The 1,153,433-nt window shown below is 45.7% G+C and overlaps 10 protein-coding genes, 4 long non-coding RNA genes and 1 pseudogene across 41 annotated transcripts in view; 6 read left to right on the top strand and 9 right to left on the bottom strand.

Moving 5' to 3' along the window:
• The window catches only part of LOC308465354 (serine/threonine-protein phosphatase 2A activator pseudogene), a 53,123-nt pseudogene extending 42,536 nt beyond the window's left edge, over nt 1-10,587 (bottom strand). Inside the window, exon 1 of one of the 2 annotated variants that reach the window (XR_013991549.1) lies at nt 10,449-10,587. The product of XR_013991549.1 is annotated as a serine/threonine-protein phosphatase 2A activator pseudogene (transcript). Of the gene's footprint in view, nt 1-10,251; nt 10,385-10,448 lie in introns of those variants that run through there. The other variant, XR_013991550.1, reaches the window with a different exon arrangement.
• ZDHHC8 (zDHHC palmitoyltransferase 8) overlaps nt 1-10,588 on the bottom strand; it is a 128,930-nt gene extending 118,342 nt beyond the window's left edge. For both annotated transcript variants that reach the window (XM_080985142.1, XM_080985141.1), the window contains exon 1: nt 10,449-10,588. In XM_080985142.1, the coding sequence (XP_080841268.1) occupies nt 10,449-10,552 (104 nt within the window). In that variant the 5' untranslated portion in view covers nt 10,553-10,588. The remainder of the gene's footprint in view (nt 1-10,448) is intronic.
• A 7,330-nt stretch (nt 10,589-17,918) lies between these two features.
• On the bottom strand, nt 17,919-33,769 carry RANBP1 (RAN binding protein 1). 5 transcript variants are annotated; one of them, XM_080985275.1, is made up of 7 exons: nt 33,498-33,769; nt 30,601-30,737; nt 29,630-29,787; nt 28,762-28,890; nt 27,336-27,398; nt 25,549-25,740; nt 17,919-20,068 (listed from the first exon to the last, which is right to left on the bottom strand). In XM_080985275.1, exons 1-7 carry the CDS (start codon nt 33,510-33,512, stop codon nt 19,950-19,952), a joined length of 813 nt encoding a protein of 270 aa, XP_080841401.1. In that variant the 5' UTR covers nt 33,513-33,769; the 3' UTR covers nt 17,919-19,949. The 5 variants fall into 5 exon arrangements, with proteins under 5 accessions (XP_080841401.1, XP_080841400.1, XP_080841402.1 ...); XM_080985274.1 differs by having other exon boundaries at nt 17,919-20,071; nt 33,498-33,768; XM_080985276.1 differs by having other exon boundaries at nt 17,919-20,071; nt 25,549-25,731; nt 33,498-33,768.
• Nucleotides 33,770-39,611: 5,842 nt separating this feature from the next.
• TRMT2A (tRNA methyltransferase 2 homolog A) lies at nt 39,612-50,886 on the top strand. Its single transcript, XM_080985151.1, has 11 exons — nt 39,612-40,241; nt 41,014-41,122; nt 41,473-41,654; nt 42,303-42,417; nt 42,737-42,852; nt 43,658-43,769; nt 44,217-44,339; nt 45,434-45,509; nt 47,870-47,986; nt 49,369-49,465; nt 49,895-50,886. The coding sequence occupies exons 1-11, from the start codon at nt 39,613-39,615 to the stop codon at nt 50,157-50,159; spliced, it is 1,941 nt and encodes a 646-aa protein (XP_080841277.1). The 5' UTR covers nt 39,612; the 3' UTR covers nt 50,160-50,886.
• Nucleotides 50,887-53,530: 2,644 nt separating this feature from the next.
• DGCR8 (DGCR8 microprocessor complex subunit) lies at nt 53,531-78,113 on the bottom strand. The gene is made up of 14 exons (XM_080985143.1): nt 77,940-78,113; nt 70,301-71,300; nt 69,767-69,926; nt 67,409-67,551; nt 66,283-66,565; nt 64,284-64,481; nt 62,831-62,932; nt 62,108-62,206; nt 61,126-61,208; nt 58,846-58,946; nt 57,748-57,854; nt 56,730-56,857; nt 55,741-55,854; nt 53,531-54,975 (listed from the first exon to the last, which is right to left on the bottom strand). Exons 2-14 carry the CDS (start codon nt 71,018-71,020, stop codon nt 54,892-54,894), a joined length of 2,322 nt encoding a protein of 773 aa, XP_080841269.1. The 5' UTR covers nt 71,021-71,300; nt 77,940-78,113; the 3' UTR covers nt 53,531-54,891.
• Nucleotides 78,114-91,700: 13,587 nt separating this feature from the next.
• TANGO2 (transport and golgi organization 2 homolog) lies at nt 91,701-186,772 on the bottom strand (the record flags this gene model as incomplete). Of its 3 annotated transcripts, none has more annotated exons than XM_080985244.1 (9): nt 91,701-98,191; nt 99,334-99,438; nt 100,652-100,805; nt 110,463-110,533; nt 131,658-131,772; nt 136,472-136,594; nt 142,819-142,907; nt 154,127-154,249; nt 186,681-186,772. In XM_080985244.1, 9 exons carry the CDS (start codon nt 186,770-186,772, stop codon nt 98,071-98,073), a joined length of 993 nt encoding a protein of 330 aa, XP_080841370.1. In that variant the 3' UTR covers nt 91,701-98,070. The 3 variants fall into 3 exon arrangements, with proteins under 3 accessions (XP_080841370.1, XP_080841372.1, XP_080841371.1); XM_080985246.1 differs by having other exon boundaries at nt 136,472-136,591; nt 186,681-186,769; XM_080985245.1 differs by lacking the exon at nt 186,681-186,772 and adding an exon at nt 164,992-165,117.
• A 9,244-nt stretch (nt 186,773-196,016) lies between these two features.
• ARVCF (ARVCF delta catenin family member) lies at nt 196,017-799,670 on the top strand. 13 transcript variants are annotated; one of them, XM_080985095.1, is made up of 22 exons: nt 196,019-196,282; nt 302,394-302,447; nt 447,066-447,146; nt 467,293-467,391; nt 477,642-477,886; nt 614,207-614,365; nt 633,107-633,711; nt 650,894-651,393; nt 670,352-670,535; nt 701,335-701,452; nt 706,151-706,322; nt 709,229-709,246; nt 714,300-714,371; nt 758,743-758,879; nt 759,603-759,753; nt 764,303-764,495; nt 769,325-769,436; nt 770,843-770,933; nt 772,923-772,976; nt 779,455-779,546; nt 785,587-785,700; nt 789,128-799,670. In XM_080985095.1, exons 5-21 carry the CDS (start codon nt 477,671-477,673, stop codon nt 785,686-785,688), a joined length of 2,976 nt encoding a protein of 991 aa, XP_080841221.1. In that variant the 5' UTR covers nt 196,019-196,282; nt 302,394-302,447; nt 447,066-447,146; nt 467,293-467,391; nt 477,642-477,670; the 3' UTR covers nt 785,689-785,700; nt 789,128-799,670. The 13 variants fall into 13 exon arrangements, with proteins under 13 accessions (XP_080841215.1, XP_080841221.1, XP_080841214.1 ...); XM_080985088.1 differs by having other exon boundaries at nt 650,891-651,393; XM_080985097.1 differs by having other exon boundaries at nt 196,021-196,282; nt 758,743-758,870.
• LOC308465440 lies at nt 770,831-782,486 on the bottom strand. Its single transcript, XR_013980441.1, has 3 exons — nt 779,751-782,486; nt 775,543-775,732; nt 770,831-770,971 (listed from the first exon to the last, which is right to left on the bottom strand). It is a non-coding gene; the product is annotated as an uncharacterized lncRNA (long non-coding RNA).
• Nucleotides 799,671-809,608: 9,938 nt separating the features above from the next.
• Nucleotides 809,609-836,098, bottom strand: COMT (catechol-O-methyltransferase). The gene is made up of 5 exons (XM_080985285.1): nt 835,897-836,098; nt 817,647-817,935; nt 814,855-815,048; nt 811,022-811,153; nt 809,609-809,821 (listed from the first exon to the last, which is right to left on the bottom strand). Exons 2-5 carry the CDS (start codon nt 817,933-817,935, stop codon nt 809,642-809,644), a joined length of 795 nt encoding a protein of 264 aa, XP_080841411.1. The 5' UTR covers nt 835,897-836,098; the 3' UTR covers nt 809,609-809,641.
• LOC308465444 lies at nt 830,426-832,831 on the top strand. The gene is made up of 3 exons (XR_013980445.1): nt 830,426-831,512; nt 831,608-831,809; nt 832,646-832,831. It is a non-coding gene; the product is annotated as an uncharacterized lncRNA (long non-coding RNA).
• A 9-nt stretch (nt 836,099-836,107) lies between the features above and the next one.
• Nucleotides 836,108-838,528, top strand: LOC308465429. Its single transcript, XR_013980430.1, has 2 exons — nt 836,108-836,232; nt 837,854-838,528. It is a non-coding gene; the product is annotated as an uncharacterized lncRNA (long non-coding RNA).
• Nucleotides 838,529-848,297: 9,769 nt separating this feature from the next.
• TXNRD2 (thioredoxin reductase 2) lies at nt 848,298-910,424 on the top strand. Its single transcript, XM_080985162.1, has 18 exons — nt 848,298-848,556; nt 854,503-854,568; nt 857,877-857,933; nt 858,940-859,084; nt 862,938-863,012; nt 863,237-863,312; nt 863,495-863,557; nt 864,373-864,443; nt 874,798-874,817; nt 875,969-876,060; nt 879,694-879,868; nt 891,668-891,804; nt 894,701-894,796; nt 896,852-896,944; nt 897,315-897,386; nt 898,954-899,051; nt 903,695-903,913; nt 909,995-910,424. Exons 1-17 carry the CDS (start codon nt 848,478-848,480, stop codon nt 903,816-903,818), a joined length of 1,539 nt encoding a protein of 512 aa, XP_080841288.1. The 5' UTR covers nt 848,298-848,477; the 3' UTR covers nt 903,819-903,913; nt 909,995-910,424.
• Nucleotides 910,425-953,581: 43,157 nt separating this feature from the next.
• Nucleotides 953,582-1,038,251, top strand: GNB1L (G protein subunit beta 1 like). Of its 5 annotated transcripts, none has more exons than XM_080985248.1 (8): nt 953,582-953,716; nt 955,825-955,904; nt 1,001,554-1,001,694; nt 1,004,492-1,004,620; nt 1,008,638-1,008,800; nt 1,015,568-1,015,666; nt 1,023,841-1,024,056; nt 1,037,775-1,038,251. In XM_080985248.1, exons 3-8 carry the CDS (start codon nt 1,001,579-1,001,581, stop codon nt 1,038,039-1,038,041), a joined length of 990 nt encoding a protein of 329 aa, XP_080841374.1. In that variant the 5' UTR covers nt 953,582-953,716; nt 955,825-955,904; nt 1,001,554-1,001,578; the 3' UTR covers nt 1,038,042-1,038,251. The 5 variants fall into 5 exon arrangements, with proteins under 5 accessions (XP_080841374.1, XP_080841378.1, XP_080841375.1 ...); XM_080985249.1 differs by lacking the exon at nt 953,582-953,716 and adding an exon at nt 954,441-954,581; XM_080985252.1 differs by lacking the exon at nt 955,825-955,904 and having other exon boundaries at nt 953,640-953,716.
• LOC308465446 lies at nt 988,023-997,948 on the bottom strand. The gene is made up of 3 exons (XR_013980447.1): nt 997,664-997,948; nt 994,847-995,069; nt 988,023-988,277 (listed from the first exon to the last, which is right to left on the bottom strand). It is a non-coding gene; the product is annotated as an uncharacterized lncRNA (long non-coding RNA).
• Nucleotides 1,038,252-1,065,193: 26,942 nt separating the features above from the next.
• On the bottom strand, nt 1,065,194-1,120,856 carry TBX1 (T-box transcription factor 1). 3 transcript variants are annotated; one of them, XM_080985158.1, is made up of 10 exons: nt 1,119,731-1,120,856; nt 1,119,031-1,119,228; nt 1,113,377-1,113,908; nt 1,099,010-1,099,111; nt 1,091,583-1,091,754; nt 1,089,373-1,089,528; nt 1,081,699-1,081,766; nt 1,081,264-1,081,364; nt 1,078,123-1,078,185; nt 1,065,194-1,074,834 (listed from the first exon to the last, which is right to left on the bottom strand). In XM_080985158.1, exons 2-10 carry the CDS (start codon nt 1,119,062-1,119,064, stop codon nt 1,074,398-1,074,400), a joined length of 1,665 nt encoding a protein of 554 aa, XP_080841284.1. In that variant the 5' UTR covers nt 1,119,065-1,119,228; nt 1,119,731-1,120,856; the 3' UTR covers nt 1,065,194-1,074,397. The 3 variants fall into 3 exon arrangements, with proteins under 3 accessions (XP_080841284.1, XP_080841282.1, XP_080841283.1); XM_080985156.1 differs by lacking the exon at nt 1,119,731-1,120,856 and having other exon boundaries at nt 1,119,031-1,119,372; XM_080985157.1 differs by lacking the exons at nt 1,078,123-1,078,185; nt 1,119,731-1,120,856 and having other exon boundaries at nt 1,119,031-1,119,370.
• Nucleotides 1,120,857-1,153,433: the final 32,577 nt, after the last annotated feature.

Below are 1,153,433 nucleotides of genomic sequence, written 5' to 3'. Positions count from 1 at the left end.
ATTTGATTCAAATAAAAAATCTGATTTTTATTTTTTTTTAAAAAAAAAATCATTGATTTTTATCCCCCCTGACTGCTTTAAATGTATAATGCAGATGGCACCAGTGACTGGGAGTGGCTCTGCAGAGTCTCAAGCCGGGGTCCCCCTCACAGCCAACCCATAGTTTTCCAGTTTCCAGGAGTCTGGGATTAAAACGAAGACATGCTCGGCCACTGAGCCTAACGCCTCCAATATTCATCCATTATGATAGGCTGTGACCCCAGCTCACACCGGCTGCTTAACTGTTGGCAAGGTTTTTTTGTTTCTTAAAAACAAATCAAATGGTAATCGTAGAAAGTCATCTTGGGAATTTATATTCAGCACGGCAACTCCCTACCATGTAATTTTAATAAACACACTTCAAGGCCTTGAACTCTCAGCTTGGCTGAGCTACGCCCAGGACGAGAGCAGCTGTCAGAGAGAAGCCACATGCTCTGGTCATTCAGCTCTAAGTAAAGCAGCATAGTTCATCAATCTACTCTAGCGTCTTACCTTGGACATTTATTGGCCAACGTCAAAGGCTCCACCAGCACCACAGGCTGCATTCAGAGGAGAGCCAAGAACCAGAAATGGGAACCAGAGGAACGAAACCAAGAAACAGGGCACAGGAATTGTCAGGATCCCACCAAACCCAGTAGCGACTCTTCTGAGAAAGAGCTTGAGGGCCTACGGAGAACCCGAGTGCTATTTATTAAATTTGTATCCTGACCTTTCTCCCAAAGGAGCCCAGGTCAGTAAACATCAAAATGTTAAAACAATGCACTACAATACAATACAATACAATACAATAGTACCTCTGGTTGCGGACACGATCCGTTCCGGGGTGCCAGTGGCACCCCGAAAAGTCTATAATCAGAGCAGTGCTTCTGAGCATGTGCGAAGCGCAACAGAGCATTTCTGCGCATGCGTGAACCATGCAGAATGCTTCTGCGCATGTGGCGAAACCCGGAAGTAAACACTTTCGGGTTTGCTGCGTTCTTAACCTGAAAAAAACGCAACATGAAGTGCTCGCAAGAAGAGGTATGACTATACAATACAATACAAAAAAATCTCAAAACCAGGAAGTATTTAACTACCATTGCAGGGGACCTTTACTGAATGTGATTTACTTGTGGACAAACATTATAGACGAATACACGTTACATGCAAATTTAGGGCAATGGCTCTGAGACAGCAAAGTTGCCTGGATGCAGAATGTCCCAGGTTCAATCCCAGACATCTCTGTTTAAACGAACCAAGTGGCAATTAATAAGAAAGACTGCTGCCTGAGATTCAGGAGAGTTGCTGCTAATCAAACTGGTCAACGTCATGACATCGATGGGTAAATAATTTGACTTGGTATAAAACAGTTTCCTATCTTGGCCATGTGGAAGGGCATCGGTGGATAACGTGGCACTAGGTTAAGTGTTTGGGGAACATCCTTTTTAAATCCCACTACCAGCTAATTGCAATCTCTCCGCTGCACTTAAAAGAGCAGAGAAGCCACCTAAGCCAGCTTCTTAGCCTCTCAGCGGCAGTCAGCTTCCCTAGTAGATGTTACACAGTCTTTAACTTAAAGTGACATCTACACCATGTTTGAACAAAACAGCTTTAATTAAGCTCTAGTCTTCCAGCGGACCGAATTAGACCCACCACCTGGCATTCCACTCAAAGCAATCCCATTTGAGAGCGCACTGTGGTCAAAGTCGGGTTTCCAAACACTGAAGCCTTCGGTATTTCCAGATCAGAGAATAGCCAAGCGGCGCAGGTTGCCAGCTGAATGGATAAGGTTATGAACAACAATCCATAATGAAGCCTGACCAGATTAAGAGTAAAAGAGCTTATTGATTAAGCAGTGTAATGGAAGAAAGCTACCTTCATTTCAAAGTGGGACTTGGCCCAATTAATTAAAAAAATACATATAGGAAATTAAGCAATATTTTAGAAGGAACTAAGCTTTTTGAGTCGCTAATCCCTGCCACAAATTGAGTGAGCTGCACCTCTCTGCTCCTAGATTATGTTTAGCATGAATGTTTCTCTGTGTGTCTGAAGATTGACTGGGGGGGAGAGAAAATATTAAGGAGTGAAAGCTCCCCCGCACAACTTGCAATCCACCAAAGTGAATATAGGATACCTACAAAGTATTCTGACTTGCAAGTTGTTCAACACCTCTCCCGTCCAGTATCATTCTTCATTATTACAAAGCTAAAAATATAGACATAACCTACAAATGGGAAGCTTTTAATTAACACTGCATATTATTTTTATTGACTTAGCTGAAAGTAAACATTACTGGCAAATTTAGGTGAGCCGCTCAATAGCAAAAGCTTTTCTCTGTATGCAGGATGTCCCAGGTTCAATATTGCATGTCTCTAATTACAAATAAAGACATATACTGTAGTCCTGGCAGCTCTTTCTTATACCAGGAAATCAGCTTTCAGGAAGACATTTGGGATTGCAGTTGTAGTACAGGGCTAAACTGTGTCCCTGACTGCTGTTTCTCTGTTCTAAATTGTTCTGAGCTTCTTCCCTGCCTGCCACCAGAGGGGCAAAGCTACAAGAGAGAGCAAGAAGTGTGCAAGGAAAGGGTTAATCAACTCCTCATGTTTCTTCATTCGCACTCCCTTCTGCCACAAAAATGGGTTGTTGTTTTTTAAAAAAAATCTAATTTTGCCTTAGGGTTCCAGTGGGATCTTTGACTACTTCCCTTTGAATAGCTCATCTCGCTTTATTGGCCGAGGGAGCCGGCGTACAGCTTCCAGGTCATGTGGCCAGCATGACTAAGCCGCTTCTGGCGAACCAAAGCAGCGCACAGAAACGCCGTTTACCTTCCCGCTGCAGCGGTACCTATTTATCTACTTGAACTGTGACGTGCTTTCGAACTGCTAGGTTGGCAGGAGCTGGGACCGAGCAACGGGAGCTCACCCCGTCGAGGGGATTCGAACCGCCGACCTTCTAATCAGCAAGTCCTAGGCTCTGTGGTTTAACCCACAGCGCCACCCGCGTCCCTTATTGCAATAAGTACATAGCAATAAATCAACAAACAAACATGAGCAGGGTCCCGCTTGACAAACATGCCCCTAACTTCCTCATGTGTTTCAAACACATCATGTAGTTGGATCCATGCCCTTTAAGGTTTCAGATAGAGATCTTCTTTAATAAAAAACAAAATGGCGCCTCTGAGGCGTGTGTGGGGCTTGGAGATCTGCAAGAATACATCTAAGGTTGCCTAGAGATTGCTTAGTTGTCAAGACAGAGGAAAATAAATGAAAGACTTTGACCCGCTACCAATTGCTCATCCAGGTGTATGAAACCTGGCCTCTGAGCCTTTCTTTAAAAAGAGAAAAAAACATATATAAAATCCCTTTATTTATTACAAACATTTATACACTGCTTAATTTACAACCATCTGCAAGAGTTGGACAGAAGACTCAGTACCTTAGAACTGTTTAAAACAAAACAATCAGAAATGAATTTAAAAGCCTGCTGTAGTAAAAAATGAAGGTGAGGGCTTTGGCTGGCTTTGAAGTTCAACTGTCTAGACTTCAACTAGAAGGGAGTTGAGTTCCACAAAATTGGGCCCACAATACTGAACACAAATTGACGTTACAGATAGGTAGCCGTGTTGGTCTGCCATAGTCAAAACAAAAAAATTCCTTCCAGTAGCACCTTAAAGACCAACTAAGTTAGTTCTTGGTATGAGCTTTCGTGTGCAAGCACACTTCTTCAGATACACTGAAACAGAAGTTGCCAGACCCTTCTATATAGTGAGAAGGTGGGGAGGGGTATTACTCAGAAGGGTGGTGGGAATGGGTGATTGGCAGATAGCTGAGATGAGCCTGTTGACGACTCTTAACGACTGCAATAGGTCTTACAAATTGACGTGATGCAGAGACACAACAGGGGTGTTCACACATTATATTCAAGCTCAGGCTGTGCATGTTGTGCACTCATACATTTATCTGCAGGGAACATTCAGCGAGCAGAGTGCCTGTATGTGCAACAGTGGCATCTGAGTACACCTGCGAGATCACCTTAACCAAACACATACCCTCTCGACCGCTTCATTCTGCAGAACCGCCATTATTGAAGGCGCCACATAATACCCGTTCCTCATCTGAAAGAAATCAAGCTTTCGCTGCAATAGCATTCACACTTTGGAACTCCCTGCCTAATCAGGCAGGCACTTTCACTGTAGTCTTTTTCAGTGCCTGCTAAAAACATTTTTGTTTAGACGAGGCGACCTAGGTATCAAGAATGCTGATGCGTTTTTTTTAAAGCATACTGCTGGTTTTAATTTTTCTGGGTGTTTTAATGGTTTTTACTCATCGTTGTATTGTTTTATTCTTTTTGTAAACCACTTGGGTTGTTGTTTTTTCAAAAAAACAATCAAGTGGTATATCACTTTTATGAAATAAAGAGTTGCTCTGTATAACTCAACAAGCATACACTCTTCACACAAACTCTCCTACACTGAGAGAGAGAGTTAGAGAGAGAGAGAGAGAGAGAGAGAGAGAGAGAGAGAGAGAGTGACTGTGCCTGTGTGCTGATGCATTAACCTGCAGGGTACCCCATAAAAGCCCTAAATGGCCTCGGTCCTGTATACCTGAAGGAGCGTCTCCACCCCCATCGTTCAGCCCGGACACTGAGATCCAGCGCCGAGGGCCTTCTGGTGGTTCCCTCATTGCAAGAAGTGAGGTTAAAGGGAACCAGACAGAGGGCCTTCTCAGTAGTGGCACCTGCCCCTTCAGATGTGAAGGAAATAAGCAGCTATCCTATCTTTAAAAGACATCTGAAGGCAGCCCTGTTCAGGGAAGTTTTTAATATTTAACGCTGTACTGTTTTTAACACTTGATTGGGAGCCGCCCAGAGTGGCTGGGGAAACTCAGCCAGATGGGCGGGGTATAAATAATAAATTATTGTTATTATTATTATTAAATCAGGAATATTGCTGCTCACCCGTGCCTTTGCTGCTCACTCGTGCCTTTGCACCATGGGATATTATGCACCTTGGACCTCTGTTTTGCGTCCCCCTCCCCTTCCCATTCCTTGAAGGTGTCCAAGAAAAGATGTGTGTCCCCTGCTAACACAGTCATGAAGGATTTAAATTTTAGAGCATCTTTGGACTGGTGCTTAAGTAGAGAGAAACTGTGGGTTACGGTATGTTTTGTGCTCTGTGCTATCCAGAGGTGATGTGCCGTACAGATTCAGTGCACGTGCTACAAAATGGAATGCGTCTTGGCTATGAAGAGATCTCAGCCTATCCTTCTGTGATATTAGGATCATAAAAGTTAGCTCATTGTAAAGGGCAGGTGGGCAGCCGGCAGCCCAGAGGCCACCTGAGGCATTCCACCTACTTCAACCAGGACAGACAAGCCCCAAAGGGAAGATGGAACAGAATGATTGGATCAATAAAGGTGTGTGTGTGTGTGTGTGTGTGTGTGTGTGTGTGCATGCATGCATTTATTTAACAAAATGTATACACCACTTAATTGTAGTACAGTGGTACCTCGGGTTAAGAACTTAATTCGTTCTGGAGGTCTGTTCTTAACCTGAAACTGTTTTTAACCTGAAGCACTACTTTAGCTAATGGGGCTTCCCGCTGCTGCTGCGCCACCGCTGCACGATTTCTGTTCTCATCCTGAAGCAAAGTTCTTAACCCGAGGTAATATTTCTGGGTTAGCGGAGCCTGTAACCTGAAGCGTATGTAACCCGAGGTACCACTGTAAAACCTCGAAGCTACGTGCTGCAGACCCCCTGTTTTTCAAAAGCTAAGCCATGGACCCCCTACTTTGGAAAAAAAATTGATATCTCTACGGTAGTTTTTGTTATGTGAATGAGACCACGGTCCCTGGAACTCCAACTGTGAACCACTGCTCTAAGCAGTTTACAAGAGATATTAAAATTATAGATTAAAAACACGTTTAAAACAACTAGGGGTAATTAAAATTAACAGGTTTGGTTTTTTTAAAAGGATAAAAAATGCCAACATCTATATGTTTGCATGGTCTTGCCAAAAAGAAAATGTTTCAAGCAGGTATCAAAAGAAGTACAGTGAAGGCACCTTCCAGATGTCAATAGGCAAGGAGCTTCAAAGTGCAGGTGCTGTTGTTTTACAAAGGGTTGCCATATTTCAAACAGTGAAAAATCCGGATGGAAAACTTATTGACCTTTTTTTTGGAAAGAGTTTTTTTACAACTGTGGTTAGTGATCTCCCAAACTGCAATTCTCAGCAGTTGGCATTCAGAGATGAGGCATACTGCCTCCAACAGTGGAACTGAGGCCTTATCCTCCATTAATTTGTCTAAACCACTTTTGCATTGGCTCCCAGTATGTTTCCGAGCACAGTTCAAAGTGTTCATGCTGACCTTTAAAGCCCTAAACAGCCTCGGCCCAGTAGACCTGAAGGAGCTTCTCCACCCCCACCATTCAACCCAGACACTGAGGTCCAGCGCCGAGGGCCTTCTGGCAGTTCCTTCACTGCAAGAAGTGAGGTTACAGGGAACCAGGCAGAGGGCCTTCTCGGTAGTGGCGCCTGCTCTGTGGAACGCCCTCCCATCAGATGTCAAGGAAATAAACAACTATCTGACTTTTAGAAGACATCCGAAGGTAGCCGTGTTTAGGGAAGTTCTTAATGTTTTATCGTGTTTTTAATATTCTGTTGGGAGCCGCCCAGAATGGCTGGGGAAACCCAGCCAGATGGGCGGGGTACGTATATATGTATATAGAAATAAATAAATATATTATATTATATTATATTATATTATATTATATTATATTAATTATTTAAAGCCATCCATGCATCAGATATAGCCATCAGATATATACGGTAAGCTAGCCGCTAAATGGCGCCTTAAACTAGGCGCCTTACAGTAGTTACAATGGAATGTCTAGGCAACATTTTTTTTACCATCAAATTATTATTATTATTATTAATTTCATTTCTCTACCACTTTATACTTTAAAGGGAAAAAAATCAAAGCAGTTTACAGCACATTAAAACTTCAAATAAAATGATCTAGAATAAAACAAGCTTCAAGGAAAATATTTCAGATCCTCTTCTAAATGACATTTTGCTTTCCCCATATTTATTTACCTACTTTATTTATATAGCTACCCCATAGCAGAAGTAATCTAGGAAGACAGTGCAGTGTAGTGGTTAAAGTGTCGGACTAGGACCTGGGAGATCAGGGTCCCAATCCCCACTATGTCATGAAGCTCACTGGGTGACCTTGGAGTCACAGGCTCTTAACCTACCTCACTGAGTTTACACAAGTTCATTGAGCTTGGCTTGCAAATAGCCACTTGCCTGGGACAAATAAGCATTGCCTGCAATCACCTAGCAATGGTCAATAAAAAGATAATGGATCCATTTAGCCTTCATCGTCCATAGTCAAAATGAGAGGGTCTAAGGGCAAACTGGGACCTTCAGATGTTTTGGGACTACAGTTCCCATCATCCCTGACCACTGGTCCTGTTAGCTAGGGATCATGGGAGTTGTAGTCCCAAAACATTAGGAGGGCCCAGTTTGCCTATGCCTGATCTAAGGAATAGGGAAATTGAGCCACAACATTCAGAATCAGAACCAAACTGCAGACAGTTGAATAGGATTTCCTTGTGTTAAACAAAATAAATCAAACAGAATTTTAAAATAAGAGTTTTGTAGTGGTTAAATTATCCCACTGCCTTTGTACTGACTGCCCAGAACACTGGAAAGCAGAAACAAGTTTCCTTCTTGTTGGTGAATGGTTGGACTACCTCCTGCATATTTCTCCTTATATTTCTGCAAGTGAAGGAACTAGAGACTTAGGTGTCCTGTTGTGGTTTTTGCATGAAAGCTGAACAAACAAGGATAGGACTGGAATATCACTGATATCCCATAGGGCCCTTTATGGCTTCATTCCTGCCCTCCTATATCACAAATGGCAAATAGAGACAAATATTAAATAATGCAGCATGGCTAATTTGAACTACATGTTCAAAGTGAAAATCAAGTCCCTAGACCAAACAGTCACGGCTGAAACATTTCTGGTTCAACACTGCTTTTGGATCATGCACCACACAAATGGCCACCTGGGATTTGGAGGGCTCTTGCCATAGGTCACCATTGCTCCCAATAGTTTTTTACTCAGTTTCAATATCACTCTTATACCAAGGTTTTCTGAATCACGGCGACTCCTCTTCCAGAAAATATCTGTCTGTTTGTTTCTATTTAGCTAAACTGTTTTTTCTACGCTGGCTTCCAGCCAAAGCTTCCAGAGCGATTAACATATGTAAAATTTTTAAAAGCTCATTAAATCTGAAATACTAATTAAAGCAAGCACCAACAATAAAGAAAAAATAAATAAATAGCAAAACACCAAGATAACCATTCAAAGCCAAGGAGGTGATATACATCTTCACCACGTGTTGAAAAGACACTAGGGTCCACCGCAGCCAGCTGGCTTTGGGTAGAGCATTTCACAACCGAGGTGCTGCCACTAAAAAGGCCCTTTATCCACTGAGCACTCCTGAAGGCAGCGGCATCTTCCCCTGCTCTGGTGTCCCCCAGATATTGGTGCCCATCAACCTTGATCACTAGCCATGCCGATTGGGGCTGATGGGAGCTATATCCCAAAACATCTGGAGGAGCACAAAGTTGGGGAACGCTAGTAGAGCCCTGGAAGCAGAACCTACCAAACGGGCAAGCTCATATGGTAAACAGAATTCTTTCAGGTAGCCTAGGAATACTCTCTTCGGAAATCAGACCTACACCTACAACATGTCAACTTTTCCAATGTCTTGTGCCATGGTAAGCTTGGATGCACTGCCTATAATTAGAAAGGGGTCAAGTCTGCAAAATAGGTGGGGCTGGGTGAGGGGGAAGAGTCAGGAGAAGAGAAGAGGAAAGCAAGTCTTTAACCACCAGCCATGTCTATGTCTCATTCAGGAAGTATAGCCAGAGTTTTCAAAAGCAGTTTTCAATCAATGTGCCATTCAAAGCAAAAAAAATAATACAATTTGTCCCAGATACAAACACACTAAAGCAACAACCCCGGAACCATTTGATTAGGGCAACACAACCGACATTGATCTCTCATGCAAACATCCCATTTTACCATCAAGGTACAACAATGACTCCAAGGACATGAACCCTTGTTGGGTGTTAACACACGTACAGTGCATTTTTGCAGCGAAGCTAGACCTACATTTGATACTACATCCCCATAAATACCTTCCCTTGAGCTCAGATCCAGTGAAAATAAGACCGCATGCTAACAGCTAATCAGCAGAGAATAATGTGTGTTTTTTTCTAATCATCTCAATAAACATTTGGATTCTTTTACCATTCAGAGACCTAGAAGACCCAACAAACAGTTCAGAGCACAAACTATATCTATGCTGGAATCAAAGTTATATAGAGGTTTCCTTTAAAAGGCAAGTAATTGCAATTACTTTAACAACCCCCTCCTTTGCATGCAAAATTTAAAATGAAAACTAAAAGAAAGCTACTGGAAACCTCCAAGCTAAAGGTGTATGAAGGCAAATGCTTTTAAATCTCTCCCCCTTTCCTTTTAAATGAGGGAATGAACCCCATTAAGATGTGCACATTAAATACTGGAGTTTCCAGCACAACCAGAAGCTCAATGGTGCTGCCTCTGAAGGATTTTCTCCAGGCAGCCTTCACCATCCTCCCCAAACCAACAAGACATTTGCTGCAAAAAGCCCCAGAGGCCAATTCTCTCTTTCGCTCCACACAGCCAGCTTAAGGGGGGACAAGGCAGGCGAGCTGAATCTGCCTATATATAATAAACAAGAGGCTTGATTTGGCTTGGCTAATTGCAGCAAAAAAAAAAAAAAAAAAAAAAAAAGCCTTTTGCACTTCTCAGGATGATGCTCACTCAAAACATACATCAACTCCCCCCTCCTTTTTCCCTCCCCTTTTGCGCACAGGAGCAGAGCGCGGGGGGGGGTGAGGGAGGGAGACAGAAAAAGAAGACAGCATTTAATTGGCGCCTCCAATGTACACAGACAAGCAGCCGCAAAAGTCTGATAGGGCTGATTTGCCATGAAATGGTGGTTCCTTATGAGTCGAGGGTTTATTTATTTTTAAAGGCTGCTGGAGCGAGAGGATGTGAATTAAATAACCAGGAAAATCTCTGCAAAGTAGGAAGCGTCCCCCTCCACCCCACCCAACGCCACGGCCGCCGCAATCGCCACCCCCAAGGGTGGGGGAGAGAGAGATCTGGGCACCTCGAAAGCATCACCACCAACGCAGGGGCCTCTCCAATGGATCAAAGCAACTCTCCTGCCTCCTCCATAGCAACCCAGTCCCCGAAAGGTACCCAGCCGGCACCACAAACCAGGCCTTATTTGTATCCCCCCCCCCCCCCGCACTCCCCGCTTCCTGACAGAAGCTCGTATCGTCGGCGTTCTCCTTTTAAACTTACGTGAAGACGAAGAACAAAGTAGTAGATCCCACTAATAAGGCTGCTGCTGTGGAGACCGGGATGTATTTCGTAGGTTTAAATCTCTTTCCAATGCTACTGGGCATCCTGTAAGTTACACATCACTAGGTATAAAATCCCAAAGAGTCCGAGAGGCAACAGCGAGTCGCCAGAGAAGAGAGGGAGAGGGAGAGGGGGTCGGGGGGAGAGAAAGAGAGAGACACACACGAGAGAGAGAGAAAGAGAGAGAGAGAGCGAGGTGAAGCCCTGGCAATGCGGAGACGAGGCAGGGGAGGGGGGAAAGGGGGTAGGGAGGAAGAAAAAAAAAAGAGGGAATGAGACAGAAAAGAGGGGGAGGGAGTGAGAGAAAAAGAGGGATTGGGAACAGCTGACCTCTCCAGCACAGGAAATCCCACCCACACAACAGGCCTGCCCACTCGGCTGATGTCAACGAGCCCCTTAAGGTAGAACTGCGGAGAGCGCAATTGGAGAGGGAGGACGCGCGCCCGCGAGCGCGCAGGGAAAGAGGCGTTAAAGGGGCCAGGAAAGCGCCGACGACGACGGCAGTCCCTCGCCTCCCTGCCCTCTAAGGAGCTGCATTTGGTCCCTAGCTACCTGGCGGGGCTTTAAGGCCTCTTCTCCCGCCACGGAGGTTCCCTCCCGCCAGCTTAAAAAATAAATGGAGAGATTTTCAGGCTTGCGAGAACAGAGCAGCGCGCTTCCAAGCTGGCGGCGTCTCCTGCGTGCGCGCAGCATCATCGCGCCTGGAGAGCCCGCCGCGAAAAATGGACCCCGCTAGGAAGGGCGTGCAAGAGATGCCCCCTTTAAAATGTGTTTATTTTTTTAGTGGAGGGGGTGATCTTCAAGTTTTGGAGGTCACCTTGTAATGCAGAAGTTGTTCAGATCGGGGCTTCGGCTGCGCCAGGGGTTTTTCCTTCCTAGGAATAATAACCTCCAGTTTGTTTATGGCGTTGAGGTTCCGCCCCAGAGCAGCCTAGTGTTGGGTCAAGCCAAAGGCCTATCATCGTGCTGTCACAGGTGCCCCTCCGATGCTTCCTGGAAGCTCACAAGCAAGACCTGAGGACAACAGTCTCTCCATCCTTGCAGTTCCCAACAACTGGTATATACTGCCTCCTACGGTGGAGGTAGAAGATAGCCTGTCTATGAGGCAGCTGCCTCAGGCGGCAGAATCCTCCAGGTGGCAGCTTCTGGGTATCAGTAAGATCTTGCAGGGCTCTTGCAAGATCTTGCTGGAAGCTGCCACTTCTCTGGTGCAACTGTGGCTGCCTCCGCCCCTGAAACGAGGAGAAGTGGCTGCAGTGGTAGCTTCCAGGTTCTGGTGAGATATTGCCTAATGCTGCCCTGCGAATCATGATGTGTGTTTGTGCTATGCAAAAATCACAATGTGGGGGAAACCCCTTGAAGTCAGAGACGCTTCTCACTTCCAGCAGCCTGTTAACTCTGCCGGCAAAAATCACGATGCGGGGAAAACCGTGAAGCCAGCCAGTGCCTTTACGTAGCTCCATCCTTATTTCAGATATCGTGATATATCAGTATATTGCAATGTTAAGCTGGTGATATGTCACAATGTTGAAAACAAGGTATCGCCCAGCCCTACGGATAACTTTGTCCTCCATGAATTTGCCTAATTTGGTCCCGGGCCCTAAGGAAGTTAGATTAGCTTCAACCAGAGCCAGGGCCTTTTCAACACTGGCTCTGGCCTGGTGGAACGCTCTGTCTCATGAGACCAGGGCCCTGCAGGATCTGATTTCTTTCCACAGGGCCTGTAAAACAGAGTTGTTCCGCCTGGCCTTTGGCTTGGAGCCAATTTGATTCCCTCCCCCTCTTTCTTTTTTCTTTTTCCTTTCTCCTCCTGTGATGAGGCTGCATTTTAATATTTTAATGTTTCAATATTTTAATGTTGTATTTTAATCTTGTTTTTAAGTTGTACTCATTCAACTTGTTTTAATTATTGCTTGTTAGCCAACCTGAGCCCGGCCTTGGCTGGGGAGGGCGGGGTATATAAAAAAAATATTATTATTATAAATCCTCTTTCAAGGCCATCCAAGTTGGTAACCATCATTGCCTGCTTGAAGAGCGGGTTCCGTAGTTTAACTATGTGCTGTCCCTTCGTTTTGTCTCTCCTCCATCTTCCAACATTCAGCTTCATTGCATGGCCTTAGGTTCTGTTATTGTGAGATTTGCAGAACTCGTTCAGCAAAAGTCACACTGCACATCGTCTTTTGCTTGGCGGTGAGCAGCTGCAGCAGCTTCCTGGTCATATGGCTTGATCAGTATATGTACCGATTTACTGACTGACTCCGTCATACTGAACTATATGGTGGTATATACAAAACAAACCTGCCTTTTTAGGTGGCTGCACACAGTGGTGGTTGGTAGATTCAGTGGTAAGTGGAACCGGAGCTAACTGAGCCAACTAACTCTAGCTTCCCCTCCACCCTGCTTTCTGATGAGTACTGGAGAGCAACACTGGAGGTAATTGACTGCCAGTTCCTCCCCCTAGGTTGGTTTTAAGTTAGAAGGCAGGCAAGGAGACATGTGCTACCAAAGGGGAGACTGTGGTTGGTGGGGCAGCTCCAGATTTGCCCTAAGGGATTAGCCTCCACTGGCTGTACACTCTTAGGATACTGCTTCCAGACTGAGCTTCTTATCTCCTGTATAACTGGAAAAAACAAACATATGACAGCACACACCAATGGTCGTGGATCTCTTCCCAGCTCCAGCCAAGGGTGTTGTTAGGGACTGACCCAGGAAATCTAAGCCCTGGGGCTTTGGAGCTGTGCCCTGGAACTTCTATCCCATTCTCCTACTTCTAAAAAAAAAACCTTTTTGGCTGGTACTATCCAAAGTAATGCTAAAGTAAGAGCCATTTAGTGATATACTTATCCTACCAGAGGTGGTTTTAGGATAGCCCAGAAGGGGGCACCACAACATTGTAGCAAGAAAGGCTGGGGGTGCCAAAATTTAGTGGTGTCCAGGGTGCCACTGAAATTTGAGCTAGTGAACAGAGTACAGTCCCCCTTCCTTTTTAATTTTTACTTTGCTTACAGGGCAGCTGAGCACACTGCAAATGTGATATCTGGTAGCAGATATGACTAACTTTGATCAATTAATTTAAATGGGTCTATGAGTCTAACCCATCATCTATCTAGCCTGTGCTTTTTTTATAGCTGCTATAAAGGCGGAGACACACCTTTGTGGAAGATGGATCCGATCCACCAGTTGAGTGGAGATTCTTTGGATGTGCATAGCACCTGCACTGTGGACCTGAAAGGCTGTAATGTTGTGATGCCTAACGTGTTTTTCATTCCAGGTCAAGAAGCCCAGCTGATGCAGTGTGGCTGTTCTGTTTATGGCAACAAACAGAGTGAGACCACCCAGAGGCACAAAAGCGACATTATAAATGGCTTGTTCTTACTATGTTGTGATGTTACCATAGGGGATGGTGGGAAGGTTGGAGAGACAAGTGATGTTATGTCTGATAACCAGTCTTTCCATGCAGGATGTGTGCATGGGTCTTCCAGATTGCTGATGTCTGACATGAAGATGGTCAGGTGTACCAGTGCTCAGGACAAAGCAAAAGGGGGAGGCAATATGGGGAACATGCAAAGGCACCCTATTAGTGGTGATGACAGAGACAAGGTGAACCCAGAAAAAGCCAAGATGCCAATGATTGGATCTGACATGTGGGTTCCAAAGTCACAGAGCGATACGCTCAGCAAACATAGTTTGCAAGGCCATTCCCTGGGTTCAGACAGAGTTTCTGATGGGAACTGTGACAAGATAAACCTGGAAAAAGCCAGGATGCCAATGGATGGGTTTGACATGTGGGTTGAGATGTCACGAGGCAGGGAGCATAGATTCTTCCTGGTGCAAGGCTTGTACGGAGTACTAAGACCTAATAAAGGTAAAGGTAAAGGGACCCCTGACTCTTAGGTCCAGTCGTGACCGACTCTGGGGTTGCGACGCTCATCTCACTTTCTTGGCCGAGGGAGCCAGTGTACAGCTTCTGGGTCATGTGGCCAGCAGGACTAAGCCGCTTCTGGCAAACCAGAGCAGCGCACGGAAACCGTTTACCTTCCCGCCGGAGTGGTCCCTATTTATCTACTTGCACTTTGACGTGCTTTTGAACTGCTAGGTTGGCAGGAGCAGGGACCGAGCAACGGGAGCTCACCCCGTCACGGGGATTCGAACCACCGACCTTCTGATTGGCAAGTCCTAGGCTCTGCGATTTAACCCACGGTGCCACCCGCGTCCCTAAGGCCTAATACCGAGATGATTTTACTCACTAGGGATGTTGAGTGCAATGCAGAATGCGAGGAAAATCAGGGTATTTTCCTAGGCTACCCCATTGCTGAAGACTTAGGTACTAAATCTGTTACTGTTATAAACAGCAGGTGCACTGAGGTGCGTTCCACTGATACAGTGGAGGAGATGCGTCAGGTGCGCAGATCAGGAGGAGCTACACAGGGTGAAATGCTCACCAGGTATGCTCAGGAATTTGCTAACACAGCTGTTGCAGATTTAGCTGTGGTTAGTGGCTCGACACAGGTCTTGGAACCCGGAGTCTTGAAAGGGGTACAGGGTTTGTCCTCAAAGGACGGGAAACCACGCCCAAAGGCTGTAAGGGTAGACACTGTTTCCTTGGAGAAGGAAGCTGCATCACGTCCAAAGGCTGTGTGTGCCAACAGTGATTCCTTAGAGAGGAACAGGGCTAGGGTTCGAGTCCCAACAAAGCCAGGTGTGAGACTTCCTGATAGTCAGAAGGGTTATGACGCCAAGACTAGTCAGAAGTGCAAGATGGTAAGGCCTAAGGCCAATCCACCTGCAGGTAGTTCCAAGGGTGGAACGAGTGATACAGGGGTATACTGTGTGTATGACATCTGTATGGTGGTTGCGGTTATAATGTTGACTGCAACACAGATCATGAATCAGGGGAGGATGTTAGAATTCCTGCTCTGTGATTGCAGTCATGGGATTGTTGTCTTATCACATGACAGTGTATGTTTTGACTCGATAGTTCTATGATTCTAGATGTTGGGGCCCCCATCAGTTCCCCATCACTTGCTACATTTTTAAAAAAAGACGAGAGGATGCCAGCGACTGACTCGGGGACTCTCTCTTGCAAAGCAAGTACTGTGAAGCAAGCTTATTGATCCTTTCCACTGCCAGATCACATTGATCCCTGAACACTTTTGCATGACCAAAGGAAGGAAAGGGAAGCTGTTGCCTTCCAGATTTTGTTGCTGAGTCGCAACTCCCAAGATCTCTGACCCCTGGTCACACTGGCTAAAGTGGATGAGAAGTACCAGCAGCACCCGGAAAGTCACAGGCTTCTCATCCCTTGACCCAAAGGGTATTTTTCAGCCCCCAAAAGCTGCAGAAAACTTTTCAAAAGGTATTACATTTATGAAAGGAAAGGGAAAATGTGCGGACTATTTGAAAAACTATTGTAAGTAACTTTAAACTTTACCACGATTAAAATAGAACGAGCAGTTAAGAGACAAAGGAATGGGGAATTTTAAAGGGAAGAAAAGGGAATAATTAGAATATGCAGTAGCAAGTATTAAACATAAGAAACCACGGGGGGGGGTTGACTCAATGGGTTGGTTTTATTGAATTTGTATTATTGTTGGAAAATTGAAAAATGACATTTTAAAATATTCCGTTTAATTATCCCAATCTTTAAGGATGAATGTGACCTTGTTTTCTAAAAGGCGAGGCAATTCACATCTGATAATTAAAGTTTCAAAGCAATTATCTCACCTGCACAAAATGAGTGTTGGGCAAGGTCCACTTTCTGCAGCATAAAAAGAGAGCATTTACAGCTTAATTACTGCTGCAGCCCTCAATGCTTATTTAATTATGAATCAGTGTTCTTGAAACATTTTATATTCATTTCCCTGGTGCCATTTAGGTTTTTTCTTCTTAAGTCAGTACTATTCAAAGCACTCAAGTCACGTAACAAGTCCTGGCCCAACTGCACTGGGCAATTAGTTTCCTGGCCAAATTCAATGTGATGGTTTTCACCTTTAAAACCTTATGTGTCTCAGGGCCCCAATATCTCACGGACCACCTCTCCTTAGTTGAACTGACCCAGACCCAAGGCCCTTCTGTGTGTTCCCTCCTTGGGGGGGGGGGCCCAGAGGGTGGCAACACGAGAACACTCATTTTCAGGGGTGGCTCCCCGCTTGTGGAAAGCTCTCCCCTGATGACATAGCTTTAGGTGCCAGGCAAATTTTTTATTTTGCAAATGCTTTAGCTACAGTGGTACCTTGGTTTAAGAACAGCTTAGTTTATGAACAACTTGGATTAAGAATGCTGCAAACCTGGAAGTAGGTGTTTTGCTTTGTGAACTTTGCCTTGGAAGCAGAACATGTTCCGCTTCCTGTTGAGTGTAAATTGAGTGCCCCGCTGCTATGGGAAAGCACACCTTGGTTTAAGAATGGACTTCTGGAACGGATCAAGTTCGTAAACCAAGGTACCACTGTATTCTGGACTCAAAAGCGGGGGAATGTTTTGATTTTTTTCTTTTATGTCAGTTTTAATGCATTTGTTTATATATGCTAAATTGCCGAGTAACCTTTTTAAAAATCTTTTTAAAAAATAGTAATATTCCCATGCAGACTTTTGTTCATGGAATTAGGCAGTTCTGCAGACATTTCCCAAGGCAGTGTAAATTAGTGTTAGGAGCCTTGCTATCAACATACGCTTCCCAGAAGTTCACATAGCACCTCTATAAAGATATCCTTTTACACAATAACACAATTCAACCTAGAAAGAGTTCATAGCTTAAAATGGCAGCAACCAGACTCCAATTCACCTCCCAATTTTAAAAAGAGAGAATTAAATTATAACACCTCACTTTAGTATATTTATTATGTATAGAGAAGTTGAAATATTGTTTATAAAGTTCTGCTGTATGGCTTCGGTTCATTTTTGAAACTTTCTCTTCCATAAAAGCATAACACGGGAGTATGAACAGACAATGTACCCGCCCCCCCAAAAAAATCCAGTCTTGGTTCAACATTTGAAACCTCCAGATTTTACACTGGAGGCTCACAAAACTCTTCCTTCTGCGTAGTAAGTTAACACAGTAACACACACAAGCACACCTTCCTTCCTCTCTGCTATAAAAAAACAAAAATGTGAAATACGTTTAACATCCAAAAGGCGCTCCAACCTCAACATGTTTTATGATCAGCAAATGTACCATATAAAAATCATGTCACCTGAATGTTTTAAACAGTTGTAAACAATCACAGGTACAAGTCAGAGGATGTGAAGAAGTATACAAATGTGTCATGAGACAACATATTTGAAGGAAGGCTTGGTTGCAGCAAAGAGGCACCCTTAGCATTGATAAGGTCACACGATATGGCTTGTTGCCATTTTCTGCTTCTGTAACATCAATGTATAGCTGATATAAGAACTATAAAAAAAAAGCAAGAATGATGATTACAGTTAAATTTATTTTGAAGTTAGTTTGGTGAGCAAAATTTCTCCCTTTGACAAGATAAATCAGAATCCACCTATGGTGACTTTTACAGATGGGAGGATCTGAAGAGCAATAGACAATGCCCTTTTAACCTTCAAATGCATTACTATCATATATACTGGCAAGAGTCCTTAATAAGGGATTTGTTGAGGTATTTCTGCAGGTCTTATTCCCACCCCCACATAGAAAAGTCCGAAGAAATTCTAGCAGTCTTGACAGACTCAGCCATAAGAATCAAACGTGACAAGGGCAAAATGCTATGCAGCTAACAGTATGCACAAAGAACGGGGGGGGGGGGTAATAATCATAGAATAGAAATCCAGAACAATTATTGGAAACAGAAAATCCAGGAAATGTTTATAATTCTAGGTAAAGACAAGAGGACACATTCTAAATCCATTATATTAAGTGAAAGATTCCGCCACCCAGTTTCACGTGAAAAGGCTTGTGTTTGAAGTGCTGTGCATACCATTACGAATAGGAAAAGCAACATTTCACATCTACACACATGCACACTCAATATACAGTTGATGTGTACATGGGAGGCTCAGACCTTTAAAGACTGCATCAGTTATTCTCACCTCTCAAGTACGTTAAACAATCTATGTGTTTTGAGGAGACCCACACAGTTAACAGAAGTGGGACAGTATAAATGTATAAAAAATGGACTTGGACTGAGACAAGCCCCAATCCAGACACACACACTTGTGCAACAAAGACCTGGATACAGGAATATCATTGGCATTGTCAGCAATCATTGCCTATTTTGCAGTAGAAGTGTAAACTTGTGTGCCAAATGCAGTCAGTCACAAACACCCTTGGCTGTTCCTACGTAGAGATCGAAAAGGACTTCCATGTGGAAATAAGCTTCCACATAATACTATCCTTGCAGCAAATCCTGCAAGATAACCAATTTTTATTATCAGTGGCAGAACAAGCGATAGAACATCTTAGTTTAGGTACATGGCACTGAAGTTTAACGTTAAATCTGCCCGAGGTTCTATCCCTATGAGTGATGCGGAGTCCTTAAATGTTGATGCTTTGCCCCAAGGATGCTAAGAAATATTCAACTTTCCCACAGCCTGAAGCTCCATTAAGTCAATTCCCCCACCTGCAAAAAGCACTAGGGTATGCTATCATTAAGACAGCAACAAAGAACAGGATAATCTTAATACTTGTGTTAAATGGATAGCTTAAACTGAAGATTTAAAGAGATCATAGTGAACTGGGCTTCGTGTCCCATCTATTCCGCAAACTGCTTGTGATTATAAAGTTTTCCAGACAGCACATTCTTGTTCTGCATGGAGAAATATTTGAAATATAGTAAGGTCTTAAGCTTCATTGTTGCCAACCAGCATCACTTTCAGCCATGGCAAATTCAGAACGCATGTTCTGCCATGCTCGGTCAACTACAAAGGACCATTAGAAACCATAAGTATGCTGAAATCCATTGGAGGATCATGACATTATATTCTAAGGGGTACGCCATTTTCCGTAACAAAGTTTCACAAAACACGTACGTTCACTCAAACCCCACTTACAAGGAAAATATAGAGTATCTTGTTTCATTCATTAACAGCTTTCAGTCACAGTATATGAGAAACATCTTTATTACCTGCACTTTTTCTACTGGTATAATTCAGTTATACTACATCTCATCTAAAGATATGCACTGAAAAATATAACCCAAGGTAATAATTGCAGCCACACATCTGAAGCATACAGAAAATTCAGTTCTGTCCTTTGACACCATTTTCAAACTTTTATTCACTCTCTTGGATGACTATAAATAAGTGTTTCCACTATGGAAAAGAAAGTTTAGCACAGTACATTTTCATGACTGGGGAATGGATTTTTTCTGAAGATCTCTTCAAAAAGGGCAAAAAGTTAGAAAAAAAAGTGAATGTTGTAATACAGTTCTTTATAAAGTCCCTTGTAAAAATTAAAAAATTAAGAAAAAAATAAAACACAAGGCCCAAGATGATTTATTGCTTTTCTTCAGTTTTCTCCTTGACTTCTTTCTCCGATTCTTTGATCTCCTCCTTTACAGAAAGTTCTTCTAGTTTCTCGGCAACTTTATCAGCACTATCATTTTTTTCTGTTCCTGCTAAAAAATGTTTAAAGATATTATTAGACAGTGCAGTAGGTAATATGGAAACATGTCAAAAAGATCTGAGAGAACAATATAGTATTTTGTATGGTGTAATAATGCAAGACAGTCAGTGTGGCAAATGCTGTGATTTGAACAACAGATAAGCCAGATTCAAAGCTCCACTTAATGGGACAGCCTTGGGAAAGCTGTTATATTTCTGCTCAGCTTACCCGAGAGGGATACTGTTGTAACATGCAATAACCCACCCTATGTGTACTGTCCCAAGTTCTTTGGAGGAAGCAGGGTAATTTGGTTAGGATAAAAGACACGCAACTACAGGCCCAGGAGGGAAGAAGGAAAAGGCATTGGTTGGTTCCTGACTTTCCAATTTCTCACAGGCAGGTCCTTTTGGCACTCAGATCATAAGCAGCGGAGTTTTTAAAAAAGATACAGTGGTACCTCTGGATGCGAACGGGATCCGTTCCGGAGCCCCGTTCACATCCTGAAGTGAACATAACACGTGACTGCGCGTCGCGTTTCGCCGCTTCCGCACATGGCGTCATTTTGAGCATCTGCGCATGCGGCGAAACGCAGAAGTAACGCGCTCCGTTACTTCCGGGTCGCTGCAGAGCGCAACCCGAAAATATTCATCCCGAAGCTACTTCAACCCAAGGTTACATTATTTGAAAAGTAGAAGCTCTCTATTGCAACATGTCTATGTTTTTATGCCTTCAGGATAATCTGCAGGAAAAAGTAATGCTTCATAGTTTGAAAAACCATTAACTCAAAGGGGGAGCGGAGAATCTCCCCTCCTTACCCGAAGATTTTGAATTGCTAACCATTAATACAATTTTAATTACAAAGCAACTAGCTATTCCACTGTAACAAAGTGCTGCAAGAAAGAAATAATTTTGCAATGTTGTGCTATATATATATATATATGAATTTGTATCCATGCAGAGCTATGACGCAGCTATATGAAAACCAGACACTTCAGTGAGAATAACACTTCACGTCCTAATGAGTACATAAAAAGTCAATTGAATACTAAGAGTCTCTCTTAAAAAATCCCAACGTCAAGATTTTAAAAACTGGTAACATTTCTATACCTCAAATTCATCAGCAATAATGAAGCACCTGGAATCATAGAATTGTGGATTGGAAAGGACAAAAAGGGTCATCTGTACCAAGATCAATTGAAACGGACTTCCACAAGTAGGGAAAGTGTTCACAACATCCTGGATTACTCTAGCAGGCCTAAAAAGCACCGTGACTGAATATTGCAGTCAGGCACAGAGTGAGCCTGCTATTAAGCATAAAAATGAATATTGCTTACCTGTTAATCATGGCCCTGAACACTTGATGTAAGAGCCCTGCACAATCAGGCCAAAGGTCTATCTAGTCTAGCATCCTGTTAGGCCAACCAGATACTTATGAGAGGCTCACAAGCAGGACACAAATGCAACAACACTCCTGTGTAACTCCACCATTATGACTAACAGCCATTGAGAGCATCCTCTATGACTGCCTGATCCTCTTCTAAAGGCATCCGAGATGGTGGTGATTATCACATATTGTGGTAATAAACTCCGTACCTATACAGTGGCACCTTGGTTTACGAATTTAATTCGTTCCAGAAGTCCGTTCTTCAACTAAGGCGTGCTTTCCCATAGCAGCGGGGGACTCAATTTACACTTAGCAGGAAGTGAAACATGTTCTGCTTCCAAGGCAAAGTTCACAAACCAAAACACCTACTTCTGGGTTTGCAGCATTCTTAATCCAAGTTGTTCATAAACTAAGCTCTTCTTAAACCAAGGTACCACAGTATGTGTTTTGTGAAGTACCGTATTTTTCACTCTATAACACGCACCCGACCATAACACGCACGTAGTTTTTAGAGGAGGAAAATCCGTAGGCATGCCACCCGTAGGCATTCCCTCCATAACACGCACAGACATTTCCCCTTACTTTTTAGGAGGAAAAAAGTGAGTGTTATGGTGCAAAAAACACGGTACTTCTTTTTGTCTATCCCGAATCTCCATCTGCGTTCTTAAGAGGAAGTCGCAAAAATTCAACTTATCCCTGATTGTGGATACTGAGCTACTTATTGGTTATCTGCCATCAGGCTGCAATCACTCATATCACAACTTCATTTCCTTATCAGCTGCTTGCAGGGCAGAGACATCCAACAAGATGACAGAGAGTAATCCCGTCAATTGTGGCTGAGAGTTCCCTGGTCATAAGAACACCATGTTTGATAGTGAACGTCCAGTTTGACTAGTGAGTGATGCGCAAGGAACTGAGATCAAGCACTGAAAACTCCTTCTTTAGAAGAGTATAGTAAGCCCCACTTGTATCAAACGGAGGAAACAGTAAGTACAGTTGTACCTTGGTTGTCAAACGTAATCCGTTCCGGAAGTCCATTCGACTTCTGAAAACATTTGCAAACCAAGGTGTGGCTTCAGATTGGCTGCACTCAACCGGAAGCTGCGTCAGACCTTTGGCTTCCAAAAACGTTTGAAAACCACAACACTTACTTCCAGGTTTACGGCATTCGGGAGCCAAAATGTACAAGTACCAAGGCTTTCAGGAACCATGGTATGACTGTAACTGAGAAGAGATTCCTTTGCTTCCCCTCTTACACGTCAGAAACAGAAACAAGGCACAAACACTGAGGGCCATTTGAAAAGCAGAAATCATGTACAGGCAAGCCAAGAGCATCAGAGCACGATGGAATTCCCCTAAGACAAAGGACGCTGTACAAGTCTTTCACTTCACATGTAACATGCCATGCCAAGGTTATCATACGAAAGACCTGTGATACCCTGGATGATCTCAGTGTGACGTGGATGGCTGATGGCTTTAGCACAACTCAAAAAATACCACTAGCTTGTCAGAAAAGCTTATAGGATGCTGGAAATGGGAACTGCTTCAAACATACAGGTCCCCATTGTCTCTTTCAGCTACTGTAGCTAGGGATGTAATTTGCTATGTCTCTGTTTTTAACGCGAAAAGCTATTATCCAGCCTAGGGGTGGTGAAACTACTGGTTGAGAAACTTATTTTTTTGAAATACTCTGAACGTAGAAGTCACTGTTTTTAAGAAACCTCAGGCTTTGAGCTGTGCTTAAATTTCAATAAATTTGTTATGTACTAGAATAATTACATGCCTGGCCAAGGGAAAAGGTGCTATCTAGAACACATTCCTTAATTATATAGAATTATAGAATGCATTAGTTGGTCATCCTTTTTCTGGCTTATATATTTAGGAAATGTTTTGTATTTTTCTACTTTTATGCAATCATATAATTTAGTTGGAAGGGATCCCAAGTGCCATCTGCGCCAATCCCCTGCGATGCAGGAATCTCAACAAGATCATACATAACAGAAGGCCATCAACCTCCAAGGAAGAAGAGTCCATCAACTCTCATTGGAGTCTGTTCCACTTTCAAATAGCTCTTATTGTCAGAATTTTCTTCTTTTGTTTAATTGGAATTTCCTCTTGTAACTTGAATCCATTGGTTCGGATCCTAGCCTCTGGAGCAGGAGAAAACAAGCTTGTTCCCTCTTCCATGTGACAGCCCTTTAGATATCTGAAGATGGCAATCATAACTCCTCTCAGTCTCCTCTTTTCAAAGCTAAACATACCCAATTCTCTCAACCATTTCTCATAAGACTTGGTTTCCAGACTCCTGGTCATCTTGGTTGCCCTCCTCTGCTTGTCAATAACCTTATTAAATTGTGGTGCCCAGAACTGGACTTGGTACTCCAGATGTGTTCTAACCAAGGCAAGACCAACAGAACAGGATGAATACTTCCTTTGATCAGGACACTATACTTGCCTTGGGAGATTTGAATTCATTTAAAGTAACTAGGTGTTCCTATGCCACCTCTTTTCCTATCGTGGGCTGCAGCTCCCTCCTTGCAACATTTATTATTCTGTTATCACCAGGCTGGGCACTGCTTTTCTTTTGGGTGAAGACAGAGGCAAAGTAGGTGTTCAGCAGTTCTGCCTTCTCTGTCACCCAATAAAATTTCTCAGTCTTTTCCATGCAGAGGACCCACTACTTGCTTGTTGTTGTTCTTCTTGCTTTGAAACATAGCCAAATAAACTTACTTTATTATTTTTAACCTCTCTTGCAAACCTGAGCTTTGCCCCACCTGACCTTCTCCCTGCAACTGTTGGCTACTCTCCTTTGTGATTTCCCCTTTCTTCCATTTCTTATGTATGTCCTTCTTAAATCTCAGCTCATCGGTAAGCACCTTATGCAGCTACATTAGTTTCTTTAGAAGTTTCCCACTTTTCTTGTTGGAATGGTCTGCCTCTCTATCTTCAATATTCCACTTTTTTTTAAAACTCTCATTCTTCTTGGACTCCCTTCTCTTTGAGTATTTCTTCTCTTTGAGTATTCCTTAAGCTTTTTGAGATCAGCCTTCTTAAAGTCCAGAGCACATGTCTGACTACACTCAGATTTCTCTTGCCTCTGTATCATTTGTCGATCACTTCCTGGTAAGTACCAGGGCCAAGAGACATGATCCTCTTGTTGCTTCTTCCACCTTCTTGCCGTTTCCTGCCCTTCAGCAGGTTTCTGGAGCAACACCTCCATCTCCTGTGCATAAGTGAAGCTGTTATCCTCAGTACCAGGTGTCTCCTTGTAGTCTGCAATGTCCCTCTTTCTCAGGGTTTAATTTAAAGCTTTCCTGATCAGGTTCATAAGACTCTTAGCAAAAGCGCTCTCGCCAACTGCCATGAGGTACAACCCATCTCTTGCCAGACATCCTTCCTCAAAGAAGCAGAGAACATGGTCCAAGAAGCTACACCTTTCCTGACATCACCTGTGCCACCAGTACTTTACTTCCAGCATTTTCCTCTTCCTGTGCCCCAATCTTCAACAGGAAAGAGTGATGAAAATACCACCTGTGCCCCAAGGCCCTTCAGCTTCCTGCCCAGAGTGTCAACGTCCCTTGCTATTATGCTGAAGACTACATCTAGCAGTATCATTTGTACCCATGAATCAGAAGGGGTTGTCATCGTCAGTGGGCTTTATAAAACTTGGCAACCTGTCTGTCACATAGTGAATTGTTGCGCCTGAAGACAGTTCACCACCCAACACATCCTGTTAAACCTGCACACTGCTGCCTCTGTCCCCCTCAGCAGGGAGTCACCTACCACCAACACACTTCTCTTCCACCTCTGGGGAGTGACAGGAATTGTTCTGCACACTGCACCTTCCATAATCACTTCTATGTATTCTGAGGTCTGCAACTACTGTACTTGCTCCTCTAGCCCAGAATTGGTGTCCAAGTTGAGGGCATGGAATTGATTTTGCAGCTCCAGTGTCAAAGCATGGTTCCTGACAGTACTGCTTCTGTGTGTCATGTTCCTCCAGGCATTCATTTCCTGCAATGGGCAATCTTCCTCCTTCCTAGGGGCACCCCACCTGTGTTGCTGTTCCAAGAGAGTCCACTCTGCTCTAATGAGAAATTCCTCACCTTGCCCAGTAGCTTGAAGTGTGGCTAGGCGGGTCTCAAGTTGCTCTATCTTCTCTTTCAGCAAGGGAATCCGCTTGCACCCCTTGCAGGTGTAGTTTTCCACATTCTCAGGCATGAAGACAGACATGGCACAGGTGTTGCAGGTCACTTTAGTAGCTCCCTCGCTGTCCATGTCTCTTGGTCCTATGTACACTATAGCAAGTTAATTTTCTTATATACAGGTGTTAACAGAAAATTCTTTAGCAGTCACTGGCTGTGTTACATGCAACAATAAGTGAATAACCTTGGCTTAATAAATCATACTGTGTACACGATGTGTGCTGGTGCACAGTTCTGCTCCCACTTCATTCCTCCCCTGACATGAACAGTTAAACAAACTAGAAAAGGAATAATTTAGAACTGTGTCCAAACCAGGCTTGTGGTTTGTTTCTCCTTATGAAAATCTTGTCAGTTCTCAGCGATTCATAAAGGTAAATGTAAAGGGACCCCTGATCATTAGGTCCAGTCGTGGCCGACTCTGAGGTTGCGGCACTCATCTTGCTTTATTGGCCGAGGGAGCCGGCATACAGCTTCCGGGTCATGTGACCAGCATGACTAAGCCGCTTCTGGCGAACCAGAGCAGCACACGGAAACGCCGTTTACCTTCCCGCTGGAGTGGTCTCTATTTATCTACTTGCACTTTGACGTGCTTTCGAACTGCTAGGTGGGCAGGAGCAGGATCCGAGCAACGGGCACTCACCCCGTCGCAGGGATTCGAACCGCCGACCTTCTGATCAGCAAGTCCTAGGCTCTGTGGTTTAACCCACAGTGCCACCCATGTCCCACAGAGATTTATACTGGCTGCTAATTGGTTTCTGGGTTCAATTCAAGCCTGAAAAACCTTAATGACTTGGGACCTGGGTATCTTAGGAACCACCTTCTTTCATGTGTCCCTTCTCACACACACCAATATCATCTAGAGCCTGGGGGACAAGACTGGTGTCTGCCAGTAGTAGGGCTTGATTTGTTTAACCATGCATGTGAAACAGATTAAGGTTGAACGCACTAGCACAGAGCTCATACAAGTACAATTTATTAAGTCCAGGCTCTTTGCTTGTTGTGAACACAGTCAATATGGCAAATGAGTTAGTCATCGCTGGATATGTAAACAATGTGTGCTGGACTTCTTATGCAAAGACCATGTATCATGCTTATATTTCCAATTGTTCTCCAAGATTACATACTGTTTCTTGCAACCGCCATAATTTTAGTACCTTACCTGAAAGCCAGATTGTCTATCCTCAAAACAGCATATAAGAGAGTGCTAACAATGCACAATTTGCTTCTCTCTTTAGCAATAAATTGATTTGAATAAAGTTAACTAAACTTTATTTTGTAGAATCAACTGCCTGCCTACTGTTTCATAAGGAGGATTTCTTAAGTGTCTGAAAGTCAGTTGCTCTGACATGCAAAAACGAGATAGCGTGTCACTTTCTGACATTGCTAAACTGTGGGGTATGATCAAGAAATTCTAAAATTAGGTAAACAGCAAGACGAGACAGTAACGCTGAAAGGTTCAGAGATGCATGTTGCTGAAGATTATGGAAAAAGGAAAGACCACCTCAGTGCAAGCCTCTTTAACTCTTACATTTCTGCTTAAGTAAATGAGGATCTAAAAGAGGGTCTAAAACTTGACATATAGTACATATATAAAATGCCAGTTATTCTGATAGTTCAGGGGCTTTTGCAGAATTGTTTGCAGTCTCCTGACTGAAGTATTCTTTCATCAGAAGAAAAAAAAATCTTACCTTTCTTTCCCTTGTCAACCTCATTTCTACATTCTTCAAATTTTGCCTTGAATTTCTGTGCATCTGTTTTAAGGAAATAAAGTATCATAAAATATGCTGCAATGGATCTGGACACAACTTAAAGTAAGTAACGTTTTTTTCTCTGGTACCTCAGATTGCATGAACACTCATCCTCTTTGTATCAAGACCAGAGCTTTCCAAACTTTTGATGTTGGCAAGACACTTTTTAGATATGTATCATTTTGGGACACAGTAATTCAGTTTTACTAGCAAACCAGAGGTTAAACTAACCCATTTCCTGCCCCAGGAGGAGCATGGAGAATGTTTGTGTGACACACCTACATACTGCAGCTGACACACTAACGTATCGAGACAGTTTGGAAAGCTCTGGTCTTGACAATACCAACTATCTAGTAAAGCCACATGTACATATGCAGTCTACAGAGTATCTGAGTTTCTAGAACTGTTTATACATTTCAGTGTAAAATGCACTCTTTGACGTTTTGCTGGACAAGTAGGTGCAGTGGAGATTTGTATCGTAAGACCTACTGATTAACTAGATCTTAGAGTTCATGTACTAGCATCACTGCCAGATTTTTCTTTAATAGAGTTAATATTAGCAAAAAGGATTTCTGATAAAGATAGCATATCAATACTTTCATAACTATCATACAATAGAAGTTGTCAGGTGGTTTACCATTACACTACAATATATTAGCAAAAATGACCACTTGAGGTCACTGTTGCTCAATGCTAGATAATGAAAAATGTCATTCATCAAAAAAGGCATTTTTATTCCATAGGCCGGAAAAGAAACAAAGGCCTGTGTCTGATTTGCTTCCCCCCATCCCCAACTTCAAGTCCGTAAAGCCAATTTCACACTATGCACAGAAAGTAAGGTTGTGCTCCATTTCCCTGGGTTTACTGAATGGCCTACATGCAACAGCTAACTATGTTCCTCACTGGCACACCACAAGAAGAAATCAACACAGAACCTGAAGGTTGCTATGGTAGTAAGTCAATACTTTTTATAGAAATAACAGCTAGGCCAGGACACATGAGAGCAGAACACAGTAACCTTTGCTTCCACTTGTTAAGAGGCAAGGATTTAAGGACCTCTAAAATCCTATCAATCCAAAAAGTAAATCCAGTATACTTAATTTGCTTGCCCACAATTTGCATGTGACCTATAAAAATTTTTTGAAATAGCCCAGACTGCCTACTTTATAGAAGTCATGAAACGTGCTCTTTAGGCCTGTCAACCCTGCTGAAGTATTAACAGAGTACTAGCACAGAGGGTAGCCTGTTTCATTACAGAAAAATGGGATGCAATGAAATACAAAACATTCAGTTTACACTCACTTCACATGTCTTCATACATACACAGCAATTTTAAGTGATCAAAGTTATGTTGCTTTTAACTTACTTTCTGCATTTAAAAACCGAATTGCCAGAAGTTCTGGCTTAGGACTCTCATCTGCGAAATCAGCATGTGTATTCCACACCCATGCCCTGTCACTTCCTGCATTGGGCTTCAGCTCCATTACAGGTGTAACTAGAAAGGAAAAGCCGGGGCAGGAAGAGAGAGAAAAAAGTAGCTGGGCACAGGAAGTACTAGAGCAAACAACAGAGCCTCCTTAACTGTCTGCCTGAAGATATCTACCTTATCGGCAACATAAAAGATTGTTAAAAATGCATTTAAGTTCTAGTCTAGCCTATTTATCAATGAATGCATGACTAGATTTTATTCACAATTAAGACTGCATTCTAGAATCTTGACGCTACCCTTTAGGACTAGTTTTCTGAAACCCTTACTACATAGTGTGGCATGTTTTTCATGGTATTATTGTTAAGACATGTGAAAGTTTCACTGCCATTTTTGAACTAAAGAAGGTTGGGCTATAAGTGACTGGGCCCTGCGTAGTTATCTTCATTTGCACAGCACGGTTCCCCTGCCTTGCTTAAAGCTAATTGCATGTCTTTGTGAAATATCTCATGTCTGCTTGTGGCATACTGGATTATATTTGGAGGTTGTATCTGAAGGACTTTTGCTAAGAGAAGGTAAACTACATAGCTTTTTGATCCTTTTAACCTCCAGTTAATCTCCAACATCGCACCAACTGATGACGCAGGCAGAAGCTCGCTGTGCAAGTGGCCTTGGGTATAACTCTTGCTTAGTAACCAGAACCAGAAGGACCTTCATCACCTTCTGTCCCTATTATTAATTTCCTTTCTTGCTATTACAGCAAAATAAGTAGTACTGTACAACAAGTGCAGTGTACCAAATCACATACTGTAATGATTTGCACAGATTTTTAGGGTTTTATCTCTCCTCATCAAGAGACGAATGGTCCCCTTCTCTTTGTGCTTCAGAAGCTTTACATCACCAGTGCCTCGTTCTTTCCATTCGGGAAGATCGTTTTCCGATGCAAAGCGGAAGAGTTTTGCTCGCCTTTTGGAGAGGGAGACACAAAATGAAAACAAGACATAGATTAGTTTATGCATGGAAATTTTTACCAGGTTTTTCACAGAACTGTAATCTCTTAACATGAATGCTCCATATGAATGTACATTTGATATGCTTCCCTCTCCTAGACCATTTGTTTCCCCAATACAAGTTGTTGTGGGGGACATACTAATCCTTGCTAAAGACAGTAGTACTAGGCTTCTAGTTTACTATAGGTACATTGGGAAGAAATAGCTGTTGGAACAAGATAGTCTCTCTTTTCATATGTGTATGTATTTTTATAGTATTGCTTTATTTTACACTTTCAAGTTCCTTTGGGGCATTCTGTTGTGGGATGTGATTCATAAATTCAATGAACTAACTGGCCTGAAAATTGACATTCCTTATATGATAGAAAACACTAGTTTCTGTCACAGAAAAGGAAACCAACTTTGCACTCCTCATTTCTAGGTAAGTGGAGGACTGTTCAGAAAAAAAAAAGAAAAAAGTTAGCCCTTCTATCTCACTGAGAATTGCTACAGAATAGAGCCTTAAGTTGTTGAATACAGACTACCACATGTTAAAAGTTTAGCCGTTCGAAGATTTACATTGCCATTTAGAAAAAGACAGTTGTACTGACTCAATCCCATATACCAAAGCTTGGACACTATTTTCTGACATTTTGGTGGCCTAATAAAGGCACTGCCCTAGACAACATGTATGCCTTGCCAATGTGCAAATGCTGCAACCCATCAGCATATTAATATGCCCCAACCCAAAGCTTGGAAGTTACTGATGCACCATTCTTATTATACTTACATCTTAAAGAGTTCTTCCTCATCTTCTTCAAGAGTTTTGATCTCTTGCTCAGGAAGAGAAACTATGGGCTCAAACTGAGGGTCATGGTTAGAATCATCTACGTTGTCAGGTGCCAAGTCATGCTCCTCATGTGTGTCCTGTGGAAAAAGTCACATGACGAACCTTAAAACAAAATTGCTAAGAGGCTTGTGATATTTAATTCAAAAAGACCCCCAATAATAAAAATGCAAGATCTTATGAACTTGCACATCTTAGCCATTTAATCCAATTTTTCTATTTTGGTCTGAAAGTGATAGTTGCATTCATTTTACTAATTAATGTAATTAATTAGTATGTAATTAATTAGCTGATGAGTGAGCTGGTGGAGGGGGCTCCACCCCTCCTCTAGTCTGCTTGTTAGAGGTGGCTTGCAGCCCACACTTTCATCCTCACCACAAAGAAATGGAGCTTTCCCCTCTTTGGAAGCCAGCAACTTTAAGGGCTGAGGACATGGCTCACTCAACCACATGCCTTTTGATATCAATGACAATGCGATGCTCATGGTTTTTCATTGGCTTTTTCCTACTCAAAGGACCAGTTGCAGAGTTGCACTGAGTGACTTGGCCTCCTGATAATTATGTTATGGGGTTTGCAGGGTGCCATCTTCTCTCCAATGCTGTTTACTTATATGAAGTTGCTTGAAACAGTAATTAGGAAATTGGAGCATATTGTCATCAATAAGCTGATGACAGTCACCTCTATTTCTCAGTAACATCTGAGTCAGGTGAGGCCATACAAGTCCAGTGGGCAGGTGGTTCCCAAGTCTGAGTACTGGGATGCTGGCCTACCCTGGATAGGGCTGCACGCTTCCAAAAGAGCAAGTGTGTAACAATGGGATGATTTGTCAGCTTTGAACTGAAGGACCTGGTGGGCACAATGACTAGGAGTACTTCCCACCCCCACCCAGTTTTGACTAGTGCACTAGCTATTATCATTTATGAACCAGGACAGCCTTGCTACTATGCCTCAACCACCTCAAGACTGGATTACTGCAATGTGCTCTTAAGTGGGGTCGTTCTTAGGGTTGGTCTGGAAGCTGCAGCTAGAGCAAAATGCAGTGGCTGGGATGCTGACTGAGACATCCTACCATGTATATACTATACCACTCTTAAAAGCAGGCATAGGCAAACTCGGCCCTCCAGATGTTTTGGGACTACAACTTCCATCATCCCTGACCACTGGTCCTGTCAGCTAGGGATGATGAGAGTTGTAGTCCCAAAACATCTGGAGGGCTGCGTTTGCCTATGCCTGCTTAAAAGTGTAGCAGTGGCTGCTAATATGCAATTAGAACAGGTTTAATGCTTTGATCTTTACCTACAAAGCCATAAAAAACCTGAGACTTACCTGAAGGAGCACCTTTCTGAAAATCAACCTGACTGGTCACTAAGATTCTTGGATGAGGCGGCCCTCCTAGTCATGTCACTGTCTACAGAGGCTCTTTAAACTGTGATTAGAAGGTCGGTCTTTTTCAACAGTAGCACCCTCTCTGTGAAACCAGCTCCCTCTGAATACACCTACATTTATACAGTTCTAGTGCTTGATGAAAAACCATTTATTTTCTGAAACTTTGGCTGGGCAGCAATGCCGATTTTTAACTTACCTGTTGTTGACCTAGCAGCTGCTGTTTAATCTGAATGGTGCCACCTTGTTCTTACATATAAAAAGGCAATATAGAACAACTAGGATCCTCCCAAGGACAGGGGATTGTGGTGTTAAGTTAACGTGTCTATTAGCAATGTGAGGCGTCAGAGAAGGTACAGCAGCCCCAAGGTTTTTACTTGATGATCAAAAGATGAGGGGTAGAAACCAAATCAAGGAAATACAAATATCACTATTTTAAACACAGTTTTCTCTTTGTAGAGTGTGCACAACAAAGTTACTAAATTAAAACTGGTATTGTGGGATTTAAAGCAGTTTTACTGTGCTTAGTAGCTATTTTATCTTTTGGGCCAATTGTCAGATTTTTACTTGTGCCCTCCCACTGTTTAGTTTTGCTTTCCTACCCATCCCATTTCTTCTATCATGCCAAATATATAAACGAGCAAATCCTCAGCCCCTTTTATATTGTGAAGGCCTGCGGCCTTAATGGATTCAACTGCCTCTTCCTCCAGCCAAGCGGGTGCACAGGACTGCATCCCTAGAAATACTTGGTAAGCATGGCAAGCAGCAGCAGCAGCAGTCACCTTCTGCACCCTGTTTGAAGCCTTATGACCCTGAGCGCGCTTTCAATGCGGGTGTTCTCAACGGTATTTTAAAAATGGAAATACTAACGAGAGGACATCGCTGTGACAAAACCGGGCTCTCTGAAGGAGAAGCGGGGATGGGCAGCGGAGCACGTGGGGCGGCCTCCTCCTCCTCCAGCAGGCGGGGAGGGGGGGGAGATCTCAGCACACCCACACACCCCGGGGCTGAAGACAGAGAAGGGCCCAGTACACCCCCCTCCCCCCAAAAAAAGAGGGGGGGAGGTTTATAGAAATTATTACAAACCCAAGGGAACGCCACGTCCCAGCAAACGCGAATCGCGCGCAGCACGTTGCTGCGGCGGCCCTGCCTGCGCGCCTTGGAGGAGGATAGGAGGCCCCAGGCCTTGTTAAGACCGGGGGAGGGGGGGGGCGGGGAGAGAGAAACGGCTGCCAGGCAGCGCTGAGGCAGCCCGTGGAAAGCGGGAGGAGAAATAAGGGGCGTCAACGGATTAATAAACCTGAGGTGGGGGAGGGGGGATGAGTCAAGAGGGCGGCCTAGTCTCAGGCTTTCTCTCTCTCCAACCCCCCCCCCCGCCCCCGGGACCTCCTTTGACTGCTCCTCGCTCTCGATTTCGAGGCTCGCCGGCGCTTTTCGTCAACCCTCTCGAGTCTCACCTTCGTCTCGGCCATGGCGGGGGCTGGCGTGGCGTCGTCTCTTTCCTAAGGCTCGAGTGAGGCGCGTCTCTCGTCAAATGTAAGCCGCTGCTTTTCTCTCTCCCGTTTCCCGCCGCGACCTTTCCCTGCCTGGCTTTTCGCCCCGTCCCGTCCGTTCGACCGACCGTCCGTGCGCCCGCCTCCCGGCCTACACTTTCTGCCTCGCACGCTCCTTCAGCGCCGCTGCTGCCGCTCCGCCTCCTCCGTCGCTCGCGCTCCCCGCCCCCTCCTTCCGCCCCCCCTTCTTTCCCCTCATTCCCGCAGCCCGCGCCGTTGCCGCAGGGGCTGATGGGAAAACGAGGCTCTTTAGTTCCCTCCCGAGGGCTCGTGGCGCCATTGCAATAAGAGAGAGGGAGCGGGTTGGTGTAGCGCGCCAGGCAGGCAAGGGAGGCGCGCGGGCAAATGAGATGACGGACTTTTTCATTGGTTTTCACAACATTATAAACAAACACATAAACAAACATAAATCATAGCCTTATTAAAACTCACACTTTTTAACATTGTTAAGTGACTTCCTCGCTTCCCCTTGGTTGAATTTCATTGCATGTCCTTTTAACGGTTTTCCAAATCAGTTCTTAAAAAATAACTTAAACATTAACATCTTTAGATCTTCACATTATGAAATTAAACATATTAATTCATCAGTTAAATAAAATCCTAAGCCAATTAAGTATCTGCAGGCTGTTTTCAGTTAATTTACCTTAATATATTTAACTAAGTGATCATTAAATTTGGAGATGACGGACTCTTTGCTGGGTCAGGCCCATGCCAATGGCCCACCTAAGCCCAGACGCCTGTTGTCCTCAAGCAGGACACGAGCGCAGCAGCAGCAGCGCTGTAGAAACAGCCTGCAGGCTTCCTGAATGAAATTCATTTTGTGTAGCCGGAGCCATTACGAAAGATAGACAATACAAAAACACACACAAAATAAAAACCAGACATTCTGTCAGATAAGAGCTTGGCGGCCGCCCTTCTAAACGCATTAACCATCCCCACAAGGAAAAAAAATATTGTCGCTCTAAAAGCAAAACAGGCCACTTTTTCTGAGGCAGAGGAGGACCCGTCCCCTAATAAGAAGTGAATCAAATGCCCACTCGATCTCCCAACCAAGAGACCTAAATCTTTGAAAAAAGGCTGGTCAGAAATCCTCGCAGATGGGGCAAAACCAGTAAGTAGTGGGGCAAATCTGCAGGCATGTTGATCTCTACATGAGCAAAGTTCTTTTCAATCCTTGGAGCTGGTGCTGTTAAAAGTACATTAAACCCCACTCCATAATTATATTTATTTTATTTATACCCTGCCCACTCTGGGCGGCTTACAAAAAATCATAAAACCTCAGGAAAACATCAACAAAGTTATGTAGTTCTCCTTGACATCTGAACGGAGGAGGGTTTTCCACAGGGAGGGCGCCACTACCCAGTGAAGAACGATGCTATTTTCGGTGCCTGCTAAAAACGTTCTTGTTTAGGCAAGTCTGCCCAGATATATAGAAAGTTGACGTGTGTTTAATCGGGTTGTTTTTTGAAAAGCTTATTGTTGATTTTAAGTATTTGTGAATGTTTTATGGAATTGATATCCCGCCCTACACCCGGACGTCTCGGGCCAGCTCACGCCACAGATCCTCGGCGGCTCCCGCCCCCTTTACTTAAAATGGCTGCCGCGCGTGGCGAATCCGAGGGGGGCGGGGGCGGTTGGAGGAGTGAGATGTTGCATGATGGGAAAGAGCGGGAAAAAGACTCTGGCATCTTCGCTTATAACTTTTTTAATTTTAGGTTTTTATTTATTTTATGGGTGGATACAATGTATTGACCACGAAAGTGTTCAGCATATTTATGAGGCTACCCATGGATTCTCTCGGCGCCCTACGGTATTTTTTTAAAAAATAAATAAATAAATGAATAAAATCATGTTTATTTTTTAAAATGGTTTTTAAAAATGTAATAATAAATAATAATGACAAGGTGGAATCGATCCAAAAAGAGGAAGATGGCGTGAAAGGAAATAATATAACCTAATAACATAAAAACCATAGTTTAATAAACAGAATAAAAAATTCCTTCCAGTAGCACCTTAGAGAGCAGCTAAGTTTGTTATTGATATGAGCTTTCGTGTGCATGCACACTTCGTCAGATAATAAGTTTTTGTTAATGTAATGACGACGATAATTAATAAAACAAGTTTTTGTTTGATGTAATAATGACGATAGGGAGAGGGGAAATCGAACCTAAAAAGTGAAAACAAAACACCAAACAATAAAAATAATACTATTATTATTATTATTATTTAAAAATGCAATACAGTACAGCAATAATTACTAACATCGATAACACAGAGAGAGGAGGAACCGAACTTCAAACGGGAGAACCAAAGTATATTTTTTTGAAAGGGACGGTCTCCCCCGCGCGCGCGCGGCAATGACGTCACCGAAACCCTTCGTCGCCCCGCCCCTTTCCTCCACCCCCTCCCTCCCTGCTTGGCCGAGTCCCGCTGCCTGACGAGAGAGAGCTGCCTCTCCTTCGCCGCGGAGAGATGTGAGAAACGAGGTGGGGTGGGGTGGGGTAGGGAGGGGAGGGGAGGGGGATGCGCGGAAGCTCTTACAAAATGGCTTGGCCTCCGCGAGGTTCGCACCTCTGCGGGGGGGGGGGAATAAGTGGCCTCGTTGCAAGGAGGGTGGGGGGAGGAGGAAGGAGGTTTTTATTTTATTTTAAGGGTGATCGCCTCAGCGCGTGGCTCCCCCTGTGGTGGTGTGGTTTGGCGGAGGGGCCTCCCCCCCGAAAAAGCATGGGGTAATTTTCCGTAATCGTCATCATCATAAAAGTCAATGGTGAGCTAGGACTAGGGAGCTGCAATGTTCAAGCACAACCCCCCCCCAGCTCACTCGCTCAGGCTGACCTACCTTATAGGGTTGTTGTGAGAGGATGAAAGGAGGGACAAGGGTGAGGGAGAACCGTTTATTAGTGCTTGTTGTTTAGACATTTAGTCATGTCCGACTCTTCGTGACCCCCTGGACCAGAGCACGCCAGGCACTCCTGTCTTCCACTGCCTCCCGCAGTTTGGTCAAACTCATGCTGGTAGCTTCGAGAACACTGTCCAACCATCTCGTCCTCTGTCGTCCCCTTCTCCTTGTGCCCTCCATCTTTCCCAACATCAGGGACCTTTCCAGGGAGTCTTCTCTTCTCATGAGGTGGCCAAAGTATTGGAGCCTCAGCTTCAGAATCTGTCCTTCCAGTGAGTACTCAGGGCTGATTTCCTTTTTTTAAATTATTATTAAAGATTTTCTTGTTTTACAGAAGTAAGTGTAATGTCTTTCCTATTTTTTCCATGTAACATTTTTACAAATCCATTTGTTGAGACATTAGGGGGAGAAAAAAAAGGGGGTGGAGGGAGGGAAGATGGATGGCGATGTTTCTATTATGCTTAATGTATGTAGGGTTTGGTGTCAGCGTTGCTTGTGCTGTTCACTTGTGTTCCTTTGGTGGTGAGAGGTTGGGGTTGGCCTAGGGTGTGGGTGGTTGTTTGTGATTGGCTGTGGTGATCTTTGTTTTCGTGTGTGAGTGGGGTCGGTGGGTGTTTTGGATCAGGTTAGCCATATTGATTTGTATGCTGTTGGGTGGATTATTGTCATTGTCTTGTTGGGCTGTGTATGTGATAAAGGGGAGCGTATAAACTTAACGAAAACGAGCGGTGTATAAATTTAATGGAATGAACAGTGCTATAGACTTGGAAGGGGTCTCTGGCCACTGTCCAGGGGGGGTGCCTAGAGGTTAGTTAAGTTGCCCCCTGCCAAGGGCACAGGTTCCGGGGTGGGGTGGGTGTGGGCGCACAAAAATCGCTCTTCTCCACCATCCAGGCCTCGCTGGGCCACTTCTCCGCTGCTCTGGGTGGCCAGGCGAGGTGTGCAGGCTTCTCTGGGCGCCTCAACAGAGGACTCTGGTTGCTGGCGTGAGCCATTGCACAGCCCTGCAGGTCTCCTCCCCAGTTGGCCCTAGTGGAAGATTGCAGGAAGAAAAAGGAAGGGAAGGAGGAAAGAGGTAGGAGAGAAGGCAGCAAGTGGAGGGAGGGAAGGAGGCAGGCAGGACACCTGCTCTAACCCATCAGGTTCCCTCCAGGTGTTGTTGAACTCGCAGTTCCCATCAAGGCCCAGGCAGTGTAGTCAACAGTGATAATGGAAATTGTAGTACAGCACCATGTTGGCCATCTCTTATAATCTCTACTCCACATAGGTAAGCCCTGCTGTGTTCACTTCCAGATGAGTGTGCATAGGATTGCAGCCTGTCGGAGTGGGATGCCTCTTGCTTTTGAGACATTAATTATATTATTAATAGCAACACCCCAGTGGTCCCGGGCCCTAAGGAAGTTAGATTAGCTTCAACCAGAGCCAGGGCCTTTTCAACACTGGCTCCAGCCTGGTGGAACGCTCTGTCTCATGAGAACAGGGCCCTGCAGGATCTGATTTCTTTCCGCAGGGCCTGTAAGACAGAGTTGTTCCGCCTGGCCTTTGGCTTGGAGCCAATTTGATTCCCTCCCCCTCTTTCTTTTTCCTTTTTCCTTTCTCCTCCTGTGATGAGGCTGCATTTTAATATTTTAATGTTTCAATATTTCAATGTTGTATTTTAATCTTGTTTTTAAGTTGTATTCATTCAACCTGTTTTTATTATTGCTTGTTAGCCGCCCTGAGCCCATCCTTGGCTGGGGAGGGTGGGGTATAAATAAAAATTATTATTATTAATAATAATAATATGGCAGATACCTCAGTGCTGCTATGTGTGCTATAACGTATTGTAAAACAAACCTTTCCTTAGACAGTCTCCTCCATCATCCAATACACTGCTGGGTTGTTAGTGCTAATTTTGCTAGTACTGTTCTTGTGTTTTAACATGTAACCTGATTATATTTCATCAGTCCAACTTGCCATGAGGCAGCCAAGAGATCTGATCACACTTGGGTATGGCAAGGACTGCTTTTTAACATGTTAAAGGTAAAGGTCCATTAGGTCCAGTCGCGGACGACTCTCACTTTATTGGCCAAGGGAGCTGGCGTACAGCTTCCAGGCCATGTGGCCAGCATGACTAAGCCGCTTCTGGTGAACCATAGCAGTGCACGGAAACGCCGTTTACCTTCCCGCCAGAGCGGTACCTATTTATCTACTTGCACTTTGACGTGCTTTCGAACTGCTAGGTTGGCAGGAGCTGGAACTGAGCAACAGGAGCTCACCCCGTCGTGGGGATTCGAACCGCCAACTGTTAGTTTCTGTTACTCACTGTGCAGCTGTGTGGAGTCACAGGACTATGTTTACATTCCAGAGACCTTGCAGTCTCACGGGAAAGGGAGACGGGATGTGACGTTAGTGGTTTCATGTTTCCTTTGTTCCTTTCTTCAGTTGCTCTCTGCTTCCATAGAGAGAGGATGTATATTTCTTAGCTGTCTGTGTAGCTTAGAAATAAACTCTTTAAAAATGTAGCTCATACTGTCTCATCCTTCCCTGTGCTGGGAGGACGTGCCTTGGAGCCTCATCAAAGGCTCGAGGTCATTAAACACGTTGGGAGGCGATTTCAAAGGCTTGGCTGAACGGAGTTCCAACACCGACCTTCTGATCGGCAAGCCCTAGGCTCTGTGGTTTAACCCACAGCGCCACCCGCGTCCCTCTTTAACATGTTACCTGTGGATTAAAGCTGCCATATGTACATCACCCTTTAGTTTCTTGAAATTTGATTCTTGGCTGTGCAGGTAAGCATGGAGCCAAGCCTAAATGTGCAGCTAAAAGAATAATATTGTTTTTCCCTATGTACCTCTGTCTCCACTTCTCTCCTCTTCCTTTTTTTCTTCTCCAAATTTTAGACTGTAAGATCCTTAAGGGCAGGGACCTGTCCTTATGCACACTGACAGCTTACAGAAGAAATAACTGCTTTGGCCAAACTTAATTCATCTAGAACTTGATAATTTCACCCTTTTGTCAATTCCAACACAGAGGAAAACCTAGTGGGCTTGATTTTTGCAGATGAGGCTTAACTAAACATGATTTGGCTAAGCATTTAACACATTTTACCCTAGAATAATTAATTCTGTTCTCTACAGAATGATGGAAGACATCAGTGGTGCGTGCTTTACTGACACAAAAACTGCAGTTCCTCTTGTGGAAACGGAGAGTGCAACTGAAAATCTAACAAATGAAGATGTGGGAGAAGAAACCAACACGGCGAACACTTCAGATACTTCCAGCATATATAGATATATTAAAGATGGCTTGTTTACGTCAGAGATCTATAAAGTAGAAATTCAAAACCTCCCCAAATATATTGGTTTTAACGAAGTAAAGAAGTTCCTTGCCAAATATGGCCTTATCCCTCACAAGATAAAACTGTTTGCGAGACAGACTTTTGCATTTGTCACCTTTAAGAGTGAGGAGGGTAGGGACAGAGCTATGAAGGTCCTTCATGGGGCCCAGTGGAAGAACCGAAGCTTAACTGTGAAACTTGCAAAACCAAAGGCTGATCCCATCATAAAGAAGAGGAAAAGAGAAGAGGAGGAGGGAGAGGAGATGAAAGAGCAGACAGCAGCAAAGTGTTTGGCTTCAAATAATGGCAAAGAAGAGCCTCTGAGTAAGCAGATAGCAGATGTGGTGACCCCTTTGTGGAATATCCCATATGAGGAGCAGCTGGCAAGGAAGAAGGAAGAATGTGAGCAAGTGCTGCTGAAACTGACAAGGTAATTTTTCTGTTTGTAATAAATATTATGATTATCTCCATTTCTTCTGTTTAGAATGCCAACACTCGTGTAGCCAAAATGGCACCATCCAGGTACAGGAGGGGACATATCAGCTCCAAGACTTGCAGAAGTGCAATTGGGGAGGGTGTGAATGGAAATGAAGGGTGCATCTCCAGAAGAGTGCACTGAGAACTGAGCCTGCTCAATAGGCACAGAATGCTGACTGCCTGCCTGCTTGGGAGAGTGGAAGCAGGAGTGAGTACCCTGAACAGGAACACTCCACACTGCAGCACTTTGTTGCAGGTCTCACTTGCAATGTATTCAGAAAGCTTTCTGAGACAGCGCAAGCACAGTCCAAGAAACCAAGCTGGTTTTGGCCTCAGCATTAGTGGGAATGAAGCTGATAAATCTAGGTATTATTCTGCTTCATTGTGCTGAGATGTGGATTTTCTGGCTTCTATTCTCAAACTGCAGTTTGCATATTTGCAATAAATACTTTAGAAATGTGTAAGGTTTTTTTGTTTTTATATTTCGTCCCAAAATGCTCTGAGATGCTCTTCTCATCACATGCTGCCGTACATTGTAAGAGTAAGACAAAAGGGCTGAGCCTGTTCCATTTTTAGATCTTCGTGCAGCATCTTAATAATTTTAGGTGCTTTATAAATAAACACCAATGGTCAAATTCATAGGTATTTGTGCAGGGGAGGGGAGGGCATAATGTTCATTGATTATTTTTGCTCTGATTATCATGAACGATAAAATCGTTTTACAGGGACATAGGGAACAACAACCGAGCTCTTCTACCATGGCTTTTCATGCAGAAGGAGAAGTGCGGTGGCCTGTGTTGCTCCCTGGAAGGAGTGAAAGCATCACCATTACAGGTCATACATCTCAGGAACTGCTTATGAAGTGTGATACTGTGAGGAAATGAATCATAGGCATGGAAGGACAGGGTTAGCCTTACTACTGCACTGCCCATGGTCCATAACCTAAGCTGTGTAATTTTTGGGTGGGCACCTTTAATCTGGTAGCATGTTGCAGTACTGGGCATAAAATTCTGGAATTCTGGAATGGATAGATTATTACCATATATATTATTTTAGTACTCATTTAGCCTAATCTGTTTTAATACTGTAATTTGCAACAAATGTTTATGGATGGAAGTAGCAAGCATGTCAGATTCTAGAGGAGTTGGATAGGCATTCTAAATTTCCCCTTACTTTACATTTAGACTGAGTACCGCAACAAATGTGAATTTTTGATCGGCATAGGCCCGAATCAAGAAGATAAAACGGTGGGGTTTCGCCTTGGCAAATACAAGGGTGGAACATGTGCTGTAGTGGAACCATTTGACACCATTCACATTCCTGCTGTAACCAAAAAGGTAGCAAAGGCTTTTCAAGATTACATAAGGTGAGTCCTCCGTTGGGCTGGATGACAGACTCCCAAACACCTTGCCTGTATAAAATTTACTTTTTCTGTGAAACCTTTGGCACAACCTACTAGTTCCTGTTCTATACTGGAACTAAGCCTTTAGTATATGTAAATGAAAAAATTGCCTGTTCTTCTCTTGTTTACCCCTGTCTCCATTGCCTTCACTTCCTGCTGTTGTCTACTCTGTCAGACATCCTTTGAGGCAGGGACCTGCCCTCTTGTGCTTTGCCATATACGTTAATGGCACTATATAGATAAATAAAGCCCAACTTAACCACAAAGCTCAACATTGCCTGTGTGAATTCCTTGAGGGACTGTACCAAAGAAGGCTAAGTGGGAGCCTTTTGATAGACATTAGTTTTTCCAAGGAGAGAAAAAGGGAAACTTCCAGTGTGTGTACATTTGCAGCAGTTAGTACATAGAATCCATTTTTGGTCAAGTGATGTGAACAGATCACTGTGAAAATTGATGCAATGCAGATATTTACATGTCATCATCCAAAAATTATAATGTTCAGGATCAGTCTCCTAGTTTAATGTGACAGTTTCTTAGCAGAAATAATTTTAGCATTATGTGGTTATGCTTTTTTAAATCCAAGTTTAGTAACCAAGAATTTCAAAATTACAGGTCTACATCCTATGGTGTCTACAGCCCAGAAACCTACAAAGGTCACTGGAAACAGCTAACAGTTCGCACTAGTAGAAATGGCCACATCATGGCAATTGCTTATTTTAATCCACAGGTACTGAATATGATTTATGTAATAAGGGGAAACAAGCACATGCTTGTAAAGCAGGCATTTCAGAAACTCTTAATGGTTAAAGTTTTTCCTGATTCTGGAAATGTATTTTGTGAAACTTACAGTGACACAATGTTTTAAAGGGAAACGTGTCCTCAGATGTGTTATGGAGGGTGCACTATTAAAATAAGTACAAGCATACATATGCTGTTATCCCATAGTTCTTCACTACACCTGTAATCGGCAGCAACATTTTTCTTTGAAGTTTGTAAAATTAAGCAACTTAATCATTAATTTTCTTTTTCTTTTTTGAAATGTCTAGAAACTAAATGAAAAAGAGCTTGCAGAACTGCAAACTTCTATGGCTAAGTACTTCACAGAAGGCACTGGAAAGGACAGTGGAATAACTTCTCTCTACTTTGTGCAGGAAGGTCAAAGGTGATTGTTGCATCTCAAAAAAGAAACTTAGTATGACAATGTAATGTATGGTGTAGCAAAGTTTTAGAACTTGAGCTGCAGTCTCGGCCATTAAGGCACTTGAATCGAAGACAACAGTGGGTGACATCCAATACGAATAATTCTCAGAGTAGACCCATTTAAATCAATGGACCTAAGTTACTTTGCTTGATTGATTTAAATGGTCTACCCTGATAATGACTTGCGTTGGATGATACCCAATAAAAACTGCCATAAAATATAGTAAGATTCAAAACACTAAGCAGCCTATAAATCAATATCCCAGGATCCATTAAACATTAATGGTTATGGTCAAACATAATTCAGTAAAAATTAAAGTCACCCATAGTAAGGAGCTGTTGTTCCTGGTGATTATTTTTATGAGCATTATTGTTGGGAGTATTGTCGGGTGATTGCTTTTATGAGCATTAGCGCTGGGAGTCGATATTCCTTGCATGCTGAAATGTAACTATTTGTATTTTTCTCTTACTGTTTTGTGTTTGCCATTCTTTTGAGTAGCTTTCTTGGATAATGACATCACACAGAGAAAGGGCATGTCAGTTCAGTCATGCATATCTAAATCCCATTAAGACCAGCATTTTTTGAGCTTGCACAGCTAAGAAATACAGAATGAACGCATTCAAAAAAGTCCCTAGATCTTTACAGCTTTTTTGCTTGAATTGGTTATCTGTACTATTGCATCTGAACGCACTTTAGAAGATTAGGATGCAAAGGAAGGATCATGATTTAAACACTGTTTCTTGCTCCCTCCCTCTTCTCCCGCAAGAAAATCACCCAATCGTGAAGATTTGACCTTGGAGCATGTTGCTGGTGACAAGTACATATATGAAGATCTTCTTGGGCTAAAGTTCCGGATTTCTCCCCATGCTTTTTTCCAAGTAAGCATTTAAAGCATTGGGCTTAAGTGTTTTGTAGAAGTTGAGATCTCTTGTTGATTGAGTTTTGCTTATAGTGAGGTACTCCATAAACCGTGGGAGAGAGTGGTAGAACCTCCTCATTGTCCTTCTATAATATCCGAAAAGCCGTTTGTGAAATCTGGAGTTCATTGTAAAAAACTCAGGAATCAAGAAATCAGCAGTGGTGTATTTTTCAAATTACATTTCATCAACCTGCACACTTTTTAAACAGCAGCGTGTTAACAGCAGGACAGTCAGAGGTTTCAAGTGTAATGGCTAAACATGCTCTGACTTTACTTTTTTTAAAAAAAATTAAAAACTTGGGTAAGGAGCAGTATATAGTGTAATGTTGTAGAGTAGATTTTAGCCTTTGACATGCTACCCGCCTGCTGAATACTGACACCCTATACTGATGTTGAAATTCTGTAGGTAAACACACAGGCTGCTGAGGTTCTGTATTCAGTCATCCAGGAATGGACCCAGGTGAACGAGGAGACGACTGTGATGGATATTTGCTGTGGAACTGGATCAATTGGTATTTCACTTGCCAAGGTGAAATAACATCTTTCATGGGACATATGCCCTTTGGTATTGCTTTTGTCTCCTAAAAGTACTAATTCAAAGGACAAAGGTCACCCAACAAGTAGTCTCGCCATGTGGGTAGCTAACTGCATGCCCTGTGTTCTGGAAAACTGAAAACTAACAAAATAAGTAGTGAAATTATGACTACTATTGCAAAATGAATTATCTTAGAGCCAGCATAGATGTTACTTTAAATGTATGGCCTGTATCCAAAGTAGTGCTAAACCTCTCATTACATTAGAACAAATTTAGGAACAAATGCCTCCTAAATTTGTTCTGGAGGTTTTAACGAACCTTCTGCAGCAGATTTGAGGAGGGTGTATGTGGCCAGGTGGAGAGAGTGGCAGGTTCTGTTGTGCAAGTATAAATCCTTGCACAATTATAAATGAACCACTCTGTAATTGCACTTAATATATCTCTTTTCTTTAAACGTTGCAGCTGTGGGGGGATCAGGGTCAAGAAGGCACATTAACCCCACCCCCAAAAGGTGTCATTAGTCCCAGGAGGGAAACTGCTGATGGTGTCAGTTGCAGATTTGGGGGGGGGGGGCGTTTGTTGGTATTGGGATATGAGGGGAAAGGTTTTAACTGTGTGTTGTGGTCCTGACAAGGTCACCCAAGTGTATTTTTCCTTTTGGCCCCTAGGCTCACTTATGATGTAGTTTGATAGATTTTGGGGTGCAGTTTTCTTTCTGTTGCTGGGGCCAGGGTAAAGGCAGAACAACCAATCCTTTGCTCTTGCTCCTCCTCCTTTTCCTGACTTCCTTGCAAACCTAATCTTTTCATCAGCCTCTCAGGTTTAAAACTGAGACACTCTCTAAGGTCCCTAAAAGCACTAGCTCTGCTTATTTTTGTAACTATTTTTTTGTTTTGAGAGGTTTAGATTAACTGCAAACAGCCCCTCTGTAAACCTGTTTTCAAGTCTAGTTCAACTCTGGAGTGGGAACACACAAAAAGGTTGAAGCAGCCTAACAAGATAGCTCCTCAAGTTGCAATATCCATATTTATTTTGCTTGGTACTCAACTAAAAATGTAAAACTGTACATTATTGCTTTCGTTCTACAGAAAGTGAAGAAAGTTATTGGAATTGAACTTTGTCAAGAAGCTATTGAAGATGCCAAAGTGAATGCTCAGCTTAATGGTTGGTAAAAGAAAGCATAATATGGGATCTCAGACTTTAAAGACAGCTCTCATTATTAAGCAATTCACTTTCTAGTCTCTTCTGTCCCAATTTTTTTTTCCTTGACTACTTGTCAAGATGTTTTAGACGATTATTATTTGCCAGAACTGAGCTCTGTGTTGACGTTGAATAAATGTCAACTAAGGGATTGGCTCTTCTGGATAAAATTCAGAAGGGACCTGCAACTAATTAGGAGCACCAGGTTTTCTCTTGGTATCTCCTCTTGAGAGCAGAACATTTCTCCTTAAGAAATCTGACCAGCTTCCTTAAAAAAAGCATTATTGAGCTGTGTTTCAAGTGATGCCCACTACAGTCTTGGATGGGCACTACAACATACACAGACAGACTTTGTATTTGTGGTCAACCTCAGATGGAAGACCTCCATCATTATCTGTTAGTCTTCCCCTTATGTAGAGACCCAAGAGATCACTTTCTGAAACCTTTGTTCGCAAAAGCAAGCAGGTACACACCAGCAGAAATGGTCTGGTTTCTGAGCAGGGCCATCTTTTTCCCGGGGGTGCAAGGGGTATGGGGCACCTGGCCATTGAATTCGGGGGCAGGGCGCCCGGCGCCCACCACAGAAGCCGCCTAAGCGTATTGTATCGAGCTGCTATGCGGCAGCGGGGTCAGTGGCACCTTTGACACGACTGATCTTGTGCCGCCTGCCTGCTAATGTTGCTGCAGGGAGAGTTCTCTGGAAAGTCTCGCTCACCGAAGCTGGGAGGAGGGGGAGTTACAGGAAAGAGGGACAGACAGAAAGAGAATGCGCCTATCTAGCGATGGGAGCGCGCCCAGGCTCTGGAAGAACTCGTATACACGCTCTTGCAAGGGCCCTCCCAGCTCCTCTAGAAATAAGGTTGTTCCCACAATGAAAAGCTGCTTGAGATGGCTCTCCCACACATGCACACAATGCCCACCCATCTCATTTTCCAGACACCTCCCTACGATTGTAAGCGCGTGTGTGGAGTCTTTACACTGACTTCCACTGTGTTCTTTGTCTTCTTTAGAAAAGTGTGTTAAAACACACACACGAAAACCTCCCTTTTGGAGCCACGCAAGCATGAGTGCTATTTTATCAAATGGTAATAGTGACGTAAAGGTAAAGGGACCCCTGACCATTAGGTCCAGTCGTGGCCGACTCTGGGGTTGCGGGGCTCATCTCGCTTTATTGGCTGAGGGAGCCAGTGTACAGCTTCCAGGTCATGTGGCCAGCATAACTAAGCCACTTCTGGCAAACCAGAGCAGCGCACGGAAACGCTGTTTACCTTCCCGCCGGAGCAGTACCTATCTATCTACTTGCACTTTGACGTGCTTTCGAACTGCTAGGTTGGCAGGAGCTGGGACTGAGCAACGGGAGCTCACCCCGTCGCGGGGATTCAAACCGCCGACCTTCTGATCGGCAAGTCCTAGGCTCTGTGGTTTAACCCACAGCGCCACCTGCGTGACATGTGACATAAGGCATAATAAAAGTTAATTTGGGGGCTAAACTAAATTTGGGGGCGCTGGGCAGAACTTTGCACCCCAGTGGCACATATGCTAAAGACAGCCCTGTTTCTGAGTGACAATAATACCTTAACACAGAGTGGCCCTGTGTTATGAAGGTATTAAAATCACAATTTTTTTGCAGGGACTGTCTGGTTACTGTACCCAAGCTGCTTGCAGTTATTTAGTGAGAGTATGCAGGCTATAGGTAGCAGTTAATAAAGCAGAAGGATGTGAGTTATGACCTAAAACTTTTACTGTAAAATATATTAAGATTTTTTGGTTACTAAATAAATCAATAGTCTGACCACTGACCCATCTAGCCAGCACTGTAGTTTATTCTGACTAGCAACACTTCTCTAGGGCAATGGGCAGAGCTTTCCCAATCCCGTTACTTTGGACTTTCTGTGTATCCTGTTTTGGAACAGTAGATAGTGCCCCTGTAGTTCATGCAGTAATGCATGTAGTTTAAATCAATCACCTGCAATCATGGCCTTAGCCATGTTTCTGATGGAGGTCTCTGTGCCTGAACAAGTTGCCTACCTTAGAGCCTTTATCATGAAACTGCATATTGATCCTGAAGTAGGTTACTTTAAGACTTAAAAAAAAAAAATTAATTGAGGAGTGAATGAAAACCTGTATTTTAAGAGACTTGTTTTGCACTAAATTGTGGATGAGGTAAACATTTACTTCAGAGGAACTGTATTAATACTTTTTCAACCAGCATGGACATGGAAAAACTGACAATTGCAAGCATCAGTTATTAAAGGAAATATTGATGGGGCACGTGTAAATAAGCAAATGTGTTACACTGTTTTGGATTTGTTTTCCCTCTCCAGAGCTGAATAATGTTGAATTCCACTGTGGAAAGGCTGAAGATCTTGTTCCTTACCTTGTTAACTTCCTGGACCTGCAGAATTCTATTACAATTGTAGATCCTCCTCGAGCAGGGCTGCGTGAGTTTTGTTTTGTGACCTTCTTTTAGTGGAATAGTTTGAATAGAGATGGAGGTGTGCAACATAGTGAGAGTAGTGACAAAAGTAAATGGGGAATTGTGCTAGTGGGCAGTGAGATCAGCACTGAGAATAAAAGGGAAAGTGTTTCTGGTTCTGCAGATCAGCTGTGGAATTCCTTGGGTGCAGAAATACAGCAATTAGGTCCTTTCAGGCAGGAAAGACTGGTTGATGACTTCAAAGAATATTGTTAGTTAAAAATAAACCTATTTTTTGCTGGCTAGCAGAGGAGCACATAACCTCTTCTAATTTCAATGTAGACTTCATATTTTTCTGATGTCAACTGTTCGCCACAGTTTAATAATATGGACCACTTGGGTCCATTCCCCGTTCTTTGTTATGATGGATGGGTTCAGGGTGGAGAAATATGGTTTGTATTGTAACGAGGGCTGTGCTATAAATGGATATACTGTCTGGTTTTAGATCAAATCGTGATAACAGTTTTTTTAAAAAATGACTTTGCAATTTATTGCATATTGTGCTTGTGGCATTAAAATATCACAATACTGCAAAAACCAGGAAGCCGATGCTTCTTCCTGTGTGTGCAGCCCTTGCTAACTCCACCTCCGACAGCTCTTTCCTGCCTCCTGCAGCAACAAGAAATACCGTACTTTTCCATGTATAACACACCCTCTTGTATAAGACGCCCCCTATTTTAGGGGACTCAAACTTAAGAAAATGGGGGGAAATTGCCCAGAGTTCTGCAAATACAAAAGGCATCTCTATAGCCAGAGAACGCCAAAATGCAAATTTTCCTTGCAAAAGATTAAATTTCATTTAATAATTTTTGTTCTGTAAACTTTTATCCATTCTTTCTGTTTTGGCCTGGTTTAGAAAATAAAATTAACAATCAGTTTGGTGTTGTGCGATGTATACATTCAACTAAGACTCAATAGTGAATTATATTTGAACATCTAAAAGTGTGACACTGAATTTGTTTTTTTCTTGTTTAGTAATGTAATTAAATTTTTAGGGAATGCTACTAATTACTTCTACAGCTTTAATTTTAGAGAAAATGTGCTATTGGTAAAGTAATACTATAACATGTTGTAATAAAATGTTAAAGGTAAGTAAAAATCTATCAGTTTTATAGATAGACCCATATTTAGTAGCAGTTGGCAGGACATTATCATGACATAGCTCCAGCCTTATTTCAGATATCATGACATCAAAATATTGCAATGTTTAATTGGTGATACATTGTGATGTAGAAAGCCAGATATTGCCCAGCCCTAATTGTAACAGAGTGGAGCTACTTCATGTCAGGCGGTGCTATCACAGTAAAGAATCTAATTTCAATTTTTGTCAAAATGTTACCATTGCAGATTCCAAAGTAATTGTTGCAATCCGAAAAGCAGAACACATAAAGAAGCTTATTTATGTAGCCTGCAATCCTCGAGCTGCCATGAACAACTTTCTGGAGTGAGTTTACAATGGTGCTGGTGGGATGGAGTAATTTTTAAAAAGTGTTGATCCCTTCTCCCCCCCCCCCATCAGCATTGATTTTCAATGTTTCAAACAGATTAATAACCCATGGGATTAGGAGGTTAGTTAAATTTCTAACTTAAGTGAGGTGGGAAAGTTAGCCCTGGCACTTAAAGGACTTTGAACGGAGCAAATGGGCTTTGCCCTTTTCAGCCACATCATCTTTGGGGCACCTTGGAGGGGTGAGCTTAGTGGATGTGGGTCTAACAGTGGATGGGGCTTCATAGGTTTCTGAACTCATGCATTCCAGGAGGGCTGGCGAGGAATGTGGCCTGGAGTGATATTTGGCCTCCAGGCCTGGTACCCCATTCCTGGCCCAATCAATTATAAAGAAATGTGTAAGACTAATACTGGTCTCTTTGGTAGCCTTTGTCGAGCTCCTTCGAATCGTGTCAAAGGAAGCCCTTTTCGTCCTGTTAAAGCAATAGCCGTGGACCTCTTCCCTCACACTATGCATTGCGAGCTGCTGTTCTTCTTCGAAAGAGTTCAGCATTCAAGTGACAAGCCTTCTGAAGCAGTCCAGAACTCAACTGAAATTCCAGAATTGAAATTGGAAACAGCAGGTTCTACAGAAGAAGGCGATGCAAACCTGCCTAAAGAAGAGGAAACCCCTGACTGTTCCAGCAATTGATATTTATGCCAACTGGCTAGGCTGTGCCTATTTTCATTCTTAAAATTCAAAACAGCTGCTGTCCTGTTTAAGAAAATTGGAACATTGGTTGCTGGGACTTTGGAATAGTGGCCAATTATCAAAACTACTTGTACAATGCAATCCTGTACGTGCCTGCTCAGAAGTCCCATTAAGTTTAATAGGACTTACTCCAAGGTTAAGTAGGTAAAGGATTGCATCATCATTGTGTAGCTCTAGAGTTGTCTAAAGCTTATAGGAGGCAGAATGTTTGTATATGTGTGTATATACACACAGAGATGAAATTTGTTTTTATGCCAAACTGATTTGTTTTTAAATCATGGAACAAGAAAGGTGAGGGATGACTAGGGAAGCTATACTGCTACCTTAGATAGTAAATGATTAACAAAACCAGATATGCCAATGGTGTAACAAGCTTTCTCAATAAATGTTCAAAATATTATTTTAAGATTAGGTGAATGCAAAAGCAAATACTGTACCACAATATCCAGTTCACACAGGTCTGAAGAGGAATTACCTGCAATGAGGAGGGAGACAGGGATTTCTAGCACCCCAACTCTGGAGCCTCAGCAATGCTACATTGCTTATGATATGTCTGTGTGCCTAGGCCACTTCAGCTTTAATGTGGAGTTCTGTCCGCATCAACAAGGACCAGTTTGTATGTGCTTAAAATTGCTACTATATAATAAATGAAATAAGTTATTGATTATTTTTTTACTCATACATTCAATATTAATGGGCTAAAACACAAAGACATTTAGTCAGGTGGCAGTCCTACTATAAAATGTTACATACTGACAATTCCATGACTTCCATCGAGAAAGTTATGATTTATATATATAAGTATTGAATGAAACAATGACCTGCAGCACCAGTTACTCACAGCATCTTATGCAATATCAAACTTTATTGCTCAAAACTAATGTTTGTGGGGGAAACAAGTACTTAAAAGACCTAACACACAGGCTCAATGATAGAGGCTTCATAGTTGTACCAACTGACCACCGGCATTGAGAAACTGCACTCAACATACAATCCATACAGCACCCAATAACATTGAGTTGGTCACATTAACTTTTAAAATACAATATTGTAATTGATCACTGCAAGTTGTTCCAAATGGCTGACTTAATTTGGAACCATTTCTACAACAGCTATTTCCATTTTCTGACCAGAACCAAAGAATTACAGACTAGGGCTAGAAAGGATACTTTTGTTAAGTGTGACAACCATTAGAACAGCATAGATAGATACTTGTTTCCAGCAGCTGGAAAGCCAAGTGCTAAAACAGTTAATAAAGCTTAATTGGATGTTTTAAATGGGTAGTATTTCCCCCCCCACACACACTTATGTTAGTAAATTTCCACTCAGTATCAAACATTCAAATAAGAACCAATTTTTATCTTTTTTTTAAAAAAAAATCACATCTGTGAAGAAGCACATACTAATATGTAATATGGAAAGCAAAAGCTATCCCTAGAGGATGGAACAGCTATTAGTGAAGACCATCCACAATGATATTGATTTACAGAGAAAGAGGGCTCGAAACAGTTTTTGCTTTAGGCATTGTTAGGACTGAAACCATTACAGCTGACTAACTAGGAGAAAAAAAATCACACAAGTTACAAAACAATTTTGGATGTCAAATCACGCTGCATAAGTACTCATGCAGAAGCTGAAATTAATGTAATGATTTACCCTCTTATCATAGCAGCTTATGCTCATGTGCAAATGCAAGACTGTTACACTTCAAACAAAATAGTAAACATCAGAAATACAATACTTCACAGTGACAACAGTAGTTACATTGTTTGTTCCAGCAGTTATTGCGCTTTGCCTGAACATTTTGCCAAAGAGGCTACAGCACATCAAATACTTTTTTTAAGAAAAATGCATAATTTGTACTAGCCTTTGGTTCACAATGACACATCTGGATGTTTAAGGGCAGTGGTCACCTTTTGCAGGATTCAAATCTTGGCAGACTGAGGTAAGACTAAAGCAAGATGGCCAGCGTGGCAAACACTTAAAAGAATGAGGCATCTATGGATATATATGCTGCAGGTACCCTGCAAAACATTCTGATTTTGGAAAATATATATGCAGAAATTTGTTGAAAAAGTGCAGTCAGAAGTAGGCTTTTTTTAAAAAAAGCAAGGAATGCACAGATGTAAACACCTACGTTAAAAGGCATAGAAGAAAGCCTATTTGACTTTTAACAACTTTTTAAAGTACTACATCAGTGATGGACAAAGATGAAGACTAAAGCTAGATTTTCTGTAGAACAGAGGCAGTGCATTTAGAACTATGTCCTACTCATTAAACAAATTGCGACCATTTTCAGATGTGCTGAATAAAGTTCCAAAATAAATTCATTCTGTAGAGAACACAAGGATTCTTTGCATAAAAACATGAATGAAAACACTTAAGCTTGAATAAAGGCTATATCTCAATGTTAGCATGGGCCCACTACTGCCAAAATTACCAAGGGTACGCATAGCATACTACAATAAGAGGCTTCCAGCTGGGAGCTTTCAAGTAGTCTGATTCCTCTGGTTCATAAGACAAAACCCTATCAGCTGGGGCACACAGATGTCCAATAACATTTCATCAAGAGGTTTTCAGTATTACCAATTTATGCATCACAGGCTGCCTGCTCTTGGTAACTGGTGGCAAGAAACTGGGTGAATCAAAATGGCTGTGCCAAGCGGTAATGTACAACACAGGGAGCATTTAAGCATTTTGCAAGAGAATTGGATTAGGATCAGAAAGGTAGCTTTGGTGGAACACTACAGATGAGTTAGCATATAGTACTAGACACCACCCAATTAAGTTACCACCTGGCAAATCTATGTATACCCAATGTCAAACTGAGCTGTGTAACGAATGTATGGCACTAAGAACTGTAGAAAATTTGCATTCCGAGTGGGAAGCAATGAAACTTGACATAAAACTGGGTCAGGCAACTCAATTTCTGGCACTCTAGAATGCCCTTTCATGGAACCTGTACAACCCATCTCAAGTATGAGGTGGGACCCTGGGCCTACTTCCTCCTAAAAGGTCTTGGAACAAACCACTCCCACTTCCATTTAATTGTCTCCTGCTGCATTATTTTCTTGTGACTGTTGCAGCAGACATCTAAAAATGAGTATAACTTAACAGATATCCACTGTAACATACACATTACTAGGAGATACCTTAGCAAAGGGCCTGAACTGTAGTGTTTCTGGAGTGTAAATCTTAAGTGTAGAAGTATTTCTGGACCACACTGTTGTTGTTTTTTAGGGCCATGTGTTAGCTATTCAGTATCTTGTAGTGGATATTGACAGCTTAAGAAACTATATAAAGACAACAACTTGCATATTCATATTCTTTATTTCAACTCAATACAACTTATGCAGAAGATCTTATTAAAGTCCTCTGATGTACCCCAATTTACATTCTAATAGTTTCCATGCAGAAACTACTCTGCAAATGCTAAACATTTAATAAAACAAAGCCAGTGACAACTTTTTTTGAAAATGTTAAAACTCTTCCAGTGAAGAATGCTTCCAGTGATTTTCATGACTGCCATTAGTCAATCCACAAAGGAAAGGGTTTTTCACGTTTGTTTAAAGGTAATAGGGTGCATGAGATTGAAGTATCAATTAGATCTAGCTGCATTAAATAAAAATATATATACCATAAAGGGAGATGCAATTAAATCTCCATTTTAATTGTTAGAACTGTCAGTATATTTTCAAACTGTTTTCAAGTGGGGTCTTAAAAATAGAAGGAAATGCAAATTACTGAGCACCATCCCTGCTCACTCTTAGTTCATTCTAATTAACTGTGGAGGACTCTCTCAAGACCAGAATAAGAACAGGCTGCAGAGCACTGGTGCTTAGTCATCCACTCCCAATCACCTGTAATTAATTATGGTAAAAATAATTAGAAGCTATATACTCCTTTCCAGTTGTCTTTTATGTAAACTATTATGGTTTTTCCTATGTCTCCCTATCTTCTTTTTTTTTTAACATTTTAAGTAAATATAGCCAGCAATTTTGAAAACAGAGACACACTGGTGCTCAACACTGCAGGTGCCATTCTTACTGTCTAAAGACCACTGTACCAGGATATTAAAAATATTATGCCTGCCAAAATTCAAAAACAAGCAGCACTGGCCTAATCTTAATGGCATTAAGGAACATTGCTTTCCACTTTTCTTCAATGTAGTTGTCAAAAGTGTCTTATCAGTGCATATTATTTTGTGCTGAAATGCAACAAAGCTCTTTTTGAGAAAACAGTTGTCAGCATGTTCATATGAGAGTGTGTACAGCTGTATTCCTATATTATACATTCACTCCACTCTTTACATAGACATTCTGGATTAATCCTTAAACATATCCATTCAAAGACAGCATAATAGTTTCAAAAGGGGTGGGGGAGTGCTTACTTCAGCTTATCCTGTGTGAACATGCTTTTCTGCCCACTTCTATACATTGACCCACACAGATTTTTGCTGTCTTGTATAAATGTATATCTCAGAGGTTTTTAAAAAAAACCCCTCAAAAGTTCAGTACTATTGCCCTGATTATGCAAAAGAATAATGCATATTTGAAGCAGCTTGGATTGTTACATTATTTTGCATTCTGAAGCAAACCAATCATTAATTAAATTGGGTGGGGGGGACTAGCTTTCTTCACATGTTTTATTGCTCCCCAATTATTCTTTCTGATCACACATCAACAGTACACAGAGGCTCACTGCCAGGTTGAGCAGATTCGACAATTGTCATCTTGGGTTTCTTTCGAGTTTCCTCCTTAAAGATATAAGAAGCCAACCATAATTACAAACAAACTTGTACACATAGATGGTGTCAACATTTTGAAAACATTTCAACAGATCAAAAACCAGAATTTTCTACTTTTAGCCCCATGGCACCCTAATTACTAGAAGGAAGAGATTAGCATCTATATTGTGAAAATGCAGGACACAAAGGCTACTTTTTAGTGCAAGTCTCTATGTTCCCTTTTGCAAAGGGAATCTGAAATTGATCACAGATGAAAATGTGGCAACTCCCCTTTCACACTTAACCTCTGATTTGGTGGGGGAAGATTTTCTTTTAGTGCTTAACAGCAATCAACCTATGCCTACAGAATACTTGCTAACAGAGAACTGAATTACAAAGATTAGAAAAAGAAAGAGCAATAGTCTAAGCAAGTTGTTTATACTGATGGGCCATAAGGGAAAACTGACATGCCAACCCCCTGTGACAGCCCCATTTTCATGCAAGAACAAAGACCAGTCATGAAGAAGAAGAAGCCATCACAGCAAGATTATAAACAGTCACAACACAGGAGATATTTCAAAGTGTTTGCATCCTAGATAACCATAGTGACCTTTGTTTGAACAGTAAGGAATTTGTTAACTGAAAAAGCATCACAGAATAAAAACTAGTTCTTTCAAAATTTAACTTTAAATTTCTGCAATGCGCATGAAGTCAAACTGTCAAGAAATATAAACACAGCTTTCATGCATGTTCTCAGAATTGAACAAATTTTAAAATTAGTAATCATGCACTTACCCTTTCTTGTGCCAACTTCTTCATTTCTTCCTGTAACTTGTTAAGAATGTGCAGATTTGGCTTGTTCTTTTTGGCATACTGCTGAAGCTCTATCACACTTTTATCAGACGTCTCCTGTATCACAAAGTATCAGAAAGACTAAAGAAAGAGCTCCCATTTTCATCTTCAAGAGGAAGGTTATTTTTATAATATATGTTTACTACTAAGGCTGAGCAAATTGGCGAGTGCTAGGGACAGGGTTTTTGCAATGATGGCCCCAGTGTTGTGGAATTCCCTCCCCTGGTAACTTCACTTGGGCCCCCTTTCTTGTAACCTCTAATTCTTTGAAGACTTTTTATTCTGGCACACTTATTGCTGATCCCCCCCCCAGCCCCTGTATATGCTTTTATCTATTGTTAATTATATTATTTCACAATTGTTTTGTGGTTTTAGCTGTTTTATTGTAAGCCACCTTGTGGTGGTTTGCTTATATATTAAGTAAATAGATAAATATAGGAGAAGAAACCACGCTGGAGATTTTGTACTTTCATTTTGTAGAATGAAAATATTTTCATAAATAAATGGCAACATGATGGAAGTAGGGTATCCCTCAAGTTGCACCAGTTCTCTTACACACAGGTAATGCTGTAAGGGCTCTTCCTCCTGATCTATTCAGCCTGCCAAACTGTGCCTAAAACTTTAAGAATGTCAGGACACTAACTGTTGCAGCCGCTCATGTGAGGAACACTTTCTGGGTTGGTGTATGCATGTGGTCCCAGATTATTGCTCAGTGTAAGCATTTGCACTCCCTCATGGGTTTTTGCTGCATAAACTCAACTTATGGATCACATCAGCGTCTTTGCAACACAGCAGTCTCAATGTTAAGGAGTTTGCAACCACGGCATTTAAACAGCATCATTATGAGGAATTGAATTTAAGTATTGCATAGCTTTAATAAGAAGACAAAAAACGATTCAGAAAGTTTACAGAGCAAAGCATACATAGCTTACCTGCTTAACCATCTTACTGCTCTCTCTCCCATACATGCGCAATAAGGACCCCCAGTTTTTCACATGCGGATGAAGCAGCTGAAGGATTTTCTGAGATGCCAACTGTTTCCCAACTCTCTTGTTTTTGCCTGCATAATCGCCACGAAACAAAGTTTTGGGAGGAAAAACAGGTCCACATCAGAGCTTTTTTAAACCCTTTGTAGTAATTGGTTCATAATCATTATGGAAAGTCAAGATTAGGTCCACACTAAGCTGCAATCAGCTCCCATTTAAATAACTGCAACCCAAGACATGACTTTTCATACCAATTTCCACAGAACCTAAGTGTAATTATTTATCTCTCTATTTAAGAAAGTTATACTTTTCCGTTATATATCTCAAAGCAGCTCAGTCAGAATGAAATTGAATTTAAAAAATCAGAAATAGAAACATTAGAACTGCATTCATAGTGCAAAGATCTCCTGAAATAAAACCATTTTAACCTGGCATTTGAAACCTAATAGGGACTGTGCTTAATGGGAACAAGTTCTATAGAACTTGGCCCACTACATTGAAGGCATGACTCAATAGCAAGAGTCATGCTTCTGGCCCATAGGGGACCACCATTAGCCCTCCAAGCTGATTTAAACTGATCCAACCCAGGAAGATAAAAAATACCAACCCCTTAAAAAGGGGTGTGTGTATGGAAATGTCATCTAATCCTGGCAACATTTCACAACAAGATGCGTTTTCTATTCCTAATATTTGTGTATTTCCAATATACAAGTCCCGTATCTCAGGAAGAGCATTTCAGTCTCACTATGCCATGAAATTCCCAGGTGTGGTTCCTAAATACTTAATATCTAGATCTAAATTCCTATCTTAAGTAACAGTGGTGTCAAGGCCATGAGACTGGTGTATACAAGAACACAGGTAAAGCACAAAGATCAGGAAAATTAGAAACAAATGCTACACAATCAAGCAGAGAATGAAGAGGAATATTCATCTCAAAGGCTTTCAAACCAGCCATCATACTTACACCAGCCACGCACGGTGTGCTTCCCACATGTCATGACATATTCACTCTTCTGATTTTTACCAGGAATCACTTCAAACTTGATGGATGTGTCACCCATTCCATGGTTTCTTACAGAGATGAAATGGTGTTAGCATACCAAACCACAATCTCTACTTATACCACATGTGGCTAACTAAGTTTCAAAAGTAAGAGATCTGGCTAATGAAAAATTATTTTTATTTCTTTTTAAAAAAAATAATATTTATTACTTTTATAGATTACAAAAAGAGAAAAAGAACAAGAAAGAAAAAACAGGGGAAAAAACAAAAGAGAAAAGCAAAAAGAAAAAAAAATACAATACAATATATAGACAATACAAAACACACCCTAAACTCAAAACTAAACACATTAAACTAAACTAAACAATTTTTTTTCAATAATTTGAAAAATTATTTTTATTTCTATCTAACCAACAAATCCTGTTTTCTACCCAACATTCTACACATGCTCCTAATATTGAATATTGCTTTTGTGCAAAACAAACAACCGGTCAAAAATGAATGTTTCTTTAACATCTTAAAAAAAACCCCACAAAAATATTGCCAAAGTTAAGCACATTTGCATTTCTCAAGATTTCACTGGGGGAATTAACATGCTGAATGCTCTTCCATTTTAATTAATGTGTCTAAAGTGTGTAATTTGGAAGTATCACGCCAAAACAAATAATTTAACATGCCTGCATTTGAGAGGGCAAGCTAAACTGTTTGGTTCAGAGTCAAACTTTACATCTGCTTTGTGAGCACTATTACTGAAAAGTATAGCAAACGTATAGTTGGCATGAGAGTTTGTGCTGACTTCTAGGCTCATGTTTCCCATCAGATGGTTCCATGGTCCCACTACTGTTGATGAATAGCTGTCACAGGTTAGGGGACTGTCTGTAAGCATGAATTCAAGCATGAATTGTTTGTGCCATTGTAACATTAACAAAAAACAGAAGAACATATGAACATAATTTTAATTAGTAAAAAGCACCCCCCCCCTCACAACTGCTCAGGAGATTTGAATGTACACTGGGATATCCGTAATTCTACTGAACACATTAGCAGTACCCAGCCTTACCTTTTAAGGCACTCATGAAGGATTTGATATGGAGACAATAGTCCAGCTTTACTGGTCAGTTCGTATACCCGTGAGTCCTCAATACTGATATGGTTAAAATACTGCAACAAAATCGGTAGATCATCATTACTTAAATGGCAAAAAGGAATTCTGAGCCTTGACTTTAAGGTTTATGCCTGAAGGATGGAGCTGCAGTACTAAGCAGAACACTCTGCATAGCATTGTGCCATCAAAATTTATTATTTATTGCCATTTTGTGCAGCCTTAAATGAATTCATTGGGAAATAAATGTTTCACTATATAAGAATACCACTAGTTTATTTTGCTTTGGCTTCACTTTAGTTAGCAAGATAATTATGCTGGCCACATACTCCATTTTAAGGAAGCCTAAAACAAAGATTAATACAGTTTTGGAAGACTATGAGTAAAGGCTGGAAAAAACCCTAAATACATATAAGCCTAGCCTTAAAAGATAGTAATATTTGGAAAGAGGGGGAAATGACTGTCATAATCAGTTTATTACAAGTCACAGACAGCAGTCAGACAATCTTATCTCAGATGAATAAGCCAAGAAAATGCCCGTCTTCTGTCAACCTGCTGCCTCAGCCCAGCACAATAAGCCAGGAACTCTTCAATTAACCATAATCTCCCATTTCATCTGAACCAGAAAACTATTGCTACCAGATTTGGAAAACATCAGCTCATAAACTAGCTCCAAAAAGCTGCTAAGATTCAGCCTTGTTCTAAAATTGGTAACTGTAGATTCCCATTTAATCGGAACTGGTAAATGTTCAACTGAAGACTTCCATGCATAACTGCAATTTGCTAAGAAAGAAGGAAATAAGCAGTGATGTGCAAGACTCACTCCTATTTCAGCTTATTAAGCAGATCATTTCAGCTTCAAAATTTTGACAAGTTCAATGAAATTTCATATTACCCACTTTCTCCCCTATTCTAGATAGTCCAGGAAAATATCTAGGTTCATTGTTGAGTATTTCTGGAAGACTTTCAGTCTGAACATTTCCCACTGTCCTAAGGTTGATGTAGATCTGATTTAGCATTTATATCTGGCTTACATTTAATAAGACTAAAAATGTTGTATTAATATTATATGCTGCACAAACATCTTAACTCTTCTGAAGAGCAAAGAACGACTGGAGCAAAAATTCAATAAAACGTATTCAGTGTGATTTAAATATTATATTTAAAGCAAATTCTAAGCTTTATTTAGAAATAATTTTATTGGACTGGTTGTAAATATTCCAAACCATGACAATTCAACAGCAGACTCATACTGTTACATTTTAAGACACTGGAAATAGGTTATCATATGATATTGCTATCCTATGTATGTCTACTCCAAAGTTAAGCCCTTACTGAAATCAATTGAACTTGCCCTCAGGTGTGTATAGGATTGCAATCTGATTTTAGCATGTCTGAACAGCTATACTCATGAATCTATGAACTTATGTGTTGGAAAATGTTAATCACCAGTTTAAAAAAATATTTGACTACTAGTGAAACTGGGATATTTCCAACTAAGTCATACTCATTTAAATAAACTTTGAGTAACTTGATTTCAATAGGTCTACTCTTAAATGATGAGCACTTGGATATAATCCACTATTTCAAAAGTGTCAGTGTAAAACTTTTTGAAACTTTATCCTCAAAGCACTTTCATACAGTCTACAATGTAAGATAATGCAACTAATTATTAAAACAACTGCAAAATGCTATTGTGTGGGTTAAGCTAAAAATAAAAAGGTAAAGGTAAAGGACCCCTGACAGTTAAGTCCAGTTGTGAACGACTCTGGGGATGCGGCGCTCATCTCTCTTTACTGGCCAAGGGAGCCGATGTTTGTCCGCAGACAGTTTGTCCGGGTCATGTGGCCAGCATGACTAAGCCGCCTCTGGCGAACCAGAGCAGCGCACGGAAACGCCGTTTACCTTCCCGCCGCAGCGGTACATATTTATCTACTTGCACTGGCGTGCTTTCGAACTGCTAGGTTGGCAGGAGCTGGGACCGAGCAACAGGAGCTCACCCCGTTGCGGGGATTCAAATCGCCGACCTTCCGATCGGCAAGCCCTAGGCTCAGTGGTTTAGACCACAGCACCACCGGCGTCCCTCAAGATAAAAATACACCACCACAAAAAACAACAATAATGTATCACATTCCATTAAAGTTGCAATCCTACACACACTGGGAAGCAATTCCCACTGAATTCAATGGGATTTACTTCCGTGTTAAGATGCCCAGGATTGCATTGTAAAGTCCATACCTCTAGTTCCTCACTATCTTTGGGCTTTTCCTCAGAGGTCTGTTTAACAAAATCAGGAATGAGGATTTCCAGTGTAGCTCGGGCTATGGAAGATAATGAAAGGGTTAGGGTCTTGCCATAATCGCGTATTGCACAAAATTACATTTCTGACAAATGTCGATGAACCAAAAACAAAAATTTCCAACTGTTTTTACAGTAGAAAAAAGACTTCTATTTTACAATCAACTTGTGTGATAAGCACAGGATGTGTTTATACAGCATTTACAGAATCAATATTAAATACCACAGGCTCAATCCACCAAACTCCGAGGCTATGAACTCTCCATACATTACATCAGGGCTCCAAGACTGCAGTCCTGCTCATTGTTAGAGACTGCTTGAATCCCACCAACTTAAAAATATGAGAAGTAATACTGTACTGCAGCCCCAAGGCTGCATCTTTCCTCATGAGCCACCATCCTTTGCTTCACCTGTTTAAAAGGTTAAAGGAGTTCTTCTAAATCTATTTAATCCATACATTGTAGAACTAGTACTATAATTGTTTCTTAAACCGTTCAAGAACGTTGTACTCAATATTATCCATTAACGAAGGGATTGCTAACCCATGACTCGCATATCCTCTCCAACCTGTCATTTTTTTTAAATAGTAATTTTAATTTTTTTTTAAAAACTGGCTCCCCACTGTGATGTATGAAGCCCAAAGCTTTTTTGGTCCCCCTTCCCGACTGCATTTTTTAAAAAACAAAACTAATCATGCCCACTTACATGCCCATTACAACATGCAGCCCCTGGATGACTGAAAAGGTTAGCTAACCCTGTATTAAAAGGTACATACACCCTAAACCTGCATGTATTTATTACGCAGTAAAGCCCATTTTGCGACAGTAGAGCTGAAATGCATACACTCTTTGGATTGCAACCTTATTGGTACTGGCTATCAAGCACACATTCAATACATGATATTTAAATATGTTTACATTACCAGCTTTATTCTTCGCAAGTTTCTTGCTGCTTGCTGTACCTGCCCCATAAGTCACTCCATCAATAATAACCGAGGCTCCAAAAGGCTCACTTGGGTTCTCTTTAAAAAGGAGAGAAAATGGGAAGCCACCATATTCTAAACAAATCCTAAACCTGCATGATTTAGGATGTCTGAGAACTACCAATTCTCTTTGTGTAAGATAAACAAAAGTGATTTTGACCAAATAATGCAAACAGGCTGCTTTCATCACAGGTTTACAGAATAAAAACGACAATTTCCTTATGTCATCTGTTTGTGACATAACTACTAAAAAAGAAGTTTTTGAAATGCTAACACAGTCCTCAGATGCTATGTTAAAGTTCTAAGATGTAATCTAAAAAGGTTGTACAAGTGCTATCAATATGCAACGCTTAATTTAGTAGTTCTCGAATTCCACATTAGCTGGTCAATGACCTGCTATCTTAAGACTTTGATTTCCATTTGTTGGTGACTGACATTTTGAATGAACAAAACTAGGAATCTGCACATTACAATGAGTCAGTTTTTCCTTCAAAACCAACAAGGGACACTTCTTAATTTACGTTATTCTAGATGCAGTGCGCATCCTGTCAATGCCTATGCTGTTTATTTTCCTGGAATACTTGGCTCAAGCTTAGATCATGTACAGCCCAGACACTGCAAGTAACTGTTGTCCTACAAAAAAATACTATAGTAAAGACTTACCACATTCAAAGAAATTGTAAACAGGTCGAACCTTTAGGACTCGTTGCATATATTCATGAAGGATGCAAACTTCAGACTTCCCATTGGGATTAATAACAAACTCTATTAAGAAAAACATTTTACAAATGCCTTTAAGGATTTTACTACCAACAGCATAACATATAGATTAGGAGCTCCTGATCATAAAGCAAAAAGTAAAATCAGTATTCTAATTCAGCTTAGACAAGTTCACATACTACTTAGTTTGCCTGAAAGAGGGGCAGGTACATACCCTCTTCTACTCCTCCCCAACGTAACATTTCTCAAAGTGCAAGAATCACTTGGACATGCCTCTATAACTGAAACACCCACATTACACAATACTTTATGTGTGAGGGGGAAAAGGAGACACATGTCTATCACATGCAGAGTCATTGGCTGGGTATGTGTGCACTCGCTCCTTAATTTCAGAGTGTTCATTTTGGAGAAGATATATAGAATATCTCCAATGACCAATCCCAATGACAATAACTGGACATATTCTATTTCACGTTCAATGATCTGCTTATAGGAAGCTGTTTATAAAGTCAGAGCTCAGTACTGTCTATACCAGCATTTCCCAAACTTGGGTCTCCAGTTGTTTTTGGACTACAGGTCCCAACATCCCTAGCTAGCAAGACCAGTGGTCAGGGATGATGGGAACTGTGATCTGGAAACCCATGGTTGGGAAACACTGGTCTACACTGATAGCAGCTTGACAAGGTTTCAGACATGCCTCTACCACCCCTTCCTGGAGATGCTCAAGATTGAACCAGAGACCTTATGCATACAAAGCAGATGTTCTGCAATAGAGCTCTGGCCCTTCCCATTCAGTTTCCATCACTTCCTGCTCCACAAAGCAAAGTATTTCAGGTAGACCATTCTACACTTGCCAAGTACAGAATTAGGTTCAAGCTACAGAAGTACTTGGGAAAGCTTCCATAAAGTGTAAGTCAGATAGCATGGCTTCACTACTTCTGTACCTCTCCTCACATGGTCTTACAACAAATTGGTCGCTGCACAATCAAACAAGGAAAGTATTATGTCCCAAGTCCTTCTAAAACAAAACATTACCATATCCAAAAGCAATTATCTGTAATGAAGACAAGCAGCTTTAATACTGTCATAGCTTGAAATCAAGACAAGACTTCTATAAGCATTCAAAAAAAGTTTTTTGGCAAGAAAGTCAGTTTTATGAAAGGCAGGGAAATCATCAATTGAGCCCTATTAGAACCTGGTGCCCTGACCATTTTGGGGTATGCAAACCCAAATTTTCAAATTTAAAGAGGAACCGGGTGATTGCAAACATCCTGTTTTGCAGGGAAGCTAGGATCATTTTTACACATGCATTTTGTTACTTCCAGTACTAATCCAACTCAGACAAAAACTAAGCACTCGTCTAATGAAAAAAGTTAACATACATAAAACGGCTTACCTTTTTTTGTGGGTGCATCTTGCACAGACAAAGTAATAAGTTTTTGATTGGCTGGTAAAATGGGTCGCTCAGATTCTGCTTGTTTCCTCTTCATCTCACGATTGAACTGTCGTCTCTCTGCCCAGGTTCTGAATTTCTTTACAGTTACTTGTTCAAAATCAAAACGCTTTTCAAGATAGTGTCTAAAATCTTCAAGATCTAGGAAAAATATTCAATCCCCATGGTCAATTAAAACTACCACTTTTACATTACAAAGACAGTGACAAAATGGTTAGGCTCAAAAGAAGCATTCTGCTGCTGTGTGAAAGCGTGCCCACTCAAATGTCCCCAGTTTGCAAGTGTGCCCAAAGGCCTCAAAAGGTTAGCAATCCCTAGTTTTGATGGCTGGCACGTCCCAGCTATGCTACAATTCTAGCATTTCACTATGCATGATGATGGAATATTTGAAGTAAAGATTTATACATTAGTTTTACTGCACATCCAAATTATTTTAACATGTGCTTCCATCGGAGAACTGAAAAAGGGCTGCAGCATACAACAAACCAACTAAATGCTTATAACTACAACTAAATACAATGGAATTGTATTTAAAACACACAAGCAGCAGCATTTCATTACAAATTGAAGGAGAAATGGAATACCGAATTAGCATTTACTGTACTGCAAGCTGGATTTCGAAGGGGCAGAGGAACCAGAGACCAAATTGCAAACATGCGCTGGGTTATGGAGAAAGCTAGAGAGTTCCAGAAAGACATCTACTTCTGCTTCATTGACTATGCAAAAGCCTTTGACTGTGTCGACCACAGCAAACTATGGCAAGTTCTTAAAGAAATGGGAGTGCCTGATCACCTCATCTGTCTCCTGAGAAATCTCTATGTGGGACAAGAAGCTACAGTTAGAACTGGATATGGAACAACTGATTGGTTCAAAATTGGGAAAGGAGTACGGCAAGGCTGTATATTGTCTCCCTGCTTATTTAACTTATATGCAGAATTCATCATGTGAAAGGCTGGGCTGGATGAATCCCAAGCCGGAATTAAGATTGCTGGAAGAAATATCAACAACCTCAGATATGCAGATGACACAACCTTGATGGCAGAAAATGAGGAGGAATTAAAGAACCTTTTATTGAGGGTGAAAGAGAGCGCAAAATATGGTCTGAAGCTCAACATCAAAAAAACTAAGATCATGGCCACTGGTCCCATCACCTTCTGGCAAATAGAAGGGGAAGAAATGGAGGCAGTGAGAGATTTTACTTTCTTGGGCTCCATGATTACTGCAGATGGTAACAGCAGTCACGAAATTAAAAGACGCCTGCTCCTTGGGAGAAAGGCGATGGCAAACCTAGACAGCATCTTAAAAAGCAGAGACATCACCTTGCCAACAAAGGTCCGTATAGTTAAAGCCATGGTATTCCCAGTAGTGATGTATGGAAGTGAGAGATGGACCATAAAGAAGGCTGATCGCTGAAGAATGGATGCTTTTGAATTATGGTGGTGGAGGAGACTCTTGAGAGTCCCATGGACTGCAAGAAGATCAAATGCATCCATTCTTCAGGAAATCAGCCCTGAGTGCTCACTGGAAGGCCAGATCCTGAAGCTGAGGCTCCAATACTTTGGCCACCTCATGAGAAGAAAAGACTCCCTGGAAAAGACCCTGATGTTGGGAAAGATGGAGGGCACAAGGAGAAGGGGACGACAGAGGACGAGATGGTTGGACAGTGTTCTCAAAGCTACCAGCATGAGTTTGACCAAACTGCGGGAGGCAGTGGAAGACAGGAGTGCCTGGCGTGCTCTGGTCCAGGGGGTCACGAAGAGTCGGACACGACTAAACAACAACAACAACAACAATGGGTTTAGTATAGAAATCTCCTAGGCTTGCAGCCCTCTGCGTTCGCAAGTTCTACATCTGTAAGCCAAGTGCCATTGTATCCACAAGGAAGCCTACATGCTTGAGTTAGATTTTTATCACTCAAGAAATCAACATTTTTGACACTTACCTACTGATTCATCTTTGCACACCTCAACCTTGGCCTTAACTTGACCTAAGGCTCCTTGTGCTGCATCTCCCCCGGGTGGGTCTTTCTCATCTAAAGTCCCAGAATCAGCAGCAGTGGAGTCCGGCTCCTCTGTTTGGCAGTCAAATTCTAAAGACTTATCCATGAGTTTTATAGGCGATACTTCCCCATTTGGGGTGATGTCATTACTTTGTTCCCTTTCCTCATTTTCCTTCATTTTCTTATAATGCAAACATGGAATGCTACTCAACGGGGGATCATGTTTCTGCAAATATAAAATTTTAAAGTTAAAATTATGAGAACAAATCTAAAAACCCAGATCTAACATCTTCCAGTAGGGTTCAAAGTTTGCTATATGCCTCCCCTACCATACACCAGCAAAGCCTGAAGATCCTGAGAACTTTGTAGAGATTTGCTAGGTGAGCATTTTCAAGAAAATTGACGATGTTGTCGAAAAGCTATTTTATGCTTTATATAGCCAGCCACAGCATGTCAACCATTTATTTCTTTCAACATCTGAATGGAAGTTGTATGCATGTGAACAAAAGGGAATTGCACTTTGGAGCTATGCAAAGTCATGCTGAATTTATTATTTTATTTGTTAATGCAGTTATTCAGTTATTACCAGAGTACCATGTGAACGTAAGTGCAATCCACTGGAACTGCATTGCTCCTATAAAATGCCCAGTTTAATAAATGAAGATAATGAAGCAACAGCATGATATGATTGTGAAAATACAAAATTTTATAACATTGTTGAATTTGCTGTATGTTTCCAATTATGACTTAGATACAGCCTAGTAAAATTCTAAAATATATTTATACAAATGGCATTAAAAGAGGCAATATTTCCCCATACAATCTACATATTATTCAGATACCTTCATATTTAACTTGGTTTCCCAAGCTACTGTGGAAGCTAATTCTTAGAAACACAGCGCATTTTAAGAAACATAAACTGAACCAGCAAGTAAAACCAAAGTAGGTCTTTAGGCAACTATATTCAGTGACATTTTGTCAACAATACAATAATCACAACAAAAGGCTACAGATATATTCAAAATCTAATTTCTCTAAATGACCAAATTTATTGAAGTCTGTTCCATACCCTTATGCTTCCTGTTCCTAAGAAGTAAGGTCTGGACCAGGTGACAACTCTGGATTCTCGGTGCAGATATACAGGAATGCCAGAGTTATGGAATGTCATGATCCATCCATCAGGCAAGGGCTCTGTAGGTGGACGGCCACGACCTTCAGAAAAAAGGAGAAACTGCTCAATGCACAAGATGTCTTATCACAACAAAAGTGGTTGGAAGGATACACAAGTAGTCTGAAGTTATATATCAAAGAAATATATCAGTGTAAATGATCAACCAAGAGGAGAGTAAAAGCTGCTGCCACCTCTCCCAACCCCTAGTTAATAGCAAGGCTGTGAAGGGGCTCCCTGTTTTTGAAGGCCCACAATGACATTCAATCGATGCCCCATACGTCCCGGTAATATTTTGAAGTGGTCAGATTGCATTTACTTCCAACCTGTACACAAAGTTAGCAATTTGCTTTCCAGGGTGAAACAGTATTTTGAACAGCAAGTTGCACATGAAAACAAAATGGAAGTAAATATGAATATATTGTTTTTTTTCTCTCTCTCTCATCCTCAGTATTATTCAAGCTGCAACTTGTTTGCTGCACCATATCAACTTTTCAAAACCCTTACAAGCTGTTTACAAAAAGAACAAAATGATTAAATTATCAGTAAAAAACAGCAAAACAACTACTTAAAGCAGAGTTTTCCCAACTTTTCGTGTTGGTGACACATTTTTTAGACATGCATCATTTCATGACAAGTAATTCAGATTTACTAGCAAACTGGAGGTTAAACTAACCCCTCAGCAGCACAGGGAGCATTCACGTAACACACCTACACACTGCAGCCGACACACTAACATGTTGTCACACAATTTGGAAAGCTGACTTAAAACCTTCCAAAAAATAATTAAAATTGATGATGAACTGAAAGCCAGATTTAAACATGGGTAGACTTCCCTAAAGAATGGCAGTGGGTGCTATCACACTGAAAGATTGATTTCTTACAAATACTGACCGCTGTTCAATATATTTATTGCAGGCCTCTTTTTGTACCTCTCCTTTTTCATCAGAAAAAGAGCAGGGAATGCAAATCCCTAGGAATATGCACTTGCCCCCTTTTTGTGGCATCAGAAAGGACTGAAAACATTCCATCTTTATTGTAATTTATTAACTTCAAGAGAAGCCATGTGCATTTTTTTAAAAAAATCAAGCAAAAGGCAAAATATTTAATACTCTTTTCCACATCACAACCAGCTTGATTTAGGCTGCAATCCTGAGAACACTTATTTGACAGAAACTACCACTGAACAAAGCAAGACTTATTTCCAAGTATACATGCAATGAATTGGGCTGCCAAGTACCACCAGCCTGCAAAACCTATGTGTGGCATTTTAATGAGATGTTATTTTTCCTCGGAGATACTGGTCCTACCGAGAATAAAAACTGCATATTCTCCACAAGTCTAGTACCCCTCGAAGATTTCTAATGAAGGTATTCAGAGTTTACCTTCACAAACCTCACATTCAACATCTATCTAAAATATTCTCCTTTAGGATTCCACAACACTAATATACAATAAATGTCTATGACAGGGTAGAGCAGACTTAAGGCTTGCGGGATCTACTTTGGATTTTAACAGAGCCTCAAGATCAAAGAAGAGCTAGATCCAAAAGACGCACACTTAGATTTAAGAGTGTGTGATGTCAGAAACCCTTGCCAATCTACTGCTGATCATCCAGAGATCCCAATCTACCTGGGTTACGCAGCCTGTGTGAGCCTCGGGGCCAGCCCACCCATGAGGCAAGATGAAGTGACTGCCTCAGGGGGCAGGATCCACAGGGGCAGTAGATCCAACCCCCAAGGAATGCATTGCCCACTGCTGCCACTGCACCAATGGCAGTGACAGCTGTAGTACACTCTTTGGAAGCCAGATCTGTTACCTCCTCAGCAGCTACAGTAGCCACTGGGCAAATAGGTGCTGCTACTAGTTTCCTTCCACCCTTGCTCCCGATACAGATCCTTATTCTCCCCTTATTCCTGACGTAGCTCTTCACACCCCTTCTTCCCTGGTGGGGGGGGGGGCATTTTGTGGTTTGCCTCAGGTGCCAAAATGTATTGGGCTGGCCCAGAGGAGCCTACAACTCAGTATTTCTTATCATCTATGGTGGCCAACCAGGAACTTCCTGGTTTTGCTACCTGCTTCAGAAAGAAAAAAGAAGGCTGATATCAAGGAGGCCACAAGACCTGGCCGATGGACTGCTTTTGGACTAATATAACTAATATATAGTGGGTATGTTCAGACCATTACCTCAGAAATATTACTGCAAAAAAGAGTACATAGTAAACATATCTATAGTTATACATAATGTAAATAGCTTACTTTTAAGAACTGTTTTTATTTTGGTCATCATTGGCTGCACAGTTGTCTCTCCATCAGATTGATGGTCACTCTCCCCTGCATATTTCTCATCAATTCTCCTTTTCTTAGGAACAGAAAGGCCTTCTTCCAGCAAAGCATCCACATCATTATCAAATTCATCCTGAAAAACACATTGTGATATACCATGCCCCTATACCTATTCTCCTCCTCAGACAATACTGAAGTCAAAGCAAGAATGATTTGTACAGGGATCCACAAAATCCCATCCCCATCATAAGCCAACTAAGAATTAAAGTGTCATGTTTTAAGTAAATTATTAATAACTTGACGCTTTCTTAGCATTCTCTAGAATAACAAATCTCACAGCCTTCATACTGAAACAAAAAAAAAATCACAACATATCCATTCTCAGTACTGTCTAAATGTATATTTCATACAGTTAAGCAGCTCTTAACACCACTCCTAAATTTAAGCATTTGTTATAAGCTGAATATTACTTGGTACAGAGACCTTTTAGAAACAGAATTTACTTACCTCGTAAGAATAGCTTAAGGTTTCTTCATCCACTTTGTCTCTCTGAACGATTGCTTTAGACGTAAACCCTCCTTCTTCATCTATTTCCATCAAATTTTCTGTAAAATCTTCTAAATCATCCAGAACTGCATACTCAACTCGCTTTTCCTGATCTACATCATTTTCATCCTCCTTTTTGTCATCATTTTCACCAGCTACTCGTGTAGCTTGACCATTACTACCCCCACCCAGAGGACAAGCATGCATACCCCCATTAACATTATTAATACCTAAATCTGTATCTGCTTCATAACCATGCTCAGCTCCAGTGTACAGAACTTTTCTGTCTTTACTTTTGCAGCTCTCTGTAAAGCTAACACTAATCTTTACATCTTTAAGCAACTTAAGATCAGGGGTGAACTTTCTAACTGACGGCGCATGACGAGCAGTTCTTGGGCTTTGGTCACTATTAGGATCTACGATAAGACGACTTTTGTAGCATGACGATCCCTTTGTGAGAAGTTGTATTCTGCCGACAGTGTGTGCGTCCCCAGCAGGGGTATCTGACTGTCCATCACCACCAGAGCCAACGTCCATTACCTCTGCGTCACTGGACGTTTGCAGGGGAGGTGGTGGAGGCTGTTCATTAGGCGGCAGTGGTGGGGGACAAGAATGGTTCTCCACATTCGCTTCTGTTGCTGGCTCTTTTGGAAGGGGAGGTGCATTTTCATAATTCTCCATAATTAAAACTTACAAAAAACAAGGCTTTAAATAAAAGGTATATTGATCTATACTCCTAATATGAAGAAGTCCATCAAGATCGGATTTGTCATGCTCTATTCAATATGCAACACTGATGATTCAATTAAGCTGACTACATTGTTCTTTTCATTAATGTAGACAGCTTTCAGAACCACTGTCTCAATTACTGGAAATCACAATGCATTCAGCTTAAATAGCTGATGTCGAAGTAAAGAGCATCTTCACTGGCCGCATGCAGGTGTCCTTTTCTTCTTTCAACCTACAAAGAGAAAAAAAAGAATAATCAGAGAAGCTTTCTTTCTATTGCTCTCTACAGTGGTGCCCTGCAAGACGAATGCTTCGCAAGACGAAAAACTCGCTAGACGAAAGGGTTTTGCGGTTTTTGAGCTGCTTCGCAAGACAAATTTCCCTATGGGCTTGCTTCGCAAGACAAAAACGTCTTGCAAGTTTGTTTCCTTTTTCTTAACACCGTTAATGCAGTTGCGACTTGACTTCGAGGAGCAACTCATAGAACACAGTGTGGTAGCCTTTTTTGAGTTTTTTGGTGATTTTTGAAGCTTTTCCAAAACTTTTCCGACACCGTGCTTCGCAAGACGAAAAATTCGCTAGACGAAAAAACTCGCGGAACGAATTAATTTCGTCTTGCGAGGCACCACTGTAATTCTAAAGGACAATTCTGCTACACAAAATTCAGAATGACATGTTTTAACTACATGCTAAACAGCAACACAAACAGCAGTTTAATCTAAAAAATAATGCTTATGGTGACTGAACAAGCAGGTGGACTTGAACAAGCAGTTGAAGCATTAAAATGGGGCTATGCAAAAGTACCTATTCTTCTTTAAGTCAACGAACTGCTGAACAGACTACAACACAGTTACTGCTCACATGCTATTGAAAGCTAATATTGGCACACAGAAAATACAGTTTTATTTTTATTCCAAGTTTTTAAAAAAGCAAGCTCCTTTCATATGAAACATTTGACTACCTATTATTAATTAAATGCTAATTCTAGTAAGACAGTAATACCTCATAAATATTAGAGTATTATTATTATTAGGTTTATTGTCTTTATCTTAATTAACAAAATCTGAAATCCAGAGACAACATAAAGGAGAACTACAAGGATACTGGAATGATTCCAGTGATGTACACACAGTTACACCAATATGAGCAGTCACAGAATCTTAAGAATGACTTTACACAAGATGGTTCTCATACATGAACATCACTTCTGTGTAGCAATCTGCATGTTATTTTTCTCACACATTTTGACACAACAAATGCATACATCTGTGCTGCAAGACTAGATAATGACAAGTGCAGGCTAAAAGGAAGATGATGCAGGGTTCAAATCAGCTGAGACAGGCACTCACTGGATATCTTTAGAGAAGCTTAAGACCACCATAAATAACATATCTGAGGTTGGCATATTTTAGGGACTGCTTCCTTAATAAAATCCTAAATGAGATTACCTATAAATGATATGTTATTTTAGCTGCACATACACACTTTTAATCTGGGCTTCATATATATCTCTATATCCCTATCTAATATACCTCTATTTAATATTATATATAAATATATAAAATAGTTTGTGTGAGAGAGCAATTTGCACAGCTGGTAGTAATTAAACCTGTGAATAAAATTCTTATTGCACTGTGGTCTTCTCTTGCACTCGTAGGGTGAAATTCAGAAAACACAATTCTCTCTATGTGCCCTCCCCACAAGACAGGAGATATTAATCCTGAAGAGCCTCTCCCAAAATATTTTTTACAGCAAACCACCCTTTTACTGCCCATTTTAAAAACCTACATTAAAATCAAAGGTTTTCAAGTACATTATATTTTAAAGACATATATACCATATTTTTCTGTGTATAACACCCCCCGTGTATAAGACACCCCCTATTTTGGGGGACTCAACCAATCACCCAGCCCCACAATGCACGAGCCCCCCCCCCTTTAACATTATTTTTGAGCAAAAAACCCTAGTCTTATACACAGAAAAGTACGGTACTTATTTTCACTGCAGTGACCATGGAGAGATAAGATGGGAAATTCTTACCTGTTGCTAATTGATTTCTCCAAGTCCCTCTATATAACCCCCCAAAAAAATCCTACCAGCAGGGAATAAAGGAATTACTCCCACATCCCACAAAACCCAGCTGTTTGGATCAGCTCAATTCAAACTTCAAAGAAAACTAAATACTTCCATGCACTAAGGCTGGGTGATATATCAATATACTGTCCAGAACTGGTTTGATGTCCATATTGTGCTATCAGTTTCATAATTTTTGACCTGGCACTATATCACCAATCATAAGGAGTGTGCGGGCACGCTATGCAGAAATATGGGAAAAACCGTGAAGCTAGCCAATGCCTCTGCATAGTTTCATCCTTATTTCAAACATTGTGATATATCACAATGTTTAGCAGGTGATATATTGCAATGGCAAAAAACTGGTATCATCCAGCCCTACCATACACAGTACTTTCAAACATTCACACCCCCAACACACTACATAGGAGATGCAATTTCAACACAACTCCCTCTCCCCATTGCTCCTTCCATGAATTAATAGATTTGCAGGGGAAAAGGGGGGGGGGTGCAAGAGTTTAACTTTCCACATTAAGTTTATCTGAGAGGAGGAAGAGTACATAAATGCAGATGGATGGAAGTCTGAAAGAATACTTCTATTTCTTCTTTAAAAAGTGAGAATAGGAGAACCTACTGGTTTGTATAAAATGGAAGGAAGACCCAGCTTACATAAACTTAAAAGGAGCAATGCTGTTTTGATGTGCAGATGTCACAATTCCATAAATGAGTGGTAGATGGTTATAACACAATGACTGTTTCCATGAATACTAAACTTGTTTTCTTCTAAACATCAGGAAGAACTTTCTGACAGTAAGAGCTGTTCAACAGTAGAACAGACTCCTTTAGGAGGCTGTGGACCCTCCTTCAGAGAAGGCTTTAAAGCAGAGGTTGGGTGGCAATTTGTCATGGATGCTTTAGCTGAGATTCCTGCATTGTGGGGGATTGGACTAGATTACCCTTGGGGTACTTTCTAATTCTACAGTTCTATCATTCCATTCTTCTAGGGTACACATACGATACAGGCAAAGTACACGTTATGATTGTACCAGCAATGTTTCCTGCAGCAAACATATACAGTGCCGAAATTACAAAATACAGTCGTACATCAGAAGTCGAACGAAATCCGTTTCAGAAGTCCGTTTGACTTCTAAAATGTTTGGAAACCGCGGAAGCAGCACCAGGCATTCAGATTCCAAATAACATTCACACACCGGAACACTCACTTCCGGGTTTGCGGCGTTCGGGAGCCAAAACATTTGACTTGCAAGGCATTCGGGATCCAAGGTACGACTGTACAGAAGTATCTGTCAAAAATGTATTATCTGGGGAGGAATCTAGACTCATATAAATAACCCTGTTAAAATGCTTTTTAAAAAAGTTTGAAAAATATATTGAATATATTGCATTTGCCATAGTTCACCATCGCCATCTAGTGTCACAATTGTATAATGCACTTTACAACACACTTAAAACGTTTTATTTGCAGCTGTATAGCTGAGTCCAAATACACCAGGTTAACATGCAAGTACCATTTACCTATTCAGAAACAAGTCCCTCTGATTTTAGGCTCACAATCATAGTGTAAGTGGGTTTCAACCAGTGTGCCATAGTACCCTGGGGTGCCTTGAATGATGGTCAGGGGTACCACAGGCAACACTACCTCTGTTCCTCTTCCCTTCCTCCTCTGATGCCCTCCTGCATCTTTGCCTCCCAAAGGCTTGCACAGCTGTTTATTGCAGCAGCCCTGGCTATAAGCTCCACAGTCGAATGGTTTCACTTGGAGGCACCTCTCTTTGGGGTGGGGGGGGGCAGTTCAGAGACCAGGGAGGACAGCAGCAGCTGCCCAAAGGACTCCCAAGGAGAGGGGAAAGGAGGCTGAGGGAATACTCCACAAGGGAGGGTGAGAGGCAAGAGGTGACATAACTAGGCTCCTGAGCCCCACAGGGGTGCCGCAGAAAGAGTGTAGTTGGTCAAGGGAGCCGTGGTCTCAAAAAGGTTGGAAAACTCTGGTCTAACTGACTGGAATGTGTTTATGTTAGAATGCTGAAATTAATGACCGGATTATTATTGACCAAAGACAGAGAAAATTACCAAAAACTGCAGACAGACCCACTATTCAAACTCTGACAAAGCAAACAGCATAGAGTAGTAACAGATTTTGTAGCTTAGTATGTTATCATTAAAACTTTATTGCGGTCGAAAGACCAACAAAACAATTTCAAATTAGTATGTTTTTGTACTTATCTCCAATATTTAATTAAGTTCCTGAAAATCCACTAAAGTTCATAGTGTGAAAGTGATACCAGAAAATTACAAAATACAACTGGTTCACAGACCCAGGCAAGCTGTCATCACCCCATAACTATGTCTGAAAGAGAAAGTCCCTAGACTTCATAATTCCTTTAGTAGCAAAAGAAGAGACCAAACAACTTCAAGCCTCTCTCAGCTGTCACATGGATATTCCCAATGAGTTTTCCAGTATCCACTCAGGCAATCCCTGAATGTACAAAAATAGCTTATAAAAATCAAAGTTCTATATTATATACTAAAGCAGCTAAGCCAAATGTATTTTCTGTGCCTACTGGCCTCCCATTTGCAAGAACATGCTCCACTAAGTGACTTTGGCATGTATGTTTTGCAATGGAGAAACTAAGCAACTAATTGGCTGATACATACTCCAAACTCCTTTGGGATTCAGAGGTGACAGGTTTTCCCAGCCCAGAGTGGTTCTCAGCCAAGTTGAGCCATGTAACCTTAGGCAGCCACGCTTCCCCCCTCCCCAACATGAAACATGACCCTAATACCAGCCTACCATGCAAAGCTGTTGTAGAAATCAGAGCTTTGAACACCCATAAAACACTATATACCATGTTTATTATTTTCAATTACTATCCAGTTATGAGGCATCAGTGTGCTAGGTGCTGTATAAAACAAATAAATAAATCTCTGCCCAGTAGAACACACACACTATGATGCAGAAACTGCAGAATCACTTATGTGATGCTGAGCCACACCTCACCTAAATAAACACTGTCATTTAAATGCTAAGCCAAGTTTTAACAATGGTTAACATGTGGCAACACTTGTTCTAGGATGGTGCACTTAATAAAAACAAAGAATTGGTCCTGCTACCATACTTTCAAAAGTCCAACAAACCAAAATCAAGTTGATTAAAGTTTCCCCCCTTCCTTTTATTTATTGGGGGCATGAAAGCAGGTAACCCTACTGGAATTAAACAAGCCTGAGTTAAACAATTTCTTCCCTTCCAAACACAACAGCACGTAAGATTACGTAAGATGTTCTGTATAGACCATGCAGGGTGCAAACATAAGGTGGGGGCTAGGTCACAACCACCACACACTGTTTTCTGTGTAGGGGCTGTCTAGTGTTACAGAATAAGACACAAATCCTTTCAAAATGTAGCAAAAAAAGGGCTAAGAACAAGCTCCTCACCACCATCCTTTAAGAGAAGGCTGACCCTTCTTCAAAATCCAGTAGGTAACAAATGATAGAATAATGAATGTGGGGTGGGTGGGAGAGAGGATGATCAAACTGGAAGCAGGATGCTGGACTAGAGGAAACTATGGACTGCAGTCTTTGAAGAAACAGGAAACTGCTTCATACAAAGTCAGAGCAACCATTCTTCAGGATCTTACAAGGATCTTTCTCAGTCCAGCTACTAGAGATAAGTTTCAAAAACACAACGAAACCTGATTCTAGGGTGGTAGCAGTGTTAGTCTGTTAAACAATTTTTTTTTAAAAAATGAGACTGTCTTGGGCCATGATAAACACTGCTATATCTCCTAATCTTTCCTCTTAATATTGTTGTCTTGATAAATTTTAGAAAGTAGAATATATGCATTACATAAATAAATAAATAAAGCAAATAGATTATGGCACTGCTTTTTGTTCTCTATGGTGTGGCAAAAGCTTTCCTCAATCAATCTCGACTTATCAAAGGCATAATAAACCCTCCTTGATCACTTTCTTTGAAGACCAAACTGGCTCTAACCAAGGAAAGCACCTGCAAGTTTTTCAAAGGCCACAAGACCAGGGCATTCTTTTTGGTGCTTTTAAAAAAGCCCGAAGAAATTAAACCTCTTACCTCCTACCTGCACAACAAGTCATCAAGCCAGTACACTACAGTCCCCAAACTACTACCATAAACAACTGTTCTTAGAAGACTGGGTGTATCCGTCCCATAATTTCACGACGGTGGTAAGTAATAGTATAGCCATCTTCGGCCTCACTTTTGTATCCCGCCCTGCTATCCAATATATTTATTTATTAAATAAAAAAACCCAAATCTTGAGGGATCGGGGGTAGCACGCGCTGGTCTTACTAAGGTTTCCCTCCCCGCCACCCCCCAAAAAAACCCATTTCGCATCCACTTCCATATAATTCCATTCAACGTGGGTTTTTTTTTTTTTTTTTTTGTTTAAAGGCGGGTGAGAGAGAAAAAGTAATTCGCCTCAGCCGCATCAACAAGGTTCCGCCACCAACCACGGAGCTTCAGCCTCCTCCGGGAACCGCGAGGCCCAAGCCGAATAAAAAGAAGGCCCGGGGGCTCCGCAGGGATGATTCCCCGTTATCATTCCGCATCTCCACCACCCGCTCCCTACACACAAGACCGCTCCCCCCCCCCCCAGTGGCTGCGCAGGGCCTAGGCCCGGGAATGGGCTCTCTCGCACGCGTGCCGCTACCGTCCAAGGACGGCGGAGCTGAGGCGGCCAGGCCGCGCCAAGGCCCCGTTCTCTCCTCGCCGCGCCCTGCCGGAGCCCACAGGCCCGGCACCCACCTGGGCCATGCCCGGAGTAGTCCCTGCCGCTCCTCGCTCGAGGGCTCGCGTTTGTGCTTTCTCCTCGCCCCACCTCCAAAGCCAAAGTGAGGGGGGAGAAACCAGCCGGGGTAGGACGAAGGGGCCGCGCCGGCGTCGTTATCTTTTTTTTTTCTTCTCCTCCTCCGTCGCGGGAGCTTCTTTTATTTCCCTTCCCTCCCGCCCCCTCTCAGGGAAACCGCCTTCTCGTTGCCACGGCCGCCATCTTTAAACGTTCTCTCCCTCCCCTCCTCTCGAGGCTTTTTCTTTTTCTTTTTTTTTGGCTGGGTCCTCTCCCAGCCAATCGCCGTCGAGGGCTGGACGCGTTCTGGCTCCCGCCTTTTCTGCCCATTGGCTGAATGCCGGCTTTTTGCGCGCGGCGGCCGTCGGCGTAAGAAACAACAGGCGCGAGAAGGGAGGAGGGGCGGGAGCAAGGAGGCGAAAGGCGGTTAGGTTTTAAAAACAACACCGTCGAAACGGCTCGGTCGAGTGAGGTGTGAGGGAGGAGCCAAAGAGGCTTCCATGAGGCAGGCGGGAAAAGATGGTGGATGCGACGGAGCTTTCTGGACAGAATCCTAGAGTTGGAAGGGATTCCCCAGGGATCATCTAGTCCAGGCACCCCCCAAACTGTTTTGGGACTACAATTCCCATCATCCCTGACCACTGGTCCTGTTAGCTAGGGATGATGGGAGTTGTAGTCCCAAAACAGCTGGAGGGCCAAGTTTGGGGTTACTTGATTTAGTCCAACCCCCTGTAATCCAGAATGCATCCCACAGCCATCCCTTGAAAAGCCTTAGTGAAATCAGTATACACTATACCTACATTCCACAAAGCCTGCAATTTTACCACATAAAGAAATAAGATTTGGCAGACATGACTCATTTTTGGAGAAACCCATGCTGGGTCTTAGTCATCGCAGCATCCTTTTCTAAGTGCTCACAGGCGGACCATTGAATCTGTTCCTAGGACCTTTCCTGGTATCAGTCTTCCATTTGCCTGCCTCCAACTGCAGGGATCTTACCTGTTTTCCAAGAATGCTCAAATATAATAAACAAAGATCACATCTGCAAGCTCCTTTAGTACCATTGGGTGCAGCTCATCAGGCCCTGGATATTTGAATTCATTTAAAGTACCTAGGTCTTTCCCTAACCACCTCTTTTCCTATCTACGGCTGCAGTTCTGCAATTGCAACATTTATTCTGTGTTCATACTGTTTTCCTTTTTGATGAAGACAGGCAAAGTAGGTGTTGAGTAGTTCTGCCTTCTCAATGTCACCCAAGAGCAGGCACCCCCAAAGTTGGCCCTTCAGCTGTTTTGGGACTACAATTCCCACCATCCCTAGCTAACAGGACCAGTGGTCAGGGATGATGAGAATTGTAGTCCCAAAACAGCTGGAGGGCTGAGTTTGGGGGTGCCTGCCCAAGAGCATTTCTGCACTGCTTTCCTTTTGGGTAAAGACAGAGGCAAAGTAGTTGTTGAGTAGTTCTGCCTTCTCAATGTCACCCAAGAACATTTCTCCATCTTCTCCATCCAGAGGACCTACTACTTGCTTGTGACGTAAGAAAGTATGGCAGTTAGCTTTGGTGGAAAAACTGACGAACAAATTACGTAAAGCTTGTGAGGGGTTTGCAGAGAAAGGACACGTTTACAACAGTTTGGTATACCTTCTTCTTTGGTGATCACTCGTAACCGAGTAAGATTGTCTTCCATGAGCACGGTCTTAACAGTGAGTCCATAAGTGACTGTGGAGGCCAATTCTGGATCCTTCCACAGTTGGGACATAGGTTTCTGGGCAGGAGTTGATCATGGTTTGCCAAACATTCCTTACTCATAGCTCGTTTCTCCTTTTTGCCCTGAGTTCGTGCCTCTTCAAAGTCCATGACATCTTTGGTAAAGGCTGTTCTCCAACTGGAGTGCTCGCAGGCCAGTGTTTCCCAGTTATTGGTGCTTATACCATATTTTCCTTGAGAGCATCTTAAACCTCTTTTGTTGTCCACTAGTATTTCACTTTCCATTCTTAAGTTGGGAATAGAGTAGCTGCTTTGGAAGACGATAAACAGGCAATAAAAAATATCAACAGTTATTAAGCTGTAAAATCAGCCTCACTAGCTAACAGAGGAGCCTGTACATACTAGTTTCAGATTTTTACTGCCTCTGAGAGGAATTTTGCTACAACTAGTGTAATAGTATCAAACTTATCCTTGACATGAAATAAGTCCGCAGTTGCAGGTTGTCCCGTGAGTATTGGATTGATTAGATGCCGTCAAACCTGTTTGTACAGATTACAATGCGGTAAAATGTGTTCCATACATTCAACAGCCTGGGAACAGCCTATCTTGGTATATCTGTATTATTTGTACAACTAAAGAAGAAATGGTGGCTCGTATAACCTGTGACTGCTGTATAACCTGTCAATCATCTGATGCCATCGATTGACAGGTGGATTGTCCTGCCCAGCTGTCAAACGTAGCTCTCTCAGCAAGGAATACAGGAAGCTACCTTAGATCAAATCAGACCCATCTAGTTCAGTATTGTCTACACTGACTAGCAGAGGGTTTCAGACTGGGGACATTCCCAGCCCTATCTGGTAAAGCAGACATGGGGGTAGCTGGGAGGTGAGGCAGCAAGGCAGCTACCTTCCAGTAAATCAATAGAAATCTGAGGTTCTGGCCCCCACAACAAAAATCCGGGCTACAACATGAAAGCAGATGCTCTACAGCACACCAATCTTTCATCCCTGACTGCCTCACATTGCAACTCGTCTTAAAACTATTATAAACTGTAATCCTAGGTTCTTGATCTTTCCTGGGAACTATTCTGTATTTTAAACTCAGGTGATAAAGAGTCAGAATAATTTTACCAGGCTTTTTTTCCAAACCCAAAAGGGATATATTCCCCCGAACTGGCTAATGCAATTTCTTTTTCCTTTATTACCTTTTCTCCCCAACAACTACTCAGAGATTTTAAACAATGAGCCTATCATGTGGCAATGGAAATATCAGATTCAATATCCTTGCCCACTTGATTGACTGAGGTACTTTGTATAGGGAAAAATAAAGCCAAAATTTGTATGGATGATCCAGCTAGGTTTTTATATTTAATCTCCTCTATAGATTGCATTCTTTTAAAAATTGGTTCTCTTTTGTATGAACCCTTACAAGATATCTTGCCTTCCCATGATAAAACCAACTCCAAAGAGGTAGCCTGGGCTCAATGTAACACATTTAGCAAAGGAGACAGAAGTGAACCCACTCATTCATCTCCTAAAAGATCCAATGTGGCCCACTTTGTATTTGTCTTCTAGGAAGACAGAATCAATAAGCTATCAGTGGACTGAATTACATGCCAACATCCATGTGGTTTACCCCCAGATAGTCCCAACCCTTGAAGTGACATTCTATTAACTCTCCTCCAGTCCTTTTCAAGACTGCACAATTCCTTTTTCTCCCACTCCTGTTGAGGCAGAAGAAAGTCTCTGAAAAATGAAGGAACCGTTGGGAGTAACGCAGCAACACTTGCAATAAGTTACCTGAACTAGGTGTGTGTGTTTGTGTGTGAGAGATAGACAAGAAGGTGAAATATTCTCCCCTTAATTATTCCTTCTTGAATAGAACTTCCTGTAGATTATTTTTCCTCTCAGTGCTAAAAGACAACTGAAGTAGGGAGCAGCCTCAAACATCACATAATATCCAAGACAAAAGTAAGGCCAAGAAAGTCCAGATAGATACCCCCCCCCCAACATTCAAGCAGCAAATAAGAGACAGAAACTCAGAACCACCTAATCAGTTTGATTTTGAAGAGTAGCCAGTTTCCTCCAGAGGCAGTAGTTATTTTTCCTTCTTATTCTCAGAGCCTTTGCCCAAGCAGATTAATAACAGAGCCTAATACTCTGCTGTACTGGATGCAAAGGACACTAGATCCATCATGTCCTATAGGCCAGCTGTATGTTGAACAGCAGTAAACAATCACTCGGTAGCAGCTATGTTCACAGGAGCAATCAGGCTTTGTAACTGCATTACAAAGCCAAGGGCAGGCTGTTTATTTTGTTGCATTAAAAAATGGCTCCGGCAATGGAAGGACACATATAACACCTCTTGCTGCAATGGTCTGTTTAGCACCCACTTAGGCAGAGGAATCAAAAACAAAGCCAAATAATCTCTAATTGTTAATAAGGTAGCAGAGGACAACACTCAGATTACAGGGGAAGAGGTAAGTGGCTCCTTAATAAAATCTCCAAACCTACATAGTTCTGAAAATGTATAAAACTTGCAATGGGACAGTTTCTCCCCTTGAAGGGCTAAATTCCCAGCATTTGTAGAACCAGAATATAAGGATTATATTATTATTAATATTAACAATAATTTATGAATCACTTCCCATGAGGCTTCCTGAAGTAATTTCCAATACAATAGCATATATAAAACTGTCAAAACAAATCCATATTAAAAACAATTAGAAACATTATAAATATAAAACCAGTTTAAAAGAACAACAGGACCAACTGTACTAGATATTATAAGCAGCATCAACTGCCTTTAAGCAGTTGTGGCTTCCCCAAAGAATCCTACGAACTGTAGTTTGTTAAAGGTGCCGAGAATTGTTAGAAGAGCCCTTTCCCCTTCACAGAGTTGCGGTTCTCAAAGTGGTTTAAAAATCAATCCTGCTACCCGGGGAGCTCTCAGAATTGTAGCTCTGTGAGAGGAGTAAAGGCCTCCCATCCTAACAACTCGCAGCACCCTTAAACTACACTTCCCAGGATACACTGGGGGAAGCCACAGTTCTTTAAAGTGGTATGATGCCACTTAAAATATATAGTGCAGATTTTGGGCCTGAGTAGCTGCGTCTTGTTCAGTCCATGATGATAATAGTAATAGTAATAGTAATAATAATAATAATAATAATAATAATAATAATATTTTATTTACATCCCGCCCTCCCCAGCAGAAGCTGGGCTCAGAGCGGCTAACAACAGTAAAAATAACACAGTTTACATAAAATCACAATCAATTAATTTAAATGCATTCTAAAATCAATTCAGAGTCAAATTAATGGCAACCATTGGGCTAGAGTTCTATGAGGATTACAGAAGGAGGGGGTCAGATTGTGCCCTGGCCAAAGGCCTGGTGGAACACCTCTGTCTTGCAGGCCCTGCGGAAAGATGTCAAGTCCTGCAGGGTCTTGTGACAGAGCGTTCCATCAGATTGGGGCCACGGCTAAAAAAGCCCTGGCTCTGGTTGAGGCCAGCCTAACCTCCCTGTGGCCCGGGATCTCCAAGATGTTTTTATTTGAAAGCTGTAAGGTTCTCTATGGGACATACCAGGAGAGGCGGTCCTGAAAGTACGAAGGTCCTAGGCCGTATAGGGAGCTGTGCCTTTCCTTGCTCCTCACCCCCTTTCATGCAGGCACCCTAAACGCTCAAAACACTTTGTTCCTTGTCCATAGATGCAGTTGCACCGGGGTGTGTGTGTGTGTGTGTTTAATACATTAAAAAACAAACAAAAATGAAGCTTCCTTGGTCACAGCAAGCATATCTCCACAGTGATGCAGCTGCCTGACGTAATCTGAACAGGTGCCAAGTTCAGGGTTATAAATTTCCCTGGAGCAGAGAATCCAAAGATTCTGTCAGTTCTGATTATTTCCCATTCCAGTCTAGCATCTCTCTCTGACACGAACGAGCCAACCTGAGCTTGCCCATGGAGTACCCTCGACGTCTTTCCATTGGGCATGGTGCTTTCATCCAGAAAGACCTCCTCGCTTCTCGAGGTCAGCTGAGGAGACAGTGCTTCAGGTGCCTTGTCACTGCTTTTTCTTTGAGAGAAAGATGATTTCAGCTTTGAAATTGCCCCATGCATTCTGTTGGCGTACGCATAAAACAGAACTGTACTTTTCTTGTGAGTTAATCTTTTACATGATTGGAGCAGCACCGTCATATTATGTGAGACAATGGAAGGTGCAGACATTTCCTCCGTAGTCTGAACGGGAAAGTGTTATAAGTATTATTATTAACTTTTCTTATTGAATTTTCCACAAAAAAAGGAACAATAAGAAATGCAGTCAAATTATAAAACTTAAATCATGAAAGATCAATGCAACATGTTCCATGTGCACAAGGGAGAGGGGGAAATTGTTGATTCCTGCTCCGTGATTGCAGTCATGGGATTGTTGTCCATCACATGACGGTGTATATTTTGACTCCACAGGGTGGGAAGTGATGGAGACAGAATGTTTGTGTTACTGTGTTCGGTGAAGTGGGACTATTGTCCTTTGTTCTTTCTCTTTGCTGTCTGATGCTAGAGAGAGAGGGAGCCATGTTGCAGTGCTCCGTGTGTGTTTATATGTAAATAAAGTAGATTAGCCAAAATGCTGAGTTGCTGAGGTCTGTTACGCAAGCAGCGAAGACTCTGCGGATCCCTAAGTGTGCCGATGTCTGTTGGCATCGGTCGCTGTGATGTTTGGGCAGAAGAAAGCGCTTGAAGCTCCCGAACGATCAACCAGGAGGGAGAGAACATGCCAGTTGGGCATGTGTCTCTGCCAGGGTCCTACTCAAGAGTAGGACGAGCTTGTGACAGAAATGGCTGCTCATCTGGACTAACCACTCCACTTTCATGAAGACACTGGAGGACCCTGAATGCTCAGGGAGGATAACAAATCTGTTTGCACGTCTCTATCTGGTAACCCTACTGACCTTGAGCACTGGGATGGGGAGACACACACCAGCTGTTGCTTATTGCCCCCCTTTTTGTGTGCACCCATGTTTTTGCTCTGTGGCTACTGTAGTTAAGGAGTGGAAGTTCCTTGCTCTGGTGGGATGCTTGTGGGCAAAAATTCACTCCACGCAGAGAGCCTGGATGCTTTGGAGAGCTGGGGGTGCTGAAGGCTGTTAAGTTACTCAAAAGCCGCAGAGTAGGGTCCTCTTTGTGTGAGACAGGAACTGTTGCGGTTGTTTAATCTGTTTCCATCTGCTTCACTGTTTTGCTAATTTTACACATGCATTTAGTTATTTAACTTTTGTTGATGTAGATTTGCTTGTATGTACCTTATGACAGAATTAAGTTGCTATCACGGAGCAAGTCGACAGTAAATGACACCATTCAAAGTTGGAGTTCACTATTAGCAAAACCACAAGCTTCACAGACTTGGCTGAGTGTCAGGCCTAATGAGCACAGCAGCTCATATCCCTGGTAGGTCTTGTCCCATGCATCAGTTGCTGAGACTGAAAGTCTCTGTCTCCTCACAGCCGTCTAAGTCCCCACCCTCTGCAAGGCTTTCTCCAAGCAATGAGAGATTGCACTGAGTGCAGCCTGTCACTGTGTTTCAGCCCTCTTCTGGGAGACAGGGGAGAGGGGAAACTTATCACAGCAGGAGGGGGGAGCCATCTGCGACTCTTCACCAGCCTGACTCATCTTTGCCTTTTGGCTGCCCTCTTCCCATTCTCCTGCTTCAGCTTCTGAGTCTGAACTTCTCTCTGCTACAGACTCTCCCAGCTCACCAAGTCCTGTAGCTTCTCCCGACACCTCTTCCTCCCTGTCTTCTCCCCCTTCTTCCTCTGACCTCTCATCGTCATCCCACCACCACTCCCTGGGTTCTGAGTCTTCTTTCCTTAGTGGTTCCCCAGCTGGTCCCTCTCACCATTCTGGATGTGGGTGGCGCTGTGGTCTAAACCACTGAGTCTCTTAGGTTTGCTGATCAGAACCTAGCAGTTCGAAAGCACATCAGTGCAAGTAGACAAGTAGACAAATCCCGCTGTGGCGGGAAGGAAAACGGCGTTTCATGCACTATGGTTTCTGCCATGGTGTTTTGTTGCGCCAGAAGCGGTTTAGTCCTGCTGGCCACATGACCCAGAAAGCTGTCTGCAGACAACCCCCTTCGGCCTGAAAAGCAAGATGAGCGCCACACCCCATAGTCGCCTTTGACTGGACTTAACTGTCCAGGGGTCCTTTACCTTACCCACCATTCCTCTGTGTCCAACAAGTTCACCACAGTTACTAAATTGACCTGTTTATACAAATTTGTAATTTCTGTGAATTCATTTTCCTCTGCTCATTTTTATTATTGTTCCCTGCTTTGGAATTTAAAGCATTCACTGAAGAGCTGGCTAGAAATTCTGTGCACATGTAAATAATAAAGAAGCATCCTGAGGAAACACAACACGGTAGAATTTTTCATTTTCTTTTAAAGCCCATCTAGGAACTCCTGAAATTTGTCAGACGGGTAGCAGGGCTGGACTCTCTGCCCCTTGTTGGTGTCCAAGAAAATGATCTTTCAGCACAAGAATGGCTTCCCCCAATTACTCCTTGGTTGTAGGATCTCTCTTGCCACATGTGAAAGAAATGTTTTTGTTTGGTGGCACAAAGAAAAAATAATTCTGAGATCTGGGATTCCTATTTAGAACTGTTCGTGTGATCTGTTCACAACAGGAGTTTTGCCAGAGCCTCTTCCTTCCTTCTCCCTTCCCTTCCTGCTTCTCCTTCTAATTTCCCCCCCTCATGTCTTTATTCCTTCCCCGCCCCCCCCAGCTTTGATTACATATGCCTGCTCTTCTTATTGGTGTTACGAACTGACATGCCGCTTTTTGAGCATTATTGTATATGTTCATTACTTACATTGTTACAAAAAAAAAACACCCTATAAAAACCCACAATAAACTATGCATTAAAAAAAAAAACCTATCGAGGAAGATGGCAAACATTTCCATCAACCTTCACAATGCGTGGCTGCCATTCCAGATTAAATGTGTCTCCTGCCCACAGCCTGTAATGCTCCCACTAGCTGCTCACAACAGATATCACGCCCTTGGCAATAATTTCCGACTGCATTGTAAACAGACAACAAATTCTAGCAGCAATGGCTAACCAGGGCACCATTACAACACACAGATGAAAAACACAACTTGCAGAAAAGGGAACTTTGCCTATCCGAGATGAACCAATGGTGGTGCTATTGCATAAGGAAGCTTCAGATGAGGTTGTCCAGACCATCACTGTTTTACCGTGAAACAGATTTTGATTCCAAGATCCTGAAGGGAGGATGAAAGAAATCCAGCATATTATCCTACGAAAAATGGACAGATGCATAAAACTATTTTTATTTGGGGGTGGGGAGAGAAAGCCCATGAATAAAGTACTGTAATAAATATTTCAACCTTCCTTATTGGTAGATTCACACGTTCAGGCCCTGTAACGCTCACACAATGCCTCTCACAATTTCCTAAGGATGATTTTGGAGCATCTGGATGACTCGAATGGGATCCAGTCCTGCACCCTCTCACACCACTTCTGGGACTAGCCATTTAGCAACTCCTCTCAATCAGCTAGCATCTATCAGGATGTCACTGGGATGTGGCTGTAGCTCAGTGGTAGAGCATCTGCCTTGCATGCAGAACGCCCCACCTCTGGCATATCCAGGTAGGGCTGGAAGAGACAGCTGCCTAAAACCATGGAGAGCTGCTGCTAGTCACTGTAGACCAGTGATGGCGAACCTTTTAGAGACTGAGTGCCCAAACTGCAACCCAAATCCCACTTAAAGGTAAAGGAACCCCTGACCGTTAGGTCCAGTCGCGGACGACTCTGGGGTTGTGGCCCTCATCTCGCTTTACTGGCCCAGGAAGCCGGCGTACAGCTTCCGGGTCATGTGGCCAGCATGACTAAGCCGCTTCTGGCGAACCAGAGCAGCGCATGGAAATGCCGTTTACCTTCCCGCCAGAAGGGTACCTATTTATCTACTTGCACTTTGACGTGCTTTCAAACTGCTAGGTGGGCAGGAGTTGGGACTGAGCAACAGGAGCTCACCCCGTCGCGGGGATTCGAACCACCAACCTTCTGATCGGCAAGCCCTAGGATCTGTGGTTTAACCCACAGCACCACCCGCGTCCCCTCAAAACCCACTTATTTATCGCAAAGTGCCAACACGGCAATTTAACCTGAATACTGAGGTTTTAGTTCAGAAAAAACCCCTCATACATTAACCTCTTTTGTCTTAAATGAAAAACACAATACCAGAGCTTTCAATGATACAAACAACTTTTTATTGCAAGGTAAAAGTTTGCATTAGCCTTGTTTGGGAAATCATGAAAAGGGGAATTACTCCCAGACAACATGGCCGTTTTGATAATTTCCTTTCACAGAGCTTTTTTTTGGGAGATTTCAAAGCAGAAGTTTAATGGCCATCTGCCACGGATGCTGTAGTTGAGATCCCTGCATTGCAGGGGGGTTGGACTTAGTTGTCCCTCGGGTTTCCTTCCAACTCCCCACAATGGAGAAAACAAAAGAGTCTCCTTTGCCCTCTGCTGTGTGTCCCCTAGCAGGGAGGATCTCGCACCCATAGCAATGGGAGAGAGTTCAGCTTGCTGACCAAGCAGGTGAAAAGAAAAACCTGGAGTGAAGGCCGGAGATGCGCAGCGGTTCAGTGCTCCGCTGCCATTGGTCGCAGCCTGGAAGGGAAGGCGCTCTATCACAGAGTTCGTTAGGGCGCATGCACAAGTAGCCGGTTTGCCACCCATGGGCTACACCTGAAACGTGAACGTTCCATTCCGCTGTCTTAAGGCACCTTGGTACAGAACTGCCAGTAAGCCCGGCGGCATTTTGCTCCCTCCCGCAAGAGCGGGCTTTAGAAGCACAGCCCGGTGGTCTAGCCCTCAAATCATAGGATTGTGGGGAGTTGTAAGGGGCGACAGCGCGCGTGCCCACAGAGAGGGCTCTGAGTGCCCCCTCTGGCACACGTGTGATAGGTTCGCCACCTCTGCTGTAGACAGACCATGGGTAGGCAGACTAAGGCCCGGGGGTCGGATCCGGCCCAATTGCCTTCTAAATCCAGCCCACGGACGGTCCGGGAATCAGCGTGTTTTTACATGAGTAGAATGTGTCCTTTTATTTAAAATGCATCTCTGGGTTATTTGTGGGGCATAGGAATTCATTCTTTTTTTCAAAACATATTCCGGCTCCCCACAAGGTCTGAAGGATAGTGGACCGTCCCCCTGCTGAAAAAGTTTGCTGACCCCTGCTGTAGACAATACTGAGCTATGCGTACCATTGTCTGGCTCAGAGTAAAGTAGATTCCTATATATCAGCTTTCTACATTTTCCACCTGGCTACAGCAAGGAGAGATGACAATACTGAATTAGTGTCAGGGACAGGCTAGATCATGGGTAGGCAAACTAAGTGCCAGGGGCTGGATGAAACCCAATCGCCATCTAAATCCGTCCCACGAATGGTCCAGGAATCAGCGTGCTTTTACATGAGCAGAATGTGTCCTTTTATTTAAAATGCATCTCTGGGTTATTTGTGGGGGCTGCCTGGTGTTTTTACATGAGCAGAATGTGTGATTTTATTTAAAATGCAGCTCTGGGTTATTTGTGGGGCATAGGAATTCATTATTTCCCCCCCAAAATATAGCCCGGCCCCCCAAAAGGTCTGAGGGACAGTGGACCAGCCCCCTGCTGAAAAAGTTTGCTGACCCCTGGGCTAGATGCAGAGGAATGGTGGGAGGCACCAGTTGGGGAACCCCCAAAGAAAGATCAGAGCCCAGGGATTGGCGGTGTTATGACCATGAGTGGTTACAGCAAGAAGAGGGAGCAGACTGGGAGGACGTGTCGGAAGCTGAAGAGGTAACAGGGTTGCTTTGGAATTCCTTTGTCGTGCAACATTAAAATTCACCAGTGCACTAGACTAGTGGATGGAGAATGCTGGATCTTCTAGTATTAATTTAAACCTGTTCTACCCTCCAACCCCCCCCCCCAATGCAATAGATGTTGATCTCTACCCTGGGCATTCCCCGCCCTGAAGCCGCTCAGATTATGAGCTCTACTTTTTTAAAAGAGGGTTTGCTGTCTTCCCCTTGTGTGCCAACACTTCCCCCCTTGCTAATAGGGGTAAAAATCAATTATTAAATGCATTCAGCACAAACTGTGTGAAGCGAACTGGCACTGTAGGAATCTTCAGCTTTTAAATAAGCAGATGACACTGATCCCGGGCTCGGGCTGCAGAAGGCTGATTTTAATTTGATAAAAGTGGAAGTTGGTAAGGAATATAATAAAAAGAGGAAGACATGCATACCTCCTCCAGCACACAGCTTCCATTAAAAAGAAGACGAGGAAGAAAGATAGATCACAGTATTTCACATTGGCTCCAACAGCAAGCCTTGCTTAATGGAATCCAGCTGCAGTCTCGCTCACTTTTTTGCAGTTTATGGGATGAAATGCTCTACATCATTGCCACTGGAGATAGAGGCCACTTCATGTTGAAATATTTTATTTATATGCTAGCTCCCAGACTATGCATTGCGAAGGACAAATGAACTACATATGCCTTCTTTGCAACTGTCAGGAGCCAAACTGAGCTAAGAAAGAACCAAACTGGGAATTCAGAAGCATCCAAGCACTCGGGCAACTTCAGTCTTATTTTCTGAGCTTAAGGCCGGAAATCTAAACTTATGCTGTGTACTGTCCCATCCTGCCAACCAATGCATCAACCATCGGTCAATACTACAAGTGTTAATACATTTAGCAATGCTAAGATGTTATTTTATCACCTTTTTTTTGCTGCTGTGAATGGTCACTTGCAATGCAAATGGGGGCCATTATGATCTGGTGCTGGGGCGATTGTTTTTATATATTGCTTCATTTATATCTTGGCTGTGTGTGAGTCCTGGAAGACCTTGCTCCCTGCCTTGCAGGAGTTTTCCCACTTGGTCTGGGAGGGCCCTGACTGACTCCAGCTACAAAAGCTGAGGCTGCTGAACAGACTCTTGGGTTGGGGAATTGTTTAGGGGGGAGGTTGTTTGGAGAGGGGGCTGTTGTGGTTATGGATATTCATTTTGTATCTTTATTTTAGATCTTATTATGATTTATGTGGAAATTGATTTGGTTGTGTACTTTTTGATGTTTTATTTATTGCTTATGACTTTTGTTATGTTAGTAATTATGTATTTTTCATGTTCTAAGTTGCATGGTTTGAACTATGGAAAGGTGGCATACAAATAAAATTATGTATGTATGTATGTATGTATGTATGTATGTAATATTGACTCCAATCACAAATTCCCAGAGCAGCTTAGAGAGCGAAGAACAAAATACAGAATTAAAGTTCAATTAAAAGCATCAACAAAAAACCCCAATAAATCAAAGGATGAAAATTGCTTTTTGTTAAGAGACAAGAGTACTTTTATCATGTATCGGTGTAACAAAACACAAGATAATGCTGAACCAGGTATATGATTGGGAACACGGTAAGAACATCATGCATAAATGTGCTTTTCTTTAATTCTAACATTCTAAACTTAAATAAGTTTAATATTTTGTGTTTTTTTATTGTGCAAATGCATCTTTAGTTTGGCAATTTTTGTATTTAAACTAATAAACCATTTGTGGCAGGAACAAATATAACACAATAAACCATAAAATGCAACCTAAACAATTAAAGCCCAGATTTCATTTGTTTAAAAATGCTAGCCATTTAAAAGACCTGGGTAAACAGTAAGATCCTTTACCTGGTGTTGAAAAGACAATAAAGAATGTGTCTAGGAAAACTATTCCACAGCTGGGTGCCACCACCCAGAAGCCATGCACTCTACCTCTTAGAGGCCTTCTGTAACTTTCGAGCAAATTCCTTCTGACCCCATACATTCCTCACTACTCAATTTTTATAACGTGCCAAATCAGCACAGGTCCACAAAGGATTGTGTCCTCATTAAGATCCACAGAATCCTGTTCTTTAAATGTCACATGGAGACAGTAATGCTATAACACAGTATTGGTCAAACAAGTTTATTGATTGCATTTGGACACAGGTGTAAGTGATAAAATATAAAACAATTTTTAAAAGAAAACAGAAATTATATATTTATATTCTTTTCTTTTTTTAAAAAAAAATCACTCTACTTCAATGGACCAAACAACTTAATCACTTCAGCACACACAGAGTTATGGCTTTTACAAGATCATTCAAAGCCACACCAAACCACAGCAAGCTTTATTCTTAAGTCTGCCTCTATTTATTTATTTTTAAATACATTATTTATTTAATGTATTTAAATACATTAAATACAAAAATAAAGAAATTATTTTCCCTCAAGTTTTGCCTTGTGACACATTTCTCATTTGCATTTTTTTTGGTGCACAGAAAGGAATAAAAATCTTGCATTGATCACACGTCACTTTGCCTCCATTTACTAGGCCCAAGTTCTAAGTAAACCAGGTACGGCTGCAGCTCCTGGTGGTGCAAACGTCAAAGTTTTAATTGTGCCTCCTGCGAAAAAACTATTTGCACACTCAAAACCAGGTTTCCGGGGAAATATCCTTTGCTGCAGTCCTGTGTCTGGGCATCACATTTTGAGGGCATTATTAACAAACAAGAATACATCCAGAGGAAGGCAACCTGGATGATAAGGTGGTCTGGAAACTAAGGTGATACCCCTAAGTGTCTGATACTCATAAGTGACCCACAGAAATCAATGCTAATAGCTACAAGGAATGGTCAAAAGAGCTGGGTATGTTCTGCCTGGTGAACCTTCACCAAGTTGAGGTGGGGGACACACAACAGCTACCTTCAAATATCTGATGATTTGTCAAGAAGACGAAGCAGAGCTGAGTCCCGTCTGTGTGGTATCACACCACTTTAAACAGTCATGGCTCCCTCCCACAAATAATTGTGGGAATTGTAGTTTGCCAATGGCACTGAGAATTGTTAGGAGACCCTGCTATTCCCCTCACAGAGCTACAGTTCCCAGTGCTTCCCGGGAAGTGGGTTAAACCACTCAAGACTGTAGCTCTGCTGTTGGGGGGGGGGATAGAGGTCCCCTAACAACTCCCAGCGCCCTTAACAAACTACAGTTCCCAGGGTTCCTGATACAGGATTGTCTAAACAGTGGTACCTCGGGTTAAGTACTTAATTCGTTCCGGAGGTCCGTTCTTAACCTGAAAATGTTCTTAACCTGAAGCACCACTTTAGCTAAAGGGGCCTCCTGCTGCTGCCGAGCCGCAGGAGCCCGATTTCTGTTCTCATCCTGAAGCAAAGTTCTTAACCTGAGGTACTATTTCTGGGTTAGCAGAGTCTGTAACCTGAAGCGTATGTAACCTGAAGCGTATGTAACCTGGGGTACCACTGTACAAGATTGCCTCCAGATGGCTTGGGGCGTCGTATAATTCCATACAGTGGTACCTCGGGTTACATATGCTTCAGGTTACAGACTCTGCTAACCCAGAAATAGTACCTCGGGTTAAGAACTTTGCTTCAGGATGAGAACAGAAATCGCGCGGCAGCGGGAGGCCCCATTAGCTAAAGTGGTGCTTCAGGTTAAGAACAGTTTCAGGTTAAGAACGGATCTCCGGAACGAATTAAGTACGTAACCAGAGGTACCACTTGTACCCTCCAACATCTCTCCAATGAAAATAGGGACGTCCTAAGGGAAAGCGGGATATTCCGGGATCATATCAGAAACCGGGATCTAAATCAGGGACGTCCCTGGAAAATAGGGACACTTGGAGGGTCTGTTATGGGATTATCCCAAATTACAAGAGGGGGAAGGAGGGGGGAATCCTAGCCACACTCTCCAAAGCATGCCTATAAACCTCCATCATTAAGAACATGAGAAGAGCCTGCTGCTCTCAGTGGTCCATCTAGCCTAGTCCTATTCTCACAGTGGCCAACTAGATTCCTGTGGGAGACCCACAAGCAAGACATAAGCACAGCAGCACCATCCCTGCTTGCCGTTTCCAGCAACTGGTATCCGGAAGCATTACTGCCCCTGATCTTGGAGGCATATAACAGCTGTCAGGGTTAGAAGCCATTGGCAGCCATCTCCTCCATGCTTTGGGTCATGCCCCAGCCCAACGAAAAAGCCCCAAATTATTGAGCTGTACCTTCGCTAAATCTGTGTGTTCATCTGGAGTGCATTCAAGGCTCTATTTGTTCATGGTTTAAAAGCAGGTCACATCTCTCGTCTTGCACACCTTCCTTCTCAGTACTGTGTGTTATCAGTAGGCCTCCTACCGACACTTAAGAAATAAAAAGAGCCAGCAGCGTCAAGTGCCAATACACAATATTGTACCAATACACCGAGCGATGTTTAAGGCGTGACGAAATACGGAGGTACTAAAGTGGAAACAGCAGCAGTAACTGACTGTGTCAGCGTTTCACAAGCAACGCCAGGTGCATACTGCATAAAAAAATTCCAAAGTACATTCAGAAAGATAGCACATGCCTCACACATGGTATGTGTGTCCTTAAAACACACACACACACTGCATAACCAACAAGACCCACAAATTCACGAATAAGCTTAATATGTACTTAGTTCTGGTCTTTTCCTGGGAAGAAAAGGGGAATGGCCTGTTTGTGTCATAAAAAATCCAATCTGCATTTCCAAGACTTTAGTCTCTTGACAAAAAGGAAATTGATCCATTAAATGAGTCCTTACCAACTAATGAGGAACCAGAGGAACCACTTGTTACACAAGAATGTTTTGAGAACCTTTCCCAAAGATCCCGTATTAATTGGGGCGTATTTGAAAAATAATTAATAATCAAATTGGATCTGTAACTAGCTGTTTTATTATTATCATGTATTGTCCTGTTTGTAGTGTTTGTTAGTATAAGACGTATAGCCATATATTTGTGGGTCTTCTTGTTTGGGCATGTTATATAGGGACTGTTACTGCACACAGCACTGCATTTTTTATACAAAGACACCATCGAGATGATCTCCATGTTGTGAAAAATGGGTACACCGTCACTTTTCAAATGTGGAACTTTTTATTCCGGCAGAAGTAATGGCTTGTGAATGCCAGGCGTTGCCACCCATTCTTCACCTTGAGCCTGCATCCTGAAGGTCGGAGTTGCCAAACAACTGAAATCGCCTTATTAACAGTCGTGAGAAGGAAGCTGGAAAGTTAACACTTATTCCCTAAAGTTCACCAAGATGCAAAGTCTCCAGGATCTGAAACACGCGAACTGTATGCATGATTATACACCTGAACTCAGTTCGGAGAGCACATTTGTGAGTCTACCTACACAATATGGCCCAGCTACAGACACCACTGAATATTCAGCATTCAACCCTTTTAACATTCCCAGTTATTTAAGCAAAAGGGTTTGATTTATTTATTTCTACTGGCTTTGCACGTACCAGTACCCGCAAAGGAGAGAGACGCAACCCAAACCACATGCAAAGGCAACTGTAATGAAGGTGTAGATTAGCAGGACAATGGGTCACAGCTCAGTGGTTCTGCTTGTTTGCATGCAGAAGGCCACGGGTTCAATCCCCCTCGTCTCCAGACAGGACTGGGAATTTCCTGCATCTGAAACCCCTAAAGGGCCACTACTAATCAGCAGACACCACTGAGCTACTGGGAACAACGGTCTGACTCTGTATAAGGCAGCTTCCTATGTTTCGAACCCCCAGTCCATAAAGCTTGCTTGTAGGAGAGGTTGCTAGTCCAAAACTCTATGGCAGCTTCTTCTTCGCTTCCCCTGAAGTGGTTTTTGGGTTTGTAGGCCATCCAAGGACTGCTCTGGGCACACTGCTAGTGTTTGCCAAAGCGAGAATTTAACATACACTCACCTCCGAAGGGTGTGCGCATCTTTAATTGATAGCGTCCAGGCATCCCATGCTAGTATTTGAAGATGCAAGTGCGGTGGTCTTTAAGGATGTGCACACCCATGTGTGACATTCTCACATTACCTGTGCATTGTGGGAAATGATGGGGTAATATCAATGTTCCCTATGGCAAGCTCCCTGCCCCCACCCCCAGCCCAGCCCATCTCTTTTACTCGTTACCTTGCAACACAACTCATTCCCACACATGCTTCAGTGAGGATTCAGCCGCTGTAGCTCAGTGGAAGAGGATTTGCTTTGTGTGTATGCATGCATGCAGAAGGCTCCAGGTTCAACCCCTCGCATCTCCAGGCAGGGCTGGGAATATCCTACTCCTGAAACCCTGAACAGCCACTGCTGGTCAGTAAGGACAGAACTGAGTCTGATGGACTGATGAACTATAACTGCGCCTTGGGGTAAAGTCGCTTCCTGTGTTCCTATAACTGCTCCTGTCCCAATCTGGGAACAGCACCCTGCGATCCTGTCGCCGTTCTCCTAACCACACATTTCCCAACGCATTACAGGCTATGCTGCAAGAAGCCTCACACCTGAAGTTGCTATCGAAGCCCTCGACACAGAGGCGAAGCGGCTGATGGACTCTGCAGGACGTGTAAGAAAAGCTAAAACTTCAGTCACTTATGCAACTTGCGGAATACTAATGCAGAAATAATATGCTGTACAAGAGAAAGAAGGGAGAAGGGGGGGGGGATGAATACAAATCCATTCTTAGATATAATGCCTTGTCTGCTGATTTAAATGCAGAGAAAACTTAACCAAAGACTTAAGACTCCTTCACTTAAGCGACTCCTCCAAACTCCTGGTACTGTCTAACTGAAAAGCAATCTAGCATTTGCTCTGGAGGAACCGAGTTCAATGAGCTTCACTCCCTAGAAAGCTCACTCAGGATTGCAGTTTGCAAGATTACCATTGCCCATTGGGACTGGTAGGGTGGAAGGCAGGGAGGCTGACGGGAGGTGGACCCAAAGCCAATGGCAGGTACAGCCAACTAATTCTGCTTTTGTCTCCACTGTAATTCTGGTATCGTCTCCATCCTTTCCCCTGCCGAGGTCTGCAAGGGGCAACACTGAGACTAAGGGGAGGAAGCTAACAGGTGGCAGGGGCTGGCTGAGGTTGGTGGGGCATTGCCCCATTCACCCAGCCTCCCACTGAATCCTGTATACACTGACCGGGTAGTAAATATTCCCAGTGCACATGATTGCACTGGAAAATATGCACAATTAACAGCACTTGAGTGTCTGCCTAGAGGAGACAAGGAGACTATGAAGTTGCAGAATTACGAATGGCAATCGAGAGTCCATTTTTTAAGGCCCTCCCCAGGACCCCACAAAGCATGCATTAGCAGTGCCGCGCATATGGCTCCATGGGGTTAGCTCTAGTGTACTAAATGGGTACACTAGAATTGTAGCCCAAGGCTCGACTTCCTGCGTTACATCACTCAAGTGTTAGATGCAAAGCAAAATTCACATTAAAAAGAAAACCCAGTCTTAGCTTTGTTCTCTTGGAGAGCGTAAGATCGAGAGAGCAGTTGCCATGTTGCCTATAATCACACATATTGCAACACTGAAACATACATATATTCACACATCAAAGGCTGCAAAATTATACATTCAGTTATAATGAGAAAAGGGGGTTCCAGCTCTCCCCACAACTCTTTTCTTTTTTAATCTGCCTTAAAAAGCAGACAGGACACAGCTTGATTTCTTTTACAAAGACACACTTAACTTAGAAATGCTTGACAAAAGAGTTAAAATCAAAGTGTGTTGATTTTAACCTTTCTAGGCTAATTCATTTTAGCAGTCGGGGGGAGGGGGGCAGGGGCTGGCTTACTAAAGAAGTTCCATCAGGATGTCAACATATAGGTAGGGTTTTTGTGGGAGCAGAGACTATCCCATTCACTTCAATGTTAAGGCCAACTCTGAATGCCCAGTGGGAAAAGCACACACAGAATGAGAAAATGGGGAGTTCCTGCAAAAGTTGAGCTCTGCGTGGGCAGGAGTACTCCAATGCCAGTGGACTGAAACTAGCAGGATATCACCAATTCCGAATTGTGCTTTTTTTTTTTTTTTTTTTTTACAGATTTGCATTTTAGTTTACCAACTCTGCCTCCCCCTTTGACCAAGCAAAAAGGAAATGCTTTCCATGATTATCCACAGTTCCTATTTATCCCCTTCCACACACATGATTCTCAAGTTAAATACTTTTGCCACGTAACTGTGTTACCTAACAGCATCCCTTTCAAAAGTCAAACATGTACACTTGTGCAAAACGCGGCTTGCTTCTTAAATACAGCCCAGCTTTTCCTGTTCAGATTTTTCTGTTTTGGATTTTGTGCAAAAATAAATAAATATGGTTTTGGTGGTTGCTAGGGCGTGCTACGCAGCATCAACAAGCCTCTGCTGTATGAAAGCTGCAGCCAAGGCCTTCCGTACCCCTACAGCTCAACAGACTGCACTTTGCCAACCTCCCCTTCTCCCCTTTTTGGTGTGACCCATTCACATGGAGAGCTGTCAAATCTGCAGTTTGAACTGGTAGGTGCTCGTTTTCCACTGGTCGACGTCTGCGTTCAGCATGGTGCGCTCAGTGAAGGTGACGTGACCTACCGCATCAATGAGAATAACTGTATTTGTCCTAAAGAGGAAGGAATAAGAACGTCAAGAATGCTTCTAGGTAGACAAAGAAATAATACGATGTACTCAGTTTTTATTTTTATGTTTTTAGGTTTGATGTTACTGTATAAATATGTTATTAGTATTTTTTTTTCTTTTAGGAGGTAGCAAAGTGGGTGAAAGGAGAAACAAACCAGAAACGGAAGTTGGGGGAAGCCCAGGAGGGGAGGGAGGAAGGAATGCATAGTAAATGTTATGGATATGAAATGTATGTAATGAATGAAAAAGAAAAATGTATAATTTATTTTTTTTAAAGAATGCTTCTAGGTAACCAACTCCTGGGATTCTAATTCTTCGCTCTTGAAAAAATAAAAAATCCCCACCTTGCACAGTGAACCAAGCAGCAAGTTGTTGGGGTCAAAAAGGAAGGAGCAAAACTAATTCAATTTTCTGTTGTCACATTGCTAAATTCAGGCTCTTTGCTTTTGCTGCACTGCTAAGCCCACCAATGGTAAAAGTAAAAGTAAATGACCCCTGGACGGTTAACTCTAGTCAAAGGTGACTATGGGGTTGCGGCGCTCATCTCGTTTTCAGGCCGAGGAAGCCACTGTTTGTCCACAGACAGCTTTCCAGGTCATGTGGCCAGCAGGACTAAACCGCTTCTGGAGCAATGGAACACTGTGACGGAAGCCAGAGCGCATGGAAACACCATTTGTCTTTCCGCCGAAGTGGTACCTATTTATCTACTTGAACTTTGACGTACTTTCGAACTGCTAAGTTGGCAGAAGCTGGGACAGAGCAACGGGAGCTCACCCTGTTGTGGGGATTCAAACCGCCGACCTTCTGATCGCCAAGCCCAAGAGGCTCAGTGGTTTAGACCACAGCACCACCCATTCCCTGTAACGCCTACCAATACAAAGTGATGGATAAGGAGAATATACCAACCCCCCCAAACCCCCAAAGGACTCCTTCCTCCCCCACCCCATTTTGACATATTAAAGTTTGGGGCAGATTTGTATAAAAAGCCTCCCAAGTCTGCAAATTCACTTGCTGTAGACTCAGTGACTCTATAGCACAACCAATTACTTCTAGAGGGAACCACTAAATCATTTAAACCAAACGTAATGGACAGCCACATTTTCTTGCGCAAGGGTTCTCCCTTACCTGGTTCCATAATCGGGACAGCGAACGCATACAGCTGCATACTTGTTCAAGATGGGGAGGATGTAGTCCTTTCCTTGATCCTCAATTGCGGGATCTGGCAGCTGACTGGAGACAGAAAGCAAACCAAATGGAGGTGGCACAACTTCTGCTCCTTCCAGCACACGTTTCCCACCATAGATATCGAAACCTCGAGAGCACACAGTAACGTGATAAGCTGTCAAAATACCAACAAGGACAGCCTTCCTGGGCTTGGTGCTCTCCAGATGTTGATGGACGGCAACTCCCATCAGCTGCAAGCCATCATGGCCAATGGTCAGGGGTAATGGGCACCAAGTGGACAAAGGCCGTCAAGGGCAAATTACAGGAGATGCCCACCAGGTATTACTTGGGTGCTTACTGACTTTATTGCTTGACTTCTGTTTTATTTTGATGGTTCTCCTATATAAGATTTGTTGGTTCTTAATATATGAGGTTTTAACGGCTACCTAAAAGGTAGTCTTCTTACTCTCTTACATACCCTACCAATCACTTTGTTCTGCAGGAGAGGGCATTCCGTCAGGAGGCCAAATCTGCATGATGGACAGAATCAGGCCTTTAATGTGGTAGCAACACTGATGCTTTAGAACTCCCACCCATTACATATCAAAGAGGCACTTTCCCCATTTCCCCCCCTGCTTTTGCAAAAGACAACCCTCTTCCAACAAACCTTTATCCCAGCTGGTATCTATATTGAAGCTAAACTGATTTTATGCATGTGCTGCTGTTACTTTAAACTGTTTATCTCTCTCTCTCTATATATATATATGTAATGGTTTCAACTGTTTTTATACATGTAATTGTTTTGAATATGTTTCTGTTATACTATATATTGCTTTGGGATGCCTCATGGGAAGTAGATAATAAATTAAATAAATAAATAAATAAATAAATGCATTGTGACTGCAACCTACTTTGGGAGTCTTTTCTGTAATGAAAAGCCGGCTGGAAATATTGCAAATAAATATTGCAAATAAATAAGTAAATATGCTTTTACACACACAAAAACCACCCATCCCTGGTGTGGAAGATAATGAGCCAGATGGAACAATTGCCTGGCACCATTATCACGAAGCTTCCTATTTTTCTCTCCGCTAATGCAAGCAACCGTGTACATAAGAAGGAATTTAGTTCAATACACTTAAGACTGAAAGCATTAAAAAGCACAAGACGAAAAACCGATCATTTTCCCACAAGCATTCTTATTTACAGGCAAAGCAAAGGCTTAGAGTTGCCGATCCCTAGGTAATGGCTGTACGTTACAGCCAAGGCACAGACTTACGGGTCTTGGTTATTCATCACTTTAATGAGCTCTTGCACCAGATCTTCCTTCACAAGGTCCTGGCTGTGCCGGATGACATCCGTGAAAAGCTGCTTTCCATACTGAAGCTTCTTCCATGGTGTATCCAGCAAAGAATTGCTCAAGCCATATACCCCTGCATGGGAGGAAAGGTGATAAAAGCTTATGAAAGGTGAACTCTTTATTTGCAGTCATAGCTCAGCAATACAGCATCTGAGCTAAGTGCAGGTGGTCTCAGGTCCCGGGCATCTCCTGGTAGGACTGAGAATGTCCCTTGTCTGAAATCCTGAGGAGCTGCTACCAGTCACTGGGTTGATGAACCAACGGCCTGACTTGGTATGTCCCATTTGACAATGAAATGAGGAGCTGACACACCATAGCAAATCACCCCCAACTCTCATTCACAGTTATTATGCGAGTGGACTGTTCAAAATTGCTGCTTTTGATGACATGCTCTACACACAAAAGAAGGCCCACTCTTGAGCAGTACAATGGTACCTTGGTTCTCAAACGCCTTGATATTCAAATGCCTTGGTTCCCAAATGCCGAAAACCCGGAAGTAAGTGTTCCAGTTTTCGAACGTTTTTCAGAAGCCAAACGTCCAATGCGGTTGTCCGCTATTGTTTCTGGGGCGCCTGCACCAATCAGAAGCTGCGTCTTGGTTTTCAAACATTTTGAAAGTCAAATGGACTTCTGGAACAGATTAAGTTCGGTGCTTTTGTTTTTGCTATTTATTTGTATTTTTTGTTTTGAAGCTTTTTCGGTTAATTTGTTTTTGTGACTGTGTGGAACCCAGTTCAGCTACTGATTGATTGATTGTGTGACTGTGGAAATGGATAAAACCCCCCATCCAAACAATGACTATCATCAGTGCAGGTAAGAAAATAATAATTTTTATCATCTGCAATACTGTCTTATTTATTTTATAGTACAGTACACTGATTATTGCTTTCATTTTATGCATCAATGGTCTGGTTAGATAGTAAAATTCATGTTAAATTGCTGTTTTAGTGGTTGTTTTTAAAAGTTTGGAACAGATTGATTCATTTTGCATTACTTTCTATGGGAAAGGGCGTCTTGGTTTTGGAACACTTTGGTTTTGGAACAGACTTCTGGAACGGATTAAGTTTGAGAACCAAGTTACCACTGTGTGTCTGCATATATAAGGCCATCATGGAAGGACCAAGAGCTTTCTGTTATACAGAAAACTCCCCATTTATGCACGTTCAAGGCATGCATGACCGTGCCAACCACCAGGAAGTGAGACGGAAAGGCGCCAAAACGGCCCTAAAAGAGCATGAAAACAGCCAAAATGGCACAAACACAACATCAAGCAACCCCATGAGACTTTGCAAGTGCAATCCCAGGAGTCGTGCACCAACCTTTGAGGCCTTTGGAGAGCCGGAGTTTGAGAAAGGAGGTTTGGAGAGAGCAACTGTCGTGGTTTGGTTGGGTTTTTTAAAAAAGGTTTTTCAAGGATTTCCAGAGGTTTAGGAAGAGTTTAGAGGCTTTTTCAATGGTGTTCCCAATATACACCTTGGGAACATAACCCCTGTGTAAATGGGAAGTTGCTTGTACTGCCCGTTATATGATGATTCAGGAGCTGGATGCCTGTGGAAGTTCTTCAAGGAATTCCCCAATTTTGGGTGGTATCCAAAGTTAGTTCAACTCAAGAGCAGACCCAATGAAGTTAATAGGCAAGGCTAACACAGGCCCCTTAGGTTCAGTGGGCCTATTCTGAGTAGATAGATATTTGTTGGATACAACCCTTTGTTGAGATTTGCTTCCCTTTATAGAAATCAAGAGAGGTCCAGTGCCTACAGAGTAGCTATATTTGCTATCATGGTTTGTAAGATCAAACCGGGATGTGGGTGGCGCTGTGGGTTAAACCTCAGAGCCTAGGACTTGAGGATCAGAAGGTCGGCGGTTTGAATCCCCGTAACGGGGTGAGCTCCCATTTCTCGGTCCCTGCTCCTGCCAACCTAGCCGTTCAAAAGCACGTCAAAGTGCAAGTAGATAAATAGGTACCGCTCCGGCGGGAAGGTAAATGGCGTTTCTGTGCGCTGCTCTGATTTGCCAGAAGTGGCTTAGTCATGCTGGCCACATGACCCAGAAGCTGTACGCCGGCTCCCTCGGCCTATAAAGCGAGATGAGCACAGCAACCCCAGAGTCGGTCACGACTGGACCTAATGGTCAGGGGTCCCTTTACCTTTACCTTTAAGATCAAGCATAAGCTGGTGACAGCCAGTTGTCATCCAATCCAAATGTTATGCTTTAAACTAGTGAGTAGGAACATTTTGCTCCACTTTGTTCAGATTGTTCTAAATCATAATTTGTTTCATTGCACCTCTGTCCCACTTTTTTTTTTTAACATATTGGCACTCAGATTGGTTCAAAGGTGGTCTCCCATCTAGGGAGACTGAACAGATCCAAATCTGCAAGGTCAGTGCATCACGTGCCATAGCAATGCAAGCAGCTTACTTGAACTTTGCAATGTGGTGCTCTTTTTATCCTGTGTTTTGACTTAAACAATAGAATTTGAACTCTGACCAAGTCAGTGTTTGCAACAGAATGCAAATCAAAACCAGGTTAATTTCAACCCAGAATTGTGTGATTACCTAGATTTGTTTTCATTTAAATTTGCATTTCCCTGCCTTACAACCGTTGGCATTAAAGGGGAGGGGGAAATTAACATATAAATTAAATGTTTAATATATAAATATTAGCATATATACCCACCTGATAGCTCTCAGGGCTGTCTATATATGGCATAGGGCAGGTGGTTTTAAAATAGATTCTATATCTGGAAAATCTCATGTTTATTTCATTTGGCCTTTCCCTACCTCCAACCCAACAATGTAATTACTTATTTTATGTTAGCATTTGGAAGGGGTCCTCTTAAGACACTATGAGCCCACAAGGGAAAAGGGGAGATCTACCCTATCCCTCGACAGTAAAATAAATTGGGGCTGGGGGGGCGATGGGATGACTCGAGTGCATATTCTAGATACTTAGCACTGTATAATAAAAATCGTCACCATTTCTAAGAGCTCTGTATGTTTGAAACACTTGGTCGAACAAGGTGTGCATCAATACACAGCGTGCTTGCTAGACCAATAAACCTGCAGGCTTTTACCAGGGCACAATATTCCTATTTTATGGGCACATTTGTAGCTGCCTTACCAGACACAGTATTCCTGAGCTGTGTTTTATTGGTTGTTTTCATAAAGGCTGCTGTGACGTCGCATGCCCTGAACCGATGGAAATACAGTGGGGTTGGAAAGCCATGTATTAAATAAAATGCAAACAAGAAAATGGACTTTGACCTGAAAGATGTAGGACCATCTCAGCCTCTACCATAGATGTATTCTTTTACACTGCTATGTAATGGTGAATGGGGCCCATTGGGTACTGGTCAGACAGAAGGCAGACAGACCATTATTATTATTATTATTATTATTATTATTATTATTATTATAATTTGCATACTGGCCTATACCCGTAGATCTAAGGGCAGTTCGCAATATAAAGTTACAATATAAAAAACACAAAGTACATAATAAAAACAAAGACAACCCGATAATTGCCCCGCACACAGCACATTTTAAAAGGGCATTAGATGTCATGTTAAAGATGTTAAAGAGGAATGTTTTCTCTTGGTGCTTAAAGGTGTATAATGAAGGTCCCAGATGAACCTCTCTGGGGAGAGCATCCCACAAAAAGGGAGCCACAGCAGAAAAGACAATGGCAGGTGGAGCCAAACCCAAAGACAGTTGGAACTTGAGCCAATGACAGGTGGATCCATTTACCTCTGATTTTGTCCCCATCCTCTCCCCTTCTGACCTCTACAAGGACAAAACCAAGAGTGAGGAGGAGGAAGCCGACAGGCAGTTGGTTGTAAGTGAGACAGCAGGCAGGTGGGGGCTGGCTGGGGCACTGCCCCATTTGCCTTAATGCAGTGGTGGCCAAACTTGGCCCTCCAGCTGTTTTTGGGCTACAACTCCCACCATCCCTAGCTAACAGGACCAGTGGCCAGGAACAATGGGAACTGTAGTCCCAAAACAGCTGGAGGGCCAAGTTTGGCCACCACTGCCTTAATGGATCAGCCTCCACTGCTGATATGGCTCTGTGTATTTCTAGATATTAACCATACCTGGGCAGTTGTTGGGGATGGGGAATTAATATCGCAACTACCTCTACACTGGCAAAACAAAAGCCCATTACAAGAGGATCTTACTGAAAGGGAGGGCAACAGCGTGCCAAGGGTCACTCTGTAAATTAGTTAAACCATGCCTAAAGAACACTCTAATGAAACTTGCAAAACACCCAACTGATTAGTCTCAATAATTGACTAAATAACTCATCACAGATCTTCTTTTCCTGCAGATTTCAACTGGATCAGTCCCGCGTGAGCCCTCTTCATTAATGAGTCCTCTTCAGTCATTATTAGCCTAAAGACTCATCCGCAGACCCTTATTACCACCATTCAATTAGCTAAAAGGCGATTTAAGCATCCTTTTATCTATGGGGAGATGTACATTAAACAGGGTTCAAATGTCTGTTGCTCTGTAAAGAAGAATAAGAGGAGGGGGAGAAAAAAGGCCTTTCATAAGCTGGTCCTGGATTGTTCCACTGAATGACACCACAACTCTTAATTCTTCTTAGAGGGTCCTGAAGCCTTGGAATAGATCAGGGTTTCCCAAGCATGGGTCTCCAGCTATTTTTGGACTACAGCTCCCACCATCCATAGCTAGCAGGGCCAGTGGTCAAGGATGATGGGAATTGTAGTCCACAAACATCTGGAGACCCATGCTTGGGAAATCCTGGTATAGATGGTGTAACCAAACCAATAAAACTATTGCTCCAGAACGTCCAATCATAGCTAGGAACCGGTTCAGATACTGGTAAAGAAGCAGCACATGTGAATTTTACCAAGAAACAGGAAATGTCCACGTGACGTCCAAAGGGTGGCAACACGAGAATGGGCCTTTTCTGCGGTTGGCTGGCACCTTTGTTACATATCTTTAGGTGCCAGGCAAAACGTTCCTCTTCTGCCAGGCCTTTGGCTGATAAATATCCAATATACTTTTTAATGTGCTGGGGGGCGGGGCGGGAATCATTGGGTTTTTTTTGGGTTTTATTATGTATTTTGTGTTTTTTGTATATTGCATTTTTATGTTGTGCAATGCCCCAAGTTCTACGGATGAAGGGTGGCATGCAAATTTGCAGACAGTTCCCCATTTCCACGGGGGTTACATTCCGAGGCACTGCATGCATACATGAAATCATGTATATTTGAAAAAGCCCCCAAACACCCTCTCCTGCCCCCGCCCCCTTTTATGGCATTTTTGGATCACTTCCAGGTTTGGGCCAATGCGTGTATGCATGGTCACACACATATTGAACACGCGTAAATGGGGGGTTATCTGTAATAAACTCCTCTGCAAGCTTTGCCATTGTGCCAAGTGAGCAAATTTAAGCTACACTTGCTCATTCTAAAATATCTCACAGGCCTGGCATAAAAAGTGGCTCGGGGGGAGGACAATCTATGTAGCCCTGAAGTTCGTACATGGAAGAACATTATATAATCAGCAGCATCATAGTAATAATAGAGTATTATTTACAAGAAGAGTGAAGTGTATACATCTAGGGCACGGTAGTCAATGTGGTACCCTCCAGAATTTGTTGGACTCCTACCCATCCCAGGCAGCAAGGCCAATAATAGTCAAGGATGATGGGAATTGTGGTTCTGGAGGGCACCACATTGGCTAACCCTAGTTTAGGGTAACATCAATGCCGTGGAACGCACAGGCTGGTTTTATGCTGCTGTAGTCATTTGTGGCAGTTTCTGCTCGTAACTTAAAGAAAAAAGCTTGCATCCAAAGCCAGTCCTACTCAAAGTAGACCCATAGAACCATAGAATTGTAGAGTTGGCACCACGATAGTCCAACCCCCTGCAAAGCAGGAATCTTTTGCCCAGCATGGGGCTTGAACCCACAATGCTGAAATGAAGAGTCTCATGCTCCACTGGAATTGATGGACATGGTTGATTTAGGTTCATTAATTTCAATCGGCCTACTCTAACTTGGAAGGATACAACTCCAAAGTTCGCTAACATTCTGGCTTATCCCCAGGGATAGGATGCAGGATACCGGGGGGAAGCTGCATCTCAGTGGTAGATTGTGGATTGCAGAATGTCTCAGGTTCAATCTCTGGCATCCTTCAGTAGGGCTTGGGAAGACCCCCTGTCCGAAACCATGGAAAGCCCCTGCTACTCAGTGTAATACAGAACTAGCAGACCTGACTTGGTTTAAGACAGCTTCCTATGTTCTTACACAATGATGACAGCGGATTGGATCTCACTTTCTTCAGACGAAAGATTGCAAGGCATTGGCACGCCGAAAGAGCTGCATATATGGCTTAATGAAAGGCACTTTATCCCCTTTTAAACGCATACGGCACATCTCTCAAATAGGGTCCTTAACGGTGCACAGCAACACTGGTTGACAGCAGAGATCTCTCTCTCTCTCTCTCTCTCTCTCTCTCTCTCTCTCTCTCTCGCACTGCCCTACATTTGCTGGCCATAATCCAGAAGAATAAGCACTAGCTGTGTAATATAATGATCTATCCCACAACCCTCCAACATCAGCTACTCTCCCCGTGGAGGCCACATTTAGCACAGAATGAACTCGTCGTTGATGCAGAAAGATCAGGGATGTCAGCGGCAGTACCTCTGGGTACCCAATTCTTGCATTACAGCTTTGTGGCACGGTGTGAATAAGTGATCACTGATCTCTTAATGGGGCATTAAGGCATGCAAAAACAAAGTCAGATGCGCCGAGAATTCTCAACACCCCCCTTTTAATTAAAGGGAAAAGACAGGGCTTGAATCCCCTTGGTCTCCCTGGATTTATTTTTAACTTGCGGACTTAAGTAGCCGCCTTGTACTGCGCCTCCTTCTCACACTGCTGGGGGCCCTCGCTGAGGTCTCAGGCTGATGCAGAGACTGAACGTGGGACCTTCCATATGAAAAGCATGTGCTCTGCCACTGAGCTATGCGCAGCCTTTCAAGTCAACGGCTAGGTTGCTTCCATTCTGAAAACTCATGCAACAGCCTGGCTAGGAGGGGGTAGGGTTGGAACCACTGTACAAGAGTGGAAGACAAAAAGTACAACAGCTCCAAAATTAAGGTGGCTCTTCCTCTACCAAGAAAGTCATACAGTGGCCATGAATGTAGTTCTAAGTAAAAATTACTACCTTAATAAGCCAGGATATGAGTGATGCCTGGGACACGGGTGGCGCTGTGGGTTAAACCACAGAGTCTAGGGCTTGCCGATCAGAAGGTCGGCAGTTCAAATCCCCACGACGGGGTGAGCTCCCGTTGCTCGGTCCCTGCTCCTGCCAACCTAGCAGTTTGAAAACACGTCAAAGTGCAAGTAGATAAATAGGTACCACTCCGGCGGGAAGGTAAACGGTGTTTCTGTGTACTGCTCTGGTTCGCCAGAAGCGGCTTAGTCATGCTGGCCACATGACCCGGAAGCTGTATGCCGGCTCCCTTGGCCAATAAAGCAAGATGAGCGCCGCAACCCCAGAGTCGGCCACGTCTGGACCTAACTGTCAGGGGTCACTTTACCTTTACCTTATGAGTGATGCCAGGTTCCTTTGTGATGCCAGGTACAGAGATGCCATGCTCCTTTGCAGCCCGTCCGTCCCTCCCTCCCTGTGATTATTGTTTTATTCTCAAATGGTGTATAAATGTAATGAAATAGTAAATGTCAAGCTTCAAAAGAAATCAGGATACAAAGCTATGCTTTGAAGCTGGCTTTACACTCTGGCTTGTTCCGAAGCCATTAACCATAGTTTCTGGACTTGCACACAGTTAACTATGGTTAACTGCCGAGCAATGTGGCTGCAAATCAGCTGCGTGCCCCTGCATACAACTCATGCATATCCTGGCATATTATGCCATAAATTTTTTTGGCTTTGCACTGCATGCAGATGTGGCCAGTGTCCCCATTTTATTTGCCTACAAACTTTCTAATGCTCTGCTTATACTTTTATATCCCTGCCTGATCACTGAGGTCTTGGGGAGAGTCTCTCATAAGAGGTCCTTCATGGCATGGATGAACAGCTTGTATCCAGCAGGAGCTGTGCATTCAGTATTGTGAGCCCAAATTCGTGGAACTCTCTTCCTGTTGAGGTCAGACAGCCCCATCCCTGTTGAACTTCTGCACCTACTGGAGGCTCCCCAATTCCAGAAGACATTTTCAATTGAAGTTTGGCCTTAATCCATTTTAACATTTTATGTATTACGTTTAGTTAAGTAGCATGTATTTTTATTTTTAAAAAACAGCTTTGTGCAATGCAAGTGAGGGATGGTGGGATATGAACATGCGGAACGAGCTTATAGGTTTGTTGTTTAGAAGATGGAGCAGACTTCATCTCTGTTGCTCCAGAGGGCAGGTCTAGAACCAAGGGGTGGAAATGGCAAGGAAGCAGATTCTGGCTGGGCAGGAGGAGAAATTTCCTAATAGTGAGAGCTGCTTGACAGAGGATCTTAAACCAGTGATGCCAAACTTGGCCCTCCACCTGTTTTGGGACTACAAGTGCCATCATCCCTAGCTAGCAGGACCAATAGTCAGGGATGATGGGAACTGTAGTCCCAAAACAGCTGGAGGGCCAAGTTTGGCCATCACTGTCTTAAACGGTAGTTGGTTCGCTTTTCTCTGGGGACCTTTAAACAAAGGCTGAATGGCCATCTGTCAGAGATGCTGGACTCTGCATCTTGCACTGTAGATTCTGCATTGAATGGGGTGGGGTATGGATGAGATCAGGGGTGGGGAATCTTATGGGCCAGATCTTTATCTGTTTCCACCCTGCAGGCTGGCCTTGACATGGTGACCAGAGTCAATCCCACCAGTCAACCTGACATAAAGCCCCAAGTCATGAATCATGGAATTCTAGAGTTGGAAGGGACCACAAGGATCATTTAGTCCAACCCCTGGCAATGCAAGAATATGCAGCTGTCCCATATGGGAATCAAGCTTGCAACCTTGGCATTATTGGCACCATGTTCCAACCAACTGAGCTATGGGACGTCGATGCATGGCAGTGAGGTTCTGCTTCACCAGCATGTTCCCTGCAGGGAATCAGCACCCAGCAGGACTAAACTCCCCAGCTCATCAGCTGATGGGAGGAAGGTTTAATCCTGCTCCCTGCAGCTTTGCCAGTGCCGAACCTGCCCCAGTGATGTTGCTGATTGACAGGTGGGTGTGGGTTCTTGCAGGCCAAACAGGTCCCTCCCTGTCCTGAGCCAAGATTGGCCCATGGACTGGAGATTCCCCATCCCTTGACTAGATAGACGTCCAAGGTCCCTTCCAGCACTAGAAGTATCTAGTTCTAAGTTATGTTGAAAGAAGATCCTCCAAAATGATATACTACATCAGCAGTATGCCTCAGCACTGCCTGACTCCTGAATTCCCCTGCAAGCTGCTGTAGGCAAAGTAATTATTAGAACAAGCCCTCAGGCTACAGCCTTCCATGTTTTAGTTAAGCGCCCTACTCATCGGTATTTTTAAAAAAAATATTATTTGAGATATTTATAAAGCCAGTTTACTCCACATGTAGCCAATGCACCGTTGAATGAGACTCCTCTTACAAAGATCCAGTAGCTCTCTTTCATGGGATTCCGCTTTTCAGGACAAAGACTGTGCAAGCACACACACAACACACACAAACACATGCCACTGCTGTAACATAAACCAACATTCCAACAGTTTTTGATATAACCCACCGGGATTTAAGAAGACAGGTTCTGGGCCGCCTTTGTTTCCGTAATACCAAATTACATCTCCTTTGGTGGTGCTAAAAGATAAAAATAGGGGTGGAGAGAAGAGTTTTCCTTGCAAAATGGCAACTCATATCTTTGATTAAGTTTAAATTCCGTGCAACCCTTCCCCACAGTGACACCCCCCCCCCGCCAACCCTCAGTTCAGGGATCAGTCAATTACTCATTTAAAATAATAATAATCAAGTCACTATTTAAAAGGCTGTTTAAAGAGGAAAATAAAAAGGAACACCCCCCCACAAACTACGAAAAAGAAAAGAAAGGAATTTTTTTACAAGGTTAATAGGAGCTACAAAAGGAAAAAGGAAACAAAGATCTGTATCCAACAGGAGTTTTCATGCTACACAACAGAGGAATGCAATGCAACAGTTGCACTAGCAGAAACCCACTGCACAACCCATTGTGCATTCTATTGTGCAACAAAGTTACCAGCATGCTGCTTATGCATTCCCTTGCGCAACAACAGCAACCCACTGGTGCAAAACACTTCACCAGCAGAACAAGTAACCTAGTAAGTTGCTTTTAATTGTCGCAACACTGGATACAACCCCTTGAGTTGTTCAAAAACAAAGCAAAAGCTTGTTATCTAGGGACAATATTCAGAGAGCCACTGCTCATGTGTACCAAAGTGTGCAAATTTTTGCTGATTCTTTCCCCCAGAGGCATAAGAGGCTGCAGAACCAAGGGTGCAAGGAAGTCTTGCTATGTGCCTTCAAACTCTACTTGTGCTTTTCTGGATCCAAGTCTCTCTGTGTGTGTGTGTGTGTGTGTGTGTGTGTGTGCACGCGCGTACTTTGAACAAAGGGAAATACAATAGAGCTTTCCAGCACTTCCTCCCACATTTGATTAAATTCTGAACAACGCCACCCTGTCTTGGATGAGAACCTGCCGAGTTCAGATATGCATCCGAACCACAGTAGTCAGGACTTACGCTGACCCCACTCATGTCTGCCCTGATGAGTCAACAGCAATTTGAGATTGGTTTTTTTCCTCTCTTTTTTTAACTTCTTCATACACGTTTGTTTCAGCAACAAGCCACAGGACATTTCAAGAGTGAGTTCACATCTAGCCATCACAAAACAGCTCTCCCGCATCCCACTTCATCTTAGTTATTTCCCATCCACACCATTGCTGCTTTTATTCTACTGGGAAAGTGGTACACAAAGCCAATTACGTTTTAAAAAAAATTCACAGATGCTGAAAATATGAATCAAAGCGTGGAATGTAATGAAGCCCCCAGGGTACAGCACAGTTCAGCATACACCTACGTATTGAAGGCAAAATTCAATCTTCACGGCAACAGCACACCATCCAACAATTGTGCATATGTACAAGTTTACAGCACAAAACACACAACGTGTCAGTCCCCAATGAACAAAAGCTTAGTTCAGTTTGGGTTTTGTCCAGCTTAAGTTCTGCCGTTGTGTTCTGGTCTGATGCAGAACCTGCCTGGAAAGGGGCAAGATTGGAGGCATGGCTACTGGACCACTGATGGGTGTAAGTGAGCAACTTGCTCTGACGAAGACTGGGAGCAGACTGGGCCTCTTGTGTCTGGAGACAACCTCCTCTAGGCTCCACCCCCTTGAGTCCAAATAACTTCAGAGCCTTAAAGAAGCAACCCTCTGGACTGAAGATGGACAAGTCTCCTTTGCTCCATAGCCGCCCCTCCTGGTGGACTTCTAGCACTGCTGGGCCGGTGATGTGCAGTGAGAGACATTTGGTTCTTCAAGGGAAGTTGTCTATGAGGGTCCCGGGTCCCTATAGGCCTTGATGGCCTGGGAGGTTCCTCTGGGAATTCTTGTCCAACCGTCTCAAGCCCAACAGCCTCCCTGTCTTCTGCAGTCAGCTCTGATACCTGACCCAGACTAGCTCCCCATCCAGTTCCCCTGCAGCCTTCAACTTTGTGTCCAAATCACTCCTGGATACAGGGGTCATGGCATTTACTCAGACTGTAATTAAATGATCTAAGATAGTAATTTCCTTTCCTTTCAGTGCATCTACTCCGAAAATGACTAATGCTGTATACAACTCTAAGTGTGCAGTACTTGGATATCAGAGCAAACAGGCTATCAGTTTTCTAACACAAAAAGCCCTGTGTTGAGAAATCAAATTGCTCTCCAATATTTATCAAGCTCAAATATGGTGGGGAAGACATGGACCCTACATCCCTCTAGATTTTGCCAGATAACAATTCACTGACCACTGGCCATGCTGGCTGGGACCGCAATGAGAAACGTTACACAACATGCAGGCCAGCAACCAAAAATAGAATTGACACACTGCTTGTTTCACCCTTTCCCCACCAGGAGGGGCAGGTGAACGCATGGCAGGGCCTCATCTTGTGTTTCACTGCTGTATGTTATGAGCAGGGGACAGTAGAGAAGCCACAAGCCAGGGCCACATCCTGAATCACGCAGGCACATCCCTAGTTAAAAGGGAAACAACAAGAGTTCTGCTCTTGCAAAAGAAAAAGAGTTAGAGGAGAGGAAAAGAATAGGAGAATGTTGGATTTTAAGCTGTCAATCCACAGCATGAACGCTATGGGGAAATTGCAATATAGGTTAAGGACAGAAATGGGATGCAGTTTAGTAGGAGAGTTCATGCTTTGCATGCCAAAATCCATTAAGTTTTATTTATTTCCCAGGTAGGGCTGGGAAAAATTCTTGGGACCTGGAGACCCACTTTTTGTCAGATTAGACCACTCTTCCTCACCTGGTGCCTTTCACATGCTTGGGGCTATAACTCCCATCAATTGCAGTCAGCATGACCATGTTGCCTGGTGCACATGGGAGTTGCAGTTGAAAACATCTGGAGGGCACCAGGCTTGAGGCAGGCTGGTGCAGACAAAACAGAGTGAGATGGACCAACTGGGACTGAGACGATGGAAGGCAGGGAGACCAAGAGCCAGAGCCAGAATGATCATATGAATGCTTGTAATGAGGGAGAAGGGACGTGGGTGGCGCTGTGGGTTAAACCTCAGAGCCTAGGGCTTGCCGATCAGAAGGTCGCCGGTTCGAATCCCCACGATGGGGTGAGCTCCCGTTGCTCGGTCCCTGCTCCTGCCCACCTAGCAGTTCGAAAGCACGTCAAAGTGCAAGTAGATAAATAGGTACCCCTCCAGCAGGAAGGTAAACGGTGTTTCCGTGCGCTGCTCTGGTTTGCCAGAAGCGGCTTAGTCATGCTGGCCACATGACCCGGAAGCTGTACACCAGCTCCCTCAGCCAATAAAGCGAGATAAGCGCCGCAACCCCAGAGTCGGCCACGACTGGACCTAATGGTCAGGGGTCCCTTTACCGTTTACCTTTAACGAGGAAGGAAGGGTTCAATATTCCTAAATTTCTCCCAAGTTTTATCCAAGAAAATGGGACTGTGAAATTGACTAAACCAGATTACAAAGCAGCTGGCCTAAACAACTTTTCTCCCAAAAGTAGACTTGGCATAAGGCCACTAATGCCAAAAGGTGGATATGTGGATATACAGCAGGCATGAGCTAAACAAACAAACAAACAAACAAACAAACAAACAAACAAACCACTGAGGGAATGGGGCCAACTGAACATAAGGTTGGGAAAATGAGAAACAAAGTTGACAAGATGCATCTATCTCTACCTCAAGGTCTGCGTGATTTGCTTCCTTCAGCTGTTACCAGAGTTGGTGTGGGAGCAGCCACGCCCTTGCTGCTAAGAGATGAACTGGCTTCCAAGCAAGGAAGGCATTTATGGGATTTAGCTTTCTTTCTCGATACGGAGTTTTAGAAATAAGCTAGCAGATGCTGCTAGTAGCATGTCAAATTCGAGTGGACTGGGGAGGAAATTGGACAAGGCAACAGTTTTAAGGATCTCTCCCCCCCCCCATCTTCCTCTTTTTCTTTTATGAAGTAGCAAAGGAAGAATTGCAGAGCTGCCATTAGATGGCTCACTCTCTACATCCTTCAGCCCTTCCTGCCAGCACAGAAAGGCAATTCCTCAAACTGCTCTGGGATTATTAGGCTGGACGTCAGGATGAGATCATATCAGGCAGTATTTCACTCAAGCGATTCACTTATTATTTACAACGGTGGTGGTGGAGAAGCAGTTCTCCAGCGACAAATGAAGTACATCTGTAGTCAAGATTTTAATTCTATCCAAGCTTTCAGAATTGCCTTGTCCCTTTTATGCACGATTCTCTTCCCCCTGCTCTTTCCCGTTTAAGATAAAAAATAATACACACACACACAATTCTGTAGGAAATCATATAGATAAGCACACACACATACATGTATGCACTCACGTACACACATATATAATCATAGGATGGAGTGTTTGCACAGCAGATGAGCAACCATTTCCCCGCATTTCATTTTGTCCGAGAACAGGGGAGACACCCCAATAGGCCCTTGCAAACCGAAAGCAGGCTGGGTACAACCTCATTAAAACTAAATGTAACGCGTTGGGAATTTAAGCTGCCGGTGTATAAATTGGCATCTGGTGCACAAAGTCTAACAAGCAGAAATTGTTCTTTATTCAGCTATTTATAACCTATCCTATACTTTGCAGCTATAACACAAACTGAGATGCGTTGCCCTCCCTTTTTAAAGCAGCCAAAGCTCTTAAAACACACTCGCACCCACCCCACAACAACAACTTTATGTAGGGCATCAACAACAGGGTGATTGAGATTAAAACAAGATAAAAAAGGAAGAAAATGAAAGAAACAGAAGCACTGGATTTACTCGACCTCTTGTGCTCTCCCTCTTTTCTGCTTTCAAGGTATGCTTCAAAAGATGGCTTATGCTACACAGCTCATTGCTATTAGTTAAAATAGCTCCCCCGGAAAAGCAGTTGTTAGCTTAGCTAATAGTAAAATGCTGCCTCGGCACAAGGGACAGATCCGATTCAGTTCATGCAATTTGTGCTTTCCAAAAACAGTATGTGAACTGAAAAACAAGCTGCCACTTTAAAATTCGCACTGCTCCGAATCGTACGGTGCGGCTCTCTCCGGCCTCCCCTCAAAAATTGCTTGCGTTAAGGGAAACACCACAAAAATGAATGTGCTAGTGAAAGCAAATGAAAATGCAATATATTTGGAGGAACTGCCTTGCAAAAAATAAATAAATATGTGTACATTAGGCAAAATTACATGCAAAAGTATGTCCATTAGGTTATTTATTTATTTATTTCCCACCTTTCCTCCAAGGAGCTCTAGGTGATGTACATGGTTCTGGGGCTGCCCTTGAGACTGACCCAGAAACTCCAGCGGGTGCAGAATGCTGTGGTTAGACTCCTTACGGGGTCCTCACTGTGGGATCACATTCACCCAGTGCTATACCAGCTGCACTGGCTCCTGGTGGAGTACAGGATCAGGTTTAAGGTGCTGGTTTTAACCTTTAAAGCCCTATACGGCCTAGGACCCTTGGACCTACAGGACAGCCTCTCCTGGTATGTCCCACAGAGGAACTTACGGTCTTCAAACAAAAACATCTTGGAGGTCCCGGGCCACAGAGAGGTTAGGCTGGCCTCAACCAGAGCCAGGGCTTTTTCGGCTGTGGCTCCGATCTGGTGGAACGCTCTGTCACAAGAGACTAGGGCCCTGCGGGACTTGACATCTTTCCGCAGGGCCTGCAAGACAGAGCTGTTCCACCAGGCCTTTGGCCAGGGCACAGCCTGACCCCCTCTTCTGGCAATCCTCACAGAACTCTAGCCCAATGGTTGACATTAATCTGATTTGAACTGATCTTATAATGAAATGGTTTTAGAATGTTGTATCACTGTACTGTTGTTAGCTGCTCTGAGCCCGGCTTTGGCTGGGGAGGGCGGGATATAAATAAAATTTTATTTTATTTTTATTATTATCCGTCATTTAATCCCCACAACAAGCTTGTGAAGTAGGTTAGTGACCAGCCCAGTGAGCTCTGTGGCTGTGTGGGGATTTGAACCATGCTCTCCTAGGTCCTAGTCCAACACTCTAACCACCACACTAAAAAAAAAATCATGAACTGATGTGGAAATATCCAAGGCGTTGTTTGGTTTGCCAATTGCATTCACTGTTGAGTATACAACTCTTCGTTGTCTCTTCCCTTGGAAATCACAGGAAAGTTTGGCCCACAGAGTGCATCTCCCATCCCACAATGGAGGAAAATCCACACTGTAAAATATCGGTGTTCAGTTATTTACAGTGCTTATATCGTAAGCTGGCAAACTTTGAGGCACAACCCATCCTTCACATTAGTGTTCTAATTTTATTTTCATTCACTCTTAGCCTTCACCACAGAATAGACTGTAAATTCTAATCCACCTGAAAAATGCAACGAAGATTAATTGAATTCTCCGCATTTTCAACATAGGTGCCGGCTGCCTCGTTGTCATTTTACCAGCGTTTAATATTAGTTATAACCACTACAGAGTTCAAGCCTCTGTGTTCCTAAGGTTCAACACAATAATTACTCATGCTCTTGTCTTGGCTGATGTCTGTACTGCAAGAAAGCAAACATATATCTTCTCTCTCTGGTTATAGAGACCTTCCTTACCTCCTTATTTTGTTCAGGACCAAACTAACATGGCTCCCATCACAGGTTGAGCATGAACCAGCTAGGCAGCCCAACTCCCTCACCTCAGAAGACTTCGGTGCAACCTGTTGCCTGGCAACTGCCAGCAAGGGAAGCCTTGCCTCCATCACGGACCACTGTGAAATCCAGTTGCTCAGCTTCACTCCCTTGGAATCAAGGATGGGAACATGAAACACTACCCTAATAAGCTTGATTCTACATGGGCACCATGTCATTTCTGTTCCTCTCCCAGACCAGGGTCTGATCTTGGTTCGAGAACCTTTTGCACAACACTTTGAAGTTTTAAATTTTTATTGTTTTTTAAAAATTTACATCAGAGGATTTTACAACCAAAATAAACCATAATACAAACAAGAACATGACTTTGCTTTTCATGCATGTCAATCTCCTTCTTTTAACTCCTTGTTCTTAACCTCTTAAATCACATATATATCTTTAACAGTTTTCCAAATGGTGCCCTATACCTTCCTCCCCCTGTTCCCGTTACTTCCCTTCACCCATGTGCGATCTTCTCAGCCTAATATTGTTTCTCGTTGTGTTAACAAAAGTTTGTATTTGTTGTTCCATATACGTATGTCATGACATCGTTTTGTACCCTTGCATTTTACCTATTCAGAGTCTCCTGTTGCTATAAAGCAGGACATAAATATTCTAAAACAAATAACTTAAAGAAAACAAAGTACATTGCATTAAATGCAGGGTCACATTTATGAGTGTGTGTTTCAAATAGCAGGCATGGGCTCCCCCAATCCAGACAGCAAGGGCTGGACTCGCCTGCCACAATCCTACTAAAATACCCACCCCAGGGCAATAGCAGCTTGAGCTGGATTTTCAACCAGGCCCTGCGACACAGGGGGAAAGGGCCTTACCCATTCTTTTCAGTGGATCTACTCTGAGTAGAACTACTGTTGCATACAACCCTCTATACCAGGCATAGGCAAACTCCGGCCCTCCAGATGTTTGGGACTACAATTCCCACCATCCCTGACCACTGGTCCTGTTAGCTAGGGATGATGGGAATTGTAGTCGCAAACATCTGGAGGGCCGGAGTTTGCCTATGCCTGCTCTATACTCTCCACCACTTCCCCCTAAAATAAGATTCATGCTACTAGTAACATTTGAGCCCTTCGCTCGCCCATAAACTTTAAACACTTTCCCTGCTTTTAAAATCTGCTTATTTCTCATATACACAGCCTTTTAAAAAGTCTTTTGAACAACAACAAAAAGAGGTTATCAGACAAGCGCAAGGCTGGCAAACAATGGAAGATAGAGAATGGGACTATATATCATAACCCTGTGGTTTTCAGTCTTCCTGCCTTTAGAGTATGCTCTCAGCTCAGAGGAGGCGACAGCCAACCCCCTTAGACGAAATAAATGTGCCCAACCATGCCTTGCAGCTGTGCATCGCAGGAAAAGATTGTCAACAAGGGACACCATCTGAGAAGAGAAGCTTGCCTTGCTGATCTTGCAGAGACACCTGATTCAACTGTGGAGGAGCTCCAGGATTTGGAAACCACTGCCTTAAGTCACCTTTCAACAGGCAGCACCTGGCAACAGTACCACTGCCCCCCCCCCCAACTAGCTTCCTTTTGTGGAAACCTGTCTGGATGCTCAGATGATTCCTCCCATGGGAGCCTGCCCCTGGCGCTTCTAAGCTCTCTCCACTGCCAGCAATTAGGTGGGCGCTACCTTCTGTCATCCCATAAAGAGTTTCGAAGCATGGTTGTCAACTGAATCGAGCGCACAAAAATATCTTCATCCGAATGTCATTCAAGTTTCAAAGTAACAGCTGGATGTGCAGTAAAGGGCCATCAATGAAAAGAAACCTCCAACATTTCCCTGTCAACAGAAGTTTGACCATCACAATCCCTATTAGTCGGAATGCTGGGGCAGGCCTTCTTTCTTTTCTCTCTTTATTAAACACAAAAATCAATTTTACACAGCAAATTAAACATGAATTAAACCACCGTCTGGTTTGAACGCAATGTTAAGCCATGCTAATTTTTAGCTTAATGCAAACAAGTGACGTATTGCTGTCCTTGCTTCGCTCTTGACTTTGTGTTACAATAGCAGACTAATATACTCCACCAGCTTTTTACAACCTGGCGCCATCCAGATGGATTGGGATGCAACTCCACCAGCCCCCCAATAGTCAGGGATGATCGTCAGTATGACCAACAACCAAAGACGATGAGAGCTGCAGTCCAATGCATCTGGGGTGGGGGGCATACCAGGTTGCTGGAAGGCTGTACTAAGCACTGTGGGTTGTAACCAAAGCAGAACCAACAGAGTTTTACTTGCACAGCATCACGTTTGTTTCCTCCACTGCCTCTTTCAACCCCCAAAATCTTCTCTGGGGGGGTCTGTGAACCCTCTGGAGCTGATTTTGAGAGTGCACAGGGGGCTGCAGGTGAGAGGAGAGGAGAGAGGAGAGGAATAGCCTGTTCTGCTAGCGCAAGTCCCAATGGCTCTAATGCAGGGGTCAGCAAACATTTCAGCAGGGGGCTGGTCCACTGACCCTCAGACCTTGTGGAGGGCTGGACTATATGGGGGGGGGGAATGAACGATTTTCACCCGCCCGCCAAGAGGCCTGAAGATGCTTCGCTTTACCTGTCCCTGTTGTCGTCCCATTAGCCGCAGTTGGGCTTCTCCAGCCAGCCAGGCGCCATGGCAGGGCAGGAGGCTGTGTTGGCCAGTGAAGACAGAAGCAGCAGCCCCGGCGGAGGAGCCGTGAACGGACGTAGGGGAACTGGGGCTTCGCTGGAGCTTTTACCCACCACCTGCTGCTGCTACTTCCTGAGAGGCACCACGGAGAAGAAGACAGAGCCGCCCGCCAACCCGCAAGCTGCGGCCACAGCTGCCGCAACAACCCGCCTGAATGCCATGGGAGAAATGAAGGAGGGAGGCAGGCAGTGAAGAAAGCATGCAAGGAAGTGGCATGGAAAAGGGGTGTGGAGAAGGAAGGAAGGGGAGACTGAAAGAGGGAGGAGGCGCCGTAGGAAAACGCAGCAGCAGTCGGCAGCCAGCGTCACATGCCCACTGAGGCGGGCAGGCGGGCGAGCCAACTCCTGCCGTCAACGGCAAGCGGCGTGGGACAAGATTGCTCCTTCCCTGAGGAGAAAAGTGCCGCTGTGTGAGGGAGAGGGAGGGAGAGGGAAAGAACGCGTGTGTTGGCGATCCACGCAGCGATTCCTGGAACGTCCGCGTGCCGGATCTAGAAGGCAATTGGGCCTGATCTGGCCCGCAGCTCTTAGTTTGACGACCCATGCTCTAATGCCACACATGGAACAGGCAGTAAACAACTAAAGCAGCAGGGAATAGTTGTGCCAAACAAATCAACGCCTGTCATTAGAAATGAAGGATTTGCACTCTTTTGCAACCGTTTCGCGGCCCTCATAATTGCATGGTAAATATACACCTCTGATTTACCGCTTTATTTTCTATGGAGGGAGCACCTTTGCACTTGAAATATCTCCCCCCCCACAAAAGAACCCCAAGTGGATGATGCATCGCCCATTAGTCATGTTGCTATGTTTCACCTTAGATCTTTATCCCCCACCCTTCTCAAAGACATACATTCCAGCAATTCCTTACAAAACCCAAGCTGGTCACGCATCGCTAAAAAGCCAAAGTTTTTTGTTTTAAGGAAAGAAAGCAAAATTCAGCAAAAAGAACGAACGTATCAGACTCGTTCCCAAGGCAAGTCAATCAGATGTTCTGCTCAATATAAATTCATCTCATGTACTATTCCACAACTCCTCCAGGATAAGAGTTTTGTAGTTTCCAGGCTTCTAGATTTTAACTATGTATCTTGCTGGTTTTTTTTAAAAGAGAGAGACGAGAGAGGAGAAATCTATTAATAAAGATTGTGGCAAGAACTTAACATATTTTCAAGCAACCAAGCAAGTTTCAAATACCGCTATGGGCTTCCACAAATATTTCACGCATTTGCAGTAGTGCACAACAGTTTAATGGAATGTGTGCTAAAACACCAATGGTCATGTGCTTTCCATTTCACCCCCCCCAAAAAAGAAATAAAGCAAGAGTCGTGTATGTAACACCCCAGATACTCATCATTGTCTGAATTGCCCTTGTTATTACTCATTGCTGAAGAGTCTTCTTTGATTTCTGCATGCTATGTTAATTTAATCTGCTACTGCCTTCCTTCCAAGCTATTATGGTATTTGCTTTTTTCAGCTGAACACACTGGAAAACCACAACTACCTTACAATAGGTTATCAACAATTCAAACTAAGCAGCAGCAGCAGCAGCAGCAGCAGCGGTATGTGAATGTGCAGGCTGTATAATGCAGTGTGTCACTGTGTCCATTCAAATGTGTTGACACTAGACACAATGCACCTACAACTTCAGCATTCTTCAACTCTGGTTCCCACACATTGCTGGACTGCAACACCCATCAGCCCAAACCAGCTTAGCCAATGGTCAGGGATGATGGGAGTTGTAATCCCACAACATCTGGGGACCCAAAGCTGAAGAACACCAAACTACTAGAGATCCCGGTAAGGCAGATGAACCCTAAAGAACAAGTCCTCTAGCAATTCACTTACGTTAAAATGTTTTTCAAGAATCCCCCCAAAATGCAAAAATAAAGACTGTACCTGATTAGGCTTAGGTAACTGAAAACAAAGACCATTCCTGGTCAAACAGGGATAGTTGCACACTATACAAAATTCAGGATTTTTCTTAAGTGGAGATTTAGCTCCTTCCATTTTCAAGCTTCCCTAGGTAGATAATAACGTTGCAACAAGTGCACTGGATAGTTGGTTCCAGGACAGCGCTGGCTCTGGTTCCAGTACAACATTCTAGCCACAAACAGCACCTGCCTAGGAAGTCTCTATAGAAAATGTCCCAACTTGACCATGTAGATCAACTCCTTGAAAGGCTATACGCTCCTAAAGACATAAGCAAAAAGAGCTAAGTATGTGGAAAACATCAAGCCTAGTTTGCTATCTGCAGAGTCAGACGTAATATAAACCAGCTTGCTTAAATTCAAACCATCATTTTATAATCTGAGTTCTGCCCCGTCGCAAACCAAAGTTTGTCAATTTAGACTCATCAAACCAGTTAGGCTCTGTAAACCATGATCTGACTGATATTTGTGCCAAGCCTGTATGAAGTATATTAAAAAAGCTGTCTTTGAGTGAGGGAGCACCCCAGAAGCTAATCCAGAGCCAGTTCTTACATGTATCTATTAGCCAAGCATTGCTGCAAAAGACTATCATGTGCTGATTTAAGTAGTCACCAGAGACTTCCTTTAGTAGCAGACTTGAGTGTGAAAGGAACATTAATACTTGCCTTGAAGTTCTGGTTTGAGAATTTCAGCAGTTAAGATTCCTTGGAGTTTAGGGGGTTGGGGGCAGGACAATGGGAGATGCATCTGAAGCACAGCCTTGTTAATTCAGGACATCTGTAGCTTATTTCCCCAACATTCCACATTTCCCCAGAAGTACACTCTCTATTCCACATACCTCAAACCGTAACAGATTTGAATAGCAAATAGCTTCAGCAGCTAGAAAACACACACATATACAAGCTGGTACTCACACATTCCAGGAAGGGAATGTTGTAACTAGCTCAGGAAAGAAGGGCCACATTCTGTCCTCTAAAACTGGGCTGGAAGGTCAGCTTTTTCCCAAAATACTGCCACCCGCTCTGATTTTTCATCGCTGTTGCCCATATTAGCATGATCTTCAAAAATAAGTTGCAGTGCCAGACTCAGACATGAGGAATAGGAACTGCCACTCTCGTGACTGGAGGGGAGCATCCAAAGTTTGTTCTACTCAGAAAAGACCCATTGAAATCAATGGAGACTAATAATAATAATAATTTATACCCTGCCCATCTGGCTGGGTTTCCCCAGCCACTATGGTCAGCTCCCAACAGAATATTATAAACATGATAAATTTGGCTTAGTTGATTTCAGCTGGGTCTGCTCTTATCAAAAACAGTTGGACCCAACCCTATATTCCTGCAATAGCTATTATATTGTTGTTAGCTGCCTTGGATATCTTGCAGTACAGAAAGGAAGGATATACGTGCTTTTATTCACATGCATTTTATTTTAAAAGCAAGAGCTAGCACGAAAGACAAGGTATTTTTATTCATTTAAGAGAGCTTTCCTTTCCTTTCTTTTCTTTTAATCCCACGTTTTTAGAAGAATCTACTCTGCTTGGATCCAGAGAGGCCCTTAGATGGAGAAGTTCTGGTGAGCAGCTACTGTTCCACTTTGTGCAAGGGGTAGTGTTGGCGGCAAGTTGTGTAATGCACAGGGGATTCTGCGATGCCTTGCACAAACAGAAGCCGACCTCTGGTTTCCCAGTCCGTCCTTTCTTGTGCAAGAATCTTGCGCTATGTCAGAAAGGGCCCTTCTGCCCGCAGAAGAGGCCCTTCTGCTGCTCACGGGCAGCTCTGGATCCAGCCCAACATCAACCCGCAGAGAACCTCTGAAAACAAGTGATGTTAACTTCGCTGCAGACAAACAGCAACATGAGCCAGCCACGGAAATTTATAGCTTCAGTGTAAACTGTTTGGAATTATGTTTCAAGATCAATCTTATTACCAAAGGGAATTCTGAGTGTCTTGCAGGCAACGTAGCCACTAGTATCAAAGCCTAAGGGCGAAATATCCACAAGACATCACTGAAGGCTTTTGCAATTCAGAGATTAGCGTATCCAATGTTGGCCGCAGTGAATATTTGGCATATAAGCCAACCACATTGCCTGGATTGTTTTACAGCCGTCATAAAAAAAAACACGCAAAAAAACACAAGGGCAATGGAAGGGAGCAGCACTTTCAGAAGCTGCTCACATATTTCTACCCACTTTTGTCAAATGGTCACAAGCTAATCGGAACAGTCCCTTTACGTTGCGTTTTAAAAATATACCTACTTTGCTGTCTTTCCCTCTTCGCTGAGCAGAGAAAACAGTTGGACATATAAGTGAAGCAAAGGAAAATCTGTGAGGACAGGGCCCATCTTGGGCTAGCTGAACCAAACTGGAGTTGGCACACTGCAGAATGGAAAAAGGTAAACTAAAGAAACCAGGAAAGCGAGATCTAACCATGTGCCCCCATGTAATGAGAACTCTACTTATCACTTGTTACAGTAGTGGGGGGAGAGAAAGTGCAGAATGGACTTCGAAACAGGAGCAAACTAAAAGCAAGAAAGAAAAGAACATAAGTGTCAGGGGTTCAGGAGCAGAGGCAAGGGCAAGGGAGGAAACAGAGAGCGAGGGGGAGGAGGCAGAAGAAAAGATGAGTGATGACGACGACCCGAGATCTCCGAGTCTTTCCAGTGAATCAGAAGATTCACAGAAAGGAGCACCTGTGGCCAGGGCAAGGGGGGAGCCTAGGGGGACACCCCAGGAAGATAGAGCCAGAGGGGACTCAGAGGGGAGCAGTTGGAAATCAGGACCAGCGTCACCGCCAGAGAGCAGGGAAGAGGAAGGGCGCCAGGGATCAAGCGCTGGCAGCTCACAACAGGGGGGAGGGCACGAGTCAGGAGTGGCCACACCTCCATCGGGGAGCGAAGAAACGGTCAGACGGAAGGTGGAAGGTTGGGCGCGCGTGCCAAGTTCAAATGCACAGGAAGGTGGCGCAGTAGGCAGCCCGGAAAGGGAGCCAGGTCCTAAAGCCCGCCGAAAGGAGGGTGAAGAGTCAGGGGGGTCAGCGTCAGCGTCAGAGGAATCCCGGAAGGAAGAGACCCCGGGGGGCAGAGGGACCCAGAGAAGAACAGTCAGGCGGAAAAGGTGGAGCAAGGCTAGGATATTAAGTTGGTGTACAAGGGGCGGAGACTCAGATGGAGCTTCGCCGATCTAACCATTAGACGTAGGGTTGCACGCAGCAGCTTGAGAATGGAAACTGTAACTCAATAAAGACTTTTATTTAATGATCGCTGGCTAGCGTGATCCTCTGTGAGCTAGGATCTGGAAGCAACTCTGACAATAAGCATTTGAAAGTGGGCAGAAATTTCCTATTTATGGGAGAACACAGATGTGGCTCAGCAGGAGAGCACATGTTTTGAACGAAGACTTCCCCAGGATTAATCCCCATCATCTTTCAGTTTGAAGGATGCCCATTGCCAGGGTGGAAGAAGGGCTTCTGCTCAAGAGAACTGTTGCCAGTTGGAGTAGACAGCATGGCGGGTAGATGGAGCAATGGTGTTGACTCCGCAAATGACAGTTTCAGGTACTCACTGACATCGGAAAAGGCAGGGCAGTGGAAGGGAATTTTTAGAAGCTGTACTGTATTTTTAGAGGCTCTTTAAAAATGCTGTTCTGCCCTCCCTACTGTAAACCTTCCAAAACAAGGATGGTGGAAACCAAGGTCCAAAAAGATTTGTATTGCTGATAAAAACTAAGAATTCCACGATGGGGAACTACAAGAACTGTGCTGGAGGAAGAATTGAGGGAGAAGGGAAACGTGACCCCCCCCCCTGGGAACCGGGGTGATTGAAGAGAGAGCCTGGTGAAAAGAGTCGGAGATTTTGACAGCTGTCAAAGTAGCTGTCAAAGTCGGAAAGCAGAGAGGATCTTATTATGAGAACTTTGCTGGTTAAATTTGTTACAATTTGCTATAACCCGTTAAAACTTGGATACAAAATGGCGAAAACATGGATAACAATCGGACTTTTGGACTAGAGAAAACAAAGTTACAACAATCCCCCTAGAGGAGTTTCGGGACATTACAAAGATGGTCGTAAGTGGAAAAATACCATTGGAATTTTACAGGACTGGTTATCTTCTGGGAAAGCTGCAAAACGGAAATAATATTTTGTCTACAGGGTGTTCAGCTAAAGGAGACAATAGAATTTTCTATTGAAGAAAGGAAGGGACTGAACGCAAGTTTTTGTTCCTGAATAACAATAATCCCTGCAGAGTTACTAAACTTCTGAATTAGAACGTTTCAGCAGCGGAACAAGAGGAAATTGGACTACAACTTGGAAAGAACAATGGGGGGAGTTTTATTAAAGATTTGAAGTTAAATGTCTTAAAAAATAACTATAAAAAGAAAAAGCCAGCAAGGAGTTGGGGGAAATAGGTGATTTATGGACTTTAAGAATTCCAGGCAGATAACATGGTTTGGTGGTCAGGGGGAAATTAAACCGGGGACAGGGGGGGGAGAACTAAAATCCAAAGGCTTGTCAACTTTTTTTTTTCTGAACTGGCTCTTTTTCACCTATTATACTTTTTATTTCTTATTTCTTATATTTCTATTGTGTGGGGTGTCCTTATTTTTTAAAAAAAAGGGAAATTGTGGAATGAAAATGGGGTGGGCCCTGGGGAGAGAACTTTTGTTTTTTATTAAGGGTATTGATGAGGAGTGTATAAATTTTAAATTCGAATAATGGTTTAAACAAATTAAGTTTTACTTAGAACTGAGAGCTTGTGGAGCCAACAATATGAAAGGGGAATATGGTAGGGGTGGGGGAAGGGGGGAGTCCCGGAAAGTGGATCTATGAAAATAAGGCTTTGAATGTATTTTAATCTTTACTTTCTGTATCTTTGAAAATCTTAATAAATATCATTTAAAAAAATAAAAAATAAAACATATGCCAGCATTCTAAAAAAAAAAAATAAAAAAAAATAAAAAAAAAAATGCTGTTCTGTTTTGCCATTCCTTTATAAGCCACCTCAAATATTCTTGAATTATAAAAAGGAAAGCTGTTTAAAAAAAAATCCAAAGAAAGAAAGAAGAAGGAAGAAAGAGGGACGAAGGAAGGCGAAAGAAAGAAAGAAAGAAAGAAAGAGGAAGGAAGGAAGGAAGGAAGGAAGGAAGGAAGGAAGAAAGAAAGAGGAAGGAAGGAAGGAAAGAGAAACAAGACTATTTATTACCCAACCTTGTCCAACAGATTGAGCACAGAGCAGGTATTTGTGGCTTTGTCATTGAGAAGGGACGAGCAGGAGCTAATCGTACCAAGACCACAAAGATCTGGTCAGGGCTGGCTCTGAATGATTGCAACAGAAAGAGGTCTAAACCGCCTGAACTTGTAGGGAGAGAAGGCTGCCCCCATTTCTGAACGGTGTCTGCCCTCCCTGCATGTCCTCCCCAGCCCCTGGTTCCAGGAGAGTGTTCATCTTCATTACAGAGAGACCAAGGGCAAATTAGCAAATCACAAAGATGCCCTACAGTAGTTATGATTCCACTGGGATTTGAAGATCATCGCTCTAAGCAGGAGACACTAGGAAATGTTTTAAATGAAAGCTTCTGCCTGACCTACCACGACTTGCGGCAGTCTGCAGCTGAATTCTAATGGTCCACTTTACTTGAAGCAGGGAAGAAGATTCTACTACGGATTGTTCTGACCTTCAAGCTATGACATTTATAAAAAGCATTCTCTCAAACCCATGCTCATGATTAACATGGCTCCATCACAAGCCACAGGTCCAGACAACAGAGTAAGGTTGCCATACGGAAGAGATCGGCACTCCAGAACTAAGGGGGAGGGAATGCAGTGCTAGTCAAACAAACAAAGCCAAGTGCTACTACTAGGAAGACGAAGGAGAACAGGCATTCCCCACTCCGTCCAAAAGAATGGGTGATTGCTGCTTTCAAGGGGCAGAACCAGAGACCGTCCTTCTAAAGAAAAGAAAACGCACATGAACTAAGCTACACTTCAAGCCAGGGTTAGCCAACGTGTTGCCATCTGAATGCTGTTGAACTACAGCTGCCACCAAACTACAGCTGCCACCAACTCCAGTCATCATGGCTAACAGTCAAGGATGATGGGAGTTGCAGTCCAAGAATGTCTGGTGCCACGTTGTCTAAGCCAAAGGTTCTCAAGCTGCGATGGTGCAAAAGCTCCATTATCTACAGTAAGGTTGTGGAGCAGTCAGAAATATCTGCACTTGGTCTTGCACTCAGTTTATTTTTTCTGATGACAGAAATCAAAACCATTTTGAACAAGGGCCTGTGATATTCATGCACTGGTGCAGTCTACTAATTTCCCCTTAAATGTTTAAAAAGGAGCCCTTCTTAGCAGCCTGGCCCAAAGCCCACGATTTTCATAATACAGTGATGATATTGATGTTGATGCTAAAGAAAGAATAAGATCGTGGGTTTTTTGCCTTCTTCCATTGCATTATAAGGCACCTTGACAGTTATTCAAATATGAGTTACGTATATATTTTGATTTGTAGAATAAACAAACAAAAATGTTATTATGTGGTCTGCCAAGACCCCCAGCATTTTTTAAGTTGTCTGGAGAAAACAAATTATTCTCCTTCCATTTGTAAGCCTGGGATTCACCGGTCAGCTATCCCACGGCAGGTCACAACACATGCCTACCAACTCAGTTTCACTAGTAATCTTTGTATAGTCAAAGCTCCACTAAATACAGGTAATGCTCAAACACCAACCTATTGATTACTAACAGCTGCAGTATGCATTTACAACACACTGGAACACAAATCATGTTTTATTCAAACATAGGCTCACCCTTGACTCGTGCATTGACTCGCTTGCACAAAACTTACACAGAGGTTAGACTATGCCTGGTCTTTACTGAGTATCTGTTCCAATTTGGTTGTGGGGGGGGGTGTTATACGGTCATGAGCTCAGATCTTGATTTCATCCTGATTTGCTTGTACTGTTCATCGTTCATTCATCCAACACTTTTCAGAGGATTTTCCTAATTGCAAAACACCCATTTAAAAAACCAAAAAAAGTGGGTTTGCCGCACCAGGGCAACAGAACCTTTGAATCCACTGAAATTGCACAAGCCTGAAGTTCTGGTATGCACCTGAAATCCTACTGCAAAACACTGAGAGTCCAAAGGCTACCTATTTGAGGGGAAGAACTCTTATAACTACTTCTGTGAAACCAGAGTGCTATTTTGGGGAGGGAGAGCAGGAGGAGGACATGGTTTGTTTGGCATATTCTGAATACCCCCCTCTTTGGCTAGCAGCCATCCATCTTTGATACACTCTATTGAGCTGTCAAGAAATGGATATAGAAAGTAATTACTGCCCAGGGGAAGCTTCCTCTTCTTGTCAAAATACATATAGCGTATTTGAAGTAGTCAGCTATGCACTGTACACACATAAGAACGAACTGGCAAATGCACAACAGGGGAGCAACTTTTGGGGAGGGGGGCGCATGCCGGCGGTGGGCAGGGCCAGAGTCAAAAGCAAGCAGAGCAACAAGCGGGACCTTTTACTCTGTACAGTCAAAGCTATACACCCATCTCTCAATCAGCCATCCATGCAAGCAAGAGGCATTATCACAGTTCAAGAATGCATTCCTGTCATGCAAAAGCACTCAAGGAGGGTGAAAAGCAGGGACAGGGTGTGGCCTGGGAAATGTCTTGAAGGCCAGACAGAAAGGCCTGGAGGGCTGCATTTGGGCCTTGGACTTGAGGTTCCTCATCCCAGATACAGTGGTACCTCGGGTTACAGACGCTTCAGGTTACAGACGCTTCAGGTTACAGACTCCGCTAACCCAGAAATAGTACCTCGGATTAAGAACTTTGCTTCAGGATGAGAACAGAAATTGCACGGCGGCAGAACGGCGGCAGCGGGAGGCCCCATTAGCTAAAGTGGTGCTTCAGGTTAAGAACAGTTTCAGGTTAAGAACGGCCCTCCAGAACGGATTAAGTTCTTAACCTGAGGTACCACTGTATACACCACAGACTCCTAACTATACCGTTAACAGACAATGCTTTGGTTCCTGAGGAGTCCAGCATCTTTGGCATCTTGTTCAAGAAGCATTACAAAATACCACTGAGGCCTACCTATCCTTCAATGCAACTGGCATAAATGAATAAATAATAATACATTTAATAAGGCCAGTTACTGCATTTGAAAGCTAACCAGAAGGCAGCTCGGCTGGGCTGAGGCAGCCCCAGTAGGCAACAGGAATGCTGAAAGCGGAGCTGAACTAAGGGCGGCAGAGCCCCAGAAATAATTGATTTACAGATCGGCAAAGGGCCAAAAGGATCGTCAAGCGGCACACACTTCAGCATCCAATCCCGTTTCTGTATTCCACCACAGGAAAACAAAATGATATGATTTATGTTGGCCTGCACCGTGGGGCAGGGTTGGCAAGCAAAATGAAAACAAAATTCACATAAATTTGAAGCTTGCGGCAGCAAAGTCTTAGCAACACCCTCCATTTGGTTCAGCGGCAGGTTAACCCAGTGAGCGGGGAATGACATTAATTATACCATTTTAGAGTTAGAATGAATCTTAGGGGCCACCTAATGCAACCCCACTTGCTCAGTGCATGGTGCCACCACAGCATCCCTGATAGATGGTCATCCAGCCTCTGCTGACCCAAGATTTTTGTGCTCTAGCAGGGGATTCTTACATCCCTTTCAGGGCTACACAAACGCCTGGTGGATATGATAGTCCCACCACAACTCTGCATGATTAAGTGTGCCACAAAAGCATGTAGAACAAACAGGGTATATTGATAAGAGGTTTAAGCGTGTGCTTAGTTTGCTGGATCCAAAAAGCTAAGCAGCTGTACCGTTCGTAATATACATCCAAACAATGGGCAATTTCCTTCATTGCTATGATTTCATAGATCGGGGTGTGGGGGGGGAACGCTTTAAGCCTCCTTCTAGAAAGGCTACTTCAAATCCAGGTTGAGGTCACCCTCTTGGGTTAATTAGAGCCTAGCAGAGCTCACTAGCACTCTGTCTCTGCTTTCTCCCAGGACCGCATTCTATATTCATTATGTGACTAATTCAGAAAGCCCCGCGAAGATCTACAGAACCATATGAAATGACACCTGAAGTGTGCTTGACTTCAGATCCACTCGGATTATTGGCAGTTCCCACTTGACACCTGGGATGTGCCATTTTACATTTCCAGGGAGCGACATCCTTGACTTCATCATTATCACCACATCTGTTTCTGCCTCTCGGTCCTTTCTCATTCAAGTTCTCCCTAGATGCCTGACCAGGTGAACAAAGCGAGCAGATTGCAGCCATTAGTTTGTAATAACTGTGAGATGGCACCGCGCTTCCTTCCTTATCCATGCCTACTCCTTTTAGTCATCTATGCAGCTTGCCTGGCAATCCCGTCTCCCTTCTCCACAACCGCAGTGTAGCGTGGGTAGGGAACCTCAAGCTCAGAGGGCAAATGTGGCCCTCCAGGCCTCCCTACCTGGCCCTCAGATCTCTCCCCAGGCCACACTTCCCACTGGCTCTGTTTCTAACCCCATAACGTTTTTGCCTGGCTGGAATATGTCCTGATAATGCCTCTGGCGTGCCTGGATGAAGGACAGAATATGGTTTGTGAGGGCATGTAGAAACTAGCCTACTGAATAAAGGTAAAATGTACATTCATTGCCCAGAGTAAACCCATTGAAATTAAGACTGCCATGTCCACCAGTTTCAATGGGGCTGCTATGAGTACAATTCAAGACTGCTACAACCCTAAATTTGTTCCTTAATAAAACAACGACAACAAGAACACAATTTCTTCATTAAAAAGGGGGTGGGGAAACAGAATAGGCTTTGCTCTGACACATACCCATGCTACAAACATTTAGTGCTATCCATTATATGAACCCCATTGGCCCTTGCTTTTTCCTCCCCCTTTGCTGCCTTAGCTGTGAAGTTTTTATATACTTACTTCAAGTCTGCTGCTATTAAATTAAATCCATTGTAAAGGTGTCCTTCTAAGGCCACTTTCTTCAAGTAAGAATAACTGTCCAGATCTGAAGTCAAAAAATTTGTCACGAGGGCACCTGCAAAGTGGGAGAAAGGGGGGGGGGGTTAGATGCTGGTAGAATGCTTTCCAATGAGGAAAACGGACATTTCCCCCCTCACTGGGCTAGCTCAACCAAGTGGCAGAAATGAATAAGATTTCTGACTCACTGTAGTCAAGGACATAGCATGGAAACAGATTTACGTAAGTTTGATCAATTGTGTACCAGGCTCACCGTTAATAAGCGACCTTTATATGATCATTTTTTTTTGAAGGCTTTTCAAATGTTTTATGCCCCCCTCTGAGACAAATTTCACAAATAATACCAACCCCATCAAAGCATCCTTTTATTTCCCGCAAGTCAGTAATGCTACACAATTAAGATCATTGCAAATCGGCTGTAGCAGACCCACCACTTAATACCTCCAATTAATAATGCGGTGGATCCTCTCCCGCTAACTGCCCTCAATTAAATATAGTGCACCCACCTCACAGTACACCAATTACATGAATTTCTACAATTTACCACAGATTATCTGGCGGGGGATTTGTGTGAGGGAAAACTTAATGATTTAGAGTCTCAGGCAGGAGCTGATCAAACAAACAAGAAACGTTTCATTAAATAAAAAGAAGTTTATGAAACGAAGCGGGTCAGGAAATGCGTTCTTTCAGGTTGAAGTTAACTTATTTAATTATGTCTCAGGCTTAAACATAATACTATTGGCACAACTCTTCTTCAGTTACTAAAAATCAGGTGTTACACTTCAGATGGTAAATGTTCAGGTTTCTAGAATAGAGGGTACTCAGTTTCTGTCACCTAGATATTACAATTAAATACTTTCAGCACCATACAGATTCCTTCACAGCTTAATCCTTTGGTTCATGAGGTCTTCTAAATGGTATTACAGACCCAGGGGATCCCCTCACCCCTTGTTACTGGTTTGGGAGTCTTCAGTACCTAGAAGAACTCTTCCCTCCTGACTCTACTGAGACCCAGGTAGCCTGTATTCCCACAAGATCTACCTTTCCTGGCTCAGACTCAGCCCTCTCAGGACACTCCGGCCTGTATACCTTCCCCAGACCCTCAACCCGGTCTCCCTATCCAAGCTGCGAGGCTCCATCCTCTCGCTATGGTTAGTCCTCCTCAGTGTGAATGCTTAACTTCCCTCAGAACCAGTTCTCCTGAACTCACTCCCTAACTCCCAACTCCAACCAAACCCTATTTCTTAACCTGAACCTTTGCCCCTCCTCAAAACCAAGCCTAACCTCTCATCTTAAATCCAGCCTTGTCTACCCCCCTCCCTCAGAAACTCCTTTTATATTCCACCCCCCAAATGCTGTTCCTCCCCACTCTGTGGCTAGCTGACTCCGTAGCCAAACAGAGAGAGGCTCCAGCCTACTCTGGAGGGGAGACTACATCACCAGACTGTGGTCTGGCTCTATTGTCCGTCAGACAGTATTTCAAGCAATGCTGGGAACGCAGAGCTAAACCCAGCTCCCCAGGATGTGGGCAGGCATAATATATGCAGAAACGCTGAGAAACGCAATTAAGATATGCTCTATTCTCGGTACACATCACATTTTTAATGTGATCTTGCAAAAATTGCAATGGAGAACTGGTGGCTAGAGAAAAGACTTTCTCCCTTTCTCTTAAGAGTAGAACTGGGGGGCGTCTCATGGAGCTGGGTATTGGAAGATTCAGGACAACCAGGAGTAAGTACCCCTTTACACAGAGCATTGCTAAATGATTAAATTCTCTCCCACAAAATGTAGCGATGGCCACCAACTTGGTTGACTTTAAAAGATGGTTAGACAGATTCATGGAGGGCAAGCCTATCAGTTGTCCTGCTATCAGAAGTCCTGCTTTGTGGGCTTCCATTGGGGGCTGGTCACTGTGAGAACAGGTTGATGGATAAGATGGGCCTTTGGCCTTACCCAGCAGCCACTTCTGATGTTAGAAGTTAGAAGCCTTGACATTCTCTAAGTCCTACCGCCATGGTTACGTATGGCAGGAACATTGGAAGCCGGCTAATACCGATCAGTCTATGCACCGAATTCAACTAAATAGTTGCACTAGTGGGAGCCAGAGCAACCAGACCCATTAATGCAATAGGGTTCCCTTCCCTCTTCCTCCTGAGCCCCCCTCCATCAGTTTGGGTGTGTGTGTGTGTCAGAAGCATCCCCAGAGCAGTGCTTGGAGGGAGGAGAGCGAAGATTGTTCCATCTAGGAAGCAGAAAGGTTTGCCCTGATGGAACCGTCACAATCATGAGACATTGAATTCCATCCTGTATATCCAACTAAATCAGGGCAGCCCAAATTTTCATACCAAGTGGGCTGCAACTTTGACACAGAATCTGTGGGCCATATACTGCCTTGTCGCGTGGGGGAGTGAGGCCAAAATTTGGTCCAGACCTTGTGCTGCCTTCCCAAAGCTGGCAAAGGGAGGCGAGAGGCTCTAGCCGGCTCCTGGAGCCTTGCCTCCACTTTCCCAAAGCTGGGAAACCGCTAACTAGCCTTGGTAAAGGAGACAGAAGGACTCTAGGACCCTGTCAAAGCCTCACACCTATTTCACAAAGCCCAGCACCTCGCTTACCCAGCTTTGGGAAGGCAGAGCAAGGGCTTGGAGGGCGTCAAATGTTGCCAAGGGCTGCAAAAGAAGGTCTTGAGGGTTGCATGCAGTGCTTGGGGCATGCTTTGGACCACCCTGACCCAAATCCTACTATTCCCTATTTCTAACTGGCAGTGGTTCTCTAGGAGCTCAGGAAAATGCTTTCCCTATTACCTGGTTTGTAACTGGAAATGCCAGATTCAGAACAGATTCAGTACCACTGAGTTACAGATCCTCCTGCAAAGAAGCAGTTTCTGCCTAGTTTCAAGCCTTTTGAACAGGAAACAAAAGTGATACCACTATACTACCTAAATTGAAGCTTCAATCCTGCTTCAGCTTTAGGTATCCAAACATAGGGATAACCCAGCTTTCCAGAGGCCACTGAATTATTCCAAAACAATGGGTTCCCAAGACAGTTAAATGCTATTAATTGTTCTACCAAAATCCCGGCTGGCTGGAACACTAGCATTATCATCAATAGAAGCAACCTAGTAATTACAAGCCCATCACTTTAATATGTAACATATCTAAGGATTTTCTGGCTACAGTTGGAAGCATAAGCCTATAGAAATAACATTATTTTCAAAGTAGCAGGCAGGTTTTTAAGAGCAGAATTTTTAAAGCAGTTGTGTGTTGTTGTTGTTGTGGCTTGTTGTTGTTTTTAAGAGGAACAGCACCACTTTCAACTAACTTGATGTAACCCTGGGAGCTGATGCATGCCATTTCCAAACATGAAATATGTGTATCCTAGTATTATTAGTAGTAGTATATTGCCTTTCATCTATAGATTTCAGTGTGGTTCGCAACATAAAAATGCAAGCAGAAATTGGAATGTGACTTTGTAAACACTGCAAAGACTGACCAAAGGAAGATAAGAATTAACTCTCCCAGCACACCAGGTCCGAGACAATAATGATTATGAAGGACTACACAAGTGAAATGGATTTTATATTTTTAAGAAATAACCGAGGCACTGTTGGTAAGGAGGCAATGATGGTCGGCTGTAAGAATGGACAACAACAAGTGAAGGATGAAATGGATATTAACGAAGAGATGATGTGGCTACAGGAGGAAAAGATGGACATATGTTTGTAACAGGAGCGGAGAACCTGATTTTTTTAAAAAAAGAAATTGTATTAAATTAAAGTAATTCGGTTTGATTTGTAAAAAAACATTGGAAAACTAATAAAAATAATTGGGGGGGGGGGGGAACAACCATAAAATGCAAGCTAAAAACGCATAAGAAAAACAACTTTTCACTGCAAGCTAGCCCATAATGCCTGTGGCAGCAATACTGCATGAGTGCATCCTATAATCTGATGGGAGTACCCCAAACACACTGGAAGATGGAGGGAAAGAAGAACTGAGTTTGAAGTGAGCATATGAACCAGTGGTACAGAGCACATGGTCTGCATGCATCAGCTCCTAGGTGTAATATCTGTCATCTCCAGTTAAGCCACCCCTGGCAAGGGAGACCTGGGAAAGATCTCCGCCCCAGACTCTGGAGAATTGCTACTGACATTGACAGTGAGTAGCAGTGGCGTAGCGTGGGTTGTCAGCACCCGGGGCAAGGCAAGTAATTTGCGCCCCCTAACCCGTGGATTTGCGCCCCCTAACCCTAACCCCCAGATGTTGCGCCCGGTGCAGCCGGCCCCCCCTGCACCCCCCACGCTACGCCACTGGTGAGTAGGGTCAGCTAGACCAACAATCTGTCTCCATACAAAGAGATCTTCTGGATCTATACTGGAGGGGCAGGGGGTTGAAAGAGAAGATTCTGGTTTAGTAAGGGAGAGGGAACACAGGAAGCTGCCTTACACAGAATCCATTCAGCTCAATAGTGTTGACTCTGACTGGCAGCAACTCTCCAGGATTTCATTGGGGGCTCTCTTCCAGTCTAATCGGGAGATGCTGGGACCTTCTGTGTGCAAAGCAGGTGTTCTACCACTGAGTCATGGCTGTTCTAGGTTTGGAAACACCGCAACAGAATATATGACGGTAGTAAGGGCAGTGCTACTGCAGTTTGTGTGATTCACTTTCGACTGCAGGATTTACAGCTGAAGAATCTGCATATTAAGGGAACTTCCAGGAATGTTCATGTAACCCAGTCCCCTCTCGTTTCCATATACATACCTCTTCCTTTTGCATTCTTGTCTATCTTTGGCTGCATGTAGTTCGTCAGGGCTGCCAATTTACCTTTCTTGCTGATTCCAAGCCACGTCCCGCCTTCTTTTCCTTCCTCCATATCCAAACCTGCTAAAAACATTTTTTTTGTTTAGACAAACCTACCCAAATACTTAGAATGGTTAATGTGTGTTTTAATCTGTTTTCAGTTTGCCACTGATTTTAATTTTTTGAATGCTTCAACTTACTGTTTTTCATTGCTTTTATTGAACATTTCATCTTTTTCGTAGATCGTGTTGCGGTTTGCTTGTTTGTTTTCCATTCAAGCAGTGTGCAAATTTTATGAAATTTTAAAAATACACAGTAACAAAAGTAATAAAGTAAGCAGCATTTTTAAAAAATCTAAAAGGTGTCTTTGGTCTCTGTTCAAGAGCTTCATACTTTCATATCCTTCAACATTTCAGATGTGAAAACATGAGGGGCATGCCCAGTTCCAGGGTTGAGAGTGTTCCTTAGAAGAACACTGCCTGATTTGGCTCTCAGTGGGTTTTAAAGTGTCCCAGGAGGTAGGTTAGGTGGAAAAGTAGTGACTGGCCCAAGGTTACCTAGTGAAGAGTAATGGATGAGCAGAGATCTGAAGCTGAGTTTTTCCCAGCCTTAGTCTGATACTCTAAGCCAGCCTTTCTCAACCGTGGATTCCCATATAGTGTTGGACTACAACTCCCTAGCTTCACTGCCCACTGGATCTGCTACCTACGGATGATGGGAGTTTTAGTCCAACAACATCTGGGGACCCAGGGTTAAGAAAGGCTGCTCTAATCCAAGGGTGAGGAACCCCAGGCCTGGGGGCCAAATGCATCCTTCAAGGCCTCTCTGTCAGGCCTTTGGGACCCTTCTTAGGTCACACCTCCTCCCCCCAAGCCATACTCCTCACTGCCTCTGCTTTCAGCCCTCCTTGAGTTCTGCCTTTTCGCAAACATCTCCCATTATCCTGGACCATTGGTTATGCTGACTGGGTGTGATGGGTGTTCATGGAATCAAATAACTGTGGGAAGGGACACCAAGAGTTCTCTAGTCCAACCCCCTGCAATGCAGGAATCTCAACTAAAGCATCAACGACAGGCAGCCACCCAGCCTCTGATTAAAAACCTCCAATAAAAGAGAGCCCACCACTTCTGGAAGGAGTTGGTTCCACTGTTGAACAGCTCTTATTGTCAAAAACTTCTTCCTGATGTTTAGTTGGAATCTCCTTTCTTGTAATTTGAATCCACTGGTTTGGGTCCTACCCTCTAGATATTTGAGTATAGCTATCGAAGGATGATCGCCGAAGAATTGATGCTTTTGAATTCTGGTGCTGGAGGAGACTCTTGAGAGTCCCATGGACTGCAGGAAGATCAAACCTATCCATTCTGAAGGAAATCAGCCCTGAGTGCTCACTGGAAGGACAGATCCTGAAGCTGAGGCTCCAATACTTTGGCCACCTCATGAGAAGAGAAGACTCCCTGGAAAAGACCCTGATGTTGGGAAAGATTGAGGGCACAAGGAGAAGGGGACAACAGAGGACGAGATGGTTGGACAGTGTTCTCGAAGCTACCAGCATGAGTTTGACCAAACTGCGGGAGGCAGTGGAAGACAGGAGTGCCTGGCGTGCTCTGGTCCATGGGGTCACAAAGAGTAGGACACGACTAAACAACAACAACAAATCCTGTCTCCTGGAGAAGAGAGGGGGAAGTTGCGGATTGATTATGCCTGTGGGAGAGAGTGAAGAGATTTAAAACACCGCCGCTCTGACCCTGGAAACGGGCTGCTAGTAGGACTGACGTCTTTTGGAATGTTCATTGACAGTGTTTAGAACGTTCATTGACAGTTAGTTAAACAAGAGAAATACATTGTTTCTACTGTCTCTGGCTGCTTTAAAAAGGAGTAAAAGTAACTGAAAATTGAAACTAATTTGAAACTAATTTTGGATTGTTGAAAAGAGGATACTATTGACTATTACAAATAGAAACTGTTTCCCCCTAGTGGAAGCCTTTGAAACCGGTTGTTTTACAAGAGCTGGGCTAGGGGAATTTCCAGCTGCAAGTTAAAAACCGTGAGACTCTGGGACTGACCTTGAATCTTTTAAGTGTTATGGTAAATGGAAGAGGAAAAACAGACTAGTCAACTGCTGACAAAACATTAAGGTCTGGGAGGACTTGGCAACAATCCAGAAGAGGTCCATCATCAGCCCCCCCTGCTCCTTCTGTTGCTGCCTTTGTACCAGCATATTTAAAACCAAGAAGAATGTTGACAGAAGAGGCTTTAGCAGCTGCATTATATAAGATAAATGACTCATTGGATCAGCTTAACAGGAAAATGGACACGATAAATGCGAAAATGGATGATTCAATCACTAACATCAACCTAAATACAGAAAGTATAAACAATACCAATACAGAAACCACCCAGAAATTGATACAGGAACCTACTTTGATACGGCAAACTGCGGAGGAAGCCAGGGAAAAAGCTGTTGTTGCTGAATGTAAAGTAACACAACTGGAGAGAAAGAGAAAGAGAGCCCCAGCCCTACAGAGGCAATTTGATGAACATAAGTTGATGCTTGCTATGACTGAACTTAAAGGAAAACAGACGAATTTGAGGATTAGAGTTCACCTTTGGTGGACATGCCCAAGGATTAAGACACTTTGGGAGATGATTTATAACGAAATGAAAAAGGTATTTAAATATACCCTTTTGAAGAAGCCAGAGGCCTTTCTCCTGGGCATGGTCGGCCAATTGGTGTTAAAGAAGGATAAAACTTTTTCCACGTATGCAACAATAGCAGCAAGAATACTCATTGTGAAGTACTGGAAGACACAAGATTTATCTATTTGGGAAGAATGGCAGATGAAGTTGATGGACTATATGGAATTGGCGGAAACGACTGGCAGAAATCCGAGACCAGGGAGAAGAGTCGGTGGAAGAAGACTGGAAAAAGTTTAAGACTATTTATAGAAATACTGTAAAAATAATGAATGTAAGAAAAATGTTGGAATGAAGTTATATGGCTCTAGTAGAAATGCTATAAGGAATTAAGTATAAATAGATTAATAGAGTATTAAAGGGAAAAATATGGTCAGAATATGTTAAGATAATTATAGGATAGAAAGAGAGGAAGATGGAAAGGAATTGCTGGAACAATTAACAGAAGTGGAATACAAAAAGGGAGGTGTGAGGAGGTCGTGGAAATAAGGGAATGAAAGATAAGATATTGAAATTGTTTTGTGTGTTAAATGGTTTGTGTCTTATTTTGTTATGCTTTTTTTTGTTTTGTCTATTTTGTTGTGTTTAAACGGTTGAAAATTAATAAATATTATTTTTTAAAAAAAGAAGGGGGAAAAAAAGAACAACAAATCCTGTCTCCTCTCAGTCTCTTCTTTTCTTCTTTTCCTGGCTAAACATACCACAACTCCTTCAACCATTCCTCATAAGGTTTGGTTTCCAGGCCCTTGATCGCCTTAGCTGCCCTCCGCTGCACACATTCCAGATAGTCAATATCCATTTTAAATTGTGGCCCCCAGAAACAGCAACATCTGGACACCCAATGGTTTCCCATCCCAGTGGTAGAGGAAGGTCAGAATGATCTTCCCCTCTGCCCTCTGCCAACCTGCTGCATTTCCATGCTGGTTGTGGAGGAAAGTGGGTTCCCCCATAGAATGATCCGTTCTTCCCTCCTTCCTCTTCCAGCTCTGATCATTCATCCGCATGGAGTTCCCTGTTGCCTATGGGCTACCAGGCAAGTACCATATTTTTTGTTCTATAGGACGCAACTTTTCCCCTCCAAAAATTAAGGGGAAATGTGTGTGCGTCCTATGGAGCGAATGCAGGCTCCTTGGCTTCAGCGATAGTAACGCGAAGCCACCGAAGCTCAGATGGAGCGTTCCCTCCACGCTCCGGAGGCTTCGCATTGCTTCCGCTGAAGCCTGGAGAGCGAGAGGGGTCGGTGCACACTGACCCCTCTCGCTCTCCAGGTTTCAGGGATAGCCACCTGAAGCCTTTGGAGCACAGCACAAGTTCCCGCTGCACTCCGCAGGCTTCAGGTTCCTTTCGCTGAAGCCAGGAGAGTCTTGCTCCAGCGAAAGGAACCTGAAGCCTCCGGAGCGCAGTGGGAACTCAGGCTTCAGGGATAGCTGCCTGAGGCCTCCGGAGGCTTCGGGTTCCTTTTGCTGAAGCCGGGAGAGCAAGACTCTCCCGGCTTCAGCAGAGAGAGAGAGCTGCGCAGCGCCCCTTCAGCCAAGTGGGAGGAGAAATGGAAGGGGCTCTGTTTCTCCTGCCGCTTCACTGAAGGGGCGCTGAGCAGAGAGGGGGAGATTTTTTTTTCTTGTTCTCCCCCTCTAAAACAAGGTGCGTCCTATGGTTGGGTGCGTCCTATAGAGCGAAAAATACAGTAAATACAAGGCTGCATAAAGGCAGAAATGATGCAAAACCATTTTACTGCACTTACTTTCCACACCGGCCCCCCACCGGCCCAGTATGTCTGGTTTTATTTGAGACAAAAAAGGCAGGTGTTATTAATTCAAAGGGTGTTATTCACACAAGAAATGAAACCTAGACCACTAACACCCTTGAGAATATTTCAAGGCACTATTGCCTCAAAAATGAAGAAAAAAGAAAAAGAAAAATAGGCAGGGAAAAGCTTAAACAGGATCAACAACAACACATCAAAAAGTGGGTTCAGCATCTCCCCACTTTGCTACAGCCTGGTGCCTGGTTAAAATTCAGATTTCAGCATCAAAGTGTACCACTCCACACACACACACCCTTTGCATTTGTATAAAAATGGGAGTGGGGAAGTTTGCAGCATACCCTGCAAGAATTTGGAATGAGTGAGAGACTTTCAGAAAGTAAAAGGAACTGCAGTGCAGAGAGAGTGATTTATCCTTACAATTCTTCCTGCCAATGACAACAACATCAAGCATAAAAGAAAAATCTTTGCACCGTCAAAAGATTTTAAAGCTATGCTTTGCCTGCCTGTGTCTCATTTTTATTTATGTGCCTAGCGAGGCTTATGCTTCAGTTTGGCTAGGCAGAGAAAATATGTTTTTGGTTTTCTTTGAAAGAGAGGCAGAGCATTAAGTGAACAAAAAGGTTGGTTAACTTTTTAAAAAGTCACCAGGTAGAAGGTTGGTAGAGTTGCTTTCGGTAAAATGCAAACTGACAAAAGGCAAAGAACAACACACTTTCTCTTTAACCCCAAGCTATTAAACTATTTTTGAAGACACTTGTCTCCTAGCCAAAACTGAGGGCTTGAAAAATGGGATATCGGACCACATTTATGGGAGAGCAAAATGCATTTCTGTTACGATTTAACTATGGCTCAAATCACTCGATTTCAATGAAAATGGCAGATGAAAATGATGGACTACATGGAATTGGCGGAAATGACTGGCAGAATCCGAGACCAGGGAGAAGAGTCGGTGGAAGAAGACTGGAAGAAATTTAAAGACTATTTACAGAAATATTGCAAAATTAATGAATGTTAGAATGATGTTGGATTGAAGTTAAGTGGTTTCTAGCTGTAATGTTAAAAGAACATGGAAAAATTGGATTTTCAATAGGTCAAAACTTAATGTTATAATATATTAAGATTAAAGATTAGGATAAAACAAGGAGGGAAAGGAATTGCTGAACTAATAAATTGAACTGGAATACAAAAAAGGGAGGCATGAGGAGGTCCGGGAAACAAGTAAATGAAAGATAAGGGATGAAAAGATGGAATTGTTTTTAATTGTTTTGTTTGCATTTTGTATTTTTCTTTTCTCGATTTTTCTTTTTCTTATCAATGTAATCTTTTTTTGAAACTTTAATAAATATCATTAAAAAAAACAAAAAACAACAACAAATCACTCGATTTGAGGTGTCAAATTAAAACACTGTTGTGAAAGTTGTAAAAACAAAGACAAACCACCACAACCACAACCGCCAGCAATAAAAGCAACATTTCCGAAGACCTCGCCTGTAATAAGAATGCAGGGGTCTTTGAGAGGCATCTGAAATATCACATCACAGCCCAGCTTACAGATGATAGGTGCCCATTCCAAAACTCACTTCACATAAATTTATAGTCAAAAGCAAAGAGAGAGAAAAATTAGCATCAGCATGGTGTAGTGATTAAAGTTTTGGACTAGAACCTTGGAGACCTGGGTTCAAATCCGCCAGCTCAGCCTTGAAACTCACTGAGTGATCTTGGGACAGTCACCATCTCTTAGCTTTGCTTAGCCTATCTCACAGGGTTGCTGTGAGGATGAAAGGGGAGAGGGGAGACCATGTACATAAATGCAACATATGAATAATTACTCAAGGAGAATGTTACGTACCGCTGAGGATCTCACTGCTGCCGTCCCAGAAGTCAGCTGATTTTGACGGTCTGTGATAAAATTCATCTCTGTTAGCTGCTAAGATAAGCCTGGAGGATGAGAACAGGAAAGCATGGTTGCCATGGATAATGTGAATAATGTTAGACATAGGAGCATTGTTGGCCCACCTAGAGGATCCTTCAACAATACAGTGGTACCTTGGTTCTCAAACGCCTTGGTACTCAAACAACCTGGACCCCAAACACTGCAAACCCAGAAGCAAGTGTTCCAGTTTGCGAACTTTTTTCGGAAGCCGAACATGGTTCGTTTTGAGTGTTACGCTTCTGATTTGAGTGCCACACTTCCATTTTGAGTGTTATGCTGAGGTCTGTCTGTTTTTGCCATTTATTTTGCGTTTTTGTGGCTCTTTTTTGTTGTTTTTGTGACTGTGTGGAACCCAGTTCAGCTACTGATTGATTGATTGTGGGACTGAAGTACATCGTTTATTGCTTTCGTTTTATGGATCCATGGTCTCGTTAGTAAAATTAGTAAAATTCATGTTAAACTGCTGTTTTAGGAGTTGTTTTTAAAAGTCTGGAACGTATTAGTCCATTTTGCATTACCTTCTATGGGAAAACATGCCTTGGTTTTGGAACGTCTTGGTTTTGGAACGGACTTCTGGAACTGATTAAGTTAGAGAACCAAGGTACCAATGTATGCAAAATAAACAACATTAAAACCCCACTGCATTTCCATCTAAAGACATTGCACATGGCAATGGTCCAACAGCTTCTTATAAGAGGGAAACACTGCTGACCCATAAAGTCATGGAGGAAGGACAAGACAACATGGACTGCCTCACATGCAATGTTAACCATGGCTTCATGCTATGCAGACAAGCCTTAGTAAGACCCAGCAAAGCAAACCGTAGGTTATGAAGCTGGCTTGCTCAATCAAACATGTTGTATGCCAGGATGCCTGGTTTGCACTAATGTTAAGCCCAGTTTCTTTGAAATGGCAAAGGAACTTGGTAGAAATTCTCCTCCTCCTGGGGAAGGGAGAGCACATACCTGATGCTTAGCTTGGGCTCAGTAAGGCTCATCCACGATACACTCAACTATGGCCTAGTGCTACATGTGAACTAGTCCTGTCCTTCTTGCTGGGCTCTTTAAGGCTCACACAGTTTGCTCCATTGACAACTGGCTGACATGGATTGCAGGTAGTCTTTGCAAACAAAAGCCAAGCTATACTTGAACCCATGCAGCCTAAATGAAAGAGCTCTTACTGCTGCAAACCAACATTATCCAAAATCCTAAGAGTCATCAATCATGGACCACAGATATTTTGATGATGGAAACAGAGGCAACACTTGAGGAAGACGGGGTGGTGGGTGGGGAGAAGTTGCCCCTTGGCTTGTGTGTCAAGTCTCCAGGTGCAATACAAGTGGGTGGGTGCAGGGGGACGGAGCCAATTTTGCTTTGTGATTTACTGGTTCGATTTTACCACTTTTGAATTTTACAGGAAGAGCAATATACAGTGGTACCTCGGGTTACAGACACTTCAGGTTACAGACTCCGCTAACCCAGAAATAGTACCTCGGGTTAAGAACTTTGCTTCAGGATGAGAACAGAAATTGTGCTCTGCTGGTGCGGCAGCAGCAGGAGGCCCCATTAGCTAAAGTGGTGCTTCAGGTTAAGAACAGTTTCAGGTTAAAACAGACCTCCAGAACGAATTAAGTTCTTAACCCAAGGTAAAAGGTAAAGGGGCCCCTGACCATTAGGTCCAATCGTGGCCGACTCTGGGGTTGCAGCACTCATCTCGCTTTATTGGGAGCCAGCGTACAGCTTCCAGGTCATGTGGCCAGCATGACTAAGCCGCTTCTGGTGAACCAGAGCAGTGCACGGAAACGTCATTTACCTTCCCGCCAGAGCAGTACCTATTTATCTACTTGCACTTTGACGTGCTTTCGAACTGCTAGGTTGGCAGGAGCAGGGACTGAGCAATGGGAGCTCACTCTGTCGCGGGGATTCGAACCACCAACCTTCTGATCGGCAAGTCCTAGCCTCTGTGGTTTAACCCACAGCTCCACCTGCGTCCCTAACCCAAGGTACCACTGTATAAATAAGTGATTATTCTTTAGGAGCACCTTTATCATCCTCTGGCTAGCTGACTGGTTCTACACAATGAATGATTATTCCTGTTAACAAACGAAATGGCCTGTGTTCAGTGCGTAAGTACTAAAAGGCAGGTGTGCACACACAGAGACACAGACAGACAGAGACAAGAGACAGACAGAGTAAAGATAGCATTTATTTGAAAGACAGGCATTCAAACTAGCTGCTTCAGGTGGGAAGCAGCAAAGCCATCTATTCAGCTGGGATCTGTTGCTATTTGGCTCCTCTCCTCCCAGAACTGCCACCTCCCCATGCTATTCTACTAGCTCATTAACATGGAACACAGGTGCAAGCTCTCTCCACACATGTACCACACGTGAAAGATTGTGTGCACTGGTTGATTTGTACAAATGCTGAATGTTGCCTGTACACAACCAAACGAGTGTGCAGTTCATCTACCCACATACACAGATTGTACTCTTGCTGAATGTACCATATGAGCTCCCATTATGCAGTTTCCCTACGGAACAAGAACTGAAGCAAGAGAGGTATCGACAAGGGCAGTCTTCTCCAAATTGGTGACCTCCAGATGTTCTTGAACTCCATCAGTCCTGACCTGCATGACCACCTGGTCCACGGATGATGGGAGCTTAGGCCCAACAGCATCTGGAGCACCATGGGTTCCCCATCCTTGCATTAGGGGGTTGGAGGATGTGACTTATAAGCAGGCACAACTCCGCTCCTAAGCACTTGGTGAATAAAAGGAGGTCTTTTAATAGGAAGAGAGACTGGGAGAGGTTGTGTGGCAATTCAATATGCAGCTGAACCCATAAGACATCTAGAGTAAGGCAGCAGGGTCATTTCTCTTGAAGACATACAGAAACACAATTTTTTGAATTCAGAAACCAAGGAAGAGGATAGCATAAGAGCAGTCGATATGGGCAGCAATCCTCCAAGGAGAACAGAATCCATATATTTCAGCTCTTTGAGCTCCCAGTTTCACTCAACTACTAAAGCAAAGAAGGATGCTTTGGGTATTTGCTTTTGGAGTTCATTCTAATGCCCACTGGAAGAGCAGTCAGCTTCTCGCCATTATTGATGGAGCAGATCTAAAAAGTTCAGGAAGCCACAAGCCACTCCTTTGAATAAAGGCACAAAACATAATAAAAAGTCCCTATAATCTCATTTAAAGAGTTTTCAGAAGTCTCTCTCTCTCTCTCTCTCTCTCTCTCTCTCTCTCTCTCTTTGTGTGTGTTTGTGTAGTCTACCACCAAAATCTCACAGCCCATCTACAGTGATTTTGCCTTGTATAAATATATACAGATAAGCCTCAAGCATAATGGAAATATGTATCATGTTGCTCAATATTAGCAGTTAATCAGAACCAACCATCAAGGTCTTCTAAACATATTATGCACAAACAGATACAGCTTTGGCTTGTAGTTAGGGAACTGTTCTTAGCTATCAACATAATTCAGTGTGCCAGGAACGGCAGCAGCCTGATGGACAGAAATAGTTTTTGTAATGTGCCATGATGAGCATGTAGCTCAGGGATTTACTTCCTGTGTATCATCTCCCAATCTAACCACAGCTATGCAAAGGCACCCATAGCCCAGTCTTAGGAACACCCATGACCATAACTAGCAACACCACCTTCTGGTCTTTCTTCCCCAAATGGTCATCAGTCCTTGCTTGGAGCTGATGGCCAGGCCTATCAGAACTACAGAAGCTCCTACCAAGGTGGAGGACTGGCCCTATCATTGGGCAAATTGGAACAGCCACCACATTCAACAGATGTGTGTGTTGGGTGGTGGTGGTGGCGGCTGTACCAACAGCTCTCTCCCTCCTCTCCAAGGTCATTCTTTTTAAGTCTCCCCAACACAGACAGATCAAGCACCACAAGTACTTACTTACAGGTAGATGCAGCCAAAAAAGCGGGGAAGAGCGTGTAAACCCAGAGGATGCACTATACCTTACAGGAAATAGTTATCTCTGCCCCACCTCAGTTATTTGGGTTTGGGGAGTTTGTATCTAAAAGGTAAAAGGTAAAGGACCCCTGGACAGTTAAGTCCAGTCAAAGGCGACTATGGGGTTGTGGCACTCATCTCACTTTCCAAGGCCGAGGGAGCCAGCATCTGTCCACAGACAGCTTTCCGAGTCATGTGGCCAGCAGGGCTAAACCGCTTCTGGCGCAACAGAACACCACGATGGAAACCAGAGTGCATGGAAACGCCATTTACCTTCCCGCTGCAGTGGTACCTATTTATCTACTTGCACTGGCGTGCTTTCGAACTGCTGGGTTGTCAGGAGCTGGGACAGAGCAATGGGAGCTCACACTGTCACACAGATTCGAACTGCCGAACCGCTTCTGATCGGCAAGCCCAAGAGGCTCAGTGGTTTAGACCACAGCACCACCCATGTCAGAGTCTGCTCCTTGGACAAGGCAGCATGGATTTTGCAGTGCCAAAAACCAGTGGTGTAATGCAAGCGTTGGGAACTGCATCTGACAACAAGAAGAAAAAAGTTCCTCACACATCTTGCAAAGGTAACATAGTCTCTCATCCTCCCTAGGAAATTTACTTTAATTAGTGCCACCCATGTCCCAGTTTGTATCTAAGGTCCTTTGGGAAGAGAAGGCAGACTGCAAGGTAATGAGGATTCTGTTTGCTCCATCTACTGATATGAAATTAAAAACAGGGATAGGGAGCCTGCAGTCTTCATGTTGGATTAGTTTTCATCTTTCCCTCACTACTGACCATGCTGGCTGAGTCTGATGGAAGTTGGGAGTCCAACAGCCTCTGGTGGGTCTCAAGTTTCCCACTCCACCCCTTTTAAAGCCAATTCTGTGCATGTTCAGGTGGTACTATGCACCTTTTGCTGCTCTCCCTTAGGTAGCAAAGCATCTTGAGTCAGCCCTGTAAAGGTGGGAGGGCTGCTTGGCTGAAAACCAGAGCACCATTCATGTAATTGGAGAAGTGGATAGCAGTTATTGCCCACTCCCAGTTTTACGACCAAGTGGTAACATTCATTTTTATTTTTCATTTAAATATGCAATATTTTATCCTGTGTAGGAAGGTTTCAGGATTGCAAATTTTCTGAAAGACACAGTAGGTTGTATCCAGAATACATTATCTGAAATGAATGGGACAAGTTAGGAATGACTGGGGCTTTATCTGTGCCATGCATTTAAAACTCATTTAAAAATTGTTGCTTCCCTCCAAGTGCCTTGGGAACTTGCGCTTGTTAAGGGTCCTGTGAGTTGTTGGGAGACCCCCTATTCCCCTCACAGAGTGGTTCATCAGACAATCCCTCTTCCCAGGGAACTATGGGAATTCTAGTTCCACAAGGGGAATAGGGGTGCCCTAACAACTCTCAGCATCTAAAGGGGATAAAATGGTATAGCGGTGCTTTAAATATATGGTGCGGATGTGCCCCAAGGGACTTCAATGGGGACTAACTTAAGTCTTTCTCCAACACAATGTTCCAAAGCAACACACTGGCTGGGTGCTAAATGAGAGGAAAGATCCTTCTTTCATCCACTTGAGCAATGAAGCATACATTAAAAAGGTATTCAGATTTAATGCAAGAAGTTAGTCAAGAAACACCAACATTTAAGGGTGACCTCTGAAGCAGTCTGCTTTCTTAAGCCAATTAGTTATAATATATTTGGTCATTATGAAGTAATTTTGATGATCTAGAAGGGACTATAAAAGCTGACATTAATTCATAGGAAGAGAGGGCTTTGGCTACAATGGCTACACACTTCTAATCAATGATCTAAACTAGTTTTACGTTCAGTGGAGTATCTTTAATCTCAATTACTGCTTGGTTTCATAATGCACAAATCACAGACTCAAGGGCTACTGCAGTTTCACATCCCCCAAGCATTACATCCAAAGGGAAATGTTTTTGGAGGGTTCTGACTGATATGAGTTTGTCTTACACTATGGAGAAAGGAAGAAACTTGCCCACAGGCACTGCTCACGAGCGGTCATTATAGAATTAGCAAGATTTGTCCACCTATGCTTTGGTGGAATTGAAAACTGGAGAAAACTGCTTACGCAAGTAAAGCAAAATTCCAAGTACAGGCAACATGCACAAGATGTTTGCTGGTGCTTCAGACTGGCATCGAGATTTGCCAGGTTCATTAGAACACTTCAATATACAGTTGTACCTTGGAAGCTGAATGCCTCGCCAGTCGAACGTTTTGGCTCCCAAACGCCGCAGACCCGGAAGTGAGTGTCCAACGTGACTTCCACAGCTTCCGATTGGCTGAAGGACCTTCCTACAGCCAATCGGAAGTTGCGCCTTGGTTTTTGAATGTCTTGGAAGTCGAATGGACTTCCGGAATGGATTCTGTTTGACTTCTGAGATACTACTGTACAAGGCCACACCTACCTTTGCATACTGGTGGGGGGACACCCTGCACCTCTTTGGAATCACCTGAAATTCCACTTGTTTATTATATGTAATGGCACAGTTCAGGCATCAGGGCCAAGCCATGGTTTAGTTGCTATGAGTAAGCTTTAAGCTTGCATGTTCCTTCTCTTCCTTCCCTCCTTTCATCCAGTTCACTCGCTTATTTACTGGACTGAGCAAACCACAGTTTGTGGCAATGGCCAAATCGGACAAACTTTGGTTTGGGCAACCCTGAATTCGGACCCCATTTCAAACCGTGGCTTCCAATACTGGTTCAAAAGCATACAGGATATAAGTGAGCAAATTAAAGTAGGCAAGGGGAGGGAATCCATGAGCCTGAAGCTCAAAGACCACAGTCAAAACAGGGCTGCTAAATCTGCACTGGGTCTGTGTTTAATTCCTGAATGTCTGTTAGCCACAATGCAACTTAGAAACTAAACTTCTTAAATTGGGTGTGTGAATGCAAGGTTCTAAATTCATACTTTATTAGAATACCTTACTTCTTTCTTTCAAAGTCTCCATATTGGAGAACAGCAGCAGAAGTGCTCTTCTCCAAATAAATTATACAAGACCCTAAAAATAGCTACATAACCTCAACTGTGTTAAGATTTATGTAACTTCTTAATGTGGGGGCAGAGAGAGATGGAAGCATGAGAAATCATTCCATTGAAGCAATTTCCTGTGATATAATTCAGTTCCATAAAAAGATTATGAGATTATGGCTCTGAAAGCTAAAACCTGTATTTACAAAAAGTAGCAATTTGTATCTCAAAAATGAGATTTATAAATCTTTATATGTATGTGAGAGTGAGTGAGAGAGAGAGAGATGTGTGTTTAAATGGAAAACATTTATACACAATACGGAAGAAGTATATTGGAAAAACCTGGTTTTGGAGGAATCTCTGCCTAAACCCTAGCTACAAGACATAGCCAGCTGTCCACTACCACAAACTCCAGCTATCTGCATGGTTTCTCACTGCCCTGATTTTTCCCTTTTGGGTGGGGACTTCCTAATATTGCATTAGTATGAGATGCTGGCATGGTCATCAAAGAAACACAGGAAGTCAGACCACTGGTCTATGTAGCTCAGCATCACCTAAGGTGACTGGCAGTAGCACCTCAGAGTTTCCAACAGGGGTCTTTTCCAGCCCTACTTGGTTTGCCAGAGACTGAACCAGAGACCTTTGGCATGCAAAGGTTATGTCCTACCACTGAGCCATATATATGGCCCTGTGCCCAAATAAGATTCTGGCTCCAAAGGTTCAATCTCACAGCAGGTTAGTACTTGCATCTGATTTCTATCACACGCAGCCTCTATAGATCCTGACCGTAGTATATGGTCTTGCAAACCAGTGTGTTCTTATGTGTGTGTCAATACATTTTATCCCATAGGCTTGTTTTACAACTGAGCAGTAAGTGGAAGAAAAATGGTACTCTGTGCTCAATGTCTATTTTTACAGGTGGTACACACTTTTTTTGTGCAAGTTTTAGATCTAGTGAATATGATGATTAACCCAAGTAGAATAAAAAAACAAATAAATAAAGAGATGTTCACGTTACATGTCATTTTGCAAACTGTATTGTTCTGCCCCTTTGGTTTGTTCTCCCCCTGTGATTTATCATGCTGATGTAGCCTTGACCAAGTTTCTTTCTATTCTGCAAATTCAGGATTTGCTTGTACATTTGTCATTTTTCTTGCTGTCTCTGTTATTTAGTATTTATTATTCTCGTATGGTTCCCAAGTATTTCATCCTTCATTAATCTTACAAGTTTCGTTTACAATGCCAGTATCTTTTTTTTCTTCTTTCCTATGTGCATGACAAATTGATGAAGGATGCTGCTTAATACTTTTATTTATTTATTTTAACAACAACAACAAAAATGCATCTTAACATTAAAATACTAAGGCAGTGGGCAAAAAGGGGGTGGTGGAAATAACGTGGTTACTGCTGGGAGGTGGCGAGAATGGGGAGGAGACTTTGGCTCAATGAGGCAGGGCATCTAGCTCCTCCTCCTTTGTGGGAAAGGAAGCCAACACAGGCTAATTTAATTTCACATATATGCTCACGGGGTCTGAACTGGCGGTGACGGACTAGGAATGAGACCTTGGGTTTGTAGCAGATGTCGACCCAGTGTGTTGCAGCAGTGGATAAGGCAAAGTCCATGCTAGGGAGGATTATTAGGAAAGGAACCAAAAACAAAACTGCCGGTATCACAATGCTGTTATACAGATCTATGGTGCCAAAGCATCAAGGATACTGTTGACAGTCCTTGTCACGCTCACATCGAAAGAGAGTCAGGAAAGGGTTAAGAAAGGGGCAATGCTCAAGGGGATGGAGCAATTCCCCTATGAGGAAAGGTTGCAGTGTTTGGGACTTTTTCCGTTTAGGGAAAAAATTCAGGTAAGAGGGGATATGGAAATAGAGGGCTTTTAAAGAAGGTTAGGATGCAGGTGGCGCTGTGGGTTAAACCACAGAGCCTAGGACTTGCTGATCAGAAGGTTGGCGGTTCAAATCCCCATGACGGGGTGAGCTCCCGTTGCTCAGTCCCTGCTCCTGCCAACCTAGCAGTTCGAAAGCACCTCAAAGTGCAAGTAGATAAATAGGTACCGCTCCGGCAGGAAGGTAAACGGTGTTTCCGTGTGCTGCTCTGGTTTGCCAGAAGCGGCTTAGTCATGCTGGCCACATGACCCGGAAGCTGTCTGCGGACAAACGTCGGCTCCCTCGGCCTATAGAGCAAGATGAGCGCGCAACCCCAGAGTCGGTCACGACTGGACCTAATGGTCAGGGGTCCTTTAAAGGAGGTTAGACAAATTAATGGAAGGAAGGGATCTATTGAAGGTTACTAGCCATGGGGGCTATGCTCTGCCTCCACCTTTGGAGGCAATAATGCTTCTGAATACCAGTTGCTGAAAAAACACAGGAAGGGTTCTTGGGTCCTGCTTACGGGTTTCCCATAGGAATCTGGTTGGCCACTGTGAGAAAAGGATGCTTGACCAAGATGAGCCATTGGCCCAAACCAGCAGCTTTCCTTATGCAGGGAGGCAGCATAGGCCAGCTCCCCCTCTTGCATAAGACTTATGGGGTACAGTACAACAGGCCTGACGCTGCGGGGGGAAATGAGGATTGGATGGTGACAAACAATCCTGTGACAGGAGCCCTAAATGCATTGGGCTTTGCAACCGCTACATGTGACAATTGGCATGTGAAGGCTCAGGAGTCATCAGGCAGAGGTGAGTGGGTGCAATCCTGCTGACCCATGAGGCACTGAGCATATGCACATTAAATTTGTGAAGAGGACTCTAGCTCTACCTCCTAACTAGGTGTTAATGGAGAAATCCGAGGGCTCCCTTGGACAAAAAACAAGGACACCAGCCAGGAATATCAGAGCAAAACAGCAGCCAGTAACTTGGTCTTTATTGAAGACTGTCACGACAGGACTCCCACCTGCCACAAGGTGAAACAAGATGGAAGCCCCGTACAAAAGAGAACCCAAACTTTTATTAGCTGCTAATCCCCATGTTACACCCCCCAAACTACATCACTAATACATCATGGTTACATCATGAAAGAAGAGGTCTGGTGGCAGTAATCTGAGCATCCTGGACCCTGCCCCATTCCTCCCCTTGCCCTCCAAAACACCCATCAAGTGGAACAGAAGAGATATCTACATTTCCCTGTTTCACAGCCAAGTTAATCACACTCTTTTGTCTTCACCTGGGTTTGTTATTTCTGGAATGGCTACCTCTGGCACTCAGGTATCAGGATGCCAGGGATTATTACTCAGGCAGAGCTCAGCTCAGAGTAGCTGAGCTCACATGTCTATATGAATTTATGAAGTTTTCCCAGTGAGCCAGTACATAGATACATTTATCAGTGAATTGTTACATTTGGTATTGTGCAGCAGAGGCCCTTTGAATACAGTCATAGCTCGGGTTACAGACGCTTCGGGTTGCGCGATTTCAGGTTGCGTACCGCGACGAACCCAGAAGTACCGGAACGGGTTACTTTTGGGTTTCGGCACTTGCGCATGTGCAGAAGCGCCGAATCGCGACCCGCGCGTGCGCAGACGTGGCGCTGCGGGTTGCGGACATGCTTCCCACACGAATCACGTTTGCAACCTGAGCGTCCACTGTAAATAGGAAGAAACTGTGATGAAGTGTTTTGTGGGGACAAGTCACAAAAGTAATTGTGCTGATTTTGGTAGTGGGATGCATGTGCATGATATCTAATGGAGGGGTAACCCCCCCCCCCACCTTATACATTGGTACTTCGGGTTAAGTACTTAATTCGTTCCAGAGGTCTGTTCTTAACCTGAAACTGTTCTTAACCTGAAGCACCACTTTAGCTAATGGGGCCTCCTGCTGCTGCCGCGCCGCCGGAGCCCGATTTCTGTTCTTATCCTGAAGCAAAGTTCTTAACCTGAAGCACTATTTCTGAGTTAGCGGAGTGTGTAACCTGAAGCATATGTAACCTGAAGTGTATGTAACCCGAGGTACCACTGTACATAAATTCCAGCAATATAGGAAATATGAAAACAGGTGCAAACGACAATGCTCTACCGATTCAATTCTACCTTTTCCTAGGCGCCAGAAAAAAAAAGGGAGAGGGAGAGGAGTGTTTTCTTTACGGCATTGGTTTTTCATTTAGGAGACAAATAGGAGGTTAGATTAAGGTCACAAACAGCACAGCAAAGCCAGCACAGCGAGCAATCCCATGAATAGTGTTACATATCCCAGCAGCTATGGCAGCAAAACATTTAGATAAGAGACTAATATAACCAGAGTTGAAAATTACCTGTATGCATTTTTGGAAACAGGTCGCGGGTCAAACTTAAAGAACAGAATGCACATGAGTAATTGAGGGGGAGAAGTTGTGCTTCTTCCGGAGAGGGTCAGTGAAGGGTCATACTGCAGCAGCCTGCAAATGAAACATATGCAATGAAGGACCAATCTGACTTCGAAATTTACAAAGAGACACTGAGAGGACGGGTCTTTGGCACTGCCTAGGTTTTAAATGGGAATTTAAAGTTCGGAGGAGGAAAGCTTGCAGGCGGTTACTATTTTGGGGTGGGATGCCATCCCATACAGGCAAATTGCGGTCACACAATTGTAGTTGACTGGGAGGTCTGGTGCAACAAACCTGTTTCCCCCCAAAATTGGGCTTTTTAAAATACTGGTAAGTGAGGGCAGGGCAAAATGCACCCAGAGGTAGGGCTTGCTTTGGTGCAACACCATCTAACCTCCTCGCAAACCTATCAGAACAAATGCTCAATAGGCGTCCGCAATGTACTGATACACCTAAAAGCAACTAGACGCAAAGGCTTGGTTTAGACCAGATTTCTCTAACCTGGTGCCTTCTGGTTCTTTCAAAAAACAGTCCCCATCATTCCTGGCCATTGGCCATGCTGGCCGGGGCTGATGGGAGTCGCAAGCCCAAAACACGGGGAAGGCACCAGAATTGGGAAGGCTAGTTTAGTTAATCATCCAAGTCGCATTTTGGAACCTTGTGTTCATGCACGCTTTTGTCCACTGGCATGTTCCAAATCCCTCCCCCTTTTCTAATTTTGTTCAAGCTATGGTTTACTTCCAAACTGAAACGGAAAACTCAGATCAAGCCACGGTTTCCAATTCTGCCCTAGAGAAAAAGGATAGCTTTCCCGACTCAAGTGTCTTGACAAACTGCATCTCTTGAAACTACGAAGAATGGGAGCAAATCACCTTGTGCAAAGAGGAATGGGAGCCTGAGGTTCGTTCTGGCTCCTCCGAACCATGGAGGACCAGGCAGCTGTACCAGTTGGGAATGATGGGAGTTGTAGTCTAAAACCCCAGACTGTGGAATGCTCTCCCCAGAGAGGCTTGCCTGGCACCATCACTACATGTTTTTACACGCCAGGGTAAAAACAACCTCTTTACCCAGGCCTATGGCTATTCAATAATCTATGACCTGTGAAAGTGTGGGGGATTATTATTATTATTATTATTATTATTTTACTATTAGGCTGTCTGCCATTATGTTTTTTATTATGTTTCTTTCACTGATGTTCCATAATGTGTTTTCTTAATGTTGTACAATGCCCGGGGATCTTCTGATAAAGAGTGGTATATAAATTGAATAAATAAACAAAACATCTGGAGGACATCAGGTTGATGAAACATAGGGTTTGTGTACAGATTTTTACATTAGTATAACTTTTAAATGTCACTTGTATTAAGATGAAGAAGGTTTAAAATTGGAGCATGAAGAATACGATAAGGTTTTATGGACATGCATGAACAAGTATTAAACAATCAAACCAAGAGGGGGAGGGGAGGGAAGTCAAGCAAAATTTACTTATGCTTTTCCCCTGTTTTTTATTTTACTTCAATTTTTTATTTTTTATTATTTTATGCTATTTTTGGAAAATTAATAAATTGTTATCAAAAAAACAAAAGAAAAGAGGGAAGCACATGGAATCAAAGGAGGAAGTTACAAGAGTGACACTCTTTCTCACTTCCTCTTTCAGCTCTATGTGCTTGTCAAGGCTCAGATTCGATCTGACTTTTACCCAGATCCCTTGGTGTGTGTGTGGGAGGGGGAGTATGTGTGCATGTGTGTGTTTCTGCACTCTTTCTCTCACTTTCTTGAGGGGAGGGGGCAGTTTGATGAAGGGGAGGAGGGAAGTGAGGTGGTGGTGTCCACAACGCTTGCTCAAAAATCCAGATGTGTCCATGGGTATAAAAAGGTTGCCGACCCCTGCAATAAGGTGACGGGGAAGATCATCTCCCCAAGACCATGAAGAACTGCTGCTGCAAGGGCAAAGCAGACAAAATATGGGGCTTAATGGACAAATCGTCTGACCTGGTTTAAGGCAGCTTCCTATTTGCTTCGTGTGCATTTCCTAACAAAAAAACACCTACATTTGCAGCCTGCTTAAAGATTTCAGTCACATTTGGACGGCTCGAAAAACATTCTTTTACCTTTTCAAATATTTTCTAGAAAGTCCCACTTTGGGGACCGTGTCTGGTAATGAAACCGCAATGTAGCCTTACTCCCCCCCCCCCACTGAAAACGGTGATTACAATGGCAGCAGCTGAACTCCCAAATGTTTCACTGCTACAGACAGCCTGCATGTATTAAGGGTTTTCCAGAATGTGGAGATGGCGGTACAGCAGAAAGGCAGATCAATACCTGAACTCTATAACTGCGCTGAATAATTAACTTAACCTTGCCCCAGTGAGTGATGACCAAGGGGTTTTTATTGAAAACAAATTAAATTATTTTTTATGAGCCCAGGAACATTGTTCAAGATAAAGTGATCTTTTCTCATTTCCACGCTACGCTCTGCTTCTAATTCAAGCCCTACATTTCACAGTACCTCGCCAAACCCTCCCACAATATCCCACATTCTTAATTCCAACAGAAGGAAGCCATTTTCTGCAGCATTTCACACTGGGTTTCCCCCCCCTTCCTTTTTTGCTCTTTACCACTAAAAACAGAGTTGCATGTGCAGCGTTCATATGAAATCTTAAAACTAATTCAAGCCTGCCAAACCAGCAGCTTGCTGCTGTCAAGCCACAGATCAGCTCAATACTGATAGAAGTCCACTACCCACTGTCAAGGTTCCATAATGTTCAGTTGCCAAAAATTTGATTTTGTTCAACAATATTTACATGCCACTTCATCAAGAAAAACTTCTAAGGAGGTTTACATAAAACAAAACATTCGTTTGAAAAATGACAATACGGTCGTACCTTGGATCCCGAACGCCTTGCGAGTCGAACATTTTGGATCCCGGACACTGCAAACCCGGAAGTGAGTGTTCCGGTTTGTGAATGTTCTTTGGAACCCGAACATCCGATGCAGCTTCTGATTGACTGCAGGAGCTCCTGCAGCCAATCGGAAGCCGCACCTTGGTTTCCGAACGTTTTGGAAGTCGAACGGACTTCTGGAACAGATTCCATTTGACTTCCGAGTTACCACTGTACAGTGGTACCTCAGGTTACATACGCTACAGGTTACAGACTCCGCTAACCCAGAAATAGTGCTTCAGGTTAAGAACTTTGCTTCAGGATGAGAACAGAAATCATGCTCCGGCGGTGTGGCAGCAGCAGGAGGCCCCATTAGCTAAAGTGGTGCTTCAGGTTAAGAACAGTTTCAGGTTAAGTACGGACCTCCGGAATGAATTAAGTACTTAACCCGAGGTACCACTGTAAAACCAAACACTGAAAACAAAACATAAAAAATATATGAAGTCAGCTGCCCTCCGCCATATTTCTAATTTAGTCATTATTGGGCCACCAAAATGATCAAGGGGATTGGAGCAGCTCCTCTATGAGGAAAGGCTGCAACATTTGGGACTTTAAGTTTACAGAAAAGATGAGCAAGAGGTGCTATGATGGAAGTTATAAAATTATGCACGGCGTGGGGGAAGAGAAAATATTTCTCCCTCTCTCATGAGACGGGTACTCAAGAAAAACATGGGACAATGGGGCTGAATGTTGGAAGATTCAGGACAGATAAAAGAAAGCAATTCTTCAGGCAGCAGATACTTAAAGCATGAAACTCAAGAACAGTGATGGCATCCAACTAGGAAAGCTTTAGAGGAGGATTAGACAAATTGATGAAGCATAAGGCTATCAAAAAACGAAGATCATGGCCACTGGTCCCATCACCTCCTGGCAAATAGAAGGGAAAGAAATGGGGGCAGTGAGAGATTTTACTTTCTTGGGCTCCATGATCACTGCAGATGGTGACAGCAGCCACGAAATTAAAAGACGCCTGCTTCTGGGGAGAAAAGCAATGACAAACCTAGACAGTATCTTAAAAAGCAGAGACATCACCTTGCCAACAAAGGTCCGTATAGTTAAAGCTATGGCTTTCCCAGTAGTGATGTATGGAAGTGAGAGCTGGACCATAAAGAAGGCTGATCACTGAAGAATTGATGCTTTTGAATTATGGTGCTGGAGGAGACTCTGGAGAGTCCCATGGACTGCAAGATCAAACCTCTCCAATCTTAAGGAAATCAGCCCTGAGTGCTCACTGGAAGGACAGATCCTGAAGCTGAGGCTCCAATACTTTGGCCACCTCATGAGAAGAGAAGACTCCCTGGAAAAGACCCTGGTGTTGGGAAAGAGGGCACAAGGAGAAGGGGACGACAGAGGACGAGATGGCTGGATAGTGTTCTCGATGCTACCAGCATGAGTTTGACCAAACTGCAGGAGGCAGTGGAAGACAGGAGTGCCTGGCGTGCTCTGGTCCATGGGTTCACAAAGAGTCGGACACGACGAAATGACTAAACAACAAAAGGCTATCAATGGCTACCAGCTATGATGACTATGCTCTGTCTCCACAGTCTGAGGCAGTAATGAATACCAGTTGCTGGAAAAACCATAAGAAGGGAGGGAGCTCTTGTGTTCGGGGTCCTGCTTGCAGGTTTCCCACAGGCATCTGACTGGCTGCTGTGAGCACAGGATGCTGGGCTTCATGAGACTTTGGCCAGATTCAGCAAGCTCTTCTCGTGTTCTTAAGGGTTCTTCAAGTTGCCAGACCCCCTTCCCACTGCTTGTGTATCAGCTCTATCTGGTACGCAGGCTGAGACCCTACCTACCTGCAAACTGTCTCGTCAAAGTGGTGCACGCTCTAGTTACGCTTGGACTACTGCAATGTGCTCTTTGTGGGTCTACCTTTGAAGGTGACTCGGAAACTGCAATTAATCCAGAATGCGGCAACTAGACTGGTGACTGGGAGTGGCCGCCGAGACCACATAACACCGGTCTGAAAGACCTACATTGGCTCCCAGAACGTTTCCGGGCACTATTCAAAGTGTTGGTGCTGACCTTTAAAGCCCTAAACGGCCTTGGCCCAGTATACCTGAAGAAGCATCTCCACCTCCATTGTTCTGCCCAGACACTCAGGTCAAACTCCAAGGGCTTTCTGACGGTTCCCTCGCTGCGAGAAGTTAAGTTACAGGGAACCAGGCAGAGGGCCTTCTCAGTAGTGGAGCCCGCTCTGTGGAACGCCCTCTCATCAGATGCCAGGGAAATAAACAACTATCTGACTTTTAGAAGACGATCTGAAGACAGCACTGTTTAGGGAAGTTTTTAATGTTTGAAGTTTTATTATGTTTTTAATGCTCTGTTGACAGCCGCCCAGAGTGGCTGGGAAACCCAGCCAGATTGGTGGGGTATAAATAATAAACTCTTCTTCTTCTTCTTCTTCTTCTTCTTCTTCTTCTTCTTCTTCTTCTTCTCCTCTGCAGCACAACCTACCCAGGACTCGTTCTATTCTATTCTTCTGTTTAATCATCTGGTATATTGCTTCGCTTCGCATTGCAACTTGTAAACAAATAATGAAATATTTTCTGCCATTGAAAATCATAAAACCATGAAGTCATTTGCTACAAAGAGAGGATGTGAGAAATCATTTATTATTATTATTATTTTAAATACAGGCTGGAAGTCTTGAGGCACTTTGCAAGAAAGTTCTCCTTTCTTGCCACTTTTAACAGCAAAAGGCACTTCTGGGCCTTGCTTCTGCCAAAATGTAGCAGATAACAAGCATCTGCAAACTACTGCCCTCTGCTGTCAAGTGCCACAATTTCCTTTATCAAACGGCCTTTGAGAATACGCTGGGGAGCCATGAAGCAGAAATGCTCAACTGCTGGGTAAGGTGGTGTCAGTGTGAAAACTAAAGAGGACTTTGTTCTCTTGCTAATTGACATGTTCCAACAGAAGATAACAGTCAATGAAGCAGCTTATTCTTTCCTACTGGAAACAAAAGAATCCTCATCAGAGGCGGATTTAGGGGAGAGCAACCAGTGTGAAGCCTCTGGGGTGCCGAAAATATGATTTACAACGCAGCGTGAGAGGTGGAGGGGCACCAAATTTTGGCATCACACAGGGCTCTGCTGAAATTTGAGGCCCCAATATCAGCCACTGTCCCCATTTACATGGGAGGCTTGCTGGTCTCAAGGCAGAAACTGAGCCAAATCATTGGTCCATTTAGTTCAGTATTTCTACACTGATTTGCAGTGGTTTTCCAGGATTTCGGGTAGGGAGCCTTTTCCAGCCCTACCTGGAAATACTGGGAATTTAACCCAAGTATTTCTACATGAAAAGCAGGTGCTGTACCACTGAGCTATGGCCACATCAGACCCACATCTCAATGGCAGAAATGCTGGACCTGAAGCATTTACCCCCCCCCCCAAAAAAAAGCACTTACACTTGATCTTAGCCAATAGCTATTATTTCACAAAAAGTATCAGCTGACTCTTTAATACAGTGGAGACTTGTACTAAAGTTGAACAGAAGCTCCTCGGGCAGTTAATAAAATCAGCATAAATATCACATCATAGTAATTGGATATAGCAAATTTAAAAAACAACTAAGGACAGACAGGTCAGGAACTGCTCAGCTACTGGTAAGTCTGAAATCTGTACATTAGCATTCTAATCGGCTGAAAGCCATCTTGGGGCAAGGGGGAAGGTATTTTTTTTTGCAAGTCTAAAAGCTGAGACTCTTTGGGCAAGTGCCACGTGCGAGAAGGTCCTGGATCTCAGATTCACCTGCTGTGCCTTAGATGGAACAAGTTTTCCTTGAAAGATCTTAAGAGACAAGAGAAGAGACATTTTTAAAGTGAACACCAGAATCCTGAGGATGTTAGTTAGTGTTATGCAAGTGACAGAGCATGGTTTTAAACTGAGGACACAATCCAGAGGAATCCTGTAGCTTCTTGAGAAATACTCCAGTCTGGTGCACTTTCCCTCAAATCAGCTTCCGTCTGATTTGAAAGAGCTGCAGTTAAGATGTGGCGTGTACACTGGACAGCCATTGGACATGCTCAGATAACAGCTTCGGTGAACTGGAGTTCAGCATGTGGAAACAAATCAGGTGATGGGAATTGTGTGAAGACATCTCTCTGGCCCCTCCCTGGTCTGTGCAGCGATGATAAGACTGCAATGTGCAACACAGCAGAGGGAAATTACCGTATTTTTTGCTCTATAAGACTCACTTTTTCCCTCCTAAAAAGTAAGGGGAAATGTGTGTGCGTCTTATGGAGCGAATGCAGGCTGCGCGGCTATCCCAGAAGCCAGAACACCAAGAGGGATTGCTGCTTTTACTGTGCAGCGATCCCTCTTGCTGTTCTGGCTTCTGAGATTCAGAATATTTTTTTTCTTGTTTTCCTCCTCCAAAAACTAGGTGCGTCTTGTGGTCTGGTGCGTCTTAATTAGCGAAAAATACGGTGCCTCGCCATGTTTCAAGCCCCTAAATTGTAAATACTACACAAACAATACACACAGCACAGTATTAAATATTTGATGATTTGCCGTGCTGAAAATGTGTTCACTGCATACTCCCAGCCGATGAATGACACAAGGCATGAAGCATTAAGAAAATATCTTAACAGAATGGCATTCTGCAATGTGAATACACATGGGTCTTGTTTTAGTGTTCCAAAATTAAGAACCATGGTTTCATCACTCTCACCCCTTGGAAGCCAGCCAAGGAAGCATCCATGACAAGTCATTCCCCGGCTTCTCTCCAAACTCCTATAAACATGCATTTCGAAAAGGCATCAAAACAAAATTTGCAATTCCAAAGCAAGTTACAGCCCTCTCTGGTTGAAGCATGGCATGCTGAGAGGTTAGCATTTAACAGATTTCCAGAGAGATTAGCAATGTTGCAGCAAAAACAGCCAAAGAGTCTTGTGGCACCTTAAAGACAAATTTACTGTGGCACAGGTTTTTGCAAACTCAATTCCACTTAAAGAGACAAAGGTTTCTTAATCATTCTACATATGTTAATTAGTTTACCAATGCCAGGCTATCTGTGATATCTATGACTATTTCTTCAAAATGGTTCCTTGCCCCACTATAAATATTAATAATACAATCATCTCAGCAATTATCACCCATCTGCTACTGTAAAGGTGGCTATTTAACACACATTTAAACTCTAATAATCACTGATTTCAGTATCTCCTGGCAATTCAATTCTCACCTTACAATTTTCTGTTGTATATACCTGCCAACTAAGATTTCACCACATGCTTCTGTCAAAGGGGGGCTCGAGTCCACAAAAACTTATGCCACAACAAATTTGTTAGCCTACTTCCGTAAGACATCTTGATAAAAATTAGCAGGAAATTCCAGAGGCCTGTATGGAACGCTCCCTCCCAACCCCAACCCCCAGCCCCAATCTCCCACCAAAGGAAGTGGATGTAACAAGTTTAAGGACAGATGTCAGATAACTATAAGCAGCAACAGCATTTCGTTGGGAACCCTGCCAGCAAATTAATTGGATTACTCAATCAAAAGAAACTGTTGACAGTTAATGGCTTGCAAAGACTCATGAGGGTTGCTTTACGGGAGATTTTCGTCTCCGTTTGCCGATTAAAATGCACTACTGAGTGGCGAAGTTTACTTCGGCAAGTAGAAGTTAATTTGGTTCCAGTATTAAAGCCAAAACAGCTGTTTGCATCAAGCTGGTGCCTGCCGCAAGGCTCCGAGAAAAGCTGCTTGGCACAAACCGACCATCTCAAGAGCTCAAAACAAGAGCGAGACTCTTACTCCCTACAAAGTTTGTACTGCTGGGATACCGGAGATTGCTTTTCAGCTTTTTGGTGTTGATGCTTTCATAACCACTGGTGGTGGATCATGCAAAAGATTCTCCTGGTGGGTGTTCTTAGACCTGGACCAACACCCTCCCCCACAACCAACGGCCCACTGGAGATCCTTTGGTGTTGGGGATTCTAGATAAGCGCTAGCCAGGGTAAAAGCCAACCCTGTCAGCTAGCACTGCTTCCATCCCTACTATCCCCCAACCTGAGCTAGGGGGAACTCAGATTGTTCTCTGGGTGTCCTTGGAATTCACAAAGACAAGAGCCAAATAAACCACTCACTGTCTTTTGAGCCCCAAGTCTACGCTTTATTTGGCAGCACAGAACCAAGCAGCCAGGTATCAGATTCGGAGCCACGCTTACTTAAGAAGCCACACCAGGATAAATGCAATGCTTTAAGGAGGTTATAAATACAAGAATTTATAATAGAAGACAGTTAAGAAAAGACTTAAACAGCATAGAGATAGCTTTGGGAATTTGAGTACGAAATAGAAAATAACAAAGCAAGCTTGCCTCACCCTAATACAAACCATTAGAGTCGTGGACCCAGGGGCAGAGGCATCCTGTTTCACCACTCGAGGTGAAATAGGAAGTGCCACGCTGTCCTGCTGTTGCTTCTGCCACCACCGATCTGCTTCTGCCGCCACTGTGTGCCCTGCCATATCCACTGCTGGCAGAGAAGCTGTGCCACCCTTGGCGCCAATTTCAGGAAAGATTGTGCTGATTTGGAGGGAAACCTCTTGCACTCTGCAAAATCTGGTGCCAGCTTCTCTGCCAGAGGTGGCAGGGCATCCACAGGTGTGCCACCTGGGGCAGTGGCCTCGCCCTGCCTAATGGCTGGATCAGCTCTGCAAGGACCCCACCAAACCGGCAAGCTGCATCCAGGCATACACAGGTGTTGCAATCCACAATCCTCATGCAACTGGGACACACAGTATATTCAAATAAGTCAGCAAAGCATCCAGCAGAAAATAGATCGCATGGTGTTTGGGCACTGGGGCATATAATGATGGTTTGGCACAGAGAATGATGAATGAGGCACAACCAGCAGCCAACCAGCACAGAAGAAAGCAGAGGAAAGGGGATGAAGTGGAGAGGTGGGTGGGAAATTGCTCTACCCAAAGGTGTGATTTGTAACTTTATCAGGGTGATGCACTTGGAAAGAACAGGCAGATTTCAAGAGCGGTGTTGCACAAAGTGGAGGAAGAACCCAGAAGGGAAGATCTGGTTTGGGGTGGGGAATAGAATATAGGAAGTTATCTTATACCAAGTCAGACCATTTGGTCCATCTAACTCTGCATTGCCTACACATTTCCTGCCATACCTGGGGATGCTGGGGGTTGAAACCAGGCGCTCTGAGCACAAAGTGGATGCTCTAGCACTGAGCTACCTCTAATATGAAGCTATCTTGCATCAAGCAACACCAACTTGCTTAGTAGCGCTGCTACGAGATGATCCTTCTGACTGCAGGTGCCAGGGATTGAACCTGGGGCCTTTACACACAAAGCAAATGATCAACCACTCACGGAGCTACAGCTTTTCCGCCTCCACCCGCACAAGGCAACACAATGCGGCAGGATCACCGCAGGCTGATTACAAGAGCAGATGGTGAAAGGGTCACTGTGAGCACAACCAAGCTCATTTGCACTCCCACTACTGCTCTGTATCTTAATCTTAAATTTCTTCCACTCATGAAGTTGGTAGCTATAGGAAATCAAATGCAGAAATGCCTTGGTGCCTGAATGAAAACAACAACAACTCAAGTATATGGTGGATCTATAGGAAGAGGATGCAGCCCATAATTTTAGCTGCAATTTTCAGCCAATCCACATCAAAGAGAAGGGGGGAAAAAACATATTTCTGTTGCCTTTCACTACAGGACTTTTGATCTAGCAGTACTCTAGCCGTTGAAAACTCTGCCCGAAGGAATAGATGGCTTAAATATTTCAGATACGCAGATAGCAGTCCAACTGAGTTTTAATAGCTAGTGGGGACAGATTTCACCACTTTTTTTTTTATGTATCCAAAATCATTCCAGCCACATCTCTTCTTTTTTCACTTACCAATTGGGGATTCAGAAACCACAGGTCATTCGTACAGCCCTCAAGCAGCGACCCAGCCTGTTTGACTCCAAAGAGTGAAGAGAGACAGTTGCAGAGAGACAGTCAGACTCCTAGAAAGAGGAACCGGATGTCTTGTTCCCAAAGAAATCACAATTTTTGTTGACAAAAGAAAAAGCTGGCTCGAAGGATGGGGTGGGGAGAGAAAGGAAACTAGGTCAAAAGTACAAGCAGCTTTTTTACTTGTTTTGACGAATGCAGCTATTTTTTCACTCTTTATCTAAAGCAATGGAAGAAAGCATCAAAATACCAGTCTCTCTCTCTCTCCCCCCCCCTCTCTCTGAAGGACCATAAACATAATGGCAGTTCATATGCTTCTTTATATGCAGAAGGATCCAACTTTAATCCCTGGTATTTTCAGGTAGGACTAGGAGGGTACCTCTGCCTGAGGCCCTGGAATGCTGCTGCAATTCAGGACAGGTGATACCAGGCTTAGATAGACCAATTGTCTGGTTTGGTATAAGACAGCTTCCTATGTTCTTCTAACATCAAGCAGATTGGTGCCTGAGCAAAGGAAGTACAGGAGAATCTCAGGTCTATTGATAAACTGCACCACTCAGCATAAGGAGGCCCTCTGCCTGGTTCCCTGTAGCTTCACTTCTCGCAGAGAGAGAACTGCTGGAAGGCCCTCGGTGCTGGATGTGTGTACGGGCTGAACGATGGGCGTGGAGACACTCCTTCAGGTATACAGGGCTGAGGCCGTTGAGGGCTTCAAAGGTCGATGCCAACACTCCGAATTGAGCTTGGAAACGTACCAGGAGCCAATGTAGGTCTTTCAGGACCGGCGTGATAATGGTCCCTGCAGCTGCTCCCAGTCACCAGTCTAGCTGCCGCATTCTGGATTAGTAGTGGTTTCCGAGTCAACTTCATATGGGATGATGATAGTCGTAGTTCAAGATCACCTGGAGATCACCACGTTGATTACCCCTGCTCTAGAGCTTTGCACAAGAAAATGTGAAAATCCAGAGGCAGTGCTCTGCCTGCAAGAGGGTGAGCATCCGAAGAGCACTATGCAAACTATCGTGCTACTGCAAACAGCCCTTGCAGCTATGTTCCTTCTGTTCATGGTCCTTTGGACCCAATCCATGATTGCAGTTATAAACTTGCAGCTTTCGAATTCTGGAGCTGCAGAGATGGCAATGGTGTACACAGTAACCATATTGCTCTCCAATATGTTTGCTCCCCAAGGAGCAAACACGTTCTCCAGGGCGCAGAATTATATTGTCAGGGGTTCAGGAGCAGAGGCAAGGGCAAGAGAGGAAACAGAGAGCGAGGGGGAGGAGGCAGAAGAAAAGATGAGTGATGACGACGACCCGAGATCTCCGAGTCTTTCCAGTGAATCAGAAGATTCACAGAAAGGAGCACCAGTGGCCAGGGCAAGGGGGGAGCCTAGGGGGACACCCCAGGAAGATAGAGCCAGAGGGGACTCAGAGGGGAGCAGTTGGAAATCGGGACCAGCGTCACCGCCAGAGAGCAGGGAAGAGGAAGGGCGCCAGGGATCAAGCGCTGGCAGCTCACAACAGGGGGGAGGGCACGAGTCAGGAGTGGCCACACCTCCATCGGGGAGCGAAGAAACGGTCAGACGGAAGGTGGAAGGTTGGGCGCGCGCGACAAGTTCAAATGCACAGGAAGGTGGCGCAGTAGGCAGCCCGGAAAGGGAGCCAGGTCCTAAAGCCCGCCGAAAGGAGGGAGAAGAGTCAGGGGGGTCAGCGTCAGCGTCAGAGGAATCCCGGAAGGAAGAGACCCCGGGGGGCAGAGGGACCCAGAGAAGAACAGTCAGGCGGAAAAGGTGGAGCAAGGCTAGGATATTAAGTTGGTGTACAAGGGGCGGAGACTCAGATGGGGCTTCGCCGATCTAACCATTAGACGTAGGGTTGCACGCAGCAGCTTGAGAATGGAAACTGTAACTCAATAAAGACTTTTATTTAATGATCGCTGGCTAGCGTGATCCTCTGTGAGCTAGGATCTGGAAGCAACTCTGACATATATGAAGGGCAAAAGCCAGGCCAGAAGCTTCACAATGGCTGGCACTTATATTCCACTGCGGTGCGTAAGGGTACCAGGCGGAATGATCGTAATAGGAAGCACTTGCCTTACAGCACTAAAATAATGGATTGAATTCTTCACAGGACAAATTGCAACTTATCAAGCCCAAGTCATTACACATTCCACTGCTTGTCTTCTTTAAGAATTCATGCTGCTTTATGCAAACATACATTTTTCATAAAGCGACCATCACAACTCGCACAAAGGAAGAAAACTGTAGTCTGTTCTCAACACCAAGAATCTGTGGTGAGTATCTTTTGTTAGTTAATAGTCTCAGCACAGGTCTTTAATGTGCTTTGAACAGAGAGAGCAGCAGCAGCCAAAGACTTAATGCTTAACCAATTAGGTTATTTGAAGGCTTCGTCATCATTGCAGGCAGGTCAAAAACACACACACCAAGAAACAGAGCAGCATTCTGCGTAAAAACAGGCAGGCAAGAGTGAAAGCTGGCAGTCTATACAGTCGTACCTCGGAAGTTGAACGGAATCCATTCTGGAAGTTCGTTCGACTTCCAAAATATTCGGAAACCAAGGCGCAGCTTCCAACTGGCTGCAGGAAGCTCCTGGAGCCAATCGGAAGCCGTGGAACCCACGTATGACGTTCCAAATCCAAAGAACGTTCGCAAACTGGAATACTCACTTCCGGGTTTGCAGCATTTGGGAGCCAAAATGTTTGACTCACAAGGTGTTCGACTTCTGAGGTATGGCTGCATATTTAAAAGTGAATTTTTTTATAGTTTACATGTGCCATGTATAGGGATGGGCGTATCTGTCAAATCTGGGTTCCCTCAGTTTCTAGTTGTTCCTCTCTTAAATTCAGTTTCCACATTAGCTTGTGAAGCGTTTCCCCCCACCCCCAGTCCTCACAAAAATTCACCAGCATTTTAATCCGAATTTACCTTGATATACACAAGTTTATATGCAATTTTGCCTAATATACATTTTTTTCACAGCAATTTCCCCGAATATAATGCATTTCTGTATATGGCTTTCACTAATACATGCCTCTTCATGCATACTTTACCTTAATATATGCATTTTTACACACATTTCCTGGCTGGATGACTTCATTACAAAATTTGGAGAAGTGCAAATTTCTAAAGATGCCAATACGTATTGCTTTGGAAAGTGTGAAATAGGTATTTTCACCATTAAATGTGAGCTGAATATAATTTCTCCCCCCTCCCTAGTTATGTGTGTGCCATATTCAGCACACGAGTGAGAAGGATGCAAACACATGGTCCTACTGTCACAGCATATATCCAAAATGCACAGGCCTAGACAGGCCGTCAACAAACTAGCCTTCAAGCAATTAGCTAAAGCCTTTCTGTGCATCTCGAACTGCAGCAGAGAAACAAGCAATATCGACGCAGACTGACAACCTGTTACCAGGGTCAGGGGCCTGCAGTCCTGCAGGTGTCACTGGACTCCCATCACGTCAGGCAAGCATAGCCAACGGTCAGGGATCATTGGAGATTTAGTTCACAAACACCTGGAGGGCCCTGGATTCCCCACCACTGCTCTATTAGTTTACCGGAGTGTCTAGATCCTGATCATTACTGCCTTTTACCCCCTTATAATTTGATATGGAACGGCGTCTTTTCACTCACCTCTGCAAGCCGCTGCAATTTGCTGAATATTACTACAAACCTCTAAAGTCATTATTAATGAAGCTCCCTCTACAGCAGTAGCTACAGAGAGACCAGAGTAGAATGAGATATAAATCATAAAGTGATGGGCACATTAAAGCTGACATTTCCAATATTTTGCCTGTCTCACATCGCTGCTTCTCGTTATCACCCTTTGTTCCATATTTTATTTATTCTATGTGATTAACTTTATATGGATCTGTTAAAAACATGACAGCTTAACATTGTTATAATAATTGAAATCTATTTCAGAGCCTTGATTTGCCAGTTTGTTGTTCAACAACAACAAATACTCACTTAGCGGCCTTTGAATAAAGAAGTGCATTGGTAAGCTTATGTAAAAGCAAAGAACAAGTTTGCATTTGATTTTTAAGATGCAACGAGAAAATAAAGGGGATGGGGAGGGATGCACACAACTGCGTCTTTACTAACACAATCAAAGGAAGGCAATGAAATATTTTTTAAATATTTTGCTCCCCATACTTACTAAAATGAATACTTGAAACGAAGAAAACTACTTCAACTCTTTTGAGTATACCAGAGGGACATGGACCAAGGAGAGTTCATGTGATTAAAAGAACCATCCCAGATAGCTCAGTTGTGCAAAATCAATATTGAAGAATCATTTATTGTTATATGATGAATACAGTGGTACCTCGGGTTAAGTACGTAATTCGTTCCGGAGGTCCGTTCTTAACCTGAAACTGTTCTTAACCTGAAGCACCACTTTAGCTAATGGGGCCTCCTGTGCCCCTGCGCTGCCAGAGCACGATTTCTGTTCTCATCCTGAAGCAAAATTCTTAACCCGAGGTACTATTTCTGGCTTAGTGGAGTCTGTAACCTGAAGCGTATGTAACCCGAGGTACCACTGTATGGTCAACTGAATGAGTTCCTACTTTAATAAGCACAGCTTGGATTTTCAGGTACCTTTTGGCTTTTACCTGAAATCTGCTTTCCCCATTCCTGGTAGTTTCTACTGCACAATTACAAAGATCAAATTTGTGTATACCTTTCCATGAACTGGTTTGTTGCAGTTCCTTATGTACATCCCAATAGAGAAATACGCTTTCTCCTTGAAAGAAATTATTTTCAATCATATTGAGGGCTGCAAAATTTGTTCTGGAAAGTAAGGAATTCTGATCTCAGCATTTAAGAGACACTGAGATGTTTTGATTTTGATAATGCACTTCATATGAAAAGCACAAGGCTGCAATCCTAACCCCCACTTACCTGGGAGTAAGCTATACTGAATGCAGTAGGACTTACTTCTTAGTTGGCTTGCTCTGCCAGCAGTACACCTCAGTATATCTATTTCTTGATTATTTGTGATCCCACCTCTTTTTTTAGCCTGTAGGGTGGGTACTGTTGTGAATTGTTAAAACATGTTCCTATTTAAATAGTGCCATACTTATAGATTGTGGTGACTTTTTATTATTATGCAATAACATACATATGTATGCATTCTTGCACATAGTTCTGTAGTTTTACACCAGGCATGGGAAATGTGCGGCCCTTCAGATGCTGCTGCACTACAAAACCCATCACCCCTGACCATGATTTCTAGGGTTGTTGGAAGCTGAGAGTCCAACAACTTCAGTAGGGCCAAATATGCTATGCAAGACCATGCTTTTGAGCAATTTCCAGCATGCTATGGGAGAAACTATCCCCAGTAAATTACCTGCCTTGGTCATCATTTCTAAAGTTATGTTTATTCAATGCATTTGTCTTGTGTTTTATTGTTTTTCTAATTTTAATCATCTATTTTGTGCTTGTTTTTAACTTGAGTGTACTTCCCTTGTCAATGCAGAATGTCTGTACAGCACGATTTCTGTTCTCATCCTGAAGCAAAGTTTTTAACCTGAAGCACTATTTCTGGGTTAGAGGAGTCTGTAACCTGAAGCGTATGTAACCTGAGGTACCAATGAATTCAATAAGGACTTTTTCTTTTTACATTTTATGTTTCCTAGTAATGGTAACTAATGACTAATAAATGACTAGATATTGATATTTCTTGACTTTATTTGATGTACATTCCTAAGAATTTGGGTTGGGGTCCAGGACAACTTTGTAAGCACATCAAGGGGTCAATGAACTTAGAGGTTTGGGAAACTCTGCTTTAAATAGTTATTTCTGAACCTTATGTACACAACTGTGGCATGGAGCGCACACACTGGAACACACAGGAATGCCTTTCACAAGCTATGATAAAGGGAGCTTGGGAAGAAAAGGCTATGGCAACAGTGAAATCTGTGGGATTGAGGGATCAAGAGCCAAGACTGAGCCATTTCCCTGTCTGTAAAGGTGGGTGGGTTGGGAGAGAAAGCGATGAATATATGGGCATGAAAAAAGAACGTGTGCCAAAGACGGCAGAGAGACATACATTGAGGGAGATGTAATAGGGACAGGGGCTGAGGGTCTTGGCAACACTTTTCATCCCCTTTGCCAGTCCCAAAAATTGGCTTCTAGTGTCGTTCACAGCAATTAAAATGAAATATAAGGAACAATATAAAACACTGCTGGGGGGGTGGTTCTTGGCTATGTCCACACATGATGGAAGGGTGCCTGGACAAAGCCTCTGCTCCTTCTGACAGCCTTAGCGTCCGTGACAAACGCTACAGATGATCCAAAGGATACCACAAATTCTCACCATACCAATTGGTTCTGTGCAAACATTATAGGCAAGAAATTAAGATACAGCAAATCCAGCGCTGGGGAATCTAAGGGTCTCCAGCTGTTGCTGAACTACAACTCCCATCATCCATGACAACCAATCATGCTGGTTAGGGCTGATGGGAGCTGGGAGCCTAACAATCTATGGAAGTGGAATACAACCTCACCCTTGCATTAAGCAAAGCAATATCTAACTGCAAAACACGGTATGTATACAGCTATTAGGCGTGGTCAGGATACGGCACTTGTACACAATATGGAAGTGCTTGTGAACTCAATGCCACCATCATCATCCTGGTGCTTCCCTTGCTGCCCTCTGCCTTGCTACATCCTCACTCCAGCACATGGCAACAGTCCACCCAGTGCGCCGTGACCGAGGTATGGACCTTCATAATGTTGGTGTACAACCCTCAGCCAAATCGTACAATACCCTATTGCAGGGGTCTGCAACCTTTAAGACAAAAAGAGCCACTTGGACCCGTTTCCGAAGAAAAAAAAACTGGGAGCTGCAAAACTCGTCATGATAAAAATAACTTTTTTGTCACTTTTTAAAATTATTTCTTTGTTTGACCCCTCAGAATTACTCCTCCTCATAGAAATAAACGTTAAATTAACAAGTTACCTTTTTGTGTGTGTGTGTTCTTCACTCCCCTTCAAAACAGTGACCAGCGTACGTGCCCCTTACAATGCAGTGACCAGCGTACATGCCACTTACAATGTAGCGGGCGGGCGGGCGGGAAGGTGACGTCAGGACAGTGCGTGACTAACGCACGCACCGCCCCCATGCGACGTCACAGCCAGTACAGCGCCCGCCACAGTGGGGAGTGTCGGGGCGCACAATGCGCCTCCTCCCCTCGCTAGTATCCGCCCCGGAGCCGCTGCAAAGGTGTAAAAGAGCCACATGCGGCTCTGGAGCCGCGGGTTGCAGACCCCTGCCCTATTGGTTAATTATTAATTTTTTAGAAGAGAAGGTGAAAAGGGGAGAGCCCACAGCTTATTGATAGAAGGCATGCTCTGCACGCAGAAATCCCAGGTTCACTTGGCATGTCCAGCTAAAAGCAGGGTTTCCTCAAACTTGGGACTCAAGCTGTTTTTCGCCTACAACTCCCATCATCCCTAGCTAGCAGGACCAGTGGTCAGGGATGATGGGGACTGTAGTCTAAAAACAGCTGGAGACACAGGTTTGGGAAACCCTGAGCTAAAAGCATAGCATATGATGGAAATGACCTCTGCTCAAGACCCTGGAGAGCTACTGGCAGTCAGAGCAGACAATACTGAGCTTAGGTCCACCTTCCCAGCCTAGTATCTTCCAGATGTCTAGGTCTACTGCTCCCATCAACCCTAGTCAGCACGACTAATAATCAGGGATGATAGGATGGGTAGTTCAAAACATCAGGCGGGCACCAGGTTGGGGAAGGCCATGCTTGAAGCAGAATTGGTCTAACTTGGTATAAGGCAGCTTCCTGAGCTCTTGTGCTTCTTATTACGCTGCAGGAAACACTTGGGAATGAGTCTTTGATCTACTCCAGCATACAGTGGTACCTCGGGTTAAGTACTTAATTCGTTCTGGAGGTCCGTTCTTAACCTGAAACTGTTCTTAACCTGAAGCACCACTTTAGCTAATGGGGCCTCCTGCTGCTGCCGTGCCGCCAGAGCACGATTTCTGTTCTCATCCTGAAGCAAAGTTCTTAACCTGTGGTACTCTTTCTGGGTTAGCGGAGTCTGTAACCTGAAGCATATGTAACCCGAGGTACCACTGTATTCTCAAGACAGCAGTCCTCAAACTTGCGATAAGATAGAAGTATTTGTAGAAGGGATCACAACTCAGCAGTGAGCACATGCTTCCCATGCATTTGATGCCAGGATCAATCCCCGGTATTTCCAGTTGCAAGAACCCAAAGCAAGGACTCTACCGCTGAGCTGTGGTCCTTTCTTGGAAACAGGGGTCAAGTAGCTGCTGATTGGAAAGACCCCCTACCTGAAACCCTGGTGAGGCCGTAGAAAATACAGAGGCAGAAGGGCAAGTAGTCTGCTATAAGGGGGTTTCCTGTATTGCTAAGGAGACTAGGAATTAAGACCTTTTGCCTTTGAAAATAGTGGATCTCAAAGTGACACGCTAGAATTGAAGACGGGCCCTATGTTTAATCAGGTTGAAGTCTACAGGTTTTAAGTATTCTAATGCTACTCCAGAATTCAACTACAAATTAATTACAGTGGTACCTCGGGTTACGAACTTAAGGTCCGTTCTTAACTTGAAACCGTTCTTAACCTGAGACAAGCTTTCACTAATGGGGCCTTCTGCTGCTGCCGCGCCACCGGCGCGTGATTTCCGTTCTCATCCTGGGGCAAAGTTCTTAACCTGGGGTACTACTTCCAGGTTAGCAGAATTTGTAACCCAAAGTGTTTGTAACCTGAGGTGTTTGTAACCTGAGGTACCACTGTACTATTGACAACTAGTCCTGCTTACATTTTAGTATATGGCATAACATTTCATTTCTCACTGATTCATTAAAATGGTCAGCTTTTAAAGTGATTCTGAAAACACAAAAAATGGATATTTGAACAACAAAACTCAGTGTTGTTGTTTTTTGCACAATACTCCTGGTTGAGGAATGACCACATATGCTTTCTGTGTGGTATAAATATTGCACAATGGTTGGGGGGGATGCTTAAGAGCAGCTTTATTATGCAATGCCAGAAACAGATGGCCAGAAGAAGAGTTATGCTTGAGAATAGTGGAGGGGGTGGGGAATCATAGCAGCAGTCATGAGTATTTAACGCTTTTCACAGTTACCAGGTAAAACATTGATCAATTCTCTCAGCTGTTACCCAACAGCATTAATTTCTTGTTTCCCCCTCTTGCTTTTGTACTAAATAAGAAAGCCTTTTATTAAGCCCTAAAGATGTGTAGCAATTCATTTACAACTCCAAATCCAGTCACACCTGTAAAGTACTGCTGCTTGTATAGTTCTACAGCTTGGGAAACAAATTAAACTTTGGCACATACTTAAATTTTAACGTGCATTTGATTCACAACACTTGCTTGTTTTTATGAGCACACAACACGTGCGCTTCCACTTGGCTTAAGCTTACCGCAAAATTCCTATCGTCTAAGTATACAAAACATGGATTGAATAAATATAGGAGCCAGAGGAACTGGAATAATCTAATTTTGAATACTATCTGAGAAACACCTTGTCACAGTTCCGAGTCCAATTCACTGAAATAAACAGGGATTATGCCTTAGCCTAGTGCTGTTCTTTGACAACTCCCCTATATTTCAACTGAGATTAAAGATACTTCTGATGGGTTGTGCTATTTAAGAAGGCTGGTGTGGTACAATGCATTACACTGGGAACTACTATATTTAAACTACGTCAACAAAATAAGTAATATAACATTTACAACAATGTAAGCGGATTCACTTATTTTTACTAGAATCCTAATACCATATAAAGCATATACATTCACTTTTAAAGTGATTTTCAATATCCACCCTGTTTCACTCAATGCCCAGGTGAGTTTACTTATAACAGATGTATCATGTAGTTTAATGTGCCATTTTCTTAATGTAGTCATTTGAAAATTCCTCAGGTATTGTTAAATCTTGGTGTTACAATGATGTAAAACATAATCCATTCTTTTACTTCCGGTACAGTCCATTTTAATATTTAAAATATTGAATACTTTTAAAGGTAGAAACTTAACTTTCCAAAAGCACATATTTGCCTTCAGAATCCTCTAGCACTGCCATAAGATCACAACCAGTGAACAAAGTCCCTTCCCTCTTGTCTACATTTCAGAAGTTTCCAATCATTTTTATATTATAATTAGCTCTTGATACCACTGCAATATCATTTTTTAAAATTATGTTCCTTTAATCGTATTTGATATTGCAATAGGGTCGCAATAGCATTGATATCATTTTTAAACTATTTTCATGTAATACAGAAGCTGCTTTATTCATTTACTTAATTACTGTGACATGTGTCATTCCTACCAATTTTATTTATTACATTTATACCTCACCTCTTTCCCCACAACAACCCTGTGTGGTAAAAAGTAAAGGACCTCTGGACGGTTAAGTCCAGTTAAAGGCGACTATGGGGTTGCAGCGCTCATCTTGCTTTCAGGCTGAGGGAGCCACCGTTTGTGTGTAGACAGTTTTCTGGGTTATGTGGACAGCATGACTAAACCGCTTCTAGAGCAATGGAACACCATGACGGAAACCAGTGCACACAGAAATGCCGTATACCTTCCCACCACAGCGCTGCTTTCAAACTGCTAGATTGGCAGGAGCTAGGAAAGAGCAACGGGAGCTCACCCTGTCTCAGGGATTCGAACCGCCGGTTCTGATCAGCAAGCCCAAGAGGCTCAGTGGTTTAGACCACAGCGCCACCCGTATCCCGTGTGGTAGAGTAGCCTGAAAGACAGTGATTGACCCAAGGACCAAGTGGGGAACCCTGGTCTCCCAGGTCCCTACTCTGACACTTTTAACCACTACAGCACACTGGCTTTAAGGTGACTGTGATGGCACATGAAGTCCAATACGGCTTGGTACTCAGTTACTTAAAGGATAGTCTGTCCCTTTATCAGCTTAAAGGTAAAGGGACCCCTGACCATTAGGTCCAGTCGTGGCCGACTCTGGGGTTGCAGCGCTCATCTCACTTTATTGGCCGAGGGAGCCGGCATACAGCTTCCGGGTCATGTGGCCAGCATGACTAAGCCGCTTCTGGCGAATCAGAGCAGCGCACGGAAACGCCGTTTGCCTTCCCACCGGAGCGGTACCTATTTATCTACTTGCACTTTGACGTACTTTCGAACTGCTAGGTTGGCAGGAGCAGGGACTGAGCAACAGGAGCTCACCCCATGGCGGGGATTCGAACCACCGACCTTCTGATCGGCAAGTCCTAGGCTCTGTGGTTTAATCCACAGCACCACCCGCATCCCATACTTTATCAGCTTACCTGTCTGAAAACCATCAGTGGGTACCCTTCTTTGTGCTTCGTGGCCTGGTGAGATTTGTTATGCTGAGACATGGGAGAGTGATTTCTCTGAGCTGGCACCCCATTTATGGAATGCCTTCCTCTCTCTGATCTACCGGGAGCTGACTTTTTGCTTTCCAGTGCCAGCTAAAACCATGGTTGTTCATTCAGGTGTTGACAATGTGTTACTCCCTGGACTGGGTGCTAAAATGTAGTTGGCTGTGTTCTGTAGACCAGTGGTTCCCAATTGGTGCTCCGCGGACCCCTGGAGGTCCATGGCACCATTCATGTAACAAAAAACTACCATAGAGGTATCAAAATTTTCAAAAGTAGAGGGTCCATGGCTTGGCTTTTAAAAAAAGGGGGTCTGCAGTACTTAGTTAATTGGGAACCACGGGCTACAGACTGCCAAGAGGCTGATTTGCTTTATCTGTCCTCATTTTATTGTATAGTTCTATATATTATTGTGGTTGTGGAGGTTTTTTAATTGCTGATTGCATCCCCCCCCACCCTGGGATGGCTTGCAATGAAAGGCGTGTCACATATACTTTAAATAAATTAAAATATTATTGTCATTTAAGGGTCACAAACTCCACTTGGCCAAGAATATACAAAGAGTATATTAAACACTAGCCTCACAGTAAAGACTCTCCACTGGATGACACCAGCAGCTATTTGAATACACTTTACCAAGAATACCAGAAGGCTGGATGCTGCTGGTATATCTAGTCAGTTTTCACAACCAGCCAGCATGCAGAGCAGACCTCACCATAAAGTAGTGTGAAAATAGTTAGATGATAGATTCCAGATTTCCATGCCTCCGGTCTCCATTTCCGTATGTCACAAAAAGGCTCGATGGGTCATTATTTTGCTTCAGAAGCAAAGTATCTCTTAAGGCCAGCTCTGACAGCATGTACAGTTGTATTGTCAGACAATGATCATCACAAATACATCAGCAGAAAACCGCTACCTCTAAAGCTGTCGCACGCAGCACCCAAGGCTGACTGAAGACATTTATTCTTTAACTCTCACTGTAGTCAAAGGTTACTTACAACCAGCAGATGGAAACTGACTTCAAAAGAGCTTTGAAGAATCAAGGTCAGAGAGAGCTAATGCCCTGAGGATTTATAGCAGTCACGAAAAGGCATTGGCACATACAACTAATTATACATATTGGATGGTGGCTATTAGCTATGGCACCCATGTTCACGTAGCCTAATATATAAAAAATATGTAGATACTTATTTATAAATGGCTAACAAAAAGTGGTATGCAACACACTTAACAAAAAATGAAGGTCAAAATACAATCAATAGAGCAAAACAAGTAATAATCAAATATGTGCTGAGCAGCAAAAATGAGATACCAGGCCATATTGCTATTTCCCAAAGCCTTATTTAAAAAGAAATGTTTTTAACGTGTGTCAGAAACCAAAGATAATCTCATGTTGAATGTCCACAGGGAGCGTGTTCCAGAGTGTAGGCACCATTATGGAAAATGCTCTCTTCTGAGTAGCTGTCAGGTGGAGCTCATGAATGTGCAATCATACCAGGAGGACCTCTCTGAATGACCATCATGACCAGGGAATGATAAGGGAACTCTGGGAGATAGAGTGAGGGGAAGTTCTGTTGTGCAGCCAGCTAGGACTGCTCATGAAAGTGGAACTGTTTAGTTTTATATTGTCCGTGATTATTTTTGGAGAGGGTTTGTTTGAGATAGTGTAGAATACAGTGGTACCTCGGGTTAAGAACCTAATCCGTTCTGGAGATCCGTTCTTAACCTGAAACTGTTCTTAACCTGAAGCACCGCTTTAGCTAATGGGGCCTCCCGATGCTGCCGTTCCGCCACCGTGCGATTTCTGTTCTCATCCTGAAGCAAAGTTCTTAACCCGAGGTACTATTTATGGGTTAGCGGAGTCTGTAACCTGAAGCGTCTTTAACCCGAGGTACCATTGTACTGCCTTCCAGTGTTTAAAAACTGCTCACAATGGCTTGTACTCAACTAAGTGCCACTCATAAGGAAACCTATTAGCTTTAATGGGTCAATTCTGAGTAGGACTAGCACAGACTACCCATTGACAATATTTTATTTGAAAAACAGTAAGAGAGGAACTACAACTAATATTGCAAACTAAGACTGTAACCCTATACAATGGTACCTCGGTTTAAGAACTGCCCTGTTTACAAACGATTTGGTTTACGAACTCTGCAAAACCGGAAGTACTGTCCTGGTTTGCAAACTTTACCTCGGTCTAAGAACGGAATCCGAATGGTGGAAGGGCACCGGCAGCGGGAGGCCTCATTAGGGAAAGCATGCCTCGGTTTAAGAACGGTTTCGGTTTAAGAACAGACTTCTGGAACGGATTAAGTTCGTAAACCGATGCACCACTGTATGCACTTATGTGGAAGCAAGCAACCATGGGGTAAATGAGATTTAACTTATTCTGAGTAGACAAGCACAAGAATTAGACATGCACAGGAAGAACTGGATAGATCAGTTGGTTAGAGCATAATCCCCATATGAGACAGCTGCATATTCCTGCATTGCAGGAGTTGGGTCCCATCCAACTCTACAATTCTATGATGCTATGATTGCCCTGTAAAACAGTGGGGTCTGCTGCTAAAAACCTAACAAGGTTTAGAAGAGAAATTTCTTAACTTGTGAAAAGGGAGGAGGGGGTACAGGCAGATATGCCAAGGAAGAAGCTGCAAGGTTTTCGAATGAAGACTCTCTCACATATCCCAACCCACTTTTGCCTGAATAACTGTTAGTAGAGCATCTTCATCAGATCTTAGGGGACTGGCACTATGATACAAGAGCTAGTGGTCCTTTAGATAGGCTGGACTTAAGCAATTTAGGGCTTTAAACGTGACCACAAACATCTGGAACTGTGCCTGGAAACTAAATGGTTACGAACACTCCTGCAAGCATTGGAATCCACAGGAATGTTTTGGGGGAGGTGCTGAGATGAGGTAACAGGTCACTTTCTTACAAAAAAGAAGTAGTATCTGTACATTTGGTCTCATATCCCAGGTTTTACAAATGGTAGAAATGCAATGTTCTTTTAATGAAAGCTGGGAATTATGGTTGGGGGAGGGCTTGCCCCTACTGTGGACTCCCATGGCTGCAAGTATGCTTCCACCATGAACCTAGCTGCCACATTCTGGACCAACTACAGTTTCCAGAGACTTCTCAGAGGCTGTATCCATAACAGAGCATGTTACAAATCCAATCAAGGTAGGAGTAGTCTAACCATTGCTAGGGGCATCCCGCTCAAGGATGCTAACTGGCTGTTATATCTATTAAGCTGGTACCTCTGTAAAATTCATCTGATTCTACCACTCACAAAACCAGATTACTCCATTACCAGAAGTGAGAATTGTTCAAGGATTTTCTATTACCATTATTTGCTTACAATGAAATAAAGCCGTTTTGCATTTAGTAAATTAACGTTTAAAAGCTTATTTCTGAATATAGTCAACACTGACCATTTTGCATTCACGGTAATGCTTTCCTTGGGAGTACTGTTGAGTATTGTACTTAACAGCTTTCAATTGCCTTCTGCAGGGTGAAATGGCCAGGTGCTAACAACATTATACATAGTTCTACACAGATTTAGCAAAAAGAAAACATTTTAGAATACCTGAACAGAAGTCCCCAAGGAAAAACACAAGCCTGTTCTTAAGAGTGCAGAATCTCCGTTGGTTTTGTTTGCAGTACTAAAACACAGCACCTTCAATTAATTATTTCCTAAAGGGCTGCTGATTTTGGCAAGAGCAGCAGGAAAGACAGCACTCTATCAATCACTGGCTTTGGAACAGACATGGTATCATAACCTATTCCACTACAATATTCTGAAATAGGGGAGAATGCGGGCAGCACAGATTTGCTCAAGGAAGATGTGTGGAACCTGTGGCCCTCCAAATTACAGCTACTATCATCCCTGATCATTGGCCATGCTGGCTGGGGTTGATGGGAGTTGGAATCTACCAACATCAGGAGGGCTACAGTTCTCCACCTCTGGCCTAAGGCATTTTAAAAATATGTAATAGTGTGTCAGAGCAATAAACTGAGCACTGTTTTCTTGCACAGACTTTTGAGGGAGATGCCACACTAGAAACCTGGGTTCTAATACACTTGAATACCAAACTCTCATATGTACTTTTCAAAACCAAGATACTTTTAGCATGTTATTTTAATGACTGTAATATTATAATACTGTAGGTTTATGTCACAATTAATAATTTTTTCTACAAATAAACCTGATACTCTGGCCTTCTGAAAGAAGGGCCAAACATTTAATAGGGACCAAAGCAGCACAGTGGTAGAGCACATACCTCACAGGTAGACTTCCACAGATTCATTTCCTGAAATCTACAATTAAAAGGATCAGACCTAAAGTGACTGAGATCCTGGAAAGCCACTGCCAGTTGGAGGTGGTACGGAGCTAGATGGCCCAATGGCCTGATCAGGTACAAGGTAATTTCCTATGTTCCTATCCCATTTTCTAAAGCAATGATACTCTGCAATATGAAAGCCTCCTGTCATATAGGACAGTGGCAACAATGGACTTTAGTATACCTGTGTTTACACAAACCATTGAAAAGTATGCTGAGTGATCCTGTAATAGTTAGTTTTCTATATGTGTTTGCACATACAGGAGCATGCACATTCACAAATGAATAGAGTGTAGTTTGATGCCTCATTTAACATCTTAGCAAATACCAAAATAAAGTAAGAGAAGGCTCAGCTGGTTTTGCAGCAGCCAGCAATAACAGTCCTTGGAGGTGTTATCAGCTGATTAAAGGTAAAGGGACCCCTGACCATTAAGTTCTGTTGCAGACAACTCTGGGGTTGTGGCACTCATCTCGCTTTATTGGCTGAGAGAGCCGGAGTTTGTCCACAGCTTCCGGTTCATGTGGCACAGAAACGCCATTTCCCTTCCCACCAAGCAATGGGAGCTCACCCTGCTGCGGGAATTCAAACCGCCGACCTTCTGATCGGCAAGTCCTAGGCTCTGTGGTTTAACCCACAGGGCCACCTGTGTCCCATATCAGCTGATTAGGCACTCCCAATTAAGGAGATGATGTCTGAAAGAGCAGCATTTCAGTGTCACTGCTGCAAAGTGTTCTAAGAGTAAGAAAAAAATTATTTTGGACCACAGACGTGCAGAAATATTTTGAGGGGTGTGTATTAGCAACACAATGGGTAACAAAGGGGCATTCATCTATCCACCCTATGTTTGGTGGAAAGGGCAAGGGCAAATCATAATATAGAGCTTTCTCCTTTAAAAAAAACTGTCCTGGGGAAAATGAATTTTTTAAAAGGCAAAATAAAAAGGTATAACATGCAAACAAATCAGTCCTTTGCTGACAGGTAGTCCTTCCATCCACAGAGTTCCCACACATATCATGAAAAGCTCATTCATTACAGAACTGTAAAGCGCTGGGGATTGTTTGGGGTTTTGGTGTGTAACACAACTTCATTTTCAGAACTTAAGTTTCTGAACCTCACAGTTGCAGAAAAATAAACACACAATGCTACAATGCACCCTGAAAAGTCATCTCGCCAAATGTAAAAGAATAAAAAAGATTGCCGTTCCTTTCTTGCTTTTCTACACCAACCCTCCTCCTGTGCATTTAACGTGCAGCTCAACATGGAAATAGTAGAGGTTAATCTTATACCAAGGTATACGGTAAGCCCCATTACACTCAAAGGTGAGTAGACAGGATTGTCTAGGAGAGTACAGTGATACCTTGGGTTAAGTACTAAATTCGTTCCGGAGGGCCGTACTTAACCTGAAACTGTTCTTAACCTGAAGCACCACTTTTAGCTAATGGGGCCTCCTGCTGCCGCCGCGCCACTGGAATACGATTTCTGTTCTCATCCTGAAGCAAAGTTCTTAACCTGAGGTACTATTTCTGGGTTACCGGGGTCTGTAAACTGAAGCGTATGTAACCCGAGGTACCACTGTATATGGATTGTGATTAAGCTTTTCCCATTACTTTACCTCAAAGCAAGGAACAACTTCTTTGCCAACTTAATTTTCTCATGCCAGGCTTCTGCCTAAAGATGCAGGCCCAGTAAAGAATTAAAGAAAGGTTTGCCGCTGCAGTTGTGGTGGGGGTGGAGTGGGAATCCTAATCTCCTCTTCTGCTCTTATTTGGTATGCAGAATCAGCAGGTGGACAGTTTCAAGGACTTGAAGACAAACACTATTACCTGATTGCTGCTGACCAAATAGCTGCTAAAGGTGCTGCTAAATTCAAAAGTTGATTACACTCCTGACAGACTTAAAAGAAAATGTGTGGAGCTATTATTGTTCAAAGGTACTTGCACAAGCCCATGTTGAAATCCACGTTGGAATCCACTCAGTTGTGCAAATTTAAGCACAGACTTTCCTTAGGGCCAACTGTATGTTATGATGGAGATCCATGGTTACATTTTTAAAGAATAAATTGAAAGGAACCATAGAGGGGTCACAATTTGTCCACAATGGCAGCACTATTGTGGTGCTGTTTTGCTGATCAAAATTACTCCCCCTGCTGCTATTTGCCCTGTGAGGATCTTGATCTGAAATAAAGTGACAACTCCCTCCCTCTTGCATTTTTCATTTTTAAAATAAATAAATAAACCACAAAAAACAAGGACATTTCTTCTACATCAGGCATCCCAAACTCAGCCCTCCAGCTGTTTTGGGACTACAATTCCCATCATCCCTGACCACTGTTCCTGTTAGCTAGGGATGATGGGAGTTGTAGTCCCAAAACCACAGGAGGGCCAAGTTTGGGGAGGCCTGTTCTACATAATGGCCCACACTAATAAAGAAAGCCTAAGGTGTACTGCTTCAAGCTGAAGTCAAGGTCTAAAAAAATATTTATGTAACGTCACTATCACATCTTTCCCTACGGAATTCAAGGCAGCACACATGAAGCTCCCAGCAGACGTCAAAAGGGTTATCATTAGCGAGGATTGCTAAACTTGTATCACTTGGTTACAACTGAAGTTCCCCCTTTCCTCCCAGGAAATCAAAGTTACATATGTGGTGTGTGGCCCTTCAGTTTTATCCTCGCTACAACCCTGAGAGGTGGTTTGGGCAAAAAGACAGTGATTGGGCCAAAATTAGTGTGAATTTCCATACTAAACAACGATTGACCCTGGATCTTCCAAGTCATGTGACTTACTATCCCCAAAGTAGAAAAACAGCATGACGTTTTTCCATACCTCAAGCAGCACTCCTGGGAATATACACCTGTGTTTCCAATGGTTGTTTTCAGAACTGAAGTTTATATTTTTTTCTTCTTCCTTCCCCAACCCATATTTCTTGTTTGCCATGTCTTTTCAATTGTAACGGTAAGAAATATCTTACTACAGGTTTTCATAAGCTGCTCTGAGCACCTTTTTGGCTAATCAGCAGGGACAAAAGTGCTTCAAATCAATAAAACAATTTACGACTCTTTTTTTTTCAGTACAGAGAAAATACAAATTGAAGCAAGTCAATACACACAAGGGTGCGGGGGGCGGGGGAGAACGCATGAGAGAGAAAGTCCACAACTCTTTCCCCAAAAAGGTTACTTTTCAACAGGCAGGGGGATCTGTTACATTTGTTTGATGCTGAACAAGACTCCCTCAGATGAGCCTCCATCTGCAATCTGTGAAGTCCAATACCTCATTGAGAACTAAGGATTGTTGTACACTATTCAACAAAGTGTAACATCCTTGCTATTTTGCTTTACTGTGTAAGTTGCATTGAGGCACTTGAATGTAAAAATGAAACAAAAATAATAATAATTCTCAGAAAGGTGGTCTCATTGGCATAAATGGACCTAACAACCAGATAAGCTCAGTTGGTAGAGAATGAAATACTTGATCTCAGGGTTGTGGGTATGAGCCCCACGTTGGGCTAAAGTTTCCTGCATTGTAGGAGGTTGGACTAAATGACCCTAGCAGTCCCATCCAGCTCTACAATCCTACAATTCCAATTTAGTTGTAACCATTTATTTCATTTTGCTCCGTAAGTCGCTCTGAGGCACTTGAGTGCAAGAGGGCACCTAATAAATAATGATGATATTCAAGAATTGGTCCCAATGGAATGGAGCAAGCTTGTGTTCTCCTGCAGGACTTGAACCAAGTTACAAGAATGGAGATTCTGACTAAACATACAGGAAAACTTTCTAATGCTAAGAGCTTTTTGACAGTGGAACGGACTCCCTCGGGAGGTGGTGGACTCTCCTTCCTTGGAGGTTTTAAAGCAGAGGTTGGATGGCCATCTGTCATTGGATGCTTTAGCCCCATGGTTCCCAGCAGGGGGAGCAATTTGATTTTTAAGGGGGGCAATTCGAGAACGAGTTTTTAACAGTTAATGGCCTTTTAGGCTTCCTCCACGGAGTTCACTTTCCGAATAATAAGAATTATATGTCATGTGGGAGGAGGGCGCACCAGGATTTTAGAGATGCTTAGGGGGGGCAAAGGGATGCGGGTGGCGCTGTGGGTTAAACCACAGAGCCTAGGGCTTGCCGATCAGAAGATCGGCGGTTCGAATCCCCACGACGGGGTGAGCTCCCGTTGCTTGGTCCCTGCTCCTGCCAACCTAGCAGTTCAAAAGCACATCAAAGTGCAAGTAAATAGGTACCGCTCTGGCGGGAAGGTAAGCGGCTTGGTCATGCTGGCTACATGACCCGGAAGCTGTACACCGGCTCCCTCGGCCAATAAAGCAAGATGAGCACAGCAACCTGAGTCGGTCAAGACTGGTCAGGGGTCCCTTTACCTTTACCTTTAGGTGGGCAAAAAAAAGGTTGGGAACCGCTGATCTACAGCAAAAGGAAAGAGCCTCACAGCTTAGATAGGGAAACTGGACTGAGGGTCTGCAGAAGGTACACAGACAGGAGTTAACTGGAGCATGAGCTTAGCCAAGGGGGGGGAGGCAGTCACTCCCTGCCCCCTGAGCCAAGGTTGGAAGCCACTGCTTTAGCTGAATATATCCTGCATTTCGAGGGGTTGGACTTGCTGAGCGTCTCCACCCCCATCGTTCTACCCAGACGCTGAGGTCGAGTGCCGAGGACCTTCTGGCAGTTCCCTCACTGCGAGAAGCCAAGTTACAGGGAACCGGGAAGAGGGCCTTCTCGGTAGTAGTGCCCGCCCTGTGGAACGCCCTCCCACCAGATGTCAAAGAGAACAACAACTACCTGACTTTTAGAAGACATTTGAAGGCAGCCCTGTTTAGGGTAGCTTTTAATGTTTGATGCATTACTCTATTTTGTTGGAAGCCGCCCAGAGAGGCTGGGGAAACCCAGCCAGAAGGGCGGGGTATAAATAATAAATTATTATTATTATTATTATTATTATGAATGAATGTACCCAAGTTTGTCAAGGGACGTGGGTGGCGCTGTGGGTTAAACCACAGGACTTAGGCCTAGGTCTTGCTGATCAGGAGGTCAGCGGTTCTAACCCCCCTCGACGGGGTGAGCTCCTGTTGTTCGGTCCCTGCTCCTGCCAACCTAGCAATTCGAAAGCACGTCAAAGTGCAAGTAGATAAATAGGTACCGCTCTAGCGGGAAGGTAAACGGTGTTTCCATGCGCTGCTCTGGTTCGCCAGAAGCGGCTTAGTCATGCTGGCCACATGATTTTATTATAATAAATTTATTATTATTATTATTAGCCTGACTCCCTCGTTTGGCCATCCTCACAGAACTTCTAGCCCAAATGGTTGTCATTAATTTGATTGGAATTAATTTTAGAATGAAATGATTTTAGAATGTTTTACCATTTTACCGTTGTTAGCCGCTCTGAGCCCGGCTTCGGCTGGGGAGGGCGGGATATAAATAAAATTTATTATTATGATGATGATGACCCGGAAGCTGTACGCCGGCTCCCTTGGCCAATAAAGCAAGATGAGCGCCGCAACCCCATAGTCGTCCATGACTGGACCTAATGGTCAGAGGTCCCTTTACCTTTATTATTATTATTATTATTATGAATGAATGGACCCAAGTTTGTCACGCCCATTCATTCCAACGGGTCTGCTCCGAGTGCGGCCAACACTCCAAGGCAGCCCTAAATCAAGAGCCCTCCATCCCTCCGCGGGGAAGGGAAGCCGCGCCCCATCCAAACGTCAACAGCCGCTTCCCAGCATTGGAATCGGGAATTGAACAGAGGCAAGAGCCGCGGAAGAGCCGCTTCTTTCCTCGCCCACAGCCGGGTCCTTGTGCCGGGGGCCCGCCCTCAGCCGCCCGGTTCCCCTCCCGGCGGCAAACCGCCCTCCGCCGCCTCTCCTCTCCCACTTACCCCCTCAGAAGGCTAAGCGCGCAAGAACCGCCGAGCTCCCTTCGACCCGCTTCCGGGAACACAGCCCACCCCGCAACAACGGCCGCGCTCATTCGCCTCTCGGGTCTGACCACGCCCGGCGCCCGCTCATTGGCCAGGTTTGAACGCACCTCGCGCCGGCCCCTCCCTCGCCTCCGCCTCCTCCTTCCTTTTTTGCTCCTCGCTGATTGGCTGGCTTCGTCAAGAGCAGCTGGAAGCCTCTCAGGCTTCCAGAAGAGGCGGGGCTTTTTCCTTTGGGCAACCTGCTTTAGGTAGGGAATGTTTTCCCTGGCTGCTCCCTCCTCCTGCTCGGCCCTTTCTCTCCCTTTCAAATAAATTTTATTTATTTATTTATGTTTCTTTCTGTAAATATCTTTTTTTTTGGGGGGGGGAGAAAATATATACAGTATATATAACGTTTTTGGTTTTACATGCACAGAAAATAGCGTTTTTGAAAAAAATATTATGCAAATATAAGAGGGAAATAAGTCATAAGTTTATTAGAAATAGATAAAAGCAGTACCGGTACTTTTTTCTGGGGGGACTCAGGGGTACGCATACCCCTAAATATTTTGTGAATCTTTGCACTTTTGTCCATTTACTGTATTTATTTTTCCCAATTTGAACTATAAAATGATGATTTTCTTGAGTCAAAATGAGAGTACCCCTCAAAATTATTTTTTTTAGAAAAAAAAAGCTCTTGCCGATCAGAAGGTCGGCGGTTCGAATCCCCACGACGGGGTGAGCTCCCGTTGTTCGGTCCCTGCTCCTGCCAACCTAACAGTTCGAAAGCACATCAAAGTGCAAGTAGATAAATAGGTACCGCTCCGGCGGGAAGGTAAACGGCGTTTCTGTGCGCTGCTCTGGTTCGCCAGAAGCGGCTTAGTCCTGCCGGCCACATGACCCGGAAGCTGTCTGCAGACAAACACAGGTTCCCTTGGACAGTAAAGCGAGATGAGCGCCGCAACCCCGGAGTTGTTCGCGATTGGACTTAATGGTCAGGGGTCCCTTTACCTTTACAATAGGATAGGTAGAGTGTTATACAGTGGGTTGAAGACAACGGAATACAGAAGAGAATAAGAGGGAGGAGAAGACACACAACATAGTTAGGTGTATATGATTGAATGCACCAACATTCTGTTACATGCTGGATGCAGACTTAAGTTGTGTGCATATTTTATTTTAGCTTTTTATATCATACCTTTCCTCCCAAGGCTCAGGGTGGTGCATAAAGCTCTTCCCTTCTCTATATTATTCGCTTAACAACCTTGTGAAGTAGGTTAGGGCTGAGAGATGGTGACTTACCCAGTGAGCTTCATGGTTTGCACTTTGGCATAGTGGGCAGTTTAGGTTTCTCTCTTTTAAACCCAATACATTATAGTTTGAGGGGGGGGGAGGTGCTATTGTGACTCACTTATGTGAAATTGCATTTCAGTAAATTCATGCATGCTATTACCATTCACCAGTTGTGGATGCTGAGACAATGAAAATTAAGGCCCATAAACAATTTTCTGGGGGGTAAGCCCCACTGAAAATTGTGGGACTTACCTTCTGGGTATTGCACACATATTTTTGAAGAATCATAAAGTCGTCGTCTCCCCCCCCCCAAAAAAAATCTAAATGCTTTACAGATATGAGACTAGGATTGCCATATTTCAAAAAGTAAAAACCAGGACACCCTGAAAGTTGTTGAGGTTTTTTTTTCTGATTGACTTGCCTAAGATCCAGGACAAAGTGCCATCTTTCGGAAATTTCTCCCTGGATGTCAATTCCACCTTTGAAATCCCAATAATGTCTGGGGAAATCCGGATGTACGGCAGTCCTATTGAGGCCAGATCTCACAAAGAAAGCAGTGAGGCAAAGCTGGTCAAAGGTTGCAGACCATTAATAGCTCCAAGTGAACAACCTGTTCACATAAAGGTTGGGAGCATACTAAGGCCTTTTTCGGCTATACTGTATTCACACCGTGCTCTTAAAGCACCACTTTAAATGCTCATGGCTTCCTCCAATGAATTCTGGGAACTGTAGTTTGTTAAATGTGCTGAGAGTCCTTAGGAGACCCTATTCCTCTCACAGAGCTACAGTTTCCTCATAAGAAGAACTGACCGTTAAACCACTCTGAGAATTGTAACTCTCTGAGGGTAATGAGATGGGGTGTCTCTCTCAGCACCCTTGACAAAGCACAGCTTACAAAATTATTTGGGGGAAGCCTGACTGTTTAAAGTGGTATCATAGTGCTTTAAATGATTTGTGCAAATGTGGTCTAACCCTTCATCTCCAGAATACCTCCCCAGACTCCACCAGCTTGTAGAGACCTTCAGAAAGGACCACTTCACTAGCTTAAATACAGGAATGATGAATGCAGTGGTTCCTCAAGCTCAGTATAAGGCACCCATGAGGGTCCAGACTCTGGTCCTGGCAGACTGAGAGGTTCTTGTCTGACAGCTTCAGTCAAAATCAGTTCAAAGCCTTGAACTTGATCAGCCTCCTTAACTGCTGCCTCAGATTCTGTGTCTGGTTTGCTTCTGCATTCAGGGGTCATGCTACAACCTGTGGTTCTCCAGATGTTGTGGAACTATAAGGTAAAGGGTAAAGGGACCCCTGACCATTAGGTCCAGTCGTGACCGACTCTGGGGTTGCAGCGCTCATCTTGCTTTATTGGCCAAGGGAGCCGGCGTACAGCTTCCAGGTCATGTGGCCAGCATGACTAAGCCGCTTCTGGCGAACCAGAGCAGCGCACGGAAACACCGTTTACCTTCCCGCCAGAGCGGTACCTATTTATCTACTTGCACTTTGATGTGCTTTTGAACTGCTAGGTTGGCAGGAGCAGGGACCGAACAATGGGAGCTCACCCCGTCACGGGGATTCGAACCACCAAGCTTCTGATCAGCAAGCCCTAGGCTCTGTGGTTTAACCCACAGCGCCACCCGCGTCCCTCTTGTGGAACTATAGCTCCCATTAAATAAAATTATCAAGTCTTTGAAGCTCTCCCAGAGGTATTGAATAGACTAAGTCTTCCATCATATTCTATGGAGAAAGAGGCAAGGCTCATCAGGAAATGCAGGACCACGGAGAGCTCCAAGTGAGCAACTTTCTCCACAGAGGTTTTCAGGCTCCACTCCACTCCTGTTTCATAACCTCTCTTTAGATGTGCTTCCTGCCCCACTGGATGCCTTCCTATAGCCCCCCTCCTGGAGTGTTCCCTGTGCCCACAGGACTGGTGATTTGTGGGGGGAAGCATCTTGTTCCTCGGAGGAAGGCGCTTGAGAGAGTCTGGGCTCTGGCTCTACAGGCCCTGGTGGTCTAAGGGTTTCCTCTGGGAGCTTCTGTCCAACCGTCTTTGATGCAAGGACCTCCCTATCGTGGATTTTTTAAATAAAGGGGTTTTTTTTTTGGATTTTTGCAAATATTTCCTCTGATTCTGTGGATACCTCCCTCTTGTTCAAGTCAGTGCCATTTTGGGAACAAAACTGGGAAATGTTATAGTGTATCTAAAATCAGTATTATTATTTTTTAAAGAAAATAAACTATTCACCAGCTATGGGTTCCCCCTCCTTAATGGGCTGACAGTTTGGCTAGCAAGATTAAATTAGTCTATTAAGCTCATGCAAATATTATGCAGATTGAGTGGGAAAATCCAAACCTGCTGGAGTTCTCCTTTGCATAATACATTCTAATTGTGACTGCAGAACAATTTACCTGCTCTGGATTTTAAGGCTGTTTTGTTACTGTGGTTGGAAGAATTATATTGTTATGATGGCCTCTGTTGTACACATCACGCACCAATTGCAAAACAGTAGCCGGAATAAACACACAGGCAGCATTTCAGTGTGAAATTGGTTTCCAAGGTGCAACAGCTCTGATCAAGTCAAGCTGCAGTATCTATTAGTGCACACGGAGCTACAATTGATTATTTAATGTATGTGCAGTACTTTGAGGCAGAGAACACTCATCGTTTCTCAGGGATGACTCTGTAACTTACTATATTGAGACCAGCAGATAATTTTGATGTTAAGCAGAAGAGATTACATTGGGAAGCAGTGCCTCAGAAAATGCTTTTGAATGGTTGATTAGAGTATAGCGAAACATGTCATAAGCTATCACTCAAGAGCCCAGCAAAATGAGGTTGTTTACTGCAGGTGGATTTGGATTAAAGGTGGTGTAGAATTGTTCTGAGATGGCTTAAGGTAGTCTCTTGGAATATTCAGATTTGCATTACTGGGGCAGCCTTGGTGATAAATGCCAGTGAGTGGCGGGAGCAATTTGCTTTAAAAAAAAATTAAAATTCATGTTTTGCACCTGTCATCACAATTTTTGTTATGGGGAGGCGACTGCGCCTTTAATCAGAAAAAGAAAATAGGGAAAAATAAGATGGTTTGCAACATAATCTGATTCATGCTTTTACTTGGAAAGTAAGCCTAGTTGTATTCAAGGAGATTACTCTCTGGTAAGAGAATACATAGGAGTGCAGCCATCTAACCCGTGCATGTTTACTTGGGACCCTGAAATTTGCAATGTTTACAGAAAATGTTTATGGCGGGAATCATATGTGGAGAGTGGAATCTTTCCAAAAACAGCCCAATGAGGACTGAGGATGCTTAGCAGCCACAAGATACTGACAGACTGGACTGGAGTATCCTGGAGAAGGCACACCAGGGTGGAACAATGGACTCTGCACTGCAACATTTTGTTGCAGGTCCTACTTGTAAGGACTGGATTATTGTGCTCCTAGCAGGAATTTAACATAATATACTGTTTGTAGGATGTGCACAAACACATACACACACAATTGTTATGTTGTGTTGTTGTTGTTATTTGGATTTGTTGGTAGTTTTATCTTGCCCAGGGCAAGCCAAAGTAATTTACAAACTACCAAATAAACAGACAAAACCCCCCACATAGATACATTAAAACAAAGTGGGAAAATAAATACATTAAAAACATCCCACTAATAGGCCACTAACAGTTACAACATCAAAGGTCTGGTTTTAGAGGAAAGTTTTTGCCAGGCACATTATGTATACAAGGCCTTCTTTCTAGTGATGTCAGGAGAAAATTCAAGCACTTGCCAAATTTATAATAACACAGGTATCTTCTTAGCATCAGTTTGTCCAACTGACACACTATAAACACAATGAACACCATGGGAGCTTTTATTAGCAAGGTTGAGGGCAAGTGAATGTATTTTTATTGATAAACAAGGGTGTGGGGTGTGTCTATCTCCATGAGTGTGTGCTAATGTATGTGCATTTAGCTATTGAAAAATGTATTGGCCAGAAAACACAGTTCACAACAGATCCATCAAAGTTTTGATCTGGTTCTTCACAAATGTTTAAGGCATTGGAGTTTAGTGCAGGAAACAGGGAGATGAGTTTACAACCCATCTCAGCCATCAAAGTCTTATTTTATCTAGATGACTATGTGGACTCCATTACTTGATTTTAAACATGAGGAGTTGGTCCACCGGGAAAAAGGAGGGGTATGAACGAATGGAATCTTTATTGCTAAAAGCTATAAGCCGTCACAGTTGGGAAAGGAGGGGTAGCATTGGTATATAGGTGATAACTCTGCTGGAATGGGATCGTGTCAGGTTTTGTTTTGCTGTTTAAAAAAATGTGCCCGGTGTTTCACTGCAGGAGGTAGGAAGTCCACAGCCCACAAAGAACACAAATGGGTTCCTGAAGCAGTGTTGTTGGCAGAGGCAAAAGCCTTGCTGGCATTTACAACTTTAGAAAAACAACTCAGTTTACTGTTGCCGCATGATTTGTGTTAACAGCAAGGATACACCCATGACCTATAGATGAAAAAAAGTTACCTTAGCTATAATCATCAATCAGTGCTGGATTTATGTATAAGCTAAACAAGCTATAGCTTAGGGCCCCACTCTCTTGGGGGCCCCCAGAAAATTTAAAGGAAAGAAACAACCTGGATGTACATTTCCAAAATATAAGATAAAAAACAAATAAAATAAAACCTACATACAGCATCAGTGTTTTGTGTTTTGTAGGCTCCTATGTGGTAAGTAATGGGCCCCGCCTGCTAGCCTGCTCCCTAAAATATCACTGGTTTGCTCATTAATTGTATTTCAGTTCAACAATTACTTTGATAAAATACATATTTTGTTATGTCCAAATGGCTTCAGATACCTATTAGGTCCATAAATTACCATATAGCATATATTCAACACAAAAAACAGCAACAATTTGTTGTTGACAAAGTACAGCTGGACATATAAAGGGCCCCATATAAAGGGTGGTGCTGTGGGTTAAACCACAGAGCCTAGGGCTTGCCGATCAGAAGGTTGGCGGTTTGAATCCCCACGACAGGGTGAGCTCCCGTTGCTCGGTCCCTGCTTCTGCCAGCCTAGCAGTTTGAAAGCACGAAGTGCAAGTAGATAAATAGGTACCGCTCCAGCGGGAAGGTAAATGGCCTTTCCGTGCGCTGCTCTGGTTTGCCAGAAGCAGCTTAGTCATGCTGGCCACATGACACGGAAGCTGTACGCCGGCTCCCTCGGTCAGTAAAGCAAGATGAGCGCCGCAACCCCAGAGTCATCCATGACTGGACCTAATCGTCGGGGGTCCCTTTACCTTTAAGCATTTAGGTGAGGACTGTTTGTGCCGTGACAATTGCCGTGACAATTGCTGTGATCCCGACACATTTGTTGCCAGTATTGAAAATAACTTCTAGAAAGGGCTACATACATCAGATGGCCAGACAGGCTTGAACAAATTGCACCATCAGCCTTGGTTCCTGAACCGTACAATAGGAATAACAGTGCCCTCTCTCTCACAGTGTTGTTTTTGTGGCTGCCCCTTTTGAAAGCAGAGGGAGGGTGACAGCCTACATTACAAAGCTGTTTGAACCCACATCCTAGCTGAGTTTCTGATGCTATTCAAGGCATCACATGCCTACTCTGGATTTTTCCCTGGGAAGCCTGCAAATGTCAACAAATGGACTCTAGTACCTGCGAGGGTGAGAAGATTCATTGTTGTCTATTGAAATCAAATGTCCCTTTCTGGAGAGGTTTAGTCAGGAGTTATTAGCTGTTCTTCCCATTTCCCAGAATGGTGAGCTGTTCCAGTGGAGCTTCTGTAGCTGATGCACAAACACTGGATAAAATGTGTCTGGGGAAGCCCATCCAGGGACCTAGAATACGGAGTTGTGGGGAGGAGAGGGAGAGAGAGAATGAGCCACCGACTGACTGAAACTGCTTTGACAGACAATCAGATTACCCAACACAAAGAGAGCAGCAGCCACAAGGGCGTCCGGCATGACAGATCCCACCAATCGGGTGGTGGTCGCTGGGTATAAGAGAACCAATCCATGGACACAGCTGTAAAAACGTGATGGTGAGTGAGGAGTTTGTCTGCGGCTCCCTCTGCCTGAAGCCACAAATGCAAGTGAGAATACTTAAGAAGGAGCCCCATGGTGTTCAGTGGAGTGGGGGCTGTGAGCCTAACTTTTACTTACACGGGAGTAAACCCCCGTGGAATTCCATAGGACCAGGGCTGGATTTAGGTTTGATGAGGCCCTAAACTACTGAGGGTAATGGGGCCCTTTATATGTCCAGCTGTCCTTTGTCAACAACAAATTGCCGCTGTTTTTTTGTGTTGAATATATGCTCTATGGTAATTTATGGACCTAATAGGTATCTAAAGCCATTTGCACATGCAGAATGTAAAAAGATAAAGGACCCCTGACAGTTAAGTCAGGTCACAAACGACTCTGGGGTTGCGGCGCTCATCTCACTTTACTGGCAGAGGGAGCCGACGTTTGTCCGCAGACAGTTTTTCTGGGTCCTGTGGCCAGCATGACTAAGCCGCTTCTGGCGAAACCAGAGCAGTGTATGGAAACGCCGTTTACCTTCCCGCTGGAGTGGTACCTATTTATCTACTTGCACTTTGATGTGCTTTCGAACTGCTATGTTGGCAGGAGCAGGGACTGAGCAATGGGAGCTCACCCCATCGTGGGGATTCAAACTGCCGAGCTTCTGACTGGCAAGCCGTAGGCTCAGTGGTTTAGACAATTGTAGATAAATAGGTACTGTTCCGGCGGGAAGGTAAATGGCGTCTCCGTGCACTGCTCTGGTTCGCCAGAACTGGCTTAGTCATGCTGGCCACATGACCCAGAAGCTGTACGCTGGCAGACTATTTATCTGCTATAGCACGTTGACTCGTGCTCATTAGGGCTTACTTCCAGGTCAGCGTTCAGGGGATTGCAACTGGTTTAAAGCCAAACTAGTTTCAAATTGTACCCGGTTTGAAAACGAAGCCTTTTCGGTGTGGTGTTGCGTTGCAGTTGTGGAGAGCCTCGCACCAGGGTTCAAATCGCCCCCTCCCAGCCACGAAGCTAATTGGGTGACCTTGGGCCAGGCAGTTTCTTAGCCTAACCCACCTCACAGGGTTGGGGTGAGGGTAAAACGAACGGGGGGGGGGGGGCGGGAGGAGAACCATGGACACCACCTCCAGCTCCTTCCTTGGAGGAAAGCCGGAATATCAATGAATTGTTGTTGTTGTGGTACCTCAGGTTAAGTACTTAATTCGTTCCGGAGGTCTGTTCTTAACCTGAAACTGTTCTTAACCTGAAGCACCACTTTAGCTAATGGGGCCTCCCGCTGCCACTGTGCCGCTGCCACACAATTTCTGTTCTCATCCTAAAGCAAAGTTCTTAACTTGAGGTACTATTTCTGGGTTAGCGGAGTCTGTAACCTGGAGCGTCTGTAACCTGAAGCGTATGTAACCCGAGGTACCACTGTACAACCTTTTTATTGCGGGGAGGGGATCTTGTGTGTTTGTTTGTGGCGAGTGGGGGAGGGGGGGGAGAAAAAAGTCGGGAGGACGAAAGGTAGGATCTGGTGCATCCCCGATCCTAAGCACGTGGCCTTGCAAGTAAGCCCCCCGCCCCGGCCACCTTCGCCCTAAAATGTGCAGGGAATGGCAGCTCAGGATTTTGAAAAGAAATAATAATTCAAACCTCCCCCCTTACTATAATGAATATCTGTGCATGCTGGCCTATTAAAATTATATTTGGAGGGCTAGAGAAGAGATCCAGACTTTCCCTCCCTCTCGGCGCTGCTCGTGGGGTCGTCGGCGTGTTCCCATTTTGCTCCCTCTGCGGGCAGCGAGGCAGCTGTGTGTGACTGCCTCTCCGATGCGCCCAGGCTGCTGAGCGAGACGAGGAAAGCTTTGCAGGGCCGGGAGAGGGCAGCTGGGAACGGGAGGCAATTCGGCTCATCCCTGATGCACCTCCTGCGCGTGTTGTCTGTCTGTCTGTCTTCTTCCTCCTCTAGAGCCAGGCGAGAGAAATCTGCAAGGGGAGGAGGAAACCTTTGCGGGCGCGCTTGGCAGCTCTGGCAAGAGCGAGAGCGCAAAGCAGGAGAGCGAGATCCCGTGTGCGCGCGTGTGAAGCTTTGACCTTCTTGCTCTGCTGATCAATTGCTGAGTATTTGATTTGAAGGCGGCTCCTCCCCCTTCCTTCCTCCCAGCCCGCCTCCTCTGCGATCGTGTGAAGCGAGGAGGAATCTCTCCCATGACTATGATCATCCTCAAGCTGAAGGCGGAGACGCAGCAGAAGGCGACGAGATGGTGAGCTGATCTGGGTCACTGGGGTGCTGATGGAGGGAGACCACGAGCATGCATCTTTTTTTTTGGGTGGAGGGGGGTGTATCTGATCTCGTGCAAAGAGAGAGCGCACCTTACCACCCCCCCCGCCGCCCTCCTTTCCACGCTAACCTTTGTTTTGCCCACAAAGGTTGCGGCTTCGTAGGCGCCTTCCCCTCCCCCATTGGAAGGGTGGTTGGTTTTTTTGGAGTGGGGGGGAAGAGAAGCTAATCATATTAGGGATAATCGCCCACGTTTCGTGTGCTCGCTCATTGTTTCGGAGCGGTGGGGGAGCAGCGCGTGTGCTGGATTGCTATGGGAATGGGTTAAAGGAAGAAAAGGAGAAGAAAAAAACGCATATGCAAAAAAGGCTAAACAAACCGGCATTGTGCCGTGTGGGAACGCTGCATTGCAAAAGGAAGCCTTTGCTCTTGTCAGGGTAGGAAATCGGCGCCTCCCCCCCTTCTGCGTGGTTTGCATTGTGAACAGTCCAGATCCAGGGGTTAAACCACGCTGCCCTTTCCCTACCCAATCGGTAGATGATTGTGCACCCTGTGTCCCCCCCCCAAAAAAACTAGCTTGCCCCTTAAACTTTCCCCTGTTGCCTGAAGAATTCTTTCCTGGGGCTGCAAAGAACTTGAGAGAACTCCTGCTTCTTCTTCCTCCTCCTCCTTCCTTTTCAAAATCAGTGCCACCATGGTGATGAAATTGGATAAATAGACTTGGCTGTCTGCAATGTGCTAATTCTCTGGGGAGAAAGCTGCAGCCCTGGGCAGGCTTCCCTGGGAGGAAGCCCCACCGAGCACAGTGGGGTTTACTTCTGAGTAAGCATGCCTGCAGGAGTGCACGGTTGCACATTCCTTTTAGCTGCTTTGGGTAGCATCGCAGTGGGTGCCACCCCCCCTTTCCCCTTCACACTGCAGAGCCTCTCATAGTCTCCCCCCCCCCGTTGTCCCTCCCCCTGCTTTTGAGATGTTTCCAGGCGCCACTTATATATGTCAAAGCAGCGACTTGCTTGCAGATAAATATGTATTTTCTTCCAGGGAGCGAGGATAAGGTTTATTTCTGTGCCGTTTTAAAGAGAGAGAGTTCTAGTCCCAAGTGACAGAATATTGACATCTGCTGATTGTATCTTAGCCAAGATGACATGCTGCAGTCTCGGCTTTAAGCGGGTTGCCAAGTTTGAGTTTCCAGAGAGATTGGAATGGATACTCCTAAACTTACAAAATTGTAGGAACGGCGAAGCACTGCGTTTGCTTTCCCACACAACCCTCAAGGGCACACAAATCAAGGGGGGAAGCAGTGTTGCTGTACCAAGCTGTTTGTGTGTGTGTATGTGTGTGTGTATGTGTATATAAAGTATATCTAAAACAGCATATGGCAGGGTAGCAGGTACTTGCAAACTAGGAAGGTTGGTTCCTTCCTTCCTAGAAGAAAGCAGGTCTGTGCTGTGACCCCGGGCATTGCTGGGTGTTTGTCCTCCACTCGCTGTTTCCGTAAATGTATGAAATGTTTATATGATGTACTTCATTAGGCAAATTGTTTGCTTGTTTTTTCCTCGAACAAACCAGCTAAGTAAGGCTTAAGAATGCAAGAGAGTTCATGTTCTTTCAAGCATCCTGGCTTGGAAGATATTGGTGATTCCCCCCCCCCCCTTTGTTCTTTTCTTTCATTAAACGATTTTTTCATATGAAAAACACACACACACACACACATAATCAACAGCATGGAAACCAAACCAACATAAATATACCAGCTGCTGTTTTTTGTGTGTTTTTTTTTAAAACTGTTTCCTATGTAATATATTTGGTTGGACAATTACTTGAGGCTAGTTACTAGGGATGGGTGAACCTGTCAATTTCAGTTTCTCAGTTTTTGCCTCTTTAATTCAGTTCTCCATATTTCCATATAAGTTTGTGATTTATTTTTAAATAAAGGGAAAGTCCTCATGAAAATTCATCCGCGGTTTGGTGCAAATTTCTCCTAATGCACACTTTTCTTTTTTGCAAAGCAGTTTCCTCAGATGTAATGCATCTGAGCATGTTTCACAAAAGCATGCAATTTTATGCACACTAATGCACATTTTTGTGCCTATCACTTGGCTTTGAAGAGCTGCCTTGCGCAACTGGCAGAAGTGTGGGTTTCTCAAAGGACTGCTTTGTTTCTGTTTACTAATTGTTCCGGCAAGTGCGAATTAGGTGGGTTTGCCTTTAAATGCAAATTTAATCCTATTTCTCTCCCCTCCCTAATCTGAGTTCAAGGAAACATTCCAGCCAGGCAAAAGCAGTCAAGTGTAATGGAGCAGAGCTTGGGAGAGGAGATGTGGCCTGGGAAGAGTCCCAAGGGCTACAGTGAGAGGCCTGGAATACTGCATTTGGCCCACAAGGAGGTGTGATTTCCCAGCATGCCTCACTACTCAGGCCAGTGCGCCTGTTCAGTGTCTTGAACTTAAGAATGGGCTGCCATATTGCACAGTCAGTCCCCAAGCCAGAGGTTCGCCACCACTTGGCTCATGGAAGCAGTTGACTGCTGAAGGTTACCTTGATAATGCAGGGGTTCCAAAATTGTGGTGGTCACCTGTATTAAATATCCATAATTGGTTTCTTAATTGCATGTGTATTGCTTCTTCTGTTTCTGATGCATTGCAATCTGGAATCTACGGAGTTGTAATTTGCGATATACAATAAAATATAAGAAATAAAAACCGTGCAGCATCTAGCACAGTGCATTACAACTGCTACAACAGGCCATAAAATTTTAAGTGGTTTGTGAAGACCATCAGCAATTTTCAAGTGGTTCATAGGGGGGGAAAGCTTAGGCTGTGTTTGCTTCGTGTATCATTTTGGAAGGTGTCAAATATAGTAGTAGCTCTGGTTACGAACTTAATTTGTTCCGGAGGTCCATTCTTAATCTGAAACCGTTCTTAACCTGAGGCACCACTTTAGCTAATGGGGCTTCCTGCTGCCGCCGCGCTGCCATGTGCAATTTCTGTTCTCATCCTGGGGCAAAGTTCTTAACCCAAGGTACTACTTCCGGGTTAGCGGAGTCTGTAACCCGAGGTGTTTGTAACCCAAGGTACCACTGTACTTAAGTTGATGGAATATGAACTGAATCACTGAAAAGTGATCTGAGTCAGATTCCTTCCCCCAACCCTACTTGTTAACACCAATACAAGACCCACCTGTTCCATGTTTTCAATAATAGCCTTGTCAAGTTGCCTGCTTTCCCTCACCTGTGCATTCTTAGTTAGCTTTACTATATGGGCTATCTCCCAGTCTGTTATTAGTCGATTAAAAATACATATACGCAAGTTGCTATATAGGCAGTTGCCAGCAAGTATATTACCAGTTTCATATCTACTGGTAAGGCGGACATATCCTTACATATGCAAACAGTGGGACCAATAGATCTATCAGCAAATCATATCCTGTTGTTAGTTTTATCTCATTTTCCAAAATACTTCTATTTTGGGCCAGCACCAGAAAATAGGAAGCACAGCCGCATTTACTGGATACTGGTGAATTTATTATCAGTGTGTTCCTTTATCAAACAAAAAATTGGGTTTCTCTCCCAGTAGTTATTGGTAATATCAATAACTAGTTCTGTTATTGGGCTGAAAGTGCTGGCTGCTGTTGGCTTCCATTTGGTCGTTTGGGATTCCCCTGCAGAGAGTTCTAAAAATGCATTTGGCTCTTTGTTGGAAGGACTGGCATAAGGTTAGCAAAATGCAGTGCTGCTGTCTCTATGTGAGTGCACACACACACACACACACACACACACAGGATAGCTTTGTATCGGCACCAGATTCTTCCCTTTTGCATATTGGTGAGCGCTACATATTCTGTCATAACTCTACTTAAAAAAACAATAATACACCTCTTGACATTTATCTAGGCCATCATGTGTATGCAGACATATCACAGTTATGGGAATCTGAGCTGGTGCATCTTATTTTCTTCAGTGCAATTTGCAAGAGCATTGCAAATGCTCTGGAGGGTATATATAACTTCGGAAATGAGGGGGGGAAATCTATCAGGAAACTCGTTAGAGCTGTTGTAACATCGGATCTATAATATGCTGCTCTTAATATTTTATTGTGTGGGTATAAATCATTGACATGGATGCTGTAAAGAAATCCCTTTTATAGCTATGGAGGAAAAAAAACGCTGGGGTTTGTTTCTCCCTTTTGAACTGAAGTGTAGTGTGACAACACTTAGGCCATTGGTTATTGTAATCTCTTTTGCAATCAGTTACTGCCCCTCCTCTCTGTCTAGTTTTCTATTTACTTGATTCCCCCAGGTTGTTCCTTTCTGAGGTCCCTCCCACCAGCCATTTCTTTCTGTTGCCTCTTAGCCTTTACTGAGCTCCCTAATCTGGCTTGCTGCCTTGAGTGTTGTGCAGGATGCTATTCAATTCACTAGTGTTGAAGTAGGATTCAGCTTCTACACATGGAATGAGGAGGGGCGCCATCTTGGTTCTTTGCCTTAGGCACCAACGTGTCTTGGGATAGCCCTGCATGAGCCCCAAATCCAGCAGCTGATGATGATCATTGGGACAGTTGGGGCAGTAGGCAGGGAGCCCAAAGAGCAGGTGGTACTACACAGCCAGGTAAAGTAAAGGTAAAGGGACCCCTGGCCATTAGGTCCAGTTGTGACCGACTCTGGGGTTGCGGTGCTCATCTCACTTTATTGGCCGCGGGAGCCGGCGTACAGCTTCCGGGTCATGTGGCCAGCATGACTAAGTCGCTTCTGGCGAACCAGAGCAGCGCACGGAAACACCGTATACCTTCCCGCTGGAGCGGTACCTATTTATCTACTTGCACTTTGACGTGCTTTCGAACTGCTAGGTTGGCAGGAGCAGGGACCGAACAATGGGAGCTCACCCCGTCACGGGGATTCGAACCGCTGACCATGCGATTGGCAAGTCCTAGGCGCTGAGGTTTTTACCCACAGCGCCACCCAGGTAGAGCCACCTAATTCTGACCTTGTCCCCATCTTCCTCTCTTCTGAGTCTTACAAGGGCAACACTAAGGCTAAGGAGAGGAAACTGATAGCCAGGACCAACTCCCTGGGATGGTTGTAAGTAAAAAGTCAGGCAGGTGGGGGCTGCTTGAGGACAGACTGAGGCTGGTAGGGCAGTGTCCGATTTGCCTTAATGCACCAGCTTCCACTACTCAGATGTCCGGGCTGTGTTTGGTTTGTGTATTGTTTCAGAAAGTGTGAATGGCTTAAGTTGACTGAATGTGAACCGAATTGCTGAAAAGTTATCCAAATCAAATTTCTTCCCTGATTCCACTTAACACAAATACATGACCCACCTGCTCCAGGTTTTCAATAAATGCATCCTCAAGTTGCCTGCTTTCTCTCACCTGTGCATTATTAGTTAGTTTTACCATATGGGCTGTCTTCCAGGTTATCGTTATCTGGGGTCCTGGTGTGGAAGTGACCATACCCATCCCCCAAAATTGCATATAACATGTCACACGGAGTGTAGGGTTTTATAAGAACCCAATAAGAGCTCTGCTGGATCATCACCATCAGTTTATTTGTATATAGTCGTACCTTGGTTTTTGAACAGCTTAGTTCTCAAACGTTTTGGCTCCCGAACGCTGCAAACCCGGAAGCGAGTGTTCCGGTTTGCGAACTATTTTTGGAAGCCAAATGTCTGACAGAGCTTCCGTGGCTTCTGATTGGCTGCAGGAGCTTCCTGCAGCCATTCAGAAGCATTGCTTTGATTTCCGAACGTTTCAGAAGTCAAACGGACTTCTGGAACGGATTCCGTTCGACTTCCGAGGTATGACTGTGCTACCTTTCCAGGAAAAAGAATTCCGCTCAAAGCGGCTTAGAACAACAACAGAAAAAAGGAGAATACTTCAAAACCTGCCGTTGCAAGGGCGATTTTGTAACGATGTAATGAGCCACCAACATAATATCAAATACAGCAATGAAAGAAAAAACAACATTTCGGTGCCATAAATATAACAAGGCTACATTATAGCATCACACCTCCTGGCAACAAGAGAAATAGCAAGGGAGCTTCATAGTTCCACCTTGGCCCCAGGAACACCTGTCATGTAATGTTTGCTGACAGTTCTTCTCCTGCAGCAACTTGCAAGGCTTCCAAAGGCAGCAGGTGGGATCAGCCCCACGTCCCTTCTAGTCCAGTGCCCTGTTTTCACAGTGGCCAACTGGAAGCATATGGGAATCTTGCAAGCAGGACCCGAATACACTGGTACCTCGGGTTAAGTACTTAATTCGTTCCGGAGGTCTGTTCTTAACCTGAAACTGTTCTTAACCTGAAGCACCACTTTAGCTAATGGGGCGTCCTGCTGCCGCGGTGCCACTGGAGCACGATTTCTGTTCTCATCCTGAAGCAAAGTTCTTAACCTGAAGCACTATTTCTGGGTTAGTGGAGTCTGTAACCTGAAGCGTATGTAACCTGTCACTGTATAACATCACTCTCCCCATTTGCAACGGGTATTCAGAGACTTCTTTGCCCCTAGGATTCAACAAAGCACTATCTTTTGCCTAATTTTTCTCTCACCTGCACCGTCAATTCTATTTCACCTATGCTTGACACTGACTGCTCAGAGTTATCAGTACCTGAATAAAATATATAAACTTGCAAATTTGCATTATTTATATTGCGCCCTGCTTTTATTTCAAAACAGGAATTCAAAGTGGACCGAAGGATGGATAGATTAGTATCCATAGCAATTTCATAGACGCAGATGTCTTTTGAGCCTCATTAGCACATTAATCTGTGACTTTAAAAGCCTGTATGAAAAAATTGCTAGAATATGTATTTAAATATCTCGCTGTACATATTTCTAAAACATTTTATTCCTAAAATAATGTTTGTTGATGCATTGGGCTACAACGGCATTTTCTTTCCATGAGCCAAGGGCTGTGTCATGCAGAATCGGAAAGATAATTACATTCCAATTGTGAACTGGTCCAGGAGATGCGAATTAGATTAAAAAAGTCTGCTTAAAAATGCAGACTTAACAAAAATCTTCTTCTATCCTTGAGGACTAATTTATTCTTCTTTGCAAATTTAACCCTAGAGAGAAGGAAGCGATGCAAGGCCTGAACTTCGAGTAAAAATCGAAAGCCTCTGTTATCTATGATTTTCAGTGAGCTCGGATGTTTGTGGTTCTAGGTCTTGCATTTCTCTGATGAAAACTCTCATTTCTCTGATGAAAACTCTGAACTGGGAGAACCAGTTTAGGCTGCAAGTGCCAGTAAAGGCTCCAGCGGTGGATCTAGACTTTTTCTTTCTACAAAGATGAATGCCTTGTTCAAGTCTGCCTTCTACAAGGTGTGACCAGAAAGTTTGGTGAATGGTCACAGAAATCGGACAGCGAGAAATATTTGAACATACATACCTTACAGGCCTTCAAAGGAGGCCCCCTCTGATACAATCCACCATTGACAATGTTCGTAGAACTGTTGGAAGCTTCTGGAGAAGTCCTCTTTTTGTACTGCTTTCAGTTCCCTCGTCACAGTAGCTTGGATGTGGGAAATGTTGGAAAATCTGTGCCCTTCCAGTGCAGAGTTCAGTTTTGGAAAAAGAAATAAATCCGGTGGGGTCAGATTGGGAGAATATGGAGTAACCTCAGTAAGGATTTCACATAGAACATGCAATTCTTCCGCCATCATTCGGACGGACAAACGCCGATCCCGCAACAATAACTCTCAAACTCTGTTGACGTTTGCTGCCGTTCTGCTCGTCAACGGTCTACCAGACGAGGGTCATCTTCGATGGTTTGCCGTCCTTCACGGAAACTCTTAAACCACTCATACACTGTCTTTTGAGTTACAGCTTCATCTCTGTACACAATTGTGAGCATTTCGTGGGTTTCTGATGCCAATTATATGTTGAAATATTTCTTGCTGTCCGATTTCTGTGACAATTCACTGAACTTTCCAGTCACACCTTGTGTTTTTATCCTCTTTTGAATCTTACTTACTTTCCTTGTCACTTCCTAGCTTTCTCTGTAGCTTTTTCAAATGTTCATCTCCTTCCTCAAAAACACCTCATCTTTCTTTCTTTCTTTCTTTCTTTCTTTCTTTCTTTCTTTCTTTCTTATTTCTTTCTTCTTTTTTTCTTTCTCTCTCTCTCTCTCTCTCGGTGTGTGTGTGTGTGTGTGTGTGTGTAAACATTTTGTTTTTGCTATTGGGAACTGTGGCTGATGTGGGAGTGGTGGGCCTGCTGTAATAGAAGATAAATGAGAAATAGAAATATACCCACCATGTTATTGACTTGAGTACTTCTTCGCTTCCAGGACTGAACATGAGGTGAAATGGTTCTGCAGGTGATTGGCAGTAATCCTCCCTTCTATGACATGCTGCAAAGTGGGTTATGCTTTTAAATATGTAATAAAATGTAATATAAAAATAAGATGCCAAATGAGCAGATAAAACTCATGAACATTCATGCCGCAACTTTTAAAAAAAGCATAATCTTGTTGCTGTAATCCGCTCTGGGGATGAGGGAGGGCGGGCTGCAACCGTTGGCCAATCAGTGCTGTGTACAGGCAAAGTTGTAGCAAAACTTGTCAGAGGTTGCTCATTTCACCACACAAGCGGGGGGAGGGGAGAGATGAGGTCTAATATTTATGGAGGGACGCGGGTGGCACTGTGGTCTAAACCACAGAGCCTAGGGCTTGCCAATCAGAAGGTTGGCGGTTCGAATCCCCAAGATGGGGTGAGCTCCCATTGCTTGGTCCCTGCTCCTGCCAACCTAGCAGTTCGAAAGCACAAAGTGCAAGTAGATAAATAGGTACCACTCCGGCAGGAAGGTAAGCAGTGCTTCTGTGCGCTGCTCTGGTTCGCCAGAAGTGGCTTAGTCATGCTGGCCACATCACCCGGAAGCTGTCTGTGGACAAACACCAGCTCCCTCGGCCAGTAAAGCGAGATGAGCACCGCAACCCCAGAGTCATCCGCGACTGGACTTAACGGTCAGGGGCCCCTTTACTTTTAATATTTACTGGTGCATAATGCAAGCATATTTGTACCAAGCTGATAATTAATTAATTTGTACCAACTTGATAATTAAGGGGGAAACTGTTGTGTGCACATCCTTGGATATCGCAGCTCAGATCTACAATCCTCGATTGCAAAACTTAAGAGGCCTGGTTCAGTTGTAACAACCCTGGTTTATTAGAGAGAAAATAAGTGCTGTGAACATGGCAGCCTCCCTTCCCTTTAAGACTTCAGGGTTTTTGCTAAACCTTAGTTAAACCAAGAAACTCTGATTTGCTTTGCTTAGTAATGAAGATGTTGAACTAAGATCTGGCGGTGGTGTCATACCAGGTTTCTAGTGCTTTAAAAAACCTGGAAATAATTGAATTTCCACACAAAGAAGAGAGCGGAAATTGGAACAAGTGGGCACAACTCTTGGTTTATTTGGCTGACTGTTGTGTTTGAACTGAGCCAGAGAATAATCAGAAATAGTGACAATTAATACTACAGTATGCCAGGCAGTTATGGTGATGACTGAGTCTGGGTGGGCAAGCTCTCAGCTCATCAGAAAAGGAAACAATGATAGGAAATACAATTTGGTATGTTCCATGCCTCTGAGAATAAATTATATTCCAACTCAGACTATGTACATCCTTGGGAAGCGTGTCACAAGCATTCTCTGTTGCTGTCATGGGTAGAGGAGAACACCACGGTTTTCAGAAAATCAAAATACTTTTCGTGGGGGGATTAAGGAAGTGATCTTGGAATGCTGGCTAACTGTTGAGAGGAAAGCCCTCCCCTGGAAAAAAAAACTGGAGTGAAATAGAACAGAGGCCATGGCTGACTCCTGAAACAGCAGCACTCTATGCTGCAACATTTTGTTGCAGGCTCCACTAGAATGGGTTACAATTTCATAATAATAATAATAATAATAATAATAATAATTTATTTATACTCCGCCCATCTGGCTGGGCCTCCCCAGCCACTCTGGGCAGCTTCCAAAAAAAATATTAAAATACTGTAATACATCAAACATTAAAAGCTTCCCTAAACAGGGATGCCTGTCGTCTAAATGTCAGGCAGTTGTTTATTTCCTTGACATCTGATGGGAGGGCGTTCCACAGGGAGGGCGCCACTACCGAGAAGGCCCTCTGCCTGGTTCCCTGTAACTTTGAGCCCTCTTAGTAATAAAATTATAATTATCTTGAGTTTTGGCAGTGGGGAAGTTGGTGCGGAGAAAATGTAGTAATATAATCATACTTCTGTCATGGGATGGGTACAAAACACCCCCAATCTCAATGGGCATGGTATGGGGAGGAACTGTGTAGCTTAGTGACAGAGGCCATTTTTGCACGGAGAAGGTTGCAAGTTCAATCTGAGTACTGAGGACCAACTGGGTTGCCGGAGGCTGGGTGGGTCAAACAGTCCGACCCAATATAAAACAGCTTTGTTTGCTGTTTTGAATTTTATTATTCTCATCCAGTGGTTGTTGCCCTCATGTGTGAGAGAAAACCAGTGGCTTTACGATTCTGTATGAGTATGTGTGGGGATCTCTTAAATCAGGCACGGGGAACCTGTGACCTTCCAGATCTTGCTGAATCGTGATTCCCATGATCTCTAACTCTAGGCCATTCTTGCCTGGGCTGATGGCAGCTGCCATTCAGCAAGGTCTGGAGGGCCTAAGACTCCTTAATTGAACCAAACATACGAGTACTACATATGCAGCTAGTATCCCCTCCTTTAAAGGTCGGGACCTCAATACCTTAAGGACCGTCTCCCATCCTACGAACCGACCCGGACCCTGTGTTTGTCATCCGAGGCCCTTCTTTATGTCCCCTACCCCTGAGAGGTTTGGAGGGTGGCAACAGGAGACCGGGCCTTTTCTGTGGTGGCTCCCTGTCTGTGGAATGCTCTCTCCAAATGGACTCACCTGGCACTTTCATTCCGTATCTTTAGGTGCCAGGCAAAAGCATTCCTCTGTACCCAGGCCTTTGGCCATTAAATAATATATGGCCTGTTAAAGCTGTGAGGGGAGGGAATGTTATTACGATTATTATTTAAATTATGCTGATCGTTATGGTGCTTTTTATTATTTTGCTCCATAAAATGTGTTCTTCTTGTATACCACTCTGAGATCTTTTGATAAAGGGTGGTATAATAATAATAGTAGTAGTAATAATAATAAAAAAAGTTCAACAAGAGAATAATAAAATCTAGAATTGTAGAGTTGGAAGAGACTACAAGGGTCATCTAGTCCAATTTCCTACAATGCAGAAATGTTTTACCCAACATGGGGCTCGAATCTACAACCTTGAGATTAAGTGTCTCCTGCTTTACTGACTGAGCTATCTTTTCTTAGAATATTTCTGAGCAGTGGAGGACATAACCAGCTCTCCTATACTGTGCCTGAAGGCAAAGCCATTGATTTATGACACATTTATATCCTTTCCTCCAAACCACTCAGGTCCATGGCTCTCCCTCCCTTGTTTTTTCCTTGAAACAATCCTGTGAAGCAGGTCCGTCTAAGATCTCTAGGTGGCTCAAGGTTACCTGGTGAACTTCATCATGGCAGAGTGGGCATTTGAACCCTGGTCTCCCAGGTCCTGGTTCAGCAGCCTAGAACCACACCACACCACACTTGCTTTCAAATGGTGTTTTCCCATCTACCGTATTTTTCACTCTATAAGACGCACTTTTTCCCCTCCAAAAATTAAGGGGAAATGTGTGTGCGCCTTATGGAGTGAATGCAAGCTCCATGGCTTCAGCGATAGCAACGCGAAGCCTCCGAAGCGCAGTGGGAGCGCTCCCGCTGCACTCCGGAGGCTTTGCGTTGCTTTCGCTGAAGCCAGGAGAGCAAGAGGGATCGGTGTGCACCAATCCCTCTTGATCTCCTGGCTTTGCTCAGCTGGAGAGGTGCTGCACAGCTTTCCCTCTCTGCCCAGCGCCCCTTCAGCGAAGCGGGAGGAGAAATGGAAGGGGCTCCGTTTCTCCTGCCACTTCGCTGAAGGGGTGCCGCGCAGAGAGGGAGAGATTTTTTTCTCTTGTTCTCCCCCTCTAAAACTAGGTGCGTCCTATGGTCGGGTGCTACCTATAGAGCGAAAAATACGGTACCTCTTTTAAAGGAAGAAATTCAGAGGGGGTTTATTCTTCTCTTGCAAACATCCTAGAATGCTCTTGAAGTAAGTGGAAAACACTGGAGAACCCGTTGCTCCCCAGATGTTGCCAAGCGCCAGCGCCCATCATTTCTTGCAGTGTGGCCCAAGGTAAAGAGTGGGCACACATTTCCTCTCCCTGCACCCATCAAGCTCACGCAAGCAGGTTTCGAAGATGATATTTCACTATCCTGCCTCCGAACAACGGCCAGAGTTCCATTTGTAACTGTTGCAGCTTATGGCTTGTCAATGGACTTATCTCCATGACTTTTCCCCCCTAATCCTTTTAAATAGAAAAGCTGTGTAAATGAAATCTGGCTTTCTCAATACTCCAGCAAAAAACTGTTTGTGTGGTGGGTGATTAGGGAGGCAGATGTTGTCCACACTTTAGCCTCTGAGCATTGCAAAAAAAGAGAAAAAGGAAAAAGTTTTGTTTAAAAGAAGTGAGCATCTGTTAAGCTATTTTAAGCATGAGGTTAATAGGGGGAAAAACTGATGCGGAGCGGTTGAGATCGAGCTTGTAGTTCAAAGCGCGCACACACACTTCTGATCAAATCTATTGTGAGTCTCCTAATTGGAAGGAGGCTCAGCTAGCCTTTCGGTTGTGGAAAGATCTCCCATGCTATATTCAGTTTTTCCACAGCAGCGAATTAGGAGAGATTGAATGCCTTTTTTGAGAAAGGGGGAGAGGGGAAAAAAGGCCAGTATGAAGGATAATCCTTTGCCAAAAAGCAGCCTCGGGTTTAGTTTGGCAAAAGAGTAGCAAGGTCCTGGTGATTAGTTTTGAAACCTTTTGATGAGGTTTACAGGGAGTACAAAAACACGTTCCTTCTTTCTCTCTGCTCTCTTCACTATAAGGACACAATGAAAGCAGTTCTTTGTATGGCAAAGGGATGTGTGTGTGTGTGTGTGGAAAATGAAATATACATTCTCTTATCGCTGCAATAATACTGCTGTAATTTCATTTGTTTCGCTGTTGAACAAGTGAGCTAAACCCAGTGCCACCCCCCGGCAAATCGCTGAATTATTTGTTTTAACACTTTGTTCGTCAGCTCTTATGGCAGTATAATTTTGGTCACACATGACTTGAGAGCATATCATTGTCACGCCTCCATTGCATTTTACTCATTGTTGTTAAGCAAAACCTGTTTTCATCCAGGTTATGCAGTGATAAAGTGCCTGGCTCCCCCCGCCCATTGCCATCCCCCCCCCAGCCTTTCCGTTTTATTTTGCTGTTTTGATCGCTGAGGTTGGGTCCACGGAATTAATCTCATCCTAGACAGAACTAAAACAGCTCGTCTAGATTATAATTAGATTATCGTTATGGCGGGTGGACTTAAAACGCAGTGTGATTAAACAGCGGTGTCTGCTGCCGCCGGATAAATGGTGACTTGTCACGCAGGTGAGCGTGTTCAGTTAGGGATGTTTTGAAAAGGCTCTTTGAGCATTCAGACTGATGGAACACTGGGTTGGAAGGGCTGGGAGAGTCGAGGAGGGGATTCTGTTTATCCTAGGCCAGTGGTGGCCAAACTTGGCCTTCCAGCTGTTTTGGGACTACAGTTCCCATCACCCCTGACCCCTGGTCCTGTTAGGTAAGGATGATGGGAGTTGTAGTCCAAAAACAGCTAGAGGGCCAAGTTTGGCCACCACTGGCCTAGGCTGTTTGGAGTCTACTAAGTTGACCTAGGGATGGTCAGTTCTGCCAATTTCAGTTTCTCTCTTTTTCTAGTCTTATGTTCAGTTCAGTCTTATAGACAATGTCCACCTATATCATAATAAGATCTGAAAATAAAGATGCAAAAATTTAAATCAACAACTCCCCCTAAGCAATTCCAACATCCTAAGCACACTAGAAGCCTTGCAGGTGAACCAAGCCGCTATATGAAGCAATGCTATAAAGTTCCATGAAGTCATCAAGGCCATACTGTTGAATCTTGAATTTGGTTGCTTTTCCACACAGGGGAGCGTGTTACTTTACGAAAGGTTGGGGGACCTGCAGCCCTCCAGATGCGCTGGACTACACTTCCCACCATCTCATACCTGCCAAGTGTCCTGGGGAAAATGGAACATCTCATTTCTCTGTGCACGATCATGGCGGCCATCTTGGGTGCCATGTGACACCTCACCCTGGGTCATGTGACTCGTCTAGGAGCGTGTCCTGGGTTTTGAACCAAAAAGGTTGGACGGCATGCCATCCTTTACCATCAGCTGTGCTATCTGGGCCCGAAGTCCAGTTGTTGGCCACACTCGCTGTGCTTGGGAGTCCAACAACATCTGGAGAGCCGTAGATTCCCCATCCCTGAGTTACAGCTGTGCTGTCCCATCAGCTGAGGACCAGAAGTCCAGATTCGCACTCTCAGCAGCTAGTTGCCCACTACTGCTATGTATTGAGCCCAATTTTTTTTAGGCCTTGAAGGGAAAAGTGGGCTGACTCTACCCATCCTTGATATATTATCATTGAATAGATTTGTTCTGTGCCACATTCTGCCGGTATGTCAGTAATATGCACAGAGAGAGGTGTTAAAATAATTTTACTGTAGATAAGGGTCATAAATTTAAAAGCTTTCCGCTGTGTTTCAGTTGTAAGTCTTTCCCTCTGGCTGGATGAGTCCAATATCTGACTTTATTTTCTCAGTGTAATGTCAAGTGGAGTATTGAAGATGAATCTTGCCTGAAACTGGCAGCGTTCGGCTTCCTGTCCTGTCATCATGGCATAACTTCATTTTTTAGAAAAAACTCCTCTTCTACTTTAATACGGTGCGACAACACAAGAAGTGAGTTATTGACAGCGGCTGAGGTTGAGACTATTATAACCATAATCAATAACATGCCTGCCGGAATAATAACCACTACCAGGAATGCATTTTTTTTTGGTGGTATTGATCTCAAAATTATGTCTCCTCTTCTCTCCCCCCCCCCCAAAAAAGATTGCTTTGTTACTTTTGATTTATACGACGAAATGTTTTACTTTGGACAGATAGCAGCGTCTCTTAAATATTAAGGAAGGATGATGGCATCTCAAGGTGTAGCAGAGCCGCACTGAAAGCTGCCTTATAGAGAGTCAGACTGTTGGTCCACCTAGTATTGTCTACACTGACTGGCAGCATCTCTCCAGGATTTCAGACAAGGGTATCTGCCAGCCCTGCCTGGAGCTGCTGGGGATAGATAGAACATGGGACCTGAAGCAGGGAGTTGTTGTCGTTTAATCGTGTCCGACTCTTTGTGACCCCATGGACCAGAGCACGCCAGGCACTTCTGTCTTCCACTGCCTCCCGCAGTTTGGTCAAACTCATGCTGGTAGCTTCGAGAACACTTTCCAACCATCTCGTCCTCTGTCGTCCCCTTCTCCTTGTGCCCTCAATCTTTCCCAACATCAGGGTCTTTTCCAGGGAATCTTCTCTTCTCATGAGGTGGCCAAAGTATTGGCTTCAGGATCTGTCCTTCCAGTGAGCACTCAGGGCTGATTTCCTTCAGAATGGAGAGGTTTGATCTTCATTGGCTGGATCCAGCAAGCTCTTATGTACTAGCTGAACATTGAAAATTCTCTTTCGAGTTGGTTTTTATAGTTCTCCCAGTAAATGCTGACAATTTCCCTTGTTTTCTTGGGTGGTGGGTTTTTTTTTTTTTTTTTTAAATGCTCTATGTTGTATTTTATTGGTTTTCTAAAGACTGGTACATTAATACAATCCAATACAAATTTTGTTATATGGTCACAGGACCGTTAAGACTTCTGTATTAGGATGCTTTTAGTTTGTGTGTTAGTACGCTGCCTTGAGCACTGATTTTTGGAAAGGCAGGACTGAAATATTATCAATCAATCAATCTATCTCTATTAAAGGGCATCCCTGGTACACCCATGTCCCAGCAAATATATTCTGGCTCCCTTAGCTCTTTTGTAGCACCATTTAACTGGCATGGGGCCCAATGCCAGGTGTTATTTTTGACCTATAAAGCCTTAGGCAGCTCAGGACCCCAGTACCTCAAGGACCACATCTCTCTTCATGAAATGACTTGAATCCTGTTACCATCACCTAAGGCCCTTCCCTGTGTGTCTCCTCCATGGGAGGTTCAGAGGGTGGCAACATGAAATCAGGACTTTTCAGTGTTGTCCCCCTTTGTGGAATGATCTCCCTAGGCGCCATTTTGATTTTTTTAAGTGCTAGGCAAATACTGTTTTCTTTACTCAGGCTTTTGGCCCTTAGGTGACATTGAGCCTCATCTAGGGAGGTGGAATCTGTAAATCCTGCCATATTTTATATTTTTACTGGATGTTCTTGAACGATTTTAACATAAGGCATTTTGGGTCCTGCTGTGAGAAAAGCGACTTGTGAACAATAGTGAGAACAGTAATGTTCCATTTGAACAGGGATGGGGAACCTCATGTCCAGGGGTCAATTGCAGCCTCTCTCTTAGGCCCTCAGGACTCTCTTCAGGCCACGCCCCTCTCTTCAGGCCACGCCCCCTCTCTCAGGCCACACCCTTCGCTGGTCCTGGATTGCACTTTCCTTGGCTGCTTTTGCCTGAGCTCTGATAGTGCCTCTTGCTTGCTTCTACAGACAGCGGCGTAGCTAGCCGCTCGGGTGCCTGGTGCGGGGGCGTGTCCTGCAGCTGGGGGCGGGGCGATCCGTGCCCATGGGGGTGGGGCGAGCCTCTCTCTCTCTTTTTTTGTAAATATTTTTTATTAATCCACAGAACAAATTATCAAACCATATAATCACATACATTATTTCCCCCCCACCAAGGACTTCCTCAGCTCCTCTCCCTGATTTCTCTTCACATATTTTCTCTGCATATTATAAAATTGTACATATCCTTACATGTCTATCCATCATGTTATCAACCAATAAATTTGTGTATGTTTATTCAAAACCTGTCAAGGAGTCCAGTTCGTTTTGTTGTCTTTTTAAATAGTTTGTAAAAAGTTCCCATTCCTCCTTGACGTCACACTTGTCCTTTTCTAGCAGTTTATATATCAGTTTAGCCAGTTCTGCATAATTCATCAATTTCTCTTGCCACTGTTATTTCATCGGGGTTTCCTCATTCTTCCACCCTTGTGCTATCAAGACTCTTGCTGCTGTTGTAGTATACATAAATGAATTCTTTATTTTCCTTGGCAGGTCTTGTCCTACAATCCCTAACAAAAATGCTTCTTCTTTTTTTAATACAAATGTCATTTTAAACATTTTAAAAAAGGGACGCGGATGGCGCTGTGGGTTAAACCACAGAGACTAGGACTTGCCGATCAGAAGGTCGGTGGTTCGAATCCCCGCAACGGGGTGAGCTCCTGTTGCTCGGTCCCTGCTCCTGCCAACCTAGCAGTTCGAAAGCACGTCAAAGTGCAAGTAGATAAATAGGTACCGCTCCGGCGGGAAGGTAAACGGCGTTTCCGTGTGCTGCTCTGGTTCGCCAGAAGCGGCTTAGTCATGCTGGCCACATGACCCGGAAGCTGTACGCCGGCTCCCTCGGCCAATAAAGCGAGATGAGTGCCGCAACCCCAGAGTCAGTCACGATTGGACCTAATGGTCAGGGGTCCCTTTACCTTTACATTTTAAACATTTTCTTCAATTCATTATATATCATTTCCCAATTTTTTAAACCTTCTCTACATTCGCGGGGCGAGCCTCTCTGACGCTTTGAGCCTCTCCGCTGCCTCCCCCTGAGCTGTAGGGTGGCTGAGGGAGAGGAAGTAGGCAGAGGCAAGCCCCACGCTGCCGTTTCAGGCAGTGTGGAACCTGCAGGCTCCTCAGCCATCACGCCACTCCTAAAAAGTTCCGTGAGCCCAATTTTTTAGAAACTCATTTTGTCACCCCCCCAGTGATGACACCTGGGGTGAACCGCACCCCCCGCTCCCCCTTCCTCTGCCACTGTGTACAGACGGATGTGTGAGAGTTTGCATACTAGCCTAATGTCCAAAGCCACTTGTTGCTTTCTTTACTTTTGCCACTTACCTAGTCCACTTAGGCCTCTGGCGCAACCAGGGTTGCCGCCCTTGGTCTGGCAAAATACAGGACAGGATGGGGTGGGGGATTGCATACAGTGGTACCTTGGGTTAAGAATTTTTCTTTTTTAAATCCTTTTTATTAAGTTTTCCATTTTAACAATCCAGTCAAATCACATTGAATGTTCTAAATTATACAAATACATATCAAATAGTCCAAATATTCTGCCTAAATTATAATTTTTTTGTTGGGACTTCCCATGCTTCAAGTTCAGGTTAAGAATTTAATTCGTTCCGGAGGTCCGTTCTTAACCTGAAGCACCACTTTAGCTAATGGGGCCTCCTGCTGCCGCAGCGCTGCCGCTGTGCGATTTCTGTTCCCATCCTGAAGCAAAGTTCTTTACCCGAGGTACTATTCCTGGGTTAGCAGAGTCTGTAACCTGAAGCGTCTTTAACCTGAAGCGTATGTAACCAGAGGTACCACTGTACCCCACAAGTGTCCCAGACTGGGACATCCCGTTTTTTATATTGCGAGAACATAACAGCCATTTTGGTTGTTGCCATGATCTCCTGCGATTTTGCGGTGCAATTCCCCTCCCCTCACAAAAGTGCTTTTTCGGGGCTTGATTTCGTGCAGTGCCCTTTCTGGGCGCTGTGTGTGAAAAAACACTTTTTTGGGGGGCGGGGAGGAGAGAAGCGCAGGGTGAAATTGCGTGTGATCATCAAAATGGCCGCCATGCTCTCATGAGAAAAAACAGCAAGAGGGCGTCCGGAAAGATGGCATCCCAGATTTTGGCTTCCAAGTATTGGAGGGTATGGGGGAGGGAGGGAGAGAGAGAGAGATTCAGGAAAATGGAAATATAAGGCAAACTGCACCCTGTGTATTGAATCAATACAGGACATAGCATTTTACACTGAAATATGGGACAATCTTGTATTATAAAGGACAGGTGGCAACCCTAGGCACAACCCACCACTGGCATCTGGTCCCTGGAAGGTTGTACAGTAGAGAATTTGGCCCTCAGCCTGAAAAAACAGCTTCCCATCCCTGCTTCAGAAGATAAACATAGTACAGCAAGCATCTTGGTTAAAGGCAGAGAATTTAAGTACAGGATTTACTGGAATATCTCCCTTTTCAGGCACTAATCTACCTGGTCAGGGAAGACCAGCCTTTCTTCCTAGTTGAAATTGAGGCTTTGGTCACGCTTCAAAGCAGAGGTTTATCCCTTTGGTGCTTCTTACCCACCCTCACCTGGGAGTGCATCCCGATGGACTCTGTAGGGCTTCTTTCTGAGCAGAAATGGATGGGCTTGCTCTGCAAATGTCATCAGATCATCTAAAACAGCCTTTTCCCCAGGTAGTACCCTCCAGATGTTTCAGACAATAACTTTAATCATCCCTGATCACTGACCAAGCTGGCTGGGGCCAAATTGAAATTGAAATATTAAAATTGAAATACAGTGGTACCTCTGGTTACAGATGCTTCAGGTTACAGACTCTGCTAACCCAGAAATAATACCTCGGGTTAAGAACTTTGCTTCAGGATGAGAACAGAAATTGTGCTCCGGTGGCGCGGCGGCAGCGGGAGGACACATTAGCTAAAGTGGTGCTTCAGGTTAAGAACAGTTTCAGGTTAAGAACGGACCTCCAGAACAAATTAAATTCTTAACCCGAGGTACCACTGTACAGTGGAACAGTTAATACTGAAAGTGAAATTAGAGCTAGTTTGTTTTTTTTAATTAAACCCAACTTCCATAGCTCAGTTGGTTAGAGCGTGGTGCTGGCAACACCAAGGTTGCAAGTTTGATCCCCATAAGGGACAGCTGCATGTTCCTCCATTGCAGAGGGTTGGACTAGATGATCCTCAGGGTCCCTTCCAACTCTATTGATTCTTTGAGCACCAAAATATCTGGAGGACTGTCACATGGAAGAAGTAATTAGCTTGTTTTCTACTGGCCCTGAGGGTAGGACCTGAACCAGTGGATTCAAATTACAAGAAAGGAGATTCCGACTAAACATCAAGAAGAGCTTTCCTGACAGTAAGAGTTGTTTGAAAGTGGAACAGACTAGATAAGCCTTTGGGTACCTTCCAAATCCACAATTCCATGAACTCACAGCTGTACAGGGTGGATAAAAATCACTGATTTTTAAAAAAAACAAACAAAAAAACCCAGATTGCTTTTATTTAAATCAGATTTTTTTATTTAAATCAATTTTTTTATTTAAATCAATTTTTTTTATTTAAATCAATTTTTTTTATTTAAATCAATCTTTTTTATTTAAATTGGATTTTTTAAAATAAAATGCTTTTGGAGGAAATAATCTTTCTAAAGGTAGTTTTCTACTTCCGGGGGCGGCGCGAACGGCAATGGCGGTCCTCTTCTGAACGGGAGAGGAGGCTCCGCAGGCAACGGGTCGTCCGCTACGGCGAAGCGGAGACCCACTCTGGAAAACCCCAGGCGGCAAGAGCCTGGGGTCTTGAGGCTCGGTGGGCGCCTTGAGCGACCCTCCAAGTGCAGAAGGAACCCCGTAAGGGGCTCCGGAGCGCGGAGGGGGGTTGCGGCGCTGTGAGCTGTTTCACAGCCTGAGGAGTGAAGCCGCGCTGCTACTGTCGGTGAGCGCTGATCCCTTTTCCTGCTAAATTACGGATCCGGACGAAAAAGCAACTAACTTGTGAGTAAAAGACTGAGTCACTTGAATTTGAGACTTTGAAAGAAAACTTAAATTGGTTTGAACTTGGCTGAAAGCGGAGAGACGTGGAAGCAGGAAGTCCGTCTTCCGCAGCCATTGAACTTGAAAAAAAGCAATCAGCTGGAGGAGTGGAGGCTGAAAGAAAGACTCTAAGTTTTACAGATCTAAGCATCTATTGAACCATTTTAAAGTAAAGACTTTAAGCTAAAGATTTGGGATTTTTATTTGCATTTGACTTTCCTCCTTTTATTGGATTACAAATCAGAAGGTGAAACCCAGAGTCAGGAGCTGCCTGAGCACTAAGGGAGCTGTCAGCACTGCAGATTTGGATACTGTATATTGGAACTTGAAACAATCTGAGGGTATTGAGACCTTTTAAATTTGAAACATTCTTTTTGGAGATAAATAAGCACTGTCTGCAATAAAGTGACCATTTATAAACTCTGCTAAACATTTGTATTTGAAGGTTCTTGGACATTAAATTAGACTCTGAAAGACAGATTAAGCTCCCTCTAGAGGATTGGATTAAAACAGTGACTTTACATGTACTTTTTACTTTCGATTCCCTCGCTGTTTGCTTGCTCTGGACCTTTCCATTCCCATGGGAATAACTCAGTGTGACCTTGACTGATAGATAACGTTGGAATGAGTGGCACAAGAAAAAGAGGGAGAGCTAAACAAACAACTTTAACAACTCTAACCTCAGCCTCACAGACACGTAGATCATCTGTGCCTACTTTGCCCTCAGAAGTGGAGGGAGAGGGCGAAGCAGAGCAGTTACAATTGGAAGATATGGCCTCAGGAGCATCTGTTTCTGTTTTAGACAAAATTTTTGAAAAATTGGAAGCTCTGGACAAGAAAGCAGATGCGCAATCAGCAAAGATTGATAAAAACACAGAATGTCTAAATAAATTAACCACACAAGTGACACAGAATGCACTAGCAATTGGACAGTTAACGGAGGCCTCAGCAGAAAATCGGAAATTGGCTGAGGACACCAGACAAAAATTTGAAAATTTAGAGCAAGAGGTAAGACCACTCACTAAACAAGTCGGGGAACACCAGATTTATCTCTCTATGATAGAACTGCGAAACCGTGAGAACAACTTAAGGATTAGATCACTACAAGAGGCAGAAGAAGGGCATCTAACTGAGTTTTTGACCAAAGAATTCTCCAAGTTCTGGAACTTGGAAGAAAAGGACTTTAAAATTGTGTCAGCTTTCAGACTTGGAAGATTTATAAAGAAGGAGAGGCCCAGAGACTGTCTGATAACATTGAGATCAAAGGAGGAAAGGGATAAGATTTTGGGACTACATTTTGTAAAATCACTGGAGGTTTTGGATAGAAGAATTGAAATTTATAAAGATATCCCAAGACTACTGCTTGATCTTAGAGCCGCCTATTCTGAACTTGTTAAACTACTAAGGAGCAACGCAATTCCATTCAGGTGGGAATTTCCCCAAGGAATATCTTTTACCTTTAGAGGGAGAAAGGTTAAAGTGAGAACACCGGAAGAGAGAGACAAATTCCTGACTACATACGGAGAGGACCTTCAAAAAGGAATTGAACTACCGTCTGGGCCTGAGGCAACGCCAGTACCAACATCAGCATCTGTGGAACCTGAAGACCCTGAGAAGATACCACCCCTTGAAAAATAACCAGATAGTCCAGGATGTCTCTGCAACTGTTGAGCTGGAATATAAATGGTTGTAACATTCCGGAAAAAAGGAAGAAAATATTCCATATATTAAAAAAAGAACAATTGGACATTATTTGTTTACAAGAAACACATGTGACGAGGCTCCATAGAAAAGTGTTGATAAATAAAAGATTGGGCCAGGAATTTGTATCGTCCGACAAAGTGAAGAAGAGAGGTGTGGTGATATATGCAAAAGAGAGCCTGTCACCTAAATTCCTATTTAAAGATGAACATGGAAGAATTCTGGCTATTGAGATACAACATCAAGGAGAGAAACTGCTGATATTAGGAATCTATGCACCTAATGAAGGGAAATCGGAATTTTACAAGAAGTTGCAGGAGACAATGCTGGACTACCTAGACTATAACAACATCATAATGATGGGAGATATGAATGGGGTCGTATCAACTAACATGGACAAGTCACAAAGTCAAAATGTTACAAAAGACGGCAGACTACCTAAAACCTTTTTTGAAATGACTGACAATATGGATTTGATAGACATTTGGAGGACAAAGAACCCACTAGGAAGAGAGGGAACATTCTTTTCTGAAGCCCAACTGACCTGGACAAGAATCGACCAAATATGGATCTCCAGAGGCCTGGCACCTAAGGTCAGAAAAGTGGAAATCTGCCCAAAGACCTGCTCCGACCATAATGCAGTAAAGATGGATATGACATTATTACCAACTGGATCCTTTAGATGGAAGATGAATGACAATTTGTTTAGAGATCAGGAAATTACCAAGAAGGCCCAAAAAGTCTTGAAGGACTACTTTGAGATAAATATGAATAACATGGTGGAAAAAAGAATAATCTGGGACGCAAGTAAAGCTGTAATGAGGGGATTCTTTATACAACAGAATGCAGTAAAGAAAAGAACACAAAATGAGAAAAAAGATAAGATCTTGGAAAAAATAAAAGAATTAGAGAAGAAATTAAGAGTGAATCCGAAGTCACAGCCAACTCTGAGAGAAATTAAACTTTATCAAACACAATATTCTAAATTGATAAATCAGGAAATTGAATGGAAGGTTAAATTAATGAAACAAAAAACGTTTGAGTCGGCGAATAAATGTGGAAAACTGCTAGCTTGGCAGCTGAAGAGAAGACAAAGGCTAAATACTGTTACAAACTTAGAGGTTGATGGAAAAAACATCCAGAATCCAGTGGACATTAGAAAGTGTTTCCAGAGATACTTCAAAAAATTATACACCCAAGGGCCGCAAGATGATGTTGAGATTAAACAATTTTTGGCAAAAAATGGATTATCTAAATTGTCACAAGAAAATAGGACAATCCTGAATTCTAAAATAACACGACAAGAGATCGAACAAGCCATCCAGAACTTGCAACTTGGCAAATCTCCAGGACCAGATGGGCTGACCTCCAAGTACTATAAGACATTAAAAGACTATTTGATACAACCTTTGATGGAGGTCAGCAATGAAATTATGGAGGGGAGGAGGGCACCGGAGTCGTGGAAGGAAGCGTTTATCACATTAATACCAAAGTCGGAAGCTGAAAAGACACAACTTAAGAACTACCGTCCCATCTCTCTTTTAAATGTGGATTACAAAATATTTGCAGACATTTTGGCAAATAGATTTAAAAAAGTTTTAAATGAAGTAATTCATAAGGACCAGGCCGGCTTTCTCCCAGGAAGACATCTGTTTGCTAATACAAGGAACATTATTGACATTTTGGAACTTTTGCAAACAGACATAAATACAAAAGCAGTTTTAATTTTTATAGATGCGGAGAAGGCCTTTGACAATATCTCCTGGAAATTTATGATGGGAAATTTAAAAGAGATGGGAGTGGGACGGGGTTTTGAGAATGGGATTGAGGCGATATATTCAGAACAGAAAGCTAAACTGATAGTTAATAATGTGGTTACAGAAGAGTTTAAAATTGAAAAAGGGACACGACAAGGTTGCCCTATTTCCCCTTTGTTATTTATTTCGGTTCTGGAAGTGCTATTGAACATGATTAGAGGGGATCGGTTGGTGGAAGGAATTCAGGTCGGTCAGAAACAATATAAATTAAAAGCTTTCGCAGATGACCTGGTTTTGACCTTGCAGAAGCCAGAGCCCAGTACGAAAAGAGTATTACAACTGATTAATGACTTTGGTCGGGTGGCTGGATTTAAATTAAATAAACAGAAAACTAAGGTTTTGGGGAAAAATTTGACTGATACAGAGTCAGAACGGTTTCAGAATGAGACGGAACTTAATGTGGTTAAAAAAGTAAAATACCTAGGGGTAAATATAACAGCAAAAAATCTAAGTCTATTTAAGGACAATTATGAAAAATGTTGGACAGAAATTAAGAGAGACTTAGATAGTTGGTCAAAATTGAAACTTTCTTTGTTAGGCCGAATTGCTGCTATCAAGATGAATGTATTGCCAAGGATGTTATTTTTATTTCAAACACTTCAGGTTTTGGACAAAACGGAGTGCTTTCAGAAGTGGCAGAGAGACATTTCTAAGTTTGTCTGGCAGGGCAAAAAGCCCAGAATTAAGTTTAAGATATTAACCGATGCAAAACAAAGAGGGGGCTTTGCCCTGCCAGACTTAAAGTTGTATTATGAAGCCGCAGCGTTCTGCTGGCTAAAAGACTGGCTACTTCTTGAAGACACTGATGTGTTAGATTTGGAAGGGTTTAACAATACCTTTGGATGGCATGCATATTTATGGTATGACAAGGTTAAAGCAAACAAGGCCTTTAAGAACCATATTGTCAGAAAATCATTGTTTAATGTCTGGACAAAATATAAAGACTTGCTGGAAAATAAAACACCAAGGTGGCTTTCACCTTTGGAAGCCAAGGCCCGAAAAAGACCCAATATGGAGGCTAAATGGCCAAAATATTGGGAAATACTAGAAAAGGATGGAGACAATTGGAAATTGCAGAGTTTGGAGAAAATGAAAGACAAAGTGCGAGATTGGTTACATTACGCTCAGATTAAAGAAGTTTTTAAAAATGATAAGAAACTAGGGTTCCAGGTGGAGAAATCGAAATTAGAAACAGAATTGTTAGAACCAAAGATTAAGGTACTTTCAAGGATGTATAACTTGCTGTTGAAATGGAATACACAAGACGAAACGGTTAAATCGGCTATGATAAGGTGGGCACAGGACATTGGGCATAATATCATGTTTGAGGACTGGGAGAGGTTGTGGAGTAATGGATTGAAATTTACTGCATGTAACGCCCTGAAAGAAAATGTAATGAAAATGATTTATAGATGGTATATGACCCCAGTCAAACTTGCCAAAATTTACCACCTGTCTGATAATAAGTGTTGGAAATGCAAAGAGTGTGAGGGAACGTTCTTCCACCTCTGGTGGACTTGCCCTAAAGTGAAGGCGTTCTGGGAAATGATTTATAATGAACTGAAAAAGGTATTTAAGTATACCTTCACTAAGAAACCAGAGGCTTTCCTTTTGGGTATTGTCGGCCAAGGGGTGGTAAAGAAGGACCAGACATTTTTTATGTATGCAACAACAGCAGCAAGGATACTTCTCGCAAAACATTGGAAAACTCAAGATCTACCCACACTGGAAGAATGGCAGATACAACTGATAGACTACATGGAACTGGCTGAAATGACCGGCAGAATCCGTGACCTGGGAGAAGAGAGGATTGAGGAGGACTGGAAGAAATTTAAGAACTATTTACAAAAGTATTGTAATTTGAGTGAATGCTAAATAAGATGCTAGATCAAAATAACTGAGCACCACTAAATTTAGAAGTTTTTAAGAAAATAAGTAAGACTGTGAAATTTAGCTCCTTCTGAGAATTATAAGATTATGAAATATAGAAGGGATATAAGAATTTAAATAAGATGATAAATTGCTGACAAAACGTTACAATGATGAAAGTGGGAGCGGGAGATGTGAGGAAGTCCAAAGAAAATGTGAAAATATGTTAAGATCAATGTTATATTGCTTATTATGTTTATTTTTATTGTAAAACCTAATAAATTGCTTTAAAAAAATAAAAATAAAGGTAGTTTTCTATTTAAGTTACATTATAGTCCAGAGGCCATCGGGAAATAAGGATTTGCTTTAAGTTTTTCATGTGTGCTGAAACTCAGCTTAAGTTTTTTTTTTTAATGTTTAACCACATCAGTTAACAAACATGGATACATATGCTATAATGTTATTGTTTTAGTTAAATAAATTATTTAAATTGTTATTAAGGAAATGATTATTTTTCTCCTTCCAGTAAAGGACAGCAGAAAAGTTGTCCAAATATAAACAGTTAACTTACAGGATTAAACCTCACAATAATTTCATAATATCTGTCTATGTATTTCTAATAGTACAGTGGTACCTCGGTTTAAGAACAGTCCAGTTTACGAACGATTCGGTTTACGAACTCCGCAACACCGGAAGTTGTGTCCCGGTTTGCGAACTTTACCTCAGTCTAAGAACGGAAGTCGGACGGTGGAAAGGCACTGGTGGCGGGAGGCCTCATTAGGGAAAGCATGCCTCAGTTTAAGAACAGACTTCCGGAACGGATTAAGTTTGTAAACCGAGGTACCACTGTATAACCAAAAGCAGTAATTTTTGATATAACTGCAAAAACTACTCTGAAAATTTATTATTCCAAAAACGAAAACTTCATCTGGTTGTAAATATTAAGATTATTATACCAGCAGGAATACCTTTATGTAAAAAGAAGATTTAAATAAAGTCTGACTGACTAGTGATTTAAATCCGTGATTTAAATCGATTTGATTTAAATCAAACCCACCCTGCAGCTGTAGGAATTGGGTGGGTTCCAAAACACACACATTTCAGGTGTCAAAGGCCAGGCTAAACAGGTGCCTTTTCAGCAGTACAGTCATACCTCGGGTTAAAGTTGTTTTGGGTTAAATCTTTTCAGGTTGCGTCCCACGGTGACCCAGAAGTAATGGAATGGGTTACTTCCGGGTTTCACTGCTCACGCATGCACAGATGCTCAGAATAATGTCACGCGCATGCGCAGATGCGGCAAATAGTGACCTGCGCACGTGCAGATGCGGGTTGCATTCTACTCATGATGCGAACTGGGCTCCGGAATGGATCCCATTCGCATCCAGAGGTACCACTGTACCTGAAAGCTGTACAGAGAAGGTCCCAGGCACATTGCTATGGGGAGAGAATTTCACGGTTTAGGGGCTGACACAGGGAATGCCCACTCCTGGTCCAGCACCACTTGAATTTCTGGTGGCAGCAGACCTGCCAAGAAGGCTCCCACTGCTGATCTCAATACCCAAGAGGGAAGGAGCTGGTCTCTTAGATATTTGGGGCCTAAGTCATCTGCATGTCTTCCTATTAGTCATTTGTCCACCCCACACATTTCAATGCATTTTGCCGTCACTTTCCAAAATGCAACCCCCCCCCCCCATAGTACGTTTGTGTGTTTTAAAAGCGTTGGTTTGTTGTGCCAGGGCGACAGAGCCCTTTAATCCACTTTAAATGTGCAGTTACGGCATGTGATTGAACGCAGACTGTTCGCAGGCGCCTGCAGCTTTTGGGAACTCTGAAAAGGTGGTCCGTGGATGTTTCAGCAGCCGCTTAGTTGAAAGTTGTTTTCATTTTAATAGATTTAACAATGCCGATGTCCCAGATAAAATGCTGTGCAAAGCTTTTTTTTTTTTTTTTTACGCTATTTAATCCCTCCCTTTTGTCCTCGAAAGGCCTCTGCTTTTGTCAATGTCAAATTAGTTTTTGTGGCCTCAATATGGATAGGAAGTGGACTTGACGCTAAATCGGGCAGGAATCCTGACAAAATATTTTTTGTTTCTCTGGACTCTTTATGTCTGTTTCTTTCTCTCTCTGTGACTGGTTTCTCAAAATCAAAGAATGCTTCCTTTGCGGGGGGTGGGGGTGGATACGGGAGGCATTCAACCAAAAACTGGAAATGACCACACAATGATGAAGATTAGAAACACCTTCTTCTTCTTCTTCTCTTCCTCTCTCCTCCCCCTTCTCCTCCTCCATTGCTTACTATCAAAGTCTCCAAGAGATATACCTTTCAAAACATGAACATATTGCGCCATTAAAATCCTTGTGAAGCATTAATGTTCTCATACAAACATACTGGGATACCTCAGTCAGTAGAGCAGGAGACTCTTAATCTCAGGGACATGGGTTGGAGGGCCTCACATCGGGCAAAAGATTCCTACATTGCAGGGGGCTGGACTAGATGACCCCAGTGGTGGTCCCTTCCAACTGTACAGTGCTGTGAAACACCTTGAAATGTACTCGGTGTCCTGTAGTGATTTCATGCTCTTTATTGCAGCTTGTAAAACAGTGATTGAATTGCCCCCCAATCCTCAGGCTTTTATGTACATTATTTACACAATGAGTCCCATCTGATTGGCTGATTCTGCTTCCCTCCTGGAGCCTGATTGGTCATTTCCTGCAAGCCAATCAATTGCTGCATTCTAGGTTCCTACCAGCCTAATAGGCTGATTAACTTCCTCCTGGAGCCTGATTGGTCATCCCTGCAAGCCAATCAGTTGTTGCATTCTAGGATCCTACTTGCCTATTGTTCTAGCATCCAAGCTTAGTACATAACACACCTACACATATAAATACCCCCACATATCCCAGAATGGTTCAGCAGTCGTTCCTCTCCGCAGAGAACTCTGGAACTGTAACTCTGTGAGGAAAATAGGGGTCTCCTAACAACCCTCCTAACAACAGCATCTTAAAAAGCAGAGACATCACCTTGCCAACAAAGGTCCGTATAGTTAAAGCTATGGTTTTCCCAGTAGTGATGTATGCAAGTGAGAGCTGGACTATAAAGAAGGCTGATCGCCGAAGAATTGATGCTTTTGAATTATGGTGCTGGAGGAGACTCTTGAGAGTCCCCTGGACTGCAAGAAGATCAAACCTATCCATTCTTAAGGAAATCAGCCCTGAGTGCTCACTGGAAGGACAGATCCTGAAGCTCCAATACTTTGGCCACCTCATGAGAAGAGAAGACTCCCTGGAAAAGACCCTGATGTTGGGAAAGATGGAGGGCACAAGGAGAAGGGGACGAGATGGTTGGACAGTGTTCTCGAAGCTACTAACATGAGTTTGACCAAACTGCGGGAGGCAGTGGAAGACAGGAGTGCCTGGCATGCTCTGGTCCATGGGGTCACGAAGAGTCGGACACGTCTAAACGACTAAAGAACAACAACAACAGCCCTCAACACCTTTAACTACAACTCCCATAGTTCTTTGGGGGGAAGCCATTACAGTTTAAAGTGGTTTCATAATGCTTTAAATGTATGGCACGGATATGGCCCACGTAGCTCAGTATGCTCCACACTGACTGGCAGTGGGTCCCCAGGGTTTTAGACAGCCCCCAGCCCTACCTGGAGATGCCAGTGATTGAAACTGGGACTTTGTGCATGCAAATAAATCTCCCACTTCGCCCCCTCCCTGGGCCAGATTTAGGTTTGAAGAGGCCCTAAGATACTGAAGGTAATGGGGCCCTTAAATGTCCAGCTGTCCTTTGTCAACAACAAATTCCCGCTGTTTTTTTGTGTTGAATATATGCTATATGGTAATTTATGGACCTAATAGGTATCTAAGGGATGCGGGTGGCGCTGTGGTCTAAACCACAGAGCCTAGGGCTTGCCGATCAGAAGGTTGGCGGTTCGAATCCCCGCGACGGGCTGAGCTCCCATTGCTCGGTCCCTGCTCCTATCAACCTAGCAGTTCGAAAGAACATCAAAGTGCGAGTAGATAAATAGGTACCACTCCGGTGGGAAGGTAAACAGCGTTTCCGTGCGCTGCTCTGGTTTGCCAGAAGCGGCTTAGTCCTGCTGGCCACATGACCCGGAAGCTGTCTGCGGACAAGCACCAGCTCCCTCGGCCAGTAAAACGAGATGAGCACCACAAACCCAGAGTCGTCCGTGACTGGACCTAACGGTCAGGGGTCCCTTTACCTTTAATAGGTATCTAAAGCCATTTGCACGTAACAAAATATGTATTTTATCAAAGTAATTGATATAGAAATGAGCAAACCAGTGATATTTTAGGGAGCAGGCTAGCAGGCAGGGCCCAATACTTACATCATAGGAGCCTACACAACACAAAACACTGTTGCTGTATGTAGGTTTTATTGTATTTGTTTTTATCTTATATTTTGAAAATGTACATCCAGGTTTTTTCTCTTTAATTTTTTTGGGGGCCCACAAGAGAGTGGGGCCCTGAGCTATAGCTTATTTAGCTTATACATAAACCCAGCACTGCCCCCTCCTATAATACTCCTCTGCAGCCCTCTGATTAATATGTTGCCACAGTGGTCCTCGAATCTGAATCATACGATTCCTCAATAACATGGTGACTTTCATAGATGCAGTTACCTCCAATTTCCCTAAGCCTACATTCTATTCCCCCCCCCCTTTTAATTAGAAATCATCCTCCCCCTTTTAAGACCAGGTGCATTCTCTTTTATCCTCTTAGCTCAGATTAGGGGGGGACGGACATGCTCTTTGTTCTCTGGATTCCAGAAGGGCAATGCAGCTGTTTGAATGGAAGTAGAAATATTCCACATCTTCTTGAATGGCGACGGTGAGCGATGGAAGCGATCAAACCTTCTGGGGTCAAGTTCCATTGATGTCACAGGCTTCCCATCATTCATATATACCAGACATGTCCAACTCCCAAGAGACTGCGATCTACTCCCAGTATTAAAAAAACTGGCAGTGATCTACCCAGAGCTGTTTTGGGGGAGCATTGCCAAGAGGAGTTGAGCTTTTTTTTAGGGGGGAGTGCCAAGAGTTCTTTTGGGGGGGGATTGCAAAAAACCGCTCACCCAGCAGTCCACTGCCCTCTGCCCCCAGCGGCGATGGGATCTAGCGCCAGGGGTGGCGACATTTCTTGCCCACTTTATTTAATCCCGCGATCAATCAGGATCACCCCGGCGATCTACCTGCCGATCGCGGTCAAACGGTTGAACATGTCTGATACAGTCATGTCTTGGGTTGAAGTCGCTTCAGGTTAAGCCTTTTCGGGTTGTGCTCCGCGACGACCCGGAAGTAACGGAGCGTGTTACTTCTGGGTTTCGCTGCTCGTGCATGCGCAGACGCTCAAAATGACGTCACGCGCATGCGCAGAAGCGGAGAATCACAACCCGCGCAGATGCGGGTTGCGTTCGCTTCAGGATACGAACGGGGCTCTGGAACGGATCCCGTTCGCATCCAGATGTACCACTGCATATACCTAGTAAAGGTAAAGGGACCCCTGACCATTAGGTCCAGTCGTGGCCGACTCTGGGGTTGCGGCGCTCATTTCGCTTTATCGGCCGAGGGAGCTGGCGTATAGCTTCTGGGTCATGTGGCCAGCATGACTAAGCTGCTTCTGGCGAACCTGAGCAGCGCACGGAAACGCGGTTTACCTTCCCTCCAGAGCAGTACCTATTTATCTACTTGCACTTTGACGTGCTTTCGAACTGCTAGGTTGGCAGGAGCAGGGACTGAGCAACGGGAGCTCACCCCATCGCAGGGATTCGAACTGCCGACCTTCTGATCGGCAAGTCCTAGGCTCTGTGGTTTAACCCACAGCGCCACCCGCGTCCCGTATATACCTAGTGGACTCTTGTAAATAAAACAATTCTTAGAAGTCTGCGGAAAAGTTTCCTTAAAGAGCAACCAAGATGTTCAAGGGGCCAGAGTGATTCCCCGGTGTTGCAAACTTACAACATTGGGGGCCTTTTAATATCAAGCAAGGGCCGGAGGGATGGACGGGACTTGATAGAGGTGTGTAAAATAATCCTCGGAGTGGAGCAAATGGATAGAGATAATTTATTCACCTTCTCCCATAACAAAACCTGGGGACGTCCAACGAAGTTGAATGCTGGCAGGTTCCGGAAAAACAAACTGCACTGCTGTGGCTGAAATCCAGTGCAACATGTCAGCAGGTTGATACAGCCGTAGTCCCATAACATAGCAGTGTGAAAGGAACATTAAAAACCAGGGCAGAAGCATCTCGAATGCCTTTAGGGAGGTATTTTTATATGCAACGGCTGCAGCTTGGACTTTGGTGGCAAAGGGGTGGAAGGAAGAAGTCCCGACAATAACAGATTAGCATAACAAGCTACAAGAATCTGCTGAAATGGCGTAGTTGACAAATAGCCTGAGAGGCAATTCAAAACAAAAATTTATGGAAAAGTGGGATAGATATAAGATATATATTAAAAAATACAGTAAAGGTTCGCTATCTATGCTAGCATTCGATTGACGTTGGAGAGAGACCGAGTTGAGAAATAAGACCAAGGGTACATATTGATATAGGAATGTATTAGATAAAATGTAAAGAAATATACAATAATAAGAGTACATTCATTTGTAAAAAAGGAATTTAGACAGGATGTCCAAAGTGTTGGTACATATATGATTTTGGAATAGTTTTTTGTCCTTGTATTTTCCCCCTTTACGTATATAAACTTTGTTTATAAACTTTGTATACATGCTGAAAATTATATTATAATAAGCCTTGTGATGTAATATGATAATGTTTACCGATGTAACATAAGAACGTTAATAGCGTTTATTAATTTTCCAATAAAAACATCTAATTAACATATCAAATCCAATAAAAATAAAAAACTAAAACAAAAAAGTCCAATTGTCTTCCAAATTTTAATAATATTTGTTTTGGCTTCCCACGGTCTGAATTCCGAAGCGCTTTCAACATCATAGTCCTGCCTCTCATCATCATCATCATCAATGTTTTTCAAAATTCCATATCTGATTTTTTTCCTCCACGTTTTGACTCTGGTTCTGTGATCCTCATTCATATCAGAAAACAGATACTTTTTTTCTATGGAGTGCAGATTTGTCCGTATATTGTACTCTTTCAGCTGTTTTTGTTTTTTCATTGCACATAAGAACGTTAATAAATAAATAAAACTCAAAACAACAACAACAACAAAAACAACAACCAGGGCAGAAGCATAACCAAGAAAGTTGGCATGAGAATTGTAAAAACTGGGTGGGATCCTGTGGGGTCATCTAGCCCCCCCCCCCCCGCAATGCAGGAATCTCAACTAAAGCATCCGTGTGCAGACAGCCGTCTGGGCTCTGCTTGAAAACCTCCGAGGAAAGGAGAGTCCACGACCTTCCAAGATAGCCCGTTCTACTGTTGAACAGCTCTTACCGTCAGAAAGTTCTTCCTGAGGTTTAGTCGAAATCTGATTTCTAATAATAATAATAATAATAATAATAATTTATTTATACCCCGCTGTCAGGGAACTGCCATCGGAAGGAAGGGAAGTGAAAGGGCTCACACAGGTTGGGAGAGACTCAGCAGCTGAAGAGGGAACCAGTAGGGGGAGAGGAGCTGGGCTGAGGGAAAGGGAGCTGGAGGGATGGCTCAGAGACACTTCCAGCGAAAACAGTGGGGAGGTTTCAGGACCTCCTGTAGGGACACCCACTCCTCGCCGGAAACTGTCACGCAGAGAGTCCAGAAGACGTGTTTCCGTTAAGGAGCTTTTATGTTGGAAGCGATTCCGAAAGCAACCACTGTCGGAATCTGCCAGCGACTGACGGAGCCATGTTTAAGGGGCTCCGTTACAGACAGAGGTTTGCAAACTTGACCAAACTCTGAGGGACTAGGATTTTACACACAAGCAGCTCATCGTCCCATCACAGCATTCCGACAGTCTTCGTGAGCAGCTTGTGCAGGAGAAGGCATCATGAGCAACCCAGCCGGAACCGGAGAAGCAGGAGCTGGAGCGGGTCCAAGCCTGGAAGAAAGGTACCGGGTGTTGGAGGTCCAGCTAGCGCTGCAGACGGCGAGGCTTGAGGAGAGGAGGGCTCAGGATGCAGACAAAAAGGGGAAAGACACCCAGCTCGTCAGAAAGGTACCAGGATTGGTGCAGAAGTTTGGGGGGGAGCCCAAAGACTATCATGGCTTTCGGACAGAGATGCAATATGCCCTCAATCTGCAGTTTGATGAATTCCCTGACGAGGAATCAAGAGTGGCTTTCGTGATTGGGCATCTTGAAAAGGGGGCGAGAGACTGGGTTAGACCCCTGATGGCAGCGAATAGTGACGTCCTAAAGGACACGATGAAGTTCTTTCGCGCCATGGATCTGATGTTTTCCAGCGATATTGAACAGGGAGTGGTCCGCAGACAGTTAATGGCTTGCAAACAGGGGAGCCGATCTGTCCGTGAGTACTGGACTGAATTCACCATGTTGATCCATAAATTGGGGTGGGATCTATCGGCGGAACCCATTCAAATGCTTTTTGAAGAAGGGCTTTCTTCGGCTGTGAAAGACGAACTTTCCCGGGCGCCCAGGGCGGAGTCTATGGACCAGCTGACCAAATCAGCGCTGACCATAGGAGCGCGCCAGGAGGCGAGAGCATTGGAGAGGCGGGAAGGGAAGGGGGAACGTTGGAAGGAGTTCCGCATTCCAGACATTCCAGAGCCAACTTTCCCGCCGGCAGAGCCGATGGAAATCGGAACAGCGCGCGCGCGCGCAGTTTCAAAGCCCAGTGAGGGGGGAAAGAAGGAGGGAAAAGGCGCCCGGAAATGCTATCTCTGCCAACAGCCAGGTCACTTTGCCAGAGTCTGCCCCCAGAGGAAGGAATGGCAAGGGATGGTAGGAGCTGTGGAGGGAAGAGAGGAAGAAATACCGAAGCAAGTAAAAGCCAACGCCTGGCTGCCACCGTCGGGGCACAGCAGTCAGGCCAAAGAGCAGTGAAAGTGCCCACGCCAGAACCTCCTAAACCCGCCCTAGTGATAGAAGTGGCGCTAGAGCTGCCAAACGGACACCCTCTAAAGATAAAGGCGCTGTTGGACTCAGGCAGCTCCTGCAATTTCATGAGCAAAGAGTTTGCAGCTGAACACCAGATACAGACGATCCCTTTAAGCAACCCCCTGCAGGTGACCACGATCGATGGCAGGGAGCTGTTGGGAGGAGAAGTCAGCTTGCAGACCGTCCCAATGATAATGAAGGTGGCAAGGCACACCGAACTGATAGCGTTTAATGTGGCCACCTTGGGAGGAGCTCCCATTATATTGGGGATGAGCTGGCTAGCGTTACATGATCCGCTGGTGGGCTGGCATCAGAGAGTGGTTTCTTTTGGTTCAGCACATTGCTTAGAACACTGCAAAGAGGGAAAGGGTTTGGCAGGGGCGCAAGCCACCCTAGCAGGGACTGAAGTAACGGAGAACGTGAAGGTACCACGACAATACGCAGATCTCCGCGACGTCTTCAGCGAAAGGGAAGCTGACCAATTACCCCCGCATAGACCCTTTGACTGTCAAATCAATTTACTCCCTGGGGCACAGCTCCCTGTAGGCAAGCTGTACGCCATGTCAGACAGAGAGATGCAGGAGCTAAGAGAGTTCATTGACAAGAACCTGAAGAGAGGGTTCATCAGAGAGTCCAGGGCGGTGGGGGGCAGCCCAGTGTTTTTTGTGGATAAAAAAAACACGAACAAGCCGAGGCTTGTGTGTGACTTCAGGGCCTTAAATGCAGTGTCAGAACCAGTGGCTTTCCCTATGCCCAGGATTGACGACATTTTGACAAGGGTCAGGAGGGGAAAGATTTTTACTAAACTGGACCTAAGGGGGGCGTACAACCTGATACGAATAAGGAAGGGGGATGAATGGAAAACCACCATGTTCACCCCTTTGGGGGCATTTGAATATTTAGTTATGCCCTTCGGCCTACAAGGAGGCTCCGCGTGCTTTCAATCGTTTATGAACCACGTCCTGGGGCCTTTGCTTTACAAGAATTGTGTGGCCTTCTTAGACGACGTGTTGGTGTATTCTGAGAATGAGGAGCAGCATGTGAGAGACGTCAGAGAAGTGTTGAGCAGGCTGCAAGCCAACCAGCTGTGGGTGAAACTGGAGAAGTGTCAGTTTCATACCAAGGAGGTGGAATTCCTGGGGTATCGCCTGTCAGACAAGGGATTGGCCATGGATCCCGGCAAGGTCCAGGCGGTGCTGGAATGGAAAACACCCAAAACAAGGAAGGATGTGCAGAGGTTCCTAGGATTTGGGAACTTCTATCGTAAGTTCATCCGAAACTTTGCCCACCTGACGGCGCCCATTACGGACTGTCTCAGCAGTAAGAAGAAGTTCGTTTGGACTGAGGAGGCGGAGCGAGCATTTGAGGAACTAAAAAGGGCCTTCGCCTCGGAACGACAACTCCTGCATGTGGATTTACAAAAACCGATGAGAGTGGAAACTGACGCATCAGACAGAGCGATTGGGGCGGTGCTTCTGCAGCCAGGGAAGGAGGAGTCAGAGTGGAGACCGTGTGCCTTTTTTTCGCGAAAGCTGAACAAATCCGAGAGGAACTACACGGTGTATGACCGAGAACTACTAGCCATTCATGAGGCGTTCCGGAGATGGAGGCACCTGCTAATTGGCGCACAACATAAGGTGCAAGTGTGCACTGACCACAAGAACCTAGAGTATTGGAGGACGGCACGAGTGCTCAACCAACGGCAAGTGAGATGGGCCCAGGAGTTCTCCAAATTTAACTTTGAGATTTGTTACGTGCCAGGCCCAGAGAACATTAGGGCGGACGCTCTCTCACGCAAACCTGAATATTTGGAGGGGGAGGGAGCACCCGAAGAGAGACATGTCATTCCAGAGGACCGCTGGGTGTGTGGGGCGGCATTGGTGGGACAAAGAGAACTGGTAGAGGAAACAGAGAATGATGAATACGCCCAGAATAAGCTCAGAGGTCTTAGGGGTGAGGGAGAGGAACCAGGGGGTTTCGAGGAAAGAAATGGAGCTTTGTATTACAAAGGGGCACTGTATATCCCTGAAGGAGACTTAAGGGGGAGGGTACTCAAGCAGTTGCACGACAGCCCCACGGCGGGGCATTTTGGACAACACAAAACCATGTGGTTGGTCACCAGGGAATTTTGGTGGCCTAAGGTGAGGGAAGATGTACGGGAGTATGTAAGAGGGTGTGAGCAATGCCAGCGAGCCAAAGGGGAGAGGCGGGCACCGGCGGGGCTATTAGAACCCTTACCAACCCCAGAACGACCTTGGGAGGCAGTGTCGATAGATTTTATGACTGATCTGCCGAAGTCCAAGGGGAAAACAGCCATCATGGTGGTGGTAGACCTACTAACAAAGATGTGCCACTTTGTAGCCTGCTCGCATGCAGTCACGGCGGAAGAGACAGCGAAGTTATTTGTAGAACACATTTTTAGGTTGCACGGGGTGCCATTGAGGGTGGTCTTAGACCGAGGAAAACAATTTACTTCCAGGTTCTGGAGGAAGCTCATGAGCTTACTGCAGGTGGAGGTCAACTTTTCGACTGCCCGGCACCCTGAAACCAACGGGCAGGCGGAAAGAGCAAACGGGGTCCTCCAGCAATACCTGAGGTGTTATGTCAATGACAGAGAGAATGACTGGGTAGAAAAGTTGGCGCTGGCGGAATTTGCCTACAACAATGCCGAGAATGTATCCACAGGGATGAGCCCCTTCTTGGCTAATTATGGGTGTCATCCCAGGGCTTTCCCAGGGGGAGAAGGGGAGAGATGGGGTGTCCCGGCAGCCGAGCATTTTGTAGAAGAAATGGAAGCAATCCATCGTCAGCTCCAACTCAACTTAGAAAGGGCGAAGGAAGAATACAAGAGGCAGGCAGACAAGAACCGAAGGGAAGGTGAAACCATAAGGGTGGGAGATAGGGTGTGGCTGTCAACCCAAGGGTTGCCGTTCAAAGGAGGTTGTAAGAAATTAAGACCCAGGAGATTGGGTCCCTTTGAGGTCATTCAACAGGTCAACCCAGTGGCTTTCAGGCTCCGGTTACCCAACCACATGAAACTGCACCCAGTATTTCACAGGTCGTTACTGTCACCGTATGAGGGGGGACGAGAAGGGATGGCCACTCGGGGACCGGTCATAGAAGAAAGGGAATGCAGCAGCCATGTGGCAGAAATCCTCGACGCCAGATGGAAGGGGGATCAGGTGGAGTATTTGGTAGCGTGGGAAGGAGAACCGGAGTCAGAAAACACTTGGGTAATGGCAGAAGATATCAATGACGAGGTATTGATAGAAACGTTCCATCAAAGGTTCCCAAGGAAACCTCAGCCTGTGGAGAGGTTCCGGAGGGAATACTTTGGGACCACCGATGAGGAGGAGGAGTTGGAAGGATTCTCGGAATCGGAAGGGGAAGGGGAGATGGACTCTGAGGAGGAGGAGTACTTCGAGACCAGGAACCGCAACAGGTGGAGAGAAGTGTTCGGGACATCGGAAGATGAAGGAAGTTCATTCCGGGGTTTTGCCTCCTCACCGCCCGTAGAGGAGGGGGCGAGAGGGGATGAAGGGGGCCCTGGAGGGGAGGTGGATGTCAGGGAACTGCCATCGGAAGGAAGGGAAGTGAAAGGGCTCACACAGGTTGGGAGAGACTCAGCAGCTGAAGAGGGAACCAGTAGGGGGAGAGGAGCTGGGCTGAGGGAAAGGGAGCTGGAGGGATGGCTCAGAGACACTTCCAGCGAAAACAGTGGGGAGGTTTCAGGACCTCCTGTAGGGACACCCACTCCTCGCCGGAAACTGTCACGCAGAGAGTCCAGAAGACGTGTTTCCGTTAAGGAGCTTTTATGTTGGAAGCGATTCCGAAAGCAACCACTGTCGGAATCTGCCAGCGACTGACGGAGCCATGTTTAAGGGGCTCCGTTACAGACAGAGGTTTGCAAACTTGACCAAACTCTGAGGGACTAGGATTTTACACACAAGCAGCTCATCGTCCCATCACACCCGCCCATCTGGCTGAGTCTCCCCAGCCACTCTGGGCGGCTCCCAATCAAGTATTAAAAACAATACAGCATTAAATATTAAAAACTTCCCTGAACAGGGCTGCCTTCAGATGTCTTTTAAAGATAGGATAGCTACTTATTTCCTTCACATCTGAAGGGAGGGTGTTCCACTGGGTGGGTACCACTACCGAGAAGGCCCTCTGTCTGGTTCCCTGTAACCTTACTTCTCGCAATGAGGGAACCGCCAGAAGGCCCTTGGAGCTGGATCTCAGTGTCCAGGCTGTAACTTGAAGCCACGTCTGAATGCACCGTCATTCCGTTTATTGCAGAATTCCAAATAGCGGAAACGCTGCTATCCCTGCAGGAGGAGACCATGCCAAGCTTTTACCCTCTTTCTGCCAGTTCCCAAGTTTGAATACTGCATTCAGTTCCGCCCCCTAAAAAAAATATTAAGTGGCTTCCTCAGGGGCTCAAAATGGCAGTGATTTCCCACCTCTAAATACAATAATTGGCCAATTCGTCCCTTCCAATGAAATAATTCATTTCATGTCCATAAGAGAAGAAAGACCATGAAATGTATGTATGTTCTTCTCCTCAGGAGGTTTTTGACATTTCCTTGCTTGTTACTTTTGCCCTTCTTGGAGCAAATGTCACTTGAGACCCTTTAACAACAGCCAAAAAGGAAAAAAGAATTGTGTTTATTTTGGACCACTTGTGTCATTTCAGATGACATCAAGAGGCTGACTTACGGGAAGTCAAAATGTCATGTTCGTGGAGGCTCACTTCTTCCCTTGTTAATATAACTTTCACGTTGTTCGTACAAGGAACCTCGGAGCCCAGAATCATATGTGGGGTTGCTTAAAAATGGTTGCATTAAAAAACAAGAGGGAAAAGATCCTGTCCTGTGAATGTCATGACATAACCTGGCGTGGTCTGCAAGGTCCCAGCAGGAGTTCCACCACAGGGAATTCTATAGGAACGGAACGAGAAATAATTGTGTTGGTTTTCCTTATTAAAATCCTAGCTCTTTGGTCCTGATTTCTAACATTCCCTTTGCTTGTTGCGTTATGGAATTGTGGCTTTTTGATTGGCATGCCGCCATGTCGCACTGAATTTCATTCGTGCCGGTGTTTCTGGCTAGCTGGAACTTGTCGTTCAACTCTTACAATGCCTCTTCCTTTTCTGGAAGAAGGGTCAAGACTGTGTGTAGAAACTAGCTTTCTGTGGAAGGATAAAATTCACATAGCGTATTTTCCCGTGTATAACATGCCCCCGTGTATAAGATGCCCCTTATTTTGGGGAACTCAAATTTAAGAAAATGGGGGGAGATGGCCCAGAGTTGTTAAGTTTTTTGGGGGAAGGATTACCCAGAGGAGTTCTTTTTTTTTGTGGGGGTGGATTGCCCAGGGTTGTTGAGCTTTTTTCGGGGGAGAATGCAGAAAATCACTAACCCGACTAACAAACGCTGACAATCTCTCCCTCCTGAGCACTATCCGTGTATAAGACGATCTCTCCAAACATCACTATTTTGCTAATGAAGCAGGGTACCTCGGGTTAAGTACTTAATTCATTCCGGAGGTCCGTTCTTAACCTGAAACTGTTCTTAACCTGAAGCACCACTTTAGCTAATGGGGCCTCCCGCTGCTGCCACGCTGCCGCTGCACGATTTCTGTTCTCATCCTGAAGCAAAGTTCTTAACCCAAGGTACTATTTCTGGGTTAGCGGAGTCTGTAACCTGAAGCGTCTGTAACCTGAAGTGTATGTAACCCGAGGTACCACTGTACAGGTTAAAAGGCAATTTAAAATGCAGCGTCGTTTTTAATAGTAGCCCATAGATCAGGGGTGTCAAACTCAAATTCATCGGGGGCCGCATCAGCAGTTTGTAGGCTGCCGCGCATGCGCTGAAGAGGCGGCTTTCTTGTTGTTGTTGTTTTTTTTTTAAAGCAATAATAAAAGGTGAAGGCTGGCGGCCGGCGGCGGCTACACGGGCCACATGACGAGGTCTGGCAGGCCGGATTCGGCCCGCGGGCCTTGTGTTTGACACCAGTGCCATAGATCAAAACCATAAGGGGAGGGAAACATAAGGGTCAGACTGAGTCCAAACCAAAGGCCGGGTGGAACAGCTCTGTCTTGCAGGCCCTGCAGAAAGATGTCAAGTCCCGCAGGGCCCTAGTCTCTTGTGACAGAGCGTTCCACCAAGTCGGGGCCAGTACTGAAAAGGCCCTGGCCCTTGTTGAGACCAATCTGACCACCTTGCGACTTGGGACCTCCAAAGTGTTGTCATTTGTAGACCTTAAGGTCCTCCGTGGGGCATACCAGGAGAGGCGGTCTCATAGGTACGTGGGTCCTAGGCTGCACGAGTACCAATTAGATCTGTTGCCTCTGCACCAAACAGCTGCTTCCAGTCGTGTCACTAGGTTCAGTCCTAATGGGAATCACAGAATTATAGAATTCTTGAGCTGGAAGGGACCTTGGGGGTCATCTAGTCCAACCCCCTGCGATGCAGGAATCTTTTGCCCAACGCGGGGCTTGGACCCAAGATTCTGAGATTAGGAATCTCATGCTACTGACTGAGCTACCTCAGGTGTAAGTTGTGCCTTTGTCATCCTACAGGGCTGCAGGGTGGTGGAAGGAAAATCCCTTGCACTGTGCTGTTTTTTATTTTTGGTGTTGTTTTTTTTGAGCTCTTAAAACAGAAAGAAAGGGAGGGCTTTTACTCTGGGGTGTGGTTGGAGGGGAGGGAGAAAGGTGTCACGGGAAACCCTTTTGCATATTTTAGAACTCATTAAGCAAATGCTCTCCGCTGCTCAAAGAATGTAACTCATTAGTCTGTGCTATAAATGCTGTGCTAGACATTTGTCAGAGCTTGTGATAGTCGATTAGATTAAGTGCTCCCCCCATCATTAATGATGTTAAGCTATATTAGTTGTATATATGGCAAGTTAAAACTGCATTTCCCTTTTATGCTTGTAGTTTCTTGTGCATTGTACTTCGCTGGCCCTTTGGGAGCTAATGTTTGGCAGATGAAACATTCAGAGATAAAAATATGACATGCTGTGGCTCCCTCCCTTCGGCTGTGAGCATTATATATTTCCATAAACAAATTCTGATGCATGTGTTGGTTTTGATTTATTTTGATTTATTACATTTCTATCTCCCTGTTTCTATCTATGGGACGCGGGTGGCGCTGTGGGTTAAACCACAGAGCCTAAGACTTGCCGATCAGAAGGTTGGCGGTTCAAATCCCCGCGACAGGGTGAGCTCCCGTTGCTCGGTCCCTGCTCCTGCCCACCTAGCAGTTCGAAAGCATGTCCAAGTGCAAGTAGATAAATAGGTACCACTCCGGCGGGAAGGTTAACGGAGTTTCCGTGCACTGCTGTGGTTCGCCAGAAGCGGCTTAGTCATGCTGGCCACATGACCCGGAAGCTGTACGCCAGCTCCCTCGGCCAGTAAAGCGAGATGAGCGCCGCAACCCCAGAGTCGGTCACAACTGGACCTAATAGTCAGGGGTCCCTTTACCTTTTTATCTCCCTGTTCATCCAAAGAGCCCAAGGGAGGAAACCTGGTTCTCCTCTTCCCTGTTTATATCTTCACAACAACCCTGTGAAGCAGATTAGTTCCAGCGCACAGTGCTAGTTTTGACCTATAAAGCCTTATGCAGCTCAGAATCTCAAGGACCACCTCTGCCCATCTGAATCGACACAGACCCTGTGATTGTCATCTAAGACTCCTTTGTTGTGTGCCCCCTCCACAGGAGGGCTGGAGGGTGGCAGCACAAGAACAGGCCTTATCAGTGGTGGCTCCCTGCTTGTCGAATGCTCTGCCCTGGGAGGCTCACCTGACACCATCATTACATAGCCTGGTGTACCAGGCAATGCCTTTTCTTCTTCTTTTAGCTAGACCTTAAGCTCTTAATTATCTGTGGCCTTGAGTGTGTGGAATGTTTCAATCCTGCCTTTTAAAAATATGGATGAGTTCTATAATTTTCTTCTTCGCCGTAGCGGACGACCCGTTGCCTGGGGAGCCTCCTCTCCCGTTCAGAAGAGGACCGCCATTGCCGTTCGCGCCGCCCCCGGAAGTCTGCCCACAAGTGCATGGATAGCTCAGTTGGTTAGAGTGTGGTGCTGATAATGCCAAGGTTGCAGGTTCGATCCCTGTTTGGGACAGCTGCATATCCTACATTGGACTGGATGATCCTCAGGGTTATATACACACACACACACACACACACACACACACACGTATATATAATTTTTACATATAATTTCCCAAAATCATATATTTTCTTATCTTATACAATGCTTTGGACTTCCATCAACTACATCTGAAGATTTTTCAGTCTTTATCACTTAGTCCGCATTTCATTAATTTCACTATTACTTAATAGTTTTTCACTAATATTCTCTTCATAATTTTTTCTGCAATATTTCGCATAGTCCTCCTTACAAAACTTCTTGCAATCCTACTAGCGTAATCTGTTGATTACAATTGCTTTTCAAATAATTCACATATCAACTCCAGTCCTCTGAGAATCTCTGATCCCGCAGGTTTCGAATCCTTCCTGTCATCTTATCCAATTCTGCATAGTCCATTAATTTCATCTGCCATTCTTCTTTCGGCAGTAGATCTTCTTGTTTCTATTTCTGTGCCAACAATACTCGTGCTGCCGTTGTTGAATATAAAAACAGTTTATTGTCCTGTCTATTAATATCCTCACCTACAATGCCAAGTAAAAATGCTTCTGGCTTTTTAATAAATGTAAATTTCAACATCTTTTTCATCTCATTATATATCATTTCCCAGAAGCTTTTCACTTTCTTACATTCCCACCACGTGATAAAAAGATCCTTCTTTTTCTTTACATTTCCAGCATTTATTACTTGTTTTATACATTGTAGCTAATTTCACTGGTGTCATATACCATCTGTACATCATTTTCATCATATTTTCTTTCAGAGCATTGCATGCTGTAAATTTTATTCCTTTTTTCCACAGTTTTTCAATCCTCAGGGTCCTTTCTAACTCTACAATTCTATGATACTATGAAGTTAGCGTGGTTAAAAAAAAAGAGACCAATATGTTTACTTTTATTATTAGGCTGATAAACTGTGACTGGCCCAGGGTCTCCTAGTGAGCTTAATGACTGAGTGAGGTTTTGAACCCTGGTCTTGCAGGCCCTAGTCCCAACACTCTAACCACTACATTGCACTTTAATTTTTTTGCAGTGTTTGGAATTACTCGCACAAGGACGTAACACATAGAAGCAGGTTTTGTCATTATCCGCAGATGTTCTAGAGTACATGCTTTGCAGGTTTGATCTGTGGCGTCTCTTGAGAGTCCCATGGACTGCAAGAAGATCAAACTGATCCATTCTGAAGCTCATCAACTTTGCCTGGCAACAGCAATGGGTAGATCACAGCCAGTATTTTTATACTGTGAGTAGTTCGCAGTCTCTCTGGAGTTGGACATACCTGCAATATACTAATAAATCACAATGTCTGAAATAAGGATGGAGCTATGTAGAGACATTGGCTGGCTGGCTGGCTTCACAGTTTCTCCCCACATTGTGATTTTTGCACAGCACACACACGTATCATGATTCACAACACATTGCCAGGTCAGAAGCTATGAAACCGATACCACAATATGGTCTTCAAACTGGTTTTAGACGATATATCTTCCAGCCTTGATCACCCCTGGAGGTGCACTCCATTGTCTCTAGAGACAGATGTATATGAACTCCCAACTATACTTGGAAGACCATAGGTTTGCTCTACCTGCCTTAAGGCAAGTAAATTGCACAGGTGCCATGTTCTAACTGCCAACTTTTCACCTGGCAATTGATGGGCAGCCCAGCTGTTCACTATGCAAATTGGGCAAAACAAGTGTGGCATCAGAGGGCTTATTGCGATGAGAACCTAATCGTGCTTCTATAGTTGTGTTTTGGTTTTTTGCTATTAAAACACAATGAAGAAAGAGTATGCGGTGGAGAAAGATTGATGCCTAATTATTGTAATAGCCCCTCTATTATGTTACATGGCTGCTTCATTCTCCAGAGTGGAACAACGCTAACATGAATGATCTTTTCTGCAAAACAACTCGCCCCCTTACTCATTTTAAAGCATGCTTGCTGCTGGGTTGTTGGTTTTTTTGCCAGTTCCAAAATTCCTGTCTCGCTCTCGAATGCGTATTTCTTGCAGCGGAAGGCAAGAAACAGCGAGAAAGCTCTGTCCTTAAGTGTGGGCAGAGCTCTTGAAATACGAATGGTCCGTAAAATACTGTGGATTGGAAGGAACCCTCATTGCAGGATAAGTCCTTCTCTGTATGCACCCACAGATTCTGTTCCAGGAGTCATCTCTTCTACGCAGAATGCTGCATAGAAGCTGACCTTTTGCGTTGAGCAGCTGACATTAACAAGTGTGATAATTAAACATTGCTACTGGCTTTATTATCTCTTGGCAACCTCAATACCGGGGGTGGGAGGTTTGATTCTGATGTAACCTACTTTCGTCCATGGAATGCTTGCTCTCTCTCTTTTTAAGTTATTCTGGAACAGATAGGAGTCGATTGGATTTTGCTTGAAGAAAGAGTGGATGCTGATCTGGCCTCTGGCTTGTGAGTCTTTTCGGGAAAAGTGAACAAGACTTTGTATGCCGAATCTTAGGGTGCGCACTAAAGTAGTAGAGGAGGAGGATAGGCCAAGGGATTTTGTGAGCACAGGTATGGGAGGTTTTATGATTCCCTGGCCTATAGAGCGAGATGAGCATGCAACCCCAGAGTTGTTTGCGACTGGACTTAACGGTCAGGGGTCCCTTTACCTTTACCTTTTACCCTTCTCAATGGGACGCGGGTGGCACTGTGGTCTAAACCACTGAGCCTCTTGGGCTTGCCGATCAGGAGGTTGGTGGTTCGAATCCCCGCGACGGGGTGAGCTCCCGTTGCTTGGTCCCTGCTCCTGCCAAATTAGCAGTTCGAAAGCATGCCAAAAAGTGCAAGTAGATAAATAGGTACCACTCCAGCAGGAAGGTAAATGGCGTTTCCGTGCACTGCTCTGGTTTCGGTGTTCCGTTGCGCCAGAAACGGCTTTGTCATGCTGGCCACATGACCTGGAAAAACTGTCTGCGGACAAACGCTGGCTCGCTGGGCCTGTAAAGCGAGATGAGCGCCGTGAATCCTAGAGTCGTCTGTGACTGGACTTTACTGTCAGGGGTCCTTTACCGTTACCTTTACTCTTCTCAGTGACCCAGAGCTCTAAAGCCAAGTGTCACACTTGTCCCAGGGATGCTTAATTTGTTTTAGACCATGGATACAAAACTCCCACTGCTCTGTCCCTGCTCCTGCCAACCTAGCACTTCGAAAGCACACCAAAGTGCAAGTAGATAAATAGGTACCGCTCTGGCGGGAAGGTAAACGGCATTTCTGTGAGCTGCTCTGGTTCATCAGAAGCGGCTTAGTCATGCTGGCCACATGACCTGGAAGCTGTACGCCGGCTCCCTCGGCCAATAAAGCGAGATGAGCGCCGCAACCCCAGAGTCGGTCACGACTGGACCTAATGGTCAGGGGTCCCTTTACCTTTACCTTTTACAGAGCCCCAGACCTGGAGGAAAAATGAAACAGCTCAGTTGGAAGAGCATGCATTTCAGGGGGTTGGCCTAGATGACCAGTCCCTTCCCACTCTACAATTCTATGATTTTATGTGGTTCTACAGGCCTTATTATTATTACCATTATCCTCTGCATCATGGATTCAGTAATCGCCTTCTAATCTCAAGGTCATTTACACCTAAGATAAAGAAAAAACACACCAAATCCCTGGGCAGAGGGATTGAATTTGAAACCACTATGGAAATTGTAGCTCTATGAGGGGATTAGGGGTCTCTTTAACAACTCTTGGCACCCTTAAGAAATTACACTGCCCAGAATTCTTTGAGGGGACGTGGTTGTTTAAAGTGGCATGATACTGTCGTACCTTGGTTTTCAAATGGAATCCGTTCCAGAAGTCCATTCGACTTCCGAAAACATTTGAAAACCAAGGCGTGGCTTCCGATTGGCTGCAGGAGCTTCCATTCGCCTTCCAAATTTTTTTTGCAAACTGGAACACTTACTTCCGGGTTTGTGGCATTCGGGAGCCAAAACGCTCGAGTCACAAGGCATTTGAGAACCGAGGTATGACTGTGCAGTGTAAATGGAGCCTTAGAAAAGTGAGTTTTCTGGAAAATTTTGAACTGGAATTTCCCCCCCCTGCGAATTAGGTTAATTATGATTTCCCCCCTGATGTCCTAGAACAGAGGTAAGGAGCCTCTGTCTGGCAGACTGAATAAGGCCAATCAGCTCTCCCCATTTGTTCCACTCACCTGCGCTATACCTGATGCCAGGTAAGGGCAGGTAGCATGGAGCCTGGCCAAAAGGCGATGATTGACAATGTCTGCAAAGACCCTTGTGCAGCCCTCACCAAGGCCTGATAATCAATTGTTTGTCAGGCACTTTGGAGGCACTTTGCAAGTCCTTGGAACTCCCTCCTCCCAGCTCCATGGGCTCGCTTTGACAGCGTATTTATAACATCAGATGATTGACAGATATCACCTGTCAAAGTTGTCCCACAAGAGGGAGGGATAAGAATCTGGCCCACACGCCGCAAAAGATTCCCTTCTCCTCTCCTAGCAAACTTTTTCAGCTGGGGGCTAGTCCTCTGTCCCTCAGACCTTGTGGGAGGTGGACTATATTTTGGAAAAAATAAAATAAAAAATGAACGAATTCCTATGCCCCACAAATAACCCAGAGATGCACTTTGAATAAAAGTATACATTCTACTCATGTAAAAACACCAAGCAGGCCCCACAAATAACCCAGAGATGCATTTTAAATAAAAGGACACATCTTACTCATGCAAAAACATGCCAGTACTGATTCCCGGACTGTCCACGGGCCGGATTGAAAAGGCGATTGGGACGGATCCGGACCCCGCGTCTTAGTTTGCCTACCCATGTTTTACTGGCATTAGGAAACAGAACTAAAAAAAGAAAAGAAGCAGTATTTAGCCTGGAATATTTTAGAGGGGGAAATGAAACTGCACTTAATGCACTTTTAAACTTTATATTATTTAGGTATGTTTATTATGATCCTTGTAAACGTTTATAGTTGTGTACTTCCTGTGCATTGTTTATTGTTTATTTTTTAAAAGCAGAGATGCTGGAAACTGTTGACACGCTAATAGGTTTTAGCAGCCCAGTGAACTGTGCATGATGTGCTGACTCACAGACTTCCTAGTGATAATCACCTGAAAGACATTAATTACAATGTTAAAACTGCCATGCTTGCCTAATACTGTATCCTTGCTACTGATGAACTTACCAAAATGCAACTTTTCTGTGTAAAATAAAAGCAGCAGGAATTTTTTTGTCCCACTTTCTGTTCATTCCGATTTTTAAGCTTTTTTCTTTTTTAAATCAGTTGCTCCTGGTCTTGTTGTTTTTCTTCTCATTTTAATTGGTACTGATATTGTAAGACTGGTTTCTTGGCTGTATTATCATCAAATCCTTTTCCCTGTTTTTAGTGGTCTCAGTGGACCAGTTTAGAAAGATGGCTTGTAAATTTAAATAATAAATAATCTTTACAGTGACCTTGTGAGGGAGGCTCAGTGAGGCATTACTGACTTGGCAGTGTGGTGTAGTGGTTAGAGTGTTAGGCTAGGTTGTGGGAAGCTGAGTTCAAATTCCCACATGGCCATGAAGGCTCACTGGGTGGTTTGGGGCACATTTCCTCTCTTAGCTTAACCTACCTCACAGGGTTGTTAGGAGGATAATACGGAGCAGGGAAGTTTTGGGAAATGATATACAACAAATTGAAAAAAAAGTTTAATATGACATTTGTAAAAAAACCAGAAGCATTTTTGTTAGGGATTGTAGGACAAGACCTGCCAAGAAAAACAAAGAATCTATTTATGTATGCTACAACAAGAGTCTTGATAGCACAAGGATGGAAGAATGAGGAAATCCCAACAAAAGAACAGTGGCAAGAAAAATTGATGAGTTATGCAGAACTGGCTAAATTGACGTACAAATTGCAGGACAAGGACAACTGTGACTTTAAGGAAGAATGGGAAGTTTTTACAAATTATCTAAAAAGACAACAAAATGAACTGGACTCCTTGGCAGGTTTTTAATAACCATACACAAATTTATTGGTTGATAACGTGATAGATAGACAATGCAAGGATATGTATAATTTTATAAAATGCAGAGAATAATATATGCAGAGAAATCAGAGAGAGGAGCTGAGGGAAGTCCCTGGGGGGTGGGGGGAGGGAGGGATGGAAGGGGGGGGGGCGAGGAAAAATAATGTATGTGATTATATGATTTGATAATTTGTTATGTCAAAATTGCTTAATAAAAATATTTTTAAAAAAATACGGAGCAGGGAAGAATGATGTACACCACCTTAAGCTTCTTAGAGGAAAGGCGGGATATAAAATCATAGAATTGTAGAGTTGCAGAATTGTAGGGTTGTTATGTATTCAGTGGTCTGTGTTTGCCTGAGCTTGAGTCTGGACTAAGGATTCTGAGCCCCTGTGTTCTGATTCGATACATGATATCCAATCACAGAACATTTCAGGATTTGGGCCACTGCCATTGGCCCTTAAACTCTTGAGTTATGATTCGCAGCTTGGGAGTTTAGATAGCCAATCATGTTGACAGTGGGAGTGGCCCAGTCCTTCACAAATGTATATAAGTAGTTGCTTTGCCCCTGTTGTCCAGTTCTGTTAGTTCAGGCTTCCTCAACCTCGGCCCTCCAGATGTTTTGAAACTACAATTCCCATCATCCCTGACCACTGGTCCTGCTAGCTAGGGGTCATGGGAGTTGTAGGCCAAAAACATCTGGAGGGCCGAGGTTGAGGAAGCCTGTGTTAGTTCAATAAAGGTTCCTGTTGTTATCACTGTGTCTTGCTTTGCGGGAACTCACTTACACTTCAAGAGTCACCTAGTCTAACCCTCTGCAATGTGGGAATCTTTTGCCCAGCATGGGCAAAATCAATCAATAAAAGTGAATCAGTAGCTGTCACCCAGTGAGCTTTGTGGCTGATCAGGAATCTGAGCCCCAGTCCAATCCTATGCATGCTTTACTGTAATCTCCAGATGAACGGTAGAATTTCTATGTTCCTATTACTGAGTTGGCTCCCCGTGAGCTCGAGATACTATTTGCTCCTCTGTTAGACAGATTATGTGAGGCATGATAGTTTGCCTTAGTCCTATAAACCATGGGCTTTCCTGGGGTCCTTTCCAACTCTACAATTACCATATTTTTTGCTCTATAAGATTCACTTTTTCTCTCCTAAAAAGTAAGGGGAAATGTGTGTGTGTGTTATGGAGCGAATGCAGGCTGCGCAGCTATCCCAGAAGGCAGAACAGTAAGAGGGATTGCTGCTTTCACTGCGCAGTGATCCCTCTTGCTGTTCTGGCTTCTGAGATTCAGAATATTTTTTTCCTTGTTTTCCTCCTCCAAAAACTAGGTGCCTCTTGTGGTCTGGTGCGCCTTATAGAGCAAAAAATACAGTATATAATTCTAAGAGTATCTGTCTTTACGATGGAGTTCTTCTCTGTTCCTTCTTCTAACAAAATGGAAGACGAAAATATTGCCATTACAGGCTCTTGACGTATGAGAGGCCTTATTAACATCGTTCTCATAAAGCAATCATGTTCTAACATATGTGCTCCATTTCAGAGTAATTTAAACTATTGATCTTTCTGCCTACCCCTCCTTCCGTGCCCCTTCATTTCCCGTGAAGGAGGCAGTCTTGTTTTGAATTCTTCCTTGTCCCCTTTTATCCGACTGAGTTACTCATCTGCCCCCCCCCCCCATCTGGACTTAATTGCATTCAGAAGCGAGTTTCTCCCAGGTTATGTCGTCTCTTTACTTCGGGGCACGCCTCTTGTGAGTTGCCGTTGGTTCCTCAGAACAAGCATTGTAATCAGTCTGCTCAAGAGTCCATCCCCCCCGCCACTCCACCCCGGGACTTCAAAAATAGCTTTTCTGATTGCAAGGCAGGCTGGTATATATGAAAATACATTTCGTTTACTCATAGCCTCTGAATAGATGATTGAGGGCTGGAAGGAACGCATGTTTGGGCAGAAAATAGCAAGTGAGTTAATTGCAAACAAGACCTCTTTGGAAGGCTGGGGGGGGGGCACAGGGCAAACTTTAAAAGGCACAGGCGATCCTGTTGATTGGATTGCGCCCCCCTCAGTCGGCGATGCCCTGAACTGGTCTCCTCAGCTGGCTGGCATGGTACATTTTCAGGGCTGGGCCAAGAGACAGAGGTGAGTGTCCTTTCCTTCGAAATTGCTTCGTTGGCCTTTCGTTACGCTTCTACAAAATTGCTGTGGCTCTTTTAAAGAAAGCGGTTTCACATAGTAACATATGGGCAATAAAAGCAACACAGGCCACATCTGCATTCTATGTTTAAAGCAGCATCATACCGCTTTAATGGTCACCCGCGACTTCCCCCAAAGAATTCTGGGAGCTGTAATATGTTAAGAGCGCTGGGTAGTGTTAGATTCAGGTAGGTAGCTGTGTTGGTCTGGCACAGTAGAAATATACAGTGGTACCTTGGGATGTGAACGGGATCCGTTCACATCCTGAATAGAACGTAAGATGAGTGTGAGCGGGTCGCGTTTTGCCGCTTCCGCGCATGCGCGTGACATCATTTTGAGCGTCTGCGCATGCGCAAGCGGCGAAACCCAGAAATAACGCGCTCTGTTACTTCTGGGTTGCCGTGGAGCGCAACCCGAAAGCGCTCAACCTGAAGCACATTCAACCTGAGGTATGACTGTATATAAAAAATACAAAAATAAAAATGTCCAGTAGCACCTTAGAGACCAGCTAAGCTTGTTCTTAGTATAGCTTTCGTGTGCATGCACACTTCTTCAGATACGCTGAAAGAGATGTCACCAGACCTTTATATATAGTGAGAGGGTGGGGAGGGGTATTACTCAGAAGGGTGGTGGGAATGGGTGATTGGCTGATAGGTGTGGTAGACCTGTTGATGTCTGTTAACGACTGCAATTGGTCTTACAGGAAAAAGCAAGGGATGAGATGGCCAAAAATAGCTTTATCATGTATAATGAGATAAGAATCTAATGTCTCTATTCAGACCAGCTCCCTCCATGGTTTTAAGTTTGGTAATAAGTTGTAATTCAGCAACTTCTCTTTCCCGTCTATTTCTGAAATTCTTTTGTAATATGACAGCTACTTTGCAATCTTGTATAGAATGTCCTGGGAGATTGAAGTGTTCTCCTACTGGTTTTTCTGTCTTGTGATTCCTGATGTCAGATTTATGTCCATTTATCCTTTGGCGCAGGGTTTGGGTGGCGTTAGGAGACCCTCCTCTCTCACAGAGCTACAATTCCCACAATTCCCTGGGAGGATGGACTGGTTGTTAAACCACTCTGGGAACTGTTGCTCTGTGAGGGAAAATGAGGATTCATAGTTCTTTGCACCATTGAAGTAAAACATGATAGGAGAACAGAACGGACAGGTGAACGATAGCCTGGCTGATGTGGTTTGTGCTTTGGGCCTCCTGGTGCAGTTTAAGGAGCGACACAAAGCCTCAGGGGAGGTAGCAGTCAACTGGGGCAGGGAACTGAAGAAGAAGAAGAAGAAGAAGAAGAAGAAGAAGAAGTAGAAGAGGAGTTTGGATTTGATATCCCGCCTTTCACTCCCTTTAAGGAGTCTCAAAGTGGCTAACATTCTCCTTTCCCTTCCTCCCCCACAACAAACACTCTGTGAGGTGAGTGGGGCTGAGAGACTTCAGAGAAGTGTGACTAGCCCAAGGTCACCCAGCAGCTCCACGTGGAGGAGCGGGGAATCAAACCCGGTTCACCAGATTACGAGTCTACTGCTCTTAACCACTACACCACACTGGTGAGGATATGAGAGAATTAAACTCTGGTTGGCTCCGGCAGCTTCTCCTCCAGTTGTATTGCTCCCCCGTGAAATCTGCCCAAGGGCCCAAACCAAATGTGCTGCTTGAAAGTGTCTTTGTGAAATGGGTGGGAATGCAGTTTTTCAGCCCATGGGAGACACTACATTCTAGGCAACCTTCTGAAGTGTGTGTGTGGGGGGGCACATGCTGGTGGTGGGTGGGGGCAGAGGTAAAAATGGGCAGAGCGAGGAATGTAAATTTTGCTTTTGCGCAGTAGGTTTCGACACCCCCTCATGCACCCCTCCCTGCCCTCCATCCAGACAAGTAAGAGCAGAGATGGATTTAAGGGAGTGTGATTGGTTTTCCTGCACTGGGAGCTGAGCCAAGAGGGCACTGCAGGGGGCATCGCAACCACGAGGAACAAGGGAAGGCAAGGGGCAGAGGGAGGTCTGGAATTTGGTGTCACACTGCTGAAATTTGAAAGCCCCAAGTATGCCACTGGTAAGAGCAGGGGTCAGCAAACTTTTTCAGCAGGGGGCTGGTCCACTGTCCCTCAGACCTTGTGGGGGCCTGGACTATATTTTGAAAAAGAAAATGAACAAATTCCTATGCCCCACAAATAACCCAGAGATGCATTTTAAATGAAAGCACACATTCTACTCATGTAAAAACACCAGGCAGGCCCCACAAATAACCCAGAGATACATTTTAAATAAAAGGACACATTCTGCTCATGTAAAAACACGCTGATTCCTGGACTATCCGCGTGCTGGATTTAGAAGGTGATTGGGCTGGGCCTTAGTTTGCCTACCGATGGGTAAGAGGCATCATCGGAGTTTAAGGACACATTTCATCCAGGCAAAAACCTTGGTGTGCAAAACAAGACCAGTGAGGAGTGTGGCCTAGGGAGAGGAGGTGTGGCCTGGAAGGCGTTCCAAGAACCAGATGAAGAGGCCTGGTGGGGCCGCATTTGGCCTCTGGACCTGAGATTCCCCACCCTTGTTATAAAACGTGTCAGTGTTTTTTAAATAATGTGTTGGGACCCTCTGCTTTTTTATTTGGATTGCAGGAGAGAAGGAGTAGTCTTCTTATGTCACATTTCTGCCAACAATGGCCTCACTTGTGGAAAAAGAAGAAGGGAAGTTCAGGGAAGTTTTTAATGTGTGATTTTAGTGTATTTTTGGTTTCTGTGGAAGCCGCCCAGAGTGGCTGGGGAAACCCAGCCAGATGGGCGGGGTACAAATAATAAATTATTATTATTATTATTATTATTATTATTATTATTATTATTATTGATGTCAGTGGGAGTCTCCTCTCCCCCCTCAAAAAAGAAGCATAGGCATGATGATTTTCATCAAGAATGCAGCTTGGAAGGGAAAAGTTGAACCTCCCACCCCCACAGAAATCTCCTCCTGCACCTGCTATTATAATAAAACAGCAGCCCGGACATGCTTTCTGGTAACTGCTCGGAATTGCCTTGCGTTTACCTCCCCCTAAGTACTGTCATTTGCTGTGCTTGCAGTTTTCTTTTCCCCTTTGGATCTGGGTAGGGGTGCTTATTTTTAGGAAATGAGTTAGCAGGGAACAACTGGATCTAAAATAATGCCAAGATCTTGTCTCCTTGACTTTCTGAGTGTGGATTTGCTCAGCAGGTAAGAAATTACAATTGGTAATTGCAAGATGTGGGGTGGGGGAGAAATCTTTTGCGCCAATATTGGATATGCTTATGCGTGACTCACGGCTGCTATCCTTACCATCCTGCATCAGCTCCTACAGCATTGTAACCCTCTTAAGTCAATCGACTCCTTAAAGTTTTTTGATTTTGATAAGCAGAATTTCTTCAGTACGTGCTTGACTTGCCGCTGTTTCTTCCATTTCCGAGGGCATTTCGCTTCCTGACCTGCTCATGCGAGTACAATGCCAAGCAAACAAAGTGTTTTTCAACAGTTATTGCTGTACAAATGATCACAATCAAGCAGTTTCCTTTGCATTCAGGCACAAGTTGTCCTTTTAAGAAAAGCTGCACTGTTTTTTACCTGTGCAGTGACTAATTGTGAAACAACAGATTGCCTGGAGCTTACTGGCTTAATGGGCAAATCTTGAGTTCAGATCTTATTTCTGCACCAGGCATGTCTAGTACCTGTGTAGAGTTGAGAGGGTGAGTGAGTGGGCCTTACTCCCTCTTTCAGTGGTCATTCTACATTATTCTGTTTGCCCCAGGATTCAAAGGGTTGACAAGCCAGCACACACACACACATTTGGGTTGCTGCAAGTGGTCTTTTCAACCACTTAGAAATCAATAAATCATTAAACAAAACAAACATCTGGTTTGGGCGTAACCTACCTTGTTCTGTAGAGAGCTGGAGTCTCAGGAGAAGTCCATCAGTGTCAATAGTCGTGAGTCAGGAATCCATGGCACCCCACGTATTTTCAGGACCTTGGAGAGCTCCCAGAGTCCAGCTGCAGCAGTATTATAGAGGGCTCTGCAAGCACCTATTTCCAACTGAAGCCTTGTATCAAGGAGGGGGGAGTTTATTTTAGCCAGTGGGCCAGATCTTTATCTCCCTACCCCCTAGAAGTCCAGATTTGAGAGCTGGGCCAAGTCACAGTGATGTCAAGTGATGCTCCAACTCTTGGGACTTCAAAGCACAGTGAGGGGGCTTTTTTTGAAAACCTTTTTGCAGAAAGCCCCAGGCTTATCTTTGCACCTCTGAAAACCAGAAAGGTAAAGAGCAGCATGGCGTTGTTTGCCAAAGGGCTTTCAAATAGCCCCACACTGTGCTGGGGGTTGAACCTGGAGTCTTCTGCATGCATCACAGGTGCTCCTCCACTGAGCTATGGCCCTTCCTTTTGGGAACTTGGCTTAGATCTTCGTATGTTATTGCTTGTCTTTTTTTAGAGGTGTTTATGGGTTTATCTAGTTATGTGAAGCCAACAGCAGATTTCTACCAGCTGGCCAACAGGGGGAAGAGTTGTTATTTCTTATCCACAAAGCAGGCAGACGTGAATTAGATGTGCAGACATGAATCCTGGACAGAGGCGCCGCCTTGCACCCAAGATTGGGGGGGGGGGGGAACACCCTGTTGCAGGCATGTGACATCATGCACCTGGCACTTGTTGCACATGTGTGACTGTGATGGCCTGGGATTCGGACTCGGAGGCTGAACCTGAGGAATCCCAGCCTGCGCAGGATTCACCGCCTCCAGAACCAGCTGAGCCGGGGCTGGGGCATGAGCCTGAAGGGTCCTCACCTGTGCTGGATCCTCAGGTGCAGGCACCAGCTGAGTCTGCTCTGGCTCCTGAGGTGATGGAGGACCCATTGCCTGCAGGTGCTCCACTCTCAGCCCCGTCAGGGGAGGCTGAGGTTGCCTCTGGGTCCGGTAACCCTCCAGCCTCTTTTGAGCTGCAGAGGCTCAGGGCAGAGAGGCGGAGGGAACTAAGTTCCCGCAGGAGGAGTGCTCACCTTCAGGCCAGGAGAGGCGAGTCACCTGTGGATTGGGGCCACCCTATGCCTCAGGGCAGATAAAAGCCGGCCAGCCCCAGTCCCAGGTTGCGGGAGCAACGTTGTTGGTAGCCAGTTCCTGCCTGTACCCTGTCCTGCCGGATCTCCTGACCTCACCCGACTCCTTGCTTCAGCTTTGATGGACGGCTTCAATACAGCACCCATGACCTCGGACTGGACTCGGAGCATGCCTCACGGAAACCCACGGGACCAGCACAGTGACATCATGTGCATGCGATGTTGCATCGTTTGGGAGGAGGCTGAGCATTGAGCTCAGTGCTGTGCATCATCATCTCTTGCTCTCAGGAGGAGCCAGCTACTGAACCACACCATGTTCTGCCTCCTCTGCCCCCTCAAGATTGTGGGGGCCTGGCCCCCTGCCAGCAGATATTGAGGGGGCTGAATACACCTCCACCCCTAGGAGTTGGTGTGCCTGCTGCCTGAATGTAAAAGTTCCTATCGTAAGTCATTTAGAGCCTTCCTGACCTTTGCTGTTCCAAGATCTCTTAAAAGTTTCTGCTCCTTTTGACCAGAAGTTGTTCCCTGTTATACTGAGTTCAACTTTTGGAAATTACTTGTAGTGACCTTTTTTTGTCAAATAACAAGACAGATGAGTTTCAATGGCAGGCTTGGAGTTCTGAACCAGCTTTCTGGGATTTAATCAAGAACACCGGAGAAAACAAATGCCTGGCTTGGAAAACTGCTGCTTGGGGTTCTCAAAGAGCTGTTTTCAGTTAAGTGTAGATTATTTATCTATTTTATTTGCATCCTCCCTCCCAAGAGGCTCAAGGAAGTGTGCGTGGCCCTCTCACCATTCATTTACACAGCAACCCTGTGAGGTAGGCTAGGCTAGCAGCTGATGACAGGATCAAGGTTCATGGAAGATCAGTCTATCCATGACTGCTGGGCCTGATGGTTATGTTCTGCATCCCGTGTCAGAGGCAGTAATGCTGCTTTGGAAACCACAAGGAGGGAAGAGCGCTCCAGTGCTCAGGTTCTGCTTCTCAGTTTCCCAGAGGTATCTGGTTGGCCTCTCTGAGAATGGGATTCTCATCTAGATGGGACCGAATCCAGTAGGCCATTCTTGGCTTCTCATGGTACCTACTGAGCTTCATGGACAAGTGGGAATTTGAACCCAGGTTCCCACCCCATCCTAGTTCAATACTCTAACCACTTTAGTCTGCTACTCTAGCCATTATATCACTGGGCTAGTAATTGAAATTGAAGCTGAAGTACTTTATTGTCACTTGTACAACTTGCATACAGTGAGATTACACAAGCACCCCCCACTCAGCTCTCTTAGTCTTAATTCCCCTCATTTACATCCACCAAACCCGAAAGTCAGTTGCCCTGTAGTTATCTTTTCATTCAGCAGCCTAACAGCCCACGGATAGAAGCTGTTCTTTACCCTGTTGGTGCGACTAATCATGCTTCTATATCTTCTGCCTGAGGGCAGGAGATCAAGAAAGTGCTGGCCAGGGTGTGAATCATCCCTGAGAATTTTCCTCACTCTCCTGAGGCAATGTTCTTCCGCTATTTCATCCAGCGGATTCATGGGACAGCCCATAATATCTTGTGCTCCCTCTGTTGGCACTTCCTATCAGTTGATGTTAAACCAGCATACCGCACCGTGATGCAGTATGAAAGGACACTTTCTATTGTGGACCGGTAGAAGAAGATAATCAAATGTTGATTGACGTCGTTCTTCTGCAATACTCTGAGGAGATGGAGCCTCTGTTGGGCTTTCTTAACCACCTGGGTTGTATTTATTTTCCAAGTAAGGTCTTCACTGAGATAAACTCCTAGGAATTTAAAGGAAGAGACTCTCTCCACACAGCCCTCCCCGATGTAGTAGGGAGTAGGGAGGGAGCTGCCTTTGGGCTTTTTTCTTTTCAAACTAGAATCCCGATGTTACACCAAAGGTGTTTGTAAGTCTTAAAGCAAGAAGATCTTTATAATGATCTTGGGAGAGTAGCTCAGTTGCACAGTAGATGCTTCAGTCAAATTGCTTCCCCTGCTGGCCATTGTAGAGAGCACTGAGTAAAGTGCTTGGTGAGATAGACTCAAGTTGTGACTATAAGGAGCATTATAGCTGACCCTTTAGGGCATGATAAGCAGACTTGGGGATTGCTGGGGTGTTTTTTTTTTTTTGCTCATGCTGGGAGTGCCTTTGGTCCCACACATGGTGGTGGAGTCCAGGGTGTGCTTCTTTTCAGCTCTGCCATTCTAGGGCACCTGTCAGTTGAAACAGAGTGTCCTTTCTGCCATGGCAGGAAGAAGCAAACGCCTTGCAGCTGCTTCTCCTTTGGCCAGCGGATGGAGGCAATGTGATCTCCCCTCACTCCCGCCATGCTGTTTGCCCAAGCAGGCAGGCATGCGGTTCCTCCATGGCGATCTTGAGTGCAGATCTCAAAAGAGGTTCCTACGCAAGGAGGGAAATATCGAGTCGCGTTGGTCTTCAGGCAGTTGAGGGCTTTAAATGGCAAAGCCAACACCTAGAGTCGAGTCTGGAAATAAATTGGGAGCCAGTGTAGCTGGAATAGAAAAGATTCCATCAACGGTGTCTCAAATTTTTTTACACATCACTTGGGAAGACAGGCGAACTAATACCAGTGTCCTGGAAGAAGCAAAGATCACCAGTGTTGAAGCAATGATTCTTCAACATCAACTTTGTTGGACTGGGCATGTCGTGCGGATGCCCAATGATCGTCTTCCAAAGCAACTACTCTATTCCGAACTTAAAAATGGAACGCGTAATGCTGGTGGTCAACAAAAGAGGTTTAAAGACTGTCTCAAGGCAAATCTAAAAAAAATGTAGTATAAACACTGACAACTGGGAAACTGTGGCCTGCGAGCGCTCCAGTTGGAGAACAGCCTTTACCAAAGGTGTCATGGGCTTTGAAGACACTCGAACTCAGGATGCAGGGGAGAAATGTGCTAAGAGGAAGGCACGCTTGGCAAATCCACACCGTGATCAACTCCCGCCCGGAAACCACTGTTGAAGGACGTGTGGATCCAGAATTGGCCTCCATAGTCACTTATGGACTCATTGTTAAAACCGTGTTTATGTAAGACAATCTTACTCGGCTACGAGTGATCGCCAAAGAAGAAGAAGAAGAAGGCTGAAATGATCTGCCTGTCTGCAAGAATCTGAACTTTTTGGTCTTCCTGGACATTCTTTGAGGGCAACCCTAGGTGGAGTGGGTTATAATAATCCAATGATTAAAACATGCCTATAAGTATTAGAGCTATCTACTTGCAAGGCACAATATGTGATTTATATTAGTATGAGATGCACCCCCCCTCAGCACACTGAATATATGAGGCGGAAGGGGCTTTAGCCCCCTCAATATTCTGAGGCGGGGGCACTGCTACCAACCAATATTGAGGGGACTGCCATCACCCGCTACCCCTGGGTGAGCGCTGGCACCCTCTGTGGCACCTGCTGCAATCTCTTGAGTGCTAGGCTGGGCGGGAGACTTGGAGGGCAATTTTCACTCCCTGCACTGCCCAGCGGGATCACCAGAGTGCATCCGTGCAGGTGTAGCCAACATGGTGCCCTCAAGACGTTGTGGGACTCTTAACTCCCATCAGCCCCAGCCAGAACGGCCAATGACCGGGGTGATGGGAGTTGTAGTCGAGGAGCATGCCGGTCAGTAATCACACAGTTCAAGTTGGAGTTAACTCTTTATTATCTAAAACACAATCTTCACAGACTTGGCTGAGTGTTAGGCCTAATGAGCAGAGCAGTTCCTTCCCGGTGGTCTTACTCCATGGAAATCAGTTGCCAAGACTGAAAGTCCCCACATCCCCACAGCAGTCTATGTTGCCTCCTTTTCAGGGCTTTCCCCAAGCAATCAGAGACTGTGCTTGCATGAAGCCTGCTGCAGCTCCACTCGTTTCAGCCCTCTTCTGGTTCTGGCAGACGGGGGGGGGGGGGGAGAGGATCTTGTCACAGCAGGAGGGGGAGACACTTGTGACTCTTCATTAGGCTGACTCATCTTTGCCTCTTGGCCTCCCTTCTCCCATTCTCCTGCTTCTGCCTCTGATTCTGGACTGATTCTGCCACAAGCTCTGTTACTTCTTCTGCTTCCATCACCTCTTCCCATTCATTCCCTCTTCTCCCTCTGGCCACTCCTTGTTGTCCCACCACTTCCCCCCAGGTTCCCTTCTTCCCTTGGTGGTTCCCCAGCTGGTTCCTCACGCCATTCGTCTGTGTCCAACAAGTCCATGACATTCACCTGATTTATATGGTGCATTTAGGATCCAGTACAATACAGCTTTGAGAGTTGCCTTGAGCATGAGCAAAGAGTAGAACAAACACTTTGCCTGGGAGTGCTGAAAAATAAATTCTTAATGTTCATTGTAATGCTTCTGAAGTGTTGTTGTCTTGGCAACAAGACCTCTCTCTTGTTAAAAAGAAATCTACCTCTCAGCCAGCTATATTTTCATAGCATTTTTAAACAACAAAGGTTCCAACTTATACAGATAAACTAATAACAATAAAGCAAATTAGAGACAGTGGAGGGTGTTCTCCATTGCCATTAAACTTACTATCCCAGAACATTGCAAAAAAACCAGCCATCTCTCCATAAACGTGTTAGCTTGATTATTATCATGTTTATCACCTGCTAATTGTACCTGGTTTTGGGTCACAGCTATCTTTTCAAGCTAGGACTTCAGATGATCTTTTGAGTACCTTTTGCGGATGATAAAAAGGTAAAGGGATCCCTGACCATTAGGTCCAGTCGTGGATGACTCTGGGGTTGCGGCGCTCATCTTGCTTTACTGGCCGAGGGAGCCGGTGTACAGCTTCTGGGTCATGTGGCCAGCATGACTAAGCTACTTCTGGCGAACCAGAAGAGCGCACGGAAATGCCGTTTACCTTCCTGCCGGAGCGGTACCTATTTATCTACTTGCACTTTGACGTGCTTTCGAACTGCTAGGTGGGCAGGAGCAAGGTACTCAGGTTTAATTTTTCATGCAGATAACTGTGGTTTTAGAAGGCACATGCTAAAATGTGAATATGGAGCCGAGATAGAAGAGTGTTTGTGTGATTGGCTCCTGGAACCGTACAGTAGATGAGGCCAAGGAGTTATCATTTTCCAAAACTGGGTAATTGTTGCCCTCTGCAAAACAAAAGTTTTTGAATACTACTGAGATCTTGGGAGCAAGGCAGGAAGCTCAGCTGTTAGCAGTCTAAATTATAGGCTGCGGATGTGCTTGTGTCGCGAGACATCCTGTTATTGCTTTGCACCATCCCTCTGTACTTGGGGACTCGCTGGCTTTAATACACCGAAATAAAGAGCAGCGAAATTAGGATCATTACAACATCTCTCCCCCCACCATCTCCTATCCCAAGAGATTGCAACTCGGGCTATGTGATTTGCTTCTTTCAAGACTTAGATGTGCTCTATCCCTTTCTGCGAAATATGTGTCAGCTTTAATAAAGGCAGTGAAATGTTTTCTGAATGGCTGTGCTACCCGAGTTCATTGTGGGGCACGGCCTACTGTGTTGGTGCCTCATCCATTTTTCTTTTGCAAAATTTGGGCCTGGGCTGTGTTCCGGTCTAGAAAGAGCCTTTGTTTTAGAAAGGTGATTTTTAAGAGATTTGCTTTGCATTTCCCACAGGGGATTTGCTGGGTGGTGTGTGTGTGTGTGTGTGTTTGTGTGTGTTGCCTGTTTCTCTAGCAGCAGGTGGTAGAATTTGCATTGCATTGAAGTGGGTGTAGTGGCAAGGATTGCAAAAATAAAGATTACATCTCTGCTTCTCAATAATATAAGAAACAGTGCAATCCTACACACACACACACACACACACACACACACTGTTAGAAACTCAGATATATAAGCTAGGCACCAAATGGCTTCTTAAACCAAGGTTACAATTGCCAAAATGCAATGTCTAGTTGCCATTTGACCAAACTGTGGGAGGCAGTGGAAGACAGGAGTGCCTGGCGTGCTCTGGTCCATGGGGTCATGAAGAGTTGGACACGACTAAACAACAGCAGTTGCCATTTTGGAGTGAGATGGCTCCAAAGTCTTTGTTTTCAAATGATGGACTGACTGTGTTGGATTCACAGTTAAACATCTGGCTAGTGCAGATGAAACCTTGAGCTCAGTTAAGAGTTTTGAGAACTTAAAGAAGAAAAGTCCCTTGATCCAGGGACCGTCCACATATATATTGGCCTCTTCCTACCTCCTTTGGTTAATCGCAATGTAAAAATACTCTTCACAACTGTGAGCAGGGCAGTGGGGTGGGGTAAATGAAGACAAGCTATGACAATTAATTATAACATTGCTCACCGCTCCTGCTCAGGCTGCACAGAAAAAAAGCATTTTTGTTCCAGAAATTCATTCCAGTTCTGCAGATGAAATATAACTGATAGACTTCTACAGAACGGGGTAATAGTGTGCAAAAACGGTCCAGATCCAGTGATCCCCAGGCATGCACTTCCAGATGGTGGAGATGTCAGGCACCATCCTGGGGCCCAGACATTTTCACTTGGTCATAAGTGGTTGAAAGCACCCCCCCCAGTCTTTCTTGGTTCATTGGGGCTTACTCCAAGCTCAGTATCTATAGGATTGCAGCCTAATAGTGCAAGTGCAGGCTACCTGGGAGGGCATTCAGGAGGAAGAGCGTGGATGGGGAACCTTATGCTCAGGGGCCAAATATGGCCCTCGAGACCTCTGTGACTGCCTTTGGGACTCCCCCCAAGCCACACTCCCCACCACCCCTCGATGGAGTAAAGGCAGAGAGAGTCCACATAGTAACTGTAGGGACGCGGGTGGTGCTGTGGTCTAAACCACTGAGCCTCTTGGGCTTGCTGATCAGAAGGTCAGTGGTTCGAATCCCAGCGATGGAGTGAGCTCCTGTTGCTCAGTCCCAGCTCCTGCCAACCTAGCAGTTTGAAAGCATGCCAGTGCGAGTAGATAAATAGGTACCCTTCCTACGGGAAGGTAAACGGCGTTTCTGTGCGCTCTGGTTTCTGCCATGGTGTCCTGTTGCGCCAGAAGCTGTTTAGTCCTGCTGGCCACATGACCCGGACAGCTGTCTATGGACAAATGCCAGCTTCCTCGGCCCGAAAGCAAAGATGAGCACCGCACCCCATAGTCGCCTTTGACTGGACTTAACCGTCCAGGGGTCCTTTATCATTTACCTTTACCTTTACATAGTAACTAGGGCTTGCCGATCAGAAGGTCGGCAGTTTGAATCCTTACAGCAGGGTGAGCTCCAGTTGCTTGGTCCTTGCTCCTGCCAACCTAGCAGTTTGAAAGCACGTCAAAGTGCAAGTAGATAAATAGGTACCGCTCCAGCGGGAAGGTAAATGGCATTTCCGAGCGCTGCTCTGGTTCACCAGAAGCGGCTTAGTCATGTTGGCCACACGACCAGGAAGCTGTCTGTGGACAAACGCTGGCTCCTTCGGCAGTAAAGCAAGATGAGCGTCACAACCCCAGAGTCGTCAACGACTGGACCTAACGGTCAGGGGTCCCTTTACCTTTACCTTTAGGCAAACTAAGCCCCGGGGGCAGGATACAGCCCAATCACCTTCTAAATCCGGGCCGTGGACGGTCCAGGAATCAGCGTGTTTTTTACATGAGTAGAATGTGTGCTTTTATTTAAAATGCATCTCGGGGTTATTTGTGGGTTATAGGAATTTGTTCATTTCTTTCGTTCAAAATATAGTCCGGCCCCCCACAAGGTCTGAGGGACAGCGGACCAGCCCCCTGCTGAAAAAGTTTGCTGACCCCTGGTTTAGACTGTGTGTCAGAAAAAGACCGCGAAGCAGCTTGGATGTGAAGCACCCAAATCCATATTCCCCATACATGCCCCTCACGCCAAAAATCCAGGGAGTGTTTTAAACCAGCTCAGATGGCTCAAATACTTCTTTTTTTCTTTCGCTCCTCATGGGAACAATGGGGGGTTTTTAAAGGCGAAATGACAGAGGAACAAAAGTGTTTCTCCGCAGATCATTTCACTTCTCTCTGTTCACTTTCTCCACACCTTCCTTCATCATCTCCCTCCATCACATTCCCTCCTTCTTCCTCACCTTTTCTTTGACAACTAAATCCCCCTCCCCAGTGCTGTTAATCTTTGCTCATGGGAAAGCTGCCCTAGTCCTTCAACACCGTATTTTTCGCTCCATAAGACGCACCAGACCACAAGACGCAGCTAATTTTTAGAGGAGGAAAGGGGGAAAGCCCCATTTTGGGGGGATCAGCTCACAGTTTTGCAGCTTCTTTTGCAAAGGGGGAAAGCCCCGTTTTTTTGAGGATCAGCTCAACGTTGTTGAGCTTACTTTGCAAAGGGAAAAAAATCCTGTTTTTATGGGGTTCAACTCATGGTTCTGGAGCTTCTTTAGGAAAGGAAAGGGAGCCATTTCTACAGTTTCCAGACAGATAATCTAATCAGCCAGTTACATGTCACTGGGGAAACAAACAGCCTCCGTCTGCAGAACATTCAACAATGGAGGCCTGGGCAAGGGGGCAGGGCCAGAAAGGGAGCCTGCGATCGACCACACATTCGCTCCATAAGATGCACAGACATTTCCCCTTACTTTTTAGGAGGAAAAAGGTGCGTCTTATGGAGCAAAAATACGGTAATTTTTTTTGCCCTTTTCTCACTTTTTTTTTTACAGTATTCTTTTTGGTGGTGTAGTGACCAGAACTGTATACAGCGCTTCAAGTGTGGTTGCACCACTGATTTTTAAATATATATTTTTATTAAAGGTGTTACGATAGTGGCTGTTTTCTTTTCAATCCCTTTCTTAATAATCCATAATTTGGAATTCATTTTTTTCCACAGCTGGAAAATGCCCCCCCCCCCCGGCAGTGTAGTGTTTTGAGCAGGCATAGGCAAACTCCAGCTAACAGGCCAGTGGTCAGGGATGATGTGAGTTGTAGTCCCAAACATCTGGAGGGCCAGAGTTTGCCTATGCCTGGTTTTGAGGAATCATTAATATTTTATAGCAATTGGTTTAAGTTCTGGTTCACTTCTAACGAGGACCCCCTAAAGGTATTTAAATTTTGTGCATCTCTGATTTACTTTGCAAATGTGTGACTTGGAAATGTGTGAACATCTCTTTGTGTGAGTTTTATATCACTTTGAAACTTTAGGTGTGCGTTTTCAGATGGTGTTGGGTTCATTTTTCTGCCTTAGCTGTTTCAAGAGATGTTCACATGTAGAAGAGAGTAAAAAGATATTTAAAAGCACCATAAATAGTGGTGTGGGCAATTGTATGTGAATAGGGCTTAGCCTCCTGAGCGTTTTGATATATGATCAGTGCCAGATTTATGTATAAGCTAAACAAGCTATAGCTTAGGGCCCCACTCTTGGGGGGCCCCAAAAATTTTAAAGGAAAAAAACCTGGATGTACATTTCGAAAATATAAGATAAAAAACAAATAAAATAAAACCTACATACAGCAAGAGTGCTTTGTGTTGTGTTGGCTCCTATGATGTAAGTAATGGGCCCCACCTGCTAGCCTGCTCCCTAAAATATCACTGGTTTGCTCATTACTATATACAGGGTGCCGAGTGGCCCTGTGGGTTAAACCACAGAGCCGATCAGAAGGTCGGCGGTTCGAATCCTTGCAACGGGGTGAGCTCCCATTTCTCGGTCCCTGCTCCTGCCAACCTAGCAGTTCGAAAGCACGTCAAAGTGCAAGTAGATAAATAGGTACCGCTCTGGTGGGAAGGTAAACGGTGTTTCCATGTGCTGCTCTGGTTTGCCAGAAGTGGCTTAGTCATACTGGCCACATGACCTGGAAGCTGTACGCCGGCTCCCTCGGCCCATAAAGTGAGATGAGCGCCACAACCCCAGAGTTGGTCACGACTGGACATAATGGTCAGGGGTCCCTTTACCTTTACCTTTACATTCTGCATGGTCTGGTTGCATGGCAACATGTGCAAATGGCTTTAGATACCTATTAGGTCCATAAATTACCATATAGCATATATTCTACACAAAAAACAGTGACAAATTGTTCTTGACAAAGGACAGCTGGACATATAAAGGGCCCCATTACCTTCTGTAGCTTAGGGCCTCATCAAACCTAAATCCGGCCCTGTATATGATATGCTTCCTGCCCCCTTTTGTCTCTGGCTGCACCCACCAATGTCATGTGGCCCCTGAAAGGTTGCGCAGACAGAAAAGTGGCCCCCAGGATGAAAAGCATTCTCCAGGCCTAATCTATCAGAAGACACAATGGAAATCAGAAGCCACAGAAATGCACAGAAAGTTCTTTAATACTTAGGCTTGTGTCGTGCTGGGATAAATATTTGCCAGGCTTTCTTTTTTCACCCCCTCCAGGAAGGAGCTGCTGGAGGGAAGACAGTTGGCCTGATGATTAATGTAAAAGTATGGAACTGTGAATGTCCACTCAACCGCTGTGCGTGTTGATAGTCGAGGGGAATATTCTTTTGGAATGAGAGCAGGGGGAACGTGATGGCGGGAGCAAAACCCAGGGAGTCTCGCCTCCCTTCTCTGAGGATGCAGCGTGCCGTATAATAATTTGTGCCAACATGGAGAGTGAAAGATTAAGGGGATTCTGCAAAGTGATTTGAATATTCTCGTAGTTTTAGAAGCCACTTTTCAACCTCAAAGTCCCTCAAAGTGCTGTAAGTTAGGACAAATATGAAGGATAAGAAATGAGAAAGGCTTCTTTGTGTTGATGAGCAGGTGAGAGTTTGTTTGTCTCAAATCAGACCTAATATAAATGAGCTCAATCTCACACCTCTCATTGAATCTGTATACGTTCTTAAGGTGCACGTGTAAGAGGTTCGTTTATAATTATATTTTGAGTATGATTCATGTTCTCATGTAGATGCATTGTTTTATACTTTCTGGCTGTCTCTTGATCCTATTACAAAGCAGTTATGTTCTATGTTTCTTTTCATTTCCCAGTGTATTTCTTATCAATAAAAAATTGGGCATGGCACGAGCAAGTTTTTAATTCTGAAAGTTTGAGAACCACTGTTTAAATGTATGGTGCTGGGGGAAGCCACGTGCTTTAATGGAAGAGGGTCCTCTACCGCTGTGAACTCTTAGGTGGAATCTACACACAACTAGAAAACCGTTCTGAAAATGCTGTTTTTAAAAAAGCATTTTTAAAAATACAGTGGTACCTCGGGTTACAGACGCTTCAGGTTACCTACGCTTCAGGTTACAGACTCCTCTAACCCAGAAATAGTACCTCGGGTTAAGAACTTTGCTTCAGGATGAGAACAGAAATTGCGCAGTGGTGGCGTGGCGACAGTGGGGGCCCTATTAGCTAAAGTGGTACCTCAGGTTAAGAATGGTTTCAGGTTAAGAACGGACTTCCAGAACGAATTAAGTTCTTAACCCGAGGTACCACTGTACATTGAATTTTCCATAAGGCTCACCATCTACTGTCACATTGTATATTCCACTTGAAACACTTTATTTGCAGCTGTATAGCTGAGTCCTTAGGCTCTCACCTGGAACCTTATGACTGTTGAAATCAAGGTGTGTATAGAATCATAGAGTTGGAAGGGACCGTGAGGATCATCTAGTCCAGGGCTTGGCAACCTAAGGCCCATTTAACCAACCCATGGGCCCCCACCGCTCGCTCGGGGACCCCTGCCGCCCGCTTGGTTGGCTCCCGTGCGCTGCCCTAAACCAGAGCAAAGCAGAACAGGGACTGCCTTCCGCGATGATGGCCAGCTTCTCATTGGCTGCAGGAAGCTCCTGCAACCAATGGAAAGCTGCGCACGCCTCCTCTGTGCTGGAAGGAGCGCTGGAAATAGCTTTTGCACTGTGGCGTCTGCGGGACCATGAACCGGCCCAAGCCACAAAAACTTTGCCAACCCTTGATCTAATCCAATCCCCCATGCAATGCAGGAATATGCAGCTGTGCCATACAGAGATCAGACCTGCAACCTTGATGTTATAAGCAACCTGCTATGGAACTTTTGCTCTGTTACTCCTCTAATGAATGACACCAGGGGAACAGTTCTCTTCAGTGGCAATGGCTTGCTTTTATGGGCAGACACCAAGGGACACAGGTGGCGCTGTGGGTTAAACCACAGAGCCTAGGGTTTGCCGATCCGAAGGTCGGCGGTTCGAATCCCCGCCACAGGGTGAGCTCCCGTTGCTCAGTCCCTGCTCCTGCCAACCTAGCAGTTCGAAAGCACATCAAAGTGCAAGTAGATAAATAGGTACCGCTCTGGCAGGAAGGTAAATGGCGTTTCCGTGCGCTGCTCTGGTTCGCCAGAAGCAGCTTAGTCATGCTGGCCACATGACTCGGAAGCTGTACTCCGGCTCCCGCGGCCAGTAAAGCGAGATGAGCGCCACAACCCCAGAGTCGTCCATGACTGGACCTAATGGTCAGGCGTCCCTTTACCTTTACCAAGGTCTCTTGGACCTTCCTAAGGCTGCCCACAGCTATGTTGCTTTCAGCAATCAGCTGTGCTCCCAAGTCCAGGCTGCAGCAGAACTTAGTGAGTTTTCCAGAGGCCAGCAAATGAGGCTGGTCTTTCTCTTGCGTCCGGTTTCTCAAGGGTTCTTGGGGAAATTGGTTGCTGCATTCTCCCCCGTAGCTCTCCCCGACTCCCAGCGAGTTTCTCGAAAGGAGAGCCGGGCTTCATTAAGAACCTTGGCTCCACTGTTTCCTCTCCAGGGCGCGGGGGCTTTCAGCTGATTCTACAACATTGCTTTGGATGGCTGCCACCAACATTGGTATTGCTCAATTATTCATTTTCCAAGGATGCATTATTTATTGGCTCAAGCAGCGCCAGGGAGCCAGATCTGAAGCTCCGTTCGCCCTGTTAATGTTTTGGGGGGTACCTCACCAACGCTTGAGACAAAGGATGCTCTCACATGGTGAGGAAATCTGCCCAGCATCTTGAGACCATTTGTATAACTTGCAAAACAGTAGATAAATCTTAGATCAAAGCAGGGGCTTTATTCTGCCCCCCCCCCCAATAATGATGCACGAGTGCTTTCCCTCTTGTGTTGTCAGTTGTCCCCACTAGGGGGAGATGTGTGTGTCAACAGCTTGATTATACTTTTTTTTTTGAGCCAGTGTGGTGTAGTGGTTAGAGCAGTGTTTTTCAAAATGGATCCCCTGCTGTTGTTGGACTACAACTCCCATCACCCCTAGCTAGCAGGACTGGTGGGTCATGGATAATGGGAGTTATCATCATAATGTAGCAGACTCACCCCGCTAGGCCCTTTCAACGAATTTCTACAATTTACCACAGGCTATCTTGTGGGGGCCTTGTGTGAGGGAACAGTTAGTGATTTAAAGTCTCAGGCAAGAGCTGATCAAACCAGAAAAGCTTTATTTACAAAAGGAAAAAGTTTGTGAGGTAAAGTTGGGTCAGAAAATGCGTTCTTTCAGGTAGAAGTTGACTTATTACTTAAACTAAATATAAAGAAATCACAGTGGCATATGCACAGCTTTCCTTAAACTTCACTTGCTAAAAATCAGTTGGTACACTGCAGGTGGATGTTAAGGATTCTAGAATAGGTGGTAAAATGCTTAACTCAGTTTCTGTTCCTTCCCATCCATTCATTCATTCATTCCCTTACTTAGTTATTACAGTTAATTACTTTTAACATGGGACGCGGGTGGCGCTGTGGGTTAAACCACAGAGCTAAGGACTTGCCGATCAGAAGGTCGGCGGTTTGAATCCCCACGACGGGGGGAGCGCCCATTGCTCAGTCCCTGCTCCTGCCAACCTAGTAGTTCGAAAGCACATCAAAGTGCAAGTAGATAAATAGGTACCGCTCTGGCGGGAAGGTAAACGGCGTTTCCGTGCGCTGCTCCAGTTCGCCAGAAGCGGCTTAGTCATGCTGGCCACATGACCCGGAAGCTGTACGCCGGCTCCCTCGGCCAATAAAGCGAGATGAGCACCGCAACCCCAGAATCGGCCACGACTGGACCTAATGGTCAGGGGTCCCTTTACCTTTATTACTTTTAACACAGCACAGCTTCCTTCACTGTCTAATACAGGGGTGCCCAAACTTTTTTCAAAGAGGGCCGGATTTGATGAAGTGAACATGTGTGAGGGCCGACCAAAGTTGACCTTTTTTTACCCCAAGTTGTTGAGCTTTTTAAAGATTTATTGTACGATTTTACACCAGGAGATAGACTGCCACAGATGCCGGATTGAACAGACTGGTGGGGCCAGATTAAGCCCCCAAAACGGACTTTGGACATGCCTGGTCTAATACTTTGGTTCATGAGCAAGGGGCATTTTTCATCTGTTACCCATTCCCTTAACAATCCCACTCCTGAGATATTCCAGTTAGTATAACAGATGCTTGCCCCTTGTTACTGGTTTAGGAGTCTTCATCACTTAGAAGAGCTCTCTGCTCCTGGCTAGAATGATTCCCAGGGAGTCTGCATTCCCACAGCTTCTTCCTCTCCTGGCTCAGACCCAGCCCTGCAGTTCATAGGTGTAGCCAGGATTTTTTTGTGGGGGAGGGGTATCCATAAATTTTTTTTAGGGGATCAGCCAGAATTGCTGAGCTTTTGGGGTGAGACCATCCCTTTAGGTGTTGAGCTTTTTTTAAAAAAAAACAACTATGGGTAAAAATACCCCCCAGGACATTACGGGGGGGGGGGGGCAGGTTTTGGTTGGGGAGCAGGCTTCTGCTAGGTGGGGAAGAACCTCAGTTAATTGAATACTTTCAGTGTTTTTCAATACTTGTATTTGTTTTGTCTGAACCCTTGCTCACTTGGGCCCCCTCAATGGAATATTTCTGGTCTTGGGCCTGTCTACCATTAGGCCATTGCTGCAGTTATTTCTATTATCTACTGTTCTATTGATTTAATGGTTATATTTGTTTCTACTTTACATTATGGAAAGTTCTCTGTCTACTTGCCTTTCATTTGGATACCTCTTAACCACGTTTTCCATGATGTTTCCAGAGATCCAGGAGCAGGTTTTTAATCAAGATATGGTGAGAGTTGGGTGCCATTTTGAATCAAGATGGTGGACTGAACCTTTTAAAACTGAACTGCTTTGAACCACTGATTTCAAAATTGCACTGATTTCTTTTTTGGGGTATCTTCTAAAATTCCTGAGCAATACTTGGGTATGAGGCAGTGAGAAAATTTAATAAATACCTCTTAGAATGTTACCGGAAATAACAATTGCGGGTAAAATAAGAATTTAGTTGGGTGGGGATAGCAACAGCCTGCCTCTGAGGTAATCGCAGCTACTATTGTGATGAACATTTGAACATTATGGTGTATGCCCTTCAGTTAAAGACTGGAATCTCAGTAAAGATAATTGAAATGCTTCCATTGTAGATTTATTTCTTAAGGGATACACACACACGTCTTTTTCCTTCCTTTTATGGCTCGCAATAAAGAAAAAAACACCTCTAAGTTAATTACAGAATTGCTTCGAAAGGGTCAGCTCTTTTCCAGTAACATCTTTAATCAGTAAATTGTTAAGAAGAGTCAGGTTAAATGAGCTTGCCATTAATTCTTATTCTGCCCAGTGGAACTAGCTGTATTGTCTTTAATTTGGAGGAAGCGATAATCTTGAAATAGAATCCCTGTAGGTAGGGCTTGGACAGAGGAATATTGCAGAATTAATGACTATTGACACGTATTCTCCCACTTTCTCTGTTGTAGTGGACAAGCTTGACTATTATCAAAGTGGGCCAACATTTAATGGCCAGAACCACAGATGGCAATGGGAAGCTATGGTTGGCTCTCCCACTGGTAGCCTTTGGGCATCACACTAAACCGTGGTTTATGTGGAATGAGCCTTGCCTTCTCTTGTCAGTGCACTTCTTTTCCTGTCTTAAAATAAAATATTGCATATATACACACATCAAATATACAAAAAAGAGAAAAAAGGAAACACGAACGCATACATACATACCGAAAAAACACAAACAAGAGAGAACCGGAAAAAAATATACAGTGAATAACCTTCAAGACAAACATTTTCAAATACGCTTCTACGTAGGGAGTACAAGCTGTCTTTTACAACTACTGGCTTGACTCCTTGATTTATAACATGGCTTCCCGCTACTCATGAACGTTACTTAATAATTCCTTTTTCTAAATATCTGTAATTGGTTGTTAAGTCTGTGGAGAAACAATCTAATTCTCCTTCTCCTGTCAGTGTGGCTGTGAGGAGCAATTTGTATGTTATTTATTTACCCTGGCTTATTGTGTTGTTTGAACATGACAAACCGTGGTTAATTGTTTGAAACAAGCCAACTTCAAGCAGTGGGTTTGCACGTAACACCAAATTGTGGTGTAGAGAGCCAGCGTGGTGTAGTGGTTAAGAGCGGTGGACTAGTAATCTGGTGAACCAGGTTCGCTTCCCCGCTCCTCCACATGCAGCTGCTGGGTGACCTTGGGCTGGTCACACTTCTCTGAAGTCTCTCAGCCTCACTCACCTCACAGAGTGTTTGTTGTGGGGGAGGAAGGGAAAGGAGAATATTAGCCACTTTGAGACTCCTTCGGGTAGTGATAAAGCGGGATATCAAATCCAGACTCCTCTTCTCTTCTTCTAGTTAATCTAAAGCAGAAGCTGCTTACCTTTTCTTCATGGTAAGGCAGGAGGAGGGGATAAGGGAAGCGTATCAGCTCAAGGACAGACTCAGTCCTGCTACATAAACCATGGCTAATTGTGATGTCTAAATGTAGCCAATCTCTTCTTTAAAAATTCCTCCCCAATTTGGATACGATCGTAGGTGGAGAGTTAATGCTTTCTCTCCCCTGCACACGATTATAAATACTTCAGTAAATAAATAACACATTCACTGTGGCATAGGGTTTCATGAACTTGAATCCTTTTCATCAAGGGTTATCGTTAGTTGACTGATTTGTATGCAGTGGGTGTAAAGGAAATAAAAATGAAAGTGTTGTAAACAGGAGCTTTGGAATTATAGCATTTAACCTTGATGAGTTGTATTCCTCTGAACATTCATAGAGGTTCCTTGCATTCTCCTGCAATGTGGATGCAGGTCTCTGGATGTGATAAAGACACTTGAGACCTGAACAAGGAAACAATTCTTCACCATGGAAATGAGATTGGGTTAGCCCAGCATTCACATACCTTCCTTTTCCTCCAGCATGACTGCAAGGAAGTGATTTGAAGATTTTATCCCCAATTTACTGCAGATACTTGTTTCTTCCAAACCATGAATCATATTTAGTGTTAACTATGGTTTAGAGCAGGGTTCTCCAAACTAGGGCCTTCAGTTGTTTTTGGACTACAACTCCTGTCATCTGTAGCTAGCAGGACCAGTGGTCAGGGATGATGGGAATTGTAGTCCAAAACCAGCTGGAGGCTGAAGTTTGGGAAATGCTGGCTTAGAGCTGTGATATGGACCCTGTGGCCCAACATATGTTGTGGGACTACAACTCCCATAATCCCTGACCATTGGCCATGCTTGTGTGGCTGGTGGAAGTTGTAACCCAACAACATCTGGAAGGTGAAAGGTTCCCCATCCTTGGTTCAGGGAAACAAGCCATGGTTGTAGATCATGGTTTGAAGTTTGCTTGTTTCCCAAAACCAGCCTCTCACAACCTGATATTCTCCAAATGTTGGATGTCAACCCCCATCAGCCTGAGCCGTTCTGCAGTCTGATGGTCAGGGATGATGAGAGCTGTGATCCAGCAACATCTGGAGGGCCACCAGCTCATCACCCCTGCACTAAACCACAGTTTACTGTTACATGTGAACCATGACCACTCTAGAACTGCAAGTCTTCTGAGCGGGGAGAGTGTTGCATCCTTGCTGCTGGTGCTAAAGCATGCAAGATGAAGAAGAAGAAGAGAAGAAGAGTTTAGACGATGATATCCCGCCTTTCACTCCCCTTAAGGAGTCTCAAAGCGGCTAACAATCTCCTTTCCCTTCCTCGCCCACAACAAACACTCTGTGAGGTGAGTGGGGCTGAGAGACTTCAGAGAAGAGTGACTAGCCCAAGGTCACCCAGCAGCTGCATGTGGAGGAGCAGGGAAGCGAACCCCGTTCACCAGATTACGAGTCCACCGTTCTTAATCACTACACCACGCTGGCTTAGTGCCATGGTGGTAAGGCAGGGGCAGCTTGAGAAGAAATGTAGTAGGAAAAGTGACTGCTCTGGCCATCTCAAATTTATTTTCCCACCATTTCAGCCAGTTGGATTCCGGCTTACTTTACAAGGTTCGACTGCTGTGCCGCAATACGTAAGGCTCACGGTGGGGTGGAAAGCAGTAATTAACTCGCAGCAGGGCTGTGTGATGTTTTTGGGGAAGGAGGCAGTGAGTGCGTGCCAACTGGAAAGTGCAGAGAGAAAGCAATTTACCCGGAGTGGAATTTGTGAAACAATCCTTCTCTGGCAGGGGTAGCATTGAGATTATTGACGCTTACAAATGGTCATGAACTGCGATAGATGTTGGCAGACTAAGGCTTGTAGCATTTACTCTTGGGGTTAATGAGTTTCATGTAGAGCTGCAATTAATCGGTAGATGAATCAACTAAAGCTTGGGTTGATTAATTAGAGGAGGCTAATCGGAAGGTGGGTTTGATAGAAGAAGGTCTGGTAAGGTAAATTTGTGAAATTGCAAACCATCTTGCACTTTCTTCTCTTCCTCAATAAGGCACCTACAGTGTATTGAGGTTCTAGCAATAGCCACATTGATACGCTTCCTTTATAATGAGCGTGATTGCTTGCCTATGAACTTTGGAAGCTCTGCTTGGCTGTCAAATATCAGTTGCTGTGGCTTATGTAGCAGGAAGGTGACAGCAGCCACAAAATTAAAAGACGCCTGCTTCTTGGGAGAAAAGAAGTGACAAACCTAGACAGCGTCTTAAAAAGCAGAGACATCACCTTGCCAACAAAGGTCCATATAGTTAAAGCTATGGTTTTCCCAGTAGTGATGTATGGAAGTGAAAGCTGGACCATAAAGAAGGCTGATCGCCAAAGAATTGATGCTTTTGAATTATGGTGCTGGAGGAGACTCTTGAGAGTCCCATGGACTGCAAGAAGGTCAAACCTATCCATTCTTAAGGAAATCAGCCCTGAGTGCTCACTGGAAGGACAGATCCTGAAGCTGAGGCTCCAATATTTTGGCCACCTCATGAGAAGAGAAGACTCCCTGGAAAAGACCCTGATGTTGGGAAAGATGGAGGGCACAAGGAGAAGGGGACGACAGAGGATGAGATGGTTGGATAGTGTTCTCGAAGCTACCAGCAAGAGTTTGACTAAACTGCGGGAGGCAGTGGAAGACAGGAGTGCCTGGCGTGCTCTGGTCCATGGGGTCACGAAGAGTCGGACACAACTAAACAACAACAACAAAATGTAGCAAGAAAAGGGCTATTGCCTTTGTGCCCCACTCAGGGGCTTTTCAGAGGCATCTGGGTGGCCACACAGGAAATGGGTTGCTGGAATGGATGGACATTTAATTCAGTTCAGACTTCCCCAACCTGCTGCCCTCCCAAACTGTGATAGGTAGGTGGAACTGGTCCTGAGGTTCTTTTGAATCCCGTCCATGGCCTATCATCCCAGCTGTGTTCTTTGAGGCCAATAGGGCTACTCAGGAGCAAGCAGTTCACAGCTGGACGGTCTGTCTGCACTGATAGGAACGTCTCGCTCTATAGGTCCAAAAAAAGGATTTATCCTGCCCCCCCATTGTATGTGCCTCTTAAATGGAAGAAAGGTCATTCAAGGAAAGCAATTTTTAATGAGAATGAGTGAGGAAGCTGCTTGCTCCCTTCTTGCCCTCCCTTTCTTCATGGATAACAATGTGCTCGGATTAATCCTCACCTTTATGTCCCAAAGCTAATCAAAATTTGTTATGTAAACACTCATGATTTCTGCTTAATAGGCACTTTGGGGAACAGGAGAGGGTGGGGGAATCACACCCCCCTTGATGTTTCAAGGCGACGGGCATGTTGAGTTTGCCCTCCCTCCTTTAAATAGCTTTTTCAAGAAAGTCGCTCTGATATTGTGAATTTAAGGTTCAGCGGGATCAGAAGCTATTGGATAAAATCTGATAATGAAATATGATTGCAGCTTTTAGAGTGTTTCAGTGTGATTTATTTTTTCCCCCAAAGAAGATGTACTATGCTTAAAGGCACACACTCAGCAATTATGTTTCTTTACCTTGTTCACTGAAGTTGGAAGCTTATTGGATTTTTTTTTTATTAAAAAAATGGGAGGGCAGTTATGTGTGTGATATATTTTTGACTTCTGGTTTTTGCATCTGTCTGTGTGCACTGCTGTGTTTTCAAAATACTTTGATTGGGTTCTTCAGAGAGGATAAATGTAAGGTTATCTTGTTAGACTAGAACAGTAGAATTTCGTTGTCTTTGGCCTGTTCTAAACATGCAGATGGGACGCGGGTGGCGCTGTGGGTTAAACCACAGAGCCTAGGACTTGCTGATCAGAAGGTCGGTGGTTCAAATCCCGAAGACGGGGTGAGCTCCCGTTGCTCGGTCCCAGCTCCTGCCAACCTAGCAGTTCGAAAGCACGTCAAAGTGCAAGTAGATAAATAGGTACCACTCCGGTGGAAGGTAAACGGCGTTTCCGTGTGCTGCTCTGGTTTGCCAGAAGCGGCTTAGTCATGCTGGCCACATGACCCGGAAGCTGTACGCTGGCTCCCTCGGCCAATAAAGCGAGATGAACGCTGCAACCCCAGAGTCATCCATGACTGGACCAAATGGTCAGGGGTCCCTTTACCTTTACCTTACCCCTGCAGTAGAAGGAGTCAACAGAACGACTGTTTCTAAATAAATTTGCTACAGGAAAGCTGACAGGAGCTGAGGAGCAGCCAGTTTGGGACAAATAACCCCCCTGGCATGATTTATGGCTGTGGCGATCACACAGGGTACCCGGATGTTTGACAGTCAATTGATCCCTGTGCCACCACTGCGATTGCTTCCCTGCTGCCACCAACCCGTTTCTCTCGGGTACACACGGAGTCCAGACAGTTAATAATAATAATAATAAATTTTTTTATTTATATCCCGCCCTCCCCAGCCAAAGCCGGGCTCAGGGCAGCTAACAACAATAAAACAGTACAAAAGTACAGCATAAACAACATTCTAAAATCATTCATTATAAAATTAATTAATTCAAGCCACTGGCAACCATTGGGCCAGAGCTCCGCGAAGATTGCTGAGGGAGGGAGTCAGGCTGTGCCCTGGCCAAAGGCCTGGTGGAACAGCTCTGTCTTGCAGGCCCTGCGGAAAGATGTCAAGTCCCACAGGGCCCTAGTCTCTTGTGACAGAGTGTTCCACCAGATCAGAGCCACAGCCAAAAAAGCCCTGGATCTAGTTGAGGCCAGCCTAACTTCTCTGTGGCCTGGGACCTTCAAGATGTTTTTATTTGAAGACCATAAGTTTCTCTGTGGGGCATACCAGGAGAGGCGGTCCCGTAGGTACGAGGGTCCTAGGCCGTATAGGGCTTTAAAGGTTAAAACCAGCACCTTAAACCTGATCCTGTACTCCACCGGGAGCCAGTGCAGCTGGTATAGCACTGGGTGAATGTGATCTCGCAGCGAAGACCCCGTAAGGAGTCTTGCTGCAGCATTCTGCACCCGCTGGAGTTTCTGGGTCAGTCTCAAGGGCAGCCCCACGTACAGCGAGTTACAATAATCCAGTCTGGAGGTGACCGTCGCGTGGATCACAGTGGCTAGGTCAGGGCGAGAGAGGTAAGGAGCCAACTGCTTAGCTTGGCGGAGATGGAAAAATGCCGCCTTTGTTATAGCTGCAATCTGCGCCTCCATGGAAAGGGAGGTGTCGAAGATTACACCCAAACTCTTAACGGACGGTGCTGGCACTAATTGCACCCCCGCAAGAGATGGGAGTTGCCCCCCCAATCCCATATCGCCCCGTCCCAGCCACAGGACCTCTGTCTTTGAAGGATTTAGCTTCAACCGGCTCCCACGTAACCATCCAGCCACAGCTTCCAAACATCTGGTCAGTGTGTCTGGGGCCGAGTCGGGATGGCCATCCATCAACAGATAGAGTTGGGTGTCATCGGCATACTGATGGCAACCCAGCCCAAAACTCCGAACGAGCTGGGCGAGGGGGCGCATAAAGATGTTGAAAAGCATCGGGGAGAGTATCGCACCCTGAGGTACTCCACACACCAAGGAGTGGTGCAATGACAATTCCCCCCCAAGCGCCATTAATGTTGTTAACATTAATCCAAATAAACAAGTTTATTTGACAAGCTTTAACAAGTTTATGGTTTCAGATTATTTTTCTTGTCAGTTTCTTGATCTTAGTTTCTTTACCGGCCTATACCTTCCTAATAACGACTAACTGATTATCCCAACTGTCTATCTGACTCCTCTTAACAGATTCTCCAACTCTCTCACATCAAACTAGACCAACCCACAGACTTATCCTCCCTCTCTCTTCTCTAACACCCGACTGACTCCCCAACAACTCTAACTCTAACTCCTCCCCTTTCGTTCCCACTGGCCAATCACTTCACACTCATTTAACCCTTTCCCTATGGCCCAGCATGATGTCACCTAGGAGGGCAAACGCCACAATGGCCATACGAATAGAGGAGAGGATAGAACTAAGGAGCACATCCCGGCAGCAGTGGAAAGTGGCCAAAGCACATCTGACATATTTGTAGAGAGATGCTGCTAGATGCTGCTGAGCCAAGATGGGCAAGCTGATGTTCTTGGTCTTAAAGGAAAGCACAGAAATAGTGGAGAAGAATGCAGAGCAGGTAGAATGGAGAGAACCTGTGGGATGCAGTTGACTCTGGACACGAACTCTGTAACGCTGAAGCCAATACTGCTTGGGAACCCCACTGTTCAATCGGACCAAAGGCTCATCTAGTCCAGCTTCCTATTTTCATGGTGACCAACCAGATGCCCTTTATGGAAAGCTTCCAAGCGGGACCTGATGGCCACAGCAACTCTGCCCACTTGTAGTTTTCAGCAACTGGTATTCAAAAACATACTGCCTCCCCCACTGGATGTAAAATGGGCAGCGTTTGAAATTCGCCAGGTGCATTTTGCACCTGGCTATCGGCTACTTACAACCAAGTGAAGGTGGTTGGGTGCCAGGATGACACCTAACATCTCCACCATCTGCAGTGCATGCCTGGGAATCCTTGGATCTTGCCCATTTTCATTCTCTAACAGCACATCCTTTTGAATTCTACCCATGATGTTTTATCTGCACAATCAGAATGAATTTCAGGCTTAAGGGCTGCTGCATCATGTGACCTTCAAACCACATGACCTTCAGATTTATCAAAGTCATGTGTGTGTGTAGGCGGTCCTATAGGAATCTGTGTGGGCTTGTTGTTTTCTGCAAAGTCATTTGCAAGGCTGAATCAATTTTCTTTTGGTTTTCTCTCTTCCCACACCCCAGGTTTGAAATATTAGAGATAGCCACAACCGTTAAAAACGAAGGGGGGAGTGATTCATGGAGGACTTGCAATAGGAAGCAAGAGCTCTTGTTATCTTGGGAATCGATCTGGCTTTATTTGCTCGAATTTACAGCTTGGCTTGTCCCAAAGATGTGGAGCAAGGTTATTGATTAGAAAAAGAAGCCGCAAATATAAAATATCCCATTAAAATTCAATTAAAAGCTCATTAGGTTAAAAAAGTAACAGGTGCAGATTCGACTCTAGCGTCACCAGTATGAGCCATGCCTGCGTCAAAAATGGCAGCTTTTGGAGGGTTCCATTGAAGGACATCTAAATGATTGATTAAAGCCGTAGTCTTAAGCTTGCTTGCTAGGAAGTAAGTCTCAATGAAGTCATTGTGATTTACTTCTGAAAAATTGCATGGGACAGGGATGCAAGCTGATTATATAGAGATGGTGCAGGGGAGAGGATTTTGTTCCTCAGGAGTGAAAAATATCTAGGCAAAATCCCACAGGGTGGGGGAGGGGACTTTTTTTGACCCCAGGAGACACTATCTTTTATGGGAAACCTTTGGGGAGCTGCATACTAGAGCAGGCTTCCTGAACCTTGACCCTCCAGATGTTTTGAGACTACAATTCCCATCATCCCTGGTTAGGGATGATGGGAATTGTAGTCCCAAGACATCTGGAGGGCTAAGTTTGATCATGCCTCACATAACTGAACAGGAGCAAAGGCTACTCTGGTAAGATGCAGTGGATTACCGTTAACTTCTGTTAATTATTTCTTTGTGTGCATCTATCTCCATAAAGTATACACAGTCAAACACTTTTGTGCTTCTGTCGACAAACCTATCGAGCCAGGGAGCAGAGGGGTTGTGTGTGACGACTGTCGTTGAACGGTTGCTTTTCAAAATATTTCCACATACCTCTGGAGGTATAATTATGGCGTTCGTTCTGCCGCAAGTGTAATTACTGCTCTCTGAATTGCACCCCACCCCCTCGAGTAATAAGAAGGAAGCAAAGGATTCATTTGCAACTGTTATACTGCCTTGTTTTGTGAAACGGTTGGCTGTTACAGTTTCGCTCTTTCTCTGGAACAGCTTCCCTTTCGAAGGATAGAAACTCCCTGTTTTATAAGCCACTGTGTAAGTTAGCCGATGCGTGGCTTTTGGCAGGAGGACACAAGCGGTCAGATAATCTCCAGTCAGCTGTTGCAATTATTTCCAAGCATCTGTAGTGTGTATTCTGTCCTGAGCCACTTAAGGCTGGCTAGGCTCCATTATTCAGCAGCCTTGTCCAGAAACGCTGGCTTCTGGGACTGATTGCAGAGGCGAAAAATCAGGTGGCCATCAAACATGGGTTTTATGCCCCTGAAGATCTGGACTAGGGCTGGCTCTAGACCAGGCATAGGCAAACTCCAGCCCTCCAGATGTTTGGGACTACAATTCCCATCATCCCTGACCACTGGTCCTGTTAGCTAGGGATGATGGGAATTGTAGTCCCAAACATCTGGAGGGCCAGAGTTTGCCTATGCCTGCCCTAGACCTATAGGCCTCCAGCTGTTGCTGGATCGTGCCTCCCATCCAGCGTTCGAAACTCCCATTGTTCTAGGCCATGGGTAGGCAAACTAAGGCCCGGGGGCCGGATGCGGCCCAATCGCCTTCCGAATCCGGCCTATGGATGGTCCAGGAATCATCGTGTTTTTACATGAGTAAAATGTGTCCTTTTATTTTAAATACATCTCTGGGTTATTTGTGGGGCCTGTCTGGTGTTTTTACATGAGTAGAATGTGTGTGTTTATTTAAAGTGCATCTCTGGGTTATTTGTGGGGCATAGGAATTCGTTCATTCCCCCGCAAAAAAAAAAAAAAAATAGTCCGGCCCCCACAAAGTCTGAGGGACATTGGACCGGCCCCCTGCTGGACCCCTGTTCTAGTCGCATTTTGCGATGGGGAATTTCATTAATGCGAGCAGTTTCTGAGCTCTGGGAGCAGTACTGCGCCTTTCAGATTAAAACTGCCACTGCTGGAATGAAAGGAGGACCTTTTTCTCCTTCCCCACTTCCAGCCATTCTCTGAGGACAAAAGAGGAGACCCTCATAAGAATATTAGGGGGCGGGCAGGTGAAGTATAGCTTTGTCTTCAGATGAGGGCTAGACCATGTGAAAAATGAATATAAGATTTTAGCTGCAGTTCATTTGTCTTCAGCTTTGTATTCTTCTTATAAGAAAGCACACCTAGACATTCCTTTATTGAACCCATAACCTAGGTTTAAGGTGCCATTAAGCTCCTGGCTTTCATATCTCAGTTTCTAACACTGTTCCCATCTTCCTTGAGTACTGAGCACACGGGCTGGGGTTGATGGGAGTTGGAGCCCGACTGCATTGTAATAATAATAATAATAATAAATTTTATTTATATCCCGCCCTCCCCAGCCAAAGCCGGGCTCAGGGCGGCTAACAACAATAAAACAGTACAAAAGTACAGCATAAACAACACTCTAAAATCATTCATTATAAAATTAATTAATTGTAACATGTGGACACACGTTCTCCGCCATCTTATCTCTCTCCCCCCCCCCCCCGCTTTTTAAAGTCCTCATGAAAATTGTTTTAGTGCAAATTTTTCCTCACACACATTTTTGTATGCATTTTTTTTGGATTCACATTTTTGCAAAGCACTTCTGGCTTTCACTAATAGAAACAGATATTTGGGGGGAGTCCAACTAAAACATACATTTAATGCTGCGTTATGCCGCCTCAAAACTTATGTGATCCAACCACAGGGTCAGATTCTTCTACCTGCCTCTCAAATATCTATGGGATTGTATACAATCCCCGTGAGTTATGGGTTGCTGGCTTGAAGCTATAGATGCTGAGGCAAAAACAGTATATGAGACTTATAAAGTGTTGCTAACTTTTAGTCTGAATATGATTTCCAATTCTTGCTTTTGTTGTAATCTCAGACTTTGTGGGCAAATGTCCATTTTGTGTTTCGCCTTGGTTAGTGCACTACAGTGGTACCTCGGGTTACAGACACTTCAGGTTACAGACTCCACTAACCCAGAAATAGTACCTCAGGTTAAGAACTTTGCTTCAGGATGAGAACAGAAATCGTGCTCTGACAGCATGGCAGCAGCGGGAGGCCCCATTAGCTAAAGTGATGCTTCAGGTTAAGAACAGTTTCAGGTTAAGAACGGACCTCCAGAACGAATTAAGCACTTAACCCAAGGTACCACTGTATGTCTTTCTATTTTCACTGTATGTTCACTGTATGTTTTTCTATTTTGTTTGCATCCTTGATGAAATTTTGTTTGTTTGTTCATTTATTTACATAAAATTTACACACTGCTTGACTGTGTGAAACAAAAACCCTTCAGAGCAGTTTTCAAAAATAGCAATAAAGTTCAGTTACAAATCAACCAGCAGATTTGATTTTCGATTTACTATTTCTCTTCCACTTTTGCGACAGCAAACACTGAGCTCCAAGAACCTGATAAAAATTCCAATAGCATTTAAAACCCCCAGCGAACATTGCAACTGATGTGATATCAAACGCAGAAGCATATAAATAAAGCAAACAACAAATTTCATAAGTTCGTGAAAACAATGCAAATCAAGATTTAGTATTTCTATGCACGCATGACCCTAGTACGGTGGTACCTCCAGTTGCAGACGGGATCCGTTCAAGAGCTCTGGTTGGATCCCGAGGTTTTCACAACTGGAGGTGCCTGTTTTGTGCATGTGCGTGGCGCAGTAGAGGACTTCTGCGCATGCGTGCAGCAAAATCCGAAAAAATATTTCTGGGTTTGTTGCTTGCGTATCCCAAAGGATGTGTAACCAGAGGTGCTCGTAAGTAGAGGTACCACTATACAGTGGTACCTCGGGTTACAGACGCTTCAGGTTACAGACTCTGCTAACCCAGAAATAGTACCTCAGGTTAAGAACTTTGCTTCAGGATGAGAACAGAAATCGTGCTCCGGCGGCACGGGAGGCCCCATTAGCTAAAGTGGTGGTTCAGGTTAGGAACAGTTTCAGGTTAAGAACGGACCTCCAGAACGAATTAAGTACTTAACCCGAGGTACCACCATATATGCGTTTTGTGCTTGCATTACTTGGCTAGACAACAGCATTGCATAATGATAGCCGCCTTTTCTTTTTGCGTATTGATTTGGAAGGCGCACAGTTGGTGGCTCTCCTTTAAATGTGAACTGCATCGGACTCCCCCCTTCTGTCCTCGGATATGTGCAATGCTTTGCAACCTTGTCTCCTTTCCACCCCCCCCCCCCGTTCTTCTCTCTCCCACTCCTTTCTTCCTCTTCAGAAAAGGAACCAAAGATGCATTGGTGTGGCTGGCACACCCTCCCGCTGCCTCCCCGTTGTCCCCTGCAGTGCTGAGGATGCTTGCTTTTAATGCTGAGGACAAGGCAGCCCTGTTGCGCTCCATGCTCGGCAGCGGCACACTAGCTGCACACAGAGCGAGGCAGAGTAGCAGGCTGGAACGCCCGCGGGCATCTGTGCGCCGTTATTGGCTCCCTGCATGCTCCTCTCTGCTGAGAAGGAGGCTGAAGGGAAGCAGGCAGAACGCATGCAGGGAACGGCGGTCTTGGGCCCACAGCTTTCCTCCCATTTCCCGCAGCGCCCGGCTGCTGTGAAAAGCCATCTTCCATCATCGTCAGCATTGATTAAATTTTGATCCATCCCGGGAGCGCTAGAGTCTCATTCGGCCGCATTGTCTCCCAGAGCCCAGCTCCTTGACCTGATTGCAGAGGAGAGAAACAGGGGGCAATTTATGCAAATGGTTTCTTCGCGGCGCTGGATCTGGAAAAACAAAGCCCTCCTCCCTCGGGTTGTGTGTTGGGTTGCGCTAGTGCAGTGTTGTGGTTTGTGAAATCTTGCTCCCTTCTTCCTTTCTGCCATTGACTGGTTGGACACAGAGGAGTAAGCTGGGAGAGTCTGGGGCAGAGAGAAGTCCAGAATCAGAGGTAGAAGCTGAAGCAGGCGAGTGGGAAGAAGGAGGCAGAGATGAGATTGTTTAGTCGTTTAGTCGTGTCCGACTCTTCGTGACCCCATGGACGAGAGCACGCCAGGCACTCCTGTCTTCCACTGCCTCCCGCAGTTTGGTCAAACTCATGCTGGTAGCTTCGAGAACACTATCCAACCATCTTGTCCTCTGTCGTCCCCTTCTCCTTGTGTCCTCAATCTTTCCCAACATCAGGGTCTTTTCCAGGGAGTCTTCTCTTCTCATGAGGTGGCCCAAGTATTGGAGCCTCAGCTTCAGGATCTGTCCTTCCAGTGAGCATTCAGGGCTGATTTCCTTAAGAATGGATTGGTTTGATCTTCTTGCAGTCCATGGGACTCTCAAGAGTCTCCTCCAGCACCAGAATTCAAAAGCATCCATTCTTTGGCGATCAGCCTTCTTTATGGTCCAGTTCTCACTTCCATACATCACTACTGGGAAAATCATAGCTTTAATTGTACGGACCTTTGTTGGCAGGGTGATGTCTCTGATAGGCTGGTGCAAAGCCACGAGTGTCTCCCCCTCCTGCTGCAACACACTTTCCTCTCCCCTGGTCTCCCAGAACCAGAAGAGGTATGAAGTGAGAGGAGCAAAGACAGGCTCACAGGTGCAGTCTCCGATTGCTTGGGAAAAGCCCTTGAGAAAAGGAGATGTAGACGGCAGTGGGGAGGTGGGGACCTTTAGTCTCGGCAACTGATCCACGAGGCAAGACAGGGATGAGTTCCTGTGCTCATGAGGCCTGACACTCCACCAAGTATGTGCAGGTCATGTTCTTGCCAAGAAAGAGTTAACTTCAACGTGCACGGTGTGATTTACTGCTGGTTCGCTCCTGCAGCTTTCTAACCCACTCCCCACTGCAAGATCTCCTTAGATCATCCTGTCACCCTTGGGGAAGGGCCGTAGCTCAGTGGTTAGAGCATTTGACCTGTGTGCTGAAGGTCTCAGGTTCCATCCCCAAAGATGGCTTCAGGTAGAGCTGAGAAAGAACTCAGGAGAGCTGCTGCCAGTCAAAGCAGAACTGAAGTAGAGAGACAAATGGCTCTCCATGGAACACATTAACTCTTACATTTATTACTGTGTATGTGACTCTTTTTGAATCATGGTGTTGGAGGAGACTGTTGAGAGTCCCATGGACTGTAAGAAGATCAAACCTATCCATTCTGAAGGAAATCAGCCCTGAGTGCTCACTGGAAGGACAGATCCTGAAGCTGAGGCTCCAATACTTTGGCCACCTCATGAGAAGAGAAGACTCCCTGGAAAAGACCCTGATGCTGGGAAAGATGGAGGGCACAAGGAGAAGGGGACGACAGAGGATGAGATGGTTGGACAGTGTTCTCAAACATGAGTTTGACCAAACTGCGGGAGGCAGTGGAAGACAGGAGTGCCTGGCGTGCTCTGGTTCATGGGGTCACGAAGAGTCGGACACGACTAAACGACTAAACAACAACAACAACAATGTAACTCTTAAATGCACTAATTTATTTATTTCATATAATTTATATACTGCTTGATTGTGAAAACAAAAACCCGATAAAGCAGTAGAATTGGAAAAAAATTACAACCCTACTGCAAAAGTTGAAATACTAAAACAGATTAAAATTGTAAGCATTTGGGTAGGCTTGTCTAAAGAAGAATGTGTTCAGCAGGCACCAAAAAGAGTACAATGAAGGCAGCTGCTTGATTTCAACAGGCAAGGAGTTCCAAAGGTGCAGGTGCTGCCATACCAAACAATTGAGTTCTTACATGTGGGATAAGGCTATCTTGTAGGTAAACTGGTCCCAAGTTGTTAAGGGCTTTCTATGCTGATAGTAACACCTTGAACTTGACCCGGTAACAAATTACCATGGCTGATCTCTGAGCACAGGTGTTAATATGCTGACAAGGCTTCACTCCTGTCAGCAACTGTGCTGCAGCATAATAAAGAGGACTGGAAAAAATCATCTCCCTTTTTGTGTGTACCTCACGCCTTTGGGGACAGCCCACCCCAGTTTAAGACACTGCACTGGTCGTTTGGACACCCCTTCATTTGCAGATTCTCTTATCAGGGTATTTTTCTTAACTAAGCCAGCAAGCCGTTTCCTCCTCCCTGTGGTTTCCTCCTTCAGAGATGGTTCGGATGCTATTGCCTAGCAACCGCATCACTGCTTTCTGCCACATGCTAGATCCAAGATGGTCCTCCTTGGATGAAGAAATGCAAATGATCGTAAATGATTGTGCGCACCTCCAGTTCAGAAAGGTCTGCTCTGATTCTGTACTGTTGGCACTTCTTTTGTTCCTATTTGGTGGGCCCGATTTTCCTTTGCTCAGCTAGCTCAGTATACCATACTTTTCCATGTATAAGACTAGGGTTGTTGTTTTTTTTTACTTTAAAATAAGGTTAATAATAATAATAAATAATAAATTTTTATTTATATCCCGCCCTCCCCAGCCGAAGCCGGGCTCAGGGCGGCTAACAACAATAAAATAATACAACATTCTAAAATCATTTCATTATAAAATTAATTCAAATCAAATTGATGGCAACCATTGGGCTAGAGTTCTGTGAAGATTGCCAAAGGAGGAGTCAGGCTGTGCCCTGGCCAAAGGCCTGGTGGAACAGCTCTGTCTTGCAGGCCCTGCGGAAAGATGTCAAGTCCCGCAGGGCCCTAGTCTCTTGTGACAGGGCGTTCCACCAGATCGGAGCCACAGCGGAAAAAGCCCTGGCTCTAGTTGAGGCCAGCCTAACCTCTCTGAGGCCTGGGACCTTCAGGATGTTTTTGTTTGAAGACCGTAAGTTCCTCTGTGGGACATACCAGGAGAGGCGGTCCTGTAGGTACGAGGGTCCTAGGCCATATAGGGCTTTAAAGGTCAAAACCAGCACCTTAAACCTGATCCTGTACTCCACCGGGAGCCAGTGCCGGGTGAATGTGATCTTGCAGCGAGGACCCCGTAAGAAGTCTCACTGCGGCATTCTGCACCCGCTGGAGTTTCTGGGTCAGTCTCAAGGGCAGCCCCACGTAGAGCGAGTCACAATAATCCAGTCTGGAGGTGACCGTCGCGTGGATCACAGTGGCTAGGTCAGGGCGAGAGAGGTAAGGAGCCAACTGCTGGAGCCAAAATCTGGGGGCATCTTATACATGGATAGTGCATATGCCCATTTTCTAAATTTGGGGTCCCCAAAAGTAGGGGGCATCTTATACACAGGGAAATACAAAAAGTTATCCTTGTCTAGCAGCATCTCTGCAGGGATTCAAATCAAATTTCTTTCCCATCTCTACCTGGAGATGCCGGCGATTGGACCTGAAACCTTCTGCATGCACCAGTGGTCTCACTCTGCATAAAATAGCATTTCCTGTTCACTGGGGATCCTTGATTAGTTCTGGGGTTATGTAATTACACATTGTAGATCATCTTTATTGATGGAAATGTTATAGATTTGTTTCTTCGTTTTTATTATAAGCGGCTGAATTTGTCCAATTATGTTCTTCAGAGGCCCTGCAGTGAATGCTGCTGTCATTTGGGATTTGCTGGGCTATTTGGTTGTGCCCCCCCCCATGTATTTATAAATATTGTAAATGCATAGAGTCATAATATGTAAGATATAAATTTATATATTATATGCATGCGATTTCATGCAAGCGTGCAATGACCCAGTGCAAATCAGGGGTTGCCTGTATACAGTGTGTATATATTAAGAAGGCTTTGATCGAGATGTGACCCAGTTATTTATGGAATATCAGTTTTACATCTGAAGAAAACTGCTTTGCTGTTTTTAGAGTTCATTTGGATGCTTTTATTAGAGTTTCTTGAACTGATTTTTTTTAAAGTGTGTGTTTTTCTTATTTATTTTGCTTTTACCATGTACAGTGGTACCTCAGGTTAAGTACTTAATTTGTTCCAGAGGTCCGTTCTTAACGTGAAACTGTTCTTAACCTGAAGCACCATTTTAGCTAATGGGGCCTCCCGCTGCCACTGCGCCCCCGGAGCACGATTTCTGTTCTCATCCTGAAGCAAAGTTCTTAACCCGAAGTACTATTTCTGGGTTAGCGGAGTCTGTAACCTGAAGTGTATGTAACCCGAGGTACCACTGTATACTGTTTCCACGACTTTATGCTCCAAAGCAGTCTATAAATTTGTTTAATAATAATAATAATAATAATAATAATTTATTTCATTTATTTCATAAAATTTATATAACACTTGATTGTGAAGAAACCCTCAAAATGGTTTACGAAAGGATAAAACAATAAAACTGAGACAAATTCACGACTGTACTTTAAAACATATAAAAGTTAAAATGCTGAAACAGATTAAAAGAATAATGTAGCGCCATCTGGGGGGGGGGGGGCTTTACAGTGTACAAGATGGCAGGCCCCTGCCCCAAAGAGTTTGCAATCTAAAATTTAGCACAGAACAGACAACAGGAGGCAGGAGGAAATAGCTGTATGCCAATTGTTCTGGTATCTTTGCTTAGGTTGCATTCACACAGCAATTTATTCCATTTCAGCGACGTTTCCCTAACTGTTTATTTCTGCAATATATTTGAGCTTTTGCCTAATGTGAAAGCCACTTCCAAAAAAACCTAATGGAACATAGTGCATGTTCAGCGCTCATTTCCATGCTGTTCGATTCCAGAAAAAGATCCATTTGCAGCCCTGTTAACCTGGAAAATGGTCGGAGTCAAATGATGAAATTTGGAGTGTTGTCTACAATTCTTTCCTGCTCTTTTCACGGGGGTGTGCTGGCCTGGGGGTAGCCCATGAAACACAGTCCAGGACCAGTCCAGAATCTGAAGGTTCCGCTAGGACTCAGTCCGACAGGGCCAAGGCAGGAAACCAAGCAAGGACAGGTACAGGATCTCAGGCAGGATCTAGCGTACAGCATTGTTGCTCCCGCAACCTGGGGCGGGGTCCGACAGCCTTTTATCTTTGTCAGGGTAGCGGCCAGTCCTGATCCCCCAGTGACTCACCTCCCTGTTTCGCCCAAAGGCGAGCACTCCTCCTGCGAGTACTCAGGTCTCTCCTTCTCTCAGACCTGAGTCTCTGCAGCTCAGTGGGTTACTAGACCCAGAGGCCGTCTCAGCCTCTCCTGACCCAACTGGTAGTGGAGCAGCCGTAAGTGATGGCCCAGCTGAAGGCAATGAGGTCATCCCCACATCTGGAACCAGGGCAGGCTCAGGCCCCTGATTCGGCCCAGCTGGTGCTTGTTGCAGGGGAACCTGTGCAGACTGGGACTCTTCAGGATCAGGCCCCAGACTTGATTCAGATGATGCCTGAGGTAAAGGATACGGTGCAGACTGAGTCTCCTCTGGTTCCGGGTCCAAGCCCGAGTCCCAAGCCATCACAGGGGGAAACAGAAGCACACATGTGCAGAAAGGTTGGGGGAGCCGTGACATTGCCCCGTAATGTTCACTGTTGTGTCACACCATTCCCGCTGGTGCGAATGAAATCAACACAGTCAGTTTCCACAACAGCACAGGAACGGCAGTGTGAAAGGAACACTGACTATAGCCCAAGGATAGGTAACCTCAGCCCCAGGAGCCAAATGTGGCCCTCAAGGACTCTCCTATCTGGCCCTTGGGTTATTCCCAGGCCACACCCCCTCACTGGCCCTTCATGCCCCCTCACTGAGTGTTTTTGCCTTGCTGGCATGCAGCCTTGAACTCCAATAATGCCTCTTCCTTGCTTGGATGTGTGCACAGATTTGCCTACTGTTTTTGAGTGTTGTTGTTTAGTCGTTTAGTCATGTCTGACTCTTCGTGACCCCATGGACCAGAGCACGCCAGGCACTCCTGTCTTCCACTGCCTCCCGCAGTTTGGTCAAACTCATGCTGGTAGCTTCGAGAACACTATCCAACCATCTCGTCCTCTGTCTTCCCCTTCTCCTTGTGCCCTCCATCTTTCCCAACATCAGGGTCTTTTCCAGGGAGTCTTCTCTTCTCACGAGGTGGCCAAAGTATTGGAGCCTCAGCTTCAGGATCTGTCCTTCCAGTGAGCACTCAGGGCTGATTTCCTTCAGAATGGATAGGTTTGATCTTCTTGCAGTCCATGGGACTCTCAAGAGTCTCCTCCAGCACCATAATTCAAAAGCATCCATTCTTCAGCGATCAGCCTTCCTTATGGTCCAGCTCTCACTTCCATACATCACTACTGGGAAAACCATAGCTTTAACTATACGGACCTTTGTCGGCAAGGTGATGTCTCTGCTTTTAATGGCATCCAGCCACTCACCTGCCTTTGTCTCTGGCCACACCCAACACTGGCATGTGGCCCTCAGAAGCTTGCCCAGAAGGGAATGTGGCCCTTGGAGTCACAAAGCCTCCCTACCTATGAATTGGAAAACTCTAAAAAAATAAAATAAAGAATTTCAATGTGGGCAGAGCGCCTGGGAGCATTCCAGAGTTATGAAGTGCTTACAATTCCAGAATACACCTTTTGGGTTGGGATTTATCTTTAGCTTAATGGAGCTTATGCCCTTTACAGTTTTGTGCTAAGTCTTTTTATGTACTGAGGGCTTTTTTCTTTCTTTCTTTTTTCTTTTTCAAGAAAAAGAACCTGGCAGGTAGAGTGCTTTAAAATTATGAGGCTGGACTTTGAAGTGTACGGTTTCACGTTACAGGTTTGATGTGCTCTGTGAGTCTTAAAACGTCTGCAAGGATGCCGCAGAGAATTGAGGAGGAAATGAATAGGGCATTTAAGGGAACACTTTACCTGCCCAATCGGAATCTTGAGTTTCAGTTGACTGGTGGCTTGCCTTTTGCCTGGACGATCTGGATTTCATGCCAGAATGTCAACAGGAGATTTTTGTGCTTTCAGTCCCAAAGCATCAGAATGCTGTCTCATTGGGTGGCTGCCTCATAAGCCTGGCAGGGGCGACTTTTGAGTCTTTTCTTGCTGTGGATCCATGCAGTGGCATAGCAAGGTCAGGTGGTACCCGGGGCGGAAAATTTCTCATTACCCCTCTCCCATTGAAATTATTAAAAGAAGGAAAAATAAGATACAGTTGCAAGTGTTGTTTTCTGGTTTATTTACTTAACATTGTGAGCATAAGCACTTAAAACCTTTTTTTCGTGATGGGAATTTCTTAGGTGATACGTAAGTAAAACATTCTGTTTCCTCCTGGCTGGGACATACTTCCTTTGCATGTGACTAAAGGTGGGCATGACCTTACCTGTCCAGGTAACAAAAAGGACAAGGCTCATAGCACCCTCTCTCTTTCAACTTCCTCTGTCGTTGGAGCAGCTTTTAGCTTTTAGCTTCCAGCCAACAGAGGACACTGGGATTATCCCCATATGGGATAGCTCCACATGTATATACTTTGTAACTAAGTCTGCCTTTAGGGATCCAACTGGGAACCGAATGTGAGTAAACTACTTTTATATACTTTACACAAGATTGTGGCATGTCTATTCTTTTAAGAGGAATATAAGGGAACTTAAAGGTAAAGGGACCTCTGAGCATTAGGTCCAATCGTGGATGACTCTGGGGTTGCGGCGCTCATCTCACCTTACTGGCCGAGGGAGCCGGCGTACAGGTCATGTGGCCAGCATGACTAAGCCACTTCTGGTGAACCAGAGCAGCTCACGTAAACACCGTTTACCTTCCCACCAGAGCAGTACCTATTTAAGGGAACTTACCAGGAACCTAATAGTGAGAGGTTTACACAAGCCTGCAACCAGCTACCCGCTGTGTGTTTAAAAGGGGAATGTGAAACTCTGTTAAGTAAAGGAAATTGCTAGTGCAAGTTAGGAAGGATATTACAGCCATACCTCATGTTACGTTTGCTTCAGGTTGCACGTTTCCAGGTTGCGTTCTGCAGCGACCCGGAACTACTGGAAAGGGTTACTTCCGGGTTTTTCCGCTCGCACATGCACAGATGCGCAAAATGACATTACGCGCATGTGCAGAAGCGGTGAATTGTGACCCGTGCGTGTGCAGATGTGCAGATGCAGGTTGCGTTCTTTTCAGGTTGTGAATGAGCCTCCATTACGGATCCCGTTCGCAACCAGTGGTACCACTGTAATAAACAATATATCCTCTCCTGCCTCCCTGAACATTCCCACATCTTTTACTTATGCGATCACAACTTTGTGTGGGAAAAATAAAGAAAGAAATGGTGAGTGGAGGAAAGCTATTCTACATTTATTTGTCCCCCCCCCGACATCGGTGGAATGCTGTGATTGCTGGCTTTTTGTTTGCGCTTACCTGTGCACCCCTGGAACCAAACCCTCGTGTAAGCTGCAAGTTACCTGTAAGTGCTTTTTGAGAGGGGGAGTTTAAAAATGAGGTGCCAGTACTTTTACCTTGCTAAAAGTGCTGTGGGTGCCAGCGCACAATGGATGCCATGGGCAACGGAAAACAATGTGATGTTTCTCTGTACTAGCGAAAGCTGTCACAAAAATAAGTGCTGATAATAATATATAAAAGGAGGTTCCAGTTGTGTTTCCCTCTGCTGCTACAGAGGTTTAGGTAGGGTGGTTTTGCCTCCTGTTTTGCTGACAGTCAAACAGGGGACCTTTTATCTGAAGGGATGTCAGATGACAGAGGGACTGTCTGGTCCAAATCCATTTTAAAGATGAAGAACCACAGAAAAGGGAGAGGAGGGGCACTGAAATTGTCCGTCAACCATTAGCACCAGGTGAGGAGGTGCACAGGTGCTTTGTTCCCCGCTGTGGCATGACACACTTGATTCCTATTTACCATATTTTTCGCTCCATAAGATGCACCCTTTTCCTCTGAAAATCTAAGGGGAAATGTCTGTGTGTCTTATGGAGCTAATGTGTGGTCCCTGGGGCTGGGGGGGGGACCCGGGCTTCCCCCGCCAGCCCCGACAAGCTCTGGGAGCAGCAGAAAGGCTGCGCTCATGAAAGGGAGCGCTGAGCAGAGCCTGGGATGCAGACAGGCTCTGCTCAGCGCTCCCTTTAAATAATATTTTTTTTCCTTGAAACACCCCCCCCCCAAAAAAGTAGATGCGCTTTATGGTCAGGTGCACCTTATGGAGTGAAAAATAAGTTCTAGCAGTTGCTACCGAACGTCTATACGAGGCACGTCCAACTCCCATGAGACTGTGATCTACTCCCAGTATAAAAAAATCTGGCAGTGATCTACCCATTGTCATTGGAGGGAGGAGGAGCGTGCATGGGGGTGGGGTGGAAGCAGAGGATTGCCCACAGTAGTTGAGCTTTTTTTGGAGGGGGGGGGAGAGGCAAAAGTTGCTGAGCTTTTTTTGGAAGGGAAAGGCCAAAGTTGATGAGTTTCTGGCAATTATCCGGGGAACTCCCTGTCAATCGCAGTCGACTGGTTGGACGTCACTGGTGTATACAAATTGGCATATGCACATCTGGGTAATCTTTTGACCCCTTTTTTGTTGATGATGAATTCCCTCCTTTTTGATGATTCGTAAAAGGCTACTCTAAGCCAGGGGTCAGCAAACTTTTTCAGCAGGGGGCCGGTCCACTGTCCCTCAGACTTTGTGGGGGGTGGACTATATTTTCTGGGGGGGGGGGGAATGAACGAATTCCTATGCCCCACAAATAACCCAGAGATGCATTTTAAATAAAAGCACACATTCTATTCATTTAAAAACACCAGTCAGGCGCCACAAATAACCAAGAGTTGCATTTGAAATAAAAGGACACATTCTACTCATGTAAAAACATGCTGATTTGTGGACCGTCCGCGGGCTGAAGGGGATTGGGCCGCATCCGGCCCCTGGGCCTTAGTTTGCCTACCCCTGCTCTATGCTGTACAACAAACAACAACATTTATTTCGGGGGGGGGTGTCTCAGGGCTGTTCACAACACGGTTCACAACACAAAGTTGCAACATAAGTGCACAAAATACATAATAAAAATAATTAAAACAATTAACAATACGAATGTATAAAAACTGATAAAAATATACTCCCCAATAAAAGCCCCTAAACAACCCCCAGCCCACAAATCCAAATACAAAAATCCAAATTAACAAATAGCATTTAAAAACAATTTAAAACAACCCCACTCCCTAAATAAAACAGCACCCACCCAGGTTAAAACCCCATCCCTGTTAAAACAATAATTTTATTTCCTGGACATATTAGTCATTGCCACTGAAGTGACTTGCGTTAAAAATAGAAACATATTATGCCGTAAAAGAAAGGAGAGAGGAGAAAAGTGATATGAAACTTGAATATTTTTTATAATTCAAAACAACCCTTCCTAACCTTGGAAGCATCTTGTAAAAAACACAGATCAATTTATTGGTGGGACTCATCCTAAACAGCTTTTGTATATGATTAGAGAAAGGTGTTGCCTATTTCTGTTCATGTTAAGACATGCTGCTCCAGTGGGAACCTCAAGCCAAGGGGCCAAATGTTTGCCTCCAGGCATCACTGTCTGGCCCTCAAAACCCCTTCCTAGGGTGCAACCCACTTCCCAGGCCACACTCTTCATTGGCCCTGTTGTGTCTCCTCCTTGAGTGCTTTGCCTGGTCGGAAGCTATCCTTGAACTGAGATAATGCCTCTTGCAAAACCTCTGTTTTTTGCATGGCTGGAATGTAGCCAACTGTACAAAGCTCAGAGTTGCAGCTATTAACTTTGTCCCCTGACCCCATCCACCAATGGCATGTGGCCCTCACACTGCAAAAAAGTTGGTGGCAGACAGGAGAGCCTCTCCTGATGTTGCTCGACTACAGTTCCCATCAACCCTGACCATTGACCATGTCATTGGGGTTGATAGAATTGTAGTCCACCTCCAGCATCTAGACCAGCGTTTCCCAAACTTGTGTCTCCATCTGTTTTTGGCCTACAACTCCCATGATCCCTAGCTAGCAGGACCAGTGGTCAGGGATGATGGGAATTGCAGTCCAAAAATAGCTGGGGACCCAAGTTTGGGAAACCCTGATCTATGAGGGTCACAGTCCCCTGCTGCCGCAGTCCACAAGGCCTAGCAACTTACGAGCTGGGCTTTTGGCGTAGTCGCCGTGTGGCTGATGAATCTCAGGTGTGCTGATGCAGCACACCTGGTTGTTTTGGGAGGCCTACTGCCAGCAAAACGGAATCAGCAGAACGGGATTATTTTTCTACGGAAATGCAGAGTCACCGTTTTATTAAGTAAAGAAATGCAAGATCGTAGGCACAAAAGTGCTGTCGCTGCAGCCATGCCTGTGAAGTTACAGCACACGCAGCCAAGAAGGCAGAAGGAGAGAAGCAAAACCTTGTTAGGTGTGCTTTCCTGGCCCAGTGTGGTCAGGAATTGCCCATGTTTAATTTAGAAACCTTTGGGTCTAAACCGACTGTAAGAGGTATAGGTTGGTTCCTCGAGAGCAATCAGGCGATATGCTTCAATAGTCTGTTTTAAAGCTTTCTTATCGGTGATAAAAACCTTTGGAATGCAGTGCGCCTCTGTTCCGTGTCTTGCTCATTCACTGGCAGAATCTGAGAGTGGGTGGTCCTTAAATCTTCCCCAGCAGAGTAGTTTCTTGACGCCCAGTCTGCGCCTCCCCTCTCTGCGTGGAAGCCTATTGTGCAAGGAAGGCGTGGGTAACGGAGGACCTCTCTCCTCCCCGCTTTGCTCAGGCAAGGTGTCCTGGCACCGCCTTGCATCTCCTCTCCACTAGAGGCGTGGCTATTCTCCGCTGAGGAGATGCTGCTTCCCACGATCTTTGGGGGCTCTCTGTAATCCATCCGGCTTTCCCCCCCTCGCCCCTGAGCCGATGGCAGTTCCCTGACCCTGACAAATCATGAGAACGGATAGTGCCTCATCCCTCATATACCCAATTGATCGCTGGGGTCTGCAGGAGAAGGCCTCCTGCAGGTACCATCTTCTCAGGAGGCCTGTTCCATACAGTATAGGGATTGAGCCTTTAGCTTGGCACCAGCCATCCTTTGGAATTCCCTCTCTTTACATCTTAGCCAGGTGCCATCTGCTGACTTTTTGACACCTGGTGACAATCTCTTCCTCCTCCAGCAAGCCTTTTAAGCAGAGATTGTTCCCAGTCTGTGTCTGTGTTTTATCGTTTGTGTGTTTGACACCCCGGGCTCCTTTGGGAGGAGCAGCCTGACACAAATTCAATCATGGACTACCTCAGCAGGTTATGAACTCTTGCTTCGCTGGAGGTTTTTAAGCAGAAGTTGGATGCAGTGTTTGAAATTCGCCAGGCACCAGGCACATTTTGCACCTGGCTATCAGCCACTTGTGACCAAGTGAAGATGCCCAGGTGCCAGGAAGGTGCCTGACGTCTCCACCATCTGGAGGTACATGCATGGGGATCCTTGGATCTTGACTGTTTTCAGCATTGGCAACACATCCTGTGGAATTCTATCCATTACATTTTATCCGCACAATCGGAAACAAATTTCAGGAACCAAAGAATTGTATTGAAAAATAGGGCTTTTGAGCGGTCTGGCCCCCAGATGGCCACTAGGCATTCCATTTTGGCAACTGTAAACCCTGGTTTACCATATTTTCCCATGTATAAGACTAGGTTTCCCTCCTAAAAAAATAATGTCCAAAATTTGGGGGCATCTTATACATGGATAGATCTTTCCCCATTTTCTTAAATTGGAGTCCCCTAAAATAGGGGGCGTCTTATAGATGGAAAAATACGGTAAGTAGCCATTTGATGCCTAGCTTACATATCTGAGTTTCTAACCCTGCTTGGATGGTCATCTGTCATGAATGCTTCTTTACTTGAGATTCCGGTATTGCCGGGGGGTTGGACTAGATGACCCTCGGGGTCCCTTCCGACTCTACAGTTCTATGATTCTTTGAATAAAATGCACCCATCCATTCATGTCCAACAAAAGAAGCTTTTCTCTCTCACACACAATACTTGAACCCAGTGAAGCTGAAAGTTGAAAGAATCAGGACAGACAGACAGGAGAGAGAGAACATCAGCAGCTTGTTGTTCATTTGGTCCCACAAAATGTAGCATTGGCCACCAACTTAAGTGAGGATGAGAAAACCCTTATGGAGGATAAGGCTACTAGCAACAACGGCTGCGCCTCTAATGTCGGAGACAGCATGCTGGGGATCAGAAATGGGGAGAGTGTGGTTGCCGTCTCTGCTTTTTCCATACGGTGCATAATTTTATATGCCTCCACCACCCCCTCCCCTCAGTTCCCACTTTTGTAAGCTGAAAAAGCTCCAAATGTACTCTTTCCACACATACCCCGATTCTCTTTAGCTGCCCTTCCCCACCATTCAGTCCGTCCTTTGCAGTTCAGAACAACAAAGGCATTTAAGTACAGGATTCTGTATGATGTAGCTTGGCGCTGCTGTTTCTGCTGCGTTAACTGCCCACCGGCTCCCTTATTCTTCCCATCTGCTGTTTGGGAGCTAAAGTCCCTTCCTGCTTAGGTTGATAAGAGTCTCCTGTACATCTGTCGATGTCTGTTTCTGAAGGACAGCTCTGAGTGATGGCCCCGATGACCACGTCTGGCAGGTCTGTCTTCAGGCCCTGATTATAAATACGTAAAGCTAACGGGAGAGTACACGAGTTCCATATTGGCAACATCAAGGGGGCAGGACTGTGTTTCCTCGCTTTGCTTGCAGAACGTGTCCAGGCTTCAGTTCCAAGGAGCAAGTGATGGGGAAAGCCTTGCTTGAGATGCTTTAGAGCAGGGTTTGATGGCCTGGGATTCGGACTCGGAGGCTGAACCTGAGGGATCCCAGCCTGCACAGGAGTCCCCGCCTCCAGAACCAGCTGAGCCGGGGCTGGGGCTTGAGCCTGAAGGGTCCTCACCTGTGCTGGATCCTCATGTGCAGGCACCAGCTGAGTCTGCTCTGGCCCCTGAAGTGATGGAGGACCCACTGCCTGCACGTGCTCCACTCTCAGCCCCGTCAGGGGAGGCTGAGGTTGCCTCTGGGTCCGGTAACCCTCCAGCCTCTCCTGAGCTGCAGAGGCTCCCTGCCTTGGACCCAGCTTCAGCTTTGACGGACTGCATCCCTACTGCACCCTCGACCTCGGACTCGGACCTCGCCTCACGGTTAACCCACGGGACCAGCACACAGGGTTTCCCAACCTTGGGTCGCCAGCGGTTTTTGGACTACAACTCCCATCATCCCTAGCTAGCAAGACCAGCGGTCAGGGATGATGGGAACTGTAGTCCAAAAGCAGCTGGGGACCCAAGGTTGGGAAACACTGCTTTAGAGTAAGGGCAGTAACTTGGTAGGAGAGTATCTGCTTTACTTGTGGAAGGTCCCAGGTCCAATATCTCCAGGTAGGGCTGGGAGAGGCCCCTGTCTGAACTCGTGGTGCACCACAGCCAGTCAGTGTAGACAATGCCCAGTGCCAGATTTATGTATAAGCTAAACAAGCTATAGCTTAGGGCCCCACTCTCTTGGGGGCCCCCCAAAAAAATTAAAGGAAAAAAACCTGGATGTACATTTCCAAAATATAAGATAAAAATAAAATAAAATAAAACCTACATACAGCAACAGTGTTTTGTGTTGTGTAGGCTCCTATGATGTAAGGAATGGGCCCTGCCTGCTAGCCTGCTCTCTAAAATATCACTGGTTTGCTCATTTCTATATATAGGGTGCCTTACATTCTGCACGGACTGGTTATTGGCAACATGTGCAAATGGCTTTAGATACCTATTAGGTCCATAAATTACCATATAGAAGAAGAAGAAGAGTTTGGATTTGGTATCCCCCTTTATCACTACCCAAAGGAGTCTCAAAGTGGGTAACAATCTCCTTTCCCTTCCTCGCCCACAACAAACACTCTGTGAGGCGAGTGGGGCTGAGAGACTTCAGAGAAGTGGGACTAGCCCAAGGTCACCCAGCAGCTGCATGTGGAGGAGCGGGGAAGCGAACCTGGTTCACCAGATTACAAGTCCACTGCTCTTAACCACTACACCACACTAGCTATAGCATATATTCAGCACAAAAAACAGTGACCATTTGTTGTTGACAAAGGACAGCTGGACATATAAAGGGCCCCATTGCCCTCAGTAGCTTAGGGCCTCATCAAACCTAAATCCGGCCCTGACAATGCCTGATCCAGTAGGGTTTTGTTTTTATGAGACCCTGGAGAGTTGCTGCCAATGACAGCTGAAAATTTAGCTGGGTAGTCCAATTGGTCACTTTCTCATATTGCGTTATGTCAGGCTTTCTGGTTTGCTGATCACAAAGAGTGGTTGACACCTGGTCCAGCTTTTTCTTGCAACTGCATTGCATTCAAACTAGGGGTTATGGTTTGTTTCTCCCCAACTAGCCATGGCTGCAAGGCAGCCTTGAAGCATGGTTTGATGTTGGCTACCTGATTGTGGCTATGGTTTTCTTAGTAGTGATGTATGGAAGTGAGAGCTGGACCATAAAGAAGGCTGATCACCGAAGAATGGATGCTTTTGAATTATGGTGCTGGAGGAGACTCTTGAGACTCTTGCATGAACTGCAAGAAGATCAAACCGATCCATTCTGAAGGAAATCAGCCCTGAGTGCTCACTGGAAGGACAGATCCTGAAGCTGAGGCTTCAATACTTTGGCCACCTCATGAGAAGAGAAGACTCCCTGGAAAAGACCCTGATGTTGGGAAAGATGGAGGGCACAAGGAGAAGGGGACGACAGAGGACAAGATGGCTGGACTGTGTTCTTGAAGCTACCAGCATGAGTTTGACCAAACTGCTGAAGGCAGTGGAAGACAGGAGTGCCTGGCGTGCTCTGGTCCATGGGGTCACGAAGAGTCGGACACGACTAAACGACTAAACAACAACAACAACCTGATTGTGGGTTTTAAAAAGCGACACGGTGCTCTAAATGTATGGCGTGAACATGGCTTGAGAGTCTGCAGAAGAACACATACTTTATCAGAACGAAAGGTTCTTCTGGTCCAGCATTCCATTCTCACTGCGGCCAACCAGATCCCCCTGGGAATCATCCAGGCAGGCCGTGAGTGTAATGGGATGCTATCACCAACCGCAGGAGATAATATTGGGCAAGACGGTGAAGCAGTCTGATCTCACATCTCATTGTTGCCATAGCTCTGAGCATCAAACATTACTTTAGCACTTAAGGGGGGGGAGGGCGGGAAATAAGGCGCTCTCTGAAACTGTTCACGTTGTGCAAGAATGCTACACAGTAATTTGCAGCAACAGATAAAAAATAAAATAAAAGAGGGGGTGGAGGGAGAAAGAAAAGGTAAACAAGCATTTTTAATCCTAAAATCCATGAAACGAACACATTAGGCATGTCGTTTTTTGTATACATAGATTTGTTTTGCTCTTGAACTGGTAAATGAGGGTTGTTTTGGTCCAAAGCCAAATAATATATTGAGGCAATTTCATGCCTCATGAATTATAGAAGAGAATGCTTGGTACGTGGAGCTCCAGTCTCGGCTCGGCTGGCTCTCCCCCCCCCCCATTTGGTTTAATCCCTTCGGGAATCTTGGTTTTGAACTGCCTTCCAGAGCCTGTGCGATGCTTCTGAAAGCCCGCAGACTGGTCCGACAGAATAGAAGGAATTCTAAATATGAGCCCCTTCCCCCCTTGACTGGAGCCTTCTCTCCCACCCCTTTTATTTTGCTAACTCCCAGATGGTAGCAAGAATGCTTTGATCTTATCATAATGGTCAGTGCTGCTTACAAAAGAAAAAACACTTTCCTGAACTCTGAGCTCTGAAAGAGAGCCCGGGCGCGATGCATTTTAAAATTCCTTCTGGGCTTTTTGGAAATAAAAAAAATGTTGCTTGCATCTTCTTTTTCTTTATTTTAAGCTGCACTTTGCTTTCTAGGAAGGAGGACTGAATTGTTTGGGCTTCCTCGTTAAGGCGGAGCGCTCACAATTTAGGATCCTCTGTCTTGGGGTAGAGCAATTTGCTCAGAGCCCAGAGCAGGAATAGATCACAGACCCTAGAGGGCTGATCCTAATTTGCATTTGTTAGTTACAAGTCATTAACTGAACCCGCATGTTGTTTTTTTCCAGACTTGCTGGATGTGGAACACTGGCTGGTGGACGTGTTGCATGCATTTTGCAAATTCCAAAAGGAGCTGCTGTGTTAGGCTGTTGTGAGGGCAGAATGTCCCATGACAACATAGGGATTAATCCATTTTTAGTGGCATGCCATAGATCTGGAAGCAACCTCATTCTCTTGTGTATACCAGAATGCATACCAGAATGTTAGATTTGTGCCATTGGGTTTGTGGCTGCTTGGGGCTGCCAACTTGTGACAGGGCCTTTTCCATGGTGGCTCCCCAGTTGTGGAATACCCTCCCTAGTGAAGTATACCTGTCTCCATCACTTTTACCTTTCAGGAGGAATTGGAGTGGAAAATCCTATTTACCCAGGCATTTGGTAGCTGAAGAATATACTGTTCCTGGCAACATGGGCGCATTGGACAGAATAATTATTTTAGCTGCAACTGGTTTTTGAAAACTTTTAAACTGTAACTGCTTTACAGTTTAAAACTGCTTTAAAACTGTAAATGTTTTAAACCGGCATCATTTTGTTTTTAAGTTGTGGGTCTGCTTACCACCCTGGGCTCCTTTGGGAGGAAATGAGTGATATTAATTCAGTAAACAAATAGGTAAATACAGTGGTATCCCGTGTTACAGACGCTTCAGGTTACAGACGCTTCAAGTTACATACTCTGCTAAACCAGAAAAAGTACCTCAGGTTAAGAACTTTGCTTCAGGATGAGAACAGAAATCGTGCCGCGGCAGCGGGAGGTCCCATTAGCTAAAGTGGTACCTCAGGTTAAGGACAGTTTCAGGTTAAGAACGGACCTCCATTTCTTAACCCGAGGTACCACTGTAGGCTAAAAGGTAAAGGACCCCTGGACGGTTAAGTTCAGGCAAAGGCAACTATGGGCTTGAGGGACTCATCTCGCTTTTCAGGCCGAGGGAGCCGGCGTTTGTCCACAGACAGCTTTCTGGGTCATGTGGCCAGCATGACTAAACCATTTCTGGCGCAACAGAACATTGTAACGGAAAACAGAGCACAAGAAAACACCGTTTACCTTTCCGCCACAGTGGTACCTATTTATCTACTTGCACTGGCATGCTTTCGAACTGCTAGGTTGGCAGAAGCTGGGACAGAGCAATGGGAGCTCACCCCGTTGCAGGGATTCGAACCGCCGACCTTCTGATCGGCAAGCCCGAGATGCTCAGTGGTTTAGACCACAGCGCCACCCTCTCCTCTTAGTGAATAAATACAGTGGGTTTAAAGCACTCTGTCACCACAGTGCAACAAATCCACTTTTCAAAAAGAAGCAAACAAGTCCCAGACTTTTTACGGTTTGGAAAGTGATGGGGAAATACATTGAAATGTGTGGGGTCAATGGATGATTAATGGAAGGGGGTATAAACTCCCGATGGATTACATAGAACCATAGGATGAATGCAGTTTGTATGCTTGCTGTTGCAGAACCTCCCCATCATTCAATAAATTAGAAGTCCGAACTTCTCAGTGAAGTCCGAACATAGTCCAACTACAGTGTAAGCTTTGTACAAGCATATTGTTATGAAAGATCAGTAAAACAGGACATCTGGAGGAGCCCTCAATCAAACTGGCATGTGTAGCTACACCTGTTGGATATGCATGACCCGATCAATGTCTCTGTGTTTTCTTTAAAGCAGCTGTGTGCAGTGATGTAGGAATTTGACCAAAATCTGGGGAAGTCTGAGGCAATCAGTGTGGTTGAGGATGGGCAAGTAGTCAGGCTCTTGAGATGGGATTGTTGTTGTTGTTTAGTCGTTTGGTTGTGTCCGACTCTTCGTGACCCCATGGACCAGAGCACGCCAGGCACTCCTGTCTTCCACTGCCTCCCACAGTTTGGTCAAACTCATGTTGGTAGCTTCGAGAACACTGTCCAACCATCTCGTCCTCTGTCGTCCCCTTCTCCTTGTGCCCTCCATCTTTCCCAGCATCAGGGTCTTTTCCAGGGAGTCTTCTCTTCTCATGAGGTGGCCAAAGTATTGGAGCCTCAGCTTCAGGATCTGTCCTTCCAGTGAGCACTCAGGGCTGATTTCAAGCTGGAGGCAGATGGTATGGTCCAAGATGGGTCAGTGATCAAGTTCTAGGCAAGGCAAGGAAGGGGAGAGGGGCAAGGCGAGTCCATTCATCAGCTTCTCCCAAGAATGATACTAAAATCCGCAGTAGCACAATTCCTTTATCAGGACCAACCAAAAAGTCACAAAATAGTGACCAAGTTCTTGAGTTTTCCAGAGCTCTTCATCAGATTGGATGCTTAAGCAATGCAGGAGAAAAGGGAATTTGAAAAATCCAGCTTGGTGTTAAAGCCAGGCAATATTTATTTTTATTTATTATTACATTTCTATCCTACTTTTTATCCAGTGTGGTGTACATGGTTCTGCCTGTTTCCGTTTATCCCTCGCAACAACCCTGTGAGGTAGGTTTGGCTAGAGATGATTGGTGACCCAAGGTCACTCAGTGAGCAGGGATTTGAACTTCGGTCTCCAAATACCTGGCCTGACACTGTTCTCAATCCAAAAATGGAGACCAAGCCAACTTTTCTTCTTTCTCCCCCTTAATTAACATCCAGTGTAATAAAAAAGAACTTCAGAGAACCCAAAAGCTTGCTTGCTATTTTGTGACAATTTATGTTTGGTCATTATAAAGGTATTGTATGTACTCTGGATTTTGGAATTTTTGTACTCTGGATTTTGGAATTTTTATTGGCCAGAATGCCAATATCTGCCTTTTGCATTCTAAGGAATTGCTGCTCAGTTAGAGGAATCAAACCTGGAGTAGCTATTACACAGAGTCAGCCAGGCCATCAGTCGTTTCTTTAACAAACCTAGCCAGACTGGGCAGATAAGCTGCAGTACCCTTTTTGTCCATTTTAGAGCGTGGCACTGTGGTCCCCTGTCACGTTGTAACTTCCCTGCATGTCACATTCCTCCACCCCCAAACCCGTTGCTGTTTAGCTCTGCAGCTCTGCAAAAAATAAAATATAATGCAGTATAGTCATTGTAAAGATCATGTTTCTAAATCTTGCTTCCAGTCCCTGAGGACATTTCCTGGTACATTTTCAGATACTTGTTTTGCATCCCTTGGGGACAAGAGCATGCTTGTTTTTAAAAAGTGAAATACCAAATTCTCTGAATTATAAGAAAAGCCTGCTTTGGTGTCACAAAAGTACTTTCATGGAAGTTATCAGTGTGAAACCTTTGACCCTCTAGCCCAGCGGTTCTCAACCTGTGGGTCCTCAGATGTTGTTGGACTACAACTCCCATCATCCCTGAGCTCTGTCCTTGCTAGCTAGGGGTGATGGGAGTTGTAGTTCACCAACATCTGGGGACCCACAGGTTGAGAAAGGCTGCTCTAGACTTTGCTGAACTACAACCCCCTTCATTCCTAGCCATTGGCCATGCTCGCTGAGGCTTATGGGAGTTGTAGTTCAGCAATACAGAGAGGGCCAAACATTTCCTACATCTGCTCTTCTGATTTTTCTTTAAAATTAAAAAAAAAGAAGAATGAAGAGACTATAGTGTTAAAAAGCGTCTCTCCTGCTCTAAAAAAACTGGATGAAGGAGATTTTAATTGTATTGATTGTGGAAGTAATTAAGGTACTGAAGTGTCCAGGCTAAGAATGTGAACAAGGAAATCCCAGACTCAAAACTGACCGCAATCATGAACTTACTAAGTAGACTGATGCAGACTTCCTTTGATTTGCAATAATCAAAACAAAGCAAAAAATGAGACAAAGTCATGCCAAAGTCACATTTTGTACCATCATCAGTTCAAAATATTGGGAACTGTCATGCTGAGTTTGGTGATGTTCTGTTGAGAGGTGGCCAAACGTCTACCAAAAAATGAACAAAGTCTCGCCCAAGTGATGTTTCAGCCCACCATCTTGCTTCAAAATGGTGTCTGGCGTGGCACCCCAACATCAACAAAACCTGCTGCCCCCATATTGGGGGTCTTTGTGCTGAGTTTAGCGATGATATCTCAGGAGGCATCCAAACCTCTTGGGGAACAAATGGATGAACCGCTTCCCAAAATTTATTGTAGATTGCTGTAACAGATTTCTTTTAACTCTGTCATTAGTTATATTGGCTGCCTGTATTTTTCAAGAAGTGCAGGAGTTGGGGAAGAGACAAGGTGTGCCAAATTAAGGAATAATGATGTTTGTGCTGCTGCGGTTTGAAACATAATGCATAAAATAGAAGAAAAAACCTATTCGCTTTCTCTGTTTTAGGCTAATGGCGTTGTTTTTTTAACTTGTCATTCCAGAATTCTCCTCCTTCATCTCCTGTGGAGCCAGTCTCAAGTTAGAAATCTGATAAGGTAAGAACATTTAGTATGTTTCATTAACAGAAAAGGCCAGACAGTGACTTTGGAGGGAATGGTGCCTTTGGGAGAGACCATAACTCAATGTCATGCTCTAAGAAGCGCCTTCATGGACTCAGTCCAAAGAAGGCAAAGTCTTTTACCAAAATACTTAGGCAAGAGTTCAAGGTGTGGTGTAGTCTCAACAAGCCAAGGTCAAGCACAGAGAATCAGCCTTGGTCCAAAACATAACCCAGAAGTTGAGGTCAAGAAACAATCCAACAGCAATACCACAGGAAGAGCTCCTTGCCAGAAAAAGTGGTATATAAATGTAATAGCACAACACAAATATAAAATAAAATCGTTCTTCAAGGACTCCGTGTCTGGAACCAAGTCAGGGCTAGTGTGATGCTCAACACAGGGCACACATGTTGCCTGCAAAAGGATCATACGTTCATTCCTTGGTATTGCCAGTTAAAAGGTTCAGGGAGTGTGTGATGGGAAACAACCTTTTACCTGCAGCCTTGGAGAGAGGTCGCCAGTCGCAGCAGATAAAACTGAACTAGGCTGACTAGAGTGCAGAGTTTAAGGCAGTTTCTTATGAATGGAGAAGGCCAGGCAGTGATGGGACATTTGTAGAGGAAGAGTCAGAGCTCAGTGGCTGAAGACACACTTTGTATGTTGAGGGTCCCTGGGTCATTCGCCATATCAGGTAGAAGATATTGACAATGGGCCAAGCAGAGCCACTATACTGTTTCAAAACGCCTGCTGGAAATGTTTCTGTTTTCACAAGCCTGCCCAGAAAACGATTTAGTTAACCTTTGTTTTAAATGTTCTATTGATTTTATCTTTGGGTTTAATGATGGGTTTATGTATATTTGGCTCGTATCTGATGCTTTTGTACTCAGAGGAGAAATTAACGCACCTAAGTTAATCACATTGGATGCAACCCTTTGCTTTTCATTGCTCTGTGCATTTTTGTTGTGTTTGATATATAGTTGGACTTGTACACCGCTCAGAGATTTGTTTTCTGCAAATGGTTAATAAATGATATAAATGACTGATGTGAAAGACTTCTGCCTGCCAGTCAGATTAGAGAAAGTGGGACTCGGTGGACCCAAGATCTCAGGGCAAGATGGCTTATTATGCTTCACAGGGAGTAAGCACTTTGCATCCATGGAAGGGCTTTCACTAGAGTTTATTACAAGGAAAGTTAAAACTACAGTGGTACCTTGGTTCTCAAACTTAATCCATTCCGGAAGTCCTTTCCAAAACCAAAGCATTCCAAAACCAAGGCGCGCTTTCCCATAGAAAGTAATGCAAAATGGATTAATCCCTTCCAGACTTTTAAAAACAACCCCTGAAACAGCAATTTAACATGCATTTTACTATCTAATGAGACAATTGATCCATAAAATGAAAGCAATAATCAATGTACTGTACTATAAAATAAATAAGACAGTATTGTAGATGATAAAAAAAATATTCTTACCTGTACCGATGATAGTTATTGTTTGGATGGGGGGCTTTTATCCATTTTTGCTGTCAATCAGTCAGTCAATCAATCAATCAGTAGCTGAACTGGGTTCCACACAGTCACAAAACAAATTAACCGAAAAAGCCTCCAAAACAAAAATGCAAAATAAATAAATAACAATAACAAAAGTGCCAAACTTAATCCGTTCCGGAAGTCCATTTGACTTCTGAAATGTTCAAAAACCAAGCCGCAGCTTCTGATTGGTGCTGGTGCTCTGGAAACAATAGCTGACAGCCACATCGGATGTTCAGCTTCCGAAAAGCATTTAAAAACCGGAACACTTACTACCGGGTTTTTGGCGTTTGGGAACCAAGACGTTTGAGAACCAAGGTACCACTCTATATCCAACAATGTTTTCCCACTGGCATGCCAACTTATGCAAGTGGACATGCAATAATGGATATAGGGGTTGTAGCCAATGTGGTGTTAAGTTGAAGTCCTTTAGTGGCATATTTGTTCCACTGGCGGAATGTTTCTATGCCAGGAGAGCATAGTTGCGCAGAGGAATGCATAAGCAGAATGCTGGTAAATTTCTTGCATAACAGATGGTGCAGTCTGTTGCATGATGAGTTTCTGCTAGCACAACTATTGCGTTGGACTCCTCTGTTGTGCAGTATTACAGCTTGCCCACCTGATAGCGCAACAATCTTTGCGCCAGCAGACAAGAGAGCGTTGGATGCAGCCTGCAGAATCTACCAGTTACAAATAGTCAGAAATTGCCTGAGTCCTGTCCCTCAGTGTTCCAGCCAAAAAAAAAAAAGGTTTGGAAATTCAAAGAGGGTAAAATGTGCTTGATTGTGTTTCAAGGCATAATTTAGGAGACACAGAAGGAATTCAGCATTTCAAAAGAAATAATGTAGACTTAAATACCGTATTTTTCGCCCTATAGGACACACTTTCCCCCTCCAAAAATGAAGGGGAAATGTGTGTGCGTCCTATGGGGCGAATGCAGGCTTTCTCTGAAGCCTGGAGAGCGAGAGGGGTCGGTGCGCACCGACCCCTCTCGCTCTCCAGGCTTCAGGAAGCTATCCGCAAGCCTTGGGAGCCCGCGGGAGTTCCCGCCGGGCTCCCAAGGCTTGCGGACAGCAGCCTGCAGCCCGAAACCTGGGGAGCGCAGCGCAGCGCGCCCTGGGTAGCTCTCCACAACCCTTTGCGCCGGCCTCCCAAGGGTTGCGGAGAGCTGCCTGCATCCTGAAGCCTGGGGCGTGCCTGGGGGGGGAAATATTTTTTTTTCTTTATCCCCCCCCAAAAAAAAACTAGGTGCGCCCTATGGGGCGAAAAATACGGTAAGTAAAGAGCAAAAAAGAAAGTTAGCTGATGATAAAATTCCAGGTGCTGAACTTGCTACATTCAAGGACTGGCTTCCGTGCAGTTCAGAGGACAAGGGGTCTTCTCAGCAGGCTAGATGACTTACAGTTGGCTCTCTTGTCTCTCCTCCAGGGTTGGCAGCAATGCACCTTATAAATTGATGATATGTGTGCGTGTTATGAATTGATAATAAACTGCATCTAACAGCTTGAGCCCTAAATGTATATTTCCTCAAACATGATGCAACCAGGGATGGAAGGATCTGTCAATTTCGGTTCTGGCTGTTTCTCATTTTGCAGTTTCCGCATTTTCTGCAGCAGTTTTCTTTAAAAATAAATCCTCATGGAAACCCTTCAGCATTTTAGTGCAAATTTCTCCCAATAATTTGTAGGCAGTTTTGACTAATGTAAACACCTTTCAAGCAATTTCCCCTGATATAATGCATATCTGTATGGCTGTTTTAACTAAACTGTACATTTTTATCTATACTTTCCCCTAATAAGATGCATGTTAGGGCAGGCGTTGGGAGCAAGTCAGCAATAACACACAATGTGTCAGTGAAATTAACTCCTTATTCAAAGAAACCAAAGCAGTGCAGGCCTAGTGAGCACAGCAGCTCTTCCCAGTAGGTCTTGCCCCAATGAGGCAGTTGTGAGGACTGAAGGTCCCTGGCTTCCCACCACTCTCTAAGGCTCCTCTTCTCCTGATTCATTCCCAAGCAATCTGAGACTCTGATGTCTTGTCTGTCTCTGCTCATCCCTCTTCATGCCTCTTCTGGTTCTGGGAGACCAGGCTTGAGGGGAGCTGGTCACAGTAGGTGGGGGAGACCCCCTGTCTTCTTCAGCAGCTGTCAGGGAACTACAGACAGCGAGGGAGGAAAGAATGGGAGGTTACCTGGAAAAAATCTCCTTTGATCAGCAGCTTTTCGTCTTCAGAGGAAAGGGAAGAGGAAGAAGGGGGGTCAGAGGGGAGTGATTCTGAGAGGGAGGGGGTACTTCCGAGAGCTAGTGCCTCTCGTCACAGGGGAAGGAGGAGGGGGCTGGGAAGGTGGTTGTGCTGGCTCCACCCCAAGAGGAAAGACGTCAGACGGAACAACTCTCCATGATGATCGGATCGCTTTTTTTGAACTGCTTGTAAATACGCCAAGAAGCAATAAAGAGTGTAAAATATGGCTGGGCTTCTGGACTGTTATCTCTCCTGAGCGCCTCAACTTAAGGCAGCTGGCAGTTCTGACAGCAGCCTGCCTCCACTCTGCCTCTAGAACCCCCTCTGCTTCCGTTTTTGCCTCTGGGCTGCTCTCTGCCACAGCCTCTTCCTGATCACTAAACCCTGTCCCCTCTTCAGCTTTTGACACCTCCTCCTCCTCCCGGTCTGCTCCCTCTTCTCCCTCTGACCACTCATCATTGTCCCACCCAGGGCGAGATTTAGGTTTGATGAGGCCCTAAGCTATTGAAGGTAATGGGGCCCTTTATATGTCCATCTGTCCTTTGTCAACAACAAATTTTCGCTGTTTTTGTGTGTTGAATATATGCTCTAGGGTAATTTATGGACCTAATAGGTATCTAAAGCCATTTGCACATAACAAAATATGTATTTTATCAAAGTAATTGTCGAGCTGAAATACAATTAATGAGCAAACTAGTGATATTTTAGGGAGCAGGCTAGCAGGCGGGGCCCATTACTTACATCATAGGAGTCTATACAACACAAAGCACTGTTACTGTATGTAGGTTTTACTTTATTTGTTTTTTAATCTTATATTTTGGAAATGTACATCCAGGTTTTCTTCCTTTAATTTTTTTGGGGGTCCCCAAGAGAGTGGGGCCCGAGGCTATTGCTTGTTTAGCTTATACATAAATCCAGCACTGGTCCCACCACCACTCCCCTGGCTATGAGCCGTCTTCCCCTGGGGGGGGTGTCTCCAGCTGGCCCCTCCCACCATATTCAGCCAGTCCATGACAATGCATTTCTGTAAACATTGGTTGCAGAATCCTGATAAGTGCCGGTTTTGAAGGATGACTGTTTCTCACATTGTTTTCGGAAGGTGCAGACTTGGTTTTAAATTACATCCGAATCCAGTTTCTCCCAGGTCCCAAAACACAGCCTCTTTGTTTGCTTAGCCAACATGCAAAGTGGGGGCCCCTTCTCTGCCACAACGTAAAACTGCTGCAAACGCACCACCGGCCTGTTGTTTCTTCTGACAGAAGCAATCCTTCAGTTGAGGTGGGCTGGGCCGTGGTTGCCTACATGTCTCCTCGCATCAACGACCCATCAGGAGAATTAAATCACTTTTATTGCTTTTATTGCATTATCTCAGGCCACTATATGTCTTGCTAGCATTTATTGCCCTTAAAAGTGCAGCAGCTTCAAGGTATTTAGGTTAGGAGTCAGTCTGCCGGGGTTTCTTTGTTGCTAGGCTCAGTTGGAGGGATTCCATGTTAAATGGTAGCGATGGATTGTGAATTATGATTCATGGAGCAGCCTGTGACTTTATAGCTTTTAAGCTCGGAGCTCTTCTGTTGGTGATGGATTTGTTTGGGGCCTTTCCAGTCCCCGGTGTCATTTCGGCTCATCACGTGCCTTCTATTTATTTTTTTAACCAAGGCTCCTTTCCTTGGCATATCAATTCCATTTGATTTCTGGTTTATCCACACTGCTTCTTTTGAAATCTGACTTCCTCTGCAATCTCCCCTTTGCCGTAAGAGCAGCCTCTGCCAGCCCTGGTGCCCTCTAGTTGCTTTGGACAACTGCTTTGCCCCATATATGCCCACTCGGCCACTTCAATCTGCGGAATCAGTGCTATTTTGGGTGCCACAGAACGCTCATTCTGCATTTGTAGGAAATTGTTCTTTAAGTGTGGCAGCACCTGCATTTTGCTATACAGTGGTACCTCGGGTTACAGACGCTTCAGGTTACAGACTCCGCTAACCCAGAAATAGTACCTCGGGTTAAGAACTTTGCTTCAGGATGAGAACAGAAATTGTGCTCCGGCGGCGTGGTGGCAGCAGGAGGCCCCATTAGCTAAAGTGGAGCTTCAGGTTAAGTACGGACCTCCAGAACGAATTAAGTACTTAACCCAAGGTACCACTGTACTCTTTTCAATGCCTACTAAAAACATCTTTCTTTAAGTTAGCCTTCCCAGATATGTAGAATGCCAGTGTGTGTGTTTTCATATGATTTTTATCTCATCGTTGATTTTAATTATCTCTTTAATGCTTTAAAGAGTCGTTTTTACTGATAATGTCACCGTGCGTGTGTTTCTGGTAAATCCCTTCGAGTTCTTTTTTAAAACGATCAAGTCATATATAAATCTTGTGAAATGAACAACAGACTTGCAAAAGCTCTGGCATAACTCTAATCATGCCATTTGGGGCCTTGGTCTGTAATCACCAGAAATGGCAAATAATTCCCCGTTCTCGCTGAAGCCGGGGGCCCATGACAGCCAGCACCACAGAGATGGGCAGCTAGGGAGCAGGGATGGAAGGAGCTGTCAATTTCCTCTGCTCCATAAAATGAGCTGCGCTGCTCTGATTGCTTTTGTGGATCTTATAGCCAAGGCTGTCTCTGAAAGCGCCAGATGAGCAAGTTGCCGCCCTTTCCTCTTGATTGCGCATCATATAGCAGGCCACGGAGCATGTCCCATTGCACTCTGTTGCTTCTCCCTGAAAGGAGTACAGATGGGAAGAATTGACCAGATTATAATTGGTTTAAAGCAGTTTGAGCATATTTTTTTAAAATGTGCCCAGCATAATCAGGGATCGTGGTTTCCAAACCAGTTATCTATCATTGCCATTTATTTGTGTGCTGCCTTTCAATAGTTAAAATTAAATTAAAACAATCCCCACGTAAGTCATAATAAGTAATAACAATAAAGATGCAAAAACGTAATACCGATAACAGCAGAAGTTAAACATCTCCAAAATTTAAAACATCACTCTGACGAAAGAGCTCCTAGGTGTCAGGATGCTGTCAGTGGCTCCCGGCTGGTTGCCTAGGAAAGTATAAAGACAAGGAAAAGTTTCTTACCGTCCTTTTTTATTTCAATCCTTACAGAGGGAGGCTATAGAACCCAGCCTCTTGGATAATGGCGTTGTCCTGAGCGAATCTCCACCCTGTCTCTCCAACTTCCTCATTCATATCCTCTACAGGTGCTGCTACCTGCCCTCTGTCTTTGAGCTCTTTGCTCTCCTACTTTTAAAGCTTGCTGGGTTCTGGGAGATGGAGGATCTGGGATGCTTTCTAATGACAACATGTCAGCCAGGTGTTGCTCTGGCTCTCCCATGATTTCCCAGATTTTCCCCTCATCTGCCTCTGAGCTACGACCTCCCTCAAACCCTTGTTGTAAATCTATACAGTGGTACCTCGGGTTACATACGCTTCAGGTTACAGACTCTGCTAACCCAGAAATAGTGTTTCAGGTTAAGAACTTTGCTTCAGGATGAGAACAGAAATTGTGCTCCGGCGGCGCGGCAGCAGCAGGAGGCCCCATTAGCTAAAGTGGTGCTTCAGGTTAAAAACAGTTTCAGGTTAAGTACGGACCTCCGGAACGAATTAAGTACTTAACCCGAGGTACCACTGTACTGTCTTCTTCTTCTTCCTCCCTGGAAGGGTCAGGATTGGGGAGGCGGTCTCCACCATTCCTCCTCCTCTGCTCAGTCCCTGACACTAGGTGATACCCCAACCCAAGAGCATCCTGAGCAGTAGGTTCCTGCAGGACTCACAGGTACGATGGCCTCTGGCCTCTTCATCAATACTAGCAGGTGCAGAGGGTGTCAGTCAGGACTCCGCCTTCCCAGGACAGGTAGAAAACAGGTATGAGGACTTTTTAAACAACAACAAATTTATTATTTATATGCTACTCACTTGGTTCGGGTGTCCCAGTCACTCTGGGTGGCTCCCAACAAAGTATTAAAAACGCTACAAAGCATCAACAATTGAAAACTCCCCTGAACAGGGCTGCCTCCAAATGTCTTCTAAAAGTTAAATAGTTGTTTATCTCCTGATGGGAGGGCTTTTCACAGGCTGGGCGCCACTACCGAGAAGGCCCTATGCCTGGTTCCCTGTAGCTTCATGTCTCACAGTGAGGAACCTCCAGAAGGCCCTCGGAGGTGGACCTCAGTGTTTATTATTAATATGAGGATGTTGAAAGAATGGAGTGTGATCCTTGGGCCGAAAAAGCTTCCTCACCACTCCATTAGGGCAGCAGCCCTCTCCTGCTCCCGTTCCCTGTGGAGTTGCATTCGGAGGCATTACTGGTCTGATCCTGGAAGGCAGTGTTGCCATTCATAACTAGTAGCCATGGACAGCCTAGTCCTTTTAAGCCGACCAAGTTGGTAGCCCTCGCCATACCTCCTGGTAGCAGTGGCGTAGCGTGGGGGGTGCCAAGGGTGCCGGCCGCACCGGGCGCAACATTGGGGGGGCGCGAGTCCAGAGGGAAGGGACAAGTTCCTTCCTCCGCCGGGCTCCCCGCCGCTACCGCCAGCCTTACGCCCTAGCGCGTGCGCGCTCCCCGCCGCCGCTGCGACTGCGCTCCACTCACTGCTCGCAGGAGGAGCAGCCGCTGCAGCAGCGCCGACGCTGCCACCGACGCCTGGCCGGGCACGGGCAGCCTCCGCACCCCGCCGCCGCCGCCATCCCCTTGGCCCAGCCACAGGTGGCGGCTGCTTCTGCTGACTGGGAGGGAGGAGAGCTCCGAGGGGCCTCGCTGCGCCTTGCGCTCCCCAAAACCCTCCGAGAGGAAGCCGGCGGGCGGGCGAGGGTCTCCCGGCAGAAGGGGGCGCCGCTGGCTCCGGCTCTCAGCGCAAGTCTCAACCGCGGGGGGGGGGGGGGCGAGGACGGAGCACGGCTGGAAGCCCCCGGACCCGGCCGGGAGGAGGAGAGGCGCTCGCCAAGCCCGGATCTGGAGCTCCACCTACAGCCCAAGGAGAGGAGGGGGCGGGGAGGCGCCTGAGGGGAGGGGGCTTCGGCTGCCTCGGCCCGCGGGGGCTCCGCAAATAATAAATTTAATAAATTCCTGCTGAGCCTTTGGGGGGGGGTCCTTGGCTCCTTCGCTCGCCCCCAGCCCCAGTGGCGTAGCGTGGGGGGGTGCAGGGGGGCCGGGCGCAACACCTGGGGGGGCGCTCGCACTCGAGTGCTAAAATCCATGGGTTAGGGGGCGCAAATTACTTGCCTTGCCCCGGGTGCTGACAACCCACGCTACGCCACTGCCTGGTAGCAATCCTTACATTTAAACTATGCACGGTGTGAAGAAGTACTTTATCTCATATGTTCCTTTCAGCTTCATTTGGATGATCTGCAGATGAGAGTCCTCCAGACTCACAAGCCTGGGTGTGTCCTCAGCCCCAGGCCCGAGACGGAGGCTGCAAGGTGGTCAGAAGACCATTTGGATTCTCCCCACTCTGTCCCTAAAATGCTCGACATGTGGTACAAAGCGTCAGAACCACTTCCTTGCAAGGAAGGAATTATGGAGTGAGGTGGAATGGATAAAAGGCCACCTTCACCCAATCCTCAAGCCTGTTATATGTTCTAAATCAAGAGTCTGTGTTGCTTAACTACCCACTTTGCTGAATACTAATTTAGTTGTGGGACACGGGTGGCGTTGTGGGTTAAACCACAGAGCCTAGGACTTGCTGATCAGAAGGTTGGTGGTTCAAATCCCCATGACGGGGTGAGCTCCCGTTGCTCGGTCCCTGCTCCTGATAACCTAGCAGTTCGAAAGCACGTCAAAGTGCAAGTAGATAAATAGGTACCGCTCCGGCGGGAAGGTAAACGGCGTTTCCGTGCGCTGCTCTGGTTTGCCAGAAGCGGCTTAGTCATCCTGGCCACATGACCCGGAAGCTGTACGCCGGCTCCTTCGGCCAATAAAGCGAAATGAGCACCGCAACCCCAGAGTCGGTCACGACTGGACCTAATGGTCGGGGTCCCTTTACCTTTACTAATTTAGTTGTAGTGCCAAAAGTGAGTCACCAGGCCGGGTAGAGCTCCTTTGCTAATTCCCCAAAAGGTGGGTTGCGAAAGCAGTGGCAGTGTGGTGCAAAAGTAGCGGCAGAGCCAATCTGGTGTCCCTGCTGGTGCGTTTGCACCATGTCAGTCTCCCCTCTGCTCCCTCTGCCTCCTGAAAAGCAACAAGGTCCTGCCTGCTGGGCAGCTAGCACAGTAGTTCCACCCCAAAGCCAGCATGCTACATCCAGCACAATATCTTCTGCCTATTGCCTTTGAAGACAGGGGACCTCTTCACATCGAATCCTGCCGTGTACACTGGGCTCAAGGAATTCTTTGTGTTTAATTTTTTCCCAAAGCAGACTTTTCATTCAGACTAATTTAGCATGACAGGACCAATCATTCCACACACACCCCTTTTAACCATACCTTCTCTTAATTAGCAAAAGAGACACATATATCAAGCTTTATATAGTACCCTGTGGTTCTTCTGCTAACTTTGATGATTTGGGAAAGTGCCTGGGCTTTTTATTTTTTATCTTCTAATTGGGAAGCCACTGAATGTTGAAACCAGCCTATTATGCAGAGTACTAAATTTCTCAATGCTCTGAAATGTAAAATCGTTAAATGGACATTAAGAAGGGATGGGACAGAGGTCAGTTCCTCCCTTCCCTTTGACAAGGAGAGAGATTTAAGAGGGCTTCTCTAAACATTTTGCTCATAATGGGTAATAATGGTTCCCTCTAATAGCAAACTCAGGTGGCTGAGTGCCGACCAGTTTTGTGCCCACCTGTAAAGAAAGTAGTGGCACTTTGCATACTTAGGGTACATGCCCTTTGCATGCAGAAGTAGCTAACTTTGTGAATTAAAAAGAGAGTTACATTTCAAAACAACAGTGCACCAGAAACCTAACGATGTTAAGGGCAGTTTTTCTTGGCGCCTAGAGGTGGTGCTGTGGGTTAAACCACAGAGCCTAGGACTTGCTGATCAGAAGGTCGGCGGTTCGAATCCCCGCAACGGGGTGAGCTCCCGTTGCTTGGTCCCTGCTCCTGCCAATTTAGCAATTCAAAAGCACGTCAAAGTGCAAGTAGATAAATAGGTACCACTTCGGCGGGAAGGTAAATGGCGTTTCCATGCGCTGCTCTGGTTCGCCAGAAGTGGCTTAGTCATGCTGGCCACATGACCCGGAAGCTGTACGCCGGTTCCCTTGGCCAAGAAAGCGAGATGAGCGCCACAACCCCAGAGTCGGTCACGACTGGACCTAATGGTCAGGGGTCCCTTTACCTTTTTAAAGGTGTATAATGAAGGTGCCAGGTGAACCACCCTGGGGGGAGCATTCCACAAATGGAGAGCCACTGCAGAAAAGTCCTCCTCTCATGTTGCCACCTTCTGGAGAAGGAGGCATATAAAGACGAGCCTCAGAAGATGATCTCAGGATCTGGGTAGGTTCATGTGGAAAGAGGAGGTCCTCGACCAGGACCAGAGAGAGGACTCAGCTTCCTACCTTGTGGACTCACTGCTGCTAGTGCACTGGCAACAATGAGTGTGCTCAGAACATTGCCATTACCTACTTGCCACCACCTCTGCCTTTTGATTTGCTTAACACATTTCTGTACGGTGCTTCAATATAAAGTGTCTGGGGAAGTTTACAGTAGCTCATAATAAGACACAGTTAAAGCAGCAACAACCAAGAAAACGGTTGGCTGCAGTAAAACCCAGTGCTGAGAACAACCACAGAAGAAATAAGAATATACCAGAGGTTAGAAGCCTTGGAAAACCTCGGTCCAGTATACCTGAAGGAGCGTCTCCACCTCCATCGTTCTGCCTGGACACTGAGGTCCAGCTCCGAGGGCCTTCTGGCGGTTCCCTCACTGTGGGAAGCCAAGTTACAGGGAACCAGACAGAGGGCCTTATTGGTAGTGGCGCCCGCCCTGTGGAACGCCCTCCCACCAGATGTCAAAGAGAAAAATAACTACCAAACTTTTAGAAGACATCTGAAGGCAGCCCTGTTTAGGGAAGCTTTTAATGTTTAACAGGTTATTGTATTTTAGTGTTTTCTTGGAGGCTGCCCAGGGTGGCTGGGGAAGCCCAGCCAGATGGGCAGGGTATAAATAATAAATTATTATTATTATTGGAAAATGAATTCTCAGAGGGGTAGCTGCATTAAATCTGTTGCAAAAACAGTAACAGTCTTTGCGGCATCTTAAAGAACCCCTGACCATTAGGTCCAGTAGTGGCCAACTCTGGGGTTGCGGCGCTCATCTCGCTTTATTGGCCGAGGGAGCTGGCGTACAGCTTCCGGGTCATGTGGCCAGCATGACTAAGCCGTTTCTGGCGAACCAGAGCAGCACACGGAAACACCGTTTACGTTCCCGCCAGAGCAGTACCTATTTATCTACTTGCACTGGTGTGCTTTCGAACTGCTAGGTTGGCAGGAGCAGGGACCAAGCAACGGGAGCTCACCCCATCGCTGGGATTCAAACTGCCAGCCTTCTGAGCGGCAAGTCCTAGGCTCTGTGGTTTAGACCACAGCGCCACCCGCATCTTAAAGACCAACAAATTGCATCATGAGATAAACTGGGTTAGCCAATGTGGCTTTTGTCTTTGTTCTGCTGGACTACAATCTCATCATTCCCTACTGTTGGCCATGCTGGCTGGGACTGACGGGATCTGTAGTCAGAGGCGGATGTAGAGATGTGCGACTGGTTTTCCCACAATGGGTGCTGAGCCAAGAGGGTGAGCTGCAACAATGGTGAACATTTGGGCCTTAAAAGAGGACTAGATACTATACATTTACGGCAGAGAGGACTATCAAAGACTGCTTGCCCTGATGGCCATGCTCTGCCTTCCCAGCTGGAGGAAGAAATGCTTCTGAATGCAAGTTGCTGGAAACCTCAGGACTAGAGAGTGCTCTTGTGCTGAAATCCTGCTTCTGGGTTTCCCATTGGGGTGTCTGGTTGGCCACAGCAGTGACCAGAGAAGGAAAGACTGCTGGGAGGAGCATAGAGAGAAGCAACGTCATGGTGCACCTGTAGCAGCAAAACCGTACACCTTCATATGCTCCCATATTGGTCTCTACAGCCACAGCAGGCGCTGTAACTCTCCAATGGTTTAACTTCACCCTCGAAGGCTCACTCTTCCATTGTCTCCTGAGACAGACAGATGCCAACATCTGGTTGGCCACTGTGAGAACAGGATGCTGGATTGGATGAGCCACTGGCCTGATCCAGCTATCTCTTCTTATGATGCCTCAGGCCCTTTCGAAGGGCAGAGAGGCCCCATTACTTGTTTGGAAAGGAACCTTGAGACTGTGCCCCGAAGGACCAGGTGCGTAGCCTGGGAGTCATTTTGGACTCACAGCTGTACATGAAGGTGCAGGTCAATTCTGTATCCAGGGCAGCTGTCTATCAGCTCCATCTGGTACGCAGGCTGAGACCCTACCTGCCTGCAGACTGTCTCGCCAGAGTGGTGCATGCTCTAGTTATCTCCCGCTTGGAACACTGCAATGTGCTCTTTGTGGGGCTACCTTTGAAGGTGACCCGGAAACTACAACTAATCCAGAATGTGGCAGCTAAACTGATGACTGGGGGCAGCCGCCGAGACCACACCAGTCTTGAAAGACCTACATTGGCTCTCAGTACGTTTCTGAGCACAATTCAAAGTGTTGGTGTTGACCTTTAAAGCCCTAAACGGCCTCGGCCCAGGATACCTGAAGGAGCGTCTCCACTCCCATCGTTCAGCCCAGATGCTGAGGTCCAGCGCCAAGGGCCTTCTGGTGGTTCCCTCACTGTGAGAAGCAAAGTTACAGGGAACCAGGCAGAGGGCCTTCTCGGTAGTGGCGCCCACCCTGTGGAACACCCTCTTGTCAGATGTCAAAGAGAGAAACAACTACCTGACATTTAGAAGACATCTGCAGGCAGCCCTGTTTAGGGAAGTTTTTAATGACTGATGTTTTAATGTATTTTTAATCTTTGTTGGAAGCTGCCCAGATTGGCTGGGGAAACCCAGTTAGATGGGCGGGGTACAAATAATAAATTATTATTATTATTATAATATTGGGGGATGGATGTGGTCCTCTTAACCTCTCTGTTTGACTCCTGATGAATCTCCCAAGGACATGCCCCCTCACCTGCTCTGCTCCAGGTCCTTAAAGGCTTTTGGCTGGCTGAACTTGCCTGATGGAGGATGGGGAGGTTGTGTCTGTGTGTAGAATCTTTGGGCTTCTGCACTGCTGCAATATAGACTTCTCTCCCATTAATGTTCTATCTAATTTTGTCAGTGGCCCCCTTCGCCTTTTTCTCTCTGACCTCCACCCATCACTTTCATGTTGCCCCTGGAATGTGTCTGCCCCCCCCCGAGTCTCCTGCAGGTTCCAGGGTCCTGTGAAACCTGCTCTTAAAAACCCAAGAACTGATTTGCTGCATTGGAGGCTAATCAGCATTTAGCTTATAGTTATTAGGATAATTAGGCGGCTCCCCTCTGTCATGAAAATTTTTGGTTGTCAGTTTGGAACCAAGTGCTGATTAGTTTTATATTCTTTTCCCAGTGAAAGAATCTGGAGTAATGAATGGTTTATGAGGAAAGCATAAATTGTAAATGCTTGCGTCAGAATCATTTTACAACTTTGCTTCTCTTATTGCCGGCTGATGTAAACTCCATCCCCATCCCTTTGGATTACATTCCTTCCAGTCACTCCTGTTTTGGCCTAAAGTCCTCATTAGTTTAGTAGTCTTGCATCTCGGTATTTGCATAAAAGCAAACCATATAAATTGATGGGGGGGGGGGGAGAAGAGGAGAGACAAATGTAGAAAATATCATGTTTGAAATGAGCCCCTCCACAACCTTTGTAGCCTCCTACTGTTTGGAAATTAAAGTTGCAATTAAAGTGTCATATTTTTTCCCCAAGGGATCCTACTCCCAGTAATCTGTTTTGATTAATTTTGCAGCAAAGCCTTGCCTCTCCCTTTGCCCCCCCACCCCCCACTCCTCCAAAAAGGCTCATTATATTCTGTAACTGACACAGGAATGTGATGCCTAAGAAAGGAGCTTTGCTCCTTTTTATTTGCAAAAAGTTGAATAGTGCAATTTTCATATGCATCTGAAATACCACAAGTACATAAATTCAGCCAGGCGTTAGGCATAGCTTGACAGTGATTTGTAAAAAGTAGCATTTTGCAGAGAAGTACACAGGAACACGGGATGCGGGTGGCGCTGTGGGTTAAACCACAGAGCCTAGGACTTGCTGATCAGAAGGTTGGCAGTTCGAGTTCCCGCGACAGGGTGAGCTCCCGTTGCTCGGTCCCAGCTCCTGCCATCCTAGCAGTTCGAAAGCACGTCAAAGTGCAAGTAGATAAATAGGTACCGCTCCAGTGGGAAGGTAAACGGCGTTTCTGTGCGCTGCATCCCGCACGGATCACGTTCACAACCCAAGCGTCCACTGTATCTTCTACTGTTGCTTACAGTAGAAGTGGTCGGCAAGGCATGGCAGGTCAGAACCCTGAACAGCTCCCAGTAAGCCCTCCTGACTGAACCATCAAAGATGTTGCTTCAATAGAGACCCAGAATCATATGAAGGTTGGGTTTCAGTGGCTCTGCTTTCCTGTTCCCACAGCTGATTCTGAAGCCACGTGCTCCTGCATGGCTGTGGAGAAGGAGAAGCTACAGGGGAGTCAACCACAAGTCCAGGGATTATGGGACAACCTTGGGCTGGGCCAGTGGGGCAGTGTAGAAGGGAATACTGAGATTTCCACCTGAGTCAAATGACCTGTGAGTTGTCTAAATACGAGTCCTCCATGGAGTGACACTGGGGCCAGGATGCAAGCGTCATAACAGTTGCACCCTTGCCTTCTTGGTTGCCTGCAAAGTGAGAATTTCCACCTAAAACCTGAATGGATCTGGATTTTCTACCCTCGATGTTCTCCAAAGATCTTTTGACATTTGAAATATAAAGAGAGTATTATTCCAGAACTTTCTTCAGTGCCCTGAAGCTTTGTTTATTTTTCAGGGCAAAGAAAAGGACCTTCTGTTTAAATCAAAACGTATGGAGATAAATACCTCTTCCAAAAAATGAAAGAGAACTGTTTTTCTTTTCCTTTTTGCCTTGCTAGGACTCAACAGCTCTATCTATATTATCTAGATTTACAGATCTTTGCCTGTTGCAAGCTGCTGAAAAAAAATAATAAAAATTGGCTTGTTTGTCTTGGCTGATGATTTTCTAACCTTGTTGTGAAGGTCATACTGCAAGTTGGCAGAACAGTCTACCTGCAGTATTTAAGTTATGGCTCCAGCGTTTATTATATTACATGTTTTTGATGCATGATGGTATGATCGTCCACTAAGCTCACAAGGTGATTCATGGGACCAAATTTTATAGTGCTTGCACTGCTACCAGAGGCAGTATTATGGTCTTGGCATTATGTGTTATGACTCTACCTTAGAACACAATTCATTTTCATCTGAAACATCGTCGGGGTATCTCTCTGTCTGTGTAAGAAAAAGACTGGGCTTGGGTTTATGACAGAGCTATGCTTCAGCCTTCACTGATAGATTGGAAAAAGAAATGGAAAGGCAAGAACCTTTCAGACCTGAGGAAAGATCTTAAGGTGCATTATGAAGCTTCAGTATTCTTACATGTTACAACAGTACATTGCACAATCAATATCTGGGGAGTGAGGAGGCAGTTGTGACTGAAAGCTACGCCTTTCCAGGTCTGCTTATTTAGATCTTAGTCAAGTGATCAGCTGTTGATCATGTAGTACAGCTGCTGTGGGCCCACCCTCCTTCTCAGTTCAGGTAGGTTCCTTTAGCTTGAGGAACTGCAAGAGCTGTTTGACAGTGGTTTGAATGGACGATCTCAGAAGGTGGTGGAATCCCTTTCATTGAAGGTTTTTTAAACAGAGGGTGGGTGGCCATCTGTCTGGGATTCTTCAGCTGTGATTCCCGCATTGCAGGAGGTTGGGCTAGATGATCTTTGAGGTAAGGTCTAGGGCTGGGCGATATCTGGTTTTCAACATCGTGATATATCACCAGTTAAACATTGCAATGTACTGATTTATCACAATGTCTGAAATAAGGATGGAGCTATGTAGAGGCATTAGCTGGCTTCATGGTTTCCCCCACATTGTGATTTTTGTGTAGTGCGCATGCACACATACACATCATGATTCACAATATATTACTAGGTCAAAAAATATGAAACTGATATCATGATATGAACTTCAAACCTGTTTTGGACAATATATTGCCCAGCCCTAACACACATCATGATTTGTGATATGTTGCCAGGTCAAAGATTATGAAACCTTTATCACGATATGGTCTTCAAACCAGTTTTGAATGATATATTGATATATAGCCCAGCCCCAGTCCCTTCCAACTCTACATTTCCGTGAGTACTTGTATGAAAGATTTCCTGTGTGTAGGAAGCTAGCACGTCAGACTACCGTATTTTTCGCTCCATAAGATGCACCTGACCATAAGACTCACCTAGTTTTTAGAGGGGGAATGCAATAATTATTTTTTTTAAAGGGAGTGCTGAGCAGAGCCTGTATGCATCCCAGGTTCTGCTCAGCGCTCCTTTTCATGAGCGCATGGAGCGTGTGTGCGGCGCTTGCAGGCTTTTCCCCAGGAGGGAGAAGAGCTCCCAAGAGCCGCACACACGCTCCACGTGGCTCGTGAAAGGGAGTACGGCTCTTGGGGGCTTTTGCGGGAGTTGGGGGAAGGGACTGAGGGGCTGCCCTCTGTCCCTTCCCCCACCTCCCACAAAAGCCAGCAAGAGCCACACGCTCTTTAAAGGAGCGCGGCTCTTGCGGGCTTTTCTACGAGGTGGGAGAAGGACAGCCCGTCACTGACTGGCTGCCCTTCTCCCTCCTTGGGGAAAAGCCCGCAAGAGCCATGCGCAGCGTGTGTGCGGCTCTTGGGGGCTTTCCCCCCCGCCTCCTGCCTGCATTCACTCCATAAGACGCACACACATTTCCCCTTACTTTTTAGGAGGGAAAAAGTGTGTCTTACGGAGCGAAAAATACGGTACCTTTTTTAAACATTTGGTAGATCAAAATGGTTTCCGCATGGTGAAAGCAATTCTACCCCAAAAGTTCACTGTAGGAGAGTGGGTGAGATAATTAGCAAGTAACCCCATTTCCCAATACACCAAGTAACCCCATTTCCCAGGTTGAAAGAAATAGCAAAGGAATCCAACATAATAGCTTCCCTAGCAGAAGCTTGCACAACAGCCGATTCTTCTTCTGTAATCAGTTGCATAGTTATCTTTGGAAATGTACTTGTGTTCTGCCAGTGCAAAAGGATATACTGCCAAGTGACGTTAACGTAGTGCTAAATTAGATATGACCTTATGGATTTAAGTGTGTTTAGGGTTTCAGCTGCAGGCTATTGGAAGCCTGCCCCTGTTTTCATCATGGAATGTTGCAGAGCATGGGACTGTTTTCATGAGGTCTAGTTGCATGTCCTACCAACATTTATTTGTTTGAGTTAGCTTCAAATTGTACAGGGAAATGCCTGGTAGATGCTGTGAGCCAAATCAGCTTACAATATAGCTTGGAAGGCTTCCATTGCACATAGCTCTGTACAAGAGAGGTGCTTGTGTTTATATGAGGGCCCCAGACAATAGTTTGTATTGAATTCTTCAGCTCTTTCAATATGGTCTTGGCTTGCATGCATTTGTAATTTTTAAAATATTTTTTAAAATAGAAATTAGAAAGCTGTTCCTTGTTACCGCTGCAAACACTTAAACTGAGCACATGGATTTGTGAAAAGCTATGCTCCTCACCCTTATGGTTCAGAATGTGGATTTAATTTGGAGTTGTGTTTGATTGGAGAACATCTTAATCTGTGAAAACAGGTAGAAGGCAGGAGTTGATGAGGCTTTGGCATCGGGTTCTGTTTGCCTGTCTAATACAAACACGTCTGGCATCCTGTTAAGCTCTAATCCTTGGCCTGCTATTACTGGATGAGCTCCAGATCAGGAATTCCTCTGTAATCCCTTGTATTTAACTGCCACGCGCCATCGTGTGTGTGTAATATATGGCCTAATTATATGCTATTGGTCATTGTCTCATGGTGCAAATTCAGTTTCCTATCCTGCTGATAATTAACGACCATAGGAAGATGCCTTATGCTGAATTAGACCATTGGTCCCTCTGGCTCAGGACTCCCTCTGCACTGACTGACAATGGCTCTCCTCCCGGGTGTCAGACTGCAGATGTTTCCAGTCCTATCTGGAGATACTGGGGGTTGAACCCGTGACCTCCTGCATGCCAGACAGATAAGCAGATGCTGTACAGATGCAAATATAACATTTTAAGTGCATTATACAAATGTGACACTAGATGGCGATGGTGAGCTTATGGCAAATTCAATATATTTTCCAAAATGCATTTTCACAGCAGGGGTTTTTTTTTTTTATATGTGTCTAGATTCCACCTTGGACTTGCATAAAATTTTACATGCAGCAACAGAGGAGGAAGAAAAAACTAATGCTTCCAAGGATTCCGTAGTCAGGGATGATGGGAGTTGTAGTCCAGCAGTGTTTGGATGCTCATTGCTCTCCCCCCAATTATAACACATAGAAAATTGCAAGGGAGCCCCCAGTATGCATTTTTGAAGTTAGTCTGGGAAGAGGAGGTGTCGGAAGCTGAAGAGGTAACCGGGCGTGGTGAGCTGGGAGAGTGTGCGGCAGAGAGGAGTCCAGAATCAGAGGCAGTAGCTGAAGCAGGCAAGTGGGAGGAGGGAGGCCAAGAGGCAGAGATGAGTTAGGCTGGGGCAGAGTGACAGGTGTCTCTCTTTCCTGTGCCAACAATATCTCTTCCCCCACCCGTCTCCCAGAACCCAAAGAGTGCTGAAATGGGCACAGCAGCCAAACTCGTATGGTTAAAGCAGTTATGAAACATAAGTCTCAGCTATTGCCTACTTTTGTCTCTAACGTCACCCACCACTGGTGACAGAATGCCAGGTGGCACTCACCACGGGGCCTGCAGCACATCAAAGCCACGTGTCTCTTCTGGGAGAGACATGGTGGCTTGGGCACACGCAGGCTCCACGCTGCCCAAACGGTCTGTCTGCTGCCTCCCCCCCAGTTGTAGGGCGGCTGAGTGGGAGGAGGCAGACAGACTCTGGAGGCCCCGTGGTGCACCCCACCCCTATGGGCAGCTCGCCCCGCCCCTGGGCATGCCTGAGCGGCTTCCTCCGCCACTGCCTTCAATCCTAACAAATCTATTGTTGCATAAGCTTTCATAGGTCGGGGCTCATGGCAGCTTGTGCTACAGTAAACTTGCCAGTCTCCAAGAGGCCGCCAGGCTCAGAGAACAGTGATGATAAAAAAAGTTCTTATTGATTAGTATATTCTTGAGCAAGAGTCATGCATATTCCATGACAATTGGACCATCCTTAAATTAAATCACAGTTGAAGAGTTCAGAAGCATCTTCCGCAACACTCCTAATTAGCTGTATCAATAGCAGCGGCTAAGTTCAGTGGTTGCCTAGGAAATGTCTCTGTTTCTTGCAACCAGCCGCTTCGACACCTCTGCCATAAGATAGGAGATTTGCAGGAAGAGCTGGAATAATCACCCTTCGACAGAGATCTTGCCGACTGGATGCAGTATCCAATTTAAGCAAACTTTGATTGCAGCAGACAGTAGATCTTGGACCCTCGACAGAAGCTCCGAGCATCCTGCAAGCCTTTCTGCGAGTGAGGTCTCAAATGCCGCGCTGTAGGTCAGGCTGAAATCCGGAGGTCGCGGACCTTTAATATCAAACATAATATGAATGTATGGCAAAGGCATATAAATCCAGTTTCGCCTTCCTCCACACTTCAGCTCTTGACCTAGAGGGATGCTTAGCAAACAGAACTGAACAGCTGAGAAGGATAACGAAAGAACCATGTGAAGGCTTCGTTTCCCTATTCAAAGGAAAGGAGGAGAAGGAGAGGTGTTTCAAAAAGCCACTGGACTGTCTTGAGGGATGATTGTGAGTGGCAGAGGTGTGGAGGTGCATAATAAGAAGAGGGCTTTGACAGATCTGTTGCTCTTTGGGGAGAGAAGTGGCTTAAAAGAGCTGTTTGCCTGGATTTAGGCTTGCAGAGCAGTGAAATCAGTTGAACAGAACTGCTGTTGCTGGACTCTTGTCTCTCATTCATTCATTCATTCATTCACTCATTGTTTCTCTCCAAGGTGATCAAGGTGGTGTACACGGTTCTCTCCCCTCCCCATTTTATCCACACGCCAATCCTGCAATGTAGCTTAGGCTGAGGGGCAGTGACTGGCCCAAGGTCACCCAGTGAGCTTCATGGATGAGAAGGGGCCTGAACACTGGTGATGTTGAAATTATCTTTGGACTGGGCCAGGAGTGTGAAGGAGCAAAGCAGAGGAAGAAGATGAATGGCTGCTAATTAAATCTGGCAAGAGGCTGTGTTTGAGAAAAGACTTTAGCTGTGTGCCGAGGAAGAACCCCAGGGTGGAATTTTAATGGCGGAGACTGGCCATGTTATCTGGGAGTTATTTATAGCCGCAGCCTGTACGTAAGTTGGTGAACAGCGGAAGGAATGGAATGTGAATTGACCTTGTAAACACTGCAGTGGACTGAACGAAGGAAGATAACTCTCCCAATACACCAGGTCTGAGAACACCATTTATGAAGGACTACACAGGTGGAATGGATTTTATATTTATGAGAAATAACAGAGGTGCTGTATGTAAAGAACGAGTAATAGCCAGTTGTGAGAATGGATTAACATCAAGTGAAGGATTAAGTGGATATTAAAGAAGAGGTGAAGTGGCTACAGGAGGAACTGATGGACCTATGTTTGCAACAGGAGTGGGAAACCTGATTTTTTTTAAAAAAGAAACTGTGTTAAATGAAAGTAATTTGCTCTGATCTGTAGAGTGGTACCTCTGGTTGTGAACGGGATCCGTTCTGGAGGCCCATTTGTAACCTGAATAGAACGCAACCCGTATCTGCGCACATGTGGTTCGCGATTCGCCGCTTTTGCACATGCACGTGATGTCATTTTGTGCGTCTGTGCATGCGCGAGTGGCGAAACCTGGAAGTAACTAGTTCCGTTACTTCTGGGTTGCCATGGGACGCAACCTAAAAACGTGCAACCTGAAGCAAACATAACATGAGGTATGACTAATAATTTGGAAAACCAATAAAATTTATATCTATATCTATATCTATATCTATATCTATCTATCTATCTGTCTGAACACTGGTGACCTTCACGACGAGTGAAGATTTGAACCTGGGTCTCCCTGGACCTTGGTTGAAATGACTATATAGATATTAAATAGCACTGGAGGCAAGATGGTGCCTGGCAGTACCACATAGCATAACCTTAGCCAGGGGGTCAGGGAATATTCACCCAGTGCTAGCCTCTGGAACCAGCCCAGCTGATAGGAGCAGAATCACAGCAATACGGTGCCCCCTACTCTGAACCCACCAAGTCGCTCCAGTAAGAGACTGTGGTTGACAGTGTCAAAAGTTGCTGAGACCGCAGGCAAGAGCAACCAGGGTCTCATGCCACAGATCCTTTTCTGGTAAAGATATTTTGTCAGGGTGACCAAGGCCAAACCAAGCCTAGAAGGTAATGCAGAAGCTTTCTGTGCAATATACAAGTTTCCTGCTGGCTTGTGGTCTCAGATCTTCCCTGAAGAAAATCTATAAATCTATATATTCTGACCTAACATATTCCACATCTGCACCTCACCAGGGAGCATCCCAGGAGCCTCCTGAGGAGAGAACTGCTAATTTGGAAGAAGCTGTTTGCTTTCTTTCTGTTTTTGCCTCTCAAAGGGGTGTGTGTGTGTGTGTGTGTGTGTGTGTGTGTGTGTGCAGCTCATCATCTTGAGTATTCCTACGCCAACAACAGTTGGTCCCATGACAGGCATTGCCTCATCTCTCCTGCATTTCCATTTCCCAGGGAAATGGCATCCTGGAAACATCCCACCTTCACTGCAAACCGCCCCCCCCCCGAGTTTATTAAAGAGCTTTTGATAAATCGCATTTGCATGAGCTGCCGCTCTTCGCATAGCGCCGGAGCTATTAATAGTTTATGTAGCATGAATAGGTAGAGAACAAAATATTATTACTAGAACAAAAATGTTTAGTGTGTTTATCATTTTGGCTTGATAGCTGACAGCCAACATAAATCAGAATAATTAAATAACACTTGGGAAGGAACGGCGGCTGCACTGACATTTCCTCCTGATTTGATTTGTGCCTTGTTGTAAGGAAGTGTGATAAGGAGTTTCAAACTGCTGCGCTGTAACCTTTCTGCAACTTTTATCTGCATCTCCTGATCCTGGAAAAGTAAATCCACTACCAATACCGCTAGCCTCCTTAATGGCGGTGGAACAATCTGATAGTGAAATCCAATACTGTTTTGCTGCACGGACTTGTGGGTGGCCAGCCCACACACACAGAGAGATTGCCGCCACCGGTCTCCATTTCAAGTGGTGTGGATATTGTACTGTGAGCTGAGTCGAATCTCCAAGAACTGGTTCTCTTCTTTAGCCCTCTGTTCTTTCCCCGAGGCAGTTCTCACTCTGTCAACCTACAGAATAACAAGTGTGCCTTGAGAAGTGGTTGTAGAGCAGGGGTAGGTGACCTAAGGCCCAGGGGCCGGATGTGGCCCAATCACCTTCTCAATCCGGCCTGTGGACGGTCCGGGAATCAGCGTGTTTTTACATGAGTAGAATGTGTCCTTTTATTTAAAATGCATCTCTGGGTTATTTGTGGGGCCTGCCTGGTGTTTTTGTTGTTGTTTAGTCGTTTAGTTGTGTCCGACTCTTCGTGACCCCATGGACCAGAGCACGCCAGGCACTCCTGTCTTCCACTGCCTCCCGCTGTTTGGTCAATCTCATGCTGGTAGCTTCTAGAACACTGTCCAACCATCTTGTCCTCTGTCGTCCCCTTCTCCTTGTGCCCTCAATCTTTCCCAACATCAGGGTCTTTTCCAGGGAGTCTTCTCTTCTCATGAGGTGGCCAAAGTATTGGAGCCTCAGCTTCAGGATCTGTCCTTCCAGTGAGCACTCAGGGCTGATTTCCTTCAGAATGGATAGGTTTGATGTTCTTGCAGTCCATGGGACTCTCAAGAGTCTCCTCCAGCACCATAATTCAAAAGCATCAATTCTTCGGCAATCAGCCTTCTTTATGGTCCAGCTCTCACTTCCATACATCACTACTTACATGAGTAGAATGTGTCCTTTTATTTAAAATGCATCTCTGGGTTATTTGTGGGGCATAGGAATTCGTTCATCCCCCCCCCCAAAAAAGAAATAGTCCGGCCCCCCACAAGGTCTGAGGGACAGTGGACTGGCCCCCTGCTGAAAAGGTTTTCTGACCCTTGGTTTAGCTGTCACTAAAGAGATGTTGGCCGCACTCCAGCATATTCTATGCCAGCATTGTGTTTTTACCTTTGCCTGATCACCTATGACAGGCATGTCCAAAGTCTGTTTCGGAGCCTACATTATGCTCAAATTCAAGAGGTTTTTAAATTGGATAAAAAAGTTGGTTTCCAGGTGGAAAAATCGAAATTAGAGACAGAATTGTTAGAACCAAAGACCAAGACTTTGTCGAGAATGTATAACTTGCTGCTTATGTGGAACACACAGGATGAGATAGTTAAATCTGCCATGATAAAATGGGCACAGGATGTTGGACACAACATCATGTTTGAAGACTGGGAAAGGTTATGGAACACCGGAATAAAATTCACGGCATGTAGTGCCCTGAAGGAAAACATTATGAAAATGATATACCGGTGGTACATGACCCCAGTCAAGTTAGCCAAGATATATCACCTGTCTGACAACAAATGCTGGAAATGTAAGGAGGCAGAGGGGACCTTTTTTCATCTCTGGTGGACCTGCCCAAAAGTGAAGGCCTTCTGGGAAATGATTTATAACGAATTGAAAAAGGTATTTAGGTATACCTTCCCCAAGAAACCAGAGGCCTTCCTGCTGGGCATGGTGGACCAGAGAGTGTCAAGGAAGGACAGAACTTTGTTTATGTATGCTAGCACAGCAGCAAGAATACTCATTGCAAAGAGCTGGAAGACACAAGATTTGCCCACGCTGGAGGAATGGCAGACGCAGTTGATGGATTACATGGAAATAGCTGAATTGACCGGCAGAATCCGAGATCTGGACGAAGAAGCAATTCAGGTGGACTGGAAAAAATTTAAAGACTATTTGCAAAAATATTATAAGCTGTATGAATCTTAAGATAGTGCACGATTAGGAAATGTTACGCTTTAGCAAATATGGTTAAGTAAATGGTAAAATAAGTGATAAAAGAGAAAATGAGACAATTTGAATCAAACATGTTATGTTTATTTTAATGGTTTTAAAATTGAGACATAATATACTGAATTTGGATACATAACAACTGAAAGTTACAATAAGGTATGAAATAAGGTAACAAATTGCTGACATTGTTAATTTAAAGAACGCAGAGCCAGAAGGTGTGGGGAAGTCCAAACAGGGATTTATTGAAAGTGGATTTATAACCTCTCTTTTTTTTTTCCTTTTTTGTTAAAAAAAAAAAAAAAAAAAATTGTTTCTTGTATTTACTGTTTCTGTGTTGTGTGGAATCTACAAAATTATGGAAAGAAACGCAATAAAAAATTTATAAAAAAAAAAAAAAAGTCTGTTTCGGAGCCCGCTGGTTGATTATTTAATCTGGCCCCTGTGGTGTTATATGTCCTGCGGTAAAATCCTTAAAAAAGCTCAGCAACTGCAATCCTAAAAAAAAGCTCAATAGCTTTGTTCGGCCCTCACGCTTGTTCACTTCATCAAATCTGGCCCTCCTTGAAAAAGTTTTGGGTCCTATGGTGAGTAACAGTTGCCTCCAGGCAACCAGGCCTGTTATTGCTACTACAAGGATAGCAACCCTCCACATGAAGCTATCACCTCACTGGAGGCTAGGCATACCTGGCTTGTTCACTACGGCTGGCTGAGGCTGATGGCAGTTGGAGTCCAGCAACATTTGGAGGGCTACCTGTTCTCTACCTCTGCACCAAAGCATCTGCTTCATAAGCTCGAAAGGAGGTTCAGCATCTATCCTAGCGCTGGCCTCTCTTTAACTTGCCAAGTTTAACTTGGCAGCGTTACAGATGCTGCAAGCATGGCTGGCTCATGACGTGCGTACGGAACCAACACATACATAATGCAGATCAGATGATGGTGATTGTGTTTAATATTGTGTGTGTCTGTGTGACGGCTTTGCTTGCTCCTGTTTGTGTAAACATTTCGCCTCCTCAACGTGATATTAAATATGCCCGAGTCGATAGGGCTTGTTCATGACCGTGTTTTAAGGACAGCATTCTGGAAAGAGTCCCAGATGCTCAAGCTTTTACTCCTTCCTTCTTCTTCTTTTTTGGAAGACACCTGTGCGGGTTAAACACTTCAAAAATTAAAGCAAGGAAGTTCTGTAAAGAGGAAGAAGAAAAAACTTCATATTCTTGTGATGGTGGGGTTTTTTTTGGTTTTTTTTAAGACTCAACCTTCAAGTCAATATGAGTGGAACATAAAAGTGTGACTATTTAACATTTTAGATTTGATGTGACAGGTACCATATTTCAGGTACATATGTACAATGCCTTCAGAATCTAAAAGGTTTTATAAAAATGAAAAGGAACTATGATAGGAGGCAGACAGTATCTCCCTCCTGAGAGATTAAAGTCATTTAAATTGGATTATATTCCTCCACACGCCATCACTGACAAGGCAGCCCAACCCCCTTTGCTCCATTGTGTGCTGTAGAAACGCAAAAGAAGGTTGATGAAGTTTCACAAATATTGTTGAGCGAAGCTCCTAGCATACAAACTAGTATTTTCCACTTCCTCTCTCATTCAGGTTGACTGATGGTCCTGATCCAGAAAACATTAGCATCTCACACTTGAGTTATGGGTGGGAACCATGAGAGCATCACACTAATTTTCTCTGGACTGGGGCCATCAGTCAACCCACATGAGAAAGAAGGAGGTTGTCATATTCACTAAGAATATAGCCTTATGCCCCACGAAGCCACACAAATTGGTGCCCATCACATCCTCATTTGAGGAAGAGGAATGGGACTCTGCAGAAACCTCCACCCTGACTGGGTGTGATGGCCTGGGATTCGGACTCGGATGCTGAACCTGAGGGATCCCAGCCTGCACAGGATTCCCCACCTCCAGAATCAGCTGAGCCGGGGCTGGGGCATGAGCCTGAAGGGTCCTCACCTGTGCTGGATCCTCAAGTGCAGGCACCAGCTGAGTCTGCTCTGGCTCCTGAGGTGTTGGAGGACCCATTGCCTGCAGGTGCTCCACTCATCCCCATCAGAGGAAGCTGAGGTCGCCTCTGGGTCCGGTAACCCTCCAGCCTCTCCTGAGCTGCAGAGGCTCAGGGCAGAGAGGCGGAGGGAACTAAGTTCCCGCAGGAGGAGTGCTCGCCTCCAGGCCAGGGGAGGTGAGTCACCAGAAGATCGGGGCTGCCATATGCCTTGGGGCAGATAAAAGCCAGCCAGCCCCAAGTTGCGGGAGCAACATTGTTGGTTGCTAGTTCCTGCCTGAACCCTGTCTTGCTTTCCTGCCTGAGCTCCTGACTCGCCCTGACTCCCTGCTTGCATGCCTGTTCCTGACTTCACCTGGCTCCCTGCCCTGCACCCAGCTTCAGCTACTATGGACTGCCTCCACGTTGCACCTTTGACCACAGACCGGACTTGGACCTCGGTTCTCGGGTAACCTATGGAACCAGCACACTGGGTGACAGCCAAGCAACCCACGTTGCCCAGCCTCCCTCCCATGACCCCGGACAGCACACCTGGAGCCTCACCTTTGCACCAAACACTCTTCCTTCTCGTCCTCCCTACCTCTTGAGTTTCGGCACCAGTGAGTAGTCCAAAGCCAGCAGAGGAGCACTTGCCGAGAAGCCAGCAGGATTCACTACTCAGGATAAGAGAGAAGCCAGGGAAGAACCAGATGTGCATTAGGACCCATTCAATTAGTGGTAGCCAACATGGTGCCCTCTAGGTGTTGTTGGACTATAGCTGCTTCCATCCCAAAACAACCTGACCAATGGTGATGAAAGGTGGGATTTGCATTCCAGCACTAACTGGAGGGTCACACATTGGCTACTCTTGCAGTAGATTATCTGGAAGGGGGAGGATCTGCCTGAGCCAATGTAACCTCTCATTCGGGTTCCTGTAGGCACCTTCAGTGCCTATGAGCTCCCAGCTCCAAGTCACCCCCCTATCATGTATGGGGAAATACTGATGGGCAACAATATGGTCGTACCTTGGATCCTGAACGCCCTGGAACTCGGACGTTTTGGCTCCTGAACACTGCCAAACCAGAAGTGATTGTACTGGTTTGCGAATGTTCTTTTGGAACCAGAACATCTGGTGGGGCTTCCGCAGCCAATCAGAAGCCGTGATTTGGTTTTTGAACGTTTTGGAAGTTGAACGGACTTCCGGAACAGATTCCGTTCGACTTCCAAGACACGACTGTATATATCAACATTCACCCTCAGTCTCCAGATGGAGAACTAGGATATGTTGGCCAACTACAAAGTATTACTCTGTGCGCACACACAGACATTGCAGAAATGGATTTCACTGTTGTTGGATGTGGGTCAATGTTATCAAAGCCACAGAGGATCCAGAGCTAGAGACTAATTTGATCTGGCATGAATAGCCATCTGTCACAAGCTGGAACTTCATACTTCAGTTAACAATCCTCCTTTAACTACTCCTGTAGCCAGAAAATAAACTGCATCAGTAGTGTGGTGTAGTGGCTAGAGCATTTGACTAGGACCTGGGAGACTGGGGCTCAAATCCTGACTTAGCTATGAAGCCCACTGAGTAACCCCTTAAGCATGTTGCTATCTCTGAGCCTAAACTGCCTTGCAGGGTTATTTTGAGGATAAAATGAGGAGCAGCAGAGCCATGTACACCACCACCTCGAGATATGTGGAGGAAAGACTAGGATATTAATGTATGAGTAAAAAATAGACTTAGAAATGACTTCTGTGGACATGTGTGTGTGTGTGTGTGTGTGTGTGTGTGTGTAGCTTTCTGGTTCTTGTAATTGCAGAGATGACTTTGCAATTACAATATGTGTCAAACATTCAGCAGCCAGAGAATAACAGGGAATTCCATCTCGGCAGCTCTAAGAATAGCAATCCCGTGTGGCAGCTAATAGCCTTTTTAACAGAGAATCATGACATGTTTTGAGAACCTCAATCTCCATTTGATTTTATTGGAGAGCTGGAGGCTGTGTGGCTGCACTTTCCACAAGGAGGAAATCATTTCTAAAATTTGGTGAAGGCTCTTGACGGTAGCCTAGGTGGCATTAGAGTTTATCTACCCCTGTATTGAGATGACAATGGGATGCACTGGTCCAGGCTGCGGATGGCATTGAATGCTGCTCTTCTGTAACTCCTTGCAAAAATGGCTGATGCAAGTGAAAAATAAGATGCTATAAATAGATCTGTATTTACCTGCTGGCAGCTGTGCTTACAACTAAGCCCCTTTTGCTCCATGGGTAAATGAAGGCTGCCTTTTGGAACTGGGGTGGGGTGATGGGTGAGACTGAGGAACTGGCAAATCTCTTCTCCCCCTAGATTTCACCATTTTGCTCCTGTACGTGACAGGAGGTTCCAACTTATTATTCAAGCTTCAAGCTTAATGGCACCTTCAGTTAATGAAGCAAGACTGTTTTGACAGACTGCTCTGCCGAGTCAGCATCCCGGGTGTATTTGACCAGTCATTATGGAATAGATTAACTCTCCAGAGGGTAGTAAGATTGAATATTAAGCAGGTGAAGTGACAATTAAAACTTTGGTGCCTAAAGCTGGAATACTTGAAGGAGCTCACCTAGGTTTTTGGTTTTTTTAAAACTCTTCTTTGAGCTTGTTCAAATAAGGGGAGTGTGGGGCCTCTGACATCCACATCCCTGCTAGATTTTGAATCCATGAGAAATGGAATCCCTTCTATGCATCCCTGTCCCAATTGTTCTTGTATATTCCTGCCCCTTTGGCCTGTCTGCTTCTCTTATCTTCTCATTAACAGTAAAAAGGTAAAGGTACCCCTGACCATTAGGTCCAGTCGTGGCCGACTCTGGGGTTGCGGCGCTCATCTCGCTTTATTGGCCGAGGGAGCTGGCGTACAGCTTCCGGGTCATGTGGCCAGCATGACTAAGCTGCTTCTGGCGAATCAGAGCAGCACACGGAAAAGCCGTTTACTTTCCTGCCAGAGCGGTACCTATTTATCTACTTGCACTTTGATGTGCTTTCGAACTGCTAGGTTGGCAGGAGCAGGGACTGAGCAACGGGAGCTCACCCCGTTGCGGGGATTCGAACCGCTGACCTTCTGATCAGCAAGTCCTAGGCTCTGTGGTTTAACCCACAGCGCCACCCGCGTCCCTTTTTCATTAACAGTAAACATCCCCTATTGCCCTTACCTCCTGCTTGAGGTGCCCCTCTAGCCTTTATCCTCTTCTGCCGGGTCTTGGGCAGGCTTCCTCAACCTCGGGCTTCCAGATGTTTTAAAACTACAGTTCCCATCATCCCTGACCACTGGTCCTGCTAGCTAGGGATCATGGGAGTTGTAGGCCAAAAACATCTGAGGTTGAGGAAGCCTGGTCTTGCGGCTTACAGGGGAAGTGGCAGTAATTTTCAGCACCTATTTCAGGACCCTGGACAGCTCCCAATGGGCCTGCTGGTGGAGCAATGGAGGAGGTTGGCTCAGCAAAGGACTCAGACCTGTCCAAAGGCTCAAGAAGGCTGACAGGGTCTTGTATTCCAGTGGCTCTGCCCCCCAGGGGAGCTGCCTGTAGTCCTTAAACGGACTGTTTTTGATTCTGCAGTTGCATGCAGAATAGCAGGATAGCTGTGGAGCAGGAGAAGCTACCAGGGAGTCGTTGTTTGAATCTCAGAATGATGGGAGACCATGCCTTTAGACCAGAACAGTACAGAAAGTGGTGCCAAGGACTCCTCGAACCCCAAGCAGTATTTGAGTCCTCCTTGAGGCAACACTGGGACTCTGAAGCAGGAGACATGGCAGTCTTTTTTCTCCAACTTTTTTCTCCCTGCACAGGTGTGGAGCCACAGAGCAACAGACATAGACGAGAGGAGGCTGATCAGGCACATGGTCAAGGTCGGGCAAATGGTGATGTTACAACAGGCAGAAGGACAAAGTATAGGCACTTGTAGACTACTGTAGAGATGAGCTGCTCAGACTGGGGAAGGAAGCCTGAAGCTACTGCTATTTAACCCTTGCTAGACTTCTGTTGGCTCGCTAGATCACTTGGTTCTGTGGGGCTGATAAACTTGAAGCAGTCCCCAGGGACTAGAAGCACAGTCTTTTCTAACAAAAGTTTGGATTCCCAGAATGTCAACAAGATACTTTGGATTAAACCAGGGGTCCCCAACCTGCGGCCCATGGGCCGGAAGCGGCCCACGGAGGCCATTTAACTGGCCCCCGAGCCGCCCCCGAACCGAGCCAACCACTTAGCAAGTACCCACACACCCCACACTCTCTTCCGCAGCTCCAGAAATCGCTTCTGCACATGCCCAGTCACTGAAAATCACATCTATGCATGTCCATGGTGCTGAAAATCGCTTCTGCACATGCCCAGACGCCGGAAATCGCATCTAAGCATGTCTGTGGTGCCGGAAATCGCTTCTGTGCATGCCCAGATGCCGAAAATCACTTCTGCACAGGCGTAATTTTTGGCATCTGGGCATGCGCAGAAGCGACTTCTGGTGCCGTGGACATGCATAAACACGATTTCCAGTGCCGCGCTGCGCTGGTCTGGCCCACAGAGGATCTCCGCGGGAGTAATCTGGCCCATGCCTGGTAAGCCTTGCGGACCCCTGGATTGGACCAAAGGGGCTTGTGGTCATGTCTGTCTTGCTGAATCTGTGGAATGTCAGTGCTATGTTACTGTCAGCAGTCACTAGGAATCTTTGCCTCTTCATGCAGCTGTCATTTTGGAGCATCTTCTTGAGCAGTGAAGTATTCTTAGGTTCTAGAGCAGCCACACCCATTCAGGCTGACCATTATTTCCTTCCAAGCAGGAAGTGTTAGAAAGCACCATGTCCTTGCTGGGTTTCAAGGAACCTCCCAGGTAACGGTGTTACCATGGACGCAGACAACAGCATCTTCCAAGACCAGTATGAGGTCCAATTCAGGCAAGCAGAGGTCCAAGGAAGGGCTCAGGCAGGAGGCAAGCTATGGGCGTTCTGGGGTCTAATTCCAGGCAAACAGAGAATCAGATGTAAGGCACAATGTTCATAGAAAGACATTGTTCCTGCCTGGTACTGACACTTTTGAGCTGAAGCGATGCCAGGGCCTCTGAGTCACCTTCTGATGAGGAATCCTCAGGACGAGACATTTCACAAAGGACTTCCTATTTGGGCTGGGTCCTTTTCTGAGCAAACGTCTTTTCACCCCTATCTCTTCACCTTTGATTCTCTGTCAGGCCGCTGCCTCCTTCATGATAGTTACATAGCAAACTAGCAATGCAAAATTGTACAAAAACAGTTCCTCAGATTGACTCATTAAGTTGGGGTGTGTGTGTGTGAAAGTTTGCCCTGCTCACATATTTGGTATTTTTTCCCCTTTGCTACTGAAACTCTTATTAACAATGAAAGCCCAAAGTCTTAAATACAACCTTAGCATTGTCTGGGTAATAAGACGTATAAGTGCAGCCTCATAAAATGGAGTCGGCCTCGCAGCCATTACCACTGCGTGCATCTATTCTTGTGCCTCAGCAGATAATTTGCCTTTTAACTGGCTGTGAAGTGTATTTGCAAAGATTGCAAAGCTATAGGCCCTGATTATTCGGGTGAGTCTGTTGAGAGGAAGGGCAGATTTGGCAGACAAACAAGTTTTGAAGGGCCTGGCTGAAAACAGTTGCCTCTTATTTAATTACGTTGCACTAACCTACCCAAGCAAAGCTGTAATATCAGAAATACCAGAGGGTGGGGTGGGGAGGTGGACTGTTTTGGAAATGACCACAGAGTGAGCTTTGCTGTAGCATACGTTTCGTGAAAACTCTCTCAGTATTTTCTCCCGGTTAGTGACAGAACGTGCTATACATAGCGTCTGGGGAGAGAAAAGGAAAGCCTGCCACTCTTGGACACCTCTGGCTAAATACTGTGGTGAGAATAAAAAAGAGATGATCTTCAGGCTTGCAGGGGAAAGTATGTGATGGAGTTCTCTGGGACTGTACCGCTTCAGAATGTGGAAGAGGGGAGGGGTGCAACTTTTGAAATATGTAGAGGTAGAAAATTGGAAGAGCAAGGAGTCTGGGCTAGGACTTTTCTCCCTGATGTAGACTTTTTTGTTTTGCTTTGCTTTTGTATACCTGAAGGAGCGTCTCCACCCCCATCATTCTGCCCGGACACAGTTCCAGCGCCGAGGGCCTACTGACGGTTCCCTCATTGCGAGAAGTGAGGTTACAGGGAACCAGGCAGAGGGCCTTCTCGGTAGTGGCGCCCGCCCTGTGGAACGCCCTCCCATCAGATGTCAAGGAAATAAGCAGCTATCCTATTTTTAAAAGACACCTGAAGGCAGCCCTGTTTAGGGAAGTTTTTAATATTTAATGCTGTATTGTTTTTAACACTTGATTGGGAGCTGCCCAGAGTCGCTGGGGGAAATTTAGCCAGATGGGTGGGTATAAATAAATTATTATTATTATTATTATTATTATTATTATGTTTGGTTTTTTGTTTTGTTTTGTTTGCCGGGAACCCATTTTTTCCCTGTTGAGGTCCATTCACCTTATTCCATTTATTTGTTTCCCAAAATGCATACACCCCTTGATTGGGTACTGTGTGGCGGCTGTAACAGTGGCATGCAAATTTCACATTTGTGGCTGCCTCTGACATGTGGCACTCGGAAGGTTGACCAGAAGCAGGGGCATAGCGTGGATAGGGCCAGGGAGGCAGTGGCCCCTGGAGCAGATTTTTGAAAGGGTATGAGGGGGCACAACCAGTGTGGCGTTTGCCCGTTTAGAGCCTGTCTATACAGGGGAAAAAGAAAGGGTTAAAAATGTAGACCAACAGGAAAGCTGGAGGCGGAGCCTTCATGTGTATAAAAGGGCTTTGCCCGAGGTTTGTTAGAGTTGTTGGTGGGTAAAGGTAAAGGTAAAGGGACCCCTGACCGTTAGGTCCAGTCGTGGACGACTCTGGGGTTGCGGCGCTCATCTCGCTTTATTGGCCGAGGGAGCCGGCGTACAGCTTCCGGGTCATGTGGCCAGCATGACTAAGCCTCTTCTGGCGAACCAGAGCAGCACACGGAAACACCGTTTACCTTCCCGCCGGAGCGGTACCTATTTATCTACTTGCACTTTGACGTGCTTTCAAACTGCTAGGTTGGCAGGAGCAGGGACTGAGCAACGGGAGCTCACCCCGTTGCAGGGATTCGAACCGCCGACCTTCTGATCGGCAAGTCCTAAGCTCTGTGGTTTAACCCACAGTGCCACCTGCGTCCCTTGTTGGTGGGTAGTTGGTTGATTTTAGTGGGTTGGCTGGTTGGGAAAGGCAGTTGGAAATAGAGAGACAGGGCAGTGGGTTCTTGAGTGAGGGGAGGTAGAAGAGATAGAGAGAGGAAAATAAGACTAAGAAAGTAAAGAATAACAACGTTTGAATGCCGTAAAAGTTTGTTTGTGTCTGAAATAAAATACACTCTTCGTTATTACCTTGAGAACCTGACTGAGACTGAAGTTATTTTACTGGGGAGGACCTGGTTGGTGGCAGTGGATTAGTGGTGTACGGGTCAATAGTCCGTGAGACGACCGGGGACTCCGCACGAACACCACAACCAGGCACCCCCACGTAGGCTCACTCACTCACCAAGCCATGCCTGGGTTGGGCCTTCAAGGATGGGGCAACAGTGGTGCCTCCTTCTTTTGTGCATGCTCCGCCCCTGGGCAGGCCGAGAGGGAGGGAGAGGGCAAGAGGCTGTGGCGGCCATCTTTCCCTTTGCGAATGGGGCACCACAGCCTTCAGGTCTGCTCCCGGTGGCTTTGAGCCTCTTTCTCCCTTTCTTCACTCACTGCTGTGGCTCTGTTAGTGAGGAGGTCTTGGGCTGGCACGGCCACCCTCTGCGCCCTTCCCCCTGGCATGCGCACCCGCGTCCCGGGCACCGAGAACCTGTGCTACGCCACTGCCCAGAAGGGCTGTAAAACCTTCCCAGCCCTGCCATAGCTGGTAGCTTCAGCAAACTGCTGCTGTTTTGAGAGGGTGCCTCTGGACAGGTAGCATGTTGCTTAAAACGAAAATGGCAAATAGCTGAGTACGGCACACAAACTTTCCACCTCGCCTGTGTGACGCTTATGCAGCGAGAAGCCGGCCTTATCAGTTTTAACAGATTGGACCATAGCCTCTGAGAGATGAGATTTTTATCTCAGGAATGAAAGGAAAGGGAGGTGGGAAGGATGAAAATGATGTGGATTTTCAGATCCAAAGCTGAGGGCAAACAATGTCTTTTCAGTTGCCAAAACAGTAACTACATGTTTTCCCCTTTACAAAGAGAGAGAGAGAGAGAGAGAGAGAGAGAGGAAGAAAATGTTAATTAGAAAAATGCACATTTCAAAGGAAGCCCTATTGGTTTCATTATACAGCTCCCAATTTATTTTACTTCCCATTGATTTATAATTAGCTTGGGCCAGATTCTAGGCTACACTAATCAGTACTTCAGTAATCCTAAATTACTCATTTCTTTCTCTCAGTGGAAAGTTAATCATTGCTTCAGGTTCACTTTAACCAATTGCAAGGAACACCCGGTGTCAATTGCGAAAGTTTGAGACAATTCCCTGGTGTCCTTTGGCCTTACGCCCCTCTTTGACCCTGATATGTCTGAATCCTCTTTTGCAGAAGTGCAGAAAGGTATGTGGCATTATGCCTGGAATAATTTTTGTGGGTGTCTTTTAACTTCATACATGCAAGGCAGGATTAGTAAAAGAAAACAAGAAAACACCTCTTACTCATTGTAGGGATGAGCCTTTTCAATGTGTTTTTGGGAGGGGGAAATTGGTTTTGTTGTTGTTGTTTTTTAATGCAATTTCTGTCACCATTTTGCATTTTTATGTTGTGAACCGTCCTGTGATCTTGAGATAAAAGGGTAGTACAGTTGTACCTTGGAAGCTGAACGCCTTGCAAGTCAAACGTTTTGGCTCCCAAGAACATTTGGCGAACGTTCTTTGGAAGTTGAACATCTGACGCAGCTTATGCAGCTTCTGATTGGGTGCAGGAAGCTCCTGCAGCCAATCGGAAGCTGCACCTTGGTTACTGAACGTTTTGGAAGTCAGACAGACTTCTGGAACTGCATCCGTTCAGCTTCCAAGGTATGACTGTATATCAATTTAATAAAAGCTGATGCTGATGCTGGGTGGTTTGGAGTGCTCCCCGTGCTCTGCCCTGGAAGGAAAGTTAAAAAGAAAAAGAAGAATTAAGTTCAGCAAAAGGGAGAGGGAGGAGATAGGAGATTCAGAGGCTGGTGGGAAAGATCTGGGTTTCTACGTGCACACACAGAGAGACATATCCAGACACACCAGACCTCAGTAAGAGTCAAGCCCAGGTAATCAGTTGAATGAAGTTCAAAAATCCAGAGATACTACACCAGAAAGTGAATTTTGGGGCAGAACTTTGAGTGATTTCTAGTACATCTTTGCATGCACTAAAACCACCAACCCTGTTAGGAGGCCTGGATTCTTAGACCTCCTTTCAAAAAAAGTAAGTCAAGCACTGGGAATATTAAATTGATTTCATCTTGGTGGTGGGGTGATTCCTTCCTTCCACATAGGGCCTCTATAGATGGGTGGTTGTGTGAACATATCTAGAGTTACTGGCTCATCTTAGCTTAGCTAAGAGAAATCAGGAATATTGTTATGAGGTGGCCCAAGAGTCCTGAGTCCTAGGGTTTCCCACCAGGCCATGAATCCCCTCCCCTTCCTCCCCTTCAAAAACTTGATTTGTTTTTAAAGCATTGCAACATTCCCTCTGAAAGTTGGCCTGAATTTGGAGCTATGCATGTAAATTAGCTTTCGTAAATTTTATGCAAATCCAAAATATGGTCCTGTGTCCCGGCTTTTTTTTATTAAAAAATAAATAAATAATGGATCTAGCAGCAACCCTAGGCAAAATAAACTGATGTTTGGGAAAGTGAAGGAGATGCAAACATCAGAAATCTATCTTGTAGGCTTAAGTTAGTTAGAGGGGAAAGCAGGAAGGACAAGTTGCAGATATGTGGGATGCCTTCTTGCATTATGTAGCTCATCAGACAGGGGTATTAAAACCACCACTTTTTCAGAATTTTTTTCTTTGGTTCAATTTATTACTGAGATACCTCTGTTGCTATGCAATCCCTGATGGTCTTTGCTAAGTGAATGTATTCTGTTGCTTGTGAATGTTCTCTTTTAACATGCAGTAAACTGCCTTGTTGTTGCTATGGTTGTTGTTGTTGCTGCGATAATTTATTACCCACCTAAGGACGCAAGATGGGTTACCACATTAAAACACACACAACATTAAAAACAGTTTAAAGCAACTTACAACCACAGAAATAGGGTTTTGTAGAGTTCTTTTGTATAGTTATGTATTGCATGGTGTTGTGATGTCATGGATTGACAAATAAATTTTTAAAAAGAAATTACCTAGGTCAACCAGTTGTGCACATCGGTGGGAGTTGTGCAAAGGAAGTTCTTCTACTCAACAGACATTACAAAACTGGTTTGTTTGTTATGGATAAAATGAAGAAATTCCTGATTGATCAGTGGGAAACACCGTATTTTTCGCTCCATAAGATGCACCTAGTTTTTAGAGGAGGAAAACAAGAAAAAAAATATTCTGAACGAAACAGTGGATGTATGATTTTTCTGGTTCATGCTGTGGCCACAGACATGATATGTGATTTGACAGTGAGTTTGGGATAGCCCAATGCAAAAATCCTGAGAATCCATGTGGATCCGAGCTTTGTAATCATGTTTTTGCGCCATTGCGGCCCCACAAAACAGTGGATGTGTGATTTTTTTGGTGCAGGCTGTAGCCATGGACATGCTATGTGATCTGATGGTGAATTTGGCGTGACCCAATGCAAAAATCCTGAGGATCTATGTGCTTTTACCTCCCCCCTCGCAGGCAGCCTCCTTTATTGCTAGCGTCCCTTATCTCCCTCCCGATCACTTGCTGATCAGCTGATCAGCTGCTTCGTTTCAACCCCCCCCTTTCTAAAAAAATAACAACAACAACAAAATGATCTGCTTTTTGCCCCTGGGCAATTCGGTTTCAGGGACCACGCATTCGCTCCATAAGGCGCACAAACATTTCCCCTTACTTTTTAGGAGGAAAAAAGTGTGTCTTATGATGTGAAAAATATGGTATCCCTTGTCATCCATAATCTATCATTGTTGTTTACACACAGAGGGAAAAGTAGCTCAGTGGTAGAGAATCTGCCTCACATACAGAAGGTCCCAAGTTCAATCCCTGGCATCTCCAGGTAGGGCTGGGAGAGAACCCTGTCTGAAACCCTGGAGAAACCACCGCCAGATAGTGTAGACAGTCCTGAGCCAGGTGGACCAGTGATCTGACTCAGTATAAGGTAGCTGCCTATGTTCCTATTTTCAGGAGGAGCAGCAGCTATAAAGAGACTTAAAAAAACAAAACAGAGAGGAAAAGGCAATAGAACAGGCTGTTGGTTTGCACAAACCCTAATTGTGCCACTCTCCTAGGTTTCATTATCCCTGAATGTCTTCAGTTCAGCAAATGACAAGCGGGCTGGGTGTGAAAGTGATGCCAGACCACATCCCTTAGGATATTATTGCTGACACTAGCGATAGTTCATTGATTTTCGTGTAGGGGTAATGCGTAAACAAAAATGCATTCCATCAAGATTTGAGACTTTCTGTTGATACTTGTGAGATCCTAGTGAAGAAAATCTGCCTGGCTTTATTGTCTTCTCTATCATATTATCCTCTTCGGTGTTTGTGAGTTGTATCCAGCTAAGTCCTACTCAGAGTAGGCCCACTCAAATTAATGGACCTTGGAGCAACCCCATAGTTTGTTTTAAAGCAATGTACACTATCAGGTTTTAGGCCTGGGTAAAGTTGGGATACATGCCATCTAGTAGCTACATCTGTGCTTCTCTGCTGGGTTCTGGGATCACATGGCTGAAAACTTAGGTAACCTTACATCAGGTATAGTCTCTTCTGGTAAGGTCATGCAGGCAAAATGTTAGTAAGGAAGGCCACACCACGTAAGGTCTCAGGAAGCTGGGTCAGGTAAGGTAACATCAGGTTCTGGATATGGTAGTATGATTGGGCCAGATATGTCTAGACTCGGGTAGTTCTTTAAAGTACCATGGACAGCTCATTGTGAGCTTTGCTGGTTGTAGTTGTCCCTTTGTTGTAGGTAATTGGGGGTGCTATCAATGACCACAGAGAGCTGCCAGTGAGATCTGTGGGATGTGGCTCTCCCTTTGTTGTAGATAATGGAGGAAGTAATTACAGACCCTGCAGAGCTCCCAGTGAGCTTTGCGGGCTGCAGCTATCCCTCTATTGTAGCTAATGAGGGATGTTGTCTCCATAAAGGCTGAGCCTTATGAAGGCTGCAGTTGGCCTCACATCACTGGGTGTCCTTATTAAAGGGCTCCTCTGCCACTCTGTAAGTGCTGGCTTTTACAAGGTGGAGCAGACAGGGGGACTTCTCTTCAAAGTCTAAGAAGAGCCATGTTGCGGGAACATAGGAAACTGGCTGAGTCAGACGCCGGGTCCACCTAGCTTAGTATTGTCCACACTTGCTGGCAATTGCTCTCCAGGGTCTCTTACAGCCCTCCCTGGAGACACTGATGACTGACCCTTCTGCATGCAAAGCAGATGTGATAACTCTATGCTACAACCCTCTCCCTTCCTTGGGTTCCCCCTCATTTTTCTTGGGGCGGTGCAGAGCACTGTAGCAGGATGGGTTCAGGGGTTGTGACAGTACCACAGTGGAGGTTGGAGTCGAGAGGAAGAATCAAGGGTGAACGGGACATAGCAAGGCAGGACAGAAAAGGCAATGAATGGCAGCAGGAGCATTCTGAAAGGAGAGGTGAAAATTATGAAGTATGGCAGATCAGATTTCCTACCTTGTTGCCCAGGATGTAGGATTTGAGTTGTTGGAGAAGTGTAAGTTGCAACACCTGTAAGTACTGGCTGCCATGTGGTGCTGGTCACTCAATACAAGTGGTGGTGCCCTGTTTGTAGAATGCCACTGCGGAGTGGTTGAGCACATGCTTTGAGTGCAGAAAGCCCCAGGTCCAATCCAGGGGGAAATTACTATTGACTTTTAACTATTTGTTAGTTAACTCTCTAGAGCAGACTTTCTCAGTCTTGGCTCTCCAGATGTTGTTGGACTAGGGATGATGGGGGCTGTGGTCCAACAGCATCTGGGGACCCAAGGTTGAGAAAGGCAACTCTAGGACCACCTCACTCGGAAGGCCTTGCTCTGAGGCCCTCTTCCTTTGAGGGATTGTCCCGTGAATCCACTGGACGAAATAGCGGATGCCTCAGGAGAGTGAGGAAAATTCTCAGGGATGATTCACACCCTGGCCGGCACTTTCTTGATCTCCTGCCCTCAGGCAGAAGATATAGAAGCATGATTAGTCGCACCAAGTAGGTAAAGATCAGCTTCTATCCGTGGGCTGTTAGGCTGCTGAATGAAAAGATAACAACAGGGCAACTGACTTTCGGGTTTGGTGGGTGTGCGTCAGTAAACTAGGGGAATTAAGACTAAGAGAGCTGAGTGGGGGGGTGCTCGTGTAATCTCACTGTATACAAGTTGTACAAGTGACAATAAAGTATTTCAGTTCAATTTCAATTGCAAGAGAGCATTGGCACTGCGGATAAATCAACACCAGCAATTTTAAACCAGGGTAGTTAAGGAGAGGAAGACAAGAAGGAGTGGGGATACCAGCACTGCTCCTCTTAGTTAGCACAATGACCTGTCCTGTTCTGGTCCTGTTCAGGGGCCCATGCTGATTTATCATGTGCTGGGGACAGCACTAGTGCTCCCCACCCCCCGCCAAATGCTTCTGTAAGAAACGCGTTTCTCTCTGAATGTGTGGCATGACTCACAGGGGGTGTGGGCTTAGTTGCCCCAGATTGCCAACATATACCCCCCCCTGTGATTTTGCTACCCATTTTGGTTCAGTCTGACGTTTACAAGCAACTTTGAAGAGCTGCTGCCAATCAGCCTGGACAAAGTGCAAGGAACCTAAACTGTGCAAGGACAGAGCCAAAACTGTGTGCAGAACAATAGCTGTGATTCCCACCTTGACACCATAGGTCAGGGGTTGCCAACCTGTGGCGCATGGAGCACCAGTGTCCTGCAAGCATTCAGTAGCCATTGCACTGAATAATAGTATTGATTTTAATTGCATTTTTATTGCTTCTTTTATTTCTTACATTGCATTTTATCGTGTTACAGTTTGAATTCCGCGGAACACAATAAAATCCAACGTATAAAAATAAAAGAAGCAATAAAAATGCAATTAAAAATTATGCAGCATCTAGCACAGTGTGTTACAATTGCTGCAGTGGGCAGAAAAAATAACATTAAGCGGTCTGACTAGATCCTCAGCATTTTTCAGGCGGTCCGTGGGGTGGGGGGAGATGTTTGGGAAGTGCTGTTGTGGGTCGCATTCTGGCTGTGCAAAAAAGCAGAGGCTTCTACACCCCCACAACACACTGAAATTTCACTATCCTCTATCGAGGCAATGAGAGGTACATTCCAGCCAAGCCAAGGCACTCAAGAGCAGACCCTGTGAGGCAAAGAGGGGGTGTGGCTTGTGGAGAGTCCGGTGGGGGTGGTGGGGAAAGTGCAGGTTCCCCAACCCTAGTCTACATCGTCCTGAGTTAAATGGGTCAGTGCTCTGACTCAGGCAGGATGTTCCTATGTTAGCATGGTTGCAAGAGCTCAGGGAAAGGCTTAGCACTTGTAGGCATGTAGAGTTGATCAATATGCTATACAGCAGCCTTTCCCAACCTGCCGGTCCCCAGATGTTGTTGGACTACAACTCCCATCACCCCTAGCTAGCAAGGCCAGAGCTCAGGGATGATGGGAGTTGTAGTCCAACAACATCTGGGGACCCACAGGTTGAGAACCGCTGCTGTAGAGCCTCGTGACTTCATTTATAGCAGGGGTCAGCAAGGTTTATCTTGCCTGGGCTGGATCAGTCCCATGGAGATTCTTCCATGGGCCAGATCACATGCTTGCACTTGTGATTTCTGGCATCTGCGTGTGCGTAGATGCTATTTCCGGCGTCTGCGCAGACACGATTTCCGGCCCCATGGAAGCGAGTCCCCACGCCGCGCCAGTTTACCGCAGCGTGCGAGTGGGCAGCTCGGTTTAGGGGTGGCTTGTGGGCTGGTCAAACGTCCTCTGTGGACCACTTCCAGCCCATGGGCATTAGGTTGCTGACCCCTGATTTATCGGGAGCCTGTGGTTCTCCAGATGCTGCTGAACTTCAAATCCCATCAGCCCCAGCCAGCATGGGCAATACTCAGGGATGATGGGAGTTGTAGTCCAGTTAAAAATTAAATAAATAAAAAATCCCCACCCACAACTCTTGTATTGTATTGTATTGTATTGTATTGTATTGTATTGTATTGTAGTTCCTCAGTTCCACCGTGTGCTGCACATACTGGTGTTTGTTATTTTGTCAGCCACTTAGAGACTGTCTTTAACATCAAGCAGCATAAATAGACAATCTCACCAGAGAACAACAAAAATGCAGATGGACGCATCATTACAATAAAAACCAAAATACCAAATGCTTTCAAAGTTTAGCATGATTATCCAACAAATAAGTCAGGGTGATTATAGGCACAATTTCAATCCATCATAAAACAAAGTGCAAATCTTTAAGACCTGCCTATCAATTAATGGCAAAATTCCAGAGCAGTCGCATGTCAGTGATAATATAACCAGGCACCACTGCATGGCAGTGCTTTACCAAACGGTACAAAAATTAGCAAAGTGTATACAAAGTTTCATAGAGGCTAAAATTTTTGAATACCAGTTACTTGCATCTTATGTATCATAGCTTTGCTTGGGTGGGGGCTGGATGATAATAATAATAATAATAATAATAATAATAATAATAATAATAATTTTATTATGCCCAACTTTACAATTCTATGATCTCTGAATGGGGCTGTTGCTTGAAGGGGCTGCTTGTAGTTCTTCCATTTCCTGACCCTCTGGCACCAGTGTTTCTATAGCAATGGATTTCTGTCTGCCTCAGGGATGAGGAATGTCAGGCTTGGGTTCTCCCAGGTCTCTCCGCCTGCCTCCCAGAACTCTCCTGAGGCCACACCTCCCATTGACCCTGCTGTGTGCCCCAAATGCTGCCAGGAACGTGCCATTGAATTCTGACAGTGCCTCCTGCCTGCCTGAATGGAGGGCAGAGAGGGGTGTGTGAATGTGCGTAGAAATGAGTCTACTGTGCAAAGGTCAAATTTGCATCCACTGCTCCACACATTTTGCCTCTGGCCCTGACGGCCACTGGCATGTGGCCCTTGAAAAGTTGCCCAGAAGAGACTGCAGCCCTCAGGCTGGAAAAGATTCCCCACTCTGATCTAATCTACTCCCCATCGTATGTATGCTACAGGGAATTGAGGATAACTCTTCACACATCTGATGAAGTAGATTCTAGTCCACAAGAGCTTGTGCCATCATAACAGACCCTCCAAGGGTCCCTGTTTTCCAGGGACAGTCCTGGATTTATAGAAGCCATCCCGGTTTCTGATTTGATCCCAAAATGTCCCACTTTTCCTTAGGACGCCCCTATTTCCATCGGAGAAATGTTGGAGGGTATATGGTAGAATGTCCCTGTTGTCCCCAGAGGGCAAAATGTTGGAGGGTATGGAGTTATGCAGCCCCCGAGCCAAGGAGATAAGTAATGATGAAACCTTTAGAAGACATCTGAAGGCAGTCTTTTATAGGGAGGTTTTTAATGTTCAGTGTTTTTTTATGTTTCTGTATATGTTGGAAGCTGCCCAGAGTGGCTAGGGCAACCCAGTCAGATGGGTGCGATATAATAATAATAATAATAGGATAAAAAGGTAAAGGGACCCCTGACCACTAGGTCCAGTCATGGCTGACTCTGGGGTTGCGGAGCTCATCTCGCTTTATTGGCCGAGGGAGCCGGCATACAGCTTCCGGGTCATGTGGCCAGCATGACTAAGCTGCTTCTGGCGAACCAGGGCAGCGCACGAAAACGCCGTTTACCATCCCGCCGGAGCGGTGCCTATTTATCTACTTGCACTTTGACGTGCTTTCGAACTGCTAGGTTGGCAGGAGCAGGGACCGAGCAACGGGAGCTCATCCCGTCACGGGGATTTGAACCGCCGACCTTCTGATCGGCAAGCCCTAGACTCTGTGGTCTAACCCACAGCGCCACCTGCATCCCAATAATAGGATAGGACATCCCTATTTTCTTCTGTGAAAGATATGTATGTGTGTGGCCATCACTAATGGGCATTTGCTAATTGCTCCTTTGTTAACATTAAGGCTAAGCTTTAGAACAGATATGCAGAACCAGCAGAGAGGTGAATCACGAGGAAAGCTGGCTCAGTCTTCTTTCCTTTAAGGAGCTGAAAATCACCCCGTTTGTCTGAGGTGTTGCTTTGTAACCTGCGAATTTGGTTGTGATGGTTTATAACTAGATATTTAAACTGAGAATCATAGAGTTCCATATTTCTATACCCCTGCTTGTAAATTTCTTTAGATCAAATGTGGGAGTCTTTGGCTTGCCAGATGTTTCTGAGCTACAACTCCCATCAGCCCCAACCAGCACAGCCATTGGCCAGGGATGATGGGAGTTGTAGTTCAGTAACACCTGGAGGGCCAAAGGTTCACCATGCCTGTTTTAGGTCAATGCATTTTTTTTTAAGTAACCCAGACAAGGAAGGTGTAGACATGCGTCTAGTGAAAACTGTAAATTTGTCACAAGAGCTTAATTTTTGGACATGGTGCTGGTGGGGAAGTTTTTCTTTTTTTCTTTTGCCGAGGCAGCTTGCTGTGACTCCCATTTTTTAAAATTCCCTCAAGGTACTTTTCCTGAGATGGCAGGTCACTGGATTTATACACAACCCATAGAGAAGCTAGCTTTAGAAATGGGTTTCAGCTCCAGTTTGAATGCTGACTGGGCAAATAGCTTCATGTATCCACTTTGCATAACTTGTTGTGCATGGTGTGCAGTTGAAAAGTTAAAAATAACATGCCTGGGCCACACCAAATCCAGAGTTTTGGGCAAGGATGAAGGAAGATTCAGTCATGAGGCAAGTCTAGGGTTTCAGGGGTCAGCAAACCTTTTCATCAAGGGGCTGGTCCACTGTCCCTCAGACCTTGTGAGGGGCCAGACTATATTTGTTTTGGGGGGAAATGAACAAATTCCTAGGCCCCACAAATAACCCAGAGATGCATTTTAAATAAAAGGACACATTCTACTCACGTAAAAACACGCTGATTCCTGGACTGTCCATGGGCCGGATTGAGAAGGTGATTGGGCTGGATCTGGCCCCCGGGCCTTAGTTTGCCTACCCATGGTTTAGACTGTGTCCAACATCCTCCATCCAGTAGCATAAGAGCCCTTGTGCGAGTGGATGGCAGAATTTTAATGTTGCACAATAGCTCAGTTGGTTAGAGTGTGGCACTGACCACACCAAGGTTGCAGGTTCGATCCCGGTACATACAGCTGTGTTTTCCTGCATTGCAGGGAGAATCAGAAGAATATTTATTTGCATCAGCCATTAGCCATAGCAATAAAATAAAATAAAATGTACTGAAGATAGAGGCAAAAACTTAACTATGCAAAATACATTCTGGAGGTTTACATCAATAATCAAATAAAAGATCTTATTCTAATTGCCACTGCTAAAAAATGTGCAGTTTTTGCTGTCTTGATCTGCTAGAAGAAAGGACACAGCAGCAATGGTTGGGTGACCTGGTAAGGTTAGTAGTAGAGGGGTGTCAGTGAACTGCCATCAGTGCCGGAGGGAGAGAGCAAAATCCAGAGGGATTCCGGAGAGCGTCCCGGGATTGGGAGAGGCAGCCCATCTTCTAGGGAAGAGAATCAGTGTAGCACCAGTGGAGAAGGGGGGCAGATGGGGGAAGCGGCGAGGCGGTCCCATGACTCCTTGCCTGGGACCAGCAGGGAGAGTAGGGGTCCTCCGTTGCCCACGCCCTCCTTGCGCAGAAGGCTTTCGTGCAGAGAGAGTAGGAGGAGACTAGGCGTCAAAGAGCTTCTTTGCTGGAAGAAGTTTAAGAAACGCCCACTGACGGATTCTGCCAGTGATTGAGACAGCCACGGGTGAGTGGCTGCCCGGACAGGAAAGGTTCACTCAGGCAACCCAGCCAGGTGTTTGCAGTGGCTTACGCACGAGCAACCCCTAGAACCACTACAAGGGGTAATAACCTCACTCCACAAATCTTTATAAAGGATGCAAGCAAAAAGCACATGAGCTACTGATTCAATGCTGCCATCCCCACATGGAAATAAGCTTTTTTCCAGCGTAATTTTTTGAAATTGACCCTCAAGTGCAGCTGAAAGCAGTATATTTAATCTTGCGAAAGTGAAGGCACGTCTGTATTTTGGAATTGTTAAATTTTGCAAATGGGGCGCCAACGTATCAAAGTGACTAGGTGGAAAATAGTCATACCATGGACAAAGTTTCCTTATTGTGGCCAAATTATTCTGCATTGCAGGGAGTTGGAATGGATCATCAGGGTCCCTTCCAATTCCACGATTCTATGAGATAGCCTATGGTCTGAAGCTCAACATCAAAAAAACAAAGATCATGGCCACTGGGCCCATCACCTTCTGGCAAATAGAAGGGGAAGAAATGGAGGCAGTGAGAGATTTTACTTTCTTGGGCTCCATGATCACTACAGATGGTGACAGCAGTCACGAAATTAAAAGACGCCTGCTTCTTGGGAGAAAAGCAATGACAAACCTAGACAGTATCTTAAAAAAGCAGAGACATCACCTTGCCAACAAAGGTCCATATAGTTAAAGCTATGGTTTTCCCAGTAGTGATGTATGGAAGTGAGAGCTGGACCATAAAGAAGGCTGATCACCGAAGAATTGATGCTTTTGAATTATGGTGCTGGAGGAGACTCTTGAGAGTCCCATGGACTGCAAGAACATCAAACCTATCCATTCTGAAGGAAATCAGCCCTGAGTGCTCACTGAAAGGACAGATCCTGAAGCTGAGGCTCCAATACTTTGGCCACCTCATGGGAAGAGAAGACTCCCTGGAAAAGACCCTGATGTTGGGAAAGATGGAGGGCACAAGGAGAAGGGGACGACAGAGGACGAGATGGTTGGACAGTGTTCTCGAAGCTGCGAACATGAGTTTGACCAAACTGCTGAAGGCAGTGGAAGACAGGAGTGCCTGGCGTGCTCTGGTCCATGGGGTCACGAAGAGTCGGATACGACTAAACAACTAAACAACAACAATGAGATAGCCCCCTCACGTGTTCTCTTAGAAAGGAACCCAACACAGCGGTTGTGCTGGAAGAAAGGAGTTGTGCAACCAATGGTTGTTGTGCAATCTGTGCGTCTGGAACTCTGTGGAAAGACACAGTGGGCAGTAAGCTGGTCCAGAGGGGCAAATGGGGCACTGCTCCACATGCCTCCACCTGCCCTCAGCCATCTCCCAACTGCCTGTCTTCTTACTTATGAGCAGCCCAGGGGCAGCCCTGCCTGTCTCCTGCCTCCTCTTTCATCTCCGTGTTGCCCTTATGCAACTCAGCAGGGAGGAAGAGGATGGGGGGCCAGACTAGAATTCGTCAGCTCTGTCATTGGTTCTGGCTCCCCCTACTGTTGGCCTCCCTTGCCTTCTGCCCCATCCATCTCAATGGGCACCAGCTGCCATTGGCACAATGGATGAATCTCTTGTCTAAACGTTTCTGCTTCAGCCGAAAAGCAGCACCCGAGAGTCAAAGGATTAAGCTTCATTTCGCCACCGCTATCTGTAGAGTACAGCATTTGGGTAGCTTCAAAAGAAATGTGTCTGCGTTGCAAAGAATTAGATTTCAAATGGTGTGTTCTGCGCTCACCCCCCTTCAAAATAACCACAGCAAACCCTGAGCGTCTGTAGTCTACAGCGAATTTTTGCATTCATTTTTAGTCAGGTTATCTCATTTGAACCGGTAGGGAGAATCTATTCTCCTGAGAAGTTAAGCTCGTTGCTATAGCTACCGAGCTCTTTTCCCCTCCCAACTTTTGAACGTAAATGGTTAAATAGTACAGTTCTTATTGCCTGTAATATCTGGCATTGGGGCTACTTAGAGATGCTTCTCAGAGGCTAACGTGGGATTGCATGCATGTAGCCCATTTTACATTATCCACACGGGGCAACATTTAAACGCAAATTTGTAGATGAGCGAAAAAACGCAAACTCTTAAACATGCATATTTTTTTTTAGAGGGCCATCGCGAAAAGCAGGCTCGGTGAAAGTCTAAACCAGGGGTCAGCAACCTTTTTCAGCAGGGGGCCGGTCCACTGTCCCTTAGACCTTGTGGGGGGCCGGACTATATTTTTTTTTGGGGGGGAATGAACAAATTCCTATGCCCCACAAATAACCCAGAGATGCATTTTAAATAAAAGGACACATTCTGCTCATATAAAAACATGCTGATTCCTGGATCGTCTGAGGGCCGGATTGAGAAGGCGATTGGGCCGCATCCGGCCCCCGGGCCTTAGGGTGCCTACCCCTGGTCTAAACGGTTTCAGGATTTCTGCAATGTGCAAGACTAGGTGGCGCTATTGGAGGATCAAAGGCCAGGTGTGAGTGTTAGCAAGAGCCGTTTTGGGGTGGGGCCACTGCAGAGATGGTGACCTGGGCAGGCTGGGTCAAGGCCCACAACCCAGCAAGGGGCCAATTGCTGACCCTTTAGGATCCCTTTGTGCTGTTCACACTCTGAGCACACAAAGACATTGGCGGGCAACAGCTATGGGGTTTCAGGTAGGAGATTCTCCCAGTCCTGCATGGAGATGTTGGGGATTCCACCAGAGACCTTCTGTATGCAAGGCAGTTGCTCTTCCTCTGAGCTATGGCCCTTGCTACTGCTCCCCCTTCAATATTAATAATCAATAATCAATAATTTATTTATGCCCCACCCATCTGGCTGGGTTTCCCCAGCCACTCTGGGCGGCTCCCAACAGAATTAAAGCCACAATAAAACATCAAACATTAAAAACCTCCCTAAACAGGCCTGCCTTCCGATGTCTTCTAAAAGTCAGGTGGTTGTTTATTTCCTTGACATCTGATAGGAGGGCGTTCCACAGGGTGGGTGCCACTACTGAGAAGGCCCTCTTGCCTGGTTCCCTGTAACCTCGCTTCTCGTGGTGAGGGAACCACCAGAAGGCCCTTGGCGCTGGACCTCATTGTCCGGGCTGAACGATGGGGGTGGAGACGCTCCTTCAGATATACTGGACCAAGGGGGTTGTTGCTTCAGTTCAGTGTACACCACTTAGACATATTTTAAATATGTTAAGCGGTATAGAGATTAAATATATTTTTAAATATATTCATTAAAAATACTTGCAAAGTAACAAGAGCTGCTCTTCAGGGCCTCAGGTAGGGATGGGAGTGAAATTCATTTCCCTTTGCATTTCAAGGGAAACTTACCCAATTTGCACTTTCTGGGAGTGAAACAAGCAAACCAAAAAATAGCCATCCTCGGAAGCGGTGTATACATTTTGTTACAAATAAATAGATGGACAAATAGTCTGATCTTATATAAGGCAGGTTTCTCTATCCCATTAGAAGTGTTCACCATTTCTGTTGCAGAGGTCAATCTGTGTCCAGACTGGTCTGGAATACTTTTATGGCAAAGTCTGTGTTAAAAGGACAACAGTGATGTAGAGTTTTGAAACTTTTTAAAGACGCCTGCATCGTACTTTATCAACAGCCCATATGTCTGGACAGATGGCTTCTGTGGAGAAGAAAGTAAGCAGTCTGGATCTTTTGGCCTTCATGTTTTTGACAAGAAATAACATGGGGGTCTTTTTTTTTTAGACTTCACAAGCCATTAATCTTGTGGCTGTGCTGTTTCTTTCTCTCTCTTGCTCTTTGTTGGAAGCACAATCATTTTGTGTCATGAATATGATTTCAATGCTGTTCTCTTAAAAGACCGTCATGCAGTTCTGCAGCACATCTAAATGTGGTTCTCAGAGCCAAAAAAAAAAAAGTTTCTGTCAGAGCCTTCTGATAGACCTCTGCTCCCCAATTCAGACAGTGTGTCTAATTTCCTGCTCTGAAGCTTTGATTGGACAAACCACTAATCCTGCAAATTATTTTTTAAAAGTTTGTTTTGCCTAGGCCTTCTTGTATCTGTATTGTACTACTTCCAGTTGCAGGCAGCAACTCGCATGACAGAATTCCTTTGCACTTAAAAAAAATAACTACCCTCCATGCACATAGAAAGTTAGCATGTCAGGGATGAGGTGAGGGCAGAACCTTTCCTCCTGATAGGCTGCTGTTCTGCATGCATAGTATTTTAGGTAATTATATTTTAGTATTTTAGGTAGAGTATTATACAAGTTTTCCACCTCAGAACCTCATATCAGAATCATATGTCTGCTTCAGAATATCTGGGCTAGCAGAGTAGGGCTGATTTCAAAAAATGTTTTGGTCTTTAATGTGCATAATTGTCTTCATGTCTTAGAGAAGTGGGTAGACTTTAAGCTTGTTGGATCTAGTTTGGGTTTCATTTGTTTTTAACTAGAAATCAAAGCTCTACCAACCAGAGCCAAGCTCTAAGGGCATATAGTTTGAATGAGGCTGTGTTAAAAGGACATCGCTTCCCCCAAAGAGTCCTGGGAACTGTAGTTTGCCCCACACAGAGTTCCAGTTCCTAGTGGCCTTAAAAAACTGCAGCACCCATGATTCTTTGGGGAAAGTCATGTGATTTTGAAGTATGCTGCATGAACAGCCTTAAAGAGCACATTGTGAGCCTAAGAATTGGTTTTCAGGACCAGAGCTGCACAGAGCTCACTGTCTATTCACACAAAATCCCGAGCTAACAGGACCAGTGGTCAGGGATGATGGGAATTGTGGTCCAAAACATCTGGAGGGCCAAAGGTTGGGGATGCCTGTGCTAGCATAACAAGGCTTCCACCACCCTCTCCTCCCTCCCCTGATCTGTTCTGGAGGGCTGGGTGAACTCCCAAAACGGATGCAGGGAGAACAGAATAAAGATCATTATGTGGAGCAAGCAGAAATGCTTCTGTTGATGGAACAACATCTTTAGTGCTACATTTAATTCCATCTTGTAACTTGATAATATTGAAGCTTTCTACCTATGATGCTAAAGTGCTGAATTTTCTTTTAAAAAAAAAAAGTATTTCACTTACTTTCTTGTCAAGTTATCTAAACAGGTTTTGATATAAGTGTTGTAATAATTTATTTGATCTTCATAAAAAGCTTTCTTGGAATTGAGTGCAAAAAAAAAAAAAAGTCCACTCTTGGTTAACTTTCTTTATTTCAGTCACCCAGTTCTATAACAGTATAGGGGAAGAGGCATGTAGTATAGTGGAACCTCGTTTTTTGAGCGTCTTGGAAGCCGAACGTTTTGGAAGCCGAACGCCAAAAACCCGGAAGGAATTGCTTCCCTTTTCAAGCATGCCTCAGACATCCATTGCATGTTTTTTTAATTTTTTCGACCGCCCATTGCTCCTCACTTTTCGAATGTTTCGGAAGTTGAACGGTCTTCCGGAACGGATTACATTCGAAAACTGAGCTTCCACTGTATAGGACTAGGTTGTTGGCATCCGTCTGTCTCGAGAATCAATGGAGTGCGCCTCTCGGGGTGAAGTCAAACCGCTGTGTTAGCAGCGCTGAAGTGACCTTCTAAGGGTGCAAGCCTAGGCAGTGCGTATGGAAGTCCTGGGCTCCCCAAACAACAACACCTCTCTCTTTGCCTTGCTGATGTGGTCCGAAGGAAAGCAAAACAAAGCATTTGGCAGCAGCTTGGCTGCAGGAGTTGATGGAAGGAGGCATACGAGGGGCCACCCAACTGTTAGAATTCCTGATCTAGGATTGCAGTCATGGGATTGTTGTCTGTCACATGACGGTGCATGTTTTGACTCCACAGAGTGGGAAGTGACGGAGACAGGATGTTTGTGTTACTGTGTTCTGTGAAGTGGAACTATTGTCCTTTGTTCTTTTTCTCTTTGCTGTCTGATGCTGGAGAGAGAGGGAGCCATGTTGCAGTGCTCCGTGTGTGTTTATATGTAAATAAGGTAGATTAGCCAAAATGCTGAGTTGCTGGGGTTCTGTCACACGCATGATGCACAAACTCTGCGGAACCCTAAGTATGCCGGTGTCGGTTGGCATCGGTCGCTGTGATGTTCGGGCTGAAGAAAGCTTTTGAAGCTCCCAAATGAACGACCAGGAGGAAGGGAACATGCCAGTTGGGCATGTGTCTCTGCCAGAGTCCTACTCAAGTGTAGGCTGAACTCCTGACACCAACCGTCTTAGGGACTCCACTCTGAATTTGCGTAGGGTTTACTCCTTAGCCTTTTCTTCCTAGATGAGTCCTACCTCCCCTGGGCGACGAGCCCCATCTGCCCCTCGCTTCCCTCTATAGCATGTGCTTTCTCGAAGTCGCCAGTAATTTGCTCGCATTGATTTCAGGCCCCCCACTACTAACCCTTATCAATGTACGAAACTGTCATTAACAGTCTTGTTCCGGCGCCAGGTTTTCACAATGAGCTCCACCCACGTGAAATGAGTTTCTTGGCTTGGATTGAGCTGGAGAGGGGAGGAAAGACCTTGGGAACTGATTGTAAAGCATGCTTAACAAGAGGATATTTTTACTGCTTAAGCTAATTGGTTGGAAACACACCCCAGAGGGAGTATGGTTCCACACCCCCCACCCAGACGTGTCAGTGCTGAAATGACCCCTATTGATTCCCTCTCTGCTTCATCTGGGAGACTTGTTTCAGCACAGGCTGAGCTACGGGAGGGGCAATTTAAAACAAAAACAGACAGTGACAAGGGTCTGGGTTTCACACTGTAGATTCATAAGATGTTTCTTTTCTAATCATAGAAAAGCTCTTCTTGTTAGATCTGACAGCCTGGCAGACTAGGATAGAGGGCAGTAGCAAAAATTATGTTTGACAAAATATGGAGAGGACAAACAATAGAAATGTGGGTGCACAAGGCCTGGAGATTTGCTTCAATGGCAAAAATCACTTCGTACTTTAGAAGAAGAATAACGACACTGCTTTATAATAAATTGAATTCGATTTATCGGTTATTGCAGAAATAATTTGCTGCTTCCAAACCTCCCCTTTAAGAGAAAGTAGATTCTCAGTCTTTTAAAATTCATTAGTGACTTGAGTTTGTTTTTTGTTTCTTTTTTCTGTTTGATAACGGTATATATTACTGTATTTATTCCCTGATATTAAGATATTAACAGAGCTTATTTATTACACTGACTTGTTTTATTTGTACATGCAAATTTTTATATTCCTCTCTTAGTTTTATTCATTTGCTAGCAACCTCATACCTGCTGTTGCTCAGAAACTCTGAGAAACCGGTGTAGTTTTTATTATCAGCAGTTAAGATCAGTGAAGTTCTGAAAGGTTCAGTCCGCCATATTGATTTGAAATGGTGTCTAATTGTATCAAACAATCAAACAAATAGGTGAAAACATAGGCTCCTTGATCTCAGGTACCATCATGCAAAAACTGGTTATTCTCTTTTAAGAGGTGTCTAAATGCATAGCAAACAAACAGCTTTAGAAAATATAGGGCAGATGGAAGTTGGTGGATTTGAACTCGGCACCAGACTCTTTTGTCTGGTCTGAGGAATATTGCTGTGTGGACTGGAAATTCTCCCAGAAGGCTGGTGGAAGGAAGGAATAGGACCCTGAATCTTCAGGACCAGCACAGGAGATTTCTTGCTGTATGCATAAACATGTAAGGTGTAGTCACGCTCTGTGGTGTGAGGTCAGGCAGCCCAGGTGAATTGTTTAATGGAGGAGGAGAGCTGGATTTAGGGCAAGGAAGGAATTTTATCCCACGGGGCTTTTGCCTCCATCAAAGCAATCGGCACCACTTTGTTGGTGGAAGAAGCGCTGGGCTGGATCCTTAGCTCATTGGGAGCAGGCGTCCCTTAAGTGATTAGGAATGGCAGTGATTTCTGCCCAGAAGCCCAGATTGGCAGCTACCACTAGGTAGAAATAACAGCAGCAGCAGCAGCAACAACAAAAAAACAACATATTATACCCCTGCCCATCTGGGCTTCAGATGTCTTCTAAAAGTCAGATAGTTGTTTATTTCCTTGACATCTGATGGGAGGGCGTTCCACAGGGCGGGCGCCACTACCGAGAAGGCCCTCTGCCTGGTTCCCTGTAACTTCACTTCTCGCAAGGAGGGAACTGCCAGAAGGCCCTCGGAAGTGGACCTCAGTGTCCGGGCTGAACAAAGGGAGTGGAGACGCTCCTTCACGTTTACTGGGCCGAGGCTATTTAGGGCTTTAAAGCTCAGCACCAACACTTTGAATTGTGCTTGGAAATGTACTTGGAGCCAATGTAGGTCTTTCAAGACAGTGTTATGTGGTCTTGGCGCCCGCTCCCAGTCACCAGTCTAGCTGCCACATTCTGGATTAGTTGTAGTTTCTGGGTCACCTTCAAAGGTAGCCCCACGTAGAGTGCATTGCAGTAGTCCAAGAGGGATCCTGACATGACCAGCAACACAGGAAGGGAGTTTCCTATTCTTTTTGATAACAGCCTTCTCCCCTGGTTGAGTGCTGTTTTGATGCTTCTGTCATTCTTGGAGCTGTAGACTTTGCGTTTCAGGGGCAGTTGACTTCCTCCAAAGGGACTGCTTAAATACCTCCATGCTCAAGGGAAAGGCTGTCCATGGGGACTTAGATATTCCACCAAGTTTTTACGTTGCCCCGGGCCCTGAGTCCGTAGTGCAAACTTGACTCATCTTCCACGTCTCAGAGCTTCTTAAGTTTCCTTGTTTCGTTTAAGATACTCCTTAAATAGACTTAATAAGAGCTTCAGTTCCCATGATTGCATCTTTGGAGATGTCGCCGAGTATCCCAGCTGTACGAGAAGTTCAGCGCAGCATTAATTATGCACTAAAAACATAATGAGAGCTCTTGACATTTTTCCCAGATCCGTATTGCATTGTCTTCTCGTGTTTTCGTTTCCATTGTCTCTATTGATTGGGGGGAGGGAGGGAGGGAGAGAGAATTCTGGAGCGCTACATTCTAATTTAATCCCAGGCTCGGGGTATTTCCCCTCCTCGGTAAGATCTATTTTCTCATGTTCTGGCCCGTATGATACGATTGTTTAAATCAAGATCAGAACGACCCAAACCCTGGGTGACTAATTATATATCTGGTAATTACTTATTTTGCCTCCCTATTGTCTTTGCCAATCTACAAGCTTGCAAATAACACATTTTTGTACCGTTTAGGTTCGGTTTAGTTAATTGCTGATTGCGGCTGAGATGAGGCCAGTTAGTTAATTAATTAATTAATTAATTAATTAATTAATTGTATTTAATAGAACTATAGAGCTGGAAGGGACACTGAGGATCCTGAAGTCCAACCCCCCGCAATTCAGGGATATGCAGCTGTCCCTTACGGGGACCGAACCTGCAACCTTGGCGTTATCACCACCATTGTACAACACCACAATGTACAAAGGGTGCACGGGGCATTTTGATGGGTTATGAGAAAGGTCAATACGTTTTATTGCCTGATTCTGACACAGTGATTCTTACTAGGAATGTAGAAGGCACTGCATAACAAGAGAAGAAGAAGAAGAAGAGTTTGGATTTGATACCCTGCCTTTCACTCCCTTTAAGGAGTCTCAAAGTGGCTAACATTCTCCTTTCCCTTCCTCCCCCACAACAAACACTCTGTGAGGTGAGTGGGGCTGAGAGACTTCAGAGAAGTGTGACTGGCCCAAGGTCACCCAGCAGCTGCATGTGGAGGAGCGGAGACGCGAACCCGGTTCCCCAGATTACGAGACTACCGCTCTTAACCACTACACCACACTGGCTCTAACTGTGGAGAGAGGTTCTCCACAGTTTCCCCATCAATGCCAACACAGATGTAGATTCTGACATTGAGAGTGACACTGAAAGCACCACTGAGAGTTCTAGTACAGATGACACAGTCATTGAGAGAAGTACACAAGCAATGTCCAGGCCATCATCTGAGGCTGAACTGGAATTGCCAGAGCCACTGTTGGTCGTGGTTCTCCCAAAAGTCCCAAGGAAGTACCAGCCAGCAAGGAGGATCTGAACCTGATATGTAGATCTGAGAGAGTCACAAAGGGACTGCCACCCCAGAGGCTCTCTCAGCAGTTTGCTAACACAGCTGTTGCATGTATAGCTGTGGCTAGTGGCTCAAACCAGGTTTCAGACACTAAGGTCTTGAGTGGGGCACAAGGTTGGTCCACAGGAGGGACAAAGCCACATCTGAAGGTTGCAAGAGTCAGCAGGAGCAGGGACCGAGCAACGGGAGCTCACCCCGTTGCGGGGATTCGAACCGCTGACCTTCTGATCGGCAAGTCCTAGGCTCTGTGGTTTAACTCACAGCACCACCCGTGTCCTGTCTTTGTATATAGACTGTAAATAAAGTAGTTTTAGAGCTACTAATTGACTTTTTCTTCTGCTATGAGATGCCAGAAGATAAGTGTGCTCCTCTCAGGAGGGAGGGGTCGCTTATCACCGGTCTCTCTGGACTGAGGAAGATATACAGCCAGAGAGTGACCACTGGAGAGACGCCCCAGTGTCTTGGGAAGGTGGTGGCCTTCCCGGGCCTTTTTCCAACAGTTCTAACCAACTGAGCTACCCAGGCGGATGTGAGACCTCTTCATGAAACAAACTTTCTAGCTGTCATTCTGTGCTCCTCTCTCCTGTGCCTCCTTCTCCACCAAGTAAAAAGTAGAGAGAGTGTATTTTTGGTGTTATCATGTAGGCAGGAGCGAAGTATATTTGCTTTATGAGCTTTTGGAGAGGGCAGGGGATGAGTGTCAATGCCCAGTGTTGTCAGAGGCAACAACATCGGGGAAGGGCTGTAGCTCAGTGGTAGAGTGGTGGACTCAGCGGCGGAGCAAGCCGATCGGGCGCCTGGTGCGGCGCGCTTGCCCTGCACCCAGGGGCGGGGCCAGCTGCGAGTGGGGGCGAGCCGGAGCAGGATGTTCCACGGGGCCCAGAGGAGTCTGCCTACCTCCTCCCCCTCAGCTGCCCTACAGCTGAGGGGTAAGTGGTGGGTGGACCGTTTGGGGCAGCGCGGAGCCGGTGGGCACCCAAGGCACCGTGTCACTCCCAGGAGAGATGTGTGGCTCGGGCGCGCTGCAGGCCCCGTGGTGAGTGCCACCCACCATTTTGTCACCCCCCTCAGTGGTGACACCCGGGGCGGCCCGCCCCCACCGCACCCCCTTCCTCCACCCCTGGGTGGACTCTCTAGTGTTGAGCACTGATTGGCTGAAGTTCGCCTCTTCCCCTCCAATTAAAAGAGTTGGATGGAACATGCTCTAGGAACCTGGAAATTTCCCTCTATATCAGGGGTAGGCAACCTAAGGCCCAGGGGCCAGATGTGGCCCAATCACCTTCTAAATGCGGCCCATGGACGGTCCGGGAATCAGCGTGTTTTTACATGAGTAGAATGTGTCCTTAATGCATCTCTGGGTTATTTGTGGGGCCTGCCTGGTGTTGTTACATGAGTAGAATGTGTGCTTTTATTTGAAATGCATCTCTGGGTTATTTGTGGGTTATAGGAATTCGTTCATCACCCCCCCCCCAAATAAATATAGTCTGGCCCCCCACATGGTCTGAGGGACGGTGGACCAGCCCATGGTTGAAAAAGTTTGCTGATCCCTGTTCTACATAGATAGCATTGGGCTAGAACAGTCTTTCTCAACCTGTGGGTCCCCAGATGTTGTTGAACTACAAGTCCCATCATCCCTAGCTAGCAAGGCCAGAGCTCAGGGATGATGGGAGTTGTAGTCCAACAACATCTGGGGACCCACAGGTTGAGAACCACTGGGCTAGAAGGACAATTTGTTGTACCTGCTATCGGTTGGCATTCTGTGCCCTCTTACAAATGTCACTCCAGCGTTTTATGCAGCCATCGTGCTTATATCACCAGCACCATTAATTGCCAATTAATTATTTGACAATTGATTGTGAAAGAAAGCTGGGAGGCGGATCAAATGCAAGTGGAGGGAATCCCACTTGATAGGGACCCCCACCCCAGGAACATACAGAGGCACAAGAGGAGAGGGAGGGAAATTTCAGCTGTGCAAGCAGAAATCCATGCACATACAAGCACAACCCTATTATCTATCTGTAGAAAAATAACAGCTCCCAACTCTTTTAGATAAGTTTCCTAAGCCAATCTTGATTTAAGCATGTGAAATTAGTGCTTTAAAGAGATAAGCTTTTTCAGAAAGAAGAGGTGCAAATTAGGGCTCATGGGGGCTTTATGCCATTGCTACCTCTTATGAGGATTCATTATTTGTATTTATTTTGTAACAAAGAGCTTTGGAGTGGATAATTGGCCTCTAAAATGTTACCGCATTTGGGGACTAGCTGAACACTGCTTGGCGGCCAGCAATTGCCACTGTGATCATGCGGGATGTGAGAAAAAGGAAAAGCTGGCCGTGGGTAGGCGAAAATGCCAGGGATTGCATCCAGGCATGCTCATGCAAGCGTAATGCTCTCGCACATTGTTTTGAACTTCTCCATCTCGGATTCAATTCTGGCGCTCCAGGTATCCAGGAGCTGAAAGAGAGACAGAACAGCATGAGGCCCATGACATTGTTTGTCCCTGAAACAATTTTCCGATTTGCTAAAGAGAACCCTTAGCTGGCTCTGGTGGAATAACGTGCCCCTAATACGAGATGGGACGAGTCTCTTCAACCAAGCCTAGGCTTCCTTGAGCTTATGGGCCTCAGATCTGGGAGGACACGGGTGGCACTGTGGGTTAAACCACAGAGCCTAGGACTAAAGTAGCTCTAAAACTACTTTATTTACAGTCTATATACAAAGACAGGATGCGGGTGGCGCTGTGGGTTAAACCACAGAGCCTAGGACTTGCCGATCAGAAGGTCAGCAGTTTGAATCCCTGCGACGGGGTGAGCTCCCGTTGCTCGGTCCCTGTTCCTGCCAACCTAGCAGTTCGAAAGCACCTCAAAGTGCAAGTAGATAAATAGGTACTACTCTGGCGGGAAGGTAAACGGCATTTCCGTGCGCTGCTCTGGTTCGCCAGAAGCGGCTTAGTCATGCTGGCCACATGACCCGGAAGCTGTACGCCGGCTACCTTGGCCAATAAAGTGAGATGAGCGCCGCAACCCCAGAGTCAGTCACCACTGGACCTAATGGTCAGGGGTCGCTTTACCCTTTACCTTAAATACGGGATGGGACGAGTCTCTTCAACCAAGCCTAGGCTTCCTTGAGCTTATGGGCCTCAGATCTGGGAGGACACGGGTGGCGCTGTGGGTTAAACCACAGAGCCTAGGACTAAAGTAGCTCTAAAACTACTTTATTTACGGTCTATATACAAAGACAGGACGCGGGTGGCGCTGTGGGTTAAACCACAGAGCCTAGGACTTGCCGATCAGAAGGTCAGCGGTTCAAATCCCTGCGACGGGGTGAGCTCCCGTTGCTCGGTCCCTGTTCCTGCCAACCTAGCAGTTCGAAAGCACCTCAAAGTGCAAGTAGATAAATAGGTACCGCTCCGGCGGGAAGGTAAACGGCGTTTCCGTGCGCTGCTCTGGTTCGCCAGAAGCGGCTTAGTCATGCTGGCCACATGACCCGGAAGCTGTACGCCGGCTACCTTGGCCAATAAAGTGAGATGAGCGCCGCAACCCCAGAGTCAGTCACCACTGGACCTAATGGTCAGGGGTCGCTTTACCCTTTACCTTAAATACGGGATGGGATGAGTCTCTTCAACCAAGCCTAGGCTTTCTTGAGCTTATGGGCCTCAGATCTGTTTTCAGGAGCCTCAAAGTTTGGGGCCCCACTGGCTAAGAAAAGTTACTTTCCTTGGAAGTCTGCATGAAGAGTTCAAGTCAGCGGGAACCAGAAACTAGGGAACAAGGACATTTCCTCCTCTTAAAGCTTCTGGCATTCGCAGGTTTCCTTCCCAACCGTATGCATGCACTCGCTGGATCAGTTGTTCCCAAACTCCCACTCCTACCCCCGTGGACCACTTGAAAATTGCTGAGCTTCTTGGCAGACCACTTAATATTTCCCCCAGCCTTTTGTAGTAATTGCAATGTGCTGTACTGGATGCTGTTTAATTTTTTAAAATTGCATTTCCATTTATTCCCCCCTCATATATTGAGATTTATTGTATTATAATAACAACAGCAGCAGCAGCAGCAACAATTTTATTATTTTACCCACCCATCTAGCTGGGTTTCCCCAGCTACTCTGGGCAGCTTCCAACACGTGTAAAAATATCAAATATTAAAACTTCCCTATAATTCTGTGTATGTTATTATTATTATTATTATTATTACTATTTATTTTCAGTCTTCAGTTTAATACATTTCAGTGTTTTACAATCATTTTAACATTTCGAAACTCGACTTCCTTCCCCTTCTTTCTGCGGATCCTTAAATATATTTTTTTTATATATATATTTTCTGCATATTCCAAATTAACTTCACTTACTCATCTACTTTAAATATATAAAACTCTTATAAAACTGCAGGTTATTACAATAATCCTGCCAATGTTGTGATCTGTTTACAATTAATTTGTAAACAGATACAATTTATTTGTAAACAGATACAATGACTACTTATGTTATTTAGTTTGTAAACCAATAAAGCATTTATAAAAAAAAACCAACAAACCATTTCCATTCTTTTATTTGTTACCTTGATTTCTTATTTCCCCGGTAAGTTTGGCCATTTCTGCATATTCCATGAGTTTTTGCATCCATTCTGTGTATTGGAATTTGCAACCCATTCAGTTCCAACTGTACTGCATTGCGACGTGAGAAATAAGAACAATTTAAAACCAACATAAATGTATAAGATGATGGATGCATAGTCTCCTGCCTTCAACTACAAACCTGCTGACCTGCCACAGACCACCTGAATGACCCCTGGTGCTTGTGGACCACAGTTTGGAAACCTCTGACCCAAAGGTTATTTTCAGAGATTTCATTTCTGTGTTGTGAAGGACGGCGCTGAGCCTGGCTCTCTGGGGAAATGGAGGTCAGGATTTCCCCTTCCCTATTTGCCCAACTTAGGACATGGCAAAAACATCCCTCCCCACTCTTGCCCTGCAGTTGGAAATTACTGGTAAATAGTGTGAGGTGCTACTGAAAACATAGGTTATTGATCCTGATGTAATTCTTCTTGGCTCCCTGAAAGAAGCAGCCATATAGAAACATAAATACTTTTATTACTCATTTTCTGGCAGCAAAAAGAAAAAGAAAAAAAATTCTTGCCAGATATAGGCAAACTGCTGCTATATCAGATGGCTTTAAAAGGCTTGTGACACCAGCCTCTGTGGGAACGCGGATAGCAATAAGACACGTAAGTGAGACCGGCAACAGAATTTGTTTATTTATTCATGGCATCTGTAAGTCACCCCATAATAAAAAGTTAACAGGGTGGCTTGCGGTCCATATAAAAGCACTTTTAATTTGAAGCGAAACATAGAACCATGAGAATTTGCAGTGTCTGCTGACCAGCCAGCCAGTCATAACCTCTTTCATTTTACTCCAGTCCATTCACCTTCCCCGATTTTCCATTTAAGAGTATAAGAAGAATCTGCTGGGCAAGGCCAGTGGCCGAACTAGCCCAACATCCTGCTTTCATGAAAGCCTGAGTGCAGCAGCATCTCTCCACATTTGTAAATCTCAGCAATTCAGTATCCCAGAATACTGCCTCCAACATTTGAGGGTCATAAGAGCCACTGTGACTACTTCGTTATATCAAGGCTGTCTTAAGCACATGTTGTGCTGGGGTGCAAAGATCTGCCCGGCGCCCTCCCCCCAGGTTGCCCCGTCCCAGGTGCGCAAGAGGGCAGAGCTGCCTGGCCGCCTCAGCGTCTCGCTGGCTCTGTTGCCCCCGAACTCGCGGCACAGAGCCGCCCGCAGCAGAAGAGCCCGCCGCGGTGCTCTGACCGACGGGCGGGCTCTTCCCCGGACTCAACTCTCGGGCCCCGGACTCTCGGCCTGGTGCCCCTGAGATCCTGGCGTGCAGGTACCCTGCACTCCTAGTGCCTATGGGTAAGACGGCCCTGCGTTATATATTGTTTCCCAAAATTCCCTGATTTTGTTGCAATTCCACCACATGTGGATCATGGTGCCTTCCGCCTCCCTGCATCAGCAACAGATGTTTGATCTAGATTTGTACATTTTGGCCAGTTTTACAGGTGTTAAGTACCATCTGCAGAGCATTTTCATGAAATTCTCTTTCAAATTGGAGCACCCTACACAAATCCAGAGAGACGTCCCTAAGGTGGCTGGATGGTGCCTTGTACGCCTCCTTCCGGCAACTCCTGAATCCAAGGTCGTACCAAACGTATTGCTCTGATTTCCTTTGGTCCACATCAGCAAGGCTGTGTGTGTGTGTGTGTGTGTGTGTGTGTGTATCTTGTCATCTCGGCAGCCCAGGACCTCCATACACACTGCCCAGGCTTGCACTTGCTCATGTAACATTCGACTTTGATTTATAGATCCCTTTTCATAAACACACACAAAAGCAGTAATAGAGTATTTACCTTGAGCTAGTTTTGCTTCACGTTTCCCTTCATTGCATATTGTTTCGTATTGAGCCATGCACACACACACACACACACACACACACACACATATATATATACACACACACATTTTACTTTGGAAATTAGGTCAACGTTGCTAAGGCATATTTCCCATGCACAAGCCCGAGCATATTGCATTGTCCAATTTTCTGTACAAATCTGGGTGTAGGTCACATTTGCCTTGTCCCTTTTTTCTGCATAAAGAGTTCGGTTGTCAGCCTGTGTATATTTATTATTTTGCTTGTTTATCAAATAGTTGCATACTGTCTTTCGCCCACAGAGCAGAAATCCAAGGCTGTTAACAGCATAACAATAAAACACCATGGAAACAGCAGCTAGAAAGAAAGAAAAATAACATGCAATTGTACAACTAACAGCAGTAGTTAATAAAGAAATAAAATTTGTGCTCCCTCCTTGCTTTCACAAGGGATCTAGATAAAAACGTGAGCCAGTAGAATTAATCTGAGCCTTGGAAAGCACGTATAGTGAGGTAAAGGTAAAGGTAAAGGTAAAGGGACCCCTGACCGTCAGGTCCAGTCGCAGACGACTCTGCAGTTGCGGCACTCATCTCACTTTACTGGCTGTGATGGCCTGGGAATCCGATTCAGAGGCTGAACCGGAGGAATCCCGGCCTGCACAGGAGTCCCCGCCTCCAGGGCCGGCTGAGCTGGGGCACGGCCTTGCTTCTGAAGCGCCTGCACCTGTGCCGGATCCTCAGGAGCAGGCACCAGATGAATCCACTCTGGCTCCGGAGGTGATTGAGGACACATTGCCTACAGGTGCGTCTCTCCCAGCCTTGTCAGGGGAAGGTGAGTCTCCCCCTGGGTCCAGTAACCCTCCAACCTCTCCTGAGCTGCAGAGACTCAGGGCAGAGAGGCGGAGGGAACTGGTTTCTCCCAGGAGGAGTGCTCGCCTTAAGGCCAGAAGAGGCGGGTCACCTGGGGGCCAGGACCGCCCCTGGCCTCAAAGAAGATAAAGGCCAGTCAGCCTGGTCCCAGGTTGCGGGAGCAACGTCGTTGAAGCGCTGTTTCGGCCAGCACCCAGTCCTGTTCTTCCAGAGTTCCCGACCACACCCAGCTTCTTACTTCGGATCCCGCTTCGCCCTGTGTGGACTGTTTCTAGACCTAGGACCCAGGACCGGACTCTGACCACGCCTCACGGTAACCTCCCCCCGGGACCAGCACACTGGCTGAGGGAAACAGCGTTTACCTTCCCGCCGGAGCGGTACCTATTTATCTACTTGCACTTCGTGCTTTTGAACTGCTAGGTTGGCAGGAGCTGGGACCATACAATGGGAGCTCACCCCGTCGTGGGGATTCGAACTGCCGACCTTCTGATCAGCAAGCCCTAGGCTCTGTGGTTTAACCCACAGCGCCACCCACTCTGAAAATGCCAATATATTTCACATCTGGCGACCAAAGCATCCCTTTTGTTTCAGATAGTACATGGGTAGATGAGTCTAGAAAGGCTGGGACACAAATTTTCACAACCCTCTAGCAGCTATGGCGGCTCAGTTACCAGAAGTCATGTATTTAGTGTTCAGTCTGGAAGTGTATGCTCAATTCTGACCAAGTTAAGCCTCCTAGAGCAGAATATAGATAAGCTGTTTTAACATTTTATGGCCTTTCAAATGTATCTGTGAGAGGGGCGTTATTGGTTCCTTTTGCTTTTGTTTTATTATGTATTCTGCATTTTCATTTTGTATTTTTATGTTGTGAACCACCTGGTGATCTTTGGATGAAGGGTGGCATGCAAATTTAATACTGTGTTGTGCTACTTACTGTCTAATGAACTAAAGTAATGTGAGACCTGTTCTTGTTGCATCTCTTGGGAGCGCAGGGTGTCAGCCAGAGGGTGCACGGAACAGTGGTGTCAGAAGTGGTGTAAAAAGAGAAATGAGATACACGTGGTGAGTGGTTGCTAAGGAACTCCAACCACAGGCTGGAACTCAGTCAGGAACAGGGAGTTCCCTTTGATCCTAGGTTAAGCTGTTTCTCTTGCCCCCAGAAAAAAAATGCAGGGCGATAGAAGAGATGAGATTGTGGGAATGTTGTTGTTTAGTCATTTAGTCGTATCTGACTCTTCGTGACCCCCTGGACCAGAGCACGCCAGGCACTCCTGTCTTCCACTGCCTCCCGCAGTTTGGTCAAACTCATGCTGGTAGCTTTGAGAACACTGTCCAACCATCTCGTCCTCTGTCGTCCCCTTCTCCTTGTGCCCTCCATCTTTCCCAACATCAGGGTCTTTTCCAGGGAGTCTCCTCTTCTCATGAGGTGGCCAAAGTGAAATCCTCAGCAGGCCCCACTCACTGAAATTGGCACTGCCCAGATATGAAATATGGGTTGTGAATCAGCTTTTTAGATGTTCAGAAGACATTTAGAGAACTGGACCATTTCCTTCACATTATTGCTGGAGGAGATTTACAGGTTATCTTACCCATCTCTGCTTCTGAACTACTTTTGTGTGTGCATGTAAATGTTAAAAATATACTTAATTGTATTCAGAATTGCAGAACCATAATAAAGATGCCTTTGAAAATACAGTTTTGGTGATAAGATATATCCAAGGTTTCTAGTTTTTATGTATTATTTGTTGCTTTCCCCCCCAGAAAGGCGCTTTTAAAGTGGCTTAGAATATTGTTTCATTGGAAATGTAAAGAAAATGAAGGTACTTTTTTTCACCTTTGGTGGACGTGCCCAAAGATCAAGGCCTTCTGGGAAATGATATATAATGAATTAAAAAAGGTATTGAAATATACTTTCTTGAAGAAACCAGAGGCCTTCCTCTTGGGCATGGTCGGCCAATTGGTGCGAAGGGAAGACAGGAATTTTTTTATGTATGCGACAGCAGCGGCAAGAATACTTATTGGGAAATACTGGAAGACACAAGAATTGCCTACCCGAGAAGAATGGCAGAGGAAAGTGATAGACTATATGGAACTGGCTGAGATGACCGGCAGAATTCGAGATCAGGAAGAAGGGTCGATGGAAGAAGACTGGAAAAAATTTAAAATATATCTTCAGAAACACTGTAATATAAAAGAATGTTAGAAAAGGTTGGAGAAGAATATTAGATCGTATTGGCAGACAGGGTATAATGGAATAAGTAAATATGAAGTGTAAAATAAAGATAGAGGAGAATTAAATACTTTCGAATGTTAAAATAAGTAAATGAAAAGAAGGTTAGAAGGATTTGCTGGAGATACGATTCAAATTAGAATACAAAGCAGGGAGGTGAGAGGAAGTCATGGAAACAAGTAAATGGGAAGACGGTTGTAATGGTTTAATTTGATTTTTGTTATTTTTTATTGTGATTTTTTGTCTTTTGTATTTCTCTTTTTACTGTCTGTCTTTTGTAAGATGTATGTGATTTGTTTTTTTTTCTTTTTTTCTTTTTCTGTAATTTTAAAATTGGAATAAATATTTAAAAAAAAAAATAGAATATTGTTTCATAGTCCTAAACATCTGGAGGGCACCAGATTAGAGAAGGCTATCCTGTTAAGCATTGTTATTGCCCTGCTGGAATCGGAAAGGAAATCCTTTCCAGTGTATTCCTTTTAGTTTAAAAAAACAAAAATGCAGCACTTTTAGCAAGACAAAATTATATTTTCTTCTTTAGAATCTTCTCAGGGCTGATGGCAGCCCACTAGAGAAATCTCTGAACTTTCATGATTTTTAGCACCGTAATGCCCAAGAGGCCAAGTTTCCAAGTTTTACAGGCAACAATATTAGATTGCTGCTGTTGTTGTTTTTAGAAAAGCTCTTGAGATTAAGATGACCTCTCTGCATTACAGATTTAGGGAAGGGCCGTGGCTCAGTGGTAGAACATCTGCTCTGCATGCAGAAGGTTTCAGGTTCAATCCGCAGCATCTCCAGGTCAGGAAGACGCAGGGGAGGAGGAAGTTAGCGAGACCCCGTGCTGCTGGAACAACTGCATCAGCGAGATGGATGGAGGAGGAAGAGGGTTACAGGCATTGCTTCCAGAAAAAGAGGTGCCGGGACTCACCATGAACTCAACTTGTTGTCAGGCTTCGGGGAATTACCGTATTTTTCGCTCTATAAGACGCACTTTTCCCCTCCTAAAAAGTAAGGGGAAATGTGTGTGCATCTTATGGAGCAAATGCAGGCTGCGCAGCTTTCTCTGAAGCCAGGAGAGCGAGAGGGGTCGGTGCATACCGATCCCTCTTGCTCTCCTGGCTTCGCTTCGCTGGAGAGGTGCTGTGCAGCTTTCCCTCTCTGTGCAGCGCCCCTTCAGTGAAGCAGGAGGAGAAACGGACCCCCTTCCGTTTCTCCTCCCGCTTTGATGGAGAGGTGCTGAGCAAAGAGGGAGAGAATATTTTTTTGTTTTGTTCTCCTCCTCTAAAACTAAGTGCGTCTTATGGTCGGGTGCGTCTTATAGAGCGAAAAATACAGTAGATCCCTCCCACTGTGGCAGCCAAGAATAAGAGAAACAATCAACGTTCTTAGGCAATTTATTCAATAATTCACAGGCGAAGGAATGCAGCCTTGCCTAATAATGGTGTTGCTCCAAGTAAAGTCCCACCCCCTTTTGTCTCCCCTATTCTACGACACTCCTGCGTCGACTAATATGAGCTTTCTGCCTCTGAGCTCTATGTTCTACTACCTTCAATGCCCGCCTGGTCCTGGGAGAGGGAGGCGGGTCAGGAATGTTTTCCAAGGTCACTGAGTCTGTCAGCTGTCTCTCCCCTCATCCTTTTTCTTCTTCCTGCTGTTCCTCTTCCAATATTTCCCAGCTTCTGCCCTCTGCAGCCTCTGAACTATGCCCTTCTGCAAACCACTGTTCTAAATCTATACTGGCCTCCTGTTCTTGGGAAGGTTCAGGAGAAGTGGAGGGCGGTGGTCCCCACCATTCCTCCTCAGTCCAGCCCCTGACACTTGTTCTCTTAGAATGGCAATTGTGCCCACCTGAATAAAAGCCCTGGTTATAGGCAGGACCAGCCCAAGACTTTTTGGCACCTGAGGCAAACTCCAAAATGGCACCTCCCTCCCCACCGGGAGAGAAGGGGTGAGTGAAGATCTACATAAGGGACAAGTGGGGGAGAAATATTAACCATTAGGTTCTGCTGCCCCTGGGGATCCTGCCGCCTAAGGGAGTCACCTGGTGTCATGGGTGGGCCGGCCCTCATTATAGGTAAGCGGGTGTTAAGGAGTTAGGCTCTTTCCTGCCTCAGATGAACATCTGAAGGAAAGAAGAACATGGGCTGATGAGTGGGTCTTAATTCTGATTGTATTTGAGGTGTGTATTTTGAGTCACTGAAGTTCACAGTTAGTTAGTTATTTTGTTTTTACATTTATATCTCACTATGCCTCCAAGGGGCATAGTCCCATCACCTCCTGTCAAATAGAAGGGGAGGAAGTGAGAGATTTTACTTTCTTTGGCTCCATGATCACTGCAGATGGTGACAGCAGCCACGAAATTAAAAGACGCCTGCTCCTTGGAAGAAAGACAATGGCAAACCTAGACAGCATCTTAAAAAGCAGAGACATCACCTTGCCAACAAAGGTCCGTATAGTTAAAGCTATGGTTTTCCCAGTAGTGATGTATGGAAGTGAGAGCTGGACCATAAAGAAGGCTGATCGCCGAAGAATTGATGCTTTTGAATTATGGTGCTGGAGGAGACTCTTGAGAGTCCCATGGGCTGCAAGAAGATCAAACCTCTCCATTCTGAGGGAAATCAGCCCTGAGTGCTCACTGGAAGGACAGATTGTGAAGCTGAGGCTCCAATACTTTGGCCACCTCAGGAGAAGAGAAGACTCCCTGGAAAAGACCCTGATGTTGGGAAAGATTGAGGGCACAAGGAGAAGGGGATGACAGAGGACCAGATGGTTGGACAGTGTTCTCGAAGCTACCAGCATGAGTTTGACCAAACTGCGGGAGGCAGTAGAAGACAGGAGTGCCTGGCGTGCTCTGGTCCAGGGGGTCACGAAGAGTCGGACACGACTAAACAACTAAACAACAACATGCCTCCAAGGAGCTCAAGGTAGTACACATAGTTCCCCATACTATTCCCACTCCAACCCTGTGAGGTTGGTTAGGCTGAGAGTGAGTGACTGGCTCAAGGCCACCCAACGAGCTACGTGGCTGAGTGGGGGTTTGTATCCTGATCTCCCAGGTCCTAGTCCAATATTCCAAGCACCACACCACACCAGCTTTCGACATTCTAAGTCCAATGGACCACAAAGCCTGGTGGAATCTCCTTATTTGCCACATTTGGATTTGATTTTATGGCCACCTCTCTCCTGTGCATTTTCTGTTGTGCTTGCCGTCTCCCTTGTGCGAGCAAGATTGCCACATCCTTTCCACGGAGAGCCCTCCCTTTGAATTGAGTTTTTGCAACAATGCAAGAAAGGGAGTTAGTGTGTTAGACGGCGTTGATGACAGATGCTACTATTTATAAAAATATGATGTGTGAAAAGAGTGAGAGTGAGACAGAAACAGAAATAATTGGAGTTGAACAAGGGATCGTGGCTCAGTGCTAGAGTGCATCTTCTGCTCCTATTCAAGTATACAACACCATTGAGCCTGTTACCTTTTCTCTAACTTAGGGGGTCAGTGGCAGACTCACCCCCCAAAAAACACCAAATATATCTCTTTTGGCAGCACAAATCATCTTGCAAAGGTGCAGGTGTGATATTTTGGTGCTTATTTTATTTATCTATAAAATATTTATATGCCTCTATATACTCGGATGAGATGAGTCATCCGTTCAAAACAAGTAAATGTCAGATTGATATTACCTTGATAAAAGTCTGTAAACAAGCATACGTTTGTAAGTGTCTCTGAGTCCTTTTGTTCGAGCAAAGTGATTAATAAAAATACTAAAGTGGCTTACAACAATGATATTTGTATACAATGAAAAACCATGTGAAAATAATTAAAACTGGAGATCATAAACTGTCACAGAAATACATTTTCTTGATTGCTTGCATGAGTTTGGTGGCATAGAAAAGTTTTCAGCAGACATTTAAAGGTGAAAACAGTGAATTTGACAGGATGAGGCTGTTGATGTCAAATGGGTTTCACCATTTTGGAGGGTGCTGGGCAATGCTCCTGCAGGTGATCTCAGTGATCGAGTTGGGATATAAGGGTTCAGGTGATCTTTAAGGTACTATGGTTACCAAAGGATAGGTGGGGCAAGAGCATGGATCACTTTAAAAGTCATGATAAGGGTTTGCTCATGCAGAAAGTTCTGTTGGGGAAGGAATTTAGCTGAGGGGGAGATCACCTGCCTTGCATGCAGAAGGTCTCAGGATCAATGGCAAGCAACTTCAGGCAGGCCTGGGATTGCGCTCTCTCTTAAATCCTGGGGAGCCACTGTCAGTGTATCTTCACCCTTTTCAATGAGTTTGAGTTTGGATTTGATATCCCGCTTTATCACTACCTGAAGGAGTCTCAAAGCGGCTAACATTCCCCTTTCTCTTCCTCCCCCACAACAAACACTCTGTGAGGTGAGTGGGGCTGAGAGACTTCAAAGAAGTGTTTCTAGCCCAAGGTCACCCAGCAGCTGCATGTGGAGGAGCGGGGAATCAAACCCGGTTCACCAGCTTACTAGTCTACCGCTCTTAACCACTACACCACACTGGCTCTTTCAAGCCAAGGACCCATTTTTAACCCAAACATACAATTGCGGAGCCTTTTCTTTCAGACCCTCCAAGAGTCCCCATTTTCCAGGGGCAGCCCTGGATTTCTGACTTGATCCCAGAAATAAGGTGTCCCTATTTTTGTTGGAAAAATGTTGGATGGTATGGAGTCATGTGACCCCCCTCCCCCCGGGCCAAGGAGATAAGTAACTGTACAGCCTTTAGAAGACACCTGAAGGCAGCTCTGTATATGGAACTTGTTGAAAGTTTCATGTTTTACTATGTTTTTATATATGTTGGAAGCCACCCAGAGTGGGCCGAGTATACATAATAAAATTGCGGTTGTTATTATTATGAAATAGGACGTCCCTGTTCTCATTGGAGAAATGTTGGCGGGTATGTTCTTTGCATGTTGCTGGTGCTCATATTTGCTACCCACCTTGGACCAGGCTGTGACCCACCAGTTGAAGGTCTGTGGTGTACAACATTGAGTTAGATGACTTCATGGTCTGACTTCCAGTGTTCCAGTTTCAATCCCTGATATCTCTAGGAAAACTCAAATGATCAGGCAGTATGTGGTGGATCAGGCCCTTCTCTCCTGAGAACCCAGAGAGTTGCTGCCTGTTCCAAGTAGACACTGAAGGAGCGTCTCCACCTCCATTGCTCAGCCCAGACACTGAGGTCCTCCAAGGGCCTTCTGGTGGTTCCCTCACTGTGAGAAGCCAAGTTACAGGAAACCAGTAGTGGCACCCGCCCTGTGGAACGCCCTCCCACCAGATGTCAAAGAGAAAAACAACTCCCAGACTTTTAGAATACATCTGAAAGCAGCCCTGTTTAGGGAAGCTTTTAATGTTTAATAGACTACAGTGGTACCTCGGGTTACAAACACTTCAGGTTACAGACTCCACTAACCCAGAAATAGTACCTTGGGTTAAGAACTTTGCTTCAGGATGAGAACAGAAATCACATGGCGGCGGCGCGGCGGTAGCAGGAGGCCTCATTAGCTAAAGTGGTACCTCAGGTTAAGAACAGTTTCAGGTTAAGAACGGACCTCCAGAACAAATTAAGTTCTTAACCTGAGGTACCACTGTATTGTATTTTAATATTCTGTTGGAAGCCGCCCAGAGTGGCTGGGGAAACCCAGCCAGATGGGCGGGGTATAAGTAAATAATAATAATAATAATAATAATAATAATAATAATAATTATTATTATTATTATTGCTGCTGCTGGACCATTATTCTGTTCCAGTGTGAGGTGGCTTCCTTGCTTCCTACATTTCCCAAATCTGTTCCACCTGACGTCTGGCAAAATGTTCCTTCTTGCCAACTAAACACGTCCTCCTTCCTCGTAATCAGCTTGCTTACGGTGAGAATGAAGGGTACTCTTGCTGTAGCCCGGTGTTTCTGTGTCGCTCTTGTGAGGAATCAATCTCCCGCGCTCAATAGGTTGCCAGAAATAGATACAGTGCAGGGAGTTAGAGCAGCTGTGGGCTTATTTTTCTTCCACAAAGATATTGTTTCCTTTAACCTGGGCATGTCTTTAGTTGTGAATAATGAAGGGTTGGATAGCAGGGGGTTGTTTTGTTTTTGCAAAGGTGCTGGAGGCAAATTTAACGCAAAAGGCACCAGGACACGCCTGCGGTGTGTTTGGGTCAAAGTGAGAATCTTCATTTCTTTTGTTGCTGTTTCACACAAATACCTGGCTGTTCTTTATTCAGCAGCAATACAGAGAAGTCTCTTGGCAACACTCGTACAGTTGTGTCTGTGATTTGGGGTAGCAAAGTGGACAGGAAGACGTTTTTCTTCCTCATAATGCAAGGACCTGGAACCACCTGAATGCTGGACAATTCAGGACAGACGAAATGAAGGCATTCTTCACACAGCACAACTATGACTTTTGCTCCCACAAGATGTAGCGATAGGCACTGGTTGCATGGCTTTAAAAGAGAATTAGATGAATTAATGTGGGATAATGCTTAGTGGCTAATAGTCACAATGGCTATGCTTTCCCTTCACTGTCAGAGGCAGTATGTTCTGAGTAGCTGTTGGGAATCACAGGTGGGCAGAATACATCTACATGTCAATTCTGTGTCTACTAGCTCCATCTGGTACGCTGGATGAGCCCCTACCTGTCCACACACTGTCTTGCCAGAGTGGTACAATTCAGCATGTTGGTGCTGACCTTTAAAGCCGTAAACAGCCTCAACCCAGTATACCTGAAGGAGCGTCTCCACCCTCATTGTTCAGCTCAGAAACTGAGGTCCTCCTCCGGGGGCCTTTTGGTGGTTCCCTCACTGCGAGAAGTGAAGTTACAGGGAACCAGGCAGAGGGCCTTCTCGGTAGTGGCGCCCTCCCTGTGACACACCCTCCCTTCAGATGTCAAGGAGATGCTGGAGGAGTCTTGAACAGGGGCTGCCAGGAGTCAAGCTCTGCCCCCTTTACCTTCATCATCGCCATTGCTCTTCCACAGCAACCCTCTCAGACCCAGGGAAGGCCATCATTCATTGCTTGAACACCTGCTTTGCATGCAGAAGGTTTCAGCTCCAATCCCTGGCCTTTCCAGATAGAGTTGAAAACACCCCCTGTCTCAGAATTGTCTACACTGACTGCCAGCAGCTCTTTGGGATTTCCAGCAGGAGTCAATCCCAGCCCAGAGATGCTGGGGACTGAGCCTTGGGCCTTCCTTCTGCATGCCAAGCAGGTGCTCCACAGCCCTGAGATTACAGCCCTTTGAGGTAAATGTGCGAAGTAGAAAACAGAGAGAAGACTTTCTTCCTGCCGAAAGCTTTGCAGCCTGGGAATATCTAGACACAGAAGGGGTGAATGTGGGTTTCCACTTCCCACTGCTCAGCTCAGCTCCCCGCCCCCGTTGGTGCTTGACAGATGTAATGTAAGGATATTACTATTTCTCTGCCACTTTTCCAACTCCGGTATCAACACTAAGGAATTAAAGGTGACAGGCGGAATTGGAAATATTCAAATAGAGTGGCACATTTTTATTTTATTTTCCTGCAGTTCGTCTCTCTTTCCCTCTGTCTGGTATTATATAATGATGGTATAATGATGGAATTGATTTGTTTCTTGATCTCACCCATTGGTTCAGCCTAAATAACTTCTTCGCTCTCCTGTCTTTTCTTAAATTGCACCTGAAGGAATTTAAGTCGGGGTGTGTGTGTGTGTGTGTGTGTGTGTGTCAGGAAAGCAAAGGTGGGATGCAAAGACATTTGCTTCCCTTCCAAAAGGAGTTAAGGCATGGGTAGGCAAACTAAGGCCCCGGGGGCCGGATCTGGCCCAATCGCCTTCTAAATGCGGCCTGCGGACAGTCCGGGAATTAGCGTGTTCTTACATGAGTGGAATGTGTCCTTTTATTTAAAATGCATCTCTGGGTTATTTGTGGGGCATAGGAATTCATTCATCCCCCCCCCCAAAAAAAAATAGTCCGCCCCCCCCACAAGGTCTGAGGGACAGTGGACCGGCCCCCTGCTGAAAAAGTTTGCTGACCCCTGAAAGGGTTCACAACAGTACAGGCAAGAGGGGCCTCCATGTGGGTTTCATCCCCTCCCCCTCCCGGTCATTCTTCCCTGTTCTCTGCTCTGAAATCCCACTGGGTTTGCCAGCTCAGCAGAGCTCCAACTCTTGAATATATAAACCACCAGGTGTGATGGGAACTGAATATTTTAAGCCAGGCAGAAAAAAAGAAGCGAGTGAGCAAGCAAGGGAGAGAGAGAGAGAGAGAGAGAGAGAGAGAGAGAGAGATGATTGTGTCTCACACATCTGTTAACCTGTATATATATACAAGGTTGCACATTCAGCACACAAAATCCTGTTGCATTTTTTTTTTTGCACTGATTTGTTATTATATATTTGCGATGTTTATATGTTGCCCTTTAAGGGGAAAAAAAATGGTTCTCAGAGCAACTAACAAGAAAAAAATCTGTATTGAGTAGGTCTCTGCTCTCAGACTCGCAATCTTAAAAAGATACAATACAAAAGTAACAACAACAACTATTATTATTTATTATTTGTACCCCACCCATCTGGTTGGGTTTCCCCAGCTACTCTGGGCGGCTCCCAAAATAATATTTAAACACAATAAAACATCAAACATTGAAAACTTCCCTAAACAGGGCTGGCTGTGGATGTCTTCTAAAAGTTGTTTATTTCTTTGACATCTGATGGGAGGGCGTTCCATGGGACGGGTGCCATTACCGAGAAGGCCCTCTGCCTGGTTCCTTGTAACTTCGCTTCTTGCAGGGAGGGAACCGCCAGAAGGTGCTCAGAGCTGGACCTCAGTGTCCGGGCTGAACGATGGGGGTGGAGACGCTCCTTCAGGTATACAAGGAACAGGAAGGGGAAGGTGAGCTTAAGCACAAGTTTGCAGTTTCAGCTGACTTCAGTGGTGGTTCTGGCTGCCTCGTCCTTGATGAAGGGCAGTCCCTTTCTTGAAAGGCTCTTCCACACACACACACACACACACACACACACACACACACGATCAGATATCCAGGAGAATAGCTGACATTGTCCAGGACAGGAGGAGAGGGCAGCTCCTGCCACAAAATTCTTCTCTCTGGCTTATGGCAGAGTGTGCACCCAAACCACTAATCTCTGCTGCCTGCTGGGCATCTGTGTGTGTTGCTGTGCTGTGGTTGAAGACTATGCAAAAGTCTCCCTTGGAACATTTCTCTAGATTTGTTTACTAGGGTGATGAGCATTCATCCTGATTTAGTTGCACACTCGTTATGCATCTTCCCATTAACCATCCCATGCTTTGCAATGTCCACCCCCCTTCTCCCCTATTTGCAAAAAGTCAAGAGTTTTTTTTCTTTAAAAAAGAAGTGGTGGATTTGTTATGGCAGAGTGCTCTAACCCACTTGAATTGTGCAAGCCTACCTTTCCAACGTGGGCTTGAACCCGTCCCACAAAATGACGAGGGTCCGAAGGTGGCCCAAGTCCAACTGTCCCGTTTGCAAAGCTGACCTCATCAATTAGGGTGAGATTGATTCATTTTTGGTTGGAGCCCAGTAATAGGAATGAGGACGGGGTAGCTTAATACAGTCGGCCGGTATGACGAATCCGTTAGATAAAGAATTCAGACTGCAGAATGGCTGAGCCTTCGTGCCTGATTGATGATCGCGGTAACCAAATGACTTATCACCCTTACTGGTAGCTTCCTCCACGCTACTAGAGGGAAGAGATGTCCTGCCTTGTGCAATAGATTTACTTTGGACTGCACAGCGTTGGTCTCCCTTGCCTATCAGAAAAGCGAAAGAGAAATGAGGTCAAATTGGATGGTTCCCTGCATTCCTTCACAAAGGCGCTGCCCAGGGGTATGCGGATGAAGGCTTGTTTTTTGGTTTGTTCCTCCGTGCTTATCGGGGAATGTAGAAGCTAATCTCCTAAGGACCTCGGCCACCGAGTCTGTTTTGATAAATCAGCCAGAACAGAAGCAGAGTTAATAAATAGGGATGGTGGCACCTCTGTTCCAGACATCAGCGACACACTCGATCACTGAGCTGACGAATGGCACATAATGGAGCCATTAAGGACTGTGCTGAGCAGTGGTGCAGAACCGCATCGTTGTAGGACAGTATAAGTCAGAGCTGCAACAAAATGTTGCAGTATGGTGTGCTGTTGTTGAGGACTCTGGCTACTCCATCCTTCCTCCTACTCTCTCCTCGAAAACAAAATAATCAGTCAGCGTTCTATGGTCCCCGAGCATGCTCAGTCCTCGTTGGGTTCGTTTTATTCTACCTTGAGTTATTTTCCTTTTGGTACTTTTTGTGGGTCTGTAAAACCTTGGGGTTTCCCAAATTCCCTATTTTGCATGGGTGGTACCACATGAGTGATCACTTCTCCTACCTAGGCAGTTATCTTTCCACAAGGGTCAACATTGATGCCGAAATCCAGCATTGCCTGAGCTCTACGAGTGCGGCTTTCTCCCGATTGAAGTGCAGAGACATTTGCAGGGAAACCAAAATGCTTGTTTACAAAGCTAGTGTACTACCAACCTTACTGTATGCTTGTGAAACATGGACCACTTACAAACGCCATCTCCAACTTCTCAAAAGATTCCATTGACGGTGTCTCCGAAAAATCTTACACATCACTTGGGAAGGCAGGCGAACTAATATCAGTGTACTGGATGAAGCAAAGATCACCAGTGGACTGGTCATGTTGTGCGGTTGCCTGATCATCTTCCAAAGCAACTTCTCTATTCCAAACTTAAAAATGGAAAGCGCAATGCTGGTGGTCAACAAAAGAGGTTTAAAGACTGTCTCAAGGCAAATCTTTAAAAATGTACTATAAACACCGACAACTGGGAAACACTGGCATGCGAGCGCTCCAGTTGGAGAACAGCCTTTACCAAAGGTGTCATGGACTTTGAAGACACTCAAACTCAGAACGCAAGGGAGAAACGTGCTAAGAGGAAGGCATGCTTGGCAAATCGACACCGTGATCAACTCCTGCCCGGAAACCAATGTCCCCACTGTGGAAGGATGTGCTGATCCAGAATTGGCCTCCAAAGTCAATAACGGACTCACTGTCAAGATTATGTTCATGGAAGACAATCTTACCTGGCTACGAGTGATCGCCAAAGAAGAAGACGACGACCACATGAGCAATGGCACTCAGTTCTGGAAGGTATACAGCTGATAACATCTGAGCTGTCCTGTGGGAGTGCATTGGAGTGTATGCATTTATTGATTGTTTACATAAAATATGTTGGAAGTGCAACAGCAGGGATCATTCAGTTTGTAACTTAAGTTTTAATTCTATTTTGAATAGGGTGTGGTGGAGGAGGTGTTGCTTAGAAACCAGGCTGGGTGCCTTGGTGTTTACCGGCATAGTGCTTGCTCTGATTGACTATGTAGTTGTGAGGGAGTTTTCCCTTTGTATGTTTAGTTGAATGTCTTTCTGCTGTATGCATACAAAGCTTGAAGTAACGAAGGCAAAAGCTCTCAAATTATACACTGGGTTTTCTTTCCAGATTTGCTTGCTCCGGACTCCTTGTCTGTTATTTAAATGATTTTGCTAATAATAATAATAATAATAATAATAATAATAATAATAATATTGTATTGTGCTGTTCGGGCGGGACGCAGGTGGCACTGTGGGTTAAACCACAGAGCCTAGGGCTTGCCGATCAGAAGGCCGGTGGTTCGAATCCCTGTGACGGGGTGAGCTCCTGTTGCTCGGTCCCTGTTCCTGCCAACCTAGCAGTTTGAAAGCATGTCAAAGTGCAAGTAGATAAATAGGTACCGCTCCGGCGGGAAGGTAAACGGCATTTCCGTGAGCTGCTCTGGTTCGCCAGAAGCGGCTTAGTCATGCTGGCCACATGACCCGGAAGCTGTACGCCGGCACCCTCGGCCAATAAAGCAAGATGAGTGCCGCAACCCCAGAGTCGGCCACAACTGGACCTAATGGTCAGGGGTTCCTTTACCTTTACCTATATCGTGCTGTTCAGCCCCTCGGGATCCTCATGGTGGCAAAGAACAATCTGAAACCACATCATAAAACAATTTTTACAACCATTTGCTCCCAGACTGCTGTGCTACACTCCACAAGAAGAGATCCCATTTTCAAGTGGCCCTGGAGGAGGTTAAAAATACAGAGCAATTGCCTGCCATCTTACAGAGCTTGGAAACCCTCCCATATAGAGCACAGATTTTCAGCTTGCCTGGAGAATTGGGGCACCTCTAGATGACCTGTTCACTGAGCATTCATCCTGATTTGTTTGCACACGACTTGCGTGGAAGTTATGCTAAATCTCGTTTTTGTTGGTCATCTGTTCTGATTTCTGTGTGTGGAGTGAGCAAAAATCACCCCACATTAATCTTTATTTGTTTGCAGATTGCGTGTCTTCTTGCTTGTCATTTGTTCATCCCACAACTGACCCAGGCTCACCTGGCAAGGCTGGGCATTTGAACCTAACACTTTAAGCATTATACCACACTGTCTCACTAAAATTAAACTTCATCTCCCCTAGCAAAAGGTAAAGGTAAAGGACCCCTGGACGGTTAAGTCCAGTCAAAGGCGATTATGGGGTTGCAGCACTCACCTCGCTTTCAGGCCGAGGGAGCCGGCGTTTGACCACAGACAGCTTTCTGGGTTGTGTGGCCAGCATGACTAAATGCTTCTGGCACAACGGAACACTGTGACGGAAACCAGAGCGCATGGAAACGCTGTTTACCTTCCTGCCACAGCGGTACCTATTTATCTACTTACACTTTTTGGCGTGCTTTCGAACTGCTAGGTTGGCAGGAGCTGGGACAGAGCAACAGGAGCTCATTCCGTCGCGGGGATTTGAACCACTGACCTTCTGATCAGCAAGCCCAAGGGGCTCAGTGGTTTAGAGCACAGCGCCACGCACTCCTCCGATTAGGAAAGGAGCCCACCATGGCTGCTTTGAAGTGAGTGTCTAGGAGCCGAGAGATGAAACCCTAGATTTCCCTTGTCATGTCTGTTTTGAGTTTACTTGCCTGCTTGCAGATAAAAGAAGTATGGAATTACAAAATACACATGATGGAACATTTCCCCTATTGCACAATAACAAGTGATTGCTAGTCCAAGTATATGCATAGTGTATAGCAGGAAGGGAACCCACCCCCACATTCCTCTCGTGGTTTCTCACCTCTAAATTATTCTTGTAGAGCTGGATCTGCTGGCATGTGTGTTGGAATGCGAATCTGCTCAGGGGTCTAGAAGCACACAAAGCACGCATGCATCTACTTGTGGAGGAAGTGTGACTGCAAAAGGATTGCAGCCTCGAGGCAATTTTTGTAGCAAATGCAGATTGGAAACTGACTCTCACTTTCTCCTTGAAGGCAACATCTGGTGGAGAACTTGGAAGGCATTAAGAGCTGTGTGTATTGTGTACATGATTGTGCATTTGGGTTGGGTAACTTCACAGGCTGTTACATTACCTATTAAGAGCAATAAAAGAGAAACCAATGTTGCAGCATAGAGCACCTTCCAGGGGCTGCATGCCAGTGGTGGGCAGTGCCAAAGGCAAAAGTGGGTGGAACAATGAATGTAGATTTGTCTTTGTCCTGTAGGCTAGTGTCTACACACATGCACCTATACAAGGACACATTCCAGCCAGGAAAAACACTTTGGGCCAGGAAGGAATGTCTAGCCTGGGGAAAACTCTGGGGGCCAGATAGAGAGGCAGGGAGGGCCACATTCTGCTCTCAGGACCTGCGGTTCCCCCTTCTGAGGTAGGTGGAGCATTGCACCATTTCACTCCCTGTTTGGAAGCAATTACCCGTTTCTTGCTTCCGTCTAGCGTCTTACAGTTTTGCAACTTAGGCATGTCTGGAAGACGGCTCTGAATGGTAAATTAGCTTAACCTGATACCTCTGTGATTGAGTTGGCCTTCTGGGGCTTATAGATCAAAACAATTGATATCTAGACTGTTTAAAGTTCAAACACATCTGCGCTCTTGGCTCCGTTGAGCCGTCTCTGGCTGCGGAATTCTGCAGAAACAGCAGGTAACAGATTTGTAGCATGGCTGTCAGGATTGGAGAATCCCAGCGGCTTGGCAACGCAGTTTGGGCATTAGTCCGAGGGACAGAGATCACTTAAAATACAATATTAAGACAATGAAAGAGGTGAGGGGAAAATGCTTCCCAAGGTCACAAGCATTTAGTTAGACAGGAGAATCCTAACATGCAAGAATAAGTTACTGTATTTTTTTCTCTATAAGACTCACTTTTCCCCTCCTAAAAAGTAAGGGGAAATGTGTGTGCGTCTTATGGAGCAAATGCCGGCTGCGCAGCTATCCCAGAAGCCAGAACAGGAAGAGGGATCACTGCTTTCGCTGCGCAGCGATCCCTCTTGCTGTTCTGGCTTCTGAGATTCAGAATTTTTTTTTCTTGTTTTCCTCTTCCAAAAACTAGGTGCGTCTTGTGGTCTGGTGTATCTTACAGAGCGAAAAATACGGTAATAAGCCTGGGTTGGGAGTGGAACTCTATTTTGCTATTACAGTGGTACCTCGGGTTACATAAGCTTCAGGTTACATATGCTTCAGGTTACAGACTCCACTAACCCAGAGATAGTACCTAGGGTTAAGAACTTTGCTTCAGGATGAGAACAGAAATCGTGCTCCGGTGGCACAGCAGCAGCGGGAGGCCCCATTAGCGAAAGTGGTGCTTCAGGTTAAGAACAGTTTCATGTTAAGAACGGACCTCCGGAACGAATTAAGTACTTAACCTGAGGTACAACTGTATTTCATCTTTAGGTTAATAATGTCTAGGAGAAGTGTAATTGCAATGTGTTAAGGGTTGCACAGGTGGTAGTAAAAGCCCTAGTTCAAGGCTGGGGGAACTGTGGCCCTTTCAGATTTTGCTGGACTACAAGGTCTATCACCCTTGTCCATTGGCCAAGCTGGCTGGGGCTGTTGGGAGAGGTGCCACACCTGGAGCACCACAGCCCCCTATTCCCTTCCCTTCCCTTCCCTATATTATGGAGGCGCAGAGATGATCTGAAGAACCAGCCCCGCTGCTGTGTTTGAGAGAGCAAGGTTCAGCTAGCAAGCCCATTACAGCTGCATGCAATTGATGCTGTTTGGCAGACGGTTTCTTTTGAAGATGTGAGACAGCGGCAAAGCCTGTATTGTCACCTCCTAGTCATCTGAGCCCTGCACTCAGCTCTTACCTGTGGCTCCTAGAAGCTGTCTGCATGTGACAGCGGCCACACCCCTGGAACAGCTTTGGCCGGCCAACTAAACCAGGTGAGGGTAGCCGATGGGTCTCAAACCCTCAGTGAATTAGGGACCACCCCTCCATGTGAAGGCAGGCTCCTGTGGACTGAGCAGACAAGACTAATAGTGGGTCCAGTGATTAAAAAGGCAGTTTCTGAATATGCTGTAGAGGGAAGTGAGAGGCCTCCTCAACCTGGGAAGGTAGACCAACTAGGACAGCTTTTCTCAACCTTGGGTCCCCATATGTTTTTGGCCTACAACTCCCATCATCCCTGACCACTGGTCCTGTGAGCTAGGGCTCATGGGAGTTGTAGGCCAAAAACATCTGGGGACCCAAGGTTGAGAACCACTGATCTAGGAGAAGGAAAATTCTGATCCTAAACCTCCTCTGCCGTGTGGGATATCTTCAGGAGAAGAAAAAGCTAAGGAGTAAACCCTACACAAATCCAGTGTGCTGGTCCCGTGAGTTACCCGAGAGGTGAGGTCCAAGTCTGGTCTGTGGTCAAGGTGCAACGTGGAGGCAGTCCGTAGTAGCTGAAGCTGGGTGCAGGGCAGGGAGTCGGGTGAAGTCAGGAACAGGCTTGCAAGCAGGGAGCCGGGGCGGGTCAGGAGCTCTGGCAGAAAAGCAGGACAGGGTTCAGGCAGGAATTAGCAACCAACAATGTTGCTCCCACAACTTGGGACTGGGGCTGGCTGGTTTTTATCTGCCCCGAGACATAGGGCAGCCCCAATCCTCAGGTGACTCACCTCTCCTGGCCTGGAGGCGAGCACTCCTCCTGCGGGAACTTAGTTCCCTCCACCTCTCTGCCCTGAGCCTCTGCAGCTCAGGAGAGGCTGGAGGGTTACCGGACCCAGAGGCAACCTCAGCTTCCTCTGATGGGGCTGAGAGTGGAGCACTTACAGGCAATGGGTCCTCCATCACCTCAGTGGCCCGAGCAGAGTCAGCTGGTGCCTGCACCTGAGGATCCAGCACAGGTGAGGACCCTTCAGGCTCATGCCCCAGCCCCGGCTCAGCTGGTTCTGGAGGCGGGGAATCCTGTGCAGGCTGGGATCCCTCAGGTTCAGCATCTGAGTCTGAATCCCAGGCCATCACACCCAGAGTGGAGACTGTAAGGATGGCACCTTGTACGCCTCCTTCTGGCAACTCCTGCAGACAAGCTGGTGCCAAATGTATTGCTTTTCTTTCCTTTGGACCACAACAGCGAGACTGAGAGGGGGGTCTTGCCATCTGGGCAGCCCAGAACTGCCAGACACGCTGCCCAGGCTTGGACCTTTTGAGAAGTCATCGCAGTGCTGCTAACACAGCAATTTGACTTGTGTGGTGAGTCCCCCCCCCCAGTGGAAATAGAGACACACAACACAATTATTAAGGTTAATGGGCTAAATAAGGCCACAACTTTATTGGTTACAGGTGATGAGCGGTATTGGCTTAAGCATTGGTCCTAACTGGCTATATCCGGCTTCAGCCCGTCCGCTTGAAGTCCGGGAAGGGTTAAGCACCAGTAGAGGGAGTCCTGCTGATGCACATCAACTAGGAACTTCCCTGGGGTCACCGCTAGGGGGCGTGCCTTAGGCCCTCACCTCCATAGGCTTTGGACAGGGCCACGCCCCCCGGAATCCTTTATCGTACTACCCTTCAATATGCGGGGCAGGTGATGGCGCTTCCTCCCCTCTTCCATCTACAAAATGATACCAATGCCTAACCGCCAGTACCAAGAAAGTTGTGGCGATTTGCTACAAGGTAGGCGAAAACCAAGTGGCTGGTGCCAATTTGCCAAGTGGAAAAATTCCAACCAGGCCCCTCAACGGCAACCAACCAAGGTCCATAGCAAGGTCAAAACCTTAAAGGGCGGGAGGGTGGGAAACTGGAGCAGCTGGTATGCTGGAAAAGAGGGAGATCCCCGGCTGCGCCTGCGTTTAAATTGGGAAGGCCACTCCCCCAAAGCCAGCCGATTGGCTGGCCAGGGGGTGACACAGCTGGGGATTCCCCCAATCGCGCAGGGGCTGGGGCCGTGACGCCTGCAATCCCACCTCCTCTGTAGGTTGGAAGTGGCTTTCACCCTGGAGGCGCACTTCTTTGTTTCACGAGACAGGCGGATGCCAACAGTTATCTGAAGCCTGTGCTGGGCGGTCTTTTTAATCCAGGATGGGGAAAACTCTGGCCTATGGGTTGGGAGAATCCCCAGAACAGCTCGGGGGGCGGGGGCGGAGATGGAGTGGAGAGATTGATCCATCTGGCAGGCAGAAATGCTTGTGTTGATGGAGCGATGGTCTTAGTGTTTATTTTATTTAGTTCATTTCTATACCGCTTTATATTTTTAAGAAAACCCTCCAAGCGGTTTACACCGTATTAAAACATCAACAAATCAATCCAGAATCAAACATTTCTGAAGAAAGTCCAATATAGTGTTTGCAGTCAAAGCAACATAATTAACAGAAAACTAAAAGATTATCCTAAAGAGTTCAAAATAAAGCATTGCAAAGGAGGTCAGCTACAGAATACATATTTAACATAAACAAAGTTAACGAAAAAAATCTTAAACGTTTCAAAACAACAACAACAACCCACCATTGCTAAGTGGAGTCAAATATAAAATGCACATTTAAAACAGCATAATTAACAAGAGAATAAAATATGATAAACAAGACACGGCTGTTTGGCAGGCGCAAAAAGATGGGGCAAAAGAATCCAATAGTTAGGGTTTGTTTTCAGGCATAGCAATGTCCCTCTAGTCTCACCAGGGGCCTCTTTGGTAGAGCTGGTGAGTGTGGGCTCCGCCACCTAGGCCAGGTGGAAAGGGCCTTGCAGGCAGTGGCGAAGCAAGCCAATTGGGTACCTGGGGCACCGTGCATGCCCTGTGCCCATGGGCGGGGCCAGCTGCCTGTGGGGCGGGGCCAGTTGTTGTGGGGCGGGGCCAACTGGGCAGGATGCTCCATGGGGCCTCTGAGGAGTTTGCCTGCCTCCTCCCACTCAGCCGCCCTACAGCTGAGGCATTTTGTCACCCCCCTCAGGGGTGACACCTGGGGCGGCCCGGCCCCACGTACATCCTTCGTCCCTGCTTACAGGGAGCAGTCTTCACGACTCTCAGCTGGGCAATGGCATTTAATTCCACCCAAAGTGTCCTGTTTACTATAAATTACAAGGTAAATGACAATGTGGTATTTAAAATGTCTTGCCCTGTACTTTTTGTACCCCACCGTGGAAGCCATTGGATGAAGGGTGGCTTGGAAATACAGTAGTACCTGGGGTTACATACGCTTCAGGTTACAGACTCCGCTAACTCAGAAATAGTACCTCGGGTTAAAAACTTTGCTACAGGATGAGAATAGAAATCGGGCTCTGGCGGCGCGGCAGCAGCAGGAGGCCCCATTAGCTAAAGTGGTGCTTCAGGTTAAGAACAGTTTCAGGTTAAGTACGGCCCTCCGGAACGAATTAAGTACTTAACCTGAGGTACCACTGTACTTTAAATAAATTAATGCATTTAATTCCTGTTGGTGGACTAAGTGCTTGAGACGCAGTGGTTCTTTGGCCCAAGATGGTCATAACTTGGGTTGAAGTAGCTTCAGGTTAAGCATTTTCGGGTTGCGCTCCGCAGCAACCTGGAAGTAACAGAGTGCGTTACTTCCAGGTTTCGGTGCTCGCGCATGCGCAGGTGCTCAAAATGACGTCATGCGCATGCGCGGAAGTGGCGAATCGCGACCCGCGCGCGTGCAGACCTGGGTTGTGTTTGCTTCAGGATGCGAACGGGGCTCTGGAACGGATCCCGTTTGCATCCAGAGGTACCACTGTATAACAATTCATCATAATAATACTGCCTTACTACTTTTGACCTTCGTCGTTTGAGGACAGCAACATCCATTTGTATTCTATAACAAGGCCCAGAGGTTTCCCAAAGACTCCTGATTTCCACCTTGCGCTTAAGTTTCCGAAGTTCAAACACCCCCTTTGGAGATGGGGAATGCTAAGGGCACTGTAATGCCAGAGGCTGGCCTATGGGCAGAAGTTTCAGTTTTGCAGCACACTTGGGGGTGGTGAAGGCACTTGGGGGGGGCGTCTATCCTTTGATGCTAGATGGTTCTGAGGAAAGGATCGGTCAAAATGGAATGACTAGGTCACGGATATTTAAGCTCCGTTCAGCATATGCTGTCGCTCCCAGATGGGCTATATTGCTAAATGTCCACATCTGGCTAGTTTGAGAGGGTGCACGCAGACCAGAATCTTATTATACTATTGCTGCAAATCTCAAACATGCCTATCAGATGGTAAATCCCATTGAACTTGACCCGTAATGAGACATATTATGCTTGTGGTGCATAAGCGTTTGCTACGTGTATGGGCATTCTATAAAAATTTAAATCGAAAGGAGTCTTAATATACTGATATATGTTTAAATTATAAAATAATTGTTATATGATACTTTTAAGATGCGCCGTGCACATATACACACACAGAGTACTTTTATAGTTATAGTCTTTTTCTCAAGAAAGAGAAAGGGAAAGGGAAAAAATAAGAACAGGCTTAAACCATTATAAACCCATTACATAGGATAGCCATGCCAAACTCTTCAAGTTAAATATATAGCATTTTATTTGAATTGTTTCAAAACAAAATTACAGCTGCATTCACATGGCTCAGTCTTAAAACCCCCAAAGTGGTTTACAGAATACTAAATATACATTAAGATTCTTGATTAAAACTCAGAGTTAAAAACAAGCTAACCTAAAAAAAATCCAATGCAAATAAAACCAACAGTTCGAAAATATAAAAATAAGATAAAATCACACATAAAAAGCTGGCATGTGTTTTAAAACAAATTTAAATTCAAACAAAACATCCACATTATCATTTAGGATTTCCTGAATCCTTCGACTTCCCTCCACCCTTCCATGGTTACCATTATCAATCTCTCCCCCAACTGCTTCCCTTATTTTCTCTATTTTTTAAGAAAAACAATCCATTTTTACTATAGTTTTTCGTACATTACAAGCATTACTCAAATCCTGCTAAAGTTTTAAGCTGTTTACAGTACAGTGTTCTCTTAAATGCATCATAATTTTCCCCCATTCCTTCTTAAAATTCTTCTCTTCCTGGTTTCTGATTTTCCCAGTCAATTTCGCCATTTCGGTGTAGTCCATCATCTTCATCAGCCGTTCATCTCTGGTTGGAACTTTGTCTTCTTTCTATCTCTGGACCAGTAGTATCCGCGTTGCTGTCTCAAATTTTGTTCTCGCCTTGTTTTAAATGTATTTGCTGCTTTCATGTTTTTAAATGTTTTTAATTGTCTAATGTGTAAAGTGCCTCAAGATGGTTGTTTAGAAGGTGATCAATAAATCAAGGATGATTATGGTGATAATAATAATTATATTCTCAAAATTGCCACTAGGCAACTTACCTGCAAACACACTTACACATAACATCCTAACAGAGAAAGGATATGGATTGATTGAAAATGATCAATTTTTATCCAATTTACTAAATTCCAATTGATGCCAAACGAGATCTGTTTTCAGCCTGCGGTTGAATGTCTAGAATATTTTTAGCAATCCAGCCTCACCAGATTTTCTGTCTGGCAACCAGAAGAGCTGTCTACCCCCAGTAATGGCGCTGGCCTGTCAAGCCCCTTATATAGATAGCTGGAAGGCATCCAAGTATAGCATTCAAAGGTTCAGAAAGACAAACTGTTCTCAAAATAAAATGGAAGTTTCTAGGCTCTGGTTGCCAAAATAGTTTCACTCCCACAACACATGAAGGAGAAACAAAATTTAGCATCCGACGGAGCTCAGCTGAATCCATCACATCCAACGTCCTGTTTCTCACGGTCGTCATGCAGAGGCTCAGGGCTTGAGGGCAATCAGAGCCGGCCCACCCATGAGGCAAGGTGAGGAGTCTGCCTCAGGTGGCAGGATCCCCAGCGGCAGCATATTCTGTACCCAACGAATGCATTGCCCACAAGAGTGGCTGTCTCTCCAATTTTGTGTTCTGCCCCTTCCTCCACGGCAGCTATTTTGTGACTTGTGCCCACAGCACACTCTCTAAATCAAAAACGTGCCTCCCGGTCCTATAAAGGTTATCGACCCCCCTGCTGGCAATGTTGGAACCACGCTGTTTTTAAATTTTACCGGGTTGTTCAGTGGGGCTTTTTTCTTTCCTCTGATAAAGCCGTACAGCATTTTGTATTATGCCATCACCTTTCCAATCTTCACCTCCTGCTCTTCTCTGTTAGCGTCTGCTCGTGCCGTCTCACTGAAAGCTGTAGAGCTTTCTTCAGATTGTCAGGGAGTGCCTTGGGCAATCTGCAAATTAGATGATGGAAAAGATGCCCTTACCGTGAAGAGGGAGAGATAGAGATGAACCCTATGGAACAGCTCCAGTGTTTAATTTGAAATATTAGAAACAAAGGCACTCACTTGTTATCTCCTGCGTCCTTGCTCCTCTGGTGGAGTTGTAGCCAGTTCTGAATACCTGCAGAGACACCTAGCTTTCTCTGCAGGCTTATTTTCTTGGCTAGTGGTCTAGCATAGCTGTCAACTTACAGATTTGAAAATAAGGGACCAGCAGCCTCGAAAATAAGGGACCAGCAGCCAAAATAAGGGATTTTCCAAGCACAGGTATGTTCAACTTCTGAGCCCCTCCGAGCCAAAGGCAGAAAGCCCAGCCAGCAGCCAAATGAAGCCACAAGCGTTGGTTCCCACAGCGCAGCAAGCCGGCAAAGGGGATGCAGCAAGGAAAACCACCATCACCTCTCCGCTGGGAAGCGCTGAGCAAAGGCGAGTCCCCAGGCAATGCGGCCGATTTGATCGGCACAAGGCATGCAAGCCCCCCAGTCGACTCCTTATTGGGTGAGCAACACAGCCAAGCAACACAGTTGGAGCCTCCCTCCTCCCTGGCCAGCAGGGAGGGAGGGAGAGGAGCTGCTTCCTTTGAAACGTGGGAAATTTAAGGGACATCATCAATAAGGGATAGCAGCGGGACACAGCGCTGGGATAAGGGACTTTCCCGCCAAATAAGGGATGGTTGACAACTATGGTGGTCTAGATCTGTTACAGTGGCCTATCCCCATTTTTCTGGATTTTATTGCCTTTCTAGCATGCTGCCGTTTGACCAGGATAATCAGTGTGGAGTCCACAGGTGCAAATGTACCCACTAATACCTTCTGTGCCATCAGCAAGATGCCTCAGTACAGGGATGGCCCATCCAATTCCACACCTGAGATGAAATGTTAGTTTCTGCCTCCTCCCATGCCCCCCACTTCCACCCCACCCTACCCCACCCCAATAACTCCTTGGCTCTCCACACTTGACAGCAGCTGGTGACCTTCCACAAAGTGTTGCCTCTCAGTTTCTCCACCCCAGTAGCAGAGCCTCCTAGTGTCCCTGTTTTCCAGGGACAGTCCCGGATTTACAGTAGCCATCCCAGTTTCTGATTTGATCTCAGTATGCCCCGCTTTTCCTTAGGAAGCCCTATTTTCGTTGGAGAAACGTTGGAAGGCATGGAGTTATCCAACCCTTGAGCAGTTTGAAGGCAGCCCTGTATAGAGAAGGGTGAGGTTTTTTTGGTTTTTTAAAAAATGCTTAATGTTTTATTTTGTTTTTATGTATGTTGGAAGTTGCCCAGAGAGGTTAAGAACGGACCTTCAGAACGAATTAAGTTCATAACCTGAGGTACCACTGTATCTGACGTATGTCTCATGTGGGTGATGTTTGCCTCTGCATTCATTAGACTGAAGCAAGGCCAGGAATGTGATAAGACTCCAATGAAATAGCTCAGAGGCCTGTGGCCATGTTGACAAACTGAATGGCTACCGGATCAGTCGACTGCAATGGTGATCAACAACCTGTGGAAAGTAGGGAAACAAACAGAAACCTTTTGAGATAAGCTGCAAATGTTTTTTTCACTCTGCGTTGCGCTGGACACTGGCAGGTCTGTTTTGTGTAAGGTTAACAGCTCGGCGGGTCCACTGACACGAATACTGATTCTTAATTGCGCGTTGTATTAAATTGCCATAGTGGGAGGTAATAATAGGTCTTGACATTACCAATATTGTGCATCACATGGGGCAGGTAGCTTTAGTGAAGCGCCAGCGATGAAATGCCAATCTGTGTTGGTGGGTGTTGAATAAGATTGACTATTTCCCCCACCCACTTGGTATAACCTGTAACTTGTTTTGACTGGTTGGACCCACACACTGAAATGAGAGGTTTGTGGACAGAATAGTAGCGACCGATTGTTGAGAGAAGGTAGCCAAGAAGGCTGCAGTGAGAAGAGAATAATAATAATAATAATAATAATAATAATAATAATATTTGTACCCTGACCACCTGACTGGGTTTCCCCAGCCACTTTGGATGGCTTCCAGCATATGCAAAGACATAATAGAACATTAAACATTAAAAACTCCCCTAAACAGGGCTGCCTTCAGATGTCTTCTAATGGTCAGATAGTTGTTTACTTCCTTGACATCTGATGGGAGGGCATTCCAGAGGGCGGGCGCCACTACCGAGAAGGCCCTCTGCCTGGTTCCCTGTAACCTCACTTCTTGCGGTGAAGGAACTGCCAGAAGGCCTTTGGAGCTGGACCTCAGTGTCTGCGCTGAATGACAGGGGTGGAGATGCTCCGTCAGGACTAAGGAAATTGATGGAGTCTTGCAGTTAAAGCAGTGGCCAGCAAGTTTAAAAGGGGATGGGTCAACGTCACAGGGAAGGATCAGAGCCTTTGAATACCAGTTGCTGGAAAGCATCTACAAGAGAGCCATCTATTGTTTCTGTGCCCATATTTATTTATTTGTTTGTTTGCTTTAAAATTTACATCCCCCTCTTCCTCCCAAGGGGGATGCGGGTGGCACAGAGCCTAGGACTTGCTGATCAGAAGGTCGGCAGTTCAAATCCCCACAACGGGGTGAGCTCCCATTGCTCGGTCCCAGCTCCTGCCAACCTAGCAGTTCGAAAGCACGTCAAAGTGCAAGTAGATAAATAGGTACCGCTCCGGCGGGAAGGTAAATGGCATTTCCGTGCGCTGCTCTGGTTCGCCAGAAGCGGCTTAGTCATGCTGGCCACATGACCCGGAAGCTGTACGCTGGCTCCCTTGGCCAATAAAGCAAGATGAGCGCTGCAATCCCAGAGTCGGCCACGACTGGACCTAATGGTCAGGGGTCCCTTTACCTTCTACTTCCTCCCAAAGGAGCCCTTGGTGGGAAAGATGTCAAGAATAAAATAATGGGTGGTTTCCAGCTAAGGTGTCCTGCCACTGCAAGGATGTGCACTTCTGCAAACAGAGCTTCTCCCTTTCCCTTTCATGCCCTCTGCCCTCCCCAGGCTTGAGGGACCTCCTAGAACAGATTTAGGAGGGAGAGGAGGGAAACATCCATTTTACAAGCAGAAAACCTTCACCTGGCAAACACAATGTGTTTCAAAAGAATGGTGTGCAAATTCTGTTTCCTGAAACTTCCAGGAAATCACGACTTGAGCCGTTCTGAAATAAGATAGCGGAGCACTCCAAATTATTTGCCCATGCGGGTGCACAGAAAATACTAGATCTAGCGGAAAGGCAGCACATCATTGCAAAGCATCCTTCGTTTTTATTGTTGTATAATTATATGACCACTGGATAATCTTAGAAGGCTGTATAATCTTAGAAGGGGGCATGACTGTTAGTATCACAAAGGGACCCTGCACTTCCTGACTTGCCAGTACACAACTGCACCCAAGTAAATATCAAATGAGGAACACAGAAAGCTGCCTGATACTGAATCTCAGGCCATTGGTCTATCTAGCACTGTATTTGTCTGCACTGCTTGACAACAACTCTCCAGGGTTTCATTCTGGGGACGTTCCTAGTCCTACGGGACCGCCTCTCCTGGTATGTCCCATGGAGGACCCTATGGTCTTCAAATAAAAACATCTTGGAGGTCCCGGGCCACAGGGAAGTTAGGCTGGCCTCAACCAGAGCCAGGGCTTTTTCGGTCGTGGCCCCGATCTGGTAGAATGCTCTGTCACAAGAGACTAGGGCCCTGCAGGACTTGACATCTTTCCGCAGGGCCTGCAAGACAGAGCTGTTCCATCAGGCCTTTGGCCAAGGCACAGTCTGACCCCCTCTCTCCTTCTGTAATCCTCATAGAACTCTAGCCCAATGGTTTCCATTAATTTGATTCTGAATTGATTTTAGAATGTATTTCAATTAATTGACTGTGATTTTATGTAAATTGTGCTATTTTTACTGTTGTTAGCCGCTCTGAGCTCAGCTTTGGCTGGGGAGGGCAGGATATAAATAAAATTATTATTATTATTATAGTGGTACCTTGGGTTACATACGCTTCAGGTTACAGACTCTGCTAACCCAGAAATAGTACCTCGGGTTAAGAACTTTGCTTCAGGATAAGAACAGAAATCGAGCAGCGGCAGCAGGAGGCCCCATTAGCCAAAGTGGTGCTTCAGGTTAAGAACAGTTTCAGGTTAAGAACGGACCTCCAGAACGAATTAAGTTCTTAACCCGGGGTACCACTGTATTATTATTATTATTATTATTATTATTATTATTATTCCTGGAGATGCTGGGGGAGCAAACCTCGATTATGGAAAGCAGCATCCCTCAGTGACAGCCTTCCCAGTCCTTGCAGTTTGGATCTGGCCCGTGGTCTGCTAAGCGTTCATTGCTGCCATACTAAGGGATCCTTCCTTTGCTTTCTGCTAGCTTGGCCCAAGATGCTAAGCCGTGTTCTCTGTTTACTGAAGTGTGGGGGACAGTTGGGTGATTAGTGGGTGACACGGTAGTGTATTCCTCGTGTTGCATCGGGGGGCTCTTTTCAGCTTACGTTGTGGCTGTTCAGGGCTCTCCCCCCTCCTCCTTAAGCACCTGTGTTTCCTTTGCCTCATTACCTTTCAAGGTATGCTTAGAAAGCTGCAAGGGCCAATTTGTTTCCTGTGCTGGCCGATATCCAAAACACATTAATTTAAGTTGGTTGCAGGCAATACATGCTTTGTCAAGAAAGCTCTCCTGAGTGTAAAAGAGGAAAGCCAACTGTTCTCGCAGATTGGAGGTACTGGGGGCATAGTAAAGCTCTGCTATAAGTTCCCTTTAGGATGCTGGAATGCCAACATGGGCACCTATGGGCACCTGCATGTCTGCCAGTACCTCTTACAGCACTTTGGAAAGGTTTCAATAGATAGTCCCTCAGAAATCCACAGTGCTCTTCCTGCTCCATTTTCCATTAAAATGGTTGCCCCCAGATCCCCCAATGGGGGCTGCCATTTAAATTTCCCACAATGCTTCAGTGTAGTGCTATGTCAGAAGGATTGCGGGAAATCAAAAGGGAGCTGCCTTATAGTGAGTTAGTCCATTGGTCCATCTAGTTCAGTCTTCTTCTTTGGCGATCTCTTGTAGCCGAGTAAGATTGTCTTCCATGAACACGGTTTTAACTGTGAGTCCGTAAGTGACTGTGGAGGCCAATTCTGGAGCCACACGTCCTTCCACAGTGGGGACAGTGGTTTCCGGGTGGGAGTTGATCATGGTGAGGGTTTGCCAAGCCTGCCTTCCTCTTAGCATGTTTCTCCCTTTCGTCTTGAGTTTGAGTGTCTTCAAAGCCCATGACACCTTTGGCAAAGGCTGTTCTCCAACTGGAGCGCTCACAGGCCAGTGTTTCCCAGTTGTCGGTGTTTATACTACATTTTTAAAGATTTGCCTTGAGACAGTCTTTAAACCTCTTTTGTTGACCACCAGCATTACGCTTTCCATTTTTAAGTTCGGAATAGAGTAGTTGCTTTGGAAGATGATAATCAGGCATCCACACAACATGACCAGTCCAACAAAGTTGATGTTGAAGAATCATTGCTTTGACACTGGTGATGTTTGCTTCTTCCAGTACACTGGCATTAGTTCGCCTGTCTTCCCCAGTGATGTGTACATTTTTTTGGAGACACTGTTCATGGAAGCTTTCAAGAACCTTAAAGGGAACCCTGACCATTAGGTCCAGTCGTGACCGACTCTGGGGTTGCGCGCTCATCTCGCTCTATAGGCTGAGGGAGCCGGCGTTTATCCGCAGACAGCTTCTGGGTCATGTGGCCAGCAGGACTAAGCCGCTTCTGGCGAATCAGAGCAGCACACGGAAACACCGTTTACCTTCCCGCCGGAGTGGTCCCTATTTATCTACTTGCACTTTGATGTGCTTTCGAACTGCTAAGTTGGCAGGAACAGGGACCAAGCAACGGGAGCTCACCCCGTTGCAGGGATTTGAACCGCCGACCTTCTGATCGGCAAGTCCTAGGCTCTGTGGTTTAACCCACAGCGCCACCCGCGTCCCTCTTCAAGAACCTTACTACCTCATTATTGTCTACATTGACTAGCTGTCCTGTTTCAGGCAAGGGTCTCCCCCAGCCCTCCCTGGAGACGCTGGGGGTTGAACCTAGCACTTTCTCCCCCCCCCCGAATAATGTTTATTAGGTTTCTTACAAATATAACACATACTGAAAAACAAATAAAATAAAAAGAGAAATAAAACAAATAAAGCAAATAACAACAAAAGATATAACAACAAACACATAAATACAATACAAATTAATAATTGATTAAACTTCCAACCTCATAAACATATTACTTGACTTCCTCTAGTCCCTCCCATCTGAATTTCCTTGTAACTAAATGTAGCAGTTTTCCAATATCATTATTTTTAAAAAAAATATTCCAATTATAGTCAAGTTTCTTAACTTTTCTTAACCTTCTAAATCTCATTTATTTAATTAAATCCTAATTTAATCCTAGGCCTAATTGATACTTTCAGGTAACTTCTAATTTTTAATGTTACAATATCTATTTAAATAGTCTTTAAATTTCTTCCAATCTTCTTGATATTCCTTTTCTTTCTGGTCACGGATTCTTCCAGTGAGGTCAGCAAGCTCCATGAACCTGACACTTTCTGTGTGCTAGCAGATACTCTACCACTGAACTGTGGTCGTTCCCCATATCCCAATTCTTAGCAATCACCAGAGTACAAGGGGGGGAAAGTGAGACAGAGCAGTAGTTTTATGATTTCTCCCAGTACTGTTGAGGGTGCATTTGACCCCACCTGTCCACAGTGGGTTAAACAGTGGGTTGTATCTAATACTAGTCCTACTTGGAGTAGACCCATTGAAGTTAATGGAACTAAGTTAGTCATGGTCCTTAATTTCAATGGGTCTACTCTGAATAGGACTAGCATTGGACACAACTGTACGAATCCACCGTCCTGCACTTTCGTTTCAGGAGGAAGACACTACCTGGCCCTACACATTTTTTTCTCGCTCTCACCTTTGGAATGAAATGTGTTTTTTTGTGTGTGTGCCTGGTTATTAAAACTGTGTTCTGCTACTCCAGTTAACACACATTTTGTGCCTTCCTTCTCCCCCCCACCCTCCGGCTCTCTTGATTAGGAATGGTTTCCACAGTCTGATTTATTTGTTTATACACAGGGAGGGAAATCTAATTTCGGAAGAGAATCAGATTATGTGATTTTATTCATTTCTTTCGGTTTGAGAATCATACGAGCACACATATAAATCAGGAGATATATTTTATGCGCGCGGAGGAAATGGCTGAGTTGCACGGTATTCGGAAAATGGGACATCTCCGTCCTCGTGTAGTCCTTAAAATGCTAATGACTTTTAGCATTGTGCTGCAGCAAATTGAAAACACAGCGCACACATGTATATTTATCTGACAAAGCTAATGCAAAATTATGCACTGCATAACTATTTTACTCGGATATAGTCGTAAAATTCAGGGAGATTGGCCGTTGCTTGTACCTCTTGAGTGCAGGCATATGGCGTACTCCATCAAAGATTAATCGGGCCTGGCTGCTGGGCCCAGACTTTTCAGATGATCCTTTGAAATATCAACCAGAATCACATGCCTGTTTTTTTGGGTGGGTGTAAGAAGCCTTCACGGCTGATTCTGTTTTGGCACGCATGCAACACTATCATTTATTAATTAAACAGCAAACTTCAATATACATTTTGCTGATGCTTTCTCAACTCTTACTTTTGCAGTAATTTAAAGCGTAGCTTTTAGGTGCTGGGCACTGCCAATACATGCCAAAATTCTTGGAAAGACTGGCAGCGATCCTTGCTTGTTGCAAATGGAGAAGCTGTTTAATGACCTGCCCAGCAGTAGAAAGCAGAGTAATGTGTGTGTGTGGGAGATTACAGTGGTACCTCTGGTTACGAACTTAATTTGTTCCGGAGGTCTGTTCTTAACCTGTAACCATTCTTAACCTGAGGTACCACTTTAGCTAATGGGGCCTCCCACTGCCGCTGCTCGACTTCTGTTATCATCCTGAGGTAAAGTTCTTAACTCGAGGTACTACTTCCGGGTTAGCAAAGTCTGTAACCCGAAGTGTTTGTAACCTGAGGTGTTTGTAACCCGAGGTAAAGGTAAAAGGTAAAGGGAGCCCTGACCATTAGGTCCAGTTGTGACCGACTCTGGGGTTGCGGTGCTCATCTCACTTTATTGGCCGAGGGAGTCAGCGTACAGCTTCCGGGTCATGTGGCCAGCATGACTAAGCCGCTTCTGGCAAACCAGAGCAGCGCACGGAAACGCCGTTTACCTTCCCGCTGTAGGGGTACCTATTTATCTACTTGCACTTTGAGGTCCTTTTGAATTGCTAGGTTGGTAGGAGCAGGGACCGAGCAATGGGAGCTCACCCCGTCGCGGGGATTCGAACCGCCAACCTTCTGATCGGCAAGTCCTAGGCTCTGTGGTTTAACCCACAGCGCCACCCGCGTCCCGAGGTACCACTGTATATTAATTTTTATTTCTTTGGTTGTATCTAGTCATTCACTTGTGACAATCACAAATCAGCAGTTTAGCAGTATTCATTTACTTAGATCATTTATATCCCACTTATTTCTCCAACGAGCTCAAGGTGGGGTACATGGTTCCTCACTCTTCGTTAATCTTAACTACAGCCCTGTGATGTAGGTTAAGCTCAAATCACCCGATGAGCTTCATGACTGAGTGGGGATTCGAACCCTGGTCTCCCAGGTCCCAGTCCAACACTCTGACCACTACGCCACACTGGCTCTGTGTGCAAGTAACATCAGTAGTTCCTAACTCAGACAGAATGAAACTGCAGCATAAACTTAACATAGCAAATTTCCCTGGCAGATCACAATACATCCCTTATTTATTTATTTTTTAAAGGGAACCACTGTTCCTCTTTTAACAAACACTTAAAATGAAATATTGAAATAAAATAAGATGGGATGGGAGAAATTGAATTTATGCAAATCTGAATAAAATTATGTAAAACACACATGAATGAAAGCATAAAATAAATGTAAAATCCTGAACCTCAGTGACAAGACTCTCCATTTTCTGTGTTGATAGCTGCCCATTTATCTTGTCCTTCCAGTAGATAAATTATAGGCTCCCTGGTTGAACCTCCCGACCACCCACCATCTCTCTCTAAAATTGTGTGTATGTGTTTATGAGAAAGATAGAGATTTGGCTGCTGCTGTTATTTTTTAACCTCTTCTCCCATCAACAGACCCATGGCGCTCATATATTAATTCATTTCATTAACGCAATTCATTCATTTATATACTTCCTTCCTGCCCATTGCCGGCCCAGCAGGTTTTGCCGCTGCTTTTTAATTCCTAAAGTTTCTAAACAGTATAGATTTAAAATATTTAAGAAGCAAGCAATGGATATAAGTGAATTATATATGTTATCAAGCAAAGTTCATTTGCTCTTCCCTTGTAATTTGGGGAAGTAGAGTAGAATATTAAATGTGCATAATTTGTATAACTCAGGTTGCAGAATGTGGATTCAGGTCTTGGATGAATCATACTCGAATTTGGCTTTCTGGGGGCTATCCTTGATACCCTTTGGACCATAATTTGCTTATCCCTCAAGCAGATTAAGATTGTCCTGTGATGATGTCCGCACAAGGAGTGCCCTCAGTTTTCTGCCATGCAAGCAGATAACCCACTATGTGTGCATCCACAAAATGAATTTCCTGGCACTTCAAGGCTGATTGTTTAGCATGAGCTGGAGGTCAGTCGTTAGATGCACGAAGCGTTGTCATCTTCGCGGGGCAAATAGTCCCGTTCGGCGCTATAGAGAACCAAATTGTAAATGGTGGGAGGAAAAGGCGATGAAATGCAATAAGTACACTCCGAGTGACATTTTGTATGCAAAGCTGTAACGGACTAACACAGCTGTCTCTGTGGAATTTGGGAAGCAGCTTTGTGTTTTGAAAATGCTTTGAGATATGAACACCCTTTGCAGGAGTGATCATGCACTGGCTTGCAGTCTGCCAGTCAATTCACACCTAGGCCAAAAGCAGGGAGCTCTCCTAATGCCAATTGGCAACTTGCTAATGTTCCGAGCTTGACAACACGGAGGGGGTAATTAGCTGCCTGAGTTATTTGTCAGGCTCTCCCATCCAGCCCTGTGCAGGCGGCTGTCAGAAATCCAAGTGCTAAAAGGTGAATGTTGCCCTCTTTAATACAATGGATGATACTGCTTTGTCACACGTTGGGTGTAGCAAATGTGCAGCCCTTGGTGAGAGTGGGAGGTAGATTAATGCATTGGAACCAGGGATGGAGATATCTCCCCATATCTGTGCCATCTGCACTATATGTTTAAAGTGGTATCATGCCACTTTAAGGTAAAAAAGGTAAAGAACCCCTGGACGGATAAGTCCAGTCAAAGCCGACTGTGGGGTTGTGGTGCTCATTTCGCTTTCAGGCCGAGGGAGCCGGCGTTTGTCCACAGACAGCTTTCCGGGTCATGTGGCCAGTAGGACTAAACAGCTTCTGGTGCAACGGGACACTGTGATGGAAGTCAGAGCGCACGGAAACGCTGTTTACCTTCCTGCCGCAGCGGTACCTATTTATGTACTTGCACTGGCATGCTTTTGAACTGCTAGGCTGGCAAGAGCTTAGACAGAGCAACAGGAGCTCACCCCACCACTTTAAACAGTCATGGCAACCCCGAAAGAATCATGGGAATTGACATTTGTTAAGGGTGCTGAAGTATGTTAGGAGACCCCTTGCAGCGGAGCTACAATTCCCAGAGTTCCCTGGGTTGGTTGTTAAACCACTCTGGGAATTGTAGTTCCATGGGAGGGGGCTTTTCACAAACTACAGTTCCCAGGATTCTTTAGAAGGAAGCTGTGACTGTTTAATAGCGCCATATCACAGTGCTCTAAATGTATATTGTGGATGCAGCCAAATTTCTTTCTCTCTGTGTGTGCAAAAGGAAGGATGGTCTTTAGGGGTTAAATTTAAACTCTTGGCTAGGAAAAGGATCGAAACCTCCTCCAGTTACTTGTTTGTATAGTGCTAAGGATAGCCCACTTGGCAAAGGCCGCTCATGCCACATCCTGGAGTATGTTTCTGTTTATTTTGTAATTTGGCTTGGAAGAGAAATTCTGCAACAGATTGCACAGAGGGAGGCTTCCCAAAATAGCTAAGAGAAGATGGCTCCTCTTGCTGTTAGTGGAGGTGGAAAAGTTAGCCAGGGAAGAGATAACTCCTGAAGTAGGAGGTGTAGACAATCCTCAGTGGAAGTGTGAGCTGTTCCTTGACCTCTCCTCCTATGCATCACAGTCAAGCCACAATATCATCTTAGCCCTTCCTTTCTATCCCCTTGTCTTTTGGTAAAGGATGGGTGATTCACATTTTTCCAGTTGCAAGTTCGGTTCTCCTCATTTCCACATCAGTCTGTGAATTTTTTTTAAGTCTTTGTGAAAATTCATCAACATTTTAGCGCAAATTTCTCCTAATATGCACAATTCTTAATATGCACATTTTTGCAAAGCAGTTTCCCCATCTATGATGCGTATTCTTACTTTCACACATATGTGCATTTTAATGCACACGTTACCTTAGTATATGCCTTTTTTTGGTACACATTACTTGGCTGCAGAACTGCGTTGCAAAAATCAGAAAAGTGCAAATCTCGAAGGATGGCTCCATTTTTGTTCACATACTGTTTCAAGAAGAGAGAATTTGGTTAAGTTTGCCTTTAAATGTGAACTGAATTGAACCTCTCCTCCACCACTACTTCTGGGTCAGCAGGTTCTATGTTTCTTAAGGGGCTGGGAAGCTTTTTTGAGTCCAAGAGTTGTGCAAAAGCAGGTGGAACAATGGATGCAACTCTTAACCTTTGTACAGTAGCTTACATTCCAGCTACACAGAGGTCAGAAGTTCCTTCTTCTCTTTCTCCTTCTCCTTCTCCTTCTCCTTCTCCATCTCCATCCTCCACACAAGACAGGAAGACACATGATCATGGTTCAAGCACACATTCCAGCCTGGCAAAATCACTCAAGGAGGTGTAGCCTGTGGGAGGATGTGTGGCCTGGGGAGAGTCCTGAGGGCCGCATAGAGAAGGCTGGAGGGCCACATTTGGCCTCAGGCCTGAGGTTCCCCATTCCCTGCCTAGTACTGAGTACCAGAATATCTCTGGATATCTCTTTGAAGCAGGGGTGGTAAACTTCTGCCCCTCCAGATGCGACTGGACTACAATTCCCATCTTCCCTTGCTTGCTGTTGTGTGTAAGTGTGCGTGCACATGTGATAATGGGAGTTGGAGTCTAGAAATATTGGCCGGGTCGTGGGCACAGGTTCCTCATCTCTGCCTTTAGCATCCTTTGTCTCCTAGTAAGGTAAAGAGACCCCTGACCATTAGGTCCAGTCGTGGCCGACTCTGGGGTTGTGGTGCTCATCTCGCTTTATTGGCTGAGGGAGCCGGCGTACAGCTTCCGGGTCATGTGGCCAGCATGACTAAGCCGCTTCTGGCGAACCAGAGCAGCGCACGGAAACACCGTTTACCTTCCCGCCGGAGCGGTACCTATTTATCTACTTGCGCTTTGTCGTGCTTTCGAACTGCTAGGTTGGCAGGATTGTCTGCTAGTAGAGATGAGTAATTGCCTCCTTCTACCCTGAGGCTTTTCTTGTGCTCCACTCTAACACCTGACAAGTCTTAACGAGCTTCACAGTTAACAGTATTTGTTACAACTCTTGAAGATGCCCTGACAAACCAGCATTGCATAATATACCAACACTGGTCAGTGGAACAATTTACCATGGTCAACCTTTAAGGCCTCAAATGGCTGTGGCCCTATATACCTAAACTCCACCCGCCTTGTTCAGTCCGGATACTGAGGTCCAGCTCCAAAGGTCTTCTGGCGGTTCTCTCATTGCGAGAAGTGAGGTTACAGGGAACCAGGCAGAGGTTCTCGGTAGTGGTTTCCACCCTGTGGAACGCCCTCCCGTCAGATGTCAAAGAGCAATTATACTCTGAAGGCAGCCCTGTACAGGGAAGATTTTAATGTCTGATGTTTGTTGCGTTCTTTTTATATTCTGCTGGAAGCCACTCAGAGTGGCTGGGGCAACGGAGTCAGATGGGCAGGGTACAATAAATATCTTAAAAATGATTATTAGGACTGTGAAATCAGGAACAGGAATATAGGTCACAAAAATTTTAAAAGGTACAATTCAGTTTTACTGGTTGCAAGTATAATGCAAATGTCCACTGTACATTTGCCCAGAAGCCTCTAAAACACAACAGAGGCCATAATTACTGATTAATGGTTGCTTACTTGCCACCTTCAGCAAAGAGGGATGTCCAGTCTTCCAGTCTTTGGGTGGAAGCGAGTCTTGGGTATTTTCTGGTTTAGTCTGAGGCAGTGGCAAGGAATTGGATCTGGCTGCTGGGCTAGATTTGTAAATCCGCCCACCACTTGCATCTCAACTTTTGGCTAGCTTAGTGCAGATCCCTAAATGATCAGCAGTAGGCAGAAGTGCATCTACCCATGAAATACCTGAATTATTCACCCACCTGAGAGAGGATGTATTTTGATAGCTGGCATTTGGGTTTCTGCAGACAGGATTCACTTTACTGCACTGGTAAAGTCAACAAAGGCTGAATCATGAACCTCCAAAGTCTAGAATCACCTGGTTTCACTCATGGACATTAAATGAACCTGAAGATTGGAAAATTTAGGACAGGCAAAAGAAAGTTCTTCTTTACGCAGTGGATTGAAAACAATGGAATTCATTCCCAGAAGAGATAGCATACCCTTCAACTTTTCTCCGGTGCAAATAGGGATGTCCTAGTCAATGATGATGATGATGATGATTTATAGCCCACCCATCTCACTGGTTTTCTCTAGCCACCCTAGGCAGCTTCCAACATACAGTCATACCTTGGGTTACAGACGCTTCAGATTGCATTTTTTTGGGTTACGGACCGCTGAAACCCAGAAGTACCGGAATGGGTTACTTCCGGGTTTCGGCTGTTGCACATGTGCAGAAGATTAAATTGTGCTTTGAGCATGTGCAGAAGCGCTGAATCGCAACCCGTGTGTGCGCAGATGTGCTGCTGCGGGTTGCGGATGCTGCGGGTTGCGGATGTGCATCCCGCATGGATCCCGTTCACAACCCGAGCATCCACTGTATATAAAAACATAATAAAACATTAAACATTTTTTAAAAAGCTCCCCTATACAGGGCTGCCTTTAGATGTCTTCTAAAGCTTGTGCAGTTACTTATCTCCTTGGCTCGAGGGTCGCATAACTCCATACCCTCCAACATTTATCCGATGAAAATAGGGACATCCTAAGGAAAAGCAGGACATTCTGGGATCAAATCAGAAACCGGGACGGCTTCTGTAAATCCGGGACTGGCCCTGGAATATAGAGACACTCGGAGGTTCTGAGATAGTGATGACCACCAACTTGGATAACTTCAACAGAGGATTAGACAAAAACCATGGAGGATAAGGCTGTCACTGACTAATGGTCAAAACGATTACAGTGGTACCTCGGATTAAGAACTTAATTCGTTCTGGAGGTCCGTTCTTAACCTGAAACTGTTCTTAACCTGAAGCACCACTTTAGCTAATGGGGCCTCCTGCTGCCGCTGTGCTGCTGGAGCATTATTTCTGTTCTCATCCTGAAGCAAAGTTCTTAACCTGAGGTAATATTTCTGGGTTAGCGGAGTCTGTAACCTGAAGCGTATGTAACCCGAGGTACCACTGTATGTCCTTCTTCCACTCTCAGAGGCAGTATGACTCTGAATGCCAGTTGTTGGGAATTGCAAGAGGAGAATTTATTCCCAGGGGTATCTGGCTGGCCTGTTGTCTTTGTCCATGGAGTTTTCTTGGCAGGGATACTGGAGTGGCTTGCCAGTTCCTGCTCTAGGTGGATCACGTTTGGTCAAAACTCTCCACTATGACCTGTCCATCTTGGGTGGCCCTGCACGGCATAGCTCATAGCTTCTCTGAGTTATTCAAGCCCCTTCGCCACGGCAAGGCAGTGATCTATGAAAAAGACCCTGATGCTGGGAAAGATGGAGGGCACAAGGAGAAGGGGACGACAGAGGACGAGATGGTTGGACAGTGTTTTCGAAGCTACCAACATGAGTTTGACCAAACTGCGGGAGGCAGTGGAAGACAGGAGTGCCTGGCGTGCTCTGGTCCATGGGGTCACAATGAGTCGGACACGACTGAATGACTAAACAACAACATCTGGCTGGCCACTGTAAGACTGGGGTGCTGGTCTTGATGGTTTTTGGCCTGAACCAGCAGGGCCTCTTATTATTAAACACCTGCCCTTCCCTTTTCTGCATTTTTCTCCCACTTTGTATTTTACACAGAACATTATTTTTGCTCTCATTTGGAATAAAAATATTATTGATCATTCTGACAAATGAGCCCCTATTGTGTAAATGCTCTCCATTTTTCGATAGCAATATTACTTCTCCTCCAGCGTGCAGCTTGTAGAAAATCCAATTAAATTTTGGAAGATGAATATTCATGCCCCTTTTTTTCGGGGTTCCTAGTTCTAAAGCATTGTGGTGCGCCTGAATAAGCCCTGCTGATGCTTCACGTTTGCCCAGTGAAGTTCACGAGGTTTGTTATATCCCAGGGTAAAGATGGTCCCTTTGAACACACAAAAAAATGACAACTCAAGATTGTCATGAAAATAGGGCACATCCTGCATCCTGCTAGCTAATGAAGAATGCTTATTCCTTTTTTTAAAAGGAAGACTTTTCATATTTAAATCTTTTTTCTTTCTTTTTTTGAAGAAAATATCCTGGCAGAACACACTGCTTCAAGCAACAGGGCCATTAACTGTGATTTCATTCAGCTGAAATTATGCAAACTTGGCAGTTTTAATAAATTGCGTGAGCTACGTTTGGTTTTCCTTCCCCGTAACCCCTTTTTGCAGCTGAAATCCTGAGTCGCTGGCATGATCCTGGGTTTCCATAGCAGCAGGGTTGGAACGGGATAGCAAGCAGAGATCTCCAGGAACCACTTGCTTACTTGCAGAAGGTTCCAGGTTCCCTCAGGGGAATTTTCAGTTAAAACAAGAAAAATTAGCAAGGGATGGGAAAGACCTTTCTGGGTTTGAGACCCCCAAACGCCCTAGGGCCTATCCATGGAATCTCCTGATAGGGCTGAGTATACCCCCTTTCTGCAACTCTGGAGGTCTGCTGCTTGTCAGTGTAGACTGCACTGTAGTTCAGTAGGTAGCTCTGAGCTAGATCTAGGTGAACTACAGTGGTACCTCTGGTTATGAACTTAATTCGTTCTGGAGGTCCGTTCTTAACCTGAAACCATTCTTAACCTGAGGTACCACTTTAGCTAATGGGTCCTCCCGCTGCTGCCACGCCGCCACCGCACAATTTCTGTTCTCATCCTGAGGTAAAGTTCTTAACCTGAGGTACTACTTCCGGGTTAGCGGAGTCGGTAACCCAAAGTGTTTGTAACCCAAGGTACCACTGTAATGGTTTAATATAGACCACATCGACAGCATACGTTTGAAGCACTACAACACCACTTTAAACCATCATGGTTTCCTCCAAAGAATTTTGGGAGCTGTAGTTTGTTCAGGGTGCTGAGAGTCGTTAGGAGACCCTCCCAGATCTAAAATTCCCAGAATTGTGTAACAACCAGTCTCTCTTCACAGGGAACCCTGGGAAGGGAATAGGGGTCTTCAAACAACTCTCAACATCCTTAACTACATTTCCCAGGATTATTTGGGGGAAGTCATGACTGTTTAAAGTGGTGTGATACACACTGAGAGCCAGTGCGGTGTAGTGGCTAAGAGCGGTAGACTCGTAATCTGGTGAACCGGGTTCGCGTCTCCGTTCCTCCACATGTAGCTACTGGGTGACCTTGGGCTAGTCACACTTCTTTGAAGTCTCTCAGCCGCACTCACCTCACAGAGTGTTTGTTGTGGGGGAGGAAGGGAAAGGAGAATGTTAGCCGCTTTGAGACTCCTTCGGGTAGTGATAAAGCGGGATATCAAATCCAAACTCCTCCTCCTCCTCCTCCTCCTCCTCCTCCTCCTCTTCTTCTTCTTCTTCTTCTTCTTCTTCTTCTTCTTCCTCCTCCTCCTCTTCCTCTTCCTCTTCCTCTTCCTCTTCCTCTTCTTTAAATGTATGGTGTGAACATGGCCCTAATGTAAGGTGACATTCTATCTTCCATGGTTGTCAGATGAACCCCTCCTCTCTGTTTATCAGTGTGTCAACCTGTGGTCCAGTTCACACATCACCCTAAACTATGGTTTAGAGCTATGTGGATGAGTCTTACTTAGCCTAAGGGAAGTTGTCTCCTTCCCCTCCTCCTGTGCATCCAGAAAACTAGTGTAGCATCAGTGCTGGCTTCCACTTCAGTCTCCCTTGCCATTTGCACTCAACCAGTAGAGTCACCTTGGAAAGGAGATCTTTTTTGTGGGCCTTCTTCCTTCTGGATAATATTTTGAGAGTCATATGGCAATAGGGGACAGAGGCAAAGGAGGCCCCCTATTAACAACCAAAGAGGCTCATAGAATGACCAGTTGTGTTATTAGGCCCTTTGTGTTAGAATCTGTTCCCATCATCACTGCCTTTGTCATTATTAAGATAAACTTATTAAGATATAAAGCAACTCTGATGGGGAAGATCTGGAATCGGTGTGATGAACTGTTTCATAAGGACTGGGGCAAATTTATACTTTATATGAAAGAAAATTGTAAACAGTTGGAAACGTTTGTACGTTTGTGTTGAAATGTTTGGTAATGGGAAATTAAGGAGCTGATTTACATATAAGAAGGTGATTGCTAAAAGATTGATATAAGGTAAAAAAGTGGATATAGGAATGTGAAGAAATTGGTAAAAGTGTGTGGAAGTCTGTTAGAGGGAGGGAAGGAAGTCGATGCTTTATTTAAGCAATGCTTTTAAGTTATGGATTTTTTGATTTTTGATATGTAAATGTAATGAAATATGGAAAACTTAATAAAAATTATATATTTTTTAAAAAAGATATAAAGCAACTGGAGCAAGTCATCTAGCCACGTTCCCTATGACTTTCACTTCTTCTCACCACAAAGCCACTTCCGACCCTAGGGAGGAGGTGGGTTTGCAGGCTTCCTGCCCTCCAACTCCCACGCAGAGCCCCGTGCGTACAGGGGGAATCCTCTGCTGCGTCATCCCCTGGCCAGCCTATTGGCTGGCTCAGGGGGTGTGGCTTGCCGCTCTTAAGGCAAGCGCGGCAGAGGAGCTCCCTCTTTGCCGCCGCCGATCAGCTGGGGAATTTCCCACCCACCCTCCCTTTAAGGTTTCCCTTTGACCTTGCTATGGACTTCAGTTGGTCGCCGTTAAGGGGCCTGATAGGAATTTTTCCACTTGGCAAATTGGCACTGGCCATTTGGTTTTTTTGCCTACCTCGTAGCAAATTGTCACAACTTCCACAGTTTGGCAGTGAGGCATTGGTCGGAGTATTGTTATGTAGATGGATGGCGGGGGGAGGAGTGCCATCACCTCCCCCTGTTGCGAAGGGTAGTCCGGTAAAGGACTCTGGGGGCATGGCCCCATCTGAAGCCTAGGGAGGCCAGGGCCCAAGGCACGCCCCTGAACGGTGACCCCAGGGGAGTGCCTAGTTGATGTGCATCAGCAGGGCTCCCCCTGCTGGTGTTAACGCTTCCCAGCCTCTCAGGCATACAGCCTGAAGCTGGATAGTTGATAGGACCAATGCCTAGGCCGATACCGCTCATTTCCTGCAATCAATAACGTTGTGGCCAATTTTCGCCCATTAACCTTAACTTATGGTGTTTTGTGTCTTTATTTCTTCTGGTGGGAGGTGGGAACTCGCCACGCAACCCCGTCAGGTAGGTTAAGCTGAGCACGTATGGCTGCCAAGGGGACCTGGTCAGCTCCAAGGCTGAGCAGTTATACAAACCCTTTGAGAAAAGCTCATAGCTCAGTGGTGGGACATCTGCCTTGCATGCAGAAGGTTCCAAGTTCAATCACCAAGTCCAAACTGGACTAGGAAAAAGTTTGATGCATCACTTGACTGGAGTCCATGTCTCCCCTACTCAGAGTAGACCCATTGAAATGAATGGACATGACTTAATTTCAACGAGTCTACTCCAAGTAGGTGGATAAAAGAAGAGCCTGCTGAATCAGACCCATGGCCCAACTAGTCCAGCATCCTGTTTTTACAGTGGCCAACCAGATGGCTGTGGGAAACCCCCAAGGATGACCCGGGTAGAAGAGTGTTCCCCTCTCCTTCGGTTTCTGGCAACTGATATTTAGGAATGGCTACTAGCCATTCATAGCCTTGTCCTCCATGACTTTGTCATGCCTTTTGAAGGTATCCAAGGGGCTCCAGTGGGAGTGAGTTCCATAGTTTAACTATGTGCTGTGAAGAACTCCTTTCTTCTAACTGTCCTGAATCTTCCGGCATTCAGCTTCATTGTGTGTCCATGAGAGCTAGTGTTACGAGAGAAGTTTTCTCCATCCACTTCCTCCGTGCCATGCAGAATCATGACCCTTCTTACTTAAAGGTAAAGGTAAAGGGACCCCTGACCATTAGGTCCAGTCGTGACCGACTCTGGGGTTGCTGTGCTCGTCTCGCTTTACTGGCCGAGGGAGTACAGCTTCCGGGTCATGTGGCCAGCATGACCAAGCCGCTTCTGGTGAACCAGAGCAGCGCACGGAAATGCCATTTACCTTCCCGCCGGAGTGGTACCTATTTATCTACTTGCACTTTGACGTGCTTTTGAACTGCTAGGTTGGCAGGAGCAGGGACCGAGCAACGGGAGCTCACCCCATCACAGGGATTCGAACCGCCGACCTTCTGATCGGCAAGTCCTAGGTTCTGTGGTTTAACCCACAGCGCCACCTGCGTCCCTCCTTCTTACTTACCTTTACTCCAAATTAAAAACTCTAATGGTCTAACCTGGTATACAGCAGCGCCCTATATTTCTAGCCCAGGTCTTCCTATTTCCAGTTCAGCTGTGTATTTGCTACATACATGCCCCCTCCCCCCGGACCCCAGACTCCATCCTTACATGCTGCCAAACCAAATTTCATTGTTTGCAAAGGAAGTGGATTGATTGCCAGAGAGAAGCTGAGAGCAAATAGTTTTATTCTGATAGCATGGGATTTTGTGTGTGTGTGTTTCTCTAAGCCGCTCAAGCCCTGCCTGCCCACTCGCGCAGGGGAGTGATTAACATTTATTTATTTATTTCGGAGGAGCAGGTTTTAAAACATAATTTGCCGGGATGATGGATGGCGAGTGCCCGCTGAGTAGATTTAGTGCTAGGGGAGCGGCTAAAGTTACCTGCCAACTTTTGCAAGCCTTTTCTTTCTTTGCAAACCTCATTAATGTGCCGTGCTGATTGTAACGATATCCATTTCACTCTGCGCTGTTTTATGCTGATAACAAGGGCGAGCTCACTCTAGCCATTTGTGAATACTCCCTTTCCCCTTTCACTGTGTGTTTTCTTTGTCATTATTCATTTAAGAAGTGGTAGCTCAGGTGATCCTGAAACCACCCTGCCCCTGGACTGAGGTGGTATCATCACAGTCAAGTTAAATTCATATCCTGCTCTTCCTAAGCCCTATACGGCTTAAGTCCTCAAGAGCTCTGGAGGGTGGCAACACGAGAACAGGGCCTTCTCTGTAGTGGCTCCCTGCCTGTGGAATGCTCTCCCCAGGGTGCCTGGTGCCTTCATTATACACCTTTAGGCACCAGGCAAAAATGTTCCTTTTTAACCAGGCCTTTGGTTGATCTGATTTACATCCTATGCCCTTTTAAAATGTGTTTTTTTTGGGGGGGGGGGGCTATTGGGTTGTTGTTTTTGTTTTTATTATGTATTATGTGGTTTTATATCTTGATTTTCTTCTGTGAACTGCCCTGAGACCCCCAGGTATAGGCTGGCATATAAATTCAAAAAATAAATAATAATACAGTGGTACCCCTAGTTGCGAACAGGATCCGTTCTGGAGGCCCATTCGCAACATGAAAAGAGCGCAACCCACAGTGGTGCGTCTGTGCACGCGCAGGTTGTGATTCACTGCTTCTGCGCATGCACGTGACGTCATTTTGCGCTTCTGCACCTGTGCGAGTGGCAAAACCTGGAAGTAACCCTTTCTGGTACTTCTGGGTTGCCGCGGGACATAACCTGAAAGAACGTAACATGAAGCAAACGTAACATGAGGTATGACTATAAATAATAAGTCCAAGCTATCTAAAAGAACATAATCTCTCCTATGAGCCTATCTCGGTTTTGCTACCTTAAGGAGAGGCCCTTCTCTCAGTCCTGCCACCCCCATAGGCACACCTGGTGAGGATGATGGACAGGGCCTTCTCAGTGGCTGCTCCTAGGTTCTGGAACTGCTTCCCTGGAGAAGCTAGGCTCCTTGTTGTCCTTCTGCCGGCAGGTGGAGACTTTCTTGTTCCAATTGGCTTTTGGGAACTGATGAAAGGGCTAGTGCTGCTTTTATTCTAGTTAAAGGTAAAGGTACCCCTGCCCGTTCGGGCCAGTCTTGCCAGACTCTAGGGTTGTGCGCTCATCTCACTCTATAGGCCGGGAGCCAGCGCTGTCCGCAGACACTTCTGGGTCACGTGGCCAGCGTGACAAGCTGCATCTGGAGAGCCAGTGGAGCACACGGAACGCCATTTACCTTCCCGCTGGTAAGCGGTCCCTATTTATCTACTTGCACCCGGGGGTGCTTTCGAACTGCTAGGTTGGCAGGCGCTGGGACCGAACGACGGGAGCGCGCCCCGCCACAGGGATTCGAACCGCCGACCATGCGATTGGCAAGTCCTAGGCGCTGAGGTTTTACCCACAGCGCCACCCGCGTCCCTTTATTCTAGTTACTAGTATGCTTTTCGTAGATTACAGGCAAGCCCCCATTTTCGTGGGAGTTACGTTCTGAGGCACCGCACGTGTGTGTGTGTTCAATTTTTTACAAAAATGATTATTTTCACACCTATGTTTTTAGCCGTTCTTATTTTTATTTGTAAGCTGCCTTGAATCCCTGTCACAGACAAAGGCAGGAGATATATGGGCAGTGCATTCCAAAGAAGCATGAGGTGGCACAAACAGAGATATGTAAAGGTAAAGGTAAAGGGACCCCTGACCATTAGGTCCAGTCACGGACGACTCTGGGGTTGTGCTGCTCATCTCGCTTTACTGGCCGAGGGAGCCGATGTACAGCTTCCGGGTCATGTGGCCAGCATGCCTAAGCCGCTTCTGGCGAACCAGAGCAGCGCACGGAAACGCCGTTTATCTTCCCGCTGGAGTGGTACCTATTTATCTACTTGCACTTTGACATGCTTTTGAACTGCTAGGTTGGCAGGAGCAGGGACTGAGCAACGGGAGCTCACCCCATCGCGGGGATTTGAACCGCCAACCTTCTGATTGGCAAGCCCTAGGCTCTGTGGTTTAGACCACAGCACCACCCGCGTCCCTACAAACAGAGATACAGAACAATAAAAATGCATTTAAAACAAGTTTATTACCATTACCACCCAGTCACAAATACCGTATTTTTCGCTATATAAGACGCACCAGACCACAAGACGCACCTAGTTTTTGGAGGAGGAAAACAAGAAAAAAATATTGTGAATCTCAGAAGCCAGAACAGCAAGAGGGATCACTGCGCAGCGAAAGCAGCAATCCCTCTTGCTGTTCTGGCTTCTGGGATAGCTGCGCAGCCTGCATTCGCTCCATAAGACGCACACACATTTCCCCTTACTTTTTAGGAGGGAAAAAGTGAGTCTTATAGAGCAAAAAATATGGTACTCACTTTTTGGTTAAGTTGCTCAAAGGGGGTGGGGCTCTTGCAAAAAACCTCTTATCTGGATCAATTTTAGTCTGGGTTTAGTGTTGGGGCTCAATCAGCCTCAGTTGGATGACCTTTTATTGGAAGAAGAAATGGCTTCCCAGACTCTTCTTAGGTCGTTCCTTCACTGGCCTTGCTTTGCCTCCTCCTCGAGCATTTACCGTATTTTCCGCTCTATAAGACGCACCAGACCACAAGATGCACCTAGTTTTTGGAGGAGGAAAACAAGAAAGAAAATATTCTGAATCTCAGAAGCCAGAACAGCAAGAGGAATCACTGTACAGTGAAAGCAGCAATCCCTCTTGCTGTTCTGGCTTCTGGGATAGCTACGCAGCCTGCATTCGCTCCATAAGACGCACACACATTTCCCCTTACTTTTTAGGAGGGAAAAAGTGAGTCTTATAGAGCAAAAAATACAGTATGCCTATCCTTGCACTCTGACTGACAATGCCTCTTGCTTGAAGTGAAAGGATGTGTAGAAATGAAGCGACAGTAGAAAGGTAAAGTTTACATTTGTTGCTCTTCCCAGTTTCACCCTGGCCCTGCCCAGCTGCTGGCATGCGGCCCCCAGAACAATCAAATGTGGCCCTTGAGCTGAAAAAATTTCCCCACCCTGGGAGCAAGAAGAATTACCGATGAAAGAAGAATGGCAAATGAAATTAATGGACTATGCAGAATTAGATAAAATAACAGGAAGGATTTGAAACCTGTGGGATCAGAGGTGCTTAGAGGACTGGAGTAAATATTTGAATTATTTGAAAAGCAATTGTGATAAACAGATTACGCTAGTAGTTCTGTAAGGAGGACTTTGTCAAATATTGCAAGGGAGACTTTGAAAAGAACGATTAGTTAAGGACAATTAAAAGTAATAGAGAAATTAAGAAATGCAGAATAAGTGATAAAGAACGGACAATCTTCAGAGGTTGTTGTCTAAAATATTGTATAAGATAAGAAGTTATGTTAAATGATTGTTGGAACTTATATGTTAAAATTTTATATATATATATGAAAAAACTTCCCTGCCCCCCTCTCTTAGGTAGACTCTGGTATATTGGTTCATGGGCCACCCTGGTATCCAAACCAAGGTCCAAAGTGTTTTGTCCAGGGACTCCTAACTCCTGTATGGCTTTAGAACTTATTATCGTCTCCCTGCACGATTTCCTGTAACAGCTGCCTGAGACAGAGAAATGCCCTCGGAGGGATAAGAGCTGCGATGAAATGATTCAGGGCCTTTTCTTGACATGGTTTCTGTTTTTAGCTCCAAATGCATGCTGGCACCTTCTTGCCTTGCCAGCTCTCACTTGGCACGGCTGCTTCTCCTGACAGAGTGAAAATGTGGGTCCCTTTAGGTTCGTTTCCTTGCCGGCTTTATTTTTGTTTTATTCGTTTTTATTTTGCGGCATCCTTCCTTCCTTCCTGCATTATGAATTTGGAGTCGGCAGGTTTGAGGTACACAGCCTTTTCTCGACTCCCCCCAAGTGCAGTGGTACCTCGGGTTACATACGCTTCAGGTTACATACGCTTCAGGTTACAGACTCCACTAACCCAGAAATATTACCTCAGGTTAAGAACTTTGCTTCATGATAAGAACAGAAATCGGGCTCTGGCGAAGCAGTGGCAGCGGGAGGCCCCATTAGCTAAAGTGGTGCTTTAGGTTAAGAACAGTTTCAGGTTAAGAACAGACCTCCAGAACGAATTAAGTACTTAACCCAAGGTACCAATGTATCTCTTGTTTCTGCACAGAGCATGTGCTAAGATGGCTGGGCCAGGAAAGTGTCATGACCCTGGGGTCAGATTTCCCCCTCTTTCAGAGGATGAGGTCAAAGACTGCAGAACTGAGCCCATCCTTCCTGAAGATGTCATCTTTCCATCCTCGGATGCAGAGGACTCCACCGAAGAAGCCAAAGGACAACCAGAGTCCCCTCCAGGAGGATCATGGATGATGGGAGTTGTAGTCCCATCATCACAAGAAGGTTGCATCCATCACCACTTGAGCAGTATTGGCTCTCCTCCAAAATCCTGGGAACTATAGTTAATGGTGTGGCTGGTTATAGCTCTGTGAGGGTCTCCTAGCAAACTCTTTAGCAGACTACAGTCCCCAGGAGGGAACCATGACCTTATATAAGAGTGCTTTAAATGTATAGGGTGGATGTGAACATAACTTCCTCATCCCCATAATAGACAGCAGAGATGCAGCTGTGAGGACAGGTGGGGCTTGTCCCATTTTTCAGCAGGTTTTGTAATTTTTCTAGGGCTTATCCTGGGCATCTTTCAAGGTGAGAACTGCCCCCCCCCACACACAGTATAGTCATACCTCATGTTACGTTTGCTTCATGTTATGTTCGTTCAGGTTATGCCCCACGGTGACTCAGAAGTACCGGAAAGGGTTACTTCTGGGTTTCACCGCTCGCACCTGCGCAGAAGCGCAAAATGACATCACACGCATGCGCAGAAGCACTGAATTGCAACCCATGCGTGTGCAGACATGCCGCTGCGGGTTGCGCTCTTTTCATGTTGCTAACGGGCCTCTGGAATGGATCCCGTTCACAACCAGAGGTACCACTGTACTGCTTACTACTTCCAATGACACTCCATTGTTTATGATACTCTGCTGGGCTAAGGTAAAGGTAAAGGGACCCCTTACCATTAGGTCCATTCGTGACTGACTCTGGGGTTGCGGCGCTCATCTCGCTTTATTGGCCGAGGGAGCCGACGTACAGCTTCCAGGTCATGTGGCCAACATGACTAAGCCGCTTCTGGCGAACCAGAGCAGCGCACGGAAACACTGTTTACCATCCCACCTGAGTGGTACCTATTTATCTACTTGCCCTTTGACATGCTTTCAAACTGCTAGGTTGGCAGGAGCAGGGACCGAGCAACGGGAGCTCACCCGGTTGCAGGGATTCGAACCGGTGACCTTCTGGTCGGCAAGCCCTAGGCTCTGTGGTTTAACCCACAGTGCCACCTGCGTCCTTACTCTGCTGGGCTAGACATTCTTTTACAACTCTCATGGAAGTCACGGAAGTCTTCCTTATGGGGAGAGGGCTATTGTGTTCATACCCTGGTTGTAGGCTTTCCACAGACATCTAGTTAGCTACTGTGAGAACACAATGCTGGACTAGATGGGCCATTGGCCTGATTCAGCACACTTTTCTTAGCTCCTTAGCTATGCCCACTTAATCAACCTGAATCAATTAATCAACCCGAATCCCATTAACCCTAGCGCTTTGGTGGGTCAATCCACTGTCTCAAGGTGGAAGCAAGATGATACCAGCCATCCTTGACTGACTTTGATGCAGATTTCTCTCAAAATCTCATCCGTGCCGCAGAGCAGGGAACTTAGCGAGCGCTTCTCCTTTACAACTTTGTTTCCTGGGCCTCCCGATTCCTACTGTTTCTTCCCATATGGCGCAGAGCAACCCGTGGCTTTGATCTTTCAATTAGCAATTAGGGATTCTGTTTTTGTTTTTGGTGTTTAGAGGAAGCTGGCAACCTGACAGATGGGCTGCATTCTATAGCTAATGACCCTCCCAACCTAGAAATCTGTTTGGGGTTTTACACAGCCTCTTTTCTCTGTATATATGCTTTCTTTTCCTTTTCCCTTCTGCTAGCATGTAATATGGTTGTTCAATCGATATCAGATGATAGCGGGTGGTCGCAGGTGCAGTTATTTTCATGAGCTGGACATAACTGCATGCGTTCAGGAGTTAATCGAATTTTGTTCTGCCACAGAGGTTATCATAGCTGTCAAGCGTCCCTTATTTGGCGGGACAGTCCCTTATTCCAGCGCCATGTCCCGCTGCTGTCCCTTATTGATGATGTCCCTTAAATTTCCCGGGTTTCAAAGGAAGCAGCTCCTCTACCTCCCTCCCTGCCGGCCAGGGTGGAGAGAGGCTCCAACTGTATTGCTTGGCTGTGTTGCTGACCCAATAAGGAGTCTAAGAACGACTGGGGGGTGGAGCTTGCATGCCTTGTGCCGATCAAATCGGCCGCGTTGCCTGGGGACTCACCTTTGCTCAGCGCTTCCCAGTAGAGAGGTGACGGTGGTTTTCCTTTCTGCATCCCTTTGCCGGGTTGCTGCGCTATGGGAACCACCACTTGAGGCTTCGTTTGGCTGCTGGTTTACTAAAATCCCTTATTTTGGCTGCTGATCCCTTATTTTCGAGGCTGCTGGTCCCTTATTTTCAAATCTGTAAGTTGACAGCTATGGAAGTTATCCGTGCAGAGCTGGGTTTGCAACCAGGTTGTTTTGGGAACTGAGAGCCACTGAGAAGGTTTGTTCCTGGCAGTGGGTTCCTGGATGATGCAGATGGGTCTGGGATGTGGGTATTTCACTTTGCAAACCAGGGCTGTCCCAACCTTTAGACCAGGGGTCGGGAACCACTGACCTGCGGGCCAAAGTTGGCCTACCAGCCCTCCCCATTTGATCATGAGGCCACTTTTATGAAACCACCCACTCCTGCCTCATACATTGTGTCATATGTGTGGGATGTGATCCACGAGAGACAGTCAAGTGCAACATTCCTTGTAATGCTAGAGAAGACATGCGAAGGGAATGTTTGGTCCAGCCAGTCAAAACTTCCTGTTCCTCCTGGCTGGAGCATCCTTCCTTTTGCATGTGATAGAAGGTGGGCGTGACATAACCTAAGGTTAGCAGATTTTTTTTCAATGAATCTGGGGACACTTTTCAACTTCCTACTAAATAGATAGATTTTGTCAGGGGGCTGATTTGTAAATTCGGGGACTGTCCCCGGGAAACGGGGATGTCTGGTAACCTTAACCCAACCTAACCTGTCCAGGTAACAAAAAGATGGATCACACTGCACACTTCCCTCTTTTTGCCTTCCTTCTTTGTTTGACCAACTTTTAGCTAGGACTGCCCTGCTAGCTCTTAGCTAGCAGAGGCACTGGGATTATTTCCCCATATGGGGTAGATCCACATGCACATATTTGTAACTAAGTCTGCCTTCAGGTATCCAACTGTGAACTGTCGTAAGTAAACTTATTTTATTGGCCTTGAATAAGATTGTGGCATCTATTCTTTTAAGAGGGATTCATGGTTACTTACCAGGAACGTACAAATTCAATCTTAACAGACTGAATTGTACAATAGTGAGAGGCTCACACGAGCCTGCAGCCTGCTATCTGCTGTGTATATAAAAAGGGGAATGTAAACTCTGCTAAGTAAAGGAACTTGCTAGCGCAAAAGTTAGGAAGGATATTAATAAACAATATGACCTTTCCTGCCACCATTAACATTCCCACAATATGTGATTTCTGGTGTGGGGCAGGTACAGATGCAGCTGCAGAAATCAAGAATGAGCCTTCACCCAGGCACCAGCTGATGCACAGGGAGTTCAGTTCTGCTCTGCTCAGGTGCTTCAACCAGTTCATTCTGAGAATTGGCTGGCATGCCCTCACCCTGCACTAACCAGGAACGAACTCACCTTATATCAAGTGTTCCACAGGCTGTTCAACCCTGTGCAGTATCTCCCCCTACCCTAGCAGGCCAGGTTTGACAGACAGGTGGGGCAACCTATCTGTCAATCATCAGGTGTCAGTATTTATCCATTTTTAGGTATACATCTTAGAGTGATAGATATTTTTAGATATACATCTTGGGTGTTCCAAGCATATGTGCATATATATTTATGCAGTTATGCATATTCATGCAGTTATGCAATTTTTATAGTCTACATTGGGACAAATGTCTCAATGCTTCGCGCACAGAAAACTTGTCAGTAACTCGGTTAATCCTAATTAAAGTCCAAATCTCAATAGTGCAACAAAGGAGAACCAGCGGAATCCGCTTGATTTGTTTCTCAGAGGCAAAAACGGAACAGCAGAATGTTTTACCTGTTTTACATATCCACAGAGGAACCTATATAGTGCGAAGAGAAATCTGTTGTGAGTCAATGCAGTGTTATGGCATGAGTGTTGAGATTTAGTGGATTTGGACAACTCCTTAGCCATGCAGCACACGGGGTGATCTTAAGCAAATCTCTTATTAACAAAGCCCACATAACAGGGCTGTTAGGAAGAACACACCAACCTGAGATCATTGGGGTAGAAGGACTGTTAGTCTTCAAGGTGCCAAATATATACATATACATAAGGTAAAGGGACCCCTGACCATTAGGTCCAGTCGTGACCGACTCTGGGGTTGCGGCGCTCATCTCGCTTTATTGGCCAAGGGAGCCGGCGTACAGCTTCCGGGTCATGTGGCCAGCATGACTAAGCCGCTTCTGGCAAACCAGAGCAGCGCACGGAAAGGCCGTTTACCTTCCCGCAGGAGTGGTACCTATTTATCTACTTGCACTTTGATGTGCTTTCAAACTGCTAGGTTGGCAGGAGTAGGGACCGAGCAACAGGCGCTCACCCCGTCATGGGGATTCGAACCGCCGACCTTCTGATCGGCAAGTCGCATTTGAGCATTCATCCTGATCTGTTTTTAGGGAGACTAGGTGGCATCACCTATTTAATTCATTTATTCATTCTGATTTGCTTGCAGGGAGATTGTGTCAATTCAAGTGTTTTCCTACTCTTTCCCAGTGCATTTCCCTTTCAACCAACTATAATTGCAGAAACTGAATCTGCCGCTATGAGATCAAATCCCACCTGAAACTTTTGATGCTCTAAAAGGCCATTTCTTGTTTTTGGGAATGAGCGTGTGCCAATAATTGGCCAGATGAATCGCTTTTAAATAGTTATTACACCATCCTGAATGCAGATGCGATATTTAATGGTAATAACTGTTTCTTTCTGTCAGGGAAAATATCAGAGGCAAATGATTTATGATTTGGAAAGGCAGGCAATTTAAAATGTGTCCTTTGAATGAAAACACTGGTTCCGATTCCTGGCTTGATAACATTGGTGGCGGTTTTTTCATTGATCTTTATTGAAAGTTGCGTTGAACAGATTGTTTCACCACTGAGCCAAATGCACCGGACACTTTCTCAGGTGGCAACTCTGAGTTAATCCTAATTAAAAATCTATTATTATTGGTTGAATGCACTATGCCTCCTAACTGAGAACATGGAGAGTTAACAGGTAACTAATTAGTAGCAGTAGCCTAAATATACTTCCATTTTGAAGTGGGAGGCAGGAGGTGCAGAGCGACATGTCACAAAGACCACCTGATGACCTATCCAACATCTGTTTAAATAACCTCCAAGGAAGGAGAGTCCATCCCCTTCCCAGGGATATCATTCCACAGTTGAACAGCTCTTACCATTAGAAAGTTCTCCCTAATGTTTAGTTGGAACCTCTATCCTTACCATCTGAATCCATTGGATTGGGTCCTACCTTCTGGAGCAGCAGAAAACAAACTTGCTCCATCGTCCATGTAATAGCCCTTCAGATTTTTGAAGTTCTCAAACCCTGGGCAAGCTCTTTTAGGGAGATATGGTCCTTCAGATAGTCTGGGCCCAAGCCAAATAGGACTTCGTAGGTCATAAACAGCACTATGAATTGTGCCCAGAAATGAACTGGCAGCCAGTGGATCTGTTGTAACAAGGAGTTTCTGTTCTCCCTGTGACCAGCGAGGGCAAGCCTTTTCTAGTATGAAAATCCAATTATGGGGAAAGTTTTACCTGTTGGCATACTGTTTGTTCAACCTCTAATTACTTGTGTGGAGCCCCTGATTTATTTTTGGACCTTATGCTTCAACACAGCAACTTGCAATATTCCGAATGCTGTGGGGCAGTGGGATGCAGAGGATAAATTTATTTTTTACAAACTAAATGAAGATTCGAATGAATTTGGACTTTGAGAAAAGGGCAGACTCGAACTAGAGTTCCTTTTTTAAAATGAACTTTCCAAGCACTGTCTGTTCTCGTAATCCTTACAGCAACCCTGTACGGTAGGCAAGGGTTATTCTCCTCATGTTGCAGATGTTGTGGGTGGTGAGGATGAGAGAGAGAGAGAGAGAGAGAGAGAGGATTGCCAAAGGCCTCCTGGAGAGTTCATAGCTGCTTCAGGGATCACATCGCATCTTGTGCTAATGTCCTCCCATAAGCCATCATTTTGTTGAGTGTCCCTTTCTGTGCTTTCCCAATAAGGATTCCTAAATGTGGAGCGAACGCTGGTATAAATTATTAATTCTTTCTCACAAGTCTACCCAGTCAGCTTTCTCTCTTGTGTACCTGCAGGTTACAGCTTGGGTAATGCTATTTTTATCTCTCTCTTATGTCTGCAGTGATGCTCCCGCAACACCACCGCCCCAAGTCTGAACGCCACCACCTTTCGCCTTTAATTTTAACCTTTTCTCTCTTAGAGCATTTGTCTTAAGCGATCTTAATCTATGCTAGTGCAATGCTGGTCTGCAGGTGTCTTAAGTGCATGGCTGGGACGGAGGAGCTCCTTATCTTCCGTCGTGTTTGAACTCCGCCTTTTGCTTTCAGATCGATGCAGATAAACGCTGGTCTCTGGAATCCAGGTTATTTAGGGAGGTAGAGTTGACCCTGGGAAGCGTTTTCTTTTCGCGATGAATTCAGAGGCATCTTCGTGCCACACACTGTCTCCTTCCTTTTGCCTCTTCACATCTCTGCTAGGAATTTGAAAAGTCAGGAAGAATATCATTCCTTCTAATATCAAGCTCAAGGGACGCGGGTGGCGCTGTGGGTTAAACCACAGAGCCTATGACTTGCCGATCAGAAGGTCGGCGGTTCGAATCCCCGCAACGGAGTGAGCTCCCATTGCTCGGTCCCAGCTCCTGCCAACCTAGCAGTTTGAAAGCATGTCAAAGTGCAAGTAGATAAATAGGTACTGCTCCGGCGGGAAGGTAAACGGCGTTTCCGTGCGCTGCTCTGGTTCGCCAGAAGAGGCTTAGTCATGCTGGCCATATGACCTGGAAGCTGTATGCCAGCTCCCTTGGCCAATAAAGCGAGATGAGTGCCACAACCCCAGAGTCGGCCACGACTGGACCTAATGGTCAGGAGTCCCTTTACATTTACCTTTAATATTGAGCTCAGGTGGACTGGAGCAAAAAAAGAAAGAAAGACAATTGAGATGCAATCAAGTTCCACCCACCAAGGCTTGTTTTCAGAAATCATCCATGTGGGAACTCCATGTCTCACCATCTCAGGCTGTGCTTCCCAAGGCGGATGGGAGTTGTAGTTCAGCAACAGCTGGAGGGTCAAAGAACCATTTTCTCTGCCTGCAGAAGAAACACACACACACACACACACACACACGGCCCTGGAATGCAACATATACGTACATGGATTTTCTTTTAATCTGTGACATATTTTTAATCCTGAATTTTATTCTGTAAATCATGGATGAGGGACAGGTGTCTTTGCAGATGTTGTTGTGCTATGACTCCCATCATCCCTAGCCATTCACTGTGCCGGGTAAGAATAGTATCAGATGCTATCTCTGATTTAAATGGTTTCAGGTTGTCATTACAGCTCTAGAACAGCAGTTTTAAAATAGCTAAAATACAACATTATAAAAGCAAGATACAGTAATTATAAAAACAAACCAGAATAAGAGCAGGAAGACAAGTGTCTTTGACTGACAGGTTAAAACAACTAAAATGGTAACTATTACTTGGTAACTATTACTATTTCCTGTATGGTTGTGGTGAACAACTGAGAAAGAGGGAGAGAGAGAGAGATGAATAGTGGTATACATTTCTTTAGAAATAAATGAAATAAGAAATCCTCTAGATTGTGCACAAAGACCTTCATTTCCAGCTGAGTCTCCTGGAAAACCCATTTCTCCAGAGAGCCTGCAGCAGGAGGGTGGAGTGAACTTTTTCCTGGGGGGTCTTCCCCAAGGTCAGATGAGAGGATATAGGTGGGCAATTTAGTGATCAGAGGGTTGGACTAGGACCTGGAAGACCAGGGTTCAAGTCCCTGCTCAGCCAAAGAAGTCCCTGGGTCACCTTGGGTCGGTCGCAGCCTCTCAGCCTCCCCTCCCTCACAGGTCCAAATGCGGATGAAGAGAACCATATACGCCACTGTGAGCTCCTTGCAGAGGAAAGTGGGGTATACAGTGGTACCTCGGGTTACAGACGCTTCAGGTTACAGACACTTCAGGTTACAGACTTCGCTAACCCAGAAATAGTACCTTGGGTTAAGAACTTTGCTTCAGGATGAGAACAGAAATCGCACGCGGCGGTGCAGCAGCAGCGGGAGGCCCCATTAGCTAAAGTGGTACCTCAGGTTAAGAACAGACCTCCAGAATGAATTAAGTTCTTAACCCGAGGTACCACTGTAAATGCAATTAATAATAAGCTCATTCCATGGGGTATTGGCATCTAGAGTGCTTTCTCAGAGCTTCCATTTAAAGAGACTCCAGAAGTCCTGTTCTAAGCCGATGTTCCACCAGACCCGTTGGAGAGAAATCGCTCCTCTTAATTCTGCATATTCCTGCAGACAGATCTTTTCGATGAATTGCTTTTAATGGCCAGCTTGTTCTGTGCTTTCTCGGTGTCCTTTGGGGGCACACTGATTCTTTAAACCCACAAAAAGGGGGGCTTTTCATTGTACATATGTTAGGAAAGAAGCGATGCATTCAGCTCAATAACTAGTAGTTCCCTTCCTCTCCACCCCCCCCCCGGCCTCTGTCTCTCTTGTTTTGTTTTTGGAGTTCGAGATCCTGCCAGCTTAATCGCTCAGCCGATGGATACTAGCTACTGGCAGCGTCCCATTGTCCTACGTAATTAAAATTCGAGCAGAATGTCTGCTAAGCACGGAATCGTTTGACAGCGTCGGGTTGCAGAGTGCTTCTGGTTATTGCAATTATAACCAAATGGCTGCCGTTCTTGTTTGTGTGTGTTTTTATAGTGGTTAATCTCTGTGTTTGTAAGGAATATAATCGAGAATGTTTCTTGGGGGGGGGAATAGCGGGCTCCTTTGTAAATTCACAAAGTGTTGGCGTTGGTTTGCTTCTTGGAGTTGTTGTTGTCCCCCCCCCCCTTTAAACTGCTAACAAAAGCAATTTAGATTGCTTTGAAGAGGCTGCATGGCTGTGGCATAGGGCAAGTGTTGGGTCCTTTGCCGTTTTCTTCTTTGAAACCACTAAAGCATTGGGGTGGAGGAGCGGGGGAACCAGTATATAATGGGATCAGCAACCAGTTCCTCTGGAGTGGTCCTGCTGAGCTCTGTTGAAAGGGAAGTGGCAGCTATAAGAGGCAACTTCCAGCCTTCCAGGATACGGATTGCTACTTGAGGCTTCAGGAGCACCCAAGTTTCAAGTCTCTCTGTATTCTCCTCCTGCTACCTGAGACCGAAAGCAAATAAGGTTTCTGGAAACGCATTGCAGCAAGGACTCCTCCTTCAAGATATTTTCCTGGCACAGGCTAGCAGGCAGGCTGCTCAAGCTTATTGTGCAGTGTAAGGGAAATCAGCACTGCAGGTGGTGTAGCTTGGGCAGGTGCCTTCAAGATGTTACTGGACCTCCAGCTCCCACCAGCCCCAGCCAGCATGGCCAGTGTTCAGGGATGTGGTCCAACATCATTTAGAGGGCACTGTATTGGTTACTCCTGAGCTAGGGTGAGCCCTTTCATAAGCTTTCATAAAGTATGACCCAGCCTGGTCTTAGCATGGGAGGATGAGCTGTAGGCAGCTGTCAAGTGGGAGCCAGACTCGGATCAGGGCAGAGGGGTTCAGTCCCAGGAACACACCAAGAGTTGGAAGAATCCAAAAAAGACAGGGTCCCCGGACGTTTGACGGTCTATTGACCCTGTGCCACCGCTGTAATTGCTTTCTTCGCTGCCACCAACCCGTTTCTCACGGGTACACACGGAGTCCAGACAGTTGTTAACATTAACAAATAATCAAGTTTATTTTATAGGCATGAACAAGCTTATGGTTTCAGTTAATTTTTCTTGTCAGTTTCTTAATCTTAGTTCCTTTACTGTCCTATACGTTCCTAACAACTTCAAACTGATTATCCCAACTAACCTAACAATTCCTCTCACAACACACTCAAGAAGAAGAGAGTTTGGATTTGATATCCCGCCTTTCACTCCCCTTCAGGAGTCTCAAAGCGGCTAACATTCTCCTTTCCCTTCCTCCCCCACAACAAACACTCTGTGAGGTGAGTGGGGCTGAGAGACTTCAGAGAAGTGTGACTAGCCCAAGGTCACCCAGCAGCTGCATGTGGAGGAGCGGAGATGCGAACCCGGTTCCCCAGATTACGAGACTACCACTCTTAACCACTACACCACACTGGCTCTCAACCAACACACAGACTTATCCTCCCTCTTTCTTCTCCAACTCCCAACTCTCAACTGACTTTCCAACAACTCCAACTCTAACTCTAACTCCTTCCCTTGGGTTCCCACTGGCCAATCGCTTCACACTCATTTAACCCTTTCCTTATGACCCACCTAGGAGGCAAACGCCACAACAATCATTGCCAAAGTGAAATTCCAGTCCAAATCAGATAGAAGGGCCTTAGCTCAGCAGTAGAACAGTGGGGTGTAGTGGTTAGAGCGTTGGACTAGGACCTGGGAGACCAGAGTTCACATCCCTGCTCAGCCATGACATTCAGTTCATGACCTTGGGCCAGCCACTCACTCTCCCTCTTTTTTAAAAAAACCTTTTTATTAACAATTTCAACATAACAAATTATCAAAACAAATCATCTGCATTATTTCCCCCCTTTCCCCTTTCCCCTCCCCCTCCCCAAATAACTCTCCCCCCTCCCCCCAGAGACTTCCCTCAGCTCCTCTCTCTGATTTCTCAACTCATGTTATTCTCTGCATACTGTAAAATTGTATATATCCTTTTATTATCTGTTTACTATATTAAAGGTAAAGGGACCCCTGACCATTAGATCCAGTCGTGACCGACTTTGGGGTTGTGGTGCTCATCTCGCTTTATTGGCCGAGGGAGCCGGCGTACAGCTTCTGGGTCATGTGGCCAGCATGACTAAGCCGCTTCTGGCGAACCAGAGCAGTGCATGGAAACGCCGTTTACCTTCCTGCCGGAGCGGTACCTATTTATCTACTTGCACTTTGACGTCCTTTTGAACTGCTAGGTTGGCAGGAGCAGGGGCCGAGCAACGGGAGCTCACCCCGTCGCGGGGATTCAAACCGCCGACCTTCTGGTCGGCAAGTCCTAGGCTTTGTGATTTAACTCACAGCGCCACCCGTGTCCCTTATCTACTATATTAACCCACAATAAATTTGTGTATGTTGATTCAAAACCTGCCAAGGAGTCCAATTCATTTTGTTGTCTTTTTAAATAATTTGTAAAAAGTCCCCATTCTTCTTTAAAGTCACAGTTGTCCTTATCTCGCAATTTGTATGTCAGTTCTGCCAGTTCGGCATAGTTCATCAATTTCTCTTGCCACTCTTCCTTTGTCGGGGTTTTGTCAGGCCAGCTACTCACTCTCAGCCTAACCTACCTCACGGGGTTGTTGTGAGGATTGAACGGGTAGGAGGAGAACTTGAGTTCCTTGGGGCAAAGGTGGGATATAAATGCAACAAACAAACATCTGTTTTGCATGAGGGAGATCCAGAGTTCAACCTGTAGCATCTCAGGGTTGTTGTTTAGTCGTTTAGTCGTGCCCGACTCTTCGTGACCCCATGGACCAGAGCACGCCATCCTGTCTTCCACTGCCTCCCACAGTTTGGTCAAACTCATGCTGGTAGCTTCGAGAACACTGTCCAACCATCTTGTCCTCTGTCGTCCCCTTCTCCTTGTGCCCTCCATCTTTCCCAACATCAGGGTCTTTTCCAGGGAGTCTTCTCTTCTCATGAGGTGGCCAAAGTCTTGAAGCCTCAGCTTCAGGATTTGTTCTGGAGGGCCGTGCCAATTAGTTCAGACCAGGGTTTCCAAAAGCTCCAGCTATTTTTGAACTACAGTTCCCATCATCCCTCACCACTGGTCCTGCTAGCTAGGGTTGATGGGAGTTGTAGTCCAAAAACACCTGGAGACCCAAGCTTGGGAAACCCTGATTTGGACACTACTGAGCTTGGTGAACCAGTGGTTTGGTTCAGTATTAAGTGTGTTCCTAAGAAATCTTTTACACTCCTTCCCATGGAGGACAAGAAGTGAGCAGTGTAGGTTGGGGAAGCCATTCCTGTACCTGGAAACTATTTCATTGCTCGGGGAGGTTTTCCCACCTGTAGCTTGGGGGCAGCTATGGATGGAGTTGAAGGTTCTGGGTTGCAGAATAGCCTTGCTGGTAGCCCTAGCAAGAGGTTGCTATAGCGTTTGAGTATAGTATGCACTTGCCACCTGCAGTTTTTATTGGTGCTTACTATTAAAATACATATTTTTTAAAAGAAATAAATATGCTGCTCAAGTTAATTGGATGCAGCTCTCAGTCAATTAAAATATTCTAATAATAATAATTAATAATTATTTATACCCCACCCATATTGGCTGGGTTTTCCCAGCCACTCTGGGCGGCTTCCAGCAAAACACAAAAATACAATAGTTCCAATAGATTGATTGCAGTAATTGCTTAGCTGATTAAAAGCTGCATCCTTGCTTTTTTATTTTTCATATAGTACACATATTAACATAATTCACACAAAGAAATACAAATCAACCTCCCTATTAGTTCAGCATAATAATAATGCTGATAAAATCACATCAAACTTTTTTGTGTGTTTTAAAAGCAAGACTCTGTTTAAAAGCATGAAGAAAAAGTTGTTAGGTGGAAAGAAGAAAAATTAAACCTTTCATTTTTTATCTCAGAAGCGACGAATTAATGCTATTGATTGAATAGCTTTCCTGACCAAAAATAGAAAAAAAGGTGGTATCCTTTGGATAATGTTATTGGAGTGAAGAATTGATCTTCTACTGTTTTGTTGTTCAGAATGACACTCATTTATAAAAAAGGCTGGTCATGACGCACCCTTGTAGCCTTGACCGCTGCTTCTGTTAAAAAGAGAACATGGTGTTAACACCTTAGGACAGCTTCATGGGAGATATAGTCTAAAACGTCTGGAGGTCACCAAGGCAGGGTAGCAAGACCTCCAAAGTTGACCTGAAGTCTCTAGGCTTGCCTTGCCTCTTCCAGGGTTGCAGTGAGAGGGCTTGAATCTTCGGTTGTGGGGGTGGGGGCAAGAGTGCCTTTGCTTTTTATTTCTACCAGCTCCACCTGGTATGCAGGCTGAGACCCTACCTGCCCGTGGACTGTCTCACCAGAGTGGTGCATGCTCTAGTTATCTCCCACTTGGACCGAAGAAGCATCTCCACCCCCATCGTTCTATCCGGACACTGAGGTCCAGCACCGAGGGCCTTCTGGCGGTTCCCTCGCTGTGAGAAGCCTAGTTACAGGGAACCAGGCAGAGGGCCTTCTCGGTACTGAGAAATACTGGACTAGACTGCAGGGGTCAACAAACTTTTTTGGCAGGGGGCCGGTCCACTGTCCCTCAGACCTTGTGGGAGGCCAGACTATATTTTGAAGGAAAAAAATGAACGAATCCCTATGCCGCACAAATAACCCAGAGATGCATTTTAAATAAAAGCACACATTCTACTTATGTAAAAACACGCTGATTCCCGGACTGTCTGTGGGCCGGATTTAGAAGGCGATTGGGCCGGATCCAGCCCCCGGGCCTTAGTTTGCCAACTCATGGACTAGAGTAACTCATGGACCCAATCGCCTTCTCAATCTGGCCTGCGGACGGTCCAGGAATCAGTGTGTTTTTACATGAGTAGAATGTGTCCTTTTATTTAAAATGCATCTCTGGGTTATTTGTGGGCCATAGGAATTTGTTCATTTCGCCCCCCCCCCCATATAGTCCGGCCCACCACGTGGTCTGAGGGACGGTGGACTGGCCCACGGCTGAAAATGCTTGCTGATCCCTGGACTAGAGGAATAACTGCCATTTTGGCAAAGAGGAAAAAGATGCTTCCACCATCTGATGGCCTTCTAGGGAGCCGATTGTGCTATTCCTGGAAAAAACTAGAGTCTCTTAAACTTAATTCATAAGCTCTGTCTAATGTTTAATGTTGCGATGATATAAGGACAGGGTGGGTGTTAGGGTGTGGGATCCTGAAAACGAGATCTCCCTTCTCTCTTATTGCTCTGTAAAGAAAGGAAGAATTAAACTCTTGGCTTGGAGTCTGTTTAATGGACTGGGCAGCACAATTGGGTAATTCATCATCTAAAGGATATGAAACTCAATATTAGCATATAATGTAATAAACCCCTTTAAAAATTTGCATAAAAGGTGATTGCGTGTTGCATTTTAATTTAATTGGGTCCAATGAACCCTCGCACGTATTAGGTTTAAAAAAAAATTAAATGATGGGATTTCGTATTGGTTTCATGGCAAAATAAATTCCAAGGAGAGGGTCTTCTGTTGGCAGATAGGAATTTTAGGTTTGCACATAATTATTTCTACATGCCTATTAGCAAGTCGTTAATGTTCCATGGGCATAGTGCTTGTTTCCCTTCCACCCCCAGTTCCTACGTGTCTTTTATTTGTAATCGGAAAACCGTACAAAAGGTAATGATCTCAGCTTTTCCACAGCACCTTCGCAGAAGAATTATGGTACATTAGCTTTAAGCAGTCAGCGATGTATAATTCATGGGGGCTCAGTGGGTTTTGCAAATCTCCCGGCTGTGTACAGCTGTTAATTTGCAGAGTTCGTTGGAAAACAAATTTTGGATGTGCTGCGGCTTGATGCAGAGTTTCCAATGTGCTGGTAGCACAGTTGGAATTGAGAGATTCTATTTAGTTTACATTTAAAGGTGAATTTACTTAATTTACACTTTTTTGAAAGCAACCCCAAAACGCAACCATCCTTCAAAATTTGCACTTCTCTGAATTTTGCAAGGACATTCCCCCCCCCCCAGCAAAGTAACATGTACCAAAAATGCATATGCTAGGGTAGTTTGCACAAAAGTACAAATATTAGTAAAACTAACACACATAAATGTATTGTATCAAATAGCTCTGTTTAGAGTAGGTAAAGTCTTGATAATATAAATGTTTTAAGTTTTTTGTATTAATCCAGTATATTTTCTTTTAATTTTTGAATGATTCTGTGTATATTGTGGCAGCCTTTGGCTATGTGCAATAAAACTGACTGACTGACTGTTACTGAAAAATGTTGACTGTGCAAAATGTTTCTGTTAGGCAAAATTGCATACAATTGCGTGTCTTAGGAGAATTTTGTACTAAAATGCTGATGAATTTTCGTGGGGATTTTAAAAGTATGAATCATGAACTAATGTGGGAAACTGAATGATTTCTCTCTTGTTAACACCAACTTTTCCTTCACTCCTCATAAGAAGCCCTTTAAGTCTGGGCTAGAATCTGCCCTAGCTTTTCATGAATTCTACTTAAATAACCAACAAAAACCTCTGACAGTATCTTTGATATCCCGAATTAATTGAAATGATTACTTTCTGTTGAAATAAACTCAAAGCATGTGCCTCACATCTGCTGTACCATAGCTTGAAGTAAGGTTCAAAAGTGTAACCCATATATATAACATATAATCCATATATATATATGAATATAAGCAGTGTGCTAGCCACTGTCTTTATTTATTCTCTTTTATGTGAATTAATACTGGAGAACTTCTTGAGAATATCAGAGGCTGCTGGATCAAGCCAATGGCCCATCTAGTCCAGCATTTTGTACTCACGGGGGCCAACCAAATGCCTGCAGGAAACCCGCAAACAGAATTTGAACACAAGACCACTCTCCCTTCCCCAACCATGGTGGCAGTGCAGCTTCAATGGCTAGCAGCTGTTCCTTCTCCTATTCCTTCTCCTGCCACCACAACCATCCAGGGCGCTGCTTTCCCCCTCCTTTCCCTCCGCGGTAGGAAGAGGATGAGAATGAGCCTGACACTGAAACTGTGCTTGGCCCTGATATTTTCAAATACTGGGGGGTGGGCAAAAGGGTTGGGTCCCTAGTAGCCTGTGATAGTCCTCTCTTCCATATGGACCATTGGCCTGATCCAGTAGGCTCTTCTTATGCTCTTATTTATTTTTCTAAGGCTAGGGATGCCCCCTCCCTGATACCTACATTTGCTTGTAGAGCCAAAAGTACCATTACTGGGAAAGAGCAATAGCTCAGTGGCTCCAGACGGCGCTGGGTTCAGTGCCCACCATCTTCAAGTAAGGCAGGGAGAGATCCTTTCCTGAAACTTTGGAGAGCCATTGCCCATCAATGCAGATCATATAGAGTTACCTGAATGCAACCGTTTGAAACCGTCAGGTAGCTTTCACTATGTTCTACTTAGATGGAAATTACTACAGTCACACCTTGGATCTCAAACATCTTGGCTCCCAAACAAATTGACTCCTGAACGATCGGAACCCGGAAGTGAGTGTTCTGGTTTTTGAATGATTTTTGGAAGCTGAACATCTGGCGCGGCTTCCGATTGGCTGCAGGACACTCCCGAAGCCAATTGGAATCCATGCCTTGGTTTTCGAATGGTTCTGGGAGTCGAACGGACTCCCGGAACACATTCTGTTCAAGAATCAAGGTACTACTGTAGTTCAAACATATAAAATTGAACAAGATTTATATCCCACTTCATAATAATAGGAATAATACAAATCTATAGATAACTAAAATCCTTAGCATTTGCTTCTGAAGGAAACTAGCAAGCTCCCTTAGTCAGTGAATGAGTCACTGGCTTTCTGGCAATTTTTCTGGACTTTTTGCAGCTACTGCATCTAATCGTTATTCATTTTTTTAAAGAAGCAAAATCATTTTTAATTTGCAGCAGTCTTCCCCCTCCCCAATCACCATAGGGTGCTAAATGTACATTATCAGTTACAAGCATACATTTATGGAAGGGGTTCAATTTAGAAAACGGTGCTTAATGTTTTGAAGCGATTCATTACGAACCAGTCTGGAATCCTGAGCAATAATTCACTCCTTAAGAACACAGCAAACCACCGGCGTTTGATGGATGGAAGTCAGTGGGGTGGCCATGCTCTGGGAATTGATCCAATGGGGGCAGAAGCGGCTGGCGACTTCTGAACAACCTCCGTAGGCATTGTTGCTGGAGGCAAATTCACAGTGTATCTGCTTTCAACCCCTGACATCTCCCTGGAGGAAGAACTGTGAGGGGAGAGACTCCATCAGGCAAGGCCTCCTTCCACCTGCCTTGCTCTACCCTCCAGTCTCTGCTTCTCAATTTGTATTGTATTATTTTATGCACTGTGGCTTGCCGTTGTTTTATTGATTGTAGTTTCAAAATTATTTATTGTAATTGTTAAGAGTGGGTTTCTGTTTAATTTATATATGCTGATATTATTATTCTATACTAGTCTAATGATTGTTGAATGTTACTTTATTTGATGTAGATTGCTTATTTTAAAGCTGTTTTATTACCACATTTTTGTATTGCATTAGATGTAAGGTTACATTCTTTGTTTCTTCAGCTTGTAAACGAAAGCCAGCAGTGCAATGAGGTGGAAGCACTGCTGCGGCCGCATTTTGAGCCGCTAAACCCCGCCCCCAATTGGATCCCCCTGATTGGATGGCTGCCAGGGGATGAGATGCGGCAGGAGGGAGAGCAGAGCAGGGGCCAGAACGCCCCCTGCTAAAGGCGGGAAATGGCTCCCGCTCAGAATTCTTCCCCTCTGGGAGGAGGAGAGGCTTTGTAAAATAGAAAGGCGGTATACAAATTAAAATTGATGATGATGATGAAGAAGGAGATACACTCAGGCAGCTGGCTCTACTAAGCCACAGAGGAGCAGCCATGACAGGTTGGAGTATCTCCTTAGCAACCATCCAGCTCCTTTGCTTCCCACTGCTTCTCGTCCTCCACTTCTGAGTTTGAAACGGTTTTGCAAGCGAGATGGACAGTGGTGGCGGCAGCAGAGCAGGATGGATGCCCTGCCCTGGCTGTTGCTCCACAACTCCCCTGAGCTGTTCTTCATGAGCCCTGTTCAGTTGTCCTGGAAGGGATAGTCGGATTGGGAAGAAGGGGGGAAAGGTCCTGAAGAGTTAGACAGCAGAGATATTGGGAAGGGTTCCAGCAGGTTCAGACAGGCTTCATCTGGTCTCTGAGATGTCTCAGTTTTGGCAGAGGGGGAGGTGGTAAATCCTGGATCTGGATCCTGGGGAGGGGCTGTTAGAGAAATCAATGAAGTTTGGCTTCAGGATTAAGGATGACCGACTTTGCTCTGGTCAACAGTTGAAGTGTGGATGTAACGAAGGATAGAGGGTGAGGGTGGCTCCAGTTTCATTCTGCTCTAGCAAAGATGTGCAAAGATGTTCTAACATGTTCAATAATCACAGGCTGTGAGCAGAGCAAAATAATTGCTAGACGAGCAGATTTTAAAAGGGCAAACCTATTTTAGTCAATTGTTGGAATCTTCTTGCAACTTTTGCCGTTTTTCACTTTTGCACATTCAAGGAAGCAGCTCGCGTGCTTGTTGCGTGTCGTCTGCCATGTAGACATTTTGCACTTTGTGCAATGTTCAGAGCCCCTCGTGGCACAGATGGGCAAGGTGACTTCTGATGGGCATATCAGAAAAGGAAAGCTATGCCACTGGCCCCTGTTTCAGGTGATTATCTTGTAGTCTAAACATTGTGCCTGCCCCTCCTCAAGAGCAAGGTGTAGGGGAGGTATCACTCATTGACTCAACATCTTAGATTGCTTGGCCATTCACATGTACCATACGGAATTGTGCAGAAGCTGTAACTTGAGTTTGAGTTCTTCATCCCATGAGAGACCGGGGAAGCCACCCACTGCCTCCCACCTCTGATGCTGCAATGGTCTAGAACAGGGGTCAGCAAACTTTTTCAGCAGGGGGCTGGTCCACTGTCCCTCAGACATTGTGGGGGGGCTAGACTATATTTTGAAAATAAAAATAAAAATGAATGAATTCCTATGCCCCACAAATAACCCAGAGATGCATTTTAAATAAAAGGACACATTCTATGCATGTAAAAACACACTGATTCCCAGACCGTCCGCGGGTCAGATTTAGAAGGCGATTGGGCCAGATCTGGCCCCCGGGTCTTAGTTTGCCTACCCATGGTCTAGAAGCTTTCACAAGGCTGTCATTGCACTGCAGTTCACAGCGCCATCTGTTGGCAGCTGGCTGTACAAACTGCAGCGTGACGACAGCCTTAGGAAAATATACTATAGGAGAGAGTTAATTTATGTGGCTAGTAACCATTGATTAGCTTATCTTCTGCAGATTTGTCCAATCCTCTCTTAAAGTAAGCACAGTTTTGAGGCAGGAAATATAGATGTGGTATCTTCACTAGTATTTTTTCAGTGGGTGTGAATAACTGATCTATGAAGAATGCAAGTGCCACTTATTCTGTATCCATTATAACACTCATTTAGCTCTTGGCTGCATTCCATTGTCCGGATAGTCTTTAGAATATGTTTCTAAGCAATGTATTGTCCTGCGTGTGTGCGCTTTCTGGATCAATAAAGTGTTTTTTAGGGGATGGCTAATCTAATTCACTGTGTGTGTGGCTCCGGCTTCTTACGAAGCAGGCCCAAAGCAAATAGAGTTTTTCTTTTCTTTTTGTATTCGTAGTGCATTACATCTGCAATACAAAGAAGAAAAATTGTACTTATGACAAACACCAAAAGCTCTATTTAAAAGATAAAAAGTATTTAGGATCATACTGATCTGGGAAATCACAGTACCAATAGCAAAGAAATTGTTTCCATGTCTTCTCAAGGACATTATGTATACCAGTAATTTCATACATTGCAATTTTTCCATTTAAAAATCTTCCTGTTAGGTTTTTGTTTTTTTTTAATGATATTTATTAAGAATTTTAGAATTACAAAAAAAAAAAACAAAAAAAGAAAAAGAAAGAGAAAAAAACAAAAGAAAAACAAACCACAATCCAACAATGCAAATTAATAAAAATCAAAATCAAAAAATAACACAACACAATCAAAAGACAAAAATAAGCCACAAACATTTTAAAAACAAATCCAATATTCTCAAATCCTTAACTGTCATTACCTTCTTTCTTTGACCTCCTCACTCCTCCCTTTTTTTGTATCCTAGTTGTTAATTGTCACAGCAAATCCTTTCCATTTTTCATAATATTCTGTCATTACATTACCTTAATCTATTTTAATCTTATCTTACTATAAAAGACCTTAAAACTTGAAACTTAGATCTTATTTATACCAATTTCTCATAACCATAATATTCTTACATAATTCTTTAAACATTTTTACTAAAGCCAAATAATTTCATTCCAACATTTTTCTAGCATTCATCAATTTTATAAAACAATCCTAATAAAAAAATTTTTTTCCTTCCAATCTTCATCCAGCGTCTCATCCTCCTGGTCCCGGGTTTTGTTTCTATCACATCAATCTAGCACATTAACCTGGTAATCTTATGTCCGAGGCCCTTAAGTCTCTTCCATGTCCCTTCCGCGGCTCTTCTTCATATTTATACCTGTACTTTACTTTGTCTCCTGCTCCTTTCACTCATGGGAACTCCAACTTAACAGTGTTTTTGGCCCTTCTCAACAAATCAGCCCCTTTTCCATAGTCCACATTGAACTCCATTTGGTATTTAAAAACATGTTTCAAAGTCCCTCCAGAATTAAGAGCCCCCACAACCCCAAACATTTCACGGCCCATTGCCAGACTTGAAAAGTCCAAACATCCCTGCATAGGGGGGGTCTATCCAACCCCCCATTTCCAAACCAAACCAAAATTTATCTTTCCAAATCTGGCTTTTTCCAAGTTCATTTGTCAGATCCAAGAACTCATGTTCCTGCTGGGCCACAGCTCCCTCCATCTCTGGCGCCCAAGGTTCAGCAACATCCTCTTCCCTCATCTGTTCTGTCAGAGCACACTCCTGATTTGATTCCTGGGTGGGCTCTATATAGTTTCCCACTACCTGTCCAAAATTTCTGATCGCAGCAGTCATCACGTCCGTCTTCTCATATAGCTGTTCCAGTAGGGCACTTGTTTTGCAGAAAGCACGCACCAGAGCTTCTGAATACATTGTTCTGCAAGGTCAGAAGTCTATTCCCACGATCGTAATCTGTTGCAGCTGCAAGCTCCCCGATTCAAAATTGGTAACAGTTTCACAGGCTCCCTCTAGGGGAAGAACTTCTATTTGTTCTTTTCTTTTAAAAGCAGATCTAACAACAAAGTTTCCTTTTTCAGATATTTTGTCAATATTTGTTCCTTTAAAATGCGAAGGGGAACAATGGAATCACTATGTTTCTCTTCTTTTAACTATCTGTCAAAAACGTTTGTCTCTGGTCAATGAGCTTCAAAGAACGTCAGTCCTGACACCCCGCTCCCAGGATCAAGACGGTGGAAAATTACTTTGCTTTACACTCTCTTCTGCAGGTTTAAACAGTCCGAAAAAAATCCCCCCTCTTCTCCTGCTTCCAAAGGGGGTTCAACAATTTTAAATGATGAAAGTTAATCCTTTACAAGCAATTTTCTGAACTCCAGTTTGCCATGTCTTTGCTTTAATCTATCTATCTACAAGAAACGGAAGGCTGACTTCCTGTTTAGACCTTCCCGTTTCAGTGCCAAATTGAGATAAATTTCTTAGTCCAATTTTCCTTTCTACTCGCTGGTCATTATTTAAAGTCCAATTGTCCGAAATTTAAGTACTCACGGGTAATTGTTTTAAAAGCCAAATTGTCCCAGGAAAAATGCAGCGCTCTCCGGCAACGGCTGTGCGGCTTCGCTCCACGGAAGAAGCAGTTGACTCTTAGCACCGCGCCACTTCCCCCTCTTCGCTCCGGAGCCCGTAAGTGGGTTCCTTTACGGGTTGGGGGGGCGCTAAAGGTGCCCGCCGAGTCCCATGGTCACAGGCTTCATCCGCCTGTGATTTTTGAAAGGGTCCCCGCTTCGCCGTAGCGGGAAAGACCCGTTTTCCGTGGAGCTGGTCCCTCCGGATCAGAGGGAATCCGCCATTACCGGTGGCGCCACCCCGGAAGTCCTAAAAATCTTCCTGTTAGGTTTTTAATATATAACAATATAGCCAACAATTACACAGCTCTCTCACTCTCACTCTAATGAAATCATATGTTTAATTTCACCAACGTCTTGCAGTTTTCTGAGTTTTTGTAAACAGGGAAAAGTTGCAAAGGGAATGATTACATACTGTAGCTGTTACCTGGCAGAGGAAAAGAAAATAATGGAAAACTACATACAGTATTAAAATTTCCTATAGGCTTCTGATATTTATTGCAGCCTTTGATGGAGGCATTTAATGAGTGTTGAGAGATGTCTAGATGTGAGACTCAAATGGGCAGGTGACCCTCTCGTTAACTTCTTCCTCCGAAGAAAAGTATTTTATTTTTAATTTCATTCACTGCCTCTTCTAAGGGGATACTCCTGATTTGTGTTCATGTGTGAGGGAGGAGATAATTAGCCCGTTGGGGTTGATTCAGAACTCTGCAGGAGTGAAGCATGCTATGACCCACATCCAGGTAGTTTTTGCATGGTAGTGAAATATGCTAGTTAAACTATTATAGTCTGTTTTCCCTAAGTGCAGAAACAGCTCCTTTGGATGACATGCATAAGGAAAGGAAAATTGGGCATTTCCCATACTCCTATGAGCAGGAAAATAGCAAGGGTGGTGAACCTTTGGCCCTCCAGATGTTGCCAGCTGCAACTCCTATCATCCCTGTTCATATGTAATGAACAAACTATGTATGTAATACATAGTTTTACATACATAGTATGTATGTATGTATGTATGTATGCCAACAAAGGTCCGTATAGTTAAAGCTATGGTTTCCCCAGTAGTGATGTATGGAAGTGAGAGCTGGACCATAAAGAAGGCTGATCGCCGAAGGATTGATGCTTTTGAGTTATGGTGCTGGAGGAGACTCTTGAGAGTCCCATGGACTGCAAGAAGATCAAACCTATCCATTCTGAAGAAAATCAGCCCTGAGTGCTCACTGGAAGGACAGATCCTGAAGCTGAGGCTCCAATACTTTGGCCACCTCATGAGAAGAGAAGACTCCCTGGAAAGGACCCTGATGTTGGGAAAGATTGAGGGCACAAGGAGACGGGGACGACAGAGGACGAGATGGTTGGACAGTGTTCTCGAAGCTACCAGCATGAGTTTGACTAAACTGTGGGAGGCAGTGGAAGACAGGAGTGCCTGGCGTGCTCTGGTCCAGGGGTTCACGAAGAATCGGACACGACTAAACGACCAAAGAACAACAACCTTGCGATGCTATGGGTTGAACTCTGGATCTCCCTCATGCAAAACAGATGTTTGTTTGTTGCATTTATATCCCACCCCTCCCCTCAAGGAGCTCAGACAGAAGTGCCTGGCGTGCTCTGGTCCAGGGGGTCACGAAGAGTCGGTCACGACTAAACGACTAAACAACAACATGTATGTAATGTCAAACTATGGTTAGCCATGAATGTCCAAGCCTGCTGGCACTCGCAACAAAACTGATGGTGACTTTCCTTCTCCTCCAGCCCTCCTGCTGCTGATCTACCCAGAGCTAAACCACTATTTGGCTTATCATTACGTCTGAACCTGAGCTCATGGTTTGTCTCCCACAGGAAAACCATGAGCAATAAACCAAAAACTAACCATTGCTACAGCTTGTGGTTTGTCTGGGGCACCAGCACTTTGACTTGTGCTTGGAAATGGTCTGGAAGCAAGTTAAGGATTTGGGAATATTAGATTTGTTTTTTAATTGTTTGTTTATTTTTGTTTTTTGGCTTAGATGTATTGTGTGTTTTGTTACTTTTTTTTTTTACTTTGGTTTTTATTGATCTGTATTGTTTAATTGTTATGTTTATCTACTTCTTTCTTTCTTTTTCTTCTTCTCTTGTCTTTTCTTTCTTTTTTCTTTGTAATTTTAAAATTCTCAATAAACATCATTTAAAAAAAACAACACAACAAAAGTTTGACTTTTCAGTAAAACGCAAAAAAAAAAAAAAAGAAAAGAAAAGAAAAGAAAAGAAATGGGCTGGAAGCCAGGGGAGTTATTACCAACCCAACAAGATATGTTTCCACCAATTGACCCCCCAGGCAACCACCGAGTGGCTGTATTTTGAACCAAGTGTAGTGTTGAAACAGTCTACAAAAGCAGTAGCGTGTACAACACAGCATAGGAGTCAACCCTAGATTTCCCCAAAGTTATGGATAACTGTGGCCAAATCCTCTCTTTTGAACGATGAAGAGGCCCAGCAGTATTGGGTCTTTGTAGCTATCACAAGCAGAGACAAAGGCATCTGGTTGGCATCTGGTTGGCCACTATGAATAATAATAATAATAATAATAATAATAATAATAATAATTTATTATTTATAGCCAGCCCATCTGGCTGGGCTTCCCCAGCCACTCTGGGCAGCTTCCAACAAAATATTAAAATACAGTAATGCACCAAACATTAAAAGCTTCCCTAAACAGGGCTGCCTTCAGATGCCTTCTAAAAGTCTGGTAGTTGTTGTTCTCTTTGACATCTGGTGGGGGGTGTTCCATAGGGCGGGTGCCACTACCGAGAAGGCCCTCTGCCTGGTTCCCTGTAACTTCGCTTCTCGCAGTGAGGGAACCACCAGAAGGCCCTCGGCGCTGGACCTCAGTGTCCGGGTAGAACAATGGAGGTGAAGACGCTCCTTCAGATATACTGAACCAAGGCCGTTTAGGGCTTTAAAGGTCAGCACCAACACTTTGAATTGTGCTCGGAAATGTACTGGGAGCCAATCTAGGTCTTTCAGGACCGGTGTTATATGGTCTCGGCGGCTGCCCCCAGTCACCAGTCCAGCTGCCGCAGTCTGGATTAGTTGTAGTTTCCGGGTCACCTTCAAAGGTAGCCCCATATAGAGTGCAATGCAGTAGTCCAAGCGGGAGATAACCAGAGCATGCACCACTCTGGCGAGGCAGTCTGGACTCCTTGCTTGATCCAGCAAGCTTTTCTTATGTTCTTGTTAGCTATGGTCTACATGACATATGTCATGTTCTGCACAAGATGGGGGCCTTCTTTTCTCATGAATTTTGGCTGTTTGAGGGATTTTGATCCGGCAAAATTTTATTGCCAGAAAATATTTCTTCACATTCATTGCTAGAGATGGTTGTCACCAGGATGGCTTAATTGTGCCTCTCCTTTTCATTTCTCTTGATGCTTGAAGGTATGCTTCAGATACGTGTTACAAAAGAAAGAGCCCCAGAAACTGTAGAGGAGTATGATTAGGGTAATTAGTTACAAGTGACAGAGAACAAGCAATTAGAAAAGCCATTACAATCCCCCCCAATCCTTTTTTCACATTCACCTTTTTCATCTGAGAGCTGTAAGATATTTGATTAAAACTCATGATAAAACTATATCATTGGAAAGAGAGCCGTGTTTTACAATGAAGTACAGTTTGGGTTTTATTGCATGTTAGGCACACAGCATCTCCTCCCCTTTTCTATTTTGCTCTGGTTCAGGTCATCAAAATGGACAGCAGCCAGGAATGGGGAAAAAGGGTACAGTATAATCAGCTTCATGCAATGTGGGAATCTCAACTAGATCATACATGACAGATGGCCACCCAACTTCTGCTTAAAAACCTCCAAGGAAGGAGAGTCCGTCACTTCTCATTCGAGTTTGTTCCACTGCCAAACAGTAGAAGTTCTTCGTGATGTTTAGTCAGAATCTCCTTTCTTGAACCTATAGGTTTTGGAGGAGCAGAAAACAAACTTGCTCCATCTCCCACGTGACAGCCCTTTAGATATCTGAAGATGGCTGGCCTATCTCCTCTTACTCTTTTCTTTTCCAGGCTAAACATACCGTATTTTTTGCTCCATAGGACGCACTTTTTCACCTCCAAAAATTGAGGGGAAATGTGTGTGCGTCTTATGGAGTGAATGCAGGCTCCTTGGCTTCAGCGATAGCAACGCTAAGCCTCTGAAGCGCAGAGGGAGCACTCCCTCCATGCTCTGGAGGCTTCCCATTGCTTTCGCTGAAGCCTGGAGAGCAAGAGGGGTTGGTGCGCACCGACCCCTCTCGCTCTCCAGGCATCAGGAATAGCCGCCTGAAGGCCTTCGGAGTGCAGCACAAGTTCCCGCCACGTTCTGGAGGCTTCAGGTTCCTTTCGTTGAAGCCAGGAGAGTCTTGCTCTCCCGGCTTCAGCAAGAGGAACCCAAAGCGCTGTGCTCGGAAGGCTTCAGGGATAGCCGCGTGCAGCCCCTCCGGCGTGGAGAGGCTGCATGCGGCTATGGCTTCTTTAGCCCCGCACAGCCTCTCCCGGCAGGGAGAGGTTGTGCGGGGCTAAAGAGGAAGCCAAAACAGCAAGCGGGATCCATCCTGCTCGCTGTCTTGGCTTGTGCCATAGCCGCGCGCAATCCCTCTGGTAGGGAGAGCTTGCGCGCAGCCTGTACGCTGCTCTTTGGGGCTGGGGGGGGGGGGAATAAGATTTTTTTTCTTGATTTCCCCCTCTAAAAACTAGGTGCGCCCTATGGTCCGGTGTGCCCTATGGAGCGAAAAATACGGTACACACGTCCCTCAACCATTCCTCATAAGGTTTGGTTTCCTTTTTTTTAAATTTTTTTTTTATTAACCGACCAATCAAATCAAATCAAATCACATCACATAAATTCCGAATTACAAAGCCGAATTTTAAATTTTTGTTGGGGGTACCCATATTTCAAGTTCCGAAGGGGATTCCAATGATCTTCTTGCTGCTGCATTAATGTCCACAAATCTGTCCAAATAATGTTCACAATTCTATTCAGTCCTATCTTGCTGTTTCCACATCTCCTCTTATTATTTTCATATATTTTTATTTTTTCTTTGTGATCTCTTCTGATAGTCTCCTTAAGGAGGTGAACACAAATTGTAATCCTGTGTGAATTTTTCTGTTCGTCCAATAACCTTATCAAGATGGTTTCCATGTATCATCACTTCCATAAATAAAAGCTCTCTTTCCATCATTAATCTTCGCAAATCTGTCGCCTTCTTTTTGTCCTCTGAGGAGGTTCGCCCACTGTATGAAAACAAATGCATTCCTCCTCCCAGACATAAGTCTTTCGACAGAACTTGCCAAAATGGCGATGCTGTTTTTTACTGCGTCATCCCAAAGCTCTTGTACTTTCCACGATCTCCTTAAAACATGCTTTTGGTTAAAAATTATCTCCACACAGTCTTAAATCATCTAGCTTAGGTCATTTAAGTGGCATTTCTGACTAGGGGCCACTAGGGGCGCATTGGAAGATGGCCGACAATAACATCTCTCCGACCCACACGAGGTAATTTAGAGGCTGTGATGGGAGTATGCAGCCTCCCTGCCCCCCCAAGGAGATGGGGGGGACTGCCCTTGCCTGCTGTGCCCATATATATCAACCCCGAACTCGAGGGGGTGGGGGCACTAGGCAGAAAGCCCTTGTGTGGACCTCGGTCCTCCTGGACGCTGTCTCTGATTCGCGCCTCTAGCTGCAGCAACTTCAAAAGAAACAATTAGAAAGAAGCAAATGCACATATTTCAAGGAAGAATGGGAAGTAAAGACTGCTAATTGAAGAGATCTCTGATAAAGAAGACGGGTCGGATAAACAGGAATATATCATGAGAAGACACACCAAGGCTCGGTATGTCGGCAACGGGACTGGATGGGGGGGGGACTTTCTTTCTTTATGTGATTAACCAATAACCCCCCCCATAAGGTTTGGTTTCCAGATCCTTCTTCAACTTGGTCGCCCTCCTCTGCACACATTCCCGCTTGTCAATATCCTGCTTAAACTGTGATTCCCAGAACTGGACACACTACTCTTGGTGTGGCCTGAGGAAGGCAGAATAGAGTAGTTCTGTGACTTCCCTTGATTGGGACACTAGACTTCTGTTGATGCAGCCTATTATAGCACTAGATTTTGATGCTGCACTACACTATCGAGTCATGTTCAGCTCGTGGTCTACTAAGACCCCTAGATCCTTCTCACAAGCCAGGTGTCCCCCATTTTATATTTGTTCAGCTGGTTCTTCGTGTCTAAGTGTAGAACCTTACCTTTGACCCTGTTGAAATTCTTTTTGTTAGTTTTTGCCCAGTTCTCCAATCTGTTAGGGTCATCTTGAATTTTGTCCTCAGCAGCATTGCCTACCCCTTCCAGTTTGATTAGCCTTCTCCTTCGTGAATCTGACTAATCCTCTCTTAAAGCCATCAAAGTTGGCGAGCATCAGCACACCTTGCAGGGTGGTGAATTTTATAATTTAACTCTTACACCTTTTAACACTGTTGGAAATATACTTTTTTTTGGGGGGGGGGGTCTGTCCTAAATCCTCCAACATACAGCTTCATTGGATGTCACTGACTTCTTCTTCTTCTTTATATTTTCCCGTTTTAATATTCTTTATTCATTAAAAAATTGCATGTCTATGCAAACATTATGTACTACCTCTTAACAGTTAGAAAAAAGAAAATTATATAAAATAGAAAATTTTTAAAGAAAGAAAAAAATAAAAAATAAAGAAGTAACAAAGAAATAAAAAAGACCAAGTTATTTACATAGTAAAAGTACTCATCGACACAATCCTTCCCATCCTTCTCATTATACTGTTTGCTATAACATTCTTTTTTACACAGGTTTATATTATATATTATCATTTCTTTCTGCTTTGTATACATTCCTTTGATCTTTTTCTTTACAAATATCACTCAATTTCTGCTAATATGGAGTTATTTGTACAATAACGTTTTACATAATTCTTCAATATTATCCATTCTCTAGTTGTTTTTTGTTTCGATATTCCTCTAACTGATCCCGTCAGTTTTGCTAACTGTAGATATTCTAACAGGAGTATCTGCCAATCTGTAACCTCTGGGAGCGTTTCATTTTTCCAATTCCTTGCTATAAGGGATATCACTGACTTCTAATGTTAAGAGAGAAGACTATCAGTGTCTACTAGCAATGGTGGGTATGCTCTGCTTCCACAGTTGGAGGCAGTGATGCTTCTGAATATCAGTTGCATGGTGAGTTTCCGCCTCCTCCAGGAAGAAATAAAGACACAGGACACCAAGTATTAAAGTTAATGGGTGAAATAGGCCACAACTTTATTGATTACAGGAATGAGCGGTATTGGCTTAGGCATTGGTCCTATCAACTAGCCGGCTTCAGCCTGATTGCATGAAGACCGGCAAGGGTTAACCACCAGTAGAGGGAGTCCTGCTGAGGCACGTCAACTAGGAGCTCCCCCGGGGTCACCGCTCGGTGGCGTGCCTTAGGCCCACACCTCCATAGGCTTTGGACAGGGCAACGCCCCCCGGAGTCCTTTATTGGACTACCCTTAGCTGTGGGGGGAGGCGATGGCGCTTCCTCCCCCCTTCACATACACTTAACCCTCCCTTACCAATGCCTAACCGCCAATGCTGAGGAGCTGTGACAAGTTGCTACGAGGTAAACGAAAAACAAATTGGCTGGAGCCAATTTACCAATTGGAAAAAATTCCTACCAGGCCCCTTGCGGTGACCAACCGAAGTCCTTAGCAATGTCAAGGAGCCTGCCTAAAGGGAGGGAGGGTGGGAAACTGAATCAGCTGGTTGGCATGGTGAAAAGAGGGGGAGCCTCGGCTGCGCCGGCCCTAAATAGGGCAGGCCATGCCCCCCCCATCCAGCCAATTGGCTGGCTGGGTGGATGACGCGGCCGAGGATTCCCCTGATCTCGCGGGGTGGGCGTGAAGCCCGCAACCCCACCTCCTCCCAAGTTCGGAAGTGGCTTTGTTGGAAACCGCAGAAGGGGAAAGTGCTTCTTGTGCTCAGGTTCTGCTTGCATGCTTACCACAGGCATCTGGCTGGCAACTGTGAAAACAGAGGGTGCTGAAGAGGATGGGCCATTCTCAGCCTTCTCTTCTCAAGGCTAAACAAACCCAACTCCCTCCATCATCTCTAATGCAGCCCGGTTTCCAAATACTTTAGCATCCCCTTATCTTTTCTTCTGCCATTTCAACCTTCTTTCTTTGGCGATCACTCGTAGCCAAGTAAGATTGTCTTCCATAAACACAGTTTTAACAGTGGGTCTGTAAGTGACTGTGGAGGCCAATCCTGGATCCACACGTCCTTCTGAACTTAAAAATGGAAAGAAGACGAAGAAGAGTTTGGATTTGATATCCCGCTTTATCACTACCCTAAGGAGTTTCAAAGTGGCTAACATTCTCCTTTTCCTTCCTCCCTCACAACAAACACTCTGTGAGGTAAGTGAGGTTGGGAGACTTCAGAGAAGTGTGACTAGCCCGTGGTCACCCAGCAGCTGCATGTGGAGGAGCGGAGATGTGAACCTGGTTCACCAGATTACGAGTCTACCGCTCTTAACCACTACACCACACTGGCTCTCATAGGAAGTAATGCTGGTGGTCAACAAAAGAGGTTTAAAGACTCTCTCAAGACAAATCTAAAAAAATGTAGTATAAACACTGACAACTGGGAAACACTGGCCTACGAGCGCTCCAACTGGAGAACAGCCTTTACCAAAGGTGTCATGGGCTTTGAAGATTCTTGAGCTCAGGATGAAACGTGGTAAGAGGAAGGCACGTTTGGCAAACCCTCACCGTGATCAACTCCCGCCTGGAAACCTATGTCCCCAATGTGCCATTTTGATGCCCCACCTTTGGCTGCAATGATATCATTGCCACCTAGAAGAGAAGAAGAGTTTTGGATTTGATATCCCGCTTTATCACTACCCTAAGGAGTCTCAAAGCGGCTAACATTCTCCTTTCCCTTCCTCCCCCACAATAAACACTCTGTGAGGTGAGTGAGGCTGAGAGACTTCAGAGAAGTGTGACTAGCCCAAGGTCACCCAGCAGCTGCATGTGGAGGAGCAGGGAATCAAACCTGGTTCACCAGATTACAAGTCTACCACTCTTAACCACTACACCACACCTACACTTCTCTTTCTAGGGACCTTTTCGATAAACCTTTTGATGTTGGTGAAACCACGAAGACTGTGGTTATCAAAAGCAAAGGTTGTGTGTATAGAAGGGAGAAGAGAGGGGAGAGGAAAGGAATAATGCCCCCCTGATTCAGAGGCTGACTAGTGTATTAAACGTTGGTGTTTATATAGTGATTTTGAGAATACACATAGGCTGTTGCGATGGGTAGAAGGACCAGAAAGATGAACGGAATCAAAAGGAACATTAAGTGAATCTGAAGGCTAATGAGATTTCCCTCCAAACTTGTTCCAACATCAGAGAACTCCAGTCTTTGCTGTAGAAGGAAATTATGCGGAGACATTTCAGAGAGGTTCCTAGCAGAAGAGACAGTTTGATTGCTGGACATGTTCCTCAGCCAGGGCATCAAGATCGTTTAGCCTTTTCATTGGCAATATGTGTCAATTATACCTTTCCCTTGAATTCTGAGAAGGCTCTTTTTCACTTCGTTTGTCTGGTCCCCTCCGATGATGTGCTGGGAAGCTAGAGTAGTTCAGGGGGGAAGTTACACTCAGTGCTGACTGACAAAGCACTCATTACGGCTCTATTAGGCATTGCCCAAGGGTGGCTTGTGGCCTGGGCTTCTTCATTAAGAAACCGCCCCAGACTCTGCAACCTGAGCCAATGATGTAGACATGGCAAGGTGGATTGACTGAGTGAAGTGTTCTAACTTGAGATGGATTTGCAAGTGTTTTATGTTAGTTTTATTTTCCTGGATTTCCACCGGAATCAGCCTTGCCGAGCCCTGGCGATTATCGGTTTGCTGTGATGCGGAGGTAGGCTTTTTCACTGGTGTCGCTATTGTTATGGAAAGCTCTCCCTGCCAAAATACAAGAGAATGCACATCTGTATTGGCATTCTGCCAGCTTGTATGGGCATTCCCTTAACCTCTTGACCTGAGCATCCTGTTTTAATTGCTGTGTTGTTCTAATTGACATGTTTCATTGCATTTTTTTTTAAATTCTTTTTATTAATTTTCATTTAAATAACCAAAATTAAACAAATCAATAATACCATTTCATTGCATATTTCATTGCATATTTTAAATGACAGATGTTTACAGCCATACCTCAGAAGTCGAACAGAATCCATTCCGGAAGTCCGTTTGACTTCCAAAACATTCGGAAACCAAGGTGTGGCTTCCGATTGGCTGCAGGAAGCTCCTGCAGCCAATCGGAAGCTGCGGAATCTGAGCCAGACGTTTGGGTTCCAAAGAACGTTCACAAACTGGAACACTCACTTCTGGGTTTGTGGTGTTTGGGAGCCAAAACATTCGACTCGCAAGGCATTCCAGAACCAAGTTACGACTGTATTTTTTAATGCCTGAGTAACCGATTTTTATGCTTGTAAATAACTTAGAAGTCTATTTTGGTATTGGCCAGTGTATATATATCTATAGAGAGAGAGAGAGAGAGAGAGGGGGGAAAATAAATAAATGGCTAGCTTGTTTACATGCTCACACACTCCTCTCCTGGGTAAGCAAGGAACATTATCAGAAGGACACATTCTAGGCAGGCATAAATAGTCAAGGAATGTACCAAGCAGGGCTGGTGAAAGGTGTGACCCCCGAGAGTCCAAAGGGTCAAATAGACAGACCTGGAGGGCAACATTTGGCCTCTGTGCCTGATGCTCCCTACCCTGGACCACACTGGTTCTTAACCTGTGAGAAATCTCCTCAGCACCCAGGATGGGCACAATGAAAGAAATCCTTTGTTCTATCTCTCCCACGCAGCGTTGTGGTTTTGTTTTGTTTTTCTGTGAAAGTTATGCTAAAAGCTTAGGATCTTCTATTGTGGAACTTTTGTAAACATATTCATTCCCTTTGCGTTGTTGCGTTATTGAAGGTGTCTTTCTTTTCCTTGACAGTTTTCATCAAGCTAGGAATTCCCTGGGCTTAATATCAAGGAGGAGGATTCAGCTATAAGGAGCGGAGCCTTCAGAAAAGAGGTATTGAATTCCTGCACTTGATTCCATTCTCTGTTCCTCCTGTGATGCTCTGTTCCTTTGATATTACGTAAAAAAACTTTTTTTAATTCACAGAAGTCCTTGCTGCTTCCTGTGTTCCAATTAATTCTTGCTGTAATTAATTGGATTCCCCATTTGCTGCTAATCATCAGCCTGAAGTGTGCGGTGTATGTTGCTGCAGCCGGTTCTCCATTGTGAATGGAAGGCTGGGATGGGCTGAGATGGGAGGACAGAGCCTGAGAGCTTTGAGATATAATGTCAGAAACTTGACTTTTCCAGCAGGACTGGAAATTCGCTGCTAAGTCTGCTGGGTGGCTGTGAAATGCAACAAGGCAAAACGAGCTTTTTGCTAACAAAATTAGCATTCCAAAGTATTATTCCAGCTTCACTTTTCCATGCCATTCGTGGGGAAGGGCTGTCTGTGCTCAGTGATAGAACGTCTACCTGTAATGCTGGAGAGTAATCGTCTTCTCTCCTTGGTGATCACTCGTAGCCGAGTAAGATTGTCTTCCATAAACACAGTTTTAAAAGGGAGTCTGTAAGTGACTGTGGAGGCCAATTCTGGATCCACACGTCCTTCCACAGTGGGGACAGAGGTTTCCGGTCGGGAGTTGATCACAGTGAGGGTTTGCCAAACGTGCCTTCCTCTTAGCACGTTTCTCCCTTGTGTATTGAGTCCGAGTGTCTTCAAAGCCCATGACACCTTTGGTAAAGGCTGTTCTCCATTTGGAGCGCTTACAGGTCAGTGTTTCCCGGTTATTGGTGTTTATACTACTTTTTAAAGTTTTGCCTTGAGAGAGTCTTTGAACCTCTTTTGTTAACCACCAGCATCGCACTTTCCATTTTTAAGTTCAGAATAGAGTAGTTGCTTTGGAAGACGATAATCAGGCATCTAACACTGGTGATCTTTGCTTCTTCTAGTACACTGGCATTAGTTCGCCTGTCTTCCCAGGTGATGTGTAATATTTTTCAGAGACACCGTTGATGGAATCTTTCGAGGAGTTGGAGATGGCGTTTATAAGTGGTCCACGTTTCACAAGCATACAATAGTAGAATAGCTTTGTAGACAAGCGTTTTGGTTTCCCTGGGAATGTCCCGGTCCTCAAACACTCAGACAATGTTGAGCTGGGTGGACCAGGGATTTGACCCAGCGTAATGAAGCTTCCCATATGTTCACCTGTCTACACCATCACCTGCAGGGCTGGCCCACTCATGAGGCCTCTCCCCATATGGATCAACCCAGACCCTGTGGTCATCCTCTAAGGCCCTTTGTTCCACAAGAGGTCTGGATGGTGGCAACACGAGAACAGGCCTTTTCTGTGGTGGCTCCCTACTTGTAGAATGTTCTGTCCAGGGAGGCTTGCCTGGCGCCTTCATTACATATCTTCAGGCGCCAGGCAAAAACATCCCTCTTCTTACAGGCCTTTGGCTAATTAAACAATCTGTGACCTTTTAGGGACACGGGTGGCGCTGTGGGTTAAACCACAGAGCCTAGGACTTGCCGATCAGAAGGTCGGTGGTTCGAATCCCTGCGACGGGGTGAGCTCCCGTTGCTCAGTCCCTGCTCCTGCCAACCTAGCAGTTCGAAAGCATGTCAAAGTGCAAGTATATAAATAGGTACTGCTCCGGCGGGAAGGTAAACAGCATTTCTGTGCGCTGCTCTGGTTCACCAGAAGCGGCTTAGTCATGCTGGCCACATGACCCGGAAGCTGTACGCCGGCTCCCTCGGCCAGTAAAGCGAGATGAGCGCCGGAACCCCAGAGTTGGCCACGACTGGACCTAATGGTCAGGGGTCCCTTTACCTTTATGACCTTTTAAGCTGCTTTAGGGGGGAGGGGTTATTGTTTTTGTTTGTTATTATGTTATTAAACTCCCCTGTGATCTGAAGGGCAGTATAAAAATTTAATAAATAATAATACTGAATTAAATGTGCTCAATCTGCTTTTGACAAGGGACACTGTGGCTGAATAGTGACTTTTTTTTTAAAGCCCTTGCAGAGAATGTAATGCAAAGCTAGTTCTTATTTATTTCCTTAAAAGAGAGAGAAAGAGAGAGAGAGAAAGAAAGAGAGAGAGAGAGAGAGAGAGAGAGAGAGAGTGTTGCTCTCTACATCACATTTTGTGTGCAGGTGGATTTAGTCCTTATTTCAGCAGCTTTCAGTCATTTATTTCTGATTTCCAGAAATAGTTCCTTTTGCTTCTCAAAACAACCCAAATCAAATTTTGTACATCAGTGCTACTAAGCTCTTCCCATTGTTGCCACTGGCACCAAAGTTGGCAAGGATCTGCCATCTACACAAATGTTTATTTTAAATTAGACTTTGCCTGTCCTCATCCTTGGAATTCTACCTTGCAAAGTTTCTTCATATTTTGCCCCTTCCTACTCCCCTCCCTCTCCTATCCTTTAATCTCATTTCATTTCTTTGTTGCTTTGCTTTAATGGGCAATTCTGTTCTCATAAATAGAAATGTTCAATGGTATTCTGCTGCAGTTCAATACAGTTGTGTTTTTCGACTGGAGAGTTTTGTATCAAAAGGGTGGGTACTGCTTTATGCTGCTCCTGCATATGATAAAAGGATGGAGTTCATTTTGTCCTAAGCACTTTGATCCTGTTGTGTACAACTTTCTGGTTTATGTAGACTTCTGTTTAAAGAAAAAACAAGTTTTTCATTACGGCTAAAAGCTATTCATGTTTTGAACAGTCTGGGATCTGGGGTTTAAGAGTGAGAGATATTTATTTTTAAATGTTTTATGAGGTTAGATATTAAAAAAAACTATAAAAGATTTCTTTTCCTATTTCTAAGCAATAAGCAACAACAGAGTAGTTGTCTCTGGTTTTAAAAAAAAAAGAGAAAAGGTAAAGGACCCCTGGACGGTTAAGTCCAGTCAAAGGCGACTGTGGGGTTGTGGCGTTCATCTTGCTTTCAGGCTGAGGGAGCCGGCGTTTGTCCACAGACAGCTTTCCAGGTCATGTGGCCAGCAGGACTAAATACCTTAAGACGCAACAGAACACCATGATGGAAACCAGAGCGCACGGAAACGCCATTTACCTTCCTGTCACAGTGGTACCTATTTATCTACTTGCACTGGTGTGCTTTCGACCTGCTAGGTTGGCAGCAGCTGGGACAGAGCAATGGGAGCTCACTCTGTTACGGGGATTTGAACCGCTGACCTTCAGATCGGCAAGCCCAAGATGCTCAGTGGTTTAGACCACAGCACCACCTGCCTCCCAGTAGTTGTCTCTGGTATCCCCCTCTTAAAGGGAGGAATGTGGAAACCAGTCTTCCTAGACAATCTATAGTAGCTTTTACCAACCTGGTACCCTCTGGATGTTTAGGACGACAACATACCTGTCAGCTGCCCTGGGAAAAAACAGAACAACCCATTTTTTTGTGTGAGAGTATAGCAGCCATTTTGGGTGCTTTGTTCTATCACAATTTTAGGCTGAGATCTTCTACAAAAACGTGTTTTTTTCCAGGTCCACGATCTCACACAGTGCCCCAAAATGCGTGTTTTTGGGTGCCCCCCAAGAAACATTTTCCCCAGATCTGTGATCTCATGCCCATATTGCCCAGAGAATGTACAAAATGCTATTAGGGCCTGTTGAGGTTTATGCATATTGAGTGGGAAATGTGCACAGTTCCTTCTTCATGGAAAGATAATGTGCACAGTTTCTACGTGGCCTGGTGAATGTGCACAATGACTGGTTATTATGCACATTAACCACTCAGCTTGCATTCCTCTCAAAGAGAAGCGTGTGCAAACCTGTTTAGAAAGTAGCCTACAGTACAAAAGCAACGTTTGCATTGTGGTGCACACTTTTGCTTCTGGCCCTCCTAACCACTGGAATGTGGCCCCCAAATGGTTACTCAGAAGGAAATGTGGCCCCTGAGCTGGAAAAGGTTCCCAAATCCTGGACTAGAGCAAATGGTGTGCTCTCTTGATATTGGCGGACTCCAGCTCCCACCAGCCCCAGTGAGCTTGGCCAATGGTGAGGGATGATGGGAGTTGTGGTCCATCAGCCTCTGGTGGCACACCTTGGTTAGAGTGCCACCATGCCTAAGCCTGTATCTTGTGCTCTCTGCTCACTTCCGGAGCTGCAGGTGAATGCTGACTGCACCAACCCCGAAACAGAGCTCGTTTGTATGCATGGAGCCTCATAAAGCCTTTTTCTGGCTGCACAAATGTCTCTGGCGTAACAGGCGTAGGCTGCAAAGCTATTTTGGGCTTCTCTTGAGCACCTGCTGTGCTTTGCTTCACGGCAGGTGTGGGGCATTTTCCTAGCCTGGAGGAGAGTCATCATAGCCTGTTGTCTCAGTCAGCCTGGTTCTTTGGACCAGAATTGCAATGATCCGCTCTGAGTTCAGAGGTGTTTTCCATGTACTGTGCTGGTCCCGAGGGTTAACCGTGCAGCGAGGTCCGAGTCCAGTCCGAGGTCGAGGGTGCGGTATGAAGGCTGTCCATCAAAGCTGAAGCTGGGTCCAAGGCAGGGAGTCGGGTGAGGTCAAGAACTCTGGCAGAAGAGCAGGACAGGGTGCAGGCAGGAACAGGCTAGCAACAACGTTGCTCCCGCAACCTGGGACTGGGGCTGACTGGCTTTTATCTGCCCTGAGGCATAGGGCGGCCCCGGTCCACAGGTGACTCGCCTCTCCTGGCCTGGAGGCGAGCACTCCTCCTGCATGAACTTAGTTCCCTCCGCCTCTCTGCAGCTCAGGAGAGGCTGGAGGGTTACCAGACCCATAGGCAACCTCAGCTTCCTCTGACGGGGCTGAGAGTGGCGCACGTGCAGGCAGTGGGTCCTCCATCACCTCAGGAGCCAGAGCAGGCTCAGCTGATGCCTGCACCTGAGGATCCAGCACAGGTGAGGACCCTTCAGGCTCAAGCCCCAGCCCCAGCCCCAGCCCAGCTGGTTCTGGAGGTGGGGACTCCTGTGCAGGCTGGGATTCCTCAGGTTCAGCCTCCGAGTCCGAATCCCAGGCCATCACATGTACCTTGGAAATGTAGGAAGCTGCGCCTTATATTGGGTCAGACCTTTCAGGGGCGGAGGAAGGGGGTGCGGTGGGTGCGGCCCGCCCCAGGTGTCACCGCTGAGGGGTGTGTGTCAAAATGCTGGGCAGCACTCACCGTAGGGCCTGCAGCGTGCCCGAGCCATGCGTCTCTCCTGGGAGAGACATGGTGGCTTGGGCGCATGTTGGCTCTGCGCTGCCCAAACAGTCCACCCGCTGCCTCCCCCCCCAGCTGTAGGGCAGCTGAATGGGAGGAGGCAGGCAGACTCTGGAGGCCCCATGGTGTGCGACGCCCCTATGGGCGGCTCGCCCTGCCCTCGCCTCGCCCCAGGCGCCCGAGCAGCTTCCTCCGCCGCTGAGACCATTGGGCCCATCAAGCTTAGTGTTGCCAATTCTGACATTCCCCAGTGAAATTAGGGACATCCTATTCAATAATAATAATAATAATAATAATAATAATAATAATAATACTTTTTATACCCCACCCATCTGACTGGGTTGCCCCAGCCATTCTGGGCGGCTTCCAACATATATAAAAACATAATAAAACATTAAACATTTAAAAAAACCTTCCCTATACAGGGCTGCCTGCAGATGTCTTCTAAAGGTTGTGCAGTTACTTATCTCCTTGGCTCGAGGGTCGCATAACTGCATACCCTCCAGCATGATTCTTCTTCTTCTATGATTTCTCCAGTGGAAATAGGGCCATCCTAAGAAAAAGCGGAACATTCCAGGATCAAATCAGAAACTGGGATGGCTTCTGTAAATCTGGGCCTAAAACAGGGACACTCAGAGGGTTTCAAGCAGGGAATCTCTCCCAGTCGTACCTGGAGATGCCGGGGATTGAACTTGGGCCCTTCGGCATGCCAAGCAGATATCCTACCACTGAGCTACTTCTCTCCCTCAGGGGTTGTAGCTTTGTTGTTGTTGTTTAGTTGTTTAGTTGTGTCCGACTCTTCGTGACCCCATGGACCAGAGCACGCCAGGCACTCCTGTCTTCCACTGCCTCCCGCAGTTTGGTCAGACTCATGCTGGTAGTTTCGAGAACACTGTCCAACCATCTCGTCCTCTGTCGTCCCCTTCTCCTTGTGCCCTCCATCTTTCCCAACATCAGGTTCTTTTCCAGGATGTCTTCTCTTCTCATGAGGTGGTCAAAGTATTGGAGCCTCAACTTCAGGATCTGTCCTTCCAGTGAGCACTCAGGCTGATTTCCTTAAGAATGGAGAGGTTTGATCTTCTTGCAGTCCATGGGCCTCTCAAGAGTCTCCTCCAGCACCATAATTCAAAAGCATCAATTCTTCGGCGGTCAGCCTTCTTTATGGTCCAGCTCTCACTTCCATACATCACTACTGGGAAAACCATAGCTTTAACTATATGGACCTTTGTCGGCAAGGTGATGTCTCTGCTTTGTGAGATGCTGTCTAGGTTTGTCATTGCTTTTCTCCCAAGAAGCAGGCGTCTTTTCATTTCGTCACTGCTGTCACGGCTGTAGCTTTAGCTTCACTTAAATACCTGCCCCGGCATAAGGAGGCAGCAGAATGTTGGGGCTGGGCTTGGAAGAGCGCATGATGAGCCTAAGCCAAGACTGCTTGGTTTCTCCCACCCCAGAGTCGCGAAGTTAATTGGTGGCTCTCGAGATTCCGCTGCCGATGCTCCTAGTCAGGCGGCGACGTTCTGAAGCGGGAGGCAACAAAGACAGTTCTGTTTGGCAGCCTTGCCCGAGACATTTCCGTGCCAGAATCCATCACTTGGGACGATGGGCCTCTGTGAGAGTCGTCATTAAAATGTATCTGTTTTCCCTTGCCTTTGAATGAAGAGACTGATTATTCCCGACATCCAGCGAGACCCGGTGCATTTGCTTCTCGCAGATATTGCTTATTTGTGCTCTGAGATGGGTTGCCTTGCTTTTTCTTGCATTAGAGAGGACTTTTCCTCCGGAGTTTCTCTCCGCTCCAAGGGCAGGAGACTGATATTCAAAGTCTGAGGCTAGAATTGATGGATTTCAATCAATATGGAAGTGAACCTTCTTGAGCTTTGTGGATAATGTTTCCAGGTGGGAGCAGGAAGGGGAGGAGGAAGAATAAAGTCCGGTTTTCAATGGCTGCATTTGGATTATCATATAATGCAGAGATGAGGAACCTCCAGTCAGGGGGTGGGGGACAAACGCAGCACTCGAGACTGCTTTTTCTGGCCCTTGAGGCTCTCCTCAGGCCACACCCATCACTAGTCCTGTTTCATGCCCCACTTTGCTGTTTTTGCCTGGCTGGAATGTGTCATTGAACTCTAATATAGTCATACCTCATGTTACGTCCGATTCATGTTATGTTCTTTCAGGTTACGTCCCGTGGCGACCTGGAAGTACCGGAAAGGGTTACTTCCAGGTTTCACTGCTCGCGCATGCGCAGAAGCACAAAATGACATCACACGCATGCGCAGAAGTGGCGAATCGCAACCCATGAGTGTGCAGATGCGCCACTGCGGGTTGCACTCTTTTCATGTTGCGAACAGGCCTCCGGAACGGATCCCATTCACAACCAGAGGTACCACTGTAATGCCTCATTCTTGCCTGAATGGAGGACAAAGGTCTGTGTTTATGTGTGTGGAAACTACCCTACTGAACAAATTGGGGGGGGGGGTTGCTCTGTCCACATTTGCTGTTCTGTCCACTTTGGCCCCCTTTGGTATCTGGCCCCCAGAATGCTGATTAGGAAGGTATGTGGCCCTTGAGCTGAAGTTTCCTCACCCCGATATATTGGCTTAATAAGCTGATATACAAATGAGCCTTTCCTCTTGTGTATGAACTGGGAAACGTTGGATAATGACTGGACATCCATGGCTTCAAATCCTAGCCTGACTTGGTCCAACGGATCAGCCATTAAGGGAAACCATAGAGACCTGAAGACTTCCTGGCATGATCCTCATCTGACAGCTGTACTTTCCTAGTTCAGACTCCACTGACTGTGCGTCATCTGGAAGGGAGGTGAATGGGGCCCTTGGATTCAGGACACCGCATCTTCTGGAAGCTGTAGGGGGCCACAGTGTCCACCCCCAGCTCTCAAGGTACAAATTTAAATTCCACCAGTTTCCTCTATGCCTGAGGGCATTGTGGGAAATGATAGTTCGCAGCTGCCTGCCATCACTACCTGGTATGCCTGGGGACAAGTCCACCAGTATAGGAGGACTCCTGCTAGAATGGATTCTGCAAAGGGGCTCTTCAAACCTGGAACCAATCCCTGCCTGGCCTGTTACCCAATATCTGATCCCACTGCAATTTGGTGGGGAAAGTATCTGTTCCTCAGGGCTGTAGGGCCATAGCTGTCAACGTTTCCCTTTTTAGGATTTCCCTTAAAAAAAGGGAAAGTTGACAGCTATGTGTAGGGCTCCAGAACAGGGTTTCCCAAATGGGTCTCCAGCTGTTGTTGGACTACAAATCCCATCATCCCTGACTGTTGGTCCTGCTAGCTAGGCACGATGGGAGTTGTAGTCCAACAACAGCTGGGGATCCAAGTTTGGGAAACTCTGATCTAGAAAGAAAGAACTGAATGTTGAAACTGGACACTGGGAAGATTCAGGATGGACGAAAGTGGGTCTTCTTCACACAGTGCATGGTTAACCTATGACATTTGCTGTCACAAGATGTAATGATGGTCACCAGCTTGGATGGCTTTAGAACAGGATCAGATAGATTCATGGAGGACAAGGCTCCCAGCGACTACTACCCTTGACAGCTGCCATTTATGATTACAGTCGTACCTCAGAAGTTGAATGCCTTGCGAGTCGAATGTTTTGGCTCCCAAACACTCTAAATCCGGAAGTGATTGTTCCAATTTGTGAATGTTCTTTGGATCCTGAATGTCCATTGTGGCTTCTGATTGGCTGCAGGAGCTTCCTGTAGCCAATCAGAGGCTGCGCCTTGGTTCCCGAATGCTTTGAAAGTCGAACGGACTCCCGGAATGGATTCCTTTTGACTTCCAAAGTACAACTGTTTTTATTTCAACAATTTGCATCCCGCTTAATCACAGCCATCTCTAAGTGGTGTGCATGAAACCCAATACAATAAGATTAAAAATGAGTTGAAATTATAAAATCAGAATTCAGTTAAGGAGTCTTCAGGAAATGTCAGACATTCAGCAGCGAAGGGGCCTGTTTGACTTCAACTGGGAGGAAGTTGCACAAACTGGATCCACAGGACTGAAAACACTGGAATAGAAGCCGTGAATTCCAAGCCATGGGAGGATCACTAATAATTATTCCCCCAAAGACATCAGGGATCAGAATGCAAATAATCAAGTCATCCCTGAGTTATCCTGGATCCAAGCTGTGAAAGGCTTTGTAAATTAACGCAAGAATTTCGAACCTGGCCTGGTAGTATATGCACAGCCAGTGCAAGCATTTGAATAAATTCTACCTCCAGTCTTAGATGCAGGAAGCCTCTGAATACCAGTTGCTGTGAATCACCAGTGGGGAGATTGCTGTTGCACCCAGGTCCTGCTGGTGGGCTTTGAAGAAGCAACTTGTTGGCTGCTGTGAGAACAGGATGTTGGACCAGATGGGCCACAGGCCTGATCCAGCAGGGCTCCTCACTGGTTCTCATAAGAGTAGGCAGTTGGAGGATGGATGGCAGCTAACAGATTGAGGTTGAATTCTGACAAGACAGAAGTACTGTTTTTTGGGGAAAGGAGGCGGGCAGGTGTGGAGGATTCCCTGGTCCTGAATGGGGTAACTGTGCCCCTGAAGGACCAGGTGCGCAGCCTGGGAATCATTCTGGACTCACAGCTGTCCATGGAGGCACAGGTCAATTCTGTATCCAGGGCAGCTGTCTACCAGCTCCATCTGGTACGCAGGCTGAGTCCCTATCTGCCTGTGGACAGTGGTGCATGCTCTGGTTATCTCCCGCTTGGACGGCTGCAATGTGCTCTATGTGGGGCTACCTTTGAAGGTGACCCAGAAACTACAACTAATCCAGAACGCGGTAGCTAGACTGGTGACTGGGACCGGCCGCCGAGACCATATAACACCGGTCTTGAAAGACCTAGATTGGCTCCCAGTATGTTTCTGAGCACAATTCAAAGTGTTGGTGCTGACCTTTAAAGCCCTAAACGGCCTCGGTCCAGTATATCTGAAAGAGTGCCTCCACCCCCATCGTTCTACCTGGACACTGAGGTCCAGCACCGAGGGCCTTCTGGCGGTTCCCTCACTGCGAGAAGCCAAGTTACAGGGAATCAGGCAGAGGGCCTTCTTGGTAGTGGCGCCCTCCCTGTGGAACGCCCTCCCACCAGATGTCAAAGAGAACAACAACTACCAGACTTTTAGAAGACATCTAAAGGCAGCCCTGTTTAGGGTAGCTTTTAATGTTTGATATATTACAGTATTTTAATATTTTTTTGGAAGCTGCCCAGAGCGGCTGGGGAAGCCCAGCCAGATGGGCGGGGTTTAAATAATAAATTATTATTATTATTATTATTATTATTATTATTATTGGAGAGTTTGCAGAGAGGAGGAACTGCATGAATAATGTGTGCATTTCTCTCCAAGCCCTTGAGAAATCCCATGCAATAAGCTTGTTTTGAATTCCATACAATACTTTATTCTTTCTCTCTCGCAGTAAGAATTTGTTCACAGCAGAAAGGGGGGGGGACACAACCCCTAAACCAATAACCCACCACATGACAGATATTAATTGTTTGATTCAGGCATATCCATTTTGCTTTAATGCGTTTATTCGTGTTACTCCCTCAAAGCGGGAATGAACGTTGTTCTCATAAATCCAGAGAGACAGAAAGAGAAAAAAACATGCCCCGAAGTCGTACAAACATTTTTTGGGGTTGCAGAAATGGAGCTACACCGTGGTGTGTTTGCATGTGTCTATTATGTTTTTTAAAACCGCCCTGAAATGAAATAAACAGACCCGCAAAAGCTTTCCTCCACACTCCAATCTCTAGACCTAATTAGCTCTCTGCAATATGGCACCTTCCCAAACATAAAGGCAGAGAAGTCTCCCAATAGCCTGAAATCAAATTATTTGACTGGGCTAATTGACATGTAAAACAACCAATCCCTCTGCCTCTTTTTGCTCATCCAGCCAGCGGATGAGCCCATGAATTCAAATCCATGTCAGTGATTAATCACATGGCTAGACGGTGCGTTTTAGATTGGAGCATTAAGTCTCTCTGTGTTCTCAGTGTCTGTGCAATACTATTTATAGCATCAATTAACTCCTCATCTTTGGAATATGCCGTTTGACACATCTGTTACAGAGCCCACACAGATACTCGACTGTGTGCACAAACTCCCTATTGTTCCCATCAGGGCTTTGTTACGGGCGGGACCCACCCAGCCATTGACACTGGGATTGTTTTCTTTCCTCTCCTGAAGCCTCAGGGCTCAATTCTATAATCGGAGTACAGAGAATCAAGAAATCATTGCCATAGCCTTCTAACTTTCCATCAAGGCCCAAACCGATAATCTCTGGAGTTAATCCAAAGTCACTCATTCATAACTACATTGGATTGCTTAGCTTGGGAAGCAGTTCAGAAATTCAGTGTGCCTGGTTCTGGGTGTCACATTGAGGAAGGACTTTGGGGCCCTCCAGACAAGCATTTGCCTTGTTTTGCTTGCACAAGACTTAAACTGAGGTTAGACTGCGTTGGGGGTATCACTGAGGACCTGTTTTGATTTGTTTGTGGAGTGGTTAGATGCCAATGAGCATTCATCCTGCACCTGTCCCTATTTGCTTGCATTGTGTTTCTTTGTTCTTCCATGAATCATTTGTTCACCTCACACTTTTCACTGCATTTTGCTGCCACTTTCCAAACTGCGTTAAATAAGTTGGAGTTTGTGCTGGTCCCGGGAGCTAACCGAGAGGCGAGGTCCGAGTCCAGTCCAAGGTCGATGGTGCAGTATAGAGGCTGTCCGTCAAAGCTGTAGCTTGGTCCAAGGCGGGGAGTCGGGTGGGGTCAAGAACTCTGGCAGAAGAGCAGGACAGGGTGCAGGCAGGAACAGGCTAGCAACAACGTTGCTCCCGCAACCTGGGACTGGGGCTGACTGGCTTTTATCTGCCCCGAGGCATATGGCAGCCCTGATCCTCTGGTGACTCGCCTCTCCTGGCCTGGAGGCGAGCACTCCTCTTGCATGAACTTAGTTCCCTCTGCCTCTCTGCCCTGAGCCTCTGCAGCTCAAGAGAGGCTGGAGGGTTACCAGACCCAGAGGCAACCTCCTCTTCCCCTGACAGGGCTGAGAGTGGAGCATCTGCAGGCAATGGGTCCTCCATCACCTCAGGGGCCAGAGCAGACTCAGCTGATGCCTGCACCTGAGGATCCAGCACAGGTGAGGACCTTTCATGCTCAGGCCCCAGCCCTGGCTCAGCTGGTTCTGGAGGCGGGGACTCCTGTGCAGGCTGGGATTCCTCAGGTTCAGCCTCCGAGTCCGAATCCCAGACCATCACAGAGTTCTTGTTATTAAATATACCAAGAAAAAAGCACACCAAGAACTCAGGCCAATACAAGTTTCAGTAGTGGTAGTGGTCCCTACTCGCAAATCAATAGTCAATTGTAACAAAAACTAATCCATTCAAAAGAACTTACTGATTTCTGATCCTTAATTGGATATACATATCCTTATGAGTTTGAGTTTGTAATCTCTATTTGAGTCTGTAATCCTTGTCAGAATACATACTTTTGAATGGATTAGATTTTGTTACAATTGACTATTAATTTGCAAGTTGGGACCACTCCCACAAACTGCGACATGTCTTCTTCTTTGTGGCTCTAGGGCAGGCATCTCCAAACTCGGCCCTCCAGCTGTTTTGGGACTACAATTCCCATCATCCCTGACCCCTGGTCCTGTTAGCTAGGGATGATGGGAGTTGTAGTCCCAAAACAGCTGGAGGACCAAGTTTGGGGATGCCTACTCTAGGGTCGCAAGAGCACTTCAATGCACTTTACTTGTGCAGGCCTAAATCTGCAAGTTGTGCTTGAATCCCTCCATTAAAGAATGACAGCTCAGATGCACCCATTGACAAACTGCTGTCTGTCTATCGGAGAGCCACCTGGGTGGTGAGACGTCTGGATGCTATGAGCTATGGGAGATGGCTAGAAGAGTTGAGTATGCCTAACCTGGGGAAGAAAAGGTGCAAGGGAGTCACAGCCATTGTCTTCAGCTGTCTTTTGGGGACTTTTTAGTTTCAAGAAAAGTTGAGTAAGAGGTGACACAATAGAAGCTTATGAAATTATGCATTGCCTGGAGGAAGTAGAAGGAGAAAAGTTTTTCTCCCTCTCTCAACTCACTAGAACTTGTGGACCTTCAATGAAGCTGAATGTTGGGAGATTTAGAAGAGGTGAAAGAAAGGACAATGGGATGATGGGAGTTGTAGTTGAACAACATAGAGAGAAGCAAAGGTTCCCTAGCCCTGATCTAGACTGAGAGAAAGAGTTATGTATAACTCAACAGCTTGCACACTTCAATTTTTAAAATAAAAATGGTCAAGCTAATAAAACCATGGTGCTATTGACCCTAAATGTGGTACCCTAAGACTGAAGAGGCAGGATCCAGTTTGGATGGACACTATAACCAAACCATACCTATTAGTTTCTAAAATTCATGTTAGTTTGTTAGTTTGTGTGTGAAGAATCCGTATAACAAAGGGGGGAAAGATGCAGTGTAGGAATTAACTTGCTAAATAAGAGCCGTGAGAGGTCAGAATAAAAAAGTGAAGCCTATTTCTGTATGGTTCTGTTTTGTGGAATACAGTCGTACCTTGGAAGTCGAACAGAATCCATTCTGGAAGTCCGTTTGACTTCCAAAATGTATGGAAACAGAGGCGCGGCTTCTGATTGGCTGCAGGAAGCTTCTGTAGCCAATCGGAAGCCGTGGAAGCCCCGTTGGACATTCGGCTTCCAAAAATATTTCACAAACCAGAACACTAACGCTTGCAGCGTCCGGGAGCCAAAACGTTTGAGAACTAAGCTGTTCAAAAACCAAGGTACTCTACTGCCCTCTTATAAATGTCTCTAGTTGGCTTAAAGGTTTCCTCACTTTGTTATTTGGTTTCAATATTAACAGAGTGGGTATATCCCCCAGTTCCAGTGAAAAAATTTTGTTTTTGTTAGATTATGATGAGGAGGATATGATTTATATAATTGTTTTCGATTCTGATTCCAAATTTCAGTTATGCACCGATCTTCCGATCCAGTTATTTGTACTAATTTGGCTCTGTTTTCTTTTACAATATGCTTTGGGGTGATGTTGATTAATAAAATAAAACATTTTTTTTTAAAAAAAGGATGCGCTTTCCCAGAAAATAATAGACCACTGAGCAGTAATAATAATGATGGTGAGGAACAAACAGCACTGAATTAGCTTAATTGTGTTCTGTTTGTTTGTTTAATAGAGAATGACAAAATTAGGGAACAAATGCATTTTCGCAGATGCGGAGTGCCTTTAATTTTCAGCAGAGCCCTTGAAACATTGTCTTCAGCCTTATTTCAAAATAAGAAGAAAAAATAATAATTACATTTGGATTAGGCGAGAGCCCCAGCACCCTGACTGAGAGAGCTAGTCTGGTGACTATGAAGCGAAGGATATTGGCATGTTGACAGCGCTGAACTGATGGGGAGAGGATTAATGGGGAGCTGGGCCTGATTTCTACTTATTTCATGCAGCTTGGAAATGGAGACAAGGAAAACTAGTGAAATTTTTTGGTCTTTTCTTTCGCTGGCGGCAGGAGGGAAAGTCTCTAAATGGCGTGTTGTAAATACCAGGGACTTCAAAATACAGTGGTACTTCTGGTTACGAACTTAATTTGTTCTGGAGGTCCGTTCTTAACCTGAAACCGTTTTTAACCTGAGGTACCACTTTAACTAATGGGGCCTCCCACTGCCGCTGCGCCGCCCCCGTGCGATTTCTGTTCTCATCCTGAGGTAAAGTTCTTAACCTGAGGTACTACTTCAGGGTTAGCAGAGTCTGTAACCCGAAGTGTTTGTAACCCGAGGTACCACTGTACGATGCTGGAGGTTACAACCTTCTTAGAAAGTGGCATTTGTTAGCCTCATGGCGCCCCCCCCCCCCACGTTTGGGCTGCCACTTTCATCAGTCTGAGGCAAAATGGGCACCAGGTTGGCAAAGGGGAGGAGTTGGAGGGTTCTAAACTGGAAAGGGAAGGGTGTGCAGGATGAAACCCAGAAGTGTGGCTGCCCTAGAGGAACCTGTGGGGCCAATGTCACCTCGCCCGCCCCCACCAGATGATGTGGCAATGCTATACTCAGACTTGGAGGACTCAGTGTGGAGAGAAACTCCCCTCATTTCATCTCGGCAGGAGACAAATCCTTTCCTCCTCACCAGGAGGAAAGAATTGTCTATCCTCTGCTTGATGATATTCCTCATTTGCTGACTTCTTCGGTGCTAATCTGTCAAAACTTGTAAGCCTCCTTATCGCTTCATTCACTTGCTAGAGCAAGGGGGTGTCCGTCAGTTCCTCAGAGCACCGTAACATCACATCCGCTCTGAAAAAGACAACCCTGGGCTTAGATTGCCTGTGTTAACCTCCACAACCCTGCTGGCTTTTAATACATGTATAAAACTGTGACACCCGTTAGATTTGTGGAAGAGATGCAAGCACATGCCTGAAATTTAGGTTTGCCTAACTGAAGTGAATCGAACCACTCTGCTTTGTTTGATTTGACTGGAATCTGGTTTGATTTCCAATGCTGATGTTGCTGGTCTGCTAGTACAGATAAGTATCTCAGGATCCCCCTTAGGCTTAAATCAGATACAATTGATTTCTGTCAAGTGGGAGTGGGGCATAATGGTGTCTGGGTTCAGAAATGCTTGTGCATGCTGATTGGATGTATCTGTCAATTGTTGTTGTTGTTTAGTCATTCAGTTGTGTCCAACTCTTCATGACCCCATGGTCCAGAGTGCACCAGGCACTCTTGTCTTCCACTGCTTCCAGCAGTTTGGTCAAACTCATGCTGGTAGCTTCAAGAACACTGTCCAGCCATCTCGTCCTCTGTCATCCCCTCCATCTTTCCCAACATCAGGGTCTTTTCCAGGGAGTCTTCTCTTCTCATGAGGTGGCCAAAGTATTGGAGCCTCAGCTTCAGGACCTGTCCTTCCAGTGAGCACTCAGGGCTGATTTCCTTAAGAATGGATAGGTTTGATCTTCTTGCAGTCCATGGGACTCACAAGAGTCTTCTCCAGCACCATAATTCAAAAGCATAATTCAAAATCTGTCCATATCTGCATGCAATTCAATGTGTAAATGTGCATGAAGTTCAGCGAGGGAGAGGAGTTCGTGCACAGTTCCTTGGTCCTGAACAAAGAATCTAAAGAATGTGGGAGTTTGGGGGGTATTTTTATATTGTGAACCGCCCTGTGATCTTTGGATGACAGCCGATATAGACATTTAATAAATCATAATAATAGTGTCAGGCTTTCTCTTCATTTCTGCAGCAAGTCTGAGGAAGTTCCATATGCTGTAGGAAACTGAGAAGTCAGTTTCACCCACACAGTGAAGATTCTTCTCTTAGGAAAGAGGGTGTCAGTTTCACCACTGTTCTTGGTAGCCATTGTGCAAGGAATCACTAGATGAAGCACAATCAGTGCTGAAAATGAGAGTGATACAGCAAGCTTCCAGCACTACTGTGCACAAAATACATAGGATGACGGCGACATGGAGTTCCCTGTGTAGAGCAATTGATTGTTCAACCGCTCTGGGAATTGTAGCTCTGTGAGAGTGGTGGTGGTCTCCTAACAATTCTCAGCACCCTTAACAAACTGCAGATCCTAGGTTTCTTTGGTGGACGCTGTGACTATTCAAAGTAGGTAAGGTAAGGTAAGGTAAAGGACTCCTGGACAGTTAAATCCAGTCAAAGGCAACTATGGGGTTGTGGTGCTCATCTTGCTTTCAGGCTGAGGGAACCAGTGTTTGTCCACAGACAGCTTTCTGGGTCATGTGGCCAGCATGACTAAACCGCTTCTGGCACAATGGGACACCGTAATGGAAACCAGAGCACACAGAAATGCTGTTTACCTTCCTGTCGCAGCTGTACCTATTTATCTACTTGCACTGGTGTGCTGTCAAACTGCTAGGTTGGCAGGAGCTAGGAAAGAGGAACGGGAGCTCACCCCGTTGTGGGGATTTGAACCGCCAACCTTCTGATCAGCAAGCACAAGAGGCTCAGTGGTTTAGACCACAGCACCACCCGCGTCCTTATTCAAAGTAGGATCATAGTGTTATCAGTGTTGTGGCCAAAGAAATTTCCTTCAATTGGAGAATTCCCAACAACAATGGAACCATCCACACCTCCAGAAAGGGGGTGTTCCAAACTAGGACACCACCATCACTATGCTAAAGCCCCTTGGGTCTTCCTTTCCTCCATCTCGGGCTCCCTAGATTGACACTCTGTTAAGGTTCTTTCCATCTCATAGTCCGATTGCTTACACTCAGCTGAAAGCCACAAGACAAGAGGTCTACGACCCTTGCCAGGCACCAGATTAACTGTACCTGGGGAGGCAGGAGAGGAAACAGTGTGAAGAGGAAAGGAGCTAAGGCAGGGGACGTTCTACTCCCTTGTAGGGTCTGGGTGGAGTTGGGATGAAGAGACTTGGGATGCTATATACTGTCTGGGGCTGAATGTTATGACACCAAACCACCTGCATCTTTTCTGGAGAATGTCTGAAGAATGCAGAGTGGAAATGGGGGTGACTTGGTGGATATGCTGGAAGATTCAGGAGGGATGAAAGAAAGCAGCTTATAGTTGAATGATGAAACTCGCTCCCACTTGCAGGCAGTGATGCCCACCAACCTAAAAAGGTAAAGGTAAAGGACCCCTGACAGTTAAGTCCAGTCGCGAACAACTCTGGGGTTGTGGCGCTCATCTCGCTTTACTGGCCGAGGGAGCCGGTGTACAGCTTCCGGGTCATGTGGCCAGCATGACTAAGCCGCTTCTGGCAAACCAGAGCAGCACACGGAAATGCTGTTTACCTTCCCGCCAGAGCGGTACCTATTTATCTACTTGCACTTTGACGTGCTTTCGAACTGCTAGGTTGGCAGGAGCTGGGACCGAGCAACGGGAGCTCACCCCATCGTGGGGATTTGAACTGCCAACCTACTGATCGACAAGTCCTAGGCTCTGTGGTTTAACCCACAGTGCCACCCGCGTCCCTCAACCTAAAAGGTAAAGGTAAAGGGACCCCTGACCATTAGGTCCAGTCGTGACCGACTCTGGGGTTGTGGCGCTCATCTCGCTTTATTGGCTTTAAAACCTAGATGGCTTTAAAAGAGAATCAGACAAATTCATGGAGGAGAATGGCTACTTGTCACAATGGCTATGGTCTGACTTCACAGTTGAAAGCACAATGCTTCTGAATACTAGTTGCTGGAAACTACAGGAGGGGAGAGTGCTCTAGTGCTCGAATCCCGCTTGTGGGTTTGCCACAAGCATCTGGTTGGCCATTGCGAGAATGGAGTGTTGGTCGAGAGGGACCATTGGCCTGATTCAGTGGGTCTCCCCTTGTGTTCTGCAAAAGAGAGGCGTGCTTTGCACATCTCCATATTGCCAGTTTGTTTGGCATACGTGACTTTTTGTGAATTATCACTTTGCTATTTTGTTCTTGGAACGTGAGTTTTATTAAGCTAATTGTTAATTTAAAAACACTGTGGGACTCCCAGTTTTCTTAGCATTGTGAATATTAAATTCCAGCTCATGGAATCACCAAGGGCTCGGTCGAGGCTGCCTAATTTCTAAAATCAGCAGTTGTAATCTCATGTTGAAGTGTTATTCTTCCCTGTCCTTTTTTCTCCCCCTGCTGAGGCACAACTTTCATTGACCTACCCATACAGCTGAAGCTTTAAATAATTCCAGAATTCCTTCTGAAAGGAATGTCTAGTTAGGGAGCATTTCTTTTTCTGGATGGCATTTCCTTTTGCTCTCATTTCCTCCTTGGCTGAGCTCTTTGTTTCACAGGTTGCTTTTCTTTTTCTTTGTGCTGAACAAAACCTCCTAACCAGCCCTAGTTTTGTTTCCTCTGACACCAGCACGCTGTGCCTGCCTCTCTTGCGCTTACATTGAAATCACCTTCTTTGTGGGTTGCTTTTTGTTGGCATGGGATGGTGGACAACGAGCCAGATTGGAAGTTGGCCAACCAGAGCTAGGGTAGTTGTGTGGAGGAAGCATCCTGCTCGGGTGAAACGAGGCAAGGCAGATCTCAGGCTGGGTGTATGGTGGGCTGCCAGACTCAGAGCTCTGATGTTGCATCAGCAAGGAACAAACTGACTCTCAGTCCTGTATAGCAGCAGCAACATGTGCATCCTAATTGTCAGCTGAGAAAGGTCCCCCATGCCATGATCCACAGGGATGCCCAATATCAAAGAGAGAATTCACCCAAGGGGAGGGCAGAAGTTCCTGGTTCTCTAGGCAGGACAGCAAGGCACCGTCAGTACCTTGGAGGAACATAATGGTGTGGTTTCAGGACCATGGACAGTGGTCCAGCAGTTGAGACTGAGCATTCAAGTTGTTTCAGCAAAGCCCAGAAGCACCTGGCTGAGTTTTATAGCAGAATTAGGTAGTTACTGACTGGAAGTATGTCTCTAGTCCACATAGTTGTAAGAAAAGAACTTAGGTGTAGCTAGGGATGGACGAATCTGATAATCTTACTTTCTCTTGGTTTCTCATTTTTCCACTCTTTAAGTTCAGTTCTCCACATTTTCTTATCAGTTCGTGATTATTTTTTCAAAGTCCTTATAAAAATTCACAAGCATTTTAGTGTGAATTTCTCCTAATACACACATCTTTGTAGTTGTGCCTAAAATACACACTTTTGCAAAGCAGCTTTCCCTAATACTTTTTGGATCTTAATTTTCTTAAAACATGCATTTTAATGTGTACATTTTGGTATCATGCTATGTGGCTGGAGAACTGCATTGCAAAATTTTGGATCTGTGAATTTTGAAGGATAGTTTTGTGATGGTTCACGAATTTTGGAAAGTGCAAATCAGGTATGTCCGCCTTTTAAATACAATTGGATTTAATTTCTCCCCATCGTTGTGTCTATCAAAGAAGGCTACTCCAGTTACTAACCCCTCTAGAACTAACTTTTCTTCTCTCCTCCTCTCTTCTCTTGCAGTTGATTCGGCTTGAGGCCTTCTATGGGTTTACTTTCCTCTAACTTTTAAAGTGTGATGCCCCAGCTTCATTGACACAGAGACGTTCCTAATCTTATTGGGTGTGTATTGCCTGGTTTTCAGTGCATGCCTTCCAAATCTGCATGAGAAATCACATGCCCTTGAATGCTGTTTGATTACTGTGCCATCACATCTAACCTGCTCCATGAGCTATCAATTTCATTGCAAAGAGGATGCTATCTTTGCTCCTTCCTCTTCAAGTGCACAGCTCTACACCCTGCAAAAATATTCTAGGGGTTATACTCAATGCTAGACCTTCTGAGTGTAGACCCATTGAAGTTAATCAACAATTTAAGAAGGGTATTGACAAGCTGGAAAGTGTACAGAGGAGGGCAGCCAAGATGAGAAACGGCCTGGAAACCAAGCCTTATGAGGAACAGTTGAAAGAATTGGGTATGTTTAGCCTGGAGAAGGGAGGACTGAGAAGTGATATGAGAATCACCTTCAAATATCTGAAGGGATGTCACATGGTGGGTGGAGCAAGCTTGTTTTTAGCTGTTTCACAGGGCAGGACCCTAACCAATGGATTCAAATTACAAGAAAGGCGATTCTGAATAAATGTTAGGAACAACGTTCTAATGGCAAGAACCTTCAACAGTGGAATGGGCTACCTGGGAAGGTAGAGGACATTCCTTCATTGGAAGTTTTTAAGCTGAGCTTCAATGATCATTTTTCAGGGAATCTTTAGCTATGATTTCTGTATTGCAGGGAGTTGGACTAGTTGACTCTCGGGTTGTCTTCCAACTCAACAATTCTATGACTAACTCAGGCCCTTTAATTTCAGTGGGTATACTCTAAGTAGAACTTAGTTGGATACCACCGCCTGGTCTATTTTCTTGCACTTGTGCACAGCATGGAACAATTGTTAATTTGTTATTCAAATTAAGTCTCTGGCCCTCGTTGCTGACTGACCAAAAATGCTTCACTAACATGCTCCTCTCCCAGAGACTCTCAGGAAGGTTGCATCCTGTAGTGATGGGTAGGGAATAAAAATTATGCAAGATCTGGCTTGTGCATAATCTTTTGACTTTCTGCGGCAAGTGTTCACCTATCACCAGTTTTGTTTATGGGTGGTGTTTTTCAATCCAGTTCCATTTTTACTGCAAACAATGGCAAATTTGCAAATGGCAGCTCGTTTTAACTTCATGAATTGGCACTATAGCTGGATAAAAATTTGGAGATTCAGTTAACTGAGGCTGTAAGGAAGGAATAAGAAGCGCAATTCGTCCTCAACCCCAACAATTTCTCTCCAACACACACTTTCGTTTTCTCTCAAAACTGTCCAGCCCATGACAACAGATGCTCTCACTTGAGAGTAAGGAAGAGATCTTTAATGAGACAGAGAAGACATACACACACAACGACAGGTGATACACTCCAGCCAAGCGACAGAAAAGGTGAGGCGAAGCAACAGTCCAACTCTAAGTAATCCTAAGATCAGGGCAGGAAGATCAGAACTGCACAGAAGCAATGGAGTTGTCCCAGTTGGGGTGGCAGGCTGTTAGGGCTTCGGCAATAGGGTACGGTGAAGCCGAGAGCAGACTCAAGCCTCTTCCCCTTCCACCCCACGCGCACGACAGCTGCCGGGGGATGATCGGGGTGTGTGTGAGTTATTCTCGCTCTGCTGGAGCCTTAGGGTCCCCACTCTTTCATGGGGGATTTTTCGTGGGAGCGCCAAGCCCTGGCAGCACCCTCAACCCTTAAATTGCCGGACTTGTGTCGTCTTTTACTCCAACGACATAAAGCCTGCCGCCATAACCTCCGCAGCAGACTGGAAGTCTCCACGTGCCTTGCAAGACTGCTGAGCATGCAGACATTCACTGCATCAGGGAGTCTGCATCTGTTCCCAGAGATAGGAGTGCTGCCTGTTCTTGGCCACCAGGCTGCACCCTCCGCTTCTGACTCTGCTTCCTCCACCTCCAGTAATGGGCTGACACCCTCTTTTTCCTTTCGCCAGGAGGGAAGAAGGCAGAAGGGAATCCTGCATCCAGATCTCTCTTCCCTGGCTTCAGCCTAGCCCCAGGGCACCCACCTGTTTCCCCCTCCTTGTCCACACGCATTTGATCACATGGAGCATGTTCACACATGTGACCACACTGGAAATGGTGGGGTGTATGTTTAGAGTGTTGTACTAGGACTTAGGAGACGAGGGTTCAAATACCCACTCAACCATGGAGCTCACGAGCTGAGCTTGGGCCAGTCACTGCCTCTCAACCCAGCCTACCTTACAGAGTTGTGGGGTTTAATTGAGTAGGGGGAGAAGCATGCATGCCACCTTGAGCTCCTGGGAGGAAAAAGGAGCGATATAAATGCAATCAATCAATCAATCAATCAATCAATCAATCAATCAATCAAATATCAAGCATCTTTTGGAGCAAGTGGAAGGATGCTTCTGTGCTGCAAAGCAATGTGCCTCTTTTTGCAGAGCATGGAGAGATAAGCTCCCCTCTCAGCCAAACACATAAGGCCTCCCTCCTCTAAGCTCACCTTGGCTAGGATTGAATGATGAGCAATCCAAGGGAAAGACCCCCGTTCCAGAATAGGATCCTATGACCCCCTTTTTTGTATTGCCCATTACACTATTGTCTAGACACCCTAGCTTTAATCTCTGCTTTTTCAATCTCCGCTTAAGACTCGGGCATTGCAAAGCACAAAAGACACAGCAACGAAACAAAACGCCTTGCGGTGCTCCTTGAAAACGAGAATTCTTGGAGTTCCTTTAATGGGTGCCTTAATTTGCAAGGAACCGTAAGTGGCATCTGAAACAGGCCTCGGTGGTTCCTGAATTCTTCATGAGCACTTAAGGGGTCCTGAGTGGGGAGTTGGCTATTCCCCACCAACACCCGTCTCTGTTCTTAGCCCCTGCTTACAATTGGGAGCTGCCATAGTGCGTTTAATACGCTCGGATGTACAAAGATAGTGGAGCCTGTGGGTTTAGCTTCCCATTGGCCCTGGAAGAAGCCTGGGGGTGGGGGTTGGTAGCAGAGAGAGAGAGACAGACAGAGACAGAGAGAGACCCTGTACAGCTTCAGTCTTTTAAATGGGCAATGGAGCAGAAATATCCAGAATTCTTCCTGGATAGCCAGCCATAACCCAAGTCTCTCCATGCCTCACGGCTACAGAGCTATGCAGGCTTCAAAAAAGCACCCAGCAGTGTAGAATCTATAAAGCAGCATCAAGGGCCCTATTGTAAGATGCTGGAAAAGAGGGAGGGGAGCCACATAAGCTTATGTTGATGGGGAGTGGAAGGAGAGAGGTTTCCCTGCTCTGCCTCCAGTAGACAGAAGAGAGATTTCTGGAAGGGGAGGGGTGTCATTCCTCCCTAAAGACCTTTTCTTTCTGCATACTGCAAAAGGATCTGGGGTTGCTACTTAGTCGGCCAGCGTTAGAGCCCGAAAAGTCTTCTCCTTTCTCCTTTTTTTGATGGAGGACAAAAGGAGCTGCAGGTCAAAGGCTCGGACAGGTAAGCATCCTCTGATTCCGATGCCAGCCTAGAAATAGAAGAGAGGTTGTTGTGGCTGTTCAAGTCAGCACCGGGACTCTATGAGGACAGGTGGTAAGAAGTGAATGGAGCCCCTAGATAACCCTGGCAGCATTTTAAGCAGAGGTGTAACACTGGTGATAGATGCAGCATGAATGAGCTTCTGCCAGGGGTCTCTGCATCCTAATTCTAGTCTGTGGACCAGCAAAGCTGTAGCTCACTGGTGGAGCACATCCTTTGCACGGAGATTTGCTGCCAGTCAGAGCAGGCATTGCTGGGCTTAGATCAGCCTTCTCCATCCTGGTTCCCTCTAGGTGTTTTGGAGCTCGGAGCATCTGCTTTGCATGTAGAAGGTCCTGGGTTCAATCCCTGGCATTGGCTGGGTTACAGGAAGGGAGTCTTTCCCAGCCCTACCTAGAGATGTTGGGGATTGGACCTATGACCTTCTGGATGTTAGGCCCATTGACCTCTGCTTAGCTTCAGGAGGGTAATTGAATCGCAGCGGGAATGTTGACATTCTCCTCCACCCCACCAAGATCCCAGTGCAGATAACATCCCCACCTTTTATTGTAAAAATATGTGCAAATCAGTAATTTGATGCAGAAAGTCCATGGCCCTAAACCTGCAACTGTAATGTCCTTTTAACCTTCATCATGAAAAATGCATGGAAGCAATAACAATTGAAAAAGGGTCCCGTCCCCCCCCTGTTTTGACTGGGATCCCTTTAATCCACAAATGCAATTATAACATTTCTGGCCGGGGATTGTGAGGTGAGCAATGGGACACAACATGCAGGTGTAAAAACAGGAGGGAAATCTAGAAGATGTCTTACTAGTATTTCCTCTTCTTCATTCAACCACATGCACTAGAGACTTTTAAAGCAGAAGAGTGCTGACAACGTAAAGGAAGCTCCAGAATTTTTTGTCGATAGCTTTTGAGACTCCCAGGACATGAGGCTGTCAGGCATGCCCAGAGCATGCAGGCCACAGAAGTGGTCCAACCACACCAGGAACCCCAGATCATCCCAGAAGTCAAATACAAGATGCTCATGTTGCCCTTTTCCTGTACTCTGAGTGACGACTTTGCTCTGTCTGACTTTGCTGTCCATATTCTGAGTGAAGCTCCACACTCTTCAGTGGAGCTCCGTATGCTTCCATGTGTGTGTGAAGCTCCCAGTGTTTCTTCCGTGTACACCATCAACTTCTGCCAAAGCTACAGAATCCCATCTCCCCCCCCCTTTTTTTGCAACTTCAGAGAAAAAAGTCTCAGTTAAAGCGCCCGGCCATCTCTGCACAGAAATAGTACCATTTTGCAGGAGCCATTTCACTTTGCAGCAACCAAGCGCCCTTGCCAGGTCAGTGCAAAGTTAATTTTCACCCTGTGCCTCTGCGCAGGTGAGGATTATGCACCAATCCTTTCTGTGGTTCCACTGACATTCCTTTGAAGAGGGATCAGAAATATATTCCTTTGTGTGGCTCCTTGCTTTCTTCCAAATCATTTGATATACTCAGCAGCCCCTACACTTCCTTTGCGGGAGGCGATGGCCACAGTGTCCTCTGCTTAACCATGTTTCAAAGCAGGCTGCTGCATGAATTGCCTCTTCCAGCTTGTGACAATCCTTGCTGATTAGCTTGTGCATGCAGACGATCTGCTAATGAGATGTGAAAGAGCGTGCCAAGATCGTGCCTGTCTCCAGCAAGCTTACCTTGTCATGCTGCTCCCCAGATTTATCTCTGCTTTAAGGGAACCAACAAGAGGGTCACCACCGGAATTCACCTCCCTCTAATCATAAGAGATCGTTAGAGTAAAAATTCTGCAACCAGAAAAGCTGGGCTTTCTGACCTCCATGAAATATTCAGGCGCACATCAATTTTGAGATTTTATGCTGCTGGGATGTGGAAAGGAGTTGAGGATTGGCTCTGAAGGCCATCCCTCTGGCAGCTGAAAATCTATTCAGCACTTCCTCTGCTTCTGAGATTTTCAGCAGGCATTGCATGCAACCATTTAAGCATTGTATGCGTGTGTTCATAATGGCTAGAAACTTTTTTTTGAAGCAGAAGCTGAGATTCTTCAGAAGGTGAATTGTATACCTCTCATTTGTGCAGGATTTCAACTCCTGCACCCCACCCAAAAATAGTCTTGATAACTGGAATGGCTGTACCTTTCTCTTTCACTATTACCTTTTGATGTCTGGGTTTGTGTGCCTGTAAGCATGCTTAGCCTCTCTGCAATATGTCAGTTGTCTTATTTACAACACCTGTCACATTTTGCAGTGTACATTGTGCTGTTATCCTCTCAATAAGGGCTAGTGAGCTAGTGGCTCTCAGTGTAAATGCTGTAGCATGTGAATATTTTCAAATGCATTTGTGGATTTTTTGCTTTGAAAGAAAGAAAGAAAGAAAGAAAGAAAGAAAGAAAGAAAGAAAGAAAGAAAGAAAGAAAGAAAGTCTGCCATGCTACAAGACAAAACACCACACCACATTGGAGGAACCCTACTTTGGGCTGCCTCAAACCTGGAGCTGGCCCCTACCAGGCAGACAGCACAAGAAGGAATTTATCAAAAATTTGGTTGACCACCACACATTGCTAGCAAGCTGCATTTGAACCTGTTCATGAGCATCTATCCCTCCTGGGTTATGTGAATGAGCAGATTTGACCTTTGGGCTCGCACCCCTCCTTCAGGAAAGATATCAGAAGCATCCGTTTGCCCCTTTTAGCTAACAGCAGCTTCTTGTTAAGTCTGAATTGGAGGAAACTCTGGTTTGTTTATGCTTTATTGAAGCATGCCAGGGTGAAGCTGTGGCTGATCTTAAGAACATAAGAAGACCTCCATCTAGTGCTGCAGCCAGATGCCTAGCGGGAAGTTTAAACCATAGTTTAAACCAGGCACCCCCAAATCCGGCCCTCCAGATGTTTTGGGACTACAATTCCCATCATCCCTGACCACTGGTCCTGTTAGCTAGGGATGATGGGAGTTGTAGGCCAAAAACATCTGGAGGGCCGAGTTTGGGGGTGCCTGGTTTAAACTAACTACAGTCCCTCAGTTCAAATGCACCAAGAAACTCTGGTTAATTTCAACTAGGAAGGAGATGCTTCTTCCATGCTCCTGAAGGAGGGAGTGCATGCTCATTCACATAGCACTGGAAAGCCACTTCTAGCAGCCCAGGCTTCCTGAGCCTTGGCCCTCCAAATGTTTCTGGCCTATAACTCCCATGATCCCTAGCCAGCAGGACCAGTGGTCAGGGATGATGGGAATTGTAGTCTCAAAACATCTGGAGGGCCGAGGTTGAGGAAGCCTGTAGCAGCCCATCAACCCTCTGCCAAAATAGGGCGCTTCTTCTTAGCTTGGAATAGCACGTCTTCTTCCTCTGCTGTGTGACCATTTCCACAAGGACTCGGAGACGCAGGAAACAGGAAGGACAGCGGGGCTTGGCTTCCTGTTTCCTTCCTTTCCTTTTATTAATCTAGATCTCTGAACTCCTGAACTCCAAAGCTTGTCTTGCAATGGCACTACACCAGACTGAGAAGAAAGAAGGGGAGCGCTTTCTTTCCCATTGCAGTGCTGAGCTAGGCAGAGAGAAAAGTCTCCTCTCTTCCCAGTGCTCCAGTGGGGAGGGGGGCAAACACACCCCTCTGTTTATTGGCAGAAGAGTCTGTGCGGGGTTGTCTTGAATACATGTGCATGTCTATACCCGCCTGTCAATCAGTTCAACTTATTGTATACAGTGGTACCTTGGGTTACAGACACTTCAGGTTACAGACGCTTCAGGTTACAGACTCCACTAATCCCAAATTAGTGAATTTATCAAAAATTTGGTTGACCACCACACATTGCTAGCAAGCTGCATTTGAACCTGTTCATGAGCATCTATCCCTCCTGGGTTATGTGAATGAGCAGATTTGACCTTTGGGCTCGCACCCCTCCTTCAGGAAAGATATCAACTAGGGTTAAGAACTTTGCTTCAGGATGAGAACAGTAATCGTGCGGTGGTGGCACGGTGGCAGCAGGAGGACCCATTAGCTAAAGTGGTTCCTCAGGTTAAGAACAGTTTCAGGTTAAGAACGGACCTCCCAAACAAATTAAGTTCTTAACCCGAGGTACCACTGTATATGGGATGCGGGTGGCGCTGTAGGTTAAACCACAGAGCCTAGGACTTGCCAATCAGAAGGTCAGCAGTTCGAATCCCCGCAATGGGGTGAGCTCCCATTGCTCGGTCCCTGCTCCTGCCAACCTAGCAGTTCGAAAGCACGTCAAAGTGCAAGTAGATCAATAGGTACCGCTCTGGCAGGAAGGTAAACAGTGTTTCTGTGCGCTACTCTGGTTTGCCAGAAGCAGCTTAGTCCTACTGGTCACATGAGCTGGAAGCTGTACGCCGGCTCCCTCAGCCAATAAAGCGAGATGAGCGCTGCAACCCCAGAGTCAGTCACGACTGGACCTAATGGTCAGGGGTCCCTTTACCTTTACCACTGTATAGCCAAAGGCCTTCACAACAGAAACCAAGACATTCCTCTAAAATCAAACAACACACAAGTCTATAACTTACAGCATAAAAATTTAAAATCACAACGCATCACCACAACTGGAGCGAAGCTTCTTAGCTGCCAGAGAAAATTTGCCTACCAAATGTGTCATTTGTATTGGCTAAGAGTCCAGCTGTCGCTTCCTGGGAGAACCAATAGAAAACTGGAGATAATCTATTCTCCCCGTCCCCCTCTGGGCACTGTATATAAAGGGCAAATCTGCCTGTCGGTAGGTACACCTGCCTGCCTGTGTTAGTGCCTCTTTGCATGTTCATTTGCCTGCCCAGGGCTGGCTCAGAATGTTTTGCCACTCTAGGCAAAACTGGGGTGGGGGGGACTGGAAAAAGGCTGCCCACCCCCCATAGCAACCCTTGCCTCCTCTTCCTCCTCTGCAAACCTCCATCAGTTGGGAGAGGTGGCCCTGGCAGTGGGCTGGCGAGAGACAACTGGCTGGCATCTGAGTGGGCAGGGACTGCAGCTGCACTGTCCCTCCTAGCTCTCCAGAGCCTACTGACCTGAGGCAACCTCCTCACCATGCCTTACAGGTGTGCTGGCCTTTCCTGCCTGTGTCCTGTGCATACAAGGCAATGCTCATTGGTCACTTTGACCACACCCACTTCCGTGGCCCTTGTAGGGTTGGCCAACCCTCAGGCCAGATCTCAAGACATATGGAGAGAAGATCCACTCCCAGTTTGGTGCAATGCCCCAGCCATACATGCTTGTGCAAATATAACATGCATTGATCTATAGGTGGACATGATGCTTTTGGGTTCTTTTTGCATGGGGAAGCTTCCGGTGAAAGAACCCCCATTGTAAACATCTACGAAAACATGTGTTAGAGCAGCTCAGCCTTGGGAACTCCTCTCCCAGCTGTTTTGTGAAGTCACAGCAAGTCTCAGTCAACCTTGAAGCTTCATCTTGCCGCTAGGAGTCCTCTGGTGTGGTGCTTTTGCAGCTTAAAAGAGTTAATTCTGGTCCATCTATTAAAAGCAAAGGCATCAGATGTGAATGAAAGTTATAGAAATAATTGGTTGGCCGGGAGGTGGCGGGGGGGAGGAGGGGGAAAGAGAAGAAAATGGGAAGCTAATGTATTCTTAAAAGTACATTATTGTTTGCATAGTGAAATTACTTTCATGAAAAGTGTGAGAATCGCTTGTCAGACAGAAAGCTTGGGGTGGGGTGGGGGGAACAGTGCATGTTGAGATAAATCTAAATTCTGTTCAAGGTGTACATAGTCTTTTTTTTAAAAAAAAAAGATTTGGTGCAATGCCATTAAGTAAGTGTTTGGAAATCATACCTTTTCTAAACGGCATGAACAAAACAACCACCACCTTGGGTTTGTATCCAGTCCTAATCAGAAAAGACACATTGAAATCATTGGACATGACTAAGGACCATGTTCACATCATATGTTTAAAGCATTATGATGCTACTTTAAACACTAGGTAACGTCTGGCCCCATGGTTCATTTTACATATCATAAATCCCTGCATATTTTACAGAAACTATACCATTCAGTATTCCATTATTACACCCATCATAACTTTTTTACACTTTTGAATTTATCTTAATGCTGCCAGTGTTTTCAGCTGTACACAATTATTTCCCACATATTCAATAAACGTTTTCCAATCTTCTCTAAATGTATGTTCTTCTTGTTCTCTTAAGTCTGCAAGCTGCACAGATTCCGTCAACTTAAGTTGCCATTCTTATTTGGTTGGGACCTCACTCCTTTTCCATTTTGGGGTTAACAAAACATGGGCTGCAGCAGTGGCATACATAAAGAATCTTTCCTGACACCTGGGAATTTCAGTCTGAATTATCGCCAACAGACAGGACTCTGATTTTTTAAAGTACTTTTAAACATTTCCCAATACTCTTTTACCCTTTTACAAGTCCACCACATATGCAACTGAGAACTGAAGTTTGTCAGGGAAATCTGGGAATCACAGCTCCATGAAGTTAATAGGGGTCTCCTAGCAGCTCTCAACACCCTTAAGAAACTACAGCTCCCAGAATTCTTTGGGATATGCCATGGCAGTTTAAAGTTGTATCGCAGTGCTTTCAACACTTTCAGGTTGAATGTGTCCTAAGCTAAGCCCATGAATTTCAACGTGTCTGTTCTGATTAGAACTTAGCTGGATCCAGCCCTTTTGCTTTTGAGCATAAACATGATGTCGCGGACTAATTAACCTGTGCCGTTTTCCTTTTCCTTTCCATTCCTGACCTCTGACCTGTGTCTCCTTTCCCCCCACCCTTTCCCTGACCTTTGTCATTGGCCCATACCAGTGAACAGGCAAGACAGTCTGAGCCCAGTCATGGAAGACTATGATATCAGGTCTGCTGCCAGCATTCTGGCATCCGTTAAGGAGCAAGAGGCTCGTTTTGAGCGCCTCACCCGGGCCCTCGAAGAGGAGCGGCGCAATGTCTCCTTGCAACTCGAACGCGCCAATCAGCCCTCCGACCGAGTGACCATGTGCAACATTGGCAGTGCTCAGCCCCTGGCAACCGCCTGGCAGCAACTGGTCCTGCAGGTAAACTGCCTGCTCTTATTGCTTGTCCCCTCTGCGTTATGCATCATCCCTCCCCCCGTCTCCATCACCAATGTCCATTTACCGTATTTTTCGCTCTATAGGACACACTTTTTCCACTCCAAAAATTAAGGGGAAATGTGTGTGCTTCCTATGGAGTGAATGCAGGCTCCTTGGCTTCAGCGATAGCAACGTGAAGCCTCCAAAACGCAGAGGGAGCGCTCCTTCCGCGCTCCGGAGGCTTCGCGTTGCTTTCGCTGAAGCCTGGAGAGCAAGAGGGGTTGGTGCGCACTGACCCCTCTTGTTCTCCAGGCTTCAGGGATAGCCGCCTGAAGCCTTCGGAGCGCAGCGCGAGTTCCCTCTGCGCTTCGCAGGCTTCGGGTTCCTTTTGCTGAAGCCAGGAGAGCAAGACTCTCCTGGCTTCAGCAGAAAGGGAGAGCTGCGCAGCGCCCCTTCAGCCAAGCGGGAGGAGAAATGGAAGCGGCTCCATTTCTCCTGCCGCTTCGCTGAAGGGGCGCTGAGCAGAGAGGGGGAGATTTTTTTTTTCCTTGTTCTCCCCCTCTAAAACAAGGTGCGTCCTATGGTCCGGTGCGTCCTATAGAGCGAAAAATACGGTAACTACGAAAGACATTTATTCGTGGGTCATGTTTTGTATACCAGCCACCTTTTCCATTTTGCCGGTTGTTTCCCGAACCAGTGGGGGGCAGTAGACGAAAAAGCAACCTCTTCTTCCTTCGCCGATTCCTTCTTGATTAACTTCCTGTAGATTGTTTTCTCTCTCAGGCTTTACTTCCTTCCTGCTTCTTCTTCGGTGTTAGTGTTGGACCTGCCTTTTTTCATTAACCTCATTACTCCGTGATGGCCAGGTGTAAGCCTGTACTCAAGATGGCTTGGTTTGCTAGGAGGAATAAACCTTAAGTTTCTTTTTTCTTTTTCTTTTTTTCAAGATAATCTTTATTGGTTTTTTAATTACATACACATATTGCATTACATTTTACATTTATACTTGCTCCTAGGAGCTGACTTCCCTCCATCCTTCTTCTGGCTTTTTTATATTGTCTCTAAATTTTGGAATAAACCTTAAGTTTCGTTACTGTTTCAGCCGACGGTCTTAACCAGGCTATTTATCAATGCACTCTGCTGATACATGTGTTCTATCTAACCTCCTTCAAAGAACTCAAGCTTAGGCCTGATCAACACATGTTGGGAAATGAGGTAGTTGGATGTTGTGAAAAGATTGGAATGGACTTGGACTGCAAGGACAGAAGCTGCATATATTGCAAGGTGACTGTCTGGAGTGCCAGACTTGGGCATGTGTTTACATATGAGCGTGAGGCTCAGGGCCACTAAAACTGAGGATTAAAACTGAAGGGAGACCTAGAACAAATCACGGCAACGAGGAGTGCTCATGCTCAGAGTTTCAGTCACCTGGACACACTCCTCTCCAGGATACTCAATTCGCCACCCCGGTTTCCTGTCCCCCACCTCAGCAGCCATATAGAAGTGTAAGGTTGGAAAGGGTACCCGACGGTCATCTAGTCCAACCCCCTGCAACGCAGGAATCACAGCTAAAGAATCCCTGGCAGATGGCCATCCAACCTCTGTTTAAAAACCTCTGAGGAAGGAGAGTCCACCACCTTCCAAGGTAGTCCATTGGATCAGAACTACAGCTCTTGCATCAGGAAGTTCTTCCTAGCGTTTAGTTGGAATCTCCTTGTTTTTTGAATCCCTTGATTCAGGACAATCGTCATTCTTTGCCCAGTGAGCATGCTTATTCTACGCTGGGCTGCTTTTCACTTCCTCCCCTATTTAAGGTTTTTTTTCCTATTTTTTCTTAAGAATGGCAGTGGCCATTTTGAGCATGTCCAATTGATACACGTTGTTTTTGGCCCCTGAAGGGGGCAAGGGTGGAGGTGGAATGGGCCTAGGCCCAACCACTGATGTGCGCAATGACCTGGGACCCAATCGTGTGTTGTTTTTAAACTGTCCTCAACTTTTTGGGGGTACTATTTGTAAAAGCAATTTTAAAAACGTGTTTCTAGCTGTTTTTATAGTTTGTAAATTGCCACAAGACGTATTTAAAAGCTAATAATAATACAGTGGTACCTCGGGTTACATACGCTTCAGGTTACAGACTCCGCTAACCCAGAAATAGTACCTCAGGTTAAGAACTTTGCTTCAGGATGAGAACAGAAATCGCACGGCGGCGGTGTGGCAGCAGCAGGAGCCCCCATTAGCTAAAATGGTATTCAGGTTAAGAACAGTTTCAGGTTAAGAACGGACCTCTGGAACGAATTAAGTACTTAACCCGAGGTACCACAATAATAATAATAATAATAATAATAATATTAATTCATAGTAGGAAGATGGGTATCTGATAGAAGCTGCTTTGCATGGTCAGAGACTTAGTCCATCTAGCTCAGGCATAGGCAAACTCGGCCCTCCAGATGTTTTGGGACTACAACTCCCATCATCCCTGACCACTGGTCCTGTTAGCTAGGGATGATGGGAGTTGTAGTCCCAGAAATCTGGAGGGGCCGAGTTTTCCCATGCCTGATCTAGCTCACTATTGTCCACTCTGACTGCCAGCGTCCCTTCAGGGTTTTAGACAAGGGGTTTCCCTAGCCCTACCTAAAGATATCAGGGATTGAACTTGGGACCTTCTGCATGCAAATCACTGAATTATGGCCCCATCGCCAAATAGAAACAGCTGTGCTGGTGTTGTCTCTGGAGCATGTTCTGTTCCCCGAGAACATAATTTGAGTAAAGTCAACAAAGTGGGAGTGGCGGATAGGTTTGTGTCAACTTCTCCAAGGTCTAGATTTTGTTTTTGGGGGCACCAAGTGCTCTGTGTGGTCCAACTTTTCATTCTAAGCGGGCCACAAAAGCATAGTACTTCAATATGGAACCTGTGGGGCACACACTGCCTTGTTGCATGAGTGGGGGGAGCGAGGCCAAAATTTGACCCTCCCAGCCCTAACAGGTTACACCCTGTTTTACAATGTCCTCCTGCTGCTTCTATTTCGGACCTCAAGATGATACGTCCTCTTTATTTATCTTCTGATGGAGTAAAGGAGCAGGCATGGGTGCCTTATTTTTCCCTAGACAGACCAGAACTGGAAACTTTTCTACCCAGGTTATGTGTTTTCTGTGTTTTCTACAACAACCAACTTTATTGTGTGTGGTTTTGCAAGTATCTTCAGACCTTTATGTGGGGTTAACAATGGCAAGGGTTCCATCACAGGTGCAGAGAGAGTCACTTGGTACTGCAGTAATCAAGTGCCAAGCATACATGTGTGAACTAGGCTTTAGTTTCAAAGGCAGACTGCTACTGAGAGTTTGAAAAAGACCCTGGTTGTGTTAGATGACAGAAACTGGGCAAAAAAGCTACTTGGGTTTTTCTTCTTCTTTGGGGATTAAGGGGTTTCTGAGAATTCTGCTTTGGGACTCGGACTGTTCCTGTTGGAGAACTTTATCCATTTTCTCCAACAGCAGTTGAGAAGGACCATAGCTCTGTCTGTCTCCAAATCAGTCTCTTACGCATAAGCCAAGAAAGAGTATTCTCTATAAGATTGAATATCAATATACATATCAAGACTTTGAGATTAGACCACTGAAGAAGCCCGGAAAACTATCTTGGGAGTGTCCTACCTGCATGCCAAAGTTAAAGGGCCCCATCAGGGGTGAACAGCGGCCTTTTGATTACTTGGACTTCCAGGGCGAAACAGGTGCAGAATGCCGGCACCCTGTCATCTACAACTTCATTGTCTACAACTTTATTAACATCTATCTACAACTCTACAGGGAAACGAGTGGCTCTGTGGGTTAAACCACAGAGACTAGGGCTTGCCGATCAGAAGGTCAGCGGTTTGAATCCCCTGGACGGAGTAAGCTCCCGTTGCTCGGTCCCTGCTCCTGCCAACCTAGCAGTTCGAAAGCACGTCAAAGTGCAAGTAGATAAATAGGTCCCGCTCCGGTGGGAAGGTAAACGGCGTTTCCGTGTGCTGCTTTGGTTCGCCAGAAGCGGCTTAGTCATGCTGGCCACTGACCCGGAAACTGTACGCCGGCTCCCTTGGCCAATAAAGTGAGATGAGCGCCGCAACCCCAGAGTTGGCCATGACTGAACCTAACGGTCAGGGGTCCCTTTACCTTTTCAACTCTACTAGCATCTCTCGGTATTGTGAATATCACCAAATTTACCTTTTTTTGGTATCTTCATGAACTTATCTAAAAGACTGAGTTAAGCGTTTTAGGCTGGGTAGTTCGCAAGTCTTTGTGGCTTTGTTTAATGTTTTGTATTTTTCTCAGAAGGTTGATTAAGTATGTATAAGTATTGTTCTGTGTCTATTAATCGCCAACGTGTTGCATGAGTCGCACTACTGTCTCCAGGTAGGGCTGGGAGAGCCAGCCTTGCCTGAAACCCTGGAGAGCGTCTGATAGAATCATCAGAATTGTAAAGGTGGAAAGGACCATGAGGGTCATCTAGTTCAACCTCCTGTATTGCAGGAATCTTTTGCCCAATGTGGGGCTCGAACCCATGGCTTTGAAGTTAAGAGTCTCATGTTCTATGGACTGAGCTATCCCAGCAATCATAGTACATAAGACGGAGCTATGTAGGTCCAATGATCTGACTCAGAATATGGCAGTTCATATGATCCCTCTGAAGCCAGCCCTTTGTTCAGAACCATGAGTACTATAATCTTACTATGGTTTAGAGCAGGGGCCGTAGCTTAGTGGTATAGCATATGTCCTGTGTGAAGGTCCCTGGTTCAATCCCTGGTATCTCCAGGTAGATCTGGGAGAGACTCCTGTCAAAAATCTTGGACAGCTGGTGCTGGGCAGAGTAAACAGTGCTGAACTAGACAGACCAAAAGTCTGTCTCAGGAGAAGGCAAGATTCCTATGTTATCAATTTATCTTTTCCGCTTTTTGTTTATACAAGGACCAACCTCCAAGGGAATCTGACCTTGCAACTCTTTCCCCCACCCCAAATTTCCCATTGCTTTTGGGGAATGGAGAATTAAATAATAAGTTTATTTCTGTTCCAGTAGCCAGTCTTTTCCATAAGGAAACCCGTGACCTGAATATTTAAGTTGTGCTGGCTCCTTCCTTCGGCAAAATGTAGATTCTCCGTTTCTTACACCTAGCAGGTCAAAGGGGGTAGCTGCAGATCAATCAGTCCGCCGAGGTTCATGATCTTCTGTGGACTCCGTAGGTGTCCGTACTGCTATAATGATTTTCCTTTTCCTTTTGAGCTGTGAACCTCTTGCATTTGAGATCACATCCTGTGATAGACCTTGTTGTGATTCTTAGGAAGAGTTGCTGTGCCCTTTAAGATGAAAGGACCAGGCGATATGTCAAAGTGTCCTTGCAAACAAAAACAAATGATTGCAATCCTCTGCAATCCTTTCCTGGAGCAAAGGCACATTGGACAGTTTGGTCTGAGTAGACCTGTGGATGATTAGACTCCACATCTGCTGTGATAAAGCACCTCTAAGTGACTTCAAGGAGAATCGCATCATATTCATAGACTTTATTAGGATTTTGGAAAGCACCAGGGTTGTGATAGAGCTTAAGTCAGAGAGACAGAAAAGAGAGTGAGAGAGAGAGAGAGAGAGAGAGAGAGAGAGAGAGAGAGAGAGAAGCCCATCTGCACTAGACATTTCAAACAGTATCATATCCATTTAAACCAGTGGTTCTCAACCTGTGGGTCCCCAGATGTTGTTGGACTACAACTCCCATCATCCCTGAGCTCTGGCCTTGCTAGCTAGGGGTGATGGAAGTTGTAGTCCAACAACATCTGGGGACCCACAGGTTGAGAAAGGCTGCTTTAAACAGTTATGGGTGCTGGGAGTTGGTAGGAGACCTAAAGTTCTGAGTAGTTTAATAATCAATCCCTCTTCCCATGAAAATCTGGGAATTGTAGCTTTCTGAGGGGAACAGTGGAGTGGTCTCCTACCAACTCCCAGCACCCTTAACAAACTACAGCTCCCAGAAGCCATGACTATTTAAAGTGGTATGATACTGTTAGATGTTCGGTGAATATGGGGCCAGTGAGAGAGAGAGAGAGAGAGATAGAGATAGAGATAGAGAGAGAGAGATGTTACCTAGAGCAGTGGCTTCCAAACCCAACTGTACCACTATAAAATTTATAAGGGTCTTGGAAGACCACTTGATTATTTTTCTGCCTGTTGCCTGTGGACCCAGGTGCAGTTGTGTAGTGGTTGTGCAGAGCAGGCGGCACATGAAGACCAGGAGGACCAATCACCAGATCAAACCATAATTAGCAGCTGTTTGGAAGGTTGTATTGCACTGCATGTGTGTGCATGGTGAAGGTTGTTAATGGTTCATGTGTGGCATATGTCCACTGCTTCTAGTTGTGATGGAAACCCTTGATTTTGAGCCATCTTTGCTGGACCACTAGAAAGCTTAAGACAGAGGATCTTGTTGTGGGTTTGTGGAGTAGTTTACAGGACAGAATGGCATTGGAGACAGAGAGAGAGAGAGAGAGAGAGAGAGGGGGAGAGAGAGAGAGAGATATCAAACAGGAAATCAGAAGCATTGCCTAATGGAGCGACAATAGATTGTTAAATGTTTTTCAAGGATGTGGGAGAAGCTATTTGTAACCCTCAAGTCAAGGGGCAAGGAGGCAGACAATTTATTGAGCCAGCTTGAGGGTGTGGGTTGGTGAATCCAGTGCTGGCAGGTAGGGTGGGGAAGAGGTTAGACCTTTTACATTTTTTCATCTTGAATTTCTGAGAAGGGAAGAGCTAGTCCTCTCCTTTCCTTGTGCCAGCCTAATGTGAAGAGAAACGGGAGCTTCAAAAACATGGTCAGTGCTGGGAAGGAAAAGCAGATCTAAAAAATGTGGCAAGATGTCTAGTACTGTAGTGTCTACATAGACTGGTAGCAGCTCTTGAGGGGCCTTTCTTAGCCTGATGTGGAGATGCAAAGGATTTAATTTGGAGCTTTTCGTGTGCAAATATTGTGCTGTACCACCAAGCTATGGGCCATGCCCGTAAGAGTTGTATTGGTTGCTGCCTTAAACTGACCTGGATCATAAGAAGAAGAGGAGTTTGGATTTGATATCCCGCCTTTCACTCCCTTTAAGGAGTCTCAAAGCGGCTAACATTCTCCTTTCCCTTCCTCCCCCACAACAAACACTCTGTGAGGTGAGTGGGGCTGAGAGACTTCAAAGAAGTGTGACTGGCCCAAGGTCACCCAGCAGCTGCATGTGGAGGAGCGGAGACGCGAACCCGGTTCCCCAGATTACGAGACTACCGCTCTTAACCACTACACCACGTAAGAAGAGAATTGCTAGGTGAGGCCAGTGGCCCATCTAGTCCATGGGTAGGCAAACAAAGGCCCGGGGGCTGGATCCGGCCCAATCGCCTTCTAAATCCTGCCCGCGGACAGCCCGGGAATCAGCGTGTTTTTACATGAGTAGAATGTGCCCTTTTATTTAAAATGCACCTCTATGTTATTTGTGGGGCATAGGAATGTGTTCATTTTTTCTTCTTCAAAATATAGTCCGGCCCCCCACAAGGTCTGAGGGACAGTGGACCGGCCCCCTGCTGAAAAAGTTTGCTGACCCCTGTATCTAGTTCAGCCTTCTGTTCTCACAGTGGCCAACCCGATGCATCCGAAACACCTGCCAGCAGAATCTGAGTGCAAGAGCAATCTTTTCATCTGTGATTCCCAGCATACTGCCTCCGACAGGGGAGGTCCATCTAGCTTAGCGTTGTCTATCTGTCCATGATTTTAGCCAAGTACGTTCCCAGCCTTACCTGAAGATACTGGGAGGTCTTTTGGCATACCAAATGTGTTCCCCGCCACTGAACAGCAAGGGCCATTCGTGAGTTAAGCACGAGCCCCATGGCTGCCTGGTCTTCATTTCCCCCGTGACACTTCCTTGCTCCCCTTCCTTCTGTGAATTTCTTCCCATGCCTGTGTGAATTTATTCCCTTCGCCGTCTATTTTAAGATACCATTTGCGAATTCATGTCTAGGTGGAAATGCCTCTTCTAACTAAGCACCCATCATATTGCTACAGCTTGAAAAGAATATCTGAGCAGCTGAGATTTGTTTTATTTTAAATGACTTAAAAGCACAGGGTCTTTTCTGCAAGATGTTTGTAGTTGCAAACAGACTATTGCAGGATGGAGAGGGGGAGAATTGACCCCCCCCCCCGGTCTTTATTATGCTGCTTAGTTTTCTGGTGGTAGAACACAAAATAGTCCAGATGCAACCTCTGAGAGAGTTTTATTTGAAAGCGAGAAGTCGGGATGAATGGTCTGGAAATGCTTCCTTCCTCCCTGTGATGCTTGTCATTTGATTGATGCAACCAGCACGTGATTACTCCAAACAGTGGAAGCATTTTCTAGGAGAAGCTGAGGGTGGGGGGAGCATAGGAGAGGCTGGAAATGGGAGGAGGCAGAGAGAGAGAGAAGGATGAAAGAAGGGAGCTTTGCAGTGTGAAAATGCCTTCTCTAAAAATAAACAGCAATCTATGTGACCTGACTTCCGGATTTGGCTTTTTCTGTTGTTGAAGGCTGCGTATCTCTCTCCCGCTTGGCAAGGGAGAGTGTGGGCCTTTTGGACCCCTTAGCTAGGCTCACACAAGTCTTTAGGATTCAGAACATTTGCACCCCACTCTTCCTCTGAGGAGCATGCGTGGGATTGTTCCATTTTCTCACAGCACCGGCCCCCATGAGGTAGATTAGACTGAGACTGTGTGACTTTTGACCCAAGCCAGCCCATGAGTGATGTGGATGAGAGGAGGGAAATCTGAGTTGGAACTTCCAAAATTCTGGCTTCCAGTTGGAGAAGGGGAGAACTTTGACTCAGTTCATGTTCAAAGGTAAACCTAATTCACACTTTTTCAAACATTCTGAGAACTGAAAGGGAGCCATCCTTGAAAATCCACCCTTCTCTGAATTTTGCAATGCAACTTTTCAGCCAAGTAATATGGACACAAGTGGATATATTGGGCTACATCACGTTCCACGTTAGTGGAAGAACACACACAGAGAGAAATGGATTCTTTTCGGGAAAATCGCTTTGCAGAAATGAGCATATTGGGTGAAATTGCATACAAATGTGTGTATATTTGTGGGCGGGGATCACAAATATTTTAGGGCCTTGTGAATTTTCACAAGGCCCTAAAAGCATTACAGACAGATGCAGAAATGTACAAGACTCAACGTAAGATGGGAAATAATGAGAAGCTAAGGGAAACCAAAATGGTTCGGTTTGCCTGTCCTGAAAATGTACTGAAATATCCTGAAAATATTGCTTGCTTGCTTGTGGATGGCGCTGTCTACATCATTTAGTGGTTGATTTAGCATTGGTGTGATTTGGCTTCATGGCTTTGGGGATGGCACTTAAGAAAGAATCATAGAATCATAGAATTGTAGAATAATCTGAGGGTCATCTAGTCCAACCCTCTGAAATGCAAGGATCTCAACTAAAGCACCCATGACAGATGGCTGTCCAAGCTGTGCTTAAAAATCTTCAAGGAAGGAAAGTAAATGGTCAGTAAAGAAATATAAGATACAGTGGTACCTTGGGTTACATACGCTTCAGATTACAGACGCTTCAGGTTACAGACTCCGCTAACCCAGAAATAGTACTTCGGGTTAAGAACTTTGCTTCAGGCTGAGAACAGAAATCGTGTTCCGGCGGCTTGGCAGTAGCAGGAGGCCCCATTAGCTAAAGTGGTACCTCAGGTTAAGAACAGTTTCAGGTTAAGAACGGACCTCCGGAATGAATTAAGTACTTAACCTGAGGTACCACTGTACAGTTATGTGATTTAATGAGTCGGTAGGAAAAAAACACCAAAAGGTCTATAATTTCAAAGGGTTCCATGGTCCAAAGTAAAACTATTTTTTTATTTCAAAATAGAATTTAAAAAGCAACTTTGAACTGTACTAAATCCAGACATGTTCATAGACCTGTAGTTTGCTGTCACTCGTTATTTTATTAAAAGAGTTTCAGTTATGAAAATAAAGTGAGAAGGGGAAAAAAGAAAGAGGAAAAAAGTACAAGGAATCAAGGTCTTCAAAAACTTGACAATTATGGGCCAGGCCACTGTCAAACTAATCACCCCGCCCTTTCTTTCATTTTTTCTTTCTGTACCTTCCGATTGTTATTAAAATTCAATAAAAATATTAAGGAAAAATGTACTTTAAAAGCTTTAATCCAGAATGATTAAATCTGAGGGCAGGGCCACCACATGAGGGCAGGAAGAGGCAACAGTCCACATCTCTTGCCTCAGTTCTTTGGACTCCCTGCCTGAGAAAGTTAGTTTAGGCTCTATCTGCTCTACATCTTCTGCTGGGAAGATGCAAATAATCCTCTTCTTTTCCTCCTTTAGCACAATGTGGACTTCCTTGTCATCCAAAGCTCCAACCGTCTCCTTAGCCAACTTCCTGCTTATAATGTATTTAAAGATTTTGTTTGTTCGTTTAAAGGTGAAAAGGTTATCTGAGCTGAAAAGAATCTAGAGCAATAGTTCCCAATTAGCCAATTGCTGATTTTTTTTCAAAAGCCAATCCATGGAACCCCTACGTTTGAAAATTTTCATAACTCTATTGTAGCTACATACTTGTGCAAAGTATTTTTTTTGGGAAGAAAATGTGGGGTAGCCCCTAATAAGCAAAGAATTTTAGGTATGCTAAAAAACAGACCATAAAAGTTGTTACCACATATTGCCTGTCCCCAGACAGTAGGAAAAACTTGTCTCCATTGCTCTACTACAACTGAATAATAATAAAAAACTAATTGTGTCCCTAACTTGCAAGTGTTCTATATGCAGAAGGTGTTTTCATATTCAAACGTGCTATTCCTTACTTGTAATCTGAGATGGTACATTTTAGCAAAACGTTGTAGCATATGGTTCTGCTAGCTGAGGGATCTCACACCTTCCAAGACATAGGTGAAGCTTGGTCAGGGCTTGATAAAGTATTGGTGAAGACTGAGTAGAAAACAGCTGGAATTTTGTAATGTTTGTAGTAGCAGCAGCAGCAGCAACAACAACAAATTTAGCCCTCCTGTGCCCATATCATCCCTGGTTTAAAGAGATTAATGAGTTAAATACAGTACTTATTTGGAGTGAGTTTTTTTTATTCTTGCTGATTACCCAGTAGGAACAACCAGCTTTTTAATTTATTAAGATTCTGCTGTCCATCTGTTTTGAAATGCTAAAATGATTGTAAAATTATTGAAATGGATAAAACTGAAAATCATAAATCAGAATAAAAAGTAGAGAGCAAGAGGTAAGGATCCCTTACATTTTTTAAAAAATGATAAGCATGTGAACCTGTCCCATGGAGCAAGCTGTTTGTACTCCCCCCCCTGCCCCTCCAACTGCAAGAGCCCTAAGAAACTGTCAGAGGTTTGTGCCCAATCCCAGCTCACTTGCCATCCAGCAACTCTTTTGTAAGTTTTCCCCTGCCAGCAAGCAGGCGCTGGTCGCGAACAGAGGCTGGATGATCCATGGAAGGCTTTCACTGTGCAATTAACAAGTGAGTCTCTGGCAGGGGATGGTGCTGTGGACCCCCAGGGGTCTCCGGACCCCAAATTAGGAACCACTGATCTAGAGTATGAAGGAGCATCTCCACCTCCATCGTTCTGCCCGGACACTGAGGTCCAGCTCTGAGGGCCTTCTGGCGGTTCCCTCGCTGCGAGAAGCCAAGTTACAGGGAACCAGGCAGAGGGCCTTCTCGGTAGTGGCACCCGCCCTGTGGAATGCCCTCCCACCAGATGTCAAAGAGAACAACAACTACCAAACTTTTAGAAGACATCTGAAGGCAGCCCTGTTTAGGGAAGCTTTTAGTGTTTAATAGGTTATTGTATTTTAGTGTTTTGTTAGAAGCCACCCCGAGTGGCTGGGGAAACCCAGCCAGATGGGCGGGGTATAAATAATAAATTATTATGATTTCAGGACTCTTTGAACCTGATTTTTTTGGGATAGCTATCCTGCTTCATTTCCAGTTGCATTGGTTGGCATTGATTCATGGCAGGGCCTCCTCAGTGGTGGTTCCCCTTTTGTGGAAATCCCTCCCTGGTGTGGTGCATTTGTCTCCCTCATTACTGACTGTCCGGAGGGATTTGAAAATGTTTCACTTTAGCCAGGCATTTGGTGGCTGACAGATACTTTTCCTGGCAACCCTGGAATCATTGGCTGAGAGAACGTGACTATTTTTAGACGATATTGTTGTATGTCCTTGGCTCCTTTGAGCGAACGAGTGATAAATAAATTGGATAAATAAATAAATGTTGTGCAGGAGCACCCTTCAAGGTGGCAATAACACCAAGGAAGCATCATAAAGTGGAATGATTTGTGGAAGGGACTATAAAAATTTAGTGTTGTGACCCTATCGGTGCACTCCTAGATTTCTCTCTCTCCCTTTTTTTATCTGTTATTGTCTGCTTGCATTTCTTTAGAAGTCAAATGTTCATCAACACTTCCATCTCGGACACTTTAACCACCCCACTGCACAGGTTTTCAGTATGAATTAGGAGAATCCTGAGGGCTGGGAAACAAATCTGGGCAAAAATATTATACAGTAGTACCTTGTTTCCCGAATGCCTGTGTTGTCGAACGTTTCAGTTCTCGAACACCAAAAACCCGGAAGTAAACGCTTCTGTTTTTGAACATTTTTCGGAACTCGAACGTGCGACATGGCTTCCGCTGAGTGCAAGAAGCTCTTGCAACCCATGGGAAGCCACGCCTTGGTTTTCGAATGTTTCGGAAGCCGAGCAGTCTTCTGGAGCGGATTACGTTTGAGAACCGAAGTACCACTGTAACCTCATCCAGAAGAGGCTGGCTAGCGGATCCACCCTCTGGCACTCAGATCCTCTTTGACTGTGATGATATTTTGTTTTATTTTGTTTACAGGGAGAGCATTTCCGTGTTTCAGGGGCAAGAGTGCGTGCACTGCATGTGTGACATCACATGATGTCATTGCACACACGCCGCATGTATTTTCCTGAAATACGTGCTACAAGACAGTGAGAGATGCCCTTCAGGGGTGACTTCGTAGGTGTACCCAGGTACAAAAATTAACATTCCCGGAGAAGCTTTTGGTGTTGTTTGGAAGTCTCCGAAAGAGGATAAATGCACCAGAAGCGGTCGCAGAGGAGGCAGGTGTGCAGCACCTGTTGCTGGTGTTACACCCGGTGCTTCCCCTTGCTTTTCAAACCGGCATGTTCTCAACTCCTTTCGAAAAAGAGTGAAATTTGCTTGCCTGGCTTGGGTCGCCGCTGTCAGTGGGGTCTGCTGTGTGAGCCGACCGTGCCTCTCTGGAGCGGCTGGCTGGCTGGCTGGGTGTGGCCAGAGGCTGCTGTAGTGGAGCTTCCAGCTGTGACTGTCAGTTTCCGCCCCCTGAAGCGGACGGGGAGAGTTTGCACAAGCCACAGCTTTGCTGTGAAGACCGGCACTCTCCAGGAGCAACAGCACAGGAAGGACATCAGTTTGGGGCTTCTCGCCGCCCTCCCCTGCTCCCCCTCCTCCCCCAGGAATGGAGAAAGGCGGGAGGGAGTGAAATCAAAAGCATGTGAAGAAGACCTTTCCCCTCCTTCCTTTCATTCAGAGCCGGTTTGATTGGGGGGGCCGGCCGTTTTCCTCCTTTCCGGATTGGTTCTGCTTCCCGTCTGGATCGATTTGAGGGGCTCTCCAAATACTAGAGAGGGAGGGAGAGGAAAAGAGACCATTGCCTGCCAGATTGTCAAGGCAGGAGGGACGGATCTCTTCCCTAAAACACCTCGCCTGCAAACCGGATTGATTTGGGACTTCATGTATTTTTTCCCAATTATAAATATCTATTTTTTCAAAATATTTTTTGCCCGGTGGGAACTACAAAACTGATTCCTTGCATAAATGCCTGCAGAACTCAGACAGGTTAGTAGATTCACTTGACACCTGCTTGTCTTCTCTGCCTGCCTTTTCAGGTTTCTTGGGTGTGTGTGGAGAAGGTGTTTGATGTTGATGGCGCCTAATTTTATGTGTGTGCATGTAGTGTTTTCCTGTGTGAGAGAGGGAGAGAGCTGGAGAAAGGGCGAGCTGTTTTTCTTCTTCTCCAGAGAGAGAGAAAGAGAGAGAAGCAAAGAAAGCAGTTTTAAGTCTCCTCACCTAAACCAGCTTTTCGGAGAGAGGGAGAGAGATTTTGCTTTTTGTCTTTTGCTGTGCTAAGAGTCGCGGGAGAAACCGGCTATTGTTTCCTTTGACCTTCCAGCTCTGCTCAGTAAATCCAGGGAAACTCTTTTGAGACCTGAAAAGCTGGGAATGAGGATCTGCCCTGCCAAGTTGGGGAGGGTGAGGAGAGGTCTGTTGGTCCTGCTGTTGCTGCTCTGGCTTTTGCCCACCGCAGGTTTTGTTAGGATGTGTAGAAAAGGAAAAATGTTGGAGGGAATGAAAGCAAAAGTTTTAGGCCAGGGGAGACCCCCTGCTCCTCCTTTGAGGAGGAGACGACCCTGTTCAATATCATGAAACACTAGGGGCTATGGAGGTGCTGAAATACATTTCTGCCCTAAACTCGTAGTGAATTTATGCAGGTCCTGTTAAGAATAAATAAATGGGGAATTCTGCTTTTCTGCAGTGAATGTTTGCTCACTTACCTTTGCAGTTGGAAGAAACTCTGATGGAAAAGAACAGAATCTAGTCAGCTGTGAAATGTGAAACCCCTGTGTTTTTTCTTCTGTTTTTAAACCAGGCTGTGTGGCTTTCAATCTTTGCACCCTGAAAAGGGTAAATTCCAGTGCAGCAGGGGTAGTAAAAGTTACTTGCTGGTGCTTTGAGTTGTGCATGCATCTTTTAATTGGATGGTGGCAGGGAGAGAATTGCCTGCCCTGCTTTGATCTTTAAGGGCTTGGTGTATACCTTGGCAGCGAAAAGTTGAACAAGGCTTTGAGAACTGGGTCGCTTCGATCCGGTTTAAGAGACGGCGTTCCTTGAGTGTGGTTTCTGCTCCTTGAATTGGTTGGCCCCCTCCATAAACTGGGTCACGGGTGAGCTAAGATGTTAGGCATGGACCCTGATGCATGAAGGTCTTGTCTCGGGGGCCAAAGGAGTGATTGGGTGACCTTCAGCTCCGTTGCAAAGCTTGTCGTTCATCTGTTAGGAATGCACCCCTGTCTGCCACAATGCATGGTCTGTCTTTTGCGGGAATGATGAGTTGGGGGTCCTGCTAGTGGGTTAGTAGAGTGCTTAAGCAGCGGCTTTGACCCTGACATCATATATGCATTCTTCTCCTCGTTAAGTGCTTTCTCGTGTTTGCATTCCTTGAGGAGTGTGTGTAACACCTGTGGATGTTGTAAGAAGTGAAAGTCTTTCTTATTGCCTATTGTGCTGCCTGACCCAAAACTATTGCAGCTGTCTCCTTGCATGCAGTCAGCTGCTGATGTACACAAAATTAGGAACAGAAATCTGTCTCTTTGAATATTTTCTACTGGGAAGGGAGAGGAAAAAAAGGGGAGACCCCAGATACATGCAATAATCTTAGAGGTATGGAGGAGAATGTTAACAAGGATTGCCAGGAGTAATGTTAACATTCTAAGGGGGGAGTCATTGACAAAGGAATGTGTGTGTATTCTGGAGAATGATTATTGTCTTAACAGTGTCGGAAATAAATTTTCCCATGCCACCCTTAATTTTTCAGGCTCAGGCAGAGAGAGATAAGTGTTATGGTTTCGGTTTTCAATGGACTGTCAGGCATTTAGGAGAAGACAGATGTCTGTTTTGCTTCCTGTGCTCTTCTTGGGGGGGTGGGGGGGGGGCGATGGCACACGGGACTAGATTAATTGAGGCTTTTTTCTAAAGTCTGAATTCCTCATGTGTCCCTGGACTGTCGATGAGTACAAGAGGGGCTTTCCTTATAAGGACAATAGTGGCTCCTCAACTCGATGCTGTCAAAGGAATTTATTTTACCGACAGCAGAAGTTTCACAGGCTGGGGGCGGGTGGAGGGAGAACGCTTGTAAATCTCCCCCCTTCCTCCAATCACCTCACAATGGCTGATAGCATAAAATTGGTAGAGAAGAAGGGACCCCTTGAAACATTAGCCATTTCGGTTGCACACCTCAAAACGTGAAGCCTGAAGGCCAAAATGGATATGGAGTGGGAGATTTTTGATTGGTTCTCCTGGAGGGAGTGTTTAACCCTTTCTTTTTGCACCATTTCCCTGATTGAAATCGCACCCCCTCCTCTTCCCGAAGCTGCTTTTAGTCTCGCCGAGGGTAATAGACAGAAGACAATAACAGAAGCATCAAGCAGATCTGTGATGGGCACTATGCAGTCCTCAGCCTAATTTCATGGGGTGGGGGCAGGTTAAGAAGGGAAAGAACAGGGTTCAAATGGGGTTGTCGAAAGATGGAGAGGAAAAAATCCCTCCCCATTCTGGGATCTGGTCCCATCTGCTGCTGTTTCTTCTCCTGCCAACCTCTTAGTGAATGTGCCCCCCCCCCCCATGGCTTAAAGGTTCCTCAACCTTTGGGGTAGGTGGTTTCACTTTTGTTCAGGAAAAATCGTACGAGAAGGCAGAACTATCTCTGGTGTCACTGCCCTACTCAAAACTGAAAACTGCCCCCACTTTTCAAAGTAAGTAAATAAATAGAAAGGAGATCTAATCATGGACCTCCTGTGGTCATGCCTGTTACGACTTCCAGGTTCTGAATGTTTAATTTGTTTCCATTTATTTATTAAAGACCTTCACGTCCTGGTTTTTATATGCTGTATTTTTCGCTCCATAAGACGCACCTAGTTTTTAGAGGTGGAAAACAAGGAAAAAAAATATTCTGAATGAAACAGTGGATGTATGATTTTTGTGATTTATGCTGTGGCCACAGACATGTAATTTGACGGTGAGCTTGGAGTAGCCCAATGCAAAAATCCTGAGAATCCATGTCGATCTGTGCTTTGTAACCACGTTTTTGCACCATTGCGGCCCCACGAAACAGTGGATGTGTGTTTTTTTTGGTGCAGGCTGTAGCCATAGACATGCTTTGTGATCTGATGGTAAATTTGGGGTGACCCAATGCAAAAATCCTGAGGATCCATGTGGATCCGTGCTTTGTAACCACATCTTTGCGCCATTGCGGCCCCACGCAACAGTGGATGTGTGATTATATAAAAAATCAAAGCGCTACAAACTTCACTGTATATTTTTTTTATTGCATTTTTTACCCTGCTTTTCTTCCACTATGGAATGCAAGGCAGTCTACGCATCCTTTCATGCAGGCACTGACCAGACCTGTTTGCCTTCAGCAAGAGCTTCCTACCCAAAGTTCATTCAGACTCTGCTGTAGGACCAACCCAAGCATTCAGTTGCCGTTCAGTTGAAAATCCCATGAGCAGGGATGGGGAACTAGTGGCCTAGATGCAGGTGGACTGCAACTCCCATCAGTCCCTGGCCATTGACCTCACAAACAAAATCTGCCCTTCTTCCCTTATGGGGTATCCAAGAGCCTGTATAGAGTCCTTACGTGGGTTCCCTTTTGGTAGGAGAAAATAACAGAGGCCAACCAGAGAATATTGAGAAGCAAAGCAGCTAGTAAGCCTGATCTTTATTCAAGCTGTTGCAACAGGGTGCTCCCCTCACACGCAGGAGGATGGAAGAGGACCCCGAACAAAGGTGTGCCTGCCCTTATATAGACATTTTAAATTCCCTGGCCCTGGAACTCAAGACCACTCCTCCATACATCATACATACATCACAGAAGAGGGGTAACCCAAGACGACCCCCCCACAAACTTCATACCTACATCACAGAAAAGGTGGTCTACAACAGAAATTTGAATGTTGTTGTTTTTCCTGTCTGCCAGGTTATCTGATAATGCCTTATCTGATTGCCTTTCCTGGTAGTCTGCCCATTCCTTTGAAATGGTGATTACCCAATTCCTGTAACAAGGAAGGTTTTTTCACCTCCTCCCTCCTTGCAGAGAAACATTTGGTCAGGCTGGGAGTCAAAATGGTTTCAGGTCAGTCTTCTTGTGCTGATCTATGTACGTGCTTGATTGGTACATTTATGAACATTTATTATATATATATAAGACCTTAAATTTGATTATTACACCTGGCTCCTCAATGGCACTGATTTTGTGCCTTATGAAAGTTTGCTGAGTTACTACCAGCCACCAGGTCACCATCAATGAGTCACCACAAAGGTCCTTCCTTCATTTGCCTCTCACCCAACCTCCCAAATAGAACTTGAAAATACAGTACGTTGCTATGGGAGAAGGGTTTCTTCAGATTCTGAGCTCTGCAAACACTTAAACTGTTATCATAGAATCATAGAATCATAAAGTTGGAAGAGACCACAAGGGCCATCGAGTCCAACCCGCTGCCAAGCAGGAAACACCATCAGAGCACTCCTGCCATATGGTTGTCAAGCCTCTGCTTAAAGACCTCCAAAGAAGGAGACTCCACCACACTCCTTGGCAGCCAATTCCACTGTCGAACAGCTCTTAGTGTCAGGAAGTTCTTCCTAATGTTTAGGTGGAATCTTCTTTCTTGTAGTTTGGATCCATTGCTCCGTGTCCGCTTCTCTGGAGCAGCAGAAAACAACCTTTCTCCCTCCTCTATGTGACATCCTTTTATATATTTGAACATGGCTATCATATCACCCCTTAACCTCCTCTTCTCCAGGCTAAACATGCCCAGCTCCCTTAGCCGTTCCTCATAAGGCATCGTTTCCAGGCCTTTGACCATTTTGGTTGCCCTCCTCTGGACACGTTCCAGTTTGTCAGTGTCCTTCTTGAACTGTGGTGCCCAGAACTGGACACAGTACTCCAGGTGAGGTCTGACCAGAGCAGAATACAGTGGCACTATTACTTCCCTTGATCTAAATGCTATACTCCTATTGATGAGGCCCAGAATTGCATTGGCTTTTTTAGCTGCCGCATCACACTGTTGGCTCATGTCAAGTTTGTGGTCAGCCAAGACTCCTAGATCCTTTTCACATGTACTGCTCTCAAGCCAGGTGTCACCCATCTTGTATTTGTGCCTCTCATTTTTTTTGCCCAAGTGCAATATCCTTGAAGAGCTCTTCATTTCCCCCATGCCACATCACTTCTGCCCTTGACGCAGCTGCTTTCAGGTGGATTCACAGCAGCAGGGGTTTTGCAACTCAGCTACTGTGGCTGTTCAACCTGGACTTGTCATCCTATTTTGGCTGATAACAGCAATGCTCACAAAGGTCCTTTTGTGAGGACAGAACAACAGTCTTTTTGCTGGAGCCTGAAAATGCGGGCCAGCAGAACATGGAGGTGAGGTTGTGTGTGCATGTGTCCGTGCGTTTGTGTTTTAGGAGTCCAAACTTCAAATGAAGGAGAGCAGAACCAGGCAATGGCTGGGGAAGGTTTCGCTATGGTTGTAATGAAACCCCACACCTTAGCAGCTTGTAAGCTTCTCACCAAATCATGCCTGGCTTGTGGGGTTGAAGCTCTTGTTCCAGAAGAATAGAGGCAGCTCTATAGAGTTCGCATGCAATTAGTGGTGGGTGTCTGTTCTTCCCTAAAAGGGTAAGGAAAGGTGCACCCACCTGGCTAATCTGTTTATTTGCAAGCATACCTGGATTAAAGGAAACGTTTTGTTTGCTTTTCATGGCCTTTTGTGTAAGCTGGTCTTTACTGTGGGTGCTGTAACTCAATACCCTGGGAAGTACATATTAAAGTCAGGTGATTCCTCAGGGCTTCATTCATGCACACCTCCTTTAAAACATATAATATCACAGCTTTTTTATTGAGCTGCTTCACTGGACAATTCTATTCAGGGAGGGCTGACTCATTAGGGCAAATAAAGGTAAAGGTAAAGGGACCCCGACCATTAGGTCCAGTCGTGACCGACTCTGGGGTTGTGGTGCTCATCTCGCTTTATTGGCTGAGGGAGCCGGCGTACAGCTTCCTGGTCTTGTGGCCAGCATGACTAAGCTGCTTCTGGTGAACCAGAGCAGCACACGGAAATGCCGTTTACCTTCCTGCCGGAGCGGTACCTATTTATCTACTTGCACTTTGACGTGCTTTCGAACTGCTAGGTTGGCAGGAGCTGGGACCGTGCAATGGGAGCTCACCCCGTCGCAGGGATTCAAACCGCCGGCCTTCTGATCATCAAGTCCTAGGCTCTGTGGTTTAACCCACAGCGCCACCTGCGTCCTTATTAGGGCAAATGGGGAACTGCTATTCTATCTGATCTGCCTGCCTTCATATTTAAAATCCAGGAGGTGGCCCTGGCTGCCAGCTCCCTCAGTGTTGCCCTATTAAAATTAGGGTTGGCTCCGCCTGTCACTGGCTGTGGCACCTCCTACTGTTGGCATCCCTGCTTTCTGCCCTACCAGTCCCAAGGGGACTCTGAAGCCGCTGATTCTATCCCATGTCAGGTTTGTAATACAAGTTGCCCAACAGTCTGGTTTTTACCAAATTTGTAAAATACACCCATGCATTTGATGTCTCAGAAAGCTAAAAAAGGTCCTTATGGCAGAAAAGCAGAATTCTTTGACGACCGTATCGAGAACAGCAGCAGGAAGCTGAATGTTGGAAGGTTTGGGACCGAGAAAAGGAAGGACTTCTTCTCGTGGCATGTGCTTAAACTTATGGGATTTTCTCTCGGAAGAAGTAGTGGCGGCCACCAACTTGGGATGGCTTTCAAAGAGGATTAGACAAGCTTATGGAGGAAAAGGCTAACAGCTCCGACGGCTGGATTCAACTTCACTGTCAGAGGCAGTATGTCTCTGGGTACCAGTTGCTCAGAATCACAAGTGGGCAAGTGTTGTCTTTGCTCTGTGGAACGCCCTCCCACCAGATGTCAAAGAGAACAACAGCTACCAGACTTTTAGAAGACACCTGAAGGCAGCCGTCTTCAGGGAAGCTTTTAATGTTTAACAGACTACTGTATTTTAATACTTTGTTGGAAGCTGCCCAGAGTGGCTGGGGAAGCCCAGCTAGATGGGCGAGGTATAAATAAATTAAGTCCAACAACGGCCAGGGACCCAGGTTTGAGAAACACTGGATTAGATACATGTGTACAAAAATGCATATACTGGGCTAAAGTGTGCTTAAAATAATAATAATAATAGTAATAGTAATAATAATAATAATAATAATAATAATAATAATAATAATAATTTATTATTTATACCCCGCCCATCTGGCTGAGTTTCCCCAGCCACTCTGGGCGGCTTCCAACAAAGATTAAAAATACATTAAAATGTCATGCATTAAAAACTTCCCTGAACAGGGCTGCCTTCAGATGTCTTCTAAATGTCAGGTAGTTGTTTTTCTCTTTGACATCTGATGGGAGGGCATTCCACAGGGCGGGCGCCACTACCAAGAAGGCCCTTCCACCAGAAGGCCCTCGGTGCTGGACCTCAGCTTCCGGGCAGAACAATGGGGGTGGAGACGCTTCTTCAGGTACACTGGGCTGAGGCCGTTTAGGGCTTTAAAGGTCAACACCAACACTTTGAATTGTGCTCGGAAACATACTTGGAGCCAATGTAGGTCTTAAAAATGCATATGACAGTGAATACAACATACAAAAATACACTGGACTAGTTTGATGGGCAACTTCAAGACCCCTGCTCTTCCCCTTCAGGACAGATGCAAGGAAATACAGTATGCAGCACATACTGTAGACGGTGGAACTCTCTCCCACAGAAGCCAGTGGTGGTCACAAACACTGCTTCTCACAACAGATCCTTATTTGAACTAGTTCTCTGTGGGCTATGGTGCTTTGAAAAGTAATTATAGTTCGGGTGTTGCAAGGGGTTGAACTTGATGACTTTTCCAACTCTCTCTCTCTCTATATATGTATATGGCTTCAGCAGCCATCTGGCTATCACCTTCTGAAATTCCTTTGTTATAATTTTGATCTTGTATATTCTGTATTCCCTCAGCAGCCCTGCAAAAACCTGAGCTTCCGGTCGGGCGTGAGGGCTGCCTCAGCGGCCTTCCCATGGCTTCATAATCTCTTTATGAACAATGATTTGATTATCTCCCCACTTCCTTATTACATCAACCCTTTTGCAGATAACCCATGAATATCCTTACTATGAAAACAGCATTTTTAATAAAGGGGGTGGCAAAGCAGTAAATATTCATCAGAGTGGCCTTTTTGTCACCTAAATGTTTCTGCGAAGAACGGGTTTCTGTGGGTGTAGGAAAACACTCGTTGTTGATAAATCCAACCTTTTGCCAAGTTTTAAACAAACTTAGATCTCTGTATGGTTATTTTTTTAAAAAAGCTGTAGTATATTAAGTCAGTCAACTGACTCATTTAGTTCAGTATCGCCAGTGATGGGGGGAGAGAATGGGGCTTGAAACTGGTCCTTGGAGATGGATCGCAGTGCTGAGCCAGATTTGTATTCAAGGTAGGGATGGGGGGGGGATTGGGTTCATTTCCCACTATTATGCAGATGTACCTAGTTGCCAGGGATGTGGGTGGCACTGTGGGTTAAACCACAGAGCCTAGGACTTGCTGATCATAAGGTCGGCAGTTCGAATCCCCGCGACAGCGGGAGCTCCTGTTGCTCGGTCCCTGCTCCTGCCAACCTAGCAGTTCGAAAGCACGTCAAAGTGGAAGTAGATAAATAGGTACCACTCTGGCAGGAAGGTAAACGGCGTTTCCGTGCGCTGCTCTGATTTGCCAGAAGCGGCTTAGTCATGCTGGCCACATGACCCGGAAGCTGTACGCTGGCTCCCTCGGCCAGTAAAGCGAGATAAGGGCTGCAACCCCAGAGTCGGTCACGACTGGACCTAATGGTCAGGGGTCCCTTTACCTTTACCATACCTAGTTGCCATTTCCCAGAAGAATGTTTTCAGAAATGCAGCAATCTTCCAAAATTCACACTCTGCTGAATTTTGCAACACAGTTTTCCAGCCAAGTATTGTGTGCAGAAATGCATGTATCAGGGTAAAGCGTGCATAAAACACATATATCTGTATGAAAATAGAAATAGACCTGTCAGGAGTAAGCATGGACCAATGGTACCAAATAGTATGGGAAACAGCCCTACTAGAAAAATTAACCAATAAACTGAAACTGACACGGGGACAAACAGAAGAAGACGCCTTTACCCTGGTATGGCTCCCCTTTATCACATACACAGCCGAACAAGACAACGACAATAATCCACCAACAGCATACGAATCAATATGGCTAACCTGATCCTAAACACCCACCCACCCCACTCACACACGAAAACAAAGATCACCACAGCCAATCACAAGCAAACAATCACACCCTAGACCAACCTCAACCTCTCTCACCACCAAAGGAACACAAGTGAACAGCACAAGCAACGCCGACACCATTAAGCAAAATAGAAACATCGCCACCCAACCCCCCCATCTTCCCCCTCCCCCCCAATGTCTCAAGAAATGAAACTGATTTGTAAAAATGTTACATGGAAAAAATACGAGAGACATTACACATACTTCTGTAAAACAAGAAAATCTTTAATAAAAAATAAAATAAAAATATCCGTATGAAAATAACATACAAAAATGCAACGCCTTTTTTGGGGAGGGGGTGTATATTAGCCCATGCAGAAGTGTGTATGTTGGATGAAATTCACAGTAAAATTGCTTACGAATTTTCACAAGGACTTTTTCCAAGCAAAATTTGCCAACAGGGGTGGGAATGCGGAGAACATGGGGAGCCCGGAAGCAGGACCAAAGCACAACAGCACTCTCCCCTCTTGTGGTCTCCAGCAACTACTGTTCGGAAGCATAAAGCCTCTGACCATAGAGGCAGAACGTGGCCATCACGGCTAGTAGCCACAATTTGTCCATCTCTACACACATGCAATGGCTGTATTTGCTGGGGGAGAAGTGTTGCCTCCCAGAAACTGAATTCAGTGACATGAGTACAGGTGAATGACAATTCCTGCCCTTGCTGGGAGGCTCAGGGCACCTAGAAAAGGCTAGTGTTTCTGAGGGGTCCACCCTAAAAGTTGGGTATAAAATAAAATCTTACATCACATTCACAGCATACATTTAAAGCACTATGATACCGCTGTGTGTGTGTAGTGTGGTGTAGTGTAGTGGTTAAGAGCGGTGGACTCGTAATCTGGGGAACCGGGTTCGCTTCCCCGCTCCTCCACATGCAGCTGCTGGGTGACCTTGGGCCAGTCACACTTCTTTGAAGTCTCTCAGCCCCGCTCACCTCACAGAGTGTTTGTTGTGGGCGAGGAAGGGAAAGGAGAATGTTAGCCGCTTTGAGACTCCTTTGGGTAGTGATAAAGTGGGATATCAAATCCAAACTCTTCCTCTTCTTCTACTTTAAACAGTCATGGATTCCCCCTAAGGATTCTGGGAGCTGTGATTTGTTTTGGATGCTAAGAGTTGTTAGGAGGCCCCTATTCCCCTGTTTACATTCCTACAATTCCCAGAGTTCCCTGGGAAAGACAGATTGACAGTTAAACCATTATGAGAATTGCAGCTCAGGTGGTGGAGGAAATCGTGGTCTCCTAAGAACTTTAAGCACCCTTAATGAACGACAACTCCCAGAATTATTTGGCTGCTTGAAGTCGTATCATACTGCTTCTGTTTTTCATAATTCTTTAATAAAAAGACCATGTGATTGTGTTTCTTTTGGGGGATGGGTGGACTTTGGAAGAATGAATCACCTCTATTCTGTGTTGATTGGTTTGTGTGTTATCAAGACTTGGCTGTTTCCTTTCGAGTTGATAATATTCCACAATGCTGACATTCAGCCAAAGAAATACATTATCCGAGACTTGCTTCTCACCTTCTCTCCCCCCGCACCACACACCCTACTTATTTTATTGCTGCCTCATTTTATACAGCAGCACTGTAAATCAGTCTTTGTGAAGAAAAGGCTTCTGTATCTCACAAAATTGTGTAGGGTCCAGAATATTAGTGGAAGAGAGAGAATTGGACTGAATGGGGAAGATAATATTTCTCCTTAACGTGTGCTAGCTTTTCAATAACCCGGCGAGGTAAACCGGACAGAGAACAATTGGCTCAATGTTATAAAGACCATAGTGTGGTCAGAGGCACTAGAATTGCTTGCAGGTGCAACTGAATGAAGATTATCACTAGCTATGAGACTGTGATATGCACAGTCTCATAGCTAGTGCCTGTTAATGAAATTTTGGGAAGAGGTGTGTTTTGCATGAGAGCACAACATAAGAAGGAAATTGTTGAATCTTTTGTGGTAGATCTTGCAACACACCACTATGCATGTTGGCAAATAAGTAAATTAAGCTTGCTCACAAGTAAGGATGTTGGAGTATACTGATGGAAATGGAAACAGGAGCAGAAATTGCTGGTATTCACTTATTTGTCCCATGTTGAGTGGATATCAATCCAGTGATTACAATTTGAAATCCCTGTTGTTGTTGTTGTTGTTGTTGTTGTTGTTGTTGTTGTTTTCAGTCTGCAAATGGTACGTAAGTCATAGATCATCTTCTCTGGTTTGCATTGCATCTCCTTTGTTTCGAAATGAATGGTGTGGAATAAATACGTAAAGATCTGCCACATGGTGGAATAACATAGTTTTCGTTGGAAATCGATCTGCAGCAGAACAGAAACAGCACGGCATGGGTCAAAATGGAATCTGATGTCTCTCTACATCTCTGCTCCCGAGTAAGTGTGCATAGAATTGCAGATAACAGTGCTACTTAGCCATAAGCCCTCCACTGTCCAGAGGCTTACGCCCTACAAAGTCTGTTGAGGATTGCAGCCTTAAGGCTGTTAAAACAGACATGCAGTTTTATAAGACTCGCAGGTGCACTTATCAGGAATCAAACTGTAATTAGCTATCAGGGATTCAGAAGTTAAAATATATGGAATATTTCAATTTGAACAGCACAGGAAACAGTTGGAACAAATCTGCAAAAATATACACAAATGATTATCTATGTTGAGGAAGCACAACAAAGATAGAGGCACTACCTTTTGCCAGACCTGCCGTATATGTAACTCAACTTTGCAAAAGTTTGCAAGCATTCACAGGCTGACTCCAGAAAGAAACAATCTGCATGGTGCAAAAAAACCTAAAAACTAAAAACAAACAAACTGGAAAAGTCTATGGCACCAGAGCAGGAGCCTTTTTCTTGAAAGTCTGTAAGCAGCATCAGTATCTAGAGCAGGGTCAACCCACAGGGTGGGGAGAGATGACCTCCAGATGTTGTGGACTACAACTCCCATCACCCCTAGCCATTGACCATACTGTCTGGGACTGATGGGAGTTGTAGTCCACAATATCTGGAGAGCACCTCATTGGCTACCCCAATCTAGAGTCTGGCAAATTGCTCTAAACTTAAATGGAACCTGTGTTAAGATCTGCACGTGTGGCTGGATTTTAGCTATCATGGGATGGTGCACATTTGGGCAAGGAAATAAGTATGCAGCGGAGTGCCACATTTTGGAGGAAGAATGCAAAGAAGAAATGCAGATATTTTCTGCTTGCTCTCCTGCTACCCACAACAAAATATTTTAGAAGAGCTATACTTTCTATCGCTTCAAGACATAATTAGAATTTATTTATTTTTGCTTAATGCTGTCTAATGTCATCACAGTGATTTTGCAAATTTAAATATAGTAGATGTTTTCTGGATGCACTTCAAAAGAGATCACATAAGCATATGGAAAAAAAACTTGTCTTGGGTTAGAAGCTTCCCCCTCCCTTTCTTCTGAAAAATTCAACACTCTTGCCAGGTAGCTTGGTGGATAGTTATTTGCAAGCAACATTGCATCTCAACCCATACTGTGAATCTTTTTAAATGTGTTCCTGTGCAGGAATGTAAGAAAAATCTCAGATGCAAAGTCAAAACAAAACCTTCCTGGGCTAGAAGTCAATTTTAAACAGCCATCCAAGTGCCTTAGCATATATCCAAGGAACTCACTTACCGTGTGCCTCCTTGTCTGTAAAGGAAATAAAATAATACAGTTTGGCAAAAAGGAAAGTCTTTTGTGGTCTGCCCTTTGGATACTTTTCATTTGTGGTCATTTCCCCCCCCCCCCAGGAAAGGCTATTTGCCATACCCTTGAGGACCAGTGCCCTGTATTAGTCTGATCTAATGTCTTCCAAGATGCCAGGATTCTTTGGCAGAAGACAGTATTATACCAGGAATGTTGTTGTTGTTTAGTTGTTTAGTCATGTCCAACTCTTCCTGACCCCATGGACCAGAGCACGCCAGGCACTCCTGTCTTCCACTGCCTCCCGCAGTTTGATCAAACTCATGCTGGTAGCTTCGAGAACACTGTCCAACCATCTCTTCCTCTGTCGTCCCCTTCTCCTTGTGCCCTCAATCTTTCCCAACATCAGGGTCTTTTCCAGGGAGTCTTCTCTTCTCGTGAGGTGGCCAAAATATTGGAGCCTCAGCTTTAGGATCTGTCCTTCCAGTGAGCACTCAGGGCTGATTTCCTTCAGAACGGATAGGTTTGATCTTCTTGCAGTCCATGGGACTCTCAAGAGTCTCCTCCAGCACCATAATTTAAAAGCATCAATTCTTTGACGATCAGCCTTCTTTATGGTCCAGCTCTCACTTCCATACATCACTACTGGGAAAACCATAGCTTTAACTATTCGGACCTTTGTTGGCAAGGTGATGTCTCTGCTTTTTAAGATGCTGTCTTTTGTGGCAATGACAAACCTAGACAGCACCAGGAATGTTAAGATGGCATAATACAGTGTTAAATGTAAGGTGCAGAGACATATCTGAGGAGCCTGATTGCATCCACTTTTTGCCCTTAACAGTGTGATCTTATCACAGCCCCCACCCCATTGATCTCCTGCATTTATGATACATCCCATGAAGCCAAGGTACTTATCGTGTGTTTTACCATGTGATCTTGTCTCAGTGTTCTTTCCTGCTCAAATTGCCATCCATCAATTACAAGTCCAAACACCAGCCAATGGCACAGTAATGTGAAGGTTGTGTGTGAAGTGGAGCTTCTAGGCATTTATTTTATTTTATTTTGTAAAAGAATTGTACCATGTTTTCAAGGTACAACATTTTCCCCAGCAGGTTATTTCTGGAGGGGGGGGCATTTGAAATCGCTCTGGAAGTGCTCAACATATCCATCATCTCCCCTCTCTGCTTCCTCCCCCAAAGGGGGAGCGTGTGGCTAAAAAGAGGCATGCAGATGGCGCAGATGAAGAAAATAAGAGGTGACATTTGACAGTCCTCCTCTCTTTATTGTAAGATTAAAAGGAGGCAGAAGGCAATACAGTTTCTATTATTTATTAAGTGTCAGGAATGACCTTCACATCTGGAGTTGCAACATCCCTGGCGCAGAATCTCATTATTTTAATAGCCATCAACATTATTTACTGTGTTTCAGCACCTTGCTAAAACAGGAGGGTGATGTCTTACATCTATGTTGGTTGTCTCATAACTGAAGACACCACAGTGCCTTTAGTAGGCAGCGACAGAAGTGGAATTATTTCCTCCCACCCAGCCCAGCCAGTTTCGTTGTATTCAGAAGAGTTTGGGTTCTGCCATCTTCAAATTACTCTCCTGGCTTTTAAAAAATGTGCGTATTCCATTTGGCTGTTATCCACCATGCAAACTGCAGAATTTGACACTGCTAACAATTTCCTCTTTCATAAGAATCCCATTCCTTGTAACTGGATTGCATGCATTTTAAAAATAGGGTCGTCTTTGTTTCAGATGGAGAAATAAGTTGGGTAACGTTATCTCTACCTCTCCTCAGCAAGTCTCATCTCGTCTCCCCACCATTCCATATTCCTTATGTAGTGGGGAAAGACTTTGTAAAGTGTTGCAGAAGAAGAAGTATCGGTAGAAAATTTAAGGCAACCAGATTTCTGTGGCTGCTTCATTTTGTGTGTGTGGAAGGTGCTTGGATCAACTGTTGGAGCTGTAGTGGCAATTGGCAACTTAAGGGTTAATTCCATTGTCGCTGTTTATGGGGTGTTAGGGGAGGGGTGGTACCTCTGGTGGGAGATGCATCATGCTCCTCCTGGGGTAGTTTGTCCTCATTTGGTCCTCACCCTGCACTCAGCTCTCATCTGTGGCTCCTAGAAGCTGTCAGCATGTGACAGCAGCCACACTCCAGGAACAGCTTTGACTGGCTGGGCTTAACCAGGTGAGGGTAACCGATGCATCTCAAACCTTCAATGAGTTAGGGACTTCCCCGGCATGTCAAGTCAAGTCAAGTAACCTTTATTGGCATCACATAAGAACATTCAGAATACATTCAGAATTGACAGACCAGTGCGATCTCGTCGCCACTCCAACGGCATAGTCATCTGCCAAAGGGCAGAAGAGATGAGCAATCTGCCTCTTCTCTCTGGATTTCCAGCAAGGGCAGGATCCTGTAGCATACTTCAGTGACAAAAAATCAAATAGAGGAACTAAGTTACTGTCTTGGTGAGCTCCTGGTCTCTCCCCTGTAATAAGATGTGCATAACTTCCGTCTCTGGTTTCCATGTTGGAATACATAGATGGTCTAGAAACTGTTGGAGGAGATCATCATACATTTTACATTTAAGGGCCATGTGAGCTAGAGTTTCCACCAGGTGAGCATCACATGGGCAGATCCTATCTCCTTCTGCCAAACCCACAAACCTACCCCAATGGAGGTTAGAAGGGTTAGAATTGAACCTAGCCAGTGAAAAGGCCTTTCTTTCTTGCGGATTAAACAAAAATGGTAAGTAATTAAGATTAAATTCCTTCGCCCAAAAGAGTCAAAAATAAAGGGGGGGGGGAGCTGAGATTAGTTCCTGGTGATCTATGTCCCACAGCCTAGTTTTTAACATGGTCTTGGTGACTGGGAAGGCCACAGCGCCCAGGACATCCTCTGAAAGCCCGAGTTGCCGTATCTTTGTGCAAAACAGTTGTACCCCTGGGGAAGGGAAGGAGTCAGACAGAACTTCGTTGAGTAAGGTATCTTTGTATGCCGAAAAAGAAATGCTTAACCAGCATAAAAGAAAACTTGCCCAGGCATCCCCGGCATGTGAAGACAGGCTCCGGCGGATTAAGTGGACAAGATCAATAGCAAGTCCAACAGTCAAGAAGGTGGTTTCTGTATGTGCTGTAGAAGGAAGTGAGGGGCAGACGGGGCTTGCCAACCTGGTAAGGTAGCCCGTCTTGAATGAAAACTCTGTTCCTAAACCTCCACCACCTTTGGGAGGAAAAAAAAGGCTACACAAATCCAGATTGCAGTCCCTGGCAGTTGGTTTGTACCTTGCCTCCTTCCTCCTGCAGCCAAGGTGGTGCCAGACATATTGCTCTTCTTTCCTTTGGACCACATCAGTGAGGCCGAGAGGATGGTCTTGGCATCATAAACACTGCCCAAGCATATGCCCCAGGGAGTGCTGCAGCAATTTGACCTCACCCCTGGAGGCACACTCCATTGTCTCTCGAGACAGATGGATGCCGACAAATTAAAGTCAGCAATCCAGGGAAGTGGTGGAGGTATTACTTGGCAACCAGCCATTGGCTGAGACAGGAAGTGCTCTGATTGGCTGTGCTGCTGTGAGGGAGTTTTCCGGTGAATGTTAAGTTGGATCTAAGCCTGCCCCCGATGAGACCTGCCCCTCTCTGTTTCTTTATCTTCAAACTATACATTTTTGGGGGGTTCAGTTTCCTCTGTAAAATGCCATCAGGATTTCTTTTGTCTCCAGACTTCTGTGTTATGTAAGTGACTTTGCTAAGACCAACAACCGCAGTGTCTTCGTAGAAGAGTCACTTATTCCAGGTGATACAGGGCAAGGGTGAAGTGCAAACTCTTGGCTCCTATGTTTGCATAACCCCATGTACACATTCTGTAGATCTGTAGTCATATCCCATTTCTTTTTATCTTAAAAACTGATAAACCACTTTTCAGATGCACATTTATGAATCTCAGAGTGGTTCATGATACACATAAAACATTCAAATCCATAAATAACAATAGTTTAAATGTCCAGATGGGACAGGCAGCCCTGTATCTGGAAGTTTTTAATGCTTGGTGTTTTATTATGTTTTTATATTCTCTAAGCTGCCCAGAGTGGCTGGGGAAACCCAGCCAGATGGGCGGGGTATAAATAATAAAAATATTCTTATAGTTATCATAATTATATACCTTCAGCAACTACAGCAGCCAGAACTACAGCAAAAAGGAATCAGTTCAATAGTCAGGAAGTACCAGAGTAACTCGAGGTCTCTAACTGTCTGCAAAATAACCCCATCATCACTGCTTGCCTTATTGTTTTACCCCTTATGTATTTGCCGCCTTGTGCTTCTTTGGGAGGAAGGTCAGGAGATAATTTTAATTCATAAACACACTTATTTCATCTGCATAGTCTAATCTGAGTTTGGGCCTGGTAGTTGTCAGGAGCGGGCCAGCAGTAAATCACACAGAGTGGTTGATGTTAACTCTTTATTAGAAAACAGGATCTGCAAAGGAGTGCTAAGCCTACTGAGCACATAAATTCTTCTTCGGTAGAGACAATTGCGAAGACTGAAAGTCTCTGCCTTCCCACAGCTGCTTAAGGTTTTCTCCAAGCAATCTGAGACTGTGCCAGTGTGCCTGGATCTGCTCCTGTCGCTTCATGCCTTTTCTGGTTCTGGTAGAACATCAGGGAGGGGAGCTTGTCGCAGCAGGCAGGGGAGACACCCGGGACACGGCACCAGCCCAACTCATTTCTGTCTCTTGGCCTTCCCCATCCCACTATCCTGTTTCAGCTTCTGCCTCTGAGTCTGCTCTCTGTCACAGACTCTCCCTCCTCACTAAGCCCTGTTACCTCTTTAGCTTCCGGCACCTCCTCTTCCCAGACTTCTCCCTCTTCTCCCTCTGACTACTCACTGTTGTCCCACCACCAAACTCCAGGCTCTAAGTCTTCTTCCCTTGGGGGTCCCCCTACCATTCCCCTGCGTCCAGCCAGTCTGTGACAGTAGTTGTGAATCATTTCACCTTCAATCAGGAGGGTGGACTAGGTAATCTTTGGTTGTTTCTATATCTTTCATTTTCTGCTACTCCGAAGAACTGGCTGCTTTAGAAAACTAGTCCTGAACCACTTCAAAGGTGCTGCTAAATGCCTTTGATCTGCCAGGTTGGGATTGGAGGATCCTAATCTCCCTAACCAACATGGTATTACTTATATTTTTCTTTTCTCGTGTGACTTCACATTTTCTCCCTTGCTTGTTTAATATAGCCGAATTCAAAAAAAAGGGGGGAAGGGAAACCAGCTTCGGTTAAAAACCAAAAAAAGCCAAAGACCCAAAGAAAACTCTCCTTCAATCTTTGCTCCCCGCCCCATCAGTCTGTACCAGAAGCTGAGCAAATACCAAATTAATCCCCCTCCTCCAAGATCCTGGCTGGTGCCCAAAACCCTTCCAGAAAAGGAAACATTGATAAAATCAGCATCTGCCTTGTACAACAAGATAGCTGAAGAAAGGCTTGTGCCTTTGGTGGTTTGGCTGTTTGAGTCTGTGTATAATCCATGTTGTATTTTGAACTGCGGGTGCCTATCCACAATTACAGCTCTCTCGCTGCTCAAGAAACCTGGCCAAAGTACATTGTGCCGTGATCGTTTTTGTTGGTTGCTTTTGCACAGCAAAGGATTCCTGCAAATGAAAAAAGTCTTTAACTTCTCTCGCTCCTTCCTGTTTTGATAAGAAAATAATATAACAAGGGTTGAGTTCCTTCTTTACAAGGATGAGAGCCAAGACTTTTTGTTGTTGATTTAAGGAAAAGGACTCGGCGTTAGGTTTCCAGTGGGAATAAACAGCGTATAATTTGAGATCTGAACCGACTCCCTTGCTAAGATGTATTTTGGGACACGTGGAATAATAAAACTCGCCTCTTGTTCTATATTTGAACTTCAGTGGTATCCAAGGTTTTTATTTCATCTCCAGGCCAAGTCCAGCTCTTCCAGGGCCTTTAGTCAGCTTGGCTGGGGTGGGAGTGATGGCTTTACATATCTGGGGGGTAGGACTAAGTAGAGGCACAGCCTGGTGTAAAGAGGCAGTGATTTCCATCCTGTCCTGTGTTTGTGGCAATCAAAGCTGTTTCCGTTCTACTACAGATCAGCTTCTGCTAAAACCTACCATGCTCTATCCTCTACAGCCAGAATAGATGTAATTTACTACAGAAAAAATCAGCAAGGCATTTAAATGGAAGGGAAATGTTAAGAAAATAATGTAATTATTTATGTAACATTCACGGACACAAACGTATTAGCCAGTACCACTCATATTCACTTCCGTTTATGAAATCGGGTGAGCATGTGAATTGTGGCTGATGGAATACCCCAGCATCCCTTGACACAGTTAATTGGGGCTGAAAAGAAGTTAGATAGGTGAGCTAAGGACCTGTTCTGCAATGGGGTTCACTCTATTAGACCAGGGTCTAGATGAGTTGGGAAGCAGGTAAGAGCCCATGCCAAGAGAGAACAAAGATGGCAGCACTGAATCAGATTTGATGGGTCTGGGCATGGCGACTGCCCACCTATGAGATATGCAAACACTGTTTGTTTGTACCATGCTTTACTTTGCTATATTTGCATTTGTGCATGCTAGAATGTATTTTGTTAGACTGGTGAAGTTGTGATTTCTGCATTGTCAGGATTGGTCCTTCCAACTCTACAACTTGATGATTCTATGAGCAACTTTACTTTGCTCCTGAGAATTAGCCTAATGAAGCCAAGTGACTAATACACATTGCAAAAATGCAGCATGTACTTGGAACTGGTCATTTGAATTGAGACCATTATGCATGTGATATACCAATGGCAGAGGAACAAACAGGCTCTGGCCAATATCAATGGAGGGCATTTTGTTACAAGATTGGTGTGGGGCTCTTTCTGCATTTCTTGATTGCTGAGCACCAGACCTCATGGCCAAGTGCCAGATCAGACCAAAAACCTATCAGCCTTGCCCAATCAGAAGGCTCTCTAGATCAGCATGCTTTTTCCCATAGAGGCGGACCATTGTGGCCATCTTTTCTTATATGTGAGTTTGAGTTAGTTAATTCAGATAAACTGCGTACCATAAAGGGTTCTTTTGTGCCAATTAAACTGTAAGAGAAGCAGTTGTGCACCGGAGGGTTAACGGCGATCTCAGAATGAAGAAATACAGTAGTAGTGATGTTTGTAGCTGGCTGGGATCCTGAACAGGATCCCACCTTTTGTTGCAGATTTCGGTTGTCTCTCTAAATGCATCGCTCTTATGTCTGAACTGTGAGCTTTCCAGAGGCATGTGGTTTCTTAAAAACAATTCACTGAAGTGGTTGGATGGAAAGGTCCGTATAGTTAAAGCTATGGTTTTCCCAGTAGTGATATATGGAAGTGAGAGCTGGACCATAAAGAAGGCTGACCGCCGAAGAATTGATGCTTTTGAATTATGTTGCTGGAGGAGACTCTTGAGAGTCCCATGGGCTGCAAGAAGGTCAAACCTATCCATTCTGAAGGAAATCAGCCCTGAGTGCTCACTGGAAGGACAGATCCTGAAGCTGAGGCTCCAATACTTTGGCCACCTCGTGAGAAGAGAAGACTCCCTGGAAAAGACCCTGATGTTGGGAAAGCTGGAGGGCACAAGGAGAAGGGGACGACAGAGGACGAGATGGTTGGACAGTGTTCTCGAAGCTACCAGCATGAGTTTGACCAAACTGCGGGAGGCAGTGGAAGACAGGAGTGCCTGGCATGCTCTGGTCCATGGGGTCATGAAGAGTCGGACACGACTGAACGACTAAACAACAACAACAACATGCAGATTCCAATCGCCTTCTCTCATCATACCCCAGCTTTTTTTTTACTCCTCTTAAAAAGCACTGGTCTGAGCTGCATGTGAACAATTTCTTTGCAGTAAATCCACAGCCTGTCTTTGGGCTTCCAGAAGCATTAGTTGAATTGTTTGAATCAAGGGCACAGTGGAAACTGTTCCATTCAGCGCCCATGTGTTCATCCTGATAGCCCTTTGTTCCAAGAGTTGGAGGGCTGCAAATTTTTGCTGATGAAAGTGCAAAAACAGCTTTTTTTTTTAGCTTTTTTTTTAGCAGCTCTCTAAGATCAAGCTACTGTTTGTAGACCTCGACAGACAATTGGAATGTATCCTCTCTTCGCTGGCTTTGCACAATGCAAGCTTGTGACCTCTGGCTGCTGGGGATCTGAAAGCGTTGACGTAGAAGACTTGGGCCTGTGCAAAAGTTTAATTATGTTGAGTGGATGTGGATGGCAGAACTGACCGAATGCTTCTCTGGAAATGCTTCCAGACATTTATCACAGAAGCTGTGGCATCCTAAATTGAGTTGTTCCAGATGGTCGCCATGTATTGTAAGCAGAGAGCAGGGAGCCATGGGACAAAAAAACCCCCTGGTGTGCCAATTCTAGACCTTCACCATCCATGACCTACCAAATTGGTTGTGTTTAGGGCAATGTGCTTCCCAGTTTGTATCTACAAAAGTGTAACCGCTGCATTTATTTAATGGGAGCCCTTCTGAGATCGTATTGCAATCTCCCCCAATCCGGTTGCTATGCAGAAACCCTGTTCAGCAAACTGGGGAAAGTCTTTAATATGCATAGAACAAGTTGTACATACCCTGAACAAAGGTCATTATTTTTTAAAAATCGTTTCAGAAGGGCATAACATCCGCTTCATACTGTCCTGGCCCTCGGTGGCAGATCAAGAACTTGTTCTCCCAGTCCAGTTTCTGCCAAAGGCTTTAATGCATAAATCAGATTGGAACATAGCCAAGGCATGTGTTACAAGGTGCAGCTGGCACAAAAGCGTTAGATGCATGACCATGTGGAAGCTAAGATATTGATCCAACACGCCCCGTACACTTTCCTTTTGAAGAGTGGGGCAGACACAGCCTTAGTGCAGTAAGCAGCCTGAGTTCTGGGACCAGGTAAGCATACAGGTGCTCCTTTGAGGTGCTTGGGTTTGTGAGGTCCGTTTGCTCCTGCGCTGGTTTCTCCATGTCCTTGGAGATGGGGGTGGTGTTGACACTGACTGGCATCTGATTTAGTCGCCTCTCCAAAAGAGAGAGGCTTTTCACTGATACAGCACAGCTTCACAGCAGGAGGTGGCTAAAGGTAAAGGGACCCCTGACCATTAGGTCCAATCGTGACCAACTCTGGGGTTGCGGCGCTCATCTCGCTTTACTGGCCGAGGGAGCCGGCATTTGTCCACAGACAGCTTCTGGATCATGTGGCCAGCATGACTAAGCCGCTTCTGGCAAACCAGAGCAGCGCACAGAAACACCGTTTACCTTCCCGCCGGAGTGGTACCTATTTATCTACTTGCACTTTGATGTGCCTTTGAACTGCTATGTTGGCAGGAGCAGGTACCGAGCAATGGGAGCTCACCCTGTAAGGAGATTCGAACTGCCGACCTTCTGATCGGCAAGTCCTAGGCTCTGTGGTTTAACCCACAGCGCCACCTGCATCCCGGGAGGTGGCTAAGGGTGTTTGATATCCTAGGGGTGGAACAATCCTTTGCCAACCCACTTGAGCTCATCCTCATGACTGATGGCCTCCCTGAGCTCAGACACTTGGGATCTTGGTTTCACCTCTCCCACCCTCCTAGGACCCTCCCAGGATGCTTCCCAAGGGCATAAAGATAAAGGGACTCCTGACTGTTAGGTCCAGTCGTGGCCAACTCTGGGGTTGCGGTGCTCATCTCGCTTTACTGGCCGAGGGAGCCGGCGTAAAGTGGTACCTATTGATCTACTTGCACTTTGATGTGCTTTTGAACTGCTAGGTGGGCAGGAGCAGAGACTGAGCAACGGGAGCTCACCCCATCGTGGGGATTCGAACCGCCGACCTTCTGATCGGCAAGTCCTAGGCTCTGTGGTTTAGACTACAGCACTACCCGCGTCCCTCCCAAGGGCATACAACTCCCCAAGTTCCTCCCATTCCTCCTCAGGATTCGGACATCCCCTCCAAGACAGCTCCACAGGGTTTATGGCACACACAGAGAGATTTCTGCTTTCTGGGAGGTGCAAGCTATCTTGGTGATGTTCCATATTTTCCCGACACAGAGATACCCTTGTAATGTTGTTGCTTTTCTTAATTTTCATAGTGGAATATAGACAATTACCAGCTGAGATATCTGTGTAAGGTTGGTTGGTCTAATTGATTTTTCTCCACTCAGAGGCATCCATGCACGCTATAGGTATTTGGTGCTCCGAATGCTGCATTAATGGGCATTTAATGTACATTGCAGCAGGGAGACTGACATTTAGGAATCAGGGAGGTGAAATACAGTTATCTCATTGTACTGTTGCCAAATCGCTCTTGAGGGAGAAACACAAAACTGTGTTATAAAAAAAGCTTCTTGAAAATACAGTGGTACCTCAGGTTACATATGCTTCAGGTTACAGACTCTGCTAACCCAGAAATAGTGCTTCAGATTAAGAACTTTGCTTCAGGATGAGAACAGAAATTGAGCTCCAGCATCACGGCAGCAGCAGGAGGCCCCATAGGCTAAAGTGGTGCTTCAGGTTAAGAACAGTTTCAGGTTAAGTATGGACTTCCGGAACGAATAAGTACTTAACCTGAGGTACCACAGTACTTGATTGTGCCTGTCCCTTGATAGTAGTCTGGGGTCTCTCATTCTCTCTTTTTTGGGGGTGAGGCTAGACACAGAGGGGTTAGAGAATTCTGACGGAATAAAATATGGCAATAGAAACTGCTGGTGTTCACGTATTTATCCCATGTCCAGAATGGAAATCAATCCAGCGAATAAGAGCAGTATTCACTGAGGTTCCTTTCAATCTGCAAATTATATGTTATCGATTTCATCCTACTATTTGCCTTGTGTTTCCTTTGCATTGAAAAAAAAATGGGTTTATTAAAAACCATAATGACAATACACTTTACATAAAAATTGTGTGATTTATTTAACATCTAATTTCACCACAGAGGACAGTGAGAAAAATAGTGTCATTTTTGGCAGAATCTGAACTGCAGCAGAACAGAAACGGTGCTGCGTGTGATGAATACTAGACAGAATAGGAGACAGGAAACATAACATTATGGTGCCACATAGCTTAGTGAAAGCTACCTTGGTCATAGATTGCTTTTTAAAGAGGTATTATCCATCCTATTCTTTCACACAAATAGAACTGAGAAAGCAGGTCCTTTTACCCTCTTTATAGCCCTTTGGTTGCTGGTTATGTATGTCTTACTCCAGATAGCAACTAGTTAAAAGTTTTCTCGAGATGATGTACAATCTGCCAGAGAAGTGAGAAACTGAAATCTCAAGGCAGAAGCTCCTCCTTCTCTTCCTCCTTCCTTTCTGCCTGGAGACAGAATCTTGAGGTCACTGTTTATTGGCCACGGTCATCAAAGTCTGCTTGGCCGGCTATAAATATGGGACACTCAGGCAGAACAAGCTGTTCCATTAGTTAGTAGGCAATGACCTGCCACCGTCCAAATTAGGGGAATAATTCTATCTTTAGAGAGCTCAGCTAGATGAGGTGGCTACCCACCAATTACTTCACAGCCTTAGAACGTCCGATGTTGTGGTTTATTCATTTATCTCTGAGTATTCTAAGCACTGTTCTTATTCATGATTGTGTGCTATTAAAAGTTCTATTTTTTATAAAGATTCTTTATTACAATTTACAAAGAACATAAACACAACAAAAAACGACATAAACAGACCATAGACACTGACGAACAACACCTCATTTGACATTACATACCCTTTAACTTCCGATTCAACTCATGGTGCTTTTTATACCTTATTAGTCTATACACACTTCATTTTTATTATTCTTTTCAGGTAATTGTCAGGGAGGAAATTACTTTATAATTTCCTTAAACTTCAAGATTCAATCCAAATCTGTCAGGAGATTTGTGTTATTACAGTACTTTTTAAGATATTCTTTGAACATTGTCCAATCTTTACTAAATTTCTGGTTAGAATTTCCTCTTATTCTCCCAGTCATCCTTGCAAGTTCTGAATATTCTGTCATCTTTGCTTGCCAATCAGTTTTTGTGGGGATTACATCACCTTTCCAGTTTTTTGCTATTAAAATCCTCACTGCTGTGGTTGCATATATGAAGAGGGTTCTGTGATTTTTTTGTATATCAATGGACATAATGCCTAACAAAAAGGTTTCAGGTTTTTTTTAAAATGAGAATTTAAAGGTTTCAAGTTTTTTTAAAAAATGAGAATTTAAAGATATTTTTGAGTCCATTGTATATTATATCCCAAAATTCTCTTATCTTTGCACAGTCCCACTACATGTGCATAAAGGTACCAACCCCTTTTTTGCATCTCCAGCAGACGTCCGAGCTTTTCTTGTACATCTTGGCCAGTTTGGCTGGGGTCAGATACCAGCTATTAAAAGTTCTCTTAAGGCCGAATTCAGTGTTCTACATCCATTAGCACAAGGGGTCTTGCACTAAAGGATGGGTGAGTTTCAGTGCTGCGCAACTGAGGAATCCAGCACTACAGTTGTACAGGCGGAAATGTCTTGCACAACAGATTGTTCAATATGTTGTGGAACAAAATTAACAGAGGCTGCTTATGCATTCTCTTGCACAACAATGTCCCACCGGCACAAAACAGTTCACCAGGAGAGCCATTATGCTGCTAAGTGACTTTAACTTAGAGTCACATTGGCTACAACCCTCAATCTGTAGCGACGACAGATACACTGCTGAATCTTACCTGTTATGATAGGAGGTACATGCTACCGTGCATAAAAACAATAATCTGTTTGTGACCCCATTTTAAGATTCAGGCTTATGAGGTAATGTCTCAATCAGGCTCAGATCTCCAATCCCTGAAAGGGGGGCTTGCGGGAGATTGTCACCACAGTATTGTACCTTTCCCCCGTTAACCTTAGATGGCAATCCACACATATTATAAGCTGCCCAGCTCCCTGCTGGAAAGAACTAATACCCTTGGATTTCTGGCACTTTGAAGTGTGGTTAAATATTTACCCAATTTGGTTATTTCAAGCAGGGCATTAAATGAAATCCAGGCTTAGGAAGTAGCAAGCCTTGCATCTCTGGAGACAGGATTGATGAACAAAATAACAAACAGTTAAACCCTCACATTTTACCTTTGTGTTGCTTAAAAATGGGGTCAAAATTCAATTCATTTTGCCTTTAATGGGGATCCCATATATTACTCTCTTTCTGAAATCATATGCAACCCAAGACACAGCCATCCTTCAGAATTCACATTTGTTTGAATATTGCAATTCAATTCTCCAGCCAAGTAATGTGTACAAAAATTAATATACTAGGCTGAAGTGTACATATAAATGTATATGTTTGTGAAAATAACGTCTGAAAATGCGTTATATTGGGGAACATTGCTTTGCCCCAAAAATGTGTCTATTAGGCAAAATTGCATACAAAAATGTGTATATTAGGAAAAAAATCACACTAAAATGCTGAGGAATTCAGATGAGGACTTTATTTATTTATTTATTTATTTATTTATTTATTTATTTGCTTGCTTGCTTGCTTGCTTGCTTGCTTGCAAACTGAGGTGGAAACATGGAGAATTGAATGGAGGCCATTAGTGGGCTACTTGTTGAATTATCATTCTTATAAGGAATCCTGTACAGGATTTGAGATATGAGCACCGGACGAATGTAGAGAATGCATATTTGGGGCTTAGAAAATAAATGTAGATGTGATTTAATGGAGCTGTTAACGGGGAAGAAAAAAAACATCAGGGAAGGAGGGATGGGAAATCAAGAAGAAAATGTGTAAAAAAAATGATACATATGATTGGAATATTTAATAAAAACCATTGTAAAGAAAGAAATGTGGAGAACCATACTTAAGATTGGAATTTAAAAAAAAAAACCAAAACAAGAAACTGAAATGGTCAGATTCACATGTCAGTAGTTGCGGCTTAAGATTCCCCCCAACACACACACATAGAGAGACGCATGAAGGACACTTACAAATTTTCACTTCAGTTTGTTGCAAATAAATTGGCTATCTTTACCTGCGCTCTCTGTTAAGGAGGAAAAAGCCTCCTCTTGAAGGAGGTTGTCAGTGAGAAAATAATAGAAGGTGAAGAGCCCTGAGGGGAAAGGGATCAGTTTGACAAAACTACTCAGGGGCAAGGTGCTTGTGTAAAAGGAGGATATGGCAAGCAAGTAACAGCTTGAGGAAGCTGTGCATGGACCGCTTTTGGGTGGCACAAATTGCATCACAAATCTGAAGAAGAAGAAGAGGGGTTTGCAAAGCTGAGGGGGAAAAGAGCATCACCTCAGGCAGATGGGGGTCAAGAGTGAGGTGATAAAACTAAGAACTCAAACTGACTGATTCACAGAGGTGAACGACCGGGTCAAGGAGCTGAAGGCACAGAATTCTCATTTGGAGAAGGCATTGATGGCAAAACGCAGCTCTGGGAAGAGCTTTAGCGCAGCTCAGGCGAGGGTGTCAGGTGTGTGTGCAGGAGCCAGGCCCTGTGACCAATAGGACTCTGCAGGACTGGGGCCTTCCTAAGTTTGTTCTGAAGAGGCAAGGCGTGGCCACACAGGTGAGACTGATTGGTAACTCACAGCACCTGGTGGCAAGAGCTGGGAAAGGATATAAGGTCAGCATTTCCCTTCCGCTCTTTGCCACAGCAACACATTTCCTGCCTTGCTGTGTTTGGCTTCTTGCTTCCTGATCCTTGAACCTTGGCTTCTTGACCCTTGGACCCTTGACTTCGTGACTCCTTGCTTCTTGCTTCTTGATCCTCGGACCCCTGACTTCATGACTCCTTTCTTCTTGAGCCTCGGACCCCTGACTTTGTGACTCCTTGCTCCTTGATCCTCAGACCCATGACTTCTTGACTCCTTGCTTCTTGAGCCTCGGACCCCTGACTTCATGACTCCTTGCTCCTTGCTCCTCAGACCCCTGACTTCATGACTCCTTGCTCTTTGCTCCTTGGACCCCTGACTTCGTGACTCCTTGCTTCCTGACCCTCGGACCCTTGGCTTCTTGACTCCCGGCTATCTGAACCTTGGACTCTTGGCTTTCTGACTCCTGGCTTCTAGACCCCCGTTCCTGCTCCCACCCCGCCATCTTGCCCCCGGTCCTGATGTTCCCTGCTGGGACTTTGATCGCCCGTGAACCGGGCCATGACAGAGGGAGGTGAAACGTGAGGTGTCTCAACACCCCACATCCTGGCAGAAGAAGAACCCTGCGGATTAAACCAGAGGTCCATTCTCTTCTCACAAGGGCCTGTGGGAAGCCCACAAGAACCCCAGTGCAAATTTATTTCCTTGCTTGTGATTGCCAGCAGTGGCATTCATAGAAACACTTGCTTCTGACAAGAATGAGACAGGCTGAGGTGAAGAAAGGGAAGTAAAAGACTGCCTAGCCTCTAAGAAGCTACTCTGTCACTGGGAAAAAATTGTTTGGAGCCAAGGCCCAGAAGGAACAACAACAACAACAACAACAACAACAACAACAACAACAACAACAACATGGCGTCAGGTGAAGGCACCTGTCTGGTATCCATAGGTACTTCCACCCTGAAAAATCTATTCTTCCAAATGCAGAACGGATATTATGTGGCAGTGCCAGGCCCTCAGACTGATGTGCTGGAGTGGACCTGTGTGGGGTAAGGCAATCTTGCAAGTAAACTGTTCCCAAACTGTTAAAGGCTTTATATACTAATAGTAACACCTTGAACACGAGTCATCAGTGAGTCTCGCCGTATTGACTTACGAATTGTGGTATAATGGCATGGTTGGGAAAGTGTGCTGGATATATATATATATATATATATATATATATATATATCCAGGTTTAGTTTGCGGATCCAAACAGAGTTTCTCACTTTGGATCCCTTGGTGCCTTACACTCTACTGGATCCTCTGGTTTTAGGGGCAACACTTTCTGTCATTTTGCATTGCCAGTTGCTGGTCCAAATACAGATGCCAATCCTCTTCTAATCTTGTCCTCCACTCCCTGCTGTTACGCTTCTGAGCTGCTCCTGTTAAACCCTGGTGTGTTTCTTCTGACAGTACAATGGCTTCCTTTCCTACAGTGTCATAAATCTTACATTATAATCTTTATGATCTTTAATGATTGAATAATAACATTTTCTTGAGGGTAACCTGCATCTCCTTTCTCTTTGATAACCAAAGCAACATGTGGTGTTTTTTTGTTTTGTTTTTAACTAACTCTGCTTTAATGATAAAAAAGAATCACTTTCATCTTTAAATCACGTCAATTTACTTGCATGATAGTATAGCCCACGTATGCCTAATCCTCTCTCCCACCTCCCTTTAATCTTGGCCTGATTTACAATTTATCTTAGGCCTTTCACTGTTTCGCGTAAAAACTCAATTGCTTTCTTTTAATCTTTTAGTAGATTATCTCATATTAGCAAAGGTATATTCTGGAATGAGTAAAAAACAACTCTGGCATTAGATTAATTCATATTGTGTTTACTCATCCCAAAGCAGGAGGCTTTTAGTTGAGATGAGGCTGGTACATTTTTTGGTAACCTTTGAGAACCGCTTTGCCTTACACAAGGTCTTGCACAGGTGTAAGGAACCTAAAGTCTTCCAGATGTTGCTGCACTACAGTCTCCATGATTCCTGGCCATTGACCATGCTTGCTGGGACTGATGGGAATTGTAGTTGAGAAGCACTTGGAGGTTCCTCACACCTGGACTTGGATCTGTATCAACTTTGTGTGTGTGTGTGTGTGTGTGTGTGTGTGTGTAATTTTTACTATACCAGTTGTGAGCCGCTGCTCTTTATAAGGTAAAGGGACCCCTGACCATTAGGTCCAGTCGTGGCCGACTCTGGGGTTGCAGCGCTCATCTCGCTTTATTGGCCGAGGGAGCTGGCGTACAGCTTCCGGGTCATATGGCCAGCATGACTAAGCCGCTTCTGGTGAACCAGAGCAGCGCACGGAAATGCCGTGTACCTTCCCTATTTATCTACTTGCACTTTGACGTGCTTTCAAACTGCTGGTTGACAGGAGCTGGGACTGAACAACAGGAGCTCACCCTGTCGCGGGGATTCGAACCGCTGACCTTCTGATTGGCAAGTCCTAGGCTCTGTGGTTTAACCCACAGTGCCACCCGCATCCCTGCTGCTCTTTATAGGAGATCATAAAATCATAGAATTATAGAGTTGGAAGGGATCATGAGAGCCATCTACTCCAACCACCTGCAATGCAGGAATCTCACCTAAAGCATCCATTGAACCTCTGCTTCAAATAGGTAGCTAAGTGGAACTTGGTGAAGTAAGCAAACCATGATTGATTGTGACAGATAACATTTAGCCTATGCCAAAGGAGGGAGCATAAGAGACGTATTTGTTTGTCAGAATGCAAATGCGCCATGAGAATAACCCTACAGAACCTTGCATTCTAAGACTGAGAAGAGTTCTCCTGGGCAAATGCTTTCACAATTTCCAGTGGCTTTCCTTTGGGTTCAGAGCTGCAACACACACTGTTTACCCATTGCACCCCTTGAAGCAAAACACAAACCCTGGAGTTCTTCCTAGTTTGGGACTGACCCACAGCAAGATGGAGCACAGAAGGTCTTGGAATTTGGGAATGAACAGCTCAAAGGGCAGACCAAAAGAGAATGAGGGAGAAAGTGGGTTTCCAACCCTGTGACCCCATCATAATTCTTATTTGGGGGCATTTGGACTAGCTAGTCATCAGACAAGAGCTTACTCCTAATTCTCTTCCTATGGTAATATATTACCAAAGTTTGAAGAAACTTTCGACAACAGACAGGGCCTTGTCAGTAGCTGCATCTTCTTTTGACTCTTCTTTTTCGGAGAAGGCTGCCAGGCTTGCTGCCAGTCTCCACCTTCCAGAAATTGGTTTGGCCTTTTCTTTACATGTTGCGGTTAAATGTTGCCCAGGTCACATCAGCGCCGCACATTTCTTCCTATATACATAGAAATGTAAGGCTGTCGTCACGCAGTCCCCATGGCAGGTTTGTAGTGCTGCACACCACAATCCCAGGTTTGCCCAGAGTCAGAGCACAGCCCCCATTGGAGAATTCACAGTGCCCATTCAGAATCCTGCATTTGCATGAAGCTATAGCAGAAGAGAGAGAAATGAATGCAGGTTTTAAAATGGCAGTTTTGCATCTGCTGGATCAGGCCAAAGGTCCATCTGGTCTGGCATCCTGTTACCACAGTGGCTGATCAGTTGCCTGTGAAAACTATCATCCGGGTTCTTTAGGGGAAATCATATTCTCTAAACATATGGGGCAGATGTGACCATTATTTTTCAGCACTGTTTTCCAGTTGTAATAGTTGGTACATTTCTAATGACCATTTGGCCTTATTTCGGTGTCGTGCTTGCAATGATAAGCTGCCCTGCAGCCCTTTTAAAATGGATAGATTTAAAATAAATAAATAGGTTTGGGGGATGTGAACTGCCTGTTCACCTTTTCTCCCGCTCACTGGTCGTCTTCTGGAAATCTCTCGCTGCCCCCAGCTGTTTTTTAGCTTCTTTTCCCCTGGCCAGCCTGAAAGGCAAGGTTAACCTGGCTGAGGAAGAATGGCTTTTGGGATAGGGAGTTCATTTTACCTTGAGCAAATGGTGATTAACGAAGAAAACATTTGCTGAGGGAGCATGCAATTGTCAACACCTTGATTATTTCAGGTCCAGCAGAATTTTCTAACTTTCTTAAAAACAAAAACAGAACCCAAAATGTTTGCCAATTTAGGAACAAGTATTTGCTGAGGTGATGTCATAATTATCTCTCAGATTATTCTTGGCAAAGCTGAAATTTATGACTTTGAAACAAGGGGAAACTGCTTTATATAAAACATGTTTTATGTTGATTTAGGAATAGGCATTTGCTGAGGAAACACCTAATTGTTAGCACCCTGATTACTTCAGGACTAGATGAATTTGTTTTTTAAAACAAAAACAAAAACAGTGCTTTAAATAAAACAAAATAAAACTATGTGGCTAATCATCTATGTATTTTAAATTATATATGTCGGTTATTAGGTAATAAAGATGGGGGTGGGGAATGAATTTTGAAAGGAAAAGGTGGTCCTTTGTTTTCTCCTCAGTGTAATTCTTAAATTGAATGGTCCGGAAAGAATGTTTATTTTATTTATCTGTAGCCTATTGTTCTGGAATACCACAGTTAAAGTTAATGGGGAAAACACAAGTTTTCCTAAATTGTTTGTTCTGGCTAGCAGAGCAACGCTCCAAATCTCCCAGCACATGGAGCTAATTCATATACGTATCCAATTCCCAAGCTGCTGCTGCTACTGTTTATCTAAACAGGATAGACCAGCAACAAAATGTTGCAGTGTGAAGTGTTCCAACAAGTGACCAGGGGTATATTTCCAGGATGCCCCATACCCCTGCTGCCCTGATTTTTGTCCAGTAGGTCCGAAATCACTATACTTTTAAATCAGTATTATAGCACATTAAATGACAATGGCCTCTCCCAAAGAATCCTGGGAACTGTAGTTTAAGGGTGCTGAGGGTTGCTAGGAGACCATTATTCCCTTACCAGATCAGTTTAATAATCCCTCTTCCCAGAGAACTCCGGGAAGCATAGCTATGAGAAGGGGAAATGGGTCTCCTAAGAAGTCTAAGCCCCCTTAATAAACTACAGTTCCCAGGATTCCTTGGAGGAAGCCGCAAGTGCTTAAAGTGGTATGATACTGCTTTAAATGTACAGTATAGTACAGGGACGCGGGTGGCACTGTGGGTTAAAGCACAGAGCCTAGGACTTGCCGATCAGAAGGTTGGTGGTTTGAATCCCTGCAACAGGGTGAGCTCCCGTTGCTCAGTCCCTGCTCCTGCCAACCTAGCAGTTCGAAAACACGTCAAAGTGCAAGTAGATAAATAGGTACCGCTCTGGCGGGAAGGTAAACGGCGTTTCCGTGCGCTACTCTGGTTCGCCAGAAGCGGCTTAGTCATGCTGGCCACATGACCCGGAAGCTGTACGCCAGCTCCCTCTGCCAGTAAAGCGAGATGAGTGCCACACCCCCAGAGTCGGCCATGACTGGACCTAATGGTCAGGGGTCCCTTTACCTTTACCTTATAGTGCATATGGGGACAGCCACAGAACATGCTTACTCCTCACTGGGGATTTTGCCTCCTTATGTTCCACCCCTTCCAGCCCCCCCCCCAGCACACCTGCAAATATTCGAGTTTCCTGGAACAGACTGATATCTGGCTCCTTTCTGGGAGTGGTGGTGCCATTTTGGCTACTTTAGAATCCACACATTAGGAGGTGAAAAAGATAAGTATCTCTTGGCCTGTCCACAGAATATGGGCTGGGCCACACACTTTGCTCTGGTGGGTCCCATGAAGTCTGTGTCACTACATTGGGTTGGCAGGGAAACCTACAGGATGAGAACATGTTGTATTCTGATCCAATGACAGAGCCCACAGGAAAAGAAGTGAGGTTGCAGGACCACGGATAGCTCCGACCGAGACACTTGCTCTGACAAAGGTTGGGAGCAGCCAAGAGGCCCTTTCAGTTTCTGTCTCCAGAACACAACCTCTAGGGTGCACCCCCTGGCACTCCTCTGTCCCATTGCCTCCCTCCTGGTGGGCTTTCTCTGCTGCTGGAACATTGATTTGTGTTGGGAGGCATCTGGTTCTTCAGGCTCAGGGAAAGGTATCCATGAGGTCCAGCCTCTGGCCCTACAAAACCCTGGTGGTCCAGGATGTTCTTCTGAGGCTTCTGGTCTCTTCCAGCAGTCAGCTCAGAGCTATGAACTTGTTCTGGTAGCCATCTTCAAATATCTAAAGGGCTGTCACATGGAAGATGGATCAATCTTGTTTTCTGCTGCTCCAGAGAGTGTGACCTGAACTAATGGGTTCAAAAAACGAGATTCCAAATAAACATTAGGAAGAACTTTCTGAAGGTAAGAGCTGTTCAACAGTGGAACTGAGTACCTCGGTAAGTGGTGAGCCTTCACTGGAGGTTTTTAAACAGAGTTTGGATGGCCATTTGTCAGAGATTCTTTAGTTGTGATTCCTGCATTGCAGGGAGTTGTACTAGATGACCCTTGATGTCCATCTTAGCACTACAATTCAAGATTCCATAGCTCCTTAGTTGGTGCCTCTGCAACCTCCAGCTCTGGGTTGTTTTATGGATTATGGGTCCTGACAGAAAGACCCAGTTCATTTGGCTACTAGGAACTGGATTAGAATTCCTTTGCGGTTGATTTTTATTGATGATGGTCTCAGTGATACAAGCAGAGAGCTATACAGACTCAATGTGGTTCCTGCTCTTTATTTATTGGGTGATGATGAAGAGTACGGGTATCCCAGGAACATTGGGTAATATCAGGAGAATTAAGGTGTGGCTAGAATGACTCATTGGGACACGGGTGGCGCTGTGGTCTAATCTAAACCACAGAGCCTAGGGCTTGCTGATCGGAAGGTCGGCGATTCGAATCCCCGCAACGGGGTGAGCTCCCGTTGCTCTGTCCCAGCTCCGCCAACCTAGCAGTTCGAAAGCACGTCAAAGTGCAAGTAGATAAATAGGTACCGCTCTGGCGGGAAGGTAAACAGTGTTTCCGTGCGCTGCTCTGGTTTTGCCAGAAGCAGCTTAGTCATGCTGGCCACATGACCTGGAAAAACTGTCTGCAGACAAACATCGGCTCCCTCGGCCAGTAAAGCGAGATGAGCACCGCAACCCCAGAGTCATTCACGACTGGACTTAACTGTCAGGGGTCTTTTACCTTTTTTTAGAGGGACTCATTGTATTGAACATGCAGGCTTTGAGAATTGCTGCGTATTATTTTGCATTATAGCAGCTTGGTCATATCTTGGCTGCGAAAGTTTCCAGTGTTGGCCATTGTGTGCCTATCACAGTCATTGCCTTTGCTATTTTATGCTCCCATTGTCCACTTTATCTTTGATGTGTGATAAGGCTGATAGCCAAATTTCCAAGAAAAGAAACTGAACCGGATCTGCTGAAAGTTTTTGGCAAATGGAGTTGGCCGTTCCCACTTAGGAAACAGCAGAGCTGGCCTGGCCATAAGACAGGGAGAGGCGACCCACTTTAAGCAGCAGATTTTGGTGTATAATTAACACGGAGCAAATAGTCTATTGTTTAGTTTATTAGAATGCCTTTACCGCCATGTGGGTGCAGTTTGGATTTTTCTCTTGCAAGAAGCAGAATGATCTTGGACAGTTGCTGGGCAGCAGGCATGGCAGAGCTATCGGCAATTGTACCCCCTTCTCTCTTCTTTTTTGGCATGATGACTTCTCTTACGACTGGCTGCTTTCCGTTCCCTGTCTCATTTCACGTTTTGACCATTTCCTTGTGAGCTATTGATCTGAAAGTATGAAGACGCTAAATGCATTTGGTACACACCTCTTTGTACCTGCTCCCTATATTAGTTGCTGATAATCCCAGCTGGGGGAGAGTTTCTGTTGAATTCAGGTCTGGTTGGCCACTGGGAGAACAGGATACTGGACCGGTCTGATCTTTCCGTCTGATTTTGGACAGTTCCTATGTCCTCACACTTCTGCACAAGTTAATAGTGTAGCTTGAAGATTTTGAACTGTAGTAGGGGCTGCCACCTCTTGTTTGCCAACCCCATCTCTCCCTTTGCCAACCGGCCCTCCATTTACACCTCCACTTCACCCATCCCCACAGAGCTCAACCCACCTTTCCCCCCAAGCAAGCATGTAAACTGCAGCATGATGCCAGCCTTACATTTTTATGTATATCGAAAGATATAAATTGAATTTCTGTAGGCATGTAAGGTAAAAGTAGAGACCCCTGACCATTAGGTCCAGTCGTGGCTGACTCTGGGGTTGTGGCGCTCATCTCGCTTTACTGGCCAAGGGAGCTGGCGTACAGCTTCCGGGTCATGTGGCCAGCATGACTAAGCTGCTTCTGACAAACCAGAGCAGCGCACAGAAACGCCGTTTACCTTCCCGCCAGAGCGGTACCTATTTATCTACTTGCACTTTGATGTGCTTTCGAACTGCTAGGTTGGCAGGAGCAGGGACCAAGCAACGGGAGCTCACCCCGTTGTAGGGATTTGAACCGCCGACCTTCTGATTGGCAAGCCCTAGGCTCAGTGGTTTAACCCACAGTGCCACCCGCGTCCCTAATGTAGGCATGTAGTTGCGCATAAAAACTTTCATATAGCCTTTTGCAGTCTGCTGAAAGGGCAATGTCCCCTTGGCCTTAACCTCCGAACATCTCTCTGGAAACAAATCAAATTAAAATCTCCTTTCAAGGTGCAACTTGGCTCTGTGTGCAGCGCCACACCCAGGCTCGTTAGAGCAGATTAGTTCCTGAAAATTGCAGTGTGATATTCTAATCAACCAACTGCAGACTTTGACACAATTCTATGTCCAACCAGGGTAGACGGAAGATATGTTTCTGCATCCATCTCCTCTTGTCCTTCCCCATTTTAAAACGTGTGTGTTATCTTCGGTCAGTGCACATTCCTTTCATGAACAGGCTTGCAAATAAGGTTGCTTTCCCTGGCAAGGAGAGAATGCTTTGAAGGCAACGCAAAGGGGTCCTTTGAGACTGGGAGGGTGAGGAGCTCTGGGTAAATTCCCTACTTCTGACCCCTTCTTTCTTCTTTTGTTTTGGAATATGTTTGCACTTTCTACCTCTCAGGGGGACCTTTGAAGCACTTACAAAGACAGGCAAAACAACCCCCCCCCCCTTGTGTTCAGCTCAAAAGAGGGACGTGCCCGATACCTTATGAGGGGATTTGCTTTCTAGGGTTTCCTGTGTATAGAACATGCTTGGCAGCCCGTTCAATGTGGGGAGAGGTGCAGTATATTAGAATTATGGCCTGAGCCAGAAGGCAGTATGTGGATACTAGCAAGATGGGGCTTTGGGCAGCAGCAGGGGATTTCTGGTAACCGTGTCAGAAGGTAAAGGCAAATGTGAGGTGAGAGAATAGCCTACAAGCTGGGGATGGGGCAGGGGGATGGGAGGGAGAGGCACAACTCAGGAAAACAGGAGAAGCAGGTGTTTAGGAGGCAAACAGGCAAATTTGTCTTGAGTAGTTCAAAAGACTTACTGGCTTATCAGCCTGAAATTGCTAGAGTGCTCTTGCACTCAGGGCCTGCTTGCTGGCTTCCAGTAGGCATCTGGTAGACTACTGTGAGATAGGTAAAGGTAAAAGGTAAAGGACCCCTGGACAATCGTCCAGTCCAGTCAAAGGAGACTATGGGGTTGTGGCGCTCATCTCGCTTTCTGGCCGAGGGAGCCGGCGTTTGTCCACAGACAGCTTTCCGGGTCAGGTGGCCAGCAGGACTAAACCGCTTCTGGCGCGATGGGACACTGTGACGGAAACCAGAGTGCACAGAAATGCCGTTTACCTTCCCGCTGAAGTGGTACCTATTTATCTACTTGCACTGGCATGCTTTCAAACTGCTAGGTTGGCAAGAGCTGGAACAGAGCAACAGGAGCTCAGTCCGTCACGGGGATTCAAACTGGCAACCTTCTGATCGGCAAGCCCAAGAGGCTCGGAGGTTTAGACCACAGTGTTGCCCGCATCCCCTGTACTGTGAGAACAGGATGATAGAGTAGGTGGGCCACTAATCTGATCCAGCAAGACTCTTCTTATGTACATATCTAGGTGGATGTTGAGGCTAACAAGATAAGATGTGGAATGAAATTAAACCAGAGTTCCCTCTTTTTTTCAAAAATGTTTTCTGTGTCCCTTGTCAAAGCAGTCAGGGCATGGAAAGGCATTTATGGAACGTGTCATCTTCCTGCCTTTCCATCAAAGCCTGGGAGCAGTGGGTGGTGGAGGTTTTGTTAGGGCTGCTTGCTAATCTTGATACTATTCTTGTCACTGGTGCAGATGAGCTTCTGAGGCTGAGGGAAAATATTTGAAAAATTCCTTCCCTTTCCCCCATAGAGAACCACAGAAATTGACCCTTGCTGGGAGGTCTGGAGAAAGGACGGGGCACTTTCTGCCTCTCTTCTTTAGAGCTGTTTGTATTAAAAGAGGGGCCCCTCCCTTACTCATATATAACTCATACGTTACTCACAGAGCTGTTCTTCCTGGGGAGGCTAGAAAAGGAACAAGAACAATGCAATGGATGTGGGAGATTTCACATTCTGTTTGCATGACAGATAGCTTTTGCTTTGTGTGTGAATGCAGCCGGATGAGGGTAGGAAGTTACCTGCTGATAGGGATGGATTCAGTATGCATTTGAAGCCAAATCTATCAAATAATGCACTTTCCAAAACAATACATGAACCAAAACATAGCTATCCTTTGAAATTTGCGGTGCAGGTCTACAACCAACCAGTGTTTCCCAAAATGCATAGATTAGGGAAATGTGTGCATAAGAAGGAAGCTGTACAAACTGAATCTAGTCCCCCACCATCCCTGAGATATGGATGCTTCCTCCTTGCTAAGACGCCATCTGCACTAAACATTAAATCAGTATCGTACCACAGAGTGGTTTAATAGTCCATCGCTCTTCCCAGGGAATTCTGGGAATTGTAGCTCTGTGGTCTAAACCACAGAGCCTAGGGCTTTTTATGCGCAACTACATGCCTACATTAGGGACGCGGGTGGCACTGTGGGTTAAACCACTGAGCCTAGGGCTTGCCGATCAGAAGGTCGGCGGTTCAAATCCCTACAACGGGGTGAGCTCCCGTTGCTTGGTCCCTGCTCCTGCCAACCTAGCAGTTCGAAAGCACGTCAAAGTGCAAGTAGATAAATAGGTACTGCTCCGGCGGGAAGGTAAACAGTGTTTCCGTGCGCTGCTCTGGTTTCGCCAGAAGCGGCTTAGTCATGCTGGCCACATGACCCGGAAGCTGTCTGCGGACAAATGGCGGCTCCCTCGGCTAGTAAAGCGAGATGAGCGCCGCAACCCCAGAGTCGTCCGTAACTGGACTTAACAGTCAGGGGTCCCTTCACCTTTACCTTTAAACAACTCTCAGAGCCCTTAACAAGCCACGGTTCCCAAGATGCTTTGGGGGAAACTATGATAATTTAACATGGCAGGATACTGTTTTAAATGTATACTGCAGGTGGAGCCTAAGATGCATATTACATTCCACAATGCCCAATGAGCATAGAGTTGCAGGGAATTATGGGAAAAGAGCAAGGAACTCTTTTCCTGTTGCGACTTCAGGTGCTTCACCAGATGTGCCCTGTGGCACTGAGAAACAGCTGGGAGTATTCTAGCCTTCTGTTCTGCTTGACGTTCTCACAATTAAAATCTGGTGCTTCAATTTTTTTGAAATTTTCCCATGCTCACCTGGCGAGTCCAAGTCCATCCAGTGGCACATTTGGCTGTGAATAGACTTGAACATGAGGCAGTGCCCACATCCAGTGTGCCATCTATTGATCCTCACTGGCCAGATGCTTGTGTTGTGGTATAATTGGCACGATTTCAGAGCCCGTACAAAGACTTATTTTTCCTGGTGTCCTAATGTGTCTCTTGCAGGAGAAGAGCCTACTGTTTAATGCACAGTTCTTTCCTTGAAGAGACTAAATTAAACAAGGCCAGTTTTCAAAGGGGGGAAAGCGTATCAAGATTTATTGAGAGATGAAACAAGGATGCATGAAGTAGCTGAGATCTGAAGTAGCTGAAATTGGAGGAGGGGCAGCGGTTGCTTAGTATGAAATTGCAATTCACACATTTTTACCTTTGCTAGGTTTGTTTGCTTTTTTACAGATTATTTGGATACGCTTCTGTGAAGTGAGAACAAAGATATGGTTGAATTTTTAAAACACTTTTTTTACAATATTTATACTTTGCCTGATAACAAAGGTTCTTTGGGCAGCTAACAGCAAATAATCAAAATGTCATATTGCTAGATGAAAGTCAGCTCTGCAGAGACGAAAGGAAACTATATGTCCCCAGAGCTCAGTAATAAAGAAGCCTCGGTTGAGGTTTTTGAACTGTGGCTGGGGGGCCAAACCTCACTTTGCAATCTGTGATGGGTATTTCCCTTGGCTTTAAAGCAACTTCAGAGTAGGAGGAGGGAGGCAGATAGGACTGTGGCAGCCATGTTAGAGGAAGATTCCCTGCCCATCAAAAGATCATTTCCCTGGCACAATGTTCCTGATTAAAATAACCTTCTTCACCTGAACTGTTGGAGAGAAAGGTTTGAAATAAAGATTCTTACTCTCTCATAGCAGAGTTATCACAGTGGTGATTGCTCCAAGCACATTAAACCTTGGTTAGATTTACATCTGCCTTTAAACAAATGTTCTCCACAGAAATACTTAGGCTAGAATAAATCACAGACACTTATCTTTGCAAATAAGTGGAGATTTTACTCATAGTTACAGCAAACTGGTTTCCATTGATTGGTAGTATAAAATAAAGAAGAAAAAGGTTCCAAACAACTTAATGAAGAAAATAATGTAGTTTCCTTAGAAAAGAATTGTGATGGGACGATGAGCTGCTTGTGTGTAAAATCCAAGTCCCTCAGAGTTTGGTCAAGTTTGCAAACCTCTGTCTGTAACGGAGCCCCTTAAACATGGCTCCGTCAGTCGCTGGCAGATTCCGACAGTGGTTGCTTTCGGAATCGCTTCCAACATAAAAGCTCCTTAACGGAAACACGTCTTCTGGACTCTCTGCGTGACAGTTTCCGGCGAGGAGTGGGTGTCCCTACAGGAGGTCCTGAAACCTCCCCACTGTTTTCGCTGGAAGTGTCTCTGAGCCATCCCTCCAGCTCCCTTTCCCTCAGCTCAGCTCCTCTCCCCCTACTGGTTCCCTCTTCAGCTGCTGAGTCTCTCCCAACCTGTGTGAGCCCTTTCACTTCCCTTCCTTCCGATGGCAGTTCCCTGACATCCACCTCCCCTCCAGGGCCCCCTTCATCCCCTCTCGCCCCCTCCTCTAAGGGCGGTGAGGAGGCAAAACCCCGGAATGAACTTCCTTCATCTTCCGATGTCCCGAACACTTCTCTCCACCTGTTGCGGTTCCTGGTCTCGAAGTACTCCTCCTCCTCAGAGTCCATCTCCCCTTCCCCTTCCGATTCCGAGAATCCTTCCAACTCCTCCTCCTCATCGGTGGTCCCAAAGTATTCCCTCCGGAACCTCTCCACAGGCTGAGGTTTCCTTGGGAACCTTTGATGGAACGTTTCTATCAATACCTCGTCATTGATATCTTCTGCCATTACCCAAGTGTTTTCTGACTCCGGTTCTCCTTCCCACGCTACCAAATACTCCACCTGATCCCCCTTCCACCTGGCGTCGAGGATTTCTGCCACATGGCTGCTGCATTCCCTTTCTTCTATGACCGGTCCCCGAGTGGCCATCCCTTCTCGTCCCCCCTCATACGGTGACAGTAACGACCTGTGAAATACTGGGTGCAGTTTCATGTGGTTGGGTAACCGGAGCCTGAAAGCCACTGGGTTGACCTGTTGAATGACCTCAAAGGGCCCCAATCTCCTGGGTCTTAATTTCTTACAACCTCCTTTGAACGGCAACCCTTGGGTTGACAGCCACACCCTATCTCCCACCCTTATGGTTTCACCTTCCCTTCGGTTCTTGTCTGCCTGCCTCTTGTATTCTTCCTTCGCCCTTTCTAAGTTGAGTTGGAGCTGACGATGGATTGCTTCCATTTCTTCTACAAAATGCTCGGCTGCCGGGACGCCCCATCTCTCCCCTTCTCCCCCTGGGAAAGCCCTGGGATGACACCCATAATTAGCCAAGAAGGGGCTCATCCCTGTGGACACATTCTCGGCATTGTTGTAGGCAAATTCCGCCAGCGCCAACTTTTCTACCCAGTCATTCTCTCTGTCATTGACATAACACCTCAGGTATTGCTGGAGGACCCCGTTTGCTCTTTCCGCCTGCCCGTTGGTTTCAGGGTGCCGGGCAGTCGAAAAGTTGACCTCCACCTGCAGTAAGCTCATGAGCTTCCTCCAGAACCTGGAAGTAAATTGTTTTCCTCGGTCTGAGACCACCCTCAATGGCACCCCGTGCAACCTAAAAATGTGTTCTACAAATAACTTCGCTGTCTCTTCCGCCGTGACTGCATGCGAGCAGGCTACAAAGTGGCACATCTTTGTTAGTAGGTCTACCACCACCATGATGGCTGTTTTCCCCTTGGACTTCGGCAGATCAGTCATAAAATCTATCGACACTGCCTCCCAAGGTCGTTCTGGGGTTGGTAAGGGTTCTAATAGCCCCGCCGGTGCCCGCCTCTCCCCTTTGGCTCGCTGGCATTGCTCACACCCTCTTACATACTCCCGTACATCTTCCCTCACCTTAGGCCACCAAAATTCCCTGGTGACCAACCACATGGTTTTGTGTTGTCCAAAATGCCCCGCCGTGGGGCTGTCGTGCAACTGCTTGAGTACCCTCCCCCTTAAGTCTCCTTCAGGGATATACAGTGCCCCTTTGTAATACAAAGCTCCATTTCTTTCCTCGAAACCCCCTGGTTCCTCTCCCTCACCCCTAAGACCTCTGAGCTTATTCTGGGCGTATTCATCATTCTCTGTTTCCTCTACCAGTTCTCTTTGTCCCACCAATGCGGCCCCACACACCCAGCGGTCCTCTGGGATGACATGTCTCTCTTCGGGTGCTCCCTCCCCCTCCAAATATTCAGGTTTGCGTGAGAGAGCGTCCGCCCTAATGTTCTCTGGGCCTGGCACGTAACAAATCTCAAAGTTAAATTTGGAGAACTCCTGGGCCCATCTCACTTGCCGTTGGTTGAGCACTCGTGCCGTTCTCCAATACTCTAGGTTCTTGTGGTCAGTGCACACTTGCACCTTATGTTGTGCGCCAATTAGCAGGTGCCTCCATCTCCGGAACGCCTCATGAATGGCTAGTAGTTCTCGGTCATACACCGTGTAGTTCCTCTCGGATTTGTTCAGCTTTCGCGAAAAAAAGGCACACGGTCTCCACTCTGACTCCTCCTTCCCTGGCTGCAGAAGCACCGCCCCAATCGCTCTGTCTGATGCGTCAGTTTCCACTCTCATCGGTTTTTGTAAATCCACATGCAGGAGTTGTTGTTCCGAGGCGAAGGCCCTTTTTAGTTCCTCAAATGCTCGCTCCGCCTCCTCAGTCCAAACGAACTTCTTCTTACTGCTGAGACAGTCCGTAATGGGCGCCGTCAGGTGGGCAAAGTTTCGGATGAACTTACGATAGAAGTTCCCAAATCCTAGGAACCTCTGCACATCCTTCCTTGTTTTGGGTGTTTTCCATTCCAGCACCGCCTGGACCTTGCCGGGATCCATGGCCAATCCCTTGTCTGACAGGCGATACCCCAGGAATTCCACCTCCTTGGTATGAAACTGACACTTCTCCAGTTTCACCCACAGCTGGTTGGCTTGCAGCCTGCTCAACACTTCTCTGACGTCTCTCACATGCTGCTCCTCATTCTCAGAATACACCAACACGTCGTCTAAGAAGGCCACACAATTCTTGTAAAGCAAAGGCCCCAGGACGTGGTTCATAAACGATTGAAAGCACGCGGAGCCTCCTTGTAGGCCGAAGGGCATAACTAAATATTCAAATGCCCCCAAAGGGGTGAACATGGTGGTTTTCCATTCATCCCCCTTCCTTATTCGTATCAGGTTGTATGCCCCCCTTAGGTCCAGCTTTGTGAAAATCTTTCCCTTCCTGACCCTTGTCAAAATGTCGTCAATCCTGGGCATAGGGAAAGCCACTGGTTCTGACACTGCATTTAAGGCCCTGAAGTCACACACAAGCCTCGGCTTGTTCGTGTTTTTTTTATCCACAAAAAACACTGGGCTGCCCCCCACCGCCCTGGACTCTCTGATGAACCCTCTCTTCAGGTTCTTGTCAATGAACTCTCTTAGCTCCTGCATCTCTCTGTCTGACATGGCGTACAGCTTGCCTACAGGGAGCTGTGCCCCAGGGAGTAAATTGATTTGACAGTCAAAGGGTCTATGCGGGGGTAGTTGGTCAGCTTCCCTTTCGCTGAAGACGTCGCGGAGATCTGCGTATTGTCGTGGTACCTTCACGTTCTCCGTTACTTCAGTCCCTGCTAGGGTGGCTTGGGCCCCTGCCAAACCCTTTCCCTCTTTGCAGTGTTCTAAGCAATGTGCTGAACCAAAAGAAACCACTCTCTGATGCCAGCCCACCAGCGGATCATGTAACGCTAGCCAGCTCATCCCCAATATAATGGGAGCTCCTCCCAAGGTGGCCACATTAAACGCTATCAGTTCGGTGTGCCTTGCCACCTTCATTATCATTGGGACGGTCTGCAAGCTGACTTCTCCTCCCAACAGCTCCCTGCCATCGATCGTGGTCACCTGCAGGGGGTTGCTTAAAGGGATCGTCTGTATCTGGTGTTCAGCTGCAAACTCTTTGCTCATGAAATTGCAGGAGCTGCCTGAGTCCAACAGCGCCTTTATCTTTAGAGGGTGTCCGTTTGGCAGCTCTAGCGCCACTTCTATCACTAGGGCGGGTTTAGGAGGTTCTGGCGTGGGCACTTTCACTGCTCTTTGGCCTGGCTGCTGTGCCCCGATGGTGGCAGCCAGGCGTTGGCTTTTACTTGCTCCGGTATTTCTTCCTCTCTTCCCTCCACAGCTCCTACCATCCCTTGCCATTCCTTCCTCTGGGGGCAGACTCTGGCAAAGTGACCTGGCTGTTGGCAGAGATAGCATTTCCGGGCGCCTTTTCCCTCCTTCTTTCCCCCCTCACTGGGCTTTGAAACTGCGCGCGCGCGCGCTGTTCCGATTTCCATCGGCTCTGCCGGCGGGAAAGTTGGCTCTGGAATGTCTGGAATGCGGAACTCCTTCCAACGTTCCCCCTTCCCTTCCCGCCTCTCCAATGCTCTCGCCTCCTGGCGCGCTCCTATGGTCAGCGCTGATTTGGTCAGCTGGTCCATAGACTCCGCCCTGGGCGCCCGGGAAAGTTCGTCTTTCACAGCCGAAGAAAGCCCTTCTTCAAAGAGCATTTGAATGGGTTCCGCCGATAGATCCCACCCCAATTTATGGATCAACATGGTGAACTCAGTCCAGTACTCACGGACAGATCGGCTCCCCTGTTTGCAAGCCATTAACTGTCTGCGTACCACTCCCTGTTCAATATCGCTGGAAAACATCAGATCCATGGCGCGAAAGAACTTCATCGTGTCCTTTAGGACGTCACTATTCGCTGCCATCAGGGGTCTAACCCAGTCTCTCGCCCCCTTTTCAAGATGCCCAATCACGAAAGCCACTCGTGATTCCTCGTCAGGGAATTCATCAAACTGCAGATTGAGGGCATATTGCATCTCTGTCCGAAAGCCATGATAGTGTTTGGGCTCCCCCCCAAACTTCTGCACCAATCCTGGTACCTTTCTGGCGAGCTGGGTGTCTTTCCCCTTTTTGTCTGCATCCTGAGCCCTCCTCTCCTCAAGCCTCGCCGTCTGCAGCGCTAGCTGGACCTCCAACACCCGGTACCTTTCTTCCAGGCTTGGACCCGCTCCAGCTCCTGCTTCTCCGGTTCCGGCTGGGTTGCTCATGATGCCTTCTCCTGCACAAGCTGCTCACGGAGACTGTCGGAATGCTGTGATGGGACGATGAGCTGCTTGTGTGTAAAATCCAAGTGCCTCAGAGTTTGGTCAAGTTTGCAAACCTCTGTCTGTAACGGAGCCCCTTAAACATGGCTCCGTCAGTCGCTGGCAGATTCCGACAGTGGTTGCTTTCGGAATCGCTTCCAACATAAAAGCTCCTTAACGGAAACACGTCTTCTGGACTCTCTGCGTGACAGTTTCCGGCGAGGAGTGGGTGTCCCTACAGGAGGTCCTGAAACCTCCCCACTGTTTTCGCTGGAAGTGTCTCTGAGCCATCCCTCCAGCTCCCTTTCCCTCAGCTCAGCTCCTCTCCCCCTACTGGTTCCCTCTTCAGCTGCTGAGTCTCTCCCAACCTGTGTGAGCCCTTTCACTTCCCTTCCTTCCGATGGCAGTTCCCTGACAAGAATCATGCAATCTTCGCATTAGGAAAGAAGCAGGCTGTAAAAATCCCCTTTTGGAGAGATTAGTTAACTTGCAGCCAGCTTCTTCAAGGAAGCAGAGAGCAAAGGAAGAAGCAAAGACTGCTGGGAGCCTGCTGAGCTCCTTCCACTGGTTACTTGAGCTCAGGGCTCAGGTTAACCCTTTCATGCATGCAAATATGAGTCAGTAACTGTATACTACAACAATCCCTTCTGGGGGGTGAGTGGAAGGGGACTGGTATCAGTAATGGGGTAGATGAGGTATCATTTTATGCTTAGGGTCACATTCACTCTGTACATTTAAAGAAATCTTATACCATTTTAACTGTCATGGCCTCCCTCAAAGAATCCTGGGAACTGTCTTTTGTTAAGTGTGCTGGAAATGGGAGCTCTGTACAGGGCACGGGGTGTCTCCTAGCAACTTAAGATTCCTGTTATAGGAAAATTTTAATTGCATGGTGTAGGTGTGGACCAAAATATATGTATTGAGTGGCTTGCTGAAATGAGTGTGCACCTTTATTGTTTATTATAACTGCATTGTGTATTATTACATATGCCTTTTTGCAAGATTTTTGAGATATCATAAGCTCCCTTGGGAAAATAATTGCATTTTGTGTTGTATCTTGAAAGGCAGCCAACACATTTATTAAATAAAGAAAAGCATTGACATTGTACCCCTCATTTTCCCTGCTGCTTTAGCATATTTCTGGAATTTGTTTGTTTATTTTTACAATTTATATACTGTTTAATTAAAGTCACCTCTAAACAGTGTATAATAAGCTTAATAAATACAATAAAGCTATGAGATCCGAAATGCTGAAATAAAAAGATATTCATTGGGCATCCAAAGTTCAACAGGGAGGGTTGCCTAGCCTCACCTGGAAGGGAGTTCCATTAAATTGGACCCACAATTCTGAGCGGCTGATGGAGATGAGCCATGCAGCTGAACCACGGGGAATCACGAACAGTGTGACTCCCCTGAATTTCAATTGGGAAACTCCTGGGAAAGAGTAAGCATCATATCCACTCCAGCACATTTTAGCAATCAAATCAGCAGCCTTCAACTACTTCTTTGGCGTAAAGGAAAACATTGGCTATGGTTGCCAGGTCAGGAGCATCCCAAACCCTGAGAGTTCAGGGCCGAAATCTGACAAAACTGGGGCAGCCCCTGGTGGTATCATTTGGGGGGGGGGCTGGAGACGGAAGTTAATTGGGAGACAGGAGCAGAGAAGGCTAGACCTCCCATCCCCCTGAGTGTCTATGTTCCTGCTGGGCTGAAACTTGCATGCACAATCATATATATATTACAGTGCTGTTTCTAGAAAAAGAGGTGCCAGAACTCTCCACGAACACCTCGCTCGTTCTCTTAGAATGGCAATGGTGCCTACCTGAGAGGTGCCAGAACTGAGTTTCAGCACATTCTGGCTGGAATAAAGTGTGTGTGGGGGGGTGCTCTTGCCCACCTGGCGAGATCAACCCCTCCACCTCCCACCTGGAGGGGGGTCCAGGCAGACCTGGAGACTTCAGGTCAGACCTGGAGATCTGGGAACCCCAACTTGGGCAGCTTCTATCATGCACATCCCAAACTGACCCTCAGCTTGTGACTTGTGGAAGGTCCACAGAGTGTTATGTCTTCTTGGTAGCGGCGCCCGCCCTGTGGAACACCCTCCCTTCAGATGTCAAAGAAATTAACAGCTATCCGACTTTTAGAGGACATCTGAAGACAGCCCTGTTTAGTGAACCTTTTAATATCTGATGAATTATTGTATTTTAATGTTTTGTTGGAAGCCGCCCTGAGTGGCTGGGGAAACCTGGCCAGATGGGCAGGGTATAAATAATAAATTATCATCATCATCATCATCATCATCATCATCATCATCATCTAGCCTCTGCTCTGCTTCACTCTTTATTAACTCATCTGACCTTCCTGTGGAAAAAAAAGATACTGTTTTGTGATTTCATTTCAAACCTCACATCCTTTTAGTCATAGTTAAGTGTTTTACAATCATGGTTAAGTGCCAGAAACAGAGAGTTCAGAACCAGTGAAGATGTACCCCTTTCATACAATGTGTCTATCTTAAGAAACACGCAGTTCCCTTTGAAATGGCATCAGAATTGGCCCTTGAACTCAGCTTGATTCACGCCTACAACATTGTCAAGTGTTCCTCGCTGCTGTTTCCCACTGATTAATCTGTCTGACTAGCCCATTTACTGTTTTCCATGGGACACTCTTTTTGTTCTTGGGCAGGAAAATGCAATCTGACTTAATTGGTACTAAGGTACTAAGCTAGGTTACTATTCCGTGTTTCTTTCTGCATATACCCAGTTCGTTAGTTTTTTAATTTCTTGAAGCAAAGGGTAGGGATTCTGCTTGTGGCCATTGGTTTGAAAATATCACGTGAAGTCCCATTAGTGCCCTGGGTTTCTCGAAGTGATTTGGGGAAGCGGGCGGCAAGGGAGAAAATCAAAAGAAAGAAAAGTATAGGAGAGTGTTATCCCCGGTGGTCAGAATAAGCTATTGCAGAATTGGGAAAATGCAGGTGTTATATTTTTCTGGTTATGAGTTTTATGGGTGTGTGAAATTACTTTCTAGTCCAGCAGAGGAAGAAATGGACACTAATCATCTCAGAGCAGCGGCATTTTGGACTGACTTAGAAACATGTGTGAATGAATGAAAATGAAATATGTAGACATCCTACCATATTCTTCATGCTTTATCTAGAATGGCAAATAAAATAGCTCCAATGACTTGATGAGGAGTCTGCTTTGTTGCTTACCCCATACCTTAATCATTTTAATCACCTGAATTCTTTTTTCCTCCCCTTCTCCTATCCTTCTTTTTTCTTAAGTCAAAACTGCTCACTGTTCTAACAGAAAGCAACAGTTGGGTGTCATTCTAGAGTGAATATTTGGAATACTTTATTTTATGTAACTGGTAGAAAGAAGCTTGGAAGTCCTTTTTATTTTTCCTCTTTTCTCTTTTTGTGTGTGTTTCTTTTCTTTTCTTTTATTTAGATTAGTTCCTTTTCCTTATTGTATTATGAATAAGCTTTACTAAAATCTTATTTATTTATTTAAAAACACTCTTCTTTTGGCAGTACCAAAAACTGTTTTCCTATTTTATTTTATTTTATTTTATTTTATTTTATTTTATTTTAGTACTACTTGTGGAGATATTTGCCTTTTTGTTTACCTTTCCTTTTCTTGCCCACGCTTGCTCTCTCAGCTGACTTGGCCTTGCTGATATTGTGGGTGATGATATACTATACAGTAATGTTTTTGTTAAGTTCAGAATATTTCTAAAACATTTCAAAACAATGCAATCATAGGTAATTTCCCAAGTTGCACAATCATAGAATTGGAAAGGGATCCCAATGGTTCAACTAGTCCAAAATCTTGCTGTGAAGGGGTGGTTTTTTTGGGGGGGGTACTTATTTTTTATATTTCCACCCCACCTTTCTTCCAAGGAAAGGTCTATACATGGTCCTCTTCCTCGCAGTCACACTGTCAAGTAGAATAAGCTGAGATATAGTGACTGGCCTATTGTTGTTGTCAGTATCACCTGGTGAGCTTCTAGTGACCCAGGAGAGATTTGAACCCTGGTCTCCTGGGTCCTAGTCCAAGACTGTAACCACTACATCATGCTGGCTCTATGAGTCAGTAATTAAGGAAATGATAAGATAGTAGCTACATGTCTTTGCACATACAAAAGCACATTTTGAATCTGCTGTATTCAGGGAGAGAAAAGGCGATGGACTGATATGTTACACCAGATTATGGCCCGATTGTCTCTGCATTTCCATGTGCATGCACACGCAACACAAAGGTGTCAGCGATTTTTGAGTCACATTTCGCTTGTCGAGACCCCGTAGCCACTCCCTTGTTGATGAATAAAACACCAGGACACAGATATTAGGTTAATGTAATTGGGCAAATTTTGGCCACAACTTTATTGGTTACAAAATGTGAGCAGTATTGGCTTAGGCATCTGACTCCTGCCTGTCATGCAGGGAGTCCGATAAGGGTAAACCACCGGAAGGAGGAGCCCCGTCGATGCAAACCAACTCGAGCCCCCCCCCCGGATTCCCAATGGGGTCGTGGCATGGCCCTAGCCCCACCCCGGGCTTCGGACGAGATCCACACCCCCGGATTCCTTTAATGGAATACCCTTTAGCTTGGAGGGGCAGGTGATGGCCACACCTCCCCTCCCCCATCATAAGATAACCCAATGCCTAACCTCAAAATATTACAGGTTGTGACAATTGCTACAAGGTAGGCAAAAACCAAATGGCCTATGCCAATTTGCCAAGTGGAAAAATTCCTACCAGGCCCCTCAACGGCAACCAACCAAGGTCCATAGCAAGGCCAGGCGCCTCCATTTAAATGGGTCTTGGCCATGCCTCTCCAACCAGTGGATTGGCTGGCTGGTCGATGACGTGGCCAGGATCCTCCAGGCAACGTGGGACTCCACCCCCCGCCCCCGGAGGGGAGTGTATAGCCACATGGTCCACCGTAACTCCTCCCCACATTTAAGTGGAGCGGATCTTTCAATCAAGGATTTATGGATTGCCAGGAACAATATCTTTCATGAATCAAATGCCTGAGTAAACAGGAATGTTTAGTTTTCAACTGAGGGCCAATAATGAGAAGACTCACTTCGCCAGGAAGAGCATTCTACAAATAGGGAACCACCACCGAGAAGGCCCTGTCTTGGATCAACATATTAACTAGATATGTTGTCACAGGGTGGCTTCTTCTACAACAGTACACAAACACAAGGCCTAAAATAAGAGGCTGTGGTGGTGGCTAATCTTGCCATTATATTTCCAAGTGTATCTTCTTTCACACGGTGAAATCCAGAGAGTCAGTGGTGAAACTTAAGTTCTGAGCTGAATGCATCATGGATTTGAATGGCACACAAGAATCATGAATGGAGTAAGCCACCAGTTATTCAAATGCAGGCTGTGGGGTGCACATCCTTGTTTTATAGCATGTAGCCTGCCTTGCTGCTTAAGCATTCCCTATATTTCACGAGCCATCAAATCTTGAGCTTTTAACAGCCACTCTTGAGCTGTTATGTCCCATAGGGTCACTGTGGATTCTTTCGATAGCGAGGTCAGTTGGAGTTCAGCCTTGAACTCCTTTACAAACCCGTAATTTGTCCTGAATTGCAGCGCTCTTCCCATCTTAATTCAATTTGAAATTCATAGAACTGAATTAACCAAGAGAAAGGATTGCTTCAGAAGACAGATGGGCTATCTAGAGTGATTTTTTAATTTTATTTTTTGTTACTCTGCTTCTTGTGTTCTTCCTATTCTTTAAGGGCAGTGATGGTCAGTATCTGCCACATCTGGTTCCCCATGACCAGGGGTGTGTGTGTGTGTTAGTGTGTTATTTAAATTCAGTTACGGCAAACAGTTCACCCACAGTTTTACATGTTAGCAAAAAGACACAGCGAATTTCTGTGTGTATATGACACAGAAATGTCATTGTATTGCTATCTTCTGCACATTCAGGAATAGCAAAGGGGTCACTTCCAAACTGCATTTTAAGGGGATATTTCAAGGCAAATATTTATCTGCCTCCCACTGCATCAGAGACCTCACATTTGCCATGTGGATGGCTTCAAAGCTGTGAAGCACTTATGGCTAGGGGTTGATTTCAGTTGAAGCTGACTGCCAAGGAACTAAGGCCCCATCCATACTTACATTTAACGCAGTATCATACTGTAGCCGTGGCTTCTCCCCAATGAATTCTGGGAACTGCCATTTGTTATGGGTGCTGAGAGTTGTTAGAGACCCCTATTTCCGCTCCCAGGGCTACAATTTCCAGAGTGGTTTAACACTCAGTCCCCCTTTTCCAGGGTACTCTGGGGATTTTAGTTCTGTGAAGGTCTCCTAACATCTCTTGGCAGCCATAACAAATGGCACTTCCCAGGATTATTTTTTGGAGGTGGGGATGGGGAGAAGCCATGACTGTTTAAAATTGTAGGACACTAAATATATAGTGGGATGCAGCTGGCGCTGTGGGTTAAACCACAGAGCCTAGGGCTTGCTGATCGGAAGGTCGGCAGTTCAAATCCTTGCGGTGGGGTGAGCTCCCGTTGCTCAGTCCCTGCTCCTGCCCACCTAGCAGTTCGAAAGCACGTCAAAGTGCAAGTAGATAAATAGGTACCACTCCGGCGGGAAGGTAAAATGGTATTTCTGTGCACTGCTCTGGCTTCGTCAGAAGTGGCTTAGTCATTCTGGCCACATGTCCTGGAAAAACTGACTGTGGACAAACATCGGCTCCCTCAGCCAGTAAAGCGAGATGAGCGCCGCAACCCCAGAGTCATTCACGACTGGACTTAACTGTCAGGGGTTCTTCACCTTTTTTAAATATATAGTGCAGGTGGGAATGAACTGTAGCCTGCTACCTGAGGCCAGCACAGTGTCCTGTGACTTTGCTTCAAGATACAGAAGTTGGTTCTCTCTGGTTGAGCTTAGTCTGAATGGGCTGCAGCTCAAGATGTATACAGTGGTACCTCGCAAGACGAATGCCTCGCAAGACGGAAAACTCGCTAGATGAAAGGGTTTTCCGTTTTTTGAGCTGCTTCGCAAGACGATTTTCCCTATGGGCTTGCTTCGCAAGACGGAAACGTCTTGCAAGTTTGTTTCCTTTTTCTTAACACCGTTAATACAGTTGTGACTTGACTTCGAGGAGCAACTCATAGAACGCCTTTTTGTGGTAGCCTTTTTTGAGGTTTTTGAAGACTTTGGTGATTTTTGAAGCTTTTCCAAAACTTTCCCGACACCGTGCTTCGCAAGACAGAAAAAATCGCAAGACGACAAAACTCGCGGAACGAATTAATTTCGTCTTGCGAGGCACCACTGTATTAAAACTCCCTGAAAAGTGATCTAATATGAAGCTTGTAAGTCGCTGCAGATATATTAAGTGTTTATAAGCACATCTATTCCTGCATTTAACAACAGCCCATTGGGCAATTTGGGTACATTTTAATATCTAGCAATCAGCAGGTCATCATTTTTATTTTATTTTTACTATAATTGTTGCCTCCTCAGCAATTTTATCCTGACATTTTATTACTCAATTCTTGAAATAGCCCTGAATGGGCTATTTGATTCTCCTGGAGTTTGTGGTGGCAAAGGAGCATCTAAGAAGCTTGTTAAACGTGCAAGGTTGGTTATTAGCTTCTGTGACCAGGCCTTCACTGAATAAGGCTTCGGTGTGGGGGCAAGCGATATTGACTAAGGGTGAATTCAAATGTTGCATTAGTTTTCCTGATTTGGGAAAAGCCATGACTGTTAAATCGTATCTTTAACAGTTATGGCTTTGCCCAAAGAATCCCAGAATTGTAGCTCTGTGAGGAATAAGCTACAGTCCCCCTGATTCTTTGGTGGGATGTATTTTAAAAGCAACCCTAGAGAGATTTTGAGGTTGAAGGCTGACAAAGAGTCAAAGCGTGAATAATGTGTGTGTGTTTGTGTGTGTGTGTGTGTGTGTTATACACATCCTCTGCCCTGAAAACAAACAGGTAGGAGAGTGTTTATGAGCACACCTGAGAAATGGGGGTTAGGACAAAATGGCCTCTCTCATTTGTCTCCCCTCTCTGACAGAACAGAGAAGTTGGAAGTTCGAGCAGTGCTGATTTGATACAGCAACATGCTCTACAGAAGCAAAGACAGGTGAGAATTGAGCAGTATGATTACAGGACTTTTAGGGTTGCCATATTGTGAAGAGCAAAAAAAAGAGGACATGTCCTTTTAAAATGTGTTTTTTGGGGGGGCGGTATTGGGTTGCTGTTTTTATTTTTATTAGGTATTTTGTGGTTTTATATCTTGATTTCATTCTGTGAACCGCCCTAAGACCCCCAGGTATAGGGCAGTATATAAATTCAATAATGAAATAATAAATTTGCCAACTACTACTTCTAACTATGGATCGCTATGATGACCCTACCCATGAAGACATATGGCAACCCTAGCTGAGGTGTGTGGACCCCTGTTTTGATGTGCTGGGAGGCACGAGTTATTTCACACTGTCAGGCCTGGTGTATCAAGAAGGCAGGGCGAGGGAATCTGCACAGAGTCTGGCAAATGGGTTAGAAGCAAATGCATCTGCCAATCTCTGTACACATCCTTGCACCCTTCCTTCCCAGCACACCAGATTGAGTCTTGCAAAGTGTCCCCCAGCCCCTCAGAAATGATCGTCCTCTTGTTGTCCCTGTTGTAAACAAAAATTGCCCTTTTCCCTTATGGGGTATCCAAGAACCCATATAGAGTCCTTACATAGGTTCCCTATTGGTAGGAGAGAATAACAGAGGCCAATCAGAAAATATTGAGAAGCAAAGCAGCTAGTAGGCTTGATCTTGATTGATCTGTTGCAACAGGGTGCTCCCCTCACCTGCAGGAGAGAGGAGGGACCCAGAAAAATGGCATGCAAGGCCTTATAAAGACTTTTGAAATTCCCATCCTGTAGATCAAGACCACCCCCAGAAACATCATGCATACATCACAGAAGGGGTGTAACCTAAGACCACCTCTCAGATACATCACACCTACATCACAGAAAAGGCGGTCTAAAACAGAAATTTGAATATTGTTTTTTCTTCTTCTGTTGTTGTTTATCTCCTGTCTGGCAGGTTATTTGATTGGATTGCCTGTGGGTCCTGGCCATTCTTTTGTAGTGATAAATACTTAGTTCCTGGGCCAGGTCACAGGCTCACACCCTATTCATATCTTAAATGTGTCCTTAAGACAGGATTTGTGAGGAAAGAGACAATGGGGAGGTTTCCCACTTTGACCTTGCAGAGAAAACATTTGCTCAGTTTAGGAATCAAAATGGTACCAGGTTGGCCTTCCTGTGCTGATCTATGTACGTGCTTGGTTGGTACACTTATGAACATTACCATATATCTAAGACCATAATATTCCTATCACATCCCCAAGTTAACAGAATGGCACACACCACTCATCCGTAGAGAACTTTCTGAGTCTTGTTTGTCTAGTCCTCCTTAGATCTTTTAGGATGAGCCATGGAACTCCCTCTGACATGAGTGGGAGACTTAAATTGATTTGTAATGTGCAAAATCAACTCTGAGCGCCGTGTAATCTTGTTCCAGAGATTCTTAATGCAGCTTGTGAAAGTGTTCCGGCCCTCTTGAGCTCTGCCAATGGATGAATGTGAAAGGGAGAAGAGAAAAGAGGCCTGTAAGATGTTTTGGAGAGGGAGTGGCTGGGTGGTAATTGCAGAACAAAGGCTTTTGATAGTTCAAGAGGGCAAGGGAGCACTTGCCAGCATTTGAACTGTGGTGGGCAGAACCTGCTAATATTTCCAGATGCTCTGGGAATGGCCAGGATAATTGTTAGGCCAAATTTAGAAGAATCGTGGTTGGAGGCGGAGTGTGTGTGTTTGGGGGGGGAACAACTGCCCTTCCCCTCTAGATTTCTTAAATTGAAAAGGGCACCCTGAGACAGAGGCCTTTTCATGTGGAACATGCTGCCAAAATGCTCGTTTCTATTCCAGGGTAAGAACAGTTTCAGGTAAAGAACGGACCTCCGGAACGAATTAAGTACTTAACCCGAGGTACCACTGTACCATGTTTGGGGACCAGCAGCTGATGGCTCACAGATTGGTACCAGTCCACGGACCATCACTTTTGAGTAGCACTGCCTTAAGGGACTGGAAGGATCTCTTTATGTCTATCTGTGCAAAGAACAGAATCCAGTAGCTTTTGTTGTGTCCACCATCCTCCAAGGATGCTCTTCCACTATGCAGATGGGACAAGCCAGTGAGTCTCTGTGCAATGAACTATATGGGAACAAATCTAGTGTTAAAAAATGGCAGCATTCAGAAGCCGGTGTGAGAACATTTCAGTCCCCCAGGACGTTCTGCAGCAAACATTTTTTTAAAAAAATCACCATAGTTCAGCCAAAAGACTTCAAAGGGAGATTCCAGTGCATGAAATGGTTGAATCAGAATCCACCAGCAAATTTGATTTTGTTCATTTTGGACTTAACTGGAACTCTGTTTCTTTCCCACTCTTTCAGTGTTCAGTTGGCCTAGCACACCTAACAGTGACTACCACTGTGAATTGAGCACTGTTTTTAATCTCGCGTATATGTGGGCTCTGGATAGAAATATTTATTTACGTGTAGAATTTATATCTTGCCTTTTCTCCCAAAGGAGCTCATTGTGGCAAACACATCAGTAATACAAATTGATATTGGAGAAGACACTTTTTAAAGTCCTTGGGTTCTGAGCCATTTAGGGCTTTATGTGCTCATACTAAGACCTTGATTTGGGTCCAGTAGCTCACTGGCAGCCAGTGCAGTGCTTTCAGGGATGGTGACACATGGTCCCATAAGACAGCTCTACTTACTATCCTAGCAGCTACTTTCTGCCATACTTGTAGCCTCCAAACTGTTGTCAATGGCAGCCCCACCTTACAGCACCTAATAGTAGTCCAGATGGGAGACCACCAGAGCATGGAAAACTGAGGTCTGGCTATCCCACAGAGCAAATGCTACCATTCAAAATTCATGAGCTTTTGGCCTCATTTTTTACATTTATCCCCCCCCCCCCGTGTGCGTGTGTTTATGTCAGTGTTTCCCAAACTTGGGTCCCCAGATGTTATTGGACTACAACTCCCATCATCCCTGATCACCGGTTCTGCTAGCTAAGACTGATGGAAGTTGTAGTCCAATGCTAGTTTATGTGACACACACACACACACACACACACACACACACACTGATTTTCTAACTGAGCATAACACTTGGTGCATCTCATATCATAGCATCTAGCCCATTAAAACTTTTACCACAATAAATTCTAGGGGGTCTAAGACATCATTTCTTTGCACCAGCAAAACATGACTACAGTGGTAAGGGAAGGGGAAAGCAAACCTGAAGTGACTCACTGCTGAACTTTTCAAATGTCCTCCTTCCTCCCTTCTATTCTATTGTGCAGTTTAGGATGAAAGCTAGCTTCTTTTTAATGGACTTCTGTCAGGGTTTGTCACTGGCTGAGCTCTCATTCTGTGCTTTACAGTGAAAGAGGTGGAGAATCATTATTTCCATCCTGGCGAGTGAAACCAAGGAGCACCTGAACCGAGAACCTTTCTCTTATTTGCCCTGCTGGGATGGAATGAGTGCGTAATGGCTCATCGTAACGGAGGATCAAACGATTGGGAAAGCGGGCCAGTGTGGGCAGAGCAAATGGCGCATCCAAGCAACTTGGCATTGGGTCTGAAGGACTGTCAGATTTTCCACAGCTGTTCCCAAAGCTGCCAGGGGCATCAGATGCCCACAACATGCTAGGGAAGTTGTGGGCAGTAAAAATCCAGTGACCCATCAGACTAAAGCAGGCTTCATGCAGTAAGCAAATTTCGCCCACAGGCTGCAGCTGTTGACAGGCTTAGAAGTCATGGGGAAGCAAGATCTCTGTGACCTTAGGACACATCCATGAGTGGTGGGTGGCGCCAGCCTTTTTACACCTGAAATTAAAGAAAAGCAAAACAACAACAACTCTTTTCAGAGATTAAGGATACCGTATTTTTCGCTCCATAAGGCGCACCTACTTTTTTTGGGGGGGGTGGAATTGAAGGGGGGGGAATTATTTAAAGGGAGCGCTGAGCAGAGGAGGGAGAAGGGCAGCCTGGCAGCTTCTCCCTCCTTGGGGAAAAGCCCCCAAGAGCCACCACACAGCTCTTTAAAGGGAGTGCAGCTCTTGGGGGCTTTTGCGGGAGGTGGGGGGAGTGAGAGAGCCTCGCTTTGTCCCTTCCCCCACCTCCCGCAAAAGCCAGGGATAGCCGTGTGAAGCCTCCCCAGGGCAGCGGGATGAATGCCTTCCCGCTGCTCCCAGAGCTTGTGGGGCTGGCGGTGGGGCAAGCTGGGCTCTCCCCCTCCCCCAGCCCCAGGGACCACACATTCGCTCCCTAAGACGCACAGACATTTCCCCTCAGATTTTAAGAGGAAAAAAGTGCATCTTATAGAGCGAAAAATACGGTAATGCTGGACCAGATGTTGTGGGTGAACATTTTCTCTGCCCAAACGAAGGCCTAAAGAAATGAAAAGGGAGGGGGGAAAACACATTCCAGCCCATATCTTTTAAAAACTGATTATTATTTGTTTGCTTGCTTTGTTTGGGTTTGTAAATATATTTGATTTAATTTCATAAAATGTATATACCAATTGAATGGTTGTTTGTTTCTTTTTAAAGAAAACTCAGAGCTGTTTACAAAAAAAAAACAAAACACTGAAAAGTTAAATCAGTTGAAAGGAACAGTTTAAAACCTCTGGAAAATAATGAAAATCAATGATAGGTGAAAAACCAGTTTGAAATGCATGTCAACGTCCTACATGTGTATTACGCTTCTTCTTAGCAGCTATGTGACCCAGCCAATCAGGGATCATGCAGCCACAACACCGCCAGACTTGGCAACATGACAATGCCAATTCAGTGTAAGGGACAATGCTTCCTGCCCTGGTTTGGAATGAATGGAACTGCTTCAGGTTGCTTTGCGATAAATCCAGCTATTGAATGTAAAAGGTATTCACGGTATTCCCTCCCTCCCCACAGTCTTCACTGCAAGCTGCAAAAACAAGGGATTGTCAGACTTCTGATAGACCACCTTTTTTCGTTTTATGGGCTGCATGGCTAATTGTTCAGGGCTGGTACGGAGGTTTCCTGTTAACACAACATTACCTGCAGTGGTTGACTAACTGGGGGAAATGCTGTCATTCTGACTCATAAGAAGGACTCTGCTAGAGAAAAACAAAGGTTCGTCTATTCCATCATCCTGCTTTGTCCAGTGGCCAATCGGATGCCTCCAGGATACACACAGTCAGCGCATGGGATGCAACAAACTTAGCTGGCTTTAAAAGGAAATCGGACAAATTCATGCAGGATTGCTAAGACTGCATTTGAAACTGCATTCGAAGCTCATGTCTCACCCCAAAGAATCCTGGGAGCTGTAGTTTGTTGGGGGGTGAGGGGGAAACTGCGGTTCTCAGAAATCTTTGAAATAAACTGTGTGCTTTAACGTGTATGGCTTATGTGCAGGCCACAGCTATCCTGCTCAAATTTGCCTTTTCAGTTCGGCTAAGCCTTCGCCACACCTAATGCCAGCAAATTCCATACCGGCGTTTCAATTGTGGTAGTGTTTTTAAGAAAGATGTATCCAAAATGTGTTAGGTCTTGCAACATGTACAACTTTTTGTACGTGTGAGAAATGTCACGCTGGCACTGCCTAAGAGGTGAGTATAACAAAGCTCCTTTTGTGTCTGGCTCATTCTCACACATTATCTGTGTGATTACAAATAATTTCTGTCTCTCGCATGTACCTTGAAGCTTGATGCATGATTATCATGTTGTAGACTGGGCTTTTCTTTTCCACTCCTAATGCTGGAAATTTGGGTGGGACTCAGCTGGCAGAAATGAGTTTGGGGTTTAAATAAATAGAGCAAGGGACCGCCAGATTCCCAAGCAATCCCTGCACCAGCTATTTATTTATTTATCTATTTCAGGAAATTTATACCCTGCTTGAATGTTAAAAACAAAAACCAAAAAACCCTCCAAGCAGTTTACAGAAGATAAAACAGTAAAGTGAATTAAAAAATCACAACCATTGTTTAAAAACATACAAGAGTCGAACTTCTGAAACAGATTAAAAGTAACTCAACTTTCTAAGCATTTGGATGGCAGAGAGTACAGTCGTACGTTGGACCTCGAACACCTTGGCTCCCGAACAAATCGGCTCCCGAACGATCTAAACCCAGAAATAAGTGTTCCGGTTTTTGAGTGATTTTCGGAAACCGAACATCCGCCACAGCTTCTGCGGCTTCCAATTGGCTGTAGGGGTTTCCTGCAGCCAATCAGAAGCCGTACTTTTGTTTCCGAACGTTTTGAAAGTCGAATGGACTTCTGGAATGGATTCTGTTTTACTTCCAAGGTACAACGAAGGCACCTGCTTGATCTTCATGGGACGCTGACCTCCCCATCCTTTAAAGTTTGGACTGATGCAGCTTAGGTTGCACTTTGCTTACAACTTCCATTTTCTCTGCACCTCGAGGCACAAAGTCATCTTGCATGAATCTTCTGGAATCAATGGGGCAAGCATGACTACTGCAATGCGCTCTATGTGGGGCTACCTTTGAAGGTGACTCAGAAACTGCAATTAATCCAGAATGCGGCAGCTAGACTGGTGACTGGGAGTGGCCGCCGGGACCACATAACACCGGTCTTGAAAGACCTACATTGGCTCCCAGTACGTTTCCGAGCACAATTCAAAGTGTTGGTGCTGACCTTTAAAGCCCTAAACGGCCTCGGTCCAGTATATCTGAAGGAGCATCTCCACCCCCATCATCCAGCTCAGACACTGAGGTCCAGCGCTGAGGGCCTTCTGGCGGTTCCCTTGCTGCGAGAAGTGAGGTTACAGGGAACCAGGCAGAGAGCCTTCTCAATAGTGGTGCCTGCCCTGTGGAATGCCCACCTATCAGATGTCAAGGCAATAAACAACTATTTTACTTTTAAAAGACAACTGAAGACGGCCCTGTTTAGGGAAGTTTTTAATGTTTGGTGCTGTATTGTTTTTAATATTTGGTTGGAAGCCACCCAGAGTGGCTGGGGAAACCCAGCCAGATGAGATGGGCGGGGTATAAATAATTTATTATTATTATTATTATTATTTATTAATTTGTTTCTCCAAGTGGTTAGTTAGCTATGGCTATAAGACTCCTTCCTATCAAGAATGCACTTCCCTTAATGAACATTAGCTTTCTCAAGTCTCAGTCGGAACACCTTACAATTATGCTCCAAGCAGGGATTCAATTTGCTAAAGTTAATCTCCACTGTTGCATATAAACTCTATATGTCATGCGAGCTCCAGCGAGCTCCAGCACCCTTGGTTTTTTTCCAGCTTGGTGCAATTGTAACACTTCCTGTCAATTTCATGCCTGGCAGTCGGCAGGGAGCAGATAAGCTTGGGAGGGCGAGGACTGAATCTTTGCCTGTAAAATCTGGTAGGAGTCGATTCGTTCTCCCTCGGCGCTGCTGGGAAAGATCCCATCAACAGGCCTATCTGTGGCGAATGGAAAACATTGCTTACAAGCCCTTTCCTCCTTGTGGAGCCTTATTCGCTAACATGATGTTGAATGCCTAGTAACTTTCTGTTCCCACCCCAGACTTTCTCATGGAAGCCAGATGATAATTTCCTCCCAGTGCTCTCTGCCTTGATTAGGTTAGAAATGTGGCCTGCATATTGTGTGGCGGTGGTGTTTCCCTCCCGCCTCCGTGTAATAAACTTCATTGATTGTTTGAAATTGATTAGCCAGGGGTGCTATTCCCGTATAATAGAATTTGGCTTACTACACATTCTAACGCTCTTGGCGGAGGCTGAATGGGAGTTACTCAGCTGTGAATTTCCCAATGACATACAGGATTGAGACCTGGCATTGTGTGTCTTGTTTGTTAGAATGAAGGGGATTTACTGGAATATGGCAAAGCGACAAACCTTCCTGGCAGAGGAAGGCGAGAGAGCTTTGATTCTCCTCCATTCTCTCACACAGTGTTTTATTAATAGGAGGCATGCCTTTCCCATTAATAGACGCTTAGGTAAGTATTTTTAGATAGTTGTAGAATCGTGTTATCACCAATGAGCGACATGAGGGAGAAAAGGTCATTTTAGGGAGTTAGCAGGCTGCCCTACATTGAGTCAGACAACCATCGATCCATCTAGCATTGTCTGCTAGGGACGAACAAGTCTGTCCATTCTTGATCTCCAAGTTTCTCTCTCTCTACACGCCCCCTCCAATCTTCAGTTTCCTACATTTCTGCAAAACTTTTGTGATTCTTCATGAAAATTCACATTGCATTTTTCACGCTAATATCTCATAGTAAACCTATTTTTGTATGCAGTTTCGACGAATGTGCACATTTTTTCGGGAAGTCTGCTCTAATGCAACACAGTTTTGTATGCTATTTTCACGAATATATACATTGTAATGCATAAGTTACCCCAATATATGCATTGGCTCCCAGTACGTTTCTGAGCACAATTCAAAGTGTTGGTGTTGACCTTTAAAGCCCTAAACGGCCTCAGCCCAGTATACCTGAAGGAGAGTCTCCACCCCCATCATTCTGCCCAGACGCTGAGGTCCAGTGCTGAGGGCCTTCTGGTGGTTCCCTTACTGTGAGAAGCAAAGCTACAGGGAACCAGGCAGAGAGCCTTCTTGGTAGTGGCACCCGCCCTGTGGAATGCCCTTCCATCAGATGTCAAAGAGATAAACAACTACCTGACATTTATCTAAAGGCAGCTCTGTTCAGGGAAGCTTTTAATGTGTGGCATTTTGATGTATTTTTAATCTTTGTTGGAAGCCACCCAGAGTGGCTGGGGAAACCCAGCCAAATGGGTGGGGTACAAATAATAAATTATTATTATTATTATTATTATTATTAGCTGGAGAACTCCATTGCAAAATTCAGAGTAGTGTGGATTTTGTAAGGTATCTGTGTTTCAGTTTGCATATTGTTTCATATAGTGCAAATTTGCCTTTAAAGGCCAATGGAATTGAATCACTCCCCCCTTGCCACTGTCTCTGCTTATGGGCAGCAGCCCTCTAGACCAGAGCTTTCCAAACTTTTCATGTTGGAGACGCACTTTTTAGACATGCATCATTTCGCGACGCAGTAATTCAGTTTTACTAGCAAACTGGAGGAGCCCAGAGAGTGTTTGTGCAACACACCTACACACTGCAGCCGACACACTAACGTGTCATGACACACAATTTGGAAAGCTCTGCTCTAGATGTTCAGGCTGAGAATCTTTTCCAACCTTACCTGTGGATGCCAGGGATCAAACCTAGAACCTTCTGTGTGCAAACTGCTGAGCTACAGTTTTCAAAATTATATTCCAGCTTTTCACCTTCCCAGTCTCAAAGTAGCTGTACAGCTCAGCAGTCAAATGTGCATGAAATAGCTGATTAGTACCAGTTAAAAATTTTACCAGTACAAAGCACCTACTACCCCAATCTTGTATTACCGATATATGCTTGGGCTTTGCTGAGCTGCCAGAGTTGTAAAGGAGTCTCTGGTAATGTTTGAACTTGGCGCACTGATGCCATAATTGGACATTATGCTTTGGAGTGATCAGAGATACTAGCTGGGGGCCTCCTTAGGTAACATAGCTGCATAACTGGGTGCTCAAAGGGGAAAGGAGTCATCCGCTGTATGAGAATGCTGCTTCCATCCCTTTATGCAAAATGCCAGGCTTTTAAAAGCCTCTGCCACTGCTGGCTTTGCAGCTGCATGCCAGACATGGCTCCTTTCAAGGCAGAGGGTCTGACTGTGGGAGAAAAGCATTATGGGAAAAGCTGTAGCTCACTGGTAAAATGTATGCTCTGCATGCAAGAATGGCCAATCCCTGGCACATCTAGGTAGGGTTGGGAATTATTATTATTATTATTATTATTTGTTTTTTGCTTGCTTGTTTGTTTGTTTGTTTATACATACCCCGCCCATCTGGCTGCATTTCCCCAGCCACTCTGGGCGGCTTCCAGCAAAATATTAAAATACAATAATTCACCAAATATGAAAAGCTTCCCTAAACAGGGCTGCTTTCAGGTGTCTTCTAAAAGTCAGGTAGTTGTTTATTGCCTTGATATCTGATGGGAGGGCGTTCCACAGGGCAGGTGCCACTACCGAGAAAGCCCTCTGCCTGGTTCCCTGTAGCTTTGCTTCTCACAATGAGGGAACCTCCAGAAGGCCCTCGGCGCTGGACCTCAGTGTCCAGGCAGAATGATGAGGGTGGAGACGCTCCTTCAGATATAGTGGACTGAGGCCGTTTAGGGCTTTAAAGGTCAACACCAACACTTTGAATTGTGCTCAGAAACGTACTGGGAGCCAATGTAGGTCTTTCAGGACCGGTGTTATGTGGTCTCAGCGGCCGCCCCCAGTCCCCAGTCTAGCTGCTGCATTCTGGAATAGTTGTAGTTTCTGGGTCACCTTCAAAGGTAGCCCTACGTAGAGTGCATTGCAGTAGTCCCAAGAGGGAGATAACTAGAGCATGCACCACTCTGGCGAGACAGTCTGGGGGCAGGTAGGGTCTGGTATGGTGCAGCTTCTTATGTGCGGCAGGGCTGAGAATCAGAGGCTCCTTCTTTTTCAGAAGAGGGTACAAGCCCAAATTGGAGGGTTTTTAAAATAAAAAATGTGGGGCCTAACCCTACCACACAATGGTGTTTTGTTTTGTTTTTTGGCTTATTGCTGTTCAGGAGACTTACTGTATTTTTCGCTCTATAACACGCACCAGACCATAACACGCACGTAGTTTTTAGAGGAGGAAAACAAGAAAAAAAATATTCTAAACGAAACAGTGGATATATGATTTTTGTGGTTCATGCTGTGGCCACAGACATGTGATCTGACAGTGAGTTTGGAGTAGCCCAATGCAAAAATCCTGAGTATCCATGTGGATCCATGCTTTGTAACCATGGAGGAGGGAAGGAAGGGGAACCATGGATCCTCTGCTCACGACTGCAGCAGATCCCTCCCGCCACCCGAAGGCATTCGCTCCATAACACTCACAGACATTTCCCCTTACTTTCTAGGAGGAAAAAAGTGAGTGTTATGGTGCAAAAAATACGGTATTTTCTGCTATGGCAGTGGACTTGCTGAATGCTTATCGCCTATCCTCTGGTCCACTAGTTTAAGACTAGTTGGTCCACTAGTTTAAGAACTACATCGCATCGGCAGTTCCTTTGAACCGCAAGCTGAACCTCTTCTCTCATTGGTCATTTCACCGTCTTTAAGCAACGAGACTGCTGCGCATCTTCTGCAACATGGAAGCTAATTCACCCAGCTTATTGGGTGACCTTGCTCTCCTAACATCTTAACCCATTTCCAAGGGAAGTGTGTCCTATTTTCAAAGTCTCTCTCTTCGCCCACTTCTAAGCCGAGCTATTTATGTCTGGAAAAAGGGCCTTCATATGCAGCGTTCTGTTCTGAGACTCTTGATTAATAACTGATATAAATTTAGGAAAGGTTGTTGACCTTAGTGCAGATTACTTTGGCTTTGATGCGTTTTAGTTTGATACACCATTCTCTCCCCCCCCCCCTTTTCCCTTAATGTTATTTTTCTTGCGTGGCTTAATTAGGTTAATTTCCAAGCTCCTTGACATGCTGATTTATGCCTTTTCCGTCTCCCACCCCTCAAAGCTCTGATTGCTGAGAGTTGGCATGAATGAGATCAGAGAATCCCCTGTGGTGTCTTGGAATTCTGCCAGCAAGATTCCTTTCTTGGACGAGGGTCTCTGTAAAATGGGGACTTCATAGATCTATTCAAACACTGCTGCTGCTTTTTCTTTGGCTACATCCAAGTCCCAAGGCAGCTTGAATCTGGACTCTGGCTTGCAATTATTAAAACAATAATGCTGGTTGTTGGTGCTTTTTTTACCATGAATTTAAAAGTTAGGCATTGGGCTACTGTATTCCTTTGTGGCTGTCCACAAAACAGCCAAACAAAAAGGAAGGAAATCCCAACAAGCCAAGAGAGGGGATTACAAATTCCTCTCTATCGGAGGAAAAAAATTCAGCTAGGGATATAATAACTTGATATTTTGGAGCAGCAGAACCCACACTTCGGAACTCCCTGCTTATTGATAGCAGGCAGGTGTAATGATCTCTGGGAGGCAAGCAAGCCCCGATAATAAGTAATGACTCTCTGGCAGTTTTATGTACGTTTATTTTCAACAAAACACATCCAGAGCATGGCTTCTCGCCTGCTCGCATTGACGATAGTTGGTCAATCTGAATTTTTGCCCCTCCCACAGCAGGAAGGATGCCAAACTTCCACATTTCCCCTCTTGCCCTTCCGTTGCCCTCTGATATTATTCATTCTCCTAGAACGAGGACTGAGAGGCTGGCCTTTGCCCTCCCCACTTTTACTTGATACAGTCTCAGACCTCTGCTTATCTGCTGATTGCCTAGCAACGCTCTGGCTACCTTCCAACTCTTCCTCTTCTTGAGAGCTAACAGTGTATTTCCTCAAGAAGGGGGGTCAAACTGCCCTTTCTCGACTCTTGTCAGCCAGCTCTCATCTGCAGAGTCGGTCCCTCCTTCACTTACCTCAAATTCTGAGTCTGACTCTTCCCCTGCGTTCTGGTGAGCCACATTCCTAACAGCAGGCCCCTTCCCTGTACTTTCTTCAGTGCCCGCTAAACACAGTTTTGTTTAGACAGGTTCAGAAGATAGATGTGAGTTTTCATCTGTTTTTAGTCTATTGTTTTAAGTTTTTGAAAGCTTGATAACGTTACAGTTTTATCAAATGGCGTATACATTTTTAATGAAATAAAAAAAAAGTCAAAGAATTCCACCAGAAACGGACTGGAAATTGCTACAATTCACATGGTCTTCATTCAAGGTCAGGAACAGAAAGAATGCAAACAGCATTGGCTGTCTCCTCCCCCCCCTTTTTTCCTTTTAGTCTATCCATATTTATGTTAGTTTCAGCCATCACAGATGGCGAGATGAATAATGTAAGCCTTGGCAGAAACTGAACTGTAGCGGAATAGAAACATCACTGGTTGCAACGAACGCAGGGCAGGGCAGAAATCATTGCCTCCTCGTGTCCCCTGTATCAAACTCATGGCTTATTTCCAAGTGTATTTTGAATGTTTCTGACTTATGGGTCTGTCACGGCGGGGGGCCTCCTCCAGTGACTCACCCTTTAATAAGAATTAGCATTATTGTTTGGAAGCAGGGAACTATCCATGGTATTGGGTATACTTCATTTTGTTTTATTGAGTCATGTTGTGTTTTGTTGGTTTGTAATTGTTTTATCATATAATTGTAGAGTTGGAAGGGACCCCAAGGGGTTTCTAGTCCAACCCCTTGCAATGCAGTAATCTCAACTAGATCATACGTGACAAATGCCCATCCAATCTCCGCTTCAAAACCTCCTTACTAATTTAGTTTGTAGGTGCTGGTCAAGTTCTGTTGATAATCACCTTCCTTGGTGGTCATTCCAAGTAAGTGGCAATGACAGTGTTTATCTAGAACTATCTCTTTGGATCTCCATCGTTCTGCCTGGACACTGAGGTCCAGCACTGAGGTCCTTCTGGCGGTTCCCTCGCTGTGAGAAGCCAAGTTACAGGGAACCAGGCAGAGGGCCTTCTCGGTGGTGGCATCCGCCCTGTGGAATGCTCTCCCATCAGATGTCAAAGAGAACAACAACTACCAGACTTTTAGAAGACATCTGAAGGCAGCCCTGTTTAGGGAAGCTTTTAATGTTTAATAGGTTATTGTATTTTGGTGTTCTGTTGGAAGCCGCCCAGAGTGGCTGGGGAAACCCAGCCAGATGGGCAGGGTATAAATAAATAAATAAATAAATAATTATCTTAAGAAGTTGCAGACCATTGGTTCATTTAGCTCATCATTGCCTACCTCGAATAGCAATGGCTTACAAGAGTTTTAGAAGAAGAAGAAGCGTTTGGACTTGATATCCCGCTTTATCACTAGCCGAAGGAGTCCCAAAGCGGCTAACAATCTCCTTTCCCTTCCTCCCCCACAACAAACACTCTGTGAGGTGAGTGGGGCTGAGAGACTTCAGAGAAGTGTGACTAGCCCAAGGTCACCAGCAGCTGCATGTGGAGGAGCGGGGAAGCGAACCCGGTCCCCCAGATTACGAGTCTATCGCTCTTAACCACTACACCACAGTGGATACAGTAAGAGTCTCACCCTGTACTACTTGGAGATGTTAGAGATTAAAACCGGGACCTTCTGCATGCAAAGCAGATGCTCTAGCACTGAGCCACAGCCCTTCCTCTTAAGTAGCAGCTGGAAGTGATACCCAGGAGTTCTCGAGACAGAGCCATAGCTGCTGTTACCAAGTTCCATATAGCTCTGTGGCTTTAAAACATTTCTGTTCATTCTTTTGGCTTTCTCCCAGGGGGTGGTCGCGGTGCAACGTGAAACAACAGTAGCTTTTCAGAGAACGATTCAACTGTTTGCCTGTAGTAGCGGCAGACAGAGGACAACCCATTTAATAAATCAGCCGAAGCAAGAAAGCTCCATAAAAACGTTCAACTAACCTTTCTCTGAACCTGCCAGCTTCAATTCTTTCTCAGTTTTATTTTTTCTTTCTTGATTTGCATATTTTCTCCATTGCCTAGCTTAACAAAGAATCCTGAACCTGGTCTCCTAATCACAGAAACATCTCCTGCCTCAAAAGCAACTGTTGCTTCTAGGGAATGCTAGATACGTTTTTTTTCTGTTGGGGAGGTAGGACCAGATACTGGCTGCTGGTGCCCCTGCCTTGCTGTGTTGTATGTTTTCTGAATTCCCTTTGATATTGACCTTGGGCTGTTGCTTGACTTTGGATCATGTTTGGATCTGGACTGCTTCTCCACACTTGACCTTGGTTCATTTGGATTGTTCTGCATCTGCCACCCTCTGCTCCTTGTTGAGTTCTTTAGTGAAGGCTTGTATCTCCTGTAACTGGGAGCCTGGGGGGCATCCCCCAGAATGGGACATTGCGCTTGACAGGTGTCTGTATTGGGGAATGTACATAACAGGATGGAAACCCAAGACTCCAGGGCCAGTAACTGAAGGCAAAGCATAGACTCATAGAACGGTAGAGTTGGATGGGACCACAAGAGTAATCTAGTCCAAGCCCCTGCAATGCAGGAATCACAGCTAGGTGGCCACCTGATCTGTTTAAAAGTCTTCAATGAAGGCAAGCACACCACCTTCTGAGATTCAGTTAGGACCTAGATCAGATTACAGGGATGCTTGGTCCTGAGCAGCAGACATCTTAGACCAGAGCTGGTGAAGAAGAAGAGGAGTTTGGATTTGATATCCCGCTTTATCATTACCCTGAGGAGTCTCAAAGCAGCTAACATTCTCCTTTCCCTTCCTCCCCCACAACAAAAATTCTTAGGTGAGTGAGGCTGAGAGACTTCAAATAAGTGTGACTTGCCCAAGGTCACCCAGCAGCTGCATGTGGAGGAGCAGAGACAAGAACCTGGTTCCCCAGATTACGAGACTACCGCTCTTAACCACTACACCACACTGGCTGTTGGAACTGTTTAAATAGGGCCCCCACTCACCACACGCAGGAGGGAGGAGAACCCTGAACAATGGTGCGCAAGCCCTTATATAGACTTTTGAAATTGCCCATCCTGTAGCCTAAGACCAACCCCCAAAACATCATGCATCCATCACAGAAGGAGGCGGTCTACAGCAGAAACCCTGCCTGCCAGGATACCTGATAATGGTCACTGATTGCATTACCTGGGCAGTCTGGCCATTCTTCAAAGAAGTGTGACTTGCCCAAAGTCACCCAGCAGCTGCATGTGGAGGAGCGGAGATACGAACCTGGTTCGCCAGATTACGAGTCCACCTCTCTTAACCACTATACCACACTGGTGATTGACCTTTCAGATGTTGTTGAGCTCCAACATCCATCAGCCCCAGCCAGCATTGTGCAAATCCTCACCTCTGTATTCCTAAGAGTTGCCAATATGCCCCTTGGCCATTTACAATATACTTTTAAAAACCTCACCCACATATGTAGTTGTGGCTGCTCCATTAGGGTGAATGGGAAACTGTCCCACCAACTTCATCCAGCCCTTGCCTGCCCTGCCTTCTTGCTTACAACCAGAGGGGGATTTAGGGCAACCTCAGCTGTGCAGGGACACTGGCCATGCAGCCAAGGAGGGTCCTTTCTCAAAGCCCGGGAAGCACTTACCAGCTTTGGGAATGAGGTGTGACAGCTCGGGCAGGGTCCCAGAGTCCTCCTGTCTCCTTCCCAAAGCCAAGCAAGAGCCAGCGTGGTGTAGTGGTTAAGAGCGGTGGACTTGTAAACTGGTGAACCGGGTTCGCTTCCCCGCTCCTCCACTTACAGCTGCTGGGTGACCTTGGGCTAGTCACACTTCTTTGAAGTCTCTCAGCCTCACTCACCTCACAGAGTGTTTGTTGTGGGGGAGGAAGGGAAAGGAGATTGTGAGCCACTTTGAGACTCCTTAGGGTAGTGATAGGATGTGGGTGGCATTTTGGGTTAAACCACAGAGCCTAGGTCTTGCCGATCAGAAGGTCGGCGGTTCGAATCCCTGCAACGGGGTGAGCTCCCGTTACTCGGTCCCTGCTCCTGCCAACCTAGCAGTTCGAAAGCACATCAAAGTACAAGTAGATAAATAGGTACCACTCCGGGGGGAAGGTAAACAGCATTTCCATGCGCTGCTCTGGTTCGCCAGAAGCAGCTTAGTCATGCTGGCCACATGACCCGGAAGGTGTACGCTGGCTCCCTCGGCCAATAAAGCAAGATGAGCGCCGCAACCCCAGAGTCGGCCATGACTGGACCTAATGGTCAGGGGTCCCTTTACCTTTACCTTTAGGGTAGTGATAAAGTAGGATATCAAAACCAAACTCTTCTTCAGGAAGGAGCAGGAGGGTTCTAGGACCCTGCCCAAGGCTTGTGCCCGCTTCTCCAAACCTGGTGACTCACTTAGCTGGCTTTGGGAAGGCAGTGCAAGGACTGGGGGCATCAAATGTTGGCCTTGCACAGGGTGGCATATTACCAAGGTCGGCCCCTGTTACAACCAGTCATGGGGGAGCTTTGCCTGTCATTGACTCTGGCTCCACTTACTGCTGGCCTCCCAGCCTTCTACCCTACCAGTCCAATGGGCACCAGCCACCACGGCTGCATTCACCCCAGTTTGTTTGTCCCTTTGTATATAGATTGGCTACTATAGGAAGCACCCCTGTGAATTTCATCGAGTGCCATGTTGAACCTGGAGGCTGGGGAAGACAGCTCCTCTTTCTGTACTGGTGAAAGCAGGAGATAGATTGCAGTCATACGACTCTGCAGTGCTCCACTTATTATTGGAAGGGATGAGGTTCCAGTGTTGGTAAAAGCAGGGGGTGGATTGCAGAAGCAGGACGCTAGCTTTCAGTTGCCAGGTCTGGAAGAGCTGAAGGCAAGGATGTTCTGGAAGCGCTTCAAGGGGTAACAGCTGAAGCAGTGCTAAAATGGTAATATGTGATCACGTTGAGGATTTCAGGAACGAGAGATCAAGCTACAATCCAGGACAGCTTTCGCCTGCAGGAAAAGGATAGAGTAGGAGGGAAACGACAAGGAAAGGAGAAGAAAAATCCTGGGCAGCATTACCCTGCTGATAAACCAAGGAAAAGCTTTGGAAAGCAGGGCAGGAACCTAAGAGATGCTCTCACTGCATATGGATATGTAGAAGAGCTGGTGGAACAGCGTCCATGTAAATCAAGGCTGGGTTTCCACCTCTTCTTCCTCTGCTAAAGGGAATTGTGGAGAGTGTTAATCAATTTTGCATGTAAATCCCTGCACATCTAATCCCTCCGATACGAAAAAGCTGAGCAAAATGTTTGCATTTCAACAAAGGGCGTCTAAAAGTGATAGGCAACATCTGCATTCAGCATTTCTGAAATTGCTTACAAATGAGTTCCAGCGGGACGCTGCTCTAATTCTTTCCTCCTTCCCTGTTCTGGCATTTTCTTTATCTTTAAAAATGGCACAGGACACCAAATCCTGGCAATCCCGTTCCCCCACAAAAACTGTTCTTCCCCTGTCCCACTTTATAGCCATGGGGTTGTAGCCATGGTGTATCAGGAGCGGGTGACAGGAGCAAGTCAGTAAAAACTCACATACATGTGAGTTCAAAATACATGTGGACTCAAAATTAAAGGTTAGTTGGCTCTGAGACAGAAACAAGGCGAACGAGGGAAACATTTTGGAATCAGGGTGCTGAGAGTTGTCAGGAGATCCCTGATCCCATCATCCCTTTCTGGCTAAGGAATAAAAGGATTTGGGAGTGGAACCAGCACCTGACAAGGACCAGGTTGGCTACCCCTGCCCCAGGGTAGTTAGCAGAGCAGTATTTCTCAAACCTGGGTCCTCAGCTGTTGTTGGACTGCAACTCCCATCATCCCTGACCACTGGTCCTGCCATCTCGGGATGATGGGAGTTGTAATCCAACAACAGCTGGGGACCCAAGTTTGCGAAACACTGCTGTAGAGTCATCCCCTGCGTAACATACTTACTGGGTATGTGTTGGTATATTCCACATCCTAAATACAATAATTTGAAGGGGTCTTACAGTATGCTTCATGTCAGGAGCTGGAAACCCGATTTCCTCATTGTGAACCTTTCGGGGGCCACGCGCCAGTGGTGCATGGGGTCAGAGGCAAAAATTGAGGTAGCAGTGGCCATGGCTATTGCCTGTGTAAGGTCCTTATAGTTAAAGCCATGGTTTTCCCAGTAGTGATGTATGGAAGTGAGAGCTGGACCATAAAGAAGCAATTGATGCTTTTGAATTATGGTGCTGGTGGAGACTCTTGAGAGTCCCATGGACTGCAAGAAGATCAAACCTATCCATTCTGAAGGAAATCAGCCCTGAGTGCTCACTGGAAGGACAGATCCTGAAGCTGAGGCTCCAATACTTGGGCTACCTCATGAGAAGAGAAGACTCCCTGGAAAAGACCCTGATGTTGGGAAAGATGGAGGGCACAAGGAGAAGGGGACAACAGAGGACGAGATGGTTGGACAGTGTTCTCGAAGCTACCAGCATGAGTTTGACCAAACTGCGGGAGGCAGTGGAAGACAGGAGTGCCTGGCGTGCTCTGGTCCATGGGGTCACGAAGAGTCGGACACGACTAAACGACTAAACAACAACAATTGCCTGTGTCCCATAGGCCACGTTTAAATTGGAGGTGTCGATACACACCTCACATCTTTCCATGCTCCATCCAGCAGGATAGACGTACCCTCACATTTCCAGGGTTTATTCCAAGTGAGTGAAAGTTCTCAGAGACGGTGGAGTGAAGGTTGTGGCCTAGGGGGCCAGACAGAGAAGCCTACGGTTCACACTTCCCTGTTACATAAGCTTTCTGCCGGTCCCACTCTTGCTTGCTCATTTGGTCCTCTTGCTGTGCTTTCCCAGCTTTACTGCTTCACATCTGACATTGTAGTTTATTTGGCGGGGGTGGGAGAGCTTATCTCAATTTCATTATGGATGCAGCATGAGAAGAGGGAGAAAGCGAGCTAAGCTTTCTCTCTCCCCCCCCCCTTCTTTCCCTTCAGCGCTGTCACCTTTTTCCTGCAGCAAGTGGATCAGAGGATGAGATGGTGGGAAGCTCATGACTGTGAATTGCCCACACTATTGTTAGACGTTCAAAACAGCCATGGGAGGGGGGCACAGACCAACCCTCCCCCTGCAACCTAAATTGCCCCAAAGCTTCTGTTCCCTTTTCGGGGGGGGGTTGCATAAAGGAGTCCCACCGTCCTCATCTCTGCTGAAATATTCAGGATGGAGTATTTCTTCAAGCAGTTCATGGTCAAACTTTGGAATTTACTTCCCCAGCAGGTGCCAGGATGCTGTCAGCGGCTCCCAGCTGGTTGTCCAGGAAAGTATAAAGACAAGGGAAAGTTTCTTGCCGCCCTTTTTATTTCAATCTTTATAGAGAGAGGCTATAGAACCCAGCCTCTTGGATAAAGGTGTTGTCTCTAGTGAATCTCCACCACCCGTCTCTCCCTCTTCCTCATTTGTCTCTTCTACAGGTCCTGCTACCTGCCCTCTGTCTTTGAGCTCTTTGCTCTCCTACTTTTAAGGCTCGCCGGGTTCTGGGCGATGGAGGGTCTGGAATGCTTTCTAATGACAACGTGTCAGCCGGGTGTTGTTCCGGCTGTCCTATGATTTCCCAGCTTTCCCCCTCCTCTTCCTCTCAGCTGGGACCTCCCTCAAACCCCTGTTGTAAATCTATGCTGTCTTCCTCTTCCTCCTCCATGGAAGGGTCAGGATAGGGAGGCAGTCTCCACCATTCCTACTCTGCCCAGTTCCTGACATCAGGCAGTGATGGGCACCGACTTGGATGACTTTGAAAGAAGATTAGACAAATTCATGGAGGAGAGGGCTATTGATGCCTACTAGCCAAGATGGCTATGCTCTGCCTCCACAGTTTGAGGCCTTTTCATTGGTAGCCCCCTAACCTCTCAAATGCTTCGTTCAGGAGGATGCACCTGACATCTTCCTTGTCCGTGTTTAGGTACCAAGCTAATATGTTTTTGTTCGCTTAGTCCTTTGGCAATTAAGCCACCTCCTACAGCTCAGTTGGTAGAGCATGGGTAGGCAAACTAAGGCCCGGGGGCCGGATCTGGCCCAATCACCTTCTAAATCTGGCCCGTGGATGGTCCGGGAATCAGCCTATTTTTACATGAGTAGAATGTCTCCTTTTATCTAAAATGCATCTCTGGGTTATTTGTGGGGCATAGGCATTTGTTGATTTTTTTCTCTCTTCAAAATATAGTCCGGCCCCCCACAAGGTCTGAGGGACAGTGGACCGGCCCCCTGCTGAAAAAGTTTGCTGACCCCTGCAGTAGAGCATGAGGCTCCTAATCCTGCACTGCAAGGGGGTTGGACTAGATGGCCCTCGTGGTCCCTTCCAACTCTACAATTCTGTGATTTCTAATAATCATTCTATGGTGGCATTCATCTTTTTGTGGAGTGGGTAGAACTTGTCCTTCATTAATTGGTTGCTGGAGGAACATTTTTTTGTATTGTTCGTTGGGTTAGGTTTTTGTTTTGTTTTGTTTTAGATTGCTTGTATCTGTTGCGTTTCATCTTGCCAAGTTGCTTTGAGACTTTTCCCTTTCTGTAAACTGATTGATAAACGTCGATGATGATGATAACAATTGTTCTGGTTATGATGTAGCATATTAAGAGGTGGAGTTGGGGAATGAAAGCTCAGTTCTTCCCCCCTCCCCTCAAATCTTGCAATTCATAAGGCGGTTTCTTCCCCTGAGCTTGTTGACACAGCCATACCTGGGAGCCTTTATTGCCTGTCTGCAGCTATCCCTATCAACCACTCTGAGCTACTTTTCTCAGGACTAGTAGAGGGGCAACAGAACAAGCTGACCCATGGGGTTGCCAGGTGAGGAACATCACAGGCCCTGAGATTTCAGGGCCCAAACCTGAGACCTAGGAGAGGCCTCTTGTGATATCACCATGGGGTAGGGCTGGTGATTCTTCCTCTGTGCTCCCTCCCACCACTGAACCATGGAAATGGAGATTAATTGGAAGAGGAGACACGGAGGAGACACCAGACACTCCAGAAAATGTGTGCAGTAATTTGTAGCAGGCTCCTGCCAGGCTAAAGCTGTACACATAATCTTCTTAATTAAAAATAAAATAAAAATTTTGGTATAAGCTTTTGTGTGCATGCACACTTCTTCAGATACACTGAAACAGAAGTCACCAGACCCTTGTATATAGTGGGGTGGGGTTTTTCTCAGGAGGGTAGCAGGAGATGGGTGATTGACTCAATGGGTATGGTAAACCTGTTGATGACTGTTAATGACTGTAATTAGTCCTACAGGAAAAAGCAAGGGATAGTATGCAGATGATTAGCATATGTAATGAGACAGAAATCCAATACAGTGGTACCCTGGGTTACATACGTTTCAGGTTACAGACTCCTCTAACCCAGAAATATTACCTCAGGATAAGAACTTTGCTTCAGGATGAGAACAGAAATTGTGCTCCAGCGGCGTGGCAGCAGCAGGAGGCCCCATTAGCTAAAGTGGTGCTTCAGGTTAAGAACAGTTTCAGGTTAAGTACGGACCTCTAGAACGAATTAAGTACTTAACCTGAGGTACCACTGTATCTCTCTTCAGACCGGGTGTCTCCATAGTTTTCAGTTTACTGATAAGTTGTAATTGAGCAACTTCTCTTTCAAAAATTCTTTTGTAACAAGACAGCTGCTTTGAGATCCTGTATTGAATGTCCTGGGAGATTGAAGTATTCTCCTACCGGCTTCTCTGTCTTGTGATTCCTGATGTCAGATTAAGTCCGTTTATCTTTTGGCATAGGGTTTGGCCTATTTGTCCAATATAGAGAGCTGAAGGGCACTGCTGGCATTCGATGGCATATACAATTTTAGAAGATGAGCAATTAAATAGGGCTAAGATGGTTTGTTTGATGTTGTTGGGTCCAGTGATGGTGTTTGTCTGGGTGTATGTGGAAGCAAATTTGGCATCTGGATTTATTGCAAGCTCTCCTACTACCCTCCTGAAACCCCACCCCCCACTATATATAAGGGTCTGGTGACTTCCTGACAGTAAGAGCTGTTCGACAGTGGAATCTGCTGCCAAGGAGTGTGGTGGAGTCTCCTTCTTTGGAGGTCTTTAAGCAGAGGCTTGACAACCATATGTCAGGAGTGCTCTGATGGTGTTTCCTGCTTGGCAGGGGGTTGGACTCGATGGCCCTTGTGGTCTCTTCCAACACTATGATTCTATGATTTTATGTTTCAGTGTATCTGAAGAAGTGTGCATGCACACGAAATCTTATACAGTGGTACCTCTGGTTAAGAACTTAATTCGTTCTGGAGGTCCATTCTTAACCTGAAACTGTTCTTAACCTGAAGCACCACTTTAGCTAATGGGGCCTCCTGCTGCCACTGCGCCACCAGAGCACGATTTCTGTTCTTATCCTGAAGCAAAGTTCTTAACCTGAGGTACTATTTCTGGGTTAGCGGAGTCTGTAACCTGAAGCGTATGTAACCTGAAGCGTCTGTAGCCCGAGGTACCACTGTACCAAGAACAAACTTAGTTGGTCTCTAAGGTGCTAGAGGGACACGGGTGGCGCTGTGGGTTAAACCACAGAGCCTAGGACTTGCCGATCAGAAGTTCAGTGGTTCGAATCCCCGCGACAGGGTGAGCTCCCGTTGCTCGGTCCCTGCTCCTGCCAACCTAGCAGTTTGAAAGCACGTCAAAGTGCAAGTAGATAAATAGGTACCACTCCAGTGGGAAGGTAAACGGCATTTCCGTGCGCTGCTCTGGTTCGCCAGAAGCGGCTTAGTCATGCTGGCCACATGACCCGGAAGCTGTACGCTGGCTCCCTCGGCCAATAAAGCAAGATGAGCGCCGCAACCCCAGAGTCGGCCACGACTGGACCTAATGGTCAGGGGTCCCTTTACCTTTTAAGGTGCTACTGGACTTTTTGATTTTATATATATATATTTCGACTGCATCAGACCAACACGGCTACCTACCTAAATAGAAATTTAAGGTACTCTTGCCCACTTGGAGATTCAAGCCCTGCCACTGCCAGGCAAACCTGGAGATTTCAGGGCTGTCCTGGAGGCCTATATTGCCCAAGACTCTGTTGGGCCTCCAGAACAAGATAGCAGTGTCTGTGCCATTCAGATTCTTCTTTGTGACACAACTATATGGCTATATAAGCTGCTTGCTGCAGAGCCACTACAGCAGTTTCCCTGCAGGCTGGTCATTGTTGCTTCCCTGGAGGGGGCAGGGAGTTTGGCACAATGCACGTTCCTCCAGCAGGAGTGCCATATCAGCTGCACTGGGCCATTTGTACCAGATCACCTCCCTACCAATATCCCCTCTATCTCTTGGGGTGCAATCAGATGTTAGGAAAGTTGTGTTGGCTTTCATGATTATAATGCTGGCGTTTCTGTCCTGCTTTCTAATGTTCCTTTCTAATGTTGAGAGCCAGTGTGGTGTAGTGGTTAAGAGTGGTGGACTCGTAATCTGGTGAACTGGGTTCGCTTCCCCGCTCCTCCACATGCAGCTGCTGGGCGACCTTGGGCCAGTCACACTTCTCTGAAGTCTCTCAGCCCCAATCACTTCACAGAGTGTTTGTTGTGGGGGAGGAAGGGAAAGGAGAATGTTAGCCGCTTTGAGACTCCTTCGGGTAGTGATAAAGCGGGATATCAAATCCAAACTCTTCTTCTTCTTTCACATTGCAGTACCTGTTGTGCTACAGAACTGTGCCTTTTTGTTGTTGTTACCGAGACACCAGCGTGTCAGGCTAAATTTACTCACACCAGCGAGTGTGGTGTTACCAGATAACGTCTCTACACCCTGATGTTTCCTGCATGCATGTGCTTCTGCTCCCCTGTGATTCTCCAATTTAGATACGAGGCAATAGCTGGATGCCAGTATACCGCTCCAAGTTTCATCACTTCACTCCCGCGGTTTTCCAGATTAAGAGGGCTGCAAACGGATTGTTTCTGGAATCAAATAACGCGGAAATGAGCGCTGAACATACACTATAGCCCATTAGATTCCCAGAAGTGGTATTTGCATCATATGAAAGCTCAACTATAATGGGGAAATTACCCTTTTCGGAAAACATCAGAGCAATGGAATAAACCACCCTGTGAAACGGCATCCTTGGCTGTTGGCTTCCATCATTCTCAGGAGACGATGGAGGAGTGTGCCTTTGGGGGTGAAGTCAAACCATAGAGGGGAGGAGACTGATAGACATGTTTAATTGTAGCTGGGACGGATGGAGGAGTCTGGTTTTGCTGCTACAAGGGCACCATGGTGTTTCTTTCCCCTGCGCTCCTCCCAGCAGTTGGTGCTGTGGCTATGTGACCTGTCTGTCTCCAGGCACTGTGATTGTCTGCAAGGGGCTTAATGTTGCCAGCCTTCAGTGGGCCACAGTGGGCTTAATGTTGCCAGCCTTCAGAAAGCTGGTGCAAGAGCTCTGCTGCTACCCTGGAGGACTCCCCTGCTCAGCGCCTGAGGGCCCCAGTCCTACCACTCACCACCTGGCCTAGGGCGCTGGTGCAAGAGCTCTGCTGCTACCCAGGAGGACTCCCCTGCTCAGCGCCTGAGGGCCCCAGTCCTACCACTCACCACCTGGCCTAGGGCGGGGCCTGACGGGCTCCATAAATGACTGCTGCCGCTGCTGCTGGGCAGAGAGGGCTCCATTTGTGTGTGTGTGTTTTAATTGCTATTGCTATTTATTTAAATCGTTATTTTTTTACCTATGTCATTTTAAACTGTGATATTAATGCTGTATTCTTAGTTTAAGATTTTGATTGATGTGGAAATTGTTTTCCATTTGGTTGTGTGTGGTTTTTTGATGTGGTTTATTTATTGTTTATGATGTTTGTGATTATGTACCGTATTTTTTGCTCTATAAGACTCACTTTTCCCCTTCTAAAAAGTAAGGGGAAATGTGTGTGCGTCTTATGGAGCGAATGCAGGCTGCGCAGCTATCCCAGAAGCCAGAACAGCAAGAGGGATTGCTGCTTTCACTGCGCAGCGATCCCTCTTGCTGTTCTGGCTTCTGAGATTCAGAATATTTTTTTTCTTGTTTTCCTCTTCCAAAAACTAGGTACATCTTGTGGTCTGGTGCGTCTTATAGAGCGAAAAATACGGTAAATCGTGTCATGTTGTAGAAATTGCTGATCTCTGCCAGCAATTTCTAGATCAACTCTTCATCCCCAAATGGAAACCAGAGTTGGAGGTCATACATTCTCTATTACTGGGGAGTGATCAGGAGCTCACCAAGTTGGTGACTAAATATCTCTATTTGGTTTTTTGCCGTCGAAATACACTGCAGACCCCCTGATCTCCCTGGAGACCTAGAGATGTGATGATAGACTGCTCTGCCGCCTTTCTTTTAGCAAATGTTTTGTGCCGCTGGGGAAGTGGTAATTCTGTATTGATTTGGTTTGGATGTGATGCCAATCAAAGGTTTGATGATGATGAGCATCAAGCCGCCTTGAGCATTGTTTTTAACTGTGTAAAGGCGACATACTAATAAAACGATGTTGATGATGATAGTCAGCCACTTCTGGTTTCTGGGCGCTTTGGCAAAGCCTTGCAAGTCTTGGGGTGGCTCCTCAATGACCTCTGTGCTGAGCGGTGGCTGCAAGCGCTGTAGGAAATTTCAGCGGGTCCTATCTTGTCTCGGGTGGCAAAATGTCTTGGGCAGGCTCTTCAGATCAACCTGCAACCAGGGCCCTAGGTAACAGGTGCTGCCTGGAGGAGAGTGTTTTTGAGCCAGGCTGGCTCCAGCTGTACTTAAAACCGAGGCTGCATATCATCAGCTGAACCTTTGATGAGAATCAAGCATTTTTCCACTTAAAAGGAAGAGGATTATATATTAAAGAGAAGCACTTCATAACGTAAACTCATCCAACCCAAGAAGCAAGGCCAAGCGTTTCCTCTTTGAAATGCGGAGCGTGACAGTGTCATAGCTTGGGGGTGTTTTAATATTCGAGGCAGTGTGTACTCGATAGCGAGGCTGAGCCATGTGGTGGGTTTAATCCAATCAAAAAAAAATCTCCCTCCCCCACTCCTGATGAGTTTTTACCCCTACATTACCGAATTCTGTGATATGCCTCCAGGGTGAGCAGGCTTCTGTTGTTTTTCATACAGTTAGATTCTGGACTCTGTGAATTTTAGGAGGGGGGAAGTTTGCATCACTTGCTAATGTCGGGCCGCAAAGTTAGCATCTGGGCAAACTTGGGAAAACTTGAAAAATTCTATACAGTGGTACCTCGGGTTACAAATGCTTTGGGTTACAAACTCCGCTAACCCGGAAGTAGTTGCTCCAGGTTGCAAACTTTGCCCCAGGATGAGAATGGAAATTGCGTGGCGGCGGCACGGCGGCAGCGGGAGGCCCCATTAGCGAAGCGTGCCTCAGGTTAAGAACGGTTTCGGCTTAAGAACAGACCTTCAGAACGAATTAAGTTCGTAACCTGAGGTACCACTGTACATCTTTACGGTCCCATCTGCACTATACATCTAAAGGGATATCATGTTATTGTTGTTTAGTCATTTAGTTGTGTCCGACTCTTCGTGACCCCATGGACCAGAGCACGCCAGGCACTCCTGTCTTTAAAGGAATATCACAGGGCTGCTTTTTTCAGCTGGAACTTGCCGGAACTCAGTTCTGGCACCTCTCAGGTGGGCGCCATTGCCATTCTAAGAGAATGGGGCATTCATGGTGAGTTCCGGCACCTCTTTTTCCAGAAAAATAGTGCTGGTTATCCTACTTTAAGCAGTCAAGGTTTCCCCAAAGAATCATGGGAAGCGCAGTTGGTTAAGGGTGCCCAAAGTTGTTAGGAGACCCCTCACAGAGCTACAATTCTCAGAATTCCCTTGGAAGAGGGATTGTTAAACCACTCTCAGCATTCTTAGCAAACTACTCTTCCAACCCAGCGTTGCAAAGAAGAACACTGGACAAGGCAGTTCCAACCACCACCTTTTTCCTTACTGCATGTGCATTTTTTCTGCTTTAACAAAAAATCAATTGCTTTACAAAGAAGGAGTTGGATGAGGCAGCTATAGCTGCTCACGTTATCTTCCTTATTCCCAGTGGCTCTGGGCATCACCTAGTATGTATTGGGGAGTCCCACCAGGGGGGTCTTGTGGAGCCCCCAGAGAGCATGTTGTCCTGGACCCCATCATACCTGGCATCAGTCTTATGCCTTCCCTTTGGGGTACAGGATTAGGAGGGCCGGGCCTGTACCATCGAATAGCCTTGATGTAAATGGCATGCATTGTCTGTTTCCAGGAGCCTGGGACTCATTCCCGGGCAAGGAAAGATGCTCGACCAAGATCTGTAGCAGCTTGCCTCCATCTTTCTATGTTCTATAGAAGGTTTCTGGACTTTGGAGCAGGGAGTGATGGATTGTTTTGAGAACCCCTGCAAGGATTTGAATCAGATGTTTGGCTTAGCCCTTTTAGGGAGAGCAGAGGGATGCCTGAACACCTCAGTTGTCTTGCAGTGTTGGCCCTTTGATGGGTTTTGGATGGAATGGTAGTTTGATTTGTTGCAAATTCAGCATGGGCCATGGGGAATATTTGTTTTAGCTACCTCCCAGAGATGATCCAAGGCCTCCTTGTACTTGCTAAGAAACATAGTGCCCTTTTGTCTGATCTGAGGAAATTGTTAATGTGTTTGTGAAAGAGAGAAGTGTGTTTTTTTATGACAGAAGGAGGAAGAAGTATCCTGGTGAATTTGTAGGGGACAGACAATTGCCACCGTACATTCTTTAAATCTCCCATAAAATGTTGTTGTTCCTTTGCAAATACCTTCTCCAATAGCCAAGCAGGTCACTTAGCTGTTTCTTCCATTACAGTTATAGCTTCCCTTCTCCTTCCTCATAAATACTGGCATTAACATCCTTTGTGCCTGTAGGAGGTAACGATCCGCATCGTCTCAGGTGTTCGATAAAGTGCCAGGAGTAAATTGTTCTCCATGGTAAATGTGGAGGATTTAAAGCAAACATCATTGCTCTCGTAATGTTGTAGTTGATTACGGAGAGAGGAAGCTTTTATTTATCCGATGTAAAGAAGGAAAAGTTACATGTGTTTTCCTTTATTGGTATTGGTAATTACATTGTTCTGGATGCAAATTTGCTAGATGCTCACTGCAGATCTCTCCTACATAGTCACTGGTTTGGTGACTGCTGCAGATGGAGGAGTGAATATCTTCCTACAACTTTTTAACTCTGCCGCAGTTCATTCCCAGTGCTGAAAAGCATAGCGAAACAGTTGAATCCTTTGTCTTCAGGAACGATTTTAACCAGGATGGGCAACAATTTATCCTGGAACTGAATTCAGCACTTCTCCCTGACTATTGCTATTGCAAGCATAGTTGAATATTTCAACTGTCATGGGTGCACTGTGGCAATGCTTTGGCGAGAGTTAGGAGCCAGGATCGAAGAGCAGGCCAGGATCCCAAAGGCAGGACCAGGGAACAAACCGAGAGTCTGGACAGAGGAGCAATGGGGATGCAGAACCGAAGCCAAGAGTAAAAATTGAGAGCCAAACTAGAAATGAAAGATTCGCTCAGGTAGACCTGCTTGCTGCAGTTAGGCGCTCACCATGTGAAGCAGCGACCAGCTGTTCTTGAGTAGGGATGGGGTCAGAAGTATGTTTCAGTTCATATTTAAAGTTGGGCATCCTAATTCACACTGCCTGAAACAATACAGGAAATGGAAGATGACCTTTCTTCAAAATTCACAGTTTTCTGAGTTTTGTGACGTGGTCCTTCAGTCAGGTACAAAAACACACATACTGAGGTGAATATGCATAAAAAGCATATATTGGTGAAAACAGCATATTTGGGTAAATCACAGCACTATGGTTCCCAGATTTCCCTGAGAAGAGGGTTTGATAGTGGGGATTGTGATTCTGTGAGGGGAATGAGGGGGTGTCTCCTAACAGCTCTCAGCACCCTTAACTGGCTAAAGTTTTCAATATTCCATGACTAAACATGGTGCTTTCAGTTCTGATGATTGCAGAGAGAGGTAAATAGAATTCTGTATTAATGTGCTTTAAAAAAACAGAACCAGAATATTTCAGAAGAAGTGCCGCATGTCTTCCAATTGTAGTTTGACATCTGTCGTGTTTAGAAAAATGATAGGCAATTGTGCTAATTACATGCAAATTAGCAGCCGCTTTCTAGCTCACGGTAACCAATCTGAAGTAGCCCCCGCAGTGCTGAAGAAGCTTGCCTCCCCTGCTGAAAAATATGAGTGTACATTTCTCATCTAGGCAGCGCACTGAAAGTTGTTTTGCAAACAGTGAATGATCTTGGCTGCAAGAACAAATGGAAAGGAAGTCTGATTCCCTTTGGAGAGCCCCAGTCTCCTAACATTTATTTTCATTACGGAGCTGATGAATGCATTGGTTAAAGGCAACCTCATCAAATGGCCAAGAATCCCTCTTCTCTACCCCGCTCCCTCCACACTAAGGTTACCAGACGTCCCCATTTCCCAGGGACAGTCCCCAGATTTGCACATTGGTCCCCATAGAAAATCCGCTGAAGCTGAAAAGTGTCCCCGGATTCATTGAAAAAAAATCTGGTAACCTTACTCCACACTGCTATGCTTGGCATGTTTTTGGTTCATTTTTCAGTAGACTCTTTTTTAAGAGTTTTTCTGACAAAAAGACGTCATTAAAACTATCCAGGCCTACACTCTAACTTCCTGCATGGCTTCTGTTTCGAAGGGTGAATCCCTCTCCCAGGCCAAGATATCATCTGTGATCAGAACCTCTTAGCTGGAGAGACATCTCAAGGATGTCCTGGATGTTACTGATGTGGATTGTTTTGAAGTGTGGGTTGGGTGTCTGGGCTTGCTTAGTCTGCTTTTGGTGCCATGCTACTGGGGTGATCTTGGTGGTCTCTAAGCACAGGAGTCAGGTGCAACACATCTGCAAGGCATTTCAGTTCATGTGATGCCCACTTCCTATTCATTGCTCAAAAGGAAAGAATAATAATAATAATAATAATAATAATAATAATAATAATAATAATAATATATTTATATCCCGCCCTCCCCAGCCGAAGCCGGGCTCAGAGTGGCTAACAACAGTAAAATGATAAAACATTCTAAAATCATTTCATTATAAAATTAATTCAAATCAGATTAATGGCAACCTTAGGTCTCTTCCAGATTTTGGTGGTGTCGTTTTTCTGCCTGATGGCAAAGTTTAGGTTCTGACCTGGGTCCCCATGTAAGCATGAGATGTCATGGTCTTTAGACACATTCCTGATAGAAAACTCCACATACGCGCACGCACGCACGCACGCGCACACACACACACACACACATTTGCCAACATGGGATGGGATAACACTGCATGCGTCTGAAGAAGTATGCTCTGGTGCATGAAAGTTTAGGCCAGGGGTACTGTTATAAGAAAAACTGCTCCCTTTCCCTTACTGTGTATTCCAGAGCCCATATAGAGTCCTTAAGTGGGTTCCCTATTGGTAGGAGAAAACAGAGGCCAACCAGAGTATACTGAGAAGCAAAGCGGCTGGTAAGCCTGATCTTTATTAAAGGAAGAAGACGAAGAGAAGGAGGAGGAGTTTGGATTTGATATCCCGCTTTATCACTACCCGAAGGAGTCTCAAAGCGGCTAACATTCTCCTTTCCCTTCCTCCCCCACAACAAACACTCTGTGAGGTGAGTGGGGCTGAGAGACTTCGAAGAAGTGTGACTAGCCCAAGGTCACCCAGCAGCTGCATGTGGAGGAGCAGAGACAAGAACCCGGTTCCCCAGATTACGAGACTACTGCTCTTAACCACTACACCACACTGGCTGTTGAAACTGTTGCAATAGGGCCCCCACTCACCACACGCAGGAGGGAGGAGAACCCTGAACAATGGTGTGCAAGCCCTTATATAGACTTTTGAAACTGCCCACCCTGTAGCCTAAGACCAACCCCCAAAACATCGTGCATCCATCACAGAAGGAGGCGGTCTACAGCAGAAATCCTGCCTGCCAGGATACCTGATAATGGTCACTGATTGCATTACCTGGGCAGTCCGGCCATTCTTTTGTGATGGTTTGTATTTTCGTTCCTGAATCCAGGTCACAGGCTCACCCTATTCATGCCCTTAAGACCGGATTTGTAAGCGGAAAGACAATGGGAAGGTTTTCCCCATTTTCCTTCCTTACTGCAGAAGACTATTTGAGGTCATTGGGAGAGTCAAAATGGCTTCAGGGTTGCTCTCCCATACTATTTCAGACACATGGTTCATATATTTAAATATGGTTCATATATTTAGATATTTAGATAGTGATGTATGGAAGTGAGAGCTGGGCCATAAAGAAGGCTGATCGCCGAAGAATGGATGCTTTTGAATTATGGTGCTGGAGGAGACTCTTGAGAGTCCCATGGACTGCAAGAAAATCAAACCTATCCATTCTGAAGGAAATCAGCCCTGAGTGCTCACTGGAAGGACAGATCCTGAAGCTGAGGCTCCAAGACTTTGGCCACCTCATGAGAAGAGAAGACTCCCTGGAAAAGACCCTGATGTTGGGAAAGATGGAGGGCACAAGGAGAAGGGGACGACAGAGGACGAGATAGTTTGATAGTGTTCTCGAAGCTACCAACATGAGTTTGACCAAACTGCGGGAGGCAGTGGAAGACAGGAGTGCCTGGCGTGCTCTGGTCCAGGGGGTCACGAAGAGTCGGACACAACTAAACGACTAAACAACAACAACAATGTGTGCATTTATGAATATTTATTCTATATTTGAGACCTTAAAATTCTTATAACAGTACCCAACTTGGTGACCTCCAAGTGTTGCTTGCGAACTGCAACTCCCACCAGCTCCAGCCAGCATTGTCAATGGTCAGGGGCGATGGGAATTGTAGCCTACAGTTTCTGGAAGAAACCACATTAGCCATCCCTAGCTTACGGCATAAGAAGCTGGGTAGTCTTTCGGTTGCCACAAACCTCTTTGTTGTTTTTTGTTTAAATAGATCTGATTACAGGCGGGGCAAGACAGGTTATTTCCCCCCATTGTTCTCTAAAAGGCATCAAGGTTCAGGCTTGGAGCTGCAAAAGAATCTTTCGCTTGTGAGTCTGATGAGGCATTTGCCATGTCTGTAAATCAAAACAATCTTTTGTGTTCTGCATTATAACCTTGGAGAGTCAAGAGACTGTGCTGGAAATGGAAATGAAAAATGCCCCAAGATTTTGCTCCCATGGTTCTAACCCTTCAGGTGAAATTAGAATCCCTTCTGCATTTTCCTTGACTTTAATAAAAGAGGGGGGAGAGGATCCTTTGTAGGTGTTTGTGGCATCTGTGCATCCCTTTCTACAGATGAAACCATTATTGCTATATTTCAACCTGTATTCTACTTTGCCAAACCAATGAGCCACCCCAAACAGCTCAAAAACCCCACCATTAAAACTCCTACCAGTAATATAATATATAATTAGAATTATAGTAAATTATAAACTCTATATAAATTATAAAGTAAAAGCTATGGTTTCCCCAGTAGTGATGTATGGAAGTGAGAGCTGGACCATAAAGAAGGCTGATCGCCGAAGAATGGATGCTTTTGAATTATGGTGCTGGAGGAGACTCTTGAGAGTCCCACGGACTGCAAGAAGATCAAACCTATCCATTCTGAAGGAAATCAGCCCTGAGTGCTCACTGGAAGGACAAATCCTGAAGCTGAGGCTCCAATACCTCGGCCACCTCATGAGAAGAGAAGACTCCCTGGAAAAGACCCTGGTGTTGGGGGAGATTGAGGGCACAAGGAGAAGGGGACGACAGAGGATGAGATGGTTGGACAGTGTTCTCGAAGCTACCAGCATGAGTTTGACCAAACTCCGGGAGGCAGAGGAAGACAGGAGTGCCTGGCGTGCTCTGGTCTATGGGGTCAAGAAGAGTCGGACATGACTAAACGACTAAATGACTAAACAACATAAACTTAATAGGTTTATATTTTTTCTAATTTTCTAGTTTAAGAAAAATCACAATAACCAGCCTAATATTACCAAATCGCAAGAGCGCCCCGTTCCCTCCAGGGCGTCTGACCCTGAACACATCAATCTCCGGGCCTCCTGCCAAGTGTGCATTGCAGCTGTAATCTCTAACATTGGCTTGCAGTGGCATTGAAAAGGTGTGACTTGTTGCAACAATCCTTCTGCTCAGTTTCCAGCGCTGGTGTTCCCTCCTGCTGTTTCCACTAACAGAGCCATGGCTTGCCTTGAGACTGTCAGTGTTTCCTTGGACGGATGCCAGCAAATTCTGGAAATTTAGGTTTGCACAATTAAAGCCACCTCCATCACCCTGGTGCAGGCATAGGCAAACTCCGGCCCTCCAGATGTTTGGGACTACGATTCCCATCATCCCTAACTAACAGAACCACTGGTCAGGGGTGATGGGAATTGTAGTCCCAAACATCTGGAGGGCTGGGGTTTGCCTATGCCTGCCCTGGTGCAACAAATCCACTTTAAAAACAACAACATCACCTCTGGACTTTTTGTGGTTAGGAATGGGATTTTAGACCCTGACCTGAAGAGTTGCACTTGGCTATCAACATGAGAGATTTGCTCCTCTTTGGCAAGACAAAATGCCAGGTCAGGTCATTGGTGGACACTGGGCTTTAAAGATTTCAGCGCCACCCTCTGCACTGCCAAAATTTGGTGCCCCCCTGCCTCTTGCCTTCAGTTGTTGGCCATTGTTGCTGCACTTCCTGAGGTACCCTTTTGGCTCAGCACCCAGTGAGGGCCAACCAGTCGCAGTCCCCTAAATCTGCCTCTGATCAGGACTCATAAAGTAGTGAACTATTGAGAGCAAGTTAGGCTGAGAGACTGTGACTGGATGATGATGATGATGATGATGATGATAATAATAATAATAGTAATAATAATAATTTATTATTTATACCTCGCCCATCTGGCTGGGTTTCCCCAGCCACTCTGGGCGGCTTCCAACAAAACACTAAAATACAATAACCTATTAAACATTTAAAGCTTCCCTAAACAGGGCTGCCTTCAGATGTCTTCTAAAAGTCTGGTAGTTATTTTTCTCTTTGACATCTGGTGGGAGGGTGTTCCACAGGGCGGGTGCCACTACTACGAAGGCCCTCTTCCTGGTTCCCTGTAACATGGCTTCTCACAGTGAGGGAAGCACCAGAAGGCCCTCAGTGCTGGACCTCAGTGTCTGGGCAGAACAATGGAGGTTGAGACGCTCCTTCAGGTATACTGGACCGAGGCCATTTAGGGCTTTAAAGGTCAGCACCAACACTTTGAATTGTGCTCGGAAATGTACTGGGAGCCAGTGTAGGTCTTTCAAGACCGGTGTTATATGGTCTCGACAGCCGCTCCCAGTCACCAGTCTAGCTGCCGCATTCTGGATTGGTTGTAGTTTCGGGTCACCTTCAAAGGTAGCCCCACATAGAGCGCATTGCAGTAGTCCAAGCGAGGTTGATCAAGGTTAAGTTTCACAGCTGCGCCAGGGATTTGAACCCCCTCTCTCCCAGCTTCTAGACCAGCCTTTCTCAACCTGTGGGTCCCCAGATGTTGTTGAACTACAACTCCCATCACCCCTAGCTAGCAAGGCCAGAGCTCAGGGATGATGGGAGTTGTAGTCCAACAACATCTGGGGACCCACAGGTTGAGAACCAACCTGTTCTAGACCAACCCTCCAGCCGCTACACCACACTTTGCTGGTACTCTTTACAGGTGACGTGTTCTACAAATCTTTCCTTCTCACCCACACCCTGAGCCAAACGAATATCCTTCTTTTAAATTAAACCTGTTGTGCAGAAAGGAGCCATCGTGATTAGGTTAGAAAGAGAGAGAGTTTTGACTTGAAAATGCAAAATCAAGCCTCTTCTTTGACCTCCTTCATTTCTGGTGAGTCCGTGACCCGCTGTGCTTCTCTCGGTAGGGGAGCTTGTTTCAAGTATGTTACATAATACATACATTTATTTTTGGAGCACTTCAACCTGATCGCCTGCAGCAAAAACCCCTCTTGGAGGATCAGAGGCTTGAGGTGCATCTGATATGATGATCCTTCAAAGAGAGAGAGAGGGGTTTTGTTCCATTCAAATCCAAGAGCCTGGCTGATCTGGGTCCCACTGTCAAATTAAAAATAAAATAAAATGCTGCAGTTTCTTGCTGAATCCATAAATATGAAAAGTTCAGAGGAGCACCTGGAAGAAGTTTCAGGGAGGTGGAGAGGTTCGTTGTCAAAAGAAAGCAAGGCGGGGTTTTTTTGATGAATAGGAGAAAGATCAGGAGGAAATTCTGTGAGGATGACAAGCACCAGGAAACTGGGACGGCATGTGAGACAGCGGTTCTCAACCTGTGGGTACCCAGATGTGGTTGGACTACAACTCACATCATCCCTGAGCTCTGGCCTTGCTAGCTATGGGTGATTGGAGTTGTAGTTCAACAACATTAGACTGAGTAGCTCAGCGTCGTCAGCACCATAAAGACATAAGAACAACCCTGCTGGATCAGGCCAATGGCCCATCTAGTCCAGCATCCTATTCTCACAGCTGCCTGTGGGACAAGAGCAGTCTCTCTTCCTGTGGTTTCCAGACCAGGGAGGAGGGGAGCTTGTTGTAGCAGCAGAAGGTACCTCTGACTCTTCACCAGCCTGGCCCATCTCTGCCTCTTGCCCCTGCCCTCCTCTCCTGCTCCAGCTTCTGGACTGCTCTCTGCCACTGACTCTCCCGGCTCACTAAGCCCTGTTACCTCTTCAGCTCCCAACACCACCTCCTCCCAGTCTGCTCCCGCTTCTCCTTCTGAACACTCACTGTTGTCCCAACACCACTCCTCGGGCTCTGAGCCTTCTTCCCTTGGTGGTTCCCCAGCTGGTTCCTCTGCATCCAACCAGTCCATGTACACTTCCACAGAGTAATGGTAGCACCTCTGGCTTTTGACACTTGAGGTGCCTATTATAAAGGCCCACCTCATTTTTGCAAATTGATGTTATTTAAAACTCTTTTTAATATTGTGTTTTGAGATGAATGCTGTGTTTCAGTTGTTGTAATCTACCCTGTGACCTTAGGGTCAAGGGCAGGAAATTACCGTATTTTTCGCTCCATAAGACACACCTGACCATAAGACACACCTAGTTTTTAGAGGAGGAAACGTGGAAAGCCCCGTTTTTTGGGGGAATCAGCTCACAGTTGTGCAGCTTCTTTTGCAAAGGGGAAAAGCCCCTTTTGAGGATCAGCTCAAAGTTGTTGATCTTACTTTGCAAAGGGAAAAAATCCTGTTTTTATGGGGTTCAACTCGCAGTTCTGCAGCTTCTTTAGGAAAGGAAAGGGAGCCATTTCTACAGTTTCCAGACAGATAATCTAATCAGCCAGTCACATATCGCTGGGGAAACAAACAGCCTCCATCTGCAGAACATTCAATGATGGAGGCCTGGGCTGGAAAGGGAGCCTGCAATCGACCACACGTTCTCTCCATAAGACGCACAGACATTTCCCCTTACTTTTTAGGAGGAAAAAGGTGCGTCTTATGGAGCGAAAAAGTCAGTACATTGTAGTAGTAGTAGTAGTAGTAGTAGTAGTAGTAATATGGCTGCGCTTTGTCCTGGACCCTAGAGAGGTCAATTGAAAAGTCGTGGGTTTTTTGGCTCAGCAACTTTCAGGGTGTACTGGTTTTTACTTTTTGAAATATGGCAACCAATAATAATGAGGAGGAGGAGGAAGTGGCCGTGTTCCGTTTTAGAGCGTTTCCTTTGCTTTAGCAAAGGTTTCGAGTTGGACTTCTGCTGAGGTTGAAAGGGAGACAGTTGGGACCTCCCAACTTATATTTGATGGGATCTCTTCCTTTGCCAGCTTGTGCTATTTTTGCTCTTGCTGTTAGCAAGCAAAAGGCCCGGCAGCAAGGGATGAGGCCAGGCGGTTAAGAAATCATGTAGATAGGAGAACCTCCAACTCGTCACAGATGAAAATAGGAACATGCTTGCAACGCTGTTCTCCTCATACCAAAGTCTACAGCCTCCCACCACTATGACACATGGCTGAAAACTTGACTCTGCCTGCTGAATGCAACCTTTATTTATTTAGAAAATGTTTGAACTGCTTGCTCAGAAAAAAAAGAGAAGTATCCAATTATATATAAAGCAGAACTAAAACACACAAGCCAATTGAAAACAAATAGGCATAAGACCATAATTAAAAAGAAGCATAAGAGGAATGTAACTAAAGCATGTGTTTGGTTTTCAGCAGGCATCTAAAACAGGACAACAAAGATGTCTGCCAATATCAATAGGCAAGGAGTTCCACAGGATAGGTGTTAAACTACAACATTAAACATTAAACTACAAGTATTATTCCAATCCTACTAATATTTTAATTGTTTACAATGATTTTTGAGGTAACTTATATATTTTCCCAATTCCTTAGTAAAGTTTTGGTCTTCCTGATTTCTGATTCTTCCAGTCATTTTTGCCCTTTCAGCATAGTCCATCAACTTAATCGGCAATCCATCTCTGGGCTAGTAACATCAGAGCAGCAGTGGTTGTGTACATAAATAGTCTTCTCTAGAGTGATCTAACAATCAATATCTCTTTTCCAATACCAGGCAGAGGGCCTTCTCGGTAGTGGCACCCGCCCTGTGGAACGCCCTCCCATCAGAGGTCAAAGAAATAAACAACCATATGACATTTAGAAGACATCTGAAGGCAGCCCTGTTTAGGGAAGTTTTTAATGACTGATGTTTTAATGCATTTTTAATCTTTTGTTGGAAGCCGCCCAGAGTGGCTGGGGAAACCCAGCCAGATGGTCGGGGTAGAAATAATAAATTATTATTATTATTATTATTATTATTATTATTATTACTACTACTACTACTACAGGGAACTCTGGGAACTGTAGCTCTGGGACGGGAATAGGGATCTCCTAACAACTCTCAGCACCTTTCACAAACTGGATCTCTCAGAATTTTGGCATGGGCGATAGCCGTGACTGTTTAATTTGCACGGGTTTAAAGTGGTGTTGGACCGCGGGTGGCGCTGTGGATTAAACCACAGACCCTAGGACTTGCCGATCAGAAGGTCAGTGGTTCGAATCCCCACGACAGGGTGAGCTCCCGTTGCTCAGTCCCTGTTCCTGCCATCCTAGCAGTTCGAAAGCACGTCAAAGTGCAAGTAGATAAATAGGTACCACTCCGGCAGGAAGGTAAAGGGCGTTTCCGTGCACTGCTCTGGTTCGCCAGAAGCGGCTTAGTCATGCTGGCCACATGACCCGGAAGCTGTACGCCGGCTCCCTCGGCCAATAAAGCAAGATGAGGGCCGCAACCCCAGAGTCGGACACGACTGGACCTAATGGTCAGGGGTCCCTTTACCTTTACCTTTAATGTGGTGTTGTGGTGCTTCAAATGTTCATTATGAATGTGGCCTGACTTAGGGCACTAAGGTGGAGTCTTTTTCATACCCCTTGACCTTGATGCATCAATGTAATAGCCTGTTTTCTTTAAAAACATCCTCCCCACTGAAAATGCAATAAGAGGCGAGAACTGCATTTATAGGTTGTTGGTTTTTTTGCTCCTCTCCTGCTCAAGCGCAGGCACGTAGCCACCTTAGCAGTGGTCAAACATCTGCTCCTTGGCCAGAACAGCTTGCTTTTGACAGCATGTTATTACGCCAGTAAAAAACGGTAGCAAAAAAAGCTTGGAAAGTGATATGTTTCCTTAGCAAGGGAACAATTTCCTGCCCCCTGGAATGCCAACATTAAAATAGATATGGAAGGAAATTAGAGGGGAGTTAGAGGGAGAGGTCGACCATCGTGCTTGTTTATGGAGACTGCTAAGGTCCAGACCTGCCAGCTCAGCCTCTCTGGATTAGCGAAGCCTCAGTCAGACGGAGTGATTTGCACTTGTAGCCAAACGAGTCGCATATCAAGAGCTGCTGGAGCAAGAGTCAGCAACCTCAGGCGTTGTGCAGAGCTTCACTGTGTGGTAAGCCACCAGTCGCACATGTTGGATCGTTTCCTAGTTTTCCAACAGTCCTCTGGTTGGCCACGGTGAGAACAGACTGCTAGGCTGGATGGGCCATTGGCTTGGTCCAGCAGGCTTCCTTATGTTCTCAAGTGCTTGTTGCTTCTGCCCACTTAATCAACCTGCATCACTTAATCAACTTGAATCCCAGCTCAGCTGAGCCAGTGCCCCAAACTGGAAGCCAGGCAGCACCACCCATGCTTGATGGACTTTGGTACAGATTTCTCTCAAAGCCTCTCCTTATATTCCAGTTAAGGGTTGGTTTGTTTTAGAAAATAACAAGTTTGACAAAAAGAGAGGAAGAAAAACAAGGCAGAAATAAAAAAGTGAATATTGGCTCACATTTAAAATACAATGACTAACAATGTATCCATCTCAGTTTGAGCATAAAAGTCGATTTAGGACATCCACAGTCACTTTAGAATCATAAGAGCTGGAAGGGACCACAAGGGTCATCTAGTTCAATGTAGGAACCCATGACCCAGAGATGGTTCATGGCCATCTCTTTCTTGGAGGCGGTAGTGATTCTGAATATCAGTTGCTGGAAACTCTAGGAGGTGAGAGTGCTGTGGTTTTCACAGGAATTTTGTTGGCCACTGTGAGAACAGGCTGCTAGACTAGACAGACCATTAGCCTAGTCCATCAGGCTTCCTTATGTTCTTAAAGGCTCTTGTTCCTGATTTTATGCCCACTTAATCAACTTGCATCACTTAATCAACCTGAATCCCATGTCTTACGTTCTTAAGGTATAAGAAGGTACCAGCATATGCTCCAGCTGTGCCTAATTACCCCTCTTTCCAAACCTGCTGATGGGTGAATTTAGCCAGAGTTAACAACACGTTCTGCCCCTTCCACAGACAAGGTTGCTCCATCAAAGCAGGTACAACGAGATCCATGCAGCTCTAGGTCACAGAACTTAATTTAGTTAAGATCCCTAATTTCAAGCTTCCCGTACCCTGTGTCAGACACACCCTTTCCTTCGGCGTGACAAAGAGGAGACATTTATGTCATGTTCCAGTAGGTGCCCTTGGCGGATAGGATCCCAATGCAGGGATGCTGTATGAGTCCTACTCAAAACTTGCACCAATAAGGTCTGGGATGAAGGTGCAGGACTGTCCAAATCAAGCCAAGGCCAAGCACAGATAATCAGTCCAGGTGCTGAAACAATCCAGCCCTACCTTGAGATGCCAGGGATCAAAACTTGGACCGGCAGCCACTCCCAGTCACCAGTCTAGCTGCCGCATTCTGGATTAATTGCAGTTTCTGGGTCACCTTCAAAGGTAACCCCACGTAGAGGGCATTGCAGTAGTCCAAGCGGGAGATAACTAGAGCATGCACCACTCTGGTTAGACAGTCCGTGGGCAGGTAGGGTCTTAGCCTGCGTACCAGATGGAGCTGGTAGACAGCTGCCCTGGACACAGAATTAACCTGCGCCTCCATGGACAGCTGCGAGTCCAAAATGACTCCCAGGCTGCGCACCTGGTCCTTCTACAAGCACAGCAGCTGTTCTGCTACTGAATTCCAGTGCCTCCCGAAATCACCGCCTCACAAATATCATCTGCATTCAACCAGGGCCGTTGCCAGAAAGGAGAGGAGAGGCAAAACTCTTAGTTTTTTTACAAAACAAAGCAATTGGCAGCCCTAGGACTCTTGCTGTTCCTTCACACAACAGCAACAACCCCCGAAGTGTTGATCTGTTTGGATTTGTTTGGTTTTATCCTCGCATCTCTTCGCTCTTTGAGACAATCCTCGGAGCCACTGAGGAAGAATTAAAAAACCCAGAAAACAAAGCCGAAACCTGCAGCCCAAGCAGAGCATTAGGCGAGACCCCCGAGCCCACAGGAGGTAGATGAATCCCACCCATGTTTTATGTTTTTAATTTGCGAGCAACATTTCCAGGGAGTGAGGGGAGAGGGTGGAGTGGTGGAAGTTAGCTCCAGCCAGTCAGCAATTCTCTCAGCCCCCCGCCTGGCCTGACACAGCACGATCGATGAAGGGAAGCTCCTGCTTCGGGAAATGAAAGGAGCCTTGGAGGCTGCCAGCTGACGTGATGAATGTCTGGTGACTATAGAGGCATTCCCTGAATGAGATGGATGCTTCTGGAAGTGATGTCACAGGGTGTTCTGCTGCCACGTGCTACAGCAGACCAAAAATACTCCTCTTGGCTTACACACCAGCGACCGGGGAATATGGCTGTGAGTTTGAGAATGCAAATAATTCAGAGTTTAATAAGGTGCAAGGGGGGGGGGCTGAGACAAAATGCTGCAGTGTTCGGGGTTCCTGTTTAGGATGCCAGCCGGCCATGCTCTTTTCCAGGATACTCCACTCTGTTCCTCTTTCCCAGTAGCCAAGTCAGCATTAAAGGTAAAGGGACCCCTGACCGTTAGGTCCAGTCGCGGACGACTCTGGGGTTGCGACGCTCATCTCGCTTTATTGGCCGAGGGAGCCGGCGTACAGCTTCAGGTCATGTGGCCAGCATGACTAAGCCGCTTCTGGTGAACCAGAGCAGTGCACGGAAACGCCGTTTACCTTCCCGCTGGAGTGGTACCTATTGATCTACTTGCACTTTGACGTTATTTCGAACTGCTAGGTTGGCAGGAGCTCACCCCGTGGCAGGGATTCAAACCGCCGACCTTCTGATCGGCAAGTCCTAGGCTCTGTGGTTTAACCCACAGCGCCACCCGCATCTCTAAGTCAGCATTAGGGATGGGCTAATCTGTTGGTTCTCCAATTTCCACATGTATGTGAGCTTTTTTAAAATTATTTTTTAAAGAGGCCCCGTGAAAATTTGCCCGCCTTTTAGTGTGGATTTCTGCATGTTTTGCACACAGATTAGCCTAACATACACATTTTTGCAATGCAGTTTCCCCTGAAATAAGGCTCTCTTTTTTTGCATGCATTTTTCATGCACATTTTACTCTAGTAAAATGCATGTTTGCTTGGGTGGAGAATTGTGCTGCAAAGTTCAGAGAAGAGTGAATTTCAAGGACGGTGGTGTTTTGGTTCATGTATTGCTTCAGAAAGGGCGAATCGGGTAGGTTTGCTTTTAAATGCAAACTCAATAGAATCTCAGGGAAACTGTCTTCTTCCTTTACCTGCTATTAGATCCTTTCAACAGAGAATCAAACCTAAAACTTTTTGCACGCCAGTCATGTAGACCACAAGCTTAACAGGAGTCAACCGTATGATGAAGCAGCAACAAAACTAATGCAATTCTGGGCTGCTCCAATAGAAGTGTAGTGCTGATGAAGGGAAGTCATCGTCTTGCTCTATTCTTCACTGGTCAGACCACACCTGGAGTCCTGTGTCCAGTTCTGGGCGCCACAATTTAAGAAGGATATCGACAAGCTGGAACATGTGCAGAGGAGGACGACCAAGATGATCAAGGGTCTGGAAACCAAGCCTTATGAGGAACGGTTGAGGGAGTTGGGTATGTTTAGCTTGGAGAAGAGAAGAACTGATATGATAACCATCTTCAAATATCTGAAGGGCTGCCACATGGAAGATGGAGCCAGCTTCCAGAGGATCGGATCTGAATCAGTGGATTCAGATTACTAAAAAGGAGATTCCAGCTAAACATCAGGAGGAACTTTCTGATGGTAGGAGCTGTTCACTGGTGAAACAGACTTCTTCAGGAGTTGATCAACTCTCCTTCCTTGGAGGTTTTTAAGCAGAGGTTGGATGGCCACTTGTCATGTACACTTTAGTTGAGATTCCTGCATTGCAGAGTGTTGGATTGATGTGTTAGAATTTCTGCTCCGTTATTGCAGTCATGGGATTTTTGTCTATCAGATGACAGTGTATGTTTTGACTCCACAGAGTGGGAAGTGATGGAGACAGGATGTTTGTGTCACTGTGTTCCGTGAAGTGGGACTATTGCCCTTTGTTCTTTTTCTCTTTGCTGTCTGATGCTAGAGAGAGAGGGAGCCATGTTGCAGTGCTCCGTGTGTGTTTATATGTAAATAAAGTAGATTAGCCAAAATGCTGAGTTGCTGAGGTTTGTTACGCAAGCTGCAAAGACTCTGTGGATCCCTAAGTGTGCCGGGGTCAGTTGGCATTGATCGCTGTAATGTTCAGGCTGAAGAAAGCTTTTGAAGCTCCTGAACAATCGACCAGGAGGGAGAGAACGTGCCAGTCGGGCATGTGTCTCTGCCAGGGTCCTACTCGAGTGTAGGACGAGCTCCTTACAAGATGACCCTTGGGGACACTTCCAACTTGACAATTTTATGATCCTATTTCCCCTGCCACTGAGCGGTGTCCCCTCCCTGTCACGGAGGTGCCCAGCATCAGTTCCTCTCTGTGCTTAATTCAGTTTCGGTGGTGCCATACATGAAAAAGTAGACAGCACCTAGGAGTAACAGCAAATTAATCACCATTTCAGTCGTTTCCACTGCTGTCTCTCAGCAAGAAACTGATTCTGATGACAGGAAGGATAATCAACCTACTTCTGAATTCTGTTTTGCAGTATTTGACAGTGCAGATCAGGGAAATGTTTTACCGCCTATTCTTCAAAGTTAATTGCTTTTTTCCTTGCTTTTAAAAAAAAAAGGTCTCCTCTGTAATAATCATACACAAGTGGATTATGAAGCCTATTTTGTAAATAGCCATTGGTGAATTTTTAACCCAATGGATTGGAACAGGGGGAAAAAAGCCCAGGCCGTGTTCAATGCCTTTCAGTAAAACGAAAAAGAATTTGTGCAGCCCATTTGTGGTTGATTTCTGGGTTGCAGCCAAGTTTCTCCCCACCTGACACAAGACACACCAGCCACTATTGTAATATGCAAGCTCCTTGGTACTTGTTTATCATATTTCCTGATGGGGCCAAGATAACAAGGCGTGTGTTGGAATGTTAATAGGCCTTGGTGTTGTGAGATCACTTTCAGTCTATATTTGCATTTTTGCTCTCTTCTGTTCCCAAGGGGACTTGTCCCTCAGTACCACTACAGGCACAGCAGATTATGGATGGAAAGCAGATGAGATATCTTAAACATGGGCCATTAGAATATCTTGCCAAATTAAGCTTTGGATTTCAGTCGAGGGTAGTAGGATTCTCACACAAACAACCTCATCATGAATAGGGTCCTCTTCAGCCTCAGTTGCTCAGAGCTGATCTAGATGGGCTGGTCTTGGTGGTGTCCCCAAGTTTAATGATTTTCAGAAGCCATGGAAAGGCACACCTTTTTAGCCAGGCTTTTGGAAATAAGCTTATTGTTGTTCATCTGTTAATGGATTTATTGCTGTAATGTTGTTACAGTGATTCGTTTATTAAGCTGTAGCTCGCCGGGGCCTTTGCAGACCTTCCAAGTATCCCGCTTTTCCAGGGACAATACCAGATTCCTAGAACCTGTCTCTGTTTCTGATTTGATCCCAGAATGTCCTGCGTTTCCTAAGGATGTTCCTATTTTCATGGGAGATATGTTGAAAGGTATATGACTCCAGAGCCATCTGAAGGCAGCCCTGTATAGGGAAGTGGGTTTTTTTAATGCTTAATGTTTTATTATGTTTTTAAATATGTTGGAAGCTACTCAGAGTTGGCTGGGACAACCCAGTCAGACGGATGGGGTATAAGTAGTCAAATTATTATTATGGAATTGTTGTTGTTTAGTCGTATCTGACTCTTCATGACCCCATGGACCAGAGCACGCCAGGCACTTCTGTCTTTCACTGCCTCAAACTCATGCTGGTAGCTTCGAGAACACTGTCCAACTATCTCGTCCTCTGTCTTCCCCTTCTCCTTGTGCCCTCCATCTTTGCAACATCACGGTCTTTTCCAGGGAGTCTTCTCTTCTCATGAGGTGGCTGAGGTATTGGAGCCTCAGCTTCAGGATCTGTCCTTCCAGTGAGCACTCAGGGCTGATTTCCTTCAGAATGGAGAGGTTTGATCTTCTTGCAGTCCGTGGGACTCTCAAGAGTCTCCTCCAGCACCAGAATTCAAAAGCATCAATTCTTCGGCGATCAGCCTTCTTTATGGTCCAGCTCTCACTTCCATACATCACTACTGGGAAAACCATAGGACGTCCCTATTTTCATCAGATAAATGTTGGAGGGTATGCCTTTGGTGAAGGGTAGGAAATTTATGCACCAAATAAATAAACAGCCTAGCGCAGGGGTGTGGGAACTTTCGACCTGCTTCCAGTGTGGCTCACAAGACTGTTTTCCCAAAACCATGTCCACCTGCCCCACAGCTGATGTCATACGTGATGTGGGGCAGGTTGAGATGCCGCTGGATTGGCACATTGGGAAACTTGGCCATGCAGATGAATCCTGAAGAAAATAGCTTTGCTACTCCTATGCTTGGGCAGTGGCGAAGCTCTTGCCCTATGGTTCCGAAATGTTTGACAACTAGTTGGCTTTCCGGTGCTGGACATGGGATTTTGACAGGTGGGTGGGGCAGCCCACATGTCAGTCACTTGGTGTCATAATGATGGCAGGTGGGTTGTACCATCCAGTAGTCAAAGTCTTCCCTCTTCCTGGCCTAGCAGTTTTAAAGCGTATTATAAGCACTGACCTGAAGGTCCTGAATTCAAATGCTAGCTCCCTCCAGAACCCACTTAATCACAACCCCAGTCTCCCTCCCACCCACCCCCATCAGCAATATGAGATTTTCATATGAGCTTTGTAAAAAAATTACTGAATGTTGAAATGTTTTGAGCCACCAGGGAAATGGCAATATATAAATATTTAACAGTTATTACTGTTATTGTTTCCCAGACAGTTCTGACACATTGCATGCATCCGTGCGTCTTTTGTTACCGTAAGATCTCCTGTTTAACTGAAAAGATATTTACAAGCATTTATGTATTTAGAATGTTTCATATGCTGTTTTTCAACAAAAGTTTCTCAAATGTAGGATGCATCGTGGGGGGAAATGGGCTACAATTAAAACATTCTGGAAAAATACTAATCCTGGGTTGTATCCAGTAGAGTAGACCCACTGGAATTAATGAGTGTGCTTAACTTAACTTAGATGCATTCATTCCAATGGGTCTACTCAGTGTGTAGAATTCAGGTGGCTACAACCCAATTTAGTATACTCACGTTGTAAAGATACCGTTTTCTTTTGTGTGTGATCTGTATGCGATATCCAATGGATATAATTCAGTGGCGATATCCAACAGACTTAATCTGTTGATTTCAATGGAGTCCAGCTTCCCGCAGGCTATCACTCTTTCTCTGTGAAATCTGCATGCAGACTGTGCACTAAAATGTTTGCTAAGCTGCATTTACAGGTTTATTATATCCCTACATCCACGGGCACCTTAGCTGTGGAAATTATTAGTTGCCCAATGATAGCTGTTGAAATGATTTCATAAAGTCAGCAAAAAGGGGCTTTTCGTCCAGCCAACAGACCAAGCAGGTTTAACGCACTTGGACAAACTGCAGCACTCTGCAAAATATTATGGATCCAGAGAGAGAGAGAGAGAGAGAATGAATGTGTACAAATTAAATATGCCCATGAGGTTTGACGTGTCTTGAAAGATAATAACAGATAAAGAATGACAGTGCTAAATTGTGGAGAGCAGGTTTGTCCTGTTACAGCAGGAGCAAGTCTCTGTTTCTATAATACTGACAGTGGATCTGTTTCAAGGTTCTTGTTCGTAATCTTAAACAGAATGACCAATTACCCTTTCAGATTTCCTTATGGGCTGCGTAGGTTTGAGATGGGGGTTCTGTGCTCCCAAAGGATGTTTCCAAACAATCTGTGTATTCATCATTCGTCCAAATCTGCTTGCAAAGAGATCAGACGACGTTGGCTATCCGTCGAGCACTCTTCCTAATCTGTTTGCGGGGAGATTAGATGAGGTCGACTTGTTTACTGAGCACCCGCCCTAATTTGTTTGTAGGGATATTAGATGACGTTGGCTATTTTTGGAGCGTTCCTTCTGATTTGTTTGCGGGGAGGTCAGATGATGATGTGTCAAATTAAGCCTTATACCATACTTCCCGGGACACAGGTGGCGCTGTGGGTTAAACCACAGGGCCTAGGGCTTGCCGATCAGAAGGTCGACAGTTTGAATCCCCGCGACAGGGTGAGCTCCCGTTGCTCGGTCCCGGCTCCTGCCAACGTAGCAGTTCGAAAGCACGTCAAAGTGCAAGTAGATAAATAGGTACCACTCCGGCGGGAAGGTAAAACGGTGTTTCCGTGCGCTGCTCTGGTTCGCCAGAAGCGGCTTAGTCATGCTGGCCACATGACCCGGAAGCTGTACGCCGGCTCCCTCGGCCAATAAAGCAAGATGAGCGCCGCAACCCCAGAGTCAGCCACGACTGGACCTAATGGTCAGGGGTCCCTTTAGCTGTACCTTTTTACCATACTTCCCACTGCATTTTCCAGTCAATTTCCATTGCAAAAAGTTCTCAATGTGGGTTTGTGTGTATGCACAGGTTCAGGACCTTGCGATCAATTGCAATTGTTCCACCTGAATTTGCCAATATGTGATTGAACCCCACCTGAAAACAGCGGCAGTCTGAAAGCCCTTTGAGTCTCATAGTCTTCCTCTGGCAACCCTACCAGGAAACACATGCATGTTTAACTTCTTCTTTTCTCCTTTTCACCCCCCCCCCCTGCAATATCCTGGCTTTCGTAATCCCATCCAACTCCTATCTATGCATTTTTGTTTCACCTGGGGAAAAACCAAAACCCAAAAACCCACTGCTTGTTTTCTCTTCCTTGTTCTGTCCCAACCTGTTGATGATTCACCCCAACTTAAAGGGGCTATGGCGTATCTGGACTTGACTGCTGTTCTACTTTGATAACCAGCCCCTTCTTAAAAGGAAAGGTGAAAGGCCACAGGCCCTTAGTGAAAGAATTCGAGCCCCAGATAACACGCTGCGGTGCTAACCTACATGCTCAGTGAAGGAAGTTTACAGAAGCGGCAACGGAGGGTGGGGGGAAAACATCTCAGAGAAGGTCAAGCTTGTTTATGTTGAAGCTCCCGTTCAGACAAGTCTAGCCTCAGGGAAGGAGATGTAGCTCAGTGGTAGAACATCAGCTTTGCATGCAGAGAGGGCCGGATTTAGGTCTGATGAGGCCCTAAGATACTGAAGGTAATGGGGCCCTTTATATGTCCAGCTATCCTTTGTCAACAGCAAATTGTCGCTGCTTTTTGTGTCGAATATATGCTGTATGGTAATTGATGGACCTAACAGGTATCTCAAGCCATTTTCACACCTCCCCGTGGTTCAGTGAAGACTTCACAGAGCATGCTCAGTGGGAATAGGATGCTTATTGTTGAGGGGGGTGTAAAACTGTGGAGTAGGAGAAGGGCCACATTCACTTGTGGTCAACCTCGTGAGGGCCGCATGCCGTTGGTGGATGGAGCCATGAATGTAATTTTTTGCCTTTGCGGAGTCATCTAGCTTCAACACACCCCTCTCTGCCCTCCAGCCTGGCAAGCAAGGGGCATGATCACAGTTAAGGACACATTCCAGGCCAGGAGGGGGGCACTTGGGGTGTGGCCTAGGGATAATTTCAAGGGCCAGGTAGAGAGACCTGGGGGGCCACATCTATGATCTCCCTGCCCCCAAGCCAGCTCTGAGGTTTCTCACTCCAGGATTTTAAAATTCCTGTAGGGCACCTCTGCAGTGCCTCTTTGATAAGACTTTAGTTTATTCTTGAATGAAAAGCATTCTTGCCTTGATTTGGCTTTCCAGCTTAGCTTGGAATACAACTCTCTCTCTCTCTCTCTCTCTCTCTCTCTCTTTCTCACACACACACACACACACACACACGGATGAAACAAACACTGATCCAATTGAGAGGAGCATGATTTCCACTCTAGCAACCTGAGCGAACGCTTGGTGATGGATTTCTTGACTCCCAGCTCCTAATTTCCTCCTTTTCTAGGGAGGCTTGTTGCTGTTATCTTTTACTGTCCGGTTTAATACCGAAAGAACATATTGAGTGACCCAGCGCAGCTCTTGGAGACGAGAATTTAGATTGGTTCCTTAGGCACAAGCACGGGCCTGTTTCTTAACCTTATCTGTGAAACTCTTGTTATCCGGGGCCAAAAACATAACTTGAGTGCTGCAGAAGCAATGAAGTTCAGAACAAGCTACTCAGGGCTAAACTGCACATGAGGCAGGGGATCTGTGCTGGCTGGCTGAAAGCAAAAAGGCGGTTGGGTAGAGATTTAGATCAGAGGTAGGCTCTGGTGGGTTGCGTATCAATCCTACCCAACCCTGCTCCATCCCCCCGGTTTAAGAGGAGAGGAGGAAAAACAACACCCAGGACACCGTATTGTGTCTCTTAGGCTTTCTGCTCTGCTGCTGATAGCAGCTGTGGTGGAGGGGCAATTTGAGCTGGAGGAACTGTGCAGGGGGAAAGCATACATTGGCTCCTGGTACATTTCAAAGCACCATTCAAAGTGTTGGTGATTACCTTTAAAGCCCTAAACAGCCTCGGCCCAGTAGACCTGAAGGAGCATCTCCACCCCCATCATTCAGCCCGGACACTGAGGTTCAGCTCCGAGGGCCTTCTGGTGGTTCCCTCACTGCAAGAAGCGAGGTTACAGGGAACCAGGCAGAGGGCCTTCTCGGTAGTGGCGCCCGCCCCTGTGGAACGTCCTCCCACCAGATGTCAAGGAAATAAACAACTACAGTGGTACCTCAGGTTACATACGCTTCATTACAGACTCCGCTAACCCAGAAATAGTGCTTCAGGTTAAGAACTTTGCTTCAGTAGAAGAACAGAAATTGTGCCCCGGTGGCGCGGCAGCAGCAGGAGGCCCCATTAGTGGTGCTTCAGGTTAAGAACAGTTTCAGGTTAAGAACAGACCTCCGGAATCTGACTTTTAGAAGACATCTGAAGGCAGCCCTGTTTATGGAAGTTTTAAATGTTTGATTCTATTTTTAATATTCTGTTGGGAGCCGCCCAGAGTGGCTGCGGAAATCCAGCCAGATGGGCGGGGTATAATTAAATTATTATTATTATTATTATTATTATTATTATTATTATTATTATTTATTATCCTGCATTCTGGAGGCCTCAGAATGTGGATTTCAGAATCTGCAAGAGTGTGCACTGGACGCTGGGTCATAGAGCCACCCTCACGTCGGCTTCACTTTGATTCCTAGACTAGACGGGGCAAAGGGTGAAACATGACTGACAAAGGAAAGAATTTGCAAACGATTCATTTGGTAGGGTTTTTTTTTTGCTTTTGTTTTTTACACATGTCTGTTGGCAGGCATGATGTCAGCAGCAGGTGGAGAAAGGTAGGGGAAAATTCCCTTTTAGGAGATTGTAGTAGTCACCGGCATTTCGCAATCCCAACCAGTCTCTTGCGGCGTCTCTTGCTCATATGTTCTGAAGGTGCTTTGGGAAAAGCGAAAGCTCTTCGAGGTGTTTCTGGAATGCCACGAGCGGCAGGTAAGGAGGACTGCGTCTTAAATGCGAGGTGTGTTTTATTTGCAAAGATTTTTTTTATCCAGAGAGACATTTGCTCCAGCAATGCTGAGCACTGCATTTTGAATCTTATGTCATTAAAGCAGGAAAGGAAGCAAAAAAAAAAAGGGGAATCTTGTTTTTCTTCCCAGATCAAGGTTGCATTCTAAATTATCATCAGCACAGCTCCTTAATTCAGCTTATAGATTTAGGGGGCAAGGTTGCAGTTAAGTCTGTATCCTTCTTCCCACCCACCCCCCAGCTGCTGCCAAATGTGGGTTTTAAGTTCTAAGTAAACAATTTTTTAAAAATTAAATATTTTATTGATTTTGCCAAGAAGTGCAAGCACAACAAAAAGAGAGAAAACTACGGATAAAAAAATTGTAAACCTTAGAGTGTCACAGCCTGGAAGGATGAAAGTACAAAGGAGTGGCTCAGCTCCAAAGGAATAATAAAGTATTGACTCATACAAAGATTCCCTTTGCGAAATAACAAAGATATGTAGAAATGAAAGTCTTCTCCACCTGCGAGTTCCATCCATTATTGAGAATAAAGGTTCTGCAAAGTCTTAGATGAGCCAGGCATTTGCATATTCTGGTGGCGCTGAGCAATCGTGTGCCTCCATATTCATATAAGAAATATAATCATGTCACATAGGGGGAAAATAGATATCTATCATTAGAGCTCTGTCCTTTAGATACTTCTAGCTTAGAAGTATCTGTCCTTTAGATACTTCTAGCTTAGAAGTATCTGTCCTTTAGATACTTCTAGCTTACCTGTTCCAGGAAGGCAATAACAAAACAAACTTCTGTGAGAGGTGCTGTGCTTGTTTAGATCCTTAACCTAGCGTAGACCAAGGGAAGGTACAATGGTACCTCAGGTTACATACGCTTCAGGTTACAGAGTCTGCTAACCCAGAAATAGTACCTCGGGTTAAGAACTTTCCTTCAGGATGAGAACAGAAATCACATGGTGGTGGCGCAGTGGCAGCGGGAGGCCCCATTAGCTAAAGTGGTGCTTCAGGTTAAGAACAGTTTCAGGTTAAGAACGGACCTCCAGAACGAATTAAGTTCTTAACCCGAGGTACCACTGTAAAAGCAGGTTTATAATTCCTGGGCAGGATCAGTCCCAAGGAGATCCCTCCGTGGGCCGGATCGCACATGTGTGCCCATGATTTCTAGAATCTGAGTGTGTGCAGATGTGATTTGTGGCGCCGTGGAAGTGAGTCCCCGTGCCACGTTGTGCCAGTTTAGCACAGCGTGTGAGCAGGCAGCTCAGTTTGGGGGCAGCTCGTGGGCTGGTCAAACTACCTTCGCGGGCTGCTTCCAACCCATGGGCCTTAGGTTGCTGACCCCTGGTAAAAGGGACGCGGGTGGCGCTGTGGTCTAAACCGCTGAGCCTCTTGGGCTTGCCAATCGGAAGGTCGGCGGTTCGAATCCCCACGACGGGGTGAATTCCTGTTGCTCTGTCCCAGCTCCTACCAACCTAGCAGTTCGAAAGCACATCAAAGTGCAAGTAGATAAATAGGTACCACTGCGACGGAAAGGTAAACAGCGTTTCTGTGCGCTCTGGTTTCCGTCACGGTATCCCATTGCGCCAGAAGCGGTTTAGTCCTGCTGGCCACATGACTCGGAAAGCTGTCTGTGAACAGACACCGGCTCCCTTGGCCTGAAAGCGAGATGAGAGTGCAACCCCCTAGTTGCTTTTGACTGGACTTAACTATCCAGAGGTCCTTTACCTTTTTACCTAGACCAAGGGAGCAATCCTATGCCAAGAAACTGCCCGAAAGCAGGCCTGTGTAAATTAAACTGGTACAAAGTGACATTAGAGCCAAACACCGTCAAGCAGCGGGGTCCAGCTTTACCTAACCATAACAGAGGGGAAACAATTACAGATAGGTAGCCGTGTTGGTCTGCCATAGTCAAAATAAAAAAAATCCTTCCAGTAGCACCTTTAAGACCAACTAAGTTAGTTCTTGGTATGAGCTTTCGTGTGCAAGCACACTTCTTCAGATACCAGAGGGGAAACAAGCCTGTAAAACAGTCTTCTATGCTGGGTTGCCGGGTCATGTGTCCGAGCTGAACTGACTTCAGATCCAGGCTAAATCTGCCCTCACCATGCCTTCAAAATAGCCCTTTTGGGGGACTTACACTAACCCCAGCTTGCTGAGCATGTTGCAATGTGGTAGCTCCAGCTGAGCTGGGTTTGGGGACTTAATGCTAGTTGAGCCAGAGATCCGCTGCCCCTGAGCTGCTCATCCTGTTGCAGCTCATCACAGACTTGCCCCCTAAGTATATCCTCTTCAGAGATATGGAGTAGAGTTAAGTATGTTTCTCTTTATTTATTTCCTTGTTTGGTATTACCATTGGTAACAGAAGCGGCACAAAGTTCTCAGGCTCGGCTCCTGTTTGCACGCTTCCCGTAGGAATCTGGTGATATAATAATAATAATAATAATAATAATAATAATAATAATAATTTATTTATACCCCACCCATCTGGCTGAGTTTCCCCAGCCACTCTGGGCGGCTCCCAATCGAGTGTTACAAACAATATAGCATTAAATATTAAAAACTTCCCTAAACAGGGCTGCCTTCAGATGTACAGTGGTACCTCCGGTTACATACGCTTCAGGTTACAGACTCTGCTAACCCAGAAATAGTGCTTCAGGTTAAGAACTTTGCTTCAGGATGAGAACAGGAATCGTGCTCCAGCAGTGCGGCAGCAGCAGTAGACCCCATTAGCTAAAGTGGTGCTTCAGGTTAAGAACAGTTTCAGGTTAAGAACGGACCTCCGGAACGAATTAAGTACTTAACCCGAGGTACCACTGTATTTTAAAGATAAGATAGCTGCTTATTTCCTTGACATCTGAAGGGAGGGCGTTCCACAGGGCAGGTGCCACTACCGAGAAGGCCCTCTGCTTGGTTTCTTGTTACCTCACTTCTCGCAATGAGGGAACCGCCAGAAGGCCTTCGGAGCTGGACCTCAGTGTCCGGGCTGAACGATGGGGGTGGAGATGCTCCTTCAGGTATACTGGGCCGAGGCCGTTTAGGTCAGCACCAACACTTTGAATTGTGCTTGAAAACGTACTGGTTGGCCGCTGTGAGAACAGGATGCTGGACTCGATGGGCCGTTGGCTTGATCCTGCGGCCTCAGCTTGTATTCTTACCCCCTGAGATAAATGCGTACATACTGTTGCTTTGATGCTTCATTTTGATTGAGCGTTTGAGCTCATTCCTTTTGCACCCTGTCTGTCTAGCCGGAGCACAAGGAGAGAAAAACAAACTCTTAAGTGAGCCGAGGTGCTGAAAGAGCCCCTAGAGACATATTTCTTGTCAAAATGACAAACTGCTCTTTCTGATCCTCGGGGGCGGTTTGTGTGGCAAAAATGCACGAGGCATTAGCCTTCCTGTAATGGAGAAGGAAAGAGGGAGCATCAGGTTATTTCCACCTCCTCCTTGATTATTATTTTCATCGTCATTTTTTTTTTTTAAACTACCCTTCCTTTTCAGAAGGAGCTTTCCAAAAAGTGACACTCGGCTCCTCCTTCACATTTCCCCCTGTTGCTTTCTCTCCTCTGTTCTGCAATTCCTGGAGAGGGTACCTATGACCTCTTGCTGCCCTCTGGGTTTTGTGGGGAATGAGTTCAGCAGGTCAGCTGCATCCATCTTTCCAGTCCATCAGAAACAGTTGAGCGCCAATTGCACCGCTCTTCCATTAGCGGAGACGCTTCAGATTGTTAAAATGGCGTAAAAGCCCTTTTTGCCGAATTGGTCAGACGGTGTTGATTTCCGTGTTCTTATGAGGGGTTAATACACGGCTGAACGCAGCCCTTGTGCTTCTCTCAGAGCAGCTTTGAGAAATATTGCCTAGGCCTTTCCTTCCTTCTAATAAATAGCCCTCGGATAGGGCTGCCCGACATCCCGTATAATACGGGATCCTCCCAGAATTCAGTGTAAAATTCTACGTATGCAAGTATGCCAACAAAGGTCCGTATAGTTAAAGCTATGGTTTTCCCAGTAGTGATGTATGGAAGTGAGAGCTGGACCATAAAGAAGGCTGATCGCCGAAGAATTGATGCTTTTGAATTATGGTGCTGGAGGAGATTCTTGAGAGTCCCATGGACTGCAAGAAGATCAAACCTATCCATTCTGAAGGAAATCAGCCCTGAGTGCTCACTGGAAGGACAGATCCTGAAGCTGAGGCTCCAATACTTTGGCCACCTCATGAGAAGAGAAGACTCCCTGGAAAAGACCCTGATGTTGGGAAAGATTGAGGGCACAAGGAGAAGGGGACGACAGAGGACGAGATGGTTGGACAGTGTTCTCGAAGCTACCAACATGAGTTTGACCAAACTGCGGGAGGCAGTGGAAGACAGGAGTGCCTGGCGTGCTCTGGTCTGTGGGGTCATGAAGAGTTGGACACAACTAAATGACTAAACAACAACAACAACATGCAAGTAGGACAGGTGTGGGGAATCTGTGGTTCCCCAGAGGTTGCTGAACTACAACTCCCACCATTCCTGGCCATTGACTATGTTTGCTGGGACTGATGGGAGCTGTTGCCGAGCAACATCTAGAGCAGGGGTCAGCAACCTAAGGCCCATGGGCCACAAGCGGCCCATGGGGATCGTTTTACCAGCCCACGAGCCACTCCCAAACCAAGCCACCTACTCAGTGAGTTCCTGCACGCTGCGCTAAACTGTGCAGCGTAGGGCGGGGACTTGCTTTGTGGTGCCGAAAATTGCGTCTGCGCAGACGCCGGCACCGGAAATCATGGGCGTGCTCTTACACGCACCCATGATCTGGCCCATGGAGGGGGCTCCACGGCATTGAACCGGCCCAGGCAAGGTAAGCCTTGCTGATCCCTGATCTAGACGGTTGAAAGTGAGTGGGCTTTCCCCCTTTTTCTGTTCTGTTATTTCACAATTGACAACCCATTGCATGCACACCGCTGATATTTCCTTTCTGCCCCCAGCAGCTGCCTAGGAGAAATATCCACCTAAGAACTTGTGTTGATTTAGCCGACTCTAATTTGACAATGTGTCTCCAATATCCCTGGGTTATTCCCCTGGGATCTCTCCTCCAATTTATCTCTGGACTAAAGATCCAGCTCCCGAGAGTCCCTTGGGGAATCTGAACATACAACACAGAAGGGTTATTCTCTCTCTCTCCCTCCTTATAGCTGCAAAGCATTAAAATAAGCTGTGCTCAGGTACCAGCAAGAAAGCAAACCTTTCCAGCTGTGCTTGTCTTTTAAAATGGATGGACAAGCCAAAGGCTATGACAGCTGAATCCTGCCCATACTTCAACCAAAAATAAACAAGGGTGAGACTTGCAACAAAACGTTGCATGTGGAGTACCCCTGCTCAGGGTGCCACCAAGCCAGCCATGCCCATTTCCGGACTACTCCATTCCAACCCCTTCCTCCAGTTTCCCATTTTTCTTCCCTGTCCAGCACTCAGAATTCTGCAGCCACCAAGCCTTGCTCATAGCTGTCAACTTACAGATTTGAAAATAAGGGACCAGCAGCCTTGAAAATAAGGGACCTGCAGCCTCACCTGTTCCAGGCACTCCAGTCTTCCTGTCCTCCTGCAATCTGGTCAAACTCATGCTGGTAGCTTCGAGAACACTGTCCAACCAACTTTGTAACCAGAGGTTCAACTGAATAGAATCTGAATCACATGCACCACAAGGCCTATGCAGCCTCAACTTAAGATGGCTCCCTGGCCTGGCTTTGTACTGCAAAGTTTGCAGCAGCACATGCAACAAAATGGCGTCCAGCATTCAAAAAACCCCTCAGCTTGCATTAACTAGCCACACACAAGGCATGCAAGCTCCACTCCCCAGTCGTTCTTAGACTCCTTATTGGGTGAGCAACACAGCCAAGCAACACAGTTGGAGCCTCCCTCCTCCCTGGCCGGCAGGGAGGGAGGGAGAGGAGCTGCTTCCTTTGAAATTTAAGGGACATTTAAGGGACATCCATCAATAAGGGACAGCAGCGGGACATGGCGCTGGAATAAGGGACTGTCCCTTCAAATAAGAGACACTTGACAGCTATGCTTGCTCAATGTTCATTGAGTTGTTTGCCACCCTTTTCCCGCCCCAATGTTTTTCTGCAGTTCAGCGAACATTGGTGTTACCCTCCCACAGCATTCACCCTTCCTGAAGCCTCTTTCGTTTACACGGGCATTCCCATTTTAGCTCTAAGTGTTGGCATGCAGGGAACTGAATTCATGATTGGTACATTCAGGGGAATGATTGTAATTTCACAAACCTAGAGCGTAGTAAGAAGCAAAACATGGAAAATCAATTATCCCCCCCCCCACCTTTCTGTCCAACTTACTTACACCCTAGATGTTGACAAAGATTAGCCTTCTGTACTTAAGGTTATAAATAATTTTCTGCTTTGAGGGGGTTTCCGTAGGTATGCGCTTCCACAGAGATTTTTCCAGGCAAAACACTGGGCTGGGGGTGGGGTGGGGGAGAGCAGGCCAATGTCTCACAGAAATTGAGAATACAGTGGTACCTCGGGTTACATATGCTTCAGGTTACATACACTTCAGGTTACAGACTCCGCTAACCCAGAAATAGTACCTCGGGTTAAGAACTTTGCTTCAGGATGAGAACAGAAATCACACGGCGGCAGCAGCAGGAGGCCCCATTAGCTAAAATGGTGCTTCAGGTTAAGAACAGTTTCAGGTTAAGCACGGACCTCCGGAACAAATTAAGTTCTTAACCCAAGGTACCACTGTAATAGTGTCTACATTTCCCTCTTATCCCAAGTTCTACAAATGCAGGAAAGCAATAAAAATTGTTTTAAAATGCTGGAAATTTACTCTCTCTCTCTCTCTCTTTTTGTAAAGGAAAGCTAGGGATTTTTGATTTCCCTAGACATCCAAATGCTTAGATTTGAGGTTAGGAATGTTGAGATATCTGTGTCCCACCACTGGAATTTATGGAATTCCAAAAATCCCCTCAGCCTGATATGTTCTCCCTGATATATCTCTCTTATCTTAACTCCATCTCTTTTACACTAGAGGTTTCCAGAAGATTCTGCCCCTGGAGATTCTAGACTTGGATAAGCCATAATTTACATGCCCTTGACAAGATAGGCATTTGGCCAAGTGACTGGCAAACAAAGAGTCTTTTCAGTCTACGCCCATGTCACTGAACTCTAACCTGGGAGACCAGCATTGTGTGGCCTGGCTCCAGAACCAGGGCCAGATTTAGGTTTGATGAGGCCCTAAGCTACTAAAGGTAATGGGGCTCTTTATATATCCAGCTGACCTTTGTCAACCACAAATTGTTGCTGTTTTTTGTGTTGAATATATGCTATATGGTAATTTATGGACCTAATAGGTATCTAAAGCCATTTGCACATAACAAAATATGTATTTTATCAAAGTAATTGTTGAACTGAAATACAGTTAAGAAGAAGTATATTAATAATGAAATACAATTAAAGGTAAAGGGTAAAGGGACCCCTGACCGTTAAGCCCAGTTGCGGACGACTCTGGGGTTGTGGCGCTCATCTTGCTTTACTGTCCGAGGGAGCCGGAGTTTGTCCGCAGACAGTTTTTCCGGGTCATGTGGCCAGCATGACTAAGCCGCTTCTGGCAAACCAGAGCAGCGCATGGAAACGCCGTTTACCTTCCCGCTGGGGCGGTACCTATTTATCTACTTGCACTTTGACGTGCTTTCGAACTGCTAGTTTGGCAGGAGCAGGGACCGAGCAACAGGCTCGAACCACCAACTTTGTGGTTTATAGCCAGACACACTTACCCATTGTGCAACTGTTGGCCAATCTACACTTTGCATTTCTTGCGAATTTATGTACACTTTTCTCAGCCTGAATTGCAATGTTTGCTAGAAGTGTGAATTTGGAAGGATAGCTGCATTTCGTTTCATATACAGTGGTACCTCGGGTTACGTACTTAGTTCGTTCCGGAGGTTCGTTCTTAACCTGAAACTGTTCTTAACCTGAAGCACCACTTTAGCTAATGGGGCCTCCTGTTGCCGCCGCGCCACCGGAACACGATTTGTGTTCTCATCCTGAAGCAAAGTTCTTAACCCGAGGTAATATTTCTGGGTTATTGGAGTCTGTAACCTGAAATGTCTGTAACCTGAAGCCTATGTAACCCAAGGTACCACTGTATTGCTTTAAAAAGCGTGAATGGGGTAGATTCACCTCTAAACATGAACGGAATCCATTTTCTCCCCTTTCCCAAACTCCCTCACTGTTCTGTTCAAAACAAACAAACAAAACCCCATAAAGATCTTTTGCCACATCACAATCCAAACTCGGCCATGAACAGACTCTTGAGTGGCCACAGTTCATTAATTAACATGTCCTGTGATTCAAATAACTGGGCTTGGCTCCTATTTTGGATACCAAAGCAAATCTCGTTGGAGTGGCTCCTCTCCAACTTCCTGGGTAAGAAGCCAGTTGAGCCTTGCAAGCGGAGAACATGTTTTGGAGTTTAAATCTAAGCCGCTCTGGTATCAGAGATGATTCCCCTGTCCCCAAATCCATCTTGTGCCACAGTGAAGTTCTCTGGCCAGCGAAAAATTATCTTTGTCCTTCAAATAAGAGACAACTAAAGAGGAAGGGAGAAGAAACTGCTCTGCTGCCACATGCCTGCCGAAACGAATTGCTAAAGAACAACAAGCCTTACAAGAGTTATGTGGTCATGTCAAGGCAGTAGCATAGTTGGGGTGGGGGGTGGGGCATGGCCCCGGGTGCAAATTTATGAGGGGGTGTAATCAGGTGCCCCCACAAAGGCCTCTTCATGGATAGTGGATATTCTATTCCAGGCACTTCCAACTTCCAAGAGACTGCAATCTACTCCCACTATATAAAAACCTGGCAGTGATCTACACCATTGGATTGACCAGAGTTGTTGAGCTTTCTGGGGGGAAGATTCATCAAATTTGTTGCCCTTTTTTGGGGGGGGGTCAGGGCCCCACAATTGACCAGTAGATTGTGATTGACCTGTTGGACATCCCTGTTCTATTATCATTATCATTATCTATCATTATTTTATTTATACCCCACCCATCTAGCTAGGTTGCCCCAGCCACTCTGGGCAGCTTCCAACATATATTAAAACATTAAATACTTCCCTATACAGGGCTGCTTTCACATGTCTTCTAAAGCTTGTACAGTTGCTTACTTCCTTGACTCAGGGGTCACATGACTCCATACCCTCCAATGCTTCTCCAATGAAAATCGGGACGTCCTAAGGAAAAGTGGGACATTCTGGGATCAAATCAGAAACTGGGATGGCTTCTGTAAATCTGGGACTGTCCGTGGAAATTAGGGACACTTGGAGGGCCTGCAGTTTTCAGAGTCTTCAGAGAAGAGGGATTGATTGATTGATTGATTGATTGATTGATTGTTGTTGCTGTTGTTGTTGTTGTTTAGTCATTTAGTCGTGTCTGACTCTTTGTGACCCCCTGGACCAGAGCACGCCAGGCACTCCTGTCTTCCACTGCCTCCCGCAGTTTGTTCAAACTCATGCTGGTAGCTTCGAGAACACTGTCCAACCATCTCGTCCTCTGCCGTCCCCTTCTCCTTGTGCCCTCCATCTTTCCCAACATCAGCGTCTTTTCCAGGGAGTCTTCTCTTCTCATGAGGTGGCCAAAGTCTTGGAGCCTCAGCTTCAGGATCTGTCCTTCCAGTGAGCACTTTGAAAGTTGTCTTTCTGCAAGGCAAACAGGTGTCTCCTAACAACTTCCATTGCCTTCAACAAACTACGGCTCCCGTAGCTGCTTGAAATCGTATGAAACTGATTCAAATGTATGGTGCAGATATGGCCTAAGGCAGGATATTTTGGTTACCTCAAATAGCAGTAAGATAGCAGTGCCATCCCAACTCTGCCTGGAAATTTGCTCTTGAAACTGTGACATCTGCATAGCGAGCCAAGCAGGAATTTAATCTTCCAATTTTTTTTAATTATTTTTTGACGGGAGACCATCTCTTCCAACGGATAGTGAGCTTCTTTAGGAATGCAGATCCGTCCCGGAAAAGCTCTCGGGACTTACATTTCCAAGGCAGTTGCTGGATAAAACACTAGCTCACCAGTGCTCATTTAAAACCAGCATGCTCCAGTTTTGCAGGATGCTTATGTCTAAGTGCCAGGCTTTAAAGATTTGCTTTGCCCACAGGCAAGCCTGAATACAAAGTGTGAATTTTATTTTCATTCTAAACATGGTGGATTTTCTTTTGGGGGTGGGGTGGGGAGCAGAGAGAGAGAGAGAGTCACAAAAAGTGCATGAAAAGAGCAGAAAAATATTCCTTTCCCTCCTGTTATTCTCCCTGAGTTTATTGTCACAAAACAGTTTTACTGCAGAGGGATTTAGAGCAAAGGATGAAAAGATTCCCAGTCTAGTACACCCCAGAATGGACCCTGATTTGGAAGACATTAGCATCTGTAATATAATGAGATATCCAGAGCGCTCGTATCCCAGAAAATTAGGAGGATGCTTCGTGGTGGTGTCGGCAAGACATGAAATTTCGGGACTTGAAATGCATTGGAGAGCCTGTGTGGTGTAATGGTTAAAGTGTTGGGCTAGGACCTGGGAGACCTGGGTTCGAATCCTCACTCGACCATGACAGGGTGACCTTGGGCCAGTGACTGTCTCTCAGCCTAACCTACCTCACAGGGTTGATGTGGGGATTAAAGGAGAACCAGTGTATGCCACCCTGAGCTCCTTGGCAGGAGGAAAATGGTGGGATATAAACACAATAAGTAACTAAAAATATAGTGGCCACTTTCAGATTGCCTGTTTCTTGGGCACTCGTCCTGATTTGTTTGCACAAAGTTTTTGAAGGGAGGAAGATAGGAAAGCGGCCTTATAGAGCCATCTAGCTCAGCTCTGTTCACACAGTGTCATGAATGAGCCAGCTCCAAAGGAAGGTTTGCAGCCAACTGCAGAAAGCAGCCTCTCAGAACAGGGAGGCTTGGATGTTAGTCAGACAGGGGAAAGCCGGCAGCTGCAGACTGCGGCTCCTCCAGACCTTGATGGGCTGGCTGATAAGGCTGTAGCTGAGAGCAGGCTTGAACACAGCCAAAGCTCACCGGAAGCACACACAGGAGCGAATAACAGCCTCTTGGAGCAGGAAGAGCTTGGGGCTGTCCCACTAAGTCTGAGGAGTCGGCGAATGGGAGGGCTGATAGATAGGAAGCAAAACCAGAGATATAAGGGTTGTAAGTTCAATTTCTTCTGTCGAAGCCAGAAGGACTCTTAAGAAGGGTCATCTTGAGTAATGATGCTTTGTTAGAGCCGTCTGGAGCTATTTGGTTGTTTTTGCAATAAATCCTCCTTTTTAATTATCTACGCTTACTGTGTTATCAAGCTGGGAACTTGGACTCCTGACACACAAACTAATAGCAGTTCTCAGGATTTCAGACATTCCCAACCGTACCTGGAGATTCCAGGGATTGAAACTGGGACCTTCTCCATGAGGAGCACCTCCTCCTTCACTGAGCCACAGTCCTTCCAGAGATTAGATGATGCCTGCAGGGACGTTTGCTGGGAAGTTAGGCACCATTGCATCAAGCGAATATTGAGAGTTGGTAGGAGAACCCTATTCTCCACACAGAGCAACTGTCAAGTGTGTCTGCAGGAGCCAGGCCCTGTGACCAATAGAACTTTGCAGGACTAGGGCCTTCCTAAGTTTGTTCTGGAGAGGCAAGGCGTGGCCGCACAGGTGAGGCCGATTGGTAACTCACAGCACCTGGTGGCAAGAGCTGGGAAGGGATATAAGGTCAGCATTTCCCTTCGGCTCTTTGCCACAGCAACATGCTTCCTGCCTTGCTGTGTTTGGCTTCTTGTTTCCTGATCCTTGAACCTCGGCTTCTTGACTCCCTGCTTCTTGATCCTCCCTTGACTTTGTGACTCCTTGTTTCTTGATCCTCGGACCCTTGACTTTGTGACTCCCGGCTCTCTGACCCTCAGACTCTTGGTGTGCCAGTTCCGTGGGTTAACCTTGAGGTGAGGTCTGAGTCCAGCCCGAGGTCGAGGGTGCAGTATGGAGGCAGTCCGTCAAAGCTGAAGCTGGGTGCAAGGCAGGGAGTCAGGTGAGGTCAGGACCTCCAGCAGGAAAGCAGGACAGGGTGCAGGCAGGAACTGGCTACCAACAATGTTGCTCCTGCAACTTGGGACTGGGGCTGGCTGGCTTTTATCTGCCCTGAGGCATACGGTGGCCCCGATCCTCAGGTGACTCGCCTCTTTTGGCCTGGAGGCGAGCACTCCTCCTGTGGGAACTTAGTTCCCTCCGCCTCTCTGCCCTGAGCCTCTGCAGCTCAGGAGAGGCTGGAGGGTTACTGGGCCCAAAGGCAACCTCAGCTTCTTCTGACGTGGCTGAGAGTGGAGCACCTGCAGGCAATGGGTCCTCCATCCCATCAGGAGCCAGAGCAGACTCAGCTGGAGCCTACACCTGAGGATCCAGCACAGGTGAGGACCTTTCATGCTCAGGCCCCAGCCCTGGCTCAGCTGGTTCTGGAGGCGGGGAATCCTGTGCAGGCTGGGATTCCTCAGGTTCAGCATCCGAGTCCAAGTCCCAGGCCATCACACCTGGCTTCCTGACTCCTGGCTTCTGGACCCCCGTTCCTGCTCCCACCCCGCCATCTTGCCCCCGGTCCTGACGTCCCCTGCTGGGACTTTGATCACCCGTGAACCAGACTGTGACAGCAACAATTCCCAGAATTTCCCCGGGGGAAGGGATTGGCCACTGAACCACTCTGGGTACAGTACTGTAAGGGGAATAATGGGGGTTCTATGAACAGCTCTCAGCATCCTTAACAAGCTATACATCCCAGGATTCATTGTGGGCGAGCCAGGACTGTGCTTTAGGAAAGAAAGAGACCAGATGTGGGAGCTGGGGAGCAGTGGCGGAGCAAGCTGATTGGGCACTTGGGGCGGCAGGCGGGGCCAGCTGGCCACAGGGGCGGGGTGAGCTGGGGCAGGATTCTGCCGGGGCCTCTGAGGAGTCTGCCTGCCTCCTCCCTCTCAGCCGCCCTACAGCTGAGGGGGAGGCAGCGGACGGACTGTTTGGGGCAGCGTGGAGCCTTCAGGCACCCAAGCCACCGCGTCACTCCCAGGAAAGACGCGTGGCTCGGGCATGCTGCAGGCCCCACGGTGAGTGCCAACCGACATTTTGTCACCCCCCTCAGTGGTGACACCTGCCCCACTGCACCCCCCTTCCTCCACCCCTGGTGGGGAGGCAGGAAATAATAAAAAATATGCAATAGTTGCTGTGCACGAAGAGAAACCTTTTTTAAAAAAAAAAATATGGGAATGTGAGCACAACAGATACAAAGCAAATGCGATTTTCAGAAATGAATTCTGAAAAGGAGTGCTGGGTTTAAAAAAACAAAAATGAACGGAGCAGTGAAATGGTTGAGGGGGCGAAATCCCATTTTTCAGTCGGAAAGAGTTGTGTGAGCAGCATAGCTGAACAAACAGGATCCTCTTCCTTTCCTGGTTGGAATCTGGAACTGACAGGTGTTCAGGTCCGTTCGTCCCCGTCCGCATTTGCGGGTTCTTTTGGTGACATTTTTTAGGCGCCACTGTCTTCAGCTAAGACAGTGGCGTGCCAAGATTTGACAACGAAGAAGCCACATTTTAACGGATTGTTATTTTCCTTCCTGTCCAATTTCCGATTCCAGGGGGCGGGTAAGGAGACGGAACTGGCCTCATTGAAAGAAGGGATGACTTTGTGTGTGTCCCGGTTTAAACAGGGCAGCGCCTATTGAAGAAGGTTGGGAAGGCTTTGTGACTGGGCTTATTGTTTGAGCTGACTGGGAGCTAAAACTGCCTGCAGGGTTAAACTCCAAAGCCCTTAATTGCGACACTCAGTATTCTTCCAAAATGTCAGTCTGTAGCTGTAAATAAAACTGTCCAGAACAAGGGCACCTTAGCCGGTTTTGTCTCAAAGGAGTTTTGGAAAACCACGTGAGGATTAAGAGGAGCATTTTCTTCCCATGTGCATTCAAAGAGCATTCAAAGCTGCGCAAAAAGACAACTTTGTTGCTGCTGCTGCTGCTGCTGCACAACAATGGATAGGCCTTACCTCTTAACCCCGCAGGGCTGCAAAATGAGGGACGAGGTGGGGATCCGTCAGGGAATATAACGGCAAAGCACCGAGGATTGAAGGACGTTATCAAACACTCATGAAGGTTATCAAGAAGACGATATCTAGTGAAGAGAACGTCTGCTTTGAATGCAGGACCCAGGTTCCCTTGCATCTCCAGAAAAACCTTGTCTGAAGTCATGGAGAGCTTCCTGTCAGTGTAGCCAATACTGGTCTAGATGAACGCGGGTGAAGCTCTGGTCTAAACCACTGAGCCTTGACCCATACAAAGATTCCCTTTGCGAAATAACAAAGATATGTAAAAATAAAAGTTTTCTCCACCTGCGAGTTCCATCCATTATTGAGAATAAAGGTTCTGCAAAGTCTTAGATGAGCCAGGCATTTGCATATTCTGGTGGCGCTGAGCAACCATGTGCCTCCATATTCATATAAGAAATAAAATCATGTCATATAGGGGGGAAATAGATATCTATCATTAGAGCTCTGTCCTTTAGATACTTTTAGCTTATGAGATACCTGTTCCAGGAAGGCAATAACACAACAAATTTCAGTGATAGGGGCTGTCCTTGTTTAGATCCTTAACCTAGCACAGGATAGACCAAGGGAAGGTAAAAGGGACATGGGTGGCGCTGTGGTCTAAACCTCTGAGCCTCTTGGGCTTGCCAATCAGAAGGTTGGTAGTTCGAGTCCCCATGAAGGAGTGAGTTTCCGTTGCTCTGTCCCAGCTCCTGCCAACCTAGCAGTTTGAAAGCATGCCAGTGCAAGTAGATCAGTAGGTACTGCTACAACGGGAAGGTAAATGGTTTTCCGTGCGCTCTGGTTTCCGTCACAGTTTTCCATTGCACCAGAAGCGGTTTAGTCCTGCTGGCCACATGACCCGGAAAGCTTTCTGTGGACAAACGCTGGCTCCTTCAGCCTGAAAGCGAGATGGGTGCCGCAACCCCATACTTGTCTTTGACTGGATTCAACTGTCCAGGGGTCTTTTACTTTTAATTTACCTAGATGAACCAGTGTAAGACAGCTCACTGTGACCCTTCATTGTTTGGAGAAGGGCTGTAACTCAGTACAGTGGTACCTTGGGTTACGGACGCTTCAGGTTACAGACACTTCAGGTTACAGACTCCGCTAACCCAGAAATAGTACCTCGGGTTAAGAACTTTGCTTCAGGATGAGAACAGAAATCGTGCAATGGCAGCGCGGCGGCAGCGGGAGGCCCCATTAGCTAAAGTGGTACCTCAGGTTAAGAACAGTTTCAGGTTAAGAACAGACCTCTGGAACGAATTAAGTTCTTAACCTGAGGTACCACTGTATTAGATAATCTGCCTTTTATGCAGAAGGTCCCAGATTCAATTTCTCACGTCTGGGAGTGACTCCTACCTCATACCCTAGAAAGACAATGCCAGTCATGGTAGACAATACTGAGAGAGACGGATCCAGTGTCCTGGCTTGGAGTTGACCGGCAGCTCTTTCCTCGCTGAACCACTAGGACAGCTCAGCTAGTGGGCTCTGGTGCCTTCATTTTTTTAAATGTAGCTTGCATTTTTGGCTGCAAAGCTTGGTTAGCCACATAGTAGCTCAGCTACTATGGACAAGCTCCTTCAGATCTCAATTTCTGCTCTTTGGGTTTGTCAAGGCACATCAGTTGTGGAGGACTGACCCCACCAAGCAACTTTCAAGGCAGCCCATTCCTTACTTACAGACGCTTTAAATAAGAACTGGTCGGCTTGTTGTGAGCAGCAAATAGCTTTTTAATATGTAGAAATGGCCTTTTGTAAATAGGTAATAAATGACACCTTTGAATGAACTCCACTTAATGGCGTTATTTAGAGCATCTGCCTCTGCAGGCAAGCTGACCCTCTTTTCTGTTCAGTTCAGTTCCTTTCCTACCGACTGTCTTAACTATAATATATAGTGATTTACGTTTACAATCAAGTGCTACAGAAGAAAGTAAAGCTATTGCCATAATTAAGTGAACAAAATTAAACCAGCCCATTGCAATTAATTTTTAAGTGAATCGGAATTATGCCTAGTTTTTATTCTTCCTGCTCTGTGATTCTATGCGATCGATAGAGAAGTCCCTGTGATGTGCCTTTTCTGTAGATTTAAAAGGAGTGTACCAGTAAGTCTACTCACCTATTATGGTGGGTGGCATTGCGACCGGGCATTGGGCCCTGCAGTGATCCGGCTGGGGGCGGAGATCAGCCCCCTCCTTCCCGCTGCCCGGCTGAGTCAGTGGCGCTGGCTGGGGCCCTGCCCAGGGGAGGCCCTTGTGGTCCAATCAGCACTGACGGGAGCCATGGCCACTGGAAATTTAAACCGCGGCGTGGCCAGGGGCCATCCTCTCTCGTCCTTCACCAGATCCTGTAGATGCACCCCTGATTTAATTGTTGGGTTGTGATGGCACAAACTCCATACTGAAGATGCAGTGCGAGTTTGCCATGTGACCAGAATACCTGCCTTGCTAGGGGAGACACAACATGCCTAATTCTTTTATATAGATATAATATAATATAATGATATATTATATTATATTATATTATATTATATTATATTATATTATATTATATTATATTTATTATATTATAATATTATAATATTTATATTATTATATAGATATTATTATATAGATATAATTTTTATTAGGAACTTAAACAAAACATATTATCTTAAAACATACCATCCTTAATCCCCCCCATTTTTCTCCCTCCTCCCTCCCTCCCATAAAACAACCCCCCTCCCCACCCCACCCCCGACTTCCCTCAGTTCCAATCTCTGCTGTTCTCTGCATGTTACAAAATTGTATAAATCCTTAATTTATCTAGCTGGTTATTATCAATAAAAAGTTTGTGAGTGTTTATTCAAAACCTGCCAAGGAGTCCAATTCACTTTGTTGTGTCTTTAAATACTTTGTAAAAGGTTCCCATTCATCTATAAAGTCACAGTTATCCTTGTCCCGTAGCTTATGTGTCAATTTTGCCAGTTCTGCATAGTCCATCAGTTTTTCTTGCCATAGTTCTTTAGTCGGGATTTCCTCAGTCTTCCATCTTTGTGCTATTAAGACTCTCGCGGCCGTTGTCCCATACACAACATGCCTAATTCAATACAGGAGCTAAAGCCTGGTGATGGGATGGCTGGGGTTGAGCATTTATCAGGAACGACTCACTTCTCCTAATTGATCAGGAGGCTCCACAGAGGCTGCTGCTGAATCGGTGTGAACGTGGGGAGCACAAAAGGGGTCTTTGAAGGTCAAGGAGGCACCTGAGTCTTACCTGCATGTGGGTATTTCTGTGCAGTTGTGACATCCAGTTCTGTCCCAGCATTTTTTTAAAAAATATTTTTTATTAATAATTTCACTATAACAAATTATCATAACATATCATCTTCATCATTTCCCCCCTCCCCCAAAAAAGAACCCTCCCTCCTCGCCCCCAAGACTTCCCTCCATTCCTCTCTCTGATTTTTCAGCACATGTTGTTCTCTGCATATTGTCAAATTGTAAAGATCCTTAAATTGTCTCTCTATTATATCAACAGTCAATAAATTTGTGTATGTTTATTCAAAACCTGCCAAGGAGTCCAGTTCATTTTGTTGTTTTTTCTAAGTAGTTTGTAAAAAGCTCCCATTCTTCTTTAAAGTCACAGTTGTCCTTGTCTCACAGTTTGTATGTCAATTTCGCCAGTTCTGCATAATCCATCAATTTCTCTTGCCATTGTTTGTTTGTCAGGGTTTCCTCGTTCTTCCATCCTTGTGCTATTAAGACTCTTGCTGCCGTTGTCACATACATAAATAAATTCTTTATTTTCCTTGCCAGGTCTTTTCCTACAATCCCTAACAAAAATGCTTCTGGTTTCTTTTACAAATGTTAATTTAAACATTTTCTTCAACTCATTATATATCATTTCCCAGATTTTTTTTAATTTCTCCACATTCCCACCGCATATGGTCAAATGTCCCTTCTTTTTCTTTACACTTCCAACATACATTTGACCCAGTTCTGTCCCAGCACTGACACAATTTGTCCTTTATTCTCTAGGAGCAAAGCCCCAGCAACCAGACATCGATAGCAATGATGCAGGAGCCCCAGGAAATGGTAGAAGAGACTGTAACTGTGGAGGAAGACCCTGGAACCCCGACGTCCCACGTTTCCATTGTGACTTCAGAAGACGGGACCACGAGGAGAACTGAGACCAAGGTAGGAACCATCGGCTTTGGCCTTTTCTCTGCCAAGACCTCTCAACAGGGTGTGGAGAGGTGAAAGGAGCACAGTTTTATCTAGGGTTTATTGTGGTTTGATTTAAATACTTCATTGTCACTTGTACAACATGCATACAGTGAGATTACACGAGCACCCACCACTCAGCTCTCTTAGTCTTAATTCCCCTCGTTTACTGATGCACACCCACCAAACCCGTAAGTCAGTTGCCCTGTAGTTCTCTTTTCATTCAGCAGCCTAACAGCCCACGGATAGAAGCTGTTCTTTACCCTATTGGTGCGACTAATCATGCTTCTATATCTTCTGCCCGAGGGCAGGAGATCAAGAAAGTGCTGGCCAGGGTGTGAATCATCCCTGAGAATTTTCCTCACTCTCCTGAGGCAATGTTCTTCCTCTATTTCATCCAGCGGATTCATGGGACAGCCCATAATATCTTGTGCTCCCTCTGTTGGCACTTCCTATCAGTTGATGTTAAACCAGCATACCGCACCGTGATGCAGTATGAAAGGACACTTTCTATTGTGGACCGGTAGAAGGAGGTCATCAAATGTTGATTGACATCGTTCTTCTGCAATACTCTGAGGAGATGGAGTCTCTGTTGGGCTTTCTTAACCACCTGGGTTGTATTGATTTTCCAAGTAAGGTCTTCACTGAGATAAACTCCTAGGAATTTAAAGGAAAAGATCCTTTCCACACAGCCCTCCCCAATGTACAGTGGGGCTAGTTCCCATCTCTTCCTCTGAAAGTCCAACACCATCTCCTTTGTCTTGCGGATATTAAGGTGAAAGTTGTTCCCTATGCACCTTGTAGATATATTGATCTGAAGCTTCTGGAACGTAGGCATTGAAGATCTGCAGATCAGCACCGGGGGGTGGGGGGTGGGGAGGAGAAAATGCGGCCCTCCAGGTCTCTTCATCTGACCCTTGGAGGCCCTCCCCAGGTGACACCCTTCCCCAGCACTCCTTGGCACTCTGAACATCTAGGCCTGGCTGGAAGGTATTGATGGACCCTGAGAACGCCTCCAGCTTCCCTGGGTATGCAACAGAGAGGGGTGTTCTAGTTACAGGTAGGTAGCCATGTTGGTCTGCCATAGTTGAAACAAAATAAAAAAAAAAATTCCTTCCAGTAGCACCTTAGAGACCAACTAAGTTTGTTATCTGAAGAAGTGTGCATGCACACGAAAGCTCATACCAATAACAAACTTAGTTGGTTTCTTTAACTGATGCGAAAGAAAGAGGGGGCTTTGCCCTGCCAGATCTAAAGTTGTATTATGAGGCCGCAGCGTTCTGCTGGCTAAAAGACTGGCTACTTCTTGAAGACACTGACGTGTTGGACTTGGAAGGGTTTAACAATACTTTTGGATGGCATGCATACTTATGGTATGACAAGGTTAAAGCAAATAAGGCCTTTAAGAACCATATTGTCAGAAAATCACTGTTTAATGTCTGGACAAAATATAAAGACTTGTTGGAAAACAAAACTCCAAGGTGGCTTTCACCTTTGGAAGCTAAGGCCCGAAAAAGACCCAATATGGAGGCTAAATGGCCAAAATATTGGGAAATATTAGAAAAAGATGGAGACAACTGGAAATTGCAGAGTTTGGAGAAAATGAAGGATAAAGTGCGAGACTGGTTACATTATGCTCAGATTAAAGAAGTCTTTAAAAATGACAAGAAACTAGGGTTCCAGGTGGAGAAATCGAAACTAGAAACAGAACTGTTAGAACCAAAGTCTAAGGTACTTTCAAGGATGTATAACTTGCTGTTAAAATGGAATACACAAGATGAAATGGTTAAATCGGCTATGATAAGGTGGGCGCAGGACATTGGGTATAATATCATGTTTGAGGACTGGGAAAGGTTGTGGAGTACTGGGTTGAATTTTACTGCATGTAATGCTTTGAAAGAAAATGTAATGAAAATGATATATAGATGGTATATGACCCCAGTCAAACTTGCAAAAATATACCACCTGTCTGACAATAAGTGCTGGAAATGTAAAGAGAGTGAAGGAACATTCTTCCACCTCTGGTGGACCTGCCCTAAAGTGAAGGCGTTCTGGGAAATGATTTATAATGAACTGAAAAAGGTATTTAAGTATACCTTCACAAAGAAACCAGAGGCCTTTCTTTTGGGTATTGTCGGCCAAGGGGTGGTAAAGAAGGACCGGACATTTTTTATGTATGCAACAACAGCAGCAAGGATACTTCTCGCAAAGCACTGGAAAACTCAAGATCTACCCACACTGGAAGAATGGCAGATGCAACTGATAGACTATATGGAACTGGCCGAGATGACCGGCAGAATCCGTGACCTGGGAGAAGAGAAGATGGAGGAGGACTGGAAGAAATTTAAGAATTATTTACAAAAACATTGTAATTTGAGTGAATGTTAAGCAGGATGCTAGATCATAAATAATTGAGCACCACTAACTTAGAAGATTTAAGATAATAAGTGAGATTGAGAAAATATAAACCTTTTTGAGAATTACAAGATTATAAATACATAGATGGGATATAAGAATGCAAATAAGATAATAAATTGCTGGTAAAAAGTTATAATGATGAAAGTGGGAGCGGGAGATGTGAGGAAGTCCAAAGAAAATGTGAAATTATGTTAAGATATTTGTTATACTGTTCATTATATTTATTTTTATTGTAAACCCCAATAAATATTTTTTTTTAAAAAAAAATAGTTGGTTTCTAAGGTGCTACTGGAAGGAAATTTTTTTTATTTTGTTTTGAGAGGAGTTGTGCAAGGGTATGTAGAAGCTGGCCGGCTATACGAGGGTGAACTGTTACATGCATTCACCGCATGCTTTGGCCTCTGGCCCTGGCCGTCACTGGTGTGTGGCCCTGGGAAGGTTGCCCAGATGGGACTGCGGCCCTTGAGGTGGAGAAAAGGTTCCCTGCCCCTGGATTTAATAAGCCAGAAAAAGCAAAATGCAGACAGCTCAGGCAGGTGACCAGGGAGAAAACAGAAACGTTCCTGTTCTGAAAACAGAACAGAAACCTCCACATAACTGGGCTCTCCTTGCTCTTGAGTGCTTGAGAATTCACTTTTACTTGGGCATTTGTGACCCTCCTGCCTGGGATGCCACTGGATGCTGGGCTGGTTCCCAGAGCCGGTCAAAAGCTAAAGGTAAATCACGTATATCATCACCAAGTGTTCCTTGGATAGTTATCGGATGAACTATAGTTTGGTGGAGTGCATAGGTTGCTGGTACAAGGGGCCAGGTTCCATCCCCTGCATCTGCCATTAAAAGGAACAGGTAACAGATGATCAGAGGAACCTATCCCTGCTGCCAGCCAGAGTAGACAGCACTTGACTAACTTGATTAATAACCTGGCCTGATATAAGGCAAGGGTCCCATTTCCCCGTTTTTGCGCAGCTGTGGATCTGACAAACCTTTTCTATTTCAAACGTACCATATTTTTCGCTCTATAAGACACACTTTTTCCCTCCTAAAAAGTAAGGGGAAATGTGTGTGCATCTTATGGAGCGAATGCAGGCTGCGCAGCTAACCCTGAAGCCAGAACAGCAAGAGGGATTGGTGCGCAGCAATCCCTCTTGCTGTTCTGGCTTCAGGGATAGCCGTGCAAAGCCTCTTCAACAACATTTGATTCAGAATAATTTTTTTGTTTGTTTTCCTCCTCTAAAAACTAGGTGTGTCTTACGGTTGGGTGCGTCTTACAGAGCGAAAAATACGGTATTTTATTTTGCGGGGAAAGGGGGAATTAGATGTGTGAATCATGGCAGAGATTAGACATGGTGAGGCGGATGAGTAGGCGGCTGGTGCCCCTTGGAGCCCCAATGGTAGGTGGTGCCAGAGCCAATGGCAGGGGAGCCACCTAACTGCTTTGGTCCCCATCCTCCTCCCTCTTGGGTTGTACAAGGGCAACAAGGAGACTCAGGAAGAGGAGGCTGACAGCCAGTGTAACCTCCTGGACTCCTTGCAGGTAGGAAAGCAGGCAGGTGGAGGTTGGAGGAGCAACACTCTATTTGCCCTAATGCATCATCCCCTGCCAGCTCCTCCTTAGAAAGCGAAAAGGAGAGAGGGAGGATCAGATCCGAGGTGTTGTGTTTGACGAGGCTGCAACATAAGCCTTGCAGGGAGATAAGATGGAGGATTGAACTTTAATGGGCATTGTGCTTCATGGAACGAGCAGGGGCCTCCGCCGCACGCTAACTGTTAGATAAAGAAAGACAGGAACACGGATGACAGAGTTTGCCCAGAATAGTCATACCACTGATAAGAAACATATTTGCGGTTGGAAGAGAAATGTATATGATACCTGATATCTTTTTCCCAGCAAGGGAGCAGGGAAATCATTTAAAACAAAGGCAAGCATCCTATTCCAGAGGGGCCCAGAGCTCAGTGGTGGAGCACACATGCATTGCAGGTTCAATCCTTGGAGAGGGAAGATGCCCGGTGGAGGGACTGCAGAGTTGCTGCGTCTGAGCATAGACCAAGGATGGGGAGCCTGTGACCCTCCAGTTTCCATCAGCTGCAGCCAGCCTGGCCCATTGGTTAGAGGCGAGGGGAGTTTTTGCCCAGAAACATCCTTGCATTAAAGGCTGCACACTCAACAGCCACATTGTACTGTTTTTCAAAGAATCCTGTTGGAGTTTATCTCGTCTTCCTACCTGCAGATGACGGGCATTGAACCTGGGACCTTCTGCATGCAAAAATTGGTTCTCTGTCACTGAGAACTGGCCCTTCCCTTAAGACAGCCTTTCTCAACCTGTGGGTCCCCAGATGTTGTTGAACTATGTGATAGGAATTTTATGGTCTTAGATATATGGTAATGTTCATAAGTGTATCAACCAAGCACATACATAGATCAGCACAGGAAGGCCAACCTGGAACCATTTTGATTCCCAAACTGACCAAATCTTTTCTCTGCAAGGTCAAAATGGAAAAGCCTCCCCATTGTCTTTTCCTTCACAAATCCTGTCTTAAGGGTATGTCTGTGTTTGAATAGGGTGTGAGCCTGTGACCTGGCCCAGGAACTAAGTATTTATCATTACAAAAGAATGGCCAGGCTCCCCAGGCAATCCAATCAAGTAACCTGCCAGACAGGAGATAAACAACAACAGGAGAAAAACAATATTAAAATTTCTGTTTTAGACCGCCTTTTCTGTGATGTAGGTGTGATGTATCTGAGGGGTGGTCTTAGGTTACACCCCTTCTGTGATGTATGTATGATGTTTCTGGGGGTGGTCTTGATCTACAGGGTGGCAATTTCAAAAGTCTTTATAAGGCCTTGTGCGTCATTGTTCTGGGTTCCTCCTCCTCTCCTGTGGGTGACGGGAGCACCCTGTTGCAACAGATCAATAAAGATCAAGCTTACTAGCTGCTTTGCTTCTCAATATTCTCTGGTTGGCCTCTGTTATCTTCTCCTACCAATAGGGAACCTATGTAAGGACTCTATATGGGTTCTTGGATACCCCATAAGGGAAAAGGGCAGATTTTTGTTTACAACAACTACAACTCCCATCACCCCTAGCTAGCAAGGCCAGAGCTCAGGGATGATGGGAGTTGTAGTCCAACAACATCTGGGGACCCACAGGTTGAGAACTGCTGCCTTAAGACACAGGAAGCTGCCTTCTACTGAGTCAGACCATTGGTCAACCTAGTTCTGTATTGCCTTGCACTGACAGGCAGCAGCTCTTTAGGATTTTGGGTTGGGGAATCTCTCCCAGCCCTTGCTGGAGGTGCTGGAGATTGAATTTGGGGCCATCTGCATACAAGGTGGGTACCCTAACACTGAGCCATGCCCCTTTTGCAACGGGCACTACCCACCACTGCCTTAATCCTGTTTCGAAACCTGGCAAATGTCATTGAGTTGCAAGCACAGGCCTTCCCCCATACGGGGGTGTGTGTGTGAGAGAGAGTGTGTGTACACACAACACACACACACACACACACACACACACACACACACAGAGAGAGAGCGCTTCTGTGAATAATTGCTTTTCCAAGCTCCTGTTTTGCTCCTTTCATCTAATGTACCTCGCCAGCTAGGACCCTGCGTAAGTATCATTCAAAGCACAAAGGACTCTTTCAGAGGTACCACTCGCAAATCTTCGCAATCGCTCTTGAAAGCCAAACATTTTAGCATGTTAAAACAATGAAGGTCACCTTGGACAGAGAAGGCACAAACCGTTTACCTTCCCCGCCTCCCTTCCGCAGACTAATACTGTGGCTGATTAAAAGGAGCCCGTGGTTGGCTGGCTGGCTGGTTGTTTTTAAGGGCTGGGGAATCTCTGCATAAAAAGGTGTCTGATGAAATCTCCCTCTTTCTGAAATATGTCTCTTACACTCTCTCACTCTTCTAAATCTTTATCATGATCTGCCTTTGCTGCAGTGAACATAATTAATCTCTCCCCCCCCCCCGGCCTGTTCTTTCTCAAATGCATGCAAGGTATTTGTGCTCAGCCTTTGCCCAGAGGTCTACTCAGAGGAGGAGCAAAGGAGTCAGGACCCTCGCCCCCCCCCCAACCATCTGATTTCCAGACTTCCAGTGGCTTCATAGTGCCATTCAGTCTGGACACCCTTGCCCTAAGACTGGGAATCCTTACCTGGGCTCATGGCTGGCTATCAGATCACACACCTCACCTCCTCCAGGGCCACAGGAGCAAAGGATTCAGTGAGCCAGGCAAGAGCTTCAGGGCTACTGCAAAAGTGCACAGCTACCTGCATGTGAGACAACTCAGGAGGAGAAGGAAGCACCTGGAAGCACCTGCCCAGGTCAGGTCGTGACTGAGGTCACATCCATTTTTTGGATGTTAGATTATCCCTGTTCTTGATCGAATCTTCATCTCAAATTTGCTTGCAGGCTGTTTACACACCTTCCTGTTAGTTCATCCAGCACTTTTTACTCTGATTTCTCGACACTCTTCATTCTTCAAAGTATATTAAAGTTGCTGGACGGCTTTATTTGCAAAAAGCTATATTTCCAGTGGGACGCGGGTGGCGCTGTGGGTTAAACCACTGAGCCTAGGGCTTACTGATCAGAATGTCGGTGGTTCGAATCCCCGCCACGGGGTGAGCTCCTGTTGCTCGGTCCCTGCTCCGCCAACATAGCAGTTCGAAAGCACGTCAAAGTGGAAGTAGATAAATAGGTACCACTCCGGCGGGAAGGTAAACGGTGTTTCTGTGCACTGCTCTGGTTCGCCAGAAGCAGCTTAATCATGCTGGCCACATGACCTGGAAGCTGTACGCTGGCTCCCTCGGCCAGTAAAGCGAGATGAGCGCCGCAACCCCAGAGTCGGTCACAACTGGACCTAATGGTCAGGGGTCCCTTTACCTTTACCTTTACTATATTTCCGGTATGCTCCTGAATCCCACCTGCAAAATACTGGTGGTCTGAAGGAACCATGATTCATCCACCCACCTTCTGATCAGGCCACTAGTCTTGGTGAAGGCAAGCAATGGTGTTCCCCCTGAAACCACAATTGCCCACCTCATTCAGATTTCCGTGGGAAGCAGCCTTCCTTGGCCTCTCTCAGAAAAGCTCCGCCACTTTCAGCATAAGTGGACATTTGGGAGAGAAGCTTGACCTCCCCATTTCATAGTCTTCTAAAGGGTATGTTCTTTCATAGCCTCCTGTTAACAAGGTAATGGCTTGTACCTTTTCGGCCTGGTAATTTTACAGTCTATATGTCAAAAGTAAGCTCTTGGAAATGTCAAAATGCTTTTATACTTGAGTGCTTTCTCCTTACTTATTTTCTGTTTTATGACACAATTTGGGGTGGAGAGAGAGAGAGAGAGAAACTTGTTCCAGTTTTGGAAGTTTCTATAAATTATTTAAGTCATCTCAAGCTTTAAAAGGAGTGGGGGGGACGCAACCGTCTTTCTTACCCAACCATACATCCTACTTAGAGTCTGATGGCTTCATTTGAGCAGAGAAGAAACTGGTTCAGTCTTGTTTGGCATTCATGTTTGTGTTCCATGCACTTGAAGAAACGAAGGTTGAGTAATAATAATAATAATAATAATAATAATAATAATAATTTATTTATACCCCGCCCATCTGGCTGGGTTTTCCCAGCCACTCTGGGCGGCTCCCAACAGAATTAAAACCACAATAAAACATCAAGCATTAAAAACCTCCCTAAACAGAGCTGCCTTCAGATGTCTTCTAAAAGTCAGATAGTTGTTTATTTCCTTGACATCTGATGGGAGGGCGTTCCACAGGGCGGGCGCCACTACCGAGAAGGCCCTCTGTCTGGTTCCCTGTAACCTCACTTCTCGCAATGAGGGAACCGCCAGAAGGCCCTCAGCACTGGATCTCAGTGTCCGGGCTGAACGATGGGGGTGGAGACGCTCCTTCAGGTATACTGGACCGAGGCCATTTAGGGCTTTAAAGGTCAGCACCAACGCTTTGAATTGTGCTTGGAAACGTACTGGGAGCCAATGCAGGTCTTTCAGGACCGGTGTTATAGTGTCTCAGCAGCATTCCCACTCAATCATCTCAGTGGTTCGGACCAGAAAGGTAGGCTTCCTCAACCTCGACCCTCCAGATGTTTTGAGACTACAGTTCCCATCATCCCTGACCACTGGTTCTGCTAGCTAGGAATCATGGGAGTTGTAGGCCAAAAACATCTGGAGGGCCGAGGTTGAGGAAGCCTGGTTTATATTCTCTGTTTAATGCAGGGGTGGGGAACCTTTTGCACCCCAAGAATCACCTTCCCTTCTGGGTGCCAGATGTGAGTGGTTAGAGCTGGGCCCTGTCCTTCTTGGCCTTCAAAACAGCTTTGAAGATGTTTTGAAAAGCTTTAATTGAGATTATTTTACAAAAGATGTGTTCGTTGTGGTGGCTCGAACTGTATATTTCAATGGTTTCTTGTCAATTGGTTAGTTGTTGGTGACATTTCGAACGTTTTTAATTTGTGGTTTGAAACTGTGCTATATTATTGAACTTGCCGCTTTCGTGGTTTGCGTTTGCTGGAAGCTGACATGGGAAGATCTTCCCCAAAAGGTGGCCTAGCCAGTTACAAATAGATATATCATTTTTCTTTAAAGATATATTTTCTTTTGTAATTATGTCTCTGATGAGATCAGAGTGAAAGAAGTTGCAGTAGCTGCAAATTCCTACCCTAAAAAACCTCAAAATGAACCATACCTGGATGGTGGGGGTGCCAAAGGGCAACTCACAGCTGAAGAACTTTGGGGCAAGACAAGAGGCTCTTCATAGGAACACAGAATCACAGAATTGTAGAGATGGAAGGCACCCCAGGGGTCATCTAGCCCAACCCCCTGTGATGGAGGAATAACATGAGTTGGACCACTGTTCAATACTGTCTACACTGACAGGCAGTTGCTCTTTGGGGTTCCAGGCAGGGACTCTTTTTCCAGCCTTGCCTGGAGATGCCACAACTTGAATTTTGGATTTTCTGAGTGAATGGCAAGTGCTCTACCACTGAACTAAGGACTCAAACACAACACACACACATTGGAAGATTGGCGGACTAAGATGGTCGAATACGTCGAGCTAGCAAAGCTGACGGGGAAGATCCGGAATCAGTGTGACGAACTGTTTCAAAAGGACTGGAGCAAATTTCTATTATACAGTGGTACCTCTGGATACGAACGGGATCCGTTCCAGAGCCCCGTTCGCATCCTGAAGTAAACTCAACCCGCGTCTGTGCATGCGTGGGTCGTGATTCGCCACTTCCGCGCATGCGCGTGATGCCATTTTGAGCGTCTGCGCGAGTGGTGAAACCTGGAAGTTACACGTTCCGTTACTTCTGGGTTGCCGCGGAGCGCAACCCGAAAGCACTCAACCTGAAGCAACTTCAACCCGAAGTATGACTGTATATGAAACAATATTGTAAACATCTGAAAACGTTTGTAGCTTTGAGTTGAAATGTTTTGTAATGACAATATAAGGAACTGATTTATATTTAGTAAGGGGAAATATAAAAATAAGAGAGAAGGTACAAAAGTGGTTATAGAAATCCTAAGAATAAAGTAAATATGTATGGAAGTCAGGAAGAGGGGCGGGAGGAGCTCGGTGCTCGGTTTGAGCAATGTTTGAGCTTATTGATTTATGTATGGATATTGTTATTACAAAAAATTGAAAATGTAATAAAAATTACTTTTTAAAAAACAACAACAAACACAACACACACACACACACACCAGCATTTGGGGGCTGCAGAGTTTTATAATCATCCCAAATATTTCAGTCGCTTGACCACACAGATTGTTGATGCAGTTGTTTGCCAAGCAAGCGAAACGATTAAAGCAAACCCTCTTTTAAAAAATGTTATTAGATGAGTTTCGCCCAGGGAAGGCCCCGCAAAATGCACCTTGTGAGATTCCAGAGATGTTGTTGAAGTGGATTTATTAACCAGCCTGGCATTTTGCAGATTCTCGTTGAACAGGAGGGTTCTGTCTCCTAGGAAGGAGAAACGGCCTTTTCTTGCAAGGGAAAGTTAACAAAACTGGAGCCCCAATGAGGGATGGTTCTGGGATGCGATTTGACTGGTAGCAACTGTTTCCAGGGCATTTCATGGGGAACAGCTGGTGTGGGCACAGTCTGCCCGCTCCAGGAGGCCATCTGTATTCCGAGCAAATGATGAAAAGCCTGTCAAAGAACTTGACCGGTTACTCCTCTGCAATGGTAGAGCTCTCGCCGCCTTTTAGCTATTTTCCTGCGTTTGTTATCTGCCTTTCCAAAATCAAGGAACCCAAGATGAAGAGAATATGTAGTTCTGAATACCGTTTTTTTCCGCTCTATAAGACGCACTTTCCCCCTCCTAAAAAGTAAGGGGAAATGTGTGTGTGTGTTATGGAGCGAATGCAGGCGGCGCAGCTATCCCTGAAGCCAAGAGAGCGAGAGGGATTGGTGCGCACCGATCCCTCTTGCTCTCCTGGCTTCAAGGATAGCCACGCGAAGCCTCTTCAGTGCAATGGGAAGAACTCTCCCCCTGCCCTGAAGAGGCTTGGCATGGCTACCCCAGAAGCCAGAACAGCAAGAGGGATCGCTGCTTTCACTGCGCAGTGATCCCTCTTGCTGTTCTGACTTCGCTTCGCTGGAGAGGCACGGCGCAGAGAGGGAAAGCTGCGCAGCGCCCCTTCAGCGAAGCGGGAGGAGAAACGGAGCCCCTTCCATTTCTCCTCCCGCTTTGCTGGAGAGGCACTGTGCAGAGAGGGAGAGAATAATTTTTTTCTTGTTCTCCTCTAAAACTAGGTGCGTCTTAGAGAGCTAAAAATATGGTATATCACTCTTCTAAGCCCAGACCAGGAGCGGGGAGGAAGACGTATTGCTTACTGGTTGGAGCATCCACTTTGCACGCAGAAGGTGCTAGCTGTCATTCCACAGCAGCCCCAGACAGGGCTGGGGGAAATCTCCTTGTCTGAAACTCTTGAGCACTGTGTGTGTTATGGAGCCTTTCCACCCATGTGTGCTTCTGCCTCTCTATGATTCACCCATGAAAACAGCAGGAGAGAGTTATATGCCGATACATCTCCCCAGTTTTCATTGTTTTACTCCTGCGATTTTCCAGGTCAAGGAGGCTGCAAACGGTTCTTTTCCTGGAATAAAAATCTATGTACTTACTTATTTAATTGCATAAAATTTATACGCCGCCTGAAAGAAAAACCCTCAAAGCAGTTTGCAAAGAGAATAAAAACCATAAAATTATCAGCGACAAGAGTTGAAAACAACTACAGTGGTACCTTGGTTTTTGAACAGAATGCATTCCGGGAGTCCGTTCGACTCCTAGAACAATTCGGAAACCAAAGCACAGTACTACTCCTCCTGCAGCCAAGTGGAAGCTGCGCCGAACATTTGGCTTCTGAAAATTGTTCGAAAAATGGAACATTTACTTCTGGATTTCGATTATTCGAGAGCCGATTTGTTTGGGAGTGAAGGCATTCGGCTTCCAAGGTACGACTGTATTTAAAACATTTTTTAAAACCTTAAAATTGGCGAGAAACTAAAAAAAAGACATGTCCACATTCTACATATCTGGCTTGTCTTACCAAAAATGTTTTTTGAAGGTGCCAAAAAGAGTACAGGGAAGGTGCCAGCCTGACGTCAATAGGCAGGGAATTCCAAAGTGTAAACGCTACCACACTAAAAGATGGATTGGGTATTAAGTGGCGCTTGTAACTGAGCCAGTTTCACAGATCAAAGTGGCCGAGTGGGAATATATGGCATAAGGCGATGCAACAGGTAACAACGTGGAAATGAGTGCGAAACATGTACAGTATTCCGTTTGGTTTCTGGAATTTGCATCTTGTGAAAGCTCAACTACAATGCAGGAATTAACAGTCAGGGAAATGGAATGCATAGGCCAGGGGTCAGCAAACTTTTTCAGCAGGGGGCCAGTCCACTGTCCCTCAGACCTTGTGGGGGGCCGGACTATATTTTTTGGGAGGAAATGAACGAATTCATACGCCCCACAAATAACCCAGAGATGCATTTTAAATAAAAGCACACATTCTACTCATGTAAAACACCAGGCAGGCCCCACAAATAACCCAGAGATGCATTTTAAATAAAAGCACACATTCTACTCATGTATAAACACACTGATTCCCGGACCGTCCGCGGGCCGGATTGAGAAAGCGATTGGGCCGGATCCGGCCCCCGGGCCTTAGTTTGCCTACCCATGGCATAAGCCTTTCCTCCTAACCCACAACCTGTTCTCTTTCTTGACCTCGTTGCTGACCTAAAAATGCTACGTTTGAAATGTGACCAACATTCCAGATCCGTGAATCTGCCACGGCTGTCCTAGGCGTGGCTCTCGCTCCTCGGTATAATTTATCCCGAAACAGTTAAAAGAAAAGGCAGACTGGCGCTGCCGAGGAAAGCATAATTGCTGACGAAACCCCCTTGGGGCACAGCTAGTCCTTTGTAGATCTTAGGGTAGTGGAGACACTGTTGCTGCTGGTGCAACGAGAGCTTGGCTCACGGAGTGGCTTAATTATTCCTCCGGCGGGGGATCTTGACTTGCAGCTTTTTATGGACTTTGCGGGACCTCATTAGGCAAGAGTATCATTTGCTTGCACATGTCTTGAGGAGGAAGATGCTCGGCTTGTTCCTCTGTCAACACAATATGGGAGCCGAGGACATATGTTTTGTAGCTTGCTCTAAAAACAGCACGCTCTAATTATTTCATGTTTTTAATTCTTTTTTCATTTGGCTGCGACTTGGCTAATCTGTTGCCTGATCGATATTTTTTTAATCAGTCGCTTTAGGTCACAAATGCCTCTTCCCCCCTCCCCTTCGCTTTTAACTTCCGAACCACTGAGCACACCATGCACAGATTTACCAGCTGAGCACTGATCTTAAGATTCGGACCGCAGATGGACCGACGCTCGTTGCGTTTTCAAACGCACGTTGATTTCTAAAGCTGTCGTTTGTCAAAGGGAGGGGGGTGGGAGCTCATAAAAGAGCATTTAATCTCCTTTTTCAAGATTCTTGGCTTCTTCTCGGCTCGTGGAAGCTAATATAATCTCTCGAATGGAGAAGAAATTAAAATAGCTGTGTTTTGCTCCTTTTATGGACAAACCTCCAGCATGGATAGTGGCTAAGTATTGTGCGGTAAAAAAATAAAAATAAAAAGTACTTGTTATTGCCACTGTAAAGCCCTGTGGAATTTTCTACTCCCACCTTTGGTGGGACAATGAAACGTTTTGTAGTCGAGGAGTAAAAAAAAAAAGCTACTTTGAGACTCAAGCCAAGGAAACTGAATGTTGGACACTTCGGGACAGGCGAGAGAAATTGCTTCTTCACACAGCACATATTTGAACTATGGAATTTGCTCCCACGAGAAGTACTGGTGTCCACCAACTTGGACAAAATTGTGAAGGATTAGGTCATCCATGGCTACTAGCCATGATGGTTATTGAAATACACTCGGAGTCGAGAGTGGATTTCATGCTCTTTATTCAGCTCATAGTGGTGAGGAATGGAAGTTTCCCCGAATTGTCTGCTTTATATACATTATTTACACAATGGGCCCCATGTGATTGGCTAATTCCGGGATTCTCCTGTAGGCCAATCAGGTTGCAGATTCACTTCCACCTGGAGCTGGATTGGGTGGCTCCTGTGGACCAATCAGACTGCTGCATTCTGTATCCTATTGTTCTAGGGCCAATCAGACTGCCTCATTCTGAATCCTATTGTTGTAGGACCAATCAGACTGCTGCATTTTGGATCAACTCAGCACATTACAGTTATGCTCTGTGGCCACTGTTGCAGGAGATACCACTTTCTAGGGATACCAAAAGGGACGCGGGTGGCACTGTGGGTTAAACCACAGAGCCTAGGACTTGCTGATCAGAAGGTCGGCGGTTCGAATCCCCACGACAGGGTGAGCTCCCGTTGCTCGGTCCCTGCTCCTGCCAACCTAGCAGTTTGAAAGCACATCAAGTGCAAGTAGATAAATAGGTACCGCTCCAGCGGAAAGTTAAACAGCGTTTCTGTGCGCCGCTCTGGTTCGCCAGAAGCGGCTTAGTCATGCTGGCCACATGACCCGGAAGCTGTACGCCGGCTCCCTCGGCCAATAAAGCGAGATGAGCACTGCAACCCCAGAGTCGGTCACAACTGGACCTAATGGTCAGAAGTCCCTTTACCTTTACTTAGGGATACCAAATGGGAAGAATTCCTGTTGCTCTTAGACCCTACTTGCAGCTTCTCATAGGTATCTGGCTGGCTGGCCAGGCATCGTAAGATCAGGATGCTAGACTAGATGGGCCATTGGCTAGATGGGCCATTGCTCTTTGTTCCAGTAAGGAAATGTTACCGTGCACCTCTAAGTTTATCCTTTGGAGAGTAACTCTCTCAATGGCCACCTGTTCTGATGGTTATGTGGTGCCTACAGCTCCAGAGGTAGTTTGCGGGTGGCGCTGTGGTCTAAACCGCCAAGCCTCTTGGGCTTGTCGATCAGAAGGTCGGCGGTTCGAATCCCCGCAATGGAGTGAGCTCCCATTTCTCTGTCCCAGCCCTGCCAACCTAGCAGTTCGAAAGCATGCCAGCACAAGTAGATAAATAGGTACCACTGTGGCAGGAAGGTAAACCGCGTTTCCGTTCGCTCTGGTTTCCGTCACGGTGTCCCATTGCTCCAGAAGCGGTTTAGTCCTACTGGCCACATGACCCAGAAAGCTGTCTGTGGACAAACGCCTGCTCCCTCGGCCTGAAAGTAAGATGAGCGCCACAACCCTATAGTCACCTTTGACTGGACTTAACCGTCCAGGGGTCCTTTACCTTTTTTACCTGCTAGGCTGCTGCTTTCATTTTCTCTTTGTGGGTTTCCAAGTGGCCTCTATCTAGTGGGCGACTGTGGAAAACTGGAAGCTGGACAGACCTTTGTCCATATGCAGCAGGGCCTGTGTTTTCATATAGACTCAGGGAGCTGCTGTTTACGAAGTCAGACCATTACATCTAGCTCAGTACAGTGGTACCTCGGGTTACAGACGCTTCAAGTTACAGACGCTTCAGGTTACAGACTCCGCTAACCCAGAAGTAGTACCTCGGGTTAAGAACTTTGCTTCAGGGTGAGAACAGAAATCGTGCTTCGGCGGCGCGGCAGCAGCAGGACGCCCCATTAGCTAAAGTGGTGCTTCAGGTTAAGAACAGTTTCAGGTTAAGAACGGACCTCCAGAACAAATTAAGTTCTTAACCCGAGGTACCACTGTATTGTCTACAACAGGCATAGGCAAACTCGGCCCTCCAGATATTTTTGGGACTACAACTCCCATGATCCCTAGCTAACAGGACCAGTGGTCAGGCATGATGGGAATTGTAGTCCCAAAGCGTCTGGAGGGCCGAGTTTGCCTATGCCTGGTCTGCAAGGACTGGCAGAGGCTCTCCAGGGTTCCTGGAAGAGGACATTCTCAGCTATACCTGGAGATGCCGGTGACTGAACCTGGGACCTTCTACATGCAGACCCTCCAAGTGTCCCTATTTTCCAGGGACATCCCTGTCTCTGTTTCTGATCCTGGAATGCCCCACTTTTCCTTAGGATTTCCCTGTTTTCATTGGAGAAATGTTGGAGGGTATGGAGTTATCTGCCCCCCGAGCCGCCTGAAGGCAATCCTATGCAGGAAATTTAAAAAAAAAAAAAAAAAAAAGTTTAATGTTTTATTATGTTTTTATATCTGTTGAAAGCTGCCCAGAGTGGCTGGGGCAACCCAGTCAGATGTGTGGGGTATAAACAGTAAAATGATCATTATGGAATGGGACGTCCCCATTTCCATCGGAGAAATGTTCGAGGGTATGTTCATGCAAGGAAAATACTCTGCATGTATCTCTGCACCTGGCTGTTGTTTATGCATGCATGTTAGTCTCTGTTTGAGCAAAGGTCTCCAGCCCCGACACAGAGACAGAACGATTGCCTGCCATCTTTATTAGGTGACTGCCCATGTCATTGGTGTGCGTGGACTGTACTGAATATTCTGCTGTGAACCACCGTTGCCATCCTTGATAAATTTGCTAACAGGCCTGTTTAAAAATAAATAAAAGAGATGGGTCTTGAACTCCGGTGCATGAAATCAACAAATTTGACTCACGGCGACTACAGAAATTGCTTTTGGCAGTAAATAGGATGCGGCCGTGGCGTGCCCTGGAAGCAAATTATCTGCACCAATATTAAAGTCCATTCCTCCCTGCCCTGCTATATTACACCACCGTGAAATGGTTGAGCCTTAAGGGGGCATTGGGTGAGTAATAGATGTCCACAGGAAAATGTTACGTTATGTGATTCCTGGTGGCCTTTGCTTTTAGGTGCTCCAGTGATCTTAAAAAGTGGGGGGAGTTTTGTTGATGGCTTTGCTACGGTTTACTTAGATGTTGCTTAGAGCAAACATTCAAAACATCAGAATACAAATATAGCAATTTTCAGAGCGTGTCAGCAAATTCAACAAATTAACAAACGCAGAATAAATTCAACATTACAGACAAAAACCACAACAATCTAGGTTTAAATACATGAATACAAAGCAAAGTAAGAGTTAGGATTCTGGCCGATCCTGCACCCAAAGGAGCCTGGTTTAAATACAGTTCAGAAAGGAGAGGTGCTGTCACCAGTCTAGATGATATACAGCTGACTCCTTACTCCAGAGGAAAAGAAAGAATGTGAGTGTTCTAAATGGGAGGAGCTAGAGGGCCTGTGAATGGAGCAAAATGATGAAGCTCAGGGGGTTTCATTCACTTGAAACAAACTAGTTCAATGAATACCACGGAATTCATTCTAAACCATTTGACCTACCCCTGAAAGTAATTCCCATAACAGCCAGGTGAACTTTGCATGAATTTAATTCATTTTGGGGTGAACTTTGAATGATTTCGAGTTTGTCTACAACAGGCTTCCTCAACCTCGGCCCTCCAATTGTTTTTGGCCTACAACTCCCATGATCCCTAGCTAGCAGGACCAGTGGTCAGGGATGATGGGAATTGTAGTCTCAAAACATCTGGAGGGCCGAGTCTGAAGAAGCCTGGTCTCATTCCCTTACATGTGGTGTGGGTTTTTTTCATTTATTATTTAGACTCTCTGGGTGTTTAAGCTTAAAAATCATAATTGCTGGGGGAAATAAAGAATTCACATTCCAGTAACAATGTGTTGGTGTTTTCTTAGTCTTCTTAAGTACTTTTTATACTTAAGTATATTTTATACAGGGATGCAGGTGGCACTGTGGGTTAAACCACAGAGCCTAGGACTTGCCGATCAGAAGGTCGGCGGTTCGGATCCCCGCAACGGGGTGAGCTCCTGTTGCTTGGTCCCTGCTTCTGCCAACCTAGCAGTTTGAAAGCACATCAAAGTGCAAGTAGATAAATAGGTACCGCTCCGGCGGGAAGGTAAACAGTGTTTCCGTGCACTGCTCTGGTTCGTCAGAAGCAGCTTAGTCATGCTGGCCGCATGACCCGGAAGCTGTACGCCGACTCCCTCGGCCAATAAAGCAGGATGAGCGCCGCAACCCCAGAGATGGCCACGACTGGACCTAATGGTCAGGGGTCCCTTTACCTTATATTTTATACAGGCACAGCAGCTTGTAACATTCTGGATGCTGGGTAGGGAATTGCTGAAGATCATTTGGATGAATTTAAATCAAACTGTGAGCTGGACAAACTGGTTTTTGATGGGGATGTAGGAAGCTGTCTTATACAGAGTCAGACCATCTAGCTGAGGATCGTCTACACAGAATCATAAAACTGTAGAGTTGGAAGGAACCATGTGGGTTCTGTAGTCCAACCCCATTCATCGCAGGAATCTTTTCCCCAATGTGGGGCTCAAACCCACAACCTCGAGACAGAGGTGCAGCCTCATGCTCTACCGACTGAGCTACATCTTCCTCTGAGCTATGGCCCCTCCAATAAGGTGGAGGGTTACCTGCAGCTGCCAGGTGGATGTGCTTTGTCAGTGTGGCGTAGTGGTTAAGTGCGGTAGACTTGTAATCTGGGGAACCGGGTTCGCGTCTCCGCTCCTCCACATGCAGCTGCTGGGTGACCTTGGGCTAGTCACACTTCTTTGAAGTCTCTTAGCCCCACTCACCTCACAGAGTGTTTGTTGTGGGGGAGGAAGGGAAAGGAGAATGTTAGCCGCTTTGAGACTCCTTCAGGTAGTGATAAAGCGGGATATCAAATCCAAACTCTTCTTCTTTGTGTCATCTGACGCACTGTGAAAATGATTTCAAAAGTGGGCCCAATTGATGGTGTTCGGGAAAACGTTCATGGCTCTATCTTTCCTCTCTGTTTCTCAGGTGACGAAAATGGTCAAAACGGTCACAACCAGAACTGTCCGGCAGGTCCCTGTTGGGCCTGATGGGCTCCCTGTGATGGACGGGTCATCTCCCATGGGCAGCTACACTGACTCCATAGACAGGAGACACATGAAGAATGGGGAGCGGTACATCACGCCACAAGCTTCTTCCACCTTGACCCGCTCTTACAACAGCTACGACACCTATCCCGATGGTCACGACAGCCAGTACCGCCCGTTCATGGGTCATGATGGTTATGGGGAGCTGCCTGATAACTACGGTAGCTTGTCCCGGGGCGTCAATTACCGCCCGCGCTACGGCTATGTCCCCGGGAACAGTTACCGGCCGGAGGACGGTAGCTTCACGTTGCCAAGCAGAAGGGATAACTACGGTCCACTACCCCAGCCCCAGGTCCCGACAGGGAGCAACGCAGACCTGAACCGCTCCCAGCCAGAACGATTCCAGCCGGAGCCATACGGGCTCGAGGATGATAACCGCAGCCTCGGGGTTGACGACGAGGGGTATGAGCTGGATCCGGAGTATTCGACGGTGAACCGTCGGACATCAGCCGGGATGCCTGAGAGAGGAAGACCTCACAAGACGAGGTAAAGGGATTGGGTTGTATATTTGCTTTTCCCTACCAGTCTGCTCTTACAGGTTGTGAAAACAAGTACCTACTGGGGCGGACTTTAGTAATACGGAGTCCTGAGCAAGGGTAAACTTGGGCACTCCCCTCCCAAAATATTTCTCATATATTTCCCCTCCCCCCTCCCCACTTTGCATTTCTTCTGGTGTTTTTTCCCCCATATTTAAATACGACCGAGGAACTTTTGACAAGCAATTTAATTTGACTGCAGCTTGTAGAAGCATAAAGAGGCACGTGCCAGGCCTCCTCTATAAGGCAGCGTTTCTTGTTGGCTTAAAAAAAGAAAAAATATTCAAAGCCATTTTTGCACAAATAAATTAGCCTTCGCCTTTCATTTCCAAGGAGCCTTTGACAATAAATAATGCCTTCTGTTTAATGATGAAACCCCACAGTAATTAGCCTTTGATTGTGGGCTGGCCTTTGTTTTGTTTCTGTTTCGCTCCTGAGCTTTTCTTCCTTAAAAACAGATTTGGTATTCAGTTAAAGGCAGTAGGTTTGATGACACTTGAAACCAATGGAAGAAATATGACTGTCGATACACTTCAGGTGTCTTACTCCCCTTCCTCTTCTGCCAGTGGCAGCTTTGCTCCTTTTCAGGATATGCCATTCGCCACTAAACTCCCGTTCAGAATGCTTCTCTGAGCTTTTGAATTGGTGTGATCCAGTAGTTAGCGCTACCTGTCCTTGGCTTAGTTCCTTGGGGGGGGGGGGACACGACATGGAAAGAGAAGAAGATGGGAAATACAACAGCCTTTGGAAAAGGTTATTCATTTATGCATTTACTGAAATATTTGTAGACTGCAATTTCATAGAAATACAGCAAGGCAGTTGGCAACGTGCAAAATCGCAGTAAGATAAATAAAACATCCATCAATAAAGAAATTCACATTGCAAACTCCTTTCTGAGTATCAGAGCTCTTAAAGGTAAAGGGACCCCTGACCATTAGGTCCAGTCGTGGCCGACTCTGGGGTTGTGGCGCTCATCTCGCTTTACTGGCCGTGGGAGCCGGCGTACAGCTTCCGGGTCATGTGGCCAGCATGACTAAGCCGCTTTTGGCAAACCAGAGCAGCGCACCAAAACGCCGTTTACCTTCCCGCCGGAGCGATACCTATTTTTCTACTTGCACTTTGATGTGCTTTCGATCTGCTAGGTTGGCAGGAGCAGGGACCGAGCAACAGGAGCTCACCCCGTGGCGGGGATTCAAACCGCTGACCTTCTGATCGGCAAGCCCTAGGCTCTGTGGTTTAACCCACAGTGCCACCTGTGCCCCACAACAGAGCTCTTAGGGGACAGCTAAAAGAAAGCAGGGATGATTCCTCCCAAACTTCTGCTGGCAGGGAGTTCCACCGGACCTGTCACACTAAATACTCAGCCCTTAGTAAAGACCAGCCAAACCTTAGGGGAACAGTTCAGGCTGAGAAGGCACAACTCACCCCCAAATCACCGAGCAAGCTTAATGGCTGAGTGAACTCTTGAACCCTTAGTCTTACTGACTAAATGCTAGCCCACACTTGCTCTCAGCTTCTAAATTTCTCAGAGTAAAGTGACTCATTTGTTGTCCCTACATGGGATGGATGGCTTAGGGCTCCCAATGAGAAACGGGAGCCTGCGGCAGCTTTTACGGCTAATCACGATGAGACTTCTCATTGATAGCATATTCAAAAATTCAGTGCAGGGTCCCTTTATGATAGTTACAGCCGCGCCCCTTGTAAGATGATAAAACCTCCTAAGATTATTGTGCAGTAATCTTTAAAAAATACAAAAATGATTAGGAATACGTTGCAACAATCAGTGGAGATCTACTGTTTTCTGTGTACCTAACACGGGCAAATGTTCTGGAGCACTCCTTCTTTCAGAGGGGCAAGTTGTGCTTTCCTTGAAATTCCATTATATGTAATAGAATTTGCACCCCATTCTCTTGAAACTGAAGCACCCAGTGCTTTCAGTGTTTCCCACTCCCAGTTTTCCATGATGCTTTTCCCAACAGGCATTCTGTAATGTCGTCGTCGTCTTCTTCTTCTTCTTCTTCTTCTTCTTCTTCTTCTTCTTCGATCACTCATAGCCAAGTAAGATTGTCTTCCATGAACAGGGTCTTAACAGTGAGTCTGGGAGGCCAATTCTGGATCCACATGTCCTTCCACAGTAGGGACAGAGGTTTCCGGGCAGGAGTTGATCACCGTGAGGGTTTGCCAAGTGTGCCTTCCTCTTAGGACGTTTCTCCCTTTCATTCTGAGTTTGAGTGTCTTCAAAGCCCAAAACACCTTCGGTAAAGGCTGTTCTCCAACTGGGGCGCTTGCAGGCCATAATGTAACCACTCGTTGGCTGCTTCGGGACATCCCTTCCTTAGCAGGGACGGATTTCGGTCTTTCAGATTTTGGCAGTGCCCTGGGCAAGGCCAACATTCAGCATCCCCTGCCCCTCACCTTCTATTCTGTGCATGCACTATGGCAAAGCTGGGGCAACCCCCTTGGCCTGGTACCCAATACAGTGGTACCTCGGGTTACATTCCAAAAATCCCCTCAGCCTGATATGTTCTCCCTGATACCTCTCTCTTATCTTAACTCCATCTCTTTGACACTAGAGGTTTCCAGCAGATTCTGCCCCTGGAGATTCTAGACTTGGATAAGCCATAATTTACATGCCCTTGACAAGATAGGCATTTGGCCAAGTGACTGGCAAACAAAGAGTCTTTTCAGTCTACGCCCATGTCACTGAACTCTAACCTGGGAGACCAGCATTGTGTGGCCTGGCTCCAGAACCAGGGCCAGATTTAGGTTTGATGAGGCCCTAAGCTACTGAAGGTAATGGAGCCCTTTGTATGTCCAGCTGTCCTTTGTCAACAACAAATTGTTGCTGTTTTTTGTGTTGAATATATGCTATATGGTAATTTATGGACCTGATAGGTATCTAAAGCTATTTGCACATAACAGAATATGTATTTTATCAAAGTAATTGTTGAACTGAAATACAGTTAAGAAGAAGTATATTAATACAGTGGTACCTCGGGTTACATACGCTTCAGGTTACAGACACCACTCAGCCAGAAATAGTACCTTGGGTTAAGAACTTTGCTTCAGGATGAGAACAGAAATCGTGCTCCGACGGCGTGGTGGCAGAGGGAGGCCCCATTAGCTAAAGTGGTGCTTCAGGTTAAGAACAGTTTCAGGTTAAGAACGACCTCCGGAATGAATTAAGCACTTAACCCAAGGTACCACTGTACAGGGGAACTGGTCACTTTCCCTAAATCTGCCCCTCTCAATGCCTCCACCTTGTGCATGGGCGATTCTGTTCTGACTATGAAACTAATGGCACCGACATCCACACACTGGAAATTTAGGGGATGGGTATACCAAACCTGAGACTCATCCTTCAACTCAACCTGCAACTTGGGACCCAACTGGAATGATGATTATTACTTTTCCATTGACTTTTGAAAGTACCCTTTAGAAAGGCTTTAGGTCTTAAGACACCACTTGCTTGGCCACATTTCTGCAGCTCAGCTGCCTCCCCTCCACCAACTATTTTTCCACTTAGTGACATGTTGTGCTGATTTATTGTTGCTTCCCACTAACCCCCCACTCTCCCATCCTGGTGTAAACAACTATCCCTCAGAGATCGGACATGAAAAGAGAGCCTGGCGGCTTCCTTCCCACTTAGAAATGAGTGCAGGAATCGATTTTCAATAAGTCGTGAAAGGTTAATAATTCTGGCGATAAATGAAACTCGGCCAATGGACAAACAATGCAGCTGGCAACAGGCGACTAAAGCAGATATTATTGCCGCATTCAGAAACCAACCAAGCTGCTGAGTGTTCCTCTGCAGGAACTGGACTTTTAGCCACACTTGCATGACACAGTTATTTCCTGCCTTGATAACCACGATTGCCTGGGCAGCCTTTACCTCTGTGCGGCTGCCATGCCAACTTCTATATGAAGTTCCGAATTCAAGTGTTGTCATACAGAACAGATATAATGGGCTGTATCCAATGTTTCCCGTCTTCCGCTAGGGTCCTCAAGCTCCCAAATTCTAGTTTGGCACTCTAGCCACTATCACACCCTGGTTAACATCATGCCTTCCAACATTTCTCCAACGAAAATGGGGATGTCCTATACAGTGGTACCTCGAGTTAAGAACTTAATTCGTTCTGGAGGTCTGTTCTTAACCTGAAACTGTTCTTAACCTGAAGCACCACTTTAGCTAATGGGGCCTCCTGCTACTGCTGTACCACCGGAGCACGATTTCTGTTCTCATCCTGAAGCAAAGTTCTTAACCTGAGGTACTATTTCTGGGTTAGCGGAGTATGTAACCTGAAGCGTCTGTAACCTGAAGCATATGTAACCTGAGGTACCACTATATTACAGTCGTACCTCAGCTCCTGAACGCCTTGGGAGATGAACGTTCCGGCTCCCAAAATCAGAAGTGAGTGTTTCGGTTTTCGAACATTTTTTTGGAAGTTGAACATCCAATGTGGCTTCCACTATTGTTTCCAGCGCCTGCGCAATCGGGAACCAAACAGAAGCTGTGCCTTGGTTTCTGAACTTTTTGGAAGTCGAATGGACTTCCAAAACAGATTCCTTTTGACTTCTGAGGTACGTCTGTATTATTATATTCATTCATTCATTCATTCATTTATATGTATACCCTGCCCATCTGACTGGGTTGACCCAGCCACTCTGGGTGGCTTCCAAAATATATAAAAACATAATAAACATTAAGCATTAAAAAGCTTCCCTATATAGAGCTGCCTTCAGGTGTCTTCTAAAGGTTGTATAGTTACTTATCTCCTTGGCTCAGGGGTTGCATAACTCCATAACCTCCAACATTTCTCTGATGAAAATAAGGACATCCTAAGGAAAAGCGGTGGGGGATGCGGGTGGCGCTGTGGGTTAAACCACAGAGCCTAGGATTTGCTGATCAGAAGGTCGGCGGTTCAAATCCCCGCAATGGGGTGAGCTCCCGTTGTTTGGTCCCTGCTCCTGCCAACCTAGCAGTTCGAAAGCACGTCAAATTGCAAGTAGATAAATAGGTACCGCTCCGGCGGGAAGATAAACGGCGTTTCCGTGCGCTGTTCTGGTTCGCCAGAAGTGGCTTGGTCATGCTGGCCACATGACCTGGAAGCTGTACACCGGCTCCCTTGGCCAATAAAGCGAGATGAGCGCCGCAACCCCAGAGTTTTCCGTGACTGGACCTAATGGTCAGGGGTCCCTTTACCTTTAAGGAAAACGGGCCTCTTCATGGATCACTGCCTTGTCGTGGCGAAGGGGCGAAGCTATGAGCTATGCCATGACGGACAGGTCATAGCCGAGAGTTTAGACTAAATGTGATCCACCTAGAGAAGGAACTGGCAAACCACTCCAGTATTTTGCCAAGAAAACTCCATGGACATAAAAAAGGAGAAGCTTTGAGAAGAAAGTGAAAGTTTCCAAGGCATGCTCTGGTTCATGGGATCACGGAAAGTCGAACACGACCAAGACGACTAAACAACAAAGGAAAAGCGGACATTCTGGGATCAAATCAGAAACTGAACGGCTTCTGTAAATTCAGGACTGTCCCTGGAAAATAGGGACACTTGGGGGGTCTGTGGCACGTTCATGTTGACTTATAAGAGCTGCAGTAACAAGTGTAGAAACCAGAGCTCAAAAAGGAGGAAGGAGGCACAAGATCTACCCACCCTGGAAGAATGGCAGATGAAGATGATGGATTATATGGAACTGGCAGAAATGACTGGCAGAATCCGAGACCGGGGAGAAGAGTCGGTGGAAGAAGATTGGAAAAAGTTTAAAGACTATTTACAGAAATACTGTAAAATTAATGAATGTTAGAATGATGTTGGATAGAAACTAAGTGGTTTCCAGCTATAATGTTATAAGGGAATAAGAAAAAATGGACTATTAATAGGTAAAAATCGAATGTTACAATACTTTAAGATTGAAGATTAGGATAAACAAAGAGGGGAGGGATTTGCTGAACTAACAAACTGAATTGGAATACAGAAAAGGGAGGTGTGAGGAGGTCCGGGAAATAAGCAAATGAAAGATAAGTGATTGAAAAACTGAATTGCTTTTAACTATTTTTATTTTGTATTTTTCTTTTTTCTTTTTTTCTTTTGTAATATATTGAAAACCTTAATAAATATCTTTGGGGAAAAAAACAAAAAACAAAAAGGAGGAAGGAGGGAGGCTGATTTCCTGATGGCTCCTTGTAGCAATTGGCCTAGTGCCGCTTTTTCTCCGCGTACCTGCCGGCGATTCCAGCAGATGGGTTAAACCTGTAATCCCTTTGCTAATTGTCAGTTGCCTGGTTCCTTGCATATCTGATTGGACAGGTAGCTGGCTATTTGCTCCTCTCTCTCTCCCTCTCTCCTCTCACTGCTGACCCAATTTCAGAACACTCACATTTGAATATAGATTGGAAAGCGGGGTGGCGGCGAAACGGAACGGCTTCTTCCGAGAGCGCCTTCAAATGCACAACAAGCAGATTTTCCATCTGTCTGCACACCAATGTGCGTCCATACGTCTTGTGCTAATTTTTGTCAAGCCGTAACAGCAGATGATGATAAGAGCCCTGCTCAGCCAGACGAAAGGCCTGCCAAGTCCGGTATCCTGTTTTTCCGGGGCACGGCATGGAGAAAGTGAATAGGGGAGAGTCTTTCTCCCTCTCTCATGGCACTAGAACTTGTGGAAATCCGATGGCGCTGAATGTTGGAAGATGCAACGCAGGCAAAAGGAAGCACTTCTTCAAGCAGAGTATTGTTAAACTATGGAACTCACTGCCACAGGATCCTGGCAGGGATGGCCATCTACTGGGGTGGATGCAGTTCATCTGGCCCTGGAGACTTGAATACATCTAAACTAGCGAAGTATTCTTGTACTATCTCCTTAGTTATTCTGGGCTATGTTTCCTTTGCTGAATCATTTGCTCCAAATTCTTCAGGTCGGGCATTGTTTTCTTTATTGGAGAAGACTGAGGCAAAGAAGGCATTGAGGAGTTCAGCCCTTTCTGTGTCCCCTGTTTGCATTTCACCATCTTCTCCTCTGAGTGACCCCACTGTTTCTTTGTTCTTCCTTTTGCTACGAACATACCCATAAAAGCCTTTTTTGTTGCTTTTAACCTCTCTAGCAAGCCTGAGTTCATTCTGTGCTTTAGCTTTTCTGACTTTGTGTCTACACGTGCTGGCTATTTGTTTGAATTCCTCTTTGGTGGTTTCCCCCCTTTTCCATTTTTTGTACACATCCTTTTTTAATCTTAACTCAGTTAAAAGTTCTTTAGATAGCCACCCTGGCTTCTTTAGGCACCTTCCATGTTTCCGTCTCATTGGTATTGCCTGACGTTGTGCTTTTACTATCTCTCTTAACAAACTCCCAGCCATCATGAACTCCCTTTCCTTTTAGTATTACTGTCCATGGGATCTCACCCAGCACTTCCCTAAGTTTTATGAAGTCGGCTTTCTTAAAGTCAAGAAATTGAGTCCTAGTATGCTTGGCTTTTCCTTTCCGCTGTATAGTAAACTTCAGAAGAGCATGATCACTCGCGCCTAATGATCCTTCCACTTCTACCCCACTAACCAAGTCATCAACATTGGTTAGGACCAGATCTAAAATGGCTGTTCCTCTTGTTGCTTCTCCCACTTTCTGGACAATGAAGTTGTCTGCAAGGCCAGTGAGGAATCTGTTTGACCTTATGCTCTTGGCTGAGTTTGACATCCAACAAATATCCGGGTAATTGAAGTCCCCCATTACTACTATCTCCCTTCCTTTTGCATGCTTGGCCATCTGTTCCAGGAAGGCATCATCTATGTCCTCCGTTTGGCTTGGGGATCTATAGTAAGCTCCCACAATGAGGTCACTGTTATTCTTCTCTCCCTTAATTTTGACCCAAATGCTCTCACTTTGGCTTTGAGGTTCTAAAACTTGGATCTCTTCACAGGTATACACATCCCTGACATATAACGCCACTCCTCCTCCTTTCTTGTCTGGTCTGTTTCTCTGAAATAGATTGTATCCCCCCATTATTACATTCCAATCGTGGGACTTATCCCACCAGGTTTCAGTGATGCCTATTATGTCATATTTAGTTTGCTGTACCAAGAGCTCAAGCTCATCTTGTTTATTTCCCATGCTTTGCGCATCAAAGCATAGAGGATCAAAATAGAGGATTCTGCAACACTGAACAAGATAGCTTTGATTTTATGGGTAAAGCAAGAAGAAAAAAGTTTCAAAGGTTTCGAGCAAGAATGAACTTCTTTTTTAAGAAAAGGAATGAAAAATAATGGGAGATCATTTATAATGTTAACCATTTTTGGGGTCTCTAAGAATTGTAATTTAGAAAAATAGCAAAAATAAATAAAATCATTCTGTCCAATGACAGTTCTCATCTTGTGAGTTTCTTTCTTTCTTTCTTTCTTTCTTTCTTTCTTTCTTTCTTTCTTTCTTTCTTTCTGTGTTTTAATCTTACAAAGAACTCATAAGCCACCTCATCACGGGGATTCAAACCACCGACCTTCTGATCGGCAAGCCCTAGGCTCTGTGGTTTAGACCACAGTGCCACCCGCGTCCCTTTAATTATGGACTAGGACATCCCTATTTTCATCCGAAAAATGTTGGAGGGTTTGCTATGTTGGTCTACCCACTTCGGCCCGTGGCCCCACCCATCACTGCCATGTGGCCCCCAGAAGGTTGTGCAGAAGAGAATGTGGCCCTGGGCTCATGTGGCCCCCCATCCCTGGACAAGGGGGGATCCCATCACCTTTCCCCCTAGACTTCCCTCTCCATGTTTTCTCCTGTTTCCTTCTCCATCAGTCAGCGGCGCCTCTCCCTCCCTCCTGCCTTCTGTCAAACTCACTCTGTGCTTTTATAGGGATGTCTTTCCTGTGGTCATATTTCTTAGATCTTTCTGCTAGCTTTGCCAGGAATCCTTCATCCTCTCCCTCACTCCTACCTTCCCAAGAATGCCCATTTGTTCAGCCTTGTGGCCCATCTATCTTGCTCTGAATATTCCTCATCTTCCACCCACAGAGCTAAAAATAAACAAGCCATCCCTCTTTTCGTTTGTCTTGAGTGAATAGCTGCTGTTTGGGCTTCTCCCCACCCTGTCCTCCTCCTGTGGTGATGTTTTCATTTGTTTCTTTTTTCGATTCCCATTCTCTCTCTCCTCCCACCCTCCATTTCCATCATTAATCTACCTTTCCTTCTAACAACAGCAAAGGCACTGAATCATCTTCATTTGTTTACTTCTGGAATTGCCCAGCTGAACCAACAAATTCAAGATATTTGTTCTGTGCCCCCTTTGTAACTTTGATCGCAGGAGCTTTCTCAATCTGCATTTTCATCAGGAATCCTGAAGGCCACCAATCACAGCAATTCCTCAGGATGCTCCAGAGACACATTAAACTGTATTTGATTTGGAGCTCCAAGCACCATAACATTAGGCCTCCTTTATAGCATAAACCTACCTTCTTATATGGGTTATATATGGGTTATGAGTTATAGCATAAACCCACTACGTGGGTGGCGCTGTAGGTTAATCCACAGAGCCTAGGACTTGCCGATCAGAAGGTCAGCGGTTCGAATCCCTGCGACGGAGTGAGCTCCCGTTGCTCAGTCCCTGCTCCTGCCAACCTAGCAGTTCGAAAGCATGTAATGTGCAAGTAAATAGGTACCGCTCCGGCGGGAAGGTAAACAGCGTTTCCATGTGCTGCTCTGGTTCGCCAGAAGCGGCTTAGTCATGCTGGCCACATGACCCGGAAGCTGTACGCCCGCTCCCTCGGCTAATAAAACGAGATGAGCACCGCAACCCCAGAGTCGTCCACGACTGGACCTAATGGTCAGGGGTCCCTTCACCTTTACCTTTTACCTTCCCCAAGTTAGTATCCTCCAGATGTTTGGACTACGACTTCCATCAGTCCCAACCAGCAACACTAATGATCAGGAAAGATGGGAAATGTCATCCAAAATATCTGGAGGAGATCAAGATGGGGAAAAGCTGGATTAGGCAAAGTGTTGTAAATAAAAAATATGCCCTTTTCCCTTATGGGGTATCCAAGAGCCCATATAGAGTCCTTACATAGGTTCCCTATTGGTAGGAGAAAACAACAGAGGCCAACCAGAGAATATTGAGAAGCAAAGCAGCTAGTAAGCTTGATCTTTATTGATCTGTTGCAACAGGGTGCTCCCCTCACTCGCAGGAAAGGCGGAGGACCCACAAAAATGCTGTGCAAGGGTTTATAAAGACTTTTGAAATTCCCATCCTCTAGATCCAGACCACCCCCAGAAACATTATGCATACATCACAGAAGGGGTGTAACCTAAGACCACCCCTCAGATACATCCCACCTACATCACAGAAATTTTAATATTCTTTTTCTCCTGTTGTTGTTTATCTCCTGTCTAGCAGGTTACTTGATTGGATTGCCTGAGGAGCCTGGCCATTCTTTTGTAGTGGTAAAATACTTATTTCCTGGGCCAGGTCACAGGCTCACACCTTATTCAAACAGACATATCCTTGAGACAGGATTTGTGGGGAAAGAGACAATGGGGAGGCTTTTCCAGGTTAACCTTGCAGAGAAAGGATTTGGTCAGTTTAGGAATCAAAATGGTTCCAGGTTGGTCTTCCTGTGTTGATCTATGTATGTGCAGTTATGAACATTACCATATATCTAAGACCATAAAAATTCCTATCACAAAAGCAGAAGAAATAAAAAAATTCCTTCCTGTAGCACCTTAAAGACCAACTAAGTTAGTTCTTGGTATAAGCTTTCGTGTGCATGCACACTTCTTCAGATACACAGTGTATCTGAAGAAGTGTGCATGCACACGAAAGCTTATACCAAGAACTAACTTATTGGTCTTTAAGGTGCTACAGGAAGGAATTTTTTTATTTCGACTATGGCAGACCAACACGGCTACCCATCTGTAACTAAAAGCAGAAGAGTCAGTGCATAACACATTTTATTCCTTCAGAGGTTTGCAATGGGCAGTTGCCTAAATCAGGGCAGTCCCACTTTTCATACCAAGGGGGCTGCAAGAATACTTTAATACAGAAGGGCATGAGGCCAAAATTTGATGCCCCCCAGTCCTCACACTACTTTCTCAAAGCCAGCTAAGTGAGACACCAGGCTTTGGGAAGGAGCACAAGGCTCTGACAGGGTCCTAGAGCCCCCTTCTTTCCCAAAGCTGGGAAAGCACTAACTAGGCTTTGTGATGGAGGAGGGAGGACTCTAGGACCCTGTCAGAGCCCTCAGGCCTCCTTCCCAAAGCTCAACGCCTCGCTTGCCTGGTTTGGAGAAGGCAGTGCGAGGGAGCGTCAAAGGTTGCTGTGGGCCACTCAAAAATGGAATGCGGCCCTCGGGCTGCACATCGGACCACCCTGGCCTAAACTAGCACAGAAATTTTTATTGGGAGAAATTAGCATCAAAATGGGTGGCGCTGTGGTCTAAACCACAGAGCCTAGGGCTTGCCGATCGGAAGGTCGGCGGTTCGAATTCCCGCAACGGGGTGAGCTCCCGTTGCTCGGTCCCTGCTCTTGCCCACCTACGAGTTCGAAAGCACGTCAAAGTGCAAGTAGATAAATAGGTACCACTCTGGCGGGAAGGTAAACGGCATTTCCATGCGCTGCTCTGGTTCGCCAGAAGCGGCTTAGTCATGCTGGCCACATGACCTGGAAGCTGTACGCCGGCTCCCTCGGCCAATAAAGCGAGATGAGCGCCGCAATCCCAGAGTTGTCCATGACTGGACTTAACAGTCAGGGGTCCTTTTACCTTTAGCATCAAAATTTTGATGGATTTCATGAGTACTTTTTTCAAGGACAAGTTGACAGGGAAATGGGTAACTGTGGGAAATTGAACTCACTCATCCCTGAAAGATTCAAGCATCCCACCCCACCCCTACCCCACTTGGATGCTACAGGAGCTCCGGGGATGCTGGAAAATATAGGCCTTAGCATGGACACCCTGGAAGCCACAAGGACTCCTTGCCACTGCAGGAGACTCTTGTCACTTTCTACGGAAATTGGGTGCCTTGGGGGAATGCATTTCCTTGTGTCCCTGCAACCTAGGATTCTGCTGTTGTGGCCTTCGTGAGTCACCAAGCTAGAACGGGGCTTTCAGGTGGAAAGATGCACAGTTTGTAAAGCATGCAAGCATTATGCAAGCGGAAGGGAAGTTTGCATACCGAACCATCATCATCGCTACTTAGATCAAACCAAAAGAAATGCAAGAAAGCGCTACCACAGGAAGCAGCGGGTGAGGGTTGTTGCCTCTTATAACCCATCCATCTGTTACGCCGGATAAATGCACATTAAAAGCATCTGGCCCCTTTCCATGTGGACCACTCTCATTCTATTTGTGCATCTGGAAAGGGGAAGCTGTTCGAAGCAGAGAGCATCCTTGTGTGCTGTAGCTTCCTGGGAAAGGCTTCCAAAGTGTTAATCTCGTTGTGAAGGCTAGTGGCTGTAAGAGCTAATGGGATGGCGGCAGGGTCTGTAATCCTGTTTGTTTTGCAATAATGGGCTCATTGACGGAGGCTTTGGTTGGAAGGGACAAAGTCCGAACAAAGAAGGCCTTAGACACAGTTTAATAGTGGTGGAGTGAGTTATAGGAACTCCAAGCCAGTGTCCCTCTGACTCCAAAGACTATGGTTTCTCTTGTCAATATGCTGCTTCTCTTTTGACAATGACAACCAACCTGCGAGCTTATCGGATTCCTCCAGGCTGTGTCTGGATAGGCAAAAGAAGATATCGGTAGGTATAAAAACAGGGGTTAGAGAGAATGTGTGTGTGTTGTTTGTTTGTTTGTTTGTTTGTTTGTTTGTTTGTTTTCCATAGAACTGTGGGAAAGGCACTTCTACAAGTGCCACATAATGTTCCTTCTGCCCTTGCAAGAAAGCGATCCTTTAGTATAACAGCACCTATATTTTGGAAATCTCTGCCCATTGATATTAGCATCCTGCTTTTAAAAAAATGTGGGTTTTTTTGTTCTGGCAACCCTACCTAGGCATGTCATTTTAGCTTGTAGTTGTTGTTTTTTGACATCTGTCTTCAAATTACTGATTGTATTTTAACTTATTTTTATGCCACTTGTTTTTAGCGTTTTGGGTTTTTTATTTGCAGCTTTGATTAATCTTTTGGGCTGGCTATTGCAAACTGCTTAGAAGTCTTTAGTTCTAGGGAGCAGCATATACATTTTGTTGAAGAAATGAAGTGGAATGGGAACGCCCACAGAGCCCCAGAATCATTCTCTTAACACCAAGGATTCTGAAAGATGTGAACAAATAGGCAGTGCCTCTGAGCATGTGAAGAGTGCCTTAACCTCAGCATTGAGTAATGTGCGGAACCTTGAATGTGGCTTCTCATCAGACTTTAGTTTTGGTGCCTCCCAGGTTCAGAAGTTAACCAGAGGATGGGAAAGGAGCGTAGCTCATAGTTTGCATGTAGGGAAGTGGGAGAAATTTGATTTGGTTTGCCCTGAAAGGCGACTCTTACACAGTTCCTTGAAACAATACACACAGCCATCCTTCAAAATTCACATTTCTCCAAATTTTGCAAGGCTGTTCTCCAGCCATTTAATGTGGACTGAAAGGCATACATTAGGGGGAAGCATGCAGATGTTCCCTGCCTGGAATGTCACAGCCAGAGCAGCCGTCTTGCATGGGGAAATCTCCATGCTCATTCCCTAAGATCTCTATTTAGCGCTGCCCCGTGGATGCCCAATGCCTGAAACCGCAGAGAGCTATTTGGGTGCCCAGGAATTGAAATTGAAATACTTTATTGTCACTTGTACAACTTGTATACAGTGAGATTACACGAGCACCCCCTACTCAGCTCTCTTAGTCTTAATTCTCCTTGTTTACTGACGCACACACCCCAAACCCGAAAGCCAGTTGCCCTGTTGTTATCTTTTCATTCAGCAGCCTAACAGCCCACGGATAGAAGCTGTTCTTTACCCTGTTGGTGCGACTAATCATGCTTCTATATCTTCTGCCTGAGGCCAGGAGATCAAGAAAGTGCTGGCCAGGGTGTGAATCATCCCTGAGAATTTTCCTCACTCTCCTGAGGCAATGTTCTTCCGCTATTTCATCCAGCGGATTCACAGGACAGCCCATAATATCTTGTGCTGTATTCACCACCCTCTGTAGGCACTTCCTATCAGTTGATGTCAAATCAGCGTACCACACCGTGCTGCAGTGTGAAAGGACAATTTCTGTTGTTGACCGGTAGAAGGAGATCATCAGATGTTGATTGACATTGTTCTTCCACAATACTCTGAGGAGATGGAGTCTCTGTTGGGCTTTCTTAACCACCTGGGTTGTATTTATTTTTCAAGTAAGGAATCATGGAGCCCACCACCCCGCACACTATACAAGATCCAGGAACCACTCACGATGGCATTATTTTGGTTTAAATTAAGCCACAACTTTATTGGTTACAACTGTAAGGGGGTTGGGCTTAGGTCTTGGGTATAGCCTGCATTGGAGGGACGCAGGTGGCGCTGTAGTCTAAACCACAGAGCCTAGGGCTTGCTGATGAGAAGGTCAGCGGTTTGAATCCCCGCAACGGAGTGAGCTCCCATTGCCCGGTCCCAGTTCCTGCCAACCTAGCACTTCGAAACCACGCCAGTGCAACTAGATAAATAGGTACCACTATGGCAGGAAGGGAAACAGCATTTCCGTGCGCTCTGGTTTCCGTCACAGTGTCCCGTTGTGCCAGAAGCAGTTTAGTTCTGCTGGCCACATGACCCGGAAATCTGTCTGTGGACAAACGCCGGCTCCCTCGGCCTGAAAGCGAGATGAGCGCCGCAACCCCGTAGTTGCCTTTTTACCTTATAGCCTGCATCAACTGGCCTGCCTGCTGGTTGATTCTCTAAGGGGCTCGAACCAGTGGCAGACCCTTCGAGTGTCCAGATTTTCCGGGGACAGTCCTGGAATTACAAAAGCCATCCTGGCATCTGAACTGATCCTGGAATGTCCCTATTTCCCCTACCAGTGCTGCCGCTGCTGAGCTCAGGGAGGAAAATCAGCCAGTGCTTCTCCCAAGCGAGAGCAGCAGCTGCGAAGGAGCATCCCGTTGCCTCCCCATGGCCTCTCCCTGGCCACTGCTGGTGGCCTCCTCCCTTGGGTGGCTTGTGGCAGCTGCTGGAGTGCGGGCGAGGCCGAGGCCTCAGATAGGGTGTCCTGGAGAGCCACCTTTGAAAAAGAAAACTGGGGGCCTAAAGGTCTCCATCCCAGTTTGGGGGTCATCAGGACAGAAGCTCTGGCTATTCTGGTTCCTTCTGCCTGGGGCCGAGGGCAACAGCATCGGGAGCGAGTGCGAAACACCTGTTCGCACCATGCACAAAGAGGGTGAAGGGAAACCCCTGCACCTGTGAGTGGCGTTTAGGCGCTCATTATCCCTGCTTCTTACAAGGAAAAATATTGATGTGAATGTAACATTATTATCTTCTTTTATGCTGCAGAATGGAAACAGCTCTCCTGTATAAAAGCAGACATAATGGCTGTTGAGACAGTGTAAATTGCAGCCCTAAAAACTAATGAATTATACATATTCCAATAAGTGCGTCAATAAAAGGGTCTCTTGGTGTGTTTTTTTCTCCCCTTTTTTTCTTTTTTGGCTTTCCTATGCTTACCCAAATTCTTCAGGCTATTTCTGTTTATTGATTTCTCCAGCAGCTGAATATAATCATACGGTGGAAGTGTTTGATAACACAAGCATTAATTGTGGCATCGAAAAAGGCTAATTTGGAGGATTAGTCACCCTGAGAGTCTAACCTCTCAATTTGGTTCAGTCCCTGATTGGATTATATGACCCAGGGGTTAATTAGGGGGTTAGGCCCTCCAGGCGTTCTTGAACTACAAGTCCCATCATTCCTCACCATTCATCATGCTTGGTGGGGCTGATGGGACTTGTAGTTCAACAACACCCAGAAGTCCCACTGGATCAGGCCAGTGGCCCATCTAGTCCAGCACCCTGTTCTCACAGTGACCCAATCAGATGCCCCAATGGCAAGCATGTAAGCAGGAACCAAAGATAAGAGCCCTCTTCCCTCCCATGGTTTCCACCAATTCCTCCAATCTCCACTGTCAATAATTTAAAAATAACAAGAGAAATTAAACATAAACAACTAACCCTTCCATGGCTCATGCTCACAGGCATCAGCCTTCCTGTCCTGTAAAATATGAATATTAATGGGTCGTCTTTAAACAAGTCTTTGTGTAACTCTGCTGGCCAGTTTTAGAATGTCGTGCTTAAATCTCTGATATGTAGTAACTCAGATGTAACAACAACAACAACAATTTATTATTTATATCCCGCCCATCTGGCTGGGTTTCCCCAGTCACTCTGGGCGGCTTCCAACAGAATATTAAAAACATGATAAAACATCAAACCTTAAAAACTTCCCTAAATAGGCCTGCCTTCAGATGTTTATCTGTTTGACATCTGGTGGGAGGGTGCCACTACTGAGAAGGCCCTCTGCTGGGTGCCCTGTAACCTCACTTCTCGCAGGGAAGGAACCGCCAGAAGGCCCTCGGAGCTGGACCTCAGTGTCCGGGCTGAACGATGGGAGTGGAGACACTCCTTCAGGGATACTGGGCCGAGGCCATTTAGTGCTTTAAAGGTCAGCACCAACACTTTGAATTGTGCTTGGAAACGTACTGGGAGCCAATGTAGGTCTTTCAGGACTGGTGTTATATAGTCTCAGCAGCCACTCCCAGTCACCAGTCTAGCTGCCACATTCTGGATTAATTGTAGTTTCTGGGTCACCTTCAAAGGTAGCCCCACATAGAGCGCATTGCAGTAGTCCATGCGGGAGATAACTAGAGCATGCACCACTCTGGTGAGACAATCTGTGGTTAGGCAGGGTCTCTCTAATGCTCTAATGCAGTGGTTCTCAACCTATGGGTCCCCAGATGTTGTTGGACTACAACTCCCATCATCCCTGAGCTCTGGCCTTGTTAGCTGGGGTGATGGGAGTTGTAGTTCAACAACATCTGGGGACCCACAGGTTGAGAGAGGCTTCTCTAATATATGGATGGGGTGGGGTCTGGCTTAGCATTCCTGGATGACGCTCCCAACATAGCCTGTTTAAAGGCACGGTTCTTGTTTTAAAATCAGAATGCCTTCTAATATCTCCCCCTCTTTCGCTTAGCAGGGGTTACGATGACCCGATCGAGACCGAGATCGTTGATGAGAGGATCCCCTATCTGCATGGCAGCTATGCGGCGCCCTTGGCGCAGCCCGAGCGGGGGAGCATGGCCAGCATTGACCGCCTGGGCAAGCGCTCGCCTTCCATTGACAGCATCCGCAAAGACCCCCGCTGGCGGGACCCCGACCTCCCAGAAGTCATTGCCATGCTCAGCCACCCCATCGATCCGGTCAAGTCCAACGCGGCAGCGTATCTGCAGCACTTGTGCTACGAGAACGACAAAATCAAGAAGGACGTGAGGCACCTCAAAGGCATTCCCATTTTGGTGGGCCTCTTGGATCACCCCAAGCCCGAGGTGCACCGCAAGGCTTGCGGGGCGCTCAGAAACATATCCTACGGGAAGGATAATGAGAACAAGGTGGCGATAAAGAACTGCGATGGGATCCCGGCTTTGATCCGGTTGCTGCGGAAGACGAATGACATGGAAGTTCGGGAGCTCATTACAGGTCAGCACCTCTGTTTGTACCTCTGGGGATATGTTTGTTTTTATGGAAAGCTTTTGCTTACTTCAACACCAGTCTGCAAAGTTTGCCGCGGAAGTAGGGGCCGTGGTCTGCCAACCATTTGGTCTGAATTTATTCCTTGATTGATTAATCATTTAGGTAAGGTAGAAAGGTAAAGGACCGCTGGTGGTTAAGTCAAGTCAAAGGCGACTATAGGGTTGTGGCGCTCATCTCGCTTTCAGGCCGAGGGAGCTGGTGTTTGTCCACAGACAGCTTTCTGGGTCATGTGGCCAGCAGGACTAAACCGCTCCTGGCGCAATGGGACACCGTGACAGAAACCAGAGCACACGGAAACACCGTTTACCTTCCTGCCATAGCGGTACCTACTTATCTACTTGCGCTGGCGTGCTTTCGAACTGCTAGGTTGGCAGGAGGTTAATCATTTGCTTGTTGTTGTTGTTGGCATTCATCTGTCTTAGGAAACAACAGAGGAGTGCGCCTTTGGGGGGGGTGAGGTCAAGCTGTTGGATAGTTGCAGCTCCTGTGGTGGCTGTAGAGACCGATGTGGGAGAGACATGTCATTTATTGATGTACAGTTGTACCTTGGGTTACAGATGCTTCAGGTTACAGACTCCGCTCACCCAGAAATAGTACCTCAGGTTAAGAACTTTGCTTCAGGATGAGAACAGAAATCGTGGTCCAGCGGCGAGGCGGCAGCAGGAGGCCCCATTAGCTAAAGTGGTACCTCAGGTTAAGAACAGTTTCAGGTTAAGAACAGACCTCCAGAACGAATTAAGTTCTTAACCCGAGGTATCACTGTATATCTCACCCTTCCACTCAAAGGAGCCTAAACACACACTCTCACACACACACACACAGAGAGAGAGAGAGAGAGAGAGGGCGTGCGAGAGAGCGAGCAAAAAATATCTAAAAACTATCGGCAATGAAAATGCTTCCAGCACAGTTTTGGGCTGGGGCAAGGATCTCTACTTAAAAAGCATGTTTATTTGTTTGTTTGCTATTACATTTCTATCCCACCTTTCTTCCAAGGAGCTCAAGGTGGTGCTCAGCTCTTCCTTGCAGGTTTCCCATAGGCATCAGGTTCACAGCTGTCAACTTTTCCCTTTTCTTGCGAGGAATCCTATTTGGAATAAGGGAATTTCCCTTTTAAAAAGAGAAAAGTTGACAGCTATGATCAGGTTGGTCCCTTTGAGAGCAGGGATGCTGGACTGGACGGGTCGTTGGCCTGGATCCAGCGGGCTCTTTTTATATTTTATTTCATCAAATTTATATACCACTTTATGGTACAAAACAAACAAAACAAACAAAACAGTTTGCAAACTGTGTCTTAGGTTCTTAGCACTTCTCGTTGTACCAAGGCAGCCAGCCAGTCCCTCTCCTATGCCTCTTCCCTGCCTGCCCCCACATTATTCACCCAACATTTGACGGTCACTGGGCATGCTCAGTGCTTTTAGATTTCTGCTGCCCCCCCCCAGTCCCATCCCCCCGCCCCAAGTTATTTTTGTTTCCCCAAGTGTGCTGGTGCCTCCCTTTTGGTGATATTTTGGCTGCATCAGGACCAGCACTCGGAGGACTGAGTTTGCTTTTAGTATATAAGATGTTCTTTTAACTTGAATGGATTGATTGCTTCAGGTCCTGGATTATTTTGCAGACTTTTCTTTAAAAAGGTTCTTCCTTTTTTTAAAAAAAGAAAAAAGAAAAAAAGAGTGAAATCCATTTATTTTTCAGTAGTAATTTGTCAGAGAAGCTAATTTCCCAGAAATATGCACATTTCCTTCCTCGCCCCCCCCCTTTTTTAAGATTCAGAAATGGAAAGGATGGCCCATAATTTGACCTGCATGGATAACTTTTTAATGTTAAATGGTTATCAGGCTTCTCTGCAGTGACAGAAACGCGTCTGAGTTTGCCCTTTCCCCTGTTGAAAGGGGTGGCTGCAGCGGCTTTGAATCTTGATTAATGAATTCATTTTGTGCTCTGAACATGTGCTGTCGGGATTGGGGCCAAACGAATGAAGACACTAGACATGGTGTCAGGAAAGTCATTAATGGATGTTTAAAAAGTAAACAGCAGATCTGGAGAAGGGTGCCACATTTTGCACTAAGCGCATAAGACCAGATCAACTGGATCAGGCCCATGGCCAATCAAGTCCATGATGGCTATTTTTGTGACTCGTGCAGAGTGATACAGCCGTTTCACCCTCGAAGTAGACTCCATACACAAGACTTTGAAGATGACTCTTTACTTGCAGGGTGGCAACTATTAACCAGCAGTATCATCCTAGGTAAAGGTCAAGGGACCCCTGACCATTAGGTCCAGTCGTGACCGACTCTGGGGTTGCGGCGCTCATCTCGCTTTATTGGCCGAGGGAGCCGGCGTACAGCTTCCGGGTCATGTGACCAGCATGACTAAGCCACTTCTGGCGAACCAGAGCAGCGCACGGAAACGCCGTTTACCTTCCCGCCGGAGCAGTACCTATTTATCTACTTGCACTTTGACGTGCTTTCGAACTGCTAGGTTGGCAGAAGCAGCTACCAAGCAACAGGAGCTCAGCCCGTCGCAGGGATTCAAACCGCCGTCCTTCTGATCGGCAAGTCCTAGGCTCTGTGGTTTAACCCACAGCGCCACCCGCATCCCCCATATCATCCTAAGAGCAGCGCAATTCATTTCACTCTCTTGAGCCCAAGAGAGGGTTCTTCTTCCTTCGAAAACTCCTTTGAAGCAGTCCCTAAATTATACCTTTGTCTGTCCTCACCAACTCCTATGGGTAGCATGTTCTCGGAGACTCCACGCTCAACAAAACAATGGCAAAACAACCATCCAAACTCCAGCCTCCACCCCTCCTTATCTAAGACACACACACACACACTTTTAAAGGGAGTTATCCCATTAACAGAGCAAGGGTTCAGCGTTTCTGTGACCTTAATTGGAGCCACAAGATTTTGCAGCTGTTGCATTACATTATGTAGGTTTTCTTTTCCCCAATGCACTTTATGCTTTGTAAAATGCATTTTCTAACAAATACAGTACAAATACTAACTGTTATGTACTGAGTTGAATAGGATCCAAAAGGCAGCAGTCTAAATGGTCCTAGAACAATAGGATTCAGAATGCAGCAGCCTTATTGGTCCTAGAGCAATAGGCTCCAGAATGCAGCAGTCTGATTGGTCCACAGGAGCCACCCAATCCAGCTCCAGGTGGAAGTGAATCCGCAACCTGATTGGCTTACAGGAGAATCCCGGAATTAGCCAATCACATGGGGCCCATTGTATAAATAATGTATGTAAAGCAGACATTCTGGGGGAACTTCCATTCCTCCTCACCACTATGAGCTGAATAAAGAGCATGAAATCCACTCTCGACTCAGAGTATATTTCACTAACAGTCCAGCATCCTGTTCTCACAGTGGCCAAGCAGATGCCACAGAGGGAAACCTGCAAACAGAACCTAAGCAAAAGAGCTCTTTCCCCTCCTGTGACCGCCAGAAACTGAAAGCCTTTCTGCCTCTGACCATGGAGGCAGAAGATTGCCATCATGGCTGGCAGCCATTGATAGCCCATCCTTCATGAATTTGTCCAATCCTCCTTTAAAGCAGTCCAAGTTGGTGACCATCCCTGCCTTGTGGGAGTGAGTTCCGCAGTATAACTGCATAAAGAACTTGCCCCGAATCTGCCCTGAACCTGGCAGCATTCAGCTTTGTTGCTTTCTACCCCCAAATCTAGATTAGTTGTATGAACTGCCTTGGCCTCAGCAATCTCACAGTACAGTGGTACCTTGCGTTATATACGCTTCAGGTTACAGACTCCGCTAACCCAGAAATAGTACCTCAGGTTAAGAACTTTGCTTCAGGATGAGAACAGAAATTGTGCTCCGGCGGTGCGGCAGCAGCAGGAGGCCCCATTAGCTAAAGTGGTGCTTCAGGTTAAGAACAGTTTTAGGTTAAGAACAGACCTCCGGAATGAATTAAGTACTTAACCTGAGGTACCACAGTATTTACTTCGGCACATCTTGAAACTGAGCTACAAGTGGCAGCAATCCTTTTTCTTCTTATTATTTTACTGTGCTTTCTCCCCTGCTCTCCCTGCCCCCCTCAGCATACTGTGACTTGCATATGATCTCTTGGGACTCGGGGGGTGGGGGGGAGCGTTATTTCAGCAGACCATTCTCTCATCCTCAGTGTGGAGAAGAATGAGGGCAGGTCTGATAAGGGAAGTAATACGTTGTGATTCGGCAAGGCAGCGAAAGGTCTTATTTTATCGTGAGCGATAAGGCTCGGCGCAGAACGAATGTCCCCCATCAGAGATACAGGATGTGCGGCTTCTATTATGTGGCTCGGACAGGCAGGCAGAAGTTAGGGGCTTTTAACGAGCTTTTCCGTCATTGGGTACTTACCGCAATGTAATTTGTGTGGATTATTTGAAAATGCTGCAGTGCTGTGGCCACGGGGTCTGGTATTCTCTGCCAGACAAATCCCTAATCCTGTAGGCCAGAAACTCCATTTCTGCAAAGAATTGATTCTAGCTCGCTTTACCTGCAGAGCAGAGTTTACACAGCATATATATATTTTTAACAACTGGGCTTTGTGCCTTTAGTTTCCAAAGAGGCTACTGCAGATTTCTTGCCTGACCTCTTGCAGCTTGGGATGTGTGAGCTTCCATTGGAGGTGAGGAAGGTTCCCATAGTTTATATCTCCTCCCACTCCACCCCCAAGGAATGGCTGCATAACCAACTTGCTGTCAGAGTTATGCAACATTCACACCATTCATTTAAAGCACTATGATACCACTCAGCTCTACCTCTCCTTTAAATCAGAACCAGTGAAGGCGGTGAAGGTCCTGTGTGAGTGCCTGGAGGCGGTTGGAGGATGGATGGCGGATAACAGATTGAGGTTGAATCCTGACAAGACAGAAGTACTGTTTTTGGGGGACAGGGAGCGGGTGGGTGTGGGGGATTCCCTGGTCCTGAATGGGGTAACTGTGCCCCTGAAGGACCAGGTGCGCAGCCTGGGAGTCCTTTTGGACTCGCAGCTGTCCATGGAGGCGCAGGTTAACTCTGTGTCCAGGGCAACTGTCTACCAGCTCCACCTGGTACGCAGGCTGAGACCCTACCTGCCCGCAGAGTGTCTTGCCAGAGTGGTGCATGCTCTAGTTATCTCCTGCTTGGACTACTGCAATGCGCTCTACGTGGGGCTACCTTTGAAGGTGACCCGGAAACTGCAATTAATCCAGAATGCGGCAGCTAGACTGGTGACTGGGAGTGGCCGCCGGGACCACATAACACCGGTTCTGAGAGATCTGCATTGGCTCCCAGTACATTTCTGAGCACAATTCAAAGTGTTGGTGCTGACCTTTAAAGCCCTAAACGGCCTCGGTCCTGTATACCTGAAGGAGCGTCTCCACCCCCATCCTTCAGCCCGGACACTGAGCCGAGGGTTTTCTGGTGGTTCCCTCATTGCGAGAAGTGAGGCTACAAGGAACCAGACAGAGGGCCTTCTCGGTAGTGGCGCCCACCCTGTGGAACTCCCTCCCATCAGATGTCAAAGAGATAAACAACTACCTGACATTCAGAAGACATCTTAAGGCAGCCCTGTTCAGGGAAGTTTTTAATATGTAACACTGTACTGTTTTTAACACTTGATTGGGAGCCGCCCAGAGTGGCTGGGGAAACTCAGCCAGATGGGCGGGGTATAAATAATATATTATTATTATTATTATTATTATTATTATTATTATTATTATTACTCAGGGCTGGCTGGCCTATGAGGTGGACTGAGGAGGCTGCCTTGGGCTGCAAAATCTCGTGAGGGTGGCACCCTTGAAGGTGCTTCACCCACCCTACTGCCGCCGGAGAAGCGAGGAGAAGTGGTGGCTTCTGGTGAGATCTCACGAGAACTCGCAGAACTCTCATAAGATCTCACAAAGATTGTGAGGTCTCACCACTGCCATCACTTCTCCTCACGTCTCCCACCACTGCCGCCAGAGAAGTAAGGAGGAGAGGCTTCGGGCGAGATCTTGTGGACCTCTTGCAAGAACTCACCAGAACCTGGAAGCCACAGCTGCATGATCCCAATTCATACCCTCCAACATTTCTCTAATGAAAACTGAGACGTCCCATTCCATAATGATAAATTTTACTATTTGTATCCCACACATCTTATTGGGTTGCCCCAGCAGTTTGGGCAGCTTCCAACATACTGTATTTTTCACTCCATAAGACGTACTTTTTTCATCCTAAAAAGTAAGGGGAAATGTCTGTGCGTCTTATGGAGCGAATGTGTGGTCCCTGGAGCTGAATTGCCCAGGGGCAAAAAGCAGATCGTGCTTTTTTTTTTTTAAGAAAAAAGGAAGGGGTGTTGAAACAAAGCCGCTGAGCAGCTGATCGGCAAGCGATCGGGAGGGAGATAAGGGACTCTAGCGATAAAGGAGGCTGCCTGCGAGGGGGAAGGTAAAAGCACATGGATCCTCAGGATTTTTGGATTGGGTCATCCCAAATTCACCATCAGATCACATAGCATGTCCATGGCTATAGCCTGCACCAAAAAAATCACGGATCCACTGTTTCATGGGGCTGCAATGGCACAAAAATGTGGTTACAAAGCACGGATCCACATGGATTCTCAAGATTTTTGCATTGAGCTACCCCAAACTCACCGTCAAATCACATATCATGTCTGTGGCCACAGCATGAGCCACAAAAATCATACATCCACTGTTTCGTTCAGAATTTTTTTCCTCTTGTTTTCCTCCTCTAAAAACTAGGTGCGTCTTATGATCAAGTGCGTCTTATGGAGCGAAAAATACGGTATATAAAAATATTAATTTTTTTTAATAAAAAACACCCTTCCCTACTTAGGATTGCATTCAGATGGCTTGGGGGTTGGATGACTCCATACCCTCCAACATTTCTTCAGTGGAAATAGGGACATCCTAAGGAAAAGCGGGACATTCCGGGATCAAATCAGAAATTGGGATGGTTTCTCTAAATCAAGGACATCCCTGGAAAATAGTGACACTTGGAGGGTCTGCCAGTATGCAGGACCTTGGTGGAGGGCTGGTGTTGGGGTGGCAGCAGCTTCCCGTTTTGCCTCACTTGGCAAAAGAGTATAGGCCACCCCAGATACCACCTTAAAAGTCCTGACAGTCCTAGGAACTGTCATTTTTTAAGCTTGCTGAGAATTGTTAGGAGGCCCCTACAGTGGTACCTCAGGTTACAGATGATCCCAGGTTACAGACTCCACTAACCCAGAAATAGTACCTCAGGTTAAGAACTTTGCTTCAGGATGAGAACAGAAATCGTGTGGTGGCGGCGCGGCAGCAGTGGGAGGCCCCATGAGCTAAAGTGGTGCCTCAGGTTAAGAACAGTTTCAGCTTAAGAATGGACCTCCAGAATGAATTAAGTTCTTATACTGAGGTACCACTGTATTCTCCTCCTAGACCTACAATTCTCAGAGTTCCATGTGAAGAGGAATCAACTGTTAAACCACTCTGGGAACTGTAGCTGTAGGAGAGGAACAAGTGTTCTCCTAACAAGTCTCAGCACCCTTCACAAACTATGTCTCCCTCCCCAAAGAAAATGGCAAAGGTTCTCCTGTATCCACTTCCACATAATACATTTAAAACACTATAATACCACTTTAAGCAGCACAGAGCCTAGGACTTGCCGATCAGAAGGTCGGCGGTTCGAATCCCCGCGACGGGGTGAGCTCCCGTTGCTCGGTCCCTGCTCCTGCCAACCTAGCAGTTCGAAAGCACATCAGAGTGCAAGTAGAAAAATAGGTACTGCTCCAGCGGGAAGGTAAATGGCATTTCCGTGCACTGCTCTGGTTCGCCAGAAGCAGCTTAGTCCTGCTGGCCACATGACCCGGAAGCTGTACGCCGGCTCCCTCGGCCAGTAAAGCGAGACGAGTGCCGCAACCCCAGAGTCGTCTGGGACTGGACCTAATGGTCAGGGGTCCCTTTACCTTTACCTTTTTAAGCAGCCATGACTTCCCCAAAAGAATCCTGGGAGGTGTCAAATTATCTTCCAGGGAGGGGAAAATAATCCAGGTTAGATTTCAAAAAATAAGTGGTTGTCATTGTTCTGAGCCCCCAGCCCATTTTTTTATTTATTAAAAAAGCTCCAAACCTTGGAAATGAATTCTGCGAACAAGCCCCTGGCCACGGGGCCTGCAAATTTAATTGTTTGCACACAGAGAACTTAATACGGCGTCTTCTCCTTTCTCAGCCATGCAGAGTAACCGTAATCTTCTTTGAAAAGAATAAACCTTATTACAGAAGCCAGTGTTTCATGTTTACAATAGCTGATTTGAAAATGTGTTGAGCTGGAAATCTTCTGCCAATTGGGACGGCAAGTTTGCGGAGAAATCAAAAGAAGATGTCCCGAATGGTGTGCGAAAAAGAAAAAAAGGAAAAGGGTGTGTGTGTGAGGAAAAAAGCCCTTTGGCACATCTCTGCAAAAACTAATATGTATGATCAAGATAATGTTTAAGCAGGGTAGGAAAATGCCTCCTCTGCAAGGCGCAGACAAGAGAACATTCCACCAGAACATTCCCCTCTTTTCTGTAGAGGGGAAATGTCAGTGGATAAAATTATTTCAGCAGGGATGTTGCATGGGGTTTGCTTTTAGGGTGTGTTGCAGGTTTTTTGTTTTTGCAGCCCCCCACCCCAGTGACAAGGGGATGGAGCAACCCCCTCTATGAGGACAAGTTGCAACGCTTGGGACATTAGTTTAGTGCAGGGTTCCCCAAACCTAGGCCTCCAGCTGCTTTGGGACTACAGTTCCCATCATCCCTGACCACTGGTCCTGCTAGCTAGGGATGATGGGAGTTGTAGTCCAAAAGCAGCTGGAGTGGTGGGATACTGCCAGGGAGACAAAGTCCATCATGGCCCCCAAGCCGGCTGCCGGACGATCCATCGATCTCCCGTAGATACAGTATCAGCAATTAGTGACATGAGCTCCAGAGATAGCTTGCCACATTCCAGAGCTCATGCACACTCTATCAGCAGATAATTCACAGCAGAAGTTGCACGCAGGAGAGCATTATTTACAAGTTTTATTCAGCCTTGATCAGAACAAAGAAAAACATGACTGCCTGCATCAGTGTCTCCAGACACAGAGAGAGAGAAACGAAAACAATAGAAAACATAAACTTCCTGTGAACAGGAAATACGCAGACTCTGTGACTCACAGCCTGCTCCCTTTTAAGGTGAATGGAAATATCCTAACATGGAGACCCAAGTTTGGGAAACCCTGGTTTAGACAAAAGGAGAATAAGAGTTGACGTGGAAGGTCCCTTCCAACTCTACCCTTCTATGATGCCATGAAAGGAAAACAGGCTGGGCTAGTCCAGGGACAGAGTACCTCTGGTCCGCAGGCCAAATTTGGACCAGCACAGATCCCAGTTTGGCCCATGAAATGGTTTCACCCAAATGATACCTGCCCTACACCGTATGTGATGTCAGCTGAGGGGCAGATAAAGAGGTGTCAGGATCAGCCGTGTGACCGAGTTCCCTGGGGAGAGATCTCCGTTGTGCAGCTGATCCCTTTCAAAAGCAGGCTGGAAGTCACTGCTTATCAGCTGATGATAGATAACTTCAGGCCTGCTGATCAGCGTGCTTCAAAGCAGCATAGGCAAGGCCCTCTGCAAGTCGTGTGTGGTGCTTTGAAGTCCTGATGGTTTTACCTGAGGAAGAGGGAAGATACAGATCTGGCCAGATCAGTTTCCCTACCCCTGGAAACCCAACAGGAAAGATGCCCTGCAACATTTTATTGCAGACCCGATCATTCCTAGTGCTTTTGAGGGCCTTTGACAAGATTTCTCATGCTCAAACTCACAACTCCCTTGCTGGACAGATTGCAGATCTTCTAGTTTTAAAGGAATTGGCCTTACATTGTTTGGCCGCTATATAAATAAATGCTTCATAACAGAAAATAGTATGTTCTGTGAAAATACCCAAAATATTGGTTCGTTGACTGGGATCGCTGTGCTTAGGGAAAAACAAAACAAAACCCTTCGGCTTGTAATGAATTCTGGATTAATTACTCATTTTCTTGTTCTCAATGGCTAGCCGTCAGGAGCTAATTTATTCCTTTTTATTTCTATTATATTAATTTGTTTAAATGCTAAAGTGACTTGCCTTTTTTTAAAAAAAATCCATATTACTATAATTACTGCTGTGCCTTGTGTGGACATAAGCTGCAATGTAGTGAGTGAAGTGATTCAAGGAAATAAATACAGTGATTAACGTCCCTGCTGGCAGTAAGTAGCAAAAGACTCTTGGCAGCAGGTTAAAGCAACGCAGAGGAAAGGGCAGGTTGCAACTGATTATTGGAGTCAGGAAGTTTAGATTATTGGAGCCAGGAAGCAGGGTGTTTGTGTGTCCCACTTGGCAAAAGGCCGCCCTCTATTTGCAACTCCTTAGTTTAGAGAAAAAGCGACTGTGGCCACATTTGCACCATACATTTCAAGCATTATGGTATCACGTGAAGCAGCTTCCCCTCCAAGGAATTCTGGGAGTTGTAGTTTGTTACGGGTGGTGACAGTTGCTAGGAGAACCCTGTTGCTACCCACCCACCCAAAGCTACCCAGAGTGGTTTAACATTAAGTCCCTCTTCCCAGGAAACTCTACATGCCATGAGCGGTGTGGTTACGGCTGCTGGCAAATTCACCCGTTTGAACCCTTATGAATCCCACTGCCCCCCAAATCGCCAAAATGCTCCCCTCAGATTCTCACCAGGGGTCCAGCCACATACTGGCAGATCTAGGTTCTGCGATTAAGGTTGATCTGGAGGTCTCGCTCAGCGAACCCATCTGTTAGATGCCATTGGAGCCAGTGTGGTGTAGTGGTTAAGAGTGGTGGACTCGTAATCTGGTGAACTGGGTTTGCTTCCCCGCTCCTCCACATGCAGCTGCTGGGTGACCTTGGGCTAGTCATACTTCTCTGAAGTCTCTCAGCCCCACTCACCTCACAGAGTGTTTGTTGTGGGGGAGGAAGGGAAAGGAGAATGTTAGCCGCTTTGAGACTCCTTCGGGTAGAGATAAAGCGGGATATCAAATCCAAACTCCTCCTCCTCTTCTTCTTCTTCTTCATCTGTTGAGCTGGGATTCCTACAGTTCTACAATTCCTACAACTCTACAATTCTATGATTCTGTGAACCCGCTTCCTCCAAATATTGGGCTCTTTGCAACAAGGAAAGTGATTGGGGAAATACACTACAACGTGTGGGATAACTATTCCTTTGACACGTCGTCTAACCTCTCTTCAAATGTGTAAGAGCGAATGTTCATAAAATAGCCAGTGTCATTGAACCGCCCTGCAGACAAATTGGAGTGAATGTTCAATAAACAGGGCATCTAGAACCACCTAAAGCCAGAGTAGGGAACATTTGGGCCTCCAGCTGTTGCTGAACTACAACTCCCATCAGCCGTAGCAAGCATGGCCAATGGGCAGGAATGATGGGAGTTGTAGTTCAACAACCTCCAGAGGGCCATGGGCTCCCCACACCCGGACTATAATGTCCGGCTAAGGAGGAGGCAAGTTCAGCACCGATCTTGCGTATCCTTTTCCCAGTAGCCACTCTCAGCCACCCTATGTGGCTTTCTAGATGTGCGCTGAGCAGAGCTAATGTGCAGCAAACTGCACCCCTTGAAATGTACACCTAGTCACTGTATCCTATACCCCAAAGCAGGTAAAGGGATGTGGGTGGCGCTGTGGTCTAAACCAGTGTTCCCCAACCTTGGGCCTCCAGCTGTTTATGGACTACAACTCCCATCATCCCTCGCTAGCAAGACCAGTGGTCAAGGATGATGGGAATTGTAGTCCAAAAACAGCTGGAGGACCAAGGTTGGGGAACACTGGTCTAAACCACTGATCAGAAGGTTGGCAGTTCAAATCCACATGACGATGGTGAGCTCCCGTTGCTCTGTTCCAGCTCCTGCCAACCTAGCAGTTTGAAAGCATACCAGTGCAAGTAGATAAATAGGTACCTCTGTGGCAGGAAAGTAAATGGCTTTTTCGTGCGCTCTGGTTTCCATCACAGTGTTCTGTTGCACCAGAAGCTGTTTAGTCCTGCTGGCCACATGACTCGGAAAGCTGTCTGTGGACAAACACCGGCTCCATTGGCCTGAAAGGTGAGATAAGCCCCACAACCCCATAGTCGCCTTTGCCTGGACTTAACCATCCAGGGGTCCTTTACCTTTTTCTTACCCCAAAGCAGGGCGCAAGCAAAATCCCAACTTGGATGCGCCAAAGCTGTTTGGCTCAGCTAAATTTAAAGGAGCCCCTTTCAGAGGTCACTTTGCAGGGAGGAATGTTTTATATCACCAAAGATCTGTTAGTCATCTGGGTCTGTTGGGCTATAGCTGAAGTGCCACTTAAGCGCTGGGGAGCTGGGAGATAAAATTCCTGCTGGCACATGCTACCTACCTAAGAATGGCCCTAAAAGGATTGCAGCCTAAAAGCAGATGCCCTTGGGACGTGTGGGAAGCCACAGACAAGTAGCGACAAGGGTACCGGCTATAGATTCCAGGGAACCTTTGGCCCAGCAAATGATGTTGGAGTCGCAGCTCCCATTGTCCCTGAGCATGCAGAGTTGGAGTCCAGCAACATCTGGAGGGCTGGAGGTCCCTGACCCTTGACATACCGTATTTTTTGCTGTATAGGACACACTTTTCCCCCTCCAAAAATTAAGAGGAAATGTGTGTGCGTCCTGTGGAGTGAATGCAGGCTCCTTGGCTTCAGCGATGGCAACGCGAAGCCTCCAAAGCGCAAAGGGAGCGCTCCGTCCGTGCTCCGGAGGCTTCACGTTGCTTTTGCTGAAGTCTGGAGAGCGAGAGGGGTCGGTGCACACCGGAGGCTTCGGGTGAATGCACCTTGAACGCACAGAATGCACCTTGTTTTAGAGGGGGGGAACAAGAAAAAAAATTCTCCCCCTCTCTGCGCAGCACCCCTTCAGCAAAATGGCAGGAGAAATGGAAGGGGCTCCATTTCTCCTGCTGCTTCGCTGAAGGGGCGCTGAGCAGAGAGGGGGAGAAATTTTTTTTCTTGTTCCCCCCCCTCTAAAACAAGGTGCGTCCTATGGTTGGGTGCGTCCTATAGAGCGAAAAATACGGTAAGTATCAGCTTGGTCCAACCAGTTTTCTTTCCCTACTGGTTCAGGCAGGTTGTAGGGTTGACTGGTTTCCTTGCATACCAATCACAACATTACATAATCTGTCATAATTATTTCTGGTGTCCTCACAGAATATTGATCCTTAAAATAGGCCTACCATATTCACATTGAGGCATAGAATCATAGAACTGTAGAATTGGAAGGGACCGTGAGGGCAGGAATCTTTTGCCCCATGTAGAGCTCAAACCCACAACCCTGAGATTAAGAGTCTCATGGATTACAAGCAGCTAGCTATGGCTGAACCACTGAGCCTAGGGCTTGCCGATCAGAAGGTTGGCGGTTTGAATCCCCGTGAGGGGGTGAGCTTCCGTTGCTCGGTCCCTCCTCCTGCCAACCTAGCAGTTCGAAAGCACGTCAAAGTGCCAGTAGATAAATAGGTACCGCTGCGGCAGGAAGGTAAATGGTGTTTCCGTGTGCTGCTCTGATTTGCCTGAAGCGGCTTAGTCATGCTGGCCACATGACCCGGAAGATATCCATGGACAAACGCCGGCTCCCTCGGCCAGTAAAGCGAGATGAGTGCCGCAACCCCAGAGTCGTCCGCAACTGGACTTAATGGTCAGGGGTCTGTTTACCTTTAACTTTGGCTATGGTGCATTTTGCGGGAGGCAGTGGAAGACAGGAGTGCCTGGTGTGCTCTGGTCCATGGGGTCATGAAGAGTCGGACACGACTAAGCCACTAAACAAAAACATGGTGTATTTAATCGAAAGTGGTAGCACTCACACACTGGAATTCCCTGCCTATCAACATCAGGCAGGTGCCTTCTCTATAGTCTTTTTTGGTGCTTGCTTAAAACATTTGCCTTTAGGCAAGCCTATCCAAATATGTAGAATGCTGACGTGTGTTTAGGTCTGCTTTTTCACTTGGCGTCAACTATTATTATTTTGTGAAGGTTTTCAGTACAGTGGTACCTCGGTTTTCAAACGTAATCCGTTCCAGAAGACCATTCGAGGTCCGAAAAACTCGAAAACTGAGGCGCAAAGGGTGGTCTGAAAATTCAGTGGAGAAAATTGGAAAAAAACTCAGCAGAAGCCGTTCGACTTCTGAGGCGCGTTCGAAAATGGAAGCATTTACTTCCGGGTTGTTGGCGTTCCAAAATTGGAACATTTGGCTTGTAAGACGTTCGAAAACCGAGGTACCACTGTAGTTGATTTTAACTGTTTAGTAGGCAAAAATCGTGAGAATTGCTGTTTTGAAAATCGAAAATACCTGGCAAGTAATGACTTGTTATTAGCTTTGGGGAAATGTGAGGCCTTTTGGAAAGGTTACTTTCTGCCTGATCTGCCCCTAGGAAGTTTAAAGATGGCGTCTCCTATTAAATTTCCAGTTGGCCACTTAGGTCTCAGGTACATAATTCTGCTGAGAGTTTGCTCTTTTTTTTTTTTTTTTTTTGCAGGGTCTGGGTGTCCCTGCAGCATGCTAAGTAAAGAAAAGAGGGATTTCGAAATGGAGAGCTTTCACTTGGGATGCTCTCGGGTATTGCTTAGCATTTATATAGCAATTTTGGGGGAGGGGTAGCATTATTACTTTGCCGTCTCTCCCTCCTCCATCCTGACAGTAACTCTGGGAAGTAGATTATTATTATTGTGCTGTTTTACTGGGGTGGAACCAAGCCTGAGAGAATGTGACTCTCGCAAGCATCTAATTCTCTTGCTTTCCCTCCCTACTCCAATCTCACTGGAGGCAGTGCGTTTAAAGCGTTTACATTTGCAATCTCGATTCCAAGCAACAACAAAGAATTAAATGGAGATCTGCAGCCCAGGATCTGCAACGAGAAATGTAGATTAGGCGTGTATTTATTTATGTATTTAATAAGGGGTTGGGAGCCAGTTCTGGCCAGTGGGCCAGATCCTTTCTTCTCTACCACTCATGAGTCAAAGGTGACAGGTGGGTGGGGCCAAATTTCAGTCACCTGATGCCGCAATGACGTCAGGTGATGATCGTCTTCAAAGCACCACATAGGGCTAGTGAATTGCCCTGAGCTGTGATCTGAAGCACCGTTGATGTCCTGGAATGAAGAACTCGAACTCAGTTGGTGGTTTCTGCCCAAATCTTTAATACTCAGATCAATGTTATGCATAGGCAAAACACTCTTCAGAGGCAAAGTGTTGGTCTACGCTTGGGTTGCGAACGTGATCCATGCAGAATGCACGTTCACAACCAGCGCATTTGCAACCCACAGCGGCGCATCTGCGCACACACGGGTTGCAATTCGCCGCTTCTGCGCATGTGCAAAGCTCAATTGAGTGCTTCTGCACATGCGCGACCACCGAAACCCGGAAGTAATTCCGGGTTCCTGCGGTCCGTAACCCGAAAAAACACAACCTGAAGCGTCTGTAACCCGAGGTATGACTGTACACATGGCAACGCAAATAAAGATGGTGATGAAACAATGAGACACAAACGCGCGCGCGCGCGCACACACACACACACAGAAACAGGACTGTACATGGGTTGTAAGAACTCTGGAGGCTGAGTTGCTGGTGTGGGTGAACCAGAACCAGCTTCCATTAGCTATGGAGGTTGAGGTGGAGCCCATACCTTGTACTGCAGGTTTTGGCAGGGGCGGAGCAAGTGGGGGGTGGGTTGCCCTGGGTGCCATCACCGAGGGGAGTGACATTTGGCACACCGCACGCCCCCGACTCCCACCTAACCCGAGCAAAGATTGGCTGAGGGTCAAGTCCCCCATGGAGAACCTGGCCAAGCAGCTGATGCAGCCGGTGTGACTTCAAGCCTGGTTTCTGCAGGGATTGCTGGGCAATCAAGTTCTCAGCATGGCCAATCCAGCTGTGTGTCTTCGTGATCCACACCTGATCATATACAATGTCAGGTCTGGGGCAGGTGGGGGCGGTTCGGGGAAAACAGCGTCATGGACCAAACTGGGACTCATGTCAAGACAAAGTTGGCCCACAGGCTGGAGGTTCCTCATCCTGATATAATAATAATAATAATAATAATAATAATAATTTATTATTTATACCCCGCCCATCTGTCTGGGTTTCCCCAGCCACTCTGGGCGGCTTCCAACAGAATATTAAAATACAATAGTCTATTAAACATTAAAAGCTTCCCTAAACAGGACTGCCTTCAGATGCCTTCTAAAAGTCTGGTAGTTGTTTTTCTCTTTGATATCTGGTGGGAGGGTGCTCCACAGGGCGGGTGCCACTACTGAGAAGGCCCTCTGCCTGGTTCCCTGTAACTTGGCTTCTCGTAGCGAGGGAACCGCCACAAGGCCTCGGCACTGGGTTCTTCCAGTTTTTCCACACAATGATGCCCAAGGTGGCTAGCAATAAATAAGGTAAAACAACATGAAACAATCCTATGAAAACACAAGCCAGTTGCCATTGGTGGCTTAGACTGGGGTGGCTAACCTGTGGCCCTCTCCAGAAGTTGTTGAACTACAACTCCCATCACATCAGACTCCTGGCCACACTGGCTGGGGCAGATGGGAGTTGGAATCGAGCAACCTCTGGAGAACCACCCCTGGCTCAGACCTGCAGAAGGCAAACAAGTCAGGGAGCTTGACAAGAAATTTATTGTCTGTCCTAAAAAAGAACAGGACAGAGACCAGCCTACCCAAAGTTGGTGTGCATTACAGCTTCTTGATATGTACACCTTTCAGTTCTCCTATAAGCTTAGAGAAAACTGATGGGCATTTCTTTGCTTATATACAGCAGGAATAAACACAGATTTACAGACCTATGCATTCAAATTTATTGCCTTATATGACTGGGATAAATCACACATGCAGATTGAGCATCCCAGTCGTGGAATGAGATGCAAATAAACAGGAAGGTCATCAAAAACCAAAGAAGGGAACATCGGAAGCTGCCTTATCCCAAGTCAGTCCATTGAGGCCTATCTAGTTCAGTATTGTCTACACTGATTGGCAGCAGCCGTCCGATGTCTCTCCCTGCCTTACCTGGAGGTGCCAGAACTTGAACCCGTGATCTTCTTCATGCAAAATAGATGTTGCACCATTAAGAAATGGTCCTTCCCCATAACATTTGGAAGAGGGCGAGGGGAGAAGGAATGAGAGGGGTGGGGATGAATTTCAGAACTCACTACAGTGGTACCTCTGGTTGCGAATGGGATCCATTCCGGAGGCCCATTTGCAAGCTGAAAAGAACGCAACCCCTATCTGAGCGTGCATGGGTCGCAATTCGCCGCTTCTGCGCATGCGTGTGGTGTCATTTTGCGCGTCTGCGCATGCACGAGCGGAGAAACGGGTTACTTCCATGTCACCGTGGGACACAACCTGAAAACGCGCAACCTGAAGCAAACGTAACATGAGGTATGACTGTAGTTCTAAGCACCTTCAACCCAGACTTCAGTTTACTGTAGATTTGTTTTCATTGTTTCGTGAATTAACGTTGCCAGCTTTTACGTACATCCCTGCTTAAGAGCACGGGTGGGGAATCTTGGCTCCGGGGCCAAATGCAGCCCTCTATGCCTTTCTGTGTGGCCCTTGGGATTCTCCCCAGGCCAAACTACTCACCAACACTGCTTTGTAGCCCTCCTGGAGCGGGTTGCTGTTGCTTTGGCCTGCCTGGAAATTGTCCTTGCACTCCAATAATGCCTCTTGCTTGCCTGGGTAGAGGACAGAGAGGGCTGTGTGCAGAAGCTAGCCTATTTTATAAAGGCAACATTTACATGTGTTGCTCCACCTACTTTTGGTCTTGGCCCTGCCCACCACTGTCACGATTGCCCGGAAGGGAATGCAGCCATCAGGATGAAAAAGGTTCTCAGCCTATGCTCAAGGGGCTGAACGCTAGGGCTGGGCGATATATTGATATATTGTGCAAAACTGGTTTGAAGTTCATATCGTGGTATCGGTTTCATCATTTTTGACCTGGCAATATATCACTAATCACGATGTGTGTGTGTGTGTGCTATGCAAAAATCACAATGTGGGGGAAACGGTGAAGTCAGTTAGCCAATGACTCTACAACCTTCTTTCAGACATTGTGATACAGTGGTACCTTGGTTCTCACACTAAATCCGTTCCAGAAGTCCGTTCCAAAACCAAAGTGTTCCAAAACCAAGGTGTGCTTTCCCATAGAAAGTAATGCAAAATGGATTAATCTGTTCCAGACTTTTTAAAACAACCCCTAAAACAGCAATTTAACATGAATGTGACTATCTAACGAGACCATTGTCCATAAAATGAAAGCAATAAACAATGTACTGCAGTCACACAATCAATGAATCAATCAATCAGTAGGTGAAACGGGTTCCTCAAACTCACAAAAAAGAGCCACAAAAACGCAAAATAGCAAAAACAGACAGACCTCAGCGTAACACTCAAAACGGAAGTGTAGCACTCAAAATGGAGCACGTTCAGCTTCTGAGAAAAGTTCGCAAACCAAAACACTTACTTCCAGGTTTGCAGTGTTTGGGTTCTGAGTTGTTTGAATACCAAGGTGTTTGAGAACCAAGGTACCACTGTATGTCATTATATTGCGATGTTTAGCTAGTGGTATATTGCGATGTTGAAAGCCAGGTATCTGCCAGCTCTACTGAACACCTGCCTGGATACTCACATTTATGCAGTGCTGTTGGCACGGATAAGATGGCTGCAAACCAACGGTTAAAAGATCAGAAAGGCAGCAGTCCCAAGAAACCATGGTTTGCTGTTACAAACCATAGTCAGTTGAAACACAGTTTTGGTTTCGCTGTAATGCTTGAACCAGATTGTGCTTGAATAATATTCTCCACAGCAACTTAGCAACACAGGTTCCCATGACTCTCCGCTGCCATTTTCTCTTCTTCAAGGCACCCTCTGGAACCTGTCCTCCTACGAGCCCCTCAAAATGGTGATCATTAACCACGGTCTACAGACCCTGACCAACGAAGTGATCATCCCCCATTCCGGTTGGGAGAACGAGCCAAACGAAGACTCGAAGCCTCGAGACGCCGAGTGGACAACCGTCTTCAAGAACACGTCAGGATGTCTGAGGTGAGATTGGTGCAGGGTGATTGCGGCAGTTGGGGTGAAGAAAGCAGGAAGGGGGGAATGTTTAGAGATTCACATTTTGCCCAAAATCTGCATAGGAGCAAAAGGAAGATGGTAACGAAACATTTAAAAAATCTTGGCTTCTGTTACACCTCAAGTTTTCCATTCTACGTGTTCAGAAATGTTGTGTTGATAATCATAGCTGTCAACTTACAGATTTGAAAATAAGGGACCAGCAGCCTTGAAAATAAGGGATCAGCAGCCAAAATAAGGGATTTTGCTTAGCTTATGCGCGTCGGGGCTGCCGTCGTCCTGGCGCGAGGAGTTCCATCGGCCCTTTCCCGCCCGAGAGAGAGGGAGGGAGGAAGAGAGACTCTCACCCGCGAGCCCGGCATGAGGCGGTTGCGGCGCTGCGGTGGCCACTGAAGCACCACCCTTCCGCATCCCTCCCCATCCCCTCCTCTTCCTCCTCCCTCAGGCCGCCTCCAGCTTCCCCTGGCAGTGTGGCGGAAGTTTCGCAAGAGGGGGGCTGCCTGCCCACCCGCTGCCACCCGTCTCCTCACAACACGCCCCTGGGGGGGGAAGGGAGAAACGGAGACGCGGCAGCTCGTGCGCGCTCTCTCTCTCATGGCGGAGGACCCCTCCCGAGCTGGGCGAGCATGAAACCCGGGAAATTTAAGGGACATCATCAATCCGGGACAGCAGTGGGACACGGCGCTGGGATAAGGGAGTTTCCCGCCAAATAAGGGACGGTTGACAGCTATGGTTGATAATACGGAGTCCTGAACGACCTGGATCCAGGTTTCCCTGTAGCAGCTTCCTGAGCCTTGATACCCCATCTTGATCACTAAGGTCACGCGAATCTCAAGACTTCCCTCCTCCCCTCCGTGGGTTCTTTAAGTAACTTTTTAAACTACGTATTATAAGTCCATCCCATTTCCAATCCTCCATTGTATCCAAAGTCTGTGTAACATTGCAAGCGTTATTTAAAACCTGCCAAAGAGTTCAGATGTTTACAGTGGTCTTTCAATAATAATGTAAATTTGTCCCATTCTTTGATCCTCCTGGATCCTGAAGACCTGGCAGGTCTTTGCAGCTGTTTCAGACTTCCTTGATTGGCCAGTCATTGTTTCGGACGGCTTTTAAACGTCTTTTATTGTGTGCACATTGCCCTGCACTGCCCTGATAATTTTAGATAAATACAAGCGTCATCCCCCCGCCACTTATAGGGGGTTACATTACGGGCTCCCGCGCACATAACTGAAATCACATAAAGTGAGGTGCATGCTCTGAAAAGCCTCTACACGCCCTTTCTCTCCATCTCTCTCTCTCCTACTCTATCCCCAATCCAGATCTAAATATCTATCCCCAATCAAAATCAAAATGGAGGCTGCGGCTGCACTTGTCGGCGCATCAGCTGTTACCTGAGGAGGCTGAGCAGCTGAAACAAAGCGCCACTGCACCTCCAGTCTCTTAGGGGCTTCCTCTGCCCTCACTGGTGTCCTCTTTGGGTCTCCTCACAAGTCACAAGGACTCTCCAGCTCTCTCCTGCCATTTCCGGGTTTGAATGAAATTATTTGCTTATTTCCCAGCGCTGCCCGTATACGCAGTCATGTGTGAGTGGGGGTGGGGGTGGTTATGCCTGTACTTTTACAAATAAAAGCAGTACATTATTAAATTTCTACCCCTGCCTTCCAGAGAAGCCCAGACGGAATGTGTGCAAAACATTTGCCTGCGTTTTTGAACTCCTGTCTCTCCATATGTGCCGTTTTTAGGTTAGGCCAGTTTTTTATGAATGATGTGTCAGAGCCACAGTGAACAGAGTGGACTTCAGTGGCTAGCTAAGGGTATTTTATTTAATTGGTTACTGCATTTATATCCCACTTTTTTTCCCTCGAAGGAGCTCAAGGTGAATTACCTGGCTCTCGCTTTCCTCCTTTAATCTCCACACCAACCCTGTGAGGTAGGTTAGGCCAGGCACTGACTAGCCCAAGGTTGTGGCCTTGTGGCCAAGTGGAGATTTGAATCCTGGATCAGGATGTTTCATACAGGAATTCACAAAATTCAAATTCCGCAAGCATCAGGAAACAGACCTGTCTTTTCCTTATCTGTAGCATTTCTCTGCACATGCCAGGATCGTGTCTCAGCAAAAAGAGTAAATATTGGCCAATCTCATTTCCAGACTCCCCTTGTTTTTTTTAAATTTTGCCTTCCTGACCAAAAAGCATCCAAAGTGATTCTCTTGTGCTCCCAGAACTCAAATTTAGGCATCTTCTAATAACAGAGACTTCTAAACGCTGCCAGAGCAGTGGTAAATTTGTGATTGATCATCCATGCAAGGGGGGGGGGGGAAGATGAATGTTTATTTTTAGACTTCCTCGAATGGAGATAAGTTTCCAAAAAGCACACTTACATCAGCTCAAACTTAATCACGACAGCTGAGGATCACCTCGTGGGTCTTAGGATGGGGCAGAGGCCAGTAGGTTGATGATGTCTCCTCCATGCCAAATTTATATTTTGATTAATAAAGCATTTATTCCTTTCGAATGAAGCGCTCGGTGTGGCTTACAACAAATATTAAAGGGAAACAACACGCAAGAGAATAAGGCTTTACTCGCAGCTCCCTTACTTGAGAGTAAACCCTGTTGGATCCATTTGGACTTCCTTCTAAGCACACGTGGTAAAAAAGTTGGAACGGCAGATAAAAGCTTGTTCTCTGATGTGTCCCTTCCCTTATATCAGGAATAGGGGACCTCTGGCCCTCCTGATGTTCTTGAACTAAAATTCCCATTATCCCTGGTCATTGGCCATGCTGGCTGAGACTGATGGGAGTTGGGCCCCATCCACACTATAAATTTAAAGCAGTATCATACCACTTTAACAGTTGTGGTTTTCCCAAAAGAATCCTCTTTAAGGGTGCTGAGAGTTGTTCGGAGACGCCTCTTCTCCTCACAGAACTACAGTTCCCAGAGTTCCTTGTGAAGAGGAATCTATTGTTAAACCACTCTGGGAATTGTAGCAGTAGGAGAGGGAACAAGGGGTCTCCTCACAACTTACAGCACCCTTGAAAAACTACAGCTTCCCCAAACCCCTCTTCCCAGGGAAGACTGGGAGCTGTAGCCCCAGGAGGGGAACAGCGCCCTTACCAAACTACAGTTCCCGAGATTCTGTGGGGAAGCCGTGCCTGTTTAAAGTGGTATGATACTGTTTGAAATGGCTCATTGGAGTCCAACACCATCTAAAGGGCCCATGTCTTAAGTATTCTGTAGACAGCCTTGAAGATGGAATGTTTAGCAAGTTAGGAGAAGAGGAATTTTTGGCCTCATGTGGAATTACATTTCTTTCTTTCTTTCTTTCTTTCTTTCTTTCTTTCTTTCTTTCTTTCTTTCTTTCTTTCCCACCGATCTGGCTAGGTTTCCTCAGGCACTCTGGGTGACTCCCAACAGAATATTAATAATAATTTAAAAAGCGATAAAACATCAAACATTAAAAACTTCCCTAAACAGGGCTGCCTTCAGATGTCTTCTAAAAGTCAGATAGTTGTTTATTTCCTTGACATCTGATGGGAGGGCATTCCACAGGGCAGGCGCCTCTACCGAGAAGGCCCTTTGCCTAGTTCCCTGTAACCTCACTTCTCGCAGTGAGGGAACCGCCTGAAGGCCCTCGGAGCTGGACCTCAGTGCTGAGCGATGGGGGTGGAGATGCTCCTTCAGGTATACTGGACCGAGGCCGTTTAGGGCTTTAAAGGTCAGCACCAACACACTGAACTGTGCTTGGAAACGTACTAGGAGCCAATGTAGGTCTTTCAAGACCGGTGTTATATGGTCTCGGCAGCCACTCCCAGTCACCAGTCTAGCTGGAAGCTTTCTCATTGCTGCTTGATGTCCATTGGGACTCAGAGAGCAGAAGCCTGGAAGACCAACAGTAGGGGGCGCAAGAGCCAATGAGCAACAGAACTACCCACTGAAAAGGCAGGCAGGTGGATATTGGCTGAGGACAGGCTGAGGTAGGTGGGGCACTGCTTCAGCTGGACCATGATGGTCCAGCTTCCACTCAGTTTTCTAATGCACATATGGCAATGGGCTGTCTACGCTTTTGTGATGTCAAGGATCGGTGCCTACGAGACTTTAAATGCCTCCCTTAATACTGGCTAAAAGGAACTTGCATTGCCAACAAAGTGTCCTATTTGGTAATATAAGATAAATAGAAAATCCTTGGACGTAACAAATAGGCTTAGGGGTAGAATAAGGATAAAGATAAAGGTAAAGGGACCCCTGACCATTAGGTACAGTCATGGCCAACTCTGGGGTTCCGGCGCTCATCTCGCTTTATTGGCCGAGGGAGCCGGTGTACAGCTTCCGGGTCATGTGGCCAGCATGACTAAGCTGCTTCTGGCGAACCAGAGCAGCACACGGAAACGCCGTTTACCTTCCCGGCGGAGCGGTACCTATTTATCTACTTGCACTTTGACATGCTTTCGAACTGCTAGGTTGGCAGGAGCAGGGACTGAGCAACGGGAGCTCACCCCATTGCAGGGATTCAAACCACCGACCTTCTGATCGGCAAGTCCTAGGCTCTGTGGTTTAACCCACAGTGCCACCCGCATCCCTAGAATAAGGATATGTGGTAGTAAATATTAAGGATTAGAATATTAATAAAGGAGAAGGGGTTAGTAAATGAAAGGAGTTAATATTATTAGAAATATGAACTTGGAGAACTGTTATAAAGGTGATATAATGAAATTCAGTTAGAGGGGATTCTATCATCAATGAGATGAAAGTTGGATATTTGAAGAGATATTCTTTTCTTGTGTATTTAGTTTATTGTAGTGTGTGTTTTTTGTTGTTGTGTATTTTGTTATGTTATTTTTGTGATAAATGTTGAAAAGCAATAATTTTTTTTTGGGGGGGGGGGACAACATCAACAACAACAAAGTGTCCTATTTGGGGCATCGCGTCACTGCAGGTCACACCTTCCTAAACGGAGATGTTGCTAGCACAGCAAGTCTTTTTTGAGATTTAGAGTTTGTGCATCCATGATATCATGGGTACATCACTCCAAGGCAAAGAAATGTTAGCCCGGAGACAGCTCGGAGGCTTGCTGGTACCTCGAGATGATTTATGCAGCAGCTATTTCTTGCTACGGCACATAAATAGAACAGCACCATTCGCCTGCAAGCCAGCTGCTTCTTGCATCCATTGGCAGTTTGTTTGAACGGGTGGGTTAACAGTAGAGCCAGCCCTGGGAGATGGTGTGTTGTTGGGAATGTCCACAGGTGAGCAAGATTTCTCCGAGCAGCTGGTGAGATCTGGGAGAATTAGGTTTTTAGCATTTCCGGGGCCTGGGAAGCTTTTGCCGTAAAGCAAAAGTCCATAAAAAGGCAAAGTGTTGTCGCTTGTTGTTGTTTCTGGCCGTGCTTTGAAATCGTTCGGTTTTTATGGCGAGGGCGAATAAGTTCGTTCAAAGCTAATAAAAGGAGCTGCGGAGCGCCTTGAGGAGCGCAGGAGTGCTCTTCAGACCCGTTGCCGCTGATTAATGCGGACCTCCAGAATGTTTCCTTCATTTCCATTCCTTGGGCTTGCGGTCTCTGCATTGCACTCTGCTGTTCCCCGGAGAGCCACTTTCTAAATGCAGAAAGTAATGAAAAGTGGTGTGAGAGGCCTCGTTACTGAAATGATCATTGGTCCCGGAAGAGAGACGGGGCCTTTTGAGTAGGGTCCAAGCACGGCCATTTATTTATTTATTTATTTATTTTATTAACATCCCCCCCTCCTTCCCTTATCACCACAGTGCAAGACCTTATTAGATGTGGCAGAGCGAAAAGGTTTATGGGAATGGAAACTAGATTCCCCTGGATGCTGCAGAAATATTAAGCTGATCATTAATAGGTTGGCTTAATCTACGCTGCGGTGTTTCTTTCCCTGCCCTCCCGTCAACAGGGAACCTCTGTGGTTATGGTCTAAGCAAAGAATTTCCCTTGTGCGGCAAGCAATCTTTGGCTTTCTTTTCGGAAGACCACCCACCCCCAGCCCAAGACACAAAAGGGATGGGTAGTTCAGCGGAATTTCCTTTTCTGTTAACGTGGGGCTCTGGGGGGTGGTTGCAACCACAGAGGTCTTTGGTTTCTTGAATTTGATGTGAAGGTCTAGTGTGAGGAATAACACGTTGCTTTCAAATACACGTGTTTGGCGCTGAATAAAGGTAAAGGGACCCCTGACCATTATGTCCAGTCACGGACGACTCTGGGGTTGCGGCGCTCATCTCGCTTTATTGGCCGAGGGAGCCGGCGTACAGCTTCCGGGTCATGTGGCCAGCATGACTAAGCCACTTCTGCCAAACCAGAGCAGCGCATGGAAACACCGTTTAGCTTCCCGCCGGAGCAGTACCTATTTATCTACTTGCACTTTGACGTGCTTTCGAACCGCTAGGTTGGCAGGAGCAGGGACCGAGCAACGGGAGCTCACCCCGTCGCGGGGATTCAGACCATTGACCTTCTGATTGGCAAGTCCTAGGCTCTGTGGTTTAACCCACAGCGCCACTCGCGTCCCACTTGGCACTGAATGTGGAGCTGCAAATCTAGGCAGGTTTGCATGTTGTCTCTTAAGGACTGGAAAGAAACCTCATGGTTGTCCGGAGAATGAATTGGGCCATTTGAATATTCCAGGGGTGAGGGACTTCAAGCCCTTGGGCCGAATGCGGACCTCCAGACCTCTCTCTGTGGCCCTCAGGCTGCCACACCTTCACCAGCTCTGCTCTGTGGCTTTGTAGGTTCACTCACAGCAGTGGGCAAGGTGTGAAGGAGCGTCTCCACCCTTGTTCTTCCCAGACACTGAAGTCCAGCTCTGAGGACCTTCTGTCTGTTCCCTCCCTGCAAGAAGTGAGGTTACAGGGAACCAGGCAGAGGGCCTTCTCGGTGGTGGCACCCGCCCTGTGGAAGGCCCTCCCGTCAGATGTCAAGGAAATAAATAGCTATCTGACTTTTAGAAGACATCTGAAGGCAGCCCTGTTTTGGGAAGTTTTTAATGTTTGATGCTTTATCATGTCTTTGATACAGTGGTACCTCGGGTTAAGTACTTTATTCGTTCCGGAGGTCCGTTCTTAACCTGAAACTGTTCTTAACCTGAAGCTCCACTTTAGCTAATGTGGCCTCCTGCGCCGCCGGAGCACGATTTCTGTTCTTATCCTGAAGCAAAGTTCTTAACCTGAAACACTATTTCTGGGTTAGCGGAGTGTGTAACCTGAAGCGTATGTAACCTGAAGCATATGTAACCCGAGGTACCACTGTATTCTGTTGGGACTCACCCAGAGTGTCTGGGGAAACCCAGCCAGATGGGCGGCGTATAAATACATGATGATGATGATGACACAACAATGAATGTCATTGGACAACGTTGCTTCTCCTCCACCCTTTCTGCAAATGCACCATTCTGTTCCCCTATGATTCCCCCATAAAAACAGCAGAAAGAACTGCAGGCTCATATACCGCCCCAAATTTCATCGCTTTCCTCCCACAATGTTCTGAGTTAACAGAGCTGCAAATGGATTCCCCCACCCCACCCCCTGAAATCAAATAACACAGAAATGAGCACTAAACAGATTCGATTACTTTTCTGGAAGTGGCTTTCACTTTGCGTGAAAGCTCAGATACGATGTGGAAATGAACAGTTAGGGAAATGTCGGAGAAATGGAATAAACTACCATGCGAATGCAGCCGTTGTTCCTACGAGTGAATGGGCTGGGATTTTGGGTTCACCTGAATTCTGTTGGCTGGGCCTCATTCCGCCTTTCTGCAAAATGGGAACAGTTTCTCCATTGCCTCATGCTTTGGTTTGCAAACACAGGCTGCTGTTGCCTGCGAGGGCTTGAGATTATTAAGTCTGTTGATGCTGATGGCGGCCTGGTGCGATAAATAAACCGCTCTGTCTGCTGTGCGACACAAAGCCTGCCACCAGCATGGCGAACACCAACAGAGAATAAATTTTGCAGCCATCTGTCTGGCTGGCTTGTGTGTTAAGTTTCCCTTTTTACCATTTCTGGCATGGAGGGTAGACCCAGGAATCCAATCTTTGATGAATGACACTAACTTCAAATTACAGAGCATGCTCCACCTTTTTTTTTAAAAAAAACAAAAACCTGACGTGTTTTGATTTGTTCCTTTTCTCCTCCTTGATTTCTCTCCCACTGGAAGGATGCAATCTCAATGGAGGGGGGCTGCATTAATTTTATTGCACCAGGGAAGGTGTTTGGAGGGGAAGGGAGAGAGAAGAATAGGTCTGATTGTTCAGAATTGCGGAATTTTAAAATAACTTGGATCTCGGCAGTGCCAGCTCGCAGCACGTCTGTTCCACAATCACAGATACTTTTCATTTCAAATTATTATTATTTTATTTCAGTTGCAATGTTAATGAAATTTGTCCAACAAGTCGTGGCACGTGGGCAGGGGCTGTCAAACTCCTTGCAGCGCTGTGCAAATTAGCTGGATGTGTGCGCTCTCTCTCTCGCTCTCTTAGCTAGGGCAAAAGGACCCAAGCCACACACATCTTAAATGTTTGAATACATTTCTTTATCTGATCCCAGTCAGAGCAGTGGCACAAAGGGAGGCGGCTTAAAACTGCAGTCCCAACAAAAACGGCGGGTGTTTGCCCCGGGAAGGAATACCCCTCTCGCTTTGTATTCATTTATTGCAGCCTTTCTCAACCTGTGGGTCCCCAGATGTTGTTGGACTACAACTTCCATCACCCCTAGCTAGCAAGGCCCCAGAGCTCAGGGATGATGGGAGTTGCAGTCCAACAACATCTGGGGACCCACAGGTTGAGAACCGCTGATTTATTGTCTTGGGCTCCATGTGTGCTTTGACACCCTGGGAAGAGGGATTGTGATTGTTAAACCACTCTGGGAATTGTAGTTCTGTGAGGGGAATAGGGGGTCTCCTAACAACTCGCAGCACCCTTAACAAACTACACTTCCCAGGATTCTTTGAGGGGGGAGCCACAACTGTTTGGAAGTTGTATCATAGTGCTTTAAATATATAGAGAATTCCAGTTCGTTCCTTATTTTCGAGTCAGCCTCCTCATTTCACACCCTCTTGGATACATGAATGGATCAGAATACTGATCTATGGATTAAGCTGCATAATCAATTGAGAAAACTGTGCATGGATCTGTACTTATAAGGAGGTCTAAGGGCGGCCTCTTTTCTTTTCTTTTCATCCTTCCTTCCTTCCTTCCTTCCTTCCTTCCTTCCTTCCTTCCTTCCTTCCTTCCTCCCCCCCCCTCCTTTCTCCTTTTAAACTTTTTATGTTGCTTAGAGCAGCTTCGTGGCCGTGTGACAAAAAAATTGCCTTTTAAATGCTTCCAGGAAGTGACTGTAGATAACAACATCATGTGGTCTCTTCCTGAGGAATTGTATGGAGGGGTGAGTGGAATGCCCCCACACCCATGTCCTTATGGGGATTCCTTTAAAAGTTCCAATAATTCTTTGGGGGAAGCCATGACTTGTTAAAGTCATATCACTGAGCTTTAAATGTATTGTGTGGATGTGGCCTAAAGCGTGTGCTTTTTATGCTTGAGGGCAGAAGTCCTCTCAATGTAAAACCAGGCACAGCATCCTTAATAAAAGCCAGTAAAATTAAAAGATGCAACCAACCTGAAACAGGATTACCTGAACAGAGGTTAAAAACACCCATGACTGGACTCATCTCTGCCTCTTGGCCTCCCTCATCCCACTATCCTGTTTCAGCTTCTTCCTCTGATTCTGAACCGCTCTCTGCCACAGATTCTCCCAGCTCACTGAACCCTGTTGCCCCTTCAGCTTCTGACATCTCAGCCAGGTCTTCCAGACCCTCCAAGTATCCCTATTTTCCAGGGACGTCCCTGATTTAGAGAAGCCATCCTGGTTTCTGATTTGATCCTGGAATGTCCCACTTTTCCTTAGGATGTCCCTATTTTCATTGGAGACATGTTGGAAGGTATGGCAAGATATCCCTGTTTTCATTGGAGAAATGTTGGGGAGTGTGGAGTTATCTGACCCCCGAGCCATCTGAAGCCAATTCTGTATAGGGAAGTTTTATGTTTAATGTTTTATTATGTTTTTATATCTGTTGGAAGCTGCCCAGAGTGACTGGGGCAACACAGAAAGATGTGAGGGATATAAATAATAAAATTATCATTATGGAATGGTGCGTCCCTATTTTCATCAGAGAAATGAGGGAGGGTTAGGCTCCTCTCCATTTTCTGCCTTTGACCTGAGCCTTTTCCCCTTGGTGGTTCCCCAGTTGGTTTGTCCCACCATTCTTCTGCATCAAATCAGTCCGTGGCACCTGCCTGGAGATGCTGGGGCCTGAGAGCCAGTGTGGTGTAGTGGTTAAGAGCAGTGGACTCGTAATCTGGGGAACCGGGTTCGATTCCCCGCTCCTCCACATGCAGCTGCTGGGTGACCTTGGGCTAGTCACACTTCTCTGAAGTCTCTCAGCCTCACTCACCTCACAGAGTGTTTGTTGTGGGCAAGGAAGGGAAAGGAGATTGTTAGCCGCTTTGAGACTCCTTAGGGTAGTGATAAAGCGGGATATCAAATCCCAAACTCTTCTCTTCTTCTTCTTCTGCATCCAGAGCAGGTGTTCTTCCCCTGAGCAACGGCACTCTCTGGCAGAAGGCTTCTGTATTGACCTGAGACAACAGCTCCCATTGTGTTCTTCTGTGCCTTTATCAGACGTAACTTTGCCCTACCAGCAAGTGCCTCTGTTGCGGTCAGCTTCATCCGTGTGCCTCGGGCTGTGTGCCAGGACAGAGAACGTGCTTTGCCTGCTAGGGTCCCGGGTTCAATCCTTGCCATGTCAAGGATCCCAAGTAGCAGGGATTCACCCTCAGACCACGGAGCACCACTGCTGGTCAGAGGAAACTGTGATAATGTCTCGGTGTCAGTGCTGAAACAGAAGGTGGGAGTCTAGAGGGATGGGGTGGAATATAACTGTGTCAAAATGAGCGAGCCACGGTCCCTGCATGCCTATTAATCATGATTAATGTACAGCATTTCTCCAAAGAAAAGTGTTTGGGAATTAGAGCCTTCAGAATGAATTACTCTTTAAGCTTTCTCCCTCTCTCTCTACCCCCATCTTTCAGGCGTGATAATAGCACACGGTAACAGCCGCAACATATATCCTCTGCCGCCTCCTCCTTTGCAAATCCTCCCTCTGGTGCGAGGCAGGGGCTGGTCTCCAGACTGACAGGGGGAGGACTGGAGTGAAGCAATAAATCTTCGATTTTGAGGAAGAGAGATGGCTGGCTGAGCTGGCTCCCGATTTAGCTTGTCTGGTGAAGAGAAAAGGCATAGCCTGTGCGTTTGTGTGCTTCTTCAAACTTTGCCAGGAGAAATCGCGGGTTTATATTCCTGCTTCAAAGCAAAGGCAGATCCGGGAGAAAAGTCCTTGGAGTGCCGAGGGCTTTATTTAAATGGCATGAAAATTTAAACAGGTTAAAATGAAGGGTGTGCAGAAGCCTTTTTTTCAGCCAGGGGCCGCATTCCTTGCTGAGGGCCGCATAGTAGGTCAGGAGCTGCTCAGACCCTGGCCAAATTTGAGGGCCAAAATCTGCGACTTGGAGGCAGTTCCTGATGATGTCACGGAGGGAAGGCCCAAATGATGTCATTATTATGATATCATTATGTTTTAATATGTGTAGGAAGCTGCCCAGAGTGGCTGGGGCAACCCAGCCAGATGGGCGGGGTATTATTATTATTATTATTATTATTCACAACACATGAAACATTAGCCGCAGCCTCTGAGAGTATGTCATTCAAATGAAAAAGATGAAGTCTAACAAATGAGCAAATGTGTCACTAGCTGGAAATTAAGGTAGAAACTTTAGCTAAAGGGCGTGTTCCCAGGTCCACCTGAAATGAAGGGAACATCCGTGGTGGACCTATGTTTTGGGAGGCCTGAAGCCTGAACAGTTATGAAGAGCCAGCAATGAGGTCTGTGGGACCACTGTTATCTTCTTCAATGGGGTTGTTTACAACAACCTTTACAACATCTGTGCTGTTGTTGTTTAGTCATTTAGTCGTGTCCGACTCTTTGTGACCCCATGGACCAGAGCACGACAGGCGCTCCTGTCTTCCACTGTTTCCCGCAGTTTGGTCAAACTCATGCTGGTAGCTTAGAAGACACTATCCAACCATCTCGTCCTCTGTCGTCCCCTTCTCCTAGTGCCCTCAATCTTTCCCATCTGTGCTATTGACTCTCAAACTTCGGGATTGTTGAAATACTTACAACAAAATATTAATCAATGTGAGTCATGTAACTCAGCTTGTGTCTGCTAGATCCATTTTTAAGAATCAATGTGGGCTAAAGTCACTTTGGGGGCCCCTCTGGAATTAGGGCCCCTGAAGCTTAAGCTTCATTAGTTTTATAGCAGACCGGTCCCTTGGGATCCTTCCTTCTCATCTGTTTAGGGAGCCTGGGTAGGGAAGGTGCTCTTGCCCACCTGGATATTCAATCTCTCTCTGTTGCCACCTGGGGGTTTGTGTGGCAGACAAACATGCAGACCTCAGGTCAACCTTGAGGGTCTGACAACCAGGCTGGGAAACCTCGGGTTCAGGGGCAGATAGAATCATAGAATCATAAAATTATAGTCTTGGAAGGATCAATTCTGTGCCCAGGGCAGCTGTCTACCAGCTCCATCCAGTGTGCAGGCTGAGAACTTACCTGCCCTCAGACTGTCTCACCAGAGTGGTGCATGCTCTGGTTATTTCCCGCTTGGACTACTGCAATGCGCTCTACATGGGGCCACCTTTGAAGGTGACCCAGAAACTACAATCAGTCCAGAATGCAGCAGCTAGACTGGTGACTGGGAGTGGCCGCCAAGACCACATAACATCGGTCCTGAAAGACCTACATTGGCTCCCAGTACGTTTCTGAGCACAATTCAAAATGTTAGTGCTGACCTTTAAAGCCCTAAACGGCCTCGGTCCAGTATACCTGAAGGACCGTCTCCACCCCCATCATTCAGCCCGGTCACTGAGGTCCAGCTCCGAGGGCCTTCTGGCTGTTCCCTCCCTGCGAGAAGTGAGGCTGCAGGGAACCAGGCAGAGGGCCTTCTCGGTAGTGGCACACGCCCTGTGGAACGCCCTCCCATCAGATGTCAAGGAAATAAACAACTATCTGACTTTTAGAAGGCATCTGACGGCAGCCCTGTTTAGGGAAGTTTTTAATGTTTGATGTTTTATCGTGTTTTAATATTCTGTTGGGAGCCGCCCAGAGCATTTGGGGAGACCCAGCCAAATGGGCAGGGTATAAATAAATAAATTGTTGTTGTTGTTGTTGTTATCTAGTGCAGCCAATACACAGTTGTCCCATACGGGGATCAAACTTGCAACCTTGGCGTTATCAACACCATGCTCTAACCAACTGAGCTATGCGGGCCTCTCTATTTAGCCCTTGGGACCCTTCCCTAAGCCTCACCTCTCACTGATCCTGCTCCATGTCTGCTTTCTTATAAGTGTTCTAAGAGGGCCACCTCTTTTTTGATGGAGAGTTGTTGTGCATGGGAGCCTCTTGACGGAATGTAGCCTGCTGGCCAAAGACAAGTTCCCCATCTGCCGCTCTGCCACTTTTGCCTCTGGTTGCACCATCCCTGACATGCACACCATAAAGATTGTCCCATGAGAGGATATGTGCTTTGCAGGAGAAAACATATATATCCCCCAAGCCTGCAGCAGAGGATGGCGGTGGGGAGGGGTATATTTTACCCCACCAAGCAATGCTGGTTGAATGAGCCGGTGCTTCTCAGGAGCCGTAATAAAGGAGGCTGAGCTGGAAGAGATTCTTAATTAGCTCCCAGATCCTGGATGGGATCAGGGCATATGGCTTTCCCCAGGCTTATATCGTGAGCAAGGGAGTGTAATTCCTGCCACTGTTGGAATCGTTCAAGTTCAGGCTGACGGCGCCTGATGTTTAGCTTGTAATAGCGATGCATTATGCATTGCCTTTTTTTAACTGCAGAGTCACAGCCTGAGCCCACGTGCCCCTTTTATGCTGCACAACCTGACTCCAAAATGCAGATTGAAAAGCCGCCCTGCAGCTTGTCACCTTCTGGCGTCCCCTCGGAAGCGAAGGCGAGCCCCTTACCCCTTGATCTCCAAATGCAAATGGCCCGCTGGCAAGGGCCTCTGCCCCAGGATTTCATAAAAAAACCCCACACACCCTGAATAGTGTCCTTCGTTGCTACCCAGTTGTCTCACCTCTGGCAAAGGACCGTGTCTTTAACCCTTTTATCTGCTTCCAGTCTTATGGCTTGCATTTGCATGTTCCGATTCAGCATGGAGCTCATGCATCTCAGTGCCTTCGTGGCATAAGTATAGCAATGCCACAGTTTATGGAAACCACAGGAGGGGAGAAGGCTCTTGCACTCGGGTTTGCCACAGACATCTGGTGGAGCACTGTGAAAACAGGATGTTGGGCTAGATCCTGCAGGTTCCTCCTATGCTCTTGTACTCTGCAGGGTTTCAGACATTGGTCTCTCACAGAATCTTAGAATTGTAGAGTTGGAAGGAACTCTGAGGTTCATCTGTTCAACCCCCTGCAATGCAGGAATCTCAGCTAAAGCATCCATGACAGATGACCATCCAACCTCTTCCAAGGAAGGAGAGTCCACCACCTCTTGTGGGAGTCTGTTCCACTGTTAAGCAGCTCTTACTGTCAGAAAGTTCTTCCTGATGTTTCGTTGGAATCTCCTTTCTTGCAACTTTAATCCATTGCTTTGGGTCCTGGCCTCCAGAGCAGGAGAAAGCAAGCTTGTTCCATCTTCCATGTGACAGCCCTTGAGATATTTGAAGATGGCTATCATCTAAAGTGGGAACATGACGTTCCTTGATCAGGACACTATATTTCTGTCGATGTAGGATAACATTCGCTTTCCCCCCCTTTCTGCTGCATCACACTGTTGACTCATGTTCAGCTTGTGGTCTACTAAGACCCCTAGATCAGTGGCATCCAAACTTTTTTCAAAGAGGGCCAGTTGTTGAGCTTTATTTAGGATTGAAGTTGAACTTTTGGGGGGGGGGTTCGTTCTCCAACAGGTTTTTTTTACCTTTTTCTTTCTTTTCACAAGTTCACAATGGGGTGCATAGGCAGGCGAGAGCGGCTCCAAGAGCCCACAGGCATACGAGCAGGAGAGCAAGCCGCACAGGAGCGAGGCCAGCAGACACGATAGAGAGCCACACACAGGGCACCTGTGTGAGCTGACCAGCAGCTGGGATAGAGAGCAGGGAGCATGTGCGAGCCGGCGGGTGGGCGGTTCCAAGAGCCGCACAGTGAGCGGCTGCGAGAGCCGATTGGCGGGCGGGTCAGCAAGCTGCACCACATAACCACCTACTGGGAACGTAGCCCACCCCCCACCCCCAGAACACAGCTGCCTCTGGGGGCCAGATTAAACCAACCAGATTAAGCTGCCTCTGGCAGGCCGGATTTGGCCTGGGACCAGACTTTGGACATAAAGTGTTGGTGCTGACCTTTAAAGCCCTAAACGGCCTCGGCCCAGTATACGTGAAGGAGCGTCTCCACCCCCATCGTTCTGCCCAGACACTGAGGTCCAGCTCTGAGGGCCTTCTGGTGGTTCCCTCACTGCGAGAAACAAAGCTACAGGGAACCAGGCAGAGGGCCTTCTCAGTAGTGGCACCCGCCCTGTGGAACGCCCTCCCATCAGATGTCAAAGAGAAAAACAACTACCAGACTTTTAGAAGACATCTGAAGGCTGCCCTCTTTAGGGAAGCTTTTGATGTTTAACAGACTACTGTATTTTAATACTTTGTTGGAAGCCACCCAGAGTGGCTGGGGAAGCCCAGCCAGATGGGCAGGGTATAAATAATAAATAATAAATAATAATAATAATAATTTATTATTTGTACCTCGCCCATCTGGCTGGATTTTCCCAGCCACTCTGGATGGCTTCCAAGAAAGATTAAAAATACATTAAAATGTCACACATTAAAAACTTCCCTTTAGATGTCTTCTAAATGTCAGGTAGTTGTTGATCTCTTTGACATCTGATGGGAGGGCGTTCCATAGGGCGGGCGCCACTGCCGAGAAGGCCCTCTGCTCTAGATCCTCTTCACATGTACTACTGGCAAGCCAGGTGCCCCAAGACATTTTGGGACCTCAAAATGTTACCACTCCACCAGGGAAGGAAGGGTGAGTGAAGATGTGCATTGGGAACAAGGATGGAGGAAACCAGCAGCCCCTCCGATTCACCAAGAGGGACGTTGAGTGGGGTATGCTGAGGGGGCAACAGATCTGACCTCCAAGGAGTACACTACTGCAGCCATCACTGCTACTGTGGCAGCTGCAGTAGTAGACAAAGTATTCCTTGTAGGCTATGTTAAGTTGTGGGTGAACATATCAGACTACACAGCGATTCTTCAAACAGCTCTTGTTTATTCCCAGGCCAGAACAGAACTGAACTGAAGGGTTCAGTTAGCCTGCTTATATAGCGCTCCAGTACAACGTAACTGTAACAATTTTCTAAAACTATCCAATCACTGAACGTCACTTTCGATCCCTTATTTGCATAACTATCTACAGTATCCCCCTGCTGGCCCAGGGTGAGAACTTCAGTACATAACAGGCTGGGTCTGCTGCAGCTGTAGATTCTGCCACCTGAGGCAGATGCCTCACCTTGCCTCATGGTGAGTGCTGTCCCTCTCCCTCAGACCTACCTGGAGATTGAACCTGAGGCCTTCTGCATTCAAAGCAGGTGTTCTTCCACTAAGCTACGGCCCTTGCAGTGCTAGATAGAGTTTGCAGATCTGTCTGTCTATCTATCTATTTCTCTAGCTCTCTGTCTTGGCAGCTGTGCCCATGTTCCACCAGACAACTCAAAATTTCTGCAGGTTCTCTTCACATTGTTTCAAATGCACTCAGCATCTCAAGCTGCCTCTGCGCACAGAATAATAATTTTAAAGTTGAGCAGGCGCCAGCTCTCTCTCTCCCTTGCACAGCAGGCCTCTGAACCGCTCAGCATGACAGTAGCGAGAAGCGAAACTCTTGCAGAAAGGTCGCCTTTAAGGTGACCTGCAAATGTCTTTAAAGCTTTTTTTTTTTTAAGTAACTGCATGCAATTTTATCTTCTGAATTGTCTCCAATGACAGGGAGGCAGCTGCAAGTCAGCTTAGCAAGTCTGCAGAGCATGGGTGTGTGTGTCTTTTCTGTGTGCAGAAAATTCTGAGGATTTGGAGGGTGTGAAATTCATTTTCGTTAGGCCGCGGAAGGTGCCTTTTCATTCCTATCTCCTTTTCTTTTGCCCGAGCACGTTGCTATCATCCCCTTGTAAAGGTAAAGTAAAGGGACCCCTGACCATTAGGTGCAGTAGTGACCGACTCTGGGGTTGCGGCGCTCATCTCGCTTTATTGGCCGAGGGAGCCGGCGTACAGCTTCCAGGTCATGTGGCCAGCATGACTAAGCCGCTTCTGGTGAACTAGAGCAGCGCACGGAAACGCCGTTTACCTTCCCGTTTATCTACTTGCACTTTGACGTGCTTTCGAACTGCTGGTTGACAGGAGCTGGGACTGAACAACAGGAGCTCACCCTGTTGCGGGGATTCGAACCGCTGACCTTCTGATCGGCAAGTCCTAGGCTCTGTGGTTTAACCCACAGCACCACCCGCGCCCCTTTCATCCCCTTGTAGAGATGGGCTAATCTTTCTATTTCGGTTTCTCTCAGTTCCTTGTTTTTCCAATCTTGCATTCCATTCCTCATGTTTCCACGCTGCTCCACGCGTTAAACCAGGCATGGCCAAACTTGGCCCTCCAGCTGTTTTGGGACTACAACTCCCATCACCCCTAGCTAACAGGACCAGTGGTCAGGGATGATGGGGATTGTAGTCCCGAAACAGCTGGAGGGCCAAGTTTCGCCACGCCTGCTTTAAACCAACCAGCCATCATGAAAATTCATGAGCCTTTCAGTGCAGAATTCTAATAAATTTAAGTCCCATTATCCGCCCACTCACTATCTGAAAATTCACTTATCTGCATGTAAAGAATTCTGCCCAAACCTCATTATATGCTCCATAGATTCACTTATCCAAACAGCCAACTTCCTTGTCAGTTTGTGCTCTGCTGGTCAGTGGCGGCCATTTTCAGGCAGATAGGTGGAGGGGGCGATATTTGACAAATCAGGGAGCAGGAGAGATCAGTGTTTCCCCCTGTCCTTCTTTTGCTGATTGGTTGCAGCTATTTAAGGAAGAAACCATTGAAAAGGGGGGGGGGGAGATTGGACAAATCCCACATTAGAAATATTTCCATAGGAAAAAATGGAAACACTGGACTCATTATGTGAACAAAAGGTTTCCATGGAACACTTTCTGTTTGGTAAGCAGGACCTGCATACATACACATTTTTGCATGCCGTTCAGCCTGACATCCACCATTTTGCAAGCAATCTCTCCCAATATAATTCATTCCTCATGCCTACTTTACCTTGGTGTGTGGATTTTTCCATGTGTTATTTGACTTACTCGGCTGAAGAACTGCACTGCAAAATTAGGAGAAATGCAAATTTCGAAGGACGACTCATCAGTTCACGTATTGTTTCAGAAAGTGTGTATCAACCTTTCAATGCAAACTGAATTTGATTTCTTCCTCATCCACATTCCATTGTGGCTGTCTAATGTCCTGTGTACACCCAGAGTTCCCTGGGAAAAGGGATTGGTTGTTAAACCACTCTGGGAATTGTAGCTCTGGGAGGGGAATGGGTGTCTCCTAACAACTCACAGCACAATGAGCAGAATATAGTTCCCAGGATTCTTGGGGGCGGGAACCATGACTGTCTAAAATGGTTTTATCACTGCTTTAAATGTATGGCGCTGATGTGGCCTAGACCACTGGCTTCACTTCCCATCCTTTGAGATGGTCTCATCTAATGCCAGAGCCCCCTCTGCTGTTGACCTGCACTCTGCTGCCTTCTCCTTTTTATTATTCTTAAACAAACCTCACATACAAAAAACAAAACAGAAAACAAACTGATCTTACATTAGATATTTCTAGACTTAAGATAGTTATTACAATATACATAATCAAATTGTCAAGAGATCTAGAATAAATGTGTATTATATAAAAGAAATAAAAAGAAGAAAAGAAAAAGAAAAATGCACGACGACAAAACCTGAAAAACTAACGAAACTAAAACGTACCTATCAAACAAAAAGCAGTATTTAATTAATTCAAACCGGTACCAGGGTATTCTGCTCACAAAGTCCCTGGTGCTGGATTGAACCTCATTTTTTAATTTGTTGGTTTGTTGACTTTCCGTCTACTCTTCAATTCGGCCATTTCTGTTTTTGATCTGCATTTAATTATTTGTCTCCATCTTGTGATACCTCTGCCTGCGAAATTAGTCTAAACACAGCCGAGTGTTATTATTGGAACCATAATTATTCAAGTAATTTTTAAAGCATTCCCATTCTTTCTTAACCTTATCTATCGATTGATTTCCCGTTCCGCTTTGTTCGAGGCTCCTTTCCCCCCATTGCCCAGACACCTTCTTGCTCCCCTGCCTGCTATTACTTCATCTGCTTCCTCCACGTCAGAATTCAGACTGCTTTGCTATTCAGCGAAAACGCCTTCCTTCTCCCTCTCCGCTAGCATTAAGGGGAGAAGGCTTTTTCGTTTAAATCGAGTTAATGCGCAGATGGTGGCGCTCACTGGCGGGGGGTCTTTTGCCACATCATGGAAATGCCCCAAATAAAATTCAGACCATGCCTGGTGATGTTCTTTAATGTTTATGGGTCACCTTGGGCAGGCTTCAAGTCGGCAACTTTAATAAGAAGAGACTGCAGGGCTGCAGCTGAGGATTTTAGCAAATGCGCCAGGGCAGGAGGTAGAGTTAATATAAGCATACTGAGAATCTTCTTTGCAGAGGACACTCAACAACTCACTGTGTTTTCCACAGTCAAATGAAAGGAGTCCATAGCAATAGATTTTTAATGATGGTGATGGGCCCAATTGATTAGGCTCATCTAAGGACTTTTGATCGTCTGGATCAAAGCGGAAGGGCCATCGTTCAGTAACAGAGCATTTTCTGTGCATGCAGAAGGTTCCAGGTTCAATTCTTGGTATCTCCCTTTCCCCCGAAATAATTTTTATTTGAATTTACAAGTGTAAATTTATAACAATACCAAATATACATCCATATTTAGTGATTTCTCTGAATCTCCAGACTTCCCACCATCTCCTCCATGGGTCCTGTTGTCAACATTTTCAACTGCATATTATTTCATCGTCCATATTTTATATCTCTCCATATTATCCATAATTTTTTCTACATTGCAAGTGAAGTGTTATTGAAATCCCGCTAATCTTTTCATCTGTTTACAGTAGTCTCCTAGATAAATTATAAATTTTTCCCATTCTTTGTTGAAGTTTTGGTCTTCTTGGTTCCTGAGCTTTCTAATCAGTTTTGCCATTTTGGCATAGTCCCAACAGCTTAATTTTCCATTCCTTTCTGGTAGGGACTTTGTCTTCTTTACATCTCTGGGCTAGTAACATCCGCACGGCTATTGTCGCATACATGGAAAGTCTTTTCTGCTCCTTTGAAATGTCGGTACCTAGAATTCCTAATAAAAAAGCTTCTGCTGTTGTTTTTTTTACAAATGTTATTTTAAACATTTTTTTCTTCTTCAATTCATTGTATATCATTTCCCTAAGTGAAATCGTGGAGATCTGCTGCCCCTCAAGATAAATCAGAATGGGGAGTATTTTGGGCCTAGTGGGCCAGATCTTTATCTCCCCCCCCCCTTGATATTGAGGGACGATTTCCAATCATCATGGGAAAGGGAGGTCATTAATGAGGTTCAATCCTGCGGATTGTCTCTCCTTTACTTCGAGTCTATGACGTACAATCAAGCTAGAGCTGTGATCTCCCGGAGACTGAGTGACATTGCCAGACAAGAGGACATAGCCCAGGTAAAACCAGGGATGTTCCTAGGGGACCAGATTTATCGGACCATACCAGCCCCCTACCTTGCAGAAATCCACTATGTGGAATACCGTAGACTTTTTACAGTGGCTAGATTAAATGTCCTTGACTCTGCGATATTGTGGGGAAGGTACAGGGGAGTACCATACGCCCAGAGAACTTGTCATTGTGCCATGGGGGTGGTTGAGTCCACCGAACACATTCTCTTGACTTGCCCTTTTTATGCAGAGCTTAGACAAAATTTTATAGACCCACTCCTATGTCAATTCAGCTTCCTACCCGGAGAAAACCAGGTTTTACACTTGCTGAATAACGCCACTAGAGCTATACCTTCCTTGGTGGCCAAATTTCTCTTCTTAGCTTTTAAGCGTCGCAAGACTAAAATTGACTGTATTGATATGGGGCTATCTGTTTAGTCCATTTCAGTGTTGGCTAAGTTTTAAAATCTTCCTGGATGTTTTTAACTGTGTATTGATAAAATGTACTTTTTTCTGACTGACGGTCGAATAAAAAGGATGATGATGATATCTCCCCCCCTCCCCCACCCTGGCAGTTCAACTTTTGACAGATGGGTGGAATGACCCACCTGTCAGTTACCTGACATCATATTAACACATCAGGTGACTGATGGGTGCTTCCCCACCCCACCTGCCAAAGCTGGTGTGGGAAGTTCAATCTTGTTTCCTGCAAGGGTTTGGACAGGCTAGCCAGTTTGCTGCATCAGCTGATAACGTGGAGAGTACAATCCTGCTTTGTGCAGGACTCAGGCATGCCAGCCATTTCCTAGCAGGAGCACACGTCAAGTGTGGGGCAAGTGGGTGTGTTTTCACTAAAACAGCCTCATGGGCCAAATGGGGACACCTGGGGCTGATCTACACTGGTGAGTTGCAACGTTAAAAATGCATTGTAAAAATGTGACACCAGGGGGCTCTGTAGAGCAGCGATCTGTGGCCAATGGGAAATTGCATTGGGAGCAATATTTTTATAGCGTTTTCCAGAGCAGATCAGCCCTGGCGTCAGGAATGAGCCAGCTCCCAGGGAAGGGTTGCAGCCAACTGAAGAAAGCAGTCAGGAACAGAGAGGGTTAACTGCGATGCAGGATGAGCATCGGCTAGAGCTAACTCCCCCACCCCTTGGCATGCCAGTTGATAAGGGAATGGCTTGAGAGCAGGCTTCAAAGTTTGCCAGAAGCAAGAACAGGCAGGAAAGAGTTAAGAGACAGCCTCTCAGAGAATGAGGAAGAGGCGGGGGCTGACCCACTCAGTCCGAGGTCTCGGCGAATGGGAGGGCTGCAAGACAGGAAGCAAAACAAAAGACGTATGAAGCGAAAGTTCAGTTGCTTCTGGTCACGCTGGAAGCAGTCCTCAGAAGGGTCATCTTGATTGATGATGGCGGAGGCTGTGCTAAAGCCGTCCGGAGTTATCTGTTTGTTTTGACAATAAAGCATCCTTTTTAATTAAATACGCTCAGTGTGTTATCAAGCCGGGGACTGGACTCCTGGCACCTGGTCAGAATCCCTGGTGTGGACAATGCTGAGCTAGATAAATCGGTGTAAGAAAACTTACTAAGTTCCTAGCTTGCTGGAGCAATGGCAGCTGTGATGAAAAGGTGGGTTACTCACTGAGGCAGATGTGGTACTCATAGCATCTTTCCACAAACTCCCTCCAAACCTGGACCAAGTGGGAGTGCTCACGACATCTTGTCCTGCTCTCCTTAATAGTGTCCCAGCTCTGTTACCCCCTAGTAGTATGCTCCAGCCCTACCTGGAGATGCTAGGGATTGAATCCAGGACCTTAGATGCTCTACCACTGAGCTACGTATGGCCCTTCCATAAGTATTACTTATGGTTGATCCTGAATGCCTTTCCGGATGCCTTACCTCCGTACGTGAAATCAAGAAGAGATTCCTAACATCTCTTCCACCACTCTCCCTCCCGCAATGCTAACAGAACACATTCCCCGTTGGATGGGTTTCTCCAATGATCGGAATTTACTTTTCTTTTAACATTTACTCAGGGCTCCTCCGTTTTGTTTTCCTAAGGAAAGCAGAGATTTCAACAGCCAGACAAATCCTCTTCACATCATTTCTGCCTTCAGGTTGGCAAGGTGGTTGAAACTTGAGGGGTCAATGGAGGTCATTCTTTCTCTGTTCCGCAGCGATGGTGGTGCGTTTGCCTTCAAAATGAGTGTGCAATTTTGTATACCTGTGTAAACATGCAGTACAGCTGTTCACTCATACAATTGCTCGTGTGTCGCATTCTGCGAGGATGTACACTGTAGCTGAGCTGTGCAAATCAACAAGTGTACATGCTTTCACACAAACAGGTTTTTTGAGATGCTCTGTTGAGTGTAACATCTGAATAAGCCCATAGTGTTGGGCTTAGACTTTGGCGTGGTGCATTTGAAAACAGGGACATTCTTCTGTACTGCTACCGTACCAAATATCACCTCCTGAGCTTTGGAGCTTTTTCTCGCCACACCACACCACTGTCCTCCGCTTCTGACATATTGCAAAAGGCTCTTTCCTACATTCTGAGTGACGCATCCATCTACTTTCTGGTAGCATATGCTGCATAGCAATGGCCTCTGAAGCAGCTGTGTTAGTAAACTGATCATAATCCCTCTTTGAAAAAAATTTAACCTCAAAAATCCTTCAGAGAACGTTTAATCTCACAATGGATCTGGTTTTACTTATTCCACAAATAGTTTACGTGAAATCAAATTCATCTAGGACCAGATGCAATTTGGATAAGCAGTTATGGTGTGTGTGTGTGAGTGTGTGTAACTAGTTCTTATACAATCTCAACTGACCTTCTTGGGTGTTAAGAGCTGCAGAGGGGCCTGTTGATAGTTCTGCCACCCTCAGAAGTGTGATGAACAGTGACCCAGGAGAGGACCTTATCTGTGGCAGTTCCTAAACTGAAGAATTCTCTTCTACACCGAGGTGCTCTAGCACAGGGCAGGCCAAATTTTCACACAAAATGGGCCACGAGAATACTTTGAGAACCCACAGGCTGCACACTGCCTTGGGGAGCAGGCTGGGGAGCAAAGCCAAAATGTGATGCCCCCTTCCCCAGCCCTCATGCTGCCTTCCCAAAACCGGGTAAGCGAGACGCTATCAGCAAGTTGTACCATGTTTTGTGTCTAGGGATGGCCAGGTCTCTCAATTGCAGTTTCTAATTTTTCCCATCTTAGATTCTGCTCTCTACATTTCCACATCAGCTTGCAATTTATTTATTGAAAACACACTCACGAAAATTCGCTGGTGCTTTAGTGCAAATTTCTCCTGGTGTACGTATTTTTGAAAACCATGCTTTCTAGTACGGTGCTTTCTTTCATGTTATTTTTCACATGCATGCAAGCGTTACTCTGGTTATACTCACTTTTGTCCACATGACGTGGCTGGAGAACTCCAGTGCGAAATTCTTAGAAGTGTGAATTTCGAAACGACGGCTGTCTTTTGGTTCACGTATCATTTCAGAAAGCGCAAATGAGGTGGATTCGACTTAAAATGCAAACTGGCTCTAATATTTCTCCCAATAAGAACACAATAAAAGCCTTTGGGAATTGGAGCAATGGCAAACCAGAAGGAAACTTGGAAGCAGGACATGAGCACAAGACCACTCTCCTCTCCTGTGGTCTCCTTCTGCTCCATGAATTTGCCCTATCCTATTTTAAAGCCACCCTAGTATGTGGCCATCACTGCCTCTTGTGGCAGAGAGTTCCATAGTTTAACTGTGTGCTGCATGAGCAAGTGCTTTCTTTTATTGGTCCTGAATCTCCCAATATTCATATTCATTGGATGTCCAGGGGTTCTAATGTTATGAGAGAGGGAGAGAAGCTTTTAGCTACCCACTCTCACTATGCCATGCAGAATTTTTTACAGTTCTATCACAATTGCACTCATTTCACATGCTAGCAAAGTTATGCTTAAAATTCTACAAAGCAGGCTTAAGCAGTATGTGGACCGAGAACTCCCAGATGTGCAAGCTGGATTTCAAAGGGGCAGAGGAACCAGATACCAAATTGCAAACATGCGCTGGATTATGGAGAAAGCTAGAGAGTTCCAGAAAGACATCTACTTCTGCTTCATTGACTACACACAAGCCTTTGACTGTGTCGACCACAGCAAACTATGGCAAGTTCTTAAAGAAATGGGAGTGCCTGATCACCTCATCTGTCTCCTGAGAAATCTCTGTGTGGGACAAGAAGCTACAGTTAGAACTGGATATGGAACAACTGATTGGTTCAAAATTGGGAAAGGAGTACGACAAGGCTGTATATTGTCTCCCTGCTTATTTAACTTATATGCAGAATTCATCATGCGAAAGGCTGGGCTGGATGAATCCCAAGCCAGAATTAAGATTGCCGGAAGAAATATCAACAACCTCAGATATGCAGATGACACAACTTTGATGGCAGAAAGTGAGGAGGAATTAAAGAACCTCTTAAAGAGGGTGAAAGAGGAGAGCGCAAAATATGGTCTGAAGCTCAACATTAAAAAAAATAAGATCATGGCTACTCGTCCCATCACCTCCTGGCAAATAGAAGGGAAAGAAATGGAGGCAGTGGGAGATTTTAATTTCTTGGGTTCCATGATCACTGCAGATGGTGACAGCAGTCATGAAATTAAAAGATTCCTGCATCTTGGGAGAAAAGTGATGACAAACCTAGACAGCATCTTAAAAAGCAGAGACATCAGCTTGCCGACAAAGGTCCGTATAGTTAAAGCTATGGTTTTCCCAGTAGTGATGTATGGAAGTGAGAGCTGGACCATAAAGAAAGCTGATCGCTGAAGAATTGATGCTTTTGAATTATGGTGCTGGAGGAGACTCTTGAGAGTCCCATGGACTGCAAGAAGATCAAACCTCTCCATTCTGAAGGAAATCAGCCCTGAGTGCTCACTGGAATGACAGATCCTGAAGCTGAGATTCCAATACTTTGGGCACCTCATGAGAAGAGAAGACTCCCTGGAAAAGATGCTGATGTTGGGAAAGACGGAGGGCACAAGGAGAAGGGAATGACAGAGGACAAGATGGTTGGAAAGTGTTCTCGAAGCTACCAGCATGAGTTTGACCAAACTGCGGGAGGCAATGAAAGACAGGAGTGCCTGGCGTGCTCTGGTCCATGGGGTCACGAAGAGTTGGACGTGACTAAACTACTAAACAACAACAAATCATGTTGTCTTATGCTCGCCTGTTCTCTAAACTGAAAAGTCCTATGCCCTACAACCTTTCTTCATCCCCGAATAAAATGGATCAACTTAGATTACTGCTTGCACCATCCACTCCAACTCTGGGCAAAGTCCGTTTGTGTCCGGCATAAGATGTGAGCGGTGCATCGTTGCCAAATTTTGCTAGTCTGATCTCTGTGTTCTTCCTTGTCATCCAATCAGAAAGTACATTAATGCTAATGCTTACTAATGTAAGAAAATAAAAAGGACAGTGTCATCTTTGCATTCTCGGAGCATTAATATACCTGCAAAATGGACACTGTTAGAAGTGTAGTTGTCCTAAATGAGCCACTTAAAATTCTGTTCGCAATAGGTGGCATGGAAATTGGCGAGGCGGGAATTGTCTTTGGGAAATAATCTGATCATTTCTTCATTAAAATTCTGCCCAGTTTCCCTTAAATGAAGGGCGCTTCAGAATGAAAGAGAATTAAAATGTATAATAAAAGGGTTTTATTTTTTTAATAAAAAAAAATTACATGTTGCTCCAGGTGGTTCATTTTCATTGCAGTGGTGTCGCCCTCTGAGCTTTAACAAACCCCCCCCCCCAAAACCCTCCTATTTTTACTTAAAGGTACTTGAAGGTGGAGCTCCAACTGTTATTACTGCAATAGCTTCAAGGTGTCATCAGAGTATTCGGGTCCCTAATTTCCATTTCGTAAAGGGCTCAACTTTTTTAAAAATTGATTGCCTGGCCTGGTTCCCTGTTTTAGCACACTGGTAGGCAGCACAGTTTCCTTCAAAAGTTTCCATGCTGGCTGGGACTGATGGGAGTTGGAGTCTGACAACATCTGGAGAGTGCCATGTTGGATAGTACATAGTTGTTGTTATTGTTGTTTTTAAACACACTCCACTCAATTAGAAATGGCTAGCTGAGACTGCGAGTTAACCATTGTGGCCCGACACGCTTTATTCGCCAGGAATCTGTGCACTGTTAACGTTGTTGTAAGTTGGACTGGCTTGGTTGGTGTGAAGGACTTGGACAAAAGACTGCTCACAGGCAAACTCTGGCCCTCCAGATGTTTGGGACTACAATTCCCATCATCCCTAGCTAACAGGACCAGTGGTCAGGGGTGATGGGAATTGTAGTCCCAAACATCTGGAGGGCCAGAGTTTGCCTATGCCTGGTTTAGAGCTCGGGATCGTCCACTGAAATTGAGCGTTGAAGCAAGTACGTCTTTATGCAGTGTGTTTTTAAACTGTGGCATTTGCTCCCGGAAAATGTGGGAATAAGCTAGAGCAGGGCTAGCCAGCCCCAGTCTGCATGGCTATTTCATGATCAGGGATGATGGGATTTGTAGTCCCCCGACACTGAGTGAGGCTGGATCAGTTGTGTGGAGTTTGCTCCAAACAAACTTTGGATTTCACTTGTCAGAAGTACGGAAGAGGTTGGCCCTGGGATATGGCCACTCGACGGCTGATATCTCCATCTTGTGGTTCTGTTTTTGAGGATTGGCACTCCAAAAGTGAGCTTGCAAGCACATACCCCAGCCCTAAATGTAACAGCATGTCCCTCCTGATCTTTTCAGGAATCTTCCAGCGCTCACTAAGGCCCTTGTTGCGGCACAGTGTGACTTTCTACATGCCGTGCCGGAAGATTAAAGAGAAATATAAAGCAGCGCTGCGGTTTATTTCCTTTGATCTACATATCTAGAAGACATTTCCATATCAGTCTCTGTGTTGTTTGGCACAGGAACCAGGGAGCTCCCTGAAGATGTGTTAAAAATAAATGGAAACAAGGCTCTTCACACACACACACACACACACACACATACACACACACACACACCATGCTGCCCCAGCTTTCTCAAACAAGTCGGCAGAACCTTAAAGTTGCACAGGAGCTGATGTTCAGTTGTGCAGTTGGCTTCTGAGAGGGCCGCTCCCCTTCCCGGGGGGGGCGGTGTTGCAGGCAGGCCATGTGCTCTCCCCGTGTTCAGCAGGGGGCGTGGCAATGCCGCCCGCATCACAGGGAGTCCCGGCCGCATCACGCCCCTGCTGACCAATCCAGTTGACCGGGGGGCATGGCTTGCAGTATTTATACAGCCACGCGGCTGGGGGTTCTCCCTTCTTGCTTCCGCTTCATTGGATCTTCCACCCTCCTACCCTATTTTCATGTGTTTGCCATCTTGGCCTTGCTACGGACTACAGTTGGTCACCGCTTGAAGGGGCCAGGTAGGAATTTTTCCACTTAGCAAATTGGCACCAACCATGTGGTTTTCACCTGCCTGGTAGCAATTGTCACAACTTTAAGGTTTGCCGGTTAGGCATTGGTAAAACCTGGTTTATGGGAGGGTTACGCCCCTCCTTTTTAAGGGTATTCCATTAAAGGGATCCGGGGGTGTGGCTCTCGTCCGAAGTCCAGGGATGGGCTAGGGCCATGCCACGACCCCATCGGGGGCCCCAGGGGAGCTCTCAGTTGATGTACAGGGCTCCCCCTACCAGTGGTTGTCCCTTACCGTACTACCTACATGGCGGGCAGGAGTCAGATAGAGTCGGTTCAATTCCAATGCCTAAGCCAATACCACTCACATTCTGTAACCAATGAAGTTGTGGCCTTAATTATCCCATTAACCTAAAATACTGGTGTCCATGTGTCTTATTTTTCAGCAAATGGGGGAGGGCTCAGGGTCTTGACGGGCAATACAGAAGCAGACTGAACTACCTATCAGGATCCAGGTTCCAGACAGAACAGCACACAACCTGTTGTTATGCCAGCCATGACGCATCTGTATCAAATATCATTCCAGAGAATCAGCTGGTGTGTGGAGATGATACCTGGCCAAATAGAAAGAGGATGGGCTGGACTGTCGTGCTTCAAACGCCGCCTCCGTTGACCCAGGAATTACATCACTTCCACTCATTGTTCCTCCATTCCCTTTGCCAGCTTCTTCATCTGCCTTTTACTGCTTTTGCATTCTCAGTCTCAAATGTATTTTTTCAACCATGAGGACTAGTGGCTTTAAAGATTGGGGACACTCAAAATCCCACAAACCAAATGCTTCCTACCATTGGGTTAGGCTGCCTAAAATTTAGCCTTAGCTGCCAGCTTCACCGTGCAGTTTAGATCAAGGGCCATCCAGCTGTTTCTAGAAAAAACCCACTGTATGGTGTCTTATTCTCCTCCTCCTCCAGATTTTACTGTGGAAAAATGTGAAATTGAATGTGGTGCATTCCACCATTCCCGTTAGACCAGGTATAGGCAAACTCCAGCCCTCCAGATGTTTGGGACTACAATTCCCATCATCCCTGACCACTGGTCCTGTTAGCTAGGGATGGTGGGAATTGTAGTCCCAAACATCTGGAGGGCCAGAGTTTGCCTATGCCTGCTTACACTCAATGGTACATGAGTGTGCTTAACTATGTGGTGGATTTCTGTTTATTATTGATGATGGATTTCCACTACAGTGGTACCTCAGGTTAAGTACTTAATTTGTTCCGGAGCTCTGTTCTTAACCTGAAACTGTTCTTAACCTGAAGCACCACTTTAGCTAATGGGGCCTCCTGCTGCCGCCGTGCTGCCGGAGCACGATTTCTGTTCTCATCCTGAAGCAAAGTTCTTAACCTGAAGCACTATTTTTGGGTTAGTGGAGTCTGTAACCTGAAGCGTATGTAACCCGAGGTACCACTGTATCTATTTCAGGCTATGGTTTATAATCCAAACTATAGATTCCTTTTCAAAACGCGTAAAACAAGATGGCTATTTCTTTTGAAAAAAGGTTATCTGCTAATGTATTCATTCCCAACCTGGTGCCATCCAGACAGTTTGGACTACAACTTCCATCTAGCACAGCTAGCAAAGCGTTGGTGCTTCCGGCCGATAGGCATTGTATTCCAACCCACCTGAAGGTCACCTGTCTGGAGAAGACTGTGCCAATATATAGAGGGTCTTTTGCCTTTAACATTACAACAACCACCTGTTAAACACTTTTGCTATTATACTTATTTTGACAGGTGGGGAACTCTGGAATTTTACAGGACGAGAACATAGGAAACTGCGTCTTATCCAATAAATATTCATGGCTTTCAGCCACAGGCCAATGCAAATACAAGAAAACGCTTGTTGGCACAGACATAAAACATGGATTAAAAATATACTCCCATTTAAAATGCAGCCGAAATGAAAACAAACCCGAAAGCTTCCTGGGGTTACTCTTAGATTCAGCTTGCTCAAGTCAGCGAGTCACTTTTACCGAACCACCACTGACATTCAGTTCAAGATTCTCTCTTGGGTTTTCTTTGAGAAGGGGGGGATAAAGATACACGTCAGGGAGAAGGAGGGAGTGAAGATCTACACCTGGAGGCCGGATCTGCTACCCCTGTGGTTTCTGCTGCCCAAGGCAGTTTCCTCACCTTGTCCAATGGGTGGGCCAGCCCTGCCAAGAGCTCCTGGGTGTGTTGCAGAGCTGCAAGCTGAAGCGCTACTTATCATGCAATACAGAAGCTGTGGTTCCCTGTTGGCTCGCAAGATGATCTTTTGTGTGCGTCTTGGTTAATTCAAGATCATTAGGTTCTTAATGTCTGTAATTGACGCAGGAGGGTGCGAGGGGCTTGGCTTAATTTTGCTATGTGGAGATTATGGCTTGTAACGTTTGCCTACCTCTCGTTTTGCAGGAACGTCAGTTCGGATGGAGCGGAAGCGCGCAGGAGGCTCCGGGAATGCGACGGCTTGGTAGACGCCCTCCTTCATGCCCTGCAGTCTGCGGTGGGCAAGAAAGACACAGATAACAAGGTGATTCTGCTGCCTGGTGCTGGTGTGAATAGAAACTCACTTTGGCTTAAGCAAATGTGGGTTTCTTGATGTAGGGGAAGTACAGGATGCATTGAAGGTGAGGGGGTGAGGTCTAGCTGGGAACATCTGCTGGCTTGAAAGATGCTTGTATTCACAGAAGCTTAAAAGGCAGCCAGGCCTGCTACAGGAAAGCATTTATCTCAGTGCAAGCTGGTCCATTAGGAGGAATCGGGGCACTGACCCACCTAGCCTTGTCTGCCTGCAGCCAGCCCCCACATACTGGCTTCCTCCATATTGAAGGAGCGTCTCCACCCCCATCGTTCAGCCCTGACACTGAGGTCCAGCTCCGAGGGCCTTCTGGAGGTTCCCTCACTGTGATAAGTGAGGTTACAGGGAACCAGGCAGAGGGCCTTCTCGGTGGTGGCGCCCGCCCTGTGGAACGCCCTCCCATCCGATGTCAAGGAAATAAACAGCTATCTGACTTTTAGAAGACTTCTGAAAGCAGCCCTGTTTGGGGAAGTTTTTAATGTGTGATGTTTTATTGTGTTTTTAATATTCTCTTGGGAGCCACCCAGAGTGGCTGGGGTATAAATATTACTACTACTACTACTACTACAACCAGTCCAGGGTGTGTGCTGGCGATCATCTTCCCCCTGCTTCTACCCTCTCCTGCTCCATAGGGTAGGACCCCATCCAGTAGATTCAAATCACAAGAAAGGAGATTCTGAGTAAACATTAGGAAGAGATTTCTGACATCAAGAGCCTGTTTGACGGCGGAACAGGCTATATTGGAAGGTGGTGGGTTCTCTAAGCAGAGGTTAGAGGGCCACCTGTCACAGATTCTTGAGCTGGCATTCCTGCATTGCAGGGGGATAGACTAAACAGCCCTTGGGGTCCCTTCCAGCACTACAATTCTGTGATTCTGTGATTCCTCCTCCTTAGTCTCCATGTTGCCCTTGTAGAGCTCAGCAAGGAGGAGCAGGGAGACATCACAGATGCTTCAGTTGGGATTCCTGCGTTGCAAGACTAGATGACTCTCAGCTCTACAGTTCTATGATTCTATGAAAACTAGAAAAATTTGGCTCTGCCTGTCATTGGTTCTGACTCAATCTACTGTAGGGCTCCCTGCTTTCCACCCCACCCATCCTAATGGGCACCAGCCACCACCGATGAATACTGGACTGCTGTTATTGACAGGCATAAATGTATTTTCTTCCCAAACAGTGGAGTTTGGTAGGCGCATCGACCCAGGGCCAGATTTAGGTTTGGTGATGCCCTAAGCTACTGAAATTAATGGGGCCCTTTATACAGTGGTACCTCGGGTTACAGACGCTTCAGGTTACAGACTCTGTTAATCCAGAAATAGTACCTCGGGTTAAGAACTTTGCTTCAGGATGAGAACAGAAATCGTGCTCCGGCGGCGCGGCGGCAGCAGGAGGGCCCCATTAGCTAAAGTGGTGCTTCAGGTTAAGAACAGTTTCAGGTAAAGAACGGACCTCCAGAACAAATTAAGTTCTTAACCTGAGGTATCACTGTATTGTCCAGCTGTCCTTTGTCAACAGCAAATTGACAGTTTTTTGTGTTGAATATATGTGATATAAAAGGGACGCGGGTGGCGCTGTGGGTAAAACCTCAGCGCCTAGGACTTGCCGATCGTCAGGTCGGCGGTTCGAATCCCCGCGGCGGGGTGCGCTCCCCTTGCTCGGTCCCAGCGCCTGCCAACCTAGCAGTTCGAAAGCACCCCCGGGTGCAAGTAGGTAAATAGGGACCGCTTACTAGCGGGAAGGTAAACGGCGTTTCTGTGTGCTGCGCTGGCTCGCCAGATGCAGCTTGTCACACTGGCCACGTGACCCGGAAGTGTCTTCGAACAGCGCTGGCCCCCGGCCTCTTAAGCGAGATGGGCGCGCAACCCCAGAGTTGGACACGACTGGCCCGTACGGGCAGGGGTACCTTTACCTTTACCTTTACCTTTATATGTGATATGGTCATTTAAGGACCTAATAGATATCTAAAACCATTTGCACGTGTTGCCATGCAACCAGTCCATGCAGAATGTTGGTCCCCTATATATAGAAATGAGCAAACCAGTGATACAGTGGTGCCTCGCAAGACGAAAAGAATCCGTTCCGCGAGTCTCTTCGTCTTGCGGTTTTTTCGTCTTGCGAAGCAAGCCCATTAGCGGTTTAGCGGATTAGCACTATTAGCGGCTTAGCGGGCTTAGCGGATCAGCTAATAAGCGGCTTAGTGGCTTAACGGATCAGCTGTTAAGCGGCTTAGCGGATCAGCTGATAAGCGGCTTAGTGGCTTAACGGATCAGCTGTTAAGCGGCTTAGCGGCTTGGGGTAAAGGGGGGGGAAAGGAAAAAACCCCCGCAGGAACTCGCAAGACATTTTCGTCTTGCGAAGCAAGCCCATAGGAAATTTGTTTTGCGAAGCACCTCCAAAACGGAAAACCCTTTCGTCTAGTGGGTTTTCCGTCTTGCGAGGCATTCGTCTTGCGGGGCACCACTGTATTTTAGGGAGCAGGCTAGCAGGCAGGGCCCATTACTTACTCATAGGAGCCTACACACCACAAAACACTGTTGCTGTATGTAGGTTTTATTTTATTTGTTTTTAATCTTATATTTTGGAAATGTACATCCATGTTTTTTTCCTTTGGATTTTTTTTTTGCCCCCCCCCCCAAGAGAGTGGGGCCCTAAGCTATAGATATAAGCATAAATCTGGCACTGCTTGTACCTACCCCACCCCTCACCCCTGGTAACAGCTTTCCGCAGTATCATACAGAAGTCTTTCCCAGCTCTGCTGAGCAATGCTGGGGGAATTAGAATCACAGAACCATAGAATTGTACGAGACCCTGGCCCAACCCCACCCCTGCAATGCAGAAATATGCAGCTGCCCCACGCGGAGATTGAACTTGCAACCTTGGCATTATCTGCACCATACTCTAACCAACGGAGTTATGCAGGCTGAGGCTGGGACCACCTGCATGCAAAGCAGATGTTGTGCCACAGTCCCAACCCCGATTGGCCTCTGTGCCGAAGGAACAAGACTCATAACATGCTGGGTCTCTCTTTTTCCCAGCTAGGGCATTCAGCAGAGATTTGGTTGAATGGGGTGGGTGGATGGGTGGAGGAGCCCATTTCCGGGTGGGGGGGTACCCTATGGGATTTTGATGCTCTTTTTGTTCTTCCTCGACTCCTGCCAAGCCCCTGATGAATGACCCTGCTCTGGAGTCTGAGGCAGTGGCCTTTCTGCCTCCCGAGAGACTCATTAGCTGCAGACTGAACCTAGGGGGGCCTCTTGCATAAAATGTATGTTTTCCATCACTGAGCTGCAGCAAAAGGGGGGGGGCGGGTGCTTAAAAATTTGCAATTGGCTTCCCTTGATGAGGTTTTGTTCATTAGGGGAAGGAACAAAACTCAGTTGTAGTGAAGCTGCTTTTCTCGCATAAGGTCCCGGGTTCATTTTACGGCACCCCTGCAAAAAAGAAAAAGGAAAAAAGATTTAATAATAATAATAAATTATTATTTGTACCCCGCCCATCTGGCTGGGTTTTCCCAGCCACTCTGGGCCGCTTCCACAGAGACCAAAAATACACTAAAATATCACACATTAAAAACTTCCCTGAACAGGGCTGCCTTAAGTTGTCTTCTGAATGTCAGTCAGGTAGTTGTTTATTGCTTTAACATCTGATGGGAGGGTGTTCCACAGGGCGGGTGCCACTACCGAGAAGGCCCTCTGCCTGGTTCCTTGTAGCTTTGCTTCTCGCAATGAGGGAACCGCCAGAAGGCCCTCGGCGCTGGACCTCAGCATCCGGGCAGAACGATGGGGATGGAGACGCTCCTTCAGGTATACTGGGCCGAGGCCGTTTAGGGCTTTAAAGGATGGGAATGGCTCCATTTCTCCCTGAGAGCCACTGACTGTGTCATGCTGGCACAACCCTCTCCAACCCGGTGCCCTATAGATGTTTTGGACTACAACTCCCATCAGCCCCTTCCGCATTTGCTGTGGCTGGTGGGAATTGCAGTCCAAAGACCGCTGGAAGGCACCAGGTTGGAAAACGGCTGGCGTATGCCATACCTACGGGACCGCCTCTCCTGGTATGCCCCACAGAGAAACCTACGGTCTGCAAATAATAACATCCTCAAGGTCCCAGGCCTCAGAGAGGTTAGGCTGGCCTCAACTAGAGCCAGGGCCTTCTCGGCTGCGGCTCCAATCTGGTGGAACGCTCTGTCACAAGAGACTAGGGCCCTGCGGGACTTGACATCTTTCCGCAGGGCCTGCAAGACAGAGTTGTTCCGCCAGGCCTTTGATCAGGGCGCAGCCTGACTCCCTCCTCTGGCAACCTGCACAGAACTTTGCTTAATTGGTTGCCATCAATTTGATTTAATTAATTTTTATAATGAAATATTTTTAGATTGTGTGATTATTTGATTTTTTGATTATTTGACTGTTGTTAGCCGCCCTGAGCCCGGCTTCGGCTGGGGAGGGCGGGATATAAATAAAATTTATTATTATTATTATTATTATTATTATTATTATTATTATTATTACTGAGCAAATAGTCTCACCTGGTTTAAGCAATTTCCTATGTCTGCTTGTTTTTCGCATCTTCAGTGGTGTAAGACAATTGTTGACCAGTCTGGTGGCTTTTCCTCTCCCCCTCCCCCTCTTTTTGGGCAACCGCCTTGCCGCAGTCTGTGGAGAACTGTGTGTGCATCATGAGGAATCTCTCTTACCATGTCCACAAAGAAGTCCCGGGAGCTGACAAATTCCAGGAGCTAGAAGCAAATCAACTTGGAGGCCTGGGAGGAACTCAGAAGAAGAAGAAGGACGACGCGGGCTGCTTTGGAGGAAAGAAGGCCAAAGGTTTGTGTTGCTGCGACCCTAAAGCAATGGAGTCTGCTCCATTGGGGCAAACAGGGCACATCCCCACCAACCTCACTCTTGAGTTCTCCAATCCCACCTGCCTTCTTGTTTATGAGTCAAGGAGGGGCACTTACTTGTCATCTTCTTCCTCCCCCTTCCTTCTCAATGTTGCCCTTTCAGAACTCAGCAGGGAGGAGGCCGTGTGCAAAACGAGAATTAGTTGGCTCAGCCTCTCATTGGCTCTGGCGCCACCTACTGTTCGCCTCCCTGCCTCCTGCCCTACCAGTGGGTACCAGCCATAACTGAAAGCCAGAAGCAAAATGCTTGTGTTCTCATCATACAACCCAGCTTGTCCGAGGGCCAGCCTTTTGCACTTGGACCCTGGTGTGTGTGTGTGTGTGTGTGTGTGTGTGTGTGTAGCTGTCCCCTGACCTGCTCTGTTTGAAGAGGCACTTCTGTCTCTTTCTTCTGAACCTTCCAACAGTCAGCTTCATGGGACAACCCGTGAACCTCTATCATGTCCCCGCTTACTTGCCTTTTTTTCTAAACTAAAAAGTCCCAGGTATCATAACCTTTCCTCCTAAAGGAGTCGCCCCAATCCCTTGATCATCTTGGTTTTCCTTTTCTGAACCTTTCCTTCAGTAACAAGGCGACCAGACCTGTATCCTGTATTCCGAGTGCGTTCGGCCATAGATTAGTGTAACAGCATTATGATATGGGCGGTTTAATGAATAATGGCATAGAAGATGATGAACTAGAGGCTGGGGAGTGAGGCTCATGCAAGCCCCAGTAACCCAACACTCAGGAATCTCTGCACACCTGTTGGACCAGGTTGGCCCAGCATATTAAATGAAAGAGAAAAGACACAATGGGAGGTGTGGTTTGTATTACACATCTAAATCAGGGTCAGTCTCTGGTACGTCACAAGCTTTTAACCTAATCTGTTCAGAACAGGCCTGGTGGCTACTGAATGTTAAGAATGTTATACAATAAAGATCCATTGGTATGTAACACCCATGTATTTCCATCACCCTGACCTTTGTAAACAGCTGTTCCATATCTCTGATCCATGGGCCTTTTAACCCACTGACTCTGTTTCTGTCGTGTGAGGGTATATTGGCCCTGAGTGTGTGTGTACGTTTGAGCACAGTTGTGTTAAAGGGTGAGAGGGAAGCCGGTGGAGAAGATTCGAAGGCAGGAATACAGGATCAGAAGCAGCAGATTGCACTTGGGAGCTCACACAGAGCCTAGAGTTGTACCCAATATAGCACTAGGTTTATGATTTGATTTCTTTATTTAATTTATTGATATACACTTTAGGCAGTCCCATTAAGCAGGCTGCAGAATAGCAAAATAAAATATATACAACAACGGAACTGAGAAACTAGGATAGAATGCAATGCATTGCAATATTAAATAAAACTGTGATCGAAACAATACATTCCTAAAAACTGACAACAGAGCAGAGCTTTTTGAAACGTCTTTAGAGTCATGGTTCCTTTCCTGCTTCAGCCTCCCTCTTGGTAAAGCCCTCTTGTGGCTCACAAAACGCTACACGTCACCCCCAAATTCTGCCTTACATCTACTGAAATTGTACATGCTTACGACTCATTCCGTTACCACTCTTCCTTTTCTACTCCCACACCTCACATGCACCCACCAGTATGCACAAATGCGGGTGGCGCTGTGGTCTAAACCACTGAGCCTCTTGGGCTTGCCGATCGGAAGATTGGCCGTTCAAATCCCCGCAATGGAGTGAGCTCCCGTTGCTCTGTCCCAGCTCCTGGCAACCTAGCAGTTTGAAAGCACGCCAATGCAAGTAGATAAATAGGTACCACAGTGGCGGGAAGGTAAATGGAGTTTCCGTGCATTCTGGCTACCGTCACGGTGTCCCATTGCGCCAGAAGCAGTTTAGTCCTGCTGGCCACATGACCCGGAAAGCTGTCTGCGGTCAAACGCCAGCTCCCTCGTCCTGAAAGCGAGATGAGTGACGCAACCCCATAGTTGCCTGTGGCTGGACTTAACCGTCCAGGGGTCCTTTATTTTTACCTTTCACCTTTTTACAAACACACCATTCACACAACCACTCCAGAATCTCCAGTTCTCAGCCACTAACCACTATCACAAGTCTCTCCTTTGACTCAACAAAACAATTCACTGCAAAAACGGAGAGGAGAGGACAGGAGAGGGTTAAAGTCACTTAGTGATATATTTGTTCTTGTTCTGCTGGGGGTGTCCCCCAGAACTTGCTGCACCAAAACTCCAGTCAGTCCTGATTGTTGGGTCATACTTGCTAGGGCTGTTGGGAACTGTAGCACAATCACATCCGGAGGGCACCACGCTTTCCTTGGCATAGGAGCTTAGCCTACTTCAACCCCACCCCACCCAAGCTCTTTTTGATGTTTGTAGAAGAAGAAGAAGAGTTTGGATTTAATATCCTGCTTTATCACTACCCGAAGGAGTCTCAAAGCGGCTAACATTCTCCTTTCCCTTCCTCCCCCACAACAAACACTCTGTGAGGTGAGCGGGGCTGAGAGACTTCAGAGAAGTGTGACTGGCCCAAGGTCACCCAGCAGCTGCATGTGGAGGAGCGGGGAATCCAACCCGGTTCACCAGATTACGAATCTACCACTCTTAACCACTATACCACACTGGCTCTCAAAATCAAACAGAGAAAAGTGGACTCTCCTTTTTTGAAAGTAACGAGTGTGGTATACACCATGGGGGCAAGTGTGTGTTTTTCCTCTCTTCAGGAATTCAGAGTTGCTATTTACCTGTAGCTCTCGGGTTTTGAAGCTGTTCTGTGAAAATCCTGCAACTGATTGTTCGTCTGTTTCCCCCCTCTCGCTTTCCTCTTGAAAACGTTTGTTTCTTTTTTCTTCTTTGGCTGCTTTTGTGGTTATTAGAGGAGTGGTTCAATCAAGGTGAGTCTTTTCTACATTTCTTCTCTGACTTCGCTGTCCTTTCCCCTTTCCTCTTCCCGTATATACAGAGGCGGAAACTGGGAGCAGAGGTTGGCTCCGCCCCACTGCCCCTTCCTGGTTCCCAAGGTGTGTTGCTGCTATGATGCCCCATATCCCACTTGTTTGTTTCTGTTGCTGTAGATTGCAAATTCCTGTGATGAATTCTGACTGGTTTGAGTTACTCTTCTAGTGTGATATGGAGGAGATCTACTCTTAGAAGACCTTCCCGTGGCCAGTCCATTAGGGCAAGTGGGACTTTGCTTCCTCCAAGCAGTAGTGTAGTGGCAAATCCAGAAATACAGGCTCCCTCCAGGATACTCTCATCCTTCCCCCCTCAATAATCTTCTAATTCTCCAATAATAATAGCTGGGAATGTATTGCAATGATCATTACAGATCTCCCAAGCCCGTGCCCTGTGCCAGGAGTGGAAAGCTGCCTTTCAGCTAGATTTTCTGTGCACGGGCAAATGATTTGGAGTGCTCCAATATCTTATTTCAGAGTGACTTAAGATGTGTTTTCCTTGAATTTCCATTGTACATAACAACTAGCATGCCATTCTCTTGAAACTGAAGTGCCTTGTGTTTTCAGTGTTCCTATAAATGCTTAGTTTTGGAGCATTCAGTACAAGTGCGATTCTTCCCACGAAACTTCTCCAGTGTGACTCTAGGAGCCAATCCTCAATGGTTAGCTCATTTCATTTTACGATAATGGACTCCGATCAACACAAAGTGTGGCAATACTCCTTCTCAGTGGCTAAAAAGCTCCCCTTTCATACTGACCGGATGGCTCTAGGATGCTGGAGACAAAAAAAACTACTGCAGAAATAGTAATTGGTCTGGGCCACTACACCTCTGCCTCCAAACCCATCTGACTTGTTGCTTAGATCCAGTCCAGAACCTGGTCTTGGCTGTCCAGTGCCCTGGGACAGGTACGGAGGCCTGGAGGGCACATTTGGCCTAGCCCAAAGCTTCCCAGCCCTGGCATAGGGCATGGGGTTGGGAAGCACAAGATAGGAAATGGCCCCAGTATCCTTTTGCGTGCATGCCCTCCCAAAACTTGAACCCACACTCCACGTAGTTCCCAACCACCAGTGGGGTGGGGAGTTTTTCTGTCAGTGCCAGCTGTTGTGATATGCTAGCATGGGAGTGTTCCATGTGGTAGGCAGAATCCATACTTTGAACAGGATTTGTGAATGCTCTTGTGCTCAGCTCCTAGTTGCATGCTTCCTGTGGGCATCTGACTGGTCACTGTGAGATGGGCCACAGGCCTGATGAAGCCAAGGTCTCCTTGTGTTCTTGGTGCCATCCATTGGTTTGGGATGCACCCAGATGCTGAAGCCATTCCTCCAGCTTCTGTGTGGTGGTCACCATGTCATCCTGTTAGATTCCAGTGATGTGGCCCTCCAGATGTTGTGGGACTCCAGTTCCCATCAGCCACAGCTAGCGTGGTCAGTAGTTTTTACAACATCTTGAGGGCCATGGGTTTCTCAGTGAACATGTAGATCTCAATGCAAAAATCAGAGCTACTGCCTTTTTCTGGATTTCTTGGTTGAAAAGGTTTTGTTTTACTACTAAAAGGTTAGAACTTCATTTGTAAATTCAGCCTTTCTCGTCTTTTCTCAGTGGCCAGAGCAGGGGATAATGAAAGTATGGCGATTGTTTATATGCTGGGAATCAGATGCACTTGACAGCCTCCTGTTTCAGAAAATATGGCGTTCAAGAAGCTTTTAATTTCACGGCTTGAGAGATTGCAAATCGTTTATTATACAACCAAGTTTCCTGTCAGGCAGCCCTTCCTGTCCCCAAGGTCTTTGCCAGCTCTGATAGCCAACTCCCATAAAGCAGGCCTGTCAGCTGCCATCTTAAAAGCTGTCTTTCTTCTGCTGAGGGCTTGAGCAGTGCTTCTCGTCTGAAAATATACCTCTGTCCCCTTTGGGACAGGGCCCCTGGGTGTTGTCAGACGCCACTTGATGGCGGGGAGAATGAGAGGAGGAGGAGGATACACTGTAAAGACAAATCTGATGTGCCAGAACTCCTGACAGCTGCTGAGTGCCACATAGGTTGTAGACCTGCCATTGCTGAACTCTGAGGTAAACCCAGGGCAGGGGCAGAGAAAACAGCCCTAGATTTCCCTAAACTTTCCCTCGGGAATTTAAAAGCCTCTAAGGCTGCTGATATGTTGGTCTTCTTCCAAAATACTACATCCTGAGGTGCAGTTAGGTCAGGGGTGAGGAGCCTTTATCTTGCTGCGGGCCTTATTCCCTTATGGACAACTTTCCAGGGGTGGGTGGGGCCTGAGGGAAACATGGATGGCGCAATGGGTGTGAACCTTCCTTTTGTACATTAGGCTAGATTTCAACCATGCAAAAGTCACTTGGTTCTACACATAGTGGCATAGCGTGGTTTGCCAGTGCCCGGGGCCACACAGAGTAGTGGTTGGGAAACGGATGAAGTACGCATGCGCATTCAACTGCCTAACGGCATCCGCATTACCCAGGACAGAGATAAGAAAAGAAGAGGCATTCTATTGTCTGGAGACAATAGTCCGCATGGAGAAGTCATTTTCCACGGAAGTGTGCAGTGATATTGAGGCAGCACACCTAACCATTTTGTGCCCGGGGGCAACCAGCCCTCTGCCCCCCATGCTACACCACTGCGCACACATTGCCTCAGCACAGCTGCACACTTCCATTGCAAAAGGCAATATTCCCATTCCAGAAGGGATTCCCTACAGGCAAAAACTCACAGAGGGGTGGTAAGGGGTGTGGCTTATGGCGAAACTCAAGTGCCAGGTATAGAGACCTGGAGGGTCATGTTTGGCCCACGGGCCTGAGGTTCCCTACCCCTGAGTTAAGTAATTTTAAATTCTGGATCGAATGGTCTTATGGGGTGGTGGTCTTCACTTACTTCAAATTGTCTTCTCTTCTCCATGCCCCCCCCCCCGTAACGTGTACCATTTTGCTTGCTTCACTATGTGGTGAGCAAGTCCAGTTGCCTTTGGGTGACCCTTCTGCTCATTCTGCTGAGTGGGGGTCCTGGACTCCTGCCCCACATCATCACTTATTGCCTGCACCTGCATTCCAGCTATGTCACTCTGCCCTCCAGCTGCTGGGATCAGGCCCCAGCTGAAGACCAAGACTGGATGGGATTTTAAGCCCATCCAAGAGCTGCTGTACATTTACCGGCAGTAGAGCACAATGAAGGGATATCTGTGGTCTTCCGGGTGTTGCTTGACTTGCAGTTCCCATCAGCCTTCATGGCCAAAGGCCAGGGGTGGTGGCAACATCTGGTGTCCCACAGATTCTCCACCCCCTGCAATTAACTATGTAAAAAAATCAATGCTTCCTCATCACGCACACCCTTAACAGGGAGCAAAGGTATTGAAGCAGAGAAAAAGGGCATAGGGATCTGCAGGGCAGTAAGACCAGGCAGTGTTTTGTGGAGAAAACAGAGTGTGTGCTTCAGGGGGAGTGTGATGTTCTCCACTTTTGCATTCTAAGTTCTCCCTTTCCTTCTCTCTTTCCCTCTCTTGCCTTCTGCCATAAATTCTTGTCATTTCCGAAGTGACAAGTTAAGAGTCCTCTTCTTAGAGAAGCATATGGGCTTAGCTGTCATCAGGAAAAAAATAAAATAGTGGCGTTCTGTCCCAACAGCTGACATCTTGCCTCTTGGCTGTTCTGTTTGTCTCCCAAAGCAGGGTCCTGCTGTCTTGTTTTGAGTGGTCTAAAAGAAACAAAAACAAATAAGAATGAAGGATCTGGGAATCTTCTTTAGATTGCTATCATTGACCCTAGCCAAGTTTTTGTCAAAAAGAGAATAAGAGAGGCCATTTGGGTGGGGATGCGACTTTGGTTTTGACGTTGAGCTTGTTCTGTCGACAGACACAAACAAACTCTGTTAGCCAAGTTGTCTGGTTAAAAAAGTGATGGTTGGATTTAATGGGTTTTGAAACCCAACAGCTAAAGTGTATGAAATATTGAAAAACTGTGATCAGACCTCCTGTTTCCATGGCAGAAAAAAAAGGCAGGATATCAATGCAATAAACTATTAATAATCATGAAAATATATCAGGGACATCATGCAAGCAGGAAGATGAACCCCATTCTCCCCATGAATGCCCCCCACATTAGATGTTTAACATCAGGCCATGAGATATTTTGGTCAAAGATCTCTACCAGAATTCTTCCCAAAGCATGTCCTCCCCATGTATTAGAGGCAACGGCAACTGAGCCAGTTTGAAACCGGCTTATGTTTGTAGTGTAAACATGCCCTTGAATCTGATCAGACCTGCACATTGACATTTGTCAGTTTCAGATTTAAAACTTTGCTCTTGCGAATAAAGAGTATACCAACACACATTTAAAAACACTTGACCTGTACTCTGGAAATGTTTTGAGGAAACTGGTTGCATTTTTCTGTGTATATCATGTTATTTAAGCGGAATAAGAGGTAATGTTTAGTTTTTTCTTCTGGTAGCAAAAATATTTGGGGAAGGCCCCCTTAGAAGATGTGAGTTCCCCCCACTAACTCTTTGAGGCCCAGATAATGGCCACTGATTATCTGAATGGTTGTTTTGTTTTGTTTTTCGCTGTGGCCTTTTGTTTTTAGATGTTTTTTATTGTTTTGTTGGTGGTGTATTTGCCACCTGGGTTCCTTTTTGGAAGGAAGGGCAGGATTTTTTAAAAAAGAGAGAGAGAGAAAAGGACAAATAAATAACTTTTAAAATAAATAAAGAAGTGAAACGAATTTAGGAGTAGGCCCGGTGGTTGACATTGCAGCAAGTCTCACTAACCAGTACATAAAAAATATGTGTTACCTTGGAATGTGAAGCCATGACAAATGTTTCCTTGCATGCCTGGAACTCTCCTGCAAATGGTGCGTGCATGTGATGATGTTGTGTAATGTTGGGCTTTGTGCCCCATTTGTCCTCTTCTCTGGACGCAACAGTGACTGATTCAGGTTTATTCGTGTGCTGCTGATTCCTTTCATTGCTCATTCTTCTGTGTCGTGCACAGGGAAGAAGAACGGAGATGTGGACAGAAACTTTGATACACTGGATTTACCTAAGCGGTCTGAGTCAGCAAAAGGTAATGTGCTTGCGGGCGTGCTTTTTCAAAGATCAGCAAGGGGCGAGGGAAGAAGCATGCTCTTGAGGGGTCTTGCAGAGGGATTGAAAAACGCCACATTTATCCGTATCTTTCATGCTTCTTTAATTTCACTATTAAATGAGCGTTCAACGGCCGGTTCTGTTCCCGTCTATTATTTTGCTTTCTGATTGAATTGGTTTGGAGAAGACATAACAAGAGCTGAAGTCTTCTTTTGCAAACAATGAGCATTTTCCACTTAAAGGATTTTCCATTTAAAGGATTCTAACAATATTGCCTAACGTGTGTGTGTGTGTGTGTGTGTGTGTGTGTTTGTGTGGTGTTACAAATTTCATGCATATCTAATAATTAAATTTAATATTGAGGAGACGCCGTCTTTGTTTTACATCACCCAAGGGCAGTTCCAGGGGTGGGTGCTGTTTGTGTACCACTGTTACCTTGGCACCGTTTTTCTTCTGTCACCCATCGTGGTCCATGTGTGGTTTGAGCTGTATGTTCTTCCTTCTGTTTGGGTTTGATGGGTTGAAAAGATAACAAAACTTCAGGTTTGTTATCGTGGCAAACAAAGCCATTCTGAGTACAGGCATTACACGTGGCCAAAATGGAATCACAAGCGCATGCGAAAACATACCGTACTTTTCCATGTATAAGACTACGTTTTTTATTCAAAAACCATGTTGAAAATTGGGGGTCGTCTTATACGTGGATAGTGCGTTGTGGGGACGTGGGACTGGTTGTTGCTACGAGTCAGAGATTGTTATTGGTGGCAAGGGATTGGCTGTTGCTGTGGCAATCGGTGGGCGATTTGCTGCTTTTGTCGACAAGGGAACAGAGGATAGGTGGTTTTCGCGACATATGCGAGCGGAATTTTTAGTGTGGTGGGTGAGCGATTTTCGGCCATCCCCCGCTAAAAAAAAGCTCAACAGCTGTGGGCAATCCTCCCCCCAAAAAGCTCAACAACTTGGGGGAATCCCCCCCCCCGTTTTCTAAATTTTGAGTCCCCCAAAATAGGGGGTGTCTTATACACGGAAAAATACGGTCCTGGTTTTTTCTTCCTAAGGTGGTGATTTGAGATGGGTTGCAAAAGCTGCAAAATGTTGAGGCTCCCCCCCCCCAAGAGTGGGGCAAACCTCTCTGGAGGGGAGTACAGGTGCCAGCCAGTGGAGGCAGCTATTTTCTTCCTTGACAAGAAGGTGTTTTGGGACTCAGCTACATTAGTAAAAAAAACCAACCCAATGTTTTGAATGTGTTACAAACATGCTACACCAGATGGGTCTGGAATGTAATAATAATAATAATAATAATAATAATAATAATGTGATTTTTCTATGGCGATTTTTTCTTTTGTTATAATGATTTAATTTCTGACTTATTTATAGCGTGTGTGTTTTCCCCCTGTGTGTAGATCCAACCTTGGTAAGGCAGAGAAACAGAATGCCAGCCTTTGTGTCAGGGTTTGATGAACAGACAGCTGCATTTCTTGATGCCTGTTTTAAAAGTTGTGGCGACTGGTGCCCTTTGGAGCTTCTAGGGTAGAAGGCAGGAAGGCCAACAGTAGGGGGAGCCAGAGTGAATGATGAGCAGAGCCAACGAATTCTGGCTCTGTGCCTGTTCTTCTCCTTGATGAGTTCTAAGAGGGCGACCCTGAGAGTAAGGAGGGGGAAGCTGACAGCTAGGGTCACCCCCTGGATTAGCTGTAAGTGGGAAGGCAAGCAGGTAGGGGCCAGCTGAGGTTGGTGGAGTAGCTGCCTGTTCACTACTATGGTACAGTCTCCACTGCAGGGAGCCCAAAGCATTCATCCAATTCCATCCAATTTTATTGTTGTTAGCCGCTCTGAGTCCAGCTTCAGCTGGGGAGGGCAGGATATAAATAAAATTTTATTATTATTTATTATTATTGCGTGGCGAGTTCCCGCCTCCCCCCAAGAAATGAAGACACAGGACACAAGAATTCGAGTTAATGTGTCAAATTAGGCCACAACTTTATTGATTACAGGATTTGAGCGATATTAGCCTTAGGCATTGGTCCTAAAAACTAACCGGCTTCAGCCTGCATGGTTGAAGGCCGGTGAGGGTTAACCACCAGTGGGAGGAGTCCTGCTGAGGCACATCAACTAGGACCTCCCCCCGGGGTCACCGCGTGGGGGCGTGCCGTGGGCTTAGGACAAGGCCACGCCCCCCGGAATCCTTTACCAGACTACCCTTTTGTTCGGGGGAAGGTGATGGCGCTCCTTCCCCCCCTTCATCTGCATAACAATAGAACAGTACCCCCCCCCAATGCCTAACCACCAATACCGTGGAGTTGTGATGGTTTGCTACGAGATAGGCGAAAACCAATTGGATGGTACCAAACTGCCAGTTGGAAAAATTCCTACCAGGCCCCTTGACGGCGACCAACCGAAGCCCATAGCAACGTCAAAGAACCTAGCCTGAAGGGTGGGAGGGGAGGGAAAACCAGGTCAGCTGCGGCGCGGGAAAGAGGGAGACCCTCGGCCGCGCCAGACCTAAGTAGGCGAGGCCACGCCCCCCGAGCCAGCCGATTGGCTGGCTCGGGGTATGACACGTCCGAGGATTCCCTGTTATCATGTGGGCTGGAGTCAGCCCCCGCGATTGTGGGGAGGGGCGTGAAGCCCGCAACCCCACCTCCTCCCTATCTCGGAAGTGGCTTTATTCCCCCCCATAGAGAAAATATACGAAGGTTAATATCCAATATCCAATATCTTTTAATCAAAGATAGAAGAAACTAATCTAAATAAAAATGCAAACACAAAGAAGGCCAGGGAACAGGGGAAAATAAAAAGGAGAGCTTCTGATCCTTCTTCTGTCAGCTATATAGAGAAAATAGATCAAAGCATCCACTTCAAGATAACACCCAACATTTCACTTTCTACAAACCAATATATTCTTCAATCCTGAAACCCAGATATCATAAGTTCATTTTCTTCTTCATGCAAAGAGCCTATAAGGGGTTTCCAATCTTTAGCAGATATCAACAATGGTTTTTCTCTGATTAAACACGTCAACTTTGCCATCTCTGCTAAGTCAAAAAATTGTAACTACCATTCCTCCAAGGTAGGAAATGACGACTCTTTCCATCTTTGTGCATATAAAAGTCTCGCCACTGTGATTAGGTATTGAAATAATGTTCCATAGTCAGTTTCTAATTGTATATCCAACTGTATTTCCTAGCAGGAAAATTTCTGCTTTCAGTTGAATGGTCACATTTAAAATCTTCTGCATCAATGTTTGTATTTGTATCTGACATTTCTTAGCTTTTTCCACCAAGCATGATAAAATGTCCCTTTATATTTTTCACTCATCCAGCAAACATTTGGAACACCTTTATACATTCTGAATAATTTCCAATAAGGTGTCTATGATCATAATTGGAAGCCCTTCTGATTAAAAGTTGGTTAGAGATTGGTGCTGATAACACAAAGGTCGCAGGTTCGATTCCCTTACGGGGCCCCCTATAAAATATTTGAGGAATACATGAAAAAAGTCAGTGCTGGAGCTTAAAAATGAATATGCAAAAGTTTAAAAGGCGCAAAGAGATAGGATAATATTATACTAAGGATGGAATAACAAAGTGAGTAACGCAACAATAACAAAAATAATAGTAGGCAAAGAAGATCGCACATGAGTGGAGGGAAGTACTGGGCTGTGGGGGAGGGAAGTGAAGGGATTACCGTATTTTTCACTCTATAAGATGCACCAGACCACAAGACGCACCTAGGTTTTGGAGGAGGAAAACAAGACAAAAAATATTCTGAATCTTAGAAGCCAGAACAGCCAGAGGGATTGCTGCGCAGTGAAAGCAGCAATCCCTCTGGCTGTTCTGGCTTCTGTGATAGCTGCGCAGCCTGCATTCGCTCCATAAGACGCACACAAATTTCCCCTTACTTTTTAGGAGGGAAAAAGTGAGTCTTATAGAGCAAAAAATACGGTAATTGAAATTGTTAAAGATTGGTATAGGATTTAAAAGATTTAAATTTCCGTAAAGATTCTATAAGGAAAGCAAAAAGAAATATCAGCTAAAGGTATCAGAGAGGAGATCAGTGTAAATGAAAACATGAGACTTATGGTTTGCTATATATGTTTTTATTTTGGAGTTGTCCTTTGTAAATACTGTAATGTATATTATGTGAATAAAATAATAAAGATGGGGGGAAATATTTGAGGGGGTTCCCCCCCCCCCCCGTTGTTGGGTATTGCAATTCAAATGATGTGTGAGCATTGTGTCATGTGATTGATCATGCGGGGCGGAGCTTACCAGCCAGCCCGCCCGCCCCCCAATATTTTATTCAAGTTGGCACCCCTGATGTCAGGTGTCTGAGGGAGATGCTATGGGCAATTTCAGTAATGACTCCCCGTTTGCGGAATGCTCTCCCCAGTGTTAGGCACCAGGTTAAGACACTTTTGCTTACCTTTGGGTTGCTAAATTGCATTGTACCGAAATATGACTTCTGGCCTATTTTATGGTGTTGATCTAAGATCCATTGTTTTTATGGTTATTGATGGGTGAGTGTGTTGGGGGTATTTTGTTCCATTGTTTTATATACAGTGGTACCTCGGGTTAAGTACTTAATTCGATCTGGAGGTCTGTTCTTAACCTGAAACTGTTCTTAACCTGAAGCACCACTTTAGCTATTGGGGCCTCCTGCTGCCACTGCGCCGCTGGAGCACGATTTCTGTTCTCATCCTGAAGCAAAGTTCTTAACCTGAAGCACTATTTCTGGGTTAGCGGAGTCTGTAACTTAAAGCGTATGTAACCCGAGGTACCACTGTACTGTCTTAAACTGGAGAGTAAGGGGAGGTAGCTAACATTCAAATGAGGCTCCAATTAGTTGCTTTGCATACTTTCGGTTGCAGATAAGACTGATGGGAAGGACGTACATACAGTAGACCCTCGGCTTACGTTACCCTCGGGTAAAGTAAACTTCAGGTTGCAAAAGTGGCAAACTCAGAAGTATTCTGCGCATGCAGAAGTGACACCTCCAGTTGCAGAAACTTCAGGATACGGCCAGAACTCTGGAATGGATCCTGTCTGCAACCAGATGTACCACTGTATTATGCTTGCTTCCCCCTTTTTGGGGGGGCGGGTGGAAATCCATCTGTTAAAATCCATCCATTCTTATGAGTAAGACACATGTTTTTTGTTTACCAATTAGCCTGTTGGACAGTTCTGGAGAATAGCAATCAAGGCCTAATAAAGGAATTGCCCTAATGTGGATTTTGGATTTTAGCTAGCTCTCCAGCTCCTTTTCTTCTTCAAAGCAGGTATCTGGCCAAAGCAGCCGGCCTACATAGTTACTTAACGTTATAATGAGAGTGCAGCAATTTGGAATTATTAGGTGACATAAGCAGAAGCAGAACGGCCATTTTCAAAGTCTTTGCCTCAAAGGTCAGATCCGTAGCACGGAGCTTTAATTGGTTCTGATGAGATCAGCTGCCAAGACCAAAAAGGTCTTAATAATCACATGAATTTGATTTGAGTGACATAAGGTAGGGTTTTCCCTTTTTAAAAAATGAATTATAGATTGATCTCTTTCAAATGAAAGCACATTTTAGGTTCTGCATTTTTATTTTTATTTAGCAAATGGCACTGCAGGCGCCGTCAGAACGGCTCATGCAAAGCTTGAAATGATTCTGCCCTTGATTCTGTCCACCATTTAAGATTGCTTGGCTTTCCACATTTATAAAAGGTACAGCGGATTAGAACACAAGGCAGGGCCTTCTTTGTAGCTGCCCCTTCTGATCTTGTATGTTTCAGCTTCTGTTTGTTGATCTTTATTCATTGGCTGCTTAATTGAATCATGGCGAAGGACCATGTCCCACGACCTTGATGCTCTACTGAAGTGTTGTTGTTGTTGTTGTTGTTGTTGTTGTTGTTGTTGTTTTTAAGAAATCTACACAAACACCTGCATTTAAATATGGGTTTGCAATTTCTTTTTGAGCAAAATGTGCATTTCTAAATGTCCACCCTCCATGCCAGTACACATGTCTAAACATGCATAGGGATGCGGGTGGCGCTGTGGGTTAAACCACAGAGCCTAGGACTTGCCGATCAGAAGGTCGCCGGTTCGAATCCCCGCGACGGGGTGAGCTCCCGTTGCTCGGTCCCTGCTCCTGCCAACCTAGCAGTTCGAAAGCACATCAAAGTGCAAGTAGATAAATAGGTACCACTCCGGCGGGAAGGTAAACGGTGTTTCCGTGCGCTGCTCTGGTTCGCCAGAAGCGGCTTAGTCATGCTTGCCACATGACCCGGAAGCTGTACACCAGCTCCCTCAGCCAATAAAGCGAGATGAGTGCCGCAACCCCAGAGTCGGTCACAACTGGACCCAATGGTCAGGGGACCCTTTACCTTTACTTTGCAATTTCTTTTTGAGCGAAATGTGCATTTCTAAATGTCCACCCTCCATCCAAGTACACATGTCTAAACATGCATTTTCATATGGATTTTGCTTTGCTTTTGAGCTAAGACCTCCCTTCTCAATTTGGAGAAGGGTGAAACCTGGAGCTAAGTGCCCTCCTGTGGCGCAATGGGTCAGTGCATCTGGCTATTAACCAAAAGGTTGGAGTTTCAAGCCCACCAAGGATGGCTGTGGGTGGGATTCCTGCATTTCGAGGGGTTGGACTAAATGACCCTCAGGATCCCCTCCAACTCTGCAATTCTTTGATTATATGGTAAGAATAACTTTGTCCTGATCTGTGCATTAGCCCAGGAGGTGCAGATCAGGTGTGTTATTTTTTGAAACTAGCGAAGAATAAATTCCTCAAGCATTCCTAGTCCCCAGCTGTTAAAATGGTCCCCTTGATCAGTCCCAGGAAGTCTGTTTTGAATGCCAAGATTTCAAACCCTAGAATGTGAGAAAGAATACAACACAGGAGAGTGCTTCTGAGCATGCGCAGAATCCCTGGCACACTCTCGCCACTAAACTGCATCCCATCTGAGGAATGTAGAAGCGCACATTTGCGACTTGTGCACCGATTAAAGAATGGCCCATATCTTTGCCGGGACTGACAGCTGCTAATTACACAGCAGGCAGGCTGAGCAATGCAAAATCATCCCAGGCAATTTGAACCTGGCCTGTGGGAACCTCAATTAAGATACAGTTTGATTAAGCTTAACTGCTCTACATTGAGCTGCCCTTGAAAAGCATTTATAGGCTACAATCAATTCAGAATGCAGTGACCAGGTTGTTAAGCAGAATGTGCTCCCCTCTAGTGCGGAAAGAACTCCACCAGCTTTCATTTTGCAAAAAATACAACTCAGCTGCTGCCATTTACTCCTCCTCCTCCTCCTCCTCCTCCTCCTCCTTCTTCTTCTTCTTCTTCTTACAACTTACATCTCAAACTTCTGAGGGCTAAAAAACTACCCTTTCTGCTGATCTTCATGCCCAAGACAGTCTGTAGGGAAGGAGGCAACCTTTAAGATACAGTGGTACCTCGGGTTACATATGCTTCAGGTTACATACGCTTCAGGTTACACACTCCGCTAACCCAGAAATACTGCTTCAGGTTAAGAACTTTGCTTCAGGATAAGAACAGAAATCGGGCTCCGGCGGCGCGGCAGCAGAAGGAGGCCCCATTAGCTAAAGTGGTGCTTCAGGTTAAGAACAGTTTCAGGTTAAGAACGGACCTCCGGAACGAATTAAGTACTTAACCCGAGGTACCACTGTATCTGAGATGTAAGAGAATGTCTTTTCATCTTGAATTCGGCCCAGAAATGAACTGGCAACTAAAGATCTCAACCTATTAAGGGCATTTGTTAAGCCCTTAAAATATGATTCCTGATCTGAGGATTGTATCGCAAGCGGAGAACTATGTTGCAAAATTTGAAAAAGCATGAAACTGGAATGTTTCCCCTCAAGATGAGCTTGCCCTCAACCTACCTACCTGTCTTCTTCTTTAGTTACAACCAATCCAGGGGGTTTCTCCTGTCCATCACCTTTCTCCTCCTTTATCTCAGTGTTCCCATTGTAGAACTCAGTAGGGAGAAGAATGACGACAAAACTAGAATTAGTTGGCTCTGCCTATCATTGGCCCTGGCGCCACCTAGTGTTAGCCTCCTGCCTTACGCAGCCCCACTCCCAATGAACACCAACCATCTCCACTGCAGGGACGCTATTCTCTTTCCCTTCCCTCTCTGAATGGCTCCTCCAGAGACGTCATGTCTTGGCAGGTATGCAAGTAGTAGGGCCTGTGAAAACCCACCTCCGTTTGAACCGCCTTCCCTTATTAAAGCTGCACTCTTTGAGCTGAGAAGCTTCGATCCGGTCGTGATCCTCTTGTAAAGTCCTCAAATAAAAGAGGTAGTTAAGTTGAGCCGATCTAATGTTCATGACGACCTTGGGGAACTGGAATCGGCGCATGTCCTTTTCTCGCTCCGGAAAGTCAAACTGTTCTCCACGGGACTTTAATCGCAAGGGTCTTTTGTCTAATAGGCAGTGATATGTGCCGTTTAAACAATTCTGGGTTTAAAGCACCATTCGTTCCGACCACTGAGTTTGAAACAAACCGAAAGATGAACTTTTGTCTCTCTTTCGCGAGACACAAAGGGAAGGAAGATCTGGATTGCTGCCTGGCAATCTCAAAGCATGTAGTGCTCCAGGATATTTTAAATGGTACTATGTTCACGAGAGAGCTGTTGTGATGCAGAATGAGCCTGAGCTGCTGAGGCTCCCGCTATTATATATTTACTCTCATGGGGAGAAAAGCAGCTGGGGGTGATTTTTGAGTAGGAAAGCAGCCTGAGAGGAAGGAACGATGCAGGCCATTCTCTCCCCATTCCCACCACTCAGGAGTGTAGTCTTGTGACGACACCACCCCAAAAAACCTCCATTTAAAGCAGGCATAGGCAAACTCGGCCCTCCAGATGTTTTAGGACTACAACTCCCATCATCGCTGACCACTGGTCCTGTTAGCTAGGGATGATGGGAGTTGTAGTCCCAAAACATCTGGAGGGCCAAGTTTGCTTATGCCTGATTTAAAGCAATGACATCCCACTTTAAGCTTCACCCCAAGGAATCCTAGGTAGTTGGTTAAGGATGCTGAGAGTTGTTCGGAGAGACCCCTGTTCCCCTCACAGAGCTACAATTCTCAGAATAAATTGACAATTAATCTCTTTTCCAAGTGGGAATTGGCGTTCTGTGAGGGGGGGATTAGGGGCTTTCCCAACAACTCTTATTTCCCAGGATTCCTTGGGCGGGAGTCATGACTGTTCTAGGATAATGCTCTAAATCAGCGGTTCTCAACCTGTGGGTCCCCAGATGTGGTTGGACTACAACTCCCATCAGCCCTGAGCTCTGGCCTTGCTAGCTAGGGGTGATGGGAGTTGTAGTTCAACCATATCTGGGGACCCACAGGTTGAGAAAGGCTGCTCTAAATGCATTGTGCAGATGGGGCCCCGTGTTTCATCAGCAACGATTTCGTCACACGTTTAGGATGCTTCCCCTCAGAACCTGACCCAGTTTAACAGCCAGCCATTTTCTCGCCGGCAGCTTCTGCTTCGGCGACGTCTGACCTGCTCTCGCAACCCGCCAGTTCCAGCCGCTGGTTCCCCTGGCAAGATCTGTCACGTCTCTTTGAGGAGAACGCAGGGCTGCTCCCTCAGACGTTTCCCGCCATGACAGGAACATTCTAGACCCTGTCAGAGGGGATTGTTTTCTTTTTATGTGGGTCAGCTCCTGAAGACAAGGTGTCGCTTAAACCACGGCAAGCGCATGACTAAGCAGCCTCCGTATTGGAAACAGTTTGTGCTTAACTTATAAAGAAAGAAATATGCCAGCACTGACATCAGCCAGAAAGACTCACTCTCCATGCTGGAAGTCTTGGTCACATTGACATCACACATTTTTTAATTTTTATTTTAAATCGCTCTTTGTTGTTATTTAGTCATATCTGACTCTTCGTGACCCCATGGACCAGAGCATGCCAGGCACTCCTGTCTTCCACTGCCTCCTGCAGTTTGGTAAGACTCATGTTAGTAGCTTCGAGAACACTGTCCAACCATCTCGTCCTCTGTCGTCCCCTTCTCCTTGTGCCCTCAATCTTTCCCAACATCAGGGTCTTTTCCAGGGAGTCTTCTCTTCTCATGAGGTGGCCAAAGTATTGGAGCCTCACTGTCAGGATCTGTCCTTCCAGTGAGCACTCAGGGCTGATTTCCTTCAGAATGGATAGGTTTGATCTTCTTGCAGTCCATGGGACTCTCAAGAGTCTCCTCCAGCACCAGAATTCAAAAGCATCAATTCTTCAGTGATCACCCTTTTTTATGGTCCAGCCCTCACTTCCATACATCACTACTGAGAAAACCATAGCTTTAACTATACGGACCTTTGTGACGTCTCTCCTTTTTAAGATGCTGTACTTCATGGATCACTGCCTTGCCGTGGCGAAGGGGCTTGAATAACTCAGAGAAGCTATGAGCTATGCCGTGCAAGGCCACCCAAGATGGACAGGTCATAGTGGAGAGTTTTGACCAAACGTGATCCACCTGGAGCAGGAACCGGGAAGCCACTCCAGTATCGCTGCCAAGAAAACTCCATGGACAAATCACTCTTAGGCCATTCTTAACATGCAGAGCTTGCCCTCAAGGATCTTGGGAAGCGTAGTTTGTTAAGGACGCCAAGAATTAGACCCCTGACACCTCTAATCACCTGTAACAAACTACAGTTCCCAGGAGTCTTTGTGGTTAAAGGAGTACTTTAAACGTGTGGTGCGGATGTGACCTTTTGCTGTCTCATTACCCATACGGAAGAATGGAAGAACTGAGGGGAAGCAGAAATAAGATCCAAACAGGATCAAGCACCCAATGGCATCATATGCAGCTGCGTGAATCGTTTTATGAAATGTCACCAACTTCCCTCATGAATGCATACGCCTCAGATTTTCAGCCAGCTGCTTCAAGTACTTCTTGATTTTACCCCAATCTTTTCTCTGTCTTTTCCTTCTGTTCTTTGCAATTAAGATTGAATTTTTGCTACAGTAGGCAGGTGGCCCAAACTAGTGGCTGTGTCATTTTTGTTTCTTTATGTGCATTTATATCCCTCATTCAAGGACCTCAGGGTGGAATATATGGTTGTCCTCCTCCCTGTTTTACCCTCACAACAACCCTGTGAGGTAGGTTAGGCTGAGAGGGAGTGACTGACCCAAGGTTCACCCAGGGAGCTTCATGGCTGAGTGGGGATTTGAACCCTGGTCTCCCAGGTCCTAGTCTGACAGTCTAACCACTACACCACATTGGCTCCCACTAGTAGTTGACTTCACTGCAGATGGTGACAGCAGTCACGAAATTAAAAGACGCCTGCTTCTTGGGAGAAAAGCAATGACAAACCTAGACAGCATCTTGAAAAGCAGAGACATCACCTTGCCAACAAAGGTCCGTATAGTTAAAGCTATGGTTTCCCCAGTAGTGATGTATGGAAGTGAGAGCTGGACCATAAAGAAGGCTGATCGCCGAAGAAATGATGCTTTTGAATTGTGGTGCTGGAGGAGACTCTTGAGAGTCCCATGAACTGCAAGAAGATCAAACCTCTCCATTCTGAAGGAAATCAGCCCTGGGTGCTCACTGGAAGGACAGATCGTGAAGCTGGGGCTCCAATACTTTGGCCACCTCATGAGAAGAGAAGACTCCCTGGAAAAGACCCTGATGTTGGGAAAGATTGAGGGCACAAGGAGAAGGGGTCGACAGAGGACGAGATGGTTGGACAGTGTTCTCGAAGCTACCAGCATGAGTTTGACCAAACTGCGGGAGGCAGTGGAAGACATGAGTGCCTGTCATGCTCTGGTCTATGGGGTCATGAAGTGTCGGACACGACTAAACGACTAAACAACAACAGTAGTTTACTAAGCAGCTCCACCTCCCCAAAAACCTATACTTCCCCACTTAGAAGCTGTGTAGCACAAATGGCACATAGGTCAACAAGGAGCCACCAACAGTAAGGCCCTGTCTTGCATGCAGGAGATCCCAGGCTTAATCTCTAGGTGGGGCTGGGAACGTCCCTTGCCTGAAATCCTGGAGAGCCATTGCCAATCATTGTACTGGGCTAGATGGACCAAAGGTCTAACTTGGTATAAGGCAACTTCTTATTAGGGGGAGGGCCATAGTTCACTGCTAGGACTGTGGGGGCCCTGTCTGAAATGTCAGGGAGATGCTGTCAGTCAGTGTCGACAATATTGAGCTAGATATTTCTAGATATTTCATCAGTTGTGACTCAGTATAAGACCTATGTTAGAAAGTCTTGCAGGGAGGGCCAGAAAGGAGTTCCCTGCCACCTTGAACCCTAGCAAAAAAACCTAGGGGGCATGATCTCCCCCCTCACAAAGACCATGAAAAGCATTAATTTCATTTCTAAGTAAATTATCAAGGAGGGAAAAAAGCAGAACACTGTGGAACAAGAAGCCAACGCTTCTATTCCAGCTGAAGCTGAGAAGCAGCCAGCTGGTACCCAGAGTCTACATTTGTGATGGATGAGGAGAGGTGAGAATTTAATGTACTGAGCGGAGGGCGGGTGGGGGGAGTTTGCCACATGAAAAGATCCGCGAGGGAAAAATCTCCTATCCAAGGTAATAAAGTTCTGCCGACACGAGACACTGCAAGACAGATGAGCAATCCTTAGCTCCTTTGTAAATTATGACCGCCACAGGGGATTGCGATGAGCAATGTACTTAGCAAAAACCATTGAAATATGAGAATTCTCACCATTGCATACCAAATGCTTAGTGGGTGTTAATGCAATAACATGTGCTTTTGCTTTGTTGTTGTTGTCTTGGGAGAACATCTTGCAATGGCCATTGCAGAGGAGGAGGGGCTTGACCGGTGCTGTTAGCCTGTTAAGGGGCACACAGAGGTGTAGTGGGGAACGAAGAACAGGTGCTGTTTCTGAAGCATGGTCCCAGCTTTGAGCCGATCAGAGTGAAAGGAGATAGGTCCATCACTGGGGATCAACTCCTAGGGTCACTCTGGAGAAAGAGGTGTTGCCAGGGACTGGTTGGATGAGCAAGATCAATGGGAGCTGCCCACCCGAGAGCCCCCCAGGGAGGACACAGAAGAAGATGACTTAGATCCGGGATCCCATTGGTGGGACACTGAAGAGCAGCCTGCAGAAGCAATGAGCTAGAAGCAGAGGGTTTGAGCAATCAATAAGGTGGGTCGGGAGAAGGAGGACTAGAGTATGGTTACCAGATGTCCCCATTTCCCGGGGACAGTCCCCGGATTTACAAATCTGTCCCTGGACAAAATCCATCCCCGGAATGTCCCCGGATTTCATTTAATGTCCCCGGATTTATATTTTAAGTGTTCTAGATTTATTAGCAGGGAATGAATGTTGCATGATTGGTTCAGCAGCACAAGACACATCGTATGGGGACTTCCAGCGAGGCAAAATGGCGGGTGCCATGGCAGCGGGCAGCTCCTGAAGCCAGCCAGAGCCAAATGTGCTACCACGTTGGCTCCAGGCTGCTGTGACTGCTGCTGCCGAGGGGGAACCGGGGGACGCCCAGCTCGTCAGCTGGGGGAACCGCTGACCCCCCCATGACCCAAATTGAGCCGGGAGTGCCCAGCCACCTGGCCAACTGCCCAGCGGTGCTCCAGGGCCAGTAAAAACCCCAGAGCCAACGTAGGGAGAAGGAGGGAAGGAGAAGGAAGAGAAAGAGGAAGGAGAAAAAAGAGGGGAGCCCTGACCTTGCCATGCTGCTGCTGCCGCCACCACTGAAAAAAGAGGTAGGAGAGCACTGGGAGGGCAAGAACACGTGGCTGAGCCCAGGCCCGATCCGAGCCTACTCCATGGCAGATAGCGCTCCAAGAGATCAGAGGAAGGCCGTGTGACAGAGGAGACCCAGAAGAGAAGATATTACTTCTTAATTTTTTTAAAAAATGATTTTGTTAAAAATAACTTTTTTTCTCTCTTAAAAAAAAAAAAAGTGTCCCCAGATTCTTTGAAAAAAATCTGGTAACCTTAGGCTAGAGGCTGGTTAGAGGCTGAGAGTCACAGTGTGAGCACAGACTCAGAGAAGAGTCTGAGGTTGCCCCTGGTCCCAGTCCTGTTGGCTGTCCTCCCCCCTGACACCCCAATTGAGGAAAGTCCTGTTGAGCAACGGGCCAGACAGGCCCAGAGGTGGGGGTCACCCCCTTGACACAGCCTTCGTCTGCTTGGGAGGGATCCAAAGTGAGAGGCTAGAGGGGGAAGGGTGATCAGTTTCAGCAACTTCTCAACTGGATTAAGACGAACCAGAGGACTCTACTGTGCTGCTATTTTCTGTTAATAAAGAGCTACAGTGGTACCTCAGGATACGATTGGGGATCCATTCCGGAGCCCCATTCACATCCAGAAGCAAACGCAACTTGTGACTGTGCGTATGCGTGTGTCTCAATTTGCCGTTTCCACGCATGCGCGTGACATCATTTTTACTATCTGCGCATGCGCGAGCGGCAAAACCCAGAAGTAACGTGTTCCATTACTTACGGGTCACCGCGGAGCGCAACCCGAAAGCACTCAACCTGAAGCACATTTAACCCAAGGTATGACTGTAATGGGGACGCGGGTGGCGCTGTGGGTTAAACCACAGAGCCTAGGACTTGCTGATCAGAAAGTCGGTGGTTCGAATCCCCGCGACGGGGTGAGCTCCCATTGCTGTGTCCCTGATCCTGCCAACCTAGCAGTTTGAAAAGCATGTCAAAGTGCAAGGAGATAAATAGGTACCGCTCTGGCGGGAAGGTAAACGGCGTTTCCGTGCGCTGCTCTGGTTTGCCAGAAGCGGCTTAGTCATGCTGGCCACATGACCCGGAAGCTGTACGCCGGCTCCCTCGGCCAATAAAGCGAGATGAGCGCCGCAACCCCAGAGTCGGTCACGACTGGACCTAATGGTCAGGGGTCTTTTTACCTTTACCTTTAAGATTATGGTATAGTTTTAGAAAGGGGTGTGGCTGTGGAGGGAGTGGCGATGACTATAATGATAGGATCCTGCACTTCTTAATCTGTCACTACTACACTACTGGGAGCGTATACCTAGGTTTGGAAGACCTACCTGATGAACAGCGATATAATCCTCCAGGGGTGTCCTGATGTTAAAAAAACAAAAAAACCTCAGAGTTCTGACAGGTCAAAGCACCAATTGTACCACTGCATCAATCCTGTCTTCAGCCAAGTGTTCCTGGGAAATGTAGCTTGTTAAATGTGCTGAGATCGTCCATTTCTCTACCACGGCTACAGTTTTCAGACTGGTTTTAACAAGCAACCCCTCTTCCTAGGGAATGCTGTGAATTGCAGCCCTGAGAGTGGAAAAGGAGTCTCGGTACCCTTAACAAACTACACTTCTCAGAATTCTTTGGGGGAGAGAACAGTGTTCTAAATGTATGGTGTCATCCACATCCAAAGCAGCTTTACCAGAAAGAGAAAGTGGTAATAATAATAATAATAATAATAATAATAATAATAATAATAATAATAATTCTTCATTATTTCTACCCCACCCATCTGGCCGGGCCTCCCCAGCCACTTTGGGCGGCTCCCAACAGAATATTTAAAACATGATAAAACATCAAGCATTAAAAACTTCCCCAAACAGGGCTGCTTTCAGATGTCTTCTAAAAGTCAGATAGTGGTTCATTTCCTTGACATCTGATGGGAGGGTTTTCCACAGGGCAGGCACCACTACTGAGAAGGCCCTCTGCCTGGTTCCCTTTAACCTCACTTCTTGCAGTGAGGGAACCTCCAGAAGGCCCTCGGAGCTGGACCTCGGTGTCCGGGCTGAACGATGGAGGTGGAGACGCAGTTGGGACTCAACTGCACACGTCTGTGTGTTTCATATAGCTGGACCATTAACCAGAACGGTCTGCGGATGACTTTTCAGTAGGATGTGCATTCTCCGAAGCTCTTTTCCTCCACGGGAGGAGAGCCTCGTTGCTCCACAGATGTTGAATAAAAGAAAATCATTAGCCCAGCTCTTAGAAGCAAAGCTGCTCCCCTGTCACTTTCATTCACAGAAGACATGCTGAATAGTTTGACCTTTGGAGCACATGTGACCCCAGGATGACCCCCGTTTTCCCCCCGTTAGCAGAGGAGGCTGTAATGCTAGCTGCGTATTTGAGCACCCGTCAAAGAAAATATGGAGCTTTATTTGAAATAACTATTGCGTGGCGTGAAAACAGCAGCTTTCAACCCTGGGAAGGAAAAGCAGTTTGAGGACACAGGAACATGGGAACCTGATTTATAACAGGTAGATCTTTGGTTCATCTTGCCCGGTATTGTCCACATGGACAGGCAGCAGCTCTCTAAGGTTTCAGGCAGGAGATTTTCCCCACCCTTGCCTGGAGATGCTGGAAATTGAATCTGGGCTGCCGTATTTTGAAGAGCAAAAAAGAGGACACATTTGCCGACTTCTATTTTTAACCTTGCCAACAAAGGTCCGTATAGTGAAAGCTATGGTTTTCCCAGTAGTGATGTATGGAAGTGAAAGCTGGACCATCAAGAAGGCTGATCGCCGAAGAATTGATGCTTTTGAATTATGGTGCTGGAGGAGACTCTTGAGAGTCCCATGGACTGCAAGAAGATCAAACCTATCCATTCTTAAGGAAATCAGCCCTGAGCGCTCACTGGAAGGACAGATCCTGAAGCTGAGACTCCAATACTTTGGCCACCTCAAGAGAAGAGAAGACTCCCTGGAAAAGGCCCTGATGTTGGGAAAGATGGAGGGCACAAGGAGACGGGGACGACAGAGGATGAGATGGTTGGATGGTGTTCTCGAAGCTACCAGCATGAGTTTGACTAAACTGCGGGAGGCAGTGGAAGACAGGAGTGCCTGGCGTGCTCTGGTCCATGGGGTCACGAAGAGTCGGACATGACTAAACAACTAAACAACAACAACAACAATTTTTAACTACGGATCGCTATGACGGCTCTCATTTTCCATACCCATGAAAAAGAGTGTGTGTCCTGGAAAAAGAGGACATATGGCAACCATAAGATTCTGAGGCCTTCTCAAACCAAGCAGATGCTCTAACCATGGAAGCTGCCCCTTAATGAGTCAGGTGATTGGTTATTCCAGCTCAGTATTGCCAACACTGACTTGATTCATCGAATTGCGGAGTTGGAGCAGGCCCTCCAGATGTTTTGAGACTCCAATTCCCATCATCCCTGACCACTGGTCCTGCTAGCTAGGGATCATGGGAGTTGTAGGCCAAAAACATCTGGAGGGCCGGGTTTGAGGAAGCCTGATCTACTCCAACCCCCTGCGATGCAAGAATTTCCCCCCAATGTGGGGCTTGAGGTATCTGGGAGAGCTTTTGCCGTGAGATTTGGAGGTTTCCTATGCTGGCCCTCTTAGCTCTTGCAAAATAAAATTGATGGGTTTTTAAACACCTATCTATCTGCCTGTCTAATTAATGAGTTGGCAGCCTGAAAATAGATGTTCCTCCTGCCTCTGCTCATTCTATGACCAGTGGCTTTCCTGAGGCTATGAAATATTTTAGTTTCCTAGGCAGAGCTGAAATCTGTTGTGCCTGAGGGATGACACCCGAGAATGCAATTAGGCAAGGACTGTAGCTAAGTGGTTGAGCATCTGCTTTGCATGCAAAAGGTCCGAAGTTCAAACCATGGCATCTCTAGGTAGGGCTGGGAGACACCTCTGCCTGAAACCTTGCAGCGCCGCTGCCAGTCAGTGTAAAATATACTGAACTAGAAAGAACAGTGGTCTGACTTGATGTAAAGCCGCTTTTTATACTCCTGTGATCTTTGTTGCTAAACAATGGCATTTTTGCAAAGTATGGATCCTGGGTAGCAAATTGCCCTCCCCTTTCCTTCCAAAACTTCTGTTAAATGTTATGTGTCTGCATTCCAAATACATGCAAAAGTAAATGCATTAACCGTTTCCTACTCTTCTGTAACATCCATTTCCAGAGCCTGATCAGGGGCACAGCCATAGAGCGTCTGTTGTGTGGTGGCAGTGGTGTTGCTGCTGTTAACTTTATTGTATAATTATGTAATTAAACTGTTGATATAGTACGCCTCTCTGGCGCAGTGTCCAAGGCGGCTCGGGGCAGAAACTGAAACAGCAATATCACCCAAACACAACGGTTGCAAAATGAAATTGGAAATAAGCATTGAATTGAGGTGTTTGGGTTTTATTAAGCAGTCAAATTGAAAACAGCAGTGAGATTTTAAAACAAGATAAATCCTACCAAAAGCATGGATGAGCAATACCACCCTCAAGCTGCTGCCTTGATTTGAAAGGATCATGGAAAGTTGCCTTATATCAAGGCAGATTATTTCTCCATCTAACTTGGCATCATCTACTCTGATTGGCCACCTGCTACTTAACCTCGAGGGTGGGGAATGTACTAACATTCCAAAAGGGAGCAAGAAGGCTGCATGGGCTAGATGTGGCCCACAGGACGCCAGTTGCCTACCCCTGTTTTAACTGGAGATGCTGGTGGGAACTTTCTGCATGAAAGCAAATGCTCGGCTACTGAGCTATGACTTTCCACCACCTCCACCATAAAAGAAGGAGCCACCGGACATAACAGCATAAGAAGAAAGTGTTAGGATTATGATGTTCCGTTCCACCTAAACAGATGTGTGGAGCTGTTGTATGTGACATGTCTGTTTACATTCCAGCACAGCTTGCTGGGAACTTCCGTTTGTGTATTGCTTTTGCTTTGTTCCTGCTGCTGCTTGGACACGAAAGAGAGCAGACATGTTTTCTTTGTCTATGAACTATGCTGAATCAAATGCTTGTAAATACGCTTTACATATGCCTCTGTCCACCACTTCCGTTGAGAAGAGGTAGTCAGTCTGCTGATTAGAGCGTGCTCAAGTTTCTGAAGGCTTCCGAAGCTATGAGTCGCTTATTAATGCTGTTCCAAGGGAGACCAGAGTTCACCCGGCTGCCGGCCGGTGGGTTGGAGCCAGCTGGGGGCCTGCGAATTGCCCCCATTCCCTGGACGCTTCCCAACAGAAAGATGCTGCTGGATGAGGCCCATTGAATACAGCATCCTTTTCTCAGAGGCACCAACCAGATTTCAGCAGAAAGCCTGCAAGCAGGACCAGAGTACAAGAACACTCTCTCCTTCTGTGGTTTCCAACAACTGGTATTCAAAAGCATACTTTTTCCAACAGTGGAGGCAGAACATAACCATGAGGCTTAGTAGCCACTGTTAGCCCTGTCATCCATGCACTTGTCTAAAGACAAATGGGCATCAGAAGGGAGTTCCATACGTATCCCTAGTGGCCACTCTCCTCACCTCAAATGGCGGAGTTTGAGTTCTGAGCAGGGCCTCTGATGAAGATCGGAACAGCTTCAGCAATGCTGCAACATCAGGTGTTCCCAGACTGTCCTAGGAGGAAGGGGGGAGAGAGAACCCACAGCATTTTAAAAAATAAAACCCACAGCATTTTTTAAAATGCAATTTTCAAATAGAACATCGTCGGATTCAAACAGCGCTAACCCACTTGTGTAATAAAACAGCCCGCGAGAAACTGCACGGCAGGCTTTTTCCAGCTGCGCTGAATTATTAGAGGAAGCTGAGAGATCTGGGGGAGCTTTTGCAATGGGCTTTGGAGGTTTCCTATGCAGGCCCTCTTAGCTATTGCATCGCTGAGTGTGTCCACGGGCAGATTACCTAACCGGGAGAAGCAGCGCCTACGCTGAGCTTGACGGATGCCCCCGCTGTTGCTGTTTCGCTGGCAAAGTTGGTTGCTGGCATGTTTCTGTGGCCATACCTTCTAACCCTGTTCCAAGCAAACCAAGGCAGCAGGATAGGAAGCCAAGAAAGTGTTGCCAGCTCCGTGTTTTCGACTGGAGCAGCTTTTGCATGGTTGGGGAATCTTAATAAAACACCTCCTGACCAGCAGCCCAGGTGCTGTGCATCGCAGCTGACGCCGCTCTGAGTTTCCAGGGGGTGTTGTTGAGAATTGATTAAGCTGTTCCGTGCTTACCTAGGCTGCTTTGATAGTGTTGAGTGTTATTCTTCTATAAGCACTTTGTACAGATATATTTTTAATAGGGCAGGTGTCAAACCGTTTCCCTTCTAAATCTTCATAGATAGGGCCCTGCGCTTTGTTATTTATGAGCCTCTCCATTAAATATACATCTGCACCACATTGGGAGCCTCTAAATAAAAATTATAGATCTGCTGGGAAGATTGGGCTGTCTGGGTAGAATGCTGAATCTTTGCTCACCCACGAGGGAACGGAGCGGCAATTTCTGTGCAGCTAATGGCATTTTGAAAGGATGAGCCACTGATGGCTGTTTTATATTTTGCTTTTTGCTAAAGAAGGACTGAGATATCTGAGTCCCCATTTTCTGATAATAAAGAATGATCAAATAGGTAACGCTTGGAAATGACAGCTGCCAATTTGCCAGCTCTGGTGTTTTCCCCATTGTTCTCTTGCTCTGAATGTAGGAGGATTTTAGGAGTGTTGTTGCTGCTGTTGCTGTTGTAGTTGTGCGTGGGCATGCACACTTCTGTTCCTTTTCTCACTGTTGTTGTTGTTTTCAATTTGTCTTTTTTTAATTTTCAATATTTTCTTCCTGCCTTTTCGGCTCAAGGAATTTCCAAGATGGACAATCAATCAGTTCAAGGCAACATGATAGAGAACAACAGGCTACAGGCATGTCAAACATTTAGAACAGCAGGAGCGGGATAGAAATAGCAGCAGGGACAGGGTTAACAACAAGCAGCATTTTTGAAAGACCCAGGTAAATGGGAAGGTGTTCTCCTGATACTTAAAATGAGTGCACTGTAGCCAGCATTCTCTGTCCCCTAGTGAAAAGGCTCCTGCAAGGAATCTTGCACTAGCGAATGGGTGAGTTTTAATATTGCACAGCAGAGGAATCTAGCACAACAGTAGCAGCAGAAGAAACCCGTGCAACAGACTGTGCAATCTGTTTATGAAGCTCAGGCCCTATCTGCACAATACGTTTAAAGCAGTATCATGCCACTTTAAAAAGACATGGCTTCCCCCCCCCCCAAATCCTAACAAACAAAGGATGAGTCCTATTCTCCCGCCACCAAAAAAGAGGCAAAGTATTTTGCCCCCACCATCCTTAAAATTAAAACCCCCATTTTGGAGGTGGGGGGATTTTATCCCTCCGATTTCAGATGAGATTAGGGAAGGGTTTGTGTGTCTGTATCCATGCGTTTGCATGATCCCTTTAGAATTTATATTCCCCGAGCAATTGTGTCAATGCCTGTGTGTGTGTGTGCTCTTTAAAAAAAGAAAAGAACTGCCTGCCTTATGGAGCCTAGTTCATTACCAAACTGCAGTTGCAGAGCGCATTTGTCAAATGAGCACGTGCCAAGCCAGGCAAATCTGCCAGGGATGAGAAGCAGGAGTTGGAGTGGGACGTGGTTTTTCCACTTCGCTGCGGCTGGCTCAGTCTTGGGATTTCAGACGGGAGACGCCAAAACAGGTCTGCCCATCCACCCAGAACTGTTGGATTGGAGCTTTTCCCCTGCTATTTCAGCTAAACAACATCACCTCCAGCAGCAGCAGCAGCAACAGAATCAACTCTCCATGGAAGGCCCTTCAGGCCAGCACAGATTTCAAATAGGTATACACATCCTCTAATGCACACACACACACAACAAAGGAAGTGGAAGAACTTCAATTCAGCTTGTGTTAAAAGATAAAGCTACAGTGGAAGCTCAGTTGTCAGACGTAATCCGTTCCAGAAGACCATTCAACTTCTGAAACATTCAACAACTGAGGAGCAATTGCCGGTCAGCAAAATCCATTGACAAATGGAGAAATGCACCTCAGAAGCTGTTCAACTTTTGAGGTGCATTTGAAAACAGAAGCATTCCGGGTTGTCAGTGTTCGAAAACCAAAACGTTAGACTTCCAAAGCATTTGGCAGCCGAGGTTCCATTGTGCCTGATTTGCAGCCTCGAGAGCATCATGTGAACCAAAAGGCAGCCATCCTTCAAAATTCACGCTTCTCCAAATTTTGCAGTGCAGTTCTGGGGTTGCGGCGCTCATCTCGCTTTACTGGCCGAGGGAGCTGACGTTTGTCCGCAGACAGTTTTTCCGGGTCATATGGCCAGCATGACTAAGCCGCTTCTGGCGAACCAGAGCAGCGCACGGAAACACTGTTTACCTTCCCGCTGGAGTGGTACCTATTTATCTACTTGCACTTTGACGTGCTTTCGAACTGCTAGGTTGGCAGGAACTGGGACCGAACAACGGGAGCTCACCCTGTCGCGGGGATTTGAACCGCTGACCTTCTGATCGTCAAGCCCCAGGCTCTATGGTTTACACCACAGCGCCACCCCCGTCCCATAATTAGTGAAAATAATAATTGGTTGGAGTTCATGATTCATGATGGACAAGCAGCCTGAGTGGGGGGAAGAAGGCAGGTTCCTTTGCTCTTGTGGACGTATTCAAATCCAACTTCAATTTGTTGATACCAACCAGCTTCTGAATACCCTACATCTGGATCAGGGACCTGGCATTTTCTTTGCTGTCCGTAATGATTTTGTGGATGGTATCCAGGGCTGCAACCACTGTGTTCCTTCTCTAGGTTTTTGTTTTTTTGTTTTTGAAGACCTCTCTTGCCTGCTAGGTACATTTCTTACTGGCTTCCCCATGGCATAACTACCTAAAGAACAGAGCGCACTCTCAATAGTTCAATCCAATAATTCAGTTCAAGGGAAAGAATAGAGTCGTAACTCACAGTGGAGTTCACGCTTCGTGTGTGTAAAGGTCCCAGATTCATTCTCCAGCTTTTCCAGCTTCAAAGGATTGAGATGGCGGGGAGATTTAATTCAGTTTGCATTTAAAGGCTAACCTTCTAAACCTTTCAAAATGATATGAGAACTCACACACAGCCTTTCCTCTGAATTTTCACTGCTCCAAATTTTGCAATGTCCAGTCAAATAATGTGTCCAAAAAATAATAATAATACGTATTAGGGGAATGTGTGCCTAAAAATGTGTACATATATCACTCAAAATAACATACAAAAGTACATTATATTAGAGGAAATTGCTTTGTAAAAAAACGACGTATATTAGGCAAGATTGCATAGCAATGGGTATATCAGGAGTTATTTGCACAAAGATACTGATGAATTCTTATGAGGTCTTGTGCAGAGGGTGCGAAGAAGAATCACAAGCTGCTGTGGGAATGTGGAGAACTGAACTTTAGAAAATGAGAGGCTGAGAGAAACCGATATTGACAGATTTGCCCATTCCTAGTGCTTTGTGCTGAGACCAAAGGCAATTACACACAGAGAGAGAGAGAGAGACAGAGAGAGACTTTGCTGCACAAAATTAGGGGTGCCTTGGCTGTCCATCAAAATCACTGCAGCACACTGTTTTGCTGACACAGAGGACAAGTTTGGAAAACGGCAAAATTTTCCAGGAATGGCTGAGGCAGAACAAGTGACATGAGATAGTTCCCTTAGGTCAAGTGCTTCGTTGCTGAAAACTTCCCGCAGTTGAAGCCCTTTTATAAGTCTGGAAGAGATGCCCATGGCTACTTGTATCCTTCTGTTCCTGCAGTCAGGGCTTTCTAAGAGAGGGAAATGCTTAATGATTCCCCAGGAAATCAGAAATGTTTGTTACTCCTTATCCCCATGCCAAAGGCCACAGGCCAAGGCCGTACTGCAACCACTGTTACACTCTTTTGTTGAAGGCTCTGAATGTGAGAATACAAGAATCGCTCAGGTCAAAGGAGAACTATCTAGTCCAGTTTCCTCTTCTCATTGTGGTCAACCATATGCCTGTAGGAGACCTCCAAGCATCATTCGAGTGGAAGAGCACGCTCGCCTTCTGCACTTTCCAGGAACGAGTATTCAGCAGCAGTGCCTCCGACCAAGAAGCCAGTAGCCAGTAGCCAGCAGAAGTTGATAGGCCTTTCCTCCGTGAATCTTGTCTAATCCTCTTTTAAAGTCATCTAGCGAGTTTCATAGTTTAATGATGGGCTGCGTCCTGAATTACCGTATTTTTCACGCTATAAGACGCACCAAACCACAAGACGCACCTAGTTTTTGGAGGAGGAAAGCAAGGAAAAAAATATTCTGAATCTCAGAAGCCAGAACAGCAAGAGGGATCATTGCGCAGTGAAAGCAGCAATCCCTCTTGCTGTTCTGGCTTCTGGGATAGCTGCGCAGCCTGCATTCGCTCCATAAGAAGCACACACACATTTCCCCTTACGTTTTAGGAGGGAAAAAGTGAATCTTATAGAGCAAAAAATACAGTACTTCATTTTATCTTTCTACATTCAGCTTCATTGGAATCCCACGAGTTCCGGTGCGTTGAGAGAGGGAGAAGAGCTTTTCCCTATCCTCTTTCTCAATGCCATGCCTAATTCTGTCCATTTCTCTCGTGGCATCTCTTTCTTACCTTGCCTTTTTCCGTAAACTAAAAAGGCCCAAACACTCAACCTTTCTTCATAGGGGAGTTGCTCCTTGGTCATTAATTAGGTTGCCCTTTTATGGACGTTTTCCAGCTTACAATATCCTTTTTGAGGTGCATATAAGAGCACGAGAATAGCATCGCTGAATGGAGCCAAAGGGGAACCATGCTCAGGCAGCAATTTTTATTAAACCCTCTGAAACGCAGTTGCATGTGTTATTCTGCTCCAGTTCTCCAGAGCATGCACTGCTCTCCCACCGTTGTCTTCTCATAGTTGCTTGATCTAAGTCTTGCAAGCAAGTCTGCAAAAATCGCTAGCCCATAGAAAATGTTAGTAGCCCAGTCTGCCCCATCCTACTTGCTTGAATCGCTTGTGGCACATGGATGGCCTGAAAGGAAGAAAAGGGGAAATGACCAACTCTTACTTGCTTTTTTTCAAAGATGTCTTTGCCTGGAAGACCCCTTTTTCTCCACAGACAACCAGAGGGCACAGGTTATTCTGTGAACCGCCCTGAGACCTCCGAGTATAGGGTGGTATATAAACAACAACAACAACAAGCCTAGCATCCTGTTTTCATATTGGCCCCAATGGGAAGGGATAGATGATAGATAGATAGATAGATAGATAGATAGATAGATGATAGATAGATAGATAGATAGATAGATGGATAGATAGATAGATAGATAGATAGATAGATAGATAGATAGATAGATATAGATAGATGATAGATAGAACTTTATTCGCATTAGCCAATGGCCATAGAAACAGTAAAACAGTATGTGCAGAAATGGGAATTGCAAATTCTATTGGTTCACCTTGAAATGCAAACTGAATCAAACTAATGCTGACAGGGAACATCTCATGTAGCAAATTCCAATCTGGAAGTGCCTTGAAATCACAAGCTTCAAAGCAGTGATATCAATTGAGCATATAATTACGACAGCGGCCTGCCAAGATCTTTAAAATGGAGGATGAAGGGGAAAGCTTCTCTAATGGCCTTTTGCCTTGTGATAATTTCTGAGGTGAATTTTTATTTAAAAGGAATATGGAATAGATCAGAGGATAGGGACAAACATGGTTTAGATCGGGGTCACCACTCTTTTTGAACCAATACATATATTCGAAACTTTGAGAGTTTTGGGGGTGCCTGTCACAAAATGGCTGCCGTGGGGGATATGATGTAATACAAAATGCCTCAGTGGGGCATGGCATAACACAAAAAGGCTGCCATGGGGATCTTGGCATCGTATAAAATTAGAGAGATCACACACACACACACACACTGCAGGAAGTTGACTACTTGCTACTTGTCCTGATTGTGGCGATCACATAGTGTCTCTCTCTCTCTCTCTCTCTCTCTCTCACACACACACACACACACACACACCACACCTCACCACACCACACCACACTACACACCAGTACCAGGAGAAATATCCAAGGTGGTCACATAACACTTCCATTTCACAGTTTGACCCATAACCTTCTTTCTTAAAAGGCTGGAGACTTACTTTTAAAATAATAATAATTATAATACAGTAGCACCTCGGCTTACGTTACCCTCGGGTAAGGTAAACTTCAGGTTGCAAAAGTGGCAAACCTGGAAGTGTTTCGCTGCGCGTGCATGCGCAGAAGCACTCTACCGCACCGCGCGCATGTGCAGAAGCGCTCTATCGAACCGCGCGCATGTGCAGAAGCAGTCTGCCGCCTCGCACACATGCACAGAAGCGGTCCCTCCAGTTGCAGAAACCTCAGGATCTGACCGGAGCTCCGGAATGGATCCCATCCGCAACCGGAGGGACCACTGCAATAATATCTCAGAGTTTGGTGCACCTGGCCAGGGACACCCACACCTATGAAAATCTACGTGGGTGCCATGATTTCCATCAAGCTCAGTGATTGCAGCCTTTTGACTTCCCTGCAGTGGGGGCTTCCTCTTGCCATCTTTTCGATGCTGCACGCTTTGTGTGTACCCGGAGGATATTGCAGGAGCAGCTGCAGAGCCTTACAGGGTGTGTGTGTGTGTGTGTTCAAGGAAAGCAGTGAGCAGATGCTCAAAGCCAAGATGAGTACCAAGGAAGGGTGTGAGGTTTGCATGCTCAAGCAACAACCCCAGGCCGTGTTTTTGCAAGCAAAAGGGGTATATTAAGAGCATGCAAACTAATCAGCCATGCTCAATTAAATCCTGTCCAATCCAGAAAGGGAGCGTTCTCCTTTGGGATGCAGCTGGTAAATAAAAGTTTAACAGAGGTGGATGCACATGATTAGAAGATCTGAACAAGATCATTCGCGGCTCTGGGCGCCTTTCCACCGTCCACCGCATTCTTAATTTCATTAAGCTCTCCGCAAATACAAAACAAAGGCAAAGCATGCATACATCTGACAAAAATTAAGACAAAAGAAAATGCCTCAGTGGCATTTTCTCACACACCTACATACAAACAAAAACAAAACAGGTACAAAAATAAATATGAAACGAAAATGGAACAAATTCAAAGTATATAAAAAGCAAAGTAAATAATTAGGAAAGACATCCCAGGGTGCCATTTCTCTGCTGAGGTACTGGCTTTTCTGGGATGGATTCCATTTGCTTATTTTTTGGTTTTGGTTTTGACTTCCGTCAATCACACAGCAGTTCATTTCCTGTGGCTAAGACAGATTCTCTGCATTTCATTATATTCCTCATCTTGGTATGAGGAGTCATATCCTCACTTACTGGTTTATTCTAAACACAGCCAAATCCTGGTTGTTGAGCCTTGATTCGATAAATAAGTATTTAGGCATTGCGTGGTGAGTTCCCGCATCCCCCCAGTGGAAATAAAGACACAGGACACCAATGAATAAGGTTAATGGGCTTAAATTGGCCACAACTTTATTGGTTACAAGTAAGAGTGGATATGCAGATGACACAACCTTGATGGCAGAAAGTGAGGAGGAATTAAAAAACCTTTTATTGAGGGTAAAAGAGGAGAGCGCAAAATACGGTCTGAAGCTCAACATCAAAAAAACGAAGATCATGGCCACTGGTCCCATCACTCCTGGCAAATAGAAGGGGAAGAAATAGAGGCAGTAAGAGATTTTACTTTCTTGGGCTCCATGATCACTGCAGATGGTGACAGCAGTCACGAAATTAAAAGACGCCTGCTTCTTGGGAGAAAAGCAATGACAAACCTAGACAGCATCTTAAAAAGTAGAGACATCACCTTGCCAACAAAGGTCCGTATAGTAAAAGCTATGGTTTTCCCAGTAGTGATGTATGGAAGTGAGAGCTGGACCATAAAGAAAGCTGATCGCTGAAGAATTGATGCTTTTGAATTATTGTACCGGAGGAGACTCTTGAGAGTACCATGGACTGCAAGAAGATCAAACATATCCATTCTTAAGGAAATAAGCCCTGAGTGCTCACTGGAAGGACAGATCGTGAAGCTGAGGCTCCAATACTTTGGCCACCTCATGAGAAGAGAAGACTCCCTGGAAAAGACCCTCATGTTGGGAAAGATGGAGGGCACAAGGAGAAGGGGACGACAGAGGATGAGATGGTTGGATGGTGTTCTTGAAGCTACCAGCATGAGTCTGATCAAACTGCGGGAGGCAGTGGAAGACAGGAGTGCCTGGCGTGCTCTGGTCCATGGGGTCACGAAGAGTCGGACACGACTAAACGACTAAACAACAACAAAGAGCGGTATTGGCTTAGGCATTGGTCCTATCCACTATCCGGCTTCAGCTTGATTGCTTGAAGACTGGGAAGGGTTAACTCCAGCAGGGGGAGCCCTTCTGATGCACGTCAACTAGGAACTCCCCTGGGGTCACCGTTCGGGGGGGTGCTTTAGGCCCTGGCCTCCATAGGCTTCGGACGAGGCCACGCCCCCCGGAATCCCTTAACAGACCATATGAAGGATGAGGAGGTAAAATCAGTGATGATTGATTGGGCCAAAGATATAGGACATAACATACAAATGGAGGATTGGGAAAGACTCTGGAAAGATGGTTTAAGATTCACTGCATGTACTGTTTTAAAAGAAAATCTTATGAAAATGATGTATCGATGGTATATAACCCCCGTAAAGTTAGCAAAAATGTACAAGACAAGTAACAAATGTTGGAAATGTAAAGAAAAGGAAGGTACTTTCTTTCATATGTGGTGGGAGTGTAAGAAGGTAAAATGCTTCTGGGAAATGATTTATAATGAATTGAAGAAAATGTTGAAATATACATTTACTAAGAAACCAGAAGCATTTTTACTAGGCATTACAGGGAATGAGATAAATAAGAAAGAGAAGAAGTTGTTTTTATATGCAGTGACAGCAGCAAGAATATTGATGGCTCAGAAATGGAAGCAAGAGGAGCTGCCTACGATAGAAGAATGGTGAACTAAAATGATGGACTATGCGGACTTGGACAGAATGACAGGAAGGATCCGGAATCGACGAGATCAAAGATTTACAGAAGATTGGGAGAAGTTTATTCAATATTTGCAAAAACTAAGTGATAACCAGATTACGTTTGTAAGTTTTAAAGAAGCTCTGTGATGTGAAAATGTAACAATAAGTAAAAATAATGAATTGAATCTAATAGTTTTAATAACAAGGGGTAGGAATGTGTTAAAAGTGATAAAATGAAGGAAGCTCAGACAAATTGAGGGAAGTCAAAAATGGAATTAAGATGTAATTAAGAAGCTGAAATGTACAATTTTGTTTTTTGTATTTGTAAACCAATAAAAATATAATTTAAATATTTGGGGGGAGGTGATGGCGCTCCCCCCCCAACACATCTAAATAACAATACCCCTACCAATGCCTAATCGCCAAGACCAAAGAAGTTGTGACGATTTGCTACGAGGTAGGCGAAAAACCAAATGGCTGGTGCCAATTTGCCAAATGGAAAAAATTCCTACCAGGCCCCTTAACGGTGACCAACCAAGGTCCATAGCAAGGTCAGAAGGAAGCCTGAAACAGAAGAAAAAAGGAGTGGGCGGGTGGGAAACACGAACAGCTGCGCCAGTCAAAGAGGGGGATTCCGGGGCCGCGCTCGCCTTAAATAGTGCAAGCCACACACCCCGAGCCCGCCGATTGGCTGGCTCGGGGGATGACACGGCCCGAGGATTCCCCTGATTGCGTGGGGCTGGAAGCCAGCCCCCGCGCTTGGGTTGGGGGCGTGAAGCCCGCAACCCCACCTCCTCCTGATAGTCGGAAGTGGCTTTCCCATTCCTTCTGGATAGTTTTGTTAGACTTATTCCTTAAGGCTTCGGTTAGCTTAGCAAGTTCCAAGTACTCGCTCAGGTCAATGGCCCATCTAGTTCAGCATCCTGCCCTCACAGTGGCCAACTCGATGCCTGTGGGAAGTACGCAAGCAAGATTTGTGCACAAGCGCACTCTCCGGCAATTTCTTGCTACTGCTGTTCAGAAGCATTACTGCCTGCAACCATGGAGGGAGAGCGTGGTCATCGTGGCTAATAGCCACCGATAGCCTCGTCTTTCCACAAATCTGTCCAGTCCTCTTTTAAAGCCACCCAAATTGGTTGCCTCCTGCTGGAGAGAGTTCCATAGATTACCATATTTTTCGCTCTATAAGACGCACCCGACCATAAGACGCATCTAGTTTTTAGAGGAGGAAAGCAAGAAAAGCCAGCAAGAGCCCCAGATACGCTCACTCTTTAAAGATAGAGCGGCTCTTGCTGGCTTCTCCGGGAGGTGGGACAAGGGACTAACAGGCTGTCCTCCGTCCCTTCTCCCACCTCCCGGAAAAGCCAGAGCAAGCTGCGCTGCTCTGCTGAACCCAGCAGAGCAAGAGCGATAGCTGCGCAACGGCTCTTGCTCTGCTGGCTTCCCATCGAAACAGGATGAGGGACGGAAGGGGCTTCGTAAGGGCTCCCTTCCATTCCTCCTCCCGCTTCGCTGGGAAGCCAGCAGAACAAGAGGCACTGCGCAGCTCTTGCTCTGCTGGCTTCATTGACAGCTGCGCAGCCTGCACTTCTTCCATAAGACGCACATACATTTCCCCTTACTTTTTAGGAGGAAAAAAGTGCATCTTATGGAGCGAAAAATACAGTGACTATGCTTCGCGTGAAGAAGTGCTTCCTATTACCTGCTTGGTCCTTCCTTCACAGGACGTCCGTGACTTCTGATGCTGCGAGAGAAAGAGAAAAAACTTCAAATTGGCACACCCACAAACCCAGGACTACCGGTGAAGTCTGGTCCATTTGGGCAAATGGAGGACTTCCTCAACAACCTCAGCCAGCCCCATCTGTCTGCACACTTACAAGCATCCAGAAGGGGGGGCATGAGTGGCACTGCCTGTTAACCTCCTCCAGCTTAGCCTCAGTTTTCCCCTAGCAAAACTCAGGAGGGTAGGACAAAACTAGCTTGCTCTGCCTGTGATTGGTTGCAGCTCCAACTACTGCTGGTCTCTCTGCATTCTGGCCCACGAATCCCAATGGGCAACAGTTGCTGCAGATTGTTTTGTACAGTGGTACCTCGCTCCTGCCAACCAGTCACTTCGGAAACACATCAAAGCGCAAGTAGATAAATAGGTACCTGGCGGGAAGGTAAACGGTGTTTCCATGCGCTGCTCTGGTTTGCCAGAAGCGGCTTAGTCATGCTGGCCACATGACCCGGAATCTGTACACCGGCTCCCTTGGCCAATAAAGCGAGATGAGCGCCGCAACCCCACAGTCGTCCACGACTGGACCTAATGGTCAGGGGTCCCTTTACCTTTACCTACCTCGGTTTACGAACAGCCCTGTTTACAAACTACAGTGGTACCTCTGGTTGCGAATGGGAGCCGTTCCAGAGTCCCATTCGCAACATGAGCAGAACACAACCCACGTCTGCACATGCGTGGGTCGCGATTCGCCGCGTCTGTGCATGCGCATGATGTCATTTTGCGCATGCGCAAGCGGCGAAACCCATAAGTAACCCTTTCCGGTACTTCTGGGTCGCCGCAGGACACAACCTGAAAAAACGCATCATGAAGCAAATGCAACACGAGGTATGACTGTATTCGGTTTACGAACTCCGCAATACCGGAAGTAGTGTTCCAGTGTGCGAACTTTACCTCAGTCTACGAACGGAAGCTAAACGGTGGAAGGGCACCGGCGACAGGAGGCCTCATTAGGGAAAGCATGCCTCGGTTTAAGAACGAATTTGGTTTAAGAACGGATTTCAGGAATGGATTAAATTTGTAAACCAAGGTACCACTGTACTGAGGAAGGCTGCATTCTCTCTGCTCTGTGTTGCAGTCGCTTGTTATACAATAGCTCGTGTCGATTTAATCACCAAGACATGTAAAAGGCAGTAAAAAGGTAAAAAATCCCTGGACGGTTAAGTCCAGTCAAAGACGACTATGGAGTTGTGGAGCTCATCTCACTTTCAGGCCGAGGGAGCCAGTTTGTCCAGTTTTCCAGGTCATGTGGCTAGCATGACTAAACCGCTTCTGGCGCAACAGAACACCGTGACAGAAACCAGAGCGCACACAAACACTATTTACCTTCCCGCTGCAGCGGTACCTAGTTATCTGTTTGCACTGGTATGCTTTTGAACTGCTAGGTTGGCAGGAGCTGGGGTGGAGCAACGGGAGCTCACCCCGTTGCGGAGTGATCAGCAAGTCCAAGGGGCTCAGTGGTTTAGACCACAGCGTCACCCACGCCTACTTGTTATGCAATAGCTGGTGTCGATTTAAGCACCTAGACATGTTGAAGGCAGTATGCCTCTGAGCATACCCTTTGCTGGGTTGGAGAGCATTTCGACCAGTAAGGTTCATTGGGTGAATTTTGCCCATTTAATTTTTTTTTGCCCGGCCCCTCCTTTCAGTATCCTGTATCCCCTGAGCATCCTTAGTCTACATTGTTTTGTAGAAATTAGCCTACTGTACAAGGCTTGCTCTGTTTTCCATGGGACAGCCCATTAGGGTTGTTGAGCCAAATGTCCTCTGAACAGAATGGCTGAACCTTCATTTGAAGTGTTTTGAACTCTCAAAAGCACGGTGCAGATGTTGTCATTACTACTACTGATACTACTACTACTACTACTATTACTACTATATCAGAATTACAGGTGATACCCAGGCACCTTTCTTAAACCCCTTGCCAAACTTCGGAGAAGCAATAAGCACGGATCTTTCACGGCAGGGAAGGCTGGATTGTGGACACATTAAGCAAGTGCTTTCATCATTCACCTGGAGATGAGAGGACTTATCTCTGCAAAGACTCCTTCCCTCCATAAGCCCTTCTCTTTGCTTCCATCGCAGAGGCTTTCTCTTTGATCTGCATCCTTTGAAGGAGGAGGGAGCTGGAGACACCTGTTGCACTCAGAGAGCCTGACAAGCAGCTTGTATTCTGCCTTTTTTGGCGCTGACCTGACAACAAATTCAAGAGGATCAGGAGAGGGGTTTTTAAAAAAAACCTTTATTTTTTTTGCTCCTGTTATTTCAGAGCTGTATGAATAGTCTCCCTGACAGCACTGCGGCGGATGCAGCCAAGAGGGATTTAGAAGTCCTTGTGCTTCCGCTGAAGACAGGCGACAGCTTTTCGCGAGCTGGGAAGAGCCCAGAAAGGAAGCTTTGACTTTGGGAAGGGAGTTGGGGTGGAGATTCTGGCTAATTAGCAGCGTCAAGTAGTAAGGGTGGGGAGTATTCTAAGTCATGTGTACATAGCTGTCAGCTTACAGATTTGAAAATAAGGGACCAGCAGCCTCGAAAATAAGGGACCAGCAGCCAAAATAAGGGATTTTCCAAGCACAGGTATGTTCAACTTCTGAGCCCCTCTGAGCCAAAGGGAGAAAGCCCAGCCAGCAGCCAAACGAAGCCTCAAGTGGTGATTCCCACAGCGCAGCAACCCGGCAAAGGGGATGCAGCAAGGAAAACCACCGTCACCTCTCTGCTGGGAAGCGCTGAGCAAAGGCGAGTCCCCAGGCAACGCGGCCGATTTGATAGGCACAAGGCATGCAAACTCCACCCCCCAGTCGTTCTTAGACTCCTTATTGGGTGAGCAACGCAGCCAAGCAACACTGTTGGAGCCTCCCTCCTCCCTGGCCAGCAGGGAGGGAGAGGAGTTGCTTCCTTTGAAACCCGGGAAATTTAAGGGACATAATCAATAAGGGACAGCAGCTGGAAATGGCACTGGGATAAGGGACTTTCCCACCAAATAAGGGACGGTTGACAGCTATGCGTGTAGTAAGACTGGGCAAACTCCTGTATTCCTTTCTTCCTGCAAGCAGAACCACGGGTCTCCCACAACCCAGTGCTGAAAAAGAATTAAAAACAGCAGGATTTCTGCCAGTCTCCTGGCATCCGGGCCATTTCAGTTTATGTTTTCTCGCTAAAAATGAAAGGTTTTTGTTTTTTGTATGCTTGAGCTGAAAAGGAGGGGGTGAGCTTTGTGAAACAATTTGCCTTCCATGACATTTTCTTCCTTCCACCTCCCAGGAGGGAGTTGTGGACTGAGATAAAAACATCCGCCTATTCAGAGGGAGGGCAAGAAGCATTGCCTTCGCTCTGAGTTAGCTTAGCGCTCTCTCATAAGGAGATGGCCATTAGCACTTTACCTCCTGTGCGGTCTTCAGAAAGGCTATGGGTCTTATTTCACAGAGACCAGTCTGCTACTACTAGAAGTGCAAAGGCCAAGAAGAGGGAACCTTTAGCCTGCAGGCCAAATTAGACCAGAGGCAGAGGCAGTTTTAGGGTAGCGTGACCAGTTCGGCCACACTGGAAGCAGGTTCTGCTGCAGGGGCACCACAACAATGATCTAGAATGGACCGAAAGAGGTGGGGGGCATCAAATTTTAGTGTCGCACAGGGCTCCACTGAAATTTGAGAGCCCCAAGTCCACACTGCCAGAGGTCATAAGTTTTGTCGGCCAAGGATCTTGCGAAGCTGGTTTTCCTCCAGTGAGAGCCAGTGTGGTGTAGTGGTTAAGAGCGATAGACTCGTAATCTGGGGAACCGGGTTCGCGTCTCCGCTCCTCCACATGCAGCTGCTGGGTGACCTTGGGCCAGTCACACTTCTCTGAAGTCTCTCAGCCCCACTCACCTCACAGAGTGTTTGTTGTGGGGGAGGAAGGGAAAGGAGGATGTTAGCCGCTTTGAGACTCCTTCGGGTAGTGATAAAGTGGGATATCAAATCCAAAACTACTCTTCTTCTTCTTCTTCTTCTTCTTCTTCTTCTTCTTCTTCTTCTCCTTCTCCTCCTCCTCCTCCTCCTCCTCCAGCCATGCCCACCTTCCTGCCACTGTTGGGATTGGTTCCACTCAGGAGCTCCCAGCTAGAGGTGGCAGTCAATGTGATAGAGGGTTTGGAGTGTTGGACTAGGAGCTGGGAGGAACCCGAGTTCAAATCCACATTCAGCCATGGCTGCCATTGGGTGACCTTGAGCTAGTCACTTCTTCTCAGCCTAACCTCCCTCACGATGCTGTGAGGATAAAATGGGGAGGAGGCGATCTATGTAAGGCTCCTTGGGCTATTCGGAGGAGCGGTGTGATACAAATGGTGGTACAGTGGTGCCTCGCAAGACGAAATTAATCCGTTCCGCGAGTATCTTCGTCTAGCGGTTTTTTCGTCTTGCGAAGCAACCCTATTAGCGGCTTAGCGGATTAGCGCTATTAGCGGTTTAGTGGCTATTAAAGGCTTAGCGGCTTAGCAGCTTAGCTGCTAAAAGGCTATTAAAGGCTTAGCGGCTTAGAAAAAGGGGGGGGAAGCGAAAAAAAATCTCAAGACTCGCAAGACATTTTCGTCTTGCAAAGCAAGCCCATAGGGAAATTCGTCCTGCGAAGCGCATTGAAAAACGGAAAACCCTTTCGTCTAGCGGGTTTTCCGTCTTGCGAGACATTCATCTTGCGGGGCACCACTGTAATAGTAATAATAATAATGATGATGGAGATGATGATCCTAATTTGAGTGAGTCCTTGCAGGAAGAGGTGCTTGCTTTTAAATTTGGTGCCAAATGCAAGTACAGTGGTATCTCAGGTTAAGTATTTAATTCGTTCCGGAGGTCTGTACTTAACCTGAAACTGTTCTTAACCTGAAGCACCACTTTAGCTAATGGGGCCTCCTGCTGCCGCTGCGCCGCCGGAGCACGATTTCTGTTCTCATCCTGAAGCAAAGTTCTTAACTTGAAGCACTATTTCTGGGTTAGCAGAGTCCGTAACCTGAAGCGTATGTAACCTGAGGTACCACTGTACGGATCAGGTCAGTTCGTATCGAGAGTTTGTAAAGCTCTACTGTTATTTTGTATTGCTATCGCTCTTTAATTGGCTTAGAATTCACATGGCTAAGAATGACTTCCAAGGTACAGTCATACCTCGGCTCCTGAACGCCTTGGGAGTCGAACGTTCTGGCTCCCGAACAATCGAAAACCAGAAATGAGTGTTCCGGTTTTCGAACATTCTTTTGGAAGCTGACCGTCCGACGGGCTTCCTCAGCTTCCGATTGGCTGCAGGAGCTTCCTGCAGCCAATCGGAAGCCACACTTTGGAAGTCGAACGTTTCGAAAGTCGAACGGTCTTCCGGAGCGGATTCTGTTCGACTTTCGAGGTACGACTGTACTGGACCACTTAAAAACTCTGACCCTCTGGTGTACCTTTCAAGCTTCTTGGTTGCCATTGTTGGTTTTTAAAAGGAAATGCGCCCGGGAATTTCGTGTCTGGCCTGTCCGCTTCTTCCTCTGTCCCACCGGCCTCCTCCTTCATCTAGCTTTGAAGTGGAATAATTTGTCACTGCAGCTGAATAAGTAAAATGTTTTAGGAGCTGGGAACGCCAGTGTGCGGGAACCGATTAACATCTCCTCTGCAGTACTTGAAAGAATCCAAGGACAGAGACAAATCTTGGAGGCCTAGTAGAAGAAAATGTCTATTTTCTTGTGTGCTGCCATACAACAGCTGGGGTGGACTTTTTGGGGTGGGGGTGGAGCTAATATAGCCTGTTCCTTGATTTTTTTCTTTTTTAATTGAAAATGTTATTAGACAAACCGATTCTTAAAATACATGGAATACCAACAAAATAACATGTTATAAAGATTATAGAGAATATAAATATGAAAAGAACAGAACAGAACAGAAGAAAGAAAAAAACAAAGAGAAAGAAGAAGAATGAAAGTGTGAATAAAGGCAAAGACATAATGATATCCACTGTTTGAATCAGCAAAGAAAAGAAACTTCCAACTATACCCATTTATTATCACAGTACCCTTTGAGATATTCCTTAATTATTGACCATTCCTTGTTTACTTCTTGTGCTGAATTTCCCGTGTTGAATTTACTTACAATTAGCAAGGAGAACGGGGGCAGTGAGAGGAAATTCAACACAGGAAATTCAACACAATATAGCCTGTTCCTTGAAAGAGGTCTCTGCTCTACTTTTCTTTGTGATTTTCTGTGTTCTAAGCAAGCCACCTTTCCTAGCCATCGTTCTGAGCTCTTTGCTGCTGGGTCTGCCTACCACCAATTAACTTGAAAAAATAAAATAAAAATCTCTGCTCACTTTCTTGAAGACCCCACCATCACGTCCCCAAAATTCCGTTTTATCTCGACATTCTGATTGCTGGCAGACGAGGAGGTGCGGAAGTCCAGGATACTGACCAGGAGTAGCAAGGTTGTTGATAGTTTTGTATTAAAGGTGTCTTGCACTAGCACGCTGGGCTCTTAAAGGGCAAATCTGCACGTCTTTTATCAGGCAGGGAGAAGCTTTCTTGACATTTGCATCTTAGGAAAGGGCCCAGCTCCTGCTTTAAAACCCTTTCTATTACAGTTGTACCTTGGAAGTCGAACGGAATCCGTTCCGGAAGTCCGTTTGACTTCCAAAACGTTCGGAAACCAAAACGCGGCTTCTGATTGGCTGCAGCAAGTTCTTGCAGCCAATCGGAAGCTTTGTCGGACGTCCGGCTTCCAAAAATAGTTCGCAAACCGGAACAGTCACTTCTGGGTTTGCGGCGTTCAGGAGCCAAAACGTTCGAGAACTAAGCTGTTGGAAAACCAAGATACGGTTGTATTATTAGTATTTATTAAAATTATGTATCGCCTTCCATTCAAAAATCACAGGGCGGTTTACAACATAAAAACCCAAAATACATAGCACAATAACCAAGAAAACAAACCACTAATCCCCCCATGAACACTAGTTTACATCTCTTTCCAATTTGCAGAATAGTGAAATATATCCCCCTTTGCGATTGAAGTTGCTAGTGCTTCATCTGGGGAAAAACAAGCGTCCAAAATCGGCTAAGTTTTCCTTCATGTTTGTGGTTTTTGTTGATGTTGATTTTAATAAAATGGGATGTTCTTTTGCTTTTCAACTCACGTTTTTCTAGCTTCTTAGGGTGTGCCTTCTCTTAGGGCTGCCTTATGTCTAGAATTTCCCAGACATTCGTCTGTTGCAAATGGTGTCCAGGCAGAATTTTCGAAAAGCGGCTATAATGTCTGGGGAAACCCAGGCGTATGGAAGCCCATATTGGAAGTGTCAATTATTTTGTGATTTCCCTTTAAAAATGGGTTCAAAAAACTTCCCTTTTTTGGGAGATTTTGAAGGGGAAAAAAGAGCCCAAAACGTTGGACTCCCTCCCCCAAAAATTTACTTTTTGAAATATGGCAACCGTACCTTCTCTTCGCAAAACATGCTACTCTTTTAATATATGTGTGACCTTGCAGAAAGAACAGGCATCTCTGCTTTTGGATTCCGTGACTGCCATCTGGTGGTTGTCCTTTGGTATCTATTCAGTCCGAGTTTGAACTATAAACCTCAATAATAAAACAAACAGACATTCTTTATTACGGTCCGAAGACCCGCAAAACAATTTCGAAAGCAAAGTAGAGCAAAAATGAGGCATTACTAGGCAGACACAGTGTTTTTATAAAAATGGATAATCATCAAGCTGCGAAACTTCGGGGCATGTGCCGTTAACCATTTCAGACCTGAGGCCCACCTTCCAGCCCCAGCTTTCAATATGGGGCCCCTTTTTATTTATTTTTACTTTTTTACTGCATTGCCCATTCCTCGTTTTCATTTTTTTCTCCTTTGTCCAGTCTTCACTTATCTCTTAAAGGCTTAGGAATCCTTCTTGGGGAAAACAAAAAAAAGGCAACCTTTTCAGGAGTTCGATTTATACGATCTGAAGAGAAACCAGAGTATATTTTCAGGAGTTCAGCCACGGCAAAGGTGGGCTCAGATTAGCCCCATAACCTGATCAGTTGGGTGTCTACCGTTTTTATAAGAATCCAAAATCAATTGGGCTGATCATGTACGCTTAAAATTAGTGGTAAGCCAGATCCTCACTCATTTTCCCCCCTCACCCCCCCAAAAAAAAATCACTGGCAGCACAGGACAAGATGTCAGTAATCCACCTTGGAGGGGAAATGGGATAGAAATGCAATAAAAGATTATTGTTGTTGTTGTTGTCTTATTATTATTATTATTATTGCATGGTGCTTTCAAAATCTTGGGTGCTTTATTATTATCATTATCATCATCATCATCATTATTATTATCATTATCATTTTTATTATTATTTATTAAATTTATATACCACCCTTCCTCTGAGGATAACAAGGCGGTTTTCAAGGCGGTGTAGTAGCAGGTTATTAGTAGTAGTACTAGTATTCAAGATATTTATATATCACTTACAATTAGCATTTCTGTTTCTGCTCATAATTCTAGTAGCCAATTTATTATTATTATTATTATTATTATTATTATCATTTTTATTATTATTTATTAAATTTATAAACCACCCTTCATCTGAGGATAACAAGGCGGTTTTCAAGGCGGTGTAGTAGCAAGTTATTAGTAGTAGTACTAGTATTCAAGATATTTATATATCACTTACAATTAGCATTTCTGTTTCTGCTCATAATTCTAGTAGCCAATTTATTATTATTATTATTATTATTATTATTATTATTATTATTAGCCCTAGCAGTTATGCTTGCTAGACTTGTGTCCTGTGAGATACTTTACATGCACCAGACCTGGCTGTATTTTAATTGCCGCAACAGACCAAGCAACAGAGCAATTAGCATTTTGTTGATTTCTTTTCTTTCTTTCTTTCTTTTTTGTCTCATTGGCTCATTAGCGGCATTGATTGACCTTTTCGTCTCTTCAAAATTCCATGGCGCGTTAAAAAAAAAAAAAAGAAAGACACGCAACAGAAAGCGGCGGCAGACAATTAGCCATATATTACGCAAAAAGTAGCGAGTATGGCAGGGGGGGAAATAATTAAGATGATTTTGAAATTAAGAAAATGGGTTTAAGGAGAGAAGCAGGTGCTTAATGGGAGCCAGAACAGCTGTGCCTTGCAAGGATCTGCGGCTGAAGGTACTTCAACGAAGGGTTTGACGGCGCCACACACAGCTGGAAGAACCATTGCAATAATGAAATAAAAATCCCTTCCGCAAATGGGGCAGCTGGATTGATGGCGCCTAAGAAGTCGGTGTATGTATGTGCCCATGTCTTTGGTTCGGTTTGGGATCTGTTGTGATACGTCCAAAAGGGGTATTTGAATCAGCACGTCTACTGGTATAGCGTCAGCAAGAAATTGCTTTCTCAGGGCTGGAATAGGGACTGGGGTAGATGGTTGCTGGTCATGTTCTTCTCCCACACGATCCTTTTCATTGGGGCAGTATGTCAGTTTGCATTTCTTAGTGCAGAAAGCATTGATCTGATGTGTTGAGTTCTTTCCTATTCTAATTAATTCCAGAAGGTTCTGGAAGCTTCTGGAAGCTTCTCTGTGTAAAAGAAACAAGCAGAAGGTTCATGGTGTTTGGGCAGTGCCGGATTTACATATAAGCTAAACAAGCTATAGCTTAGGGCCCGACAGCAAAACTTTGGCACCAGTTTTGAAGGGGTCCCAGATTTGGGGGTTCGTCGTTAATGAAGCTTGCCCATGTTAAGCCTGTAAACAAGGACTAAGGGTAACAGCACACTTGCCACTTGTGCTCACAGAAACTGGCATTCGGAGGCATGCCAGTGGTCTTGCAGGTCCTGCTCCCTGCTGTTTGGATGGCGATTCAGGAGTTGCCAACATGGTGCCCGTGGGCACTTCTTCACCCACAGAGGCCTTCCCTGGAATGCACAGGCTTCTCTCCCCTGGTCGCCATGAAAAATTCACTTGAAAACATCCCTCTCTTGCAGCCAATATGATAGGTTGTGGTGTGTGTCAACACTTGTGACAGCTTGTGTATGGGCCCACGAGCCCACGAAATGTTAGCACCCCCTGTAGGCAATATGTATTGTTGTTGTTGTTGTCGTTTAGTCGTGTCCCACTCTTCGTGACCCCATGGACCAGAGCACGCCAGGCACTCCTGTCTTCCACTGCCTCCCGCAGTTTGGTCAGACTCATGCTGGTAGCTTCAAGAACACTATCCAACCATCTTGTCCTCTGTCGTCCCCTTCTCCTTGTGCCCTCCATCTTTCCCAACATCAGGGTCTTTTCCAGGGAGTCTTCTCTTCTTATGAGGTGGCCAAAGTATTGGAGCCTCACTGTCAGGATCTGTCCTTCCAGTGAGCACTCAGGGCTGATTTCCTTCAGAATGGATAGGTTTGATCTTCTTGCAGTCCATGGGACTCTCAAGAGTCTCCTCCAGCACCATAATTCAGAAGCATCAATTCTTTGGCGATCAGCCTTCTGTATGGTCCAGCTCTCACTTCCATACGTGAGAAGCAATACAGCAATATGTATTACAGCAATATGTATAAAAGGTAAAGGAACCCCTGACCATTAGGTCCAGTCGTGGCCGACTCTGGGGTTGCTGCGCTCATCTCGCTTTATTGGCTGAGGGAGCCAGTGTACAGCTTCCGGGTCATGTGGCAAGCATGACTAAGCCGCTTCTGGCGAACCAGAGCAGCGCACGGAAACGCCATTTACCTTCCCGCCAGAGCGGTACCTATTTATTTATCTACTTGCACTTTGACGTGCTTTCGAACTGCTAAGTTGGCAGGAGAAGGGACCGAGCAATGGGAGCTCACGTCAACGGGAATCCCCATCGCTGGGATTCGATCCGCCGACCTTCTGATTGGCAAGTTTTAGGCTCAGTGGTTTAACCCACAGCGCCACCCGCGTCCCAGCAATATGTATTACTTTACTTCAAAATACAGTCGTACCTTGGAAGTCAAACAGAATCCGTTCCGGAAGTCCGTTCAAATTCCAAAAGGTTTGGAAACCAAAGTGTGGCTTCCTATTAGCTGCAGGAAGCTCCTGCAGCCAATCGGAAGCCACTGAAGCCCCGTCGGACGTTCGGCTTCCAAAAGAACGCTCGAAAACCGGAACACTCACTTCCGGGTTTCGATCGTTTGGGAGCCAATTTATTCGGGAGCCAAGGCGTTTGAGATCCAAGGTACGACTGTATGGCAAGCCAGTCCTCCTGATCCTAATTGTCAGGGGACTGCCATCGGAACAGGGGAGGGAGGCAGGGGGGTCGTTGGGATACAGAGAGCCTCCGAAACTCCTGAGGAGCAGCTCCTCTTCCAGCGGTGGGAAAAGCCACACCTCCAGTGGAGAAGAGAGGGAAGGGGCCAGCCAAGCAAGGAGAAGGCTTGAGGGTGCTACTGAGAGCCCCAGCGCCTCACCTGGCCAGGAGGGACGCATGTCACTTCCGTCGCCCAGCTTGCGCAGAGGGGTGAAACGCAAGGAGGGGAGGAGGAGGATTGGGGTGCCGAAGTTCTTATGTTGGAGGAGAAGCCGGAAGGGGCCACTCTTGGATTCTGCAAGTGACTGAGACAGACATGAACTTTTGGGATCTGCACTGTAAATAGTTTGCGCAATAAAACGAGTAAAAGACAGGTCGGAGTCCTGCCTAGTTACTCACGAGTAACCACCACCAGCATCTGACACTAATGATGAGCGGGGGGGCTAAGGACATCTGCCCTGAAGTCCTTCTCTGGTGTTGCCACTACTCCTTAAGAACCATTCCCTTCCTTTAGATTTGCATGGAGCAACCACATAACTGATGCCTGCGCTGGGTCTACTTTATCCTGCGGGGTATTAATTCAGCGGCTTCCTCACTCTGCTGCTTACAAGTGTCTTTGTCTATTTAAGACTGCAAGCCTGCAGGCCCAGTACCCTTCTTTGTATGCAGTGCTCTTTTTTTAAAGTGTTTTGTCGTGCCCCCCCCCCCCCCAACACTTCGTTCAGCACCTTGTTGGTGTCGCCGGCTGGTTTGTTTTCTGCACCTCCCTCGGGCACCGAAGAAATAATAAACGTTGCTATCAAAATCTTACACTGCAGAAATCTAGCAAAGTGTGCCTAAAAACATCATTATATTGTTTAGGCAAGCCGACCCAGACATGGAATTTTAATATGGGATTTTATTATGTCTGTCTGTTTTACGACGCCTGACTTTATCCTTTTTTCTTTTTTTGATGAATGTTTTAAGTCCCTTTGCTTTTAAGGTTTGATTTTTATCGGGATTATTAAAATGAATATTTTGTGCTGTCTTACAGAAATCACTTAGAACCGGGGGGGGGGGGGGTTGATCTCAGACTCTCAGGTCTATCTAGCCCCACCAGCCCTCCCTATTTATACTGTGGGGCCATTTGGGGCAAGTTACAGTCACCTGCCCTGCACCCAGACTCCCCAAGTGCCTCTATTTTCCAAGGACACCCGTGATTTGGAGAAGCCGTCCCAGGTTTCTTATTTGATCCTGGAATGTCCCGCTTTACCTTAGGATGGCCCTATTTTCATTGGAGAAATGTTGGAGGGTATGGAGTTATCCGACCCTCCGAGCCGTCTGAAGGCAATCCTGTATAGTGAAGCTTTTTTAAATGTTTAATATTTTATTATGTTTTTATATATGTTGGAAGCTGCCCAGAGTGGCTGGGGCAACCCAGTAAGATGTGTGGGGTATAAATAGTAAAAATATCATTATGGAATGGGATGTCCCTATTTTCGTGAATCATGCTAAGGCCCGGTGTCCGGATGCGGCCCAATCGCCTTCTAAATCCGGCCTGCGGACGGTCCGGGAATCAGCGTGTTTTTACATGAGTAGAATGTGACCTTTGGTAATCCTCATAGAACTCTAGCCCAATGGTTGCCATTAATTTGAATGGATTTTAGAATACTGTGTTACTTTTATTGTTGTTAGCTGCTCTGAGCTTCGGCTGGGGAGGGTGGGATATTATTATTATAATTTTATTATTATTATTATTATTATTATTATTAAAATGCATTTCTGGGTTATTTGTGGGGCCTGCCTAGTGTTTTTACATAAGTAGAATATGTTCTTTTATTTAAAATGCGTCTCTGGGTTATTTGTGGAGCATAGGAATTCGTTCATTTCTTCCCAAAAAATATAGTCCAGCCCCCCCCCCCCCCAAGGTCTGAGGGAAAGTAGACCAGCCCCTTGCTGAAAAAGTTTGCTGACCCCTGATTATTAGGAAAAAGTAATAATAATACATTTGTTAGCCTTTCAGATACTAGACAGTCACATCCACATCACATACTTAAATCATATAAAAGAATTGTTGGAACTGTGGCTTATTAAGGGTCCTGCTGTCAGGGGTGAACTACAGTTCCCAGGAATCTTTGGGGCTTTACATGTGCTTAAAACGTCTGGTGTGGATTTGACACAAAACCCTTTCATTGTCTTCGAGGAAACTGGCCTCCCTCTCTTTAAGGTAAAGGGACCCCTGACCATTAGGTCCAGTCGTGGCCGATGCTGGGGTTGCGGCGCTCATCTCACTTTATTGGCCGAGGGAGCCGGCGTACAGCTTCCGGGTCATGTGGCCAGCATGACTAAACCGCTTCTGGCGAACCAGAGCAGCGCACGGAAATGCCGTTTACCTTCCCGCCAGAGTGGCACCTATTTATCTACTTGCACTTTGATGTGCTTTCGAACTGCTAGGCTGGCAGGAGCAGGGACCAAGCAATGGGAGCTCACCCCTTGCGGGGATTCAAACAGCCGACCTTCTAATCGGCAAGTCCTAGGCTCTGTGGTTTAACCCCCAGTGCCACCCGCATCCCATCCCTCTCTTTAGCAGCCTTACAAATCTAAATGTGGTTTTTTCCGCCTTCCCTGCTTTTAGGTTTTGAGTTGCTCTACCAGCCCGAAGTGGTGAGGCTTTATCTGTCGATTCTCACCGAAAGCCAGAACTTCAACACTCTGGAAGCAGCAGCGGGAGCTTTGCAGAACCTCAGTGCCGGAAACTGGACAGTGAGTGATGTGTGTTCTTCTTCTACCCTTACTGTCATTAAGTACTTTACGGTGAGAGGCATATATCTGTTTAGGTTTCACCTTGTTGCCCAGGTTTGCTTTGGAAAGATGATCTGGCCTCCCCCCAGCCCCAGGTTTCCTGTGAGGCTCATTTATGCCTCAGGTGGAGAACCTTTTTGACAGTGATCAATATTCACGGTTGTTGTTTTTCAGTCTGCAACTGGTACATAATTGATTACTGTCTCCCCCTCCCTTTAAATGATGTTTCTTTTGCACTGAAATGAATGGAGTGTAAATAATTATGTCACTAATTCAGTTAAATCAATTAACTTACATAAATCATGTGCATAGTTATGTAAATTACATGAAACAGAGGACCGCAAGACAAATGGCATAGTATTTGATGGAAACCGAAATGCAGTGAAATGAAAACAGCGCTGATTGTGACAAAGCCAGGCTGGAATGGATCTATCCAGTGTTTCTCAGACTTGGCTGTTGTTGGACTACAATTCCTATCATCCCTGATCACTGGTCCTGCTAGCTAGGGGTGATGGGAGTTGTAGTCCAACAACAGCCATAGAGCCAGGTTTGAGAAACACTGCATTAGATCGACCTTCTTAAAATGCAAAATCAATTTTTATTATTAAAAAATGTCTATAGAAACATGGGTCTTTGACTTGAAGCCCCTCTAAATCCCTTGGGTGTCCTCCTTCCCCATTTCTTCCTGGTCAGTGGTCCACATATATCCGGGCGACAGTGCGAAAGGAGAGAGGCCTTCCGGTCCTCGTGGAGCTCCTCCAGTCCGATTCTGACAAGGTGGTGAGAGCCGTGTCCATCGCTCTGAGGAATCTCTCCATGGATCGCCGCAATAAGGATCTCATAGGTATGTTCCAAATGCTTCCTAATAATAATAATAATAATAATAATAATAATAATAATAATTTTTATTTATACCCTGCCATCCCCAGCCAAGGCCGGGCTCAGGGCAGCTAACAAGCAATAATAAAAACAAATTGAATGAATACAACTTAAAAACAACATTAAAATATTGAAACATTAAAATATTAAAATTCAGCCTCATCACAGGAGGAGAAAGGAAAAAAGAAAGAGGGGGAGGGAATCAAATTGGCTCCAAGCCAAAGGCCAGGCAGAACAACTCTGTCTTACAGGCCGTGCGGAAAGAAATCAGATTCTGCAGGGCCCTGGTCTCATGAGACAGAGCGTTCCACCAGGCCGGAGCCAGTGTTGAAAAGGCCCTGGCTCTGGTTGAGGCTAATCTGACTTCCTTAGGGCCCGGGACCTCTAGGGTGTTGCTATTTATGGACCTTAAGGTCCTCCGTGGGGCATACCGGGAGAGGCGGTCCCGTAGGTACAAGGGTCCTACAGCAAATGGGTAGGTCCCTGAAACGAGGATGTCCTCGGATGGAGATATATCCCCACAGCCAATGTTGAGGTGGAAAAATCTTTTCTCCCCCTCCGTCCGTGGTGACATTAGAATGTGAAAGAGCCCTGACTAGATAAAGCCAGTGCTTCACCAAGTAACCTGTACAAAAATTCTTACAGGGACGCTGGTGGCACTGTGATCTAAACCACTGAGCCTCTTGGGCTTCCCGATCAGAAGGTCAGCGGTTCGAATCCCCATGATGGGGTGAGCTCCCGTTGCTCTGTCCCAGCTCCTGCCAACCTAGCACTTCGAAAGCACGCCAGTGCAAGCAGATAAATAGGTACCACTGTGGCGGGAAGGGAAACAGAGTTTCCATGCGCTCTGGTTTCCGTCACCGTGTTCCATTGCTCCAGAAGCAGTTTAGTCCTGATGGCCACACGACCCAGAAAGCTGTCTGTAGACAAACGCCGGCTCCCTCAGCCTGAAAGTGAGATGAGCACTGCAACCCCATAATCACCTTTGACTGGACTTAACCATCCGGGGGTCCTTTACCTTTACCTTACAAAAATGCTTATACCGGGGTAAAGTGTGCATGAAAATGGATACATTTGGGAAAACAACATTAAAAAATGCATTACATTAGGGAAAATCACTTTGCCAAAACGTATAGAATTCCACAAAATTCCACATGCACACGTGTATATTAGATGAAATCCGCACTAAAATATGAAGTAAGGACCTTTAAAAAAAAAAATCCACAAACTGATGTGGAAATGTGAAGAACTGAACTTAAAGATTGGAAAAATGAGAAATTGAGGGAAGCCTAAGATGGAGTCTTGTGTCCATTTCTGAGCACTGCAGTTTAGGAAGGATGCTGACGAACTGGAATGTGCACAGAGTTGGGCGACCGAGATGATCAGGGGTCTGGAAACCAAGCCTTATGAACAGTTGAGGGAGTTGGGTTTGTTTAGCCTGGATAAGAGGAGACTGAGAGGAGATATGATAGCCATCTTCAAATATCTAAAGGGCTGTCACATGGAAGAGGGAGCAAGCGTGCTTTCTGTTGCTCCAGAGGGTAGGACCCGGACCGATGGATTCAAATTGCAAGAAAGGAGATTCTGGCTAAACATTGGGGGTTGGACTAGATGCCCTTTGGGGTGTCTTCAGACTCTACAGTATTACGATAAACTGCTGTTTGCCCATTCCCACTTCTTACTGAATGCATTACATCCATTAACACCCACAGCCCAGTAAGTTTTACATCCACGGCCTCAAGTATTAAAACTGAGAAGCAGCTTAGGCAGCCTTTCTCAACCTGTGGGTCCCCAGATGTTGTTGAACTACAGCTCCCATCACCCCTAGCTAGCAAGGCCAGAGCTGAAGGATGATGGGAGTTGTAGTCCAACAACATCTGGGGAGCCATAGGTTGAGAACCACTGGCTTAGAGCATGGGTAGGCAACCTAAGGCCCGAGGACCGGATCCGGCCCAATCGCCTTCTCAATCCGGCCCGTGGACGGTCTGGGAATCAGTGTGTTTTTACATGAGTAGAATGTGTCCTTTTACAGTGGTGCCTCGCAAGACGAAAATAATTCGTTCCGCGAGTCTTTTCGTCTTGCGATGTTTTTCGTCTTGCGAAGCACGGTCCGTCGCAACTGCGCCTCTTCAAGCGGCTTTAAGAAAAAAGCGCAAGACGTTTTCCTTTTGCGAAGCAAGCCCATAGGGAAATTCGTCTAGCGAAGCAACGCAAAACCGAAAAACCCTTTCGTCTAGCGAGTTTTTCGTCTTGCGAGGCATTCGTCTTGCGGGGCACCACTGTATTTAAAATGCATCTCTGGGTTATTTGGGGGGCATAGGAATTCATTCACACACCCCCAAAAAATAGTCTGGCCCCGCACAAGGTCTGAGAGACAGTGGACCGGCCCCCTGCTGAAAAAGTTTGCTGACCCCTGGCTTAGAGCTTCATCCTGCTGAACTGCAAAAAAAAATGGCATTGGGGGATACTAAGCCTTAGTCTCCTGAAAGCACGCGCAATACTATTAACATGAAGGATATGCACACCTTGTTCAGGGCTGAGCTGAGAATATGCAAGGCAGCGCTCTTTGTGACCCTGTGGGTCTCTTCCGAGGACATCTTGAGAGTAAACTGTTTTTATATTGGCATTAAAACACGGCCTAAGCAACTGTTCCCCTGTGCCCGTATGATGAAAGCTGCAAAGGGTAATATATGATAGCAATGAAATCTGCAGCGAAGGATGCAAACCCCTGTGCTTTTTCCTGATGACCACAACTTTTCTTTTGCAGAATGTGCTTGCTTTGGGCAATGAGTCTTCAGAAAACTTTTGAGCAAGGATCTGAAACTTGTGGAAAGGCTCACAAAGATCTATCAATCGCCCCAAATTACAAATTACAAATGCCTTCCTCATTTGTAACCAGGGTGGATAAAAATCAATGATTAAAAAAATGGATTTTTTATTTAAATAAAAAAAAATTATTTAAATCAATTTTTTTTTATTTAAATCGGATTTTTAAAATAAAATGCTTTTGGAGGAAAAATCTTTCCTATTTAAGTTACACTATAGTCCAAAGGCTATTCATCAGGAAATAAGCATTTGTTTTAAGTTTTTCATGTGTGCTAAAATTCAGTCTCTTGGTTTTTTTAATCGTTTAACCACATCAGCTAACAAACCTGGATACATATGCTATAATGTTATTGTTTTAGTTAAATAAATTGTTTAAATTGTTCTTAAGGAAATGATTATTTTTCTCCTTCCAATAAAGTACGGCAGAAAAGTTGTCCAAATATAAACAATAATTTTATAATTATCTGTCTATGTATTTCTAATAGTATAACCAAATCAGTAATTTTTGATATAACTGTAAAAACTACTCTGAAAACTTATTATTCCAAAACTGAAACCTTCATCTGGTTGTAAATATTAAGATTATGAGAGTCTTAAGCAAGAATGAGTCTTTCTGTAAAAAAAATAAAATGATTTAAATCAAGTCTTACTGACTAGTGATTTAAATCGTGATTTGAATCGATTTGATTTAAATCAAATCCACCCTGTTTGTAAATATGTGGTCTAATTTTATATCAAAAGAGGAATATGTGTACCCACAGGAGCACAGAGAGCTGTCCTGTACTGAACCAAACCATCTAGCTCAGGCATAGGCAAACTTTGACCCTCCAGATGTTTGGGACTACAATTCCCATCATCCCTAGCTAACAGGACCAGTGGTCAGGGATTATGGGAACTGTAGTCCCAAACATCTGGAGGACCGGAGTTTGCCTACGCCTGATCTAGCTCATAGAATCATAAATAGTGGAGCTGGAAGGAACTCAGGTCATCTAAAACATTTAGATGCTAAAAAAATTTTTGTTTAGACAAGCCTACCCAGATACGTAGAATGCTGATGTTTGCTTTAATCTGTTTATTGCTGGTTTTCATCTTTTTCTGGGTGGTTTTCAATAGCTGCTTTTAACCGTTTATACGGATAACTTGTATTGTTTTGTTTATTGATTTTTGTGACGAGACCTTATACAATCAAGCACTGCATATGTTTTATAAAACAAAATAGACGGAATAATACAAAGCATGAACTCCCGGCTGAGTCGTAACCCTGTTCTTTTCCTTAATAATAATAATAATAATAATTTATTATTTATACCCCGCCCATCTGGCTGGGTTTCCCCAGCCACTCTGGGCGGCTTCCAACTGAATATTAAAAACAGTACAGCATCAGACATTAAAAACTTCCCTAAAGAGGGCTGCCTTCAGTTGTCTTTTAAAAGTAAAATAGCTGTTTATTGCCTTGACATCTGCTGGGAGGGCGTTCCACAGGGCAGGCGCCACTACCAAGAAGGCCCTCTGTCTGGTTCCCTGTAACCTTACTTCTAGCAATGATGGAACCGCCAGAAGGCCCTCGGCACTGGATCTCAGTGTCCGGGCAGAACGATGGGGGTGGAGATGCACCTTCAGGTATACAGGACCGAGGCCTTGAATTGAACGATCAGGTTGAACTAACGAGAGCCCTTTCTGTTCCTCAGGTAGTTATGCCATGGGGGAGCTAGTGAGAAATTTGCCCAGCAAGCAACAGAGGTCTTCGAAAAACCTGGAGGAGGACACTGTGGTTGCAGTCCTGAATACCATCCATGAAATCATTACCGACAGCGTGGAAAATGCCAGGTCCCTGATCCAGACGCAAGGCATTCAGAAGCTGGTCGCTATCAGCAAATCGAGGTTAGTTTTTCTCTGGATCATTTCAAAGGATCCTTTCTGTCGCCTACTACCTTGCTCCTTTTCATCTGGCAGCGCCGGGTTTGGAACATGCATGTGCTCTGCTGATGAGAGATGGTGCAAACAGGAGAGGGTAGCTCAGTTTGGAAAGAGGCCCTCAGATAATGAGTATTTATAATAATAAATAATAATGAATTTTTATTTATACCCTGCCCTTCCCAGTTCAGAAAACCAGGCTCAGGGCGGCTAACAACAAATTTAAAACACTTAATTGATGCAACAAAAAACAGCATAAAATACAGTATAAAACGTGAATAACAATAAATTCAGAATTAAAAAATCAATTTAAGGGGGAAATCCATCCAATAAACATTAGATGATCACCAGGGCTAGCTGGCTAAATTAGTCCTATTTGGGCCAGCGAGGAGACCAGCGTTGGAGCCATCACTGAGAAGGCCCTGGCCCTTGTGGAGGATAATCTGACTTCCTTAGGGCCCAGGACCGCTAAACTGTGATTATTCATGGACCTTAAGGTCCTCTGCAGGGCATACCAGAAGAAGCAGTCCCGTAAATACAAGGACCCTAAGCCACAAAGGGTTTAGGGAGTGCAAATAGAGAATCATAGGAGTGCAAATCCAGTTTTTCTCCCCAAGAATTCCAAATGCACTTGTATTCCTGCTTGTACCAGTGCCAGCTCCTGGTTTCAGAGGGTCTTGGGTAATAAATCATCATCATCATCATCATCATCTATTATTTATACCCCGCCCATCTGGCTGAGTTCCCCCAGCCACCCTGGGCGGCTTCCAACAGAATACCAACAACAACAATAAAAAAAACGATAAAATATCAAACATTTAAAACTTGCCTAAACAGGGCTGCCTTCAGATGTCTTCTAAAAGTCAGATAGTTGCTTATTTCCTTGATATCTGATGGGACGGCGTTCCACAGGGCGGGTGCCATTACTGAGAAGGCCCTCTACCTGGTTCCCTGCAACCTCACTTCTCACAGTGAGGAAACCGCCAGAAGGCCCTCGGAGCTGGACCTCGGTGTCCGGGCTGAACGATGGGGGTGGAGACGCTCCTTCAGGCATTCTGGGCCGAAACCTAGGAATCTGTCTTATACCAAGTCCGATCAATCTTTCATCTAGCTCAGTCTTGTCTACACTGACTGGCTGGAGCTCTCCAGGGTTCAGAGAGGCGTTCCTTACTGCTGTCCCTGGAGATGTTGCAGAGAGACCTCAAGGCCTTTTGCTTCCCAAGCAGATGCTCCACGTCCCTTCCTCTTGGCCCCCCCACCCCACCCCTGGTGCCACTGCCTGTTGGCTTCCTTCCACTTTGAACCCAACCAACACCACCAATCAAAGAGAAAGAGGACAAGTTGGCACGGAGAGGTCATTTGCTCCTTGTCCTTGTGTTCTTCTCTCCTCTGACACCAGCTATGCTGGAGACACCCGACATCTCACTTCTTTGGTCCATGTCCTGGGCATTAACGTTAGCTCAGACAGCATTTGCATTGAACAAGGAGCATACTGGAGGACGTCTTTTGTGAGTGTGGGTGTCTCAAAAGCACAGATCGAGAGGATAGGTTGCTAAGTCTGGGCTGATGTTCTGGGCTGTTTGGGTTAGCACAATGCTTAACTCCCCAAGGCGCAGGAGCACCACTGGACTTGCCCAGGCGCCTGTTTGCTGAGCTAAGCATGAGCACTAATTGGTGTACAGTCATACCTCACGTTACGTTTGCTTCAGGTTGTGCATTTTCAGGTTGCGTCCCGCAGCGACCCAGAAATACTGGAAAGGGTTACTTCCGGGTTTCGCCGCATGCGCAGACGCGCAAAATGCGCAGAAGCGGCGAATCACAACCCGCAGGTGCGGGTTGCGTTCTTTTCAGGTTGTGAACGGACCTCCGGAATGGATTCTGTTCGCAACCAGAGGTACCACTGTATTGGACTTAAATATATATTTGAGCTTTAAAGAACACTCCCTGTGCATCTGCAGGAACTGGTTTTCTTTTCCAAGACAGAGAAGGACTTTTCAGGGCTCTGATGCTCACCTCCTCTACAAGGGAAGAGTTAGGAGCGTCATGCTGGCCATCATATTCCTAAAGCAGGAAATGAAATAACTCCGGGACATCTGTGGCTTCCAACTTTTGCGTTTCATCTTTTGGTTGCGCAGCTGGAGCGCTTAATGCACATGCCGTAAATGCTTATCGTAAATCACCGCCCTTAATAGGTTGAGTTGACTTCAGAGACAAGATCAATAGAACGAAACGATCAGTCATCTCGGGACAGATTCCCTTGTTGGCTGCTCTATTCCTCAGCATCAGGCATGCATTTATCAGGCATCATCATTTAAGGAAATTCAGACATTTATTGGCAGAGTGGGAGACGTTTGTCCTTTCACAACATTCCATTATATGGATGGCAATGATAAGGCTGTTAACAAAATAAACTGCCCCAATGTGCAACGATCGTAAGGAGATGGGCAATACTCTCAAATAGCTCTCATTTGCACCACAACAGTGCTGGAGAGAAGCTGCCTTTTGATGGCAGGGCGGAAATATTTTTATTTTTGCATAGGCAAACATGGCCCTCCAGATGTTTTTGGGATTACAACTCCCATCATCCCTAGCTAACAGGACCAGTGGTCAGGGATGATGGGAGTTGTAGTCCCAAAACATCTGAAGGGCTGAGTTTGCCTATGCTTGCAGTCTAACCACTTTCATCCATTGTGGGTTTTTTGAGGGGGCATTTACTGAGACCTTTCACAGGTGCCATAGGAGGTCCTGGTGGGCACACTGGTGCCTGTGGGTGCCAGGTTGGCAGCTACACTTATTAGTCTTGAGTGGAACTGCCACCACCACCTTTCCATTTTTGAGGCAGCTGGAAGGGAAGCACAACTAAGTATCGCAATGAAATAATCACTGTGAGTTTAAGCGTTTGGTCTGTTATTTTGGCCCTGAGACCATTCAGCTCCTCAAATTACTCCATAGGAGCACCTTGGGAGTACAGCCATACCTCAAGTTACATTTGCTTCATGTTACATTTTTCAGGTTGCATCCCATGGCGACCCAGAAGTACCGGAAAGGATTACTTCCGGGTTTCACCACTCGCGCATGCGCAAAAGCGCTAAATTGTGCTATACACACAAGTGCCAAATCACACCACGCACCTACGCAGATACGGCGCTTCAGGTTGTGGGCTTTTCATGTTGTGAACGGGCCTCTGGAATGGATCCTGTTCACAACCAGAGGTACCACTGTACATGCCCAACTTACAAAATGAGAAAAACCCAAGCAAAAAACAAACAAGCAGATATATAATGACTAGTTCAATAAAGGAAACAGAAATATAGGGACAGAGTTAAAGTATTAAGAAATAATGCCTGAAATATAAACTTTGTCTTAGGCTGTGTATTATCTGAAGCCAAGATCCTTAAAGCTTATTTGCAGAAATGTTGGTCAGAAGCTGCTTTCTCCTGGCTTACAATTCCAAGACATGGCATGGATGCAAATACTTCTCAAACTCATCACAGGCAGAAGCGAGTCAAAAAGGGCAAAGCCACATTCCAGAGCCTTAGCAAGCAAGACAAGTGAACTGTTAAATGGGAGAGGTTATATTTATATTTAGGGTTTCATGAAAATCCAGGGGTTCAGGTGGGCTAAGCTGTTTCTACCTCTTCCTTACACCCCAGTTCCATCCAATCGTGTTTGAGGCATTGCTTGCGTGGCAAGACCCCTCCCCCAAGTGAAATAAAGACACTGGACACATAATGTAAGGTTAATGGGCATAAAAAGGCCACAACTTTATTGATTACAGAAATGGAAGGTATTGGCCTTAGGCATTGGCACCTATCGACTACCCGGCATGCTGGCCGGGAAGGGTTAACCACAAACCGCGGGAGTCCTGTTGAAGTACGCCAACTAGGATCCCACGGGTGTCACCGCTCGGGGGCGTGCCGGAGGCCCTTACCTCCCTAGGTTTCGGACAAGGCAACGCCCCCCGGAGTCCTCTACCGGACTACCCTTTTTCTGGGGGAAGGTGATGGCGCTTCCTTCCCCCCACATTCATTTGCATAACAATAATCCCCTGCCAATGCCTAACCGCCATATACGATTGTGACGATTGCTACCAGGTAGGCGAAAAAACCACAAGGCAGACAGTGCGCCAAGTTGGAAAAATTCCTACCAGGCCCCTTGCGGCGACCAACCGGAGTCCATAGCAAGGTCAAGCTAGCTAAACCTAAAGGGTGGGTGGGATGGGAAAATTCTTCTCACAGCTGGCGAGGGGAAAGAGGGCGGTCCCCGGGCGTGCCTGGCCTTAAGTAGGTTGGGCCACGCCTCCCCAGCCCGCCGATTGGCGGGTCGGGTCGCAGGCACGCCCGGGGATTCCCTGAGTCTCGCGGGGGCAAAGCCCGCCCCCGCGTGTGTGGGAGGGTGGCTGCCCGCAACCCCCTCTCCTCAGGAAGTCGGAAATGGCTTTGTCATACAGTGCGTGAGTACCCCAATTTTTTTTGCAAGCACCAGCAGTGTAGAAAGCAGGGTTGTGTGTGACCAACCTTAAAAGCGTCCTGAGCACAAATAATCATGCCTGAGCAATAAAAAGGATATATGCAGGACCCCTAAGATAAATGTTCCATGTCATAAACATGGTCATGAGAACTAGCCCTTTGTAATAGTTTCAGATTCAAGAGAACGGCTGACCGGTCCCTCCAGATGCTTGCATTTGTTAATGACTTAAATTGTCAACAGGCTTCAATATCTGAATTTCTCTGACTTATGACGTTTGCTTCTTTGCCTGCCTTCTTCTCCCCACGCCCCGCCCCCTCCAAAACCAGCCAGTCTTCCAGGGAAACGAAAGCAGCCTCTCACGTCCTTCAGATGACCTGGAGTTACAAAGAGCTACGGAGCGTTTTGCAGAAGGAAGGCTGGAACAAATCCCATTTCCAGGTGAAGGCGACCGCAGAGATCTGCTCAAGAGCTATTGGAGCAAATGGGGTTGGGAAGGCGAAAAGCGAGCTTACTGGTTTGGGAAGGGAAAGCTCTATGGGATTAATGTGGGGGTAGTAAGAGGTTGCGAGTGGAGCAAGCAGGAACACAGCTCTAATAAATAACATTTGTGAAAGCAATGTGGTAGCCAAATAAAGCACCACACCACTGCAACTTAAATGTCACGGAATTCCACTCAATATTGATCCAGAGCAGAACTCCAATATATAGTTAGCAGAGTAAATACTTAAACACGTTTCAGGATTCCCCCCAAAACAGACTAGAGGCAATTAATATTTCATCCAGCAGAGCTTTACTGCTACTGAAGTACAAATGAGCATAGTGGTCGCAAATCCAATACATTCAGGATTGGCACTGTCCATAAGAAATCCAGTTGCGGCAAAGTTAAATTTACAATAATTGACAATAAGACTTGGGATGCAGGTGGCGCTGTGGGTTAAACCACAGAGCCTAGGACTTGCCGATCAGAAGGCCGGCGGTTCGAATCCCCGCAACGGGGTGACCTCCCGTTGCTCAGTCCCAGCTCCTGCCAACCTAGCAGTTTGAAAGCACATCAAAGTGCAAGTAGATAAATAGGTACCACTCCAGCGAGAAGGTAAACGGTATTTCCGTGCACTGCTCTGGTTCGCCAGAAGTGGCTTAGTCATGCTGGCCACATGACCCGGAAGCTGTACGCCGGCTCCCTCGGCCAATAAAGCGAGATGAGTGCCGCAACCCCAGAGTCGGTCACGACTGGACCTAATGGTCAGGGGTCCCTTTACCTTTACCTTTACCTTTACAATAAGACTTAACCAGGTGACCGACAAAAGTCATCGCAAGGCCATAATCAAACCACGCAAGAAAGCGGGTGGGTGGGCTGGGAGATCCCGCGAAATGGAGGCAAACAAGGAGGATGCTTCCCTGGCCGTGCCACGATTTAAACAGGCGTAGCCACACCCCCGGGCAAACCCAATTGGCTGGCCCGGGGCGTGACACGGCCGGGGATCATGAAGACATGGGCGGCGTTCCTCCGCCCCCTCCAGGGTCGCTGTGAGGACCCGGATTCCCACCCACAAAGCAGCCCCTCCTAAGGAGGGGAGCTGACTTCGCCTGCCAGGAAAGTAATAGAGCAGCGTTGTCACACTTCCGTCCCCACCACCCCAGTAAGACCATAAAGCACACAAGCTGGAAAAATGAGCTCTCAGCATGCCGACTTATTGCTGACTACCGCCGTACTAAAAATAGGAAGTAGGACGCAGATTGGTTTTGTTGGAATGAGCGTTTCATGATAACTTTCTGAAGCGGCTTTTGCTTTCCGCTCTGTTCCCTGCGAAGCTGCTGACTCTGGCGTTTTCCTTTCTTTCCAGTCTGCGTCTGCGACTCCTAAGGGATCCAAAGGCACCTCATGCAAGTCTGGCTATGACGACAGCACCCTGCCTCTCGTGGATAAAAGTCAAGGTCTGTGCTCGTCCCAGAGGGGCCCGTCTTGAGCTCTTCTAAGCAGCCGTGTGAAAATGAGAAGATACTGGGGGTCAGGCTGGACGCGATGCCAAACATTCATTCTAACACATTTATTCAATAAATATATATTCCACCTTTCCTCCCTAGAAGCTAAAGGTGGCACAACGACCCTGCGGAGTAGGTTAGGCTGAGAGACTGGCCTCACTTAAAGCAATAACATGCCACTTTAAGCAGTCACGACTCACCACAAAGAATCCTGGGAAGTTTGCCTGATGCCTTCATAATATACCTTTAGGTGCCAGGCAAAAACATTCCTTTTTAACCAGGCCTTTGGTTGATTTGATTGACATCCTATGTATGCCGTTTTAAAATGTAGGGTTTTTGGGGGGGGGCGTTATTGTGTTGCTGTTTTTATTTTGATTCTATATTTTGTGGCTTTAAATTTTGATTTTGTTCTGTGAACTGCCCTGAGACCTTTCGGTTTAGGGCAGTATATAAATTCATTATTATTATTATTATTATTATTATTATTATTATTATTTGCCTCATGGAGCTACAATTTTCAGAATGGTTTAATGGTCAGTCCCTCACCCCAGGGAACTCTGGGAATTGTAACTCTGTGAGGAGACTGGGGCGGGGTGGGGGAGCTCCTAACTACTCTCAGGACCTCTAACAAACTATATGGAGTTATTTGTGGAATCCATGACAGTTTAAAGAGTATAATACTGCTTTAAATGTAAATAGTGTGGTTCGAATCCCCACGACGGGGTGAGCTCCCATTGCTCAGTCCGTGCTCCTGCCACCTAGCAGTTCGAAAGCACGTTAAAGTGCAAGTAGATAAATAGGTACCACTCCGGCGTTTCCGTGCGCTGCTCTGCTTCACCAGAAGCGGCTTAGTCATGCTGGCCACATGACCCGGAAGCTGTACGCCGGCTCCCTCGGCCAGTAAAGCGAGATGAGCGCCGCAACCCCAGAGTCATCCGCGACTGGACCTAATGATCAGGGGTCCCTTTACCTTTACCTTAGTGCTGAGAATTGCTAAGAAGCCCTTGTTCTCCTCGCACAGCTACAATTCCCAGAGTTCCCTGGGAAGAGGGATTGATGGTTAAACCGCTCTGAGAGGGGAATAGGCATCCCCTAACAAACTACAGCTCCCAGGATTCTTTGGGAGAAGGCATGGCTTTTTAGAGTGGTATCATGCTGCTACCTCACCAGAGTGGTGCATGCTCTGGTTATCTCCCGCTTGGACTACTGCAATGTGCTCCATGTGGGGCTACCTTTGAAGGTGACCTGGAAACTACAACTAATCCAGAATGTGGCAGCTAGACTGGTGACCAGGAGTGGCTGTCAGCACCATATAATACCAGTCCTGAAAGACCTCCGTTGGCTCCCAGGATGCTTTTGAGCACAATTCAAAGTGTTGGTGCTGACCTTTAAAGCCCTAAATGGCCTTGGCCCAGTATACCTGAAGGAGCGTCTCCACTCCCATCGCTCAGCCCGGACACTGAAGTCCAGCTCCAAGGGCCTTCTGGCAGTTCCCTCACTGCAAGAAGTGAGGTTACAGGGAACCAGGCAGAGGGCCTTCTCGGTAGTGGCACCTGCCCTGTGGAACGCCCTCCCACCAGATGTCAAGGAAATGAACCACTATCTGACTTTTAGAAGACTTCTGAAGGCAGCCCTGTTCAGGGGAGTTTTTAATGTTTGATGTTTTATTGCTTTTTTATTCTTATTATTCTGTTGGGAGCTGCCCAGAGTGGCTGGGGAAACCACATGGATGGGGTATAAATAATAAATTATTATTATTATTATTGTTGTTGTTGTTATTATTATTATTATTATTTACTTTAAGTGGGCTGGAAGTCACCAGCCTGTAACATCTGCTTTTAGCACACTCAGAAAATTCTTGCCTCCTTCCCTCTCCGTGGATTGTGAGGCCTGATCCGCCTCTCCAAAAGTCCAACTAGTTTCTATTCTTCTCTCCTGTAGATAATGAGAAGACTGGAAGTCGGGATATGATTCCTATGGATGAACTTGGGCCAGGTAAACGCAGTTACAGATCAACCTCTTCTGCCTTTTCCCCATAGTGAAGCTTTTCCCTCACAAGGGAGTTCGGCTTCTCAAGAATAAGAGCCAGTGTGGTGTAGTGGTTAAGAGCAGTAGTCTCGTAATCTGGGGAACCGGGTTCGCGTCCCCGCTCCTCCACGTGCAGCTGCTGGGTGACCTTGGGCCGGTCACACTTCTCTGAAGTCTCTCAGCCCCACTCACCTCACAGAGTGTTTGTTGTGGGGGAGGAAGGGAAAGGAGAATGTTAGCCGCTTTGAGATTCCTTAAAGGGAGTGAAAGGCGGGATATCAAATCCAAACTCCTCTTCTTCTTCTTAGAATCATAGAAATCATAGAATCATAGAATCATAGAGTTGGAAGAGACCACAAGGGCCATCGAGTCCAACCCTCTGCCAAGCAGGAAACACCATCAGAGCACTCCTGACATATGGTTGTCAAGCCTCTGCTTAAAGACCTCCAAAGAAGGAGACTCCACCACACTCCTTGGCAGCAAATTCCACTGTCAAACAGCTCTTACTGTCAGGAAGTTCTTCCTAATGTTTAGGTGGAATCTTCTTTCTTGTAGTTTGGATCCATTGCTCTGTGTCCGCTTCTCTGGAGCAGCAGAAAACAACCTTTCTCCCTCCTCTATGTGACATCCTTTTATATATTTGAACATGGCTATCATATCACCCCTTAACCTCCTCTTCTCCAGGCTAAACATGCCCAGCTCCCTTAGCCGTTCCTCATAAGGCATCGTTTCCAGGCCTTTGACCATTTTGGTTGCCCTCCTCTGGACACGTTCCAGTTTGTCAGTGTCCTTCTTGAACTGTGGTGCCCAGAACTGGACACAGTACTCCAGGTGAGGTCTGACCAGAGCAGAATACAGTGGCACTATTACTTCCCTTACTTCCCACTATTACTTCTTCTTCTTCAAGTGTCTGAACTTGACATTTTAGAGCTGATTTTTTTTCTTTCCAAAATATCAATAGCATTTTTAAGCGTGTGTGTTTGTAAAAATGTAAAGAGGCAGGTAGAAATATAGATATGTGGGTGTGGGCAGCTACTCTAATTTTATGTGGCCCTCAAGATAGGGATGGGTGAACCTGACAATCATGGTTTCTCTCAGTTTCTCAGTTTACTAATTTTAGGTTCAGTTCCCCATTTCCAACATCAGTTTGTGCTTTTGTTTTCTTTACAGAGAGTCAGCACTTCAGTGCGAAGTTCTCCTGATATGCAAATGACTGCGTGCATTTTTGTCTAATATACATATTTTTTGCAAGCAATTTTCCATAAGATACTGCGGTTTTTTATGGGTGTATGTTGTTTTCACTAATGTATGCAATTTTGTACACACTTTACCTAGTGTATGAATTACTTGGTTGGCAAACTGCATGGCAAAATTTGGAGAAGCACGCATTTCAAAGGAGGGCTGCGTTTCAGTTTGCATATTGTTTCAGGAAGTGCAAATTAGGTAGATTTGCCTTTCAGTGCAACTGAATTTGAACTGAATACAATTTCTCCTCCATCCCTACTTTTAAGTTGTGGGTGAACATATCAGACGACACAGCGATTCTTCAAACAGCTCTTGTTTATTCACAGGCCAGAACAGAACTGAACTGAAGGGTTCAGCCAGCCTGCTTATATAGAGCTCCAGTACAACGCAACTGTAACAATTTTCTAAAACTATCCAATCACTGAACGTCACTTTCGATCCCTTATTTGCATAACTATCTACAGCATCCCCCTGCTGGCCCAGGGTGAGAACTTCAGTACATAACACCTATCCTTGGCCTAACTTCAGAAATGGCCTGGAAGCAAACTGTCCTTTCCTTAGCTGCCCACTGGGCTTGGGATGAAGAGTGAGACGAAGGGCTATCAGATAAAGTGTGTATGAGAAATGGGAACGGGGGTGTCAGAAAGAGAAAGAGGCATTAGAGTGGCAGAAGGAGAAGGGAGAAGATTTTGGATACCTCCACTTTGGGGTCTGGCTCCACTCGCCACTGGCTTAGCCGCACCCATAATTGGCAAGTGAAAATGGCCCTCCACAGGAAAAAGAAACATCTACTTGTCAAAATTAAAAATTAAAAAATAGTCCAGTAGCACCTTAGAGACCAAGTTTAGGTATAGGGGACGCAGGTAGCGCTGTGGGTTAAACCACAGAGCCTAGGACTTGCCGATCAGAAGGTCAGCGGTTCGAATCCCCGCGACAGGGTGAGCTCCCGTTGTTCGGTCCCAGCTCCTGCCAACCTAGCAGTTCGAAAGCACGTCAAAGTGCAAGTAGATAAATAGGTACTGCTCCGGCGGGAAGGTAAATGGCTCTGGTTCGCCAGAAGTGGCTTAGTCATGCTGGCCACATGACCCGGAAGCTGTACGCCGGCTCCCTCGGCCAATAAAGCAAGATGAGCGCCGCAACCCCAGAGTCGGTCATGACTGGACCTAATGGTCAGGGGTCCCTTTACCTTTACCTAAGTTTAGGTATAAGCTTTTGTGTGCATGCACATTTCTTCAGACTATTTTTTAATTTTTAATTTTGACCGCGTCAGACCAACACAGCTACCTACCTGAATCAACTTGTCAGTAAAGCATGATGATTTAGTTGCATTTTCTGGTAATCTGCTCTTATGGTCTCTTGCTCCAGCTTGCGGAGAATCACAAGTTTGAAAGATCTCAATGATACAGCATCATTCTAGAGGCATTTTGGTAATTGCTGGGGTGGGGGCATTGAGAAGGAAACAGGGTTGTACAGGAATCCTGCAAAAAAAAAGAAGGACGAAACAGATGAATTAAGGGGCAGTTGTGGGGGCTGCTTTCACGTGTAATTCAGAGGGTTTTTTTATAAAAAAATATATTAATAAACAAAATAAGTCAGAGAAAAAAGAGCATAAAGAAAAATACTTTTACAGCAGGTTGAAATCAGCATATGGTTGAACATCATCACTGAGTAGTTTGCAGATTTTTGAACTAATTCAGGGAACTTGGTTTAGTTCCCTGAATTAGTTCATTCCAAACGATGTTCATTCCAAATGATGGCCACTGATGTTTACTGCAGATAACGCTACGCTAAAGGGTATGGCTCCATTTATAGCTGGTTCCTATGTTTTAAGTCTGCGCTGATAAAATCCAACATCTAAGAGTTTCGGATTTGCATCTGGAATAAAAAGCATTTAAAAATAAATAAATAAATGTTAGATTCAGCTTTCTCATCTATGAGAAGGAAGGTTGCATGCGTTTTTAAAAACCAAGTACAGCTCCTCTTGAAACCTAAAACTGTAACAACAGGAAGGAAAAAGATTCTGTTGTGATGCTTTTCATATACCTCACTTCAAACCTTCCAGCCAGCGTGAATAAGCTGTGAATATGTTTCTTGCTTAAGGGAAAGCTCCGATATACATCCTCTCAGTGGGAAGAGATTCACTTCAAATGAGAGCGCATTGCAGGGTGACCATGTATTAACCAGCCTGGCAGTGTAAAGCTGAGGATCAGAAGCTACTTTGTTGGAACACATTAGTTATGTGCCCAGAGTAAAAAGGGTTTTCCATCGATCGGCATGCATTGTGAATTTAAGAAAGACTTACGGGGGTGTAGCGGGAAACTGGATCTCAAATGCAGGCAACGGCAGATGGTAGGATTAAGAACGCCATCATAGACCTATTAGATGAGGCTGATGGACCAAGCTAATGGCCCGTCCTGTTCAGCATCCCATTCTCACAGTGGCCAACCAAATACCTGTAGAAAAGCCTGCAAGTTGTGAGAATGTTCAGGGATGCAGGAGAGGATATATTGTCTGATAATTGCCTTTCCAACTTGTGTTAACAAGTTCACAATTTAGCAGAGTAACATTCCCCTGTTTAAACTTGGAGCGGATGCGTTTGCTGAGGCTCGCTAAAGCCTTTATAATAACTGTTCTGGTATTTTCCCCTTATTCCCTCATAAAAGATAAGACACGACACAGTCTTCTATAAAAGTATAAAAAAGTTTACTCACACATCATTCTGTTCACAATAGGATCCCAGAAGGCAGACTTAGCTTAGAAAAGTAACATATACCTAGAAGACAGTCCCTTTGTCCTCTCTTGGCTGGAAGCCAAGGGGGCATCTTTGGCTAAGCAGATGTTGCTTCTTCGATGCATGTAGTCAAAAGAGAGAGATGGCTGCCCTGCCCTCTGCTTTTGTCGTTACCTGCACAGGTGAGGCCACACCCACCTCTAGTCACATGCAGAGGAAGTCTGTCCCAGCCCAGAAGGAAACAGGAAGTTTACCTGCTGGCTGGACAAACATTCCTCCCCATGTGTAAACATGTTCACTCTAGGAATGTTGTACTTGACTGCTCTTGTGTTTCACATCCCACACAAGCTGGGCATGAGGGCATCTCTGCCCATCTGCAATTCTCGGCAACTGGTATCCAGAAACACTATGCCTCTGACAGCGGAGGGGGTACATAGCTTACTTTGACAGCCTTGTCCTCCGTGAAATTGTCTAATCTTCTTCTAAAGCCATCCAAGTTGGTGGCAGCCCCTGCCTCTATCAAGCTTGAGGTGGCATATGTGGTTTTCCACTTCCCATTTTATCCTCTCCTCCCTGAGCAGAGGAGCAACTCCCTCCTCATCTACATCTTCCTTAGGGTAGTGTGAGGGGTTGTGACAGGTATTTGTGGAGGTGGTCCTTCAGAGAGGGGCTAGAGACCCATTTCCTAGGAGGCCTTCACCTCTGAAAGTTAGGGGTGCCTGAAGCAGAGCTGCCAGTGGACCTCTGAATAGCCTGGCAGGTCTGTGGGGCGACAGGGAATCCTCCATTCTGCCCAAGTGCTTAGATAACATAAGAGCATAAGGATGACAATTGCTACCCTTTGAAAAGACCTTGCAGGTGCTCACCTGACATCATGGGATCAAATAATAATAATAATTTATTATTTATACCCCGCCCATCTGGCTGAGTTTCCCCAGCCACTCTGGGCGGCTCCCAATCGAATGTTAAAAACAATACAGCATTAAATATTTAAAACTTCCCTAAACAGGGCTGCCTTCAGGTGTCTTTTAAAGATAGGATAGCTGCTTATGACTCCCAGGCTGCACACCTGGTCCTTCAGGGGGCACAGTTACCCCATTCAGGACCAGGGAATCCCCCACACCCGCCTGCCCCCTGTCCCCCAAAAACAGTACTTCTGCCTTATCAGGATTCAACCTCAATCTGTTAGCCGCCATCCATCCTCCAACCGCCTCCAGGCAGTCACACAGGACCTTCACTGCCTTCACTGGTTCTGATTTAAAAGAGAGGTAGAGCTGGGTGTTATCTGCATACTGATGAACACCCAGCCCAAACCCCCTGATGATCTCTCCCAGTGGCTTCATATAGATATTAAAAAGCATGGGGGAGAGGACGGATCCCTGAGGCACCCCACAAGTGAGAGCCCAGGGGTCTGAACACTCATCCAGCAGAACTAGGAAACAGCTCCAAAGGGTGTGGCAGCACTTTTAAATGATAAACTTGCACATAAATTAAGAATAGCAGGAGGAACCAGACAGAAGCACATTTGTGGGGTAATGATGGAATTCTAGTTCGTTTGCGAATAATCCAGATAACAAAAGACAGGTCCTTGAAGTCTACTCTTAATATACAGACATTACAGTGGTGCCCCGCAAGACGAATGCCTCGCAAGACGGAAAACCCGCTAGACGAAAGGGTTTTCCGTTTTGGAGGTGCTTCGCAAAACGAATTTCCTATGTGCTTGCTTCGCAAGACGAAAATGTCTTGCGCGTTCCTGCGGGGTTTTTTTCCTCCCCCCCCTTTTTCCCAAGCCGCTAAACCGCTTATCAGCTGATGGCTAAGCCGCTTATCAGCTGATCTTTAAGCCGCTCAACAGCTGATGCTAAGCCGCTTATCAGCTGATCGTTAAGCCGCTTATCAGCTGATCTTTAAGCCGCTTATCAGCTGATCGTTAAGCCGCTTATCAGCTGATCTTTAAGCCGGCTAAGCCTCTAATACTGTAGCGCTAAGCCTCTAAACCTCTAATGGGCTTGCTTCGCAAGACGAAAAAACCCGCAAGACGAAGAGACTCGCGGAATGGATTCTTTTCGTCTTGCGAGGCACCACTGTATAATACTTTAGTTTCATTGGACAGTACATTTCTGCAATCCAGGGAGAAGATTTTCTTTTCAGCTAAGGCAAAGTACCTTGTTGATTCATTATGGGTTTTATGTTTTTATTCTATAATTTTGCTGCATTGTTTGGGGCAACTTGTTCTAATGTATCTAGAGAAACATTTTTTAATAAAGAAAAGAAAAATACCTACAGATGCTAGCAGTGGAACGACGTCTTTGTATGTGTGTGTGACCATGTTGTGCTAGTTTTGGGATGGGGTGAAGGTTTGTATCCGCTGTGGTGCTGTTTTTGAAACAGTGGAACGGGCACCCATTTAATGCCATGCTGCCATTGATGCCGCAGATTCCTTTACGGCCTCCTGTCATTCCTCTGCAGATGGCTATTCGACCATCGATCACCGGGAGAAAGAGCGAAAATACAAAGCCAATGACAACATGGGGGACGCGTCAGAGAAAGAACCACTAAAAGTAAGTTGTGTTCTTCCAAGTTGCACATCAGGCATTTGCAATGCCCCCCCCACCTTTTAATGGAGTTTTGTGGGCCAGTGTAAGGCAAAATTAATTTGAATTGCTCTATATAGAGGTGCAGAGCTCCCTTTTGAATATCCCCAGCCATCATGGCTCTGATAAGACCATCTGCTCATCTACAGAGGAGAAGATACTAGGCCTCACCTCCTTGCCTTTGGCCTCCATGTTGCTACCGCTGGTGCCTTCAGTAGCACTGAAGATCAGGGAACCTGTTGTATTCATTAGCAGTGAAGATCAGAGAAGCTACTGTATTTGTTGGTAGTGAAGATCAGAGAATCGGTCGTTCCCCTCTGTGGTGTTCCCAACCCTCGTACAAGACACTGTGCTTCCTAGAAGCTGGATTTTCTGCTGTGGAAATTTTCAAATAAAGACTGGGCGTAAAATAAAACCTTAGGTTTAGACCTCAGTGTTGGCCCACCCTCCACACCACCTGCCCAGCCTGTTGGGATGGCAAGGGGAATTCCTGTGGGCCACTGTCTCCCAAGGACCTGTGCTTCCCTTTACTCTCTTAGAATGACCCTTCATCCTTGTGGTTCTAAGAAGAAGGAAGTGCGTCCCCTCGCTCCACATCCCAAGGCCATTTCCTTCACAGGAAGTTTGAGTGGAGGAGGAAGAGCTCTTGGGGCAAGGCATTTCTGTGGAAAGCTAAGACCAAGACTCTGGGTGACAGCAGCAGCCATGTTTGACGGGGTCCTGGGCAAAGTGTGTTCTAGCGAGCCCCCTTCCTCTTTTGGTTTTGCCTGGCATCATTAGTTTCTAGGACTGAGTAGCAGAGGGCCACTCTTTTCATGACGTTTCCTCCACATGATGCTGCGTCGAGAGGCATTGTGTGGAGTTAAAATGGCAGCTGGACTCAGCCACCTGGTTCTGCTCAGACCACTGAGTTGGAGAATAAAAGCAAAGGGTGGACCTCAGTGGTGGGCCCTGCCAGGATTTTGGAGCCAGTGGTGCCATCAGGGCAGGAATTTGGGGACTAATGAGCCAAATGAGCAGGAGAATCCCTCAAATGAAGTGCTGCATGAAGTAACACATATGACCGTCTATAGAGAGCTCAGGATACCCCTAAGACAAGGGTGGGAGACCTCAGGTGCCAGGGGCCAAATGTGGTCCTCCACACCTCTCTGTTTGGCCTTCAAAACTCTCCTCAGAACACATCCCCCAGGCCACACCCCTCACTGATCCCCCCCAAACCCCACCCAAATGTTTTTTCCTGACTGGAAGGCGTTCTTGAACTCTGGCAATGCCTCTTTCATGGTTGGATGGAGGACAGAGAGGAGTGTGGGTAGAAACTAGCCCATTGCATAAAGAGAAAATTTACATTTGTTGCTCCTCCCACTTTTGCCTCTGACTCCACCCACCACTGACTGACATGTGGTCCTCAGAGGCTTGCCCAGAACGGAATGCAGTCATTGGGCTGAAGAAGGTAAAATTTACATTCGTTGCTCCACCCAGTGAGAGTCCTGAGGTCCAGATAGAAATACATGGAGGGCCGCATTGAGCTCCAGGGCGTGAGATTCCCTGCCCCTGATTTAGCAGCTCCTTACATATAAGGCACACATGGTTTGCTTTTGTTCTTTGTTCTGTCGCTTTCAGTTCCTCCATTTGGAAACCAACCCCAACCTTAAAGTCTATAGCTGTGCAGGAGACTTTGTCCTGAGAATAGTCACTACCAGCACCTCTGCTCCCTTGTGGTTTCCATGGTGAGAAGAACTGGAAATGCGTGCGAGTGTCTGTGCAAAACTAGGCGAGGCTGACTCCGCAGGCTTGTGCTCAAATATAATCTGGTTTCCCATCCTTCCAACTTACTGGTGGACATGGAACATGGAACCATCACATGCTGTGGATTCCACAACACTTACTCCCTGTGTTAAGGGTTCCAGTGTCCCTGGGAAGTGATAGAGCATCTACTTGCTACCAGAGAAGCCAGGGACTGTACCTGGGACCTTCTGCATGTCAGGCAGGTGTCCCTAACACTGACCAGCAACAAATCAATATGGATTCTGCCTTAGGAAATCTCCTTTTATCTGGGCCCTCGGTCCTCTCCCAATATGTCAAGCTGCGCTCGTCATCCTCTCTCTTTTTTTGTCCTTGTGGTTTTTTAGTTAGCATCCTGTCCTGGACAACTTTGTATCATTCAAGTTGCAAGGATTTTTTCAGCTCAGCAATTTTGTCAGGGACTTCTTAATTTTCATCCGCCCGCCTCATTAGGGTAATCCCTCGTCTTCCCAGCCACACTCCCAGTGGCAACTCCAATAAGCCGCATGCTTTATTTAGCTGTGCTTGAGAGCCTTAAAGCTGTGGTGTGATCGCAAGACCCACTGCCCTCTTGACCCGCTGCTCTGCTTTCCATATGAAGTTCCACCGGGCAGCACTGTTAGTGGGTCAAGATTACAGCTGTGCGTGGATTATGAGACCTCAGTGACCCTTAGAGCTGGTCTTGCCTCAACGACATCATTGTTGTTGATACCCATTTGGCCAGACTGTGATTTTCTCCTAAGCCTGTGCTTGGCCAGGAAAGGGGACTTACCGTATTTTTCGCTCTATAAGATGCACCAGACCACAAGACGCACCTAGTTTTTGGAGGAGGAAAACAAGAAAAAAAATATTCTGACTCTCAGAAGCCAGAACAGCAAGAGGGATCGTTGCGCAGTGAAAGCCACAATCCCTCTTGCTGTTCTGGCTTCTGTGATAGCTGTGCAGCCTGCATTTGCTCCATAAGACGCGCACACATTTCCCCTTACATTTTAGGAGGGAAAAAGTGAGTCTTATAGAGCAAAAAATACGGTACTAGCTATCCCCTTTTGACCCAGGTGAGCAGCACACAGGTTGCACCTGCCTTTTGTGTCAGGAGCACAAACGACAGGAGAGGAGAGGATTTTTTCGCAGAGCTTTCTCACCACGTGCCATCGAGCGAGGGTGGTGTCTTGACTGAGCTGTAGGCAGAAACTTGCGGCAAGCCAGCCCCTGAGAACCAAGAGCCAGGAAGCAAAGCGAGCACTCGGGTCTGAAGAGTGAGTCAGAACTAAAGGACAAACCGAGAGGCAAGGTTCCAAGCTGCAAGTGAGAAGTCAGGACACCAGAGGAGCTCGCAAATGACTTCTCATTCTCCAACCTGCTTGTGGGTAGAGGAATCAGGAAGGTGTAACCACTTGACTAAATTTCTCGAGGGGAAGGAAAAGTGCTCCAACAGTTTCTCAAAGAGGTAGAGCTCACTATTAGCAGTAGCACAGGTTCCTGCTCTCTGTCGACATGCAGAGGGCCGGGAGGCCAGCTGATAAGCCCCAGCTGTGCCATCTCCTTCTATTGGCCCGTGCTCCAACGTACATCGGTGACCCGGGCTTCTAAACCCAGGCCATGCTATTAGCAGAGTGTACTGCGCACACAGAATAGGCGTGAGGCTTGTGAAGTCAGTCTACAGATTTATTAATCATAAATCAGAACAAAGAAACATGTCGTCTCTCTCTCATGTCGTCTCAGAGAGAACAGCAAAAGCAAAAGCTATACATACACAAATGGAAGTTCCCAGCATACTCTGCTGGAATGTAAACAGACGTGACATGCAACAATTCCACACATCTGTTCCTTAAGGTGGAACAGAATTCTCAGCACTCTCCTCCCCCCTACAGGTATGTGTGTGTTAGTGCCACATTGGGTCAAGATGCGCAAGTGCTTATTCTGTTGAAAGGTGAGAGATAGGCCCCATTGCTCCATGGGCTGTATACTGTAGAACAGGCATGCCCAACGGGTAGATCGCGATCTACCGGTAGATCTCTGGACATCTGCGGTAGATCATTGGCTCCCCCCAAAGAAGCTGAACAACTGTGGCTCCCCTAAAAAAAGCTCAACATTTTACCTCCTCCCTGAAAAAACTCAACAACTTTGACCTGAACCCCAAAAAAGGGGTTAGATCACTGCCAGTTTTTAACTCTGTGAGTAGATCTCGGTCTCTTGGGAGTTGGCCACCCCTGCTGTAGAACAAGAAGAAGGCACATGATTCTAACAATGCAGTCCTAGGCATGTCTACCCATTGAGTTTAATGGGACTTAACTTCCAGCTAAGCGTGTGTGGCTAGTCCTGTCTGCTGTCTGCTGAGCAGCAGCCATTGGGTACCACAAATCAATACACACAGAGTCATCCTCTCAGCTAAACTGGGCGTGATGCAGGATATCGATGGAATGGCCTGTTGTTTTTACTTTGAATGCAGCTGTGGGTGTTCTGAATTTTATCAGAGTAGTAGCCACGGGGTGGTTAAGCCTTCCTTTGTGGGCTATCTTTCTAATCAAAATCTCCTCCTTTCTCTTCCCTGCAAGTGCTTTCTCAACTACAAGGGGAAAGATACTGGTTCTAGGCATATTTCTCCCTGAAAGGAGAAAAGATGCTCAGGAGAGGAGCAGCCGGCAGCTGAAAGATTAAGCACTATCTGCTCCAATCAAATTCAGAGCCTCCACAACTGCTATTTAAAAAAATAATAATTTCAAAAAATAAAAAACCAGCAGCAAGTGTCACTGCTTTGTTTTATCTATTTATGCAAAAAGAAATTGATTTTCTAACAACGAGAACAATCATAAAACATTAGAAAGCAGTAGAAGTGTGAAAGCTCCCCAATCTTATTCCTGCAAATTGAGTATCCAAATGTTGCAGGTGCCGAAATGTCTCTGCCTTTGTGGAGGTTGAAATATGTAAGCCAGTGCTTCATCTTGGGCTACTGGGCATGTGCCTTGTGCCATTTAGGTGCTTGGTTGCTTGATGTCTTAAGCTAATAAGGCATTAGACTTCTGGTAGGTCTCTGTATTTTCTCTAAGGAAGCCATTCTTGACCCTAAGATGTCAAGGAGCCCAGCTGGTTCGTAGGAGTGCTGGTTGAGGTCCTTCTGCTGCTCACTAGTTAGCAAGATCTGCTTTGTCTTCTTCAAAAGTGTTTGCCGAAGATGTGAAGTTCTGTTCATATTAGGAAAGCAAAATATACACAAGCTGGATATTTTGGCTTCCCTGCTCTCTCTCTCTTAGTTCAAGTCCATGCTTTTACTTTTGGAACTCAGGCTCAAACATGAATCAACACAAATCATGAATCAAGAAAGGAGAATGAAGTTTTCTTCTAATGCCTTTCCCAAGTTCTCCTTATTTCTTATCTGTTCCCTGACTCAGCCTTCCTATAGAAAGGTTCATCCCCCCCCCCCCTTCTAGGTAATGTGGACAGGCTGTGTTACTTTGCCACACTCTGAGCAAGCCAGTAGCAGCCACTGTTGGAATGCAAAGCAATACATCATTGGGGAGGACCTGTGGCCCAGAGGTAGAGTGCTCCGTGAGGCAGAGCAGCAACCCTAACTCCTGGCAGCAGAGTTGTTGCTGCTTACGGGGAAGAGAAGGGGGCAAAGCAGTGGGTAGGTTGGTGCAGTGTTTGCACCTTGGCAGGATTGGCTCTGCTGATGTGCTTGCACTGCGTTAACCTCCCTGCCACTTTGCTACAATTCCCCTGCTGGGAAGCTAACACTCTGTCCTAATCCCGCCCTGGGCAAGTCACTTCCACTGGGTAGCCCTCCAGATGTTGTTGTACTCCAACTCCCATCAGATCCAGCCAGCATGGAGTGATGGGAGTTGTCGCCCAGCAGTTTCTTACGGGGCGGGGTGCAGATTCCCTACCCCTGCAATGCAATATCCTCCTCTCCTCCAAAGGCAAGGTGTGTGTTGATCTCCAGCGCTTGCAGTTGATTGGCTCCGCTGCCGGGAGATCCACTTGTCGTGAGCTGCAATTACATTGATGCATCCAGCACTGTCTGCCTAGCGCTCACGGCTGTTGTTACTGGAGTTTGGAATGAAGCATGCTTTTTACTGATTCTGTCTCTCTCCCTGTTTCTCTGTCTCTCTCCTTTTCTTTTCTGCACTAATGCTACCTTGCAAACCTTTTGAACTGGCAAGTTTGTTTGTCTGTTTGATTAATCTGCTCTGTTTTGCCTTTTTAACGCCTCACCTGTCTGCTGCAGAATGACACAAATAGGAAAACTATTAACAGGAGTAACAGGGCTTCGGTGACTCTGGTGGATGCCCGTGACCCTAAACCCCAGCCTGTTGACTCCTGGGTCTAATTTGCATGCATGGTAGGTCCTTTTCACGGTAATTGGTGCTCGTGATTAACTTTTCTTGTTTGTGCATGGTGTCGCATCACTGTGTGTTCTCTCTGCCCGCCTGGCTCCTTTGCAGGCAGAAGCAGATAGGAAATTGCTTTCAGTGTGTTCTGTTTAATATATATTTCACTCATCACTGTTTGATAAAGTGCTGCAATGCACTGCTGGTGGAGTCCATTGTAACCCATAAGAAACGTACAGTGGTGCCTCGCAAGACGAAAATAATTCGTTCCGCGAGTCTTTTCGTCTTGCGATGTTTTTCGTCTTGCGAAGCACGGTCCGTCGCAGCTGCGCCTCTTCAAGCGGCTTTAAGAAAAAAGCGCAAGACGTTTTCGTCTTGCGAAGCAAGCCCATAGGGAAATTCGTCTAGCAAAGCAATGCAAAACCGAAAAACCCTTTCGTCTAGCGAGTTTTTCGTCTTGCGAGGCATTCGTCTTGCAGGGCACCACTGTACGTGAAGCTAAGCAACTGGTCGCAAAACTCCCAGCCGTCCTCTTATGAAACGGAAATCCCTGATAAAATTTTCCTGGAAAGGAGGTGAATCGGTGTTCTTATATGTGGAGCCGGAACGCTTCCAGTCCTCGGTGTATTTTCACTTTTATTAGCAGCCTGATGTTGAGGGTCTTCTTCAGTGCCTTCAAGGATTTGCTGATCAATCCACTACCACAAAACTGAGAGGGGAGAGGTGGCCACATAACAGCTGAGATCAAAATGGATCCCCATGTCCCATGGACAGAACAGGCAGCCCTTAGTATCCCGAGCCAAAATTGCAGGAGCTCTGCTTACCATACCCTGAGTGAAACTCAAAACCACTCCTATATCAACAAGCTTGATCCAAGGCAATCTGGAGCAAGTGGATACCTTCTCCTGGAAAACAGGCACAGTCTTCTGACTCCTAGCCCTTTAGACCAGGCTTCCTCAAACTCGGCCCTCCAGATGTTCTGAGACTACAATTCCCATCATCCCTGGCCACTGGTCCTGCTAGCTAGGGATCATGGGAGTTGTAGTCCCAAAACATCTGGAGGGCCGCGTTTGAGGAAGCCTGCTTTAGACAATGGCTCATTGTGCTCTTGCCCGATCTGGTTACTGGCCAGTCCAACCACAGATCAACAGTTCCATTTCTTGCTGCAGTCCCAACCTGATAGGCTCACTTTTTCTTCCACGCTTGCTTGCTTTCTTCTTCCACGTTGATTTCTCACAGATATTCTCTCTCAGCTGCTCTAACCACAGCTGGTCTGTGGTACAGTCATACCCTTGACCCAAGTTTGGCTTCCATTTTAGAATTTGCCACGGTTTGTCAGCTATGATGTTGCGTGGAAGCAGTGTGAACGTCAGTGTTCTGACTGTTGAGCAATGAAACCGTGCTTTGCAGCCATAGTGGCCAGCACAACTTGGGTCTTCCTGCCTCCAAGGTCTCAATAGACAAGAACCTAAGCTCTGTTCCAGTGGTTTGAGAAGCATCTGTCAGGACACAGGGGGATGCTATAGCATCATGGCAGCTGACTTCACCCCTCCATGTTGTTGATGATGATGATGATGATAATACGAACCAGGAAATCCCTTGTTTGAATCTCGCCACTTCCAAGCTCGCTAGATGGCCTTAGGCCAGCCACTCTTTCTGACCTACTTTACAGGGTCGTCAAGTAAAAGAAAAAAAAATATTGACCTGCTTTACAGGGCTGCAGTATAGATCGCAGCAAGTGAATGGATGTGCCGTTCTTTCAACGCTGCATTAAAGCACAACTTAAATGCTAAATATTATTAATGTTGCTGTGATTTATCCCCCTTGCCTCGTTCATTCTCTAAAGAAGGTTCCTTCCAGACATTGCTGGTCTGCAGCCCCCATCTTCCCTGACCGCTGGCCATGCTGGTGGGATTTAGAACAACTAGAGGGCACCATGTTGGCAACCTTTGTTCTAAAGAAAGGACCTGTTCCAAACCCCAAAGTGTGTTATAGCTGGGATTATTTAAGGATTTTTGCAGAGGGGCTGCTCTACGCAGTTCTGCTCCAACTATGAAGATTACCCTGGGACAGAGTTTTGCCTATTCCTTCCTCTCTTCTGTTCCTGTAGAATTCAGTGGAACCTCAGGTTACGTTACCCTTGGGTAACATAACTTCAGGTTGCGAAAGCAGCAAACCTGGAAGTGTTTCACCTCTTGCGCATGCGCAGAAGCGGTCTCTCCGGTTGCGAAAACTTTGGGATACGGCCGGACCTCCGGAACGGATCCCATTTGCAGTCGGAGGTACCACTGTAATGTGCTACCTTCCAGGTAGCGTTGGGTAGTCTCCTTCCTGTTCACCTCAATAGGAGCAGAGACTTTTCAAGTTTCCCAGTCAAGATCGCCAAAGAAAAAGCCCCTGTAGTTCCCACCATCTCATCTGTCACAAACTCCCTACCCTGACTCAGGGCTGGCCCAAGACATTTTGCTACCTGAGGCGAACCACAAAATGGCGCTCCCCCCACCAAGGAAGGACGTGTGAGCGAAGGTCTACACCAGGAACAAGGGCAGAATGAAGATCTACATTGGGAACACGGGTGGGAGTCATATCTACCTTACCCAACGATTGAAGTGGGAATCAAAGGCCGTCGTGGGAGCGAAAGGGCCCCGCTCTGAATGATGCTAAGTGGGTGCAGAGCCCAGGAGACCCCAGAGGGAAGCCCCTGTCATTTCCTCCCTAGAGGTGGGGAGGAGACCAGCAGCACCTCCTATTCACCAAGAGGCCATTGTAGAGGTGGCATGGCGGGGTGGGTGGGGGCAGCAGATCCACGTGGCAGATCTGCCACACACCCACCCCTTGGTGGATCCTTGGTGGCAGATCCAGCCTCCAAGGAGTGCATCACAATTGTAGCAGCAGCAGCAGATGTGTTCCTTGGAGGCCAGATCTGCTGCCCTTGTGGATTCTGCCACCCGAGGCGCTTTTCTCACCTTGCCTCTTGCATGGGCTGGCCCTGACGCTGAGCACACACCCCCAAAAGAAAAACTTGAAAGAGAGGTAGCAGCAAGCACTTCCCTCAGGGAGAAGCCCCTGTGCCAATACAGTCAAACCTCGGTTGTTGAACATAATCCGTTCCGGAAGACCATTCAACTTCCGAAACAATTGACAACCAAAAACTGAAAGCAGAAGCCTCGATACAATAGGGAAACTCAAGACAGAAGCCGCGTACCACGTTCAGCTTCCAAAAATTGTTCAAAAACCGAAGCAGTTAATTCCAGGTTTCCGGCGTCTGGGAGCTGAAATGTTCAACTACAGAGACGTTTGAGAACCGAGGTTTGACTGTAACTTGTTTTAATTTTCTTCCTTAATTTCAGATGCTCTTAGAATAAAACCTATTTGGAGTTTGTGGTGCCTCCCTGCCCCATTACCCCTATTAATTAACTCTTGCTTTTCTTTTTTTAGGGCTAAAGTCCCGCCGCTTGTTTTGTTATTGTTATTATTATTTTTCCTCAACTAAAAAAGAAGAAGAAGAAGACTCAACAAACAGGATCTCATTAATTAACCATCACTGCCATTCAAATATGGAAACGCCTTGGCGCTTGCGTCGGTGGAACCAACCAACCAGGCTGCAGATTCTCTATGGGGCAGGGACAGGGCGACGGACCATCAGCCAATCCCAGAGCAGCATGCCTTACAGCAGGGACCGTTCTGCTTTTTAAGAACCAATCACATTCCCGCCCAACATCTCCCTGCCCTTTCAAACTTCTGCACAGAAAGGCGCAAGACAATTCTTACAAGCTTATGTCGGACAGGTTTGGTTCTTAGCTGACTCTTCTATGTGGATGGTGCCAAGTTATGAGTTGAAGGTCATGAGATGGGTAAGGAGAAGAAGAATGAGAAGTTTAAAAAAAAAGAGAAAGAATTCACATGTGGAAAGAAAAAGTGCAGAATATTCGGAGTATATCTTAGGTATAGTCATAAAAAAAAACAACTTAGCACTTTTTCCTTTCTTTTTGAACTGTGATTTTTTTAAAGCAAGTTTTTTTTGTGTGGCCTGTTGTTGAGGTTTTTATTCTTTGATCCAATGGAAATGCAGAATTGTGGAGCTGAAGTTGGATGGATTTTGACGAAAGGAGAGAAAGAGTTGGGGGGAATCTTGGTGGACTGGCTTGGAAAGATGGAAGCTGGAATTGACGTGGGCTGTATACTTTGCTTTTGAAGTAAATGATATCACACTGTGCTGCCTATATTATCATTAGTGTTCCATTCAACTGCCTTTTGACTTCTGTAATGGCTCTGTTTATACTTTCCAAACATATAAATGATTCATTCGAGGTTTTGCTGTCCTCCTTCAGGGAAAAAAAAGTGATAACGACATCCCCTGACCACACAGACATGGTTGACTTTCTGTTGTTGCTGATGATTGCTTCTTAATTTTCTAGCCTGCTGGTGTTGAGTTGACGGCAACATGATGTCAGCATCGCGCTCCCCACCCACCAATAGATAGTATTTAAAACTTTTGGAAAAAGTGGAATCTTCCTTGCAAGGAAGATGTTTCAAATGCATCATAAACTTCATATGTCTCTACTCTTTTTTGCTGGTAAAATGTTAATAATCGCCACCCATTGCTGGATCTCATGTATGATTTTGGCTAAGTTATTAACAGAGTGCTTCAAAGGGAACTATAATATGTTTCGAGCCACCCATGTGTGGATAGATTAGTTTGTAATTAATTAGGGTTGTACACTCGAGGAATGACGACATCCTATTTATGTGCAAAGCCTTATTACCTAGGATCGCTGTTGTTATGGGTCTTTGGCGAGATTATTTGCCACTGGTGCATATAACCATATCCCTAGTCCCGTGCATTGTGTACAATGATGCTTTGTGCTTTAACCACTTTAATTTCTTTCGGGTTTGGTCTGTGGTAGAGAGAAAATGGAAGCAGAACCTTTAACCGTGCAGTGCTATGCACCCCCCTGAAAAGTAAGTCCCATTAAGGTCAATGTGTCTTACTCCTCAGGAATCAGGCATAGGATTGCAATCTGAATCTTCAATTCCACTTACTCCTGCCTTCTTTCTCTCTCTCCCTTGTTGCTAAAATTAGTTGGTTGCCATATTCACTTAAATGATGTGATTGGAAAGCACTTTTTGTTTTGTTTTTAAAAAAATAATCCAGCAAATTTCATGGGGGGGGGTCCTGCTGTTTCCTTTGTAATTTAAAATGAAGTTGGGGGTGGGATGGGGTGGGGAGGGCAGGGGAGAGAATTAAAAAAAAATGCTGTATTAGTTAAACATCTAACTTTTTGTAAAAAAAATAATAATAATAGTAATAATAATAAAAATCCATAAAAAAGAAAGAAAGAAAGAAAAAGCAAGCATCAATAGCTTTGTATCTTCTGGAATATAAAGAAAATAAAATTTGACATGAATTACATATATAAATATATATCTCTATCTATATATTGTGCAGAAAATAGGTTGCCAAAACCGTGTGACATTTGTAGCAGGAAAGCATTTTGCAACAATTCAGGGAAAAGACTGGTGTCAGAAGCTATTTGGCAATTTGACTGGTGCAGACACAAGCATGTACCTGCCCCTCTCTGCCCCCAGTCTCTCGCCCCCTAACCCATCACAGTCACGTAACTGGGGTTACCTCTGAGTCTCTTTATGGAAGCAGAGGCACATGGCGCCAGTGACCTATAGGAGGGAGGCCCATGCTGGCCCAAGATCTCTTTATTGGCCAAAGAACACAGGTGGATCTACTTTGGATTCTAACTGGAGACCTCTTTGCCTCCGTGATCTAAACAGTGAAGAGTGGAACAGGATCAATACCTTTCTTGCTTCTAACAATGGTGCTCTTTTCATACTTCTACTCTTGATAAGTGAAGACCCTTTTAACTGGGCTGTACATTTTTATATCATCTATATACGAATCGTATGTAATTCCTCTTTTCTTTTTCTTTTTTGTATACAAAGGGTTTTTTTGTTTTGTTTGGTGTTTTTTTTAAAAAGAAAAGCTCGCCTGCAAGTTGTAACTAATTAGGTCTGCTGCTCTGTAGTTTTATTAGACCCCCCCTGCAAGCGAATCATCTCAGTCACCCTGGCTTCAGTCTATTCTCTGGTCCTGCCTTTTATTTACCAAAAGAAATGGGAGTCAAATTGCTACTTGGGGGGTGGGGGGTGGGGTGGGGGTATAAATCTCCCCCATTTGTTCACTGGCATTTCTGACGATCATGCAGCTGCCCTTTTCCTGCTGATTGTCCCAAAGATCTCTTGAGCCTTCCAGGAACATAGGAAACTGCCTTCTACTGAGTCAGACCCACTGGTCCATCCAACTCAGTACTGTCGACACGGACAGGCAGCAGCTCTCCAAGGTTTCAGAGAAGGAGCCCCCTCCTAGCCCTACCTGGAGATGCTGGAGAACGAATCTGGGACCTTCTGCATGCAAAGCGGGTGTTCTACCACTAAGCTATGCCTCTTCAAATATTTTGAGGCAGAGAGATCCATAATCCGAAGGTCTAATTTCCACTGGGAGGTGAATATAGGCAGGAAGAAATGGCCAGGGAGGGGAAGGGGAAGATGATCGGCAACAGAGACGCCTGGAATGCGGAAGCAAGCAATGGATTGTGGAATGGAATGCAGAAGCAAGCAATTGGCACAAGCTTTTCCAGGGCTATGTGCTCAGTGGGTGAAATGGGGGGGAAACCAGAACTACTAAGTTTTCATTAGAGGGAAAGCTTCATTCTTCTGCTCAGTCATGGTAGCTCATTGGACCTGCTACCTATGGATTGCAAAACCACAGTAAATGGTACGATGCAAGCAAATATTTGCATCCTTAAACTGCATAATTGATTTTGGCTGCCACATTCGGCTCTGTTCGCTATATATGTGTGTGTGTGTGTGTGTCTAATCACATATACCCCACATTCTGGCTCTGGTTCGCCAGAAGTGGCTTAGTCATGCTGGCCACATGACCCGGAAGCTGTACACCGGCTCCCTCGGCCAATAAAGCGAGATGAGTGCCGCAACCCCAGAGTCGGCCACGACTGGACCTAATGGTCAGGGGTCCCTTTACCTTTTAAGGTGCTACTGGGAGGGGAAAAAATTATTTTGTTTCATTTGAAACCTGTTAAGATGGTCTCTTAAGCATCATAAACCTAGGCTTGCCATTTGTCATGAAAATTCCTGACATGTCCTGGTTTTCGGGTGTAAAAATGGCATCAGGGGAAACCCGGGGGGGTGGAGCTCAACAATTTGGGGGTCTTCCTAAAAAAAAAGCTCAACAGGTGTCGGGAATTTTTGAAATATGGCAACCCTACCTAAGCCAGATCCAAAACATCAGTGTGTGGAACCTTTGGCCTTCTGGATATTGCTGAACTACAAGTCCCCTCGCCCCTTGCAAGCAAGGCCAATGGCCAGGGATCATGGGAGTTGTAGTTCAGCAACATCTGGAAGGTCAAAGGTTCCCCACAACTGCTCTGCACAAAACACATCACTGATGTAGTCTGAGCCAGGATGAACACTTAGCAATGCCATTGGGCCAGCAGTGTCTATAAGGACCCAAATGAAGGGACATTTGAAAAGTCAGGTGGTGATCCAAAAGGATTCATCTGTCATTCAGGAGACCTTGCCAGAGAGCAAACTGGCTGCTAGGATCACTTGCTCCTCACCCACAAGGCCTGTTTCTTAGTATTTGTATTGGCTGTCTGTCCCTTTAGTACGCCAGAGCTTCTTGTAGCTGATCCTCACCAATATTAGCTGTCCATGAGATGTAAAACTGACAGAGAGAACCTTGGCAATGTGTGCCAGGGCTGTCTAGGTGGCTTCTCCTTCCGTGTTCTGTCTAGTGGCAATTTTTTACTCTGCTTGTACGTAGCAATAAGTAGGCATTTAATAGATCAGTTATAGGCACTGCTACCTTTCCACGGGCAGTGACAAAAAAACCCCCACAATCACCACCCCTTTTGTTAACCCTTCTATTGTGAATGCCACCACCTGCTGGCTTTGAATGCTCAAAATAGAGCCTCCTAATTCAGGAGCAGAATTTACTTCTTATTTCTAGATGCATTGTGGCCAGTTAGAGGGCATAGGGAGAAGGAACTATCTGTGGCCCTCCAGATATAGTTGAAAATGAACAAATCATGTCAGTTTCAATTTCTCTCCATTTCTCCTTTCCCCACACTTTAAGTTCAGCTCTTCACATTTCCACATCAGTTTGCATTTTTTTAAAAAGTTATCAGCATTTTACTGCAAATTTCTCCCAATGTACTCAATTTTGTATGCAATTTTGCCTGACGCACTCGGGGTTTTTTTGCAAGACAGTTCCCCCTAACGTCATGCCCTTTTGTATGTTATTTTCACGGGTACATGCTTTTTTTTAATGCACACTATGCCCTAATATATGCATCTTTGTACACATTACTTGGCTTATACTTGGTTGGAGAACTGCTTTGCAAAATTCAGAGCTGCGCGGATTTCAAAGGATGGCTGTTTGCATATTGTTTCGGAAAGCGTGAGTTAGGTAGGTTCGCCTTTAAATGCAAACCGGATCCAATTTCTCCCCCTAGATATGACTGGACTACAGTTCCCATCATCCGTGGCTATTTTGGGTATGCTGGCTGGTGCTGATGGGAGTTGAAGTCTCTTGCCCTTAGGTAAACTATGTCTGTTGTGGCCTGTACATCCCCAGTGCAGTTTGCTGTGGGACCAGATTGATGTTGGTTCTTGTTTATCAGTTCTCCATGGTCCTTTCTTCATAGCTCCTGCTTGCATTGTGGGCGTCCTCTCTGATCCACGGCAGAGTTTGAATGTGCTACAAATCTCCTTGCTTCCCCTACCCCCTGGATAGCAAAGGCAAGATAAATTACACCACATGTGCAAATATATGAAAAGGTGCTTATGTCATATGCTGTGCGGAGCTGACCTAATACTATTTTCTTGTTTTGACCCGGCCCTACCTGTCGCACGCTCTTTGGCTGTTGTGTTATGCTGCTGTTTCACACAATTGCCAGTACAGCAGCATCAAGGCAAGAGCCTTCCTTGTTTACCCAGGCAGGCAACAGTGGGTCAGGGTTCTCCTAGCCTCCTTGCCCTACATATGGGCTTTTATGTAGGGATTTGATTGGCCACTGTAGGAAATGGGGTGCTGGTGTAGCTCAAGAGTAGCCAGAAGTTGCTGGACCACAATTCTCTCCATCCCTGACTATTAGCCATGCAGGCTGTGATGGAGCAGAAATCTCATCCATAAATATCTGGACAATCCATTGGACTAGATGGGTATGCCTCTGGTTGCCATTTGCTGGGAATCACAAGCAAGGAGAATGCTGTTATGCTCAGCTCCTGCCTTCAGGCTTCCCATAAGTTTCTATGACAATAGGATGTTGGAGGAGATGGACCATTAGCCTGGTGCTACAGAGCTGCTGCTGCTGCTGCTGCTGCTGCTGCTGCTGCTGCTGCTGTTCTTCTTAGGATCTTTGGTCTAACTCAACAAGGTTCTTCTTAAGTTCTTAACTGTCATGGCTCAGTTTTGGCACTGTGGGACTCTCGTTCTATTGGCCTTCGGTCACAAGAGACAGGCCAGGGTTGAAATTATTGTGCCAAATTTCCAGATTAAGCCAACCTGTTCCATCAGTCTGAGCCACCATCCCTGTTCTGTTAGTGATGGGTGGAGTTGGTGGGATACTGCTCTGGACCAATAACAGAACAGGAAGGAGAACCTGTGGTCCTCCAGATGTGGCTGGACTATAGCTACCATCCTCCCTGAACATTGGTCACGGTGGCTGGGACTGATGGGAGTTTTGAGTCCAACAGCACCTGGAGGGCGATAAGGTTCCCATTTCTGGTTTAAAGGTGGCACAGAACACAATGGTCCAATGCTTGTCCCATGAGATCATGGCGTGCTAATTCTGATGGGATATGAGCTGCCCGTGGATATCAGGCATAGCCTTTTCATCTCATTCAAGTAAAGCGTCTGTACCTGAGACCACTAGGATGCTCAATGCAACCCTTTGTCACTCCTTGGCTTCATTTGGGCAGTATCAGATAAGACTAAAGATACCAAAGAGAGGCAGGTGTATTGGTAAGACCTGTGCGGAATAAGCTGGGGCAATGGGATGTGGAATATGTGGCCCAACCATGACAGTGTGTGTGTGTGTGTATACTTAGTTTGGCCAAATTACTGCATTTGGGCAGAGGATGCTGTCTGTGTTCCCAGAACTCTTGTAGGTAGTTTTGGACAAGGATACCTCAGAAATCTATAAGCAGGATAGATGGTTCCCAGACTGTTTGAGTGAGACAGTGGTTAATGGAACGAACTGTTATGGTTTCAAGAGGCAGCCACACCATGGCGTCTCTAACTATCATACCTGGAAGATTATCAGTGCTAGAGCTGACCCCAAAGGACCTTTCAACTTTTGACTTGAAAGTGAATTGAGGAGGGAGAGAAAGTTTCAATGACACCCACCCAATTCAGCTTTTTTTTGTTGCTATCACCTGTTTCATTGCCTTGGCATTGATGGAGTCCCTGCTGCTGGTGGGCATTTAAAAAAAAAAAATCACCCACAAGGCTATGGAGTGAGAGGTCAGGAAACGTTTGTCCTCGCTCGGATTGGCCTTTGTGACAATCCGAGGTCCTTAAGTACAGTGGTGGAGCTTTAAGCTCCGGCAGGGGGTGTGGAGAGCAGGCAGGGGCGTGGCTGGCATGCGTCCCGGGGGTATGGCATGGTGCGGCGCATGTCCTGGGGGCACAGCACGCTGCCTGCAGGGGTGTGGCATGCGTCCTGGGGGCATGGTGCTCCACCTGCCGGGGCATGGTGCCCAGCAGGGGGGGCAGCTGCGATCGCACCCCACTGGGATCGTGCCGCCAGGGGCGATGCGCTCCCCCCACACTCCTGTTCCTCCGCCAGTGCTTAAATAGCAGCAACATGAAGTAATCTGAGTGAGGGCAGTGCTTCATTTCCTGACTGGTGCATTGTGGGTCAAGGATAGGACTCCCCCTCCGGCAGCTGGGGATACTATCAACACTGCTGGTGACCCTTTTGGCCCCTGCTCATGCCCCCTTAAAATCAGTGAAACCTCCTCCAAAGAACAAAACAGAAAAACTTTACAGCCTGAAAACCAGGTGGCAAACTTACGTTGGGGCATTTGAGTTCAACTCACTAACACCCATAAACCATAATGTATATTTTCATTTACCTGGTTTGGGACTATTGTATATTACATTACGCTCAGGGCAGACTTCCTTGACTTGGTGCCCTCCAGCTGTTGCTGGACTCCAGCTCCCATCAGCCCCAGTCAGAAATGGTCAGAAATGATGGGAGCTGTAGTCCAACAACATCTGGGTGGCATCAGTGTGGGAAAGGCCGTGGCATATGAGAAGGTTTAGCAACATCCCAACACTGTTGGAGGCAGTAATGCCTTTGAACAGCAGTTGCTGGAAACCCCAGGAAGGAAGAGGGCTCTGGTGCTGGGCTCCTGCTTGCAGATTTCTCACAGGCATCTGCTTGGCTGTTGTGGGTACAGGATGCTGGACCAGTTGCACCACTGGCCTGATCCAGAAGGCTCTTCTTGTGTTTTTACGTTCTCAAGATGAGTGCATTCTGTTCCTGTTACCTTGTTAAATCAGAACCAGTGTGCAGACACACCCGGTGATTGCTGCCTCTCGTTCTTCACATGAAGATCTCTGCTAAGCCTCTGTTGAAAAGCATTGTGTCGCAAAGCAGAAGGAGACCTCTGCCTGTTGCATATGACGTATTGTGGCTCTTTCATCTCAACAAACAGTGCAACACCAACCATACCAGCTCAGAAATACCCCCACCTCCCGCAAAAGCCAGCAAGAGCCGCACGCTCTTTAAAGGGTGTGCGGCTCTTGCAGGTTTTTCCCTCCTGCATTCGCTCCATAAGACGCACACACATTTCCCCTTCCTTTTTAGGAGGGAAAAAGTGCGTCTTACGGAGCGAAAAATACGGTAAGTCCTACTGACAATGGGGCTTACTGCTAGGTAAGAACTGCAGCCTTTGCCACTCTCGGATCTCTTGTACTCCCAGAGTTCCGGTAGCAAAACGAGGTGGTAGAATCTCTGAGCAAAGAGCGGACAGGACCACCTCAAACTGTAGTCACTGCTATTCTGTTGAAATGCTGGTGCTTGAGTAAGTGGATCACATGGATTTGCCATGTAAGCAGAAATCGAGGACATCCGGTGGAAAGATTGAGGCCCGAGTTACCGTATTTTTCGCTCTATAATCCGCACCAGACCATAAGAAGCTACTAGTTTTTGGAGGAGGAAAACAAGAAAAAAAATATTCTGAATCTCAGAAGCCAGAACAGGAAGAGGGAGTGCTGCGCAGCGAAAGCAGTGATCCCTCTTCCTGTTCTGGCTTCTGGGATAGCTGTGCAGCCTGCATTCGCTCCATAAGACGCGCACACATTTCCCCTTACTTTTTAGGAGAGAAAAAGTGAGTCTTATAGAGCAAAAAATACGGTAATGTTCCAAGGAAACCCAAGCATTTCAACCCAAAAAGGTTATAAGGGCAAGCAAAACAATGAAAATACAAATGCTTGCATGTCAGATATGGGAGGTCATTTAGTCCAGAGTTTTTCAACATCTAGGCCCCTAGATGTTGCTGAATACAGCTCCCTTCATCCCTGACCTATGGCTAAGCTAGCTGGGGATGGTGGGAGTTGTAGTCATTAAAAAATCTGTGGACTCCAGATGTCAAAGGACACTGATCCATTCCAAACTCCAGCTCATGCACGGAATTTATGGCTCCAGCACCAGAGGTGGATTTACGGTAGGGCAACCGGTTCTGTCGCACTGGGTGCCAAGCCTGGGGGGCGTTTCAAGGTGTCACAGCTATGATGTAGTGAATTGAGCAGAATGGAAGACCAGAGACATGTTTGTGTGTGCCAAATTGTGGCCTTGCACGGGGTACCGCTGACTTTTGAAAGACCCAGGGCCACTCTGCCAGCATCTCTGATAGGTAGACGTTCCAGCCTCTTCTTCCAGCAAAGGTAGAAAGAGTCTGGCCCAACCTGCTCACTCGTTTCTAACTCACAGGAAGTGTGTTTGTTTGACACAGACGAACGTCGCCAACGTTGCATGGGCGTTTCTGACTCCTTCTTCCTGGTCAGGGGTAGCCATGTTGAGGGACTGCAGTGCCCATCGTCCCTGACCATGCTACATGCAGCGAGTTGTGAAGCAATGAGCGCATTGGTGCACTTGTGTGTCAACTGGACCTTAGCGGCATGCCTCAGCAATGTCCCTTTGCGGCTAGCACCTTTGCGGCCCAGTTCATGCCTCTGAGGGGCATCTGCCACAATAACCCCACACACAAGGGAATCTCTTTAAATCGCCACCCAGCTGTTTGGGCTTTTGTGTCTTTGGAACGTAAGATGAGGGGTGCGCTAAGCACTTTTGGGGGTAGGCAGCTGTGGCCCCAGACTTTTAAGTGGATATAAGATCGTCGTGCCCCGGGGGGGGGGGGCAGGAGCGTGTGGATCCCACAAATCTAGCGGAGGCCGCTTTCAACCCCAGCAAGTTCCTGGCGAATTAGTAGCCAATGTGTTTGTAAACAATCATGTGCCTTAAAATTTTCTCACGGTGGGGTGGGGTGGGAAGGAAATAACCCAAACCCTTAAAAAGAGTGGAATTTAAAGAGAAAGAAAGAAAAGACAATTAAAACCAACAATGTGTGCTTCTGTACTCTTCCTCAAGGTGGTCGCTCTGGTTTAGACTGGGGGAGGGCGGTCGCAGGGCTGGGGCCGGGGAGTCTTTTTGCATTGTATTTAAACTGTACTATAAACAGACTGGTTTGGTTTTCAGATTCAAGAAAGGGAGGGGTGGGGGTGGATTATACGCTTTACAGAACCAATGTTTAACATAACCCGAATGTATTAATATTATTCTAGGAACTTTCCGTAACACAGACAAGTAGAATGCTTGTTGGAAGCAGGTGTGTAGGTTAACAATTTGGTGTGTTTTCAATAAACAATGCCTGGAACGAATTCCTGTGTTCTCTGTTATTTTGCTTTTGGTCTGCGCGAAATCTTTGGCCTCGGATGCCTGTAGTGATTGGTGGGACAGCATCTCTTCTGGTGCCGCTAGCTAAGGAATGGGCAAATCTGTCCATTCCAGTTTCTCCAGTCTTAAGCACAGTTCTCCACATTACCACCTCCATCTGGGTTTTCTTTTTAAAGCCCTCGTGAGAATTCATCAGCATTTTAGTACGAATTTCTCCTCAGAGAGTCATTTTTTTTAATGCAACTTTGCCTAACATAAAAATAATAACAGTAGTAATTTTTGTATGTTACGCTCACAGATATATGCATTGTTATGTACACTGCTGTAACCCCTTTATTCCTTTGTTCCATTGTTTATTTCCTACAAGTTCCTGTCTGTTTGCTTTTCTTTTCTTTTTACCCTACCCAGTTTGAAAGAACATGACCTTAGTGAAAAATGACTTAACTAGCTGTCTTGTATGTTTCCCGAATCATGAGTTTACCTTTGGAAGAAGATTATATTAGGTGTACAAACACCATTCTTTCATACCAGATATTATTATATAAATTTAATTAATAAATAAAATAATGTTTGCTGGTGGGACAGGATTAGTGTGCAGGTATTTACATTAAGTATTAGGTCATGAGAACTTTTATTCATCCCTTCCAGGTTACGTTTAAGATAAAGACCAATACCAAGGTCAAAATTGTTCCATGTTGCGGAGTCTTTTTTTATACCAAGTTATGCCATGATCCTCAGAAATAAGCCACAGAAAAAGTTCAGATTGGCACATAATGTTACGCTTGCTGAACATCTTCAATGTTCTGCTCCACTGGAGGGTTTTTTCCAGGGTTTCCCCCCTCTTCCCAGGTGGACTAAAATGCCCATAAGCCATAGATGCTGCCTGAGAGCTACGGAAGTGAAATAAATTGCAGTATTTCTGCATCTTGACCTTTTCCAGCTGTCAGAACTGCTTCATTCGGAGCCCATCACAGCCTGAGCATATTGGAGAATGGAGTCCCAAAGGTCAAAGGTTATCCTGGGAATCGCGAGCATGAAATATAAGGGCCCTAACCTTATATTAGGGGTGGGGATCTAACCGAATCAGCCGTGTGCTCCAAAAGTAGTCACTGGAGTAGCTTTGGTTTCTCTTGTGAAGGGAAAACTTTTGTGTTTCAGAATTGTGTCTGAGTCGCAGCTTGCATTTCCTTTCAGGATTTGCTCACAATTTGTAAGAGTGAACAAAAGAGTTCACTTGTAAGAGTCATGGCTTCTCCCAAAGAACCTTGGGAACTACAGTTTGTAAAGGGTGCTGAGGGCTGCATGGCGAGTTCCCGCCTCCCCCAGAGGAAATAACGACACGTGACACCAGTATTAAGGTTGATGGGCTAAAAATGGCCAAAACTTTCTTGGTTACAAGTAATGAGCGGTCTGAAAGAGACGCAGGTGGTGCTGTGGGTTAAACCACAGAGCCTAGGACTTGCCGACTAGAAGGTCGGCGGTTTGAATCCCCGCGACAAGGTGAGCTCCCGTTGCTCGGTCCCTGCTCCTGCCAACCTAGCAGTTCGAAAGCACGTCAAAGTGCAAGTAAATAAATAGGTACCGCTCCGGCGGGAAGGTAAACGGCGTTTTTGTGCGCTGCTCTGGTTTGCCAGAAGCGGCTTAGTCATGCTGGCCACATGACCCGGAAGCTGTACGCCGGCTCCCTCGGCCAATACTGGAAGGAAAGGAACTTTAAAAGATATACAAGTGGTGACCATGTCATGCAGGGGTTCCGTTACGCCATGCCCCCATTCCACCCTGTTGTGCCCTCTTCCGGATCGCGCGTCCACTGGCAGTGCCGAAAATGGTCGCCACCTGTATTCCAATATGGAACTGCTGAATCAGAATTCATCAGGAAGTTTGATTCTGTCCATTTGGGCAATGCCTGGATTGAACGCTGGGAAAACATCAGCTAACTGGATGCTACTTTGTATTGAACATTGGACTATTAAGAGGAACTCTTGCAGGCCCAAATTACAGGTGGAATACTTGGAAGGCACTGTTATTTATCTCTTTCTTTCTCTTTATTCTTCTCTCTCTGCTTGTTTGCTTTCTTCGTTTTCATTCTTTCTTTCTTCTTGTCTTGTTTCTGTTTTTTATTGTCCATTGAAAAGTTTTAATATTATTGTCAGGGGTTCAGGGACAGAGGCACAGGGTAGGCAGGAGATGGAGAGCGATGGGGATGAATCCCAGGACAGCGAGGAAGAGGATGACAATGACTCAAGAGATTCCATGAGTCTTTCCAGCGAATCAGAGGATTCCCAGAAGGGGGCGCCGGTGGTCAAGGCCAGGGGAGCCCCAGGGGGGACGTGTCAGGAGCAGGGGGCCAGCGGGGGATCCCAAAGTGGCAGCTGGGCGTCAGGACCAGCCTCCCCGCCAGAGTGCAGCGAAGGGGGTGGAGGGTTCAGTGTATCAGGGGAAGCAGCTCCGGCAGCAGAGAAGGGAGGGAGGTCGGAGCAAGCCACCCTCCTGGAAGGGGAGGGGAGTAGTGAAGGGAGTAGTGTAGCTGTTAAAAGGAAGGTTAGAGGTTGGGCGCGCGCGCCAAGTTCAAATGTAGAGGCGCGCGGAAGTACAGGGAGCCCGGAGGAGGGGCCAGGTCCCAAAGCCCGCAGGAGGGGGCAAGAGCAGTCTGGGGATTCCGCGTCAGAGGAATCCAGGAGGGGCGAAACCCCAGCGGGCAGGAAGACCCTGCGGAAAAGGAAAGAGAGAAAGAGGTGGAGCAGCGCAAGCCTCTTAAACTGGTGCAGGGGAGGGACTGATTCAGAGGGGACTTCAGCGGTCTAAGCGTAACAGACGTAGGGCTGCGCGCCTCGGATGTGAAGCAAACAATGAACTGCAATAAACACTTTTGTATATAAGAAGAGATAGGCGTTGGTCTTTTGTGAGCTGAGACTTGAGGCAGCCCTGACAATTATTATTATTATTATTAATAATAATAATAATAATAATAATAATAATTTTATTATTTATACCCCGCCCATCTGGCTGCATCCCCCCAGCCACTCTGGGCGGCTTCCAACCAAACACTAAAATACAATAACCTATTAAACATTAAAAGCGTCCCTAAACAGGGCTGCCTTCAGATGTCTTCTAAAAGTCTGGTAGTTGTTGTTCTCTTTGACATCTGGTGGGAGGGCGTTCCACAGGGCGGGTGCCACTACCGAGAAGGCCCTCTGCCTGGTTCCCTGTAACTTGGCTTCTCGCAGCAAGGGAACCGCCAGGAAGCCCTCAGCACTGGACCTCAGTGTCCGGGCAGAACAATAAAATATAAAACTATTAGGAGGAAAAATCACTCCAGCCTGAGCATCAGAAATAGGAGGACAGCTGGTTACAGTGGCTAGTTTGGTTCTGAAAGACTGAAGGGTTTGGAAGGCTGCTTGCTTTTGTTCTTCTTTTGCTATTATTGACTGAGAACAGTGTCTGGCTCAGTCTCCTTCCTCCTGATGTTTCCTGATGCAGCTTATTAAACACCACATCTCGAATAAATGAGAAGTAGTCAAGAAAATGAATCAGCCAGTGACCCAATTGTTTGCTCTTGTGTTAGCAGATCATTAGCTACTGGGCCCAGCCAATATATCTTGTTTGGCTAATTGATCTTAATTAGGCCTAATTGTTTGAAATCAACTTGTCTGAAACACACACAGAGCTCCCTTTGGTGTGGGGTAGGGTGTTATTTTGACCTTGTTTTCAGTCCATCAAAGGTGCTTTGCTTATTGACATCTTTCCCTCAAAATAATTGAAAACAGATCCATAACTCCTGAGCTATAGAAATCATACTGTGGGTTGTCAGCTCAGAGAAAAGTACTAACCTGTATGCTTAGAAATTGCCTTCGCCTTTCAGGTGGCATTAAATATATAGCTGCAATGCATCGTCAAATAGCTGAAGAGCTGCCACAACGAAGAGGGCAAAGGTTTGTTCTCTGCTGCCCCAAAGCGCAGGGCTGAAGTTTTGGTTGAACGTTAGAAGAATAGCTTAATGGTATGAGTGGTTCAAGGGACGCAGGTGGCGCTGTGGGTTAAACCACAGAGCCTAGGACTTGCCTGCCGATCAGAAGGTCGGCAGTTCGAATCCCTGCGATGGGGTGAGCTCCCGTTGCTCGGTCCCTGCTCCTGCCAACCTAGCAGTTCGAAAGCACGTCAAAGTGCAAGTAGATAAATAGGTACCACTCCGGCGGGAAGGTAAACGGCGTTTCCGTGCGCTGCTCTGGTTCGCCAGAAGCAGCTTAGTCATGCTGGCCACATGACCCAGAAGTTGTCTGCGGACAAACGCCAGCTCCCTCGGCCCATAGAGCGAGATGAGCGCCGCAACCCCAGAGTCGGTCACGACTGGACCTAATGGTCAGCGGTCCCTTTACCTTTATGAGTGGTTCAGCAGTGGAGACAGTTGCCTGGGGACGAAGTGGGTGGAAGGGTAAATCTAGATCAGTGATGGTGAACCTTTTAGAGCTTGAGTGTCCAAACTGCAACCCAAAACCCACTTGTTATAATAGTATAATAATAATAATTTATTATTTATACCCTGCCCATCTGGCTGAGTTTCCCCAGCCACTCTGGGCAGCTTCCAATCAAGTGTTAAAAACAATACAGCATTAAATATTAAAAACTTCCCCAAACAGGGCTGCCTGTTGTCTTTTAAAGAGAAGTTAGCTGCTTATTTTCTTCACATCTGAAGGGAGGGCGTTCCACAGGGCGGGCGCCACTACCGAGAAGGCCCTCTGTCTGGTTCCCTGTAACCTCACTTCTCGCAATGAGGGAACCGCCAGAAGGCCCTCAGCGCTGGATCTCAGTGTCCGGGCTGAACGATGGGGATGGAGACGCTCCTTCAGGTATACTGGACCGAGGCCATTTAGGGCTTTAAAGGTCAGCACCAACGCTTTGAATTGTGCTTGGAAACGTACTGGGAGCCAATGCAGATCTCTCAGGACCAGTGTTATGTGGTCCCGGCAGCCACTTCCAGTCACCAGTCTAGCTGCCGCATGCTGGATTAATTGCAGTTTCCGGGTCACCTTCAAAGGTAGCCCCACGTAGAACACATTGTAGTAGTCCAAGCGGGAGATAACTAGAGCATGCACCACTCTGGCGAGACAGTCCACAGGCAGGCAGGTAGGGTCTCAGCCTGCCTTGTTTATCGCAAAGTGCCAACACTGCAATTTAACCTGTATATCTCATTTTTTCCTGTGCATTTCTTATTTCTTCTTTATGACTGCTGTTGTAATAAATAATCCTTCATAAAAGTGATTGCATTACGTTCTTCATTAAATTATCTTTCCATTGATATATAATTTTATGGTATAACTCAGTGCTTTTTTCCTAAAAAAAAATGTTTAGGTGTACTCTCATTTTGACTCAAGAAAATCACCACCGAGGGAAAATAAATACAGTTCAAATCGGGGAAAATCAATACAGTGAATTTCTTCTCCTGTTAAATTCACAAAGTGTTCAAAGTGTTTAGGGGTATGCGCCCCCCTCCCTGCATTCCCACAGGGGGGAAAAGCACTGGTATTACTCCAAAACAAAGTGGTGTTATGAGCCATCAAACCTCGGAAATCTATTTTTTCCAGAAGGTTCCACAATTTTGGCCACTAGTATACACTGTAGGGCTGTACTAAGAGCCACCCTCTCCCAGTTTTTAATATGAGATAATAATTATTGTCTGTGTGTGCACATATAAATAAATAAACATAGCTGTCAATGTTTCCCTTTTTTTAAGGGAAATTCCCTTATTCCAAATAGGATTCCTCGCAAGAAAAGGGAAAAGTTGACACCTATGTAAATAAACCCAGCCAGATGGGTGGGGTATTATTATTATTATTATTATTATTATTATTATTATTATTAATTTGCGGTTTCTTCGGCTGCCATTTGATCGCAACCTCCATGGAATGAATTTCTCTGTTGGCTTCCATGGGGAAACCCAGCGAACACGCAAACCCAGCAGCCCCTTCTTAGGTTGCCGTCTTTATATGCTTACTGGCCTGGGAGTTAAGCCCTGCTGAACTCAAGGTGGCTTACTCCTGAGTAGGAAAAACAGACTGGCGGGATGCCCTGGCACATCAAAAGTCAACGCCTGCGCAGCCCCTCGCTCGCTCGCCAGGCCCTGTTGCCACAGCCTCCTCTCCTCCTCACGTGCCCACAGAGAGGGCTCGGAGTGCCCTCTCTGGCACGCATGCCATAGGTTCGCTACCTCTGCTTTAGGTGGAGACTTTAAAAAAAGTCTGGATAGCCACATCTTGATGAGACTCTTTACTCTTGATTCCCTACCTCAGGTAGGAGATTGGGTTTAGGTGACCTACAATACAGTACAGTGGATGCTTGGGTTGCAAATGTGATCCATGCGGGATGCATGTTTACAACTCGCAGCGGCGCATCTGCGCACACGCGGGTTGCAATTTGGCACTTCTGTGCATGCGCAAAGCGTGATTTAGTGCTTCTGCGCATGCGTGACAGCCAAAACCCTGAAGTACTTCCAGGTTTCAGCGGGTGCATAACCCGAAAAAACACAACCTGAAGTGGCTGTAACCCGAGGTATGACTGTATCTGATTTTGCCGGATGCCTGGACTGGACACCCACTCTTCCTCCTGTTCGGAACAGAAGAGAGGAGCAAAGAGCTTTTCAGCGTAAGCAAATGCCGCCATATGCTTATGTACTGTAGGTGTGTCTAGTCTACACTGGTGGAGGTGTGTTTTGTGGTCCTCTTTTTCTGCTCCTTTAAATATGGCAGCCATTTTGTCTTATGCCACACACCTGACAGCAGCCGTTATGTAGTTATGCCACACCCCCATGGCAGCCATCTTGTGAGCAGCAACCCCAGCATCTTCTCAAAATTCCTCATTTGCCCACAGGCCCCGAAAGGCTGGCGCCCCCTGTGCTGATAATCGTTGGAGGCCCTCTTGGTTGCTAGCACCCCATCTAGGGAATTCTTCCCCCAAGGAATGCTCACCTGGTCCCACCTGCTATCTTTTCAGTGATTGGCAAATAATTAAAAAAAAAAAAATTGTCAGGGTTTTAATTCTTAACCAATTATGGGGTTCCCTCCCCCCCTCAGTGGCTGTTCTTCATCTTGCTTATAAATTTTAGTCCGTTTATGATTGTTATATTATGTACCAGTCGTTACTACTGTGTGTATATATATACCCTCAGGGATAGGCGCATCTTTAAAGGCAGTGCGGAAAGAAATGAAACAAGTGCGTGATATATAAGAGAGTCTGCAATAACGTCGAGAATTTATAAAAGAGTACAGGCATGAGTGATGCAAGAATGGCAAATTACACAAATGGTTCTCTTTGGGTGGGTGGGTAAATCTATTTTTTTATTTATATATCTGAATTATATACGCCCTTTGGGACCTGCAAGAGGGAGTACACAGCCAGGGGATTTATTGAAAGCTTTGAGGAGAGACATCATCACTCTCTCTGCATTGGTCCCTCTCACCTTGGGAAGTGAGGAAATCACTCAGCAATTTTACAGTGCAGAACACAAACGACAGCTCAACCAATGGGAGCACGACTATCAACTGCAGCAACATGAATTTCCCACGGATCATTCCGGAAGGATTCCCTTGGTTTACAAGCAATGCCCAAAGAGATAAAAGTGAAGAACAGCTACACCTCCATCAGGGTCTTTGTCACCTGCACATTCTGGGCCTTTAGTAGAAAGAAGCGGCTTCTCTTTCTGCAACTACTACAACGTGGTAAGAATTCATAGAATCAAAGAGAGTTGGAAGGGACCCTGAAGGTCATCGTCAATCAGTTCAGACGAAGGACCCACCATAAATCCAAGCATTTATTTTTTCATTTAATCTGTTTACAAGGCAGCAGTATAACCTCTCCCCAGATGTCACTGGGCTGCAACTCCCATCTTCCCTGACCATTGGGCATGCTGGCTGGGACTGGTGGGAGCTGGGAGGTCCCGACACTGTTAGGAAGACCACCAGATCCCCGATCCATGCACTAATGGGAACACAGGGGAGGTAATTTTGTCCAAATTCCCTCAAAAATCTGTTCAGGAGGGTGGGGACAACAACAGTGTCCACGGCCCCAACTGGTATATGTTTAGTGGTATATCTTCAACCTAAGAAACCAAAACTCTTTTTGAGTTTTAAAAATGATAAGCGACAGGCAGTTTAAGAGTAAATGAGAAAACCATGAGCACCTCAGCAAACGTGTATTAGGGAGAGGAGAAGCTCTTAATAAAAGGATGCACTTTCTGTAACATTACATATTTGTCAACGTTCTTTTCATTAATGGACCCATTTTTGCGCACACGCTTGCTGAATATATGCTATTTTTGACAAACTTATTATCCCAAAATAAGATGTGCTTTTACACTTGCAAGCCTGGATGTTTTGCAACTTGAGGGTCAAATCCAAAAGATCTCGCCTGAGAAACGTCTTTGCCCCTGTGGAGATGGCAGCACCGAAACAGCTGCACACGTCCTCCTGTCTTGTACTCTCTACAAAGACCTGAGGAACGAGATCATCACCCCACTCGTACTAACCATCCCAGGGCACTCAACCATTGCCACAATGTCCTTTCTTCTATCAGATCAAAATGAGCAGATAACAACAAAGGTTGCTAGGTTCATAGCAGGGGCAATCAGAATAAGGGACACTAACTGACGGCTGATTCAGGACTTTTAATTGTGCTCTTATACCAAATTTCCTTTTCTGCGTATACTGTAGTGTTTTACTGTTGCTATGGCCATTGGCTAATGCGAATAAAGTTTTATCTTATCTATCTTATGCTATTTTTGGTTGGTGTAAAAATGCAGAGAAGACTGGATTTTCGAAGAGAGCTGCGTTTTGATGCTTCCAGTGGCTCAGTAAAAGTGTGGATTTGCTGAACCACTTAACCTGCCAAAGTATACCTTCCAGATTGCCAGTTTGAACCTGCTTGCTTGTCTATCCACATTCTGAAGGCTTTACAGGAATAAGCTCTTGTCAGGCAGTAGGAACCCAGTAGGGTTTCCGGGAGGGAGCTGGGCCGAGTACAAGTGCTCTGACCTTCTACCTTCCACTGCTCTTTCAGTCAGCGCCCCCCAAACTTGTGGGATGTGACCATATGAAGCTGAGAACTTTTTCTGTGCGTTGAGATTCTTAGTCTGTTTTCGAATCCAGGGTTCCAAAATGGGAAGGGGGAAGACATTGCCTTCCACATGTTGGAAGGCGACTAAAGTGACAGAAGGGGCTCCCATTTCTCCTTTCCAAAACCAGCGGGGGCAGGAAATGGACCAATTTGTAAGCTTAAATTGCACTGTGCATATATGGCTTGCAGTGCAATGACTAGTCTTGTCACAGCCACATCCAGCCCCTGCTGCTTACTATGGAACAGACTCTGCCTCCCAGTTTGCAATTCTCATGTCGCTTCTGGCCGCTGCGTAGGAAGGAGATGGGTCTGACTGTTCATTGCTTTCCCCCATATTCCCCCCCCCCCCCAGAAATACCCCTTTTATGTCTGTCTCCAAAGGCAGTTTGGTCTTGTTTGGCTGAGAAACACAAAGCGAGCCACTGGGCTTTGGCATTGTTGGGTAAAAAGCAGAAAATCCAATAGGTGAGGCCATCAATGAAAATGGTCATTCGCTAAAATGGAAATGTAACAAAACTGCCCATCACCTCCGGATGGATCCTTAGCTGCCTAGCCTATTTATACACAAGGGGTTGTATCCTGCTAGGGTCTACTCTGGGTATACCCACTGAAATCAATGAACCTAGGTTGGCCATGTTCATTCATTTCAGTGGGTCTCAGTTGACCATAACAGAAGCTCCCTTGTTCTCCTGCTGACTTGCCTTCTTTGCAACTTCTTCTACTGTGACAAATTCGCTTTAGCCACAAGCCCAAAACTACAGAAAGCTAACGCCGACCCACAGACAGGACTACGGTGTGTGCTCACACATACAAGCAGTGGCTTGACACTAAGGTTTTAATACTCTCACTCTCATCCCATGTAAACGGCCTTTTCCATTGCGTCCTCCACTTTCATGTACTCCAGGTGAGAGGGGTAGTTAGTGCAGTCAAAGCTTTTGTGGCTACGGATGTACTTGATGAAATCTGGAGCCCCCGGGTAGACGATGTTGTCCGCCAGAAGGATGGAGCCCTTCCTTAGGTAGCCACATTCCTGAGAAAAGAGACAGGAGATAGACGATTAGCTCTCTCTTGAGAGTGGTCCTACCACTCTAAGGGAGGTCTTTACTTCAGTTTGAAGAATCCCAGAAGTTCTTCAAGGAGATGTTCGGAAGATCTACCACATAAAAACGAGATTCCAAGGAGTCTCTTGGACTTCCCTCCTCCCCTTTGTGGGTCCTATTGTTAATCATTTCCTCCCGCATCTTTTATTATACTAACCCAAATCTTTTACCTCTCCATTGTGTCCAAAATTCACCATTAAACTACAAGCGATATTCCAATCCTACTAATGATTTTAACTGTTTGCAATGGTCTTTAAGATAAGTTATAAATTTCCCTCATTCCTTATTAAGATTTTGGTCTTCCTGACTTCTGATTCTTTCCATCATTTCTGCCATTTCGGCATAATCCATCAACTTAATCTGCCATTCTTCGCTGGGAGGGGCTTCATCTTCTTTCCATCTCTTATCTAATATGGTTGGAAGTGGAAATGTGGAAGTTTGGAAGTGGGCTGGGCAAGTTTGTTTTGTTTCTACACTGGCTTGAACTGTACTTTTTGCATTACTTCCATTTGTTGTTCGCTTTATGGCTTGAATGGGAGACCTGGCCAGACTTCTGTTGCCTCTAACTTCTGTGTTTTCTAGGCATTCTGTGATGATACCACCTTCCCTTGGCTGGGTGCAGGCAGGACCCCATTTTGTGGACCCCATTTTTAGCTCCGTCAGTTTTACTGTTCTCCCACACCCTCCACCCCTGGTGTCTTCCTAAAATCTTGCTCTGCCCTTTACACCTGCTTCAAACTCTTTCACTGTTTTCATCCCCGTAGAAACCAATGAAAAACAAAGGTAATTTTCATTTGGAACTCGTTCATTTGAATTCCCATTTGTTTTCATAGCTAAAACAAATGGGACTCCTTAAAAAATGAATGCAAGGCCCCTAGCTAGCAAGCTGATAGCTTCTCCCTCTCAAAGGATGCAAGGCAGTCTAACTCAGCCCTCCCCAAGCTGGTGACGTCCAGATGTTTTTGACTCCAGGTGCTCTGAACTTCCATCGCCTTTGGTCTTTCGGAAGACCAAAATGAAAGACAAAATCTAGCAGGCTCTAGGCCGCATGAGAGTTCAGACCACTGCGTGTGGTCCACACCAGGAATATGGAATCTCTTAATTTCCAGAGAGGCATCGCTCCAACTTACTTCGAGGAGGATGGTGTCGGGACAGTATCTTTCTTTCCAGTGGTCCAGAAAGACAAAATCGACCTTGTCCACCTGATATTTTTCCCTCAGCTGTGGGATGATGTCCTGAGAATGGCCCTCGATGATTGTGATCTGAAAGCAAAGAAGAGCTGTGTTACAGAGAGGTTCGGCGTCAGTACCCGCCTTGCTTGGGCAGTTTTTGGGGTCTCAGTGCACTTGGGTGGGGGGCATTGCTGACGTCTCTTCTGGAGCCCCCTTTAATCCCTCCTCCCTAACCTGGTACTGTGAGCAGCATCTAGTGGCTGGGTCCAGCGGCCATTTTAAATTTTCCACAGTGCCCCTAGGCCATGCTTCCTCAAACTAGGCCCTCCAGATGTTTTGAGGCTACAGTTCCCATCATCCCTGACCACTGGCCCTGCTAGCTAGGGATCATGGGGGTTGTAGGCCAAAAACATCTGGAGGGCTGAGTTTGAGGAAGCCTGCCCTAGGCAGTGTCTCTCTGGGCAATATGAGACATCAAAAGGGCAGCTAAAAAGGTAAAGGGGCCCCTGACCATTAGGTCCAGTCATGGCCGACTCTGGGGTTGCGGCGCTCATCTCGCTTTATTGGCCGAGGGAGCCGACGTACAGCTTCTGGGTCATGTGGCCAGCATGACTAAGCTGTTTCTGGCGAACCAGAGCAGCGCACGGAAACGCCGTTTACCTTCCCGCCGGAGCGGTACCTATTTATCTACTTGCACCTTGACGTGCTTTCGAACTGCTAGGTTGGCAGGAGCAGGGACCGAGCAACGGGAGCTCACCCCGTCATGGGGATTTGAACCGCCGACCTTCTGATCGGCAAGCCCTAGGCTCTGTGGTTTAACCCACAGCGCCACCCACGTCCCGCAAAAAGGGCAGCTAGTGCGAGTTAAAATGGTGCCGCTGTCTCTCGCCAACGCCAGGTAAGCCCGCCAGGTCCCACCAACAGAAGAGGAGGCTCACAAGAAGGCACTTTGCCCCAGGCCCCAGAGCCAGCCCTGGATACAGAACCAAGATTGTATGCTATGGATAGACTGCCTAATGCTCTCCCTAAGGCTGACTCACCTGGGGCCTCCTTTTATCTATTTTTAGACACCAAGCAAAAACTCTTCTTTTAGCTCATAACTGGAAGGGTTTTGAGCACTTGTGGTTGTTTTTAGAGGGGTCGGTTATGAAAGACCTGCCTTTTATTGGCATACTTTTTAAACACTTCAGTGGCTCGTTTGAGTCACTTGTCAGCAAAGCAACTAAGAAATTATTACAATAATAGCAATAGTATGCTCTTCGTTTGAAGAGTTTCAAGTACTTGTGGTTGATTTGCATAGACTAACCATTTTAGTGGCTTGTTTGAGTCGCTTTCGGAAGTAAATCAACTAATAAATTAATAATGATGAGGATGATGGTATGCTTTAGACGTTGAAAGCAGGAGGGCCATGGTTCCCAACGTGGGTGGTCCACAGCTGAAAATTAAACTAAATCATTTTAATTGGACCTTGAATAAATGTGCAATTGATTGCTACTGTTTTGAATCTTACTGTGCTATTATCTTCCACAGCGGATTGTGCAAACCGCTGTTCTGAAGAATGCTTTTTATGGGGATCAACAACAACAACAACAATTTATTACTTATACCCCCCCCCCCCCAATCTGGCCAGGCCTCCCCAGCCACTCTGGGTGGCTTCCAACAGGATATTAAAAACACAATTAAACATCAGACATTAAAAACTTCCCTAAAAGGGCTGCCTTCAGATGTCTTCTAAAAGTCAGATAGTTGCTTATTTCCTTGACATCTGAGGGGAGGGCGTTCCACAGGGTGGGTGCCACTACCGAGAAGGCCCTCGCTTCTCACAGTGAGGGAACTGCCAGAAGGCCCTTGGAGCTGGACCTCAGTGTCCAGGCAGAACGAGGGGGTGGAGACGCTCCTTCAGGGGGCATTGGGGATGAGTTTATGAAGCCAAAGGAAAGTGGCCTGAAAAAGTTTGGAAACCACTGCAGTAGAGGCTGGTTTACTAGGGGGGCACTGCCCTCAACCAGCCCCCAGGCACCTGCCTCCTTATTTACAACAAATCCAAGAGGCCTGTCAGCTTCTTCCTCCTTCGTCTCAGTGTTACCCCTTGCAGAACTCAGCAGGGACAAAACTAGAATTGGTTGGCTCTGTCATTGCCTGCAGCGCCACCTACTGTTGGTCTCCCTGCCTTCTGCCCTATCAGTCCCATTGCGCACCAGCCACCAAAGCAGTTGAATTGCCCTGCTGTAAACAACAAAAAATGCTTCGGTCAAATATGACTTGGGGGGTCACTTGGGTTTTGTGTGCGCATAATAAGCTGGCTTGGTTATTTCTTCCCCAAACGTTTTCTCTCTGTGTAGTTATAAAGTAGATGACCTTTGCTCCTGTTCAAGGGAATGTTAACACTTCTGCCAGTGGCAAGGGAAGTCTCTGGTGGGAACTAGTGATTCGCTTGGCTTATGATCCGGGAAAGTTTATGAGGCTGCAATTGTTTCTTCTGTAAGGGCAAAATAATAAAGAGCAAGGCCTTTCCCAACGACTCAGCTCAGTCAAGGGTCACTCAGGGCCAAACTACCCCCCAGTCAAACCCAGATCTGCCCCAATCATCTGCAGGAATGGGGAACCTGTGGCTCTTCAGAAGCGGTGGACTACAACTCCCATCAGCCCTGGCCAGCATGGCCAATGGCCAGGAACGATGGGAGCCGTAGTCCACCAAAGATCTGGAGAGCTACAGTTTCACCATCCTTGATCACAAAACAGAGTGTGCGCTCCATTTCATCAGCAAAACGGATATGTAGTCTAAGATAGGGTTACCAGGTGTCCCCAGTTCCTGGAGATTTGCAAATCTGTCCCCAGACAAATTCTGTCCCCAGAATGTCCCCAGATTTGCAAATCTGTCCTCGGGAAACGTGGCAGCCTCAGCAGCCCGGAGCCAGCCTGGTAGTGCAGTTGGCTCTGGCTGGCTTCAGGAGCTGCTCACTGCCATGGCACCTGCCATATTTCCTGCACCAAAGCAGCGAGCAGCTCCTGAAGCCAGCCAGAGCCAACTGCACTACCAGGCTGGCCTCTCCTGGGCAACGGCCACCTGCCCGTGACTCCCGAGCCTCCCCTGATCTGTCAAAACAAAGGGGGAAGGAGGAAGGAGATCAGGGAGGGCTCGGGAGTCACGGGTGGGTGGTGCGCCGTTGCCCAGTTTTTAAAAAAACTCTGGGCATTTATGTTTCACAGGGTGCGAAAGAAGGGCTTTGCACCTTTATACAATATGCATGTGTGCTTGGGACCAGGATCTTTTGCCTCAACATCCCCACTACTGACTCCCTGTTGCTACTCAGCTTCACACAAAAAAAAAGTGTCCCCAGATTCATTGGGAAAAAAATCTGGTAACCATAGTGCAGAAATCGTGCTTTAAATGTGTGTCCGATATGTTTCAAATGTATAGTTTGCATCTTCCCTTTCCTACCTCATTCTGGCCTGGCATCCACCCACATCCTTAGGCAGGGCTACCAGGACTGAGGAAAGATGCCCTGATTTCCAATCCAATGAGCACTGGGCCTGACATTTTAATTTCCAGCAGCACGGCTGGTGTGGAGGTCTGCCATCTAAATTTCCCACAATGCCCCAGAGCGTTGCCACCTATCAGAGATGCTGTGGGAGCGTTGGGAAGGACTTGGACCAGATGATCTTTGATGGTCCCCCTCCCAACTCCACAATTCAACGGAATTAAAAACAACGACTCTCTCAGAGAGCCGCGACCACCATCCATTTGCTGCTGACAAACATTTCGGAGCTCTCTGTGTGCCGGATAGTACCTTCTCGCTGAGTCCAGCAATTTCGATGATCTCTCTGGCAATGGAGGCAAACTCAGGGTTGAATTCGATGGTAAGAAGACGGGCGTTTGGTTTCAAAAGGCGAGCGATCCTGATGGCCGAGTAGCCTACGTACGTTCCAAATTCCAAAGCGATGGTAGGATCCGCCTCTTCGACGACCTTATCTAGGATCACACCTGGAAAAGGAGGGTGTTGACTTTAGCAGGGCTCGATTAATAGGCCTGGAGACCTGATTAGTTGACAGAAGAGCCCAAAAAACTGCATTTTTTTCTTTTTTCTAAATTACAGTAGAGGTGTCTGAGACAGGGTACCTGGGAGCAAGATCATATGTATAGATTTACCACTGAATAGCTATTGAGAATTTGGGACATGGTATACCCAGTGAAATTGACTAAGACAGTGAGAGACTGAGAGAGGGGGGAAACAGGCAGTGCTTCTGTTTGAAAATGGAGGCACTGGGATGAGAAACGGACAGGACAATGTACAACTTTAGGCTTTATTAACAAGTGTTTAATATTGTTTAAGAACAGAATGCATTGGAGTTTTTGTTGTCGGTTGTTATATCTGTTTCATTTGTCTGAGTTTGACTTGTTGATGTTTAGAACAGAAATGCCATATCCTAAAATTTTTAGGCTACATTCTGATTGAAATTTTCAATCTGCGATGACCATAGCTCGAGACTGAATTGTGCACATCTTACCAGGAGGCAAGGCAGGTAATACAGAACTGTTCTGGGTACTGAGAGGGAGAATATTTTCATTGCCATGAGTCAAATCCTGACATGTATCCTCACCTCTTGAAAGGGCTATTTAGGGATGCATGCAGTTGGTAGGTGGGGCCAAAGTCACTCCTCCCCCTCTCTGTCTTTCCCATCACAACCCTCCATTTATATCCCCTATCAGTCCCATTCATTAACAAAAACCCCATCCATTCACATAAATATACACTGCATTCCTTCATCCCCTGCATCACCAGCTTCTTTTATCCATGCCCAGGAGCACTGCTATGTACTCAAAATGAACTGGGGCTCCCCTTCCCCTGTAAATGGTAAAAGGACCCCTGACCGTTAGGTCCAGTCGCGGACAACTCTGGGGTTGCGGCGCTCATCTCGCTTTATTGGCCGAGCGAGCCGGCGTACAGCTTCCGGGTCATGTGGCCAGCATGACTAAGCCACTTCTGGCAAACCAGAGCAGCGCACGGAAACACCGTTTACCTTCCCGCCAGAGGGGTACCTATTTATCTACTTGCACTTTGACGTGCATTCGAACTGCTAGGTTGGCAGGAGCAGGGACTGAGCAACAGGAGCTCACCCCGTTGCGGGGATTCGAACCGCCGACCTTCTGATCGGCAAGTCCTAGGCTCTGTGGTTTAGACCACAGCGCCACCCGCGTCCCACCAGCACCAAAATGCAGCAGGCTGCCAATGGGAAAATGAAGAGATTGGTCTTTTCTCCACCAGGTTTCTCAATGGCCAACATGGAATTGTAAGGATGTGCCTGAATGGAATTCCTGGCCGGCTGTGGCTACCAGGCACGTTGTTAAATGCAAGGCTGTCCGGAGGCAGGCTGCCTCCACTGGCGGAAGCAGAAGTCCTGAAGGCCAGTTGCTGGGAATCACAAGGAAGGCTAGTCTCTCTATGGTACGCCTCTCCTGGTATGCCCCACGGAGGACCTTAAGGTCCATAAACAGCAACACCCTAGTGGTCCCGGGCCCTAAGGAAGTTAGATTAGCCTCAACCAGAGCCAGGGCCTTCTCAACACTGGCTCCGGCCTGGTGGAACGCTCTGTCTCATGAGACCAGGGCCCTGCGGGATCTGATTTCTTTCCACAGAGCTTGTAAGACAGAGTTGTTCCACCTGGCCTTTGATTCCCTCCCCCTTTCTTTTTCCTTTCTCCTCCTGTGAAGAGGCTGCATCCTAATGTTTTAATGTTGTATTTTAATCTTGTTTTTTAAATTGTATTTTAATCAACTTGTTTTTATTATTGGTTGTTACCCGCCCTGAGCCCGGCCTTGGCTGGGGAGGGCGGGGTATAAATAAATATTATTATTATTATTATTATTATTATTATTATTATTATTAGTGTTGTTCTGCTGGCTCCTTCCCATGAGACTCTGGATGGCTATTGATGCTGGACTAGACGGGCCCTTGGCCTGATCCAGCAAGGCTTTCTTTATATTCTAAAGAGAAGCCATCTCCACATCTCTTGGTGGTGACCAAAGACCAACTTTAAAGGAGCTCCAGCCCATTGGCAAAGAGCGAACCGACAGCAGATCACACCGCTCAAAGTTGGAGTTGACTCTTTTTAAGCAAAAGCACAATCATCCCTTGGCTGAGTGTCAGGACTAAGGAGCACAGCAGCTCATCTCTGGGAGGTCTTACGCATCAGTTGCCAAGACTGAAAGTCTCCATCTCCCCACAGCCCTCCTCTCCAGGGCTTCTCCCAAGCAATCAGAGACTGTGTATACATGAAGCCAACCTCTCCTCCACTCTTTTCACACCGCTGGGAGACCAGGGAGAAGGGAGCTTGCACCGCAGCAGGAGGGAGAGACCCTTGTGACTCTGCACCACAGACTCTGCATCCCAGCTCACTAAGCCCTGTTACCTCTTCGTCCTTTGACACCGCCTATTCCCAGTCTTCTCCCTCTTCTCACATTGACCACTCATTGTCACCCCACCAACACTCCCCGGGCTCCGAGCCTCCTTCCTTTGGGGGTTCCCCAGCTGGTTCCTCCCACCCTTCCTCTGCATCCAACTCGTCCATGACACCCGTTTACCTTTCTCATCGCCCACGTTCATGGCCCACTCTTTCTGGGAGCAGTAGTTGTCGATGCAGTCCAAGACGCTCTCGGGATCCCCTTTGACGGCATTGTAGGACACAGAGTTCAAGATCCGCTGCTCTTTGCTCTGATCCATGACAAAGTTGGTGATTTTCTCTAGCACAATTTCATTCCAGAACATAGTAGCATGGATGTTGTTTCTGAGGAGGATCACCAGCGCCACCATAAACAGGAGGGAGCCGACACCGACAGATACCAGGATGGTCAATATCCATCCTTCCAGCATCTGGAAACAAGAAAGACATAGGTAGGCAAGCAGTTAGGGATGGGGAAGAAATCCATTTCAGAACACATTGAAAGCTGGATTTATCACATGTGCGCTCTCCGAAACAACATGTGAACCAAAACATTGCATCCTTCAAAATTTGCACTCATCTGAATTTTGCAGTGCTGACTAAACAATGATTGCAAAAGATACATATATTACATATATGTAATATATGTAATAATACATATATGTAATATATGTAATATATGTAATAATACATATATGTAATATATGTATACATATATTAAGGTATGCATAAAAATGAGGATATTAGTGAAAACGACATACAAAAAATGCATACTAGGGAAACAGTCTATTAGGAGAAAGTGCTGATGAATTTTCACGATGACGTTTGCTGTTTTTTTTTATTAAAAAAACGACAATTGCTGCAAAATGCAGATAACTGAATTTAAGACCGGAGTGAGAAACTGAGCTAATCGGGGCCGACAGTTCCTGCAAACACTTATGATCACCATGTGACTTGCACTGGAAAGATAATCCCCCACAATCTACAACCAGGCAATGGTCCGAGGACCTTATTACCCTTGCATTATAAATGTCTATTTCATGTGGATATGTCTCAAGGTGGCGGGCGTATTTCAGCTTGTATGTTTAAGCTGAGACGGGTGTATTGACGGCCCCTGGCCTCGCTAATGTGAGCTGGTGCGCTAAACTTGGTATAATATTTTTTTTTTTAAGATGGAACATTTATTTTATTGAAAGATTAATACATCAGTCAATGAGCTCTCCAGGCAAGGTACATCATAAAACCGCAGATAAAACCACAGCTAAAATCCACAAGACGCATTAAAACCAACTATACAAAATGTTATCATGAAAACACAGATTAAAAAATACTAAACATTTTTAAAAGGTCTCAGCAAAGCTGCTAAGGCAAAGAGGCGCAAACCACCACTTTTGTCCCCACCTAAGTTTATTATTATTGTTGTTGTTGAATTCAAATTCAAATCTTTATTACGGTCGTAGACCAGGATAAGTAGGATGGGGTACAATCATTTAAAAACTGTAAAACATTTTGGAAAGCTAAAAAGTACAGTGGTGCCTCGCAAGACGAAATTAATTCGTTCCGCAAGTTTTTTCTTCTTGCGAGTTTTTCGTCTTGCGATGCACGGTTTCCCATAGGAATGCATTGAAAATCAATTAATGCGTTCCTAAGGAAACCGCCTTCAGACCAGGTCCGGGGACAGTCTGTCCCCCGACCTCTTCTGAAGGCTGGGGGGGGGGAAACAAGGGCTTTTCTTCCCACCCCCAGCATTTTAAAAAACCCCGGGACAGCGGAGGACTTCTCCGCTGTCCGGGGCGATCTTAAAATGCTGGCGGGCGGCATTTTAAAATCGCCCGGGACAGCGGAGGACTTCTCCGCTGTCCGGGGCGATGTAAAAGCCCCTGGGAAGGCAGGCAGGGGGGGACAAAGACTTTTGCCCCCCGCCCGCCTTCAGAAGAGGTCCTGGACCTCTTCTGAAGGCGGGCGGGGGGCGAAAGTCTTTGGCCCCCCCGCCTGCCTTCAAAAGCCGTCCGGGAAGGTAGGCAGGGGGGAGCAAAGACTTTCGCCCCCCGCCCGCCTTCAGAAGAGGTCCTGGACCTCTTCTGAAGGCGGGCGGGGGGCGAAAGTCTTTGACCCCCGTCTGCCTTCAAAAGCTCTCCCGGGAAGGCAGGCAGGGGGGAGCAAAGACTTTCGCCCCCCGCCCGCCTTCAGAAGAGGTCCTGGACCTCTTCTGAAGGCGGGCGGGGGGCGAAAGTCTTTGCCCCCGTCTGCCTTCAAAAGCTCTCCCGGGAAGGCAGGCAGGGGGGAGCAAAGACTTTCGCCCCCCCGCCCGCCTTCAGAAGAGGTCCTGGACCTCTTCTGAAGGCGGGCGGGGGGCGAAAGTCTTTGCCCACCCCCGCCTGTCTTCAAAAGCCGTCCGGGACAGCGGAGAAAGGCGCTGCCTTTCTCCGCTCTCCCGGGAAGGCAGGCAGGGGGGAGCAAAGACTTTCGCCCCCCGCCCGCCTTCAGAAGAGGTCCTGGACCTCTTCTGAAGGCGGGCGGGGGGCGAAAGTCTTTGCTCCCCCCCCGCCTGCCTTCAAAAGCCGTCCGCAATAGCGGGAAGCTCTTCCCTGCTATCCCGGACTGCTTTTAAAATGCTGGCGGTGGGGAGCAAAGCCTTTCGGCCCCCGTCGGCCTTCCTGGACCTCTTCTGAAGGCCGGAGGGGGGGAAAGGCTTTGCTCCCCACCACCAGCATTTAAAAGAGGTCCCCGGAGATTTCCCTATGGGCTTTCGTCTTGCGAAGCAAGCCCATAGGGAAATTCGTCTTGCGAAGCGCCTCCAAAACAGAAAACCCTTTCGTCTTGCGGGTTTTCCGTCTTGCGAGGCATTCGTCTTGCGGGGTACCACTGTATTGAAACAGAAGGTATATATAAAAGTCTATAAGAATCTAATTAAACGGGTGTGGAAGAGCATAAAGGGTTAGTATATTAAAAACTATGGCTATCAATTTACAGAGCACTCCGATACGAGTTTTCATCCAATCTGGTTTGTGACACAGGTGGTTGCTGTTGTTATTCTGCAAGCCCTCCAAAAAAGGATGATTCCGAAATGGCTAGCATTCCCTCACATTTTCTTATTTAAAGAAAGTTCAGGAGGAGAGCCTCTAGTACAGTCCAGCTATCGAAGACAAAGAGAAGTGAACCCAGGCATGAAAGGTCCACTCTATCATAGGCAAGGTTTTGTAACTAGCTAGTCATCTAATGAGACTGAGCCTACTGCTTCTATGACAGGCATAGGCAAACTCGGCTCTCCAACTGTTTTGGGACTACAACTCCCATCATCCTTAGCTAACAGGACCACTGGTCAGGGATGATGGGAATTGTAGTCCCAAAACAGCTGGCGGGCCAAGTTTGCCTTTGCCTGTTCCATGAAACCTAAGCCAAGATTCTATGTGTGCCTATTTTAGCTATTTTACAGAGCAATCCTACCAGGTATGGTTGAATCTACCACTTTCGGTTTTCCATTCCCATACTCAGAAAAGGCCTTTATCATGATGATGATAATAATCATCATCCTCATCTATTCAATTTATATACCACCCTTTATCAAAAGATTCCAGGGTGGAAAAATTTTAAATCTATTTAAGAGACCATTGCAAGCAGATGAAAACATTAGCAGGATTTTAATCTCACTTGTAATGTAACAAATACTATGGACAATATGGATTGATATAAAATATAGAACAGAATAATATGCGGTTGTGAATGCTGACAATAGGACCCACGAAGGGGGTGGGGGGAAGTCTTGAGATTCAGAGTATTTGGATTGTTATAATTCTATATTTGTAAAATCCAATAAAAATGATTTCATAAAAACAAAAAACAAAAGATCCCAGGGTGGTGTGCAACGTTAGGAGGACATTACAAAACATCAATGATAAAAATGTAATAAAGACATGGTAAAAAGCATACTGACTGACAGCCTAATAGTAAAATAATCATAATAATATCAGTCCTCCCCCCACACTTTCACAGGCCATAGATTATTTAACAGCCATAAGCCTGGGTTAAGAGGAATGTTTTTTGCATGGTGTCTAAAGACATGTAAGGATGGCGCCAAGCAAGTCTCTCCAGGGAAAGCATTCCACAGTCGGAATGGACAATTTTACATCTGCTTAGATGTGACATGATTCGTGGTGCACCAGCGAGGAAGGACCACAATTTCACTACCTAAGCTAACAGGCGAGTCATAATCTCAGGTGAATGATCGGACACAGGCTGCAAAAACGGCGAAAAGGTGTCACCAAATGATGCCACTGTAACGGCAGTAGAAGCGATGAACATGGTCTCTGCACAAATTGCTGAGCTGCATGCCGACTTGGCAGCAAAGCTGTAAAACTTTGGAGGACGAAAATTGCACCTTTGCTACCTGAGTGTCAGGCTTCAGTGAATCCTATCCCTCCCACAGTGGCAGCCAAGGAGCAGATAAAATAAGAAGAGTTCTTACCGATTATTTATTCAGTATTCACACAGAGAGACAATCTCCGCTAAATAATGGTGGTGTTCTGAATAAGTCGCATCGGCGCCATCTCTCCTAATTCTACGTCATCCCTGCGATGCCTAAGCTGAGCTTTCTGCCTCTGAGCTTTCTGTTCTACTACTCTCAATGCTCACCTGGTCCTGGGAGGGGGGGGTCAGGAATGCTTTCTAAAGACACTGTCAGCTGTCTCTCCCTTGGTTCTTCTTCCTGCTGCTCTTCTCCCAATATTTCCCAGCTTCTCCCCTCTGCAGCCTCTGAACTGTGCCCTTCGGCAAACCACTGTTCTAAATCTATGCTGTCTGTTTCTTCTCTGGGAAGTGTAGGAGAAGGGGGGTCTCCACCATTCCTCCTCAGTCCCCTGACACTGAGTGGTTGATGGCTGAAGACCTAGAGGTAAGTGCCTGACATTCGGACAGGATTCAATGCTCAGTGATGAATCCAAGAGACATACAGTCGTACCTGAAGGAACGTCTCCATCCCCTCATTCTGCCTGGACACTGAGGTCCAGCACCGAGGGCCTTCTGGCGGTTCCCTCACTGTGAGAAGCCAAGTTACAGGGAACCAGGCAGAGGGCCTTTTCGGTAGTGGCGCCCTCCCTGTGAAACGCCCTCCCACCAGATGTCAAAGAGAACAACAACTACCAGACTTTTAGAAGACATCTAAAGGCAGCCCTGTTTAGGGAAGTTTTTAATGTTTGATGTAGTACAGTATTTAAAAAAAAAAATTGGAAGCCGCCCAGGGTGGCTGGGGAAGCCCAGCCAGATGGGTGGGGTATAAATAATAAATTATTATTATTATACCTCTAGTTACGGATCCCTCTGGATATGGAATCTTCGGGTTATGGCCACGGCAAACCCAGAAGTGTATACTTCTGGGTTTCGCTGCGCATGCATGTGCAGAAACACTCAATCACGCCACGTGTGTGCGCAGAAGCATGCCTCTTTTTACGTAATTTTCGGGGTGCAAATGGACCCCCAGAACAAATTAAGTTCGTATCCGGAGGGTCCACTGTACAGGTAAAACCAGAGGACCAGAGAAATTGGGGACACCACCACCACGTTCAATTTTAAGACCTGAAGGTGGCCAATGGAGACCTTGTTGGGTTTTTTTACTTAACTGGCAGAGTGAGATTATCCCGCAGGTAGAGATTGCTCGTATAGACCCGGAAACAGTTTCTACCCAAATGCGATTTTGGGTACCCAAACGCAGTGTATGGGAGCATATTGTATTTAAAAATGGGGTATCAGAGTTTTTAGGGGGGCAACCAGGTTGGGATAGCTGGGATAGCAGGCTTGTAGTTTTGAATGTTTTATGTAGATTTTTCAATTTTGTCGTTCTGTATGGGACAATGACAATAAAGATTATCGTATCGTAAAAGAGCTCACAGAAGCCTGGGGGCCTGTTCGTAAGAAAAACTCCCTGCCGCAGGATATTATCATTGGCTTTGCTAGTTTGGAACCAGGGACTGTCTCCTCGCAAAGCTCTGCCATGGAGTTACTGTTTGGTCCTTCCCCCAATGCTGGCACCACACAGGGCTGGCATCTTGCTTAAACAGGCAGCGGCTACACCTGCCCTGATAGCTTACTCTCTCCAGTCGGTTTTGCTGGGGAAGCAAGTGGGAGAGATGTCCCTCCTCCTCCCTTTAAACTTCTTATCATTATGCAGGACGCAGATTGAAGTCAGAAAATAATTACGTTGCCATGGAGACCCCCTCCGCTCACAGTGCAGTTGGTCTTTGTTCACCCATCTACTTATCTTGGCTGCGCGAGGAGCGTTATCCCTTTCAAAGTCTTGCAAACGGCCTCTTTTTCTCCTCCACAAAACTTTGTCATGCATTTTCTTTGCCTTGCAAAGGCTGGAACTTCAAACTGCCCTTTTATATTGCTTTGTTTTGCTTTTTGTGCACAGGAGCAATTCGTAGAAAACTGCAACCGTAAGCGAAAGCAGGCCAGGCTCAGGTTCAAATTCTGATCGGGGGAAATATAATAAATATGAACCTCTAAGTCTAATGCATTTCCAACAGAGTTCTTCCACAAGGCAGCCTTGAACAACACAAGGTGTATCCGGATCTCTTCATACGGTTGCAAAGTAATTCAGAATTATCTTGAGACAAGGTGAGGAGGCCACAGGTACAGAGGAAGCTGCCTACACCAAATCAGACCCACTCGGCCATCTAACTCAGTGTTGCCGACACAGACTGGCAACAACTTGCTCAAGGTTTCAGGCAGAAGCAGTTCCAAACCCTACCTGCAGATGCTGGGGACCAGACCTGGGACCTTATTCTTGTAAGACAGACGCTCTACCTGAGCACCAGCCCTTCCGAGAGGAAAAGGTCAGGACTGAAAAGTGGAAGAACTCCATTTCCACATAGGAAGCTATGGAGTCAGACCATCGATGCATCTAGCTCACAGCGTTAGAAACTGAGATATGAAAGACAGGAGCTAAATGGCACCTCAAACTTTGGTTATGGGAGCAACAACAGGGTGTCTAGGTGCACTTTTTTATAAGAATACAAAGCTGAAAATGAATAAACTGCAGCTGAAATACTATGTTCATTTTTCGCATGGTCTAGTCCTTCCCCTGCCGACCCTGCTAATATTCTTAAGAGGGTCTCTTCTCCAGTCTTCAGAGACTAGTTGGACCGGGGAGGCAGAAAAAGGTCCTCCTTTCCTTCCAGCTGAAATCTTAAGCGCAGTACTGCACCCAGAGCTCAGAAACTGCTCACACTAATGAAATTCCTTGTTGCAAAATGAGCTATGACAATGGGAGTTTCAAACATTGTTAGCTCAGTATAGTCTACTGGCAGCCGTTCTCCAGGGTTTCAGGCAAGGGACTCTCCCAGCCCTACCTGGAGATGATGGGGATTGAACCTGGGACCTTCTGCATGCTAAGCAGGTGCCCTACCAATGAGCTATGGCCTTTCCCCTTCCTGCACTTTCACCGTGTGATACGTATTTGTTCTTCTTTTCTCCTTGCTTCCTTTCTTGCTTCTTCTCAGTGCCAAAATAGAGAAGATGCCACACTTCCTTCTGTTTCCAGCTTTCGAGTTGTGAGTGCTTGTGTAGTCCAAGCATTGGCACCCAGATATAAGAGGGAAACAGTAGCAGGTTTGCAGGAACCCCAAGGTATGTAGAAGGAAGCACAAATACACACACAAAGAGATCGTGTGTGTGTGTGTGTGTGTGTGTGTGTAAGAAGCCCCCAGAATGTTCAATGAGGACTGGATCTGTTTTATAGCCACTGTGCACCTTAAGTGCTACCGTGAATGTATGCTTTGTCAATAAATAATAAAACTACCAACCATTTGCCCTCCTTGTGCTCCAGACAGCTGGGTGCATCCCACATGCACAAATGTGACAATGTCCTGTAGCACACAGCCTGATGTTTCATATGTACACAGGGGTGTGCCTTACACGAAACCAGACCTTCTCCTCCAACGTGCTCTACTGGGATTGCTTCTGATCCCAGTGGGGTTTGCCAGCAATACAGCGCGGCCATCATGAGTTAGCAAGATGGGGTTGTAGCCAACGAAGTTTCACTCCGGCCAGACCCAATTCAATGACCCTACATTAATTTCAGTGGATCTATGCTGAGTACGAGTAGCACTGGATACAGCTCCTGTTCAGCTCACTTTCTTTCCCCTGTGTACCGCTCTTGCTGTTTTGTGCTGCCAGATTAATCTGTTTGTTGTTGTTTTGGTTGAAGCACTGGCAGCTGGTGCCACGAAAGACAACTAGAGCAAGCCAGCACCTTCACCTTCCTTCCTTATCCCCAGGGTGCACACAGCAGGGGCAGAGGAAGGACCTTGCTGTTGCAACTGTTGCTCCACAACATGCAGAAAACGAGGGATCATTTTGCTGCCAGCGGGTTTATGCAGGTGGTTGTTGTTGTTGATGATGATGATTAATTAATTAATTAATTTATTTATTCCCTGCCCATCTGGCTGGGTCTCCCCAGCCACTCTGGGCGGCTTCCACCAGAATATTAAAATACAATGATTCATCAAATATTAAAAGCTTCCCTGATCCATTGCCATTGCCACCACAGACGAGAGGCGATGGCCAAAGCAACAGGGAGACCAGCAGGCCAAGGGATCTGGAGCTGGTTGTGAACTAAGGCTGCGGAGGTGTTGATGCAAAGTTCATGACATTCAGCACCACTGCAGCTGAGCCAGAGATGCAAGTTGTTTCAGCACCAGCTTGGAACAACTGCCGGAACTTTTATCTTCTGGACCATACAATGGCTATGCTCTACTTCTGCAGTCGAAGGTAGCAGTACTAGTTGCTGGAAATCACAGATGGGGAGAGTGCTCTTGTGCGCAGGCATTTGGGCAGCCACTGTGAGAACAGGATGAAGGTCTAGATGGGCCATTGGCTTGATCCAGCAGGCTCTTCTTACATTCAAGGTCAAGATTAAAAATTTATCCCCCAAGTGCTACATCTGGCCATGCAAAGGATGAGCATCTTTTAATGCAGTCATTAGCTTCTTCTGGGCAGTAGGTTTTCAAGCTGTGGGGGAAGCTGCTCATATCTTTCTTGATCTTCCAAGGTATCTGGTTTATTCACAGGAGTCTTGTGGCAGAGCTAACTCCATGGGGTACGGGGGACAAGGTGACAGTGGCTCCACAGTGGCTCCTAAGGTGTGGAGCCATCTCCTTCCCAGGGTGGAGGTTGTAAGAGGATACTGGAATTGGGTATTCCTAGTCTAGAGCCTAGACAATTCGTGCATCTTGCTGATTAATCATTCAGCAAGTTTCACAGCAATTGTAGTTAATTGCAGGAGGGTTAATCATGTGGCTGACACAGCTCCTCACACCAGCAGAGGACAATAAGATCTGGGTTGAAGATTAAGCCCAAGTGGATTTGACCCACCAACAATTGGTGATGAATTGGGAAAAGATAATTACTTTCCGCTCGCCTGAACTCAAGTCTGAAAATCAAACTTGGCAGCTTCACACTGGAGTTTTCTTTTGAAAAGTTATTGTTGTTGAGAAGTGGCAACTTTCAAGTCAGTTAAAAGAGTGTCCAGGGAGACTAAAATATTCCCCGCTGGTTTCTATGCGTGACAATTTTTTAAATAAAAAATGTCTCTTTTATTCTCTTGCATAGAAACAGTCTCCGTTTAGCCTCTGGGAATGGCAGGGAGCCAACATGGTGTGCAGAGGCTGACAATCTTTTTGCTCCTTGTCCCCCGGACAGAAGGGGTATGTGTGTGCGCGCATGGACACATGTGCAATATGTGCACCTCAAAACTCCTGAAGGCGCAGTAAAACTGTTCTACTTTGCCAAAAACTAAATTCACAACGCACAGATAATTTCAGGAGCTCGCAGAAAACCTGGCATAATCATGCCATTTCTGGTAACATGTCTCACAACAACTCCGTGGGGAATTTAAAATTATGTCCTGAATAATGGAATTATGCCCGTGAAGCAGTTGGCTTGGACGAAGAGACTGTGTTTTGCTCCTTCTTTCTACTTTACTGCTGCCAGTCAGTACAGCAATAGTGAGCTGGATACCCCAATGGTCTGACTTGGGGAAGAAGCACCTCCTTATGTTCCCAATATTGTCTCAGCCATGTGCTGAGGCCATCCGGGGTCTTATACAGGCTGGCCCAGCCTCTTTGAGCAGTTGGCTTGTGTGATAGGAATTTTGAGGTCTTGATATATGGTAATGTTCATAAGTGTACCAACCAAGCACATACGTAGATCAGCACAGGAAGACCGACCCGGAACCATTTTGATTCCCAAACTGACCAAATGTTTTCCCTGCAAGGAGGGAGTGGGGGTCAGGGAGCCTTCCCCTTGTCTCAGGAATTGAGTAATCAGCATTTTAGTGGGTGACAGACTATCAGGAAAGACAATCAGAAAAGGCAATCAGATAACTTGGCAAACAGGAAAAACAACATTCAAATTTCTGTTTTAGACCGCCTTTTCTGTGATGTACGTATGAAGTATCTGGGGGTAGTCTTGATCTACAGGGTGGCAGTTTCAAAAGTCTTTATAAGGCCTTGCGCGCCATTGTTCTGGGTTCCTCCTCCTTTCCTGCGTGTGAGGGGAGCACCCTGTTGCAACAGATCAATAAAGATCAAGCTTACTAGCTGCTTTGCTTCTCAATATTCTCTGGTTGGCCTCTGTTATTTTCTCCTACCAATAGGGAACCTACGTAAGGACTCTGTATGGGCTCTTGGATACCCCATAAGGGAAAAGGGCAGATTTTGTTTACAACACTTGCTGGCCTAAAGGGTCCTCGATCAATTCTGTTGGCACCAACATCCACACTATGGAGTGGATGAGGATCCCACTAGGGGTCCATCCTCAGAGACTGAAGAAGGCAGGAAAACTACGTCCTCAGGCAGGACAGCCCGGTTACTAAGGGGCAAACAGCAAGGGAGCACTATTGCCAAACAAGTTCTGCTCGTGGCTTCCTGGAGCCATCTGATCTGCCGGTGGTCAAACAGGATGCTGGACTCAATGGGTCCCCAATACAGGGCATTTCTCTATTGCACCCACCCCCATTAAAATGGGGCGTTTCCCGACGGGTCTATGGCGTGTGGAAGAGTTGTAGCTTGGTGCACAGACTTTCACATACAGGTTCGGTCCATGAACCTTCAGCTTGGGCTGGGAAAGGCTTCCGTTTGAAACCTCAAAGAGCCGGTATTATAGGCCAAGACATTAATAGACAAGACGTCAAACTGTTCTTACATGCAACAACAGCGGCAAGAGTATTGTTAGCCCAGAAATGGAAGCAGAAAGAAGAAAGATGAAAGAAGAATGGCAGACGAAATTAATGGACTATGCAGAATTGGACAAAATGACAGGAAGGATTTGAAACCTGCGGGACCAGAGATTTACAGAAGATTGGAAGAAGTATATAAATTATTTGAAGAGCAGCTATAATCAACAAATTACATTAGTAGGACTACAAGAAGTTTTGTAAAGAGGAATATACGAAGTGTTACAAAGTAGAAAAAGATAGAGATATTGGCTATGAGTTTGAAATGTAATAGGGAAAATAAGAAATGCATACTAAGAGATTAGATTGGAAAATTTTCAGACAGGACTGATGGAAGTCAAAAAAATTGAATAAGATGTAAAAGTATGTTTAATTACTGCTGAAAATGACATGTTAAAAAACTAATAAAAATGTGTGTGTGTGTGTGTGTGTGTGTGTATAAACTTCAAAGAGCCACTGCAAATTGGCATAGACAAGGGATAGAGAACAAAATGCCCTCCATGTTCCCACCATGTTCCCTCCATGTTGGCTGGAGCTGAGTTCAACAACATCTGCCCTTCTATAATGTGTTGGGGAGGGGGGTTATTGGGTTGTTCTTGTTCTATTTTGATGATGTTTTTTATGTTTTCACAGTGTAATTTTATCTTGTGAACAGCCCTGAGACCTGTGGGTATAGGGCAGTATACAAATTTTAATCATCACCATCATCATCACCATAGAATCATAGAATTGTAAAGTTGGAGGATCATCTAGTCCAAGCCCCTGCAATCCAGAAATATGCAGCTGTCCCATACGGGGATTGAACCTGCAAACTTATCAGCACCATGCTCTAAACAACTGAGCTCTCCAGGGATAATCTGGAAGGCAACATGTCGGCTATCCCAGGCTGTATGTAGTAGGAATGCTCTTGAGATTTTCTGCCTCAGGTGTCAATATAGCTTTGCCCGTCCCTGTGGAGCGGGTGGCGCCATGGTCTAAACCACTGAGCCTCTTGGGCTTGCCGATCGGAAGGTCGGCAGTTCGAATCCGTGTGACGGTGGTGAGCTCCCGTTTCTCTGTCCCAGCTTCTGCCAACCTAGCAGTTTGAAAGCACACCAGTGCAAGTAGATAAATAGATACCGCTGCGGCAGGAAGGTAAACGGCGTTTCTGTGTGCTCTGGTTTCCGTCACAGTGTCCCGTTGTGCCTGAAGCGGTTTAGTTCTGCTGGCCACGTGGCCCAGAAAGCTGTCTGTGAACAAATGCCGGCTCCCTCGGCCTGAAAGCGAGATGAGTGCCACACCCCATTGTCCCCTTTAACTGGATTTAACTGTCCAGGGGTCTTTTACCTTTACCTTTACCTTTACCTGTTGCCTGTCCCTGTATTTTTCAAGCCACTGATCATTTATCTCTAGGACCGAACGGTAACAATACTACATCCAGTTGCAGCATTAGTTTTCAAATTCCTTCCAGGGGCATGATTAGCTTCTCAAGGTTTATTACAGGGTTTTGAGATTTGTGCAGCGGAATTCAGACACACAAGAGTTTACAATTCAATCTAGATGTTATTAGCTCACTCTGGCCAAAGGAGTGCTTAGGAAATCCAGTCCACTTTTCCACAAAAATGAGCTCTCCATCAGCCTGGTGGTGCTGATGGTAGCCGACGCAAACTTTAATGGCACAGTGCCTGGGGGAGAGCAGTCCTGATCTCATTGCAGAGGTGTTACCACTAATAACCGGAGTCCTCCCCAGCAAGGGTGTAATGATACTTTGCAATTTACACAGTGGGTTTATTTTCCAAAATGGCAAAGCAAAATTAATTAGCTCTTTCAGCAAGTTGCTATAGCCAAAGGCCATTGTAAAACTGACGTGTACAAATTAAAACTCTCCTTCTCTCTCTGTCCAGAAATGATACGACGAAAAATACAGCAGTCTAGAAATTGTAGTCAAAAGAACAGGCCCAGTTCTTCGTCCTAGAAATTCATTTACCTGTGGTGGTTGTTTTTGTGATCAATTCAGTATTAATCACGATGGGTTTCAAAAGATGTTGAGAAGTAAAGTTTTCATGCATTTTTTGTTTGTTTGTTTGTTGGCCAGCAAATGTTATGACACAAAAATAAGGGATGAAATAGATTTGATGTGGGAGATAAAGGACCGGGGTGAAGGGGTGGGGAGAGGATGAAACAGAGGGAAAGTTTGTTGATGGAAAGGCAAAAAAAGGGGGCCGAGATGGTCCTATTACAGATCTTCTGCATCACATCTACCTTCTCCCTCCATTAGTCACAAGAAGCTGCCTTAGTCAGATCTTTGTGTCACCCAGCACAGTACTGTCCACCCCGACAATCAGACTGAAGTTTCTCCCAGACTTTCCTGTGAGCCTGAACTATGTGGCTGTTCCCTGAATAAAGCTATAGATACCCCTTGCCTGAGAATCTACACAAGCCACTTGTCCCAGATTAACTCAGAGCATTTATTGTTATTTATTTACACCCTGCCCATCTGACTGGGTTCTCCAGCCACTCTGTGTGGCTTCCAAAAAACTATAAAACCACAGTAAAACATCAAACAATAAAAAATTTCCCAATACAGGACTGCCTTCCAATGTCTTCTAAAAGTCAGATAGTTGTTTATTCCTTGACATCTGATGGGAGGGCGTTCCACAGGGCGGGTGCCACCACCGAGAAGGCCCTCTGCCTGGTTCCCTGTAACCTCACTTCTCGCAGTGAGGGAACCGCCAGAAGGCCCTTGGAAATGGACCTCGGTGTCCAGGCTGAATGATGGGGACAGAGATGCTCCTTCAGGTATACAGAGCCAAAGCCTTTTAGGGCTTTGAAGGTCAGCACCAATAATGTGAAGTGCGCTCTACAATGTATAATGCTGTGTATTTCAGTTTTAGAACTGGATCAAGGCCAAGTGATACTGATTAGCCCAAATTGAACCAAAGGCTTCATGGGCTGGTTCAGACTAGTTCTCCCAAGTCTGACACTCTTAACAACAGAGCCCTCATGCTTTTGTGGATGGTGAAACTGATTTTTCGGAAGATATGGTCACCAGACATATATTCACAGAAAATCTGTAGAGGAGAGGGTGGTGCTCAGGTATGCGTAAAATCCCTTACACTCTCATTTTCCTGGCTAAAGGATCTGAAGCAGCTGGAGTTCTGTTTGTCTAGTGGATATTTTAATTCTACCTACAACACGTGCCCAGCATGTGTCACACGAGCAATTTCACTGTTAAGATTATGTTGCTGTGGCAATTTCCATTAAAACAGGAGACGGGTTGTTAGGGAATATTAAGGAATATTCTTACCTTCAAAAAAGGTTTCTTTGGTCATGAAACAAAATTAATATTTTTTTCTCTGCCGACTAAGAAAACCGACTTTGCTCTAAATTTCAGCAACTATGAGGAATAAGTTTTCTCTTCAATATCGTGGATTTTAAATACCAATCCCCCCCCCCCCCATATGGAGAACTTCATCATAGTCAATGTGAAACCAGCAGTGCAACTTATTCATGTCATCTCAGAAGTTCATTAAACCAGGTACACGTGGGAATAGGATTGTGGCATAAATTGTTTTCTTTGCCCATTTACCAAATTTTATAATTTAAAACTTCATTACAATGAAAACAGAAATGAGTACATTAAAAAAGCAAAAACATAGTGTTCCGATTTCATTTTTGGCTTTTAAAAATCCCACTTATTTAGAAGCTGCAGGAACTGTTTTTTGTTTTTTTAAGGAAGTTAATATTCCCTTCTCTGAAGATGTCTAAAATTGGCCACACAGCATGTTTCAGAAAGTGAAGACCGCATCTCACAAAGAAAGATTGAATGTGTTGAGATTGTTTTGTTGGGAGGCGATGTGACAGCTATCTTCAAAAACCTAAAAAGCTGTGAGTCACATAGATGATGGAGCAAATGTGTTTTTTCGTTCCAGAAGATAAGCCCTGAATAAATGGGCTCAAATGACAAAATTTTGAATCAATATTAGAAGTACTTCCTGGTGATGTAACAGCAGAACAAGACTGCTTTGGAAGGTGGCAAGCTCTTCCTCACGAGAGGTTTCTAAGGATTTGTTTATTTAACAAAGTTTATATACCGCTTGGTTGTAATAAAACCTCTGTGTGGTATGCAAGAAATATTAAAATCATAAATAAAAACATTTAAAGATAATTAAAATTAACAATAAAAAACAGTATATGTAAACATGGATAGGCTTGCCCAAACCAAAATGTTTTCAGACAGTACAACAAAGTGTCAGCCGGCAGGGAGTTCCAAAGCATACTAAAAGATTGATTCCTTGCAAGTACGGCATGAGAAGGTAACAGAGCCCAGATGGAAGTGGTTGAGTGAGAACATATGGGGCGAGGTGATCCTGCAGGCAAACCGGTCTCAGGCTGTTGAGGGCTTTATGCACCAATAGTAGCACCTTGAACTTTGGGCTGGCAACAAGGCTGTTTACAAGGCTGACAACTGCCCTGTGGTCCTCGGTTGAAGGGCGGTATATAAAGTTAATAAGTAAGTAAGTAAGTCAGCAACCACAGCAGATATCTGAGCCAGGCTGCTGAATGATGACAGGGTCGACCAGGAAGTGCAGGCCAGAGGGCCACCCTACCGTAGAGTAGGTCTCCTGCATTAGGGTTTATAGGAATATGCTAGATCAGGGGTAGGCAACCTAAGGCCCGGGGGCCGGATGCAGCCCAATCGCCTTCTCAATCCGGCCTGCGGACGGTCCAGGAATCAGCATGTTTTTACATGAGTAGAATGTGTCCTTTTATTTAAAATGCATCTCTGGGTTATTTGTGGGGCATAGGAATTCGTTCATTTTATTTTTTTTTCCAAAATATAGTCCGGCCCCCCACATGGTCTGAGGGACAGTGGACCGGCCCACAGCTGAAAAAGGTTGCTGACCCCTGTGCTAGATGTATTCACAGGGCCTTGCTAACACGGACCTTCTCGGTGGTGGCTCCCCATTTGCAGAATGCTCTCCCTATGAAGCATGCCTAGTCCCATCACTATCTGTTTTTAGGCACCAAGCAAAGGCACCTGGGCTTCTGGACCATAATTTCCTGCTTTTTTAAATAGTGGGTCGGCTTTTTGGTACATATTAGCATGTTAGGCTTTTAAAAACTCTCTTGCTTTTACTCACTTTTAATGCTGCTTTGAGTTCATCTTGCAAAAAAAAAAAAAAAGGAACTACCAAATATTAATAATAATTATGAATAATATATTTAAGCTAAAGCAAATGACCCTAAACATCACAAATGCATTTCAACGGCCGAGAACAAATGCAATGTTTGGGGCTGAGTATGGGGATTCAAGTAACCTGAGTACTCAAAGCACCCTGTCTCTTCATAATCGCATCCCTTCCGCTAGGCACCGACGTACCAAAGAAGTTCAAAATGAAACAGTCGTGAAAGAGACAGCCAGAGGGTTGGATCCAGACCATCAGCACAATCTTAGGTGCGCTGACTTAAAAATTAAATTCCACTAAGGGGTGTCTGCCAAGGGAACCAGGGAGATTATCATATCCTGAGCTGGTTGCACTTAGCTCCCATTGAAATCAAGGCCCACCTGACTTATCCCCTAGTCTTCAATGAGATTCAACTGCCGCTCAGCCTGGATCTCAGAACCAGATACGCAAATTACCGTATAAACGCCACTTCATTTGCAAACTCCCTTTCGATTTTTTCGCTTCTTCAGAATCTCAGGGTGGGAGTGGGGATTTGCTTTGGAATTCTAGGCAAATTGGCGTTATCTCTAGCTAAGTGCCACTCAAGAGTAGATCCGCTGAAATTAGGGGTCCTAAGTTAGTCGTGCCCGTTGATTTCAATGGGTTTGTGACAAGTAGAGTTTAGTTGGCTACAGCGCCCCCGTTTCTGAACTTATTGATAAATTAAATGGCTCAAAAAGGAATGTCTTTAGAAATGGTTTCTGAAACAGCAGAACCCAGCAATCTTACAATTCCACGTATGGACAGGAGTCAGCAAGATGGTGCTAAGCAACCACTCAAAATCTGTTGCTGCATAAGAAATGTTGCTTTCTCCCCTGAATAGCTATTTTACAGACATTTGCTGTGTTGCTTTTTTGCAGTGGCGGGGGCAGGGGAGGTCTAAAGGTAAATATTTTCTTACTGCTCTTGTTTAACAGCTTGGCCCCCAGCAGAAGGTTGTCTGAGGCCAGACGGCAGCTGGACCGACAAAAATCTTACAGGCCCCAGAGACGACAGCGGTGTTCTGGCATTCAGGCAATGGAGTGGTATAACGGACAGCATCAACTGCTCGTGTCAGACTAGCATTTATAAACTTGCAAAAGGAACACCCGATAAGACGGCAATAAAATAAAACACACTGAACAAAAGCAGCATTTTTGCACCTCAGCGATTCAACACCAACACTAAGCGGGTCTGGAAGGTTTACAGCGCAAATCAAGCCATCTGTTTTCCAAAAACAAACCAATAGCATTTGGGCAGGCAAATGAATTTTGATAGTATAGTCATTGCTACTTCCCAGTAAGCAAGCACAGAGGCAGACAGGAGCATGGAAATGAAGAAATCAGCTTTTAAAAATGGGTTCAGGGGTTGGGATGGGGGATAGAAAAGTTGTTCTCACAAGCAAGGAAACAAACAACCACTTTCTTCAAAATCAGGTTCCCCTGTTGGGAATACAAGTGGCAACCCGAATTGATTGCCTGCTTTTCCATTTCAGAGAAAGGGAGAGGGAGAAAGATTATAACAGAAGCTCTTTAAGGTGAAACTCAATCCAGGAGTTAACATAACTTGGCAGCCGACTCTATTTAAAGTATCAGCCAACCCGCCACTTCTGCTGTTCTGTCATTTCTTGAACAAAATCCTTTCTGTACACATACTATAGGCTCCACTGCAGGTAGTTATCCAGCTCTTACGCTTTCAGTTAAAACAACAACATCAACAACACAAAGCTATCTTGTTTCACCCCTTTGAAGTGCCACTGTTCCACACTGGGTGCATTAAAAATAAAACGTTCTTTTCCCCGCACAGATTAGCTTCACGAAAGCTCGTGCAAGCGAGAAGCAAAGTGGAATTAAGAGACAAGGAAGGCTCCCCTCCGTCCCTCAAATTTCTCCTCCATCCTGGCTCCTTAAATCATGGCATTAAAACGCAACAAAGATAGAGGTCTGCAGAAAAACAGGAAAAATATAAACGGGTACCTTTCCGACAAGGATGGGGGCAGTTTGCAGTGATCTTTCTCTGTGTTGGAGGGATGTGGATCTTACAGAGATCTTGGAGGCTGCAGTATTCTCTTTGGTCACAATTGATCACATTACGACAAGAGCTTAGGGATTCCGAGAGCAAGAGCTTCTTCTAAAAGGGGCAGCGTCCTCCCTTCTCGTCCTCCTTCCCTGCTGCTCCCAAACCTCACTCAGCTTGCAGGAGCTGTTTCTTAAAGCTGACCTCAGAAAGCACCTCGGGATGCGCGCATTTTCTTGTGACACGCCCCCTGTTACTTGGTTACTGACACATAGCTGACATGGCCAAGAGCCCAGGTAAGGAGCCAATTCACCCCTGAGCTGAACTCCTCTGAAAGAAAGTGCTCTTGCCCAGGGAATACCATCTGGCTTGCTTTGGCAAGTGCTTTGCAGGCAAAAGGTCCCACTAAAGGAGCTGGGAGCTGGAGAAAGCCTCTGCCTGAAACCTTGGCAACTTGGCACCCATGCACACTTTGGGGTGTTGTAAAATAAAAAATATGCCCTTTTCCCTTATGGGGTATCCAAGAGCCCATATAGAATCCTTACATAGGTTCCCTATTGATAGGAGAAAACAACAGAGGCCAACCAGAGAATATTGAGAAGCAAAGCTGCTAGTAAGCTTGATCTTTATTGATCTGTTGCAACAGGGTGCTCCCCTCACACGCAGGAGAGGAAGAGGACCCCCAAAATTGCTGTGCAAGGGCTTATAAAGACTTTTGAAATTCCCATCCTCTAGATCAAGACCACCCCCAGAAACATTATGCATACATCACAGAAGGGGTGTAACCTAAGACCACCCCTCAGATACATCCCACCTACATCACAGAAATTTTAATATTGTTTTTCTCCTGTTGTTGTTTATCTCCTGTCTAGCAGGTTACTTGATTGGATTTCCTGGGGAGCCTGGCCATTCTTTTGTAGTGGTAAAATACTTATTTCCTGGGCCAGGTCACAGGCTCACACCTTATTCAAACAGACATATCCTTGAGACAGGATTTGTGGGGAAAGAGACAATGGGGAGGCTTTTCCAGGTTAACCTTGCAGAGAAAGGATTTGGTCAGTTTAGGAATCAAAATGGTTCCAGGTTGGTCTTCCTGTGTTGATCTATGTATGTGCAGTTATGAACATCACCATATACCTAAGACCATAAAATTCCTATCACAGGGGCATGTGCTTCGTTTTCTCAGCATTGCTGTGTTTTTATATTCCACATATGTGTTTCGTTCTGCCAGCAACAGGAAAAGATGCTTGGAAATGGGGAAGAGGGACTGATGTGTGACTGAGGTCACAAAAGAATTCGGTGCAAGGAGGACATAAAGGCACACGCTTGATCCTTTGCTACATTAAGCCTGTAGATTTCACCCGTTTACTTTCACATCTTTTGATTCCCTGTACTTTGGCTAAAACCATCCCCATTCTGCCTCGATTCTTAAAGTCACATTCTGCACTAAGAGCAGCTTGATTCTGCAACTTGATTAAATTATGCAAGCAAAACTCATTTATACAATTTCTTCTGCATGGCATGGGGCCGTGCTGTTTTTACTGTAATTATTGGTATGGTTTTAATAGATTTTATAGAGGTATATAGTTTTAATCTTATCCATGCTTGACTGTTTTTAGTGACTGTTTTTAGGGGTTCTTATTTTCGTCTGTAAGCTGCCTAGAGTCCCAAGAGGGGGGGAAACGGGGTATAAATAAATATATTATAATAATAATTAATGCAGACCGGCCTTTCCCAACCTGGTGCCCTCCTGATCTTTTGGACTACAACTCCCATCAGCTCCTCAGAGGCTTAACAAACGGAAGGACATCGTCCTCTTTCTGCGCTCCTCCCGATGGAAACATGCAGATGGGGACAGATATGCCCCTGCTTTGCGTCATTTACATACTGTCTTCTCTTGTGTATTATTTACTACAGAGTTTGATGACTAAGCTCTTTAGTAACAAAACGTCTGATTACTGGAACAACGTCCAAGAACTGAACCACTGGTATATCACAAGAGGACTCTTTATTACTGCGTTTCCAATTGTTCAAGATAAAATCTATTTTGGAAAGAGAATAAATGAACACTGAACCACTGATAAATTACAAGTGAACTATTTATTTACTGTGTTTGCAATTGTTTAAGATAAAAAAAACTACAGTGGTACCTTGGGTTAAGAACTTAATTCGTTCTGGATGTCCGTTCTTAACCTGAAACTGTTCTTAACCTGAGGTACCACTTTAGCTAATGGGGCCTCCCGCCGCTGCCATGCCGCCAGAGCACAATTTCTGTTCTCATCCTGAAGCAAAGTTCTTAACCCAAGGTAATATTTCTGGGTTAGCAGAGTCTGTAACCTGAAGCGTCTGTAACCTGAAGCGTCTGTAACCCGAGGTACCACTGTATTTGGGAAAGAAACTACTTTTGCCATACTTATGGACATTTATTGTTTGTTTACAGATAGTTGTCTTGGTGATATTATCTTGCGTCAATTGCAGTAGTCATTGTACAGTGGAACCTCGGTTTTCAAACGTAATCCGTCCTGGAAGACCGTTTGACTTCCAAAACATTCAAAAACCGAGAAGCAATGGGCAGTCGGCAAAAAAGAAAAACATGCAGTGGAGGCTGTTCGGCTTCCGAGATGCTAGAAAACTGAGGTTCCACTGTACCACCACCCTGTTCATTGTTTTATTGTCAGAGCATCACATGCCAGGACAGGGTTTCAAAGAATGATGTGCTCTTCCAAGTCCACATTCCCAGCATGTTTGCACTCCTGTCCCAGCAACAACTACCCTGGCTTTGTCACAGACGCAAAATGGCAGCATCCCCAAGGACAGGGAACTGGCTTCAGGCACCAGGCCCACTGGCAGACCAACTCTGTGTTACAAAGATGTACCGTATTTTTCGCCCTATAGGGCGCACCGGCCCATAGGACGCACTTATTTTGGGGGGGGGGGGGGAATAAAAGGGAAAAAAATTATTCCCCCCCCCCAGCCCCAAAGAGCAAAGAAGCCATGACAGCGAGCGGGATGGATCCCGCTCGCTGTCCTGGCTTCGTTTTTAGCCTCAGGGCTGGGGGTCCGGGAGCGAAGGCGAGGTTGGCACACCGACCCCTCTCGCTCTCCAGGCTTCAGCAAAAGCCTGCATTCGCCCCATAGGACGCACACACATTTCCCCTTCATTTTTGGAGGGGGAAAAGTGCATCCTATAGGGCAAAAAATACAGTATATGACACAAAGGCTGGCAATGTCAACTGTTATGTACTGAAGTTCTCACCCTGGGCCGGAAGGGGGATACTGTAGATAGTTTTCACTCAGGTCCACATATGCAAATAAGGGATTGAAAGTGACGTTCAGTGATTGGATAGTTACAGAAAATGGTTACTGTTGCGTTGTAGTGGAGCTCTATATAAACAGGCTGGTTGAACCCTTCAGTTCAGTTCTGTTCTGGCCTGTGAATAAACAAGAGCTGTTTGAAGAATCACTGTGTCGTCTGATATGTTCACCCACAACTAAACATCAACCCCGCTGTAAGGGAATCCCTTGCACACGACCGCAGTGGCTGGAGACAGAAAGTCAAGTCATGTATCCACAGCAGTGACCAGAGGAGGAATGACTGCTCGGAGGAGCGCAGAGAGGAGAAATGCCATGGTGCATCTGCCGTAGCACAACCGGATGCTTTCATCTGCCCCAGCTGCAACAAAACATGTCTCGCCTGCATTTTTTCTCTACAGCCACAGCACAGCAGGCGCTGCAACCGTCCGACAGTTTGACTTCACCCCCAAAGTTGCACTCCTCCATTGTCCCCAAGACAGACGGATGCCAAACGACAACAATAAGAAGCTCAAGGGCAGCACGCTTGGTTCCTGAGCCTTTTTATTTATACAACAACCCTGTGAGGTAGGCTGGGTTAACCGGTACTGAAAAAGCACCCACTGAGCTTCATGGCTAAATACTGGGCTAAAAGGACCAATATTTTGACTTATCTATAAGGCAGCTTAATATGTTTATATGGTACAGTGGGGTGGCTTAGGGTAGAACAACTGAGATAGCAAGACCCTGGCAACCGGCGTCATTTCATGATGATGATGATGATGATGATGATAATAATAATTTATTTGTACCCCGCCCATCTGCCTGGGTTTCCCCAGCCACTCTGGACAGCTTCCACAGAGACCAAAAATACACTAAAATGTCACATTAAAAACTTCCCTGAACAGGGCTGCCTTAAGATGTCTTCTGAATGTCAGGTAGTTGTTTATCGCTTTGACATTTGATGGGAGGGCGTTCCACAGGGCGGGCGCCACTACCGAGAAGGCCCTCTGCCTGGTTCCCTGTAGCTATGCTTCTCACAGTGAGGAAACCGCCAGAAGGCCCTCGGCGCTGGACCTCAGCGTCCGGGCATAACGATGGGGGTGGAGACGCTCCTTCAGGTATACTGGGCCGAGGCCTGATTCTGCTCAGGATCTCCCATAGCTGCACACATTAATTGCTTCCACATGTTAATGTCACATCTAATTTTTCCACCCCAACTTCCTGAAGTAGAAATAACAGCTATGATCGTGCATGATCAAGCTTAGCATTTTAACCTGAGAGGTTTAACGTGTATTATTTAACATGATTTGTTGAGGCTTCTGCTAAACAAGAGCTAGGGCAATAGACTGCTGCAGGGTAGCAAAAGTATCCATACTCAGCCCCCTGCCAAGCACAGCCCACACTTTCCAAGCATAATCGTAAGAGCTAGCAGCTTGCCTTGTTGTCGTCGTTTTTTAAAAAATAAAAACTGAGGAGCTCAAGAAGCCCGGCAAATGCTGCCCTCGCAATTTCCCAGGCATCTTAAAAGGGCTGGAAACTTGCCTAATTTTTGTTCTTCGAAGGAGTGATTTCCCAAAAGCTGGATCCCATGCTCAGCACAAGTGCAAGGACCTCCCCCCCCGCCCACCTCCCGGTATTTCCACACGCAGGTGTCCAGCTTCTCGTTCTCAGACCGCAACCTGACTTACCAGGTAGCAAACTCCACTGAGTTCAAGACAACTCACGTCTGTGTAAACATGGTGCAGACTGTGCTGCGAGTCTGTTGAGACCAACTCCAGAAATTCCTGTGGCGCAATTAATGCTGCCTGGAATGCTGAGTGGGCGCTATTGCTTTCCCATTGTGTGCTGTTCCAAAGGTCAGGGCTGATGTGGCAAGCATAGATGCAGCTAGAGGGGAGCACAGAGCCTGCAAAAATGCAAGCCGCCGTCAACAAACTTTGGTAGCGCTAGCTGTGAGAGGGCATTGTTGCAATTATTATTATTACCGTATTTTTCGCTCTATAAGACGCACCAGACCACAAGACGCACCTAGTTTTTGGAGGAGGAAAACAAGAAAAAACATATTCTGAATCTCAGAAGCCAGAACAGCAAGAGGGATCGCTGCGCAGTGAAAACAGCAATCCCTCTTGCTGTTCTGGCTTCTGTGATAGCTGCGCAGCCTGCATTCGCTCCATAAGACGCACACACATTTCCCCTAACTTTTTAGGAGGGAAAAAGTGAGTCTTACAGAACAAAAAATACAGTACTAGCTATCCCCTTTTGGCCCAGGTGAGCAGCACACAGGTTGTATATATATGAATGAAAGTTACACAGTAGTACCTCGGGTTAAGTACTTAATTCGTTCTGGAGGTCCGTCTGTTCTTAACCTGAAGCACCACTTTAGCTAATGGGGCCTCCTGCTGCCACCACGCTGCCGGAGCATGATTTCTGTTCTCATCCTGAAGCAAAGTTCTTAACCCGAGGTATTATTTCTGGGTTAGCGGAGTCTGTAACCTGAAGCGTCTGTAACCTGAAGCATATGTAACCCGAGGTACCACTGTACCTGGAGGTGGGTGTGCAGGAAAATAGCTAATCAGGAGTTCCTAAAATATACCTTCACAGCTGCAGTGTGGAGCTTCCACCCTGGCATTCAGTTGCCCAAAGGGACTGGATGCTTGACCAAATGGACCTTTGGCCTGATCTAAAGGGCTTCTCTTAAATTTATTAACTGGCAGGTTTCCGGGCATATTAACACTAGAGACCATGCATCCTTTCCCCACTTCTAAGATGTTCCAGAGATCCTAGGGAGAAGGCTGAACCCTGAAAGATACGACACGTCTGTTTTGTAATTAATATTGTGTTTATCAATATTTTCATTTGTATTTTTGTTTTGTTTCTTTTTTGGTATATCATTTAAAAAAGGGAGGGGGAGAAAGATACGGCACATCTAACGATCTTTCCTTGTGTTCCCAAGGTCCCCAGGATTCATCTGGTTATCTTAAAAAGAGGGAAACGTTATTGGGGTTGAGGAAACCCCTAGGTTTGCAGAAGAGCAAGCCCTAAAAGGGGGGGAGGACACCCCCCCCAAAGTAGCTAAACGAGAACTGAGTAGCCATTGAATGCTGAAATAATGGGGGGGGGGAGGAGAGAAAAACAGGCAGGAGGGGACACAGAAAGGAGCATCATAAAGGGCATGGCTGTCTGACTAGAACACGAACAGAAGCCCTCCATGCTGCAACATTTTGTTGGCAGCCTCCAATGTTCACGCTAAGGACATTTTTCACCTAACAGTCCGCAAAAGCACAAAATGAGGACAGCGGAACTGGGGAAAGGAACATCGGGCGGCTAATTTAGGAGCATTCCCTGCGAGTTTCAGGGCAACCAGCTGACAACGCCTAAGCTTAGCTGGATCCTATAACGCTTGGCTTTGCCTTTCAAGACAAACCCCTTCCCTCTCAGAGTGAAGGGATTCAGCCTGGGCCCATCACTGCCCCTCCTGGGGATCATTTGTGCAGGTTCACATCTGCTCAGCATGTAATTATTGCGCCATCTCTAGGGAAGCCGAAATGCTGATGTGCTAAATCTGCCAACAGCAAACATGTCTTAGTAAACAGGAGCCATCCCCATCTGTAGGATCAAGGGCTTAGGACAATTTCCCGGATTACCGTATTTTTCGCTCCATAAAGGTTACCTTTAATAAAGGTTACCTCCATAAAGGGACCCCTGACCATTAGGTCCAGTCGTGACTGACTCTGGGGTTGCGATGCTCATCTCGCTTTATTGGTCGAGGGAGCCGGTGTACAGCTTCCGGGTCATGTGGCCAGCATGACTAAGCCATTTCTGGCAAACCAGAGCAGCGCACGGAAACACCGTTTACCTTCCCACCGGAGCGGTACCTATTTATCTACTTGCACTTTGACGTACTTTTGAACTGCTAGGTTGGCAGGAGCAGGGACCGAGCAACGGGAGCTCACCCCGTCGTGGGGATTTGAACCGCCGACCTTCTGATCGGCAAGTCCTAGGCTCTGTGGTTTAACCCACAGTGCCACCCACATCCCATTTTTTGCTCCATAAGACACACCTGACCATAAGGCGCACCTAGTTTTTAGAGGACGAAAACAAGAAAAAAAATATTCTGAACGAAACAGTGGATGTATGATTTTTGTGGTTCATGCTGTGGCCACAGACATGATATGTGATCTGACAGTGAGTTTGGGGTAGCCCAATGCAAAAATCCTGAGGATCCATGTGGATCCGTGCTTTGTAACCACATTTTTGCGCCATTGCCGCCCCACGAAACAGCAGATGCGTGATTTTTTGGTGCAGTCTATAGCCATGGACATGCTATGTGATCTGATGGTGAATTTGGGGTGACCTAATGCAAAAATCCTGAGGATCCATGTGGATCCGTGCTTTGTAACAAAGTTTTTGCGCCAATGCTGGAGCAGTTTTTTGCTCCTCCTTTTCTTCTAATTTCTCTCCTCATTGCTTGTTTTAGTATTCCTGTCTCCTCTCCTTGCAAGTTCATTGTCTTTACCCCCCCCCCCCGCAGCTACTTTATCGCCAGAGTCCCTTATCTCCCTCCCGATTACTTGCCGATCAGCTGCTCAGCGGCTTTGTTTCAACACCCCCTTCCCTCTTTCTTTTTTTAAAAAAAAGCACAATCTACTTTTTGCCCCTGGGCAATATGGTTCCAGGGACCACGCATTTGCTCCCTAAGACGCACAGAAATTTCCCCTTACTTTTTAGGAGGAAAAAAGTGTGTCTTATGGAGCGAAAAATACGGTACTAGGATGCATACACCCAGAATTAAATTAGTGCTGGAACTGATCCTGTAACAACATCTGCATCAATTTCACTTCTGCCCCACTTGCAACAATGGCAGAAGCGGCCCCATGGACCAGTGGTCGAAAGTGCCGTTATGACAACAATGTGAGTGGTGGAGGCCTCTGTGAGACAGCCATCAGCACCTTATTCATGACTCTCCTGATTTGAGGACACAGCCCTGCCACCATCCTCTAGTTTGATCCTGTTTCCTTTTGAGCTGTTTTAAGATATACATTTTTCTTTAACTTTGCTGCGTTAAATGTGCATTCTGTACTTGACCTCCTTTGTAATGTTTCATTTTGAAACATTTAAGATAATATTTTAGTTTCCTGTTAATTAAAGGTAAGGGGACCCCTGACCATTAGGTCCAGTCGTGGCCGAATCTGGGGTTGCGGCGCTCATCTTGCTTTATTGCCCGAGGGAGCCGGCGTACAGCTTCCGCATCATGTGGCCAGCATGACTAAGCCGCTTCTGGCGAAATTTACCTTCCCACCAGAGCGGTACCTATTTATCTACTTGCACTTTGACTGGTGTGTTTTTGAACTGCTAGGTTGGCTGGAGCAGGGACCGAGCAACGGGAACTCACCCCGTCGCAGGGATTCGAACCGCCGACCTTCTGATCGGGAAGACCTAGGCTCTGTGGTTTAACCACCCGCGTCCCTTTTCCTGTTAATGACATTGCTTTAAATAGATACTTTATATCTGACTTTCTTCAGCAATGTTCTGTTCTGGATTGTATTGTTTGCTGTTTTAATGTAGGCTGTAAACCGCTTTGAGATTGTTTCCCCCCTTAAAAATATGAAGTGGTACAGAGATTAAATGAACAGCAATACAACAATAATATTCTATGAACTGGTAAGTCGGCATAACTCTGCAAAGGAGTGGAACAACAATTCCATCAAAGGGGCAAAACAATCCACCCCTCTCTGTTTTTTAGACGTGCGCAGTGTACATTTCACAACACGGCATCCACGCTGACACATTGCTTCAACAAATGTTTCGATAGATAGCAATGTGATGAATCCATGACTAAGCAAAGCCGCTGGGCTTTCAACATGCAAAGACCAATGCTGGAAGAGACTAAGGTTTTTGGATCAAGTTACACCAACATTTCCCTTCCTTTATAATCAACCTTTTATATGTTTATATGGCCAGGTATTGGCATTGAAAACAGGAGCCAGAGGTGAAATTAAATCCCGTCTGTGCCCACAAAGCTTCTAATGTCTTTAACGTCACCTTGATGCACAGGAAGTTGGGCCAACAAAGAACTGCTCTTGGACATGAATGGATGGAAGGAATTTATTCCGCTCTCTGTGGAGGTGAAGTTCTTTCATACGAAATTGCACTTGCTGTATCAGTACCAGGCGAGTAATTACCTCCAAGATAACTGTCTTCAAGGTGATTACTTGCGTGGCAAATACAATTTCATATGAAAAGACTTGCGCTGTTTTGAAATTAATTTTTATTAAAGATTTTCTGCGTTACAAAGCAAACAAATAAACAAGGAAAAGTACATACAGCGTCTCCACTTTCAATTAATCGAGTCTTTTTCACAGTTCGTTTACATTCAGTGTGGGACTTTATTGTTATTGATATTGGGGGGGAAGCGAGGAGAGAGAGCAAGGCAGGATTTAGGTCTGATGAGGCCCTAAGCTACCGAAGGTAATGGGGCCCTTTATTTGTCCAGCTGTCCTTTGTCAACAACAAATTGTGCCTGTTTTTTTGCGTTGAATATATGCTATATGGTAATTTATGGAGCTAATAGGTATCTAAAGCCGTTTGCACATAACAAAATATGTATTCTATCAAGTAATTGTTGGAACTGAAATAAAGTTACGGAGAAGTATATTAATAGTGAAATACAATTAAGAAGAAGTATATTAATAGTGAAATAATTATTAAGCTCTAACTTAAAATGATTTTTTATTCATAACAAACTGAATAATGCAGACACACTGGCATTTGGCAATAACAAAAGTTCCTTTAGAAACACAGTTTACAAAGACTCACCCTAGGCACCCTATATATAGAAATGAGCAAACCAGTGATATTTTAGGGAGTAGGCTAGCAGGCAGGGCCCATTACTTCCCTCATAGTAGGCTACACAACACAAAACACTGTTGCTGTATGTAGGTTTTATTCTATTTGTTTTTTATCTTATATTTTGGAAATGTACATCCAGGGTTTTTTTTCCCTTTAATTTTTTTGGGGGCCCCCAAGAGAGTGGGGCCCTAAAGCTATAGCTTGTTTAGCTTATACGAAAATCCAGCACCGGGAGAGAGAGCGATGGCAGAGGATGGGGTAGGGATAATGATATTTCTTTCTATTGCATATAAGGACGCGGGTGGCACTGTGATCTAAACCACAGAGCCTAGGGCTTGCCGATCAGAAGGTCGGCGGTTCGAATCCCCGTGACGGGGTGAGCTCCCGTTGCTCGGTCCCTGCTGCTGCTAACCTATCAGTTTGAAAGCACGTCAAAAGTGCAAGTAGGTACCGCTCCGGCGGGAAGGTAAACAGCATTTCCGTGCGCTGCTCTGGTTGCCAGAAGCGGCTTAGTCATGCTGGCCACATGACCTGGAAGCTGTACGCCGGCTCCCTCAGCCAATAAAACAATATGAGCACTGCAACCCCAGAGTCGGCCACGACTGGACCTAATGGTCAGGGGTCCCTTTGCCTTTTTTCTATTGCATAGTGTTTGTGCAGGGTTTTTGTGTCAAGTTGCAGCAAAAGGGAATGCTGGGAGTAACCCAGGCAGCCTGCAAGGATTTGATTTGAGGTTCCATTTTGTTAGAGCATGTTTTCAAATGAACTATTCCATACAGGAGTGACTGCCCTTAGGTTGGCTTATCTGTCAGTTCATATATCAGGAGGGGGAAACTTGGGACCTTTGTCTAGAATTCAGGGCGGCCCAACACATGGCCTGAGGGCTGTATGTGGCCCTTAAAGCCTTTTTGGCGGCCCTTGGCAACCTTTGACGTCCCCACAGCCCTCATGCTGCCTTCCTAAAGCTGGGTAGGAGGCACTGGGCTTTGGGAAGGAGGCATGGGGGATCTGACAAAGTCATAGAGCTACAGTTCACCAACATCTTTGGACAGGCATAGGCAAACTTGGCCCTCCAGATGTTTTGGGACTACAACTCCCATCATCCCTAGCTAGCAGGACCAGTAGTCTGGGATGATGGGAATTGTAGTCTCAAAACATCTGGAGGCCCGAGTTTGCCTATGCCTGTCTTTGGTTGCACAGACATCATTTCCTTCCTGTTCCTCTTGTGATGTGCTCTGACTAAACAGCAACAAGTCCGTCTTAGTAAGCAGAATCACACAAACAATGCAGCGTAAACAAAAACAACCACCTTCCAGCCATTCCCAACCTACTATCTGCGCAAAGGAATGCTGCACCTGTTGAATGCCTTCCTTGCCAAGCTATGCTTTACCTGCTGGACCTCTGCCAGGGTAGAAAAGAGGGGTCCCACCCAAGTGCCTGGAATGCTCCACCTAATGAATGCCTGCTATTGCCAAGCTGTGCTTTACCAGTTGGACCTCTGCCGGAGTAGGGAAGAGGGCTCCAAATGAAGTGCCTGGAATGCTCTACCTGTTGAATGCCTGCCTTTGCCAAGCACTGCTTTACCAGTTGGACCTCTGCTAGGGTAGAGAAGAGAGCCCCAAACCAAGTGTCTCGATTGCTCCACCTGTTTTGCCAAGCCCTAGTCTACCGACCTGTGCCAGGGTAGAGAAGGGGGTCCCACCCAAATGCCTGGAATGCTTCGCCTGTTGAATGCCTGCCTTTGCCAAGCCATGCTCCACCAGTTGGACCTTTGCCAGGGTAGAGAAGAGGGGTCCCACCCAAGTGCCTGGAATGCTCCACCTGTTGAATGCCTGCCTTGCCAATTATAGGCAGGGTGTTTCAGAGCACGTATCTTAGATGGGTGCACTGTACTGCCTGTAGTGCTCCACCTGTTGAATGCCTGCCTTTGCCAAGCTATGCTTTACCTGTTGGACCTCTGCCAGGGTAGAAAAGAGGGGTCCCACTCAAGTGCCTGGAATGCTCCACCTGTTGAATGCCTGCATTTGCTCGTGCTCCACCAGTTAGACCTCTGCTGGGGTAGAGAAGAGGGGCCCAAACCAAGTGCCTGGAATGCTCCACCTGTTAAATGCCTGCCTTGCCAAGCCATGCTCTACCAGTTGAACCTCTGCCAGGAAAGAGGAGAGGTGGCTGGCCCCACCCATTGGGCTGGGCCCTTCCCACCGCGGACTCCTCCCCCGCGAGTCTCACCTATCCGGCACCTAAGGCGACCCTTCTCCGCGCCGCCCGCCTGGCTCCTCCTCCTCCCTCGGCGACGGGGCGTCTGAGGCGGCGCGAGCAGGCAGCCAGGCACTCGCGCGGGCAGCCCCTGATCCGAGGCCGGGGTCCTCGCGGGGAAGCTGGGCTGCCGTACAGCAGCATGGCGGCGCTGTGCCGAGCGAGCCCGCGCTTCCTGCGCAAGCCCGGGCTCTGCCGTACAGCGCGGGCCCTGTCTTCAGGTACGGGGATCCCCCATGGTCGGCGGGGGTCGCAGGCGGGCGGAGGCGGAGCAGGCGCCTCTGCAAAGCTGGGCTGGAGAGGAGAGGACCCTGGCAGGCAGGAATCCAACCGGGGAAGCCTTCCCCAGCCTGGGGTCCCGCCTTTGCATTCTCCCCTATTGGGGGAGGCTTTGCCTGTTGAATTCCTGCCTGCTACACGACCGGTTTAAGCCACGACAGTAGGAGGCAGGGAAGAAAAAGAGCAGCCAGCAATGGTCATTATTACGCTTAGAAAATCTGTGCGAGCTTTAGTCTATTTTATTGTGGTCTTAACTTTCTGTGTGTTTTTAACTGGTCCTAATTTTTTAAGGGATACTTTTATTACTTTATCTTTTTTTGGGGGGTGGGGACCTGCTGTGTGTTTTTTTTCTACACTGAAGCGGGGTGTGTGGGTGTGGGTGTGTGTAAAGGGCCCAAACCAAGTGCCTGGAATGCTCCACCTGTTGAATGCCTGCCTTGCCAATTATAGGCAGGGTGTTTCAGAGCACATATCTTAGATGGGTGCCCTGCCTTGGCGCCTAAGTTATCAAGAAATTTGAAATTACACACAAAAATGGGGAGTGGGTATCAAGATGGTTATTTACATTTTTGGATCTGCCAATTCTCAGATTAATTTAGCAGTGCGAAGGCAAGAGTTTTATTTGTTTGCCGAAGTATTTCTGTACCACCAGAAATACGAGTTATCAAGGCAGTGTATGGTGTTGAACCCTAAAACACCATTTAAAAGAAAAAATAAAAATGCACAGGGGTGTACTGGCTGTTCAAAAATAAAAATTAAACTGCTACAAAGGCATAAAAAGGTTTTTAAGAGACACTTGAAAGTCAAAGGCCATTTAAGCCTCTGATCTCAGTGACTGAGCTGGGATAAAAGGTCTGAGGTGGTCCTTAAAGTATGCTAGGCCCAAATCCTTCAGGTTTTGTCAAGTGGGACAATTATATCAACAAAGTACCCCTTTGTAAATACAAATAATTGATTTCTGTCAACAGTTGATGGCCTGCCATCTACATAGACCTGCAAATGATAGGGTTCCCAGCTATGAAATAAAATGCAAGAATCCAGTGACATCTTAAAAGACCAACCAGTGTTTTGTGCTCTGTACAGAATAGGATATGTTGCAATCGGTTTGTGTGCTTGCTTCCACAGCACTCCACGCCAAACCATGGTTTAGTGTGAACATGTGGGCTCCCGGTTTGTTCTGGGTTTTACAGGTTGTGGTTAGTCTGGAGAAAACTAAACCGTAAGCTTGGGTTTCAGTAACACAAAAGCCAGGTAAGCCTGTCGTAAGCTTCCCTGAGTGTAGCAGCATCTGTAATCTCTTTCCTGTCTTCACACTAAACCATGGTTTGATTTGTGTGTGCAGAAAAGGCCTATATGCAAATCTCCACAAGAGCTTTTCTCTTGTTGTAGTAGCTTAAAATGTGTCAGCTATGAAATAATTTTGGTACCTTCTTGCACGATTACATTCTTTCTCTGAAAGGTGTCTCTGTGAGGGGCCTTGTCACAAATGCTACCATATTTTCACTCACCTGCCCATGTACCTTTCTTCTCTTACCTAAAATCTACCAACTGTAATTCGGCTCTTTGCTTGATTACTTGGCTGTGATTCGCACTCGCTCCAGCTGACTAGGCAAAGAGGTTGTTCCAAGCATTACTGTTTACTTTATCCGGGTGGCAAGGCCTAGTTCTTACCGCAGGGATCAACTTGTTTCTGTCTTGTAGCTCTTCAAACTGCAAGTGTTCACTAACATGACTAGATGCACTATTGCAAATAAATCTTCCTGCGTAGATGTCAGGGAGAACTATTGTAGACTTGCCTTTTACCTGATACAAAATCATAGAATTGTAGAGTCGGAAGGGACCCCAAGGGTCATCTAGTCCAACCCTCTGCAATGAAGGAATCTCAGCTTGTTTAAAACACAACAGATGTCCATCCAACCTCTGCTTAGAAACATCCAAGGAAGGAGAGTCCGCTATTTCTTGTGGCAGTCTGTTCCACTGTCAAATGGCTCTTACTATGCTGTGCTTATGGGGAAATTTGTTGTTTTGTTGGCGCATTCATATAGAGTCATACCTCGGGTTACAGACACTTCAGGTTGTGTTTTTTCGGGTTATGGACCCGCCGAAACCCGGAAGTACCGGAATGGGTTACTTCCAGGTTTCAGCGGTCGCGCATGCGCAGAAGCGCTAAATAATTCTTTGTGCATGCGCAGATGCGCCGAATTGCAACCCGTGCGTGCGCAGACATGCCGCTGCGGGTTGCAAACGTGCCTCCCACAAGGATCACATTCGCAACCTGAACGTCCACTGTACAGCCCAATTAACCACTGTCTCTGAGCAATTCACAACTTTAATCTTTAATCGATCAAGTACAAAAGTAATAAAACTGAGCAACAATCAAGTTTAAAAAACCCGTTGTATTCAGGAAAACTTTTTTGGGGGTGGGGGGATTCCTTGATGTGAGCACCCATCCAGTCACTGCGGTGGTACAACATTCAAAATACAGTTAGACCCATTTTTAAAAGATCGTAGCAATTTGAATATGGTATTTATCAACATTGCTAATTGGGGGGGAGGAGGTCCTTCGAACCACAGCAGGATCTGCTTCTGAGCTGACTCACCTGACTCACCCCAAAGGATCTAGTTTGTTAAGGTTGCTGGGAACTATAGCTCTGTGAGGGTGAACTACAGTTCCCAGCATTCTTTGGGGAAAGCCATATGTGTTAAGTGTAATGTGTGTACACAGCCTGAGTCTGTGTTTATAGAGATCAGCCTTGCAAGGGGAGATTCTTTTGCACCCCCCCTGAAATGCAGTATATTCTTTTGACTGCCAACTGTCTTAACCGTTTTTAATCTTGCATTTTTATATTTTTTTAATCTTATATTTTTGCATTGTTTTCACCTCCCCTGGGACCTTGCAGTGAAGGATAGGTAAGAAATCTAATAGACGGTTATTCTGATAATACTAAGTACATAGGAACAGAGTTCAACCATTGGTCTATCCAACTCAGTATTGTCTTATACACTGACCGACTTCAGCTCTCCAGGGTCTCACCCAGCCCTACCTGAAGATGCCGGGGATTTGAACCCAGGACCTTCCACAATGTGAACCAGGTGCTCCACCACTAAGCTGCAGCCCTCCCCTAAAATAATAATAATACAGTGGTACCTCGGGTTACATACCCTTCAGGTTATATGCGCTTCAGGTTACAGACTCCACTAACAGAAATCATGCTCCGGCGGTGTGGCAACAGCAGGAGGCCCCATTAGCTAAAGTGGTGCTTCAGGTTGAGAACAGTTAACCTGAGGTACCACTGTAATAATAATAATAATAATAATAATAATAATAATAATTTTTATTATTTATACCCTGCCCATCTAGCTGGGTTTCCCCAGCCACTCTGGGCTGCTTCCAACAGAATATTAAAATACAATACAGTGGTACCTCGGGTTAAGTACTTAATTCGTTCCGGAGGTCCGTTCTTAACCTAAAACTGTTCTTAACCTGAAGCACCACTTTAGCTAATGAGGCCTCCCGCTGCCGCCGCACCGCCCGAGCGCAATTTCTGTTCTCATCCTGATGCAAAGTTCTTAACCCGAGGTATTATTTCTGGGTTAGCAGAGTCTGTAACCTGAAGCGTCTGTAACCCGAGGTACCACTGTAATCTATTAAACATTAAAAAGCTTCCCTAAACTAAAATAGGAACTGCAAACAGAATCACACCCTAAATAAACACCTTGTTACTGAGCTGCCACACCCCATAACCTAGGGAATGTCCAACCTATTATCAATCCATCCTACTTACCTTTTTTTCTCTTCCCTCTTTTTGCCTGCCGGGAAGATGCTAAAGGTGTGAGAGACAGGCAGTAGAGAAACCAGTCTGCTTTGGAAGCCAGGAGTGGAAGCAGCCGGCTGTCACATCAGCTTGGGTTTGATGGCCTGTAACGTTCCCTCCATCCCTCTGATTCTATGATATTTGCTTTGTTGTTATGCAATCTGGCCAATTCTGGGGGCCGTCTGAGGCGACTCGGGGAGGGCTGGCTGGATTCAGATACTGTCTGTGCTTCTCAGGAAAACTTCAGCAATCTGATGGTTGATCCGGTTTCTTTTTGTTTGGTTTTTTTGGCTATATTTCATTTCCTCCCTTGTACACCCAGCGACGATAATGTGTCAGGCTTAAAAATAATCACTGCTTTGGTGTTTGTTTGTTTTTTGCACAACGGCCTGTCTGGCAACTAAACCTCAAGAAAAAAACAACCTTTTCCCTCTCAAACAATTCCCAAGGCCTTCTTAAAGAGCGCAGACCACAAAGCTGTTTTCCCCCTTCCCTCATAACCATTTGGGTCACTGAGATATGTGACAGGCGGGGTTTGTCTCCCTCTCCCCGGCAAAAATAAACAGATGGAAATTTGGGGACACTTTTGACCCAGCTCCTGTCATAAGAGTCTCCCTGTGTTTCATGATGACTTATCATCTGAGAATGCAATTAAAACATCTATTTTCTGCATTGTTTTCCTAACTCATCATGCTCGATTTGGAAATTTCTAGATTCTCAGTGCCAGGTTATGAGATGTCCTTGCTTAGAGCTGTTTTGTACTTTTCCTGCATGCTCCTGCCTAGAATGGGTGGGGAAAGCTGAGGTAATATTTTCTACTGTTGCAACAGCCTTGCAAGAGCACAAACAGGCTCATCGCGAAGAAGTTTCTGTGTGATTCTCTCTGTTTCTGTCTGTCATTCTGAAGCTCAGCAAAAAAAAAAGAGGGGAGAGAGATTTGTGACATGCTTCACAGCATCTACAATTTTACAGCTGAAAATAGGAGCATTCTTGGGGACGGGGACCCTCCAAATACTGATACCATAGATTACTGCGCTGAACAATCCTTGTAATAGTAAATAAACCATAATTAAGCCAAGGGGGTGGTTCAGACAGTCGACTTTAACTATGGTTAAACTAAACCATGGTTAACTGTTATATGTGAACCAGGGCATTACTGAAAGCTCTGTTCCAGGTGTGTGAAACATTGGGCCCTCCAGATGTTGCAGAACTACATCTCCCATCATCCCTGGCCATTGGCCACGCTTGCTATGGATGCTGGGAGTTGTAGTTCGGCAACATCTGAAGAACAAAAGGTTTGCAGCACCTGTTCAACTCCATGTACCACAGGGTGAGCAATCTGAAACCACCCCCGCCAAGATAATAACAATAATAATAATATTTTTTTATTTATACCCCGCCCTTCCTGGTTCAGAAAACCGGGCTCAAGGTGGCTAACAACAAATTTAAAACACAATTGTGATACAACAGCATAAAATACAGTATAAAAGCGTGAATAACAATAAATTCAAAGTTCAAAAATCAATTTAGGGGAAAATCCATCCAATAAACATTAGATGATCACAAGGGCTAGCTGGCTAAATTAGTCCTATTTGGGCCAGCGAGGAGACCAGGGGAGAATTAGCTGTGGGATCCCAGAGCGGGTAATCTTCATAAAAAAGGTAGGGGGAGGGAAGGAAGGGGAATAAAAGATCAGGCTAAATTCAAATTGAAAGTCAGGCGGAATAGCTCTGTCTTACAGGCCCTGTGGAAGGAGGTTAAATCCTGCAGGGCCCTGGTCTCATGGGACAGAGCATTCCACCAGGTCGGAGCCATCACTGAGAAGGCCCTGGCCTTGGAGGATAATCTGACTTCCTTAGGGCCCAGGACCTCTAAACTATGATTATTCATGGACCTTAAGGTCCTCTGCGGGGCATACCAGGAGAGGCAGTCCCGTAAATATGAGGGCCCTAAGCTGTATAACAAAATATACCATCCAAATATCAGGCTGCGTCTTCAGATACTTAGCATTATCTCTCCTGGATTGTGCTATAAAAATAAATGAAAAAATCTCCCTTCCTTTCTCTCTTTCAGAGAAGTACGAGTATGATCTCCTAGTCGTCGGGGGAGGATCTGGCGGCCTTGCTTGCGCGAAAGAAGGTAATTCATGGCATCATGCGCAGTTGTGAGGCGCCCTAACTTTGCTAGGGATAATTGTGAAAGGGGTCAAGAATAAAACTCAACATCATAGCACTGTTCTATAAATCGATGGAATACGAATACTGTGGGAGAGCAGGGGGTAGAGGAGGAAGACTCTGTGTAGACAAGGAAGAATTAAAGGAGGAAGAAGGGGCTTACAATCCACATTAAGCACAAAGGGCTTGTCCACACTTCCACTTGTGGTCTGAACTGTTTTCCACTTGAACCATACTTTTCTAGGCATGGGTCAAAGCGGTTCTGCCTTTCCCCTTCCGCTTCCCCTGGAAAACCTGCTCTTTGGTTCTGAGATCGGAACAAATGACTAACCACAGAAAACCCGATTGCTGTTTGTTCCGATTGAGCTCCAAAGATCAGGTTTTCCTGAGGGAAGGAGGCAGGGCATACAGAGATGTGGATAGTCTATCAGTGGCTATTCGCCACAATGGCTATGCTCTGTCTCCACTGTTGGGGGCACTATGCCTCTAAATATCTGTTTTGCTGGGAATTTCAGGTGGGCAGAGCACTGTGGCGCCCAGGTCCTCCTTTTGAGCTTCCCGTGGGCATCTGGTTGGCCGTTTTGAGAACAAGGTACTGGACTACGGCCAGAATTATTAGCAGGGCTCTCCTTGGGTTGAGTTATCTCAACATTATCTCTGCCTGGGCCTTTCGCCCAAAAGGGGTAATGAAATTCACCATGCTGTAGCAAGGTCTACATCTGTAAATCATTATTGCAATGTGTTAGTTGGCAGCTCATCTGAGGGTGATCCTCCCAGTTGCTTTTGTTGCTCTAAAGGTAAAGGGACCCTTGACCATTAGGTCCAGTCGTGGCCAACTGGAGTTGCGGCGCTCATCTCGCTTTATTGGCCGAGGGAGCCGGTGTACAGCTTCCAGGTCATGTGGCCATCTGGCGAACCAGAGCAGCGCACGGAAACACCATTTATCTTCCTGCCAGAGCGGTACCTATTTATCTACTTGCACTTTGACGTGCTTTGGAACTGCTAGGTTGGCAGGAGCAGGGACTGAGCAACGGGAGCTCACCCCGTCTCGGGGATTCAAACCGCCACCCTTCTGATCGGCAAGTCCTAGGCTCTGTGGTTTAACCCACAGCGCCACCCGCATCCTTTTGTTGCTCTAGCTCAGGGTTATTAGCCAGTCTGTTTCTCCCATATGTTTTTGGACTCCCAACTGCAATCATCTCTGGCCAGCATGACCAATGGTCAGGAACAATGGGAGTTGTGGTCCAGCGGAACCTAGATCACCTTTCCTTTGTGGGGCTGCAGACGACTGCTTGTCCGGATTGCCTTTAATGGAGGGCTTGTGATTCCCACTACCCTGACTGGCTTGGGGCTGGGGCGGCAGGTGTTGTCAGATGAGGAAGAAGGGCAGGAAGACATGGATGGTGCCATAGGCAAAGAGCAGCTTGAGACGGAGGATGGAGGCCCTTTGCCCCTCTGCCGCATCCCAGAGGTTGCAATTAAGAGTCAAGCAGCAGTGGTGTTTAATGTAGATCACAGGAGCCAAAGTGTTCCCTCCTGGTTTTGTTGGACCACAACTCCAGTCATCCCTAACCATTGGCTGTGCTGGCTGGGACTGATGGAAATTACAGTGGTACCTCGGGTTACACATGCTTCAGGTTACATACGCTTCAGGGTACAGACTCCGCTAACCCAGAAATAGTACAGTGGTACCTCGCAAGACAAATGCCTCGCAAGACAAAAAACTCGCTAGACGAAAGGGTTTTTTGTTTTTTTGAGCTGCTTCGCAAGACGATTTTCCCTATGGGCTTGCTTCGCAAGATGGAAACGTCTTGCAAGTTTGTTTCCTTTTTCTTAACACCGTTAATACAGTTGCGACTTGACTTCGAGGAGCAACTCATAGAACGCGGTGTGGTAGCCTTTTTTGAGGTTTTTAAAGACTTTGGTGATTTTTGAAGCTTTTCCAAAACTTTCCCGACAGCGTGCTTCGCAAGACGAAAAAAATCGCAAGACGAAAAAACTTGCGGAATGAATTAATTTCGTCTTGCGAGGCACCACTGTACCTCGGGTTAAGAACTTTGCTTCAGGATGAGAACAGAAATCGTGTGGCGGCAGTGCGGCAGCAGCAGGAGGCCCCATTAGCCAAAGTGGTGCTTCAGGTTAAGAACAGTTTCAGGTTAAGAACGGACCTCTGGAACAAATTAAGTACATAACCAGAGGTACCACTGTATAGCCCAAAACATCCAGAGAGAGATTACCATACTTTTCTGTGTATAACACGCCCCCTTGTATAACACGCCCCCCTATTTTGGGGACTCCAATTTCAGCAAATGGCCCAAAGTTGTTACTTTTTGGGGGGAGGACTGAGAAGAGTTGTTGAGTTTTTATGGGGGGGGGTATGCAGTAAATTACTAGCCTGGCGATTGCAATTGCTCGCACCACTTTCTAACAATCGCTCACATCTGCTACAAGCATCTACCCGATCGCCAACAACGGAAGTAAATAGCAGCTCTTGATGCAGCAACCAATCACACACCCATATCCCACAGCCAATACAAAGCGACCCTTCGCCGCAGCCGCCAATCACACTTCAGTTTGCCAGGTACAATCTGCAGCTCACAGCTGCAACCAGTCACCCGTCACCCCTACTCACTACCCATGTATAAGACGCCCCCAGTTTTTAAACCTTGTTTTTGAGTAAAAATAAACCCCTAGTCTTATACACGGAAGAGTACAGTACATTGGCTACCTCTGGCCTGATTTATTGTGGAACATCATAATGTGACAGCAAAGTTACTCTCATTGAAATTCAGAATGAAAATAAGGGAACAGCGTCTTGGCCAGCTCTTGGTTATTTAATTTATTGTGTATTACTGTATTCTGAATTTAAGTTATTGTGTATTCTAATGGGCTATTGGATATTACTTTATTGTTCATTTTATAGCTATGCTTCTGTGCTTCTTTGTATTGGGTCAAATTTTTAGGATGTGTGTGACTTCATTGTATTTTCTGTTTGTTTGTTTGTTTGTTTGTTTGTTTGTTTGTTTCTTCTGCTTATAGACTGCCTTATTCGCAGTAATATAGAAAGGCGGTATACAAATTAGAAGTGAGAATGCAGTGAAATGAAATTGAATGTGCTGTGATTACAGTAAGGTGCAGTGGATGTTGGGTACAGGCAGTGGCAAAACTAACTCACCAAAGCAAAAACCTCCCCCCCCCCAACATTGGCACCCTAATAGTGATGCTTTACTCTTTCCTTTAAAATCATTGTGTGATTTCTTTTTATTTCTGAAGCTTCCCAATTTGGAAAGAAGGTAGCTGTGTTAGATTTTGTGGAACCATCTCCGAAAGGTAAGAAACAATTCGGTCATCATCATCATGTAATATCTTGTTATGGATCTGTGGTTGCTAAATGCTTGGGTTTAATCAATGTTTAGGATACAATTCGAACTGGTATTTAAGAGAGGGGTTAGCCGCTGTCAACCCCCTGGAATTAGCATATGTGAAGAGCTAACCCAGGAACGGCTTCATGAGTTGTGCCTTGGACATTGCAATCCTAGCAAAATCAACAAGTGTTAATGGAGTCGGACAGACTTCTTTGTGAGGTGAATGGCCAGGGGGAGGATAAACAATTAGGGAGTTCAGAGCATCAAAGGATTAGGCATTAACACAACACAGGATCAAAGGAAATAGGCGTGAGAATGCAGATGTGAGGCCTCTTCCTGAGGTAGAAATGGAAAGCTGGGAAGCTATGGGGTCAGAAGGGATGTAACCAGGAAGCAGAGAAAAGAACAGTTAAGCTGGGTTGTGCCCTGCAGCACAGGATAGGCTGCAGAGAAAAGATGGTGCTGGGTTTTTGTTGCTGCTGCTATGAAATAAGCTGTCACATCTTGGGGTGCTGCTGCTACGAGCCCCTCCATAAGTAAGCTCATGTTCGGCGAAAGATTCCAGCATTGCAGGGGGTTGGACTAGATGACCCTTGTGGTCCCTTCCAACTCTACAATTTTATGATTTTATAAATGTGTAAATAAGCCTTATATGATCAATACACTATAGCCGTCATCTTGCCTCATTGCCAAAGGTACGCCTACACCAACTGGAATCTCGTGTAGCGGCTCAGGAAAGATTGGAGTGTCACGTAACAATATGAAGCAAAATACAGATTGGTTTTAGGAAGTTTTCACTGTTTTCAGATGGTGTTGTATTTGCTTTAAGTTGTGTATCTCTTTGACACCCCGGGCTCCTTGGGGAGGAAAGGTGGAGCATAAATTCAAATAATAACAATATTTATATATGTCATTTTAAGGACAGGCTGGGGCACTGAACACATGCGTCCGTTTGTTCTGTTTTTCTGCAGGAACCAAATGGGGTCTTGGTGGAACCTGTGTGAATGTTGGTTGCATTCCTAAGAAGCTGATGCACCAAGCAGCTCTTCTGGGAAGTTCTCTCAAAGACGCCCAGCGCTATGGCTGGAATGTATCCTATCCTGTGAACCATGACTGGTAAAAAGAATCCCATTTATCTCCTTTACTGAAGGGATGGGGGAATTTATAGTTGTTTCTAAACTACGACTCCCATCACCTCTGACCAGTGGCCTTGCCAGCTGGAAGTGGTGGAATTTGGAGTCTTAACAACATCTGGAGGCCCACAGATTCCCCATTCTTACTTTATGGTGTTCCACATATATGTGATGGAGGGAACACCACATTTCTTCTGGAATAACTAAGAACTGTGGTCATTTGTTCTGGGATAACAAACCTGGACGCAATCTGTCCAATACACACAATACTCTGCCCCGATGCCTCGCATCTTGTTCTGCAGAGGCCTGGAGTTCATGGGGATAGGATGTGGGCAGCAGTCCTAGACTGACTTAAGCCACATCTGCATTGTACATTTAAAACACCGTATTTTTCACTCTATAGGACGCACTTTTTCCCCTCCAAAAATGAAGGGGAAATGTGTGTGTGTCCTATGGAGCGAATGCAGGCTTTCGCTGACTCGCTCTCCAGGCTTCAGGAAGCTATCCGCAAGCCTTCGAAGCCCGCAGGGAGTTCCCGCCGGGCTCCGAAGGCTTGCGGATTGCAGCCCGAAGCCCGGGAAGCGCAGCGCTGAGCTCCCCGGGCTTCGGGCAGCTATCCACAATGCTTGCCGCCACTCCCGGACCTGTTCTGGGGGCTGGGGTGGGGGAAGCTCGGGCTTCCCCCGCCCCAGCCCCGCGGCTAAAAACGAAGCCGCGCGCAGCCTCTCCCGGCTGGAGAGGTTGTGCGTGGCTAAAGAGGAAGCCAAGACAGCCAGCGGGATGGAAATATTATTTTTTTCTTTATTTCCCTCCCAAAAAACTAGGTGCGCCCTATGGTCCGGTGCGCCTATAGAGCGAAAAATACGGTACTACCATATCGTTTTAAACAGGGCTTCCACAAAAGCATCCTGGGAACTGTCATTTCTTAAGGGCACTGAGGGTTGTTAGGAAACCCCTGTTCTCCTCACAGGGTTACAGTGCCTGAGTCCCCTGGTTTTTAAACCGCTCTGGGAATTGGAGCTCTGCAGGGGGAAATACAGTTCCTAGGATTCTTTCGGGGGGGGGGGAGTTTGTGACTGTCCAAGTAGTATAATAGTGCTTTAAATGCATGCTGCAGATGTGGCCTGAATTGAGCGAAAGCTCATCAGGCAGATGCATCGGGCAAATTCACAGCAGGAGGAGTCGAATCAGATCAAGTCAGTTGTATGGAGATAGAGGCCAGGAAAGTTGGGTTCAGGAAAAAGCAGCACAGGTTCAGCACCTTGGAAAGCTCCAGGTTCAGCACCACGGAAAGCTCCTAGTGGGTTTGTAGTGCAAGGCAGGGAAACCTCATGACTGGGGCTGAATGTGGCCCTCCGGGAGTTTCTGTCTGGCCCTCAAATAGAGCTACGCCCCTCGCTGGCTGTACTTATCATCCAATGAGAAAGCGCTGCATGGACAGAGGCTTGGTGGTGTTCTCCATCTGGGACCCACACTTGTGCCTTCAGGGCAAACGGACTCGGATATTTGCATGGAAATTCCAGGTTCTTCTCCTGCTCTGTTCCCAGCTTTGCGTCCTTGCCCAAAAGAGTGCCTTTATTTATGGTCTTGATTTGCAATCATTCCCTAAGTAATAGCTCACAGCGCTTGCAGATAAATCAAACTGAAAGCCGGTTACTGTGCAGCGTGGTAAAATAAACAGCAGGATTCTAACGCTGCCTTGTATTATCCAGAGTGCTAAAGAATTCGGCTGGAGCTTCGGAAGGGAAGGAGGGGGAATGGAACCGGGGGAGGCACGGAAATCAGCAGTGGGGTGGTGGGGAAGCTCCGGGTTCCGTTTCTGAAAAGACAGTGGAGGCTGGTGCCAACTAGGACCAGTGCGGCAGGAAGGAGAGAAAGTCCAGCACAAGATGGAGACAGGGACAGGTGGAGACAGTGCTATGATGGACAGAGCCCACTAATTCTGGTTTTGCTTCCCGCCTGCTCCCTGTTGAGTTCTACAAAGGCAGTACTGACACTTAGGAGGAGGAAGAGTGGCCAGTGCCACTCGCTGGACTGCTTGTGCCACTCGCTGGACTGCTTCTGACATTGTTAGGGAGGGACCAGGCTTTTTTTTTTAAAAAAAAAAACTTTTTATTGATTTTTTCACAAGCATAACAAACTTAAATAAAGCGTAACAAAATTAAATAAAACTTAACTTTTACAATCAACCTTTTTCATCTTCTTATTTACCTTGCACAGTTTTGCACCCGGACTTCCCTGCTTCGGTTTTCCCACCTTACATCCACTATTGCAGTTTCTTAATTACATTCTATATACATCACTAGATTTATGTCAGCCCTGCCACAGTTTTTAAACTTCTGCAGTTGTTTCGTATGTGCCCAAAAGTGGAAATCCCAAGAGTTACCAACCCTAATGGAGTGGCAGACGAAATTATTCGAGTATGTAGAATTGGCAAAAATAAGTTATAAAATTAGAGACCAAAAAGTGACAAAGTTTGAGGAAGAGTGGAGGGAGGGACCAGGATTTGGATGGAGAAGGTCTCGTGTCTATTATCAGGTGGATCAGGTACAAAGTATGGGAAAGACCCTTCTGGCTAAGGCCCTGGGGAACTGCCAGTAAGATGCTAGCAGAGAGGGACAAAAAGTATAATGCAACCTCATATGGAAACATGGAAACTGGCCCTTGTGGCAAGGGTCACGTGATATTAGTGTTGCACTTGCTCTCTGAAACTCCCTGCCCATTGATATTAAGGAAAGCGTCTTGGTGGAATGATTTTTCGGCACTGGCTAAAAAGCTTTTTTGCTTAGGCAAGGCTACCCAGCCGTGCAATTACGACATGCAATTTTAACAAGTACAGTGGTACCTCAGGTTACAGACGCTTCAGGTTACAGACTAACCCAGAAATAGTACCTTAGGTTAAGAACTTTACCTCAGGATAAGATCAGAAATCGCGTGGTGGCGGCGGCGAGGCGGCAGCGGGAGGCCCCATTAGCTAAAGTGGTACCTCAGGTTAAGAACGGTTTCAGGTTAAGAACGGACCTCCGGAACGAATTAAGTTCTTAACCCGAGGTACCACTGTAGGTTTATTATGTGTATTTCTTTTTAGAACTGCTGGTTTTATTTGTACTTTGATAAATTTGTATGCCAATTTGTTTTTAATGTATTAATTTTATGAGTTTTAAAATGAATATTTTAGATGGTTTTATGTAAAGTGCATGGTTGTTGTTTGTTTTTTTTTAAACCAATTAAGCGATAGATGAATCTATTCAAATAAAAAATAAATAAGCAGCATATATTCCTGGGCCAGCTGGACACTCCGCTGGGTGGTCCAGGAGGGGACTGTGGTTTGGTTCTTGCACGCGCGACATCATGTAACTTGCCCATGACTGCAAGTGGCGCTTTTGCACATATTGTGGCCTCCACACTGCCTTTTCCACAAGTGGTTATGGGAAACTGCAGCCTCATACCTGGTGTTGCTTGGAAACCAAACAAACGTCAGTGCCATTTTGAAATCTTCATTCAAAATGGCATCAAAACATAGACAAAAACCATCATGCCAAATTTGCTTATGATTTGCTTAAGAGATGTCTGGATACGTAGAGAACAGACAGGTGAACGTCTTCTACAAAATATCTTGCAGATGTGCCTCTTTCTCTCATTATTCTCTTAAAACAAGGGATAGTTCAGTGGGCAAAGCCTGAGACTCTTAATCTCGTGGGTTCGAGCCCCATGTTGGGTGAAAGATTCCTACATTCCTAGATGATCCTCGTGTTCCAGTTCTAGTATTCTGTGATTCTTCGTCTCCTGTTTTGTTTTAAATCAAATATAACATTCCTATTCTTCTTTCTTCCCAGGTCTGCAATGTCAAAAGCTGTTCAAAACTACGTCAAATCCTTGAACTGGGGCCACAGGGTACAGCTGCAGGATAAGTAAATGCAATTCTTCTTTCTCACACGGTCAAACTGTTTTTACTTAATAAGTATCAACCATTGTGTTACCAATAGACGTAATTAGGTCAGGACGTGCACCAGATCCAGCTGAATCCCAGATCAAGGCAATTTGGATCTACCGAGGAATCGGCTGGATCAGGTTGAGGATCGTGCTACAAATAGGGTAGCATTGAAGCTACTGTTTTCTTTTTTCATTATAATAGGAAAGTGAAATACCTAAACTTGAAAGGGAGTTTTGTGGATCCACACACAATTCGTGGGCTGATGAAAGGCAAAGAGGTAAGTTGCTTGGCTATATTTCCTTTGTTTTTAAATAAAATGAAAATAAAATAAAATGTAGTTTTAATAGTTTTGCAAATACAGTAAAGGATCCTTTTGAATAGTGTACACATGCTCGGGCTTGATGGCAGCTCTTTCCTTTAAACTCTCCTTTCTGATTTATTTTCATTTTTTATCCCCAGACATTGCTCACAGCAGAAAACATAGTCCTTGCCACGGGGGGAAGGCCTAAATATCCCACAAACGTAAGTTTTTTGCATTAATCTAACCCTGGCTGGTGTCAACCATGGTTAGCGGCGGTGCAGCTGTCAAACCACAGTGAAGGGAGCGGGAGATTTGCAACAAGGAAGGGAGAGAAAGCGATCACACCTATACCCAGCCATGGATCCTGATTTGCAAGCTACGGCAGTGGTGGTAAACACTCTCAGCCCAAGGGCCACGTGGTCTTCTGGGCAACCTTGTGAGGGCCACATTCCGGTGGTAAAGGTAAAGGGACCGCTGACCATTAGGTCCAGTCGTGACCGACTCTGGGGTTGCTGCGCTCATCTCGCTTTATTGGCCGAGGGAGTCGGCGTACAGCTTCCAGGTCATGTGGCCAGCATGACAAAGCCACTTCTGGCGAGCCAGAGCAGCACACGGAAATGCCGTTTACCTTCCCGCTGGAGTGGTACCTATTTATCTACTTGCACTTGGCGTGCTTTCAAACTGCTAGGTTGGCAGGAGCTGGGACCGAGCAACAGGAGCTCACCCCGTTGCGGGGATTCGAGCCGCCGACCTTCTGATCAGCAAGCCCTAGGCTCTGTGGTTTAACCCTCAGCGCCACCCACGTCCCTACATTCCGGTGATAGGCAGGGGCAAATTATGGCAGTGTGCCTCTCGGCACCAGTTTCCAGGAATCGGGGATGGAAAACACCCAGGAGCTGCTGAAGAGATTCCTTTAGGCATTTGTTTGGCCACTGTAAGAGCAGGACATTGGGCTAGATGGGCCTTTGGCCTGATGTGGCAGGTTTGCTCTTGTCTGCTTATGATGGTTTCACCTTTCTTTTGTTCTTTCTCCTAGATCGCAGGAGCACGGGAGTATGGGATAACGAGTGACGATCTCTTCTGGCTGAAAAAGTCTCCTGGGAAAACGTAAGTGTCGCAGATCGAGGTCTCCACGCGAGTGATAACATTTCTTCCCCTGAGCATGGGGAGTTTGCGGTGGTTCCTTGCCTGGAATATCCCAGGGGCAAGAAGGAACGTACAGTGGTACCTTGGTTCTCAAACTTAATCCGTTCCGGGAGTCCGGTCGACTTCCAAAACTGTTCAAAAACCAAGGCGCGGCTTCCGATTGGCTGCAGGAGCTTCCTGGACTCAAGCAGAAGCTGCGTCAGAAGTTTGGCTTCCGAAAGACATCCGCAAACTGGAACACTTACTTCCGGGTTTGCAGCATTTGGGAGCCGATTTGTCCGTCAGCTAAGCCATTCGAGAACCAAGGTACCACTGTACAGTGGACCCTCTAGTTACGTACCGCTCTGGATATTTCCGGGTTTTGCCATGCGCATGTGCAGAAGCGCTCTGTGTGCCGTGTGCGTGCGCAGAAGCGGCGCCTCTGCCTACGGACTTTTCAGGTTGCAGACACTCCCAGAATGAATTTAATTCGTATCCGGAGGGTCCACTGTATATAACGTTTTGCTGGCTGAATCTGCTGGGGCACTTGCTTGTCTATGTCAAGCATGGGAACAGGATATTAGTAAGGGGATAGATTCAGAAAAATGGGTCAGAAGAAGTGTGGGAGAGAACTCCATTTCCTTCCTCATCAGCAGGGCTTAAAGAGAATTCTTTTAGATTGGTTTATGGGTGGTATCTAGCTCTGAGATGGATATTTCAGTGCCACCCCAAATTTTGGGAGGGTGGGAGACTAGGTCCATGTTGCCATATGCAGTCAACATATGTGGTAGACAGTGAGTGAAGAGTTTTAGAAGAAGCTCCAATAAAGATGCTTTATCAGAGTTTATTGGTTTCCTTTTCTGTTAGGGCGGTAGCCCAAAATTGGAAACTGGTAACAGCTAATTTGATGGAGGAGCGGTATTTTCAGGGTGGTAGCTATTACAGTGGTACCTCGGGTTAAGAACTTAATTCGTTCTGGAGGTCCGTTCTTAACCTGAAATTGTTCTTAACCTGAAGCACCACTTTAGCTAATGGGGCCTCCCGCTGCTGCTGTGCCGCCGGAGCACGATTTCTGTTCTCATCCTGAAGCAAAGTTTTTAACCCAAGGTACTATTTCTGGGTTAGCGGAGTCTGTAACCTGAAGCGTATGTAACCTGAAGTGTCTGTAACCCAGGGTACCACTGTAATGGGAAAACTTGTCAGTTGAGAGAAAGTCAACATCCAAGGAAATAAGAAATAAGATAAAACTTTATTCCAACATCCAAGGAGCATATATATATATATAGAGAGAGAGAAATGGTTCTGTTTTATTAAATACTTTTTGGTTAAATGGCATGATTGATTGAACCAGTGTGGTACAACAGTTAAGGGTGTCAGGCTAGGACTTGGGAGACCAGAGTTCAAATCCTCCCACTCTGACATGAAGCTCATTGGGTGACCTTGAGCCAGTCACGGCCTCTCAGCCTAACTTACCTCACAGGGCTGTTATGAGGATAAAATGGGGAGGACCACATACACGACCTTGAGCTCCTGGGAGGAAAAAAAAGTGGGATATCCATGGAATAATTAAACTCCCAGCATGAGTTAACAGAGGCCATGTAAGAACCTTGACTTCTAGATTGTAAAGCCCCACTGTAGATTTCAATCAGTGTTGATGGTGTGCAATAAGCAGAAGTGACGGCGATAATTTTTTTAAGCATACATTCCCCGTTTTGTTGATTTCTCTTTTGCCGGTCGCTCGCCACAAGAGGGCAGCAAGTGCTTTAACATGCAGACTCAATCACCTATTTTGGTTTATGTAATCCTGGAGTCTCTTCTCCATACATCTGTTGTGTCTTCCATCGGAGTTGGCGGCAGAGGAGGAGGGGAAGAATACAATTTGCTTTGTTGCGAACGTTGATAACCTGGCAGAGTTCAAAGGGCTTTAAAACCGCTGAAATTTGAAGCGCAGGGTGGTGGTGGTAGAAGGAATTATTGTTATCAGTGCTTTTTTCCTGGGGGGACCCCTAAACATTTTGTGAATCTTTGTACAATCGTACCTTGGTTTTCGAACAGCCTAGTTCTCGAACGTTTTGGCTCCTGAACAATCAAAACCCGGAAGTGAGTGTTCTGGTTTTCGAACGTTCTTTCGGAAGCCGAACGTCTGACATGGCTTCCGATTGGCTCAGGAGCTTCCTGCAGCCAATCGGAAGCCGTGCTTTGGTTTTTGAACGTTTTGAAAGTTGAACAGACTTCTGGAACGGATTCTGTTCGACTTCCGAGGTACGACTGTACTTTTATCCATTTGCTGTATTTTCCCCGATTTGAACTATTTTGTTGTTGTTGTTGTTTAGTCGTTTAGTCGTGTCCAACTCTTCATGACCAGAGCATGCAAGGCACTCCTGTCTTCCACTGCCTCCCGCAGTTTAGTCAAACTCATGCTGGTAGCTTCGGGAACACCATCCAACCATCTCATCCTCTGTTGTCCCCTTCTCCTTGTGCCCTCAATCTTTCCCAACATCAGGGTCTTATCCATGGAGTCTTCTCTTCTCATGAGGTGGCCAAAGTATTGGAGCCTCAGCTTCAGGGTCTGTCCTTCCAGTGAGCACTCAGGGCTGATTTCCTTCAGAATGGAGACGTTTGATCTTCTTGCAGTCCATGGGACTCTCAAGAGTCTCCTCCAGCACCAGAATTCAAAAGCATCAATTCTTCGGCGATCAGCCTTCTTTATGGTCCAACTCTCACTTCCATACATCACTACTGGGAAAACCATAGCTTTAACTATACGGACCTTTGTTGGCAAGGTGATGTCTCTGCTTTTTAAGATGCTGTCTAGGTTTGTCATCGCTTTTCTCCCAAGAAGCAGGCATCGTTTAATTTCATGGCTGCTGCTGGAGTCTCCTCCAGCACCATAATTCAAAAGCATCAATTCTTTGGCGATCAGCCTTCTTTATGGTCTTTATGATTTGAACTATAAAATGGTGATTTTCTTGAGTCAAAATGAGAGTACCCCTAAACATTTTTTGGGGGGGGGGGAGCACTGATCCTTATCCTAGAATTGTAGAGTTGGAAAGGGACCCTGAAGACCATCTAGAGTTCAGCCTTGTGCAATGCAAGAACCGGCAGCTGTCCCATATGGGGATCAAACCTGCAACCTTTGCATGACCATTACCATGCTGTAACCAACTGAGCTATCCAGTTGGTTGGATTCAGTTGATTTCACCAGTGGCTGATCAGACCTTATTCTTTATTCCATTTTTATCGTGCCTTTTCCTCCCGTGAGCTCAAGGTGGTAAACATGGTTCTCTTTCTCCTTACTTAACTCCCACAACAGCCCTGCTGTGCTCAGTCAGTGAGCCAGCGTGGTGTAGTGGTTAAGAGCAGTGGACTCGTAATCTGGTGAACCGGGTTCGCTTCCCCGCTCCTCCACATGCAGCTGCTGGGTGACCTTGGGCTGGTCACACTTCTCTGAAGTCTCTCAGCCTCACTCACCTCACCTGTTTGTTGTGAGGGAGGAAGGGAAAGGAGATTGTTAGCCACTTTGAGACTCCTTAGGGTAGTGATAAAGTGGGATATCAAATCCAAACTCCTCAGTCACCTTTACTGGTTTCCAGTTGCTGTTAGTATACAAAGCCCTCAATAAGTTGGGACTCGAGATAAGTTGCTCGCAAGATTGTCTTACTCCATATATCCCAACTTGACCGCTTCCATCTGTGGAATTGGCACTGTTACAAGTGCCATGCCAATACCTGTTCTATATTTGTTAGAAAACCTACCTTTCAGGGTGGCAGCACCTTGACTTTGGAACTCCTTCCTCTTGACATCAGGCAGGTGCCTTTGCTGTGCTCTTTTTGGTGTCTGCAAAAAACATTTCGGACAAGCCTCCCCAAATATGCAGAATGCTGCTGTGTGTTTTAATATTTTTTTGTTTGTTTGTTTATCACTGGTTTTGTTTTTGTTCTTTAATTAAATACAGTGGTGCCTCGCAAGACGAATGCCTCGCAAGACGAAAAACTCGCTAGACGAAAGGGTTTTGCGTTTTTTGAGTCATTCCGCAAGACAAATTTCCCTATGGGCTTGCTTCGCAAGACGAAACGTCTTGCGAGTTCTTGCGAGTTTGTTTCCTTTTTCTTAAAGCCGCTAAGCCGTTAATAGCCGCTAAGCCGTTAATAGCCGCTAAGCCTCTAATAGCCGTGCTTCGCAAGACAAAAAAACCGCAAGACGAAGAGACTCGCGGAACGGATTAATTTTGTCTTGCGAGGCACCACTGTAGTTGTTTTTAACTGTTTTTACTGATCATTTTATTCTTTTTTTGTAAACCCCTTTTAGGTTTTTGGGGGTTGCCGTTTTTACAATCAGTGAGCATGTAAATTTTTACACCCCCCCCAAAAAAAAATGAAAAGAAGGGACATAGGCTAGCAGAGATCCATTGATTTTGATGGGTCTACTCAAAAGTTGAACGTAATTGGATGCCACCTTTTTGCATTGGTTCTGTTCATCCTCGCCCAGGTAAACAGGGTGGTGGCCTTTTGATAGTGCTGAAAGCGAGATAAACTGAACCTGCAGTTGCTTGCAGTATATCAGTCACCTCTTGGATTTTGGGAGCGTGATTTATGTGAGGAAATTGTGTGTGTGTGTGTTTTAAAAAAAGAAGAAGCCAAAAAAAAAGCTAAACACGAGATTTATCCCTGTGAGATATTTCTCTGTAAATGTGGCTTTTGTCCAGTGCAAGTTGTAACAGTGTAATGCGGGAGTCCTGTGTTTATACGTTGCATTCCTAAGCTTTAGTCAAAATAAGCCTTGAGGCCTACAGTAGCACTTCTGTACTTTATCAGACTGTGTTACGGCAGATGGAGAGCGAGAGCCAGTGCATTCAGCAACAATTTGTTTCTGTCAAACGAATTTCCCGTAGAAATGTTCCCATGATTCAGTTTAATGCCTTGACATTTGAAAACAATAATAATCTCCCAACTTTGCTTTGCATCTATGTGCTCTGCCTCTGTTTTACCTCTGTGTGTGTGTGTGTATATATATATATATATATATATATATATACTATATATGAGCTACACAGTCAGCAGCACAGGGGAGCCTTTGCCAAGCTGCCGCCTTCCAAGTTGTTTTTGTTGTTATTTAATATATTTATATACTCCCTTTCTCCCAAGTGGGGGTTCAAGGCAGCTTACAATATCTAAAAACAACATTGTAAAATACAGAGTGATAAAAACAAACAAGTTAGTTTAGAGCACGAGACTCTTAATCCCAAAGCTGTGGGTTCAAGCCCCATGTTGGGCAAAAAGTTTCCTGCATTTAATTTTAATAATAATAATAATTTGGAGTCCAGCGTACAGTTCTGGCCACCTTGCCTCAAAAGGGATATTGCAGAATTGGAAGCGGGTGGCGCTGTGGGTTAAACCACAGAGCCTAGGACTTGCCGATCAGAAGGTCTGCGGTTCGAATCCCCGCGATGGGGTGAGCTCCTGTTGCTCAGTCCCTGCTCCTGCCAACCTAGCAGCTCAAAAGCATGCCAGTGCAAGTAGATAAATAGGTACCACTCCGGCGGGAAGGTAAACGGCGTTTCCGTGTGCTGCTCTAGTTCGCCAGAAGCGGCTTAGTCATGCTGGCCACATGACCCGGAAGCTGAACGCCGGCTCCCTCGGCCAATAAAGCGAGATGAGCGCCGCAACCCCAGAGTCGTCCACGACTGGACCTAATGGTCAGGGGTCCCTTTACCTTTTAGAGTTGGAAGAGGTTCAGAAAAGGGCAGCCAAAATGACCTGTGAGGAAAGGTAGCAGCATTTGGGACTTTTTCATTTAGAGAAAAAGTGAGTACCGTACTTTTCCGTGTATAAGACTAGGTTTTTTTCTTTAAAAATTATGCTAAAAAGTTGGGGTCATCTTATACATGGATAGTGCATAGGGTGGCCGTTTGTCAGTGGCTATGGGCGTGTTATTGGTTGTTGCGTCCAGGGCTAGTGTTGATTGGCTGACGCTGTAGCATTTGGGCAGGCGATTGGCAGCTTCTGCTGGTGAGCGGACAGACGAGAGGCAGATTTTTCGCCGCGTGCGAAAAAATTTCGGCAATCCCCCCTAAAAAAAGCTCAAGAACCCTGCCCCCCCCCCGTTTTCTTAATTTTGAGTCCCCCAAAATAGTCTTATACATGGGGGGCGTCTTATACACGGAAAAGTACGGTAACAGGCGGCAAGATAGAATTTTGTAAAATTAGTCATGGTGCTCAGAAAGTGGGCAAAGAAAATGTTCATCTCCCTCACACCTAACACTAGAACAAGTGGAACCGCTGGAGGATTCAGGGAAGGGAAAAGGAACGACTTCTTCACAAAGCGCATTGTTAAACTGCAGAACTCACTCCCACAAGAGGCAGTCCCAACTGGGACGGCTTTAAAAAGAGGATTAGACAAATTCATGAGGGGAAAGGCTACCAGTGACAACTACTGCTGCTATTACTATTATTTATTAAAGTTCTATAACACCCCTTATCTCAATATCACAGGGCAATTTGCAATACGAAAACATAAAAATGCATATTATAATAACAAACAAAAACAGCAGCAACACCCCAACACAGTTTAAAAGGCTATTGATGGTTTAATGAGCCAAAGGCCTGGTAGAAGAGGAATGTTTCTGCCTGGCGCCTAAAGATTGTGTGACAAAGGCTATGCCCTGCGTCTATGCCCAGCAGTGCGTCTGAATACTGCAGGGGGTGGAAAGGGCTCTTGTGCCCAAATCCTGCTTGCATCTGGTTGGCTGCTGTGAGAACAGGATGCTGGACTAGGTGGGCCATTGGCCTGATCCAGCAGGCTCTCTTTACATGGATAGAAATTCACCCCGTTTCCCACGTGCAAACGGGCACACCCTTCACATTAAGTAGCGTTTGACGTTCGTGACTTGCGAGAGAACAGAAAAAGCGTCACGCTTCTTTGTTTTGATTCGTTGACTGCCACCCCTGCTTGCGCCACTCACGAACCCTGCCTGCCCCTTTGCCAACCGCCCTTCCTGCACAGCTGACCAACCCCCTTCCTTTTACACCTCACAGACCCGCCCCTCGCATGCCTGTTGGCTGTCACACAAACTGAAGCGTGACGACAGCCTTACGTTTTTATGTATATAGGAAGATATGCTCTTATAACAGGGGGGAAGAAACATCAGCAGCAGGTGCTAACAGTAAAAGCATTCTGTAGATCCCGATTTAAGAATACAAATGAACGTAGGCAATCCGAACGTCCCATTAGGTATCCAAGATTGGATTTAGCTTTGCATTCCGATGTAGGAGGGACAGTGAGAACTTCCGCTCAATGAATTACAGATGGTGGGTGTTTCTCCTCCCACCCTTCCTGGACCTTTACAACCACAAGGGCTCCCAGGATCCCACTTTTCTTTCTCATCTGTTAGCCCCTCACCCCCAGGAATACCATTTTAAGAGCGCCTGAACATCCGCAAAGTGTCACGCTCTTGTCTGTCTCCATTGTGGAAGCCAAATCTCAGGTATGACCCTCCTGAGCCCCATCTATTCTCAGAAGCCGAATCGTGGTTTACGAAAGCCGGACAATTGCAAGCCCGCCCTGTCTGTGCGGGAGCCGTAAGATAATATCTCTAGGCGCATTCCTGTCACTCCACCCCTCGTGGCGCGGCGGAGGGTGGGTGATTCTCGTCGGGGCACCCACAGTATTATTTGAAGAGCCTGCCTTTTTTTGTTTCTTTCTGAGGTGGAATTATATTATTAGTACCTCTTGGGGATTAGCTTTGACATGGCTATTATCTGATCTAGCGTTGCCTTATCCTTTTGAAAGGGCCAATGCGCAGGGCCACCCACACGTTAGTTTGCCTTGCTGAGGAGTTGCTGTCTTAATGTACAATATTTGCACATTCTTTCCATCTCTACCTCTCTCCCCGAGTTAAAATCTGCCTGCAGATTATCCCCATTAATTTCCCCCTCCTCCTTTCTTTGAGTTTTTCTCTTTCCTGCCGTTGGGGCAGCCTTTTCGCAAACAGCTCAGTTTTTAATAAGGAGCCCCTCCCACATCACAACCAAAAACCACTGTCTTCCCCTCCATCAGTTTTTTTTTTAATGGTTTTGTAGTGAAAGGGTTTGGATTTTTTTCTGTTATGAAGTGTGGGGAAACCTGGCCGGCAAACTGTTTTATTTCCACTTTGATTGAGGGGGCAGAAAGGATTCCTGGGTGAAGCACCAACCTTCGACTGATTGGCCAGTTGGATGAATTGGTTAAGAAGGAACATAGAAGAAAGATAGGAAGCTGCGTTATATCGAGTCAGACCATTGTAAGAGACCAAATGTGCCTGGTATCACGTTATGCACACACATACAGTGGTACCTTGGGTTAAGAACTTAATTCGTTCCGGAGGTCCATTCTTAACCTGAAACTGTTCTTAACCTGAGTTACCACTTTAGCTAATGGGGCCTCCAGCTGCCGCCATGCCGCGATTTCTGTTCTCATGCTGAAGCAAAGTTCTTAACCCGAGGTACTATTTCTGGGTTCGTGGAATCTGTAACCTGAAGCATCTGTAACCTGAAGCGCCTGTAACCCGAGGTACCACTGTATTGAAAAGGAACAAAAAACTGCCTCCACCCCATCCTGCTTTCTGCCCTGGCCAGTCCAAACTGACATGGCTTGGAATGTGTTGGACCACATCTGCCAATCCGCTCCTACCCAGAATTGCTCTGCCCTCCCTGTGGAAATCTGATACAGTTTGACAGTGTAGTTCTCTATCTCTGTCCTTGGACCAAGTCCCATTAAGTTCCGTGGCCCTTTCATCCCAGTTCAGTGTCTGTAATGTTGCACCCATGATTGTCTAATGGTTTTAATAATCAACTTAGGTAAAGGGACCCCTGACCATTAGGTCCAGTCGTGGCCGACTCTGGGGTTGCGGCGCTCATCTTGCATTATTGGCCGAGGGAGCCGGCGTACAGCTTCCGGGTCATGTGGCCAGCATGACTAAGCCGCTTCTGGCAAACCAGAGCAGCGCATGGAAACGGCGTTTACCTTCCCGCCGGAGCGGTACCTATTCATCTACTTGCACTTTGACGTGCTTTCGAACTGCTAGGTTGGCAGGAGCAGGTACCGAGCAACGGGAGCTCACCCCATTGCAGGGATTCGAACCGCCAACCTTCTGATTGGCAAGTCCAAGGCTCTGTGGTTTAACCCACAGCGCCACCCGCGTCCCACAAATAATCAACTTAAGACTCCTTTAATTGTCTGCAAGCTAAACAAGCTATAGCTTAGGGCCCCAGTCTCTTGGGGGCCCCAAAAATATTTAAAGGAAAAAAACAACTGGATGTACATTTCCAAAATATAAGATAAAAAACAAATACAATAAAACCTACATACAGCAAAAGTGTTTTGTGTTGTGTTGGCTCCTATGGTATAAGCAATGGGCCCCGCCTGCTGGCCTGCTCCCTAAAATATCACTGGTTTGCTCATTTCTATATATAGGGTGCCTACATTCTTCATAGACTTTGAATTCTGCATGGACGTTTCAACAATTACTTTGATAAAATACATATTTTGTTATGTGCAAATGGCTTTAGATACCTATTAGGTCCATAAATTACCATATAGCATATATTCAACACAAAAAACAGTGGCAATTTGTTGTTGACAAAGGACAGCTGGACATATAAAGGGCCCCATTACCTTCAGCAGCTTAGGGCCTCGTCATACCTTAATCCGGCCCTGATCGGGTGACATCTTAGCAAGGGTTAATGTAGAGGTAGATCTTAACCCTTGTCTCACACAGAAGGAAGTGGACCCTCCCAATGCTCACCTGGGCGTTTGCTTTCTGGGATTTCTTTTGAACCCACGTTGCTGAGAAATCTCGTCTGAATCACTTTCTCACATAGAACGTCAGTGCTGTTGATGGCCTGTTGCAAAATACAACAACAAAAATCTTCGCCAGTCTGAAGGGGCTGTAGGCGTGCTTAGGATTGCAGCCTGGCTGTGCCTATCTGTGCATATTTACTCAGAAGCTAGTCCCACTGTGTTCCATGCAGCTTACTTCTCACGAAGTGCTTTTTTGGGTTTGCAGCCTCAACGTTTTTCAATCACTGGAGGTGCCTTGGGAGCGTCATGTAATTTCTAGCTGTTTTAACTTTTCAAAATGGGCACTCCAGTTAAGCTCTGTGTATATTTTGTTTTTGAAAAGCTGTTTTTTCTCTATCCCTGTCCACCTGTGAAACCTGACATATGTCAAGGACCGCGTCTTTCTGTGCAATTTACCTGTTATCGTGCCGCACTGTGCTCCAGAAAATAATTTTTGTCTACAGCAATATTCCCCATCTCATTCCTCTTCTCTTTTCTTCCCCTTCTTTGCATTGAACAGGTTGGTTGTCGGAGCCAGCTGTATCTTTTGTAAATGCTGTAATGATTTGTTATATCATGTGACAGATTTACATTTCCTGTGAAGGTTCAATGGTCTCATCTCAAGTGTTGAAATCCATGGTTATAATATATCCATGGTTTAATTGTCATGGGGGCCACTAAGCAACCAGCAACCATGGTCTGGTTAACCACTTTTATCTTATTCATTGAGTTTGTTCCATGGCAGATCACCACACCTTTACAACATTTGTGCTACTAACTCTCAAACTTTGGAGTTGTTGAACTATAGACAACAAATCAGGTCTACTAGACCCAACATTTTAAATCCATGGAGGCTAAAGTTTTTCCTGGGGCTCCTCCAGGATTAGGGACACTGAAAGTTAAGGTTCATTACTTTCATAGCCCCAGTGCCCATCAGCTGTCGGGTGGTGAGTTTAACCCTGATGAGTTAACTGTGCAACTGAGACTAGTGACTGGGAGTGGACACTGGGATCATATAACCCTGGTCCTAAAGGATCTACACTGGCTTCCAATACCTTTTCAACCACAATTCAGTGTGTTGGTGCTGATTTTTAAAGCCCTAAATGGCCTCAGTACTGTATACCTGAAGGAGCGTCTCCACTCCACTCCCATCATTCAACTTTGAGATCCAGCGCCAAGGGCCTTCTAGCAGTTCCCTCACTGCGATAAGTGAAGTTACAGGGAACAAGGCAGAGGGCCTTCTCGGTAGTGGCATCCACCCTGTGGAACGCCCTCCCACCAGATGTCAAGGAAATAAACAACTATCTGACTTTTAGAAGACATCTGAAGGCAGCCCTGTTTAGGGAAATTTTCAATGTTTGATGTTTTATTATGTGTTGGAAGCTGCCCAGAGTGTCTGGGGAAACCCAGCCAGATGGGTAAGGTATAAATAATAAAATTATTATTATGAGTACATACACCACGGCCACCTCTGCTTCACAGAAAGAAGCTTCACCAGCCCTGTGCTTGGTGCTTTGCCCTGCGGTTCTCAGACCCCCCAACAACCAGCTGGATGATAGGTGCTTGAGAAGCATCGCACTGGGTTGGACCAAAAGGTAAAACATGGCTGCCTTACGTCTTGCTGTTGCAGTTTTTGTCCATTTGCCCTCTCAAAATACTCGAGCTGTTTTCCTTGAGCCGCAACCCTCCAGATGTTTCCCTCGAATGTGCTGGCTTTCTCACTGGCCTCGGACTGAACGCGACAGTTATGATGAGGAGCATCCCGCTCCGAGGATTTGACCAGGTAAGTTGTTTGCTGTTTTTCGGGCGCCCGACTCTGGCTTCTAGGTTTTGCTGGCAGGTGGTTTCCAAGTTCCTTCGCTGCTTTCTGCCTGTGTGTACACGGTGTGGGGCTTGGCCGTCAGATATCAGAAGATGTCTCCTGCTCACGTAAAGGTAAAAAGGTCAAGGGCCCCTGGACAGCTAAGTCCAGTCAAAGGTGACTATGGGGTTGCGGTGCTCATCTCGCTTTAAGGCCAAGAGAGCAAGTGTTTTTCCACAGACAGCTTTCCAGGTCATGTGGCCAGCATGATTAAACTGCTTCTGGCGCAATGGAAAACCGTGACGGAAACCAGAGCGCACGGAAATGCCGTTTACCTTCCCGCCGCAGCGGTACCTATTTATCTACTTGCACTGGTGTGCTTTCAAATTGCTAGGGTAGCAGGAGCTGGGATCGAGCAACAGGAGCTCACTCCGTTGCGGGAATTCAAACCGCCAACCTTCCAATCGGCAAGCCCAAGAGGCTCTGTGGTTTAGACCACAGCGCCACCCGTGTCCCTGTTCACGGTTCATCAAGCCCAGTGCTGTCACTCCGGACAGATCACCATCCTTAGGCAGCAATCTTTCTCAAGGGCCCCCAGCAGACTCCCCACCCCTGAGCTCTTAAGAGCATTAGGCGAGCCTTGCTGGGTGAAACCAAAGCCCACCTAGTCCAGCATCCTGTTCTCACAGTGGCCAACCAGATGTTCACAGGGAGCCTGCAAGAAGGACCTGAACACAAGAGTGCTCTCCCCAGTTGTGATTCTCACCAACTAGCATTCAGAGGCATGCTATTTCCAATGGTGGAGATAAAACATAGCTGCAGGACCTTTTTTTAAAAAAAGAAACTGGCTATGCCAGACATTAGACCTGAGACTTTTTGCCTGAAAACAAGGGTGATGAACCTCTTTTTTCTATGAAGGGCCATTGACCCATGGGATAAAATCAATGCAGGATTGCAATCAGCAGAGCCAAAATCTAAACTGGGCAGAGTTAACAACATTTCAGGATTGTATAGCTCTTCCCCTTCGCATTTCCCATCTCATCCTTCCTTTTTTGTGCAACCCCATCCATCTTTCTCTCTCTCCCCTGCCCTTCTACATTTGTGCCATCCCATCTTCAAGGACCACAAAAGTTGGGCAGGGGCCATATGCAACCCACGGTCCACAGTTTTCCCCACTAGGTCTGGGCGGTGTGTCAATACATCACCCAGGACTGCTTTGAGGGCCAGAGAGCGATGGCTCCCAGAGCTGTATTGCAGGTGAGACTTGCCTATGCCTTACCACCTCCCGCCAAGTGGTGGCAGTGGAGGGAGCTGTGGCGGTTTCACCCAGGCGGCTCGCGGGGCCAAGGGCCAATGGCCAATGGCCTTCCTTTTCAATATTGCCATGTGTCACTATATTGTGATGTTTAGCTGGTGATACATCACTATGCTGGAAATCTGGTATCGCCCAGCTCACTGAAAAAGCTCGGGCTTTAATTCTGGATTTGCTTGGTCTTTTCTGCTTTAGGGAAGTAGTGTTGAGTTGACTCATGCCTCCTCATTAATTACCATATTTTTCGCTCCACAAGACGCACTTTTTCCCTCCTAAAAAGTAAGGGGAAATGTGTGTGCGTCTTATGGAGCGAGTGCAGGTGGGAGGCTCTGCTCAGCACTTCCTTTAAAGAGCCGCGCGGAGCATGTATGCGGCTCTTGGGGACTTTTCCACGATGCGGGAGAAGGGACTGACGGGCTGACCTCTGTCCCTTCCCACACCTCCTGGAAAAGCCAGCAAGAGCCACTACCAGGCTTCTCAGCGCTCCCTTGTAAGGGTTCCTTTTCATCCCTCATCCCTCTTTGCTGGGAAGCCAGCAGAAGAGGTGCTGCGCAGCTATCGCTCTTGCTCTGCTGGCTTCTCAGCGAAGCGGGAGATGGGACGGAAGGGTTTAAAGCAAGAAAAGCGAGAGCCGCTTACATGCTCTGCGCAGAATATTTTTTTTCTTGCTTTCCCCCTCTAAAAGCTAGCTGCGTCTTTTGGTCAGGTGCATCTTATGGAGCGAAAAATATGGTAGTTGATCAGGATTAGATCCCTCTTTGGAAAGGATAAAAGGTCGGGCTGCTGGAACTAGGCTGTGTTTCAGATTGAGGTGGGGGGTCGGGTCCCTGCTGAGACATAATAGGCGTGGGGACTCAAGCCGGCACAGGCTGAAAGGGAAACACAGGAGTGTCAAGTTTCAGAAGAGAACAAACATCTTGCCCCCCACTTTTTTTGGCCAGTTGCAACTGAGAGCATGAGTGTAAAATGTATTTTTTAATTTATTTTTAAAAAGCCAAACACCAGCACTTAAATTCTCCTGTGTGGGCGTTTTGTGATATTTCCTTTACACGACTACCAGACTCATCCTTTGACGGATGACAGTTTTGACTTATCGCCATCAACAGCTGTGGCATCTTTTTTGAACAAAGTTGTCAGTAGGAGCGCTTAGAGCCTGACAGCAGCATGGCATTGGTTCAAACATTTGGAGATGTCTTCTGCAAAGGCATCTTTTCCATCTGTAAAACGAGCCCTCCAGGATACCTTAACGAGTCGTCTATATTGACAAGGCATCTGACAGGTGCCGTGGGGAGGGGGTAAAACCCTTTGTGTTCTCGGGGCTAGGTATGAAGTACGGGGTTCAAACAGCCTGTTTCCTTTGGGTGCCCAGGCACAGTTTGGGCACCGGGAACCATCTTTCTGCTAATCCCTCGTCTACACTGGGTTTTGGGGACAAACTCAACTCACTTCCTATTTAAAAGTGAAGCTTCCAGATTTGCACACTCCAAAACAATTCACGAATCGAAACGCTTCCATCTTTTGAAATTCACACTTCTCTGAATTTTGCAATGCCCTTCTCCAGCCAAGCAATGTGCGCATTATATTGGGATAGCTTGTGCATAGATATGCATATGTTTATGAAGGTAACGTGCAAAACTGCACTACGTCGGGAGAAATTGCCTTACGAAAATGTATATTGGGAGAAAATTGCACTGGAATCGCATTTGTGGAATGCTTTCCCCCCCAGGAAGACTCGCCTGGTGTCTTTGTTGTATATCTTTAGGCACTAGCCAAAAATGTTTCTTTTTCACCAGGCCTTTGGCTGATTAACATTTTATGTCCTTTTAAATATGCTTGTGGGAAGGGGGTTATTGGTTTGTTGTTACTTTTGTTCTTGTTTTTATTGTGTATTTTGTGTTCTTGTTTTGTATTTTTATTTTGTGATCTTCAGATTAAGGGTGGTATACAAATTTTAATAATAATAATAATAATAATAATAATAATATGCTGATGAATTTTCATGAGGGCTTTAGAAAAAGCAAACTGATAACTAAATTTAAAATTGGGGAAATGAGAAACAGAGAGAAACCAAAATTGACAGATTTAGCCATTCCCACTGCCAGCCAATAGGACTATTAATTTTTGTTGTGAGGCGGTAGTTGCTTATCATATACCACAGGAATGGAAACCCCTTTTCTGACTGAGGACCACATTGCCTTCTGGCAACGTGCTTCAGGCCACATGCCCTGTAGTAAGTAAATGATATATAAAAATAAAAATAAAAAATGCAGTTTGCTTGTTTGTTTTTCTCATCACCTTTGTAGCAAATGGCTACTCTTGTGGCAGATCACATGGAAGGCCACGGGACGAGATTCCTGAAGAAATGTAGCCCAACGAAAGTGAAGAAGGCGGAGAACGGCCGGCTGCGCGTGACGTGGAAATACCTCGATTCTGGCAAAGAAAAGTCGGATGAATTTGACACGGTGATGTGGGCAGTAGGTAAAAAGAAACGGCGTTTTGAAATACCTCTGGCACTCCTTTTCCTTTTGTTCCCTCTCGTGGTTTTATTTTTTTAAAATGCAGCACAGGAAATGTTGGGGGAAGGAAAGCGCATGGGAAGCTTCCAGACTTGCACACTCCAAAACAATTCGTGAATCGAAACGCTTCCATCTTTTGAAATTCACACTGCTCTGAATTTTGCAATGCCCTTCTCCAGCCTAGCAATGTGCGCATTATATTGGGATAACTTGTGCATAGATGTGCATATGTTTATGAAGGTAACGTGCAAAAATGCACTACGTCGGGAGAAATTGCCTTGCGAAAATGTATATTGAGAGAAAATTGCACTGGAATTGCTTATGTGGAACGGTAATATTGTGTTGCATGGGAAGAGATAGGCATGCAAGAGTGATCGCAAACACCTCTCAGTTCCCAACAATGTTCTATATATGGAGGGTTGCATCCAATCTTCTCTGTCTGCTAGCACGAGGGTGAGATTTACCGTATTTTTCACCCTATAGGACGCACTTTTTCCCCTCCAAAAATGAAGGGGAAATGTGTGTGCGTCCTATGGGGCAAATGCAGGCTTCATGAAGCTATCCGCAAGCCTGGAGAGCCCGGCGGGAGTTCCCGCAGGCTCGCAAGGCTTGCGGATAGCAGCCTGTTCTAGGGGCTGGGGTTGGGGGAAGCTCGGGCTTCCCCCACCCCAGCCCCACGGCTGGGGGGGGGAATAAATTTTTTTTATTCATTCCCCCCCCCCCAAAAAATGAGGTGCGCCCTATGGGCCAGTGCGCCCTATAGGGTGAAAAATACGGTAATATTGCGTTGCAGAGGAACCCAATGCAACAATTGCCCTAGCAGAAATTGTGGTATCTGTCATGCAATGAAGGGCAACCTTCTACATGCTTTGACACTGAGCTGCAGCCCTTCCTCTACTAAGAAGCTGCCTTATTTTGAGTTGGATGATTGGATCACCCAATTGTTAACCTCAACTAGCAGTAGCTCTCTGAGATTTCAGGCAGGCAGCCATTCCCAAGCCTTCCCTGGCGATTCCAGAGACTGAAGCTGGGATTGTTCACCTGCAGAATGCATGCTCTACCACTGAGATATGTGACTCTTTTTTCTATCTACTGTTGTTGTTGTTTAGTCGTTCAGTCGTGTCCAACTTTTCGTGACCCCATGGACCTGAGCACGCCAGGCACTTCTGTCTTCCACTGCCTCCCGCAGTTTGGTCAAACTCATGCTGGTAGCTTCGAGAACACTGTCCCACCATCTCGTGGTCTTTCGTCCCCTTCTCCTTGTGCCCTCCATCTTTCCCAACATCAGGGTCTTTTCCAGGGAGTCTTCTCTTCTCATGAGGTGGCCAAAGTTTTGGAGCCTCAGCTTCAGGGTCTGTCCTTCCAGTGAGCACTCAGGGTTGATTTCCTTCAGAATGGATAGGTTTGATCTTCTTGCAGTCCATGGGACTCTCAAGAGTCTCCTCCAGCACCATAATTCAAAAGCATCAATTCTTTGGCGATCAGCCTTCTTTATGGTCCAGCTCTCACTTCCATACATCACTACTGGGAAAACCATAGCTTTAACTATACGAACCTTTGTTGGCAAGGTGATGTCTCTGCTTTTTAAGATGCTGTCTAGGTTTGTCATTGCTTTTCTCCCAAGAAGCAGGCGTCTTTTAATTTTGTGACAGCTGTCACCATCTGCAGTGATCATGGAGCCCAAGAAAGTAAAATCTCTCACTGCCTCCATTTCTTCCCCTTCTATTTGCCAGGAGGTGATGGGACCAATGGCCATGATCTTAGTTTTTTTGATGTTGAGCTTCAGACCATATTTTGCGCTCTCCTCTTTCACCCTCATTAAGAGGTTCTTTAATTCCTCCTCACTTTCTTGCATCAAAGTTGTGTCACCTGCATATCTGAGGTTGTTGATATTTCTTCCGGCAATCTTAATTCCGGCTTGGGATTCATCCAGTCCAGCCTTTCGCATGATGAATTCTGCATATAAGTTAAATAAGCAGGGAGATAAGATGCACAATTATTTCATAGCTGACACATTTTAAGCTACTACAGCAAGAGAAAAGCCCTTGTGGAGACTTGCATATAGGCCTGTTTTGCACACAACCGTGGATTGACTTATGTGTGCAAAACATACCTTCTTGCATGATTACATTCTTTCTCTGAAAGGTGTCTCTGTGAGGGGCCTTGTCACAAAGTCCACCGGTGTTATCACATCTTCACTCACCTGCTCATGGACCTTTCTTCTGTTATCTAAAATCTATCAACTGTAATTGGGCTCTTGATTACTTGGCTGTGATTCGCACTCGCTCCAGCTGACTAGGCAAAGAGGTTGTTCCAAGCTTACTGTTTACTTTATCCGGGTGGCAAGGCCTAGTTCTTACCATAGGTATCAACTTGTTTCTGACTTGTAGCTCTTCAAACTGCAGGTGTTTGTTTACATGACTAGATGCACTATTACAAATAAATCTTCCTGCGTAGATGTCAGGGAGAACTATTGCAGACTTGCCTTTTTCCTGAGACAAAATCATAGAATTGTAGAGTCGGAAGGGACCCCAAGGGTCATCTAGTCCAACCCTCTGCAATGCAGGAATCTCAGCTTGATCACACACGACAGATGTCCATCCAACCTCTGCTTAAAAGCATCCAAGGAAGGAGAGTCTGGCACTTCTTGTGGGAGTCTGTTCCACTGTCAAATGGCTCTTACTATGCTGTGCTTATGGGGAGATTTGTTGTTTTGGTTGGCACATTCATATATAGTCATACCTCGGGTTACAGACGCTTCAGGTTGTGTTTTTTCGGGTTACGGACCCGCTGAAACCCGGAAGTACCGGAATGGGTTACTTCCGGGTTTCAGCGGACGCGCATGCGCAGAAGCGCTAAATCACGCTTTGCGCATGCGCAGTTGCAATGCAGGAATATGGAACTCTCCCATAAGGGGATCAGATTCGCCACTCCAGGCATTCCCAGCGCCATGCTCTTAACCAGCTGAGCTATTGCTACCTGCTTATAGGTGAGAGTGGGGAGGAGATTCCGGGGAGGGAGAGAAATAACAAAGCCGGTTCGAAAGGTATCTTTCCATCTGCCTTGTCAAGGGGTGTCGCCTGACAGTTGTGATGCATATCAAGAAAAGTTAAGGAAAGGTTTGTTCTGCATATCTGAGGGTGTTTCCCCTCTGCGCTCTTCCCCGAGCGGCTTATCTGATTTGCCTTAAACGCCTGGAATGGCGCCAAGCCCAGCGCTTGATTTAGGAGCCATATGTCGAAGAAGACTCCAGGTGTACTTGGCGTAACATTCAGCCGTGTTTGGAACTGCCGCTACGGAAGGGAAAGTGGCCATGGAGCGCAATTGTCGGGATGTTTAGCATACTTGCTTGGAAACGGTGTAGCTCCCAAGAGCCACAGGGACAGGAGCCAAGACTGCCTACGTGGTTCTGTGCCTATGGAAAAACAACACCTAGGTTGCCGGCAAGAGGTGCATTGAGTTCCTGTGGGGTTACATAGGTTGGGGTGTAAGGAGGCGGCAACTTCCATCCTGATTTTCTTTTGCATTTCCATATCGCTGCACTTCGGCTTCTGGGTTTGTTGATATCATGGCTTATTAAAGCAAGATGCGGGTGGCGCTGTGGTCTAAACCACTGAGCCTCTTTGGCTTGCCGATCAGAAGGTCGGCGGTTCGAATCCGCGCGATGGGGTGAGCTCCCGCTGCTCTGTCCCAGCTCCTGCCAACCTAGCAGTTCGAAAGCACGCCTGCGCAAGTAGATAAATAGGTACCACTGCAGCGGGAAGGTAAACGGCCTTTTCGTGTGCTCTGGCATCCGTCACGGTGTCCAGTTGCGCCAGAAGTGGTTTAGTCCTGCTGGCCACAAGACCCGGAAAGCTGTCTGTGGACAAACGCCGGCTCCCTTGGCCTGAAAGTGAAATGAGTGCCACAACCCTATAGTCGCCTTTGACTGGACTTAACCGTCCAGGGGTCCTTGACCTTTTTTAATAAGACGCATTGCTGCCTCCAACCGCGAAGGCAGGGCATAGCCGTCTTGGCTAGCAGTCATCAATATTCCTCTTTGCCATGAATTTACCCAATCCTCTTTCAAAGCCATCTAAACTTGGAGGCAATCACTGCCTCCTGAAAGAGTGAGTTCTGCAGATTAATTCCATCGGGCATTAACTACCAGAGTTTTAGAAGACATCTGAAGGCAGGGAAGTTTTTAACATTTGATGGATTACTGAATTTTAATATTTTGTTGGAAGCCGCCCAGAGTGGCTGGGGAAGCCCAGCCAGATGGGCGGGGTATAAATAATAATTTATTATTATTATTATTATTATTATTATTATTATTATTATTACCTTTCCCTTTAAGAATGCTGGATGTGGGAGCAGATAAGCCAATGGCCTGATCCAGCAACCTCTTTTTATGACCCCCAAGTTAACCTTGCAAGGTGAGGAAGAGGAACCATTCCAGGCAACGGTCAGCTCAGTTACGAGATCGTCACGCCAGGCCGGTGTGGGGTCAAGATCCAGAAACAGAAATCTAGATCAGAAATTTTCCACCTGACTTTTTTTATTTTTAAAGCCTTTTAAGAGGCTTATATCAGGAAAACAGAATAAAAGCATTCTCTCCCTCCCTCTCTTCACTGGGAGAGGGAACACGGTTCCAACGTTTGATGTGAACTTGAGAGTCTCCTCCGGGATGGGAAATGTGTTTGCGTTCCGAAAACAAGAGCTGAGCGGAGGAAAACACTTAAGGGCCTTTGATGTGGAGGGAGGGAAATTATTAAACAAAAGGGAAGCCCGGCCCCTGCATTGGAGATCTGATTATAAATAAACATATGATTCACTGTATTATCCGCCTGCCTGAAAAGCCAGGGTCCTCCCCGCTCTACCAATCCAAACAATGCTGAATCTGAATGGCTCTGAGGCGGGGAGGTTGGGAAGGCTCCAGCAGATTCATTTCAGCTGGCAAAACTGACACTTCCTCTGGGATCGGCGAGTGGAGCTGTCGGCACTCAAGCTATCTGTCTGCCTTCCTTCAGGCCTCCCTGTGGGACGCTGGATCCCTGCCGTCCCTCTCTTGGCCCTCTGGTCCCCCAGCTCCGATGATATCAGGCACCAAAAATAATAACAACGACAATACTTTTAAAGAAAACACAACCGAGACCTTATCTCGGGCTCGGATGTGAAACAACTTCCTCCTGTTGTACTTCTTTTGTGCACCGAGAATAAAACGTCTGGGGAGGCCTGCAAGCCGGCAGCTTAATGGGGGCTTTTCCAGTTTCCCCATTTTCCGGCTCAGGCAGAGCTTAGAGGAACAAGTTAGCACGCAATATGCTAACTTTTAAGAGAGAGAGAGAAACAGAGAGAAGTGGGAGGGCAGAGAAGGAGAGAGAGAAACAGCCACACAAATTTCTCATCCCAGCACCCTGCCGAGACATTAGGAAGGGGCGAATCTGCCCATTTTTATTTCCACCATTTTCTGTCAGGCCCGGGAAGTGGGCGAATTAAAGCTTTCGTTTTAATGCAGCACCTTGCAACCACAACTAGGGGTGGGAGATACAGTGGTACCTCGGGTTAAGTACTTAATTCGTTCCGGAGGTCCGTTCTTAACCTGAAACTGTTCTTAATCTGAAGCACCACTTTAGCTAATGGGGCCTCCTGCTGCCGCTGTGCCACCGGAGCACGATTTCTGTTCTCATCCTGAAGCAAAGTTCTTAACCCCAGGTACTATTTCTGCGTTAGCGGAGTCTGTAACCTGAAGCATATGCAACCTGAAGCCTATGTAACCTGAGGTACCACTGAACAGTCAGTTTAGGTTTCTCTCAGTTTCTCATTTTTCCAATCTTGAGTTGAGTTTTCCACATCAGTCTGCTTTTTTTTTTAAGTCCTCATGAAAATTCACCAGCATTTTAGTGTGAATTTCTCCTGCTCTGCACATTTTTGTATCCGATTTTTCCAAATTCACATTTTTATTTTTATTTTTGCATACCAGTTTCTCCACATACAATGCATTTGTGCATGCCACTTTCACAAATATATACCCATTTCCATGCACACTTTCCTCTTAATGTTTCGGTATTTGTACAGGTTAGCTGAAGGGAGGGTAGCGTTGCAAAATTCAGAGAAGTGCAAATTTCGAAGGATCGCTGTCTTCCAGTGTGCAAATTGTTAGAGAAAGTGCAGATTAGATAAGTGTGCATTTAAAGGGGAACTGAACTGAATCTCTCCCCCCTCCCTAAAACAGGCTGACTTTTTTTTTTTATGCTGTAACCAAAACAACAGCTGAGATGATCAAATCTGCAGGGCAATGTTTAATTTCTCTCGGCTCCAATCTCCCGACATCTGAATATCTGGGCATTAGCCTGGAGAAGAGGAGGTTAAGGGGTGATATGATAGCCATGTTCAAATATATAAAAGGATGTCACATAGAGGAGGGAGAAAGGTTGTTTTCTGCTGCTCCAGAGAAGCGGACACGGAGCAATGGATCCAAACTACAAAAAAGAAGATTCCACCTAAACATTAGGAAGAACTTCCTGACAGTAAGAGCTGTTTGACAGTGGAATTTGCTGCCAAGGAGTGTGGTGGAGTCTCCTTCTTTGGAGGTCTTTAAGCAGAGGCTTGACAACCATATGTCAGGAGTGCTCTGATGGTGTTTCCTGCTTGGCAGGGGGTTGGACTCGATGGCCCTTGTGGTCTCTTCCAAGTCTATGATTCTATGATTCTAACGAAAAGGAAGAAAGTGAAATGCATTTGGCCGACCCAAAGCGAAACCTCATCCTCTTTCCCCCGTGTGTCCCATGCGGAATCCTAAAAGCAGCGACGAAAATGTTAAAACTTAACGTTGAAATTTTATTGGCTGGAAGCCATGTCCAGCTCTGGTTTCCAAGCCGAAGAATCTATTCAATACCCTCCATTAAGATCAAATGGGCGAAAGTATTTTGGTTTGGGAAAATGCTTTAGTTGCGTCTAGAGGCTTAGCTAGCTCCACTTCCAAATTTTGAAGCCCCCCCAAGGTGTTCTTAATCTCCAGCTGTTTCTAGACTACCATTCCCATCATCCCTGACCGCTGGCCCTGCTAGCTAGGGATGATGGGAGTTGTAGTCCAAAAACAGCTGGAGACCCAAGTTTGGGAAACATTGGTGTAAAAAGAGGCCCTACTGGATCTGGCCATTGGCCCCTGTAGCCCAGCACCCTGTTCTAATAATAATAATACCTTTCCCTTTAGGTGCTGTGGGTTAAACCACAGAGCCTAGGACTTGCCGATCAGAAGGTCGGCGGTTCGAATCCCCGCGACGGGGTGAGCTCCCGTTGCTCGGTCCCTGCTCCTGCCAACCTAGCAGTTCGAAAGCACGTCAAAGTGCAAGTAGATAAATAGGTACCGCTCCGGCGGGAAGGTAAACGACATTTCCGTGCGCTGCTCTGGTTCGCCAGAAGGGGCTTAGTCATGCTGGCCACATGACCCGGAAGCTGTACGCCGGCTCCCTCGGCCAATAAAGCGAGATGAGCACTGCAACCCCAGAGTCGGTCATGACTGGACCTAATGGTCAGGGGTCCCTTTACCTTTACCTTTTTATTATTTATACCCCAGCCATCTGGCTGGGTTTCCCCAGCCACTCTGGGCGGCTTCCACCAAAATATTAATATACAATAATTCATCAAATATTAAAAGCTTCCCTAAACAGGGCTGCCTTCGGATGTCTTCTAAAAGTCAGATGTCTTCTAAAAGTCATAGTGGCCAACCAGATGCCCCAATGGGAAGACAAGATCTGAGCACAACAGCCGCGCTTTTCCTCCTTGCAATTCCAGACACTGGCGTTCAGAGCCTAATGCTGGCTTTCTTCAGTTGCCTAGACCCTTGAAAGCAGGAGGTGAAGGTGGCACACTGAACGCACCAAGTGGTAAAGGGTACTTAGGAATGCAGGAATCTGCCTGACAAAAGTCAAGAGGGTTGATCCAACACCAGGTCCAGTGTGGCCTACCCCATCCGAGATCCTAGACCAGGGCTGGTCCCTCCAGATGCTTCTGAACTACAGTTCCCACCAGTCCCTCAGTAAACAGGGCCAAATTGTAGATGGGAGGCTGCTCCTCACAGAGCTATGATTCCCAGAGTTCCCTTTGAAGAGGGGTTGGCTGTTAGACCATTCTGGGAACTGTAGCTCTGTGAGGTAAACAACTCTCAGCATCCTTGACAGACCATTTTGTTGTTGTTTAGTCGTTTAGTTGTGTCCAACTCTTCGTGACCCCAGGCACTCCTGTCTTCCACTGCCTCCCGCAGTTTGGTCAAACTCATGTTACTAGCTTTGAGAACACTGTCCAACCATCTCGTCCTCTGTTGTCCCCTTCTCCTTGTGCCCTCAATCTTTCCCAACATCAGGGTCTTTTCCAGGGAGTCTTCTCTTCTCATGAGGAGGCCAAAGTAATGGTGTCTCAGCTTCAGGGTCTGTCCTTCCAGTGAGCACTCAGGGCTGATTTCCTTCAGAATGGATAGGTTTGATCTTCTTGCAGTCCATGGGACTCTCAAGAGTCTCCTCCAGCACCAGAATTCAAAAGCATCAATTCTTTGGCGATCAGCCTTCTTTATGGTCCAGCTCTCACTTCCATACATCACTACTGGGAAAACCATAGCTTTAACTATACGGACCTTTGTTGGCAAGGTGCTTTTTAAGATGCTGTCTAGGTTTGTCATTGACAGACCATAGCTCCCAGAATTCTTTGGGGAAAGCCATGACTGTTTAAAGCGGTATCACAGCGCTCTAAACACATGATGTGACTGTGGACAGTTGGTTGACGCAATAATAGTGCAACAGTGGTGGATTTATACTGGACTGTGCACGCATTGTTCTGTTACATTGTTTGCTCTTTGGTCACACTATTGCCGCCTGGAGGAACGCTCTTGCACAATATATGCGGGTCCCGCTATCCAAATACAAAAATTCACTTATGCAAACATGAGGAATTAGGACCCAAATCTTGGCCTCCCCCCCCCCCCCCCAAATTGCAGATTCAGATATCCAAACTGCTGGACCTGCTTGTAGTACTGTAAACAAACAAGCCTTACTTTTTTGTGTTTTGCTGGTCTTCGACAGACATTTCACCAGAAACCATGGTGGGAAGGATGGAGGGGTTTGGACAAATAAGGAATCTTTTTTTTTTCCTTTCTTGTATGCCTTTTGTAAGGTTTTCTAAGGTTTTTCTGGGGTTTTGTTGTTGTCATTTTGGAGGTCAAAATTCTGCGTTTGGGAACGCATTAGAAATTTCCCCATAGGAATCAATGGAAATTGTTGGCTCATTTTGTGAACACTGGCAAACTATTTCCTGAGAATGCCTTGTGTATGAATATCGAGACTTGCACGTATAATGCCAAAAGTGGAGGGAAACAAAGAAACCTGGAACACAGAATCATAAGGTTGGAAGGAACCCTAAGGGCCAACATTTCGAATTCCCGGAAGTATGGGAATCACAGCTAAAGAATCACTGACAGATGGCCATCCAACCTCTGCTTAAAAAAATCAAATGAGGCAATATAGCATCAAGCAGTTGGTCCCTTACCTTTCCTGCCCCGACCTGGCCACAGTGATCCATGCAACGCTCATCTCCAGGGTTGACTACTGTAATTCGCTCTACACGGGGCTGCCCTTGAAGCTGTCCCAGAAACTCCAGCGGGCGCAGAATGCTGCAGCGAGGCTCCTCACAGGGTCTCTGCTATGGGAGCATATTCATCCAGTGCTTTTCAAGCTGCACTGGCTCCCGGTGGAGTACAGGGTCAGATTTAAGGTGCTGCTTTTGACCTTTAAAGCCCTTCACGGCCTAGGACCCTCGTACCTACGGGACCGCCTCTCCTGGTGTGCCCCACGGAGAGCCTCAAGGTCCATAAATAGCAACACCCTAGTGGTCCCGGGCCCTAAGGAAGTTAGATTAGCTTCAACCAGAGCCAGGGCCTTTTCAACACTGGCTCCGGCCTGGTGGAACACTCTGCCTCATGAGACCAGGGCCCTGCAGGATCTGATTTCTTTCCGCAGGGCCTGTAAGACAGAGTTGTTCCGCCTGGCCTTTGGCTTGGAGCCAATTTGATTCCCTCCCTCTCTTTCTTTTTTCTTTTCCTTCTCCTCCTGCGAGGAGGCTACATTTTAATGTTTTAATGTTTCAATATTTTAATGTTGTATTTTAATTTTGTTTTTAAGTTGTAATCATTCAACTTGTTTTTATTATTGCTTGTAAGCCGCTCTGAGCCCGGCCTTGGCTGGGGAAGGCGGGGTATAAATAAAAATTATTATTATTATTATTTTACAGGATTTCACCAGGAAGCTACGAGAAATGCATAGATTAGAAAGAAAGCTGCATGTTTGCCCAAAAATTTTGCAGGCACAAACAGTATTTAAAGTGGGGTCATAATAAACCTCCCCCCCCCCAATAATAATTAATGCAGAATAAAAAGAACATCTGGATAGGCCCACAGAACCAAAATACCAATGGATCTTAGTTTAGGGTTCAAGGCAGTTCCTCCTTAAGTTTCAGCCAAAATCTGTCCACCTGTAACTTATGAGGTTTCTAGGTTAACAATGGCCTGGTTGGGGGGGGTGAATCTCTGTCATGTAATAAGAGGAAAAGCCTCTTGAGTCCAAGGAGATGTTTGGACCTCATTAAAAATCCCCGACAAGAGAATCGGCTGGCAAATTCCAAGCTGTTCCCCCCACCCTACCCCCAGCATGCCCCCTTGGGAAGGATTGAATCCGCAAAGCTGGAGGAAAATGAACAGCTGGGATTCATCCTTGTAGAAATCAGTCAAGGCCTTTGCTTTTCGCATTAATGAGTTGGCTAAATTGGTCTGCGTCTGCCCCAAAACTGCACGGACCTTTCTCAAAACAATCTGGAGAGCTTTCTGCAGAAGGCGACATTTGTCTGTGGGCAGGGGGGAGTTGATTCGTAAGTCGGCAACGGTTGATCAAGGTATCCTCTGCGGGAGTGTGCAGGATCCCAACGGAGTCTTGAAAACTCCGGTACCTATTTATCTGCTTGCACTGGTGTGCTTTTGAACTGCTAGGTTGGCAGGAGTTGGGAGAGAGCAACAGGAGCTCACTCCATCGTGGGGATTCGAACCGCCATCCTTCCGATCGGCAAGCCCAAGAGGCTTAGTGGTTTAGACCACAGTGCCACCCGCATCCCTGCTTCCGAGTACCAGTCGATAGGAACCACAGAAGGGGAATGTACAATTGCACTAAGGTCCTGCTTACAGGTTTCCTGTATATAATTGAAATAATAATAATAATAATAATAATAATAATAATAATAATAATAATTTCTTATTTATACCCCAACAAAGCACTAAAATACAATAACCTATTAAACATTAAAAGCTTCCCTAAACAGGGCTGCCTTCAGATGTCTTCTAAAAGTCAGATGGTTGTTTATTTTCTTGACATCTGGTGGGAGGGCGTTCCACAGGGCGGGTGCCACTACCGAGAAGGCCCTCTGCCTTGTTCCCTGTAACTTGGCTTCTCGCAGTGAGGGAACCGCCAGAAGGCCCTTGGCGCTGGACCTAAGTGTCCGGGCAGAATGATGGAGGTGGAGACGCTCCTTCAGTTATACTGGACTGTGGATTCTGGACTAAATGGGTCACTGGCCTGATCTAGAAGGCTCTTCCTATGTCCTTACGTTGTTGGGGAATTTTTTTTTTTTTTTTTTGGTAAGAATTAAAACTGCTAAAATCTTTTAAAAATGTTTCTTTTAATTTTTATTGTTTTCTAAAACAACAACAACAACCATATGCACTCTCTTACTCTTTCTTTCCCAGGCCGAGCCCCTGACACCCAGACTCTCAACTTGGAGATGGCTGGAGTGAAAACAAATCCCGCGACGGGGAAAATCATTGTTGATGCAAGAGAAACTACTTCTGTTCCTCACATTTATGCAATTGGAGACATAACAGAGGTAGACGTCTACATAAACTCCTTGACAATGACAGGAAAACTTACTTTGTTCTTGATTAATAACCGCTGCCCATTTGTCGTCAAGCCTATATCAGCGTGTTAAAGCCCCGCTTTTCGTTTTCATTTGGAGTGTTTATGCCAGCAACACAGAACAGTAATTTCCTCCACGCAGAACACCTCTGCGTTAGAGATTATTACTGATGCTTATCAGGTGAAAAGCATTATGTGGCAACAGCTGGCAAGAAGGCTTTGTTATCTCTCCTATATCAATTCTGCCTCTGAAATAAATAGGTTTTGCTGCCCGTGGAAGGCAAAAAAAAAATACAGCTATTTTTTTAAAAAAAGGCTGAAGGTGTTAGTAATTTGACTGTGAAATCAAACTGATTGACAATTAAGTTCACACGGTTTTTGCAAAAACACTTCTTACTTGCTCTCTCTCTCTGAAAGCAATGCATCATGCTATCTTGCTGGCAGCAACTCACAACTTCTAACCATTCTTGCAAGAGAGGCAAAATGTTTTGGGGCAGAGAAGGTTTCCCCTCCATCTCTAATAACACTAGGACTTGATGGCACCCAGAAAAGCCGAATGACAGAAGATTCAGTACAGACAAAAAAAGAAGTAGCTTCTCCACACAGCCCCTAGTTAAACTATAGAATTTGCTCCCACAAAATGTAATGATGGCCACCAACTGGAATGACATTACATATAATTAAATTTTCTAATTTACATTTCAAAATATTCATTTACACAACCTTAAAAAAAGACTTCCCTTCCTCTCTTTCCATGGTTCATTTTACATACCATTCATCCCTGCGTATTTTACATGAACTGAACCATTCAATAATCCATTGTTACATCCATCAAAACTTATTTACATTGTTGAATCTATCTTAGTGCTACCAGCGTTTTTAAATAAACACAATTTTTACCCATATATTCAGTAAACATTTTCCAGGCTTCTTTAAACGTACATTCTTCTTGTTCTCTTATTCTAAAAGTTAAGTCTGCAAGCTGCACGGATTCCATCAGTTTAAGCTGCCATTCTTCTTTGGTCGGGACCTCGCTCATTTTCCATTTGGGGGCTAACAAAACACGGGCTGCAGTAGTAGCATACACAAATAACCTTTTTTTGACATCTGGGAATTTCCCTCTGAATTATTCCCAACAAAAAGGACTCTGGTTGTTGTTTTTTTGGAAAGGTACTTTTAAACATTTTTTTCCCAATTCATTATATATTATTTCCCAATATTCTTTTACCCTTTTACAAGTCCTCCAACGGAATCACTTTTAAAGGAGATTAGAAAAATTTGTGGAGGAGAAAGCTATTAGTGCAAGGGTCAGCAAACTTTTTCAGCAGGGGGTTGGTCCACTGTCCCTCAGACCTTGTGGGGGGCTGGACTATATTTTGGGAGGGGAAATGAACGAATTCCTATGCCCCACAAATAACGCAATTTATACGTTTTCCAATTCTAATTACACTTATTACAGAATATCTCAGAAATTTAAATAAAGATAGAAAGAGAGAAAAATTCTCATTACAAGTCTTCAGACAACCCTGCTAGTGGTGTTAATTGTTTACAATGATCTTTCAGATACCGTATGAATTTACTCCAGTCTTTTTGGAATACTTGATCTTGCTGGTTTGGGATTTTTCCTGTCAGCTTCGCCAGTTCTGCAAAGTCCATCGTCTTCATCTGCCCCTCTTCTTTCGTTGGTATTTCTTGTTGTTTCCATTTTGGGGCTAAAATAATTCTTGCTGCAGTTGTTGCATACATGAACAAGCTTTTGTCTTCCCTTGATATCTCTTCACCCCCTATACCCAAGAGAAAAGTTTCCAGTTTTTTAACAAAATTATTTTTAAACACCTTCTTTAACTCATTATATACCATTTCCCAGAAAGCCTTTACGAGTTCTAGAATTTTTATTGCGATAATCTAACATAGTCCCACGCATGGGTGTAAAGCGAGCGTTTGTGTCGACTTGTTTACTCAGGGAAGTCTTAAGCCATTGTTTTTTCATACGCACAGAGAGCGAAAAATACCCTGCGCTTATGTCTGCAGGGATGTTTTAGTAATTAGCTTGGGTGTTCCTCGTGCTTTTTTTTAAAGGAATGTATGCCAGAGGCTTTCCTCCCCCACCCTCCAGGTTTTATCTCTTTCTCTGATCTCTGGAACGCCAAAATAACATCTGTATTTCCTGCCACAGAAATGATTGGCAGCTGCATTTCAGGCGGGGGAGAGGGAAACGGCAACGTTGACAAATCACATTGACAGACGATCTTGAAAGCCAAAACGTTAGTTCGGAAAAAGAGATAACACGTACATTTGCCTAAACCTTGGGATTAATCCCAAACTGCAACTTGGGACTTGCTTCCGATCTTTTTAATTATCATTAAACGTATAACAAACAAGGCGAACAGATTATATGAGTTTTTGATCTGCTGTTTATGACTTATCTTGAGGTGTTGCCATATTGCCTCTTTTGTACAAATTTATTCCAATGTTTTTCTTTATATCTTTGGTCTCCTTATCTTATACCTGACCATTCTCAATTGTATCCCACCGCCCTTTTGATGATTTTTGGAAATATTCTGTTAGTCTTGTTTGTTATCTCTCTCCCTCCCTCTCTCTCTCTCTCTCTCTCTCTCACACACACACACACGCACACACAAAAACACTCACACAAACACACACACACAGAAAGGTGCCAGAACTCACCATGAATGCCCCCCTTGTTCTCTTATAATGGCAATGGAACCCGCTAAGAGCTGCCAGAATTGAGTTCTGACTGAACAGATAGATAGATAGATAGATAGATAGATAACATAACTTAGTCCAGGTCATGACTTCAAGTCTCGCATTGACATTTTGGACCTCTCCTAATTCCGTTGTCTTAGGGTCGCCCCGAACTAACACCTACAGCCATTGCTGCAGGGAAGCTGGTTGCTCAGAGGCTATTTGGCCAGTCGGCAGAACTCATGGATTACGACAACGTGAGTAGTTTTGCGAGTTTTTTTCTTCCCTGGGGGTTCGAAAATGAGCGATTTGTTGCAAAGCAATCACATACAGCGGCCATACTTCTCCATGGGCGTGAATAAGTGTTTCGTTGTGGTTGTTATTTAACATCTATAGTACAGTGGTAGCTCGGTTTTTGGACGTCTCAGAAGCCTAACGTTTCAGTTTTCGAATGCCAAAAACTTGGAAGTAAATGCTTCCGTTTTCGAATGCGCCTCAGAAGTCAAACAGCTTCCACTGCCTGCATCTGTTGTTTTCCACAATTTTCTCTAGACTGCCCTTTGCGCCTCGATTTTCGAACTTTTCGGAAATCAGGTGGTCTTCCGGAATGGATTACATTCGAAAACCGCGGTACCACTGTATTAAAGATAAAGGGACCCCTGACTGTTAGGTCCAGTCGCGGACGACTCTGGGGTTGCGGCGCTCCTCTCATTTTACTGGCCGAGGGAGCTGACATTTGTCCGCAGACAGTTTTTCCGAGTCATGTGGCCAGCATGACCAAGCCACTTGTGACGAACCAGAGCAGCGCACGGAAATGCCGTTTACCTTCCCACCAGAGCGCTATGTATTTACTTGCATTTTGACGTGCTTTCAAACTGTTAGGTTGGCAGGAGCAGGGACCGAACAACCGGAGCTCACCCCGTCGCGGGAATTCAAACCACCAGCCTTCTGATCGGCAAGCCCCAGGCTCCGTGGTTTAGACCATAGCACCACCCGCGTCCCTGCACCAGTGTATTAGTATTAATTAATTAATTTACCACTGTATTAGTATTAATTAAATCAATATACCCCTTAGTTGCCAACATGGCATCAAAGCAGTTTATAAATTGCAAAACATGGATAATTCAAGTAAACAACAAAACAATGCTAGGGTCATGGGGGATCAACGACATGTTAGTATTATTTCTGTAGCAGAGTCCTTGTCTGTAGCATCTTAGAACCACCCAATCAGCATGAAAGGGGAGCTTTTTGGCCAATGAGAATAAGCCTTCTTGCTCTGTGGGTTGATGGGAGCCAATCAGAGTGCAAAGAGGTGAGTCAGCCACTGAGGATTGGCTCCCGGGATCACTCTGAAGAAGGGGTGAGGGAAGAACACCGAGAAGGAGTTGATCTAGGGGAAAGGCAATAGATGGAGGATCTGCACTGATCATTGCAATATATCCCTAATTGTAGCTTGTATAATAATAAAGTTCTTGTATAATCTAAGGGGGGGGGCACATGGCTGTGAGTTGCCCTAGTTGTCACTATTATGAAGGGGATCCTGCATCAACCCCTCCTAGTGGGGCAGCAATGAAACCGCTAGAACATTTGTGAAGCTAAGCAGGGTCCGGTATGGTTTGAAATTGGATGGGGGACCGCATGTTGAGATTCCTGCATTGTTGGGGGTTGGCCTAGATGGCTTTTCCCACTACACTACCACTGTGTGCCATTAAGTTTTGGGGAATAGGGAGAAGCATGGGGCTCTTGATCTATTGGCTTGAGAGTAACAGGATGGCCGCGAAGAATTGGAAAAAACAAGATGTACCAACTATCGAAGAATGACAGATGAAGATGATGGACTATATGGAACTTGCTGAACTGACTGGGAGACTCCGAGACCAGAGAGAAGAGACGGTGGAAGAAGATTGGAAGAAGTTTAAGGAATATTTTTTTTTAAATGTTAATATTTAAACCTAAGAATAGCTTTGGAAGTGAATATAGGCTGTAGGGTTAGACGTAGAAGATAGGGTATTTTAAAATAGTATTATTTGTAAGTGATAAAATGTGAAGTTATTTTAAGTGTGATTAAAAAAACAAAAAGATGGTTAGAAATTATGATATATGTAAACTGCTAAAGATGAAGTAAAATGAAAATCAGATAGGTGGGACTTGGGGAAGCCCATTTAACAATGTTTAGAAAAAGAAGGATATGACAAGAATTTGTTCGTTTTGTTTGTCTTTTCTGTTTGTTTGTTTTTTATTTGTGTTATAAAATGAATAAAAAATTTTGAGGGGGGGGGGAGAGAGTAACAGTATGGCCTTCTATTGCCTAGGTGCCTACCACTGTCTTCACCCCCCTGGAGTATGGCTGTGTAGGACTCTCGGAAGAAGAAGCTGCAGGGCGGTTTGGAGCAGATCATATAGAGGTACGCTGGGCTCCTGACAGGCATGGCTGCTGGCCACCAGTGCTGAGTAGCCAGCTTCCTCTGCCACTGTGTGTCAGGGACTGTGCTGAGGAGGGCTGCACTGAGGAAGAATGGTGGGAGCCATTCCAATCTGATCCTGATCCTGAATCTTCCCAGGAGCAGGAGGACAGTATAGATTTGGAACAGTGGTTTGCAGAGGGGCCTAGTTCAGAAGGCAGAAGCTGGGAAATACTGGATGGGGAGCAGCTAGCAGAAGAAACACTAGAAGAGAGAGATTTCTCTTATCAGAAATGATAAAAATGTAAAATGAAGCAATGATGTGAGGCAGGCGCTGGTTCTGATTGCATCTTCCAATATTCCTTTCTGTTAGGTGTACCATGCGTTTTATAAGCCGTTGGAGTTTACCGTGGCCGAAAGAGATGCAGCTCAGTGTTACATAAAAGTAAGTCCGCGCTCCTGCGTTTTGACCTCCACTTCCAGCATGGAGGCTCTGCATCCTTGGCTTTGCTGGAAAGATGGTGGGGGCAAAGGTGGCTTGCAGTATGTGTAGCCCCTTGCTATAATCACTTACCTGGGAAGGCTGGCATGGGGCAAATGCACTGTCGGAGCCTATCCAGCCTCCTTGCTGCTGCGTTTGCACTGCACCAACCTACCTATCTGCCGGGAAGCTGCCATAGCAGTTCTGCCCTACCTGGTGATTCGCTTCTGCATAGCAGTAGGGTGCCAAAAAACTGCCACTCCAGTCTTCCCAGTGCCAGGGTGCCCTGCTCTTGTCCAGGCTCACACTTGCCTCTGCTGTTGGCAGCCCCCCCCCCCAAGGTTGTGTATGTTTTGTGGTATTTTATTCATTGTGACTTGCCGTTATTTTTATTGATTATAGTTCTTCACTTCAATTGTTAAGTGTGAACTGCTTAATTATTATTTGCTGGTATTTAATTTTACTGTTTACTATTATATTCCAATGGATTGTTGAATACAGTGGTACCTGGGTCCTCAAACTTAAACCATTCCAGAAGTCTGTCCCAAAACCAAAGCATTCCAAAACCAAGGCGTACTTTCCCATAGAAAGTAATGTAAAATGGATTAATCCATTCCAGACTTTTAAAAACAACTCCTAAAACAGCAATTTAACATGAATTTTACTATCTAACTTCCGGGTTTTCGGTGTTTGGGAACCAAGGTGTTTGAGTACCAAGGTGTTTGAGAACCAAGGTACCACTGCTTTATTTGCTGCAAGTTGTTTATTTTAAAGTTATCTTTTTATTATGACTTTTTTTTTGTATTGAATCAGATTGTTATTGGGCGCTGTGCCCTTTGCTGTCTATTTTGTTGTTTCTTCAGCTTGCAAACCGCCTTGTGTATCGTATTGTAGAAAGGCGTATACAAATCAAAAGGGAAATGAAAATGTCTGAAATCCTGGAGAACGGCTGCCTGTCAGTGCAGGCAGTACTGAGTTAGATGGACGAATAGTCCTCCTCCAAATAAGACAGCTTCCTATATTCTAAGCAAAAGGTGTAGTTTGGTGGTAGAGGAGATGGTTTGCATGCAGAATGCTCCCAGATTGGAAAGGACTTTCTCTGCCCTGAAAACCCTGGAGACCCACTGCCAGGCAGAGCAGACAGTATAGGGCTAGGTGGACAAACAGTCTCACCTGTCCCAGTCTCAGTTCCCGGCATCTCCAGGCACGCCTGCGGGTGTCCCCTGCCTGAAACCATGGAGAAGTTGCTGGCAGTCAGTGCGTGCAACACTGTGCTAGATGGACCGATGGTCTGAAGTGCTAGATAGTCAGCTATCCTCTGATAGTGACAGAGCATCCACCTTGCAGAAGGCCCCAGATTCAGTCCCTGGTGTCTCCCGGTCAGGCTGAGAAGGTGCCTTGTCTGAAACCCTGGCGAAGGCACTGCCAGCCAGTGCAGACAGAACTGAGCTCCATGGGCCAGTGTTCAGCAGAAGGCAGTTTCTTGTGTCTTCTTCTGACAGTCTCCTGCTGCTCCCCGTTTTGCTTTCAGATGGTGTGCTTACGCCAGCAAGAACAGCGAATCCTCGGCCTTCATTTCATTGGCCCAAACGCCGGCGAAGTTATTCAAGGATTTGCCCTTGGAATCAAGTAAGTGGAATTGAGAATTCTGCACTCCACCCCATCCGCTCCCTTCCTAGAGTTTTCCGAAAGCCTTCTCTTTTAAGTCACCCTAAGATTATGAAAGATAGCGGTTAAGCTTTTGGCAGTGCTAAAAAAAGAGCCCATGTTTCCATTTACTTTTATGTCTCGTTTCCTAGATTTTCGTTTTTTTAAAAAATATGGCCTTTCTTTATTAATAAAATGTTGGGCTTAGTGACGGATGTACCAGGTTTCTTGCATTTATGTTTATGAAATATGTTTCTTGGCAAACCGTACAGCCCTCCTCCAAAAAAAAATCCATTTTGCTATGCAGCTGTTAACTCTTCAAAGTGCAGCAAAGGCAAAAGCTTTATGTTTTCAGGATAATAAATGATCGCTGAAATATGCAGAAGCCTTTCTTTTAAAAGAGATTGGGGGGGGGGGAATCTAAAAGCTTTTTTTGATTATGTTTTGTGGGGAGGCTTGCAGGAGGAATCATCAAAGCTTTGGAGAGAATGGTCATATTTTCTTTTAAAGTCTGCACCGTGGCAGGGGGGTAAAGGTAAAGGGATCCCTGACCATTAGGTCCAGTCGTGGCCGACTCTGGGGTTGTGGCGCTCATCTTGCTTTATTGGCCGAGGGAGCCGGCGTACAGCTTCCGGGTCATGTGGCCAGCATGACTTAAGCCACTTCTGGCGAACCAGAGCAGTGCATGGAAACGCCGTTTACCTTCCCGCTGGAGAGGTACCTATTTATCTACTTGCATTTTGACGTGCTTTCGAACTGCTAGGTTGGCAGGAGCAGGGACCGAGCAACGGGAGCTCACCCCCTCGCGGGGATTCGAACTGCCGACCTTCTGATTGGCAAGTCCTAGGCTCTGTGGTTTAACCCACAGCGCCACCCACGTCCACAGTGGGGGTGGGGTGTTGGTTTCACTAAACCAGAGGTGTGGAACCTGCAGCCCTCCAGGTGTTGTTCAACTTCCAGCAGGTCCAATAGGCAGAGTTGGTGAGGATTGCAGTTTGGCAACATCAGAACTGAGGGGGTCCCACCTCCTGGAAAGTGTGGGGTTACCTAGCAGGGTACTAAGAGACAAGGATGCAGCAGTAGGGCACTGTCAGTATAAACGATTATCAGACTGGATCAGATTCATCAGTTTTGTTGCATTAATTAAACTAAATAGTTCTGGATTTTGAATAAGCGTGCAATTAATTGTTACTGTTTTGAATTCGATCTTGTTAGTGGTTCATGCAAGCCCTATTCTGAATAATGCTTTTTATAGGGTTAGGGGGCACAGGGAATGAGGTGGCGCTGTGGTCTAAACCACTGAACCTCTTGAGCTTGCTGATCAGAAGGTCGGTGGTTCGAATCCCCGCAATGGAGGGAGCTCCTGTTGCTCTGTCCCAACTCCTGCCAACCTAGCAGTGCGAAAGCATACCAGTGCAAGTAGATAAATAGGTACCGCTGCGGCAGGAAGGTAAACAGCGTTTCCGTGCACTCTGGTTTCCATCATGGTGTCCCATTGCACCAGAAGCGGTTTAGTCCTGCTGGCCACAAGACCCGGAAAGCTGTCTGTGGACAAATGCCGGCTTCCTCGGCCTGAAAGCAAGATGAGTGCCACAACCTCATAGTAGCCTTTGACTGGACTTAACTGTCCAGGGGTCCTTTACCTTTTACCTTAGGGGGCACAGGAGGTGAGTTTATGGAACCAAGTGTCCTGTAGCCCAAAATAGCTGGAGAGTCACTGATCACAGGCTGGGAAAGCGGAGGAGTTTGGTTGGCGCTTCTCGAAAACAGTACTCAGACTGAAACACGTGCCTTCAGAATTCACACGTCTCCAAATGTCGCGATGTGTTTCTCTGTCCAAAATACCCTACGAAAGGAATATATATTTGGGGGAAAGCAGACCTCAAAATATACCCCAAAAAAACTTACGTTAACAGTTCCTTAAAATGAAATAAAAACTGAATTGTGGCATCTTTTAATGTCATTAAAGTGCAATCTTGTGCATACTTTCCTGGGAGTCTGTCCCACTGAGTAGACATTGCATTGTAAGAAGTGGCTTTAAAATAAAATAAAAGCAACTTTTAAACTTTGCAGATTTGCTCTACCCACCCTCCGAGTTTCTCAAATTCAGCCTCCCCCAACCAGATGGAGACTCCATCTCCCATAAGCACCGGCCACCATGGCCAATCATCAGAGAGTTGCAGTCCACCACATCTGGAGTGAACTACAAGTTAGGAGAGGCTGATCTAATTACTTTAAACTGTTGCTAAAAGAGGACCGTGATGCTCTTTGCGGACAGTGGGGGCAGACGCTCCTGGAGATAAGCAATTTTGGTAAATTTCCATTCCGGAGAAACTTTGCTCTTCAAAAAATCCCAGGGCTGGTTGGGTGCTTTTGCAACATTTAGGAAATCTCCCTGTGCCTGGGGCCAGGTTCCTTTTCCTTGTCGCTGCTGCTCTCTAGCGTCTGAAAGGAGTAAGGTCTAAAAAAGGAAGCTGAGTTTCTGCATGGGATGAGAGCAGTGCTGGATTAACGTATAACCTGGACAAGCTATAGTTTAGGGCCCCACTCTCTGGGGGCCCCCCAAAAAATGTAAAGGAAAAAAACCTAGATGTACATTTCCAATATATAAGATAAAAAACAACTAAAATAAAACCTACATACAGCAAGAATGTTTTGTGTTGCGTTGGCTCATATGATGTAAGGAATGCCAGCCTGCTCCCTAAAATATCACTGGTTTGCTCATTTAAATATATAGGGTGCCTACATTCTGCATAGACTTTGCAATCTTCATGGACTTTTCAACAATTACTTTGATAAAATACGTATTTTGTTATGTGCAAATGGCTTTAGGTACCTATTAGATTCATAAATTACCATATAGCATATATTCAACACAAAAAACAGTGACAATTTGTTGTTGACAGCTGGACATATAAATGGCCCCATTTCCTTCAGTAGCTTAGGGCCTCATCAGACCTAAATCTGGTCCTGGATGATAGGAAATGAAGATTTGTTTCTGCTGTTTTGCAAAGGATCTGCTTTAACAAGACAAGTTATTGCAGATTGCGTGTTGTGGAGAGTACAGTGGTACCTCGAGTTAAGTACTTAATTCATTCTGGAGGTCCGTTCTTAACCTGAAACTGTTCTTAACCTGAAGCACCACTTTGGCTAATGGGGCCTCCTGCTGCTGCTGCTGCTGCTGCAGCACTGCCGGAGCACAATTTCTGTTCTCATCCTGAAGCACTATTTCTGGGTTAGCCGAGTCTGTAACCTGAAGTGTATGTAACCTGAAGCGTATGTAACCCGAGGTACCACTGTAGTTACACTTTGCTTTGAGGGGAATTCACCTAAGACCCAGTGTGGATGAGTGAGGGCTGGACTCAGGTCTAAAAATGGTCCGAATCATGGAATCGTAGCGTTGGAAGGGACCCTGAGGGTCATCCAGTCCAACCCCCTGCAATGCTGGAATATGCAGCTGTCCCATACAGGGATCGAACCTGCAACCCTGGCATTATCAACACCATGCTCTAACCAACTGAGCTATCCAGGCCCACTCAGTTTAACCGCTTCCTCAGGCTGGTCCATAACCTGTGGGCCAGCATCACTGGGAAAGATATCATGCTGACACAGGAACAGATCTTCCCAAGTTAGGGCCCTTTCGCAAGGCCTTTCTCTTCCACAGTCAACTGGACATGGAATTTAAATCTCCATTTCTGGGTCACAGTCGCCCCATGCATTCAGACCACTGATATACCACTGTTAACAGCTGTGGCTTCTCCCAAAGCATTCTGGGAGCTGTCGTTGGTTCAATATGGCAAGAGTTCTTAGGAGACACAGAGCTAAAGTTCCCAGCATTCTCCAGGGGACGTGATAGAGCAGTGCTTTAAAATGTGTTGTATGGATGTCAGTAAACCACTGTGTTTCCCCATAGCAATCCCACAACCAGCACAGTCCCATTCAGTTCAATGGGACTTGATTCCTAGAAAGCGTGCGTATGATCGCGACCTTGAAGTGGATTTTGGTGCCACTTAATAATAATAACTTAAAGTTGCTGACGATCCTCTGCTCCTGACCCTTTAAAATACAGTGGTACCTCGGGTTACATACGCTTCAGGTTACAGACTCCGCTAACCCAGAAATAGTACCTCGGGTTAAGAACTTTGCTTCAGGATGAGAACAGAAATCGTGCTCCGGCAGCACGGCAGCAGCAGGAGGCCCCATTAGCTAAAGTGGTGCTTCAGGTTAAGAATGGTTTCAGGTTAAGAACGGACCTCCGGAATGAATTAAGTACTTAACCAGAGGTACCACTGTAGCTGCTTCTTGTTCACTCAGTTTTTGACATTACTGGATCCTCCCTTTACTAAGTCATTTCCTTGCCTGTGGAACCTTTAAAAAAAACATTCCCCCTTTGCATACAGTTCCTTGCATACTTGTTTGTTTCATTCTTGCAGTTGCAGTAAAAGAAGAAATAAACACGAGCGATCAATTGCTCTGGCTCCTAGGAGGAAACATGTCATTAAAGCCCTCCTGCCCAAGCAGGGATAAATTACTGGTTTAAAGGCTGATTCAGTAATCCTGTAGCAGGAAAGATTCAATAGGGCTTTCGCTGTCCACGCAATTTTATCCCTTTTCCTTCTTTGTAGATGTGGCGCTACCTATTCCCAAATGGCAAAGACAGTTGGGATCCACCCAACCTCTGCAGAGGAAGTTGCCAAACTGCACATCACCAAGCGGTCGGGGGCCGATCCTACCGTCACTGGCTGCTGAGGTTAGCTGCCATCCCTGGGTAGCAACCGAAAGAGCACCCAGCGTCAGGAATCTAAAGAAAAGGAGAGAACAGCTGGAAGATTGAGATATGGCAGGTCGGTTGCTTTAGACTTCTTTTGCCAGCCTTCAGCCTAGTCTCACCTGGGTCCAAGGAGAACGTGTTTCGGGATGCTTAAACTGTGGAACTCCCTGCCACATGGAATGGTGAATGCCACTAGCTTAGACAGCAGTAAAAGCAGGTGGGGGGTGACCTTTCTCAGCCCAAAGGCCACATTCCCTTCTGAGCAAGTGACACGCCTGCTGTTGGGCGAGGCATTGCAAGGGGTTGGACTAGATGACCCTTGGGACCCAACTTTACAACTCTATGATTCTGTGAAATGTTTCCGTAGCGCAGTAGGCTAGCTTTTGCGCACAGTAGACAGCTTTATCCTCCATCCAGACAAGCAAAAGGCCTTGTTCCATTGACACATTCCAGTCGGACACAAACAGTGAGGGGTGTGTCTTGGTGGGCAGAGTTATTCTTATTATTAATTGAATTTATATACCGCCCTATACCCCGAGGTCTCAGGGCAGTTCACATAAAAGATCACAATATATAAAATCAAAGTAAAAACAATAACCCAATAACACGCCCCCCCCCCAAAAAAGAGCCGCATTTTAAAGAGGTACAGGGTGTTGATCAGGTCAACCAAAGGCCTGATTAAAAAGGAACATTTTTGCCTGGCACCTGACAGTATAATGAAGGCGTCAGGCAAACTTCCCTGGGGAGAGCATTCCACAGACAGGGAGCCACTGCAGAGAAGGCCCTGTTCATGTGTTGCCACCCTCTGGATCTCTTGAGTCCTGCGAGCCAGCTCCAAGGCCCCAGCATTGCTTTGAAAGAATATGAGACAAATGGATGAAGGGCAAGGCTGCTAGACATGATGCCTGTGTGCTAATCCAGGTGACAGGATCAAGCCAGCAGTAAACCACACTGAGCAAGATGGAGTTAACTCTTTATTAGCAAAAACAGGATCTGCAGTGTCAGGCCTAATGAGTGCAGCACCTATCTCTGGCAGGTCTTGCCTCTGTGACACAGTTGCTGAGATCGAGAGTCCCAGCCTCCCCACAGCTGCCTAAATCCTCTCCTCTCCAGGGTTTTCCCCAAGCAATCTGAGGCTGTGCCAGCATGAAGCTAACTTCTCCGCCCTCTGCATGCCTCTCTTGATTCTAGGAAACCAGGGGGAAGGAGTTTGTCAGTCCTATCTCATGGCAGGGCAGAGCCTCAAAAAAAGATGTGCTCCCCTAATTCCCCACATCCCCAGCATGTTTACACCCCTGTCTCAGCGACCCCTGTTGTAAGGAACTCAGCCTACACTCGAGTAGGACCCTGGCAGAGACACATGCCCGACTGGCAGGTTCTCTCCCTCCTGGTCTTTCATCTGGGAGCTTCAAAAGCTTTCTTCAGCCCGAACATCACTGCGACCGATACCAACCGACAGCGGCACACTTAGGGATCCGCAGAGTTTGCGCATCATGCGTAACGGGTCTCAGCAACTCAGCATTTGGGCTAATTACTTTATTTACATATAAACTTACACGGAGCCTGGGACGCAGGTGGCGCTGTGGGTTAAACCATGGCTCCCTTTCACTCTAGCATCAGACAGCAAAGAGAAAAAGAACAAAGGACAATAGTCCCACTTCACGGAACACAGTACCACAAACACCCTGTCTCCGTCACTTCCCACTCTGTGGAGTCGAAATATGCACCGTCATGTGAAAGACAACAATCCCATGACTGCAATCGTGGAGCAGGAATTCTAACACCCCCTGCATGTTTACATCCCTGTCTCAGCAACATCTACGCTGGCCTGGCCACAGAATGGAAGATGGCAGGATCTGCAAGGACGTGCACTACGGGGAGCTGGCTCCTGGCACCAGGCCTGTTGGCAGACCGGCTCTGTGTTACAAAAATGTCTGCAAACATGACATGAAGGCTGGCAACATCGACCCCGCCATGTGGGAATCACTTGCAGATGACCGTAGATAGTCAGGTCGTATCCAGAGCAGAAATGGCTGCTGGGAGGAGCGCAGAGAGAAGAAATAATAATAATAATAATAATAATAATAATAATAATAATAATAAATTTATTATTTATACCCCGCCCATCTGGCTGGGCTTCCCCAGGCACTCTGGGCGGCTTCCGAAAAAATATTAAAATACTATAATACATCAAACATTAAAAGCTTCCCTAAAGAGGCCTGCCTTCAGATGTCTTCTAAAAGTCTGGTAGTTGTTGTTCTCTTTGACATCTGGTGGGAGGGCATTCCACAGGGAGGGCGCCACTACCGAGAAGGCCCTCTGCCTGGTTCCCTGTAGCTTTGCTTCTCGCAGTGAGGGAACAGCCAGAAGGCCCTCGGAGCTGGACCTCAGTGTTCGGGCAAAACGATGGGGGTGGAGACGCTCCTTCAGATATACTGGACCGAGGCTGTTTAGGGTTTTAAAGGTCAGCACCAACACTTTGAATTGTGCTTGGAAACGTACTGGGAGCCAATGTAGGTCTTTCAAGAAAAGCTGTTGAGCATTTGCAGCAGCGCAGCCAGACGCCATCATCTGCCCCAGTTGCAGCAAAACATGTCTCTCCCATATCGGACTCTATAGCCGCAGCAAACTGTCCAATGGTTTGACTTCAACCCCGAAGGCGCACTCGGATGCCAACAATTTTTGGTCATGCTTGCTGTGGGCAGTTGGAATCCGAGAACATTTGGAGGGTCATATCTTTCCCGTTCCTGTTGTAAATATTACTGAGCTTAGATGGCTCAGTGGCCTGATTCTGTGCCAGACAGCTTCTACGTCCCTATTTCTAGGCCTGAAAAATCTTAAATGAACTCGGCAGTTCAAGGTTACTGCTGGTGGAGCTCGGCTGCCTTTTATGAAACACGACCCTTTTTCATTTTCATTTGTTTTAGCATGGCATAATTTTAATTCCATTGATAAGGAAGCCTTTGTTCTCTCAGAGGGTTTAGCCTTCTGCTAAAATCAAGGCTTCGTGGCTGGGATCGAAAGAGCAGATAGGGTAAAGTAAACATCCTGATTGTGCTCTGCGAGTTCCCACTGCGGAAGAGGCAAGCCGTAGAATCAGGAAATGAAACTTTGGCCGACTCCGTGGCTCTTTTGCTCGCCGCATCCTGGTTTCTGCATGGGGGCTGCGTCTCATCAAGCCGAATATTGCATCCTGTGTGCCGAGAGCAGTTGCGTTCTCTAATTTGGATCCAGAACAACACCATCCAAGCACAAAACAGGGACGTATCACCAGGCTTGGGGGAGCCGCAAAGTTAGCAGGTGGAGCAATCCCTGCATTCGGGACTTTTTAATTCTGCGAGTCGGAAGTGGCGGGATAGGCATTTAAACAATTGTACATGTTGTGGAAGCAAGTGGCTAGAGAATGGTTTCTCTCCTTCTCACTGGAGTTCGTGAACATCCAGCAAAGGCAAATGTTGGAAGATCCAAGCTAGATAACAGAAAGTACTTCTTCATGCAGTGCGTAGGTTGACTGTGGAACTCACTGCCACTGGAGGCAGGAATGGCCACCAATTTAGATGGATTTTAAAAGAAGATTAGACAAATCCATGAAGGAAAAGGCTATCAACGGCTACTAATCATGATGGTTTTGCTCTGCCTCCTTGGTCAGAGGCAATAATGCCTCTGAGTATCAGTTGCCCAAAAGCGCAGGAAGAGAGTACTGTTGTGCTCAGGCCCTGTTGAGATTTCCCACACATCTGGGCAACCACTGTGAGACCAGGATGCTAGACTGGGTGGCCCCTGGCCTGACGCAGCAAGTTATTCTTACGTTCTCATGCAGATGTCCCGAAAGACTCTTCAGGGAAAAGGAGATTAAGGAGAAGAAACCACTTAAGAAGTGGCCTATTCGATTAGGCCAGAGGCCTATCCCTAACCCTAGAATTGTAGAGTTGGAAAGGACCCCGAGACTCATCTAGTCCAGCTGCTTGCAATGAGCGAATCCTGCCCACAGTTGTCCAACATCCTGTTCTCCAGTATACCTGAAGGAGCGTCTCCACCCTCATTGTTCAGCCAGACACTGAGGTCCTCCTCCAAAGGTCTTCTGCTAGTTCCCTCACTGCGAGAAGTGAAACTCCAGGGAACCAGGCAGAGGGCCTTCTCGGTGGTGGTGCCCTGCCTGAGGAACACCCTCCCTTCAGATGTCAAGGAGATAAACAACTACAGTGGTACCTCTGGTTGCGAACGGGATCTGTTCCAGAGGCCCGTTCGCAACATGAAAAGAGCGCAAGCTGAAGCGCAGTATCTGCGCAGGTACGTGGCACGATTTAGCGCTTCTGCACATGTGGCAAAACCAGGAAGTAACCCTTTCCGGTACTTCCAGGTCGCTGTGGGACGTAACCTGAAAGAACGTAACATGAAGCGAACGTAACATGAGGTATGACTGTATCTGACTTTTACAAGACATCTGAAGGCAGTCCTGTATCAGGAAGTTTTTAATCTGTGGTGTTTTACTGTGCTTAATGTTTTAATTTGTTGGAAGCTGCCCAGAATGGCTGGGGCAGACCAGGCAGATGGACGGAACACCAACAACAACGGTTGCAGCTCCTACTTATTCCTTAAGCAAAACGGCCCTTCTAAATTTTTGCCTCATTCCTTTCCTAATTCCTTTCTTATTTCCGTCTTTGCCAGGAGGGGGAGATGCTCCCTAACATGAATCAAGGCAGATGCCTAGTTGGTCGGTTTGTCTGCTTAGCAGAAAATAATTAACTGGACCATGATAGAAAAATCCAAATCTAAATTTTTTTAAAAGCCCTCTTGCTTGCCTTTCTGCAAAGGCAACCCTTGCCAGCGATTTGATCTGAAGATCCGGCTGCCAACTTCCAGCGGGAGCCCTAACCCTGTCTACTCGGAAGTCAATCCTATTGAACTCAATGGGGCTTACTCCCAATTACACAGGAACACAGGATTCTCCCACGAGGGCTGTAGCTCAGTGGCAGAGCCCCTGCTTTGCTTGCAGAAAGTCCCAGGCAGGGGAAAGACCCTGGAGGGCTGCTGCCAGTCAGTGTCAGCAATACTGACCTAGATGCACCAATGGTCTGACTCAGTACAGTGCAAATTCATTTGTACTCCACTGGAGTACAAAACCTCCATTGCCTGGTAGGTTTTGTCCGTGGAAAAAGAGGGTTCTCCCAGGGACCCCTGTATTCAGATGGGGTTCAGTCACATCCCAGCAAATTCAGGTCATGTGCAGTTACAGCCTTGTGCAACCAGCCTGCTTCCCATAAAAAAAAGAAGAAGAAGAGACTTTCTTGCCATAAGGAAAAAGATGGGACGATGCCCTGGAAAAGAGTGGGGTGAGACTTGCTTTGACGCAACATTTTAATTTCCTGGCAAGCACATCAGGACAAACGCTCAATAAACAGGTAATCTGGAAGCTCCTAAATGCGACATTAAAATGATAAGTCGGGCATCTGTTTCCCAGTAGCACCAGTCTGAAGCTTCACCTCTTCTGGTTTGGTTTGGTTTGGTTTTGTTTTGGAAGGATGGCACAGAACGCCTCGTGGCCTCAGCACTCCTGATTCCTCCTGCCCTGCCCTGTATTTCAGCCTGTGATGAAGAGACCTTTTGCATTATTTTAGCTAAAGATTCCACCCTGTTCCAAGACATTTTGGCACCGGACGTGCATAATAAAATGGTTTCCCCCTTCCCTGCCAGGGGAGAAAGGGCGAGTGAAGATCTGTGTCAGAAACAAGGGGGAATGAACATCTACACTGGGATCGGCTGCCCCTGTGGATCGTGATGCCTGAGGCAGTCGCCTCACCTTGCCTCATGGGTGGGCCAGCCCCATCCAGTTGTTTGTATACTTGTGGGCCTTGCAGATAAATCGATTTCCCTCTTCTGTCGTGAGACCACCAAAGGACGCTTTGCTGCAGCCAAACCGGAGGGGGGCGGGAACCATACACAGTTACACACAGGGTACAAAGCTAATCCTCACCATCTCTATCCAAAGCTCCTTCCTTTAATTGATCCCTTTATGTTGCAAGTCTTTTATTTCTGTTGTTTTAGCATCGTGATACTGCGGCCTCCTGGAGGGCTTCTCAGAAACCGAACTCGAATCTTCGATGTTGTTGTTTGTCAGCTATTTCCCCCCTTCTTTTTTCTTTTCTTTCCATAGACGTCAATCTGGATTTATGCTGACGGGATGGAACGGACGGCAAAGCAGGACGGATGGAAACGAAAAGGGATTTGCTCCTTTCCTGACGGATTGTGCCTCGTGCTCTCCAGGGATGGCCTCGTTGTAACAATATCGGCCAGGCTAACATTGACTTGAATGGCCTGATGGATGATTCGGATTATTTCCTGTGTGTGTGCGGAGCTGAAAAATGTGTGTGTGAGTTCACCAAACAAATAAATGCAGTCTGGCCAGCTGCCCCCCACCCCTTTTCCCGGATGCCAGTTAATGACAGCTTGTGTATTAAACCACACATTGGACTGCACAAGTCTTGATGATCTGCTGGGACCCTCTTCAACACAACAGATCCCGTTATATTTATGGTGCATATCCTTATGGAAAAATAAACATACTCCCTTACCCGCCAAGCAAATGTGGTTAATATCTGTAGTGCCATTTTCTACTCTACTATCTTGGATGTAATCTGGTTTTTCCTCTAAGTCAGGCAACCCCAAACTCGGCCCTCCAGCTGTTTGGGGACTACAACTCCCATCATCCCTAGCTAACAGGTCTAGTGGTCTGGGATGATGGGAATTGTAGTCCCAAAACATCTGGAGGGCCGAGTTTGTGGGTGCCTGCTTTAAGTAGATGTTGCTTCCATCATTCTGCCTTAGTTTTTTTTCAGAGGGGTGGTAAAATGAAGGGTGTGGCCTGGCATTTGACCCCAAAGTTGAAGAAATGGGCAGAAAGACGTTGGGTGGCCTTAGAAGAAAATTAGGCAACTCCATGGAAGATCAGGCTATCAGAGACTGCTAGCCACAACAGCATCTCTGTCCAAGACCCCTTGATCCTTTTCATGTGTTCCATCTTATATTTGTGCAGCTGGTTATTCCTGCCCAAGTGCAGAACCTTACCTTAGTCCCTCCTAAAATTCATTTTGTTAGTTTTGGCCCAATCATAGAATAGAATCATAGAATCATAGAGTTGGAAGAGACCACAATGGCCATCGAGTCCAACCCCCTGCCAAGCAGGAAACACCATCAGAGCACTCCTGACATATGGTTGTCAAGCCTCTGCTTAAAGACCTCCAAAGAAGGAGACTCCACCACACTCCTTGGCAGCAAATTCCACTGTCGAACAGCTCTTACTGTCAGGAAGTTCTTCCTAATGTTTAGGTGGAATCCTCCAGTCTATTGAATCCCAGTTCTGTCTTCTGCATGATTAGCGGGGTTTGGGATCATCTGCAAATTGGATGAGCATCCCCTCAACTCCTTCATCCAAGATCATTCATTACCTGTTGTGTTACGGAACCATGGCCTTCTGGTCAGTTTACCACTTTGTCACACTACATTTCAAATGGCGGGAAAGAACTCCACGCCAGAATTCCTCCCCAGATTTTGCCGCATGAAATCACACGTGGAAATTGCCAGGTAAGGAAACTGGAATCAGGAAAATGGAATGGAGTGCTGCCAGAATGCAGCCCAAGTCTTTCAAGAACACAAAAGATTCTATCCCACTTCAGCTCTTGCCTTCAGATCTGCCCTTCTTCCTACGATCTTGAAATGGTTGGACTTAATCCGTCATATTGGGAATGATTTTTCTGCTGGCTGATCCCAGAAATGGAAAGTCAAAACGTGTGTCCTGCATTCAGAAGAGGTCAGTGATGGGCTTGTGCCTTGAAAACCTTTAAGACAGGTCTGCGAAAGCTGTGGCCCTGCAGATGTTGCTGCAAAGCAAGTCCCATCAGCCTCAGCCAGCATGGCCAGTGGCCAGGGGTGATGGGACTTGAAGTCCTGCCACATCTGGAGGGCCAGTGTTTCCCCACACCTGGTTTAAGATGGGGAGGGGAGGAGGAACAACAACTACTTTTCCAATGAGGGGCCTTTGCCCCATGGGAAAAAATCCAGAACTGCAGGTGCTGAGAAGGCAGAAACAAAAGGAGTTTGCAGCCTTAAGAATACGGTCTGCAAACAACACTCTGAAGATCCTGGGCCCCAGGGAAATTAGACTGGCCTCGACCAGAGCCAGGGCCTTTTCGGCTGTGGCACCGGCCTGGTGGAACGCTCTCCCACAAGAGTCTAGGGCTGTCTTTCTGCAGGGCCTGCAAGACGGAGCTCTTCCACCAGGCCTTTGGCCAGGGGGCCGTCTGACCTATTTTCCTTTGTATAACAGCAAGCATGAAGGAGGCCTCTCAGCCTGTTCACAGGTCCTTATATGATCAGTGAAAACAGTTGGTCCTGGCAAATATTAACCGCTCTCAGTCTTAACCTGATAACTGCCATTTGTCCAGATTTTAATTTGTCTGAATTAATTTTAAGATGTATTTTAATTAAGTGATGCCTGTTTTTATGTATACTTTGTTATTTGTATGATGTTAACCGCTCTGAGCCTGGCTTCCGCTGGGGAGGGAGGGGTACAAATAAAAATTATTACAGTGGACACTCGGGTTGCAAACGTGATCTGTGCAGGAAGCACGTTCGCAACCCGCAGCGATGCGTCTGCGCATGCGCAGGTTGTTATTTGGTCTTCTGCACATGCGCAAAGCGCGATTTAGCGCTTCTGCGCATGCACAACCCCCGAAACCCAGAAGTTACCTGTTCCGGTACTTCCGGGTTTCGGCAGGTCTGTAACCCAAAAAAATGCAGCCCGAAGCATCTGTAACCCGAGGTATGACTGTATTATTATTATTATTACTGGAAGATGCTGTGTTGGACCATTGGTCCATTTAGCTTGATATTGTCTACACTGACTGGCAGCTGCTCTCTGGGACTCCAGGCAGGAGTCCCTCTCAACCCTACCTGGAGATGCTGGGGATTGAACCTGGGACCTTCTGCATGGCAACCAGGCACTCTGCCACAGCACTGCAAGAATGTAGAATTCCCATTGTTTCAGATGTTTGCATGCCCAGGCGCAGATCCGCACCCCTCCAGGAGGCAGTCCAAGAGCAATGAATTGCACATGACAATGTACTTTGGGATTTAAAATGGCCACAGCTTTATTAACCATTCAGATGTAGGAAACCTTGGCTTAGGCACTGGGCATGTATCCCTCTCAGTCCCCCAGCCGGGGCCCTGAGGCACAGCAGGGTTAATCGGATCAGAGGGGGCACTGCAAAACACACGTTTACACAGCCAGCCAGCCCCCTCCACGCAATTTAGGGGAGTTCACCAACTGCCTTTCAGCGTTTGGCCAGTGACTCCCCTCGCACAACCCGCTTTAACGGGGAACCCTGAGAAAGCCGTCGCAGGGGCAGGTGAGTCACCACTTCACACCCCCCTTATTTGAATGATAGACTAAAGGATGCTGCCCAAGACCTGAAACCGCCACCTGAGACCACGAAATCGCAGTCTTGCCGCCAAGGCTACCTATGTAGGAATACAGTGGTACCTCAGGTTAAGTACTTATTTCATTCTGGAGGTCCGTACTTAACCTGAAACTGTTCTTAACCTGAAGCACCACTTTAGTTAATTGGGCCTCCCGCTGCCGCCGCACCGTTGGAGCACGATTTCTGTTCTCATCCTGAGCAAAGTTCTTAATCTGAAGCACTATTTCTGGGTTAGCAGAGTCTGTAACCTGAAGCGTATGTAACCCGACGTACCACTGTAACAAAGACGACGGGAGGTTGAATGGCAAGCATGCTCCAAAACAAGCTGCCAACTAGCTCTGCAGAGACTCCTTTTATTAGCAGAAGCCGACAATTGGAAACAGTAGTGAAACCACTCTGAACAGGACGTATTTCCATCTAAGCACATTTCCAGCATTAGTAAATACACATGTCAAAAGGTGTTTCCCTAAAATGTTTTCTCCGATACTTGATTACGTCTGCGTCCCCGGTGATGCTCCAGCCAAGCGTTATGTCTAGTAACCCAATCTGTGAGAGGACAAATGATGGTCGGGGGGAAACCCTGTTTGCTAGCCAAGAAGGCAGAAGGTCAGGGAGAGCAGGTGCAAGGCTCCTTGGCACACTGTTGCATGCCCCGTGTGGGGTTTGCCTCAGCACAAGCGGAGCGTCACCTCCACATACCTACACCACCAGCAACTCGCCAACCATTCCTTCAGGCAATGCCTGACATCGCCCAACCAGTCTCCATTCCCTAAAGTGGTCAGCTGCCCCTACCCGGTCTGAAAAATTCCACCCTATTGAGTTTAATGTCCGTATGGTTTAACCACTTGGCTGCTGTGACCTGGGACCTTCTGCATGCAAAACAGATGCTCTACCACAGCACTGCAAGAATGTAGAACTCCCATTGTTTCAAATGTTTTATTCAGGAGATGTCTAAACGGCACATGAAATCCCAAGTATACAATATTAAAACCAATGAAAATCGGAACGTAATTCTTTGCTCCATCCCATCTCCCTCTCCCGCACCTTTCCTGCTTTCGCCCTGTGCAACCCATCTCTGCGAACCACATGAAGTTAAGGAGAAGACCATCTTTCAACCAAAGCTTCTCCACCCCTGCATTAAGGGACACACAAAGGGTGGCGCTGTGGGTTAAACCACAGAGCCTAGGGCTTGCTGATCAGAAGGTCGGCGGTTCAAATCCCCGTGACGGGGTGAGCTCCCGTTGCTCGGTCCCAGCTCCTGCCAACCTAGCAGTTCGAAAGCACGTCAAAGTGCAAGTAGATAAATAGTTACTGCTCCAGCGGGAAGGTAAACGGCGTTTCCGTGCGCTGCTCTGGTTTGCCAGAAGCGGCTTAGTCATGCTGGCTACATGACCCGGAAGCTGTACGCCGGCTCCCTCGGCCAATAAAGCGAGATGGGCGCCGTAACCCCAGAGTCGGCCACAACTGGACCTAATGGTCAGGGCTCCCTTTACCTTTAAATCAACAACACTGAGGGTGGGGAACTCTCTTCTGCTCAAAGGCTAAATTCTCTGCCTCTGGCCAGTGGTGAAAAGGGCCAAAGCGGTAACCAAAATTAGTTTCTACGCATACATGCACAAATACTTCTTCATCCTTTAGACAAGTGAGAGACAGGATCAGAGTTCACAGATACATTTCAGCTGGGCAAAGGCCCTCAAGGAGGGTGTGATAGCCGGTGAAGGGAGAGGTGGCCTTGGGACAAGGTGGCGTGGCTTTCAGAGCATTCTGGGGGCCGAAATGAAAGGCCCGGAGGGCCACATTTGACTCCCAGGCCTGAGATGCCCCACCCCTGCGGTACAAGACGATAGTGTGAATTTGTACGTGTTAAGCAAAGCAGAACCCCCTCGGGCCCTTTAGCTTAGGCAATGATTCAAACGCTTGCCTGTTTATCCCAACTAATGAGGACTATCAGATCCACTTATGATAAATGCACGTTGGCAATGCTTCCTGGAAGAGGCATGCCAGGGAGGGAACTCCCTTAAAAAAACACAGTGGCAGCCGAGGAGGATTAACAGGAGAACGTTTGTTTCCAGTGCCAGGCTGCAACGCAGAAATGAAACTGATTACCGAGATAGTGCTTGGCTCCTCCCCCTGCCAAACAAAAATCCAGCTACCCGATGAGTATCAGGTATGACTGAGACAGAAATGGGATCCGGTCTGCGTTTAAAGGGGAACCTACCTAATTCGAAAAACAACACACAACCCAAAGCGGAACCCTCCTTCGAGATTTCTGCGGCTTCGAATTTTGCAATGCAGTTCTGCAGCCCGGTAATAATAATAATAATAATAATAATAATAATAATAATAATTTATTATTTATACCCTGCCCATCTGGCTGTGTTTCCCCAGACACTCTGGGAGGCTTCCAATAAAACACTAAAATACAATAACCTATTAAACATTAAAAGCTTCCATAAACAGGGCTGCCTTCAGATGTCTTCTAAGAGTTTGGTAATTATTTTTCTCTTTGACATCTGGTGGGAGGGCGTTCCACAGGGCGGGCGCCACTACTGAGAAGGCCCTGTGCCTGGTTCCCTGTAACTTGGCTTCTCGCAGTGAGGGAACCGCCAGAAGGCCCTCGATGCTGGACCTCAGTGTCCGGGTAGAACGATGGGGGTGGAGACGCTCCTTCAGGTATACTGTTTAGGGCTTTAAAGGTCAGCACCAACACTTTGAATTGTGCTCGGAAACATACTGGGAGCCAGTGTAGGTCTTTCAAGACCGGTAAGAATATGAGACGAGCCAGGTCAATGGCCCACCTAGTCCAGCATCCTATTCCCACAGCGGCCGTTCAGATGCCAGTAGGAAACTTGCAAGCAGGACCCAGACACAAGAGCACTCTCCCTGCAGTTTCCAGCATTTGGGTGCATGGCTGCCTATGATTGTGGAGGCAGAACACATTGAAATTATTCGTGACAACATGCTGATTCTGGTGCTATGAATAGGCAGAATAAGCAATATGTAGGAAAATGCACCTACTAGGGTAAAGTGTGGGACACAGGTGGCGCTGTGGGTTAAACCACAGAGCCTAGGACTTGCTGATCAGAAGGTCGGTGGTTCGAATCCCCGCGACGGGGTGAGCTCCCGTTGCTCGGTCCCAGCTCCTGCCAACCTAGCAGTTCGAAAGCACGTCAAGTGCAAGTAGATAAATAGGTACCGCTCCAGCGGGAAGGTAAACGGCGTTTCCGTGCACTGCTCTGGTTCGCCAGAAGCAGCTTAGTCATGCTGGCCACATGACCTGGACGCTGTACGCCGGCTCCCTCGGCCAGTAAAGCGAGATGAGCGCCGCAACCCCAGAGTCAGCCACGACTGGACCTAACCGTCTTTACCTTTAGGGTAAAGTGTGACTTAAAAATGTGTATGTTACTGAATATAACATGCATTATATTAAGCAAAACTCTTTTGCCCAGAGTGTATATTAGGCCAAAGACGTACAGAAACATGTATAATTTCTCTGTGCTTATCCTTTCAAGTTTGCAGTATTGCAATGCAGTCGTCCAACCAAAACCTATGTGCAAAAATGTGTTAGGGGAAAGTATGCATTAAAAAAGAAAGAAAAAACCCACCTACATTAATGAAGGCAAAAATGTGTTCTATCATGGTAAAGGTAAAGGGACCCCTGCCCATTAGGTCCAGTCGTGGCCAACTCTGTGATTGCGGCGCTCGTCTTGCTTTATTAGCGGAGGGAGCCGGCGTACAGCTTCCGGGTCAGTACAGCTCACCCAGTCATGGGGATTTGAACCGCCGACCTTCTGATTGGTAAGTCCTAGGCTCTGTGGTTTAACCCACAGCGCTATCATGGTAGTCGTTTACAAATATTGCACAGCAAAAAAAGGTGTACATTCTGAGAAACACACTAAAATGGTGGCAAATTTTATGAGGGTGTTCAAAAGAAAGGAATAATCCACAGACTGATGTGGAAATGCGAGGACCGGGATTTAAGGCTGGGGAAATGAGAAACTGAAAGAAGCCAAAATTGCCAGGGTCACCCAGCCCTCATGGCTGAAAGCTTCTACATTGAGAAGAAGGTTTTATTTTTGTCTCCCAAGCCCCTTGCTACTCTGCAGCTCTGCGATCCTCAATAAACAAGGCCTGATAATTGGGAACTCCGAATCCAGGGTGAAATCCAGAGAGGTGAAAACTTCTGGAAGTCTCCCTGCCCTTAGCATGACTTGCATACCTCCGTGGGGCTAAACCCCACATTTGACAAACAGAGATGGATGGAGATTCACGCTCTGCTGAACGGAGACTTGTACCGTCATCCAAAAATGCGGGGAAAGGAAAGGAGACAGCGAGAGGCCGGCAACCAGATCCACCCACCTCGGCTTAATGGAGGCAGTTGCCGCGTTTGAAATGTGACGCTTTCTCTCCAGTGCTTACTTTACAGTTATCCGCCTTATTTGTACAGAAACACTTTCCCTGGCTTTGATCTTCCTTACAAAACCCTGCCACGGAAAGGCACACAAGCCGGGCTCTCTGCTTGGCGGGCAGACTTGCCACCTGTCAAGGCCGGGCCTGGTTTCTCCTCAAGCGTGAAAACGCGGAGGCGGGAGAAAGTCTGCGCAATGGAGAACGTCTCGAATACTATCAAATATAAAGCTCTTTTTAAATAAAAAATAAAAACCCTAGGAGTGAGACCACATCAGTCAAATTATCCAGGGTTTCTCTTGACTGAGGACAGCTTTTTAGCCTAGAAACAAAGCCGAAAAAAACCCTCTTGCGGCAAGGATGGCTCTACTATAAGGCACCTGCCTCAGGCGGCAGATTCTTGAGGGTGGCAGGCAGCAGGAAAGATGTCGGAGAAGTGAAAATTGCTGATTCACCTCATGCCTAGAACGGAAACCAATCCAGCTAATACAATCAGTTTTACAAGTGCCACATAAAAATACCCACAATTGCCTCTGTAAGAACTCTATCATTTAATGTGGCAGCAATGGCACTATGGAACTTCCTGCCTATAGATATCAGCCAGGATCCTTCACTATATTATTTTCGCCGCCTGTGAAACACATTCTTATTTAGACAAGTGGCACTGTGGGTTAAACCACAGACTTGCCGATCAGAAGGTTGGTGGTTTGAATCCCCGTGACAGGGTGAGCTCCTGTTTGGTCCCTGCTCCTGCCAACCTAGCAGTTCGAAAGCACTTCAAAGTGCAAGTAGATAAATAGGTACCGCTCCGGCAGGAAGGTAAACGGGGTTTCCATGCCCTGCTCTGGTTCGCCAGAAGCGGTTTAGTCATGCTGGCCACATCATCCAGAAGCTGTACGCCAGCTCCCTCGGCCAATAAAGCGAGATGAGCGCCGCAACCCCAGAGTCAAGCCACGACTGGACCTAATGGTCAGGGGTCCCTTTACCTTTTACCCAGATGTTATGGGACGCTGGTGGCGCTGTGGTCTAAACCACAGAGCCTAGGGCTTGCCGATCAGAAGGTCAGCGGTTCAAATCCCCACAATGGGGTGAGCTCCCGTTGCTCGGTCCCTGCTCCTGCCAACCTAGCAGTTCGAAAGCATGCCAAAAAGTGCAAGTAGATAAATAGGTACCGCTCCGGCGGGAAGGTAAACGGCGTTTCCGTGCGCTGCTCTGGTTTGCCAGAAGCGGCTTAGTCATGCTGGCCACCTGACCCAAAAGCTGTACGCCGGCTCCCTCGGCCAATAAAGCGAGATGAGCACCGCAACCCCAGAGTCGTCTGCGACTGGACCTAACGGTCAGGGGTCCCTTTACCTTTACCCAGATGTTTAGAAAGTTTGTAGGGGTTCTAATTTGTTTTAGTTTATTTTACTGCAGTTTAACCTTCTGTATGTTTTCAAATTAACGGTTGTAAATCTTTTAGGGATTATTTCATGGTTTTTATCGTTTTTGTAAACCGCTTTGAGGTTTTTCTACAAGCAAGCAGGGTATAAATTTTATAAAACAAATGGACAAATATTCGCTGTTGTTGTAGCCCACAAATGATACATTAACGCTTATCGATAATTCTATTGTTTTATTCTTTTGGTAAACCACTTTGAGGTTTTCTTTTTAACAATCAGTCTATAACATGTTTGAAATAAATACAAAACTTACACATTTAACTTAAAATGTATGTACTGGTGACTCTTACCTTCAGATTGTGTTCTGATGATCGCAGGGTGGTGGCTACTGTTAGTCTTATGGATACACTATTTTTATTGTCTTTTTAAAGTTAGATTTGCAAATTTTAATTTTTTTTTTTAAAGAACTCAAGGAAATGGAGGGAAGGAGCTTGTAGCCAATGCTGGTCCTACTCAGAGTAGACCTATTGACCATAAATAGACATGCCTAACTGGGATCCACTAAATCCCAATGGGTCTACTCTGAACTCAGCAGGATCCAACCTGTTCGTCTTGAGATATCGACAATTAGAAGTGGGGTGGGGGTGGGGAGCCAGCCAGGGAAGATGTTGATGTAATTACTTGAGCAGCCATAGAAACCTTGAGTCTTTCTGTCCGCCAAACGTCAAGCTGCTAATTATGTCTCCATTGTGCCACTCTGAGTCAATATTGTCAGCTATTCTTAGGTCTAATCCCCTAACATCGAGGTTTGATGGGGCGCGCGAGACATCCCCTTCAGCGCCTTTCTCGAAACTCGTGTCGCTGGGTTTTGCCGCGGAGAACACGCAAACTACAAAGGGCCGGGCCATGTTGTGGTATTAGGCATCCAACAGAACAGCTTTTAATCTCGTGTACACCTTAAGAAAACATCGGCTCAGCCTACCGGTGCTGTGCTAGACGCGGATGGGACCCTGCATGTTGGGGAACAAAAGAACATGAGCTCCTCTCTGATGAGTCTGACAGGGAACCCTTAAGACATGTCAGGGAGACGGCAGAACAGAGCTACATTAGGGAAGAAGCAGCTGTGATACACACACACACACACACACACACACACACACTCAGCAATGAGGAGCTGGCATAAATGCATATCCTTCGACTCCCTCCGGTCACCAGGTTTTCCAGCAGGTGGCTGTAAGGGTTCTTCCATACCCCACGACGGGGAAGGAAATCAATTCGGTTCACCCTTTCCAAATTTATTGTTATTATTATTACAGTGGCATCTCGGAAGTCAAATGGAATCCGTTCCAGAAGTCCGTTCGACTTCCAGAACGTTCGGAAACCAAGGCGCGGCTTCCGATTGGCTGCAGGAAGCTCCTGCAGCCAATCGGAAGCAGTGCCGAACGTTCCGAGTTCCAAATGAACGTTCGCAAACCGGAACACTCACTTCCAGGTTTGCAGCTTTCGGGAGCCAAAAGGTTCAACTCGCAAGGCGTTTGGGATCCAAGGTACAACTGTATTATTATTATTATTATTATTATTATTATTATTATTATTATTTCTACCCGGCCTCTCCAGCTGAGTTTCCCCAGCCACTCTGGGTGGCTTACTGAACATTTAAAAATGATAAAACATAAGACATAAAAATTCCCAATACAATGCCTTCAGATGTCTTCCAAAAGTCAGATAGTTGCTTATTTCCTTGACATCTGGTGGGAGGGCGTTCCACAGGGTGGGTGCCACTACCAAGAAGGCCCTCTGCCTGGTTCCCTGTAACCTCACTTCTCACAGTGAGGGAACCTCCAGGAGGCCCTTGGAGCTGGACCTCTGTGTCCGGGCTGAACGATGGGAGTGGAGACGCTCCTTCAGGTATATGGGGCCGAGGCCGTTTAAGGCTTTAAAGGTCAGCACCAACACTTTGAATTGTGCTCGAAATGTAGGTGTCCGCCAAAATCCACACTGCTGTGGATATTGCAATGTACTTCTACAGCCAAGTAATATCTGCAGAAAGGCATAGGAAGTGTGCACAAACATGCATGTATCAGTTTGATAAAGACATAGAAATGCATTGTGCTTTTGTCCGCCTCATGATAGTATTGTTCCAAATGCCGTGTGTCACCCTCACGATATGCCAAGCGACAGCGAGAGTTCCAGTCACTCACCCAGGGCCTGTGTTCCTTTGGAGAACTGAGACATAGTGGAGACTGTCGTAGCTTTAAGAAATAATGGGTTATTCACCTATTTACAGAGGGACGCAGGTGGCGCTGTGGGTTAAACCACAGAGCCTAGGACTTGCCGATTAGAAGGTGGGCGGTTCGAATACCCGTGACGGGGTGAGCTCCCGTTGTTCAGTCCCTGCTCCTGCCAGTCCCGTTGTTCAGTCCCGTTGTTCAGTCCCTGCTCCTGCCAACCTAGCAGTTCGAAAGCACGCCAGTGCAAGTAGATAAATAGGTACTGCTCCGGCGGGAAGGTAAACGGTGTTTCCGTGCGCTGCTCTGGTTCGCCAGAAGCGGCTTAGTCATGCTGGCCACATGACCCGGAAGCTGTACGTCGGCTCCCTCGGCCAATAAAGCGAGATGAGCGCTGCAACCCCAGAGTCGGCCACGACTGGACCTAATGGTCAGGGGTCCCTTTACCTTTACACCTATTTACACCTTCAGTCTGCATGGAGGGAGTCAGTTCTTACAGCATGGCTATTTCAAGAGGGGCTTGTCCCTCACAGCAGTGCTGCAGCCCTGGAGTCCAAGGGTCTGGAATGCTTTCTAAAGACAGTGTGTCCATCAGCTGTCCCCGCTCTGGTACTGCTTCTTCCTCCTCTCCCATTATTTCCCAGCTTTTCCCCTCATCTGCCTTTGAGCTGTGACCTCCCTCAACCCCCTGTTGTAATTCTGAACTGTCTCCTCCTTCTTCTCTGGGCGGGTCAGGCTGCGGAGGGGGTCTCCATCCATTCCTCCTTTGCCCAGTCCCTGACAAGGCCACATTTGGCCTGAGGCTCTCTATCCCTGGACCAAACCATAGTAAATGCTTCACTGCCCATTCGAGTATTTGGCAATATACCGTATTTTTCGCTCCATAAGACGCACCTAGTTTTTAGAGGAGGAAAGGAGGAAAGCCCGGTTTTTTGAGGGATCCGCTCAAAGTTTTGAAGCTTCTTTTGCAAAGGGGAAAAGCCCCCCTTTTTTGAGGATCAGCTCAAAGTTGTTGAGCTTACTTTGCAAAGGGGGAAAATCCTGTTTTTATGGGGTTCAACTCACAGTTCTGCAGCTTCTTTAGGAAAGGAAAGGGAGTTGTTTCTACAGTTTCCAGACAGATAATCTACTGTATTTTTTGCTCTATAAGACTCACTTTTTCCCTCTTAAAAAGTAAGGGGAAATGTGTGTGCGTCTTATGGAGCGAATGCGCAGCTATCCCAGAAGCCAGAACAGCAAGAGGTATCACTGCTTTCGCTGTGCAGCGATCCCTCTTGCTGTTCTGGCTTCTGAGATTCAGAATATTTTTTCCCTTGTTTTCCTCCTCCAAAAACTAGGTGCGTTTTATGGTCTGGTGCGTCTTATAGAGCGAGAAATACGGTAATCGGCCAGTCACATGTCACTATGGAAACAAACAGCCTCCGTCTGCAGAACATTCAGTGATGGAGGCCTGGGCCGGAAAGGGAGCCAGCGATCGACCACACATTCACTTCATAAGACGCACAGACATTTCCCCTTACTTTTTAGGAGGAAAAAAGTGTGTCTTATGGAGCGAAAAATACAGTACATCACAAGCTCCAGACCATGAATGGGGAATCCGTGGCTCTCCAGACACTGTTGAATTACAGCTCCCCTCATCCCCAGCCGGCGTGGCGAATGGCCAGGGATGATGGAAACTGAAGCCTAGCAGCAGCGAAAGAGCCAGGGCTTCCCCAGCCCTGTCCCAAACAAACGTACAGTGGTTGTTGTTGTTGTTGTTTAGTCGTTTAGTCATGTCCGACTCTTTGTGACCCCCTGGACCAGAGCACACCAGACACTCCTGTCTTCCACTGCCTCCCGCAGTTTGGTCAAACTCATGCTGGTAGCTTCAAGAACACTATCCAACCATCTCTTCCTCTGTCGTCCCCTTCTCCTTGTGCCCTCCATCTTTCCCAACATCAGGGTCTTTTCCAGGCAGTCTTCTCTTCTCATGAGGTGGCCAAAGTATTGGAGCCTCAGCTTCATGATCTGTCCTTCCAGTGAGCACTCAGGGCTGATTTCGATAGGTTTGTTATTCTTGTAGTCCATGGGACTCTCAAGAGTCTCCTCCAGCCCCATAATTCAAAAGCAGCAGCGAAAGAGCCAGAGCTTCCCCAGCCCTGTCCCAAACAAACGTACAGCGGTACCTCAGTGCTTTTTTCGGGGGGGACGTGGGGGTATGCATACCCCTAAACATTTTGTGAATCTAAGTTGGGCCTCATTGACGGACAGTATTTCAATATGAGTGGGAAAATGAGAGTACAGTACCCCTAAACATTTTTTAAGGGGGAAAAAGCAGAAAATAGTAATAATAATAATAATAATAATAATAATGGTAATTAGATTACAGTGGTACTTCAGGTTAAGTACTTAATTTGTTCCGGAGGTCCGTTCTTAACCTGAAACTGTTCTAAACCTGAAGCACCACTTTAGCTAATGGGGCCTCCCACTGCTGCCGCACCGCAATTTCTGTTCTCATCCTGAAGCAAAGTTCTTAACCCGAGGTACTATTACTGGGTTAGCGGAGTCTGTAACCTGAAGCACATGTAACCCAAGGTACCACTGTATTCCCTACCCATGGTTTCAAGATCCTTGGTTGGGGCATAAAACGTTTTATTGGCTCGAACCAGAATGGTTGGGCCAGGTTTCCTCTTTCATTTCCCTGCCTTCATTGTCAATCAGGATCCTCGCTGTGGGGATGTTGTTGTTTTGCGCATGCAAAGAGGGCCGTCGGAATCCCACAGGCGCTGCCAGGCCCGCTTCCGACAGACAAGATCCAGCACATGCCAGCATCTGTCGGCCTCCGTGTGGAAAATTAAACCTCATTCCCGAGAGGGCTGGCTGGGACGGAGGTTGCAGGAGGCAGTTTTCCAGAATTTGATTGCATCAGTCGGAATTGAGAGAGGGTGGGGGAGATCTTCCCTCGGGGAGGAGTGGAAAGGGAGACTGGTCTTGTTCAAACAGGGCGCTCCACATTGTTCACTGGGTAGATACAGGTAGATTGCATCTTGCCAAAACCAGCATCCAGGAGGAAAACGCCTGTTTCAAGGAAAGGTCTCTCAGCAGTTCCTTCTGTGAGCCCAGTGTGCTTGGATCTGACAGAAAAGCTCTTCTGTCAAAGCATTTGAGGGCCAAAGTGGTCCTCTAGACCTCTCTATGTGGCCCTTGGGACTTCTCCCACACCCCCTCTATAAAACTGATGCTTGCTCTTCTGCTCACTTTCGCCTCTGGCCCTGTCCTCCAATGGCACGTGGCCCTCAGAAGGCTGGCCATATGAGAATTTGGCCCTCGGGCTGAACAGAGCAGAGCAACAGGCCGGGGGAATTCCTGGCTACTGCTTCTCGTGTCAGGTGGCTTCGGTGAAATTGTGGCCTGATCCATAGCTGTCAACTTTTCCCTTTTGTTGCAAGGAATCCTATTCGGAATAAGGGAATTTCCCTTAAAAAAAGGGAAAAGTTGACAGCTATGGCCTGATCCCCAGTGGCAAGGAGTTCCAGGGGCACATCTACTCTGGCAGAACTTTGCCCCAGCGCCTCAGGGGGTTCACGAAGTGCCTGTTGATGTTCCACTTGCACAAACATCCAGGAGAGTGTTGCTTCTGATGAAACCTCAGTTGACTTTCTGTTAACTTTTGAATTGGTCTTGTTAAGTGATATATTTAAAATATATATATATATAATAAGAAAAATAGGTGTTGCCAACAGGGGTAAAGCAGTCCAGCCTCAGCCTTGAAAGCGGCTCTTCCTAATGACTCTTGTTAATGTATTTGCTCTGAAGGGAGAAAGGAAGTGTATCTTTTCCCCCTTCCAACCTCACGCTAAGGGAAACTGCGTAACCACAGCTGAGAATGTCAGGAAACCCAGGCCTTTTCCTTAGAGAGGTTGGTAATAATTCCCGTATGCTGTTGGCAGAGGAGCTTTCGAGATAATCCGGAAGGCATTGCTCTTAAATGCAGCGGTTTTGGGAATCTCACCAGACTTACTTCATTCTTTCTCTCACTGTAGCGTTTTTCAGGCAGCAGATAGATGGTGTGCGAAAGGCAGGGAGGTGGAATTGACTGAGAAAAGAGCAGGAAACCATTCATTGAGCAAATGGGGCAACCAAAGGCCATCTCTCATTTTCTGACAACGCCAGTGACACCTGTTTGGAATCCCCCCCCCCATTGTGTTGGGGAGGCTGCTGTTTTACATTCATGGTGGGATAGATAGATAGATAGATAGATAGATAGATAGATAGATAGATGATAGATAGATAGAAGATAGATAGATAGATAGATAGATAGATAGATAGATAGACAGATAGATAGGCATAGCTGTCAACTTTCCCCTTTTTTAAAGGGAAATTCCCTTATTCCGAATAGGATTCCTCACAAGAAAAGGGAAAAGTTGACAGCTGTGTAGATAGGTGAGGGACGCAGGTGGCCCTGTGGGTTAAACCACAGAGCCTAGGGGTTGCCGATCAGAAGGTCGGCGGTTCAAATCCCCGCGACGGGGTTAGCTCCCGTTGCTCGGTCCCAGCTCCTGCCAACCTAGCAGTTTAAAAGGATGTCAAAGTGCAAGTAGATAAATAGGCGGGAAGGTAAACGGCGTTTCCGTGCACTGCTCTGGTTCGCCAGAAGCGGCTTAGTCATGCTGGCCACATGACCCGGAAGCTGTACGCCGGCTCCCTCGGCCAATAAAGCGAGATGAGCGCTTCAACGCCAGAGTTGGCCACGACTGGACCGAAACACGGAAGTACCGGAACGGGTTACTTCCAGGTTTTGGTGGTTGCGCATGCACAGAAGCGCAACCTGCGCATGCGCAGACGCAAGTTGCGAATGCTGCGGGTTGCAAACGTGCATCCTGCACGGATCACGTTCGCAACCCGAGCGTCCACTGTATTCTCTGGTTGGCCTCTGTTATTTTCTCCTCCTGATAGGTGACCTACTTAAGGACTCTATACGTGCTCTTGGACACCCCATAAGGGAAAAGGAGCAGTTTTTTCTTATAACACTGGGAAGAGGGCCGCCCCACCCAGGAGGCATGGTGAAGCGACCGCCTCGGGTGGCAGGATCCACACGGGCAACAGAAGGAATGCATCGCCAGCTGCTGCTGCTGTGGTAGCAGCGATGGCTCTGGCAAAAACTTTGGAGTCCAGATCTGCCATCTCCTCAGCAGCAGCCCCCCCCCCCCATGCCTCTACAGTCATCTCTCACCCTAGGAAGGGAGGAAATGGTAGGTGTTCCCTCTGGGGTCTCCTGGGGTCTGCATATGCCCAGTGAGATTCAGAGTGCACCCCTTTCCCCTCCGCCACGGCCTTTGATTCCCACGCCCAGTTTCCAATGTAGATCTTCCTTCACCCCTTCCCTGGTGGTGGTGGTTGTGGGTGTTATGTACTGAAGTTCTCACCCTGGGCCAGCAGGGGGATACTGTAGATAGTTTTCACTCAGGTTTGCATATGCAAATAAGGAATTGAAAGTGACGTTCAGTGATTGGATAGTTACAGAAAGTTGTTACTGTTGCTTTGTAGTTGAGCTCTATATAAGCAGGTTGGCCGAACCCTTCAGCTCAGTTCTGTTCTGGCCTGTGAATAAACAAGAGCTGTCTGAAGAATCGCTGTGTCGTCTGATATGTTCATCCACAACTTAACAGTGGGGGTGCCATTTTGTGGTTCGCCTCAGCCACCAAAATGTCTCGGGATCGCCAAAATGTCTGGGAATTGTAACTTTGTGAGGGGAAGAGGGGGGGTCTTCTTACAACTCTCAGCGCCCTTAATGAACTACAGTTCCCAGAATTCTCTGCTTTAAATGCACAGTGTAGATGAGATCTGAACCATCAAAGTCATTGTAATGGGGAGAAGCCAGACTCTTGTGTTGTCGAACAATTGTTTTTCTCATTATTTACAACCAATGTACATTGTTGTTGTTTTCCTGCCAGAGCGCTAGAGGCAATTTAGGTTTGATAAGAATGACTTGATAGTCATCTCAGGCTGATTCTGCACAAGCATCCTGAAACATAACGTCACAAACAAATATTCAGTTTACAAAAAAAGATTAACACGCGATTGCCCACGATGAAAGAATCAACACCAGCCTTCCTGAACCACATTGACACAACAGTGTGGTGTAGTTGTTAGGGATCCCAGTAGCCCCCCTTGGGGTGGGTAGAATTACCTTGGGGGCACTGAGGCAAGGGGGGTGCTGGAGGTGTAAATAGCTCTCAGAAAAACTGGTATCAGTTTTTATAAAGAGTTTTGTTTAATTCATTAGACTCAATTGTTTTAATTGGATTTTGAATAAATGTGCAATTCACGGTTACTATTTTGAATTTTATTGGCTTGTCTCCTTTGGCGGGCCTTGCAAGCTGCTATTTTGCATAATGCTTTATAAGTAGCCTTGAAAGCTGAACATTTCTCTCATCCTACTCCTCTGGGTCTCCTCCGCTGCAGAGTGGATGGCAAGTCTCCCTTTTGTAATAAAGAAAAAGGCCCCATCGCCGTGGCTGTGAAAACATTTGCCGCTATCTTGCCATACTGACAACAAGCCCTCCTTTTTCAAAATAAAAATTGTGAACTGAGGACAAGGTGCTCCGGATCAACAGAGGCAATGCAAGTGTCGCGGCAGCAATAAATCCTTGCAAGGACAAACTTCAAAAATAATAATGAAGTCTTTAGTGGTCATTTGAAGCCAGTAACCATGGTCAAAGGAAATGCGTGGGGTAGAACTAATAGCAATGGGTGGAAATTGCAGTAAGAAAGAAATATTAGGAGAGGGGTATAGAATAAGAGGTTAAAGCTATGGTTTTCCTAGTAGTGATGTATGGAAGTGAGAGCTGGACCATAAAGAAGGCTGATCGCCGAAGAATTGATGCTTTTGAATTATGGTGCTGGAGGAGACTCTTGAGAGTCCAATGGACTGCAAGAAGATCAAACCTATCCATTCTGAAGGAAATCAGCCCTGGGTGCTCACTGGAAGGACAGATCCTGAAGCTGAGGCTCCAATACTTTGGCCACCTCATGAGAAGAGAAGACTCCCTGGAAAAGGCCCTGATGTTGGGAAAGATGGAGGGCACAAGGAGAAGGGGAAGACAGAGGAAGAGATGGTTGGATAGTGTTCTCGAAGCTACCAACATGAGTTTGACCAAACTGCGAGAGGCAGTGGAAGACAGAAGTGCCTGGCGTGCTCTGGTCCATGGGGTCATGAAGAGTCGGACATGACTAAACAACTAAACAATAACAACAACCATACCCTCCAACATTTCTCCAATAAAAATAGGGACACCCTAAAGAAAGGTGGGACATTCTGGGATCAAATAAAAAACCGGGATGGCTTCTGTAAAACAGGGACATCCCTGGAAAATAGGGATACTTGGAGGGTCTGGTAGATTGAACCAGAGCTTTGAAGAGCACATAGAGCTGCAAGAGGAAGTAGGAGAGAGTGTCACTTTTTCCAACTTCCTCCTTCAGCTCTATGCTCTTTTCAAGGGAGAAAAAGGCAAACAACCTCATGCCCAAGGGGACAGTAAGTGGGGTCTCAGAGGCTTTGTGAACATAGGGGAAAACCTCAAGGATGCCATGGCATCCATGGGCAGCGTGTTGCCGACCCCTGATTTAAATGGGTCATTGTGCTTTTCCCAGTTCTCCAAATGGTGAGGACAACCCAGGGTGCAGATGGGGTTACAGTCGTACCTTGCTTCTCAAACACCTTGGTACATGTATGTTTTGGCTCCCGGACGCTGCAAACCTGGAAGTAAGTGTTCTGGTTTGCAAATGTTTTTTGGAAGCTGAACGTCCGACGCAGCTCCTGCAGCCAATCGGAAGCCACGCCTTGGTTTTCGAACGGTTTTGGGAGTTGAATGGACTTCTGGAACCGATTAAGTTTGAGAACCAAGGTACAACTGTACCTGTGTTCACTCTCCTTTGGAAGGAGGTCGTCGTAGACATTCCTGGAGAGATAACTGAAGCTCAGTCATAGAGCAGAAAGTGTCATGTCCAATCCCTGGCATTTTCAGGTAGGGATGACAAAGAACTCACTGCCAATCACTAGACAATACTGAGCTAGATGGACTAGTCTTGAAGGAGGTGAGGACAGGTGACCCCACCTAGGCCCGAAGTCACCCCCACTCAATAATCAGCCCAGACCTCAAAACTGTCCAAAATTCCCTTTCTCTCTCCTAAAAATCCACAGCTAAATTTTGCCTCTGCTTTTCTCACAAGATGCTGTACATAGGCAAAATGTTACTTTTATCAGCACGAGAAGGCTTCAAAAGGCTAATGAATAGGCTCTGTTCAAAGCAAGCCTGAGAACTGAGTCTTATCTCATTCAGTTGCAACATCTTGGACATGCTGAACCGCAAGGCTCCTCGACCCCCTTGGCTTCTCACCCCCCCCCCCTTTCCCAAAGACAGGAGCTTTCTGTTCATGCTCAGGAAACACATCATGGGGCAGGATTCTTGAAGAGGAGGAGAAAGGGGAGGGAACTAGAAGGGGAATATATGCTCTGTGCAAATGACTGTGAACCCGTGCTTGTGCTTGTTTTGTGAATCTATCACAATTGCTCCTTCTACCAGTTCATGGATGGTAGAAATAAAGCTTTTTCTCCGAAACTATTCCTTGAGTGTCTGTTTTGACTCCCATCTCCCTTTCCCGGGTGCAATACTTTTTCCCACCCGAGGGCAAAGCCTCATAAGGCTGTAGCCTGACTCAGCGGCGTAGCGTGGGTTATCAGCACCCGGGGCAAGGCAAGTAATTTGCGCCCCCTAACCCGGGGCAAGGCAAATAATTTGCGCCCCCTAACCCGGGGCAAGGCAAGTACAGTAATTTACTCTCCCAAGCAGCAGCAGCAGCAGCGAGGCTTCTCTTTCCCCCGCGCTCTCCTGGAGCTGCCTCTTTTCTTTCCTTTTTCCCCTTTCTCCAAGGCTTTTCGCTTTCTCTCCTTAATTGATTCCTCCTCCACACCGCAGCGTTTCCTAGCTGCTTCCCCCCCCCCTTCCCCTCTCTCTCCTCCTCGCTCTGCTTGCCTTGCCCTGCACCGGCAGCAGCAGGCGCAGCCAGACCCCCGCCAGCCAGCCCGCCCGCCCGCCCACCCGGCTTCCTCTCCTTTTTTTGCCCGCGGCAGAAGGCTTCGCTCTCCCCCTTCCGCGACCTCCTCGCCAAGCCGAGCGAGCGCGGGCTCCCTAACCCGTGGATTTTAGTAGGGGCAGAGAGCTGCTAGTGCGAGCGCGCCCCCCGCCCATGTTGCGCCCGGTGCGGCCGGCCCCCCTGGCACCCCCCACGCTACGCCACTGGCCTGACTCAGTAAAAGACAGCTTCCAGTGTTGCTCACTTTGGTATGTATGTATGTATGTATGTATGTATGTATTTATAGTATTTCTGTCTCAAGCATCCTCTGTTTCCCCCCATCCTGAAACACCACGCCAATCCACTATGCCTTAATTGCATTTATGCTGCTAATCTTAGGTTGAATTTGGCCCAGTATTTCTGGAATTCCGTTAATCTTTAGCATTCTTTAAAATAAAATTAAAAAATAGGGTCAGATCGCAACCAAATGGTAACTGATTCCTATAAAGAACTTGAACGCTTTATAGAATTACAGTCCTCCTCCTGCCCAAACAAATTTGGGGTATTGCTTTCGGATTCAACTTTTTTTACTGGAGGCATTAAAATACTTACGTCAGTCACCAAACCAAATAAAACAAACATATTGAATGGGGTCTGTTATACAGGTCGTGGGTTTTTGTTTTTTTAAAAAAACTAGAAACAAATATCCCACAGGTCTGTTCTTTATTTATAAGGGTTATTTTTTGCATTTCTCATCTAAGCTCATATTAAACGGGATTGTGGTTTCCACATCTGCGAGGCTGATGCCTGGCTTAAGCTGCAGCCCAAGATGAATTTGGGCACCCTCCAAAATGCTAAATGGGAAACACACAGCTCAACTGCAGCGATCTTAAAAGACCTAAGAAGCCAACTGGAAATCCAACCAGAGCATACAAAGGGCCGGCAACCTTTTTTACATCTGGCAACACATTTTGAATGTTGAGAAAGGGCACCAGTCACAAAATGGCTGCCGGAATGGGTGTGGCCTAACACAAAATGGCTGCCACCTCCAGAAGAACACACACAAAAAAGAAACTTTTCCCACTTGGCTCCCATTGGTTCTGCCCACCGTCCGACCTATTGAAAGGGATGTACATCACTAGGGTTGCATCTACACAAAAGTTTGAGGAAGAGATGTTCAGGGAAATCGAAGCAATAATGAGGCAAATTGTCATCAGGTGTCCAGAGTTGGCATTCCTTGACCTTTCTTTGGGACATAATGCAGATCTGCACGCTAAATCCTGTTTTGAACCATTATTGCTAGCAGCAAGACCAGTGATAGCTGGATACTGGAAGCTTTTGCAGAGTGCCACACTGACTTCATGGTCCAAGAAATATTGGCCACTAGCATTAACAGAAAAAGCTAACCAATAAAAGAAAAATACCAAAGGAAATGAAAACAAAAGACACATTTTCAGTAGTCTGGTACCTCTTTATTACATACACAGCAATAGGGGAGAATGGTCGGTCCCCCTCACATTACATAATTTTTTAGCTGGTAGGATTGTATACTGCAGCCAATGTTTTCACACAACAGGAAACATGATGTTGTGAGATTTATCTCAGTAATCCAAATTCATGTCTCCTGTGGTGGGGTAGGATGATTTAAAATCAAAAATAAAAATACATACTATATGTGTGTCTCTGTGTGTGTCGGTCATTAATCGTTGTAAGAAGCTGTGCCTTTCCTCCCTTTTCTACTGAATTTCATTGCTGTGTGACAGTCGTAAACAATTCCTTCCACAAATGAATAAAGGTAGGTGGACACAAACAGGTCTGAAAATGCTTCCAAGTCGATATTCAGCATCGCCTGTGTGACTGGATCCCAACCCCAAGAGCTGAAGATGTGACGGGAAGATTTTTCACCTATGCTCTTGTCTCTTGGCAATTGCCAAGGTATAAGTTATGCCTCTGAGATGCAGGATTGTGGAGGCTGTCAGGCAGGGTGTGAGCTACATTCAGTGCCACATTCACGTATAAGCTAAACAAGCTATATCTTCGGGCCCCACTCTCTTGGGAACCTCCCCAAAAAATTAAATTAAAAAAACCTGGATGTACATTTCCAAAACAAGATAAAAAACAAATAAAATAAAACCTATACGCAGCAGCAGCAGTGTTTTGTGTTGTGTAGGCTCCTATGATGGAAGTAATGGCCCCCGCCTGCTGGCCTGCTCCCTAAAATATCACTGGTTTCCTCATTTCTATATATAGGGTGACTACGTTCTGCATGGACTGGTTGCATGGCAACATGTGCAAATGGCTATAGATACCTATTAGGTCCATAAATTACCATATAGCATATATTCAACACAGAAAACAGTGACAATTTATTGTTGACAAAGGACAACTGGATATATAAAGGACCCCATTACCTTCAGTAAATGGGTAGGCAAACTAAAGCCTGGGGGCTGGATCCGGCCCAATCGCCTTCTAAATCCGGCCTGTGGATGGTCTGGGAATCAGTGTGTTTTTACATGAGTAGAATGTGTGCTTTTATTTAAAATGCATCTCTGGGTTATTTGTGGGGCATAGGAATTCATTCATCCCCCCCCCTCCAAATATAGTCTGGCCCCCCACAAGGTCTGAGGGACAGTGGACCGGCCCCCTGCTGAAAAAGTTTGCTGACCCCTGCTTCAGTAGCTTAGGGCCTCATCAAACCTAAATCTGGCCCTGGCTATATTGGTGCCAACCCCCAACCTCAAAGCAGGAGTCTGTAGCCAGAAAGATTGGCTCCTGAAATATACTCGGAGCTGAGAGTGGATTTCATGCTCTTTATTCAGCTCATAGTGGTGAGGAGGAATGGAAGTTCCCCCAGAATGCCTGCTTTATATACATTATTTACACAATGGGCCCCATGTGATTGGCTAATTCCAGGATTCTCCTGTAGGCCAATCAGGTTGCGGATTCACTTCCACCTGGAGCTGGATTGGGTGGCTCCTGGGGACCAATCAGACTGTGGCATTCTGTATCCTATTGTTCTAGGACCTATCAGACTGCTGCATTCTGAATCCTATTGTTCTAGGACCAATCACACTGCTGCATTTTGGATCCTATTCAACTCAGTACATAACAGTTCCCTTCATTGTATAGATCTGGCTGTGCTTTTCATATGCTGAGCTATAACACACTGCCAGCCTCAGGTCTCGCTAGAGCCCAGCCTGCAAAGTCCTTTTTTCATCAAATTAACCTAGATACAAGCAAGATCCATTAAAGGAAATGACAATTCATGTCGCAGCAGAGACCTCCTGCTCCTCCCCGCCCAAGTCCATACAATGATCTCTGAAGCCCAACTCAACCCTTTTCTACTCTGCCCCCACCCCACCCCACCAAACAGTAATTATGATGTCTTCCTCTAGAGCAGGTTTGATCCTGACACACGAATGACGCACCGTTGTGCCATAAAAACATGTTCTTTCAGATTACAGTGGCATCGTTTGAAAAGGGATGATTCAGGCGGTGTTAGAAAATCGCTCACGCGCCGATGTGCAACACGGCCGATGCTGTGATGACAAGTAATTCTCTGGTTCTTTCAGTCTCATTTGACACTGCGGGAAGTTCAGAAGAATCTGAGGAGAGACAGTTTTGGAAGCTGCAGTGTCCTTCAGCAAAGCTGTAGGGCAGGGGCCCTGGGTGGGGGGGCTGAGAGCCGTGCTCCCTTGGGGCCACATACAAGGGGCAGTGGGCTCAGATACAAAAAATGGGTGGGGCAGCTCATGCAAATTTTATTTTTGCACAGTAGGCTGGTTTCTACACACAACTCATTCCCTCTGTAGGCAAGAATAGTGCGATTCATGGAGCATGAGGCTCTTAAGCTCACAGTTGTAGGTTCGAATCCCACTTTGGGCAAAAGATTCCTGCATGGCAGGGGGTTGGACTAGATGACTCTTGTGGTCCCTACCAAATCTAAAAAAGAGATTCTAAACTTGTGGGAAGTGCTTCCTTTTAACTGTCCCCAACCTCCCAAAATTCAGCTGCAGTGGATGGCCCCAAATTCCAGTATTATGAGAGAAGGGAAGCAGAAAGTATTTTTTTCCTGACTTTTTACATACCATGCATAATATTATACAGGTCCTCCCACTTACATGCTTTCGTTTCTAAGTCTGTAACACCCATCCCTAAAAGCCAATCTATACCTTGGGATCATAGAGTTGCACCTCCAGCATCCCTGAGAGGTCCAGCCTCTGCCTCAATACTTCCAGTGACAGTATGTTCCGCTGCTGAATAGTCACAGTTATGAAGGCCAATGTGGTGGTCTCCAGACCTTGGACTACAACTCCCAGCAGCCCCAGCAGGATGGCCAGGGGTCAGGAAGGATGGGAAGTGTAGTAGAGCAACGTCTGGAAGGCACTGTGTTGGCTACCCATGTGCAGAGGAGGGAGACCAAGATGATAAATTGTCCGGAAACCCAGCTTTATGGGGAACGGTTAAGAGAGTTGGTTCAGCCAGGAGAACAAAAGACCAAGATGTGATACAACAGCTTTCTTCAAATACCTAAAGGGCTGTCACATGGAAGATGGAGGAAGCTTGAACCCAAACCAATGGATTCAAAGGAGATTCCGACCGAGTAACAGTAATGTGTTTCTGATGGTAAGAGCTGATCAACAGAGGAATGGACTCCCTCAGAAGGTGGTAGACTCTGCTTCATTTGGAGGTCTTTAAGCAGAGGTTGGATGGCCATCTGTCATGGATGCTTTAGCTGAGATTGCTGCATTGCAGGGGGTTGGACTAGATGACCCCACAGGGTGCCTTCCAACTCCATAATTCTATTATTCTATGTTGTTGTTGTTTAGTCATTTAGTCGTGTCCGACTCTTCGTGACCCCATGGACCAGAGCACGCCAGGCACTCCTGTCTTCCACTGCCTCCTGCAGTTTGGTCAAACTCATGCTGGTAGCTTCGAGAACACTGTCCAACCATCTCGTCCTCTGTCGTCCCCTTCTCCTTGTGCCCTCCATCTTTCCCAACATCAGGGTCTTTTCCAGGGAGTCTTCTCTTCTCATGAGGTGGCCAAAGTATTGGAGCCTCAGCTTCAGGACCCTGGAAAACACCCTTTTACATGCGGACCCTGAAAACTTGCCAAGCAGAGAATGTGGCCCTTGGGCTGAAAAGGTTTCCCCCACCTCTGGCCTAAATGGTTTCCAGAGCAAGGATAATAAGTGCAGGAGGGTAAAAGTGCAAGAAACATTCTCTTCCTTCTCTAATGGCAAAAAATTAAATAAAAATGTCTCTCAGACAGGGATAGCCTTCTCCCACTTTGTTAGCACAGGAAGAAAAATAAGGAGAGTTTGGTTCCATTTCGGTATCCAAGTTTTGTTTCCCTTCCACTTCTCAGGAATCTTTTTCTTCCCTGTCAGCTGTTTGCATGAAGGAACTGACTGCACAAGCGAAAACATTTCCATGTCCCTGACATTTCATTGTTCAAAAGGCAAGAGGGTCACTCAAAGCAAACTCCCTCCAGAGGTAGACCAAGGGTTTCTGAACGCTATCCTGTGCGGAATGTAGGAAGGTAATATATACACTGTTGAGACCTGCTGTTACTCACACGGGAGGATCATGGCTCAATGGTACATCCCTGGCGTCTCCAGCAGACAATCCCTGCCTGGAACCCTGGAGAGCTTCTGCCAGTGTCGACAAAACACTGGGAAACACTGGCCTGCGAGCGCTCCAATTGGAGAACAGCCTTTACCAAAGGTGTCGTGGGCTCCAAAGACGCTCGAACTCAGGACGCAAGGAAGAAACGTGCTAAGAGGAAGGCACGCTTGGCAAACCCTCACCGTGATCAACTCCCGTCCAGAAAACTTATGTCCCCACTGTGGAAGGATGTGTGGATCCAGAATTGGCCTCCACAGTCCCTTACGGACTCACTGTTAAAACTGTGTTCGTGGAAGACAATCTTACTCGGCTATGAGGGATCGCCAAAAAGGAAGAAGATGGACAAATGGTGTTGTCTCCACTGGGGGGCAGCAAACATGGCACCCTCCAGATGTTGGACTACAATTCCCATCATTCCTGACCATCGACTATGGGGCTGATGGGTCCTGTAGTCCAGCAACATCTGGAGAGACCATGTAGGCTACCCATGGTCTACATCTGGTTTTCTACATCTGGCACATCACGTTGGTATGGCAGGAAAGGAGATTCAAGGGCAATCAAAGAAACATTTAAGCATTCAGTGTTGTGTAGCATAATATAGTATCTATCTATCTATCATCTATATCTATCTATCTATCATCTAACATCTATCTATCTTTCTATCTATCATCTATCATCTATCTATCTATCTATCTATCTATCTATCTATCTATCATCTATCTATCTATCATCTATCTATCTATCATCTATCTAATTTGCAGAATATGGATAGATTTCCCCTCCCAAAATGAGAGTAAGAGCATCAGGTGATACCGAGGTCAATCCTAGCTGTGATGCAGAATCGCCGTTCGGATAAAGGGCTAGGGAAAACTCGTTTATTAATTATATTTTGGGAATAATTCCTGCTGTTATGCAGCTGCATTGTTTTATACTTTCCAGCCACTCTGGGCGGCTCCCACTCGAATGTTAAAAACAATACAGCATTAAATATTAAAAACTTCCCTAAACAGGGCTGCCTTCAGATGTCTTTTAAAGATAAGATAGCTGCTTATTTCCTTCACATCTGAAGGGAGGGCATTCCACAGGGCGGGCGCCACTACTGAGAAGGCCCTCTGTCTGGTTCCCTGTAACCTCACTTCTCGCAGGGAGGGAACTGCCAGAAGGCCCTCGGTGCTGGACCTCAGTGTCTGGGCTGAACGATGGGGGTGGAGACGCTATTAAAAAGTGGTTGTGTTCTGTGTTATATAAATCAAGCACCGCAAGGCGTTGTTTATTTTTGTTTTCCAATGCATTTTCTTATCAATAAAAAATTCGGTGTGGCGAGAGCAAATTCTTATAGTGGTACCTCAGGTTAAGTACTTAGTTCGTTCCGGAGGTCCGTTCTTAACCTGAAACTGTTCTTAACCTGAAGCACCACTTTAGCTAATGGGGCCTCCTGCTGCTGCTGTGCCGACGGAGCACAATTTCTGTTCTCATCCTGAAGCAAAGTTCTTAACCTGAAGCACTATTTCTGGGTTAGCGGAGTCTGTAACCTGAAGCGTATGTAACCTGAAGCGTATGTAACCCGAGGTACCACTGTATTCTAAACAAGTGGCTCTGAGAAAAAAAGTTATGGTGCCACTGTGGTCTACACACAAACTGACTAGCTAAAATGCTGCATTTTTCATGAGGACTCTTTTTTTAATAATTAAAAACCGATGTGGATATGCGGAGAACTGAGCTTAAAATTGGAAAAATGAGAAACTGAAATTGAGCATGCATATCTCCATAGTTGCTATCTAGCTGGGGGTGATGGGTGTTGTAATCTAACAATTCCTGGAGACCCAAGGTTGAAGCACACTGTTTCAGGACGCTTCTGTTAGCTTGCATGAAACCCAAGCAAGACATAGGTGAACACTCAAAAGTAAACACTTTGATTTTATTTCCTAGCCAATCAAAGCCCCCACCCCCCCAGGGAAAGGGTGTCTGATTTTGGCAACTATTTTGAAGCCCAAAGCAGGTTTTTAATTGTTACATCAGAAAACGTGCCAAATAATAAAGAATGTTGCTTTTTTTTAAGAAAGAAGGGGAGGCAGAAACAGCCCTTAGTTCTACAGAACTTCTCAACAACTTGACTAATACAATAATTGCTGCACTTATATTGCACTGCCTGGTGGCAATGGGTGTGTGTGTGTGTGTGTGTGTGTGTGTGTGTGTGTGTCTTTCATTAAGAGCATTTGTTCTCTCCACAAAATTAACACTGAAAATCAACTTTCCATTTTTTAATCATTATTACCAGCCATCAACAGCAAGGAAGGCGATCGACAACATCTAGACAGAGAAATGAAGCACATATTATTTACTTTTCCCTGCGACAAAGATCTACGTAACTAGGGGCTGTTAATCTTTATTTTAAGATTAAAAATAAGATGAGAGATATACTAGGTTTAAGTTCAGTTCAGAGCCGCTGCTGAACATTTTGCTTAGATTTTGCTGATCTGGGCTAAATTTTAATAGTACTGTTTATTGGCCAATGGCCAAAGTATTTGTGTGCTTATATCATATGTTGGCAGCGATTTTAACAGGCTGCAATTATGAAGGCTTTGTGTTACCTGCACCAGGACAAAATCTGGCAACTGGTGCCAAATTAGTCACCCTGAGAACACCAGCGTGTTCTTTCATTCTCTATCGAAATTAGCTTCCTAGTTCTCAAGGTTGTTAACAAAATGTGGATGCGTTGGGGCAATTGCTCAGATCCTGGGGAAACCTCATCAAAGGCAGTGTGTTGCAATGGTTAGAGTTTGGGAACTAAGGCTGCGTACACACTGCCAGTTGTTTTCCTCCCCTTTCAGTTTGGATTCAAGCTGGTTTGAGAGAAACAGCATCAAAACACGGACAACAACAAATTGTGATTAACCAGCAGTGGGTGTGAACTCAAATGGGAGTGTGTACATGATCTAAGAAGGTTGATATGAAATTGAATGAAGATTCAAGTCACACAGAAGGTGCACGGTACATTGTAAATAGTTAAACTCCAACAAGACTTCGGCTTCTGAAGTCTTTATTTTCGGAATTTTAGGTGCCGAAATCCCAAGGGAGCAGAAAAGACTATTTATGTACGCGACCACGGCTGCGCGGATGTTATTGGCCCCAAGATGGAAAGAAGATAAAGTCCCGACCAGAGAAGAATGGCAGGTGAAGTTGATCGACTATGCCCCAATTGGCAAAAATGACCAGAAGAATCAGAAGCCAGGAAGACCAAAGTTTTAATAAGGAATGGGGAAAATTTACAATTTGTCTTAAAAACCAGTAAACAGTTAAAAATTGTTAGTAGGATTGGAATAACACTTGTAGTTTAATGGTGAATTTTGGGTTGTAAAAGATCTGGATTATTATAAAAGATGCAGGAGGAAATGACTAACAATAGGGGAGAAGTCAAGTCCAAGAGATTCTTTGGAATCTTGTTTTTATGATGTATGTTGGATATGTGTTTGTAAAAAAATTAATTTGAAAACCAAATAAATAAATAAATAAATAAATAAATAAATAAATAAATAAATAAATATTTAAGAAACTTCCACAAGAAGCAGTGCTGGTCACCAACTTGTATAGCTTTAAAGGAGAATTAGACAAATCGATGGACGGTAAAGCTATCAGTAGGGACGCAGGTGGTGCTGTGGGTTAAACCCCAGAGCCCAGGACTTGCTGATCAGAAGGTCGGCGGTTCAAATCCCCGCGACGGGGTGAGCTCCCATTGCTCGGTCCCTGCTCCTGCCAACCTAGCAGTTCGAAAGCACGTCAAAGTGCAAGTAGATAAATAGGTACCACTCTGGCGGGAAGGTAAACAGTGTTTCCATGCACTGCTCTGGTTCGCCAGAACCAGTCATGCTGGCCACGTGACCCGGAAGCTGTACGCCGGCTCCCTCGGCTAATAAAGCAAGATGAGCGCCGCAACCCCAGAGTCGGCCACGACTGGACCTAATGGTCAGGGGTCCCTTTACCTTTACAGCTATCAATGGTTGCTAGCTTTAGTGGCTGTGGTCTACCTCTGCTGCTGGAGGCAGCATACCTGTGCATGCCAGTTACTGAAAATTACAGATACTGCTTCTTAACTTCCCATGGGCACCTAGTTGGCAACTGTGAGAACAGGATACTGGGTAGGAAGGGCCTCTGGTCTGATCCAGCAGGCCTCTTCTCGTGTTCTTAAATCCCTGGTCTGCATTGATGTTTACTCTGTGACCTTGTGCCAGTCAAAATCTCTTAGTACTGGCAAGGGGAGCCACTTCCAGTCGCCACAGATAATACCAAGCAATATGAAACACTGCCTTCCCTTAATAATAATAATTATTATTATTATTTGTGATTTTCAGTTTTATACATTTCAATAATTTTATTGACATTTCAGAACTTGACTTCCTTCCCCCCTTTCTGTGGTTCCTTAAATTTATTTTTAGTATTTTCTGCATATCCAAATTAACTTAATTTGCTCATTTATTCATCTACTTTAAATATATACTCTTATAAAACTGCAGGTTATTACAATAATCCTGCTATTTACAGTTTATTCATAAATATTCAATAAACCATTTCCATTCTTTTATAAAAAGTTTGTTATCCTGATTTAATATTTTTCCGGTAACATTCGCCATTTCTGCATATTCCGTCAGTTTTTGTATCCATTCTTCTTTTGCAGGGACTTCTTTCCATTTTGGGGCGAGTAACATTCTAAACATTCTAAATTTCTATACAGTTTGGGTAGTTCTGTCCCTACAATTCCCAAAAGGAAAGCTTCTGTTTTTTACAAAGGTTATGATGAAAAGCTGCCTTCTTTTGACATTTACATCTCTCTGAATTTTGCCATCCAGTTCTTCAGCCAAGTCATAGTTATTTTTTTTTAAATGCAGAGATGGGAATCAGCCAGGCAAATTTGCTGGGGTAAAGTGTGCATTAAAAATGCACATATTAGTAAAAATAACAGAAAAACACATGGCAACAGCATGGAAAGGTACGTCAGGGTAAGGAAAATGGCTTAGCAAAAATGTGCATACTAGGCAAGATCGAATAATACAAACAGTTGTGTATTGGGATAAATTTTCCCTTAAAAGCTGATGAATTTTCATGGGGACTTTCTTAAGCCACCGGGGAAATGTGTACAACTGAATTTACAAGTGATGAAGAAATGAGAAATGGAGAAAAACCAAAATGAAGAGATTCATCTGTCCCTTTCCTTCGATAAGGTTGCAGCCCATCCATTGAAGACCCAGAATACAGAATCTAATAATTGTACATAATGAGCCACCTGTTCACTGTTCTGAGACTGAACTTTTAGAGATCCTGAGAAGGGACTCAGAAAAATGATGTCAAGCAACTTGCACTCAGCACTTTAAAAAAATGACATCCCCACAAGGGCACAGCCATTCACAAGGGGCAGGGATGGTTATACAGAAAACCTCTGTATAAATACATTAAAATAAATACCGTATTTTTCACTCCATAAGACACACTTTTCCCCTCCTAAAAAGTAAGGGGAAATGTATGTGCATCTTATGGAGCGAATGCAGGGGGGAGGCAGGCAGGAAAAGCCCCAAAGAGCCGCACACAAGCTCCACACAGCTCTTGCGGGCTTTCCCCCAGGAGCGAGAAGGGACTGACGTGGCCAGTCAGGCCCTTCTCCCTCCTTGTAGAAAAGCCCGCAGGAGCCGCACGCTCCTTAAAGGGTGTGCGGCTCCTGTGGGCTTTTGCGGGAGGTGGGGGAATTGCCATAGTCGCACACAGCATCTCCCGGCTGGAGAGGCTGCGCGTGGCTAAAGAAGCCAAGACAGCGAGCAGGATCCATCCCGCTGGCTGTCTTGGCTTGTGCCATAGCTGCGCAAAGCCAGAGGGGCTGCGCGCGGCTATGGCACAAGCCAAGACAGCCAGCGGGATGGATCCCGCTCACTGTCTTGGCTTCTTTGCTCTTTGGGGCTGGGGGGGGGGGGACCTGGGCTTCCCCCCGGCAGCCCAGATATGCTCTGGGAGAAGCGGACAGGCTTTTTTTTTCTTTATTTCCCCCTCTAAAAACTAGGTGCGCCTTATGGTCCGGTGCGCCTTAATGAGCAAAAAATACGGTACATTCTCTTGATTTTAGGCACGCAAATGACTCTCTGAGCCTTGAGAAGCTTTCTCATTCTGCCTCGTCTGGTGTTCTTGAAGAAAAGGGACTCTCGTCTGTCTGTTGGGAACTGTTTTGGGAACAAATAAATAGGCGAGAGGTACAGGAGCATTAACAAAATTTCTCAGAGGGTTGTGTTGCAGAACTTAATGATGCTGACTCAAGTCACATGTAAAGATTTTATGAGACCGTTAAATGGCATTAAGTAAAAAAAAGAGAGACTTCGATATAACGACTGCAACAGCCTGTGCTGAAAAAATATATGCTTCTTTGATACAGATCCTGCTTTTTGGAACCTGAGGTTGCAATTCAATATACTTTTATCCCGGGGAGCAAGCGTCCTTAGAAACAATGAAGCTTAATTCTGGGTAAGCATGTGTAGCAGGAGTGGTCTCGAAAAGTTACTGGAAAACAACTGCCATCAACCTCCATTAGCTCGGCCAATGGGCAGGGATGATATGAGCTGTACTCCTGCAACATCTGGAGGTCCCCTATCCTTGATTTATAGGCTCTCTAGAAAGCTTGTCTAGGGACGCAGGTGGCGCTGTGGGTTAAACCACAGAGCCTAGGACTTGCCGATCAGAAGGTCGGCGGTTCAAATCCCCGCGACGGGGTGAGCTCCCGTTGCTCGGTCCCTGCTCCTGCCAAACTAGCAGTTCAAAAGCACGTCAAAGTGCAAGTAGATACCGTATTTTTCGCTATATAAGACGCACCAGACCATAAGATGCACCTAGTTTTTGGAGGAGAAAAACAAGAAAAAAATATTCTGAATCTCAGAAGCCAGAACAACAAGAGGGATCGCTGCGCAGCGAAAGCAGTGATCCCTCTTGCTGTTCTGGCTTCTGGGATAGCTGCGCAGCCAGCATTTGCTCCATAAGACGCACACACATTTTCCCTTACTTTTTAGGAGGGAAAAAGTGAGTCTTATAAAGCAAAAAATACGGTAAATAGGTACCACTCCGGTGGGAAGGTAAACAGCATTTCCATGCGCTGCTCTGGTTCGCCAGAAGCGGCTTAGTCATGCTGGCCACATGACCCGGAAGCTGTATGCCAGCTCCCTCGGCCAATAAAGCGAGATGAGTGCCGCAACCCCAGAGTCGGCCACGACTGGACCTAATGGTCAGGGGTCCCTTTACCTTTACCTAGAAAGCTTGTCTACATCACCACCAGTGCCTTTGGAGATAGCAACCATACTCCCCAGAGGAAGCAGACTCTGCTGGATTTGCTAACTTTGGGGTGATTGGAAGTCTGCCTTTATTCACCTTCTTGGTGTAACCGTAAACTGTGGTTTCATTAAACCGGGACCTTAAGTGCTAACGAAGGTAGGAGGCAAGGGGAGGAGTGGGGAAGGAGTGTGAAAATAAGGAGAACCTTGTTGGGTCAGGCCAGAGGAGTTCCTCTAGCACTCCATTCTCACAGTGGCCAGCTGGGTGCCCATAGGACGCCCGCAACAGCGCTCTCCTCGCCTGTGATTATCAGCAACTAGTACAGTGGTACCTTGGGTTACAGACGCTTCAGGTTACAGACTCAGCTAACCCAGAAACAGTACCTCGGGTTAAGAACTTTGCTTCAGGATGAGAACAGAAATTGTGCGGCGGCGATGTGGTGGCAGCAGGAGGCCCCATTAGCTAAAGTGGTGCTTCAGGTTAAGAACAGTTTCAGGTTAAGAATGGACCTCCAGAACGAATTAAGTTCTTAACCCAAGGTACCACTGTATTATGAGGCAGACTGCCTCCAACAGTGGAGGGAGAACAAAACCACATCATGGACTTTCATAGCCTTATCACCTACAGTGGTACCTCAGGTTACATACGCTTCAGGTTACATACGCTTCAGGTTACAGACTCCGCTAACCCAGAAATAGTGCTTCAGGTTGAGAACTTTGCTTCAGGATGAGAACAGAAAACGGGCTCCAGCGGCACGGCAGCAGCAGGAGGCCCCATTAGCTAAAGTGGTGCTTCAGGTTAAGAACAGTTTCAGGTTAAGAACGGACCTCCGGAATGAATTAAGTACTTAACCTGAGGTACCACTGTACAGATTTGTCTGACAGACCTGCTTTTAAAACCATCCAAGTTGGCTTCCATCACTACCACCTGTGGGAGTGAATCCCATAATAATGATAATGATAATAATAATAATAAAGATAATAATAATGATAATAATAATAATAATAATAATAATAATAATAATAATAATTTATACCCCGCCCATTTGGCTGGGCTTCCCCAGTCACTCTGGGTGGCTTCCAACAAAATATTAAAATACAATAATGCATCAAACATTAAAAGCTTCCCTAAACAGGGCTACCTTCAGATGTCTTCTAAAAGTCTGGTAGTAGTAGTTCTCTTTCTTTGACATCTGGTTTGACTTCTGCTATGTGAATAAATATTTTCTTTTGTCTGCCCTGGATGTCTCTGAGTAATGAGAGCGGGAAAACAATTTTTTGCTGTCCGCTTTCTCCACACTCTCTGCTTTCTGCCTAACTGTAGGGCCGGCCCTGACTAGAACACAGTTTAGCAGCTAGGAACAAGCAATAAATTCAGAGAATAGGCAAGTCAGAGGTGGCATTATAGAGAAGTATGAAATTATGCATTCGTGCCACCTCTGACTTGACTTTTCTCTGAATTTATTCCTTGATCCCAGCTGCTAAACTATGTTCTAGCCAGGGCCGGCCCTATCATTAGGCAGAAGGAGGTTGTTCCCTGGCCTTAGATTTCCATTGAGGATAGAGTTGCATGTGCCACAGAGCCTGCCCTGTGCCCCCCTAACTAGCCTGCTGCCCTCCAGTGTTATGGAGGATACTGTTATCATTTAAATAACTTATAATGCCGCTCCATGCCAAAATGGGCTTCTAAGCAGTTTACAGGTATAAAAACCAATTGCACGAGCATTAAAATATAAACATTCACAATGAAAATGCATAATGAAACAATCCATTTAAAACAACACAGCACTTAAAACAGTAGACTCAGGTCTGGCAATCAAGGGAACACCTACGGTAACAGGTGCATACCCAAAAGTCAGCAGAATGCCAGTGCAGATGGGACTTCTCATATTTCAGCAGTGTGGCCATTTTGTAATGCCACTGTCTTAATAATAATTTATAATAATAATAATTTATTATTTATACCCCGCCCATCTGGCTGGGCTTCCCCAGCCACTCTGGGCGGCTTCCAAAAAAATATTAAAATACTGTAATGCATCAAACATTAAAAGCTTCCCTAAACAGGGCTGCCTTCAGATGTCTTCTAAAAGTTTGGTAGTTATTTTTCTCTTTGACATCTGGTGGGAGGGTGTTCCACAGGGCGGGCGCCACTACCGAGAAGGCCCTCTGCCTGGTTCCCTGTAACTTGGCTTCTCACAGCGAGGGAACCGCCAGAAGGCCCTCAGCGTCTGGGCAGAACGATGGAGGTGGAGACGCTCCTTCAGATATACTGGACCTTGGCCGTTTAGGGCTTTAAAGGTCAGCACCAACACTTTGAATTGTGCTTGGAAACGTACAGGGAGCCAATGTAGGTCTTTCAAGATGTAGGTCATCAGTGGAAAAACTCACCTCTGCATCGCCACAAGTTGATTTTCAGTAGGTTGTGGCAACACTAACCAGGTCTCATTTGTTGATCTTAATGGCCATACAGGGCAATATACTGACATAATTTTCAACTGTCACTCCAGCTGAATAATGTATGTGGAATGGAGGGAACTAGAATAGTGTCCGCCATAAGCAGCAAAAAGTCGTTGGCTGGCCTTGAGCTTAGCAAACTGAGCCGCGAGTGTGGAAACCAAGCCACTGACTCCATTTGCAGGCTGGCCTCATATTAGGTTGGAGGCGTATCTGTTGATGGATTTGCTCTTTAAGCTCCACCATTTAATTTCCAGTTCAGAGTGCCTGTTCTGTTTTCTTTTCATAAGCAGAACAGTCATGTATGAAAGAAAACTCCCACTTAGGCTCTCAAATATTTCCATCCTTTTATGATGATGGCCTTGACTGGGGAGCTGATAGCATTGTCTGTGTTTTTCTTTACCCGCTAAGGGAGTAGGAAAATCCTCCTCTCCTTTCTTTTTAACCATTTGGAGAAGTTCCACTATAATGTCAAGTCACTTGCATCTCCTATGCTATAAATCAACTGTACTCTAGTTATCATATCTTGCAGTGTTCTTCTAATAGATCCTCCTGGCTCACATATTAAGGTTTTTTTTCAGCTGGCAAGAGTGATTGATTCCCCCCCTCCTCCCCACTGCTATACTCTCCTGCAAGATTTCCCACCAGTTCTTCTTTTTTAAAGCATTGTATTATTAAATTATTAGGACGCGGGTGGCGCTGTGGGTTAAACCACAAAGCCTAGGACTTGCCAATCAGAAGGTCGGCGGTTCGAATCCCCGCGACAGGGTGAGCTCCCGTCGCTGCGTCCCTGCTCCTGCCAACCTAGCAGTTCGAAAGCACATCATGTGCAAGTAGATAAATAGGTATCGCTCTGGCAGGAAGGTAAATGACGTTTCCGTGTGCTGCTCTGGTTCGCCAGAAGCGGCTTAGTCATGCTGGCCACATGACCCGGAAGCTGTATGCCGGCTCCCTCGGCCAATAAAGCGAGACGAGCGCCGCAACCCCAGAGTCAGTCACGACTGGACCTAACGGTCAGGGGTCCCTTTACCTTTTATTATTAAATTAATCAGCCATGTAATGCAGGGAAGGGGAACCTGTGCCCCCCCCCCGATGTTGGACTCCCATTAGCCAATGGTCAGGGGTGATGGGAGGCGCATATTTCGGCAACATCTGGAGGGCCAGTTTCCCCACTCCATAGTGGCCTCATCCACATATCACAGTAAACCAGGCATGGCCAAACTTAGCCCTCCAGATGTTTCGGGACTACAACTCCCATCATCCCTAGCTAACAGGACCAGTGGTCAGGGATGATGGGAATTGTAGTCCCAAAACAGTTGGAGGGCCAAGTTTGGCCATGCCTGCAGTGAACTATAAACGTGCTGTTCTTGGCCATGATTCCTGGCTTAGCGTTAGGTCCAAACCCAGGGTCATGGCTTATTTCATTCCACACAAACAATCATCTGTGGCTAAGGATTCCATTCACGTTTAAAGATGGAAATACCCAATTTGCTCTTTCCAAAACAATATGCAAACTGGAATACAGCCACCGTTCCAAATTTAAACTTCTCCCAATTTTGCAAGGCCATCCTCCAGCTGGGGAATGTGTCAGTTCCAAAAGTCAGTTTGGTTTATTGTGTTTAGCAAGCATTGTGTTTTCACAAACAACAACAACAACAGGAATACTGCTACTAATAATGGTTTACATTTCCACTTGCTGAGCCCTAGTGGATGAATCACCGTATTTTTCCGTGTATAAAATGCCCCCCATGTATAAGACGACCCCTATTTTTTGAGCCCCAAATCAAGAAATAAATAATTGCAACATTCCGTGTATAAGACGACCCCCAATTTTAAACTTAAAAAATTTGGGGGAAAAACATAGTCTTATACATGGAAAAATACAGTATTTCCCGTCCCCACCTCAAGTTTTGCTACATGAATCTGTAAAGCCTTAACAAGAAATTTAGATTTCTAAATCTAAAGCCTCTCTCTCTCAATTTATTTATTTGGTTTATCAAATTAAAGTTTTACAATCATATATCCAACATACATCATAAAAAAAAAGATTCCAAAGAATCTCCTGGACTTCCCTCCTCCCCTTTGTGGGCCCTATTATTAATCATTTCCTCCTGCATCTTTTATAACAATCCAAATCTTTTACATCTCCATTATATCCAAAATTCACCATGAAACTACAAGTGCAGCATATATATCTCTCAACATCGGACAGCAAAAGACAGGTCTTTGCAAGAGACGACCTTCCCTTCTGCGATCTTAGCAATGGGTGGATGTGATTGTTTCTGAGATTGTCACAGAAAGGGCACTCACAGAGTACATGAATTATGTCTTCTACTGATAACAGAGTTGCAGCTGCAAACCCTATCCTTCTTAGGAACTCCTTTATGTTGGCCTGTCCAGGCTGCTGATGGAAGGACGTTTAGTCTTGCCTGTGTAAAGGCTATCCTCATTTTAACATTTGGTAAATCTACCAGATATCTTGGCAGGGAATGGATTGTTGTTGTTGTTTAGTCGTTTAGTTGTGTCCGACTCTTCGTGACCCCATGGACCAGAGCACGCCAGGCCCTCCTGTCTTCCACTGCCTCCCGCAGTTTGGTCAAACTCATGTTGGTAGCTTCGAGAACACTGTCCAACCATCTCGTCCTCTGTCATCCCCTTCTCCTTGTGCCCTCCAGCTTTCCCAACATCAGGGTCTTTTCCAGGGAGTCTTCTCTTCTCATGAGGTGGCCAAAGTATTGGAGCCTCAGCTTCAGGATCTGTCCTTCCAGTGAGCACTCAGGACTGATTTCCTTCAGAATGGAGAGGTTTGATCTTCTTGCAGTCCATGGGACTCTCAAGAGTCTACTCCAGCACCATAATTCAAAAGCATCAATTCTTCGGCGGTCAGCCTTCTTTATGGTCCAGCTCTCACTTCCATACATCACTACCGGGAAAACCATAGCTACAACGGGATAAAAGAAGTATACAATTTATTAGATTGACAGGTCTTAATCTCAGCCACCTGTGATTGCATCTTGGCGACTCTCAGTGGGTAACGTGTACAAATAAGGCATACCGTATTTTTTGCTCTATAAGACTCACTTTTTCCCTCCTAAAAAGTAAGGGGAAATGTGTGTGCGTCTTATGGAGCGAATGCAGGCTGCGCAGCTATCCCAGAAGCCAGAACAGCAAGAGGGATTGCTGCTTTCACTGCACAGTGATCCCTCTTGCTGTTCTGGCTTCTGAGATTCAGAATAATTTTTTTCTTGCTGTCCTCCTCCAAAAACTAGGTGCGCCTTGTGTTCTGGTGCGTCTTATAGAGCGAAAAATACGGTATATTAGGGTAAAGACTGGCCACCATAAATTGAGCAATGCTGAATTCACACCAAGCATTTAAAGCGCTATGATACTACTTTAAACACTTGTGGCTTCCCCCCAAAGAATTATGGGAGCTGTAGTTTGTTGAGCGTGCTAAGAGCTGTTAGTAGGCCACTAATCAGAGCTACAATTCCCAGTGTACCCTATGAAGAGGGGTTGATTGTTGAACCACTCTGGGAACTGTAGTTCTGGGAGGGGAACGGGGGTTCTAACAACTCTCAGCACCCTTAAACCCACTATAAACCCACCACTAATGTGCTATTAGGGACGCGGGTGGCGCTGTGGGTTAAACCACAGAGACTAGGACTTGCCGATCAGAAGGTCAGCGGTTTGAATCCCCGCGACGGGGTGAGCTCCCGTTGCTCGGTCCCTGCTCCTGCCAACCTAGCACGTCAAAGTGCAAGTAGATAAATAGGTACCACTCCGGCAGGAAGCTAAACGGCGTTTCCGTGCGCTGCTCTGGTTCGCCAGAAGCGGCTTAGTCCTGCTGGCCACATGACCCAGAAGCTGTACACTGGCTCCCTCGGCCAAGAAAGCGAGATGAGCGTCGCAACCCCAGAGTCGGCCACGACTGGACCTAATGGTCAGGGGTCCCTTTACCTTTTAATGTGCTATTGTTGCATTGAATACCTGCAGAATATCTGCAAAAAAACCCAAACCCACCCATCAGAGTGCCTGCAGAACTCTCAGATGCCTCCTTTCCCTGCAAAGTTCTAACCCAACCTTATTTTTTTAAGCACATTAAATTGCCTGTCAGCAGGAGTCCTCCTTTACTATTCTGCAAAACAATAGGTCCATATTGCCAATTACCAGCCAAATTGTGCTTCAATCTACTGCTCTTAGGGCAAGCTGCCAGGAGCTCCCTTTCTGCTTGTTTAGTAGCCCTCGTATTTAACATTATGAGGAATCAGGCTTAAAGGCTCAAATGTGGCATTTTGGACAGTTTGAACGATCTATAAAATAAGAAACCAGCTCAGGGTGGTTGTTTTTGAGGGTTTTTTTTTTTTTGTAAGCTTGCAATGTCTAGACATGCTCCTTCTTTCGTTTTCTTCGACATGCCCAACCACCACACAGCGATATTACCACTTTTTCTTTCTTCTCTCGCTCTCTCCCCCCCTCACCCACCCAAGCAATCAGACAAGGCATAATAAACCGTCAGCGAGACCCCCACCCTGTTGTCTGCAAAATAAACATTCTTATTGTGGCCGCGGCCAAGCTCCTTAGGGAGAGCTTTAAGTCTGAAAATCCAAAAGACACACTGTGTCCCTTCTAATAATTTAATAGTCGAATGCCCCTTTATTTGCTCATTCTGTGGTGTCATGGAAGTTTTCAAAGATGCTGGCTTAGGTTTCGGGATTAGGTGAAACCAGAGCGCTTTAAACCTCTTTAGAGGGCCGGGATTAGGCCTACATCAGGCCTAATGCAGCCTTTTCTGTGCAAAGCTAAATTAAACAGCAAGAATATTTGTTGCACTCTTCGCTGCACAGGTGTTTGGCAGCTTCCCAGAAAGACTAAAGGAACCACTGGGGGGAGCAAGGGAAGGGAAGGGGGTGGGAGGGTGCCGTCGAAACCTGAGCGTTAGCTAAGTACTGCCGTATCGCTTGCAAACCTGGGGTCCCTTCTCCTTGCCCCCAAAGAGCTTCTGAGTGGTTTAAAGCAGGGGTATCATTTTTATGACTCTCCCCCACCCCCCGCCCTCAACACGAACGTGAGTAAATTGAATATCTACGGCACAAACGGACCAAGGGCTCGGTATGGCGTGTGGGTAAAAACCATGGATTGCTTCGCAGCAAATGAATACGCACCGGTTGGCCAAACAGCTGCATTGTGTTGCAAGAACACAAGTGGGACCAATGTGACAAAAAAAAGAGAGCAAAATGCGCTAGCAGGGAGTACTCTTGATCAGAATCCGCCAGCCAGCCCTGCCCATTTCTGGGACACTCCGTTCCATCCCGATTTTCTGTGGATGGTGTCACACTAGGACAGGGATCGGCAGCCTAAGGCCCACCACATGGGCCCATGTGCTGCCCACTCGGCGAGTCCCCACATGCCGTGCCAAACCAGCGCAGCACATCGACTCACTTCCGCGGTGCCGGAAATCGCATCTGTGCAGATGGAGCAATGGGAGTTCACCCCATCGTGGGGATTTGAACCGCCAACCTTCTGATAGGCAAGCCCAAGAGGCTCAGTGGACCCAAGTACCTAACCATCTCAGGCCCTCTGGTTGGCAGGGGAGGCCCCGTTACTGATGCCACTTCTGGCTGTTCTTACAGGGTCATCATGGTGGTGGCTCCTCATCTGTGGAAAGCCCTCCCTAGTGAGGCTTATCTCTCCCTCTCTCATGATGTACTTTCAGCAGAAATTTTAAAACATTCCCATTTACCCAGGCATTTGATGGCTGAAAGACCCTAGTCATAGCAACGATTAGTAACAGTGAGTTATTGGATTGCTTTTAAATGCTTTAAAAATGTTTTAATTGTTTTTGTTTACTTGTTTTGTGTTTTTCAATGGTAGTTTTGCCATTTTGATGTTTGCTGCCCCGGGCTCCTTTGGGAGGAAGGGTGGGATAGAGATAATTAATAACAATAACAATAAGAAGATTACTGGGCACAGATCCGTGCACCTCAGAAAGTGTATTGTACACCTAGAAAAGGTCAACCAAAAGAATCAAAGAACTGGAGCAACTTCCCTATGAGGAAAGGTTACAACATTTTGGGGGGTTTTAGCTTTAGGAAAAAAGAGTAATGGGATAGATAGGTGATAGAGGTATGCAAAATGATGTACAGTGTGGAGAAAGTTGTTCAAGAGAACTCAGGGCCATCCAATGAAGCTGAATATAGAAGATTCAGTAAATGCAAAAGGGCAGTCCTTCATACAGCCCATAGTTCACAGTGTAAAATTTGTGACTAAGGATGTTGTGATGGTCGCTAACTTAAGATGGCTTGAAGGGGTTTAGACAACTTCAGGACCCACCTACACTATACATTTAAAGCAGTATTTTGCCACTTTAAACAGTCACGGCTTCCCCCAAAGAATCCTGGGAAGTGGTTTGTTAAAAGTGGTTAGGAGACCCCCTTTTCCCCTCTTGAAGCTTTGTAAAGGGCATTGTGGGAAATTAAATGGGCTCCCAACCACCAAGGACCACTGTCTGGTGAACCCACAGCCGGGGGGGGGCAGGCCTTCAGTAGCCAAGGGTTCTGTAGACATTTTTGTCTTGCAGGTCAGACACCCGGAGCTCCTTGGAGGAAAGGTGGAATGGAAAATCAATCAATCTATCTATCAATCGTGCACCCTTTTCTATGACCTTTGACCTGATCCAACAAGGCTCTTCTTAGATCTAACTATGGTCCATCCCCTTATGGTCCATCCCCTTATGACATTAGTCATTAGATCCACTGAAGTCAATGGATGTGACTTAAGTCTTAATGTCAATGAATCTACGCAGGACTTAGCTGGATACAACTCCATGATTCCAGTCCTCTTCGTTTTTGCCAAAAGGGCTGATTCACATAGGAAGCTCTCTTCTACAGAGTCAGACCAGACTCTATCTAGCTGAGTAATGTACTGCAAACTGGCAGCGACGCTCTGGGTTTGAGACTTAAAAGAGTTTCACTGGAAGAATGAACATTGAGCCTTTTTTTGTGCAAAGTAGGAGCTCTGGGACGTGGGTGGCGCTGTGGGTTAAACTACAGAGCCTAGGACTTGCCGATCAGAGGGTCAGCGGTTTGAATCCCCGCAATGGGGTGAGCTCCCGTTGTTCGGTCCCTGCTCCTGCCAACCTAGCAGCTTGAAAGCACGCCAGTGCAAGTAGATAAGTAGGTACCACTCCAGCGGGAAGGTAAATGGTGTTTCCGTGTACTGCTCTGGTAAACCAGAAGCGGCTTAGTCATGCTGGCCACATGACCTGGAAGCTGTATGCCGGCTCCCTCGGCCAATAAAGCGAGATGAGCGCCACAACCCCAGAGTCGGCCACGACTGGACCTAATGGTCAGGGGTCCCTTTACCTTTAGGAGCTCTACCTTTTAGCGTGCAAAAGAATGCAGAGGCTACTGGACCTTTAACAGTTGTGCAGAGCAGTAAAGAGAAGAGAGAGATTCTACTGGTGCAGGCAGCTTGTCCTCCAATCTACACCTGGGGATTGATTGATTGATTGATCGATCGAATACAACTATTAAAAGCGCAGGGAGTGTGTCCCCCTTTTCCTTTTGCAACCGGCCAACTCCACCTACCGCTAAATGCCATAGCTGCCAATTAAATACCCCCCTCCCACACGCACCCCTTTGCTAGCGCCCCCATTAACACCTGCCCGCCCTCCCTCCCTCCAAAACTCCAGATTTGCAACATTCCTCAACGTTCCACCGCGCCGGGCTGCAGCCCAGCCGAGGAATCAAGCCTGCGCATGCGCCGCGGAGCAGGGAAAGCCTTGCCGCAGAGGCGGTCGAGCCGCCTCGGAGTCCCTGTCACGTGACGGTGTTGTCGGCGCGCCCGCTCTCTCTCTCTTTCTCTGTGCTCCATGCGTAGCCCTGCGCCCTGCGTGCTGTGCAGCCGGGCAGGCATCGCCTGCAGATCGCCGATCGATCGTCTTCCTCATGGGTGAGGAATGTAATGTAGTTAGCGAGTGAGGGGGGATATTTGTGGGGAGGGGCGAATGGGGGCTCTTGGGGGGGGAGAGGCCTGTTGGAGAGGAGGCCATTCTCCTACCCAGTAAGGCCTTCTTTGGATTCCCCCCACGCTCCGTAGTTATGGTTTTACAGCTGCAGAGCAGGTTGAAATTCAACCGGTCTAGCCTTGCCTGTGGTGAGGGGGGTGGGCTTTGACGCCTCTAGTAATGCGACACTTTGGATACTCCTCCCCCTCTGGCAGGCCTAAGTTAGCAGCTGTGAGGCAGGCAGGAACCCAACAGGTCAAGCCTTTAATCTTACCTGGTGAGGCATGCTTTGGGTTGCATGGCGGTCCTCTGCTCAGCCCACCCACCCTCATTTGGCGTGGCCTTTATTTATTTTTTATTTTCAAAATATTTTTTATTAATTTTCCATTTAAACATATATAATCACATTGTTATTATCCACTTTACTTCTTTGGCTCTTTAGAGCCTGTCGACTTCCTTCCCTCCCACCTCTTGGCTTTCAAAACTAACCTTTATATCACAGCATTCTATATATTTTCCAATTCTAATGTAACTCATTACTAAATACCTCAAAATTTAAATAAATATAGAAAGGTAAAAAACACTTCTCATTACAAGTCTTCAGATAACCCTACTAGCGTTGTTAATTGCTTACAACGATCTTTCAAATGTTGTATAATTTTTCTCCAGTCTTTTTGGAATACTTGATCGTGCTGGTTTCGGATTTTTCCTGTCAGTTCCGCAAAGTCCATCATTTTCACCTGCCGCTCTTCTTCCGTTGGTACTTTGGCATGGCCTTCAACAGCTGGAATGCAGGGAGAAATTCAACAGGTGCAATTTCCTATAGAAAGGTTGCAGTATTATAGGGTGGAAGGGGGCTTGACGCAGGGAATTCAACAGGTGTTGCCTTGCCTGCAGGGACAAGAGCTATTTTATTTGGTAAGGGGCGTTCTTTGGATTCCTGCTGGCAGAGCTGAGTCTCTTGCAGCTGTGGAGCAGGAATCCAACAGGTAGAGCTAGCATCTTTACTGTATATGGCACAGCGCTCTTTCGACTGCATGGTGCCCCCTTCCTGCCCGCCCAGTGATGCAGAATGTGAATACCAGGGCAGGGAATGGAATGGAATAGAAAAGGAAATAAAAGCAGCTAAGCAACTCATAACATAAGCAAAAACACATAACACAACACACCATCAGACAAACAGGACAGCTAAAAACAACAGAGCGGGTTGAACAATGATCAGCTTACAAAACATAAAATGCCTGCGCAGATAAATATGTCTTAGCCTGGCATTGGAAAGCTAACAATGGTGGCGCCAGACATACCTGAAATGGGAGGGGTGTTCAACAGATGGGACACCACAGTGGCTTTAACAAGAGGTTAAAAACCCAACAGGAATTACTTCCCTTCTAGATATTCTGGGCGAGGGCTTTCCAGCATAAAATGAGAAGGATTCCTCCATCTAAGTAAAATACAATGATAAAGAAGCTTAAACCCAATAGTGAACTGGTGGTAACCTTCTGCACATTGATGCTTGTGACTCTCATGCTTTCACAGTGTCAGACAAAAGCCTTTTCATTTTCCCAGGCTTTTAAAATGTTAGATCATTTGTTGCATTGACCATGTTTATTATTTTTCTATTATTTGTTTTATTGCTGTCGTGTGTGTGTGTGTGTGTGTGTGTAAAAACTAAGCTTATATGGTGGGTGGGGAATAATTTTCTTAAATAACCAAATAAAGATACACCCTTTGAAGGTGAAGCTGTGTTTCTAACAGGAGTGAGCAAGGCAGGAATCCGAAAGGTGTGGTCTTTCCGTGTGAATACAGGGTATGAGGCAGGATTTGTTGCTGAACCTGTCCCTCCTCCCTAGCATTTTCCCCTTGCCTTACCAACCGAATGCTGGCAAAAAATCCAACAGGTGTCATCTTCTTCATTGACATACAGTGAATTTCTGCCTGTCCCTTGATGCCAGTTAGAAAAAGGAGCACTTGCAGAAAGTGAATCTGGCAATCAGAAATGATAGAGATGATACTGAATGGTTCAATAGCTAATAGATAACTTTCCTTCTTTTAGACATTGCATGTTTTTTCAAGTGTGTGTGAGAGAAGGGAGGTTGCCTCTTCAAGGACTAGGACCTGCCAGCTACAGTTTCTGTAAGTATCTGGGTTTAAAATAATGAACCTTTTTGCGATTTTTAAAATATCTGCTCGTCCATAAGAACACAAGAGCCTGTTGACACTGGCGGAGGAAGAGGCGTGCGGGGGGAGCTCATTGCCCCCGGGATGCATGCCAGCCCCGCCCCCACCTGCTCTCCACCCCCGCCGCCCCCCCATGCCAGAGCATGAAGCTCCGCCAATGCCTGCTGAATGAGGCCAGGGGCCCATATAGTTCATCACCCTGTTCTCACAGGGGCCAAGTAGATGCTTCTGGGAAATTCTCAAGCTGGACCCAGGCACAAGAGCCTCTCCCCCCTGTAGTTTCCAGCAATAGGTATTCAGAACCATTACAGTGGTACCTTGGGTTACATACGCTTCAGGTTACATACACGTCAGGTTACAGACTCTGCTAACCCAGAAATAGTACCTCGGGTTAAGAACTTTGCTTCAGGATGAGAACAGAAATCGCGGCGCAGCAGCAGTGGGAGGCCCCATTAGCTAAACTGGTGCTTCAGGTTAAGAATAGTTTCAGGTTAAGAACGGACCTCCAGAACGAATTAAGTACTTAACCTGAGGTACCACTGTACTGCCTTCCAACCGTGGAGGCAGAGCGTAGCCAATGTTAGCCTTGTCCCTCATGAATTTGTCTATTCTTCTGTTAAAGTCATTAAATTGGTGGTCTTGTTTTAGGCCATTAAGAGATGGATTGATTCAAAATATTTATAGATTGCTATTTCATAAACTATGAGAAAGCAGTGTACAGCAAAAATACGTAAGACCATACAATAAAAACCACATCAGAAAGTTAAAAACAGGCATCACTTAACCATTCTGGGAAGATGTATTATTAATTTCTTGCGTAGGCCTGGCAGGACGGAAATTTTTTCAGCAGGTGTAGAAAGAGAAGGTGCCGTACCAGTCTTCATCAATATGATTAAGGAGCAATAAAAATATATTTAAATTATGTCAAATTCCATCTATAGCAGCCACTTAAATTATAACCTTAAGCTCGGTATTAATAACCAACGAATACCATATTTTTTGCACCATAACACTCACTTTTTTCCTCCTAGAAAGTAAGGGGAAATGTCTGTGCGTGTTATGGAGGAAATGCCTACGGGTGGCATGCCTACAGATTTTCCTCCTCTAAAAACTACGTGCGTGTTATGGTTGGGTGCGTGTTATAGAGCGAAAAATACGGTAAGTGCATGAGCAAATAAGTCTTGCTGGGGCACAAGTGAGGGGCCACCACTAAAAAGGCCTGTCTTTGTGTTGCAACCATATGCAGCTGCATCAGAGGGGGACACACAGAGAAGGGGTTCAGATGAATGCAAGTTCTGTGTACTCTCTGATGTGCTACATACACTTCCCTGCCTGGTCATGTAAAGATGATTTCTTACTTGCTCCAGGCGAGTGGTTGTTTTCAAGCTTACAAGTAGGGATGCAATAATATTCCTGTAGTTTTATCTGTTCATCAATTCTTGTAGTAGGCTTAGGGGGGGGGAAATGCAAATTGCCCATGACCTGGAGCATTTCCTTTTTAGGTCAATCAGTTTGCTGATTTTTTGCCTCATTTACCTGAGCTTATAATATTGCTTGGCGCACCTCATTTTAGGCAGCGAGCCAAGATAATAAGCGCATCCAAATGTGTAATTTTACACAAAGCAGCCTCTGGTGCCTTTGGGTCCTTTGCAAATAAGCAGGAACAATTTTTAAGGGATGTTTGGACATGCTGGAGACCAGCAAGGTAACTTAAATCAGGAGCAGTACATCAGAAGTACATCAGAATAGGTGTGCACACATGTGATCAGTAGTGGCTGGGGCCCATTTGGACAGGCAGGGAACCCAGACAGTAGGTGGAGCCAGAGGCAATGGCAGGCAGAGCCAACAAATTCTACTTTCATCGCCACCCTCTTCCCTCCTGAGTTCTAGAAGGGCAACACTGAGACTCAGGAGGTGAAAGCTGTCAGGCAGGGCCACCCCAAAGACCTTTTTGCAAGTAAGAAGGCAGGCAGGTGGGGCATTCACCTTAATGGACCCAGCTTCCACTGGGTGCAATGAAGAGTTTCGTTTCAGGCAGCATTCTTGTCCCAGTTCGGAATTATCATCTTAAGAGCACTCCAAACCCCTGTGCAGAAGGTCAGGGGAAGAAGGAAAAAAACCCCTCCTCCTTTGCTATGCCAGCTTTCAGGTTGAAACACCCTTTTCAGGGATTTCTGCTATCGCCATTGACAATGCAGCTGGCTTCCGGGCGAGTGCATTGATCAACTCCCTCACTGGTTGAGGCAGCACAGTGCAGAGGGACCCCTCCACCTCAACTAACATCCTCCAGCCTTCCCTAGGCTACGATCCTAAACTCATGTGCTGGGAAGATCCTCTGAACTCTGTATTTCTATGCAAGCATGCATGGGACGCGGCTGCTAATGTCACTTATTTCACAGTAGGAGAGTTTGGGCAATTGTATCTTGACTGGTTTGTTCACTTGCACTGCGATGGGAGGAACAAAGAGTTTACTTGGGCAGGAAAAAGGCTCATTCATATTTCTGCTTATTAAGCCGAGATAAGGATCACTCGGATGTAGTTAACAGGTTACACTGATGCAGGCATTTTGTGCTAAGGGAAAAAAAACAGTGTTTTGGAGGGTAGTAGTGTAAGCAGGTACAGGGTTTTTTTTGGGGGGGGGGTTAGCAGAGCCCAGTCGTATGTCCATTTTAGTCGGAGGTAAGTCCCACTGGGTTCAATGAGGCCTCATCCTCCGTAAAATGTACCACTGCACTTGCACTGTGCAAATATCCTATGCATGTTTTTAAATGTTTTGCTCAATACAGTTTACTCCCTAGTCAATGTACTTGGGTTTTAGTTTAAATATCTTTGATCAATAGGGTCAAAAGCCTATGAAATGCTGATGGATATGCAAACCAATTTTATTCCTGATTAAAACAGCTGGTTTGGACTATTACAAATGCAATTTTTGTAGACATCTTGAACTGGCATCATTAGGGCTCCAGAGGGCAACATGCTCTGCTAGCAGCTGGTGCTTGGGATCTTTGTACCATGAGATCATATCAAACCACCTCCCAGATATTTAATCTCGGTGACCTGTAAATGCCCAAACAAGTGACCCACACCTTATAATTTTGTGCAATTTGAATTTGATGGTCTCTCTCTCTCTCTCTTTTATGACTCTTGAATGCTAACTGCCAACCCTGTGGTTCAAGACCTTGCTGAAAAGGGTGGAGTTAAAGAGCAGTATTACCATCCAGGCAAGAAAAGCCCTTCTAAATTCCATTGATCTCAATGGGAGGATTAAATATGGGCTTAGATTGCTCCGTTTGAGATTGGTGGGACTTCAAAGGCTTGGTTCTCAGTATGTGTTTTCATGGTGAAATGATCAAATCACTGCTTAGAGAGTATTGTAGTTTAGGAGGAGATGAGAACTAGAGTATCGCTGCTGTAGTAAGCAATTAATTTATTGGTGATTTAGAGAACAACCTTCAGATTATGTTTTTGAACCTAAGAAGAGTCTGCTGGATCAGACCAATGGTCCATGTAGTCCAGAGGTCGGCAACCTAAGGCCCATGGGCCGGAAGCGGCCCATTAGGGTTTCTTAACCGGCCTATGAGCTGCCCCTGAACGTAGCCTCCCGCTTGGTGAGTCCCCATGCGCTGTGCTAAACTGGCGCAGCGCGGCATGGGGAATCTCTTCTGTGGCTCCAGAAATTGCTTCTGTGCATGCCCAGATGCCGGAAATCGCGTCTGCGCATGTCTGCGGCGCTGGAAATCACTTCTGTGCATGCCCAGACACGGGAAATCACTTCTGTGCAGGTGTGATTTTTGGCATCTGGGCATGCGCAGAAGCGATTTCTGGCGCCGCAGACATAACCAGACGCGATTTCCAGCATCACACCGCGCCGGTCCGGCCCACAGAGGATCTCCATGGGAGTGATCTGGCCCATGCACGGTAAGCCTTGCTGACCCCGATGTAGTCTAAGATCCTGTTCCCAGATGCCCGTGGGAAGCCTGCAAGCCGGACATGCATGCAGCAGCACTCTGTCCACCTGTTATTCCCGGGAACAGACTTTCAGAGGCGTGCTGCCTCTGACAGTCCAGGTGGGACATTGCTTCCCATTGACAGGAGACCACCTGCTGCTGGTTTGAGCTGCTGAGAACTATAGGCCAAAACATCTGAAAGGCACCAGATTGTGGGATCTAACTTTGAGTAGACTTGTCTAGGATAGTGCTGTAAACACTGCAGCCTGCCTTTGTGATTTGGTGCCCAAAAATTTGTAGGCTGGCCATAGCTCATAAACCTTACCAATTACTTATGAGCTTTGGATAATCTCTCTCTCTTTTTTGTATCTTTTAATATTTGGGGTTAAGCAATGAAAACAGTAGTTGAATGGGGTGCTGATCATACAGAAAGACTCTGTTTATTATCTAGGAACATACCGTACTTTTCCATGTATAAGACTATGTTTTTTCCTTTAAAAATCATGCCAAAAAGTGGGGCTCTCCTTGATTGCTTGCTGCCACGGCTGTCAGCAGCTATTGTGCGTGTTATTGGTTGCTGCGTCAATGGGTGGTGTTGACTGGCTGATGCTCTGGCAGTTGGGCGGGCGATTGGCAGCTTCTGCTGGCGATGGGGACAGATGGGAGGCGGATTTTGCGATGCGGTCAGGCGAGCGGTTTTCGGCAATCCCCCCTGAAAAAAGCTCAACAACTCTGTGCCATCTCCCCCCATTTTCTTAAATTTGATTCCCCCCAAAATAGGGGGTGTCCTATACATGGAGGCGTCTTATAGATGGAAAAGTATGGTATATACTGAGTCAGATTGCTGCTTCGTCTTGCTCAGTATTGCCTATCTAAATTAACTAGGATTTTTGGCAGGGGTTGCTTCCAGTCTTACCTGAAGATGCCTGGGACTGAACCTGGGATCTTTTGCATTCAAGGCAGAGGCTCTCCCATTGAACTATGGCCCCTTCCCTACAAAGTCTAAAAAGTTATTGTACTCCACACACTCGTGCTTAGCATATGAGGGCATTTGTCTGAACACAGCTTATTTCTTTATTTAAATGTAACAGCATTATTCAGTCACTGTAATATTTTCTTCATAACCTTAAATCATTGTCCCTCACATGTTGTTAAGGTTCCTAGCCAGACATTTTCCTGTTCTTTCTGTATAAACCATGAATTGCAGACACTATTGTATTGCGTATTCTCGTGTCTTTTTATAGAATTTCTTTTTTGTCCCTCAGGGTGAAGATTTTCCATAAGCTTATCCATAAAAAACACACATAGATCTGTTTCACTGGCAGCCTAAAAACTGTGAACAAGTCAGCTGTAACGAGTTGGCTTTTGTCAAGAAAAAACAACTAATTCTCAGGATTCCATTTTCCAAGATAGATGAATGTGCTCTGCCCCTATTGGAGGAGGAGTAAGTTCTGAGCAGTGAAAAAGTCAACACTCAAACTTTCCCCCTTTCTCTCTTTTTTGCTTATATATATAAAAAAGTCACCATCAAGTGGAAATTTGCATAAATGTCCAATCTAACCCAAGTGTTGTTGGTTTTTTTTTTTTGGTGTGTGTCTGTGTGTGTATAGGATCTGAAAAGGAAGGAATATTACTTTGATCCAACACACCCAGATGGATGGATTTACTGCTTCTTTAATATTAAAATGTCGACGTATGAAAAAAGTGAGGTTGGCAGGATGAGTCGAGGGTTTCGAATTAACACAGGCTCAACATCCATTGTTTAAACTCCTGAGCCGTTTCAAAATTATGAGCCTCTGTGGAGCAGTTAAAGTGATCCCCCTAAAAATGAGAATAAAATGAACCTATGAAAACACTTTTTAGCTCTCGATCTTCCTGAGACTTGAGGACAAATTTCTCTCCCAGGAACTTTGTTTAAACATGGACAAAAGTGGGTTCTGTGGGCTTTGGTTTGGCCGTACACAGTGGCTGCATTTTAATGGGTCTTACGCTGGCTCTGTTAGTATTGATGTTGCGGAGGTAGTTGGGGAATGTTCCTCAGGGGCAGAAGGGTTGGTGCACCCATAGCTCCCCCATAGGTGTTAGAGGGAAGCACCCAGCTCAGTGGGAGAGCACAGATAGTGGGCCCAGAGGCAAAAGTGGATGGCACAACATGTGCAATTCTTAGCTGCTGTATTTCAGATACAAAAAAATTGCCAGATGTTTATATGACATTGTCTCCCCCATCTCTCCATTCTCATCCAGACAAGCAAGAAATGCCATCACAGTTCAAGGACACGCTCAAGCCTGGCAAAAGCACTTAAGGCAAACTTCCTCAACCTCAGCCCTCCAGATGTTTTTGGCCTACAACTCCCATGATCCCTAGCTAGCAGGACCAGTGGTCAGGGATGATGGGAATTGTAGTCTCAAAACATTTGGAGGGACGAGGTTGAGGAATCCTGACTACTGGTGGACCTAGGACTACTGGTGGACCAGGGACTGGGCATAAAGATCTCTGGATGAATTACATGATGATGTTTGAATGGGTGGTGTTTATGGGCTGTCAGTCATTCCCTGTCTCCTCCAGAAGGGTGAATTACCCAGCCTCTGCTGGCACCTTTCCAGACATCCGGCCCCACCAAAGTCAGGCAGCCACGACCTGACTGCCTTCTTTCTTAGAACTAGTCTAGAAGGTGGCATTTGGCTATCAACTTACTGCTGCTTAGTCTCAGTGTTAAATAACTCAGCAGGGAGGAAGATGGCTACAGAACTAGAATTGACTCTGCCTGTCATTTGTTATGGCTGCCCCTGTTGTTGGCCTTATACCCAACCAGTCCCAATGAACGCCAACAACCACGAGTCTCAGGTTTACTGTCCCAGGCCAAATGTTTTCTGCGAGGATTGAGCACCCTCCCTGTTGCATCTTGTTCGGTACTTCAAGAGAAAGATACTGCCTTTAAAAATTAGGCAAGACTTTCCAAACCCACACAGCTGCAGCAGTTTCCCCAGGGAAGCAGTCTGTTCTGCAAGGCTGATAGTAGAAAGAGTAACCAGAGTATTAAGTGGAAGGCCAAACTTTGGCTCTGTGTTGATTAGAAAGAAAATCCTGGTTGTAAAAATAAATGAGTTTGATGCATTATTTTCCTAAATATTCTTTCCCCCAACCTGGGCCATAAATCTATTTTATGGTTCGCATGAGAGAGGGTGGAGAAACTCCTTTTTTAATGTAATCTTCCCAGAAACTGAAAGGCACATGAGTTGGAATGCTCATCCAAAAATGCACAGCCAGATTAGGCTTTTCATTGTTTTCCTTAGCCCAACAATATTTCACTTCATTTAGCCACTGGCTGACAAAGCTTGAGCTTGCTCCATGTTTTTCTGTATCACAGTTGGGGGACCCATAAGCCTTCCAGATGTTGTCGGCCTCCATCTCCCATCAGCTGTGGGCCTCCATATGCAGTTGGACTTCATCTGTTCCGGTCATCATGGTTGGGGATGTGGGGAGTTTCAGTCCTGCAACATCTGGAGAACCACAGGTTCCCCATCCTTGGTCTTCCATTGATTCTCAGCTAGTGGGTCACAAGCTACACTGGGGTCGCATGCTGGTTTAAGGTGACTGACCAGTGGAACTCGTTCCCACAGGAAACAGTAATGCCCACCAGCCTAGGTGGATTTAAACAAGGATTAGACTAATTCATGGAGGAAAAGGCTTTCATCATGGCTACTAGCCATGATGGAGACAACATCTTTTCTGAATACCAATGCAGACAGGGAGGGTGCTCTTGTGCCCAGGTCCTGCTTGTGGGTTTTTCCTAGGTATCTGGTTGGCCTCTGTGAAAACAGGATGCTGGACTAGATGGGCCATTGGTCTGACCAAGCAGGGTCTTCTTACATTATGTAACCTTAGATATTTTCTTTCTTAAATAATTTTTGGTGAGGAGGAGGAGACAGTGAGAGATGGGATGTCTGCACAAAAATGCTTAAAAGGGGGCCCCATGATGAAGATGGACCCCTAGTCTTAGAAAGTCAAAAGCTATTCATCCGAACTTGTTGCTTTCAGAGTCTGAAGTAGCCGCTGGATGGAAACAGGAGGCCTTTCCTAATCGATCTTTGAATGTGGGCATTCATTAATACAGTGGTACCTCAGGTTACATATGCTTCAGGTTACATACGCTTCAGGTTACAGACTCCGCTAACCCAGAAATAGTACCTTGGGTTAAGAACTTTGCTTCAGGATGAGAACAGCAATTGTGCAGTGGCGGCACAGTGGCAGCAGGAGGCCCCATTAGTTAAAGTGGTGCTTCAAGTTAAGAACAGTTTCAGGTTAAGAACAGACCTCCAGAACGAATTAAGTTCTTAACCCAAGGTACCACTGTACAAGTGTTTCCTTGTCCTAATGAATCATCCTGACGCTGTGTGTTGTGATGGATTGTCTTGGGATAATTCGCCTACTTCTTAATATTATAGGTGTTTCGTTATACTTTGGGCCCAAGTGACTGCCAGTTTTCACACCTGGGCGAGGGTGTTGCCAGCTGAGCGGTTCATCCTTGTCATGCTGTTAATTATCTTTGGAGAATCTCAGGAGCAGGGGTCAGCAAACTTTTTCAGCAGGGTGGGGCAATTTTTGGGTGGGGGAATGAACGAATTCCTATGCCCCACAAATAACCCAGAGATGCATTTTAAATAAAAGGACACATTTTACTCATGTAAAAACACGCTGATTCCCGGACCATCCGTGGGCCAGATTTAGAAGGCGATTGGGCTGGATCCGGCCCCCGGGCCTTAGTTTGCCTACCCATGCTCAGGAGTGTGTTTCTCCCCTTACCCTTTTCACTTTGGGAACTTTTTTGGGGACAACCTTTGAGAAGCCAGGCTCATAGCTCTTTCTCAGGTGTCTCTGTTTGCTTTATCAGACGTTCAGAAATCAGAAACCCAACCATAGAATTGACACTGCCAGCATAAGTTGACTGAGCATAGAGGTGACGAGGCCTAAAAAGACTTCTGATATGACCGGTGTTTGGAACAACTTTTGTAACTACAGTGGTACCTCGGGTTAAGTACTTAATTCGTTCCGGAGGTCTGTACTTAACCTGAAACTGTTCTTAACCTGAAGCACCACTTTAGCTAATGGGGCCTGCTGCTGCTGCTGTGCCGCCGGAGCCCGATTTCTGTTCTCATCCTGAAGCAAAGTTCTTAACCCGAGGTACTATTTCTGAGCATCTGTAACCTGAAGTATATGTAACCCGAGGTACCACTGTACTCTGAAGTAACTGAGTAGTTTCAGCTACATATGTCACCTTGAGCACATTGGTGGCAGGCTGGCTTAAACAAATGAATAAAGCACATGTTACGAGGCAAAGACAGGGTTACTTATGTAAGGGCCTGGGAAGGCTGAGCCAAGAGATTTTGCTGTCTGAGGCAGAAGAACAAATGTCACAACTCCCCACAAAAGTACATAGTAAGTCCCCAGGTTTTGGCACCTGAGGCCACCTACCCCTATCCTTAGAAGTAAAAATATAGTGGTAATAAATTTGCCCTTTCATAATGCCAAAAACCAGTTGCCCAAGGTGGCCTCCTGACTCTGTCTAATAGTTGGGCCGGCTCAGGCCAAGGCATTTGAAAGAGATAATTGGTAGGGAGGAAGAGGATATTTAGTCTTCTCCCCCCACCCCTAGCCACCAGGTCTCCCCTACAGATTTGCTCTCCCACCCCTGCCCATTTTAGCCCATTCTTCCTGTGGCGGCTTGGCGATCAGAAGTAAGCCCAGTTGAGGGGAAAGTGTGTTTGAGGCTGGAGCATATGTGCAGATGAGGTTGATGTGGTGGTGCGGGGGAGGGTTAAGCTCCGCCCACCCGCCAGTTCTCACTGACAAATGCCCCGCCCCCACGTGGGCGCTCCCTTGGCAAGTGCAGGTTTGGGAATGCAAGCCGTTCCGCCTGAAGAGCTTAAGCCAAAGGCTTATTACATGCATATTTCCTGAGATCATCCTTTCAGATACTTGAAGCAATTTATTTTTATGAGTCAAGAGATGTGATGATGAGGGATCCGGTCTCTGCATAGGACAAACCTTCCAACATCTTGAATGCCTTCCGAACAACTTCAGATGGATGCATTTCAGAATCTGTTTTGTTTATTTAAAAAATGTATATCATACCCATCAAGTAGTACAGTTAATGGAAATCGAAAGCAATGGACCAAAACAGGGTTGTAAGGTGGTGATATGTTTGCCATCTCCAAATATCTGAAGGTCCGTCACATGGAAGATGGGAAAAACTTGGGTATTTTTGTTGCTTCAGAGCAGGGGTCAGCAAAATTTTTCAGCAGGGGGCCAGTCCACTGTCCCTCAGACCTTGTGGGGGGCTGGACTATATTTTGGAGCGGGGGGGGAGAACGAATTGCCCCGCAAATAACCCAGAGATGAATTTTAAATAAAAGCACACATTCTACTCATGTAAAAGCACCAGGCAGGCCCCACAAATAACCCAGAGATGCATTTTAAATAAAAGGACACATTCTACTCATGTAAAAACACACTGATTCCCGCACCATCCACGGGCCGGATTTAGAAGGCGATTGGGCTGGATCCGGCCCCCAGGCCTTAGTTTGTGCCTACCCATGCTTCAGAGGATAGGAACTATAACAATGGATTCTTATTACAGTGGTACCTCAGGTTAAGTACTTAATTCGTTCTGGAGGTCCGTACTTAACCTGAAACTGTTCTTAACCTGAAGCACCACTTTAGCTAATGGGGCCTCCTGCTGCTGCCGCGCCGCCGGAGCACGATTTCTGTTCTCATCCTGAAGCAAGGTTCTTACCCTGAAGCACTATTTCTGGGTTAGCAGAGTCAGTCTGTAACCTGAAGCATATGTAACCTGAAGCGTATGTAACCTGAGGTACCACTGTACAAGAAAGAAGATTCCGACTTAACATTAGGAAGACAATACTGACAGTGAGAGCTGTTTGACAGTGGAATGGTTTACCTTGGAAGGTGGTGGGCTTACCTTAATGGAGGTTTTTAAACAGAGGTTGAAAGGCCATCTGCCAGGGATTCTTAAGCTGTGATTCCTGCATAGCAGATGGTTAGACTAGACTCCCAACCCTTCAGTTATACGAGTCTTTAAATATAGTTATTATATATACTGCTAGAAAACAGAGGTTAGATGTCAGGGTGGAGAAACATCTCCTGCCAGCAAGGTAAAGCATGTAACGGATTGATAAATCATCAATCGACACCCAAGCATCCGTCCTGCCTGCGGAACTGAATGAAGCGAGGAAGAATGGAAAACTTGGGCAGAATGCAAATGTGGACATACACGAGCATTTGAAATCTTCTTTCTCCCAACTAGTTTTTGGTGCTGTTCCATAGCGGGTGGAGGCGGAATTAATTGTTCTTTAATTGCAGTGGGGTGATAGGGCTTGGCTTCTTATGCACACCCTGCCATGCTTATCCCGCGGCTAACCTCTCTGAAGATTGAAGATAAGCTTCCGAGTTTGTTCCTAAGAATGGGTGAGACTGTCACATATGCAAGGCCTGTGCCACAAAGCAGTCAATCTGGACTAGTTGGATTTGGCCCTGCTCTTCTGCCTCCGGTGGAGCTAAGTCCAGGGCCTAATGTGTCCTAGTTTTGCATTCAAATCCATCTTTGTTTCATCCTGGCACTCAACCCTTGATGGCACAGGAATATAGTGCACTACCATTTCCCAGGTCAGATGGGCCATCTTGCCCAGCAGAGTTGACCCTGGATGGCAGGGTTTCTGGCAAAAGCCTTTCCCATTTCCTGCTACTGGGTCCTCCTTTTTATTTTTTTAAACTGTAGAAGACTGTGATGAACCTGGGACTTTCTTCCTTCTTCTCGTCGCATAGAGCCAAGATCTGTTGGCTCCTAGCAATCTTCTCCTTTTTGTTTTCATTTCATTTAAGAAGTGTTGGATAGGATGAAAGCATTCTCTGCAAATCCAAGCGAATCCCTTAGACACATTTTATTTTCTCATGGCCGTATAACAAGCTTCCCAGGATAACAAATCATTTTGTTTTAAGTGAGCAAAATAATCCTTTTTTGAAAGAGAGAGGGAATCCAGGAATTGGCATGTATATGGAACATCCAGGTTGACTGCTCATCCAAGATTAAAAGGAAACGGCTGGAGTTGTTATCTCAGAAGGCTTTCATTCATCCTTCTAATTGTCTTCCTCCTTGGCATATGACACCTCCTTCGCTCTTGCGCTTGGCAGTGAGTTCATGGATTTGGACTCTAAAACCTCAAAATGTCTGGGGCATTGTGGAAAAAGTGGCCTACCTCGGACCGATTTGTGTTTTTCTTTTGTACGCGTTCTCTGTTTTCGTTTTTTATAAAGTTGACATTGGAGAAGCCTCTTTTCTCAATTTAACAATTAAAGGACTCAGTTGTTTCCTCTTCCATTCATGGAAGAAAAGCTTTTTATAGCAAGTTTTTCCATTTGCAATTGCACTTCCTTGCGAGACCTCCATCCTCCTCAAACAAAATGATCGGAAACTTTCTCTCGCATTCCTAAATGTTGGGTCTGCTCATAAAAATGACTCCCTTTCCAGCTTGGAGACTTATCTTCTGGTGTGTTACTTGTTGCTTATTTCCCTGTATCTGATTTATTTTTCAATGAAGAGGTTTAATGAGTTTACAGATTGGAATGGGTAGACTTGTACAAACCCATGCTCAGTTGATCTTCTGAATATCCAAGATTTATTAGCGGGGTGGGTGGGGGTGAAAATTAATTGGTTTGCCTTTCCAAAAAAAAATGTATTTGTCTTACATAACCCCATTAAATTTACTGTAATTAGTAATTATTAAAATTAGTTGATAGGTTAATTAGGATTCTCCCTGTAGGGATGAACAGCTAGGCACATTGCCTTGACACCCATGAGCGAGTTCAGTTAAAAGGCAGCACTTAAATCACATAATTTGTAGGCTCTTCTCCCATCTGTGAACCAGGGAAGTGCCAGCTGCCACAAGGCAGGCATAGGCAAACTCAGCCCTCCAGATGTTGTGGGACTCCAGCTCCCATCAGCCTCAGCCAACATTGCCAACGGTCAGGGATGATGGGTGCTGTAGTCCAGGAACATTTGAACAGGGTCTCCAGCTGGTTTTTGGACTGCAGCGCCCATCATCCTGAGCTAGCAGGACCAGTGGTCAGGGATGATGGGAATTGTAGTCCAAAAACAGCTGGAGATCCAAGTTTGGGAAACCCTGATCTAGAGGGCCACAGGTTCCCATCTGTGCCATAAGAGTGTGAGTGAGAAGTCAGAGCCTGGCTCTATGCATGTAGCAGAATGAGGAGTGGCATGCATTGCACCATGGCAAATGAGAGACCTTGAGGACTTCCTGATCCCTGATGTCCCTGCCCGATCCCTGATAAATAAGAGCAAAGCATTTTTCCACTTGCATAATGGAGATGTTTTCTGCTGAGGCTCCATAAAACTGCTGTTGGGAAGGTTATTTAGGTAGCGTCCTTAATTGCAAGTAGCAAAACTGCGGTGGAAACTTTGAATCTATCATTAAGAGTTTAATCACGCTTCCTCATGCTCCAGATCCGGGAGATCAAATGTTTACATCTTCATCTGTCAGCCAGCTGCATGGCGAGTTATTGCAGCATGTTTCTTAAGTGTCACTTTCTATTAAGTAACGTTTCAGTTTGGTTCGCCAGTTGTTTGTAGCTCTGGCGTAGTTATGTGGTGGGTGTGGAACCTTTAACGCAGCCTAGGTTGAAATTCTGTGTTTTTGCATAGAGGGGTGTTGGCAGGATTTCTGGCAGAGGGAGCTAGCCGTCTAATCTGTGCTGCAGTGCCCCCTGCCAGGGTGGCCAGAAGTGGTACTGCGGCTCATCTCTCTTGGCTCGCCTCCCCTTGTTTTTGCCTGATCACCAGCTGCTAGCCTGCCTTTGCGCTAGGGTGGCCACTAAATGCATCACCCCCAAAAGAGGGGAAAAGGAGGCAGATTTGCATACAGTGGTGCCTCGCAAGACGAAATTAATCCGTTCCGCGAGTCTCTTCGTCTTGCGGTTTTTTCGTCTTGCGAAGCATGGCTATTAGCGGCTTAGAGGCTATTAACGGCTTAGCGGCGTTAAGAAAAAGGAAACAAACTCGCAAGAACTCGCAAGACGTTTCGTCTTGCGAAGCAAGCCCATAGGAAAATTCGTCTTGCGGAACGACTCAAAAAACGCAAAACCCTTTCGTCTAGCGAGTTTTTCGTCTTGCGAGGCATTTGTCTTGCGGGGCACCACTGTATGCTAATTTTTATATGCAGGTGCAAACTAAGAAGCTTCAAAAGAGAACTGAGAAGTTAAAGAAATCTCACCATAATGGGAAAAGACCGTGACTGGGTGACTTGCTTAGTCTGTTGCTCACTGTTGATGAAAAGCTTTATTTATTAAATTTAAATACAACACATAAAAAGTGCTTTTGAAAGAAAGTGAAGAAAGAAGGAGTGGTTTGATAAAGACCCCTGCTCTCACTTCGTGGAGTTCTTCATCTTTAAGCCGGAGGAGACAACTCTTCATTTCTTGCCTGGCTTCTCAACACGGACATTGCTGCAAGTAACCGAGAAGGGCAGGCTGGGCGAGAGTGCCCGATTGGCTTTGCCACTGCACTAGTGCCATTCTAGCCTCACCACTGCTTAGCCCCCCCTCTCTCTTGGTTACCAGCCACAACCTCCATATTGGGAAACCAGCTAAACAACACCCCCCCCTTCCCTGCTGGTCTCTACTAATGACCGAAATTCTGCTTCGACCATGTTACTGTCTCCGATCCTGCTATGTCCTCCGTGTTGGGTCTGCACCAGTGCCGGATTTACGTATAAGGTAGACAAGCTATAGCTTAGGGCCCCACTCTCTTGGGGCCCCCCCAAAAAAGTTTGAAGGAAAAAAACAAACTGGATGTACAATTCCAAAATATAAGATAAAAAACAAATAAAATAAAACCTACATACAGCAACAGCGTTTTGTGTTGTGTAGGCTCCTATGATGTAAGTAATGGGCCCCGCCTGCTAGCCTGCTCCCTAAAATATCACTGGTTTGCTCATTTCTATATATAGGGTGCCTACATTCTGCATGTGCAAATCGCTTTAGATACCTAAAGGTAAAGGTAAAGGGACCCCTGACAATTAAGTCCAGTCGCAAACGACTCTGGGGTTGCGGTGCTCATCTCGCTTTAAAGGCCGAGGGAGCCAGCGTTTATCTGCTTCACAGACAGTTTTTCTGGGTCATGTGGCCAGCGTGACTAAGCCGCTTCTGGTGAAACCAGAGCAGCACACGGAAACTCCGTTTACCTTCCCGCTGCAGCGGTACCTATTTATCTACTTGCACTGCGTGCTTTCGAACTGCTAGGTGGGCAGGAGCTGGGACCGAACAACGGGAACTCACCCCGTTGCAGGGATTTGAACCGCCGACCTTTCTATCGGCAAGCCCTAGGCTCAGTGGTTTAACCCAAAGCGCCACCCACGCCCCTTTAGATACCTGTTAGGTCCATAAATTACCTTATAGCATATATTCAACACAAAAAACAGCGACCATTTGTTGTTGACAAAGGTCAGCTGGACATAAAAAGGGCCCCATTACCCTTAGTAGCTTAAGGCCTCGTCAGACCTAAATCTGGCCCTAGTCTGCACGGCCATTCCTTTTCCCCCTCCCAGAGTAACAGCAAAACAACTGATTGCTAGACTTTTCTTTATGGATTGACTAATCAAGGCGCAAACAAGGCACATTTTGTGGCTTCCGTATTTGGACCTTTTTTCAGAGCTCTGTCCAGCTGCATTCTGCCACATTGCCCCTCTACACCTTAAAGTCTTGATCTAGGCCTGGGGTCAGCAAACATTTTCAGCAGGGGCCGATCCACTGTCCCTCAGACCTTGTGGGGGGGCCAGACTATATTTTGGGGGAGGGAAATGAACAAATTCCTATGCCCCACAAATAACCCAGAGATGCATTTAAAATAAAAGCACACATTCTACTCATGTAAAAACACCAGGCGGGCTGGATTTAGAAGGTGATTGGGCCAGATCCGTCCCTGGGTTTGCCCACCCATGATCTAGGCCAATCACGAATATTTCAGAGAAAATCTTGCTTGCTGACGATCATTACTTTTTAATGAAGTTTAATAGGGCATTTAGAAGGGCCTTCTCAGCAGTGGCGCCCTCCCTGTGGAACGCCCTCCCATCAGATATCAAGGAGATAAAAGAACTACAAACTTTTAGAAGACATCTGAAGGCAGCCCTGTATTGGGAGGTTTTTTAATGTTTGACGTTTTATTATGTTTTTATATGTGCTGGAAGCTGCTCAGAGTGGTTGGGGAAACCCAGCCACATGGGCGGGGGTATAATTATTATTATTATTATTATTATTATTATTATTATCATGTTGCTCGGCCCATCGCCTCTTGTAGCAGTTTCAGGAGCTGGGGTTCTCACAGACAGAGGGTGGCATGATTGTTGCTTCTTTGTATGCAAAGGAGGTTGCAATTAATGAGCTTGAAGTTGGTTTGCCTGCCGCTGAAAAGTTTTTGGTACCACCACAGCTTAATGAATTATGGGGAATGTTTCATTTTTCTTTTATTGTGCCAAAAAAGCATAACAAATCCAAAAGCCCCAAATGCATCTAGGAGCACTAGCTGCAAACTTTGGGGTGTTTGAGTAGGTGTAATAGGATCACACAGACACATTCCATACCAAGGCCCTCCAGGGAATTGCAAATGTAGCAGAACTAGCAAAATACCTAAAAAGTTCAGCCCCCATAAACCAGCCAAGTTCCATAAAGATTATATAAGTGTGTGTGTGTGTGTGTGTGTGTGTGTGTGTAATGGTGGCTTCTACAAAGGCAATTAAATGCATAGTTTATAGCTAATGCCCAAAATATCCAATTTACTTTTAAAAAGGAGTTGTGTTGCCAAATCATAAATGCAGACCAATAAGCAAACAGAGCCAAAGTTTGCTGTATCTCTAATCATCCCCCCAAACCCTATAAGACAGAGAGGTCTATAGAGGAAACCTATAGGGCAGGAGTGAGGGAACCTGTGGCCCTCCAGATGTTCTGCGGGAGAATATTCAGACTGATGATTGTGAGCGCCAACATGCCCTACAGCAGCCTTCCTCAACATTGTGCCCTCTAGAGGTTGTTGAATGATAAATCTCTTCATCCCTGATCATTGGCCATGCTGTCTGGGACTGATAGGAGTTTGGTACCCTGTCCACAGGGTACCAAAATGGGGAAAGACTGATGTAGAAGAACACTTTGGTCTAGGCCATGGCAGGCTTGGGTTCTGCACTCAAGCATGAAATGCAGCGAAAGTTGCCTTAGGCCAATCACACACACACACACACAGAGAGAGAGAGAGAGAGAGAAAGAGAGAGAGAGAGAGAGAGCCTAACCTGCCTCACAGGGCTGTTGTGAGACTAAAATAGGGTGGTATATATACCGGCGTTTGTCCACAGACAGCTTTTCCTGGTCGTGTGGTCAGCAGGACTAAACCGCTTCTGGTGCAATGGAACACCGTGACGAAAACCAGAGCGCACGGAAACGCCGTTTACCTTCCTGCAGCAGCGGTACCTATTTATCTACTTGCACTTTGTGCTTTCAAACTGCTAGGTTGGCAGGAGCTGGGACAGAGCTCACCCCGTCGTGGGGATTTGAACTGCCGACCTTCTGATCAGCAAGCCCAAGAGGCTCAGTGGTTTAGACCACAGTGCCACCCGCGTCCATAAATTACCTATAAATAAATATTGCCCGCAATGTCAGGTTTTCCGTTTCATTCAGGTTAAAAGCAAATATATCTAATTATTCGTTTTAGGGGATTATCTGCATATATGTCTCTTTACCTGTACATTTTGCTGGTATAATTATTGAGCATTATTTTCTGGGTGGGGGCGGAATCTCTATCATTGTTAAATGAATTTTTGTTTCAGAATTATTATTATTCATCCTCCATCCTAAGATCACAGGGCAGGTTACAACCTAAGAACACAATATTAAATTATGTCTCATGTAATTTAATGGGAACATATAGTTTTGGAGCAAGAACAGGTAAATGAGCATAGGGTTGCAGCCTCAGATCTCATTGAAAAACCAGTGAGGCTTAGTTTTTTTGCACTGATTTGAAATGGCAAGAAAGCATAAGTAACTTAGACTGAGTTCAGTCCATTCATGAGGTGGGGGGGGGGGAGCAGTTTGCAAGCATAAACTCCATACATTGATGTGGGGGGGAAACTTCCCTAACCTCACTCAGAAAGAATGTATTACAAGATCTAATGTTCTTGGCACAAAGTACAACCATAAACCCTTTACATGAGGAATTTACATGTCCATAACATTTTGCAATAGATCTCCAGTTATTCAGTATATAATTATTTGTCTCAAGACTTTTTAATATTTGAGGGCACTAAACAATAAGCATTTTTTAAAAGGGCCTCTCCTGCAAAGCACGTGAATAATGTAATCACACATAGTTCCAGTTCTACAGAAGCAGGAGTCCATTTATGCACTGTTTTACCTACGAAGAAATAGCCATTATATAGAAAAATACACAGGTCATAATGTAAGAAGGGTGGTCTTGTTCTGTGAACGAGCTTTGAGCTCATCCCCTCTGCCCTCCCCTCTCTTCCTCTGTTGCAATTTCGCGGAGGAGATTGGAGGCTTTTGCTTCTGTTTTAAACCAACGCGGGTCAGTCTTTGTTAAGATTTACTGTAACAAACCAACTTCAGACTCGAGTTACTTAGGCTGGCTTGTTTCAGTAAAACGATACAGTCGTACCTTGGTTTTCAAACAGCTTAGTTCTCGAATGTTTTGGCTCCCGAACGCCGGTTTGCAAACTATTTTTGGAAGCCGAACGTCTGACGGGGCTTCCGACTGGCTGCAGGAGCTTCCTGCAACCAATCAGAAGCTGCGCTTTGGTTTCCAAACGTTTTGGAAGTCTAACGGACTTCCGGAACGGATTCCGTTCGACTTCCGAGGTACGACTGTAGTTGAGTTCAATCATAATTTAGGGTGTGAGCATAACAGTAAACTATGGTTAATCAAAAATGTAAGTGAAAACCTCCAGTCCCCTCCACACTCGTATGGAGTAGGGAGTTTGTGAATTATAGGCTCATTCATTTAATGATATTTTATTCTTAAGTTTGAATGCAGCCAGTGGTGGACTAATCCATGGGCGTGGGGCAGAAGGAAAACAAACCCAGAAAACACTTCCTCCTAGACAGGAAGCGCCATAAAGAGTTTCCTGTTTGTTCCTTGGGCAAACATCCCATCGCAGGGTGGTACTCATGGCTCTGGTATGTTTCACTGTGTGCATCAGCTCTGGCTCCTGGCTTCGTTTATTGGATTGGACCTTCCCCCACCCCTGGGAATAGCTTCTGGATTTTGACACCCTTGACTGATGCCTACAGTTCAGTTTGGGTGACCCAAATCTCCTGCCTAAGAGCCTGGCTCTCCACTGCCAGTCACATTGGACAATACTGGGCTGGGTGGACAAATTATCTAACTTTTGTAAGGCAACTGTGCTGTAGGGGTCGGATTCTGCACATGATTTGTTATGCCTCTTGCTGTCAAAAGGCTCCTTTGCTCATCCAGCTGGTTTCTCTCATCTAGAGCAGAGCAGTGTCTTTCAAGGAAGTTCCAGTCTTGCCGACTCTAGGGGAGTTCTGCAAACTTTTTTGTAATGGACCTTGTTGGAAGGACAGAAAGATAGGCAGGGGGAAAAGGAAAGGACAGAATATCACTGGAGAAGGGACACATCAGAAGAGGGTTTTCTCATACAGTGGTACCTCGGGTTACAGACGCTTCAGGTTACAGACTCCACTAACCCAGAAATAGTACCTCGGGTTAATAACTTTGCTTCAGGATGAGAACAGAAATCGCGCAGTGGCAGTGGAAGGCCCCATTAGCTAAAGTGATACATCAGGTTAAGAGCAGTTTCAGGTTAAGAACGGACCTCCAGAACGAATTAAGTTTTTAACCCAAGGTACCACTGTATCTTCCATGGCTCCACACCTGGCTTTAGGCGGGTAAAAGAAGGCAGTGGTTCACTTCTGGCCTGCTGCAATTTGGCTTTATTAACGAAGACAACATTAAAACGTGTTATGAAAAATTGTTCTGCAAAAGCAGGCACGTTAGGCAAATTTGAGTACCAAATGTATATATCAGGAGAAATGGACACTGAAAAGAGAGCTTTTTTAAAAAAAAGAAAAGCAAAGAGGCATCAAAATGCATAGAACTGAACTTAAGATTTGCAGAATGAGAAACTGGGAGAAACTTGACAGACGAGCCCATTTCCAGTAATCATGCTACTTATTGCCTTTTGAAGGACACATTTTTTATTATTTTTATTTGCCAGCAGTTGACATGGAGTTTGTTTATGTATTTTATTGCCTTTAGATCCTGTCTTTTATCCAAGGAGCTCAATATAGTTCTCCCCGCTCCTCATTTAATCCCCACAACAGCCCTGTGAGGTAAGTAAGGCTGAGAGGCAGTGACCACAGCCAAAGGTCACCCAGTGAGCTGCATAGCTGAGCAGGGATTCGAACCCTGATCTCCCAGGCCCTAGTCCAAGACTTTAACCCCTGTGCCACACTGGCTGTGATGGAGTTGCACTTTACTTCAGTTTTGTGGTTAAAATATTGGCTACGATCCTGCGCGCACTTAAGCACGCTTTAGCTTATTGATTGAAATAGGCTGAAGAACGCCTAACCTCTTGCTGAATTGTGGTTCTCACACTGCCTTAAAGTTTTCGTCTGCGTGGGTTGTGAACGTGATCCGTGCGGGAGGCACGTTCGCAACCCACAGCAGCGCGTCTGTGCATGCGCGGGTTGCGATTCGGCGCTTCTGCGCATGCGCGAGCACCGAAACCCAGAAGTAACCCATTCCGGTGCACAACCTGAAACCACGCAAGCTGAAGCGTCTGTAACCCGAGGTATGACTGTATTTTGATTATGTGTGTATCGTACAATAACCACAGCAAAAATTCTTCTCAGTTGTTCTTTTTAAAAAAATCTTCAGCCTCTTTGCCAGCTTCTAATCAGTTGTCTGATCATCTCTTCCTGCACATGAATGTCTAATTTACATGAGATGCTGAAATATGAAAGACAAAAGTTCTAAGAGCTACAAAGCCACCTTTATGCATTCTAAGCAGACACATCCAAGCCCCTTCTTAAGAAAGGAAGAGGGCTGTGTTTGGGGGGGGGGAGTTGGAGGAGAGAGGAAACAGGACTCTGGTTGTATTATACATGCAGCATCATAAAAAAAAGAAAGATTAAATTTCTGGCCTTCCATTGTCTTCAGCCATAGCTTCCCTGCCGATGGTTATTCTGATGGGAATATTTGAACCTCCACGGGGGAAAAAATGCCTCTTGCACTAAATGAAGGGTGTGGGTTGTGTGTTTCTGGGCTGAGCACAATGCAAAGGTCAGTTTGTGATGGTTCTTGCCTCTCCTTTTCGCATGAAGTTTGTGTGTACATGAATGCATCCCTGGAATTTCACCGTGGGGTCTGCCATCTTTTGAAGCCGCTGCTAAAATTACGGCCTCGCTTCTTCCAAAGGCGGATACTGATAGAAGATTCAATGAAATCGAAGGCCGCTGGTCTGGGCAGTGTTGAAAGATACCTGGCTATGATACTATTTCTGATTTAATAATGCGGACGAGAGGCTAGCCCTTTGTAATAATTAGGACTAATTACTGAAGAGGTGTTGACAGATGGGCTAAGAGGAAACAAACTGCCTTTATCCAGTAGCTTAGAGTCGGATTACTAGGCTTGTGTTATCTGTTTCTCAGAAAGTAGACGCTTCAATCATTCACTAAGTCTTCAGAGGGAGGCAAAAGGGATCCTAACAATATACAGGATTTGGGGCGAAGCTATGAAATAAGTCTTTGATTCAGAAATGGCTAAATTAATCCCCTTTCCGTAAATTGTCGCGGGGTTTGTTTGTTTTTTTAAGTTTGAATTACAGATGGAGAATCTGATTTGGAGTACTTGGAATGAAGTCAACCAAGTATCAATGGCTTGTCTTGGTAGCGACTGTGGAAGTTTGTGGATTAAGCAGTGGCTCCCCCCTCTCTCTTTCCTGTTATGGTGACAATAGCAATTTTCTCTCCCCTCTTTTTCCCCCAAATCCTGCTCACTGTCCCCTTTGAGAAATCAAAGGTACTTTTAGAATTTTCGGCTCTTCCTTTGGCATTTTGGCAAGTAACAATTTGGGTGCTGACAATGGTAATTGGCAAAGAAATAAGGAAACTGTCCAAAAGAGGCACACACCAAAATAAACAATTTAGAAAGAAGGGGGAAATGTGATCCCAGGGCAGAGAGAATAATTTTTTGCAATAATGATAATTATTATTTATTAAATTTCTATTTAATAAATAGCAACAACGAAGTAGTAAGGCAATATTATTATTATTATTATTATTATTATTATTATTACACCCTGCTTATCTGATTGGGTTGCCCCAGCCACTCTGGGCGGCTTCCAGCATATACAGAAACATAATAAAACAACAAGCACCCTCCCATCTGATGTCAGGGACATAATAAACAGCTACACAACTTTTAGAAGACATCTGAAGGCAGCCCTGTATCAAGAAGTTTTTGATGTTTGACATTTTATTACATTTTTATATGTGTTGGAAGCTGCCCAGAGTGGCTGGGGCAATATAGTGGCTGGGGAAATAATGATGATAATAATGATGATGATAATAATAATAATAATAATAATAATAATAATAATAACAACAACAACAACAATAATAAAACAACTTCCCTAAACAGGGCTGCCTTCAGATTTCTTTTAAAGGTTGAATAGTTACTTAGCTCCTTGACATCTGATAAACATAAAATAAAAATGTTACCACTGAACATTTAAAAACATTAGACAACCTGGGCACTGGTCTTTCAAATCTAGGAGCCATATGGTTTGTTTTACAATCCTGTATGTCAGGGCTGGGGAAACTTTGACCTGGAGATACCATGATCACAAAAAGTGGTTTTCCCAGGGTGAGACTCATCCATTGTATTCCAGGTGTGCTGACCCTTGCGATTTCCCCAAATGCAGGAAACTCGACTGCGTAATTTGTCGTAGTTGCTGGACTACAACTCCCATTATTCCTGACTGTTCTCCATGCTGGCTGGGGCTGATGGGAGTTGGAGTCCAACAACACCTGGAGGGCCACATTATGGCTATATGTGTTTACTTGGAAAAGTACCTCCAGATTGCTTCTGGACCACTTTAGTCACACTGCTTTTGTCCCACCTTCTCAGTATTTGTACATATAACATATAATCATATAGAAAATAGTTCAGTAAGATACCTACAGGTGGTACCAGGTGACAGAAGGAACGCAAACTTTTCCACGTCTTATTTCAGACAAATGTCTTGGGCTACAATTCTATGCCCACTTACCTAAGAGTAAGCCCCTTAGAACTCAAAAGTCATGTATAAATTAAGCAGCTCTCCAGGATTTCAAGTGATGACCCTCTTAACAGATGCCATTTTCCAGCCGCTAACCAATCTTGACCCTGTTAGCTGCAGATAAATCCCATCATGATGGATATTAGAGACGTAGATTTCAATTATTAATACCTTGCAACAATGGAGGCATTTAAACTAGCGTTTTAAACATTTATAACGGTTTCATTGTGCGGTAAACTTGGTCATACTTTGATCTAGATGTTCTGGTTTGAGCTAATAGCGCTGGTAAAAGTCCTTAATAAATTTGGTTGGAACACAACATGATCTGATTATCTGATGAAAGATTGACAGTGTAGTTCCTGCCAGCTTGACAGTGCAACACAATAAGGGGACTATTCAGAATGCATTTGGAGGCTGATGGTTCAAATTCAGGTACCGGAGGAGGATTTGAAATTCAGGCGATGGCAAACACTTTTAACTTCGCAGTGACTTTTTGTACCCGGTGTAGAAATAACATTTCCCAGTCTCTTAATGATGGTTTGGAGAACTCTGGAACTTACAGGCTTCCTCCCTCTCCTCCCCAATGCAAACGTTTCTGTTAAGTTGTGGGTGAACATATCAGACGACACAGCGATTCTTCAAACAGCTCTTGTTTATTCACAGGCCAGAACAGAACTGAACTGAAGGGTTCAGCCAGCCTGCTTATATAGAGCTCCAGTACAACGCAACTATAACAACTTTCTGTAACTATCCAATCACTGAATGTCACTTTCGATCCCTTATTTGCATATGTGGACCTGAGTGAAAACTATCTACAGTATCCCCCTGCTGGCCCAGGGTGAGAACTTCAGTACATAACAGTTTCCCATCCCTTTCAAACTCAACCATGGTGCAGTGATTACTCTCTGCCTTGGTGTCTCAGTCAGTAGAGCAGGAGACTCTTAATCTTAGGGTTGTGGGTTCGAGCCCCATGTTGAGCAAAAGATTCCTGCATTGCAGGGGGTTGGACTAGAAGTCCTTGTATTCCCATCCAACTCTATGATTCTATTATTCTAATGTTAAACATGGTTCACTTGAAACCAGGGTCATAACCCACTGATGAAAACAGGTCTTCCTTGTAATTTTGTTTTGCCTTGGTTTTCTCATATCTGCATCCTTCTATATACCATCAGTTGAAGGTGGGTACCCCTCTCTGTTGCAGTAGTGTGCACTGGAAGCAAGATGCGTTTAGTAAACATAAGCGGCGTTTTTTTAAAAATCAATCCTTTTTTGTGGATGGGGGGGATGTTCATTAAATTTCTAAGCTAATACCTTTGACAGATCTCAAGGCACTTAAAAAAATTGTGTGCGTATGTGTATTTGTGTTGGTGTTTACACACACAGAGAAGAATTCCTTAAAGGAAAGACAGAAAAAGTGAAAAGTGTGTAACCTATAAATATCTCAGCAAACTGCAGGAAGCTTCCTTGTACAAAATCAGAACACTGGTCCATCTAACAGTATTGCCCACTCTGACTGGTAGCTGCAGTCCAGGATTTCTGGCAGGAGTTTTTAACCTTGCCCTCCCTGCAGATGCCAAAGATTGAACCTATGTATTCAAAGATTTGTGGATGACACAACTTTGATGGCAGAAAGTGAGGACGAATTAAAGAACCTCTTTAATGAGGGTGAAAGAGGAGAGCGCAAAATATGGTCTGAAGCTCAACATCAAAAAAACTAAGATCATGGCCACTGGTCCCATCGCTTCCTGGCAAATAGAAAGGGAATAAATGGAAGCAGTGAGAGATTTTACTTTCGTGGGCTCCATGATCACTGCAGATGATAACATCAGTCACAAAATTAAAAGACCCCTGCTTCTTGGGAGAAAAGCGATGACAAACCTAGACAGCATCTTAAAAAGCAGAGACATCACCTTATGGTGCTGGAGGAGACTCTTGAGAGTCCCATATACTGCAAGAAGGTCAAACCTATCCATTCTGAAGGAAATCAGCCCTGAATGCTCACTGGAAGGACAGATCCTGAAGCTGAGGCTCCAATACTTTGGCCACCTCATGAGAAGAGAAGACTCCCTGGAAAAGACCCTGATGTTGGGAAAGATGGAGGGCATAAGGAGAAGGGGACGACAGGACGAGATGGTTGGACAGTGTTCTCGAAGCTACTAACATGAGTTTGACCAAATTTTGGGAGGCAGTGGAAGACAGGAGTGTCTGGTGTGCTCTGGTCCGTGGGGTCATGAAGAGTTGGGCACGACTAAACAACAACAGCAACAAAGAATGGCCATTGCTCAGTCGCATCTCAATTTTATTTTGTATGCAGAAGGTCCCAGGTATCTAGGGACTACCCCTTCTTTGCTGGAGTTCAGATAATACTAAGCGAGATGGACCCAGTGGTCTGCCTCTGTGTGAGGCAAAGTTCCCATGTACCTTTTCAATCCTTACGTTCCTAAGGAAGGTTTTGTGTGGTCTTTTTGGCCAAGACACAATTAGATTGAAATGTTGCAAACAAGCAGTATAAGGTCTTCATGTCTGAACCTCCTGTCTCATTAAAAGTAGAAGAGGACAGGACTAGGTCCATCACAGTAAAATGTACGGCACTGTGTGCCTTTGGGAATAAACGAGAAATGTTCGAAACCTTTCCTTTATTTATCTTAAGTGCGATATCATCACAGAGACAGGTATGGCTGGAAACATTACAGACTTCTGATATTATAGAAATTATTATAAAAATAAACCCATTTAACATTGATACCCCCTTTTCCCCCCAAGGGGATGAGCTTCATTTGTAGCACGCTTTAAACTCTGAAGTTCTCCACCTTTCCTATCTTATTGTACAGTGGTACCTCGGAAGTCGAACGGAATCCGTTCCAGAAGTCTGTTCGACTTCCAAAACGTTTGGAAACCAAAGCGCAGCTTCCGATTGGCTGCAGGAAGAAGCTCCTGCAGCCAATCGGAAGCCCCGCCGGACGTTCGGCTTCCAAAAACAGTTCGCAAACCGGAAGAGTCACTTCCGGTTTGCGGCGTTCGGGAGTCAAAACGTTCGGAAGCTAAGCTGTTCGAAAAGCAAGGTACGACAGTATATCCACAACATAGGTTCCACCTTGAACAAATTATTGGGGGACCTGGCTGCCTACGCTTGTCCCAACTCCCCACCCCACTTCTTCTACTGCGCACAACTGAGCACAGGCCTCCCCCCCTCTTTCTGTTTCTCTTCGCTCGCCCACCTCCCCCCTCACCTGCTCGCCTCTCCTACTGGCCTTCCTGCCTCTCCCCAGCTGCCACGGCTCAGACACGCTCGGAAATGTCACCGAAAACCAGGAGCCAAGGTGGGAAAAGAGGGCGGAACCAGTGGTGTGCGGTGCAGATTTTTGTAAGGGAACAGTTAGGGTCCGAGGCACCAGCTTGCGAGGGCAATTCGGGGGGGGGGGGATGTCCTGATGTCCCTTTCATGAACATCGCACCTCCCTCCCTAAGCTGGGCAGAGGCTTCTCAGGTTTAATACTCTAAGTTACCAGGAACATTTAGGGTACTAGCCCAGTCCACTGACCGCACACCACTGGGCGGCACCCGGCTGGAGGGGAGACGGCTGCCCAAGGGAGAGAGGGAGGCGCCAACTTGCAGAAAATGTTGGGGGGAGTGGCCTTCCTAAATATTTTATTGGGGATGCCAAAGGGGCCAGCACCCCAAAAGAGTTTGGTGCCTGTGATCCACAGCCATTTATAGACTGGGTATTTGGGGAGAGAGATTGGTTAAGTTCAGCATTATTCACGTAAACTAGGCATAGGCAAACTCCGGCCCTCCAGATGTTTGAGACTACAATACCCATCATCCCTGACCACTGGTCCTGTTAGCTAGGGATGGTGGGAATTGTAGCCCCAAACATCTGGAAGGCCGGAGTTTGCCTATGCCTGACATAAACAATAACCTCATGCTAAGCAGAAAGCAATTTCTCCTTACTTTTTGGACCTTTAGAGATTCTAAAACCTTGCTTATAAGAAAATGTGGCCCACATCTTTGCTTGAGCCGAAGCTGGCGCTACTAAGACCCATTAAGTACCTATCAAAAGGATTTGTTTTGTTTTTTCCTGCCTGGGTTGCAAATAGGCAGCTTGGGTAAGTGGTGTGCATTCTTAAAGGAGTTAGGATTTTGGTACGGGGCCCATTGTTCTCCTTCAGGTTAGAAATGTGTTTTCTTTCTTTAAGGACGTGCTTCGCCGTTTGGAGAGGAAGAGAGCGATGCGAGGTTGTCTATCATGTCTCATGTTCTTATGCCCCGTGGGTGGGAAAGCAAAGTAACAGAACAGACAAATAAATAAATGGGGTGTTGAAAGTGGCGCTCCGTGAGTCGACGGGGGGGGGGGGTGTTGCGCAACCACATTGCAATCAGCTTAACGTCTTCCACTGGGGAAGTGCCAAAAGTTACGATAATGTTATACCAAGGCTGGATTAATTAAAAGGTAATTAGAAGGGAATAAATCGGGCGCTCGTAAAAAAAAGTTTGTCATGGGAAAAATATTTGTCTAGGATTAATTAGGTTGCAAACGAAGTGTAGCTTCAAATTGCTGAAAATTATAGCGTCCTTAATTGCAGTGCGGGCTCGATTAATTTCAGATATTGTAACAACATGATATACTACTCTTGCTGTCATTTCCCCCTCTTTTTATTGTTTTTCATTGTGTGTGTGTGTATTTTTTAAAAAGCCTGCTCTTTCAAATGAGATTATTTCAGGAAACGTCTGCTAAAATGACTGGAAGGTGTTTAATTAAATCTGTGCTGTCTAAGGACGTTCTTAGCTAGATCTTGCTGTTGGATACATGAGGCTTTGTGCTTGCTGCTGCTGCACCCCTAATTAAGGGGGCTGGGCCGACTGATCTCTAGCTGACAGATGACTCTGTGTGGCTGAACGGGAAAGCCTCTCGAAAATAACCTTTGCAGTGGTCCTTGGCTTATCAATTTTCTGCTAGATTGCCATGGTTTATCAAGTCTGCAGGGCCCGAATGCACTTCTAAGCTGTGAACACCAAGGGACAGATCCACCCTCAACTCTCCGCCCCCCCCCCCACTTAACATTGCACATTTTTGCATTTTTTTAATTTTCTAATGAGATGAGCCATTTTCCTGTGAACTTCTTTTAGCTCCCATCCACACGGTTCTCATTTAAGGGATTAGATGTGCTTGTTTGGGGCTGATCTGGTCCCCACAAGCACCAATGGCTAGGTTGGTTCTGTGAATGAGTGGGGGTTGTGGGGGAGGCATCCTCTTCTTCTATTGTTGTTGTTGTTGTTGTTATTATTATTACTATTAGCTTTTTTTTAAAAAAAACAAACGAATTTTCCAAAAAGAAGCAAACCCAAAAATTGTTATTGTCATTATTTATTATTTGTATCCTGCCTATCAGATTGGGTTGCCCCACTTATGGGAAACTGTGTATAGACTCCCAAGGGCTCCAAAATGGCGCACAGGAGCTCTCATTGCTGCCACGCTACCCCACTCAACAGCTGTTGGGTGGGAAGCTGCGGGCTCCCTATGTAAGCGCATTTCGCTCATGCGCGTTGCGGCCTGGAATATAAAACCCATGTAATTGAGGCGTCGCCTGTATAAAAACAAGGAAACTAAGATATAGCCAAAACAATACATTCTGTGCATACATTTAAGGGGAGGAAACAACTGGAGGTCAAGACCAGACCAGCGCTCAAACGTTCAGCCAAATAAATCTGCATATGGAGTCCACATATCTGAGAACTTCCCATCTTCCTTATGTTTAAGGACATCTGCCATCTCATAAGCTGCCAGCTGAGTTTTGTCTTCTGTCCATTGTACATTGCATGCGGAGGAGTGGGGCAGACCTCTCCTTCCAGGATTAAGGTGCTTGAGTGTCCTTAATAACCAGTTAAATTGCCCCACTCTCAGGCAGAGGGCACCCTTTTGTCTATGGGGTTTACTTGCCTGGTTTTATATCCCATGATAAAGCTTAGAGGCACCAAGCATGAAATCAGCTGAGAAGATAGAAGCTAATTTCAATGGGGAAAGTATTTAAAAAATACCCACAAAAAGCAATCAAATGTCCTTAAAGACTCAGGGACAGATTTTGCCAACTGCCTGAAAAAAGACTGAAGGTTCCAGGTGGAGTTCCATGCTTTAGGTTAGGAGTCAGGAGTGAGGGGAGCCTGTAGCCTTCAAAATGTTCCTGGACTGCGGCTGCCATCATCCCAGGCCATCGGCGATGCTGCCAGGAGCTGATGGGACTTGGGAGTTTAGTAACATCTGGAGGTCCAGAGGTTCTCCAGCTTTGCTTTGGGGGACTACCTCATCCTGGTGGTTCCATAATGAACGTGATGTAGCCACTGATAGACTTTTCCATGAATTTTGTCTAGTCTGCTTGTGAGCCATGCAAGTTAGTGGCCGGTCCCACTTCTTTACATGTGCTTTGTGAAGAAGTACATTTCCCCTCCACCTGCTCTGAACCTCTCATCAGTCAATTTCATGGAGAACCCCAACTTCTCAGAGAGGGGAAACCATCCAATTGCAAGCTCAGGACCCAGTGGCTAATGCATTGTTTTTCTGCCTTGCCTGTGTTTGACTCCTGTCTGCTGGACCATTTCCCAGCTGCGGCTTGTGAAGCTATGCCTTTACATGCGTTAACATTCACATTAAATAGAGATCCATCCTTGGGAAGAAAGTGGTGCAAAAGCAAGCCCTGTGCCTTTCGGAATTAAATTATTGTGGGGTTTGTTTTAGTCCTTCTTCAATTTCATCCTTGCATTTTATCAGGGAATTTATGGCTTCGTAAAACAGAACAGCTGCATTTCTCTCTCTCTCTCTCTTCTTCCCTCGCCCCCCCGCAAAAAAAATAAGCTAATCTACAAAGTTGAACCTGTGTAGGAAAAATAAAGTCTCCTTAACTTCAGCTGTTTTTCATGCTGCATTTTAATGTTACATATTTCAAAGCATACGCCAAATGTGAAACTCAGCTATGTTTCAATCTCTCCCTTCTCCCCACTCCCACCCCCCGCCACAGTTTTTTGGGGGGACATTTTCATCTTGCCGTGCTATTTGGCTGTCTTAGAAGACTTTGCTTTCAGTGCCCAAAATGTTTTACTGTGTTCGGAAAGGTCAACCAGCTGATAGCTGAAGGCAAATGTGTCAGAATGAAAGACTGAAAAAAAATTATCACTGTGACACACCGGGAGTATTAGAATGATGAATGTTTATGTTAATATATGGGGTGTACATATTGATTAATAGCACTTTTTTGTTTCACTGACTAAAATATATAAATGGCAATGAGATCCATATGCTAACTCGGTGTCCTAAAAATAATTACCATCACTCTTAGTTTTGCTCCCATGCTGAATACGTGTTTTCATATGGAAAATAGTTATAGTTGAAATTTCACAACACACAGATGGAAGCATTTGAAAGTGATCCTCAAGGCACCAGCTCAGATTCCAATTTTTCTGAAAGTCACATTTGATACAGCGTGATTTTCCTTATAGGACATTAGTTACCCAAAGTAAAATACTCTATTTTTTTTTTTAATTTTATTTATTTGCCTGTTTGTGGTCAGTGAGAGAGGTGACTGAAAAAACGTAACTTGGTCTCATATCTTGCTGTTTTAAACTCACAGTTTATTTGATTCAATCAGATGTCTTAGATTAATGCAGACAATCCTCTAAACCATGGTTTAGAGGAGGCTTCCTTCAGATGTTTTGGATTACAGCTCCCATCATGCCTGACTGTTATCCATGCTGATGGAAACATCTGCAAGGCACCAAGTGAAGTAGGATCAGGCATGTGATATAGGTTCATATGTATCCTCTAGTTGGTATGTCGATTTCTTGTTTCGTTTAACCACAGTTTGCTGTGGCATACTAATTAGGCAAACAATGGTTAACACCCAGCATGGTTTGGAAGCAATGCCAGGTAGTGCTAACCATGGTTTCCCCAGACTGGCCCTGGTTAAGTGGAGTGTGGCTGTAACTTTTACTCTGGTTTGCATAAATGTGTTTAATTGCTTCCTGCCCCTGGTCTTCCATATAGGGTGGAGCTGCTGATGGATGTTTAAATGAACAGAAGATATGGTCATTACAGCCTGTCTAGTGTCTTGTTTTAAAATGCAGGGTGCTGGCAGCATTTATTGTTTCCAGGCTGTTTAAAAAAATACATTTGGTCAATCAAGGCAGAGGTGATGACAAGTACAGAGTAGCAGCTATTATCGTACAGACGGATGATAAAAATCGGCAATCTCTTGATGACATTCTTAATGTCTACTTAAAACTTCCAAAGGCAACAGTGTCATGTCATTTCATATGACTCTTGAACCAAGACTAGTAGTGTTTATAAAACAAAGTAATCCTTATCGCAGCATGTTTTCCAATTACAGACCTTTTAATTTTTTAATGGGCTAAGGTAACTTCACCAAGTCCCGTTTGTTGCCTAGTAGGCATCATTACCTGCAAAGGAGACAGGTGTTGGGTTAGAACAAGGGTGGGTGAACATCTGTGACCCTCTGCAAGTTATTGGACTCCAACTCCCATCAGCCCCTGCCAGCATGGGGCAACAGTCAAAGATGATGGGAACTGGAGTCCAATAACATCCAGAGGGCCACAGGTTTCCCAGCCCTGGGCTAAAACATAGACAATATATTTGATGCTTCAAACTTTCTGGAACTAAGGAGATCTGAGCTTGGTCTGTGCCTGTAAGGGGAGACCTCCTTGAAACATGTGTACCGGAAGGGTAAGGCATAATTGTAATGCACAGAAGCTCGCAAACAAGTTCCACTGCTGTAAATAATGGTTTTTAAGAATACACATCATTTTTGGTATGTGTGTGTGTGTGTCTTCTTAGGAGCCGAATCATTCCCACTGTACTGTGCCATCAGAATTGTGCGTGTGTTCATCAGGCTTAAGTTAAGAATATCATTTCCGCAGCGAGACTAATGTGGCCAGCGTCCTTCGCTTATGCCAAATGCAATTTGCAAACAGTTTTGACATGTTTCTGGAGTGTGTGTGTGTTTTTTGGGGTGGGAATACAAGTTAGAATTTGAATTCAAAGAAGCTTGGTCAGCAGAATTCAAAGCAGAAATGGCTACAATAGGTGTATGGTAGGATTTCTGTATTGATAATTGAAAAGCTGTCTGTGGACAAACGATGCCTCTCTCGGCCTGAAAACAGAGATGAGCACTGCACCCCATATTGAATTCAGCTGGACTTAACTATCCAGGGGTTCTTTACCTTATTTTAAAATACCTTCAGAAAAATTTAGTTTGCAGACATTTTTAAAATGCAATGCATTTTATGAATGATGTGGCAGATTAAAATGATGAGGCTTCATTCTTTAAAAAAACAAAACAGTTCAGCAATTTTAAAACATGGGATTAATCATGTTTATCCTGCCTCTCAATTTACCAAAATACCGAATACTAGGTTACGGGTACATGCAAAAAGATGGAGGCCATAACTTTAACTCACTCTCTGGCCACTCTTGAGTGAAGGTTGCCGGACTCGGTGGTTTCTGCATTTATTTGAAAGGGTTGGCCATGTTTAGCCTGGAGAAGGGACTTTCACGGGGAGATGGGATAGAAGCCTTTGAATATCTGGCTGCCTGTAGTGCAGAAGGTGGAGCAGACTTCACCTGGGTTGCTGCACTAGAGCCAGTGGGTGGAAATTTCAGTTTCCTAATCTTTAGATTTCAGATAAAGATTACAAGGAACTTCCTTATGGGAAGAGCTGTTTTGACAATGGAATACGCTGCCTTGAAAGGCTTTCCCACGCTGGAGATCTTTAAACTCATTGTGAATGGCCACCTGTTTGGGGATGCTGTGGATCCTAAATCCTGCATTGAGCACTGGGTTGTAGATGACCTCCAGGATCCTGTCCAACTCAGATTGAATGGGTTGTGTACAGTTACATCCTACTTAGAGTGGACCCACTGAAATAAGGAACCTAAGCTAGTCATGGCCATTAACCAGTAGGTCTAAGTACAGTGGTACCTTGGTTCTCAAACTTAATCCGTCCCAGAACTCCGTTCCAAAACCAAAGTATTCCAAAACCAAATTGCACTTTCCCATAGAAACTTATGCATTAATCCGTTCCAGACTTTTAAAAACAACCCCTGAAACAGCAATTTAACATGAATTTTACTATCTAACGAGGCCACTGATCCATAAAACGAAAGCAATAATCAAGGTAAAGGTAAAGGTAAAGGTACCCCTGCCCATACGGGCCAGTCTTGCCAGACTCTAGGGTTGTGCGCTCATCTCACTCTATAGGCCGGGAGCCAGCGCTGTCCGCAGACACTTCCGGGTCACGTGGCCAGCGTGACAAGCTGCATCTGGTGAGCCAGCGCAGCACACGGAACGCCGTTTACCTTCCCGCTGGTAAGCGGTCCCTATTTATCTACTTGCACCCGGAGGTGCTTTCGAACTGCTAGGTTGGCAGGCGCTGGGACCGAACGACGGGAGCGCACCCCGCCGCGGGGATTCGAACCGCCGACCATGCGATCGGCAAGTCCTAGGCGCTGAGGTTTTACCCACAGCACCACCCGCGTCCCTAATGTAGTGTACTATAAAATAGATAAGACAGTTTTGTAGATGATAAAAATTAAAAAAAAAAATTTCTCTCACCTGCACCGATGATTGTCATTGTTTGGATTTCCACAGTCACACTCAGTCAATCAATCAGTAGCTGAACTGGGTTCCACACAGTCACAAAAACAAATTGAACTAAAAAGCCTCAAAAACAAAAATGCAAAATAAATAGCAAAAACAAAAGTGCCAAACTTAATCCTTTCCGGAAGTCCATTTGACTTCCGAAATGTTCAAAAACCAAGGCACAGCTTCTCATTGGTGCAGGTGCCCCAGAAACAATAGCTGACAGCCACATCAGATGTTCGGCTTCCAAAAAATATTCGAAAACCAGAATACTTACTTCCGGGTTTTCATTGTTTGAGAACCAAGGCATTTGAGAACCAAGGTACCACTGTAGAGCCATTGGAGACACCCCTATGATTCATTTGTAGCCCACCTTCCATCATAGGATACCAGGTTTAGGATTCTCAGGCACCCATCCAGCCACTGGCCGGATCTGGACCTGCTGACTATTCAGCAAAGCTGCTGTACCATATGCCTTCAGATTGTGGCAAGGAGCTCCCCCCCCCATTAGATGGCTAAGAGGAAAATGGATTCCACCCGGTTAAAATCGGGTGTGCCATGGAGCTCACTGGGTGGCCTTGGGCCACTCTCAGCCTCTGAGGCCCCTATCTTACAGGGTTATTGTAAGGATAAGGTGGGAAGGAAGGAAGCCATGTATCTCACCTTGAGCTGCTTTGAGGAAAGGCGAGATACAAACATAATAGATAAATAAATGTCCCTCTGGAATTTTGAAAGCAGGCACATTTTTACATCCAGAAACACAAGTTGGAGCAGGGAAGAAAAAAAAAAACTAATTGCCGTACCTTGGTTGCTGTTCTTCGAATCCCAGACCAACTCAGAAACTACCATTTGTTATTGTATTTATGGAATTCCAAAGCTGTCATTTTGCCATGTAATCACAAAAGAAGTTTCCTAATTTGCGTGATATATATATATATATATGCAAATGTTAGAAAGATTATCTTTGGGCGGGTGGGGGTCAGACAAGAAAAAAGAACAGCTTAAAAAAACCCACCACATTAACTGTTTCCCACAGGAAAAATTCCAGCAGAATTCAGCAACTCTCCTGCTCCCACTCCTGTCACTTGCATTTCCATCGCACATTCAAGCAAAAACAAAATTGCTGGTAAAATATCATGCGATCCCCTCCGTCTTGGCTGCTTCCAGCCCAATAATCCCGACATCTAGAGCCAAGACCCAAAAGTATGATTTTTCTAATCACTTTTAGAATAGTCATGAGATGGTGCCCAAGGAAAAACAAACAAATCGATTGTCAGGTATACCAGAAATAAATCTCTCCAAGGTACATCTGGCAAACCAATTGGGAGGACTCAAACCAGCAGGTGTGCAGCCATAATTATGGCCGCAAAAGTATTTGAAACATCCAGGTGTGCTACTGATCAAATATATGAAATCCCTGTTATTCTCTGGAAATTCCAAGCCCGCCAGGTGCCCCTCCTTACAAAGGAAAGCAAGATTAAAGAATTAGCAGGCTGATCTTCAAAGTGCTGGCACAACACACACAATCCCTTTACTTCCCTCTCTTTTATAGTGCAATCCTATACCCATCTACTCAAAAATAAGACCTATTGAGTTCAATAGGGCTTACTGCCAGGTTAAGTGGACACAGGATTGTGTGTAAACATGGTTGTTACTCGACAGATACGGAACGGATTGTCTCAAGGAATCCACAAAAGTGGGTGGAGAAGGGAGGAGAACGACAGCTCCAGATATCTCCAGCCTTCTGGAGCAAGTCTTATTAAACCTAACCTCACTTCTGTTCAGGTCTTTGCGCTCTCTGAATGGTCCTTGTCTTTGAATTTCTCTTCCTCCTGAAATTGGTTCCGCTGCTTTGCAGACCGTTTCTGAAGACTCTTCGCTTAGACTCTTCTTTTCCTTTCCGTTGATCTTGCAAGAGCTTTTTAAAGTCAATATCCCCATCCCTATGTATTTTAGACACTGGCATGGTTTGATTGCCATTCTGATGCACGTACAGTGGTACCTCGGCTTACATACGCTTCAGGTTACATACGCTTCAGGTTACAGACTCCGCTAACCCAGAAATAGTGCTTCAGGTTAAGAACTTTGCTTCAGGATGAGAACAGAAATCGTGCTCCGGCGGTGCGGCGGCAGCAGGAGGCCCCATTAGCTAAAGTGGTGCTTCAGGTTAAGAACAGTTTCAGGTTAAGTACGGACCTCCGGAACGAATTAAGTACTTAACCCGAGGTACCACTGTACTCCTAAGTACGCGTGTGTGTAGGTTTGTAGCCTAAAGCACCTATTTCCCCCCACCTCACCCAACTCCCCTGCTTTTTTTGCCATTTTTCAAGTTACGCAAACCATTTCTAGCAGAATGGGAATGAAGAATGGGTCGTTTTGAGGCACAGATGTTGAGCATTAAGGAGAACAGTCATTTAACAGCACCAGTGTGACATTTGAGGTTCTTGGTTTTGCAGTAATCCTTTTCTGTGCAAATCTTGGGTGTTTAGTTAGCCCATTATCTTAAAAAAAAGGGGGGGGGGAAGGTTTTAGCTTACTTTCAAGTCTGCCTGATGGAGAGGTTCAGCACCACCAGAAAAATGACGTGTTCTTACACTATCAGAGCCTTAAAAGCTACTCAGTACGTAGTGCTTTGCCGGTTTTGTATATCCAGGACTTGCATGACTCTTTAAAGAAGATGGAGGGCCATTTACTGGCTGGGTCTTGTTTAAAAGACAGGAGGATTGTGGGAAGCTAGATTTCTTGCAGTAGGACTTTCCTATATTTAGTGGGAACATTCTGCATGAGAACAGGGAGGTGTTCCTTGCGCAGGTCTGGGGCCACCCTTGTTGCATTTCCTGAAGGATGCAACTACAATCATAAAAACAAGCTGCGTCCTGAAAATATACACCTCAAGTGTTAAAAGCCAGGCTTCAGCATTCATCAGAAGCTGTATAAAGTGGTACCTAGGGTTAAGAACTTAATTCGTTCCAGAGGTCCGTTCTTAACTTAAAACTGTTCTTAACCTGAGGTACCACTTTAGCTAATGGGGCCTCCTGCTGCCGCGATTTCTGTTCTCATCCTGAAGCAAAGTTCTTAACCCGAGGTACTATTTCTGGGTTAGCGGAGTCTGTAACCTGAAGCGTATGTAACCCGAAATACCACTGTGCAAGGGATCTCCAACCAGTAGATCCCTGGCTGATCCTGGTAGATCGCGGGATCCTTATCGTGTAGAAAAATTTACTGGGGGGAAAGCTAAAAATCTGTGCAATCCTCCTAAGAAAAGCTCAGCAACTCCGGGCAATCCACCCACGCACGCTCCTGCTTCTTCCAATGACAATGGGTAGATCAATGCTAGTTTTTTTATACTGGGAGTATACATGCCTGCCGCATACTGAAGGTGCCAGATACAAATACAGTGGTACCTCGGGTTAAGTACTTAATTAGTTCCAGACGTCCGTTCTTAACCTGAAACTGTTCTTAACGTGAAGTACCCTTTTAGCTAATGGGGCCTCCTGCTGCCACCGTGCCGCCAGAGCATGATTTCTGTTCTCATCCTGAAGCAAAGTTCTTAACCTGAAGCACTATTTCTGGGTTAGCATGTTTCACACCAAGAGTTGTTAGTTCTGCTAATTTTGTTTATGCTTATCATGAGAAAATGCTTGCAGGGCCCAAAAGAACCTTAAGCCGAGGTACTATTTCTGGGTTAGCGGAGTCTGTAACCTGAAGCGCATGTAACCCGAGGTACCACTGTACAGTGGTATCTCGGGTTACATACTTAATTAGTTCCGGAGGTCCGTTCTTAACCTGAAACTGTTCTTAACGTGAAGCACCACTTTAGCTAATGGGGCCTCCTGCTGCGACCGCGCCGCCGGAGAACAATTTGTGTACTCATCCTGAAGCAAAGTTCTTAACCCGAGGTACTATTTCTGGGTTAGCGGAGTCTGTAACCTGAAGCGTATGTAACCTGAAACATATGTAACCCGAGGTACCACTGTATGCGGGGAGCAGAGGCTCCAAGTTGCATGCAACATTGGGGGGGGGGAGGCTTGTCGCATACGTGTGTTGGGAGGAGGCCACGGGGCCCAGGGAGGCCCTCTGCTACTGTGGGGAGCCCCAGTGATGACCTCTGCTGGCTGGGTAGTCTTGACAGAGCCCGGCCCCTCAAGATTACGGATGCTCAGCCTCATCCCCACATACGTTGTGGGGACTGAGCTGTCCTCAACCCGGTAGAGTTGGTGCCAATGGCAGGGGGGGAGTTCAACAGCTATGGGGCTGCCGCAGAAAATAACTAAATAGAAATTCAGTCCATCTCACCACAGGAGGAAGTCTGTGGCCAGTTGACCTGTCGATGGGAAACTTTGAGGCCTCTGCTGCCGTTCTCGGCTTACCTTTATCTTTAAACCAAACTTGGCGAGACAGCACATCACGTTGAGGGCTTCTTCCAGCAAAAGGCTGTCATCTGTGAGTTAAAGCACATGGCGCCCAGAATTCGGTTGCCCAGAGCCTAATCCTGCCAAGGCTTGAAATGTACACCATTTCCTGGTGCATATATGGTGTGTGCCCTATTTTGCGTAGGGGCAGAGACTGGCTTCTGAACAACAATGGGAGGGCTGTAAAACAATGGAAAACAAGGCTTTCACAACACACCTTAGCTCATTGCATCAGTAAGAGCTCTCGGGCGAGAAAAAGGAAATTCAGCTTTATTTATGAATGGATTCGGCGTATGTTTGAGATTAACTCCCCTCTCCCTCCCTTCCCTGGTGCTGTGTGTCTAAGAATCTTCCATGATGCTCTCCGTGTAGGGACATGCAGTTGGAGCTCCAACTTCATGCCAGCTTAATAACCCTCCCCAGATTCACACACACAAACCTTCCTTCTGTCAGCAAAACACTTGTGTGTCGGTAATTAGAAGTGTGAAAAAAAAGAGAAAAACCTGGTATTAAATCCTTCCTCGTAATTCCAGATAGCCTCTGGGGTGACTCTCTTCTCCATTCTGCCTCCGTCTTCCTCCTGTAAAACTTCAGAGCTGTGCGTTTTTGGCTTCAAGGACAACACCCTTTTGGGTGTGTTTTTGCAAAGTTGCCGTCTTTCGAGTCAACAGAGCGCTGCATGCACGTGCCCCTGTTTTGAAGGTGTTCGCAAGGGTATTGACGCGACTGTGGAAGATAAAAGGACTTTAAATCATAGAATCATAGAGTTGGAAGAGACCACAAGGGCCATCGAGTCCAACCCCCTGCCAAGCAGGAAACACCATCAGAGCACTCCTGACATATGGTTGTCAAGCCTCTGCTTAAAGACCTCCAAAGAAGGAGACTCCATCACACTCCTTGGCAGCAAATTCCACTGTCGAACAGCTCTTACTGTCAGGAAGTTCTTCCTAATGTTTAGGTGGAATCTTCTTTCTTGTAGTTTGGATCCATTGCTCCGTGTCCTCTTCTCTGGAGCAGCAGAAAACAACCTTTCTCCCTCCTCTATGTGACATCCTTTTATATATTTGAACATGGCTATCATATCACCCCTTAACCTCCTCTTCTCCAGGCTAAGCATGCCCAGCTCCCTTAGCCGTTCCTCATAAGGCATCGTTTCCAGGCCTTTGACCATTTTGGTTGCCCTCCTCTGGACACGTTCCAGTTTGTCAGTGTCCTTCTTGAACTGTGGTGCCCAGAACTGGACACAGTACTCCAGGTGAGGTCTGACCAGTGCAGAATACAGTGGCACTATTACTTCCCTTGATCTAGATACTATACTCCTATTGATGCAGCCCAGAATTGCATTGGCTTTTTTAGCTGCCGCGTCACACTGTTGGCTCATGTCAAGTTTGTGGTCAACCAAGACTCCTAGATCCTTTTCACATGTACTGCTCTCAAGCCAGGTGTCCCCCATCTTGTATTTGTGCCTCTCATTTTTTTTGCCCAAGTGCAATACTTTACATTTCTCCCTGTTAAAATTCATCTTCTTTGTTTTGGCCCAGTTCTCTAATCTGTCAAGGTCGTTTTGAAGTGTGATCCTGTCCTCTGGGGTGTTAGCCACCCCTCCCAGTTTGGTGTCATCTGCAAATTTGATCAGGATGCCCTTGAGTCCATCATCCAAGTTGTTGATAAAGATGTTGAACCATCACAACATGGTTCTCTTTGCAAAGGCATCATAATAGAGAGAAAGTTTGCTATAGGCATTGAGGGAAGCAACCTTGTTCAAACGGTGTCGTTTTGTGCAGGTCGTTTTGGACCTGGAAGAAGAAGAGTTTGGATTTTATATCCCGCTTTATCCCTACCCAAAGAAGTCTCAGAGTGGCTAACATTTTCCTTTCCCTTCCTCGCCCACAACAAACACTCTGTTAGGTGTGTGGGGCTGAGAGACTTCAGAGAAGTGTGACTAGCCCAAGGTCACCCAGCAGCTGCATGTGGAGGAGCAGGGAAGCGAACCCGGTTCACCAGATTACGAGTCTATCACTCTTAACCACTACACCACACTGGCTCTCCAGTGGGAAGAGGGAGTAATGGTCACTTCACCGACGCACGTGGGGGCCAGGAGCGAAACCCCCGCACAGAATGGTCGCCGCCTGTATATAAAAATAATACAATACAGTACCTTGGTTCTCAAACGTAATCCGTTCCTTCCAGTAGCACCTTAGAGACCAACTAAGTTTGTTATTGGTATGAGCTTTTGTGTGCATGCACACTTCTTCGAAGCTCATACCAATAACAAACTTAGTTGGTCTCTAAGGTGCTACTGGAAGGAATTTTTGTTTGTTTGTTTTGACAACAGCAGACCAACACGGCTACCCTACCTGTAACTTAATCCGTTCCGGAAGTCTGTTCCAAAACCAAAGCACGCTTTCCCATAGAAAGTAATGCAAAGCGGATTAATCCATTCCAGACTTTTAAAAACAACCCCTAAAACAGCAGTTTAACATGAATTTTACTATTGATCCATAAAATGAAAGCAATAAACAATGTACTGTACTATAAAATAAATAAAGCAGTATTGTAGATGATAAAAAAAATAAAATAAAATCTTTTTCTTACCAGTACCGATGATAGTCATTGTTTGGTTGGGGGCTTTCATCGATTTCTGCAGTCAATCAATCAATCAATCAATCAGTAGTTGAACTGGGATCCACACAGTCACAAAAACAAATTAACCGAAAAAGCCTCAAAACAATAAATAGCAAAACAAATAGCAAAAACAAAAGCACCAAATATAAACTCCAAATATCACCTCAGAACACTGCAATCGGAAACGGAAGACTTGAATTACAATGGGGTGCACAAATTAACAACGCAACAGGAAACACAAAACAGAGCATGTTCGGCTTCCGAAAAAAAGTTCAAAAACCGGAACACCTACTTCCAGTTTTGCAGTGTTCGGGTTCCAAGTTGTTCGTGAACTAAGCTGTTTGAAAACCAAGGTACCACTGTACAGATTCCGCATCCCAAACTAAACTGCTACTACTAAAAACAGCAACAATAATAATTTTAAGTGACATAATGGAGCAACAATAAATATCTCAGAGCAATGTACCGAAGTAAAATAAGTAAGAAACCACAAAAGCAAATAATTCTGTGATTCTATGAAATCTTACACGAAACGCGTCAAGATAGAGCATCAAGCCGCCAGGTTTTATGCCGCATAAAAACCCCTGACAGAAATCGATCTTTCCCTTCAAATGTAACTCAATGCAGCAATGAAACGACGAAAGAAAGAGAGAGAAAAATCCAAACTCTAAACAAGGATTTGGGATGAAAATCACCTTAATTTCCCATGACACACTAAAGTCATGATCCTAAGCATGCTTATCTTCAAATAAATCCTGCCGCAATCAGTGAGACTTGCCTCTCGGTCGACATGTTTCTGTTGGGTTGAAAGTTTTGTTGGTGCGATACGGTTCTTTTTGGGGATACTTGATTGCAACTGGCAGAGAGAGAAAAGGATCCCTTTGCCACTTTCTTCCTTTTTTAATGAAGTCTCCATCTCAGGAAACATTAAAAACAAACTCTTTTGACAGATTCATAGTAGTTGACATCCATCATGATGATATCTCCTACCTTTTTTTTTTTTTAGGAAAGCAGTATACAGGAAATAAAACACGTGATGCTTTGGGGTTGGTTTGTTTTCCTACGAAAAGCAGTATCTGTTAAAAAAAAAAAAAAAAAAACCCTTGAGAATGCTCAGAAAATATAATTTGAAATACCCAGGAAAAAAACCATCCCAGATCAAATCATGTCTGTATCTGGACATCTGCGAAAGGCTTTCCTTTTAAGGATATATTGATTTATATATTTATTTTAAATGAAACATACTCCGCAGCAAAACCTTAGACATGTCTTCTCAAAAGTCAAGCCCGCTGAGGCTTGAGGGCAGAGGAATCCTACTGGTGGGTTGCGGGGATCCAAAACAGGGGTGCCAATTTTAATAAAATATGGGGGGGCAGGTGACCTCCACCACATATAATTGATCCCATGATGTGTTGCACACTTACCGTTTGAATGGCAATGCCCAACATCTTTGGGGGGGCCTAGCCTCTTCAAATATTTTTTTGGGTGGGGGGCAAAGGGACCTCATTCCCTTTGAGTTGGCTTCTATGATCCGAAATTTTGAAAAGTCTTCTAGGCAAGCATGGCGAAAAAGAAGGGAGTGGCCTTTCCCCAGTCCCTTGGGACGGCACTTTTTAAACTTCATATTTCCTTCCCATTGTCCCTCCCTTATAAAAGAACAGAAAGGCTTTGGCAGTGGAAAGATGTTGGGCCCTTTGGTTCAAAGCCTACACCCAGTCAGCCCCAGGTAAATCCTTTTTTTTTTTTTTTTTTTTGCCTCTGATAATATTGGAGCTCCAATGTCAGTAAACTAAGGCCAGTGGAGGGTTCTGCAAGAAGTGTTCTGAGGTCAGATCTCTGGAATATATAAAATGCAGTCAGATAAGCCTAAAACTAGCCTATATAAGCTTCCCTTTAAGCTGCAAAGGGGTGGCACTCTGCTGAAAACTCACAAACGTGAGGAAGGAAGCATAATGTCTAATGAATATATCCTCTCCCAGTACTATTCACATTCCAACAAGATCTCCCCCTCCAAGGTCAGACCTGTCTCTCTGCCCTACATGGAGATCTAAGACACCCTGTGACCTCTGGGATGCCATATGATCAGTGGCGTAGCGTGGGTTGTCAGCACCCGGGGCAAGGCAAGTAATTTGCGCCCCCTAACCCGTGGATTTTAGCACTCGAGTGCGAGCGCCCCCCCAGGTGTTGCGCCCGGCCCCCCTGCACCCCCCCACGCTACGCCACTGGGGCTGGGGGCGAGCGAAGGAGCCAAGGACCCCCCCCCCAAAGGCTCAGCAGGAATTTATTAAATTTATTATTTGCGGAGCCCCCGCGGGCCGAGGCAGCCGAAGCCCCCTCCCCTCAGGCGCCTCCCCGCCCCCTCCTCTCCTTGGGCTGTAGGTGGAGCTCCAGATCCGGGCTTGGCGAGCGCCTCTCCTCCTCCCGGCCGGGTCCGGGGGCTTCCAGCCGTGCTCCGTCCTCGCCCCCCCCCCGCGGTTGAGACTTGCGCTGAGAGCCGGAGCCAGCGGCGCCCCCTTCTGCCGGGAGACCCTCGCCCGCCCGCCGGCTTCCTCTCGGAGGGTTTTGGGGAGCGCAAGGCGCGGCGAGGCCCCTCGGAGCTCTCCTCCCTCCCAGTCAGCAGAAGCAGCCGCCGCCTGTGGCTGGGCCGAGGGGATGGCGGCGGCGGCGGGGTGCGGAGGCTGCCCGTGCCCGGCCAGGCGTCGGTGGCAGCGTCGGCGCTGCTGCAGCGGCTGCTCCTCCTGCGAGCAGTGAGTGGAGCGCAGTCGCAGCGGCGGCGGGGAGCGCGCACGCGCTAGGGCGTAAGGCTGGCGGTAGCGGCGGGGAGCCCGGCGGAGGAAGGAACTTGTCCCTTCCCTCTGGACTCGCGCCCCCCCCAATGTTGCGCCCGGTGCGGCCGGCACCCTTGGCACCCCCCACGCTACGCCACTGCATATGATTGTACCCTTAATTATTTTCACAAAGATCTAGTTGGCCTGTTTTTTAAATATACAGCGGTTTGCGTGCTACGGTTTGACAGTTTTCTCTTGAAATGGTGCTGTACCAACAGCGAGCCCTGGAAGCATCGTGGTGGTGTGGAGTGTTTTGACATTTAGCAATAGGTGTTGGGGCACAATTTCGCTAGGACAGGCATGTCCAAAGTCCGTTTTGGGGCCTAATCCAGCTGGTTTGCTGGTTTAATCTAGCTAGCCCCTGTGGCAGTGTGTTTATTTCCCCTGTTTAATCTAGCCCCTGTGTTTATTTCCTGGGGTAAAATCCTAACAACTTCAGTCCTAAAAGAAGCTCAACAACTTTGGTTGGCCCTTTGGTCAGCCCCCACGGCCCTTTACTTCATCAAATTTGGCCCTCAAAAGTTTGGACACTACTTGGCTTTGTTGTTTAGTTGTTTAGTCGTGTCCGACTCTTCGTGACCCCCTGGACCAGAGCATGCCAGGCACTCCTGTCTTCCACTGCCTCCCGCAGTTTGGTCTAACTCATGCTGGTAGCTTCGAGAACACTGTCCAACCATCTCGCCCTCTGCCGTGCCCTTCTCCTTGTGCCCTCCATCTTTCCCGGCATCAGGGTCTTTTCCAGGGAGTCTTCTCTTCTCATGAGGTGGCCAAAGTATTGGAATCTCAGCTTCAGGATCTGCCCTTCCAGTGAGCACTCAGGGCAGATTTCCTTAAGAATGGAGAGGTTTGATCTTCTTGCAGTCCATGGGACTCTCAAGAGTCTCCTCCAGCACCATAATTCAAAAGCATCAATTATTCGGTGATCCGCCACTGGGCTAGGAGTGTTCATTCACCTATCCGCGAGCCCAAATATCAGTCTCGGTTTATTACTTCTGTTAAATCAAGGTGTTTGAATTCACTGAAGCTTTGGGGAAGTAAAAGTATGGGCTGTATATGAGTATCCAAGTTTTCCATCTATGGCAAGGGTGGGGGACCTCTGGCACATGGGCAAGATGGCCCAGGGGTTCAAATTCGGTCTGCGAGGCCATTTCCCACAAGCCACGTCACCTGCCCCACATCCTGACATCTGGGGCAGGTAGAGACCCATGTGCAAATACAGGGTGCTCCCAATTTGCATGGGAAAGCAGGCTTTGGCTCTCAGCTGATGGGCACCAGAGATGCTTTAAAGCAGCGGTTCTCAACCTGCGGGTCCCCAGATGTTGTTGGACTACAACTCCCATCATCCCTAGCTAGCAAGGCCAGAGCTTCAGGGATGATGGGAGTTGTAGTCCAACAACATCTGGGGACCCACAGGTTGAGAACCGCTGCTTTAAAGCATTGCGCAGGGCTGTCTGGAAACCCATTAGGAGATTCTTTGAATTCCCAGCTTTGGGACTTGAGAGCATGAAATCGCACAGCATCATTATGATGCCAGACGATTGACAGGTGGCTGGCCCCACCCACCCGTCAGATTTTGCCCGCGAGGCTAGGATCTTCTAAGGATCTGACCCGTGGAGCCAAAAAAAGGTTCCACACCCCTGATCAATGACATATGTACAATGATGTATGTCAATAGCTGTTTGTTTCTCCTTTCAGTAACTGGGTGTGTGTGTATGTGTGCTTTGTGCTTCCTTTTGATATTTTTTTTTCTCTTACAGGAGCTTCTAATACATTATTGCTGTAATGGCGCTGCCTTCCCCGGATCCCCAGTATGTTCTGCGGGGAACAACTGATGCAGTCAATGCATTGTGCTTTCATTGTTCAGCTCCAGAACCGGAATTTCCCATTCTTTTCTCTGGGTGAGTATGGGGGGGTGTCAGGATGGGAGATCAAATTATATTAGAAAAAAGTCTTAAACAAGCATAGTCTTACGATCTGCTCAGCAGTTTGCTTTTAATGTACCGTACTTTTCCGTATATAAGGCTAGTTTTTTTACTTTAAAATTATGTGGAAAACTCTGGGTTGTCTTATACACGGGGCAATCTCCCCTCTGCTTTCTTAAAGTGGAATCCCTAAAAATAGGGGGCATCTTATACATGGGGGCATCTTATACACAGAAAAATACAGTACAGTGGTGCCTCGCAAGACGAAATTAATTGGTTCCGCAAGTTTTTTCTTCTTGCGAGTTTTTCGTCTTGCGAAGCACGGTTTCCCATAGGAATGCATTGAAAATCAATTAATGCGTTCCTAGGGAAACCGCTTGCTAGGCTGGCGGTGCGGAGAAGGGCTTTTCTCCCGACCGCAAGCCTTCAGGACAGGTACGGGAACAGAGGGGAAGGCGCGCAGCGCTTTCCCTCTGTTCCCGGGGCTTGCGTGGGAGGAGGGTTTTTCCTCCCCACCGCCAACATTCAGAACAGCATTCTGAATGTTGGCGGTGGGAAGGAAAACCCTCCTCCCACCCCAAGTCTTCAGGAAAGCCATCCGATGCCGGGCGGCGGGAGAAGGTGTCCCCCCCCCCGCCCGGCACCGGAGCTTCGTTCCGATGCCGGGCGGCGGGAGGAGGCGTTTCCCCCCCCCCGGCATCGGAGCTTTGTTCCGATGCCGGGCGGGGGGGGAGGAGGCATCCCCCCCCCCGCCCAGCATCGGAGCTTCGTTCCGATGCCAGGCGGCGGGAGGAGGCATTTCCCCCCCCCCCCGCCCGGCATCGGAGCTTCGTTCCGATGCCGGGCGGCGGGAGGAGGCGTTTTCCCCCCCCCGCCCGGCATCGGAGCTTCGTTCCGATGCCGGGCGGGGGGAGGAGGCGTTCCTTCCCCCCCCCCCGCCCGGCATCGGAGCTTCGTTCCGATGCCGGGCGGGGGGAGGAGGTCCGAGGACAGTGGGGAAGACGCGCTGCGCTTCCCCGCTGTCCCGGAGATTTCCCTATGGGCTGTCGTCTTGCGAAGCAAGCCCATAGGGAAATTCGTTTTGCGAAGCGCCTCCAAAACGGAAAACCCTTTCGTCTAGCGGGTTTTCCGTCTTGCGAGGCGTTCGTCTTGCGGGGCACCACTGTATTTTATGTGCCATGAATGGATGCATTGAACTCTGTCTATTGGGTCTTTGGATCGCAATGAAGAATTGAATTGAAAATGGATGTTTGGTATTAACCTTTGTGTTCTTTTTCAAAAAAAATTTGGTTAAAATTTCAGATATACAATTTCCACCATTAAATATACAACAGTACTTACGACGACTTCCCTTCTTCTCCTTTCATGGTTCCTTGTACTTCCAAAATTAGCTGCATATTTTATTCCCGCCATCTAGTTTCCCCCTTTCCATTATATCTCGGTAGTGGCGCCCGCCCTGTGGAAAGCCCTCCCACCAGATGTCAAAGAATTAAAACAATTTTCTGACTTTTAGAAGACATCTGAAAGCAGCCCTGTTTAGGGAAGTTTTTAATGTTTGGTGTTTTATCATTTTTATTACTATTATTATAATTAATTCTGTTGGGAGCCGCCCAGAGTGGCTGTGGAAACCTAGCCAGATGGGCAGGGTATAAATTATTATTATTATTATTATTATTATTATTATTATTATTATTACTGTTGAATTTACAATAATCCTGCTAGCGTTTTCATTTGCTTGCAGTTGTTTTCCGGTTACTCCACAGATATTTTCCATTCCTCTTTATATACCCAGTCTTCTTGTTCTCTTACCATGCTGGCTAGACCTGCTAGCTCTGCGTATTCCATTATTTTCAGCTGCCATTCTTCTTTCTTTGAAACCTGTGTTCTTTTTCTAACTTTAATAACATCTGAAAAGAAAACCAAAAGGTGTGTGACTGTGTAAGACAAGCAAAGCAAGCATATTCAGATTCTCTTTGTATGCAGATTTTGTTGTTGTTGTTGTTGTTTTGGAGTGCGGCGGCTTAGGCATCCCTGCCATAAAATTTAAATTTCAAGGAACATCCCAACATTTTACTGATTTTTCCCTCCCCCCAAAGGGAAAGTAATGATCAAATCAGCAAGCTGGTAGTGATTTTTTAAAAAACATCTCTGCAGTGTAGAAAGTCCTTAGGCAGCTTAGATAAGAAGGATCTAATCTAAGCTTCAAGAAGGACACTGACAAACTGGAACGTGTCCAGAGGAGGGCAACCAAAATGGTCAAAGGCCTGGAAACGATGCCTTATGAGGAACGGCTAAGGGAGCTGGGCATGTTTAGCCTGGAGAAGAGGAGGTTAAGGGGTGATATGATAGCCATGTTCAAATATATAAAAGGATGTCACATAGAGGAGGGAGAAAGGTTGTTTTCTGCTGCTCCAGAGAAGCGGACACAGAGCAATGGATCCAAACTACAAGAAAGAAGATTCCACCTAAACATTAGGAAGAACTTCCTGACAGTAAGAGCTGTTCGGCAGTGGAATTTTCTGCCAAGGAGTGTGGTGGAGTCTCCTTCTTTGGAGGTCTTTAAGCAGAGGCTTGACAACCATATGTCAGGAGTGCTCTGATGGTGTTTCCTGCTTGGCAGGGGGTTGGACTCGATGGCCCTTGTGGTCTCTTCCAATGATTCTATGATTCTATGATAAGTTTGGAATTACCACCAGATTGCTCATGCTTTGAAACGGTTGCTGATGAAATTAGCATTTGTCTCCCTCCCACCCATTTTTCTTTTCTTGTTTAGATCTTCTAATGGGCTGGTCCATATCTGGAATCTGAAAACACACAGGGTGGATAGGACACTGGATGGGCATGGCGGGAAATCAGTGTACTGGGTGAAAGCTTTACGCAACAGAAGAAATGCACTTCTTAGGTGAGTGATGCAATTCAGAAGGCGCACACTTAGAAGATTGCGGAATTAACGATGTCTCTAGAAAAGGGCATAAGATTGAAAAGCTGGAGCAGTGGAGAGGGGAATTATTTTACAGCCCAGGAGCCCATATTCCCTTCTGGGCAACCCTTTTGGGGAAACATGGTAGCGGTGGGCGGGGCCAGAGGTCAAAGTGGGCGGAGCAACAGATTGCATGGCTCCTTTCTATGGTAGGCAAGTCTCTGCAACATCTGGAGGGGGACACAGGCTCCACATCTCTGGATTTCATTGACTGAGAGCAGCTCTGCAGGGTTTGAGACAGGAGTCTTTCCCAGCTGCAACCTGGAGGTGCCACCAAGAATTACCGTACTTTTTGCTCTATAAGACGCACCTGACCATAAGACGCACTAGTTTTTAGGGGAGGAAAACAAGAAATAAGAAGCCTCCTGAGCGAAGAGGGAGCTCAGGGTCCTGGTCTCATGAGACAGAGCGTCCCACCAGGCCAGAGCCAGTGTTGAAAAGGCCCTGGCTCGGGTTGAGGCTAATCTAACTTCCTTAGGGCCCGGGACCTCAAGGGTGTTGCTATTTATGGACCTTAAGGTCCTCCGTGGGGCATACCACATAGGATTGTGAAGGATTGTTACAAGACCGCTGTTCCCTTCACAGAACTACAATTCCCAGAGTTCTTTAACAATCAATCCCTCTGCTGGGGAATTCTGGGAACTGAAGTCCTGTGAAGGGAATAGGGGTCTCCTAACAACTCTCACTATCCTTAACATACTACGGTTCCCAGGATTCCTTTTTTGGGTGGGAGGAAGCCATGCCTTTTTAAAGCGGTATGATACTGATTTAAATGTATAGTGCGGATGGGGCCTTGGTATGATTAACGTTGGATACAAGCCATTTAATGCACACACGCAGAATCAGCTGAAGATTAACTTTTCCTGCGTCTGGATGAACAGGCTGTCGTCCACACAAGCTTCTGCCACAATAAATCTGCTAGGTGCCACAAGGCCTTCGGTTGTTTTGACTGACAGAACGCTCCACCTTCTTCTGGAGCGGATTGCCAAAGCGTCAGGGTAATTTGGAGATGTTTTGACATGTTTATCAAGAAAAGACATCTTCCGTAGCAGACCTTATTAGCATTTATATTTGTTGTCGTCTGCATAACCACAATTAACAACCCAGAATTAAATCTGAGTTGTTAACATAATTACATGGTTTTCATTTCGCATGCACTCTGTGCTCAGAAGCATTGACACAGAAATCTTTCAGGACTACAGTTATTTCTGGGTAGTGTTCCTTAATTCTCGATCTCCATAAGAGAATGTCTGTATAGGTTGGTCTCTGCACTTAGCTGGGGTTGGTCGAAGAAGCAATTCGGTCAGAATACCTGAGAAACCTCACTTGTGTTGATGGACTTCTGAGTCCATCTTAACACCCACATTTCAAAGTGTCTATTACTGTACTTCATATGAGGTTTGGTTCTCATAATTTTAAGTATCTCATCTGTCTTCTGTAATGTTAATTGTACTGCAGATCAATAAGTTTTGTTTATTTTCAAATTACATTGCAGCAACACAATGCAAATGTTTTGTTTGTTGCAGTTATTAATGCTATCTTTGTCTGTGGCGTGTCATTGTTGTCGTTTACTAGCAGCCTCATACCTGACTTGGCTCTGGAATTCTAAGAAACAAAAAAATCAGTGCTATTGTGAAAGGTTTAGTCCGCCATTTTGATGCAAAACAGTGTCCAGTTGTATCCAGACATGGTCAAAAACGTGCTTGTTGATCTCAGATCTCATTGTGCAAAACCTAGTTACAATATCTTAAGAGGTGCCACAATACACAGCAAATAACTTTCCAAAATGTCTATATTAGATTTTTGTGAGTGGGGGGAGCTGGTGCATTTTATGTACTTTGACCTTTCATCCAAAACTGACAGCCGGCAATGTTCTTTTGGCTGGAACAGGGGAAAGCCATCCAGACTTCTTGCAAACTTGTTTGCCCTGTGGCCTGAAGCAGGGGCGGCTCGTCCCATTTCAGAGCTTGAGGTGAAATGGAAATTGCCACCCTCTCTGTCGCTGCTGCACTTCCCACCCCGCGGCTGCTGGCATCTGTACCAATTTCTGGGAAGATCTTGCCAAAATCTCACGAGATTTCGTGTACTCTATGATATCTCACGAGAGTTCATCGATTCTCACTGGAAATGGGCACCGATGCTTCTTCGGCTGCTTCATTGTGGATGGGCTGGGCCGGGCCTGAGGTAAATTTAGCAGCTGCCTTGTTGAAGCTAAGCAGGTCTAGGTGTGGTAAGTGCTTGGAGCCACATGTGCACCACATTGTGTTCCATAACGGAAGAAAGGCGGGATATATATGTAATAGAACAAAAGCTCTTACCTGTTTCGGAAAGTTGCTTGTTCCCTATGCATTTTGAGGTGACGTAATCAATTTGTTCTGAGAAACAAGGAGCAGGTTCCCATCTATGTTTGGATACAGTTGGGTGCCATTTTGAATCAAGATGGCAGGCTGACTTTTTGAAAGCTGCACTGATTTTAACTACAGTGGACGCTCGGGTTTCGAATGTGATCTGTGCAGGAAGCACGTTCGCAACTCGCAGCGTCCGCAACCCGCAGCACCACGTATGCGCATGTGCAGGACGCGATTCAGCACATGCGCAAGCACCGAAACCCAGAAGTAACCCATTCCAGTACTTCCGGGTTCGGCACAGTGCACAACCCAAAATCGCGCAACCTGAAGCGTCTGTAACCCGAGGTATGACTGTACTGATTTCCCTGTCACCATGTGTTGGCCGTTCATCCCATTCCAACATTAGTCTGCAGTAAACGACAACAACAAAAACTAGGCACACAGGCGATGCTGGAGGATCTGAATCGGTACCTCTCAGGCCACTGGGCCCCTTCCCAGGATCCAGTTCTTCCAGTTCCCCACTCTCACTCCATTCCTCTTCCCGCTCTGGCAATTCCCACCATGATTTCTTCATGGGAATCATGGCACCATAGAGCTAAACCCAAGGATGTTTGGTGCCTTCTATATCTGAAGGGCCTGTACTGCAGATTAGATATTTGATGAGTGCTGTCACGTTCATCGCCATCCCAGCCAGGTCTCCCCTTCTGCAGACCGAACATACCCAACTGCTTCAGCCTTTCCTTTAACATTAGACTAGTTAGACCGATAGCCCAATTCAGGATACAACAGCTTCATACATTCATGGCTCCTGAGCCTGGAGGCTTGAGCTCAAAACACGCAAGATTTGTTCTTGTTGTTTAGTCGTTTAGTCATGTCCGACTCTTCGTGACTCCATGGATCAGAGCACGCCAGGCACTCCTGTCCTCCACTGCCTCCCGCAGTTTGGTCAAACTCATGCTAGTAGCTTTGAGAACACTGTCCAACCATCTCGTCCTCTGTCGTCCCCTTCTCCTTGTGCCCTCCATCTTTCCCAGCATCAGGCTCTTTTCCAGGGAGTCTTCTCTTCTCATGAGGTGGCCAAAGTATTGGAGCCTCAGCTTCACAATCATTCAACAGTGATATTAATGTGACGTGTGTTGTTTTCTTTAATTTGACTGGCAAATACAGTGGTACCTCGTGTTACAGATGCTTCAGGTTACAGACTCTGCTAACCCAGAAGTAGTACCTCAGGTTAAGAACTTTGCTTCAGGATGAGAACAGAAATCGTGCTCTGGCGGCAGCTGGAGGCCCCATTAAGCCAAAGGGGTACCTCAAGTTAAGAACAGTTTCAGGTTAAGAATGGACCTCCAGAACGAATTAAGTTCTTAACCCGAGGTACCACTGTAAAGGAAACAGAGACCAGCTTCCCTCCTCTCGGTAGCCAGGAAGTTGACAGCTCAGGGTGGCTTATGCGAGGGCTGGGTATACAGGAGTGTTAGATACGTATTGGCATGGAGCTCTCTTGAGGATCCATGATGAAGCTGCTTGGCAAAGAGACGCTCAGAATCTGCAAATTCTGCCGTATGACAAAGAATGTTTCTGATTGTAAAAGCCAGGGCCGTGACCAAAACATCTGCCTGTGGGACTTGGCCGAAGGAAGGAGCGTTGTCACAGACTCTGTTTCCACGGAGAATATTGGGTTCTGCAAATGCTCCCTCTTGGAGGTTGAAGAGAGACGGTGGCTACTAGCCATGCCATGGAAAGGCCTGGAAGAGGTAGGTAATGTATTTTTGCCACCCTCCATCATAAGGTTCTGGAACAGATTACCATAATATAAAACAACATTAAAATCCATTAAAAGACTTCAGAATAGGCCCTGGCTGGGAAAGGCCAATGGCAACGTCCATAGAGCAAAGGAGCCAGTTGCATCGTAGAGACCACCCAGACCATCTTCCACTAAAATGTCCGAGGCCAGCAGAACAATCAAGAGTGCTTCCTTGGTCTGTCTTAACACCCAAGGGAAGGAGGTGGTCTTTGAGATGCTAGGTGGAGCATGAACAATATTTGGCATGCTCTGGTTTTCCATGAGTTGGATGATCCAAAATGTGGAAATGTTCATTTTCTATGTAAAATAACTTTTCTCAGAAAGAGGCGCAATGAATTCTTTGTGTTGGCTAATGAGATCTACCAAGAACACAATGGCTGCTAATGGAATATTCCAAGCCTGGCTTTAGCTGATGTTTGAAAATGTGTGGCTGATGACCTTCATGTGTGCTATGTGGGATCTGGGATGGTGATCCAGACTGGCAGTAAGTTCCCCTCATTCTCAGGCAGAATCCTTCTATTTGGAATTGCCAAGGCCATCTTCTACATTCAAAGCAGTTGTTCTGTTTTGAGCTATAATCTCTTCCCCCAGAGGGTGGGCTTGGCTTTGCTGTTTGCAGTCATGGTCTTGCCAGATTATTTTTTTAAGTGCCCAAGTCAAAAATTCCACAAAATTCATGTGTAAGCTCCTTTTATATATATATATATATATATATATATATATATATATATATATATATATTCTATCCTCAAACAGGTAACACCATGAGCCAAAGTACTTTTGAGGCTTATGATTAACATGAAGACTTAATATGTGTTTATGCTTGGCCGGGACCCAAAGGGGGTAATTTTGTCTTGAAGCAGATTCCGTCTATGAATAATAAGACCTGAACAGACATTTATTTGTTCCTGATTGCATTTAAATCACCAATTATGAGTTACATGCACTTCTCTTGCCAATTTGCCAGAAACATGCTAAAAAGCATTATAAATGTGCAAAAGGTGTGTTTTCTTGTGGCCACCTATAGCCACCCAGGAACACTATTAGCCTCAGGCAAAGACAAAACTCACCTAGTAAGCACAAAAACGAAGGAGAGAAGAGCAGCACGGAACGTCTTCTGGTTTCAGCTACAGTCGACAAAATACATGAGATCTGGGATTTATTTCTGAGGCTTCGTGGCAACCATTGCAGGCTGCTTCTTGGGTCTTCCATACTAGCAGACTTAACCCTTTTGCATGCTGCAGGGAGTGCCCCAAACTCGCTGCCTTTTGGTCTTCAGCAATAGCTGCCAACAACCCTCAGGTCTTGCCTTCTCTTATGCCGCGATGAATGCAGCAGATATTAAGCTGCAGAAATATTTCCTTCCCTGCCTAGATTGTGGATGGGGAAGCATGTGGCTAACCATATGTTGTTGGGCTCTCGGTCTCTTCAGTTCCAACCACCATGGACAATGGGCAGAGGTGAGGGGAGTTAGAGCTCAACAGAATCTGGAATAATAATAATAATAATTTCTTTATATCCCGCCCTCCCCAGGCGAAGGTGGGCTCAAGATTCATCCATGATCTAGGCCAGGGTCAGCAAACTTTTTCAGCAGGGGGCCGGTCCACTGCCCCTCAGACCTTGTGGGGGGCCGGACTATTTTTTTTGGGGGGGGATGAACGAATTCCTATGCCCCACAAATAACCCAGAGATGCATTTTAAATAAAAGGTCACATTCTACTCATGTAAAAACACGCTGATTCCCGGACCGTCCGCAGGCTGGATTTAGAAGGCTATTGGGCCGGATCTGGCCCCCAGGCCTTAGTTTGCCTACCCATGTTCTAGGCTTTTCCACTGATGAGGGTGATCTGATCACAGGTTTCCTCTTTTTTTAAAAGCCAGTGATGGAGTTGAAGTGGGGAAAGTGTGAACTGGGGGGAGGTTAACACACCATTTAAATTGCCCTCCTGAATCTGCTCCATGCCTCATGGGGAGGAAACCTGCAGGCACCATACTGGGCAAGTTGCACTTTTGGAAGCATGTGCTTTTGAGTCGGGGGTGGGGGGAAAGGGCCATTGCCCCAATCCAAATTATCTCAGATACACACACATGTCTGTAGCTGTTTTTAACTGAAGGAAGTTGGAAAACCTGACGGTGGCTCTTTCACAACTTGTTTAAGCTTGGCACCGGGACTGCAAACCTGAACACACTTGCTTGTGAGCAAGGCCTGTGGAACTCAGAGGGACTTCCTCCTGAGTAAATGTGCATGGTTCTGCTCTCTGCTGAGAAATGCAAAGAATCCTTAGGAACGCAAGCGCTCCTAGCCCTTTAAAATGAGAAAGGAGGCTCAGGCTGCTTTCTTCTGCACACTTTCCTGGGAAACTACCATGGCAGGCGATAAGAGCAAATAGCAAACTTGTGGCCTCCTAGGTATTTGGTGAGACACAAGACAGGGCCTTCTTGGTGGCTGCTCCCAGGCTCGCCTGGTCCCCCACTCTGCTTTCCTTTTGCTAGCAGGCAAAGAGATGTTTTTGTTCCAACAGTCACTGGCTGTTATGACGGTTTAAAGTGATTTCAGTGCTATTTTAAACAAGGTTACTTATTTAACGGGGGCAGAGAGTGAATTTCTAGTTGCGTTGGTTTGTGTTGTGAGATGGATTGAGTTATTCACTGGGAGAAAGGTGGAATATAACATGAATAGCTAAATAAAGGCATAGACAGTGCTGGCCTATAGAGACCAATGACTCAGCATAAGGCTGATTTGTGTGCAATGAAGGAACCAAAGCTCAGCTGTAAAGCATGTGTTTTGCACGCAGAAGCTGTCCAGCATGGCCAAAGCCAACATATGGAGGACCACAGGTTCCCCACCCCTTTTGAGGACGATGCTGAGCTCAATGGACTGAGTATGAGGCACCTTCCTACATTTCTTGGTGGGATTTACTTCCAAGTCAATGTGAATAGGATTCGGCAGCAATTTAGACAGCTGCCTTCCCCTAGTTAGAGCACTAGCAGTACTTTCTCCTCCCTCCGCAAATGCCCTGATTTTCTCAGCGCTATGTCTGCTCCTGAGATGGTTTAATAAATTGGAGGCACAATTCGTTGGCAACCCTATTGAAATTGTGGGCACCCTAGCAAGAGCTTTGAGCAAGCCCTGTTCATTTCAGTGGAACTTGGCAAGATGAGCTTCCTACTGGTTCGCAGGGGCGAAACTAGGCTTCGTTTCACCTGGATCAGACCCAGTTTGGCACACACCCCAACTCGCATTTGTGTACAAATGGGACAGTCTGGGAGCCTCAGTGACGCCCCTCTGGAGGTTTCACCTGGGGCAAAAAACCCTGGTAGCTGCGGTTCTTCTGGATTGTGCCCTTCAAACCCTCCACTCTCTCTTTCTCGTTCATCAGCAGTAAAACATTGACGTCGTTGTGCCTTCCACCTCTTGGGCTCTTGCGATTTAAACCACAGACTGCTCAAAGCAGAGCATGTGCTCTCAAAGCAGCTTGGTCCCCCTTTGATTTTTCCTCCCAGGTTTTCAGCACGAGAATGCCAGTAAATTGTAAGTGTTGTGTACTGAATGCAACTCGTCGTGCTGGTAAGGCTGCCTTCTGGCCTTTCTGAATGCCGAGAGTCTTAATGTGCCCTGAATGAGTTTCATGCAAATGGTTTGCCATTGAAATGATTCATACAGGAAGAGGGAAGAAGATCAAGGGGAGAGAAGGGGTAGGAGGAACATCTAAAGAAGTTGGCTCCACGGAGCACTGCATGCTCCATGGGCTCCTGCTATTGGCCCAGGATGCTACAGAGAAAGCTGCCTTATACCATTGCTCCATCTAACTCGGTGCTGCCCACACCAGGGATAGTCCACAATAGAGTCCTCTAGATCTGGTTGGACTGCATCAGCCCAAGCCGAGATGGCCAGCAGTCAAGGATGAAGGGATTTGTAATCCAGAAACATCTGCATTGACTGTGTTTGTTCTACACTGGACAGTAGGTCACTGGGATATCAGGACAGTGACCTTTCCCCAGTCTTAGCTGGAAAGCTGGGACTTCCTGCATGCAATTCCTGTGTTCCACTACTGAGCTTCGATCTCTTCTCTTTTGCCATTGGGGAAATCCGACTAGCGTGGGCTCTATTGCTGGATTGTGGTGGAGGCTACAATCCCATGTCCTGCCTTTGGGAGTCATCCCCACCGAACAGAGCGAGAATTGTTTCTGCACTGCACGCCCATGGGACCAGGCTGCTCCGCTCTTAATTTTGACACAGCTATTACTGCAAAAGGGGAATGCAAGCAGGTGCAAAACTGTACAGATCTAAATTGACATAGGGCAGCAGTTCCGTTGGCTAGAGCGTGGTGCTGATAATGCCAGGGTTGCAAGTTCGATTCCCGTATGGGACGGCTGCATAGTCCTTTTTATTATTTTTGTTTTTATTCACTTTTAATTTTAACAGTTAGCTTCACAAAGAAGTCATACACATAGGATTCTTTGAATCCCTGGACTTCCCTCCAGCCCTCCATGGTTTCCATAATTATTCTTTTCCAATGGCATCATAATATTCTCCATATTTTCTTAACACTCAATTCTCACCATAGTTCTCTTTACATTGCAAGTGTGGTTTTTTAAAAAAAATTAATCCTGCCAATGTTTTTAGTTGTTTACAGTGTTCTTTTAAGTACCGTATTTTTCGCTCTATAAGACGCACCAGACCACAAGACGCACCTAATTTTCGGAGGAGGAAAACAAGACAAAAAATATTCTGAATCTCAGAAGCCAGAACAGCAAGAGGGATCGCAGTGAAAGCAGCAATCCCTCTTGCTGTTCTGGCTTCTGGGATAGCTGCGGAGCCTGCATTTGCTCCATAAGACGCACACACATTTCCCCTTACTTTTTAGGAGGGAAAAAGTGAGTCTTACAGAGCAAAACATACGGTAACTTATAAATTTTCTCCATTCTTTATTAAATTTGTTATCTTCTTGATCTCTCATCTTCCTGGTCATTTTCGCCATTTCGGCATAGCCCATCATCTTTATCAGCCATTCTTCTCTTGTGGGTACTTTATCTTCCTTCCATCTGTGGGCTAACAGTGGGATGGCTGCATATTCCTGCATTACAGGGGGGTTGGACGAGATAATCCTCAGGGTCCCTTCCAACTCTGCAATTCTATGAATCTATGATTCAGCAGTGAAACTCAGGTACCTTTCCCTGAGGTTCAGAGAAAACTTTTTATCCAAGTACCTGACAGCCAATAACTTTTCAAACCAGTGAAAAATACAGTCACGGAACCAAGAAATTACACAAAACAAGAAATTACACAAAACAAAAGAATTTCTGTGAAAATCCCTGAAACGAGAAGTAATCGACTATAGAATTGAATTAAATAAGGAAAATTAAAAAAAAAATAAGGAAAAATTAACCTAGAATTAAACAAAGACTTATCGAGATGCCGGCTACAAAACTCGTTTCACTGAACTAATCAGTTTTCTCAGAAGGAAATAAATACATTTATAAACCTTAAATGATTTTAAGTGCTATCAAACAAACTCAAGAGCAGGGCTGAAATGCTTCCTTGAGTTTACAAAAAAGGTATAAAAACCTCAATGACAAGTTTTAAACATAGCCCTATTTAAGAGAACCAAGCAGTAGTAATAAGAAATTGAGAACTCGGTTGTAAAAACTCTAGTATTGCCTTTACAAAAAGGTTTTAAGTAAAACTTACAAAGGAATACAAGATAAGCTGTTTAGGTTTCAAACAAACTCAAAAACAGGGCAGAAACTCAAAAACAGGGCTGAAGCGCTCCTGATGCCCTGTTTTTGAGTTTGTTTGAAACCTAAACAGTTTATCTCGTGCATGTGCTCTGAATGTAGAAGGACCCAGGTTGGACACCCCCCACGTCTCCTGGAACCCTGGAGAACTTCTGCCAGCCAGTGGTGGAGGAAGGGGGAAGGGGGTACGGTCCACCCTGGGTGTCATCACTGAGGGGGGTGGGGTGACAAAATTAGTTTTTTTAATTAACAAAATTGAGCTCACAAAACTTTTTAGGAGTGATGTGGTGGCTTAGGCGCCTGCAGATTCCATGTTGCCTGAAAAGGCAGCGTGGAAGTTGCGTCTGCCTACTGCCTCCCCCTTAGCCCCCCCCCCAGCTGAGGGGGCATCGATGGAGAGGCTGTAAGCTTCGGAGAGGCTCACCCCACCCCCACGGGCACGGATCGCACCACCCCTTTCTGCAGGACACGCCCCCGCACCAGGCACCCAAGCGGCTAGCTATGCCACTGCTGTAAGCCCGTGTAGACAGTACAGTGGTACCTCAGGTTAAGTACTTAATTCATTCCGGAGGTCCGTTCTTAACCTGAAACTGTTCTTAACCTGAAGCACCACTTTGGCTAATGGGGTCTCCCGCTGCTGCCACGCCACTGGAGTACGATTTTTGTTCTCATCCTGAAACAAAGTTCTTAACCCGAGGTACTATTTCTGGGTTAGCAGAGTCTGTAACCTGAAGCGTATGTAACCCAAGGTACCACTGTACGGAACTAGATGGACCGATATTCTGACTCAGTATAAGGTAGCTTCCTTTGGCCTTTCTTAGCAGTTATGATTTCTGGGGCTTCCTCCGGGTTGATTTGTTTTCTCCCACCATCCCTGAGCAACAAAAGAGCTTGCACCACCTTTTTTTGCAAATCACCTTAGGAGACTCATCCTTGTGCCTGGCACCAGGCCAACTAAACTTGTTTTCCTGATGTCAGGTTCGGGTTTTGGAGCTGCCATCCAAGATTTCAGTCTGTACCTTGAAGCCAGAGGCCGATGCCAAGTTGGGCATGCCCATGTGTCTGAAGATGTGGCAGGTAAGCCAACGGGAGCTTGCTAATTACAAAACGCTTCCCTCGCTGTGATTCATTTCTCTATATACGGAGCCCATGAATCATTCTTCACTCTGAGGTTTTTATATTTATTTATTTTTGATTGATTGTCAAAAGCAATCAACTAATTATGCTATTAAGGGTGGGAGGGAAACAGGAACATCCTTCACATAACCGCTGGAGCTTTCCACACTTCACCAGATGGTGTGGGTTGTGAGTTTTGTAAATACTCCCTGAAAAGTTTAGCCCGGGTAGTTTGGTTTTTTGAAGTATCCAGGGGGGGAAATAACGATCATGGAACTTGGATTTGGCAAGGCATTTGATAGCCTGGCATTAATAAAACACTTGAGCTTTAATCAACATGACTGTATTTTGATTTGCTTGTCTCTAGTCTGGTGTGAACCAACCATGTTACTACCTACCTTGCCTCTTCAGATTTGGAGAGGTTAAACAAATTTATTTATGTATAATGCTTACATTATCCTGTACTAGCAGCCTCATACTCAGCATTGCTTGGGGATTCTGAGAAACAACGATGACAAAATCGGTGTGGTTTTTAAATCAGTGGTTCAAATCGGTTTTGAACCATATTGATTCAAAATGGTGCCTAGTACCCAAACGCAAGACGAAAACCTGCTCTTGGATCTTGGGGACCATCACGCAAAAATTGGCTGAAATCACGACGTTTTGAAAGGTTCCGTGCGCCATCTTGACTCAAAGTGGCATCCGGCATCCCAAACCTAGATAAAATGGATCCACACATGGAGGGAAACATGTTCCTTGGTCTTGGGAAACATCATGCACAATGTAGTTGCAATATGTCAAGAGGTGTCCAAATGCATAGCAAATAACTTTCCGAAATATATGTTAATATATGTTTGGAATGGACTTTTGTCTTTGGAATTAAAGAAAGACTGGAGCCTGGATAGCCATCTGCGTTGGGCGCTCTTCAGCCCCTGCACTAAGCAAGTGGGGTTGGACTAGGCACCCATCAACACTGATTTTGAGGGTTCAAATGTAATTATACCGCTGGGCCCTATTTAGAGAAGTCTTAAGGTTCCCTCGGCCAATAAAGCGAGATGAGTGCCGCAACCCGAGTCGTCCACAACTGGACCTAACGGTCAGGGGTCCCTTTACCTTTAAGGTTCACATACTTTGTCATATCAATAGAAGACATGAAGGCCCAGTTCATACTTTTAGCATAGCACCTATATTTAATGGAGGATTTACTTGGGTGGCTCAGCTGATGGTTGTCTAAACTAATAGTTTAGATCAGTGGTTCTCAACCTGTGGGTCCCCAGATGTTGTTGGACTACAACTCCCATCATCCCTGAGCTCTGGCCTTGCTAGCTAGGGGTGATAGGAGTTGTAGTTCAACAACATCTGGAGACCCACAGGTTGAGAAAAGCTGGTTTAGATGATTGGGAATTATTTGCAGAGGGCTTTGTCTCCTCCTTTGCACACAAGAGGAGGAGAGTGAAACCTTCATGCTTTCCGTTTTGCCTCAACCATAGTGCCCTGGTGGTTTACAAACTTGAGGAATTGTGGTTCCTTCTATCGCTCTCTGATTTAATAAACCAGAATATCAAAATACAGATGGACCCTGCTTTAACCAACTAGCTTTAGCGGGGGGCGGGTTCCTCTGACCGCAGTTTGGTCAAAAATGAAGGTGGGATTGGGCCTTCAAGATTTTCATAGAATCAAAGAATTGTAAAGTTGGAAGGGACCCTTTTCATCTAGTCCAACCCCCTGCAATGCAGGAATAATAAAAATTTGCTAGATTCCCAACTCCCAGCAGCTCCAGTTAGCATGACCTTTGGTCAAGGATGATAGAAGTTGCAGTCCAACAACATCTGGAAGACCACAGATTCCCTGTCCATGTTTCACTTGCTTCCCCCAGTGCTCCAGAGAAGAGTGGTAGGGAAGCCTATAACATTTAGTCTTCTAGAGAGACAGAAACGTTCACACAACAGAAAAGTTGTCAAAGCTTTTGTATAGCACTTCATACAGCCTTGTCCTAGATCCTGGTAGAATACAGGTAATCACAAAAATCGTAAATGAATTACAGTGACTAACAAAATAGATTGTTTTTTGATAGCAAAGCATTTCAGCTTCTGCCTTCATCGACTGCTCGGATGTGAATCAAAAGGTGCTGTAGTCAAGGTGGTAGTTGTAGAACATTAGAATATTCATAAGTGTTACACTTAACTGCAGAGACAGACAGACAGAGGTTTATTGCTATTTCATTTGGAAGCCTGTCCAGGAAGGAAGGAAGCAAGCAAGCAAAGGAGAATCACTGTCAACGTGTCAAGAATATGCATTAATGGAGTTTATATAATAAAGTACTTACTGCATTTCCAGTTTCTACATGCATTCTTGTTAGTTTTTTTTTTTTTTAAATGCTCACCATTGCACAACGTAGCACCTTTCCTGCTGGGAAAATTAAGGGAAAACAATCCTTGTGTTTGCAGATTCAACCCTTTCCAGTTGGCTATGATTTGCAGGAGCCCAGTGGATACGCATCAGTTTATAAGACACATTCCTTCAAAGGAGGGAGGAATGTTCCATCCGACCTCAAGCTGCTGTTTGGACCTTCCTTTCTACTCTTCCAAAGATAGCAGCGCTTTTAATTTATAAAACATACGGCTCACATTCTCCGTTTAAAAAAAAATATGGCACCCAAGTTGCTGTACAATTCATCAACCATCATGAAAAGACAGCAAAACAGACTGCTATACAGTGGTACCTCGGGTTACATACGTTTCAGGTTACATACGCTTCAGGTTACAGACTCCGCTAACCCAGAAATAGTGCTTCAGGTTAAGAACTTTGCTTCAGGATGAGAACAGAAATCGTGCTCTGGCAGCGCAGCGGCAGCGGGAGGCCCCATTAGCTAAAGTGGTGCTTCAGGTTAAGAACAGTTTCAGGTTAAGTTCAGACCTCCGGAATGTATTAAGAACTTAACCTGAGGTACCACTGTATAGCAGTCAAAAAACCAACAATCCAATAATGCCACATAAATTAAAATAGGCCAGGGAATGCCTTCCAAAACAAGCTAACCAGTATACTTATGAATACCCATCACTGGGGAACAGCAGGAGAGAACTGTTTGCTGTCATGAGCTACCTGTGAGATTCCCACAGGTATCTGGTTGGAATACAGGATTCTAGATCAGGCAGGCCTTTGGTCTGATCAGGGGCCACCCTCCCCATATGAACCAGCCAACACCCTGCAGTTTTCGGCAGATGCCCAGCCAAGGGAGATGCAGAGGGTGGCCACATAAGAACAGGCCTTTTCAGTGGTGGTTCCCCATCTATGGAATACTCTCCCCGGGGATAATAATAATAATTTTTTATTTATACCCCATCCTTCCCAGTTCAAAAACCGGGCTCAGGGCGGCTAACAACAAATTTAAAACACTTTAAAACACTTAATTATAAAAGCAGCATAAAATACAGTATAAAAACATGAATAACAATAAAAATCAAAAATCAATTAAACGGTGGCTGAATTGGCCCTACTTGGGCCAGCGAGGAGGCCAGGGGAGAATTAGCTGTGGGGTCTCAGAGCGGGTGATCTTCATAAAAGGGGAGGGGGAGGGAAGAGAAGGGAAATAAAAGATCAGGCTGAATTCAAATTAAAGGCCAGGCGGAAGGAGATTAGCTCTTGAAGGGCCCTAGTCTCATGGGACAGAGCATTCCACCAGGTCGGAGCCATCACTGAAAAGGCCCTGGCCCTGGTGGAGGATAGTCTGACTTCCTTAGGGCACGGGACCTCTAAACTATGGTTATTCATGGACCTTAAGGTCCTCTGTGGGGCATACCAGGAGAGGCGGTCCCATAGATACAAGGGCCGTAAGCCACAAAGGGCTTTAAAGGTCAAGACCAGCACCTTGAACCTGACTCTATACTCCACCGGGAGCCCGTGCAACTGGTAAAGCACTGGGTGAATATGCTCCCATGGCAGGGACCCCGTGAGGAGCCTCGCTGCAGCATTCTGCACCCGCTGGAGTTTGTGGGACAATTTCAAGGGCAGCCCCGCATAGAGCGAATTACAGTAGTCAAGCCTGGAGGTGACCGTCGCATGGATCACTGGCCCCCTCAGTCTTTACACACCAGGCTAAGACCTTTTCCTTTACTCAGGCCCTTGATAAGGAAGTTGCCTCCATCAGTGGAGCTCATCATTTCTTGGGGCAGGTTAGGACCTGTCCTTAGCTATACCTTTTATCTATTTTGTATTGCCTCTTCCTTTAATTTTTTTTCTGGCTCTGAATTGCTTTCGTTCATTGCATTTTAGCCTTGTCAAGTCGCCGCGGAACTTTTTTCCTCTGTACAAAGCGACGGACAAATGTAACTCATGACCTTTGTCATTATCATCCAACCAGGATTCTTACGGCATTCTTAAAAATCTTCCCCTTACAACGAAGAGTGGAGAGGGATAGATCACAAAGCAGACTTTAACAGGAAGGATTGCTGCGAGGCTATTTTCACCAGCAGGGTCATCCATTGTAGCTAGCCTAGAGATTCTTAAAACAATTTTAGTACAGTGGTACCTCGGGTTAAGTACTTAATTCGTTCCGGAGGTCCGTACTTAACCTGAAACTGTTCTTAACCTGAAGCACCACTTTAGCTAATGGGGCCTCCTCCTGCTGCCGCCACTCCACCGGAGCACGATTTCTGTTCTCATCCTGAAGCAAAGTTCTTAACCCGAAGCACTGTTTCTGGGTTAGTGGCGTCTGTAACCTGAAGCGTATGTAACCTGAAGCGTATGTAACCCGAGGTACCACTGTATTGTAACATGGGTCTTGATACCGGTCTGAAGGAGTAATGGGAGAGGGAGAGGGTCAATGCACAGTTGTCTTGAGCATTTAATTATTCAAAAGCTACCTCTAACTAACTAACTAACTAACTAACTAACTAACTAACTAACATAAAGATCTGGCAAGAGGTCAGATCTGAAAGTGGGGCATCTTTGCGTTCTGTCGGAAAGTATTTGGGCCTTTGTGGGTTTGTGTTTTCTCCTTTAAAATCTATAGCTGGCGTTAACAGGCAATTGGTTTTTTAAATTTGCTTTGATTATGACTTTTGAACCTTTTGCTCACATGGTGAGTCTTCCGATTTACAGGGGCCATCCGTCAACCGGCCGGTGCAATGATGAATATTTTCCTTAAGTGTGACACGTAATCCAGTAACGTTCCTTTCTTTGAGTTATTTCAGAGACTTAAATAAATTGGGTGGCTGGCCAGGGTGCCATGCCCTTTGGCCTGTGACATCATTAATCAAAATATCTCTCAATTGGTTACAGCGGGATTCAGACCTGTTAACTCTTTGGGTTCAGGAGATTTTTTGCTTTTTCCTTTTTGGGGGAGGGAGAGAAAGAAAATAGTTTCCCTTGATATTGGAGATAGTATCCATGGACAGCACTTTACTTGAGCTTTTAAAAAAAACCACACACATACATATTCTTTATTCCGCACTTATACAAACTCATATATGAAAATATGAACAAATTTAATATTAAGCAGCCATGTTCTTTGCTCTTTTTCCAAGGCCTGCTCAAAACTCTGGTGTTTATTTATTTTTTACAAAACTGTTGAATTTATATATATTGAAGATTTTATTACATCTGCTTGCTTGTTTGTTTTAATATGTTTGAAATATAACAGGAAAATAAGAATGCCAGCTCATATTAGCAGTTTGAACAATCCATCCTAATTCAGACGTATCTATTATTATGAAACCATTCATATGTCCAAATAGATATCCAAATGAGATTGTCCTACCTATATAATCTATACGTTCAAAGGTTGAAAGGGCAGTGGATCTTGCAGAGCCCTTATGGTGGCCAAGAGACTTATAGGTTCAAGGTTGGAAGAATATAAACACCCGCCATCCATTACACAGTGTTCTGAAATGTCTACTTGTTTTTAAAGTCTGTTGGTGTTACCAGTGTGAAAATTTTACGTTATTTTGTGTAAACACCTTAGAATGATTTTTCAGAAATCTATGAGGCGGTATGTAAATCGGGTTACATCACAATGCAAAGACCATAGTTTAAATGTTCTGTTGCAAGAGCGAAACAGACTTCCACCTGGGCAATTGGACTCCCCATTCCTCTCCTTCTCCCCTGCATCCCTAACACACCCTCAAATTCTGCTCAGGACCTTCCAAATAAAACTTTTGAGCTACATGGGGTGAGGGCTGCAGGTAGAAGAAGAGGACAGCAAGCTGGGTTGGCTATCATCATGAATACATACCATACTTTTCCGTGTATAAGACGAGGTATTTTTTCCTTAAGAAATTATCTTAAAAATTGGGGGTCGTCTTATACACTGATAGTGCATAGGGGGAACATGGAATTGGTTGCCGCAAGCCGGAGATTGTCCTGGGCTATTGGGTGTGCTATTGGTGGTTGTGGCAAGAGCTGGTGTTGATTGGCTGTCGCTGCGGCAAGTGGGCGCGCAATTGGCTGTTTCTGCCGGCAAGGGGACAGACAATAGGTGGCAGCATAGGCCAGGCGGGTGAGCGATTTTTGGCAATCCCCCTTAAAAATGCTCAACAACTCTTCCCCCCACCCCAAAAAAAGCTCAGCGACTCTAGGCAATCTCCCCCCATTTTCTTAATTTGGGGTCTTCAAAAATAGGGGGCGTCTTATACGTTGAAAAACATGGTAACTAAAGAATGCAGGTGGTGCTGTGGTCTAAACCACTGAGCCTAGGGCTTGCTGATAAGAAGGTCAGTGGTTCGAATCCCCGCAACAGGGTGAGCTCCCGTTGCTCAGTCCCAGCTCCTGCCCACCTAGCAGTTCGAAAGCACGCCAGTGCAAGTAGATAAATAGGTACCGCTCCGGCGGGAAGGTAAACGGCGTTTCTATGCACTGCTCTGGTTCGCCAGAAACAGCTTAGTCATGCTGGCCACATGACCCGGGAAAACTGTCTGCAGACAAACACCAGCTTCCTCAGCCTATAGAGCGAGATGAGCGCCGCAACCCCAGAGTCGTCTGCTACTGGACTTAACGGTCAGGGGTACCTTTACCTTTAAAGAACCTCAGATTAGCTCAAAACACATTCTTTAATTGTTCCTTAAATTAGCCCAACCCTAAAACAGAATCCTTCCTAGGATTCCAAGGGAAAATATGTTTTGACATTTTAATGCCGTTTTCTTCTCTCTCCCTTATTCTTCTTCCAACATTATAGTTTTAACAGCTTTAAATTAAAGGCCCAGCGTTTGAGTTCCCTGCCCATCATTCCTGCTGCTTTGCCTGCTTTTCTGTTGTTTTGTACTAACGCCGCGGTTGCCATCGATGAATAATGTCATAAATGCTTTATCTGAGTCAGATCCAATTCTTTCCATATACGACCAATAAAATTCAAATTATAAGGAGATTTTTGATGGAGGGATGGACCACCAACAGAACTTACTGTGAATTGAGTGGGAAATAATTGGGGTCCATACGGAACGCAGGTGTCGCTAGAAGCATTTTGGGACGATGAAGTGTTGAGAGGATGTTTGACATCACACTTCGGCAAGAGGAGAGAGGAGTTTGGCTCTGCCAATTTGCATTCCAACCAGGCTTTTTTTATTAGGGCCCAACCCAAGATTAAACTAAATCATCATATTAAGCTTTTGAAATAATCGGCGTTATGAGATTTTAATTAAGGGTACATATAACTGTGTTCCAATTGCCCTTCCCCTCTTAAAAAAAATCAGTTGCCTACACATGCCAAGTTATGATAGTTAGTCTCAGTGGGTATTCAAGGTTTAGGGTATTGTAGCTTGTTTTAGCAGTGCCTTTTGGAGTTCTCTGCCCTGCCTGCATTTACCGTATTTTTCGCTCTATAAGACGCACCAGACCATAAGACGTACCTAGTTTTTGGAGGAGGAAAACAAGAAAAAAAATATTCTGAATCTCAGAAGCCAGAATAACAAGAGGGATCGCTGAGCAGCGAAAGCAGCGATCCCTCTTGCTGTTCTGGCTTCTGGGATAGCTGTGCAGCCTTCATTCGCTCCATAACACACACACACATTTCCCCTAACTTTTTAGGAGGGAAAAAGTGAGTCGTATAGAGCCAAAAATACGGTACTCGTCGGGTTTGGGTCTAATAACTGGTGGGGAGTTCGCCAGGCCACTTCACTCATCTGTTCTGTGTTTCCTATCAGCCCAAGGTCAGTTCGCATCCTTCCCTTCTGGTCGGCTATGAGGATGGATCAGTGGTTCTGTGGAATTTGTCAATGGGGAGAATGCAGAGCCGACTCACATGTCATCAGGAGCCAATCATGGGCCTTGACTTTGACTCTGAGAAGGCCAAGGGGGTCTCGGCCTCGTCTGAGAAGATGCTTTGCTGCTGGAGCTGCAATGAGCAGCAGAGCCTAGAGGTCAGTGCCTTTGCCCTCGCCGCACCATTTGTTCTGTTTTTTCGCTAACGGCTTGATAGACTGAAAAAATATTTAGTCATGAAGTGGGGCTGTTGCCAATCCCTAGCTAATTAATCACAGGCTGGTTATGATCTGGGGGGAAAGCTGGGTGAAGATGGAGAGGCTTCTTCAACTTCCGATAATTCGTTGGTTCTTCTCTGTCCTTTTCATTTTTATGCAGGCCCCACTAAGGTCTTAACACAAGTGTGGGGGAACTTTTTTAGCCCGGGGGCCACATTCCTTTCTGGACATCATTTTGGGGGCCACATGTCAATGGTGGGCGGAGCCAGAGGCAAAGCAGTTGAAGCTGTTAATGTAATAGCACAATTCAAAGTGTTGCTGCTGACCTTTAAAGCCCTAAACGGCCTCAGTCCTGTATACCTGAAGGAGCGTCACCACCCGCGTCGTTCAACCCAGACACTGAGGTCCAAGGGCCTTCTGGCGGTTCCCTCACTGTGAGAAGCGCAGTTGCAGGGAACCAGGCAGAGGGCCTTCTTGGTAGTGGCACCCGCCCTGTGGAACGCCTTCCCATCAGATGTCAAATAAACAAACAACTATATGACATTTAGAAGACATCTGAAGGCAGCGGCGTAGCGTGGGTTGTCAGCACCCGGGGCAAGGCAAGTAATTTGCGCCCCCTAACCCGGGGCAAGGCAAGTAATTTGCGCCCCCTAACCCCTAACCTGCCGCCGCTGCCAGCTTCTTCTTGCTGCTGCCTGGTCTGGTCTGGTGTGGTTCTCTCCCGCGCTCAGCGCTGCACTGGGCGGCCGCTGCACTGTCCCTCCCCCAGATAGTCACTCGCTCTCTCTCCGCGCCGCAGGCCTGGCACCCACCCCCTCCACAGTGGGCGGCGACCCAGCGGATCGGATCGGATTCGCACAGCCAGCACTGCAGTGAGAGAGAGTGAGTGAGCCAGGTAGGGGCAGAGAGCTGCGAGTGCGAGCGCGCCCCCCCCAGATGTTGCGCCTGGTGCGGCCGGCCCCCCCCTGCACCCCCCACGCTACGCCACTGTCTGAAGACAGTCCTCTTTAGGGAAGTTTTTAATGACTGGTGTTTTAATGTATTTTTAACCTTCTGTTGGAAGCTGCCCAGAGTGGCAGGGTAGAAATAATAATAAATTAATAATAATAATATTTACTCTGGTGAAGTAAGATGGCTTCATTGCACACACGTCCCCTTCTCTATCCACCACCTAGACCAGCATTTCCCAAACTTGTGTCTCCAGCTGTTTTTGGACTGCAATTCATTCCCATAATCCTTGACCACTGGCCCTGTTAGCTAGGGATGGTGGGAGTTGTAGTCCAAAAACAGCTGGAGACCCAAGTTTGGGAAATGCTGGCCTAGACCAAGGAAGAGGCATTGACAGAGGACACATTACAGGCATAAAACGCTCTAGATGTGGAGCAGGTGGGTAGTGAGGGGAGCGGCCATAGGAAAGTGGGTGTGGCCTGAAAGCCACATTCTGCCCACAGAACTGAATTTCCTCACCCTTGGTCTTCTCAGCCTGATTTCACAACCTCGCAGGGGATTCTGGGTATTGTAGCCCTGGGAATCAGGGAAGAGAGGCCTTCTAACAAATCTTGGCACCCTTAACAGACTCCACTTCCCAGGGTTCTTTGGGAGAAGCCATGACTTTTTAGAGTGGTATGAGATTTTACTTTCTTGGGCTCCATGATCACTGCAGATGGTGACAGCAGCCACGAAATTAAAAGACGCCTGCTTCTTGGGAGAAAAGCAATGACAAACCTAGACAGCATCTTAAAAAGTAGAGACGTCACCTTGCCGACAAAGGTCCGTAGAGTTAAAGCTATGGTTTTCCCAGTAGTGATGTATGGAAGTGAGAGCTGGACCATAAAGAAGGCTGATCGCCGAAGAATTGATGCTTTTGAATTATGGTGCTGGAGGAGACTCTTAGTCCCATGGACTGCAAGAAGATCAAACCTATCCATTCTGAAGGAAATCAGCCCTGAGTGCTCACTGGAAGGACAGATCCTGACAGTGAGGCTCCAATACTTTGGCCACCTCATAAGAAGAGAAGACTCCCTGGAAAAGACCCTGATGCTGGGAAAGATGGAGGGCACAAGGAGAAGGGGAAGACAGAGGATGAGATGGTTGGACAGTGTTCTCGAAGCTACCAGCATGAGTTTGACCAAACTGCGGGAGGCAATGGAAGACAGGAGTGCCTGGTGTGCTCTGGTCCATGGGGTCACGAAGAGTCGGACACCACTAAACGACTAAACAACAACAATACTTCCAAGGTGCAGTCCAGACAGGACCTTATATGCTTTCTGCCACCAGATGAGGCTGATTTGGGCCGGGGAGCATTTACTTGCGGTGAGCAAGATGTTGCTCAAGGTGCTGATGTGTTGCTCATTTATAGCTTTCTATTCTTTAAAGTGTAAGGTTTATTGCATTTTTTTTCAAGTATTCATTATTACTTTTCTTGGGTTTTTATTACTTGAGAGTTGCCTCTGGCTAGAACGGCAACTAAAAAGAGTTATAAATAAAATACAGAACATATGCGCAATGCTACATTTATGCACATGAGTAATGTGTTTGTTTTTCAAGGTAGAATTTCCTTCTGCGCTTTATAGGATGGAATGGGCATTGAATATCTTCCCCAAGCTCTCTCGTTCTCTGCTTCTCTCTGTCCCTGTGTCCCACATCCCAGAAATCTGCCACAGGTATCAAGAGGCCATTGGTCCCCCATCGATGGAACATTAATGTTCCACTTTGGACAATATACCTGCAATCAGCTTAACAAAGAAAGAAAGAAAAAGGTCCACAACTGTGATATAACATTGCATCGTAAACTTACTGACAGCAATTGAGCATTCATCCTAACCCACCTTGTTGTCCCTTTAGATATTTGAAGATAGCTATCATATCTCCTTTTAGTCTTCTGTTTACCATGCTGTTGTTGTTTAGTCGTGTCCAACTCTTCGTGACCCCATGGACCAGAGCACGCCAGGCACTCCTGTCTTCCACTGCTTCCCAAAGTTTGGTGAAACTCATGCTGGTAGCTTCGAGAACACTGTCCAGCCATCTCGTCCTCTGTCGTCCCCTTCTCCTTGTGCCCTCCATCTTTCCCAACATCAGGGTCTTTTCCAGGGAGTCCTCTCGTCTCATGAGGTAGCCAAAGTATTGGAGCCTCAGCTTCAGGATCTGTCCTTCCAGTGAGCACTCAGGGCTGATTTCCTTCAGAATGGATAGGTTTGATCTTCTTACAGTCCATGGGACTCTCAAGAGTCTCCTCCAGCACTATAATTCAAAAGCATCAATTCTTCGGCGATCAGCCTTCTTTATGGTCCAGCTGTCACTTCCATACATCACTACTGGGAAAACCATAGCTTTAACTATACGGACCTTTGTCGGCAAGGTGATGTCTCTGCTTTTTAAGATGCTGTCTAGGTTTGTCATCGCTTTTCTCCCAAGAAGCAGGTGTCTTTTAATTTAGTGACTGCTGTCACCATCTGTAGTGATGATGGAGCCCAAGAAAGTAAAATACACCCAATTCCCTCAACCATTTCTCATAAGACCCTTCCGGACCCTTGATCAACTGGGTCACCCTGCAGCTGGTCAGCATCCTTCTTAAATTGTGGTGACCAGAACCGGACACGGTATTCTAGGTGTTATCTGGCCAAGGCAGAATAGAGTCATACTATTACTTCCCTTGATTTGGACACTATACAGTGGTACCTCGGGTTAAGTACTTAATTCGTTCCGGAGGTCCGTTCTTAACCTGAAAGTGTTCTTAACCTGAAACACCAGTTTAGTTAATGGGGCCTCCTCTGCCGCCGCGCTGCTGGAGCACAATTTCTGTTCTCATCCTGAAGCAAAGTTCTTAACCCGAGGTACGATTTCTGGGTTAGCAGAGTCTGTAACCTGAAGCGTATGTAACCCGAGGTACCACTGTACTTCTGTCGATGCAGCCTAGAATAGCATGAGCCTTTTTTGTTGCTGCATCACCCAGTTGAGCCGTGTTAGGCTTGTGGTCTACTAAGACCCCTAGATCCTTCTCACATGCAATGCTGGCAATCCAGATGTTTCCACCATCTTATATTTGTTCAGGTGGTTCTTCCTGTCTAAGTGCAGAACCTTACCTTTGTCCCCATTGAAACTCATCTTGTTAGTTTTGGCCCAGTTCTCCAACCTGTTAAGGTCATCTTCAATCCCAATTCTGTCTTCTGTGGCATTGGCTGACCCTCCCAGTTTGGTGCCATCTGCAAATTTGATGGTTTTGTCGGAAGTTGCAGTAAGCAGAGCCTTGAGGGGTCCTTCCGCCCTTGTGCTATGACTGATAGTGCAGCTGCTAGCAAGTGGATGATTGAAGATTTGCTATGAAGGTCTAATACGATTTTGATCGTAGCGTTCTGAAATTAAGTCTCTGTTCTTTGGACATTCCAGTCTATAATGGGAAAGGGAGTTTATTATTACAGAAGGGCAGGGTGTACAGTGTTCCACTCCAACGAAGCAGCTGCCTTCATTAAAGACATCTCCCGGAGTAGCCAAGGTCGCCTAATGACAGCAAATGGTAATGGCCACAGAGTAATCTGTACATTGAGAAAAGAGCCAGTCAATGCCAAGAGGTTAAGTCGTACTTAATTAGGGGCAGTTCTCTCAAGCCTCCTGTTGCTGGATGGCCAAAGACGAGGCGCCCGGATGCTTAGAAGTAGAACATGTGAAAAGCTGGGATGAGTCATTTGCATAGTAGGCAGAGTCCTCAGAGTTATCTCCGTTGTTGGTTTTAATCCAAATTAAGTTCTAATCCTGCACATTAAGGGATCAATTTCCACTGATGTTCAGCGGCCTCAGACCTCATTTAACCCTTAAAAAAATGCAGTGGGGGGGGGGGGGAATTGTGCCTGCCATGTGATGCCTCCTGCAAGTGGAAAGATAGCATACAGAAAGCCTGATCCTTTGCCCATTTAAAATGTGGGGTTTTTGGGGGGGGGCTGTTATTGGAATAGAATAGAATTGAAAAGAATTGAAAAGAAAAGAAAAGAAATAGAAATACTTTAGTGTCACTGTACCACTTGTTTACAGTGAGATTAAATTATTGGGTTGGCCTATTGGGTTGTTTTTATTTTGATTATATATTTTGTGGTTTTATATTTTGATTTTGTTCTGTGAACCACCCTGGATCTCTGGGTATAAGGTGGTATATAAATTCTAATAATAATATTAATAATAATAATGTGCTCGCTTCCCACATGCAAAGCTTTTTCGAGGCAGAGTTAACATTTGGATATGCGGTTCTCCTCCCATGCATGTACACATACACAGCCGTTCTGTGATGGGGCAGTCCATTGTTTCTCAAGGTTGGGCCTCCAGCTGTTGTTGGACTACAACTCCCATCACCCCAACCACTGGTCCTGCTAGCTAGGGTTGATGGGAGTTGTAGTCCAACAACAGCTGAAGACCCAGTCGGCGTAGACAGTGCTGAGCCAATGGTCTGACGCAGCAATCAAGATTTATTATGGTCAAAGACCAGACCACAGAAATTGTGATAATAACACATATATCTACACAGCATAAGGCAGCTGCCTCTAACTTCTTATTGCAGGCCCCACTAGTCACACGGCATCAGCAACTATAGAATGGGCTTGTTGTCATCAGTATTACAGTGGTACCTCAGGTTACATACACTTCAGGTTACAGACTCCGCTAACCCAAAAATAGTACCTCGGGTTAAGAACTTTGCTTCAGGATGAGAACAAAAATCATGCTCCAGCAGCGCGGCAGCAGCAGGAGGCCCCATTAGCTAAAGTGGTACCTCAGGTTAAGAACAGTTTCAGGTTAAGAACGGACCTCCGGAACAAATTAAGTACTTAACCTGAGGTACCACTGTATAATAGAATTAGTTATTGTTACTTGAAGCGAACTCTGGGCGTTTTTGCCAAGGCTGGTTCTGAAACATTCCCCATTTAGACTGAGCGACAGCTCAGTCAGTAGAGCATGTGACTCTTAATCTTAGGGTTGTGGGTTCGAGCCCCACGTTGGGCAAAATACTCCTGCCATGGCAGGGGGTTGGGCTGGATGACCCTCGCTGTCCCTTCCACCTCTACAATTCTACGATTCATTGATTCAATTCCCCCATCTTTACTTGCTGTCTCTCCAACGAAAGCATTAAGAGCCTCACATCAGGTTATTTCCACCTATCCCCTCCCCCCCCCTCTCTCCTATTGGATTAATAATACGAACCAGATGCTTTTTTTCCCTCGACATTCCACATCCCTGAGGTAACGGTGGTGTTTGGAAAGCCACTCAGTGGCACGTTATTTTTACTCTCAATGCATTTTGGCGACTCCTCGCTCGGTAACCGGCTGTCCAAAGGCGTGACGCAAGAGCGGCCCCGTTTGGGATGGCACCAGTCCAGTGTGCCGGTGAAGAGTTGGTGAAACGAGGCTCTCTTGTCTCCAGGAGGCTGTCCAGAGTCTGTGCCGGGCACCGCGGTGGGGAGGCCGCAAAGGAAAGTGGTTAGGCCGAGTTAGTGTAACGAAGGGATAATGGGTTTGAGGCTGTTCTTTCCTTGCGGGGAGGAATCTCAGAGGCTTCCTCAAAAGGCCAGGCATAGACCTGGAGAAGAAAACCGATTCATTTCACATTTGAAAGCGAACCTCACCTCCGATCTGCAGCTTCCGAAATAATGCGCAATCCCAAAACTCAGCCCTCCTTTGAAATTTGCACTTCTCCAAATTGTGCAAAGCAGATCTCCAGCCAAGTTACGTGTAGGAAACTTTGCATATGCTTGGTTAAAACGTGCATGAAAGCGCATTGTATTAGAGAAGATCGCTTTGCAAACATGTGTCTGCTAGGACAGATTCGCTCTGATACGCCGACAAGTTTTCACGATGGCATTGTTACTTGTAGAAAAATTGCAAACTGATGTGGAAATGTGGAGAGCTGAATTTAAGAGTGGAAAAATCGAGAAACTGAAAGGTCCATCTATCCCTAGCCAAACATCATAGCTCATAATAAACTAGGGGCATGGAAGGTAGTGCATATGACCTAATACCCTGAAATTTTAAAACAGTACATCTGTTTCTGTTATTTATTCGCTTTTTTTACCACATGTATGTCTGGTTATTTTAGACGTTATATTGTTATGCATTGACACTATACATACACTGTATGTATATAAACTTATTTAGACCTCTTTTAAAAAGTACTAAAACTCTATTTACATAACCAAACCTATGAAAGATCAGAATTGCCTTATCCACCAGATAAATAATAGACATTAAATTAAATGCCAGGTAAGTAAAAACCAACACCCCTAATAATAGGGCATTTAAATAATGCTTTAAATATCTAACTTTTTCATATTCAGTTCATTAGTCTCTTGCTATGTAAAGAGTCTCTAAGCAACTTACAGCATTTTAAAAAACTTTAAGGCATAACATAAAATTGAGGGAACAGTGCATTGCAATAAAAACTATACAAAAATCTATACCAAACAGCCCCAGTAAAACATCAGCAACAACAAAAAAAACCTTAGCAGAAAAATGTATCATCATAATCCGTCCAATGCCTGGGGAAAGAGAGAGGTTTTTGCCTGGCATCAAAAATGCATTAACAATAGCACCACGTGGACCTATGAACTTACCTTATATCCTTCCTCAGATTATAATTCATTAACTTTGACTGAATGAAATTATCCCAAATTTTCTGACGGAGGAGGAGAGACATATCCTGTCTCCCACCCCAAGAAAATGGAGTGGATGTTGTAGCTGCTATCAAAAAATAAGTGTGCGGTAAGGGTAAAGGGACCCCTGACCATTAGGTCCAGTCGCGGACGACTCTGGGGTTGCGGCGCTCATCTCGCTTTATTGGCCGAGGGAGCCGGCGTACAGCTTCCGGGTCATGTGGCCAGCATGACTAAACCGCTTCTGGCGAACCAGAACAGCGCACGGAAACGACCATATATCTTCCCACCAGAGCGGTACCTATGTATCTACCTGCACTTCGTGCTTTCAAACTGCTAGGTTGGCAGGTGCAGGGACCGAGCAACGGGAGCTCACCCCGTCACGGGGATTCGAACTGCCGACCTCCTGATCAGCAAGCCCTAGGCTCTGTGGTTTAACCCACAGCGCCACCCGCATCCCTATAAGTGTGTAGAACCTGTAACAAAACATCGCAGCAGGTTCCTCTTCAAGGTTCCAGCCAGCTAGCCGTACCTTCTTTGAATGTAGTGGGACTTAATTCTGATTTAACAAAATAAAGTACCTGTATAGGATCTTAAAAAGTAGAGACATCACCTTGCCAACAAAGGTCTGTATAGTAAAAGCTATGGTTTTCCCAGTAGTGATGTATGGAAGTGAGGGCTGGACCATAAAGAAGGCTGATCGCCGAAGAATTGATGCTTTTGAATTATGGTGCTGGAGGAGACTCTTGAGAGTCCCATGGACTGCAAGAAGATCAAACCTATCCATTCTGAAGGAAATGAGCCCTGAGTGCTCACTGGAAGGACAGACCCTGAAGCTGAGGCTCCAATACTTTGGCCACCTCATGAGAAGAGAAGACTCCCTGGAAAAGACCCTGATGTTGGGAAAGATGGAGGGCACAAGGAGAAGGGGATGACAGAGGACGAGATGTTTGGATGGTGTTCTCGAAGCTACCAGCATGAGTTTGACCAAATTGTGGGAGGCAGTGGAAGACAGGAGTGCCTGGTGTGCTCTGGTCCATGGGGTCATGAAGAGTCGAACACGACTAAACGACTAAACAACAACATAGGATCTTAAATAGAATTCCAGTTCATGGTGATATTTCGGAGTAGCCAGTCATTGGCCAAAATCATCCTGTTCTTTTTATTTGTTAAAGTGCCGTGAAAAGGTTCGGGGCAAGTAGCTACTATTAACAAACAAACAAACAAACAAACAAACAAACACCTCAAGGCTCTTAGCAGTTTTGCACAAGGGATTCAAGTGCCTTTAAAAAAAAAAAAAAAAGGTTTGTGCAACTGAAGCAGATTAAATCCCTACAAACTCACTTTGCAAAATGGGGGGCTTTGTGGTTAGGAGACTGATGAGGAAACACACTGAAAAGTATGGCAGGATCAAATGACTAACAGGAAGACATAGAAGGCACCCTGCAAGCAAATCAAGATGACTGCACATTGTCACATAACCACCCTGCAAACAAATCCAAATATTTGGTCCAACCTTATGCCTGGTCCAACCTCTGCATAAGCTTTGCACCAGTAAATCGGGACGAATGCTCAAGAATCAGGTCATCCGAGGAGCAGGTAGAGCTGAGCAGCTACGACTTTCTTTTTTCAAATAATCGCCGCACATGTTAAGCCTTCCATCTCATCCCCTTGTAGGCCAAATCATCTCCCATCATTTTTGTAATGCTTCAACCTGTCAGGCCGGACGTGACTGCTGTGGTTTGCGGAGTTCGAATTACTTTCCCATCTGTGCAGAAATTGAAGCGAAAAGGGTGTTTCTCTCTTCCTTCTCTAGGGGGGTCCAATAGGTCAGTGGTCTTCAACTGGCTGGTCAGGACTCACTTCTGGACTGTGGCAGCAACGCCCTGCTCCTTTTCAGCTTTTTCTTGGTATCTGTCTGTCCCATACAGAACAACAAAATTGAAAAATCTACATCAGACATTCAAAAACCAACAAGCCTGCTATCCCAACTATCCCAGCCTGGTTAGCCCCTAAAAACTCTGATACCCCATAATTGAATACAATATACTCACATAGAGACTACCTTAAAGGTAAAGGTAAAGGGACCCCTGACCATTAGGTCCAGTCGTGGCCGACTCTAGGGTTGTGGCGCTCATCTCGCTTTATTGGCCGAGGGAGCCGGCGTACAGCTTCCGTGTCATGTGGCCAGCAGGACTAAGCTGCTTCTGGCGAACCAGAGCAGTGCACGGAAACGCCGTTTACCTTCCCGCCAGAGCGGTACCTATTTATCTACTTGCACTTCGTGCTTTCAAACTGCTAGGTTGGCAGGTGCAGGGACCGAGGAACGGGAGCTCACCCCGTCGCGGGGATTCAAACTGCCAACCTTCTGATCAGCAAGTCCTAGGCTCGGTGGTTTAACCCACAGCGCCACCCACGTCCCCAGAGACTACCTTGCATTGCATTTAAAACCAAAATCACATTTGGATAGAAACTGTTTCTCAGGCAGCTAGTCCTAGTCTTTATAACCCTGTACCTTCTTCCAGAAGGCAGAAGCTGAAAAAGATCATTTCCGAGGTGCACACTATCCTGCACGATCTCTGCAGCTTTCTTATGGCACCTGGAAGCATAGATTTGCTCCAAGGTGGGAAGAGGTGCACCCAATTATTCTCTCCGCAGTCTTTACAACCTTGGACAGCATTGTTTTTTCCCTGACCATGCAGCTCCCAAACCACACACAGAGACCATAAATTAATACACTCTCAACAGTACAATGGTAAAATGCCATCAACAGGTCTGCATTAGCGGCACTGAAGTGACTTCCCTGGGACGCAGTGGGTGTGGAGGTCCTGGGCTGCCCAGACAACAAGACCCCACTCTCAGCCTCGCTGATGTGGTCCAAAGGAAAGCAGAGCAATACATTTGGCACCAGCTGGGCTGCAGGAGTTGCCGGAAGGAGGCGTACAAGGCGCCATCCAACCGTCTTAGGGACTCCATTACGGATTTGTGGAGGGTTTACGCCTTAGCCTTTTCAACTATGCTAAAAATACACCTTGGGAGAAAAGCAATGACAAACCTAGACAGCATCTTAAAAAGTAGAGATATCACCTTGCCAACAAAGGTCCGTATAGTAAAAGCTATGGTTTTCCCAGTCGTGATGTATGGAAGTGAGAGCTGGACCAGAAAGAAGGCTGATCGCCGGAGAATTGATGCTTTTGAATTATGGTGCTGGAGGAGACACTTGAGAGTCCCATGGACTGCAAGAAGATCAAACCTATCCATTCTGAAGGAAATCAGCCCTGAGAGCTCACTGGAAGGACAGATCCTGAAGCTGAGGCTCCAATACTTTGGCCACCTCATGAGAAGAGAAGACTCCCTGGAAAAGACCCTGATGTTGGGAAACAGTGAGGGCACAAGGAGAAGGGGAAGACAGAGGACAAGATGGTTGGATAGTGTTCTCGAAGCTACCAGCATGAGTTTGACCAAACTGCGGGAGGCAGTGGAAGACAGAAGTGCCTGGCGTGCTTTGATCCATGGGGTCACGAAGAGTCGGACACGACTAAACGATTAAACAACAACAACAAAAATACACCTAACAGGATAAATCCAATGTTAGCCATACAGGTGTGGCGAACCTTTGGCTCTCCTTGGTCATTGGCCATCATGCTTGCTGGGGCTGATGGGAGTTGTAGTTCAGCAACATCTGGAGGTACCAAAGGTCTTCTACACCTGGTACAAACAGTGAAATGGAAATTGCCCGTGGTGCCTGTTTCAGACCCCATTTGTTTTTATTTCAGCTTTGCACATGAAAACAACCAATTTCTTCCTTTTCTTTTCCTTTGATAAAAATTTATTGATTTTCCAAGAACAACAAAACAAAAAAGAAAAATTCCATAACCAAATTAAACCATAATTTTTTGGTTGACTTCCCTCCACTCCCCCTCTTGGTTCCATTATAATATACTGTATTTTTCGCTCTATAAGACGCACCAGACCACAAGACGTACCTAGTTTTTGGAGGAGGAAAACAAGAAAAAAAATATTCTGAATCTCAGAAGCCAGAACAGCAAGAGGGATCACTGCGGAGCGAAAACAGCAATCCCTCTTGCTATTCTGGCTTCTGGGATAGCTGTGCAGCCTGCATTCGCTCCATAAGACGCACACACATTTCCCCTTACTTTTTAGGAGGGAAAAGGTGAGTCTTACAGAGCAAAAAATACGGTACTTGTTTATGCATGTCCATAAAACCTTATATACTTAACAATCCAATTTTAAAACCTTCTCCAACCAGTTTCAAAGCAACTCTTCTCTCCTACCCCTTGCCTAGCTCAAATTCATTATCTTCCCATGATATGAAGACCCTCTTTACTCCACATCAGGAAAGGGATGCTCTGTGAAAGGAGGAAAAGCTTGGGCAGACTGGGAGGAGAAAGGCGACGGTATAGAAGCATGCAGAAAGTGGATGGGGGAAAAGTTCTTCTCTCATAACACTAGAACTTGTAGGTGTCCAAGGAAGCTGAACGCTGGACAGTTCAGGACAGATAAACGAAAGTATTGAAGCCAAGAAGCATATAGTTAAAGTACCCGCAAGAGGCAGATGACTACCAACTAGATGGACCATTGGCCTGATCCAGCAGGCTCTTCTTATATTCTTACGAGAATGGTAGTGGGAGACGGGCCTCTTGTGCAGCTTTCCCACATCTGGTCTCCTTCGCTGGAGCGAAAGGGTGTCAGATTTTACAGGGCTGCTTCTATATTTGTTGCAGAGAAGGGCTGCCCAGACGATCAAGGGTCTGGGAAACCGAGCCATATGAGGAACGGTCGAGGGAGCTGGGTATGTTTCGCTTGGTAAAGAGGAGACTGGGAGGAGATACAATTTGTTGTTGTTTAGTCGTGTCCGGCTCTTTGTGACCCCATGGACCAGAGCACGCCAGACACTCCTGTCTTCCACTGTCTCCCCAGTTTGGTCAAACTCATGCTGGTAGCTTCGAGAACACTGTCCAACCATCTCGTCCTCTGTCGTCTCCTTCTCCTTGTGCCCTCCATCTTTCCCAACATCAGGGTCTTTTCCAGGGAGTCTTCTCTTCTCATGAGGTGGCCAAAGTATTGGAGCCTCAGCTTCAGGATCTGTCCTTCCAGTGAGCACTCAGGGCTGATTTCCTTCAGAATGGAGAGGTTTGATCTTCTTGCAGTCCATGGGACTCTCAAGAGTCTCCTCCAGCACCATAATACAAAAGCAACAATTCTTTGGCGATCAGCCTTCTTTCTGGTCCAGCTCTCACTTCCATACATCACGACTGGGAAAACCATAGCTTTAACTATACGGACCTTTGTCGGCAAGGTGATACAATCTTCAAATATCTCAAGGGCTGTCGCTTGGAAGAGGGAGCAAGCTTGTTTTCTGCTGCGCTGGAGGGTAGGACCTGAACCAATGGCTTCGAGTTACGAGGAAGTAGGAAGAATTTCCTGGCAGTAAGAGCTGTTTGACAGTGGAATGGACCATCTTGGAAGGTGGTAGACTCTCCTTCCTTGGAGGCTTTTAAATAGGCTGGGTAGCCATTTCTCAGGGATTCTTCATCTCTGATTCCTGCATGGTAGGAGGTTGTAGAAGACCCTTAGGGTCCCTTTCACCCCTACAGTTCTATGGTACTTTGAGTGCAGTAATAAATCATTCTACAGGGTCCTCGGCTTTGGCTTGGAATCAGTTTGATTCCCTGCCCCTCTTTCTTTTTTCCTTTCTCCTTCTGTGTTAGAACTTCTATTTGGGGACTTCCCTGGCTTTTTTCTGGCCCATGTAGGACCAGACTGGGTAGTTAGCCTTGGTGAAGACTTGATGTTTTTATCCCCCCCAAAGTTTTTGATTGAGTTTCCACTGAAATGAGGTTGCATTTTAATGTTTTAATGTTGTATTTAATCTTGTTTTTTAAGCTGTATTTCAATCCATTGCTTTTATATTTGGTGTTAGCCGCCCTGAGCCTGGTCTTGGCTGGGGAGGGTATAGATGATGATGATGATGATGATGATGATGATGATTTCCCCCTTCTTTTCTCAGCTCCGACAAACGTATGAACTCACCAATCCCGGGATCGCCGAGGTGACCCTCCGCCAAGACAAGAAAATCCTGGCGACTGCTGGCTGGGATCACCGCATCCGCCTCTTCGGCTGGAAGAAGATGAAGCCGTTGGCCGTCCTGGACTACCACACGGCAGCAGTCCACTGCGTAGCCTTTTCGGACCACAGCCTACCCCAGGAGAGACTGATGGCGGCTGGCTCCAAAGATCACCGCATCAGCGTCTGGTCGATATATAATCAAACATGAAACAGGGTTGGAGCTGAAGAAGGAAGACAGGGCAGAAGTTTGCAATTTAGAGTTAAAGGGCAAGGCAGGGCAAGGCGTGAGGGAGAATAGATGGTACCATCTCAGCAGGACTTCAGGACACACAATCCCACTTAGCAGAAGGAGGCAACAGGGTTGCTTTCAGGGTGGATAAAAATCAATGGTTTTTTTAATAAAAAATAAAAAAATGGATTTGTATTTGTATTTATTTAAATCAGATTTTTTTTATTTGAATCTATTTTTTCTATTTAAATTGGATTTCTAAAATAAAATGCTTTTGGAGGAAAAAATCTTTCTAAAGATAGTTTTCTGTTTAAGTTACATGATAGTCCAAAGGCTATTCATCAGGAAATAAGAAAATCCTGGGGCCTCAGCAGGGGCCCAACGTTACCAGTTTCCGTGCCAGCTGGCCTACATTCCTGTGAGTAAGCCCCATTGAACAAAATGGGGACTTCTCTCTGAATAAGCATGTGCTGTGAACCAGGAAAGGGAGGTTCTTGCCATAGTTTGTGATTGTTCTGCCCACCTGCACCAATATATAGCAGTTTGAAGGAGTGAGGGACTGCAGGCAATGTCTTGGAAGGTGGGAGGTAGATAGATAGAGGGCCGGATTTAGGTTTGATGAGGCCCTAAGCTACTGAAGGTAATGGGTCCCTTTATATGTCCAGCTGTCCATTGTCAACAACAAATTGCTGCTGTTTTTTGTGTTGAATATACGCTATATGGTAATTTATGGACCTAATGGGAATCAAGAGCCATTTGCACATAACAAATAGGAGCTTACACAACACAAAACACTGTTGCTGTATGTAGGTTTTATTTTATTTGGGTTTTTTATCTTATGTTTTGGAACTGTACATCCAGTTTTTTCCCCTTTAAATTTTTTGGGGGCCCCAAAGAGAGTGGGGCCCTAAACTATAGCTTGTTTAGCTTATACGTAAATCCGGTGCTGGATAGATAGATAGATAGATAGATTAGATATGGATGTATTATACAGTGGTACCCCGGGTTACATATGCTTCAGGTTACATACGCTTCAGGTTACAGACTCCGCTAACCCAGAAATAGTACCTCGGGTTAAGAACTTTGCTTCAGGATGAGAACAGAAATCGTGCTCTGGTGGTGTGGCGGCAGCAGGAGGCCCCATTAGCTAAAGTGGTGCTTCAGGTTAAGAACAGTTTCAGGTTAAGAACGGACCTCCGGAACGAATTAAGTACTTAACCCGAGGTACCACTGTATAATAGAAACATGTGGGGCAAGACCCAACCCAATGGATTCAAATTACAGGAAAGGAGATTCCAGTGAAGCATTAGGAAGAACTTTGTGATGGTAAGAGCTGTTCAAAGGTGAAACGGACTCCCTCAGATGGTGGTGGGAGGTGTTTCGGCATCTGTGGCCATGTGTCAGGGATTCTCTAGGCCTGATTTCTGCCTTGCATGGGGTTGGACTAGATGACCCTTGAGTCCCAGCTCTACAACTCTATGATTCTCTCTCTCTATGCAGAATGTCCTTTTGCAACATTTACTCCCCGCGACACTTATGATCCCCCTCTCTTTCCCCCCCCTTTTGCCTCTCCCTTTACAGTCTTATTAGGGCCGCCTTTAATATGTTCACACTCCTGTCAGGTTTTCAAACTTTTAAATCGGCCAAGAATGTGGCAAGGGACAGCCTCTGGCATTTGTGGATTGCATGGTCTCCTGTCACCCTGAGCTTTGCAATTAATCAAGAGAAGGGAGAGAGAGATAGAGAGAGAGAGAGAGAGGTTTTTGCCTAGGCCACAGTCTCTGCTTGCAAAGCTGTGTTTAAGAACCGTTTCAGAGCCGCTGTTAAATCCTTCCCCCTGTAGACCAGCTCTAGCAGGAGGATTTAACTTGCCAATCCAATTAATGCCTTTCTCCTTGGAGACTTTGGCATACTTTTTCAGTGTGGAGAATCAGGCAAGTTTGGGGCGCATAATTCCCATTCCGCGATCACAGAAGCAAGAAGAAAAGATCCTCCTGCCTGTCTGACCTGGAGCAGCCAACCCCCCCCCCCCCCCCCAGTTTCAACTTCTGCCATTGCTTAATGATTTGCCTCTTAACCCAGTTGGTGGATTCAGCTTTCGTTAAACTGGTGTGCTTCCACACACCCTCAGTGTCAGCACCTTTCTTGAGAGACTGGACACACTTTTGAGATGGCAGCTTCAGAAGCAAAGCCCTGCCATGCGTTGGTAGAAGGAAAGGGCCATCTTTCGGGGGCACCCTGTGGCCAGATTTCTTAGACTACAACTCCCATCATCCCTAGCACTTAGCCATGCTGTCTGGGGCTGATAAACACTGGAATCTAACAGCAGCCAGAGGGCCAAACCTCTCCAGCCTTATTCGAATTGTATGTCACTCCTTATCGCAACACCTAATCTCAAAATAATAATAATGACAAAAAATGTCCCCTTAATTCTCAAAACCTCCCATTAAAACTGACCCTGCCAGCTAAAGCTGTTGGGTGATCTTCTGTTTTACCTGGTCAAATCTTACAGCCCAAAGATACGCTTATTCCTAGACACCCTCTGTCTATCCTTTAGAGAAGGAGCGTTTTGATTTGTTTTTAGGCCTTTTCTGCTGAGCTTTCTGCAGAGGAGAAGTGATAGTTTACCCCTAGAAAACAATTCAGGTATCCAGGATTTCAATGTAGCCGTGATGGGAGAGTCTTGTTTCAACTAAAAAACAACAACCCAGAACGTCACAGCAGAGATAGGGCTCATTTCATACTCCCCAGAGATGTGATCCTCTTCCCTCAAGTTTCTAAACATTCTTTAAAAAATTACTCTGTTAATTCCTATGTACATAAAGCCCCTCATTATTGTGCTCATGTTTCAAGAGTGGCTGGGGAAACCCAGCCAGATGGGCGGGATACAAATAATAAATTATCATTATCATTATTATTATTATTATTATTATTATTAGGAGGAGGTGGGGTGTGGCAAAAAGCTCTTCATCCAGTGGGTCAGAATCTAAAAGCCATCCCAGGTGGGTCATGGCAAAGCTGTTGCCACCATGTTGATCTCTGGCTAAGGCTCGTCAGACCAAGGAATCGCTGTCTGGGGAATCTCTCTGAAAACGGGGTCCATGTTGCAAGTTGGGAGTCGGTGGTGGGTCTTGGGCCTGGACCAGTTGAAGGCCACCTATGGATGGACCAAGCTGGCCTTTGCCATGCCCCTGTGCTCTAGCTGCAAGGCAAGCAATGCCGCCACCTTGGTCCCCCGGCCAATTACAGCCGCGTCCCAACGTGATTTCCAGCAACTCGTATTCAAGGTCTTCCTGGAAGTAGGTGTGGAGCCTGCCTTGGCTCACCTGCCCAATGGCAGAAGCCAGAGTGTGCGCCCCATCAGTTCAATCTGTCCCTATATCCCATCTGTGAACTGGTCTGGCTGGGGATTGTCTGCAACTTTCAAGACCTGCATTTCCACATCTCCTGCGACGTTGCAAGTGATGCCCCAATTGGGTCATACGGTGCAGCTGCTTGCAAAGGCGTCTTGTTTTTCGCTCGATTCCCCTCCCCACCCCCAGATGGGAAATTAAAGGAGAGAGAGAGAGAGCATGAGCCGCCTGGGGCCATTGGAGTCATTTATTTCAATTACTTCACAGTTTCCAACCTGCCCTTGCTCCTCGTGCTCAGCTTGAGATGCATCTTGAAACAGATTAAGATTTTTAAATTATTACACACAGAGACACATGGAAGAATTAAAGACTGAAAGATTTGGGACAGGTTTTAAAAAGGACTTCTTCTTTTTTGTAAATTTATTTATTTGGGTTTTTCAAATTAGAATTTTACAATCACATATCAACATACAATAGAGAAACAAGATTCCACAGAATCTCCTGGACGTCCCTCCTTCCCTTTCTATTGTTAGTCCTTTCCTCCTGCATCTTTTACAACAATCCAAATCTTTTGCATCTCCCTTATGTCCAAAATTCACCATTAAACTACAAGTGATATTCCAATCCCACTAACGATTTTGGCTGTTTACAATGGTTTTTAAGACAGATTCTGAATTTCCCCCATTCCTTATTAAAATTTTGGTCTTCCTGTTTTCTGATTCTTCTGGTCATTTTTTGCCGTTTTGTCATAGTCCATCAACCTGATCTGCCTTTCTTCTCTGGTCGGGACTTTTTCTTCATCCCATAAAAAGGACTTCTTCATGCAGCGCAAAATTAAACTTTGGAACTTGCTCACACAGGAGGCAGTGAAGACTACCAGCTAGGATGGCTTTAAAAGAAGATTCGTAGTCTATTGATGGACTATTTGTAGTCTAACATGAAATTTATTACGGTCTGAGACGAACCTGAGAAGCACAAATGGAACTACAATCCCAATAGCAAAACAAACATTTAAAGAATTTAAGTTTAAAAGTGTGATAGGCATATAAATACATAAAAACTTTAAAATAGACTTCCTTAGAGAAATGACCCAAAGTAGCCTGTGGATCCGGGTTTGGGAATTTTCTTAACAAACTAGATTGAATCGGGGGATGGTCTGCGCCTACATATCTGTGCGCAGAATCTGGTGACAATCCGGGTCGTCTTGTGGTCTTTGCCTAGCAAGAGAAGATTGAATTTTTGCTTTACTGGGAGGTCAGTAAGCCTCACCAGCAGGGGGTCAATGGTTTCTCTACGTGCCTCATCATAAAAGGGACATCTAAAAAATATGTGTTCAGGGCTTCCTATATCCCCCAATGGACAGGCGCAAATTCTTTGGTCATATGGGTCTTTTTTAAAGGATGCTTCCAAGACCGGCGAGGGCAGAGCCGAGCTTCTGGCAAGTGTAAAAACCCTTCTTGCATTTTTGGATACAAGAAAAAAGAGATATGCTGCTGGGGCAACTATATATATATATATCTCAATTTCTTATTTGTAGTCTATACTCTACCTCCACAGATGGAGACAAACATGCTTCTGTTCCCAGGAAGGGGGCGGGCTCTTGTGTTCAAATCCTGATTTCAGGTTTCCCATCTAGTGGGCCACTGTGAGAACAGGATGCTGGACTAGGCGGGTCATTGGCTTCATCCAGCAGGACTCTTCTCGTATTCTTAGGACTAAAAGTGATTATGGTGCATTTAATATAAACTTAACAAAGGCACACTTTGCAAGACAAAGCACAGTAAAACAGCCCCTTTCTAAAACGTCAACTCTGGCAAAATTAAAGGACTGGTTTGTATCCGAAGCCAAGAGTCAGCATCCGAAGGCGATGAAAGCAACACGCTGGCTCTGCAAAGGCTGCCCTCCCAGCGAGTGGGTGGCTGCGGCCCTGCAGTTTTACGGGAAGGGGTGAGAACAAGCAACATTCCAAAATTAATTGATATAAATCTTGAGCACTCGCATTTGTCCACCAATTACATGGGATATTTATCACAGCCGAAAGGGACGCTGATCTCTGACCCCCAGACATTTCCTGCAAATGAATCAATTAGTTCCAAAGTCCCTTTCCTTCTGCGCTCCAGCGAGAAGTTCCCATTCCGTCTGAGCCAGCAGAGAGAGGACCGTGAACTAGCCTTTGGAGCTGGAGGTCTGGGGAATGAAAGTGACTCGGAGCCACATCCTGGAGGAGCACGACTGGACTCAGCGTCCTTTCTGGACCACTGGAGTGGCCTAGCAGCCTCAGCCAGAAAGGTCCTCAGTGAGAGATGACTAATAATAATAATAATAATAATAATAATTTGTTATTTATACCCCGCCCATCTGGCTGGGCTTCCCCAGCCACTTTGGGCGGCTTCCAACAAAATATTAAAATACAGTAATGCATCAAACATTAACAGCTTCCCTGAACAGGGCTGCCTTCAGATGTCTTCTAAAAGTCTGGTGTTGTTGTTCTCTTTGACATGTGGTGGGAGGGCGTTCCACAGGGCAGGTGCCACTACCGAGAAGGCCCGCTGCCTGGTTCCCTATAACTTGGCTTCTCACAGGAGGGAACCGCCAGAAGGCCCTCAGTCCTGGACCTCAGTGTCCGGGTAGAACGATGGGGGTGGAGACTACTGTACCTCTAATATAGAATAATACCTCTTAATATAGAAAAAATAGGCCTTAAGTAGCATAAAGGAAATCAAAAGGCAGTAGCAAATGTTACAACAATGCTCAATAAAACCATCCGTCGTCACCCGCCTTTCTGTTTTAGCCTCTAAATACCCACTGAAAACTTTTCCATGCCGCCAAGCTTAATGCTGGCAATTGAGAAATGTATTTATCTAAATACCAGAATTATTAGAATGGAGAACCAAACTTACTGAATTCGTCGAGATGGCAAAATTAACAGCATCAGTTAGAGGCTACTCTAATCAAAATATTAATAAAGAGTGTGAATGCGTTAAGGAATACAGTGGTACCTCTGGATGCAAACGGCATCTGTTTCGGAGCCCCGTTCGCATCCTGAAGCGAACACAACCCACGTCTGTGTGTCTGCGCGTGCGCGGGTCGCAACTTGCCGCTTCCGTGCATGCGCATGATGTCATTTTGAGCGTCTGCGCATGCACGAGCGGCGAAACCCGGAAGTAATGTGCTCTGTTACTTCTGGGTTGCTGCAGAGCACAACCTGAAAATATTCATCCCAAAGCGTACTTAACCTGCGGTATGACTGTACATGAAAAAGTCGGTGCTGGAGATTAAAAATTAATATGCAAAAGTTTAAAAGGCGCAAGGAGATAGGATAATAATATATTAAGGATGGAACAACAAATTAAGTGAATAATGCAACAATAACAACAATAATGGTAGGTAAGGAAGATCGCACACGGGTGGAGGGAAGCACTGGGCTGTGGGGGAGGGAGGTGAAGGGATTAATTGAAATTGTTAAAGATTGGTATAGGTTTTAAGAGATTTAAATTTTCATAAAGATTCTATAAGGAAAACAGAAAGCAGCAAGAAATATCAAGTAAAGGTATCGGAGAGGAGACCAGTGTAAATGAAAACATGAGACTTATGGTTTTGTTACATACGATTTTATTTTGGAGTTGTCTGATTATATTGGAGTTGTTTGTTGTAAAGAATGTATATTATGTGAATAAAATAATAAAGGGTTTGGAAATTTAAAAAAGGGAAAAAGAGAGAGAAATGTATTTATCTTTTTGCAGACCCACCTTTTTTTCCTACAAGGAGCCTGGCACGGTGTCCATGGTTCTCCCCCTCCTCGTTTAATCCCCACAAGGACCCTGTGAGGTAGGCGTAGGCTGAAAGAGGCAGCGACTGGCCCAAGTCACCACCACTCCAGTGAGCAGTGTGGCTTAGGGAGGATTTTGTGTTAGTTTCTGTAAGAGAGCACCGGAGGATTAAAAGGAACGGGATTTCAGCAGGTCAGTTATGGAACACGCACCGGTTGCAAACGACAAGGTGTGTCTGCCCTGAATTTTTGGTAGGCACAAACGCTATGGAAAGCTGGGTTGTGTCTAAGCACCCTTTGTCGGACTAATTCATGGAGGAGTGGGCTATTGATGGCTGTTAGCCATGACAGCTATGTGCTGCCTCCGCAGATGAAGGCAAGAGTGCTCCTGAATCCCAGTTGCTGGGAACCTCAGGATGGGAGAGGGCTCATGGGCTCAAATCCCATATGTGGGCTTTCCACAGGCATCTGGTTCACCACTGCGAGAAGAGGGTGCTGGACTAGATGGGCCCCTGGCTTGATCCAGCGGGCTCTGCTTATGTTCTTATAACAGGTGGTCGTTTTATTGGCAATCTCTGTTTCATATACAGTCAAACCTCGGGTTACAGATGCTTCAGATTGCGTTTTTTCGGGTTACGGACCCGCCGAAACCCAGAAGTACCGGAACTGGTTACTTCCAGGTTTCGGTGGTCACGCATGCGCAGAAGCACTAAATCACGCTTTACGCATGCAACAGAAGCGCAGAATCATAACCCACGTGTGCACAGAAGCACCGCTGCAGGTTGTGAACGCTGCGGGCTGCAAACGTGTATCCCGCACAAATCACGTTCGCAACCTGAGCGTCCACTGTATATATGTGTATACACACACACACTTTTAATTAAATTTTCTGTTTTATGATTTAAAATACTCATTTTTGCATCCTTAAAACATCAGTGACTTCCCTACTTCTCTTTCCATGGTTCATTTTGCATACCATAAATCCCTGCATATTTTACAAGCAACTAAACCATTCCATAGGGATGCGGGTGACACTGTGGTTTAAACCACAGAGCCTAGGGCTTGCCAATCAGAAGGTTGGTGGTTCGAATCCCCGCAGCAGGGTGAGCTCCCGTTGCTCGGTCCCTGCTCCTGCCAACCTGGCAGTTCGAAAGCACGTCAAAGTGCAAGTAGATAAATAGGTACCGCTCCGGCGGGAAGGTAAATGGCGTTTCTGTGCGCTCCTCTGGTTTCACCAGAAGCGGCTTAGTCATTCTGGTTTCACCAGAAGCGGCTTAGTCATGCTGGCCACATGACCCGGAAGCTGTACGCCGGCTCCCTCGGCCTTTAAAGCGAGATGAGCGCCGCAACCCCAGAGTCTGCGACTGGACCCAACTGTCAGGGGTCCCTTTACCTTTACCTTAAACCATTCAGTATTCCATTATTACATCCATAGAAACTTATTTACACTGTCGAATTCATCTTAATGCTGCCAACATATTCAAATGTACACAATTTCCCCCCATATGTTCAATAAAGGCTTTCCAATCTTCTCTAAACATATGTTCTTCTTGTTCTCTTATTCCATATGTTAAGTCTGCAAGCTGCGCATATTCTGTCAACTTAAATTGCCATTCTTCTTTGGTTGAGACCTCGCTCGTTTTCCATTTTGGGGCTAACAAAACACGGGCCGCAGTAGTGGCATACATAAATAACCTTCTTTGACACCTGGGAATTTCAGTCTGAATTATCCCCAACAGAAAGGACTCGGGGATTTTTTTTTGGAAAGTACTTTTAAACATTTTTTTCAATTCATTATGGATTATTTCCCAATATTCTTTTACCCTTTTACAAGTCCACTACATGTGAAAGAACATCCCCTCAGCCCAGGGCCGGATTTAGGTTTGGTGAGGCCCTAAGCTACTAAGGGTAATGGGGCCCTTTATATGTCCAGCTGTCCTTTGTCAACAAGAAATTGTCGCTGTTTTTTGTGTTGAATATATGCTTCATGGTAATTTATGTCCCTAATAGGTATCTAAAGCCATTTGTACATGCAGAATGTAGGCACCCTATATATAGAAATGAGCAAACCAGTGATATTTTAGGGAGCAGGCTAGCAGGTAGGGCCCATTATTTACATCACAGGAGCCTACGCAACACAACACAACACAACACAAAACAAAACAATGTTGCTGTATGTAGGTTTTATATTATTATTTTTTTATCTTATATTTTGGAAATGTACATCCAGTTTTTTCCCCTTGGAATTATTTTGGGGCCCCCAAGAGAGTGGGGCCCTAAGCTATAACTTGTTTAGCTTATATGTAAATCTGGCACCGCATGCGCCATTCTTCAAGTTTTCAGTAAAGGAAAAAACAACGCCCAATCGTTTTCAAGAACAATAAAATCCCTAACACGCAACAGGGGCGACACTGCGGTGTGTGGTCAGCTGAGCATGTTGCTAACCGTTACATCAAATGCGTGCGCAAACACAAACACACAAACCTGCTTGGGCCTTTCCAGACTTGTCTGCATTTTGAGATTTGCCTGAAACTCTGGAGTTATGAAGCTGTTTTCATTTACTTTCATTTTTTTTTTTAACGTAATATACTTTTACACTTGCGATCCAATTAAAGATTTCCTGCATTCCAACTTGCCCTTGGCAGATTTTTGATTTTTTTTAATGAATACCAATTGCATAAACAGTGTTTTGCTCCAGCTATTAAAAAAAAAAAAGTCAGACATGAAGGGTAATTGACCCCTTTCAGGCAGGAGTGTAATGACTTGTGGTTGAACAATTCCAGCTACCTTTACAGCGATGTACACGGTTCAGGCTTCAGTTGGAGGATGGATGGCGGCCAACAGATTGAGGTTGAATCCTGACAAGACAAAAGTACTGTTTTGGGGGGACAGGGGTTGGGCGGGTGTGGGGGACTCCCTGGTCCTGAACGGGGTAACTGTGCCCCTGAAGGACCAGGTGTGCAGCCTGGGAGTCATTTTGGACTCACAGCTGTCCATTGAGGCGCAGGTTAATTCTGTGTCCAGGGCGGCTGTCTACCAGCTCCATCTGGTACGCAGGCTGAGACCCTACCTGCCTGTAGACTGTCTCGCCAGAGTGGTGCATGCTCTAGTTATCGCCCGCTTGGACTACTGTAATGCGCTCTACATGGGTCTACCTTTGAAGGTGACCAGGAAACTGTAATTAATCCAGAATGCGGCAACTAGACTGGTGACTGGGAGTGGCCGCCGGGACCACATAACACCGGTCCTGAAAGGCCTACATTGGCTCCCAGTACGTTTCCGAGCACAATTCAAAGTGTTGGTGCTGACCTTTAAAGCCCTAAACGGCCTCGGTCCAGTATACCTGAAGGAGCGTCTCCACCCCAATCATTCAGCCTGGACACTGAGGTCCAGCGCCAAGGGCCTTCTGCTGGTTCCCTCATTGCGAGAAGTGAGGTTACAGGGAACCAGACAGAGGGCCTTCTCGGTAGTGGCGCCCGCCCTGTGGAACCTTCAAATGTGAAGGAAATACGTAGCTATCTTATCTTTAAAAGACATCTGAAGGCAGCCCTGTTTAGGGAAGTTTTTAATATTTAATGCTGTATTGTTTTTAATGCTCTATTGGAAGCCAAATGGGCGGGGTATAAATAATAAATTATTATTATTATTATCTTGCTCTGAGGTATTTGTCCTGCAAATGCCAGTTACCACATATTCTCTCTCGCTGCCAGCTTCTTAGGACTGAGAAACTAAAAGCCACATTGCGAGAGATGGGCGAGGCAAGAGGCAAAAGGTGGGAGGAGCAATGAATGCAAATTTTTACCTTTGTAAAGATTGCATCCCTTTGAATAACATAGCTATGGGCTATGCCGTGCAGGGCCACCCAAAATGGATAGCCGAGAGTTTAGACTAAATGTGATCCACCCAGAGAAGGAACTGGCAAACCACTCCAGTATTTTGCCAAGAAAACTCCATGGACATAAAAAAGGAGATGCTTTGAAAAGAAAGTGAGAGTTTCCAAGGCATGCTGTGGTTCATGGGGTCACGGAGAGTCTAACACAACTAAAACGACTAAACAACAAAAATACTGCATACCTTCCAACAATTATCAAATGAACATAGGGACGTCCCATTCCATAATGATAATTTTACTATTTATACCCCACACATCTCACTGGCTTGCCCCAGCCACTCTGGGCAGCTTCCAACACACATAAAACATAATAAAACATTTTTTTAAAAAACCTTCCCTATACAGGATTGCCTTCAGACAGCTTGGGGGGGTTGGATAACTCCATACCCTCCACCATTTCTCCAATGAAAAAAGGGACATCCTAAGGAAAAGTGGGACATTCTGGGATCAAATCAGAAACTGGGACGACTTTTCTAAATCAGGGGTGTCCCTGGAAAATAGGGACACTTGGTGGGTCCGCAAGATATGGTCTGTCCTTTAAAAAAAAGAAGTAGGATTCTAGTCCTCAAGGCTTTGAATGAAGGAGTAAACTAAATAAAAAAGATTGGAGGCTGCCTTATACTAATCAGAACAATTGGTCCAGTCTACCCTGACTGGAAGAGGGACGTGGGTGGCGCTGTGGGTTAAACGACAGAACCTAGGGCTTGCCAATCAGAAGGTCGGTGGTTCGATTCCCCTCAACGGGGTGAGCTCCCATTGTTCGGTCCCAGCTCCTGCCAACCTAGCAGTTCAAAAGCACAAAGTGCAAGTAGATAAATAGGTACTGCTCCAGCGGGAAGGTAAACGGCGTTTCCGTGCGCTGCTCTGGTTCACCAGAAGTGGCTTAGTCATGCTGGCCACATGACCCGGAAGCTGTACGCCGGCTCCCTCGGCCAATAAAGCGAGATGAGCGCCGCAACCCCAGAGTCGGCCATGACTGGACCTAACGGTCAGGGGTCCCTTTACCTCTACCCTGACTGGAAGTGGCTTTCCAAGGTTTCAGGCAGAAGACAGACCCAGCCTGGAGCTGCAAGTGATCAAATTCAGGGCTTTCTGCATACAAATCAGATGATCTACCGCTATGTTACGGCCCTTCCCTGACGCGAAGCATGTAAGAGAAAAGAAAAGCATTGTCCGCTGCTTGTGTTTGGAAGGTCCTCTGGACTTTCTTGTGTTAACGTAATGCATGAAGATCATGGGTGAGGAAGCCAGACAAGCATTGGGTGCAGCCTACATTTCTCCAATGAAAATAGGGACATCCTAAGGAAAAGCGGGAGATTCCGGGATCAAATCAGAAACCAGGAAGGCTTCCCTAAATCAGGGATATCCCTGGAGGGGCTTTTATTGGCTGGTGTTGCTCAATGACGCCTCTATATTGGGCCAATCCCCTCATGAGTGGCATTCCAGGGTCACATGCCAGGGCCAGGCAGGACACAATCTTAGATAACTGTATCGTGTGTCCCCCTTGCTCGCCTTTCCCCCCTTAAGCCGCTATCAAGAAGTACAGTGGTACCTCAGGTTAAGAACTTAATTCGGTCCATTCTTAACCTGAAACTGTTCTTAATCTGAGGTACCACTTTAGCTAATGGGGCCTCCTGCTGCCACCGATGCGCGATTTCTGTTCTCATCCTGAAGCAAAGTTCTTAACCTGAGGTACTACTTCCGGGTTAGCAGAGTCTGTAACCTGAAGCGTTTGTAACCCAAGGTACCACTGTACTTAAGAGGAGCCCTCGTGGATCAGTCCAAAGGCCCAGCTATTTTCACAGTGGCCAGCCAGATATCTCTGGAAAGCCCAAAACTGCTTGCGATTGCCGGCACAACTGGTATTCAGAATCATACTACCTCCAGCAGCAAGTTAGCAGCATAAGCATCTTTTCCAAGTCACCGTCTCCTCCCTGAACATGCCTTCGAGGTGGGAGGCAACAAAAGGCCTAATAACTTTAGACGGGTGCTACGATTTCTGCAAAAGATGGAATTGCAAGCCGCTGCGAGAGCGTCACTCAGCCTGTTTGATACCTAATAGATCTGCTCTCTCTCTCTCTCTCTTTTTCCCACAGAGCTGAGCTCTACATCACAGCTGGAATAAAGCGGCGTGCCGGCCTGGCAGTAAGAACATGGCCAGATACGTTTCACGCCATTAATCACATGGGCAAAACCCTTCACCGCGCAGGAATTAGGTTGCTACAATCCCAACTGCGGGCTTTTCGTACATTAAAGTGCCAAAGGCTCCGTGATGAATGGCGCCGGGAGGGAATCGACCCCCAACCGCTAAAAGCCGAGAAGGCAAACCCCACGCAGATAGGCACGCTGGAAGCACAAGGCTCGTTTCTCAGGGGTTCGTTTGCAGAGATTACCAGGGAAGCGGGCAAAAAAAATATCCCAGGCGGAGGAAACGGAGGGGGTGTAAAATCTAAGGCAGATTCGGACATTGTACAAGCGTTATACTCCCTGGAGGTTGGTGCCCATTGGGACTGGTGAGGTGGAAGGCAGGGAGGTCCAACAGTAGGTGGCGCCAGAGCCAATGACAGGCAGAGCCAGCTGATTCTGGAATTGTCCCCCAGCCTCCCTGATGAGTACTACAAAGGTAACACTGAGACTCAGAAGGAGGAAGCTGGCAGCCAAAGGCATCCTCTGGACTGCGTGTAAGTAGTGCACACTTTACCTGGCAAATGCAACTTTGGACGCGGGTGGCGCTGTGGTCTAAACCACTGAGCCTAGGGCTTGCCGATCGGGAGGTTGACGGTTCGAATCCCCGCGATGGGGTGAGCTCCCATTGCTCTGTCCCAGCTCCTGCCAACCTAGCAGTTCGAAAGCACATCAAAATGCAAGTAGATAAATAGGTACCACTGCGGCGGGAAGGTAAACAGTGTTTCCATTCACTGCTCTGGTTTCGCCAGAAGCGGCTTAGTCGTGCTGGCCACATGACCCAGAAAAACTGTCTGCAAACAAACGCTGGCTCCCTCAGCCAGTAAAGTGAGATGAGCGCCTCTCAACCCCTGAGTCGTCCGTGACTGGACTTAACATTCAGGGGTCCCTTTGCCTTTTTACGCATTACTTTGGTGGAGAACTTGCATTGCAAAATTCAGAGGAGTGTGAATTTCGCTGTGTTTCGGCTTACTTAACTGGTGCAAATTAGTCAGGTTTGCCTTTAAATGCAAACTGACTCAGGTGCCTCCTGCGTCGCTGATGAGAAGAGGGGCACCTCTCACTTGGCTTCCCAGCCCTCTCATTTCCACACAGGTGGTGCATCCTTCAGGGCTCTGGACTTGGGCCAGAACCCTGCCACCTGCAAATCTCTCTCTATCGCGTTCCCATGCCTCCGCAGCACGTTTTCAAACAGACACGCAGCAAAGCAGGTTCCCTGACCTGACTGTGATCCCAAACCCGCCCCCCAAGGGTTACTTGCGTTGTGGGGTGGAGATAATCCCGGGGCGCGCAGTTCTGGCGCTGCCCCAGTCTGCCTCCCTCCTCCTGGGTGATGTGGGACTTTGAATCTCTGCTGGGCATAGGCAGGCCAGCCAATCTGGCCTGCCACTTCATTTGCTCTCATTTGTAAGAACTGCGCTCACTTCCGAGCTCTTAACCACAATCTCCTTCATCATCGCAGCAGAGACTAATTTGTGCGAGGAGTGATTACGGGTGCCTTACCGCAACTGAGCCCATCGGCATGGGTGGATACTCACTGGAAGAGCCTTTTCCGGACAGGGAGTGGAAGTTTTCCCCTAGGCCAGGGGTGGGGAGTCTGTGGCCCCTGTGCAGGTGTTGTTCGACTGCAGCTCCCATCATCCTGATTCAGCAGACACAATAGAGTGGCAGCCCAGAAGCACCTGAAGGATCACAGGTTCTCCCATCTTTGCTGGAGGTTCCTCAAGGTATCTGCTGGGAATCCTTCTACAAACACTGATACTGCAGCAGCAGTGGAGTCTCAGAACAGAAGAACGTGGGATGCCTTTACTGAGATACTGATTTATTTCTGGGCTTAATTTAAACTAAATGATGAACATCAGATACAGGGAACCAGGCGGAGGGCCTTCTCGGTAGTGGCACCCGCCCTGTGGAATGCCCTCCCACCAGATGTCAAAGAGAAAAACAACTACCAGACTTTTAGAAGACATCTGAAGGCAGCCCTGTTTAGGGAAGCTTTTAATGTTTAATAGGTTGCAGTGGTACCTCGGGGTACATACGCTTCAGGTTACAGACTCTGCTAACCCAGAAATAGTGCTTCAGGTTAAGAACTTTGCTTCAGAAATCGGGCTCTGGCGGCGCGGCGGCAGCAGGAGGCCCCATTAGCTAAAGTGGTGCTTCACTTTAAGAACAGTTTCAGGTTAAGAACGGACCTCTGGAACAAATTAAGTACTTAACCCAAGGTACCACTGTATTGTATTTTAATATTCTGTTGGAAGCCACCCAGAGTGGCTGGGGAAACCCAGCCAGATGGGCGGTGTATAAATAATAAATTATTGTTGTTGTTGTTGTTGTTAAAGCCTGCTGGATTAGGCCAATGGCTCCTTTCGTCCAGCATCCTGTTCTCACGGTGGCTGACAAGATGCTTGTGGGAAGCCCGTACCCAGGATCTGAGCACAAGAGCACTCTCCCCTCCTGTGATTTTCCAGCAGCTGGTAGTTGGTCATTGGTTGGATGCAGACTGGATCTCGGTGGGTTCCACTAGATCTCACTTCCCTCCATGCATGGAAGTAGCCCTGCCGTCTGTGGAGGGGTGCCTGCAGATACTTCCCCTGATTTTGAAACCCTGTAGAATTTGGGGTGTGGATATCGAGAGCAGGAGGTTGCCAACCTTTTAAAGTCCATGTATGTTTGGAATTTTTAAGCAAGCGCTGTGCGCAACACCTCCTCTGGTCACTTTCTCCCGCACCCCTCAGATCAGCCCCATAGCAAGACAGAAAGGGGAAAAACCCCACATACACTCACGCTTCACTTTTTTGAGGCATCTGGTAAAAGTCAGATCCAGTAGATTTAATCTGAGCAGTAGAAAAAAAAAAAGAGCGTAGAGCTGAAGGAAATGGGAAAGGGCATCACTCTTTCCTCCAGCTCTATGTCATTTTCAAGGGAGAAAAAGGCAATTGCCCTCACCCCCTCTTGACCAAGGGAGTGGTGAGAGGGGTGGGAAAGGCTCAAAGGGCTTTGAAGAAGACTTCAAGGGTACATTTCACCCCAGGGCACTCTGTTGGCAACTGATCGAGCAGGTCATTTCCTCTGGTCATCCATGCAGTTCTCTTTTTCGACAGCAGTGCATTTTCTAAAACAAAACGTAGGCTAGTACCTTATTGGTCTGCCTTGCTTAATATTGTCTGCATGACAGTAGCTCTTCAGGGAAGCAGACAGGAAGCTGAAGAGGAGTCAGGGCTTAGTGAGAAGGGAGAGTCTGCAACAGAGAAAATTCTAGAAGCAGAGGCTGTAGAGGAGGGGGCCTAAGAGGCAGAGATGAGTCTGGCTGGGGAAGAGTCTCTCCCCCTCCTGCTGGGACAACCTCCTCTCCCCACTTGTCTCCCAGAACCAGAAGAGACATGAAAAGGGCGGAGGAAAGACTGGCTGCATGCAGGCGCAGCCTCCGATTGCTTGGGGAAAGGCCCTGGAGACGAGGGAACTTAGATGGCTGTTGCAAGGCAGGGACTTCCAGTCTCAGCAACTGATCATGGGGCAAGACCTACTGGGAGCTGCGGTCACTCTAAGGAAATGAGTGACACTCTGCCAAGTCTGTGTGAGTCGTGTTCTTCCTAACAAAGAGTTAACTCCAACTTTAACAGTGTGATTTACTGCCGGCTCGTTCCCGACACCTACGCAATTTATGCTCTCTGAAACAATGTGCCAGCCCAAAACACATCCAACGTTTGAAATTTGCGCTACGATGAGCCTTGCAATGCAACTCTCCTGCCAAATAATAGGTGCACAAAATGCATAAAAGCATGTACTGGGCTAAAGTGTGCATAAAAATGCATATATTAGGAAAATAGACACACATATTAAGTTGAAATTGCTCTATATGCAGAGTTGCATACGTACGTGCGTATCTGGGATAAATTCTCACAAAAATGCGGAGGAATTTTCTTGAGGATGTCTCTCTCTCACACACACACACAAAATTGCATACTATTAGGGAAATGTAGTGATCTGGAGACCGGAAAAAGCGAAAACCGAAACTGACGGATTCATTCAGTCCCTGCAAGGCTCGGTGCTCAATGAAATAGAGACATTGAAATATTTCAGAGGGTTGTTTTTTTATCTCATCAACTCATCTGGTTTGAAGCAACGCACACAGGAAAGGGAACGGAATCAAAGGCACTCGCTGTGGTTGCTGAAATAGGAGAAATATGTGAGGTGATGTTTAAAAGGACTCCAAGAAAGTGTCTCTCTCTCTCTCCTCCTCCCCCCAAAAATATTCTCAGCCTCCTTTATCTGGCAGTTATGAAAATGCAGCGTCTCTGAACGTGCCTCTCGTAGCATATCCAAACAGAGTGCTTTGAGCCCTGGCTGTCGATATGGAGGCCTTCCAGAAACCCTCCTCCTTGTTGCATCCATGATGGTCTGTGCTCAAGATGGTATCAGGGCAGTTATACATGATCTCGCTTTCAGTATTGCCTGAGACGGCAAAAGATCCCTGAGAGGCATGCAGCTTCTTTCCCAATTGTTGCAAGTCCAGGAACATCCTGCCGAGATCCTGTGATTTTTTGTACCACTCGTGGTCCAGGGTTTCCTCCCCAGCCTGTCTCATTTTCTGTTGTAGCAGACCTATCAAGCCAAACCCCTCTGCAGACCCGAACACCCAAGAGCATCTGTAGGGATGAAGATGGCATTTTGGATACTTGAGGCCTAAGTCACGAAGGGCTTAAAATCACTTAGACCCATATCGTGGTGTAGAAGAAGAAGAAGAGAAGAGTTTGGATTTGATATCCCGCTTTATCACCACCCAAAGGAGTCTCAAAGCGGCTAACATTCTCCTTTCTCTTCCTCCCCCACAACAAACACTCTGTGAGGTGAGTGGGGCTGAGAGACTTCAGAAAAGTGTGACTAGCCCAAGGTCACCCAGCAGCTGCATGTGGAGCAGCGGAAACGCGAACCTGGTTCACCAGGTTACAAGACTACCGCTCTTAACCACTACACCACTGGTGTAGTGTTCTTATTTCCCTTTTGACTCTGCATAGATGCTAACCTTACTGTACGCTTGTGAAACATGGACACTTGTTCAAATATATAAAAGGATGTCACATAGAGGAGGGAGAAAGGTTGTTTTCTGCTGCTCCAGAGAAGCGGACACGGAGCAATGGATCCAAACTACAAGAAAGAAGATTCCACCTAAACATTAGGAAGAACTTCCTGACAGTAAGAGCTGTTTGACAGTGGAATTTGCTGCCAAGGAGTGTGGTGGAGTCTCCTTCTTTGGAGGTCTTTAAGCAGAGGCTTGACAACCATATGTCAGGAGTGCTCTGATGGTGTTTCCTGCTTGGCAGGGGGTTGGACTCGATGGCCCTTGTGGTCTCTTCCAACTCTATGATTCTATGATTCTATGACTTATAAATGCTATCTCCAACTCCTCGAAAGATTCCATCAACAGTGTCTCTGAAAAAATGCACACATCACTTAGGAAGACAGGTGAACTAATGTCAGTGTACTGGAAGAAGCAACGATCACCAGTGTCGAAGCAATGATTCTTCAACATCAACTTCATTGGACTGGTCATGTTGTGTGGATGCCTGATTATCGTCTTCCAAAGCAACTACTCTATTCTGAACTTAAAAATGGAAAGCGTAATGCTGGTGGTCAACAAAAGAGGTTTAAAGACTGTCTCAAGGCAAATTTTTAAAAATGTAGTATGAACACCAACAACTAGGAAACACTTGTCTGCGAGCGCTCCAACTGGAGAACAGCCCTTACCAAAGGTGTCATGGGCTTTGAAGACACTCAAACTCAGGGAGAAAGGGAGAAACGTGCTACGAGGAAGGCACAATTGGCAAATTCACACTGTGATCAACTCCCACCCGGAAATCAATGTCCCCACTGTGGAAGGACGTGTGGATCCAGAATTAGCCTCCACAGTCACTTACGGACTCATTGTTAAAACCGTGTTTATGGAAGACAATCTTACTCAGCTATGATGGATCGCCAAAGAAGAGGAAGCGAAGAAGATACAACTGCCTAATTAGATTGCTGGGAAGATTCAAGGACAAGCAATAGGATATTCTGTAAATGATCTGTGTTCTTATGTAGCTGAACCGTTTTATACATTCTGGATGTCCCATGATCATATTATAAAGTAGTTGTGTTCTGTGTTATAAATCCAGCACTGCTTCTTGTTTCTTTTTGTTTCCCAATGTATTTCTAATCAGCAAGTCAATTTTTGGTCTGAAAGTGTGACCCAGGAAAACAAGTTTGAGAGCCAATGGGTTAAAGTGTCAGACTAAGACCTGAGTGACAATGATCAAATCCCCACTCAGCCATGAAACTCACTGAGTGACCTTGGGGGTCAGTCACATACAATCTCACTCAGTGGCGTAGCGTGGGGGGTGCAGGGGGGCTCGGCTGCACCGGGCGCAACATCTGGGGGGGCGCGCTCGCACTCGCAGCTCTCTGCCCCCTGCTAAAATCCACGGGTTAGGGGGCGCAAATTACTTGCCTTGCCCCGGGTGCTGACAACCCACGCTACGCCACTGATCTCACTGCCTAACCCAGAATTGTTAGTAGAAGTGTATCTGAAGAAGTGTGCATGCACACGAAAGCTTATACCAAGAACTAACTTAGTTGGTCTTTAAGGTGCTACAGGAAGGAATTTTTTTATTTCGACTATGGCAGACCAACACGGCTACCCATCTGTAACCAGAATTGTTGTGAGGACAAAGTAAGGAAAGGGAGAATTGTGTACACTGCCGTGACCTCTTTGGAGGAAAGGTGGGATATATAAGTGCTATAACAAACAAACAACAATAATAAACAACAAGCAACTGTGATCACCATGATCTTTTAAGGAAGCGTTTCCCAAACTTACGATCATCATGTACCCCTTTCTGAGTTTTCTCCCATTCTCAGATGAAGATAGTTTGGAGAATAGCGCTATTTTATCTAGACCAGAGCAAATTATGCCATGAACCTTTCGAAACGCCTTTGCACACACTGTCTTAAGGGATCCCCACCTTGGAAATGATCCCCATCTCGATCCACCAAAGAGCTTCATTCTTTGAATTTAGTATTTTACAAAGCACTTTTCCCTTTTGTAAGGCGATTTCTGCTTATAATGTGAAAATCCTGAACTTGAGATTCATGTGTGACTCAAACATCAGGTTTGTGGACTCCCTTCCTTCCTTCCTTCCTTCCTTCCTTCCTTCCTTCCTTCCTTCCCTCTCTCTTTTTCTCTCTTTCTTTCATACCTAATGGAAATAAATGTGAACAATGTATTGTAATTACTTTGATATAGGCTGTTCTCAATACTTTTCTCTTCACAGAAATCTGGAAACACATTTAATTCCCCATATGGAAAGGGGGAAAGCCCACATTTATCTTAATTTAGCCATAGACGGGTCAGCCAAATCTGTTGTCCGTATATGCAAAACAGATGTGACATATACAAACTGTTTGAGTGTCATAGGCTATGAAAGGGAATATAATAGGTATATTACACCAACATGTGTGCCTCGTTTGCAAACCTATTGTGGGCGGAATTCGAGCACCGAATGAGGCAAAACCAAAACGTTAGCCAGAATCGAAACAGATCATTGGGAGAATTGTGGCATCTGCGTTCGTGCTGGGCCGCTCCATTCCAGGCTGCAGGTGGGGAACGGCACGTTTAAATGTTTCCTCAAATTGAGAAGAAAAGAAGATTGACGATAGATCCTCTTTCTTTGGTGACAGTATTTTTCTGTGTGTGTGTGTGCGCGCGCGCGCGCACGTGCGTGCATGTGTGTCTGCATGACAGTATTTTTATGCAAGAGTCTGAGTGTGTGGAATGCGGCTCCCGACAGCTTTCCATAGGGGCAATCTGGCCCTCGTCCTGGGGGAAAAAATTCCATGCCTCTGCACAGCAGCTTGAACCAAAGAATCCTCCAGCTCCTTTTGTCTCCCTTCTCAACAGCTTTCCAGAGATGCTGTGGCAACCGGACCCTCTGACTTCCTGCGATACAAGCGTTGTTCTCTAGAGGGCACTTGCTATTAAGCTGCTGGCTGAATTCTCAATGGCTGACAGTGCAATCCTATACATTTAGAAGTCAACACTCCTTCAGTCCTGTGGAACTTACAGGTAGGGATGGGCAAATACAGGGGTAGGCAACCTAAGGCCCGGGGGCCGGATGCGGCCCAATCACCTTCTAAATCCAGCCCGCAGACGGTCCGGGAATCAGTGTGTTTTTACATGAGTAGAATGTGTCCTTTTATATAAAATGCATCTCTGGGTTATTTGTGGGGCCTGCCTGGTGTTTTTACATGAGTAGAATATGTGCTTTTATTTAAAATACATCTCTGGGTTATTTGTGGGGCATAGGAATTCATTCATATATATTTTTTCAAAATATAGTCCGGCCCCCCATTGGGTCTGAGGGACAGTGGACTGGCCCATGGCTGAAAAAGTTTGCTGACCCCTGGGCAAATATATCAGTTCCTCGCTTTTCCAACCTTATGTTCAGTTTTCTGCATTTATAGAACAGTTGGAAAATTCACCAGTATTTTTGGTGTGAAATTCTCATGGTGCAGACATTTCTGTATGCAATTGTCCCCGTTATGCACCTTTTCACAAAGCAAGTTCCCTGATATAATGCATTTTTGGTGATATTCTCACTACCAAATGAATTTCTTTGTCCACTTCACCTTAGCATTTGCAGTTTTGCACAGCTGCGCCACAAAATCCAGAGAAGTGTGAATTCCAAAAGATCACCGTGTTTCAGCTTGCACCTTATTTTCCAAAGTGTGGCTTAGGTAGATTTGCCTTTAAATGTTGTGTTTCATCCCCCATCCCTATCTAAGTGTGTATAAAACAAGAGGCTTGTTCCTTTCCCTTGTTGGCATGTAAAATCACACTGCTTTAATGCAGCAAATGTAACACAGGCCGCCACAGCAGGTTTTGCCACCTCACCTGTAAACCAAAAGGAAGCACAAGACAGCACTGCTGATTTCTTCCCATGTTGCATCCCAGTGACAGGCAAATGCCCCCAAACCATATATTTGCCCAATGGTCCTAGGATTGTAGGCTTTTGCGAGCAGAGCTGGCAACTGGTACATAAGAACACAGGACGTGGATGGCGCTGTGGTCTAAACCACTGAGCCTCTTGGATTTGCTGATCGGAAGGTTGGTGGTTCGAATCCCCATGACGGAGTGAGCTCCCGTTGCTCTGTCCCAGCTCCTGCCAACCTAGCAGTTTGAAAGCACACCAGCACAAGTAGATAAATAGGTACCGCTGTGGCGGGAAGGTAAACGGTGTTTCCATGCACTCTGGCTTCCATCACAGTGTCCCGTTGTGCCAAAAGCAGTTTAGTCCTGCTGGACACAAGACCTGGAAAGCTGTCTGTGGACAAATGCTGGCTCCCTTGGCCTGAAAGCAAGATGAGCACCCCAACCCCTTAGTCACCTTTGACTGGACTTAATCGTCCAGGGGTCCTTGACCTTTTTTACCTACATAAGAACATAAGAGGAGTCCTGCAGGATCAGGCCAAAAGGCCAAGCGGATGCCCCACTGGGAAGCTCAGAAGGAGGATGTAAGTGCAACATCAGCTCTCCTTACTTGAAGTTCCCACAACTGGTTCTCAGGAACATGGTGTCCCTTTTGCCATCGAGATAGAACACAACTGTAATGAATAGTAGCAACTGATAGTCTTGGGCTCACAGAATTTGTCTAATCTTCTTCTACAGCCATCCTAGCTGGTGGCCATTGTGATTTCTTGGAAGAGCAAATGCCATAGATTGCTTTCATTTGTCCCAAACCTTCCAGCACTCATCTCTGTTGGGTAGCCCTGAGTTCTAGAGTTGTGAAAGAGGGAGAAACACTGAGCCACTGTGGTGTAGTGGTTAAGAGCGGTAGACTCATAATCTAGTGAACCGAGTTTGCGTCTCCCCTCCTCCACATGCAGCTGCTGGGTGACCTTGGGCCAGTCACACTTCTTTGAAGTCTCTCAGCCCCACTCACCTCACAGAGTGTTTGTTGTGGGGGAGGAAGGGAAAGGAGAATGTTAGCCGCTTTGAGACTCCTTCGGGTAGTGATAAAGCGGGATATCAAATCCAAACTCTTCTTTTGTCTATCCACCAGGCAGAATTCTATACACCTCATCATGTCCCCTCTAACTTGCATCTTCAGAGTTTGTCTGAAACCCTGGTGTGATTCGGGTATAGCATGAACCTGGGGAAACTGAGCCACACAATCGGTGTCATGACGTGGTACAGCTCTTTCTGAATGGTTCCACTTCAAGCTGCTTGCTGGAGCATGGTGTGCCTAAATTCTCTCCCTTATAATTAAAAGGACAGCAGCAACCTTCCGCCTAGAACACTAGGAAGATGGAAAGATCACTCGCAGAGGAATTGGACAGTCATGAAAAGGCCCTCGTCCATTTAAACTGTGCAGAAAATCTCATAATGATCCAATGAATACTTGCCCCCGTCTTCCAGTCCCACTCAGGAATTATCATCAGAGTCTGCCTTGCTCTTGGTTTCAATTTTGGAAGGTTTGGTCTGTGAACACAAGACCTGGGAGCTTTTCTGTGACAGCGCTGGGTTTCTTTGCTGTTCAAACGCCACACGTTTCTTCTGACTAAAATTAAATACACTTTTAAATTTCAGTGGTCTTTTAATGGGTTAGCACCCCATTTTATTGCCTCTCACATACCGTGGTATCCCTGGGTACACACACCTCTGGTTGCGTATCCTTCAGGATGCGAACACGGCAAACCTGGAAGTATTTTTCTGGGTTTCGCTATGCACGCATGCACAGAAGGGCTCTACCACGCCATGCGCATGTGCAGAAGAGACACCTCCGGTTGCGAATTCCCCAGGATCCGACCGGAGCTCCAGAACGGATCCCATGTGCAACAGAGGTACCACTGTATAACATCTTTGAAACTCATTAACATGAGGTTTTTGTTTTTGTTTAAAGTGCTGCTTGCTTTATTTGGGCGTCTGGTCATTTTGGGTAGTTTGCGGTGAAGCCAAACAGGACAATTTTTATGCACATTGGCCTCCATTTTTTGCTATTATAAATAGGGAGAGTCATAGAATTGCTTCTTCCATGACTCACTCCTTCTTGTGGTTGGACTATATAGAGTCATATTACAATCTCAGCTATATGTAACTGCATCTCTATGATTAGGGTTTTTTCCTCTCCTGGATATGCCTCGAATATGGTTCTGTTATCGTTTGCATGGTTATTTGTTATTTTGTCCATGGGTTCCTGATAAATCAATTTTTTAAAAAGTTGCTTGTGTTATATTCTTTGTTCATTGGTTCCTGCATTTGTACAACTGTGCTCCAGTTAGGGTTATTTCAGCTAAATAAATGGTTGTGACATCATTGGAAGTTGGAGCTGCAACAAAACGTTGCAGTGGTGAGCGCTTTGGATCAAGGTTCCACCAGGTTCGTTCTGTTCCTGTCTTCCCTGCTCCCAAAAGCCTGTCTCTATTCCGAGCCCATTGAGTGTACCCAATCCCTGCTGGACTGTCTGGGAGTTCCTTCCTCCAACATCTTCCTTGAACATCTGGAGGGCCAAAGGTTCCCTGCACCTGCTCTACTAGAACAGGATTAGACCCAGGATTCCCTTGCAGTGCCTGCGATGAGGCTTTTTTCATTCATAAAAGTTGAAGTTCACCAGTCACAACTGAGAATATCAGGGAAATCTAGGGAGAGCCCTTTGGAGGTAAAAAAAAAAAAGGGTTAGAAATTTTCTTAAATAAACTAACCAATGTCCCGGGTGGAATTACTGTATTTTTCATGCCGTAAGACGCACCTGACCATAAGACGCACCTAGTTTTTAGAGGAAAACAAGAAAAAAAAAATATTCTGAATGAAACAGTGGATGTATGATTTTTGTGTTTCATGCTGTAGCCATGGACATGCTATGTGATTTGACGGTGAATTTAGGGAGACCCAATGCAAAAATCCTGAGGATCCATGTGGATTGGTGCTTCGTAATCACGTTTTTGCACCATTGCGGCCCCACGAAACAGTGGGTGCATTTTCTTCTTTTGGTGCAGGCTGTAGCCATGGACATGCTATGTGATCTGAGGGTGAATTTGGGGTGACCCAATGCAAAAATCCTGAAGATCCATGTGCTTTTACCTCCCCCCCAGGCAGCCTCCTTTATCGCTAGAGTCCCTTATCTCTCTCCCGATCGCTTGCCGCCCAGCTGCTCAGCGGCTTCGTTTCAACACCCCCTTCCCTCTTTCTAAAAAAAAAAAGCATGATCTGTTTTTTGCCCCTGGGCAATTTGGCTCCAGGGACCACGCATTCGCTCCATAAGATGCACAGACATTTCCCCTTACTTTTTAGGAGGAAAAAGGTGCGTCTTATGGAGCGAAAAATACGGTAGTTGGTCTGAAGGAAGGATGGGAAACGTTTTTTCAAACCAAGGACCAGATCACCATCTTGGCAATCCTCTGGGAGCCACATGCCAGTGGGTGGGGGGAACCCGAGGCCAAATGGGGTGAGGCACAACAGTGGAGGAATGGCAGATAAAGATGATGGATTTTTTGGAGCTAGCCGACCTGACTGGAAGAGTCCGCGACCAGAAGGAGGAGGAGTGCCAAAAGGAATGGAAGAGATTCAAAGACTACTTAGTTAAATATGTTAAGATAACTTAGATAGAATTACTTGCGAGTATCAGATTGGCCTAGTGGGACACGGGTGGCGCTGTGGGTTAAACCACAGAGCCTAGGACTTGCTGATCAGAAGGTCAGAGGTTCGAATCCCCGTGGCGGGGTGAGCTCCCGTTGCTCTGTCCCTGCTCCTGTCCCTAGCAGTTTGAAAGCACATCAAAGTGCAAGTAGATAAATAGGGACCGCTCCAGCGGGAAGGTAAACGGCATTTCCGTGCGCTGCTCTGGTTTGCCAGAAGCGGCTTAATCATGCTGGCCACATGACCCGGAAGCTGTACGCCGGCTCCCTCGGCCAATAAAGCGAGATGAGCGCCGCAACCCCAGAGTCGTCTGCGACTGGACCTAATGGTCAGGGGTCCCTTTACCTTTACCTATCAGATTGGTCTAGGATTTAAATATGTGATGTTGTAGAATACTATGGATAAAAGTCAAAATGAAAAGAAAGAAAGATGTTAATGAACCAAGTAAATTTTATGTGAAAATAGTTTTGGAAAACTGCTATAATGACTTACCGTATTTTTCGCTCTATAAGACGCACCAGACCATAAGACACACCTAGTTTTTGGAGGAGGAAAACAAGAAAAAAATATTCTGAATCTCAGAAGCCAGAACAACAAGAGGGATCGCTGCACAGAGAAAGCAGTGATCCCTCTTGCTGTTCTGGCTTCTGGGATAGCTGCACAGCCTGCATTCGCTCCATAAGATGCACACACATTTCCCCTTACTTTTTAGGAGGGAAAAAGTGAGTCTTATAGAGCAAAAAATACGGTATATGGAAACTCAGCCAGGGGGATTCGAGGAAGTCACCCAACAATGACAACAAAAGTGGAAATACTTGTTTGTTTGTTTTTTGATGATTTTTTTTTGTTTATGTTTGTGGATATGTTTGTTATAAATTTGGAAAACTAATTTAAAAAATTGAAAAAAACAAATGGGGTGAGGCAACTAATATAAATGTTAACCTTCCTTCCCCAATTAAAAACTGTCCTCCACTCAGACAAGTGAGAGGCATGAGTGTGAAGCAAGGCAGGCAAGTAGCCTGGGGAAAGTTCTGCAAACCCGACTGAGAGCCCCGGAGGGCCACACCCAGACCCTAGACCTGAGGCTCCCCACCTCCTGAGGTTTGTGCTGCAAACCAGGCTTTTAGTATTGCAGCTCCAGCCGTCTGGAATCAGGATGTATGAAGAGCTCTGTTTTGCTTTTGTAACATGAAATGAACACCGCTGCCGCCCCCACAAGCATGTGATTTTGAAGGGGAGGGGGAAAAAAGACAGGAGATTGAGAAAGAAGGAAGACGAAAACCTTTTATAAATGTTACTGTCTGTCATCTCTCCCCCTCCCACCCCCAGTGTAACCACGGTATGTTTATCTACAGTTATCTACAAATATCTACAGATTATCTACACTCTTTGCAGATATGACTCTTTGGTTGAGTTGAATATTCCGGTCCCCCTACCCCACCCCACCCTTCACTTTACACTGCAACTATCAAGAAGAGAAGAGAAAAAGAACACACGCACACACCACAAATTGCATAATTGCTGAAAGGAAGAAAATAATAATATTAATAATAACAATAAATATACCAATGTCATGAAAAACTTGACCCAAAGCTTTGGCACTAATCCACGTAATGGGGGAGAAAACCCTTCCAATAATTTGGAAATAAGAGTGACAAAAGCAAAAGCTCTCATAGAGGGGGAAGGGAGGTTCTCTGGTGATGGGCGGGTGATACACAGAATTGTAGAATGCTAGGGTCATAAGGGACACCCCTCCCCAAGGGTTATCTAGTCCAACTCCCTGCAACGCAGGAATCCCACAAACCTGCAGCCTTGGCCAGTCTGACTCCATCTATTTCAGACTACAACTTCCATCAGCAGAACTGTGCTGGCTGGGGCTGATGGGAATCGTAGTCTGAAACAAATGGAGGCGGTCAGGGCAATATTGATTGCAATAGATTGCAATAGATTGTCCTCCAGATGATTTGAGACTACAATTCCCATCATCCCTGACCACTGGTCCTGCTATCTAGGGATCATGGGAGTTGTAGGCCAAAAATATCTGGAGGGCCCAGGTTGAGGAAGCCTGCAATAGTCCATCAGCCATCTAATTAAGGGCTGTGCTTGACAACATGGTTTAGTCCAGCCCTTGAAAGAATGCACAATTACCACTACACTTTTTTTAAAGGATCCCTTTTTGTGCAACGCATTGCGATTGAACCAGACTTTCTTGCAAAGGGAAAAAAATAATACAATAACTAGAACACATCTGCTTTCGTCCGTGACTCTTCCGAGCGCTGCTAAAGCCTTCTGAAAGTAGAGTTCTCACTGCAGTAGTAACACAGTATATCCGGGGAAAGAGGGAGGAGGCAGGAGCAGCTCTCTTGAAGGAGATCAAGGAGCAACTTGCAGAATCTGGGGTGCAGAGGCATGAAGTTGCACTCAGAGCTTAGGTATGTTTAGGCTAGAGGTGGGTCATGACTGCTGATGTGCATACGAGATAGATAGATTTGCCAAGTTGAAGATAGATAAACCTGCATCAGGGATGATCAGAGCACCAGGAAGAACAGTGTTAGAACATCTGCTTGGCATGCAGAAGGTCTCAGGTTCAATCCCCGGCATGTCCTGGTGGGGCTGGGAGAGAACCCTGCCTGGAACCCTGGATAGACACTGCCAGCTGGGAGTAGACAATATTGAACTCCAGAGAACTGTTGCCTGAGTCCCTTCCAGGAAGCCCACACTTAAGGCATTAACTCTCCCCATTCTGTTGCTCCTGTCCCCCCCCCCCCCAACCACTGGTAAACTAAGTGATAGACATCCACTGATCATAGGTGATTTATTTAGCTGTGCTGGCAAAGCATTTCTGGGGAAGGCATAGCTCAGTGGTAGAGCCTGGGGTTCAGAAACCTCCATTCCCTTCATCTCCAGGCAGAGAAGCCCTGGAAAGCTGCTGCCAGCCTGTGCAGGCAATACTGAGTCCAATAGACTAAGGGTCCAACTTGGAATATAGTGGTGTCTTATGTTGCCAAGAGCTGTGAATGGATCGTCTTGCAATGACCCCCCCAAAACCCCTTTAAAGCCCATCTATGTCAGATGAGCCACCTCCGCTTCTTACATCAAGTTTAAAGAGTACACCTAAGAAAGTAGGTGGTGCTGTGGGGACGCGGGTGGTGGGGTCTAAACCTCAGACCCTAGGGTTTGCCGATCAGAAGGTCGGCAGTTCGAATCCCACAACGGGGTGAGCTTCCATTGCTCGGTCCCTGCTCCTGCCAACCTAGCAGTTCAAAAGCACGAAGTGCAAGTAGATAAATAGGTACTGCTCCGGCGGGAAGGTAAACGGCGTTTCCGTGTGCTGCTCTGGTTCGCCAGAAGCAGCTTAGTTCTGCTGGCCACATGACCTGAAAGCTGTCTGCGGACAAACGCCGGCTCCCTCGGCCTATAGGGTGAGCTGAGCGCGCAACCCCAGAGTCGTCTGCGACTGGACCTAATGGTCAGGGGTCCCTTTACCTTTAAGAAAGTAATAAGCAAAGGCTGGTGCCCATTGGGGCTGATAGGGGAAAGGGCAGGGAGGCCAACAGTAGGTGGCGCCAGAGCCAGCAGTGGGAGGAGCCAACTCAATTCTGGTTTTGTCCTTTCTGAGCTAGGGGACTTGATGCAAGGCAGCTTCTAGGAAGGTCAGAGAGTCCGACTGCTCTTTCAAAGAAGAGCAGGTGCATAGGACAACAGACCACTGCTGAAATTTGAAAGCCAAAACTCCGATGCTGATTAAAGCACACTTTGTCAGATAAAGTGGAATAGAAGCAGTGATCTCCAGCCCACCAAAGCAATAAATGTATTCGCCTTTAAGGCGTCGCAAGTCTTGGTTCTGTTTGTGCTCCAATGAATGCCCCTCCTCCTCCAGAAGGGGCAGTAACACAGTGGCAGAGGGAGGGGGGCATGTGGGGCGGACAGGTTCAACCCCTGGCATCTCCAGGTAGGACCAAGACTTCTGCCTGATGCTCCAGAGAGCCACTGCCAGTCAGTGTAGAACCAATAGCCTGATTCGGTAAAAAGGCAATTTCGTATACTGGGGTGAGAGCTGAACCAGAGGCGCAGTGGTGCAATGCATGCTATTCCTGCAAAGGGTTGCAGGATCAATCTCCAACATCTCTAGGTTAGAGCTGGGAATGGTTCCTCTCTGAATCCCTGGAGGGCAGCTGCCAGTCAGTGCAGACAGTACTAAGCATGATGAGCCAATGGTTGGACTCAGCATAAGGCAGCAAGGGTCACTGCTCCACGGGAGAGAATCTCCTGTGCATGCAGAAAGTCCCAGGTTTAATCCCAGGTTGTCCCTAGGTAGGGCTGGGACAGAGTCCTGGCTGAATCCCTGCCAGCCAGTGTAGACAATATTGAGCTAGATAATGGCCTGGCTCCTTATAAGGCAGCTTCTTGTTAGGGTTAGGGACCTAATTCAGTGGTTGAGTATCTGTCTTGCATGCAGAGCATCTCAGGCCCAATCCGAATTGGTGGAGAGCTGCTGCCAGCCAGTGTGGACCAGCATCCCCAACCTGGTTCCTTCCAGGCGTTTTGAACCACACTTTCTGCCAGCATGTGAGATAAGAAATAAATAAAATAAATATAATGACCAGCATGCAAGGACCTCCTGTTAGGGTCCAGAAATGCTTCCAACCATCATTTTTGGCCGGGGGCGTTTGGAACAGGATAGGACAGCTGCTTCAGAACAGGCTGGTACCATCAAGGTCTACTAGTCAGGGTGGCTATGATCTGCCTCTGCTGTTGGAGACTCGAAAGTGGGGAGAGCCCTGTTGCTCCCAGGTCCTTCTCTGGGGCTTCCAAGGGGGTTCTGGTTGGCCTCACAAAGAGGATGATGACTTGGTTGGCCACTGGCCTGATCCCATCAGAGCTCTTTGCAGCTGAACCCACTAGAAGGACCTTCTCAGTCATTCTTAAGGTCAGACACAGCTCCGGTCAAGTCGGCCGAGGTTGTTGTTGCAGCTGCGTGGGGAGACTGAAACTTCCTTTCCCTGCTCTCTGCTATGTGATGGGGGGCGGGGACGGGACCCGACAGCAGCCCATGAACCCAAGTGTTATGTTTTGATTCTGCTCAAAGTCTTCACTACAGCTTCCTTGTCTAAAAACTGCCTTTGGGGAAAGAAGCATAACCTGGGCTATTCAGTCGTGAGTACCGCTTTAGGGGGTCAGGGTGCCTTTCCTTCCAAACTAGCCCACATGCTGCAAGAAGATCAAACGTGTCCATGTGCCCACACACACTTGTGTAACTTCTCTGGTTCATGTGACAAGTGTGTGAAAATAAAATATCCAGACAACCGAGAGATAGCCTCTGGTGTTGAGCAGTAGGGGGTTAGCCCCATACCTCAGGACAAGCCTGACCACCACTGCACACAAATGGTAACAAAGGAGATGTTGGCATTTGTGTGATTTAGTCCAACTCCCTCTCTCTCTCTCTCTCTCTCTCTCTCTCTCTCTGTCCCCCAGCAAAAATGGAGGTGTTGTCTATAAAGCTTACACCCATTTGCATGAGTGCAATACCCAGCTTACACGATCCATGATGCAGCCAGCACATGTACCTGCTCTCTGCCATTGAAAGAAAGCTCTTGAGCTAGGTCCATCTATGCCACTTATCTTCAGCTAATGGGTGGGGAGCCACTATTGGGTGCCAGCCTGATCCCATGTGGGCCACAAAAGAAGCACAACCACCAAATGCACATCTGGGTTAAATGTGGGTCCTGGATCTGAAAAGGTTGGCGATACCTGATCTTGGCAATTAGTATTGCCTAGGACTCGGACAGATGTATGGAAGTGAGAGCTGGACCATAAAGAAGGCTGATAGCTGAAGAATTGATGCTTTTGAATTATGGTGCTGGAGGAGACTCTTGAGAGTCCCATGGACTGCAAGAACTGGCAGATGTGATCTCAGAACCACTGGCAGTCATCTTTGAGAATTCCTGGAGAACAGGCGAAGTCTCAGCAGACTGGAGGAGGGCAAATGTTGTCCCTATTTTCAAAAAGGGGAAAAGAGAGGACCCAAATAATTACCGCCCAGTCAGTCTGACATCAATACCAGGGAAGATTCTGGAGCAGATCATTAAGCAAACAGTCTGTGAGCACCTAGAAAGGAATGCTGTGATCACCAATAGTCAGCATGGATTTCTGAAAAATAAGTCATGTCAGACTAACCTGATCTCGTTTTTTGACAGAATTACAAGCCTGGTAGATGAAGGGAACGCAGTGGATGTAGCCTACCTTGATTTCAGCAAGGCATTTGACAAGGTGCCCCATGATATTCTTGTAAAGAAGCTGGTAAAATGCGGTCTTGACTATGCTACCACTCAGTGGATTTGTAACTGGCTGACTGACCGAACCCAAAGGGTGCTCATCAATGGTTCCTCTTCATCCTGGAGAAGAGTGACTAGTGGGGTGCCACAGGGTTCTGTCTTGGGCCTGGTCTTATTCAACATCTTTATCAACGACTTGGATGATGGACTCAAGGGCATCCTGATCAAATTTGCAGATGACACCAAACTGGGAGGGGTGGCTAACACCCCAGAGGACGGGATCACACTTCAAAACGACCTTGACAGATTAGAGAACTGGGCCAAAACAAACAAGATGAATTTTAACAGGGAGAAATGTAAAGTATTGCACTTGGGCAAAAAAAAATGAGAGGCACAAATACAAGATGGGTGACACCTGGCTTGAGAGCAGTACATGTGAAAAGGATCTAGGAGTCTTGGTTGACCACAAACTTGACATGAGCCAACAGTGTGACGCGGCAGCTAAAAAAGCCAATGCAAATCTGGGCTGCATCAATAGGAGTATAGCATCTAGATCAAGGGAAGTAATAGTGCCACTGTATTCTGCTCTGGTCAGACCTCACCTGGAGTACTGTGTCCAGTTCTGGGCACCACAGTTCAAGAAGGACACTGACAAACTGGAACGTGTCCAGAGGAGGGCAACCAAAATGGTCAAAGGCCTGGAAACGATGCCTTATGAGGAACGGCTAAGGGAGCTGGGCATGTTTAGCCTGGAGAAGAGGAGGTTAAGGGGTGATATGATAGCCATGTTCAAATATATAAAAGGATGTCACATAGAGGAGGGAGAAAGGTTGTTTTCTGCTGCTCCAGAGAAGCGGACACGGAGCAATGGATCCAAACTACAAGAAAGAAAATTCCACCTAAACATTAGGAAGAACTTCCTGACAGTAAGAGCTGTTCGACAGTGGAATTTGCTGCCAAGGAGTGTGGTGGAGTCTCCTTCTTTGGAGGTCTTTAAGCAGAGGCTTGACAACCATATGTCAGGAGTGCTCTGATGGTGTTTCCTGCTTGGCAGGGGGTTGGACTCGATGGCCCTTGTGGTCTCTTCCAACTCTATGATTCTCTTCCAACTCTATGATCAAACCTATCCATTCTGAAGAAAATCAGCCCTGAGTGCTCACTGAAGAAGAAGAAGAAGAAGAAGAAGAAGAAGAAGAAGAAGAAGAAGAAGAAGAAGAAGAGAGTTTGGATTTGATATCCCACCTTTCACTCCCTTTAAGGAGTCTCAAAGCGGCTAACATTCTCCTTTCCCTTCCTCCCCCACAACAAACACACTGTGAGGTGCGTGGGGCTGAGAGACTTCAAAGATGTGTGACTGGCCCAAGGTCACCCAGCAGCTGCATGTGGAGGAGTAGAGACGCGAACCCGGTTCCCCAGATTACGAGACCACCGCTCTTAACCACTACACCACACTGGAAGGACAGATCGTGAAGCTGAGGCTCCAGTACTTTGGCCACCTTATGAGAAGAGAAGACTCCCTGGAAAAGACCCTGATGTTGGGAAAGATGGAGGGCACAAGGAAAAGGGGACCACAGAGGACGAGATGGTGGGACAGTGTTCTTGAAGCTACCAGCATGAGTTTGACCAAACTGCGGGAGGCAGTAGAAGACAGGAGTGACTGGCGTGCTCTGGTCCATGGGGTCATGAAGAGTCGGACACGACTAAACGACTAAACAAACAAAAAAAGCTTCCTTATATTGAGTCATCAGGCCCATCTAGCTTAGTATTGTCTACACTGACTGGCAAGGGCTCTCTGAGGTTTCAAGCAGAGGACGTACCCAGCTTTACTTGGAGATGCCGAGGACCTTTTCTATGCAAAGACAGATGCTCTGCCACTGAGCCAAAAACCTTAAACTGCAGACAACTTCTAAGGATACTCCCACGCGGACAAAATCAGAACCAGTATCTACTGCAATTTCACACCATCTTGATGCATAATCATCAGTCTCAGCAATGCCCTAAGCCTGGCAAAAACATTGTGTACATAATTCAAAAATACCTGCAGTTCTGAAAGTCTTTCTCAACATAGCACCCCTTTTGCGTAGGCATGTAATGATTCTGATGGACCTTACAGAAGAAACCCACCTTTGCATACACTGGAAACCCTGTGAGTACGTATCACAGAAGTGCTTCTGGTGGTCTCAGCTGTGCCACTCCAAGGGCTCCCTGGGCTGTATCCAATGCCGGTCCTACTCAGAGAAGGCCCACTGGAATCAATGGGCCCAAGCTAGCCATGCCCATTGATTTCAGCGAGTTTACTCTCACAAGGACTAGCGCTGGATACAAACCTATGTATGGTTTGGGACTATGGTTGAATGGGTTAAGATGCATTCTGTTCTCACAGTGACCCACCAGATGCCCATGGGAAACTCCCAAGCAGGATCCGAGCAGAAGAGAGCTCTCCCCTCCTGAGGTCTCCAACAAATGGTACCATGAGCATTCAGGGCCCGTGCAACAGATGACAAATAGAGGCCACTCTTGGTGCTGAAATCACACACATGCCAGAACAGCAAGCACTTTAAAACTGCCATGCCAGCTGCAAGGGGCCTGATCCAGCTACATTTTTGCACTAGTGGTAGCCAGCACAATGAGTCCCACTAGTGCAGCGGTTCTCAACCTGTGGGTCCCCAGATGTTGTTGGACTACAAATCCCATCATCCCTGGCCACGCTGGCTAGGCATGATGGGAGTTGTAGTCCAACAACATCTGGGGACCCACTAGTGAAATGGGACTTTCCCCATCCTTTCCTGCCCTTGTACGCCCGCCCCCCAATCAAATCTGCTCGGGAGGATTGGGAGAATACCCCAGAGCACGATGTGAGGGGACGAGAGGGGAGGTTGCTCCATCCAGCAAAAGCAAAAGTCATTGTACTGATGGAACGGTCATCTTAGTGTGACACTGAATTCCACCCAAGGTCCACAGATGCTCAACTCACCTGTAGGACATGCAGGCCTGCTGCACACCAGTACTCTGCCTGCAACAGAAAAGACCTGGACCAGGACAGACTATTTGCCCATGTATCCCAGCACTGTCTACACCCGGCATGGCCAAACTCGGCCCTCCAGCTGTTTTGGGACTACAACTCCCATCATCCATAGCTAACAGGACCAGTGGTCAGGGATGATGGGAATTGTAGTCCCAAAACAGCTGGAGGGCCAGGTTTGGCCATGCCTGGTCTACACTGACCAGCAGCAGCTCACCAGGGTCTCGGAGGTAGAGGCTTTCCCCATAATCTGCCCTCTGATCTGAGATGCAACCTGGGGGGCTTCTGCACTGAATCATGGTCCTTCCCCACTGTTACACTGACTAATGGATTTGCACCTGCCTTCCCCAAGCCAATGCCCTCCAGATGTCCTGGACTAATTCTCCTGTCCGTGCCAAGGCTGATGGGAGTTGTAGTCCAAATCACTTAGAGAGCACCAGGTTGGGGAAGTCTGCCATCTACCTATATCAGCTGACAGATAAAGCTTGTCACCTACCTTAGAGCGGTAAGGTAGGCAAGCTAAAATTCAGGCAAAAATAAAAACTGAGCTGTTCTGATGCTCACGCTTTAGGTCCACAGCCATGTCGGCACGATCACCTGACCTACCTGCACTGTGGCAGTGCTGTAAGTAGCAATCTGCAAGCACTCTGAGCAGGTAAACAACTGCATAAACACTAAAAGGTTATTATGATGACAGCAGCAAGGGCAACAGAACAACATATGGCTTCATTTATAAAGCAAAGGGAGGAGGGGAGGAAAGTGCAGCTGCCAATCACTGTGTCGGGGGGGGGGGGACGAGAACGGTGGTGCCCTCCAAGCAGGGCGGCAGGCGGTGCAAAATGCTCCGAGTAAAGTCCCAACCTCCATCCATCCATCACGCATGTCAAGAGAAGCAGGCTGATCATTTCCCCCTCCGGGACGAGGAAGGAAACCAAGTCATGAAGGATGATTCCAACGTTGCAAGAAGGGAAGACATTGAGGAGTAGAAAGTGTGTGCAAGAGATAAAGGACCCCCTCATGGAAACAGGGAAGGGTTGTTGTTTTTTGCGGGGAGGTGAGACAAGGGGATGTTCTTTCGACAAGATAGTGCTCTCTGAAAACGTATGCTACTGAGCCGTTCAAACCCATGCAGATAGCCAGTCATATAAGCTAGAGGACCTTGCGTCTCAAAGGTTATCTTGGTCCATAGTCATAGCTGGTGGGAGCTCCGGCAGTGGAATACATGTTGGCTGCAGCGGCAGCCGCTGCAGCGGCAGCCGCCGAATTCATGTGGTGGTGGTGGTGGTGGTAACTGTGTCCCCGGATGCTGGGCAAAGGGTAGGGGGCTGGCCTGCTCTTTGCCCCCAGGTAATGGTCGTAGGCAGAGACCGGGTGCTTGTAGGGGTGGTGGTGGAGGGGCTCCGAAGTGGATGGCTCCAGCCGCAGTTCGTGGTGTGGGGGGCTGGGCCGGCTCCCTGCTGGGCTGGTGAGGGGGACCAGACCCCCTCCACCAGGCACAGGGAGCGCCGGGCTCAACACTCGGGACATGAGCTGCTGGTGAGCAGGATCTGCGTGGAGTGGCGTCCCGCCGGCTGCGTCCCTCTCGTATTCCCGACGACTCTCCGCCACATCTGCAGGGGGCGCCAAAGAGGAAGGGGGGGAGAAAAGCACAAAAGTCAGTTGGCTGGCAGGGAGCTTGGAAACTCCAGGTCACCTCCAGGTGTCCATCTAACCTCTAGAGAGGGGACCCATCACTCCAGAGTGAAGCCAGGTAACTCAAACCAATATAGTTTCAGCCTTTGTAGTGCAAACATGCGCCTTTACAGATAAGAACATAACCTACTGGATCAAGCCAGCAGCCCATCCAATCTGGCGTCCTGTTCTCACAGTGGCCAACCAGATGGGAAAGCAGCAAGCAGGATTCAAGCACAAGATGCCTGTGGTTACCAGCAAGTGGTAGAGAAAGGGTGGACAATATGGTGGAGGCACCCAATTCTGACCTTTTGTCAAGCAACGTCATTAGAAAATAAGGTATATGGTTGCCCCAGGTGCTTTGGCTTCTAGGCCGTTTTGACACCAGAAAAGGAGTCCTGCCAGATCAAGCTGAACATAGAACAAGCTGAACACATGTAGAACATAGCCATCATGGTGAGCAGCCATTGATAGCCATTGATTTGCCTAATACCCTTAAGAATGTAAGAGCAGTTCTGGTGGATCAGGCCAGTGTGGCCCATCTAGTCCAGCATCCTGTTCTCACAGTGGCCAACCAGATGTTCACCAGAAACCCACAAGCGAGACTTTCCCCAGCCTCCTGTGGTTTCTAGCAACTGGTATTTGGAAGTACATTGCCTCCAGCTGTGAAGGTGGAGCATAACCTCCATCACCCCTGACTTGGAAGGAAGAGACAATACATGAGAAGGAGTCTCCTACATATTCCCACTTTGATCGCTCCTTGCTCGCTTAGAGGGGACACATAAACAGGCCACGTCAGCCAGGAAGAGACTACATCGAATGGCAGCAGCCCCCTCACTGGGCAGTGGGACCTCTGCAAGCACCTAACAATGCCAACCTATGGTCCCACTCCTTTTCTTGGAGCTGTGGGCCCAGACACTCAAAGCACACCAAGTCACCCCAGAGACATGCCCTGTCCCCAGTGCTAAATGGAGTGCGGTGGAGAGATTGAGAATAAGATGCGATTTTACAAACAGAAGCGGTTTGCTACTGGCCATGGTTTGCTGGAGGAAAACAAACCACTACCGAAGGAATGTGGGAAGCTACCTCACGCTGAGCAGCCCCAATCGGTCCCTCTAGCTCAGTACTGTCTACACGGACTGGCAGCAGCTTTCCAGGGTTTCAGGCAGGGGAATTCCCAATCCTACCTGGAGCCTTCTGCCTGTAACGCAGGTGGTCTCCCACTGGGAGCCGTGGGACCTTCCTGGTTCGGACACAGTGCTAAACCAGAGATTGTGACCACCTGTTTTGTAGAGGCTTGGGGGAAGAGGAGGGTTCTGAACCAAGGAGTGCAGTTATTATTTCTGGATGATTAAAGGAGGAGATTGAGATTTTGATTGATTGCTTTGCATGTTCTACTAAGCTCTTGGTGAAGCTTTAGAAATAGCTTCTGCACACCTACACCTACTGAGACGCTGCTCTGTTCCGTGCAACCACGTTTCTTAAACAAAAGGACAGCCCTTTTTGTGTGTGTGTTGTTGTTTTTTCTTAGCTCGACGATCTTAAGTTAACAGAAGGGAGAGGAGGAATGCCAGGGATAGCAGCTCCCACCCCCCACCCCGCTCAAATGAAGTGTTTAACATTGTGTTCAGCAGAAATCTGTGCTCCTGGGACAAGGCATTCTGACTGTGATAAATAGAGCTGAGTTGAGTGACAAGTTTGCACACGCTTGAAATTTTTGCAATTGTATAACACTAAACAAATAGAGACTTCTCTTTATTTTAATAGGCCTGGAGTGTGCTGGGGGGAGGGAGGAAAGGCCCCCACCCCCAAGATTCTCTGTGCAACTGTTTACTCTGGGTAATGGAAAAGGAATCAAATAGAGGTGCCTAATGGGTTTGCTAGGGGGGTCCTGCAAGAGGCTAAATACACCTACTGGCGGTTGTGTTTTCTTGCTCCTTCTCTTTTGGTTTAAAGAACAAGAAGAGAAGCATGGAAAATGCTCTGCTCAGGTGATTGTTGAGGAGAGTGAAAGCCTCAGAGGTTAAAGAGAAGCCAAACAAAACAAATCCCTAACTAATTTTAAGTTTCAGCATCATAGACAGGCAATCTGGAAGTAAAACAAATATTCTATCCTCTGGTTTATGTTGTTTCCCTGGGATTTATGTTTATCCTTATAATTATTTTTGAACATTTCAAAACTGAAGTGTGTGTGCATGCTAATACACTATATAATTTTATATAATGCATCTAAGGAAAGGTAAAGGTAAAGGGACCCCTGACCATTAGGTCCAGTCATGGCCAACTCTGGAGTTGCGGCGCTCATCTCGCTTTCTTGGCCGAGGGAGCCGGCGTACAGCTTCCGGGTCATGTGACCAGCATGACTAAGCTGCTTCTGGCAAACCAGAGCAGCTCACGGAAACGCTATTTACCTTCCCGCCGGAGCGGTACCTATTTATCTACTTGCACTTTGATGTGCTTTCGAACTGCTAGGTTGGCAGGAGCTGGGACTGAGCAACGGGAGCTCACCCTGTTGTGGGGATTCGAACCGCTGACCTTCTGATCAGCAAGTCCTAGGCTCGGTGGTTTAACCCACAGCGCCACCCGCGTCCCTATATCTAAGGACAGAGGCAGCCACAAAGAAGCTTTTGCCCTAATTAAAGAAATGGGGCAAAAGAGTCTGGGGTGCAGCGGTAAATGAAAAAGCTGGTGCAGCTTTTGAAAAGTCAAGGCAAATCAGAAAAGAAAAAACCCCTAAGGCTGCAATCCTGTGCACTCTTACTGGGAAGTAAGCCCCACTAGGTATAAAGGTAAAGGTACCTCTGACCGTTAGGTCCAGTCGCGAACGACTCTGGGGTTGCGGCGCTCATCTCGCTCTATAGGCCGAGGGAGCCGGCGTTTGTCCGCAGACAGCTTCCAGGTCATGTGGCCAGCATGACTAAGCCGTTTCTGGCGAACCAGAGCAGCGCATAGAAACGCCGTTTAGCTTCCCGCCGGAGTGGTACCTATTTATCTACTTGCACTTGATGTGCTTTTGAACTGCTAGATGGGCAGGAGCTGGGATCGAACAACGGGAGCTCACCCCGTCACGGGGATTCGAACCGCTGACCTTCCAATCAGCAAGCCCTAGGCTCTGTGTTTTAGACCACAGTGCCACCCGCGTCCCTTCCACTAAGTATAATGGGACTTAATTCTGAGTAAAATATGCATAGAATCAGGTTGCACAGCTGCAAGCTGTAGATACTTACTTGGAAGTAGGTCCCATTGAACACAGAAGGACTTACTTGTGGGTACACACACATAGGATTGGTCTGCAAATTTAAGAAATAAAATTGGAGGGGCCAAAAATCAATAGATGCCAGTAAATGTTCTTATCTTTATATATTGGATGCAGGACAGTATGTGTTTATGTATACGGACAAACAGACATATATTTTCACCTGCATCCAATGAAGTAGACTCTAGCCCATGAAAGTTAATGCCATAACAACTTCTGTTCCTCCTTAACATGCCACGAGTGTCCTTGCCATTACTTGAGTTGCTTATGCACTTCTATGCATACTTATCTGATAATATTCCATTGAATTCAATGGGCTTTATTTGGAGTATACATGTATAGTCTGCACGGAAACAGAGTCTGCCTTTGAGCAACATCCTTCAGTTTCACAATTAAATATGTGTTTATACTTTACCGTTAAATATTTATATTGTTAGATGTTAAGTTTTGATTAGATTTGGTTTTGCTGTGTTTGTCATTTGATGACATAATACTAACTTTTTTGCTTTGTATTCGAGAATATATATGACATGTTGTTAAAATATGTGATTTGGTTCAATCAAACTTCAGATTCTCGTTTTTGAATGAACAATTGTTTCTTCGGGCATCATTGTAGGTTTATGAAAATAATGATGGCATTGCACTAATCCTTTACATAAAACTGTTGACATTATTTTGTTTGTCAACTACGCAGGGAACATTTATCAATGGGTGGTTACATGCATCTAATAAATAATAATATCAAACCAACAAATTTGTTCTATGCACATTTTTTTAAAAAAATACTAATTAATAGCCAAAATCAAATCCACCCAAATTCAGATAGTTGCACTGTATCCTGTACATGCCTACTCAGAAGTAAGCCTTATCGGGTTCAATGGGATTTGCCCCCAGGTAAATGAAAATCCCAGACTTCTGAACTGCCGTTCCTTGGATTGCCCTGTTAAGGCCTTACACGGTGCAAATAACACAGTCGCAATTGGCTCCAGATTAAAGTATTCATCATTCCTGATATAAATATTTAAAAAACCACAATACCCCACCCTCTGGACTCTGTCTGAAATTGATAGGATCGTTGACATTATTTATTATATCATAAGAAAACCTCAAAGCAGTTTACGATGATATCTATGTATAATGAAAATGCACAACAAATTTAAAATTAGAGACCAACTATCATTCAGCTAACTATCATGGAATTAAGATGTGCTCTTAATTGTCTGCATAAGTCTAAGGTGGAATAGCAAAAAAGTTATTTGTAGGCATTTGAAGGTGCCTGCAGAGTCTCTGTTTGCAGGGCATTCCATAGTTCTGTACTTAAAGGGAACTCTGAAATGTTTTGCTCAGGCACACAGGGACAATATATCAACCACTAGAATCCCAGGGCCGTATGGGTTATGTGTTCGGGTGCCCTCCCAGACCTCCCCCTTTAAATTGCAATTCAGCAGGTCTTTGAGTCATTCTCCCCAAAGGCTCAAACTAAATGCACGAGGCCCTCCATGCAATTGGCAACCCTGTGGCTGGCTTTTAAAGCGTAAATCGCAGAGGCTGGAGTGAGGGAGGGCAATTTGGAATGGGACTCCAGAAGGCAGGTGGAGGGAGGGTGTGATCCAGATTCATTCACCTCCTGCTCAGGAGCCTGGTTCCCCTTTCCAGCATTTTTTGATAGTGGTCTCTCATCCCTGCAGAGCAGAAGAATTCTGTGCACCTAATACAGAAAGCTTTGCTTGTGGAAACCTGTTTTTCTCAGGCGCATTGAGGCCACTGGATAGAAACTACTGGATTGAGGAAGAGGCAGTGAGCCCCACTTGCTTAAATAGGATAAACAGCCTATTGTGAAGTTTGCCACCTGAGCAAGTAAGTGCTTGGGGTGGTTTCTGCAGCCGTGGGCATTAGCAGCAAAACCCCAGAAGAATAACCAGATCAGCTTGCAGAAGGGAAATAAAGAAGTAGAAGCTTCCTCCCGCTGAAGCTCTGCTAGTAACTCAGACGCTTTCTCTTTTGTGAGCAAGATGTTTTTCTTGTAAGACTATAAACCAGACTGGCAAATCTCCAGGCACTGTGCCTCGACTAGTCAGTGGATCTGGCTGCTAATCACATTTAATTTAAGGCTCCTTTGCATCACACCACTTAAAGCCAAGCGCACACTTAGAGCTTCGTGTGGAGGGTGGAATCCCTAACTCTTACTAAGGCTGTCCCTTGTTCCAACGAAGTGACTTGTGGCGCTTGAACGACTCTTCCCACATTTACCCATTATTGGCCCTATCATTAGGAAGAGTGAGATATCCTCTTTTTCCATGTGGGGAAGGGTCACAGCTCAGAGGAAGAGCATATGCTTTGCCTGCAGAAGATCCCAGGTTTAAAGCGGGGTATCAAATCCAAACTCTTCTCCATGTAGGGGCGCACATTTGCCTCTGCTGTGGGCAGTTGGGAATCTGGGGAAGGGCCAAAGCTCAGTGATGGAGCCAGTGGCGTTGCAACGGGGGTGGGGGATAGGGCGGTGTGCCCTGGGTGCCATGTCTGCGGGGGTCAGCAATGTCTAGGCAACACGATGACCATGTGCATATGCAATAGACAATCTTTATAGAATTCCTTCAAACCATAACAAGTACAAAATGAAATCTTTAGTCTCAAAGTCTCTGAAAATCTTTAAATGAAGCGAGGTACCAGACTTTGTACAATGAAAGACAAGCTGTGAATTCTACGAAACAATAGTCAATATCCGGAATCACTGTTCAGTGTTGGACATCATATTTGCTGAATACACAAAGCTTCACAGCTTGTCTCTCATCTAGATGAACAAATAGTCTGACCTGTCCCAGACTCAATCCATTGCATCTCTAGGTAGGGCTGGGAGAGACCCACTGCCAGGCAGTGTAGTAATTCTGAGCTCGATGGACCAATGGTTTGGCTCATTGTAAGGCAGCTTCCTGTGCTCCTGTGAGGTGGATGCTCCCAGATCTACCTGGTTGGACCTTCTGCATACAAAGCTGTCGGCCTGCTACTCAGCTATGGACCTTCTCTATTCTTAGGTTGAGTTTTTAAATCTACCATAACAAGCCACAGCTGCCCTGAATGCAGGAGGTTTCCTACCATTGTGACGAAGACTCACCTTTCTCGGTCCCATTCTGGTGCACAGGGGAAGATACTGGATTTCTAGATCTGGCAAAAGCACTCATGAGAGGCAGGGCTCCAGGCCGGTGATTCCTGGGCCTAATGTGGGAAAAGAGTGGACAGAGTTTAGACTTTTCAAAGGAATAATGGGCTCTGAATAATGAATACACAACAAGACGTTATGTGAATAATCCAGCCAGCCAGCCAGCCAGCCAGCCAGCCAGCCAGCCAAGCAACCAACCCAATTCTCCAAGACACAATCTAAATAAGGCTTCCCAAATCTCAGCACCCCCGATTTCCCTTGAAGTTGAGGTAGCGCCCCAAATGGACTCCAGCTCCATCTTCCCTTGCTCTCTACACCAGGGACATGTTTGAATCCAAACCTAGGATGAACCTGGACCTTAGCAGAGGAAGGGAAGAAAAACATCCTTACCAGTCTTCTGGATCACAGTCCCGGAATCCTTTTGCAAAAGGGTTGCTGGCAATCTTTAGCTGGGTTATCTGAAGAGAGAGGTTCAAGGAAAGTAAAGACGTCAAGGGCCATTAAGGAACAACAATGTCACACTAACCAAGAGGGTGGAATCCCCAGGCCCTCAAGAGGGCAAGTTGCTCTGTTTTATCCTATATCAATTGTTCCAAAGCATGCCACACCATAAAGTCAGGGATGAAGAACATGTTGGACTCCAGTTTCCATCAGCCCAATCTAGCATGGTCAATGATCAGGGATGATGGGAGTTGTAGTCCATACCAGCATCCTCAGTAGGATCATAGGTTCCCCACTTCTGTTTTACACTGAATATGCAAGGAATTGACCCGGGGACCTTCTGTATGCAAAGCTATTTATGAGCCACTGTCAGCTCCCTCAGTGAAACTGGCTGAATGCTGGGCACAAAACCCGCTCAAAGAACTAACACTCAGAAAGTACATAGGGTTCGTTTATTTGCAGCTCCCTTTATTCTGAGCACATTTTGATCATAGCATGGTTTTCCTTCTTATAAATAAATAAAAGATTTTTGTACCTTTTAAGAGAGAACACTGAATAGGATCCACCCCAGTCTGGTATGCACAGGGCACATTAAGCACTTGAAATCCACATTGGGTTTCATGCCAGAGAGTTGAGCACATATGCATCTTGCTCCAACTAATGGGATTTAAACACTTTTAGTTATGGCTGTATTGCTGCAGCCTAGAGATGTACAGCACACCAAGTACAGCATGTCTGTGTGTGTGTGTGTGTGTGTGTGTGTGTGTGTCTGTCTGTCTGTCTGTCTGTCCAGGGGAGGGGAATGTACAGTGCTGGATTACCCAATAAGCAGTCTATGCATGTGATATGGGCACCAGCAAAGCAGGAACACAGGAAAAAATGAGTTGTTGTTTTTTTTAAAAAAAAGAATTTGACATGAGGTAGAAGAAGAAGGAAGGAAGGAAGGAAGGAAGGAAGGAAGGAAGAACAACCGCAGCAGAAATATGGAGTATCATACAAAAACAGATCGAAATAATGCAAGGGAATCAGATTCTGTCATGTGTTGCAATAAATCCTTGTTTTCTTATTGTAATATATTCTTCTGAGCTATACGTACTTGATTCATTTTTCTTGTGTGTGTGTGTCATAATTAATGTGAACCGAATCACATTTCTCCCCCATCCTTAATACTGGGTCCCCTTTTTGGTCATGGCACCAGGGATGTTTCGAAAATGGTTACAGGCAAATTCTCTCTCTCCCTCTATGCCTTGGACGTTCAACCACATGGCTGCTCCCAAATGCAAAATTGTACTCTGTGCTAACGCTAATTTGGGGCACCAGGGAAAGGCAGACCCACCCCCACCTCCAACATACATTGATCTGTCTGAAATGCAAATAAACTTGAAAGAAGACGTCACTTCATATGCCTCCCCCCACCTCCCTCCTCTGCCAAACCATCCCATCACCACAAGAGCAATCCTGTATTTGTTTCATTCACCAGGGAGAAAGACAGGGCATTCTCTCTCCCCCCCCCCTTCCACCCACCCCCCATATTTAAGCGAATCCAAGGATAAAGTATGTGATTGTGAGTTTCCGGAATGGGTTGAAAAACAAACTTTAAGCCCCTCAGTGACAGTTCCAGCCTTAGAGGTCAAACTGATAGAAAGCAGAAGAGAAGGAGCAGCTGTCCCAAGCCATCAGATAAATGCCAGTCGGGAGGTGGGGGGCAGAGAAGTCTCTTAAAGGCACCGCACTTGGCTCCCATGAAGGTTATTTTCAGATGTTGTCAGAACAGCAATTGCGGAACCTCTCCCCCTCTTCCCACCCCCCGCCTGCTTCACTTCTGATCTTATTATTTTTAGTGGGGGAAATGAAAAATTACAGGCCCAGAGTTCCATATTCTTTAGCAGTATGAATAATACTACTCTTGTTTCTTAGAATCGAGTCATAAACAAAAAGACTATCAGCAGCAATACAGGTTTACACACACACACACAGGCAAATTGTTGCATTTGCAGATCAGATTGGACCCACGGATTCAGAGGGACTTCCAGCTGTGTGGTCCTGTACACGCCTGCTCAGTAGTAAGATTCACCAAGTTCTGTGTGGCTTGCCCCCAAGGTTCATATGTATGGGATTGCAACACAACAGAGCAATCCTCTTCATGTTTGCTCAGAAGTCAGCCCCACTGTGTTCAGTAGGGCTTGCTCCCAGGCAAGCACGCTTTAGGATTGTCAGCAAAGTGTTGATGTGCAGGATTCATGGTGACACTGTGTGTCATCAGTTGTAACCTTGTGTGATGCTGCAGTGACAAAGAGTAGATATTCAGCCCAACTGTCTTGATACTGTTTTACACATCCTGATTTCTTTACAAAGAAAACGCTTCCATATAGGGAAAATGGGTGAAGCTTGAGTTTCTCCTCCTAACTAAGCAAATACAGGCAGCTAATCCATTAATGGTTGGAATGGGATGACCATTTAAAATGGATTCTCAGATTCAAGGTACCTTTGGGGTGGTTAATGTGTTCATTGGCTGATTATCAGTTAAACCAACGGCTTATGGACCACATCAATATTTATTTTGGCAAGGAAGTTGGTATTTATATAAAAAACAAATCTCACACACAAGAAACCCCAGAATCGATATTCTAGTCTGTACTTCAGAAAGGCAACTCATGTTTTATGCCATATTGAGTTCTATGGTTCAGCAGAGCAAGTCCAGATAAAACAGAGACCTCCCCCAAGAGGAGTTTTTCGGCTTACCAATTTTTACGTACTGTATTTGTACCACCTTGGTGGTGCGTTTCCTGCAGTACCTCAGACAGTGCTTGAGGCTTGGGTTTATACAAGCTGTGATGTCTCACTGATGTTCAGGACATTTTTGTGGGAGGTTTTCTTTAAGGCAAAACATGGAACCCTTGCCAGCTTCTTGGGGGGGGGGGAGATAATACTTCAAGGCCTCCCAGGGTGATCAAATTCCTTCAGAAACCAAGGGACGGGCTTAGCAGATGAACTGCTGCAGCAGAAAGAGGAGGAGGGCAACTCCCTAGGCAGTCTACGCAACTTGCTTTGAGACTCAAAAAGCTGAATGCAGATTATTCAGCCAGAGGACTCTGTCAGCCCTGTAGAAAGAGTTGAGTAGAACAAAAAGCAATGGACTGGCTCTCACAGTCCATTACTGATCCTTCTCTCTATAGCTCTGGTGATGGGCTTGTCTGCACTGCAAACACAATCTAGTTTCAAACCTGTTCTCATCTATCATGGTTCCCCTCGCTGCAAGGGGACACTGTGAATCAGGGCATTATGAAGCTGCTGCAAATCCTCTACAAGTGCTCCTCAGTCTCATAGGTAGAAAGACTCAACAGTAGTACTTTGATAAACCCAAATTCAAGTTTCTTCCCAGTCTAATTTTATTAAACTCAGTGGTGTAAGCTGTTTCCTGTTGTTGTGATTTTAAGATTATGAACTCAGGAGCTGTAATATCAAGAAAGAGACCTGGGGTCTTATCTAGTGCTAATCCTACCCAGAGTTGACCCATTGCAAATAATAGGCATGGCTATGGCCAACTTATATCCATTGATTTTCATGAGTCTAATCTGAGAACAGTTGGGTACAACTCACAGTCTGTGCAATTAGCTTGGAGTTGTTGGTGGGGCTATAAAGTACAGTGGTACCTTGGGTTAAGTACTTAATTCGTTCCGGAGGTCCGTTCTTAACCTGAAACTGTTCTTAACCTGAAGCACCACTTTAGCTAATGGGGCCTCCTGCTGCCGCCGTGCCGCCGGAGCACGATTTCTGTTCTCATCCTGAAGCAAAGGTCTTAACCCGAGGTAATATTTCTGGGTTAGCAGAGTCTGTAACCTGAAGCGTATGTAACCTGAAGCGTATGTAACCAGAGGTACCACTGTATTGCCATTTTGGAAGGCACCCCAAGGGGCATCTAGTCCACCCCCCCTGCAACACAGGAATCACAGCTAAAGAATCCATGGGCAGATGGCCATCACAACCTCCTGTGAAGGAGAGTCCACAACCATCAGTCACAACCATCAGTTCCGCTGCCAAACAGCTCTTATTGTCAGAAAGTTATTCCTAATGTTTAGTCACAATCTCTTGCCATTTGAATACATTGGTTCAGGTCCTACTCTCCGGAACAGCAGAAAACAAGCTTGCTTGATTTGTGTTCAAGAGAGGTTATCACTGATCCTAACAATATTTACAGTTCCTTCCAGTAGCACCTTAGAGACCAACTAAGTTTGTTATTGGTATGAGCACGCACACCAATAACAAACTTAGTTGGTCTCTAAGGTGCTACTGGAAGGAATTTTGGTATTTTGTTTCGACTACGGCAGACCAACACGGCTTCCTACCTGTAACTAGAAATATTTACAGTGTGTGCAACAGAAACAACATCTAAGCGAGCGCGCTGGGGAGATGTCTGAACTGGTTGGGTCCAAGCACTATGTTGTTACTGGTTTGTGGATGGAAGTTATTAACGGCTGTTCTTACTAAATCACTGCTAAGTTGGACTAGTGTGCTTCTAAGCTGAAATCCAGCAATTCACAGTTGCCATATTTCCCAAAGACCTCCATTCAAAGCCATGGGATTATCTAGGGAGCATGACACATACGTGAAACATGTAAGACAAATATGCATCCATAGCTATATTAGCAGTGACTAAAAAAACAGAGATATCAAAGTCTTAAAGCCATCAGAACAGCAGAAGAAGCTGGAACGTTTTGCTTTAGGACTTTAATCTGTTTTGTTAACAAATTATGGCTTTAGGGATTTAGCTGCATCTTTCCATGATCCAGAGCAAACAAGTGCTGTTTTATGCTTTACGAATTGTAGTTTTACCACTGCAATATTTTAGATTTGGACTTTCTCGTCTTAATTTGCTTTAGGATCAAGCCAAGGGGAGTAAATGTTCCAGGTGTGCTAGACCAGCCACTTTTGCTTCACAAATCTATTTAGGGCCATATTTTCATAGCTACTGCTTACTGAGTCACTTCAACAAGATCTATGTCAAAAACACGACTGCCTTTGAAGTGGGTGGGAATATACATTTTGCTTTTAATCCACATTGCTAATCTGCAAATCGCATCTTTTCCTCGGCCTTTGACACCTGAGATGCCTTTTTTTTAAAGGATCCACCCTATTTTTGTGAATGTGTTGAATAGGATTTTTTTTAATTGTTTCATTTTAAATTGTTGTAACCAGCCCTGGGACCTGAATGCAGGGCAGATGACAAAAAAATATATAACAACAACAACAATTTCCAATTGGATTATAGACTGTGGGTTGGATCCAGACGACGCATGAGGAAATTCCATTCACAGAACCCTGCTGTTGGATAGAAAGGTGGGGGCTCTTTTTCTGATTCATCCTAAATCTTCCTCCTGCAACACCCTAGTTCTACAAAATAAAAGGGGGGGAGGGGGAAACCAACCCCTTTTAACTCCTGTCATAGGGCTTATTTGTAGCATAGCTGCCCCTGTTCCTCCTTCTGAATACAGTGGTACCTCGGGTTAAGTACTTAATTTGTTCCGGAGGTCCGTACTTGGCTAATGGGGCCTCCTGCTGCCGCCGCGCCGCCGGAACATGATTTCTGTTCTCATCCTGAAGCAAAGTTCTTAACCTGAGGTACTATTACTGGGTTAGCGGAGTCTGTAACCTGAAGCATCTGTAACCTGAAGCGTATGTAACCCGAGGTACCACTGTATGTCTTTCTCAAGGAATACTTATGCTGTGGTTTGATAGTCATTTCCTCTCTCTAGGGATCCCTTGGAATTTTAGTTTTTGGGGGGAGGGGGCGCAGATTTCTTACAAAATACATAGCCCTTCCACTAAACCAATTGTTGAAGTCTTTAGGGGGGTCGCTGTTAGTGCTCCCCCATGGCTCAGATGCAGAGTTTGGATCAAGGGTCAGCAAACTTTTTCAGCAGGGGGCCGGTCCACTGTCCCTCAGACCTTGTGGGGGGCTGGACTATATTTTGGGGGGTGGGAATGAACGAATCCCTATGCCCCACAAATAACCCAGAGATGCATTTTAAAGAAAAGCACACATTCTACTAATGTAAAAACACTCTGATTCCCGGACCGTCTGCGGGCCGGATTTAGGAGGCGATTGGGCCGGATCTGGCCCCCGGGCCTTAGTTTGCCTACCCATGGTTTGGATCTACGAGGAGCCGTGCATTCAGCACCGAGCGGCCAATTTTATGCAACTCCCGTCTCGATAAGGTCAGACAGGACCCCCTCTGTGTTGAGTTTCCAGTGCCTCCTGAAGATTTTTTTCATTCTAGCACCCATTTGTGATCGTATGGTTTTAACCGCTGTCCATTTTCATTGTGTTGCATCCCTTGTATGCTGCTTAGAGATTACTGTAGCTAAACAATATAAAAACCTTCTAAAGAAATCAATAAGAAACTGCCATCCAACTAAGTTATAACTCAGAGCAGACCCACTGAAATGGATAAACTTGAGTTAGTCATGTGCATTAATTTCAATGCATCCACTTTGAGCAGGATACAACTCAATAATAATAGGAAGCCTAGTAAATATTAATAGGAAGCTGGTAAAAATTGGTTGTGTAGACGTCTCGTCCCCCCCTTCTCTCTTGCATTTTCCTTCTCCAGAGGCAATTCACACTCGACAGAAACCACAGACGAAGCTCCCTTGATGTTTGGCAGTTCTGAGTATGGAAGGCCCAGAGGCACAGAAATGTTTTTAAATGGCAGAGTGACAAGTTATATAATCTTTACCCACTTTACCTGGGAGTAAGCCCCACTGAACTCAAGGAGACTTACTTCTGAGTGCGAACAAGACTGAGTGTATGGGGGGGGCTCATTTAATTTCACTGCACACAGGTGGTGTAGTGACAATAAAGGCTTTTAGTAGTAATAGTAGTACTAGTAGTAGTAGTAGTAGTAGTATGCATGTGTGTATATATAGCATGGCACTGTTAACACCTCTTCATTTTATGAAACTGATTGAATAATAATTTCTGAATTATTTTAACTGCCTTGGATGAAGAGCTTGTTATACTCAAAATGTGCTGGGCATAATATCTGCTTAGAGGCCTGTTTTGTATATACATTAAAATAGTAACAGTAATAGTAGCAATAGTAATAGTAGGAGGAGAAACTGGAGAGCACTTGCAAATGTAATTTCCTTTAGTGCCTTTTTAGGTTTGCCTCCTTGGGGTTTTTTGGGGGAGGGGGGAGATTGGTTTTGGAGCCCAACTTATGCAAAGCATTTCATACATTTCTTCCAAAGGAGTCTGCAAGCAATTTTTGCATCTCAACCAGTTTGATCCCATCTGCGTAGTCTCATCACATCTGAGCTGATTTAACTGGGGACACGTCACCTTAAAGCACTTTATGGATAGTTGTTTTGTGGCTGGTGGGATTTTTTTAAAAAAACCAATATCAGTTGATTGACTGCTCTTAACAATGTCTCTCTCTCTCTCTCTCTCTCTCTCTCTCTCTCTCTCTCTCTCTCTTGCCTTCTCTTTTCCGGCTCTCCATCCATCATGTGGCTCGAAGAGAAGGTTGGGAAAGGTGCTTTTTCTTTTCTTTCTTTCTTTTGCTGATAAATGAAGTACTGGACAGAAGGTTTGTGTCTCAATAATGAACTCCAGATACTCACCCGATGGTTCTGGTAGGCGGTCACTGCGGTGAAGCGGGTCTCCTCGAAGACAAAAGTCTTATAGTTCTCTTCCGCGTATTTCTCGCTGTCTTTCCTAGGATCCACGTAGACCACGTGGAAGCGGGGCTGGTATCTGTGCATGGAGTTCAAAATGATCTGGATGATAAAACGAGCAAGGGAGATCGTAACTGAGTCATTCTACAACACCAAGATGGAAAGCAGAAAGGCAAAGGAAGGTCCCACGCAGGAAACTGACAGCGGTGCCAATCGGGGGCAAGGCTTTGGGGCAGACGTCTGGGCCCCTGCTTGATAGGAAACGCCCCCCCCCCCAGCACAGCAGAGTTGGCTTCTTACCATATTTTGAAGTATGTGAAGCAATTCACATTCCCATCTGAAAAGTCCATACCTCCCCCCCAATAATACCATTAAATACAGAGTTTCAAATTACCTAGCTGAAGTATACCATGTCACAGCGGGGGCAGACTGGGGGTGAGGGGGGTCAATCTGTGCACCCCTAACTTTGAGGAGACATCTGGACCGCAGAAGGACTCAACAAGGTCTACTGGTGTGCAATGTAAATCATTTGGGTGGATTTATTTATGAAATCACTGTGCCCCCCCCCCAAAAAAAGGAAAAAAAGAAATCTGGAGCAAAATATCAATGCCACTGCTGAGAAAACTGCACTGGCTGCCAGTTAGCTACTGGGTTAAGTTCAAGGTGATGATGCTGGTGTACAAAGCGCTATACAATTAGGAACCAGGATACCTAAACATTATTTGTTCATTGTGTCAACGGATGCCAATATTCCACATTTTTTCCAAGGAGCTCCAGGTGGCACCCATGATTCTCCACCTCCTCATTTAACTCCCACAACAACCCTGTGAGGTAGGCTAGGCTGAGAAGCAGTGATTAGACCATAGGTACTACACACCTGTGCTAGCTACTCTCTCTCTCTCTCTGTCTCTCTCTCACACCAGGCCTTTTGACCACACAGCCTCTTTATTTGAGTCAGTAAATCCCAATGATTTTGATTGAAACATTTTATTAATCTGGCTTGGAGGGTGTGCAATCTCTTCTAGCTTAGTTTTTTTGATGGGTGCCACTAAAGAAGGAAGCAACCCCATCAAAAAGTTATGCATTCTGAAGTCCAGGACACTTTGAACCATGCTTCTGTCTGCCGTAATTTCGGAGGGCCTGGGCTCTCAAATAAATACATTCAGGGTTGCAAGTTGTTCTCGTGCAAATTAAATAAGGCAACCTGCTTGGGCACCAAAATGTCTTCAAGTAAAATATGCAACGAACAAGCAGTTTAAAAAGCATGACAATGGTGTGTTTTGGTTTTTTTTTAAAGCAAACAGTGTAAACAATAAAATCAGAAGTTCAGTTCAGCGGGAGACTTGTGAAACTGCAGTGTCTCTAGGGGCCAGCAGAATGCCAATGCTGATGGGGCTTCTCATATTTCATCAGGGAGGGGTTTCTACAACACTGGTGTCAGCAGTAGAAAAGCCCATCTCTCTGTTACCATGAGCTGATAACCAACTGGGTTCTATTAGCTTATTGTAGTGCACTTGCTGAGGAGCAGAAGGTAAAATGTGTTGGGGGGGGGGCGTTTCTGGTCCAGAGTCATTTAGGGCTTTGTATGCAAGGAGCAGGGACACGGGGGCACTGTGGGTTAAACCACAGAGCCTAGGACTTGTCGATCAGAAGGTCGGCGGTTTGAATCCCCGTGACGGGGTGAGCTCCCGTTGCTCGGTCCCTGCTCCTGCCAACCTAGCAGTTTGAAAGCACATCAAAGTGCAAGTAGATAAATAGGTACCACTCCAGTGGGAAGGTAAACGGCGTTTCCGTGTGCTACTCTGGTTCGCCAGAAGTGGCTTAGTCATGCTGGCCACATGACCCGGAAGCTGTACGCCAGCTCCCTTGGCCAATAAAGTGAGATGAGCGCATCAATCCCAGAGTCGGTCACGACTGGACCTAATGGTCAGGAGTCCCTTTACCTTTACCTTTATGCAAGGAGCAGAACCTTAAAATTGGCTCAGTGGCCTTATAGACAGCTGTTGCAGATCCCCTTGTACTGGCAGGATATGTGCCAGATACAGAGCACCACTCAGCACCCAACTGCAAGAACCATCCCACACCCAAGACTCATTCCATTATTATATTGTTCAATGTTTCCCAGTTAGCTTCGCCCTCTCCAAGACAACACTTACATGTCCATTGTCATCCAATAAATTGTTAGTGAGCTTGAGTTTATCAAAGGAGACAATCTGTTTCATCCACTGGGCTCCCCTAGCTGGGGAATCTGGGTGATAATGGACTCTCCCTGGAGTTGCAGGGTCTGCCTTGCCAGCCACCAGCCAGGAGGAACTGTGAAATGCATATCTGTATGGGGAGAAAAGCCAGCAGTGGGTTAGCCGCCATGCTAAGTTTTACATTTGTGAATCTACGTTGCCAACAGCGAATTCAACACTTGTAAAAACATCGATTTTGATACATCAAATAAGCATCCTGTTCTTCAGATAGGTTAAGTAAACAACCAATTTAAAGAACGGGTTGTTTATTTACTCTGTCGAAATCAGCATCACCCTGTCTCAATGGACTTCAAAAATATTTAGGTGTTTTTAATTAGCGCAACAATAGTGTACCATTTTTAACAGTATGATTAGAAAGTGAGGCAGTGTGGTGCAATGGTGTTAGACCCTACTAGGCAAGACCCTGGTTCAAGTCGCCACTCTGCTGTGAAGCTCCCTGGGTGACCTTGAGCCTCTCTCTCTCTTTCTCTCTCTCTCAATGTAACCTACCTCAAAGGGTTATTGTGAGGATAAGATGGAGAGCAGGGAGGAAAACCACACGCCTTGAGCCTTGTGGGGGACAAGCAGAACTTCAAGGTAATAGGTAAGTATTGCATTTGGGCACAGGTCACATCTACTGTAGTGAGGTTTAATTTATGATAGCGTTTATAAACTGCCGATCTATCTATCTATCTACTAATATATAATATATAATATATAATATATAATATATATATAATGGTGGTGGTGTACAAGAAATTATAAAATAGGGAAATGTTCCCTGATACCAAGATGAGGTATGGAATGCAGATAGAGAGAATTTATAAGAATAATGATCTGTTGTGACCTTGACGGAAGTGTACAATAGATGAGCCTTCTTGTGTTTGGGCTTATTTTCCTCTCCCCACCCCCCTTTCCCCCCTCCTCCTTCTTCTTTCCTTTTTCTTTTTTCTTTCCCATAATGGCTTACGTTCTATGCCATGTACTCTGATATTTTTTGTAGTTTTTTTAGCTTTTTCCATTATTATTATTATTATTATTATTATTATTGATTTTTCTTTTGTAATTTTGGTTGTTTATCTGTATTTGTTTAAAGCAAAATAAATGTATTAAATTTTAATTAAATAAAAAGAAATAACAAAATCGTAAAATCCAGAACAAGTGGTCAGCACTGACGAAGCACTTGGTGAAACATAAAAATTTTGAGTAGGTGACAAAATATCAGCCTTGTAGGTATATTTGATTTCAACAGTAGTAGGGAGAAGGAACACCTCCCAACCAGAGCTGAAAGCCCCAAAATGGGGCGCTCTGTTGGGAGGGCAGGGGCAGGACTGAGATGGCCCAAGATCCACCAGATCCCAAGCTGGTGTCCCAGCCAGTGCCAGCCAGTACTGGGCTCCATGCAAGAGTAATTGCTGCACCAACGCAGAGCTAGCACATAGATCAGGCCCGGTCTGTGGCTGGGCAGTAGACATAGAATCATAGAATCATAGAGTTGGAAGAGACCACAAGGGCCATCGAGTCCAACCCCCTGCCAAGCAGGAAACACCATCAGAGCACTCCTGACATATGGTTGTCAAGCCTCTGCTTAAAGACCTCCAAAGAAGGAGACTCCACCACACTCCTTGGCAGCAAATTCCACTGTCAAACAGCTCTTACTGTCAGGAAGTTCTTCCTAATGTTTAGGTGGAATCTTCTTTCTTGTAGTTTGGATCCATTGCTCCGTGTCCGCTTCTCTGGAGCAGCAGAAAACAACCTTTCTCCCTCCTCTATGTGACATCCTTTTATATATTTGAACATGGCTATCATATCAGACATGGAGATCCCTCTCCCATGATTTAGAGCTCTGGCGGCAGCAGTGGTAACTTGGACTGCTCTGCCTACCCCACAAGGAAACTAATTGTGGGACAGTCAAGTATTGCATCTGTATAGGGCTGTAGCTTTAATCTAGGGAGCCCTTGGCAAAGGAACTTGGAAGCGAGACAAAGAGACCTACCACAGCCAGAGGCCGGGCAGCATTTGAGCCACTGCTCAGCCAAGGAATTTGTTCTCATTGCCAGCACGTCGCCTTGAAAGATGCAAAATGACAGTAACTAGAGGGTGCCGCTGACCATGGGCAGAGAGTTCCTTTCACCACAGAGTAAACAAAAGCAGTGCATGGACATCTGGGATGAGAGAAAAGAGCTCCAAAGTCAGAGTGGATGTCTTCCAGAAAGGGCCTTTCATTTCTGAACTTTAACGTGTGGGTGTGTCAGGCTTTGCTTTTCCTTCTGTGTGATGGGAACAACTTCACTTTCTGCTCTTGTAGCTTCTCAACCACTAGCTTGCAAAGAAGCTGTAATATTTTAGTATGAGGTCTATAAGTTGGTGGGAACAGCTGATCAGATGCTTAGGAAGTTAAGAACATTAGAAGAGTCCGGCTGGTTCAAGCTAAAGGGATCTCTGGACACCTAGGCCACTGAGTCATTAGGGCCCAATAGAGATATGGTAGGAATATAACAACAGCCCTGCTAGGTAAAGGTAAAGGGACCCCTGACCATTAGAGGTCCAGTCGTAGCCGACTCTGGGTTGCAGCGCTCATCTCGCTTTATTGGCTGAGGGAGCCGGCGTACATGTGGCCAGCATGACTAAGCTGCTTCTGGAGAACCAGAGCAGCGCACGGAAACGCCGTTTACCTTCCCACCGGAGCGGTACCTATTTATCTACTTGCACTTTGACGTGCTTTTGAACTGCTAGGTTGGCAGGAGCAGGGACCAAGCAACGGGAGCTCACCCCGTTGCGGGGATTTGAACCGCCAACCTTCTGATCGGCAAGTCCTAGGCTCTGTGGTTTAACCCACAGCGCCACCAGCGTCCTTCCTAGGCCACTGAGTCAGTAGGGCCCAATGAAGATATAGTAGGAATATAACAACAGCCCTGCTAGGACAGGCCAAAGGCCTATGTTGTCCGGCATCCTGTCCTTACATTGGAGAACCAAATGCAAAGAGGAACCGAATGTCCCAGGAACTCTCTCTACTTATGATTCCCTGCAGCTGATATTTACAGGCATTCTGCCTCGAAAATATCTATCTAATGCTGAAATCAGCACCAACCCATCTTAGCAAAGGTGATCTTTCTATTAAAAAAAGATAGAGAATCATTTGGCATGCCTCGCCCGAATCAAGAGAGAAGCATGTTGAAGCAGTAATTGGTTTAAATGTCATCGGGACAGTTAAATATGTTGACACCTATGCATGTCTACTCAGAAGTAAGGCCCACTGAGTTCAGTGGAAACTTCTCTCAAATCAGTGCAGTCTGAAAGCAGGTTTCCAGCAAAACCTGCCACCGATTTGTTCTTTCGGTGTGTGTTTTTAATTCCCCAAAGTCCACATTGATTCAAGAGAGTGCCAAGAGAGTGCCATTCTCTTTTTTGTGATTGTTTATTTAAAAGTCTGCTTTGGCTCAGAGGGAGAATCTTCTCGCCTCGGAATTGAGCAGAACCATCACTTGCCAAAAAAAATGGAAGGAAAGGAGAGGGTGGGGGGGAGAGAAAGGGAGAAAAAAGAGAGATATCCTCAATTAGATGTTCTATATCCCGTTGCCTTTGACAAGCAAACATTTCTGAAATGCCCTGGGAAGCTGGAGATCTGTCTAAATATTTACATCTTTGGCATCGGGATTTCATAGGAGCAGGTTTTTTTGTTTTTCTGCCAGGCGCCTCGGACCTGGAGCAAAACGCATAAATGCTCCTTTCACTGGGTCTTTGAAAACCCTAGGCATGGGGGGGGGGGGAGTCAAAGCCTATAACAGGGGGAGGATGGGTGTGAAGGTGGGGAATATAGTAAGCTGGCTTATATTAAGTCAGAACATCAGTCTTGGCAGTGGTTCTCCTGGGTTATTATTTATTTGTCTTTTTATTTTCCTCCAAGGAGCTGGCACATGTGGTTATCTCCCTCCTTCCTTAATCTTCACAACAGCCCTATGAGGTAGGTTAGGCTGAGAGGCAGAGATTACCCAGTCAGCTTCATATCCAAGTGAGTGGCGCTGTGGGTTAAACCACAGAGCCTAGGACTTGCCAATCAGAAGGTCGGCGGTTCGAATGCCCGCGACGGGGTGAGCTCCTGTTGTTTGGTCCCTGCTCCTGCCAACCTAGCAGTTTGAAAGCACATCAAAGTGCAAGTAGATAAATAGGTACTGCTCCAGCGGGAAGGTAAACGGTGTTTCCGTGCGCTGCTTTGGTTCGCCAGAAGCGGCTTAGTCATGCTGGCCACATGACCCGGAAGCTGTACGCCAGCTCCCTCGGCCAATAAAGCGAGACGAGCACCGCAACCCCAGAGTTGGCCACGACTGGACCTAATGGTCAGGGGTCCCTTTACCTTTACCTCCCGGTCCTAGTCTAACACTCTAACCACTATGCCACACTGGAATGGACAGGGAGTCTCTCCCAGCCCCATATAGAGATAACGGGGACTGAACTGGGGACCTCCTGGCTGCAAAGCACTGAGCTGTTCCCTAAGCAGCTCCCCAGAGGAAGAAAAAGGGGAGGGAGGATGTATCCTTGCACTGGGGAACAGATAGAGCATGGGTAGGCAAACTAAGGCCCAGGGGGCGGATCCTGCCCAAATGCTTTCTAAATCCGGCCCGCAGGTGGTCCAGGAATTAGCGTGTTTTTACATGAGTAGAATGTGTCCTTTTATTTAATGTACCTCTGGGTTATTTGTGGGGCCTGCCTGGTGTTTTTACATGAGTAGAATGCATGCTTTTATTTAAAATGCATCTCTGGATTATTTGTGGGGCATAGGAATTTGTTCATTTCTTCTTCTTCAAAATATAGTCTGGTCCCCCACAAGGTCTGAGGGACAGTGGACCAGCCCCCTACTGAAAGAAGAAGAAGAAGAAGAAGAAGAAGAAGAAGAAGAAGAAGAAGAAGAAGAAGCAGCAGCAGCAGCGTTTGGATTTGATATCCCACCTTTCACTCCCTTTAAGGAGTCTCAAAGCGGCTAACATTCTCCTTTCCCTTCCTCCCCCACAACAAACACTCTGTGAAGTGAGTGGGGCTGAGAGACTTCAGAGAAGTGTGACTGGCCCAAGGTCACCCAGCAGCTGCATTTGGAGGAGCGGAGACGTGAACCCGGTTCCCCAGATTACGAGACTACCGCTCTTAACCACTACATCACACTGGCTGACCTCTGAGATAGAGGTTATTGTTGCCTAAAATGAATCTCCCCTGTTTCCCCCACTTCACATTCTTATGTGTCCCTTCTACTGCTCTCGTCAACATGTCAGTGACAGTGGCGAACTTAGATCACTTTAGACATTGTCTTACGAGGACACACCTCTTTCGATGGCAAGTAGTCAGTGTAGGTGCCTTGCAGATATTGTTGCACTCCTGCCCCCAGCAGCCCAAGCCAGTATGGCCAGTTGTCAGAGATGATGGGAAATGTAGTCCAAAAAATATGCAGGACACCATGTTGGCGATGGTAAGGTGTGTTTTTAATGGGATTGTTATTTAGTGTGTTTTAATTATGGGTGTTCGTTTGTTTTCATTGCTTATTTCATTGGTTCTTATGAACTGCTGAGAAGCCTAGCATGACTTTAAGTGGATTATTATTATCATTATTATTATCTGACTCAGAAGACTAGGTGCTTACAAGGGTGCTAGTTTCGGGACACCAGGATTAAACTGTGCAAAGATGGAGAGCGACTAGAAATGTACCATATATGTACATTAACTATTAATAAATAATAAAATGATAATGGTGATGGTTTTCTTCCTTTGAAATATGGGACACCAGATTCTGATAGATGGGGCCCTGCTCCAAAGTCCTGCGCTCTATGGGGCTTACTCCTCAGTAGCTGCCTACAGGATCCCAGACTCTACACCCAGTTCCCTTTCAGCTGGCTGTTGCTTCCTTCCTGACTGATGTACGCAGCAATTGCAATAAACGACTACAGGATCCTAAACGTAGCAGAACCTACAGAATAAACACGCATAGGAGTGTTGTAGCAGACAACAGATTGTGGCCAATTAAATTCTCCCGAGTTTGGGGGTGGATGGATCGGGCGGAGGGGGGTGGGTTGGTTCTCAGTCAACCCGATGATCCCACCCACGATTCCTAAGGGCCTGCAAGCCAGAAATCGACTTCCACCGACCGAACCCGTTTGGAAGGATGGCCGTGAGGCGGATTCTTTTACCGAGTACAAAATTGGAGATAATCGCTGACAAATTGCCGAGGCCTCGGAGCGAAAACACGATAAAAGAGGCAGTAAAATTGGGATGTAAACGCCATCCGGGCTTGGCATTCCTGCGCATTGGAATGGCAGGGCTCAAAGCTGCCGGTTCTGCCGAGCTAAGAGATCCCGTGGGGAGTGTTTTCCCCTCTCTCCCCTCCCGCGCGACTTATCCCTCATCTGAGCCACCGCTCCCCACATTCCCACGGCATTGGCACGCAAGAAAGTGTTTGCACGTCGGAATGCGCCCAGGCGTGTCAGTGTCGCTGAAACGATATGCTCGAGCGGAGCGGCAGTCCAAAAGAGGGGTGGGGTGTGTGTGTGTGTTTCAACTTCTACTTTCAATGTTGCAATTATAAGCGTGAATTATCTTGGAAGTAAAGCCCAAGTAATATAAATGGGACTTGCTCGTGAGTAAAGATGGGTAGGGCCGGGCTGTGGTAGGCTTTGGGACACTTTAGCTGGGAAGAATAAGCCTGCATCGGGCTGCACGACGGAAAAGTTACTTTCCCGTCTCCAGGGAAGGGCAAGAATTCTAGAACATGATGCATGGAGAGATGGTGAATTTACAACTTTTGAGCTCCCTCGTGGGTTGGTTTATATAAGGGAATAAAGCCATACAAATCAGAATCCATTAGATAAATAAATAAACTGTCCTGATCTGGGATTTACGAGTGCTTATATCGAACTCAGTTTTGGGATTTAAAAAAAAAGGTTTTTGTTTGTTTTGCATTGGTTCCTAATATTTTCCAATCGCCCCTTAGACTTTGATTTTAAGAGAACGTGAAAACACGACATCCTACAGCTTGAACACTAGCAAACCCCAAAAGAACCATTGGCGACTCCAGCCCCACAACTCTACCCCCCAAATGACCTTGCAACACCATCCTCACCACCATATCCATTTAGAAGCGAGTCCTAACTGAATTCAACGGGGCTCACTCCAAAGTCGGCGGAGTTTGGGAGTCTGGGGTTTATTTATATACTTGTAAACCGCTTAGTGCAAAGCGCTGAACAAGCGCTCCCTAGTCTCCCAGAGCTGCGCGGGACTCCAAAGTTTGCTGAGCGCCGATTTGGGCTCCCTTAATGAGAATCTTTGCTTCCAACCCGGGAAGATGGGCGGAAAGAAGTACTTGCCGGTATCGCTTGTCGTCCACCGGTACGAAGTCCATCAAGAGCATGTAGTCTGCCATAGGGTCCATCCCAAAAATCTTCACCTGGAAGGTGGGGAACATCCTCCTGGATTAGGGAAGGAAAGGACAGCGCAGATGATGAGCCAGTTACAGAAAAACGTTTTTTCTGATCCTGCCTGCACCCGGTGGATGGCGAGGTACGTGGGAAAACAAAACAAACCAACACATCTGACCCGACTGGGCGCTGCCCTAACGATCCACGGATTAGAAGCGGCTGCGCTGGAGACGCCTCATAGCGAGTCAGATCATCGGGCCACCTAGCTCAGCATCATCCCTACACCGACTGACAGCTGCTCTCCGGGATTTTAGACCTGCGGCGGGGTCTCTCCTCCACCTGGAGAGGCCTGCAAAGCGGATGGTCTACCAAGGAGCCTAGCTGTAGCGCACACGCTGTGCGAGCGGTTGTTGGATCCTTTTATTTGAAGGCCCAGCTACCTGGAGAGCCGCTGCCTGTCAACCATACAGTGGTACCTCGGATTAAGTACTTAATTCGTTCCGCAGGTCCGTACTTAACCTGAAACTGTTCTTAACCTGAAGCACCACTTTAGCTAATGGGGCCTCCCGCTGCTGCTGCGCGGCCGGAGCACGATTTCTGTTCTCATCCTGAAGCAAAGTTCTTAACCTGAAGCACTATTTCTGGGTTAGCAGAGTCGTATGTAACCTGAAGCGTATATAACCCGAGGTACCACTGTACTAAGCAGTTCTGGGGTAAATGGACTGCTGGCCTTTTCCTGGCGTGACTCTGCGAGGCGGCTTCACCTGCGCTCCTCACCCTGGTGTTTGGAAGGTGGTTACGCACAACCCTGGCAGCAAATGCAAGTCTCAGTGGAACCGGGGAGAAAACCTTTCAGCCCGTGTAAGACAAAACTAATTGCGCCTGCAATACCTAATTATACCTAATTGCAAATTCAAATGTATCCCTATCGTGTTGTATGACTTCCTTGATGTTGTTTGTGGGCTGGAACTGGTCTGGGACCGAAATAACAAATTCATTCAGTCTTTGAAGCCCGTCCCTTCTCTCGGAAAGAAAGTGGCGTTAGTGGCGGGCTTAGAGATGAGTTTAAATCCAAGCGCCTGTGTTGCGACAAAGGTTTGGGTAAGCGTCGCCAGCCTGTCAGGGTAATGTTGGTTAGTTAGGCTGGCAATGCCCTAAGAACAGGTTAGGAGGATCAGAAGAAAGATTCGTCAGAAGAAGCAGTTCCGAGCGCTTAAAACCCGTGGGACTTTGGGTAGCATTATAAAATGCTCTCCTCGGCTGGTTACGCACCATACATCTGAAGCAGATTACATCACACACACACACGAGAAATCTTGGGAAGTATAGTTTACCCGCCACAGGGCTTCGAGTCACAGCACCCTTAAGCTACAGTTCCCATGGTCCTTTGGGGAGCGGGGGAGCTGTGCGCTTTAAACGCGTGGCGTGTGTGCGCGCAGCCCTTGTCTGGCTGTCGTAAACATGCTACTGGAAGCGCATGGAGAGCGTGCACAGCTTAGTAGGCCAGTGAGTGCTCTGATTCAATCTCCGGTTTAAAGGGGCAGGGGTAGATTTCACAGAGTTGCATGCCGAGTTGGAAGGGACCACGTGGGTCATCTAGTCCCTCCCCTGCAATGCAGGAATGTTTCGACCGACGTGGGGCTCAAACCCACGATGGCCCTGAGATGGAGTCTTATGCTCTACTACAGAAAAAGGGATGGTAGGAAGGAGCACCCGTCGGGGGGTTTGGAGAGCCGCAGCCGGGCGTGTAGACCAGGCTTCCTCAACCTCGGTCCTCCAGATGTTTTTGGCCCACAATTCCCATGATCCCTAGCTAGCAGGACCAGTGGTCAGGGATGATGGGAAATGTAGTCTCAAAAAACATCTGGAGGGCGAGGTTGAGGAAGCCTGGTGTAGACTACAGTGGTACCTCGGGTTAAGAACTTAATTTGTTCTGGAGGTCCGTTCTTAACCTGAAACTGTTCTTAACCTGAAGCACCACTGTAGCTAATGGAGCCTCCCGCTGTTGCCGCGCTGCCGGAGGAAAATTTCTGTTCTCATCCTGGAGCAAAGTTCTTAACCCGAGGTACTATTTCTGGGTTAGCGGAGTCTGTAACCTGAAGCGACTGTAACCTGAAGCGTATGTAACCCGAGGTACCACTGTATAGAGCGCGAGGTGAACCAAAGGCCTTCCTATGTTGTTCCTTAATGCACAACATAGAGAGAAGTTGTTTGTTAGAAGTGGATAAACTGGAAATGAAAGGAAGCCGCGTTGGATCATTTTTTTTTGGCGGTGGGGAATAAGGCTGCTGTAGGACCAACAACTATTACATCCAAAGATGATGGAGAGCAAAGTTCCGAGTCCCCCACGCCACTTCTTCACGGAAGAGCTCTGGGAGATCCAGAAGCTTGCTCATAACTATGTTTTGGTTGGTCCTACGGAAAGGTATTCCCCACCCCACAGACCAATACACTGCTCTCACGCTCTCTCTCGTCTCCATTCAGAGTTGGTCCCCCCCGGGGTCATCTAGTCCAACCCCCCGCAATGCAGGCAACTCCACACATCCAATCTGAAACCATACGGGGAGCGCCCAGCTTAGCTTTGCAAATGTTCCAATTGTGTGTTTCATTTGTTTGTTTCATTTGTTTCAATTGTGTGTTTCATTTCATTGTTTCTTCTCACCCCGTTCCCTTGTTACAGCTTCGTGGTATTTTAGGGGCACCGGAAATGTAGATGCAGGTCAGAGAGAAGAAAAGCGCACAAAGAAGAAAAGCCAAAAAGGACACTTAAATCCCTTTGACTTCAGTGTGGCTTTCTTCGGAAGAGGGAGTGGCAAACATCTGCTTAAACTTATAAATCCAAATATTTTCGCTTCTAGCAGGGCTGGATTTTTTCCTCTCTCTCTGAGCTTTGGATGTCTCCCCTCCCTCCCCCCCCCATAAAAAAAATACAATTCTAGGGGCAAAAAGAGGAAAGTGAAAGCAGCCTGAGGAACTCTTAATAGGCCGACCTTCGCCCACGTGGGTACCACCCTCCTCCTCTACTTCTTCCGAGGATGCACGCTGCTCCCGAGATTCAGCAGCTTCGGATCAGGTCCCACATGCACAAGTCCCGCTCCCAGGGCCCAGGCTACCCCGCCTCAGGCTGCTGGTGGCGGCTTCTCCGCAGTGCAATGAATTCAAAACCCTTGCAGGCAGAAATCCAGCAGACCAAGGAGAAGGATTCTGCCTCGCCTTTCATCCAGCATGCTTCTCTTCGAAGTGCGGGGAGCTTCTTCGCCCCCTCAAGTTGCACTCAGGGTAGACCCATTAAAGTGAATACACCCAAGTTAGTCGAGTCCTTCAGTTTTAATGGGTCTACTCTGCATAGGGCGAACGTCGGACAACATAAGACCCTTGAACATTGGGAACGGATGTGGACCGGCCAGGTGAAACAGCGCCGCTTGAGCCTGCTGCAAAGCCGTTGGTTCTCCGCCCACGTTTCCCCCCGGGGGCTGTCTGGAGCCTGCACAAATATGCGCGGCATCCTGGCTTGGGAAGGATTCCCCCTCCATCTCCAGGATGAGCGCCCCAGCTTGCAGAAGGGTGCCAGCGTGATTCTGTTGCACCAAAAGCAAGCGAAGAGCCGCCCAGTGGCTCGTTAAAGGCCAACAGATTTACTGTGGAAGAAGTTCCGGTGGATTGGCGCATTCCCGGGGCAGGAAAAGCGTTTGCGCTCCATAAGAAGGCGATCCTGTTCCAGTTTGCCCGAGTGTGACATACATACGCGAACAGGAAGCTGCCTCCCATGGACTCACACTCATTGGTCCATCTGCCTCAGTACTGTCTACACTGACTGGCAGCCGTTCTCCAGGGTTGGTGATGCTCTGACACTCAGCTACAGCCTTTCCCACGAAGCCCCTTTATAAGCTCCACAAACGGTGCTAACTTCGCCGAAAATCGCTCTGTAAGACGCTTCCTCTTCCCTCCCTCAGTTGTTAGGGCATATCGTCTCCGAGGTTTTCTGGTACTCCGTGCTGAGCAGGATGCAGGACTCGGAAGTTAGCAGCATCGCATGGGGCATTAACTCTTACTGGGGGCGAAATGCCCCAGCGCAACCAATGGCTCTGGCAGCAGCCCCAAACCTTTGCACCCCAGCGAAAGTGTGCAGAGGAGACTAGGCGTAAAAGCTGTGGGAATGTTAAGGAAGGTAGGAGAGGATATATTGTTTTGATATTATCCCTCCTCACGCTAGTGAGTAAACAGGAGCGCAAATTCCCTTTGCAGCTTATTGGAAGCAAGTTGATGATTCGTTAGAACCCTTTAATGAAGCAGTCAGGTCTGGCTTGTCCAGTCTGGATTCTTCCTGGTAAGTTCCCCCTTTATCTCCCTCTTAGAATAATAACAAAACAACACAGTCTTCTTTAAAAGAATAAAGTTTTACTCACATTCAGTCCACAGCAGTAACCTGAAGGCAGGCTTTATCATGTGGTTACAGTGAAAAGAAAAAAGGGACGCAGGTGGCCCTCTGGGTTAAACCACAAAGCCTAGGACTTGCCGATCAGAAGGTAGGCGGTTCGAATCCCCGCCACGGAGTGAGCTCCCATTGCTCGGTCCCTGCTCCTGCCAAGCTAGCAGTTCAAAAGCACATCAAAGTGCAAGTAGATAAATAGGTACCGCTCCAGCGGGAAGGTAAATGGCGTTTCCGTGCACTGCTCTGGTTCGTCAGAAGCGGCTTAGTCATGCTGGCCACATGACCCAGAAGCTGTACGCCGGCTCCCTCGGCCCATAAAGCAAGATGAGCACCGCAACCCCAGAGTCGGTCTCGACTGGACCTAACGGTCAGGGGTCCCTTTACCTTTACAGTGAAAAGAAGTCTGAGCAGCATCTCAGTCTTTCTGCTTGTAGGCTCCATCCTATGTGAAGGTTGAGCCATGCGCTGGCTAAGAGCCAGGAGAGCAAGGGTCCAAGACTAAGAGTAAATTCTGATGGCTCTTAAATGCAGGCATCTTCAACGGGGGTGGCCATAGGACTGTGGTACAGGGTCTGCTTCGCATGCACAAGGTCCCACGTTCAATCCTGGCACCTTCACGTGGGTCTGAAACCACGGCTACCAGTCATTGTTGGCAACGCTGAGCTAGATGGAAGAAAGGTCTGAATCCCTATAGAGCAGTTTCCTCCGTGTCTATGCCTAGCTTGGCTCAGAAGAGCTTGAGGAGATCAGCCGAGGAAGGACCCAGCATCACAAGACTGGAGGCAGGTTCCCCAGGCGAGCCACTTTCCCAGGTGACCAAACTTTTCCCAGCTGAGGGGGCGGGATGTGATTTGGACATACACGTTTCTCAGAAGCTCAGCCTGGAGCTTAGACTGAGTACACCCCACAAGTTTGAAGCGCAAGGCTCTCCCACCCCCACAACAAAAGAATAATGCGAACTGCAGTTTGTTAAGGGTGCTGGGAACTGTAGCTCTAAAGGTAAAGGGACCCCTGACAATTAGGTCCAGTCGTGACCGACTCTGGGGTTGCGGTTCTCATCTCGCTTTATTGGCCAAGGGAGCCAGCTTACAGCTTCTGGGTCATGTGGCCTGCATGACTAAGCCGCTTCTGGCCAACCAGAGCAGCACATGGAAACGTCGTTTACCTTCCCGCCGGAGAGGTACCTATTTATCTACTTGCACTTTGATGCGCTTACCAACTGCTAGCTTGGCAGGAGCAGGGACCGAGCAACAGGAGCTCACCCCATTGGGGGGATCCGAACCACCGACCTTCTGATCGGCAAGTCCTAGGCTCTGTGGTTTAACCCACAGCGCCACCCACGTCCCTATAACTGTAGCTCTATATGGGGCCAATTACAGTTCCCAGGATCTTTTGGAAGAATGTGTTTTAAAATGCATGGTGTGAGCATAAGCAGCCTCGGGCTTTCTGAGCCAGTGTGGCCTAGTGGTTAGAGTGTGGACTCGTATCTGGAAGACCAGGGTTCAAATCCCCACTGGGCCATGAAGCTCACTGGGTGACCTTGGGCAAGTCACGCTCTCTCAGCCTAACCTACCTCACAGGGCTATTGCGGAGATTAAACAAGGAGGGAGAGAAGCAGGTAGGTCACCTTGAGCTCCCTGGAGAAGAATGTGGGATATAAATTAAAAATAAATCCTTAGGCGCCTTGCGCGCAATCCAGGCAGAGACCAAGGCGGGCGGGAGCCTTTTCTGAAAGCACCAGCCGGCTTCTGCTCACACAGCTAAGAGCGCAACATTCAATTCTCTGGATCGCTTCCCCCCACCCCATTGGGAAATAAAACCCCCCTTGAAATCGGTCAGGACCCCCCAGCTAAAATGTTTAACTGCTAAGCTGATGGGAGGACAAAGTAGGTGTCAACTCCGAGCAAACTTGTTTGGGAGCAAATCCCACCCGAAATAAATTGGGTGTCTAAGAAAACGGATAGGATGGGGCTTCTGAAATCAAATGTGCAGGAGGCCCCACTCCGAAAAATATATAATGAATTTTATATCAGACCAGCTTTCTGGGGATGGCTGGGTTAGCTCAGCGGGTACAGCAAGAGGCTCTTCATCTCAGGGTCGTGGGTTCGAGCCTCGCCTTGGACAAAAGATTCGGGCATCGCAGGGGGTTGGACTAGATGACCCGCGTGGTCCCTTGCAGCTCTACAGTCCTAAGATTCTGTACTTAAACAATTCAGAAACTCTAGGGCTTCGTCTCTAAGGACAACACCTATTGCAATAGAGTGGTATTTACTCCCAAGTATGCAGAGGCTCGATCTGCAAGGGGCCGGAAAGATAAAAGTTGGGTAAGGATGGCCACAATCCGTCCCATCAACAGCGCAGTCGAATATATATCTACTCAGCCCTGTTGAGTTCGTTGGGTCTTACTCCCCGTTGTATAGAACTGTAGCCTCAGTACGTAGCTCCTCTTAGAGACTATGTCACAGTGCGGGACTTATGTGGCACCAGTAAACTTAGCAGCTTGTGATAAAGAGACACGCTTAGCTGTCCGTTTCTCTTGCTTCTAATCAGAGATGTCAGGGGCGATTCCCCGATACACATACACCCAAAAAAAAAAAAAAAAAAAAAGTTGTACCACCATATGAAGAAGATATCTGAGCAGGTTTGTTAAACTGGGTCCCTTTCAGGGAACACTGGTATGTTCTGAAAAATAAGGACAGTGCAGAATAGCACTTGCTGGGCACAACGTCGTCTAATCTCTCCTCCTCCCTGCCACAGAGCAGAATGACTTGCTCGTGAAATAGGCCTACTACGTCGTCTAACCTCCCCCTCCCCAAAACAAGTCGGGCTGAATGCTCACGAAACAAAAACCCGCCTGGAAGCGACCTTTTAAAAGGATGGACTGGTTTACTGCGGCATAAACTTCTGCGAGAACCCAGTCCGCAAGACGCATGGAGCTGGGTTGTATATTTAAATTACTTATTGGATTTGTATACCGCCTTCTCTGCCAAGACACCCAAGGCGGTTTACAATTTAAATGCTAAAACAAATGGATTATCTTAAACGAAGGCGGACAAGAGTCCTCTCCTGCCAGCTGCGTACTGCTGGTCTGTGGCCTCCCTGGTGCGTAGGTTTTCTTGCTCCTGCCTTCCCTCGGGGCACGCAGATCTTCAGCAGCTCCCCAGGCAAGGGGAGTTCAACGGGCGTTTACTCCCAGGCAAAGAGGCGCAGGGGTGCAGGCTCGTTTGCTCGCTGCAACAGAATACTGGCCACCCCGTCCGGGAGCTGCTTCGCTTTACAGGGGGAAGAAGCACAGGCTCCGTTGGAAAAGAGAGGCAGAGAAGGAGAGGGAGGCAGGGAGAAATCTCCATTGCGGATTGGGACAGCTGTCCTTTCTGTTCCCGACGTTTCACGAGCCTTCCCCCTAACATTTCTCTGCCCGCCCCCCGTCTGCGCTTGGGAGAGAGAGATTCTCTGGCCGGCTCCGAACCAAACGTGCTCTTTGTAGAAAACGTGCGGGCATCTCTGCTTAACGGTGCCTGCTTGTCCCGTCTGGTGGGGACTGGGACGACTTCGGAGTCGTTCGGGGAAAAACCAAACCACACACCCCCAGACCCGGAGCGCAATATTGTGTCAGGCCCTGAGCTGATAGTTTAACAGGAGGTGAACCCTATTAACCTCCCGCCCCGGTGTTTTTTCGCGTTTGGCCTTAAATGAAGCTTGAAAAACAAACACGTTAACTTGAGAAACTCCAGCTTGAAACACCACCGGTTTTAAGGAGTCATTAAAATAAACCGGACCACTCGCCCTTACCAGGGACTAGAAGCCTGTCTTAAAAAAATTATATCGGTTTGTTTTGCCCCCTTTTAACCTTTCCCTTTCCCCACCTCTGGTAGAGGCGTTCAGAATTTTAAAACGGTTTGGGCTAAAATGTAAGGACAGTATACATGTGAGAGAATTTAAAATATAGACAGGAACGATATCCAGTAATTTTTCCCACCACTTTCGGCGAGCATTTTTTGCCTTTACTCGGAACCGAGTCCAAGTAAGTTAAACGGGACTTACTCCCCAGTACATGTTTAGGAATTACCGGTAAGCCTTAATTTTTCCCTCGTTGTTCCACTTAAAAATAATCCAGCAGATTCTCAAACGCGCAAGCACGATTTTTAGAAGACCTCCCTAGAGAATCTTGCTTCGTAATCAACTCTACTAAAATCAGTCAAAATGAAGAAGCAAAGAAAACCGCTTTGGAGTGACCCACCGCCAAAGGAACTAGGGAAGACAAGGGGTTCTCGGATAATAGAATCGTGGCTTATTTTTCTACAATGTAGATGGGCGAAATCAAGTTCTAGAGCAGCAGGGATCAGCGCAGAACTACGTCGAGCAAACTCGCCCTGGCCGGACCTAAGCGTTTCGGGGATTTGCAATTGTAATTCTATCTAAAATTGACGTTTAAAAATTTGACAACCCGCTATTTTACACCCCCCCCCCCAAATAAATAGGAGTCCGGAAGGGGTTAACGGTTCGATTCACAAGCTCAGGACTTCGTTATCATACGAAATGCGTGGATTTCAGATCTGCAGACCCTAACACCGCTTACAGCCAGGGTTTTTTTTATTTTAAAAAATTAAGCTGTGTATCAGTGTTGCTAATAAATAAACACGTTCACTGGGACGTGACCCCCGTTGAAATCAACGGCGCTGACCTTTTCTTAAAAAAGGAAATCCGTTTCAGATAGAGGGCTTCTTGGGGAAACCACGATCGCGGCTTTCAAATCCAAAAACCACGCCCCACAAAACCCCCAACTCACTTATGGAGGCCCGCGCACACAGCAGGGCCCAGGAATGTGGGCAAAGAACTCTGAAACCAAACCGAAATCAATGCGAAGAGCATTTCCCCCATTGAAACAATCGCCGAGGTTTTAGGAAGTCGCCCATTCCCCCGCTCCATTATTTCAGCCCTACCAATTCAGAACAAAAGCAGCCATTGACTTAGAAGCTGCCGGATGGTATGAACCCTAATTCTCGCGAATCTGAGAGAGAAACTGGGGCATCAGTTTCCTTTTCCCGCAAGTCTTTGTTTTTTTTAAAATCAAAACAAAAAGCTCGCCCATGGAGAGATTGCTTTCAAATCCAGAATCTCTGCTTTCCTAAATGAACGTTTTCCACATTGTACTTTTTACTGCAATCCTCGCAGGCATGTTTATTCAGAGACAAATCGCATCGAGTCCAGTGGGACTCAATCCCAAGTGACTGCGTATAGCCTTTTAGATTTAGGGTGGCAATGTCACGCTTTGCTCACTCACTTTTCTGCGGGGCGTCCACATGAGGTAGTGACTATCTCATAGCCAGTCTGTATTTTCCCCCGTGTCCCTTCGGTTAGCTCCAAAGGGACTGGAAAGGAAAATGTGTGTGTGTGTGTGTGTGTGTGTGTGTGTGTGTGTGTGTGTGTGCTGTTTAAACGCAACAACTGTGTACATTTACGTTTTCGTACAGCGAGGTTTACTTCTGAGCAAACACTCAAAGCGACAGGAACAACGCTAAGCAACTTCTGTTGTGCCTGGGGGAGGAAATTCATGTTTATGTATTAGTTAAAAGGGTTCTTCTAACACGATCAACAATTATAAACTGTGCCATCCAGGTAGAACTTTGGGGGCAGAAGTCCAGGGACCCACTCAGAAGAATGAGCAGGAGGGTCCCCAAACACGTATCTATAGAGTCACCGTAGGACTGTGAAGTCCAGAGCCAAATATTATTTAAACTTAACTACTGCCAAGTAAAGTAAGTAAACAGGGTGTTCTTTTGTGGAAGTTTAAAAGGCGTGGGTATTCTCTTTCTGACACTGCTACGTAACTTCTAGACCAGTTACTTTAAAAATCGCCTCCCAGGAAAGGAAAAACCCTTGATCTAAAAAGGCTGGGCAAGATCCAGGCAAAGCCAAGTTCCTTGGAAATCGCCTAGATTCCCCTGGGAGAGATCAAGTTGCGTACACACCATACATTTAAAGCACACACCCCACACACAAAAGTAATCAAGGAAACTGTAGTTTGTTAAGGGTACTGGGGATTCTAAGGTGTAAACCACGGTTCCCAGGATTGGGAAGGTGTTTTTATTAAATGTATGACATTCTGATAAGAAAAGAGGGGGAGATCAATGCAGTTTAAAAGAGCATGGATCGTGCCCATTGCCTACCAGCAGGTGTTCTGCATCACTGCCTCCTGCAGAGGTGTAAACGGAAAGGGAAAGAGAGCGGGGGCGACTGGAAAAAGAAAATTATGACCGGGTTGGCTAATAATTCCTACCGAGCATTCTCGGCAGGAGACGGTGGTAGACTTGGCAGGCTTTGTTCCTTTCTGCTCACGGTTTGCTACCAGCAAACATGTGCAGGCGTTTCTGCTTCCCGAGGAACAGTCGCGGGGAGAGAGAGCGAGAAAGAAAGAAAGAAAGAAAGAAAGAAAGAGAGAGAGAGAGAGAAAATAAATTCCCCCAAAGCGTCAGACCCAAATGGGACTCCAGCGCACACTGGGCCTTTTCTCTGCAATGGAGTCTTTCCTTTCCAGAACCAAAGCGGCTCCTCTCCGAAAAGGTTATGGGGCTAACAAGCCAGATCCGGAGCTCCTTGCTCTAACAAAATAAAAGTGAGCCCGTGTGCCGCGATTGGAAGACCAACGATATTTGCCACGCTGGTTGGGATCAGATTCAAGGCCCCAGCTAGCCCTCCCCCTCTCTCCGCATTCTTGCCATAAAAAGAAGTTAGGGACTGTGATTCTTCAACCAATTCCCCTTTGAAACCAGCGGGGCTGATCTACCAACTGCTGGCCGTATACCCACAGAGGATGTCACCCTAAAGACTCTTAGCTAGTGAGGAACTGAACTTTGCTGGGTCTTACTTCCGAGGAACTAAGCGCAGGCTTGAACTTTCTCCTGACGCGGAAGCGGAGGTCTGTTTATAGCGCCTTGGGCGGCGTTCATTGCCTCGGCAGAAACCGTTCCATAGTCGGGGCCCCAACGGAGCAACAACTCCCAATTATTTCAGCTTAACTGAATTGTGGGTTGTTGCTGTAACAAAACGGGAGCACAATATACGACAACTCCTGCTGGGACAGGAAAGTTGGGGGTGGGGGTGGCTGTGTGTGTTCAAGTTAATTTATGCGGCCCTGTGAAGTAGGTGTTTCATTTAGTGTATACCCAAAATTTAAAATGCAAAAAATAAAATTAAAAAATCCCCAGCATTTTATAAATGAATGTTTAAATTATGCTGAACTAAGGCTTTAACGAAACATAATACTTAAAAAAAACCCAACCTATTTTTGTTCTTATTGTGTATGTATATATACTATATATATGTACTATATAGAGAGAGAGTTTGAGAGGCCTGCTAGGGCGAATCCTGAATTTATTTTACTTCCCTTCCGAAGGCATGAATAGAAAGCGATGACTAAACAGGCGAAATCCCATCATTTCCCTCGCTCAAAATAAAGTACTAACAAAGCTCCGTATTGATATAACCCCCTCCCTGTATTTTTTCATATATATTTTAAGCAATGTAAACACACGTTTGCCTCTCCGCGCTTCCCCACACATTTATAAGAGGCTTTCTCTGTTCTGCGCTCCCAACTCTTCTTTTCTTTTCCACACTGAGACAAAACGCAGAGCTTCCCCTTAAAGAAACACAAGTGACTGAAAGCAGATTACCCTGAAAGAGTGAAGTTTTTAAATATATATTTTCTTCCAGAAACAGGCCTATAAAATGTTTCCAACCTATCTATCCCCCGAAGGGAATTTGAATTCATTCCTTAGGAACTTTTAAAAAAAGCAAAAGCATTAAAACGGCATTGAAATTCTGAACTTTAATTTTCTGCACTGTGGTGGGACGGTAGAAAGAAAGAAAGAAAGAAAGAAAGAAAGAAAGAAAGAAAGAACCGCATGTTGCGAAACCCACATTTTACGCGACTCAACAGAGACTAGAACCCAAACTCCGGACAATGAAAAGAAACGACGCGTATTTAAGATTTTAAGCAGATTTTGCGCCAGCTAAAATATTAAGATATATAATTTTAAAGCGTGCAGCGTATCCCTGTGGAAGTTAAAATCTCCGCTCGACTGCCGGGATCTCAACGTTTAATTCTGATTTTTATACATTTTTTCTTCCCAAAATAGGGAATGAACGGTCACGCGTTGACCCCTTTGCACGTTACAACCCGCAAACCAAGTCAGGCCAGGCAAGCTGCTTCTACCTGAGCGAAGGGTTTTAAGGATCGAGCTTGCCTCTTCCGCCGAATCAAAGGGAGACCGCTGACGCCCCCACCCGAAACAATTTATTTAGGTGAAAATGAGTCCTCGTTAAATCAGCCGGAATGACAAGTACACGTTGTTGCGTTCAGGATCAAAGTGGATCAGCCAGTTTTGAGTACAATTACGTTTAGTTAATTTGTGGGCTACCACCTTGCGGGAAGCTATTTTAAAGTTATAATGGGCAGCAAATTATCGGAAGGAAATGACGAGGAGGGTAGGGTGGGGCGGGGCGGTAGAGGGAGCGCAGGCTGCGATCCTAGGCGCGCGCGCGCACACACTTTGGAGCAATTCTCATTCAACTCAGTAGGACTTCTTTCTGAGTAAACGTGTACAGGAACAATTAAACCATTACAGCGTTGCTTTTTAAAAATACACATTGTGCATATATGTAAAGATTGGGTCTCAAGAAAGAGTTTTGGAAGGATGAGGGTTGATTAAGACTGGTAATGAACTAATCATTTAATCATCGCATTATGATGATAATAATGATCCTCCACACCTATTTTTCAAATCAAAAAGGTTTCCACCAGCGTTAGCCTGTACTACTGTGAACTGTAAAGGGGATTTTTAAAAAAGCAAACAAATCAGCAACATTTTGGGTCAGATAAGCCGAGATGTCGCTACATGAAATCCGGAGTCAATAAAGTGAAGGATCCTGGATCACATAGTCTCACTTGGAAGTAAGCACCGCTGAAGGAGGAGAGGCGGGCACGAGCGAAAGTAGTTGGGATCGGGGCGTTTAGGGACGAATTCGTTCCTTAGTAACTCCTGCACTTAACCAAAGCCACAGCAAGAAGAGCGTAAGGAAAACAATGAAGGGGAGGGTGAAAAAAATGCCACAAGCAAGCAAGCAAAGGGGGGGGGGGACCTAGTGGTATTCACGGCAGGAACGAAGAATAAACTCCAGGAAGTCGATTAAAAGTCCCAACGCGCTCAAAGGCTTTTACTATCCAAAGCGCGCACAGAATCGCAGCCTTAACGCCGCAATCCTCGGCGTGTCTTCTGCTCAGAAGAAAGCACAACAGCGCTTGCAAGTTTCAGCAGGCATAGGATCGCAGCCTTCCCTCCTTCCCAGTCTCCCCAGATTATATTTATGTATTCAACGGGACATCCCCATAGCGCCCAACTGTGGCAGGATCGTGTAATAATAATAATAATAATAATAATAATAATAATAATAATAAATGCCTTAAAACAAATAAAAGAACGCCTGGTATGTTTCCCATTCGTCCGCACTGCCTGCCCATCGGGGCAGAAAGCACCTGAGAAGGGGTCTTTCGGGGAAGAAGTTTGGGGGTGAGAAGAAACGGTGGACCCCACTTCCTCGGAAGGAAGCCCCTAGCGCCCCACGGAGTCCCATGCTAGCCTTGCTCAGAGTAGCCCCATTGAAGTTAATGGACCTGACTCCCTTAGGCCCGTCCATTTCAAAAGGCACCACGAAGGGAAGCCTCGCCCGATCTCCTCGGAGCAAGACACCCCCCCCCCTTTACTCCAGCCTAGGAAGCCCGGAGAGGCCGGGAATCGCAGAATTGGGACCTTCCGGGGTCATCCAGTCCAACCCGCCCTGCTCGCAAAGCAAGAAAGTGGAGGAAGGCGCAAAGGGGCTCTGACCTGCCGGCCTTGGTGACGATCATCTCGGTGCCCAGCTGGTTGAACTCGTCCCACAGCGCCTTCATCTCCAGCTGCACGTTGACGTTGGCCACTTTGGGGTTCTTCTTGACCGGCGCCTTGGCCGAGGCCGGCGCCGATCCGCCTCCGCCGCCTCCCCCTCCGCCGCTCTCGGGGGTGTCGGAGCCCGGCGGCTGCGGCGGCGGAGGAGGAGGATTGGCCCCGGAGCCGCCTGGGAAGGCGTAGCCGAGCTGCTGGGGTTGCTGCTGCTGCTGCTGCTGCTGGCTGGCGTGGTGGTGCTGCGGCGCCGGTGGCGGCTGAGGCGGCGGGTGTTGCTGCTGCTGCTGCTGCTGCGCCGAGCAGGGCTCGTAGTGCGGCGGCTCATGCTGGCCGTACGGGTCCCCCGGCGACGGCGAGAGGTGGTGGTAGCCGGCCGCGGCCGCCGCCGACGCGTTGAGGCTGCTCAGGCTGTTGGCCGTGAAAGCGGCGACGTCGCAAAAATGGGACAGCTGCGTCAGCCAAGGGCTGGAGATGGCTGATATCATGCCGGAGGAAGAAGAAGAAGAAGAAGAAAAGAGAGAGAAAGGAAGGAAGGAAGGGGGGGAGAGAGAGAAAGAGAGAGAGAACAGCGGGCGGTCAGGTCGGTTGCTCGCTCGCTCGCTTCCCGGAGCTGCTCGCCCTCCTGAGGTAAACTGGGCCGCGGCGCCACAGCCACCTCAATTTATAGCGCCCCGCCGCTGAGGGAGAAAGAGAATGGAGGCCCCTCTCTCTCTCTCTCGGTTGACTTGGCCTTTTCTCTCTCTCTCTCTCTCACACCCCCCCTTTAAAAAAAAGCGCTCGGCCAAGTTCGCCTCAGCGCCGGCTGGCTCGCTCCTCCGCTCTCGGTGGCGCGCCTGCGCGCGCACTAGAAACTTTGCAGCTTAACCCCACGGCTGCTTCTCCTCATAAACGCGCCGGGGGCTCTCCGAGGAAGGCGCGCGAGGCGGCCACCGCCTCGGCTCCGGCGAGACGCCGAGAGAACTGAACGCCGAGAGAGAGAGAGAGAGAGAGGCCCAGAAAAGCCCCTCGCACTCTGAAGGAGCGAGCTCCTTTTCTCTGGCGTTTTCTCGCTTCCCCGGCGGCTCGAGAGAGAGCGAGCGAGCGCTACTGACAAGAACTCCCTCAGACTGCCTCTCTCTCTCTTTTTTTTCGCGCTGTGGCGCTCCTGACTGACTGACTGACTGACAGACGGACTGAGTCATTCCCCCGGGGACTGGGGGGGGGGGGGGGAGAGCGCGGCGGTGGAGAGGCCTGGGCGCGCGCCACGCTCTCCTATCTCCTCCTCGCGCCCAGCCCAGCAGGGGACGTCCCTCCTCCCACCGCCAAACTCTTTCTCCCCCCCCTCTCGCGCTTTGGCTTTTGGCCTCGCCCCTGAAAGGGAGAGGGCGAGTCAACCAGCCCGGCCGTCAGTCAGCCAGCGAGCGCTGGCGGCTGGCTGCCCGGGCAGGGCTCGGCACCTCCGCCCCGCACCCACCCTCTTCCTTTTCGTCCCCCTCATCTTTTAAACGCCTTCTTTGCTTCCATTTTCTCCTGGCTTGGCTGTGAGACGGCCTCTTTTCCCTCTCTCTTTCTCTCAATAGAGGGCCTCCCTCTTTTCGCTGCCACCAAACCGGTTCTTACTTTCCTCCCCCCCCCCTCTCCCTTCTTCTTTAATGGCGATAAAGGGGAGCCCCTGCAGGTAACGCGCGCGCGCGCGCTTTTCCTTGCCTCGGGAGCCGCGAAGTGATTGACAAGCGGGGAGAGCGCGCGCGCGCTTGGAGGGGGTGGGCTTTTCCTGGAGCTCTCCCTTGGCTCCCTCTCCCTGCTTTGATGCAAGCAGAAATTTACATGCAACCTCTTAAAAAAAACAAAACAGCAACAACCCACTTGCATCGCCTCTCATCCACCCTCATCCCCATTTCCTTTTATAATGCAAATTAATTATATGCATATTATAGATGTGCAAACTCATCCAGCACCACTGCAACTTTCCTACCCATTCAAACAGGCTCGTTTTTAACCCAGGACCTCTGAAGCTTCAGCAACCGCCGGTCCACAAATCTCTTAAGCCGTATACTGGAAGCAAAAGCGAGGGGCCTTATTTGAGCTCTTAACTCTATTTAAATGGCCAGGAGGACTTGGACAGGAATCCCCTCTCCAGCCCGAAATTGTCCGAATTAGGCCCCCGATCTATACAGCGTTGAGTGAGGTTTACTGTCCTATATATGAGATTGCAGTACTAATCCGGATTGCGGGCTCGCTAATATGTGAACACAGTATTGGAGAGGGTAGGGGGATAAATTCACTGTTGCTAACCCGGAGTCAGATCACTGATCTCTCTAGTTCAATATTGTCCCCAATGACAGGCAGCGGTTCTCCAGGGTTTTAGAAAAGGAACCTTCCCAGCTCTACCTGAGATGCCCGGGACCTTCTGCATGCAAGACAGATGTCCTACAACTGAGCTATGACGTTCCCCCCAATGCTCTGCACGCTGGAAGGAATGAAATGGTATTGGTTTCAAGAAGAGGCATTATTAATATAATTAGATTAGTTTGGGAAGTTATTATTATTATTATTAGATTGCCGTGGAAGTGCATTTCCTTGGAAGTCAAGTTCCAAGGAAACCACAGAATTATTCTGATTCCTCTGTTCGGATTTAAACATAAAATTAAGATTAAAGTTATTCCTGCGGAGAATACTCACTGAAATCAGACTGAATGGGCATCTTTTCCTACACGACTCTTTAGATATCATAGTCAATGGAGTTTACTTCCTCTCAAAAAAATGTTCCTGTAAGAGAATTGGGTTACTAGAAAATTTGGGGAAAGTTGGCAGGACTCTCCTGCCGAGGTTAAATCCCGCTATATAATGAAATAGCGAATATACAATCTAAGTTTTATTGTTGTTTAAGAGTCAGTTCAAGTAAGTATAGTCTGTTTTAAAAGTAACCTTTCAAAAGCAACTTTAAAAAAAGTTATTATGGCTTATTTTAAGATGTAGTGTGGAAGCCCGTCATATTATTCTGAGCTACTCTTGGACACCTCCTCAAGCCAGAAGATCTCATTCTGGAGAGAGAGAGAGAGAGCCGTGGAAGTGAACGGGAACCGCGCAGTACCACATCTCTCCCATTCACTTCTGTGGGGTTCCTATAGTATAGGTGACCTTTCCGCGAAGTTTAATTAATTAAAGTTTATTTGTATCCTGCATTTCCACCAGCTAGTTCTTCCAGGCGGTTTACAAAACCGTGCTAAATCCATATTGTGGTCCTGTGTTATTCGCTTGCTGTTTAGCACGGTGTCCTTGGCTGCGCTGTAATACAGCCTATAGCCTTTATTGCTCTGGTCGTCTGGATGAGCCCCCAGTCTCTCTCTCTCTCTCCCCCACATGGAATATTTGAAACAGAGAATCCTCTCCGCCACTCTCCAATTAAACTTTATGGATTATGGTTGTAGAAAATCGCCTCTTGACTTTGAACCAGCCGGGTTTTTTTTAAAGTTCTAAAACCATTGTTTTATACTTTCTATAAGCGCCATATGACTTCCTATACCATAACACTGCTATTTTATTTTCTTTCTGATTATTTGCATTTCTTCCAAGCTCTGTAATATCGTGAATTAATTCCTCCCCGCCAAGGCTAACGCCCCGTTGCGCGTTGAAATGAACCGGGCTATCGCAGTGGAATCTAGCACAAGTTCATTTCTGTGTGTTTATTTATAGTAAACTTTTTTAAAAAACTTAAATGGAACTGGCTTCCAAGTTAAGTGATTAAGATCTCTGTATATAAAATACAACCCAGTGTTTACCATATTTACCGGGAAGCAAGACTCAAACGTGTTTTATGTCAGCTCCACAGAACGTTAGTGTGATCCTGTGTGTATAATCTGCACCGTATATGGGAACCATCCGGTGAAAACCTGTAGTTCCATTCATTTATTCCGAAGTTTCAGCCGTTTATTTTTCAGTAAGGGTTAAGACAAGACTTCACCTCTTCCCACTCAAAGGAACGGGACTTTAAAAAGTCCTGTGGTTAGATTTGCATTCCCTTGACTTTCCTTATGTAGAAGGGAACTATTATCGTTCCTTGTAAATTTAATAATAAGAATAGAATTTAATAATAAGAATAGAAGAGACTTATATGTCCCAAATACTCAACTTTCTCTTGTTCTTACAGGCAAATTAGAGAGAGCTTCTCCCCCCCCCCCCTTCCCCGAAACACACACGTGGTCCCTTCCTGACTGCGCTGCAATCGCTGCTAATAACTCCATAGCTCAGGGCTACTTTGCTAATTGACAGCGAAGCAGCACATTACAAGCATGTGCCTAACCTAGATTTACTATCGATTTGAGAGAGCCTGTGGTTTGTTTGTTTTTTCCGTGGGCGGTGGCTCCAGTTGCTAACGTTATATGTGCCACCCAAATGCCACAGATGCTTTTACTCGGAAGCCAACCCCACTGGGTTCTATGGGGCTGACGCCCAGGTAGGCTTCTGTTTCGGGACTCCGGCCTCGGTTACTTTTAGAGGAGAGTCGTTTTCCAAAGAAAAGACGCCGGGCGGGCGAGCAAACCAGAAGAGGTTGTGGTTTAGTTCCTAGATCGGTTAAACAAAAGTATGGACTATTTTATTTTTTTTAAGAACCCCAAACAGAACTGCAATGTTTGCTGCTCACAGACCCATCCGCTCACACGGTGAGTTTAATGCTAAGTGACTTGGTAATGCTGCACAACATTCATAATAATAATAATAATAATAATTGTTGTCGTTAATTATTATGAATTATAATGGGTACTCCAAGCAGAACCCATTGAAACTAATGGGCATGACTAACAGGTTCATTAGCTCCTTTGGGTCTACTCTGAGTATATCTCCGCTGGCTACGGCCCGGAGCTGGAGGATCCGGGGGCGCTTTTTGCTGCGGATCTCCATTGGGGAGCCTATATATGAGAAAGGGTCGTTCGTGGCTTAGCGGCAAACGGCATGCTCTGTAGGCAGATGGCTCCCCAGTTCAGACCCCTTAGGATCGGGGGAAATCTGCGCCCCAGACCCCCGGAGACCTAGTGCCAGTAAGAAGAGTTTAGAGGGACCGCTAGTCTAACTCGGCAGCAGGCAGCTCCCTAAGACCCGAAGCCCCCAAAACCCGCGTTATTCCTCGGCTACAAAGCGCCACGGAAAATAATATACGCGAAACAAGGCACATTTTCAATGCGCGGAAGTTCCTTGGAGCAAGGGAGCCGGCGCAGGGCGAGCGGAGGCGTGTCTACTCGGAAGTAAGCCCAGGCACCTTGAATTCCCAGGTGTCGGCGTGCGCGCCGCAGAGGGACTGGGGCGTTGGGTTTTGCTTTGTTTGAGGCTGTTGTCAAAAGGTTTCCTTGCTGCAACACAGCCCCTTGCGCCGTCTCCGGGTCTCCGAGCGCGGCAGAGCCGGGTTGCTCTAACCGGGAGGAGAGTATCCGAGCAAACTGTGCAGTTGTGCGAGTGTCTGTGGGCGAGATCCCCGGAGCTCCCTTCGCCCTTGACCTCTGGGTGCCGGCTGCGCTAAGCAGTGGCTGAGGGGCGCCACATATTTTTGCAGACATCCCCTCTCCCCTCCCCACCAACTGAATTATTTAAAAGCAAATTTCTCGAGTCTCTTCGCCGCTTACCTTCCATGTCCCGGGTAACGGCGCTAAAATGCATCCTCCTCCGGGCGGCGGCAGCGGCGGCAGCGGAGGGGCTGTAAGGTCTGCGCAGGCCCCCACCGACGGCGGCGCTGGGCTCGGAGTCCAGCGCAGCGACTGCAACCTCCTCGCCGTTGTCGTCGTCTTCTTCGTCGCCGCCTCCTTTTCCCTCGCGCTCAGCGGCTGAAATCAGAGAGGCGATACTGAACGCGTTGGCCTTGGGGGATAGGGGGCTCGCGTCGTCCATAGGAGGGCACAGAACCGCCGAGCCCGCGTGGAAACGGCTCGCCCGTCGGGGAGATCAGCGCGCCAGGGCCAGCTGCGCTGGGACGCGCGCGGCGCGCATGGCAGGGGCCCGGCGGCGGCCCGGCGGCAGAAACTGCTGCGGGAAGAGAAGGAGCCGAAGGAAGTTTACGAAGCGGCTCCCCCACCCCTCTCTCCTCTGCCCTGGCCCTTCCCTCCCCCCTCCCCCCCTTTCCAGCAACCCATCGCCGTTCCCTCCTCCCAGCTGGCGGAAAGTGGCTCCGCGCGCCTTGGCCCAACCCGAAATCTCCCTCCTCCTCCTCCTCCTCTGCCACCTCGTCCCCCCTCCTGCTTGCCTCCCCCCCCCCAGCACCTCGGATCGGCAGCCGGCCTAGCCACGTTTACTCGGAAGTAAGCGCCGCGCCTGCTCAGGGAGGTTTACCTCCAGGTAAAGCGCTTAGGATCGAGTGGGAGTTTTATGTTCTTGCTTTCTCCACACATTTCTCCCGCATTCCTTCTTTTTCCCCAGCAAGGAATAGCTCAGGTAAATGCTCCTGGTTTTCCCTTTTTCCGGTTTCCCCTGGATTTATTGCGTTTATTTACACCACTCTCCTCCCTCCTTAGCGCGCGCCTTCCTTGCAAGGCTGAGGGCGCAGCTCCCTTCCCTGTCGCAGAGGATTCCTCTCGCTCGCTCTGCGCACCTTCCCGTGGGTGGCGATGCCACACGGACTTGTAAGGATGGCCTTCTGCCCCGCCGCTAATTTCGCATCCTCCGCTCTCCGCTTCCTTTGCGGAAACACTACCAGCGACAAACTAGCAAAGAAGAGAGCTATAAATTGGAGAGGATTGTGGCGGGGAGCAGTAGAGCGGGTAGAATGCGCTTCCTCCTTCATTTTTTCAGTTCTCTTGCCGTGGTCACCAGAATAATAGCAGAAACTTTGGGGGCACTGTTTGCCCAGGTGTGGAAGGACACCCCAGAATCACCAGCAATTACGTATATAGGAAGAAGCAGCGCAACCCCCTCCCAGAGTGAGTCCAGCCTAGAAGCAAAACAGTCCGCTCTGCAGTTTCCCGAACCAAAGAAAGGGTCATCTCGCCCCGCAAGACCTTGAGAACGAACAATCCCTTCTTCAGTCCGGTCTATGGACCGGCACTGAAAACGGTTTCTCCAGAGGTGCGTGTGGACAGATTAGTTCTACTGCGTTTTACTGCTTCGACCTATAAACAGGCCGCACTATTAGCGGTGACCCCACCACACACAAAGACACACACACACGCCCCAATACACCAATCCCATGGGCTACTGTAGCCTCAGAAGTGCGTGCACTTAGATCTCCCTCTCTCCCAACAAAGCGCGCGTCGGGTTGTGCGAAGCCGCGTTTCACTGCAAAACTGAACGTTGCGTAAGACAGCAATTACAGCTCTATGGCAATTATGGTGCGTAGTCTTGATTCGCACCCCCAAACCTCTCCTCCCCTCGCGCCGGAGATGTCATCACCGACCCATAATGTCTGGCTCGAGGCTTGGGGACGAGACACGTACCAGCTTAGTTTGCGAAGGATTGCCAGGGGTGGGTTTTATTTTTTGCGGGGGGGTGGGAATGCCACCCCAGATCCAAACACCACCTGCTTAAAAACTTAAAACACTTTCTCGGGGTGGGAATCAGCTTAGTAGAGACCTAGGCAGAGACATCTCTTTCCGATCCAGCCTCAGACGTCCAGAGAGGCTCGGGCCACTTTCGGTTTTTGAGGCCTCTAGCCATAATAATCTTTTTTAAAAAAGAAAAATGACGACGGGGTGTGTGGGGAAGAAAACATATCCAAAAAGTGAATGGTTTGTATAATTAGCTGATCTGAGAGGACACATTCACCGCGGTCTAATCTTGAGCCATTCCAGCCGTTTTATTGCCTTAATACCTAGGAACACTTTAAACTATCTAATATGACAAAGTTCTATATCGGTCAACAACGAAGTCTTTGATCAAATCCCATCTCTTATTTGAATATATTTGAAGCTCTGAGCCGAAAGGATGTGTCATTTTTTGGTCTGTTAAGCAAAAAAAAATAAAAAAAAATTGCAAAAGGTTATCAAATGCTCCCAATTTTTTTTAAAAGTGTCTAAATTTGAGATTAAGGTTGAGAGCAAATGGGTCCCTCTTCCTAAAGCAAAATTACTCTAGGAATGAAATATGAACCGAGTATGAATCGGGCTCTCAATCCCATAATAGTCCCAAACTCTTCTGCATTGGTATGACTTTATACCAACAGTAATTGCGGAGTATTTCTCACTACCGTTGCATAGTATTCAGAGTAATCATCTTACAATTAGTAGGGTAGTACAATACATTCTATTAAGAACGTTTACTTGCGGCTGGAGAATGCTTTAAGTGAGAAACCATAATAAAAAGAATTAGCACTTCTTAAACAATTTTTCCATCTGGATCGAGAACGCTCTCTCGATGCAAAACGGTGATAAACCAGGATGGATACGGAAGAAGGAAGGAATTTTACATGAAATATCCCTTTGGGACCAAAGCTACAGTAAAAAGAATTATGGATCTTTTGTGCAATGCTGAATTCGGAGGAAGAAAGAAAACGCTTTCTGGGTTCCAAAACGTATAAAAGTCATAACTGTTTTGTGAAATCGCAAAACATTCCCAGGTGCTATATCTCTCGGGAGTCTGAAAGCCCGCGCGCCTTTTCTGGATAAAGACATACATAATTCCTGGAGGTATAAAAAGGATTTTGTCCGGGTTCACACAAGTCTCCAGTCCTTGTCACGTGTGAGAGAGAGAGAGAGAAAAGGGAATGACTTTAGAGTTGAGCAATCAGCATTGGTTTCGAGGACACCCTGCCGCCGAAAAGACCCCCACCCACTTAAATCTTCGTGCCGCGGGAGCTTTCGCTCGGCTGCGCACCTCTCGGATCCCTTCCAGGGGGCTGCGATCCTAACCGCACATCCTTGGGAGTAAGTCCCATTGAGTTCAATAGGACTCCCGAGCGAGCTAGGCACAGAAATACACACAAATACATCTGCTTAACTGGCCAGGTCACCTGCAAAGGCTGCCTTGAAGCGCCGTCCCCTTTTTCTCTGCTGCAACGTTAGAAGGCCAGACAGGGAGAACAGGATCGCTTTTCGCGGCTGCTCCCGGCGCAGCACTCCTGCAACCCGATCTCTCCTCCGGCTACAGACGAGCCCTTCCAAGTCCGAAAGGGGGGGGGGGCTGGATAAGTAGGCTTTGCCTCCCCCACTGCATTATACCCAAGACCCTTCTCCACATGAGAACCCACGGAAAAACTAAAAAATAAACCCAGGCTAGGGCTACTGGGATCTCGATGGGTAAGGCAGACACACCATCGCCGCAGGGTCAGGGAGCGTATTGAGTGTTTTGCATAGAGACTGTCTGCAATTAACCACCATTATCATCATCATTAAAGGGAGAACCGCCAAGTGAAACCTCTGAATTGGCATTAATCAGGAAGTTCGACCGCATCACTCCTGGACTGAATCGCGACAAGGGCTTGGTGTTACGTTACACGTGCGAACCGGCTTCTCTGTGTTCCGAGAGACGCCTGTGTTATCAGCCACAACTGTCTGTAAACCGCCACCGGGAATCACGGGATCTGTGTTCTGCTTCTGATCTCAATGTTTACAACTCTCTCCCCCCACGCCCGGAAAAAAGCACCACTCTCATATGTACATATATTTGTAAAACAGAATAAAACTCCATCCATCTGCTGAAGTGGACTGCAACCTACGGAAGCTTATGGCATCATAAATCGACGAAGTTTTCGAAGTGCCGCAAGGGTGTTCCCTAATAAGGAGCAAAAATATATATTTATGCAGCACATTTTTTACAAAAAATACGCTTAATATTACGCAGGAGGACTTATTTGACATAAGCAGTCCTAGCCAAGTCAATGGGATTCCTATGGAGTCCGTAAGAAGTGTGCGGGATGTTATCACGCAATGGATCCCTCGATGACCACGATCGCACGGATATCCCTCCGTGTTTTCCAACTAAAGTCCCACTTTTGAGTAAGCCGTAGAACATTGTTCCAGGTCAGTGGGGGTAGGAAGAGAGGCTAGCTGTTGTACTTTCAACCGGTCCCGTTGATATCTTTGGTGGACCGGGGTGTGAATTGTGCGGAAGGACCCCCAGGACTTGACGTGTAAGCCGCCTTGAGCTCCCGGATGGGGGAAAAGACCGTTTGTTATAAATGGAATAAACAAACGAATAAAATTGGTTTTTTGGAAGAAGGAGAAAAAAAAAATTTCAACCACGATTCCGTACTTTATAAAGCCCCTTCTATATCGGTGGGGCATATTTAAGCGTAACTGTCCCATTGGAATAATAATAATTCCTGGCCTTTTGGCTGGGAAGTGCGTTTACAAGGTAGTTTCAGAACAGGTGATGATCGGATGCCTTAAGAAAATAAGAACTCTAAATAAAAGGGATTTATTTGTCTTTCTTTTTTAAAAAATACAAATCGTGCCTGGGTGTCTATAATTTTACAAGGATTCTCTCCCCCCCCCCCATCCAATGAATAAACAGCACTTTTTAGAATACTTTGCCCAGATTCTTTTTTTGTAAAGAAGTCTGAAATCCCTATTTTAGGTCTCTCCACCATGAATGACAAGACTCACAACTCTCATGATTAATCCACCGCTTGAAGATACAAACCACCAAAACCCACTATTTGATCTTCCTATAATCAATTTCAAATCCCCAGTATCATTCTGTTGTTATGGCTGATTTTTATGACTCATAATAAGAGCAGTGTGTCATTTAAATCGCATTAATGCTTACCTCATTTGATATCAACAAAAATAATATTGCAGTAATAATAATTTAATAATGAACAGGACTGGGGAAGCGGAGGTGAAAAACTTAGTGTTCAGCTAAGTCCTACTTAGAAAAGACCCACGGGAATTAATGGACCTAAGTAAGTCCTGTCCATTAACTTCAACAGGTCTACTCTGAGTAGGACTAGCATGCAATACCACCCACTGAACCTGACAAATTGATCCTTAGCAATGACCCCTTAGAGTTTGTCCACAAGACTTACAACCTTACATACATGTCTTCTCAGAAGACTTACAGCAGTTCTATAGGCACTGACCTTGAACTCAGCTACATAAGTCATGTAAGATATATGAGGTGGTGATGTTTGGGGCTGGGGGTGTTAATTTTTAAAGGGACCCCTGGAAGTTGGATTTTGAAAGTGAATCCAAAAAAAAGCTGCATTTTGAGAGGGCAGACAATCAGACTCTGAAAGGTTGCTGAGTCTCTTCTCTGTTTCTTCTCCTCAATGGTAATTTGCATTGTGCAAATGTGTATCTCCCTACCAGCCAATGTCTGCCTCTCTGCCTGCAGAAGACCTGGAGGAAATAGGTCACTATGCTTTTATTCCCATTTTACAGATGAGGAACTAAAGTTGAGAAAGCCCGATTTTTCCTTGCTAAGCCCCATCCCACCATCCACTACTATTTATCTCTCCTGCACTGGATGGCTGTCAATTCACTCCCATTCAGTCCTATGTATCAGAAGGAGGTTCTACTGCATTCAACAGAGCCGAATTAAAATGAATGTGCCTTAGGACTGCTACCTGAAGCTATGACCTGACTGTGCTGTGTATGGCCTCAAAAAACCATTAAATGAGTGGTGTGCACTAGTGAAAGAGCTCAGAGCTAGAGTGACAAGTAGCAATCATGTGAGAGAGTTCTGCTTGTGAGGAACACTGAATGCCACCCGGCTCCATCAGGCATGGATAACTGGAGGGCAGTTGTGACTGGTACCCTGGTAGGATGAGAGGCAAGGACATTGCGGCATGGCACACGTGCTCTGTGCACCCACAGTGTGGAGCCCAAGTTGGCACTACTGACACCCCCCTTCTTGCAAGCAAGGCAGATGCTCTTTCACTGAGCTATGGTTCCTTCCCCAATAAAACCTCTTGATGTATCAAGAACACATCTCTCTCTGTGTGTAAGGCCAGAGAAGTCCTAGAAGGTAAGTGAACAGTTATTTAGAAATTTAGAACCTATCTGGCATGTGTGTATCTATCTTACATGTTCTTGGAAATCTCAAAACAGCCAGATTCCAGGGTTTGCAATCCTATACATCCATTGAATAATAATAAAAATAATAAAAATAATAATTTATTATTTATACCTCGCCCATCTGGCTGAGTTTTCCCAGCCACTCTGGGCGGCTCCCAGTTGAGTGTTAAAAACAATACAGCATTAAATATTAAAAACTTTCCTAAACAGGGCTGCCTTCAGATGTCTTTTAAAGATAAGATAGCTGCCATATGATAGGAGGGCGTTCCACAGGATGGGCGCCACTACCGAGAAGGCCCTCTGTCTGGTTCTCTGCAACCTCACTTCTCGCGATGAGGGAACCGCCAGAAGGCCCTCGGCGCTGGATCTCAGTGTCCGGGCTGAACGATGGGGGTGGAGGCGCTCCTTCAGGTATACAGGACCGAGGCCTCAATGGGACTTACATCACAAGAGATGGTTGGCTCTCCCAGTCAGGCATCTCTCAGATTTACAACCTCCTGGTTGTAAACATACTTACTAGGGTTCCTTGCGTTGAAAGGTGAGATATTAAATGTGCTAATATAAAACAAAGCGAAACAACAACTTTGCCACCGGATTCCAATACCCTCCCCCCAATGTCTAGTGGTGTGTGTCTACTATTTGATTAGTCCCAGATGACTGTGTTTAACTGATAGGTGAGTATGTAAAGCATGGTCTGACTGCACTTCTCAAATGTCTGGAAGTCGAACCCTTTCTCTGAAAGCTGCTGAACAGGTTTATGGGGAAGACTTCGGATAAAGCAGTTTGTGGATTTTTGTGGTTATAACCCAGCCAGTTCAAAATATATCAAGTAAAAGGCCTTTACTGCCATACCTGATAAATTGAACATTATCCTAGATGCTAAGAACATAGGATCAGGAAGAAAAGCCCAGCTCATCCAGGTTCCTGTTCTTACAGTGGCCAATGAGAGGCCTATGAGAAGATACTCCTAAAGAAGAAGAAGAAGAGTTTGGATTTGATATCCCGCTTTATCACTACCCAAAGGAGTCTCAAAGCAGCTAACAATCTCCTTTCCCTTCCTTGCCCACAACAAACACTCTGTGAGGTGAGTGAGGCTGAGAGACTTCAGAGAAGTGTGACTAGCCCAAGGGCACCCAGCAACTGCATGTGGAGGAGTGGGGAAGCGAACCCGGTTCACCAGATTACTAGTCCACCGCTCTTAATCACTATACCACACTGGCTCTAAACAGAACCTGAACACCATCCTTGCTTCCTGGTGAGTATGAGCAACTGGTAGTCAGAGGCATACTGGAGGCAGAACATAACCATTATGGTTTGTAGCCACTGGTCGCCTCATCCTGCATTGATTTGTGTAATCCAAGCCATGCAAATTGGTGGAACATCACTACATCCTGTGGAACGCTGTAGACTAGGGGTGGGGAACCTTTTTGGCTAAACAGACCAGATCCTCATCTCAGGATGGGCTTCCCAAGCTAAACTTGACAGGTGGGTGGGGTCACCCACCTGTCAATCAAATCACCTGTCAGTCATGTCACATCAGCCCTGCCCACCTCTCAAAATCCTTTGCACAGTCAGCTGGAGGTTTGCAAAAGGGCTTTCTACGGCAGTCCTGGGCTTGCATGCACTCCCAATCTGGAGGGAGGCTCAAGCAGGAAAGTAGGAGTGCGCTTTGCAAAAGTGCTATTTGAAGCAGCTCCTCGCTTCTCTCTTTCACTGTGCGTCCATAGAAGGGGAGAAGAGAAAGTCCCGTCCATTAGCAGCTGGCATTACCAGTGCTGTCAGCTGATGGTCAGGTGTGCGTGTTTTGAGGGAAATTGTCCCATGGGCCAAACTGAACACCATTGTGGGCCAGGATTGGCCCTTGAGCCTGAGCATAGCCCACTACCCCATCTGCTGTAGTCTGATTTCCTGGATTCAGGCAATTCAGGAGTGCCTGAATTGGCAGGGATTTGGACTAAAGCAGCATCATTCAATCTAGGGTCTCCAGATGTTGTTAGACTACAACACATTGTGGATTTTCAGTCTGAAGTCTTGCAGAAAGAACAAATGCTCTTAATGAAAGATGGTGTGATTTGCACCTGGCAATGTAATCTCAGGCCAGCAATTATTGTATTAGTCAAGTCGTTGAGAAGTTCTATAAAAATAAGGACTGTTTCTTCATTTCCTCCCCCCCCCCACCTTTGCTTTTTTAAAAACAACATTCTTTATTATTTGGCACATTTTGCAACATACCAATGAAAAATCTGCTTTGGGCTTCAAAACCATTGCCAAAATGAGACACCCTCACCCCTGGAGGAGATTTGATATCCTAGGGAATAAAATCAAAGTGTTTGCCTTCAGGATAGGAGGTTCACTCTTATGCTTGGGTTTCTAGCAAGTTAACAGGAGTGTTCTTAAACAGTATGCTTCAGTCTTGGGGTTCCAGGAATTGTTGGACTACAACTCTCATCATCTCCAGCCAGCATAGCCAATGGTCATGGATTATGGAAATTGTTGTCCAACAACATCTGAGGACCCAAGTTTGAGGAACACTGGTTTTGGTTACCTTTGAGGTCATTTACAACTACATTTCTCACCATAATGGTAACCTTGAAATGACCAATCCAGCCAACATCCTAAATCAGTGTTAAATTATAAACCGCATAGCCAGGGAGGGGATCCACAATACAGTGGTACCTCGGGTTAAGTACTTAATTCGTTCCGGAGGTCCATTCTTAACCTGAAACTGTTCTTAACCTGAAGCACCACTTTAGCTAATGGGGCCTCCTGCTGCTGCCGTGCCGCCGGAGCACAATTTCTGTTCTCATCCTGAAGCAAAGTTCTTAACCCAAGGTACTATTTCTGGGTTAGTGGAGTCTGTAATCTGAAGTGTATGTAACCTGAAGCAAATGTAACCTGAGGTACCACTGTAGAGACTGACACGTAAAAAACAGTTTTATCAGGAAAGATCAACAAGCATACTTTGTTAGAAAATCTGGGCATCCTTTAAACCAGGACTTAACCTCCTGAACTGTTTTTGGTATTGCAGCTCAGTCATCAGAATCATAGAACCATAGAAGTATAGAGTTGGAAGGGACCACAAGGGTCATCTAGTCCAACTCTCTGCAATGCAGGAAACTTTTGCCCAATGTGGGGCTCCAGCCCACAACCCTGAAATTAAGATTCTCATGCTCTACTGACTGAGTTATGTAGGAGAGGTCTGAAAAAGATGTTGAAATATACATTCTTACAAAAAACCAGAAGCATTTTTACTTGGTATTATAGGCCAAGGCATTAATAGGCAAGGTGTTAAACTGTTCTTATATGCAACAACAGCGGCAAGAGTATTGTTAGCCCAGAAATGGAAGGAAAAATAAATTCCGACGAAAGAAGAATGGCAGACAAAATTAATGGACTATGCAGAATTGGACAAAACGACAGGAAGGATTCGAAACCTGCGGGACCAGAGATTTACAGAAGATTGGAAGAAGTATATGAATTATTTGAAGAGCAACTGTAATCAACAAATTATGCTAGTAGGACTACAAGAAGTTTTGTAAGGAGAAATATACGAAGTGTTACAAAGCGGAAAAATATAGAGATATTGGTTATGAGTTTGAAATGTAAGAGGGAAGATAAGAAATGCATACTGAGAGATTAGATTGGAAAATTTTCAGACAGGACTGATGAAGTCAAAAAAAGTGAATAAGAGGTAAAAGTATGTTTAAGTACTGTTGAAAATGGTATGTTAAAAAACTAATAACAATATAGATATAGATGATATAGATATAGATATAGATATAGATAGTATAAAGAGTTATGTAGGAGAGGTCTGACATTGTCTAGAAAAGACTAAGGGTTTCTGTTCTGTTCATATGTAAAGTGTATTTTAGAAACACAGGAAGCTGTGTTATATAGAATTAGTTGTCTAGTTCATCTAGAAACATAGGAAACTGCCTTTTTTCTGATTACAGTGGTACCTCGGGTTAAGTGCCGTATTTTTCGCTCTATAAGACGCACCAGACCACAAGATGCACCTAGTTTTTGGAGGAGGAAAACAAGAAAAAAAATATATTCTGAATCTCAGAAGCCAGAACAGCAAGAGGGATGGCTGCGCAGTGAAAGCAGCAATCCCTCTTGCTGTTCTGGCTTCTGGGATAGCTGCGCAGCCTGCATTCGCTCCATAAGACGCACACACATTTCCCCTTACTTTCTAGGAGGGAAAAAGTGAGTCTTATAGAGCAAAAAATACGGTACTTATTTCGTTCCGGAGGTCCGTACTTAACCTGAAACTGTTCTTAACCTGAAGCACCACTTTAGCTAATGGGACCTCCAGCTGCCGCCAGAGCACGATTTCTGTTCTCATCCTGAAGCAAAGTTCTTAACCTGAAGCACTATTTCTGGGTTAGCGGAGTCTGTAACCTGAAGCGTATGTAACCTGAAGCGTATGTAACCCGAGGTACCACTGTATTGGTTCACCAAGCTCAGTACTGTCTGACTAGCAGCAGCTCTCCAGGATTTCAGGGAAGATTTTCTCTCCCAGACCTATTTGGAGATGCTGGGGATCAAACTTGGGACCTTCTGTACACAAAGCAGATGCTCTGCCATTGAAAACTACAGCCTTTCCCCTAGCTCAGTATTGTCCTCATTGACTTCTTGTTGGACTCCAGTGCCCATCAGCTGCAACTAGCACAGTCAGTGGTGGGGGTTGATGGGAGTCCAATGGCATCTGGAGGCCACAGGCTCCCTATTCCTGCACTAGACCAACAGGCCTAACATTTCCCTCTCTGCTTCACCAACTTCTGGAAAGGAGAACTGTGTTAGAACATATAGTCACAAGCACCTCCTTACATATCTTACCCGCCAAAAAACTAAGCACTTTTGAAAATCCAAAGCTCCCGTTGAATGTAGTATGGTCCATGCCTGAGCATTTGTCATAAAGCCTAGAGGCTCAATGCAGCTGATAAAATATCCTCAAGCTTGTATTTATTGATTAAAGCTTTTGTATCCCACCCTCTCTTGGGACGCGGGTGGTGCTGTGGTCTAAACCACAGAGCCTAGGACTTGCCAATCAGAAGGTCAGCGGTTCGAGTCCCCGTGATGGGGTGAGCTCCCGTTGCTCAGTCCCTGCTCCTGCCAACCTAGCAGTTCGAAAGCACGTCAAAGTGCAAGTAGATAAATAGGTACCACTCCGGCGGGAAGGTAAACGGCGTTTCTGTGCACTGCTCTGGTTTGCCAGAAGCGGCTTAGTCATGCTGGCCACATGACCCAGAAGCTGCTCCCTTGGCCAATAAAGCGAGATGAGCGCTGCAACCCCAGAGTCAGCCACGACTGGACCTAATGGTCAGGGGTCCCTTTACCTTTACCTTTATCCCACCCTCTCACAAAATATCAGCTTGGTGTACAGCCCCTTAACAAACCTTTATAAGGCAATGCGGAACAATCAGTAAAAGATCTGACTGCTCAGGAAAGCTTTTAAACAATTGCATAGGCCTGTTAGTATAAAAAAGTTTTCATGGTACACCTGGCAGTCAAAAGCAAGGCTGCCTGTCAAGTTTCTGCTGGGACTGGCACCACCAAACGCTTGACTTCTGGTTGAGGCCAGTTGGGTTTCTGTAACATGGGGGACAGCTAATAGCGCTCATCTGACTGATCCCAGTGATTGGGCTAGAATATCTACAGGCTTAGTTGGTCCTTAAAGTAGCCTGGACGCAAGTTGTTCAGGGCTTTGTATATAAATGCAAGAGACTTGAACCTGGCCTGATAACTCACATGTAGACTATGATGTCCCATGTGTGAGGATGTGCAGCCAAAATCACAAATGCATGATTGCTAGACAGTCACAGAGAGGGGCAATGGCACCATGGAGTTTTAGAACCTATGTAGAGGGGACTCTGATATCATACCCACAAACCTGGTATCTCCTTCTTTCTGTCACTACACATTATTTTATGTACCTGCAATGGGGGAACTATGGACTATGGATATTTGTAATGTTTAAGGATTATTGGCTGCCTGATTTTCCACACTGTAACTGTTGAAGCCTGGCAAGACCTTTGATGTGAGTAAACCTTGCATTTTCTTGTTCACTTAACAGCCTGAGAGTGATTTCTTTCTTAAGAGCGGAACATAAAAAAGGGAGAAGATAATCAAAGTCTGCTTAAAGCACCCTTGGATATTCTAATTGTTCTAGAAGGTTATGCAAACTTGTCCCAATAACTTCTAAAGATAAGCGTCACATAGACGGTGATTTTTAACTCTGCTGAATTAGGCATTTGCTTTCTCACGCAAGTGAGGAAAAGGAAGGATAATTACAAAATAAAATATCGTCTCCTACTCATCTAAATCCAACCAGCATCCCAAACGGTGCCTTAACCCCTGATAGACATCTGGCTGCTTCGTAAACAATGCTGAGTTTATAGAGCACCAATACATACTTGGAACCTACAGATTTCATCTCTGCAGAGCATCTAAAAAACAAAATGGCTCCAACTCCCAGGGAGCAGATGCCACACACTTTAATAGGATAGGCACCATCCACAGTAGGAGCTGTCAACATGGTGCTCACTAGGTGCTGTGAGACTACCACACCTTAGCATTGGCTATGTTGGTTAGGGCTGATGGGAGTTGGAGTTCAACAGCATCTGGAGAGCGCCACATTGGCTATTCTCCCATATTGTCACATTGTGGAAGAGAGCAAAATATCTTCACATCAGGAGCCAGACAAAAACTGGACAGATTCCTACAGAGGAGCCAACCAAACAAATTGCCAGCCCCATGCAAATCGGGAGCCCAATCTACATTTCATCAAAGCCTGGCTAGGATGGAGTGTGGGGGTTGAAACCTGTTCTCCTTATCAAGGTCAACGGTGGGACACCAGCTCGACTCACCACTCCCTTGTTTTTCCCACATGCCAAGCCCAAAATGTCACAAACCAAAACACCCCCATGATTGCATCACTGCTTCAACTGTTCTTAGGAACCAAGGGTGTAATAATAAACCTCACCATTGCCTCTGAAGACAATCGAGCATCAAAGACTGCCCAGAGTTCCTGACTCATCTGGAAGAGGGAAGAGTTTGAATCGGCAGAGAGGGTGGAGCAAAGGTGGAGGCGAGGAGATCTATGGAGAATCCTGGAAGGGATGTTGGAAGTCATCTAATCCAAGGATCTGCTCAGTACAGTATAAATACACATTGCAACTTCATCTTCCCTGAGAGATGACTGTCCTGAGTCTAGTTCAGGTGTGGGGAACCTGCGGCCCTCCAGATGTTGCAGAACTACAGCTCCCATCAGCCCTAGCAAGCATCTCATATACATACTACCCTTAAAAAGCTTCATATTGCACTTTCATAATAAATAATAATTAAAAAATTGTTGCTTAACATCTTTTAGGCAAAATAACCAATATACATTTCCCAGACTCTAATAATAATAATAATAATAATAATAATAACAATAATAATAATAACAATAATTTTTATTTATACCCCGCCCATCTGGCTGGGCCTCCCAAGCCACTCTGGGCGGCTTCCAACAGAATATTAAAATACCGTAATACATCAAACATTAAAAGCAATTTGTTTTTGTATGTTTAAAAAGTCTTTTATCATAAAGTTGATACATAATAACTGAACCCTGTCAGTAGACCGGTACTCACAAGCTGTCTGTGGACAAACGCTGGCTCCCTCAGCCTGACAGCGAGATGAGTGCCGCACCCCATAGTCGCCTTTGACTGGACTTAACTGTCCAGGGGTACTTCACCTTTACCTTTTACTAACAAATGATTTGGTGTGTGTGTCTGGGGGGTGTGTGTGTGTGTACATCTAGGCAGAACAATCAAGAACCTAAACATATTGTGTAGCTTACAAGGAAGACTGATTGAACTGAATGGGACTGACTTCTAAATAGACACACACAGAATTTCCTTGCCAATGCCCTCCTTGTTGATCTGGAGAGCCTGAAAATCTGCATCCTATTTTGTGACATTTTGTCTGGCCTAATAAAGGCATTGCCCAGATGTTGGCCAACAGTTGTATTGCTTCAGTTAACTTGATTAATAATAATAATAATAATAATATGTCTATGGCTTGCTGGTTTCCCCAGTGTCACTACACTGGAAGGCAAGGAGCAGGCGAGTACAATACTGTCTGCACATTTTTCCTTGTGTCTGTCTTAGTATCTAGAGGATTACTTAAAATACACACCCACACCCACACCCACACACACCATTCCCCAGACCCCATCATTGGCCCCAGAGACCACAATAAAAATATAAAATGTTGACATCGCCACCTGTTTGAGCGTTGCATAAGTTGAAAGCAAAAACGAAAGCTAGACTTAACTCTCCAGTTAAACCAACAGGACTTTGTAAAACCAACGAAGGCCGTAGCTCTGCTAAAACAGTGCTTTCCACGTAAGGCTGGGAGACAGTCCCTACCTGAAACCCTGGAGTACGACTGCCGGTCAGTGCCAACAAGGCTGAAGTAGATGAGCCAGTGCTCAGAATCAGTATAAGGAATTTCCTATGATACTGTCCATAAGAGAAACACGGTTGCATCCCCTAGTACAGGCTTCCTCAAACTTGGCCCTCCAGATGTTTTTGGCCTACAACTCCTGTGATCCCTAGCTAGCAGGACCAGTGGTCAGGGATGATGGGAATTGTAGTCTTGAAACATCTGGAGGGCCGAGTTTGAGGAAGCTTGCCCTTGTACAAGAAAGGCCCTTCCTTGAAAAAACACCCTAGTTCTTCTGAACACTCTATACTTCTATAATTGGGCATTTCTTACAATATCATGCAGGTGGCCTTCAGGGCAGAAGATGTCCATGCTAGATGATGACACCACACAGGCTGGTGAAGTTCAAAGAGGGAGAGGTGTTAACAGCAGGCTTTCGCCCAGCTAAACACAGTAGCTGCTCTATCAGTTAAATTTGCATACAAGAAAAACAAAACACTGCAAAAGTTCTAAAGCATAAAACATAATCCTTTTGATGATAGCTTATGCAGATGTATGTGTGTGTGTGTGTGTGTGTGTGTGTGTGTGTGTGTGTGTATCGCAGCCCACGCCATCTTAAAAGTAGCTTCCTGCTCCTTGCTCCAAGGAGAATCTCTCTCCTAAAATTCACTTGCCACCTGCAATTTATTAAACCCTTGTATTAAAAATAATAGGTGAAAAAATTACGTCGCCCAATTAATTTTGGGGACATTTCTTTAGTTGATTCATCTGCCGTGAATCAGCTAAGCTGCTGCAACACCGATAATTATAAAAATGTAATTGCCTCTGGTGAAGAAAGAAAAAATTGATACACAGACACAATGCTACAGATCTGAGATGTAACTTTTTATTCTTCTCCAGGTAAAGGATACTGTTTTTAGAATCATTGCGAGCAGAATTTAATCTTAGCTGTTTTAACAGCTGTCCAGTTGTTGTTTTTAATGCAAGGCTTTGTTTTGTGATGTGTGTGTGTTTGTGTGTGTGTGTGTTTCTATATTGACAGTGAACATAACAGCTGTAACAAAAAGAGACAGTTTTGCAATTGATTTCAGTGGGATATGAATTACAGACCAAGTCATAAAAGGTGGCTGATTTAAGATAGGTTTCTCTACTGCAGTGGAATATAAGCAAGAGTTGCAGCCTTCCGCCATGTAACATGTCAAGTGCTAAAACATTCTCTTTGTGAATGGGAATTAACAAATTATTGTATGTATAAAAGTGGGACAGATATTATTATTATTATTATTATTATTATTATTATTATCATCATCCAGGAAAGCTTATCCTACAATAATTTTGTTAGTCTTTAAGGTGCCACATGAATCTTGGCTGCAAAAGACTAACAAGGCCACCCCATGCTACTACCAGTTTGCTACTAATAGTAATGGTAGAAGCTGTCTGGAGCATTTTAAAATCTCCAAACCCTTTTTAAATTTTGTAATCTGTTCAGTCTGAAAGATATCATGGGCAGTGCAGGCAAACGTGTAGACTTTATGTTTTTTATAATTAATAAGTAAACACTGCTATCAAACTCCAGCGTAGAGCAAATTCGCCAGAATCTTAACTTGAAGTTCTGGAAGACCCATGTGTCTCGACTGTTCTTTGATTACGCAGGCGAAAACTTGGAAGGAAGATTTCAAGTCTTATTCTAGTTACTTAAGTACTTTTTAATTTTTTTACACCACTCCCCCCATCAGTATTTAGCCAACGGTCTAAAACATGGGTAGGCAAACTAAGGCCCAATCACCTTCTCAGTCCGAATCAGTATGTTTTACATGAGTAGAATGTGTCCTTTTATTTAAAATGCATCTCTGGGTTATTTGTGGGGCATAGGAATTCGTCCATTTATTTTTTTCAAAATATAGTCCGGCCCCCCACAAGGTCTGAAAAGGTTTGCTAACCTCTGGTCTAAAACCATATTTTTGAATTATTTCCAGTGGACTCACTCAATAGGATACATTTTCCAGTAGGTGACTGAGGACCCTAGGTGAGCTATTTAAAGTTGCATCCAACGTCACACACCAAGTAGACCCATTGAAATTAATAGGCACGACTGGTTTGGGGCCTTTAATTTCAATGGGTTTATCCTTAGCTGAATAGCTGAGCCTTACTGATTTTGATGTTTCACCGTGCACATCCCTAAGGCTGGGGCGGGCAGAGTAAACATCATTATACTCAGAATTATTACTATAACATTGACAGAGCAGAAATAGACCTGCGTCGTCCAAGTCAGAAACTGCACAAACTCTCCCACGGAATTTGGGAACAATTTCTTTCCTCCAAAGGCTGCAATCCCATGCCTGCTTTCTTGGGAATAAACCCCCTTGAATTAAAGGGGGACTTCTGAGGAAGACATGCACAAGATTGCACTTTGCTCCCCCTTTCCTCCAGAAAAAGAGGAGGCCCTCTTAAATCTCCCCCCAACATTTTAACTGGGGTCAGGCAGGAAAGACACCCGAGTTGATCCTCCTTGTAACTGTAGAGCCTTTAAATGGGGATCGCTCGCAAGCGTTCCCTGGGAAAGCGGGCCTCGTTAATGGAGAAGCAGGCCACGCGTGTAATCCCTGGATCAACACGGCTCGCTCGCTGTGTTTGCCACCACCCGGGCGGCAGGAATGGGGCGTTCAATAATCACCTCCCCTTTCGGCAAGCATTCACGGAGCCCACTGCACACAGCAGCTCAGTCAGGGAACCTTAGCCCCGGGACTTACTGTCCTAACGCCCCTTTGCAAAGCTTTAGACCAGGAGTGGTTAGCTTCCAAGAGACTGAGATCTACTCAGAGAGTTAAAAACTGGCAGTGATCTACCCCCTTTTTGGGGGTGCAGGTCAAAGATGTAGAGCTTTTTTTAGGGGGGCCAAAGTTTCTGGGCTTCTTTGGGGGGAGCCAGTGATCTGCCAGCGATCTACCTCAGACGTCCACTGATCTACCAGTAGATATCGCTCTACCTCTTGGACATGCCTGCTTTAGATCTATAGTCCTTCAGCTATATTTCTTCACCGGGTGGTCAACTAGCTCTGCTGTTTTCGGGGGAGTGGGGTGGTTGGGAGCTGGCTCATTCCGCAGCTTTCTGCCCCGAGGGGATCCCTTGACTGTGAGTAGATCCACCGGGATGAGGTCCCGGATCTATGTTCCCCAGCAAAAGGCTGCGATTCGAATCAACCGTGCTCTCCAAGCGCAGCCCTAATCGGCTGTTCCACAGATTTGCTTATTTCAGTGAGGCTTCTCTTACTTATGTTTTACTCCCGAGTATACCTGCGCTGGATTATCGCCGATTTAGTTCCTCCTTTTGGATTGTAGGGTGGAGACGTTTTTTCTTTTTTTAAGCAGGAACCCAGACAGTGTTTACTTCGCGCGTCTGGTTCACCTTGGGTGCTTGGCTAAGGGAGTGTTGGAAGGATTTAATGTACCTTTAAATGAGCCTTCCCTGAGCCAAACTAATCTCTCCCGCCGCTCTCTCAAGGTAATTGAGCATATAGGGATGTTAACCATTTCCTTCCCGCTTTAGAGCGCCCGGGTTTCAGGTTACCGGACCCGATTCTGGAGGAGGAGCCGCGTTCTAGATTGTCTCCGATACGCGCACACCTTTTGAAATGCGTCCCTTAAACTTGTTGTATTTATTTGGGTGTGGGGGACACTTCCAGAAAACAGATTGAAGGAAGCGGCAGGCTATACGCACACACCTATGTCTGTCTACTGATAATTAAGTTGCACTGAATTCGATGGGTACAGAATATCTACCCAGATTTACTTATTCCTGGATTGTCTCCAACCAAGTCCTCCTGCCAGCTTGCAGTTCTCAGCTAGATGAACCACACTGGTCTCATCCTGTAATAAGAGAGCTTCCTAGGTAAATCAGCGCTTTACTCAAAACAATGAAGACTGAATCTTGGGGTTTTCTCTAGCTAAGCGCTGTTCGGAGGAGACTCGTTGAAATTTAGGAACCTAAATTAGCCTTGCCCATTAACTTCAACGGTCCTGCTATGAACATGACTAGTATTGGGTACGACCCTCTGCATTTTGAGAGAGAGAGAGAGAGAGTCAGTCCGTTTGTGTTTACAACTCCGTTCCCGGTTGGGATCAGCCCCCACAAAGCTCTCAGCGAGTTCAGCGGAGGAGCTGGGTTGCACTAAAACCCCGAGGGTCAGCTTCACGCGCGCTCTTTTTGCACTGAAACTGAGCCGCGTTGCTGTTTCTTACAACAACCTCTCCCGAAGTAGCTCGCGCAGATTTCGCAGTAGGCATTCCACACCCGCGGTGTGTCTAACAACACGCTTGGGAGCTAAACCTTTTACCATCCCGATTTAATATGCACCCGCAAGAGAGCAGAGAGCTCTAGATCTCCCTCGCGGCTCTGAGCCACCAGGTATTAGCTAAACCGCAACGCTCCGTGCAGGGAATTTGGTTCCTCCGAATCTAGCGGGGCACACTTTGTCTTCGACTCAAGGATTCCGGCTTAAGTGGCCTGCGTCTGAGTCGGTAAGGAATTTGCAAGGGGCCATCGCAGCAAATAATTGCAGCCGCTGCTGTTGTTACTAATAGGTGTACCCAATGATGAGCCTACTCAGAGTAGACCCATTGAAATTCATGAAAAGGACTAACATAGGTCCCTTCTTTTCAAGGGGGTCTACATAATAAGAACGCATTTAAGAGACCGACTCTAACCATGTTTACTGGAAGTGAAACCCAATTTATTCCCGCGGAACTCCCAGCTATTCATAGGATCGCTCCGTGAGCCTTATTTTCAGGACATTCCGCGGGGCTTTCTTCCGAAGGATCCTTAACGACCCACAGTCCAGATAAAGCGAAGTGGTTTTATATCTAGTGTTGTGCTCTAAAGCGCGCTCGCGGGAGAGTAAACCCCGCTGGATTGCGCGGGTGCGGGAGGAGGCTTACTTCCGACCAAACACGTATAGGATCGGCATTAAGAACCATTCGGAGCGCAGTGCAGTACGCGTTTGCTCGACAGAACGGCCCCCGGCCAGATCTGAATTTGCGCCATGGAAGAAAATACGCAAGGGAAGGTTGTCTCTTTGCCTCCCCCTCTCGAAACATCAACAACATCCCTTTCTTACGGTTTATGCTACCAGCCACAGGTCGCCTCTCTGAACAGTCAGGAAGCAAGGTTGCGGCAGTGGGGGAGCTGTAGAGATTCTTGTGATTAATAAAAATAAAGAGATGGAAGATGGAAAGCGCGCGCAAGAATCCATTGGAATAAAAGCAGCTTGTTCGGTAGGGGAAGAGTTAATGGCTCATATAAAGAAAAGTGGGGAGATAAAGAAGTCCGTTCCCCCCTCTCCCCAAGGAAAAGATCCGCAATAAGGAGGGATGGAGACTTACAGCAGGGAGAGCCTCGCGGAGGTTCCCTTCGTCTCCAGGCAGCGAGGTCTGCTTCCTCCTGCGAGGCCCGTCGCCAGCATCCAAAGCCCCGGAGGCTTCCGGAGAGGTCCCTCTGCGACTCTCTCTCTTCTTCGGCTCCTCTCTCTCTCTCTCCGCTCGGGGCCAAGGTGCCTCAGAGGAGAAGCTCTGCCTCCCTCCGCCCGGCCTCCATTGGGTGCCTTGCGCCTCCCTCCTCACCTCCTGCGCGCAGCAGCGAAGGCAAAAAGGGGACCGAGGCTCCAGGTCTGTGCTTCCCTCGCCCTGGCCAGCTCTCCAAATCTTTTGCAGGATTGGCTTGGGAGAAGCCTCCTCCCTGCCTTGCCTCGGCTTGCTGCTGCTGCTGCTACTTCTCTTTATGTGGAAACCCAGTCTTCTGCCTTGATCTCTCAGCCAGCCAGTCCCGCCAGCCCGCGCTGCCAATGGCACAAGCTCAGCAAGTAACCTGGCTGGCTTCCGCTCTTACTCCCCCGCCCCAACTTGTGCCAATGCCTTTTTTTTTTTTAATTGAGAGGAAGAAAGTCGACTCTCTGAATCCCATGGAGAGTCTCTCTCCCGTCCTTATTTTATATTATATTATATTTTATTTTGAGGGAAATTAGGTGGGAGCGTAATTGGAGGAAGTCCGTGAAGTGGGGGTGGGAGACTTGCACCCAACTAAATTTTCTTTACGGGTTGAAATGTATGGGCCTAAGTTGGTCATCTCGATTAGTTTCAATGGGTCTACTTTGAGGAGAACTTAGTTGGCGGCAGACCGCAGTTAGGAAAGGAGGATGGAAGGGGAAGGGGAACTTAAGAGTGGGGCAGGAAAGAGTTAAGTCCCGAAAGCAGAGGATTCCAGTTATGATTTTGGATATGGGGCATTTCAGGTAGTTACGGCGTCCGGATGCTGGCGCAGCAGAAACAAGCAGAATGCTGTTTTCTGCTTAAGGGCTGAAGTGCTGCGGTTTCAGCAGCTGGACTTTCGCTGGGCTGGACACCAGACGCGCCCTCATATTCTGTCATCTCTGACCCACTTGCGATTCTGAGTTGTTGAGTGAGATAGGCAGGGACTGACTGATCTACCTTATCACTTAGTCTCTCCTGCCTCTCGATCAGTTGTACATAGATCGATGACAAGTGTCTATCTCTCCGCCATCTGTGCCTGTTGGGGAAACAAGAAGGTGCCCGTGTACGGCGTAGCACCTCAAAGACTAACACGTTTGTTATGCCATAACCTCCCCTAGAGGCTATGGAAGGGCGTAGCTCAGAAGCAGAGAGTCTGCTTTGCCTACAGAATGTCCCAGGTTCGATCCCCAGCATCCCTAGGTGGGGCTGGGAAAGATCCCACATCCTGGAACCCCGGAGAGCCACTGCCAGTCAGTGTAGACATTATTGAGTTAGATGGGCCAATGACCTGACTCAGTTTAAGGAAGCCTCTGGTGTTATCCTCAGCCTGCAGGTGCAATGCATGCAATGGTGTAGAGGGTTGACATGCAATAGTGTAGAGGAGAGGGGTGCAAAAGATGGAGTTAAACGGGCCCCTAGTTTAGCACTGCCAAGTGTTGCTCCACACACACAAGGAGGTGACTAGGGCCTTTTTAGTGGTGGCATCTCAACTGTGAAATACCCCCCCCAAAGGCCCACTTGGCACCAACATTACGTTCTTCTTCTTGCCTGGAAAATACCTTTTTTATTCTCCTGGGGTCTATAAATGTAAGTGATATGCTTTCGATTCTTTTTTCAAAGGTCTAGACACACTTTGCTTTTTTTCAAGGTTGCCTTTTATCTTTAGTTTTATACTAGTATGTTTTCCACGTTTACCTCATGTTTGATTTAGCTGGATTGATGAATTAAAAACAGATCTTTAAGAAGTTTTTACATAACACCGAGTTGCACACTTTTGTGATATTCGCAAGGCGATAATGTTATGGTTTGTCGTGCACTGGTGCATTTCAGGGATGTTTGTAAACCGCCTTGTGCGGTTGGCTGAGAGGCGGTTTAGAAACGACCCCATCTAGAAATGATGGTTTGGGGTCCAGGACGGAAAAAGTTGGAGACCGCTTAACACAGACTACCAGATGCCTTTTGCTGCCAAGTAAAGAAAAGTGAGGAAAATAGGATTTTTTAAAAAGCAGAAACTTGCTCACGCCTTCGAGTCTACAACCCCCACCCCCCTCCCAAGCAAAAAACGTGGCTGATTCATCGCACAAACTCATTATGTACCCCATACTCGTAGGTATGCCTCATTTGAATCCAGTGGGGCTTACTCCGAGGTAAAAGCGCAGGACTGCAACATGTGAAGCTTCCTTAGCCGGTGAGCTCACAGGAAGGCGAGAGGAAACGGATCCAAAAGAGATCAAGATCAGAATAAAACAATGAGACCCCACAATGAGGCGGTTTAAGATGCCGAGCATAACAGGGGAAAACGTGTTTAATTAGAAGGAGGGTGGGTGGGAAATAATTGTTAAAATTAGGAGAAAGTTTCAGCGAGAGAAACAGCCTTCTAAAAGCCATCAAGCGGCGGGGCGCCGGATTACACCCACCCGCTTGCTCGCATTTATTAGTACGAAATTAAGGCGATGCCCGGCCCATCTCAATCCGGTTTTGCTAATCTGGAAAGAATCACTTGGGAGCGGACGGCTGTTGTTACTGCAAGCCGCGCTCTGTTATTAAGGCAGTGATCCCGTACCCGGTTAGCTGGCAATAAGCCCCACTGAGCACTGCGGGGCTTACTTCAGAGTAGACGCGGAGAGCATAGCACCCTGTGAACGGGCGATCCTAAATGCCCCTTTCCCTGGGAGTCCTCCTCATTGAACCCGATGGGACCTGCTTCTAAAACAGACCTGGATGATAGGCTTACACTGTAAGACCGCGATCCTATACGCTCGCTGGCCTGGGAGTGAGCCCCACTGAACTCTATGGAGAGCCACGCATAGGACTGGGCTTTATAACAAGCCGCGATTCTTACAAGCGGAGTGGAGGCTTTAAAGTTTAAACGGACGGTGCCCCGTAAGGGAGTTCTTGCGCGTACCAGGCTCCAGATCCGGTTTTCCGCAGGCTGCGTTGTTTGCGCGTGAGAGAAAAATCACGCGCTCACTCTTGCGCTCACGCTCCGGGTCTGAGATCCTAAACGCGCTCAGATCCACAAAACTGACTGGCTATATTCCAGCCAGTTCCACAGAATCAGATCTCCCAGACTTTGCGACTCTCATTTCCGTTACTCTCATTTTTATGTCACCGACAGAAAAGCATCACAGAGCGCTTCCAATCTAACTAAAGCTCCCTTAAGCCGAAAAGGAGGTTTTCCTGTTCAATAATGAGCGAGGGGGGAGTAAATGTTTATGTGTCTGGTGGTGGGGGTGTACTTGACCCCCACCTCCTATTGGTGCCTCCAATGTTCATCCATAGCCCCTATCCCCCTTTCCGCCCCCAGATCCCAGTCTTGTGGATTGTAAACCCTCGGGGCAGAAACCTCGCCCGTAATTTCTGCGTTCTGTACCGCATCGAGAACGCGTTTGAGTAGCCTTTTCACGCAGGTGTAAAAATGGCTTACGATCTCCCACAGGAGGTGCAGAAAAATAGTTTCTCCCGCCCTGTTTTAACCCCCCCCCCCCCCGCTGTTTGTGTTTAACGCGCAACTAGCCTTTCCAACAGGAAATGGCCGGTCCAAGCGAAGTGGGGGCAAATCCGAGGCTGAAATCCCGTCCACAGAAAAACAAGAGCGAAAGAATGTCGCAAAGTAGGTCTTCTTGCAAGCGCCAGGTGGGATTATGGAGCCGGGATCCTATTAATTGGCAGCTCTGAAAAAAGAGCGAAAGAAAAACAGTTGCGTCTAATGGGTATTCGGGATATATTCAGAAGGAGATGTTTTGTCTTGAAAAATAATCCCCTCCCGGAAACAAAGAGACAGTTAAACAGCAGCCCGCGACTCGAAGTGACCGGCTGTGGGTGAAACGCGGACCTGAATGAAGCCCAAGCAATTTAAGATCTCTCCAAATCCGGAAGCAGGAATCTGCCGGACAACCAAGTTTAGGAGAAAAGGCTTCCGGTTTATTGTATTTTGCTTAAGCAGATAAATAAAAATCGGCAGATTTTGCGGAGTATATAAACAAGACGCACGAACTTTTTTGACCGCTAATTTATGTAAACTTTTGCACAACATTGAAAAGTGTTGTTGTCGGCGAGCGGAGCCCAATCCTATGCGCCCTTACTCCGAAACGAATTCTGTTTTCGGAGGGGTTCATTCCTCTCCGGAAAATGTGTTTAGGATTGCAGCCATCTTCTTCCTTCCTCGCGACAAGTATTTATTTATTTTATTTTATGTCTAAACCCAAGTCGAATGCGTTCCAGTGATTGCGATCCTAAGGAAGCTTAGGCAGAAGTAATCCGGACTGAAGGCAATGCGATCTATTCCCTGAAAAATGTCGTTGTGGCTTGTTTCGTTTAGTTAATATAGGTAAGGAAAAGCACAGCAGAGAGAAGCCGTCGATTCTGGATTTAAATCGGATCCAGATATGCGATCCATTTTAAGATGAATCGCGATCCTTTTTTTTTTTTTTTTTTTTACTGGGCATACAGTTCGGGGGAATTTATTCCCGGACAAAATCGTTGAGAGCTTCAGCCTTAGTCCTGCTGAAGTCAATATTCCTGGATGAATCTTCCCCACAATCTGAAGGAAACCTCAGCGCAAATCGCTCCGGTTGGATAGGAGCCACCCTAAAGCAAGTTAATAATCTCAACGGCGTCTACTTCTAAGCAAGAGCTAGCTGACTTAAATTTTAAGGTTTCTCACTTTATCAGGAGTCAGGATCATTTGAAATAAAGATCAGAATAAATAAAAAATATTCCGACTTATTTTAACGAGTCTCCCAGGGATAACAGATTTTGGAGAGTGTTGTATTTTATTTTTTTAAAAAGAGATAAATGGATACAAACAACGCTGCGCAATAACAGAGCGTGGACGGTATATTTAATCGCCCCCCACACATGGCGATGTCTTATACTTGGCCGGCAGCAGGTAGCCACAATCCCTATGTATTTCCTGAAAGAGGGAGTTGCTTTCTAATGCCGGCCATCCTTTACGCGCCAGGTTGCTAAATATTTGGAGGTCGGTAGCAGCCGCCCCCCAGAAAGGTTAATATTATTATTTGGCTCCTTTGCAAAACTTCTGCTACTGAAGGATCCAGCTGCGCTTGCATCCTCCACCCACCCACCGCTGATAGTTTGAGGGTCGGTGGGTGGCTAGTGCGGCTGCTCAGACTTTTGGGGATCAAACGCGCAAAGAGTGATCGAAGTGGCTCCTGATTCAGAGAGGCGGGGAATGTTATTAATTAATTGATAGGATTTCGAACCTGCCCTTCAGGCTAATTTCACAGGGCCAGTTACTTCAATAACAACAGAAATAAATTATAGAGAGCGTGTGTGTGTTTGTGTATGAATACATTATTATTTATTATTATTATTATTATTATTATTATTATTATTATTATTTACTACTACTACTACTACAGTTTATTGCCCGTCCTTCGCCTGAAGGTCCCAGGGCGGGTGGCGACAATTGAAACACAACATTAATATAAAACACAATAATGCACAACGTTAACAGTTTAAAACAACTTAACTTTACAAAAATAGGGCGGGTTCTAAAACTATACATCTCATGTATGTGTGTATATATGCATATATATGGCATATATATGAACACACACACACACACACACACACACACACAGAGTACATGGCATACAGATTTTCAATCTGATTTTAAAAAATAGTTTTTTCCGCTGACAATTGAGGTGCCCGCGAATGCTGTATTATAAACCGCGTAGGCGGAGGGAACCCCGGGAAGCTGTCATTCTAGGGAGCGGTTTATGTCGAGCCCTTAGAATTCACGAACACAAGACTAACTGAGGTCCGTGGCTGGACTCTGAGCGGGACTAGACCAGCATGGATTACCGCGTCCTAATGCACAACGTCTGGATCGTCCAAAGACCTTCCCGCATTCTGCGTCAGATATGCATTGACTGCTTTTCGAGGGGAAGAGTTCAGGCCACAAGACACGCGTCGAGTTTTTGAGGCGCCCTAGGAGACTCCTGAGCTGAAATCCTATCTTCCCCTGAAACGAGGGACTTACGTTGAATTCTAGGTACCCCATCAATAAACAACAATCATGATCAATGAGACTGATTTCTGGATGAACACGGTTAAAAGGAGGGATAGTTCTTCTTTGTATTTCTGTCCTATTCATTTTATTGTTCTTGTTGTTACGGCAGAGATTGGGTTAAATAAAGCCTTACGTATCAGAGAAGGAATAAGCAAGTATCAAAGGAGAACTGAAGTATGGGTTTGTCTGTCAACAGCTCTCTCTCTCCCGTACGCTTGCAGATAATGTCAAGCTTGTTGATACGTCTGCGAAGATTTCGATTGGAAAACTGGTTTGGGGAGATCGTAACAGAAGAGCACAAAATAACATCTCCATATCCAAATCGCTGAGACACAAAACCTTTGCCAACCGGCTGCCCTCCAGCTGTTTGGGGCTGCAAGTGGCTGGCTGGAGCTGAAGGAAGCTGTCTTCGAAAACAGCTGGAGCCTCAGATGAAACATAAATAATGTTATTTATTTAGCAGGATTTATATACCGCTTGAGCCTAGGAAAAAGCGGTTTACAAAATAATGCCGCATACTAACCGTGATATAATAAGTAATTCTATATGTACTGTCCATGTTTTTAAAAGATGCACCTAGGTTTTAAAAACCAGCGCGTAATCCTAAAATAGGAATATATGGTTCTATTTTAATAAATAAAGTGCTTTCTGTTTTACCTTTTAAGAGTCACTAGGGCTTATTAAAAGAGTGGTAGTTCTGGTTATTTTGCTGCGTAGTCGGATTTTGAAACTGCTGAGCTAGTTCTCGTCTGAAACATTCACAGTGTTTGGGGTTGCTGAAAAGAAAGATCTGCTAGAATGACAGTTGCCAAACCTCTACAGAAAGTATCTGGCAGAGAAGGAATCTCCAATTATTTCAGAGGTTTCAGCCACTTCCAAATAACTCGTCCAATTAGAAATTTACAAAGATTGGGGGCAGGGGGAGGGTGTCCAAGCAACCCAGCCAGATGGGCGGGCTGTAAATAATAAAATTGTTATTATTATTATTAGTCATGAAACCATCGATTCCTGGATAACCATATTCCCATACAGATGCTTTTGGGACGCAGGAACGCGCGATCTTGACAATTTTTACTCTTGGTAACGGAGGTGTCTTGCGCCCTAGTAAATGTGTTTATGGTTGCAACCTCAACATCTGAACCTTGGGGAATATAACTCTCTCTTTCCACACACTGAGGCTACGATCTAAAGACTGACTAGGGAGTGAGAGTGCAAACCTATGTCTCCTCAAATAGAAGTCCCATTGAATTCAATGGAACTCATTCCCAAGTAAGTGGGGTTAGGAATGCAGCTCAGACGTCTCGCTCAACACACCAGGGCTTGCTTCCAAGGAAGCACATCTAGTTTTGCGCTGTAAGAGTGGAACTTGTGGATGGTTACCCTTTTCCTGAATTCTAAACAAATAATCCACAACTGAACGCTCCGACGCTTGTTGACGGAGGCCTTCCTGCGTCCTGAGCGCAACAGGAATATTGAATGGATTCTATGCTTGCTTTCTCAAAACCAATCTCTACTGAGTTCAATAAGACTTACTCGCAGCTTTACTCCCTATTGGGACTGCAGACGTAGATTGCAATCCTAAACGCGCCTACGAAGGAGGAAGCTCCGTTTGAATGCAGTGTAACTTACTGCCGAGTAACCAAGCAGAGGTTAGCGCTGCTAGTGGTCAGATTCAGTTACACGCAAAACAACAACAACCCAGCAGTTTTGTATGGTTTGATCTTAGATCATGTTTTGCCTTATTCTATTGTAGATCGCCTTTCGGTCATAAAGGTTCCTCAGGCGCTTTACAATACAGCAAATGAAACAAGTTCAGGTTCATCAAAAAGGGGGGGGGGAGTCTAAACCCCAACTTTTCCTTCTGTTGGATTTAAGGTGAGACGGATCCAGTGCAGAATAAAGGTCGTTGGGGCCGATCCAGCGAAGGCCTCCTTTCTAAGCAAACCTCCTCCTTGAAAGTTATAACCGCTGAGGACTGTTAAATTGTCACGTCTTATACACGCTTAACTGAAAGCCAGTTCCGGTGCTTTTTTTCTGGGGGGGGTGTGTGTGTACGCATAACCCTAAACATTTTGTGAATCTTTGTCCGTTTGTCCATTTACTGTATTTATTTTTCCCAATTTGAACTATAAAATGGTGGTTTTCTTGAGTCAAAATGAGAGTACCCCTAAACATTTTTGTAAAGAAAAAAAGCACTGGCCAGTTCCATTGCCTTCAATGAGGTTTGGGTCTGAATAGGCGTCTATGGGATTGTGCTGTGAGTGGGGTGTTTAGGATCTGAATTTTACGCTGGCGGGTCTTGTCCTCTGGCAACTTCAAATGTGAATCGGGCTTGTTGTCGTGTTTTTAATCCATGTGGCTCCACTTTAAACGGTGTGTGGTTGGCGTGCCCATAACTTCCAAGTGCGCCCCCCCCCCCACAACAACCCTGTGAGGTGGCTTGGGCTGGAGAGACCTGACCGGCCCAAGGTCGCCCTGGGAACTTCACGGCTGAATCAGGATTCTGAACCCCCGTCTCCCAGATCCTAGTCCGACCCTCTAACCATTATACCACACCGCCTCAGGGTTTGGAACCTGTATTTTGGCGTTCCTAAAGAGGTGGGGTTCTCTCTCCCCGCTTCCCACCTCAGTCTGGTTGGCTAAGGCTGCAAACCCTTAACCCCATTTACCACAAGACCCTTTGAATTCAGTACGGCTTCCTTCTGAGTAGACATGGTTAGTCAATCCACGTCTTTTTCAATGCTCACCCTATCCAAATAATCCTGGGAACTAGAGTTTCTTAAGGGTGCTGGGTGCTATAGCTCTGTGAGAGGCAAAGTACCCTTCCCAGGATTATTTCTGGGTGCCTGAATACTCCTCCTTTTTTTTTAGAATAATAATTTTAAAAAGCCACTTTTGTTACCCTCCATAGAATCAAAAGCTCCATTCAGGGCAGACTTCCGAGGCCGGCAGGTGCGGGGGTCCACGCGCGATTTGCAGGCGTAAAAGCGCCGCTTTCAGAAAGCGTTTGCCTCTCTCTCTCTCTCTCTCGCCCCCCTTTTGTTTTCACAGTGGTAGCTCCGGGGAAATGCTGGCCCCCTTTCACGCGTCCCCCTTCAGGGATGATTCATGGATCTCCCTTCCCGGGGGCTGCTGGTGGTCCTGGGTAGATTTTGAGGGGAGATAAATGGGGGTGAGGCGGAGGAGAAGAGCTGTCATTGAGGAGAATTTGGGCATGACGGGCGAACAAACAAGGAAGGACGGACGGGGTGGTTGGGGAAGAAGGCAGGAGTCAGGAGGGTGGGCTGGACGCAGAAGGCTCAGGTTGAGCAGAGATTCCTTCGGCTGCCTTCCACTGAGTCAAACCATCTAGCTTAGTATCGCGCTGCACTGACCGGCAGCGGCTCTCTGGAGTTTTCCCCAGGGACGCGGGTGGCGCTGTGGGTTAAACCACAGAGCCTAAGACTTGCCGATCAGAAGGTCGGCGGTTCGAATCCCCTTGATGAGGTGAGCTCTCGTTGCTCGGTCCCTGCTCCTGCCAACCTAGCAGTTCGAAAGCACGTCAAAGTGCAAGTAGATAAATAGGTACCGATCCGGCGGGAAGGTAAACGGCGTTTCCGTGCACTGCTGTGGTTCACCAGAAGCGGCTTAGTCATGCTTGCCACCTGACCTGGAAGCTGTACGCCGGCTCCCTCGGCCAGTAAAGCGAGATGAGGGCCGCAACCCCAGAGTCGGCCACTACTGGACCTAATGGTCAGGGGTCTCCTGGTTCAGGGGCTTCCCTGAATCTCCTAGAGATTCCCTAGAGATTCAGGGAAGCGAACCTGAGACCTTCTGCATGCAAAGCGGATGCTCACCCACTGAGTTACGGCCCTTCTTTCAATAAGAAGCTGCATTTTGCTGAGCTCAGTACTGTCTGCATGGACCGGCAGCGACAATATTTTCCATAAAAATTGTTTTCGAAATAAAGGACCTGGGAGCGAAGGTTTTTGACCGAAAACCAGAAGCTCATCTCTCCATAAATAAAAGCACACCCCCCCACCAAGAATAGGAGGGGGGAAAAACCTTAAATTTAATCCACTCACCCCCTGTTTCTAGCAAGTGATGGGGGGGGGGGACGTACAGTGGTACCTCGGGTTAAGTACTGTACTTAATTCGTTCCGGAGGTCCGTTCTTAACCTGAAACTGTTCTTAACCTGAAGCACCACTTTAGCTAATGGGGCCTCCTGCTGCGCCGCGCCAATGGAGCACGATTTCTGTTCTTATCCTGAAGCAAAGTTCTTAACCTGAAGCACTAGTTCTGGGTTAGCAGAGTCTGTAACCTGAAGCGTATGTAACTCGAGGTACCACTGTATTTAAAAGGCTGGGACGAATATACCCATCAGCAAGTAGCTAATCCGAGTTTAACTCCAATCTTCCTTCCCAAGGAAACTTAAAATATATATAACATCAAAAAATATTCTTATTTATGACTCCATCTTTGATATATCTCAGAGTCGCCCCCGAGCAATTGTCGTTAGCGAGATTTCAACAGGGCTCGAGGCTGTTCTCCCTGCGCGCATCTGGGTCAATTTCAGCCCCCTTTCAGCAGCCTGGGTTTAGACTTGATCTACAAATGATTTCTTTCTCTCTCCGCCCCGCTCCGGATTCGAAGATCAAGATCAGAAGCACTTTCTTTCGGAAGGGTGAAGAGTAACCTGTCAGCCCCCGATTCCACCCGGGAATAACGCCCATCCACGTGCATTAAGTGGGCTGCTTTCTCGGCTTTGAAAGCGATCTAGGCGCAAGGGGTTTTGTGCGCGCGCGCTTTTAATATTTTCCCCTTCACTTTTAAAGAAAAACGGGGGAGAGAGAGAGAGGGAGAGGGAGAACCTTTGAACAGAAAGCCTGTTTTCCAGTAGCCTGCGATTTCATTCAGGGTTGTGGAAATATTTAAACAGTAGGCTGGTTGTTGTTTTCTTTTTTTTAAAAAAACCGTTTTTAATGGCAAGTGTCATAAACCGTTAGGGTGCTAATAATAATAATAATAATAATAATAATAATAATAATAATAATAGTTTTAAGTATGCTACCAGCACAAACGACAGTAGGTGATAATAATAATCATGGAATAAATCTGTGTCCCTCGCAAGAAATACAGAGCGTTGCTCAAAGTTGCAATCCCCTAGACGCATTTCTCGCGAGGAAGCCGCAGGGCAGTCGGTAGATCTACTGCCCAGTTCGCAGGGATCGGGACCCCCAACACTTCGGTTTAAATGAACGGGCTTTTAAAAAATTGCTTCACGTCGGGTGGATCGTGTCCAGATAGGTGTTAGGGTGGCTTGAGAATTAAAAACGTTTGGGCCACACTGAGAAAAGCGAAACAACGTGATGAGAGGGTAATATGTCTATCTATCGATCTCTTGGGAGACAGGCAAGGTCCCAAATCCGGGAGATTTCTTTGGGATTGGCATTCTGTTTTCAAAGTCCTCTTGGGTTTTGCCCAACTAAAGCAGAACCATTGAAATGAATGGGCGTCAGCCATGTCCATTCATTTCAGCGGGTCTGCTCTTGAGTCCGCCTGACGGTGGATGACAACCCGTTGAATTTGATGGATCTCGGAGGAGGCGCGGTTGGTTCTTACAGACCCCGGAGGGGGTTCCGTGGCGCCGGGTGCGTTTGAGACCCCCCCCCCCGGGAACCTTAATTCTAGGCAAAGCATTCCTTTAAAACACCGAGGATATGTGTGAGGCACTGCCGAAACGGAAATAAAGAAAGTCACGGAAGGAAACACGCGTTATCAATTACACAGGAGACGAACTCTCGTAACACCTCGCGTGTAGAGGCAGGGGAAAATAGAGATTTTGCTGTAGGCCGTCTGCCTCTGCGGTCCCTTTCCAGACTGAGAACTTCCCCGCCCCGCCCCCCATTTTTTAAAAAAAGTATCTTTCCATGCGAAATCTTGACCCTGATTCGGATTGTAGTGATTCCCACTCCTCCTATTCTGGGAATTCGGATCGATAATTAAATAGATAATCCCTCGCTTCCCAGCCTCTTGCGATCCTGCGTCTTTCATTGTCTTCTTGGACGGGGGTGGGGGGAAGAGAGAGGAAATAAATAACCATTGTTAAAAGAGTCTGAGGGGCTTAGCAAGGGAGCGGTTTTATTTGAGGGTTTTTGTGTTTTTACACACACACACACACACACACACACACCCCGTATATGTAAAAATAGCCGCCCCGGATGTTTGTAAAGAAAACGTTAAAAAGAAAAAGAAAAGAAAAAGCCCAACATATTTCATAAATAATTTCTGAATATGCCCCACATATCTCAGACATAATTCGGACTTAATTTCTGCTGCTTTCTTTTGTCCGTCCTGAGAAACCCCAGTCCTGAGCGACGCCGCTGCTTTGAGCAAGAACAAGGGGCCTCGCGCGCAGAAATTAGAGCCAGCTAGATTTCAGAGAAGATGGAGAGCGAAGACAACGTGAGCTCCTTTATTATAAGCGAGCCCCCTTCCCCCACCCTTTCCAACCTCCGAGGCAGAACTTCGGTTTTAAAGCCGGCACACGAGGACAATCGCCGCTGGCTGTTCGAGGAAAGGAACGGAAACGCGCCGTTTTATTTTCGGTCGCAAGAGAAAAAGCGCAGCAATTCCGGAGCGGACTCTTCCTGCTTGTAGGTTCTGGTTGTGCAAGTAGCATGTTCTTTGAGATGGTAAAGAAAGGAAGCGAAGCTTTTCAGTCAGTGGGTTTCACGTGGGGTGATGCTTTTATTTTATTTTTAATAGGGGAGAGGGGGGAAAATATGAGGTTCCCAGGGCCCTCCCAAAGGTAAATTCTGCGCGCAGCGCCAAAGAATCGACGCAGAAAGGTCGAAAGGTAGAATCCAGGTGTACCTCGCAGGGAAGCCTTTCCAGCAATGGTGGTGGATCGGGACCAATGAGCAGCGAGACCCACCTTCCCCCTCCTCCAGAGCTCCAGGAGAATGGAAGGGGAAAAGGCTGTGCGGAAGTTAAGGAAGCAAGAAGCTCAACCAAACCAGAGTGTGATGGAGGGGAGGATATTAACAGGACAGCAATAAAAGAATAACCATGTTGTAGGACCATAAAGAAGGCTGATCGCCGAAGAATTGATGCTTTTGAATTATGGTGCTGGAGGAGACTCTTGAGAGTTCCATAGACTGCAAGAAGATCAAGCCTATCCATTCTTAAGGAAATCAGCCCTGAGTGCTCACTGGAAGGACAGATCCTGAAGCTGGGGCTCCAATACTTTGGCCACCTCATGAGAAGAGAAGACTCCCTGGAAAAAACCCTGGTGCTGGGAAAGATGGAGGGCACAAGGAGAAGGGGACGACAGAGGAGGAGATGGTTGGACAGTGTTCTCGAAGCTACCAACATGAGTTTGAGCAAACTGCGGGAGGCAGTGGAAGACAGGAGTGCCTGACGTGCTCTGGTCCATGGGGTCACAAAGAGTTGGACACGACTAAACGACTAAACAACAACAACAAAGGAGTTTTTAAAAAATCCTTCTGCAAATGAAAAGGTTTTGGGTGTTGTTTTGGGGAGAAAAAACTGGGGAGAAGGGTTCTTGCGAGAGATGATGAAGTTGATAATGATGATTTATTAAATTTGTTTAGAGAAAGAGAGGCGAGGAGGTGTGCGTGACGGTGAGAGAGGGGATGGGTGGGCGTGCAAATGTGCGCGTGAAAGAGAGAGACAAAGAGAGAGAGGAGAGGATCATGGGAAAATCCCAAGGCGGGAATTGTGAGTTTCAGTCAGTGGGGCTGGAAATTGAACCCCCACTTCATCATCATCATCATCATCATCATCAGTCCAGGATTTATATATAAGCTAAACAAGCTATAGCTTAGGGCCCACTCTCTTGGGGGCCCCCCAAAAATTAATGGAAAAAACCACTGGATGTCCATTTCCAAAATATAAGATAAAAAACAAATAAAATAAAACCTACACACAGCAACTTTGTTTTGTGTTGTGTAAGCTCCTATTTGTTATGTGCAAATGGCTTTTGATACCTATTAGGTCCATAAATCACCATATCACATATATTCAACACAAAAAACAGCGACCATTTGTTGTTGACAAAGGACTACTGGACATATAAAGGGCCCCATTA

The sequence above is a fragment of the Podarcis pityusensis genome, assembly GCF_964106645.2.
Source record: "Podarcis pityusensis genome assembly, chromosome: 16".
In the NCBI taxonomy this organism is placed as follows: Eukaryota; Metazoa; Chordata; class Lepidosauria; order Squamata; family Lacertidae; genus Podarcis; species Podarcis pityusensis.
Note: the sequence above shows the minus strand (reverse complement) of the source record. Positions and strands in the feature narration are given on the sequence as shown.

Coding starts and splice junctions, on each gene's coding strand:
- RANBP1 (XM_080985274.1), bottom strand. Junction 29,788..30,600: donor GAGGAAGAACTCTTTAAGAT/GTAAGTATAATA, acceptor CCTCTCCAAAAG/GCGAGCAAAACTCTTCCGCT. Junction 25,741..27,335: donor GGTTGACAAGGGAAAGAAAG/GTAAGATTTTTT, acceptor AACTTGCTATAG/TGTACATAGGACCAAGAGAC.
- TRMT2A (XM_080985151.1), top strand. CDS start 39,613: ATGATGGAAGACATCAGTGGTGCGTGCTTTACTGACACAAAAACTGCA. Junction 43,770..44,216: donor CTCCCCATGCTTTTTTCCAA/GTAAGCATTTAA, acceptor GAAATTCTGTAG/GTAAACACACAGGCTGCTGA. Junction 47,987..49,368: donor TCCTCCTCGAGCAGGGCTGC/GTGAGTTTTGTT, acceptor TTACCATTGCAG/ATTCCAAAGTAATTGTTGCA.
- DGCR8 (XM_080985143.1), bottom strand. CDS start 71,020: ATGGAGAATTATGAAAATGCACCTCCCCTTCCAAAAGAGCCAGCAACA. Junction 55,855..56,729: donor GCAGTAAGATGGTTAAGCAG/GTAAGCTATGTA, acceptor TTTGTGATACAG/GAGACGTCTGATAAAAGTGT. Junction 54,976..55,740: donor AGAAGTTGGCACAAGAAAGG/GTAAGTGCATGA, acceptor TATATCTTTAAG/GAGGAAACTCGAAAGAAACC.
- ARVCF (XM_080985094.1), top strand. CDS start 477,671: ATGGAAGACTATGATATCAGGTCTGCTGCCAGCATTCTGGCATCCGTT. Junction 758,880..759,602: donor GAAACTGGACAGTGAGTGAT/GTGTGTTCTTCT, acceptor CTTCCTGGTCAG/TGGTCCACATATATCCGGGC. Junction 769,437..770,842: donor GGAACAAATCCCATTTCCAG/GTGAAGGCGACC, acceptor CTTTCTTTCCAG/TCTGCGTCTGCGACTCCTAA.
- COMT (XM_080985285.1), bottom strand. CDS start 817,935: ATGCTGGAAGGATGGATATTGACCATCCTGGTATCTGTCGGTGTCGGC. Junction 811,154..814,854: donor TTGCTGGACTCAGCGAGAAG/GTACTATCCGGC, acceptor CTTTGCTTTCAG/ATCACAATCATCGAGGGCCA. Junction 809,822..811,021: donor CCGACACCATCCTCCTCGAA/GTAAGTTGGAGC, acceptor CTCTTTTCTCAG/GAATGTGGCTACCTAAGGAA.
- TXNRD2 (XM_080985162.1), top strand. CDS start 848,478: ATGGCGGCGCTGTGCCGAGCGAGCCCGCGCTTCCTGCGCAAGCCCGGG. Junction 874,818..875,968: donor GTTGGTTGTCGGAGCCAGCT/GTATCTTTTGTA, acceptor GCAACCCTCCAG/ATGTTTCCCTCGAATGTGCT. Junction 876,061..879,693: donor CGCTCCGAGGATTTGACCAG/GTAAGTTGTTTG, acceptor TCACCTTTGTAG/CAAATGGCTACTCTTGTGGC.
- GNB1L (XM_080985248.1), top strand. CDS start 1,001,579: ATGGCGCTGCCTTCCCCGGATCCCCAGTATGTTCTGCGGGGAACAACT. Junction 1,008,801..1,015,567: donor CATGGAAAGGCCTGGAAGAG/GTAGGTAATGTA, acceptor TCCTGATGTCAG/GTTCGGGTTTTGGAGCTGCC. Junction 1,024,057..1,037,774: donor ATGAGCAGCAGAGCCTAGAG/GTCAGTGCCTTT, acceptor TTCTTTTCTCAG/CTCCGACAAACGTATGAACT.
- TBX1 (XM_080985156.1), bottom strand. CDS start 1,119,292: ATGGACGACGCGAGCCCCCTATCCCCCAAGGCCAACGCGTTCAGTATC. Junction 1,078,186..1,081,263: donor CCAGAATGGGACCGAGAAAG/GTGAGTCTTCGT, acceptor TTAAATTTGCAG/ACCAATCCTATGTGTGTGTA. Junction 1,074,835..1,078,122: donor TCAATGGGACCTACTTCCAA/GTAAGTATCTAC, acceptor CGCCCCCTGCAG/ATGTGGCGGAGAGTCGTCGG.